Source organism: Lissotriton helveticus, chromosome 12, assembly GCF_964261635.1.
Source record: "Lissotriton helveticus chromosome 12, aLisHel1.1, whole genome shotgun sequence".
Classification (NCBI taxonomy): domain Eukaryota; kingdom Metazoa; phylum Chordata; class Amphibia; order Caudata; family Salamandridae; genus Lissotriton; species Lissotriton helveticus.
The window spans coordinates 873,712,834-874,558,463 of record NC_136073.1 but is presented as its reverse complement, the minus strand read 5'-3'; the positions used below and the strand labels follow the sequence as shown (position 1 = coordinate 874,558,463).

General features: G+C 47.4%; 6 protein-coding genes, 1 long non-coding RNA gene and 1 other non-coding gene across 12 annotated transcripts in view; 5 read left to right on the top strand and 3 right to left on the bottom strand.

The window, feature by feature from the left end:
- The window catches only part of DDX49 (DEAD-box helicase 49), a 71,533-nt gene extending 50,883 nt beyond the window's left edge, over window positions 1–20,650 (bottom strand). Inside the window, exons 1-5 of the mRNA XM_078671336.1 lie at window positions 20,398–20,650; window positions 13,516–13,639; window positions 12,484–12,569; window positions 8,962–9,083; window positions 8,405–8,592 (exon numbers count right to left, since the gene is read on the bottom strand). Of these exons, the coding sequence (XP_078527462.1) occupies window positions 8,405–8,592; window positions 8,962–9,083; window positions 12,484–12,569; window positions 13,516–13,639; window positions 20,398–20,512 (635 nt within the window). The 5' untranslated portion in view covers window positions 20,513–20,650. The remainder of the gene's footprint in view (window positions 1–8,404; window positions 8,593–8,961; window positions 9,084–12,483; window positions 12,570–13,515; window positions 13,640–20,397) is intronic.
- A 483-nt stretch (window positions 20,651–21,133) lies between these two features.
- COPE (coat protein complex I subunit epsilon) lies at window positions 21,134–36,191 on the top strand. Its single transcript, XM_078671337.1, has 10 exons — window positions 21,134–21,295; window positions 26,428–26,490; window positions 28,301–28,401; window positions 29,616–29,768; window positions 30,224–30,277; window positions 30,718–30,799; window positions 33,113–33,268; window positions 34,195–34,263; window positions 35,150–35,224; window positions 35,884–36,191. Exons 1-10 carry the CDS (start codon window positions 21,188–21,190, stop codon window positions 35,929–35,931), a joined length of 909 nt encoding a protein of 302 aa, XP_078527463.1. The 5' UTR covers window positions 21,134–21,187; the 3' UTR covers window positions 35,932–36,191.
- Window positions 36,192–38,596: 2,405 nt separating this feature from the next.
- LOC144799789 (uncharacterized) lies at window positions 38,597–664,503 on the bottom strand. Of its 4 annotated transcripts, none has more exons than XR_013603870.1 (6): window positions 664,351–664,503; window positions 357,741–357,850; window positions 295,986–296,129; window positions 101,185–101,308; window positions 99,690–99,780; window positions 38,597–38,729 (listed from the first exon to the last, which is right to left on the bottom strand). It is a non-coding gene; the product is annotated as an uncharacterized LOC144799789 (long non-coding RNA). The 4 variants fall into 4 exon arrangements; XR_013603871.1 differs by lacking the exon at window positions 38,597–38,729 and adding an exon at window positions 98,691–98,786; XR_013603873.1 differs by lacking the exons at window positions 38,597–38,729; window positions 295,986–296,129 and adding an exon at window positions 98,691–98,786 and having other exon boundaries at window positions 99,690–99,778; window positions 100,216–101,308.
- CERS1 (ceramide synthase 1) lies at window positions 54,521–96,837 on the top strand. The gene is made up of 7 exons (XM_078668643.1): window positions 54,521–55,668; window positions 80,056–80,215; window positions 83,016–83,196; window positions 83,917–84,078; window positions 85,586–85,733; window positions 92,398–92,543; window positions 95,951–96,837. Exons 1-7 carry the CDS (start codon window positions 55,375–55,377, stop codon window positions 95,991–95,993), a joined length of 1,134 nt encoding a protein of 377 aa, XP_078524769.1. The 5' UTR covers window positions 54,521–55,374; the 3' UTR covers window positions 95,994–96,837.
- On the top strand, window positions 77,585–77,691 carry LOC144801098 (U6 spliceosomal RNA). Its single transcript, XR_013604974.1, has one exon. It is a non-coding gene; the product is annotated as a U6 spliceosomal RNA (small nuclear RNA).
- Window positions 143,525–147,886, top strand: GDF1 (growth differentiation factor 1). Its single transcript, XM_078668617.1, has 2 exons — window positions 143,525–144,067; window positions 146,995–147,886. The coding sequence occupies exons 1-2, from the start codon at window positions 143,794–143,796 to the stop codon at window positions 147,810–147,812; spliced, it is 1,092 nt and encodes a 363-aa protein (XP_078524743.1). The 5' UTR covers window positions 143,525–143,793; the 3' UTR covers window positions 147,813–147,886.
- Window positions 664,504–665,083: 580 nt separating the features above from the next.
- Window positions 665,084–669,760, top strand: KLF2 (KLF transcription factor 2). The gene is made up of 3 exons (XM_078671620.1): window positions 665,084–665,268; window positions 667,225–668,140; window positions 668,727–669,760. Exons 1-3 carry the CDS (start codon window positions 665,200–665,202, stop codon window positions 668,900–668,902), a joined length of 1,161 nt encoding a protein of 386 aa, XP_078527746.1. The 5' UTR covers window positions 665,084–665,199; the 3' UTR covers window positions 668,903–669,760.
- Window positions 669,761–744,605: 74,845 nt separating this feature from the next.
- EPS15L1 (epidermal growth factor receptor pathway substrate 15 like 1) overlaps window positions 744,606–845,630 on the bottom strand; it is a 284,608-nt gene continuing 183,583 nt past the window's right edge. For both annotated transcript variants that reach the window (XM_078671329.1, XM_078671330.1), the window contains 3 exons: window positions 815,446–815,651; window positions 751,098–751,218; window positions 744,606–744,838 (listed from right to left, as the gene is read on the bottom strand). In XM_078671329.1, coding sequence (XP_078527455.1) covers window positions 744,792–744,838; window positions 751,098–751,218; window positions 815,446–815,651 — 374 coding nt within the window. In that variant the 3' untranslated portion in view covers window positions 744,606–744,791. The remainder of the gene's footprint in view (window positions 744,839–751,097; window positions 751,219–815,445; window positions 815,652–845,630) is intronic.

Below are 845,630 nucleotides of genomic sequence, written 5' to 3'. Positions count from 1 at the left end.
GCCCCTGGCTTGGGGTCCCTGGCTTCAGTATACAGAAGCCCCATCTTCCCAGTAGACCCTGTAGGACCCACTGACATCTCTCTCGTCTTTCCTTGCAGCTTGTTCCTTATGACCTTCAAGAGTTGGGCATGCCTTTTGTCCTTGGCATAGGTCATTTCTGGAGGGTGCTCCTAAACTTAGGAGGTCTCCAAGGTCAGGCTAGACTCCCTCAGTCACAGTTCCCTTCCTGGGCACCTGGGCATCTCCCTCAGGAGAACTACCCCCCCCCCCCCCCCCCCACCCCTGGGCCTGAAGTCTCTTTGAAGCTGCCGTAGCAGACTTCTTGCCCTTTCTCGCGCTTTGGGAGCCTCTCTCCACTATTTCAGGATCCATGCTCCCATGACTTCCCTGGTGTGCGGCTTGTATTAACACACACACCCACTCAGGGAGACCCAGCATTTCTGCATGAGCCTTCCTTTCCACTTCTGCCCAAGCAGAGGTTTCCGGATTTCCCAAAAGACACTCCACAAGGATGGCAGGGGACACAACCGCTTTCTTTGAGCCAATAACCCCTAAACCACTCTACGCTTATTAAGGCCATTGGATTGAGCTTAGTCTCATTGTCAGCACTGGTCACCTGGTGACTAACATCAGGTATCATTTGGTCTGGGACACCAATCTAGCTGCCACCATAGTGACACTGTAACCTGTATCTCTCAGAGCCTCTTCCTCATTCACATTGATCTTTGGCCTTCGCCTGTACTTATCCAGGCTTGGCGCCAACACTGCCGGGGCTTCAATATCCCCCCCACCCAGGAAAACTAAAGTATCTTCAGTGCAACCTCTGGTCTCTCCAGAGGGCACTCCCATCCCCACTGCTACGCTAGCCACCACTGGGGACTTTTTTTTATAGCATGCTGCATCTCCTTTCTTATATACTGTTTTATGACAGTCATGACATACCCCTGACAACGTTGCCGAGTCCCAGTTCTTACTTTAATTAGCCCTGCCTTTGGTCTGCGAATAACTTTAGGGCCTTTTTGAGAACTCCTTTTTAGGTTTCACCTACACATCGATTGCTCTGTCTCTTCGAGATATGTTGTTTACACTCTGTGGTCTACAGCCCGCCCATTGCTTTTTATTTGTAATGCCGAGTGTCATTTGTAAATGCTTACTTGTATGTGGTAATTCTCATAAATGTCCCTCCTTTTCGTGTGCTGTTCCCCCTCAAAAGAGCATGGCCTGATTACTTGTAGCCTGATACTTTGAAGCTTGTAGGTTTGTTTTGGACACTATTTTTTGTCTTTGCTTTCTGCAAGTGTTTCTGGAATCTAGCCTTTGTTAGTATGTCATCAGTAAAGCTTTAAAACCGCTTGTTGATGATTTGCTTTCGGTCTGCAACTGCAAGGTGTGTTTGTGTGTCATTAGTAAAGCTTTAAACCCTCAGGCATGTGTTGCCTTTTAATTATTATTTATTTGCTTTCTGTCCTTAAGGCAGCAAGTGTCGCCTTTTCAAGCTATTTCTGCAAGGCTGCGTGTCTCGCCTTTTTAAATCTTGCATAAACATAGAGTCATTTATCATATTTGTTTATAGAGGCATCGTGTGTCTGCTTTTTAAAGCTCTTTCTTTGCTTTCTGTCTGCAAGGCAGCGTGTCTCCCCTTTTTATTAAATCTATATGAGATCTTTAATTTTAATTGATTTATGGTGGTTTGTTTATAGGGGCAGCATGTGTAGCCTTTTTTAAGCTCAAACACCGTGCATTACATTTATTCTCAGCTTTCTCACTGTAAGGCAGCCTGTTTTTAAAGCTTCCAAACAACTTTCATTACAATAAAGTTATTTTATTATTTTCTTTTATACTGCAGTGTGTCGCCTTTTGTAAGCTTAAAACATCATTTATTTTTATTAGCTTTGCTTTATGTCTGCAAGGCAGCTTGTGTTTGCTTTTTAAAGCTTTAAAACATCTTGCTCACCCAACGTGAACTGTTTTAAACATTTTCCTTTTACTGTGGTGGAGTCCCCTTTTGTCTTCTCCCATTCACTCCCCATCTCTCCCTTTACTGTACCTTCCCACCCTCCTTTGTGCCTTCGTCTCTGAAGCACCACAATCTAAAACATGGACGGCTCAAGCAAACAAACCTTGCCACTTGGCCTAAGCACAAGGCCTCACAGCAATGCTCAGATTTCTGCAAAAGAAGCACACAGGTTTATTGTGCTTGTTTTTCTTCTCCCTAGATGGAATTCTCGCTATTTGTAGCTAGGTTTTACTGTGCCACACAAACATCAAAGAAGCCATTTTCTCCTTTGAAATGGATGCTTATTGTGACAAGAGATGCTATTTGCTTTTAGTGTGACATCAGATGTTTTTTTTTCATCCAAATTTATTTTCACTAAGACATGGCACAATAGTTTTCTTTAGGTCATATGATTTTTAGCCAAATGTCTTCTTTTTTTTATTTTCTCGTATAGAGAGGTTAAACAATTTCCGAAAAATCAGGGTCTTGTTTTAAATCATTTTCATTTGCCTGAGTTTATGTTTAATGAGTGACTGTGAGGGTAACTTGCAGCCTCCATTGTGCCTAACTTTTTAACTGAAAGTTGGGTCCTTTCTAAAACTTATAAAAAACGTAAAGAAAATTTCCTAACTTTCAATGTTTTTTGTTTTACTATTGGAATGGGGTGGGGGGTCTACACAGAGCCCTGAAATTCCAATATAAAAATTCCCGAAAACATTTAAAAAAAATAATTTTGGAGTCTAAAGTCAATAGTGGATTTCTTGTGCAAAAATCACCTATGACCAAGTAGTTCTGCGAAACACAAGTTCAGGGTCCCACCGCTGTAACACCAATGTAGGAAGGTGGAGAATTATGTAGTGATGCTGGTTGGGCTTCACTATGTAATACTCTCACAATACCCCAAAGATAGTCCTCGGATTCACAATAATAAATCCTTAGCTCTGTTTTGGTAGTATGGCAAAGAGCAGTCTGGCTTTACTAGAGGAACACATGTTAAGCGTTTCAGAGTACCAACATGGACAATAAGTAATTGACACAACTCAAAGAAATCCAACACCAATTTATAAAAATAAAACCGATTTTTATATAAATTTAGACACCAAAATGAAGACGATCAGAAAAGTTTAAAAAGAGTTATGGATTTTAGAATAAAAAATAAGGGGTGTGGCTAGCCACCAACCAAGATGGCCATGCACAGAGGCAGCTCCGTTGCTGCCTCGCATGAATCCTGCAACATCCATTTAATATATAACTGACTAATCGTGAGCCCCTGGGATCCTTTGCGGAGGCATTAGGGATGGTGGACCCCTGGCGGCTCCATCACCCCAAAACAAAACACTATATATATATACACTACTCGGCGCCACGTGGCAGCTTTTCTGTCTTGATCATATATATATATACACATCACTTGTTTACTGGCAGATTTTGAAATGCATTGCATTATGCAAGGGGAATCTCTGATCACTCCCTGGTGGGGATAACATTGTAGGAGCCCACTCAGGAATTTGTGTTGTTGCATCCGCGGATTGATTCTTAGTTTCTGAAAGACAAGTACCTCAAAGAGAAGATAAGGGAGAGTACAGAGTTATACTTTACGGAGAATGTTGGAACAGTGGACTCAAAGTGTGTATTGTGAGAGGCATTCATGACTGTAGTAAGGGGACAGGCTCAGGCATTAATAAGGGGGTCCAAGAAAGAACACAATTTCAAATGCACTGAGATTGAGACTGAGATCATGGCTTTAGAAGCTAGGGTTTCGAATGAGAGGCGCCTTAGACAACAGGATCTTAGAGACTTAAAGACAGGTCCTGGGTCCTAGAGGTAAGAGATTAGATGAGATGGGAGTGGCCTAGACAACAAGTCACTTCATCGCAGACACAATCACCGCCTATTATGAGGGATTGTATAAGTCCACGACGACTAGAACGATGGCCGACTGCATTAATTTCCTGAAGGCCTCTCCCTAATTATTCTTCCCACTGACGATAGGAAGGTATTGGATGCAGACATAACTGAAGACGAACTTACTGCAGCATTGCAAGACTTACAATCTGGGAAGGCTGCTTGACACAATGACTTATCAGTAGAACTAAATAAAAGGATGGTGGACATGGTGGCCCCACACATGCGGGCCATATATTGAAGAAGTGTGGGTTAAGGGGCTACTGCCTAAAGACCAACAAATAGCCAAGGAGGTCTTTATACAGAAGAAAGGCAAACCACTAATGGACTGTGGCTTCTATAGGCCTCTATGTCTATTAAATGTAGAAACGAAGATACTTACTATAATCTTGGTGACTAGGCTGCGTACTGTCATTACATCACTAATCCATCCTGATCACTCAGTTTTTATGCCCCAGCGAAGCACCCGTCTGAATCTACGGCATGAATTCAGAGTGCTCCATGAAACTGGGGGGGGGGGCTTTGATCAGTCCCTGTGGTGGTAATGTCCCTTGAAGCCAAAATGACATTCACCAGCATAGAGTGGAACTATATGTTGGCTACGCTGGGGAGAATGGGACTCAGTCTGAGGTTCTGTGAATGGGTCAGGCTACTATATCAGGAGAGCCGCTGGCCAGGGTAAGGGTCAATGGTGCGGTCTCCCGAATCTTTGCCCTACACAAGGGCATGAGACGGGGCTGTCCCCTCTCGCTCAAGCTTTTCGCCCTCGCTCTTGAGCCACCTGTGACATGGGTGAGACAGGACCCGTTGGTGTGGGGAGTGCGATGTTGAGGTGAGTGGGAGGAACGCTTTTCCCTATATGCAGATGATATCTTATTATATCTGTCCAATTTCGGCCTCTCCATTGACAGGATCCTTCAAATATTCGACCTCTTGAGTAGCTACTCTGGTTACCATATGAACTCGACCAAATCATTCATTTTCCCACAGACGGGGATAAACTGCGGCTCCCCAGAACTTGCGCAGCTCCTATAGTGAGGGGCAGTTTCTTATACTTGGGAATACACATTACCGTAATCGCCATTAATTTTTAGGCAAAAACCTTAACCCACAACTAGACAGACTGAAAGTGGATGCATTGCACTGGGGTACTTTGCCGCTGACCTCGAGGGGAGGGCATTGCTGTATAAAATGATGACTCTCCCACATTTGATATATGCGTTTCAAAATACGTAATTTTGGATTCCGCAAGATTTAGTTTCCAGAACATGAAGTAAGGGCACTACTATGGAAGGGGGAGGTACACTGCGTATTGCGCTTTCCAAGCTATAGAGCGGGGTATACGATTTGGGCACAGCGGTACCAGACATAACTAAAGGCTACTGGGCCTGCCAACTGCTAGTAATTAATGATTGGGTCTTCGCGGATCGACAGGAACCTGTGTATAGAGTAGATAGGGCGGTGATGAGACAAAGAGGTCAAAAGTTGGTCCTGTACTGGAGAAAGAAAGAGTGAGACCTACCACCACGCACCCAAAATGTGGTTCGAACACGGAGGGTTGTCAGAAGGTTTTTGGGATGGAAAGACAGACTCGCTAACATGACCCCGCTCTGGGATTCTCAGGATGTGAACTCATAGGAAGTGAGCATCTGGGGGATGTATGGCAGGGCCAAGCCTATATATTTTTTGAAACTCTGAGTAAAGACTTACAGTTGAGAGACACTGAAAAATGTAAATACCTGCAACTTGGACATGCTCTACGGAAGCACATGCTAAATGGGGAACAGCTGCCAGATGACTCTCCTCTGGAAGACTGGCTCCTCACAGAGGTGAAAATTTCAATCGTATACTGATTAGCAATTTCCCGATCAGTTAGTAAAGTTGAGAGAGGCTTGGAGAGGAGATCTGGGGGACCTAGATGATGAATATTGGGTTGATTTAATTCAAAGCCCAAGAGATAGGCATTCAAGCTAGGTTCTCCCTTACTCAACTTCCAATCCTACACTGAGCTTATTACTCGCGTACCTGACTGGCTACAATTGGGAGGCGACTACTTCTTGCTGCCTGAGGAGTTGCGGACAGGAGGGGAACTTACTTCTACATTCTCTAGGAATGCCCCAAAATACAAGAATATTGAGGGTAGTCAATGAGGCCATGTCCCGAGTACTGTTGGTCATCAACGCACTGAGTGCCAACTGGCTACTGCTGGAATCCTGGACAAAATATCAAACTTTGGCTCATGTTAGCTGCGGGGGTGGTCAAAAAGAAATATAAAGCAAACACAAGGAGATGATAGACGAAGCACTGAAACTTTTCAGACACTCACCCCCAGTCACAGATCTGGATTGAATCCATCAACGTTCTAAAGCTCACTTCGCCACCCCAGTTCAGGCCCAGCTATGTGCAAATCAGTCATGCCCTGTGCGTCATGGGAACAGCCCTGCTCGAACTGCCAAGCCTTAAATATAAAAAAATATAGCCTGGGCATGGGGTAGGGCTGAATTTTCCAGATTGAGGGACTGGAAGTCTGATTTAAATTGGTGTCAAAGGGCAGAAAAAGTGGTATAAGAGAGATGGGGCTGCCCAAAGAAATAGGAGAAGGTGTGGGGTGCTTGACAGGAATACAGAGTATTTTATATGTATTGCGGGAATAGCCCCTACTTAGGTGGTGTGATAATTGTCGAATTACAGACATGCTTAAGAAGGGCCTTAAAAGCGTCCTTGTTAACTGCATTAACGATACGGCAAACTGTGATGGGCGCCTTATACCTGCCGTGTATGTATCATAAGAACAGAGATTTTTAGATTTTACATTGTGAGTATCACTTGATGAGCATGGTTTAAATAAAAGAGGTAATAGATTAAAACTTTAGCATTGCAGTCAATGGTAAAAAGCACTAGTGACAATTGGTCACTTGCAGGTTGTATTGAAGCAGGTCCAAGCCACAACAGTCACTAGGATTTTACCTGGCTTGAGAGGCCTGACTGCAGAGTTGTCTTGGCTGTCCCTGGTGTTAAAGCGGGAGCCGCAGATGAGCTGGTTTTATCGCCTACATGGTGCTGGTGAGGAAACGGGTACCAAAAATAATAATTTAGCAACCGGGTCACTGCTGTGATCAGCTGAAGGGGCTGCGGAGTTCCCTCAGGTTGCAGCGTCGAGTATACGTGGTGGTAGCCGGACTGGCCACCAACAAACCTTGGCAGCGGTAAGGTCGGCAAGAAGTTATTTCGAAATGGGGGGAAAACGGTAGCCCCTGAAACTTGCTGAAGGTCAGGACTACATTTCCCACAATGCAGTGGACCATCTACTTTGGGCAACCCCCTTGGAGGTCCTGATGGCCATTGATTCTTTGGTTCCAATATGTTTTTACCTGTAGAATGCAGGGGACTAGCACCACTAGTTTAAGGAAGCCGAGAGTTGCCTTTGGCTCTCAAAGAGGTCCTCTGTCCAAAGGAAACCAGTCTTTAGTCCGGGACGAGTCGCAGTCGTGAGGTATCAAGATGGTTGCCACAGGTGCAGAGTATCAAGCCCTTACTTTGTGCAGGTCCTGTTGCCGTAGACTCGGGTCTCTTCTGTGTCCTCTGCTGCAATTCAAATCAGAACTGAGGTTCTTGTGCCAGGGTTGCCCCTTAAATCCTAAATTTAGGGATTTGGGTTCAAGTGGCCAATGGGCTACTAGACCCAGAGGCTAATCCACCCTTGAGGTCACTACATCGTGGACTGTATGTCACTGTTACTACCCATGCCCTTTATTCTGCCACTTTAAAACAGGCAGAAACCTTTTAACTGTACAAACGAGGTAGCCCACCCTAGGGACATGCCTAGCCTTCTGTGGATGTACACCTCAAGGTCACATAATTTTTCTGGATGCAAACGTGCTTGGGGCGGGCTGTTTCTTTTTTTTTTTGGAGGGAGCAGGGTTGCATATCAGAGGCAGTGTAAGCTTTGCAGCTCACCGCATTGATGTGCCACTTAACTAGTCATCCTGTAAGGGAGGGAGGTGTCACGTCCTTCCATCCAGGCCATAGTTTAACTCCTGGGAGAGTTCACACCTCCTGGAAGGGGGGCAGATTCCTGTCTTGGCGGCAGCAGCTGTGGAAAGGTTGGGGCATTCAGGTGGGCAACCTCTAACGTAGCCAACTGGGTGCAGGCCACATTGACTCTGAATTGTGACTCTTGTCAGGGGATATGAGGTAAGTTGTTTAGTATCAAACATGAACTATATCGGCTATAACATAACAGAGCTGGTAGGCTACTATAGTGACATATAGGCTTGCACTTATATGTCCGCACTTTAATTTAATGCATCCTGAGCTCAGGAGGCCTTCTTTAGGGGTGACTGGATATATTAAAAATAGTTAAAGCAAGTCAGAATAGACTCCTCTTTCATCAAGTTCTAGACTTCCAAACACCAAATGGACCATCACAGTAGAAAAAACCCTCCTGCAAAGGAAGATTTTTATTAGCTCAATACATAGGGTGTGTGCTCTTAGCTCACTCACTCTGACAAGGACTCCCAGAAGAAGGGCCGGTTCATAGCGATGCTCTTCAGCTCCTGGAGGGTGTCGGTCAGGGTGGCGCTGAACAGCAAGGTCTGCCTCTGGACAGGGACGGCGCTTAGAATCACTTCCAGGTCTTTGGTGAAATCTGTGCAGCCCTGCTCCAGAAGCCTGTCCGCCTCGTCCAGGACCTAATCATAGGGCAGGACAAACATACCAGCAGCAATTATGGTAGAAGAATGGGTTAAGTGGAAAGATGCACAAAACTGGAGCCAGTGAAATATAATCAGGACCCTCTGCTCCTCCAGAAGATGCGCAGAGCAGGATTCTTTTAAAAACAAATGCTCTGCACTTTATGCTTTGATGCAATACCGTGGCAAGAAGGCACAAAACGTACAGAAGACAACTTAAGTTTTTATAGCAACATGGCATATTTAAATAGTGGGATTTCCATCAAATGTAATGAAGGAGCTTTCCTCTAACAGAAAACAGATTAAATGCCTTAAAGAGAGGTTCACATAACGTTTTGGTAATCAAATAAATCTGTCTTACTCACTTACCAGAAACTTTATCTTTTTGATGCTGAAGGTATTCGAGCTACGAATGTGGTCTGCGAGCCGTCCCGGGGTTGCAATCACAATGTGTGGTTTTCTGGATAATTCTAAAGCCTGTGCAATCATGTCTGAAACAAAAAGGAAATACTCTAAAAGGAGAAGTGGAGTCAAGGGTATCCCATATCCTAGTGCTTAAGACAGAGGGGTGAGCCGGAGGAAAATTAGTGGTGATCATCAGAACAGATGAGAACTTATCTGGGACATAAAGTCCACTGCAGGGGCCACATATCCACAAAGAATGTTTGTTGATTTTTGTATTCATCAATGTGCCTTAGATAAATAACAGGACTGTGATTTATGATCAGCAAAGCATGATGCAACAGTAAAGAAACAGAGGTAACACTCAACATAACCAAGAGATTTACAGAGAAATGCACATTAGCAGATCATTTCAGGGCAAAGAAGGGCTTGCAAAGAAAGGTTTACAATGCCCTGCTGAGAGAACTGGGGACAATCCGATAGATGCATGCTAACAGTTTCAAAGTCTTACGGCTTTGCGGGTGAAAGCTTCTTTTTTTTGTTAATTCCTTATTTTGAGTGATTAAAGTAGCACTGCAAATTTACTTCTGGTGCTGTGAAAAGCAGCTACAATCACAAGTTTTTCATGGAGACAACACAAAGTTATTAGCGAAGAACTGTTTTATGAGCGATTCACAGGATTTGTTTTGTAGAATTCTAGCTTCATACAGAAGACAATGAAGGCTAACGAGGTGTGTTATTATCCCTGCCAATCAGTAGGAAACATTTTAATTCAAATAGGGGTTAACAAGAGGACTTGGAGAGCTGTTTTACTCTGCAGCAAAATGCCACATTTCACAGGTTGAAGACCATGGCGTCAGTTTTAAAACTGTGGACTGTCAAATGTGAAAAATGAGCAAGACCTCAATTGTTGAGGTGTCACTACCAGTTACCCAAGGTGACCGTGGCAGATTCTGGACCTGGTTGAGAGGTTGAAGGAATAGAATGTGCTGGGTGACGTAGTGCTGGATTTGTAAATGTAGGAGTAATCTGGAGAGGAACAAGCAGACACTATGCGAGGTAAAAGGCCATACGGCTAAGCTGAAGCTCTGTGAAGATTTAATTTACAAAAAATAATGCCCTTCTATGAGGATTAGTGTCATACGGTGAAACAGCTAGAGGATGCCTGTAGCTTGGGTGGGACCTTGAAAACTGAAAAAGGTAGAGTCAAGCAAAGGAGTACTCCGCTGCAACCTTGAGGTACACAGGAGCGTGGTCTTGAGCAGCACAGAGGCCCGAGCACCTGAGTCTTCTTGCACAGACGTGACCTATAGACACCTATGCACACTTTAAAGCAACAGCTGCTGAAGGCAGAAGAGCTCCAGTTGAAGTCGCATCACGTTTCCCGCACAATGAAGAGTTGTTTCCAGAAAGTAGAACAGAACCAGTTTTTTTATATCTGACTCGTGGAAAGCTCTAGTCTACAAGGTATGCAAAGGAAAACTTTATTTTGAAAGTCACCTAACAATTCTTTGGGATGGAAACTGCTGCAACTATAAGATCCCCAGTCTGGCACTGGGGGCATGTGCCCGTGCCCTGAGTTCCAAGTAGCAAGTTCTGTAGGATTCCGACTTTTAGAACGTTTTGACTTTCCGCCTCAGCACGCACAACAATCGTACATGTGCCCTGAAGGCTTCCTGTGACGGGGAATGCAATCCTGTGCTGAGATATGCTGCATAGAAAACACACCATGTGCACCCTCTTCTGATGAGCATGAGTACCGTTCGCTCACTGGGCGTCTGGGGACTGACAGTTGTTGCAACAACAGATTATAGACAGATTTTGGACAACTCATGCACTACCAAGAACCTAGCCATCACTATCTGTGGAGGCTGGGTAGAGAGAAGGTAGACGGGAACCCAGAGGGGCACCAAGAGATCCTTATTCACCAATCCCCCCCCCCCACCTCAGCCCCCAAGGAGGGCAATGTGCCCTAACCTGTGCAGACTGTAATTTTGATATAATACCTTATACAATTTGGAAGTGGACTACTTTAATACCGTCTGAGTCACTCGCATCCTAAGAACTGAGTACCATCCCCTTTGATGTTGTATGTACATTGATGTGTTGTGTGTTGAAAGTAAAGTGCTTTTTCTTTTACGTAAAAGCGCTGGCTGGCCATTGATTGACGGTCTGCTTGTATATGTTTCATTGAGTTCCGAGTTTCTACCCCACACCACCTCCCATAGTAAGCCTTGTGCCGCTTCGCTACCCTGAGGATCAAGTGCCTGGGGGTTGTGCTTGGTGCTAGGTTTTGGGTCTAGAGGTAAAGCTTCAGAAAACCCGTAGAAAAAGGCCATTGTTGTTACAATTAAAAACCAAAGCACACTGACTGCCCTAGAATTCCCGGAAAAGTTCCCACAGAAACAAAGTCATTCTTACACTTTTAGATGAGGGTTAAGCAGCTCCTAGCAAATTTTGAGTCCTGTTTTTTTTCCCCCAGTAACCTGTGCATTAATTAATCTCAAATCAAGTGCACCGTAAGGTTTTCTAAGTATTAGCCTTACCTTGTTTTCTCATTGCATTCTCAGTACTGTCAGTACAAGGACACAGGCGATGCTGTTAATCCCCAGCCCATTTTTTGCCCCATATCTGCCATTGCCCCACATAGGGCCATATGTATCAACATTCCGTTTTGCGATTCCTAAATAGCGATTTTTAAGGAATCGCTATTTAGAAATCGCAAAATGGTATGTATGTAGGAAATCGCTTCTTTTTAGCGATTCCTTAATATTCCTTAATTGCGATTAGCAATTTGCTAATCGCAATTAAGGAATAATTTCCCATTCATTTCTTAGGGGCCAGGAGGCCCATAGGAATGAAGGGGAAATTTGCGATTCGCAATTTGCTAATCGCAAATTGTGAATATTTTCAAGGGTGCAGGGGTGTCTCAAGAACACCCTGCTGCACCCCTGAAAATGACGTGTGCGCATATGGCGCACATACATGCCCTACGGGCATGTATGAGCGTCACATGCCACCTTTTGATGTTTAAAAAATGCTTTTTTAAAAGAATTCGCAACTTACCACCAACTAGAAGTTGGTGGTAATTTGCAATTCCTTAATGGCATTTTGGGATGTTTTTTTCCTTGATACATTGCATTTAAGGAATCGCAAAATTTGCAATTCCTTAAATGCAATTGCAAAATAAGGAATGGCAAATTTAGCGATTCCTTATTTTGCACCAAAAATGTTTCATACATACCATTTAGCGAAAATGGGTTCGCAAACGCCAGAATTCTGCGAATTTCGGCGTTTGCAAACCCATTGTGCTTTGATACATATGGCCCATAGTGAGGAGGCTTTCTACCCCTCTGCCCAATGCAGTTTTGCTCACAGGTTCGTTGCTTTGCCAGGGCTACCGAAAGACTTGCTCCAAATGCTTTTACAGAGCCTACTTAGGGCCAGGTTCCCTCATTCAAACAATTTAGCCACAACTGAAACACATACCCATGCCGCCGACAATGATGCAGTCCTTTAACCCCAGAGGTTTCCCAAGTACTCTGAACTGCTCAGCAATTTGGTATGCAAGTTCCCTGCAAAATACACAGAAGAGAAAATATATTATTGTGCATGAACCTTAACAATAACTCACCTATCCTTGTCAAAATTTCTCAAGGTGTTTAGATTTAACAAATGGGTGCGCGTGCATAAGAGACACTAGATTAAACACCTCTGAGTTTATTTGCAAAATTAAAAATCTAGAGCCAATGCCCCCGGCCTTTTATTTTTTAATGTGCATCAATTCTAAGAAGAGTGCAACTACTGCTTACTCCTGACTTTTGAGTTGACAATTTCCTCTGCGTTGTAAACAAAACTGTGCTGTAGACGTACTGCTATGAGCATAATCAAGTGAAAAAACAGCTGTTATGTTATTCCCCATCATACCGCTGAAGGTAGAACCTGGTGAAAAAATACACCGTCTACTTTGCGCAAACAGTATTTGCATTGTTTTGATTCTGCACTCAATCATTACCATGAAACGTGAAATGAGGTCACTAGTAGCAGATACGCAATGGAAGGGCAGAGTGAGATTCAAAGAGATAAAGCATGCAGACATACAGCACAAGGTTTGAGAATAAGCTTACTGCAAAAGACTGACAGAAGGGGAGAGTGGAAGAATCTAAGATAGAGCATGCAGACATACAGTGCACGGTTTGAGAATAAGCTTACTGCAAAAGACTGACAGAAGGGGAGAGTGGAAGAATCTAAGATAGAGCATGCAGACATACAGTGCACGGTTTGAGAATAAGCTTACTGCAAATGACTGACAGAAGGGGAGAGTGGAAGAATTGACCCTGTAAGATACAGTTCCAGCAGATTTCAATTCTGGTAACATTAGAAACTTTATGCCAGGCTTCAAAGTCCACACAATGTGAACGAGATGAAAAATAACCACAGTCTCAAGGAGAAGTAGGTCAAGTGTTAATGAAAAGCACAGCCAGTCTGCAACAGAATACTCTTTTCAGTCCTATTGCGCACCTGGTTGGTGAGAGTACGAGGCAAAATATCCCATACGGATCCTCGGAGAGCTTCTGAAGGATAGGGAGTACAAATGCCGCCGTCTTCCCGCTGCCAGTCTTTGCACAGGCCATGCAGTCCCGACCTAGGGATTCAAAGTGCTGCTTGTAAGGAACTGTGTAATCCAATTGTGAAAACCCCCCCTATACATTGCACGCCAATACATGTACTTTTTGGTTATCGTCTATCAACATTTTAATCCAAATAATGTCAAAAGATCTATTGAGTACAAAACCAATACTCAGAGTGAGCTTTCGGTCAACCACTGCTTATCATTGGGTGGCTTTTTGTCAATCTCCTTTGCTTGCTTCTTAATCAATCACTTTCCTTCCTCTTCTTGTATGTGTCCTTCCCCAAAGGTATAGCTTCTTCAACATCCTTCTGATTAGAAGACATGTATCATTCCACTACTTACATTCGGACAACTACTTTTTAGGTCTCAACTACATTGACTTTGAGTGGTCTATTGTTGAAAGAACTACTAAGGGAAACACCACTACTTATATTGAGCACTGGGTCTGCCACTGAATACCATTAGCTGGCTTTCTGCTCAGTCTCATTTGCTTGCCTTCATTTGATGGCTTTACTTCCTCTTCTTGTATGTGTTCCTCCCCTGGAGGAAAGTTTCTGTAGATTGGATGACGTGTGTCCCTCTACTGCTTTACATTCAGCGAACTACTTTTCTTTGTTGCTTTTAGAACTCCTTAAGAGTGCAAGTGTTTTCTTGCACTCTCCTCCTGACATGAGCATCTTGCCCCCTTGACACCCCCATACCTGCGCACTATTTCTCTCCTAACCACCAACTCCTGAATTGCTTTTCCCACCTCTCCCCACCCTACTCGTTTCATTTTCGTACAACCTTCCTCTGTCGCTCACCAGACCCCCTCCTCCCCCGTTCACCGGTGTTGGTGATGGTTAGTTGCTCCCCACCACCTGGTGCACCTCCATGTTACATTCTGGTTTGTACTTAACATTCTCTCTCACTGCAGCATCCCAATTCCTCCCCTTCCAGCTTAGTGGCCACTTTTCTTCGTCTTCACTCCCTTCCCTACTGCCCCTCTGTCGCTCCATGTAGCTCACCGTAATCGGAGTTGGCAGTGCCGGATGCGTTTATAATGTGCCAGCAATGGCAAAGCCAAAAGTTGTGATGGGTGCAAGACAGCTGCCACGCTATTTGACTCGATGTGATGTCACGACGAGGCAGCCGTCTGGAGAGCTTCTGCTCCCTGAAGATGATCACCACATTGCATTACGTAATGAACAAGGTGTATTCTAACACTGCTTAATGCAAAGTGGTGGCCATCCTGACAGTGAGTAACATTTTCTATACTTTCCAGGAGGGTGCCCCGTTGAGTCCTCACACTGCGTGATGCAGCATGTTTTCTATACTTTTAGCACAGCCGATGTCCACTGCACCTTTAGCTATCTGCATATTATAAAAGCAACCAGTACTGGCAAAGCCAAAAGCAGCGGCCGCCATGCATTGGCCAAACGAGACCTATTGACTTTGACCATGCTTGTTTCTTGTGTTGGGGTCCTCCGTGTGTATTCTCACTCCCTCCCCCATGTGCAGCGCTTCCTCTTTCACATACCCACCCATTCACTCTCCATGTTCCTGTCCCACCCTCCCAAGAACATCCATTACTCCCCTCCCTGCTTACCACTGCTTGTTGACTGCACTTTCTTACCCCTACACCCTTCTCCTCCACTGCCCCCCTTTCTTTTAATGAAGCCAGCAGCTGCGATTTCCTTCTGGACTGGTCTCTTTCTCCAAACATGCTTTTGTACACCTTTTATTTTCTTTAATTTAGAGCTCCAAGATGGCTGTACTGCATCTTAGAACTGTAACATTAAATACATTTAAAAAAAGAGAAATGGCAGCTGCATCATGACTTATGCAATGATGCTAGAGCCAAAATGGCTGCTGTGTCTGTCGTGGAATATACGATTGCACATGTGATGACTGCAACAAGCATTAAAAGGTCAGCTAACGCCTTTACGTTTTGTAAGTAAAACTTAATGTTACTGGGAATGTTTTTAACCATTTCAATGAAAAATGTGCTGTCTGTAAAGGACAGTGAACTACCACCTCATGCTTTAGTAATATATTTATTAAAAGTGCGTTTTTAAAAATGAACTGAGAAATATTCCTGCCCTGATGGCAATGCTATTAGCGAACTAAGAGGCAGGTAGGGGGTCATGTGTACCCTATTTGTGGGCTGGATTCTTATTATGAATGCAGCAAACGTTTAGTTTAATAAATCAAACCAAATAGGTTTTTTTGTAGGGCAGGAGTGCTAAACTCACATATTGGAATGTGCTCTTGTATGTGTTAATAAAGAAAAGGGTGGCTCTGCAAGATAAAATATTTGCCTAGAATGACACAATGAGATCAGTTTATGGTTCAAATACATAAGAGTTAGGTTGAGTAAATAACTCAAGTTACTAGACCTGCAGGTCCAGTAACACTTTTATGCTTTTTCGAGGTCTGGTATTCATTACGTAGATATGTGACTAAAGGATATCGCTTATCCTTAGTGGCTCTCAAATGTTCATTCCATTTCTCCTTGAATTTTCTCATCATGGAACCCACATATAGGCCACAGAAACAAATTATGAAATATATGCAGCATTTAGAACTACAATTAATAAAATATATAATTTAATTAGTCTCCATTCAATTAGAATCAGAAAACTCATTCGAAACATTTACAGCAATAGCAACCTCCACACATGTAGCAACCGTTCGGTATAGAGGGAAGCCAGTCAATTTCCTGCCTCCTCACTTTGTTTTTGATATATCTAATAGTGTCACTCTAATTTAATATCGATTTAAGGGTAGGAGATTTTTGTGTGCGTTATCCTCGGTCTCTAAATAAGACATCTGAACACAACATTATTTTCCAAGCTATCATCAATAACTCTCACCACCTCCATTTCCCGTTTCCTAGGTTGCCTTTATCTTGGCAGACAGTATGGTCTTTCCATTATACCATCTTTCGAATAACTTCTTCTCCATTAATCTCTCTTCTTTTGGGTATTCTATCATACTACTACAATTCCTCTTTGCTCTCAGAAATTCTCCATATGGAATATTATCCTTGTATTTCCTAGTGTGTGCTGATTCAGAATGTGAAACAGCATTAACTGAAGCTGGTTTTCTATACATTCTTGTTGATAGAACGTCACAGTACAGAAAGAATTCTACATCCAGAAACACAATCTAATTTGGATGAAAATAAAGACTCAGAGTAAGATTGAAGTCATTATAATTCAGATATTCATGCTGTTATTGGAGCTTGATTCGATAAGTAAGGCTATGGCCTTTTTTTATTATTCTCTCAACTGTCTATGTTAGAGGTTGAGGGCTGTCTTGAAGGTGGTCTTGTCGGTCGTGCCCTTGCTGGTGCACCATCTCCTTTCCAGTTGTTTACAGTGTTGGTTAGCGGTTCTGAGGTCTTCAGTGTACCAGCTAGCCCACTTGGTGGACCTTCTGTGTGTGGTGTTGCTGATGGGAACGCCGCTGTTGGTGATCCAATTATTGAAGTTTCTGAAGTTCTGATCTAGGTTATTAGAGGAGATGGGGTGGTGTTGACGGCGTAGAACCATGTGTCCTTTGACAATTTGCTCCAGCTGCAGTGGACAGACTGGGGCCGAACGTCCATGAGTTGGTGATGTTGAAGAGGACAATCGAGTGGTTGGTCCATGTGAGCTCCATGGAGTAGCTCTACCTGATGCGATTCCTGGAGGTGACGATGGGGTCTAGCATGTGGCCTGTGGAGTGTGTGGGGTCATGGACGAGTTTGGTGAAATGTATTTCATGATGTCAAGGAGATTGGCAGTGTTGATGTAATTGTGGTCGTCGAGATGGAAGTTGAGGTTGCAATGAAGTTGTCCCTCCTTAGTTTGCGTCTTTTCCTTTTTCCTCCCACTTCTCGTTTGCTCCTCCCTCTACAGCCTTCTTTCATTTTAGTTTTTTGGAGGGCCTGACAGCAAATTGCTGTTGACACGTCTGCATCATAAATAAAAGCACTTTTGCACTAGTTTATTTTCTTATTTATTTTATTGACCGATCCATCTCAGATCAGTAAATTAAAATAAACAGTGGCCATCCGATGCATATATATATCTTGATGCATGTGTGCGCTATAAAATGACACTGCCTTGCACTTTTCCTCCCCCTTTGTTTCGGATTACATCATCCACATTTTTGGTGAATACTCGGAGCACAAACAAAATACCCTGGCAGAGTCAATAGGTCTCAAACGCAAGACCGATTGGCTTTGCCAATGCTTATTTCCTTTGTGGTCAACCCCTTACATCTCTTGAAAGGATCATTTAACAGGTGTATTTTTCATACCAGGGTATCTCATATCGCACTCCCTTTTTCTGCCAGTAGTGATTTATGTTGACCCAGCTGTGAATGCAAAATGTGACCTGTTGAAACCCAAGATATACTCTACCACAACGAGGACAGCGGCTTGAAGGAATCCTTGGATGAATTATTGACTAATTAATCCTTGGATGAATTATTGACGGCATTCATAAGAAGGGAGACAGACTTTAATTAGCTCTGATTGCCCTTTTTAATTTTTAACATCCAATTATAAAGTTATGTAGAATGCTTTTAATTGCTAAAACAAACCAGTAGTATTTCATGGCCAACATTAGGGAGGTGTTTCTGTGGTCAGGTTAGATTAGCTATAGCTAGAGTAATCAGTTCTGTAAACATTGTAATAAGAAACTGATAGATGTGAAAATCCCATTAAAAAAAAACCTTACAGGCTTATTGATTTACATCACTTTTTAATGGGGAATCTTAAGAGCACACCCATTTTTACAGTCACTGAAAATTAGTACCACGGTCTATATCAGAATTATTGAGCACTAGGAAAGAAAAATAAGGTCTAAGTTCTGCAAAAATTAAAAGTCTGGTCATATGTCGTAGGCTTCGACTTACAGGGAGTTTATGCCGATGTGATTCCAAACAGTACCACGGTCAAGTAAAACCCGCTAACAGATAATGTGCCAACCTACTAATTTATTGAGTGGCAAATGATATTCCAGGTTTTGTACGTTGCATAAACAAAATGAAATGTTCACTAATTTTGACAATCTAGGAAATTGCTTCCCAGGAATACGTAATTCTGCATTCAACAGCAAATTACTCCTTGAGTTTCCAAGGGAACCCTCCCCCAAGCCAATGATTGTGCGGCCGGAATCTCTCTCCCCATCTCAATTGCCTCAGATGTTATACAGTAAAATAAATCCTCAGAGATGGAGAAAACAATAATTTGCTACTTTCAGTGTATGAACTGACTGAATCGCAGACAGCTTTGTTTCTATTTAAAATATATTCGCTACTAACACTTAAGTTTTTGACAAATCAAAATCTAGTCAAAATACCCATAAAATCTGAAAAGTACATAAATAGGTCATGAAGTAAATCACTTATGCAGGTGCATAGATTTTTTTAGATCTAAATAATCATTGCTGAGGAAGAGGATAAGCATCCTGGCCCACTCTGTGCTTCATGCCTCGTGAGTCCTGGCCCTTCCCCCCACCCACAACAATGCTAAAAAAGAGCATATTACACTCTGTAAATATATGGATACACACTGTATATTTGTCTGGACATGCTCATCTATGCAGGATCACATCAGCGCTGCAGCGAAGGGCGCCAACTGCACGCGAGAAGGAAATTAAAACCTTTCATTACCACTTCAGATCTCAAGACAGCGGTTCAAGCTCTAGTGATCTCCAAACTAGATTACAGCACAGCCATCCTTATGGGTCCTGTAAAAGCAAAACTGGCACCTCTAATTGCAGCTGCTAGACTCATCACAGGCTCAAAAAAAGCGATCACATCACCCCAGACCTCAGAGCACTGAATTGGCTACCTTTTAAGGCAAAGATCCACCAAAACATTGGCTACATGACTCATAAAGCTCTTCACCACAACTCTCCAATTTACCTTTCCAAGAAACTCATCCTATCAGGCGAAAATAGAACTTTACGAAGCACAGGCTATCTTTTACAGAAACCCTAGAACTAAAAACACAAGCGTCCCTCCTCCGGAATCGTGCCCAACATTTGGAAGTCTCCTCCTCCTGAGACCAGATCTAGGCCCTCAACAGCCCTCTTCAAACGAAAAGTAAAGCAACTACTAATGAACAGAGTCCTTCCCCAATGAAGAAGCACCCTTCCCAGACTGAAACTTCTACAGCCGGACCTTCCACAAGACTCTTTGGTTCTACTGAATACCAACCCACGTTCGTATATTGACTTTGCTGTTCTTTTACAAATGTATACTCCTATATGTTTACCTTTTTGCTTTCCTGATGTACAGTGCTCTAATACCCGAAAGGGTCATGTTTGCGCTATATAAAACCCAATAAATAAATAAAATCACATCATAAAACTGGAAAGTCGGAGATTTTGAAATAAGAATCGGGGGAATGGATTTTCCTCATTGACTTAAATTGAATCAGAGGCAGTTTTAGGTGGGAGGCAGCTAAAATAAGGCCATTTTAGACTTTAAAAATCTGGAGTCGCCAGACTGAATTGGGTCTATTGACAAGTATGACATCTATATCTCACACACATCTATATAGGACACAGATGTTTCTACTATCTTCCCAATCTGTGTTATTGCACAAAATATCTTAACCAGCATCATTAATAAAACTTTAGCATGAGTATCCAGTGGTCTGGCCAAATGATCAACCATAGGTCAGGCTGAAGGGATCACACATGACAAGGGAGTACTTGACAGCCCTGCAGTGTTGTGGCTGAGTGGGAACGAAGAGCATTCTTGTTTGGTACTAGGAGTCCTGAACTCACCCTCCAGTATGGGCCCTATACAGGCTTCCTGCACTGGGCTCGGGGTGTGGATGCCCAGCTGTTGACATTGCTCCAGCAGCCAGGAGGAGACACCTAGGGACTGGAAGCTGCACATGGTGGACACCTCCTCTGCCTCTGCACCTGGGCCAAGACTTCCGGCGCGCACGGTGACGTAACACAACAAACAGCTGCGAGAGCCTTCGCATGCATAAGAATGTCCCCCTGGGGTACGGAGGCCTTCAGCTTAGCGCTATGACCGGCTCTTTTGAAAACATTTTATTATGTGATAGACACAAAAAGTGGACTACACGACGCATCCTGACGCGTTAATAAAGCGGCCATCTTGGAACGGCAAAATGCCTCTCATTATCAAAAACAAAGTACTCTAAATCAACAAAATAATCTATATATTTAAAAGCCATATTTATATTTTTACGATTTAAGTGAGATATTACATGAGTCTTTTAAACATTACCTGACAACGACGTGATTACTGATATCACGGTTACATTATGGAAAGGTTCATTATAAGAACCAAGACGTACGAAGTGGCAGCTTATGGTTTCAAAATGGATCCTCTCGTGAAGCAGCAGCGTTAGGAAACAGAAGAGCCTGTTTTTAGGCCGATGCAATGCCTGCGGTTGCCATAGCAGCCACGCTTCTTTCGTCCTCTTTCTATTTCCATGACACTGTCGCTAACACTGCGCTGACAGCTGCCGGGTTTCCTGTAGTCTGTGGACCCGGAAGTGACGCGCCATCGCTACGTGGACTGGAAGGTGTTGGGCTCAGGATGGCGGCGCAGCAACCCCAGGGGGAGGCGGACGAGCTCTTCGATGTCAAGAACTCGTTCTACATCGGGAGCTACCAGCAGAGCATCAACGAGGCGCAGAAGCTGAAGGTCAGGGGGGGGCAAGAGACGCCCATCACAGACCAGGGAGGAGGAGGGGACACCCATCACAGACCAGGGAGGAGGAGGGGACACCCATCACAGACCAGGAGGGGAGGAGGGGACACCCATCACAGACCAGGAGGGGAGGAGGGGACACCCATCACAGACCAGGAGGGGAGGAGGGGACACCCATCACAGACCAGGGGAGGAGGAGACACCCATCACAGACCAGGGGGGAGGAGGGGACACCCATCACAGACCAGGAGGGGACACCCATCACAGACCAGGGGGGAGGAGGGGACACCCATCACAGACCAGGGGGGAGGAGGGGACACCCATCACAGACCAGGGGAGGAGGGGACACCCATCACAGACCAGGGGGGAGGAGGAGGGGACACCCATCACAGACCAGGGGGGAGGAGGAGGGGACACCCATCACAGACCAGGGGGGAGGAGGGGACACCCATCACAGACCAGGGAGGAGGAGGGGACACCCATCACAGACCAGGAGGGGAGGAGGGGACACCCATCACAGACCAGGAGGGGAGGAGGGGACACCCATCACAGACCAGGAGGGGAGGAGGGGACACCCATCACAGACCAGGGGAGGAGGAGACACCCATCACAGACCAGGGGGGAGGAGGGGACACCCATCACAGACCAGGAGGGGACACCCATCACAGACCAGGGGGGAGGAGGGGACACCCATCACAGACCAGGGGGGAGGAGGGGACACCCATCACAGACCAGGGGAGGAGGGGACACCCATCACAGACCAGGGGGGAGGAGGAGGGGACACCCATCACAGACCAGGGGGGAGGAGGAGGGGACACCCATCACAGACCAGGGGGGAGGAGGGGACACCCATCACAGACCAGGGGGAGGAGGAGACACCCATCACAGACCAGGGGGGAGGAGGGGACACCCATCACAGACCAGGAGGGGAGGAGGGGACACCCATCACAGACCAGGAGGGGAGGAGGGGACACCCATCACAGACCAGGGGGGAGGAGGGGACACCCATCACAGACCAGGGGGGAGGAGGGGACACCCATCACAGACCAGGGGAGGAGGGGACACCCATCACAGACCAGGGGGGAGGAGGAGGGGACACCCATCACAGACCAGGGGGGAGGAGGGGACACCCATCACAGACCAGGGGGGAGGAGGGGACACCCATCACAGACCAGGAGGGGAGGAGGGGACACCCATCACAGACCAGGGGGGAGGAGGGGACACCCATCACAGACCAGGAGGGGAGGAGGGGACACCCATCACAGACCAGGAGGGGAGGAGGGGACACCCATCACAGACCAGGAGGGGAGGAGGGGACACCCATCACAACCAGGAGGGGAGGAGGGGACACCCATCACAGACCAGGAGGGGACACCCATCACAGACCAGGGGAGGAGGAGACACCCATCACAGACCAGGGGAGGAGGAGACACCCATCACAGACCAGGGGGGAGGAGGGGACACCCATCACAGACCAGGGAGGAGGAGGGGACACCCATCACAGACCAGGGAGGAGGGGACACCCATCACAGACCAGGGGGGAGGAGGGGACACCCATCACAGACCAGGGGGGAGGAGGGGACACCCATCACAGACCAGGGGAGGAGGGGACACCCATCACAGACCAGGGGGGAGGAGGAGGGGACACCCATCACAGACCAGGGGGGAGGAGGGGACACCCATCACAGACCAGGGGGGAGGAGGGGACACCCATCACAGACCAGGAGGGGAGGAGGGGACACCCATCACAGACCAGGAGGGGAGGAGGGGACACCCATCACAGACCAGGAGGGGAGGAGGGGACACCCATCACAGACCAGGAGGGGACACCCATCACAGACCAGGAGGGGACACCCATCACAGACCAGGGGAGGAGGAGACACCCATCACAGACCAGGGGGGAGGAGGGGACACCCATCACAGACCAGGGGGGAGGAGGGGACACCCATCACAGACCAGGGGGGAGGAGGGGACACCCATCACAGACCAGGGGGGAGGAGGGGACACCCATCACAGACCAGGGGAGGAGGGGACACCCATCACAGACCAGGGGGGAGGAGGAGGGGACACCCATCACAGACCAGGGGGGAGGAGGGGACACCCATCACAGACCAGGGGGGAGGAGGGGACACCCATCACAGACCAGGAGGGGAGGAGGGGACACCCATCACAGACCAGGAGGGGAGGAGGGGACACCCATCACAGACCAGGAGGGGACACCCATCACAGACCAGGAGGGGACACCCATCACAGACCAGGAGGGGACACCCATCACAGACCAGGAGGGGACACCCATCACAGACCAGGAGGGGACACCCATCACAGACCAGGGGAGGAGGAGACACCCATCACAGACCAGGGGGGAGGAGGGGACACCCATCACAGACCAGGGGGGAGGAGGGGACACCCATCACAGACCAGGGGGGGGGGAGGAGGGGACACCCATCACAGACCAGGGGGGGGGAGGGGGGGGAGGAGGGGACACCCATCACAGACCAGGGGGGGGGGAGGAGGGGACACCCATCACAGACCAGGGGGGGGGGGAGGAGGGGACACCCATCACAGACCAGGGGGGGGGGAGGAGGGGACACCCATCACAGACCAGGGGGGGGAGGAGGGGACACCCATCACAGACCAGGGGGGGGAGGAGGGGACACCCATCACAGACCAGGGGGGGGAGGAGGGGACACCCATCACAGACCAGGGGGGAGGAGGGGACACCCATCACAGACCAGGGGGGAGGAGGGGACACCCATCACAGACCAGGGGGGAGGAGGGGACACCCATCACAGACCAGGGGGGAGGAGGGGACACCCATCACAGACCAGGGGGGGGAGGAGGGGACACCCATCACAGACCAGGGGGGGGAGGAGGGGACACCCATCACAGACCAGGGGGGAGGAGGGGACACCCATCACGGACCAGGGGGGAGGAGGGGACACCCATCACGGACCAGGGGGGAGGAGGGGACACCCATCACGGACCAGGGGGGAGGAGGGGACACCCATCACGGACCAGGGGGGAGGAGGGGACACCCATCACAGACCAGGGGGGAGGAGGGGACACCCATCACAGACCAGGGGGGAGGAGGGGACACCCATCACAGACCAGGGGGGAGGAGGGGACACCCATCACAGACCAGGGGGGAGGAGGGGACACCCATCACAGACCAGGGGGGAGGAGGGGACACCCATCACAGACCAGGGGGGAGGAGGGGACACCCATCACAGACCAGGGGGGAGGAGGGGACACCCATCACAGACCAGGGGGGAGGAGGGGACACCCATCACAGACCAGGGAGGAGGGGACACCCATCGGGGACCAGGGAGGAGGGGACACCCATCGGGGACCTGGGAGGAGGGGACACCCATCGGGGACCTGGGAGGAGGAGGATGGGACACGAGGAGGAGGAGGAGGAGGATGGGACAGGAGGAGGAGCAGACACCCATCAGAGAAGACACCCATCAGAGACCTGGGAGGAGCAAGAAGTGAGGTCCAAATAAATATTTGGGCCAGTAATGCATCAACGAGGTGCAAAAGATGAAGATGAGGGCAACTGGAGATGGAAAGTAGAGGGGTATCAACATCACATACATGGTTTAGTAGAGCATCACTGAGGCGCAGAGGGAGGGAGGGAGGGAGGGAGGGAGGGAGGAAGTTGGGGTCCACATTACAGACGTACACCAGGAATGCATCAAGGCGCAGAGGTTGCAGGGTAGGAGAACGTGAACATTCAAATTGCAGACTTGGACCAATAATGCATCAATGGGGTGCTGAAGGTGAGGGAGCAAGAGGGTAATTTGGATATGGATCATAGAGGTCCACATCACATGCACGGACCAGCAAAGCATCAATGAGGTGCTGAGGCTGAAAGGGAGGAAGAGATGAAGAAAGGAGGAAGTGAGGGTACATAGGTTTAAAGTAAGAGGCAACGGGAGAGGTGGAGGTGGAGGAGAAATGAGTTTACACATCACAGGCATGGCATAGCTGTTCATTTTGTGAGTGTATACACTAAATAATGCAGCTGCCTTTTTATTTGCCTTTCAGACATAGGAGGATAGGAAGCAACACGCGGAAGCCGCAGGGGTGGAGGGAGCTAACGGGTAAATGTAAGAGCAACAAGGGAGTACAGAGTGCCCGGGAGCAAAGCAAAGGGTGAGGGCGCAGGAGGAAAGCAAACAAGTGAGGGCACAACATGGAGTTCAGAGAATCACATGGGATAGAAAGCAAATCACATGAGATGTGCGTAAGATGACTAGAGAGGGGAAGAAAATCACACTAGGGAGACAGCTGGAAAATGCATGCACTTTTGTGGAGTGCTTAAACAAAAAGAAAAAAGTAGTGTCTGAAAAAGCAAGCAGTGTAAGGCCACAGCAATGAATCCATACTTCAGGGGAGTTCCAAACTAACAAAGAGGAAAGAAAGCCCATACACATTAACGAATATGAAGTAAACAAATGAGAGCAAAAGTAAAGCTAACAAATTGTAATCAACGGATGGGCTCTTAGCTCCGTGTAAGCTAAAAATACGCCCACAGCAGACAGAGCATGCACAGTCCATTAGACAAGACCTAACAAGGTAGAAGATACATTATTTAGTCCTGTGTAAAAGCAGAGATTTCGCTCACTGTTCCCTGTCAAAGCGTGGCTGTCTTTGAGCACTGCCTATGCTTGCTCAAGCTGGCAAAAGGCAGTTTGTAGTGAGATCAGTAATTTTCTTCTCTTTTAATATAAAAAATGATGTAATAATGAAAACTACTTTTTGACCTAGAAAAAATAGTCGGACATAGAATGCAGGTCACAATTTTGAGCGTCTGACGATGCGAACCCCAACTTTAATCCTATAACGGTTGATATGATGAATGCAATTTAGCTAAGTAATTTTACTTCTGCTACTTACAGTGCTTAAAAAAAAAAATCAAACATTTTTGTGCTTTCTGCATGGAAATTCGATCAGACTATGCAGGCTTCTGAAAAATATCTAGTTACAGAACCAATTCATTTGCAAATGTGGTTGCCTGGGCTTAACCTTGCACAACAGTGGTTGGTCTAAATATTGAACTGTGTTCTGTTAATTTCTTCAAGTTGTTTATGATCTGAATAACCGTTGATTGGTCTGTTCCACAGCCTTCGAGTCCAGAGAAGGAGGTGGAGAGAGATGTCTTCCTTTACAGAGCCTATCTCGCTCAGGTACGTAACTTGCAAATGCTGTTGTAGCAAGAGGTATCTAGGAAGCTCAGACTAAGGCAGACTATAAACCAATGAGGTTCACAATGGTAGCGGACACTGTAAATATAGTGATGTGTTTTTCAGGTAGCTGTACAAGTTTACACAACAGTCATCACAGTGTCGAGATATATTAACCGAACACTAATGCCATTTCATCATGTCTTAGCTGAGTCGTTCATCCTAGCAAGACGAGAATTTTTTTTAAAGTGCTAAATATGTGTCTCGCAAGAAGGGGCTCATGAGTGGTTGTGTAGACGGCCATTCGAGTGAAGGACTTTAACCCCTGGGGGAGACGGCTGCAATGAAAAGGGGGTTAGAAGAGCAGTGGACAACACATCCATGCTGAATGGATCGGCTTGTAATTGGTGAGAAAGAAAAAAAGAAGAAGGAAGAAGAAAAAAGGTGGGGCTTGACTATTGACTTCTTTTAGGGTAGAGAGCGATAACATCTTATTGAGATGGCTGGCCTATACAATCTTTTTATCACTATGAAATGATGTTGTATTTTGTATACTGCCTACTAGCGGTGAGTGACACTTCATGTGAAGCTCGTGCTTTGCGCCTCCCCTGATTTTGTCACATGGGAAGTTAGGTTTGCCCCATGATGTTGGCAAAGCGTGTGCATTAGGGCAGACCCTAAAAAAATATGTGCCACAAAAAGATTTACAGCTCACGGAAAACGTAGTTATTTTTTTAAGTAAATGCTGATGGACCGATTGAAATCGATCCAGACTCCAATCATTTCCCAAACCTCCATGTATCTGTTCACAGGAGGTGGAGGTGGAGGTGGCATCTGGAGGTTGATCAAGCAGGGAACTGTTTCTCAGAATGGCAGACAAAGCTGTGTGAAGGCATCCCCTTGTTCACTGTAATGTGTCAGCAGCCATGTTTGTGTGCTGGAAAGTTTCCCCGCCTGTAAGATTTTACTATTTAGGCCGAGTCGAGGTTACAAGATAACCACATTAATCACTGTTATTTCCCCACCCCAGAATTATCATTACCTGGGTTCCTGGTAACTCTAGGGAAATGACTCTGATTGCAAATTTTTGTGGGATAACATGTGAATATATGTGCACCCGCCCCGATTCCGGCATGTTTGTCCCCAGCTTTTCGCACAGAGATTTCAACTTCTTTAAGCAGCCAAAATCCTCTCCTAAGAAAACAAAACTGGTAATTCTAATGAGCCTGGTAACTCCCATTACCTAAAGCCACTGGAATGTTCTGGTCTCTATTAACATGGGCCACAATGTTCATTCATCCGGAGAGTATCCAGCTTTAGCGTGCAGGGCTAACATAAAGCAGGCCCATGGCGGCTATTGAGCAGACTGTTCAGTAAATATCCCTAAACTCAGTGCACGGTAAATAGGCCCAGTCAAGTTGTCTCTCCCCCCAAAAATATTCTCGGTGGCTTCACTGCTAATTATTTATGATGCAGTAAACAAAAATAGTCTGGGCTAATAAGCATTGACGATTGTGTATGAGACTATATTCTCTTGTTACCTTTATTTGAGAAGTTCAACTGCTTAAATAAAGATCCAGAGATATTATTTGTTATGTTAGTCAGTGTGTGACATTTTGCAGGAACAAACCAAAAATGAGAACCCTATCGTTTCAGTACTTGACATGAATTTGTATTGTGAGCTGAAAGATTTTTATTTAGAATGAAAACTGATAAACAATTGAAATTGGAAATCATAGGGTTGGAGAGTCTATAATTCTAAATCGGCTAACACCCAAAAACGTTTTTATGTTTTGGTTGCTGCTGTCAATAGAGAAAGTATGGTGTTGTGCTGGATGACATTAAGCCCAGCTCCAGTCCAGAACTTCAGGCGGTCCGAATGTTTGCAGAATATCTTTCGAACGAAAACCGGAGGTAAGGTTTAGTTGCATTCACAAAGATCTCAGAAAGTAAAATCTAAGCCACGTGTGCAGGTGCACTGCAACCTTATCTTTGGGTACAAAATTACAGCTAAAGTTGGTCAATTCAGCTTAGAGACTGACTATTTGAAGCACGCCTCCTATTGGTTTCTTAGGAGTAAAGTTTCACAGTTTCTGCTGTTGCCAGTGGGTTCTAAGCACTTTAAGTTTGTGTTCCTAACAAGCTACTGGTGCACACAAACCTTTACCAACCCTTCAGATGCTTATCAGGCCCTACCGCCGTGCAAATAACTGGATAAGTGCACTAGTCGCTTCCTTCTTAATGCCCATGTTTAGCATCACTTAATTGTATTATCCAGGAGGGTTCGACCTATCACGAGTACATATAAGAAGCCATAACAAATATATGGAAATAATAATGCCATTAGATGATACTTAAAGAACCGCAAAACAAACTCATGGAAGGGATGTCGCTAAATCGACATAGGTATTGTGAAATGCCGTCATTCTGTGTCTCTACACTTTAAGTTTATTGTTTGTGCTTTTATTTTCGCCTGCTTTTATCTGCTTGCACCGTTAAGGTAACTTGTTGTCTGCGCTTTCCACATTCAGTCCATACCGCTTAATTCCGTAAATCTTTAAATTATATTTTGAAACTCCTGTGCTTATATACCCCAGTTTCTACAGAAACTACCAGAATCTAACTTCTGAGTCCATGTTGTTTGGGGCTCATTCACTTTAGGGCAGATTTCGGTTTACAAACCAGACCTGAGGTGCGTTATTTCATCTTAGCTGGTATTCAGCCTGTTGCTTGATGGAGAAAGTGCATGCAGCAACAAGTAGTTGTCCTTAGCCCTCACCATCTTGGTAAAGTTTTATTTCTCTATTGGTTGATGAGCCAATAAACACCCATTTTTCTGTATCTCCCTTTCAATCTGTCTTTCTCATTTCGTTTTGCTGATGTTTTGTGGGATATTGCGTGAAGCGGTGAGATCTCTCTGCCTGTAGTTTTCATTTTGTTATCCCAGATTTGTCACCGATGAGGGTCCTCTCATATGAGTATCTTACTGTCTCTCTGTCTAGTTGTCCAACTGTTTGTTAGGGACACTTGTGTATTGTTTTTTTTTTTAATAGTAGTTGGCGGGATGCAGCAGGTGAACACCGGCCATTGCTCACATTCTCACTGCAGCTCTCATTTTGCTTTTCCAGAGATGCCATTCTTGCTGACTTGGATAAAAAGATGGCAAAGAGTGTTGATGTTGCCAACACCACATTCCTGTTGATGGCTGCCTCCATCTACTTCCATGACAGCAACACAGACGCTGCCCTGCGGACGCTGCATCAGGGGGAAAGTCTAGAGTGGTAAGTGTCAGGAGACTAGATTAAATCACTAAACAGAAGCTAGTTGTTGCCTATCTTTGTACGTGGATAGATATTAGGGAGAGCTTAGTTGGGGTGTTTGGGATGCTGACTGAGAATGGAGGAGATATTCCTCAAAATAGGAACAGTGTTTTAGCACAGATAGCTCCTGATGTTTACTTCCTTCAGGTACATTGTGATAGTTCATTTGTTATCATAGCTGGGAATGAGTTAGTGTGTGGAAATGGTCAATTGTATGGGCTGGACTGTGGTTAGGATTAGGTGAGAGACAGATGTTGTCATGATTCTTATGGATAAATCCTGGTGTTTGTTCCATGCGATGGATACTGATAGTTCTTGATTCGGCCTCTTTTCTGATCGGGGGAAGATGGGCGGTGGTATACTTCATGCTTGTCACAACACTGTCTACACACTGACCCCTGTGTTTGTTCCCGCAGCAACGCCATGATAGTTCAAATCTTGCTAAAAATTGACCGATTGGATTTAGCAAGGTAAGCTGTTTTTAAATTGAGAGTCCACTTGTGACATGCTTAATTCCAAATCACTGCTTTTGGGGGCGCTTTTGTTATGAAATGTCCCATTACAGGTGATGGCTTCCTGCTGTGATGGCTTTTATATAAAGGAGTATTTTCTACTGTACTTGGGCAGGTTTGCAGGGGTGTTTCTTTTGTATATACTTGTAACAGGTTGTCTCCACTTCAGACTCCTCGAGACAGAATAAAGATTTTGAGTTACACAGAGAGCTGAAAATAAGATTTTAAAATGAGTATTTAACTCCTCATTTTTGGAAATTAAAGAACACAGACTCAGAAGTTGTACAACTCTGCAATGTGTACTGAGGTATTCCAGTGCACATGAATAAGCTCTGGCATGAAACGATATATGGTTTCTGTACTCAAAATGATAGCCCTGTTCTTACTTCAAATTACAGGAAGGAATTAAAGAAGATGCAAGAGTTGGATGAAGATGCTACATTGACTCAATTAGCAACAGCCTGGGTGAATCTGGCTGTGGTAAGCATGGGTATTTTGATACAAATCTATGAAGTGTTTTAACTTTAGACACATGTGTGAAACAAAATATCAATTATTCAGTGCTCCTCGTCACAATCTCTCAGAAGACCCACGTCTGCCCATTAGCGGCACACTGAAGACCCTTATATTAAGTTATTATGAAAAGGTAAACCTAAAAAGGATTGTGTCAAACGCGATATTCCAAACTTGAAAAAGGAGAACACTGTCCCTTGGGAAATAGTTGGAAAAAAGCCGGTCCCCTAACCTACATTCAAACATGTCAAGTAGCGCATTAATTCACCCTACAAACTCCAAAAGCTTTATCTTCATTGTGTTCAAGGTGCAAAATTCTGGCAACAAGGGTTTAAGCTGAAGTTATCCAACTCGTAAAAAACTGGCAGTTGAGTATGGAACTTTGGTAGCAATTAAAATATATTAAGGCAGATAATAACTAGAATGTACATGTGTTGCAAACCTTTTCTGATAGCGTGTGAATCTCCTCTTCTCGTTGGTGGCCAAATTTCACCCCAGAGGACCGCGTCAGCTTTTATAAATTCCAGCGGGACCAGCCATTAACACTGATGTAGGATACATTTAGTGCTTATTGCTCCCGAGGGAGTTACAAGGCACTAGTAAGTACCGCTAATGGATACTTAGCATTCCTTGCGGCCAGAGGAGCAGTTCCATCAGTGCTACAGAGGTAATAGCCATGATGTAACCAAAATATCAGCCTAGCACAAAAGTGTGCGCGTGTCGCTGTACAGTAGGCCGTACTGAGGTACACTGACTCGGACGAAAAATAAGGGCCCATCGTTTGGTAATAACAGACCTCTTTGACCTGTGCGGACATGGCCCCCATAGATTGTGCTCAGGGTTGGTACTATTTACAAGAACAGATACGAGTCCAAATAGATTGATCAGTCTCTTTCTAAACTGATGAAGAGTTGTGTTTGAAAAGATCGCCCCACAGACTGAAATAGAGTATGCTTTTATGCTCTCTGCATGCAGCACCAGGCGTTTCACTGCACCCATGCTGCTTCTTTTTTTGTGGATGAGCTCTTTTATAGTACTTCATCCAGAGCTGCGACATGGACAAGTGATTCAGAAATAGAACAAGCATCGTAGATGTATTCATTTTTGCTCTTTTATAAAGTGCCAAAATGTTACCTTTCGGTGACCCAAGGGGATTAAAGTAAACGTGATGCGGATAGGAGGACAGGGCATGGGTGTAACCCACAGCCAGTGTGAGTGGAAAAACTGGAACGGGACCCTTCTGATGTGTAATGCAGGCAGAAGGGAGCCTGTGATGACACTAGGCCGCCACAAGTTTGCCAGCGCGTAGAGGGAGCCACCTGCCTTGGTGTGCTGCGTTTCATGAACTATTAATAAATATGGCCCTATGTGTGGTGGAGAGGCACTGGTTGTACAAATAACACTGTGCTACTTGAACATACATTGAGCCTCTTTTACTGCCACCGCTTAAGGAATCCTTTTCTGGACACATATCATATGTGTTTGGGAGGCTGGAAAATGAGGAAATCTGCATCCAAAAACAGTAGGCAGATGCTTTTATCTGCTTGCCTGTGTGGGATGTTTGGTAGGAATCACATACCCATCCCTGCCAGTTGGCGGTTCAGATTCTCCATCTGTTGCTGTAGTCGGACAAGTCTCTGGTGACCTGGTTACAGGGGATCATAGGATGATTGCGAATAAAGACAAAACAGGTGTCTTTGCTGAGCATATATGTTGCAGAGACACTTGCTTTTGGTCCTTGCCCATAGATTAGTAAATAGTGGGAGAAAGGAAGATCTCGAGGAGATTCAGTCCTTAACTTCACTTTTATTTCCTGCCCTTTCCTCTCTGAGTCCATGAACTATAAACTGGGGCATCTGGGACTTTTGTGGTCCGGCCTATACTGCGAGGGGCCATAAACTGTCTCGTCAGTTGTCCTGGCTCACCCGTTATTACAGCTTTTGGAGTTTGTAGGAGGGAGGTTTAGTCAATACCTTGCACTAATCATCAGAATTCTTTACTTCTCTTCTGTGTTTAGTGCTTCAGGTATCATATCAAGGTATTTGGAAACCAATCTGGACAACCAAGCATACCCATAGTCTATGGGAATAAGGCCCTTTTTGGTAGTCTTTTAATTGTTGGGGGTTCTACTTCTACACTCTGTATCCTGACAAACCTTGGCATTGTGATCTTTCTATGCATTCCGTCTATTTTGTCTCTTCAGAGGGTGAATGGGATGTTACTCTTATGACTTGCTGTTACTGCATCTCCCCAAGTTTTAAACTGACTGTCTATTTTCAGGGTGGGGAGAAGTTGCAGGATGCCTACTACATCTTCCAGGAGATGGCAGACAAGTACACATCCACTCTGCTACTGTTGAATGGACAAGCTTGCTGCTATATGGCCCAGAATAAGTGGGAGGACGCAGAGGGCGTGCTGCAGGAGGCTCTTGATAAGGTAAGCTTGGCAAGGAGCTGCTAGGTATGGCTGGCCTGCAGGACTAGCAGAGTGGGACATCCATTTTTCAGAGAGGGACATCTGCCTGAGCACTGGCAGCAGTGGAACTAGAAGGGGGCACATATTACAGCCTGCACTGATATGCAAGCAGGCAGTAGTTGGGGATGAGAGAAAATTAACACCGGCATCAGGCCTAGGTTCTCTGATGGTGGAGGAGCAGACGTTGTGTGCGTGGTCCCAGTTTATAATGTGTTGGCAGCTGTACAGGTTACAAGTGTCTCCCTCTGTGGGAGTGCTATGGTGTTAAAGACCTCCTCGTTCTGTGGCATCTTGTGGTAGACATAGGGAGACAGGCATGGGGCTGGGTGCTTTGGTTCTTGTCTGAAGGTGTCTTCTGGCACGCTGTTTAAGTAATTCTTGCAACCAACACAGATTATGAACTGATGACTTGGCCTTCATAGCGGGATGCATTTTAAGTATCCTTGACCTATGGCATGTCAGTGATGTATGTGAGAAGTGCATCACGATGCTGGATATAGGGGCCGATACCAGGGGCTGCCATAACCAGGTTTGCTCAGTAAGCACCAGTTACTATTCTTTCATCAGTAATTTAAGATGATTCAGGACTCCTCAGGGAACCGACGCACGCCGCTACGTGGGTTATGTGTGCGTCCCGCAGTGTGGGCAGTATGTCATACCTTCTGATTTTTGATCATTTGAATCAAACACTGTAAACGTTAAGGATTTTCATAATCCAGTTTTACGCTTCCAAAGACAGCCCATCTATGTTAAGGTAGGAAAAATTTCTCTGAAGACCTTAAAGAAGTGAGTGATTTCCGATCGTTCATAGGACTTAGATTTTGTGACCAAAAAGACAAAAGGATCATTTCAAGGCCATCCGGTTTGAGCTTTTTTCTTTGTTTTAGGACAACAGCCATCCAGAGACCTTGATCAATTTTGTTGTCCTGACGCAACACATAGGCAAAGCACCAGAGGTAAGTGAATTTGTATTTAACTTACATTTTATGTCCATTGAAGGTAACACTTTGATGCTGGGACATATTAAAGAATGATCGTTTGCTTAGTTAAAACATTTTTATAAATACCTCCGTTGATCCTGTGTGTAATGTTCTGGAGGCTTGTGTATGTCCAGTGATCTCTCAAATACTGCTTATGGTGGTGCACGGAAGACGAGTGTTATGAGATAACTACACGTCACTGGGATATTGGGCCTGTAATTCCTCTCCTGTAGCATTCTGGAAGTGGTAGTCTTGGTTCAGTTCTCTTGAACAAACCTCCTGTGGTTTGTAATAGGACAGACAGCACATGACTGGATGTGGAGTCCCTGTTGACATGGAGCCGCCCATTAACCCTGGGGCCGATGACTGTATTAATGAGGGGAATATTGACACTAAGTCAGTGAATGTACCAGGATATCTCATCTTTATGCTAATATTCAATGTGACAGAAATGAAGGAATCTACCCTTTCTTGTGAATATGTTCTGCCAGGAGGATTAAACGGCAAATCTACATGGGACCGTGACATAGCTGTGTCTCAGCAGTTGTGGAAAACATTTTAAAGTTGTTAATTGAGGAAGCATATCTTGAATAGGTGACTTTGACTGGCTATTCCTCCTGGGCTTTGGATCCACGCTAGCGGTCCAACTCTCTAAATTTGGGGGTGCTTCTTTTAGATCTCCTTTTGAGGGGCCCACAATTATTGTGGAAGTTGTCCTGCAGTTGACAGCATTTTAACTGTTTTGATGTGAGGAAGGATGGTGTGGCAGCAAGGTTTGAGTGTCACTGGAGGACCGAGCACTCTCCCACTGGGATTGAAGCGGCAACATTTGAACACTTTATTCCTTTTCTTTCATCTCTAGGTGACAAACCGGTACTTATCCCAGCTTAAAGATGCCCACAGGAACCACCCCTTTATAAAGGAATACCTGGCCAAGGTAAGCGGTCCAACTGATAAAGGGGGGGCACTGGAAACGGAGTCCTAAAGCTGCTTTTAACACACTATCGTAACAACCTCCCCCACCCTGTGGAGTTTCCATGCCATATTCTCATTTTTACAAGTATTGAAATTGCCCAGTTGAATGTCTGGTCCATGACCAACATCTGATATCCAGGCAAAACTTGTAGTACAATTCTAACGTCGATCTGTGGCTAGCAGTGATCCGAAACCCTGTTGGCTCTTGGCAACAAACAAATTGTTTTAATTATTATTTTAGATTTTTATGATGCTCACTATGGTAGCAGGAAATCCTAGCGCACTTGGCTCTAAACCTCTTTTTTTAACTAAATTATGTTATTTTCTGCTAACACAAAAGGTTGGTGTTGAAGGGGACAACAAAAATACTTATTCTATAAGTAATAAATTATATATGGGTGAAAACAATGTTCTGAGCACTCTTTCTATCCTGCCCCATAACTGTTGTCTTTTTGACAGGAAACCCCTCATAATTCACTCTCAAGCTAAAGTGTGCTGAGGATTTTATTCTCTCTGTTGTATTTCACTACGCTAAATGTTATTTATTCTCACAAGAAATCGTTACTTGTATGTGACCTGCTTCTGGAGAAAAAAAAACAAATGACTTTGTTGTTTTAACAGGAAAATGAATTTGACCGATTGGTTCTCCAGTATGCTCCAAGCGCATGAAGACTTCTACTGGGACGGTTTAAGATGGCACAATGCAGCTGGGCCAAAGAGGCTCTTCAGTCAAGCGGACAAGATGTTTTCAAGTAGATGAGACTTTTGAGTTTTACAAATCCATGTATGTATCAGAGACCTTGCGCCCAAGGACAGCCATCCATCTGTACCAGGCCAGCAAACCTTGAGTTCAAACTGTTCTTATTGGAAATACAAACCACAGATCTGGATATGCCTGTACGTACATTCCTAATAAACATGTAACCAGAGCGTGGGGTCTCATTCTTCAAAGCTAGTGTCAGGTTCAGCATCACTGAGCTGTGCTTCAACATAGCTCCCAGTTAGACATAAACGCTTTGGGCGGATCCACTACACTATTGTGTTTTGTGTTATTACATCACTTTCATGCCCCCAATGAGGCCTGAAGTACTTTCTCAATATTTAGGACTAGCGCTAGTCTGGATGCGACGTACGGGCCTGTGATAGCGGCAGCAGTGCAGCAGCGTCTGTAGAGTGCCCTTCAAGGAGGGGTGGTGAGTAGCAGCAACGGAGATGTTGGCTCAGTGAGTTGTGACATCAACAGAGGGTAAAAATAGGAAAAGGTACTAAATGCATCAGGCAGTCTCCAGCAGAAGCAATGGTGATGAATCAATGTCCAGTGGGGCAGTCGGTAAGTTACAGAAGTGGGCAAAGGAGTAAAAAAAAGTTGTAAGGTCTGTGAGTAAAGAACGACGAGCAGGAATAGCAAGAACAAAATGGACCTAATACAAACCGGGGAGCATTTGTGCTTAGAAATAAAGCGCTAAATTAGAGATAAAGGAGATTTGTGACCCAAAAGCAGGCAGGGAATGGATAAACACCTGGTCTGAAGCTAAACTAAAGAGACCGAGAATGGGCTGCATGCTGCAGACTACTGCACTTTCAGGCTGAGAATGGAAGATATTACAGCAATGTTGGCACTGATGTTTTTATTAATATTTTATATTTGAAATTCCATTGAATACCAAGTATTCAAATCCCCAATGGCCTGGCTCCAGAAGCACTTGACTGTTCAGCCTCTTCAGGCAGCCTGCCATTGTGCTCCATCTCACATCCCTTGCATGGCTCTCTGCACTTCTGTAAAAGGAACCAGAGGCACACCGAGACCGCCACAACCCGCAGCATACACCACACAACTCTCTCCTCGGGGTGCTGCAGTGTAGTCACTTTACCAGCCCCCTCTCCCACCTCTGTCAGTTTAGATGAAGCGACTGAGTCCTGAAGCATCGTGTGAACAACAGAGAACATGGAAAGACCAAGATAGAAGACACCATGTCGGTTGGAGGTAAACCAAGCCCAATGTAACCTGCAGTACCAATGTCAATGCTGGCTGCTCAATTATTACACATTTTAAGGTGTGGCTGGACAGCACAGCAGTCCACATGCCTTATTGTTAGGCATACTGTAAAATATTCATAGGCTGCGCCCAGGAGAGCATTTTTCCTGCACCTCCTATAGTAATGCTCTGGGGTATCATTCTGCCACCTATGATGGGCTTGCTTAATAATGCATTGTCGTACAGCTTATACTTTGTCAGTAAAACTTTGCGTTTGTTGGACAACCTAAACGTCAAAACTGTACAAGACTGATTCTTTGCATACCATCAGGAAATGTAGGCTGTAGGCCTTAGTCCTGCTAGTTCACAGTGCGCATTCTGGGCCCCTACCGTGATATGGTAACAAATGGAATGTGCAACCTCAAAACATGACCACACTGACTCCCCCTGGAAATAGTGGAAATTAATATTAGAACCCTTTCGTTTGGCAACTCATGCATACCCAGAGACATACACAACATGGCATTTTAATATTTATTGAAGCATTATGAAACCTGTGTTAAAAAAAGTGTGCTGCAATCATCAATAGAAAGAATTGCGTGATCAGCATTATGAGAACGGTAAAAATAGATAAACAGTTCAAACATTGTGATGTTGCAGAGAATACTATTATATTTTATACCTCTCTCGATATATCATTTGCCTTTACTCTTGGACTCTTCCCAAACCCCATTCTACTACTATGAGCCCCAAAATAACACTTTCTAGAGTCTCCCCACTTGCATCATCTCAAACTTCTTTTACTATTCAGATCTCCCAAATAAGCCTTTATAGACCTTTCCCTGGACTCTTTCCCCCCCCCCCCCACCTCCCCTTTACTCATCCCTAACCTCCTACTGCTTTCATCTCCAAATAAACACTTTCTAGACTCTTCTATCCCTCCACCAGACTTGCATGTCCATCGCTCAAATTCATTTCCTATTTCCCTATACTAATTCACCACTAATCCTGTTTGGGTACTGGAGTAGCGTGCTGCTCACGAACATCGCTTCAACGCCTCATCAGGGGTAGCAAGCTCTATATAAATACAAACCCTTTCCTCAACTATCCTTTTTCATCCAAATAGCGGCCTCCCATATCCATCGCTCGAATTAATTTCAAATTTCCTTATACTAATTCACCACTCATTTTTTTGGGGGGTTCAAGAGTAGTGTTCTATTTGCCGAAAAGAGCTTTGATGCCACGTCCGGGGAAGTAAGCGCTATATAGATGCAATTACTCCTATCTAGCGCTACATATCCTAGGGTGACTGAATCTGCCACTATCGCTGTAGGATGATCTAACTCCGCCGTTACCTGTAAATTAAGTTAACTCAGGGAGCTGGTTTTGGTGGAGAGCTGGACATCATCTCTTGCAGGAGGTAAACTGGAATCAGCTGGGCTGGAATTCCGGCATGGGGTGACGTCACAGTGCCAGCAACATGCTCCTCTCCCTAAACAAAGGAATGATGTTGTTTATTGTATAAAGACCATCCATGTTGCCATTCCTAAGTCAGACTGCCATTATGAACTCTGACAAAGTTGTCACTGAGCGAACAATAATAAACAACATTATTTTGCTCAGTGAACTTTAGCTTTCATACAAAATGTGATAATGTGCCTATTAAGATGTGTAAATGTAACCAAAGTTATTTCATTGAACATTATCCATGCAAGCGAAAAATGTGTCAAGTTTAAACGTGAGCGTGTAAAATGGTGGTGTTCCTTCCTGGGCCTAATTGTGACCACATGACAGGATTCTAAACTTTTTTTTTACATCCCAAAAGTACTCTGATTCATCAAAATGCAAGTCAGGCACAGACACTACATATCGCACCTCTCTCCTTTCAGTCCGAAGTATATATTATAGCCAACCCTTAGGTGCAGGAGCCTCGTAGACTCAACTTAATTAGTGCACTTTACTCACCAGAGTAGTAGTAGTGGACCCACAGACCTTGTTGCATATGACAAATTCACGGAGCAAAGTTCAAGTTATCCATAGTTCAAATCTGCTCGGTAAAGTTATTTTATCTCAGTACCCTGCCCGACATTCTTAAGTTATTCTTACATCCTGCTAGCATAGCGGAGAAATACAAGATATAAATTCTCAGGAAGGTGAATCTGACCTTTTATTGAGCTAACTACACAAGAAATAAGGGGGGCATTTACTATTATTTTACGCAACATGGCACAGCACCTTGCTGCGTTGTGTGAAAACCAGGAAGACCCCATATTTACAAAGATATGGAGCATTTCTGCGCTCTCCGAATGTAGGTGCCCTGTGTGCTGCCTAGTGCCAAAGCAGGCACCCTTGCATCATGGGAAGGAAGACCCATACTCCACCCATATAATGCTTACTCAAAGCAAGCAACTCAATGCAGCGCTACACACTATTTCGCTTGACTCTGTATTTACCTAAATTTACTGTGTCACGCCAACACCACAATCTGATACAATCCGGTCACAAAATCATAGTGAATCTGGGCCTAAACGTGCACATTGATATGTCGCGGGCCCACTGGGGGCTGAGGCTGCTAACCGGACTTCCCTACAGGTATTAGAAGAGAGTAACTATATATTTTGCAATACTACAGGACAAACATGCCTCTAGGCACCTCTCCGACACGGCTTGGTGATCTTTGATCGCACATTAACAGGCGTTGGTGAAATTTGCGTAATTTGCTTTAGAGTATTTATGCTAAATGCAAATCATCATGTCGTACTATAGTTTAGTGCAGAACGTATTGCCACATTCATTTTTGCCTGGAGGATGAATTTTTAACAGCACTGCGAGCAACAGTTAACCATGTTCTGTTTTCCCCGTGCATTTGCAATAAATTTCTACGGAGGGTTGCAATTTTTACTGTGAATCGTGCATAATTACGCGAGTTCGACCCAGGCTTCGTTATAGGTGCATGGATTGCTCCGTGTTGTTTTACATATAATTATGTGAAGTGACACACTGGTGTAATATTGTGAATTAACGCAAAATTCCCTTAACTGTGCTAATTCCAATTTTGTCCAGACACAATTAACACCACAGCCAACTGAGGCAGCTCAGCAATTTCAAAGTGAAGCCGAGCGCCTTGGTTTCTGTGGATCGCTTTGGCTGGTTCTCACTAGATGATCCCTTTTTTAGGACGATTAATTTAGATGTTCCACCTACGGTGGGCAAACAAAAGCAGCAGGAAAAGCTTCGTAAGTGAAGCGACATGTGATGTAAAACAAGATATTCAGATCTGTAAGACTGGCAGAATAATGAAGAGAAATAAGGAATGGTTTGAGAGAAGAAGTGAATCGGAGAGTAACGAGTTAAGAAAGGGAGAGAACGAGTTAAGGGAGAGAACGAGTTAAGAAAGGGAGAGAACGAGTTAAGAAAGGGAGAGAACGAGTTAAGAAAGGGAGAGAACGAGTTGAGAGAACGAGTTAAGAAAGGGAGGTAACGAGTGAGCCCTGTTTAAAGCCTGGGTCTGAGGGCTCTGACCAGGGCAGTGACTCCCGCCATGTCCTGGGCCCCGAGGCAGGCCTGTAACCACGCTGAGGGCCGCGGTGCAGACTCCATGCCTCTCCTGGGATTACCTCGGCCACAGACACACATCACTAGACCTGTGCACCCACCGCGGGGACTTGCACACGTGCGGATAAAACCCACCAATCACAGTCCGGGCGCGGGCCGGAGACCAATCAGTGTTTAAGACCCTCGCATGGGCTGGGCCATCATTAGCATGGCTCAGCCTGACATCTGATTGGCTGCTCTTGCCATGATGGGACGTAAACAAACCGATAGAAACAGATTTTCTTTTTTTGGGAAGATTACTGCTATCAGTATTTGGCTCAACTGATTGGCGTGAGCTTTGCATCATTTTTAGGCTATCTGTTTTCCCCTGTGATGCAGGACGGGAATTAGCAATAAAACGTGTTGCTTTCTACCCTATCCATCAATCGGTGGAGAGTCATATTTTCTACGGATTATGCTGAAAAGATTTTTTTTTTTTAAAGAAACGTACCTTTTCTACAGCATTAGCAGCTAGATTCATCAAAGACCCGTTTTGCGAGTCTTTAATAGCGATTCATAAGGAATCGCTATTAAGGACTTGCAAAACGGGATTCATGTAGGAATTGCAAAAAATATTGCGATTCCTACATCTTCCTTATTTGCGATTAGCAATTAGCTAATCGCAAATAAGGAAGCGATTTCAAGGGTGCCAGGGGTGTCCAGAGGACACCCTGTAGCACCCCTGACATGCAACATTACACAGGTGTTGCGCGCACACATGTCCAAAGGACGTGTGTGTGTAACATGCAACAGAGAATAATGCACTAAAGTGCTTTTTTCTATTTTTTTTGCTATTTACCACGAAGTCTGACTTCGTGGTAAATCGCGGCCAAATATTGCGAATTTGCAATTTAAAATTGGTTAATGAATTGCATTTAAGGAATCTCTATAGATGCGAATTCTGTAATAGCGATTTTTGCATTTGGGATGATGAATCCCAAATGCAAATCTGGCCCTTTGCGAACCGATTTTCCTTTCATGAATCTAGCTGTAGATGTCTTGTGTGTGAATGTGCGTGAAAGTGTCACAAACGCTGAATAGTGCCAGAGAATTCACCACATTATTTGCCGTGAGATGCAAAATACGCACCTAATTTACACATCCTCGCTCATCTGTGGTAGTTCATTGCTGCGTAGTTCCAGTGGCTACTCATGTGGAATGTTAAAGATAAAAGCATTCCCAAACGTAGCGCCCACTCTTCTGCACTGACTCCGCTGTTTCTCAGGTTGCGCAAGAATGACATTCTAACTCACTCGCCCGCCTACATCCATGACAGAACGTATTGTCCGCTGGGCCTTCTGATGGACAAGGCGGCCAGTACACTGGCCACCCCCTCTGTTTCCTCCCACTGGGATGACCAGAGTGGGCCTCGGACAGTCTGCCCCTCCTGCCAGGAATCGCACTGGGACAAAAGGCTTGGCCCACCGCTCCCTGTGACGTGGCCACCAGACGACGCATGCCCTTGTTCGGCCCACAGATCCTCTGAATTGGCTCATTGTGCTAGCCGGGAACCTCTTCCTGGTCTTTGCAGACCCCAGAGTCTGATTCAGTATGTAAAGTAGCGCTACAACAGTCGTCTCTGTAGGCTTCAAGGCGCCTACCAGTCTTTTGAGCTAGTAGTTTGAGGCAATTGGTGGTGCTGTGGGATCCGCCACTCGTCTTTACGGCTCAAAGTACAGCGACATTATTCAAATATATATATATACATATATGCCTCAGGTATATTATTACAGAAGCTTTGCACCAGTGAACATCCATTGGAAGCAAATTGTTACTTTTATTACTTAATGGATCACATGGTATTTGCACCAGGGAGCATTTGATTTTTGTAAACACTACGAATAATGTGGATCTGTCTGCGGTGCAAAATCAGCTTGTGCTATTTTATTGCAAACAGTGCATCAGGATTTCTTTTGTTAAAACCTCTGTGACTCACTCAAAATGATTTGCATTCAGTACATGTACTGCGTAAGGTTAAGTGATCTGCCGTCTCCTTTTTTCGACCTTGTCCAAAACTTTTGTGATAAGGACTGGAGCCAAATGTTTTTTGTCCATTCCATATTGGACAACCTCTTACTATTTTTACTCTTTTTCATAAACAGTTTTTAACACGGAAGACACAGTCGGCATGTATTGTCGCCATACATTGATTGTGTGTTGTGTGCATATCAAAACAACCATTGGCAAACGTGCAATTTTTTTTATTTTTAATTTTACCCTTTTTTGCAAAGGCTGCAAAAACAAAATACTGCAAAAAAATCGAAAAATAATAGTGGCCCCAGATCCCAGGTTCCCTGCTTTTCCTTCAGCTGCCTCTGCCCAGCAGGAGTTACACTGTGTAGGTCAGCAGGGGATGGTTTGGGGTGATCCACTGTCGCATGCTGTCAGATGTGGAGGTACAGTGTGTCCATTAAGACCTCCCAACGCTGCAGCGGCAACATATGAAAGTGTTAAAAATGCACCTCTATAGGAAACTGTATCAAGATAAAGTATCACTGCACTCCTGCCCCAAGAATTGAGCTACCAAGCCCATCACTTGTTGAGTGTTTTCTTGCCTTTGATCCTGTACTGCGTTCCGCTGCCTTTTGTCTGGGTTGTGAGCTATACACATACAGAAATACATACATACTTTTAAACAGACAAATGGGTAAAGAGGGCTGAAACTCTCTCTGACTGTATATACGATTCTTAAGGAAAACAAGAGGCGAGAATGACAGAACACGGCTTTGTGTGTGTTGAGCTAACAAAAAGTGTAAATATGCCTCTGGGCCCAGGACTACAAAACAATTCCAAGTACATGCTGCATAATTCTGAGGGTTGAGCACTTTGTAAATGTCGTTGTATGCCGGCTCGAGTCCCAAATATATGATGTATTTTTCCCCATACTTTCAAAAGCTGTAATGTACAGTAATCGCCTTATCTCTCCCAACTAAATGATTTCATAGCAGTGCTAAGCGTGAAATTTAACGTACACTTTGAATGGAATGGGGTGTTCCTTGCTTGGCCGCAGTTAGGGTTCCTTCTTTTCAGGGCTGTGGATGGAGTTTTTTTTCCTTCACAGCTTGTAGTGGGCTTGATCTATGAAAATTACAAAATTCTGGGCGCACTGTACCGCCCATATACACTGTATGGATTGTTTAGGCATAGGATTTTGTACTGGAAGTGTACATTTTGAGTAGGAATTCTGTGCTCTGCAGCACACACACCTTATGAGATCGAGCAGGATTGAGTTTATCCCACGACTGGGAGAGAAAGAGGGGGTCAACTAGCAGACAAGACTCCACCATGGCCGAAGAACACGATGGCTACTGCTCTGATGACTAGCAGACAAGACTCAGCCATGGCCGAAGAACACGGTGGCTACTGCTCTGGTGACTAGCAGACAAGACTCCGCCATGGCCGAAGAACACGATGGCTACTGTTCTGGTGACTAGCAGACAAGACTCCGCCATGGCCGAAGAACACGATGGCTACTGTTCTGGTGACTAGCAGACAAGACTCCACCGTGGCCGAAGGAGAAGCTGGCTACTACTCTGGCGACTAGCAGACAAGACTCCGCCATGGCCGAAGAACACGATGGCTACTGCTCTGGTGACTAGCAGACAAGACTCCGCCATGGCCGAAGAACACGATCGCTACTGCTCTGGTGACTAGCAGACAAGACTCCGCCATGGCCGAAGAACACGATGGCTACTGCTCTGGTGACTAGCAGACAAGACTCCGCCATGGCCGAAGGAGAAGCTGGCGACTGCTCTGGTGACTAGCAGACAAGACTCAGCCATGGCCGAAGGAGAAGCTGGCTACTGCTCTGGTGACTAGCAGGCAAGACTCAGCCATGGCCGAAGGAGAAGCTGGCTACTGCTCTGGTGACTAGCAGACAAGACTCAGCCATGGCTGAAGGAGAAGCTGGCTACTGCTCTGGTGACTAGCAGAAAAGACTCAGCCATGGCCGAAGGAGAAGCTGGCTAGTGCTCTGGTGACTAGTAGAAAAGACTCAGCCAAGGCCGAAGGAGAAGCTGGCTAGTGCTCTGGTGACTAGCAGAAAAGACTCAGCCATGGCCGAAGGAGAAGCTGGCTACTGCTCTGGTGACTAGCAGAAAAGACTCTGCCATGGCCGAAGGAGAAGCTGGCTAGTGCTCTGGTGACTAGCAGAAAAGACTCAGCCATGGCCGAAGGAGAAGCTGGCTAGTGCTCTGGTGACTAGTAGAAAAGACTCAGCCATGGCCGAAGGAGAAGCTGGCTACTGCTCTGGTGACTAGCAGACAAGACTCAGCCATGGCCGAAGGAGAAGCTGGCTACTGCTCTGGTGACTAGCAGAAAAGACTCAGCCATGGCCGAAGGAGAAGCTGGCTAGTGCTCTAGTGACTAGCAGAAAAGACTCAGCCATGGCCGAAGGAGAAGCTGGCTACTGCTCTGGTGACTAGCAGAAAAGACTCAGCCATGGCCGAAGGAGAAGCTGGCTACTGCTCTGGTGACTAGCAGAAAAGACTCAGCCATGGCCGAAGGAGAAGCTGGCTACTGCTCTGGTGACTAGCAGACAAGACTCCGCCATGGCCGAAGGAGACGCTTGCTACTGCTCTGGTGACTAGCAGACAAGACTCTGCCATGGCAGAAGGAGAAGCTGGCTACTGCTCTGGTGACTAGCAGACAAGACTCCGCCATGGCCGAAGGAGACACTTGCTACTGCTCTGGCGACTAGCAGACAAGACTCCGCCATGGCTGAAGAACAAGCTGGCTACTGTTCTGGTGACTAGCAGAAAAGACTCAGCCATGGCCGAAGGAGAAGCTGGCTACTGCTCTGGTGACTAGCAGAAAAGACTGAGCCATGGCAGAAGGAGAAGCTGGCTACTGCTCGGGTGACTAGCATACAAGACTTGCCATGGCCGAAGGAGACGCTTGCTACTGCTCTGGTGACTAGCAGACAAGACTCCACCATGGTGGAAGGAGACGCTTGCTACTGCTCTGGTGACTAGCAGACAAGACTCCGCCATGGCCGAAGGAGAAGCTGGCTATTGCTCTGGTGACTAGCATACAAGACTTGCCATGGCCGAAGGAGACGCTTGCTACTGCTCTGGTGACTAGCAGACAAGACTCCGCCATGGTCGAAGGAGACGCTTGCTACTGCTCTGGTGACTAGCAGACAAGACTCCTCCATGGCCGAAGGAGAAGCTGGCTACTGCTCTGGCGACTAGCAGACAAGACTCCGCCATGGCCGAAGAACAAGATGGCTACTGCTCTGGTGACTAGCAGATAAGACTCCGCCATGGCCGAAAGAGACGCTGGCTACTGTTCTGGTGACTAGCAGACAAGACTCAGCCATGGCCGAAGAACAAGATGGTTACTGCTCTGGTGACTAGCAGATAAGACTCCGCCATGGCCGAAGGAGAAGCTGGCTACTGCTCTGGCGACTAGCAGATAAGACTCCGCCATTGCCGAAGGAGACGCTGGCTACTGTTCTGGTAACTAGCAGACAAGACTCAGTCATGGCCAAAGGAGAAGCTGGCTACTGCTCTGGTGACTAGCAGATAAGACTCCGCCATGGCATAAGGAGAAGCTTGCTACTGCTCTGGTGACTAGCAGATAAGACTCCGCCATGGCCGAAGGAGATGCTTGCTACTGTTCACAGTGATAAAACAAATGCTCTTTTTGCAGCAATTCCATTATAAAGAAAGCACGGTTCATAAAAGTAGTTAAAATCTTTCTTAGTCACTATATAACTAAAAAAAAACTATTGTTTTGTTATGAGCAAATAGCAAAGCAACCTAAAAGTAAAGGGGTGAGATTACTTATAGAGAGGTGTTGGTAAACGTAAGTGTTGGTTTATGCCTAGGGTTGAGAGTTAAGATACTGGTAAGAACTAGAATTACGGTAAGGAAGAGGTTTACATTCAGAGCAATTGAGTAATGTTGGGGAATTTGCTCTAGACTCCGCCATGGCCGAAGAACAAGATGGCTACTGCTCTGGCGACTAGCAGACAAGACTCCACCGTGGCCGAAGGAGAAGCTGGCTATTACTCTGGCGACTAGCAGACAAGAGTCCGCCATGTCCGAAGGAGACGCTTGCTACTGTTCTGGTGACTAGCAGACAAGACTCCGCCATGGCGGAAGGAGAAGCTGGCTACTGCTCTGGCGACTAGCAGACAAGACTCCGCCATGGCCGAAGGAGACGCTTGCTACTGCTCTGGTGACTAGCATACAAGACTCGCCATGGCTGAAAGAGAAGCTGGCTACTGCTCTGGCGACTAGCAGATAAGACTCAACCATGGTCGAAGGAGACGCTTGCTACTGCTCACAGTGTTAAAACAAATACTCTTTTTGCAGCAATTCCATTATAAAGAACGCACTGTTTATAAAAGTAGTTAAAATCTTTCTTAGTCACTATATAAATAAAAACAAACTGTTGTTTTGTTATGAGCAAAAAGCAAAGCAACTTAAAAGAAAAGGGGTAAGATTACTTATAGAGAGTTGTTGGTAAACGTAAGTGTTGGTTTATGGCTAGGGTTGAGAGTTAAGATACTGGTAAGAACTAGAATTACGGTAAGAAAGAGGTTTACATTCAGAGCAATTGAGTAATGTTGGGGAATTTGCTCTAGACACCGCCATGGCCGAAGAACAAGATCAAGATGACTACTGCTCTGGCGACTAGCAGACAAGACTCCGCCATGGCCGAAGAACAAGATGGCTACTGCTCTTGTGACTAGCAGACAAGACTCCGCCATGGCTGAAGGACAAGCTGGCTACTGCTCTGGTGACTGGCAGACAAGACTCCGCCATGGCCAAATGAGATGTTTGCTACTGCTGTGGCAACTAGCAGACAAGACTCCGCCATGGCCGAAGGAGAAGCTGGCTACTGCTCTGGCGACTAGCAGACAAGACTCCGCCATAGCCGATGGAGAAGCTGGCTACTGCTCTGGCGACTATCAGGCAAGACTCAGCCATGGCTGAAGGAGATGCTTGCTACTGCTCTGGTGACTAGCAGATAAGACTCCGCCATGGTCGAAGGAGACGCTTGCTACTGCTCACAGTGATAAAACAAATACTCTTTTTGCAGCAATTCCATTATAAAGAAAGCACTGTTCATAAAAGTAGTTAAAATGTTTCTTAGTCACTATATAAATAAAAAAAAACTATTGTTTTGTTATGAGCAAAAAGCAAAGCAACTTACAAGTAAAGTGGTAAGATTACTTATAGAGAGGTGTTGGTAAACGTAAGTGTTGGTTTATGGCTAGGGTTGAGAGTTAAGATACTGGTAAGAACTAGAAATACGGTAAGAAAGAGGTTTACATTCGGAGCAATTGAGTAATGTTGGGGAATTTGCTCTAGACTCCGCCATGGCCGAAGACCAAGGTCAAGATGGCTACTGCTCCTGTGACTAGCAGACAAGACTCTGCCATGGCCGAAGAACAAGATGGCTACTTCTCTGGCGACTAGCAGACAAGACTCCGCCATGGCTGAAGGAGACGCTTGCTACTGCTCTGGTGACTAGCAGACAAGACTCCGTCATGGCCAAATGAGATGCTTGCTACTGCTGTGGCGAGTAGCAGACAAGACTCCGCCATGGCCGAAGAACAAGATGGCTACTACTCTGGCGAGTAGCAGACAAGACTCCGCCATGGCTGAAGGAGACGCTTGCTACTGCTGTGGCGAGTAGCAGACAAGACTCCGCCATGGCCGAAGAACAAGATGCCTACTGCTCTGGCGAGTAGCAGACAATACTCCGCCATGGCCGAAGAACAAGATGGCTACTGCTCTGGCGACTAGCAGACAAGACTCCGCCATGGCCGAAGGAGAAGCTGGCTACTGCTCTGGCGACTAGCAGACAAGACTCCGCCGTGTCCGAAGGAGACGCTTGCTACTGCTCTGGTGACTAGCAGACAAGGCTCCGCCATGGCCGAAGGAGAAGCTGGCTACTGCTCTGGCGACTAGCAGACAAGACTCCGCCATGGCCGAACGACACGCTTGCTACTGCTCTGGTGACTAGCAGACAAGACTCCGCCATGCCCGAAGGAGACGCTTGCTACTGCTCTGGTGACTAGCAGACAAGACTCCGCCATGGCCGAAGGAGAAGCTGGCTACTGCTCTGGCGACTAGCAGACAAGACTCCGCCATGGCCGAACGAGACGCTTGCTACTGGTCTGGTGACTAGCAGACAAGACTCCGCCATGTCCGAAGGAGACGCTTGCTACTGCTCTGGTGACTAGCAGATAAGACTCCACTATGGCCCGAAGGAGACGCTTGCTACTTCTCTGGTGACTAGCAGACAAGACTCCGCCATGCCAAAGGAGACGCTTTTAAAACACAATTTATAAAAGTAGTTAAAATCTTTCTTAGTCACTATATAAATAAATAAATAAACTATTGTTTTTTTATGAGCAAAAAGTAAAGCAACTTAGAAGTAAAGGGGTAAGATTACTTATAGAGAGGTGTTGGTAAACTTAGGTTTTGGTTTATGGCTAGGGTTGAGAGTTAAGATACTGGTAAGAACTAGAAATACGGCAAGGAAGAGGTTTACATTCAGCGCAATTGAGTAATGTTGGGGAATTTGCTCTAGAAGTGCTGTCACGGTACTCCTAATGCGAACTGGAATTTGCATTTCAGAGGTTTTGCTGTATCTGGGTCTGCGTAATGAGATTTACTCATAAAAGGATTCTTTACTCCAACACAGAGCCTACCATGGCGTGGATGGGTTCCAAGGTTTCCCCAGGACTTACATATCAGGTGTATTTCTTGTGTTGGATTTGAAGTATTTCTCGCAGGGTGGGCCAGGGTGTTCCTTCAGTTTCAGGACATTTCATTCCAGCTGCATGGCTTCCATATATCTATCAGGCGAATTTTGGAGTGCTGCCTGCAGGGCTGGATTGGTTGGAGTGTTCACAGCAGAGCTAGAATCATTCCTGCATGGCTACTGTACTCCTTGTGCGGTTTAATAAATGTGGTGTATTGTATCTGGTGTATTGCCTGCAGAGCTGCATGGCTGGTGTATATGCTACAGACTTGCATGTCGGAAGCATTTCCTGTTGACCTGCAAGTTTGAGGTATTTCCAACAGATATGGATATTTGGGTACTTCCTGCATGGTTGAGTATGTCCTGCAGACCTGCATTTTTAGAGTATTTTGGGGGGTGTTGCTTTCGTTGGACTCCTAGTCACTTTTGAGACAAACAAAATGCCTTTGCATCAGGGTGCACCTCCCGCCTCTTTGCAGCAGCAAGCGCCTCCTGCCTGCGTGTGCCGCATGCACTTCCTGCGTGTGAGTGCATCAGGCTGCAGGCTGCAGGCAGCAGGGTGCACCTCAGTCTCCTGCCTCTGTGCAGCAGGATGCTCCTCCTGCCTGTCTGTACAGCAGCATGCACTTCCTGCCTGTATTAGGCTGCAGCATTGTGCACCTCCTGCCTGTCTATGCAGCAGCATGCACCTGCTGCCTGTCTCTGCAGCAGCATGCACCTCCTGCCTGTCTGTGCAGCAGCATGCACCTCCTGCCTGTCTGTGCAGCAGCATGCACCTCCTGCCTGTATGTGCAGCAGCATGCTCCTCCTGCCTGTCTGTACAGCAGCATGCACTTCCTGCCTGTATTAGGCTGCAGCATTGTGCACCTCCTGCCTGTCTGTGCAGCAGCATGCACCTGCTGCCTGTCTCTGCAGCAGCATGCACCTCCTGCCTGTCTGTGCAGCATTGTGCACCTGCTGCCTGTCTGTGCAGCAGCATGCACCTCCTGCCTGTCTGTGCAGCAGCATGCACCTGCTGCCTGTCTGTGCAGCAGCATGCACCTCCTGCCTGTCTGTGCAGCAGCATTCACCTCCTGCCTGTCTGTGCAGCAGCATGCACCTCCTGCCTATCTGTGCAGCAGCATGCACCTCCTGCCTATCTGTGCAGCAGCATGCACCTCCTGCCTGTCTGTGCAGCAGCATGCACCTCCTGCCTGTCTGTGCAGCAGCATGCACATCCTGCCTTTCTGTGCAGCAGCATGCACCTCCTGCCTGTCTGTGCAGCAGCATGCACATCCTGCCTTTCTGTGCAGCAGCATGCAGCTCCTGCCTGTCTGTGCAGCAGGTTGCTGTGACCTCAGCAACCTTCGCCCTATCTCTAACCTTCCATTCCTCTCTAAAGCCCTAGAGAAATGTGTCCTACTACAATTAGATAAACACATCATCACCTACAATCTACTTGATGTTTTCCAATCTGGCTTCAGAAAAGGATGTAGTACCGAAACTGCTATGCTAAACATTACTGCTGACATCCATCGCTCACTAGATATTGGGGAATCCTCAATACTAATCCTCCTTGACCTCTCTTCTGCTTTTGATACTGTACACCACCGCACCCTTCTCAACATTCTTAAAGCTCGATTTGGCCTTACAGGTAATGTTTTAAATTGGTTCTCCTCATTCCTTCATAACAGATCACAACAAATCAAGCTCAACCACTTCCTCTCTAAACCCCAACCCGTCTCACTCGGCGTCCCTCAAGGATCCATCCTCTCCCCAACCCTATTCAATCTGTTCATGGAACCACTCACTCTCATCCTCAAACAAGCCAATATCAGTTACCACCTCTATGCCGATGACACCCAACTATACTACAAGATCAAATCCCACAAAGACATACTTCACCTCAATGACACCTTGACTAAAGTTCAAACCTGGTTCCATCAAAACCACCTCAAACTTAACCCGAAAAAAACTGAAATCATACTGTTCTCCCCCAAAAACAATTCCCTTCCCATCCAACTCTGGATCAATGACATCAAAGCTCTTAACTGTTCACTCTCCACTTCTAATTCCGTTAAATCCCTAGGCATCAGTATTGACCAGAACCTCAATCTCATACCCCACATTAAAAATGCAGCAAAAAGTGCCCTTTTCACCCTTCTTCAACTCAAGAAAATTAAACCATTTATACCAGCAGCTGACTTCAAGCTTGTTGTCCAATCGCTTGTCCTTTCTAAGATCGACTATGGTAACGCAACTCTGGCCGGCACACCTAAAATCCATCTTGCGCCGATCAAATCTGTCCTAAATCTAGCTGCAAGACTCATCTCCGACTGTAAAAAATTTGACCACATCTCCCCTACCCTCAAGATCCTCAATTGGCTCCCAATTGAAGGAAGATCCACCTATAAGATCGCTTGCATCACACACAAGGCTCTCCACCAAAACACACCTTCTTACCTTTCAAACAAACTACACAAAGCAGGATGCTCCAGGTCCCTGAGAAGCACAAACTCCCTTGTCCTTATCCCTCCTAGACTCAAATGTCAAAAGACCCAATCCCGTGCTTTCTCTGGCAATGCTCCTACAATTTGGAACTCTCTCCCCAAAGATCTTCGCTGCAACTCCTCCTACTCTCTCTTCAAAAAAGAACTCAAAATACTTCTTCTCAACAAATACTGGGGTAAATAACGCAAGCTCTACAGATTTCACTTTCATTATGTAATCTGCTATATTATGTATATTGCTTCCATTACGTATATTTTGCTTTTTGTTTCTTCCATTACGTATATTTTGCTTTTTGTTTCTCTATTTCTCGCACAAACATTTGTTGATTCTCACCTCCATGTAAAGCGCGCTGATACTCTTGGGTCCAGTAGCGCTATATGAAACCTTGGAAATAAAATAAATAAATAAATAAACATGCACCTGCTGCCTGTCTGTGCAGCAGCATGCACCTCCTGCCTGTCTGTGCAGCAGCATGCACCTCCTGCCTGTCTGTGCAGCAGCATGCACCTCCTGCCTGTCTGTGCAGCAGCATGCACCTGCTGCCTGTCTGTGCAGCAGCATGCACCTCCTGCCTGTCTGTGCAGCAGCGTGCACCTCCTGCCTGTCTGTGCAGCAGCGTGCACCTCCTGCCTGTCTGTGCAGCAGCATGCACCTCCTGCCTGTCTGTGCAGCAGCATGCACATCCTGCCTGTCTGTGCAGCAGCATGCACCTCCTGCCTGTCTGTGCAGCAGCATGCACCTGCTGCCTGTCTGTGCAGCAGCGTGCACCTGCTGCCTGTCTGTGCAGCAGCGTGCACCTCCTGCCTGTCTGTGCAGCAGCGTGCACCTCCTTCCTGTCTGTGCAGCAGCGTGCACCTCCTTCCTGTCTGTGCAGCAGCATGCACCTCCTGCCTGTCTGTGCAGCAGCATGCACCTCCTGCCTGTCTGTGCAGCAGCATGCACCTCCTGCCTGTCTGTGCAGCAGCATGCACCTCCTGCCTGTCTGTGCAGCAGCGTGCACCTCCTGCCTGTCTGTGCAGCAGCGTGCACCTCCTGCCTGTCTGTGCAGCAGCATGCACCTCCTGCCTGTCTGTGCAGCAGCATGCACCTCCTGCCTTTCTGTGCAGCAGCATGCACCTCCTGCCTGTCTGTGCAGCAGCATGCACCTGCTGCCTGTCTGTGCAGCAGCATGCACCTGCTGCCTGTCTGTGCAGCAGCATGCACCTGCTGCCTGTCTGTGCAGCAGCATGCACCTGCTGCCTGTCTGTGCAGCAGCATGCATCTGCTGCCTGTCTCTGCAGCAGCGTGCACCTCCTGCCTGTCTGTGCAGCAGCGTGCACCTGCTGCCTGTCTGTGCAGCAGCGTGCACCTCCTGCCTGTCTGTGCAGCAGCATGCACCTCCTGCCTGCCTGTGCAGCAGCATGCACCTCCTGCCTGTCTGTGCAGCAGCATGCACCTCCTGCCTGTCTGTGCAGCAGCATGCACCTCCTGCCTGTCTGTGCAGCAGCATGCACCTGCTGCCTGTCTGTGCAGCAGCGTGCACCTCCTGCCTGTCTGTGCAGCAGCGTGCACCTCCTGCCTGTCTGTGCAGCAGCGTGCACCTCCTGCCTGTCTGTGCAGCAGCATGCACCTCCTGCCTGTCTGTGCAGCAGCATGCACCTCCTGCCTTTCTGTGCAGCAGCATGCACCTCCTGCCTGTCTGTGCAGCAGCATGCACCTGCTGCCTGTCTGTGCAGCAGCATGCACCTGCTGCCTGTCTGTGCAGCAGCATGCACCTCCTGCCTGTCTGTGCAGCAGCATGCACCTGCTGCCTGTCTCTGCAGCAGCATGCATCTGCTGCCTGTCTCTGCAGCAGCATGCACCTCCTGCCTGTCTGTGCAGCAGCATGCACCTGCTGCCTGTCTGTGCAGCAGCATGCACCTCCTGCCTGTCTGTGCAGCAGCATGCACCTGCTGCCTGTCTCTGCAGCAGCATGCATCTGCTGCCTGTCTCTGCAGCAGCATGCACCTCCTGCCTGTCTGTGCAGCAGCATGCACCTGCTGCCTGTCTGTGCAGCAGCGTGCACCTCCTGCCTGTCTGTGCAGCAGCATGCACCTGCTGCCTGTCTGTGCAGCAGCATGCACCTCCTGCCTGTGCAGCAGCGTGCACCTCCTGCCTGTCTGTGCAGCAGCATGCACCTGCTGCCTGTCTCTGCAGCAGCATGCACCTCCTGCCTGTGCAGCAGCATGCACCTCATGCCTGTCTGTGCAGCAGCATGCACCTCCTGCCTGTCTGTGCAGCAGCGTGCACCTCCTGCCTGTCTGTGCAGCAGCATGTACTTCCTGCCTGTCTGTGCAGCAGCATGCACCTCCTGCCTGTCTGTGCAGCAGCATGCACCTCCTGTCTGTGCAGCAGCATGCACCTCCTGTCTGTGCAGCAGCGTGCACCTCCTGCCTGTGCAGCAGCATGCACCTCCTGCGGGGGCCTGCATCAGGCAGCGGGGTGCCCCCCCCCCCCGCCTGCCCTCTCTCTGACAGCCCTTGTCAGTCCCTCGCACGTGCTCCCATCCTGTCTCCCTCCCTCCCCCCCCTCACCCCCTCGCATTGAATGGCTCGTCCGCAGCGAGGGGGGGCTGCTCAGTCTCCTCCCCTCCCTCCCCGCGTGCTTGGGCTGCTCAGCCGGGGCGGGGGTGTTATTTCCTCCTCTTGAAGGAAGGCAGCTGCTTCCTCTCTCTCCTCCCTCGTGAGAGTGTCCCCCCTCGGCCTCCGGGTGCCCTCTCCCCTGCCCGGCAGGCCCCACTGGCACGGAATGGGGGTCGCCCCTGCATGCCTCCTCTGCCCGCCCCCTCCCCCCAGACCCGGACACTGCGGCTGATCGGGGACCCCCTCAGCCCCGGCTGCTGGATCCGGAGACTGTCCTTGGGTCAGGGGCTCCCACACCCTTCTCTCTCTGCCCCTCCCCCCTCCGTCACCTCCTTGAGGTCGAGCCCCCTGTGCTACCCCCGGATGTGCCTCCCTTCCCCTTCTGGGGTCTCCAGCCACACGGTCCAGTAAGGGACTCCCCCACCCCCCTCTTCAGCCCTGGACACTCATACTGCCCAGAGATGTCTCCCTAGGGGTGGAATCCCCCTCTGGTTCCCTGATAACGACCTCCCCGACCGACCACCCCCATCAGCCTGCAAAGCCCATCACCAGCCCAGGATCCACCGATGCTGAAAGCTGCTGCGACATCCCCTCCTGCCGCAAGAGCATCCCTGGAAGCGAGCAGCGGCGGCGGCCTGAATCCCAAGACGCCGACTCGACAACCGCAGGAGTAAGACATCCCCCATCCCTACAAACCCCAAACACCTGGACCTCCTCACCGCGGTGTCCATGGAGGAGCAGGTGCGAAGGACAATGGCGCCAGGGTCTGGGTTCTTGGACCTACAGGAGGTGCACGGGTCCAGCGTAGCGGTGGAGGCCATGCCGGGCTACCTGGAGGTCTTGGACAAGGGCGGGTCGACCTTTGTGAGGGCCCTTGAAAGGTGCAAGGGGTGTGGATGGGAACTTGCTTGGAGGACCCTACAGAAGGAGGCCTGCTTCGACCCGCTGGAGGTCCTGCTGCTCGTGCTCTGTGCCGTAGGTTTGACGATCCTGCGCGAGGTCGCCTCGCGGTGGCTCTTTCTGGTGAGTTTACGTACTACTATCTTTGAAGGGATGTTGTGTAGGGGCAAAGCCATGAGGCACAGGGTCAGACTGATTTGCATATAGCCATGTTTGAACTGGGGTGGCAGAGTGGGCTAAAGAACGGTCATGGATCAGACCCAGATCTTTTGACTGGGTGAGAGTGTTTGATTGATTCAGATGCTCCGTCCATCACCACCCCCTTTTGTACCGCTTTTGGCCGCCATAAGTGTGGCAGGCTATGCTCAGACGTGAGTCCCTTGCTCACTTTGCCACTGGATTCAAGCAAGCCGGGCTGAAGACGCTGAAATGCCAGAAACCGGTCCTCGGAAGCTTGTTTCCGGTCCAGGGAAGGCATGGCTTGGCAGTTCGGGCTGGACTGTTCCCATGAGGCACAGGGTCAGACTGATTTGCATATAGCCATGTCTGAACTGGCGTGGCGGAGTGAGCTAAAGAACGGTGATGGATTAAACCCAGATCTGTTGACTGGGTGTGAGTGTTTGATTGGTTCAGATGCTCCGTCCATCACCACCCCCTTTTGTACTTCGGGGCAAAGCCAGTGGCATGACAGAGATAGACCTCACCGCTGAGCCTTGGTCATCAGGAGTGTCATGTTACCTTCCGCGGGCCAAGGAAGTGCGAGATGTGTGACTGGTGTTGTTGTAGTTGGGCCACTGTCCATGGGATTCCAAGCCAATCCCTCCCATCCCAGGGGATCACTATGGCAACCATCTCTATCAGCTTCTCAATGGAAATGCTGGGGTCACCTGGTTAGGGATATGCTAATAAATCCAGTGTGCAGAGAGTTTTGGTAACCATCAGAAAACTCTCTCGTTGACTACGCTAAGAGTCCGCACACTTTTGCCATACCGTGCGTCCAGAAGAGAGCATAGCCCGACACCTTGTAGACTAAGATGGTGGCCTTCAGTAGACTTGGAGTGGAGCGTCTACTGGGATGTGGCCTCAACGATCCATACGTTCAGAGAGATGAGTGCAGCCTCAGCATCTCAAAGATCTGCTTGTTATACCCTCTGTTTATCTTTCTTCTCATCTGTAATGTTCTCCAGTATTCAGTTTCAAAGTGCCAACCAGAATTCCTGTAAGTCACCAGGAATATGCAGCCCTTTATTGGCCTTGATAGCTGAAGCGGGACAGAAATAAATATTTGTAATGCGGTGTCGTGTTGGTAACCTGTCCGTGCATGTCGCCTCTGCCCAGTTGGATGCTTGCTGTCAGGAAGACCACAAAAATCCCAAAACACTAAAAGGAGACGGGTTCAACATGCACACGCCATAGTAGCTGTCAGTCTACTAATTCCCAAATTACTACAGCCTGCTTATAAAGCTCTTGCAACCATCAGGCATCGTTTCACCGAAGCTCTAAGATAGGATGTTGTGATGATTTGTGGAGACGTGGGATTTGGCTAACCAAATATTGGAAGGGGAAGTCATTTCTTGAAGATTTTGGGAGTTTTATTCAAACAGTACATACCATATGTAAATGTAGTGTACTTGTATTAGCGCACAAATCGACCCCAGCTGGGGTATCTCGGCGCTTGTACGAATACCGCTGTGGAATCCTTCCTGGCTTTTCCCTGTGAAGTGCCCACTCCTGGGCACCCCCAAGGTGAAGCCAGGCATCCTAGCATTGTGGAGATTAAGCAAGCTATTGCCCAGAGTTGCAGAGTGGGACCCATGATTAGAATAGGCACCGAGGCGAGAATGATCAGGTCCGAGGAAATTGAGCCCAAGACCCGCCGAGGCGGGAATTGAACCCTGGTCCCGGGCTAGACCTCTGTATCAGGGTCTGCCGCTCTAACCATTGAGCCACACTTCTCCACATATGAGTGGAGTTAGGATATTGAAAGAGAGACAGGCGATTATCACACAAAACATGATGAACTGATAACTCGGAAGTGAAAATAAAAAACTATATAATGTCAGATGAAATATTGGGGAAAGAGCCAGGTGTGTTAGAGTTCTTAAATTTAAAGTGATCCTTGGGTGTGTTCCAGAGTTTTGTGTGTGTGTGTGTGTGTGTGTGTGTGTGAGGGGGGATCTATATGGGATCCCTATTTTAGACACATATTATACCTTCACTCTATACTTTTGTCAATACCTGTCCTAGAGAAGGCCAGAATTTAAGTTTTCAAAGCTGGAACGTTGCCTATACTTCCTAACTTAACTGTAAACATTGGACAGGTATGCACAAAAAGAAACATTTGCACTTTTTTTTTATATAACATAAAAACTCAAACAGCAAGTCACAGAACCTTGTTTATAAACTTTTCTGTATAATACAAGTGAGTTCACCCATGCAAGGGGAGCAGTCGCATGGCATATTTGAGAGTAGTGTATTACCTACGCCAAACTTAAAAACTCTTGAAACTTGCCAGTGAAAGTACCAACCCAACTTTAACTTCCACATCACCAGGCCAAGCTCATTAGCTCACACATCATTAATAAACAGGTTTTTGTGTGGATCGAGAAGGTGTGCCCGTGCCTGTTTCTGCTGTTTGCAATAATTTCCCCTAAGTGATCGCGGTCCCCTATCGATATGGCTGTGATACAGGGATCCAATCATCTATCCAGCAAACCCTTCTATAGCAAGTATTTACATTAAACTAGTGTGTACAGGTGGGGGCAGCATGGGTTGTTAACTGGTTCCTCCTAACATGATCATCATGAACGTATTCTGAGAAGCCGCCAAGATGATTAGTAAACTTTACAAGCCGCATCAGACTGGCCAAAGCATCCTTCATTTATCGCACATTAGGCCACCAAGCCCAAGGAGCCCCCGGGTCATGACCTTGGGTAAGGGCTCGTTGATTAATCAGGCCTTGCGCTCAGCATCCCTACCCTCAGAGATCAAACTTTGGATCTGCCCAGACAGGTCTTAGCGAAAAGGAAAGACAAGGGAAACCCTACTCACAGCAGAACCAGGGCAGTGCGTTTATATAGAAAAACAATGGTTCCTATGGCATATTACTTTTATAAAACTTAATAATTATAACAGGCTCAATGGCAATTTAAACATTAGAGGGAGGGTGACAGACGCACTAGGAAACGAACCAGACCAATACAGTTCCTATAATTATATAGTAGCTGGATAATCATTAGTTGGAATAACTTGTTTAGAGTCCAGTTTCCTGTTTTGTAAATATTCACAGCTGAAACTTGTATAGTTCACCTGTTTATACACGTTTTTGTTTCGCTCACTATTCACTTGGGATACACTGCACTTTGTATAATATTTGTATGTCGCAATTGAACCATATGCATTTCTTGTTATCCAATTTAAATATAAGGTAATATCCTTTATGGTACAGTTGTGTGTCTCTTTTTTTCTGTCACCCTCCCTCTAATGTTTAAATTGCCATTGAGCCTGTTATAATTATTAAGTTTTATAAAAGCAGACAGGTCTTAGAGCATGGCCGGTTGAGCCAGGCCTTGTGCTCAGCTCCATCCCCGCAAGCCAAAAGGGAACAGCCTTCCGCTGTTGTGAGCCAGCATACGTACTTCGTAAACCCACCCACCAACACCCTTGGCTCTGCCTTTTCTACATGTAGGTGCCATCGCAAAACTTACATATTGAAACAAGGCTGCATTTTCAAGACCAGTCGCGATATAGGTCAAACGTCGGTCATTTGTGGCTTCAATTCTTCGGTTTATCCATGTCCTCCTCCCAGTCCCCATGCTCCAGAAGCAAGGGGTGAATGTTATCTGCAGGTTCTGCATGCGGGGCATGGCCTGCAGCCACAGCAAGACAACTCTGTCAAAGTGGGAGCATTTCAACCGTTTTATGAGCCAATCACGCTGAATCTTTTCACGGTCCTTGAACGTGGGTTCATGAACCAGCAAGACCCCTAAGTCAGGTTTATTGAAAATTTGAAATTATGATGCGCAAAAACAGTCCTGAGATCCAATTGCAATAGATTATTGTTTTGTTGACAATTTTTGGGATGTTGACGTGTCAACTGGAAATTTAGACTAAAACAGAAAAAGATCTGTTCTAGTACTTCCTCTTGCTTCATGTCAAGCTTGGTGTAAAAATGTCCAGCAGCTTCTACTGCAGCAAAAAACATTGCCACAAGGATTTACTTTACACCCTCCGGCCGCGTAATAATCTTTGACCAATCTGCACCAGCTTTAGAACGAAAACAAGGTGGATGAGTTAAATCGCTGCCATTTACTGGACAGCATTTTCAGAACATTGAAAAACTCTCAAAAATCCTCTGTTGATGGAATCTGTTGGCTTAGATACAATACATGTTAACCACTAGAGACTACAAATGACACAATATGATGAACGGAATGTTGCACAATGGCAAAACATGCACCCCCAGTCACAAATCTGGGTTTAATCCATCGTTATTTTTCTCACCAAGCCACCCCAGTTCATACATGGCCATATGCAAATCATTCTTGACCCTGTACCTCATGGGAACAGTCCAGCCCGAACTGCCAAGCCATGTCTTTCCTGGACCGGAATCAAGCATCCTAGGAACGGTTTCTGACTATCAGCCGTCATCAGCCAGGATAGCTTGACTCCAGTGGCGTAGTGAGCACGGGACCCACGTCTGGGCATACCCTTCCCACATAGGGTGAACAGCAAAACACACAAGATGATGGACGGAATGTTGCACAATGGCAAAACATTCACCCCCAGTCACAGATCTGGGTTTAATCCATCGTTATTTTGCTCACCAAGCCACCCCAGTTCACACTAGAGTCTCCCAGTGATGGTTACCTTCAACCATAAAACTCTACACTCAGATCACGGTGTCTGACCTCGCACATGACATCACAGATCACTGGTGACTTCACCTATCATAAGAACACCCAAACCACTCTCAGCACCTCGATATCCTGGCACAGAAAAAACATAGACGGCTGCCACTGATCCACTCTCAAGCGACAGAAAATGCAACGGTATACCTGAAGCACCGCAGTCAGAATTTAGATGTCCCTCCAGAAACTTACCAGAGAAGAAAGGCTGCTCTAAATATCTGAAGGAAGAATCTCAATAGATATTAAGTTAATTAGGCATAGGTTAAAAATGTTCTGAACTGTTAAGAGGTAGGGAGCAGTGCAGAAATGATGTTGCTTGGTTGGTGGTTAGATGGTAACCATAGGTTACCATAAGATTTGTTAAAAAATATTTTTGGCTGATTTTCTGGCGTTTGTAATGATCTATTGCCACTGCCTTGCCACACGAACTGCTGGCCACAGCCCTCAGCTGAGTCCAGGTTATACCAAGGGCAGGATGTGGATGAAAGCCTTGCCCTGGGTCTACTCCATCAGTCTACAAACCTCTTGAGCACATGTGCCACTCAGGCTCCGAGCACATGCCCTGGGCTCAGTTCCTCTTTGCCCTAGAGCCCCCTGACCACAGTCCGTCCTTTAGCCGTTCCCTTTGACCACTTCAGTTAGTACCAATGCTGTTCCACCGCCTGGGTCCAGCGCTCCTTAGAAAATACTGCTGTGGTTCAGAAAGCGCCCCTGCAGTAATGCACCAGGTCTCAGAGCACCACGTGCATCCCCTGCTGTGGTTCAGGAAGCGCCCCTGCAGTAATGCACCCGGCCCCACAGCACCACGTGCATCCCCTGCTGTGGTTCAGGAAGTGTCATTGCACTAATGCACCAGGTCCTCAGAGCACCACGTGCATCCCCTGCTGTGGTTCCGGAAGCGCCCCTGCACTAATGCACCAGGCCCCAGAGCATCACGTGCATCCCCTGCTGTGGTTCAGGAAGCTCCCCTGCCGTAATGCACCAGGTCTCAGAGCACCACGTGCATCCCCTGCTGTGGTTCAGGAAGCGCCCCTGCAGTAATGCACTAGGCCCCAGAGCATCACGTGCATCCCCTGCTGTGGTTCTGGAAGCTCCCCTGCACTAATGCACCCGGCCCCACAGCACCACGTGCATCCCCTGCTGTGGTTCAGGAAGTGTCATTGCACTACTGCACCAGGTCCTCAGAGCACCACGTGCATCCCCTGCTGTGGTTCCGGAAGCGCCCCTGCAGTAATGCATCCGGACCCAGAGCACTACGTTCATCCCCTGCTGTGGTTCCGGAAGCGCCCTTGCACTAATGCACCCGGCCCCAGAGCACCACGTGCATCCCCTGCTGTGGTTCCGGAAGCGCCCCTGCACTAATGCACCAGGCCCCCAGAGCATCACGTGCATCCCCTGCTGTGGTTCAGAAAGTGACGTTGCACTAATGCACCAGAGCACCACGTGCATCCCCTGCTGTGGTCAGGAAGTGCCCCTGCGCTAATGCATCCGGACCCAGAGCACCATGTGCATCCCCTGCTGTGGTTCAGGATGCTCCCCTGCACTAATGCATCCAGACCCACAGCACCACGTGCATCCTTCTGTGGTTCAGGAAGCGCCCCTGCACTAATGCACCAGAGCACCACGTGCATCCTTCTGTGGTTCAGGAAGCGCCCCTGCACTAATGCACCAGAGCACCACGTGCATCCCCTGCTGTGGTTCTGGAAGCGCCCCTGCACTAATGCACCAGGCCCCAGAGCATCACGTGCATCCCCTGCTGTGGTTCAGGAAGTGACGTTGCACTAATGCACCAGAGCACCACGTGCATCCCCTGCTGTGGTCAGGAAGTGCCCATGCGCTAATGCATCCGGACCCAGAGCACCATGTGCATCCCCTGCTGTGGTTCAGGAAGCTCCCCTGCACTAATGCATCCGGACCCACAGCACCACGTGCATCCTTCTGTGGTTCAGGAAGCGCCCCTGCACTCATGGACCAGAGCACCACGTGCATCCTTCTGTGGTTCAGGAAGCGCCCCTGCACTAATGCACCAGAGCACCACATGCATCCTTCTGTGGTTCAGGAAGCGCTCCTGCACTAATGCACCAGATCCCCAGAGCACCGCGTGCATCCCCTGCTGTGGTTCTGGAAGCGCCCCTGCACTAATGCACCAGGCCCCAGAGCATCACGTGCATCACCTGCTGTGGTTCAGGAAGTGACGTTGCACTAATGCACCAGGTCCCAGAGCACCATGTGCATCCCCTGCTGTGGTTCCGGAAGCGCCTCTGCACCAATGCACCCGGCCCCAGAGCACCACGTGCATCCCCTGCTGTGGTTCCAGAAGCTCCCCTCCACTAATTCATCCGGACCCACAGCACCACGTGCATCCTTCTGTGGTTCAGGAAGCGCCCCTGCACTAATGCACCAGGCCCTAGAGCATTACGTGCATCCCTTCTTTGGTTCTGGAAGTGACGTTACACTAATGCACCAGGTCCTCAGAGCACCATGTGCATCCCCTGCTGTGGTTCAGGAAGCGCCCCTGCACCAATGCACCCGGCCCCAGAGCACCACGTGCATCCCCTGCTGTGGTTCCGGAAGCTCCCCTGCACTAATGCACCAGGCCCCAGAGCATCACGTGCATCCCCTGCTGTGGTTCAGGAAGTGACGTTGCACTAATGCACCAGATCCCAGAGCACCACGTGCATCCCCTGCTGTGGTTCCGGAAGCACCAATGCACCTGGCCCCAGAGCACCATGTGCATCCTTCTGTGGTTCAGGAAGCGCCCCTGCACTAATGCACCAGGCCCCAGAGCATCACGTACATCCCATCTGTGGTTCTGGAAGTGACGTTGCACTAATTCACCAGGTCCTCAGAGCACCATGTGCATCCCCTGCTGTGGTTCAGGATGCGCCCCTGCACTAATGCATCCGGACCCACAGCACCACATGCATCCCTGCTGTGGTTCAGGATGTGCCCCTGCACTAATGCACCAGGTCCCCAGAGCACCACGTGCATCCCCTGCTATGGTTCCGGAAGCGCCCCTGCACTAATGCACCAGGCCCCAAAGCATCACATGCATCCCTGCTGTGGTTCAGGAAGTGCTGTTGCACTAATGCACCAGGCCCCAGAGCATCACGTGCATCCCCTGCTGTGGTTCAGGAAGTGCTGTTGCACTAATGCACCAGGTCCCCAGAGCACCACGTGCATCCCCTGCTATGGTTCCGGAAGTGCCCCTGCACCAATGCACCAGGTCCCAAAGCATCACGTGCATCCCTGCTGTGGTTCAGGAAGTGCTGTTGCACTAATGCATCCGGACCCAGAGCACCACATGCATCCCCTGCTGTGGTCAGGAAGCGCCCCTGCACTCATCTATTGGAGCCAGACCCTTCTGTAATGCAGGAAGCACCCCTGCACAGGTTGTAACTCCCCCTCCCAAGATCATTGTACCCAGCTCTTGCTGTGGTGCAGTGTACATTACTGCACTAATTTACCAGCGCCTCCCCGGATCACTGTGTCCAGCACTGGAATGATGCAGGCAGTATCACTGCACTAAAGTAATGGGAACCCACTTTATAGTGGTGCCCAGCCTCTGCTGTGGTGCAGGAGCACGTCACTGCTTACTCGAGTGTGGTGCAGGAACCCCCAGTGCACCTAAGGTGCTGGAAACCCCTGGGCACATGTGTGGCTGCAGCTCCCTGCATCATTGTGCCCTGCCCCTTCTGTGGTGCATGAATCATGTGCTGCACTGATGAGCTCAGACTGCACCTCAGGGCTATGACTGGTCCCTCCCTGCACATGGAGGTAGCGCGACCCCTGCAGTGGGGGGATAGAGATTCCCCAATAGGCCATTGCTGCTGCGAAGCAGCAGGGGCTGGACAGGGTCGGCCGCACGTCAAGACAACATATTCTCCATCAAACAGAGAGAGAAGGCCTGTCGGGGTGGTCTTCAAAGATGTCCTAAAACTAGACGGTCTCTGGTCAAAGCCTCCATACTCAAATTCCATACGCGTCTTGCATGGCGCGCAGCAGTGGAGCCGCCAGCCCCTACCCTTTTGTTCATAAAGATGTACACACCAGAGAAGGAGCCACGTGATGGCTGTTTGACTGGCATCTGTCCTTCCTTCAGCCATGCTGGTGGACCGTCTACCAGCTCTCCGAAGCCCTGGGGTTTTGAGTGTAACTGCAACAAATGATGGACGGAATGCTGAATCATTCAAACATTCTCCCCCAGTCCAAAGATCTGGGTGAAATCCATTGTTCTTTTGCCCACTGCGCCGCCCCAGTTTGGACCTTTAGAGTGTAGCTTGTGGATCTGGAGGTCTCATCTGGAGTTTAGTGCCCGGATCTGGACGCCTCATCCAAAGTTTAATGCCCGGATCTGGAGGCCTCATCCAAAGTTTAATGCCCGGATCTGGAGGCCTCATCCAAAGTTTAATGCCCGTATCTGGAGGTCTCATCTGGAGTTTAGTGCTGTGATCTGGTGGCCTTTTCTGGAATTTAGTGCTGTGATTTGGAGGTCTCATCAGGAGTTTAGTGTCCAGATCTGGAAGCCTCATCCAAAATGTAATGCCTGGATCTGGAGGCCTCATCTGGAGTTTAGTGCTGTGATTTGGAGGTCTCATCAGGAGTTTAGTGTCCAGATCTGGAAGCCTCATCCAAAATGTAATGCCTGGATCTGGAGGCCTCATCTGGAGTTTAGTGCTGTGATTTGGAGGCCTCATCTGGAGTTTAGTGCTGTGATTTGGAGGTCTCATCTGGAGTTTAGTGTCCAGATCTGGAAGCCTCATCCAAAATGTAATGCCTGGATCTGGAGGCCTCATCTGGAGTTTAGTGCTGTGATTTGGAGGTCTCATCTGGAGTTTAGTGTCCAGATCTGGAAGCCTCATCCAAAATGTAATGCCTGGATCTGGAGGCCTCATCTGGAGTTTAGTGCTGTGATTTGGAGGTCTCATCTGGAGTTTAGTGTCCAGATCTGGAAGCCTCATCCAAAATGTAATGCCTGGATCTGGAGGCCTCATCTGGAGTTTAGTGCTGTGATTTGGAGGTCTCATCTGGAGTTTAGTGTCCAGATCTGGAAGCCTCATCCAAAATGTAATGCCTGGATCTGGAGGCCTCATCTGGAGTTTAGTGCTGTGATTTGGAGGTCTCATCTGGAGTTTAGTGTCCAGATCTGGAAGCCTCATCCAAAATGTAATGCCTGGATCTGGAGGCCTCATCTGGAGTTTAGTGCTGTGATTTGGAGGTCTCATCTGGAGTTTAGTGTCCAAATCTGGAGGCCTCATCTGGAGTTTAGTGCTGTGATTTGGAGGCCTCATCTGGAGTTTAGTGTCCAGATCTGGAAGCCTCATCCAAAATGCAATGCCTGGATCTGGAGGCCTCATCTGGAGTTTAGTGCTGTGATTTGGAGGTCTCAACTGGAGTTTAGTGTCCAGATCTGGAAGCCTCATCCAAAATGTAATGCCTGGATCTGGAGGCCTCATCTGGAGTTTAGTGCTGTGATTTGGAGGCCTCATCTGGAGTTTAGTGTCTGGATCTGGAGGCCTCATTTGGAGTTTAGTGCCCGGATCTGGAGGCCTTGTTTGGAGTTTAGTGTCCGGATTTAGAGGCCTCATCTGGAGTTTAGTGCTGTGATTTGGAGGTCTCATCTGGAGTTTAGTGTCCAGATCTGGAAGCCTCATCCAAAATGTAATGCCTGGATCTGGAGGCCTCATCTGGAGTTTAGTGCTGTGATTTGGAGGCCTCATCTGGAGTTTAGTGTCTGGATCTGGAGGCCTCATTTGGAGTTTAGTGCCCGGATCTGGAGGCCTTGTTTGGAGTTTAGTGTCCGGATTTAGAGGCCTCATCTGGAGTTTAGTGCTGTGATTTGGAGGTCTCATCTGGAGTTTAGTGTCCAAATCTGGAGGACTCATCTGGAGTTTAGTGCTGTGATTTGGAGGCCTCATCTGGAGTTTAGTGCTGTGATTTGGAGGCCTCATCTGGAGTTTAGTGTCCAGATCTGGAAGCCTCATCCAAAATGTAATGCCTGGATCTGGAGGCCTCATCTGGAGTTTAGTGCTGTGATTTGGAGGTCTCAACTGGAGTTTAGTGTCCAGATCTGGAAGCCTCATCCAAAATGTAATGCTTGGATCTGGAGGCCTCATCTGGAGTTTAGTGCTGTGATTTGGGGGCCTCATCTGGAGTTTAGTGTCTGGATCTGGAGGCCTAATTTGGAGTTTAGTGCCCGGATCTGGAGGCCTTGTTTGGAGTTTAGTGTCCGGATTTAGAGGCCTCATCTGGAGTTTAGTGCTGTGATTTGGAGGTCTCATCTGGAGTTTAGTGTCCAGATCTGGATGCCTCATCCAAAATGTAATGCCTGGATCTGGAGGCCTCATCTGGAGTTTAGTGCTGTGATTTGGAGGTCTCATCTGGAGTTTAGTGTCCAGATCTGGAAGCCTCATCCAAAATGTAATGCCTGGATCTGGAGGCCTCATCTGGAGTTTAGTGCTGTGATTTGGAGGCCTCATCTGGTGTTTAGTGTCCGGATCTAGAGGCCTCATCTGGAGTTTAGTGCTGTGATCTGGAGGCCTCATCTGGAGTTTAGTGCTGTGATCTGGAGGCCTCATCTGGAGTTTAGTGTCTGGATCTGGAGGCCTCGTCTGGAGTTTAGTGCTGTCATCTGGAGTTTAGTGTCTGGATCTGGAGGCCTCATCTGGAGTTTAGTGCTGTCATCTAGAGTTTAGTGTCTATATCTGGAGGCCTCATCTGGAGTTTAGTGCCCGGATCTGGAGGCCTCATTTGGAGTTTAGTGCCCGGATCTGGAGACCTTGTTTGGAGTTTAGTGCCCGGATCTGGAGGCCTCATCTGGAGTTTAGTGCCCGGATCTGGAGGCCTCATCTGGAGTTTAGTGCCCGGATCTGGAGGCCTTGTTTGGAGTTTAGTGCCCTGATCTGGAGGCCTCATCTGGAGTTTAGTGCCCGGATCTGGAGGCCTCATCTGGAGTTTAGTGCCCGGATCTGGAGGCCTTGTTTGGAGTTTAGTGCCCGGATCTAGAGGTCTAGTCTGGAGTTTAGTGCCCGGATCTGGAGGCCTCATTTGGAGTTTAGTGCACGGAACTGGAGGCTTCATCTGGAGTTTAGTGTCCGGATCTGGAGGTCTCATCTGGAGTTTAGTGCTGTAATCTGGAGTTTAGTGTCCGGATCTGGAGGCCTCTTCCTGAGTGCAGTCTATAGATCTGCTCAAGCCTCGCCTGCAGACTGTCTCTAGCTCTAGAGACCTCATCTGAGTTTAGTACTGTGATCTGGAGGCCTCATCTGGAGTTTAGTGTCCGGATCTAGAGGTCTAGTCTGGAATTTAGTGTCTGGATCTGGAGGCCTCATCTGGAGTTTAGTGCCCGGATCTGGAGGCCTCATCTGGAGTTTAGTGTCCGGATCTAGAGGTCTAGTCTGGAATTTAGTGTCTGGATCTGGAGGCCTCATCTGGAGTTTAGTGCCCGGATCTGGAGGCCTCGTCTGCAGATTGTGTCTGGAAGGCTCACCTGGAGTTTAAGGACATGTCCTGGAGAGTCAGATGAAGGTTCAGGACCCACTTGTAAAGGCCGCAATCTGTGGAGTACTCTTACAAAGACCTCACTTCTAGAACCGTTTCTGTTTTAGAGGCACCTTTCCTCCACACAGAGAAGAGGCGCAGTCCCAACCCCCCTCACTCCTCCACTATTCAACATGGCGCGCCAGCCTGGTTCTTTTCTGAATACAATTACTACGATTTTGAAGCTGGCGATCCATCAATCGATGGAGGAATGGGTGGATGGTTCGGTGCGTGGATGGATGAATGGATGGATGGACCGGAGATTGCAAGACAAACATACACAAAGACAGCTGGCCGGAGAAGGAAAGTTTGTGTTCTTCAGGTAGACCGGCTGGGAGATGGCGGGGGCTGGAGAGAGAGAAAAAGACAGACGGAGATGGCTGGTTGGGAAGGAAGAGGTGGCATTGGCGGCAGAGTGGGGGGTTGCAGAGTGGGGGGTTGCAGAGTGGGGGGTTGCAGAGTGGGGGGCTGCAGAGTGGGGGGCTGCAGAGTGGGGGGATGCAAAAGGGAAACATCTCGTTTACGAAACAAACTGAAAGGACCCTTCATTAAAATGCAAACGAAATCTGAGTGTGATCTCCAGCCCTCGCTCCCCTCCCCCCGCCTGCCCCGCCCTTTCATGTCCCATTCTGGGTTACTCTTGTCAAACTGCAGACCGGCACCAGCAAGCCAAGAGGCGGCCCCACCTCCCCCCGTTATCATTTCAGCGCCAGCCAAGCATCTTCCAAGCGGAGGTACAGTTGCCCTTGGCAACAGCAGCATCGCCCTGCCGTCGCCATGGCAACGCCGGCAGGCGGTCCAGGCCCCACCGTCCTCCGCGGGGGCCAACAATGCTCGGGTCGCCCCATGAATGAATTTCGTGCCCTTTGGCCTCTTGGACGGCGCACAGTGATTGTTCCTAAGTGCCCCGCGGGCTGTTAACACCCCGAAAAAGGCACATTGAACACTAATTGTTTTCTGAATAAAGACAGCGGCTTCTCCTGAGTGTGATGCGCTCTCTTCACGCAATGACCAGCCACAAATTGATGTAATAAACATAAAAACACATTTTACATTGAATAATTCATTAAGTAGTCATTACTGTGAGCACTACATTCTCTCCCGCCCCCAAGCTCATCCGCCCCTAGATTCTTTGTCAGTTCGCGCCCCTGGAACAGGAGCACCCCAGTTTCCCAAACCACTCGTGAGTAGGTCAGCAGACCCTGGTTAGGTCTAGACGTGAGAGAGTTTAAGCTTTGTAACTTGTATTTTTGTAATAAAATAAAAGAGGACAATATTCATAAGAGGGCTTGGGTAAGCCCTCTTCATCCATTGGTTTGTCCTACTGTCACTTACATTTTGCTTCCACCCATCACACAGCAGGAGGCAGTGGATCCGCCCCCTTCAGCGGTTGGCTGTATTGCACTGTGACTGACAGCTTTTTGCCTGATCACACCTGCTTAAAAGAAACGTGTAGGACAGTGCCTCTTTGTGACATTGTTACACCCACCTTTTGCCACTGGTACTGATGTTTTTCGACTCAACTGTCGACTGCACAGAGTCCCTGCTAAACAGGCCCCAGTGCCAGTCTTTCCTTAGAAATTGCAACATGTCCACCTATTGGCATGGACTTTAGCAGCTCTGTAGGTCCCTGGTAAATGGTACCACTGGTACCTAGGACATGGGCAGTAAAGAGGGTGCCCAAGGGCTGCAGCATGCATTATGCCACCCAAAGGGACCCACACAAAAATCCATGCAGACTGCCATTGCAGGCTGCGTGAAATGGTGCAAGCCATTTTGAAACACAACATGGCACACACCCCATGTGCCATGATCACAAACACTGCATGCAATATATGTAAGTCGTCACCCCTACGTCATGACTTGTAGCCCTCAGGCAGGGTGCAATATATTGTATGTGAGCAGCCATGCCCATGTCCTGTCTACTTCAATTACTAGATGGTACAAGTGAACAGGGAAGCCATCTTGAAGGCTTGTAATGGGCACTGGTCATTAATGGTTCCCCAGCTACATGATGGCTTTACTGAAACCTCTGGTGTTTGGTATCAAACACCCTGACCTAATAAACTTGTACTGTTTCCAGTACTAGATTTATAAGGGGATTTACCCAGAGGGCACTCTGGAGGTCCCCCCTGAAAAACCTACCAGTGTCTAGTGTGCTGGATGACTGGTGTAGACCAGCCTGCCACCACAGACAAGTTTCTGACCCCCTGCAGGTGAGAGCTCGCACTCTCTGGGGTCAGAAACAATGTCTGCTCCAGAGGAAGGTGTTCACACCTCCTCCAGCAGGATGGCTAGAGATTTAGCCTATCAAGACAAGAGGCTTCAAAGTCCCTGCTGCCTTTGATATGCAACCAGAGCTTCCCCCAGACCTGGGAGATGCCACCCCAGCCCTGAGGCCCATTTAGCACCAGGACAGGTGGGAAAGTGGTCATAAGGGGGTGGGGTGGTCATAAGGGGGTGGGGTGGTCATAAGGGGGTGGGGTCACCCCAGGGTTAGGTAGCCCATTGGTTACTCCCCTTAATGACTCCTATATTCAGTACATAGGTGGTCCCCTGACACCAGGGACTCTGATTCGTCTACTGAACAGAAGAAGGACCAAGACACTGAGGGCATCTGCCCGGTACACAGTTCTGCTGACTACCAGGTCGATCAAAGAAGCAGCAGTCCAGGAGAAAGTTTTAAAGACTCACATAGATCAACCCCATCTCCCCAGCGAGTTTTGAAACGCTAGATCCTGCAGGAGCCCTCCCAGAACCAATACCCTTGTACCAGAGCTCTTGCAGCAGCCAAGGCTTATTTTGTGTCCAGTCCAGCACCAACACCGCCAAGACCCACCTACTGATGAGGGACATCAGCATCACTGAGGCCAGCATCGAGAGTGGCGCTGCTGTCCTGTTTTGTCCCCATCTTCAGGTCGACTCCAAGAAGTGAGTGCCTTCAACGCAAGCGACCTGTCTAACAAAACCCCTCTGCACCCGAGCCCCACAGCCCGAGTACCAGCCAACCAACGGAGCTCCCTTGCTCCAGAGACCATCAAGAGCAGAGCACCCCTGTGGGTTCCGCTGGACTTGGCCTTAAGTGCCCATTTGCAGCTTTTCCTTCCTACAGGTTTTCTCCATTGACTTCAACTGTAGCACTCAAGGCTACCATCACGACCAGCACCTCTGCCCCTGGACACAACAGGGCAGGTAAAACCAAACTGCTAGTGGTTCTAAGGACCTTGGCCCCTATGTACTTTAAGTCCAAGAGATCAATCCTGACAAACGTTTGCGAGTGTACCTATGCAGTGAAAGTTTCTCCCAATGGATAACATTACCGCGTTCAATGCACGTGCCTCAAATCTGACAGCTCTGTATTTTACTGTATTTCATAAAATGGCTAACTCGTAAAATAGTTACCTGATTCCAATAATGTTGGTGTCTAAATTAATATAAACACCTATGCTATTTTTCTAAATTGGTCCCAAAGTTCTTGCTTGATTGTGTGCCTTATTTATTTATTTTTTAGTTTTATATAGCGCATACTAGACCAAAAGGTGTCAGAGCGCCTTTACACATGAGCTCCTGTTGCATTAAAGACGGGCACATTCATTTTTGTTAGGCACGGGGAGATTAAGTGATTTGCCCAGAATTACAGGATGTTGCGTGTCCTTGCAGAGGCTCGAACTCAGTTCCCCAGCTTCGAGGTCGACCGCCCTAACCGTTGGGCCACGTGACTCTGTGTGTACAACAAATGCTCAACACTCCCCTCTGATAAGCCTAAACTGTTTGCCCACACTACCACGAAATAGAACACTTTGGGATTGTTAACCTTTTCAGCGCGACCGCGTTTCCCCCTCCGGTGCTGGGCCCTAATGAAAACGGGCGTGGTCACGACGGAACGGTTCCGTCATGAGCACAGCTCAACCGTAGCTCATGACGGAACCGTTCCGTCATGAGCATCGAAGGGGTTAAAGCAACCCCTCTAAGCCAATAAGAGTCGCCTGGACCTTCTACACAATGCATTTCATTTTGGTACACAATATAGAAAGCCAGCCTCCAACAAAGGGCACTTCAGTGGCAAGGCTGTTAGGCCAGTACTTTACTTCACCAACACGTTATCTATTCATTCTTTAGATGTTTTATTTTATTTTTTTATGATCCTTGTGTGTTTAAATGATGTCTGCAGGTTACAGAAATTCAAAGCCAGTAATACTTTTTCTTTGAACGAATTAGAATCATATTTTTTACAGTAATGTGCCTTCAAACTAAAAAAGTGTTTCTTTACCAGTTCTGAGTACACTTTCCTCCACGAAGCACATTTACTGTTTTATAAAAAATTATATAGGAGGGCAAGTTTATTTTAAAATGTAAAGCCTATTGTCAACACCTCGGCCTTTTTAGGTGACTGTTTTCTTTTGTTTTTTCTTGTTATTTTTGAGATATATGCATCTGGCACGAGCTTGTGGGGAAGCTGGGTGAAACTCTTGAAGCACAGCCGTGCAGGCCCCATGTGAGTTGGTTGACAGTCACCAGTTTGCATCTGGCCTTGAACTGCGCGCTCTCACGTGAGTGCACACTCAGCGTGACACGCTTACTTAGCTCGGCCTGGACAGAAATAGCGGGGAATGTTTTTCCTTTTCCTTGGACTTCCCATCAGACTAGAGATGCTCATGTTACAAACTGGACCCGAGGCAGCAGCCTTCGCAAAATCCGCCCCACACAGCTCCTTAAAGCGGCAGGGTGACCCAAGCATGGCCTAGAGCAGTGGTTCCCAAACCTTTGACTCCTGAGGACCCCCATTGAGTCACCACTGGAAGCCGGGGACCCCCAAGCACTTGGTATGAGTTAAATTTCAAACATTAAAACAGTAATTCGAAAAAAATACCCGTGGGCACACAAAACAAATACTCAAAGTACTAAGGATTTTGGGGTCAGATGTACGACCATTTCATTTAGCGCCTCGCAATTGGCGACACATTGCGAGTGGTAAATTGCGAGTCGCTAAATTAAATGTACAACAGTGTGTTTAACACTGTTTGGGATTCCCAAAGGGGTCGCAAATTGCGAGGTTCATTAATATTAATGAGCCTCTCGCAATTTACTAGCCCATTGGGAATGCCAGCCCTCCCAGCGATGGTGGCCTGCTGGGCTCTGCAGGCCACCATGTCTCGGACTGCTTTTAAATAAAGCAGTTTAAAAAAAAAATGCAGCCTGTTTACCATGCATTTAAAAAAAAAGAAAATGAAACGTTTTCGTTTTATTTTCTAAGGGCAGGTAGAGGTCCCTGGGACCACTACCTGACCTTAAAAAATAATTGTGCATGCATTTGCAAAGGGGAAGGGGGTCCCCTGGGAACCCCTTCCCATTTGCGAATGCATTCCCATCTACTTGAAGTAGATGGTAATTGTGACTGTTTTGCGACTGCAAAACATTTGTACATGGTTTTGAGACTCGCTATTTGGAAGGGAATGCCCCTTCCAAATAGCAAGTTGCAAAACCTATTTAGAGAGTCGCAAACAAATTGCGACTCGCGAAATAGGCTATGTACATGGCCCAATAGGTTTTTGCATGCGCAAACGGGTTCGCGAACCCATTCATGCATATAAAAACAGATCGTACATCTGGCCCTTAGTATTTTATATTGAAGTAATAGCCCCTCTGTCACATGTATTTCATTTGTTTTGTAGCATCTCTCATACCATTGTAGGATGTCAGAGCACTTTACATCACACACATATAGAGACATTGAATCATACATGTAAATCAGTGTGTATATAAAATGTTCAAAGAGTGCTTGGTCTGGAAAAACACAAACTCAGGATTCAGAGCGTAACACAGTGGCTAGCATTGACTTTAACATTAAAAATGTATTTCCACCCAAATATATATTTTTAGCAGCATCAAGATAATGAATAACTGGGACAAAATATAAGTTACAAGCAGCTCTTGGATGACAGTTTATAGGTCCCTCTGCTACATTACGATTGTCACTGATGAAGTGCACAGTAACAAAAGAATCTCTGTGACAAAAGCAGTAACCACGAACCTAGGCACATAAAATGCTGCTTTTTAAGATGCATGTTACACGTTCTTTGCAGTAGGCACATTAACCCTCTGTGCTACATTAGTTGAATCAAAGCTGCCACTGAACAAAACTCTCCTCGCTCTCCAGCAGGTACATTAATCACTGGCATTCTCTTGACACTTTTATTGTTGCTGGAAAGCAGCTAATACAAGAAATGTTTATGTGCTTTTAAAACTGTTGCCTATGGACCCCCTGGGAATGTGTCAGGGACCCCTGGGGGTCCGGGGACCACAGTTTGGGAAACACTGGCCTAGAGCACTGACAAAGCAAGTCCCCACCCTCCCCCCACCCAAAAAACCCCCAAAAAAACACGGCCAACACTGTGTTGCAACATTGAGCCAACTATTTTATCAAAGTACCAAAAATGGCCTCACGAGGTGCCAGAGTGCTGCAGAAAAGTTTCAGAATTTTCTTGTTTCTGAGTGAAAGGGAGTGCCCCAACAGTAACATATCATTTTGCCCAGGCTCAAAAACCCTTGCCCATTCTCTAGCGCTGACAGGCCCACAGCATTGCAAGCGTAAAGCACTAAGTACAGAACTCTCATTTTGTCACTGTCAGGGGGGGTGACCCCTTAAGGTCAAAGCATATCTGCGTATGGAAGTAGTGTACCGATGCAGAGGAGAAGGCAAAGTCATACACCAGGAAAGAACAGACACAAACAGAGTAAAGCACAGGATTAAGATAGATAAGGCCAAGCAAGCTTAATGCGAACAAGCAGGGAACAGAGCCAATAATAGACAGACACACTGGGTCACCGCTCGGGTAAGACCCAGAGCCTCCCACTGCAACAGGGAATGTCAATGTCTCTGTGCAGATTACTCTTAGAGATGGTCACCCTGAACACACCCTATAGAACGAGGCAGCAGAAGTGATTCCGTATCTAGACCCTAGGGAACAAACAAATACTGTACTGACATACACAGGACAAGCACTTATGGTTCCAGCAGGAGACAGTGGAGATTCCTAAGCAAATTGAATGTCACAGTGGCACAGTAAAGGCACTAGCACAAGACACACGATTGGCTGGATCTAAAATGTGGTGGCATGGTGAGCAAAAGAATAAATCTCTTGACTGTGGGTGAATGTATGATTTATTCACCATTCCGCCCATCATTTGTTTGTGTAGCACTTTTCACCCTAAGTGGGATGGGTATGTCCATACGTGGGTCCCGGGCTCACTGTGACACTGGATTCAAGATAGCCTGGCTGATGAGGGGGTGTTACCCTGAAACCGGTCCTAGGGTGCTTGTTTCCGGTCCAGTGAGGGCCTGGCTTGGCAGTTCGGGCTGGACTGTTCCCATGAGGCACAGGGTCAAGACTGATTTGCATATGGCTGGGCCTAAAGTGGGGTGGCATGGTGAGCAAAAGAATGATGGATTTAACACAGATCTCTTGACTGGGGGTGAATGTATGATTTATTCAGCATTCCGCCCATCATTTGTTTGCATAGCACAAGACGCAAGACTGGGCAGGAATTCCGTTCCGGAATCAGGTGTGAACCACTGTACAGAGGAATACATTTTATACACAGGTGAGGACAAATTAGCATCCATACCAGACACAAGAGCCCCAGATGAGAACACAGGGCAAGCACTAGAAGGGAACCTAAGAGCTGTTGGAAATAGTCAGGAGCAGGGCATTCCAGGAAAACTGGAGAACAACCGGGCAAGTCAAGCACAAGGAATCTAGGAACTCTAACAAGCAAGAGACTGGAACATCAAGGGAACGAGAGACTGCAAGAAAAACACAGAGAAAGGGAACGTAAACAAGGGGCAAAAACTAGGAGACTGGGGAGAAAAAATACAAGAGCTATGACAAACAAAGGAAATTAATTGCAGGAACAGAAGGAACAACCTTGGACAATCAGAAGGGGGTCAGCCAAGAGGCTGTAGTTTACTGTAGAAGGAAAGCAGACAAGAGAGTAAAGCAAAAGCAATGCAGGGCTGATAGAAAGCTGAACAGGACACAGGCTCTGGCTCAAGCAAGGCAGGAACTGGTCAGAAAAACAGGCAACAAGACGTCCGGTACACATAGGCTCAAAGCACAAACAAGAAGCTTTAAGCAATGGCAGCTTGTAAGCAGTTCTAGGCAGCAGTGAGCCCAGGGTTGTCACATGATTGGGCTGCAAAAGACTAGACAGAGGTGTGTGTAGTTCTCATCTCTCACATAATTGTGTGTCATTGAGGCCCTGATTCACGTTTGTGTTACCTTTTTAAAGCAAACTCCAAACAAAGTGTTGTGTTGGTATTTACAAACCGACGCAAATTGTAACCAAAAGTAATATAAAGCTGTCCAGTTCCCGGCCTCGCCTTACTTTGTGCCAAGGGGGCCTTCCATGGGTGAGCAGAGACATTCCATGCAACCACCTATGGGTTTTGATGCAAATTCCTATCTGCAAAGAATTGTAGACTGCGATCTGCGCCCAAATCCTACGCCTCCTTGATGCTGGCGTAAATGTTTTCATTTCCCTTCCTTGTACAGGAAAGAGTTCATTCCTGTACAAAAACTGGGCTCATTCCTGTACAAAAACTGGGCTCACCACAATGCAGACACCCTTGCAGTCTGGCGCATGGAAGCGTTAAGTGCACCGATGCGGCTGGAGAGCAGAACAGCACTACACCTTAATAGCTGTGGCTCTGTTCTGCTCTCTCCCCTTTATGCAACACAGCGACTTTACTTGCTACGCTGCACGATTTCATATTAAATCTGGACCCTACCAAATTCCTGTGGGTTGCCCCTCACTAGCTCAAACCCAAGAAAGCACCATAACCTTTTCCCACCTAGAACGGTAGTAAAGTATATGCAGCTATCTCTCGTACTACTTTGTTTTACTTCAAGCTTAGGCGCAGCTACATGATCGTAGTGACATGAGCCGTGCTTTCCGCATGACCCCAAAACTCTTCCGCAAAGGGCACTCTCGTAACCCACAGACTCTCAACCAGCTTGAGTTGCCCCCTCGTCTACGCGCTTCTGCACTATGACGTAAGTCAAGATAAGAGCACCACTATGTTCACGACCCGCTGCACCAAAACACTTCCAGTGTCAGTCACGGTACAATTAAACAGCTTACAAGCACCAATTAGGACCTCACTCCTTAGCAGTGATTACCCATAGCTGCCAAGGGACCTTACGTCATGGTTGGGACCTTACGTCATGGTTGACACCTTCAGCGAGTCCAGACTTTTTAATCGATAGCTCTTTTTTGAGCCCATGCTCACAGTATTAATACCAAGACACAAAATCCCAGAATGCAGTGAGCTGTCATCTAAACTAAAGACTGGTTGATTGTGTCACACATGATATTGGCCCAGTGATTAACACCTTTATTGCTAAACTGCAGCTCTGACAGGCCAAGGTTTAGGAGAGGCTGAGAAGCTGGGTTGGGAAGATCACCTAAGAGGAGCTTTGTTACTAGCGGTCAGCGTCTTTCAAAGCTTCAGATAAATTAAAATAACAAAAAGCGGTTTCCGGGTACACCCTTGGGGTATATCTACCCAACCCTCCGAGAAGTTTTGGGAGGTGCTCGCTTCGGCAGCACATATACTAAAATTGAAACGATACAGAGAAGATTAGCATGGCCCCTGTGCAAGGATGACACGCAAATTCGTGAAGCGTTCCATATTTTTAACTATGGATGGAATATGGAAAATGTGGAAAGTTATCCAGAAAACACTACTAATTCCTTAATTGAACTATTATACCTCACTATGGGATTCTAAAATCTTCCCTCAATTGAGCAATGATAGGATGGGGGCTATCTGGGAACAACAAGGAATCAGAAGAATGGGGCACAGGGAACCTACTCGCTTTTACGGATATTCAAACTAAATTTGGCATCCCCTCTACCCACACTTTTAAGTATCTTCAGATTTATCAAATAATGAATGGGATTAGGCCCTGTATTGATCCAGGAGGGGAAATCAAAATAATTAAGCATATGCTTGGAGGCGTAGCTCGGATTAAAATTATATACAAATCCCTGACCGACTCAATACTAGACGATATGGATAAAGAAGAAACATCATAGACGACGAAATTAGGGGACCCTGATTTTGACCTGGTTAAGTCCCTCCAGCTTGCGCATAAAGTGTTCCGCTCTACCAACCTAAGGTCACAGCAATATAAAGTCCTCTTTAATTTATATTTTACCTCAGCCAAACTCTTCAAATGGGGCAAAAGGGAGGATGATAAGTGTCCGAGATGCCAAGAGGGACCTGCCGATCGAATCCACATGTTTTCGCAATGTAAAAAAATTAGGGGAATCTGTGCTGAAATTGAGAAGTTTCTGGGGTTGCTAGGTATCCAGGTAAACCTGTCCCCTACCCTTATAATATCTGGTATTGGTAACAATCATGATTTGGAATGGGATAAGGAGGCTTTCTTATATATCTGTTTAGCAGTCCTTCGGATCCTGGTGGCAGCAGGATGGAAGGATAACACAGCTCCTACTTTCCAAATGTGGCTTACTAGATTGCTAGGTAACCATAACATTGAAGCCGCTCTCTATAAAAACAGGGGGAAAAAGATGAGGTTGTGGGGGCTTTGCGTTTGGGCTCCCCTTACATTGTGGAGACAATCCCCTTAAAATGTTATTACTGTGTCTGCATATAGATATTCATATCTCCCCCAAGGTCTAACCTATCTTTTATCTTTTATGCTGTATCCCTTATATTTCACCCCTATTTTTTTTCCTCTTGCTAATTCTAATTACCTTAGTATTGTTCATTTTGTTTTCTACGTTTTGTAATATATCTCACTATAATATTCCATGGTTAAAATGTTTGTTTTCTGTTTATGAACTTACATATCTAATGTATTGTACCAGGTAAAATGAAAATAAAAATATTAGTAAAAAAAAAAAGAGAAGTTTTAGGAGACTTTTAGGTGGACCCAATGATACTCCAACACTAGGATGGAATAGGTTTCATTCGAGGTGTGCCCTTTATGTGGGGAATAGTGGATAAAATATCAAATGAACCCAAGAAATGGTCCACCCATCCCATAGGGGGGGAAGAGCTCAACGCTGTCAAGCCAGGTGGACCAAAAACAAGGCCTGTTTTGTAGTCACTTTGGTGGGTTGACGAGGAACTTATCTGGGCGTCAAATCAAAGGTTATTGTCGCCCAGGATAATCACCTGGGAATAGTTAGTTAATAAAAAGCTAACTCCTTCTGCAAACTTTTCCAAAATGAGGCGGGAGCTTCAGGGACTCTGTGAATAATAAAGGGCGCCGCGGCCAGGGCGACTGACTCCGGAATCTGGGGTTCACGGTTCGATCACCGTTTACAGAGGCAGATTAGCCCAGCACCATGTGACTCTGGGCAATAGCTTGCTTAATCTTCCTGACGGCCCCCAGCGCCTAGAGACCCTTACGGGTGATTGTTTCGCGCTTTACAAATGTGGATTATAAGGGACAGAGGAAACCAGAGGCCTACAGTCCATCACTTCCTCAGAATACGCGTTACGCAACGTTCCACCAAATATCTGCGGTAACCTCAGGATGCTTATTTTAAAGGAGTGCCATTCCACCTCCTAGCCTGTTTCCCTGTGTTTATGTACCATGTTAAGGCTGTTGGGAGTGACATCAGCAATGCCTGGACCAGGGGGCGGGTTCATCAAGGTCGCAGCCAGCATGCACACATCCGTCTTGCTGCTGTTAAGTAACAAAACAAGCTCCTCCTCGAATTTGAAAAGGAATCTGATTGTAGTCGAGGCAGCCCTCAGGCCATGTTGAAGACTTAAAACACAATATTTGGTCTGACTTGGTACCCTGGGGTCATTTATTACTAGATGCGGTGTCTCCTCTTGATTAATACTCAATGCACTTAGATTATTCCATACCTGAATCACCCCGGAAACAAACCTTGGTGCCAGCAGCGTAGTAGCGTCATGTTGGTCTGTGTACGGTCTAGTATATTTTCTAGAAATATTGTCTATGCAACTGAAGCGAGGCGCGCTGTGTTTTACGCTGTACTGTTCTGTGTCTTCCAGCCATTTGCACAGTGGTGCAACCTACAACCAAAAGATGCTGCCAAAGTTCCAGAGAGTGCCTGGAAGCTCCTCTTCTACACAATGTCTTGGGGCTACTCTGTCCATCTCCTATTCTTCAAGGAATACACCTTCTTCTGGGACCCGCCTTCTACATTTCACGGTATGACAGCATTAGAAGGTGCTTAGTGTTGACACCCATCACTCTCACAGGCATGCAAAATTCAGAATTTTTTGCTTAAATTTTGCATTTGAAAACCATAGGACTGGGAACCACACTGCCGTGTAGCATGGCCTAGAAAAATAAACAAAACAAAAGATGCAATGACCCTGGCCCACCATGTCATAGTGTAGGTGAGCACATATGCTCAGCATGCCTATGTGCGCCTACAGTAGTATTATTATGTTTTTATTTACTGATTTGAGATGGATTAGTAAATAAAAACAAGCATTGGCAAAGCCAATAGGTCTTGCTTATGTGACAGCAATTGACTTTGCCAATGTCTTTTAGCCATGTTATACAGCAGCCATGAGCTTGGCTAAAAGTTAGTGGCATGGTGTAGAGTGGAGTGGAGTGGCGTAGAGTGGCATACAGTAGCGTAGCGTCATGTAGAGTGGAGTCTTGCATAGAGTGAAGCAGAATATAATGGAGCAGCTTAGAGTAGAGTGGTGTGGAGTTGAATAAACTGGAGTGGAGTGGGGTGGCGTAGAATCGATTGACATAGAGTTGCATAGAATAGGAGTGGCATAGTGTAGAGTGGCGTGGTGTGGTACAGAGTGGCGTGGCATAGAGTAGAATGGCGGACAGTGCCATGCAGTGACATAGAGTGAGTAGTACAGCTGTGGGTGTAAGTAACTAAAGGGTAAATAGAGACGGCATATAGGGTGAGAGCAACAGAAACAAGAAGCTGTATGCCTCTGTTAAAAGTACGGAAGAGTGTTGCATGTCCATGAACAATACTGAAACAAGTGTGTCGCATAAAGAAGAGGCAGGAGGAGGAAGAACACGTACTTGGGCCATGCTCCAGGCAGGAGCTCACACAAAAAAGGATGAGAAGCCTACGGGGGCTACGCACTGGAAAGATTGCAAAAGAGAGTGAAAATAAACACAACCAATGGCATGCTGTTGGTGAGTTGTAAACCCACTGAATTGTAAACAATACATCTCGCAGCACAGCGCATGCACTGTTTAGTTGAGACCTAAAAGTATCATGAAAGGGTTGTTTTAAAACGTAGCACAAAAGTGCTTTTTTAAAGAACAAGTTATTTACCTTCAGTAACGCATTATCCTGTAGAGACTCTTTCGAGATGCATATTCCTTACCTTACCTTTAAATTTCCCTGGCATCAGGCTGGATCTGGAAATACCTTGCTGAGCAATACCCCTTGCGTGCACCGTCAGGTGGCTCCATTCAGCTTCGCGTGACGTCCTCGGTAGCATCGGTTATGACGTTGGGGTACCTATATAGGTGCCACCCAGGCACACCAGTGTCAGTACTTTTTTTTTCCACGCCAGAAGCGCATAGCGACGAAGTAAGTAACTAGCCCTACAATATCAGTCCACAAAGCAGGGAGGCATGGGTGAGGCTGTAAAGAATCTGCAGCTAGATAGTGTCTCAACCAGATAATACGTTACCGAAGGTATGTAACTTGTTCATCTGATAGAGACTTCTAGCTGCAGATTCCTTGCCTTTGAATTGGATACCCAAGCCATATCATCCCTGCGGTGACCTGCGGACCAATACCTTAAACTAGAAAGTCCTGCAGGACCGGGCGGGCAAAATGCCCATCTCTGCATACCTGACCGTCCAGGCTGTAGTGTTTTGCAAACCTGTGCAATAATGCCCACGTCGCTGCCTGACAGATGTCCAGGACTGGGACACCCCGAGCTAAGGCCATAGTCGCAGCCTTTCCCCTGGTGGAATGGGCTCTTAATCCCTCAGGGGCTGCTTCTTTTCCAAGGCAAAACAAATCTTGATGCAGAGAACGACCCCGCGAAAGATGTTTCCCTTCCCTTCCCTTCCCTTCCCTTCCCTTCCCTTCCCTTCCCTTCCCTTCCCTTCCCTTCCCTTCCCTTCCCTTCCCTTCCCTTCCCTTCCCTTCCCTTCCCTTCCCTTCTCCCTTCCCTTCTCCCTTCCCTTCTCCCCTCCCCTCCCCTCCCCTCCCCTCCCCTCCCCTCCCCTCCCCTCCCCTCCCCTCCCCTCTCCTCTCCTCTCCTCCCCTCCCCTACCCTCCCCTACCCTACCCTCCCCTACCCTACCCTAGTTGGGTAGCTGCTGCGAGTCTGCAGTCCAGAGTGGCAGCGGGAACATGGCTGCTCTCAGGGAGGGTGTCGAGTATGCTCCCTTTTTAAAAACTTGATAAATCGTCATCACAACAAAGAATCTTATGACACTGAATTAATACGGCAGAGAAGGCCCTACAACGAATTCGTGAAAGTTGTGTTTTTTACTTATGTTACCTGAAAACTAATAAGGATGTTGTGCATCCATTAAACCATACCCATACACCTATTCATACTCTCTTGTTAGCCCCTAATTTTACCCCTGACCATCTGCCTTTCATCTACCCTAACACCAACACTTTTTCTAACCATGCTTTTCCAGTTTTCGTAGTCACGTAACCCTACACCTCTTATGAAACCTAAATATAACCCTTTTGAAAACCATAAATCTAACTATAATCTTGACATTTTTCACCATCCCTAAACCTAACACAGCTCTAACCGTTGTAACAACCAAAATAACCTACAGACATCAACAGTAATAATATTAGTTGCAATGACTTACATGAACTTTTCATTGCCTTGGCTTTTTGTTATTGGGTTTTCTCTGTAGTGGATCCCTTGAAAGGAGACAATCCTGCAAGATTAGCTTGGGTCACTATCTGTGGCGGATCGAACAAAAGGCCAGGAGTGGCCCACACGCCTCTTCCTCACCATCCTGTTTTCTCCATTGGTTGCAGGTTGGGTGAGCGGCATGGAGGTGCCTTGGGACATCACTGTGGCCTACCTCCTGCAGGGCAGTTTCTACGCGCATTCCACTTACGCCACACTGTATATGGATGCCTGGCGGAAGGATTCCGTGGTAATGCTGGTCCACCACCTTGTGACGCTGGTCCTCATCTGTGTTTCGTATGCCTTTCGGTGAGTATCTCTCTGGTCACGCGTGACACTCCCTCCTTTTCCAGTACCATTTTTAATGGCTTAGCTACCAGTAATTCAAGAAAAATCCCAAATAAAACAGAGTTGCTCCATGGAGTCACAATGCATTGATTCCGGAATGGATACATTAAGCAGAGGCTGTGTTGTACTTCTGAATTTCTGGTGTAGATTGATGAAGCTGATCCCAGGTTTTAATCCTGGGGAGGCGGACTCAGGCGTTCAGCCTGTTCACTTGGCGGGAGGGTAAGCCACAAGGGGGCGGGAGGGTAAGCCACAGGGGGGCGGGAGGGTAAGCCACAGGGGGGCGGGAGGGTAAGCCACAGGGGGGCGGGAGGGTAAGCCACAGGGGGGCGGGAGGGTAAGCCACAAGGGGGCGGGAGGGTAAGCCACAAGGGGGCGGGAGGGTAAGCCACAAGGGGGCGGGAGGGTAAGCCACAAGGGGGCGGGAGGGTAAGCCACAAGGGGGCGGGAGGGTAAGCCACAAGGGGGCGGGAGGGTAAGCCACAAGGGGGCGGGAGGGTAAGCCACAAGGGGGCGGGAGGGTAAGCCACAAGGGGGCGGGAGGGTAAGCCACAAGGGGGCGGGAGGGTAAGCCACAAGGGGGCGGGAGGGTAAGCCACAAGGGGGCGGCACCCCTGATCTGTTTTACATGCTCCTTTTCTGTATTTGTGGTAATACTCCCATGCTTACATTTCTGGCCAGGTACCACAACATTGGCATTCTGGTGCTCTTCCTGCATGACGTCAGTGACATCCAGCTGGAGTTCACCAAGCTCAACGTCTACTTCAAAAATCGGGGCGGTACCTACCACTGTCTCAACGACATCCTTTCCAACGTGGGCTGCCTCACTTTCAGCATCAGCTGGTAAGGCGGCCGGCTGAACACCCATTTTATCTTTCATCGGAGATGGAATTAGGATTCAGGGCTAAATAAATGAACCAGATGTGGATAAAGGGACAAGGGATCCTCTTTTGGTGGCATGAAAATGAGAGAATGGTGGGACATAGAAGACCTATGACCTAGGCCCACGCTGGTCAGGGCTCTCCGCTCCTGCAGCAATTTTTAGAGGAAGCATGTCCTCTTTATTGCTGAGGCAGCTTTCGTGGTCACGTCTCTAAACAGTGCCGGATGCAGATCTGCTCTGTTTTCTCTTTCTATGGAGAACCTGCAGTTTTTATACTTAGTATTGGTGCTAGTGGGACCTGGCAGAAAATAGAAGGAAGTCTCCAGTGGGCCCCGCATCAAGTTTTTGACCCAGGCCCCGCAAACATTTCTGAAATATCTTGCCTTCGAGTGGTTGGTCCTGATCATGATAGGTCCTGACTGCCTCTCTTAATTGGCCAATGGCCTAATTTTCTATTATTTCAAACACGCGCTCTGGACTCTGTAAAATGAGATTCCACTGCTGCCCCTCTTGCATTTATTCAAGGACTTTGTCTGCTTCTGTAGAATGAGGTGCCTTCATGCTTCCTACTGTCTTTATTTGAAAACACCCCATGCCCTTTGTAAAATTAGGGTTAGGAGTATAACCTCTTTCCCCTTCAACCACTGGTCTGCATGCTGCCATGACAGGACTTTATTAAAATAAGACCACACAGGTCAGTATTATCCATAGTAACATTTGTAAAGAAACTTACATATTTCGTGCTTAATCAATAAACTGCTATTGGTCAGATTTCCATGGCCAGGAAGAGGTGAGACACTCAATCTTCCTAAAATGATTGAGTTTTTAATGTACAATCTTAGTAGATCTGATTAAACACAAATGCCATATAATTCTGAAAAACACTAAGCTTCCACCAATATGTTTAATCCAGTTAAACAATGTACAGCGGTGTGTTGCACAAACGACCTACGTAAATGTTTATGCATTACAACTTTTGAAAACCACACACTTTCAAACACTCAAGAATGAAGAAAAAACACATAAGGATGAGTGTTCTCCAAGGTGAATGGAGTCCTCACGCAGGTGGTCTTTGTGCAATTTTTTACCGTCAAGGTGCAGTAAAAATACAAAATATCGTTCCTCTTTGACAACGTGCAAATCTCCATGGGATTTAAACACAAAACCAAAAATAGATTGAGAACGTGTGGATTTTCATTGGGAATCACCTACTATTGAGTTACAGAGATTGTAAAAAAAATATAATTTTCACTATAAGAGGTCGTCAAAAGACATTGATGAGCTGTGAGAGGGATCTGAGCTCCCAAGACCATGAACTGAGGGAGCAGGTAAAAGGGTCCGCCATGGGGGAGGGTCTGCCATGGGGGAGGGTCCGCCATGGGGGAGGGTCCGCCATGGGGGAGGGTCCGCCATGGGGGAGGGTCCGCCATGAAGAAGTCCAACCTCCATCTCTTCTCGTCTCGACAGGTTCTGGTTCCGTCTCTACTGGTTCCCTCTGAAGGTCCTGTACGCCACCTGCTACTCCAGCCTCCAGTCGGTGCCCAACATCCCCTTCTACTTTTTCTTAAACATTCTTCTGTTTGCGATCACGCTCATGAACGTCTACTGGTTTCTGGTGAGTAGATGCCTGGATGGGCCAGGCCTCAAACTAGACTATTTATCCAGGGTTCATGAGTCAAAATAAGATTGCTGTTGTTGTGAAGCCTCTTGTCTGACCTAACCTCATACAAACAGCTTCCAATAATTCTATGTTATTTTTACTAGTGACTTTTCAGTCAAATAGTGTTTCCTGTCTACATTTATCTGACATAGAAAATAAATAATATTTGTATTGATTATGTAACACATCTACCTAGGTTACAAACACAGCGTACAACGCTGTGTCAAAGAGCCATGTAGAGGACTTTCGTCTTAGCATTTACAAAGATATTAATTTATAGTGTTATATAGATGATTGTAGATCATGTATTATGTTGATAATTTGTTAGTAAGGCAATATATTAAACAGCCAGTCAGTTACACAGATGATATGTTACAGAGGATTAATGTTAAATAGAGGCTTTGTCATGCAACAGTTTGTGTACAGACAACATGCCGTACAGCCAATTGTTGGGTAATCAATCAATCAACAAAATTTGTAGAGTGCGCTACTCACCCATAAGGGTCTCAAGGCGCTGAGGTAACACTCTGGCTTTGCTCTGGATTTTTGCCCACCATCGTGATAAAAAAATGTACCTAGTTATTATTTGCTTATTGCGCGGCTAATAGAGCTTATTACTACGTCGCTGTTTATCATGAGTTTATCCGTGGTCTAACGGAATTTCATCTCGACCTGGTGGTGAGATCGCCTTGTTAGTAGGCACTGTGCTGAAGACGGGTTGGACTAGGAGTACCTACAATAAGCAGCATACAGTAACTTGCTCATCCCACCATGTTGGAGCTGCAGTAATACTTAAGACCCAGCCACAGACTTGATCAGGCCGCTCGGTGTGACTTGTTACCTGGGGCCTGCACCCTGCTCAGCGCTTTAGATCAGAGTAAATTGCTTTTCATCTCTTCCGCCTTTACATTCTGCATTGACGCTGCTTCAAAACACACAAGATGATGGACGGAATGTTGCACAATGGCAAAACATTCACCCCCAGTCACAGATCTGGGTTTAATCTATCGTTATATTTTGCTCACCAAGCCACCCCAGTTCAGACATGGCCATATGCAAATCAGTCTTGACCCTGTGCCTCATGGGAATAGTCCAGCCCGAACTGCCAAGCCATGTCTTTCCTGGACCGGAATCAAGCATCCTAGGACCGGTTTCTGGCTATCAGCCGTCTTCAGCCAGGCTAGCTTGACTCCAGTGGCTTAGTGAGCAAGGGACTCACGTCTGGGCATACCCTACCCACATAGGGTGAACAGCATAACACACAAGATGATGGACGGAATGTTGCACAATGGCAAAACATTCACCCCCAGTCACAGATCTGGGTTTAATCCATCGTTATTTTGCTCACCAAGCCACCCCAGTTCAGACATTCTGCTTCAAAACATTGTCCAATTCACAAAGTTATTTGCCGGTGTAAGGGAAGGTGCCTTGTTTTCTGGTGCAGAGACCTTTTTCTAATTCCGAAAAGTTGGTTTTGCTCTTGTAAATGTATTTACTTACCCTAACGTTTTTGTGTCAATAAATCTACTGTCAGGGCGGGGTGTGGGCAGAACAAGCCAACATGCTCTGTCGGCTCATGCGCACACGTGTGTGTGCATTTACAAACTCCTCTGTCCCTGTCACACTCTTTAAGAGGTTGTAAGTTTACTCCCGTCAAGGGCAAGAGTAAATGCCTTTCCTGTTCGAGAAGGGAACCCCTTCAAAATTGGTTGGGGTAGACAGAAAGTGGTTTCTCATTGGAGAAATGTTTGTATTCATTCTTGAGAAAAAAATGAAAACAAGTTTGCAAATGCGTTCTCACTTGGTCTAATTTTTTTGTAGCCAAAAAATACACAAGTTTATTAATACAAGCAACAACAAAAAATGCCTCTAAGAGTACGCCCTGGAAAACCACTAAATTCTGAAAATAAGTGAATCTATACTCGCATGAAGCAAACATCTGGGTGTAGATTTACAATTTCTTTTGCTTAGTATTGGTCTCTGTCCTCAATTAATGTTGATGAGATCACTTGGTTTGTCATTTCATAATTTCACTGACACTACTCGCTTCAACTCAGTATTACCCCACCCGGGACTTGGATAGTTTCACTGAGTCTGGAATCCATCAAGGCATGGGTGTCTACCAACATGCTGAAACGGGGTCCCTCCAAGAGGAACGCCTCCCTACCAATGCTTAATCATTTGGCGTTGTATGTTATGCTGTTTGTATTAGTATAGCGATAACTATTTCCATAGCATCATAGGTCACTCACAAACTATAAACAGATTTCTGCAGAGCCAATAATGCCATTAAAGGTGTTATTTCAGTGAGTGCAGTATATCACTGTGTGCGCGTCAGTGGCCATGTTTTTCCCTCTGTTTGTTCTGTGCACTGACTATTGGTCAACTAAATGTTTATGTTAATGTGAAGAATATTTTATAGAGCGCACATTCACCGGGAGGTTTCATGGTGCTCTGATAGGGTACCGTCCATTACCTGTGGAGGAGTCAGTTGTAGGCTTGTGCAAAGAGCCAAGTTTTGAGTAACCGTCTGAATTGCAGAAGATCAGTGCAAGAGTGGATCTCCAGGGGAAAGGAGTTCCACAGTCTGGGGGCAAGAGCTGCAAACCTGCAGCCTTCTAGCCATTTCCGTTTAAACTTGGGGGTGGAAAGGCGCCAGAGGTGAGCTGATCAGAGGTTGCGGGATGGGGTGTGCTTGAGTATCAGGTTGTTTATGAATATGGGATTTTGACCGTGCAAGGATTTGAAAATCAAGCAGCCAGTTTTGAAGGTGCAGCGTTGGAGCTCGGGGAGCCAGTGCAGTTTCCTCAGGAGCGGAGTTGCTGGTTGCCACCTGGGTTGTTGGAGGATCAGTCTAGTGGCCTGATTCTGGACCATCTGTAGCCGTTTAAACGTGTACAGTGGCATGCCCAGGTAGACAGAGTTTGCGTAGTCAAGGTGCGACAGGACTGTGGCCATCACTACCTGGGTCAGGGCGTCCAGTGTGAGTAAAGAACTCTCAAGATCCAATGTGGGACACTTTATTAATCTCAAAGACCTGTAGGGCGCGCCAAAAGGGCAGTTTGCTTGGCACAGTGGCTACTTGCACGTGGAACACTCTAGAATAAACACTTGCAGCACACAGTACGATTAAGGGCATCAATCGACCTAGTCCCAAGGAACAAACTTTGGAAAGTGATAATAAATTCTGGAGTCTGAGAATTTGTTGGTATTAATAAGGAGGCTGCACTCTAACAACCATGCACAAGTTTACTGGTGGGGTGAATGGAAGCTTACTGAATGCACTGAGATGCATAGAGGCATGCACACAGGGGCTTGGTGTGTTTTAGCTCCCACCTCGTTTACTCTTTTTAAGGGGCAGTTGATGATTTACTCAATGGTATTAGAGATTCCCCCACGCTAGTTTGAAAAAAGATCCCTGCTGTTATTTGCAGACAATACTCTGTGATCTCAAAAATGCCCAGAGGCATAGGATTATATTAAGCACACATATCACCCGGGGGTCTCAAAGCGCTGGTTAAAACCAGAGAAGGGATGGAAAGACGTCAACCGGAGCAGAAGAATGATCAGAAGGGCAACGTTTTTAGCCCTTTCCAAAAATGATTATGATCAATAAACATACGCAGCTGCAGTGGAAGTGTGTCCCACAAAATAGCGACCAGATGTGAAAAGGATCTACCCCCATTCCTGGTGATACGAATCCTGAGTGAAGCGAGATGATGTTTGGTTCCTGACATGAAGGTTCTGTTAGATAGGTACCAGTTGAGTTTGTTGACAAGATAACTTGGCCCGTTCCCGTACATGGTTTTATGTACGAGACCAATGATCTTGAAACAAATTTGTTTCCTGATGGGGAGCCATTGGAGAACTTTCAAACTTGGTGCCGACAGGGAACAAGGGGTTGCACACCTGGTTAAGCAAGGTTTCAACCTTTTGCGAACACCATGGCTCGGAAATTATTTTCATTAGGACAAAATACACGTTCAATCTGTATAAATCTCTCCGAAGCTCAATGTCGTAGGGAGAAATACCTGTTGAGTAGGTAATAGTTTTCGATTATCATGGAGTCAGACTGGCAAAATCTTCATCTTGCTCTCCTCAAATCACAAAGAACCAATTGATTTCTCAACATGGAGCTGTTACTGTTTGGAAACACTTAATTTCCCATTCGGTTTCTCCAGCTCTACAAGTGTATAACGCTAAAGGTTTAAATGTTGCCTTTTATGGTACTGAAATATGGGCTCGCTGCAATTTAGAATGCCTGGCAAAAACTAAAAACAAATGTATTCAATCTTTATTAAATATGCCCCAAAGCGCACCCACAATTTCGCTATGTGTTGATTTGGATCAGGAGAACCATGTGGTCAATCTGAAACTGCTCTTCTATTGGCTGCACATTTGGTCACTAGATGACGTGGCACCGGACTCTGAATCTTTTATAGAGCTTAGCGATATCGCCAATGCTTCTAGTATACCCGGGTTCATTTCGTAAGACCCTGCTTTTATTCCCTAGGCATGAAGGAATTGTGGGGCTCCCCAGAGATTATCTCCAGGTGAAGTCTGAAAATCTTGGATAAAAAACGTTTTTGTCAGGAAAGGGTGTCTTTCTAAGGCTCCCAGAGGTGGTCTGATGCAATATTTTTTTCGATTTTAAGACATCCTTGAAATTTGAACCTTTTCCGGATGATATTAGTCTTTTGCAAGCCAGGATTGTATGTGTGAAATTTAGACTGGGGACAGGTGGATAATTTCAAATGGTCTGGTCTGATTTATGTCCAGTTGGTAATAGTGTCTCAGAAAAAGGTGTGCACCTTTTTTTGGCAAAGTTTATCAGCTTCCTAGAAAAAGGTGGATTGCTCCAATCTGCCGAAACCTGGGTATTCAACATCATGCTATATACTAAGAATCTGTAAATCAGATGCTAAAGGATTTATAGCTTTAGGGATATTTCAGTTTTACACTCCGCCTGGTGTGTCAAAGAATGAGAAGAATGTGAGGTTTTTTTCTCTGATGCGATTTTCTTATTTTATGTTGATGCTTTATATTTTATAATTGTTTTAATGTGTAAACATTGTTTTTCTAATGCATACATTATATTTTTGCAAGTTTTTTTGTTGTTGCCTGAAATGACCCAGAAATGATGGTTATAGTGCTCAACAAACTAAAAAAAAGAACGGAAAAGACTATACTACTAGCTTTTTGTTAGAATTTTAGATAGTGCGAACTAGACCCAAAGATATCAGGTATCGGAGCGCTTTACATGAGCACCAGTTTCGTTACAGAAGAGCACATTCATTTATGTTAGGCACGGGGAGATGAAGTGATTTACCCAGAATCACAGGATGTTGAGCGTCGTTGTTGAGACTCGAACCCGATTCCCCAGTTTCGAGGTCGACTGCTCTAGCCGTTAGGCTACATCCTCTCCCCATAGACACATTCTGAGCAGTGTTTTATGGGTTATATGAGCAATAGGTTGCACAGACAATGGGTTATTTGAGTGATATGTTACACAGTAGGTTAGATGAGTGATGTTTACACGCACATGTGTTGCGCGAGTTATATCTTACATAGACAATAGAGTAGAAGTAATCCGTTACATTCACAAGAGATATTGTACATAGACAATGTGTCTATGAGTGACAGACATAGGCTTCTGTGAGCGAGGTGTTTCACAGACAGCGGGGTAATTCGTGTTGCACAGACCGTGAGCCACAAATTTTCTCACACATGGCAGAATTACTAACACTTTGCACTTGGTTTGCTTCACAAATATGCCACATACTGGTGATTTATTTTTGAGCACAAAACTGGTTTTGCCTTGTAAAGTAGCCCTAAAGTAATACAAAGAGTTTCTCTGAGCTACTTTGCATCAATGGGGCATAATAAGGTTGGATATAAGATTTATTTTCTGCAAATGTTTTCCAACTTCGCATGTGTTCTGTACACAGTGCATAATTTGTAAAAGAAAGTGTCGATGCCCGAGGCTCTGCTCAGAAGCCCGCAGACGGTGTAAATAACCGTTGACTTGCTGAATACAAAGGCTGGTAGTCTTACCCAATCGCATGCCTCTTTAATCCACCGCCAGACAATCCATGGCATTTTAACTATTGCACGCCCCGCTTTCTCCCTATGTGGTGGTTTTTCCTATCTTTCTCTTCCTCACTCCTTCCATTTTGTGTGTTTGTTTCCACTCTGTAAAGGACTGATGCAGAAAAATAAGTGCAGGTCCCCATAAGTAAGTGCCGGTGGCACCCAGTGGCTCAAATTAAGTGCGGACTGTTCAACACACAAACTTTAGGAAAGTTTACCACTATATTTAGGTATAGCAGCTGTGCAGGGGTATATCTTAGTAGATATGGCACTGTTTTGCTCTCTCCCTTTGACACATCGCCCTGCAACTTTGCTTGCTTCACTGCATAGTGTTACCTCTTTGTAAATTGACTCAGTAGATTCTGCCATTTTTTTCATGAAAAAGCACTATATAAACAGCACTTTTACAATTTTTAGTATGTCTGATAGTTTCCTTCAAACTCTGATATTTTAGGTTTATTTTCCTTGCCTTTACGCCAATGAATGAGATTATTTTTCCATGAACCTGCCGTCTCCCATTTCTCCCCAGTATATCGTTCTGTTTGTCGGGAAGGTGCTCACTGGTCAGATGCAGGAGGTGAACGACGTCCGAGAATATGATACTGACGAAAGTGAGGAAACGCAACCACTGCCCAAGAACGGTGGTTTCAGTCACAACAGCATCTACACGGAACAGTATGTACCAGTGCTTCCTTTATTAAAAAAAAAATATATATATATATACAGTATGTGTATGTATTGGCCCCAAAGGCTTGCTTAGGAGTCTGCCAGAGTCACCGAACATAGCCTTGATCCCACCTCACTTTATCTGACCCTTATGATTTTTTTTTTGTTGATTTTTTTTCCCCCAATCCCTGCTTTCTCCCTTAGTTTGGTTTTCCCATCTTTCGCTTCTTCCTTTTCTGCATTTCTCTCTTTTGCTCTGGGTCTATGTTTGATGATAAAATAAAGGCCCTTAACAAAACCTGAATGCTGGTGCCAACCACCTGTATAAATTAACTCTAGGTAGCCTAACCGTCAATTCCCCACAGACCTCCCACTCCAGCGCTCACGCCCTCTTTACAGCGCTTACTGCGACATCCCCAATCCTTGAACAAAAAATTAAAGACGAGAGAGGATGGGGCATGCACATTAGCAGCTCATGCCATTCTATAAAGTAGGACATGTATTTTGGGACATCTTTGTTGCTTATGTAGAAAGGCAAGTGATAAAATACTGCAGCCTACAACTTTGGAAGCAATAGACACCGATAATTGACGGAATGCAGAGCAAATCAAACATTCACCCCCGTCACTAGATCTGGGTTAAATCCAGCATTTATTTTGCTCGCCATGCCACCCCAGTTTAGACCTAGCCATATGCAAATCAGTCTCGACCCTGTGCTTCATGGGAACAGTCCAGCCCGCACTCCCAAGCCAGGTCCTCCCTGGACCGGAAACAGAAGCATGGAAATGGAGCATTAGGCAAAAAATTGGTAGATGTGCCATCCTCCCTCCTCTCAGTTCCTGTGCCTTATTAGTAGATTGGTGAGACATGTTCCTTATAGCAGTCATGTCTCCAGCTCCGCTGTACATATAGCGATATAGAAAAATGGTCCAAGACCTCTATATTTTATAGTGACTCAATCAGTAGCTTTTTGAAATCAGCAAAGTTCGGGGCACGTCACTCAAGATCCGCTCTATTCAAATAAATGTTTCTCATTTATAGAGGTCTTGGACCATTTTTCTATATCGCAAGAAACCCAGGTCCAGTACCTTCTGGGTCACCCCATTACTTTAACGTAAAACATATAGGGCAGACTCGATAGCAGGTAATATATGGTCAGGGACTACCTTCTTTAGGGTGGCCCCTCTTATGCCATTTCCTACCACAGTCTGTCCTTTCATGGTGAACCTAGTCAAATCTGTCAGTTCTGGACAGGAAAAACTCTTAAATAACCTCCATGTGCTGGGGGCAAAATTTCCTGCTCATGGGGATGAAAATTATGTTTTTCTGAAGATGGACCTCTACTGGGGTGACACCAAGTGTGCCCTTCAAAGGAGTCTAGTGGCACTGGCAAGCACCACCACCCTGTCCCAATACACTAAGTCCTGTCTGGGAGGTTGTCGCACCTTGAAATAGTAAACCGATTATCCTACCTTCCCCTACTCCGCAGCAGAAAGGCAGAATCGGGTCTCTGGTTGGCAGCAGCCATAGGTTGCTGTCCGGGTATAGAAGTCTGGTACTGGGAGCACTGAGGGCCTCCCAGAGAAGCTTCACAGGGCATGGACCATGTGGGGTTAGGATTCCAACATGTTTGATACCAAACACGACAGGGTTTTTACAGCAAGTGTAGAGAGCCATTGCATAAGGACGCTTGGCCACTATGTATCTTAATGGCTGATGCACTTACAACCCAGGAGAATGGACTCTGAGGCACCCTCACACTTCGAACCGCGCACCCTGCCTTCAGGAGTGAAAGGCTTGCCTTAGGGGTGACTTCACAACTCCAAGTGCAGTGACCTCAGATATCAGGAAACTTATCTTTCGTAAGTGGCCCTAGCACCAGCTTACCCAAGCTGCAATAACAGGCCTGTAGTCACAATTTGAGGGGTCTCTCAGGGGCAACATATTACATGCTTCAACCCATGGGAGACCCCTGGTGTACCTATGCCCTATGTACCTTAGTACCATATACTGGGGACTTACAATGCTACACCAGTAGTCCATCTGGAGTCTATCCAAGTAATGAACATAAAAATTTAGGGAAAAAGCACAGAGACTGGAGTCCTGGTTAGCAGGATCCCAGTCAGACTGGTCAGGGAAACCTAATGACCCCAGCAAAAAAGTGGGGGTGACCATGAAAGCAGATCTTACACCAGGTGTTGGTTTGCACACGAGTGATGTTCCCAGTTACTGCTCAGTGCATTTTGGTGCCTTGCATGTTTTCCCCCCCCCAGTGCACGTCTCTGGAGTAGGATTCAGTGTTACCCTACTGCCAACCAGTAAAGCATTTTAGGGTATCACACAGCCATTCTAAGCAGAGGCCTAGGCGTTATTCTCAAACAGCCAGCCCTGTATGTGTCAAGGAGGTGAAAGCGGGAAGAGACTAAATTACCTATTAATTGGCCCAGCCTTATGGAAGCAGGGAATATGTTTTATTACATAGTTAAGCCGTGGCCATCCAAAAGGATGCCAAATAAACCAAGGAACACTGTGCTGCGTCGAACCCGAACTAAAGCCACGAGTGAACCCTCAAAAATAGTTGCAAGAAATGCACACAAATCAAGTGCTTGCCTTCACTCCCAGGGCAAGGTAGAGTGGCCGAATTCTGATCTCAAATACACAGACGTGGGTGGAAGGCTGAGGGCTAACCGACCTGCAACACAGGGGACCACCCCTCTCTTCAGGCACCCCACCACCGCCCTGCCCTCATACACTGCTATGATGCCATTACAAATGGGTATATTAAAACCTGGAACAATCGAAATTGTTACTCCAACTGTGGTGGAGTTGATCTTATTTGAGAAGATGCCAACATTCCCAAAAAACCTTGAAAAAAGTATTTTATTGGGGAATATAGCTTTCACTAGGAAAGTCGAAACCACATTAGCTCGTGGTTCTGAAACAAGATCATTGATCCCAGGTAAATAACTTAAATTCACTTAACAGGGAACCTTAGCCGGGCATTTCCAATCACCCTACCAGTTGATATCATTCCCATGGGGTAGGTGTGTTTCAGAAGTAATAGGTTACTTGCCAATAGGTTACACAGTGAGTTACCAGTCATTACACACTTTGCACGTCAAAGCTCTATATAGGCCGCTTTTTAGCAGGCGGAAGCAAATACCTAGGGCATAGGAGTCAAGTAGGCACAAGGAGACCCTAGGGCGCAGAGGCCCCTACCCTCCAGGAGATCTCCTCACTCCAAGATCTCTGTATAACAGAATGGTGCCCAGATTCTCAGGAACGCCTGGCCACATTTTTCAGGGACCCTGGAGGTGGTTACTCGTGCCTCAAAATCATTGCCAATTGAGATTACCCTGCTTAAATATTTCATACGTGGGAAGACTTTCTAACATTTCTTTCTTTCACTTTCTCAGGAAAATATTCAATAATGGGATTGTTAAGGACAAGCAGTTATAAGGCAGAGCGGAACCGAAGAGTACAGGATGGGCATGCAGACGACTCCTCCCCTTCCGGCAAGGTCGGCATGAAGTCGAGGAAAATAAAGGTCGAGGGCAGAAGGAAGAACACCTGAAATCAAATAAACATCTTTCCTCATGGCCCAGTGGGGGACCACTCACTTTTTCGATAACGAGATGCTTAGAGGTTGACTTAATGTTTCTCAGTCAGCTTCTGTATATCCAGCCCCATTCATGGTCTTCTGTCTGCCAAAAGCCTCATAAGTTGTGCCATGCTAGATTCCTGTTGCAATAATGCTGCCGCGCCAGGCCATCACTTCGGAGCAGGGGACTCTTCGTACTTTCTTCTGCACCCTTCTACATTATTTTTGCATGAACCATCAAAAGTCTGAGGATATTTGAGGTGGTCAAACAGCGAGATACAAGGAACCAGCGAAGACTCAGTGGTCAGATGGAGAATCATGAAGCCCACATGGTGAGAGGGTGGAGACCCTATAGGATTCAAGAGAGGGAGTTGCATATGGTTTGAAGGTCAGACGGACCGGACTCTCGAGGGAGTCCCCAAGGACCGAGGCCAGCAGAAAGCTCATAAGGACTTGAGGGACCAGACCTAACAGAACTGACAAAAACCCAAGAAGCTCCACGGCTGCAGGGAAATGCTTCAGGTCTGTAGAAACGAAGGGAGCAAGACAAACAAGGAAAGACTGGCAGAACGCCAGCCTCACCTGGAAAACAAGGTCATTTTATGGTTTTTGTGGCAGAGGAGGGAGATTTTGATAATCTTAATTTTGTCTTTCTCCATCAGCCCTTCTTTCGAAACCTACAGCGAGGCACAATTAAAAAAGGTGACTCTCTGGTGTTGTCTTATTTATACAAACATAAAATTACCATTTGTTGGAGAAGAGTTTAAGGGGCGGGGATGGGAGAATCACAGCAGGATGGAGCCAGGTAAGGTTTTCTCCACACAAACCATCCTAGGTCCTGGGCTTCATTACTGAAAAAAGTTGAAATGGAAGTTACACAGCAGTTCCGGGATTTAAAGATATCCTCGTTTGTGCCAAATATTGATTTTTTTGTGGTATATCTTACACTTGCTGTGTTCACTCACTGCAATAATGGGTGGCACAAAACAGGCCTCTGTACAACGATGCCCATAAACATTTAACAGAATCTTCTAATGAGTTATCCCCTTTTTAGAACTGCTGCCCACATCTCCCCTCTACACCACAAGCATATTCTACTAGAGGAACCTGAGGATGCCAACTTGACGCACACCGTGCCAGTCAGAAACATCAAGCAGCATACCATCAACGGTGCAACATCACTAGACAAGGCAGCAGTAAGAAAGACGAAGACTTGTTTTAACATATCTCTTCCCTCCCGTCCCCTCCCCGTAGTAACACAGAAGCTATCCAAGTCTACAAGGTCGTAAGACAACAAAGTAGGATCGGATAAAGTCCTTACTAGAACTACAGCAGTAAAGCTCCATGCCAAAAAGAGGAACACGTGCCTGGCACAAGCACCCTGTGCGATACACGCCACCCTTCAAGCAAGTTTGTAAAGTGACTTATTCTGCAGGACCCCAAGATGCCCAACAGCGCTACTTTACCCACTCAACCTTCTTAAGCCAAATATGCGCCAATGAAGCATCTTTGCTGCACACTCCACTTCTCCCCTTCCCTGAAGGCAGAGGATACTGCTCTCATTTTGCCAACACAACCCCCCATTGGATCTGCCTGCCAGTTAACTCCAAGTAGGAGCTTGCAACAGAATTGTCATTTCAGAACCCATGTTAGACAGTGACCCAGTTTACCCTCAGAACAGCAGTTTTCTGTTAATGTGTCCAGCTCACCAAATGCCAGACTACGCAAGTTGGATTCCAGCATTGACAGAAAATACTAGGAGTTTATTCTTAAGGCAACGTGCACCAGGTACCTGTTGTATCACCGGTTTATAGGAAGGACACGAGTCCTAGGCTGGTCTACAGATCAGGCTTTCAGTACATGACCTGGAATTCTACACTCCCAGGAGTAACAAGAGGCATGGGTAACAGTCTCTCCTACCAAGCATCTGCAAGAACTAAGACGAGATTGAAGTTGTGGTATTTAAAGAAGGTGCTCTATCAGCCCCTACCAGCGACGCTGCCGACATGAGCTGGTGGGGTGCTGTGGAAGCAATATCACCTGGAGTGTCTGGTCTGTTTGACCAGGGTCAGACCTCTAAGGTGCCTTGTGAAATACTGCCTGGCCAGGTGTTGAAGACAGTCAGAGGCCAGAGAGATGCGTTCAATGCAGTAGGAGACCAAGCCCCACATTCTGCCCCTGGTCACCTGGTGTAGCATACAAACCCTACACAAAAGCCACTTCCTAGCAGCCTTAGAGTAAGGTTCCCAAGTGCTGCTGGGGATGCAGTCTTGCTATGGCAGGCACCGCTCGTGATCAAGGAACATTTCCGATGGGAACACCAGGGCAACGTACACATAATGGAACTGCAAATAAGAGCACCAACTCAGCCCCCTCCCCTCCCCAACTAAAAACCCGTTCTCATAGCCAGCTTGCAGTGGAAGAAGCTGAACTGAGAAGCAATTTTGTAAAATGGACCTAAATACTATTTGCAGACATTCAACCCACAGGAGAGCCCCTCTGAGGAAACCTTGACCACCCTCTCCCCATTCTCAAAATTAGCACAGACACAATAATTCAGTTCAACACTTTATTGCAAAATAATGTGGAGCTGTGGAAGGAGACACCAAAGATTTCCTCCAAGAGGCGTCCTGTGGGAGGAGCGTCGTCACCTACAAGAAACAAGAACATGAGCGAGGACAGCCACCAGAGAGGTTGAAACATTCAAAAACAACTAAGACCATCAGATTCTTTGCAAGTTTACTCCCTCTGCTGTAAACCAGGCCTGATCACTGCCCTGAGATCTCATTTTACATTAACATTTCACCACAACATGTATGTATGTATACACCCCTTGTTTTGTTAATCTTCACTCCTTCAAACTGGAGTTGCTGGGCCACCCTTTGCAAGCAGACACTACATCACCTGGGAGCTGCATCATTCTTCTGAAGCCTAGAACCCTACATGCAGACACCATTTAAGATCTATGGGAGTTTACTGCCAGGGAACATTTCCACATATGGGACCAGGTTTAAAGTTACCTTGTCCTCCTCTGAAAAGTTGGTGAAGGAGGCAGTGTGTGCACCCTTTGATCTTCACATAGAAAGCCTCCTTATTTTCCTACAGCCTCAGAGCATTAACCAAGCGATGCAAATGAGACTTGTGCCAACAATTAAATATCGCCACCCCTCCTGGGTAACTTCACACAAGGTGAGCCTTCCCTCGCCATTTTGGATAGCTGCATAGTCTGGACCATTAAACCTTTCTAGATTGATCTTCCAAACCACACCCTACTGCAAGACAGTAGGATCTGCCAGTCAGACCTGGCACAGCACATCTGCTATTACTCAAACATATACTCGTGGTACAGCAAGCTACTTTTTACCTCTTGATACACGTTCTATTCTCCAAGTCCCCTCCACCCACAGTCCTCACAGCAATAGTGTCTTACTTGTCCCAATCCACCACCACCTCACAGAAGGCAGTGATCCAAACCACCATGGCAAATTTAATCACATGCATAACATACTTATGTAAAGTGCATGTTACATACACTTTAGGAACCCATTGCTTACCTTTCATAGTGCAGGCAAAGTTGGTTGCATATAACAGCCTTCGCACAGCAGAGTGGACAACTGAGCAACACCAGGTCAGCTTCAGAAGGCTGCAGAAAACAGTAAAAAAATTAGAACCAGAAACCACCATGTGCCCGCTTCAGAGTGCAATGGTAATTGGTACAAAACGTAGTAGATTTTCTGCCAAGTCAAGAGGGTGATCGATATAACAAGGGCCAAAGACTCCAGAGTGATGTCAGATGCCAGAACTCTAGGTGAGAGATCAAACCAACCAAACACCGCAGTGGACAGTACTACAGCCAGTTGACCCCCCGGGGCATCCCAAGGAAGACAGGTGGCGCAACATGCGGTCAGATGGGGCCACAGCAGTAGCACCGAAATCAGGCTAAACATTTACTTTTTTTAGTAAAGTTGTTTTATTAAAGTAAGAAAGCAGAATCAGATTAAAGGTGGAATATAAATGACAAGAGACAACAGGAAAGCGGCAGGATAAAGGCTTGTCTGGGTGGATGTTACTAGCACTCACCCAGAGAGTGGTATCCAAAATGAAAAGCAAACCGACCACAGCAGCTATCCCCTCATGTACACTAGCTGGAGAGAAGAACCAGGCACCATTAGTAGCAATGAACATGTGCTAGATGCCTATTCACAAAGGGAGGGGAGAGGGTCAAAAGATAATACAACTCCACAACCTAAAACCCCCCAAGGCAAAGTATACACACAAGAAGGGGTGGAGAGATTAGAATACAAGTGTAACAGGAGAATACATCTGTTTATCAAAACTGCCCTCACTCACACACAAAAGCGTGTGACATGCTTCATCATCGGGTCTGCTTACAAAACACCCTGGTGTAGCCACACTCAGGGCGGAGCATAAGGGAAGGGGTAAAAAAAATGGTGATAAGTGAAGTTAACGGGAAAGTGCTCTAAAACTGGTTTGTGGATACCAATCAGACCATTATTTATAGGCTCCACAACCAGGATTAAAAGAAAGGAGGATGGGTCGTGTTTAGAGGAAAAAAATTAGGTCCTCAAAACACCCCTCCTGGTACTGCTTGTGCCAACATGTTTCGACAGACTTAATGTGCCACAAAGGTCACCCCGGTCTTCTTCAGGACGTCTATCATTCCCAGTCCTGGTATCAGCCAGACCGCAATTCGGTCAGAGTGCCAAAATAAACAGGTCTCTCGTGATCATGACTTGACCACATGTGCTGGATCCACAATATTAAGATGGACTATCACTAAGATGAGCAGGTACTACTGGTCTGAAGTGGCGCTCGCAAGGGCACATGTGTAAGCCCTCCAGTCCTTACTGCAGCGATCAATATTCTTAAGGTAAACAAAATCGCATTTTCTGGCAATAGTAAATATACATTTTCAAAACTATCCTTCCACTGGGATTGAATTTGGGAACAGTTTCCCCATGGTCAATGTAAATTCAATTGTGAATGGTTTGTTAATTGAGGTACATCGTATAAACACATGACTTATCTTCAGTACTGCAGCTTGAATTGGATCGGTTCCTAGCAGATATGTGGACAGCTTCACCACCATCTGTGCTTCAGGAATTGGTGCAGCACCAAGACACAGAAGGCTGCTTCTAAGGCAGTGGGAGATCTGTAATAGAGAACAAGGAGAAATTGGTACAACGCTCAAATGGAGAATCCATTATTTTCAGGTGGGAAAGTGACCTAAAGATTTGTGCATATTGTACCAGCAATAAGGCTTTCCAGTCTCAAAGGTAGCTGCTCTCTGCCACAAGGGTTTCTCATCCAGGGAGGAGAGTATATTTCACTGCGAGATGCCAGAATAGAGGCGTTCTGTACGGCCCTTGGGTGCCAAAATTCAGGCTATCTCGAGAGAGGCGACAGACCAGCGCCAATTTCCGCCACCTCTCTGTAGACGTCAGCACTGCAGCCGGTTCCCCACATGGTCACCCCCCCAAAATTCCTTTGGTGGCCACATGGGGAGCCGGCTGCAGTGCTGAGGTCAGGCTTAAATAAAAGCCTTTTTTTTTAATTTAGTCATCACATAATAGAATTAGAAGTAAGAAAAAAAAAGGTAGAGAAAGTCAGAATACGGAGGACAGAAGAAAAAAAAAAAGACTGGAGAATTGCTCTAAAACAATATGAAAATTCTGTTGGTACTCAGTGGGTATCACAGATAGCCATCTTAGAAGTACTCAACCACCAAATAGTTTGCATCTAATGACTTAAGCAGACCAAGCTTCACTCGCCATTCCTCATGGGACACTCAAATAGGATTTGTATAGCAAAGCCAATCACCCACAGGGTGTCCAGGCGCTAAGCTTCAGGCTGCTTGGGTGGCTTCAGTTGAATAGCCAGGTTTTGACTGAGCTCCTGATGAGGGTGAAATCCGGACAAGGAGGAGGGAGGATGTTCCAGAACTTTGTGGCAAGGTAGGAGACACAGTGTCCTCCACTTTTGCTTTGGCAGATGCGAGAGGCGTTAGCGAACAAGACAAAATGCAGGAGTCTGGAGGGTTGGTGAAAGCTCATGCATTGGTTGATGTATGCTGGTCCTTTGTTGTGCAGAGATTTGTAGGTGCAAGTCAGAATCTTGACATAACATCATGAATGGGGAGCTAGTGGAGTTTCTTCAGATGAAGTGTGATTGGAATCCATCTGAGGTGGTAATGGGAGTCTGTCCAATGAGTTCTGAATGGTCTGCATGGACTTCAGATGTGTGGTAATTCCTGTGTAAAGTGAGTTTCCATAGATCAAGCAGCTGGTAACATGGGCTTGAGTCCCTGTCAGCTGCGGGGGAGGGGAGTAATTTAAAGATTTTTCAGAGCATGCACAGTATCGGGAAGCAAGCGGAGGACACAGATTTAGATTCTCCATGGCGAGTTTACCGTCCAAGATGATGTTGAGGTTTGAGGCATGGTCCTTTGGCATGGAAAAAGCCCAAATTCTGCAAGTCACCAGGACTTTCTACATGGAGGGGTTCACAACTAGTACTTCAGTCTTATCTGTGTTAAGCTTGAGGCAGTTAAGATCCAGTTAGAAGGTAGCAGCTTAAATGCTGGACCACACACCTTTAAATGGCACATGCAAGTATTGCAGTCACCATGTCGCAACAAGACCAGCATTAATAACCACTGCAAATATAAGCCGTTCACATGGGCTTTCCAAGGTAAATACATGGTCATTCGCAGTGAGCCCAGGCAATTGCCATTTTGAACTAATGTGGTCATAGCCACTACATGATCAGAGGTAATAGCCAGAAACATCCATGGCTTGGTTAGCATCTGCATAAACGATTTTAGCCTCATCTTCAGGGTGAAGTTACAACCCAAATAAAATCTCTTCCTTCAAATGTTACAAACCCTGGGTTGTCAACTGGCTTCTGACAGGCAGGGCAGTATTTCACACTGACAGTTGTAGTAAAAGAGCCCCAAAGTTCAAACGTTTTCCCACAAGAAGCTGCTTCACAACACCAGGCCTGACTTAAATGGACTAAGGAGAGACTTCTTTTTTTGTTTACATTGCCCTCAAACATCCAAGTCAGCCTTTCTGCACTTCCATCTCCCGTATAGAAGCCTTGAAAATAGGGTGAATATAAAGTCTACTCCATTACCAATCCTAAGATAGCAGGACACTGCCATCTAGCATACAAAACCATACTGGACGGGCCGAGCACAGCTGCAAGGATATTCCACTTACAGGTTCTATTAGGAACTTAATTCCTGCACGGTCACCAGAGCACAGCTGCAAGGATATTCCACTTACAGGTTCTATTAGGAACTTAATTCCTGCACGGTCACCAAAGTTACCCCCACCCTACTTTACAAGTGTACCACCCTGGCACCACAAGCTTAGATCAGGTGAAGTGAGTGAAATGCTCTAGAGCAGCAGTATTACAGGTTGTTGAATGCCCTGCAATAGTTCACCCGGGGGCAGAGACTACCAGCGAACTGCAATGTACAGCCTGGAAAAACGATTTAAGAATGCTGGGTAGGGACATCAAAGCCAACTCCCAACATAAATTACAGGATGAGTGGGTCACTCGCTTATAATGTCCCAGAAGCTATTGCTAGAAGACCTACAAGACATATGCAGGATGCGAATGTCTTGCAGCGCCCAACACTCCTAATAGCTTAACAAACCACCAACATTTGTATCGAGGCACTCACTAGGCAAGACTGGTACATTTGCTTTTGCACGATCACAACCTGCATTCCTAATTAACCCCATGCAGAGCAAAAAGTACAGGGATGTAGCTTCGGAGGTGGAGGTGTTGCACCCCGTAATAAAAGTAGGCTTTGGTAAATAGTTGGGTACAGGTACTTTAATAGGTATAGAGTGTCTTGGATATCACAAGGAATGTTTATATACACAGAAAAAGTGTACTGTCCCTTTCTCGTTTTTTGAAAGTTTTAAAAAATGTTGGTAAGCTTACAAAGCACCGTTTACCCTCACTTAGTTACCCCTACCAATCTGCATTCCTCTCCCTTACCACTCCCCCTCTTATGCACCCAGTCCTATCTATACTTCTATTATAAAAGAAGAACTTTGAACCTTTGAGGCGGGTAAACTCGGGAACCACAGCGCCAATCCACACACCCGATACATCAATCATTGTAATCATCAGTGTGTGCAGATGGACATAGGCTATATAAACGTATACGTTATTAAAAAAAATTACCGAAAAAAAAGAAGTCCCTTGGAAGAAGCGCCGGCCGCGACGTGCGGAGCGCGTGGAGGAGCGGCGTCCAGGAGCGCGAGGAGGACCATCGGACATGGCATGGGGAGGAGCGGCGGACAGGCGGTGAGGAGCGGCGGACAGGCGGGGAGGAGCAGTGAGCGGCGGATGAGGTAGGTTATTTATTTAGGAGCGGTGAGCAGCGGAAAAATGAAGCAAAATGAAAATCGTGAGCAAGAGGAAGCAAACGGAGCATTACAAAAGTGAGCCAAAAGGTGCATTACAGGAGGAAAAAGTTAGGTGTGCAGGTTACAAAAGCGTAGAAAGTAAACAGAGGTATAGGAGGAAAAAGTGACGTGTGCAGGTAGCAAAGGGAGCAATAAAAAAGTGAGCCAAACGGTGCATTACAGGAGGAAAAAGTTACGTGTGCAGGTTACAAAAGCGTACAGAGTAAACAGAGGTATAATACTGCAATATATGGAGGAAGGCTCTGGGGGACCCACGGACAACGTCGGGGCGGGCGGGGGCCCTGAAGCCTAAGTGCTCCCAGACAACGTCGGGACGGGCTGCTAGTTATAATGTATTTTAACCTTATATGTCCGCATGAATGTTGAAAAATCTGAAGTCCCCACTCAATCTTATTGACCAAACTACAACCCTGAGATGTGTGGATTAGAACAGATACATTGTCCAGAACCCTGGTCTTCCTAATCTTAGATTCATTTTATAGGAAAGTTGAAACATTCTGGGCTTAGTTTCGCTGCCATTCCTGGAGATCAGTGCTCATGGGATAGGCCACGAGGACCAGTCCTTTGCAGTGGGCAAGTTGTACTTTTTCCCTTGTTAGGTCAGCTTCAGCCAGTCATGAAGGTCAGACACTGCACCCAAGGGCAAGGTCGAAGAAACATTAACCACATCGCTGCTTGAGATATTCCTCTGCTGTGCTGGACAGCAATAAACAGGTGTGGACATGACGAGCTCAGCTCGTCATAAGCATAAGAGCACTGTGCCTCATGACGAGCTCAGCTCGTCATGAGCATGGAAGGGGTTAACAAAGTGGTAGTAGCTGAACACGCAGCCTTCAGGACCCTCCATGGCACTAGTGAAGGTTAAGATTTCCAACTCTACAACCAAAATTGATGAATATAGGGAACCAAAGATAAAGGGACAACTCCCCCAAAAAAGTTTACTCCTTACCACTGGGAGTATGTATGTGAATTTCAGATCCAAGTGATGAAGCCCACTATTTGCTTCTGGTGGAAAGTGGATGCAAGGATCCTGTGTAAAGGCTGGCCCTTAACCCACAAGACTAGTGAAGGACTTCACTGGTAGTCACCAATTTCAATATTTTGGAATTAGCAGATCCAGTTATAATTATTGAAGCTAACTGGATACTCGTGAAGGGAACTTTCCTTGTCTGAGCTGGAAGGAGAGCACTCGCCAATTCAAATAAAAGCTTGTCAAAACAATCACACCACTGTCACAAACTGGCAGTCAAAAAGGCCATTTGGGAGAAGGTTAATGGTTAACTATTGTACGTAAAAGACTAAGGGCCAGATGTAGGTAATTCTGTTTTACTGATTCTAAAAATACCGAATTTTACTGATTCGGTATTTTAGAAACGGAAAATGGGATGTAGCAAAAATATATATATATATATATATATATATATATATATATATATATATATATATATATATATATATATATATATATATATATATATATATATATATATAAATAAAGAAGTCAGTAAAAATTACAGATTCGGTAAAATTCGGAATATCCGATTCGGTAATACTGAATCGGTAATTCCCATTCATTCCTATGGGCCTGGTTGCCCAAAAAATTAATGAGAATTACCGATTCGGTAAATACCGAATCGGAGATACAAAAAACAAGCAATTGAGCTAACAACCAATCACGTGCCTCCATCCCACCCCTGAACCAAGCAACAGAGGAACCAAGCAATCCTGAGCATCCACCCCACAACCAGGAAGTGGCCCCACCCATGCAGGTGCAGACTAACATCCAGGAGAGCTGTGAGACACTGACTGGCTGTTCTGAGCTGAGCAGTGCAGGATGGATTCACAAGACTCCCAGAGGGAAGGTGCTGACCGGAAAAGAAAACTAAAGTTCAGCACAGGTGAACTGCAGGTGCTGGTGGAGGAGGTGGTAAAACACCACACCCAGCTGTTTGGAAAACAGTCTCTGCAGGTAGCAGAGGATGTGAAGAGGAATACCTGGCTGGGTATCCAGGCTAAGGTTAATGCCATAGGGGTGACTGCAAGAGAAGTGGATGACCTCAAGAAAAGATGGTATGATCTGTGGATCACTACTAAGAAGAAGTTGGCTTCACAGAGAAAAGAGGCCAATATCACAGGTGGAGGAAGGAACAGGCACCTGACCTTACGGATCTTGAACAGCTAGTGGAGTCCACCCTGGAGCCAGAGAGCATATTTGGGATTGGTGATGCCGACAGCTCAGCCCGAGCTGCAACAAAACAAGGTAAGGGACATGTCCATAATTCCTCCCCCCTTGCCCGTCTCCCTTCCCCAATGTGACTGTGTTACACACTCCAGTACAGGTTTTTGTATCCACCAACAATGCATCATGGGAGTGGTAGTCATTTCAACATACATCAGTGCAGTCATCATGAAACAAAGCAACACACTACATTTAGAGGCAGTTGAGGACCATGAAATTGTGTGACTGAATTGTAATTTAATATTGAAATACACGGTGAAAGCACCACTAAGCCAATGTCCATATCTGTCCACAGGAGAGTCATCGCGCTCTATGTGCCACATTGTAACGTCTCACTCCTTGTAGATGGATTCAAGTAGGGGGTAAGGACAAAGGACCGCACAGCATAAGCGCTATCGCCTAGGTGGAAGAGAAAGTGCCATGAGTTACATACTCAAAATACATTCAAGTGCATTATCAATCAGGGTGTGTCAGTTATTTACCTAGCAGGGATCCTTCCCCAAAATCACCGGCAGCAAGGCGTGTGTAGATACCACTGTTCTGGAATATGTACGAGTCGTGGGTGCTCCCCAGGAATTTCACCACAATGTCTGTTATGATGTTGCCAGCGTTTCATATCACCTGCACATTGATTGAGTGGGTTGACTTTCGGTTCCTGTAGATTTATTCTGTGGCTGCAGGTGGGCAGATTGGGATGTGGGTGCCATCTATACAACCTATGACGTGAGGGAACTGTGCCAGTTGATCGAACTCAGTTTTGGTTCTGAGCAGTTCCGCATGTGTCAGGTAAGCTGATGTAATGATGCATTCTCCACATCATGGCCTCCAGGAACTTACGGAAGAAACGAGACAGGCAGCTCTGGGACACCCCACCTACCGCAGCAATCGCACTCTGGTAACTCCCAGATGCGAGCAGGTGTAGGCTACAGAGCACCTGCACATGGGGTGGGATGGTATGCGCCCTTGGTGTTGGGTGCTCCAGTAGTGGGTCGGATTTTCTAGTCTCAAGAAATGTAGATCTGAAAGTGGTCTGTTTTTTGGCCTAAACAATTTTATAGTTTGTAGGATACATGGAATTTTATGATAGAGTGAGATAGTATCTTAAGCACCGAGATGGCCAGGTTCATCTATTGAGAAGAAAGGAGGGGGGGGGGGGGGTAAGAACACTTTCTGGGAAAGTTGTATTTCATCGTACCTCACGCTACTAGGAGTAAAATGCACCAGTAACGAGAACGTTTTTTTCAGTTAGGATTTTTTTTGCAGTTTTCAGGCCTCCAACACCCCTTGCCTCCCTGGGTGCACAATTGCTGCAGTAGATTCAGTCTGCATGTGTCCTTCCTGTCCGTGTTCATGGAGTCTGGTTACAAAGAGCCACGTTGTAGTATGTAACCGAAGACTCCTTACGTGTCACAGTAAGCTTTGACCACATGGATCAGTACCAGTGTTGCCGATTATTCAGGACTACGGTTTTAATGCCATCACTTCGTTCTTTCCTGAAAATGCTCTGCAAGGACAGCCTCAAAGAGAGTAACTCTTGAAGGCTGGCTAAACACCGAGAATCCCAGGCCTGGAGACACTGTCTCGGTGGCAGTCACCAGATTTCTCAGATTCACTTCAATTGGAGAAATAAAAGTCATGAGCAGACCAATTTTGTGGATAGTCCACAAAACCCATAGGGAAAGAGCAGACGAATGGCTAAGAGAAAGCAGTTCACCGACTTATCAAGCTTCGGAGGAGAGGTCACATGTGGAGTAATGTCCACAGGCAAGGCCCACTAAAGAACAAGCCAAGTCCTCCATGGCCCAGACTTCCATGAAAGGACAGAGCCACAGAAAAGGAGAGGCTGGGAACTGCAAATGCAGAGTTTACCAGCGTGTTACACTGCACCGCTGCAACAACCTGAAACAGAGAAGAACAAAAAAAGTTAAAGGAAATTCAAACTAGAACACCAGATCTTCCAAGCAGTCAACTCAATTTGTGGAAAAAGTGGACAAAGAAATTTCACTTGTGAAAATATGCATCGGTCTCATCAGATACGATAAGCTTCTGAAATGATGTTACAGGAGACCAAGAACCAGCTACAATCCTGTATGGAAACAAACATTACAATGCAGTACATCTTGAAAGGAAAAAGATGGAATTTCCACACCGCGCTCCCACTGAAACCCAAGACCACCCTCTCATAATCCGAGAGAATTGTGCCCCCTACACAAACATCTACCAAGTGAAGTCCCTTGTACTGGGATGATGTTGGAACAGAACCACAAAACGAGGAATGTTTTTCTTACTAACAGCCCCTAGAACGTAACCGAGGCAGGTGCCTAGCCAGGAGACACAGCGAACACCAACAGCTGCCATTAACTTTTCTGGGGCGCCTTCTCCCAAATTTATAATCGTTCTTCACCCTTGAAGCGCCTCACACAACTAGAAATGACACGTCCTCTAGCTGAACTCTGTTCTAAGCAGTCCGGACCATTTGAGAGATAACCTTTCAGCAGAAAACACCCTAATTTGAGCTCCATCCCAATAAACTAACATTGTTGCCTTACCTTGGAGCCGGACTCCTGCGTTTCACAAAACAGTGTGGGGGGGGGGGGGGGGGGGGGGGCAAGTCCTCTTCCACCTTTAACACCGGTTCCATCATCACGCACTGCAAACTCAGGAGAAAAAAACTTGTTAATTGCATTTACAAGAGACAAAACAAAGCAATCTTTCAAATTTCAATCATCTGCATTTCAGACTACCCCTAAATTCACTCTTTTCCTTGCAAAACCAAGTACAGCTGCTCTGTAACCATATATTAGAATTTAACGTACTAAAATGTATAGACAACTCCAGCTTTCCCAGACCGGGGCTTCCTTCCAAGGGAGCATTTTTTTTTTTTTTTTTTTTACAAGTGTCATTCCAGTTTCTTAAATTGAACTACAACTCTCAGAATACAGTCTTGTATCAAAAAGAAAGGAGATCCCTTGACGAGTCATACAACTGGAATACAAAATAGTTTTTGGGGAGAGAACAGAGAGAAGCATTTAGCAATGGAGTAAACACACATTTTTATAAGAAGCACCACAATACAAAATAAACATTTAATCTCAAAACAGCCAGGGCGGACACACATAAGAAATTATTAAACAGATAAAAGTATGTACAGAACAAAATAACGTTTACTTGAAAAACTAATAAAACAAGGTCGAGGGGAAAATAAACGGTGTAACTAAGACTTCAAAAGAAATTATGATAGCGTCTCAAAGTCAAACATTGCAACTTCAAATACATCTTCAAAACAATATTGAACACTACACAAGCAACAGTAAAATAAATGAAGGATTAACGAAGAATATATAACACAAACATACCACCGACTAACGCATCTCCGTAAAACGCTGTTTTCAGCCTTCACCGCGTCCTCCAGCGATAGGAAACGAACTTCAAATCCATAAACGACAAATAAAGAAAAGTTAAGTACGAACACCAAAACGGGCCACCGAGGGCGCTCGGTAAGTAATTGAACTCAATAAGAAATGCGAAAAACCTAAACTGCACATACACGGTACTTGCTACAACAGAACCACAACTTCTAGAACCTAAAACAAATAACCACAAGACACAAACAAAGTCACCAGAACAAGCCGGGAGCAGCCGAGTTGAAACCTATAGTGCAGGTGAGACACGCGGTCACGTGGCCACCTTTGGACAAATCAGAGGCTCTCCGGTGATTACAAGCCACGCCCATTGCGGTCACGTGGCAGTCTCATGGCCAATCCGAGGCTTCCCTGGGATCTTGGCGGGAGCGAGGAGGAGGCAGGTGAGCGCGAGGGATGGAGCCAGGCGAACCATGCAGGCGTCACTGATTGGCTCCTGAGTGAGAGCGCGGGCTGTGATTGGCCACGTAGTATTTGAGTGATACAGCACCTGTCTTCTAGGTACCTGAGGGTAGGCGAGGTGCCATGGAAGTGGAATTCTCTCAGGTCGCAGGAGGCTGGCCCTATCACTGTGGGTCTTTAACTCCTCCGATGGTTCATTTAAAAAGGGGCGTGTCTCGTGCACAGTTTATTGACCGGGGATCTAAGGGAAGTAGCCCTGGAATGGAGTGAGAATATAGGAAAGTGGGGGGACGGGTTAGGGTTGTCAACTGCCTCTATTTCTTCAGCTCGTGCTCGCTCATCCTGGACTTATCTTTGACAGTCTGAGGCATTCTGGGAGTTGTAGTCTTGGTTCATCTGCATTATGCAGCACTGAACAAGGAAGGATTAACCACGCTTTGTAAAAGGAAAGCTGGGTGTGCATTAGTGGGTCTCAGACTGAGATGTCAGGCAGGGACGTCCCAGCCCCCCCCCCTCCCCCTTTTAGCAGCTATAGCAGTGGTGGGGTTCTTGATGGACCTCTTCTGCCTGCAACCGGCACACAAAGGCTCATAATGAATGCGAAAGGGTGGGAGAAAGAATGGATGGATTTAGAATCATGGAGGAATGGGTGAGTGAAAGGGTGGATGGACAGATGCATGCTGAATGAGTGAAAGGGTGGATAGACGGATGCATGCTGAATGAGTGAAAGGGTGGATGGACATATGCATGCTGAATGAGTGAAAGGGTGGATGGACAGATGCATGCTGAATGAGTGAAAGGGTGGCTGGACAGATGCATGCTGAATGAGTGAAAGGGTGGATGGACAGATGCATGCTGAATGAGTGAAAGGGTAAACAGATGGATGAGTGACTAAAAGGATGAAAGGGTAAATGGAGTTATTGAAAGGCTGGGTGGATGGACGATTGAAAGGGTGGTTGAGTGAAAGGATGGATGAGTAAAAGGATATATGTAATGATAGATGAGTGAAAGAATAGATGGATGGGTGAAAGGGAGAGTAAGCGGATGGCTCGATGAAAAGATGGACAGATGGATGAGTAAAAGGGTAGATGGACAAATACACGAGTGAAACGATGGATGAATGAAATGGTGGATGGATGATGAGAGGCAGTATGGATGAATGGATGAAAAGAAAGGCTGAATAAATTGATGGAGTGAAAGGGTGGATGATTGAATGGATGGGTCTAAGGATGGATGTGTGAAAGTGAGAAAGGATAGATGAGTGAAAGGGTGAATGGATGAGTGAAAGGGTGTATGAATGGATGGAGGAGTGAAAGGATAAATGGATCGAGGGGTGGGGTGAAAGGGGGGAAGGAGTGAATAGATGAGTGAGCGAAAGGATGGATGAGTGAATGGGGAGATAGATGGTTGGCTGGATGAACGGTGGACAATGGATGAGTGAAAGGATGATGTAAGCATGGATGCGTGAAAGGGAGGATGGGTGAGTGAAAGGATGGAGGATGAGTGAAAGGGTAACTGGATCAATGAGTGGATGAAGTAAATGGGTGGAGGGATAGAGTGAAAAGATGGATGAGTGAAAGAATGTTTATAAGGATGGATGAGTGAAAGAATAGATGGATGAGTGAAAGGGAAGGTAGATGGCTGGATGAAACAGTGGATGGATCATTGAAAGGGTGAATGGATGACGGATGAGTGCATGGGTGGATGAGTGGATAGAAGAGTTGAAGGGTGGATGGGTGATTAAAAGGATGGATGGCTGAGTGAAAGGAAGGATGGGTGATTGAAAGGATGGACGATATATAGATAAAGGGAGTGATGGATAAATGGAAGGATGGATAATGAGTAAAAGGATGGATATGCTTGATCGATAGGTGATGGATGGATAGATTAGGATGGGTGGGCAGATGGATGGAATGGTGACAAATTGAATGTTGGATGAAAGATGGAATAGATAACTGAATATACAGGTTACATGGTGGATATCAGTGGGTAGATTGAAGAATGAATAGATAGATTCTTGGATGGAAAACACAAGCAACCTCTTCTAGGAAGGGTCATGATGACTTGCTTTGCTTGGTTGGTGCCATAAGATCTTTGGTTCAAAGGAGAGTGGGGGGGTGTATTTAAGTTTTTCGGCCTACTTCCTTGATGTCAGGTTTAGAAATATCTGTTATCAGATAGGGGTTTCTTTTGTAACAGGTGTGAAAAAGCAGCTTTGACTCCCAAGACTTTCGATGCCGCTTGGTGCTAACCACCTCTAAATCACATAAGAATAGCGATCAAAATAACGAGGCAGGTGCTGGGAATTGGAGGGAGAAGAACAAGTTTATTTCTCCGGAGGAGAACACATCACATCGGACACCGGGGCTATCGTCAGGAGGTGCTCTAACTGCATCTCTGTGGCATGGCCTTTTATACCTTTTTTCGTCATTTTATTACATAGTGAAACATCCTTAGAATCCCCGCCTTAAGCTACTTCCCACACAAATACAGCAGCTGTCGTCCCCTCTCCCAAGTCTAACAGATGATCGATATCTTGCAGCTGGCCATTCCGACAGGATCTGTAAATGCGTGGGATCGGTCAGATCTAAGGGTTCGTGCTAGTGATTAGATCAGACTTCTTTGTTAGTGCTACAAGTCCTGCCGTGTAGGGGAAATAAACTATGTCTGCAGGGGTCGGTTAGTGCCTGAGACCGGACTGAGTGGCCAGGTGCAAGGAAGGAGGTTATAAAAGGGGGCTTGCCTGTGCATGGAGGATGAAAGGATAAGTGGGTTTGGAGCGGGAAGTGACTCCGGGGCATTGTCAGGCTGACAAGGTTTTACGACCCTAGTACATGTGTTCAGGCATAGTCAGAGCACTGGGGATGATGGCGAGGTCACGGTGAGACATAGGTGACCAGCAGTGAATGAAATGGCTGCGATATCTACAATGGTTGCTGCTTACGCGCACGCAGAGGCCCTTGCTACGCAAGATGGCGCCGGCAATGTTTCACAATCTTCACTTTGCTCTCAACAGTGGCTGTGGCGAACATAAATGAACTCCGCTTATGTATACCTAAAGTTTATCGATTTCCACACAGGTGCTTCAATCCCCAGACAAGATGTGTTCACTTTACTAAAAAAGTTTTAAGGTTGACACAATACACACACTAACAAATATGCGCTCTCAGTGATGCACTCCCATTACAAAGCAGGGACACCAGTCGGTATAGGGCAGCACTTTTATTGTGGCTAGATCATGTCGCAGACAGTGACTTAAAGGGGTAGATACTGAGTACCAGCACTTAATCAATTTGAAAGAGAGAGTACCAGCACTGGTGTGTTACTTGTAATGGGAGAGTACCAGCACTGGTGTGTTACTTGTAATGGGAGAGTACCAGCACTGGTGCATTACTTGAAATGGGAGACTGCCGGCACTGGTGCATCACTTGTAATGGGGGAGTACCAGCTCTGGTGCATTACTTGTAATGGAAGAGTGCCGGCACTGGTGCATAACTTGTAATGGGAGAGTACCAGCACTGGTGCATTACTTGTAATGGGAGAGTACCAGCACTGGTGCATCACTTGTAATGGGAGAGTACCAGCACTGGTGCAGTACTTGTAATGGGAGAGTACCAGCACTGGTGCATCACTTGTAATGGGAGAGTACCAGCACTGGTGCATCACTTGTAATGGCAGAGTACCAGCACTGGTGCAGTACTTGTAATAGGAGAGTACCTGCACTGGTGCGTTACTTGTAATGGGAGAGTACCCGCACTGGTACATCACTTGTAATGGGAGAGTACCAGCAATGGTGCAGTACTTGCAATGGGAGAGTACCAGCACTGGTGCAGTACTTGTAATGGGAGAGTACCTGCACTGGTGCATTACTTGTAACAGGAGAGTACGAGCACTGGTGCATTACTTGTAATGGGAGAGTTCCAGCACTGGTACATTACTTGTAATGGGAGAGTACCAGCACTGGTGCATCACTTGTTTTTTTTTGTTGTTTTTTTAGTCCTCATACCACCGTAAGCGTCTGCAATTGTAACATGATAGACCCCATCAATCCTACGCACCCTGGGTCCATGTTCCTGCATTCACTTTCGGGTCCACCAGGCCAGCTTCTTTTGTACGAGGCTTGGTGTAATCATCGGACCATCTTAAACCAGCCGCAATTTCGTGCCCCAACATACCAAAGGTAGCCAGATGTTGCCCTCCCTTTGGTCCAATCTCGCCATATTCAGTGCAGCCCGAGCCCACTTCTCATAAGAAGGGGAAGCAGGGTCTTTCCATGATTTACAAATTTCCCTTCTGGCTAACAAAATCAAACATAGAAATAGACCCGCTTGTAGGCTAGATATACGATTTACAAGATCAGCACTTATACGAAATATGACTAGAGCTGAATCGAGATTGACCTTAAAATTAAAAATTCCCGTCAGTGCAAGCTCCACATTCTGCCAATAGCCCTTCAACTGAATGCACTCAAAGAACATGTGGAGATCATCTGCTTCTATCAAACCACATTTAGGGCATCGAGGGGGTGGATCTGAGGCAAACTTTGCAATTATTTTTGGCGTATGGTACAACCTATTGTTAGTAACGGGGGAGTCACGCAGTGTGAGGAGCGACCGGCCCTGAAGCAGGGTCAAGGGTCGCAGCTCAACAATGCGTGGACTTATGGCGAAGTGGGAGGGAGGAGCAGCTGGGAGGCGGGAGCGGGGTGACGAATGGGCAGAGGGTATAGCAGGAAGAAGGGGCGGGGCCGCGGGGGAGCAGCTGCGGGGAGAGAAAGGGCGGGAACGCAGGCGAAGGGGCAGGACAGAAAACAGAACACCGAGCAATACAATGAAAGCAACAGTCCCAGAGATCAAAGCAGGTCACAGAGCAATATAATGAAAGAGCAGAGCAATACAAAGAAAACGACAGGTACAGAACCTAACAACAGCAGCCCAGAATCCTTGGCTGAAGGGCAGCGTCGAATGCGAGGCAGTAGCGGGGGAGCCTGGGCGCACTCACGGGGGAGTCACGCAGTGTGTGGAGCGACCGGCCCTGAAGCAGGGTCAAGGGTCGCAGCTCAACACTGCGTGGACTCCGCCATAAATGGCGAAGTGGGAGGGAGGAGCAGCTGGGAGGCGGGAGCGGGGTGACGAATGGGCAGAGGGTACAGCAGGAAGAAGGGGCGGGCCGCGGGGGAGCAGCGGCGGTTAGCGGGGAGCGGGGAGAGAAAGGGCGGGAAACGCAGGCGAAGGGGCAGGACAGAAAACAGGACACCGAGCAATACAATGAAAACAACAGTCCCAGAGACCAAAGTAGGTCACAGAGCAATATAATGAAAGAGCAGAGCAATACAAAGAAAACGATAGGTACAGAACCTAACAACGGCAGCCCAGAATCCTTGGTTGAAGGGCAGCGTCGAATGCGAGGCAGTAGCAGGGGAGCCTGGGCGCACTCACGGGGGAGTCACGCAGTGTGTGGAGCGACCGGCCCTGAAGCAGGGTCAAGGGTCGCAGCTCAACACTGCGTGGACTCCGCCATAAATGGCGAAGTGGGAGGGAGGAGCAGCTGGTAGGCGGGTGCGGGGTGACGAATGGGCAGAGGGTACAGCAGGAAAAAGGGGCGGGGCCACGGGGGAGCAGCGGCGGGGAGAGAAAGGGCGGGAAACGCAGGTGAAGGGGCAGGACAGAAAACAGGACACCGAGCAATACAATGAAAACAACAGTCCCAGAGATCAAAGCAGGTCACAGAGCAATATAATGAAAGAGCAGAGCAATACAAAGAAAACGACAGGTACAGAACCTAACAACGGCAGCCCAGAATCCTTGGCTGAAGGGCAGCGTCGAATGCGAGGCAGTAGTGGGGGAGCCTGGGCGCACTCACGGGGGAGTCACGCAGTGTTTGGAGCGACCGGCCCTGAAGGTGGGTCAAGGGTCTTCCTCGTGTACCTCTCTCGTGTACTTCTACCTCCTCTGTGTTCCTCCTGCCTAAAGACAATACACTGTCTGTGTGCTGTCCCCCCAAATGCAATCCCTCTGTTGTGCCTGTTGCCCCTCCTGCCATTGATCTAGTTGTCACCTGCCCTTGTCTCCCCCTACCATATATCAGAATTAGCAAAGAATGAATGAAGCAAATTTTTGTTAATTCTGAAGTGTGTTGAAAACAAATACTTGAATATGATCAAAACAAATCAAAATATTAGGGGATGGCATTCCCACACATTATCATTTGTGCACTGTTAGAAATGGGGTCTCTAGATGCAAGAGGTAGGTACCTTTGTCCAAATAGGGACCCTAGCTTCTAGTCAGGGAAAGGGGGATACACTCCTAAATAACCCCTGCTCACCCCCTTGGTAGCTTGGCACGAGCAGACAGGCTTATTTTAGAGGCAGTGTGTAAAGCATATGTGAACACATACAGTAATACAGTGAACACACTACAAATGGACACCACACAAGTTTAGGAAAATAAGTAATCTTTACTAGACTTAACACAAGACCAAATGACAAAAATCCACAATACAGTATCAAAAATATGACTTTAAAATGGTAGAAATAGCTTAGTTCAATGTAGATGGTAAATGTTACACTTTACTCTCAAAGTACCTTGGATGCATCACTCAAAACAAACAAAAGGGTCGCAGGGAAGGCAATGTGTCAGTTCCTTGCTTCGGGGGAGGAAGCACACCTTTTCCTTACTGCAGCGCAGGAGAGGCGATGCGTCTGTTCCTTACCAGAGAGGAGGCGAAGCGTCTGTTTCTTACTGTGATCCGGTGCGATGCGACAAGGTGGCGCCTCAATGCGATGCGACGATCCGATGGGACAAAATGCCATTTTGCATGCGATGCAATGTTGGATGCGATGCGTGCACGTCCAACGGCCGTGCGGCGAAATTGATGAACTGTGGAGCTGTGACAGGCCCTGGGACACACTTCTCCGGTGATGCGATGGCGACCTCTATGGTGGCGGCATGCTTCTCCGGTGATGCGGCACGCTTCTTCGGCGGTGCAGCGGCAACTGCTGCGGCGGCGACACGCTTCTCCTCATTGCGTCGGGCTTCCAGTGACACACAGTCTCTCAGAGGGCTCAAACAACAGCAGGCACCTCACTGCAGGTAGAATTCCCAGCAAGGGAATTCAGGGGGAGTTAGTGGTGAAGTCTTTATGTCCCTGAGACTCCAGAACAGGGAGCAAGCTCAGCTTCAAGCCCTTAGAGATCTTTCTCAAGATGATTAAAGTACACACAACGTTTCTTTTCTCCTTTCCTTGGCAATAAAGTGACCAGTGCAGGCCAACCCCAAACAGTCACTATCGCAGGGGCAGTCTCCTCCTTCAGCTTCCTTGGTTCTTCTCCTTTGCAAAGGTTCGTCATGATTCCTAGAATTGATCTAAAGTTCTGTGGTCTGAGCCCCAATATTTATACTGCAAAATCCTTTGTTCTCTGAAGGCAGAAAGTGTCTGTACCTATTCAAAACCAGTTCTGTCATCCTGATGCAGCTTCCTGGCAGGAGGCGGAAACAGCGTTGTTTGAGAGCAGACCTGAACCAGGTAGCTGAAAGGAAGTCTCCTACCCCTACTCTCTATTCTATGAGGGCTCAGGGCAGTGAAAGGAAGTCTCCCCCTGCTCTCTATTCAATGCAGGTCCTATTCAGCCCAGCCCTGACCCATCAGACTGCTGGAGCCAAGGCCCTCTCCAGCCCCCTGTCACTCACAAACCAGACATGGAATACACAAACCTAGCAGAGGCATACTGGATGATTAGGCAAGAAAATACCGACTTTCTAAAAGTGGTATTTTCAAACACAGAATGTAAAAATCACCCACACTAAAAGATGTATTTTAACATCCTGAGTTCAGGCATATTAAACTCGTTTTCTACTTTTTTCCCTGTATCAGTTAGGATTATAAGATGTTATAATCAAACTGCCTATTCTGGCCTATGGGAACAGGTAGCCTTGCAATAGTGAAAAACAGAGTTGGTTGTAATTCACTATCAGGACATGCCACACACACCAGGGCATGTCCTACCTTTCACATACAATGTACCCTACCCATAGGAGTGACTAACATGTGGAAAAGGGAAGGATTAGGGACTGGTAAGTGGGTGCACTTGTCAAGTCGACATGGCAGTCCCAGACTGCACGCAGGCTCTGCAATGGCAGGCCTGAGCCACACTTTACAAGATGCTTCTGTGGGTGGCACAACCAGTGCCGCAAGCCCACCAGCAGCGTTTGATTTACAGACCCTGGGCACACATGGTGCACTGTACTAGGGTCTGGCAAGCAAATCAAATAAGCCAATCATGGAGTCACTAATCCATTAGAACAATTTACAATAGGGAGCCCTTGCACGTTGGCACTGAACAGCAGAGGCAAAGTGCCCATAGTACATAGACCAGCAAAAACATAGCATAAACACAGGAGGCAACAGCAAAAAATGGAAGGGAGATCCACGCCAATGGTGCCAGGTCTAACATGCACTGTATTGTTTTATTAGTAAAACTGTATGTCTGTGCAAATGTAATGGTAATTTCAATTGAAAATGCGTTTTTTGTAATGGCCATACTCCACACTACGCCATTGCCCTCTACTCTGCACCACTCCAAACCACTGCACTCTACTCTGCACCACTCCACTTTACACCACTGCACTATGCACCACTTCACTTTACGCCTCTCTACTCTACACCACTCTACTCTATGCCAGTGCCAGTACTGGATACTATTCTGGAATAGGCACAATTAACACAGAGATCCACACATTGGAGGCCATCAACTCCCATAAATGCATGCCTGAAAAAAATACAACACTTTATTTTCTCAAAATATATAGTGCTGAGAATCACTGCAAGAATCACCCCACTGCCTGGCTCCAAGGCTTGAATTAGGAATTCAATTTGAAAAATGTAACCCACTAACGTGCTTACTCGATATAGTGTTTAGAGAACTCCAGACCGGTGCTTCCCTTCCAGGTCGTAGAGTGGCATGGAGTGGCATAGAGTAAACTAGAGTGTAGTAGACTGGAGTGGTGTAGAGTGGAGCAGAGAGGAGATTGGATTGTCGTAGAATGGAGTGGAGTGAAGTAAAGTGTCACAGTGGAGTGATGTAAAGTAGAGTGACCTAGAGTGGAGTGCCGTAAAATGTGCAGGGTGGAGTGGCACAGAGTAAAGTGGAGTGGCATGGAGTAGAGTCTCTCATGGTGGCATGGAGTGGAATAGCATAGAGGGGAGTAGAGGGTGTGGTAGCACACTGCCATTACAGACAATACATTTTTCATTGAAATGAGCATTACATTTGCACAGACATACAGTTTTACTGATAAACCGGCTACGTATCACAGAAGGACGAACTCAGGCAGGACAGCCTAAAACGAATAAAGCCAGCAATTAGAAAGCAAGAAAATGTGAGATACAAAACCCGAAGGCAATGATAAGGAATGGGTGGAATGCATTCCCAGGGAAGCATTCCAAATGTCTCACAACAAGTCTTCACAAACGAGACAGCTGTGCTGTCTGGGAGGCTTTGACCTACAAAAAGCAGTTCTCTGAAAGTGAGCAGTAAAAGGATGCAAGTGAACCAATAAAAAGGATCATAAAGAGGCCATGCTTCAGGCGAGGGACAAACACAAGAATTGGAAGGCAAGTCTTTGAATAAGAAGCAAGCAACTCATACTTATAATAAAGGCAACCAATGGTAAGCAGTGGGTGGGCTGTAAATTATTGCTAAGCCCACAATAGGTTTTTCTCAACCAGAAAACTTGCACTGTCTGATCAGTGAGATCTTACGAAAGATAAAAATAGCCACTGTAGCATTACTCTGTGGTCCAAATCCTGGCGTAAAGCAAAATTAAAAGCCAATCACCAGGGAATCTTATTATACCAAGGAGGGCCTCAATGTCAGAAACACCACCCACTCTGGAGACAAGGTGCAAGAAGAGGCGTAATGGGACAGAAAAGACAGGAAGACAGGGAAAATGGCAGATGGGAGATGCAGGAAATGTCTGAGGTGGGGCAAAAACACACAAGGGCAGATTTATCAATCTGTTACAACCAGTGCTTTACCAGTGCATACTCATCGGTATTGAGTACCGGCACATTTTTTTATTTTTACCAAGCCGAGTACCGACACTTCTCCACTGTCAAGGAGAGTACTGGTACTCAGGTTCTGACTGATAACGTGGGTACTGACTGCTGTCCGAGGGCCAGCTGAGTGACGTTTTTTTGGCAGCATGTTGGCCGTGGCGTCTGTATTATTCAGTTGTGACAACTGGCAGGCTGTCTGGTGGGGCCTGAACGGCCAATTGGAGGCCTGCCGCTTGGTCGTCTTGTTAGTGCCTTGGACGATCACAGGTACAAAGGGCCATCTTCACCAATTGGCCTCCCAGTGGGGTCTAATTGTCTTTCTCCTCTCTCACTTTCCCCTGCAAATCCACCCCGCCCACCTGCTGGGACATTGAGTCCATGAGAGGCGGGGAAGAGGTGGTGGGCTCCCTGGTGCCCAGGTGAGGTGGGAGGTTAAATGACTTCCCCAATGGGAGGCCAGGATTGTTCTTTCCCCTGACCTCTACCCTGCTGGACTTTGCACACGCTCGGGACCCTGCAGTGTTCACTGTCTGCCACTGCAAGTTCTCTGTCCCTGGGGCTTTCTGCCGAGGGGAGAGAAGGGAACGTGGGGGTGCGTGAAGGTGAAGAGTGAGGGGGGAGGAGCAGAGAGTTTAAAGTAGGAAAAGGTAGAGAGGCAGAAGTGGTAAGCGCAGACAGAGATATGTAATAGATCCAGATGGTTATGGAAAGAGGTGGAGAGGCGCGGAGAGGGCAGATTAGAAATAGAATTAGCTACAAACGGGAGAGATGGCAGTGTGGTCAGGATCGCTTGGTTTGAGTTTGAGAGGAACAGAATCGGGACGTATTTGAAAATAAATGCGAGGAATGCTTGTTTGTGTGTGTGCACTCTTGTATATATCAGGATTGCGCCAGATGCAAGCAAGTAGGAACATTAGAATTATTATTTTAAGAAGCTGTAAATATTACAAAACAAGGAAACATGAACATTTGGCGCTTGGCCTTCATTTTGTGTAATGAGTTAACACATTTTGTTTGGATTGATACATTTCTCATGTTTTGCTCAGTCCCACAACCGATGTAAGTGCCAGAGTCTCTCTCGTCCTAGAGCACATTGATTATTAGCCTAAAAGTGCTAAAAGGACTGTTGATGGCTTGGCACATTCAGGGTTTTAGCTATTAATCTGCACATATGGAAAGTTTGAGACCACTATCCAGGAAATTAAAGGACAAAATGAATACTCAATAGAAGTGTTTTTGTATTATGTCTCGCCCCACCTCTAACCCCGCCCACTAGCCACGCCCCTAGCTCAATTTAATGAGTACCTGCACTTATTTTTTTCCCATATAAAGCACTGGTTACAACACACTCTCCGCTCTCCCAACATGGTCCCGTTTGACAACAGGAAGGTTCAAGAAATGTTCTGACCTGATATTTTTTTTTGGCCCCCTTCTGTCCCTCTGGAGTCGATGTAGCACGAGATGTCTTGGTGCCTTTTAGAAATGCCTGAGCCGCCTCCGTCTGATGAAAAATACAGCAGAGCTCTCAAGTTTCCAAGGTCCACGCTTGAGAAGTCAACCAGTGCAGGTGTTTCATTTTTGCATTCTGGGACTTGTAGTTCTAATTTTATAATGGAATGATTGGGACTACAAGTTGCAGAATGCCACGGAAAACCCTGGACTGGACAACCTACTTAAACACGGAGGTGGGAGGATTGAGAGCTCGGGTGGGGCTGGCTGCACTGCGGCCTAGAAGCCCCCAAGTCATGTGTAACTCAGTCAGCCTGTGCTGAGTTCTTAGTCAACACCATGGTGATTTCTGAGCTTGTTGTCTTTTTGTGTTGTTTATAATGAAAACAGTGGTCGTATCGCATTAAAAAAGTATGGGAACAGTTGCTATGCGCTGTGAGGCTGGGTGAGTGAGCGTGGGGTCGTGATTAAAAGTGTGCAGAATTTTTTTTTGTGTCTTACACACAGCTTACATGAAAATTAAATGTGTTATGTTAAACAGTTGGATATACCCTATCAAACAATATGAAAGGTCAATTAGTTACACAGAATTGAGCTCTATTTGGAGCAGTGGAGAACAGTGACTTGTGTATATTTAATGCTCCAAGGTCCCGGTCTGGTCTGTGGCAGAAAGCACTAAATATGAAATTCATTATTTTAAACTTGCATTACTCACAATATAGACTAGGCTGCTACAAAATGCACAAAAGGGTTCAAGATAGAAATGTGTTTTCAACAAATAGAGTTTAGTAATACCCAGACTGTACATGGTGCAGAGTTTTTAGGTCGAGCGTAGCGAAGGGACCTCGTGTATACTTTAGTATACTTTGTAAATGGGGGAGGTGCACGCGCTGGGACAGGGAGGTGCACGCGCTTTCCGTCTTGGATCTCGGATTTGACCTCGTGAGCGCGCATGTGTGCGAGCGCGACTCTGCCATGCGCTTAGGAAAACGAAACCTAAGAGCCGCGCGACGTGAGCTGTCTACGGTAGAAGCTCACGCGCGCGGCTCTTAGGTTTCGTTTTGACTGGTTTGTTTCCCTGCAGTCTCGATCTGCCGCGGAAGTTTCAGCAACTACTTCTGATACTTTTTTTAAAGATGTTCTACTTTTGTGTCCACTGTATTTTTCATTAATTATCGATCGCATATAGGCTACAAGAGGATATTTTAAAAAATCACGCAGTTTTACCTGACCCAAACACAGCGACCACTCTAAATGCCGACCAGCCCCGGTGCAACCTTAGCAGTGCAGTTTTACAGAACTGTATCCGAAACTCTATGATGATCTGGAGAGCTAGCATACAGCGCTGTGCACTATGGGATAGGCTCGCCTGGCCGGTCCTCCCAGCTTTCGCTGCCAGAGGTATCCGTGACTTGAACCAAGATAGCGGAACTCGGTTCGGGGGTGACTAGATAGTACAGTCCTCTTTCACCGCTCACTCCAGGCAGCTGCCTCTCCCCTCTCGCTCCGGAACAGCGCAGCCCCCATCACGCTCACCCCAAGCTCTGCTCATGTCCGCGCGTTCATGGGCTCCTGCACAGTGAGCGGCCCCAAGAAGGAGCCGGGCCCGGGAGAGGCCGAGGGGCGGCGAGGCCGAGCCGCGCATGAGTTCCGACGAGCTGCCGCAGCTGCTGCAGGAGTGTCAGGGCGAAGCGCAGCCAGCTGAGGCGGGAGCCCGAGGAGACATATCCAAGCTGCCGCCCGACAGGTGGGTTGGAGGTTTGAGAGAATACCAAAGGGAGGAGCATGGGAAGGACCAGTTCACTGTCAGAACGTTTAAAAACACTCATGGTTCTGTTGAGATCAGAATGTCATACAATCGGGGGGAAACCATGGGTAGGAGGTTTAAATCACTGTTCTACGAGGGGGTGTCAGAGGTGTCTGCTAGCGTTTTGCTTGCCAACAGCAGAAAGCAAGAGTTATTGACAAGAGCTCCATAAATATAGACTCGTATATCTAATAACAAGGGACATCTCAGTAAATGTTAAGTAGTTACATTTGTTGAGCACATGGGTTGCGTGACTTTCTCTGTGATGTGGTGTGGATAAGCGTGTATTGCGTATCTACTGGTACTGTGCGATTCAGAACATCAGCTGATCACCCTTTTCCTTTACGATAGACGCTTATAGCCACTGGAGGCGCACAGTTTATAATCTGATATACCGGGATGTGTATATGTATGTGAAGCCGCTCTAAGGTATGGAGCAGTGTTTGCAGGAGGTGGGCGAGGGAGGTGCACTGACACTTAAATGAGGTTAGTCCTGGTAAGGAGCAGCAGGCCTGGATCCAATAATGTATCATTTACTGCGTCTGGAACAGATCGCGCCGATAAATGCAGTGCGCGCTTGCCCTGCTGCGAGCTTGTGTGCTTCTAAGCACTGTTCTGTTTTTGTGAAATACATTGTCTGGAAGGACGTTGTCTTTCCTCACAGAATCAATCTGTGCAACCATTCAACAACAACTGGTTAAAATATACGCTATCAATGTTTCAAGCTTTATTGCAAATGTCACAAAAAGATGTTAATATTTCACTCCTGTTCTTGGATTTTCGTCACAATAAAATACACTGAACATAATTTCACAAAAGTTCTTTAGAAAAGTTTAAGCTATTGCCATTATAAATTACAATAACTTCTATTTAAGTATTAGTTATTTAAAAAAATTAAACGCCATTGTTATTTGTAATATCAATACATCTAAGTCATGTAAATACAAAACATATTGCATTACAAATGCTATAGGTATCTGTGAGAAGTTGGCCTGATGTGCAGTGCTCACTATTCTAGTGATCACTATATATCAGTCCAAACAACCCTTATTGATGATTGGTTGTAAGTCAACCTTATAGACCAGCTATCCTAGTAGCATGGATACGAGCAGTCTAAGGCTAAGACTCTAGAGGGCGTGTTAAGCCAGCTGTTTTACCATCACATTACCCCTTGAACACCCAGTGAAAGGACACCACACAAGTTGTTATGAAAATAAACAGTGTATTTATTTATAACAAGACTACCCTGGCTCTTTATGAGACAGGGAGCTAAGCACACAACAAAACTCTTACGAAAATACTTAAGTTAGCACGTTATACACAAATGCCCGAGGGGCACGAAAAACCATATACTCTAAAAGTGGAATGCGAATTACTAGCAGGTAAGTAACAGTTCTAATAGGCTTTGGAATCGCTAGGACTGGACTAGGGAATCGTTAGATTACTACTAGGAGGCCCAGGGGACTCGGGTGCAGAGTGTGCACTCTCACGCGGGATGCGGGACAAAGTCTATGGAAGCTAGAATTCACAAAGTTAGTGTTCACGGGCGAACCCGACCTGGTAGGGAGAAAACGACAGTGGATCCTGACCCTTGGATAGTGAGGCTATGCTGGGACACCGGAGTGCCGAAGTTACCTAGCCCAGGGGCTGCAGCTGCATAGGTCTGAAAAGACGTCGGGGATCTCGTTGCCGGACCAGGAGCCTGGAAGGAAGAAGTTGCTGGCAGGCGACCAGTGAAGAAAAGTTCGATGGATCCAAGCCTGGATCAAGGAAGAAGAAAACCTGAAAGCAGAGGGGACCAAGTTCTTGAATCACTAGCCAGTGATTAAGTGGGCACCAGGATGGCACCGGGCGAAGTCACCGCAGTCAGGTGAGTGGGCGCTGCTGGGCTCTGCAGTCTCTCGGACCAGGAGGCGTTGTCGGCGACCAGGATGGAGGTGCGAGCTGTCCCACGAAGGTTCTTGCTGTCGACGTCGCTGGACCCAGGATTGGGCAACAAGTCTTGGCAAATGCAAGGCCCACGCGGTGGACCTAAAATGGCGTCTTGGGCGGACCAGGAGGGTCCAGGGTACTTCTCCGATGGAGGGAAGCAAGGGCCAGTCTGGAGCAACCAGACCAGCAGCAGAAATGTCGTCGGGCGTCGTCAGGAAGGCCACAAGCCAGCGGGCTAGTAGCCAAACAACGCGGTGAGCAGTAAAAAGCAGAAGGGCCCCATGCAGATCGTGGAGATGCTGGGGGGCTGCTCTTCGGTGCTGGAGCTGCTCAGGGTGGGGGCTTCTCGGACCCCAAAGCACTCACCAGGAATTCACTCGGCGGGCTTGCTGGAAAGAAGTCGTGCAGTCTTGCAGATGGCCGGTCCCTTGAGGTCTTGTCGCACCCACGGTTCTCAGCTGGGCTGTAGAGGCGGGTAGAGGTCAGAGGTGCCAGGGAAGCCGGTTCTCGTCGAGCTGGGCAGTCGGATTCCGGAGGAAGGACTTGCAGCAGACCGCAGTGTTCTTTAGATGGTGCCTGCGGATGCAGGGTGACTACTCCTTAGTCACAAGGGAGAAATCTTAGGAAGAAGTCTTGAGTTCCTTTCGTGGAAAGTAGTTTCAGGATTCAAAGATGATCTGATTTGGAAGGGGGCCAGTCTCTACCTTTATCTGGGAAAAGGGGGCTGGCACGCGACTAAGTCCTGCCCTATGGGTGGGACTAGGAGGGGGGTGGTTACACCCACTTCCTTGGCGGGCTTTTCCCCAGCACAGGGTCTGGAGTGTCCCTGGAACTGGTTCCAGCCAGCCTATGCACAGTGAGCACCGGGGTGCCACGTGCAGTCACCTTCCTCTAAAGCCCTGCCTACCTACAATACACAAAACCCTGTCTGGGACGGTGCTGGCACCGCCCCTGGCAGGAAACCCTTTGTCCTTATCTCCTGCTCTGGGAGGACTCCCAGCAGCAGGAGGGCAGACTTGTGTCTCGGTGGCAGCATCCATTTTGTGGATGCTAAGGCTCTGTCTGACTTTTAACCGGGTTATAGGTTACATGCATGTCGTGTCCCTCTAGAAGGGTGGAATGCTAACCCCGTCGCCAGAATTGGCGAGGGGTTAGTATTCCAATTCGTATGACACCTTACTCGACATGTTTTGATAAAGCGATACCAGAGTTGGCATTTAACCGCGAGGATTATAATGCACTTAAGAGTATATGGTATGCGATATCATGGAAACGGCTAAGGGATGGATCCCGAAAGCCGCAGACAGGCTCAGCTCATGCCAGAGCACCATCTCACACGATTCCAAGCACTCTGCCTTCAGGATTGTTAAGGCCTGCCATAGGAGTGACTGATAGGAGATCTGTGTGTCCATTTTAGGGTTAGATATAGGTATACTATATCTAAAGCAAAGGGTGATTACACCACCTTGCCCCAGCTGTCAAGCAGCCAGTTGTGTCAGATTTGGATGGCCAGCCAGGGGTGGCATAATACATGCTGCAGCCCCTGGTAGGCCCTGGGTACACCTATGCCCTGGGTACCTAAGGTACACTGTACAGGGACTGATAAGGTGGCTCAGTATCCAATTTAGATATGTACCTAAGGTACATGGAATCCATTTTACAGAGAGAGCAGTGGGCCTGAGGTCCTGAACAGCAGGGCCTCAGGTCAACTAAGTCAGAAAACCAGCAAAACACCAGGCAAAAAGTTGGGGGCAACCATAGTCAGGGATCAACCTTCCTACATAACCCCCCCCCCCAAACGAAAGGAGATAAGGCTATCCTTGTCCAGGTAAGCCTATATTGCCTAAGTGGCCATTTAAGGAAGTAGCAGCACTGGCATGGTTACCCCCTATTGTTGAAAATTAGTACGGTTTGGTGAACATTATCTGCGCCATCTTGCCTCTTCCCCTGATGCCACACTTTTGTCGTGCGCACCCGCCATTTTAAGATGCCCTGATCAGAACGAACCCTTTCGCATGCCGCTGGCCCCTGACATAGCCCTTCGCCCTCACTAAGCCTGCACGCTGACCAACCCCCTGCTTGCACCTGCCTTGAATCATAAACCCCTCTTCGGCGCTGCTCTGCCCCAGGCCCTCATCCTGTTCTCAGCGCGACACCTCCCTTCTTCCCTTTCATGATCCCCGGCCCTTAGATGCAAACCCCCTTTTCCCCGTGTGCCCGTTTGTCTTCCCCGTTCCCAGGCCGACACCCAGCTCTGCCGATACTATCCCTTGCCCCTCCCCGTGCAATAGAAAGCTTCCCTCATCAAAGGACCCCCGAGTTGATCAAAGCCCCCACCCCATGAGATCCGATCGAACCCCGCATTCCATGAATTGGCGGAATATCCAGCTGCGCGATAGTCATCACCTGCTGTGACCAGGGTGGGGACTTCTACTGTAGATATGTGTGGGAACGGGCCCGAAGGGGGATTCCGGGAATGTCTTTCCGTACATCAAAGCTTTATCATATGTATGTAAACTGTAATAAAAACCACAAACACTGTATATAAGGGGCCAGGCCTCAAACGTAAGTTAGAGCACCTCATAACGATACCTGCTGTCCGTTTTGCTGTGTTCTCCTCCGGAGAGAATAAAAAACCTTGTTTCCTGCTTTCCAGTCTCCAGCGCCTGCCTCTTCATTGATTAAATAACTAGAGGGTCACAGAGGCAATACCGCCGGGCAAATATCGATTGTCCCCGACCCGACCCAAGGTTTTAACAATTGGCGCCCAACGTGGGGCCCATCAGCGACTCGTGGATCCAGTGGGAGAGGTCCCGACGACAGAGTGAACGACTGCAACGATCGGGAGAGCTCTTGCCCAATAGACCCTCGTCTGGCAGCCGATCATCCGAACTTCACTAGTTCCGAACAGACCTCTCTCGAGTGATCTACGGTCCTGACTGGGGACCATTAGGAGTGCCGTGAGAATTACGAGAAAAAGAGGACGATCGGGCGCTGGATTCGGAAGACAAGAAACTGTCCACATGGTCCGGGTAAGGTCGTGTAATCACGACAAGGTGCGAAATGATTGCTTGATTGTTTGATTGCTTGATTATTTATAAAATACTAGTATTACTCTTTGTTTGACCTAATTGGAGATTCACTGTCTGCACACGGAGAAACAGTAGGCTCCTTCTCTTTTGCAAACGGTGAAGGATAGGTAACGTAACCGTCGCGCCTATCTTTCTCCCCCACTGACTCTATTATTTCTCAACGGTTTTTGGGAGACTCCCCACTCCCTCACTGATTAACTGGGTTCTTTAACCCCGAACTACTGTTCACAGATTGTCTTCTGGAGATTCTCTGTCTGCAAACCGGAAACAACAGCTTCCTCTTTGCGGTTAGTGAAAGGGTAGAGGACGCAGACTTTTGCGCCCTACTTACTCTCCCCATTGTCCTTTTTCTATCCTATTTATTTATTTATTAATTGCTTGATTGTTCCGCGTTCTTGGTTACTCTTTTTTATTTTTGTTCATGAGGTATTCACTGCCTGCAAATAACGTAGAATAGGAATATTCTGTCTAGTCTTTGCACCTAGTGATAAGATAGGCACTGCTGACTTATTAGTCCCTCGTTACGAGCCGTCATGTCTGTCTTCTCCCCATTGATTGATAATTGGTTCAGCCCGGACCGTGTATTAGAGGTGGACCATATAGCTCCACTAGAAGGCACCCCTAATAAGGACATGTTCATAAACTATGGATTAGTTACCATAGCCTATAATAAATTGTGGCACAGGTATACCAAAGAAAGTCAAGACAAACAGTGGCCACTGGCAGGATCCTTTGACCTTGATAAAATAGAAACGTTAGAAATAGCCCTTCGAAATAATAAGACAACGCCTATTATGCTCGACAGTCTCGGTATGTGGCGCAGAGAGGCTATGCAGCGACAGAGAAAAGACGAGGACCAACCAAGTAGAGAAATATACCGACAGGACAACCCCAGGACACCGCTACCCACAAGTTATCCCCCGACACTACGCAAAAGACGACCAGACTTAGGGCCAGACCAATGCGCTTTTTGTAGATATGTCGGACACTGGAAAGCCCAATGCCCGACTCTACTGAGCGTGAGTAAAGGCAAAGGGCCGACAGAAACGACAGATCGGCAGTATGAGAAAAAGCGCGAGACAAAGAAGAACCCGACTTACATAGACAGACCAGATAGAACCACCACGTTTGATTATGCCCGATGGCACAGATTTCGCCAGGACAATTTCAGCGGCATGCTCAAGTTCTCCTAGGTCGGGCAACGTCAAGACGGGAACCCAGCCTCGTTTTAAATTCACAGACGGAAAGAGATAATTATGACCAATAACTGTTTTATATTCGTCTTGGGTCTTTGTATGTCGTACTTGTACTGTCCCCCGTCTGAGTTTGTGTGTATGTAATATACGAATCTGCGTCATCCCTCTACACGTGTGTCCGTGTTGCTCAACCTCTGTTAGCAGAAACTTAGCATAAAAGCAACCTGGAAAGAAAGAAATGGTCAAACAAAATCCGTAGACCATTGATGAACTTGAACTTTTAATTTGGCACAACAAACAAGGAATAATAACGGTAAACTGTAGAAAATGAAAGTCAAACAGAACATTCGCCCCCCCCCATTCTGGAACCTTCCAAAGTAGGGCAGGGTTGCGGCTACGCCCAACCAACGGCAACCCATATAAGGCGGGCCCGGCCGCCAACTCTTGGTCAGGAAATCTTAACGTATGGGGGAGCCGGAGGAGAGGCAGGAGCCAGCAGCCTGGGCAGTTGTAGGTAGTCCCGCCACATGTCTCCTCGGCCAGCCGCAACGGGCCTGGATAGACTTAAGTAGTCCCGCCACATGTCCAGAGAAGAACGAGGCACCTCTTCCTTTTCCCTTCCGTAACAGCCGCAGCAGCTCTGGACGGCGGGATGTCCTGCACGTACCTCCACAACAATTTGTCCAAGTTGGGCTGGGAGGGAGAGGCGACGCGGACGAGCCTCTCCCACCTTCACCGATAGGAGGTCTCCCAGCCCCCGGCCCGACGCCGAACACCCCCAGTCAGGCGATGGTGCCAATACTTCCACAGCACCGAACACACCATGGTGGCACCCCAGTACTTGCGCAGCACCGAACGTGCAATGGTGGCCATATTTTCGGAACACCGAACCTGCAATGACTGCACCGATACTCGTGCCGCGCCGAATGCGCGCCACAGGTGGCCATACTCCCACAGCACTGAGCACAAGACTTGGGGAACACCGGATGTGGAGAGACCTTCATGCGGGGCGATGAAAAAGAACAGCATGGAGTGCACCGGGAGAAGGAGACGGCGCGAACGAGTCTCCCTCGCCCCCCCCCCCAGGTGGGGGCATCACAGCTGCACCCCAGCCGAACGTCCCGCCTTCACACAACAGAGACCTCTTCCTTTCACTCCGAAGGGTCTCTTCCACTCTTGCAAACTCGACGAGAGTGGCCCCTGTAGGGCCTCAAAATGGCGTCTGGGTCCGCTGGAAGGCGGGCCCCGGCCACTAGAGTAACTTTGACCAGCAATATGACTCGGACATTTGCCCAATGGGGCACGAGCCCCCATCTCCGACAGCATCTCCGCAGCCTTGAAGACCCTACAAAAGTCCCCGGCGGAACCTTCGGCCTCTGCAGGTTTCCGGTAAGGGACGGCTGCCTTGACCGCCAACGAAATAAACATGATATTGCCACTCCTTTTGTTAGCATGAATTCTAGAACTGCCGAAAAGGACTCTGGTCCAAACTGCCAGTAATGGGAAACATTTCCCCCTGATGCTACTTCCGGACTGAGCCGGCCCCGCCCAAAATGGCGCTGGTATCAATCGGAACTTACGAACACCTCGTGGTGTTCCTTCGCACTAATACAAACTTGATGTTCTAAGACTTATATGATCCTTCGTACACTTGGCTAGAAAGGACAAGGAGAGCTCGCTCGACGAACATTGTAAAAGGATCCCGTTAAAAATGTTGATTACAAATGTACAATGTATTATATTTTTATAGCTGATGTATAACCTCATCTACGACGCACACATACGGTATACATATAGGAAATCTGATTGCAACTATTATGATTATGCTTCTAAATTATGAAAATAAATGCCCCCGAACCCCCAGCCAATTAATAGACGTTTTAGTTTCTTACAAATGAATGAATAAAACTTTCCGATGTTTTTTATTGCTGCAAACGACACCCCCCACTGTACGCACTTTAGCCATTGCCACGACCGGCCAAATACGACCGCACCCTCATAATCCACGTGCTGAAATGATTTTGCAAAATAAAGTTTTTTTGAAACTATGGACGGGTATTGCATGCTTTATTTTAAAAATGTGGGATCGGTGGGAAAGTTCTTTTCCGTGCACCCTACTCTGCTCTCTCTTTAAGGTTAAAAGAAGATGGTTGCCCAGCCCTGGAGGACGGGTCGGATCGACAACACGACACCCCGCCTTCAAAGGTACGCGACTGACCCATGAACTCTCGCGTAGAGGAAGGCCTTGACTTCCAAGGATGGGTAAAACGAACGGTGTAAATGAGGGAATGTTAAAGGAGGGTAAAATGAAATGGTGTAAATGTTATAAAGTACAACGTTCCAAGGTATCAGGGAACGGAGCTGACCCAAGAACCGAAGAACCTTAGAACGCCACAGCGTTGAAGGAGGTTTAAGGATCCCGATAGTGAGATACATCTTTTGACTAGATACCTCGCACTAGGCACCTCTGGTTTCCTTTTTACGTTTTCCCCGTACACGACCTATAAGGGCACACTGCCCCTCTCCCCTCCCGACCCCAGAAACCATACCCCCGGGACCCTGCCCCGAGGAGGAAAGACGAGTAAGAGGTAAGTAAAGGACTTATGAATCCATGTATCTGAATATGCGCGAATGCTGTCTCCCCCACCCCCTTTTTTCCTCCCTCTGCAGGTTACATCAGATATTACAGCCGAGGTGTGGCGAAGACCTGAAGCCTGGCCGTATCTAATATACGAAGCAGACTAGCGCTGCAAGGTGGTGCCTAAGCACGCCTACTAACTACTCACGTATCGAACATACCAATAAAATTAGTATGACCTGATAAAAAGGGATCACCCTTAAACCAGACCGGACGAATGAACCCATGTCACGTATGATGCGAAACTGAGAGAATGTGTGTGTGTGACCGAGGCGCTGACCCAACTGGTCGAAGGACCGAGAGTGCGAGAAAGTGCGACAAAATGGTACCTCCTTTCTTCTCTCCTTTTCTCAAGGCGCGTCCCCTCTACCCTGTCTAATGCTCAAACTGCATGATTACAAGATTCTAATGCAGACCCGTGAATGTCCTTTACTGTGTAATGCACTAAATAGCCTTTCTTGAATACACTGCCACCCTCTCTGTTGCACGTGTACTATTTAGCCTGCCGTTGCACTCTCTCTCTCTCTCTCTCTCTCTCTCTCTCTCTCTCTCTCTCTCTCTCTCTCCCTCTCTCTCTCGCTCTCTCCCTCTATTTTTGCACTCCCACTCTTCCGAGCGATTAGCCCCGAAATTGGCAGACTGCCACCCCTAGCGCACCACCTAATTGGCTTCAAATACCGTCAGTATTTGCACAAAAACTTGTCTTTAATACAATCATCCTGAGACCGTGTCATTACCTCTCCTTTTCCGCTAGAAGTCAATGAACCGAGGTTGGGCCGGAAGGGAAAGGACAGGTAAGACGACAGAGGTTCCCTAATCTGGCCCGTAATAAGGGAACTACATGTCAACGGCTCCTATGGTATAAAACAAGGACCTCAGAATACGCGACCCTCCCCGCCCCGAATTGTCGCAATACCCAAGCAGGAAAAATGATCACCCCTGTTACATCCCCCGTATCAGCCGCTCCAAACTGGAGTTATGAAACTACCCCTCATTCCCGGTTGTGAGGAATGGGTCGATTTACGCCCTTACCACAAGTTTCTATGTCCCTAGTTGTCTCCCATAAAACCCCTGTCTTTTCTGATTAAGTACTCAGGCCGTAGGAAGCTACGTAGGAACCAGAATGATGTTTTACAAGGTTAAAAGACTAGACCAAAGTGAAGAAGTCGTTGAAATGAACCAGGACGCATTGATAAAAAGAACTGTTTAGCCTATGTTCGTCCCTCAGCAAAATATCTGTTTAGTACCATGTCAATAGCACACAGTACCCTTGGTAAATATAAAGCCCTAGAGAACGGCATAACTTTGTCAAGCCCGTCTTACGAAGGTGGGTCTCCATCAGATAAACTGTCGAAACTGTAATAAATAATTATGAAGGAAAGCCATAATACCTCCAACAGGCCCGTCATTGGTCATTTATATGTTAGTTGTGAACCCTAAAATAACGGACGTTTTCATTTCTGTCTGAAGCTGGGAGAGAAATAGACTTTTGTGATTACCTTCCTCTGCAAATTCTCTAAAGACTGTCTTTTCAAACTCGTTTAAGGGTACGGCTGTCAGGAGAGAGAAGGACCGGATGTGGGAGCACGAGGCCTGACTGCAGACTATGGAACACCTGCGACATGGGCCAAGGCGAGACCGTGACAGAACAGAGCTACAGGACGAGGCACTACCTCCAGCAAAGTGAGAAGGAAGGGCTAACCTGATGCCCCCGCTCTATGTCCGAATGTGTGCCGAAAGGTCCCCGCTCTCTAGACTCGGTCACGAGCCCGCCCATCTGAAGTCTCTCGTTCCCCTAGTTTGTTCCTAATTTGGCCTTGCTCCATCCCCCTTTTCCTCCGACCTACCCTATGGACTGTTTTGTACGCTCTTCTTCCATCTGAACTTTCTGACAATCACCTCAAAGGACACAGGGCGAAAAGGACCTTTCCGACCAGGAATACGAGGGAAAGGTCGTGCCCTGCAGCGCGAGACCTAGAATAGAGCTGGACCCGTAGCTCCATCGCCGGTGCTCCACAGCGCCAACGAAAAGACAACAAAAGAATACTGAGAACTCGTTAACTACGAACACTTTGACGTCCTCAATCACCATTTCTGCTGCGCCTCATTTCTCTCCCAGCCGCCATTGTATTGATCATGCTCCAATCCGAATCTGATATATGTAACAACCTGCCAGTCCACGTTATGAAATGTACTTGCTGCTCTCGCTACAGAATCGTTTTTGTATTGCATTCCTATGACTTTCCTGCTGAACAAGTTTATCAAAGTTTATCAAATAGGTCCACCTCCTAAAAACTAGAAATCTCAAAATGTATTGTTTACAACTCTTTTCATCTAGGGTTCCTACCGTTTTCTTTCTCATGCCCACCACAATAGAACCGAGTAGAAATGAACCAGCAAGATGTCTTGAATATGTTAAAGGGAGGACTGTTGAAAATTAGTACGGTTTGGTGAACATTATCTGCGCCATCTTGCCTCTTCCCCTGATGCCACACTTTTGTCGTGCGCACCCGCCATTTTAAGATGCCCTGATCAGAACGAACCCTTTCGCATGCCGCTGGCCCCTGACATAGCCCTTCGCCCTCACTAAGCCTGCACGCTGACCAACCCCCTGCTTGCACCTGCCTTGAATCATAAACCCCTCTTCGGCGCTGCTCTGCCCCAGGCCCTCATCCTGTTCTCAGCGCGACACCTCCCTTCTTCCCTTTCATGATCCCCGGCCCTTAGATGCAAACCCCCTTTTCCCCGTGTGCCCGTTTGTCTTCCCCGTTCCCAGGCCGACACCCAGCTCTGCCGATACTATCCCTTGCCCCTCCCCGTGCAATAGAAAGCTTCCCTCATCAAAGGACCCCCGAGTTGATCAAAGCCCCCACCCCATGAGATCCGATCGAACCCCGCATTCCATGAATTGGCGGAATATCCAGCTGCGCGATAGTCATCACCTGCTGTGACCAGGGTGGGGACTTCTACTGTAGATATGTGTGGGAACGGGCCCGAAGGGGGATTCCGGGAATGTCTTTCCGTACATCAAAGCTTTATCATATGTATGTAAACTGTAATAAAAACCACAAACACTGTATATAAGGGGCCAGGCCTCAAACGTAAGTTAGAGCACCTCATAACGATACCTGCTGTCCGTTTTGCTGTGTTCTCCTCCGGAGAGAATAAAAAACCTTGTTTCCTGCTTTCCAGTCTCCAGCGCCTGCCTCTTCATTGATTAAATAACTAGAGGGTCACAGAGGCAATACCGCCGGGCAAATATCGATTGTCCCCGACCCGACCCAAGGTTTTAACAATATGTCATGGTCCACTAAGCAATCCCTCACCCTAAGGGTGTCTGAGGGTTTCCACCATAGGGAATCTCTACCTGTGGTGTGTTTTGTCAAAGAAAAAGGCTGGTGCTGAAATGGAGTACTGAAGTGAGGCTCCACTAACTTTGGGCTCAGCTTCCTCCAATCATCATCCACCATAGAGGCCTTTCTTTCCAAGACTGAGTTGTTTTGGGCTCTCAGGGTCAACCTCTGGCTACCTACAGCTGGAGGTTGGGTCCCTCTGTTTGGCTTACTGGAGGGACAGGTCAGGTCTGGGGCCCTCAGGTCCCAAGTTTGGCTGTGCCCAACAGTGTCCATCTGTGGGAGGTCCCTAACTAATTTTAAGGGGGATCCCTCAGGAGTGTGTCTTATTTTCACTTGGCTAGGTCTACTAGCTTCAGTGCCCTTAATCTGCTGATTGGGGAATTCTTTTGGACAGGGGGCCCCTTGGGGTCCAACACTGGCCTCCCTGACCTCTACAGCCCTGGGCTGACTGAGGCAGGGTAGAGAGGGGCAGGTTACCTGCTCCAGACTGGGTCCCACCTTGGAAGGGTCCACTGACATCAGGGGTTCTGCCAGGCTAGGCCTGACTACCTCTGTGGCAGTTTCTTCACAAGGGGTCAGATCAGTTCCCTGAGGAGGCTGATCCTTTCCTAAAGTCTGGTGGGAGGGAGATTTCTCTTCCTCCTCAATACTCTCTGTCTGAGTGGAGTGATCCATAGTTTCAGGCTTCACAACACTGTCATCTGTCTGAGTTTGAGCTGTGGCCATCACAACTCTCCCAACCTTTTCAGGAGGGGGCTCAGTTTGGGTGTGGGCTGTGACCATCACAGCCTTGACAACCTGTTCTGGGAAGGAAGTTGTCTGAGATTGGGTTGTGACTGGCACAACCCTCCTGACCTGTTCAGGGAGGATATCTTGGACTGGGGCTGTGGCTACCACTGCCCCACTACCCTTACCATGGATGTTCACCATTCTAGAATGGGTCTCTTGCTCTACTTCAGCCCAGGCTGAGAGCTCTAAATCATTCCCCAGTAGGCAATCTACAGGCAAGTTTGGTGACACTGCCACTCTCTTGTGGCCAGTGACACCTCCCCAGCTGAGATTGACCACTGCCATGGGATGATCTCTCTGTACTCCATCAATATTGGTCACCTGGTATGTGGCACCAGGTAAAAGTTGCCTTGAGGGGACTAGACTCTCAGTCACCATAGTGATGCTAGCCCCTGTATCTCTATAGGCCTCAACTTTTATACCATTGATGAGGGGCTCCTGTCTGTACTTGCCCAAAGTGTTGGGACAAGTTGTGAAGTTGGCAAACCCCATGCCAGTCTCACAGACAAGAGTATCTAAGTTTGGGGTCCTGGTTAGGCCAGAGTCCCCAGGAACTCCCAAAGTAAATGCACCCAAATTCTTGGGGGCACTCCCACCACCTGGGGGATTACTACTAGTAGTAACAGGAGGTTTGGGAATGTTACTTGGGGGTATGTTTTCCTTATTGTTATTCTTTGGGCAACTGCTGTCAGTTTTTAAATGACCCACCTGTTTACAGGGATAACAATAAGGTTTCTTCTGGTTATTGGAAGGATTCTGGGACCCACCCCCCTCAGAGGATTTTTGGGGCCCTGATGTGGTTTGATCTGGAGATTTATTCCCACCCTTCTCTTGAGGCTTGGTTGATTCCTTTTTCTGGTCACCACCTTGGTTCTTGGGCCTAATCCTGGTTCTGACCCATTTGTCTGCCCTCTTACCCAATTCTTGTGGAGAGGTCAGATCAGAGTCTACCAGGTGCTGGTGTAATAACTGGTTCTGACAATTATTTAAGACTTGCTCTCTCATAATAAGATTATACAATCCTGTGAAGTCAGTAACCTTGCTACCCAGTAGCCAGCCTTCCAAAGCCTTAGTGGCACAATCAACAAAGTCTGACCAGTCCTGAGACTGAGTTTTCTGGGTGTGTCTGAACAGCAACCTGTACTGCTCAGTGGTTAAGCCAAACCCATCAACCAGTGCATTTTTCAGGACCTGGTAATTGTTAGCATCCTCCACTCTTGTAGTGAGGAGCTTATCTCTACCTTTACCATCAAAGGAGAGCCACAGTATAGCTGCCCACTGACTCTGGGGAATGCACTGCACAGTGCAGGCCCTCTCCAGAGCAGCCATCCATTTCTGGATGTCATCCCCTTGCTTAAAGGGGGGCACTATTTTAGTCAGGTGTTTAGTGTCTAAACCCTTCTCTCTATCTCTTGTGAGATTGCTGCCACCAGTGGGTGCTAACCCACTCATCTGCTGCTCTCTAGCAAAGGCAAGCTTCTCTTTGGCCAGGGCAAGTTCTTCCCTTTCAATCCTTAGTTCAGCTTGTCTCATCCTAGCTTCATGCTCCCTTCTCTGAGGGGAAGTAAATCTCCTCTGTGGAGGATTCCTTCTCCCCTGAGAAGAGGCATTAGAGTGCAGAGATCTATTGGAGTCCCTAGAAAGAGATCTATCTCTCCTAACTCCAAGGTTAGGCCCACTTCGGGTTAGTACTGGGGGGCCCCCAGATCCTAGCCCAAGTAAGTCTAAGTTGGTCCTAGTTAGCCTTCTGACTACCTCAAGACCTTTGTCTACCTCATCCCCAGAGAGTTCCTCCTGATCCCCCTCCTCAACTGCTGAATCAGTGTTGGGGAGGTCTGGATCCCCAGAGGTTCCCTCTAAGGCTGGCATATTCTCATGTAACTGAGAAATCTTTCTGGCATCATATGTCTCTAAGAGACCTATCAGAAAGGGAATTGTGGGGTTAGACCCCTGCTTCAGTTTTCTGGAGACACAGATCTGTCTCATCTCATGGAAACTGAGAGCTGCATATCTTGAAGTGACCTGTGGAGGGTCATCACTGACCAGGGGAGTCTCAGTAGAGTCTCCCTGAGTCGACATGCTTTTCTAGTGAGGTGTAAGTGGTGCACTTACCTACACTATATGTTTGCCTACTGATCCCTTGCTAGAGTTGTAGTTTAGGGTGTGCTAGGCCCTAGGAGCTACAACAGCTGGTTCAGTAGAACTCAGAGTATTCTAAGCTAAGTTATATGTACCTTTAGTACTTATGTGATCTTTCACAAGATATTCTTAGGGCATGTGTGGTAAAACAACAGCAAGCTCAAATCCCAACCGCTGCCACCAATGTGAGAAGTTGGCCTGATGTGCAGTGCTCACTATTCTAGTGATCACTATATATCAGTCCAAACAACCCTTATTGATGATTGGTTGTAAGTCAACCTTATAGACCAGCTATCCTAGTAGCATGGATACGAGCAGTCTAAGGCTAAGACTCTAGAGGGCGTGTTAAGCCAGCTGTTTTACCATCACATTACCCCTTGAACACCCAGTGAAAGGACACCACACAAGTTGTTATGAAAATAAACAGTGTATTTATTTATAACAAGACTACCCTGGCTCTTTATGAGACAGGGAGCTAAGCACACAACAAAACTCTTACGAAAATACTTAAGTTAGCACGTTATACACAAATGCCCGAGGGGCACGAAAAACCATATACTCTAAAAGTGGAATGCGAATTACTAGCAGGTAAGTAACAGTTCTAATAGGCTTTGGAATCGCTAGGACTGGACTAGGGAATCGTTAGATTACTACTAGGAGGCCCAGGGGACTCGGGTGCAGAGTGTGCACTCTCACTCGGGATGCGGGACAAAGTCTATGGAAGCTAGAATTCACAAAGTTAGTGTTCACGGGCGAACCCGACCTGGTAGGGAGAAAACGACAGTGGATCCTGACCCTTGGATAGTGAGGCTATGCTGGGACACCGGAGTGCCGAAGTTACCTAGCCCAGGGGCTGCAGCTGCATAGGTCTGAAAAGACGTCGGGGATCTCGTTGCCGGACCAGGAGCCTGGAAGGAAGAAGTTGCTGGCAGGCGACCAGTGAAGAAAAGTTCGATGGATCCAAGCCTGGATCAAGGAAGAAGAAAACCTGAAAGCAGAGGGGACCAAGTTCTTGAATCACTAGCCAGTGATTAAGTGGGCACCAGGATGGCACCGGGCGAAGTCACCGCAGTCAGGTGAGTGGGCGCTGCTGGGCTCTGCAGTCTCTCGGACCAGGAGGCGTTGTCGGCGACCAGGATGGAGGTGCGAGCTGTCCCACGAAGGTTCTTGCTGTCGACGTCGCTGGACCCAGGATTGGGCAACAAGTCTTGGCAAATGCAAGGCCCACGCGGTGGACCTAAAATGGCGTCTTGGGCGGACCAGGAGGGTCCAGGGTACTTCACCGATGGAGGGAAGCAAGGGCCAGTCTGGAGCAACCAGACCAGCAGCAGAAATGTTGTCGGGCGTCGTCAGGAAGGCCACAAGCCAGCGGGCTAGTAGCCAAACAACGCGGTGAGCAGTAAAAAGCAGAAGGGCCCCACGCAGATCGTGGAGATGCTGGGGGGCTGCTCTTCGGTGCTGGAGCTGCTCAGGGTGGGGGCTTCTCGGACCCCAAAGCACTCACCAGGAATTCACTCGGCGGGCTTGCTGGAAAGAAGTCGTGCAGTCTTGCAGATGGCCGGTCCCTTGAGGTCTCGTCGCACCCACGGTTCTCAGCTGGGCTGTAGAGGCGGGTAGAGGTCAGAGGTGCCAGGGAAGCCGGTTCTCGTCGAGCTGGGCAGTCGGATTCCGGAGGAAGGACTTGCAGCAGACCGCAGTGTTCTTTAGATGGTGCCTGCGGATGCAGGGTGACTACTCCTTAGTCACAAGGGAGAAATCTTAGGAAGAAGTCTTGAGTTCCTTTCGTGGAAAGTAGTTTCAGGATACAAAGATGATCTGATTTGGAAGGGGGCCAGTCTCTACCTTTATCTGGGAAAAGGGGGCTGGCACGCGACTAAGTCCTGCCCTATGGGTGGGACTAGGAGGGGGGTGGTTACACCCACTTCCTTGGCGGGCTTTTCCCCAGCACAGGGTCTGGAGTGTCCCTGGAACTGGTTCCAGCCAGCCTATGCACAGTGAGCACCGGGGTGCCACGTGCAGTCACCTTCCTCTAAAGCCCTGCCTACCTACAATACACAAAACCCTGTCTGGGACGGTGCTGGCACCGCCCCTGGCAGGAAACCCTTTGTCCTTATCTCCTGCTCTGGGAGGACTCCCAGCAGCAGGAGGGCAGACTTGTGTCTCGGTGGCAGCATCCATTTTGTGGATGCTAAGGCTCTGTCTGACTTTTAACCGGGTTATAGGTTACATGCATGTCGTGTCCCTCTAGAAGGGTGGAATGCTAACCCCGTCGCCAGAATTGGCGAGGGGTTAGTATTCCAATTCGTATGACACCTTACTCGACATGTTTTGATAAAGCGATACCAGAGTTGGCATTTAACCGCGAGGATTATAATGCACTTAAGAGTATATGGTATGCGATATCATGGAAACGGCTAAGGGATGGATCCCGAAAGCCGCAGACAGGCTCAGCTCATGCCAGAGCACCATCTCACACGATTCCAAGCACTCTGCCTTCAGGATTGTTAAGGCCTGCCATAGGAGTGACTGATAGGAGATCTGTGTGTCCATTTTAGGGTTAGATATAGGTATACTATATCTAAAGCAAAGGGTGATTACACCACCTTGCCCCAGCTGTCAAGCAGCCAGTTGTGTCAGATTTGGATGGCCAGCCAGGGGTGGCATAATACATGCTGCAGCCCCTGGTAGGCCCTGGGTACACCTATGCCCTGGGTACCTAAGGTACACTGTACAGGGACTGATAAGGTGGCTCAGTATCCAATTTAGATATGTACCTAAGGTACATGGAATCCATTTTACAGAGAGAGCAGTGGGCCTGAGGTCCTGAACAGCAGGGCCTCAGGTCAACTAAGTCAGAAAACCAGCAAAACACCAGGCAAAAAGTTGGGGGCAACCATAGTCAGGGATCAACCTTCCTACAGTATCACATTTGCGAAAGTTATAACTATTGACATTGTAAATGACAAAGCTATTAATTTAGCTATTTAAAAAAAAAACATAAATAAAAACTTTGCCATTTACAATACCAATAGCTCAAACTTTCCTAATGCGAGACCTATTGCATTGCAAATGCTTGTTCTTTAAAAGCACACTTCACAGCTCAGCTGATCGCTCCTTTAAAATACCCTCGAAAAAGAATTAATGTGGTCATCGGGAAGCTTGAAGTGATTCCATTAATTAAAGCCAACACCAGCTTAGGGCACCCTTTCCATTTGCAGAGGGGCCAGTTGTGCTCATTTACATTTCCTTCGGGCAGCGGGCATCCTGCCCCTCCCCCGGTGTCACAGCCCAGGAGACTCACCTCCTTACACTGCAGCTGAGGGTTTGCAATAGTCAGAATTAGCCGTCCAAGGGTCATCTTTTCACACAAAGTGGGAGGACTGTTTTTGTAAAATTAAAATGGTATGGACATTTCGTGCCCCTCAAATCCTCCCCCACTCCCACCACTGAATGAAAAGTGCACCCACTCCTGAGCTTCTAAATTGCGGCTAGAAAACAGGCCAGGGTCACAGGTGGCGTCAGGGGTGGCATCTTGGGTCACTCCAGCGTTCACCAGATGACTCCAAGTCAGTTGGAGCTCCGTGTTCCAGGCCTGGACTTTCTTTTTTCAATCACCGTTTTGAAGATTTACCAGAAATACAATTCCCAGAATGCAATTGTTGTTATAGGGCAGACCGGTTCATGGGTCATTCCAAGGCATGTACAATAAATTGCAGTTCAGCAAATAACTAAAGGTGAAAATAAAAACTGAAGAATGCATTTATTTCATTCCGTAAACACGAAGGGCCAGAAAATATCAAATATGCGACTGCCCCCTCCCCCGGGCCACTGTTAGCGAGACCGCTGCTGACCCCCTGCTGGGCCCAATACACACGGCACAGCGGATCGCGGGTGGGAATTGGGAGCGCGTCCCCGAGAGCTGTGTCATTTCCTGTTGAATTGGAAGCCATTTGCCAGGCCACTGCTGTTTATTAACGCCTCCCTGAGCCTTCATTAGGGTTTAGGGCTTTGCAACAAACAGAACAAAGGCTTTAATCTCGAGAGGTGTCCGCAGGCCCACCAGAGGGACCCCTCCCCCCAATCTGGTGTTTGAAGAATCCGAGCAGATCTCAGCTCTGCTGTGAGTGGCCTCTGCCCGAGCGCATGTAGTGGACGTTTCTTCTGTGGTCTCCAAAGCCAGCCCCTCACCCCTTTAAGCCACTGTTCAAAGCCGGGCACTAACACTAGGCCTCGGACCGAAAGCGCATTGAGAGGACGTGCTTCTCGCTCGTTTCTCCAAAAACTCCTGGAGCCCGCCCACCTCCCGCTTAAACCGGACATTGAAGCTGCCTACAGGTCAATTGCTTTAGCCGGGTCTGTCTGAGTGGGATAGCCTGGGCCTATTTCTCTCTGCTGGCTTGCCTGGTCGTCAGCAAGAAACCCTCTCGGGTTTAGGTCTGCAGTTCACTGCAGCTCTCTTTTTAGGCTACATCTCAGCTCGGGGGACCCCGAGTAAAGCCCATCTCCTTGTCTGGTTCTCTGATGCTCTTTTAAAGCTAACCCTCTCTTAAATTGGAGTCTGACTCAGTGTTGTAGGCCAGGCCTGAGCTCTTGAGGGCACAGAGTAGGGGTGTTTCCCTCTGACTGAGGCCCAGGTCTCGTAAACCAGGCTTGGTTGTTTAGTCCTGCTGAAGATGTTGCTGGTTCTGTCCTGGCTGGTCGCCCTCTGGCTCCTGGTGGCCCCGTCTGGTGGTGTTCCCAGCCTCAAACTTCAGGAGAGCCTCTTTTTGAGGTCTTTAGGGTTGTCATCGCGCCCCAACCCAGTGTCCCCAGCACCGGTGCCCTCCGTCCTCTGGAAGATCTTCAAGAACAAGGCCAACCTGCCCCCGGAGAAGCGCCGAGCCGCGCTTTGCCGCGTGGAGGAACTGGATGTGGACGGCAACATCATCCGCGTCTTCCCAGACCAAGGTACTGCGCATGCGCTCTGCGTCCCAGGCCTGGTGCCGCGACCAGGAGGATCCCACCCAAAGTGGGGAAAATTCTTTGTTGGCATTTTGAGTAAAGTAATTGGCAACAAAGAACTGTAATGTATAGAAATGCTTGAAATCTTTCGAAGAACATCCTGGTGCCCCCTCTCTAGACATTTTAATGGACCATGGGTTAAGTCCTGGGCTTTCATGCAACAACCTAGTGCATTCTGGTTCTTGTAGTTTTAGTTGGTTTGATTGAACCAATATATAAAAATATACAGTAACACACATGATGTCAACTGTTTGTAGAAAGAAAGACCTGACGTGAAAACATTGTTTGTGAAGGCATGGAGGGAAGCAGCCACCCCAACAAGCTCATGTCATGCGGGTAACTTACGTACTACCCAATTTTAAAAATATTTTAAGTCAACAGCAATGAGAACAATTAAGTTTGGCCCTACAAATATGCTTAGTACTGCTGGCAGAAAAATACGGATTGGCTGGAAAGCGCCCTGATGATGTTGGCCCAGTTGATGTTGACTGTTGTGTACCGAAGAAAAAAATACTCTACATTATCCAAAACAGGAAGACATGGGTACAAGGAGTGAAACTGGCAGACATATTAACTATGCAGCTGAAAATCTTCCCCCAGCTCTACTAGGATTTCTTAAGGCCCGTTTTCTAAACGTAGGTGACTTGTCAGGATTCTGACCCAGCCATGGTAATTAAAAAAAAAATAGTATTAAATTGTATTTTTTCAAATGTAATCTTACATTTATATCTTCTCGGAAAGAGTCTAAAAACAAAGCCACTTTCATTAAAATACGTTTTGACAAATTACCCGTGAGTCCTAGCAGTGCTGTTATGTAGAGAGCACGTTAAAGGGCGAGGGGTCCCCACATCAGGCAGACCGGTCAAAGTTTAAATCCCTTGTCTCTGCCCCAGTAAAGTCCACATTTGTAAAGCGCACAATCACCCGTAAGGGTCTCTAGGCGCTGGGGGCCGTCGGGAAGATTAAGCGAGCTATTGCCCAGAGTCACATGGTGCTGGGCTAACCTGCCGCCGGAGCCGGGGATCGAACCGTGGTCCCCAGATTCCAGCGTCAGTCGCCCTGGCCGCGGCGCCACACCTCTCCAGTGAGGCCCAGTGTCTACGTGTCATAAAGTTCTTGTCTGACTTTTTATATCTCTGTGTTTAGTGGTTTATATCAGAGAAAAGGATAACTTAGCCGATGTTCTGACCTTAAATAAAGCAACCGTATAAACATAATTTCTAAGCAGTCCGGGATCCCGCACGCTTCAGATTTTTATTTTTATTTTCTTGCTATCATGGCAATATGATGATCCATCGCGAGTTGGGCTGTTGAGGTCACATCTAAAATGAAACTGCAGGTCCCAGCATGCACCCCGCGGCCGGCTACAAAACCCAAGACTGGCTCATGGTGTTACATAAGACACAGTGTTGCTTCGTATCTATGCCACATTCGGCATAGAAACGAGTGAGGTACAACATGGCACTACAGACTCCCTGAGACTCATGTTCAAAATGTAGGCAGCCTATGCGATTCCGTCACATATATAACTAGTTGATCTATTATTTCCTCTCACTGATTCCCTTGCAGCCCAACTTGTGATTTTGCGTTTTGAAAACGATTTAAAGCATTTTTATTTGTACATGTATTTTAGTTGGAGTAGTGCCCCACTGTGTCACCACGGACTCTGATTTCTGTACCGGTCTTTCATTTGATAGACTGATGCATTATGGGTACGGTGGTCTTGTTTTGAATCCATTGAACTAACTATACCAGCACACTTGATGGCAATTATTTGGAGTTAAAAGACCAGGGCTGAAAACGGCGTTCTTGGTGGCATGGAGTGAGAAGACTACTCTACTCTAGCTTAAATGCTTCTTTATTTACTTTAAATCGAATTTCAACATATTTTGTCTGCCCTAGATCTGTGTCCCTCACCTCTACTTGCTCCCTCTCTCACATGCTTTCTTGATGTGGGCTTGGCTTTAACAAGATATAAAATGCTACTGGTATTAGGTGTGCCTGCTCAAACCATGTCGTGTCGGCAGGACAGCCCTTTACCTGTCTCCAGTGTACCTTCAACTCACCAATGTCTTCTGGGATTTTTTTGTCTCTTCCAGTTAAATGAATGAATGCACCAAGTGGCAGTATTTTGTTAAATGAAAGTAGAGGACTGGGAAAGTAGTGTCCCGCTAACAAGAAGTGTTATTGCTGTCCTCACAATCACATTTTCTCTTTTTCTTTACAGTAGCAGAAAAAAAGTTATTTATTGTAATTTACTGTTTGAAGAGAAAGTAATGTTTATTTCCAGGGCCTATTTAACGGCGACAGTTGACACAAAACATTCTCTATACATTGTGACTTAATGTTTTTGTGTAAGTTATGTTGTGCCATGTCCATTATCAGCAATGCGATCAAGCCTGCTTTCAACTACTTGTGGCTTTACTATTTATGTCCAGAACGCAATGGGCACAAGCATTTGTCAAGACCAGCACGTGGCTTGCCTGCAGTAGCTAAAGTAGGCAGCAGGTGGTGCCATTGTCCCATGAATCTTAAGCTGTAAAAAAAAATGCACTCGCGCAGCTTCTCTTGGGACATAGACGCATATAAACTTTCACAATATGCTGTGGCTGGTTAGGCCGGTGGGGCTGGGGCTGAGACTGACATGCCATTGACCGTCATTATCGTTCAAATTTCTGGAGTGCTACAGGGACCCCCCTAGGGGTATTGCAGTGCTAGGCAGGAACTAATGGGCTAAGATTACTTCTTCAATGGGTTGGTACGACAGCCTGGAATCAGCCTGTTGCAAGTTAGCCCCATTTCTCTACAGGAAGGGTGTTCTTGGCACCAAGACTGACACTTTTGGTGACTTTCTTCCTCTCTCTCTCTTTCAGGGCGCTTTGTTCCCAATGAGGAGTTGAAGAAGCCCCTTTGCCTGGACAAGCGGCTATACTTCAACTTCACGGCTATGGAGGAAGAGGAAGAGTTGACGCTGGCCCGTCTGGAGGTCAAATTCAGCCACAACTCCTACAGCGGGCAGGTGTTTGACCTGCGGCTCTACCGGACCCTGCGGATGAGCCTGAAGGGCATGTCGGCCCACAGGGAGACCCGACGCCTCCTGGTCGAGCAGTCCTTTCGGCTGCTCCGCAAGTCTCTCTCATTTGACCTAACGGAAGTGGCTCAGGACTGGAGGAACCCCGCCAAAAACTTGGGCCTGATCCTGGAAATTTCTGCACTCGACGACGAAGACCTAAACCAGGCCTCGACGTGGAGCCACTGCTCTGGGATCCATTCGTTCCTGTACACCTCCATGCTTGCGGTCTCTCTCCACCCAGCTCAGTGCAAGGTGTCCAGGAGGACCAAGAGGAGCGCTTCCCACCCGCTTGTCACGCCCAGCAACATCTGCAAGCGCCGGCGCCTCTACATCGACTTCCGCGATGTTGGCTGGCAAAACTGGATCATTGCCCCGCAGGGTTACATGGCAAACTATTGCCACGGCGAGTGCCCATACCCGCTGACGGAGATCCTGAATGGCACCAACCACGCCATCCTGCAGACCCTAGTTCACTCCATGGAGCCGGAGGACACCCCACAGCCCTGCTGTGTCCCCGTCCGCCTCTCCCCCATTTCCATGCTTTACTACGACAACCACGACAATGTGGTGCTGAGACACTACGAAGACATGGTGGTGGATGAGTGCGGCTGCAGGTGATCACAGCACGTTGGCTGCATTTAATTTCTTTTAACGTGAACTATTTTCTGAAATGCATTTAACATTCTTGATAATTTGAGAACTGTACATGAAATAATTTTGATAGCAATAAAGGCTTGTTTTGTTGGGAACTGTGATCAATTGGATTTCTGTGTAATTTGAATTTGGGGGTTAAAAAACAAAGTACCTGCAGCAGAGGACATGTGATCAGTTCCTTTTTAACCTAGGGCAAATACATAACTAGGCATGCATATAAATGTACAGGCAGTACACGAGGCTGAGTTGGAAGGGAGAGGTGGGCCGGACACCGGTGGGAGAGGGATCTTCATGGATTAAAGACGTACACTAGTATTCCGGGATGGGCCCATCGAACATTCATGTGTGCAGTACAGGTCTGATGCCATTTGCACAGCTACTCGAGCTGTCCTTCTCAACCAGAAGACTGACTGACTGAATGATTGTGTTTATCACCAGAACTAGCCGATGCCAAAGAATGTACACACCTGGGTACACTATAACACGCAATGTTTGGGGGTTTAGCCCCATGTTGGTTTATGTTTAGATGCTTATAAAGCGCTTGAATGCCGAGGCGTCTTGGCGCTGGGAAGTGTAGATGGAGAGGGTGATCATGAGTCAGGCTTAGAGAGCTGGAAACAGCCAGGTTTTGAGATTTCCCCTAAAAATCTGTGGGTTCGATTGAAGCTTCAGGGGGAGCGGCAGTTTGTTGGTCAATTGGAACAGTCCAAAATTAGTGTATTAGAACCGGGCTAGCCAGCAATTCATGGGGTCGAGCCTAGCCATTAGTTTGGGCTGACTTCTAAGAGCTAAAACGAAGATGTCTCGCCATCGAAGGGTTTTAGCATGTAAATGACCGCAAACATCATGTAAAATATGATACTATTTCAATCTGGTTTTTTTTCTTGAATGCTTCTGTTTTACATTCGTTTGTCCCCCATGCATTAGCACATATTAAAATGAAGCTTTTAACCCTGGAGCCCCATGCCCTGACATCATGCTTTGAGTGAGCCAAGATATGTCAGTTTTTCATGTACACTATACATAAGCCAATGTTCGGCTAAGTGGAGCAAACTTGTCGTCTAGTAAATGATCCACAAGTGCGTTTTTTATTTAGAGCACATCCTGAAGTGAATTTCTTCAAGGCGCTCTTCAATCTAATAATCAGTCAAAATGATTCTCAGTGAAGTGCTTTGCATAGGATCCCGGAATTTGTTCAAGTGGGGAGATTTCACAGTCGTAGGCAAGTTTTGAAAATGGCAACATTAGGTGACAGTCATGCAGGTGGGGTTAGTTGGCTCGTAGTAGCATGTTTCTGCAGAAGGGCCTGAACTACAAGTGTGGATTTGCAAAAGGTGCTGTACCAGTGGTGTTAAGGTGGCTAGTGAGGCTGAGCGTAGGGTGTGAGAACGCAGGCAGCGAAGTCCGGGGTGGTCTGTATACCCCAATGCGTGTCTTGGGATTGAATTTATGTAGCGCGAGAGCAAATAACCAAAACGCAATGCGAGTCAGAATCTTGTGTTCAATGACATCCAGGATTGCGGCATGAATCCAGGGCACTAGGACTTTAGTTCATGGTTGCGTTGAATTGTCTTTTCATTAACTGACCTCTCCTCCTGTACCTTTCTTTCAGTAGTTTTGAAGATCCACCCACCATACTGAAGACCTTGGTTCAACTGTCTTTTGTAGAGCTGGAGGGTGGAGTAAGCAGATTAGGAGCTTTTCTAGTCCAGGGTGGGTGACCCGAACGTCCTCACAAGTCGGCTGTCTTGTGTGGTGTGCCAGTGAGTGTTACCCAACAAGAAGGTCTCTCGGAAACACTGGCCTTTCAAGAGATGTCTCTATTGGCTTCGACCGTCAATGCCCCGAGGCAGATCTGCCACTTTACTGACTTGAAGTGTAAATTGTAGGAGAACTGATATTGCCTGGTTTGAGAAACTGCCCAATCTACCTGGGGCAGAATTAGTGGATAAATGTTGTGTGTGTTTGCATCGTGTGGTGGATGGTACATTCCAGACTTGCAGTGCGACGCAACCTATTACGCTAAAGTGATTTCAAAGCCTCACGTGTCCGTGTCAGGTAGAACCCTCAACACTGGAGGGAGGACTAAGTGGACTGGGTTGTGTCCTTCTGCTGGCATACATTTTGTGATCTTGGGCAAATCCCTCTTCTTTCCCTGTGCCTCTAGATTTTTATTTGCTTACTCTTGGACTAAATGGAAATAGTCTAACCACCATGTTAAGTGCTGTAAACCTTGCCAAAGCTTTACATACGTTTTAGAGAAGTGAATCCATACATAGTTGGAAAATAAGCTACAACAACTGTAGATGTTGCGGAGGACTGGCCAGTTGCCACTGTTTTTCAAGAATGATCAAAATGATTCTGAGGATGAAGCTTGTGCAGCAATCCAGCCCTACGGAGGCGAAACGTGTAGCATTCTCAAATGCTTTGTGGCCTGGTGGCAGCATTGTCCCTGTTCTGTTTGTCTTTTCTTTTTTTGCAGAGTCATGATCTGCTGGGAGACAGCATATAAAGTACTGATGCAGCCAATGGCAGAGGGCCACGATTTATAACACTACTGCATTGATTTCTGAATATGTAGATTTGGGTAATTTTACTTGGAAACAATTGGCATGTATTACTGTTTTAAAATGAGCTAAAGTGTTAGGTCCATAGCCCAAAGGACTCCCAGGTTTCATACTTTGGATTTGGTTAGAAGTGTTTGGGCGATGACGTGTGTGTGGTGGGGGGGAGTGAGGGGGTAGTGAGTTATTTGCTCTAGGAACTGCCGAGGGCTGAGGATGAGGGCTTCAGTTTTGACTCATTATGTTTGAGCCAGTTGATGCCCATCTAGTTTCATTGACTCCTAGTCCATATGATATGACAGTAAATTGTAGGGGCTCCCAGAAACCCCTAGGTAGACTTAAATCATCTGGAGATTGGGGCAGGTGAGGTCTATGGCCGGTTTGATGAAGTAATTTATAATGGGGATGGTGGGAGCCCTGGAAGTCCCTCAGTTGACTGGGCTGGTTGGCGAAGAGGAGTCTCCAAGCCTCACTCACCGCTTGCAGCCGATTAGAAGTGTGCTAAACCATCTGCGTAGGAGATTTTTGAGGTCTGCGGTGTCAAAGGTGATCGACAAGTCCAGGGATGATACACATACTTTGGCATTCTGATATACTACTTTTAGGATGTTGTCTAAGATGGTCAGAGCTCTATCTCAGAACCATGTTTTGGACAGAACCCCATTAGGTGGCAGTCCAAACGTCTGTTGTATTGTCTGTGACTGTTTAGTTGGTCTGTTACCCCCTGAGAAGGGTATTAAGTATGTGAACCGTACCTCTAACATGCCTGCAGCATCCCTCATTTCTCTCCAAAATATCCAACTGAGCGATCAGTGCAAAAGCTCAAAAGCGAGGTGTAGGAGAGTAGGGTCTGCAATCCTATGATCACCCAGATTTTTGCTTTTTGCTGCACTGGTTTACGACTTTCCCTGGCTGTGGGCCTGCTAATCAGACCCACAGCCTAGCTGTTCTCTCTATCCAAATTGTACTCAGGTACTGAATTGGCACTGGGCCCTCTCCAAGTCCCTGTACCCAGGGCTGAGGTGCACCCAGAAGTCTCCCAGGGGCTGAAGCATGTATTATGCCACCCCTGGATTGACTAACTAAAACTGACACAACTGGCTGCACGACAGCTGGGGCAAGGTGGTGTACTCACCCTTTGCTGTAGATATAGTATACCTATATCTAACCCTAAAATGGACACACAGATCTCCTATCAGTCACTCCTATGGCAGGCCTTAACAATCCTGAAGGCAGAGTGCTTGGAATCGTGTGAGATAGTGCTCTGGCATGAGCTGAGCCTGTCTGCGGCTTTCGGGATCTATCCCTTAGCCGTTTCCATGATATCGCATACCATATACTCTTAAGTGCATTATAATCCTCGCGGTTAAATGCCAACTCTGGTATCGCTTTATCAAAACATGTCGAGTAAGGTGTCATACGAATTGGAATACTAACCCCTCGCCAATTCTGGCGACGGGGTTAGCATTCCACCCTTCTAGAGGGACACGGCATGTATGTAACCCCTAAACCCGGTTAAAGTCAAACAGAGCCTCAGCTCCACAAAATGGATGCTGCCACCGAGACACAAGTCTGCCCTCCTGCTGCTGGGAGTCCTCCCAGAGCAGGAGGCAAGGACAAAGGGTTTCCTGCCAGGGGCGGTGCCAGCACCGTCCCAGACAGGGTTTTGTGTATTGTAGGTAGGCAGGGCTTCAGAGGAAGGTGACTGCACGTGGCACCCCGGTGCTCACTGTGCATAGGCTGGCTTAAACCAGTTCCAGGGACACTCCAGACCCTGTGCTGGGGAAAAGCCCGCCAAGGAAGTGGGTGTAACCACCCCCCTCCTGGTCCCACCCATAGGGCAGGACTTAGTCGCGTGCCAGCCCCCTTTTCCAAGATAAAGGTAGAGACTGGCCCCCTTCCCAATCAGATCATCTTTGGAATCAAGATACCACTTTCCACGAAAGGACTTCACGATTTCTTCCTCAAGATTCTCCCTTGTGACTAAGGAGTAGTCACCCTGCATCCGCAGGCACCATCTAAGACACTGCGGTCTGCTGCACGTCCTTCCTCCGGAATCCGACTGCCCAGCTCGACGAGACCCGGCTTCCCTGGCACCTCTGACCTCTACCCACCTCTACAGCACAGCTGAGAACCGTGGGTGCGACGAGACCTCGAGGGACCGGCCATCGCCAAGACTGCACGACTTCTGCACAGCAAGCCCACCGAGTAATTTCCTGGTGAGTGCTTTGGGGTCCGAGAAGCCCCCACCCTGAGCAGCTCCAGCACCGAAGAGCAGCCCCCCAGCATCTCCACGATCGGCGTGGGGCCCTTCTGCTTTCAGCTGCTCACCGCGTTGTTTGGCTACTAGCCCGCTGGCTTGTGGCCTTCCGAACGACGCCCGACAACAACACTGCTGCTGGTCTGGTTGCTCCAGACTGGCCCTTGCTTCCCTCCATCGGAGAAGTACCCTGGACCCTCCTGGTCCGGCTGAGACGCCATTTTAGGTCCACCGCGTGGGCCTTGCATTTGCCAAGACTTGTTGCCCAATCCTGGGTCCAGCGACGTCGACAGCAAGAACCTTCGTGGGACAGCTCGCACCTCCATCCTGGTCGCCGACAACGCCTCCTGGTCCGAGAGACTGCAGAGCCCAGCAGCGCCCACTCACCTGACTGCGGTGACTTCGCCCGGTGCCATCCTGGTGCCCACTTAATCACTGGCTAGTGATTCAAGAACTTGGTCCCCTCTGCTTTCAGGTTTCCTTCTTCCTTGATCCAGGCTTGGATCCACCGAACTTTCCTTCACTGGTCGCCTGCCAGCAACTTCCTTCTTCCAGGCTCCTGGTCCGACAACGAGATTCCCGACGTCTTTTCAGACCTATGCAGCTGCAGCCCCTGGGCTAGGTAACTTCGGCACTTCGGTGTCCCAGCATAGCCTCACTATCCAAGGGTCAGGATCCACTGTCGTTTTCTCCCTACCAGGTCGGGTTCGCCCGTGAACACTAACTTTGCCTTTACTAGCTTCCATAGACTTTGTCCCGCATCCCACGTGAGAGTGCACACTCTGCACCCGAGTCCCCTGGGCCTCCTAGTAGTAATCTAACGATTCCCTAGTCAAGTCCTAGCGATTCCAAAGCCTATTAGTACAGTTACTTACCTGCTAGTAATTCGCATTCCACTTTTAGAATATATGGTTTTTCGTGCCCCTCGGGCATTTGTGTATAACGTGCTAACTTAAGTATTTTCATAAGAGTTTTGTTGTGTGCTTAGCACCCTGTCCTCATAAAGAGTACAGGGTTGTTGTGATTCTAATAAATACATTGTTTATTTTCATAACACTTGTGTGGTGTCCTTTCACTGGGTGTTCAAGGGGTAATGTGATGGTAAAACAGCTGGCTTAACACGCCCTCTAGAGTCTTAGCCTTAGACTGCTCGTAACCATGCTACTAGGATAGCTGGTCTATAAGGTTGACTTACAACCAATCATCAATAAGGGTTGTTTGGACTGATACATAGTGATCACTAGAATAGTGAGCACTGCATATCAGGCCAACTTCTCACACGAGGGGACACCGGCTGAGTTGAAACCACACCTGGGTTTAGAAGGCCAACCGCACGGAGCCCAAAGAGTCACTGGTCCCTCTGGCTGCGTGTGCTGTGTTTTGTGTTGGTCGGTACCACCCTGGTCTGATTCCAAGATTTCCCAATGCATTGTCTGCTGCATCGGGCAAAACCAATGAGTACATGGCGGTCATGTTGCTCACACAAAAGGTCCAGGCCTTTATCCAAATTGTGTTTAATTTCTAGTAACCAAGCTGACTGCCCATGGCTAGACTCAAGGGAGGATCTATTGTGATTGCTCTCTGTTGCCCAGGGGTGACCCAGGGAAGCTGCACCTGCCACTGTGTTCCCCCTGGACTTTAAGGTAAGTTGGTGCAGTCCAATGACTGCTCTGTCCTGGGATTGGCTGGGGTCGCCCCGTGTATGTTTTTGCTTTATTTGTTACACCGGGTGGGGTCCTTCCCTTCTACCTATTCCTGAATGACTGGGTGTTGTTTTTCTCACTTCCTTCCCAAAAATGTTTCAATGGGATGTTATGGAAATTACAATGAGATGTTTGGACATTTTTAGGGACTGATTTGGGCAGTAGGTGTTTTCTATCTTTATATTAATTGTATATATTGTCACTGATGTCAGCAGGGTGTCATTGAGGGCATTTAGGGTTTTGTAGAGCTGTTCTATTCGGGTAGTACAGCAGGATTGGCCTTGGCTCCTTGTGGGGACGACTGGTTATCGGATGATAGTTAAGGAACTACCAATGCACAGGAGGGTAGACTGTTACTGGGGGATTGACTGTGCATTATGGTGGGTGGGTGGGTGGACATCCCTTTTTAGGTTTTGCTTGTGCTGTGCTTGCAAAATCTCTTGTAAACGAAAATAAATCTTAAAACTGGTATAGAGCTCGCCCTTCACTTTCCATTGGTTGACTTCCATGTCACCTCTGTTTCCTACCTTTTGATTGGTCAGCACTACTTGGTCCTTCCTGCTTCCTCCAAGTCTTCCAGTGCCGGTGCCTGTCATGGGGCACGGACCTAGAATGGCTTCCAGTCTGCGACCAGTATCCTTCCAGTCAATGCTCTCCATGTGGTAGCGCTCTTTTCCCACTACTTTAAACCATGTTATACAGCAGCCCACGCTGCTATGTAACATGGCTTTAAGTTATGAAAAAAAATACTATGATAGTCAATGCTGGCCGCATCCTAGCGCTTTTATTCATAGACTTAAGGCCATGTTGCACAGCAGCTCGCGCCGCTTAACATGTGTAAAACACATTGACAAAGCCAATAGATCTCGCATAGGTAAAACCTATTGTTTAGTAAGAGAACAGCTATAAAAAAATAACTTGAATTAAGATATTGAGAAAGAAATTCATCAGTTAATTATTTAGTTCCTCTATAGACCACTAGAGGGCGCAAGTCGACTATCTAACACATCTTAAAACTCTTTACAGATATGTGGTTTTGCCTCGTTACGCTCGGGTTCTTTCTTTCCGAAAGTCCTAGTATTTGTTGCGAAGTTGCCGCTTTATTTTTGTTATATCATAGGTAGAATCCACAAACAAAATGCAGTAAAGAGTGAGAAGATTTGTGAATCTGGAAAGTTGTAACAAACGGGCGGAAGGGCTGAACTCCGAGGACAAACCAAGGTCTTGACCTCCCCTCAAAAATGAAAGTAATGGGAAGGTGAAAGGCTAAATTTGTCTTTTTAAAACTAAACTAGAGCTCTGCAGAGTATGCCTGCCAGTGCTTAACTCACTGTGCCATCTCACTAAGACAGAGAGGCTGCTCTGGTGCAAGGGTTATTGAAGACCAGGCAAAATGATATCTTGCTGTTTGGTCGCTCCCTTTACCCCTAGCACCAATGTCTTATGCTGCAACATGGTGCCCTCTTGTGGTATCCTGTGGTAGTGCAGGGAGGCAGCTGACTATAGATACCCCTGGCTGAAATTGGTTCGGGCAGGGAAAAGTGAGGGCGACAACAGGAAAGGATGGGTAGAATGTCCCTAGTGTGGAGTTAAAGGCAGGCAGAGACAGGGTGCGAAGGCAGCGAGATGCACGGGGTTACAAAAGATCTAGTGGAGACAGAGAGAGCAGAAGAGGACAGAGAGGGTCACATGCAGGGCCACTGGAAATATGTTGCAGGGGAGGACCAAAATGTACATCCGGATTTACTAAATTATGCAGCAAGAAAAGGCAAATGAACTGGCATATAGTTTGTGCTAGTATTACCTCATTACTTTGTAATTTTTACATCTAACTATCTGGGCAAAGCTTTAATCTCATTGGTACCAGCTGGACACCCAAATACACCAATAAGGAACAGAAAGATGAGCAGTCAATCTTTGCGAAGGGCCTTCCACTGCGGAGCAACATGTGTTGCTGCGTTTTTAGTAACCTTTGATCCAAATGAGCTAGAAACTATTTTTTTTTAAATTAAAATCTTCAGATTATGCAGCAGACGATGGATAATGTGGTAAATGTGACACACGCATAATTATGCAGTAAAAGACTCCATCACGAAATCGCATAATTCCAGTGGCCATGGCCACAGGATAAGAAACAAGAGAACGCAGAATGTAGCTAATTCTCTCAGTCAAGGGAGAAGAGTTTAGTGAAAGAGATGGGGTAAGAAATAAAGAGTCAACAGCAGCACAATAAAAGAGGTTATAGATGGGGATGTAAAAAAAAGAGTATACAGTAAGAGAGACGAAGACCTACTAAGCAGGACACAGAAATTAAGGGAGAATGCAGATATGGAAAAGGAGCTGCAGGAAACATTGTATTTTAAATACCATTTTATGTTTCTACTTCTTGTGTTGCGAGAAAGCAGAACGGTATGCCTGGTAGGGGTTGGTGGGAGGGTATGCCTGGTTGAGGGCGCGCAGGTCGGGAGGAGTGGCGGCTTGCCCACTGTTGTGGGCCTTTACTGTTTGGTCGGCCCTCTGGGGGGGGGGTCTTGTTAAATTCGGTGCCCTCCCCCGCGTGACCTGCCACCCGCGAGTCATGCGAGCTGTGACTGAGTGTAGGGCGCCCACATGTTCGGAAACTGAAGTACATGTTTTGATTGGTCAGGAGTTGTGTGCTTTCTCAAAAAAAAGGTGCTGGCCATTTTCACAGCTGTGATCATTTGGCTCATTAATACAGCTGCCTGAGCTTGAACTTTCAGAGGGGCATGCATGACACTGCAATGCTGTTAATGTGTCTTACATAAATCATGATTTTGTGTCTGGCTGCAGCACAGATGGGAGGAGGAGGGTCCTTGACCTACATGGATGTTTAGGTCTGGCAACTGTCACCTAACATTTTTAAACCTACATCAATATTATTCTACTGTTCTTTGCTTCCACACGAATACCTATGTATTTTTGTGCTATCTACTTGTAATGCTTCACATTACCATACAACATTCCTTTAAAGCCAGATCTGTTGTCATTGCCAGTGCTTCTTAGGCAAGGGATACATCCCGTTCCGTTTCTACACGTATAACTGTTTATGTCCAATATGTGTGAAATCTGTAATTCTCATGACAATTGGGAGTATCAAGTGAGGGAAAAATACAAAATATTGCCCACTGCTATGGCCTGCAGCAACTTGGGCGACCACTACCTGCAGGAGCTCAATAGGTACCTGTGCGAGTTAGGAACTCAGTTAGTTTCTGCAGGAGCTCCGAGATGGCAGGAGCACAATGGGATACTTGTCAGGGCTGAGTGGCTTGCCTGATTGCCAGTAGGAGCTCCGTGTGTGCCTGTAGGAGTTCAAAGTCTGCAGGAACTCGGTGGGATTCCCGCAGGTTCTCAGTTGAATGGGAGGGAACTTACATGGCTCCACTGACGTCGTGACCGGAGTCAACGTCATCTTCGAGCCGTACAATGTTCCCAGGTGCGCAGAGGTACTGCTGCAAAATGTCAAGATCCAGACTGGCGCCTGGAGAGAATTCAAAAGTTAAGGAATCTGTGGCTAGAAGTCTCTATCAGATAAATAGAATTACAATCCAGCACATGGCGGGCGCCTCGCGCCCTGTGTTATGCCTCGCATCAGCCCCTAGGACAGACAGTGGCTCAGTTTACCATATCGGACAAAACCTGATGCTTTTTTAAAAATAAGATCTTGGTGGAGCTGGGACGCCACGGGTGATGCACATCTTCCCCAACATGTGACTCTAGTCTCCTGACCTCACTCCACGCGACAAGCTCAAGCTACACAGCCACCTAGTGGATGGGAAGGCAGCTCTCATATAATGTGGCGGGCACCATTCCCTTGTACTTAAAAACCTCAGGGCTTTAAGTGGGCCGGGTCTCACCGGGTCTGAGCATCGGCAGTTTTTAGGTTTTGCCTACGCAATGCGTACGAAGTACGCATGCGCTAGCAAAATCTAATGTTTTCTTCTGTGTAGTCGGGTATCCCGCCCCCTCCTCACCCCCTCCTCCCATTGGCTAGCTCCATAAATGGAGGCTAGCCATGGGGAGCCGGATCTGTCCGTCAAAGGCCGGACCAGATTCGGGGGCGTTCCCGAGAATTTTTCCCTTTCTGCTCACGTCATGTAGACGTGTTCACTCGGTGGGGGGGGCGTTTTTTCGGGCTCGTCGAGGTTTGTTTAGGCCATTTTGCGTCCGACCGCCGGCCGAGGAAGTCCAGGTGAGTCTTCCCTTTCCTGTCCCCCCTCCCGCTGTTGGTTCGTTTCCCGCCCCCCGTCAGTGTGTGGCCGTTCCCGCCCCCCTCCCGCTCTCCCGTCAGTGTGTGGCCGTTCCCGCCCCCCTCCCGCTCTCCCGTCAGTGTGTGGCCGTTCCTGCCCCCCTCCCGCTCTCCCGTCAGTGTGTGGCCGTTCCCGCTCTCCCGTGGCCGTTCCCGCCCCCCTCCCGCTCTCCCGTCAGTGTGTGGCCGTTCCCGCTCTCCCGTGGCCGTTCCCGCCCCCCTCCCGCTCTCCCGTGGCCGTTCCCGCTCCCCTCCCGCTCTCCTGTCAGTGTGTGGCCGTTCCCGCTCTCCCGTGGCCGTTCCCGCCCCCCTCCCGCTCTCCCGTCAGTGTGTGGCCGTTCCCGCTCTCCCGTGGCCGTTCCCGCCCCCCTCCCGCTCTCCCGTCAGTGTGTGGCCGTTCCCGCTCTCCCGTGGCCGTTCCCGCCCCCCTTCCGCTCTCCCGCTCTCCGTGCCTTTCCGCCCCCCCTCCTTTGCATTGTAAATGCTTATTATATTATTTTTTTTGCGAAGCGGCAACGAGAAAAAAGGAGGAAAAAAAAAGGAGAAAACATTCGCGGACGCAATCAAAGTGTGGGCGTTCTTGCTTCTCTGAGACTGTTTTTAAAACTTTTTTTCTGTCTTGGGACCGAGAGCGGGGGAGAAAGATGTCCGATCCGGCCGTCAACGCGCACTTGGAGGGCATCATCTCCGACTTTGAAGGTTTGTGAGCATTCCTTTATCTATCCGCGATCACCACTTTGGGAAGGGGGGGGTGTGAGTGGGAGAGACTTGGGGCGGCTCTCCGCGCTGCTGCCCTGTGGAGGAGAGTTCAACATCTGGCGCTGCCATGTGCTTTATCCAGGAGACAGGGCAGGGCGACGAAGGGGCACACCAGGAGCGCTTACTGGGGAGACGGGCACGTGAGGGCGAGGTGTGGGGACAGGGGACGTGGTATGGGGCAGAGAGATGGGGGCAGTGCATTCGGGAGAGGATATTGGAAAGAAAATGGCAGAGTACAGGGAAAATGTGAGGGGGAACCGTAAAGAGATGCCAGGGATAATGTGGAATATTCGTGAAGGGGAGAAGGGGCAAGGAAGGCATGGGGGAGAACACGAAAGAGAAGGGGTGGCAGAAGCGCGAGACAGGAGAAGATGGGGTGTCGTGACGTAGTCTCACCGGTCGCCGGTCACAGGTCGCCTCTCCTGTAACGCTGTTAAAGTGCTGGGCAGGAGAGAGAGAGCAAGAGAGAGAGAGACCCCGAGAGGAGGGAGGCGAGAGAAAACGAAATCTTGCACTCGGTGAGCTACTCATGCTTGGACCCAAAAAACGCGAGAGCTCTGTAGTTTAAAATGATGGGGGGGCCTTTAAGTGAGAGTTTCAGCAAAACCTAAAATGGATAAACATGTAACAGCATGTCGAATATTTGAAATGCTATAGAGAAAGATAATACAGTTTTGATTTAGCATTTGTTTTCGAAGCATTGCACAGCCATGTTCTTGGTTTCCTTAAATTTGGACGCGATGTTATCGGCCTCTCATCTATATGTAACTTGTTATGGGATATGAACAGATTTTTACCAGATCGTAACTTGGTGTTGTAATTTGGTTTCTTTTATGATCAAGCTCTGATCTGCATTGTGTGGCAATGCTGTGACCAAGGCTCATGTCTGCACTTGTTCTGTTGTGTTATTATGACGTCCAGGCTGGTTTTTGTACTTTGGTTATTGCTTACTCGCAATGGTTAGGGTCAGATCTGTCTGTGCCTGGATTATTGTGAGTTTGCGATGATTGAGTTCGGGTTTGCATTCAGCCGTATGTGGTTTTATGATGCCTCATAATTGATTTTCATTTTATTTATTGTAGGAGTGCAATGACCCTGCTGAGGTCTGCACTTGGTGCAGTGTGTTTTTATGATGGCCAAGGGCATGTCTGTACTTTGTTCGTTAAGAATTCTTGGTCAATGTTGTATTGTTACTTTAATGTATTAGAGCGTGGCAAAGCGAGGCTTAGAATGTTCCTTCTTTTCTTCCCACGGGTTCCAGTCCAGGAGATCAGATGCTACCGGTGTCCTGGATGGAAGCTGTGCTGCCTGGCTCTTGCCTGATTCATCCTGTATCTACTCTTTAACAAATCTTTGGTGCCTGCATGCTTGCCCCAAATTCTGTGCCCTGTCCCAGCCTGCTTTTCTGACTTCCTCTGTCCGTTGCTTGAGTCCTGTGAGCCTCCCCTGTCCCTCTTTTCTTTCGCTGATTCCCTCTGACCCTCATTGTTTCACTTGTTCCTGCTTGCTTGTCCCAGATTCCTTGCTCTGTCTTTGCTTGCTTTCTTTCTCTGAACCTCCCTGACCCTGCTTGCTTGCTAGGTTGCTGCCTGCATGCCTCTAATCCTGCCCTGTCCCAGATTTCTTGATCTCTCTGCTTGCTTTTTCTGCCACTTCTCCGTCCCTGCTTGCTTCCCCGTCCCTGCTTGCTTCCCTTGCCCTGCTTGCTTGCCCCGAATTCTGTGCTCGTCTGCTTGCTCTTCTGAACTTCCTCTGCTGGGCCCTGCTGCTGCTCTGCGCCCCGGAGAGCTCCGCGCTGGCAGACTTCTCAGGTAAGACCCTCTCTGCTTCCCAGCCTGCCGTCACCCAGCCTGCCCTCTCGCAGCCTGCCCTCTCGCAGCCTGCCCTCTCGCAGCCTGCCCTCTCGCAGCCTGCCCTCTCGCAGCCTGTCCTCTCGCAGCCTGTCCTCTCGCAGCCTGTCCACTCCCAGCCTGCCCTCTCGCAGCCTGTCCACTCCCAGCCTGCCCTCTCCCAGCCTGCCCTCTCCCAGCCTGCCCTCTCCCAGCCTGCCCTCTCCCAGCCTGCCCTCTCCCAGCCTGCCCTCTCGCAGCCTGCCCTCTCGCAGCCTGCCCTCTCGCAGCCTGCCCTCTCGCAGCCTGCCCTCTCGCGGCCTGCCCTCTCGCGGCCTGCCCACTCCCGGCCTGCCCTCTCCCAGCCCTTTCCCAGCCTGTCCACTCCCAGCCTGCCCTCTCCCAGCCTGTCCCCTCCCTGCCCTTTCCCAGCATGTCCTCTTCCAGCCTGTCCACTTCCAGCCTGTCCCCTCCATGACCTTTCCCAGCCTGTCCTCTCCCAGCTTGTCCACTTCCAGCCTGCCCTCTCCCAACCTGCCCTCTCCCAGCCTGTCCCCTCCCTGCCCTCTCCCAGCCTGTCCTCTCCCTGCCTGTTGTCGTGTCCCGGTGGCAGCAGGCAGCAGGCAAGAGCGTGCACTGCGTCCCCGAAGTAACAGCCCTAAAGCAAGCAAGAAGTACGCCCCCCTCCCACCAATCCCTGTTAGGTAGTGGAAACTGTCCAAACTGGGGTGCAGACAGCCCCTCTCACCTTTCGGCCTGGTACCACTGCACCAGCCGCACTACTTCCCTACTGACCGTTCTCCACTTCAGCCCCGTCTAAATTACAATTCCTGCTTGTGACCCTTTTGCCTGCTTGTGCTTGTTTTCATGACCCTGTTGCCTGCTTGTGCCTCCGTGTGCCCCTGTTGCATGCTTGTGCCTCCGTGTGCCCCTGTTGCCTGCTTGTGCCCCTGTTGCCTGCTTGTGCTTCCGTGTGCCCCTGTTGCCTGCTTGTGCCTCCGTGTGCCCCTGTTGCCTGCTTGTGCCTCTGTGTGCCCCTGTTGCCTGCTTGTGCCTCAGTGTTCGTGCCCCTGTCGCCTGCTTGTGCCTCCGTGTGTCCCTGTTGCCTGCTTGTGCCTCCGTGTGCCCCTGTTGCCTGCTTGTGCCTCCGTGTGCCCCTGTTGCCTGCTTGTGCCTCCGTGTGCCCCTGTTGCCTGCTTGTGCCTCCGTTTTCGTGCCCCTGTTGCCTGCTTGTGCCTCCGTGTGCCCCTGTTGCCTGCTTGTGCCTCCGTGTGCCCCTGTTGCCTGCTTGTGCCTCCGTGTGCCCCTGTTGCCTGCTTGTGCCTCCGTGTGCCCCTGTTGCCTGCTTGTGCCTCCGTGTGCCCCTGTTGCCTGCTTGTGCCTCCGTTTTCGTGCCCCTGTTGCCTGCTTGTGCCTCCGTGTGCCCCTGTTGCCTCCGTGTGCCCCTGTTGCCTGCTTGTGCCTCCGTGTGCCCCTGTTGCCTGCTTGTGCCTCCGTGTGCCCCTGTTGCCTGCTTGTGCCTCAGTTTTCGTGCCCCTGTCGCCTGCTTGTGGCTCCGTGTGCCCCTGTTGCCTGCTTGTGGCTCCGTGTGCCCCTGTTGCCTGCTTGTGCCTCCGTGTGCCCCTGTTGCCTGCTTGTGCCTCCGTTTTCGTGCCCCTGTTGCCTGCTTGTGCCTCCGTGTGCCCCTGTTGCCTGCTTGTGCCTCCGTGTGCCCCTGTTGCCTGCTTGTGCCTCCGTGTGCCCCTGTTGCCTGCTTGTGCTGTGTGGGTGTCTGTGGAAGGTTCTGTGTGGCTGTGTGTGTGGGGAGCTTTGTGTGGCTGTGTGTGTGGGGGGCTTTGTGTGGCTGTGTGTGTGGGGGGCTTTGTGTGGCTGTGTGTGTGGGGGGCTCTGTGTGGGTGTATGTGTGGGGGGGCTCTGTGTGTGTTTGTGTGTGTCATTTGCGAGAGATAAAGCTAGTGGCATTGTAAATGACAATGCCATTTATTTATGTTAAAAAAAAACATAAATAAAAATAATGTCAAGAGCAATGGCAATAGCTCTAACTTTAACAAAGGCAAAACCATTGCATTGTAAATGCTTGTTTAAAGGTGCCTCGAAACGGTTCTCTATCAGGCTCGGTTCTGTGCCCTGGCACTGGCAGTCCGTTTTTTCCAGACTGCAGTGATAGCAGGCACATCATGTCCCTGTGCTCACTTCTCACTAGTAGGGTAGTTTTGGCATGACATCATGACAGGTGAGCATTGTAGAGGAAGGGAAATCCTTTAAAGAGAGGCATTTTCTCTCTGGATTTCCCTTCTCTTTTTGAAACTCAGGAGCAGCAACATTGTAATGTTGTGTCACCAGGGCTTTAAGTGGAAGCTTTTTCAATATTACATACAAGCCATAGTTGCTGCTTATTTATCTCATGCAACTAACAACCATTGACAAAGCCAATAGTCCTGACTTGTAGATATGGTCTCACTTATTGTATCATATATCTGGATGCAATGACAGAAACAGCAAAAATACAAGTTGGGCTGCACACTAATCTAAGCACAAATGTTTAGCTTATGTGTTTTTAAGTCTTGCCCTTAATTACAATGGTCACGCCCCTTCGAGAGACCCCCAGTTTTTCCTTCCCGCTTAAAGCCCTGAAAAACCTGTATCCTCCGTTCACACTCTGGAAAATGCTCTTCGAACCAATGGGACCAAGAGAAACGACGCGCCCTGTCCTGAATAATCCGGCGTTTCCAAGTCGCACACTGGATAATACCAGGAGTCTGCCAAGTGAGACATCATCCCGCCAAGAGCGCGTGTTTTCTCATGTCTTTTATTATAAATCACTAATCACACCGTGTCGGCCCCACACTGTGTATTCCGTAAGTTCAGCCAATATCAGGCATACCACGTGAGTGTGTGCACTTGTTCAACGTGTACTGCTCAAAAAACGCGGGGTCCGCTCAGACACACCTGTTACTTTAAGGATACTCTCACACTCCACTCGGAGTATGAACTGGATGTGTTAGCTGCTGCTGTCATTTTCACTCCGACCACTCTTACTTGGAAAAAGGACATATGCCCAGTTCCTAAAAAATAAAAAACTAGTAAATGTGCAAGCAGGATGTGTCGACCTTGCTTGGGTGTAGATTGCTGTATTTTGGGAGTTCATATTATGCCATAGAGGAGTGGACAGTGGCAGGTTTCAAGCTGAAGACGGCTGATAGCCGGAAACCGGTCCTAGGATGCTTGATTCAGGTCCAGGGAAGACATGGCTTGGCAGTTCGGGCTGGACTGTTCCCATGAGGCTCAGGGTCAAGACTGATTTGGATATGGCCATGTCTGAACTGGGGTGGCGGAGTGAGCTAAATAACGATGGATTAAACCCAGATCTGTGACTGGGGGTGAATGTTTTGCCATTGTGCAACATTCCGTCCATCATCTTGTGTGCTTTGCTGTTCACCCTATGTGGGAAGGGTATGCCCAGACGTGGGTCCCGTGCTCACTAAGCCACTGGAGTCAAGCTATCCTGGCTGAAGACGGCTGTAATGCCAGAAACCGGTCCTAGGATGCTTGATTCCGGTCCAGGTAAGACATGGCTTGGCAGTTCGGGCTGGACTGTTCCCATGAGGCACAGGGTCAGACTGATTTGCATATGGCCATGTCTGAACTGGGGTGGCTTGGTGAGCAAAATAACGATGGATTGAACCCAGATCTGTGACTGGGGGTGAGTGTTTTGCCATTGTGCAACATTCCGTCCATCATCTTGTGTGTTTTGCTTATTGCAGAGCCTCGGCTGGTTAACATTTGCATCATTGATCTGTCATTCCTGCATGCGCAGCACATGGATGACCCATCGCATGTTTCCACGTGGACAGACCGCCTCCTCTGCACACCCACCGGTCGGGAGGGGTCCTGTTCCGTTTTACACTTCAGAAAGGGATTTACGCCTGCCCTTAACACGAGTACATCTTTGTTCTTTTCCAGGGTTGTAATGGGTGGGGGGAAAAGTTTGTGAATACCAGCCAACTAGACATTGTGTGGATGTGCCCATACGTTGATTGGCATCTCTGCCTTGGATCTCCCGCCCACCACCCTGGCGTGGGGATGGGATGGGGGCGTTAATAGTGCACATAAGTAAAATAATTGACGAGGGCCTGGTCCCCTTTAGTGAATGCCCTGCACTTATAAATTGAGCCATTTGCACGGGTATGACCTGCTCCCACAATTGGCTCTGTAAATAGGGCCACGTGCAGCCATGTCCATTGTTGCAACATGCATTTTAAACAAGCACAAGACAATATAACTATGAATTATCGGGGTGCTCGAGCCCTCAGAATCTAAATGTTCAGAATGATCAGTAAATATGGATGTGGGAAACCCAGGATATTAATAGCTGACGACTCGACGAGCCCAGGCCTGCCATGAATGCACCAAGACGCCTGCAGCGACCAGACGTTTAAAACACGCATTTTGTGAATAGAAATGTCAATTTTTTTTTGTGTCTCAAAGCAGACAACCACTTCTATGTGCTGGCAACAACAGAAATATTACACTGTGAACTCCTAGACACATTGGCTTAGGCACAAGCCAAGGAGCATCAAATAGTGCAATCAGTGAGGTTTTGAGGTTATTCTCATGAATGTATATGTACGGTGAATTTACATTCGATGGATTTCCATGGGGATTATTGCTATTCTGAATATCCCACTGGATGCTGCCATTTATTGGGGGAGATGCCTGCCCTGGCCCTAGAGGCAGGAGGCACCCTGTGCTGTCAGACACTGCACCGCCGTGTCTAGCTGCACCTGTGTGGGGACCGCTACCCAGGATTGCAGCTCTGTGGATGAGTGCTTGGCAAGAAACGCTGCCCCACTCTGGAGATATCACACACTAAAACTGCATAACAATGTAATGACTGGGGGGGCGTGGCCAGCGGCATGGCGGCTTAGACGTACCTAGCCGGAGCTCCTGCCGAGCAGCAACTTGATCCGACATGTACCTTTCCCCCGCGGCACACTGACGATAGCCAGCGGCAGCCCAGACCCCACTGACACTGGTGGGAGTGTGGAAGCGGCGAAAACAGTGGCAGGGTCCGCGGCATAACGAGGGTTCGCGACCGCCCCGGTGAGCGCCTGAGCAGGCAAGATGGCGGCCGCGACGCTGGAGTGACCCCGGCGAGTCTAGAAGGCGTTTCGCAGCCCGCCTGGAATTGCCGAGGCGAGAGTCGGCATCAACACTGGAGATTGGCCTCGGTGAGTCCGCCCTGAACTAGGAGAGAGGCGCTGAGGATACGCGGGACGCTGCGGTCTACCGGCCGCCTTTACCAAGATGGCAGCCGGCATCCTCCGCGGCAGCCACTGACAGGCAACGGCTACACACGGCGGTCCCGAGTTCGAGGTGAGGCGGAGGCCCCTGGCAGAGGAACCGAGGCGGCAGTGGAGCGGCCAAGCGAGGTAACGGGAGCTGGAAGCGACATGGAGCCGAGGGGCACACACGGACAGTGAAAGGCTGCAGCCATTTGGAGCAGGCAGAAGGGAGGTGTGCAGGGAAGCGTGCGAGAGCTGCGGGGGCCAACGAGTGAGTGCCCGGTACCGGCCCATCTGAGTGGCGATCTGAGTGGTGGGCTCCCGACCCCTATATACCCTCGCTGGATGCATGGAGGGCGTCATCACCGACCTGGCGCATATGGAGAGGTAGCGGGCACCGGCTTTTCATAGGCTTGGACCAGACACCTGGGGAGAGGAGCGTAGGACGCAACCGCACCCGCCTTATACAGGGCACATACAGGGCTCCCCCACATCCTGCACAGGCGGGGTCCCACAGGGAGTGGAGCAGAGAGTGTAGAGGAGGCATCCAACCACGGTACCGAGGCCAGAGGATACCGAGGGGACCATACCCTGCTGGACGTGGATATAGGCGGTGCAACACAGCGGAGAGCTACTGCTTCCTGCGGGGCCTGGCACACTCCCACGAGGCGCCGAGCGCCAGAAGTTGGCACCCGAAGAGCGAGAAGCCATGGGGAAGGGAGATCCGGCAACGAGGACGAAGAAACAGGGTCCCATGGATAACTATGCAGCGCCTCGGCCAGCCGTGGAACAGCAGTCCGGGCCACACGGATCGCGGTCCGATACGGCGATGTTGATGGAAGCCATCCAGGCCTCTAGGACCGACATACAGGCGTCCCGCTCAGCCCTGGAGGTGAAGATTGGTGAGGTGGGCTCTGAGGTGACGCTGCTGAGGCAAGACTTCCGGAACCTAACAGAAAGGGTGGCGGCGACGGAAACTGGAATAAATGATCACGAGGTAGCCATAACAGCGCTGAAGAAAGACATGGCTGCAGGCCTCACACCGTCAGCTACTGTGGAAGGTGGATGACGCGGAGAATAGATCCAGACGCAATAATCTACGCTTTGTGGGTTTTAGGGAAGGAAGCGAGGGGAAGGACATGTCCTCCTTCCTACATAACTGGTTGACAACTACATTCCCAAAGGCGCAGTTTTCCGCATGCTTCGTCATTGAGAGAGCGCACAGGGCCCTTCTGGCCAAACCACCGGAAGGGGCACGACCAAGGCCAGTTATAGCACGCTTCCTGAACTATGCTGATAGAGATCTAATCCTACGAGAATCCAGGAAGCGGGGAGAGATTCGGTGGGAAAACACAACCATAATGATTTTCCCGGACTACAGCCAGGAGGTCTCAAAACAGCGTCGATCCTTCGACTCAGTGAAGGCAAAACTGAGGTCTTTGAACATTTCCTACATGCTTCTCTTCCCTGCGAAGCTTAAAGTGCTGTTTAAAGACAAGTACTTCTTCTTCACACATCCTGAGGACGCATGGCAGTGGCTTGAGGAACGTCCCATCCTGAATAGTAGAGAGGCGGCGGGTCGGGAAGCGATGGAGAGATCATTGCGAGGACGGCCACTCCGGGAGCGACCGAAACCACAGAGAGCGAAAACGAGGCTGTTGAAGACTCGGAAACCGGAGACGCCATACCAACCCCGTGCATCACAGGATCGGAGAGGAAGCAGGTCAACGTCGCCGGGTCTTGGTCCGGTGACGAACTCTAGATTCGGCATCTTGAGGAACGGAACCCGATCGGAAGGAGACGAGGGAACAGTATCAGAGGGCCGCACGTCCGATGGAGAGGAGGAAGACATTGTAGACGACTCAGAACACCCGCTGGTCACAGAAATCCAGCTCATGGAACGGGACTCATCGGGGCGGGCGCTCACCATGGACTCACAGGACTCACGCTCTTGAAGTTCACTGGTGTCCGGGGGCTAAAGTGATGCAGCTCGGCGATAAGGAGCACGCAAGTTACCACGCCCTCCTTGTTTTATAAGTTCCACTCATTGTTGTTTGACAAGTGAAGGGAGGGATGTGTAGGAGGGCGACAGGCCTTCTCCCGTGGATGGTTTGGTCCCAGGTTGGGAGACAACTGACAGGGGAGGGAGGTGGGGTGGGGGGTGGGATGGGGGGAAGGTTCTCAATGTTTCTTGAGTTGGGGTCAGGGAAAGTTAAAGGGGGGAGGGGGGAAGCAGTTCGTGAACAGAAGCAGCACACCTCTACACACCGCATCACTCTTCCACCTCAGGGAAGCAGCACGATACACACCGAAGGGACGCAATGGCAAGTGCACTAAACACCTCCCATCTGGGTGAACAGGGCATATCCATATTGACATGGAATGTCAACGGCCTTGGGTCAAAGATTAAGCGGGGGCTCGTGACTGCCTACATCAAAAGGGTGATACCAGACATAGTCCTACTACAGGAGACCCACCTCAAGGGCAATAATTGTGCTTTTATAGCGCGGGGGAACTACGTGACATTGGCACATGCGGGGTATACCTCAGATTCTAGAGGGGTGGCGATTCTACTAAAGAAAACAGCTCCATTTCAGATCACACGTACATGGCTAGATCCTCAGGGGACTTATGTGGGGATACAAGGGTCATGGAAACACTGTCGGTATACGATCATCTCAGTATATGCACCACAGAAACTCCAAAACCGCACCCTCAAAGCCATCACAGCCATCCTTATTGATACAGCAGATACTGTTCAGATAGTGGGTGGCGATTTTAATGACGTCATGTGTACAACACAGGATCGTACTGGAACAGCACGTCAAGGGAGGGTATGTTCGGTACTGGCACGACAAATGCACACCATAGGGCTCACTGATGTCTGGAGGTGGCTCCACCCTACACAGGAGGCATATTCTTTTTACTCAGGGGCACACAGAGTCTTTTCAAGGATAGATTACATATTCACATCCAGAGAATACCTGACCCCGAACGACATGGCGGAATATAAAGCAAGGGGTATCTCGGACCACTCGCCACTCTACGCAAAGTTGGGACGGGAGAAGGGTAGAAAAAGGGCTGAGTGGCGCCTAGCGGCATGGGACCTCCAAACACCGGAAATATTACGTGGCATTAGAGCGGACGTTAAGGTATATATAGCCGAAAACGAAGGGACAGTAGACTCGGGGGTCACATTCTGGGAGGCAATGAAGCCGGTACTGAGGGACCGGATACAAAGCAGATTGGGGGAGGCAAGGCGGGCACGACAGGCGGAGGTGTCCGCCCTTGAGACGGAAATACTGGCCCTAGAAGCAGCCTACCAACAGAAGAAGGAGTCAGGAACACTCAGACAACTGCTAGATACTCAAAGACACTATAGGGAGACAGCATCTAATGAGGCTAGGACGCAGTCGCTGGCAACACTGCACCGATTATACGACGTGGGGGACAAATCTGGCAAACTTCTGGCTTGGCTCAGTAGAAAAGAAAGAGCGGCGAGGTGGGTGGAACAGGTCACAGCGGCAGATGGGAGGCAGGTGAATACGGGCGAAGATATCGCGGAGGTCTTTGCGTCCTACTACGAACGTTTCTATGAGGCCAGAGACTTAGGCTCGGGGGACGACGCACGGTATTACATGGGCGAGGCAGAGGTGCCGGTGTTGTCCAGCGAGGCCTGCGAGACGTTAGAGGCTGAGGTCACCCTGGAAGAAATTACTGATGCCATAGCCACCCTGAAGTCGGGGAAAACGCCCGGGCCGAATGGCTTCCCGGCGGAATTTAAAAAAAAAACAGCCGATCTATTCACACGCCACTTAAAATCCCTGTTCTCGGAGGCAAGCCGGGAGGGACGCTTACCACCAGACCTCGCACTGGCTACAATTGTGCCAATCTATAAGGAGGGCAAGCCTAAGGGAGAATGTGCATCGTACCGCCCCATATCGCTCCTTAACATGGAGGTGAAGATTTTAGCCACCATTCTAGCCAAGCGGCTGAGGACTGTCATGACGGACCTTATCCATATGGATCAGTCGGGGTTCCTGCCGGATAGGGCAACGAAGTTGAACCTCCGTCGTACGCATAACTGGTTGCAAGAGTTCAGGGGGAGGAAGGAACCCCATTGGTTCCTCTCCCTCGACGCAGAGAAGGCCTTCGATGCGGTGCACTGGCCGTTCTTAATGGCGGTGCTACATCGATTTGGATTCGGCCCCAAGTTCCAACAATGGGTCCAACTTTTATACACAGCCCCAAGAGCGCGGGTTCGGGTCAACGGGAGGCTGTCTCGCGAATTCAACATCGGCAGGGGAACACGTCAGGGATGCCCGCTATCCCTACTCCTGTTTACACTCACCATAGAAATCCTAGCGGTAAGGATTAGACAGAATCCGACGATACAGGGCTTTTCAGGGGGGCACCCCGGCGCGACTCAGGAAAAACTATCCATGTACGCAGACGACGTGCTGTTGTATGTAACTGAACCGGAGACTACAATCCCGGAACTCTTCAGGGAGTTGGGCGGCTTTGGTGCCAGAGCGGGTCACACCATAAATTGGCACAAATCTGTCCTCTATGACCCTCAGGGTCGGGAGAGAGGGGAGTGCCTCCCTGAGCAACTAATACATACTCCGACGGGATTCCAGTACCTGGGTGTATACGTCACCCTGGACAAGGAACTCTCCTTTCACAAGAACATAAAACGGATCATGGAGAGCACAACGACGAAGATGACCAGATGGAGACATCTGCCGCTCACCATTTTGGGCCGAGCGGCGATGTACAAAATGATTGTACTTCCGAAGTTTTTGTATGCGCTCCAAAACGAATACTACCAGTTACCGGCCAATACCCTAACCAAAATCCACGCAGAACTCCGGGCGTTCCTGTGGCTAGGGAAACAACCCCGGGTGGCCTTGTCGACTCTGCAACGCCATCAATACAGTGGGGGAATTTCACTCCCGAACCTAGAGGCGTACTACTGGGCGGAACACCTCGCCCCGATCAATGAATGGCTACACGCGCCTGCTGACCACCCCACATATGCCCTGGAACGCTTCACTATGGCACGCAGAAATTTCTTCTACTATCTATATGGGGGGGCAGTACAGGCTTCGCTTTTACCGGCCACTGTGATCACCCTACACGCCTGGAAAAGGGCTAATAGACGTATGGGGTGGGATAAGAAGCCTACCCGACAGACGCCACTGTGGAACAGCCAATGGTTGAGTGAACTCAGCAAGCTACGCGGTTTCCAGAGATGGGACGATATAGGAATATCCACCATTGGGGATGTCGTTGCAAGGGGGGAGCTGAAGTCATTTCAGATGCTCAGGGACGAATTTGGGTTGCACAACACACAGTTCTATAAATATGCTCAATTACGACATGCATGGAGGGCACAAAACATCTCGCTTGTAGACATCCCAGAATATGCACCGCTAGAGGGTAGGCTACTCCAAGAGCAGGTCATAGGTAAACTGGTGTCACTCACATATAAAACCCTGACAAACCACATGTTAGGTGACTTGGCAAGGCTGCGGAGTGTGTGGGAGGCAGATGTAGGAGAAATGGAGGATTTAGACTGGGAAATTGTCTTGATGCATCCCCGTGAGGTGGCAATTAAATCGAGGCTACGCCTCATCCAACTCAACGTGCTCCACAGAACCTATTTCGACAGGGTACGCCGCCTCAAAATGGGGAAAATAACTGACCCAGCGTGCCTTAGGTGCCACCACGACAGGGGAGATTTCTACCACACGATCTAGGCCTGTGACATCATACAGACATACTGGGGACAAATATTCACTGAGTTAGAGGAGATCCTTGGGTTGGATTTGACGCGCGACCCAAAATTGGCTTTACTAGGCATGACAACTGAGGTTGACTTACCGCGCCCCCTGCTTATCTTCTTGGTACTGGCCTTAGTGGTGGCTAAGCGCGACATTGCGAAGTACTGGGGAGCGGCGGAACGACCGGACATTGAGGAGTGGAGGAGAGGTATGGACCTGTACATGGCAGCTGAAAGAGTGACTTACAAATCGAGGGGCTGCCCCAAAAAGTTTAAGAGAGTGTGGACAAAATGGAGACAGCACCATGGATTAGAGGGAGGCCCAGGCGGGGGGAACTGAATGGCGGGAGGGCCCGGGATTCGGCAGCTGTAACACAAGGCACAATGTAGACTAGGAGCAGCCCGACGGCATATACTCTGGTGTGGGGAGACCAGTCTGCCCTGAAAGGGGGGAGGGGAGTGGGGTGTAGTGGAGGCGGGAGGGGAAGGAGATGAGCTGCTTTTGGATTACTGCTATAATGTTAAAATTGTAGTTACATATGGAATAACGTGACGAATGATATCAAAAGTTGCGCATGCAGCGGACAGTGGGGGAATGTTGACGCCCTGCCGGCTGCCGAAATATGTTACTGTTTCTTCTTGCAGATGCAACAATAAAAAAAAATACTTAAAAAAAAAAAAACCAATGTAATGACTGACGCTGGGCTGCTCTCAGCCACGGGTAACCACTCTGGCCACATCCCATTCTATCTTTTCTAAACTCCTCTGTGCCATTGGCCCAACAAGGCAGAAGCTCGTCTGGGATTGCTTGTCATCCTGTGGAACATGGACAGTGTGCCTACTGGAGCAGCCCCAAGGCTGATTGCCGTATGCTTGGTCCCTGTCTGTACTGGAGCAGCCCCAAGGCTGGTTGCCATATGGTTGGTCCCTGTCTGTACTGGAGCAGCCCCAAGGCTGATTGCCATATGCTTGGTCCCTGTCTGTACTGGAGCAGCCCCAAGGCTGATTGCCGTATGCTTGGTCCCTGTCTGTACTGGAGCAGCCCCAAGGCTGATTGCCGTATGCTTGGTCCCTGTCTGTACTGGAGCAGCCCCAAGGCTGATTGCCGTATGCTTGGTCCCTGTCTGTACTGGAGCAGCCCCAAGGCTGATTGCCGTATGCCTGGTCCCTGTCTGTACTGGAGCAGCCCCAAGGCTGATTGCCATATGCTTGGTCCCTGTCTGTACTGGAGCAGCCCCAAGGCTGATTGCCGTATGCTTGGTCCCTGTCTGTACTGGAGCAGCCCCAAGGCTGATTGCCGTATGCTTGGTCCCTGTCTGTACTGGAGCAGCCCCAAGGCTGATTGCCGTATGCTTGGTCCCTGTCTGTACTGGAGCAGCCCCAAGGCTGATTGCCATATGCTTGGTCCCTGTCTGTACTGGAGCAGCCCCAAGGCTGATTGCCGTATGCTTGGTCCCTGTCTGTACTGGAGCAGCCCCATGGCTGATTGCCGTATGCTTGGTCCCTGTCTGTACTGGAGCAGCCCCAAGGCTGATTGCCATATGCTTGCTCCCTGTCTGTACTGGAGCAGCCCCAAGGCTGATTGCCATATGCTTGGTCCCTGTCTGTACTGGAGCAGCCCCAAGGCTGATTGCCATATGCTTGGTCCCTGTCTGTACTGGAGCAGCCCCAAGGCTGATTGCCATATGCTTGGTCCCTGTCTGTACTGGAGCAGCCCCAAGGCTGATTGCTGTATGCTTGGTCCCTGTCTGTACTGGAGCAGCCCCATGGCTGATTGCCGTATGCTTGGTCCCTGTCTGTACTGGAGCAGCCCCAAGGCTGATTGCCATATGCTTGGTCCCTGTCTGTACTGGAGCAGCCCCAAGGCTGATTGCCGTATGCTTGGTCCCTGTCTGTACTGGAGCAGCCCCAAGGCTGATTGCCGTATGCTTGGTCCCTGTCTGTACTGGAGCAGCCCCAAGGCTGATTGCCGTATGCTTGGTCCCTGTCTGTACTGGAGCAGCCCCAAGGCTGATTGCCGTATGCTTGGTCCCTGTCTGTACTGGAGCAGCCCCAAGGCTGATTGCCATATGCTTGGTCCCTGTCTGTACTGGAGCAGCCCCAAGGCTGATTGCCGTATGCTTGGTCCCTGTCTGTACTGGAGCAGCCCCAAGGCTGATTGCCGTATGCTTGGTCCCTGTCTGTACTGGAGCAGCCCCAAGGCTGATTGCCATATGCTTGGTCCCTGTCTGTACTGGAGCAGCCCCAAGGCTGATTGCCATATGCTTGGTCCCTGTCTGTACTGGAGCAGCCCCAAGGCTGATTGCCGTATGCTTGGTCCCTGTCTGTACTGGAGAAGCCCCATGGCTGATTGCCGTATGCTTGGTCCCTGTCTGTACTGGAGCAGCCCCAAGGCTGATTGCCATATGCTTGGTCCCTGTCTGTACTGGAGCAGCCCCAAGGCTGATTGCCATATGCTTGGTCCCTGTCTGTACTGGAGCAGCCCCAAGGCTGATTGCCGTATGCTTGGTCCCTGTCTGTACTGGAGCAGCCCCAAGGCTGATTGCCGTATGCTTGGTCCCTGTCTGTAGTGGAGCAGTGAGCAATGCATGATGAACTGGAATGCGACCAGAGTAATTGCCAATAGCTGAAATGAATTGAGGCATTCCACTCCTCTCCTTTTGTTTTTTCACTCTTGGAATGCGCTACTTTTACGCGGGTCCATGATACAAGGTTTGAGAAGTGGTGTGTGGTTTAACGCTGACCCACTGCAGGGAGGTTTTTGGTTGGGCAGGCCTTGGTGAAGGCGCTAGTCCATGCCAGACTTCACTGACCACGATGGAAAGCTGATGAAATGATCCCAGGCCTACTGTTCCTCTCAGAGTAGTCCCCACTGGTGCAATCCCTGTAAATCTCAGTCTTCTGGGTGGAGCAGTAACTCAAACTGATGTGGCTCCCTGCAGAATATAGTGAGGGATCTCCTCTCTTATAGCTGTTCAGGGGCATCAACGGGGAGGGCTGAGGGATGCGGTCCCCCTGTGAAGAAGGTCTGTGCTACATCCTTGGTCCTGGGCGGAAGATCTGGACAACTTCAGCTTGTGAAGTAAGAGCCTTCTGAGACCGGGCCTTACTGGTGAACTCTCTCTCTTATGGATCTACCACTGCATCGTTGAAATCATTTATAAATAATTACATTTTCCACTGGAACCATCCAGCGTCAGTTGTGATGGCATTTGTTGAGTCTTGTCTACACCTTGTGTGGGGCCACTATTTAGGTGCTCCTGTCAATGGATTTCTTTGCTGTTACATTACAATGTATGCCGTTACAACGCATGCCTTTACAATGCAGTTTATACATCGTAACATCCTTTACAACGCATTCCATTACATCGCATGACACTACATCGCATTTTAAGAAACTACCTTTACAACGCATACCATTACATTGCATACTACCTTTACAACGTATTCCATTACATCGCATACTACCTTTACAACGTATTCCATTACATCGCATACTACCTTTACCACGCATACCATTACATTGCATTTAAGGTAAGTATTGGATCGTATAGGGGTAAAAATCACTATTCTGACTCCAGGGGGTGCAACAGTAGGGTAATTGTTGGATAGTGTAGGGGTTAAAAATGACTATTCTAACTCCAGGGGGTGCAACAGTAGGGTAAGTGTTGGATAGTGTAGGGGTACTATGAGTTGTAATGCCTGCGTTGTAGTGACATGCGATGTGGTGTCATGCGTTGTACTGGTATACGTTGTAATGCCTGCGCTGTAGTGACATGCGTTGTAAAGGATGTCGGGATGTAATGACTGCGTTGTAAGTGTAGTGCGATGTAACGACTGTGTTGTAAAGCTTGTTTCCCTTACATTACCAGCAGTGGATTGGCTACATGGCTCATGGGCGCATGGAAATATGACAACATCTTATCTGTGCCTCAGGCGTAGCACTGGCCAGTAAAAGAGCCTTCTTCAAGTCCATGGTAATCGTTCAGAGAGATGTCTATGTCCTAACTCGAGGCTTCCTGGTGCTAGGTTTATGTGGAATCAGCGGGCCTCTGCCCCTGGATCCGCTAACCTCTGTCGGAGCATCTGATACCTGATCGAACTTCAGAATAGCTACAACAGAAGGAAGGACATCTTCAGTGTCTACTCCTCAATTCTGAAACATGCCATACCTCTTCCTCAACAAATGACACACTTCCTGAAGTTCTGCAATGGTTAACAAAATGGCTACTCACACCTTAACCCCCAATAAATTCTTGCTACACGAACAAAACTGTAATATCACAGTGCCAAAAAAACTTAGGTGAACACTGTGCTCTGCCAATAAATTTAACATAAAATAAAATATGTATCTATGGCAACCTGGCGCTAAGTGCCAAAAGGCCCATTTTTCATGGTCTGGCTAGACCACGTAACTGTCTCTAGACAATTATGTGAGCATCACAGAGAGGGGCTTTGGCTCCGCCCACATGTTGGGAGCCAGGAGTACATGTATATATTGGGCTGTGACCATTTTGTTTATTTATCCAGCTGCCTGAGCTTGACCTTTCAGGTGCACACACAACATCGTAATGCTGTAAAAGTGCCTTGGATAACTAGACACTTTATGGTGTTTTTTTTTTCTGGCAGTTGCACAGATGCCAGTAGAGCCGTCTTTAACCTACTTGGATGTTTAGCTCTGGCTTGACAGTGCAACCGTCGCCTGACCTTTTAACCTCCACCAATATTATTCTACAGTTCTTTTCCATTCACATAAATACATATCAATTTCCATGCTATTTACTTGTAATCCTTCACATTACCATACAACATGCCTTTAAAGCCCAACCTATTGGAATTACCACCACTTATTGAATGACTGTGCCCTTAAGAAATGTTTATAATATCCGATCACAAAGCCGCAAGTGTTTGGACCTTTGACAAACAGGCGCCTACGTTTTGTGTTCTATGATATTAGCTTCTCCGGAAAGGCAACTTTTGTTTAATTTATTATGTCTCTTAAGTGTTTGTTTGAATACTTGTTGGTGAGGGCTGCAGGTTTTCACAACCTTATGATATTGTATTTCCAGAAGAAAGGTTCATCAAACAAGCATTGAAAATGCAATAGGTCTCGCAATAGAAGAGTTTGACATTTTCGTTTTGCAAATGGATGAGTGACACCTATAGCATTTGGAATGCAACATGTTTTGTATTTACGTGACTTATATGGCAGCTCTGGTCGTTATGCTACATCTCTAGATAGTTTTATCTTTCGCAAATGTGACACCTATTGTAGGGGTTGAGGGTGAGGTGTTGAGTGTGAGTGAGGGTGAGGTGTTGAGGGTGAGGGGTTGAGGGTGAGTGAGGGTGAGGGGTTGAGGGTGAGTGAGGGTGAGTGAGTGTGAGGGGTTGAGGGTGAGTGAGGGTGAGGGTGAGTGAGGGTGAGGGGTTGAGGGTGAGTGAGGGTGAGGGTGAGGCTGAGGGGTTGAGGGTGAGTGAGGGTGAGTGAGAGTGAGGGTGAGTGAGGGGTTGAGGGTGAAGGGTTGAGGGTGGGTGAGGGTGAGGGGTTGAGGGTGAGTGAGGGTGAGGGGTTGTGGGTGAGGTGTTGAGGGTGAGGGGTTGAGGGTGAGTGAGGGTGAGGGTGAGTGAGTGTGAGGGGTTGAGGGTGAGTGAGGGTGAGGGTGAGTGAGGGGTTGAGGGTGAGTGAGGGTGAGGGTGAGGCTGAGGGGTTGAGGGTGAGTGAGGGTGAGTGAGAGTGAGGGTGAGTGAGGGGTTGAGGGTGAAGGGTTGAGGGTGGGTGAGGGTGAGGGGTTGAGGGTGAGTGAGGGTGAGGGTGAGTGAGGGTGAGGGTGAGTGAGGGTGAGGGTGAGTGAGGGTGAGTGAGGGTGAGGGGTTGAGGGTGAGTGAGGGTGAGTGAGGGTGAGTGAGGGTGAGGGGTTGAGGGTGAGTGAGGGTGAGGGGTTGAGGGTGAGTGAGGGTGAGGCGTTGAGGGTGAGTGAGGGTGAGGGTGAGTGTGGGTGAGGGTGAGGGTGAGTGAGGGTGAGTGAGAGTGAGGTGAGTGAGGGTGAGTGAGGGTGAGTGAGGGTGAGGGGTTGAGGGTGAGTGAGGGTGAGTGAGGGTGAGTGAGGGTGAGGGGTTGAGGGTGGGTTGAGGGTGAGTGAGTGTGAGGGGTTGAGGGTGAGTGAGGGTGAGGGGTTGAGGGTGAGTGAGGGTGAGGGGTTGAGGGTGAGTGAGGGTGAGGGGTTGAGGGTGAGTGAGGGTGAGGGTGAGTGAGTGTGAGGGGTTGAGGGTGAGTGAGGGTGAGTGAGGGTGAGGGGTTGAGGGTGAGTGAGGGTGAGGGTGAGGCTGAGGGGTTGAGGGTGAGTGAGGGTGAGTGAGAGTGAGGGTGAGTGAGGGGTTGAGGGTGAAGGGTTGAGGGTGGGTGAGGGTGAGGGGTTGAGGGTGAGTGAGGGTGAGGGGTTGAGGGGTTGAGGGTGAGTGAGGGTGAGGCGTTGAGGGTGAGTGAGGGTGAGGGTGAGTGTGGGTGAGGGTGAGTGAGGGTGAGGGTGAGTGAGGGTGAGTGAGGGTGAGGGTGAGTGAGGGTGAGTGAGGGTGAGGGTGAGTGAGTGGGGGTGAGGGTGGGGGGTGAGTGAGGGTGAGTGAGGGTGAGGGTGAGTGAGGGTGAGTGAGGGTGAGTGAGGGTGAGGGGTGAGGGTGAGTGAGGGTGAGTGAGGGTGAGGGGTGAGGGTGAGTGAGGGTGAGGGGTTGAGGGTGGGTGAGGGTGAGGGGTTGAGGGTGAGGGTGAGGGTGAGGCTGAGGGGTTGAGGGTGAGTGAGGGTGAGTGAGAGTGAGTGAGGGGTTGAGGGTGAAGGGTTGAGGGTGGGTGGGGGTGAGGGGTTGAGGGTGAGGAGGGTGAGGGGTTGAGGGGTTGAGGGTGAGTGAGGGTGAGGCGGATGAGGGTGAGTGAGGGTGAGGGTGAGTGAGGGTGAGGGTGAGTGAGGGTGAGGGTGAGTGAGGGTGAGTGAGGGTGAGTGAGGGTGAGGGTGAGTGAGGGTGAGTGAGGGTGAGGGGTTGAGGGTGAGTGAGGGTGAGTGCGGGTGAGGGGTTGAGGGTGAGTGAGAGTGAGGGTGAGTGAGGGGTTGAGGGTGAAGGGTTGAGGGTGGGTGAGGGTGAGGGGTTGAGGGTGAGTGAGGGTGAGGGGTTGAGGGGTTGAGGGTGAGGGTGAGTGAGGGTGAGGCGTTGAGGGTGAGTGAGGGTGAGGGTGAGTGAGGGTGAGGGTGAGTGAGGGTGAGTGAGGGTGAGTGAGGGTTGAGGGTGAGTGAGGGTGAGTGAGGGTGAGGGGTTGAGGGTGAGTGAGGGGTTGAGGGTGGTGAGGGGTGAGGGTGAGGGGTTGAGGGTGCGTGGAGGGTGAGGGTGAGGTTGAGGGTGAGTGAGGGGTGAGTGAGAGTGAGGGTGAGTGAGGGGTGAGGGTTGAAGGGTTGAGGGTGGGTGAGGGTGAGGGGTTGAGGGTGAGTGAGGGTGAGGGGTTGAGGGTGAGTGTGGGTGAGGGTGAGGTGTTGAGGTGAGTGAGGGTGAGGTGTTGAGGGTGAGTGAGGGTGAGGGTGAGTGAGTGTGAGGGGTTGAGGGTGAGTGAGGGTGAGGGTGAGTGAGGGTGAGGGGTTGAGGGTGAGTGAGGGTGAGGGTTAGGCTGAGGGGTTGAGGGTGAGTGAGGGTGAGGGTGAGTGAGGGGTTGAGGGTTGAAGGGTTGAGGGTGGGTGAGGGTGAGGGGTTGAGGGTGAGTGAGGGTGAGGGGTTGAGGGGTTGAGGGTGAGTGAGGGTGAGGCGTTGAGGGTGAGTGAGGGTGAGGGTGAGTGGGGTGAGGTGATGAGTGAGGGTGAGTGAGGGTGAGGGTGAGGGTGAGTGAGGGTGAGGGTGAGTGAGGTGGGTGAGGGTGAGGGGTTGAGGGTGAGTGAGGGTAAGTGAGGGTGACTGAGGGTGAGGGTTGAGGGTGAGTGAGGGTGAGGGGTTGAGGGTGAGTGAGGGTGAGGGTGAGTGAGTGTGAGGGGTTGAGGGTGAGTGAGGGTGAGTGAGGGTGAGGGAGTTGAGGGTGAGTGAGGGTGAGTGAGAGTGAGGGTGAGTGAGGGGTTGAGGGTGAAGGGTTGAGGGTGGGTGAGGGTGAGGGGTTGAGGGTGAGTGAGGGTGAGGGGTTGAGGGGTTGAGGGTGAGGCGTTGAGGGTGAGTGAGTGTGGGTGAGGGTGAGTGTGGGTGAGGGTGAGTGAGGGTGAGGGTGAGTGAGGGTGAGTGAGGGTGAGTGAGGAGTGAGTGAGGGTGAGTGAGGGTGAGTGAGGGTGAGGGGTTGAGGGTGAGTGAGGGTGAGGTGAGGGTGAGTGAGGGTGAGGGGTTGAGGGTGAGTGAGTGTGAGGGGTTGAGGGTGAGTGAGGGTGAGGGGTTGAGGGTGAGTGAGGGTGAGGGTGAGGGGTTGAGGGTGAGTGAGGGCGAGGGTGGGTGGGGGTGGGTGAGGGTGGGTGAGGGGTTGAGGGTGAGTGAGGGTGAGGGTGAAGGGTTGAGGGTGGGTGAGGGTGAGGGGTTGAGGGTGAGTGAGGGTGAGGGGTTGAGGGGTTGAGGGTGAGTGAGGGTGAGGCGTTGAGGGTGAGTGTGGGTGAGGGTGAGGGTGAGTGGGTGAGTGAGGGTGAGTGAGGGTGAGGGTGAGTGAGGGTGAGGGTGAGTGAGGGTGAGTGAGGGTGAGGGTGAGTGAGGGTGAGGGGTTGAGGGTGAGTGAGGGTGAGTGAGGGTGAGTTAGAGTGAGGGGTTGAGGGTGAGTGAGGGTGAGTGAGAGTGAGGGTGAGTGAGGGGTTGAGGGTGAAGGGTTGAGGGTGGGTGAGGGTGAGGGGTTGAGGGTGAGTGAGGGTGAGGGGTTGAGGGTGAGTGAGGGTGAGGCGTTGAGGGTGAGTGAGGGTGAGGGTGAGTGTGGGTGAGGGTGAGTGAGGGTGAGGGTGAGTGAGGGTGAGTGAGGGTGAGGGTGAGTGAGGGTGAGTGAGGGTGAGTGAGGGTGAGGGGTTGAGGGTGAGTGAGGGTGAGTGAGGGTGAGTGAGGGTGAGGGGTTGAGGGTGAGTGAGGGTGAGGGGTTGGGGGTGAGTGAGGGTGAGGGTGAGGGGTTGAGGGTGAGTGAGGGTGAGGGTGAGGGTGAGGCTGAGGGGTTGAGGGTGAGTGAGGGTGAGTGAGGGGTTGAGGGTGAAGGGTTGAGGGTGGGTGAGGGTGAGGGGTTGAGGGTGAGTGAGGGTGAGGGGTTGAGGGTGAGTGTGGGTGAGGGTGAGTGAGGGTGAGGTGTTGAGGGTGAGTGAGGGTGAGGGGTTGAGGGTGAGTGAGGGTGAGGGTGAGTGAGGCTGAGGGGTTGAGGGTGAGTGAGGGTGAGTGAGAGTGAGGGTGAGTGAGGGGTTGAGGGTGAAGGGTTGAGGGTGGGTGAGGGTGAGGGGTTGAGGGTGAGGGTGAGGGGTTGAGGGGTTGAGGGTGAGTGAGGGTGAGGCGTTGAGGGTGGGTGAGGGTGAGTGTGGGTGAGGGTGAGTGAGGGTGAGGGTGAGTGAGTGAGGGTGAGGGTGAGTGAGGGTGAGTGAGGGTGAGGGGTTGAGGGTGAGTGAGGGTGAGTGAGGGTGAGTGAGGGTGAGTGAGGGGTTGAGGGTGAGTGAGGGTGAGGGGTTGAGGGTGAGTGAGGGTGAGGGTGAGTGAGTGTGAGGGGTTGAGGGTGAGTGAGGGTGAGGGTGAGTGAGGGTGAGGCTGAGAGGGTGAGTGAGAGTGAGGGTGAGTGAGGGGTTGAGGGTGAAGGGTTGAGGGTGGGTGAGGGTGAGGGGTTGAGGGTGAGTGAGGGTGAGGGGTTGAGGGGTTGAGGGTGAGTGAGGGTGAGGGGTTGAGGGTGAGTGTGGGTGAGGGTGAGTGAGGGTGAGGTGTTGAGGGTGAGTGAGGGTGAGGTGTTGAGGGTGAGTGTGGGTGAGGGTGAGTGTGGGTGAGGGTGAGTGAGGGTGAGGGTGAGTGAGGGTGAGTGAGGGTGAGGGGTTGAGGGTGAGTGAGGGTGAGTGAGGGTGAGGCTGAGGGGTTGAGGGTGAGTGAGGGTGAGTGAGAGTGAGGGTGAGTGAGGGGTTGAGGGTGAAGGGTTGAGGGTGGGTGAGGGTGAGGGGTTGAGGGTGAGTGAGGGGTTGAGGGTGAGTGAGGGTGAGGCGTTGAGGGTGAGGGTGAGTGAGGGTGAGGGTGAGTGAGGGTGAGTGAGGGTGAGGGTGAGGGTGAGTGAGGGTGAGTGAGGGTGAGGCGTTGAGGGTGAGTGAGGGTGAGTGAGGGTGAGTGAGGGTGAGGGGTTGAGGGTGAGGGGTTGAGGGTGAGTGAGGGTGAGGGTGGGTGGGGGTGGGTGAGGGTGGGTGAGGGGTTGAGGGTGAGTGAGGGTGAGGGTGAGGGTGAGGGGTTGAGGGTGAGTGAGGGTGAGGGTGGGTGGGGGTGGGTGAGGGTGGGTGAGGGTGAGGGGTTGAGGGTGAGTGAGGGTGAGGCGTTGCGGGTGAGTGAGGGTGAGGGTGAGTGTAGGTGAGGGTGAGTGAGGGTGAGTGAGGGTGAGGGTGAGTGAGGGTGAGTGAGGGTGAGTGAGGGTGAGGGGTTGAGGGTGAGTGAGGGTGAGTGAGGGTGAGGGGTTGAGGGTGAGTGAGGGTGAGGGGTTGAGGGTGAGTGAGGGTGAGGGTGAGGGGTTGAGGGTGAGTGAGGGTGAGGGTGGGTGGGGGTGGGTGAGGGTGGGTGAGGGGTTGAGGGTGAGGGTGAGGGGTTGAGGGTGAGTGAGGGTGAGGGTGGGTGGGTGAGGGTGAGGGGTTGAGGGTGAGTGAGGGTGAGGGTGGGTGAGGGTGGGTGAGGGTGAGTGAGGGTGAGGGGTTGAGGGTGAGGGGTTGAGGGTGAGTGAGGGTGAGGTGTTGAGGGTGAGTGAGGGTGACAGCGTTTCTTTTCAAAGGCAACCGAAGTGCAAACACAAGTGGATCCCTGCCCCTCACACGATGGTTTTTAGGGTACAAATGTACAACGGCCGCCTGTGGGTCCTCGCCGGGCTTCCGAGAGGCAGGAAATACCGTTTGCATTCTTAAATTGCGAAGTGGGGGCGGTAAGAAAAAGGCGACCTCGAACTCCAGGTCCCAACAATCCAACACACACTCTCCGTTTAATGCAATATAATGGTGCCGAGAGACCTGGAAGGCGCGGGCCCTGCTGGCAGAGGTTGCACTGCGGCTGCGCAGCTTCAACACCTCCAAAGCACCGAAAATGACTGCTTCAATTCTACTGTGATGACTTACATGTGGTTTGGTGGCGCAGAGATTAAGCTGTAATTGATTTAAAAGCCGTACTGATTAACGAAAAGAAAGTGATTTTTTTAGGGGCAGAAGACAGTCATGGAAAACTGACATTAGGAGAGACTGTGGTTAGGGGTGTGGTATGGTAAGTGGGGAACACCGTAAACAGTTTCAGAATCCCACCCACTGTATTCAGAGAGAACCACGGAGCCGGGAGGGGTGGGGGAGTCGAGCTTACTATCACACACCCGGAGCATGCACAGAGCAAGAAGTGGGCAGGCGTCCCATTAGCTGACCTCCGTGTGACCTTCACCACATGCTGTCTATTACTACAAACGTAAGGGAGGGAGGGGGTGCCCTGTCATACAGACTGAAGACAAGCCAGTGTGCCTTAATCATATAGGCCTTTAAACACAACACTGCAGGCCCCCCAAAGGAAAAAGACTGAAAAGCTGGTAATGCAAAAAAAAAAAAACAAGACGGAGGGCATTGCTGTGGGGAGGGGGTGGAGGAGAAATGCACACGGCGGGCAGGGGAGGGGGCGGAGCGGGGAGAGCGGCATGTGGGTGTGAAGAAGCCGGGGCCTTTGAAGTGAAGCTAAGCTTCACTTCAAAAGGTGTCGGAGGAATGCGGCTGAGGGAACAGACGGCGATTGCGGCTGAGGGAACTGATGTGCACGCGCTTTTAAGCTCAATGCACATGCGCATTGAGCTTAAAAGTCACGGGCACTGCAAGGAATCGCCACGATTCCTTGCTTGTTAGTTAAAGAGTGGTTAAGCCGCAATAGTCTCGCAAGCTCGATGCGCATGCGCATCGACAGGCGAGACCTAAAAAGAAACCTGGGTTCCTTTGTCTGCATCTCGCTTGTGCGTTCAAACTTGTGCTGATTGCAAGTGTAATTGATTTTGGATTTCTTTCGGTTTGAGAAGTCTTGATTCATTAGGCTGTCAAGGGTTTACTTATTTTTGCGATGGTCCTTGCAGTGGTATGGGGGAGATACAGTGATGTCGCACTCTCCAAGGACCCCGATGATGAAGCATGACACCAAGGGGCCTTTTGGTGTGTGAGGGGTATTTAAACAACACTGAGTGCTCCCCACCATTGTAGGGACCACCACCACTACCCAAGTGGATTCCACTTTGTTTATGAAGCACTCTCCAAGGAGACATATGATGTAAACTTTGTAGGGGACAGTGGTTGGACCATACCCTTGAGGACTGCCAAAGAGGCACGAGGTCGGTGGCACCTGCTGGCTGAACTTCTCTTGTTGAGTATTGTTATATAGATACAACCAACCAATATAAAAGGAAGGAGCCGTGGGGTTTAAGAATGAATATGGGTAGCCAATTGGAGTCTAGTTGTTTACTATGTGCATGACACTAACAGCTCAAACAAAATTAGGACAACAAAGATGTCCTCTCGTACATTTCCTAGAGCACTGGCCAATCCGTCAATGTGACTGGTTTTCATGTGTTGACGAATGTTATGTTATGTTAAGTCCACTTGTAGCGTGCACGGATACTCGAGAGTGTCCTGGCGCGATGCCTGAGAGGGTACAAGAGGAAATTAACAAACAAAGAGGTGAGTCTTAAGTTTCTTTTTGAAGATGGCAGGATTCTGGATGGACATTAAGGAAAGGGGGAGGGCATTCCAGGCAACACTGGCCTTCACTTGGATGAAGTTGAGTAGGTAGCAGTGTATGTGGACAACAGTGCAGTCTTGTCGATCGCGTTGGCGATGGAGAGGTTAGCCATAGCTCAGCCTTTTTCACTTAAGGCTGGGTTTTCGCTTGGATCCTGAGAACCCCCTTGTGTGGATGTGATACTGACTGAATCCATTACTGTCTGGTGGAAGGGAGTGCACTTGGAAAGGCATGCGATCGACTGTGACCAACAATGTTTAGGGTGATAATGGACTAATCCGGGGAGAACTAGTGAGCACGATTGATTCTCCCCCATCCTGGACAGATTCTTGCGGTAAAAGTGAATAATACACATTGACCCAGAAGAAGCTTTGACTAGGGCGAGCTAAGAAATTTGTTTTGTATTTTAAAACAACAAGATGGTGTCCAACGCAGAGCATGACAGCCTATTCTAAGTAAGGAAGACATGCCTCATACGGAGAACAGCCATTACAACGCGGGGATTAACCCGCACTACCATTACAACGCAGGGATTACAACGAAATTAGTTACAACGACTATTGCTGGAGGGCGCTGTTGGATAGGGAATAGTTTAATTTTCTATCCAACACCTTCCCTACTGTCAACGTGGGCTGGAGTTGGAATAGAAAATTTAACTATTCCACTATCCAGCGACCTCCAGCGAAAGTCGTTGTAACGACTTTCGTTGTAATCCCCGCGTTGTAATGGCATGCGGGGTAAAAGCCCGCGTTGTAATGACATACAACTGCCCCATACATGTAGTCTGTCCTCAAACAAATATTTTTTTTTACTCTGATAACCGTAATCTTGCGCCCAGGCCAAGGCTCAGGCAATCCTCAAAACCTGGCAGATTCCAGAATTATATGGAATATCTTTATTGCTCCATGCCACAGACTACTATTGATTGCTTTTGATGAACTTGTGCTTTATGAGCTAATTCATTCGTTCATTCAATAATCTATGTTGACAAAATGAAAGGTCTGAAGTGAAATTGCTGAGTCTTGCTCTGCCACAGCCCCAGTTGCTTTTCGGTCGCATTCACCTGTAAGCCTGCCATGTTGTTGACACTGCCCCAACCCTGCCAGCCTTTCATAAGCAAGGGTTATTCTATTCGCAAACTCTGTGATTTCACCATGTAGGCCTCTCCTTCCACCTCTTACACAGCACCACGGATCCAAGGCCAGACCTGCGCATATTTGTCATTGCGCCAAGAGTCTTGTTTTTATAAACTTGCTTTTACCGGCACAGCGGACCTGTACCCCATTTGTTCTCATTATCCTGAATAAAAGTAAAATAAGCGCGAAAGGAGTGGAAAAACTATAAAACTCTGTTGCGTGACTCGGTTTTGCTCTCTCAGGCATTTGGCAGCAAAGGCGCGAAAGGCCTTTTCTCTCACGCCTGTTAGAGGACTTTTATTGAAACCATATTGCTCAGCACAAAGGCAGGTTTAAAGTTGAAGTATTTCCTTGCATATGATATGTTATTGTGATTTCTAGTGGGCTGCATTGTATTGTCGGTCTACTTCTGAAATCAATGTTGGCAGAATTAAAGTTTAGGCACCTGTTAGATGAGCGTGTCCATCAGGGAGTAGAGTCTGGTGTAGGTGATGCAGGCCTCTCATCCGTCTTTTGTATAAGAAAGTTTGCCACTTCGACTGATTGTTCAAGAGGGCATGGCAGATGTTGGTATCAGCCCACACCCTTATGTATCGTGCCCAGAGGCAGCAGCGGGATCATGCATACGCATGAATGCAGTGTGTAACTCAGACTGTCTTCCGGCATTGGCACCATCTGATAGGTAGCAATGACGTTTTTCTTCCTGCATCAGTTTTATCTGTGGAGTGGCAGTAAAGTCTTTCTTCTTACTATGGCATCATGTTCCTGCATCAGTTTTATCTGTGGAGTGGAGGTAAAGTCTTTCTTCTTACTATGGCATCATGTTCCTGCATCAGTTTTATCTGTGGAGTGGAGGTAAAGTCTTTCTTCTTACTATGGCGCCAAAAGCAGATTGGAAGTTAAGTCTTTCTTCCTGCATGAGTGTTTTCTGAGAAGTGGAAGTGAAGTCTTTCTTCTTACAATAGCACCATCTGATTACTGTAAGTTTAGTCTTTATTTATTTATTGGTTTAACATGAGAACAACATCGTTAAGTCAACATACTTCTTAAAGGCAAGGCCAGCGCACAGTGTTTTGCACTTTCAGTGCATTTACAGATATACAAGTCAACTGTTAATGTTATAGGGCATTTGTACAAGCGCACGGCTACTCCGAAGAGTGTCCCGGCGCTGAGGAAGTTTAAGCTAAAGAACCTAGGAAGAGAGCCCAACGTTCCCTCCTACTCATACTCCACTTAAATTATTGATGGAGCAACCAGGTTTTCAGCTGGCGCTCGAAGCTCAGAAGATCTACTTCTTGTCTTAAAGACAGCGTGAGCCTGTTCCACATTCTGCTCACTACCACCTGGAAGGAGCGTCCGCCCCACTTGGTCAGGCAGAATTTAGGCACCCACAACAGATGTTGGGTAGATGATCTCAGGGCCCTGGCTGGGTAATGGGCACAATTTTTTTCTGATATACTGGGCCCGACTGTTATTCAGCGCCTTAAAGGCCAACACAAGTGCCTTAAAAGCCACTCTGTTTCTTACTGATAACCAGTGGTGTGATTTCAAATGCTTCGTCATGTGGGTTCTAGGTCCAGCCATAGAAACAGCTCTAGCGGCTAAATTCTGAACAATCTGAAGACGGTTTAATAAGTACTCAGGAATGGCCAAATAGAGTACATTGGCATAGTCCAGCCTAGACATTATCAAGGCCTGGACCGCTGTCTTTCTATGGGCCACTGGTAGCAATGCTAGGAAGTTCCTCATCATTTTTAACATCCTAAAACCCGTTCCAGTCACTGACTGCACCTGTGTCTTCATAGAGAGATCAGAGTCCATCATCACTCCCAAGTTCTTAACCGTCATGACAGGGCTAACAGGAGCCGGTTGATATGATGGCCACCATTTCCGCCGTTCATCTGCTGGGATATGACCGAAAAAGATAATTTCAGTTTTAGCGGAATTACAAGCTAATTGGTTCCCCCGGAACTAATCGAACATGGCACTTAAACACAGATGTATTTGGTTTTCATCAAAGAGCTCCCCTTTTTCAAAAGTGAACAGAAGTTGTGAATCATCGGCATAAGTAAGACTTTTGGCCCCTAAGCTCTCAGCCAGCAGCGCCAAAGGAGACATATACATATTAAAGAGAGTAGGGCTCAACACTGAGCCCTGGGGCACTCCCACACTCAGTGCAGGGATGTCCACTGTCAAGGGAGGTGTCCAAACCGCCTGCTGACGGTCCTCCAAAAAGGAAGAGAACCACCTTAAAACTGTGCCCCCGATCCCGCATTGCTCCAGTCTCTGAAGGAGTCGTCCATGGGGCACGGTATCAAAAGCTGCCGAGAGGTCCAGCAGTATCAAAACTACTTTACCCCCTCGATCCAGCGTACCTTTGATATTTTCTGAGACTTCCAGCAGAACGGTTTCCGTGCTATAATTATCTTTGAAACCCGATTGGCTGGAGTGCAGAACATTGGTGTCCTCAATTAACTTAGTGATAACCTTGTTTACTTGCTTTTCCAAGGTTTTAGCAAAGAAAGGGAGCAACGTAATAGGCCTATAGTTAGTGGCCACCAAAGGATCCGCTGATGGCTTATTCAGAAGAGGAATAGTTTTTCCCACTTTCCATCTGGCCAGGACCTGACCACTAGACAAGGAAAGGTTCAGGGCTTTATTCACCGCGGGATTTAAAACTTCAGCAACACCGGCTATTATCTTAGCTGGACAAGGATCTATAGGGGATCCAGATTTTAATGTCTTCATAATAGCAAGTGAGATATTCAAGGTCATCGCAGGAAACTCTCGCAATAAATCTTCCCTGAGATCTTCCTTCTGAAGAAATCTATTGTTTTGATTCAGAACAACCGGCAAATCAAAGGTCTCGTGGATAGCCTTAATCTTGTTATGAAAAAAAGCCGCAATCTGAGTGGTCCATTTGATGGTCGGAGCAAAAGATCCTTGGGTAACTATAGGTGAAACAAAGTCCTTTACTATCCTAAAAAGCTCTCTACTCCTATTACTGGCCAAATCAATTTTTGTGGTCAGGTACCTCTTTTTCTCCTCGCACACCTTAAGATAGTGAGCTTTAAGTGCCAATTTATATGCCTGTTTGCTATTGGAATCAAAGCTTTTCCTCCAGATACGTTCCAAACATTTACAGGCACTCTTGCTTTTCTTCAGGGCTTCTGTGAACCAAGGGGCAGACATGTTTTCTCTGGAAGTTCTATGTATCCTAGGGGGGGCAAGATACAATGCCCAGTTCTGCAACCACTTCTCGAGACTGGATGTAATGTCTTCAAGGGACCCTTCCCCAGGAATCGGATGGGAGTTCAATATATTAGTCAAAGCATCAGGTGTAATGGGCTTAAAAGATCTGGATTCCTTAATTTTTTTCCCGACCTTGACTAGCGTCCTGGGAGTATCTTTCTCCAATTGAAACGTTAACATACAATGGTCAGACCATATGATGGGGAGGGGATCATCGAGAGTAATCTGACATGTGGAGAAGATCTGATCCAAAGTATGCCCTTTTTCATGGGTGGGAGTTATTATATACGCTCCCATATTGAAAATTTCCAAGCATTCACATAGCTTCTTGGGTTCTGGGTCATCGATTTGGTCAAAATGGAGATTAAAATCTCCAAGTACCAGACATTGGCTGAATCTCGGGGCAATAGGTTCTATAACATGGCCAAAGGTCTCCAGAAAGCGACCTGCCGACCCAGGAGGTCTATAGATAAGAGCCCCAGCCACAGACTGATGGGCAGAGATTGATAGAAGGAAGCCTAAACCTTCTGCACCCTCGAGGCCCATGATAGGAATCGATGAGCAAGGGAGGGAGTTCTTAAATATAATTGCTACACCTCCCCTCTATTGCCCAATCTGTCATTCCTAATTATCCTATAATTTGGGGGAATTGCATTCGCTATAGTGGGGTTAGATCCCTCGTGCAGCCAAGTCTCGGTAATAAACAAAATATCCGGCTTGGCTTCAACAAGTACATCAAAAAATTGGGATTCATGCTTCTTTACAGATTTGGCATTAATAAGCATAGCCTTAAGCCTTTCCTCACTAAAAGCGGACGAGGGCGCTTGTAATCTGGGGGTACAATACTTTTCCACTAAGACCCTTCCCTCTCTCCCAGAACAAACAGCCTCCCATTTACAGATGTCACATCTCAAGTGCTCCCAGTCAGCCGGTAGCTTCATAAAAGAACGGCATTCACTCCGGTTCTCAAAACTAACAGTAAACACCACTCGCACTTCTTTGATCTATAAAGCTTCAGTTTGCATTTGCATTCTTCTGTCGCTTATTATATCACTTCACCCCCACTGGGACACCTATAACAGTTTTCATCTTATTTGATACACTGCGATACTTGCACTTTATAATCTCACTAGCAGCCCGTCCCGACGTTGTCCGGGTATGAAATAGAATGTGTGTAATGTGTGTATTTGGCAAGGGCAATTTATTTAAAAATCTTGCGGTAGACGACATTTTTTGTTTCATTAGAATAGGGATGGAGAAGGCCCAGCTGCAGCCTTGGTTGATGTTAGCAGGCGCGTGTAATTGGTGTAGTGATACGCCGCCTGAGCCCAGCTACAGCCCAGGTTGATGTTAGCAGGCACGTGTAATGTCGTTGAATGAGAGAGTTATCAGCCGCGGGTAAATCTGTTTAATGAGAGAGTTGAGTGACAGCGAGTAGGAGAGGCTGCAGTAATTGTCCCCGCAGACACGCTCATTTGCGTGTTCTCCCGCTTGAGGCCCAGCTGCAGCCCTGGTTGATGTTATCAGGCGCGTGTAATTAGTGTACTGATCCGCCGCCCGAGCCCGGCTAGAGCCCTGGTTGATGGTAGCAGGCGCGTGCAATTTCGTTGAATGAGAGAGTTCAGTAACAGCGCGCAGGAGAGGCTGCAGTAACGTTACTTACCAGGCCTCCAGGTGAACGCGTTTGTCACGCCTCCAGCACACGACCACAGCAGACGATCTTCTGATTAATGTACGACCCACATGGCATGAAGGGCGGAACGTAGCACACGCCCCCAGCGTTTCTCACGCCCCCAGCATGCCCCTTGATGCGGCGCAATTGCGTTCACATGGCATGAAGGCCGGACACACGCCCCCAGCGATTCTCACGCCCCCATGCGTGTGACGCCTCCAGCGTGCCCCTTGATGCTGCGCAGCAACGTAATTGGCGCTTGTATGTATGACTCACATGGCATGAAGGGCGGACACATGCCCCCAGCGTTTGTCACGCCCCCAGCATTTGTCACGCCCCCAGCACACGCCCACAGCCCACGATGTGATGGCCGTACCACACGCCCCCAGCGTTAGTCACGCCGCCAGCCCACGCCCACAGCACAACACAGACATGCCCACAAGGGGCTACTTTGCTGGCACGGTTCTTTTACCTTTTAAATGTATAGAGGAGTTGACCTAACGGCTAAGGCGCTCGACCTCGGACCTGGGGATCTGGGTTCGAGTCTTGGTAACAATGCCAAACAACCTGTGATTCTGGGCAAATCTCTTAATCTCCCCGTGCCTAACAAAAATGAATGTGTGTCTTCATGTAACGTAACTGGTGCTATATAAAGCGCTCTGATACCTGATTCAGTTCGGGTCAAGTTCGCGCTATATAAAACTCTGCAAAAAAAATAAAAAAAATATGGTGGCCGTCTGCATAGCCTATGTCCTTCTGCTGCAACTGCCCTTTCCAACGCTGTATTGGGTGTTGTGATTGGTGCTGTGGTTACTGAGATTACCTGCCTCAAAGGTTTGGGCTCTCTCTTTATACTATTAGTATGGATGTCTATCGGCTGTAGGAAGTTAAGTCTTTCTTACTGCACTGGTACCTTCTGATGAGCGGAATTGAAGTCTGTCTTCTGTGTTTATGCCATTTGATGATTGACACTGAAGAATTTCTTCATGTCTTCACGCTGTCTGATACGTGCAAGCACATTCCTTCTTTTAGTAGTAGAGCTATGGCATCTGATGAGTGGAAGTGATAACTTTCTTCTTCTATTAGTGCTAAATGGCAGGAGAAATTCAAGGTTTTTAATTCCTTCATTGGTACTATCGCTTGAGAAGCAGTGAAGAGTTTCTTCTTATCAGTGACGTCTAGTGAGAGGACATATGAAATTGAAAAAAAAATTCCATCACTGTCTGAAGAGACTAGAAAACATATAGCTATTCCACATTGGCACGCTCCTCGGAAAGGGAATGTATCATCTGTTTTAGGTCTTCCTTCCTGCTTTGGTGTCATCCGGTAAATGAAATATGATGCTTATCTCTGGAATCTTCCTTTCTTCATTAGTACTACCTTAGAGCTGAGATAAATGCAAGTAGATATTTAAACTTCGATATTATGATAGAACACCCACTGCGTTTCTAACGGTGGGATTTTCTGTTGCAATTCTTTGTTATCAGGTGTGTCCCTGATATTGTTTCAATGGAAGCGAAGACTACAACTACCAGAATCCATTAGGGTGTGAAATCCAACCCAGAAACATGGCATAATGATGACACAGGGGGAAGCATCCCTAGACAAACAAAAACACCAGGCAATGGGACAGAGGCCCCCATTTGGAGACTGTGGCAAGGGGGGTGGTACTGCCACCTACGCAGTGGATGTTACTGTGCTGATGAGAAACGCATTCCCTTCTTGTGCGTGAACTAGCCAGTTGGACACTCACCCCCTAACAATGTCCCAAATATCTTTGGGGTAAGCGCCGGCACCTGGGTGGGATCAGCAATTATTCACAATATCTGAAAAAGAAAAGGTTACAAAGATCCTTTAAACAGGCCAGAGGAAACCATCCACCTAAATGCCTGAAAAGTATTTTCTGGCAGCAGTGGCACCTGCTCAACGAATTAATGCCCTTTATGTTTTACTGGGAAATATTTCCTCCCTACGTTTGTGCGCGCTTGGAGAGGACATTCATGAAATTCGCAATCCCTGCTTTCCGGCTAATAATTTGTGTGACATTTTATAGGTTTCATGAGGACACCTGTCTTCACATTATTGTATAAATTGCGCATTTTATGAGACCACGTGGACTGCATGGTTTGTCATTTAAGGTTTAGCTCCAGGGTGAATGCCAGCTTCAATTGCCTAGTTTACTAAAAATGTTTTAGTAGTTTATAAGATTAAATGAGTGGCTGTCCGGTGCAGAGAAAAAACGATTCGTTTTTACCAACCCTTCTTCTACAACAATCATTAAAAATAGGGATTCTAAAACGTTAGTTTATTTGTATGATGTTAACTAGGGTTTTGAGATCTATTGTGTCATTTTCACAGGATGGCTCCATTAAGACCTTCTTTAAAAGTGGCCCTAAATTTAAAAAAAGGTTTTCTCTGATCTTAACATAGTCTTGATACAGCCTTAATATTGTCATATTCTATTTAAGTCAATTTCAATATTGTCTTAAGAAAGGAAATACTTTGCTGATCAAGCCTACATTTCCAAGTTTGAAACGGCCACTGGACAGTCTCAGCTGAGAGGCCACGCGATCTACCAGCGCAGAATCACCACTCCCGTCAGGGCAGATCTGCTGTGAATTACATGTCTGAAATTCAGAGTGTAAGGGTCTGGGATGGGGTGAATTACTCGTGCCCATATATGCCACGGTGAAGGGAGTTGAGCCGTGAGCGTGGCATGAGGGACGCTGGGAACACTACCCATGAGTGGGATGATCTCGGGTGTGAATGACAAGAGTGGTGCGAGGCTGGCACGAGAACTACAGATGAGCACTGTGAACTTGAATCCTGAGCAGTAAGTGTAGGGTCGGGCGAGTACAATGCTAGCGCTCAGACGCCTCTCGAGGGTGAGTCTCTGTATTGGTGAGTATGCTGAAGGGGTCATATCTGCTTTTTCTGCCCGCCTCTGTCTCAATGCTGAAAAACTGTAGAGGTAAGTGTGGTGACGGGGCAGGGTACTTACCCTCTTATTGCCCTCACGTGCTTTGATTTTAGTGCTGGGAGCGAAGCAGGCCAAGTACTGCTACAATGGCTCAGACAGTAGAGCGCACAATGCAGAAGTCTATATGTGACCATCGCTCTGCAAGCCTGGGCCCCAGCAGTGCTCATTCAGTATGCTGTTCTTGGTGGGTCGGTAACTGATAATAGTTGCACTTTTGGAGATGGGGGGATGTGTCTATATATCAAACGGCAACTTCTTTTCAAGAAACCAAAAGGACACAGTGGGCATTCAAAGGAAGATCGTTTACTGATAGTAATTGCGGCATGATGCATTTCGACACTCCGCCTACTTCAGATGCCTTTCAGAGTCGGAATTGAGTGTCACCCTTACTTAAACCTCCTTGGTTTAGGTAGAGAAGTGTGGCTCAATGGTTAGAGCGGCAGACCCTGATGCAGAGGTCTGGCCCGGGACCAGGGTTCAATTCCCCGCCTCGGCGGGTCTTGGGCTCAATTTCCTCAGATCTGATCATTCTCTCCTCGGTGCCTATTCTAATCATGGGTCCCACTCTGCACCTCTGGGCAATAACTTCTCTACAACGGCCCCAACAACGCTGAGGATGCCTGACTTCACCTTGGGGGTTCCCAGGAGTGGGCTCCTCACAGGGAAAGGCCAGGAAGGGTTCCTCGGCGGTATTCGTACAAGCGCCGAGATGCCTATGGGTAGTCGTGCGCTATATAAGTGCGTAATCATTTCATTTCAATCACTTGGCTCCTCCCATTTATTAGAGTACAGCTGGCCCCAATTCAGATATACATATATATATATATATATATATCTATATAACATGTAAACTACATTACTGTTTTCGTTATCATAATTATTTGTCCTATTAATCTAATTGTCAAAATTATTATTTTTATCATAATGCATTATTATTCCCCTTATTAACATTGGCCTAATTGACAATACTGATATTATTCATTAATTCGATTTTTCATTATAGTTCAGGCTGTTCAATTTTAGACTTTAAAAATTAGATAATGAAAACAATTCAACTCATTATAGCCAGGATAAAATATGTACTGATAATTACAATAAAATACAATACGCAGCATTTTTTTTATTTAATGCGCTTTTATATAGCGCGAACATTACCCAAAGGTGCATAGTGCATAGTTAATCCCTGTGTGCCTTAGTTATGAATGTTACTACTGCAACGATTTTTATAATCACTAATACTACTATAGAATAATTATTACCCGTGTTATAATTCATATGACTGTTTCTGTCATTATTATTATTACGGTTAATATTAATATTGGGATTATTGTTCATTCCTGTCCCCCTCGCCTGCTCTGGCCCCGGCCGGGCAGTCCCTCCGGGCCAAAGACAACACGCGTGCGAGCCCCGTCCCTGGCGCGCTATCGACAGGAAACACCTTGCGAGGCCGGAAGTGTGACACGGCCATTGGCCCCGGCCGAGAGGATGACACGGCGCGCGCAGCCAATGGGTGGCCAGATATTTCGGGTGCGCGTATATAAGCGGCCGCAGGCGCGCGGCCTCTCAGTCAGGAGCTGAGCTCAGGGCATGTGTGGGGCTGCATTAGCACATGGCTATTTTTGGGCCTCTTCGAAGACAGCGCGCCTATTCTTCAGCCTTGCGCCCGGCCTGGTCACCACACTTACATCCTGGCGGGGGGGGGGCTCTCACGGTGCGAGGACTGCGTCACCGCGTCAGGGAAAGCTTTCATGACCCTGTTCCCACAGTAAGTGTCACCTTCCTCAGGCCCCGTCAGTCTCTGTGGAAAATGTGACTTGTCACTGAAATGTGGGCAACGTAGGCTGCGAGCTCATACCCGGGCTTTTGGGCAGCAAAAAGCAGCCAGGGTCTCAACAGGCAGTGCAGTTGCTGGCAGCAGTTGTAAATGGGAAATGTATCTGGGCCTCTCTGCGCTGCAACAGGTGAATACATGTGCAACATAGCTGAAAGCGAATGCCTGGAAGCGCCTCCCTGCGCTCAACCTGCTGTCTTTCTTTATGTTTCCGCTGTCTTACAGTCAGAGCTCGCGTCGGGGTACAACGCAGGTGGACGGCGTCCCCCCCCCCACTTATTTTACCGGGAGCTCGATAACTGGAGCAAATGAAGCCACACATTCACTCTTTGGCCTCTCTGGGGTGAGATCGGAGCCCATTCAGAACGCTGCTCACGCGCTGGCTTCTCTGATGCAATCGCATCTAAGGGGTGAGCGAGGGGAGGCAATGAGTCTGATGGTGCAAGCCACCTTTCGTGAGGTCACTTCCTGTCGTGACGTCAGCGTCCCCCACTTCTTTTTTTTGGGACTTGTGCTCTCCTTACAGTGCACTGACGTTTTCAAAGGACAACCTGTTGACGTCCTTTGAGTTTCAAAATAAAGTAAGACACAACCCTTTTTACAGAATTTCTGGATCTGGTGATGGCGGAATATATAATCCACAGTTGACCACTGGAGGAAGGACTGACATCGTGCCACACTCAGTGAGTGATAGGTCGAAAGGAATTGCCCTCTCTGTTCCTGGTGGGAATACATGCAAAATTTTGAACTGAGTGATGGGGCAGGGCACCGCCTCCGACTTTGGAAATGAGAGTCATTATAGATAGTGTCAAAGAGCCCCCTGCCTAGAATTTAACATTCCACAAATAAAGTGACATAATATTTTAAGCAAAGTACCACAACTCTTCCTATGATTCTCCAACATTCTTCCAGGAAACTATGACACTACCTCACAAAAGTAGCGGAGTTATTTCTGAAAAATGCCATTATTTAAACTGGAACACATCAAAAGCCACCCAGAATTAGTTGCCAACGCTCTGCCACAAAATTCTCACTGGAAAATGCCACTATATTTCCTAGAAAATGCCAACGTCCACAGAAAAGAACAAGTATTACCCAGGAAAGTACTGGTGTTCCCTTAGGAGACTTCTGACATTCTTTTCAGAAAGTGCCAACATTCATCCTGGAAAGTGGTTTTATTCATCTCGGAAAGTGCCTACATGCATACTGGAATGCGCCAACATCCCCCTTAAAAACTGCCAAGAAAACACAATAAAAACAAATTATAATAAACTACAAGCCTAATTCTACCAGTAAAGTTTTCATTCAGCCTCTCAATTATTTCCGAAGTGTCTCTTTTTGTCTGTGTACTCCTTGAAAAAAACCTAGTGCACTGAAGCTGCCTTTGATGCACTGAGTGCTATGGGAGTCAGAGTGGCTTATTTTGTTGGTGGTAGAACAGTGGAGGTTACTTATGTGATAAATGGCACTACAGTAGGTTAAGACATGGCTGCAAACCATCAGTTGTTATGATCAGAATAGAAAATTGCAGTTTTAATGTTCATAGAAGATATATTAATGCGGGTCATCTCCTGGTGACTTCTGACCCCAAAAGTACCATCCCTTATGTTTATATAACCTGAGTATCTGGTCACACTAAATTCGAGTGCAGAAGAAATTGATGATGAGCTGAACCAGGGGTGTAACAGAGGCCCCCACAGCATAAGCAAATCCGAATTGACCTTGTTCCTAATGGGAAAAATCCAGCCAAAACGGCCAGGGCAGGTCTTCCCAGAACTAGAAACCCGTATCCTGGGACCAGTTTCATAGTTTCACCCCTCATCAAAAAGACTATTTTGAATCCAGTGGCACAGCGAGCAAAGGACCCACGTTTGGGCATACCCATGGCCACTTAGGGCAAACATAGCAAAAACCACAAGACGATGGACAGTGTGCTAAAACTTTTCAACCACTCACAGATTTGGCTTTAATACGTCATTCTTTTGCTCACTAAGCCATCCCAGTTTGGACCCGCCACATGCAAATCAGTTTTGACCCTGTTTCTCATGGTAAGAGTCCAGCCCGAACAGCCAGGGTGCTTGTTTCCGGTCTAGGGAAGACATGGCTTGGCAATTTGGGCTGGACTGTTCCCATGAGGAACAGGGTCAAGACTGATTTGCATAGGGCTGGGTCTGAACTGAGGCGCAAAGTGAGCTAAAGAAGGATGGATTAAACCCAGATCTGTGACTGGGGGTGAGTGTATGAAGAGTTTCAGCGCTCCGTCCATCATCTCCTTGTGTTTGCTTTGTTTGCCCTAAGTCGACAGGTTATGTCCAGACGTGGGTCCCTTGCTCACTTTGCCACTGGATTCAAGCTCACCTGGCTGATGAGGGCTGTTACCCGGAAACTGGTCCCAGAATGCTTGTTTCTGATCCAGGCAAGACTTGGCTTGGCAGTTTGAGCTGGCCTGTTCCCACGAGGAACAGAATCAAGACTGATTTGCATATGGCTCGGTCAGAACTGAAGTGAGCAAAAGAACCATGATGGATTCCCTCTACATCTAATAATGATTGGGGGGTGAATCTGAAATGTTTCAGCGCTCCGACCACCTTCTTATTGTGTTTGCTTTGTAAGGACTTGGGTATATGGCAGACTCTCCCCCAACCTAACCAGATTTTCAAAGGAGTCTGTAAATTGTGTTGAGATTCCCTCAGTCTATCTCTGTGCATTGCACTGGCAGTGTTTATTATAAGTGAAAATGTTTTCCTTTTGGAAATTCAGGAGTCATTTGTAAGTCTGGAATAAGCCTCAACTACCTACAGAAAAATCTCAGTGAATGAGGCCTGGAAATTCAGGAATATTAACACGTAAAATCATAGTAAGGCACAACTGTTCACAGAAGAAGCTTTGTCAATCAAGCCATATCTTACTCGCATCGTTGGTTTCCGGTGTGAAAGTTGGACTTGAGGACTCTTGAACTTTCACCTCGGCAGGGCCACAAAAATCTTGATTTCTTTAAAACTACCTCTAGAAAGTTCGAAAAATGGAGAAGAGAAAGTAGCTCATATGCAAATAAGGAGAAAAAAATCAGTGAACGGGAAGAGGAACATCTGTAAATGACAATTTTAAAATAGAACTGAAGAATGCATTTTGCATGTAGACCTATTGTTAAAATGCACATTCTTTTATTCCTTCAAACACATACTGAAAGTATTTTTCATACAAGTTGTTTCTCCTAGCAAAATGCATAAGGAGTATGAAACAGAAAATGGCTGGCGTGTGCTTTTTTTCTGTGATTCGTCGGGTGATATCTGGCTCAGTCACTTGAGTGTTTCAATTTTTTTTAAATTATGTTACATGTTTATTTTTATAGCACAGTGTCTGCCAATTTCTTGGCCTCTTGGCACTTAAGATGAATTAGTAATCTGCTGTCTGTGATTGTGAACTTTCCCTGATGTAGTATATCTGTGGGCGGAATTAAACATGCTCATGTATGTCTGGCTAAAGAGGTGCTCCGGATTAGGTACCCTAAATTGGTTTTCGTCAGTAAAGGAGGCACTTCCACCGCAACGGGAGTGGTATCGATCAGCATAAATGGCAAAAGACGGTAGGTGGGGGGTGCAGTCCACGGCACAGACTTTGCCACTACACAGTGGGTGTTGAGGGCAGCATTAGGCCTTTGACTGGCATTATATGGCCATACCCTCAGAGGAGGGAAGCACTGCCATCACAGCCAGTAGGTGGTATGACCAGAATCACATTTATTCAGCTCAAGCTTTGCGTTAGTGCGGTCTTGGCAATCCCAATCAAATGTTGTGCCCTACCTATGACACAGGCATCGCCAACAGCGACACCTTGGAGCTGAAAGGCAAACTGCAGGACATTCTAGTGTGTAAGGCAAAGCTATACTCGGACAAGTCACTAGGTGTCACTGCTGAAACAGTGTCTCATACTCTGACTGATCAATAGTTATTGATGGTACATCAGTGTTTCTGCTCCCTGTATGGCTGCAGACAGGTCACTAGGTAGCACTGGTGCATCAGTGTTTCTTCTCTCCCTAGGAAAGCAGATGATAGGGCCATATTCAATTCGATCAGTGGGTGTCACTGCTACATCAGTGTGTCTGCTCTCCCTAGGACTGAAGATAGGGCCACATTTGAGCTGGTTACTCATTGACACTGTTGCATCAGTTTTTGCTCACTTCATTAAGTGCGCTGCACCACAACCTGCCCACAGTAATGTGGTCCTTCATTGTGACATCATGGAGTGAATGGCCATGTCTATGGGATTTCTGATCCAGCCGCCAATGGCTCCGGTGACTTCCTTTGTGGTTCATACTCTGTTACAGCTTAAAGAACAATTCCTGAATTCAAGTCCTAAAGCTTTGTTGTCGTATTGTTTCCATGAACTGCCTTCAAATCTACCTCTCAAGAAGGGCGATCCATGCTCGGTCAGGTATACCTTTGTGAAACTGTTGTGGAGGGGACAGCCTACACAATGGAGTATACACACATTGTGGAATCCGGGACCAGTGCATTGTTCCACAGTGTGGACTTGAATCTCTTGTCAGAAATAAGTCCTGTTTACTACACCTGGAATGAATCCCCAACCTCTTTCGTCGCTCCCTCATGCTATGTTGAGGGAGCATCAACTGACGGAGGGAGATGGTTCATATTAATTTGACTGGGACGTCTTCCTTCCTTTCTTGAAATCACTGGTAAATGAAAGGGGCCTTCTGGTGTGCTTCAACAGATGTCACTCTCAGCATATGTTTTTGGTAATACTCTAATTAGAGACTGAGACATACATACGCTCATTGCTCGAAAACGCGAAATGTAAAATTGTTAAGGATGTTTGCTCTACCTCGAATAAGTATGCTCATGGAGAGAGTATACAAACGTCACCCTGTTTGTAGGCAATGTTTCATGGATTGATATAAAAATGTTTTGTGGGTTCTTATAGTACTATAGTTTAAATGTATTTACTTTAATTCTACTGCCAAGAAGGGAGATAGGCATGAAATGGGTATCCCGTTTACCTCCGGGATTTAGAGAATGGGTAATTTCAGCTCAACAAGTTAACAGGCTCGATCGTAAAAGCGTGTTCACCAATAGGGCAGAAATGTGGGAACCAAAGGAGGAATGTGGTTGGGACGGACTTATGAAGCATCAACATTTAAACAACTACATGGAGTGCCCCCTGTGTCCAATGACTATGACTGAAAAACCGACAAGTGATGACTACCAGGGCCACCACAGAAATCCGATCAATGGTGGATGAGGCCTCGACGAGGAGGGACGTCCAGCTTAAGATAGGGGCGCTACCTTCAGATAACATCTCACCTGGGTTCATATTTCCTACCACAAATTAGGACACACAAAAAATGAGCTGAGGAATTACTGAGATTGAGACAGGACTGTGGTAACAGTAAGATAAGTCTAAGCCAATACTGAGGTGAGACTGAGTTAAGAGTAGACACACCTAATGCTGGCAAATAGCTGAGAAGAATACATTTTGTGAAAACCTTTATTGTTCTGTTTGTTTTTTCCTCCTTTTTCCTACCTATAGCATCCCTTATCGCAATATCTCTCCCACCACGACTTCTCTTCCATCCCCACCTGTGTCCCATGTCTCCCCACTTTGGCTTTCTTTTACACCCTCACCCCTTTGCTCACTTCAGATCTCCATTTCTGTCTCACCTCAACATTTTCTTCCATTATTACCCTTTGTGCTGAGCCTTGCGCCCATTTCTCTGTGATCTCTAGCTCTCTTTTCCACTCATACCCACTGTACATGGGTACTCTCTTCGTCCCCTTTCATATCCCCCAGTGCTCACTTGTGTTCCTAGAAGTGGGTTCAAATGGCCTTGAGGTGACATCTATGACCCATATGCGCCTCACCTTACATACCATCATGTTTCCCATTTCCCCCTGCCTCATTTTTCCTGATGTCTCTGTCACACTCCTGCTTCTCTTCCTTCACTCTTCTGTTCTTTTTAAGCACTTTGACGCAGCCCATGAGTTGCTTAATGCGCTATACAACATACAAATTGACACAACAACAGTGGGTGTAGTCCAGCGCCGGTCCTAGGCCTTCTGAGGCCCTGGGCGAAAGGGAAGATGTGAGGCCCCCCTAAGTGACATCACAGAAAGTGACTTTGCAAATTAATTGGTGAGAACATACTGCAAATCACCAACTACCCCTCAATTAACTATACTCTCGACCAACAGATTGTGAGAGTCTGGTTTCCACTTTTGAAAGGGCACATGAGTTCCCCGGGAGGCTCTGGCACCAGAATACATATGTCAATCAAAAAAAAAAAAACGAAACATTTTAAATATCATGATAAAGAAACTAAGAATTGACAAACCAAGTAGGCTTGCATATTGGCACCTGCACACATAAAGCACGCAAATATTGGCACATGCACACATAAAACATGAAAAATATTGGCACAAGCACACATAAAGCACGCAGTTATTGGCACATGCACACATAAAGCACACACATATGCACAGACATGCCAAAACACACACACACACAGAATTTTTCTAAAGAGCCTAAAGACACACATTCACTAATCCACACACCCCAACAGTCACACATAACACTATACAGCTGAAGGCTCAGGGTGATGTGCCTCGGGGTGGTACTGAGGGATGCAACTCATGCCACCACTAATTGATACGCCTCCATAGGACACTCGCTGCCTACAATGATGCGAACCAGAGGGCAAAGAGTTATGTAAAGTAGTGGCCTATGGAAATGTACTATAAGGGCACACTGATGTAAGAAGCAGGTGGGTTCATGTTGGTGTCAGAGTCCTCCCATGTCAGGGAAGAACAGCTCCTCCAAACCTCTTTTAGGTGAGACACCGCGAAGCCCTTTTGTTTGTGACAAATGACACAGAGAGGGCTTTTGGGTCAGCCTTCTTCGGATATTGGTTGCTTTGGACCTTTTTTTAAGACAGTGTCATTCACATCTTGGTGGTTTTGGACTGATCGGGACTGTGCATGATTTTCATTTGCACCTAAATTGGATGCCACACTTCTGCATCTTTTGTGTCTAAACGTGCTTCTGTTCCTAGAAGTGATTTTTGCTCCTAACTGTTCTTTCCCCCCTAAATATTACAGCACGATTCTGCTAATTTTGCATGCACATGTGTCTGTGTACCTGTATTGATTTTTTACTCTTGTATATGTTTTTGTACCTTAAAGTGTCCCCACATTCTAGTTGATGAAGTACCAAAGGTGACTAGTCTCCTAACTCTGTTTTTTGCACCTAAATGCATTTTTGCACTTAATGTCTCCAGGTTCCTGCTAATGTTGTGCCAAAGGTGACTAAGCATCTTGAATCGTATGTCTGAAACGTTCTAAGTATTATAATATAAATACGAAGCAGGTGTCTTACCTTAACTGCTTAACGACGACTCAAGGAGGAGGCCGGGGCCCGACCGACTCCTGCCTGCAGCCCTGTCCACGCGGCCCGATCCGAGTAGTGACTGACTGCTCACGAATGGCGTGTGCGCATGCTGAGTGCATCACACTGAGTGGGGGCTGGCCATAAAATCATGTCCAGGGCCGTCATTGGTAGCGCTTTCGCGCGCTACCAGATTGACGGCCCTGGGACCCACTGTCACCCGCATCATGAGCAAGGCCGGCATCACGTCACCACCACTAAGGCACCACCACCACCACCAAGCTTGGTGGTGGGGTGCGTGCGTCACGGTGCGTGTGGTGCTTGCGCAGACAGTGTTTAGTTCCTGGCCTCCTTCCCTGCCTTACTTTTACTGCCTGCGGCCCGGCCCGGGCCCCTACGCGAGCGCGACGAGAGTGCTGTGCGCACTGCGCAGCGCTTTTCCCATGATTATAATTTATTTATTCCCGCTGCCCGCAACTGCGGGGCCGGCGGCGGGGCCCCCCTGAGCGCGAGGCCCTGGGCAGCTGCCCATACCGCCCATGGCTAGGACCGGCCCTGGTGTAGTCAACAGTTGCTAAAAGACACGTTCATGCTGGTGTTGGCTCCGGGAGGAGGCCTTCGTGCCCATGATGAGGCACCTGGCCAAGTTGGCCAGTTGAGCCGGGATAATCTGGCCCCAGTTGAATCAGCTCAAACTTAAGGAGTGACCCGAGGTTCTGAGAGTTATTTATTCTAACGGGAAGGTGGTCCTGTGAGTTGAATATTAGAAGCTGACAATTGTAGTGATCTGAAAGTCATGAGTTTGAATACCGGGAAGACAGACCTTTTCAAGTTCATGAAGTAGTGGGTGGTAGCAAAACATGTTATTTAGAGTGCTTAGAAACAGCATCTATGTGTCGTGAAGTGCTGTAAAAAAAACCTTGATCATATTTTAACCTCCGCCTCTCACTTGACAAAATGGTCCCACTCTGGAGAAGCTGTCATTGCGGTAAGTGATTCAGTTTGTTACCTGCGAAAACTGAGAGCGCTTGGAAAAAGGATGAAATGATGAGCCAGCCATGCTGGGATTGTAACTTCTGAGGTGGCGGGGGGCTCAGTTCGCTGAGCCATCCTGTTCTAACCGCCTAATTCACGCAGGTGCATCGTCACTAGTAATTCATTGCCTTTTGCTCACTATGGGCACACACTTTCTGTTCAGACACTTTATTGCAGGAGAGTTCATTTTAACAGCAGCTGATGCCCTTTCTAGCAGGCGTTAACCGCGGAGTTCTCACCCTGAGCAGGTGGGAGAAAAAGCTATAAATAGGCAGATTTTGCTCCATATTGTTTTTAGATAAAATCTCACACGAGTGACCCCCTGTGGTTAATTTGTCAAATAAAAAGTGCCAGGGCTCTCCTCAGGAGGCAGCCCTAACAGGAGAAATGTGCTGGGGCAACCCGCCTCCTGACTAGAGCCCCGGCACTTTTTATTCTGGAGTGGACGTGGCCTAATGGCTACAGCTGCTTATTTTGGAGCTCTGGAACCAGGTTCTAGTTTCAGCATAGCTCAACATCCTGTTATTCTGTGGAAAATCACCTGCCTTCCAAATGAGTGGGCCCTTGACTGGTGCTATATGCACCGGTGCTGAGGATTAAGTGTGGGTGCTGAGCACCGGAAAGCACCTGCTCAAATTAAGCACTTCACTGACCCTAAAGCACAGGTACTTGGCCCGGGTGCAGTCAAAGTATTCTTGTGTGCTTCTCAGCAGCCCTCTCTCTGCCTCTCCTTTGGCAGCTGTGCCGCGTCACGGACCCCCCACGAGCGCCGCGAGTGGGGCCTTCAACCTGCCGGCTCAGATACGGATCAGAGCTCGGCGTAAAAAGACAAAGGCCGGAAATGAGCCTCTCCGCAGAGATCAGAGGCCCGCCGGCCCGGAAGTGCAATCACTGCAGCGTGTACCGTGGAGGGGAGAGCCGGGCCGTCCTTGCCAGGCTGCCCGGCGGTCCTGGGGGAGGTGGGATTACTGGACACGGCCCCTGTGATGGGACAGGGCTTGTGAACCCCTGTGTTCATACGAGACTCTCGGACCCTCAAAAACGGGCTCACCCTGTCACTGGCTTTAATGAGACAAATCATCATTGCAGATACTGTACCATCTTACAATGTTCCACACTGTAAGCGAAAGGAGTTCTCTTTTTCACTTCCACAAAGTTCGAGCTCGTTTGCTCATGTTCGCAAGTTATTATGAAATATTTGAGATTTTTTTCCACTGCCTGTGTGAAAAGCATGAAATGTCATTGTGGTGTAAGTGGTGGCCTAGGTCCCCAATATAACTCAGATTTCTCAATAGGTCAGTGCCTTGGTAAAGCCAGGAGGGCAGATCAGAGTCAGTCGCATGTCCCTGCCTCACCGGTCTTGCAGAGGTCCCTGCTAGTCAAGACCCTTCCCAGATCCCCAAACCCTTTGGGAACAGCCGTGTTAGTACCCCAGTAGCAGGCTGGGAGGGCGGGTGCCAGTGGCACTGTCCGTGGGACCTCCGTCTCGGTAGCTCGCCTTGATCTTAACTCTACACCATAAGAGTAAAGGGTGGATCATCAACAGAAAAAGAGGCTAACTCTGGTTCCTTCCCAAGACGTCCTGGATTAGATTCAATGTGGCCAAAAGTAACTGCTTCTGGAAGCACTGTCACCAGGCCGGGTGCCCTGGACACCGACCTGTGAAGGTAGGTACCAAAAGCCCTTCAGAAGCTGTGCTCCACCCCGCCCACTGTGATGTGGAATCCGGGATGCACGGAAGTAGCCAACTTTGAGATGCCAGGTCTCAGCTCTCTCGAAGAGCAGCTTCTTCCTTCTGAGGAACCTCAAGCACATTCGGCCATCTTTGTCTTACCCTCATCGACTTGCTGTAGTAAATGCTTTTACCACCTATCCACTTAATGATGGAATTCCCGATGATGATTTATGAATTCCCGACGTTGTAATTGACAGGTGTTCATAACTCTCCATCCAGAGCTTTTCTGATCCCTGTGAAAGTTTGATGATGAATCCTCAGCACTACTGGCAATTCACTGGTCACTCCAGTCTTTCACACTTTATACACAGTGCACCAGCGTTCAATAATAGGGATCTAATCTTTTTTACGAAGAGATGCATGAAATATCTTCCTGGTCGCATTGTCTTCTCCTCCTTTCTGACTCCACTACAGATTGCTTACTTTAACGAGTAACATTTTGATGGAAGATCCCTGGAGACCAAGCAGCTCATCTCGTTTTATTCATAGAAACATTTTTTATTTTGTTGATAAGCGCAGTAAGAAGAAAAATGCACAATTACTCTTGCCAAGTGTAAGGCAAATACACCGTAACCCTCGCCTTCTGTGGGGTCCTCCACCCCATTTTACAGTATGTGCCGCGATTCAGTTTAGCATTCACACTTTAGTTTTTATTATCCCTCCAAACCCTGATGTATTCACCATTTCCTCTGAATTCTTTCATATTTGCAGGGGCAGCCCCTAGCTTCATAAATTCTCTTCCAACTTTCCACACCAGTCCGTTCCTTTCATCCAGGCTGTCACCGACAGAGGTGTGGGGTAAGTCCACTGCCTGACTATCTCTCTTTCGGCTATCCCCCACAGGATATGTCAGTCGTTACACCAGCTAGCTCTACAGTGCCACTACCACCCCCTTGTATTCTACAGTGGTGTAGGTAGTCTCTGACAACCACTGAACATGACAACCATGATTCCTTAGGGATCGTAAAAAGAGGGTGTCCGGAAGGTGTTGGAACACCAAGCCCTCAGTTTAGGTCATCCAAAACGCAAAGGTCCTGGGGGACTTCTAGAAACTACACAACAGCACTACTGTTTTATCTGTGTGGACCTTTACTCCAGCTTATGATCCAGCACACAAAACAGAGGGCCCATAAGCAGTCTGCCCTCTAGTGGGCTGTACTCTGGGATATTGTTCAAGTCCTCTTGGTAGGCAGCAAAGGCATGACTGAGTTGAAGATACTGGAAGAACTGATAGGGTGCATATGGAAGTCTGCGCTCAGGTCCCGGAAGGCCCACAGGGTCTCATTTCCAGACATCACCCACTTTTGAAATATCTATGTTGTCCCATCCCAAGCAGCTCATCTTAATGGAAGATAATCTTAATGGAAAATTATAGGGACAAGGCAGCTCAGCTCTGAAACTCACTACCGAGCAGTCAGGTAAACGAGCCACGCTACCTTCCTTCTGCAAGAGTCTTGAAACCTGGCTCTCCAGCTCCTAGGATTCCAGGAAATTTCCATAGTGTTACATAAAGGCCAGAATTGCAGTTGTCTATCACCCCTTCCATATGTCGCCATGATACCCTCCGACTTATGTGGACTGTTCCAGAGTTTTTATTATGATGTACCACAGCATAGCACCAATAAACACAAGAAAACATGAGCATTTCATCCGGACATCTTTATGCTCTCTCCTCTTGCTTGCTAGTCTACCTAGCCCCCTGTCCTTTGTTCCCTTTGACTAAGCACTCCTTCTCCCCTTGTTGGGGAAAGATTCAATATTTATACTCTGGAGTCTCAGCGAACCCGCTGAGAGAGTCCACTGCGCCTAGGGAGCTACTCACAGCTGAGGTATGGTATGGCACCCCTTGCCAAAGCACTCCCTCTGCCCTTTTTGTGGTAGGATCCAGTATGTAGGCCTTGAAGTCTCAGAGACCCCTCCGAGCGAGTCCACTGCGTAAAGGGTGCCTCCCACAACTGAGATAGGGAAGTGATACCACTTCCCCTGGAATCACAGCTTACTGGACTTTGGACGTTTCTTTGACTCGTCTACCGGTTTGTGTCCCCGTCACCCTTCCACTCCTCCTTCCATGCCTCTTTCCCGCCTTCCTTATCTGTCTACTTCCCCAGCTTCTTCCCCCCCCCCTGAATCTCTCACCTTGCCTGCTTTTCCCCTTACGTATTTGTGCTTATTGTTTATCTCGACCTTACAAGTAACTATGTTGCCATGCTCTAATAACTGTGTAACCTTTGTAACGATGTAACCTGTATCTATGATCTGATGCTCATGTAAAGCGTTCTGATACCTCCGGGTCTAGCCAGCGCTATATAAAACCTTTAAAATAAAATAAATAAATAAAATGCTCTCTTACTTAACGGGGTCATAGTAGGCTATCCCTGTCCTGCAGCATTCTTTAATTATTTGCCACCATTCCCTCCAATTGGATTCAGTAGCTTTTCTAATGAGTAATACATTTACTAAACTTCAATGTTACCCCATCTGGTGGATGCATAACACGGTATGCGTGTACCACAACATAGTAGCATGTTTATAAAGGGCAATGATAATTGCTGGATGTTACATAATGAAAATGCTCTGCATGTAAGAAACGCATGTTTAGTGGAAACTTGTAGGACACTAGCAAAACGTCGCAACTGGGAGCTGCAGAAGTTAAGTGAAGTAGAATCTCTGGCGGGTATGGGATATTAAAAAATAGAATGCAATGAAAACAAACGAAAGCCGAGTGAGAACACAGACACTAGAATGAATGCAATGAAAATAAATGTAAGAATAGATGCAACACAGACACTTGAATGGAATACAATAAAAACAAAAGAAAGACTTTTTACAACACAAACATATGTTCAGTAAGATTTCCGACTACTTCCCATCAAAAAACGTATGGTTGCAGTCCTTCGCTGCCTTATGTGAACAGTGTACTATTTTATATCGGCACACGTTATCAGTCATCCAACCGATGGCTGCTATGATATTGCCATAGCAACAAGTCTTTATATTATTGATTTTGTTGTTATTTGGCATTTAAATAATGCACAATGCTTACCGTTTGCATAAACTTTCCAAAATTCCAACCAACTTTCTATGTTTGAAACAGGCTCAGCAAAATTAACTTAAATGGCTAACTAACTTCCTAGAGCAAAGGAGCTTTCAAGTCCAGGAGGACTCCTCTCTCCCTACAACCCACACATTAAACTGTGGAGTACCGCAGGGAGAAGTGTGGCTCAATGGTTAGAGCAGCAGACCCTGAAGCAGAGGTCTGGCCTGGAACCAGGGTTCAAGTCCCGCCTCGGCGGGTCTTGGGCTCAATTTCCTCGAACCTGATAATTCTCGCCTCGGTGCCTATTCTAACCATGGGTCCCACGCTGTGACTCTGGGCAATAGCTTGCTTAATCTCCACAACGGCCCCAACAGCGCTGGAATACCTGGCTTCACCTTGGGGGTGCCCAGGAGTCGGCATTTCACAGGGAAAAGCCAGGAAGGGTTCCACAGCGGTATGCGTACAGCGCCAAGACGTGAGTATAAGTGCGCTTTACAAGTACGAATCATTTCATTTCATTTCATTTCTTTCACACTTTTCAACCTCTACATACGCCCGCTGGCAGAAATAGTACAAACCTATGGGCTTGCTCTTGTCTCTACGCAGATAACACATGGCTTGTCGTTTCGCTCTCCATGGGCACAAAGAATACCTCCCACCAACTAAATGCAAGCCTCAAGCATGTCCCAAACTGAATGTCCGACAGCAGTCTAAAATTGAATGGAGACAAAACAGAGGTCCGGGTCGTAGGAAATAATCCATCCCTCTAGAGAGAACTCAACTGGACAGTCTGTCTAGGACCACCCCCCACACCTGCCTCGTCAGTCAAGAGCTTAGGGTTTTGGATAGATGACAGGCTATCCATGGAAACCCGGGCCAAGAAGTTGGCTCCATGCTGCTCCGGACTTCTTGACTCCCTAAGAAGCTGGCTCCTGGTCCATCTCCGTAGAGTGATAGTACAGGGTCTAATTAATTCTCGTCTGGACTATGGCAACTCCCTCTACCTAGGCAGCCCCACATATGTAACTAACTGACTCCAGGTAATTCAGAACGCAGCAGCACACTCACTTTTCAAAATCCTCAAGCGTATCTCAGCAACACCTGCATTGGCATCACTTCATTGGCTGCCAATCCAGAAGAGAATATAGTTTAAATCCCTTTGTTTGGTTTATTGGGCGATGCACAAAAAAGGCCCCCTAACTAATTCCACGACTGGCAACCCCCTATACGCCAAAATGAACTCTACGATCCGAGGGTCAGAACTCACGTCTTGTCCCAAGGGTCAAGAAAGTGAGAGGTGGTGGAAGCTCCTTTACAGTTTCAGCTCCCAAACTTTGGAACGTGCTCCCCGTTCACATCAGACAGAAGAGATCCGAAACCAGCTTTAGGAAGCAACTGAAAACCTGTCGATTCAAGTTTCAGGCCGCACTCATCTCATACCGGAGGTTATTACCAGCGCTGGGAGGCCCGTTGGGTAGCTATGCGCTATATACATTCCGAAGAACAGACCAGAATGTTAATATAATGATCTCCCTTTCTGCCTAGCCTTCCGTGTGCCTATTTCACATTATGGCATACCAGCGCTTGTCGCTGTGCGTTTCCTCGTCACATTTAACCATTGAATCAGATAAATAAGGTTTTCATTTTTTTCTGAAGGGCAACAAACTCTGTTTCGATTTAAGATTCTGTTTTGAGTTATTCCCAAAGCGTGCGCCTGTTGCTTCCACCAATCTTCCATTCCAGGTAGAGCTTTCAAATCTTGATCGCACTGGAAGGACTTTAGTTGCAGACACTGGCTCGTAAGCAGGCCCTGTAGATACAAAGGACTTGTGAACGGAAGAGTCTTTTGGGTCCGATCCAGAGATATGACATGTCTTTGGTACATGCTTCGATCTTCTGCTGCTCTACACTTCCTATCTCTTTGTCTCACTCGTGTGGGTTCTTTGTCATCACCACTTTCTCCATTTGTGGCTGTTTTCCTATTTTTTCTTCCTCTTTCTCACTTTTCTGCCTTTCTTCAACTTGCTTTAGGTCAAAGTATGATAAAGATCCCCAAAATTGAACCCCAGTACCCACCAGCACTCATTAAGCACTGAGCACGCTTAGCCCAGACTGCAGGCCTTTAAAAATGATCATGTGACAGGATTAATTCAAAGATCTTGCTTCCTGCCTACGGTTTGTAGATGATCCAGAGTACAGCTGTGTCTCATCAGTACAGATGGTTGATGTACCTCTATCTCTGGCAATCATTCGTTTTTTGGGGGGACATTTGCATCTGGATTCGTCCGTAGTCTTTGTTTAGTCACCTTATCAATAGGTTTCCACATTTACTTTCTGTCTTGTGAGCAAATAAGTTGCACATGGGATATTTCCAGATATGTTTAACCAATACAACTTGGTGTCTGTTGAGGTAACTCTGCCCCCCACTTAGCACCAAAAGTATTACAACAATAAATGCAAGTTATTTGTACAACACATCTGCAGGCGGTCATTGTTTTTAGAAAATGCTATACTTCGTAGCTTCGCACACTGTCACAACCTGTTTCAATCCTATTCATAATTTGCGCGTCGTCTCTCAATCCTCCTGTTCATCGCACTCGGAGGCAGGGCAATGGGTTTGTGGTCAAGGGCAGCTAGTGAGCCATCTTTCCCACCTGCAGTGGGGTGGCACAATGGTTAGGGTGGCAGACCCTGATGCAGAGGTCTGGCCCGGGACCAGGGTTCAATTCCCGCCTCGGCGGCTCTTGGACTCAATTTCCCCGGACCTGATAATTCTCGCCTCGGTGCCTAGTCTAATCATTGGTCCCACTCTGTGACTCTGGGCAATAGCTTGCTTAATCTCCACAACGGCCCCAGCAGCACTTGGATGCCTGGCTTCACCTTGGGGGTGCCCAGGAGTGGACATTTCACATGGAAAAGCCAGGAAGGGTTCCACAGCGGTATGAGTGCAGCGCCGGGACGCCCAGTCGCGTGGGCAGCCGTGCGCTTCACAAATACAATACATTTACATAATCATGGCTTGGGCCGGCGGCCCTGCAAGAGCACAGCCTGACAGGCCGCTGCAGCCTTAGGTAGCTACATGACAATGGACCGCCGGAGCACGCACAGTATGAGGGGCTTCCACCACCAAGCTCTTTCCAGGTGTAACAGAGACTAGTGGGGGCAGCTGCTTGGATACACTAGCATCACCTGAGGGGGCTAATGAGGACAGGTGGGGGAGCGGCGAGCAAGTTCTCATCTTTATTTTGTTCTTCCGCCCACCACCCGGAGTAGCCGAGGTTTGTTCCGAGCAGTGTTAAAGCACTCCCCTCATGGGAAGAGAGGGTGATCCAGCGAGGTGATGTATTTTGTCACATGGCTCAGCTTGAGTGCACAGGACATTGACTGAATGTCAGGCACAGAGAGAAGTGTTCAACACGCAAAGTCATTCCTCTTGCTCAAGCTCACAGCTCACTCTGGACCTAGGGTTTGTTTAGTACCTGCTGAGTCTCTTCCGGGGTCACTACCTTCTGGCACTGTAGTTTGGCGACGCACAATTAAGTCTTCTGAAGTTTGTTTAATCAACCTGGCTATTTCTTCAGTTCTTCAATAATCTTTATAAAAAAACACTATTTTTTTTAGTAGAACAATGTTTCCAGTGGAACATATCCAAATTCTTCTAAGGCAAGGAACCGTAAAGTTACTTTACAAAAATGATGACACGTGAATGAATGGGAAACAACCTTTACAACGCAACTTTTACAACGAAATTCCATTACAACGAAACTTTTACAACGCAAAAACTTTTACAACGCATACCATTACAACGCAGGATTTTACAACGCAAGTACTTTTACAACGCATACCATTACAACGTAAGTATTGGTAAGTATATAATTATTTTAAAAATATTATATGTTTGGGTTTTTGGGTAAAGGGGTATTTTTAGGGTTCAGGGTCAGTTTTCAGTTTTTGGGTAAAGGGGTATTTTTAGGGTTCAGGGTCAGTTTTCAGTTTTTGGGTAAAGGGGTATTTTTAGGGTTCAGGGTAAGTTTTCAGTTTTTGGGTAAAGGGGTATTTTTAGGGTTCAGGGTCAGTTTTCAGTTTTTGGGTAAAGGGATATTTTTAGGGTTCAGGGTCAGTTTTCAGTTTTTGGGTAAAGGGGTATTTTTAGGGTTCAGGGTCAGTTTTCAGTTTTTGGGTAAAGGGGTATTTTTAGGGTTCAGGGTCAGTTTTCAGTTTTTGGGGTACAGGGTTAATTTGTAAAAATTAAATAAAATTATATTTAAATTAAATTAATTAAATGTAATTAAATAAAAATTAATTATATTTTAATAATTTAAATTAATTTAAATTAAAAAAAATATTTTTAGGGTTCAGGGTCAGTTTTGGGTTTTTGGGGTACAGGGTTAATTTGTAAAAATAAATTAAAATTATATTTAAATTAAATTAATTAAATAAAATTAAATACAATTTAATTATATTTTAATAATTTAAAATAATTTATATTAAAAAAAATATTATATACTTACCAATATTTACGTTGTAATGGTATGCGTTGTAAAGGTACTTGCGTTGTAAAATCTTGCGTTGTAATGGTATGCGTTGTAAAAGTTTTTGCGTTGTAAAAAATTTGTTGTAATGGTAGTCGTTGTAAAAGTATGCGTTGTAACGTCATACATCCGAATGAATAGACTTTAATTCAGTTGATTTTGAAAGAAGCATGGTGAAAATGTAGTTAAATGTCTGCAAAATGCAAGTGGCAAGTGTTGTTTTGGGACCTCTCATTCTGAAATTAAGTTATTGTGGACGCTGTTAGAAGCCCGAGTAGCTTGGAAATCAGTTTCCACGGTCACTTTGAAATGTGATCGGGCACCCCTGGTAGGAGACAATCTTTGGTGTTATCACCTACAAGAAACACTGAATGGTGAGGATGCCCACTCCAATCAGCACCACCAGAGCAAGCTGTGGCTGTTTTTGATTGGCTGCGGAGGGTCTAGCACAAAGTGCTGGAGGTATAGTTTAATCACTCAAGGATGACTAAAAAAATCACAGAATTATTAAGAATAAAAAGAAAAAGTAATTAAAAAAGTAAAGTATTGGGCCACCAGCCTCGACACTGAAGTGTGCCTTTTATTGGGCAGACGTGCATACGTCAGTAGTCAAAATGCAGTCGCCCACCATGCAAGAGAAATCGTAGATGAGGTGAGTTGACCCACTGCCTTCTGCTGCGGTGCGAGGAAGCAAAATGGGACAGCCAGTTGAATTGAAAAAGGGCTGGAGAGGGCTGATCCAAAGCCCTCTGTGCAGGTACGTATGCATGACATTTTTTTAATTTATGATTTGATTTGTTTTATTACAAAGGAATGTGGGATGTTCTAAGCTACCCTTAGGCCAGGCTAAAGAAGAGAACATAATGAGCATGAAACTCTGGTAAGAGTATCTATAGCCCAAGGCAAGTGAATATAGCAGAAAACAAAGATCATAGCTCGGATGTATGACATTACAACGCATGCTTTTACATCGCATGCTTTTACAACGCGAGTTTTACAACGCATACCATTACAACGCATAGTGCTTTGGGGCGCTGGATAGTGAATAGTTTAATTTACTATTCCAACTCCAGTCCCCGTGGATAGTAGGGAAGGTGTTGGACAGTAAATTAAACCTATTCCCTATTCTAGTGCGCCCCCCCGCGCAATGCATTGTAATGGTTTGCGTTGTAAAAGTTGCGTCGTAAAGGCACTGCGTGGTAAAAGTTTCGTTGTAAAGGTTGTTTACCCATAAGCTCTTTCAGAAAGTCAAGTGACCTGACATCACCTGAAGATGTTCCAATACTTGGGGCCCAATGAACCTAAATACTTTGCAATCACAATGGTGTCTCCTAAAAAGAGGATCTTAGATAAACAGGAGAATCTTCCAATAGGGGATCACCCCAGTCTATTTGGTGGGCGGCAGGAGAAGCAATCTTTGGATAAAGGGGGCCACATTTGAATAATCCTCTGTGGCAGAGAGCCTTGAAGAAAATGTCTTGGTGCACAAGGTGCCAGGGCAGAGATCTTAGAGTAGCAGTGACAGGACGAACATTTCTCAATAAAGAAGCAAGCTGCACCTTGTAATTCTGAAAATGCTGAAACCTACCAAGAGTCGAATATGTTACTAGCAGGCACACTGCAGTGCACTGATACAGCCATGAGAAGATACGACCAGCCACAAGTGCAGTGTGTTCTTCTTTCAGCAGGAAGAGTGAGCTTTTCTAACATGGGACTGAGTGCCGATTCAGCCACTCTGGCATGCTACTGGTGAGGTGAAGGCTAGGGGGCTAAAAGCCCACATGTTTCTGTTCTTGTAGTTGATTCCTGCACAGTGAAGCTGGTTTGACAAATGTTGCCAAGGGTGGCTATGGCTTTCAGGCAGGCCCTGCTTCATAATAACTGAGTGACTTCAGTGAAATGGGGACTTTTCAGTGCTAAATATGTAGAAAGAGTTTAGCCAGGGATCAAAGTTTCTCTTATGGGCTTGCCTCTGATGTGGTTGAAGGCTGAGGTGGCTAGTTACCGAGGATGCCCATGCCTGAATCCACTCTGTGCCTCTTCCACTATTCCACAATTCCTGTCGCTTTATCTCACCCTTTCATGTACCTTTTCACCCCTGCTTTTTCCCGTCTTACTGTTTTCCTATCTTTCTCTTCCTTAGTCTTGTTTCCTTTTCTGCCTTTCTTTCTCTTGACCTTGGGAAAATTCTTATGATGAAAAAATAAGCCCGGGTGCCCAGCCCCTCCATCCACTGGCAGAAGTTACGCACCTGGGGCTGACAAGGGTTGTAGAGATAACTGTGGGTTAGCAGGAGCATCAAGAAACTGAGTTTGGGGAGTAGCCAAAGGGATTTTAATAAAGAAGGCAGCTACTGGGACGATAACACAGATGGGCACTGGACTTAACCAGATACCCTGAGAGTAGGAGAGGTAATAACCGGAGTATATCCTCCCAGAGAAGTACAACACAAGAAAAATACTCCAGTGAACCACAGGGTGGTCAGTTGAGTAGAAGGTAAAGGAACTGTACCTGCGGTTTGGAACTAGAAAAGTAGGAGCCACACGAAAAGTTAGACTATAAGGTTGTGTCTAGCGCAACCATGTGTGTAGGGCAAAGGACTAGCTTGTTTATATTACCCTCACACACCCTAGTGGTGTCATGCTTCATCATCGGGTCACCCCGACCCCTACAAGTCGGGGTGGGCTCGACCACAGTATTGGGAAGCTCCTGGGACCCCAAGTGTGAGTAAGAGGCTCTGGAACATTGCGGAAGGGGTGACGCTTTGGAGTGTGGGGCTGCAACGGAGCCTGAGACCCTTAGGGCAAGTACAGCACCAGTAGAATTGGGAGGTAAACAGGACATTTCTGGAGACTCGTGACAATCGTGAACACAATCCTTACAGACCTGATGGTGCCCGGGGTCTTTCGGGTAAGAGTGAGCAAGCGCTACAGGGCCTACGGGTGAGCAAAGGTAACAGGTGACTTAAGGGTGACAGTGATTCTGATGTCATTTGAAAGTGAACAGGAGCCTTGGGGACCTCAGAGTGGAAATGCCATTACTGATCCTGAGGGTAATTTGGGGACTAACTGATGAGGAGCGAAACACTCCGGGTCTGAATGTGAGCACGGCTCTTGGGTTCCTGAGGATGAACGAAAATCTCCAGACATATGGGTCAACACGATCTTATGGCACTCTGTTGGTCAGTGGAAATTGAGGATACCCAATGATGATGGTGATAAGGACATCCATGGATCTCAGGGTGAATAGGGGCGGAGGGACCTACGGGGGAGCTAAAGATTTAGGGGCTTAATGGTGAGATGGAGATTAAAAACCTGAAGCTGAACATCATGTGACCTGTGGATGAGTTTCAGTGTAATAATGGCATTTTCAATCTTTACCAAAGTTACTCCTCTTACAAGCTTTAAAACACTTACCTTAGCGCAAACGTCTCCCAAAATGAGACCCCTCATAGACGTAATGTTTGCACAGAGTCACCATCTGCAAACATGGGCCACTTTTTTGGGAGTGCCCGGGCCTATTTTTGGTCCCAATCCGACCCTGCTTCTAGGCGCTGCGCCCCAAAACAAGATAAAAGCAGCTTGTGGTAAAAATACTGTTGCCTTTTGGAAATTAATTAATGCTCTAGATAGAAAGGGAGCAGGTCCCATTTTAAATCATATTACGGACCAGGAATGGTATTCTCATTTTTTTAAACTATATTGTGAGGAGAATGTGGATAGCGTGACATTATTATCAGCTAATATCCCCGAAAGCACGCCTCATGGTAATTTTATTTACAACACAGATCCTTTCTCCCAGAGAGAAGTACTAGATGCTATCTCTAAATTATTGCCCGGGAAGGCCCCAGGCCAAGATGGTCTTCCAGGGGACTTGTTAAAGTACGAACCGAATGTGTGGGCTAAATACATATCCAATCTGATGAATTTGATACATGCTGGACATCCTGTTCCCGATTCCTGGAAAGGTGCTGAGGTAACAACCATTTATAAAAAGGGCGATAGGGACGACCCTTCCAATTACAGACCGATAAGTCTGATAGACATTATTCAGAAGGTGGTTGGAAGGGTGATCATAAACCGTACAGAAGTATGGCTTGTGGATAAGAGTATATTGTCCCATTTCCAGGCCGGATTTAGAAGCAATATAGGTGCAATAGACCAGGTATTTAGATTCTGTGCAGTCTGTTGGAAGTCAGTGTTAATTACTAAGGGTAGTCTATACCTGGCTTTCATAGACTTGAAGACAGCATTCGATGTGATTCCACGGAATAAGCTCTGGTCGGTCCTATCCGATATGGGTTTTCCTAGTTACCTCCTACAATTCATTATTAAACTCCATGAGGGGAATTATGCCAGGATCCGATGGGGATCCCAGGGTCAACTGACGGAGAAGATCCCGGTAAATAGGGGAGTGAGGCAAGGGTGTGTGATGGCCCCAACCTTGTTCTCCCTCTTTATTAATGGGGTTGTTGCCCATTTGAGGGAGGATCCGGCTGATGCCCCCGTCCTTGCAGGAGAGAAAACACCCACTCTCCTCTTTGCCGACGATACTCTGCTCATGTCAAAATCCCCCATGGGTTTGCAAAAACTACTCGATCGTTTTTGCAGTTTCTGTATAGATAGGGGGTTGTCAATAAATACTTCAAAAACAAAGCTGATGGTGTTATCTAATAAAAAGAAACTTAGGAAGGTAAACCTCAGGCTGAATGACACCCCGTTGGAGGTGGTAGAGGAATTTGATTACCTTGGGGTGAGACTTTGCAATAACTTGAGCTGGTCAGCTCATATCGCCAAAATGGTTTTAAATCTCAAAAGGGTTGCAGGAGTAATTCTTAAGAACCAGCGTCGATCTTTCAGTCGCCCCATAGCCCCCACCCTGGCAATTTATGAAGGGAAAGCATTGGCAGCGGCAGTTTATGGCTCAGAACTTTGGGGGGCGGAAAATACAAAAGTTTTAGCGGTGGCCGAGAATAAGTTTATTAGAGATATGGTCTCGCTACCCTTATCGTCCCCTTTGAAACCTCTTTTCCTTGACATGGGTAAAAAATCGGTTGTTGATCTAGTGCAAATTCGCCCCTTGTTATTCTGGGTTCGTCTTAGAAGGACCCCAGAACTTTTTAATTATGCTCAGGTTTTGGATGAGCTGATTAGTTTAAACGTAGCAAACAAAATCAAATGGCTCAACAATTTAAAGAGGCTTGTAAAATCAATAGGTCTGGAGGAGAGTTGGATCTCGCAACTGCCACCCCCAAAAGCAATTGTCAAAAAACTTTATTGGGATTGGGTTGTTGCTAAAGAACACAGGAATCCAAACTGGGGCCATCTAACTAGTACCTTCCTTGATCACAAGCCCCTTAGGAAGTTAGAGCCCTTTTTGGATTTTATCCAGGTCCCTCGTGACAGAACACTGTTTTTGAAACTCCGATATGGTATTCTACCCCTTAACACATTTAAGGCAGGTTGGAAGGGATGTAGAGGAACAGAGTACAAATGCCCAGGTTGTTCCTGCCCAAAAGAATCCTTGGGCCACTTCCTATTTGCATGTGTAGCATATAAAAAACCTAGAGGAAGGTGGTTGAAACCTGTCTGTAGGAACCTAGGGGTGAGGGATCATAGATTAGCTACGCGTATTTTTTTAACAGATGTTTCTTCAATGTATATGGTCTGTGGGGTGGCAAAATATGTGGCGAATGCTTGGCTCATTAGGTCAAAACTCGTACCTATTGTCTGAATTGTTTTACGAATTGTTTTATGATTTGTTTTATGTACAGTTTATTATGGATTTATTTGGAACTGTATATGTACTTTTATGAAATTTTGTTTCGAATAAAGTATTTCAAAGGATAAAAGCACCTCTTGTCATTCATACGTGACACCAAACCGCTACCCAGACAGGCTCACAACAAATACAGGACTCTGACAACCACACACTCCCCTAAGAGGCTGCATGCCACCTGCCGGAAAATGCGTTAAGTGCCCCAAATGGGGGTTTAAAGCTCTAAATAAATACCACAATAACATTTCACTTGCAGTTGGCCTGGCAGTTATTACTGACAACATTGAGACTAGCCCAAAAGACCTACCTCCCCTTGCTTCCATTTATAAAAATAAACATAGACAGGTAAACATTCTTGTGTGTATTTATATGTGAAGTTTGTTAAAAACGGAAAATTGTGAACCTTAATATGTGAAGAAGTGAAGGCAAACAATCTTTTCTGTGTTTATATGAGAAGTTTAGTAAAAACGGAAAACTGTGAACCTTAATATGTGAAGAAGTGAAGGCAAACAATCTTTTCTGTGTTTATATGAGAAGTTTAGTAAAAACGGAAAACTGTGAACCTTAATATGTGAAGAAGTGAAGGCAAACAATCTTTTCTGTGTTTATATGAGAAGTTTAGTAAAAACGGAAAACTGTGAACCTTAATATGTGAAGAAGTGAAGGCAAACAATCTTTTCTGTGTTTATATGAGAAGTTTAGTAAAAACGGAAAACTGTGAACCTTAATATGTGAAGAAGTGAAGGCAAACAATCTTTTCTGTGTTTATATGAGAAGTTTAGTAAAAACGGAAAACTGTGAACCTTAATATGTGAAGAAGTGAAGGCAAACAATCTTTTCTGTGTTTATATGAGAAGTTTAGTAGAAACGGAAAACTGTGAACCTTAATATGTGAAGAAGTGAAGGCAAACAATCTTTTCTGTGTTTATATGAGAAGTTTAGTAAAAACGGAAAACTGTGAACCTTAATATGTGAAGAAGTGAAGGCAAACAATCTTTTCTGTGTTTATATGAGAAGTTTAGTAAAAACGGAAAACTGTGAACCTTAATATGTGAAGAAGTGAAGGCAAACAATCTTTTCTGTGTTTATATGAGAAGTTTAGTAAAAACGGAAAACTGTGAACCTTAATATGTGAAGAAGTGAAGGCAAACATTATTTTCTGTGTTTATATGTGAAGTTTAGTAAAAACGGAAAACTGTGAACCTTAATATGTGAAGAAGTGAAGGCAAACATTCGTTTCTGTGTTTATATGAGAAGTTTAGTAAAAACGGAAAACTGTGAACCTTAATATGTGAAGAAGTGAAGGCAAACATTATTTTCTGTGTTTATATGTGAAGTTTAGTAAAAACGGAAAACTGTGAACCTTAATATGTGAAGAAGTGAAGGCAAACAATCTTTTCTGTGTTTATATGAGAAGTTTAGTAAAAACGGAAAACTGTGAACCTTAATATGTGAAGAAGTGAAGGCAAACAATCTTTTCTGTGTTTATATGAGAAGTTTAGTAAAAACGGAAAACTGTGAACCTTAATATGTGAAGAAGTGAAGGCAAACATTCGTTTCTGTGTTTATATGTGGAATTTAGTTAAAACGGAAAACTGTGAAGAACTATAGTTACTTACCTGTAAACTGTGGTTCTCCAGTATTGGTGTCTTTCATAGATTCACATGCTTGAATATCCCCCGTCGTCGAAGTGGGAGTCCCACGGTACATAAAATAGCAGTATATATGCATGTATACATGAAAAATATAACTAATAAAAATATACATACATATAGTGCAGTAAATTGTAAATTCCAAAAGTACCATAGAACACAATAGGCCCATTGAAAAGCCTAAGGGAGAACTCACTTTAGTAGCATATCAGAGTCATTATGTGTTGGATCACATTCCAGCCAATCAGGCTGTAGCCTCCTCTAGAACCTTCTCCTCAGAAGCCCAAGTCCTCAGATTTTCGTAGCACAGAGTAAGTAAAAGTGCCTGAGGAGAAGAGAGCCTCTGAGGGGAGGATGGGAGGGTCGCATGTGAATCTATGAAAGACACCAATACTGGAGAACCACAGTTTACAGGTAAGTAACTATAGTTCTTCTCCAGTATTAGGGGTGTCTTTCATAGATTCACATGCTTGAATAGAGTAGAAAGCAGTAAATGATCACATAAGTCATAAAGGTAATACATCAAGCAAAGAAGGTAAATATATATGGTAATAAACAATAAATACCAAAACATTATTACTAGAAAACAAAACCTTTATGACTGGAGGTGGGTAGCAACAGAGGCTCACCTTTACTGGAAAAGATTCCGCAGCACCGCTTGACCCACTGCCGCATCCGCGGCGTCTGTTGATTGCAGGCAGTAGTGCTTAGTAAAAGTATGGCTGCTCGACCAAGTAGCAGCTCTGCAGATCTGGCGTAAGGGTACCCCCGCAAAAAGGGCAGCCGAAGTAGACACTGCTCTAGTTGAGTGAGCTCGAACAGGAGCAGGAAGGGGCTTTCCAGCCCGTTGGTGGCAGAAGGATATGGTAGAGGAGATCCACCTGGTTATAGTCTGCTTGGTAACAGGTTGTCCTTTGCAAGTTGGACCATATGCCACAAACAATTGATCAGATTTTCTGATAGGTGCAGTTCGTTGAATGTAGAATTTGAGACAACGTTTCAAATCTAATGAATGCAATGACCGCTCAGCTGGAGTTTGCGGAGCAGGAAAGAAAGTTTTCAGAATTACAGGTTCGTTGAGATGAAAGTCACTGGGAACCTTCGGGATGAACTTAGGATTAGTTCGTAATGTCACAGCCTCTTTGGAGAATCTTAAGAAAGGAGGCTGTATGGTAAACGCCTGGATGTCACTGACACGTCTTGAGGACGTTAAGGCGAGTAAAAGAGCAACTTTCCACGTGAGAAATTTAAGAGTTGCCGAGTGAATAGGTTCAAATGGTGGTAGAAGTAATTGAGACAAGACCAAATTCAAACGCCAGGCAGGCGGAGGGCGACGGATAGGTGGAAACATCCTAAAAAGGCCCTTGTAAAATTGTTTAATGATCCTTGAAGAACATAAAGATGTGGAACCATCATGGCGGAAACGGGAAATTGCCGCCAGAAACACTTTAAGAGTTGAGTGGGACAGACCTGATTTTGCCAGGGATAAAAAGAAAGGTAAAATTTGTTCAGGTTTTGCAGTCATTGGGTCCAAATCCTTGGTGCGGCACCAGACACAGAAACGTTTCCACTTGAGTTGGTACGTTTTTATGGTGGAGGGAGCGCGAGCCCGCGCTAACACCTCCCTGCAGTCCTTGTCAATAGTCAACCGTGCAAATTCATTGTACTCAGGTTCCAGGCATGGAGTTGAAGGTATGCTGGATCCGGATGACAAATTTGTCCCTGCTGCATCGTGAGGAGGTGCGGCAGAGGATGGAGTGGCAACGGATCGGACTGCGAGAAGAGGAGCAGGTCCGTGAACCATGGACGTCTCGGCCACTTGGGTGCGATCAGGATGATGCGACAAGGTTGGAACCTCATCCTGTGTAACAACCGAGGGATCAGAGGAAGTGGAGGGAAAGCATAGATGAAATCGTTCGACCAATCGATCGAAAATGCATTCCCGCTCGACTCTCTGTGGGGATGCCGACTTGCAAAGCGTGGGCATTTCTTGTTGAGAGCAGTCGCGAAAAGATCCATCCGTGGCTGGCCCCACCGCCGGAAGATGTACTCGACCGTGGGCTGATTGAGTTCCCACTCGTGATTGTCTGATGACGCTCGGCTGAGTGAATCCGCCAGAACATTGGCCACGCCTGGCACGTGAATGGCTGTGAGATGAATTTGACGTTGGATCGCCCAATCCCATATTTCTTGTGCTAGTTGAGAAAGTGGAAGAGACCTCGTGCCGCCCTGCTTGTTGAGGTAGTGCATGCTGGTGGTGTTGTCCGTCCTCACCAGCAAAGTGTGTCCCCGCACTAACCTCTGGAAAGATTTGAGGGCTAAGAAAATCGCCAAGAGTTCTAGACGATTGATGTGCCAAGTTCGTTGGATTGCTGTCCACTTCCCTTTCACAGACATGCCGTCGAGATGCGCTCCCCAGCCTTCGAGAGACGCGTCTGTTGTAAGCGTCAGAGTTGGGGGTTCGTCCTGGAATGAACGGCCTGCAGATATGTGTGGAGGGTGAGCCCACCACTCCAGCGCTTTCTGTATGCGAGGTGTTAAAAGGACCTTGTCCTCGAAGGACCCCGACACCTGTTTCCACTGCCTGTCCAGTTCCTCCTGGAGAGTCCTCATGTGCAATCTGCAATTTGGAATGAGGTGGATGCACGAGGATGCCATGCCAAGGAATGATTTGAACATTCGGACAGAAACGGACAGTTTTGATTGGAGGGAGCGCACCATCATTAACATGCGGTCCTGTCTTTCCTGGGAAACGTACACTTTTCCCTGCCGAGAATCTAGCAAGGCTCCGAGAAAATTTCTCCGTTGCGAAGGTTGAAAATGTGACTTCTGGCAATTGATTGAAAGCCCCAAGGCGTGGAAAAGGGAGACGCAAACTTGAGTGTGCTGCTCCGTCTGGTGAAAAGTGCTTGCCTTGATGAGGCAGTCGTCCAGGTATGGGTAAAATTGGATACCTTGGAGACGTAGGAAGGCAGCTACAGGGGCCAAGATCTTGGTAAAAACCCTTGGTGCCGAGCGGAGGCCGAATGGCAGGACTTTGAATTGGAAGTGTAGCTGTCCGACCGTGAAGCGGAGATACTTCCTGTGTCTGGGGTGGATTGGCACATGGAAGTAAGCGTCCTGAAGGTCGATTGTGGAATAGAACTCGCTTGGATTGAGAAAATTCAGAATTTGGAGCAGGGTTAACATCTGAAATGTTTTTGACATTAGAAATTTGTTTAGAGCTCGTAGATCCAATATTGGACGCCATTCCCCCGATTTCTTCTTGACCAAGAAAAAGCGGGAATAGAACCCCTTGCCGCGTTGACCTTGCGGCACTAGTTCGATGGCTCCTTTTTTGATCATTAAATTCACCTGGGCCAGAAGGTCCTTGAAATGAGGGGGTGGTGGCCCCGAAGGTGGATGATTGGGTGGAAATTTGGTGAATTCCAGGGTATGTCCTTTGGATATAACGTCCAGGACCCATTGGTCGGAGGTGATTGTAGACCATTTGTAAAAGTATTTCGAGATGCGACCTCCAAGATGTACGGTCGGCAAAAGGAAGGGTCTGAGGCAGTCACTGCTTTTTGGTGTTTGATCCACCTCTATAAGTGGATTTCCTTTGGTAAGGCCTGGAGGTGGATTGTCGAGTTTGAGATTGATAGGCACCCCGCTGTCTGTTATCGTTGTAGGTGCTGAATGAACGATATTGACTTGAGCCACGAAAAGTAGAGGAGCCTCCGCCTCTACCCCGTGCACCCCGAAAAGGCCGTTTCTTGTATTGTAGGCTCGCCAGGGATTTCGCAGTGTCAGTGTCCTTTTTTATTGCCTCAAGGGCATCATCCACATGTTTGCCAAACAATAATTGTCCGTCATAAGGTAAATCTAGGACTCTTGCCTGTACTTCAGGACGGAAAGTGGTAGAGCGCAGCCAGCCTTGACGCCTCAAGACTGCAGCCCCCGCCAATTGTCGAAATCCCGTGGAGGAAATATCGAGTGCACACTCAATGATTTCGGAAGAAATCAACTCTCCCTCGTGGATAATCGCTTGTGCTTCTGACCGGATTGCCTCAGGCAGCTGAGGAATCAATGCAGCAATCTCGGACCACATCTGGCGGTCATAACGGCCCAGTATAGCCAGAGTGTTCGCCGCCCTCACTGTAGTAGCCGCCATGGTCGTGAATTTTTTTCCAATGGAATCCAATTTGCGGCCTTCCTGATCAGGAGGAGACGTGAGTGGCGTAGCAGGATTGCGCGATCTTTTTTGCGCAGCCTGAGTAATTACCGAATCTGCCTTCGGTTGAGACACTAAGCAGGCCGGAGAAGACGCCGGCGCCTTGTATTTCCTGTCTAATCTGGGTAAGACCGCAGGAACAGAATTGGGACGTTCCATCAATTTAAGGCCTTCCTTCCAAATATATTCCACGATCGGAATAGTGTGGGATTGCCTCTGTGAGATGTCTTTAAAGTCGTATAGAAAGCAATCACTTTCGTGCTGTTGTTGTTCGACTTTGAGATGAAACCGTTTTGTAGCCCGGATCATCAAATTGTGGAAATGTGCCATGTCCACTGGGGGCGAATGTAGAGGTGAGGTGGGCGGAGTGGAAGGTGTTTGAGCCCTATAATCGTCCCACTCAGCCATGTCGGCGTCATTGTCGTCGTCATCTGTGTTGTGAGGATCCGGATCCTCATCTCCAGTGTCAGGGCGAGTACCATCCGGTGAAGCCGGTGAAACTGGTGTAGGTGCCTGAGGAAGGTGCGGTTGAGGCTGCGGAGGAGGCAGTGGTGCTGGAGAAGCAGGAGTAGAAGAAGGAAACCTGCGGTTATAATCATCCAGCATGTGCTGAAGGTTCATCACCAAGGACAGAGGTATCTGGGTAACAGGCTCTGAAGGCACCGGTTCGGACGTATCAACAGGAAACAAATCAGTCCCATCTTCGACATTGTCCAACACCTCACCCTCGTCACTATATTCCTGGCACTTAATGTTCAAATCCGAAGGACTTGTTGCCTGTTTAAATAATCCTTCCACTTCCGAATCGTTTCCGGATTCTTCACCAGCAGACTGGAATAATTTGTCTGGAAGACGAGCACCACTCCTCACAGGACTCAGTTGGATGAGTGGTATGGTCCGCAAAGAAGAAGCAGTAACCACTGTGTAGATGGAAGCCGTCTTCGGTAGAGGTTGGTGCGACGCCAACGAGCCCGTTGGCGTAAATGCGGCACCGTCAGCAGCGCCCTGAGGCGATTTGGACGGGATTTTCTTCGTCGACGAGGATTCCTTGCCCGTCGACGAGCCCGTCGACGGGAGCGGGGCTTTGTTCGCCGACGAAAGTGGAGCTTTCGCCGTCGACGGCGAAGGCGTCGACGGTGTGAGAGTCGTCGACGAGGCCGTCGATGAAGTAATGCTGGCCGACAAAGACGTCGTCGACGGGGGCACCGTCGACGGGCCCGTCGACGGGGTGCTGGGTGGAGGCTTGGTCTTCGTCGACGATGGATGCGCCGACGAAGGGTGCGTCGACGGCTTCGTCGTCGACGGGGCGCTGAGTGGAGGCTTGGTTTTCGTCGACGGTGTATGCGTCGACGGCTTCGTCGTCGACGGTCTATCCTTGCCGGTCGTCGACGAGATCTTCACCACTGAAGAGATGGGTCTCACCTTCGAGGTCGCCGTCGACGAGGTGGTCGTCGTCGACGTAGCGCCGGTGGACATGGAACATGTCGTCGTCGACGTGGAGGTGGTAGAAATGGATTTCGTCGACGCTGAAGACGTCGACGGGCGCGACGACGAGCCCGTCGACGAGCCAAAACCAGATTTCTTACTGGTAGGTAAGGCTTTGGGCGCAGACGTCAGAGAACCAGGTCCCGTAGACGTGCCCTGAAGCGAATCCTGTGGGGAGACAATCTTAGAGGACTCCAACAGTCTACTCTTCTTGAGAAAAGGAGAAGGAGCCTCGGTCTCAGACCCACGCTTCTGAGAGGACTTTGAAGCAAAAGATGACAGGCTCTCCACATCAGAAACCACAGACTCCGAAGTTCTCAACTTCTGTAGCCACAGAAGGAGACGGGCCTCTCTATCTCTCAGAGTCTTAGGAGGGAAAGTACGACAGTACTTACAGTTTTTCACCTCATGGTCTGGGTAGAGACAGTAAATGCATTTACTGTGTGGATCCTCGTGGAAAAGGCGCAGTTTACCACATGAAGGGCAGGCTTTAAACAGAGATTTCTTGTTTGAAGACATTTTCTTGAAGAAAAAACAGGTAAAGTTGAAGAAAACTGAGCAGAGCTCAGGGAGACTCCCTTCACACGACGTGCGGTAGAAAATCTGAGGACTTGGGCTTCTGAGGAGAAGGTTCTAGAGGAGGCTACAGCCTGATTGGCTGGAATGTGATCCAACACATAATGACTCTGATATGCTACTAAAGTGAGTTCTCCCTTAGGCTTTTCAATGGGCCTATTGTGTTCTATGGTACTTTTGGAATTTACAATTTACTGCACTATATGTATGTATATTTTTATTAGTTATATTTTTCATGTATACATGCATATATACTGCTATTTTATGTACCGTGGGACTCCCACTTCGACGACGGGGGATATTCAAGCATGTGAATCTATGAAAGACACCCCTAATACTGGAGAACCTTAATATGTGAAGAAGTGAAGGCAAACATTCGTTTCTGTGTTTATATGTGAAGTTTAGTAAAAACGGAAAACTGTGACCGATACGAAGAAGAGAAGTACGTGGGCGCCTTCCCGCCTCCTCTATGCAGGCCTAAGAATCGAAAGCACCAGGACAGGTTCGCGTCCTTCTGCTGAGTGGCCAGGCCTCTCTCTCAGCAGACACAGCTCACAGTCCATGTGTGCAGCCCGGGAGGAGAGGAATGCTGACCTCGAGACATGAGAGGGAATGGAACACCCCATGAAAGCCCCGCGGATGCAAGCCTCCACCGCCACCGCCGCCCCCGCGGCAGCACAGACCGATGATTGAGGCTCGTCTGCAGGCAGCAGCTCGGATCCGATGGACTCGCTCCCGGTACCAAAGGCAGGCCTTGTTTTCTTGCTTGACTTGAAGAACAGATTTCTTCTAGCCTCGAGAGCCGCAGAAGGATGAGAAGCAGACGCCGCAGCGGAGCCTCGGAGTCGAGAAGCAAACCACAGCGGCGCGGCTCGGCGCACATCCGCGGGGTGAGGACTGCACGCGGGTACACACTCTCGGGCTTCCGAGAAGAGGCTTCCGAGGCACGTCGAGGCACTTGTCAGAATCGGACTGAGAGTGAAGAGCAGAGAGTGACACGTGCTGCGGAGCCACTTCCGCCGGCGAGAGTCACTTGGGGTCCTTGCACAAGCACCCCACACCCCACACCCTCACACATGGGCCCTGTTCACAACAGTGAAGGCGGCACAGAACCGAATTACCCGGGAGACAGGGATGGAAAGAATCTGCAAGAGGCATTTAAACACTACAGACAAGAAGCGAAGGAACCATAACATAGCCCAGATGTAACATATGGGCCATGGCATAGCTATTATATGTAAGAGCATTGCAGAAGGTGGCATCTTTAAAGGACTAACTTGAAGCATCTTTTACCAGACGTGTTTATAGGCTTCGAGTCACACCGATGTCCTTCAGTAACAGCGTCACACGCAAGGAGCGGCTTTTCATTTGAAGAGATGAGTTGAACAGGGTTTTAAAAACAGACAAAGGGTGCGCGGCCGCACAATAAGGCACAGTGTGGATGCTGCCCACCGATGAAGCAGTTCCGGGGACGCCGGAAGCTTTGATACTGGGCACCTTGAGTCAGTCACTTGCTTCAAGTCAGACCCCAGCAGCTCTGACCTTCGCTTTCCTACAGTGGACCACATTGAAGACTCCAATGGCACAGGCAAGGGTGGAGTTTAGTCAGTGAGAGTCAAGGGGCGTGGATTTCAAATTTCCCAACTAAAAAGCAGTGGGCTGCAGGGTGCAGGGGTGAGACCACCAAGGTTCAGGATGGACTGTTTTCATGAGGAACAGGGTCAGTACTGATTTGCATCCGGTGGGCCTCTGTCCGGAGTGGCACCATGGGTAAAAAACGATGGGTTGGAAAGCTACCCCAAGGGATTGCCACTGGTTAGGCTATGTGCAAGCCTTCGTCCCATCACCCTTTGGGAGTTTGATTGCCAGTAGTATGCCCGTGTCTGGTGCAGCTTTCCAAGCCCACTACTCTACTGCCACTGTTTGTGAATTTCAAAAAGGAGAACATTGGCCCCATTCAAGGAGTACTTCTATGGAGGCAGATTTACTATTTGTTTGGTAATCCAGTCCCTATATGGGCTGGATTCACAGAGCTAATCCACACTTTTGAGCAATTTACACTTTTGAGTAAGTTTACTACTTTTTGGCTGTTCATAAAATCCAAGTGTAAATTTACTTCAAAAGTGTAACTTGCACGTCTCCGCCAAATTGAGGGGCCCAAGGGCTATCCACAAACATCCTTTTGTATTACTGCAATAGTACTACAAATGTACAGTAGCATGCCCTTCACAAACGGCACTCCTAGAATACCACTCCAGAAAAAACTTAGTACTCTACAAACGCAGTTTGTGAATAACATTTTGTCATATGTTTGTACTGCTATCGTAGTAGTACACAATGTAAAACAAAATGCAGCTGTGAATGACCCCCAGACTCGTCATGTAAACCCTAAAGTTGCCATGTAAGCTCTAAATGTGACCTGGATTCTTATAATAGATGAAGCAACATTTTTGCCTGTTAAAACAAGCATAAGAGGTGCTTGTACAGCACAAATCGAAGGGAACAATTAATATTTTTATCTCGCAGTTGCTATCACTGGCACCTGTAAAACGCTTGATTTTACAAAGCTGACTTGCACTTTTTTAATAAAACTCGCACTGCTTGTATTTCACTCACCTCCCCCTTCCACTCGGTATTGGCGCTGCATCTCCCCAGTCCACCGCAGCTTGTGCTGTTTGTGTGGAGGGAGCTCTGGCAGACGCAATACCACCGTACCCTCACTTCCTGTGGCCCGAGTTTGGCGGCCATTTTGAGGGTAGCGCTCTAGTCTTCGGCAGCCTCAGGCTGTCATAAAAGAACACCATGCCACGTCCGCGCAGCGGGCGCGCCGGTGGCGCGCGCCAAAGGCAAGCCCGTCTGCGCCCGTCCGCGCTCGACCCGGGCTCAGGGCCACCCCCCCTGCCCGACCCACCCCAGGCAAGGCGATTCTCAAATATAGCAGGGATACGCTGGTATCGCTTGATCCACTAAGAGGTAATGCAACCTGCCCATGCCTAGCACCTAATATAACATCCAAGGACAAGATACCCTGCCCAAACTGCTTAATCTGCCTGCCGCATATAAACCCTCTCCCTCTCAATCTACTTCCAAGAGCTGACCCGACAACAATACCGGGGAAGGAGATGTACTCTCAACCCAGGGAAACCACCAACAGCCGCTAGACACAACACCGCAGCCAGTACAAGGGGATAGATCAAAGGGCGAGCTGAGAAGCGGACTACTTAACGTCAGATCCCTCCCCAAACATGCTACCGAGATACAGCTACTGATAGAGTCCAGCAACCTGGATATCCTGTTTCTGACTGAGACATGGACGGTAGCTGGGCTCGAGTCAGAGCTCGGTCCGGCATGCCCAGTGGGATACAAGATCCTCCACAACCCCAGGCCTAAGGCACGAGGCGGGGGAACGGGAGTCATCTTCAGGGAAGAATTGAACATCGCCATGATAGACATTGATACAGTTTCTTGTGCAGAACTCCTTGGGTTTTCTATAAAACATGACTCAGGCCACTTCCTTACCGGCCTGATATGCTACAGGCCACCGGGGGCCATTAATGTTATGCAACAGCAGGAACTGATCGGGGTTATTAATAACTTGTCACTTACCCATAGCAGACTACTAGTGCTGGGGGATTTTAACCTATGGACCAATGGTAAATTAGACACAGCGTTCCATAACATCACACAATCCTGTGCCAACCTAGGGTTAAAATAATGGGTAACCACCCCCACACATAGGGAAGGCAACATCTTAGACCTAATCTTCGCAGAAGAGGACCTTGTATCCATAGGAAAAACCCTTCCAGTGGGGTGGTCAGACCACTATCTAGTAACTTTTAATGTCCACACTTTGAACAACGTAAGACCTAGAAACAAACAGATCAGAACCTTTATCAGCCGTGACTGGAAAGGACTACTAAAAAAAGGGGGAAAAGGGGATGCCCTCTTTCAGCTAGATACCCTGTTTAACCCGGAGAATGACATCACAGCGAACTATCGCTCGCTTTGCAAACACGTGACCATGAAACTTGATCATATTGCACCGCTGAAAGTCATTAGGAAAAGAGGCAACCCTTCCGCGCCCTGGTACAGGGAAAAACTGAAAACACAGAAAATCATCACTTGTAAAAAAGCGGAAAGACACTGGAGGAGGGACTATACAGAAGAAAATAGACTACTCTGGAGGTTATCAATAACAAAATATAAAAAATAGATTGCCACATCCAAAGCCGAATATTTTGCAGCCATTATTCTAAAAAGTATTAATAAATCACGCGACATTTTTAACATAGTAAAAGAAATGTCCCACCCGAATTGCGCCAGCAGCAACATCAAACCTACCCAGGAGCTATGTGATGGTCTGGCCTCCTTCTTCCAGGACAAAATCAAAAAAATAGTAGAGAGTATGGAGGACGCTTCTACATCCATAGCACAGCACCAGAGCAGCGGGGACAGTGGGAAGAAGAGAGAAGGAACGGAGGGGCACCCATTGCCAAGGGCCATTCTGGACAAATTCGAAATTACCCCAGAAAAAGAGTTTGCTCAAATAGCCCTCAGCATTTCCTCTGGATCCCCACTGGACCCTCTACCCCACAAAGTGGTAAAGGAACTCAGGACTGAATTCTTTCCCCTACTCCGTCAGCTATGCAGCCAATCCCTCCGCACAGGCATTGTACCGATGGAATGGAAGCAGGCGGTTATTACACCCCTGCTAAAGAAACCAAATCTTGACCCCAGCTGCCATAAGAATTACCGACCCATCTCGCTCCTGCCGTACCCTATTAAGATCACGGAACGGCTGGTCAGTAGGTCCCTGTCCCTCTTCTTGGAGACAAATAACATCCTAGAGGAGGAGCAATTTGGGTTTAGACCAGCCCATGGGACCGAGTCAGCCTTGCTGATGGTCCTGGACAACCTGCGAATGAGGGCGGACGAGGGTGAATCAGCAATTCTAATTCTGCTGGACCTGTCCGCCGCGTTCGACACGGTGAGTCATGACATCCTACTGACAAGGCTGGAAACCTTTGGAGTAGAAGGAACGGCGCTCAATTGGCTGCGCTCGTACCTCACAGACAGATGGCAGGCAGTGGCACTCCCCCATACCAGTCTGAATTTGTTAAAGTCCCACATGGGGTCCCACAGGGGTCCGCCATCAGTCCAATCCTTTTTAACGCCTACATGCAACCCCTGATGGGCATCATCAAGGCCTATGGTTTTATGGTGATCAACTATGCGGATGACACGCAGCTGATGATCCCCCTGGATGGTGCCCATGCAGAATCACTCGAGACCTTTCACACCTGCATGCAGGAAATGGCAACTTGGTTAAAAAGAAACTCGCTACAATTTAACAGCGGCAAAACAGAGATCATGCAATGTAAAGTGGGGAGAATTGCCAGAAGTCTTCCTGCTGACTTCTGGCCTTCAGACTCTGATGGACCACTGACACCAGTAAAAACGGTGCGGAACTTGGGGGTCAGCTTCAATGAAAACCTAAACTTGGAGACCAACGTCAACAAACAGGTGAGCAGTTGCTTCACCCTAATGCGGGGCCTCCGAAAGCTGCTGCCTCTCCTTCCAGCGCAGACTAGAGCAACTGTAGTCAGGAGTACCATTCTTAGCCGCCTGGACTACTGCAACGCTCTGCTACTGGAATCCCCTCCTTATCTGATTTCCAGACTCCAGAGTATCCAGGCGGCAGCAGCTAAAATGGCACTCTCTCTCGAGCCCGACGATCCTCCACCACTCTAGCACTGGCCGAGTTACACTGGCTACCCGTGCCTCAGAGGATCCTCTTTAAATCTCTATGTACTGTTTTCAAAGCAGTACATGGTCTGGGTCCTAAACCACTACAAAACAAATTCCAATGGTATGAGCCCACACGGACCCTTCGCTCTTCGTCCACTAACCTCATCAGAATACCTAGAATCAGGCAACCCAGGGTGGCAGAGCCTTTAGTATAGCTGCAGCCCACCTCTGGAACAGCCTTTCCGCAAAAAGGTCAAAACCTGGCTCTTCCCTAAAGTATAACCACCATAGGAGCAACGTCATCCCTCCATTCTTTCCCCTTGCTGATCATTTTTCTTAGTCGCACCTTTCCAAAGCGCCAGGATGCCCGCAGGGTTGCAGCGCGCTCTACAAGTGATATCAATAAATAAATAAAATCCTGAACTCAAGAATTTAAAAGTAATCTCACATATGTTAATAAAGTAAAAGCAGGCTCTGAAATTGAATGTCTCCCTAGGATCACACCATTTAGACAGGCAGGGAATGTATGACGGTACAACGCGTGCTTTTACAACGTGTACCGTTACGACGCAACCTTTACAACGCAAGTCGTTACGTTGGGGGGCGCTGGATAGTGAATAGTTTAATTTACTATTCCAACTCCAGTCCCTGTGGATAGTAGGAAAGGTGTTGGATAGTAAATTAAACTATTACCTATCCTAGAGCGCCCTCCAGCGAAAGTCGTTGTAATGACTTTCGTTGTTAAACCTGCGTCGTAACGGTACTTCGTTGTAAAAGTTCCGTTGTAAAGGACGTTCCCCGCCACAGTAACCACAAAAGAACAGATCCATGATTTGCAACACAATAACCGTAAAGCACATTGCCAGACCCCTGCAGACTGTGCACCTCTGTATTTTTCGACTATAGCTCGGCAGACATTACTCACATTGTGGCATAATCCTGATTTTGCTGCAAATGATTCATCTTCAAGAGTCATAAATACAAAGTCTATTGCAGTCTAAGGAACTTGTTGAGCTCGTATTTATACACCCCACAATACAATGTGGAAGGGGGGACCGGGAGCTAATTAGAAAGGAGAGGTCCAGTACCGATGCGCCCAAAGAGCCAAGTAGTAATCACTAGGGGGTTACTGTTCCTAAAGGAGAGAGACAGACAGCAGCCAAGTCTGGTTGCTGAAAAAGTGTGTGTGAGTGCAGGTGAGAGTGAGATTCACGTTGACATGTTTCGCGCTAAGACTTGGTCTCTAATGGATCCCGTTGCACTTTTTCAGGACCGTAATGTGATATAAAATAACAATAAAACTAGGAATCAGAGACGACGACACTCTGTATTCCTAATGATACCTAGAGTCAGTCGTGCAGGCGTCAATGTGCCTGTTTGAACGTCTGATAGGCGTTCCAGGTTCCAACCCCTAAATTAGTAAAGATTGGCCTCCTCGGCTAAACAGTGTGGTAATGGAGAAGAATACTATGCTTCTTATTAGCTGCAGTCCATTACCTGTTTTGTTTACCGATCCATTAGGAACCAAGTCTTAGCGTGAAACATGTCGACCTGAATCTCACTCTCACCTGCACTCACACTCACGCATAAGAGCGCAGCAAGGTAATACTCACTCCTCTACAATATTTGTTTGAAAGAAGTTCTCCTTATCTCTTGCTTTTAATCTTACCACCGGGACCCCTGAATAAAAATCTGTTTCTGGGTACCGCGGGGGTAATTTTACCTCACTCATACAGTTTTTAAGCCCACACACCCACACGCACAACTACGGCGTCACTCCTAAAAAGATCTCAGACAAAGAGCCCTCTTGCAGGTCCCGTGGGGGACTACAGCAGCGCAACCCCCACGATAAGCACAAGCCCGATGAATAAGCATGACACCCATATGGGTATGTCAGGGCACTTCTTCCAAAAGGAGAAATTCCCCTCACCTTCATCTGTATCCAACCTTTAGTGTAAACCAGATTCCATTCACGAGTCTTTTTCAGCAATCAGACTTGGCTACTCTATGTCTCTCTAGTGATTACAAGCTCATATTTATCCCCTACTCGAGGTGCCCTTGAACAAGCCTCTGGTGACTGGTTCACTAGAGAAAGCACACAACCTCAGCCTCAGTCACACAACAATCAACATAAGCAAAGACAACAGATAGGACTTGAAGAAAAATACACCCTATGGTCAGTTTGAGTTACAGCCATACATTATGGCAAAAGTGACTTTTTAAATGATACATATTTGTTGAATTTATTGATGTTCCTTATAGGTAAACCACTATTGCCGTGTCAGTTTCTGCACTGCTGACAGTATTGAAGGTAAAACTGCCATGCCAGTGTTCACGTTGCTTCAAGTATGAAAAACACCACTGCAGTCCACTTTGCCCCCACATTGCCATGTCAGTGCCCATATATTCACCAGCCATATCCAGTGAGTAGCCTTATTGTTCCCTAGTATGCAAAGCCACATTATCATGTGAGTCTCCTCATTGAGCACAGCATGCAAACTATCATTGCCATGCCAGTGTTCACATTGCCCCATTAAGGAAGGTACCATTGCCAGACAGTATTCTCATTGACTGTAATATGCTGGGTGCCTTTGTCATTCACTTGTCCACATCACCTCAGTTTGTAAATCACCACTGACAGACAATAACCAAATTGCGCATTTGAATACAAAGTACCAATTGCATGCCATAATATGTATTGCGGGTTATTGAATTCTGATCCATGTGCAAGCCCCTGCTTTACACAGAGATCGGTATTCTGAACAGTAACTGCAGCATTCACAAGGTAAATCTAACAAAAAGGGGAAAAGTTAAGTATGACACATACAGAAAATTGAGCTAAAAACATCAAATTCAAATTCCAAAAGTAATTCCTCATTTTCTTGAAGAAAGTTCTGAAGAATGGGTTACTTATAGTAGTCCTGTTCCTGTATCATACAAATCTTAAGTGAAGTCATAAAAACTAGCATGCGTGGATCCCGGGGCACTTCTTTATATATGTACAATCCATTTTAAATCTCCACAGGGTGTTGATGTCGATCTGATTTCACAATGAGGCACACCTTATGATAGCCTATCAGAGGCTCAATTTCTTTTTCTGGAAGAATACAATGACTCGGGTCTGCATTGGTAGTCATAAAAGCTAGAACAGAATAGCAAGTTTATCCAAGCCTTTGGACGCAGCCATTAGGCAGTAGCAAGAGAGTTATTTTTCTACAATTATTTCCTGACAGAAGGAGCAAAATTAAGTGGTTACAACAGAAAATGGAATGCTCTATTTGAAGAGATTCCTTTGGGTTTTGTGACCCATTTTTGCATCTGCTTGTGCGTCAGAATCTAAGCAATAATATTTAGGGAATGTGTGAAATGACTTCCAAGTAACTGCTTTACATGGATGTATGACGTTTCAACGCATGCTTTTACAACGCATGCCTTTACGACGCAACTTTTACAATGCAAGTCGTTACAATGACTTGCGTTGGGGGGCGCTGGATAGTGAATAGTTTAATTTACTATTCCAACTCCAGTCCCCGTGGATAGTAGGGAAGGTGTTGGATAGTAAATTAAAACTATTCCCTATCCTAGAGCGCCCCCCAGCGCAAGTCGTTGTAAAAGTTGCGTTGTAATAGTTGCGTCGTAAAGGTACTTCGTTGTAAAAGTTTCGTTGTAAACGATGTCCCCCGCTTTACATATATCAGCTAGAGGTATGTTTCTGATCCAAGCTTTTCCTCTAGCAGAATGTGCTCAAGGTTTACCTGTAATGGCGTGTTTACTAACTGGTAGCATAGTGTGATACAAGAAACTAACCAGCTAGCTATAGACTGTTTAGATGTGGCCTTACCATGTCTTATTGGCCCCTAACAAAACAAAAGCTGACATGTTTTCCTCAAATCCTTTGTTTTGTCCAGATAGAATTGTATAGTAATGTGAGTAATAGTCTGATTAATATGAAAATCTGAAACTACCTTCAGGAGGAATGTGGGATGGGAAAGTTGTTAGAGGGGAAAATAGTAAATGCTTCCTCACTCTCCAAGCTGAAGCAATAGCTATCAAGGAAGCTATTTTCCATGACAAATGCTTTAAAGTAGATTTGTGTATAGGTTGGAAAAGTGAATTAATCAGCTTCAAAAGCACTGTTGTTAACTCCCAAGGGGACGAGGAATGTCTAATCAGTAGAAATCCTTTTTTCAGTCCTTCCCAAAAATCTTTGATGACTGCAAGTTGGAAAAATTATAATTGGTTTGGAGACTTTCTGCATGCTGTGGTGGATGCCAGATGACATTTTATTGATAAAACTGACACTTTGATTGAGGCAAGTGTAACAAATAAGGGAGAATCACATCTTCTTGACATGTTTTTGGGTTGTATTCTTTCTGCTGACATGAAATACAGAAACCTTTCCACTTTAGGGCATAAGACATCCTTCCTTGTTGAGGGACGTTTTACCTCCTTCAAGATCTCCGCACAGGCTGGTGGAAAATGTAGATGTCCGTATTGCCTGGCCTCAGCAGCCAAACTCAATGCTGCAAGAGCTGTGTGATTTGATCCTGGAGTCTCACCAGCAGGTCTGTCTGTACGACAGCCTCTCGGGTGGTTTTATGGACATTTGTAATAAATCCAGGTACACCAGTGCATAGGTCACTCTGGAGCAATCAGTAGCATTTTCGATGGCAATCTTCAAAGTGTCGCTGGTATTAATGGGATTGGTGGAGAAGGACAGAGTAAGAGTCTTGACCATTCGATCAAAAGGGCATTCCCTGTCCAAAACTTCTGGATGCAAAATCTCAGCATTTTGTGTTTTCTACTGTTGCTAAGAGGTCTAAAGAAAGAGTTGTTTTGATCTATTGCTCAGCAGACCAAATTTGTTCAGCAATCGCACTGTTAACAGGTAGTTTTATACTTTCTCTTGACTGTGAGCTTCCAGCAGCCAGTCCTCTAAGGATACATAAATATTCATTTTCTTCTTGGGTGAGCCGCTACTACAGCTGTGCGTTTTGAAAACATACGAGTAGCAGACTGAAGCTGCAAGGAAGTTTTCTGTACTGGTAATGTATGTTTCCTACCAGACATTTTCTGTGGGGACAGGCAATTGGACTGTAGCAAAATGCTCTTGTAGATATATTGCCTTCATCCATTCTTTTTACGGGCTCGGCGATGTCACCACTTCGTCAGAAGTGGGGAGGAGCTGCGAGCCGTATTGTAGCGGGTTTCTGGCTCGTGCTGGAAAAATTCGTTTTTGCTCGTGCATTTGCAGTGCTTTATTTTGTAATCTGAATGGTGATTGGTCCTCGCGGTACTGTTTTTTTAGTAGTCTTGATGCGATAGGGCATATGTAATGGTCGTTCGCCATTTTTGGCATTTTCTGTGCGGTTTCGCGCACGGCAGACCATTAATTTTAATTAGGAGCTGTCAGGGTGCCCTTCTAATGCAATCCAGATGGTGGGAGCGCGTTCACCATTCTGCATTGCATGTATAGGGCGCGCGTTCATCTGCAGCGTTTTTGGGGCTGAAAAATGTGGACGTCTATTGTATTGAACTTTTATGTGATTTATCATTGCTCGGAAAAATGTGTGTTTGCAAGGAAGTGTTCCCGATTAGAAGGACATGGTGTTCGCTTATTTCCTTTGAAGCGCTGATCTATGTATTTCTCTTTAATAGCAACACGTACTTTGGGTACCACTACCAGTACCACCACCACCAGTACCACCAGTACTAACACCATCAGTACTACCAGTACTACAACCAGAAGTACTACCACTACTACAGCCACCAGTACTACCACTACCACCACCACCACCACCACCAGTACTACCAGTACCACCACCACCAGCACCACCACTACCAGTACTAACAGTACCACTACCACCACCACCAGTATCACCATCACCAGTACTACCACCACCAGTACTACCACCACCACCAGTACTACCACTACCAGTACCACGACCACGACCAGTACTACCAGTACTACAGGCACCAGTACTACCACTACCACCACCACCAGTACTACCAGTACCACGACCACCAGTACTACCACTACTTTAGCCACCAGTACTACCACTACCACCACCACCACTACCACCACCACCAGTACTACCAGTACCACCACCACCAGTACTACCACTACCAGTACCACCACCACCAGTACTACCACCACCAGTACCACCACCACCAGTACTACCATTAACAGTACTACAGCCAGCAGTACCACCACCACCAATACTACTGCTACCAGTACCACCACCACCAATTCTAACTCTACCAGTACCTCCACTACATATACTACCACTGCCAATACCACCACCACCACCACCAGTACTGACCACTACCGGTACCACCACCACCACCAGTACCACCACCACCAGTACCACCACCACCAGTACTACCACTACCAGTACTACGGCCAGCAGTACCACCACCACCAATGCTACTGCTACCAGTACCACCACCACCAGTACCACCACCACCAGTACTACCACTACCAGTACTACGGCCAGCAGTACCACCACCACCAATGCTACCGCTACCAGTACCACCATCACCAGTACCACGACTACCAGTACTACCACCACCAGTACTACCACCACCAGTACTACCACTACCAGTACCACCACCTCCAGTACTACCACTACTACCACTACCAGTACCACCACCAGTACTACCAGTACCACCACCACCAGTACTACCACTACCAGCACCACCACCACCAGTACTACCACTACCAGTACCACCACCACCAGTACTACCAGTACTACCACCATCAGTACTACCAGTACTACCACCACCAGTACTACCACTACCAGTACCACCACCACCAGTACTACCACTACCAGTACCACCACCAGCACTACCAGTACTACCAGTACCACCACCACCAGTATTACCACTACCAGTACTACCACTACCAGTACTACCAGTACCACTACCACCACCAGTACTACCAGTACTACCACCAGTACTACCACTACTACAGCTACCAGTACTACCACTACTTTAGCCACCAGTACTACCACTACCACCACCACCACTACCACCACCAGTACTACCAGTACCACCACCACCAGTACTATCACTACCAGTACCACCACCACCAGTACTACCACCACCAGTACCACCACCACCAGTACTACCACTACCAGTACTACAGCCAGCAGTACCACCACCACCAATACTACTGCTACCAGTACCACCACCACCAATTCTAACACTACCAGTACCTCCACCACATATACTACCACTGCCAATACCACCACCACCACCAGTACTGACCACTACCGGTACCACCACCAGTACCACCACCACCAGAACCACCACCACCAGTACTACCACTACCAGTACTACGGCCAGTAGTACCACCACCACCAATGCTACTGCTACCAGTACCACCACCACCAGTACTACCGCTACCAGTACCACCACCACCAGTACCACGACTACCAGTACTACCACCACCAGTACTACCACCACCAGTACTACCACTACCAGTAACACCACCTCCAGTACTACCACTACTACCACTACCAGTACCACCACCACCAGTACTACCAGTACCACCACCACCAGTACTACCACTACCAGTACCACCACCACCAGTACTACCACTACCAGTACCACCACCACCACCAGTACTACCAGTACTACCACCATCAGTACTACCAGTACTACCACCACCAGTACTACCACTACTACAGCCACCAGTAGTACCACTACTACAGCCACCAGTACTACCACTACCACCACCACCAGTACTACCAGTACCACCACCACCACCAGTACTACCACTACCAGTACTACCACTACCAGTACTACCAGTACCACTACCACCACCACCAGTACCACCACCACCAGTACTACCACCACCAGTACTACCAGTACCACCACCAGCACCAGTACTACCACTACCAGTACCACCACCACTACCAGTACTACAGCCACCAGTACTACCACTACCACCACCACCAGTACTACCAGTACCACGACCACCGATACTATCACTACCAGTACCACTACCACCACCAGTACTACCACCACCAGTACCACCACCACCAGTACTACCACTACCAGTACTACGGCCAGCAGTACCACCACCACTAGCACTACCACTACCGGTACCACCACCAGTACTACCACTACCAGTACCACCACCACCAGAACTACCACTACCAGTACCACCACCAGTACCACCACTACCAGTACTACCACCACCAGTACTACCACTACCAGTACCACCACCTCCAGTACTACCACTACTACCACTACCAGTACCACCACCACCAGTACTACCAGTAACACCACCATCAGTACTACCACTACCAGTACCACCACCACCAGTACTACCACTACCAGTACCACCACCACCAGTACTACCACTACCAGTACCACCACCACCAGTACTACCAGTACTACCACCATCAGTACTACCAATACTACCACCACCAGTACTACCACTACTACAGCCACCAGTACTACCACTACTACAGCCACCAGTACTACCACTACCACCACCACCAGTACTACCACCACCACCTCCAGTACTACCAGTACCACCACCACCAGTACTACCACAACCAGTACTACCAGTACCACTACCACCACCACCAGTACCACCACCACCAGTACTACCACCACCAGTACTACCAGTACCACCCCCACCACCAGTACTACCACTACCAGTACCACCACCACCACCAGTACTACCAGTACCACAGCCACCAGTACTACCACTACCACCACCACCAGTACTACCAGTAGCACGACCACCAGTACTACCACTACCAGTACTACCACTACCAGTACCACTACCACCAGTACCACCACTACCAGTACTACCACCACCAGTACTACCACCACCAGTACTACCACTACCAGTACCACCACCTCCAGTACTACCACTACTACCACTACCAGTACCACCACCACCAGTACTACCAGTAACACCACCACCAGTACTACCACTACCAGTACCACCACCACCAGTACTACCACTACCAGTACCACCACCACCAGTACTACCACTACCAGTAGCACCACCACCACCAGTACTACCAGTACTACCACCATCAGTACAACCAGTACTACCACCACCAGTACTACCACTACTACAGCCACCAGTACTACCACTACTACAGTCACCAGTACTACCACTACCACCACCACCAGTACTACCACCACCACCAGTACTACCAGTACCACCACCACCAGTACTACCACAACCAGTACTACCAGTACCACTACCACCACCACCAGTACCACCACCACCAGTACTACCACCACCAGTACTACCAGTACCACCACCACCACCAGTGCTACCACTACCAGTACCACCACCACCACCAGTACTACCAGTACTACAGCCACCAGTACTCCCACTACCACCACCACCAGTACTACCAGTACCACGACCACCAGTACTACCACTACCAGTACTACCACTACCAGTACCACTACCACCACCAGTACTACCACCACCAGTACCACCACCACCAGTACTACCACTACCAGTACTACGGCCAGCAGTACCACCACCACTAGCACTACCACTACCGGTACCACCACCAGTACTACCACTACCAGTACCACCACCACCAGTACTACCACCAGTACCACCACCAGTACCACCACCAGTACCACCACTACCAGTCCTTTCACCACCAGTACTACCACCACCAGTACTACCACTACCAGTACCACCACCAGTACCACCACCAGTACCACCACCAGTACCACCACTACCAGTACTATCACCACCAGTACTACCACCACCAGTACTACCACTACCAGTACCACCACCTCCAGTACTACCACTACTACCACTACCAGTACCACCACCACCACCAGTACTACCAGTAACACCACCACCAGTACTACCACTACCAGTACCACCACCACCAGTACTACCAGTACTATCACCATCAGTACTACCAGTACTACAACCAGCAGTACTACCACTACTACAGCCACCAGTACTACCACTACTACAGCCACCAGTACTACCACTACCAGTACTACCACTACCAGTACCACTACCACCACCACCAGTACCACCATCACCAGTACTACCACCACCAGTACTACCAGTACCAGTACCACCACCACCAGCACCACCACTACCAGTACTACCACTACCAGTACCACTACCACCACCACCAGTACCACCATCACCAGTACTACCACCACCAGTACTACCAGTACCACCACCACCACCAGTACTACCACTACCAGTACCACCACCACCACCAGTACTACCAGTACTACAGGCACCAGTACTACTACTACCACCACCATCAGTACTACCAGTACTACAACCAGCAGTACTACCACCACCACCACCACCAGTACTACCAGTACCACCACCACCAGCACCACCACTACCAGTACTACCACTACCAGTACCACTACCACCACCACCAGTACCACCATCACCAGTACTACCACCACCAGTACTACCAGTACCACCACCACCACCACCAGTACTACCACTACCAGTACCACCACCACCACCAGTACTACCAGTACTACAGGCACCAGTACTACCATTACCACCACCACCAGTACTACCAGTACCACGACCACCAGTACTACCACTACCAGTACTACCACTACCAATACCACTACCACCACCAGTACTACCACCACCAGTACCACGGCCAGCAGTACCACGACCACCAATGCTACTGCTCACCACCAGCCATCAGTGCACAATTTCTACAGGCAGTCACGGCCATCAGTACATGCATCGATTGTTACACATCCACAATTAAGTATTGTAGCAATCTCAGTATGGTACACTTTAGTTTTAAACATATTCATGTAAAAACACAGCATGCCACCATTGCTACAATTACAATCTAACACACATAATTCCACTACACACCACATTAACACACTCCATAACACTTAGCAAAAATACATTACCATTTACAATGCCATTAGCTCAAACTCAAATAAATCCGAGCCCGATTGCATTTCTAATGCTTGTTCCTTTAGACGTGAGTAAATTTGATGAAGGGCTAGCATTCAAAATGTGTCTTTTTTGATGAATCTGAGATCTGGTATGGGCCTGAATTATGTTTTGGTAAACTTCTAGGCCTTTTTGGCCCAATGGAATTGGATATATAGCTCCTTTCTGCAACAGGATAGAAGGTTTTTTCCTGGGTACAGTAAGTTGCTGCTTTGCAGTTGGTTTTGGTGAGAGTTGAGGAGGAATGGTTTTGAAACATAGAAAATATCCACAATATTTAGCACCTGTTTGTTTTTCGCAATTGAAGTCCACTCTGCCATATGCAAGGATACCACTCCCCACACTGGCGTGGGTAAAGAGAGAGGGAAGGTGGTATGAAGTTGTCACCGCTTGTGCTATATGATTATCTCCATCTAGAATTTGGTAATTTTGTCTGAGTTCTTGGTTTGGAGGCTCGGCATTGGTATGAGTACCTCTCCTCTGAGTATACTGTTGTTGTTGTTGTTGCTGCTGTTGTTGATTGAAAGACCAGCTAGACATTTGAAACCTCTGCTAATAGAACTGACGATCCCTGGATCTGCACGGTTATCGAAAGGGAGTTGGATAGAGCTGTTTGGAGCAGCAGCCAGGAAAATTGCTGCATATGCACCCTTGCCCAACTCCTTCAAAACTCAAATTCAACCAATACCATGATGCCCTCTCCTGCCCCCTGACACCCAAACAACTGGGAGAGAATCCTTGTACCACAACTAACACCATAATTCTTGCTCAACGTCGTTCAGCCAACACAATGACCCCGCCCTACCCACTAACACCTGCATAACTGTTTGGTAACTCTTGCTTAACACCCTTCAACCAGCACCACAAACTCCTCAAATATCAACTGGCACACAAACCACTGTGACTGAATCCTTGCCTAACACCCTCAGTCACCACCTTGATCCATTCTCTTTCCCACTGACACCTACACAACTGTAAGGTAATCCTTGCTCAACACCCCCATCCTACCCACTGACACCCAAGCAGCTGTGGGTGAATCCTTGCTCTACACCCATCAACCAACACCATGACCTCCTTTCCTTCCCTTTAACACCCAGACAACTGTGAGGTGCTCCTTGGTCAATACCCATCAACCAGCACCAAGACGCTAACTCCTACCTCCTGATACCGAAACAACTGAGTAAATCAATGCTCAATACACCTCAACTAACACCCTGACACCCTTCGCTCAGCCTTTGAAACCCGAAAAGTCTCTAGGGGGTCCTTCATCAACTCCCCTCAGAGCAACTTGTCTCGCCCCTTCTCCTCCCCTCAACATGCAGGTATCTGTAGGGGGTGCTCACGCAGCACCCCTCAAACCGCTTCACGAACCCCTTCCAACCCTGATCTACCACAAGGGAACCTTCTCTCAAGCCTCAGGGACCCACACAGCTGTCGCGGGGCCTTTACTCGACCGCCACCAGCATCCCTCGGATCCCTGGACTTCCAGACCCAGGCACCCGCTCAATCCTGATCTCCACACCTTCCAACTAAGGGACGGAGCCCATGTCAAGGAAATGCACAAACTACCGAAAGTGTAACTTAATAAAGGTCTGTTTTGGCTTGGTAACCATGGCAACAGTAAAGCACCATCCAGTTGCTACTGTTCTCCTGCAAAGCATGCAATCCCCTGGGGTGTATTGCGCTACAGAGAAATTTGAAAGCATGAACCCATCCAAATGTTTATTGGTGAAGGAGCTCGGTCCCCGCACATGGTTTGAAGGCCTCTGACCTCTGCCCGCCTGCAGTAACCCGGTTTCCCTGCAGAGCACCCCGCCTGCAGGCTGCCGGGCTCCCCACAGACCCCTGGCCGCCGCCGCTGCTTATAGTAACCTCAAAACAACAACAGCGCCGAGCTGCGCGAAGCACAGCTGTGCATCTGGTCTGTGGTTTGTCAAAACATCAGGGAGACCTCACCTGCGTGCAAAATCACAGCCGTCGCGGCACCGTCCCCAGCCCTGGCTTTCAAGCATCCACCCCGGTGCCTACGAGAGTGTTTGACTCACTCGCGCCCAGGGCTGCGCCACGGACACGCGCAGTGGAGCTTTATAAGAGACAGGCCCGAAATGCAAACTTGCACTCTTAACTTTCATTTAAAGTGTTCTTTTAACATGTCTGCCTGACATACTGTTTGACCACGCACCACGCAATTGAAACATTAATCAATCAATCAATCCATTTGTAGAGCGCACTACTCACCCGTGAGGGTCTCAAGGCGCTGAGGGGAGGGGCTACTGCTCGAACAGCCAGGCAGATGGGGAGGGTGTTCCATGTCTTAGCGGTGAGGTGGGAGAATGATCTGCGCCGGCAGTCGCTCGTCGGGTGCGGTGGACGGTGGCGAGGTCAGCAGAGCGAAGCTGGCAGTTCGGGGTGTAGAAGGTGAATCCTTCGTTGAGGTACGCACAGGGCACGAGTCCTAAAAAGAGAAATGGGGGGGACGCTGTCACCGGAAGTGACGTCACGACAGGAAGTGACGTCACGAAAGGTGCGCTCCGATCTCGTCCCAGAGAGGCCAAAGAGTGAAGTCCAGCTGTTTGGCAGGGGGGAAGACGTCCACCCGGTAAAATAAGTGGGGGGAGGCCGTCCACCCGCGTGGTACCCCGACTCGAGCCCTGGGTACGCAGGTCCGGTGTTGTGGAGTGCTTTGTGAGCTTGGGTGAGGAGCTTGAAGGTGATCCTTTTGTTGACGGGGAGCCAGTGTAGGTCTCTCAGGTGGGATGTGATGGGGCTGTGGATGTGGATGTCGAGGATCAGGCGTGCAGAGGCGTTCTGTATGTGTTGTAGTCGTTTCTGGAGTTTGGCCGAGGTTCCCCGTAGAGGGCGTTGCCGTAGTCCAGTCTGCTGCTGACGAGGGCCTGGGTGACCGTCCTTCTGGTTCCAGTGGGGATCTATCTGTAGATCTTGCAGAGCATGCGGAGGGTGTTGAAGCAGGAGGAGGAGACGGCGTTGACTTGCTGGGTCATTGACAGCGATGAGTCCAGGATGACTCCCAGATTGCGTGCGTGGTCAGTGGGCATCGGTGCAGCTCCCAGCGCAGCCGGCCACCATGAGTGGTCCCAGGCGGAGGGGGTGGATCCGATGATGGGGACCTCCGTCTTGTCCGAGTTCAGTTTCAGGCGGCTGTTTTTCATCCATTCGGCGACAGCCTTAATTCCTTCGTGGAGGCTGGTTTTGGCGGTGGTGGGGGCCTTGGTGAGGGAGAGGATCAGCTGGGTGTCGTCGGTATATGAGATGATGTTGTGGTTGTGCGATCAGACGATGTTGGCGAGCGGTGCCATGTAGACGTTGAAGAGTGTCGGACTGAGGGATGATCCTTGGGGTATGCTGCAGATGATCTTGGTGTCTTTAGATCGGAATGGAGGGAGGCGGACACGCTGGGTCCTGCCGGTGAGGAAGGAGGTGGTCCAGTCCAGGGCTTTGTCTAGGATCCCTGCGTTGTTGAAGAGTGTGTGTAGGGTGTGGTGGCAGACCTGTCTGCTGAAGGGCTTCATTTTACAGACATAACCACCAGCTGAACACAAGCACTGCCATCAGTAGAGAGCTCTCATAAATTGAGCCACCAACACTTTGGTAAAAATGATCGACGAGGGAACAACTGGGGCTGCCATACTACAGAACTGTCCTCAAGAGAACCATTAGCTCAAAAAGACAGACACCTACCACAGAACTGTCACAAAGAGAACCATCAGCTCAACAAATCAGACACCTATAACAGAACTGTCCCCAACAGAACCATCAGCTCAACAAGGCAGACACCTACAACAGAACTGTCCGCAAGAGAACCATCAGCTCAACAAGACAGACACCTACAAGAGAACTTCCCCAAGAGAACCATCTGCTCGACAAGACAGACACCTACAACAGAACTGTCCCCAAGAGAGAGAACTGTCCTCAAGAGAACCATCAGCTCAACAAGACAGACAGCACTCATCGCCTGTACACAACACTCCGTCCCGAACTATCTCAACTGAACGGCCAAACTTCTTATGGACCAACAGTCAACATTCTCAGAAGTAAACTGCAACCGACTCAATAACCAACACACCGACGCAGATCAACATAAATCAGCTGATTAACCAACACCTTTGTATAGACCAGAATCCATCAGCTTAACATCACACATTCCCATACAACAACTGCCATCTACTGACCATCTAAAACTCCACTCCAGACTAAGACTACTGTCCATCAAATGAACATTGAACACACCCAACAGAGTTGCTATCAGCTGAACTTCCGAAACACTTGCATAATCAATGCTCTATTAACCAAGCAAAAGACACACAAATGATAGACGTAATACAGAACAAATCAAACATTCACCCCCAGTCAAGATGTCTGGGTTAAAACAATAATTTTCTTGCTCGCCATGCCACACCAGTTTGGACCCAGCCATATACATATCAGTCTTGACCCTGCTCCTCATGGAAACAGTCCAGCCCAAACTCCCAAGCCAGATCCTCCCTTGACTAGAAACAAGCATCCCAGGACTGTTTTCAGAATATCACCCCGCAACAGCCAGGATTGCTTCAATCCAGTGGTACAGTGAGCCCGGGACACACGTCTAGGCATACCCGGCTCACTTAGTGGGAGAAAGCAAAAGACCCACAAATGATGGATGGAATGCGAAACAAATCAAATATTAACCCCGCAGTCAAGAGATCTGTGCTAAATCCACTGATTTGCATAAGGCTGGGTCCAAACTGGTTAGGTGTGGTGAACAAAAAAAAGATGGATTTGGGCCGAGATCTCTGACTGGGGTTGAGTGTTTGATATTGTTCAGCATTCTGTTCATCAATTATATTGTTTAATTGGTTACTCTGAATGGGACAGATATGCCCAGACGTGTGTCCAGTGCTCACCATGCCACTGTATTCAAGCTATCCTGGTTGATGAGGTGTAATACCCTTCCTAGAATGCTTGTATCTGGTCCGGAGAGGACCTGGATTGGAAGTTCGGGCAGGACTGTTCCCAGAGGGGGCAGGGCCTAGACTGATTTACATTGGGCTGATTCCAAACTAGTTTGGCATGGAGAAGAAAAAAACAATGTATTTATGCTCAGATTTCCAACTGGGGGTGAGTGGTAGAAATTGTTCTGCATTCTGTCCATCAAATGTTCTTTTGCATTGGTCACCATGAGAGGGACGGAGATGCCCAGACATGGGTCCTGTGCTCACCGTGCCACTGGATTTAAGCTATCTTGAATGATAAGGGTTTATGCCCTGAAACCTGTTCTAGGATACTTGTTTCTGGTCCAGAGAAGACTGACCTGGCAGTTCAGGCTGGACTGTTCCCATGAGGAGCAGGGAGAAATCTGATTTGCATAAAACTGGGTCCAAACTGGTTTGGTGTGGTTAGCGAAAATAAGATGGTTTTAGGCCCAGATCTCTGACATGGGGGAAAGTGTTTGACACTTTTCAGCATGCTGTCCATCAATTGTGTTTTCGCATTTGTCCCCCCGAGGGGGAAGGGGAGGCCCAGACGTGGATCCCGTGCTTGCCATGCTACTGGATTTAGGCTATTCTTATTGATCAGGGGTGATACCCTGAAACAGGCACTAGACTGCTTATTTCTGGTCTAGTGAAGATCTGTTTTGGCTGATCTGTTCACATGGAAAGCAGTGTCAAGTCTGATTTGAATAAGTCTGTGTTCAAACAGTTTTTCACATGGTGATCAAAATATGATGTGTTTATGGTGAAATCTCTCACCAGGGTTGAGTGGTTGATACTGTTTGGCATTCTGTCCATCGTTTTTTGTGCATTGGTAATCCCGAGTGGAACAGAGATGCCCAGACATGTGTTCTGTGCTCACCATGCCACTGGATTCAAGCTATCTTGGCTGATATGGGGTGATATCCCAAAACCGATCCTAGAATACTTGTTACTGGTCAAGGGAGGACCCGGCCTGGTAGTTCGGGTTGAACTGTTCCCATGGGGAGCAGGATAAAGACTGATTTGCATAAGGCTGAGTCCAAACTGGTTTGGTGTGGCTAGCAAAAAAGGATGGATTTAGGCCCACATCTCTATCTGGGGATGAGTGTTTGACATTGTTCAGTATTTCATCCATCAATTGTTGTATTTGTCACCTCGACTGGGACGGGATACCTAGACGTAAGTCCCATGCTTGTCATGCCACTGGGTTGAAGCTATCCTTGCTGATTAGGTGTGACAATCTGATAACAGTTTCTGGTCCAGGGAGAACCTGGCCTTGTAGTTCAGGCTGGACTGTTCCCATTGGTAGTAGGGTGAAGGTTCATTTGCATAAGGCGGAGTCAAAATTGGTTTGGTGTGATTAGCAAACAAAGAATGGATTTAGGCCCAGATTTTTGAGTGAGCATGACTTTTTGTCACTGATCAGCATTCTGCCTATCAATTGTTGTTTTTGCATTGGTCGCACTAAGTGGGACGGGAATGCCTCGACATGCGTTGAGTGCTTGCCATGCTACTGGTTTTAAAATGTCCTTGTTGCATAGGTTTTATACTTGGAAACAGCTGTCAGGTTGCTTGTTTTTGGTCCAGGGTGGATCAGTTCCGGATGGATTGTTCCTATAGGAAGCAGAGTCATATCTTATTTATATAAGTCTATGTTCTAACTCTTTTTGGCGTGGTGAGCGCAAAATGCTGGGTTTAGGCCAAAATCTTTGATTGGGGTAGAGTGTTTGATATTGTTCAGCATCCTGTCCATCAATTATTTTTCTCATTGGTTACTCTGAGTGGGACAGAGATGCCCAGACGTGTGTCCAGTGTTCACCAAGCCACTGGATTGAATCTATCTTGGCTGATAAACTGTAATACCCTTCCTAGGATGCTTGTTTCTGATCCAGAGAAGACGTGGATTGGCAGTTCGGGCAGGACTGTTCCCAGAGGGAGCAGGTTCTAGACTGATTTACATAGGGCTGCTTGCAAACTAGTTTGGCATTGGAAGAAAAAAACAATGGATTCATGCCCAGATCTCCGACTGGGGGTGAGTGTTTGACACAGTTCAGCAATCTGTCCAGCAAATGTTCTTTTGAATTGGTCGCCCCGAGAGGGACTGACATGTCCAGACATGGGTTCTGTGCTCACCATGCCACTGGATTTCAGCTATCTTGACTGATAAGGTTTGAAACCCTAAAACCTGTTCTAGGATACCTGTTTCTGGTCCAGAGAAGGCCTGATTCCGGCAGTTCAGGCTAGTCTGTTCTCATGAGGAGCAGGGCGAAAACTGATTTGTATAAAGCTGGGTCCAAACTGGTTTGGTGTGGCAAGCAAGAAAGGATAGATTTAGGCCCAGATCTCCAACTTGGGGCGAGTGTTTGACAGTGTTCAGTATTCCATCCATCAATTGGTGTTTTTGCATTTGTCACCTCGAGTGGGATGGGGGTGCCTCGACGTGGATCCTGTACTCGCCATGCTACTGGAGTTAAATTATTCTGGCTGATAAGGGGTGATATACTGAAACAAGCACTTGTTTGGTTGTTATTGGTCCAGTAAGGATCTTGTCTTGCAGTTCATGCTGGACTGCTCCCAATGGAAATAGGGTCAAGGCTCATTTACATAAGGAGGAGTCAAAACTGATTTGGTGTGGTTAGCAAACAAAGGATGGATTTCGGTCCAGATCTTGGAGTGAGCGTGAGGGATTGTCAATGTTCAGCATTTCCTCCATCAATTGCTGTTTTTGAATTGGCCATCCTGAGTAGAATGGGAATTCCTAGAAGTAGTTTGAGTCCTTGCCATGCCACTGGGTTTAAGTTATCCTGGCTGAATAGGTTTGATTACCCTGAAGCAGTTATCATTTTGGCGCACAGCAGGGAGTATCTGTTTTGGTCGTTCCAGCTGGTCTGTTTGTATAGAAAACAGTGTCAAGTCATTTTTGTATCAGCCTATGTCCAAACTTTTTTTGGCGTGGTGAACAAAAAATGCTGCGTTTAGGTTGTGATATCTGATAGAGTTTAAGTGTTTAGTATTTCTCAGTAGTCTGTCCATCAATTGTCTTTTTTCATTGGTCTCCCTGAGTGGGACAGAGATGCCAAGACATGGGTTCTGTGCTCACCATGCCACAGGATTCAAGCTATCCTGGCTGATGAGGTGGGATACCCTGAAACTGATTCTAGGATGCTTCTTTCCGGTCCAGGGAGGGCCTGGATTGGCAGTTGGGAGCAGGGTCTAGACTGACTTACAAAAGGCTAGGCACAAACTTGTTTTGCATGGTGAACAAACAAATGATGGATGTATGCCTAGAGCTCTGATTGGGTGTGAGTGTATAACATGGATCAGTATTCCATACATCAATTTTTTCTTTTGCATTGGTCATCCCGAGTGAAATGGAGATGCCCAGACGTGGGTCCCGTGCTCTCCATGCCACTGGATTCAAGCTATCTTGACTGATAGGTGTGATACCCTGAAACCCGTCCTAGGATACCTGTTTATGGTCCAGGAAGGACCTTGACTGGCAGTTCGGGTTGGACTGTTCCCAAGGGGAGCACAGTGAACACTGATCTGCATAAGGTTGAGTCCAAACTGGTTTGATGTGGTTAGCCAAAAAAGGATGGATCTAGGCCCAGATCTCTGACTGGGGGTGAGTGTTTGACATTGTTCACTATTCCGTCCATCAATTATTTTTGAATTTGTCATCCAGACTGGGACGGGGATGCCTAGACGTGAGTCCCATGCTTGTCATGCCACTGGGTTGAAGCTATCCTTGCTAATTAGGTCTGGTACCCTGAAAACAGGCCCTATGTTGCTTGTTTCTGGTCCAGGTAGAACCTGGCCTTGTAGTTCAGGCTGGACTGTTCCCATTAGTAGTACAGTGAAGGTTCATTTGCATAAGGCGGTGTCAAAATTGGTTTGGTGTGATTAGCAAACAAAGGATGGATTTAGGCCCAGATTTATGAGTGAGCGTGACTGTTTTTCACTGTTCATCATTCTGCCTATCAATTGTTGTTTTTGCATTGATCACATTGAGTGGGACGGGAATGCCTCGACATCGGTTGAGTGCTTGCCATGCTACTGGATTTAAGATTTCCTTGTTGTATAGGTTTCATACTTTGAAACAGCTGTCAGGTTGCTTGTTTTTGATCCAGGGAGGACCTGTTCTGGCTTGACTGTTTCTATAGGAAGCAGAGTCAAATCTTATTTGCATAAGTCCGTGTTCTAACTGTTTTTGTGGTGGTGCACACAAAATACTGGGTTTAGGCCGAAATCTTTGTTTGGGGTTGAGTGTTTCATATTGTTCAGCATTCTGTCCATCAATTATTTTCACTGGTTATTCTGAGTGGGACAGAGTTGCCCAGACGTGTGACCAGTGCTCACCATGCCACTGCATTCAAGCTATCCTGGCTGATGAGTTTAATACCCTTCCTAGGATGCTTGTTTTTGATCCAGAGAAGACGTGTATTGGCAGTTCGGGCAGGACTGTTTCCAGCGGGAGCAGGTTGTAGACTGATTTACATAGGACTGATTGCAAACTAGTTTGGCATTGAAAGAAAAAAACAATGGATTCATGCCCAGATCTCCGACTGGGGGTGAGTGTTTGACACAGTTCAGCATTCTGTCGATCAAATGTTCTTTTGCATTGGTCACCCTGAGAGGGACAGAGATGCCAAGAAATGGGTCATGTTCTCTCCATACCACCCGGATTTCAGTTATTTTGACTAATAAGGGTTGAAACCTTGAAACCTGCTCTAGAATACCTATTTCTGGTCCAGAGAAAACTGACCTGGCAGTTCAGGCTGGACTGTACCCATGAGGAGCAGGGAGAAAACTGATTTGCATAAAGCTGGGTCCAAACTAATGTGGTGTGGTTAGCAAAAATAAGATGGTTTTATGCCCAGATCTCTGACATGGGGGAAAGTTTTTGACACTGTTCAGCATTCTGTCCATCAATTGTGTTTTTGCATTTGTCACCCCGAGTGGGGCGGGGAGCCACTTCGGCGTCGGGACCTGTGGGGGAGCAACATGGTGCAACAGCACTCACCCCTGGGTCGTCCAGCGATGAGTCCCTCACGGCCACCACCCATGTACGCCAGGAGTCTCAGAGACTGTCTCAGTATTATCCTTGGTATCAGCAGGGCTTTAAGTGGGCCGGGTCTCACCGGGTCTGAGCACCTGCAGTTTTTTTAAGGAGTCCTCGAAACGGGTCTCTATCGGGCTCTGTTTTGTACCGTGGCACAGGAGGTCCGTTTTTTTCGAGCGTTGTAGGGGAAGGGAAATTCTTTAAAGAGAGTAATTTTCTCTCTGGATTTCCCTTTTCTTTTTGAAACTCAGGAGCAGCAACATTGTCCTGGTGTCACCAGGGCTTTATGCGGAAGCTTTTTAGGTCTCGCCTCTCAATGCGCATGCGCATTGAGCGAGACTATAGGCGCTTAAACAAGGTTTACCCAAGGTTTGCCTAGACTGGCGATTTGGTGCTGTGCCCGTGCGCTTTTAGGTCAATGCGCAAGCGCATTGACCTAAAATGCGCGTGCACAGCATCAAATCGCCATCTGTTCCCCAGCAGCACTCCTCCCACTCCTTTGAAGTGAAGCTTAGCTTCACTTCAAAGGCCCCTGCCGCTCTCCCCGCTGCGCCCCCTGCTGCGGCCGTGTCGCACTTCTCCTCCCCCCTCCCCACATTAATGCCCTCCGTCTTGTTTGTTGCAGTCTGTCTTCCTTTTGTCTCTCCCTATCCCTCTTACTTCACCTTTTTCTCTCCCCTTCCCTCTGCTTCGCCATCTCTTCTTTCCCTCTCGATTCCCCGTGTTTCCTCCTTTCCCGCCTCACTCTCTTCACTATATGTCTCACTCCTTTCTTTCTCCCCTTTATCTATTTTTTCCGTTCTCTACTTCCCTCTGTCCCTTACCTCTGAGTTGTCCGCTCTCCCCTTTCTCTCACCGCACACCCCTTCCCTCCCTCCACTCGTCTGTTCTCTCCCTGCCCCCTTGTTTTTTTTTTCCTCGCACAAATGGGAAAAATGGCACCCATCTGTGAACCTGGCAACCCTGGGAGCTGCTTTCCTTCTTAGATGGCATCACGTCAGCAGCTATTCCGGGTCCCTGCCACTCCGGGTCCCAGTTCAGGCCTTTCTTTTGCACGTCATTGTTTTCGGGCAAATTGGTCCAATTTTCAAAAGGGTAGGGGGTGCGGGGGCACACTGCAGGTCAGCATTACATACCGCAAATCATTATGGCAGATGCAGTTCCTGTTAGATGTGTTTTAACATATGTGTTTGCACAGCCAATGCTTGATGCATTCCTGGACATGTGTTTCTGAGTTATTTCGCTCCTTCAACAGAAAGTTGCAGTCGTATTGAGATCAATTACAGTTCCTTCTTCCACGTGTATCTGCTGCTGTACATTTAAATGTATATCAGTTCTCCTGCAAGAAGTGTTGTCTTCCATACTATTCTCTCCAGATGACACCATATCATCAGCGATTCCAGAGCTAACCTCACGACCCTTCCCTCATCTAAAAAGGAGGCGAATGCGACAATGGAAGATCTTCTCACAAAAAATAAGGCAAGTTGGGACACATTTGAACTATACAACCAGGAAAAGATCACCAAAATGCTAGCGAAACTTAGACCCAACAACCACTACCAAGACCCGCTACCGGCAAAATGTGTAAGAGAAATCAGCCACACTCTAGTTCCAATCTGGACTGAGATAATAAATGCCTCACTAGCACAAGGGACCCTCCCTGACTGCCTAAAAACGGGGCAGGTAGTTCCCATTATCAAAAAACCGACAGCTGATGCAACAGACCCGAATAACTATCGACCAGTGACCAACATCCCTTTACTGGCCAAACTTATTGAGAAATGTGTGCAAGGCCAACTGAGTCAACACATCGCTAAGTTCTCACTACTAGATGACTGCCAATCAGGTTTCAGAGCAGGACACAGCACTGAAACTGCGATATTACATATTGTTGATGACGCTTTACAAGCCCTTGACCAAAATCATGCGTGCCTACTGATTCTACTAGACTTGTCATCAGCATTTGACACGGTAAATCATGAGATACTGATGACCAGACTACAAGACAGGATAGGTTTATCTGGAAACGTACTGAAGTGGTTTAACTCCTTCCTACAGAACAGGACTCAGCTATTCCTGGTCAACGAAGCAATCTCCTCTCCATGCCCTAACACAATAGGGGTCCCTCAAGGTTTAACGCTATCCCCAGATCTATTCAACTTGTATGTAGAACCTCTCACAGAGATTCTTCGGAATTCACAGATCTCCTACCACATGTACGCAGATGACACGCAAATATATATGAAGATTGCCTGCAGTGATGACATTGACCCTAGGAATGAAACTCTAAAGAGAGCAGTGCATTGGCTAACAGCCAATCACCTGAAACTGAATGCCAATAAAACAGAATTCCTGTTAATCTCACCGACAAGGAGTCATACAGAGGCAAAGGAATGGGCGAAATTGGTGACTGTGCTTAACTGCACCCCGACCCTAGTTAATTCAGCCAAATCACTAGGAATTACACTAGACAAGAACCTAGACATGAAAGAACACATCAACTCAATGGCCAAGGGCGCCCGCTTCCACTTGAACTATCTAAGGAAACTGAAACCCTTTATCTCTGAAGCAGATCTAAAACTTGCTATCCAATCGCTAGTTATCTCGAGGATCGAATATGGCTGCACTACGTTAGCTGGCCTACCGAAAACATCCACTGCACCACTAAAAGCCTGTCTCAACGCAGCGGCAAGACTCATCACAGGAACGAGGAAATTCGACCACATATCTCCTCACCTGAAGGCACTAAACTGGTTACCCTACGATGCTAGAATTAAAATGAAGATGGCCTGCATCACACATAAAGCGGTCCACTACAACATGCCGAGATATCTAGCCAAGAAAATTAAGATATCGGGAGGTAACAGATCAACTAGAAGCTCTAAAGAGCTGCTATTGCGGCCGGCCTTCTTCCAGAAAAAAAAGACCTATGACCGAGCTTTTTCGGGAGCCGCCCCCAGAGTCTGGAATTCACTCCCGCCTTACATCAGGAAGATTCAAAATATCGCAGCATTTAAAAGGGAACTGAAAAGCCACATGATGAGTAAATACCCTACATAGAGATGCCCACAGACCAGTGGTATGAACATTTCTGCCAAAGAGGACTGGAGTCACCATGAACTATTGGAAGACCAATAAGACAAATGACTGATTCCACTCAAGCCTCGGCTTTACACTATACTGCTACCTCATTATTAGGTGATATCTGCACTATGTCTCTCACCTGAAGATATTACCCCCACCTTAACCTGTTAATATTTATGATCGATGCATCTAGCTATACCCACTCTACTCTTATTGCTAATTACTCTGATATTGACCTGTTAATAATATACAATCCTACCTCATAGAACTTGACTGTATGACTATGACACAACTAAACCATATGCACCCCCTAACACTAACTGCTCAGGCGTTAGGAATATATTTACCTAATCACCCTAGATAGCACATTACCTCCTACCTCCATATTTGTTTTTGCTGCTATAACTGCTACTATAATGTCAACTTTTTATCTTCTATGTCAATATGTAATCCCTATCTAATCACCCTAGATAGCATACCGCCTTCTACCTCTATATATGTTTGCTGCTATAACTGCTACTATAATGTCAATTTGTAATCCCATATGTTAAGCGCTCTGATACCCACGGGTCTTGTCCGCGCTATATAAAACACTATAAATAAATAAATAAATAAAAGGGTCGCCAGGTGATGTGTTCCTCTCAGCCGCCATCCAGGCTCGCCAGGTGTCCCGGAGACCGTCTCCGCATGGACTTTGCACCACCACAGCAAACGGAGGCGGAGGGGCTGGAAAGCATTGAGACGAGGTAAGCAAATAGGTTCGGGCAATCTAGTGCTGCAGGCCACCAGATGCAGGAGAGACGGAAGGACAGCTCGCAGGGTTAAACGGGGATAAACACCGAAAATGGTAATCCCCAACCCGGAGCTCTTGCAGGGAGCTCCTAGTCAGTGGCCACTTTGCATCTGTGCTATCCTTGCTGATGATGGGTGATACCCTGAAGCAGGTGCTAAATTGCTTATTTCTGGTCCAGGGAATACCTGGCCTGGCTGTTTTGGCTAGTCTGTTTCCATGGGAAGCAGTAACATGTCCGATTTGAATTAGTCTGTGTTCTAACAGTTTTTTGCATGGTGAACAAAAATTTATGGATTTAGGGTGATATCTCTGACTGGGCTTGAGTGTTTGATATTGTTCAGCATTCTGTCCATTAATTATTTTTTTTGCATTACTAACTCCAAGTGGGACAGAGATGCCCAGGCGTGGGTCCTGTGCTCACCATGCCACTGGATTCAAGCTATATTGGCGGATATGCAGCTCGGGCTGGATTGTTCCCATGGGAGCAGGGTTAAGACTGACGTGCATAAGACTGAGTCCAAACTGGTTTGGTTAGCAAAAAGAGGATGCATTTAGGCCCAGATCTCCGACTGGGGGTGAGTGTTTGATAGTGTTCAGTATTCCGTCCAACAATTGTTGTTTTTGCATTTGTCACCCGAGTTGGATGGTTCGGTGCTTGCCATACCTCTGTGCCACTGGATTTAAGCTATCCTTTCTGATGAGGGGTGATACCCTCAAAACAGACACTATGGGCCATATTTACAAGCCTCTATTGCAACTGGAACGTAACTTTTTATGATGTTTCTGTGGCGATAGGGGCTTCGCCTTATTTACAAGGCAGCATTAAGTCACTTAACGTGACTTAACGCTGCATTGTAAAAAGGCCCCCTTTACCGCTATGATTAGTGTGAAAGGGGAGAGCACCGAGTGTTGCTGTGGGCGTTCCACTGCAACTAGGAGGCAGTGGCAGAATTAAGACCAGGGAAAACCTGGTCTTACCCTGGCGCAAGGCAGAGAAATAATTAATTTCTTCTTGTTTTTGCTGTTTTCATGTGTGCTGTGCTGTGCAGCACACATGAAAACAGCAAAAGGCCAATAATTGTTTATGTACAGGAAGGTTCCCCTTCCTGCACATAAACAATCATTTTTTTAAAATGCCGTTTTGCAACTTCTATGTGTGCTGCATTAAGCAAAAGTTACAAAACGGCATTTAAATATTGTTTATGTGCAGGAAGGAAGACATTCCTGCACATAAACAATCTTCCCCTGCACTCAGACACCCTTGCACTACGGTCGAATATGGTGCAGCCCTGCGTTTCCCCCTGCGCTAGCACTAATTTTAACTGCCTAGTGCCAACGCAGGCACACTTGCACCGTAGTGCAAGGGTGCCTGTGTTGAGGGGAAGATTGTTTATGTGCAGGAAGGTCCCCCTTCTTGCGCATACAATCTTTAAATGTTGTTTTACAACTTCTATGTGTGCTGCTTAATGCAGCACACATAGAAGTTGCAAAACTGCATTTTTTTCATATGACTGTTTATGTACAGACAGGGTGACCTTCCTGCACATAAGCAATCATAGGCAATTTGCTGTTTCTTAGGGCCAGATGTAGGAGCCCAAATACCGGCCGGTAACGGCCGAATTCGGCCGTTACCGACCGGTATTTGGGTTTTCAGATGTAGGTGTCAATATTTTACAGAATCGGTAAATTTACCGAATCGGTAAATTTACCGATTCTGTAAAATATCGAATCGGTATTTTTACCGATTCGGTAAATCCAAATGTAGGTGACACTCCTGAGAGTGCCACAGGCCTTTAAGAGTCGGTATTTTAGCACCCAATCCTATTGGGTGGTAAAATACCGAATCCAGGTGTGCATGCACATCTGTGCATGCACACTGTGCAATGTGACACACAGACATGCCCTTAGGGCATGTGTGTGTGCCACATGTCACACGTGCCTGTATTCGGGGTGCTAGAGGGTGTCAAAGTGACACCCCCTGCACCCTTGCAGGATTCGGTATTTAACGAATCGGTAAATACCGATTCGGTATTGCCCATTGATTCCTATGGGCATCAAGGCCCATAGGAATCAATGGGCATTACCGAATCGGTATTTACCGATTCGGTAAATACCGATTTTTACAGATTCGGTAATTCAATTACCGAATGTACCTAAATCTCCCTCCTTCTATTTTACCGATTCATAAATACCGAATCGGTAAAAGTCGGTATTTATGAGTCGGTAAAATAGAATTACCTACATCTGGCCCTATGTGTGCCGCAAAAGGCAGCACACATGGAAACAGCAAAAACATGGAGAAATAAAGCATTTCTCCTATTTTCGCCTGTTTAAGACCAGGTTTTCCCTGGACTTAATTTTGGCGCTGCCTCCTATTTGTGCTACTCTTGTAAATAGGGGGCAGCGTCAAAATCAATGGGTGTTGCGGTGGAACGCCCACCGCAACACCCATTACCCTTCCCTTTCACGCTAAATGCAGTGTGAAAGGGTGCCTTATTTACAAGGCAGCATTAACACGGTTAGTGGCTTAACGCTGCCTTGTAAATAAGGCGGTGCCCCTATCGCCATCTCAACGTCCCTGAAAGTGACATTGTGGTGGTGATAGGGGCTGTAAATATGCCCCTATGTGTGGTGCACTGTACAGCACAAATAGAAGGTGTACCTTCCTGCACATAAGCAATGATTAAAAAAGGACAATTTGCAACTTCTATGTGTGCTGCACAATGCACCACGCATAGGAGTTACAAATCAGCATTCTGGATTGTTTATGTGCAGGAAGGAACATCTTCCTGCACATGAACAATCATCCCCTCAAGGCAGACACCCTTGCACTATGCACTATGCACTATGTTGCAAGGATACCTGTGTTGGGCCTGGGCAGCGCTGGGGGAAATGCAGGGGTGCACCGCATTCTTGTGAATATGGTACATTCCAATGTTTTCAGAATGGCGGAGCATGGCATTAGCAATTTTTGCTTAAAGCCACGCTCTGCCATTCTGTTGTAAAATATGCCCCTATGTGTTTACCTCAGCACCGAACGTGATTTCCTGGAAGCTGAGGGTTCGGGCTACACGTCCAGGTGTTAAAAGGCTCCTTTTTCGACACTTTCGAAAGAGAGAAACCGTTCTGTCGTTTTTCACTTCCTCTGCGGCGCAGAGCACACCTCCTCTGGCAACTGCAGAAAAACACCCTTTTGGGTGCAGTAAGACCGAGAGCCATGATCACCACTGGCCTCAGAGACCACCAACAATAAAAACTGTACACTCCGCATTGCAGAGATGGCATTTTAGAACAGACAGCAGTACTACCCAAAAGATGAAAAAGACTGCCAGTTTATTGAAACGTTTCACTTTTCTTCAGCTCTTAGGCAGGTAGCTCTTTAAACCTCTCCCAAAACTGACTTCATCTAAAGTCTGCTTTGTTCGAGGAATAAAAGTGGCGCAGCTTTAATTTTTTATACACGCCAAATGTTTGCAAAGCCTCTTGTCCCATGAGTTATGTGAATGTTAAAAAAGGAACATTGATCTAAATTTGGATTACTTTGATTTAAAAGAATCCTCAAAACTATTGTCAATAGTTTGAACACTCAGGGGCATATTTACAAGCCCCTTGCGCCTCTGGTGCAACACTTTATTTGACACACTGGCAGCGCAGTGTGCTGCCCAATATTTACAAGGCCACGCAAAGCCACCCAGCGTCCCTTTTCATGGCTTTGTAAATACTGTCCCTTTACATGCAGCACTTTGCGTGAAAGGGGCGTGCCATGGGTGCTGCTGTGGGCATTCCCACGCAACACCCACGGAGTCTGCTGCATTCCCAGATGTACAATATTTCATAAACCTGGAAAAGCGTCAGAATCCTACACCTCCCTAGGGGAGGCGCAATGAGGAGTACAGCGTGTGCAGCCTTCCCTCCGCTCCACAATCCGTGGTGTGTCTGTGGCACCTTACCCCCACTGCTGCACAGCCACGCCCCTCGACGCAGAGCACACGCAGCCTTCCTTACTCTCCTGGTGCACAGATGCACCTGGCCATCACTTCCAAACAGACATGCTCCTTGGGGCAGAGCATGTGCAGCCTTCCTCACGCTTCATAGTTCATGGTGTGTATTTGCTACTTGCCCGCAGTCCTACACAACCATGCCCCTCGGAGCAGGTCATGCACGGCTTTCCTCACATTCCACAGTGCGTAGGGCCTCATTTACAAGGCGACTGCACCGCATCACTTTAGTTGATGCACCGGTGGCGCAGTGTGCCTGTCCTTATTTACAAGTCCACGTAAAGTCACCGTGTCATGGCCTTGTAAATAAGGGCCCTGTGACGCATTAGTCTGTGTGAAAGGGGCATTCAATGGGTGCTGCTGTGGGTGTTCCAATGCTACATCCATGGAACCAGACACATTCCCATACTTACAAAGTTTTGTAAAGCTGGGAATGCATCAGAATCCTACGCCTCCAATAGGGGAACCCCACAGATGTATTGTTGTTCATACAACGCACCCCTGTGCTTTTAAAATGACGCAACAAAATTTGTTTGTAAATAAGGCCCCTAGTGTTTATGTGCACCTTGCCCCCACTGCTGCACAGCCGTACCCCTTGGCGTAAAGCGTGTGCAGCCTTCCTTCGACGCTCAACCAGGGAATGGGGGTTTGGGCTTGTTCTCCACGCATGCTCTAATGCAGCCTGTATGGAGAATGGGGAAAGTGCGCATGACTTGTTTGGCGGCCCGAGAAGGCCGACCAAACAGTCATTGCGCACTTAGGAGTGGGCAAACCACTCCTCCCTTGCCCTGCTCTGTGAGCAGAGCAGCCCCCCCCACCCAGGAAACATAAAATGACAATAACTCAATATTATTGTCATTTTATATTTCCTTTCCTTTGCACTGCTCAAAAGCAGTGAGGCAACGCTCCTCCCCCACAGCGGAGGAGCCGCCACTGGACAGTAATAACAATAAAAAATATATTAAATAAACAGGTAAGCATTTATTTAAAGGTTAAGTGATGTTAAAGAAAGGAAGTAACAATTGAGTCCTCCTCAACTTAACTTTAGGAGCACCTTTACTTTTAAAGCTATCTTGCAGACAAACTGTAAAAATATGACAAAGTCTCTTCAAAATTAAATGAGCAGTATTATTTTAAAAGTTATAGTTTTCAAACATGAATCTAGAAACATTAATTCTTCCCCCCAACCTGACAACAATGCCAACAGTGAACTAAAGAGGCAAGTTGGTTGTTATGTGCACTCTTTGATCGACCTGAGTTCCTATTATACAAGTAAAACATTATAGTTTATTAAAACAAACACAAAAGGTTTTGTGCAGCGCGCAAACTGAAGTCATGTATTTCGAGCTCCTTGTATATCTGATAATGAAGAAGAACGAGGGAAAGTGAACCTAAATTATTGCCTAGGATCACACAATTTGGAAAAGTGGAGAAGCCCGGATTAATCCCAGCTTTTCTGGTTTTACATTGTGCAAATCAGAAACTAGGGGGCTTATTTATAAATCCCTTGTGCTTCACTTTTTGTGACGCTTCGGTGACGCCGGAGCCTGCTTCATATATACCAGGCAGCATTAAGCCACTTTGGGGCATATTTACAGCCCTATCGCCACCACAACGTCACTTTCAGTGATGTTGTGATGGCAATAGGAGCTTCGCTTAATTTACAAAGCAGCGTTGAGCCACTAAACGTGGCGCAACGCTGCCATGTAAATGAGGAACCATTTCACGCTGTACTCAGCGTGAAAGGGGAGGGCAATGAGTGTTGTGGTGGGCGTTCCACCGCAACACCCATTGATTTTGACGCTGCCCCTATTTACAAAGGTGGCGTAAATAGGAGGCAGCGCCAAAATTAAGGCCAGGGAACACCTGGTCTTACCCTGGTGCAACAAGGAGAAATGCTATATTTCTCCTCGTTTTTGCTGATTCCATGTGTGCTGCATTGTGCAGCACACATAGAAACAGCAAATTGCCATTGATTGTGTATGTGCAGGAAGGTCACCATTCCTACACATAAACAATCAAAAAAGAAAACATGTTTTGCAACTTCTATGTGTGTTGCATTAAGCAGCACACATAGAAGTTTCAAAACACCATGAATGATTGTTTATGTGCAGGGTGGGAGACCCATCTGCACATAAACAATCCTTTCCAACAAAGCAGATACCCTTGCACTATTGTGCAAGAGTGCCTGCGTTGGCGCTAGGTAGATGAACTCAGCGCCAGCGCTAGAGAAAGCACAGGGGTGCACAGCATTCTTGTGAATACGCCGCATCCCGAGCTTTCAGAATGGAGAAGCATGGCATTAGCAATGTTTGCATAACACCGCACTTCTCCATTCTGTTGTAAATATGCCCCTTTTTTTGACTTATTGCTGCCTTGTAAATATTGTTAGCTTTAATGCAGTTTTCTGCGTTAAGGGGGCGTGCAATGGGTGTTGCTCAGGGCGTTCCCAGCAACATCCATGGCTTATTGACACTGCCCCAAATTTACGAGAAATCGTAAGTCTGAGGCAGCGCCAAAAAATGTATGCCTCCCCAGGGGAGGCGTAAGAGAGGCACAATAAGGAACAATATCTTTATTTGTCCTACTTTTTCCTTTTTCTATGTTTGCTGCACACAAAGAAAGAGTAAAAAGCCTCTTGTGGGAAACCATCCTGCACAAAAACAATCATTCCTGGAACGCAGGCACTCTTGCACCATGGGGTAAAGGTGCCTGAGTTGGCGCACGGCTGCCCATTGTGCACCAGCGCAGGGGATAAGGACAGGAATGCGTCGTATCTGATAGATACAGAGCATTCCTGCCCTTTTCTTTTGTCATAGGACAGTGCCGCAGGCCTTCCTGCAGCACGGCCCTATGGCAAAAGACTCATAAATGAGGCCCATGAAGTATATGCTTTGCTCCCACTACACCCACCTTACTGCCAATGCACCTCCAAGCCCCCACCCTCAGCCTCGGTCACTTCACAGACCACACCTTTTGACCCCATGGTGTAAGGCAATGCAGTGTAAGCCTTTGTGTTGGCTTACACTGTGTCAGGGGGCGTTCCAAAGGCATAGAGGTGGTTTCTCCCACGCAACACCCATGGGTTTTGACACATTCCCAGATATACAAGGATCTGTAAACCTGGGAATGTGTCAAAACTGCACGCCTCCCCAAGGGAGGCATAGTGAGGAAAAGTATCTTTATTTCTCCTCGTTTGTTCATCTTTCTATGTGTGCTGCATTCAGACCATACAGAACGCCGCAGCCAGACTCATCCTCTGCCTTACCCGATGAACCCCCATCAAATTCCACCTCAGGAAACTCCACTCGCTCCCCATTTAGAAGAGATGCCATTTCAAGCTGTTGACCTATGCACACAAGGATCTACACAACCAAGGACCCACCTACATTATCTACCGCCTGACCTTCCACCAACCATTGAGAAGACTATGCTCTGCCTCCCTTTCACTTGCCCATACTCCCCGCATCTACCAAAGCAGAAAAGGAGGACTCTCCACCTCCCACATCGCAGCACAGACCTGGAACAGCCTACGCACGCACCTCCGGACCATCACCTCACTTCATGAATTCAGAATGGCCCTCAAGACCTGGCTGTTTGAATAAGCCTCCGGGGCCTGCAAACATCTGGATAGCTCATTGGGTGATTAGCTGTGCTTTATAAATCCTGATTGATTGGTTTTCTTCACATTGCTCTCTGCACATGTATTTCTGTGCACACTGCCCACGCTTTACATTGACCTCTCAGCATATTACGTCTCTCTGCACACTAAGGGCAGACCATGTGCATGTCTCTGTCTTGCGTCCTGAGTAGGACGCTGTGTGCATACCCCCCACTCTGCACATTCCCCTCTCTGCACATTGCTCACTCTGCAGATTTACCTCCATGCAACTCCACCTCAGTACACATTCCAACCTCTGCACGTTCCTCACTCTGCACATTCCTCACTCTGCACAGTTACCTCCTTGTAACCCTACCTCACTATACATTCCAAGCTCTGCACATTGCCCTCTCTGCACATTTATCTCCCTGCAAATGGATCCCTCTGCACATTCAACACTCTGCCCTTTCACCTCCCTGCACATTCCTCATTCTGCACATTCCTCACTCTGCACGTTCACCTCTCTGCACATGTATCTAAGCACCTTTATCTGTCCGCACATTCTCGCTCTCTGCACATTGAGGGCAGATCATGTGCATGTTTCTGCCCTGTCTCCTGGATGGCATCCTGGTGCACATTCCCCTCTGTGCACATTAAGGGGGAGTCCTTGTGAATATCCCTGCTAGTCTTCCTGCATGGCTTGAAGTCTGTACATCACCTCTCTGCACATTTATCTCCCTGCAAATGGATCCATCTTCACATTCAACACTCTGCCCTTTCACCTCCCTGCACATTTCTGATTCTGCCCATTCCTCACTCTGCACGTTCACCTCTCTGCACATGTATCTAAGCACCTTTATCTGTCCGCACATTCTCGCTCTCTGCACATTGAGGGCAGATCATGTGCATGTTTCTGCCCTGTCTCCTGGATGGCATCCTGGTGCACATTCCCCTCTGTGCACATTAAGGGGGAGTCCTTGTGAATATCCCTGCTAGTCTTCCTGCATGGCTTGAAGTCTGTACATCACCTCTCTGCACATTTATCTCCCTGCAAATGGATCCCTCTGCACATTCAACACTCTGCCCTTTCACCTCCCTGCACATTCCTGATTCTGCCCATTCCTCACTCTGCACGTTCACCTCTCTGCACATGTATCTAAGCACCTTTATCTGTCCGCACATTCTCGCTCTCTGCACATTGAGGGCAGATCATGTGCATGTTTCTGCCCTGTCTCCTGGATGGCATCCTGGTGCACATTCCCCTCTGTGCACATTAAGGGGGAGTCCTTGTGAATATCCCTGCTAGTCTTCCTGCATGGCTTGAAGTCTGTACATCACCTCTCTGCACATTTATCTCCCTGCAAATGGATCCCTCTGCACATTCAACACTCTGCCCTTTCACCTCCCTGCACATTCCTGATTCTGCCCATTCCTCACTCTGCACGTTCACCTCTCTGCACATGTATCTAAGCACCTTTATCTGTCCGCACATTCTCGCTCTCTGCACATTGAGGGCAGATCATGTGCATGTTTCTGCCCTGTCTCCTGGATGGCATCCTGGTGCACATTCCCCTCTGTGCACATTAAGGGGGAGTCCTTGTGAATATCCCTGCTAGTCTTCCTGCATGGCTTGAAGTCTGTACATCACCTCTCTGCACATTTATCTCCCTGCAAATGGATCCCTCTGCACATTCAACACTCTGCCCTTTCACCTCCCTGCACATTCCTGATTCTGCCCATTCCTCACTCTGCACGTTCACCTCTCTGCACATGTATCTAAGCACCTTTATCTGTCCGCACATTCTCGCTCTCTGCACATTGAGGGCAGATCATGTGCATGTTTCTGCCCTGTCTCCTGGATGGCATCCTGGTGCACATTCCCCTCTGTGCACATTAAGGGGGAGTCCTTGTGAATATCCCTGCTAGTCTTCCTGCATGGCTTGAAGTCTGTACATCACCTCTCTGCACATTTATCTCCCTGCAAATGGATCCCTCTGCACATTCAACACTCTGCCCTTTCACCTCCCTGCACATTCCTGATTCTGCCCATTCCTCACTCTGCACGTTCACCTCTCTGCACATGTATCTAAGCACCTTTATCTGTCCGCACATTCTCGCTCTCTGCACATTGAGGGCAGATCATGTGCATGTTTCTGCCCTGTCTCCTGGATGGCATCCTGGTGCACATTCCCCTCTGTGCACATTAAGGGGGAGTCCTTGTGAATATCCCTGCTAGTCTTCCTGCATGGCTTGAAGTCTGTACATCACCTCTCTGCACATTTATCTCCCTGCAAATGGATCCCTCTGCACATTCAACACTCTGCCCTTTCACCTCCCTGCACATTCCTGATTCTGCCCATTCCTCACTCTACACGTTCACCTCTCTGCACATGTATCTAAGCACCTTTATCTGTCCGCACATTCTCGCTCTCTGCACATTGAGGGCAGATCATGTGCATGTTTCTGCCCTGTCTCCTGGATGGCATCCTGGTGCACATTCCCCTCTGTGCACATTAAGGGGGAGTCCTTGTGAATATCCCTGCTAGTCTTCCTGCATGGCTTGAAGTCTGTACATCACCTCTCTGCACATTTATCTCCCTGCAAATGGATCCCTCTGCACATTCAACACTCTGCCCTTTCACCTCCCTGCACATTCCTGATTCTGCCCATTCCTCACTCTGCACGTTCACCTCTCTGCACATGTATCTAAGCACCTTTATCTGTCCGCACATTCTCGCTCTCTGCACATTGAGGGCAGATCATGTGCATGTTTCTGCCCTGTCTCCTGGATGGCATCCTGGTGCACATTCCCCTCTGTGCACATTAAGGGGGAGTCCTTGTGAATATCCCTGCTAGTCTTCCTGCATGGCTTGAAGTCTGTACATCACCTCTCTGCACATTTATCTCCCTGCAAATGGATCCCTCTGCACATTCAACACTCTGCCCTTTCACCTCCCTGCACATTCCTGATTCTGCCCATTCCTCACTCTGCACGTTCACCTCTCTGCACATGTATCTAAGCACCTTTATCTGTCCGCACATTCTCGCTCTCTGCACATTGAGGGCAGATCATGTGCATGTTTCTGCCCTGTCTCCTGGATGGCATCCTGGTGCACATTCCTCTCTGTGCACATTAAGGGGGAGTCCTTGTGAATATCCCTGCTAGTCTTCCTGCATGGCTTGATGTCTGTACATCACCTCTCTGCACATTGAGGGCAGATCATGTGCATTGCTCTGCCCTGTCTCCTGGATGGCATCCTGGTGCACATTCCCCCCTGTGCACATTAAGGGGGAGTCCTTGTGAATATCCCTGCCAGTCTTCCTGCATGGCTTGATGTCTGTACATCACCTCTCTGCACATTGCTCTCTCCACACTGTCGCTTCTCTATGTGTTGATCTCACTGTATATTTCACTCTATGCATTCTCCCCTCTCAGCACATATATTTCTCTGCACATTACCCTCTGTGCACAATAAACAGGGCATGTGCACGTCTATGCCCTGCCTCCTGACTGGTTGCTGTGTGAACGTTCTCCTCTCTGCACATTTCTCACTCTGCATATTTACCTCCCTGCAAACCCCCTCGCTGCACATTACAACTTTGGCACATTTTCCTTTCTGCACATTTATTTCAGAGCACATTCCTCCTCTCTGCACATCGAGAGCAGGGCACGTGTGCGTTTCTGCTAGAGATGGGCAAGCCACTGATTGCTGGAGCCAGGCTCGAGCCAGAAACCTGCCTCTGCTCAGCTCGAGGGCATCCTGGAACCTCGAGTCCAAAACGAGTCTCTGGTACAAATCCCAACCCCTGCTCAGCATCCTGTGAATCCCAGCAAATCTTACTGTGCCCAGACACAGCCAAAACAGGCTTCACAGCCTGTCACCTATGAAGAACTCTTCTCTTCCTGGGCAAGGTTTGTGCAAATCTTACTGTGCCCAGACACAGCCAAAACAGGCTTCACAGCCTGTCACCTATGAAGAACTCTTCTCTTCCTGGGCAAGGTTTGTGCAAATCTTACTGTGCCCAGACACAGCCAAAACAGGCTTCACAGCCTGTCACCTATGAAGAACTCTTCTCTTCCTGGGCAAGGTTTGTGCAAATCTTACTGTGCCCAGACACAGCCAAAACAGGCTTCACAGCCTGTCACCTATGAAGAACTCTTCTCTTCCTGGGCAAGGTTTGTGCAAATCTTACTGTGCCCAGACACAGCCAAAACAGGCTTCACAGCCTGTCACCTATGAAGAACTCTTCTCTTCCTGGGCAAGGTTTGTGCAAATCTTACTGTGCCCAGACACAGCCAAAACAGGCTTCACAGCCTGTCACCTATGAAGAACTCTTCTCTTCCTGGGCAAGGTTTGTGCAAATCTTACTGTGCCCAGACACAGCCAAAACAGGCTTCACAGCCTGTCACCTATGAAGAACTCTTCTCTTCCTGGGCAAGGTTTGTGCAAATCTTACTGTGCCCAGACCCAGCCAAAACAGGCTTCACAGCCTGTCACCTATGAAGAACTCTTCTCTTCCTGGGCAAGGTTTGTGCAAATCTTACTGTGCCCAGACACAGCCAAAACAGGCTTCACAGTCTGTCACCTATGAAGAACTCTTCTCTTCCTGGGCAAGGTTTGTGCAAATCTTACTGTGCCCAGACACAGCCAAAACAGGCTTCACAGTCTGTCACCTATGAAGAACTCTTCTCTTCCTGGGCAAGGTTTGTGCAAATCTTACTGTGCCCAGACACAGCCAAAACAGGCTTCACAGTCTGTCACCTATGAAGAACTCTTCTCTTCCTGGGCAAGGTTTGTGCAAATCTTACTGTGCCCAGACACAGCCAAAACAGGCTTCACAGTCTGTCACCTATGAAGAACTCTTCTCTTCCTGGGCAAGGTTTGTGCAAATCTTACTGTGCCCAGACACAGCCAAAACAGGTTTCACAGTCTGTCACCTATGAAGAACTCTTCTCTTCTTGGGCAAGGTTTGTGCTATATAAACTACCCACAATAAAAAGCGTACTCTACCTGTCACCCACGCTTTAATCTCAAACTATCTATTTATGAAGGACTTGAAGAGCGCATAGCTACCCGCGGGTATCCCAACTCCAAGATTTAGAAACACAATTGTATTTTGATCCCAGAAAGAGATACCCATCTAGTGGCTGAACTGCAGTGTGAACCTGGAAAATCTGGGACAAATCCCTGCTCGACCAAGCTGTGTGATCCTAGGCAAATACTTAATTTCACAGAACCACCTTTTTGTCCTTTATCACCAACGAGAGAACCTTCAAATACCTGCCTTCAGGAGGTATGCTGTACAAAAACCTCCCATGTTTGATTTAAAAGTCTATGACGTTGCACCAGCTATAATAAGAATCTAATCCATATATACAGTACACGAGATAAAGCTTGGTTTACTAACCGCATTGTCATCAGGGTTGGGGGCAGGAATGCTTCTCAGTGCATGTTTAAACAAGCACTGGAAATGCAATAGGTCTCGCATTTGATTGAGTTAGAGCAATTGGTGTTGTAAATGCCATACCTTTTACTTATGTGTTATGGAGTGTATGCATGTGGTGTGTAGTGCAAGTATGTGGGTTGAATTGGAATAATTACTTGTGGAATTATGCGGTGTGAAATTGTGTGGAGTGGATTTGTGTTGCGGAATTATGTGGCATCGCTTGCAGTGGAAAAATATGTATAGTAATTATGTGGTATTGAGTGTACTGGAATTATGTGGTGTGGGATTGCGTGTTATCAGTGTAATTATGTTGAATGGTATTTTCTGTTGAGGAGTGCTCTGTAGGAGAGTATAATTATGTGTTGTGCTGTTGAATTTTGTGGCACGAGGTGTGGTGTATTATGTAATTGTGTTGCAAGGGCTGTTCCAAAGGTGAAGGGCGTGATTTCATGCCTCTGCCTTGTAAGATGAACCATGTGGTAAAGTTAGTGATATATAAAAACACTAAACCAGATTATATGGTTTACCTAGAATGTCACTGTTTTAAAAAGGATGCGAAATAAAGACACTACAATGTTGGAAATTCAATTATAAGTCTTTGAAGGGCCCTATTAAGAATGAATCTTATAAGCATAATTGCAATTATTCGAAAACTGCCCTTACTCAAATAACTCTGGGAAACGTGCAGAAACGGTGAAGGTACCATGGCTAAATCATTTGAAATTACTAGAGAGGCTGCTAAGTTATGCATTCCCTTATCACAAGGGCAGCTATGAACACAGCCCCTGGAATTATGCATTTGGTGGCATGGTTGGCAAAAGTATGCAAAAAAAATGCAAATTATGTGGCATAAAGAGCCACATGAAATGATAGCATGACGTTATACCGCGTGCAAAGTTTTCACCTCATTAGTAAAAGAATAACTGTTACAGTTGCAAGTGTATTGCACTGGGGAGCCAGTTAGATTTTAAACACACTTAGCTGAGAATGCGGCTGGCCTGAACAAGTGTTCATATTTAAGGAGAGGACAGTGTTGAATCCAAGGGCCAGATGTAGGTAATCCTATTTTACCGATTCTAAAATACCGAATTTTACCGATTCGGTATTTCAGAATCGGTAAATGGGATGTAGCTAATTATTCGGTAAATTTTACCGAATCGGTAGGATTCGATACAGACTTGGTAAATACCGATTCTGTATTTTACCGAATCAGTAGTTTTCATTCATTCCTATGGGCCTATGGGCCTGGAGGCCCATAGGAATTATTGGGAATTACCGATTCGGTAATAGGGGGACCATGTTCAAGGGTGGCAGGGTGTCCCATTGACACCCTGTTGCACCCCTGAATAGTGCATGGGTGCACATGGGGCACACATACATGCCCTAAGGGCATGTATGTCTGCCACATGGCACAGTAAAAAAAGCACAAAATTGCTTTTTATTAAGGTTTTCGATATTTACCACCAACCTTTATTTGGTGGTAAATACCGAATCCTTAACTGTGCAATGCACTCATTTGAGTGCGCTCCCTATTTCGGTATTTTAAGGAATCAGTAATTTACAGATTCCTTAAATTACCGATTCAGTAAATTACCGAATCTGAAATGTAGCCACCTACATCCCAAATGCCCAATACGGGTCGGTAACGGCCGAAATTCGGTAATTTCGGCTGTTACCGACCGGTATTGGGCCACCTACATCTGGCACTAAGACCCTTTGCCCACAGACCGGTCTTCACTTGATACTAAACGCCGAATGCCTGCACTGCAGTAATATGGCATATATCGAAAGGTGAAGGGTCCAAAGATCGCAGCATGTAGTTGAAAGTTACTACTTGGGAAGACCACCTCAAGGAAAGACAAGATCTGTGGGTCCGTAATGTGCCGGTGCAATCTTATTTCTGACACAACAGAATAATCTTTTTGTAATGCTATTGGGAAGATAGTTGAACATGTTTTATTCATTTATTTATAACTTGGCCCAGACCAGTAAGGCTTAATCACGAGGTAGTAAGTATTTGTGCCACACTCATTACTGTAAAGCAAAGGAAAGTCGCTAAAAAGCTTACACAGTAGTTACTAAGGAAACCAAACAAAAATTAAAGCATGCAAGTGTCCAGATTAGCAGGGGGCACTATTGAGGGTGTGCTGCTGCACATTTTTTATTTGTTGTTCCCAAATCCGAACTGACTGTTGTGTAAACGAGAAGAAGGAAGTTTGCCTTGATGTTCACATAAATTCTTTTGTATTCTCGTAATATCTATAATATGTGCGCAACTAAAGTGCTACCCTTACCTGCACTTCTATTGCTTTTTAAGGGAGGTTCACTTAAGTGCTCACGCCTTGCAGTCAGTACTTGTAACATGATGACACGTTTTATTTAGAAAATGCAGATGTGGAAAAGAAGGAAAGCCATGTGTGCATCAAATGTGGCAAGCAAGGCAGTACAAATATGATTGTATATCTGAAATCACCTATATGCACTGGTAAAAACATACAGATAAAAACAAATATTAATCTTTATTTGTACGCCAACTTGCTCTTACCAGAACACGCTAAACATGTTTTTTAATAAAATGCCGTCCTCTCCGATAAAATACACAACATTAAAACACATGAGACAATATGCTTTGGCGGTGGTGTGCAGCAACAAACAAAAGGCAGGGGCAAGCTCTGTGGGTCAGTGTTGTGCCGGTGCAATCATATTTGTAACACAACTGAATGCGCTGAATGCGTTTGATTTCCAAAATGCTATTGGGGAGATAGCTGAACCCACTGTATTTATTTATATATTTATATATATAACTTGTCCCAGAGCAGGCAGACAACACTTATGACAGTAAAGCAAAGGATACTAGTTTGTTGTTCGCAATTTGTTCAATATTAAGCAATTTGGTTGAACTTACCAATGTTTGAGTCCTGTAAATAAAACGCTGGTTACCGCTGCGCCTTGGTTTACAAGAAGTATTTCTGAGCCACGACCATGGACAGGACTTCCTGAGGGGCTAAACATTAACATAGCCTAGACAGCACACTGAAATTCACCCCTTGCACAAGGCCAGGCGCTGTTCACGCTATGTAGCCACACAGTAAACCGGGAAGAAGGTAGTGTGGAACTTGGCAAATCAAAAGGAAGTCCTACGGCCTCCGAAAGCAGCTGACATTATTTAAGATTAGCGCAGCAGCACGTAGACGTGCGCAGCGCTGATCTTGAACAAATAGTAACTAGTTGCGCCTTTGAGTGGCGGTGCAGAGTAATTTGAAAGGTTAAGAACCACTGTCCTAGACAGCTATCGCCTGTATGCTATCAGATCTCGGCAGAGCCATCTATGGCTGTCACCGCTGACCGGAACATACAAAGGCCAAAAACGGGCTTCTCCAGCACTGTCAGTCGTGAACAGACATGTCTCAACCATCGCTCACTGAATCACCTTGAGCCTTATAGCCCTTTGCTCCACCTCCTCTCTGGTGACTTCGTATTTACAGCCGGGGGCAGTAGCCTGGCCTTTCTGGCCCGAGAATTCTAGTTTCACCTAATCCCAGACTGACTCACCTCAAGCGGAGTTCCATGTAAACTACACACTCCCCAAAGAAGGGCGGAACTCGCCAACTGTAAGAGGCGGGTTGAACAGCGGAACGTGCGGACTCCACAGCCAATCACCACTATAAGGGTGATGTATGGTGCACTGGTATTGGTTGGGTTCCCCAATGCCTACAACACTAAGGCATTTTACACGTTAGCAGTGACCAATCCCAGACTATGTTCAGCCACAGGCTTGGGTAATGTGTGACCCGGAAGTACCACGGTTTTAAGGACAACTTACATCGGTTAAGAGATCGGCTGGTGACAACGGATGTGAGGCTGTACTCACTGATGGTCCGCGTAAGTAGTGGACAGGTGTCCCCAGTAGTAGGAAAATGATGGTATTTAGTGTTTGCTTTCGTTACAGGGGCCATACAACGAACCCAGTCGTCGCTCACTGTTCACTTTTCAGTGAATCCTAGTTTTCTGGCTCGTAGTTGCAGTATGCGACACATTGCACTTATAGCCTGAAACGCAGCGCCACAAAAAAAAGGCAATGGCCGTACGGCCGTGAAAGTCACACGGTCGCGCTGCGCGAAAGTGAAAGTTAACCAGTGGTGCGTGAGCACCACAGAGGAGCGCGGGCAAGGAAGCGCGGCAGCAAGGCGAACGCGTGCTGCTGCGTGTGCTAGCCACCGGTGGGAATGGGCGGAGCAAAGGCGGGACATGCGCCCACCTTTGTCTAATTGCATGCCGTATTTTGGCATAAAAAATGCTAAAGCCAATGGCGGGCGACAAAAGCCTGATCACATGCACGAGCGTGTGAGCAGCTTTCAGAACTCCCTTACAAGAGGTCTCGCGCTGCACGAGCACTGCTGTGCACTGCAACGCTAGGCGCGAGACCTAAAAAATGAATTTTTAATAACTCTAAATGATGTGCTAAGGTGAAACTCTTATGAGTGTTAAAAAAATAGTCGTTAAAAAAAAATGTATCATATTCTAACATGTTTGTGGCATGACTTACATGTCAGTTCCTTTCGTGGCTCGCCTCGTGTCCAAGCTCTTAGAGCCAGAGCCCACCCGTGGCTCGGCTCTGGCTCGGCTCGCCCCTTCTAGTGTCTGCCCTGCCTCATGAGTGGCTTGCCTGTGTACAAACTCTTAGAGCCAGAGCCCACACTTGGCTCGGCTCGCCCCTTCTCATCTCTGCCCTGCCTCATGAGTGGCTTGCCTGTGTACAAGCTCTTAGAGCCAGAGCCCACCCGTGGCTTGTCTCTGGCTCGGCTCTTGCTCGTCTCGCTCCTTCTCGTCTTCTATGCCCTGCCTCACGAGTGGCTCGCCTCGTGTACAAGGTCTTAGAGCCAGAGCCCACACTTGGCTCGGCTCTGGCTCGGCTCGCCCCTTCAAGTTTCTGCCGTGCCTCATGAGTGGCTCACCTTGTGTACAAGCTCTTAGAGCCAGAGCCCACCCTTGGCTCGGCTCTGGCTCGGCTCGCCTCTTCTTGACTCTGCCCTGCCTCATGAGTGGCTTGCCTGTGTACAAGGTCTTAGAGCCAGAACCCATCCTTGACTCGGCTCTGGCTCGCCCCTTCTCATCTCTGCCCTCCCTCATGAGTGGCTTGCCTATGTACAAGCTCTTAGAGACAGAGCCCACTCTTGGCTCGGCTCGCCCCTTCTTGTCTCTGCCATGCCTCATGAGTGGCTTGCCTGTGTACAAGGTCTTAGAGCCAGAGCCCATTCTTGGTTTGCCTCTAGCTCAGCTCTTGCTCGGCTTGCCCCTTCTCGTCTCTGCCCTGCCTCATGAGTGGCTCACCTCGTGTACAAGCTGTTAGAGCCAGAACCCACCCTTGGCTCGGCTCTGGCTCGGCTCGCCCCTTCTCGTCTCTGTCCTGCCTCATGAGTGGCTTGCCTGTGTACAAGCTCTTAGAGCCAGAGCCCACTCTTGGCTCAGCTCTGGCTCGGCACGCCACTTCTCGTCTCTGCCCTTCCTCATAAGTGGCTTGCCTGTGTGTGAGAAAGTGGCTCTATATATACTGGACAATAAGGCAGTACAGTGTGTATAGAGTCCACAAACCCCAAGGGTATAACAGAGGTTAAAGTTAGAACTGACCTTACTCTCCAAAGTGGTAGCTTGGTCGAGCAGTAAGGCAGTACCAGAGGACAGTGTAAAGCATTTGTTGTACACACTCAATCAGCAAAAGGTTTCACACACTCAAGAAGTGAACTCCAGGCCAATTGTTGTTATATCTTCAGATATACTTGTTTTATTTTTAGAACCAACAGTTATAAAAATATACTTTTCTGGTTACGTGTACTCTCATGTAAATACTTTGCAAAGGGGCAATAAAGGTTGTGCACACAATGATTACAGCATTGATAGTAAGCAACACAGTCCTGAAACACACTTTAGCATTGAGCTCAATGGGTTTTCTACATATAAGTACAGTTGATTACTTTATAGATTACTTTGGAATTTCCAGGACTAGGTTTTAGATTCAGTCCTGGGGCCTAAGCTGAAACCAGATTATCAAAAACTTTTTCGTTTTTGTAGTGAATTTTCATGAATATAAATAAAGCTGTTTTAAAAGTCCACACTTAGAAACTTTTCAATGTAAATCTCACAATGTTATTCAGGAGGAAATTCAGGTTGCAGGTAAAGTACGATCGCGTTACTTTTGTGACCCAGCACTGGTCTCCTAGGGCCAGCTCTGGGGGATTAACTCAAAACAGGTAGGTAATTGCGTTTCAGTATTTCGTATGATTTTTAAAGAATATTTGCAGTTTTCAAAAGTAGACACTTTGAAGAAATTTCATAGAAAAGCAGACAATGGGTTCCTATGGAGAAAATACAGATTACTAGTAAACCAGCTAGGGATTACTTTTGCAATTCAGTACTGGGCTGAAAGGTACAGTACTGGCTTCTCCCCTAAACCCAGGTACTTCGGAATTCGGGCTTTGGCTGATTTTATAGGAATATTTTCAGGTTTCAAAACTTCACACAGAAAGTTTTCGAGTCAAAATGAGTCAATGTTATCCAATGGTAGGTAAGTGAAATAACGGTTTCCAGGTGAGTACTTGGTTGTTGAAGGTAAGGTTCTGGGCATAGACTCAGGGGTCCCCCAGGGTCTGGTAAGTACAGTTAGATCAGTCCCAGCGGCACAGGGGCGGCCGGGTGCAGAGGTAGGTAGGCCCAATGATATCCAATGAGGGAAAGGGGGCCTTCGGTTGGTGGCTGCTGGCTAGCAGGCCACGCGGCTCTGGGAGCTGGGCTCCTGGTCACTTGCTCAGGGCAAGGGGGGAAGTAGGATAGGACAAAGAGGTCACAGCCAGCGGCACTCGGGCGGCTGGGTGCAGGGTGCTTTTGAGCCGTCGTGCGCTCAATGTTATCCAATGAGGATCTTGAAAAGGGAACAAAGGCTGCAGGCTCGGGGACAGAGACTCTCCAGGGGCGACCAGCACTTCGAGAGGTAAGTTGGGATGTTGGAGCACAGGTAGGTACCCCAAAGGGAGGTACAGGGGGCCGCGGGGCACCGGAAGCAAGGGTGTCTTTGGGGGTCCGAAAAACGTACCCTCACTGGTCGCGGTTGGGGTGGCCCCTGGTTCTGAGTCTGCAGGCGTCGGATGGTTCGTCGAGGAGGGCCTTTGGGCACTAGATTTCGGGTCCCAGTCGCCGGGGGGATGTCCTCGTGGTCTTGGTTCGGGTTGGCCCGGCCCGGGCTCGGCTGGTGCAGAGTCGGCTGGTCCGAGCTTCCTAGTGAGCACCAGGTGGGCTGTTGCAGCAGAGCCTCTGCTGATGGGAGTCCTAATCTTCGAGATGGTCAAGGCAGGCAGGTCCTCTGGGTGTCCCAAGGTTGCTGTCCATGGAGGTTGCCGGGATTAGGCAGGAGCAGGTTCCAGGATCAACAGGCCCGTAGGGCTGGAGCCAAGTCAGTTGTTGTTGTCCTATTGTTAGCAGCTGCGCGGCTGGTCTTCTTCTTCTTGATCTTCTTCCTTCTTTTGATATCGGGATCTGAGGAAGGAAGGTTCAGGGAGCCCCTAAATACTAATTTTAGGGGCGTTACAGGTAGGGCAAGGGAAGGGATCAATGGGTCCCTGTCCTGGGGTGAGGACACCCCCTAGCCTTCTCCTCTCCTGTGGGAGGTGGGCTGGAGCCTAGCTGGGATTGGGCAGGGCTCCCCATCTACAAGATAGCCGGAGCCCGGGTCATGCTTCACCTAGCCTCCTCCACCTGAGGGGTGGAGTTGGCAAAGGTTGGCACACCCTCCTTCCTGACGTAGTTTTTCCCGCCAGTCTTCCCGCCAGAGTGGGGGTAGAACGGGTGGGGGGCAGTTACTGGGTACAGCAAATGGTCTGGAGAAGCTCTCAGAGGCGGCATGCCTTTGAAGCTTCCCCCTGTCCATCCTGGGGAGGAGACCTAGCACCTCGCCCAGGATGTGCATTGTTGCAGGCCCAGGAGAGCGGGGGGCTCTCCATCCAGGGGTCCAGCAACATGTCTGCTGTGTGGCAGCCTCTGCAGCCACTCAGTCCAGACGTGGATTGTAGGTTCGGGTTTTGGAGGGCATCTCTAAGATGCGTGCATCTTACATTAAATCTCACACTGGCATCAGTGCGGGTTTAATGTGCTGAGAAGTTTGGTACCAAACTTGTCAGTCTTCAGGGTAGCCATTATGGTGCTGTGGAGTTCGTAATGACAACCTCCCAGCACCATATACTCTTAAATGGCATCACTGCACTTACAGTGCCCAGGAACGGCCCTGGGTACTGGAGGGGCACAGGGCTCATGCACCTGTGCCCTCACCTCTTGGCATAGGGCACCCAGCTAGAGGGGTGACTGAAGTATGCCAGGGCAGTGGGTTCTGTGGGCATGGCACACAGGGATGTGTGCCATGTCGACTCTTGGTTTAGTTCTGTACTTAGGTACTCAGCCTGCAAAGGCAGTGTGTGGGTGCCAGGGTACAGGGCCCCTGAGGGTGGCACAATAAGTGCTGCAGCCCTCAGGGGTCTTCTCTGGTCACCATGCCCTGGGTACCTAGGGTACCATTTACTAGGGGCTGACAGGTGGCCAGAGATGCCAATTGGGTATTTTGTTTCAGCGTAGCTTTTCTTTTTAGGGAAGGAACACAGGCCCTGGGTACCTGATTGGCAGGAACCCAGGGCACACTCAGTCAAAGCACATCAGCAGTTCAGAAAAAAGTGGGGGCATACCAAGGCAAGAAAGATGGCACTTTCTCACACCATGTACAAGCTCTTAGAGCCAGAGCCCACCCTTAGCTCGGCTCTGGCTCGGCTCTTGCTTGGCGCGCCCCTTCTTGTTTCTACCCTGCCTCATGAGTGGCTTGCCTCATGTACAAGCTCTTAGAGCCAGAGCCCATCCATGGCTTGGCTCTAGCTCGGCTCGCCCCTTCTAGTCTCAGCCCTTCCTCATGAGTGGCTCGCCTCGTGTACGAGCTCTAGAAGCCAGAGCCCACCCTTGGCTCGGCTCTGGCTATGGCTCGACTCGCCCCTTCTCATCTCTGCCCTGCCTCATTAGTGGCTTGCCTCGTGTAGAAGCTCTTAGATCCAGAGCCCACCCTCGCCTCGCCCCTTCTTGTTTCTGTCCTGCCTCATGAGTGCCTCGCCTTGTGTCCACGCTCTTAGAGCCAGAGCCCACCCTTGGTTCGGTTATGGCTTGGCTCGCCCCTTCTTGTCTCTGCCCTGCCTCATGAGTGGCTCGCCTTGTGTCCAAGCTCTTAGAGCCAGAGCCAGCACTTGGCTCGGCTCTGGCTCGGCTCGCCCCTTCTCGTCTCTGCCCTGCCTCATGAGTGGCTCGCCTCGTGTACGAGCTCTTAGATCCAGAGCCCACCTTCGGCTCGGTTCTGGCTCAGCTCTTGCTCGGCTTGCCCCTTCTCGTCTCTGCCCTGCCTCATTCGTGGCTCGCCTCATATCCAACACGGGACTCAATCTCCTGGAGGATCGTAATTCTTTGATTTAATTGTTTCTGTCCAATCCTCTCTGTATAATGGTTATCATTTTCCTGCATAGGGTGCTGAAGCCTACACTGTTGGTTTTCACTGACGCTGGAATCTGGGGACCACGGTTCGATCCCCGGCTCCGGCGGCAGGTTTGCCCAGCACCATGTGACTCTGGGCAATAGCTCGCTTAATCTTCCCGACGGCCCCCCAGCGCCTAGAGACCCTTACGGGTGATTGTGCGCTTTACAAATGTGGACTTTACTGTACCATCTCCTACTGAAGAAAACAAGTTACTTACCTGTAACTTTGGTTCCCCAGTATTGGTAACTTTCATAGATTCCCATGCTTTGTATCATTCCCCGTCGTCGGACTGGGAGTCTCGGTAATAAAAATATCATAGTAGTAGGTACAAAAGAGAAAGGAAAGGCCTAGGCCTCATTCCCTTTTGTAACATATCAGCCTCTTTTTGTAAAAGAGACCAAACTCTAGGCGTCAGCCAATCAGAAGAGCCTCACCCTTAGAACCTTCCTGAAGGAACCTCAGAGCCTCAGATTTTCGTAGCCGTAGTGCGCTAGACACCATACTTGCTGAAGGCTGAGTTTTCCCCGGGGAGGTGGGCGGGCGCATGGGAATCTATGAAAGTTACCAATACTGGGGAACCAAAGTTACAGGTAAGTAACTTGTTTTCTTGCCCCAGTATTGGAACTTTCATAGATTCCCATGCTTTGTATCAGAATAGCAAGCAGTAAACACCATAAACACATTTTGTAAAGCAGTATATCATAACATTAGCCAGAAAATTACAAAATGTGTCACCCATGGAAGGTGGGATAGAAAGGAAAGCTCACCCATCACTTGAAGAGGTTTCTCAGGACAGCCTGGCCCACAGCTGCGTCATCCTGCTGCAATGACTCTAAGCAATAATGCTTAGTGAACGTGTGCACGCTGCTCCAGGTAGCAGCTCTGCAGATGTCCTTGATATGTACCCCCGCAAAGAGGGCCGTAGAAGAAGCCACTGATCTCGTCGAGTGAGCACGGATCTTGCCCACTAGAGGTTTTCCTGCTAACTTGTGGCAATGCAGAATGGCACTTGAAATCCAACTCGAGATCCCCTGTTTAGACAGAGGGAGACCTTTGTTTGGACCGCCGAAAGCAATGAACAATTGTGAAGATTTTCTAAAGTCTTTGGTGCGGTCCATGTAGAACTTCAGACAGCGTTGCAAATCCAGAGTGTGCAATGTCTTTTCTGCTGGAGTGACTGGGTTCGGAAAAAATGTCTTTAGAATGACCGGCTCATTTAGGTGAAAGTCAGTGGGGACCTTGGGAATGAACCTTGGGTTCGTCCTTAAGATGGTAGTGTTCTTTTTGAACTGCAAAAACGGTTCTTGGATAGTTAAGGCTTGCATCTCCCCCACTCGCCTCGCTGATGTGAGGGCCAAGAGTAAAGCTAACTTCCATGATAAGAATTTTAGGTCTGAGCGGTGAATCGGCTCAAAAGGTCCCTTCATTAGTTGAGCCAGGACTAAGTTTAGATGCCATGCTGGAGGAGGAGATCGCACTGGCGGATAGACCCTGAACAGGCCTTTGAGGAATTGTTTGACAATTCTTGCAGACCACAACGAAGGACCAGAATCAGATCTTCTGAATCTCGAAATCGCCGCTAAATGAACCTTGATAGTAGAATGGGACAGATTAGACTTAGCTAGCGAGAGTAGGTAAGGTAGGAGCTGATGAGGTTTTGACGTGAAAGGATCAATCTTTTCTTTCTTGCACCAGATACAGAACCTTTTCCACTTCAGTCTGTATGTTTTGTTTGTGGACGGAGCCCTTGCCTGAGAGAGGATGTCTTTGACCTCATTGGAAAGAGGAACATTCATGTATTCTCGCTGGTCAGGAGCCATGCAGTCAGGTGCAACGATTTCGGGTCTGGATGCCAAACTTGTCCTTCGGACATTGCCAGGAGATCCGGAACGTCCTCCAGCTTTATCGGAGGTACTAGCGATAGCAGATGGAGCTCGGTGTACCAGAATAGTCTTGGCCATGCCGGGGCTATAAGGATGAGCTTGCATGGTTCCGTCCTCATCTTCCTGAGGAGACGAGGAAGCAGGGGAATCGGTGGAAATGCATAGAGAAACCTCCCCGTCCAGGCTATCGACAGGGCATTGCCCAATGAGCCTTGGTGATGGAACCTGCTGGCGTAGGCTAGGCACTTTTTGTTGGTCGGCGTGGCAAAAAGGTCCACCTCTGGTGTGCCCCATTTTTGAAAGAGTAGATCTATCACTTGTTGTTTGTTGTTTCAGCTCCCACTCGTGACTGACTGAGGCGAGCCTGCTCAGCCTGTCTGCGCCCTCGTTGAGCACTCCTGGTAAGTGCTCCGCCTTTAGAGAAATTCCGTGAAGAATAGTCCATTCCAGAATCTGTTGAACCTCGTCCCTCCTTCCTTGTTCACATAATGCATAGCCGTGGTGTTGTCCGTCCTGACTAGCACCTGTGAACCCTGGAGACGCGGAAGAAAGGCTTGAAGGGCTAGCCTGATCGCTCTCAGCTCCAACAGGTTGATGTGTAGCTTTCGGTCGCTTGGAGACCAATGGCCGCTGACCTGCAGGTCCTGCATCACTGCTCCCCATCCCTCCAATGACGCATCCGTCGTCAGTATGTGAGGTGATGGAACGCTTGCGAAGGATAGACCTTGGCATAAGTTCTGTGGATTCGACCACCAAAGCACTGCCTCCTTCATCTCTCGAGTGACCATTACTTTGTCGTCGAACGATCCCTGCACTTGCTGCCACTGGAGGTCCAGTTGCTCCTGCAGGGGGCGCATCCGTAGCCTGCAGTGCGGGATCAGGGGTATACAAGATGACATCACCCCCAACAGCGACTTGTAGCTGCGTACAGAAAGACACTTTTTTCTTTGAAGGCTTCCTGCTAATCTTTGCAGTTTCTGTACCCTTTCTCGAGTAGGAAATGCCTTTGAGAGCCGCGAATCCAACAGCGCTCCCAAGAACCGCGCTGTCCGTGACGGCAGCAGCGTGGATTTCTCCATGTTCAAGGTGAACCCAGATTTTGGAACAGAGTGGTGCAAGCCTGCACCGCGTCCTGCGCTAATGCTCTGGTCGGGGCCTTTAGTAACCAATCGTCCAGGTAAGGGAAGACCTGGAAGTGGTTTTTGCGCAGAAATGCTGCTGCAGGTGCCAGCACCTTCGTAAAAATTCTTGGAGCAGAGCGAAGGCCGAACGGCAAGACTCTGAACTGAAAATGGCTCTTGGCTACTGTGAAGCGTAGGAACCTTCTGTGCGCTGGGTGAATCAGGATATGGAAGTACGCATCCTCCAGATCGAGTGTGGCCATATAATCCCCCGGGTTGACCATTTTCAAAACGTCCTGTAGGGATACCATCCTGAAGGATAAGGAGATGAGATAGGCATTTAGCTCCCTGAGGTCCAGGATGGGACGCCACTTCTCCTGCGTTTTCCTCACCAGGAAGAACCTGGAATAGAAACCGTGGCCCTGTTGATTGGAGGGGACCGGCTCTATCGCTCCTTTGCGGAGCATTTGTTGTACCTCTAGCCGCAGGAGATGCAGATGTCTGGAAGGGATGGCTGATGGGGGTCTGGGTGGAGGGACTTCTGTAAACTCCAAAGTATGTCCCCGTCTGATGATGTTGAGCACCCAACGGTCCGATGTAATTTGGGACCAGTTCAGAAGGAATTTTGACACCCTGCCTCCAACTGATGATCTCTCGGAGGAGGGAGCAGTAGGCAGAGCCCGCAGGCCGCTATTGGCGTTTGGACGAGTCTCGTCCACGGGCAGTTTGCTTGCCTTTGTTGTAAGGCCGTGAATAACCAGAGGACTGGCCCTGTCTTTGTTGGTATGACTGGCGATTCGGCTGGTACCCAGAGCTGTTGGAAGAATAGCGCTGTTGTTGGTATGCGCCTCTATGGGTGCCACCTCTGCCTCTTGTGCCCCTAAAAGGAGTTTTGCGGTACTGGAGTGTTCCCAGCGATCTAGCTGTTTCCGTGTCCTTCTTGATGTCTTGCAGCGTTTCGTCGATCAATTTGCGTAAAAGTGCCTCGCCATCAAAAGGTAGATCAAGGACCTTGTTTTGGATTTCTGGCAGAAACCAAGTCGCTTTTAGCCACCCTTGGCGTCTTAGTACTGCTGCTCCTGCCAAAGCCCTAAAGGACGTTGTGGCAATGTCCATGGCACAATCTATTATCTCCATGGAGACCGCTTCACCTTCTTGCAAGGTTTTCTTGGCTTCCAGCCCGCTTTCCGGTGTAAGCTGATCCAAGTAGGGTGCTATATCGCACCATAACTGGCGATCATATCGCCCCAATATTGCCAAAGCATTGGCGGCGCGAACCAGAAGGCTAGCAATGGATGAAAATCTCTTGCCTGTGTTATCCATCCGTCATCCATCCTTGTCAGGAGGGGCTGTCAAGGGAGCAGAAGGGTTCCGTGACTTCCTTTGCGCCGCTTGGGAGATTACAGAGTCCGGTTTGGGATGACCTGTCAGGGCAGCCGGTGCATCCTCCGGCGCTTTATACTTTTTATCAAGGCGCGGTAGCACAGGGACCACCGTCGCTGGGTTTTTCATGGTTTTCAAACCCTCCTTCCATAGATGTTCCACAATCGGAATGGACCTCGTAGTCTTGCGGAGAGTGTCTTTAAAATCGTACAAGAAACAGTCTGTGGTTTCCGCAGGCAATACCAACTTAAATCGGCCGGCTGCACGTTCCATCAGTTGGTGAAAACTGCCAATGTCAACAGGAGGAGAGTCACCTAGGTCCTGGTGGGGCGAAGCTGGATCCGGGATGATGTAGTCATTGTATTCATCCCCTTCCTGATCCGAGTCCTGATTATCACCGGATGACGCATCCGTATCATTATCATGATCCTCATCCGGATCATCCGCTGTTCCAGACGCAGTCTGGGGCACTGGCCGCTGTGGTTGAGGAGGAGTCTGCACTGGGTGTACCGGAGGGACACTTGAAGAGTGGTCCTTCACTGGTGTTGACGGAGTAGACCTCCTCGGCGCTGGACGCTCGGCCTTGGATTTGTAGTCTTGCAACATCTTGTGCAGGTCATGCAGGAAGGACGTCGGTACTGAAACCATGCCTTGTGATTCACAGTCCATTAAGTGGTCTGTTTGTGGGTAGTCACCTCCACCTTGTTCATATGCCTCCTCTGAGTCCGTCTCTTGACTTTTAATGAGAAGCTGAGATGGGCTATTTGCATACTCAAAGCTATCCTGACCGTCTCCCTCAGAGTAGTCCTGGTCTAGCAACGTCGTTGGGGGTAATGAGGTCACCCTCCTTGGGGATGTCATTTCAGGCGTGATCCTTGTGAGAGATATTGTTACCCTTCTCTCTGCAGCCAGTATCGTTGGTTGGGCCGTCGACGCTGGTGAAATACTCGTCGACGAGATAGGAATAGTAGATGTCGTCGTCGATGCCACCGACGACGAGCCCGCCGTCGATGTAGAAATTGTTGTCGTCGTCGAAGCACTCGTCGACGACATGACCGTCGTCGACACCGTCGACGACGTCGTCGGTACTGCCGTCGTCGACACTGTCGTCGACGACGATGGTTTCTTCGTCGACGATGTCTTCGCCGTCGTCGATGTCGTCGGCATACTTCCCGTCGACGCCGCCGTCGTCGAGGTCTTCTTAACCGACTACGAAGCCTTCGTCGTCGGCGTTCCCGTCGACGAGCCCGTCGACGGGACCAATTGGATCTTGGTCTTCATTTTTGTCGTCGACGGAGCCACCGTCGACGAAGTCTTCGTCGTAGAGGACTTGGAACTCCTCTCTGAAGAGTGTGAAGAGGGTCTTTTGAAGGCTGGGTCTGTCTTCTCACCCTTAGGAGGCGAAACCAGTTCTGCCTTGCCCGACCCACTGCGGTGGGGGGAACCTCCTGAACCCCGGCCATCAGACTCCCTGGGGGTCTTCTTTGAAGCCTTAGAGGGGCGCCCAATAGAGGAAGATGGGGAACCTCTACCCCTTTTCACTGACCTTTTAGAGGAAGCACAAGACGCCGATTCTTCCTCATCACTGGAAACTCCATGTTTCCTTTCCTTCTGCCTCTGCAACCATGTAAGAAGCCTTCCAGCACGATCTCTCAAGGTCTTGGTGGAGAGAGTGCGACAAATCTTACATTCCTCTGCCCTGTGATCTGGATACAGGCAGTAGATGCAATCCTTGTGTTTGTCTTCCACAAACAGCCTTTTCTTCCCACAGGTGGAACAGGGCTTGAAAAGGGCTTTTTTCTTCTCAACCTCAGACATTTTGAAGAAGAAGAGTGTCCTGAAGAAAACTGAAGAAAATCCTGAAGAAATATCTGTAGAAATGTGTTTAAAAGAGTAGAAATAGAGCAGAGCTCAATGGAGACTCCCTAGCACAACGTGCGGTAGAAAATCTGAGGCTCTGAGGTTCCTTCAGGAAGGTTCTAAGGGTGAGGCTCTTCTGATTGGCTGACGCCTAGAGTTTGGTCTCTTTTACAAAAAGAGGCTGATATGTTACAAAAGGGAATGAGGCCTAGGCCTTTCCTTTCTCTTTTGTACCTACTACTATGATATTTTTATTACCGAGACTCCCAGTCCGACGACGGGGAATGATACAAAGCATGGGAATCTATGAAAGTTCCAATACTGGGGCAAAGTATGTTCCATCGTCTTTCTGATAATGCCTGGCCACTCAGGGCTGTCAATTGTATGGTTCACTGCACCGATTCATGGGTCCGTTTTAAAATGGCGGCGCCATTCACCCTTTACCACTTCTGGATTAGTCCTTCTTCACTTGGCACTCCCCCACATCACCCGCGTCACGATCCAATCAGGAAGTGCTCTTAACCTAACGCACTGGCACGAGGCAGACACACCGCGACCAGAGAGTTCGCCGTCCATTGAGGGTAACTCGTCCCTGTCACACCGGTGAGTCCTATAACTATATGAGGCATCCCCTTACCTCGCACCCCCACTTGCGCCATGATAACAATTGATAAATGGCTACGGTTTATTCTTTAGGCACCATCCCGAGCAGGACACGAGATTTCTAACTCATCCGCCTTAATTTAAAGGTAAGCGGCACTTCGGTCCGGCATGTTCCCTCGTGTTTTCATGCATGGAAAACCTAGAAACTCACTAGGGTTTTCCCCGTAGGTATTGACCTGCCCTCCCAGCCACAACCGAATTGTGGACAATTCCCCGGTTTAGCGGTAAGCTGTTACATATTTTATGAACTAGCTGCCTCCCCTCACTGAGACTGATCATTGGGTCACCTCGTACGACTCTACTTACCAGGTTCACTTGGCTATGCCTATAATTCGGACACTTGCCACCACGCGGCATTGCACATATTCACTCTCATCGCCGAAGGTCTCATTCTCACCAATGATGTGCACTGGGTCACTTTGCATCTATTAATCTCTTGCATCTATTAATCTCAGCCGGTCCTGTCTGTAACACGGACACCATGCACCGTTGCTTTAATCTTTTTAATTGACCGCATCGCCGCGAAGTCCACGCAGCTCTCCCATTAACCCACCCTCACTTTTCCACACTACGACTAATGTGAATTGCACCATTTGCTGTTTCTTAATAAACCCCTACTGACTCTATCACCTTGATTCGGTGCTACCAACAGGGACAACAGTTTCACTGTGTTCCTTGACGCTACAATTGGATATATGTGGTTATTCACAGCTCCATATTAATACAATCACAGGCTGAAAAGTAGTAATTCATGGTATACAATATACTCACACATTTTTAAGACTATTGAATGTAAGCATGGCATATCTTAACTGTTTTTGTATTTTGTGGAAATTTTCCCCTTCGTTCCCTACAGGTGTTCTGTTAACAGGGCATCCAAGTAATCATTTTTTCTTTTCCCTTCCCTCCGTAGGCTATTAAGGCTTATCTTAGGCATAAATTCATGTCCTGATGATGATTCGCTTGATCTAAAAATAGCGAATGGAAACGCCGTCGACACTCCTTTAACGCCTTATACTATTACAAAAAGACTAATTTGATTGTAAAGGTGTTATGGTTCATTTTTTCTGTGACACTTTGACAAAATTGTATTGGAAGTGTCACAAACCAACGGCTTCTTGCCTAAAAAGCCCCTTGTGTTTTGTTTTTACGTAACTGTGTAAGTGTGTACTGTGGGTCACAGGCTTGTGTCCCACCGTGTAATATTGTAATATTGTCTTACGAATTTTTTACATCAATACACTTTAGACCCTCGCCCGGCTGGGCTGGTATATTTACCAAATATAGCTTCGATTGTGTCTATATTTTATTGTTTTTCTTTAAATTACTTTTTGCAATGGACCACTGTTGTTAACAAAGTACTTTCCCAAGGTCCATGGCTGCATCCTTTGGGTCCCCTTGTTGTCTAATCGCCTCGTATCCAAGCTCTTAGAGCCAGAGCCCAGTCAAAAGATCAGGGCTTGATCCATCACCGTTTTTTAGCTCACTACACCATCCCAGTTCAGAACCTGGCTATATGCAAATTAGTCTGTCCCTGACCCAGTGCATCATGGGAACAGGGCAGACCAAACTACCAAGCCAATTCTTTACAGGAAAGGAAACAAGCTTCCAGGGACCGGTTTCTGGCATTGCAGCCGTCTTCGGCCCGGCTTGCTTGAATCCTGACGGTGCAGTGAGCAAGGGACTCATGTCTGAGCATACCCTGCCACTCCTATAGTGGCCAAAACGATTCAGAAAAGGGGGTGGTGATGGACAGAGCATCTGAATTAAACAGAACACTCATACCCAGTCAAAAGATCAGGGCTTGATCCATCACCGTTTTTTAGCTCACTACACCATCCCAGTTCAGAACCTGGCTATATGCAAATTAGTCTGTCCGTGGCCCAGTGCATCATGGGAACAGGGCAGACCAAACTACCAAGCCAATTCTTTACTGGAAAGGAAACAAGCTTCCGGGGACCGGTTTCTGGCATTGCAGTCGTCTTTGGCCCGGCTTGCTTGAATCCTGATGGTGCAGTGAGCAAGGGACTCATGTCTGAGCATACCCTGCCACTCCTATAGTGGCCAAAACGATTCAGAAAAGGGGGTGGTGATGGACAGAGCATCTGAATTAAACAGAACACTCATACCCAGTCAAAAGATCAGGGCTTGATCCATCACCGTTTTTTAGCTCACTACACCATCCCATTTCAGAACCTGGCTATATGCAAATTAGTCTGTCCCTGGCCCAGTGCATCATGGGAACAGGGCAGACCAAACTACCAAGCCAATTCTTTACTGGAAAGGAAACAAGCTTCCGGGGACCGGTTTCTGGCATTGCAGCCGTCTTCGGCCCGGCTTGCTTGAATTCTGATGGTGCAGTGAGCAAGGGACTCATGTCTGAGCATACCCTGCCACTCCTATAGTGGCCAAAACGATTCAAAAAAGGGGGTGGTGATGGACAGAGCATCTGAATTAAACAGAACACTCATACCCAGTCAAAAGATCAGGGCTTGATCCATCACCGTTTTTTAGCTCACTGCACCATCCCAGCTCAGAACCTGGCTACATGCAAATTAGTCTGACCCTGGCCCAGTGCATCATGGGAACAGGGCAGACCAAACTGCCAAGCCAATTCTTTACTGGAAAGGAAACAAGCTTCCGGGGACCGGTTTCTGGCATTGCAGCCGTCTTCGGCCCGGCTTGCTTGAATCCTGATGGTGCAGTGAGCAAGGGACATGTCTGAGCATACCCTGCCACTCCTATAGTGGCCAAAACGATTCAGAAAAGGGGTGGTGATGGACAGAGCATCTGAATTAAACAGAACACTCATACCCAGTCAAAAGATCAGGGCTTGATCCATCACCGTTTTTTAGCTCACTACACCATCCCAGTTCAGAACCTGGCTATATGCAAATTAGTCTGTCCCTGGCCCAGTGCATCATGGGAACAGGGCAGACCAAACCACCCCCACTTTTTGAATCGTTTTAGCCTCCACAAGTGTGGCAGGGTATACTCAGATGTGAGTCCCTTGCTCACTGCACCATCATGATTCAAGCACGCCGGGCCGAAGACAGCTGCAATGCCAGAAACCGGTCCCCGGAAGCTTGTTTCCTTTCCAGTAAAGAATTGGCTTGGTAGTTTGGTCTGCCCTGTTCCCATGATGCACTGGGCCAGGGTCAGACTAATTTGCATGTAGCCAGGTTCTGAGCTGGGATGGTGCAGTGAGCTAAAAAACGGTGATGGATCAAGCCCTGATCTTTTGACTGGGTACGAGTGTTCTGTTTAACTCAGATGCTCTGTCCATCACCACCCCCACTTTTTGAATCGTTTTAGCCACCACAAGTTTGGCAGGGTATACTCAGATGTGAGTCCCTTGCTCACTGCACCATCAGGATTCAAGCAAGCCGGGCCGAAGACGGCTGCGATGCCAGAAACCGGTCCCCGGAAGCTTGTTTCCTTTCCAGTAAAGAATTGGCTTGGCAGTTTGGTCTGCCCTGTTCCCATGATGCACTGGGCCAGGGTCAGACTAATTTGCATGTAGCCAGGTTCTGAGCTGGGATGGTGCAGTGAGCTAAAAAACGGTGATGGATCAAGCCCTGATCTTTTGACTGGGTACAAGTGTTCTGTTTAACTCAGATGCTCTGTCCATCACCACCCCCACTTTTTGAATCTGCCTCATGAGTGGCTGGCCTGTGTACAAGCTCTTAGAGCCAGAACCCACCCTTGGCTCGGCTCTGGCTCGGCTCGCTCCTTCTCGTCTCTGCCCTGCCTCATGAGTGGCTGGCCTGTGTACAAGCTCTTAGAGCCAGAGCCCACCCTTGGCTCGGCTCTGGCTTGGCTCGCCCCTGCTCGTCTCTGCCCTGCCTCATGAGTGGCTCGCCTCGTGTCCAGGCTCTTAGAGCCAGAGCCCACCCTTGGCTCCGGCTCTGGCTCGGCTCGCCCCTTCTCGTCTCTGCCCTGTCTCATGAGTGGCTCGCCTCGTATTCAAGCTCTTAGATCCAGAGCCCACCCTTGGCTCCGGCTCTGGCTCGGCTCGCCCCTTCTCGTCTCTGTCCTTCCTCATGAGTGGCTCGCCTCGTATTCAAGCTCTTAGATCCAGAGCCCACCCTTGGCTCGGCTCTGGTTCGGCTCGCCCCTTCTCGTCTCTGCCCTGCCTCATGAGTGGCTCGCCTCGTGTCCACGCTCTTAGAGCCAGAGCCCACCCTTGGCTCCGGCTCTGGCTCGGCTCGCCCCTTCTCGTCTCTGTCCTTCCTCATGAGTGGCTCGCCTCGTATTCAAGCTCTTAGAGCCAGAGCCCACCCGTGGCTCGGCTCTGGTTCGGCTCGCCCCTTCTCGTCTCTGCCCTGCCTCATGAGTGGCTTGCCTGTGTACAAGGTCATGGAGCCACAGCCCACCCTTGGCTCGGCTCTGGCTCGCCCCTTCTCGTCTCTGCCCTGCCTCGTGAGTGGGTCGCCTCGTGTACGAGCTCTTAGATCCAAAGCCCATCCTTGGCTCGGCTCTGGTTCGGCTCGCCCCTTCTTGTCTCTGCCGTGTCTCATGAGTGGCTTGCCTGTGTACAAGCTCTTAGATCCAGAGCCCACCCTTGGCTTGGTTCGGCTCGCCCCTTCTCGTCTCTGGCCTGCATCATGAGTGGTATGCCTGTGTACAAGGTCTTAGGGCCAGAGCCCACCCTTGGCCCGCCTCTGGCTCGGCTCTGGCTCGGATCGCCCCTTCTCATCTCTGTCCTGCCTCGTGAGTGGCTCGCCTCATGTACAAGCTCTTAGAGCCAGAGCCCACCCTTGGCTCGGCTCTGGCTCGGCTCGCCCCTTCTCGTCTCTGCCCTGCCTCATGAGTGGCTGCCCTGGGTACATTCCCTCTCTGCACCAGTCTCCTCGTCCACAGCATTCCTGCGGCCTCGCGTTCGGCGGGAGGACGGACGCGCGGCAAGAGTTTGTTTTCTGTTCTGGCAGCAGGACGAATGGTATTCCTCAGTCGAACAAAAACCCCTTTGAAAAGCGGCGCTAATTAATAACAGCAAAGACAGAGGCCGCCTTTAATCGGGAGCCGAGCGGCGTGCGAGCCGCGGATCTACAAAGGGCGGCCTCGGTCGAAGCGCCTAGAGGCGCTGGAGCCGCGGATCTACAAAGGGCGGCCTCGGCCAAGGTGCCTAGAGGCGCTGGAGCCGCGGGCGCAGACCAGCGGTAACGCTCGGGGGTCCTGGGACTTGCACACGAGCCTGCCCAGCACAGAGGGGCACAGCCGGGTGTAACAAGGAAGTCCGCGTGGGCAATGTCTGGGTGGGCAGAAGCACCGGAGGAGCGACGATCCCCCCCATGACTGGCCACAGGAAAGCCTGCATGGGCACAGATGCCCCCTGGCCCCGCTGTCAAGAGTGGAGTGTAAGTGAGTGCAAACAGGCTCAGACACAACTTGTGGCAACAGGATGCTCGGGGTGGGCACGTAAAGAGCCTGCCACGACTGGCATCAGTGCACCCTCCGTTGGCGGGGCAGCCACGACTGTTGAGAGAAGAGTGTAGGTGGCAAAGACAGGCCGAGCTGGCACTGGGAAGCGTTGAGTTTAAGGGAGACTCAAGGGCTCAAGCACCCTGGCGAAAGCAGGACTGCAGAGGTGGGCACAGACCCAGCCAGAGTTGGTGTAGGATAACTCCGGGTGGGCACAGACCCAGCCAGAGCTGGTGTACGATAACTCCGGGTTGGCACAGACCCAGCCAGAGTTGGTGTAGGATAACTCCGGGTGGGCACAGACCCAGCCAGAGTTGGTGTAGGATAACTCCGGGTGGGCACAGACCCAGCCAGAGCTGGTGTACGATAACTCCGGGTTGGCACAGACCCAGTCAGAGCTGGTGTAGGATGACTCCGGGTGGGCACAGACCCAGCCAGAGTTGGTGTAGGATAACTCCGGGTGGGCACAGACCCAGCCAGAGCTGGTGTAGGATGACTCCGGGTGGGCACAGACCCAGGCAGAGCTGGTGTAGGATAACTCCGGGTGGGCACAGACCCAGCCAGAGCTGGTGTAGGATGACTCTGGGTGGGCACAGACCCAGCCAGAGCTGGTGGAGGATGACTCCGGGTGGGCACAGACCCAGCCAGAGCTGGTATACGATAACTCCGGGTTGGCACAGACCCAGCCAGAGCTGGTGTACGATAACTCCGGGTTGGCACAGACCCAGTCAGAGCTGGTGTAGGATGACTCCGGGTGGGCACAGACCCAGCCAGAGTTGGTGTAGGATATCTCCAGGTGGGCACAGACCCAGCCAGAGCTGGTGTAGGATGACTCCGGGTGGGCACAGACCCAGCCAGAGCTGGTGTAGGATAACTCCGGGTGGGCACAGACCCAGCCAGAGCTGGTGTAGGATGACTCTGGGTGGGCACAGACCCAGCCAGAGCTGGTGGAGGATGACTCTGGGTGGGCACAGACCCAGCCAGAGCTGGTGTACGATAACTCCGGGTGGGCACAGACCCAGCCAGAGCTGGTGTAGGATAACTCCGGGTGGGCACAGACCCAGCCAGAGCTGGTGTAGGATAACTCCGGGTGGGCACAGACCCAGCCAGAGCTGGTGTAGGATGACTCTAGGTGGGCACAGACCAAGCCAGAGCTGGTGTAGGATGACTCTGGGTGGGCACAGATAATCCCATCCAGCCAGGACTGGGCGAGGTGGGCCCTGATGGGCACCTCCATGGTACACAATGAGTGAGCTACAAACCCACTGTAAGTTCCAGGTAAACCCACCATAGGCCTTCTGCTGTCAGACAGCTTCGGCTGTGCGGCAGGCGAGTCCTAAAGACGAGGGGGCTAATTTATGAGTCCTTCGCGCTGCAGTTGCGTCACTTTTTGTGATTCTGCGGCAGAGTAAAAATTGCGCCACGTTGCACCAGATTTACAAAGTGATGCATCTAGGCAGATGCGTCACTTTGTAAAACCCTGCGCCACATTATACATGCGATACAAAAGGGGGATGATGGACGGAGCATTTGAACAAATCAAACACTCACCCCCAGTCAACTGATCTGGGTTTAAGTGTTTGATTCAGATGCTCCGTCCATCACAACCCCCTTTTGTACTGCTTTTGGCCGCCATAAGTGTGGCAGGGTATGCTCAGACGTGAGTCCCTTGCTCACTTTGCCACTGGATTCAAGCAAGCCGGGCTGAAGACGGCTAGAATGCCAGAAACCGGTCCTCGGAAGCTTGTTTCCGGTCCAGGGAAGACATGGCTTGGCAGTTCGGGCTGGACTGTTCCCATGAGGCACAGGGTCAGACTGATTTGCATATAGCCATGTCTGAACTGGGGTGGCAGAGTGAGCTAAAGAACGGTGATGGATTAAACCCAGATCTTTTCGACTGGGTGTGAGTGTTTGATTGATTCAGATGCTCCGTCCATCACCACCCCCTTTTGTACCACATTATACATGCGTCAGGTATAATGTATGCAGGGTGGGCATACCCCCATAATAAAGGGTAGCAGAAGTGGCACAGTGAAATCTCTGAGATTACACTTCACCAATTCTAGGATGCCACTGCGTCAAAATCTTATGCCTGCCTCACAGCAGGCGTGAAACTGACGCAGGCGCCTTTAACACAGGACTTACCCACGATTAATGATGCATTCCTAGAGTAGCATCCCTTTTGCGACACACTCCAGCAACGCGTCATTACTGCACCTACAGATACGTCTGAAATACTGACAAATTGGTAAATCCTGGCGACATGGAGCACCGTACAGTAAATACGGCACATCTATGGTGTCGCAGGGAGGGCGCACTGAAAAGTGTTGCATCGCAGTTTTCTCGCAGTGATGCAACACTTTTCATAAATGAGGCCCGAAGTGTTCCTAAGCACTTTTCAATAGCTGGGATCAGAACATGGTGGGAGTTGTGGGGAAAAAAAGCACAAAAGGCAATTAATATAGAATACACTTACAAATAAGGAGATTTTATACCAGTGTGGTATCTATGAAAGCTGGGAAGGGCTGGGGCAGACATAGTCACATGCCGGCAACAATATAATTAATAATTAAAGTATTCCTAGTCTAGATCGTCTGTCACCCAGCACTATCAGCTATTCAAAGACCCTATCTGCCTTTTCATTAATAATTAAACGATAGATTGCTAAATTGCCAGTATTTTACTGACCAGGGTTGCATTTTGAGGAAAAAGCCGGTAAAATAATTCCAGTAGTTTTTTTACGCTTTGTGACATAAAGTTAAAATAGAAATTACAGTAAGAAATCACTACACAAGTTCTTTGGAGTTGTCTAAAATACTTCTGGATCTTTGAAGGAAACGAGGGAGAACTTCCAGGCTGAAAAAGAATGCATTGAATTTTACATACATTTAAATATAGTAACCAATAGACACCAACGGCGTACAAGAATGATCGCACCTCACACAAAGTTCCAACAAATGATCGCCCTGTGCACTGCATTTCCGGTATATGTCCGTCGTTCGGTCCCACTGTCCAGCAGAAATTTAATCAAATAGTGAGTTGAATAGTGCAACTGGAAATATAGTAGTCCACAGAGATCACCTATGTATTTCAAAAATATATTTATTCTTTCCTTAATTCATATCCATGAAAACATTTTCTCATATAAAAGATGAACATGGCATCTGAAACATGATATGTATCAAGGTATCATCTTAGAGAGACTCTTCCCAGAATATTATTTAACAGGACAAGTATGTAGCCTGGATAGACTCTATCTGATGTTAACACTCATCCAACAAAATCTATAAATCATTTGGATTGATTTCAAAATAAAGAATCTCCGGACCATGAGTGTATAATAAATTTGAGCCCTGAAGAAGTTCAACACCTGTTTGAACGAAACTCGTTGACTGGATGTTCTTTTGTATCAGAAAATGTTTTTCTTCTATAACTCTTCTCTCATGTGTCTCCTCTCTACTCTATGCTCTACCTCCATACATTAATACTACTTTGGGGTATTTTCAAAACACAATACTCTCAACAAAACCCCATAACTCTCCAATTACTTCTAGTACCTAGGATACTATGACACTATACTGCATGGAACTCACACTTCTCAATATACTATGCTTCATTGATACCACTACTCTTTTACACAATGTATTATTCCCTTTGTCACTTATTATACCTCACTATGAAACAAAGTATTCATTTCCTTCTGTACTGTTTGCTTTATAAAATGTCAATAAAAATTATTATCAAATCAAAATAGAGAGAGAGGACTAGGTAAGCCAGTCTGGATCCCCTTGGTTATATATAGTAAATCAATAAGGACTAGCTACGTTGTGTTAGAATGACTCAATAGGTACGCCTGTTGACAAACCATTCGGTTTGGTCATGAAGCCCTCACCCACCAACCTAGTGTGCAGTGTTGGTGAATGTGAAAGTGAAAGTTTTAAAAGCTATACAGTGGGTCCCAGTGCCCGAGGGTGTATTGATAAACTTTAATACCTGGGCCCCTGTTAGCAGCTAAAAAGGCAAACGGACGCGGTGGAGGGAATTATGATCTCCTGCGTCCTATGTGCTTTTAAAACTTTCACTTTCACATTCACCCTGCACACTCAGAAAGTATACCAGCTCCTCAGTAATCTGGAGTCGCAGCACACCCGGGACACATTCGGTGTCACTGTGGTGGGCCCGATGATGAAGCATGCCACCAACTAGGTTGGTGGGTGAGGGCTTCATGACCAAACCGAATGGTTTGTCAACAGGCGTACCTATTGAGTCATTCTAACACAACGTAGCTAGTCCTTATTGATTTACAATAAAAATGATTAAACATTTTTTTTAAATGCGACAAATCTTTGTAAATATGGCACATTTCTCATGTCTTCCTTTCATGCAAGCGGTACAAAAGGGGGTGGTGATGGACGGAGCATCTGAACCAATCAAACACTCACACCCAGTCAAAAGATCTGGGTTTAATCCATCACTGTTCTTTAGCCCACTCTGCCACCCCAGTTCAGACATGGCTATATGCAAATCAGTCTGACCCTGTGCCTCATGGGAGCAGTCCAGCCCGAACTGCCAAGCCATGCCTTCCCTGGACCGGAAACAAGCTTCCGAGGACCGGTTTCTGGCATTACAGCCGTCTTCAGCCCGGCTTGCTTGAATCCAGTGGCAAAGTGAGCAAGGGACTCACGTCTGAGCATACCCTGCCACACTTATGGCAGCCAAAAGCGGTACAAAAGGGGGTGGTGATGGACGGAGCATCTGAACCAATCAAACACTCACACCCAGTCAAAAGATCTGTGTTTAATCCATCACCGTTCTTTAGACCACTCTGCCACCCCAGTTCAGACATGACTATTTGCAAATCAGTCTGACCCTGTGCCTCATGGGAACAGTCCAGCCCGAACTGCCAAGCCATGCCTTCCCTGGACCGGAAACAAGCTTCCGAGGACCGGTTTCTGGCATTACAGCCGTCTTCAGCCCGGCTTGCTTGAATCCAGTGGCAAAGTGAGCTGCACTGCATTGCATGAAAAGTTAGTAAATCTACTTCTTATTTTTTAAAGCACTGCCCTGAAGTGATTGTGAATCTGTGTGGCTTTGTTAATAGGTCATTGCATTTTAACATTTCTGATGTGATTTAGGCACCTACAAAGATCTTTGTGAACCCAGCAAATTAGGGGGTATAATAGCATATGATAAAAGTGGTGGTTAAAGCTCTTCATGGAGAGATCTGTGTGCAATCATCACAGGTCTGACGCATCATTAAACAGTACAGAGGGTTAATGGGCCTTCTGCACATTCACCTCACACACTTGCATTTTATTCAGATAGCTCTGAGTGTTACTGTTTTTATTGCAGAGATACATAGTTATCAATGTTATTAGTCTATATAGAAAGATGCATCTGATGTTTTTACAGTGCAGGTGTATATCACGCAAAAAGAGGTTGGAAATCATGTGTTATCTCTTAAGCACCTCCCTCAAACGCGGCTGTGAAAGCAAAGCACACTCAGTGTTGGCACTGCTCAATGCCTACCGAGTGCAATACTTCTATTGGGAGTACTGCCACTTACTTCTCAGGATGGATACAATGCCTCTATTGGGAAAGTACCAGCACTTATCAGTCAAGATACATTATTTCTAAAGGAAGATTACCAGCACTTCTTACTGGAACGACTTTCATCTAATGGGTGATGTATTTATTTGAAGTTTTATATAGCACGAACATGACCAGAGAGGGCATCAGAGTGCTTTACAAATGATCAGGGTGAGAGAAACAGGAAAGGCTGACAATAATAAAATATCAGAACTTCTAAGCAGGGATGCAATAGTTCTAATAGGCGAGTACTGGCACTTCTCATGCGGGGTGTTGAAGGACATTAATGCCCACTTCAGAGGAAATACTATTTTTCTCCATACCAGCATCCTAGGGTGCTAGGTTAGGTTACCAGAGGGCTCCGTATCACCATGTTTGGCCTTTGGCATGAATTGAACAACATTATGAATTCTGGAAGCTGTAGCTCTGGTTAACCTCAAGTTGGACAAGTTGGAGACAGAAACCTGGGCTGGAATACTGTACCCTTGATTGCACAGTGGAGAAGTTTGGCTCAATGGTTAGAGCGGCAGACCCAGATGCAGAGGTCTAGCCCGGGACCAGGGTTCAATCCCCGCCTCGGCGGTCTTGGGCTCAAAAATTCCACGGACCTGATATTTCTCGCCTCGGTGCCTATTCCAATCATGGAGTCCCACTCTGCAACTCTGGGCAATGGCTTGCTTAATCTCCACAACGGCCCCCACAACGCTAAGGACGCCTGGCCTCCACCTTGGGGGTGCCCAGGAGTGGACACCTCACAGGAAAAGCCAGGATGGGTTCCACAGCGGTATGAATACAAGCGCCTTGAGACCCTTGCGGGTGAGTAGAGCGCTATACAAGTATCAATTTTACAGTCATCTGGTAATCTATAGGGTAAGTGATTTGATGGCAATGAGGCAGAAAAGAAGTGAGACAAGATTGGTACAGGGAGAGTCATACTGAGGAGAAGAGGCCTGAATGAGTTTCAAAATATCCCTGTTCACAACCGATATGGTTGGATGAGCTCTTGACTGACATTGAGGTGAGCGGAAGCAGCAGCGTTTGCCTGGTGATGGTCACCTGGGATTTTCTAGAGGTCGGGCCTGAGAAACAAGGCACTGGCATTAAAACAGGAGTTCAGTTCAGGTGTGTGGTAGATGAAACTAGCTCAGGATAACTGTGGTTTCAGCAGCTCAGATATCCATAACTACTGGATTCTGAGAACATTGAAAACGTGGGGTGCTCACTGGACAATTATTTGGGAAGCTACTTGCCCCTTTTTTCTGGAACAATGCAGGTTTTCACACAATCCGCCAACAGATAAAGAGGGAACCTCTTTAGTGTCACCCTTAGTGAATCCAGGAACATCCCCCATCTCTCCGTCCATGAAGTTTTTGATCAGGGCAGTCTTCACCTACATCAAAGATTTAGAACAGAACTTTGGCTAGGAGACAGGATTAGGGCTGCATTATGCCATAAGGCATCACCTTCTCTAAACATTTTCTCACTAAGGAGCATATTTCCAAGGATTTAATGCCGCTGTAGTGCCAATTCTTTTACGTCACAGCAGCTTTTTTATCGCCATATTTCCAAATTTCTGTAAAGTCCACTCAGCGGCCTGTTTCTAGCGTTAACGTTCATTTTTCACAGCAACACTTCGGTTAGCGTGACTTACCGAAAATAAGATGTAAGGTAGGCTGTCTGAGGAGTCACATACGACTTGGATTCTGCACCGGATGGCCATGTCGCAGTGGAGCTATCGTTGCTGGGGGAGTGTTCAGGGGAAGTGTTGGGATCCCATCTCTGAGTTCGATCGTGCATCGTCGCCGCCACATTCAGCGCCTTCTGCCGCTCTTGAATAATCTGCTCCAGATTGGTGGTGGCTTGTAGTAGTGGCGGGGATGCATGCTCCTCCTACGCCTCCCACTATGACTGGCTCCGCGAATGACAGCTTGTTGTGCAGACTCCCTGGCGGCCAACAGATTCCAGCCCGGTCCAGACCTGTTCAGCGGCATCAAAAAATCATATGTTACCATCTGAGACTACTTGCAGCCTTGCCGGAAAGAGGAGGAAGTACTTGATGCTCAACTCTCGGAGGCATCGCTTAACCACTAGAAACAACCCAGATGCCTCTGCACCCCAGTGGCGTAGTCACGAAAAAGTACTGTATCTTTATCCACTTTCATCCCTCCCCCGGTGTGCGTACCTTCCTCAGGGCAGTGTCACGATCCCTGTAGGAGGCAGAAGACTTAGGGTCTAGGACCAGTCCCCGGTGGCAGACGGATTGCCGGCACTCGATGGGCCCACTCCGCAGAAAAGAATGGGGAGAGCGCACCTGCTGGCAGTAGGTCACCCAACCATGCCTCAGTATATGTCACTGCATCAACTCCTTCTGCTTCCTGGGACAGACTCACCACCCACAGATTGCTCCGCCGGGAGCGGTCCTCCGCATCTTCCGCTCTTCGTTCTAGTGACTTCACACATGCCATTAGCTCCTGTACCTCCAATGCTGCGGTCTGGGTAATAGGATGGACTTCGTCCAGATCTTACTCAATGGCTCATACCTTGCCAGTCAGCTTGCGATGATGTGCGCACTCCTGGGTGAAGTCGACTGTGATTTTGTTGTTTCGGCCTTCAAGGGAAGTGAATGTTTGTTTGAGGGAGTTACCTATTTTTTCCACAGTCACGAGTATAGAGTCTAGTTTGGAGTCCAGGGTGTCCGCTGTCACCTGCCCTGGCTGCCAGCGACCCCCAGCCACTCGGTCAACTGACATGGAGGAGCGGGCAGGTGTGGATGCCGCCCCTGTGTGCAGGCGGCCCATTGTGTGCCAGACGCCCAGGGACTATGTATGACCTACAGTGCAGGAAAATGTGGCTAGCCGGCCCCTCTCCTCCAGCCATGCTAGCCAGGAATCTTCGTTTGGGCGGCACCAATGGAAATTCCCCGTACACCCAAGAGCACACTAACAGAGGGCAATGAAGGCAGCGCTACTCCGTCACCTCCTCCAATCTAACTGTGAGGAGGGGATTCTGTGTTCCCCAGTGCCCCAGCGATTAACAGCAGATCAAGCTGTGCGCCCAAGGGCCTGGGCACGAACTGACCCCTGTACCCCTGGCACCCGCCGACACCAAGAGCCGATATCAGTGACTAGAGCCAATTAGTGGAGTCCCCCACCAGTCTTGTTCGATGACCTAGGTAATGTGGGTCCACCGCAGTGCAGGGATTACTCATGGCACAGTGTGCACCATCCACAGGCGCTAGGCCTGGGCCAGATACGACCCTCGGTCCTCCTCCGCTCCCTGTCCCACCTTCTCACCTTCTCATCACCTGGACATAGGCACCGGGGCTCAATCCACTGCGCTCTTTCCGAATCTGTGACTCAGCCAGCAGGAGCCTCATTCAGGCCGGATTTCACAATCCAGGGTACAGCAGTCACTGCCGAGTCCACTGAGGAACCTCCCGATGCAGGTGATGCAACAGGGCCCTCTTAGGTGCGTAGTTGTGGTTCTCCCACCACACAAGTTCAGCACAGCTCAGAAGCCTTACCCTCTACATCATCCAGGCAGCGCCACCTCCTCTGGCATGTGATGCAGAGAGGCGCGGCCCACCATCAGCCATCTCCTCTGTGCACCCCAGTGTAGTGGTGGCGTGTGTTATGCAATGCAGACTTCCGCATGACGGTGCGCAGGAGGACCTCTACACGTTCACAGTTCCAAGGGGTGCTAGGCAGTCTTCTCACACAGGTCAGCAACGTATCTCCATCTGACCTTCCAGACTTCCCCACAAAGAAAAGGCGATTTCCGATGCCTCAATGTCTACCGCCGCAGCCCACAGGCTTCTGCCTGACGCAGCCCACTTATATCGTCAGGCTGCAACAACTCCACAGCACTGGTGCCTACCACTCCGGGTCTCAGACGTAGACCCAGCGAGGTCCCCAGGCCCCGGGGACTGTCCACTCTTCCAGGCATCAGCCGCCATGGTGTTGCAAGAATGGCGCAATTAAAAGTGCTGCATCACTGTTTTTTCCCAGCAATGCACTACTTTTCATAATGAGGCCCTGATTCTGCATTTCCTCTTCCCCTGGACTCTGGCTGGTCATCCTGGCTGTTGGGGGGCGGGGGGTTTGGGGAGGGATTGTAGACCTGTGCTGAACTTGGTCCAGGCTGCTTCATTCTGCATTCGGGTGTTTTTGTTGTTTTTTTCCTTGGAGGTGTATTTGTAAGCTCATTTTGCCTCTAGACCCTGAACAGTGACATTGGGCTGACTAACGTGAATTTTTTTTCCGCTAATTGGCCAGCTGTCACTTTTTTAACGCTAACGCGTATTTTCCTATCACCTTGACGCTCGTGTTAGCAACCATTTTCCCAGTTGCTAGCTGATCCCAACGCCATGTAGAGACGTCTTGTAAATATGTCGCAATGGCGATTGGCAGTAGTAAAAAAATATTACGCTAAGTAAAGTCAAAACTGCTTAGCGGCAATTCTTGTTTTTCCAGTGAAGGGGTTATTTATGGGCCTACCAGTCTGGAATCTAAATACAGATGCTCTATTCATGGAACAGCATGTGATGTACATGTATGGTGTAAATAGGTTAATTTACAGTGCAAATGTCAGGAGTTGTTGGGGATTCCATTTTTCATAGGATGTTGTATCTTTGAAGTATCTTGGGTTTGGCTCAGATGGTATCACCAACATATCTGGGGTCTGATGGACCCCAGGTCTTGGCTTTGTACATGACAATCATGGGCAGGCACTACACCAGAAATGATGGGGAATGACTGACCGGAGAAAAGAAATGGTCCATGCTGCCGAGTCAATCTAGGGTCAATAAAGTCAGTCTCTACACGCTGCTAACCCTAGGTTGCATGACAATGATCCACTCCAGAAATTGCTCTCCTATCTTCTGTCTGACCAGGTTAATTTATGCCTCTAAGTAAAAAAAAAGAAAAAGAATGAGAGAGAGAATGACGAGAATTCAGGTTCCTGCCTGATGGGAGCAAGCTCGGCAGAAGTTTGACTTCTCCACCGCCAGGATATTATTTAGGGTAATACGAGACCCGCTCTTTGGCACCCCTGTTCTCAGAGGCCATAAAGGCAGTCACAGCAACAGGGAGTAAACAAGGCATTAGTTGCTCTGTTTACTTTCTTCAGTTCCTTTTCCTTCTCCTTCCATTATCCCCTCAGCAGCCAATAAAAGGGTCTTGAGAAGGTGGTACAAGCGGCCAACCCAGCGACCTCCAAGAGCGTTTGATTTCTCGTATGCTACCACCCAAAACACTACAAGAAACAAGGGATTTGCGGGGCAGTGGAAAAAAGGAAGAAGAAAAATGTCTCCTCGCCGCTGATAGTACCAATGAACCTGTCGAGGATTTTAAGAATCGAAAATCTTGGTCCTCTGCCTTCTACCACTCAAGCTAAGAATTACAACACCTTCCCTGCGCAGGATTCATTTAAAACCCGTCCGTGGAAGGCTCCATGTGGCGCAGCTCCAAAGAACCCATGAGAGAACTTCATGAAGATCCTTTCATGGGATGCTCTGCTCATCACCTTTATATCAGCACCTGGAGGTAGCATGGCAGAGGTTCTTCCGGTAGACGCCCTACGTAAGGCCTCTCCTTGCACTCCTAGCTGGTGCCTCGGTGTCACCCGTGGGTGTCAGACAACGAGGTCTAAATGGTTTTGGTGAAGACTCTCAGACACTTTGGAGAACAGCTTCTGTATCAACTCTTCCTGACTTAAGATTTAAGGCTGTCTTAAGCCACCAAACACAGTAATGGTTTACTTTTCCATCTCTCCAGGCAGTGTTCAGGCACAAAAGACATTCTTTAGACAGTCTTAATCAGGAAAGAAAGTGTTAAGTCTTACTTATTACTAAATGAATGCTATTTTAAGAGAGAGGAAACCAAGCCATGGAGCCTTAAGACCATGGTAAATCAGGCAGAGTCTTTATTAAACCAAGCTCATTGGCTCTAGTACATAGGGCACTGGATGGATGTGTGCCAGATAGACCCACCAAGGTCATCTAACTCTAGAAGATCAACCACACACCTTCTGATGGCTCCGGGAATCAACTAGCTGTCCAACCTGCTACCGACAAGCCCTCTGGAGGAACAGCGGCAATCCCCCTGCACCTTGGGCTTGAAGAAAATGACCTAGGGCCATATGTATCAACATACCCTTTTGCGATTCCTAAATAGTGATTTTTAAGGAATCGCTATTTAGAAATCGCAAAATGGTATGTATGAAGAAAATCGCTATTTTTTAGCGATTCCTTAAAATTCCTTAATTGCGATTAGCAAATTGCTAATCGCAATTAAGGAATAATTTCCCATTCATTTCTATGGGCCAGTAGGCCCATAGGAATGAATGTGAAATTATTCTCAATTTGCGATTCGCAATTTGCTAATCGCAAATTGAGAATAATTTCAAGGGTGCAGGGGTGACTCAAGAACACCCTGCTGCACCCCTGAAAATGACATGTGTGTGCATATGGCGCACATACATGCCCTAAGGGCATGTATGAGCGTCATATGGCACCTTTGGTTTTTAAAAAAAATGCTTTTTGAAAAGAATTCGCAACTTACCACCAACTAGAAGTTGGTGGTAATTTGCGATTCCTTATGGGCATTTAGGAAGTTTTTTTTCCTTGATACATTGCATTTAAGGAATCGCAAAATTTTCAATCCCCTAAACGCAATCGCAAAATAAGGAATCGCAAAATTTGCGATTCCTTATTTTGCACGCAGATTTCCTTAATACATACCATTTTGCCAAATTGCATTCGCAAATGCTGAAATTCTGCGAATTTCGGCGTTTGCGAATGCAATTTGGCTTGATACATATGGCCCCTAATCATGGAGCCTCTGGGACTCCTCAGATTTAGGCCTTTGGAGCACGCAAGAGATGCGACCACCAATCATCCAAGAGGGACATAATTTGACATAGATGATTTTTTTTAAAAGCTCCACCGTAAAAGATTACATTGTATGAAACAGGAATCAGTCTAAAGGAAGCCAAGGCAAGGCTCCATCCCCAATTCAAGCCTCGAGACCCCGGTATGTGCTGCGACTATACTGCCTTGGATGCGGCTGCTTTGCACAAACCGAACCGGATGCGAAGAAAAGAGGGGAAAAACGATATTTCAGGCAGAAAATAGCACCATAGTCCTTCAAAGCTGAAAAATGAAACAGAAGCTGTGTTTTAACTTCAGCTCCTCGTATTTGTGCAGCTGGCAGCATTTTTAGCGGCAGCCATGAATCTGAGCAAGTCTGTGGTTAGGCCTGTGTATGAAAATATATATATATTTATATATATATATCTACATAGACATCTACCACGGACGGGTCCAGGTCTGGGGTCTGAATGTCAGATTCCAGGCGCTGCCTCTGTAATTCCGCTTCCAAATAAAAAGGCCAACTATTCCCGGCTGCCAAGTCACTTATTCCTGCGGCTTCCAGAGACTGGAATGCGAAAAATTACACAGTGGCTGCCAGATCATAAGCCGGTTAATGGGGGCTTCAAAACATTTTAAAGAGGCCACAATGTGAGCCTGTTATTTGTGAGCTTTTATTAAATTCAGTGAAAAGGCTATGTTTGACACATTGTTCTTCCGATAACTTATTTCTGGTTCTGCATCTGCTAATATACATATATATATATATTTATAGAGAGAGAGAGAGAGGGAGTGAGAGAGAGAGATATACAAACCTTTTCACTGAAAAAATCAACTGTTAAAGTGAGGTTTCATAGATAGGTGAAAATTTCAGTGCCGAAATAACATTTTCGAATCATAAAACCATTGACATTTTTGTAGTTATCTCTAGTAACTGTAACCTGTGCCCTAAGGTAACTATAACTCATGCCCTTGCCATGAACAGATAATGAACCCGCATATTACATCACAAATGACAAGAAATAAAGCAAAATGACAGAGCGCTGACAGTTGAAGAGAGACAGAAAAAGAGACAGAGAGCATTTTAGGGAGCAGAGGTAACCATACATCAAGGTCTTTATTTTTTAACAAAGCCTGTAATAACTTTCTACAACTGTCTCTAATTTTCTTATTAATGTGTAGTTCTAAATTCACTAATTATCTATAGAAAGAATATGAGATTGGTTCCCTTCTATACCATATAGGAGAAAGTGCCCTCTGCCATACATTACTGGACACTGCAATCACCAGAAGCTGTGTGATCAAACACAGGAACAAGGCCGAATGCAGAATGGCACATACTCATGATCATGTGTACGTTGTATTTTGATGCTACACAATATGGACCTTCTTGCATGAGGAAAAAGCACACTTGAGGGAGAGAGCAACAAAATGGAGCGCAGAAGCAGTGGAGTTTGGTGGTGGAGAAACACACAAGAGAGGGAGACCGCAATATGGAGAGTGGGTATTTGGTGGTGAGGAAAACCACACATGCACTCTCATGGGATGCTCAACTAAAGAGAAAAAAGTAGTTCCCTAATAGTGATCATGTAGGTAGTTGGTGGAGGTTTGTACCCTTTAATTCTGCAATGATTTATTTGGAAAAAAATATATATCCAAGAGATGTGTTGCGTTGGAGAATAAATAATTTCTTTATTGTCTTGTATGCACAGGTTAATGATGCAAAAGAACAACAGCCACCATGTGTTTTGCCCAAAGGCCAATTGGCCAGGGGTTTTTCAGTTTGGTGACAGGTTAAACCAGAAGAGGTAGAATGGTGGTGGTGCCCCACTGTTAGATTTTCTAAGGTGCAGTGGCGGCCCCTGCCTACCTAAAGTGGTAGGACGGCCATGGGTGGAGAGGGCGATGGGTTGGGGAGGGGGAGAAGGGGAGAAATAAAATATACGTACAAAAAAATAAAAGAATTGTCTGCTGCGCTCCGCTCTTGCTGTAACCTCGCTGCTTCTCTCATCGCCGCCAGGCAAGAAGGGGATAGCCCTTGGGCACAGGCTCCACACCCAATCCTCACAGGATAACAGCACCAGGATTGGTCTGAGCTGCCTTGTTTGCCGCTCATACAGTTCATTGGTGCCTGTGCTGCTTCTCCAACCCAGCAGGGCTGCAGAAACACAAGTCATGTGTGTTGGCCGGCCTAGGACGGCCAGCCAAGCACACATGCGCACTTATGAGTGCCAGTACTCCTCCCTCCCTCGGCCTGACCCGCCCTATATGTATTGTATTGCAGGGCTCAGACAGCATACATAAAATGATAATAACATTGTTTTATTATCATTTTATTCTTTTCCTGCTGGCATGGGCTGTGGGGCGATGCTACTCTGCCATTACAGAGGAGCTGTCCTTGCTAAGGTGACAGTATAAACCAGTAGAGGCAGGATGGAGGTGGTGCCTCACTGTTGGATTTTGTGAGTACAGTGAGAGGATAAATCAGAGGAGACAAGATGGTGGCTACGCCTCACTATTAGAGTTTGATGACGGGATAAACCAGAAGAGGCAAGACGGTGACTGAACCACACTGTTAGATTTTGTGAGTTTGGTGCCAGGATAAACAGGAGAAGCAGGGTGGCGGAAGCACTTCAGCGTTAGATTTTTTGAGTCTGGTGGCAAGATAAACTAGAAGATCGGCAAGATGGCGGCTTTACCTCCCTGTTAGACTTTGCAAGTGAGGTGTCAGGATAAACAGAAGAGGTAAGATGGCGGCTTTACCTCACTGTTAGACTTTGTGAGTTTGCTGTCAGGATAAACAGAAGAGGCAAGATGGCGTCTGCAACTCACTGTAAGACTTTGTGAGTTTGGTGTCAGTATGAACAGAAGAGGTAAGATGGTAGCTGCGACTCACTGTTAGACTTTGTGAGTTTGGTGTCAGTATGAACAGAAGAGGTAAGATGGCGGCTTTACCTCACTGTTAGACTTTGCGAGTTTTCTGTCAGGATAAACAGAAGAGGCAAGATGGCGTCTGCGACTCACTTTAAGACTTTGCGAGTTTGGTGTCAGTATAAACAGAAGAGGTAAGATGGCGTCTGCGACTCACTGTTAGACTTTGCGAGTTTGGTGTCAGTTGACAGTATAAACCAGAAGATCGGCAAGATGGCGGCATTACCTCACTGTCAGACTTTGTGAGTTTGGGGTCAGGATGAACAGAAGAGGCAAGATGGCGACTGCGATTCACTGTTAGACTTTGCACGTTTGGTGTCAGGATAAACAGAAGAGGAAAGTTGGCGGCTGCGACTCACTTTTAAATTTTGTGAGTAAGAGAGCAAGGTGATCGGCAGGCGAGTGACTCGGGGACACTGACAGAGGCGGTTAGAAGCACAGTTGTTGGGGAATCCTGGGAAAGGCATATTTAAATTTATCGAGGGCCCATTGTTGTACACACCACTAAAAGTGCTTATAAATGTTTTGCATTGTGTGACATTCAACACAACTTCTAACCGGGAATATATAAACATTTCTGTGTGCAAAAAGACTCACACTTGCCGTTTTTCGCTGAAAACGATTCCATATAGAACTGAGCAAACTGGGTAAAGTGAGGTCAGCTTGTAGTGTCGTCAGAAGTCACAGGGCGATGGCTCACCTCTGTGTGCCATTGAGGAGGGCAGTCAGAGACAGCAGCAGAGGCAGGGAAGAAAGCTTGCATCCATCTCTCTCTTCCCATCCCAGGGACAGAAAATCGCTTCCTCCTGGCAGCGGTTTGCACATTCCTGAAGGTCTGCTTCCATTTATTTATTCATGGTTTTATTCCCACTAGCGCGCATGTGGCCTCTGGCCTGCCTAACACCAACATCTTACGGGTGGGCCTCCCCACAACAGACCACCCTTTCAACAGCAACCGGCAACTCTTAGCCTCAATTGGATTTTTATATACTTGCTTTTAAAATAGGTATATAGCACGTGGTAGGTAATGCCACAATTGACAGTGTTTTGCAGGAAGGGTAATGGTAACTTCACTTTTCCAGAGCAGCAGTAGCATTCAATGACTGCTATCCACAGCATTTAGACTCCCTTTAGTATGTGGGTGGCCATCATAGGTGGTCGGGTCTTATGTTAAGTACCAAGCCAAGAGTCCTTTGAATTAATTCTGCCTTTAAAACAACTTTAGTAATAACTCTGTGCAGCAACAACACTGCAAATCTGTAATTCATTTTGCCTGATAATACACTACCTCAGAAATATAATGTGGCACAGTAACTTTGCGTTTTAAGGAGGTTGTATGAAACACCAATAATTCCCTGAGCATTCCCTACAGTCTTCCCCCACATATCATTCTCCAGTGTGTCCCTAGAGCGGTGTACGGGGGTCTCACTTTCTTTTCCAATGAGTCCCTAGAGCGGTGCACTGGGGTCTCACTTTCTTTTCCAATGAGTCCCTAGAGCGGTGCGCGGGGGTCTCACTTTCCTTTCCAATAAGTCCCTAGAGCCGTGCACGGGGGTCTCATTTTCTTTTCCAATGAGTCCCTAGAGCGGTCCACGGGGGTCTCACTTTCTTTTCCAATGTGTCCCTAGAGCGGTGCACGGGGGTCTCACTTTCTTTTCCAATGAGTCCCTAGAGCGGTCCAAGGGGGTCTCACTTTCTTTTCCAATGAGTCCCTAGAGCGGAGTACGGGGGTCTCAATTCCTTTTCCAATGTGTACGTACAGAGGTGTATGGGGGGGTCTCACTTCTTTTTCCAATGTGTCCCTTGAATGGTGTACCGGGATCTGACTTCCTTTTTCAATGTGCCCCTGGAGCGGTCCACGGGGTCTCACTTTCTTTTCCAATGTGTCCCTAGAGCGGTGTACAGGGGTCTCACTTCCTTTTCCAATTAGTCCCTAGAGCGGTGTACAGGAGGCTGGCTTTCTTTTTCAATGAGCCCCTAGAGTGGTGTACAGCTGTCTCACTTCCTTTTCCAATGTTCCCCTGGAGCGGTGTACGGGGGTCTCACTTCCTTTTCCAATGAGTCCCTAGAGCGGTGTACAGGGGGCTCACTTCCTTTTCCAATGAGTCCCTAGAGCGGTGTACGGGGTCTCACTTTCTTTTCCAATGAGTCCCTAGAGCAGTGTACAGGGTTCTCACTTCCTTTTCCAATGAGTCCCTAGAGCGGTGTATGGGGGTCTCACTTCCTTTTCCAATGAGTCCCTAGAGCGGTGTACGGGGGTCTCACTTTCTTTTCCAATGAGTCACTAGAGCAGTGTACAGGGGGCTGGCTTTCTTTTCCAATGAGTCCCTAGAGCGGTGTACGGGGGTCTCACATTCTTTTCCAATGAGTCCCTAGAGCGGTGTACGGGGGTCTCACTTCCTTTTCCAATGAGTCCCTAGAACGGTGAACAGGGGTCTCACTTTCTTTTCCAATGAGTCCCGAGAGCAGTGTACAAGGGGCTGGCTTTTTTTTTCCAATGAGTCCCTAGAGCAGTGTTCAGGGGGCTGGCTTTCTTTTCCAATGAGTCCCTAGAACAGTGTACGGGGGTCTCACTTTCTTTTCCAATGAGTCCCTAGAGCAGTGTACAGGGGACTGACTTTCTTTTCCAATGAGTCCCTAGAGCGGAGTACAGGGTTCTCACTTCCTTTTTCAATGTGCCCCTAGAGCGGTGTACGGGCGTGTAACTTTCTTTTCCAATGAATCCCTAGAGCAGTGTACAGGGGTCTCACTTTCTTTTCCAATGTGTCCCTATAGCCGTGTATGGGAGGCTCACTTCCTTTTCCAATGAGTCCCTAGAGCTGTGTACAGGGGGCTCACTTCCTTTTCCAATGTGTCCCTAGAGCAGTGTACGGGGGTCTCACTTTCTTTTCCAATGAGTCCCTAGAGTGGTGTACGGGGGTCTCACGTCCTTTTTCAATGTGCCCCTGGAGCGGTGTACGGGGGGTCTCACTTCCTCTCCAATGAGCCCTAGAGCGGTGTACAGGGGGCTGGCTTTCTTTTGCAATGAGTCCCTAGAGCGGTGTAGCGCCGTCTCACTTTCTTTTCCAATGTGCCCCTGGAGCGGTGTACAGGGGTCTCACTTCTTTTTCCAATGTGCCCCTGGAGTGATGTACGGGGGTCTCACTTCCTTTTCCAATGAGTCCCTAGAGCGGTGTACAGGGGGCTGGCTTTCTTTTCCAATGAGTCCCTAGAGCGGTGTAGCGCCGTCTCACTTCCTTTTCCAATGTGCCCCTGGAGCGGTGTACAGGGGTCTCACTTCCTTTTCCAATGTGCCCCTGGAGCGATGTACGGGGGTCTCACTTCCTTTTCCAATGAGTCCCTAGAGCGGTGTACAGGGGGCTGGCTTTCTTTTCCAATGAGTCCCTAGAGCGGAGTACAGGGTTCTCACTTCCTTTTTCAATGTGCCCCTAGAGCGGTGTACGGCTGTCTCACTTCCTTTTCCAATGTGCCCCTGGAGCGGTGTACGGGGGTCTCACTTCCTTTTCCAATGAGTCCCTAGAGCGGTGTACGGGGGTCTCACTTCCTTTTCCAATGAGTCCCTAGAGCAGTATATGAGGGTCCCACTTCCTTTTCCAACGAGTCCCTAGAGCGGTGTACCGCTGTCTCACTTCCTTTTCCAATGTGCCCCTGGAGCGGTGTACGGGGGTTTCACTTCCTTTTCCAATGAGTCCCTAGAGCGGTGTAAGGCTGTATCACTTCCTTTTCCAATGTGCCCCTGGAGCGGTGTACAGGGGTCTTACTTTCTTTTCCAATGAGTCCCTAGAGCGGTGTAGCGCCGTCTCACTTCCTTTTCCAATGAGTCCCTAGAGCGGAGTACAGGGTTCTCACTTCCTTTTTCAATGTGCCCCTAGAGGGGTGTATGGGAGGCTCACTTCCTTTTCCAATGAGTGCCTAGAGCGGTGTACGGCTGTCTCACTTCCTTTTCCAATGTGCCCCTGGAGCGGTGTACAGGGGTCTCACTTCCTTTTCCAATGAGTCCCTAGAGCGGTGTATGGGGGTCTCACTTCCTTTTTCAATGAGTCCCTAGAGCGGTATACCGGGGTCTCACTTTCTTTTCCAATGAGTCCCGAGAGCAGTGTACAGGGGGCTGGCTTTCTTTTCCAATGAGTCCCTAGAGCAGTGTACAGGGGGCTGGCTTTCTTTTCCAATGAGTCCCTAGAGCGGTGTACGGGGTCTCACTTTCTTTTCCAATGAGTCCCTAGAGCAGTGTACAGGGGGCTGACTTTCTTTTCCAATGAGTCCCTAGAGCGGAGTACAGGGTTCTCACTTCCTTTTTCAATGTGCCCCTAGAGCGCTGTACGGGGGTGTAACTTCCTTTTCCAATGAATCCCTAGAGCAGTGTACAGGGGTCTCACTTTCTTTTCCAATGTGTCCCTATAGCCGTGTATGGGAGGCTCACTTCTTTTTCCAATGAGTCCCTAGAGCTGTGTACAGGGTGCTCACTTCCTTTTCCAATGTGTCCCTAGAGCAGTGTACGGGGGTCTCACTTTCTTTTCCAATGAGTCCCTAGAGTTGTGTACGGGGGTCTCACTTCCTTTTCCAATGTGCCCCTGGAGCGGTGTACGGGGGTCTCACTTCCTTTTCCAATGAGTCCCTAGAGCGGTGTACGGGGGTCTCACTTCCTTTTCCAATGTGCCCCTGGAGTGGTGTACGGGGGTCTCACTTCCTTTTCCAATGTGCCCCTGGAGCGGTGTGCGGGGGTCTCACTTCCTCTCCAATGAGTTCCTAGAGCAGTGTACAGGGGGCTGGCTTTCTTTTGCAATGAGTGCCTAGAGCGTTGCAGCGCTGTCTCACTTCCTTTTCCAATGTGCCCCTGGAGCGGTGTACGGGGGTCTCACTTCCTTTTCCAATGTGCCCCTGGACCGGTGTACGGGGGTCTCACTTCCTTTTCCAACGAGTCCCTAGAGCCGTGTACAGGGGGCTGGCTTACTTTTCCAATGAGTCCCTAGAGCGGAGTACAGGGTTCTCACTTCCTTTTTCAATGTGCCCCTAGAGCGGTGTACAGCTGTCTCACTTCCTTTTCCAATGTGCCCCTGGAGCGGTGTATGGGGGTCTCACTTCCTTTTCCAATGAGTCCCTGGAACGGTGTACGGGGGTCTCACTTCCTTTTCCAATGAGTCCCTAGAGCGGTGTATGGGAGGCTCACTTCCTTTTTCAATGTGCCTCTAGAGCGGTGTACGGCTGTCTCACTTCCTTTTCCAATTAGTCCCTAGAGCGGTGTATGGGAGGCTCACTTCCTTTTTCAATGTGCCCCTGGAGCAGTGTACGGGGGTCTCACTTCCTTTTCCAATTAGTCCCTGGAGCGGTGTACGGCGGTCTCACTTCCTTTTCCAATGAGTCCCTAGAGCGGTGTACAGGGGTGTCACTTTCTTTTCCAATGAGTCCCTAGAGCGGAGTACAGGGTTCTCACTTCCTTTTCCAATGTGCCCCTGGAGCGGTGTATGGGGGTCTCACTTCCTTTTCTAATGTGCCCCTGGAGCGTTGTACGGGGGTCTCACTTCCTCTCCAATGAGTCCCTAGAGCGGTGTACAGGGGGCTGGCTTTCTTTTGCAATGAGTCCCTAGAGCGGTGTAGCGCTATCTCACTTCCTTTTCCAATGTGCCCCTGGAGCGGTGTACGGGGGTCTCACTTCCTTTTTCAATGTGCCCCTGGAACGGTGTACGGGGGTCTCACTTCCTTTTCCAACGAGTCCCTAGAGCCGTGTACAGGGGGCTGGCTTACTTTTCCAATGAGTCCCTAGAGGGGAGTACAGGGTTCTCACTTCCTTTTTCAATGTGCCCCTAGAGCGGTGTACGGCTGTCTCACTTCCTTTTCCAATGTGCCCCTGGAGCGGTGTACGGGGGTCTCACTTCCTTTTCCAATGAGTCCCTAGAGCGGTGTACGGGGGTCTCACTTCCTTTTCCAATGAGTCCCTAGAGCAGTTTATGAGGGTCTCACTTCCTTTTCCAATGAGTCCCTAGAGCGGTGTACCGCTGTCTCACTTCCTTTTCCAATGTGCCCCTGGAGCGGTGTACGGGGGTTTCACTTCCTTTTCCAATGAGTCCCTAGAGCGGTGTACAGGGGGCTGGCTTTCTTTTCCAATGAGTCCCTAGAGCGGAGTACAGGGTTCTCACTTCTTTTTTCAATGTGCCCCTAGAGCGGTGTATGGGAGGCTCACTTCCTTTTCCAATGAGTGCCTAGAGCGGTGTACGGCTGTCTCACTTCCTTTTCCAATGAGTCCCTAGAGCGGTGTATGGGGGTCTCACTTTCTTTTCCAATGAGTCCCGATAGCAGTGTACAGGGGGCTGGCTTTCTTTTCCAATGAGTCCCTAGAGCAGTGTACAGGGGGCTGGCTTTCTTTTCCAATGAGTCCCTGGAGCGGTGTACGGGGGTCTGACTTTCTTTGCCCATGAGTCCCTAGAGCAGTGTACAGGGGGCTGACTTTCTTTTCCAATGAGTCCCTAGAGCGGAGTACAGGGTTCTCACTTCCTTTTTCAATGTGCCCCTAGAGCGGTGTACGGGGGTGTAACTTCCTTTTCCAATGAATCCCTAGAGCAGTGTACAGGGGTCTCACTTTCTTTTCCAATGTGTCCCTATAGCCGTGTATGGGAGGCTCACTTTTTTTCCAATGAGTCCCTAGAGCTGTGTACAGGGGGCTCACTTCCTTTTCCAATGTGTCCCTAGAGCAGTGTACGGGGGTCTCACTTTCTTTTCCAATGTGCCCCTGGAGCGGTGTACGGGGGTCTCACTTCCTTTTCCAATGAGTCCCTAGAGCGTTGTACGGGGGTCTCACTTCCTTTTCCAATGTGCCCCTGGAGCGGTGTACGGGGGTCTCACTTCCTTTTCCAATGTGCCTCTGGAGCGGTGTACGGGGGTCTCACTTCCTCTCCAATGAGTCCCTAGAGCGGTGTACAGGGGGCTGGCTTTCTTTTGCAATGAGTCCCTAGAGCGGTGTAGCGCTGTCTCACTTCCTTTTCCAATGTGCCCCTGGAGCGGTGTACGGGGGTCTCACTTCCTTTTCCAATGTGCCCCTGGACCGGTGTACGGGGGTCTGACTTCCTTTTCCAACGAGTCCCTAGAGCCGTGTACAGGGGGCTGGCTTACTTTTCCAATGAGTGCCTAGAGCGGAGTACAGGGTTCTCACTTCCTTTTTCAATGTGCCCCTAGAGCGGTGTACGGCTGTCTCACTTCCTTTTCCAATGTGCCCCTGGAGCGTTGTATGGGGGTCTCACTTCCTTTTCCAATGAGTCCCTGGAACGGTGTACGGGGGTCTCACTTCCTTTTCCAATGAGACCCTAGAGCGGTGTACAGGGGTCTCACTTTCTTTTCCAATGAGTCCCTAGAGCGGAGCACAGGGTTCTCACTTCCTGTTTCAATGTGCCCCTAGAGCGGTGTACGGGGGTCTCACTTCCTTTTCCAATGAGTCCCTAGAGCGGTGTATGGGAGGCTCACTTCCTTTTTCAATGTGCCTCTAGAGCGGTGTACGGCTGTCTCACTTCCTTTTCCAATGTGCCCCTGGAGCGGTGTACGGGGGTCTCACTTCCTTTTCCAATGAGTCCCTGGAGCGGTGTACGACGGTCTCACTTCCTTTTCCAATGAGTCCCTAGAGCGGAGTACAGGGTTCTCACTTCCTTTTCCAATGTGCCCCTGGAGCGGTGTACGGGGGTCTCACTTCCTTTTCCAATGTGCCCCTGGAGCGTTGTACGGGGGTCTCACTTCCTCTCCAATAAGTCCCTAGAGCGGTGTACAGGGGGATGGCTTTCTTTTGCAATGAGTCCCTAGAGCGGTCTAGCGCTGTCTTACTTCCTTTTCCAATGTGCCCCTGGAGTGGTGTACGGGGGTCTCACTTCCTTTTCCAATGTGTCCCTGGACCGGTGTACGGGGGTCTCACTTCCTTTTCCAACGAGTCCCTAGAGCCGTGTACAGGGGGCTGGCTTACTTTTCCAATGAGTCCCTAGAGGGGAGTACAGGGTTCTCACTTCCTTTTTCAATGTGCCCCTAGAGCGGTGTACGGCTGTCTCACTTCCTTTTCCAATGTGCCCCTGGAGCGGTGTACGGGGGTCTCACTTCCTTTTCCAATGAGTCCCTGGAGCGGTGTACGGGGGTCTCACTTCCTTTTCCAATGAGACCCTAGAGCGGTGTACGGGGGTCTCACTTCCTTTTCCAATGAGTCCCAAGAGCGGTGTACAGGGGGCTGGCTTTCTTTTGCAATGAGTCCCTAGAGCGGTGTAGCGCTATCTCACTTCCTTTTCCAATGTGCCCCTGGAGCGGTGTACGGGGGTCTCACTTCCTTTTTCAATGTGCCCCTGGAACGGTGTACGGGGGTCTCACTTCCTTTTCCAACGAGTCCCTAGAGCCGTGTACAGGGGGCTGGCTTACTTTTCCAATGAGTCCCTAGAGGGGAGTACAGGGTTCTCACTTCCTTTTTCAATGTGCCCCTAGAGCGGTGTACGGCTGTCTCACTTCCTTTTCCAATGTGCCCCTGGAGCGGTGTACGGGGGTCTCACTTCCTTTTCCAATGAGTCCCTAGAGCGGTGTACGGGGGTCTCACTTCCTTTTCCAATGAGTCCCTAGAGCAGTTTATGAGGGTCTCACTTCCTTTTCCAATGAGTCCCTAGAGCGGTGTACCGCTGTCTCACTTCCTTTTCCAATGTGCCCCTGGAGCGGTGTACGGGGGTTTCACTTCCTTTTCCAATGAGTCCCTAGAGCGGTGTACAGGGGGCTGGCTTTCTTTTCCAATGAGTCCCTAGAGCGGAGTACAGGGTTCTCACTTCTTTTTTCAATGTGCCCCTAGAGCGGTGTATGGGAGGCTCACTTCCTTTTCCAATGAGTGCCTAGAGCGGTGTACGGCTGTCTCACTTCCTTTTCCAATGTGCCCCTGGAGCGGTGTACGGGGGTCTCACTTCCTTTTCCAATGAGTCCCTGGAGCGGTGTACGGGGGTCTCACTTCCTTTTCCAATGAGACCCTAGAGCGGTGTACGGGGGTCTCACTTCCTTTTCCAATGAGTCCCTAGAGCGGTGTATGGGAGGCTCACTTCCTTTTTCAATGTGCCCCTAGAGCGGTGTACGGCTGTCTCACTTCCTTTTCCAATGTGCCCCTGGAGCGGTGTACGGGGATCTCACTTCCTTTTCCAATGAGTCCCTGGAGCGGTGTACGGGGGTCTCACTTCCTTTTCCAATGAGTCCCTAGAGCGGTGTACAGGGGTGTCACTTTCTTTTCCAATGAGTCCCTAGAGCGGAGTACAGGGTTCTCACTTCCTGTTTCAATGTGCCCCTAGAGCGGTGTACGGCTGTCTCACTTCCATTTCCAATGAGTCCCTAGAGTGGTGTACGGGTGTCTCACTTCCTTTTCCAATGAGTTCCTAGAGCGGTGTACGGGGGTCTCACTTCCTTTTCCAATGAGTCCCTAGAGCGGAGTACCGGGGGCTCACTTCCTTTTTTAATGTGCCCCTAGAGCGGTGTATGGGAGGCTCACTTCCTTTTCCAATGAGTCCCTAGAGCGGTGTACGGGGGTCTCACTTCCTTTTCTAATGAGTCCCTAGAGCGGTGTACGGGGGTCTCACTTCCTTTTCCAATGAGTCCCTAGAGCGGAGTACCAGGGGCTCACTTCCTTTTTCAATGTGCCCCTAGAGCGGTGTATGGGAGGCTCACTTCCTTTTCCAATGACTCACCTAGAGCGGTGTACAGGGGTGTAACTTCCTTTTCCATGTGAAGAAGTGTGGCTCACTGGTTAGAGGCGGCAGACCCTGAAGCAAAGGTCAGACCTGGGACCAGGGTTCAATTCCCGACGCGGCAGGGTCTTGAGCCCAAATATCCACGGACTCGATAATTCTCGTTTCGGTGCCTACTCGAGTCACAGGTTCACACTCTGCAGCTCTGGGAATTAGCTTGCTTAATCTCCACTACGCCCCCCCCCCCCCCGCGGCGGGATGCCTGGCTTTTACCTTGGGGATGCCCAGTACGGGTATCTCACAGGGAAAAACCAGGACGGGTTCCCAAGGCAAGCGCCGAGATGCCTACGGGTAATCAAGCGCTATATAAGAACGCTTAATAATAATAATAATAATAATAATGTGTCCCCAACAGCGCTGTAAATGGAGTGAAGCTCTTGTATCACAAGTCCCTCCTCCAATAGTACTAGTCACTGTTTCTAAATCTCTACGGTTCATAAATGAAGGAAGGGCAAAAAAGGAGCACTATTGACTGAGTCACTGGCCATAATAAGTGAGTTGGTAAACACAAAAAACTTGTGTAAAAATGTCCTTTTCAACCTAAGAACTATTGATTATTGTAGTGCCATTAGTATTGGGGATGATTTTGCTTTGTAAATCAGTGACAACCAAACGGTGCTATTTTATGTAATGGCTGCCAGCAGAGGCAGCTGGGCCCACAGGAAAATACAGATATTGTTTCTGAGTCTCTGGATGGGAAGTCAGGCAGGGTCAGGCACATGTCATGCCGCGCTCAATATCTACCGGCTTGATAGAAGCTCCCATCTCTACCCCAAAACACCCACACACCACCAGCTGGCAATGCACCAAGGACACCCAACCCTGGGAGTCTGGTCGGCTGGACTGGAAGAGCAGAAGAGGCGAGGAGGGGGCAGATCCACGAGGAGGAGTGGCAGAGGGCACCAGAGAGGGAGGAGTGGGGCTAAGTGTTTGTAAAAAATGATCAGATGATGGGAGAGTAAGAAGGCAGCTGGTGGCGAGTGAACAGGAGGCCGAGGGAGAGACACAGAAGAGAAAAGAGCCTTGCCTTTGTGTGACCTTCACGCTCCGGCAGCCAGGGCTGCAGCTTACATGTGAGGGCTGGAAGGTCATGTTAAGGAGGCTGAAGGACACAGCGGGCAGGTGTGAGAGGACAGCCGCCCACCGGTGCTGCCAGCTGTGTTATTGCCTTTATCTTCTAGTCTAACCAGTAGGCCGAGTTTGGTGAGGGCTTCCATACACGCCGACACCTGTGCCCCGTCCATAAATCTAGGTGCTGTCATCCTCCCCTGTCTGTGTGCGACGCACGGGCCTCAGGCTTCAGGCCGGCAGTACCACACCGGCTTTTCATTCTTCCGAAGTTGATGCAGTGGCCCCATTACTGGGAGCCCAGCCAGGGCCGGACTGGGAACCAAAACCGGCCCTGGCAAAGTGCTCAGCCGGCCCCCCCTCCCCACTCGGGGGGTTGGAGGTGCCGCCGAGCGCTTTGCTAGGGCCGGTTTTCGGCTGATTTTGTTGCAGGGCCGATTTTGCAGCTATGCTGCAAAAACGGCCCTCTAACAAAATCGGCCCCCAAGGGCTCAAAACCGGCCCCCACCCTTGCGGCGCACCGGGGGATTGCCCGGTGCCCGCAACGGCCAGTCCGGGCCTGAGCCCAGCCTTAAGTCACAGGTGGGGGACCGAATTAAGACCAGTCAAATCCCAATAAACTAAGACATTGCATAAGCGAGGCACTCAAATCCTGTTAAACCAGTCGTTTAGTAATGTTGTATCGTGCCAACTAACCGGTGTTGGACATAGATCCTGTCTTGTGAAATATTGCTATGGTCGGTACCTATTTGTGGTATACGAACTCAAAGATACCTAATGGTTATCTAAGTGACATAGGAGAGGAAACAAGGTGATCTTAACATGAAAGAAAAGAAACCCATCAGCCCACCAGTTGGCGGAACTTCATCATCTGGGTTTTGTGGAGAAGAATGTTATCCGCTAGACACCTCCTCAGTGCATTCAATGAGGACTGCTAGAATCGGATCATCAGAAGAAAGAAGATGATGAGTATTTTGAAGGCTGATAGGGTAAGTTGCAGTGCTCAAAAAAGTATAAACAAAATTAGTGATGATTTAAAAATGCCTGTTTAGATGTCTAAAGAACAATTTTAATAGGTGTGACCATCAAAACGGCATACTTAAAAGCAGAGTGAATATAGTATTTGAGAGATATTACTATTCATCAAAGATATAAGCTGGTCGACATGTTTCAGCCCCTCCGGGCTTTCATCAGGACCTATGATGTGCACTACTGCAACACTTACCACAGAACGTGATAATATGGATTGTGTAGACCTACCAGTTGTATGGTCTTTTAATCCAGGAACTCTCCTATGAAACAGGACACAAAAATGAATGAAGAAATATACACAAAGCAAAGCCAATCACATTTTTTTTTTTTGACAAGCACATTTGATGTGTTATACTAGGTGTGTCCACATGGGTATAATCCACTCACCCATCATTGTAGGGAGGAACGGCCTCACCTCTCCTGGCACTCGCTCAGGACAAAGAGGCCACGCACTGAGTAGAAAGAAAAAATTTCCACAATTATATATATTATGTATACTGACATGTATTGACTATGTACCTCAAAAACATCAGAATGAATGACGGACAGCTATGAATACCTCTATCCAAAAAATATACATATATTTCTGGATTCTATTTGATACTATGTAAAGATCCCTGTACCAATATATATAATTTGTATATATTTTTCCGAGAATGCTGACTCTTAACTGTCTGCCTTTTGTGCATCGTCTTACCAACAAGTGACACACCAGCTATATCTGACATATATGTTCAGGCTCGTGCAACTCTGGGGCGCTTGTCTGACTACACTCAATGGTTAGATCCCAAGGAATAGAGGGTAATTCCAAGTGACACCTTGTTCTCTGCACTATAGTCTGCTCATAAGTACCAGTAAGTTAACACACGAGACAACTTTGGTGTTTTCAAATAAATGTATTTAGTGTGCCCCAGCGTGTGCGTTTCTGTGTAAACTCAACCAATCAGTAAATCTGGAAACCGCAATATGGAGGTTTCGTGGTGGTCTGTTGTGTTTTTCAAACGAGTTCACTTAGCGTGTGCGTCTCTGTGTCAGCACAACCAATCAGTGGATCTGGAGACCGGAAAATTGAGTTTTCGTGGTGGTCCGCCCAACGCTCCACCCCTGGTCTAGCACGCAGTACCCCAGTGTTAGACTGCTTTCTCCGCGGCTTTTATTTCCGGTAGAGGTCACCGTCCAATGATAAACTCTCTAGAAGACGAAGATGTGTTTACTGCACATACCGGCCCTCATTGAGTTTCCGGTTCCGCTACTGCTGTCCAATCATAACAGCGCTAACATCAGCGATAGCGATATTTTATTTATCACTACCTTACAGCTATAGGCTTCTCCCTACATCTATTAGCCTATCAGGAGACAGCCAACCTTGAAGCGAGTTTCCAATAAGGTCCGCCCGAGACATTCTTAACCACCAACGGCACGCAGCCTCACTACCTTCCCCTCGGCTCAGTTGTCAGACCGAGGTAACGACGGACAGGTAAGTGAGCGCTGCTTGTAGTAGTCTTATTAGTCTTATTAGTTTTGATGGCCATTCTATAGTTAAAAGTAGGTCTACCTTATTGAGAGGCGCTACATAAAAATCCATTCTGAGATATCTTGAGGTTTACAATTAGTCATACCTCGCCTCCAACTCGGACCTGCAGATAAGGTTTTCGGTAACATATGTTCATTGCAATCTTGAACTAAGCTTGTGGGGATATGTCGAAGAGTCTCTATTCACAGTTCCCATTGACCTGTTTTTCTGCCTGACTGCCTTCATTCTGATGTTTTTGAGGTACATAGTCAATACATGTCAGTATACATAATATATATAATTGTGGAAATTTTTTCTTTCTACTCAATGCGTGGCCTCTTTGTCCTGAGCGAGTGCCAGGAGAGGTGAGGCCGTTCCTCCCTACAATGATGGGTGAGTGGATTATACCCATGTGGACACACCTAGTATAACACATCAAATGTGCTTGTCAAAAAAAATGTTGGGTGATTGGCTTTGCTTTGTGTATATTTCTTCTTTCTTTTTTGTGTCCTGTTTCATAGGAGAGTTCCTGGATTAAAAGACCATACAACTGGTAGGTCTACACAATCTATATTATCATGTTCTGTGGTAAGTGTTGCAGTAGTGCACATCATAGGTCCTGATGAAAGCCCGGAGGGGCTGAAACATGTCGACCAACTTATATCTTTGATGAATAGTAATATCTCTCAAATACTATATTCACTCTGCTTTTAAGTATGCCGTTTTGATGGTCACACCTATTAAAATTGTTCTTTAGACATCTAAACAGGCATTTTTAAATCATCACTAATTTTGTTTATACTTTTTTGAGCACTGCAACTTACCCTATCAGCCTTCAAAATACTCATCATCTTCTTTCTTCTGATGATCCGATTCTAGCAGTCCTCATTGAATGCACTGAGGAGGTGTCTAGCGGATAACATTCTTCTCCACAAAACCCAGATGATGAAGTTCCGCCAACTGGTGGGCTGATGGGTTTCTTTTCTTTCATGTTAAGATCACCTTGTTTCCTCTCCTATGTCACTTAGATAACCATTAGGTATCTTTGAGTTCGTATACCACAAATAGGTACCGACCATAGCAATATTTCACAAGGCCCTTGATATCTTCTGTGTGTTTCTAGATAGTTCAGTTGGGGGACAAGATATAAGAAGGTCTATAAATTTAAACTCCCCTAGGACCTTTTTTTCCACATTTTTTTGTTGTTGGACATAGAACCTGCCCTTACTTGAACCCACAGAGCAGGAAACAGGTCCTGAAAAATGGGTGGAGGCCTAGTTAGCTGGGGTAATGGTATCTATCACCCCATCATAGGAAGAAGTATCACACGGAGAAATATGAAAAGAAAATGTCAAAGTAATCTTACGTTTTGCAACTGCATCTTGTGCCGACAGTAATAGGTAATAAGCTGATAAATTACTCAAAAAAGCGACAACATCCTTAAACAAAGGTGGGAAGCCATTTTGGTAAATTAAAAACAGCATTTTTCAATGAGGAAACAAAAGAACTGACTTTAAAGTGAGAAGGCGTTGGTGCTGAAACTCTGATACGAGTGAGAGGTGCAAACAGATGAAACCAGGTGCAATGTCTCCTTCTCACGAAGGAGGTAATCACAATATTTATCACCCTTAGACAGTGTTTCAGAAAGGAGGCTCCTGGCGATAAATGTGGTTGGAAATGAAACAGTTGTCTCCTGTCTTCTTCAGCTGTCCTGTCCCGTCCTCATTGGCTCACAGGACAGGGGGACCTTGGCAGGGTCAGTTAAGACTAGGAGGAACAATAGCATAGGGCTTCACCTAAACTCCAGTCCCTTAGGGATACTGCTGGGTCTAGGCCCACCAAGTTCATACCATGTGGTGCCTATGGGTGCCCTTGTGTTGCGTAATGGGGTCTTCTGTTATCGTCTTTTTGAAATGTCTGTAAATTAGCAATTCATAGAAAATCAGTTATCACCCGAATGGTTACAGTGGTTCTTTAAGCTGTCCATACCATACAGAGGAGTGCAGCTCAGCATGCATCAGACAGTCCTGTTTTCATCAGTTTAGCTGATAGCAGCAGACCAAAGCACATGGCCTTGCTTTTCTCCCTTCACTATTTGACTTGTCTCACTTAACACATGAACCACGCTAGCCTAGAAGAACGCCTTCTAATATCTGGGGCTTACAATGGTCCGAAAATATTTGGACCAGAGGGGGTGTGACTGTTGAAAATTTAAATCCAGGAATTTTGGGAGAAAATCGCCAAGTGAAAGATGTTTGGTGGGGTTGACCCTACTGCAACACCAACAGTGATGGTCCCCTGGCTGCGTAAGTCCTTGGAATGGGGACACTCGTACCCCTTGCAGGTCACTTTTCGTATGCATTGCTTTACTTCCACATCCTTCTGGACGATACCGCCCAGGGGCTCAGGGTCCAATGTACTCTTAAGCTCTATGGACTACTTCTCTGCCTCCCTGTGAAAGTTATTGCTTTTCTAACCTACACTGCCATTGAGTGGGCTTGTGGAGAGTTTTGCACATGACGGTGTGGAGTAGAGGAATCACAAGAAGCAGCAGTCAGTAGTCTGGGCAACCCAGAGTGACCAGAAGTGAGGCTTGCATGTCCTGTCCCTGGGAGCCAAGTGTCACCTTCGCACCTGAAACCTCCAGAATGGAAGATGTAATCTGGACAGCAGGCATGGCTGCCAAGGCTCAGCCACCCGAGCCATCGATTCTGGAATTTTATCTTCTCCTATATCTTGTTTTTTAGCACTCTGGGAGAGGAAGAGTTACGGAGGAGTGGCCTGTGCGATCACTGCCCCATAGGAGCCGCAGAGACGTGAATGAGAAGAGGTGACAAAAACCATCAGCTGGGACTCAGTCAAAAACCTAGTTGCAACTGTTGCTTCCATAGGAAAGAACATGAAACTTTAGGATTCTACCACCGAACATTCATATGTCATCAGGGGCAAAGCTAGACTCTTCTTCAGGCATCTGACCCTACGTGTCTGGCCGGCTGGCATGGCATTATCACTTGAGTGAGGAATCAAGTCCCTCGGTCATCCAGGAACCTCCGCCATGAAAGCAGGGCGCCTGGAATTCACTGTGAATCAACGGGTGACTATGAGAGTCCCAAAGAGTCACCACCCTGATGTTGACTCACTTTTAGTTCTAAACGCATTGAAGCTTGGTTGCCACCTTGATGGGAGCCCCAGACAGATTCTCTCTCATCAGTCTAGGCAGAGAGCACCCCTGAGAGGGTGAGGACACTGCTTAGTGGAAGGCGGTGTTCTTAATGTGGCAGCCATGTGCTTGCAATAAAAACATTCAGGCCCATATTTATCAGGGTTTTGAGTTGCCCTTGCACCACACAAAGTGACGCAAGGGGGACGTAAAACCTAAATGAGATTTACCAAACCACGCAGGACCACCTTGTGTGCTCCTGAGTGGCTTGATAAATCTAGAGTGACGCAAGGCAGCACAAATCAGTACCTTGCGTTACTCTGAAGCAGGGAGGTATGCCATCGATGGAGTGTGAGTGTTCCCATGCATCCACCATGTATTCTGACACATTCCCAAATTTTCCTGGAAATGCATCAGAACTGTATGCCTCCCCACCAAAGGCCAACAAGAAGAAATATCTGTGTTTATCAGAGCCATGAATAAAATTAAATCTGGTTCACCTGTGGATCCTATACCACTGCGTTTTCTGCCAATAAGGGCACCTGTCATTCTGGACCGCCTGACAGACTTATTTAACAACTCGCTGTCACAAGCTGTTGTCCCTAAGATATGGAAGGCCGGCAAAGTCAGACCTATCCTAAAAAAACACTGCCGACCCAAATCTTCCAATAAATGACCTTCCTATCTCGCTCCTCCCCTATTTTGGGAAGATGCTTGAGTCGTTGGTCAACAGACAGCTCGTCACTCACTTAGAAAATCATGGTCTCCTGGACTCGTCATAGTCCGGCTTTAGGGCCGCACACAGTACTGAAACAGCACTGGTAGAAGTCACAGACAACATCAGGCTAGCATTGGACAGAGGACAATCATCTAGTCTCGTCCTGTTAGACCTATCTGCTGCCTTTGACACCATCTCCCACAGCATTTTAGATCTAAGACTCTGGGAGATTGGTGTCAGAGGGAAAGCCCTCAAATGGCTGAGGAGCTATCTAACTGACCGAGTTACTGCTGTTCAGATTGACAACATCATTTCCAGTAACAGACCTGTAAGGATGGGAGTACTTCAGGGCTCTATTTTAAGCCCAACGCATTTTAATCTTTACTTAACTCCGTTGGCCAAGGTGATCAGATCCTACAGCTTTGATGCCGTGTCATATGCCGATTACACTCAGGTTCTGATCACCCTCGGCCCGGATCCTACTGACACAAAAACACGCTTTAACAAGCATTTACAATGCAATAGGTCTCGCAGCATTAAAGTTTGAGCTATTGGCATTGTATATTACAATGTGTTGCATTAATTTGTTATCAAACTCTGAATAGTTTTATAAAGATTGATTGCAAACTGTCAAATGTTGCTGAATAGTAAGCAACGTTGTGAATAATATTGTTTGCTAGTCATCCTTGGGTACCAGAGTACTTCACTTGAGGCAGAGGTATTATCTTTAGACTACAGGTGCCGGTGCCGCTTGAGCTAGAAACAGGGCCAGCCACTCACTACTCTGCACTCTCTACTCACTACTCTGCACTCACTACTCTGCACTCTCTACTCACTACTCTGCACTCTCTACTCACTACTCTGCACTCACTACTCAGCACTCACTACTCACTACTCTGCACTCACTACTCTACTCACTACTCACTACTCTGCACTCACTACTCACTACTCTGCACTCACTACTCTACTCACTACTCTACTCACTACTCACTACTTACTACTCTGCACTCACTACTCTACTCACTACTTACTACTCTGCACTCACTACTCACTACTCTGCACTCACTACTCTACTCACTACTCACTACTCTGCACTCACTACTCACTACTCTGCACTCACTACTCTACTCACTACTCACTACTCTACTCACTACTCACTACTCACTACTTACTACTCTGCACTCACTACTCTACTCACTACTTACTACTCTGCACTCACTACTCACTACTCTGCACTCACTACTCTACTCACTACTCACTACTCTGCACTCGCTACTCTACTCACTACTCACTAATCTACTCACTACTCACTACTTACTACTCTGCACTCACTACTCTACTCACTACTTACTACTCTGCACTCACTACTCTACTCACTACTCACTACTCTACTCACTACTCTACTCACTACTCACTACTCTACTCACTACTCACTACTCTACTCACTACTCACTACTCTACTCACTACTCTACTCACTACTCACTACTCTACTCACTACTCTACTCACTGTGCACTCACTACTCACTACTCTGCACTCACTACTCGGCACTCACTACTCACTACTCACTACTCACTACTCTGCACTCACTACTCTGCACTCACTACTCTGCACTCACTACTCTGCACTCACTACTCACTACTCTGCACTCACTACTCACTACTCTGCACTCACTACTCACTACTCTGCACTCACTACTCACTACTCTGCACTCACTACTCACCGCTCTGCACTCACTACTCACTACTCTGCACTCACTACTCACCACTCACCGCTCTGCACTCACTACTCACTACTCTGCACTCACTACTCTGCACTCACTACTCGGCACTCACTACTCGGCACTCACTACTCGGCACTCACTACTCGGCACTCACTACTCTGCACTCACTACTCGGCACTCACTACTCACTACTCTGCACTCACTACTCTGCACTCACTACTCACTACTCTGCACACTCACTCTGCACTCACTACTCTGCACTCACTACTCTACTCACTACTTTACTCACTACTCACTACTCTACTCACTACTCTACTCACTACTCTGCACTCACTACTCACTACTCTACTCACTACTCACTACTCTGCACTCACTACTCTACTCACTACTCACTACTCTACTCACTACTCTACTCACTCTGCACTCACTACTTACTACTCTGCATTCACTACTCACTACTGTGCACTCACTACTCACTACTCTGCACTCACTACTCACCGCTCTGCACTCACTACTCACTACTCTGCACTCACTACTCACTACTCTGCACTCACTACTCACTACTCTGCACACTCACTCTGCACTCACTACTCTGCACACTCACTCTGCACTCACTACTCTGCACACTCACTCTGCACTCACTACTCTGCACTCACTACTCACTTACTACTTTTTAGTTCCATCTTTAGTGCCCTTTAGTATTCGGTGGTGAGTGTACAGCCTAGGAGGAGGCAGTGACCCCAGGGTGGGACCACTTCAGGCCTCTGGTGAAACTGGAAATCCCTGTGGTGTGTTGCTGTGTGACACCAAGGGACCGGCAAAATGGAGTAGGGCGGTGGATGCCAGGCTTGCGTCTCTGAAGATATGACACTGCTCCCATGAACAAGATAGGGGACTTGACAATTGCTTGAAAGGGGTGTGCATAGTGGGGCATGGGGGTGACTTACAATATGTTACTGGGGAGGGAGGGCATTGTGGGGCGTGAGGTTAGTGCCTTATGATGTTACTGTGAACCGGCAAGCACTGTGGGGCATGAGGTAAGTGGTTGACTTGCGATGTTCCTGTGGAGGGTTCTGCACTGTGGGGCTTGAGATGGGTGGTTGACTTACGATATGTTACTGTGGAGTGGCGTGCACTGTGGTAAATGAGAAGGTGCTGGCTTAGGATAGGTTCCTGAGGAGGAATGTGCGGCTGCGGTACACGAGAAGGGGCTAGCTTAGGATATGTTACAGGGAGCTCCGACAGACAGAACACCTATATGGTCTAAAGGACAGGTGGAGAATCGTCCGCCTTCATTGCCAATGTAAAGAGATGTGGGCTCTAGGTCCACATGCTAGACAAAAGAACAGACACATTTGGTTGGGGTAAATGGCCCGTGCCCTTTTATTGAAAGGTTCACCTGACCAGTGACGCTTGTGATGGTTGGGTGTGGATGTTAGGGCAGCCTCAGGGGTGGGGCTACTTCACTATGCATCTAGAAGGACACTGCACCGGCCATATGTCTTCAGTGAGAGGCCTCCAGTAGCAGTTCTAAGATAGTGAGTTTGACTGATGTGAGATTTTTTTTTACCCATCCCAGAAAAGCTATCTTTGGAGATAAGTCTATACTTAGGCCAATTATTTTGAACGGAGTATGTTTCCCCCTGCTAGATACACAAAGTACACTTCATGTGCTCCTCGTGTATCAACGGTTATCAAGTTAAGCCCCTTTGTGTAGTGTTACAAGGGTGGTATGTGGGGCAGGTATCAATAGTGTAGTAGTCAGCTAACCTGTTTGTGAACGAGCGTATTCCCACAGATCAGTATTGTAGGAAGGTTGATCCCTGACTATGGTTGCCCCCAACTTTTTGCCTGGTGTTTTGCTGGTTTTCTGACTTAGTTGACCTGGGACCCTGCTATTCAGGGCCCCAGGCCTACTGCTCTCTCTGTAAAATGGATTCCATGTACCTTAGGTACATATCTAAATTGGATACTGAGCCACCTTATCAGTCCCTGTACAGTGTACCTTAGGTACCCAGGGCATAGGTGTACCCAGGGCCTACCAGGGGCTGCAGCATGTATTATGCCACCCCTGGCTGGCCATCCAAATCTGACACAACTGGCTGCTTGACAGCTGGGGCAAGGTGGTGTAATCACCCTTTGCTTTAGATATAGTATACCTATATCTAACCCTAAATGGACACACAGATCTCCTATCAGTCACTCCTATGGCAGGCCTTAACAATCCTGAAGGCAGAGTGCTTGGAATCGTGTGAGATGGTGCTCTGGCATGAGCTGAGCCTGTCTGCGGCTTTCGGGATCTATCCCTTAGCCGTTTCCATGATATCGCATACCATATACTCTTAAGTGCATTATAATCCTCGCGGTTATGTGCCAACTCTGGTATCGCTTTATCAAAACATGTCGAGTAAGGTGTCATACGAATTGGAATACTAACCCCTCGCCAATTCTGGCGACGGGGTTAGCATTCCACCCTTCTAGAGGGACACGACATGCCTGTAACCTATAACCCCGGTTAAAGTCAGACAGAGCCTTAGCATCCACAAAATGGATGCTGCCACCGAGACACAAGTCTGCCCTCCTGCTGCTGGGAGTCCTCCCAGAGCAGGAGATAAGGACAAAGGGTTTCCTGCCAGGGGCGGTGCCAGCACCGTCCCAGACAGGGTTTTGTGTATTGTAGGTAGGCAGGGCTTTAGAGGAAGGTGACTGCACGTGGCACCCCGGTGCTCACTGTGCATAGGCTGGCTGGAACCAGTTCCAGGGTCACTCCAGACCCTGTGCTGGGGAAAAGCCCGCCAAGGAAGTGGGTGTAACCACCCCCCTCCTAATCCCACCCATAGGGCAGGACTTAGTCGCGTGCCAGCCCCCTTTTCCAAGATAAAGGTAGAGACTGGCCCCCTTCCAAATCAGATCATCTTTGAATCCTGAAACTACTTTCCCCGAAAGGAACTCAAGACTTCTTCCTAAGATTTCTCCCTTGTGACTAAGGAGTAGTCACCCTGCATCCGCAGGCACCATCTAAGAACACTGCGGTCTGCTGCAAGTCCTTCCTCCGGAATCCGACTGCCCAGCTCGACGAGAACCGGCTTCCCTGGCACCTCTGACCTCTACCCACCTCTACAGCCCAGCTGAGAACCGTGGGTGCGACGAGACCTCAAGGGACCGGCCATCTGCAAGATTGCACGACTTCTTTCCAGCAAGCCCGCCGAGTGAATTCCTGGTGAGTGCTTTGGGGTCCGAGAAGCCCCCACCCTGAGCAGCTCCAGCACCGAAGAGCAGCCCCCCAGCATCTCCACGATCTGCGTGGGGCCCTTCTGCTTTCCGCTGCTCACCGCGTTGTTTGGCTACTAGCCCGTTGGCTTGTGGCCTTCCTGACGACGCCCGACGACATTTCTGCTGCTGGTCTGGTTGCTCCAGACTGGCCCTTGCTCCCTTCCAGAAGAGGAGCACCCCGGACCCTCCTGGTCCACTCAAGACGCCATTTTGAGTCCACCGCGTGGGCTTGAATTAGCCAAGGCTTGTTGCCCACTCCTGGGTAACTTCGACGCCGACGACTTCATCCTTCGTGGGACAGCTCGCACCTCCATCCTGGTCGCCGACAACGCCTCCTGGTCCGAGAGACTGCAGAGCCCAGCAGCGCCCACTCACCTGACTGCGGTGACTTCGCCCGGTGCCATCCTGGTGCCCACTTAATCACTGGCTAGTGATTCAAGAACTTGGTCCCCTCTGCTTTCAGGTTTTCTTCTTCCTTGATCCAGGCTTGGATCCATCGAACTTTTCTTCACTGGTCGCCTGCCAGCAACTTCTTCCTTCCAGGCTCCTGGTCCGGCAACGAGATCCCCGACGTCTTTTCAGACCTATGCAGCTGCAGCCCCTGGGCTAGGTAACTTCGGCACTTCGGTGTCCCAGCATAGCCTCACTATCCTAGGGTCAGGATCCACTGTCGTTTTCTTCCTACCAGGTCGGGTTCGCCCGTGAACACTAACTTTGCCTTTACTAGCCTCCATAGACTTTGTCCCGCATCCCGCGTGAGAGTGCACACTCTGCACCCGAGTCCCCTAGGTCTCCTAGTAGTAATCTAACGATTCCCTAGTCAAGTCCTAGCGATTCCAAAGCCTATTAGAACTGTTACTTACCTGCTAGTAATTCGCATTCCACTTTTAAAGTATATGGTTTTTCGTGCCCCTCGGGCATTTGTGTATAACGTGCTAACTTAAGTATTTTCGTAAGAGTTTTGTTGTGTGCCTAGCACCCTGTCCTCATAAAGAGTACAGGGTTGTTGTGATTCTAATAAATACACTGTTTATTTTCATAACACTTGTGTGGTGTCCTTTCACTGGGTGTTCAAGGGGTAATGTGATGGTAAAACAGCTGGCTTAACACGCCCTCTAGAGTCTTAGCCTTAGACTGCTCGTATCCATGCTACTAGGATAGCTGGTCTATAAGGTTGACTTACAACCAATCATCAATAAGGGTTGTTTGGACTGATATATAGTGATCACTAGAATAGTGAGCACTGCACATCAGGCCAACTTCTCACATTGGTGAGCAGCGGTTGGGATTTGAGCTTGCTGTTGTTTTACCACACATGCCCTAAGAATATCTTGTGAAAGATCACATAAGTACTAAAGGTACATATAACTTAGCTTAGAATACTCTGAGTTCTACTGAACCAGCTGTTGTAGCTCCTAGGGCCTAGCACACCCTAAACTACAACTCTAGCAAGGGATCAGTAGGCAAACATATAGTGTAGGTAAGTGCACCACTTACACCTCACTAGAAAAGCATGTCGACTCAGGGGGACTCTACTGAGACTCCCCTGGTCAGTGTTGACCCTCCACAGGTCACTTCAAGATATGCAGCTCTCAGTTTTCAGGAGATGAGACAAATCTGTGTCTCCAGGAAACTGAAGCAGGGGTCTAACCCCACCATTCCCTTTCTGATAGGTCTCTTAGAGACATATGATGCCAGAAAGCTCTCTCAGTTACATGAGAGCATGCCAGCCTTAGAGGGAACCTCTGGGGATCCAGATCTCCACAACACTGATTCAGCAGTTGAGGAGGAGGATCAGGAGGTACTCTCTGGGGATGAGGTAGACAAGGGTCTTGAGGTAGTCAGAAGGCTAACTAGGACCAACTTAGACTTACTTGGGCTAGGATCTGGGGGCCCCCCAGTACTAACCCGAAGTGGGCCTAACCTTGGAGTTAGGAGAGATAGATCTCTTTCTAGGGACTCCAATAGATCTCTGCACTCTAATACCTCTTCTCAGGGGAGAAGGAATCCTCCACAGAGGAGATTTACTTCCCCTCAGAGAAAGGAGCATGAAGCTAGGATGAGACAAGCTGAACTGAGGATTGAAAGGGAAGAAATTGCCCTGGCCAAAGAGAAGCTTGCCCTGGCAAGAGAGCAGCAGATGAGTGGGCTAGCTCCCACTGGTGGCAGCAATCTCCCAAGAGATAGAGAGAAGGGTTTAGATACTAAACACCTGACTAAAATAGTGCCCCCCTTTAAGCAAGGGGATGACATCCAGAAATGGATGGCTGCTCTGGAGAGGGCCTGCACTGTGCAGGGCATTCCCCAGAGTCAGTGGGCAGCTATACTGTGGCTCTCCTTTGATGGTAAAGGTAGAGATAAGCTCCTCACTACTAGAGTTGAGGATGCTAACAATTACCAGGTCCTGAAAAATGCACTGGTTGATGGGTTTGGTTTAACCACTGAGCAGTACAGGTTGCTGTTCAGAGACACCCAGAAAACTCAGTCTCAGGACTGGTCAGACGTTGTTGATTGTGCCACTAAGGCTTTGGAAGGCTGGCTACTGGGTAGCAAGGTTACTGACTTCACAGGATTGTATAATCTTATTATGAGAGAGCAAGTCTTAAATAATTGTCAGAACCAGTTATTACACCAGCACCTGGTAGACTCTGATCTGACCTCTCCACAAGAATTGGGTAAGAGGGCAGACAAATGGGTCAGAACCAGGATTAGGCCCAAGAACCAAGGTGGTGACCAGAAAAAGGAATCAACCAAGCCTCAAGAGAAGGGTGGGAATAAATCTCCAGATCAAACCACATCAGGGCCCCAAAAATCCTCTGAGGGGGGTGGGTCCCAAAATCCTTCCAACAACCAGAAGAAACCTTATTGTTATCCCTGTAAACAGGTGGGTCATTTAAAAACTGACAGCAGTTGCCCAAAGAATAACAATAAGGAAAACATACCCCCAAGTAACATTCCCAAACCTCCTGTTACTACTAGTAGTAATCCCCCAGGTGGTGGGAGTGCCCCCAAGAATTTGGGTGCATTTACTTTGGGAGTTCCTGGGGACTCTGGCCTAACCAGGTCCCCAAACTTAGATACTCTTGTTTGTGAGACTGGCATGGGGTTTGCCAACTTCACAACTTGTCCCAACACTTTGGGCAAGTACAGACAGGAGCCCCTCATCAATGGTATAAAAGTTGAGGCCTATAGAGATACAGGGGCTAGCATCACTATGGTGACTGAGAGTCTAGTCCCCTCAAGGCAACTTTTACCTGGTGCCACATACCAGGTGACCAATATTGATGGAGTACAGAGAGATCATCCCATGGCAGTGGTCAATCTCAGCTGGGGAGGTGTCACTGGCCACAAGAGAGTGGCAGTGTCACCAAACTTGCCTGTAGATTGCCTACTGGGGAATGATTTAGAGCTCTCAGCCTGGGCTGAAGTAGAGCAAGAAACCCATTCTAGAATGGTAAACATCCATGGTAAGGTTAGTGGGGCAGTGGTAGCCACAGCCCCAGTCCAAGATATCCTCCCTGAACAGGTCAGGAGGGTTGTGCCAGTCACAACCCAATCTCAGACAACTTCCTTCCCAGAACAGGTTGTCAAGGCTGTGATGGTCACAGCCCACACCCAAACTGAGCCCCCTCCTGAAAAGGTTGGGAGAGTTGTGATGGCCACAGCTCAAACTCAGACAGATGACAGTGTTGTGAAGCCTGAGACTATGGATCACTCCACTCAGACAGAGAGTATTGAGGAGGAAGAGAAATCTCCCTTCCACCAGACTTTAGGAAAGGATCAGCCTCCTCAGGGAACTGATCTGACCCCTTGTGAAGAAACTGCCACAGAGGTAGTCGGGCCTAGCCTGGCAGAACCCCTGATGTCAGTGGACCCTTCCAAGGTGGGACCCAGTCTGGAGCAGGTAACCTGCCCCTCTCTACCCTGCCTCAGTCAGCCCAGGGCTGTAGAGGTCAGGGAGGCCAGTGTTGGACCCCAAAGGGCCCCCTGTCCAAAAGAATTTCCCAATCAGCAGATTAAGGGCACTGAAGCTAGTAGTCCTAGCCAAGTGAAAATAAAACAAACTCCTGAGGGATCCCCCTTAAATTTAGTTAGGGACCTCCCACAGATGGACACTGTTGGGCACAGCCAAACTTGGGACCTGAGGGCCCCAGACCTGACCTGTCCCTCCAGTAAGCCAAACAGAGGGACCCAACCTCCAGCTGTAGGTAGCCAGAGGTTGACCCTGAGAGCCCAAAACAACTCAGTCTTGGAAAGAAAGGCCTCTATGGTGGATAGTGATTGGAGGAAGTTGAGCCCAAAATTAGTGGAGCCTCACTTCAGTACTCCATTTCAGCACCAGCCTTTTTCTTTGACAAAACACACCACAGGTAGAGATTCCCTATGGTGGAGACCCTCAGACACCCTTAGGGTGAGGGATTGCTTAGTGGACCATGACATAGGGGGTAACCATGCCAGTGCTGGTACTTCCTTAAATGGCCACTTAGGCAATATAGGCTTACCTGGACAAGGATAGCCTTATCTCCTTTCGTTTGGGGGGGGGTTATGTAGGAAGGTTGATCCCTGACTATGGTTGCCCCCAACTTTTTGCCTGGTGTTTTGCTGGTTTTCTGACTTAGTTGACCTGGGACCCTGCTATTCAGGGCCCCAGGCCTACTGCTCTCTCTGTAAAATGGATTCCATGTACCTTAGGTACATATCTAAATTGGATACTGAGCCACCTTATCAGTCCCTGTACAGTGTACCTTAGGTACCCAGGGCATAGGTGTACCCAGGGCCTACCAGGGGCTGCAGCATGTATTATGCCACCCCTGGCTGGCCATCCAAATCTGACACAACTGGCTGCTTGACAGCTGGGGCAAGGTGGTGTAATCACCCTTTGCTTTAGATATAGTATACCTATATCTAACCCTAAATGGACACACAGATCTCCTATCAGTCACTCCTATGGCAGGCCTTAACAATCCTGAAGGCAGAGTGCTTGGAATCGTGTGAGATGGTGCTCTGGCATGAGCTGAGCCTGTCTGCGGCTTTCGGGATCTATCCCTTAGCCGTTTCCATGATATCGCATACCATATACTCTTAAGTGCATTATAATCCTCGCGGTTATGTGCCAACTCTGGTATCGCTTTATCAAAACATGTCGAGTAAGGTGTCATACGAATTGGAATACTAATCCCTCGCCAATTCTGGCGACGGGGTTAGCATTCCACCCTTGTAGAGGGACACGACATGCCTGTAACCTATAACCCCGGTTAAAGTCAGACAGAGCCTTAGCATCCACAAAATGGATGCTGCCACCGAGACACAAGTCTGCCCTCCTGCTGCTGGGAGTCCTCCCAGAGCAGGAGATAAGGACAAAGGGTTTCCTGCCAGGGGCGGTGCCAGCACCGTCCCAGACAGGGTTTTGTGTATTGTAGGTAGGCAGGGCTTTAGAGGAAGGTGACTGCACGTGGCACCCCGGTGCTCACTGTGCATAGGCTGGCTGGAACCAGTTCCAGGGTCACTCCAGACCCTGTGCTGGGGAAAAGCCCGCCAAGGAAGTGGGTGTAACCACCCCCCTCCTAGTCCCACCCATAGGGCAGGACTTAGTCGCGTGCCAGCCCCCTTTTCCAAGATAAAGGTAGAGACTGGCCCCCTTCCAAATCAGATCATCTTTGAATCCTGAAACTACTTTCCCCGAAAGGAACTCAAGACTTCTTCCTAAGATTTCTCCCTTGTGACTAAGGAGTAGTCACCCTGCATCCGCAGGCACCATCTAAGAACACTGCGGTCTGCTGCAAGTCCTTCCTCCGGAATCCGACTGCCCAGCTCGACGAGAACCGGCTTCCCTGGCACCTCTGACCTCTACCCACCTCTACAGCCCAGCTGAGAACCGTGGGTGCGACGAGACCTCAAGGGACCGGCCATCTGCAAGATTGCACGACTTCTTTCCAGCAAGCCCGCCGAGTGAATTCCTGGTGAGTGCTTTGGGGTCCGAGAAGCCCCCACCCTGAGCAGCTCCAGCACCGAAGAGCAGCCCCCCAGCATCTCCACGATCTGCGTGGGGCCCTTCTGCTTTCCGCTGCTCACCGCGTTGTTTGGCTACTAGCCCGTTGGCTTGTGGCCTTCCTGACGACGCCCGACGACATTTCTGCTGCTGGTCTGGTTGCTCCAGACTGGCCCTTGCTCCCTTCCAGAAGAGGAGCACCCCGGACCCTCCTGGTCCACTCAAGACGCCATTTTGAGTCCACCGCGTGGGCTTGAATTAGCCAAGGCTTGTTGCCCACTCCTGGGTAACTTCGACGCCGACGACTTCATCCTTCGTGGGACAGCTCGCACCTCCATCCTGGTCGCCGACAACGCCTCCTGGTCCGAGAGACTGCAGAGCCCAGCAGCGCCCACTCACCTGACTGCGGTGACTTCGCCCGGTGCCATCCTGGTGCCCACTTAATCACTGGCTAGTGATTCAAGAACTTGGTCCCCTCTGCTTTCAGGTTTTCTTCTTCCTTGATCCAGGCTTGGATCCATCGAACTTTTCTTCACTGGTCGCCTGCCAGCAACTTCTTCCTTCCAGGCTCCTGGTCCGGCAACGAGATCCCCGACGTCTTTTCAGACCTATGCAGCTGCAGCCCCTGGGCTAGGTAACTTCGGCACTTCGGTGTCCCAGCATAGCCTCACTATCCTAGGGTCAGGATCCACTGTCGTTTTCTTCCTACCAGGTCGGGTTCGCCCGTGAACACTAACTTTGCCTTTACTAGCCTCCATAGACTTTGTCCCGCATCCCGCGTGAGAGTGCACACTCTGCACCCGAGTCCCCTAGGTCTCCTAGTAGTAATCTAACGATTCCCTAGTCAAGTCCTAGCGATTCCAAAGCCTATTAGAACTGTTACTTACCTGCTAGTAATTCGCATTCCACTTTTAAAGTATATGGTTTTTCGTGCCCCTCGGGCATTTGTGTATAACGTGCTAACTTAAGTATTTTCGTAAGAGTTTTGTTGTGTGCCTAGCACCCTGTCCTCATAAAGAGTACAGGGTTGTTGTGATTCTAATAAATACACTGTTTATTTTCATAACACTTGTGTGGTGTCCTTTCACTGGGTGTTCAAGGGGTAATGTGATGGTAAAACAGCTGGCTTAACACGCCCTCTAGAGTCTTAGCCTTAGACTGCTCGTATCCATGCTACTAGGATAGCTGGTCTATAAGGTTGACTTACAACCAATCATCAATAAGGGTTGTTTGGACTGATATATAGTGATCACTAGAATAGTGAGCACTGCACATCAGGCCAACTTCTCACAAGTATCAGTTAATGGGTTGTCGAAATCGTGCTCTCAGCCCGCTCTGATGTGAGTTGCGCAGATGGGTTTATCTCCTGTATTTCCCTTTATATATTGGTGTGTAGCTTCCTGGGGTTTTTAACATTGCTAGTTGGAGGTGTCTAGAATGCTCCTGTTCCCAGGGGAAGTTGTGAGTTATCTGTTTACTTATAGATTTTTGCCTACGAAAGAAACATGCAGAGTGATGTTAACATTTCAAAGGGCAAGCAATTTTAAAGAGACATTGGGAGGGCAAACACGGAGGAAAAAAAACAAGGAAAAGAACAGAGTAAAAATAGGTAGAGAAAAGGGGAGAAGAATAAAGAAAGGTAACGGCAGAAAAAACTGAGTGGGGTGTGATAAAGAATAAATGCGGAACATAGTGGACAATGCCAAATGGGAGGAAAAGAATATATCACAGTATAAAGGAAGGAATGAGAGAAATCAAAAGATAGTTACCCAGGGGAAGGGTGAAAGGGGAGGCTGCAGACAAAAGGAAGACGCTTGAAATGAAGGGCAGAAATAAATACAAAGAAAGCAGAGGGAAAATGCAGAAATCTTGTGTGCTACAGGTAAAATATGAGTGGGATACAAGCAGACGGGTGATACGCTTAATGCACAGTAGTGTATGCAATCGACGCCCTACATCTCTAACCCTGGTGAAATAGTTCAGTGGTTAATATGAACTATAGTTACTTACCTGTAAACTGTGGTTCTCCAGTATTGGTGTCTTTCATAGATTCACATGCTTGAATATCCCCCGTCGTCGAAGTGGGAGTCCCACGGTACATAAAATAGCAGTATATATGCATGTATACATGAAAAATATAACTAATAAAAATATACATACATATAGTGCAGTAAATTGTAAATTCCAAAAGTACCATAGAACACAATAGGCCCATTGAAAAGCCTAAGGGAGAACTCACTTTAGTAGCATATCAGAGTCATTATGTGTTGGATCACATTCCAGCCAATCAGGCTGTAGCCTCCTCTAGAACCTTCTCCTCAGAAGCCCAAGTCCTCAGATTTTCGTAGCACAGAGTAAGTAAAAGTGCCTGAGGAGAAGAGAGCCTCTGAGGGGAGGATGGGAGGGTCGCATGTGAATCTATGAAAGACACCAATACTGGAGAACCACAGTTTACAGGTAAGTAACTATAGTTCTTCTCCAGTATTAGGGGTGTCTTTCATAGATTCACATGCTTGAATAGAGTAGAAAGCAGTAAATGATCACATAAGTCATAAAGGTAATACATCAAGCAAAGAAGGTAAATATATATATGGTAATAAGCAATAAATACCAAAACATTATTACTAGAAAACAAAACCTTTATGACTGGAGGCGGGTAGCAACAGAGGCTCACCTTTACTGGAAAAGATTCCGCAGCACCGCTTGACCCACTGCCGCATCCGCGGCGTCTGTTGATTGCAGGCAGTAGTGCTTAGTAAAAGTATGGCTGCTCGACCAAGTAGCAGCTCTGCAGATCTGGCGTAAGGGTACCCCCGCAAAAAGGGCAGCCGAAGTAGACACTGCTCTAGTTGAATGAGCTCGAACAGGAGCAGGAAGGGGCTTTCCAGCCCGTTGGTGGCAGAAGGATATGGTAGAGGAGATCCACCTGGTTATAGTCTGCTTGGTAACAGGTTGTCCTTTGCAAGTTGGACCATATGCCACAAACAATTGATCAGATTTTCTGATAGGTGCAGTTCGTTGAATGTAGAATTTGAGACAACGTTTCAAATCTAATGAATGCAATGACCGCTCAGCTGGAGTTTGCGGAGCAGGAAAGAAAGTTTTTAGAATTACAGGTTCGTTGAGATGAAAGTCACTGGGAACCTTCGGGATGAACTTAGGATTAGTTCGTAATGTCACAGCCTCTTTGGAGAATTTTAGGAAAGGAGGCTGTATGGTAAACGCCTGGATGTCACTGACACGTCTTGAGGACGTTAAGGCGAGTAAAAGAGCAACTTTCCACGTGAGAAATTTAAGAGTTGCCGAGTGAATAGGTTCAAATGGTGGTAGAAGTAGTTGAGACAAGACCAAATTCAAACGCCAGGCAGGCGGAGGGCGACGGATAGGTGGAAACATCCTAAAAAGGCCCTTGTAAAATTGTTTAATGATCCTTGAAGAACATAAAGATGTGGAACCATCATGGCGGAAACGGGAAATCGCCGCCAGAAACACTTTAAGAGTTGAGTGGGACAGACCTGATTTTGCCAGGGATAAAAAGAAAGGTAAAATTTGTTCAGGTTTTGCAGTCATTGGGTCCAAATCCTTGGTGCGGCACCAGACACAGAAACGTTTCCACTTGAGTTGGTACGTTTTTATGGTGGAGGGAGCGCGAGCCCGCGCTAACACCTCCCTGCAGTCCTTGTCAATAGTTAAACGTGCAAATTCATTGTACTCAGGTTCCAGGCATGGAGTTGAAGGTATGCTGGATCCGGATGACAAATTTGTCCCTGCTGCATCGTGAGGAGGTGCGGCAGAGGATGGAGTGGCAACGGATCGGACTGCGAGAAGAGGAGCAGGTCCGTGAACCATGGACGTCTCGGCCACTTGGGTGCGATCAGGATGATGCGACAAGGTTGGAACCTCATCCTGTGTAACAAACGAGGGATCAGAGGAAGTGGAGGGAAAGCATAGATGAAATCGTTCGACCAATCGATCGAAAATGCATTCCCGCTCGACTCTCTGTGGGGATGCCGACTTGCAAAGCGTGGGCATTTCTTGTTGACAGCAGTCGCGAAAAGATCCATCCGTGGCTGGCCCCACCGCCGGAAGATGTACTCGACCGTGGGCTGATTGAGTTCCCACTCGTGATTGTCTGATGACGCTCGGCTGAGTGAATCCGCCAGAACATTGGCCACGCCTGGCACGTGAATGGCTGTGAGATGAATTTGACGTTGGATCGCCCAATCCCATATTTCTTGTGCTAGTTGAGAAAGTGGAAGAGACCTCGTGCCGCCCTGCTTGTTGAGGTAGTGCATGCTGGTGGTGTTGTCCGTTCTCACCAGCAAAGTGTGTCCCCGCACTAACCTCTGGAAAGATTTGAGGGCTAAGAAAATCGCCAAGAGTTCCAGACGATTGATGTGCCAAGTTCGTTGTATTGCTGTCCACTTCCCTTTCACAGACATGCCGTCGAGATGCGCTCCCCAGCCTTCGAGAGACGCGTCTGTTGTAAGCGTCAGAGTTGGGGGTTCGTCCTGGAATGAACGGCCTGCAGATATGTGTGGAGGGTGAGCCCACCACTCCAGCGCTTTCTGTATGCGAGGTGTTAAAAGGACCTTGTCCTCGAAGGACCCCGACACCTGTTTCCACTGCCTGTCCAGTTCCTCCTGGAGAGTCCTCATGTGCAATCTGCAATTTGGAATGAGGTGGATGCACGAGGATGCCATGCCAAGGAATGATTTGAACATTCGGACAGAAACGGACAGTTTTGATTGGAGGGAGCGCACCATCATTAACATGCGGTCCTGTCTTTCCTGGGAAACGTACACTTTTCCCTGCCGAGAATCTAGCAAGGCTCCGAGAAAATTTCTCCGTTGCGAAGGTTGAAAGTGTGACTTCTGGCAATTGATTGAAAGCCCCAAGGCGTGGAAAAGGGAGACGCAAACTTGAGTGTGCTGCTCCGTCTGGTGAAAAGTGCTTGCCTTGATGAGGCAGTCGTCCAGGTATGGGTAAAATTGGATACCTTGGAGACGTAGGAAGGCAGCTACGGGGGCCAAGATCTTGGTAAAAACCCTTGGTGCCGAGCGGAGGCCGAATGGCAGGACTTTGAATTGGAAGTGTAGCTGTCCGACCGTGAAGCGGAGATACTTCCTGTGTCTGGGGTGGATTGGCACATGGAAGTAAGCGTCCTGAAGGTCGATTGTGGAATAGAACTCGCTTGGATTGAGAAAATTCAGAATTTGGATCAGGGTTAACATCTGAAAAGTTTTTGAAATTAGAAATTTGTTTAGAGCTCGTAGATCCAATATTGGACGCCATTCCCCCGACTTCTTCTTGACCAAGAAAAAGCGGGAATAGAACCCCTTGCCGCGTTGACCTTGCGGCACTAGTTCGATGGCTCCTTTTTTGATCATTAAATTCACCTGGGCCAGAAGGTCCTTGAAATGAGGGGGTGGTGGCCCCGAAGGTGGATGATTGGGTGGAAATTTTGTGAATTCCAGGGTATGTCCTTTGGATATAACGTCCAGGACCCATTGGTCGGAGGTGATTGTAGACCATTTGTAAAAGTATTTCGAGATGCGACCTCCAAGATGTACGGTCGGCAAAAGGAAGGGTCTGAGGCAGTCACTGCTTTTTGGTGTTTGATCCACCTCTATAAGTGGATTTCCTTTGGTAAGGCCTGGAGGTGGATTGTCGAGTTTGAGATTGATAGGCACCCCGCTGTCTGTTATCGTTGTAGGTGTTGAATGAACGATATTGACTTGAGCCACGAAAAGTAGAGGAGCCTCCGCCTCTACCCCGTGCACCCCGAAAAGGCCGTTTCTTGTATTGTAGGCTCGCCAGGGATTTCGCAGTGTCAGTGTCCTTTTTTATTGCCTCAAGGGCATCATCCACATGTTTGCCAAACAATAATTGTCCGTCATAAGGTAAATCTAGGACTCTTGCCTGTACTTCAGGACGGAAAGTGGTAGAGCGCAGCCAGCCTTGACGCCTCAAGACTGCAGCCCCCGCCAATTGTCGAAATCCCGTGGAGGAAATATCGAGTGCACACTCAATGATTTCGGAAGAAATCAACTCTCCCTCACGAATAATCGCCTGTGCTTCTGTCCGGATTGCCTCAGGCAGCTGAGGAATCAATGCAGCAATCTCGGACCACATCTGGCGGTCATAACGGCCCAGTATAGCCAGAGTGTTTGCCGCCCTCACTGTAGTAGCCGCCATGGTCGTGAATTTCTTTCCTATGGAATCCAATTTGCGGCCTTCCTGATCAGGAGGAGACGTGAGTGGCGTAGCAGGATTGCGCGATCTTTTTTGCGCAGCCTGAGTAATTACCGAATCTGCCTTCGGTTGAGACACTAAGCAGGCCGGAGAAGACGCCGGTGCTTTGTATTTCCTGTCCAATCTGGGTAAGACCGCAGGAACAGAATTGGGACGTTCCATCAATTTAAGGCCTTCCTTCCAAATATATTCCACGATTGGTATAGTGTGGGATTGCCTCTGTGAGATGTCTTTAAAGTCATATAGAAAGCAATCACTTTCATGCTGTTGTTGTTCGACTTTGAGATGAAACCGTTTTGTAGCCCGGATCATCAAATTGTGGAAATGTGCCATGTCCACTGGGGGCGAATGTAGAGGCGAGGTGGGCGGAGTGGAAGGTGTTTGAGCCCTATAATCGTCCCACTCAGCCATGTCGGCGTCATTGTCGTCGTCATCCGTGTTGTGAGGATCCGGATCCTCATCTCCAGTGTCAGGGCGAGTACCATCCGGTGAAGCCGGTGAAACTGGTGTAGGTGCCTGAGGAAGTTGCGGTTGAGGCTGCGGAGGAGGCAGTGGTGCTGGAGAAGCAGGAGTAGAAGAAGGAAACCTGCGGTTATAATCATCCAGCATGTGCTGAAGGTTCATCACCAAGGACAGAGGTATCTGGGTAACAGGCTCTGAAGGCACCGGTTCGGACGTATCAACAGGAAACAAGTCAGTCCCATCTTCGACATTGTCCACCACCTCACCCTCGTCACTATATTCCTGGCACTTAATGTTCAAATCCGAAGGACTTGTTGCCTGTTTAAATAATCCTTCCACTTCCGAATCGTTTCCGGATTCTTCCTCACCAGACTGGAATAATTTGTCTGGAAGACGAGCACCACTCCTCACAGGACTCAGTTGGATGAGTGGTATGGTCCGCAAAGAAGAAGCAGTAACCACTGTGTAGATGGAAGCCGTCTTCGGTAGAGGTTGGTGCGACGCCAACGAGCCCGTTGGCGTAAATGCGGCACCGTCAGCAACGCCCTGAGGCGACTTGGACGGGATTTTCTTCGTCGACGAGGATTCCTTGCCCGTCGACGAGCCCGTCGACGGGAGCGGGGCTTTGTTCGTCGACGAGAGTGGAGCTTTGGCTGTCGACGACGAAGGCGTCGACGGTATGAGAGTCGTCGACGAGGCCGTCGACGAAGTAATGCTGGCCGACAGAGACGTCGTCGACGGGGGCACCGTCGACGGGCCCGTCGACGGGGTGCTGGGTGGAGGCTTGGTCTTCGTCGACGATGGATGCGCCGACGAAGGATGCGTCGACGGCTTCGTCGTCGACGGGGCGCTGAGTGGAGGCTTGGTTTTCGTCGACGGTGTATGCGTCGACGGCTTCGTCGTCGACGGTCTATCCTTGCCGGTCGTCGACGAGATCTTCACCACTGAAGAGATGGGTCTCACCTTCGAGGTCGCCGTCGACGAGGTGGTCGTCGTCGACGTAGCGCCGGTGGACATGGAACATGTCGTCGTCGACGTGGAGGTGGTAGAAATGGATTTCGTCGACGCTGAAGACGTCGACGGGCGCGACGACGAGCCCGTCGACGAGCCAAAACCAGATTTCTTACTGGTAGGTAAGGCTTTGGGCGCAGACGTCAGAGAACCAGGTCCCGTAGACGTGCCCTGAAGCGAATCCTGTGGGGAGACAATCCTAGAGGACTCCAACAGTCTACTCTTCTTGAGAAAAGGAGAAGGAGCCTCGGTCTCAGACCCACGCTTCTGAGAGGACTTTGAAGCAAAAGATGACAGGCTCTCCACATCAGAAACCACAGACTCCGAAGTTCTCAACTTCTGTAGCCACAGAAGGAGACGGGCCTCTCTATCTCTCAGAGTCTTAGGAGGGAAAGTACGACAGTACTTACAGTTTTTCACCTCATGGTCTGGGTAGAGACAGTAAATGCATTTACTGTGTGGATCCTCGTGGAAAAGGCGCAGTTTACCACATGAAGGGCAGGCTTTAAACAAAGATTTCTTGTTTGAAGACATTTTCTTGAAGAAAAACAGGTAAAGTTGAAGAAAAACTGAGCAGAGCTCAGGGAGACTCCCTTCACACGACGTGCGGTAGAAAATCTGAGGACTTGGGCTTCTGAGGAGAAGGTTCTAGAGGAGGCTACAGCCTGATTGGCTGGAATGTGATCCAACACATAATGACTCTGATATGCTACTAAAGTGAGTTCTCCCTTAGGCTTTTCAATGGGCCTATTGTGTTCTATGGTACTTTTGGAATTTACAATTTACTGCACTATATGTATGTATATTTTTATTAGTTATATTTTTCATGTATACATGCATATATACTGCTATTTTATGTACCGTGGGACTCCCACTTCGACGACGGGGGATATTCAAGCATGTGAATCTATGAAAGACACCCCTAATACTGGAGAAACTGCCTGCAGCCTTAAATGTGTAGGCTGCAGGTCACACGCCGACAACTCTTTGGTACCCCGGGGGTGTCAACTAGAGCTCAATTCTGTTTTTCCTGAGAAGTCCTGCCTCCTCGTGCTTTTATCAGTCAGGCCCTCGAGCGCGCTCTCGTTTCTCCTCCCTCCTCCCCTTACCTCCTCCCGCAAGCTCGGCCCCTGCCTCCCACCGCTTTCCTCGGCAAGCCGCTCGGTGCCGCCCCCCTGCAGTCGGTGGAAGCGCACTGCAGCTGCCCCACTCCCCGCGCCTCTCGATGTGAGCCTCCCGGCAGAGCTCGCTCGCTCTCCCGGTTCCATTTCCGTGGGATCTGTTCCTTCACATCTCAGCGCGCATCCGGCTCGGCGCCGCTGGAAAGGTAAAGCCGCAGCCGGAGCTTGGGAGGGAGCTGGGCTGGTGTTCGGGGAGCAAGGATAGACGAGGGATTGCCCCAGGGGTGGAGGCGGGAAAAGAGGACACACGCAATGTAAATAAATCCACTTACCGTCATCTGTAATTTCACTAAGCACTTCCCAGGAGACAGCGCCTGGCCGCAGCGCTCGTTCGCGTGCGCGTGTCACTTTCAAATTGCCTCCAAGGCGAAGCGTGCGGCCAGGACTGTCTCCTGGGAAGCACACATGCCGACAAAAGGGGCTCGGCGGAGACGCGCTTCGCGCGGCTAGCCGAGACCTAAAAATTGTATGACCCACATCGACAGTTGGATGAACTCGAACCATCGCCAATTAAACGGAGGAAAGACTGAAATAGTACTCTTTGGCAAAGCACACAAACACTGGTCTAATGACTGGTGGCCTCAAACTCTGAGACCCTGCCCAGAGCCAAAACAATCAGTACGGAATTTAGGCATCCAAATTGACAATAAATTGTCTATGAAAGATCAGGTCAATCACCTAGTTGGTTCCTGTTTCGGAATTATGCAATGTTTTTAAATGGCTTCCGATGGAAGCCAGGAAACCATTAGTTCAAGGCCTGATCATTAATCGCATAGATTATGGCAATGCTTTGTTGTCTTCTATAAATGAAGACCTCCTCACTAGGCTCCAAGTCCTGCAGGACACGGCTGCCAGACTGGTGTTGAATCTTCCTTCGGGATCCCCCTCGGCCCCTAACCTGAAACTCCTCCACTGGCTTCCTGTCAGAAAACAAACTCGTTTCAAGATTCTCTGTTTAACTCCTAAAAACATTTACGGCAATGGTCCTGGTCACTGGAAGAAGAAACTCAGTTGGTACCACACATGCAGGGCTCCAAGATCCAGCAACACATTTCTTTTAACTTCCATCAAAATCCGCTTGTAAAGGTGGTTGAGGAGTCTAGGAGGATTCTGGACGCAGGTGGCAATGTAGCTATTATCCTCCTAGACCTCAGTGCCGCCTTTGATACGGTGAATCACCGCATCCTTTTAACCCGCCTAAACAAACTCGGAGTCTCGGGAAAGGCCCTCGCCTGGTTGGAATCATTCTTGCAGGAAAGATACTTTAAGGTGTTTGAAGGGGATTACCACTCCTCACCCTTACCTTTGCAGTGTGGGGTTCCTCAGGGCTCCTCCCTCAGCTCCACGCTTTTTAATGTATATATGTCTCCCTTGGCTGAGATAGTGGCTCCCTATGGGATTGAATTGGTCAGCTATGCTGACGATGCACAGCTCGTGGTCTCTCTTAACCAAGCAGAACTGTCCCCAACGAGCTTGAGTGTCTGTTTGAAGGAAGTCGCTAATTGGATGAGTCAGTCCCAACTCAAGCTCAACGGTGAAAAAACCGATCTTATGCTTTTAGGCAGGCAGGCTTCATTTAATGCTTCCACACTATGGCCACCCTGCATGGGTCCGGGTCCAACTCCAAAAAGTGAAATTAAGAGTTTGGGACTCTGGCTAGATGAGGAGCTCTCTTGTAAAGTCCAAGCTAGGAAAACAGCGGCCACCTGTTTTGGCCTGTTAAAATATATACGGGAAATTTTGTCCCAGCTACCTGAGAAGGCCAAAATAATCTTAGTCCAAGCTTTGATTTTATCCAGGCTCGACTATGGAAATGCGATCTACCTCGGAGCCCCGACTTCGGTTATCTGTAAGCTCCAGGTGGTCCAGAATTCAGCAGCCAGGTTGTTGACTGGTATTCACCACCGTTCCTCAGCCAAGCCTGCATTAAGATCACTTCACTGGCTACCCATAAAGGAACGTATTTACTTCAAGGCCCTCTGTATTGCCCATAAAAATCTCCAGGGCAAAGGTCCTCCAATCCTTGCCAATCTCATTAGACCCTACAAAATGCCTAGAAATCTGCGGTCCAATGATCTTAATCTGGCAAAAGTTCCCAGAATCAGTAAGTCTCGCTCCGGAGGTCGCCTTTTGTCTTATAATGCAGCTGTGGAACTCCCTGCCTCTCTCCCTTCGTCAAGAACCTAACCTCCTCACTTTTCGCATGAAATTAAAGACATGGCTCTTCCCTTAAACTAAAAAAAATAATAATGGAAATTTTTTAGAAACAAACTCAATTCTCCTGTCTCCTGTTGTTTCAAGCGCTGGGATGCTTTCGGGTAGCCATGCGCTATATAAGAACAATTTCATTCATTCATTCATTCACCTTCACAGAGGTGAAACAACACTTATCCTTACTCACACAGGACATGGATCTTAGGGATTTTTTAATAGGTCCCAGGAAACCATGCCAAAAACGTTTCATATATGCTGACATTTACGCTGCTTACAATGAAATTTGGAAAATATCCCAACAAGAGACTGCAGAAAGAATACGGGAAATAGACTGTATAACTGCTATGGGCTGCTCCTATGTCACTCCTGTGTACAGGGCAATAACGCTGGCTGAATGTAATCAGGGCATACCGTGGGTTGCTCCTCTGTCGCTCCTAGATGGACCCTACGGTGCAATAACGCTGGCTGAATGTTATCAGTGCATACATTGATCTGTACCTCATTCGCTCCTGGGTGCACCCTTTGGGGTAACATTGCCAACTGAGTACAATACGAGCATACTGTGAGCTGTTCCTCTGTCGCCCCTGTGTGATCCATGTGGGGTAGCAATGGCAACTGAGTATAATACGTACATACTGTGAGTTGCTACTCTGTCGCTCCTGGCTGGACCCTGTGGGGTAATAATGGCAATGGCAACTGAGTGCAATACATACATATTGGGAGCTGCTCCTTTGATGCTCCTGGAGGACCATGTGGGGTAACGATGGCAACTGAGTAACTGAGGGTAATACATACATACTGTGAGCTGCTCCTCTGTCACTCCTGGATGGACCCTGTGGGATATTAATGGCCACTGAGCATAATGGACAAGTTACTTACCTTCGGTAATGCCTTATTCAGTGCAGACATGATCAAGCCACAGAGTCCTTGCCTTTGAAATCCTCAGAAATCAGATTGGATCAGAGAGATTGTCCTTCGAGCAATACCCCTGCGCACCAGTAGTGCCGTCAGTCGGCTCAGCGGGACTTCAGCAGCATCATCTGCGACAATGTGATGTCCGCATTACCTATATAGGCACCACCTTGGTGAGCCAACGTCAGTTACTTTTCAAGACTTTCCACGCCAGAAGCGCTGAACCATGAAGTGCACTGACATTGGTGTGTTTTTGACCATCTAGGGCCCTGAAAGCAATCAGCACTGATCCTAAAAACCTGACCGCGGTGCGAGGAGGATGGGTGGGCCAGTAAGGTATCTGTGACTAGACCATGTCTCTACCGGATACGGCGTTACCAAAGGTAAGTAACTTGTCCATCTGATAGAGATGTCTAGCTGCAGATTCCTTGTCTTTGAATAGATATCCAAGACATATCATCCACGGTGGAGGGACTTTGGACAAGTTTAGACCAGGAAGTCCTGCAAGACAGAGCAACCAAAAAGGCAGTCCCTTCGGACTTGACTATCCAGGGAGTAGTGCATGGTTAACGTGTCCTGGGATGCCCACGATGCTGCCTGACATACGTCGAAGACTGGAACTCCGGTTGGAATGCCATGGGAGCAGCCTTAAGCCTTCAGGAGGCTGCTTTTTGGCTTTTGCATTTGACTCATGAGGGACACCTAGTAACGACTAGTGGAACTGCAGCTTCATGAAAGGGTTTCAATGCTTTTGCATTTGACTCGTGAGGGACATCTAGTAACGACTAGTGGAACTGCAGATTCATGTAATAATTTCAATGGGCCTGATTCACAGAACTAACTTAGGACAAAATCCTAAACTTACTACTTTTGGTATTCACAGAATGCACTTACTACTTTTGGTATTCACAGAATGCACTTACTACTTTTGGTATTCACAGAATGGATTTACTACTACTAACTTTACGTCCGCACTCCGCTGGAAATTCTGTCCCGGAGGCGGGGCCTCACCTCCGGGCCGCAAGCTCCGCCTCCAAGCCGGAAGCTCTGACTCCTGGCCAGAAACTCCGCCTCTGGGCTGGAAGCTCCGCCTCCGCGCCAGAATTTCCAGCCCGATTGCGGACGTAAAGTTAGTAGTCGTAAATCCATTCTGTGAATACCAAAAGTAGTAAGTGCATTCTGTGACTACCAAAAGTAGTAAGTGCATTCTGTGAATACCAAAAGTAGTAAGTTTAGGATTTTGTCTTAAGTTAATTCTGTGAATCGGGCCCAATGCTTTTGCATTTGACTCGTGAGGGACACCTAGTAACGACTAGTTGAATTGCATCTCTTTGTAGAATTATTTTGATATTGTATAATATAATATTCACTGCCCACTGCTAATCTTGTCCTATAATGCTTTGCAGGGCCTTTGGTTGGGATTGTATTTTTGCCCATAATTGTGCTTGGGGTGGTCCTTAGAGGATGGGCCCATCACCGAATCGTTCAGCAAGATGTGCTCTTTGTTTTCAAGGCATCTGCTTGGTTCTATCCCTAGGTTAGGGAGGATCCAAAAATCATCATCTCTCTCACTGCTTGCTAAATTTTTATTTTCACTTTTGTGAAATGACTTTATGCATTTCAGCATGTAAAGACAGAGATACTTGTTATTTTACCAAAAGAATCTGAGGTTTCTATTTAATTATTTGGGAGTCCAATAGAGCAAAGTTGCGGAATTCACTTCATGGAATTCCGCGTAGTAGTACTCCGCCAACTACGCCCACCCTTATTATGTACATCAAGTGAGCTCATTCTCTGTCGCTGCTGGCTTGATCCTGTGCGGTATTAATGTCAACTAAGCATAAAACGTACACACCGTGAGCTGCTCCTCTGTTGTTCATGGCTAGACCGTGTAGGGTATTAATGGCAAATAAGCGTAATACGTACATACCGTAAGCTGCTCCTCTGGACCCTGTGGGGTATTAATGGCATCAAATAATCAAGAGGGAAGGATCACTTGTCCTGTATAACCAAGGCATGCAGGTTTCGTTCCAGCTAGTCCCAAGTAAAAAACCCTCATGCACGTGTAGAGTGTGGTAACTTTAAGCGGTATATCTTGATTCTCCGCTATTCTTGACACGTGTATGCATAGTCATAGGGTTTAGTGGTTATGCATCCTCCACCCGGAGGTTTTACTCTTGGTTAAAAAACAGTAGTGACCAGTGACGTGAAGGAGTGAAATTTCTAAGTTAAAATCTCGTACATCCAGAGAAGTAAATTTTAATGGTTCTGGATTCGAGATGTTTAAATAAAGTTGTGTGATAGAGAGTGATAAGGGCTCTCACACACTTCTTATTAGTGAATATTGAAAGTCGACATGTTTCAGCCCTCTGTTGCCGGTTAGGTCAGGTGGGCTTTCATCAGGACCGTTGTGCAAGGTGTGTAGAGACCTCGGACGTCTCTGTGAGTGTTGGACAGATAGGCGTTGTATTGGTTGCCTATATCCTGAGAATTGACTCTGTCACTCTGGGTCCGGGATAGAATGGCAGAGACAGCACAAGTGGTGGGAAGGAGACCGCAGTAGGCCTCTTTTGACTCGCTGGGACCGCGATGTGGCACAATACCACACCAGGCAGGTACCTAGTGACCTATCAGGAGAAGGATTAACATATCGTCTCCTCAATCTTCAGGATATAGGCAACCAATACAAAGCCTATCTGTCCAACACTCACAGAGACGCCCGAGGTGTCTACACACCTTGCACAACGGTCCTGATGAAAGCCCACCTGACCTAACCGGCAACAGAGGGCTGAAACATGTCTACCTTCAATATTCACTAATAAGAAGTGTGTGAGCGCCCTTATCACTCTCTATCACAAAACTTTATTTTAACATCTCAAATCCAGAACTATTAAAATTTACTTCTCTGGCTGTACGAGATTTTAACTTAGAAATTTCACTCCTTCACGTCACTGGTCACTACTGTTTTTTAACCAAGAGTAAAACCTCTGGGTGGAGGATGCATAACCACTAAACCCTATGATTATGATGATTATGCATACACGTGTCAAGAATAGCGGAGAATCAAGATATACCGCTTAAAGTTACCACACTCTACACGTGCATGAAGTTTTTTTACTTGGGACTAGCTGGAACGAAATCTGCATACCTTGGTTATACAGGACAAGTGATCCTTCCCTCTTGATTATTTGATCTAAAAAATAAGGAAGCTGAATGGATCACGCCTTCCTTTTCCCCCTCCTTTGATTTTCTGGGTATTAGTGGCAATCAAGCGTAATACGTACATACCTTGAACTGCTCCTGGCTGGACCCTGTAGGGAAATAAAGGCAACTGAGTGTAATATGTACATCCAGTGAGCTGATCCTCTGTCGCTCATGGCTGGACCCTGTTGGGTATTAATGGCAACTGATCGAAATACGTACATATTGTGAGCTGCTCCTCTGTTGCTCCTGGGTAGACCCTATGGGGTAATAAAGGCAACTGAGAGTAATACGTACATACCGTGAGCTGCTCCTCTGTCGCTCCTGGCTGGACCCTGTGGGGTATTAATGGCAACTGAGAGTAATACGTACATACCGTGAGCTGCTCCTCTGTTTCTCTTGGCTGGACCCTGTAGGGTATTAATGGCAACTGAGAGTAATACGTACATATCGTGAGCTGCTCTTCTGTCGCTCCTGGCTGGACCCTGTAGGGTATTAATGGCAACTGAGAGTAATACGTACATATCGTGAGCTGCTCTTCTGTCGCTCCTGGCTGGACCCTGTGGGGTATTAATGGCAACTGAGAGTAATACGTACATATCGTGAGCTGCTCCTCTGTTGCTCCTGGGTAGACCCTATGGGGTAATAAAGGCAACTGAGAGTAATACGCACATACCGTGAGCTGCTCCTCTGTCGCTCCTGGCTGGACCCTGTGGGGTATTAATGGCAACTGAGAGTAATACGTACATACCGTGAGCTGCTCCTCTGTTTCTCTTGGCTGGACCCTGTGGGGTATTAATGGCAACTGAGAGTAATACGTACATACCGTGAGCTGCTCTTCTGTCGCTCCTGGCTGGACCCTGTGGGGTATTAACGGCAACTGAGAGTAATACGTACATATCGTGAGCTGCTCTTCTGTCGCTCCTGGCTGGACCCTGTGGGGTATTAATGGCAACTGAGAGTAATACGTACATACCGTGAGCTGCTCCTCTGTCGCTCCTGGCTGGACCCTGTGGGGTATTAATGGCAACTGAGAGTAATACGTACATATCGTGAGCTGCTCCTCTGTTTCTCTTGGCTGGACCCTGTAGGGTATTAATGGCAACTGAGAGTAATACGTACATACCGTGAGCTGCTCTTCTGTCGCTCCTGGCTGGACCCTGTGGGGTATTAATGGCAACTGAGAGTAATTCGTACATATCGTGAGCTGCTCCTCTGTTGCTCCTGGGTAGACTCTATGGGGTAATAAAGGCAACTGAGAGTAATACGCACATACCGTGAGCTGCTCCTCTGTCGCTCCTGGCTGGACCCTGTGGGGTATTAATGGCAACTGAGAGTAATACGTACATATCGTGAGCTGCTCCTCTGTTTCTCTTGGCTGGACCCTGTAGGGTATTAATGGCAACTGAGAGTAATACGTACATACCGTGAGCTGCTCTTCTGTCGCTCCTGGCTGGACCCTGTGGGGTATTAATGGCAACTGAGAGTAATACGTACATACCGTGAGCTGCTCCTCTGTTGCTCCTGGGTAGACCCTATGGGGTAATAAAGGCAACTGAGAGTAATACGCACATACCGTGAGCTGCTCCTCTGTCGCTCCTGGCTGGATCCTGTGGGGTATTAATGGCAACTGAGAGTAATACGTACATACCGTGAGCTGCTCCTCTGTTTCTCTTGGCTGGACCCTGTGGGGTATTAATGGCAACTGAGAGTAATACGTACATACCGTGAGCTGCTCTTCTGTCGCTCCTGGCTGGACCCTGTGGGGTATTAATGGCAACTGAGAGTAATACGTACATACCGTGAGCTGCTCTTCTGTCGCTCCTGGCTGGACCCTGTGGGGTATTAATGGCAACTGAGAGTAATACGTACATACCGTGAGCTGCTCCTCTGTCGCTCCTGGCTGGACCCTGTGGGGTATTAATGGCAACTGAGCGTAATACGTACATATCGTGAGCTGCTCCTCTGTCGCTCCTGGCTGGACCCTGTGGGGTATTAATGGCAACTGAGCGTAATACGTACATATCGTGAGCTGCTCCACTGCCGCTCCTGGCTGCACCCTGTAGGGTAATAACAACGACTGAATGAAATGTTTGCGTGCCATGGGCTGCTCCACTGTCGCTCCTGGACAGGTCCAATCCTGTATTTGATTCAAGCTTCTGCTGTCTAGGACATGCTCGAGGATTGGCCCCCCAGGTGAGCCTTTCTTCCGTGAGTCAAAGAGCGTTTGCTAAGGATGTGTTTCTCCTCTGCCTCTGGTCACTCCTTGTCACTCCTTGAGGGTGTCTCGAGGATACTTACCAAAGCTGGCTGTGTCCAGGCTTCGGGTTGGGGGGAGGGGTGTTGCCTGTCCCTGGGGGGGCATATAAAGCCTCTGCCACAACTGCCTTTATCCAGGGCCTTTGGTGGGCTGTTGTGCAGCGTCTAGCTGAGTCAGACACTACATTAAATTAATATAAAGTGTTGTGTTGTGTCACCTTTTAGTGCCATTTCAAGCAGCAGTGTAAGATAAGATAAGAAAATCACTCGGGTTCAGCACCAAACATCTTCCACAGACCACCCTGCACTTTAACACTCTTCCAACCAAGCACTGTGGGGTAGCATGCTACCCACCAGCAAGTGAGCTTTAGCGCCTCGTCGGTACTATGCAAAGCTGTTTGTATTCTTCTTCCCGCCAAGTCCGACTAGATGAAGTTTCACACCAAACACACCCTTCTAACGCACCTCTCTTCATCTTGGTAGGGGAGTAGCGCTTAGAAGTGATTCAGCCAGCAGGACTGTCCTGTTAGAATCCCTGTCCATGTCTGCTGCAGGTGCATTAAGAAAACAAGTTACTTACCTGTAACTTCAGTTATCCAGTATTGATATCTTTCATAGATTCACATGCCTGAATCATTCCCCGTCGCCGATTCAGGCATGTGAATCTATGAAAGGTACCCCAATACTGGATAACCTGGCGAAGTCGCAAGCAGGACCGTCATGGGGTATTAGGGGAGACTAGAAAGCCCAGCATCCCTGGGACCAAATGCTGCGGGTAAACAGGCACTACAGATGCACAATAAGAACGGCGAAAGAGAGCACACGCGAAGGATGGGGACCGAGCTACATTTGGGACTTTCAGTCACACGCCCGTTCTGTAATTCACTCCTGCATCACCATCAGCAGAGACGAAGGAAGCGTCACTAGGCATCTGGCCGTGCTGACCTTTGTTCAGGATCACACATGAAGTCACTGGCAGGAGGCATTCCTGCTTGCAGTACGTGACTGCCGCACAATGGCTGGGTGTGTCACGGTCTGAAAGTAATACAGGCAGCAGCAGCCCGGGCCTTACGCTGTGGCAGTAATATGAAGGTGCCCTGGACGGGGGGGGGGGGGGGGGGGGGGTGCAGAGGGCTCCTGGGAGCCTAAGGGGCTGTGGCTGGAGTTGCCCGTGATCCAAGTGCATGGGCTGGGGCTGACTCCTGCAGGACTCTTGGGGTAGAAGGGCCTGTGGCAGTGGGTCTCCGTACTAAATCCACATGAGTGGTTGAATGCTTAATGCAAGTAGGAAGGATTCTATCCCGTGTCCTGGATCAGGGAATAGCACTTTCATAGAAAAACCAAAGGTGATGATGGACGGAGCGTTGACAATACAAACACTCACCCCCAGTCAACTGATCTGGGTTTGATCCATCACCGTTCTTTAGCCCACTCCGCCACCCCAGTTCAGACATGGCCATATGCAAATCAGTCTGACCCTGTGCCCCATGGGAACAGTCCAGCCCGAACTGCCAAGCCATGTCTTCCCTGGACCGGAATCAAGCTTCCCAGGACTGGTTTCTGGCATTACAGCCGTCTTCAGCCCGGCTTGCTTGTCTCCAGTGGCAAAGTGAGCAAGGGACTCACGCCTGAGCATACCCTGCCAACTTAGGGCGAACAAAGAAAAACCAAAGGTGGTGATGGACGGAGCGTTGACAATACAAACACTCACCCCCAGTCAACTGATCTGGGTTTAATCCATCACCGTTCTTTAGCTCACTCCGCCACCCCAGTAGCACTTTCATACCACGATGTGTTTCCGCGTCTACTCACCGGCACCCCTTACGAACACTTATGCGGGTTTAGCAATCAATGAAAGCCCGAAAATGAGAAGTAACGGAGCCAATACTATTATCCTTGCCCTCTCGGACGGGACGGAAATATAACTGTTTCAAAGGCTTACCGCCCAAACACAAGGTCAATCAGCCCTGAGGAAGTCGTGGGTCACTCCCGGGCGACGAAACACGTGTTGGCTGGACCAACAGAAGAAAGAACATTAAAGACATAATGTTATATACTATTGTTGTGGCTGACATTACTCTACATTAATGTAAATGATATTATATGTGTGCTCGGGCTTGTGGTATATTAATAGTGTGATCCTCTTGGGTCACTTATGCTGAAGGGTGGATAACCCTTCTTCCCTTGAGCACCAACAGATTGGCCTATCACATATAACCACTTACCGGAATTAGTAAGCGCCACTACCACACGGGGCAATCTCATCCTCTGCTGTTATCATATTTTCATTTTTAGTGGGATTAAAAGACTACATTTAATCAAAACCAGGATTCAATAAGTTACAGTTTTTGAAGCAAGGTCACATGACGTCGAAGACGCCTCCTGGCCTTTAGGAGAGTTGTCCTCGTGTGCACATTAACTGTGATATTCTGTCTGTCAAGTTGCAACCAGTGCTTGTCTCATGTAAAGTCTGCTCTAATGTGGTAATAAACTGGGGTTTGACCTTTGCACTGGAGTAGGAAGACTCGGGCCATCCGAAATTATAAATTCACTCTGCATATATTTTTCCTGAAAGGGAAACATAAAACAGAAGTCGTTTGTTCTTTTCGAGCATCAGGCACGGGTTTCGCTTTCTTGAGTTTTACACCTCCTGGTCCTGCCCACAGCCCAGAGCGCGGGGATTCACAAACTGCCATTTCAACCTTACTTGGCAAAGCTCGCTGGCCTGCCTAGCTGGTCCTAGCCAAGCCTCTTCCCAAGGGCACAATCTCCACTGAAACACCAAAGTAGGCACCGTCAAGCGATGGAGACCTTCTAAGAAAGAAAGACTCACCTTGAACAGAGTAAAATGGAGTAAAGTGACTGAATGACTCGTATTAAATAATATAGTTAAAACATACTCCCTGTGCAAAGAGGATTCCTGGCTTGAGCACGTGTGTCTGTTTATCATTTGATTCATCAATGCACCTGAAGAAGGGTTGTAAATCTACAATGCACCGCCACTTGGGCCTTCATTACGAGCTTGCTCAATTCAAGTTGGGAAATATTCAGGGCTCAAGTCGGGGGTACACGCAGTTACACGGTGTCCCCCAACTTTTTTCACAGGGTGGACGCCGTCCCCCCTGCCAAGAAGCTGGGCCCCACAGAAATAAGCTGAACGTGTCCCGGTGTCATTTTCAGACACCGGGACGCGTTCAGCGCGTGAAGTCATAAGGTCATTTGCATATTGTCAGTCCCCCCACTTCTTTTTATAGGACTTGTGTCCTGGAAATATTCATGTGCTAGAATCTCCGATTCCAGCTGGTATCTCCTCACCAAAATCCAGCAATTATAAATTCTGTCTCTTGATATTATAATAATTGCTTAAAGTGCAACCCATTTTTTCTAAAGTGCTAGAATCTGTTTTACATGATTCCCTAGAAGTATTGAACTACCATTAGCACCGAGGTATCAATGCACTGAGCATATGTGGCTTAAAGTTCATATTATGGGCACGGTTGGTGCCCCTTCCAATAAGAGAACTCAATGCCGGCTGGAAATCGCTCAAAAACATTGTACGATGTAGACTGAGTGACTACAGAAAGGAAGGAGTCGCTCGCTCACCTGCTATGCTTCTGCCTGGCATGATATACCACCCGTTGTATGCTTCTGAGGGCAATCTTCTTACACCATGGCCTACCATCTGCCACAGACGCTCAAAACCTTCTATTCTCCTAGGGAAAAAGTGATAGACATGGCCAAATTTGGTAAATTCATACATGTAGAGCGGACATTGCTAAAGGACAGGTTGCCGGAAATCAGACCCCATCAGCTGTACACTGCCCCGACCATTCTCAGTGAGTAGTCCAGTGTTCAACATGCACTGCACTTATAACCCAGAAGCTTTTTCTTTTTTTAACCCAATTGCTTCAGGAACTGCTACAGAATTGTATACAAACTTTTTTAACATTGTCTTTCCCTCAGCACATGAATTTTGAGCTTGTCGTTTTTGATATTTTTGTAATGGTTTAAAGTAATCATATAATAAAGTGTATCTACCTAGATATCAATCCACAGGACTTAGCACATAAGTTGCCTACATAAACAATTAAAACACTAAGGGGTATATTCACAAGGACATAACTCTGATTTATCCCCACCTTACCCCATCAAAAGCAGAGATAGATTTAATTCCCCTTTCACAAGCTGGTGCAAACTGCGGACATCACCAGTATTCCCGCGATAACTGCCCCAAAAGTTACCTCCACGGTGGACACCACCAACTAACCCTAATGAGATGCAGAGTAGGCGTTCCCGTGCAGAAACACACGAAAAAACAACAACACCACTTTCACAACAAACTAACAGATCCGCAAAGCGAACCAAAAACAGGCGATAAGCCGCGCTAGCCACAGGTATTTAACACCTGGGTTTGTCTTTTTATCTCAGTCGAGGTGGTTGTGTCGCGGGCATTGGCCGTGGTGTCGGCAAACAATTGCATGCTACCGCCGTGTTGTGAATTCCACGTTGTCACAGAGTTGTTTTCCCGCGATAGGCTGCAATGTTGAAAGTTGCGTTACGCTACTCTTGCGGTAGTTATCACACGTTCTTGTGAATATATCCCATCATAACTTGCCAATTCCATCTCGCAGAACACCGTATATTTTGGTCCCTCATCACTTGGTAATTCCAGTGGACCACGAGTTGGGATTTGTGTTTCCCTGACACAATACATTCAGACCTTGTCTCTCTTTAACAAATCTTTGTACGCGTACATTTGCTTCCAGTGGGGGGAAAACTGCAACCTCAGAGTGCATCAGTTTCTCAAAGCCCAGCCCAGTTTTGCGTCTGGCCCCTGCCTGCTCTAAGCAGGTGGCGCAATTTTGGGTCAGTCATATCCCCGACTGAGGGGGAGAAATACAGGATTGGACCTTGTATTACCGCGTCTGCATGTTGTTCCCCATCCTGAAGGTTTGTCATCCCCCTTATCCTAGGGGGAGGTATTAGTTGGTATGGTAATTCTTGAAAAGAACTTGAAATGAGGGCCTATGTGGATAATTTGTTGCAGGCTGAGTTATATGAAGTGCCGGCGGGCCGGGACAGTTACAGCCCCACCAACCTTTCAAGAAATACACATGTTTTGATAAAGGCCATCAAGGCCGATGGTGTGTGAACCTGTTTCCCATTTCATGAGGCGTCCAGACCCTGCCCCCTCCCTTGAATGTGACAGGCCCGCGTCATCTGGCGTGTTCTGGGGCGAGCTGCGCTCTTGTTCCTTCGAAAGAGTCACTTCACACGTGGGCCTGGCGCGCGGCCAGAGTCTGCGCAGAGCCCCCTCGCGCTCGAGAACGCGCCAAGAACTTTTTCCCTATTATTATTATTTGTTCCATGGAGCCTGGCAGCCTCGGGCCTGTTTTTCTTTTTTTTTTTTTTTTTCAGAGCGAGTTGTGATTTTTTTTTCTTCTTTTCTCTTTTTCCCGAGCCAGGGCCGCCGCGTGTTTGCAGGAAACAGAGCCAAGTGGGTTTCCTGAACGTGTGAGAGAGGAAGCGCTGTAATAGGCCGCGTTGGGGATAAAAATAACCCGATATATAAGGAAGGCTGGGGCCGCTCTCGTCAGTGCTGCTCCGGCCGGGCGGCGGGGCGGCCGCGCTCCCCGGCTCCGGCAGGTGGGGCCTCCCCCGGAGGAGGCCGAACAGAGCTCTCTTGATGGAGCGCGGCCCGGGCCGTTTGTGGTTTTGAGTCTCTGAGAGCCTTTTCTGTAGGTTGTGCTCGGGTCCCGGTGCTCGTCCAGTGACCCCGGCTGGAAGCACACACCGGAGCCTGTGCTCTGAGGACACAACCGGCGCTTAACTTTACACCGACCGCTGACCCGGGCGGCTGGAACAAACGTGAAGTGTGCTCGCTACTGCAAACTAGAACAACATGACAAAACACAACAATCCATGCATGGTGTAAAAACGTGAGATAAAATAAAAAAAGAACAGTATAGACCATAAACAATAACAATGTAACAACGAAAATCAATACACGTCATAATACCACAATATTATACAAAAACTAAACGTATATACCATGATAGGATGTAAAATCACATAGCACTAGAAAACAACACATGTCATGACCCATAGCAATGCGTCCCATAGCTTAACAAAGCAAAACAACACACATCATGGCACAGGCAGCCCCCGGAGCCAGTCCTATCTGCTTCCCCCGTCGATACTTTAGTGGAAAGGTAAGAGGATTAGGTAACCCTAAAATCGTGTAAGAGGGGAATCTGGGGAGGAGCGTGTCTAAATGTGAATCTATTTCATTTAGAATTTGTGTCCAATATTCTGAGTAGATGTAGATGTAGAAGTGTAGAGTGAGTGAGAGCCACAACCGCCAACAATCTGAACTCCTCTCGGTTGCCTTTATGGAAGCGCACTGGTGTGAGATAGCAGTAAGTGGTTATCTTAGTGCTAGCAGTATTGCGTGCTATGTGGCGTGCTCTATGGTAGATTTCATCTCTCCCCAATCCCTCAGAGTCAGCTGCCTACCCAACTCCATTACCCACCTTTTCTGGCCTGCATTTGACAGGGGCGGAGAGGGTTGGCGTAGGAAGGTGTATAGTTCTGTGATAAGGCGTCAGTCGGATGTTTTAGTTACTGCCTACTAGCCATTTCTCATAGGGTGTGAGATGTCTTTATACCCCTGGGTGGATTGTTGGGTGCATGAGCCAATGGCGTATTTGCATGTAGTGCATTCTCTCTGACTCTGGGAGAGTATAAAAGAAGCATATCTGGTCAAACAAGAGTATTCCTTCCTCATCAAACATGTGACCCGCCAAGAGGTCCCCGTCTGTTGCCATGGGATAAATGCCCCTTGATCCATGCCTGGGGGCAACTTAGAATCGTCCTGGTGACAGGGCAACACATAAAGGCTCTTTGGCCGATGTGTTCTCTTTAACCCCTTCCACGCTCATGACGAGCTGGGCTCGTCATGCAGTAGCCTCCTGCTACGCTGATGACGAGCCCAGCTCGTCATGAATAATGGGGTTCATGGGTTTCCAGCACAGGGGAAAAATCCCCATAGCATTCAAGAGGTTAAAAAGGGGACCTTCCAAAGGGGAGTTCTGCTATTGCTCTATTCTGGAATAGCCAGTGTTTCTCCAATTCATCTCTATTCCAATCTGCTGAGTAGCTCAATTGTACTGCCTGATAATATTGCTGTATATTGAGCATACCCAGACCTCCTGCGTCCTGGGGGTTGATAACTCAGATCCTTTTGCATGCGGGGTCTGCTCTCCCTCCAGACACATTGATGCATTTCCTTCTGCAAAGTTTGTAGCATCCCCAAAGAGGGTGTCACCAGTAGAGTCTAGAAGTGGTGTGGGACCCTAGGCAAGGCAGTCATTTTAAGAGCAGCTACCCTTCCGAACCACGAGAGCTGGAGATGTTTCCAGCGGGATAAATTGTTTCTAAGTTGACAGAGCAGGGAACCGCAGTTCAATATGGCAGTTATTTGAATCGAGCAAGCTGGTTGCATGCCCAGGTATGGAAAAGATATATGTGCTCATTTAATCGGGTACTGTGTTTCAAGTTGTGTCACTAATGTTGAGGGCAGTGAAAGATTAAGGGCTTGAGATTTATTGACATTGACCCGAAATCCTGCCACCTGGCCGAAAAGTCTGGAGCTCGGACAGAAAAGCTGGGAGGGCAATGTCAGGATTGTAAAGTGACACCACAACATCGTCGCGTATAAGCTGATTGTATGTTGTTCCTCACTAAAAATAACTCCAGTAATGTTGGGGTTATCTCGCACTCGTTGGGCCATGGGCGCCATATAGAGAGTGAACAACAGGGGTGACAAAGGGCACCACTGCTGCGTGCCTCTGCCAATGAGAGAGGAAGACGATATTTGGCTGTTCACTCTAACTGTCACACTAGGGTCACTATTGCAACCGAGGAACCAAGCTCTAAATCTCTTGCCAATACCGATGTGATACAACGTTGCTTCCAGGTTTGGCCAATGTACCCAATCGAAAACTTTTTCAGTGTCAATGGTTGGTAACATAGTTTCCCTTTTTGAACATTTGGCTTTATCTATGATGTGCAGAATACGCTCAGGATTATCTATATTTGTGTAATACTTTATTCGATATTTCCATATCATAAAAGTACAGACATTTACTAGACATAAAATCAATGTACAAAAAGTATTACATACATTTCATCTTTAAAAATATAAAAACACTTTTTACAATAAAAAGTAATTACAGAAGGCAAAAGTGCATTTTCAGTAGTAATCATAAATCTAGATCGGATTGGAGTTTCTATTTTTAGCAGTATCCAGCAGCCTGGTCCGTATGCACCAAGCGCTAGCAGAACAATTGTTACTTACCTGTAAACAGGTGGTTCTCCAGTATTGATGTCTTTCATAGATTCACATGCTTGAATATTCCCCGTCGTCGAAGTGGGAGTCCCACGGTACATAAAGATAGCAATAATGCTAATATATATATATGTAATAACATAATACATAATAAAATAGAGATAATACACACTGAAAAAAACCTCACAATGGTTCCTCCATAGGAATGCATTATAAAGAGAAAAACTCATTTCTAACATATCAGTGTCATTATGTTAGTCCAAACTGCAGCCAATCAGGCTCAAGCACCCTCTAGAACCTTCTCCTCAGAAGCTCCAGTCCTCAGATTTTCGTAGCACCAATGTGAAGTAGAGTGCATGAGGAGAAGAGAGCCTCTGAGGGGAGGACGGGTGGGTCGCATGTGAATCTATGAAAGACACCAATAATGGAGAACCACCTGTTTACAGGTAAGTAACAATTGTTCTTCTCCAGTATTAGGGGTGTCTTTCATAGATTCACATGCTTGAATAGAATAGATAGCAGTAATCTCCTTAGAACTGGGATTGCTAAACACATTTTCCAAACTTGAAGACAAAAACATACAGCTTAAAAGCATATAGCAATCACAGAAAGAAAAGGAGGAGGGAACAGAGGCTCACCTTATTTCAAAAGATGACGAAGCACTGCTTGCCCCACTGCGGTATCCGCTTCGTTGATGGCCTCCAAACAGCAATGTCTGGTAAAGGTGTGCCTGCTGGACCATGTCGCTGCCCGGCAAATCTGGTGTAGAGGCACTCCAGCAAACAAAGCGGTGGATGACGCTATCGCTCTCGTCGAATGTGCCTTCACTGAACACTGTAAAGGCTTGCCAGCTTGCTGGTGACAAAAGGATATGGCTGCTGAGAGCCATCTTGCAACTGTTTGTTTTGTCACTGAGTGTCCCCTCCACATCCGTCCATATGCTACAAACAGTTGATCGGATTTACGGAAAGGGGTAGTCCTTGAAATGTAAAATTTTAGGCAACGTTTGATGTCTAAAGAATGTAATTGTTGTTCTGCCGGAGATCTTGGATCCGGGAAAAAAGTCTTTAAGAAGACAGGTTCGTTCAAATGGAAATCAGTAGGTACTTTCGGCAAAAAAGAAGGATTGGTACGAAGTGACACTCCATCGGGCTTAAATTGCAAATACGGAGGCTTGATCGTGAAAGCGTGAAGATCACTTACACAACGAGAAGATGTTAAGGCCAAAAGTAATGCAACCTTCCAGGTAAGAAACTTGATGTCTGCTCTGTGAATTGGCTCAAAAGGAGGCTTCATAAGCTGTGACAACACCACGTTGAGGTGCCATGCCGGAGGAGGGCGCCTAACAGGAGGAAACGTCCTGAAGAGACCTTTAAAGAACTGTCGGATTATTCTGGATGAACAGAGAGACGTTGAACCATCGTGTCGAAAGCGCGAAATAGCTGCTAGAAAAACTCTCAAGGTGGCATGAGAGAGACCAGACTGAGCGAGGCTCAGAAAGAAAGGCAAAAGCTGCTCCGGAGTGGAATTGATTGGATGGATATCAGATGCAGCGCACCAATGACAAAAACGCTTCCATTTTAGCTTGTACGTTTTGATGGTTGATGGAGCTCTAGCAGACGCTAGAATGTCTCTGCATTCTTGGGGCATATCTAAATTTGCAAATTCGATGTATTCAGGTTCCATGCCCATAATTGAAGCGTGGATGGGTCTGGATGGCAAATTTGACCTTCGTCCATCGTCAGGAGGTCTGGACGTGGATGCAGATGAATGGGTGTGCATTGGGATAACAGAAGCAGTTCTGAGAACCATGCCTGTCTGGGCCAACGAGGGGCGATCAGTATTAAGTGGCAGGGTTGCCTGCGCATCTTCCAAAACGTCCTCGGCACCAACGGGATCGGTGGAAATGCATAAGCAAACAGCCCGTTCCAATCCATGAGGAGGGCATTTCCGCTGGACTCTGGGTGGGGATGCCAGCTTGCGAAGGATCGGCACTTCCGATTTGCTGGGGTTGCAAAGAGGTCTATCATGGGACGACCCCAACGGCGGAAAACCAGGTCTAGAGTCGGCTGATGTATTTCCCACTCGTGAGTGGATGACGTGGACCTGCTCAACGAATCCGCAAGGATGTTGGATACCCCCGGCAGATGGACCGCCGTTAAAGAAATTTGATGACGAAGAGCCCAGTCCCAAATCCTTTGAGCCAGTCGAGACAGTGGCTGAGATCTTGTGCCGCCCTGTTTGTTCATGTAGTGCATGCTGGTGGTGTTGTCTGTCTGAACCAGCACCGACTCCCCCTGCACCACGGGCAAGAATGATCTGAGCGCTAGGAAGATCGCCATCAACTCCAGCTGGTTGATATGCCAGGTTCGTTGTGTCGCCGTCCATTTGCCTTTGATGGAAAGGTCCTGGAGATGAGCGCCCCAACCCTCCATGGACGCATCTGTAGTAAACGTCAGATCCGGAGACTGGGCTAGAAACGATGTTCCTTCGTCCAGATTGGATGGTTGTTCCCACCAAAGCAAACTGTTCTTCATGCGGGACGTTACCCTCACCAGGTCGTTGAAAGACCCCGACACCTGGCGCCATTGCAGGTCTAATTCTTTCTGTATAGGACGAGTGCGTAACCTGCAATTTGGGATCAGTCCGATACAGGACGATGCCATCCCCAGAAACGACTTTAACGTCCGCACAGAAACTGACTGCTTTGACCGGATGAGAGAGACCAGACGGACTATCTTTTGATGACGTTCGAGGGAGATGAAGGCTTTTGACTAACTCTGGGCGTAGTGGGGCGTAGTGGGGCTCCGCGGAGCTACGCGGAGAGGGCGAGAAGCTACGCCCACTCCCGCACTCCGCGTAGCCCCACTACGCACCTCCCTCCCGCTCTCCCCTACATACTTTATTTAAGCAATTACACGGATTAAAACAACTTTAAAGCACTTACCTTGTCCGGGGCTCGTCCGGGTCTCCCTCTTTGAATAGCGTCCTTTTCCTGGATACCAATGCGCAAGCGCGGCGGCCGCGCATGCGCATTTCTCCCGAGAAATGCGCATGCGCGGCCGCCCGCGCATGCGCATTGGTATCCAGGAAAAGGACGCTATTCAAAGAGGGAGACCCGGACGAGCCCCGGACAAGGTAAGTGCTTTAAAGTTGTTTTAATACGTGTAATTGCTTAAATAAAGTATCTAGTGGAGGGCGGGAGGGAGGCGGGTGGCGGCCGACTCGGCTACGCTCACGGAGTGGGCGTAGTGTTGCCGGCTACGCTGTCTACGCAAAATGCGTAGAAGGCAACACTACGCCTACTCCGTGGGCGTAGCCGATTCGGACGCCCACCCTTACTTTTGACAGGTCCGTGTCTAGAATTGCTCCCAGGAAGTTTCTTCTTTGCAGCGGTGCAAAATGTGACTTCTCCATATTGATGGTTAACCCCAGTGACTCGAACGTCTGCTGACACAGACGTGTGTCGTGAGCCAGCTGTAGAGGAGGTTGGGATTTTAGAAGACAATCGTCCAGATAAGGAAAGATCTGAACTCCCTGAAGACGCAGATGAGCCATGACCGGAGCCAAAACTTTTGTGAAGACACGAGGTGCTGATCGTAGGCCAAAAGGTAGCACCCTGAACTGATAGTGTGTGTGACCCACCTTGAACCTCAAGAACTGGCGATGCCGATGGAGTATTGGCACATGAAAATAGGCGTCTTGCAGGTCTATTATTGTTAGAAAATCTCCGCTGGAGAGAAGTCGCAAGACTTCCGATAGCGTCAGCATGCGGAAAGATTGTTGTTTTAGGAACAAATTGAGAGCTCTCAAATCCAGAATGGGCCGCCACTCTCCCGTCTTCTTGAGAATGAGGAAAAACCGTGAGTAGAAACCTTTCCCTCACTGAGATACAGGCACCACTTCGACTGCACCCTTTTCTACCAGAAGACGAACCTGATGTTGTAGTTCCTCGAGATGGGAAGGTGGCGGGCCTGATGGTGGAGAATTTGGAGGAATCTCTGTGAACTCCAAGGCATGACCCCTGTGTACAATGTCTAATACCCATTGGTCCGATGTTATCATGGACCACTGGGAATAAAAATGCGAGATTAGCCCTCCAACTCTATGCGGAACTTGAAAGTCATTGACGTTTGTTGTTGGAGCCCCTATAGTTAGATTTTCCTCTATAGGGCCTTGACTGCTGCTGACGATTTGACTGCTGGTTGGAGTAACGCTGGTGTCCTTGATTGTACTGGCGGTACTGGGACTGCCCTCCTCGAAAAGTGCTTGAAGAAGTGCCTCGTCCACGTGCACCACGAAAAGTCTGCTTTTTGAATTGCAAGGATCCAAGCGACTTCGCTGTATCGGTATCTTTCTTTATCGATTCTAGTGCCTCATCGATGTGAGAGCCGAAGAGAGACTCACCGTCATACGGCATGTCGAGTATCTTCGACTGGACCTCCTGCCGAAACGACGTGGATTTTAGCCAACCCTGACGTCGGAGAGCCGCAGCACTGGCAAGGATACGAAAACCAGTACCCGCAACGTCGACAGCACAGTCAATCCTCTCTTCTGAGGCCCTCCTGCCATCTTGAAGGATCTGGTGCGCTTCCGCTCTGGATGTCTCCGGAATCAACGAGACTAGCGCAGAAATGTCTGACCACATTTGTTGGTCGAAACGACCTAAAATGGCCAATGCATTTGCGGCACGGACTGACGTTGACGCCATGGATGAAAGCTTCTTCCCAATCGCATCCAAACGTCGACCCTCTCTATCAGGCGGAGCAGTGATAGGAGTTGCAGGGTTACGTGCTCGCCGTTGCGCTGCTTGGGTCACCACTGACTCCGGCTTAGGATGTGAGAGCAAGCAAGCGGGCGAACCAGTCGGTGCCCTATATTTCTTCTCTAGCCGAGGGAGTTGAGCAGGTAAGGAGTTAGGAGCCTGCATGATCTTTATTCCCTCCTTCCACACAAATTCAATAATAGGTATGGTGTGGACCTGTTTATAAGGCTGGTTTTTAAAATCATAGAGAAAGCAGTCTTCCTCTCGCTGCGCTCTTGGTAATTTGAAGCGCTCTGCCGCCTTATCCATCAATATATGGAAGCTAGCGATGTCAACCGGAGGTGAATCACCGGAGTCGCCCGGCTGAGGAGAGGGCGTTTGCATTCGATAGTCATCGAATTCTGCCATATCCGGGTCTTGGTCATCATCCGTATCCTGGGGAACTTCCCCTTCCTCTCTTTCCGGCTCTGTCTCATCCTCCACATCTTGTTGATAATTAGTGGGGATAGGTTGACGGGGCCCTTCTGAAAGAGCCGTCTGCTCTGAAGGTTGCTGCTGATGCTGAGTAGGCTCTGTTGTCTCAGATGTAGCATGGCACGGTGCACCCTGAGGTGTTGGAGGAAATCTCCTATTGTAATCATCCAGCATATGCTGGAGGTTGGAAAATAGAGATACTGGGAATGTTGCCATTGGAACCTGTACATATTGTTCCTGCTGCTGGTCATCGTCCTCCTCCTCTCCGTCTTCAGAACTTGTGTCCTGACACTTAATAATCAAGTCCGATGGACTGTGGGCATCACCAAGAACATTGTCGTCCGCAATGGATTCCGTTTCCTGGTCAGTAGCCAACATCGGTGAGGGTGGTTGGAGAGTAGGAGGTGGCAACTGGAGTGTAGATTCCTGGAAACATCTCATGGAAGGCTCCGTAATGACTGGAGAATTTGAAGTGTCCAAAGGCACTCGGGGCATAGTGGCGAAAGACATTGATCCTGATGTGGATGCTGCGTCTTCCTGCTGCGTTCCAGAGTTTAAAGGCAAAACTGCCGTTGACGTAGCCGTCGCCGTCGATGAGTTAATCGACGTAGATGTTTTCCCTGGAGCAGCCATCGACGATGATGACGTAGACACAGCTGTCGGAGACGGTGATTTTTTAGATGTATTCGTCGACGACGAGTGTTTTGCCACAGCCGTCGACGGAGCCTTCGTCGACGGGAGCTTCGTCGACGAATCCTTGGGTGTTACCTTCTTCGTCAACGAAGCCTTCGTCGACGGGATATAAGTCGTCGACGAGCTGGACGACGGAGCTTTCAGTGTCGACGGAACCTTCGTCGCCTTTGAACTCGTCGACGGGACATTTAGCGTCGACGATGATTTCTTCGTCGACTGAAGCTTCTTCGCCGACGAGATAATAGGGATCGTCGACGAGACTGTGGAGATTGAGGCTCTCGTTGACGTGCAAGCCGTCGACGAGACAATCGTCGACGACGATGAAGCAGACATCGTCGTCACTGTAAACGCCGACGAAGCCAGAGCAGCCAATTTCGTCGTTGGAATGGTCGTCGACGAGCCCGTCGACGACCGCGCTGACTGAAGTGTAACAACACTTGTAGAGGCTGGAAATGACGCCTGAGAGCCAGGTCTTGTGGGCGTAGACACAGAAGTTGCAGTAGCAGTCGGTTTTACTTGAGCTACTGATAAGGCCAGCTTTTTCCTCTTTAGAAAAGGAGAAGGCAACTCCTGAACACTGCCACGCTTGGAAGCAGCAGTTGAAGGACCTGACTGGAAACTCTCTGCGTCTGACAAAACTGCGTCTTTGTCCTGAAGGCACTTCAACCACAGAAGAAGACGACCTTCCCTGTCTCTGATAGTTTTAGCAGGAAAAGTTCTACTGAACTTGCAGTCAGCCACCTTGTGTTCGGGATATAAACAGTAAATACACTTTTGGTGGGGGTCCTTCTCAAACAAACGCAGTTTCCCACAGGAAGAGCATGGCCTAAACAAAGACTTCTTACTTGACATCTTCAAAAACAACTGAAGTAGTAGAGTTGAATGAAGAAAACTGAGCAGAGCTCAGGGAGACTCCCTTCACACGACGTGCGGTAGAAAATCTGAGGACTGGAGCTTCTGAGGAGAAGGTTCTAGAGGGTGCTTGAGCCTGATTGGCTGCAGTTTGGACTAACATAATGACACTGATATGTTACAAATGAGTTTTTCTCTTTATAATGCATTCCTATGGAGGAACCATTGTGAGGTTTTTTTCAGTGTGTATTATCTCTATTTTATTATGTATTATGTTATTACATATATATAAATTAGCATTATTGCTATCTTTATGTACCGTGGGACTCCCACTTCGACGACTGGGAATATTCAAGCATGTGAATCTATGAAAGACACCCCTAATACTGGAGAAAGATACTTTGCAACCCCACAGACTATGAGCATGGAAGATGTATCAGTTAAGAGGATACGTAATGCAGTCCTATAGTCTCTAACACCCATCTCTGTACACACAGGTTTTAACCACCTTGCTCGAGGTAACTTGTAAGCCCTACAGGCAAACAAAAAGTGAGGTAGAGATTCTTTCTTGCATGGGCAACCTGGACAAGCTCAGGATTATCACTGCATTGCCATTGGGGAATATACCCGGCTTGGTCCGGGTCGATAATATTTGGCATGTGAGGTTCCAGCCTGGCAGCCAGTATACTAGTAAAAGTTTTATATCTACATTTAGGAGAGATATTGGGTGGCATGAACTGCAGTGCTGTTTATCCTACCTGGGTTTTGGGATAACACCTATGGTTGCTGTTAACATTAATGGGGTAATGGATCCAGGTCCGGTAAATGAATTAAATAGTTTTGTTAAAAGCCGGACTAAGACATGGCAGAAAGTTTTGTAAAAGCTAGCCGGCAACCTATCCGGCCCCGGTTATTTCAAAGGTTTTTGGCAGGATATGGCTGAGATAACCTCTTCTAGATGGATAGGACAGTCCAAGGAGGCTGCCTGTTCCGGGGAGAGCCGCGTTGTATTGGCCTCTTGCAAATATGTGGAGGGGCATTCGGGGTCTAGGGGTTGTCCGGTATAGAGGTCTTTGTAAAAGCCCATAAATGTGGCGGCAATAGCTTTATCATCAATAATCTCACTGCCCTCTGGTGTTCATAAAGAGTGAATTCCGGTCACCTGTCTCTGGGCTCGTAACCTGTTGGCCAGAAGGCACCCTGTGAGAAGTTGGCCTGATATATAATGTTCACTATTCTAGTGAGCACTTTGTATCAGTCCAAACAACCCTTATTGATGATTGGTTGTAAGTCAACCTTATAGACCAGCTATCCTAGTAGCATGGATACGAGCAGTCTAAGGCTAAGACTCTAGAGGGCGTGTTAAGCCAGCTGTTTTACCATCACATTACCCCTTGAACACCAAGTGAAAGGACACCACACAAGTTGTTATGAAAATAAACAGATATTTATTTATAACAAGACTACCCCGAACTCTTTATGAGTCAGGGAGCTAAGCACATAACAAAACTCTTAAGAAAATACTTTAAGTCGCACAATTTACACAAATGCCCTAGGGGCACGAAAAACCATATATTACAAAAGTGGAATGCGAACTACTAGCAGGTAAGTAACTATTCTCATAGACTTTAGAAACGCTAGTCCTACAATGCTAAACACTTTGATTAGTTGCAGGAGGCCTGTGGACGTCGTGTGCAGAGTGGGAACTCTCACGCGTAAGGCCGGAAAAAAGTCTATGGAGGCTAGTAGTCACAAAGTTACTGTTCTCGGGCGAACCCGACTAGGTGGGTCGAAAACGGGAGTGGATCCGAACACTTAGGGTGTTGGACTATGCTGAAGTACCGGAGTACTTGGTTTACCTAGCCCAGGGGCTGCGGCTGCATAGGGTTGAAGTTGCGTCGGAAACCCTCGTTGAAGAACCAGGAGCCTGAAGAAGAAATTGCTGGCAGGCGGCCAGTGAAGAAAAGTTAGTGGTGATCCAAGCCTGGATCAGGGAAGATGAAGACCTGAAAGCAGAGGGGACCAAGTTCTGAATCACTAGCCAGTGATTAGATGGGCACCAGAGTGGCACCGGGCGAAGTCACCTCGACCAGGTGAGTGGGCGCTGCTGGGCTCTGCAGTCTCTCGGACCAGGAGGCGTTGTCGGCGACCAGGATGGAGGTGCGAGCTGTCCCACGAAGGTCTCTGCTGTCGACGTCGCTGGACCCAGGATTGGGCAACAAGTCTTGGCAAATGCAAGGCCCACGCGGTGGACCTAAAATGGCGTCTTGAGTGGACCAGGAGGGTCCAGGGTGCTCCTCTGGTGGAGGGGAGCACGGGCTAGTCTGGAGCAACCAGACCAGCAGTGTTAGTTGTCGTGGAGCGTCGTGAGGGGGCCACTAGCCAACGGGCAAGTGACCTGGACAACGCGGTGAGCAGCAAAGAGCAGAAGGGCCCCACGCAGATCTCGTGGATGCAGGGGGGCTGAACTTCGGTGCTGGAGCTGCTCAGGGTCGGGGCTTCTCTTACCCCAAAGCACTCAGTCGAGGGTCACTCGGGAGTCGTGCTGGACAAGCGTCGTGCAGTTCTGAAGATGGCCGGTCCCTCGAGGTCTCGTCGCACCCACGGATCACAGCTGGGCTGATGATGTAGGTTGAGGTCAGAGGTGCCAGGGAAGCCGGTTCTCGTCGTGCTGGAGCAGTCTTGATCCGAAGGAGAGACTGGCAACAAACCGCGATACTTGGTTGGTGCCTGCTGCTGCAGGGTGACTACTCCTTAGTCACAAGGGAGAAATCTTGAGAAGAGTCTTGAGTTCCTTCTTGCAGAAAGTAGTTTCAGGATTCAAAGATGATCTGATTTGGAAGGGGGCCAGTTCCTACCTTTATCCTGAAAAAGGGGGCTGGCACGCGACTAAGTCCTGCCCTATGGGTGGGACCAGGAGGGGGGTGGTTACACCCCTCTCCTTTGGCGGGCTTTCCCCAGGTCAGGGGCTGGAGTGCCCCTGGAACTGGTTCCAGCCGGCCTATGCATAGTGAGCACCGGGGTGCCACTTGCAGTCACCTTCCTCTAAAGCCCTGCCTACCTGGGATACACAAAATCCTGTCTGGGACGGTGCTGGCACCGCCCCTGGCAGGAAACCCTTTGTCCTTGCCTCCTGCTCTGGGAGGACTCCCAGCAGCAGGAGGGCAGACTTGTGTCTCGGTGGCAGCATCCATTTTGTGGAGCTAAGGCTATGTCTGACTTTAACCGGGGTTACAGGTTACATACATGTCGTGTCCCTCTAGAAGGGTGGAATGCTAACCCCGTCGCCAGAATTGGCGAGGGGTTAGTATTCCAATTCGTATGACACCTTACTCGACATGTTTTGATAAAGCGATACCAGAGTTGGCATATAACCGCGAGGATTATAATGCACTTAAGAGTATATGGTATGCGATATCATGGAAACGGCTAAGGGATGGATCCCGAAAGCCGCAGACAGGCTCAGCTCATGCCAGAGCACTATCTCACACGATTCCAAGCACTCTGCCTTCAGGATTGTCAAGGCCTGCCATAGGAGTGACTGATAGGAGATCTGTGTGTCCCTTTAGGTTTAGATATAGGAATACTATATCTAAAGCAAAGGGTGAGTACACCACCTTGCCCCCAGCTGTCAAGCAGCCAGTTGTGTCTGTTTGGTTAGTCAGTCCAGGGGTGGCATAATACATGCTGCAGCCCCTGGGAGACTTCTGGGTGCACCTCAGCCCTGGGTACAGGGAGTTAGAGAGGGCCCAGTGCCAATTCAGTACCTGGGTACAATTTGGAATAGAGAGAACAGCTAGGCTGTGGGTCTGATTAGCAGGCCCACAGCCAGGGAAAGTCGTAAACCAGTGAAGCAAAAAGCAAAAATCTGGGTGATCATAGGATTGCAGACCCTACTCTCCTAGATGACCCCCCCCCAAACTTTGGGACAATAAGCTAACCTTGACCAGGTGAGTCTTCTTGCTCTAAGTGGAAATACCTGGAGAGCCCATCGGCATTGCCATGATCAGTACCAGGTCTATGCTCCACTGTAAAATCCATCCCCTGTAGGGAAATGGACCACCTAAGTAGTTTGGGGTTTTCACCCTTCATCTGATTTAGCCACAAGAGGGGCTTATGGTCGGTCTGAATCTTGAAGTGAGTGCCAAACAAGTATGACCTCAACTTCTTCAGGGCCCAAACCACAGCAAAGGCCTCCCTCTCAATAGCTGACCAATTTTTCTCTCTGGGGGTCAGCCTTCTGCTAATAAAAGCAATGGGCTGGTCGTTACCATCAAAATTCAGCTGAGATAGAACAGCTCCCACACCCAACTCAGAAGCATCTGTTTGGACAATGAATGTTTTGGAGTAGTCTGGACTCTTTAGGATAGGTGCTGTGCACATGGCCTGCTTTAGGTCATTGAATGCTTTCTGACAGCTTGCTGTCCACTGAACTTTCTTTGGCATCTTCTTGCTTGTCAGGTCATTAAGTGGTGTCACAATGGACCCATAATTCTTGACAAATTTCCTATAGTAACCAGTCAGGCCCAAGAAAGCTCGAACCTGACTCTGGGTGGTTGGAGGAGCCCAGTCCTGGATGGCCTGTATCTTGCTCTCCAATGGCTGAACCTGGCCTCCACCTACAAGGTGGCCCAGGTATACAACCTGTGTCTGCCCTATCTGGCACTTGGTGGCCTTGATAGTGAGGCCTGCCTTTTGCAGAGCCTCTAACATTTTCCTCAGGTGGACCAGGTGATCCTCCCAGGTGGAACTAAAGACAGCTATATCATCAAGATATGCTGCACAGAAGTCATCCAACCCAGTGAGAACTTGATTCACCAGCCTTTGGAAGGTGGCAGGTGCATTTTTCAAACCAAAGGGCATTACCACAAATTGATAATGCCCACCAGGGGTAGAAAATGCTGTCTTGGGCTTGGCCTCTTCAGCTAACCTGATTTGCCAATACCCAGCTGTCAGATCAAATGTGCTTAAGTAGTTGGCAGAAGCCAATCTATCAATAAGCTCATCTGCTCTTGGGATTGGGTGGGCATCAGTCTTAGTGACTGCATTGAGTCCTCTGTAGTCTACGCAAAACCTCATCTCTTTCTTACCACCCTGGGTGTGAGGCTTTGGCACTAGAACTACTGGGCTAGCCCAAGGGCTATCTGAGGGCTCAATGACTCCCAGCTCCAACATTTTCTGCACTTCTGTCTTGATGCAGTCTCTGACATGATCAGGCTGTCTGTAGATTTTACTCTTGACAGGCAGACTGTCTCCAGTGTCAACTTCATGGGTACACCAATCAGTTTGGCTGGGTGTCAGAGAGAACATATGTCTGAAGGATTGCAGAACTTGTCTACAATCCTGTTGCTGATGCTCAGAGAGGCTGCCACAAAAGACAACACCATCTACTGACCCATCATCAGGATTCTGAGTGAGCAGGTCTGGGAGAGGGTCACTCTCTTCCTCCTGTCCCTCATCTGTGGCCATGAGCAAGCTCATGTCCTTCCTGTCAACATATGCCTTGAGCCTGTTCACATGGAGCATCCTGAGGGGGCTCCTGGGGGTTCCAAGGTCTACCAGGTAGGTGACCTCTCCCTTTTGCTCAATGATTGTGTGGGGCCCAGACCATTTGTCTTTGAGTGCTGCTGGGGCCACTGGCTCCAGCACCCACACCTTCTGTCCAGGCTTGTACACAGTCAGGACAGCCTTTTGGTCATGCCAAGCTTTTTGGAGTTCTTGGCTGGCCTCAAGGTTTTTAGATGCCTTTTCCATATACTCAGCCATCCTGGAGCGGAGACCAAGTACATAGTCCACAATGTTTGTTCCAGGCTTTTTGAGAGGTCTCTCCCATCCTTCCTTTACCAAACAAAGGGGTCCTCTTACAGGATGCCCAAACAGAAGCTCAAAAGGGCTGTAGCCAACCCCCTTCTGTGGGACCTCTCTGTAAGCAAACAAGAGGCAGGGTATCAGGACATCCCATCTTCTCCTAAGAGGTTCAGGTAGTCCATGAATCATCCCTTTTAGGGTCCTGTTGAATCTCTCAACAAGCCCATTGCACTGTGGGTGATAGGGTGTAGTGAACTTGTAGTTGACACCACATTCCTTCCACATTGCAGTCAGATATCCTGACATGAAGTTTGTACCTCTGTCAGAGACAACCTCCTTAGGGAAGCCCACTCTGAAGAACACTACAATTAGGGCTCTTGCCACAACAGGTGCTGTAGTGGTCCTAAGGGGAATAGCTTCAGGGTACCTGGTGGCATGGTCCACTATCACCAGTATAAACTTGTGCCCTGATGCTGTCTGGGGTTCCATTGGACCAACAATGTCAATCCCCACTCTTTCAAAGGGTACCCCCACCACAGGTAGTGGTATGAGGGGGGCCTTTGTTGGGCCACCTGACTTACCACTGGCTTGGCAGGTGACACAGGAGCGGCAAAACTCCTTGGTATCCTCAATCATGTGGGGCCAGTGAAAGTGTGTGACAAGTCTGTCCCACGTCTTGTTCTGGCCTAAGTGACCTGCAAGGGGAATTTCATGGGCCAAGGTAAGAAGGAAACCCCTCTGAGACAAGGGGATGACCAGCCTCCTGGTTGCACCAGGCTTGGGGTCTCTTGACTCAGAGTAGAGGAGTCCATCATCCCAGTATACCTTGTGGGTACCTGTGGCATTCCCAGCAGCCTCAGCAGCAGCCTGCTGTCTGAGGGGTTCAAGTGAGGGGCAGTCCAACTGTGCCTTACCCAGGTCTGCTCTGGAGGGTCCCCCTGAGCCCAGAAACTCAACCTGATCAGGTTCAAGTTCTTTAGGCTCAGTTTCCTTCAGTTCCTTGAGATCAGCCTCCTCAGAGACTTGATCCTCAACCTGGGGCAAGGGGGAAGGCAATGCCTTAACCCTACTGCTCCTTCTCTTGGGAGGTGTCTGGTCCATTGTTCCAGGATCCAGCACCTGTTCAGTGGGGCATTTCTTTGCCTGTGACCTAGTCACAGCAAGCACATGTGCTGGCAAGCCTAACATTTCCATGTGAGTCCTCTGCTCCACTTCTGACCATAGGGATGTTTCCAAATCATTGCCCAACAGACATTCTACAGGGAGGTCTGAACTAACCACAACCTTCTTTGGGCCACTTACCCCTCCCCAGGAGAAATCAACAATTGCCATACTATGGTGGGTAGTGACATTGCTGGCATTGGTCACTAGGTACTCTGGACCTAGCATGATCTGTCCAGGGTCCACAAAGTTAGGTGTCACCATTGTGACACTGGCACAAGTGTCCCTGTAGGCCTGAGCCATTTTTCCATTTATCAAAGGTGTCTGCCTGTATTTGCCCAAAGTATTGGGACTTGTGTCAGGGGACATATCTACATCCCCTGTACAGACAAGGACAGCCTGAGTGAGTGTGCCAACTAAGTTGCCAGACCCCTCAGTTCCCAAGGTTAACCCAACTAATGCCTTGGGAGGAGCACTACCACTACTGACTGTACTAGGGGGTGCAGTTGCCTTAGGGGCTGTAGTGGTAGGAGATTGCCCTCCTCTCTTGGTGCACTCACTAAACCAGTGAGATTTACTTTTACAGTACTGGCACCACCTTTTTGACTGGCCTTCTGGAGTCTTCTTTTTCTGCTGTGAAGCCTGACCCCCACCCTCTTTGGTTTGTTGGGGACCTGTCGAAGACTTCTGGTCATTTTGTTCACTCTTAGTATTACCCTTCTGGTCTGCTTTCTTCTGACCACCCTGGTTCTGGTTCTGGTTCTGCTTGATCCTTGTTCTGACCCATTTGTCTGCCTTCTTTCCCAATTCTTGGGGAGAGGTCAGATCTGAATCAACAAGGTGCTGGTGCAACAACTGGTTCTCACAATTATTTAAAATCTGTTCTCTCATCATGAGATTATACTACCCTGTGTAATCAGTAACCTTGCTACCCAGCAACCAGCCCTCCAAAGCCTTAGTGGCACAATCCACAAAGTCAGACCTGTCCTGAGACTGAGTTTTCTGGGTGTCTCTGAACAGCAACCTGTACTGCTCAGTGGTTAAACCAAACCCATCAACCAGTGTATTTTTCAGGACCTGGTAATTGTTAGCATCCTCTACTCTAGTAGTGAGGAGCTTATCTCTACCTTTACCATCAAAGGAGAGCCACAGTATAGCTGCCCACTGACTCTGGGGAATGCACTGCACAGTGCAGGCCCTCTCCAGAGCAGCCATCCATTTCTGGATGTCATCCCCTTGCTTAAAGGGGGGCACTATCTTTGTCAGGTGTTTAGTATCTAAACCCTTCTCTTTTTCTCTTGGGAGATTGCTGCCACCAGTGGGAGCTAACCCACTCATCTGCTGCTCTCTTGCAAAGGCAAGCTTCTCTTTGGCCAGGGCAAGTTCTTCCCTTTCAATCCTCAGAGTAGCCTGTCTCATCCTAGCTTCATGCTCCATTCTCTGAGGGGAAGTCAATCTCCTCTGGGGAGAGTTCCTCCTCCTCTGAGAAGAGGCATTAGAGTGCAGAGATCTATTGGAGTCCCTAGAAAGAGATCTATCTCTCCTAACTCCAAGGTTAGGCCTACTTAGGGTCAGTACTGGGGGTCCCCCAGATCCTAACCCAAGCAAGTCTAAGTTGGCCCTAGTTAGCCTTCTGACTACCTCAAGACCTTTGTCTGCCTCATCCCCAGAGAGTTCCTCAAGATCCTCCTCCTCAACTGCATTGTTAGTGTTGTGGAGGTCTGGATCCCCAGAGGTACCCTCTAAGGCTGGCATATTCCAATCTAGCTGAGAAATCTTTCTTGCATCATAGGTCTCTAAGAGACCTATCAGAAAGGGAATGGTGGGGTTAGACCCCTGTTTCAGTTTCCTGGAGGTACACACTTGTCTCATCTCCTGGAAACTGAGAGCTGCATATCCTGAAGTGACCTGTGGAGGGTCAATAACCACAAGGGGAGTCTCTGAAGACTCTCCATGGGTAGACATGCTTTTCTAGTGAGGTGTAAGTGGTGCACTTACCTACACTATTTGTTTGCCTACTGATCCCTTGCTAGAGTTGTAGTTTAGGGTGTGCTAGGCCCTAGGAGCTACAACAGCTGGTTCAGTAGAACTCAGAGTATTCTAAGCTAAGTTATATGTACCTTTAGTACTTATGTGATCCTTCAAATGATATTCTTAGGATATGTGTGGTAAAACAACAGCAAGCTCAAATCCCAACCGCTGCTCACCAATGTGAGAAGTTGGCCTGATATATAATGTTCACTATTCTAGTGAGCACTTTGTATCAGTCCAAACAACCCTTATTGATGATTGGTTGTAAGTCAACCTTATAGACCAGCTATCCTAGTAGCATGGATACGAGCAGTCTAAGGCTAAGACTCTAGAGGGCGTGTTAAGCCAGCTGTTTTACCATCACATTACCCCTTGAACACCAAGTGAAAGGACACCACACAAGTTGTTATGAAAATAAACAGATATTTATTTATAACAAGACTACCCTGAACTCTTTATGAGTCAGGGAGCTAAGCACATAACAAAACTCTTAAGAAAATACTTTAAGTCGCACAATTTACACAAATGCCCTAGGGGCACGAAAAACCATATATTACAAAAGTGGAATGCGAACTACTAGCAGGTAAGTAACTATTCTCATAGACTTTAGAAACGCTAGTCCTACAATGCTAAACACTTTGATTAGTTGCAGGAGGCCTGTGGACGTCGTGTGCAGATTGGGAACTCTCACGCGTAAGGCGGGAAAAAAGTCTATGGAGGCGAGTAGTCACAAAGTTACTGTTCTCGGGCGAACCCGACTAGGTGGGTCGAAAACGGGAGTGGATCCGAACACTTAGGGTGTTGGACTATGCTGAAGTACCGGAGTACTTGGTTTACCTAGCCCAGGGGCTGCGGCTGCATAGGGTTGAAGTTGCGTCGGAAACCCTCGTTGAAGAACCAGGAGCCTGAAGAAGAAGTTGCTGGCAGGCGGCCAGTGAAGAAAAGTTAGTGGTGATCCAAGCCTGGATCAGGGAAGAGGAAGACCTGAAAGCAGAGGGGACCAAGTTCTGAATCACTAGCCAGTGATTAGATGGGCACCAGAGTGGCACCGGGCGAAGTCACCTCGACCAGGTGAGTGGGCGCTGCTGGGCTCTGCAGTCTCTCGGACCAGGAGGCATTGTCGGCGACCAGGATGGAGGTGCGAGCTGTCCCACGAAGGTCTCTGCTGTCGACGTCGCTGGACCCAGGATTGGGCAACAAGTCTTGGCAAATGCAAGGCCCACGCGGTGGACCTAAAATGGCGTCTTGAGTGGACCAGGAGGGTCCAGGGTGCTCCTCTGGTGGAGGGGAGCACGGGCTAGTCTGGAGCAACCAGACCAGCAGTGTTAGTTGTCGTGGAGCGTCGTGAGGGGGTCACTAGCCAACGGGCAAGTGACCTGGACAACGCGGTGAGCAGCAAAGAGCAGAAGGGCCCCACGCAGATCTCGTGGATGCAGGGGGGCTGAACTTCGGTGCTGGAGCTGCTCAGGGTCGGGGCTTCTCTTACCCCAAAGCACTCAGTCGAGGGTCACTCAGGAGTCGTGCTGGACAAGCGTCGTGCAGTTCTGAAGATGGCCGGTCCCTCGAGGTCTCGTCGCACCCACGGATCACAGCTGGGCTGATGATGTAGGTTGAGGTCAGAGGTGCCAGGGAAGCCGGTTCTCGTCGTGCTGGAGCAGTCTTGATCCGAAGGAGAGACTGGCAACAAACCGCGATACTTGGTTGGTGCCTGCTGCAGGGTGACTACTCCTTAGTCACAAGGGAGAAATCTTGAGAAGAGTCTTGAGTTCCTTCTTGCAGAAAGTAGTTTCAGGATTCAAAGATGATCTGATTTGGAAGGGGGCCAGTTCCTACCTTTATCCTGAAAAAGGGGGCTGGCACGCGACTAAGTCCTGCCCTATGGGTGGGACCAGGAGGGGGGTGGTTACACCCCTCTCCTTTGGCGGGCTTTCCCCAGGTCAGGGGCTGGAGTGCCCCTGGAACTGGTTCCAGCCGGCCTATGCATAGTGAGCACCGGGGTGCCACTTGCAGTCACCTTCCTCTAAAGCCCTGCCTACCTGGGATACACAAAATCCTGTCTGGGACGGTGCTGGCACCACCCCTGGCAGGAAACCCTTTGTCCTTGCCTCCTGCTCTGGGAGGACTCCCAGCAGCAGGAGGGCAGACTTGTGTCTCGGTGGCAGCATCCATTTTGTGGAGCTAAGGCTATGTCTGACTTTAACCGGGGTTACAGGTTACATACATGTCGTGTCCCTCTAGAAGGATGGAATGCTAACCCCGTCGCCAGAATTGGCGAGGGGTTAGTATTCCAATTCGTATGACACCTTACTCGACATGTTTTGATAAAGCGATACCAGAGTTGGCATATAACCGCGAGGATTATAATGCACTTAAGAGTATATGGTATGCGATATCATGGAAACGGCTAAGGGATGGATCCCGAAAGCCGCAGACAGGCTCAGCTCATGCCAGAGCACTATCTCACACGATTCCAAGCACTCTGCCTTCAGGATTGTCAAGGCCTGCCATAGGAGTGACTGATAGGAGATCTGTGTGTCCATTTAGGTTTAGATATAGGAATACTATATCTAAAGCAAAGGGTGAGTACACCACCTTGCCCCCAGCTGTCAAGCAGCCAGTTGTGTCTGTTTGGTTAGTCAGTCCAGGGGTGGCATAATACATGCTGCAGCCCCTGGGAGACTTCTGGGTGCACATCAGCCCTGGGTACAGGGAGTTAGAGAGGGCCCAGTGCCAATTCAGTACCTGGGTACAATTTGGAATAGAGAGAACAGCTAGGCTGTGGGTCTGATTAGCAGGCCCACAGCCAGGGAAAGTCGTAAACCAGTGAAGCAAAAAGCAAAAATCTGGGTGATCATAGGATTGCAGACCCTACTCTCCTACACACCCACATTTATTTTCTCTTACAGAGAAGGAATGCCGGAATTGAAGTGCAGCTTACTCAGCCCTGTCTAAATCTATAACCGCCAATTGGCAGTAAGCTGCATTCAATTGGCGCAAGACTCTCGGGGAACCTGTGCTTTGATGGATACGTTCTAACTCCTTCACAAGGAGGGACAAATGTTCTCTTTTTCTATACGAATCGTGTTATCCGCTGATGAGATCACTATCAATTCCCCCTTAATGACATCTTTCAGAGTTTCCAAGAGTGTGGCAATGGAGATGTCTGGGGTATCATTTAGTTCTAGGAAAGAGTATAAGGCTTGGGTAATCTGTGTCATCACATCAGTTTGATGTAAGAGGGTCTTCCATAGCCTCCATTGTCGTGTGAGTTGTTCCACTGGGGGGAGCTCCGTGATGAGGGTTACTGCTGCATGATCTTAAATGGCAGAGGGCTTTATTTCAGCTGAAGTATGTATCAATTCCTGGTCAAGAGATGGGTCTCTTGCAGTAAGCAGATGTCTACCCCTGAATGCTCAAGATTGGATAGGACCGCCCAGCATTTATCTGGGTTATTAAGGACCTTCGCATTTAATGTAAGAACCTGGACTGTGATATTAGTCATGTAAGCTGGTAACGTGTCAAAAATACTTTTATGGTCACTGTCCCAAATGTGTTGGTTGTGAGGTCTTCTCCGCTCCCACTGGTGTATATGTGGCTCGTCTGAAAAGTGCTGGTATCAAAGGTGAGTACATTCTCCAAACAACAAATAGTAACTTGAAAATTAGATCAATCAAGACCAAAGCTGTCAATGCAAACTTACAGTCCCTTCGGAAACATTGACAATGGTTCTGCATTGTGGCCACTAATCAACGCCTCCCCGCCCCACCACCCATCCCGCCACCAGTGTTGAGTTTTGTTGCCATGTGTCTAGCTTCATCGCAGGACCTCCGCCTTGGTCATCTTGCTCGTCAACGAGTCCAGTACTGCTTGTTGTTCAATTGCGATAGTCGCCGGGTCAGGACGCATGTCTCCAGTCGTCATTTTACGCCACAGCCAGCACGAACGACAGCGGGTCTGACAATCTTGAGAGTTCCTCGGATGTTCTCCAGTGGTGGAGATGCTGATACCAAGAATCTCTAACCACACAAGAGGCCAGAGGAGATTTAATGACCAGCAGGGTCAGTTCAAAGAACGAAAGACACATAAAGTCACCCTGGGTCAGGAAAAAAGGGAAGGAATAACAGGAGTGTATGGGGGATTCGTTTTTATAGGACAAATTCCCTCATTGGCAACCTCCTTTCACAGCAAACCTGGTCACAGTGCGGGCTACAACTCCCCCCCCCCCTCCAAAAGGGAGGAGCTCAGGGATGTTTTAGTAGTATGTAACAAGAGGTATATAAACGAAAACCTTATGATGAGCCGGGTGTGGAGCGAGAGTGTTAGAAATGCACTTTTTCTCTCACACTCTTACATACTACTAAAACATCCCTGAGCTCCTCCCTCTTAGAGAGGGGGTTGTAGCCCGCACTGCGACCAGGTTCGCAGTGCGAGGAGGTTCCCAATGATGAAGCATGCCACCCACAGGTTGTTTGGTACGATGGAGACAGAATTTAAGACAATGTTTAATGACCAAGGTATGGAGAGACTTTTCAGTGGGAGATGTTGGATTTGGGAAAAAAGTACGAAGTATGACAGATTAATTGAGATGAAACTGCACTGGAACCTTGGCGATGAACTTTATGTTTGTTTTGAGAATCACATAATTGTCAGTGAAATGCAGGAATGGTTCCTGTGTTGTGAAAGCCTGAATTTCGCCGACTTTTCTAGTTGAAGTGAGATCCAACAGCAAAACGACCTTCGACGTGAGAAATTTCAAGTCTACCTTTTGAATGGGCTCGGAGAGAACCATGTTGAGATTCCATTCTGGGGGAGGAGTTCATGCTGGGGGAAAGCTCTGAAAAAACCCTTCATGAATTGTTTGACTATTCTTGTCGAACAGAGAGAGACAAAATATGTGGGGCATCTGTACCTTGTAATTGCGGCTAGGTGAAACTTCACAGATGCATGTACCAATCCTGATCTGGCTAGTGAGAGTAGGTAGGGTGGCATATATTCAGGTGATGCTTCCAATGGATGCTGATTAGATTGTTAGCACCATTTCAATTTATACGTCTTGTTTGAAGCCTCTGCTCTTGGCTTGGATAAAATCTCTCTACAATCCTGAGGGATGGATCTTGGGCAGGCGGATGGGATTTAACCCGACAGCAGCAGGAGCTCCATAAACCAATGCTGCCTCTGCAATTTGCAAGCTTTTAGAATGAGGCAACAGTGCTCCATTTTCTCTGGCTCTTCTGAGGATGTCTATTAAGTGTTGTTCACTCCTGACACGTGCTCAGTCTTCAGAGATATTCTGTGGGCTGTGAGCCAGTTCCAAAGGTCTTGGAATTCCTGAGATAGAGTTAGTGACCTTGTACCACCTTGGTGTTGATATCATACCTGCTGGTCGTATTGTCTGTATGGACCAGCACAGAGGCTCCTGCTATTCGTGGCAAAAAAGCTTGTAGAGTGAGAGATATTGCTTTTTAGTTCCAGACAATTGATGTTCATTGATCTTCAAAGTGTGGACCATTTGCTTGGGTTTGCAGGTCCTGCAAATGGCCGCCCCATCCCTCCAAGGAGGCATCGGTCATGATGACGAAGTCTGGTACTGAAGTCAGGAATGTGAGGGCTTGTGGAAGATGAGATATGTGGAACCACCATGTTAACATGGTTTACTGACAGAATATCGACCCCCAAAATATCCCAATAAACTAATATTGAGTTTTTAATATCGATGTAAAAAATATCAACATCCTAAATTTATTATTGTAAATACAAAAATATATATAGAAAAAATATTGATGTAAAAAAGATAGTTGTACAAAATATCGATTTTAATATATATATAATGATATTAAATATATAAAAAAATAAAATTAACTTAAAAAAATTAATTAGATTTAATAAACATTTTAATAAGTATAGCAAATACATGTCATTTAAAAGTTTAAACATACATATATAACATGAAATATATATATTTACATATTAATAATCTATATTTTAAAAATTAAATGTTTAGAACATATAAAAAGAACACATATAACAATAGTAATTACATATAACAAAAACTTACAAATACTATATATAATAAAATAATCAATACATTTACCAATAAATATTTATTTCAAAATACAAAATATTTACACAAAAAAATTAAGGCAAAATAAATGTATTTATTTAATTTCCTAACCTATAACACCACACCAATAACAAAACACTTCACATTTCTTAATTAAATGTATTTACATATTTTACATAATTAATAAACAATTACAAATGCTTACCAATAAAACAATTATAAACATTAATCTACTACACACACTTTAACATTATAATTTGCACAACACAAACTTAATTAAACTATCAAATAATGAAACACATTTAAAACTTACCTTAAAATCACCCACCCTTTACCCCTTTAAAGATAAATATAACAAGAAAATATCTAAAAATCACCCTAAACATTTATCTATTAATTAACATTAATTAACATACTATATATTAATTAAACACAAATTACTTTGCACCATTTATACCTATAAACGCCAGAACACACACCTAAAATTAATTACACATTTACCATAATTAATTAACAATTACTTAATTAAAATTAACAACCAATTATTAATTCATAAATTAAAAATAAATTACTTCCAACCATTTAAACCTACAAACACCACAACACACGCCAAAAATTAATTAGAAAATTTTCATAATTAATTTACAATTAATTATTTAAATTCAATTAACAACCAATTATTAATTCATAAATTAAAATTAAAATTACTTCCCACCATTTATACCTACAAACACCACAACACACACCTAAATTAATTACATAATAAAATAATTTGCACATTTAACACTATAAAATATATATACAACAAATATTAATAAATAAAAGTTAATCAATAAATGTAAAAAAATTAAATTACTTCCCACCCTATTCCCCTTTAAACCCACAACCTGCTACGCAACAAAAAGTGCAACATTCATATTAAAAAAACAATTCATACATTTAATATAATTAAATTACTTCCCACCCTATTCCTCTATAAACCCATAACCTGCTATGGAACTAAAAGCGCTAAATTAAAATATATTGTTTTTATAACTACTAACAATTTAAATATATATAAAAAATACAAACAATTCTTATACACAAAAACATACATTACATGCATATAAAATAAAAACTAAAATACATAACAATAATAAAAAACAATATGTTTAACAACTATATTTTTGCAAAAGATATTTAACACTTAGATATTTTTAAAATCAATATTACTTACCTGAATTCGATATTCTCGACCTCGATATTCTTGCTGTCGATATTTGTGACCAACGATATTTCCAGCTCGATATCTGTGCACCTCGACATTTTGTACCCAATATTCTGTCTCTACACCGCTAACATTTCAAGCATCCTTGGATAAAGCTGATCAATTCTTTGAAGGAGCCTTCCAATTGGATCCATGGCATTTGGGGTTCCTCTTGCAGTGGCCTCATCTTCAGACATGTCATCGAGACCAGGCTTAATACGGAAGAGATCATGCCCAGTAGCGACTTGTACATCTGCACTGAAACAGACTTTCTTTTGGTGATCCTTAGAGCTACGTTTGCCAACCTTCATTGCCTGTCTTGCAATAGAAAGGCCTTGTTTTTGTTTGTATCCAGGTTGGCTCCCAAAACCATTATTGTTTGACTTCGGGCAATCAGAGATTTTGGATAATTCACCGTAAGGCCCAGTGTGTGAAAAAGTGAGAGTCAAGCCTTGGTAGCTTGCTGTGGTGTTATAGCAGTCAGGTAGGGAATACCTGATGACCTTGTTTTCTGAGTATGACAGCTTCCGGTGCAAGACATTTTGGTGAATATCTGAGGAGCTGACTTGAGACCGAAGGGGAGGACTCTGAACTGGTAATGGGTATTGGCTATGATGAAGCTGAAATATTTGCGATGCTTAGGATGATGGGAATGTGGAAATATGCATCTTGCAAATCTGAAGAGGTCATGTAATCTCTGTTGTTGAGCAGGTGCAGGATGGCAGTGAGAATAATCATACGGAAAGATTGTTTGTATAGGAATGTTTCACTTTCCTGAGGTCTTGGATGGGTCTCCATTCCCCTGTTTTCGTTCATGCATGGAAAAAACGGGATTAGAATCCCATGCCCTTCTGAGGTACCTTTTCTATTGCACCCTTGGCCAGCATTATTAGGGCTTCTTTCCTCAGTAAGTGAAGATGAGGTGGGTGCGCCTCTTTTGGAGGATGGTTTGGTGGTCTCTGCACAAACTCCAGGGTATGTCCAAAGTTTAATCAATCCAATACCCATTTGTCCATGGTTATCTCTTTCCATTGAGGGTGGTAGTTGGAAATGTTCGCACCCACATGAAGGAAAGAAGTGGATGTAGCCGGTACCTGGTTGAGGTTGGTATTGTTGAGGTCGCTGATAACCCCTCAGTAGCTCTGTAGTAACCTCTAGCCCCTGAAAGGACAACTTCTTAAACTGAAGGGGGCCAAAATACCTAGCAGTGTCAGTGTCCGTCTTTATTGCCAGCAATGTGCCATCTATATGTTTTCTAAACAAGTTTCCTCAGTTGTTGGCCCTGTCCAAGATCTTTGATTGGAACTCCGGCCTACAGGATGTAGCTGTAGCAATCCCTGGCGTCTCAAGACCGCTGTTCCAGCTAACTGGCGGAAACCTGTGGAGGTGATGTCCATTACGCAATCTATAATCTCCGAGGAGGTGCGCTCTCCCTTTTGGAGGCTCTTTTTTGCTTCTGCTTTTTTGTTTACATGCACCAAGTCGATTAGGCTGCTGACATCGGACCCCATTTGTCGGTCATAGTGACCCAAGATTCCTAGTGAGTTGGTCACTAGAACGGTGATGGCAGACATGAGGGAGAATCTTTTTCCTATGTTGTCCAAGAACCTGCCTTTTTTGTTCGATAGCGGGGATGGGAGTAGAAGGGTTTTTGGAGCGGTTTTGAGACTCTTGTGGGATCACAGAGTCAGGTTTAGGATGACTCTTGAGGCAAGCAAGGGAATCCTTTGCAGCCTTGTACTTTTTGTTTACATGAGGAGGTACTGATGCTACAGTAGCCGAGTTCTTCATTATCTTAATGCCCTCCTCTTAGGTATAGGGTATGATGGAGATGGCTCTCACAGACTTCTTGCTTGCTCCTTCAAATCATAAAGGAAGCAGTCAGACTGCTTAACAGATGTTGGGAGATGAAAACGTGTTGCATCCCGGTCCTTCAAGTTTTGAAAGCCCCTGATGTCCTCTGGGGAAGAGTCTGAATGGTGTGTTGGTGAAGGTGATGGAGTAGGGACATGGTAGTCATCCCTTTCATCCTGTGAATGTTGGGGGTAAGGGATTTCGCTTTCCTCCCTTTCATCTTCTGAAGACGTTTGATCATCTCTTGATGGCGCAGCTATGTTCAAAGCAGGTGTCATTTTGGGTGTTATAGATGGAGGGATATATGCCTTGGAACAGCAGGAGAAGCAGGCTGAGGTGGAACTACTGGCTGTTCCTCTGGCGGATCAGGAAATATTCTATAATCCAGCAGCATGGCCTGCAAATCCTGGACTAATGATATGGGCATCTTCCCCATATCATATCTGGGCTGAGGATGAGGGTGGGATAATGATGTTTGGGAGGGGCATAACACTGCTGATAGTAATGCTCTTCTGATCATCATCTTCCTCCTGTTATTTTACGTGGAGCTCCAATGGGCTGTGTGCCACCCCAAAAGGCCAGTTGTCGTCCGGTTCTTCCAAGTCCAACAAGTGACTTGGTGGCAATGGTGAGATCTTGCTGGGGATGTCAATTCAGCTCTTACACATCTAGTATAATGGGGTGATCCAGTGACCCTCAGAACCTGGGTGTACAAGAATGTGGAAAATGTTGCTTCTGTCTGGTACAGAATTGATTCTAGGTTTACTGAATAACAATACTCAAACCGTTCAATAATAATCAATGAAAAGCAAAAAGAAGAAAAGGCAAATATCATGAATCAAAGAAACAGGAACAAAAACACATCAAAAGGATATCAATCAAGGTCTGTATTTAAGGATAACTCCATATGTTCTTTAAATTTTATGGTGTCGAAATGAAATTAACAGGCTGTCAAAGTTCATGAACATATAATTTGTTCCTACTGCGCAAGTGATATGGTGAAAAAAGTGCTGAATGTGAACGAGATATAACAGTGCTGTACGAAATGCGGAAACTGGTCATTCAAAAGGCATCCCTCCCTTGGTACACAAAGCTCAGCGCTGCTTGGGGTTTTAAATTTCCGTTTGACGTAAGGCGGAGAAAGTAGGGTCAGGACACAATATCAAATACCAACACTGCACATGGCAATTCAAGGAATTACATAATATAATATGAGAATATAACATTAACCATGACATAACAACAAAGTGCAACAACACAACCATATCAAGGCATGATAATTGTAACAACACAATACAGACCACCAAGTGGCATAGCATAAAATACCAACACAAGATAGCATCACTAGATTAACTTCATGCAAAAACAACACATGATGTGATATAATGCTACATAGCATAACAACATAACTTCCTAACACATAACAGCAAGTACTGCAACATTACTTGTATTTGTATTTGTATAGGGTATTTATAGAGCGCTAACTGTCGCTCCGAAAGAAGCATCCTGGCGCTGAAACAGTGTACAATACAATAGTAAGACCTAGATGGCAGCCATTACAAAACCGTCCGACAAACTGTAGATCCAAGTTTTTAATTGCTTCCTGAAGGCATTCTCCTGAACCAGTAGTCTAAGGTCTTTAGGCATGGCATTCCATGCCTTGGAGGCCAGTACGGTAAGGGTCTTACCTCCCTTGGTTTTATAATTAAATCTAGGGATGTTGATTAGGTTGCCGCCTGCCGACCTCAGGCATCTTGGAGGGTTATAGCGAGTAAAACGTCTTGCGAGATACTTTGGACCTGTCTTATTTAGAGCTCTAAAAGAGGTCAACAAGCTCTTAAATAAGATCCTCTTCTGTAGCGGCAGCCAGTGTAAGGTCTGAAGTGCAGTGATAGCCGAGGATCTTCTGGGTAATTTAAGTACCGGTCTCGCTGCTGCATATTGCACACTCTGAAGTTTTTTTGGCGTGGATTTTTTCACCCCGGCCATCAAGCCGTTGCAATAGTCTAAGCGCGATAGTATCAAGGCCACTGCCACCGTCTTTCTGGAATCAGTGTACAGGAACTCGAAAAACTTCTTTAAAGATTTAATGATACTAAAGCAGCTTCCTGCCGTATTCCTTACGTGCTGGTCGAAGGAGAGAGAGGAGTCAAATAGAACCCCTACATTTCTCGCGGTTTCCACTGACTGGGCGGAGCAGGTGAGTCCTCAGGCCACCAGTCCTTAGGACGGAAATGAACCTCTTTACCCAGAGGTAAAATCTCTGTTTTATTGGCATTACATTTTAAGTGGTTGGTGTTCATCCATCGGAAAACCTCCGTCAGACAGCTCTTAAAGTTTTGTTCCATATTAATGGAATTTTTATCCATAGAGACCACTAACTGAGTGTCATAGGCATATGATGTAACAAGTATCCCGTGTGACTCTATCAATGCAATAAGGGGGACCATGTAAATGTTAAACAATAAAGGGCTTAAGATGGAGCCCTGCGGGACCCCAGATGAAACCTTTTTTTCGTTGGATAGAAAAGGACCCAAGGAGACTGTTTGGGATCTATCAGTCAAAAAGGATATTATCCATGCCAAGGCAACTTCTCTTATGCCTATACCTCTCAGCCTGTCAATCAGGATTTCGTGAAAGATGGTGTTGAACGCTGCCGTGAGGTCCAACTAAATCAAGACAGCGTTTTTACCCTCATCCTGCAAGAATTTAATAGAATCAGTGAGCTCGATGAGGGCAGTTTCAGTCGAATGTTTAGGTCGAAAATCTGACTGTTGACGATGTAAAATATTACGAGTATCGACAAAACTTTTTAATTCTTGGTATACCATCTGCTCAGTTATTTTACCCAAGACAGGGAGGAGGGATATTGGTCGAAGATTAGATAGGTCCGTGGTAGATTTGTTGGATTTTTTCATTAGAGGCTTCACAATTGCTTCTTTCCATTCAAGAGGGACCACTCCAGAGCTGAGCGAGGTATTAACTATCGCATTGATAGTGGGGTTAACTACATCGATTATCTGATGAAATATTTGGGGAGGGCACGAATCAGAGAGAGCTCCTGATTTACAAGCCAGGATGACTTCACGGGTTTGCATAAGAGAGGCCGATTGAAAGGCACTCAGGGTATGTAGCTTGTTCTCCCCCGACCCCAGATAGCTGGTATCAGAGGGAGAAGGAGGGACTGGAAAATCTCTCTGTATAAGCTCAATTTTCTCCTCGAAATAGTCAGCAATCTGGTTACAGAAGGCTGCCGATGGAGGAATTTGCGGCTGTAGGGCTTTAGGGTGCGTGAAGGACTTCACTATGGAGAAGACCGTTCTTTGCTTCTGCTCTGCCTCTTTATTGGCATTGATGTAGTATTCCTTTTTGGCCAGCTTAATACTGGCCAGATAGGATTTCCTTTGCTGTACATAAAGAGTTTTGGCTGATTGATCATAGGTTTTTCTCCATTTCCTTTCACTCTTTCTACATAGTAAATGACTTTCTGCTAGCACCTGCGAGTACCACGGGGCATTCGATTTTTCCCTAATGCCCTTGGTGGGGCGGCTTTTAAGCGGGATACGTTCTGCAATGACTTGGCGCATCCAAGAGTGAAAATCTCTAGAATCCTGGTCACGACCCCAGACAATCTAGGGGCTTGAGACTGTTGGGGAGGATTAGATTTGATACTTTCAGCCACCCTCTTACAATTTAAATCAATGGTAGGCTGCTGGCTAGTCCACGAAGTTTTTACCGGGCCGGAGACACAGACCTTGAAGGGAATCAAACTATGGTCTGTCCAAATTTGCGGAATCGGGGTGTGTGTTTCCAATGAAGGAAAATTAGAACAAACACCATCTAGGGTATGCCCGGCGGAGTGGGTGGGTAGCAACACAGATTGATGCAGGCCAAAGATATCTAGGATCTGGTAAAACATGCAAGATAATGTAATAACCAAAACCATAACATGACATAACAATATAACACAGCAACAATCAACCTGCCTTTGTCCAGCACCCTCCACAAAGGAATAACATGTAAACTCCCCCATGCCTTTGTTCCCATACCTGGCATGATGCAAGGATTTGTTGCACTCATTTATTGGTGAACAGTCATAGGTCTATGGGTTTAGGTTGCAATTCTGACTTCTTGGTAGGCAAAATGCTCAGATCCCTTTGAGGCACAAAAGCAACTGAAACATCCTGACTAGGCTATATGAGCAGTGTTTCAGGGTCCTACAATGTTACATCAGCCGTAAGGATTATTTAATGTTATTTATAAGTCACAACAGAACATTTTGACCACAAATGTTTTGCAAGCAATGATGATGTCACATAGGTAATGATTTAATGGATGACTCTCTAAATAGGGGGGACCTGTTTAGGCTCTATGCTATCTGCCAATGTATTGATCTGCTTGGTGAAGACAAAAAATAAAGCAAAAAGATATATTCTGTTCCTGGCTAAGGGAACATGAATGGTAATGCCAGGACACCATTGAACTGCAAACTAAGACATGTTATAAAGAAAAAACAAGACAGCTGATACTTTCCATCTAATCACCCAGGAGTGGAGCAACATTCCCATACCCATCAGGATTGCTCAACGCTGTTCCAAGTTAGGAAAGAGCAGAACACACACCTGAACACATTAGATGCAACAATGAACACATTCAACTTGGCTCTGGCATTCCATGTAGTTGGGAATCATTGAGCAGACAACAGCACCAACCATAACAACAAATAAATAATCACAATCTCCATTAGCCGGAGAAATGCATGCTTGCAACATGTTCTAGAGTTATTAGATTGATGGATCTCACTGAGCTCGCAACAGCACTCCACTCTTCACGAAACAATATACCTCTGACAAGTCACACAAGACTCCACCAACACCCCAAATGTAGTCTAGGTGAAAGGTTACTCTGAACCTTTACAGTATTGTAAACCCTCAATTACTTCAAACACATATTTCATGCCAGGCAACACACATCCCTGTCTCCCAAGTTGGCACGTTCGTTATACAGATCAGACAACACTAACCATTACAAAACACATACAACCGAACCATCACACGAAAAGCAGTATATTAACTGCACCCACATAACTGATGAGCCAACAGTCAGAAAGGAGACTCCGGTCTTAAAAGGAATCCTTTAAGAACACAGTGCTGCAAGGCCTTACTAACAGCAACACATAATTCCGTAACATCATTTAAAATAGCAAAAGTGAGCAGTCTCCTTAGAAACTGCAGATGTAATCATCATTCTGCAAACAAATTCTACTTGAATGTGTTAATTTGGTTTGATATGAACAAATCAAGCTGTGTAGCTGTTATAACTGTGATTTTTATGTAAAAATTCTTGAATCTGTTGTGGTCTACAGATTTTCTAACAGAAAAAGAAGAACGAGCCTTCAAGTAGACTGGTCAACAGCTCCTTCTGATGTCCATCGGGTAGTTTCATTTGATCCTCCTAATTTAATTTTTTATTTAAGATCTGTTTTATCCATCTAGTTAGCTTATAGAATTTGGGTGGTGTATAAAATGATCAAAATGATAAAATATTGAAAAGCAAAGACTACTATAAACTACACGAACCACTATAAATGTATCGATAAAAATGAGGCAATATTTAAAAAGTTGTGAAGAAAACTGTTGCATATATTGAATGAGTGATGTTTGAAAACTACACGTGGGAGAAATACATTTCAATTTGATATAAGTAATATATAATAATTATATATAGTAATTATCAGTGACTGTGTTTTACAATAGTTGCCTATAGCGTTTGCGTGTTATGTAATAAATTATTAAAGTAACAAAATACTGAAACTACAAAAAACCTGATAAGCCGTGTCGACTGAGTAAGAAGTCAGTGTATGCCAAGAGTCATGGCACAAAGACCTCGAATGCCCAGATAAAATACATAGTGGTGCTCACAGCTGTGCACACAGTGTGTACACTAAGATTTGTTAATTAAGCACTCTATCTGTATGAGTCAGTAAAGGAGGTTAAAACACAAAGAGCAATCTAAAACACACAGCACAGTGCAGGGGAGGCACAGATCTTGAGTCAACAAAGGTGCCTGTTTGGGTTATTTTACCCTCTGGCCTGGCAGAGTTTGGTGGTATTCTGTGTGCAGAATGTGTGCTCCGAGGAGCAGTGTCCAGACTTCATCAGCTCTTATACATAAAAATGCAGCCTCCATATGACTTTTAGCAGAGGACACAAAACTGTATGATGAACAGAAGAAAAAGGTACAACCCGACAGACTCTTCGTCCTCGTACAGCAGTGCTAAGAGAAGTAGACAATTTAACAAGTGGATATTACTTTTTACAAAGTGATTAAAATGATCTCAACGTTCTCAGATTTCTCTCCTCGCTGTTCTTGTTGTATTGAATATCATTAGCCGCTTTTGAGAGGGCCTACCTACCAAACGTTGTGGTTTTGGCAGTTGTTTGGGGTACGCAAGACTACCAGAAAATGCATTCATCTTTTCACTTTGTGGGATGTCCAGGCAGCCCAAGAAGATAGCAGGTGCACCACCTATAGAGGCAGTGTTATTATCCCAGAAGTTCAAAAGTGATAATCCAGCAGCAGCAGTTTTTATTCTCATGAAGGTATTCTGCCCGTGGTCCTCACATCAGGCTATTGGTCCACTGGATTAAAAAGGGTTAATTGTAAAGTCCCGGGTTACATAACATTGGTCCATGAGGGCGAGGTTGTGCCAGGTTTTCAGGACAGCCACATGAGATGAATTTAATTACAATCATTTTAAAAAAGAGTAACTAAATAGGATTTAGCTTTCCTGAAATCAGGACTCAATCATCCCTCCTTGCATGAAAGCTGAGACCCCAAGCTCCTCTTTCTTGTAATTGTTTGCATGCAGAAGTCAGCTTTACATGTACAAACAGCCTTTTTATGTGCAACTTGCAAAATCACGTCTACACTTGGAGATGCTGGGTTACAGTTGTCACTATATCAATTTACACAGAGGTTTCAGTATGAGTAAATCTACTCCTGTGGGAGGGAAGTTGGCGTTTCAGTGGAGTACGAGGTTCCGCCTAGTTTAAACAGTTTGATGACTATTCAGAATCATCCCTTAAGTAGAAAGGTAGACCACATGAATTTGTTCAGTTTGAGAATAGATCCCTACAAGGATAATCTCTGTGCTTTTTCCTTTTAGGCTCAAGAAAGTATGTTATGTTAATTTCGATTTATATAGCGCCAAATCACCGACAGGTCTCTTAGCGCTTGCTTTGGGAACCCGTCCTGGCTTTCCCTGCGAGATAACCCCTACTGGGCATCCCCAAGGTGAAGACCAGGCATCCCATTGCAGTGGGGCCGTAGTGGAGATTAAGCAAGCTATTGCCCAGAGTTGCAGAGTGTGAACCCAAGATTCGAGTAGGCACCGAGGCGAGAATTATCGAGTCCGTGGACATTTTGAGCTCAAGACCCTGCCGCGTCGGGAATTGAACCCTGGTCCCGGGTCTGACCTCTGCATCAGGGTCTGCCGCTCTAACCATTGAGCCACACTTTCGTTGGGTCGTGGGTGTGTGGGAGACATTTTAAATTCTCTCCTTGGATAGCTGGTTCAGAGCCTCATCCCCATACAAACTTCCTTGTTGATTCCATCTCCATGGTTGTGACAGGGGTTTTCTGAGCCTTGCTCCTGGAGGCTCCCACTTCCTTAGTGAAGACCCTTCTCTTTTCAGAGAGGATTGTATGTCACTTTACTCAGGTTGTAGATGGTCATTCTACACAAAAATATAGCTCTGAAGATAGTCTCATGGATGTTTACAGTGTGGAGACCAAAACGTTGAGAATTTGCGCACATCAGCCTATATAAAGTAGGACGATTTGTATTTCAATCCTTTGTATTCTTACGCTTCAGATTTTTGTCGTTAGGCTGAGTTGTTTTGTTCAACACATAGTACCTTTTGTGAACTCAAATATAGCAGACGTGTAAGTCTATATCCTGTGAATTTTTATATACATGTGACCTTTCGTGTATTTGTTTGTACTTCCTTGTTTTGTATACAATTTTGTATATGTTTTCCTGTCATTATTAAAACTATTCACTTTTTCATACAGTAGCCCAGAATACGTACCTATCTTTTTTCTATGCCCTCAAACGATTATTTCTACATACATGAAATTCATTGATTGAGTTGTCTTGCTTGTATCCTGAATGACTAATCTAAAAGTTATATCAAAAATGTAATTAAAATAATTCCTTCAGGAATTTCCGGTTGTTTAAAGCATTCAACCATCTCCTGAGAGAAGATAGTGTTACCCTATTTTGCTCTAGTTGCTTTCATAGAATGGCATGGGAAAGCCGAACTGGAATAGCATTGGCTTCGGACTGGTATGGTGAGCGAATCTAATGCTCAAGGTGGAGTAGATTCTGAGAAGAAATGATAAAATACCAGAAGGTTACTATACATACATTAAGTATATACGTATACTGTATATTACCTTTCAGTAGTTTGTTGATTCTCTTACGCTGCTCCAAAGTGGTGGAAACAATTACAAAACCAGACATAATGCAAGGTACCAGAGCTGATCCTAGGGATGTAAAGAGCAGGGAGATCTTCGAACAGCAGCAAAAAGATGGAGGACAAACAAACAAATAGGAGAGCCAAAGCCTCAGGCAAACAAGAAGCATCTACCTTGAAAGGGGAACCGGGAAGGGAGAAAACAAGAAAAGAAGCGGGGCAGAAGGCTGGGTGGATGACCTGAGTGGGAGCGGGCAGCCTCCACAACTTCGAGAAATTGGCAGACACAAAGCCATGATTACAGTGTGGTCAAATATGCTCTGCTAATGTTCACCAGAGAGTGAAATGCCACACTAGGAAATTCCCACTCTTGCAGTGGTTAGAGGGCTGGTCGCTCTAAGATGCCACTGCCCCGTCTTCTAAAGTTTCCAGCCTTTTCCCCATTTAAACCAAGTATAACTATGATTCCGGCGAGGAGGAAGGGTACAAAGCCAGGTTTTGGCAAATTCCCTTTAAGCGAGCACCTCCGTAAACCCTTCACCACTTGCTTCTGTGCTGAAATCTTGACAACCTCCACTTGTTGCTACTGGCCTAGTCTGGTATTCGTGGTGTCCTTCGCCTTGAGTGCTAAAAACCCTTGCCATTTCAGACTGTGACCTTTTCAGGTCCATTTTTCGTTACTGTACACAGCTCTATGACAACCGTGAGGACCGTCCTCTGAGCCTGACAGTGAGTAAGAATTACATTCTGACATCCTGACTGCAAAGTGTGAATAAACCAGTTGTTATTGCAACTTCTGGCACGCATGCAGAAGAGTACATAAATGTGTAAGCTGCAAATATATGAGTGGGAGCGATAAAACTATATTGAATGAGTAAAGGTGACACAGCCGATTTGGTTGACGTGCGTAACTCAGCATTGCCACATTTTATCAGTACAATTAACTTTCTGATAAAAGTTGGCAGGAGAGTTTCAGGACCTGATGCTGAAAGGCTTGCGGTGACTTTAGACCTCATTTAGAGTTTTGAAAGCACAGAAACTCCTCCAATTGCTAGAGGAAACGCTAAATAAAGAGTACACTGCACCAATTGAATTTCTTCCATCATAGGGATGGTATTGGAGAAGAATACCAGCAAGTGGACTGTACACCGTATTTAGAGCTTTCTTGAGAAATGACAGGATTTTCAGTTCCCATAAAACTCTAAACGATGCCCCTATTTTTGGAGTACTTCGGTCTAAGACCTGCAATTCAAGAGTAAGTCAGGAGTTCTACAGGAGTATGTCACACCTACTCACAGAAAAGTCTTCGTGAAGTGGGCCCACAGCAGCAGCATCACTGGTTGTTTGGGTCATTAGGCCCAATTGTAGAAAAAAGTGCTGCCTACTTCACAAGTCTAAACTCTGGCTCGAGAACAAATTGCATTTGCTACTGTCCATTTCTCGGGAGGGTGTGTGACCTCCACATACTGGTCACTGGCTGTGGGTGATGAAATCTTCATGATAATGCACTGAGTAAGTCTTTTAGCATTTTGCCTAGGGTATTAAAGAGTCTTAGGGGCCAATTTCGATGACGGACGGACCTGAGTTCGTCAGACATCAATTGGGTACAGGGACCAACCGACCTCCTGTCGGCGGTCCCAACCCAGCAATTAGGATGCAACCGAACAGTGTTCAGTGGCAGTCCTATTCTGACTGGAATTCATGCTATCATTGTAAAGAGAAGAGGTGCAGTTCATCCCTGCACCCCGTGACGGTCAGCTCAAGGTGCCTGCCACGGGATGCAGGGAGGCACCATAGGTGCCCCCTTGAATGCCATCTGGAGGCCATGCACCCATGGGGCCCCTGCTGGGGGCCCCAAGGTCGACTTCCAACAGCCTTTCTGTGTCGGAAAGGCTGGCACACAGAAAGGCTGTCGGAATCCGACATTGTAATCCTTGAGAATACAGGAGGCTTTCCGATTGGCAGACGGGCTCTTCGGGCCCGTCATAAACCATTTGGAAATCCAGTTCGGATTCATTTCTGACCGACTGCATCCAAATGAGTCAGTCAGAAACTAATCCAAACTGCTGATTACGATGCCGTGGGAACGTTTCCTACGGCTTCGTAATCGGCCTCTTAGATGGGTGGGGGTGGGTGCCCCTCACACCTCTCTGACTAAATGTGTCAACTCTCTCTCACAAGTCAATCTCCTCATATCATCACTTACTCACCTTCCCCATCTTCACTTCGTTGTCCATTACCATTTTCTAAATGAAACCCCCCGCCCCCTTCCGTTTTGTTTCCTTACCTGTTCTTTCTCCTTTCATATTGGACTCAACTACAAACCCAGATGATGTACTGACAATTGTTCTATCAACTATCTGTTGCTCTCTCTCTTCCTCAAGTTTTAACTCCATCATTATATTGCAAAAATATAACGATCTCTACATTGTTTATCAAGAAGCACACTAACCCCAGATACACAAATAGAATGTTGACACATGGAAACAAAAAATAAATGAATTCCACACCAATGATAGAAAACGTTATGATGGATCTACATGTTCTAGTGAGTTCTATTTAACTGGGTAAGAGTAACATCTGCAACTTATATGTAATAAGGGACGGGTTTTAGTGTCCAGGAAGAAAGAAAGGCGCCCTAGCCGTATTAACGTAAAGTCACAGTAATAGCACTTAATTAAACGGTGCAGCAGGAAGGGGATACCCTCAAAACCCCTTAATCTGTATAGCAAAACTACACAATTAGAAAATAGGAAAAGAACCTGCGCACACATATATATTAATGGATTCAATTATCACAATTCTCCTCAGAAACAAATAGTATAGTCCAGGCGGTGAAGCAGTTAAGAAGATGGTCTATTTAGTACAAACAGCCAGCCAGGCTGGCTGTTTGTACTAAATAGACCATCTTCTTAACTAATAAACAGACAAGAACAAGTACAACGACTTCACCGCCTGGACTATACTATTTGTTTCTGAGGAGAATTGTGATCATTGAATCCATTAATATATATGTGTGCGCGGGTTCTTTTCCTATTAACATCTGCAACTTGCATCACTTAAAAATGGCAGAAGTGCAGCATGAATCAGGATATAAAAGCAAGTTACTGGTATTTTTATTGTTATCTACTGGGTTTCTTACAGCAATGATCTAGTTTGTAATTGTAGCTTGAAGGCTGCACTACAGGAAAAATTGAAAAATTTGGATTGCGTACAAAAGATGAGTACAACACGGAGTGCGAAGGCAGTTTCACGGAGGTCTCCAATTGAGGCCGGGAGTCGGATGATTTGCGTCACAAACAATATTGGATGAGAGCTCTTAGAAGAAGTGAGTTTTCAGTTCCTCTCTTGAAGTACAGGAGTAAGTGTGCATAGAGGGGAGTTTCAGACTCTTAAAACATTATCGGAAAAATTGTGTTTCCTTCATTTATCATTTCTACAGTTCTTGACTTTTAGTCTAACATAGGATACGTTATTTCTGAATAAAGTACCGGAAAAAAGTAGTGAAGGCCAAAGTAGATCCGAATTCAGGGCCCTTGCGGGATGTTGGAAATCAGGATCCAGCCTAGGGCTTCTTAGGCAAATGACTGAGAGCAGCTCCGATCTGGGATGGTGGAGGGAAGTAGGTCTGCTACTGAGGTGATCTTTCACCCCGAATCAGCATACTATGGGAAATAACTAACCTGCTTTATTTCTGGTGGCTTGTCAATCGCAGGTCGGTTTTGTCAAGTCTGGAACCTCGTAGTTTCCCATCCTTTTAAGACCCCTCATTGTCGCCCCATCTGTTAAGAAGAAACTATCTATTGGTATCCTCTCTCAGGAGCCAGCTTACTGAATTATAAAATGAGATAACTGGATGCCAAAAAAAGATTGCAGTGCTCTCTGGTCACCATCATGTGGGCAAAAGTCCTCGATAGCAATGATAGGGTACCAATCAATGGAGATAAGGCCAAACTCATAACGAGGGGACCTACACATATTTCGTAGTTTCCATCAGGTTACAACACCTTTTGAGGTGTCAATACCATTGCTTCAAAAGTCGCAAAGTAAAAATGCTTGGGGGGGTGTCACTCAGAAAAGAGAAGATAAGGATGAACAAACCCAGAACCATAGTGTAAAAAATACAGAAATCTACTAACAATGGTTGTTTCAGATTACTTTGCTTTGTAAATTGCAAGCATTAGCTATGCAACGGTAAAACTGACTGCTAGGGCACACAAATTGGTTGATGTTTTTATCTTATTTATTGTGATTTTTTAATCCATGAAATCGCTGAGAACATCTTCTTAATTGGTTTAATATTTTTCCTTTTATTATGTGTAAATAATGTATTTAATGTAAGTGTCGTATTGTACCATTGTCTTTTTATGATATTGATTTATCGAAATAAAGTATTCTGACTGACTGACTGACTAACTATGCAATGCAGTGAACATTGGCACAAGACTACCAGGGCAGCTTGCAACGGAGAAGCCACAATGCAGCAGACGGGATGGTTGCCTCACAATCTCAATGACTGCACTTATCACCTAGTGTTCGGAGGCTACATTGCATGCTGAGAAATACATTTGTGCTGTTTGTGGTCTTCTAAATCATCACATTTTTAAAAAACGTAAACAAATATATATCCCTGGTAGGACTTTGTGATCTTCAGACAAAGGAGCTCTTCAATTCCCAAGATTTACAAATTACATGTAATTCGTGGAACATTAGCAGCATTTTGTGCACTACAATGCACTGATCTTCTTTAGATCTAAAATGATCTTTTATTGATCTGTAATGATCTTCTATTGATCTACGATTGGCGGCAATGCCATCTTTTGTAGGGAATTAGCAGATTCTCAACTGCTTAGTGCTTCATAAAGGTCTTGACTAGCTGTCCATCCTTTCACAACTTCCTAGTCCTCACAGTATATAATATACCTTGGGATATCTAAGAACCAACTTAATTTTGGTAAACTACTTACCTCAGAGGTTATGGCAGAGGCTACGTTTGCTGCGGAATAAAAGGCATCCAGCGTGCTCATGTTGCGGCGACTCGCCACTCTCTACCACCCTGGAGGGGCGTACTATATATTGTGAGGGCATTTTCTCCTTGTGACTGGTCACCTTTGGCTAAATAGCACACTCATACTTCCCGAATCGCCAGTAGATTAGGCTTTTGGTCCTGTTGAATTGCCCTGATCAATAACGACAACTTTTCGCAAAAAATATATCGACCTTTATGTACACTCCCTTATGAGCTGCGTTGGATCATTGCGTCCACATTCAGCCACCCACTGCTTTTAATCATAACAAGAGGACCCACATATTAAATTTGTTAGGGTACTTCCGAGCTATTTTTAATTTACACTACGTCAATCTACACCTAGAGCACTTCCAGTCACACTTCTCGTTGGCGTCTTATTCTAAAAAGACCTCCGGCAAAGAGCCCCTCAATGGGCCTACTGAACATTGCCGCACCGGCCCAACGAAGAGCTGCCCGACGATAAAGCATGAGACCCACCAGGGTGTATGAGGGCTTTTGCTTCTGAACAAGCAGATCCCCCGATCTGCTTTCTCTGTTTATCACCAACTTTATCCCCTTAGAGGAACTGCATACCCTATTGGGCTGCATAGAATTTCAGGGAGCTTGTATGCTGGACCTTCTAAGCGCTCCTAGTCCCTCCTTCGTGTTTAGATAAGTCAGTTATGGCCCACTGACTCACACTGCCTTCAGTCTCAGCTCGTGAGCTCTCATTCGTATCCCATTAGAAGCACCCTCTCACAACCAGAACTCACCTGCACAAAATAACGCGCCTCAGCTCATACGTCTGTTTGAACTTCGTCTTGCATATAGCGCTACGCGCTGGAAATCTGTTGCCATTTTAAAGCCCCGTTTTGTTGCCTTAGTTGAACTAATTTCCGCTCGTTTTACCCTGTTTTTAAATTTAGATTAGAAATGTTAAAATAATTTTAGCTGCCTTACCTGTGCCCTTAGACACGGATCGCACTGCTGCATTGTAATATCCTGCTGCATTCACCGCCATTTGGGCGGCCCGGTCCCCGCGCTTTGTTTTCCTGGGACGCCATCTTGGGTGGGTCAGAAACACTCCTCAGCCATTCGCTGAAGCAGTCACGTGGACCGGCTAGAGGCTGTAATCGGTGCGTGTACTTAAGTGGGGTAGGAGAGACTTCCATTCCTGTTTGAACTTCGTCTTGCATATAGCGCTACGCGCTGGAAATCTGTTGCCATTTTAAAGCCCCGTTTTGTTGCCTTAGTTGAACTAATTTCCGCTCGCTTTACCCTGTTTTTAAATTTAGATTAGAAATGTTAAAATAATTTTAGCTGCCTTACCTGTGCCCTTAGACACGGATCGCACTGCTGCATTGTAATATCCTGCTGCATTGACCGCCATTTGGGCGGCCCGGTCCCCGCGCTTTGTTTTCCTGGGACGCCATCTTGGGTGGGTCAGAAACACTCCTCAGCCATTCGCTGAAGCAGTCACGTGGACCCGCTAGAGCCCTACATAGGGTGCTAGATATGGCGCGCAGCGTGGACGCCATAGTGACGCCGGAGTCACGCCAGAGTCCAGCCCGTCTGCGCCCGTCCGCGCCGAGGACGCGCTGGGCGGCTGGACTCTGGATGTAGGCGAAGGCACTTCACCCCCCTATAGTTATTCCCACCAGGAGATGCTAAGCTTGAAACCTCGAAAATTGGGATGTTCACACTCCTGTGAGCCTGACGAACTTATGACCTCATTACGATGTGGCTGTTACCACACACGTAGGCCCTCTATATTTGTCCCCCGTCATCTTTCGCCCGGCCAACCCGACGCTGTCCGTTCCAGGACAGTGGGAGTTGAGGGCATTTTGGTTAATGCGCGTTCCCTTGTTAAAAACAAGATAATGTTCAGGGAGATGGTCCTTGACACAATGCCTGCCCTTGTGTTTGTCACTGAGACCTGGGCTAAAGATTCATCTGGTCCGGACCTAATCGAAGCCGTCCCTGAAGGGTACTGCTTGGCTAGACTGGATAGACAGGGACGAGTGGGAGGGGGTATAGCGATCCTTTATAGAGATCACCTGCAATGTCATATTGTACCCATACCCGACTTCCCGGATTGCTTTCAAGCGCTATATTTTACAATAAAGGAAGTGCAATGTCCCCTTTTTAATGGTATTTTACTATATCGACCTCCTGGCCCGAGGACCGATTTTGCGCACAACCTCCTTCAGTCCCTAGAACCCTATTTTGGCCGAGAGAATTTCTCCATTCTAGGTGACTTTAACTACCATTTAGAACGGCATGATTTGTCTGATACATCATGTCTTACTGAGGCCCTGATGTCTTGTGGACTTACGCAGCGAGTTAGTGGGGGCACACACCGTGCAGGCCACACTCTTGATGGCATTTTTTCTAATGACCGTCGTCTGACCATCAAGGATCCGGTGCACCTATCCTGGTCTGATCATCTTGCGGTTCCATTCTTTCTGGAACACCATAGGGTGGATGGAAGAAACAAAGGGACTCACATATTGGAAACTGCTAGAAATTTTAGGAACATTAGCAGTGATTCCTTTGCACCCTGGGCTGCCAGCCTTTCTATTACTGGCTTGGAAAATGTGCAGACTGCGGTTGGCCACTTTGAACAGGTTACTATGAAGGCCTTGAATGAATTGGCCCCAGTACAGACCCGCCGCCGAGCCAGAAAGAGACCATCTGCCCCATGGTTCTCAGATTCCCTCAGACTCCTCAGGCAAGAAGTGAGGAGGAAGGAGAGGCTTTGGCATTCTAGCTGGGACCTTAAGAACAAGGAAGCCCATAAACTCCTTGTCAGGAAATATAAGGCTGATATTGTGCAGGCCAAACAAGACCATTTTGTGGCCCTGACAACTTCGCTCTCCTCGCCAAAGGAGCTCTTTAAAATCGTTGATTCTTTAGTCAACCTACAAGCCCCTGATCCTGTTGTACCATCGCAAGATCTATGTGATCGGATTGCCACCTTCTTTCACACCAAAATACTAGACATTCATCTAGCTCTCGAGGAGCAAAGAGCATGTACCACTAGGCCCCCTGCACGGGTTGAGATGAATATGACCACCATTAACATCTCCCCATCCTGCACTCTGGACTCCTTTCCCCCACTGGCTCTGCAGGATCTGGAGTCTTTGCTTGATAAGATTAAGTCAGGTTCTCCCCTGGATATTTGTCCACTGAAAATTATCAAGCAATGCAGGAAGACCCTCTTACCTCCTCTGCTAGAAATAATGAATCTAGCCATTAAAAATGGTATCTTCCCCTTGGAGTGGAAGAGTGAAGTAGTGAAACCTCTGCTAAAGAAGGCCTCCCTTGATCCGGAGGTTCTAAAAAACTTTCGTCCGATCTCGCTGCTCCCAGCTCCAGCGGAGATGCTTGAGGCACATCTAAACAAGCACCTCGCTGCTTTTGTGGAAAGCTCGGGCTGCCTGGACTCCTCCCAGCACGGATTCAGGAGGGAACATAGTACCGAGTCGGCCCTCACCATCGTGCTTGACAAGATCCGCACGACAGTGGATAGGGGCCAGACCTCCCTCCTGGTCCTGCTAGATCTAACTGCGGCCTTCGATACCCTCTCCCCCTCAGTTCTTACTTCTCGTCTGAGGGATGTGGGGGTGAAGGCCGCAGCTCTAGATCTACTGACTTCCTTCCTTGACGGGAGAGTACAAAGAGTCAAGCTGGGGGAGTTTCTATCTCCATCCCGACCAGTGCTGTGTGGGGTCCCACAAGGGTCGGCCCTGAGTCCGACCCTATTCAACATCTATGTGACCCCACTAGCCAGACTTATAAGAACTTTCGGGATGGAGGTAGTTTCTTACGCAGACGACACCCAAATCCTCGTCTCTCTCTCCCATTCAGATGTACGAACTGCCTCCAAGTTTAGATCTTGTATGGAGGCGGTTGGTCACTGGATGATCCAGAATTCACTCAAACTGAATGGGGAGAAGACAGAGGTAATGGTGTTTGGAGGGAAAGAGAACATCTGGTCAGCCAATTGGTGGCCTGACTCGTTAGGAGAGTGTCCTTCCCCCACAACATCTGCTAAGAACCTTGGGGTGATGATAGACCCTGCCCTGGATATGAGCAGGCAGGTGAGTAGAACCATCTCCACTTGCTGGGGATTGATTCACACCCTGCGAAGGATCAGAAAATACCTTTCTTTACAGTCCAGAAAGCAAATAGCGGTCGCACTCATTGGCTCACGTCTGGACTACTGTAATGCGCTGTATGTGGGGCTAAGCAGGAGCCTCCTACAGCGCTTACAGGTGGTCCAGAACGCCATAGCCAGATTCGTCCTGGATGTTCCCAGACGTTCCTCGGCTACGCTGGCCAGGAAAACACTGCACTGGCTACCGGTAGAATACCGAGTACGGTTCAAAGCTTTATGCATGACTTACAGAGCTATTGCAAAAGACAGCGATCTGGGAGTTGGTTCCATCATCTCCCTTTACATTCCCAGAAGGAACTTACGTTCCTCAGGGAAATCGCTCTTGACAGTCCCCCGCACACGAAAAGCCAAGTGGGGCGGCAGGGCCTTCTCCACCCTAGCTCCCAAATGGTGTAATGATCTTCCCCTCGATCTTAGGTCTCTGCCTTCCCTACAGAAATTTCGAGGGGCTCTTAAAACTCGCCTCTTTCTGCAAGCCTATATGTAAGGATGTTTGTCTCAATCTTGTGATGGTATTGTTAGGCGCCTTGATACCTCCGGGTTATTGTTCTGCGCATTACAAATTTTTATCAAATCAAATCAAATCCCGTACGATGCAAGCACTGGAAAACCCAATAGATCAGGCATTTAGAGCTGAGACCTCTTGTTTGGACAGTTCTTAGTAAAGTCAATTTTAATTACAATACAAAATAGCACTAAAGCATAGAGGGCTTACAATTATAAATATATTTACAGTCTTTAAGTACAAAAATATGCAATGCATGTCCAGTAAGATATTGTTAAAACCATAAAATAAATAAATAAATGGGAAAGCCAATTGGTCAGAAAGATGTGACCCATCAGCTTTGCCAATGTTTCTTTAAAAGAAACTGAATATTCTTGCAAAGTTTTTCATAATAAAAATACCGATAAGAGAAAGCAAAAATAACTAAACAATACAAATCTGCGTAAAATGCGTATCTTACAACTACCATCAGAGTCCCCTTTTAACACTCTGGCTTACAACAATTGCACTTCTTGTAAGAAAAAATGAAAGACAAAAACTAGTTTGGGCTTTTCTGTCAAGATGCTCCCCCTGTTCTCAGATGAAATGCTTTACCCGTGTGTAATGATTATGTGCAATGCACAGATTGTATTTATTGTTACACATTAATATTTCTCTGTTATTCTCCAGCCCCACTACAATACCTGCTCGGAATGTTTTAAAATTAGAATAAGAATTGAGAGAAAATATAACGTTTTTGAGAGGACCTGCCCAAACTGATTTTAAGTAACTGGGGGCTCGTGGCCCCAGGTTCCGGCACAGCAATTGCTGCCGTCGCATTGCCACCGATGAGATATGAAAGGGCAGTGCCAAGTACTGTAGGTGCCACGCGTGGGCGGCACAGTGACAAGGCCTCCGTGCCCGACACTTGACACGCCGTGGGTCCAAGTCCAGGCTGCGTGGTGCTCCACACGTGGGAAGAGAGGTCATTAAATGGTCATTAATACATCTTGCCGGACAGCTGGCCGTGCAGCGGAGGGCGTAAACAACCTTCCGCAAGATTATAAACACGCAGCGGCCACGGTGCCAAGTAAGTCACAAGCCAGCGCTAAGAGGGGTGGACAGCGAGCTGGCCAGCTGTCCGGTGGACACAATGAAATGTGACCAGCCAGAGATCCTATCTCAGCCGGGGCTAGAAGTGAATATGTCCACCACGGCTGGCCCCATGCCAGATGTTGAGGACATTCACAGGTTACATTTTCAAGCAAAGCAGCTTCATGGAACTGATTCGCGTGCTCAGTGGTTATGATGACAATTGGGAGTGGACCCTCCCTCCTGGACCTACGTTGGACAGGCCCGGACTACAGGTAAAGTGATCCCCCCACACATCCGAGTAGAAAGCCTTCCTCACCCCCGAGAGCCTGGATGGCACAAGGTGCTGGTCTTGGAGCCTCTCCTTCACAAGTGCGGTTCACCAGCACTGCTCACCAGAGCGGATACCAACCCCCAGCAGTTCTCCTGCTCAGACCTGGGATAAACAAGACCATTGATCCATATGGACAAGGCCTTGTTGTGCAGAATTAGACTTGGGAAAATGAGGTCTGTGTGGTTATTCCACATTCACAGTAATGGCGGGGTTTCCGTATGATGCTAGTGTTTACAGGTGTAAATCCTGCACTCCATCATAACCATGCATCCCGCAATCAAGACTTCAGTGAACCCCACTTGTAACTCTGACGAAAAGCAGCTTAGGAGCTCAGAGGTCTCATCACTGAACATAGAAACACAGACTCGATGCTACAGAGCCTGTGACCAACTAAATCCTACACCAGCAAGCAGATTTGTAGTACTACTAAAGGTGCTACCAAATGGAATCCACAAACGACCGGAGGAGTTTTAAGACTCCACACTCCATATACTTAAGTCCGTGGAGTTCTCTGCCTCAACTGCAGAGAACTCCGCACACAGAGAGTAGTGAGTGTAGAGTCATAAAACTCTGCAAGTAGTTTATGCAATCCAGGAAAGTAGTAAACGTACTACTAAATATAAGGTTACCCTTGTGATTCAGGCCCTGAATGTTTCAAAATAATATCAGTGGTGTACTTAGAATACGAAAAACGTGATGGCTCAAGGACTCATCCGCTCTCCTACAGGGACTGCAGTGAAGGCCTCAGGGCCCGAGCCTGATTCTTAGAGTAAAATCCAGACTGCGTCTCAATGGCATTATAACATCTGTAGGACGCAGGAATATGCCTAAAACAATGGACATACCTTAGCCTAACGTGTTATATGATAACTGTGTAGGCCTTATGATCTATGTGCTCAGATGTAGTTGAGATGGGAGGTGAATTTTGAAGAATATTTGGGGATAGAATTATTAAAACAACATGCTGCTATTAATCCATTGTAGGTAGCTAAAGGTCTTAATAACACCGTAGGCTGGCGGGAAGCAGCCCACCATTTATAGTGGGTCTCAATCTGACCTATCTCATGAATGTTAAAGAGGTAGGTCGCAATTTGCAACTTTCTCTAAATGGATGCCATCGAAGGGGTGGTGGCCTCCTGGGATCAGCAAACCACCATGTCTCTAATCGAATCGTAAGTTAAACTTTTCTTTATTACTTAAAGGAAATGGGAATGCATTTAACGAAAAAAGTTTTCTTCATCATAAAAAAAAGTTTACTTGGAAATTGGCAGTGGTCTCCTGGACTGCATCTTCCAACTTGCGATTTATTATGCATTTCTAAATCCATCTTGTGATTTGGTAACCATTTACCGACTCGCAAAATGGCTTTAGTGTACAGTGAACAATCAGTTAGCAGTCAGAAGCCGCGTGATTTAGGTTTGTGACCGCTGAATGGCCCTTAGTGTTTATAGCTCTTAGTTTTCAGGCTAGCTCCTCGTTTTTAGTAGCGCCCTTACTTCTAAGTATAGTTGTTAGTTTTTAGGCCAACTCTTCGTTTTCAAGGTAGATACATTTTTGGTATAGCTCTTAATTTTCGGTACACTTCTTAGTTTTCAAGACAGTTTATTTACCTGGGAAAAAGATTTACCATAACAAATCGTTTAATCAGAAGGATTTTCGACTAAAAACGTTTTTGCCTGAACAATTTCCAGTTATTTTTAGACCTCCAAAACATTTTATGCCAATGCTTATCACCCAACTTATTGAAAAAAATGTAAACTTATGAAGTTTTGGATGATTGTAAAAACAGTTTTCACAATTGGAATGGGCCATGTTTTTGAACTTCGCTAAAAGAACTATTGATGGACAGAATGCAGAACAATGTCATACATTCACCCCAGTACAGAGATCTGGGCCTAAATCCATCGTTTTTTTGCTCACCATGTCATTCCAGATTGGACCCAGTCATATGCAAATCAGTCTTGACCCTGCGCCCAATGGGAACGGTCCAGCCCGAACTGCCAGGCCACATCCTCCCTGGACTGGAAACAAGCATCATAGAACTGGTTTCAGGGTTTCACCCCTCATCAGCCAGGATAGCTTCATTCCAGTAGCTTTGAGAGCACTCGACCCACGTCTGGGCATACCCGTCCCACTTGGGGTGACAAATGCAAAAATAACTATTGTTGGAAAGAATGCAGAACAATGTCATACATTCACCCCAGTACAGAGATCTGAGCCTAAACCCATCGTTAGGGCCTAAATCCATTCGCTAGCCATGAGCTGGGTGAGGCTCCATTGGACTGTGGGCACTACAATTGGTTAAACATCTGTGGGGCACCCTTAGAGTTTCATGAAACCTGCAACGAACCACAGACGTTTTAGGACAAACTGAGTCATAACATACATGATTTTGATGAGGAACTTGGCCTGTAAGTGCTCCTGGAGGCTCTCAGTGGATTCACTTCTTAACTTCCTTAGTTCAGAAGTTGTAGCCCGGAGGACTAGATGAATATACATTTAGGGGTGTGTGCTTCGAAACACTAAAGAGGACCATTTTGAAAATACATACAGTACAATTTGTGAAGTGGAAGCCCACTCCTGATTGGTCAATAAACCTAAGAGGTGTTCAGACTCTGATCCGACAAAAGGATGATGTATGAAGTACTGCAGCATTAAAACCTGCCAGTTGAGGGCCATTCTGGTTGATAAATGACATCTACCATAGCTCTAGGAACAAGTCGCAGGCAGGGGCTTATAGTAGAAGAAAGACCTTTCACAACTAGCATACCCCGAGGCAGAACAGCTATAATACTATTTGAAAATTCCACCAATTGAGGGTAGAATTTTCGAAATGAAAGAGGGAGAACCAGATAGAGAAACATTGCTGTGTTGGAGCAGACGTTCTATGGCCGTCATTATAGGCCCACCTGAGCCACTCCATTGTCTTCAATAAGGCTCCCAACATTCCAGTGCTCTAATACTGTATATTTCATCTGAGTCCACCTCCAAGCCTTTAAACCTTTTAGATACGCTGTGCACAGGGATTAGAAATACAATCTAGGTCACCTAAAAAGAACACAAAGCACTCCCGAGTAACTATTTGTAGTAAAATGCTTCTTGATGACCACAGAATCCGCAGTCCACGGTAAGCAGATCATGCATTGCTCTACCAGGTGGTATCACTGTTCATCCAAGTATTCTGGGCATGCCGCTCCCCATTTCAAAATGAGGGTATTAAGTGCATGCTTGAAATTCAAATCTACAAAATCTGGCGTCATCCTAAGGCTGTGTCAAATTATAGTTTGACCAGCTGGGTTTTGCACATATTACAACTTCTCAAAGCTACAAAGTTTAGCTCTGACGCAATCCGTGCTGCCAGAATACTTTTTCAATGACAAAGTTAATATGGCAAATTTTTAGAGTATTGGTTTTCCCAGAAAGGATAAGTTACTTACCTGTAATCATAGTTCTGTTCCAGGGGAATACGCATCAAAGTCATAAGCACTGAATAGTCCCTCCCACGCGTGGCGACCCCGGAGCACATATCAAGTATATTATATATGTCCCTTCAAAAGTATGAAGTACTCTAAAACATACAAATATATGCATAAACCATGTATAAATATATGCAGCATACCTAAAATTAGGCAAAAATGCCAAAATTGCATTGAATTTTTCATTTAAAATAATCATACACATTTTACATTTCTGCTACATAGAACACAAACATCTCAAAAGGAAAGGAAAAAGGCAAGGGAATAAAAGGTGTTGCTAGCCAATAGGCTGCTTTGAAAACCATTACAGAGCAAACTGGAGCCGTGCCTTTAAGACCTTCAAGACCTCCCCAATCCCATTATGCCTCACAGGTGACCTTTAGGTCCAGTACTTTCTCACGGAACACAACAACATTTGAGGATAATCACCATATTAAGGCTGCTTTAGTATGTATTCTTCCGGGGAGGAGGAAGGGTTGCTTATGACTTTAATGACTATTCCCCTGGAAGAGAACTAGGATTACAGGTAAGTAACTTATCCATCTCTTCTAGGGGATACTCATCAATAGTCATAAGCACTGAATAGAATAGCAAGCCGACGCCCTACATCTGCGGACGAATACAAAATGAGCTATTAGCAGCTAAGAGTGCATTACCCAAACAGATTCTGTAACGAGGCCTGCCTCACTTGGGCATCTGCCTGAGTGTCTGAATCCAAGCAATAATGGCGAGTGAAGGTGCGCACCGATTGCCATGTGCCAGCCTTACAGAGCTCAGCAATGGGTACATTTCTAAGCAGGGCAGCAGTGGCTGCCTCACCCCTTGTAGAATGAGCCCTAGGCCTACCAGGAAGGTGATTGTTGGCTAACTGGTAAGCAAGGGAGACACAAGAGACTATCCACCTTGAGATAGTTTACTTGGAAGAAGGTAACCCAGTGTGCATTGGACCTTAATTTATAAACAAATGGTCAGACTTGCTTATTTATTTGTCTTTTTCATGGTAAAACTTGAGATCCCTTCAAAGATCTAGGGAGTATAAAGCCCTTTCTGGTGGCGTGGAAGGGTTCGGAAACAAACATAGGAGGTAGAGTAATTGACTGATATGAAAATCAGAAATGACTTTTAGTAAAAAACTAAGATGTGTTCTCATAACCACCCCATTTGAATGGAAAATCAGATAAGGTTCCTTTGTGCAAAGAGGCTGGATTTCACTGACTCTGCGTGCAGAAGTGATCACTAAAAAAGCGTTCTTCCAGGTAAGGTGTTGTAGTGAAGCATTATGTATGGGCTCAAAGGGAGAGTCCATCAATCTGGAGAGAGCCACATTAAGGGGCATATTTACAGGCCCCTATCGCCACCACAATGTCACTTTTAAAGACTTTGTGGTGGCGATACAGGCTTCGCTTTATTTACAAGACAGTGTTAAGCCACTTAACGCGGCTTAAAGCCGCCTTGTAAATAAGGCACCCTTTCACACTATACATAGCGTGAAAGGGAGGGCAATGGGTGTTGCTGTGGGTATTCAGCGGTACAAAAGGGGGTGGTGATGGACGGAGCATCTGAACCAATCAAACACTCACACCCAGTCAACAGATCTGGGTTTAATCCATCACTGTTCTTTAGCCCATTCTGCCACCCCAGTTCAGACATGGCCATATGCAAATCAGTCTGACCCTGTGCCTCATGGGAACAGTCCAGCCCGAACTGCCAAGCCATGCCTTCCATGGACTGGAAACAAGCTTCCGAGGACCGGTTTCTAGCATTTCAGCCGTCTTCAGCCCGGCTTGCTTGAATCCAGTGGCACAGTGAGCAAGGGACAAAAGGTCTGAGCATACCCTGCCAACTTATGGCGAACAAAGCTGTACAAAAGGGGGTGGGTATTCAAGCGCAACACCCATCGATGTTGACGCTGCCTCATATTTATAAGGGTGGCGTAAATATGAGGCAGTGCCAAAATTAAGATCAGGGAAAACCTGGTTTTACCCTGGCGAAACAAGTAGAAATGTTTAATTTCTCCTTGTTTTTGTTGTTTCCATGTGTGCTGCGCTGTGCAGCACACATGGAAACAGCAAAATGCCTTTCATTGTTTATGTGCAGGAAGGGACATGTGTAGGAAGGTGTCCCTTCCTGCACATAAACAAGTATTAAGCTGCAGACATAACATTTTCAAATCGCCATTTCAGATTGTTTATGTGCGGGAAGGGATACATTCCTGCACATAAACAATTACTCCCATCAATGCAGGCACCCTTGCACTATGGTGCAAGGGTGCCTGCAATGGCGCTAGACAGCTAAATTTAGCGCCAGGATAGGGGCAAACGCAGGGCTGCTCCATATTCTTTGAAATATGGTGCAGCCCTCCATTTCCTAAATGAAGGAGCGTGTTGTTAGCCTTCGTGGCTTAACGACGCGCTTCGCCACTTTCCTTGCAAATATGCCCCTAAGTTACCAAAAAGAAGAGGGTGACCTTACAGAAGGGAAACACTTTTTTAAACCTTCGAGCAAGTCATTGGCTAGTCATCTGGAAAAAAGAAATCTGCATTGGTGGCTTTCAGTAGGCTGTAATGGCTGCCAGATGCACTTTTATAGATGTGCACTAGAGACCAGATTTGGCTAAGTGTAACAGATAAGGAAAGATCTCCTGTCCTTAACCTAGAATAGGGTTATGACCATTGCTGATGCACCATAATTAGAAACGCTTCCATTTGAAAGCGTTACGATTTCCTGGTAGAAGGCCTCCTAGATTCTCTTAAGATGTCCATGCAGTCTTGGGAAAGGCCTTTAAGTCCATATTGCAGGAATTCAGGAGCCATGCCATCAAGCTCATGGAGAGACGGTTGGGATAAAAAACCCTCCCATCTAGCTTGAAGATAAGATTCTGTCTGCATGACAATCTCCTCTGTGGGGTTCAGACAGATGAAGAAAGTCAGGATACCACCACTGGCAAGGCCATTCCGGAGCAACCAGTATCATCCTAGTCTTGGCTCTGTAAAACATGTTGATGACCATGGTGATGAGAGGTATGGGAGGAAAATCATACAGTAATGTCTCTGACCAGCTGATCAAAGGAGCATTTCCGCTGGATACTGACTGGGGAAATCTGGATGCGTCAACAAACAGGTCGATTACTGGCCTTCCCCACAGTGGAAAACGTCCTGTGCGACTTTGTCATTTTATACCCAGGCATGGGCATTGGCGAAGTTGCGACGGAGGGAATCTGCTGCACATTGAGTCAAGTCGATATGGCTTAAACCTTTAGAGATAGGGGCCGTGACCTGGTTCCTCCCTGCTTTTTCAAATAATGCATTGTGGTCATATTGACTGTTTGTAACAGAAGGGGGCATATCTGAATGACTGGATAAAAGGACTTGAGCACAAGACGGACTTCCCTCAGTTCCAACATTTTGATATGGTACAACCTTTCAGTCCTTGAACTTGCAGAGGGTCCATGTGGGCTTCCTGAAGGGAAGCATCTATAATGAGTGTCAGAGTTTGAAGATCTGGGTGACAAGGCACTCACATTGAAAGATGAGAATGCTTCATCCACCATTGAAGTGAGTCTTTGGCCTTCCAAGAGAGGGTCATCTTGTCTTCCCAACGGTCCGAGAACTGCGACCATTGGTCTTCCAAAGCCTGCTAGGGAGGTCGCATGTGAAGTCTGGCATTGGGAACAATGTAGATGCACGACCATTCTCCAGGGTTGTAAGTGCAACAGCCATTTTGATACATAGTGTGGCCACGCTTCATTATGCGATGACTATCTCTAAACTGGCTTTAACTAACCCTGTCATGTTTGACAGTGTGGGAGGTATGATTAGTTGCACTGTAAAGCTCCTACGGGAGGCCCTCAGTGCTCCAGGTACCAGTCTTCTAGACTCGGACAGCAAACTAGGGCTGCACCCAACCAGAGACACAATTCAGCCCTCCTGCTGCTGAGTCAAGCTCAAGCAGGGGAAGGCAGGGCAATAGGTTTCCTGTCACAGGGAGGTGTGACACCTCCCAGTCAGGACTTAGTGTATTGGGACAGGGTGGGGGCGCTTGCCAGCGCCACTGACACTTCTTGAAGGGCACATTTGGTGCCCTCCTTGCATATTCCAGTTCAAACCAGTTCAGGGAGCAGTTGGCTCTCGCTCTGGCGTGAAATTGGACATAGTACCTGGAAGTATCCTCCCCACTGTCCACCCCTCTTGTGGGAGGGACCCCTGAATCCTCCCAACCCTTCCCTTAGGGTACTTAAGGGCTTACCTGTGGGTGGGTCCCTAGATTTGTTGTGGGACAAGAATCAGATCCAATACCACTTCAACGTCGACCGCCTGGGCACTCTGGACATCGCTGGACTTCGTTTTGGGAACCGAGACTGCAACTGGGAAGACTCCTGCTGCTCCTGGTCTCATTGTCCTGTAAGTCTGCTGCAACGTCTGTGCCTGGGCTCAATACAGGTTCTTCACAAAGCCAGTGGACATCCGAGACACCTGAAGGAATCTCCCTTGGAGTGAAGGAGTCACTTCCCTGCCTCTGCAGGCACCGTAACAAAGCTGTCCAGTTTGCTGTGCCTCAGCTCCTACGGACTCCGAAAGGTTCAGCAACAAAGGTGGGGGTTCTACAACTTCCTCGAGGCCTGCACTGTCTTCCTAGCAAGTTGGAGGCCAGTATCCCTTGTCGGAAGCGCTGGAGCAGTACCCATGTGCACCACATGGACTTGCTGTTGCCAAGGGTTCTTGACTCTCTCCTACACAGAGCTTCAGGCTCCAAGAAGCTCCAGCCTCAACTATCTCCTGCAACCAAGATCCTCGCCTGCACCACATCCTTTGCACCGTGGGCCTTCATCCACTGGTGAGCTGCTCGAGGTCCTCTTGCGACTTCTGTGCCTCAGGCCTGTGGGTCCTCTTGAGAGTCTTCCTTGGCTCCAGTGGGCTCTCCTGCTTGCTCGTCACATGCTCTGACTGACCTGCTCGTGGTGAGTCACTTGGACCTTGCTTGCCCCGACGATCCGCCTTTTTCTTAATCTATGTTATTTGCCGCTGCCTGTTGGTGCCCCTGCAGGACACTAACCCTCTGGCTCTCGACATCCTATGTGTGACAGCTCATGAATGGGCTTTGGGTTAGTGAATGCATGTGTCAGTGGAATATGGGTAACTGGGTATGTGAAAGGCAGTATAGGTGAGTGATGGGGCATGTGAGTTACTGTATGGATGAGTGAGTGCTTGTGTCAGTGACTGCATAGGTGAGTGAGTACATGTTAGTATCAGTATGAGTGAGTGTGTGTGTAACTGTATGGGTGAGTAAGTGGCTGTGTGAATATATGGGTGAGTAGGTGTGTGAGTGGCTGTTTAGGTGTATGAGTGGATATGGCTGTATTAGTGAGTGAGTGGGTTATGAGTGGATGTGTGTGTTGATCTATGAATCAGTGAGTGGCTATGTAAGTACTGGTATGGGTGTGTGAATGGGTTTTAGAATGGTAGTGTAGAAGTTGGAGTGGGTGCATGAAAGGTTGTATGGGGTGTGAGTGGGTACGTCAGAGATTCTGTGGATAATGTCATCAGTGATGTCATTTAGGATGTCATAAGTGATGTCACTGACCATGTCATGAGTGATGTAATATATCATAACCAGTGCATTGCGGGGTCGTAAGATATAGTTAGCTCAGGTAACTATAACTGCTGAATTTCACTCCTTTTGTACGAGTGAAATCTGAGCCTAACTATAATGTCTTTGTAACCTTTGTTTTTTTCTGTGAATTTCTAAGTTTTTTTAAATTCTATTTTCTAAATGTAACGTCTCTGTAACCTTTGATTTTTTTAACTGAATTTCTATGTTTTTTCAACTAATAGTCACGTTTGCACAATGGTGTAAAAAGGGGCCTCCGACCAGCTCTGAGGAATTCTGCTGAGTCAGACTTATTGAAGGTAACAGGAGGGCTTCTGGGCCGCCAAGAACCCCCAACACCTAAAAGGACCTTATCTCCCTACCAGCAGTGCACCAGGAGGCATGTTTGCACAGTGGTGGAGAAAGGGGACGTGGCCTCCGAACACCTCTCAGCAATTCCGCGGTGTGGGGCTTACTGCAGGTAACAGGAGGGATTGTTGGCCCCCAAAGACACTTTAGAGCCAAGGGTATTTCATCCCCCAACCAGCAGTGCATCGGGAGGATCGTTTGCACAGTGGTGGAGAAAGAAGACGTGGCCTCTGAAGTCCTCTCAGCAATTACACTCTGTGGGACTTACTGGAAGTAACAGGAGGGCTTGTTGGCCCACAAGGACCCTCTGGAGCCAAGGGAACTTAATCCTCCAACCAAAAGTGCACCACAAGGTGCGTCTGCAGAGTGGTGGAGAAGGCGGCAGGGCCTCCAGCGACTTGCCAGTTTTTTTTTATGGAGGGAGCCCCCCCCCCCCTTCCCTGAGCCACTTTGGCCTCAGGGACACCATCCCCAGGGCCAGGCCTATTTTGAATAAAGGGGGCCGTGTGGTCCCCCTCCCCAGGCCGGTTTCAGCCCCGGGACCACCCCCAGACCCAGGTCTTTTTTTCTTTTCTTTTTTTTTTAAATTAAAATGGTGGGGGACGCCCGCCCCCCACCTGGGCCGATTTGGGCCCCGGAGACCCCATCTCCATAGGGCCCGGACTCTTTTTTTATTTTAAAAAGATAAATAAATAACGGGAGGGGAGACGCGCGGCCCCCTTCCAGGCCAATATCAGCCCTAGGATCCTTATCCTCTGGGGCCCGGCCTCTATGTGGATGACCTGGTCCCACCCAGGGCACTTACTTTGTAAACTGGGAACTGCTAGCATGCATGCTAAATAATAAACCTGTCTTAATATGAATATCTTAAATTACACCTTGCAGATAATGTTGGGTTAGGCCGATGGCTTGTAAAGCGCTTATTGCAGTTATGCAGCCTCGACGATGTGGAAGGTGAAGATGTAAGGAGGGATTATGGGAGAGGGAGGCAGGGATGAACCCTGTGGATAATATGAGCTTCCCTTGAAGGCTGACACAAGTAGAGCATTGTGGGTAGCCAATCTTAGGCTCCTGGTTGGCTGAACAGGACACTGGAGCAGAAAAAGCAAGGTGTGGCAGGAAGGTCACGAGGAGGGGACACTGGCGGAAGAAGTTGGAGCGAGACAGTGTAGGAGATAGAAATGTGAGGGGTGTTGTGGTGCAAAGGCTGCAACTTAAGATGGAAATTAACAGCCAGATTCATCAAGGGAAATTGCGCTCGCAAAGGGCCAGATTCTGAGAATCTGGCCCTTTGTGAGCGCAATTTTAGCATTTGGGATTCATCATCCCAAATGCAAAATCCGCTATTACAGAAATCGCATTTTAGCGAGGAATAGCATTTAAGTAATCTCTATTTGAGATTCCTTAAATGCAATTCATGAAACTTTTACAATTTGCGAATTCGCAATTTCCGGCCGCTATTTACCGCGAAGTCTGACTTCGTGGTAAATAGCGAAAACATAGAAAAATGCACTTTAGTGCATTTTTCTAAGTGGTATGTTACACACACACATGTCCTTTGGACATGTGTGTGCGCAACATCAGGCTACATTTCCATTTCAGGGGTGCTACAGGGTGTCCTTTGGACACCCCTGGCACCCTTGAAATCGCATCCTTATTTGCGATTAGCAAATTGCTAATCGCAAATAAGGAATACCTCCCCATTCATTCCTATGGGAATGAATGGGGAGGTATTCCTTATTTGCGATTAGCAATTTGCTAATCGCAAATAAGGAGGCTGTAGGAATCGCAATTTATTTTGCAATTTCTACATGAATCCCGATTTGAGAGTCCTTAATAGCGATTCCTTAATAATCGCTATTAAGGACTCGCAAATCGGGACCATGATGAATCTGGCTGTTAGATCTGGCAGAGAATAGGAAGTTGTGGTAGCGTGGTGCAAGCGTGCTGGGGGAGGTTGTGGTACCGAGGTGCTGGTGGGTGGCAGGTGTTTGTGTGTCTGGACCTGTCAGAGATTAAAACTCATAGAGAGATGCATTTTTTTTTTTTTTGAAAAGACCTTTATTGTCCAACATACAGTGTACACAGCTTCGTAGCTTACAACCCAGCCGGGCCAGCAGCAGATAATGAACTTTGTGTTAGGTAGGGTAAGTGAACACAGCTTCAAGGCCGACAACCCTGGGGTCCGGCAGCGTATAACAATATGTCACATAACACCGTAATCATGTATACATATATTGCCATGCAAGTGTGTGGTCTATGGGTTTTCCGTATATAGGCAGTGGACCAAAGTAGCTGCGCCGAACCCACCCTCATCATCAGCAGCGGTGGCAGCCGAGCCCACTATGTCTAACGTGCGCCATTGGTGAGTGTCTCAGTGTGGGTCAACATTCAGACGGGTCTGGTGTCATATGAAGGAGTGATGAGGGTGTTCCGCGACTAAGCGCGTTTGGGGCGCATAACCGCCTTGTGCACCCATTCCGTTGGAAATAGCTGTTCTGTACCTTAGCGTCCAGGTGAGGTGCCTAAGCCTTAGCTGTCACTTCCGAGGGTGCCTTGTGGCGCAAAATGGTATGAAGCATGGAGATGTATGTGTACGGACATGGTCTAAGAGGAGATGGAACCAAATCAACAACGAATTACAAAACAGGAACATGAGTTAAACAGTAGGTAGGTGGGGGTAGGTGTGTGCAGAGTTTGCCATATCGTCTAGAGGGGGAGGTCGGAATCAGCGTGCCAGCCGTGTCTCACGGGGTAGGCAGGCGGGGGACCGGGGGGGGGGAGGTGCGGAAAAGTGAAGGCTGTCCGTGCGGCGTAGCTATTAGGGGGGGGGCCCTCGAGTGTGCTGTGGGTGAGGCATTCCGGTGCGGTGCCCGGGCGTCTGTCGTAGCGTCGCATGTGGCGGCGCGTGTCCGGGAGTGGGGCAAGTGGTCGTCAGTGTGAATCAGTTAAGCACATGTCAGACAGTGGGCCGAGCCTAATGGCCGGTTGGATGGTGTATGGTGCATCATGTGCGGTTTGCAGGAATTCGTATCGGGGAGTGGGGGTGGCAGCACATGAATCATTACGTAATTCCCTGGTCCGTACATTTCTGCAGGAAGGAGTGTAGTATGTCCTCCCATTGTTGTGCAATGGGGAATTTTCTGAGCCCTGCTGTCTCTTCCTGCTTCAGGACAGAGCTCTCAGCCCGTGCCCAGTTTGTCAGCGACAGACACCAGTGTCGGAGGTGTGGAGGTGTGGCTGCCTTCCACCGCTTGGTAAGTAGTCTTTTGGCTGTGATAAGTCCAAGATCCCAATATCTAGTCTGGACCTTATTTTGGCGCGTGCGCTTGTACAAACCCAATATACAGGCTTCCCATGTGCTTGGTACCTGTTCCTTAGTGCAATGTCGGAGTATCATGGTCACTCCGTCCCAGTACTGCCAGAGGGCGGGACAGAACCAGAGCATGTGAAGGAGATCCGCACCTAGAAGGGAGCAGCGGCTGCAGGCAGTGTCCGTGACCGGAAAATACTTATTTATCTTGTCTGGGGTGAGGTATGCGCGGTGCAGTATATAAAATTGTATAGTTTTTAAGCGAGGGCTGCGGGGGATGTTCACTGGGCCAGCCAGGATCATAGCCCACTCTTTGTCTGTCCAGTTCCTTCCTCTGTCCGTCGCCCATTTTTCCCTCAGGTGTACAGTCGCCGGGTGCGTATGTAGGAGGAGTGCTTGCGTTAACCAATGAATGATGTGAGTGCCGTTACTCATGACATGCAGGTACTGCATGAAATGATGCGTTGGTGGCTCTCTAGACATGTCTCCCCAAGCGGTAGTCAACGCGTGAACGAGGGATGCGTGTGTTAGGAACTGTCCAGCCGGGAGGGATGTATCCCCTACGAGGGCTGCAAAGGGCAGGAGGGCGCCGTCAGAGTAAAGGTCGCCCATCGTTTCCACCTCTGCGGCGATCCAGCTATCCAACTTTACAGTGGTCAGGGTCCCTGCCGTTGTCGGGGTGCCTAACAGCGGCAATATCGGCGCATATGGTGTCTTTGCTCGTGTTAGACGCAAGCAGCGGAGGAAGCATCTGCGTGCCACTGCGAGCAGTAGTTGTGGCGGTCGGGGAGTCCGAGTTAGCGGGTGGAATAGTACGTGAATCTGGAACAGGGACCAAACAGTGGTATCCGTGGCCGTGTCACTCAGGTTTTTACCACCCAGCCAGCCTGACACCCACTGCATTTGTGCTGCTAGATAATATAACTCCATGTTTGGAACCGCTAGTCCGCCCTCTTCAGTGGGCATGTAGAGTTTCGTCAATGCGACCCGAGGCCGACCTTTGTTCCAAATCAGTTCTCGCAGCAGGACCTCGAGGTCTCGGAACACCCAGGTGGGTACATAGGTTGGTATATTCGCAAAGTAGTATAACAGCCGTGGCAGGACTATCATTTTAGCTAAGGCTATGCGACTAGGGACATTTAGTGGTAGTGTGTTCCAGAACCCCACCTGTGCTCGGGTAGAGGCGATCGCCCTCATCAGGTTTCCTTCCAGAATATCTATTGGGTCTCGATAGATGTGTATCCCAAGGTATCTGAACGTGTTGGGGTACCACTGCAACCTCTCACCCCCGATATGTATGTCACATTCGGGAACGTTCGGGCTGAAGGAGTAGGCCCCCGATTTGGCCCAGTTTACTCTCAATCCCGACATTTCTTCAAAGGTGCTGAAGATGGCAGTGAGGGATTCTGGGACGTTGCTTAGGTCCCTGACGTATAAGAGGAGGTCATCAGCATACAAGGACACTACATGCAGTCCGTCCGCCAACGGTACTCCCCAGTTAGTTCCCTGTGACCGGAGCATCGTAGCCAGGGGTTCCACTGCTAGGGAGAACAGTAGGGGTGACAGTGGGCAACCCTGTCTGGTGCCTCTCCGTACTCGAATGGGGTCAGAGAGTAACGCTCCTGTGCGGACTCGGACCGTGGGCTTGCGGTATAAGAGGCCGACCATAGTTAGATAGTCGTCCCCTAGTTCGAACTTCTCCATGACCGCTCGCAGGTAGGGCCACTCCACCGAGTCAAACGCCTTCTCCAGGTCGAGTACGAGGCACCCTGCTCGTGGCCATTGTCTTGTGGTGTACTCCTGCAAGCGGAATAGTCGCCGGATGTTGTGGGATGTGTGTCTCGTCGGTACAAACCCGTTTTGGTCTTGATGTACCAACGCAGGAACCATAGGGGCCAGTCTGCGGGCAAGTGTGGAGGCAAGGATTTTGTAGTCCGTATTCAGAAGTGCGAGAGGGCGGTAAGAGCCCATCTGCGTGCCATCTCTGCCAGGTTTAAGTAAGGAGACAAGGGTCGCCTCATTAAGAGTCGGGGGTAAGGTGAAGTCGTCGACAGCCGCGGAGTACATCCTCACCAGGTGTGGGATCAGGATTTCTGAGGCGGCCTTATAGAACTCGGCCGGCAAGCCGTCCGGCCCCGGAGTCTTGCCATTCGAGAGGTTAAAGATGGTGTCGCGGAGTTCCTCGGGATCCAGTGGTGCTCCGAGGTCATCCTGTTGTGCCGTTGTTAGGGTAGGTAAACGTATGTTAGAGAGATAGTCCGTGATGGCAGTCAGTGGGACATTTAGTCGGGAGTGATATAAGCCTGTGTAATGACCCGTGAACGCCTCGTGTATTTGGCACTGGGAGTATAGCGATCTGCCGTCTCCGGCTTGTATGGTCGATATTGGAACAGATCGGTCTTCCCGTTCGATCAGCCAGGTCAGCATTTTGCCTGGTCTGTCACCTTGTCTGTGGACCCGGGCGGAGTGCGCCGCAAAGTGGACACTTCGCAGACGGTCTAGTAGGCGGTCGTGTTCCGCCTTAGCTTCCGTCAGTCGGGCGTTCGCATCCCCCCCGCAGGGCATTCGAGGTCCAGTAGTTCTGATTCCAGTCGTGTCAGGTCTCGTTCAATTTGGCGTCTCATATGCCCTTGTGTCCCCAGGCAGAGCCCCCGTGTCACCACTTTGAAAGCATCCCATTCGGTTTGGGGAGAGGACGCCGTGCCAGTATTGAGTTCGAAGTATTGGGCTGATTGCGTAAGCATGGACTCTCGGAATGTCGCGTCAAGTAAGAGGTCTGGTTGGAGGCGCCAGGTAGGAATGGGAGGATGTGGGACGTCCCAGGCAATGATCAGTGTGTGAGGGTTATGATCTGAGTGGGTACGGCCCATGTATTGGGTGTCTAGGACTAATGGAAGGAGATCGGGGGAAACCATGTACCTGTCCAAGCGGACATGTAGTGCATGTGCGCCTGACCAATAGGAATACGTGCGTGTCATGGGGTTGCGAGTCCTCCATGCGTCGTGTAGGCGCCATTGCTGGGCCCAGTTGAGGAGAGCCTTCGTGGTGACGTGTGCCTGAGCGTTAGGTGGGGGAGCAGTAGACCTGTCTAAGTGTGTCTAGGACACAATTGTAGTCGCCTCCAAGGATCCACGGGAGCCCATGCCAGGGCGCCAGGACCGTGGAGAGGCAGTCGAGGAAGCCTCCCTGATCAGTGTTAGGGGAGCATAAGGAGGCAAGTACTACCGGGTGCCCATCAAGTCTGCCCCTCGCTATCACGTACCGACCTCCCACATCTATCTGTGTATCCATGACCTACACTGGCTGCGGATCGAGAGCAGGGTCAAATTTAAGGCACTATGTTTCATGCATAAAATCATGACCGGAAAAGCTCCTTTTTACTTATCTACTCTGGTGCAGCAATATCTTCCACCGCGCACACTTAGGTCTACCACCCAGAATAAGTTCAGGATACCACGCATCAAGAGAGCAAAAATGGGCGGCCGCTCATTTTCTCTGCTGGCTCCCTCTCTTTGGAACTCTTTACCCCCCCCTCTGCGTTCTGAAATGTGCTTCCTTACTTTCCGTAGGGGAATCAAGACCTGGCTTTTCAATATGTAAGACCGCTGATTTGACCCACTCCTCATTTGGTATACTGTTTTATACTCCCAGCGCCGGGAAACCTACGGGTAGCTGAGCGCTTAAGAAATGTAATAATAAATAAATAAATAAATAAATAAATAAATGACTGCCCAAGGAGTGCCCGGCCTTATCCATATGAGCGCCCCACGGGCATAGGAGGAGTACTCCGTGGCATAGATCTGTCCGCGCCATCGTCTACGCAGCGCATGGACCTCAGCCTTGTTTAGATGTGTTTCCTGTAACAAAACTACATGGAATTTATGGCGACGTAAATATGAGTAGATTTGGTAATGTCTCGACGGTGTGTGCATTCCCCTCACATTCCATGTGCAAATCCTAATCTCAGCCATATCTACTGTCTTGGTAGGAGGCATCCGCCTCCCCTGTCACCCACCCCCCAGGCGACCGCTCCCACAAAGTTCCCCGTCCCCCTCCCTCACCCCCCGCAGACACAGGCTCCGACATTTCTATCAAGGGCATAGGCAATTCTCTGATGTGGGAAATGGGAAATGTAACAGGTTTTATGTGGGTATGTTTTCCTTATTGTTATTCTTTGGGCAACTGCTGTCAGTTTTTAAATGACCCACCTGTTTACAGGGATAACAATAAGGTTTCTTCTGGTTGTTGGAAGGATTCTGGGACCCACCCCCCTCAGAGGATTTTTGGGGCCCTGATGTGGTTTGATCTGTAGATTTATTCCCACCCTTCTCTTGAGGCTTGGTTGATTCCTTTTTCTGGTCACCACCTTGGTTCTTGGGCCTAATCCTGGTTCTGACCCATTTGTCTGCCCTCTTACCCAATTCTTGTGGAGAGGTCAGATCAGAGTCTACCAGGTGCTGGTGTAATAACTGGTTCTGACAATTATTTAAGACTTGCTCTCTCATAATAAGATTATACAATCCTGTGAAGTCAGTAATGTTGAGGAGTCCTGCAAGACTCTTCTGACGTTTCCTCTCGAGCTGCAAACTCCCAACTCCCTCAAGGATCAACCAACACAATCAGGATTTGGACACTGACTGAATTGACTTCTCCCCCAGGGAAAGGGGAAGTGGACAGAGAGACGCACAACAAATTATACAAGATTTAATCTTCAATTGTGTCTCTCTTAGGAAGTGCTCCAGGCCGAGGACCTTCAGTTAGGTAAGTCTGCGCTGCTGTCTTCAAGCAATGCTGCGATGCAATATGAACAATATGAACGACAATTACCTCGCTGACAACTTCTTAGATATCATAGCTATTAATTAAACATAGTGCTTACTGACCATAGATCCGTCTGACCCTTTTGTTGCACTTTACTGAAGTTTTAGCACTGACTCAGAAGCTTGACACCTTCAAATAAGCATAAATGTCAGAATCACTTAAAACCTTAACTAAAGAGACAGGCTAGTTAGATTAGTCGGGTTAGTTAAAACTAAACTCAAAAATCTTCATGCTGGGTCATACCTGAATCTTTAGCTATTTCTTTCTTAGGAGGTTCTGCAGATGGAAGATAGAAAAATAACAGCCTATCCAATTTTCTCTACAAACTAAATCATTATTTCAAATCTTTCTTGTAAAACTGCGAACCCTTAAATCCATCTATATATATATATATATATATATAAGTAACTCTATCATATGGTTTGCATATTACAATTGCACACTTTGGTTCTGATTGACTTGTTAATACATTTGTCTTAATCAAGGCTTGTTATACATGGCCCACTTGTAAAATGTGAGAAGCTTTTAGAATATTTCTCTGTAGCTAATCAACATATCACAGATTGTACACATTAGATCAAGCTGCCTGTAAATCTGCCTGTTTGACACATTTGCCTTCGCCAAGGCTTGTTTAGCTCATCAATCCGCCTTAAGCATTACTACAACAATTCACTGTTAGCACTGTTCTGAGGCAAAAGTTAATCTCCTTGAACTGGTTGGTATCGCTTTAAATAACTAGCGTTTCACATGGAGATTATACTGCCAACTCAATGTACTGAGTCTTCTTGCCTTTGTCAAGGCTTGTTAACTGTTCAGCTCTACTCGACGTGCGAAGCTTAAAAAGGACTTGCGCGGAGTGTTGTCCTTGAATAACCCTTTGCCACTATTAATCAGGTTAAATTGTTCGTGGCTCTTTTAAAAAACGAAATAATAACTCTTACTGATTCCGCTTCACTTCTCTCAGCAATTGCTCACTGTCCGACTGACAGGAGACTCGAACTGCCGACCGGCAGAGGGAAGCGGGTAAACAAACCTCCCGGCTGCGCTTCACGAAATGCCGGAGCTCAGCAAGCCGTCCCGCAGGCATTCAAACAGCGTCAGAAGCAGGCAGGGAGTTCAGGGCTTCAACGATTCGTCCCTTCAAAAGGACATTCAGACAGTTTCTGGCATTAAGGGAAACGGCAGATTCAAGAAAGGGGACAGAAGCTCTCGCAGGGATGAACGAGAGACAAAGCGTTTGGCAGTTGGCTGAAGCTAGTATTTATAGCTTCAGCCACGAGATCAGCGCGAGGCTCGCACTTCAGGACACCAAGCGCGAGGACAAACGGAGCCTGTCTTCATGAGCGCACAATCTAGGAAACGGCACACAATTAACTGAAATCACAAACAAGCATTGCTAAAGGCAATTGCTAACGATTACATTTCTATTTAGAGTTTAAATATACTTAACATTTTAAACAATACTCTAAATGAAGTTAAGAAACTAAAGCAACTCTTTTAATTCAGTGTATATATATATACTGAATCCATACTAGATCCGTACCTAATTAAGACGACCTGTAACACCCCTAACAGTTCCTCCCCCCAAAGGTCGTCTTACAGGTCTAGGTTTTTCAGGATACAGAGCATGAAAAGATCTAACAAGTCTAGGAGCATGAACATTTTTCTCAGGTTCCCAAGATCGTTCAGAAGGATCATAACCCTTCCAATCAACTAAATAAAACAAAGCACCCCGAATCCTTTTGGAATCTAAAATGGATTTAACCTCATATTCAACATGGTCACCGACAATTACCGGCGGTGGTGGGTTATCAGCACGAGTAGAAGGTTCAAAAGGTTTCAACAGGGAAACATGAAAAACAGGATGAATAGCATATTCCTCAGGTAAAACTAATTTTACCGATACAGGGTTCAAAACCTTCTTAACTTCAAAAGGCCCAATATATCTAGGCTTCAACTTCCTGGGACCTTCCATCTGAATATTTCTAGTGGACAACCATACCAACTGACCTTCCTTATACAAAGGAGCAACTTTACGATGAGAATCAGCAGTCCTTTTCATAGAAACCTTACTTTTGACCCATTGCTTTCTAGCTTTATCTTGAATATCTAACAGATGAGTCAACCTATCCGTAACTGCTGGCATAGACAATTGTTCATCAGGTAAAAGTATAGGAATAGATCTTGGATGTTGACCAGTGAGAAAATAAAAAGGAGAGCAACCTAAAGCTGAATGAGTGGTATTATTATAGGAGAATTCAGCCCACGGTAACATTTCATCCCAAGGGTGAGAAGAGGTAGTTAACAAACACCTTAGACCCTGTTCAACATGCTGATTCAATCTCTCCGTCTGACCATCCGTCTGTGGGTGAAAAGAAGAGGACAGAGCCAACTCAATTCCCAAAAGTTTGCTAAGTTGTGACCAGAATTTAGAAATGAACTGAGGACCCCTATCCGAAATAATCTTTGAGGGCAGACCATGAAGTTTCACAATATTAGATAAAAAGACAGCACTAAATTCAACTGCAGAGGGAATCTTATGTAATGGAATAAAATGTCCCATTTTGGATAACAGATCCACCACCACAAGGACTGTAGTAAAACCATTAGACTTAGGAAGATCAGTAATAAAGTCTAAACTGATTGTATGCCAAGGGTGAGGAGGAATAGTCATAGGACGAAGTAAACCCATTGGGACCTCATGTAAAGCCTTTTGACGAGAACAAACTGGACAGGCTTTCACAAATTGTTGAATAATTGAAATCATTTTTTCCCACCAAAAATGACGTTGACACAAATCCAAGGTTTTGTTAATACCAGGATGTGCAGCAATCGCCAAATCATGATTCCATTGCATGACCTTATCCTGTAATTCTCTAGTGGGAATAAACAATTTATCATTGTGATAAAAAAAACCATCTCTAACGGAATTACCTTTTTTAAATAACCATTCATGAACCTCAAAATTTTTTAATTCTTTTTTTACTGAATCCAAAAAACTTTCTGAATGGATTTCAGCAGCAATTTTTTCTAAAGGCAAAATGCTAGGAGGATCTTTCATAGAATTTAAATCCCTTTCACAAACTAAACGTGAAAGTGTATCAGATAATAGCTGTTTCTTCCCTGGTCGATACATAATCAAAAAATCAAATTCACTAAAAAATTGCAACCACCTCATTTGTCTGGGAGTAAACGCCTTAACAGTGGAATAAAATTGCAAATTTTTATGGTCAGAATAAACAGTAATAGTGTGCTTGGCCCCCAAAAGATGATGCCTCCATTCTTGAAACACATCTTTAATAGCCAACAATTCTCGTTCTGCAATCGTATAATTTTGCTCAGCCAAAAGTAATTTTCTGGAGAAAAAGGCAATTGGGTGAAGGTGACCAGTATTTGAATCCTTTTGAAGCAACACACCACCAATAGCAGTCTGTGAAGCATCTGCTTCTACAAAGAAGGGCCTATTAGGATCAGGATGAACCAAAATGGGAGCCGAGGTAAAAGCCTTCTTCAACAAAGAAAATGCCTGATCAGCTTCCACAGTCCAAGAGAAGACTTTCCCTTTTTTCAATAACTGGGTAATAGGAGTAACAATTTCGGAAAATTTGGAAATGAAACGCCGATAAAAATTAGCAAATCCTAAAATTCTCTGTGTGTCTTTTATAGAAGCAGGGATTGGCCAAGATAAAATTGCCTCAACCTTCTTAGGATCCATATGAATTCCCTCTGGTGACAAACAATAGCCAAGAAATTCAACTTGAGAAGCATGGAAAACACATTTTTCCAACTTAGCATACAGAGAATGATCTCTCAATCTCTGTAATACCAACTGAACATGCTGTACATGCTCCTCCATATTTTTAGAATAAATCAAGATGTCATCAATATAAACAATACAACAAACATCCAATAAATCATGCAGGACCTCATTAATGAAATATTGAAAAGCCGCTGGAGCATTGCAAAGACCAAAAGGCATAACCGTATATTCAAAAAGACCAAATTTCGTACGAAAGGCGGTCTTCCACTCATCGCCTTCCTTGACTCTAATCAAATGATATGCTCCTCTAAGATCCAACTTGGTGTAGACACTAGATCCTTTAATTTGATTCAAAAGCACAGGAATCAAAGGCAATGGATACCTATTTTTAATGGTTGCCTTATTTACCGCTCTGTAGTCAATACAGGCCCTCAAATCACCAGACTTCTTAGCAACGAAGAAAAGAGGAGATGAAACAGGAGAAGTAGAATGTCGAATAAAACCTAACTCCAAAAGCTCATCCAAATAGCTTCTTAAATAAACATTTTCAGGTTCAGTTAAGGCGTAAATTCTGCTACAAGGTAGAATAGCACCAGGAACTAAATCAATCCTGCAATCAAAAATTCTGTGCGGTGGTAACTTGGTTGCTTCAACAGGATCAAAAACTTTAGAAAAATTCCTATATTCTACAGGAATTTTATTATCTTCAGTAGTTAAAGCAGCACAAAAAAGGGGCATCACTGGATCCTTGGTCTCTTGATAACAATGTAACTTACAAAAAGAAGACTCTAAGGTAACAGTCCTTTTGATCCAATCAATATTGGGATTATGTAATTCCAACCAAGGAATACCTAAGATGACGCCAAAACTTGGAGCATCAATAAGATCAAAAACCACATTCTCCGTATGCCCATTATCCGCTACCAAAGTTAATGGTTCAGTGTTAAATTGAATCATACCAGAAGATAAAACCGAACCATCAACTGCTCTCACAGATTCAGGCTCCTCTTTAGAAACAAATTTCAGGTTCAATTTATGGGCAAACTCAATATCGAAAAAATTCCCAGTAGCCCCAGAATCCAAAAGAACAGGAATACTATGTCTTTGAAGAGTGGTTAAGATAAAGACCATCCGAATAGTAAAATGTTTGGGAATATGTGTAGTTACATTCGTGACAAATTTGGAGATCTTAGAAGAAGATTTGCTCGAGGAAACGATCTCTGCTTTCCTCGAGTATTTTAGTTTTCCGACGGCTTAATAGGAAGAGTTTCAACAACTAAAACTTTCTTTTTTGCGGGTTTCACCAAACAATCCTTGGCAAAATGCCCAGGTTTGCCACAGTATAAACATAAATTGCCCTTACGCCTCCGTTCTTTTTCTTCAGGAGTTAAAGGCCCTTTGAACCCACCCGGTAAAGCAGATTCAACAAAAACATTCTTAACCTCAGATTCTTTTTTCTCAACTTTCACTAGAGGACTTCTAAAGTCACTCCTAGTTTTCTCATTCCGACGTTCACCCAATCTGTGATCAAGTCTAACCACTAGATCCTGAAATTCCTTAAACCCATCAGGTAAATCCACTATGTGCGCAAGGGAATCTTTTAAATCATCTTTTAGACCTCTATAAAATAAAGAAACCCTCTTCTCCTCAGGCCAATGAGTTTCAGACAAAAGTCTATTAAAGGTAGTTATATAAGATACAAGGTCCTTGGTCCCTTGGCGAAGATTCAATAACTCATTATCAGAAGATTGGATTAAGGTATGTTTGGCAAATAAACTGGACATGGCCAATTTAAAATTCTGCAAATTGTGAAGCACAGGATCATTATTATCTACTAAAGGCATGGCCCAATTAGCAGCCACCCCTCCCAGATAAGAAATTATAAAAGCCACCTTAGCAGAATCAGAAGAAAAAATTTGAGGTTTACACATGAAATGCAATTGACATTGGCTAAAAAATGTTGCAAATCTGCTATTATCTCCAGTAAACCTTTCAGGATTAGCCAAAGGGACAGGTGTAGGAGTAACAACAGTTACTTGAACTGGTTGTTTATCAGACTGAACTTCTGAGGTATGAGGCTGAATAACCTCAACTCCAAATCTGGCTGGCGCTAAAACCGGTTTCTTCTCCTTAGAAGAATCCCTCCAAGACGAGAATCCAACCCTAGTCTCATCTAGCTCCTGACGAAGCGATTGATTCTCTAAACGTAAATTTTCCATCTCCACTGTCATCTTCTGGACTAACTGTGACAACTGTGAAGCATCCATGAGGGTGAGTTTACAGACTCGAAAGGAAACGATTTTAAAAATGGGAAGTTAGGCTTTGTCTACTGTTGAGGAGTCCTGCAAGACTCTTCTGACGTTTCCTCTCGAGCTGCAAACTCCCAACTCCCTCAAGGATCAACCAACACAATCAGGATTTGGACACTGACTGAATTGACTTCTCCCCCAGGGAAAGGGGAAGTGGACAGAGAGACGCACAACAAATTATACAAGATTTAATCTTCAATTGTGTCTCTCTTAGGAAGTGCTCCAGGCCGAGGACCTTCAGTTAGGTAAGTCTGCGCTGCTGTCTTCAAGCAATGCTGCGATGCAATATGAACAATATGAACGACAATTACCTCGCTGACAACTTCTTAGATATCATAGCTATTAATTAAACATAGTGCTTACTGACCATAGATCCGTCTGACCCTTTTGTTGCACTTTACTGAAGTTTTAGCACTGACTCAGAAGCTTGACACCTTCAAATAAGCATAAATGTCAGAATCACTTAAAACCTTAACTAAAGAGACAGGCTAGTTAGATTAGTCGGGTTAGTTAAAACTAAACTCAAAAATCTTCATGCTGGGTCATACCTGAATCTTTAGCTATTTCTTTCTTAGGAGGTTCTGCAGATGGAAGATAGAAAAATAACAGCCTATCCAATTTTCTCTACAAACTAAATCATTATTTCAAATCTTTCTTGTAAAACTGCGAACCCTTAAATCCATCTATATATATATATATATATATATATAAGTAACTCTATCATATGGTTTGCATATTACAATTGCACACTTTGGTTCTGATTGACTTGTTAATACATTTGTCTTAATCAAGGCTTGTTATACATGGCCCACTTGTAAAATGTGAGAAGCTTTTAGAATATTTCTCTGTAGCTAATCAACATATCACAGATTGTACACATTAGATCAAGCTGCCTGTAAATCTGCCTGTTTGACACATTTGCCTTCGCCAAGGCTTGTTTAGCTCATCAATCCGCCTTAAGCATTACTACAACAATTCACTGTTAGCACTGTTCTGAGGCAAAAGTTAATCTCCTTGAACTGGTTGGTATCGCTTTAAATAACTAGCGTTTCACATGGAGATTATACTGCCAACTCAATGTACTGAGTCTTCTTGCCTTTGTCAAGGCTTGTTAACTGTTCAGCTCTACTCGACGTGCGAAGCTTAAAAAGGACTTGCGCGGAGTGTTGTCCTTGAATAACCCTTTGCCACTATTAATCAGGTTAAATTGTTCGTGGCTCTTTTAAAAAACGAAATAATAACTCTTACTGATTCCGCTTCACTTCTCTCAGCAATTGCTCACTGTCCGACTGACAGGAGACTCGAACTGCCGACCGGCAGAGGGAAGCGGGTAAACAAACCTCCCGGCTGCGCTTCACGAAATGCCGGAGCTCAGCAAGCCGTCCCGCAGGCATTCAAACAGCGTCGGAAGCAGGCAGGGAGTTCAGGGCTTCAACGATTCGTCCCTTCAAAAGGACATTCAGACAGTTTCTGGCATTAAGGGAAACGGCAGATTCAAGAAAGGGGACAGAAGCTCTCGCAGGGATGAACGAGAGACAAAGCGTTTGGCAGTTGGCTGAAGCTAGTATTTATAGCTTCAGCCACGAGATCAGCGCGAGGCTCGCACTTCAGGACACCAAGCGCGAGGACAAACGGAGCCTGTCTTCATGAGCGCACAATCTAGGAAACGGCACACAATTAACTGAAATCACAAACAAGCATTGCTAAAGGCAATTGCTAACGATTACATTTCTATTTAGAGTTTAAATATACTTAACATTTTAAACAATACTCTAAATGAAGTTAAGAAACTAAAGCAACTCTTTTAATTCAGTGTATATATATATACTGAATCCATACTAGATCCGTACCTAATTAAGACGACCTGTAACACCCCTAACAAGTAACCTTGCTACCCAGTAGCCAGCCTTCCAAAGCCTTAGTGGCACAATCAACAAAGTCAGACCAGTCCTGAAACTGAGTTTTCTGGGTATCCCTGAACAGCAACCTGTACTGCTCAGTGGTTAAGCCAAACCCATCAACCAGTGCATTTTTCAGGACCTGGTAATTGTTAGCATCCTCAACTCTAGTAGTGAGGAGCTTATCTCTACCTTTGCCATCAAAGGAGAGCCACAGTATAGCTGCCCACTGACTCTGGGGAATGCACTGCACAGTGCAGGCCCTCTCCAGAGCAGCCATCCATTTCTGGATGTCATCCCCTTGCTTAAAGGGGGGCACTATCTTAGTCAGGTGTTTAGTATCTAAACCCTTCTCTCTATCTCTTGGGAGATTGCTGCCACCAGTGGGAGCTAACCCACTCATCTGCTGCTCTCTTGCCAGGGCAAGCTTCTCTTTGGCCAGGGCAATTTCTTCCCTTTCAATCCTCAGTTCAGCTTGTCTCATCCTAGCTTCATGCTCCCTTCTCTGAGGGGAAGTAAATCTCTTCTGTGGAGGATTCCTTCTCCCCTGAGAAGAGGCATTAGAGTGCAGAGATCTATTGGAGTCCCTAGAAAGAGATCTATCTCTCCTAACTCCAAGGTTAGGCCCACTTCGGGTTAGTACTGGGGGTCCCCCAGATCCTAGCCCAAGTAAGTCTAAGTTGGCCCTGGTTAGCCTTCTGACTACCTCAAGACCTTTGTCTACCTCATCCCCAGAGAGTTCCTCTTGATCCTCCTCCTCAACTGCAGTAGCAATGTTGGGGAGATCTGGATCCCCAGAGGTTCCCTCTAAGGCTGGCATATTCCCATCTAGCTGAGAAAGCTTTCTCGCATCATAAGTCTCTAAGAGACCTATTAAAAAGGGAATGGTGGGGTTAGACCCCTGCTTCAGTTTTCTGGAGACACAGATTTGTCTCATCTCCTGGAAACTGAGAGCTGCATATCTTGAAGTGACCTGTGGAGGGTCAACACTGACCAGGGGAGTCTCAGTAGATTCTCCCTGGGTAGACATGCTTTTCTAGTGAGGTGTAAGTGGTGCACTTACCTACACTATATGTTTGCCTACTGATCCCTTGCTAGAGTTGTAGTTTAGGGTGTGCTAGGCCCTAGGAGCTACAACAGCTGGTTCAGTAGAACTCAGAGTATTCTAAGCTAAGTTATATGTACCTTTAGTACTTATGTGATCTTTCACAAGATATTCTTAGGATATGTGTGGTAAAACAACAGCAAGCTCAAATCCCAACCGCTGCTCACCAATGTGAGAAGTTGGCCTGATGTGCAGTGTTCACTATTCTAGTGATCACTATATATCAGTCCAAACAACCCTTATTGATGATTGGTTGTAAGTCAACCTTATAGACCAGCTATCCTAGTAGCATGGATACGAGCAGTCTAAGGCTAAGACTCTAGAGGGCGTGTTAAGCCAGCTGTTTTACCATCACATTACCCCTTGAACACCCAGTGAAAGGACACCACACAAGTGTTATGAAAATAAACAATGTATTTATTAGAATCACAACAGCCCTGTACTCTTTATGAGGACAGGGTGCTAGGCACACAACAAAACTCTTACGAAAATACTTAAGTTAGCACGTTATACACAAATGCCCGAGGGGCACGAAAAACCATATAATCTAAAAGTGGAATGCGAAATTACTAGCAGGTAAGTACAGTACTAATAGGCTTTGGAATCGCTAGGACTGGACTAGGGAATCGTTAGATTACTTCTAGGAGACCTAGGGGACTCGGGTGCAGAGTGTGCACTCTCACGCGGGATGCGGGACAAAGTCTATGGGAGCTAGTAAAGGCAAAGTTAGTGTTCACGGGCGAACCCGACCTGGTAGGAAGAAAACGACAGTGGATCCTGACCCTAGGATAGTGAGGCTATGCTGGGACACCGAAGTGCCGAAGTTACCTAGCCCAGGGGCTGCAGCTGCATAGGTCTGAAAAGACGTCGGGAATCTCGTTGCCGGACCAGGAGCCTGGAAGAAGGAAGTTGCTGGCAGGCGACCAGTGAAGGAAAGTTCGATGGATCCAAGCCTGGATCAAGGAAGAAGAAAACCTGAAAGCAGAGGGGACCAAGTTCTTGAATCACTAGCCAGTGATTAAGGGGGCACCAGGATGGCACCGGGCGAAGTCACCGCAGTCAGGTGAGTGGGCGCTGCTGGGCTCTGCAGTCTCTCGGACCAGGAGGCGTTGTCGGCGACCAGGATGGAGGTGCGAGCTGTCCCACGAAGGTTCTTGCTGTCGACGTCGCTGGACCCAGGATTGGGCAACAAGTCTTGGCAAATGCAAGGCCCACGCGGTGGACCTAAAATGGCGTCTTAGCCGGACCAGGAGGGTCCAGGGTACTTCTCCGATGGAGGGAAGCAAGGGCCAGTCTGGAGCAACCAGACTAGCAGCAGTGATGTCGTCTGGCATCGTTCAGAAGGCCACAAGCTAGCGGGCTAGTAGCCAAACAACGCGGTGAGCAGCAAAAAGCAGAAGGGCCCCACGCAGATCGTGGAGATGCTGGGAGGCTGCACTTCGGTGCTGGAGCTGCTCAGGGTCGGGGCTTCTCGGACCCCAAAGCACTCACCAGGAAATGACTCGGCGGGCTTGCTGTGCAGAAGTCGTGCAGTCTTGAAGATGGCCGGTCCCTCGAGGTCTCGTCACACCCACGAATCTCAGCGTGACTGATGATGTAGGTAGAGGTCAGAGGTGCCAGGGAAGCCGGTTCTCGTCGAGCTGGGCAGTCTTGATCCGGAGGAGAGACTTGCAGCAGACCGCAGTGTTCTTTAAGATGGTGCCTGCGGATGCAGGGTGACCACTCCTTAGTCACAAGGGAGAAATCTTAGGAAGAAGTCTTGAGTTCCTTTCGTGGAAAGTAGTTTCAGGATTCAAAGATGATCTGATTTGGAAGGGGGCCAGTTCCTACCTTTATCCTGTAAAAAGGGGCTGGCACGCGACTAAGTCCTGCCCTAGGGGTGGGACTAGGAGGGGGGTGGTTACACCCACTTCCTTGGCGGGCTTTTCCCCAGCACAGGGTCTGGAGTGACCCTGGAACTGGTTCCAGCCAGCCTATGCACAGTGAGCACCGGGGTGCCACGTGCAGTCACCTTCCTCTAAAGCCCTGCCTACCTACAATACACAAAACCCTGTCTGGGACGGTGCTGGCACCGCCCCTGGCAGGAAACCCTTTGTCCTTATCTCCTGCTCTGGGAGGACTCCCAGCAGCAGGAGGGCGGACTTGTGTCTCGGTGGCAGCATCCATTTTGTGGAGCTGAGGCTCTGTTTGACTTTAACCGGGGTTAGGGGTTACATACATGTCGTGTCCCTCTAGAAGGGTGGAATGCTAACCCCGTCGCCAGAATTGGCGAGGGGTTAGTATTCCAATTCGTATGACACCTTACTCGACATGTTTTGATAAAGCGATATCAGAGTTGGCATATAACCGCGAGGATTATAATGCACTTAAGAGTATATGGTATGCGATATCATGGAAACGGCTAAGGGATAGATCCCGAAAGCCGCAGACAGGCTCAGCTCATGCCAGAGCACCATCTCACACGATTCCAAGCACTCTGCCTTCAGGATTGTTAAGGCCTGCCATAGGAGTGACTGATAGGAGATCTGTGTGTCCATTTTAGGGTTAGATATAGGTATACTATATCTAAAGCAAAGGGTGATTACACCACCTTGCCCCAGCTGTCAAGCAGCCAGTTGTGTCAGATTTGGATGGCCAGCCAGGGGTGGCATAATACATGCTGCAGCCCCTGGTAGGCCCTGGGTACACCTATGCCCTGGGTACCTAAGGTACACTGTACAGGGACTGATAAGGTGACTCAGTATCCAATTTAGATATGTACCTAAGGTACATGGAATCCATTTTACAGAGAGAGCAGTAGGCCTGGGGCCCTGAATAGCAGGGTCCCAGGTCAACTAAGTCAGAAAACCAGCAAAACACCAGGCAAAAAGTTGGGGGCAACCATAGTCAGGGATCTACCTTCCTACAGTTTACTAACAGTGCTAAACAGCAGTAAATACCAAAAGGTCGGCAACGGAACATGTCGCCGTCCAAACGCGCCAAGAGGGCGGAATATTAGCGTTCAAGTCTAGGGGGCAGCTTGAGCTAGGTATCAATAAGGCAGTTCTTCAATGTCTAATCAAGTGAGGCCGATCTGTAGCCCTTCCCCGGACTACCAACCATCCCCACCATGTATACAAATGCGGCGTTCAAATAGGCCATGTCTTCACCAGTAGTGTGGCCGCCGGGAGTCTATGCATATATAAGTGAGAGAAGCTAACCGTACTCCCCAATTGCATGGGGTAGGAATGCGTCCATGCGATATGGGCGGATGACATGACAATCCCACCCCCGCATTGCCTTCACAGCGTCTATACCTCTGGGTGAGTACTCACTGCGCTAGGGCTTCTCCATCTGCTTCCAGGGCGGAGAGGGACATCCTCAGCTGCAGCCGTGCCTGCGGCATCCCAGTTATTGCCTGTCCACCAGTCCCGCCCCCGCCGCCCTGGTAATATCCGTTGGTTGCACGTGTTTTGCTTCAATGGGGCATGTTAGCCGTTTGCGGCGTGACCTCCGGAAGCTCCACCGATAGTTGAGAGTCCGGTATCCCGTAGATAGCCTCATCGTCGCTTTGAGCCATCTGCGGACTCGTGGCTTGAACATTGTCTGAGGTCGGCGAAGCGCTCAATTGGGAGACTCTCCGGAGTGCGTCCCGTTGCTCTTGGAGCATTTGGTCCAGCGGTGGGGAGTGGTGAGCCGCGTCGTCTGGGCGGCCGTTTTTGTGGTCTCTGTTTCTACGCCGGCGCCGCGGTCCACGGCCTCGGGGTCGTGTCTCAGGATGTTGTGCGTTTCGTGGCACCGTGTCCGTTCCGCTATCGAGCCAGTCGCTCACCTCCACAGGGTTGTTAAAGAAGTAGGTTTTGTCGCGTGCCACCACTCTCAGTTTTGCGGGGAAGAGGAGGGAGTACTGGAGGCCTGCCTCACGTAGTCGGCGTTTCACTTCCAGGAAATCATGGCGTTGGCGTTGTACCTGTATGGTGTAGTCCGGGAAGAACATCACCGTGGTGTTGTCGATTCGGACTTCCCCGAGCCGCCTGGTTTCCCTTAGAATAGTGTCTCTGTCACGGTAGTTCAGGACCTTGAAAAGCAGCGGCCTCGGGTTGGAGCCAGTAGTGTGAGGTCTCGTGGGTACATGATGCGCCCGTTCCACCACGAACTGTGGCGAGAGTGTGTCCTCTGGCAATAGTTCACGTAGCCAGTCCTCTACACGTTGAGTCGGTCGGGCGCCTTCCCATTTTTCCGGGACACCGATGAGTCTGATGTTGTTGCGTCTCGCTCTCCCTTCCGCATCCTCAGCACGGTCTTCTAGGAACTCTACCCTGTTCAGGAGATCTTGTACTTGCTTATCAGTTTGTGAGACTGCGGGGCCAAGGTCGTTCACCGTTCCCTCCAGCATCTTTGTCCGATCGGCCAGTTTCTTGTGGTCGTCCCTTAGGTGGGTGAGGTCTATGGCGACACTGTCTATCTTGGATTCCAGGGACGTCCTGGTCTGTTGGAGGGACTGTTCCAAGCGTGCCATGGCAGCGAGCACGTTATCCAACCGTGAGGTGACCTGGTCAGCCGCCATCTTGCGTAGTGACTTGTCAGATTTTCCCTTCGGCGGGGCTCCTCCGGTACCAGTGCGGGTTCTCACCCCTCCGGACATGTGCGAGGAGACTCCACCAACGGTGAGGCCAGGGGACGGGGCGACCGTCGTCTCCAGGTCTAGCAGTGTAGTTAGTTCGCAGGGAGGCGTTCACGGCGTCCGTCGCCGCGGGGCAGAGCAGTTGGCCCCCTGTGCGTCCCCAATGTGAGTGGTGGGTCCGTGTAGTGGTGTGCTGTGTCAAGCCGCTAATCCCAACCTCGGGTGTATTGCGATTCCTGCCGCCAGCCGGGCCCTCAGGTGTGTCTAATCCCACAGGTGCAGAGGTCTCAGTCCTTCTCTAGGCCAGCGGGGAGGGTCAGCCTACGGCTCGCGGTCACCGGGGGACCCGGGGTTATCAGACTGCGGCTAATGTTCACTGCCAACTGACCGTGTAGAGTAGTGCAGTTTTGTCTCAGTGTCCCCAAGAGAGTGTTTGGTTCTGCAACCGCTCCGGGCCTACAACATCAGCCTCATGTAGTCCCCCGCTTTCTTAAGGTTGGGGCCGTGCCTCGAATTCCGGCAATTAGTCGTCACTGTGCCTCGCGGGTCTGCCTGTCGCACGAGGGTCCAGAGGGGGGAGCGGGGGGCACTAACCAATGGTACTCCCACCCCACGTAGGCCGTCCAGCAAAGGGGCGTTGGGTCCGGTGGGATATCAGCACTGTCAGCACGTGGGCCCAGCCGGCGTGTGCTGCCTGTCGTGAATATCAGCCCCTCTTAGTGTCGCCGAGCTCGCCAGTAGTGGGAGTCCCAGTAGGGGGGAGGTCTTAGTCGCCTCTCTATTTCTGGCAGGTGGGGCCCTCTTACCTCTGCCCCCGGTCCTCTCTATGAGCGCCGGCCGTGTCTCCGCAGGCGTTCGAGCAGTCGGCCCGCCGACCGCACCTCAAATCCGGGCGACGGGCGCCGTCCGCCTCTCTTCAGCGTTCCGCCGGGTACTGTCAGGGCAGGTCTCCCGCGACTTTTCCGCTGCGGGGGAAGATAGGCAGCGGCCAGTGAACCCAGTCAGTCCTCGGGCCCAAGGCCCGGTGCGTGGCCGCCGCCTCGGGCCTCACCGTAGGGCCCAGTCAGCAGGGCTCCGCCTCAGGTCCTCGCAGCCGCCTCCGCTGTCCGGGTGGTTGCAGGTTTCTCCCGGTCGATCCGCTGTGCAGAGCACGAGCAGGCAGCTCGGCATCCACGTCTCCGGCCCGGGCCACCGTCAGTTCAGGACTCCCAACTCGCCCGCGATGTCACCGCGCCTCGCCAGGCAGCTGCGTGTGACTCCACTCCAGCGGGGGGGGGGGGTTGCAGGGATCAGACTGTCCGGGGGGGCCCCGAGGTCCGTGTCTCGACGTGTGCAGACGTGGGCGAGTCCGGATCACAGGCTGCGCAGCGAGGCCCAGACGCACGGCCCAGTCCACGGCCTCTCGTAGGTTCCCTCGCCGGTCGTGTGACAGCGAGTCCCGCCAGGGAGTCACAGGAAAGTCCGGTGCTTTTGTGGCAGTCCGCAAAAAGGAAAGTCGTCCAGAATGCCGAGAATGGCTGGTTGGTGGTCCGCCTGCAGTTTCAAGCAGTTTCGATGATAAATATCGGATAATTGGTCCGGGGAAGGGGAAGCTCAGCTCGGAGCTCTACCCAGGTGCTGCTGTCCTCATCGCGCGCCTAGCCACGCCCCCCCCTCATAGAGAGATGCATTGCAACAAAAAACTACAATCTCATAATTGAAGACAGAAATTCACAGAGAGCAGACAAATGAACAAGAGAGATAGACAAACATACTGGTAAAGAGACTGACCAACAGACAGATAAAGGGACAGTCAAATACATACATGCACAGCCTAGCTTCGCATTGTCTTCGAGTGAAAACATCAAGTCAAGAAAAACATGTCGATCTTGGGATAAGCGATACACATAAACTTGAAATGAGTTTGCCATACAAGAGACATGGTTCAGAGACCAGCATGAGCCTGGCTCTGGGAAACCTTCGCTTGCAAGGACGCTCCAGTCCTCTGCTAGTCTTGGCACACGTCCTTTAAGCTGCCTTCGCAGCTGCAGAGGGGAGCCCGGGACTTCTGGACTCTACACCGGTTTTAATGTTAAAATGTCATGTTCCAAAGTTAATGAGTGTGATCTCACAGGGAGCCTCTGGGAGATTGGGTTACACCTCGGAGAAACATCCTTGCACCATCCCAACTCCAACAAGCAGAGCGCAGATAATGTTCCCTCGACGAGGGGTGTGCAATTATATACCAACAATCCTCCAATAGCATTCTGATGCCCTCCCAGCGTGAAGACATCCTGCAAGAGTACAGTAAAAGGAGAGGGGGTGTAGGCTGGTGGATGTAATGTGGGATGAGACAGAATCGAGACTAGCTTCTGCAAACACGTCATTCACCAGAGCCTGCCACGGGCTTTTGAGGACACTTTTGGGCCCCAGCACTTATGGTGTGAATTACATGAAGAAAACAAGTGATCGACACTTAATTTTCCTTGGAAGAATGAAACTAAACAAAAGGTCTCCATTTTATTTCCCGTGAATGGATGAAAGGATAGCAAACAGTCACTATTCTAGCTCTCTCGGAGGGTACAACGTGCCACTCTACTTCAGATCCCCCAAATGGGGTCACAGGAAGAAGCCATTGTAACGTTCAAGTAAGCCTAGGCCCAGGAGGAGAATCACTTCTGCATCAAATGTAAGAACCAGTCCATTGAATGGAAGTCACCTAGCAGCGGGCACTGCTGGAGGACCAGGAGTCAGGAGCCTTCTTGTGAATATAAGTATATCATCCCGAGTGCGTTGTAGTTGCTGCTGGGTAAAATGTTAGTGCAATAAGAAACACACAAATGAGTAGGCCTGAAGCCGCCTCTGTAGCTTTGGCAGGTTTTGCATGGGGCGGGTTGATTAAATTAGGCCACACTGCAGCATGGGAAACATCCTTTACAACGCAACTTTTACCACGCAGTGCCTTTACGACGCAACAATTACAACGCATGTCATTACAACGCATTGCGCTGGGGGGCGCTCTAGGATAGGGAATAGATTTAATTTACTATCCAAAACCTTCCCTACTATCCACAGGGACTGGAGTTGGAATAGTAAATTAAACTATTCACTATCCAGCACCCCTAAGCGCTATGCGTTGTAACAGCATGCATTGTAAAAACTGCGTCGTAACAGCATGCGTGGTAAAAGCATGCGTTGTAATGTCATACATCCCTGCAGCATTTCTTTTAAAATGAGGCGCAAAGTACGGGGGAGAGCTTAACTTTTAACCCTGTTTCACGCCTGAGTTCGAAATCCAGGCTTTTGTTTGGTTAGTCCTCCTCCATTTCTATTTAAAAATGGATCTTGGCAAGAGATGAAATGGAGTAAAACGCGTGACTCAGCAGAAGCTCCTATCTAGTAAACAGGCGGCAGTAATTTTAGGTTTCGAGGTGCCCTAAATAGCTCTGAAGGCTGCCAGTACATAAAGATATTAAAAGCCCTCAGTAGAGATCTTAGCCATCTCTCAGTCCCTGACCACAGGCCCCGGCGCTAGGCACAACAGCCAATTAGTGGTCATCTGGGTTTCTGTGGCAACTAAAAAGAGGTTCTTCAACTTATAGTTGGTTTTGCACTTCTTTATCTGCAGTATGGGCGAATGTAATACCATCGGGCCTGGGCCCTAATGCAAGGAGAGGACATGGCCCTCTATACCCTCCAGCTGTGTAGTTACAAATGTGTAACTGGGGTGGAGTGAGTAACGCACAATTGTGAATCGACATCACTGCACCTTTTGACTAATATCTAGGCCACTGTCATCAACGAAGAGACCAATCATTTAGATTTGAGGTGTTTGTGTACAGTATACATAGGAGGGTATGGCTCCATCACCTCTGCTGTGCAAATACAAGGCCAATGCCATTTTCTTATTTTTTTTTATAAGGTTTTATGTACTAGTATTGTTAACGCACTATACAGCACCGTACACCAGGGTGCAGATTTATCATACTTTCACGCAACACAATGCAACAGTGCAACGTTCAGCGCTGAATGAAAGAGGGAGGGCAGGAATGCACCATACCTACCAGCGCGTTCCTGCTCTCTGCCTGAGGTGTCGCACAACGTGCTGCCTTGCGCCAGCACAAGCACACTTGCACAGTGGTGCAAAGGTGCCTGTGTCGTGATCATGCTTGTTTTGTGCAGGAAGGGGCACCTTCCTGCATGAAAACAATCCTCAGAAACATATTCCTCTTTCCATGTGTGCTGCACAATGCCAAAGGTGGGGGCGTTTGGGGTGAAGCGGGCCTTGCAAACAATATAAATTTAGGGCCAAAGGTTTTTTGACCTCTCTGCCTCCTGTGACTCACAGCCATATCCTGCCAATGTTGATCATCAAAACACAACTATTGGCAGTGTAATCAGTTTTGCTTACCTTTACATACAAGCGAGCCTGGTTGGCATTGCCAAGGCTTGTTTAAAGTAGTCTGTCAAGGCCAATGTTGTATCTTACACATTTCTGCTGCAGTATTTCTAGTGACCACCAGGTGGCACTGAAAGGCGGCAAACTGGTGCTGTTTAAACATGGCTCTGTTGCAATGCTGCGTTTGGAAAAGGAAGAATGGCATCTAAAGATGGTGAAACCAAAAAACTCCTATGGGAATGTCAAACACTGAAAGGGTGCAAAGCAACGAATTAGGAGCAAGGAAACTGTGATTGACATGAAAGCCATCTAATCTTCAGCAAGGATTGGCTCTGTGGAGTATGGCATACAAAGCTGATTCTCAAAAGACTGCTGAATCTTTCTGCAGTAAGACTGCAAAACTGGGGCCATGTCTGCAGATGCTAAAACAAAAGCGAAGCAAGCGTGCTCAAACCTTTATAGGAGGGTTTGGGATATAGGGTTCCCCCCTTAGATTTTTTTGCTAATGAGGTCAAGCTTTTATTCCAATTAGTAATTGTTCAGCTAGGCTGTTAACAATTGGCACTTAGCTTTGTGCCGCGATCTGTGTAGCAGTTACACCAACCCAAGGAGCTAGTCATAGGCATATATTATTCAAATATGTTTGTCTTTGTTCACAGTTGCACAGTACTCCCCCATCCATCTCCCTTCTATTCAAGGGTATGACACTATGTGCAGCAGGCAGCCTTTGTGTGTTTTTATTGATCAAGGTAGGACAAGACCTTTGTGTCTTCCGGGGCTTCAAGAGCGGCACTGTGAACTGAGTTTGCTGACTGCCCAACTGTTAAGGTGGCTGCATTCAAGGAATCTACGACACTCTGCCAACAAACTCATAAGGCCACCTTACATCAGCTGCAGATTTTCAATAGTCAAATGAATTTTGCTCTCCTCCCCGTCTCAAAGGGCAGCCCATTTTATAGACCAATTGCATAAGGTGCGTCGGGCTGAAAGAGAAGCATAATAGAACCAGAGTTTCTGCAGAGGTAAGGCAACCCCTAGTTATGTGGGCCTCCTTTTGGGACAGGTTTCAAGGCAGAATAGAGTGGCAACACATCAAGTCAATAAATGGGTCTGTTCACCGAAGAAATGTGGGTTTTGGTGCTATTATAGGAGCAGGTAGTATGCTCAAACATGGACCTCCAACTTTTTAACAAATGGTACATTTTTAGAAACCCTTCCAATTATGGGTGGTCTCCACATTGGAGCAGATCAATGTTTTGATCCGTCTGTGGTGTTTGGGTCTGATTTCACGACAGTCAAACCATAAACTTGCAGCACGCTAACATATGTACAAAATGACAGCTGCCACAAATATACTATCTATCCTAAAAGAGTCGAACAAGTAATATCACAGTGCAGATATTCTACCCTTAGGTTTTAACAGAGGGGACAACGAACGCCAAAGCCCATGCCTACTACTGTAGTCTGTGAGTTTTTGCATAGCAAAATACTGGTCAACAGGCTTAAACACACCGACTAGGCAATCCACCAATACGGCTCTATGGACTTTAACATATGCTTTTCAGGGTAAGGTAAACAGGTCAGGCCTTCTGCCGTTTGTCATAACTGTTCATAAGAAACAGATCATATCTATGGCATGTCATAGTGGCATTATTGGCTAATCACTGCACCCAACCGAGGCCAACTGAGCATAAACTGCTGAGTCAGCTATAAAATGATAATGATATTTATAAATGATAATGATAATGATATTTATAAAGCACACAAATACCAAAAATGGTGTCTCGTCGCTAAAGTATAATACAAGCCCTCTTTATTAGTGGAACCACACTTCTGTCAAATTAAATGCTGTAGTTAAGACAATCAACATGTAAGCAAAGGAAAGTTCCCTCTCCAGCACTGACTCCTAAAGCTTTTTTCTGTTGATCAAATAAGGTCTGAAACAGCTGCACTGGCAAGCCAGACCTAAAAATTATTGTAACCATCACACAAACTTATGAAAGTCCGAACTATTGGCTTTGGCAAGGTTTGTTCTGATGTGTAATTGAATATCATGATAATTATGTTGTAATAAATGTGGCCTGAGATATATTCTTAAGCCCTAAAGTACAGTTGTGGGCATTGCTTAATTTGTGAAATAATAAGTACCAGGGCCCAAAGTTTTTCTTAGATTTCCATAGCCAGCACGGAAGAATGCCAGGATCGCTAAGTATCAAGGCTGCTACTGCAGGTTATTTTGTATCCCTGCTTTCTCGGTTTGTCATTGTTGTCTGTCTTTCTCTTCCTCCTCCTTTCCTTCTTTTGGGCTTTTCTGTCTCCTACTCTGGATCAAAGTCTGATGAGGAAAATTGAGTGCTGGTTGTCAAACTGGAGAGCTGGTGGGCCCATCTGCAACCACCGGCTCAGATTAAACACTGACCATGGGTCACGTCCTTGTGTGGTCCTTGCTCTGAGGCACTTCAGAGAGACGGGCAGCTTTTATGCGTCCATTCATTGAGAGGGGAATTGAGTCTGACGGGAAAGCTGGAGCCTTCCATGGCGACTGTATCCCAGTGAAAGGAGCTCAGTTCTTAATTGTTTCTGAGGAAGTAGCTTGATTAGGCTCTGAGGTTTGGGCTCAGGCAGGTCTTTAAATAGGCCGGTGCTGTTCGGTACTGAGTACCAGCACTTTTTAGGTCGAGGACCTAAAGGCTGCGTTTGCGTAGTCTCCGGTCGGAGATTTAATGATTTGGAGTATGGGGGCTTGAACCCGCCTCTCTCCTCCTCACTCCTCCATTGGTTGGCTTCCTAAACGGAGGCCAGCCATTGGAGGAGACAGGCGTCACTCCAATAAAGCCCCGTCTCTTTCGGATTCGGGGGCGTGTTTTTGGCGTTCTTTCCACCTGTGACGTCATCCGTCACTCAGAACGCCAAAACACGCCCCCGAATCCGAAATTGTTTGGATGTTTGCGGCCGGCATTTTGCGTTTTTCTTGCTGCCGCGTGTATTGGCCCCCGACCACAGAACCACCTCTGTGCTGCGCGCCCCCGTGAAAGAGGCAATTGAGCCCCCTTGTTTGCACAGACTCGGCGGCTGCCAGAATCCCTATAAGGCCCATTGTTTGCCTTTGCCACCTTCTTTCCGTTCCCTCCTCTTCCTCCTCCGACCATTGGCTGCGGGCGGGGGACCGGGCCAGGGCTCCTGCGGCTGGCTGCTCCAGCACGAAGGTAGTCGGACGAGTTCTGGGAAGGGGATCGGCGTCACACGTGGCCTTTGACGACCCCTAGGAGGGCCGGAGCAAGAGACGGCCATTGCGACACTCCTGGCGACGTGAGGCAGAACCGGCCGGGAGCAGCAGAAATCGAGGCCCCGGCTCCGGGCCTACACAGGAGCTGCGGCAAAGGCCCTTCGGTGCACCAGGGTCGGAACCAGCACTGCGCGTGCCCTTTGGCGGCCCCTAGGAGAACCGGTGGAGCGGCGGTCCCCGAGACTCCAGTGGAGGTGAGGAGAGCGATGCGGGGCTGGTGAGGGCAGAAGGCTCGGGGGGCACACTCGAGCCCCCGGCATCGGGCCCGGCTGGGCCCACGGGCCGCGCTCCGCCGACGCTGTTGCGGTGTGGCCGGGAGGGCCCACACCTGAGAGCGGAGTTACTGTGCGGCGGCCCCGGGGTCTGTACACAGCGGGCCCCCACCGACACCTACCAAATGCGCACAGCGACGGCGTGAGAGTACTTTGGAGGCCACATTGGGGAGTTTACCCACAGCACAGCAACCGTCTGCCCTGCTGTGCGTCATAGACCCATCATAAGCCTTCTCGAAGCGGGGCCCAAGGGGCCACATGTTCCCCGGGGTCCTGTTCGGTTGTTGACGCACCTTAGCCAGAGACCAGCTTGGAACATGAAGCAGTGGTAGAGAGACCCCTGAAGCGGTGCCCTTACGATTTTGCTCCTCCTCACGGCTATTGGGGTTAGAGCTACAGAGACCCCGTACTTGTGCCGTGCTGACACCCGCCTCAACGCAGCAGACGACTACGTCTGTGAATGATGGCCATAAGATCCATAGATGTGAACACTCAGGGAGTTTGGAATTAACTCTTTCTCCCAGCCTCGCAGACGGAAACATGAATGTGTGTGTGTGTGTGCGCGTGTGTGTCTGGGTGAGCGTGCCTGGGCGTGTGTGTGCATCTGTGTATGTGTACATGCCTGTGTGTGGTTGCCTTTGTATGTGAATGCATGTCTGTGTGTATGTGCGTGCGTGCCTGTGTGTGCCCGTGTATGTTTGCGCATCTGTGTGGGTGCGTGCCTGGGCGCGTGTGCATATCAGTGTGTGCATCTGTGTGTGTGCGTGCCTGGTCGTGTGTGCGCATCTGTGTGTGTGCATCTCTGTGTGTGTGCGCGCGTGCCTGGGCGTGTGTGCGCATCTGTGTGTTTGCCTCTGTGTGTGTGTTTGCCTGTGTATGTAAAAGCATTTGTGCGTGAGTGTGTGTGCCTGTGGGTGTGCATGCGTGCATGTCCAGGACAATGCAATCCTTCACTTCTTTCAAGATTAACATAAAAATGAATGTTCTGTTTGTACCACATGTGCCATTGTCAGAATGAAATGACTGCGGATGTGGCCAGGCCTCGCCTCCACATGGGGTTCTGATTAGGTCTTTCCCGCCAGCCTGAAGTGTTTTTACAGTTAGACGGAGCTCACCTTCTTGCCGGGCCTGGGCTCGGCGGCGTTGAATATGTGCGTTGTTATCTAGGAGTCTCCCCTAATCCTGTAAAATGAGTAAAGCAGGGTGCAGTAGTGTTGGGGTGCAGAGAGAGTGGAGGACGAATAGAAGAACTTTGAGTTAGAAGTTTTAGGTAATTCACAGAAATATTCACAGAAATGTTCCCTTCTCTCCCCCTCCGACCTCCGATTCCCTGCCCCCTCGCTGTGCTTGCTTCCCTGCCCCCTCGCTGTGCTTGCTTCCCTGCCCCCTGGCTGTGCTGGCTTCCCTTCCCCCTGGCTGTGCTTGCTCCCCTGCCTGTGCTTGCTCCCCTGCCCCCTGGCTGTGCTTGCTCCCCTGCCCCCTGTCTGTGCTTGCTCCCCTGCCCCCTGTCTGTGCTTGCTTCCCTGCTCCCTGTCTGTGCTTGCTTCCCTGCCCCCTGGCTGTGCTTGCTTCCCTGCCCCTGGCTGTGCTTGCTTCCCTGCCCCCTGGCTGTGCTTGCTTCCCTGTCCCCTGGCTGTGCTTGCTTCCCTGCCCCCTGGCTGTGCTTGCTTCCTTGCCCCCTGGCTGTGCTTGCTTCCCTGCCCCCTGGCTGTGCTTGCTTCCCTGCCCCCTGGCTGTGCTTGCTTCCCTGCCCCCTGGCTGTGCTTGCTCCCCTGCCCCCTGGCTATGCTTGCTTCCCTGGCTGTGCTTGCTTCCCTGCCTGGCTGTGCTTGCTTTCCTGGCTGTGCTTGCTTCCCTGCCCCCTCGCTGTGCTTGCTCTCCTGTGTGTGTATGTGGCTCTGTGTGTGTGTGGCTGTGTGTGTGTGTGTGGCTCTGTGTGTGTGTGTGTGGGCTCTCTGTGTGTGTGGGCTCTGTGTGTGTGGGGGCTCTGTGTGGGCTCTGTGTGTGGGTGGGCTCTGGGTGTGTGTGGGCTCTGTGTGTGTGTGGGCTCTGGGTGTGTGTGGGGTCTGTGTGTGTGTGGGCTCTGTGTGTGTGTGGGGGGGCTCTGTGGGTGTGTGTGTGGGGGGCTCTGTGTGTGTGTGGGGCTCTGTGGGTGTGTGTGTGTGGGGCTGTGTGGGTGTGTGTGTGTGGAGCTCTGTGGGTGTGTGTGTGTGGGGTCTGTGTGTGTGTGTGTGGGGGGCTCTGTGGGTGGCTCTGTATGTGTGTGTGGGTGGCTTTGTGTGTGTGGCTCTGTGTAGGTGTAAATGCAATAGGTCATGCATTTGCGAGCGATTAACCTATTGGCATTGTAAATGACAATGACATTTATTTAACGATTAAGCTATTGGCAATGTTAATGACAATGCCATTTATTCAAGATTTTTTTTTTAAAATGTCATGAGCAATGCCAATAACTCTACCTTTAATAATGCCGAGACCATTGCATTGTAAATGCTTCTTTATTTTGAGAGGGAGAGTACCTGCACTTCTCAAGAGCAACGTAATACTTTCAATGGGAGAGTACCTGCACTTCTCAAGAGCAACGTAATACTTTCAATGGGAGAGTACCTGCACTTCTCAAGAGCAACGTAATACTTTTAATGGGAGAGTACCTGCACTTCTCAAGAGTGACGTAATACTTTTAATTGGAGAGTACCTGTGCTTCTCAAGAGTGACGTAATACTTTTAATTGGAGAGTACCTGCGCTCCTCAAGAGTGACGTAATACTTTCAATGGGAGAGTACCGGCCCTTCTCAGAAACAAGCAGGTACTCTGGTACAGAGTACCTGCATTTTTATTTTTCAATTTCAAGCACTGGGATCAGGGGTTCCAAGTCCCCCATGAATGTCCCCTCTTACTCTGTATTTTTTTTTAATGTGGCAGCGTGCAGCCCTCGTATGAATGAATATATCTATCAATGCAGCAGCCATGCTTCCCTACCGAGGTCGCTCATCTAAAGAGGATTCCTGGGGGTGCTGTGGGCTCGCCGCCTCAATCCCTTCAACCTGGCCCAGTACTTCACCGGTACACTGGACCCGTGTGTCTAGTTAGGTTAAAACAACGCGGGTATCTAGTCCCACACGACGACACTTGCTGTAAGGACCGCGGAAGGATGAAAGCTCAGCTGGGCTCATTGGAATTCAACCCTTGGCTTGTAGGTCCCACGTGTAGCGCGCAGGGCCTGAGGTGTGAGGCCTTCGCAGCGTGCTGCTTGCCAGGTGTAGCGGGCCAGGTCAGGGCCTGACACGTGGTTGCTGGGCCACAGGAATAAGGGACGCAGACACAGTAGCTACTGGTTAGCCGGAAAGACCCCGAGCGGTCTTCCGCTTTCTTTATTTATACCCCGGTGCGAGCCCGCCCCGGGGTATGCGTGGATGCGTGAAACATTGGCAACATTGTATGAGAGAGCCTGTGTGGCTCTCTACATCCCTCCTTCAATTTAGTCTGTTCTTTTCAGGATTCAAAATCATTGTCTCAGGGAGATGTCCAGACAAAGTCTCGCAGTTTCTGACTTGGTCTTGGGTTGGATCGCAGATGGTACCGCTGGCTCCGGGCAAACGGGGACGCGGCAACCCCAGCTGGGGTTGTCCCTTCAATCTCACAGCTCAGGGAGCTACTCGGCCCGCTGGATTCGACTACGGTGTTTTGCGTCGCCACCCTGGGTGGCCCTGAGAACGGTGTCTCAAGATCCAGATCTCCATCCCATCCCGTCTCTGAGTGTTCTGTTGCTTCATGTCCTGTTGCGGGTTCTCTTGTTCTCTTGAAACACGAGACGTTGCGTGTTACTACCTGTCCATTTTTCCGGGCGGTGACCATGGCCCCTTGAATCCGTTCTATGACCCACACCTCCGGCTCATAGGTTGTTTGAAATTTCCATCCCGGGTGTCGATCCCGAACCACCACGGTGTCTCCAACTTGTAGTGTAGGCTCTTTGGCGTGGCGTGCCTCGCTCGCTTTCCGGTTGGTGACCTGCCTCCGGGCCTGAATGGCCGCGTCATTCCAGTCTCCAGGCACCCACGTGCTGTCCGTTGGGATACTGTCTCTAGGTGCTCTTTTGAATAGTACATGTGCTGGGGCACATGTGGTGGTACTATGCGGCGTTTGCCGATAGGCCCCTAGGAATTGATCCAATGCCGTTTCAGGATCCTCTTCATTGTCCACTGCGATCCTCAGGGCTCGATTGAGTGTCCTCATTAGTCTTTCGACCTCCCCATTGGCCTGAGGCCATAGAGGAGTGATCTTCCGGTGTTTGATCTGGAGGCTTTCGAGATAGTTCTGAAACTCTCTCCCTTGGAAGGGTGGCCCGTTGTCCGACTTGATTTCGTCTGGAAGTCCCATAGTTGCGAAGATGCGATTCAGGGCTTTCTTGACCTGAGGAAAGCCGTTGAGGATATTATTTCCACCACCGGGAACTTAAAGAAGGAATCAACCAGGACTAGCGTGTGCCGCCCGTCTGGGAAACTCCCGAAATCGATGCTCAGGTGTGACCACGGTGTCTGGGTGGCGTCTTCTGTGATCACTGGTGCGGGTTCCGGATCGCTGCCAGTGATGGTGCAGCCATGACAGGAGCGCACCATGTCGTCGACTAGACTGTCCATGGCGGGGAACCAGACCTTGCTTCTCAGGCGGGCTTTCGTCTTGGCCATTCCCTGGTGACCTACGTGCGCCAGCGCTAGTAGCCTTTGCTGGAGGCTCTCCAGTATGACGATCAGATGTCCTCTGAGGATGACCCCTTCATCTCCGCCGCTGAGCTCGCTCCTGACCTGCCACAGCTGTTGGCGTGTGTGTCTGACCTCTGGTCGAAGGGTTTGCACCCCATCGAGGAAATGTGCCCAGCGGTTCCCTTCAAGGCCGTGGCGCACCCTGGACAATGTTTCGTCCTTCGCAGTCGCCTCCCCTATCTCCTGCAGTGTCATGGTTTCTGGACACGCGGCTTGGGATATCATGTGGACGAATTCATCTGCCTCCGTTCCTTCTGCCTGCGCTGGGCCTTGACTGGCGGCATCGGGGTGCCGGGAGAAATAGTCAGCTGGGTTATGTGCTCCAGGGCGGAAGACGATCTTGAAATTATACCCTTGTAGCTGTACAGCCCAGCGCTCTATCCGTGGGGGCGCTAGCCTGAAGGACCCTGCGAACAGTGGTAACAGCGGTTTGTGGTCCGTCACCACTGTGAATTCTTGGCCGCACAGATAAAGGTGGAAGTGTTGACACGCCCACTTTATGGCCAATGCCTCTCTCTCGATTTGGGCATATCGAGTCTTGGTGTCCGACAGTGCTTTGCTCGCATACGCCACTGGCTTCCATACCTCCGGTCCGTGTTCCTGCAGGAGTACAGCCCCTAGGCCCACTGGGCGGCGTCTACTATCAGCTCTGTCTTGCGACGAGGTTGGAAGTACGCCATCACTGTCATGTCCGGGAGATTAGCTTTTATGTCTTGAAATGCGTTGTTCGCTGACGCCGTCCACTCCCACTTGTGGTCTATCCGCGTGAGTGCTTGTAAGGGCTCTGCAAGAGCTGCCAGGTTCGGGATGAACCGGCCACAGTATGTGGCCATACCCAGGAAGCTGCGCACTTCTGTGTGATTCCGCGGAGTGCTGGCTGCTTTGATTGCTTCCGCCTTTTTAGGGTCCACCTTGAGTCCTTCTCTCGTGAAGGTATACCCAAAAAAGTCAATGGATTCTTAATAAAAGGAGCATTTCAACTGGTGTAGGGTCAGTCCACAGTCTACTAGCCTTTGGAGGGTCGCTTTTAGGTGTGCATGGTGTTCTGCCAGTGTCGCCGAATATACCAGGATGTCATCACTGAGTTTGATCACTCCATTCAGCCCGGACAACACTTCAAGTATAGCATTTTGAAACACCTCTGCAGCTGAGGACACGCTGAAGCTCAGCCGCTTGTAGCGATGCAGCCCTACATGGGTTGAGAAGGTAGTTATGTACCGACTCGCTGGCTCCAGTTCAAGTTGATGGTACCCGGAGTTGAGGTCAAGTTTCGAGAACCATTTGGCCTCGTTAAAGTCAGCCACTATGTCGTCCATTGTAGGGGTGATGTGTCTCTCCCGTTTGACAGTGACGTTGGGCAACCTCATATCTACACACAGCCTGATCGCCCCCGGCTGTTTTGGCTTGGGCGCTACAACTAACGGGGACACCCAGGGTGTTGGGCCGGACACCTTTTCTATCACTCCGAGGTCTTCCAATTTTTGGAGCTCTTCTTCCACCTGCGGTCAGAGATTGAATGGCACTCGTCTATGCCGCAGGGCTACAGGTTTCACAGAGGTGTCAATGTGAAGTTTGAATTTTCTCCCCTTCAGTTTTCCCAGGCCTTGGAACAGTTCTGGGAATTCCTTCAAGAGGATGTCTGCATGTGCCTGGTGTACCTGGTTCGCGAAGAACACTAGTCCAAGATCCTCTGCCGTGTGGCAGCTCAGCAGGGTTCCTTTCTTCCCCTCCGTTATGTGAAAACGTGTTTCCGTTGAGTACTCGCCATTTACAACTGTTGTCTGGATAACCCCTCTCAGTGGCATTGGCTCCGTGCCACCGTAGGTGTAAATCCTGGCACTGGACGGTGCAAGGGGAGGCTTGGAAATTTTTTTTTCGTACTGGTCTGAGTCCATTACATTTACTGAGGCCCCCGTGTCAATAAGAGCTTCTATTTTCGTGCCTTCTATGGAGACGGAGCACATGGGCGGCGGTCTCCTTCTGGTTGACGCTCTGCTAACGTATGAGATGACATATACCTCATCGTCCTCGTCATCTTCATATCGGGGTCGTCTCCCTTGGGCTTGACTGTCTGGGGGCAGTGGTTCTCGGTCCAGCAACAGCTGCCGGACGCGTTTCGTCATGGTCCTGGGCCTCTCACCTGCTGGCCTGTATTTTCCTCCTCGGCACACTGCAGCGAAGTGATTTAGTCGACCACATTTCAGGCATGTCTTCCCTTTTGCCCCGCACGTAGCCGTCGCTGGGTGGTCCTCGCCACAGTATCCGCACTGGCTCCCTCGGGAGGCGGGAGCTCGTGGGCGTGCTGTCTGGGGTCTCCTCTGGATAGTGTCAACCTTCTCCTCCTTGATCGGCGTAGTTTTGGCCACGGCCGGTGCGACCACCGGTGTTCGTAAGGCAACCTCCATTTCTTCCGCCCTTGCGTCTGACAGTTTGTGGGACCTAGCCAGGATCAATATCTCATCCAGCGAAATGCCGGGTTGTCGGAGAATAAGCTTCCTCAGTAGCTTCGAGCGACACCCTACTATTATCTGGTCTCGGATTTCTTCTCTTGGGTTGGCGAACGGGCAGGTTTTGGCCAGCCGGCGTAGCCGGGCATAGAACATGTCCATTGACTCCCGAGTCGGTCTGCCACGCCCTTTTGAATTTGAATTTTTCGAAGTCGTTGTTGAGTTGGGGATCAAAATGCGCGTCAAGTGCAGCAACCGCGGCATCGTAGTCGTGCTCTGGTCCGGTGTTGGGGAGTGTTTCAAACAAGTCGTAGATCTGAGGACCCCCATACAGGATAAGAAGCGACCTCTTAACTGTCCCATCTGTCTCTCGGGTGCCTTTGAAGTGGAGGTTTAGCCTTCCTTCCCATGCCTTCCATATCGGCGCTGCGGTCGCAGGGTCTGCCGCCTCACTGAACGGTGGAATTGGCGCTGCGCCTGAGGGCATGTGGCTGTGCAGCATTGGTGCCATGGCCGCGGCCTGGTTCTGGCCCGGCGGCGGCAGTGCGACTACCACAGGCGGCGGGGCGACCACCACGGGAGGATTCTCTCCTACCCCGGCTTGACCGGCTCCCGGTGCTGTAACGGATATGGTTCAGTATCTGTTCTAGTCTTTTGGCGCCTGCCTGCAATGCCCTTGCTCGCAGTGTCTTCTTGCCACGACTGTTGACTTGTCAGGGGCTTGTTTGTGTAGCAGATGGGGTCGAATGCTGACTGTGTGCATCCTTGCTGCGTGCAAAACTGAGCGCTGAGCTGAGTCGCTGTGGTGATGGGGCTATACGTGTCAGTGTGTGCCCTTCACGAAGTTTTATTATGTTTTTTTTCTCTTCAATGCCTCCTTGCATTTGCCAATGGTTGGTGTTGCTGTGGGGGTATGGGTCTTCTTCCCACCCTGATCAGTATACTTGGCGGTTTCTCCTTTGCTGGGGAGGCGTATGTAGGGCCTCCCTGCTTCACCGCGGTGCACGAGCGCTCCACACGGCACGTAGCTCCTCCCCCTTTGGGCCGCGAGCGGGTCGTCGGCTCCTGCGGGCCTTCGCACAGCAAGAGGAGCACGTCAGGCCAGGTAGGCCGCACGCGGCCGCGCAGGCGGGGGTGTGGGGGTTTTGGACTCATCTGCACTTGCTGGAAGTTAGATGGCGGCAGGGAAGACTCACGGCGAGCCCCGCCAGCTGAAAGCGCAACCGACGGGGAGACGCGTGGGCGGGCCTCGGAGCCGGAGTCAGCCACCGGAGAAACCACGGGTGGGCTCCGCAGTCGGAAACAGGTGCACAACTGATGTAGCGGGCTTGGTGGCGGCCAGGCACGCGCGTGCACAGACCGGCCTCGTCGCCAGTGTAACGGGCCAGGTCAGGGCCTGACACGTGGTTGCTGGGCCACAGGAATAAGGGACGCAGACACAGTAGCTACTGGTTAGCCGGAAAGACCCCGAGAGGTCTTCCGCTTTCTTTATTTATACCCCGGTGCGAGCCCGCCCCGGGGTATGCGTGGATGCGTGAAACATTGGCAACATTGTATGAGAGTGCCCGTGTGGCTCTCTACACCAGGGAGGGACACTACTCTTCTTACTCTCTGGGCCGGTGGCCAGTGCGACCCTGGCCCGTTTTTTTGTACCCTCGGACCGAGCCCGGTCACGAGGGGTGGTTTGCGGATACAAAGAAAGGAAGGGCCGGGTGGCACTGGCTCCCGCAGCGTGTGCATCTACAGGAAAGGAAGGGCTTTGAGAGCTGGTCGCAGGGCCCGAGGCCAGCCCCGGCAGCGTACAACTGGTTGGACTTTATTGGCTCGGTGGGATCTGGTTTCAGTGCGCCGCACAGGCCTCTCTCGGGCCTCTTACCCGCCGCACACTGGCCTCTCTCGCGCCGCACACTGGCCTCTCTCGGGCCTCTTACCCGCCGCACATACATCTCTCCCCGTCCGCACTGTCCTGTATCAGGCCTCTCTCCCCTGCCGCACACTGGCCTCTCTCCCCTGCCGCACACTGGCCTCTCTCCCCGGAAGGACAGGCTTGCCTCCCGCGCCGCACTCTGTCCCTCACTGCCCCGCATCGCTGGCAGATGAGTCACGCCGAGCGGAGCGTGCGTGTGCCCAGGACAGTTCATTGCACGCTCTTGCTCCGGGGTGTCTCCTCGGCTGACAGCACCTGCCCGGCCATCCCTCCGCCGGCAGCAGGTTTGGCAAGAATGACAGCGCGGACCAGTAGATTGGGTGCTGACTGTACAACTCTTTCCGACAGGTTTTGTTTCTTGCAAACACGCAACGCGCGGCCTGTTCTGTTTTGTATAAACTGGAAACAGGATCCAGGGTAATCCTCTAAAGTTTTGATACAACGAACGAGGTGCGTGTAGCAACAGCAGAGCCTCGCGTTCAGCCCAAGGCCAATGCATGTCTGCGAGACAGGGGAGCGTCAGGGGCACCTCGTCACAGTATGCGGGGGCACACTGTCCGGTGCCTCCAAAACCGCAGCAGGGCACCCAGCACTTATTCACACTGGCTGGCATCGCCCCTCTATATACACTCTGGCACCCTGGAGAAAATATCAAACAGTGCTTCCAGTGCTAAACATATCTGCTGCTAAAGGACAGTGTCTTCATGCGTCTACATGCACCCTTTGCCACCCTGGCACCCTGGAGAAAGTCTCAGCAGTACATCCACCGCATAATCATAACGCCTTAAAGCAGATCCGCTTTCTAACTGGAAGCTAGTGAAGGGAGCATCTCGAACCCAGAGGCGTTTGCTATTGTTAAGGAGGGGACAGGCATCCGCATTCTGTGCAACCTGAAGTATATTCAGGGAAGAGCTACTTATGTTAAAATAAAGTGACTTGCAGTAATCCAGACGGGAGGCGACAAGAGCACTGATGACGTATTGGTGCAGTTCCAAGGGAATAGAAGGAAAGGTCTTTTTCAAAGTCCTTATAATATGAAAACAAGTGCTAGTAGTGCAAGTGACCTGTGTGTCAAAACTCAAGGTATTATCATAGATGACACAAAGGCGCATATTTACGAGGAAGTGGCGGAGCATAGCGTTAGCCAACTTGGCTTATGCTGTGCTATGCCACTTCCAAAACGCAGAGCTGCACAGTATTTACAAGGATACGTGCTGACTACAGCACGCATCCTGGACACGGCTCCACTCCATGAGACGGCGAATACCAAATTAAAGTACATCATACTGCCTATACACATAGGACATCTCTCTACCAGGAGTTTTCATCTTTATGCCCTAGAACTGTTTTTAATGCATCATTCTTGACCCAGCTACTGAGGATATAGCTCAATCCTTAACTTACTGCCCTGTAGAAGCCCATGCTTGAGCGAAACGCGTTGGCTCGTTCTATCAATTGCATATCAAGCACATCTGAAAATAAAAGACCAGAAACGACTCTCTGCTGACGCTTTTTATTGATGTGCTTTTTTGTTTTGTACCAATTATTTGTGTTTATATATTGCCTCTCATCCAACCAGTTCAAGGATACGGTGCAGCCCTGCATTTCCCCCTGCACTGGCGCTAATTTTAGTTGCCTAGCACCATTGCAGTCACCCTTGCACCATAGTGCAAGAGTGTGCATTGTAGGGGAAGATTGTTTATGTGCCGGAAGGTGTCCCTTCCTGTACATAAACAATCCGAAAAGGCATTTTGAAGCTTCTATGTGTGCTGCTTAACGCAGCACATATAAAAGTTGCAAAACATCATTTTTTTATTGATTGTTTATGTGCAGGAAGTGTCACCTTCCTGCACATAAACAATCAATGGCCTTTTGCTGTTTCTATGTGTGCTGCACAACACAGGACACAAAGAAACAGCAAAAATGAGGAGAAACGAAACATTTCTCCTCGTTTCGCCTGTTTAAGACCAGGTTTACCCTGGTCTTAATTTTGGCGCTGCCCTTGTAAATACGGGGCGGCATAAAAATCAATGGGTTTTGCGGTGAAACGCCCACCGCAACACCCATTGCCCACCCTTTTCATGCTATGTATATTGTGAAAGGGGGCCTTATTCACAAGGCAGTGTTAAGCCATTGTAGAGCCTCAACGCTGCCTTGTGAATAAGCTGAAGCCCCTATTACCACCACAAAATCAGAAAAAGTGACGTGGTGGTGGTGATATGGGCTTGCAAATATGCCCCAAAGATTTTTGGCTTACCTGACTGGAGTAGGGAGAGGTCCACAGGCCTCTGGCCAACATATGTTGGACCAGATAAGAGTCCTGAGAACAAAATACTAGCACCATTGCCTTGCAAGCATTACGTTTCAAAGAGTGATCTTTCATCCAGCTGCTGATTCTAACCATGCACAGGTTGAACTTCTAAACCACAAAGGACAAGTTGTTAGAGATGGAAACAATAATTTGTGTTTCGTCTGCATATAATAGTACTTGAAACCCAAATGAACATATCAATTTTGACCAGAGGGACCACATACAAGTAACAAGCACTTGCAGTGCAATAGGTCTCGCATTTGATAGAGTTTAACCTATTGGCATTGTAAATGACAATACCTTTAATTCACCTGTTTAGAAAACTAACACATAAATAAAAGGCATTGGTATTTACAATGCCAATAGCTTAAACTCTCGACCTCGACAGGGTAGTGGGGGCGTGCAAGTGGGAGGGGTGAGATGGTTTTGGTTATTTCACGGGAGATCCAGGAGTACTAGTCAATTGAGCCTATATGCAAAATGTGCACCTTCCCACTCCGAGCATGCATTAAGTAATGTCTAGTACTCCAATACAAAGAAAAGAATGCTGCCACTATAGTTAAAGCAGACTGCCGTCGTAAAGTAAGTAAAGAAAGGAGCTCAGCCGCTATATTTAAAGTGGACTGCGCTGGCAAAGTAAATAAAGAAAGGAGAGTGACCACTATGGTCAAAGCGGACCGCGCTAACAATGTAATTAGAGAAAGGAGCGCAGCAGCTATTGTTAAACAGGACTGCGCTGGCAAAGTTAAGAAAGAAAGGAGCGCAGCCGCTATTGTTAAACAGGACTGCGCTGGCAAAGTTAAGAAAGAAAGAAAGGAGCGCAGCCGCTATAGTTTAAATAGACCCCGGTGCCCAAAAATGTAAATATCGATTAAAAGGTGCATTTTGGTTAATTTCGCCATTTCGGGTGAGGGGACAGCGTGGGTTCAGAGGCCTATGCCGTGCTCCAGTGCCCGGTCGTGGGTATTCGGGGGCATGTGTGCTGGGCTCGCGTGTATGGGCCCGCGGGTGATGTGTTCTTGACTTTTATGGTGCGCTATGTAAGCCGTGAGACTACTGTATTACCTGTGTGCTTGTAAAGCGCTTCAAGAACGTTGGGTCGAGTTCGCGCTAGATACATGTTGGATTGCTAATTACTAAGCCCGAATCAGCTCAGTGCGCAGAGCGGTAGACGTTCGATCTGAAGGTTCCCGGTTCGTTCCTGGGTTTATAATTTCCTCAATACGCTTAGAATGCCTGATTTATTAAAGATTATGCACTTTCCCCTGTGCCTGAATGAGCAGGCAACCGGTACTTTTGTAAGCGCTTCGGGGACGTCTGGTATAGTTCGAGCCGTACTAACAGGCATTTACTGAATTAGTTACAGTACTACCCCGTGCCTGAAGGTGCAAGCAATCGGGGCTAATGTAAAGCGCGCCTAGACCTACGGGCCGAGTTCGCGCTATTTTAAGCTATTTAAGTTTGGGCGATTTTTGTAGGGGTCGCGACGGGTTCCCCGTGAGGTGAGGTTGGGCTTAGGGCTTTCCGTGGGGGAGCGTGGGATCGGGTCAGTTCCACCCCTCTCGTGCCCGCTCCGCCCTTCGGGCGGCCTGAGCTGGCCGGGCTGGCCTCTGCCGAGTGCCGGTGAAGTAGGAAGTTGGCCTTTTGTGACTTTGCTTAGCGTGTGATTGGGGCGGTCTGGACACGGCGTGTGGCTCTCGGGGGCACTGAACATGATAATACGATACTGGGGCAGTCGCGTTGCTCGGCTACTCTGTTGTGCACATTGAGTGCTATGTTTTAGGGATAGGGCTGATGTTTGGAGAGGCTTTCGTCATGGGGAGCACCATCGAAAATATCTAGCTACTGTGCCTCTTTAACTAGCTTGCGCTGTGGTGTCACCGGTGGGCATACTTATGCAATGGGCAGTCTCAGCCACTAAGAACTTAGTTCTACCACAACCTCAGGGGCTCGGTGGCGCTATGGTTAGCGCGTTGGTCTTCTAGGCTAGCTGCGAAGGCATTCATAGGTTGTGGGTTCGGGTCCCACCAGAGTCGTTTCCATAATTTTATTTAATTTTGCGGCGTGTTTACAGCGGTTTTCGTTGTGTGTTTTTCGATGGGGAAAACGTACTTGCCAGGCAAATTGGGGTTTGCTTATCACAAGCATATTGGTTTACGTTATATCGCTTGCTTTGGAGGGATTGAGTTTACATGCGCCTCGAGTCACGGTTTGATTACCTGCTGCAGGAGTACGGTCTTTTCAGTGATTGCGAGCGATCGCTGAGCGAGATGCCGTGAGCGGCGAGGCTGCCCTGCTGCTGCGGTCGTCCTCGTGGTAGGCGCCCACGTGGGACGTGCTCGTGGTACCTTGGCGGGGCTTGCTGGTCTGCTTCCCAGAGAGACAGGAGATTGGGAAACGCGCGCGCGGCCGGCGCCGATCGCCTTCCAGAGCGTGCGCGTGACATCTCCTATCTCCTGGGAAGCAGACCCAGCAACAATAGTATCGCGCCTGCGCGATGCATATGGCTTCGCCATATGCATCGCAGGCGCGAGACCTAAAAAAGGGTCTGGCTCAAGGATGAGCCCTGAGGCACCCTGCAGGGAAGGCTGAACGCTTTGAAACCCGCACAGCTCACAATTTGAATCCTATTAAATAAAATAAAAAGTGGAAAAGCTGCAGGGCGGTCCCACTAACCCCAGCTTGCTGCAGACGCTGAACCATCCGCACAGGCAAGACATTATGAAATGCTGCAGACAAATCGAGCATTACAAGATAGTCACACCTCCCTGATCAACCGGTGACGGATACTCTCTGCCGCTCCATGAGGGCAGTTTAATCACTGGGACCACTCTGGAACACATTTTGAGATGGGCAAAGAATACCATGGGTATCAATAAATGTGACCGGTACTGTAGCCACTCCGAAACCCATTTTGAGATGGGTAAAGAATACCATGGGTAGTCTCACAAGACCACAAGTAGGAGACTAGGGATATACTAAGCCACCCCTCACCTCTCAATGTAACATTTATTGACAACTACTGTGAAGAATGTCTGGCAGATAGAAACAAGCTACTATTAACTCCTCAGTTTGAACAATGAGTCTTCCACCTATATTCCTAATGCTGATCAACAATGCAATACAACATTTTAGCAAGTCAATTTTATTGGGCAGTAAAAAGGCACAACAGTGGGTATTACAAGGTGCAGAGTCACTGTAGGCAATACAGGGCTTCGAACGACAATCCGAGTAAAGAGGGCATTACGACTCTTTGTAACACAGCGGGCATTACAAGGTGCAGCATGCCTGTTGGAAATACAGGGCATCGAACAACAATCCAAGTAAAGAGGGCATTACGAGTCTTTGCAACACAGTGGGCATTACAAGGTGCAGCATGACTGTAGGCAATACAGGGCTTCGAACAACAATCCAAGTAAAGAGGGCATTACGAGTCTGCAACACCGCGGGCATTACAAGGTGCAGCATGCCTGTAGGCAATACAGGGCTTCGAACGACAATCCAAGTAAAGAGGGCATTACGAGTCTTTGCAACACAGCGGGCATTACAAGGTGCAGCATGACTCTAGGCAATACAGGGCTTCGAACGACAATCCAAGTAAAGAGGGCATTACGAGTCTTTGCAACACAGTGGGCATTACAAGGTGCAGCATGACTCTAGGCAATACAGGGCTTCGAACGACAATCCAAGTAGAGAGGGCATTACGAGTCTGCAACACCGCGGGCATTACAAGGTGCAGCATGCCTGTAGGCAATACAGGGCTTGGAATGACAATCCAAGTAAAGAGGGCATTACGAGTCTTTGCAACACAGCGGGCATTACAAGGTGCAGCATGACTCTAGGCAATACAGGGCTTCGAACGACAATCCAAGTAAAGAGGGAATTAGGAGTCTTTGAAACACAGTGGGCATTACAAGGTGCAGCATGCCTGTTGGCAATACAAGGCTTCGAACGACAATCCACGTAAAGAGGGCATTACGAGTCTGCAACACAGCAGGCATTACAAGGCACAGCATGCCTGTTGGAAATACAGGGCATCGAACAACAATCCAAGTAAAGAGGGCATTACGACTCTTTGTAACACAGCGGGCATTACAAGGTGCAGCATGCCGGTTGGAAATACAGGGCATCGAACAACAATCCAAGTAAAGATGGCATTACCAGTCTTTGCAACACAGTGGGCAGTACAAGGTGCAGCATGACTGTAGGCAATACAGGGCATCGAACAACAATCCAAGTAAAGAGGGCATTACGAGTCTTTGCAACACAGTGGGCATTACAAGGTGCAGCATGACTGTAGGCAATACAGGGCTTCGAACGACAATCCAAGTAAAGAGGGAATTACGAGTCTTTGCAACACAGCGGACATTACAAGGTGCAGCATGCCTGTAAGCAATACAGGGCTTCGAACGACAATCCAAGTAAAGAGGGAATTAGGAGTCTTTGCAACACACTGGGCATTACAAGGTGCAGCATGCCTGTAGGCAATACAGGGCTTCGAACGACAATCCAAGTAAAGAGGGCATTACGAGTCTTTGCAACACAGCAGGCATTAAAAGGTGCAGTATGACTGTAGGCAATACAGGGCTTCGAACGACAATCCAAGTAAAGAGGGAATTAGGAGTCTTTGCAACACAGTGGGCATTAAAAGGTGCAGCATGACTGTAGGCAATACAGAGCTTCGAACGACAATCCAAGTAAAGAGGGAATTAGGAGTCTTTGCAACACAGTGGGCATTACAAGGTGCATCATGCCTGTAGGCAATACAGGGCTTCGAACGACAATCCAAGTAAAGAGGGCATTACGAGTCTTTGCAACACAGCAGGCATTAAAAGGTGCAGTATGACTGTAGGCAATACAGGGCTTCGAACGACAATCCAAGTAAAGAGGGAATTAGGAGTCTTTGCAACACAGTGGGCATTAAAAGGTGCAGTATGACTGTAGGCAATACAGGGCTACGAACGACAATCCAAGTAAAGAGGGAATTAGGAGTCTTTGCAACACAGCGGATATTACAAGGTGCAGCATGCCTGTAGGCAATACAGGGCTTCGAACGACAATCCAAGTAAAGAGGGCATTACGAGTCTTTGCAACACAGCAGGCATTAAAAGGTGAAGTATGACTGTAGGCAATATAGGGCTTCGAACGACAATCCAAGTAAAGACGGAATTAGGAGTCTTTGCAACACAGTGGGCATTACAAGGTGCAGCATGCCTGTTGGCAGAACAAGGCTTCGAACGACAATCCACGTAAAGAGGGCATTACGAGTCTGCAACACAGCAGGCATTACAAGGCGCAGCATGCCTGTTGGAAATACAGGGCATCGAACAACAATCCAAGTAAAGAGGGCATTACGACTCTTTGTAACACAGCGGGCATTACAAGGCGCAGCATGCCTGTTGGAAATACAGGGTATCGAACAACAATCCAAGTAAAGAGGGCATTACGAGTCTTTGCATCACAGTGGGCATTACAAGGTGCAGCATGACTGTAGACAATACAGGGCTTCGAACGACAATCCAAGTAAAGAGGGAATTACGAGTCTTTGCAACACAGCGGACATTACAAGGTGCAGCATGCCTGTAGGCAATACAGGGCTTCAAAAGACAATCCAAGTCAAGAGGGCATTATGAGTCTGCCGCACAGTGGGCATTACAAGGTGCAGCATGCCTGTAGGCAATACAGGGCTTCGAACGACAATCCAAGTAAAGAGGGCATTACGAGTCTTTGCAACACAGCGGACATTACAAGGTGCAGCATGCCTGTTGGAAATACAGGGCTTCGAACGACAATCCAAGTAAAAAGGGCATTACGAGTCTGCAACACAGCAGGCATTACAAGGTGCAGCATGACTCTAGGCAATACAGGGCTTCGAACGACAATCCAAGTAAAGAGGGCATTACGAGTCTTTGCAACACAGCGGACATTACAAGGTGCAGTATGCCTGTAGGCAATACAGGGCTTCGAACGACAATCCAAGTAAAGAGGGCATTACAAGTCTTTGCAACACCGAAGGCATTACAAAGTGCAGCATGACTGTAGGCAATACAGGGCTTCGAACAACAATCCAAGTCAAGAGGGCATTACAAGTCTTTGCAACACAGCGGGCATTACAAGGTGCAGCCTGCCTGTTGGCAATACAGGGCTTCGAACGACAATCCAACTAAAGAGGGGATTACAAGTCTTTGCAACACAGTGGGCATTACAAGGTGCAGCATGCCTGTTGGAAATACAGGGCTTTGAACGACAATCCAAGTAAAGAGGGCATTACGACTCTTTGCAACACAGTGGACATTACAAGGTGCAGCATCACTGTAGGCAATACAGGGCTTCGAACGACAATCCAAGTAAAGAGGGCATTACGACTCTTTGTAACACAGTGGGCATTACAAGGTGCAGCGTGCCTGTTGGAAATACAGGGCTTCGAACAACAATCCAAGTAAAGAGGTCATTACGAGTCTTTGCAACACAGTGGGCATTACAAGGTGCAGCATGCCTGTTGGAAATACAGGGCTTCAAACGACAATCCAAGTATAGAGGGCATTACGACTCTTTGCAACACAGTGGGCATTACAAGGTGCAGCATGACTCTAGTCAATACAGGGCTTCGGACGACAATTCAAGTAAAGAGGGCATTACGAGTCTTTGCAACACAGTGGGCATTACAAAGTGCAGCATGACTGTAGGCAAAACAGGGCTTCGAACAGCAATCCAAGTAAAGAGGGCATTACGAGTCTTTGCAACACAGCGGACATTACAAGGTCCAGCATGCCTGTAGGCAATACAGGGCTTCGAAAGACAATTTAAGTCAAGAGGGCATTACGAGTCTTTGCAACACAGCGGACATTACAAGGTGCAGCATGCCTGTTGGAAATACAGGGCTTCGAACGACAATCCAAGTAAAAAGGGCATTACGAGTCTGAAACACAGCAGGCATTACAAGGTGGAGCATGACTCTAGGCAATACAGGGCTTCGAACGACAATCCAAGTCAAGAGGGCATTACAAGTCTTTGCAACACAGCGGGCATTACAAGGTGCAGCCTGCCTGTTGGCAATACAGGGCTTCGAACGACAATCCAACTAAAGAGGGCATTACAAGTCTTTGCAACACAGTGGGCATTACAAGGTGCAGCATGCCTGTTGGAAATACAGGGCTTCGAACGACAATCCAAGTAGAGAGGGCATTACGACTCTTTGCAACACAGTGGACATTACAAGGTGCAGCATCACTGTAGGCAATACAGGGCTTCGAAGGATAATCCAAGTAAAGAGGGCATTACGAGTCTTTGCAACACAGCGGACATTACAAGGTCCAGCATGCCTGTAGGCAATACAGGGCTTCGAAAGACAATCCAAGTCAAGAGGGCATTACGAGTCTGCCGCACAGATTTGATTTGATTTGATTTGTGCATTTGTAAAGCGCGCGATTGCCCATAGGCGTCTTGGCGCTGTGATTTGACTCTGACTCTTGAGGTTTTTAATTTAGGGATATGCAGAGAACAGCCACGTTTTTACTTGCTTTCTGAAAGATATCAGTGATGGACTAGTTTTTATATCTAGCGGTAGTTTGTTCCAGATTCTCGCTGTATGTACCAGGAAGCTTCTTCCTCCCCAGTTTGCTCTCTTGAATCTTGGTACCGCAATTATTTTCTTTTGACCAGATCTGAGAGTTCTATTTGGCTCATATATTTTTAGATGAGTTTTTAAAAATTGGGATCCGGTTCCATTGGTTGCTTTATATGCTAGGCACAGTATTTTAAATTGTATTCGTTTTTCGATTGGCAGCCAGTGTAGGTCTCTAAGTTTGTGGCTGATTCTTTCAAATGTAGGTGTACCTAATATCAGCCTGGCTGCTGCATTCTGCAAACGTTGGAGTTTGATTAGGATTTTTTTTCTGGCTCCAGCGTATAGGCCGTTCCCGTAGTCCAGTCTGGACAAGGCCAATGCTGTCACCACTGTCTTTCGTGAGTCAAGTGGTATGTAGGGTAGAATTTTTTTAATCATTTTTAAAATGTACCACAGGGATGATGCCAGTTTATTCGCTTGGGCGTCAAAGGAGAGGTTAGTGTCTAGCGTAATTCCTAGGTTTTTTACCTTCTCCGTTGGTTCAGGACATCCTCCTAGTTCTTTTGGCCACCATGAATGGGACCAGATTTTTTTGTCCCCTCCTAGGATCATGACCTCACTTTTGTCTCCATTCAATTTTAGACAATTTGTTCTCATCCATTGGCTTATTTTTTTCATGCAGATTTGAAATTTTTCTGCTGTGTTCTCTACGTCTTCATTTATTGACACCACAATTTGGGTGTCGTCGGCGTAGGATATTGGGGTGAATCCACAGTCCCTTATTAGTTGTGCGAGGGGGGTGACGTATAAGTTAAAAAGAGTGGGGCTAATCGATGAGCCCTGTGGGACTCCACATGGTAGGTTGAATTGATTAGATTTTGCTTCTCCTGATTCTATAGAGAACGTTCTGTTCTCTAGATATGAGGTGATGAGTGCACATGCTGATTCATGCAATTGTGCTGTTTTCAGACGTGTTATGAGGGTCTCATGGCTAATCGTATCGAAGGCCGCCGATAGATCTAGTAATATCAAGGCGGCCTTCGATCCGTTGTCCAGTACTTGTCTAAGCTCCTCCACCGCTGTAATAAGGGCGGTTTCGGTTCCGTGTCCTTCGCGGAAACCGAACTGCGAATGGTCCAGCCAGTTGCCATCCAGTAGGTACCGGGATAATTGTTTATTTAAGAGTTTCTCTAGGATTTTGGCGGCGAATGGGATCCTAGCTATTGGCCTATAGTTATTCGGGTTTTCGCAGTCCAGGTTGGGTTTTTTTAAAAGTGGTCTGATCGATATCATTTTCCAGTCATCGGGAAAGATGTTGGTTTTAATGATTTGAGAGAATAATTTCTCTAGTACTATGCTCAGTTGATCGGAGCAGACATGCATTATTTTGGAAGGACATGGGTCCATTGGGCTGCCTGAATTGATGGTATGGATTTCTTTTTGGATCTGTTCCACTGTAGGGGGGGTGAATTGGAAGAATGTGGTGGGATCTGAGTCCTTACTCACTGGGGTTGTTGTTGGTGAGTTATCCTTTATGGATATTTCTGTGTTATGATTTTTAAAGGAGTCATATACTAGGGATACTTTGCTGACAAAGAATTCTCCCAACACGTTGCAGAAGTCTGAAGTTAACGTTTCAGAGTTGTTGTTCTCGAATTTTGATAGTTTTTTGACAGTGTCGAATAGGGTTTTACTTGAGTTTTTTGACTCATTGATTTTATGGATAAAGTATTTACTTTTTTCCGTTATAATTAGTTTTTTATAACAAGCTAAGGTAGCTTTGTATTCTTGTTTGAGATCGGTGTCATAGTTAGTTCTCCATTTTTTTTCCGCTCTTCTACATATCTGTTTCTGGATTCTTAGTGCTTCCGAGAACCATGGCTGTGAGGGGGTTTTTCTCTTTAGTGTGGCTTTTTTTCGTGGGACTGTTTGCTCTACTGCATTCTCTAGCCATTCATTAAATTGTTTGCAGGCTGTATTACAGTTTTCTTGAAGTACAGGGTACGATGATTGCAGTATATCAATGAATGTCCGGTTATCTAATTTAGACCATTCTAGATATGTCGTTTGCTTAATATTCTCCATAGGTCTTCCTGTGTCCTCATTAATTTCTAATGTGGAACTGATGAGTTTGTGGTCTGTCCACGGGATAGGAATGGTATCTGTTTTTGTTAGATTTACACAGGAGGTGAAAATACCATCCAATGTATGGCCTGCTTCATGGGTATCCACATGTACTTTTTGTTTTAGGTCAAAGTTTAACATTGTATCAATGAATGAGGCTACCTTCGGGTCTGAGGTTTTTTCTAAATGTAGATTAAAATCTCCTAAAACTGTGTAGTCCGGACTAATCACACTAGATTCGAGAAACGGGCTTAACAGTTCGATCAGCGCCGTTTTTGCATTAGGTGGTCTGTATATAAGTAGTCCATTGAACGAATAATTGTTCGTGACTTTTATTTGAAATGTTAAAGTTTCACAGTCTGGGGTACTTCCTTTATCTGATGTTTTAATTTTGTAGTCGTTCTTTGCTATAATTGCCAATCCTCCTCCACGTTTTATTTTTCTATCCGCTCTGGAGAAGGAGTACCCCTCTGGAATAGCTAGGGTCAAATCGGCGTCTGATGCTTCGTCCGCCCAAGTTTCGGTGACAAATAGTATATCAATATTATGATTGTCTATTAGTTCCGCTGTTTGTATATTGTGTTTGACTAAAGATCTTACATTGAGCAACGCAATTTTCAGATGGTGCTTTCGGTGTTTTGGTTTTGTCGAATTGGTCAGGTTTTTAATGGGGGAAAAGTGAAAGGTTTGTGAGCATGTAGGACATTTTTTACCTTCTCTGTTTGGATCTATCTGGGCACATGATGCTCGTGGTTTCAGTCTATGAAGGTCTTGACTGGAGTATCGCTGTATTCTTTTTCCTGTGTTGTTTTGGACAGGGGGTATAGCCCTGGGCCCGGTCTTGGCGCGGACGGGCGCAGACGGGCTTGCCTTAGGCGCGCCTTCGGCGCGCAGGCGGCGCGCCCGCTGCGCGCATCCGCTGCGCGTTTGTGGGGGACACATTTTATAGTGATGTGGAGGGGGGCATGTCCAGCGTCAGTGGGCGTGGCTTGTGCTCGCTCCGATTCTGGCGCCAAGAACTCTGACCCGCCGCAGCCCTGAAATCGGCAGCGCGGGGAGTTCTAAGCAGGTAAGGTGAGGGGGGTGCTTTGGTTTTTAAAGTGCAAATTCAAGTCAATCTTTTAAAACACAGCATCAGTTATACACACGCAAATTTTAAAATCAAGTCTTTAAAATAATGCAATACAAGTATTTAGAAAAGCTCTCCCGGCTATCTCGCCTCAGGAGTAGAGTTTATCTCTGATTAGCGGCTTGTATTTCGCTCGCTCTTAAGGGATTTGCAAGGGGGCGTGGCCAGCGTCAGTGGGCGTGGCTTGTGCTCGCTCCGATTCTGGCGCCAAGAACTCTGACCCGCCGCAGCCCTGAAATCGGCAGCGCGGGGAGTTCTAAGCAGGTAAGGTGAGGGGGGTGCTTTGGTTTTTAAAGTGCAAATTCAAGTCAATCTTTTAAAACACAGCATCAGTTATACACACGCAAATTTTAAAATCAAGTCTTTAAAATAATGCAATACAAGTATTTAGAAAAGCTCTCCCGGCTATCTCGCCTCAGGAGTAGAGTTTATCTCTGATTAGCGGCTTGTATTTCGCTCGCTCTTAAGGGATTTGCAAGGGGGCGTGGCCAGCGTCAGTGGGCGTGGCTTGTGCTCGCTCCGATTCTGGCGCCAAGAACTCTGACCCGCCGCAGCCCTGAAATCGGCAGCGCGGGGAGTTCTAAGCAGGTAAGGTGAGGGGGGTGCTTTGGTTTTTAAAGTGCAAATTCAAGTCAATCTTTTAAAACACAGCATCAGTTATACACACGCAAATTTTAAAATCAAGTCTTTAAAATAATGCAATACAAGTATTTAGAAAAGCTCTCCCGGCTATCTCGCCTCAGGAGTAGAGTTTATCTCTGATTAGCGGCTTGTATTTCGCTCGCTCTTAAGGGATTTGCAAGGGGGCGTGGCCAGCGTCAGTGGGCGTGGCTTGTGCTCGCTCCGATTCTGGCGCCAAGAACTCTGACCCGCCGCAGCCCTGAAATCGGCAGCGCGGGGAGTTCTAAGCAGGTAAGGTGAGGGGGGTGCTTTGGTTTTTAAAGTGCAAATTCAAGTCAATCTTTTAAAACACAGCATCAGTTATACACACGCAAATTTTAAAATCAAGTCTTTAAAATAATGCAATACAAGTATTTAGAAAAGCTCTCCCGGCTATCTCGCCTCAGGAGTAGAGTTTATCACAGTGGGCATTACAAGGTGCAGCATGCCTGTAGGCAATACAGGGCTTCGAACGACAATCCAAGTAAAGAGGGCATTACGAGTCTTTGCAACACAGCGGACATTACAAGGTGCAGCATGCCTGTTGGAAATACAGGGCTTCGAACGACAATCCAAGTAAAAAGGGCATTACGAGTCTGAAACACAGCAGGCATTACAAGGTGCAGCATGACTCTAGGCAATACAGGGCTTCGAACAACAATCCAAGTCAAGAGGGCATTACAAGTCTTTGCAACACAGCGGGCATTACAAGGTGCAGCCTGCCTGTTGGCAATACAGGGCTTCGTACCGACAATCCAACTAAAGAGGGCATTACAAGTCTTTGCAACACAGTGGGCATTACAAGGTGCAGCATGCCTGTTGGAAATACAGGGCTTCGAACGACAATCCAAGTAAAGAGGGCATTACGACTCTTTGCAACACAGTGGACATTACAAGGTGCAGCATCACTGTAGGCAATACAGGGCTTCGAAGGACAATCCAAGTAAAGAGGGCATTACGACTCTTTGTAACATAGTGGGCATTACAAGGTGCAGCATGCCTGTTGGAAATACAGGGCTTCGAACAACAATCCAAGTAAAGAGGGCATTACGAGTCTTTGCAACACAGTGGGCATTACAAGGTGCAGCATGCCTGTTGGAAATACAGGGCTTCGAATGACAATCCAAGTAAAGAGGGCATTACGACTCTTTGCAACACAGTGGGCATTACAAGATGCAGCATGACTCTAGTCAATACAGGGCTTCGGACGACAATTCAAGTAAAGAGGGCATTACGAGTCTTTGCAACACAGTGGGCATTACAAAGTGCAGCATGACTGTAGGCAATACAGGGCTTCGAACAGCAATCCAAGTAAAGAAGGCATTACGAGTCTTTGCAACACAGTGGGCATTACAAGGTGCATCATGCCTGTAGGCAATACAGGGCTTCGAACGACAATCCAAGTAAAGAGGGCATTACAAGTCTGCTGCACAGTTGGCATTACAAGGTGCAGCATGCCTGTAGGCAATACAGGGCTTCGAACGACAATCCAAGTAAAGAGGGCATTACAAGTCTTTGCAACACAGTGGGCATTACAAGGTGCAGCATGCCTGTAGGCAATACAGGGCTTCGAACGACAATCCAAGTAAAGAGGGCATTACGAGTCTGCTGCTCAGTTGGCATTACAAGGTGCAGCATACCTGTAAGAAATACAGGGCTTCGAACGACAATCCAAGTAAAGAGGGCATTACAAATCTTTGCAACACAGTAGGCATTACAAGGTGCAGCATGCCTGTAGGCAATACAGGGCTTCGAACGACAATCCAAGTAAAGAGGGCATTACGAGTCTGCTGCACAGTTGGCATTACAAGGTGCAGCATGCCTGTAGGCAATACAGGGCTTCGAACAGTAATCCAAGTAAAGAGGGCATTACGAGTCTTTGCAACACAGTGGGCATTACAACGTGCAGCATGACTGTAGGCAATACAGGGCTTCGAACAACAATCCAAGTAAAGAGGGCATTACGAGTCTTTGCAACACAGTGGGCATTACAGGGTGCAGCATGCCTGTTGGAAATACAGGGCTTCGAACAACAATCCAAGTAAAGAGGGCATTACGAGTCTTTGCAACACAGTGGGCATTACAAGGTGCAGCATGCCTGTTGGCAATACAGGGCTTCGAATGACAATCCAAGTAAAGAGAGCATTACGAGTCTTTGCAACATAGTGGGCATTACAAGGTGCAGCATGCCTGTCGGCAATACGGGGCTTCGAACGACAATCCAAGTAAAGAGGGCATTACGAGTCTTTGCAACACAGCGGGCATTACAAGGTGCCGCATGACTCTAGGCAATACAGGGCTTCGAACGACAATCCAAGTAAAGAGGGCATTACGAGTCTTTGCAACACAGCGGACATTACAAGGTGCAGCATGCCTGTAGGCAATACAGGGCTTCGAACGACAATCCAAGTAAAGAGGGCATTACAAGTCTTTGCAACACCGAAGGCATTACAAAGTGCAGCATGACTGTAGGCAATACAGGGCTTCGAACAACAATCCAAGTAAAGAGGGCATTACGAGTCTTTGCAACACAGTGGGCATTACAAGGTGCAGCATGCCTGTTGGAAATACAGGGCTCCGAACGACAATCCAAGTAAAGAGGGCATTACGACCCCTTGCAACACAGTGGGCATTACAAGGTGCAGCTTGACTCTAGTCAATACAGGGCTTCGAACGACAATCCAAGTAAAGAGGGCATTACGACTCTTTGTAACACAGTGGGCATTACAAGGTGCAGCATGCCTGTTGGAAATACAGGGCTTCGAACAACAATCCAAGTAAAGAGGGCATTACAAGTCTTTGCAACACCGAAGGCATTACAAAGTGCAGCATGACTCTAGGCAATACAGGGCTTCGAACGACAATCCAAGTAAAGAGGGCATTACGACTCTTTGCAACACAGTGGACATTACAAGGTGCAGCATCACTGTAGGCAATACAGGGCTTCGAACGACAATCCAAGTAAAGAGGGCATTACGACTCTTTGTAACACAGTGGGCATTACAAGGTGCAGCATGACTGTTGGAAATACAGGGCTTCGAACAACAATCCAAGTAAAGAGGGCATTACGAGTCTTTGCAACACAGTGGGCATTACAAGGTGCAGCATGCCTGTTGGAAATACAGGGCTTCGAACAACAATCCAAGTAAAGAGGGCATTAAGAGTCTTTGCAACACAGTGGGCATTACAAGGTGCAGCATGCCTGTTGGCAATACAGGGCTTTGAATGACAATCCAAGTAAAGAGAGCATTACGAGTCTTTGCAACATAGTGGGCATTACAAGGTGCAGCATGCCTGTCGGCAATACGGGGCTTCAAACGACAATCCAAGTAAAGAGGGCATTACGAGTCTTTGCAACACAGCGGGCATTACAAGGTGCAGCATGACTCTAGGCAATACAGGGCTTCGAACGACAATCCAAGTAAAGAGGGCATTACGAGTCTTTGCAACACAGTGGGCATTACAAGGTGCAGCATGCCTGTTGGCAATACAGGGCTTCGAACGACAATCCAAGTAAAGAGGGAATTAGGAGTCTTTGCAACACAGTGGGCATTACAAGGTGCAGCATGCCTGTTGGCAATACAGGGCTTCGAACGACAATCCAAGTCAAGAGGGCATTACAAGTCTTTGCAACACAGCGGGCATTACAAGGTGCAGCCTGCCTGTTGGCAATACAGGGCTTCGAACGACAATCCAACTAAAGAGGGCATTACAAGTCTTTGCAACACAGTGGGCATTACAAGGTGCAGCATGCCTGTTGGAAATACAGGGCTTCGAACGACAATCCAAGTAAAGAGGGCATTACGACTCTTTGCAACACAGTGGACATTACAAGGTGCAGCATCACTGTAGGCAATACAGGGCTTCGAAGGATAATCCAAGTAAAGAGGGCATTACGAGTCTTTGCAACACAGCGGACATTACAAGGTCCAGCATGCCTGTAGGCAATACAGGGCTTCGAAAGACAATCCAAGTCAAGAGGGCATTACGAGTCTGCCGCACAGTGGGCATTACAAGGTGCAGCATGCCTGTAGGCAATACAGGGCTTCGAACGACAATCCAAGTAAAGAGGGCATTACGAGTCTTTGCAACACAGCGGACATTACAAGGTGCAGCATGCCTGTTGGAAATACAGGGCTTCGAACGACAATCCAAGTAAAAAGGGCATTACGAGTCTGAAACACAGCAGGCATTACAAGGTGCAGCATGACTCTAGGCAATACAGGGCTTCGAACAACAATCCAAGTCAAGAGGGCATTACAAGTCTTTGCAACACAGCGGGCATTACAAGGTGCAGCCTGCCTGTTGGCAATACAGGGCTTCGTACCGACAATCCAACTAAAGAGGGCATTACAAGTCTTTGAAACACAGTGGGCATTACAAGGTGCAGCATGCCTGTTGGAAATACAGGGCTTCGAACGACAATCCAAGTAAAGAGGGCATTACGACTCTTTGCAACACAGTGGACATTACAAGGTGCAGCATCACTGTAGGCAATACAGGGCTTCGAAGGACAATCCAAGTAAAGAGGGCATTACGACTCTTTGTAACATAGTGGGCATTACAAGGTGCAGCATGCCTGTTGGAAATACAGGGCTTCGAACAACAATCCAAGTAAAGAGGGCATTACGAGTCTTTGCAACACAGTGGGCATTACAAGGTGCAGCATGCCTGTTGGAAATACAGGGCTTCGAATGACAATCCAAGTAAAGAGGGCATTACGACTCTTTGCAACACAGTGGGCATTACAAGATGCAGCATGACTCTAGTCAATACAGGGCTTCGGACGACAATTCAAGTAAAGAGGGCATTACGAGTCTTTGCAACACAGTGGGCATTACAAAGTGCAGCATGACTGTAGGCAATACAGGGCTTCGAACAGCAATCCAAGTAAAGAGGGCATTACGAGTCTTTGCAACACAGTGGGCATTACAAGGTGCATCATGCCTGTAGGCAATACAGGGCTTCGAACGACAATCCAAGTAAAGAGGGCATTACAAGTCTGCTGCACAGTTGGCATTACAAGGTGCAGCATGCCTGTAGGCAATACAGGGCTTCGAACGACAATCCAAGTAAAGAGGGCATTACAAGTCTTTGCAACACAGTGGGCATTACAAGGTGCAGCATGCCTGTAGGCAATACAGGGCTTCGAACGACAATCCAAGTAAAGAGGGCATTACGAGTCTGCTGCTCAGTTGGCATTACAAGGTGCAGCATACCTGTAAGAAATACAGGGCTTCGAACGACAATCCAAGTAAAGAGGGCATTACAAATCTTTGCAACACAGTAGGCATTACAAGGTGCAGCATGCCTGTAGGCAATACAGGGCTTCGAACGACAATCCAAGTAAAGAGGGCATTACGAGTCTGCTGCACAGTTGGCATTACAAGGTGCAGCATGCCTGTAGGCAATACAGGGCTTCGAACAGTAATCCAAGTAAAGAGGGCATTACGAGTCTTTGCAACACAGTGGGCATTACAACGTGCAGCATGACTGTAGGCAATACAGGGCTTCGAACAACAATCCAAGTAAAGAGGGCATTACGAGTCTTTGCAACACAGTGGGCATTACAGGGTGCAGCATGCCTGTTGGAAATACAGGGCTTCGAACAACAATCCAAGTAAAGAGGGCATTACGAGTCTTTGCAACACAGTGGGCATTACAAGGTGCAGCATGCCTGTTGGCAATACAGGGCTTCGAATGACAATCCAAGTAAAGAGAGCATTACGAGTCTTTGCAACATAGTGGGCATTACAAGGTGCAGCATGCCTGTCGGCAATACGGGGCTTCGAACGACAATCCAAGTAAAGAGGGCATTACGAGTCTTTGCAACACAGCGGGCATTACAAGGTGCCGCATGACTCTAGGCAATACAGGGCTTCGAACGACAATCCAAGTAAAGAGGGCATTACGAGTCTTTGCAACACAGCGGACATTACAAGGTGCAGCATGCCTGTAGGCAATACAGGGCTTCGAACGACAATCCAAGTAAAGAGGGCATTACAAGTCTTTGCAACACCGAAGGCATTACAAAGTGCAGCATGACTGTAGGCAATACAGGGCTTCGAACAACAATCCAAGTAAAGAGGGCATTACGAGTCTTTGCAACACAGTGGGCATTACAAGGTGCAGCATGCCTGTTGGAAATACAGGGCTCCGAACGACAATCCAAGTAAAGAGGGCATTACGACCCCTTGCAACACAGTGGGCATTACAAGGTGCAGCTTGACTCTAGTCAATACAGGGCTTCGAACGACAATCCAAGTAAAGAGGGCATTACGACTCTTTGTAACACAGTGGGCATTACAAGGTGCAGCATGCCTGTTGGAAATACAGGGCTTCGAACAACAATCCAAGTAAAGAGGGCATTACAAGTCTTTGCAACACCGAAGGCATTACAAAGTGCAGCATGACTCTAGGCAATACAGGGCTTCGAACGACAATCCAAGTAAAGAGGGCATTACGACTCTTTGCAACACAGTGGACATTACAAGGTGCAGCATCACTGTAGGCAATACAGGGCTTCGAACGACAATCCAAGTAAAGAGGGCATTACGAGTCTGCTGCACAGTTGGCATTACAAGGTGCAGCATGCCTGTAGGCAATACAGGGCTTCGAACAGTAATCCAAGTAAAGAGGGCATTACGAGTCTTTGCAACACAGTGGGCATTACAACGTGCAGCATGACTGTAGGCAATACAGGGCTTCGAACAACAATCCAAGTAAAGAGGGCATTACGAGTCTTTGCAACACAGTGGGCATTACAGGGTGCAGCATGCCTGTTGGAAATACAGGGCTTCGAACAACAATCCAAGTAAAGAGGGCATTACGAGTCTTTGCAACACAGTGGGCATTACAAGGTGCAGCATGCCTGTTGGCAATACAGGGCTTCGAATGACAATCCAAGTAAAGAGAGCATTACGAGTCTTTGCAACATAGTGGGCATTACAAGGTGCAGCATGCCTGTCGGCAATACAGGGCTTTGAACGACAATCCAAGTAAAGAGGGCATTACGAGTCTTTGCAACACAGCGGGCATTACAAGGTGCCGCATGACTCTAGGCAATACAGGGCTTCGAACGACAATCCAAGTAAAGAGGGCATTACGAGTCTTTGCAACACAGCGGACATTACAAGGTGCAGCATGCCTGTAGGCAATACAGGGCTTCGAACGACAATCCAAGTAAAGAGGGCATTACAAGTCTTTGCAACACCGAAGGCATTACAAAGTGCAGCATGACTGTAGGCAATACAGGGCTTCGAACAACAATCCAAGTAAAGAGGGCATTACGAGTCTTTGCAACACAGTGGGCATTACAAGGTGCAGCATGCCTGTTGGAAATACAGGGCTCCGAACGACAATCCAAGTAAAGAGGGCATTACGACCCCTTGCAACACAGTGGGCATTACAAGGTGCAGCTTGACTCTAGTCAATACAGGGCTTCGAACGACAATCCAAGTAAAGAGGGCATTACGACTCTTTGTAACACAGTGGGCATTACAAGGTGCAGCATGCCTGTTGGAAATACAGGGCTTCGAACAACAATCCAAGTAAAGAGGGCATTACAAGTCTTTGCAACACCGAAGGCATTACAAAGTGCAGCATGACTCTAGGCAATACAGGGCTTCGAACGACAATCCAAGTAAAGAGGGCATTACGACTCTTTGCAACACAGTGGACATTACAAGGTGCAGCATCACTGTAGGCAATACAGGGCTTCGAACGACAATCCAAGTAAAGAGGGCATTACGACTCTTTGTAACACAGTGGGCATTACAAGGTGCAGCATGACTGTTGGAAATACAGGGCTTCGAACAACAATCCAAGTAAAGAGGGCATTACGAGTCTTTGCAACACAGTGGGCATTACAAGGTGCAGCATGCCTGTTGGAAATACAGGGCTTCGAACAACAATCCAAGTAAAGAGGGCATTAAGAGTCTTTGCAACACAGTGGGCATTACAAGGTGCAGCATGCCTGTTGGCAATACAGGGCTTTGAATGACAATCCAAGTAAAGAGAGCATTACGAGTCTTTGCAGCATAGTGGGCATTACAAGGTGCAGCATGCCTGTCGGCAATACGGGGCTTCAAACGACAATCCAAGTAAAGAGGGCATTACGAGTCTTTGCAACACAGCGGGCATTACAAGGTGCAGCATGACTCTAGGCAATACAGGGCTTCGAACGACAATCCAAGTAAAGAGGGCATTACGAGTCTTTGCAACACAGTGGGCATTACAAGGTGCAGCATGCCTGTTGGCAATACAGGGCTTCGAACGACAATCCAAGTAAAGAGGGAATTAGGAGTCTTTGCAACACAGTGGGCATTACAAGGTGCAGCATGCCTGTTGGCAATACAAGGCTTCGAACGACAATCCACGTAAAGAGGGCATTACGAGTCTGCAACACAGCAGGCATTTCAAGGCGCAGCATGCCTGTTGGAAATACAGGGCATCGAACAACAATCCAAGTAAAGAGGGCATTACGACTCTTTGTAACACAGCGTGCATTACAAGGCGCAGCATGCCTGTTGGAAATACAGGGCATCGAACAACAATCCAAGTAAAGAGGGCATTACGAGTCTTTGCAACACAGTGGGCATTACAAGGTGCAGCATGACTGTAGGCAATACAGGGCGTCGAACGACAATCCAAGTAAAGAGGGCAATACGAGTCTTTGCAACATAGCGGACATTACAAGGTGCAGCATGCCTGTTGGAAATACAGGGCTTCGAACGACAATCCAAATAAAGAGGGCATTACGAGTCTGCAACACAGCAGGCATTACAAGGTGCAGCATGACTCTAGGCAATACAGGGCTTCGAACAACGATCCAAGTAAAGAGGGCATTACGAGTCTTTGCAACACAGCGGACATTACAAGGTGCAGCATGCCTGTAGGCAATACAGGGCTTCGAACGACAATCCAAGTAAAGAGGGCATTACAAGTCTTTGCAACACCGAAGGCATTACAAAGTGCAGCATGACTGTAGGCAATACAGGGCTTCGAACAACAATCCAAGTATAGAGGGCATTACGAGTCTTTGCAACACAGTGGGCATTACAAGGTGCAGCATGCCTGTTGGAAATACAGGGCTCCGAACGACAATCCAAGTAAAGAGGGCATTACGACCCTTTGCAACACAGTGGGCATTACAAGGTGCAGCTTGACTCTAGTCAATACAGGGCTTCTAACGACAATCCAAGTAAAGAGGGCATTACGACTCTTTGTAACACTGTGGGCATTACAAGGTGCAGCATCACTGTAGGCAATACAGGGCTTCGAACGACAATCCAAGTAAAGAGGGCATTACGACTCTTTGTAACACAGTGGGCATTACAAGGTGCAGCATCACTGTAGGCAATACAGGGCTTCGAACGACAATCCAAGTAAAGAGGGCATTACGACTCTTTGTAACACAGTGGGCATTACAAGGTGCAGCATGGCTGTTGGAAATACAGGGCTTCGAACAACAATCCAAGTAAAGAGGGCATTACGAGTCTTTGCAACACAGTGGGCATTACAAGGTGCAGCATGCCTGTTGGAAATACAGGGCTCCGAACGACAATCCAAGTAAAGAGGGCATTACGACCCTTTGCAACACAGTGGGCATTACAAGGTGCAGCTTGACTCTAGTCAATACAGGGCTTCGGACGACAATTCAAGTAAAGAGGGCATTACGAGTCTTTGCACACAGTGGGCATTACAAAGTCAGACCCTCCAGCTTATCGCGATTTCGCGATTTGCAAAAAAAACGCGAAATCGGCCGATCTGTGGAAGTGCTGCGATATTTGGGCAAAAGCCCGCGAAATTTGCCGTTTCCGCCTTAGATTTCGCAGCGAGAAGGAGCGAGGAGGTCGAGGGGGGTCTGACTAGGTCGCAAAGATGCATCACATGATCGCGTGGTGCACCACGGCAGGCTCTCAGGCAGGCATGAGGTACGGTAGTGATTTAACTGTGAGCAAGGGTTTTAACTGCACCCTCTTCTGCAGCCGGATATTAGGGGGCCTGATGGAGGATTCTTAATAATGCTGCGGGTGATAATGAACGCGGCTGCTCGTCTCGCCTGCTGGGAGCAGACAAAGCCTTTGTTGGCCCAACAGGCGAGCTTCCGGCTCCGAGCAGCGCGTCCACGTCCAGGTTGTAATGGAAGCGCCTAAATAAACCCAGGATGGCTTCGAATGGCAGAACAGCTGCTTTTGGTTTTTTTTTCCATTTCAGAAGCGAGGCAATCGGAGGAGTGATATTGGGAGCTCATTTGTAAGGGGTGGCAAATGAGGCTGGAAACATTAAGCATTGGCAGGCAGTTTGTAGCACCCGGGGAGGGATAGGCAGTAGTTGTCATATGGAAAGGGGGGGGGGTGGTTACGAGATACAAAACAGGGAGAGGTGAGGAGAGAGAATGGAGGGAGAGACACAGGAAAGAGAAACAAGAAGAGGGGGTGAGTTACAGAGCGGGGTGGGGAGGGGAGAGGGGTAGAGAAGGAAGTGAGGATAAAGAGAGAGGGTATGAGCTACAAAATGGGAGAGGGCGAAGTGAGGGGAAAGAGTGGAGGGAGAGAGGAAAGGGAAACAGAGAGAGCGGGAGAGGGGGTGAGAATGAGAGGAGGGAGAGGATGGGTGAGGAGAACAAGGGGAATTGAGGAGAAAGAGAGAGAGAGGGTAAGAGATACAGAGCTAGGGGGTAGTGAGGAAAAGGAGAGTGGAGGGAGAGAAAGAGGAAACGGAATTGGAGAGAGGGAGAGAGAGAAAGGAAAAAGAAACAGAAGGAGATGGGGTGCGACATATGGAGGACGGGGTGAGGAGAAAGAAGGGAAGAGAGGAAAGAGAATCAGAGAGCGAGAGAGTGATGTGAGAAAGAGAGGGAGGGATAGAGGTGAATGAGGGAGAGAGAGGGAAAGAAAGGGCAGTGAGAAAGATCAGTGAGAGTGAGAAGGAGAGAGGTCAGTGAGGGACAGGGTAAGGAGAGAGAGAAAAAAGGAGTGGGAGAGAAAGCGAGAGAGATAATTGGGAAAGAGAGGTGGGAGAGCAGTGAGAGAGAAGCAGGTGATAAGCACAACCGAGGTGAAGGTAAGGCAGGGGAAGGAAAGAGGATAAGGAGGAGAGGAGTTGGAAAATGGGGAGAGCGAAGAAGCAAAGAGAAGGTGTGGGTGATAGGAAGGGTACATGAAGGAAAGAGAGGCGGGCGAGAGAGGAGGAGAGTGTGGAGGGAGGGGAGAAAGGGGGTGATAAGAAAGAGATAGAGAAATCGAAAGAGGGAGACAGACAGAAATGTGGGAGAGAGAATGGAGAGAGAGGACAGGGAGAAAGAGAGGAAGAGAGCGGTCGAAGATGAGTGAGTGAGGAAACAGAAGGGGAAGAGAGAAGAGGGCACGAGAGCGGGTAGAAAGGAGAGAGATGGTAGAAGATGTGTGTGGGGGGGTGTGCGTGTGCTTCATGTTGTTAAATAACAAAAAAAAGTAAGATATTTGTGTTTGTTGTAGGAAAAATGGCCACATAAAATGCCGCAAAATTGCCGCTAAATTTCCATATTTGTGCCGCTAAATTTCCATTTTTGTGCCGCTAAATTTGCTAATTCATGCCTCTATATCCTGGGGGGTCTGAAGTGCAGCATGACTGTAGGCAATACAGGGCTTCGAACAGCAATCCAAGTAAAGAGGGCATTACGAGTCTTTGCAACACAGTGGGCATTACAAGGTGCAGCATGACTGTAGGCAATACAGGGCTTCGAACAGCAATCCAAGTAAAGAGGGCATTACGAGTCTTTGCAACACAGTGGGCATTACAAGGTGCAGCATGCCTGTAGGCAATACAGGGCTTCGAACGACAATCTAAGTAAAGAGGGCATTACGAGTCTGCTGCACAGTTAGCATTACAAGGTGCAGCATGCCTGTAGGCAATACAGGGCTTCGAACGACAATCCAAGTAAAGAGGGCATTACAAGTCTTTGCAACACAGTGGGCATTACAAGGTGCAGCATGCCTATAGGCAATACAGGGCTTCGAACGACAATCCAAGTAATGAGGGCATTACGAGTCTGCTGCACAGTTGACATTACAAGGTGCTGCATGCCTGTAGGCAATACAGGGCTTCGAACAGCAATCCAAGTAAAGAGGGCATTACGAGTCTTTGCAACACAGTGGGCATTACAAGGTGCAGCATGCCTGTAGGCAATACAGGGCTTCGAACAGCAATCCAAGTAAAGAGGGCATTACGAGTCTTTGCAACACAGTGGGCATTACAAAGTGCAGCATGACTGTAGGCAATACAGGGCTTCGAACGACAATCCAAGTAATGAGGGCATTACGAGTCTGCTGCACAGTTGACATTACAAGGTGCTGCATGCCTGTAGGCAATACAGGGCTTCGAACAGCAATCCAAGTAAAGAGGGCATTACGAGTCTTTGCAACACAGTGGGCATTACAAGGTGCAGCATGCCTGTAGGCAATACAGGGCTTCGAACAGCAATCCAAGTAAAGAGGGCATTACGAGTCTTTGCAACACAGTGGGCATTACAAAGTGCAGCATGACTGTAGGCAATACAGGGCTTCGAACAGCAATCCAAGTAAAGAGGGCATTACGAGTCTTTGCAACACAGTGGGCATTACAAAGTGCAGCATGACTGTAGGCAATACAGGGCTTCGAACAACAATCCAAGTAAAGAGGGCATTACGAGTCTGCTGCACAGTTGGCATTACAAGGTGCAGCATGCCTGTTGGCAATACCGGGCTTCAAACGACAATCCAAGTAAAGAGGGCATTACGAGTCTTTGCAACACAGCGGGCATTACAAGGTGCAGCATGCCTGTAGGCAATACAGGGCTTCGAACAACAATCCAAGTAAAGAGGGCATTACGAGTCTGCTGCACAGTTGGCATTACAAGGTGCAGCATGCCTGTAGGCAATACAGGGCTTCGAATGACAATCCAAGTAAAGAGGGCATTACGAGTCTTTGCAACACAGTGGGCATTACAAAGTGCAGCATGACTGTAGGCAATACAGGGCTTCGAACAGCAATCCAAGTAAAGAGGGCATTACGAGTCTGCTGCACAGTTGGCATTACAAGGTGCAGCCTGCCTGTAGGCAATACAGGGCTTCGAACAGCAATCCAAGTAAAGAGCGCATTACGAGTCTTTGCAACACAGTGGGCATTACAAAGTGCAGCATGACTGTAGGCAATACAGGGCTTCGAACAGCAATCCAAGTAAAGAGGGCATTACGAGTCTTTGCAACACAGCGGGCATTACAAGGTGCAGCATGCCTGTAGGCAATACAGGGCTTCGAACAACAATCCAAGTAAAGATGGCATTACGAGTCTGCTGCACAGTTGGCATTACAAGGTGCAGCATGCCTGTAGGCAATACAGGGCTTCGAACAACAATCCAAGTAAAGAGGGCATTACAAGTCTTTGCAACACCGAAGGCATTACAAGGTGCAGCATGCCTGTTGGCAATACAGGGCTTCGAACAACAATCCAAGTAAAGAGGGCATTACAATTCTGCAGCACAGTGGGCATTACAAGGTGCAGCATGCCTGTTGGCAATACAGGGCTTTGAACGACAATCCAAGTATAGAGGGCATTACGAGTCTTTGCAACACAGTGGGCATTACAAGGTGCAGCATGCCTGTAGGTAATATAGGGCTTTGAACGACAATCCAAGTATAGAGGGCATTACGAGTCTTTGCAACACAGTGGGCATTACAAGGTGCAGCATGCCTGTAGGCAATACAGGGCTTCGAACGACAATCCAAGGAAAGAGGGCATTACGAGTCTTTGCAACACAGCGGGTATTACAAGGTGCAGCATGCCTGTTGGCAATACAGGGCTTCGAACAACAGTCCAAGTATAGAGGGCATTACGAGTCTTTGCAACACAGTGGGCATTACAAGGTGCAGCATGACTCTAGTCAATACAGGGCTTCGGACGACGATTCAAGTAAAGCGGGCATTACGAGTCTTTGCAACACAGTGGGCATTACAAGGTGCAGCATGCCTGTTGGCAATACAGGGCTTCGAATGACAATCCAAGTAAAGAGGGCATTACGAGTCTTTGCAACACAGTGGGCATTACAAGGTGCAGCATGACTGTAGGCAATACAGGGCTTCGAACGATGATCTTAGTCAAGAGGGCATTACGAGTCTGCAACACAGCAGGCATTAAAAGGTGCAGTATGACGTAGGCAATACAGGGCTTCGAATGACAATCCAAGTAAAGAGGGCATTACGAGTCTTTGCAACACAGTGGGCATTACAAGGTGCAGCATGACTGTAGGCAATACAGGGCTTCGAACAACAATCCAAGTAAAGAGGGCATTACGAGTCTTTGCAATACAGTAGACATTACAAGGTGCTGCATGACTGAAGGCAATACAGGGCTTCGAACGATAATCCAAGTCAAGGGCATTACGACTCTTTGCAACACAGCGGGCATTACAAAGTGCAGCATGCCTTTTGGCAATACAGGGCTTCGAACGGCAATCCAAGTAAAGAGGGCATTACAAGTCTTTGCAACACAGTGGGCATTACAAGGTGCAGCATGACTGTAGGCAATACAGGGCTTCGAATGACAATCCAAGTAAAGAGGGCATTGCGACTCTTTGCAACACAGGGGGCATTACAAGGTGCAGCATGACTGTAGGCAATACAGGGCTTCGAACGATAATCCAAGTAAAGAGGGCATTACGAGTCTTTGCAACACAGCAGGCATTACGAGGTGCAGCATGCCTGTAGGCAATACAGAGCTTCGAACGACAATCCAAGTAAAGAGGGCATTACGATTCTTTGCAACACAGCGGGCATTACAAGGTGCAGCATGACTGTAGGCAATACAGGGCTTCGAACAACAATCCAAGTAAAGAGGGCATTACAATTCTGCAGCACAGTGGGCATTACAAGGTGCTGCAGGACTGTTGATAATACAGGGCTTTTAATGACAATCCAAGTAAAGAGGGCATTACGAGTCTGCCGCACAGTGGGCATTACAAGGTGCAGCATGCCTGTAGGCAATACAGGGCTTAGAACGACAATCCAAGTCAAGAGGGCATTACGAGTCTTTGCAACACAGTGGGCATTACAAGGTGCAGCATGACTGTAGGCAATACAGGGCTTCAAACGAGAATCCAAGTCAAGAGAGCATTACGAGTCTTTGCAACACAGTGGACATTACAAGGTGCAGCATTCCTGTTGGTAATACAGGGCTTCGAACAACAATCCAAGTAAAGAGGGCATTACGAGTCTTTGCAACACAGTGGGCATTACAAGGTGCAGCATGACTGTAGGCAATACAGGGCTTCGAACACCAATCCAAGGAAAGAGGGCATTACAAGTCTTTGCAACTCAGTGGGCATTACAAAGTGCAGCATGTCTGTAGGCAATACAGGGCTTCGAACAGCAATCCAAGTAAACAGGGCATTACGAGTCTTTACAACACAGCAGGCATTACAAGGTGCAGCATTACTGTAGGCAATACAGGGCTTCGAACGATAATCCAAGTCAAGAGGGCATTACGAGTCTTTGCAACCCAGTGGGCATTACAAGGTGCAGCATGACTGTAGGCAATACAGGGCTTCGAACAACAATTCAAGTAAAGAGGGCATTACAAGTCTTTGCAACACAGTGGGCATTACAAAGTGCAGCATGACTGTAAGCAATACAGGGCTTCGAACAGCAATCCAAGTAAAGAGGGCATTACGAGTCTTTGCAACACAGTGGGCATTACAAGGTGCAGCATGCCTGTTGGCAATACAGGGCTTTGAACAACAATCCAAGTAAAGAGGGCATTACAAGTCTTTGCAACACAGCAGGTATTACAAGGTGCAGCATGCCTGTTGGTAATATAGGGCTTCTAACGACAATCCAAGTCAGGGTGGCATTACAAGGGTTTGCATAATAGTAGGTATTATAAGCAGAGCCACTGGAATGATGGGGCAGGAGAGAGACAAATTATGCAGTAGGGTTGACTAAATGATGCTGCAAGAAACAGCAAATTATGCGGCACAATGCAGGTCATGTTCTGATAGTGTTACTGCATTATTTGTCATGTTTACACATGTTAACACTGTCTGCGCATAGGTTGTACCTCAGTTTAACACCCAAACATAGCAATAAGCAGCAGAAAAGTAATTAGTCTGCCTTTGCAAATGACCTTCCACTGCGGGGCAACTCGTGTCGCTGCGATTTTAGTAACTTTTTAACTGTATGAGCTAGAAACTTTTTTTTCTGTTAAAATCTGCAGATTATGCAGCAGATGATGGATTATGTGACAAATGCAACAGATATATAAGTATGCAAAAACAACAGTAGCTGCAAAATTGCATAATTCCAGTGGCCTTGATAATAACGTACGTCATGACTGTAGTGATTGTTAGGCTTAGAGCGTCAGGTGAAGTCAAGAAGACTTTACAGCATAGTGGGTATTATAAGGTGCAAAGTGAACGGAGGCAATGCGGGGCTTGTAAAGACGAGCAGAGTGAAGCGGGCATTACAAGGATTTGCACCATAGTGAGTATTACAAGGATGAGGGTAGGCAAAGCAGCGCTTAGTGTGACTAGCCATCAGATTCCCCGAAACTCCCCATTTATGGGCTAACACAACTGGGAGCACGGGGCTCTTGTCATCCAAAGGAATCACCTTCTTGTCTAGTGGTAATCTCAGTCTCCAGGGCAACCGAGAAATTAGCAACAGAAACACGGAGCACTCTGTATTCCAAGGAATCAGCGTATTTAAGCCATATAGAAAAGACTGTTCCATAAGGAATTACTCAAAAAAACACTTTGCTATTTAGCAGTCGGCTACACTATTTATCATCCCTTCTATCCAAACACGATCAATGTAACAAAAGACCCAATTGTATTTATCTTATCTTATCCATTTATCATGATTACATGGTGTATAGACAGTTCAACTATAGGTGGTCCTGGTGAAAATCATCAGCAAAAAGCCTGGGTAATGCCAATAGGTCTGAAAGCCTTAGGCAAGCCAATAAGTCTGTGTTAAAGAAGTCAAAAGGCAAGACCTATTGGCTTTGCCAGAGCTTAATGTTGTCACATGATCATTATTGTGCAATAAAATGTTTAAATAAGACATTGATTGCATAAAGCGTGGTCAGAGTTTAACTTTTAATGTTTCGTGAAAGTTTAAAAAAACGAATTCTGTTAGAGAACATCAAGATGCCAACTGCTTTGCAGAACAGTGGCTGTCGTATGAGGGTCAAGAAGAAATAGGGTCGAAGCGCAAAACGTTAAAAAAATGCGAGATTGAGGAATTCGCCTGTAGTGTACAAAATAAAGGGAGGGTGACTGGAGAGGGTGGGAAATGCAAGGAGTAATGGTGGATCCCTCTTAGAAAAATCCAATAGATTGCGCTCTATTTTTCTATTAGATGTGTCAATCAATGTGTTTGCCGATGCTCTGCAGCATCGGTAAAAAGCAAAACGCTTGCTGATGTTGTATAGCAAGGAGAAAAGTGAAATAGAATATACGCAGCTCTCGTTATTGTGCCATTCCCTGTGAGGATGGTCTTAGAGAGTCCTTTCTGTACAAGACATAATAAAAGCAGGGAAGGCTGGTGCAAGCACTGGACCAGCTTGGGACAGGGACGAGAAGCAGCGTGAAGCAGGGTGAAGGGAAGCACGGCGTTTAGGGATGAGAAGCAGCGTGAAGCAGGATGAAGGGAAGCACAGTGCTTAGGGATGAGAAGCAGCGCAGCGTGAAGGAAGGGCCGCTGTTCGAGAGGAGAAGCAGAACATGGGCGGGATAGAAAAAGTGCACTGTAATAGAATGCTGACCGAAAAAGACAAGCTCTCGGCATTGTTGTGGCGGGGGGGGGGGAGCGGCAGCATTTGAAGTCTGATGCCAAGGCACAGACAAATGGTGGAGTGAGATGTGCACGCGGGGGCGGCAGCCTTGCGAGGCCAGCAAGTTCGGGAGCGCATTCCTTTGAAGTCTGATGGGGGGGTGGGACATCAAAGGAAGGGTGGGAGGGAACGAGCATATGGGGTGTGAGCGATAACGAAAGTAAGAGGGGGAGAAGGAAGTAAGGCCGAGAGCGCGCTGGCAAAAGCAGTCCAGATGCCAGCTTCACGCTTGAATGCCTCACATGCACTGGCCATAATCCACATTCCAAAGCCCTCCTGGTAGGATTTTCTGATGCCCCTCTATATCTCTCGCCAGCAATGCGCAAGCGCATTGGCAGGCAAGACCGAAAGAATAAAGGATGACAATGCTCCACCCCTCACACGATCAAACATGAATACAATTACATTTGCATATGTGTATGACCCCCTATAACTCTTGGTCTGAGTGAAAGTCATCGCCTTCTGCTGAAATGTCTATTAAAAATGCATTCATGTTGGTAATGACCCACATGTGTAGTAATTTGTGGGTTAGCACAGGTGATAACTCAAGGCGCAGCCCACTCGCAGCAGTGGTGCTGCACTTATTGCCGCCATCTTTTATTCTGTTAGCACAGTAATGCAGGTCTGTGACTCACAGGGTGGGGAATTGCAGGATCAGGTATGTAATGCTAGTTACCATAGCCCAAGCCTTAGGGCGTCATTCTGAATGCCACGCTAATCCTCAAGTTGGTGCACTTGTCATTTCTTGGGTGAAACTGTGAGGGCAAATCTTTTGCATTTAGCCGAATACCTTAAACCCAGTCGCAAAGCCTGTTGTTGGACATTATACCAAAAAACCAGAAGGAAACTTCAAAAGAAGGGGCAAGATCCCACCTGACACCCGTCAGAGGTTTCACTGATTTCACAAAATGCCCCGATTTTCATTCAGCACTCCAATGAGCCTGCCACCGGTGGTGCCCTTTAATATCAGTCCTCACCGCCCACTCCCGCACAGTTTGGTCTAATTTCTTTATGTGTTTACATGCTTAATTGCAGCTGAACCAACATTGACAGGAGACCAGCCAAAGCACACCACTGTTGCACATGAAACAAAAGTTAACAGACAGGAACAATAAATAAGAAGCAGTACAAAAAATAAGAAAGGATTATCCAGGGATGGATGTCAAGATGGGAGTCCGCCTGAGCCAGGGAGCACTTGCTTCTTTTACCATCTATCCTCACAGATCGCCAGAGTTCGACAGAATTTGGGGCTATGGTCCGTGGGAGGTACTCCACCTTGGGTGGAGGCCCACAACTCATTCATGGATCTACTACTTCAGTGGGTGTGCACCTCTCCTTGGCAATGTATGGCAGTATATGCGAACATTTATAGAACTATTTCACATTCCGGCAGAAAAGGAAATAAAATCTACCGAAACGACAGTGAGAAATCATATTAATGTCACTTAGACAATTGCCATAAAGAACGAGAAAAGGCAACCACCCTGCAGTCAACATTCCTGAACGTTTAGGAACAAGCTAACTGATAGATGTGGGCCTCTTCCCCCATGCACATCTCTCTTTAGCTCCAGGTTCTGAGGCCTGGTGCTAGGGTCTTCATCCCAACTGTACACCTCAACAGCCTTTCTGTGTCCTGAGGCCAGGGTATCTGTGCCCTCATACCTCTCCCCTGCTGCTCCTGAGCACCGTGTATCCCTAGTAGCAAACGTGCTTGCTGCATTCAGTTATATTACATGATGTCCTATGCTCAGTGGCTTCGGCTCCCTGACTTCCTCGCCCAGCCCATGCTTTCAGTCTGCTGAGTTGCCATTACATCATAAACTCAGTCAGCGTCAGAGGTGCTACGAGTCCATGGTGATAGCCGCTAATGCGCATTCCTGACTGTGGTTCCAGTTATTCCTCCTTCATTTCTAATGTTTTCACACACTTTCTCTCTGCCTGAAATTTCAGACAGATTGAACATCTGCAAACAAATTCCAAACATTCAAATATCTGCTGAAAATGTATCAAATAGCCAACGTGTGTGTTTTTGGAGTGGATGGAGGCAGAAATCTGTTTTTCTTTCATATAAAACCACCCTACAGGTGTGGTCTGTCCATACCACCACATCACAGCATGTTGTGACAAATCAGAGATATCACCCACTGCCTCTTTCTCTGGCGTGCACCTTACATTTTTTGCCTCTGCCCTGCGTTTCCTGCTACGACCTTCTTTTACAGCCAACCTGAAGTCTAGAGGTGGTTAACAAAAACACACTGCGGCTCCCCTGGCAAGTGGTATCCCAGCATTTTGGGGAATATATTTCTGTATAATAAGCTCTGCACTCATTCCCTCTTCCCTGTGTCCAACCTGTCCTTCTGTTATGACTCTGGAATCACTCACAAAGTGCTCAGATGGTGTCTCAAGCCTGCATTAAGCAACAAACATAACATAGTATGATAGATTATTTATTTTGAGTTTTGTCTTGCACTTCCTGTCTCCTTCTTCTTCTTTCAGAGCGCTAGGAGAAACAAACAAAGGGACTTTGGACAAGCTCAAAACCTTCTACCCAATCCGTTAATGGGAAGATTGGGAAACTGACAATTCATCACTGCTACAGCGTACACAGGTTTAGTAGAGAGCTGCAAGACCCACCTTGCAGTGACATACCATGACACAGTTCACACTCACACACCTGATGCTCTTCAGAGACCCATCATCACAGACAGAGGACTGACGTCTGACCAAGAAGAAAGAGTTGCTTGCTTTTAATCCTAGTTATTCACCATGGGTATTCCTCCTGAATTCATAAAAAGGTAGAATATCTCTACCTATGTTTGAGATCCCAGGGCATAACTTGTCTAGATTATTTAAAGCATTTTGCAGTGATCCAAATAAACAAAAAACACACGAAAATAGGCAACATTATCATCCTTTTAGGTCGAGCCTGGGCAGCGCAGGCGCTGCTCCGCGAGCCATGCTGTATGGGAGTATGTACATGAAGCCCCACCCACACTCAACCCATTTTTTTCATTGGCTTGTGTCATTGTCCTTCGTAAAGGATGGCTTCTGATTCGTTATTAGGCCTGTTAGTCCCTCCTTAGTACTGCCTTGTCTTCATTAGTAACATTCCATGAGGACTGGCCCTTTTACTTCGGTTGTTATACCGTACGTCTTCTTTAGTATGTAAGCACTATTTTATTTAATGAGGTTCTCTTACTTCAGGGGGGCAGGAGAGTCTCTCATGAGCAGTTGTGACCACCGGCTTGGTTAACACGTAGTAAACGGGCGGTCTTCAGTAGCCAGGGGAGACAGAAAGGGGCAACTCAGCAATGCCTTTCGGGAGGTCAAAGGTGCGTGATGTAAATTCCGCTAGATCTGGTGGGTTCATTTTCTGAATGAACATCTATGTTAAACATGAATATGCTTTAGGTTTGCTCCTCCGCTCATTTGCTAAAAGCTATGACTTCAACAAAGGGCTCTTAACCTCTTTTCTCCATTTGTTCCTCTGTGAAATGGATCCAAAAAAGAAAGGAACTCTTTAGTTGCAAGTGTCTCTTTGGACACACTCTCCCACAACCGAGAAACCGACCAGAAGGTATTGGAGCGCTTTACTGAGCAGTTCCAAAGTATCAGCTTGGTGCACTTTGCTACTCGGCTCAGATTACCTGTAAAGGGTGTGCTTTCACCCCCAGCTTAACATAGCTCTCGCTCATTTGCTTTTCTCCCCCTGCCCACCACATTGCTCTATCGTTTGCTCCCTATGCCCTCTGTGTCTCTTCCCCCACCACGCCATAATTTTTGCTCCCCCACACCGGCACCCTCAGTTCTGCTTCCCCACCCCGTCTGTGTTTCTTCTGCTACCTTCTGTTCGTCGCCCCGACACACACACTTTTAAACAAGCATTTGGAATTCAACAGGTCTCGCATTTGTGAGAGTTTAAGCTATTGGCATTGTAAATGACAATGCCTTTTATTTATGTTTTAAAAACCAGAACTCACTGTTAATAGTGAGTTTACTACAGAGTACTCTCAGCTGAACACCACTCTTAAATAGAGTGACCTAAAGAGCAAAAAAAGCAGCAATGTTGTATCTGATAGAACGTTAAACCTAGTGAAAAATAGACCAGGTTCCTCTAAAAGCCTTAGAAGCTTACTATCCCATCATGCATAGCAGGGTATTAGGTGGGCAGTCTGTTTTTTGGGGCATATAGGAAGACACTCACATTCCAAACACATGTTAACTTCTGTGGCTATAAAGTGAGGAGCCAATTGGGGCCTTTATGAATTCTGAAGGAATATCGGAGGTGAAGAACTGGGATTGCAAGCAAGTGATTTTTCCTTCTTAACCATGGGATTCCCTCTGATATTCATAAAAGGTAAAATGTAGAAGTAAGCTATCGAACCTTACATGTGTATGCAGAGCCACATATTTAAAACGATCTAAGCAAATAAGTCACAAAGAGAAGCTTGACCCACCAAGTTATCTGTCCTGAAGTAAGAGTCCATACAAAAATAAGTGGCAAAAGTATGGACTGACTTCCACGTAGCAGCCTTACAAATTTCAGGGATGGGGATATTTCTCAACAAAGCTGCAGTAGATGCCTTGCCCCTCGTGGAGTGGGCCCTTGGCTTACCAGGTAAGGTCCAATTGGCTTTCACATAACAGGCTATAGTGGAAGAATAAATCCACCTGTCTGTGGTCTGTTTAGAAGAAGCCAGGCCTGTCCAAACAGCACCATCATTTACAAAGATGTTTGATTTTCTGAATGTCTTTAGTCTTTTCTAAACAATATCGTAATGCCTTTTTGATATCACGTTTATGTGTAGCTATCTGTCAGTGATGGTGGATTAGAGAAAAAGGTAGGCACTGAAATAGTTTGATTACTTTGGAAATCAGATACCACCTTTGGCAAAAAAAAGAAAAGCGGGTTCTTAATAAGACTTTGTTACGATCGAAAACTGTTAAATTTAGCGTTAGGAGACTGGAATGGAAGATTCTGCTCAACTCTCTTGAAAGAAGGTCGGGCATGATCAGTAGTCTCCTACTTTGCTGAATGGACATCTGAAGCAGATTTGGACAGGACCATTGGCTAGACCAGTCCTGCAGAATGAGTATCCTCATAGCATTGCTGAGTTTGTACTTGGTGATCACTTTGGGAAAAGGTGGTTTTGGAAGAAAAGAGAACAGAAATTCTCTTGACCATCTCACCAAAAGTGTATTTACAAGAAAGTGAGACTCTGGAAACCTGGAGGTGTAAACAAGACATTGTGTTGATTTCTGCATTAAACTAGTCTATTTCTGGATGACTGAAGGGTTTACCGCTGGTTGTGACAACAAGCCAGAGGCACCATATCTCTACCTCCAAAAAACGATTCAGATAAATAGATTTCACGGGCAAAGAGGTTGGCACTATGCATCAAGTGTTGCTGTTGCCTGGAAGAATAATTTGCGTTTGTGCAGGCTGTACTATGCAATGCAGGCAGACAATGCACAATGTTTCCCCGAGGCCCCTGAACTCTCACAAGTGTTGGAGTTGGTGATGGCCATCTTGAATTGTTGAGTGTAACTTTCCTCATGTTTTTCAGAGCATCCTGGATAGGAAATTAAGCTACTATGTTGCTGGAGCCAGGACCCTAGCTTCATGGATTTAGGGTCCCTGTTAAAAGACTTTCTGGATTCAGGGGAGTGTGCTGGAAAACAAGTTGAGGGATACACGAGCTTGAACTATTTTTTAACTGATACGTATTTGGTCAAAGACTTTGAAACTTTGCATTCCTTTCGAATTTTGAATTCTTTGTGAAATAACAGAGAAATTAAAATATTGAACACAGTTCATTATGATGTATATAAATAGCATGCATTTCTTGCGCAAAAAGATTTTGAACTGGATAACAAAAACCTCCGTTTTTCTTTCCAGACCCGCGGCTTCAGTTGTGATGTATTCCTATAGGTTCTGAATCGATCCCCCTATTCCTGACCCTATTCTGGTTAAGCAAACTAACAAGTTAACTAAGTAGTCAGCCCATGAGGCAGAAAACCCCCATGATGCAGATACCGTTATCTGACGCAGTCACACTACGGCACAGGAACGTGTTATCTGATTAGGTCATAACTCTTGCGATCTAATTAGACAAGCGATATTCCTCCAGCCCCTGATAAGGCATACGGAGTTCTCATAACAAATCAAACCTATGACAACCTGGGCAAAACCCTGCGGCCATTGTTTTGATTTCACCGAGAACTTCAGCAAAAGAATGTGCTAACGAGCAAGTCGTATGACATCCTTATTGACGTATCTATGTCCATCCTTACGTCAATCTCGGCACCTTAAAGGTACAAATATTACCGATATTGCCCTATGCAAACACACGCGTGGTGACGAGACGGAGCAGCCATACTTGCCGAAGCGAAGAGCAGAGCAGACCCCGCTGGCGCAGCCCCGCCTTTCTGACGCGCTGAGAGAAGCTGCTTTCTCTTGCCGAGAAATCCAGCACCGGCGTTTCCGGGTAGCCCTCGCAGGCAGCCTGGAATATCGAGACCAGAGACGAGAGATACCATCCCTCATTCAACCTAGATTCCAGGTACAGAACTGAATAACCCCTCACAGAGAATTCTTTAGTTATTCACTTGGCAAAAACAAACTTAACTTAAACTGTAACTTTCTATTCCCGCCCACGTATTAGACTTAGGTCAGGTACACGGGGTAGGCGTATTTAGAAACACCAGTTGAGTACGTTTAGTCAAATGTATATGTGTATGTAATATATTTTATTCATTTTAAACACCTTATGGCTTAGAAACCATATGAATGTTTTTACAGTATTATTTTATACTATTGCTTTTAATGTATGCACTTTACTTAACTATAAGTATTGCAATAATATCGATCCATTTCTCTTGTATGAGAAAAGAGACTGATCAATAAATAACACCTTTTTATTGAACACGCCCGTCTCTTCCTTTTCTCTACAATCTGATGAGACTAAGAATGCACGTACTGACTGAGTAAAATAAATTGCCTTTTGTTCACACGACTCTCGAGATATACTCTTGATTAGGGGAGAGCAAAGTTGTCATGTTCTATGGTTGTCAGAAACTAAATCCCTTCTTGTCTAATCAGGGAAGTTAAGTCCTCCTTGAACATTCGAGAAAGTTTCTAGTGAACTCTGAGCTAAGCTGGCAAACCCAAAACTTTAAGTCTAGTATCGACAGTAGTAAACCTAGTTAACGTCTGGTCTAGGCCTTTACTGCTGTAGGTATTATTCCAATGCGCAGAGCCTATTGGGATGATAGGAACTACACTACACAGTGTCTCTGCGTCCTATTTCATTTTTTTAATCTTGTATGTCCGTGGTCCAAACATGATCCATTGAACTGAAGGTCCAACGTCTTTTGCTGAGCATGTGGCCTTAAAGAGCCAAGTCTTACCCCTGAAGAATGCCTGATAGAAGCACCATGGCCAATATCAAGTCACTAGGTCAGCCATAACCCGACCCACCCACCCCAATCAAGCTTTGTGGGGTGATCGTCCCTTTCTATCCAGGAAGCTTTCCCTCTTCTTTCTAAGATGAAACTCCAAAAGCCGACTGATATAGGCTCAAAGGGGCTGTCTTGAAACAGCCTAGGAGCTGGCAGCTCTGACAATGCCTGCTGATGTCTGACAAGCTTCTTGCCTAGAGAGGCCCATCTTCACCTCTCTTTCTATGGCGGGTTTGGAGGGGTAGACCCTGCCGCATTATACCTCCTTTCTTCTGCAGATACACCACAGAATCAGCCTGTACAGCTCTCTCTGGATAGGTTCAAAAATAACAGACGCGGTCACTCCGTGGTTATTGGGTTTAAAAAAAAACAGACATCGTCCCTTCTGGGGTTATTGTCTGAATATGCAGTTCCTCGCAGTTCTGTTAATTAGCTTGTGAAAGTAGTACATCAGATCATCCATCAGAGACCCTTGAGTCAGGGACTGAGGGGATGCTGGAGAAGGTTCACCCCAAGCTTCAGAAGAGTCGGAGTCTGAGTATGAATAAAAAGAGAGCCTGCGCCTCCTATGACATGACGGGGAGATTTAGATATCTGAAGCCCTCCGAGATGAGAACCTCTGTCCCAATCGGATTTCTAGACCCTACCGAAAGTATTCTGGAGAACAGCATCGCGATCGAACAGGAGAGCGAGCCCCCTATCAACACACCCACCGTCTTCAGCTGCAGCACCTTATTTCCAATGAGTGTTCTCAGCGCCTCCATGATCATGACACGGTGGATGTCCCTGTGCCTCGGGCATGCACAGGTACACCCGCTTACCAGCTCAAGTGGGGAAATCAGACAAGTGATGACTCCCATATCTCTCACGCAACACACGTCAGCGAGGATATATATATATATATTTGCTTTGTCACCAGTGACAGGCCACTTTTCCCCAAAGTAAGCACGCCTAAAAAATACTAACTTATTTTTAAAGGCTTTGCTTTATTTAAAGCTAATTTTAGTGCAGGGTTTATGTAAAAAAAGTATTACAGATATAATTAGTTATATATGAACAGAATGAAAAAGATTCTTACTGAGAAAGCTGTGAATGCTCATGCTATATCACTACAGGACATTACTGCCCGAACAATACCCTTGTGATACATAATTCTTGGTGGGAAGAAAACCATAGTAAATCACTAATATTTTCACTTTAAAGCCACTATGGCTTTCTCTAAATGCCACGCATTCACTGAATATATGGACTAAAAGCAGACAATCAAAATACACAAAACATTTTGCATATACTGTCACACAACATTGAGCAAATGTTATACTTTTCTTACTTGTTTAATAGGTATCAAGCAAGTTTGCTTGTTTCTTTTCAATTTCGTTTTCTTCAAAGCAATTGGTTTATTCCCGACAGACCCATTGTAGTCACTTTCATCTTTGTAAGGGCATGACCTTGAAGGTGACCCAGATCTTGCTGCCAAGAAAGGAGACACTCTTAAAGAGGAGGACCCCGCACCCCCTCGAAGGTTGAAATGTCTCTCGCCGTTGACTGCTGTCTCAGCACGGACTCTGAGTACCCAAAGCAATCAGAGTCCAGATATGGGAATACCTGGACATTGACCGGTGATCCAAATGGCCTATCAAAACTGACTGCCCCACCCAATGTCAACAGCGAGCAATGTGGACTATGAGATGTCGTCCACGCACCTCCTGCTGAAGCGGTGTTATGGGATAGAGAATGGATGGAGCCCATCACTCAGAGGTCAATGTTGAGGGTGAGGGTGCTGCTCTTCTGACATTCTCTCCCTTCTTAGCCATAAAACAGACACCTTCCTTTTACCATAAACTTCTGGTTACATCTTCTTGCAACTTGCACAGTCCTTAATGGACTGAGAGTCAGGAAGACAGGTCACACACACATTCTGCTCGTCATTCCTAAACATCTTTCCTCTGTACATTTATCAAAAAGAGCAGACATGATGCCTGTAGGCAGCAGGAATCTGAAAGTTCACAAAGAAAAAAGGGTGGAGAAAACACTTCGGATTGCGATAAAAAGCTAAACATAAATCCGTAATGCACAGACATGCTGAGTGAAAACCAAAGTCCACCAAAAATTGGAATTTCGAAATAAAAAACAGATTTGTAGATCAGATTTGTAGATAGGAAAGTTTTGTCCAAGATTTTCCTCTGGGAGTGGGAAAGAAACTGGCTTGCCTGTCACCCTGGAGGACATGATAGGATAGTGCATCTTCAACATTCTAATCATAAAGAGTGGATTCTATAGGTAGGGAAATGCAAGAGACCACTGACAAACAGACTGGCAGAGACATTGACCAGAATGCATCTCTAACACCTTTGTTTGCAATAACAGCCTAAATATATTAATGCAATTCAATACACAGGTGGACTGCCATAAAGGAAGATGCCTCTAAAAGACCCCCAGGATTGGTTGAGAGTCATCAAGATTCCAATCTCCTTTCGGGGACACTAGTTATCCATCCAGCAATCTCAGAAACTCTGCCCCAGCTCCAGTATGCCATAATTTGGATCGTGCACAGCAAAATCTGGACACAGGGCCTCGGCAAAGGCCAGGCCCTTTGGACCCGTTGCCCAGCCCTCTATCAATGCTTTTTAAATGAACTCCCACACATAAATCATAACAGTTTTTTATTTTTAGGGAAGCAGAAACATTTGAACAGAAGTCCTTCCAGCAGCATGATCGTTCGCCGCCTGAGAGCGATGATGTTTCGGAACAGTAACGCACAACACAGAGACAGGTACGGAATGTACCCTGGTGGACGGGCTCACCTTGGGGCATTTGCTTCTGCATTCCACACGTCATTCTGCACAACACCAAGAATTCTAACAATATGCTTTACAGCTGGCCTCAGGGCATTAGGGAGACCCAATGCAGTCATAAGTAGAGGTTGTCAAGCTTGACCTACTGGCGCGCAGCTTTCATAACTGTTCAGTTTCATGCAGCAGCAAGCACACTCAATGACACTGGAGCAACAGCACACTTTATTAGACATGATACAACACCGTTTAGGAGATCCCAGTTAAATGCAAAGTGGAATTTCACTGGCTTACCAGACTCCGTTTTCTTTTGAATAGAATTCCAAGTTGACAAGGAAGCTTATAAGTCAAGATCTAAATATTTGGTGAACGTGCCTAGAGACCCTGGTGATAATGTACGGAATAAATATCTTATAACATAACATGGCATAAAACCAAGAAGCTGACAACAGGCCTATGTTTCTCGCACTTTTGACTACTAGGACCGTGTCTTCACTACTTTTCGGACTGGTCTCACCTAGGCTAGGCATGGATTTGAGTATAGTCCAGCTCTTTAGCACAAATATCGACTGAGTCCATGATATGAGGTTGACTGTCACCCATTCTGTTTTTTCTGCCAACAGTATAAAGCATAACGGAACCTGCAGTGCTGCTGAAATAAAGGCAGTATCACAGCTTTATTTTTTATAAATGTGGGTACCTCACAGCTGCGCTCTCCTTCACCCATATTGGCACTGCCTACATCAAGTGTACCTGGAGATGCTGATTACAAATATCTTAATTATCTATATATTCTATTAGCATTATTCAAGTGCATGAGTATTAGATTACTCCATGCCATTGTGTCACAATGCTTCTGTATTGGGCTTCCCCATACTGTCCAATCCATTCTGGGAGTTTTTGTCCTTTTTTCACATCTATTAAATGAACAGCACAGAAAGACAAGATTAGAATGGCTTGTCAGAAGTACTCCTGGGACTGCTTCAATGTGACGGTTGTGACAGCGAGCCAACCGTGGAACCAAACCTCTTACAGTTTGATTGGACGGTCATCACGAGCTCACCAGCAGTCCCATAACAATGTGGGGCTAGCTAATTCCCGAGGGATGTGGTGTGTTTGTCTGATGAAGGTACACAGGTTTTCAGTGCAGTTGAGTAAGACCTGCACCATGAGTGAGTGTTCTCTGTATAAGTCATGGATCCGTTATTATCATTCTCAGTAACAGTGGGCGAGAGTGGGGTCAATGACAGTACCCTTGGGCACTGTCATGGCATTCCCAGGCCGGCCCAGAGAGGAAACTCTGGGGGTTCAGGACACTCGTGAGAAGTTCATGCTTCTGAGCCCTACTGTCCCTCCCTGTGAGGTTCATGGAGCTGGGCCATGAAATTTAGCGACAGGTGCATGGACCAACCAGAGTGTGGGTGCTCAGGTGGTACATATCTACCACCGGATCCGATTCAGGCTGGAAACCTTCAATTTTTTAAGCCAAAAATTGCTTTATTTTAGGTGTCTCCCGCCTGAAATTGCCTCTGCTGTACTATAAGTCCATGAGGAAAATACATTCAGCAAGTATTTTTCCAAACCTCGCACTTTCCAGTTTTAAAATATTGGCATGTATGGTGGTATAGACATCCATGCACACTATTCTATGTATTTTATAGTCAATTTGTGCTGTGCATGCAATGGGATTGGATCTATTAAATGCGTTTTTCCACAAGTTAATGGTTGTGCGTTTTCTTCCGTGGAGAGCGCGGGCCCTGAACACCATTGGGCCACACAGTTCATAGCGACAGAGAGCAATGATTTTCCATTACATGGAGACAGGCCCAAGGTGTGCTTCGGCAGACCGTCTCACCCGGAGGCCTTCACCTGAGGGGGTGACTTCCCTCTATGTCCCCACCCAGTGCCACATGTCAATCTTTGCATTAACTAAAGCCCCGGCACGCGGGGAAGACATAACGCAGCCCTACTTAGCGGTTCCAAACTCGACCAGTGGGTGGCGCGCACCTGCCCGCCTATTCGGCTTCAAACATAGATTTGTACACTTCTAGTGAGGATGTCAAAGGACTTGGGGCGAACAAGGAAACTGCTGGCGGGGTAGTAAATTACATATATTCATCGCACAGTACTCTTCCAGGCATCTGGGCCCGGTGATACAGCACCTGCTGCACCATTGAAAGATATGCCCCAGACTGGCTTGTAGCAACAGGCCATTCCATCAGCCACCATGCAACAAAATGAGTTTGGAAGACCTCAACAAAATGCAACATGGCATTTAACTAGGCAACCAGCCGCCATTTTGTTTTAAAGGGAATTCTACCAAGCCAAGGACAGGGATGCCACCTGGCTGTTTTTTACCGGCCTGTCTAGTATTTTTAGGTCTCGCTAGCGAATGCAGCGCATGCGCTGCTTTGCTCGCGATACTCTATTGTTGCCGCTTTGGTGCTAGAAGGGAGACAGGACGCATATGGACAGGACATGTGCACTCCGTACGCATGCACATCTCCTGTCCCCGGAGGCTGACAGCGCGCTCTCAGTTTCCCTCCCCCCGTGAGCTCCACGGAGCCAGCTTGTTTAAGATCCCGGGACAAGGAGCAAGCAGAGACAGCATTGGCTCCTTCTGCTCTCTTTACTCCAACACTGCTCGAAGGACCCCACCACTACTGTTTTGTTTCTTGTGTCAAGCCACGCTTTATTTGAAATTATGGCGGCTGCACCTTTTGCCAAGCTTTGTATAACTTTTATTCTTGTTCTGATTCAGTTTCAATTGTGGCTATTTGACCCAGCTGATGTTTCAACAGATGAAATGCAAATTGCAAGCAATTTGTCCCAAGCCCGAAAGTGTGCTTCTGGGAGGAGGAGCTTTAACACATACACGCAGCCACCTATCGTAACAGCTGTGCAGTCGGGGATACGGGAGCTTTCCTAGCTACGGTGCTGGGTGCAGGAGGCAGAGGTCGTCTGTATATTCACTCATCAAGATCTTATGTTTGCTCAGTATGTTCCCTCCACTAACTGCCACCTTTCCATTGTATACATTTTTAACATGTCACGGTATCTCTCTCTCTGGTCGATCTCCTCTGTGTTTTTTAAAACAACTTTCATTTAAAATGAAACGGGTGTGGTGAAAGAACGACACATCCTCAGCACCTAACAATAATAATTAGTTTATCTTTAAATGGTTTGACGCGCAAGGTAGCAACATGGAGACATTTTAGGGACAGGGTTTATTTATTGCACAGTTGGAGTTTCATACAATCAATCAGGAATGTATCTGTGTCGTACAGCATATTTTAACTGTCAGTTTTCAAAGTGACACATTAAACTCCTGAAAATATATTTTTGCAACAAATTTGAAATGGTACATTGGTTAGTGTATTTTCACAGCACAAATTCCAAGTGTTTTACTCCCCGGAACTTCAAGATGTCTTTCATAAGAAGGGAAATGAACCCAAAAACTTTAAAGAGGGTTCAGTGAACGGTAGTGATGTAAATAAGGTTTTTAAGGATTAAAATAACATCTAGTCGATCGTTGTATGTCAAGATAATGCTGCCAAAATTACCATCTCACATAATAGTGTGTCCTAAATATTTGCTTAAAAAATTATTGCATCCTTTGGTGTCGATTTTGTCTATAGAATTTAATGGGTGATATGTTTTTTAAACGACATTTAGGACACAACATTTTTGTCAGGTGATATGCAGTCCATGATCCTCTGTTACTATACCTAGAGTATATTATAAGGAAATTGTGAGCCACATTGCTCTCCTTAGCTCTATTAAACATCTTAATCCATGGCCTTCAGCCCGCTACAATCCTTAGTGACTTGCAATATTCATGTAGCTCATGACTGGGGGCACTATATTCCATATACCACCCCTTCATTAGGATTAAATGGATATATGGGCTATTCTTGCACTCTTTTACTGTTGGTAGAGGTCAACCGGTGGTACTTTCAAGACGAGGATGTGGAGTTACGGCCGGAGCTGCCACATTTCGAACTGGGGAACCAGGTTCTAGTCTCAGCATTTGTTGACTCTGGACAAATCACTTAGTCTCCCTGTGCCTTTAGAAAATAAACATGCATTAAAAATGCCAAAGGTCTTGCCTTTCATTAAGGCAAAGCCATTTGTGTTGCTATACAATACCATTAGCAAAGCAAATGGCTTTAACTTAATCAAAGGCGAGACCTATTGCATTTTCAATGCTTGTTCTATCGAGGCTAGCAAAAAAAATGGCAACCTTAGCCAAGGATCAGAGTAAACTATTATCAAAGTGTGTGATCTAGATTATGAAAAGTAATAATGTGACAACACTAATATATTTCTCCCACTTTCGCTTCAGAGGCCCATGTTTTCGATACATTTACAGAAGGGCATCACCCACACTACCACTGGCTTCATGTCATGAAGGTGATTTTCAGCCAGTTCATTTTTTTTTCCAACAGCGCTAAGCATGATAGGAATTGTAGTGCCACTGATTGAAAAAACAGTCATGGGTGACTTTCACCCCGATGCCATGAATAAAGTTGATGGTTTTGCTTTTTTAAATATTGTTGCAACGCTCATTCAGGCCCTTGTGGCACCACCTACAGCACATGCACATTTTGCGCTAACCATTGGTGAGGCACAGCATGAATATTTTTACTCTATATGCACAACCTGTTGGCAAACAAATTGTGCAATATTTGCAAGATTACAGCGTAACTCCATTTTTTATAAACTGGCACCCTTGCCCCCAGCCGGTGTCTCCATTCTCTCTGGGGTGAGCTTACCGTCTCTCCCCCTCAGTGCTGGCCTAGGGAGTATGCAGGAGGACTCCTCTTAACAATGTAAAGGTAATTTATATGGCCTCCTTACTGCCACTCTCTATTCCACATCCAACACCTCCCCAATCTCTACCTCTAGGGACGGGTGGGTGGGAGATTCACGGAGAACCCTGCATCCCAGGGCTGGCGCCGTAAGGAAGAGAGGGCAAGGACCAGGGCAAGTTGCCCTAAATAGGCCCACGCCCACTCCTCCCCCTCATTGTTGCCGGCTCTGGCCGGAAGTGACGTACGACATTGCCCCGAAAGTGATGCCTGCTGCAGTCACCCATCGTCCATCGATGAGGACCACAAAGGGGGCATGACCGGGTTCCCGGGGGGCCGCGTCCTAATGGCGCGCTTCATTATATTTCACGCTTTTGCAGAGGGATTGGTGGGCTGATTGAGCTGTGTGGTTTGTTGTTATTCAGGCGTTTTACTAGCGCTTACAACTGCGCTCTCTATTATCAATTGTTTAACTTGTTTAATTAAATTATGAATTTACAGTGAGCTTAGAGCCCATCCATTGCTATTGTCACTCTCATTAACTTGCTTTGTATTCGTTGCTCTGTGTGGGTTTCCCTTCCTCTTATGTGTTTGTTCTTCCTCTTTAGTTATGTCCTTGCATTTCTTACTTTTTGGAAATACACTTTCCTTTTTTTATCCACTCCATTAGCCTGCATGTATTTTCCAGCTTTCTCCCTTGTATACCTCTTGCCTCTTCCTTTGTAAGAGCCAAAACTGCATCAGTTTGAGCTTTATTAGACTTATAGTATCCTGGCAAGTCTGACTCTTCCTGGCATCCTTGCTGTGGTGAGTTCCAATAAACAAGTAACAGCAAGACCTCTAATTTACAATGCTTAAAAATGACAATCGAGCAGTGTGAAGCTTTTTGTACAGACATGGTATTACTGGTGGTAAAGACAGTTGCTGTGTCTAGGGTTGACTATCGGAATGGGATCTACACCTTCCTACCCGCTGAAACTTTGACCTACACAGTTCACCACATATTTGATATCACAACATTGGATGAGCGCTAGGTTACCTCCCAAATAGGTCCACACCACATAAATACCACATATGGAACATATATACTTGCACACCGTGTTGCACAGACAGAAAGTTTCTACCCTGGTTGCCGGTAAATCAATGCATCCAATTCACGATCCACTGCCTAAGCCATAAACCTGCATGACTAGGCAGTGTGCCATCTTTCTCAATTCATGACCAATATGGTGACCACCTCTAGGGCATTACACTGTTTCCAGTCCTGAACATTCATGAACTTTACAGAGACAGTGAGCTCTCTGAGTCTGCCCTGAGTTTGCAGACACAGAGATCAGTGAGTCTGTCCTGATGGTACAGGTTCAGGCCTCGAAAAATGTACATGCCCACTAGCTATGGCAAGTCAGATTTTATCAGGGTGAGAGCTCGAGTTGGGAATGAGCAGGCATTCCGTTTATTCAGAAAGTGAATGAGCAATAAAGATGCCTTTCAATCTTGTTTTTATCTTATCACATTTGATGTGCATTCAAAGACAAAGGCCAAATGTCAGCTTATGTCTTCTTAAGAAATGTTGTTTATTTCATCCTGGAATTTGGTGTTTACTTTTTTTCTCTGACTGCAAAGTTACATGATGTGTTAAAGTGAACTGCTTGAAAATCGCACTGGGGGACAAAAAGTGTGAAATAAAAGCCTGTGTGATGTCATTTTTTTTAAACTAACACACAACATTTAAACAGCTTGTAAATGAAGTGTACAAATATTTCAAACATAAGAAGATAGGAAAGCACATTTTTTCTAATTATGAAGTGTGATGGAACCAGTGCTTTAAATGGGCTAACTCGTTCCTTGCCAGCACATTGTGCATGTCTGGCACGGGTTAAAGGCTAAGCGTGTCTTTCAGACGGAGCTGAAGTCTTGCCTGAGCTGATACAAAAGCGCCAGAACGGCAGCTCGTCCCCAGTAGTACACAGCGATGTATGTGTGACCCCGTGGAAGTTATGAGAGGAGGAGTATGGCTGCTGGGTGTTTCCTTTAACTTTTAGAAGGGGTAAATAGGTGACTATAAAACCTAATGAACATAGGACCCGGACTCCCCAGCATGTCCCCGCCCCAGTCCCACCAACGACAAACCCACAATTATCTCACAGACAGATTTGCGTGGGTTTAAACTGCCATGTTTAATCTACACACTTCATAAACATGACAAGAAAGTAACATTGCATAATTAACAAAACAACAAATACTTTAATAATTAACATTCAAAATGGTCACAACCCCCAGCACTAAGGGGGGAGCCTCATGCGCAAGGTGCAACCCACCTGCGCCCTAGGGTGATGGGCCCCGCCTCCGATCCTTGTCCGCCACTCCGGGGCCCACCCCCCTCGACCACCAGGCTGCCCAGGAACCCAGGAGGCTCTAAACCTGTCACCCTAGCCTCCCCAGCCGGTGGTCACCTTTTTCCCCAGCGGAGAGCTTACTGTCTCCCCCCCCCTCAGTGCTGGCCTAGGGAGTGCGGAGGGCGGACTCCCATCCCTCCTGTGAGTAAATGGAGTAAATGTCAATGTTCGCAGGTCTCTTTACCGCAGCTCCCCCTCCAGCCACTGATCTTAGGGACGGGTGGGCGGGAGTTAAAAACTGTACGTTAAACTAGGGAGCGGGGAGGGGGAGCAGGTCGTGGGCGAGCGCAGCAGTTCCGGCGGGAAGAAGGGGGACAAAGAGACCAAGGTCACTGCTCTCTGACCCTAAATAGGCCTCGGTCCCCCGCCCCCCTCCCTCCCCCCGGATGTGCGTCACAGCTCGACCCGGAAGTAGTTGCGGCAGCCGGAAGCCTCGCGGCGCTCCGCCCACCCGCCCAAAGACCATAGAGACCATACCTGTAGGGGGAAGGGGCGGGAACCGGGGAGGCCGGGCCCTAGGAGCGCGCTCTTTGACTGTCGCACCTTGGCATAGGACCAGGACTCCCCAGCATGTCCCCGCCCCAGTCCCACCAACCACAAACCCACAATTATCTCACAGACAGATTTGCGTGGGTTTAAACGGACATGTTTAATCTACACACTTCATAAACATGACAAGAAAGTAACATTGCATAATTAGCAAAACAACAAATACTTTAATAATTGACATTCAAAATGGTCACAACCCCCAGCACTAAGGGGGGAGCCTCATGCGCAAGGTGCAACCCACCTGCGCCCTAGGGTGATGGGCCCCGCCTCAGATTCTTGTCCGCCAATCCGGGGCCCACCCCCCTCGACCACCAGGCTGCCCAGGAACCCAGGAGGCTCTAAACCTGTCGCCCTAGCCTCCTCAGCCGGTGGTCACCTTTTTCCCCAGCGGAGAGCTTACCGTCTCCCCCCCCCTCAGTGCTGGCCTAGGGAGTGCGGAGGGCGGACTCCCATCCCTCCTGTGAGTAAATGGAGTAAATGTCAATGTTCGCAGGTCTCTTTACCGCAGCTCCCCCTCCAGCCACTGATCTTAGGGACGGGTGGGCGGGAGTTAAAAACTGTACGTTAAACTAGGGAGCGGGGAGGGGGAGCAGGTCGTGGGCGAGCGCAGCAGTTCCGGCGGGAAGAAGGGGGACAAAGAGACCAAGGTCACTGCTCTCTGACCCTAAATAGGCCTCGGTCCCCCGCCCCCCTCCCTCCCCCCGGATGTGCGTCACAGCTCGACCCGGAAGTAGTTGCGGCAGCCGGAAGCCTCGCGGCGCTCCGCCCACCCGCCCAAAGACCATAGAGACCATACCTGTAGGGGGAAGGGGCGGGAACCGGGGAGGCCGGGCCCTAGGAGCGCGCTCTTTGACTGTCGCACCTTGGCATAGGACCAGGACTCCCCAGCATGTCCCCGCCCCAGTCCCACCAACCACAAACCCACAATTATCTCACAGACAGATTTGCGTGGGTTTAAACGGACATGTTTAATCTACACACTTCATAAACATGACAAGAAAGTAACATTGCATAATTAGCAAAACAACAAATACTTTAATAATTGACATTCAAAATGGTCACAACCCCCAGCACTAAGGGGGGAGCCTCATGCGCAAGGTGCAACCCACCTGCGCCCTAGGGTGATGGGCCCCGCCTCCGATTCTTGTCCGCCAATCCGGGGCCCACCCCCCTCGACCACCAGGCTGCCCAGGAACCCAGGAGGCTCGAAACCTGTCGCCCTAGCCCCCCCAGCCGGTGGTCACCTTTTTCCCCAGCTGAGAGCTTACCGTCTCCCCCCCCCCTCAGTGCTGGCCTAGGGAGTACGCAGGGCGGACTCCCATCCCTCCTGTGAGTAAATGGAGTAAATGTCAATGTTCGCAGGTCTCTTTACCGCCACAAGGGTGACCAAGGCCCACAGGTCTGTCACCCTCCCCACCTGCGTTCTGCAGAAAATACCATATTCCTTTGATCCAGGCGTCCGTGCCCAAGTCAGACAAATGTACTCCATCTTGATGGCACATTCCTTCTCCCAAAATCATCCTGTGTGGAATCAGACGCAAGCGGCCCTTCCCTGAGCACAACTTGGCCAATTCGCCGTTAAGTCGCCTAACTGACACGTTCAGAGATCTAGCCCGCACTCCGGGGCCCCAGGTCCTGCGGGGGATCATGCAAGACCAGGCAATTCTGGCCAAAGGAAAAATCCGGCCCAACCATGCGAATTCTGTTAGCAACGCTTCTTTGACCGCCAGGCGGCCCCTGTCGACCATGTCTTTTCCTCCTAGGTGGAGGATGATCAGATCCGGAATCCTCTGCCCTTCCTGATCTCTTGTCTCTTCCATGAGCCGCCGCAGGTGCCGAATCCGCAAGCCCCCAACGCCCCGCCACAGGAATTCCGTCCCGCTCAAGCCTGCTGGCTTCACGACCCGCCGCTGCTGCAACCGCACCGTGGCGCGCCGCACGAACGAGTGCCCCAGAACCCACACCACCTTTGCAGGCATCTTACTGCATAGGATAGAAATGGAAAAGTTAACACCGGTATTTTGCACATCTTCACCTTTCAGTCACAATAATTCAGGCCTGACGTATCTCCTGAAACAATTTGATGACCAACGCCCGACCCTCTTGACCGTGCTAGTCGGCGGGCCGGCCCCCGCCGCTAAGGTGGCGGCCCCTATCCGAAAAGAGTGAGAGGAGTATCCCGAGCCCCCTAAACCTAATTCCTCTAAGGCCAGTTTCAGGACTGCTCTAAATTGATATTGTGACAAACAATGGCCCGGGGAATGAATGAATAAGGCTGGCCCACCCGTGGACGGGCGAAGGGCTAAGTATGCCCGCAACCGGGTGACTGGACAGGTGACGGTGTCAGGGGATGGGCTCAGCTGAATGGTAACCCCCTTTCCCCCCTGATCAGTTTTGGACCTTCTAAGAGTCACCTCCAGGCCCCCCGGGGATACTGCGGTGTCGCCGAACTGTAGGCCCCTCCCTTGGTCCGTTCTAGAGGACCCTACCAGTTCACCCAGCCTGAAGGCTCCATAAAATGCTAGAGTGAAAGCGGATCCAAAAAGCGTACATTCAAAGTGTGAGCTACAGACCCTGGGGAGAACGCCTAAGATGTTGGTTAAGGTTGCTACATCCAGAGGCCTACGGCAATCCTGTTTAGGACCCTCCAACCTAGCCCAGCCCGTCAAGGCCCTCTTTACTACAAAGGAGGAGCAAGGGTCAGGTTCAAACATTCTAAAACCAGGTGTTTCAACAATCTCAAAACATGCCTACACGAGGCCCCCTGTCTGTTGATGGCCTCCACCACAGCCATGTTGTCCGACCAAAAAACCACTGACTTGTCCCTGAACCTGTCAGCCCATATGGCCACCGCTACCACTATTGGGAAGAGCTCCAGGAAGGCTATGTTTTTGGTCAGGCCCGCCTCGTGCCAGTCTGGTGGCCACTGTGCACCGCACCAGGATGAGCCCAGAATGGCTCCAAAACCGCAGCTGCCCGCTGAATCAGTGAACAGGCCCAGGTCTGCGCTAGACACCTGTGGGGAGGGCCACACTACTTTCACATTGAAGTCCTTGAGAAAACTACGCCACACCATGAGGTCTCTCTTAACTTCCGCCCTCAGGCGGACTCGATGGTGCTTGTGGGTTAACCCGCTCATTGCCCCAGCAATAGACCTGGAGAAGGGACGCCCCATGGGAATGATCCTTAGTGCAAAATTGAGCTGGCCCACTAGTACCTGTAACTGGTGCAAAGTCACCTTTGGACCCTCTAACGCCGCCTCAATAGCCTCAGAGAACGCTTGGACTTTGTCCCCAGGCAATCTGCACTCCCCTGCTACTGTATCGATCTCAATGCCCAGGAAGGTCATGCATGTGTCAGGGCCAACTGTCTTACCCGGGGCCGGGGGCACCCCGAACTCCTGGAACAAGGTCACAAGCTTATCCAACGCCCAAGCGCAGGAGTCTGATGCTGCCGGACCCATAACCATGAAATCATCTAGGTAGTGCACCACCTCCTTATAACCAGTCCTCAGTGAAAAAACCCATTGCAGCATGGAGCTAAAGGTCTCAAAGTATTTGCACGATACTGCACAGCCCATTGGCATACACCTATCATAATAGAATTGGTGGTTCAACTGAAAGCCCAGGAGATGATAATCCCCCGGGTGTACAGGCAACAAATGGAATGCCGACTCAATATCCGTCTTGGCCATGATGGCCCTAGGACCCAGGTCCCTCAATTTTTGCAGGGCAGCATCAAACGAAGTGTAAGTCACTGAACACAGAGCGGGGTCAATGGCATCATTAACTGATGCCCCCCGCGGCGCTGAGAGATTGTGTATCATCCTGAACTGTCCCTGCTCCTTTTTAGGCACCACCCCCAGTGGGGAACAAACAAACCCCTCTAGAGGAGGGGACGGGAAGGGTCCGGCCACCCGTCCCAGGTCGCGCTCCTTCTCCACTTTCTGCGCCACTACCATGGGGTGCCTGCGTGCCGAAAGAAGATTGTTACACAGTCTCACTGGGGTCACCCCCGGGGCCGGGATGCGGAAGCCTTCAGAAAAACCTAAGTAGAGTACCTTGGCTGCTGCCCTGTCGGGATACTGATTAAGCCAAAATATCAGTTTCCCAATGTCCACTGGCTTGGGCAGCTTAAGGCTGCGGGGGTTTGATATCCCTGCCTCCTGCACCCCCACCCCGCTCTTTAGATTTTTTAATACATTTGAACTCTGGGTGTGAGGGGTGGCCACAGAAGGAACAGGCATGTTTAAATCTACACTGCCCAGTGGGCCAGGTGCATGCTTTCTTATTGTATGCCCAACACGTTCCCTTCTTTTCTCCAGGGCCTCCCTGGGATGTCCGAAAGGGCTGCTTGGAGTGGTGTTCCCTACTGTTGACACTCTCTAGCCGCACTTTGACTTCCACTTGGTCCCATCCTATACTCGGGTTGGCTGCCTTCGCCCACCTGAAATCTCTATCATAATCTAACCAGGCTGTCCCACCCATGGAGGCATGGGCCTTCAGGATCTTATCTGTATAGTACACCATTGAAATAGCCAACTCAGGCTTCTTTTCCAACATTACAGTAGTGAATACCAGAAAACCGCTCAACCAATTATTAAAGGACTCCTCCACCCTTGGTTTCTTGTCCCTAAAGGACCCGTCCTTCCCTTCCCTCTCCTTGTATTCCATCTCTCGCCTCTTTGGTCTAATTAGCGCGAATATGTCTACATATTCCCCTTTCCAGATCTTTTCTTTCATTTCGCTGGGAACATGAGTAGCCAGAGCCCCTGGTTGAGACCACACATTACCCTGAGGCCCACTGACCCCTATAGCTCCCCCGGGTGCCTTGCCAGGCTCATCTCCTGACTTACCTCCTATAATAATAATAATAATATCCACATTTGTAAAGCGCACAATCACCCGTTAGGGTCTCTAGGCGCTGGGGGCCGTCGGGTGGGTGCCGTCAGGACCGCCGCCCCAGGGGAATTAGTTCCATTGCCCCGGGATTCTACAATTAGGGCCAATTGCTTCTGAATGCCGCTAAGCGCGTCCTGTTCTGCCGATCTAGGGGGTACCCAGGGAGCCACCGCCGCACTACTAGGCACCGGCACCGCCGTGGGTGCTGCCAACTGACTCATTAGGGCGGCTACAGTTGCTAAAATCCCAGCTGTGGGGTCTTGTGTCCCCCCTAGCTGCCCCCCTCCTGTTGGTTGCTGTGGGGCCGGCGGGGGGGTTACTTTGGGTATCTCTACGGGGATCTGTGCTGGCGCTAGTACCTTCAGAGCCTCCCTAATCTCCGCTAATGCTGACCCTACCGGGTCAGACAAAGCGTTCATGTCCCCATTCACGGGGTCTACACATGGTGCTGGTGGGGAGGAGGGCGATGTCCCCTGAGGTGGGAGGGCGGGACCTACTGGCCTCTCACCCCCGGCCGCTGGTTCACTCGCTGTTCGCGCTCTGTCCTTCTTGCGGCTGCCCCCCTCTCCCTTTGCTCTGCACTCTCGCTTTCTTAACTAGAGGAGGGAATGCAGCTCTGGGCGGTACCCCCTCCCTACGTGGGCGCTCCCCTATGCCTGGCGCCGGTTCGCTTGACGGCGTTGATTCCTCATCGCTACTCTCACTGTTGCTGTTGTTGTTGTTGCCCAGCTTAGCCAATACCATTTTTAACAACTGGGCAATCTCAGGGTCCGCATCCTTTCTCTTGTGACTGGTTCTCTTTGGTGGCATCTTATCTCGCCTCACCTGTCCCCTTGGACTGATAATATCTGCCCTAACGCTCTGCCCTTGACCCGTGCTACTCTGTCTGCTGAGTTCACGATCGTGGCCCCTCAGTTCACCCTGCCTGGCTCACTCGTAACTGGGCTGATTTCCACTTTTCAAGGGCCCGTTCCCACACCGGGATCTCTGACCTCCCTGTGCGCTAAACCGCACCCCCGCCCGCGGACCTTCCCGCCGCCCCCGCAAGCCCGGAAGGAGAACCGTGCCCTCGAAGGCCCCCGCCCGCAGCCGCACAGGATCGGGGCCTCTGTCACCGGAGCGCCTCCGCTTCCGCCTCGCACCCGCTCCCTACAGCCACGGATGAGAGCCCCCAGCCACACGCACCCCCTTACCTGGCAAGCAGGATCGACGGAAAGGCCACTTCGATCTCTGTTGTCGCCACGCTCCCCGGCCACGCCGACTCGCCGCCGCCGACCGCTCAAGCACCTCCACAGCAATCCAATCCGTAGGGCAACGAAGGGGAACTAAGTTAAAAACGGTACGTTAAACTAGGGAGCAGGGAGGGGGAGCAGGTCGTGGGCGAGCGCAGCAGATCCGGCGGGAAGAAGGGGGACAAAGAGACCAAGGTCACTGCTCTCTGACCCTAAATAGGCCTCGGTCCCCCGCCCCACTCCCTCCCCCCGGACGTGCGTCACGGCTCGACCCGGAAGTAGTTGCGGCGGCCGGAGGCCTCGCGGCGCTCCGCCCGCCCAAAGACCATAGAGACCATACCTGTAGGGGGAAGGGGCAGGAACCGGGGAGGCCGGGCCCTAGGAGCTTTGACTGTCGCGCTTGGCATGGGTGTGGGATAAAGCTTTTTAGCATGCCCATTGTTTTAAATGCCTGCATATCTTCACCCATCAGCAATTTAAATTAAAGGTATTTGCGTGGAAGAAAATTTGTAGTTCTGCCGTCTCCACAAATTTCCCTAAATAACTGCAATGAAAAATGACATAAAAGGCAAAATAAATGTCATTTCAATGTTTTATAAGAGGCAGCTACTTGCTTCAGATGGAAAACTAGATGTATACAATCGGGACAGGAGGTTTTTTGGAAGGCATTGACACTTTCATACAGTTCTGGATTTTAGCTGGCAAACCTTTGCATTTTGAGATTTGTAGTTTCTTTTTCTCATTCTAGGTAAGAGATTTTTTTTAAAACCCAGCATGCAAAGCATGTATTGCAAAAATCAGGAACAGATTGAAACATGTCACAAAGCAAGGTGACATTTGGGAACTACCAAGACCCTACACACATATTTTGTGTGAGTACACAACCATCATGTATAAAACACATATCAACGATAAAGAACATGTTACTTACCTGTAACTCCTGTTCTCCAGTATGGGTGTCTTTCATAGAATCACATGCTTGAATCATTCCCCGTCATCAAAGTTGGAGTTCCACGATATCATAGTAAGCAGTATGTATCAATATAATAGGCTGTAAAGGGAATGTAAGGTTCAGCTTAATAGCCTATCTATGTCCTTTTAAAAAAAGGACCAAAGTTGAAAATGACCAATCAGAAGAGAGCACCCTTAGAACACTCCCAACAGAGGCATCCTCCCTCAGATTTTCCAAGCACTAGTGGAATAGTACTCACTGGCCAAGAAAGAGAGCCTCTAAGGGGAGGCGGCTGGGTCACATGTGAATCTATGAAATATACCAATGATGGAGAACGGGTGTTACAGTTAGGTAAGAAGTTCTTTCTCCAGTATTGGGGTATCTTTCATAGATTCACGTGCTTGAATCAGAATAGTTAGCAGTGCAATACATTAGCAATAAAATAACACATGATTATGACAGCGGATGGTGAGCACAACCTTATACACTGTATGGTAACAGGCTCATCTTTTTGGAAAAAATGCTGAAGTACCGCTTGACCCATGACTATATCAGTGCTCTGAGCCGAATCCAGATAATAGTGCTTGGTGAAAGTGTGTCTGCTCTTCCCGGTTGCAACACGGCATATACGTTTGATGGGCACCCCAGCAAATAAAGACGCCGTTGTAGAAACTGCTCTCGTAGAGTGTGCTTTAGTCTTTTGTCTTAAAGGCTTACCTGCATTAGAATGACTGAACCGAATGGCTGGTGAAATCCATCTTGCTATGGTGGGCTTGAACACTGGTCCACCATTGTTATTGTTGCCATAGCCACACAAAGTTGATCAGTAGTACGAATATGCTTTGTAAGTAAAACTTTAAACATCTCTTGACATCAAAAGTATGAAGACTTGTTTCTAATGGTGTTTGAGGATTGGGAAAGAAAGTCTTTAGCATAAGTAGTTTATTGAGATAAAAATAGGTGGGATTAGTCCGAAGAATTACCATGGTGTCTTTGAATTGTAAGAAAGGTTCCTTCATAGTGAACGCTTGGAGTTCACTTGCTTTTCTAGTCAGACCCTCCAGGGTCCGCGAAATCGGCACTTTTGTAAAAATGCCGTGATTTTTACAAAGTGCCCGTGAAATCGGCACTTTTGTAAAAATGCCACGATTTTTACAAAAGTGCCAGCGAAATCCAGATGTCCATTGCTGCATCCGTGCTGCCTGTGACTTTTGACCCTTTCCAAAATATTGTTCTGGGTTCCACCTTAAGAGTTGCTATTCCTGATTCTGTGGCCGCCCTACTCCACACCATCAAAACTCATTGTCTTTTGCATGACTGCCCCAATATGAATATTGCTACTCTCGGTCTCTCACATCAATCTAGTCTGTTGCCAGCCCTGAGCCTGACTTCTATTAAGCCCACGGCACAGGATTGTGGGCCTTAAGATTGTTTGTTACTGAATATTTAGGTAACTCCATGACTGATCTGTCTGATGCCCCTTTCCCCGTCAGTGAACTTGTTTATTATGTGGATGAATCACATCATAGAAATGTCAGAAAACTTGGTGCTGGAGACACTGAATCTAAATCGTATAGGGAGATAAGAGTTAACAATTGCCTCAGGTCCACTCTGCTCAAGTAGCTGAACTTGTTACTCTTTGGTGCACATGCATTTTGGCTTCGCACAAAATTGAAGCTATATTTATAGATTTTAAGTATGTATGTGGTGCGGCCCAGGACTTCTGGAAAAACCAGCACTTAAAACAGGGCATTTATGAAAAACCTGTCAGGAATTCTTATGCTTCCATGTAAAAGTGCCATTGTTCAAGGTACTGCTCACCAGTAATCTGCAGTGTCTAGAAGTAATACATTTGCCAATTAGATGGCTAAGAAAGCGGCTTTGTTTCCAATTCATGAAATTGCTATGTTATGTTATGTTATGTTATAGTTTTATTTTTATAGCGCACGGCCACTCCAAAGGAGTGTCCCGGCGTTTTATCGAGGCAGCTCAGTATAAAAAACATAACACCATAAAAACAGACACCAAACATGAGAGAGCAAAAGAAAGGAATCCTAAAGGTTAAAAAGCCAGGTCTTAAGGCTCTTCCTAAACAGGAGCAGGTTAGGGGAGGACCGGAGGGCCAAAGGCAGGGTGTTCCACAACTGAGGGGCCCTCAAAGTAAAGGAGCGCCCCCCAGTGCGAGCCTTCCTCACTCGAGGGACCACAGCCAGAAACAGGGATTCTGACCGCAACGATCTAGCCGGGCGGTAGAACGCAAGCCTGCGTTGTAGGTATTTTGCTCCGGCTCCAAAAAGCGCTTTATGCGCCAAGGTCAGTACTTTGAACATGATCCGCTTCCGGATGGGCAGCCAGTGAAGCGACTGCACCAAACCGGAGGCTCTCACTCGCCTATGAAGGCCAAAAATGGCGCGGGCCGCGGAATTTTGCAAAACCTGCAGCCGCTGAACAAGATAGTCCGGAAGACCTACGTACAGGACGTTCGCATAGTCCAGTCTGGAGCCAATTAAGGCTTGCACAGTGATCTTTCTATGCTCTTCTGTGAGCAAAGGCAGGAACTTCCGGAGCATCTTGAGTATACCAAAGCAGGTGCCCGTCAGGCCAAGAATGTGTGATCTCAGCGTCAGATTGTTATCCATCTTCACTCCCAGATTTTTTGCCACAAGCGATGACTGGGCGGGGGGACACATATCTATTGGCCACCAAGCCCGCCAATCGGAGTCAAGGGAACAATCGAAGAACAAAACCTCCGATTTGTTAGAATTGGCTTTGAGGCTGTTCAGCTGAAACCAGCTGAAAACCATCTCCAGGCAGCCCCGGGTGTTCTCACCATCAAAAGCCTGATCTTTCCCACACGCGAAAAGCAATTGAGTGTCATCCGCGTAGGACACGATCCTGGCCCCAAAGGACTCCACCAGTGCCGCCAAAGGTGTCATAAAGATGTTAAACAGAGTCGGGCTCAACACAGAACCCTGCGGGACACCGGCTCCCAATGGCGGCATCTCGGTGGAGCTCGGGGAGGCCCAGACCGTTTGTCGGCGGCCCTCGAGAAAAGATGTAAACCAATTGAGCACCGTCCCCCTCAGACCGATGTCAAAGTCTGGAGAGGAGCACCTCATGGGGGACGGTGTCAAACGCCGCCGACAGATCAAGCATAACAAGCATGGCCCTGCCTCCAGAATCCAGTGTTTCCCTAATAATCTCTGACACCTCCAGCAGTGCCGTCTCCGTACTTAAATTAGGGCGGAAGCCGGACTGCGAAGGGTGAAGCAGGTCATTGGATTCTAGAAAGCTAGAGAGAGCGCCATGCACATGCTTCTCCGTGATTTTAGCCAACGCCGGGAGGAGAGAAATCGGCCTGTAATTGGCCAAAACCTCTGGGTCTGACCCAGGCTTCTTGAGGAGGGGGATCACCATAGCCCTTTTCCAGGGCAACGGGACCCTCCCCTCACTCAAAGACAGATTCACAAGTGGGTTGACCAATGGGTTGACCACGGCCGCCATCTTAGCCAAAAATTTGGCCGGACAGGGGTCTAATGGCGAACCTGATTTAAGATTGGCCAGAAGTGCTAGGGAGGCCTCAGTGGAGACATGGGGGAACTCAGCAAGAACCACACCCCGTGTGGACAACATAGCTGGTCCGGCCTCCAATCTAGAACACATTTCAGCAGGCCTCACTGTGAAAGAGTCCTGGATAGATTTGATCTTATCCGTGAAGAATTTGGCAATATCACAAACCCACAACTCTGATGAAACCCTTTGGGGCAAGTTGGATCTAGGGGCAGTAAACTCCCTCACCACCGTAAAGATCTCTTTGCATGAGTTGGAGGCAGCCTCAATCCTCCTGGCCAGATAATCCTTTTTCTCACGGAGAATATCACGATGGTAGGCTTTGACCCTTGTCCTGTAAGCCAGTCTAGCTTCCAGATCGTAGTGGAGGCGCCATGCCGTCTCTGCCACTTTACACTGGTGACGAGTGGCACACAGTGCCTCAGTGAACCATGGAGCCGAAACCCTCTTCGCTGTATCCCGAGGGGCCATTGCGGGGGCCAGATCATTCAGCCTCTCCAGGAACCACACCTGCAAGGACTCAACATCCTGCTCTAAATCCCCTGAGAGAGGGCACGGATGGTCCACAGCGGCCTGTGCTAATAGCTCCGGAGTGACTCTATGCAGAGCCCTCCGAGCAGAGCCATGCTGTCTGGGGGCGCTACTGGGAAGTTTCTCGCTGCCCAGTACAAAAAATCTGGCCAACCTATGGTCAGTCCAGAGCACCGGGAGAAGCTCGATGTCGGCAAGAGGGACCGAGGAAAAAACCTGATCTAAGGTATGTCCCTTGTCGTGTGTAGGACCCGTGAGAGAAGGGACAAGGCCCAGAGGGGCCGTAATGTCTAACAGTTTGTTCGCGTCCAAGTCGTCACCGACATCCATATGAAAATTAAAATCGCCCGCCAGCAGACAGTGCTGCGCACTCAAAGCCAGTCCAGAGATGGCCACCTGGAGGTCATCAAAAAAAGAGCCCACTGGTCCAGGGGGTCTATACACCAACAGCCCTTTCAAGGCTTGTTGCGGGGTCAATCTAATAGTGAAGGCAAGGGATTCGGATCCTCCGATGGTGTCTAAAGGGAGAATAGAGCAAGAAGCTAACTTATTCACTACCACCGCCACCCCACCTCCTCTGCCCTTGGCTCTATCGTGCCGAAAGATGTTATAGTCTGATGGAATTGCCGCCATAAAGTCCGGATTAGACATCTCCCCCAACCAAGTTTCGGTCAGTAGGAGACAGAGTGATTTTTCTCTAACAAGGAGATCGAAGATCTCCAGGGCATGCTTACCTACCGATCTCGTGTTAAGCAGTAAGCAAAGGTGTTTCACACGATCCTCGCCTCTCCATAGTGAGGCGGCGGGGGCATAACCGGGCGCCCATCCACAACCAGGGCAGCACCGTTTACCCCTGTAGCGGCCAGGAAACACGGATCGGCATGTACACGAAGATTTTTGCAAGGAGCGGAGTTCCCATGAGGAATAGCAGACCATCTTACCCAGAGGGAGGAAATACAGCCAGGCCCTCCCGCCGCTCCGCCGCCTCCGGGACGCTGACGGGCGCAGACGGGCAGGACTCTGGCAAGACTCAGGCACAGGGAAGGCAACCCCGCTGCGCGATCCCGCTGCGCTATAAGGACAGGTTTAAGTAGGGCCTCCAGATAAGGTAGAGACCGCCCACGAGGACGCTCACTATGGCGGCAACAAAGCGTCACTGCCCTACCCAAGATGGCGCTCAAGGTAATAGCGCTGCAGAGCCCCTATAACCCCAGACCCGGACCCGCTAAAACAGCGGTGTAAAAACGATTATATGCAGGTAAGGGGGCACTCCCTAGTAAAATCAGGGGATAAGGAGAAAAAAAACGAACAACAAAAATACAAACCAGGTATTATTAAAAGAGACGCGCTAGTCAAGCAGCGCTAAGAACTGTGCTGAGCCGCCCCCACGGGCAAAACGATTCCAAACAGCGTGTGCAGGCAGAGGACCGCCTTAAGTAGGGCCTCCAGATAAGGTAGAGACCGCCCACGAGGACGCTCAATATGGCGGCAACAAAGCGTCACTGCCCTACCCAAGATGGCGCTCAAGGTAATAGCGCTGCAGAGCCCCTATAACCCCAGACCCGGACCCGCTAAAACAGCGGTGTAAAAACGATTATATGCAGGTAAGGGGGCACTCCCTAGTAAAATCAGGGGATAAGGAGAAAAAAAACGAACAACAAAAATACAAATCAGGTATTATTAAAAGAGACGCGCTAGCCAAGCAGCGCTAAGAACTGTGCTGAGCCGCCCCCACGGGCAAAACGATATGTATATTTTAGGTACTGATAAAATTACTGTACTTGCACTTAAAATCTTGTCCTTGTAGCATCAGCAGGCACCTGAGAATGAAAACGCATCATGGATCAAGCAGATTTGTAAAAGGAAAACTGACGCAGTGGAGGGACATAACAGGGAGAGTTGTAGCCCCATAATGTCTGCTTTCCAACCACATTCATGCTCATATTGGAAGGGATGGTGTATTTCATGCTGCAGCAACCCAGTGATGTACACCCTTCTTTCCCTCAGCCACCCAACAAATGTGTCACTCCTGTGAGGTATGCCAAGCCACTGACAACGGAAAAGGGACTACAACTACTCTGACCGACCACCTAAATCCTTGGTTCCCCTTCCTCTACGTAGAGATGGACTTTATTTAGTTGTTTAAGGTTTGCTCCCATTCTTATGTTCTTGTAATCGTGTACATGTTTTTAGCTAGACTGAGTGATACTTGTGTTCAAATTTGCAACTATGACTTGTTACATATAATATTGAAAAAGCTTCCGCTTAAAGCGCTGGTGACACCACAATGTTGCTGCTCTTGCGTTTCAAGTAGAGAAGGGAAATCCAGAAAGAAAATGAGACTTTAAAGGATTTCCCTCCCCCACAACGCTCACCTGGCATGACGTCAGTAACTTCTCCACTAGTCAGACCCTCCAGGATTTTGCAATTTTGCGGTTTGCCGCGAAATCGGCACTTTTGTAAAAATTCTGCGATTTTTACAAAAGTGCCGACTAAAATATCTGTGTTTGTTGTAGGAAAAACTGCCAAATAAAATGCCGCAAAATTGCCGCTAAATTTCCATATTTGTGCCGCCAAATTTCCATTTTTGTGCTGCTAAATTTGCTAATTCATGCCGCTACATCCTGGGGGGTCTGCTAGTGAAAGTAAGAGTTAGTAGCAACGCCACTTTCCAAGTAAGAAACTTCAGTTCCGCCTGTGGATAGGCTCAAATGGACTTTTAATCAGTTGAAATAATACAATGTTAAGCTGTCATGTAGGTGGTGCTGACTTTTTTGGAGGATATGCTCTGAAGAGTCCTTTAAAGAATTGGACAATTAATCTGTGAGACCACAAGGAAGGAGATCCCAAAGTTCGCCTGTACCTAGAAATAGCAGTCAGATGAGCTTTAACAGATGAATGCGCTAGACCGGATTTGGCTAGAGATAGCAAATATGGTGACACCTGCTCGGGAGGTGATGTGATAGGATGTACGTTAGATTTCTTGCACCAAAGAAAAAATCGTTTCCATTTGAAGCAATATATGTTATTGGTAGAATCAGCTCTGGCCTTTGCAAGAATATTCCTACAGAACTTGAATATATTTAGGTGCTGAAGCTCATGGTGCTCAGGATCCAAGCTAATAAATGCAGAGAAATCTGGTCTGAAGTAGGACCTGATGGTTTCTCATCGACTACTTGGGGCTTGAGTTGAATCTGGTTGTTCTCCGACAACATGAGGAGCTCCATAAACCACTGTATTAACTGATGTGGTCCCCTTTTAATTTTCCTGAGAACCATGGAAATAAGTGGGATCAGGGAAACAGCGAAGGCAGACATTTTGGACCATTGCATCAAAAGGGTATTCCCCCAGAAAACCTTTTGAGGTTACCTGCTGCCATAAAACAAGCATTTCTAATTCTCTTGGGATGCAAAAAGATCCCGTTTGGGATTACCCCATTGCTAAAATATGGCATCCAGGAGCAGTTGGTTCAGTTCCCATTCGTGACAGCTTTGGGTTGTTCTGCTCAAGTTGTCTGCTAGAGAGTTGTGCACTCCTGGGAGATGCCCTTATGGTCCCTTGATGACATACTGCCCATTGCCAGATAGTATGAGCTTCTTAAGATAGAATCTTGGCTCATGTCGACCTTGTTTGTCGAGGTAATACATAAATGTAGTGTTGTCTGTTCTTATTCACACAGATGACCCCTGAATATTTGGTAAGAAAGCTTGAAGATCGAGTGAGATTGCTCTGAGCTCGAGGAAGCTGATATGAATTCTGGACTGCTCTGGAGTCCACTTGCTCTGAATTTGTAGGTCTTGCAATGAGCTCCCCACCCTTCTAGAGATCCATCTGGTGTAATGTCGTATTCTGAAAGAGTGGGGGAGGAATGTAAATTATGCACAGAGATTGCTGGAGCTTGTCCACCAGGGAAGAGCTGCTTTCATCACAGGTGTGATCTAGTTGATATCATTGAATTGTCCTTCCACCTGGAGCCACTGTGCGTCCAGTTCTTCTTGGAAGGGTCACATTTTGAAATGAGCAAGAGGCACTAGGAGAATGGCTGAAGACATCAGGCCGAGTAGAGATTTGATCAGACGAACTGAAGCATGCTTTTTTGTTTAAAAAGAACGGGCCAGAACGGAGAGTTTCTGTTGCCTGTTTACAGAAAAGAATGCCTTGTCAAGCAATGTGTTCTGAGTTGCTCCCAGAACGGTTATTCTCACCTAAGGCAAAAAGAGTCTTCTGGAAGTTGACTGTGAGCCCCAGAGTTTGAAAGAGGTGTAGACACATGGAAGTATCGCCTGACGCCCACATGAAGGATTGAGCCTTTATCAGCCAGTCATCAAAGTATGGGAATATTTGAAGGACTTCTAGCCGCAGGTGGGCCCCACTGGGGTGAGACATTTTGTAAATATCCAGGGAGCAGATTGGAGAGCAAAGGGGAGCACCTTGAACCGGCTACTGTGAATCTGAGGAACTTACAATGCCTGGGATGGATAGGAACATGGAAATAGGCATCCTGGAGATGGAGGCTGGTCAGAAAATCTCTGTAGTTGAGAAAGTGAATTTCCTGGAGGGAAATCATATGGAAAGATTGCGTCTTCAGGTACCTGTTGAGTTTCCTGAGATCATGAATGCGAAATTCTGGCACCCACCGAAAGAGGAGTAGGGGATGTAGCCCGCACCTTGTGGTAAGTCACTGCTTCCTAGCAGTATTACTGTTGTAAGCAGCCAGTCTCCTTGGTTGCTGCTTAGAATAGGCTGCTGACGGTGGTGCTCAATAGGATTGATGCTGTTGATAAGCAGGTCGAAAGGACTGCTGGTAGAATTGTGGTTAAAATCTCTGGTATCCTCCATGATCCACGGCCACATGCTCTGTGAAGAGGGATCTTACGGGACTGGAGAGTTCCTAGGGATCAAGCTGTTTCAGTGTCTGCCTTTATGGCCTGCAGGGCATCATTGCAATGCTTCCCGAATAAAGAGTCACCGTTGAAGGGAATATCAAGGATCTTAGTTTGAGCTTCTGGCCGGAATGATGTGACCTTGAACCAAGCCTGACGTTGAAGGACAGCAGATCCCACCAACTGCCAGAAGCCTATGCATGCAATATCCATTGCGCAGTCAATCATTTCAGTTGCTGCCTTTTTGCTTTTTAACAAAATGCGTGTAGCTTCAGCTTTTTTGTCTTAGGCAAAAAATTCAGATATGTGGCGGTGCCCGACCACATCTGGCGATCATATCACCCCAGAAAGGCCAGAGAGTTTGTGGCACGGACAATGGTCCCTGACATTATTGTGAATCACTTTCTGATATTATCCAGTCGCCTGACTTCCTTGTCATGTGGAGAAGAAATTGGGGTGGAATGATTTTTAGATCTGCGCTGTGCAGCCTGAGTAATGACCGAATCAGGTTTGGATGTCTGATCAAACAGGCAGATGAGTCCTCTGGCTCTTAATATTTTATATCTAACCTAAGGAGAACGGCAGTGACAGTCACCAGTTTCATTATTTTTACTCCTTCCTCGCAGATATAATCCACGTTTTGTACTGCTCTGAATGTTTTTTTCGATTGCTCCTTGAAATCCTACAGAAAAAAGTCTGATTGTTTAACAGTAACGGTGAGCTGGAAACTATTGATTGCTCTCTCCATTAGGGTGTGAAAACCCCCAATATCTTGCAGTAGAGAGTCCACTGGTTGTGAAGCTGGATGGGAAGGTGGAGGAATAAGGTAGTCATCCCATTCATTAGTGATGGTTCGATTGCCCATTATTTCGCTTTCTTCCCTATCCCCATCACCTTCATCAACACCATCATCTTTGTAGACAGATCCTCGCGAGGAGGCATGGTGATGCGGGATTGTGGCATCATTTTTGGTGCAGGTGGAGGAGGCATTTGGTCAGTGATTTAGGTGCTGGCGTTGGTCCCACTGCAGGTGGTTATTGCAACTTAGCTGGTGTTGGTAAGCACTTGTAATAGTCCTGAAGTATGCTTTGCATGTCTTTCACCAAAGCAGCCGGAACCTGCACCGTGCCTGGTATTGGTGGCGGGGGAGCATAAAGATGGTGTTGCTCCACATATTGGTGGCTTTAAAATCCAGGCTCATAATAATCCTCTTCCTCCTCTTTATCTTGATATTTGACGTGCAGCGCTGAGGGGCTGTGGGTTGCACCAAACATTCCTTGATCATCGTCCTCTGATTCTTGCAGATCCAACAAGAGCCTGGGTTGTAGTGGGGACATTTTACCTGGAGATATGTATTCATGGCGAATAATTTCTGGAGATGGGAAATTTCTCATTGACGAGGTCGTCGACTGAAGCTTTGACGGTGAGGGCAAAAGCAACATTGGTGGCTTCTTCTGTTTGACCTCGCCAACAGCGAGGAGGACTTTTCTGATGGCTGCATCAACGGTACGTACTCCGATGTGGTTGTCAATGGTGTTGTCAGTCTTCATCGACGTCACTGTCATCGTTGATAAGGTAGACATCATTGACCAAGTGGTAGATGAGGTAGTCTTCATTAACGTGAATACCATCAACGACGTTGTCGACTGGATGGATGTCGACGGTAAGAACGTTGTCGGACTGTCAGTCATCGTCGAAATTCTGCTTTTAGGTCCTGTAAACAAAAATTTTTCAGTGATCTTGGTCTTTTTTTAAACCGGTTAAGAGGAGGATCAAGGTTTCAACGGGAGGGTTGTAGGTGGAGCAGAAGACTCAGATTTAGAGTCTGAGGAAGCCCTTTTTAGGTTTCGCCTGCGAACAGCTGCGCAAGCAGCGTTTCGCGCAGGCGAAAAACTTTTGTTTACAAACATGGGGCTTATTCCCGCCTCTGTCTTTCATTGGCTAGCTCCATAAATGGAGGCTAGCCATTGGAAGAGAGAGGCGTCCGTCATTCACCGAGGCGATTCGTGGGCGTTCCTGCGATGTTTTTCCCATCCAGCCCCTTTTAGGACGTCAGTGCGGCGGTGGGCGGGGTTTATTTTTTTGGTCGTCGAGGTTTCATTTGGTCATTCCGCGGCCGACCGCCGCCGGAAGAAGTCCTGGTGAGTGCTCCCCTCCCCTCCCGCTGTCCGTGTGCCCGTTCCCGTCCCCCCTCCTGCTGTCTGTATACCCGTTCCCGCCCCCCTCCCGCTGTCCTTATGCCCATTCCTGCCCCCCCCCTCCACCTGTCCGTGTCTCCGGCCCCGGCCCACTTGTTTTTTCTTTCTACAGGCTGGAACATCTGCTGCATTTAAACTTCATTTAATCTGCGAAGAAATCCACTTTGAAGATTCTGTGCATTGGAGCAAGCTATGAGGACTGAATGCCCTTCCAGTTTATCTAGCCGGGACTCCTACCTGACCGCTCAAAGACAAAGTGCCTTGGATTTTTGGAACCCCAGCCTTTGTGCTCCGCAAATCTAGGGTTGCTTCACACCTCTCCCCCTTTCTTCGATGGTCTCAGTGTTCGGTGCTCTTACAGAAGTGGCTTTTAAAAAAATATCTTCCAACACTCTGATTGTGTCCGCCTTCTCTGAGACTGCCTTCTCGGGATCGCTCGCACTGTCTCCGCACCAGACATCCACGCGTTTCAAGTGAACATGGGCTTTGCCAAGGGGCGCTACTTGCTGATGTTTCCAGGAAGGTTACCTGAAAAGGATGTCCTACTTCTTTGGAATTCTGTACAAAGGAGGTCCCCCTTCCGCAGCGGGTCCTGCAGTTGGTGCCCACCTGAACTCGTCTCACCCTGCACCCTGGAGATGTCTATGCCAATCTAAGCCTGATTATGAAACCCAGCATTGGAGAGCAGGAGCTGCCGAAGTGCCCGAAGACCTCACCGTTACTGGGTATGTCATTATTTACAGAGTATCTGTACTGTCTTCAAATGTCATTGTGTCTATGAAGGTCTCGCTTCCACGTTCGATATGCAGCCCGTAGTGCAAACAGAGTTGATTGATTAGTTCCTTGTCTGCAGATTCACTAATCCGACCGTCTGACCTAGTAGGAGCTATGTTGTGTCTAACTGCGAGAAAGTGAATCGCCCTTAGTAACTCATGTTTGTGCTGAAGCCGTTGCTGATGATTCAGTCTTCAGTGTTGGCTCATAAGTTAGTGTCAGCCGAGAAAGCTGCTTAGATATGATGCTGTTTCTGACGGTGTAAATCGTCGCTTAACTTCTGTGTAATTTAAGTAAAGATACGTTATGTACCACTGAGTGCGTCACTATTTTTTGCAGGTATTATTAGGCTGTGCAAATACAGCGTATAATTAACAAGTTTCACTTTGTTAGCAGATCAGAGCGTAACGATAGCTTTTTGCAAAATGCCTAATATTTCAGGTGAACGTAGTAGGTGCACCACTAGGATAGAGCTAATTTCAGTGCTTTTCAGCCAAAGAATCACGGCACAAGTCGAGGGGTACACGCAGGTAGATTAACTATTTTCACAGGTAGACGCCATCTACCCTGCCAAGAAGATGATTCCTCCACAGAAATATGCTGAACTCGTCCCGGTGCAAGTTTCATACACCAGGACACATTCAGCAGCTCCAGCATGTTGTCTGCTTTCCTAACGAGCAGCAAGGGGAGGAGGGGGATTACCAGATTCCAACTTGGCCCCAAAAGCCTGACGTTCGGGGCCTTCAGGCCTCCTTTTGTCCCCGTATCCTGGCTAGGAGCTATCTGGATCTTAACACCTAGATGCAAACGCAGTGGAGGGGAAACAAAGGCTCACAGCTTGGTATTACTTCACAGGTACTTAAGAGACCTTGGTTTTGACTTTGTTCGGTCCCTATAAATGAGGTATGCATGCACTATAAGCATGTCAGATGTCTTGATCTGTCACAGTACACAACTATTTACAAAACATTATTTTGTTTTATTTCTTTATAGTGCTACTCAATCCAAATTAGCGTCGGAGCGCTTTACATCACATTGACCATAAATAATTCTAAGGTGTAAATCAGTGTACATGATGTTTTACATAAGAAAGTGAGGTTTACAAGGAGTAAAAGTGACATGTACTACATAGTTTGCTGCGCTATATTAGGAGTATGAACTGCAAGTAACAAAATGATCTATGTGTTAACAGCAGTAACCTGCTTACCTAGCTACATAAAATAAAACTGCATATTATATGAGGTGCTTTGCAGAAGACACATGCTACTTGGATTAAAAACTGGGACTAGATAAAAGAGCTCTCTCACCCGGAATTTGTGTTAACTTTCAGAGTTATATTTCCATTACTATCCCTTGAGATTTTCTCAGCACTCAATGATCTCTGCAGCAGGTGCCATAACCCCATAAGATATTTTGAAATGCAGACTTTGCAAAAAATTAAATTGGGCGAAATGGATCAATTCTCCACGTTTTTCCTTGTTGCTAACGAGGGAGTGCAGAGTGACTAGGGAGTGCTAGGGAGTGCAGAGTGCTAGGGAGTGCAGAGTGCTAGGGAGTGCAGAGTGACTAGGGAGGGCTAGGGAGTGCTAGGGAGTGCAGAGTGACTAGGGAGGGCTAGGGAGTGCAGAGTGACTAGGGAGTGCTAGGGAGTGCAGAGTGACTAGGGAGTGCTATGGAGTGCTAGGGACTGCAGAGTGACTGCAGAGATTAAGCTAATGGCAATGTAAAGGACAATGCCATTTATTTATCTGTTTTCAAAACCCATAAATACAAATTTTGTCATTTACAATGCCAATAGCTCTAACTTTTCCAAAGGCGAAACCATTGCATTGTAAATGCTTGTTCATTTTTCCTCATGAGAGGAGCCTTGTGTAGATCCATGGTGGGTCTTTTTAAAGGCTTTTTTCCTACTGTGACGGTACTCATGGTGAGACCCTTCCCTCTTTCTGGAAGTCTGTGAGACGATGGAACACTCACTACTTTCCGACTCAGAAAGGACTGCAGTCTTGGCTTTAATTTTCGACAACCAAAATAAAAGTCGTCCCTCATGGTCTTTGACGTTTATTTATTTCAAAGAGATTTTATTGATTTTTATATCTGAGGCTACTCTGTAAGTGAAGACACTGAGCTCTCTCAGGGTGCAGGCAACGAGCTATCCGAGGCTACCCTGTGAGCGAAGACACTGAGCTCCCTCAGGGTGCAGGCTATGCGCTATCTGAGGCTACCCTGTGAGCGAAGACACTGAGCTCTCTCAGGGTGCAGTCCATGCGCTATCTGAGGCTACCCTGTGAGTGCAGACACTGAGCTCTCTCAGGGTGCAGCCTATGCGCTATCTGAGGCTACCCTGTGAGTGAAGACACAGAGCTCTCTCAGGGTGCAGGCAACACGCTATCGGAGGCTACCCTGAGAGCGAAGGCACCGAGCTCTCTCAGGGTGCAGGCAACACGCTATTTGAGGCTATCCTGAGAGCGAATGCACAGAGCTCTCTCAGGGTGCAGGCAACTAGTTATCTGAAGCTTCACTGTGAATGAAGATAATCAGCTCTCTCAGGGTGCAGGCTACGAGCTATCCGAGGCTACCCTGTGAGCGAAGACACTGAGCTCCCTCAGGGTGCAGGCTATGCACTATCTGAGGCTACCCTGTGAGCGAGGACACGGACCTCTCTCAGGGTGCAGGCAACGAGATATCTGAGGCTACCGTGTGAGTGAAGACACAGAGCACTTCCAGGGTGCAGGCAACACGCTATTTGAGGCTACGCTGAGAGCGAAGGCACCGAGCTCTCTCAGGGTGCAGGCAAGTAGCTATCTGAAGCTACCCTGTGAGCGAAGGCACTGAGCTCTCTCAGGGTGCAGGCAACAAGCTATTTGAGGCTTCACTGTGAATGAAGATACTGAGCTCTCTCAGGGTGCAGGCTATGCACTATCTGAGGCTATCCTTTGAGCGAAGACACTGAACTCTCTCAGGGTGCAGGCTACAAGCTATCCGAGGCTACACTGTGAGTGAAGACACAAATCTCTCTCAGGGTGCAGGCAAAAAGATATCTGAAGCTACCCTGTGAGCGAGGACACGGAGCTCTCTTAGGGTGCCGGCAATGTATCTGAGGCTATCCTGTGAACGAAGACTCTGAGCTCTCTCAGGGTGTAGGCTACGAGCTATCTGAGTCTACCCTGTGAGCGAAGACATCGAGCTCTCTCAGGGTGCAGGCAACGAGATATCTGAGGCTACCATGTGAGTGAAGACACAGAGCTCTCTCAGGGTGCAGGCCATGTGCTATCTGAGGCTATCCTTTGAGCGAAGACACTGAACTCTCTCAGGGTGCAGGCAACACGCTTTCTGAGGCAACCCTGAGAGTGGAGACACGGAACTCATTCAGGGTGCAGGCAATGAGCTATCTGAGGCTACCCTGTGAACAAAGACTCTGAGCTCTCTCAGGGTGCAGGCTACAAGCTATCCGAGGCTACACTGTGAGTGAAGACACAAATCTCTCTCAGGGTGCAGGCAAAAAGATATCTGAAGCTACCCTGTGAGCGAAGACACCGAGCTCTCTCAGGGTGCAGACAACGAGCTATCTGAGGCTACCATGTGAGTGAAGACACAAAGCTCTCTCAGGGTGCAGGCAACACGCTATCCGAGGCTGCCCTGTGAACGAAGACACCAAGCTCTCTCAGGGTGCAGGCAACAAGCTAGCTGAGGCTTCCATGTGAGTGAACACACCGAGGTCTCTAGGGTGCAGGCAACAAGGTATCCGGGGCTACCCTGTGAGCGAAGACACCGAGTTCTCTCAGGGGGCAGGTAACGAGCTTTCTGAGGCTACCCTGTGAGCGAAGACACCGAGCACTTTCAGTGTGCAGGCAACGAGCTATCTGAGGCTACCCTGTGCGTGAAGACACAAAGCTCTCTCAGGCCACAGGCAACAATCTATCCGAGGCTACCCTGTGAGCGAAGACACCGAGCTCTCTCACGGTGCAGGCAACAAGCTATCTGAGGCTACCGTGGGAGGGAAGACACAAAGCTCTCTCAGGGTGCAGGCAACGAGCTATCTGAGGCTACCATGTGTGCGAAGACACCAAGCTCTCTCAGGGTGCAGGCAACAAGCTACCTGAGGCTACCATGGGAGGGAAGACACAAAGCTCTCTCAGGGTGCAGGCAACGAGCTATCTGAGGCTACCATGTGAGCGAAGACACCGAGCTCTCTCAGGGTGCAGGCAACAAGCTATCTGAGGCTAACATGTGAATGAAGACACAAAGCTCTCTTAGGGTGCAGGCACCAAGCTATCTGAGGCTACCATGTGAGTGAAGACACCAAGCTCTCTCAGGGTGCAGGCAACGAGCTATCTGAGGCTACCCTGTGAGGGAAGACACAGATCTCTCTCAGGGTGCAGGCTATGCGCTATATGAGGATACCCTGTGAGCGAAGACACCGAGCTCTCTCAGGGTGCAGGCAACAAGCTGTCTGAGGCTACTCGGTGAGTGAAAGACACCGAGCTCTCTCAGGGTGCAGGCAGCGAGCTATCTGAGGCTACCCTGTGAGGGAAGACATAGAGCTCTCTCAGGGTGCAGGCTATGCGATATATGAGGATACCCTGTGAGCGAAGAGACCAAGCTCTCTCAGGGTGCAGGCAACAAGCTGTCTGAGGCTACCCTGTGAGAAACGGCACCGAGCTCTCTCATGGTGCCGGCAACAAGCTATCTGAGGCTACTCGGTGAGTGAAGACACCGAGCACTCTCAGGGAGCAAGCAAAGAAATATCTAAGGCTACCCTGTGAGTGAAGACACAAAGCTCTCTCTCTCGGGGTGCAGGCAACAAGCTATCTGAGCCTACCATGTGAGCGAAGACACTAAGCTCTCTCAGGGGGCAGGAAACGCGCTATCCCAGGCTACCATGTGAGTGAAGACACAAAGCTCTTTCAGGGTGAAGCCAACAAGCTATCTGAGGCTACCATGTGAGCGAAGACACCAAGCGCTTTCAGGGTGCAGGCAACGAGCTATCTGAGGCTACCATGTGAGCGAAGACACCGAGCTCTCTCAGGGTGCAGGCAACAAGCTATCTGAGGCTACCATGTGAGCGAAGACACCGAGCTCTCTCAGGGTGCAGGCAACGAGCTATCTGAGGCTACTCGGTGAGCAAAGACACCGAGCTCTCTCAGGGTGCAGACAACGAGCTATCTGAGGCTACTCTGTGAGTGAAGACACGGAGCTCTCTCAGGGTGCAGGCAACAAGCTATCTGAGGCTACCCTGTGAGCGAAGACACCGAGCTCTCTCAGAGTCTAGGCAACGAGCTACCTGAAGCTACCCTGTGAGTGAAGACACTGAGCTTAGGGTGCAGGCAACACGCTATCCGAGGCTACCCTGTGAGCGAAGACAGCGAGCTCTCTCAGGGTGTAGGCAACGAGCTATCTGAGGCGACTCGGTGAGTGAAGACACCAAGCTCTCTCAGGGTGCAGGCAACTAGCTATCTGAGGCTACCCTGTGACCGAAGACACCGATCTCTCTCAGGGTGCAGGCAACGAGCTATCTGAGGCTACCCTGTGAGGGAACACACATAGCTCTCTCAGGGTGCAGGCTATGTGCTATCTGAGGATACCCTGTGAGCGAAGACACCAAGCTCTCTCTAGGGTGCAGGCAACAAGGTATCCAAGGCTACCCTGTGAGCGAAGACACCTAGTTCTCTCAGGGGGCAGGTAACGAGCTTTCTGAGGCTACCCTGTGAGCGAAGACACCGAGCACTCTCAGTGTGCAGGCAACGAGCTATCTGAGGCTACCCTGTGAGTGAAGACACTGAGCTCTCTCAGGGTGCAGGCAACACGCTATCCGAGGTTACCCTGTGAGCAAAGACAGCGAGCTCTCTCAGGGTGCAGGCTGAGGAGGACTCGGTGAGTGAAGACACCAAGCTCTCTCACAGGACCCGGATCCCCCAGCATAGTCGCCCCCCCCCAGGTACCCGGAATCCCACAGGTAAATCATCCACAGAAATTTGCGTGGGTCATAAACATGACAAGGAAATTCACATGCATAAGAACATAAATTACTTACCTGTAAACTGTGGTTCTCCAGTATTGGTGTCTTTCATAGATTCACATGCTTGAATATTCCCCGTCGTCGAAGTGGGAGTCCCACGGTACATAAAATAGCAGTAATATATGTATATAGAAGTAAAATTATTATAATTATAAAATACATATACATATAAATATAAATATATATATAGATATAAAATACAATAAACTCAAAAGTACCATAGAACTGAATAGGCCCATAGAAAGCCTAAGGGAGAAACTCAACTTAGTAACATATCAGTGTCATTATGTTTTGGTCCATATTCCAGCCAATCAGGCTGCAGTTCCCTCTAGAACGTTCTCCTCAGAAGCCCAAGACCTCAGATTTTCGTAGCACAGAGTAACCAAAAGTGCCTGAGGAGAAGAGAGCCTCTGAGGGGAGGATGGGAGGGTCGCATGTGAATCTATGAAAGACACCAATACTGGAGAACCATAGTTTACAGGTAAGTAACTTATGTTCTTCTCCAGTATTAGGGGTGTCTTTCATAGATTCACATGCTTGAATAAGAGTAGAAAGCAGTAAGCACCATATAAGTCATAAAGGTAACAGTAAATTGAAGCATATAATATATATATATATATATAAAATAGGAAAAAAACCTTTATGACTGGAGGCGGGTAGCAACAGAGGCTCACCTTCACTGGAAAAGATTCCGCAGCACCGCTTGTGCGAATGCTGCATCAGCGGCGTCTGTTGACTGCAGACAGTAGTGCTTCGTAAAAGTATGGCTGCTCGACCAGGTAGCAGCTCTGCAAATGTGTCGTAGAGGTACCCCCGCAAAGAGGGCAGCAGAGGCTGGCACAGCTCTAGTGGAATGAGCACGTACTGAAGCTGGAAGAGGCTTGCCAGCCCGTTGATGACAAAAGGTAATGGTGGAGGAAATCCACCTAGTAATAGTTTGTTTGGTAACAGGTTGTCCTTTGCAGATCGGGCCGTAGGCCACGAACAATTGATCAGATTTCCTGATGGATGCAGTATGCTGAATGTAAAATTTAAGGCAACGTTTCACATCCAGGGAATGCAATGAACGTTCCGCAGGAGCCTGTGGATTAGGAAAGAAAGTTCTTAAAATGATGGGTTCGTTGAGATGGAAATCACTGGGAACTTTCGGAATAAATGTTGGGTTAGTACGTAATGTAACAGTGTCTTTTGAAAACTGAAGAAAAGGAGGCTGAATTGGGAATGCCTGAATGTCACTGACACGCCTAGATGATGTCAAGGCGAGCAATAGGGCAACTTTCCACGTGAGGAATTTTAAGCTTGCTGAGTGGATGGGTTCAAAAGGAGGTAGGAGGAGCTGAGACAAAACCAGATTCAAGCGCCAAGCAGGCGGAGGACGCCGAATGGGTGGAAACATACGGAAGAGACCTTTGAAAAACTGTTGGATGATTCTAGATGAAAACAGTGAAGTCGAACCATCATGGCGGAAGCGGGAGAGAGCCGCTAAAAAGACTTTCAGAGTGGAGTGGGAAAGTCCTGACTTTGCAAGGGATAGGAAGAAAGGCAGGATCTCTTCTGGTTTGGTGGTCATCGGATCCAAGGCTTTGGCGTGACACCAGACACAGAAACGCTTCCACTTCAACTGATAGGTTTTAATGGTGGAAGGAGCACGGGCGTGCGCCAACAACTCCCGACAGTCAGCGTCGATGGTTAGACGCGCAATTTCATGGTGTTGAGGTTCCAGGCATGGAGCTGGAGGTATGCTGGATCCGGATAGCAAATCTGCCCCTGCTGCATTGTGAGGAGGTGAGGCAGTGGATGAAGCGGAATTGGCTCGTTCTGGGAGAACAAGAGCAGATCCGAGAACCATGGGCGCCGCGGCCATTTGGGTGCAATCAGGATGATGTGGCAGGGTTGAAGCCTCATTCTGTGTAGTAAGCGTGGAATCAGAGGAAGCGGAGGAAAAGCGTAGCTGAATGCGTTCAACCAGCTGATCGAAAATGCATTTCCGCTCGACTCTCTGTGGGGATGAAGACTTGCAAAGCGTTGGCATTTCCTGTTGGTGATAGTCGCAAAAAGATCCATTGGCGGCTGGCCCCACTGGCGGAAGATGAACTCGAGAGTTGGTTGATTGAGTTCCCACTCGTGATTGTCCGAGAATGATCTGCTGAGTGAATCTGCCAGAACATTGGAAACACCCGGCACATGGATGGCTGTGAGATGAATTTGATGACAAATCGCCCAATTCCAGATCTCCTGTGCCTGTTGGGAAAGCAAAAGGGACCTGGTGCCGCCTTGCTTGTTCAGGTAATGCATGCTGGTGGTGTTGTCTGTCCTCACCAGCAGGGATTGACCTTGAACAATCCTTTGAAAAGACTTTAGGGCAAGAAAGATCGCCAGAAGCTCCAGGCGGTTTATGTGCCAAGTGCGCGGGACCGCCGTCCATTTTCCCTGTACTGATAGGCCTTCGATATGTGCACCCCAGCCCTCTAGGGATGCATCGGTCGTAAGCGTTAGAGTTGGAGTAGTGTCTTGAAAAGACCGACCCTTTGAAATGTTTGGAGGGTTAGCCCACCACTCCAGAGCCCGTAGGATGCGGGGCGTGAGAAGGATCCTGTCGTTGAAAGATCCGGAGATCTGTTTCCACTGCTTGTCCAACTCTTCTTGGATGATCCTCATATGTAGTCTGCAGTGAGGAATCAACTGTATTGCAGAAGAGGCCATGCCGAGGAATGATTTCAACATCCGGACTGAAATGTACAGTTTTGACTGGAGTGATCGTACCAACTTGAGCATACGGTCCTGTCGTTCCTGGGAGACAAAGACCATTTCCAGATGGGAATCTAGCAAGGCTCCTAGAAAATCTCGCCGCTGAGATGGGCGAAAGTGTGACTTCTGGCAATTGATGGAAAGACCCAAGTCTTGAAACAGGGAGAGGCAAGACTGTATATGCTGGATTGCCAGTTGAAGATTCGGAGCTTTTATGAGACAGTCGTCCAGGTATGGATAGAATTGTATGCCTTGTAGGCGTAGAAAGGCAGCCACCGGGGCCATGATCTTGGTAAAGACCCTTGGTGCTGAACGGAGGCCGAATGGTAGGACCTTGAATTGGAAGTGCAGGTGTCCGACAGTGAAACGCAGATACTTCCTGTGTCTGGGGTGAATTGGCACATGGAAATATGTGTCCTGGAGGTCTATTGTTGAGAAGAATTCCCCTGGATTGAGGTAATTCAGGATTTGGAGCAGAGTTAACATTTGAAAAGTTTTGGAAAGGATGAATTTGTTTAGGGCCCGCAAATCTAAAATTGGACGCCATTCTCCCGGCTTTTTCTTGACCAAGAAAAAACAGGAATAGAACCCCTTGCCGCGTTGACCTAGCGGCACCATCTCGATGGCTCCTTTCAGGATCATTAGTTTCACCTGGGCCAAAAGTTCTTTGAGGTGGGGAGAGGGTGACCCCGAAGGTGGACGAGTGGGAGGGAATTTTGTGAACTCCAGGGTATGGCCTTTGGAGACAACGTCCAGGACCCATTGGTCGGAGGTGATTTCGGATCATTTGCAAAAGAATTTTGAGATGCGACCTCCAAGATGCACAGTCGGCAGACGAAAGGAATTGAAACTGTCACTGTTTTTTGTTGTTTGCACCACCTCTATAATTTGTTTTCCTTTGGTATGGTCTGGAGGAAGACTGACGATTTTGGTTTTGGTATGAACCTCTCTGCCGGTTATCGCTGTAGGTATTGTATGAGCGATACTGGCCTTTTCCACGAAAAGTAGAGGAGCCCCCACCTCTACCACGCGCTCCCCGAAAGGGCCGCTTTTTATATTGGAGAGTAGCTAAGGATCTTGCAGTGTCAGTGTCCTTTTTGATCGCTTCAAGAGCATCGTCCACATGTTTGCCAAACAAAGATTCTCCATCGTACGGCAAATCAAGGACCTTTGCTTGGACTTCTGGGCGAAAAGTCGTAGATTTCAGCCAGCCTTGACGCCTCAGGACTGCAGCTCCAGCTAATTGGCGAAATCCCGTGGATGAAATGACGAGGGCGCATTCGATAATTTCAGACGAGATTACCTCTCCCTCCTGGATAATGGCCTGTGCTTCTGCACGGATGGTCTCAGACATCTGAGGAAGCAATGCGGCAATCTCGGACCACATCTGGCGGTCGTAACAGCCCAGAATAGCCAAAGTATTTGCCGCTCTGACAGTAGTGGCTGCCATTGTTGTAAATTTTTTCCCTATAGAGTCCAGTTAGCGGCCCTCCTGATCTGGAGGAGATGTGAGTGGTGTTGCCAGATTACGAGATCTTTTTTGTGCCGCCTGAGTAATAACTGAGTCTGCTTTTGGTTGGGATACCAAGCAGGCTGGAGCGGACGCTGGAGCTTTATATTTCTTGTCCAATCTGGGTAAGACTGCAGGTACTGAATTCGGATGTTCCATAAGTTTAAGGCCCTCCGCCCAAATAAAGTCAATAATTGGAATTGTGTGTGATTGTCTTTGCGAAATGTCCTTAAAGTCATACAGGAAGCATTCACTCTCATGTTGCTGTTTCTCTACAGTGAGATGAAAGCGTTTCGCAGCTCGGATCATTAAATTATGGAAGTTTGCAATGTCCACTGGAGGAGATGCAAGAGGCGAAGTAGGCGGAGTGGAAGGTGTTTGTGCCCTGTAATTGTCCCACTCATTCATATCGACGTCATCGTCGTCATCAGTGTCGTGAGGAGCAGGATCCTCATTGTCAGTGTCAGGACGAGTTCCTCCCGGAGACGCGGGTGGAACCGTAGCAGGTGCTTGTGGAGCTGGCAGTTGAGGCTGGGGAGGAGGTGGTAATGCCGGGGAGGCAGGTGTAGATGGAGGGAACCTGCGGTTATAGTCATCAAGCATGTGCTGCAAATTTTTGACTAAAGAGAAAGGAATTTGTGTAACTGGTTCTGAAGTTACAGTTTCTGCTTCGTCAACAAGAAATAAATCATTCCCACCTTCGACGTATTCCTCTTCGTCACCCTCATCACTGTACTCCTGGCACTTAATGTTCAAATCAGATGGACTTGATGCCTGTGCAAACAGTTGTTCCACCTCAGATTCGTGGTCGGAGTCCTCTCCACCGGATTGAAACAATTTGTCTGGAAGACGGGCACCACTCCTTATAGGACTTATTTGATTGAGAGGAACCGTCTTCAAGGAAGAAGCAGTAACCACTGTATAAATGGTAGCTGAGGTCGGAGGAGGACGAGACGTCGACGAGACGTCGACGAGCCCGTTGAAGCAACAGTAGTAGTAGTACGACCAACCTGAGGAGTTGAAATTGAAGATTTTCCCATCGTCGACGAAGATGTCTTACCCGTCGACGGAGCCGTCGACGGAGCCGTCGACGATATCGGAGCTTGGATCGTCGATGACGAAGTAACCGTCGACGAGATAACCGTCGACGGAGTCGTCGGCGCTGATGTTACGGCCGTCGACGGAGGCGCCGTCGACGAGCTTCTTTTAGATGTCTTGGTCTTCGTCGTCGATATTCGCGTCGATGACGGGACCATCAACGGTGTCCGCGTCGACGAGGGAAGCGTCGACGATGATTTCTTCGTCTACGGTACTGACTTGACACTCGTCGACGAGATCCTAACAATGGACGTAACGGGTCTCGTTTCCTGGGCTGCCATCGACGAGGTGATCAGTGGATGACATCGAACAGGTCGTCGTCGACGTAGAGGTGACGGACTTCGTCGTCGTTGAAGACGTCGACGGGCGCATCGACGAGCCCGTCGACGAGCCTATGCCAGATTTTTTAGAGGAAGGCATGGCTTTGGGCGCAGACGTCAGAGAACTAGGTCCCGTAGACGTGCCCTGAAGCAAATCCTGTGGGGAAACAATCCTGGAGGATTCCAATAGTCTACTCTTCTTAAGAAAAGGAGATGGAAGCTCAGTTTCAGACCCACGCTTCTGAGAGGACTTGGAAACACCTGAAGAAAAACTTTCCACATCAGAAACCACAGACTCTGAAGTCTTCAACTTCTGTAGCCACAGAAGGAGACGGGCCTCTCTTTCTCTCAGAGTCTTGGGAGGAAAAGTGCGACAGTACTTACAGTTCTTAACCTCGTGGTCTGGGTAGAGACAGTAAATGCATTTACTGTGGGGATCCTCATGGAAAAGACGCAGTTTGCCACAAGAAGGGCAGGCTTTGAACAAAGATTTCTTATTTGAAGACATTTTGAAGAAATAACAGCTAGTAGAAGAAGAAAACTGAGCAGAGCTCAGGGAGACTCCCTTCACACGACGTGCGGTAGAAAATCTGAGGTCTTGGGCTTCTGAGGAGAAGGTTCTAGAGGGAATTGCAGCGTGATTGGCTGGAATATGGACCAAAACATAATGACACTGATATGTTACTAAGTTGAGTTTCTCCCTTAGGCTTTCTATGGGCCTATTCAGTTCTATGGTACTTTTGAGTTTATTGTATTTTATATCTATATATATATTTATATGTATATGTATTTTATAATTATAATAATTTTACTTATATATACATATATTACTGCTATTTTATGTACCGTGGGACTCCCACTTCGACGACGGGGAATATTCAAGCATGTGAATCTATGAAAGACACCCCTAATACTGGAGAATTAGAAATTCACAACACACTTTTAATATTGACCTTCAGATTCTAATCCCCCAGCACTAAGGGGCCTTCTGGCTCGCATCTCCTATGCTGAGCCTCCCACGCAAGGTGCAACCCACCTGCGCCCTTGAGAGGTGGGCCCCATCTCCGATCCTTGTCCGCCATCACCGGAGCCCACCCCCCGACCACCAGGCTGCCCAGGAACCCAGGAGGCTCGTAACCTGTCGCCCTAGCCTCCCCAGCCGGTGGCCACCTTTTCCCAGCGGGGAGCTTACCGTCTCCCCCCTCAGTGTTGGCCTAGGGAGTACGCAAGGCGGACTCCCATCCATTCTGTAAGTAAAGTCACTGTTCGCAGGTCTCTTTATCGCAACTCACCCCCTCCAACCACTGATCTAAAAGACGGGTGGGTGGGAGTTTAGTTTTAAAACTTTCTATGGGAAGGGGGGGACGCGCTTCAAGCGAGCACAGCCGGTCCGGTGTAGAAGGGGGACAAAGAGGCCGGGGCCACAGTGACCAGAACCTAAATAGGCCCCGGTCTCCGCCCCCTCTCACACCGGAAGTGCGTCAACGTCCTTACCCGGAAGTACTTGGGTGGCCGGGGGCTTCCAGGGCACTCCGACCGCCCACTGACTACGTAGGGGAGGGGCGGGTGCCGGGGGAGGGGGGCCGGGCCCTGTGGGCGCACTCCCTTAGCGTCGTGCTTGGCAGGGTGCAGGCAACTAGCTATCTGAGGCTACCCTGTGACCGAAGACACCGATCTCTCTCAGGGTGCAGGCAACGAACTATCTGAGGCTACCCTGTGACCGAAGACACCGATCTCTCTCAGGGTGCAGGCAACGAACTATCTGAGGATACCCTGTGACCGAAGACACCGATCTCTCTCAGGGTGCAGGCAACGAACTATCTGAGGATACCATGTGACCGAAGACACCGATCTCTCTCAGGGTGCAGGCAACGAACTATCTGAGGATACCCTGTGAGTGAAGACACAAAGCTCTCTCGGGGGCAGGCATCGAGCACTTCGTTCGCACTGAGTGCAGACACAGAGATGTTGAGCTCCAATAGCAGATTTCTTATCCAATCTGTGTTATGTAGGTGCACTGACGCGTGCCTCGGAGGCAGACTGTACTCTTGTGCACACGGCCCGATTACTGAACGTTAACGGCCCGGTACTTGGACCCTTCACCATAAAGGAGGTCACGATCGAGGCTTCAGCGCCTGATAATGTGCCAGTGATGGGCCTCCCAGCACAGGCGCTCGATGGGGCTTCTTTGAAGCAACCCCTCTTATCAATATTCATTAGGCGCCATCAGAAACACTTCACGGCTTCTTAGCTGCTGCTCCCATTAACACCACTAATGGAGCCTCGCAGGAAGCAGATAACATGTACTTCGGAGTGGAAGGCGGACTGCGGCCTGCTCCTCTCACCATGGCCTTCCCAGCAGCTCACAGAGTGCACCTGTTGCATAACGCTTAGAAACGGAAGAAGGGGGCCGTGAAGCGCTATATAAACGTAGAATTATTATTATTTGTTGTGGTGAAAAGGCCTCTGAAAGGCGAGTAGGGCTGGGGCCGAGACGCTAATGGCAACTCACAGTCGGGAATCTCTCAATGTAATTGTGGACCATAAGGGTCTGAAGCCGCATGTATACCGACAGGCAGCTCCAGGGTGGTTTTCAGTATAAACTGGTTGTGCACGTCCCGAGGGCGCTTTTCAGCCAGCCCTGCTATTTCTAACCGCAGCACTAAGCATACTGGGACTTGCAGTTTCAACTGTACGAATGGGCCTTCTTTAGGCACCAGCACCCTTAGGTATCTATGGTAAAGACACGGGGGGTCATTAGACAGCTGCGTATGTATGCTGATTCATTATATCTAGAGAGGTTTCTTCAATTTCTGGCGCCTCTTTCAAGATTTCAACTTTTGGTAGAGGAAGTCATCGGAAAAAATGTCAAATGACCAGTTACAGATGCTTTCTACTAAATTCAAATGCACACTCTTGACCCTGGATGTAAATGGAATTTTACTAAAAAAAATCTAGATGTACTTTCTTTGTTGTGTATAACAATCATATCAGTTTAACTGATTTATCAGCAGACATTTCCTTTAGCTTTCCTTCTGCACACCTAGAGATCAATGTCGAAAATCCCCATGCTGAAATGGGACCCAGTAAAAACCTTTTGTAACTCATCAACTGGGATTCCTTCAAGAATCCCAGGGCCTTAGACTTGAAGTAGGAAGCTACCTCACAAAATCAAGCAAGGCAGCTACACATGCACAATTCAGTTCTGGGGCTGTGCCTAGCTAATGACTGATTGTTGCTGTTGCACTGCAGCACTAATATATCACTTAAACCCCCTATGTGGGGCACTAACACTCTTGCCAACATAAGTGTATAGAAACCTTAGGCAACTCAACATTATTTTTAAAGAAACATTTTTTAGTACACTTTCTGTATGAAGGGCTCACAAACTAACGAGTGGAGAGGGAATACAATACACATATTTTATGTACAATCAAAATAATAAAAATACTAAAAACACATATTATTATTTCTCTTGCCAACATGGGCAGCAAACTGCACCATGCCTGGTGTGTGGTTGGAAGACTGTTGGCTTCAGACACCCATAAGGGGTGCGCGTGGTAGCCCCCAGAGCACCCGTGGGTCCTGGCTCCTCCTGTGCTCCCCTCACTCCCTAGCTAGGGCAGAGCAGCGAGCTTGGTTCCCCAGGGCTTAGCAGTGGGGTGGATGAGGAGCTGTGAGAGCTAGACGAGCTGTCTGTATTTTTCCTGTAAGCTGGCAGCTTTGAGCAGCTCTCCAGGTCCCTACATTGTATTTCTTGAGATCATAGACTACTCAGCTGGTTACTGCACCAGGTTGTCCGACCTGACATTTTGTTTATAGTTCTGGTCATGAGGTGGCACAGTTGAAGAGAGAATAAAACAGTTGCTACCAATAAAGCGATAAAAACGTGTTGGAAATGCCTTACTAAACTACTCCTGGTGACATAACATTAAGATAAGCAATAAAAAAAGAACCTTTGGTGAGGCGTTACAGTGACATGGTTGACATGCCTATGAAATGAAGTGCTCACCGACGACTTTTTGGGATGGATGGGATCATACTTCAAGATACAAGATGCTTTATCAACAAAACAAAAGCAAAGGTTGCCGTTTCCATGTTTGCCAGAGGAATATTTGCTGTAGGTTGGACCCGTGTGAGCGATAGGAAGGAGTTATCGTATATTTTGCTGACCTCGAAAACTCACAGGTGCTCATGGTTCTGCGGTGTTTGCCTTGGCCCAGTGAGGGTTATCAAGGCTAAGAGCAAGCACCACCATTTGTTTTAATAACCATACAATTCCAATTGCTACGGTCACCCACCAGTCACTGGATAAAAATAGCTACTTATTGTCTTTTGCAGTTTCTCACAGTGGGAACACTGTTTGACATAATAACACTGCCAGTGGTTTCAGACACCTATACAATATGCTCAGTTATTTAATTGAAATGTAGACGTGCAGGTTCTCCTTGTCCCAGAGTACCTATTTTTGTTTTTGTTACTGAGAAGTGCCAGTACTCTTCCATTAAAAAAATTGGAGCAGTGCTGAAAGTGCTGCCACTTGCCCTTCTTAATTAAAGAAGCGCAGGTACTGAGTACCTGAAAGTACCATGCTATGTAAAGCAGTATGCTGCATTTATGGTTATTCCGACAAAGCTTACACAATAGAACCCATGCTTAAAATAAGAAGCTGACATCAGCTCCTTAGGGGCCCTGCACATAAGATGTGCCTAGACATGTTTTGTTTCTGAGTGTGCATTATACGAAAACTTGAGAACAGGAACCATGATAGAAAGCCCAAATCATGCGTGCCTTTTTGAGAACAGGAACCATGATAGAAAGCCCAAATCATGCGTGCCTTTTTGAGAACAGGAACCATGATAGAAAGCCCAAATCATGCGTGCCTTTTTTTGTGTGTGTCATTTAGAACGAAAGCTGCCACCACAATACCGTATCCCAGCAAGATGAATCAGTACATTACGAGCTTGCTGTTGAAATCTACAGCGATCTGGAGGTCACTCCTTCTGGACCATCTGAGCCTTCCATCCATCCCAGGTCAGAAAACTAGGTAATTATTGCACCTGCTATTTAAAGCGCTTAGAGATGCCAGCATAAAACACTGCTATGTGCTCCGGCACGCACATACATGCACATAATGCTCCACAACAGGGAAGCATCGGCCAATAGCCACTTAGAACTATTTCTATTTTGACCTCACCAGCTACTATCCAGTAAGAACCATCACTATTCTGACCTTCTAGGCCAACATCCACTAAGAACCATCACTATTATCACCACATCACAACTATCTACTAAGAACTATCACTAATCTGACCTCGCCAGCCTCAAACCAATACGAACAATCTATATACTTACCTCGCCGGACACTAATGACTAAGAACCATCACTATAATAACCTCAATGGCCACTATCTGCTAAGAGCCATCACTAAACTGACCTCGCTGGTCCCTATCCAATACGAACCATCACTATACTGACCTCGCCAGCCCCTATCTAAGAGCCATCAATGTTCTGACCTCAACAGGCACTATCCCCTAAGAACCATCTGTATTCTAACCTCAAACGGGCACTATCCAGTAAGAGAATCCCTATGCTGACCTCACAGACTATTACCCCAAATGCGGGCTCCAGACCTTGACACAATACTTCAGACAACGCCACCAGAACTGGAAAAATTACACCAGATGCAGGCTCGAGACCTAGACACAATACTCCAGACGTGGCTTCCAACACTGGAGTAACTACCCCAGATGCAGCCTCCAGACCTAGACACAATACTCCAGACGTGGCCTCCAGAACTGGAAAAATGATCCCAGATGGGGGCTCCAGAATGGGACACAATACTCCAGATGTGCCATTAAAAACTGGAGTAATTAACCCAGATGTGGCTTTCAGAACTGAACACAACACTCCAGACCTACCCTCAAGAACTGGAGTAATTCCCACAGATGCGGCCTCCAGATCTGGACACAATAGGCCTCCAGAACTGGACACAATACTCCAGAAGTGGCCTCCAGAACTAGAGTAATTACCAGACGTGGCATTCAAAACTAGAGCAATTACCTCAGATGCAGCCTCCAGACTTGGACACAACCCTTCAGATGTGGCCTCCAGAACTGGAAACATTACCCCAGATGTAGCATCCAAAACTGGAGCAATTACCCCAGATGCAGCCTCCAGACCTGGACACAATACTCCAGATGTGGCCTCCAGAGCTGGAAGAATTACCCCAGATGTGGGCTCCAGAATAAGACTCAATACTCCAGACATGACATCCAAAACTCAAACAATTAATCAGACAGCACTGTCACCCCTACCTGGGCGCCAAGGGTGCTCAGTCAAAAAAAAAAAAAGCCAGGTCCTGAGTTTCTTCTGGAAGTTTGCCAGGGTGGGTGCTGTCCGGGGGTGGAGGGGCAGGTTGTTCCAGGTCTTGGCAGTGATGTAGGAAAATGAGTTGCCACTGCTGCAGCTGTGTCAGATGCGGGGGATGCAAGAGAGCGTGATGGAAGTTCAATTAGTTGCTGATGTACGATGGTCCTTGGTCGTGAAGAGCTTTGAAGGCGTGTGTGAGGATCTTAAACTGGCATCTCTTCTGAATGGGAAGCCAGTGGAGGTTTCTGAGGTGTGGGATGGTGTGGGTCAGTTTGAGGAGGTCTAGGGTGAGTCTGGCTGTGGCGTTCTGTATGGTCTGGAGTCTTCTGAGGAGTTGGGTGGGGAATTCCGGCTTAGAGAGTGTTGCCGTAGTCGAGGTGGATGTTGACGTGAGATGATTTTTCTGGCGTCGATTAGGATCCAGCTGAAGATTCTGCGAAGCATGCAGTGGTTGTTGAATAGGAGGAGACTATGCATTGACTTGTCTTTTCATGGTCAGTTGGCTGTCAAGGATGATGCCAAGGAGATTGCGTGCATGGTCAGTCGGTGTGGGCATGGGTGGCCACCAGCTGAGGTCCGAAACGGAAGTGTTCTTTCCGAAGAGCAGTACTTCTTTTTTTGAAAGAGTTGAGTTTGAGGCAGTTGTCTCTCATCCAATTGTCTACCTTAGTTATGGTGTTGCAGAAGTTGGTTCTGGCAGTGGAGGGGTCCTCGGTGAGTGACAGAATTAGTTGAGCGTTATCTGCATAGGAAATTATGTTGAGTCATGGCCTCCAATGACGTCTGCGAGGGGGGTCATGTAGATGTTGAACAGGGTGGGGCTGAGGGATGATCCTTGCGGTATGTCGTAGATTATGCTCTTGGGTGCAGATGTGAAGGGGGGCAGTCAGATGCTATGTGTGCCACCTGTAAGGAAGGATGCGAACCACTTGAGGATGTTTTGCTGTATACTGATGTTGTAGAGTCAGTCGATGAGGGTGCGGTGAGAGACTGTGTTGAACGCAGCAAAAAGATTGAGGAGGATATGGGCCACATTTTCTCCATGGTCTAGGAGAGTTCTGATGTCATCTGTGGCAGTGATCAGCGTGGTCTTGGTGCTGTGGTTGGTACAGAATCCTGATTGTGGGGCTTTGAGGAGGTGCTTGTGTTCCAGGTATGCGGTGAGCTGTTGATAGATGGCTTTCTCAAGTACTTTGGCTAGGTAGGAGAGCAGGGAAATCGGTCCGTAGTTTTTGAGGTCTCTGGGGTTGGCAAATAGTTTCTTCAGGAGAGGTCTTACCTCTGCATGTTTCCATCTTTCCGGGATGGTCGCTGTGGAGATGGAGGTGTTGATCATGCTGGTGAGCTCCATGCTGATCGGGTTGTTTCCGAGGTTGAAGAGATGGTGGGGGCAGGGGTCGGTGGTGCTCCGGAGTGGATGGATAACATGATGGCTGTGGTGGTCTGAGTGCTGAGTGGAGAGCAAATGGTGATCGTTTGGATGCTGTCTGCTGGGAGGTAGAGGTTGTATAGACTGAGAGAGGTGGGTTGGGGGTCGAAGTTGTTATAGATGTGTGACCCGATCGGTCCGACAACGAGGTCTCAAGGACACAGCAAGGACTGGTGGGCTGCTTTACCCCGTCACCCTCTCCTTTTAATCTCCAACAGGACGACTGGACGTGGGAGACAGTACACGCATCCGGCGAGGAAAAGGAGCCCAGTGTCTTTAACTGGGCCTTTTACTACGACGAAGTCACATCCCCTCTGAACGTCAGCAGAAGTCCACTGGATAAAGCCCCGGAAGAAGATAGCAAGGCGTGCGACATCACCGATGCGAGGGAGAAGGAGTACGGAGAAGAAGCAGCGGTAGCAGGGAGATCGTGTGAGCAGGGTTACGGAGGCATCGAGGAGTACCGGAGAGGAGGAGAGTCGTGTCCATCAGATCCAGCGCCAGGAGGCCAATGTCACCACTCATCCCGAGCCACGTTCCCGGAGGAGCGTGGCTTCTACAGGTACGAGATAGACTCTCGGGTTGGGTTGGGATGTGGGGACGCCCGTAAACGAGTCTTGTATAGTTTCTCCACGTGTGTCCCCCTCCCTTAATTCCCTCACTACTCCCTTCCTCACTAGCACCACCCGAACACCGTTATTTACATAATTGCACCATATCACGTGTGAAACGCGGTGTTACCTCACTCCCGGCCCCGGTACTTACAAGTCCGCAGAGGACAAGCCGTCGACTGAGTCTTTTCTCTTCTACCCCTATATGCCCTTCTGCACCGGTCTGCCTACAGAGGAGTGACCAAGGGAAAGGACTTGACTTCCTGAAAGACCTGCCCACCTCCAAGTTCACCACGGACCCGGCGAAGTTTGCAGAGGAAAGACTAACTAGTAGACACAAACGTGTGTTCTCAAAAATAAAACCCTATTTACCTCGATCTGGCCTACTTTCAGTTCCTTCCATCCCGCCACAAGATGGTGGCGATTTTGCTGTGAAAATCCGAGAAGGTGTCGCAAAGTTCTTGGGAGGGGTTAATGGTGTTCTCTGTGGCTGTCGGGTTGAACAATTCCTTGACTATTTTGAAGAGCTCCTTCATGTGGTTAGCCGATGTGTCAATGCGGGCGTTGATGGCTGCTCTTTTGCCTTCCTTGAGGCGTAGGTGGTAGTTGTTGATGGCTGCTTTATGATCGGCTCGTTCAGAGGAATTCTTAGTGATTTGGCATATCTTCTCGAGTCAATAGCAGTTTCATTTGGTGATTTTTGAGCTCTGGGGTGTACCAAGTCACTTGTTTTGAGGTTTTGTTGGCTTTTGCTGGTTTCCACAGGGTGACTTTGTGAGCACATTTGGTGATCCAGAGGAGAAATTCTGGACAGCCTGGTCGAGGTCTGCCGCCATTTCCGGTTGTGTGGCGCTGAGGGCCTGAGTCCACTGAGTCTCGGTTACCTTGCTCCAACTTTGGTGAGACGGGCAGTGGTTTTTTGAGCTGGTGTGCTGGGAGTCGCAGATGGTGAAGTGGATGATGGCGTGGTCAGTCCCGGTGAGATCAGTGACGTGGATGAATCTGACTTTGTCACTGAAGGTAAAGTTGAAGTTGAGTGTGTGTCCGGCTTGGTGCGTGAGTTCGGTGACCAGTTGGGTGAGGCCGATGTTGCTCAGGTTTTCCAAGAGGGTCATGGAGTTGCCGTCATCGACATAGAAATTAAGAAAGCTGAGTAGGATGTAGCTGGGAGAGTCAACAGCCAGGGGGCGATGAGGTTGGAGATGGTGTCGCAGAAAGCTGGATGGGGTCTCAGGGGTCTGTAGACAAGAGCGCCACTGATCTGGGTCTTAGCATCGGTCTGTAGCCAGAAGTTGAAGTGCTCCATGAGAGGCGACAGGTCGTCTGTGGTGACGGTGCATCAGATGGTTCCCGTCAAGATGATGGCAATGCCTTTGCCGAGTGGTCTTGTGGATCATCTTATAGCTGTCGGGAGTGGTGTGGCGCTGTTGGGGTTCAATGAAGGGTTGATCCATGTTTCGATGATGAAGGCAACGTCCGGGGAGAGGGTTGTGATGGCATCACAAATTTCTGTGGCGTGTTTGCAGAGGGAGCATGCATTGAGCAAGATACATTGGAGCTGTTCCGTGTTGTTTGTAGCCTTCTGATTGGGAGCGGCGTGGGGTTCCATTTGGGTAGGAGGTCCTGTTTGGCAGGCAAATCAAAAGTGGCGGCAGGTGAAGGGTCCTTTGGTTGATCACGGGGAGGACGTGAAGCAGTTGTTGTTGCGGATTCCAGGGCCAGGAGCTCCTTGAGGGTGTAGCGGTAGATGGTGGGGCCTGGGGTCCTGGCGCTGGGTGCGGTCTAGGCGCAGATGGGCTTGACTTTGGCGTGCGTCTGCACAGCGGCCTCCATAAGTAGTCCTGGGAGGTCGGAGGGGCTGTTGGGGAGGTAGCAGGGCGGGGACCATGAACGGCGATGAGGCGGCAAAAATGTGGTGGGAAACAGTTAAGGCAAAAGTCTAACCCCAAATGAGAGTGCATATAGTATGATTGTAAGATTAACCCCTATGAAATACAAATAAGAATGGGCCTATGGTGATGTCCTTGGGGCCTGTCCTCTGCCGACCTCCTCTGCCCGCAACCTTGGGGTCATACTGGACACCCCCTTCTCCTTAGACAAGCAGATCAGTAGGACTGTGTCCTCCTGTTGCAATGCCCTGAGGATTTTAAGAAAAATCACTCATTACCTCTCCCCTGAGGCACGCAAACAGGTAGCAATAGCGGTCATTGCCTCCAGACTGGACTATTGCAATGCCCTATACCTTGGCACTAGCAGTGGTCTGATCCAGCGCCTCCAGACCGTGCAGAATGCAGCTGCCCGGTTTGTTGTCGGCGCCCCTAAACGTTCCTCGAGCACTACCATCAGAAAAGACCTGCACTGGCTTCCCATGCAGGCAAGGATTAATTTTAAGGCTTTATGCCTTACTCACCGTGCCCTCAATGAATCTGGGCCAGAGGCTATTCGTGCCCTGGTGGCCCATTACATCCCTGGGAGAACACTCCGCTCTTCCAGCAAAAACCTGCTTGCTGTTCCCCGTATAGCCAAGGCCAGGTGGGGCGGAAGGTCTTTTCGTTTCCTTGCACCCAGACTTTGGAATACGCTCCCTAATGATCTCAAGGTGATTCCCTCTTACATTCTCTTCCGTAAGGCACTCAAGACCTGGCTATTTCAAGAAGCCTATCTCTAATTCCCCTGCTGGTGATTTTTGAGCTCTCTGATTACCATCCTCAGCGCCTTGATGCCTACGGGTTTAGTTGCGCTCTTTGCATATAAATTTCCATTAATAATAATAATAATAATAATAATAATAATAATAATAATAATAATAATAATAATAATAATGTTTAACCCCAGAAGAGCAGAAGAAATTGCCTAGCCAGCAGGCGTACGGGCAGTGGTCTTAAACTGGAGGCAGCAGGGACTCGGATCGAAATCCCGGTCTCGAGGGCTGTCAGGAGCTGTCACAAGCTGGGAGAGGAACGCAAGAATAGAACTGGAGTAATTACCAAAGATGCGGCTTCCAGAATTGGACTCAATACTCCAGACGTGACATCCAAAACTGGACCCAGATGCAGCCTCCAGACCTGGACACAATACTCCAGACCTACCCTCCAGAAATGAAGTAATTACCCCAGATGCCCCCTCCAGAACGGGACACATACTCCACATGTGGCCTCCAGAACTCGAGAAATTACTTCAGATGTGGCGTCCAGAAATGGAGAATTCACCCTAGGTGTGACCTCCGAAATTAGGGTAACTGCCACAGATGGGCCCTCCGGAACTGAAGTCATTATGCCAGATGAAGCCTCTAGAGTTGGACACAATTCTCCAGGCGTGCCCTCCAGAACTGGCCCCAGATTCAGCCTCCAGACATGGGCACAATACTCCAGACCAGGCATTCTGAACTAGAGAAATGATCTCAGGTGCAGCCGCCAGAACTGGACAAAATATTAAAGTTTAGGCCTCAAGAACTGGCTGTAACCCCCAAACTAGGGCGTAAAACTACATATGCAGGGGGCTCAACACGGGACCAGCGGATCGGGAATTTTAGTAAATAAAAAACGGGTGGTTTAAGATAAATGTTTGCCGCAATAGTGTGCGTTATCTAATTCAACGCACTCAAGGGGGGGTGGGGGGGGGGTGCACTGCAGACAGTCAGTCTGCGCTCACTGTGGGGAGCTTTATGTACCGAAAGTGAATAACACTGGCCATTCATGCAGCTGCCTCGCTGCTCCTTTGGAGTGCAGGCAATGGCCGCCACAATTGGGCTACAAAGGGGCTGCAGAAAGGCCCTGACCTTCCACTTGGCATCACAAAGGCCAGCAGAGGCTCCCTGGCACCAGGGCTGACTCACTCGATGCCCCTAATGGTCCCTGTCATTCGATGGCCTTCGAGACAGCCTCATGCAGTGGCCTGCAGCCCGGGGTCACCCTGACTTCCGAACTGCAGAAGCCAGCGAGCACAGCACGGCTGGGGAGCGGGGAGCGGGGAGCCCAATGTAATTAGGCCTGGTCCGAGGCGGTAAAGGAGTTGCATTAAAGACGGAAAGCTACAGATTTCAATTCATGGGTTGCTTCTTTGGGTACAGTGCTAGGAAGCGAGCGCAGGCTTGGGCTTGGGGTGGGCAACTGGTCCCCTGAGCAGGCATCTTGTTCTTGCTCCTAGTACCGGTGTTCCATCCTGCAGCACCTAGAAGTCGCGACATTGAATCTGCCAGTCCCAGGCCACTTTCATACATCTTGGCATCTAGTTTGGCTGGCATGCGCCACTGACTGCCCGCTGCAGCAGGGTTGAAGGTGTCAGAAGCTGCCGCGTGTGCGCTCAGCGTAGGCCCACGTGTGAAGCGCTGCGGGCACACAGTGCACCCACCAGGAAGCACAGTTATCAAGCGTGCAGTAGGTGCAGCAGCACCGGGGCCCGCCACACCTCTAGCAGCTTTTTCAGAGCCAGCTCCTTCCAACTAAGGCTCTCGCGCCCCCACCCAGATATTACAATACTATTTCCAGGGGTTAAATCCCGTAGTGAGTTAAATCTCATTAAAAATAGGTCAGGCAGAAGTAGGGTCGGCTGCTTTTCCACCGAAACTCGATTGCAACATGGGGTCCGTGAGTCACTGAACGTCGATTCCCCGAATTAAGCAGAAGTATTGGAATAGCTCCAGTTTTGAGAGCTGCACTCAAGTAGTACATGTGTATATGAAGTTATGTGCACCATTGTTCTACATTAACTGTTTATCGGGCGACATTTGTGTTCATCGGTATAATGACGTAAATGCATTTGTATGTAAAAAAAGGCGCGCTTCTTAAATTGACTTTATCTCAATAATGGCACAATAATGGCATATCCAGTTAATTGCAGTTAAAAACCACACATATCGTTTTCCTAAAAAAACACGACTGCGTCTCTTCTAAATGGCCTGTGGGTCCAATCATGTCAGCTTTGCCTTCTATAGATTGTGTTTACGTCACTAGCACGATGGCCCGAGGGCACCTGCTTGATGTTCCTGTTAAGTGTTACACATTGTGTGTGGTGTTAGATGCTTATCTCACTGTCCTCATACCTGGGGCGTCCACTTTGCAGTCAGTTAAACCTGGGGTTTCCTCGGCCCTCCTCATTGAATTTGATGTAAACTGTGTAACCCGTCACCAGGCTGGACCGAGGAGCCGCCCCCTAGTTTCATCGTTTGGTCTCTCAAACTGCCAGCCCTTGTGCCATGTCGAGTTGTAAAAAGATCTATTTTTATTTTATAATAAATCATTCTTTCGTGCGTTGTTTCCACGTCTTCCATGTTCACTACCTGCCCCGGGACACCCCGCAGCCTCCCCCCTCCAGTGTGTCCCAGGTCCTCCCCCACACGCCCCCACACAGCAGACACACTGACTCTCCGATGGATGGGGCACTCGCTGTAAAATGCTAATGGCACCTGCTTAGGACATAAGAGGCCTAAACGGGCGCCTTGTCACCCACTGTCGGGCGCAGACGAGGGGGTTGGCGCCGGGGCCCCTTTGAAGAGGGGGCTCAGAGCTCATTACTTGCCCTAATGAGCCCCCTCACTCTGGGCTCTGATGACGGGGGCTTTCTGGAGGGATCTACACCTGAATGAGCGGCCCTCGCGGGGGGCAGCGCACCTGAATGGGTCCTGGCCTCTCGGCTGGGACCGTGGCGTCTGCTGGTTGGGGATATTTTCAGTTCCCCGCTGGGAGGCTGACTGGAGCACGGCCTTGGACCCAGGGAGGCGGGCGTCCTGGTTGGGGGTGGAAATCCCTGGGCTCGGCGGCCCTTGGGGTGACTTACACCCCGTGAGAACGCACAGCTAGAGCCGGGGAGCAACAAGCATTGGAGGTGGGGGGTGAAACTGGAGGTGGGAGAACCCCCGGCGACCGATACCGGTCCACTCAAGGGACATGATTACTCCTTCTTGAATAAAACGAACTACGGTGACACGAGTTTGCGGGGGAGGGAGGGGAAAAGGGGGGGGGAGGGGGGTAACCCACGTCACCAGCCACACCATATCCCAAAGAAATAGAATAGTTTTATTTATACTACGTACAAGCACTGTTTCGCCGTTTCTAAGCACTGTCGATAACAGATGTTTCTATTACCCCATTAATGGCACTGCATGATGTTTCTTTTCACAAACCACTAGGCCCCTGTACTTTGAATAGGGGCCAACCCTGCAGTAATCAAATATAGAAGGATGTTAAAAGGAAGTTCTGAGTCGGGACACAATGCCCCTAGCGAGAGAAACATCTGCTACCCCTATATTTAGAAGGGCGACTCCCTCTTTTTATTAAGCAATATTCTTTTAACACCAATTTCTAAGTTTTCCACCACAACCTCACCCTCTCTAGCCATGTCAGAGTGTAAAAAAATCCCAGTTTCTGCCACCAAATCTCTCTCTCTCTCTCTCTCTCTAGGTATATATATATATATATATATATATATATATATATATATAGAGAGAGAGAGATATGTACATAGATCTGTGAACAAGGGCGGACGCCCGAAACGCGTAAGATCTGGTGGCCTTGAGCGCTAAATAAATCGTTTTTAGCCCATAACGGACGTTGGAGTGGCGTGGCTTTCTTTTCCTTTACTGCTGTGGCGGCTGCTGCGTGCTGGTTGGGTGAGAGAGCTGCATTCGTGCATATATATATATATATATATATATATATATATATATATATATATATATATATATATTACTGCTCCAAGATTTTCCCCATTACAGGGAGAAAAACGACAGCACTCGCGGGATACTTTCAGCAAGCAGTGTTCTTTATTCCACTGACAAAGACAGACGCGTTTCGGTGATTCCCTTCTTCTGTGTCTACCCGTGCAATACAACGGAGCGCCATTTGTAACTCAAATTTGTAGAAACAGACATAGGACTATTGGCAACCCTCAGAATCATGGGCGCCATCTTTGAACGGTACTTAGTTCATAATATATCTAGTTTAAACACAATTTCAATATCATATTTCATGAATATCGTTATCCTTGATGAAATTATTTAAACAGCCTCATAGGCACATCAAATCTCGCCATGGAACGGCAATGGCAACCAACCTGGTTGCTGTGCAGCCCTATTGTCGTGACCCAATAATTGATATTCGAGTTACATGATTTCCATATTATACCATACATTATAGCTACCTCTGTTTGCATCTTAACATTAAATTTCATTCATAGCCCACTCTGTGCAGCTAGGAAGGGACTAAACACTCCTAGAAAATCAACACATCCACCAAAAAGTCTTATAAAGTTTCAAAGAATACAGGTTCCACAATCCGAAACGCGTCTGTCTTTGTCAGTGGAATAAAGAACACTGCTTGCTGAAAGTATCCCGCGAGTGCTGTCGTTTTTCTCCCTATAATGGGGAAAATCTTGGAGCAGTAATATTACGCGTATGCACCAACGCGTGGCGGCACCCGTCTAAAGAGTGACTCGATACCTGGTGCTCTGGGAGCAGTAATATATATATATATATATGTAGAAAACTCCTCCACGCCACACAATCCAGCCGGACCAGCGAAGCGATATACAGGAGACGGACCACAGGATCGGTTACAGGTATTCTTTATTTAAATACAGCTGGGAGAAGGTGCATAACGCGTTTCGGGCTGTGTAAGCCCTTGCTCACATGCAACAATTGTTTGTAACTTTTGCAATTTTATGGTGCTTTGTGGCTACGCAACTCCGCCCTCTGGTCCAGTCATGTGACCATAGACATGGAAAACATATCCATTGTTTTCAATCATTGCTGTGCAAAATACGCAAAAACAAGGAAATAAAATTGACATTTCTTTATAAGCTTGTTCTTTGGAATCTTCAGTTATTACAGGATAAATCCTAGTAGATTTTTTAGAAACCATTGTCTAAACCAAGAATTCTTATTACTATATCATTGCGTATATCACATATTATCAGACAGGACTTGCGTAGAAAAGTGCTTTTTTAAAGTGAATACTACAGTGCAAAACAATGCATGTCTAAAGTGCAGAACTGGAAAAAGTGCCAAGTGTCGGCCTTAGAGAATAAAGTGCTACAGTCATTGATAAAAACTACCTGTATAAATATATATAAAAAGTACATAGATTGAATGCAATTAATACTATTTGTGGAATATAAATATATTTCCATATGTATTATTGAGCATAACCTAAAACATTTCATACTAAACACAGATCTTATCATAAATAACTGTTTAAAACACCCTGTGACTAAGAACAATGTTAAAAAGTGAATAGAAAATTGAATAGAAAACAGGATATTTTATATATTTACACATGGTGAAGATTCAGAAGGACTGAGAAATAAGTCCCGACTGGCTAACAGGGAACCTGACTAACCAGAAGGGAAAGATCAAGAACATATCTGTCAGTACTGAAGCAAGTGTGGAATGTATCAATACATACAATAGTCCCCAGGAAACAGGGAACCTGACTACCTGGGGTAGATGTACTGTGCTTCAAGGAAATCTATCCAGGAGATTTGCAAATTATGTAAGGATGGCCATCATTTATAGGAATGTGTATAGATCCTCAGTATTATTAAGCCCATTCGGCCATTTGCTATCATATTCAAGGATCATACTGGATTCCAATTGTCGTAGTTTTAGTTCTCTATGCCCTCCCCTTCGAGATTTAGGAATCGCAGCCACCACATAGTACTTTAAGCAGTTAATGTCTTTGTTATGCTTAAGCTCGAAGTGGCGAGCCACAGGATAGGTAGGGTCGCTGTGTAAAATAGCTCTTAAATGTTGTAGGATCCTGACGTGCACCGGCTGTTTAGTACTACCAATGTAGTTGAGGCCACAGGTGCATGTCAGGACATATACAGCGAACTCTGACTTGCAGGTATGATTACCTACTATTGGAATTTCTTCAGAACTGAAGGGAGTACAATAATGGGTTTTATTAACTCCAAATTTACAGGCACGGCAGCTGGAGCATTTACGGAATCCCGCTGCCGGTGCCAGCCAGTTGGGTTTCTGCTGTAACTCAGGACTAGATTGGTCGAGAATTGTTCCCATATTGCGAGCCCTACGAAAGGTGACAGTGGGTTTAGGTGGCAAAATGGCTCCTAATATGTTATCAGTGAGGACAATTGGCCAATTTTTATTAATAATTTTTCTGATGGTTTTTTCTTGATCACTAAAAGTTGTGATGAATCTTGGACATGTGTTTGTATTGACTGACTGTTCTGCGTCTGTAGAATTGGTGTGGTCTAATGGGTCAGGAAAGAGACTCTGCCGGGATCTCATATTGGCTTTAGCCAAAGCCTGGTCAAATACAGTATATGAGTATCCTCTGTCTTTTAATCGGTCTCGCAGTTCCATGACACATTTATCAAGTTCATCAGCAGAACTGCAGATTCTTTTGAGGCGCAGAATTTCACCAAAGGGAATGCTATTTATAGTGTGTTTAGGATGTAGGCTAGAGGCATGCAGGGTAGTGTTGCCTGCAGTGGGTTTTCTAAACAGTGTGGTTTGGAGTTTATTGCAATCATCAATGTAAAGTTTGACATCTAAAAACTCAACCTGTGATGCACTAATATGCGATGTAAATCTTAAATTCAGGGAGTTATTGTTGATTTCTCTAATAAAAGAGACCGCTTCCGCTGCGTCTCCTTGCCACACAATGAAAATATAATCGATATACCTCAAGTATTTGATGACTTTTTCCCTCATCCACGTTTTGTGTGCGATATTTAGGACCTGCTCCTCCCACCAGCCTACGTGCAAGCACGCATAGCTGGGGGAGAAGCAGGACCCCATCGCTACACCCCTCAACTGTCTCCAAACATCTTTACCAAACGCAAAATAATTATTGTTCAAGCACCATTCCATTAGACTTAAAATCATTTTGTTATGCTCATAATATTCAATCGATCTCTGACTCAAAAAGTGACTTGAGCATTTAAACCATCAGTATGCGCTATACTAGTGTAAAGAGATTCGACATCTAGAGTTATTAAAAGCATGTCCTCTTGCCACTCAATAGCATCTATTTTCTGTAAAAAGTCACTTGTATCACAAACATAACTGGGCAAATTATTTACAAGATCTTGTAAGAAAAAGTCAATGTACTGTCCAACATGCTCTCCTGCGCTCTTGATGGCAGAAATTATTGGTCTGCCAGGTATAGGAGAGATGTTTTTATGTATTTTTGGAATTAGGTAGAATACTGGTAACACAGGATACTCATTATGCATGAATTTAAATTCATCTCCCGATATGAAACCTTCTCTGCGCCACTTAGATAGAAGTTTGAATAACATGTCATTGGCTTTTAAATATTCCCGGTTACTGGTTTTTTCATAACAGTCAATGTCCTGTAATTGTCTATAGGCCTCACTAGTATATTGTGTTTTGGGCCACAGTACAATATTACCACCTTTGTCCGCAGTTTTTACTACAATTTCAGGATTCAGACTTAGTTTTTTCATTAATGCAAAATAATTTGCCTTTTGTTGATTAAATGCATTTTGTTTGCTGTAGTTGATTTTTTTATATAGTGCTTTAACTTCAGCAGTAATGCAGTCATGGAAAGTGTCAAGTGCATCTTTGGCCATTAAAGGAACAAAATTAGACTTGCCTTTAAATGGAGTGATTCCTGCGCCCTTTTGTACCATATGTATTTTATCGAGTCTCCTTTGGGTACTCAAATCCGCATCAATATTCATAGGTTTTGAATCAGTTGCCATGTCCAAATCATGTATGTCCAGCAAAGTTGGGATATCCGCCGCCAAGACTGAGGGTATAGCATCTTCAGTCATACTTAAATTTGCTGTAGAGGAATTGGTTTTGAGTCTTTGTAAAGTAAAGAATTTTTTAAGCTTAAGTTTTCTTATAAAGCAGTTGACATCGACTCTGGTAGCAGCATACTTAAATGTTTGGGCAGGGCAAAAGGTAAGCCCTAGAGAGAGTAGCTGTTCTTCTGCTTTTGTCAAAGTTATGTTAGATAAATTAATGACAGAGTTCTCTATTCCTTTTTCTTGTTCTTCTGCCATGTTTGTTTGCTCTTGTTTTTTGTATATTTTTGTTTTTTTCTTTTTCTTCTCTCTCGTCTTTTTTTGTTCCTCCGTTTGTTGCTGCACTCTTTTGTCGTGGTCGAAGTGTTCTGAGTCTTTCCGTAACTAAAAAATCTAGCTCTTCTTCCAAATTTAGAATGGTGCCGGGTTGATCATTTCTCACAGACCCGTCACTGGAAGTGCTCGGAACACTAGATGACGCATTGGATTCCATACTGGATGTATCATCGTCTTTGTCTCTACTTGTATTCTCAACAGCATTGCATTGTGGTAATTGCAGTTTATTCCCCTTTACACTAAATTGTTGGCGTTTGGTATCATTATATTTCCTTGCGAATGTAAAAATTTGGCCATTTGCATAATCCGCCTGGTCCCGTACAAATTTATTTACTTTCCGGACTTTGATTCTATCCTCATGTTTTTTGAGGCGGTCCATCATTGAATCTTTTAGTTTTTTACTGGTGTCATTTTCAGGGAATTTGGCAATTTCTTCCTGGATAGCTTCAATCAGTTTCAAAATTTCCACTCGGTCTATGGCTGCATGTTTGATAAGTATGTGAACAAAATTCATAGAAGCAGCCAAGTTACTTTGCCCCCATTCTTTAAGTAAAACAGCACTTGGATTTTCAAAGCTCGGTGCGAGCATGATGCGGAGACCCGGGGGAACACGCCCGGCCTCCGCATATTTGGTTAATGAGTAGTTCTCCCACCACTTGGTGATCTCAAGCCGCATTTGCTTTTCCAGATTTTTGTAACATGTTTTAAGATTACTTTCTTCTTGTGCTACCACGTTGATGGGGGCTTTCTGAGTAACTCCACCCGAAGCAGTAATTTGTTCAAACAGTCCTTCTGCTTCAACCTCTCGGACACGGAACGCTTCCGCCGACATGTTCTCGCCCCCGCTGTATTAGTGTCTGACAATGCTATTTAAAACGCTGTTGTTTTCAATTGCGGCGTTTTTCGTTTAACCACTGATCCCACACACGGTGTTACTTTCCCACCTCCGCTCTGCCCGCTGCGACTCACCACGTCGATTCGGCTCCAAACACTTGACCGAGTCCTCCGACCCGTGCCGGTTTGCGCTTTCGTCGTACGTTGTAGGAATCTACAGGGCTGCAGTAGGGGGCGTCTGCTGAATTCCTCACAGGATTAAGAATGCAGTAAGCTTGAGAAGCCAACGCCACATCAGGGAAAGGGGTCCGTGCCGGAAGCAAGCTCACTCCCGTAATTAATGTAGAAAACTCCTCCACGCCACACAATCCAGCCGGACCAGCGAAGCGATATACAGGAGACGGACCACAGGATCGGTTACAGGTATTCTTTATTTAAATACAGCTGGGAGAAGGTGCATAACGCGTTTCGGGCTGTGTAAGCCCTTGCTCACATGCAACAATTGTTTGTAACTTTTGCAATTTTATGGTGCTTTGTGGCTACGCAACTCCGCCCTCTGGTCCAGTCATGTGACCATAGACATGGAAAACATATCCATTGTTTTCAATCATTGCTGTGCAAAATACGCAAGAACAAGGAAATAAAATTGACATTTCTTTATAAGCTTGTTCTTTGGAATCTTCAGTTATTTTATATATATATATATATATATATATATATATATATATATATATATATATATATATATATATATATATATATATATATTTAACCCCCCCTAAATTATATGTACAACCTAAATATCTCAAGTGCCACCCATCTGCCCATCTGTAGGGCTCAACATACTTTTTAGACTCATATGACCTCAGCTCTTTCACTTGACCAGGCCCCTTTTGTGAACCCCAAATAAGCAGTTGTTGGGTCTAGATGCCCCTAGCAGACGGCCCTATTGAGTGGGTTCTTCCGTGTCAGACTGGTATGTGGTAACATGGCCGACATTTAACAATGGCTTCTGATAATTACACACAGACACAGTAACACACAGACTCTGGCACGGGTTTCAGTGCAGAGGCTTCCCATAGCCCTGTGTGTGTGGGGGGGACCCTGGCGCAGCACGCTAAAGACAAATCCCCACCGGAACAAGAAGAACGGTCATCCAGGTCCTCGTCAGCAGCAGGTTAGACTACGGAAACGCCCTATATGCAGGAGCCTTGGCCAAACTCCTGAAACAACTTCAACACATTCAAAATGCCTTGGCACGCCTGATCCTCGACATCCCTCGCTGCAGTCACATCACACCCCACCTGAGAGACCTGCACTGGCATCCCGTCAACAAGAGGATCACCTTCAAGCTCCTCACCCACACACACAAGACACGCCACAACAACGGACCAGCATACCTCAACAGACGACTCAGCTTCCACACTCCAAACCGCCAGCTCCGCTCCGCCGACCTCGCCACAGTCCCCCACATCCGAAGAGTGACCACCGGTGGCAGAACGTTCTCCCACCTCGCCGCCAAGATGTGGAACACCCTCCCCATCCTCCTACGGCAGACCCAGGACCTGCTTACCTTCAGAAGACTCCTCAAGACCTGGCTATTCGAGCAGTAGCAGCCTCCCCCCCCCCAGCGCCTTGAGACACTCACAGGTAAGTAGTGCGCTTTACAAATGTTCTTATTGATTGATTGAAAGTGGGGCTCTTTACCACCATGGAAAGCTCCTGGGCAAGGCAAACTGTCTTGTTGAACCAGGGCACATTCCGAAGAACGGCCAAGAAATAAGAAAATAACTGCTATAAGCGGTGTTCCCCTTGCAAAAATTAATCTACTGCAATGCCAATTAAAAAGGAATAGGTGCTTCGATGAAAAACCTCAGTCCCAAGCAATGTTCCCTCTAATTTTTTTCCTCTGTGTGCGGCATCGTAGGGTCTCTGTGCGCTGCAGCCATGGCTATGTGCGCCAGGAATCAGACCGTGCGTCTGTGCAGCGCCAAATATCCCTCCAAACTTTTGCTTAAAAATCTGAAAAGATGGTGCATTTCCACACATACAGTGCCACGTTAAACTATACTATGTTGTGTGGTTAGGTTTGCCGTAATTTTTAGAGCAAATACAAGTTCAAAGCACTTAAAAAGTATTTTAAAGTTGGGTAAACTAATTACATCGGTGGTACTCATAGTACGGCCCGGGGGCCACCAGCGGCCCGGCATGCCTTCATTGGCGGCACACGGACCTTGCCTTTTCGTTTCTAGGCAAAGTGGAGATGCATGTGCTGTAAGAAGGAGTGAAAAAAACAACAAAGCCTCATTAACAAATAAATGGAAGCCCTGGTGAAGTACTCAGGCCCGGGCTGCCACAAACGAATGGGTAAGTGTGGGGGGGGGGAGGCTGGGGCTTAAGCCCTTTCAGCCCAATGGGCGTTGCGCGCCTGGATGTAAGCACATTCAGAATTTGGACAATTGCACCTAGAGACCGAGACAGATAGGGAGAGATACCGACAGATAGGAAAGGAGACAGAGACAGAGACATGAAGGGAAAAAGACATATAGGGACAGAGACAGAGACAGATAGGGACAGAGACAGAGAGGTAGAGAGAGAGAGGAAGGTAGAGGGAGGGATGGAAGTGGAGGGAGGGAAAAGGGGGTAGAGGGTGGGAGAGGGAGGTAAGGGAGGTAGAGAGAGAGGGAGGTAGAGGGAGAGGGAGGTAGAGAGCGAGGGAGAGGGGGGCAGAGGGAAAGAAGGGAGGTAGAGGTAGAGGTAGTGGGAGGTAGAGAGGGAGAGGGAGGGACGAAGAGGGAGGGACGGAAAGGGAGGGACAGAGAGGGAGAGGGAGGGACAGAGAGGGAGAGGGAGGGACAGAGAGGTAGAGGGAGGGACCGAGGTAGATGGAGAGGGAGGAACAGCGAGGTAGAGAGAGGTAGAGAGAGGTAGAGAGAGAGGAAGGGACAGAGGGACGGGGAGGGAGGGACAGAGAGGGAGAGGGAGGGACAGAGAGGGAGAGGGAGGGACAGATGTAGATGGAGAGGGAGGGACAGATGTAGATGGAGAGGGAGGGACAGCGAGGTAGAGGGAGGTCAAGGGAGGGAAAGGGAGGTAGAGGGAGAGGGAGGTGGAGGGAGAGGGAGCGGGAGCTAGAGGAAGATGGAGCTAGAGTGAGGGACAGAGAGGGAAAGGTAGGGGAAGGTAGACAGAGAGGGAGGTAGAGGAGGGAGAGGGAGGGACAAAGAGGTAGAGGGAGGTAGAGGGAGGGATGTAAATGGAGGGGGGAGAGGGAGGGACAGAGAGGTAGAGGGAGGGACAGAGAGGGAGGGGGAGGGAGAGGGAGGGGGAGGGAAAGGGAGAGGGAGGGACAGAGAGGTAGAGGGAGAGGGAGGGACAGAGAGGTAGAGGGAGAGGGAGGGACAGGTAGGGACAGAGTGGGAGAGGTAGGTAGAGATGGAGGGAGAGGGAGGGAGAGGGAACTAGAGGGAGAGGGAGGTAGAGGGAGAGGGAGGGAAAGGGTGAGGGAAGGACAGAGTATGAGAGGTAGGTGGAGATAGAGAGGGAGGGAGAGGGAGGGACAGAGAGGGAGAGGTAGGGACAGAGTGGGAGAGGTAGGTAGAGACAGAGGGAGAGGGAACTAGAGGGAGAGGGAGGTAGAGGGAGGGGGAGGGAAAGGGAGAGGGAAGGACAGAGTGGGAGAGGTAGGTGGAGGTAGAGATGTGTAAACCTTTCTTGTCACTACTGAAAATCGAAATCTTTGGACTGTAGTCTTCATATATTGTGCCATTATGAACTATCTGCACTACAGTTTGGTTTAAAAAGAGTGCAGTTGTAACAAATAATATTGTCATGATCATGAGGGAGGCACTGATTGCTGACATCACACAAACCTAACTTAGGTAACATCATTTACACAGTAGGAGACAGAAAATGAAACATCCTGAAAAGACAGACACTAAACATAACCCTGTTTTCTCGCAGCAGGTTGTAAAAAATTGTCTTATGTCAGTTTTCAGTGTTTTTTAGATCCTTTGCACTTTTTTGGCCATGTTCTGTTTTCTTCTTTCAAGGGTTGCTATAAACTCTTTCTGGGACTGATAGTGGAAAATTATTTCTGTTCGTGATTTGGTCAGTGCTTCTGAATAGTATGGTGGGAAATGTAAACTGAAGCTAATGGGCACTCAGTAGGGAACCCTGGCCTTATGAGAAACCTTTTTTATTAAATATACAGTCTGCACTTATGGCCAATGCAAAATGATACTTTTTTTGCATGCTTTTTCCTCACCCACCCACCAGCTGGTGAAACGATGCATAGCATGTGAATCCTGAGTAGAATCACACTGCAAAATATTCACAGCCTCAGTCACCAAGCACCCTTTTCGTTAGTCCAAGAATCTTTCCATCAACAGCATAAAGTTAATGTTTAGCAATTTTGTTTTCCATGGCACGCTTCATCTCATCTTTATCACTCAATGTTGCTACAGTCCTGCTCTTCCCACTGACTAACCAGGCCCCCAAAATCCGTTTTGTTCAACTTTTTTATTTCCCTGTTTATCCAATTACTCCAGCTTCTTACAGCATGTACTCGTTAATCATACCTTTTTTTTTGTTGCAGGTTTATATTTTACTTCACTCCCTAGTCTGACAGTTACTCTAGGCTTACTCTGAGTCCGATTTGATCATTTTTTTACTTAAAGCCAATTGCTGTTGACTGACAGTTGCCCTTACACTGAACAGGAACAGGGTTACGATTAAAATATTAGTGCAGAAATATCTACTGGGGGGGGGCGGCATACTCAAACTGCTACTTCTGTGGACATTGTGGACAGTGTCTACGTTATTGCTGCAAGCTTGATAGACTGTCTCCCCAAATATTTTGCCACTTTCCTTTTTACATAAGTGTCTTGCAGTGTTTTCAATAAACGTTCTTCCAAAGCTATTGCAGCGTTTTTAGGTCGAGCTGACGTTAGCATTCATGCGAAGCATGAATGCTGTCAGCTCGACAACTAATGTGATCCGTTTTTAGGAGAGTGGACACCAAAGTGTTACGAGCGTTTTCAGAGCCGGATTTCACCTCGGGAGCGCGCAGCATTGTCTGCAGTGGCAGTGTCAGTTTCGCTTTTGTATTACTTTCGTTTTTTCCGAGGCTGGCTGAGGGTAGCTTGAAATGAACAGGCTTGCTTTGAATATCATGAGTAATTAGTCTTGTAATGAACATGCACGCTGGTATTCTTTTTAAAACACTTCTTTGTAAAGGCACATTTTTAATTATCGGAAGCATCACAGTGAATAAATGGGTCAAGCTGCTGGTTTATTTATTTATTATTTTGGCGTCATATTTTTTGCTGTTCGTTTCTCCGAGGCTACCTTGGAATGAGCAGGCTTGTGTTTCTCCGAGGCTACCTTGGAATGAGCAGGCTTGCTGTGACGGCAGCGTTAGCTGTCAATGCAATGCTTACATTTAAATAATGTTGTCCATGTTTGCGTGCACTGCGTGTGTGTTTTCATTAGGAAGTAGGCAGGTATCCTTTACAGTAAAGGCACATTTAGCGTTTTTTTATTCCGTATTAAGAGCATGACAGTGACTATTTTAAATAATGTCATGCCTCTTTCTGTGCAATGCCTTTGCGTCCTAAGGACTTGCAAGTCGGATAATCTTTTGTTATACTCCTTTGGCGCCACTCATTTAAATGATGTTATTCCCGTTTGCGTGCAGTGCGTGTGTGCTATTCTTATGAAGTAGGGTGGTAGGCTTTTACAGTAAAGGCACATTTAACGTAATCTTTTGTTAGACTCAGTTGGCGCAACTCATTTAAATAATGTTATCCCTTTTTGCGTGCAGTGTGTGTTATCATTTTGAAGTACGCTGGTAGGCTTTTACAGTAAAGGCACATTTAACGTTTTTTATTTCGCACTTGCTAGTCCGATAATCTTTTCTTATACTTAATTGGAGCCACTCATTTAAATAATGTTATCCCCATTTGCGTGCACTGCGTGTGGTTATCATTATGAAGTAGGCTGCTAGGCTTTTACAGTAAAGTCACATTTAATATATTTTATTTCGTATTAAGAGCATCACAGTGACTGCTTTAAATAATGTCATGCCTCTACTAGCAATGCGTATGCGTCTTTAGCACTTGCTAGTCGGGTAATCTTTTGTTATGGCGCCATGCAAATATCGAGCACTTTGGATGTAGCTCTCTAAGAGGTGTTACTTTCTTTTCTTTGCCGTTTGTGTATTTGATGTAGTAGGCGCCATGCAAATGCAGAGATTGGTTTCTTTAAAAAAAATAGTGCTGCCATCTTAAAAAGGTGTGCTTTAGGAGCAATTTCCACTATAGTGGTAAACTTTGCAGGCTTGCTGTGACGGCAGCGTTAGCTGTCAATGCAATGCTTACATTTAAATAATGTTGTCCATGTTTGCGTGCACTGCGTGTGTGTTTTCATTAGGAAGTAGGCGGGTATCCTTTACAGTAAAGGCACATTTAGCGTTTTTTTATTCCGTATTAAGAGCATGACAGTGACTATTTTAAATAATGTCATGCCTCTTTCTGTGCAATGCCTTTGCGTCCTAAGGACTTGCAAGTCGGATAATCTTTTGTTATACTCCTTTGGCGCCACTCATTTAAATGATGTTATTCCCGTTTGCGTGCAGTGCGTGTGTGCTATTCTTATGAAGTAGGGTGGTAGGCTTTTACAGTAAAGGCACATTTAACGTAATCTTTTGTTAGACTCAGTTGGCGCAACTCATTTAAATAATGTTATCCCTTTTTGCGTGCAGTGTGTGTTATCATTTTGAAGTACGCTGGTAGGCTTTTACAGTAAAGGCACATTTAACGTTTTTTATTTCGCACTTGCTAGTCCGATAATCTTTTCTTATACTTAATTGGAGCCACTCATTTAAATAATGTTATCCCCATTTGCGTGCACTGCGTGTGGTTATCATTATGAAGTAGGCTGCTAGGCTTTTACAGTAAAGTCACATTTAATATATTTTATTTCGTATTAAGAGCATCACAGTGACTGCTTTAAATAGTGCTGCCATCTTAAAAAGGTGTGCTTTAGGAGCAATTTCCACTATAGTGGGAAACTTTGCAGTAGGCTTAGAACAGCGTGATGTCTAACTGGTGCTAAACGATAAGTTAACTTGCCGCCGTCTTGTCTGCTGTTTTCGATTTCAAAGCAAAATGTGGCATCATGCAAATTATTATTGCTTTGTAGAAACTAACATCCCGCAACTACAACTATAGGCAGCCAGTAAAATATATCTTCTTCTAAATATGACACGTTAAATATATTAAGTGCATGTTTTTACAATTACAAACGTTACGTTTTATTTCTCTTAAACGTGTGTACATTTCGCAGTAATTGCGTACATTGTAAGAAAGGAAAATACTTTATTTAGGAGCTTGCCTTCAACCTTTTCTCATTAAAGTTTAAATACAAGTCGTTTTCACGCAATACTTTTGGTGCATGTCATTTAGAATTACAAAGTGAAATTGGTATGCTTTTAAACACTAAAATAAAATTATTCTAAAGGGACATGTCGCAAACATCAAAAAAACACTCTTTGTTTCGATTTTCAAGAAATGTGCCTAAATTTCCCCAGTAACAGGGTAGATTTTAAAGAAACGAAACTCCTTACATTTTATAGGCCACCTTTTTTACCCAGTAACTGGGAAGACTTTAAAGAAACGAAACTCCTTACATTTTATAGGCCACCTTTAACCTTTCCTTGACATTGACGCTTACCAGACAAGTTCTTTTAACCCTTGTGGCCATTTTCACACTAACACAATGCATTTCGTTCCTCTGCGCACGTGGCATTTTATTACACCAAACTTTCCTATCTCATGGTAAACAAGGTACTTAAACAGAAACCTTGTTCTCATGCAAAACACATGTTACTTGACCTCTTATATATACCAACTGTTACTTATTGCACTGCTTCGAAAAAACAATATTTTTCAGTTGCCGCGCTTCCTTAATAAATAAATTAGCTCTGTGCGCGATGCTTTTTTATGCTTTTTTTAAACTCCCCGATGCTTTTGCTTCTATTTACACAAATAGATACTATATCTTCAATAAAAGAGCCCTTTCTCCTATCCGCTGTTAAAATTACTTGCATACGATTATATCCTTCTTTTCTTGCGCTTCGCTCTATGATTACAGTGCCCATCGCTTAGTCCCCCTCCCCTCTCAGTTGTGCAGTGTGTTTCTTACACTTCTTTTCTTTTCTATGCTCCATATTTCAACATAACAAACACGCATCTCTTTACTTTACCTCGCATTTCTAAATGCCAACTGCGCATATCTATGACTAACGCTGTCCTGCCCATATTTACAAGCACATGATTATATACAACTTTTCATGCTTTTCCTTCTTTGCTTCCAACTAACTCGCTCTCTCCTTTAACATGCTATCGCCTAGCTCTCTCCCGTCTGTACCCTCCCTCCTCCCCCAGCTACCGCACCTAATCGCTACAAATTTCCTTTTCATAGCAATATTCATTTTTTTCCTTCCGCTTCGCTCCTGCTTTCAGCTGCCATCGCCCAACAGACCCCCCCCCCCTCTCTTACTGCACCCCTCTGCATGCACGCACGCACATACAGACACTCGCTCACACACACACCCCCTCCCCCACAGTCAGACACACGCACTCCAAGACACATACACATACACACACACACGCACACACACATGCCCGCCCCCCCCCGCGCGCGCACACACACATGCTCCCCCCGCAGCTCAGCAACCCACTCACCGGCTTCCTTCGTGCGGCGGCTCTCCTCAGCTGCAGGGCCCGGCAGTTGGACTCTTCTTCCCTCCTTCGGCACCGGGGCGCAGGGTAGGCTCCTGCCTGATCCGGTGCTCCAAACACGGCTCCAATCGCGGCTCTTCCGTGGGAGGCGGGGTAGGCTCCCGCCCTCCTACTTCCTGTTTCCGGTTGTCGCGCCGGCCTGCCTGACTTCCTGGTCGCAGGGCGGCAGAGTGACGAGGATGTTTGATTTGCGGTATTTATTTATTTATGCATTTTTATATAGCGCGGACTTTACCCGAAGGCGGTATTTATTTATTTATGTATTTATGCATTTTTATATAGCGCGGACTTTACCCGAAGGCGGTATTTATTTATTTTTGTATTTATGCATTTTTATATAGCGCGGACTTTACCCGAAGGCGTCAGAGCGCTTCACATTAGGAACAGAAATGAAACATAATGTGAAACATTACAAAAGAACAGGTTGCAAAAACATACGTTACTTACATAAGGTAATAGTGACAATTGTGAGCAAACAAAATACATGAGGTAGTAAAAACTATGAACAACCAAAAATACATGAGGTAGTAAAGGTAATAGTGACAATCGTGAGCAAACAAAATACTTGACTAAAAATTGTGAGCAACCAAAGTACATGAGGTAGTAAAGCTAATAGTGACAATCGTGAGCAAACAAAATACTTGAGTAAAAATTGTGAGCAACCAAAATACATGAGGTAGTCAAAAGTGCACAAGAGGAAATGAAAGTGACAAGTGTGCAGTTATAAGAGAAAACAGAGTATAATTAGAGGTATAGTCCTGCAATAAGTGCTAGACACTCAGGCTCAGGAACAAGCGTTACATGGGCAAGGTGGCACTTGTGCAAGTATCAAAGGTAAAGACATGTGAGAGGTAGTAGCCGTGTGTTGCAAGGGCAGAGTGGTGTGTGCATGTTACAAAAGGGCACCGAACACCAGTACATGGAAAATACTGCAAAAAGGCAGACCCTCCAATCACAGGCATACACTGGGAAGGCACTTCCATGGTCATGGAAAGTAGAAATTATCAGTAGTGGGAAGTCTTCCTCACAAATAGCAAGAGGACGTGAATTACTTTTGGAGGTTTCTCTGGAGGAGGAGAACTTTGAGGTCCCTTTTGAAGGCCTGGGAGGAGGCGGTGGTCCGGAGCTTTTTTTTGTCCTCTCGCGGTTTGTAAATACAAAACATATTGCATTACAAATGCTATAGGTATCACATTTGCGAAAGTTATAACTATTGGCATTGTAAATGACGAAGCTATTAATTTAGCTATTTAAAAAAAAAACATAAATAAAAACTTTGCCATTTACAATACCAATAGCTCAAACTTTCCTAATGCGAGACCTATTGCATTGCAAATGCTTGTTAAATAAAGTTGCTTGCACTTGCCTCTCCCCTTCTTTCTTTCCTCTATCTTCATCACTCCTTTCTCCTTTCATTCCCACTCATCACCAAGCTCACCTCGCTCCTCTCAATCTTAATCTCTGTCACCTATCTCCTGAATGATGAGGCTCAGAGGTCAGAGCAGGGCAGATGCCCGGCCGGGGCAGCTCGTGCACACTGCGCTATTTAAATATAATGAGAGAGAGAGGCTCCGGTGAGCCTCTCTTCTGACCCTCGGGGCCCAGGCGTGCGTGTGCAGTGCACACCTTAATTAATTAAGCACCTTAATTCTCCTTGATGAAGTGAGGGGCCCGCTGGAGCGTGCCTCCCCTGCCCCCACAACACGGGGGCTGTGGGGGTCTGTATTACGCCCCTTGTCCTCTGTCTGTTTCGAGAGCAGGGAATCCGTGTGTGTTAGGAAAAGGCAGGCTGAATGTGATTGGTTCCGGATTTCGGCGATGCAGATTTTTAAAGCAGTAAATTACCCAGGATCTCCTGAGAATGCTTTATTGCGAAGGATGCGTCTGCCTGTGCATCTTTCGATTCTTATTTTGTGATGTTATACAGCCATATGTTTTTGTTAGAGTTGGAGATGCCGAACGTTTTCTTACTGTATGTAAGAAAGGTTTTTACTTTTTCTCTCCGTGTGAGCTGCAATTGAAATTTTCAAGACCACATTATTAGAGAATGTTACTGTAAGTCTGAACTGAGGAAATACGTTTCTAAAGTGTGTGGTCTTCGAGCTGTAAGGTTTCCTTCCTAGCGCAATGCGATTCTTTCAGTGCACAGTTGTTGATGTGAGTTGCAATAAGCACGAATACCAATACAAAATTCCTCCCGCATTTAGAAAGCGGCGGTGTCAGGAAGTGCGCGCTGAATACAGCGCACTGCGCGCTGAGGGTGACTGCTCTGCGCGCGCGCTCACCCGCGCAGCTTATTGGGAACAGTGGTCCCAAGCACTATACAAAACACCTGCTGGCAGCAGGGCTTGGAGCACGTTTGCCAAACTCACTAAGATAACAGCGAACACACAAGGGTAGAAACAACACAAGCACACATTACGGTTCAACGTCGGGGCCCCCGGCACAAGAGACACTCATATTTTGTCGATAGTCCATAAATACAGTTGTAAAGGAAGCCACGCTGCAGTCCTCACAGACAGCGAGGTAAACCAGGTGGAATCAATCAATCAATCAATCAATCATTTGTAAAGCGCACTACATACCCGCGAGAGTCTCAAGGCGCTGGGAGGGGGGGAGGGGCGCTACTGATCGAACAGTCAGTCTTGAGTATCCTCCTGAAGGCTGAAGGTCAGCAGGTCTTGGGTCTGTCGTAGGCTTAGTGGGAGGGTGTTCCATGTCTTGGCGGCGAGGTGGGAGAAGGATCTCCCACCGGTGGTTGTTCTTCGGATATGCGGGGCGGTGGTGAGTGAGAGGTTGGCGGAGCGTAGCTGGTGGTTGGGGATGTAGAAGGACAGCCGTCTGTTGAGGTAGGCTGGGCCAGTCTTGTGGAGTGCCTTGTGTGCGTGGGTGAGGAGCTTGAAGGATATCCTCTTGTTGACAGGGAGCCAGTGCAGGTTTCTCAGGTGGGGGGTGATATGGTTGTGGCATGGTACGTCGAGGATCAGTCGTGCCGAGGCGTTTTGGATGCGTTGTAGTAGTTTAATGAGCTTGGTCTGTGCTCCTGCGTAGAGGGCGTTTCCGTAGTCGAGTCTGCTGCTGACGAGGGCCTAGGTGACTGTCTTTCTTGTATCTGTCGGGATCCATCTGTAGATCTTGCGGAGCATGCAGAGGGTGTTGAAGCAGGAGGAGGAGACGGCGTTGACTTGCTTGGTCATTGAGAGCGTTGAGTCGAGGATGATTCCCAGGCTGCGTGCGTGGTCGGTGGGTGTCGGGGCTGCCCCCAGTGCTGTCGGCCACCAGGAGTCGTCCCAGGCTGAAGGGTTGGAGCCAAGGATGAGGACCTCCGTCTTGTCCGAGTTCAACTTCAGACGGCTGGTCTTCATCCAGTCGGCGACGGCCTTCATTCCTTTGTGGAGGTTGGCTTTGGCTGTGATGGGGTCCTTGGTGTGGGAGAGGATCAGCTGAGTGTCGTTGGCGTAGGAGATAACACCTTTAACACACATTTTGGTATGGTCTGCAGGGCATGTGCCGTGGGCGGCAAGAGACCACCGTCAGGGAGCTGGACACCGGCCAGGCACACAAGCCGGATCTGTTGGTTACACACTTGGGGGGAAAGATCTGACACAGCTGGACAGGAAAAAGCTGCTGGTTCGCATCAGGAGAGATTTGATGGGGGCATCAAGGCTGATCGGCTGCACCACACTGGTATGGTTGGAGATCATGAAACACTCAAAAGGTGATGGGAGGAAGGCTTGCAATTTGTCTAACCATTGGTAATTTCTTGGGGTAGCATCCCAACCCATCATTCTTTAGCTTACTTCGCCTCCTCAGTTTGGACCCAGCCATATACAAATCAGTATTGACCCGGTTCCTCATGGGAACAGTCCAGCCCAAACTACCAAGACAGGTCCTCCCTCAACCAGAGCACAAACAAAACAGGACGGTTTTTGCCCTAGTTATGGGCTCGTCAGCTGGGTACAGCTTGGTTCCAGTGACACAGTCAGCATGGGACCCATATCTGGGCATACCCATGCCACTAAATACAGTATATGAAACACACAAATGGTCCCACTAGGGAGCGGCAGAAGGTATGTGAATAGATGGGATATGAATGTGCACACTATAAGTTAAGTTCGAGAGTTATGGGGCCCTTTTATGATTTTTTTTTTCAGAGCCCACTTGGGAGTAAGTTATCCACAATGCCCTGCTTATACGTGGCTGTACCAAATCCAGATAGCTATACAAGACCGTACAAAGTGAGTAGACTGTGGCATGTTCGTTCCTTAAGTTATAGTTTATATATGTAGCTTTTTTTTTAGGTCTCGCACCTGGCGATGCAGCGCGAAGCACTGTCGCCAGCAAGACCTATAGTCGTCGACTATGCTTTCAAGGGCTCTAAAGGGAGACAAGAGATGGGCACGCACAGGCTGCAGGCTGGATCGGTTCGGGATGCGCGCATGAACACGCGCTAGCATCCACTGTGAGCCGTTCATTAACTTTCACTTTCATTGATAAAAATGTACAGCTGGCGCTCCTCCCTGCAAGCCGTACACAATTGTACATTAAAGTTAAGCTAGCACTGCGGCTATAAAGTGATTACAGGCTGGTGAGGCGCTATGCTTCACTGCACTTTGTGGTAGCAGCGCGGCGCTCGCAGGCACGGCAGTGCCGCCACTCACCCATCTTGGTCGCCTCCCGGTAGCTGTTCTCGGGCGTGCAGCATGGTGGGCAGGGGCTGCTTTTTTGTTGCTTTAGCAGCCCCCTCCCACAGTCTCGCCAGCCGCGCATCACTCCTCAAGCTCAGCGAGCGAAGACCACAGGCACCGCCACTGGGCACGAGCCGCAGGGCATGCCAATGTGCACGCTCACGGCGTCTCGCTCCTGCCCTCCCGCGTCTCTTCCGACTTGTGCCCCAGTCCCGCCCCTTGAGTTACGTGTGCTTCAGGACCCGCAATCCTGCTTACAAGCAGCGCTGTGGGCTACGATCAGTGATTGTGTGTCCCGATCCTCCAGCACACAAACACTGAGACGCGCTAGGTGTGCACTCTCAAAAGCAGCGCAAGCCAGACTGTGTGCCTCAACTCCAGCCCGAAAAGCCTCACTGCGACGTCCACGCACCCCTCAGCTATTCTGCAGGAGAGGGACAACGTACAGCAATGCTGGCCCTGTGACTAAGGCCCGCCGACACCGCACCGGACCCTTACGAGGTATCTTGTTTTTGTACTAATAATATCCGCTGCTTAATTCAAATAATAATTCGCGTTAATCATTTTAAACGTTTTCCGTCAATGTCTCCGTGCATTCAGAACACAACTTTCACGGTCCTGGTGCTTCGTTTGGAAAAACATTGTTCCAAGTGTGTTAGCCCAGCTTTCTAAATTCGGACTTAGCAACAGTTTATCTACTTTAAAAAAACGGAACACTCGAGTCTGTATGCGATATGAGGATTGCTTCTTGGTGGTGGTAGGGCCCAGTGTGTGCCGTCAAGTGTTTGAATTAAATAGTCAAATCTGTGGTAGAGGAATGTATTCTTGCATGGTTGCGGTGCCATCGCCAGGTCTTTTGTTCGAACAATGGAGTGACTGAGTGCTTGGGACACTGAGATGTGCTGTACACCGTGCCTGCTGATGCTGCCGGCACCCGTGGGCGCCCCTCACCTACAGCCCAGGCAGTGCCCTTGCGGATCGCCTCGTCTGCACCCAGGAGGTCACCATGGTCCAGCGCTTCAGTCTCCAGAGGCAGCTGTCTAAGGTGGGTCTTGGCCGTCCCCACCCCTCCTTGGTGTCTGCAAACTCGGCAGGCGGTGGCAGGGCGCTGCAGCCTTCCCCTTTGTTCTCTTTGAGTGGCACATTTTAGGCTCATAAAGAAAAGGCTCTTGGGATCCTCTCAGCAGCACGCTCTAGAAGCTTAGCTGTTTTAATTAAAAGATTCTAAGCAAACACACCTAATAATTTAGCAATTTATACGCAGTGTCACGTAATTTGTCAATCTTTGAGTGGCACATTTTAGGCTCATAAAGAAAAGGCTCTTGGGATCCTCTCAGCAGCACGCTCTAGAAGCTTAGCTGTTTTAATTAAAAGATTCTAAGCAAACACACCTAATAATTTAGCAATTTATACGCAGTGTCACGTAATTTGTCAATAAAACACTGACCCCTCTCAAATAAGTGAAACAACCACAAATGCATGTATTCCAGTTTGTTTTATCAGTGTGATATAGATGAGATTTCCTGTTGCTTTAACTTTTTTTCCTCACTAATTCATCTCCAGTCTAATGGTGCATAATTAATAATATATACTGTATACTTTTTAGAAAATAAAACCAATATAAAAAACAATGTCATTTACAATGCTAATAGCTTTAAACATGTCACTGCGAGACCTATTGCATTGTAAATGCTTGTATTTTAGAGGCATCTCAGCCTTCCCCAAAAGGGTTGAACTTAATAGAATAAGTGTTCTGAGTCTGATGGTGCACAAAATTGGTGACGTATAATTACTGCGGGTGTGGATCATCAACTACTTGTTTCGAGTGAAATATGGTAATATTTTTGTCAAGTTTGTCATTCAAGACTATACATTGTTTGAGGGAGTGGGGTGTGGGCAGTCCTAAGGTTGTTGTTTTTGTTGTATGTTTTTAAATGTTTGTTAAATTGTACAGTGACTATTGTTTTGTCATTTTGTAATTTTAAAAGTATATATGTATGTTTAAATTACAGCCCTGATGAAGTCTTCTTCAGGACGAAATGCGTAGGCTGGGCTGGAGTGCGATGTTTGATGAAACATAAATAAAACTATTTTGGATACTGCATTATGGCTCCCTTTTCATGATGGACCGAAAAGAAGAAATTATCATTTATCTATCCAAATATGATAAGCATTTGAACTATTGTACTTTCACAAAAATCTTCTGAATTTATTAAACGTTCCTGCTTTTGCGGAGTTCTCTGAGTATGGTCGGTGGCTCCCAAGTGGTGGAACTACAAGAGACTGAGAGCTATTTCTGTAGATTTAAATACTGACATCAGAGCGGTCATCTAGGGCCAACACTCCTCTTTTATTCTGTGAATATGCAAATGGGTGGGAGTGCATCATGCCTGACCTGATCAATCTGAGGGGGCCGGAATACTTCAGCAGCTACTGTGTGCACCTCTCCAAAGAAGGGACAGAAGCTTTTTGTGACAACCTATGGGCAGCCATGATGCTGATAGCAGCAGGTGATGTGACCGAATTGTCTGTAGTGAGTCGTCTTCAGACGTGACCCGCGATCTGTGAGGTGGCAAAGGAGATGAGCATAAGGATGATGGATTGGCCACAGCCGACACGGCAGGGTAGCAGACCAGGCTGCTTACATTGGGATACCTTATGGCAGAGTAAGAGAGTCAATGAGGGGATACACGGAGTTCGGAGTCCAGGTCCAATGGAGGGCGGGGCACAACAAATGGTCAAAGGTAGCGAGTTGAGCCTACAAAGGGTAAAAGGAGTAACCCCCACACACAAAGGGACAAAGCCAGCTCAAAGATATCATTTCGTCCGAAACCATCTGAATGATTTATGACATGATGTTTTTATGACTGACAGGCTATGTCACGATATGATGCATGAAATGATTTATGGCTTGATAATGGCCTGTACAAATTACCATATGTAGTCAATTGTCAGAAGTGTCTTATGTCTGTCACTAGCCTCATCAAAGTCATAAGCACTGAATATTCCCGCCCATGTGCGGGGACACGTGAATCTATAAAAAAATGATATATGAAAACATATATTTACAACTCTATATATATATACATATGTCATTTTTACACCAATCAATGCAGCCTCCCATCATGCATCAAAGGCTAAACAATGCTCTGAAAAACTTCTGTTTTGGCACCTATATATCGTATAAAAAATGTAAAAGGAAGGGCAAGATTCACTGGATGACCAGAAGCAAATCCAGCTGCAAAACAGCAGGCATTGATATCCTATAGGCTGCATTGTAAACTCAATAACATAGAAAATGAAAGTACTTGTTAGCATAAACTGGCACCGTGCCTTTAAGACAGCCATGACCCTCAGCTTCCCATCATGCCTCAGGGGTGACAGTTAGGTCAGTTGTTTTTTGTGGAGACCCAAAGGTCAGGGCACAAAGATATGACTTAAAAATGTCTCCTTTGCCTCGGCGGTGGCTGGGTTGCTTATGACTTTGATGAGGATACCCCTGGAAGAGAACTAGGATTACAGGTAACTTACTTATCCTTCTCTTCCAGGGGATCCTCATCAATAATCATAAGCACTGACTCAAATAGCAAGCCCATCCTCCAACTGCAGGCAAATGAGAAAACAAAGAAAGAAAATATACAAACGGATTTCATTATTGAAAAAGATTTCTCAAGGAGGCCTGGCTGACTTGAGTGTCTGCTCTGGCATCTGAGTCGAGACAATAGTGTCTCGTGAACGTATGTACCGATTTCCAAGTGGCTGCTTTGCAGATCTCAGCAATCATGTACATTATGTAGAAAAGCCACTGTGGCTGCCTTCCCTCTAGTGGAATAAGCCTTGGGAGTTGCAAAGAGGGTCTTACTTGACAATTGGTATGTGAGTTTGATACATGACACTATCCATCCTGGAGATAGAGCGCCTGGAGGCTGGGAAACCTGTTCTGACAGAACCATAGTTTATAAACAGTTGATCAGATTTCCTAACATCTTTAGAGTTGGCCAAATAAAACTTTAAGACCCTTTTAGGAACTAGAGAATGAAGGGACCACTCAGCTGGCGTAGAGGGATTAGGAAGAAAGTTATGTAGAGAGATCTTTTGGTTAACATGAAAATCCGACACCAACTTCGGAAGGAAGAAGGGGTGGGTACTCAGAACAACTCTGTTATGGTAAAAAACTGTGTACAGTTCCTTGGAGCAGAGTTCTTCAATCTCTGTCACTCTACGAGCAGAGGTGATGGCCACAAAAAAGGCGGTTTTCCAAATAAGGTGCTGAAGGGAAGCTTTGTGTATATGCTCAAAGGGAGGCCCCATGAGTTTGGAAAGACCTAGGTTTAGATCCCAAGGAGGAGATGGAGGACGTATGGGAGGGAAAACTTTCTTTAATCCCTGCATGAAATCCTGACCACCTGAAGCTGGAAGAAAGATGATTGAGAGGGTGACTCTCTATATGCTGTAATAGCAGCAAGATGTACCTTTATGGAATACAATTTCAGACCAGATTTAGCTAAGTGGAGGAGATATTGAAGAATTGCCTCTTCTTGACTCTTTGTCGGTTGGAAACCGTTCCTCACACACCACAAAAAAAGTTTCCATTTAAAGGACTAAGAATGCCTTGAGGAAGGCCTTCTAGACTCTTTCAAGATGTTCATGCAGGTCTGAGGAAGACCTAGATGTCCATACCTGAGTACCTCAGGAGCCATGCTGCTAAGTTCAGCGATGGAAGGTTGGGGTGATGGATTCTCCCGTTCATCTTGGACAGCAGGTCCGGTCTGCACGGAAGCCTCCTGTGTGGACACTCCGAAAGATGCAGAAGGTATGGGTACCACCACTGCGTGGCCAGTCTGGTGCTATTAGAATCATCCTTGCCCTGGAGTGTGAGAGCTTGGTTATGACCTTCGGGATGAGAGGAAGAGGAGGAAAAGCGTACACAAAGTCCCCAGACCAATTGATGAAAAGGGCATTCCCTTTCGACCCTGGCAGGTGAAACCTTGATGTGAAGTCGTGGCATTTTTTTGTTTGTTTCGTGCGCAAAGAGATCGATGCTTGGACGACCCCAGTCTCTGAAGATTGCCTTCACCACTTCGTTGTGCAGAACCCAGTTTTGTTGATCGTCGAAGTGGCGACTAAGAGAATCTGCTTGAGCATTTTGATCCCCTGGCAAGTGAATTGCTGTGATTGACAGTTGCCTTGCCAGTAGCCAATGCCAGATTGTTTGAGCCTCCAGGGATAAAGAGCAAGATTGGGTTCCTCTCTGTTTGTTAAGGTAGTACATGATGGTCATATTGTCCGTCTGTTCTAGTATGGAGCAGGCCTGAATAGAGGGAAGAAAAGCCTTCAGGGTTAGGTGCACAGCCCGTAGCTCCAACATGTTGATGTGATAAGCCTGTTCTTTGGTCGACCACCGACCTTGAGTTTGGAGGGACCCCATGTATGCTCCCCAGCCCTGGAGGGAAGCATCCATGATAACAGTTTGTGTTGGGGAGGCTGATGGAAAGGTACTCCCACTAGGAGATTCCTCCGACGTGTCCACCATGGGTCAGAGACTTTCGCAGCTTATGAGAGGTGAACCATGCCATCCCATCGAGCTGTCCACTGATCCCACTTGTCTTCCAGATCCTGCTGTAAAGGTTGCATCCTCAACCTGGTATTGGGGACGAGGAAGATACAGGATGCCATTGACCCTAGGAAAGAGGCAACCTGTCGGATCGAAGGAGAAGGAGTTTGAAGAATCCACCTGAACTTCAGAGTGATAGATGATAGTCTCTCCTCCGAAGGAAACACTATTCCTACTGCGAAGTCTATTTTTGCACCCATGTAATAAATCCTTTGGATAGTTTGTTGTACCAACTTCTCGAAGTTGACATGAAGGCCGAGCTGCTGCAACAGTGTTAGACAGTTTTGAAAGTGGATCCTCACACACTGTGGGGAAGGGCCCTTCAGAAGCCAGTCGTCGAGGTAAGGGTATACAAATAGCCCTGGCATCGTAGAGCAGCCGACACTACTGCCATGCATTTTGTAAACACTAGAGGAGCTGATTACAGCCCGAAGGGGAGAACTTTGAGCTGGTAATATCGGGATCCTACCATGATGCGCAGGAACTTCCAGTAACATAGATTGACTGGAACATGGAAGTATGCATCTTGCAGATCTATTGAACACATCCAGTCTCCCTGCTGGAGATGAGGATATATTTGATGGAGAGCCAGCATGCGAAACATCTCCCTCCGTATGGATTTGTTGAGAGTGTGCAGGTCTAAAATAGGCCTGAATTTTGCTTTTTGACCCATCTTTTTGACCAGTAAGTACCGTGAGTATACCCCTTGTCCGTGTTGAGAAATAGGAACCTCTTCTATGGCTGATTTTCGTAGAAGAGTGGATACTTTGAGCTGTAGCAGTTGTAGTTGGTGGCATGCCCTTTTCACTGGGGCAACAGCTGGAGGTGGATGACAAAAACTTAGAAACTACCCATTTTGCAACGTGCTCAATACCCATTGATCTGCTGTGATGTTGTGCCACTGTTTTATGTGGTTGGCTATACTTCTCCCCACTGGAGTGGGAAACGGCGATGGAGGAAGTGAACGTTCATTGTTTCGAAGGGGATTTGTCAAAGCGGTGAACTAACGTGGAGCTCCTCTCCTACGGGAAGTGAGAAGCCCTTTGTAGTGGGTTCTAGGCTGATGTTGTTGCTGGTGCCTCTGAGGGGTTTGAACCCTCTGATGGAAGGGCCTGCGGTCGTATGGCCTGTATCTGCGTCAGAATTCTTTTTTCTTCTCGAGGCCCACCGCCTTCAAGGTATCAAGCTCTGTTTTCATTCTGGCCATCTCATCATCCATATGAGTGCCAAAAGGAGAACTCCCCGAGAAAGGGAGATCTAGAATTCATTGTTGTGCTTCGGGTTTCAATGAAGTGAAACAAAGTCAAGATGAGCACCTGGCACAAATCCCATCAGCAAAAGAATGAGCAGACAAGGTTGCTCCATCCGCTGCAGCGCTGATGATCTGATTCGCCACTAAACCCCCTTCCTGTAATATTTCCTCATAGTCTCTGCGATCCTCTTTGGGAAGTTTATCTTTACTTTTTTCCAGAGAATCCCATAAGGCTATATCATAGCGCCCTAGGAGAGCTGAGGGGCTAGAAACCTTCAACATTGAACCAGACGTGCCAAAAAATGTTCTTCCCCAAGAATCTTGGTTCCTGCTTTCTTTATCTGGAGCCGCTGCAATAATCACCAGAGGTGGACCTATTTTTAGAAATAGTGGATCCTGTTCCTAGGAATAGTGGATCCTGTTCCGGAGGCCTGTACTTTTTTAAGATCATTGCTGGGGCAGTTTTAATAGTTGCCGGTGTGGGAAAAACATCCATAACTGGCTGAAGAAGCCCAGGCACTAAGGGAAGCAGAGGTCTCGTTGCTGATCTATGATGTAGATCACAGAGGATGAGGTTTGGGGAACAGGCATGTCAGTGTTCAACTTCGTTGCTCCCCTTGTAAGTATGTCCTAAAAAGAACTAAGATCGTACACTGGAGAGACTCTTGAAGGAGGACTATCTGTTCATGTAGGTGAATAGTCCCTTTTTGAAGAGTGTGTTGAGGACGAAGACCACGAAGGCGATCTGTGTCTCCTCCGGTGGGTATGTGCTGGAGACTTCTTGTAGGTGGAGTCACTGTCCGAGCACAATCTCGGCCTCTCGTAGAGACAGTGGGAGAGAGATCTACTGCCTGCATCAACCTTGTCAGTGGTGACCTGTGTAGGGGGCTGGAGTAGCCCAGAGTCAGTTGCACTTGTGTTGAAGATTTTTGCCAATGGTGAGGTGGCAATATCCACCTGGGGGAAAGATGCACAGAGGGAGATCTCAGCCCTTCTGCTTCTTTTTGTACAGAAATATCTGTTGGCTGCGGTTGGGGCTGCTCAGGAGGTAGTGAAACTGAGTTGCCCGATGACGACAAAAGGACCTCTGTGGATCTTGAACTTAACAACGTTGTGTGCCTTAATGCTGAGTAAGGATTAGTTACTTACCTGTAATCCTAGTTCTCTTCCAGGGGTATCCTCATCAAAGTCATAAGCATTAGAATATTCCCGCCCATGCGCGGGACCCCGGAAACAATATATTATATGTGCCCCACATATATATAGACATATATATATAAATATATATATATATAAAAATAAGCAATTGCAGCCAAATAAAACAATAGAGCTGGAATATGCAGTGAAGAATTTCCACAATACAGTGTATTTTGCATTAGAAACATGAGAAACAACACCAATGCTTGTTTAGAAACTGTTTTAATGCTTAGAAAACAGTAGAAATTCTCATAACACACTGTAAGCATATACAGCTCCCAGGCTGCATTGCAAAATCCCAGTCTAAAAAGACTGAAAAGCTAACCTGTAGCTGAATGTACTAAAACTGACGCTGTGCCTTTAAGGCACCTCAGCCCCTAGCTTCCCATCATGCCTCAGGGGTTACAGTTAGGTCAGTTGTTCTTTTCGGAGACTGAAAACCAAACCATGGTAATAACAGGTTAAAAACCATCTCCTATGTAATAAACAAAGTCCTTTGCCCGGGGAGGCGGGAGGGTTGCTTATGACTTTGATGAGGATACCCCTGGAAGAGAACTAGGATTACAGGTAAGTAACTAATCCTTCTCTTCCAGGGGATCCTCATCAATAGTCATAAGCATTAGAATAGAGTAGCGAGCCTCACCTCATCCCTGCGGGCAAAGGAATCAACAGATAACATTCATATCCGTAGGCCCAAAAATAGGCCTTATTTTACCCAAATAGGTTTCTCAAGGAGGCTTGCCCTACTTGAGAATCCGCTCTGGAATCAGACTCTAGGCAATAATGCCTTGTAAAGGTATGGACTGATTTCCATGTCGCAGCCTTGCATATTTCATACATAGGAATGTCATGCAAAAAAGCTATTGTGGCTGCTTTCCCTCTAGTGGAATGAGCTTTGGGTGATTGCAACAAAGGTTTGCCAGCCAGCTGGTATGCTAGTTTGATACAAGAGACAATCCATCTGGAGATGGATCTTTTGGCTGCTGCAAACCCGGTCCTCATAGCACCATAATTGACAAAGAGTTGGTCTGTCTTTCTGGTGTCCTTAGTTTTTTCTAGGTAAAACTTTAGCACCCGTTTAAGATCTAACGAGTGCAACGACCTCTCAGCTGGGGTCGATGGGTTAGGAAAGAACGAAGGAAGGGTAATCGTTTGATTTATATGAAAATCCGATACCACCTTTGGAAGAAAAGATGGGTGAGCCCTCATTACTACTCTGTTGTGGTGAAACACAGTGTAAGGTTCCTTGGTGCAGAGTGCTTGTATCTCGCTAACCCTGCGCGCAGAGGTTATTGCCACCAAGAAGGCCGCCTTCCAAGTGAGATGCTGCAAGGAGGCCTTGTGTATAGGCTCAAACGGTGTAGACATCAGCCTGGAGAGAACCAGGTTCAACTCCCAGGGAGGAGAAGGATTTCTCACAGGGGGATAGACCTTCTTTAATCCCTGAAGGAAATCTTTCACCACTGGGACTTGAAAAAACGATGTTTGTGCAGGTGATTTTCTGTACGCTACTATGGCGGATAGATGAACCCTAATAGAAGCGTATTTCAACCCTGATGTCGCTAAGTATAGGAGGTATGGAAGAACTACCTCTTCTTGTCCTTTGGTGGGATCAAAGCCATGGTCCTTACACCAAATGAAAAAACGTTTCCACTTGAACGCATAAGACGCCCTTGTGGAAGGTCTCTTTGCCGCTCTTAAAATATTCATACATTCCGGAGGCAGATTTAAGTGTCCATATTGCAAGACCTCAGGAGCCATGCAGTCAGGTTCAGCGACGGGAGGTTGGGATGCAGGATCCTCCCGTTCATCTTGCTCAGCAGGTCTGGCCTGCACGGAAGACGTCTGTGTGGACACAGCGACAGATGTAACAGGTCTGGATACCACCATTGTCGCGGCCAATCCGGAGCAATTAGGATCATGTCCATGCTCGATCTGATGAGCTTGGCCACCACCTTCGGAATCAGTGCCAGAGGGGGAAAAGCATAAGCGAACATTCCTGTCCACTCCAGCAGGAGAGCGTTCCCTTGCGTCCCTGGCCGGTGGAACCTGGACGCGAAGGCGTGGCATTTGGCGTTTTCGTCGTCCGCAAATAAGTCTATGTCTGGACGACCCCAGCAACGGAAGAGTTCTTCGACTACTTCGTCGTGTAGCACCCAGTCTGGCTGATCTTCGAAGTGCCGGCTGAGTGCGTCCGCTTTTGTGTTTAGCTCGCCTGGAAGGTGCACAGCCACCACCGACAGTCCCCGAGCCAGAAGCCAGTGCCAGATTGTCTGGGCCTCCAGAGACAGAGGGCGAGATCGGGTTCCTCCCTGCTTGTTCAGATAGAACATAGTTGTAGTGTTGTCCGTCTGAACCAGGATTTTGTCCGTTGATATTGCTGGAAAGAACGCTTTGAGCGCCAGATGAACTGCTCGAAGCTCCAGCATGTTGATGTGGTATGTCTGAAGGTTGGTCGACCAGCGACCCTGAATCTGAAGATGACCCATGTGAGCACCCCAGCCTTCTAGAGATGCGTCCGTTACCACAGACAGCGAAGGAAGAGGTTGCTGAAAAGGGACTCCCTGCAGGACATTCCGAGGGCGAGTCCACCACTTTATTGAGGTCAGTGCTGATTGAGACAGGATGATTCGGTCCTCCCAATCTCCCGTCGCTTGGTCCCACTGATCCTCCACAGACTCTTGTAGAGGCCGCATCCTCAACCTGGCGTTCGGTATTAGGAAGATGCAGGACGCCATGGAGCCCAAAAGAGACGCTACTTCTCGCACCTTTGGACGAGGAAACTGAATAACTTTTTGCATTTTTGCCCCATGGAAGACAGTCTCTCCTGCGAAGGAAACGCTCTTCCTAACTTTGTGTCTAGAACTGCACCCAGATAGTGGATAGTTTGCGTGGGCTGCAGGACTGATTTTTCTGTGTTCACGTGGAGGCCGAGCCTGTGTAGTAGTTGGAGACACAGGTGACAGTCTTTGGTGGCTTGACGAGGGGACGGACTCTTCAGGAGCCAGTCGTCTAGATATGGGTACACAAAGAGACCTTTTTTGTGTAGACACGCCGCTGCCACTGCCATGCACTTGGTGAAGACCCTTGGTGCGGATTTGAGCCCGAAAGGAAGCACTTTGAATTGGTAATGCTTGGTCCCTACCAGGAACCTCAAGTACTTTCGATGACCTGGTGTAATAGGAATGTGGAAGTACGTGTCTTGTAAATCCACCGAACACATCCAATCTCCGATTTGTAGATGAGGACATATTTGGTGGAGTGCCAACATGCGAAACTTCTCCTTGACCACCCCTTTGTTGAGGAGTCGAAGATCCAAAATCGGTCTGAATTTGCCTTCTTGATCTCTTTTGGGGACAAGGAAATATCTTGAGTACACTCCTTTCCCCCTTTGGGAAAAGGGTACCTCTTTGATTGCGTTTTTCTTTAAGAGGACGCTCACTTCCCTTTTTAGGAGCTCTAGTTGGTACGAGCGAGACTTTTTTGGAGGAATCGGTTGTGGTTTCTTCCGGAAACGTAGCGCATATCCATTGCGCAGTATATTCAGCACCCACCGATCTTTTGTGATGCTGACCCACTCTGCCAGGTGTTGTGCAGCACTTCCTCCCACTGGAGTGGGTAACGGCGCCAGAGGAAGCCACTGCTCAGGCCTTGCCTCCTCTAGGCGTGGTAGAGGACTGATTATGTCCGCCTCTGCCTCTGCTCGACCTTCCTCCTCTGTATTGCGGCTTTCCTTGTGGCTTGTTTTGAGACCATTGAGGGGTTTGAACCCTCTGTTGGCCTCCCCGGTTCTTGTTGGTCTTGAAGCGTCGTTTGAACGGCGCTTTCTGTTTTTCCAGACCCACTGCCTTTACTGTGTCTAACTCAGTCTTCATACGGGCCATTTCCTGATCGGCATGCTCCCCGAAGAGTGAAGATCCGGAAAAAGGTAGATTGAGGATGCGCTGCTGGGCATCTGGTTTGAGTCCAGTTAAACGCAGCCAAGAGGATCTCCTCGCACATATCCCATGTGAGTAGTTATGTCCTGCTAGAAGGGCGTTATCTGCTGATGAACTAATCATTTGGTTTGCCACCAAACAGCCCTCCGTCACTGTCTCCTCAAAGTCCTTCTGGTCTTCCTTGGGCAATTTCCCTTTGAATCGTTCCATGGAGTCCCATAGGGCTCTATCGTACCTTCCCAGAAGGGCTGAAGCACTAGAGACTTTCAGGGATGAAGCTGCTGAGGAACTGACGAAGAAGGAGCGACTGTGTGATTCTTCTTAGCTGAGGCTACTATAACTGAGTCCGCCGCAGGCTCTCCTTTAACAAAGATAGGATCTGAGTCGGCCGGCCTATATTTCTTTTGGATACGTGCCGGTACTGCCCTGATCGTTGCTGGCGTGAGGAAAACCTCTTTGATTGGGTCCATTATCCCTGGAACCAATGGGAGCAAAGGCCGTGTATATGATTTGTGATGAAGGGTCTCAAAAATCACAGTAGTGGACACCTCTGGAGTAGCCATCTCTATATTAAGTTTGTGAGCACCCCTTTGCAAGACGTCCAGATACGTGTTGACGTCGTCAAGCGGGGAAGCTCTTGATCGAGGACTGTCTGCCAGCGTGGGAGAGTAATCCCCTTTAGAAGATCTAGATGAAGAAGAAGATGAGGATGATGGAGTTCTTCTTCTCCTGTGGTGAGAATTCCCCTTCCTCACTGGTGACCTAGGTCGTTCATCCCTTCGAGGAGAACGTCTCGATCTCTCAGTCCGTACCTCCTTTCTCGGTGTTCGAGATTTGGGTTGTTCCCTTGGCGATCGAGAGACCCTGGGGGTATGCGATCTGTCCGCTCTTCTCTCTCGTGAGCGTGATCGATGAATGGCAGGACTCTGTCCATCTACCTCTTCTGCCAGCTGCTGGAGAGGGGACTTGTGGACTGGACTCAAGTACCTTTGTAGTCTCTCCGTTGCTCCAGAATCCTTCCATTTACTCAACGGACCATACCATCTTGGCGAGAGTCTTGCCTGTGTGATGTACCGCCGCTGGGGACTCTTTTGCACAGGACTCCTACTCCTAGAAGAGGACCTCGATGAACCAGAGGCACTTAAGGAGGAATGGAGCGAAGCAGATTGTGTCACTAGGACTGTTGAAGGCACTGAAGGAGATCTCCGTCTCACCGGTGTTGGAGGATGCCTCAAAAGCCTTTCCCTCGACGTCGAACGCCTCTGCGGAGTCGACGGAGTGATCACCTTCGACGTTGAATGCTTCGACGTTGACCTGCGGCCCCTCTACGTCGATCGGCGGTGACGAGCCGACGACGGAGTCTTCTCCCTCGACGTCGAACGGCGTCGTTCTGCCGTCGACGGAGGTCTCGACGTCGAACGGCGTTGCCCTGCCGTCGACGGAGGTCTCGACGTCGAACGGCGTTGCCCTGCCGTCGACGGAGGTCTCGACGTCGACCGACCTTGGTCTGTCGGCGACGGAGAAGTCAATCGACGTTGTCCTGTCGTCGACGATGCCCTCGACGTTGACCTGACATGCGACGTCGAGCGCCGACGTGCCGTCGATGACGATCCCTTCCTCGACGGCGAGCGTCCGAGGGGGTTCCTGCTCCTCGACGCCGAGCGCCTCCGTGGAGACGTCGGCGGAGGTGTCACACTCTTAGAAGCCTGTCGACGTTGAGACGACGGCGGGTGTGATCTGTGCCTCGACGCCGATCGTCGCCTGGTTGACGACGGCGGAGGTGATTTAAATCTTGAAGCCGATCTTCTCGTCGACGGCGAGTCTTTCTTCGTCGTCGGTGAACTCTTCGACGACGACTCCCTCATCGACGCCGGTCTCGACGTCGACGGAGCTTTTTCTCTCGAACTGTCCATCAGATGTCGTTTTTTCAGCGCCGAGCCCGGCGCTGAGGTTGATGGACGCTCTGACTTGTCTTTGGAGGGAGTTCTGGGTCTTTTTGAACTCTTCCTCTCCGTAGATCTTCCTCTCATGGATCTCTGGGCCAGACCAAAGAGCCTGTTCCTCTCTCTGTCTTTAAGAGTCCTGTCAGACAGATTTTTACAATGTGAACAGTCTTTAGGATCATGATCCTCTGGCAAACATAAAATACAGACCTCATGAGAGTCTGTTCTTGCCTTCTTGTGGCCACAAGCAGGGCAATCATCAAATAATGAGGGCATCCTGACAGGAAAACCTCTCAAAAAATCGACTGCTAAGCAGCTATTTACTTGACCCTGATGTTAAAAGTCAAAGTAAATCAAAAAATTGTTCTCTAGAAGATTTTCTGACTGAAAAAGACAGAAAAGTGTGGAGCTGTGTATCCAGGGTCCTTCCTGAAGGAGCCGGAAAAAACAACTGACCTAACTGTAACCCCTGAGGCATGATGGGAAGCTAGGGGCTGAGGTGCCTTAAAGGCACAGCGTCAGTTTTAGTACATTCAGCTACAGGTTAGCTTTTCAGTCTTTTTAGACTGGGATTTTGCAATGCAGCCTGGGAGCTGTATATGCTTACAGTGTGTTATGAGAATTTCTACTGTTTTCTAAGCATTAAAACAGTTTCTAAACAAGCATTGGTGTTGTTTCTCATGTTTCTAATGCAAAATACACTGTATTGTGGAAATTCTTCACTGCATATTCCAGCTCTATTGTTTTATTTGGCTGCAATTGCTTATTTTTATATATATATATATTTATATATATATGTCTATATATATGTGGGGCACATATAATATATTGTTTCCGGGGTCCCGCGCATGGGCGGGAATATTCTAATGCTTATGACTATTGATGAGGATCCCCTGGAAGAGAATCAGACTGTCTCATTGATCAAGATCGGTGAGTCAACGCCGACTAGGGAGACTGACACTACATGGACTTGCTGAGAAGGCACTGATGGAGACCGGGCTCTCGATGTCGACTTAGTTTTATTCTTCGACGTCGATCGAGGCCTTGTCGACGGTGAGTGATGCTTCGATGTCGGTCGAGAAATCACGAACGAAGACCGATGTCTCGACGTCGTCCGCACCGACGGCAACTGTGACCGTCGTTGAGATGTCAAAGTGGGATGAGTTCTCGACATTGGGCACAGAGTCGGCGCCAACGGAGACCAACTCCTTGACATTGAACGTTTCTGAGTTGACGCCAACGGAAGAGACTGACCTTATACCTGCGGATGACGATGATGCATGCACTTCGACCCCGTCTTCAATGTTGTCTTTGACGCTGAGTGGTGTTCCGATGCCGTCGGGGGTCTCGTCAGTGGAGATACTCTTGTTGCTGGAGGCATCTTTGACGATGAGCCTGACGCTGAAGAAGAACAGACAGGGACCTTACTTCTCGAGGTCGACCCGGATGTCTTTTTCTTACGCCTCTCTGGAGACCATCCTCCTGAGGTAGATTTTCTCTTCTCTGACAGACCATACAGGCAAATTCTCTCTCCTTGAGAGTACGCCTAGATAGGGTCTTACAGTGTTGGCAGGTCTCAGAGGGATGTATGACATTACAACGCATGCTTTTACCATGCATGCCTTTACAACGTGGTTTTTACAACGCATGCCTTTACAGCGCATAGTGCTTTGGGGCGCTGGATAGTGAATTATTTAATGTACTATTCCAACTCCAGTCCCCGTGGATAGTAGGGAAGGTGTTGGATAGTACATTAAACCTATTCCCTATCCTAGAGCGCCCCCCAGCGCTCTAGGATATAGAGCGCAGGATGTAATGGTTTGCGTTGTAAAAGTTGCATCGTAAAGGCACTGCGTGGTAAAAGTTGCGTTGTAAAGGAGGTTTCCCGTCTCAGAGGAGTGAGACTCAGGGAGACACAGTATACACACAGGGTGTGCATCAGTTTTGGCCTTCTTCTTGCCACAGGAAGGGCAAGAGTCAAAAAGAGAAGGTATGTTATGACAGAAAAAAACAAGTTTCTGTCAGAAAAATTGTAGTACCTTACTCTACAGAATGAAAGACGTCGAGTGAATAGTAACTACGAGATTTCTTTAGTGAAAATTCTTGACAAAAAGTCAAAAATAGCACAGCTGAAAACCTCCAGGGTCCTGCCGGAAAGAACAACTGACTTAACTGTCACCTCTGAGGCATGATGGGAAGCTGGGGGTCATGGTTGGCTTAAAGGCCCGGTGTCAGTTTATGCTAACAAGTGCTTTCATTTTCTGTTATTGAGTTTACAATGTAGCCTATGGGCTATCCATGCCTGCTGTTTTGCAGTTTGATTTGCTTCTAGTCATTAGAGAGAGTTCAAGTGATTCTTGCCCTTCCTTTTGCATTTTTTATACAACACATAGGTGCCAAAACAGAAGTTTTTCAGAGTATTGATTACCTTTTGATGTATGATGGGAGGCTGCATTGATTGGTGAAAAAATGATATATATATATATATATATATATATATAGAGCTGTATATATATGCTTTCATATATATATTTTTTTTAGATTCCGGGGTCCCCGCAAATGGGCGAGAATATTCAGTGCTTATGACTATTGATGAGAATCCCCTGGAAGAGAACAAATGCTTAATAAACTGAGGCCAATACTTTTAATCTTCACTAATATATGTGTCTCAATGATTGAGAGTGATGCGGGGTTTAGGGCGAAGGTCTGCACCAGTAGGGAGCATAAAGGAGCCAGAGCGGAAAGCCCGCCACAGCCTGAACAAAGGATCACTGCCCTGGAAAGGCACCAACAAAAGTAAGACCGGATGTGGCACCCCCAAATGAGGGGGAAAGTGGGAGTGCGGAGGCGCCAGGAACAAACGGAATGAGCCCCAAATGGCCAATGGGAGACCGGGGCAATTTTTAAAATAAGACCTGAGGGGTTTTGAGAGGGTTAGAATAAAGCTACCACGGCCAAGGCCCATCTATTCATTGGGGCGGCGGAGCAGCGCACGGGTGAAGACCCACCCACCTACACTTAACGGGCTAGCAAGAAAACAGAAAATGATGCAGTGAGTGCGAGGCAATCAAAGGAAATTAGCATAAGGATGATGAATAGGCCCCACCGACATGGTGGGGAGGCAGACCAGGCTGCTTAACTTGGGAAGCCTTACAGCAGGGTAAGATAATCAGTGAGGGGGTACATGAAACACAGCGCTTGCAGCCCAGTTCTGCCGAAGGGCAGGACACAACGAACGGTTAAAGTTAGTAAATTGTCAGAAGTGATGTATGATATGCTTGTCACAAGTGATTTATGGCCCCCAATAAAATATGTTGGGGGGCTCGAGCGTTAAATCAAATGCTTAATAAACTGTGACCAATACTTCCAACCTACACAAATGTATGTGTCTCATTGATTAGGAGTGGTGTGTGCGAGGGGTTTTTGTTCAGACCATCTTTGAGTGTTTCGGATGATCATGCGGTGCCCTACCGAACATGTGATCCAACCACGTGTTATGGACATTCACTCCAGCCCCGAACTCTGAATACGTGGTGTTAGTCTTACTGTTTGGAAGAAAAAACAGAGAGTCGTCAAATTATCAGAAGTAGGAAAAATGTCCCTTTCTTCTGAACAAAAGAGAAAGTGCTGTGTCTTCTTGTCCCAGTGCCTGTGTGGATACCTACTGACCCCAGTGGCTGTCGGTGTTGTAGTGCTTGTCTCAGTGTCTGGCTACACAGTATGTGTTTCTCAACATCCCAGGACCGTGTCTTCTGGCAGTGCCTGGGTGGGTACCTCGCTATGCCATTGCTGTCTGCGTTGCAGTGTCTGTCCCAGTTTCTCGCTATTACATTGTCTGCATCTCTCACGTCTGATTGAAAATCTGTTTTTCTTCAGTCTTTGAATGGTGGAATATGATAGACCAGACAGAATTTGAAATTGATGGTTTGACACCACATTTTTGCCTAAAAGCAGAACTGCTTGAGAAGGTTTCCGCATTTAGCTCTTGTTTCTGACTTTCACAGTAATTTAAGGACGCTTTCATCTTTTGACCTAAAAATGGAAAATGTAATTCTTCTGCATATCGGCATCCCTCTTCTCTGAGTTTAATATTGTGAACATTTCCCAGCACGTTGTACATGTGAGAAAGAATGTGACTTTTTCAGCACCAATGAGAGGCCAACACAAACGCATTTTCTCCTGTTTTTAGCGCAATTCTAGACTAAAGTGCAAGTAGCGCTTGCTTGTCTTGTGTGCTCACTTCTCCTATCAGCTTTACGATAATGTTAAGAACAAAATCAGGAAGTTGTGGTAATTCCATGGGCACCACTGATGTTAAATCTACATGCGCATGGTAGTGCCCATTTTAGAACTGTGTTAAAATTAGGCACCTACGAACAACAGGGGTGTGTTTTTGTGCTGGGTTACTTCTGCACATTTATGTATCTCATTGTTAATATCCGGAATAAGTGTTTATTGAAAGGCTGAAAAGACTCATTCCACTCACTACCTACAAGGAAAGCTGGGCCTAACACTACCTTGTGCGTTAGAATTTTAGTCGTATTGTCCAGGAGTAAAACTTCAAAGATGTAAGATTTTTACGAGATTTGCCTTTATTAGCCGGTAACGTAGCTTAGTTGGCTCAGCACTTGCTGCACGTGGCTATGTGTGCACACTGAACACCACAGGTCGTTTCCAGCCGTAACAGAGCAGTTATTTATCCTACCAAGGCAGGTAAAAGGAGTTGGTGCCATGAATAGGTAAACTAAGCTCGGGTGAACGCCAGGTATATTTGCATGTTCTTTTAACATGTGCATGACCTCATATAAGAAGGCTTCCAATTGACTGGTTTTGTTGATATGTACAGCAATAGTTTCTAATATGAAGCCACATTATGTCACTTCACGAGAGTTTATAATTCAGAACAAACATCAAATATTTGCACAGCCCGCCAGCAGCTGCCAATGAAGATGGCACACTCTACCATTCTCCTCTCTTATTGTTACCCTCCGTTGTAATGTCGTTTTCTAATGTAATCCAATTGAGTTTGAGGGAGAATAAGAAATTGAACAGGAAGTTTCATTCATTTCTGTGCCAACAATAAAACAACATTGACAGTGAACAGAGGTTCTTTACAAATTCTGGGTACCGACCTCCCTACTCAGAGCTGTTAACCTAAGGAGGATGCTAGACTCCATCTTCTCACCTTGTGGTTGCACACCATCGGCCTGCTACTTTTAACCACAGGCGACTTCAGACCTACTTTCACTCACCTTTTAAATTCAAACCTTGACTCCCCACGTCCGTCCATCCAGCTTTAGCTATGGACCTTCTCCCTCACAAGATCTGAGTTCAAACCTTGCTGGACTCAACTGTGAACCAGAGCTAACTGCAAATCACAACCCTACAACACCCCTAACTGGATACAGAGACCCACCTCCACTATCTGCCCAGCTTTGGGCATTACAGAACTATCCCCCAATAACTGACAGCAGCTCACCCTCCTATCAACCTTTGAACGCAGACAGCTCGTTTACAGCTTTTGATTAAAGTATATCCCTTCCTCCTTCAAAGCAACGGACCCTTATCTCAACATGTGATTGCAGACCTCCCTGCTTCTGATTTTTAGCCACATTACGCAATCCTCCAAACTTTTGACCAGTGCCCCCTGCTATCCTCGTCTGAGCACAGCTCCTACAGTGTCCCTCTAGGCTGAAGAAAGGGTGTAGTAACACATTAAGGGGCATATATACAAAGGGATTGTGCCACCAGAACATCACTTTTACAGACGTTCTGGTGGCCCAATACCCTGCTCCATATTTACAAAGAGGCATTAAGCCACTTTTTGTGGCTTAATGCTGCTTTGTAAAGATGGTATCCTTTCACGTGGGTATCTGTGTGAAAGGAGGACGCAATGGGTATTGCTGTGGGTATTCCACCGCAACACCTATTCCTTTTTTACGCTGCCCCAGATTTACAAGGGTCTGTAAATCTGAGACCGTGTAAAAAACGAACACAATGCAATAGCAGGCGTTAGAATGGCACAACGAGGAGAAATACGCCATTAATGATTGTTTATGTGCAGGAAGGGACACCTTCCTGCACATAAACAATCGTTCCCTGTAACCAGGCACCCTTGCACTATGAATCAAGAGTGTCTGTGTTGGTTCTAGGCAGCTATTTTTAGTGCTAGGGAAAACACAGGAGTGCACCGTATTGTTGTAAATATGTCTGAGTTTTGGAAACGGCGGAACGCGGTGCTGCACAATTTGCCATTTCCTTATAAATATGCTTCTAAACATGGCAATGCAGAGGTGCGGGGTGTGCCATACAAGATGGCGAGTTATTGTCCGATACTGACCCGGCTTCAGAAGGACCTGGACTCTGTGACTGCCTCAAAAGTTTGATTTCCGGGGAGCTCCTCCCTCAGGCCATGCAGAGTGCTTCTTGGTTACTCAGGGCTGTTTAGCTCCCAAACAGAAGCCCTTCCCAGTGGTGATCTGACCGTGACGTCAATGGGAGCCCTCTGGCCTGCAGCCAGCTTCCTTCACACTGAGGGAACAAAGTTCATTTATACCTTGGGAGCGGGAATCCAAGTTGTGCAAAAGTTGAAGAGCAGCACAGAAAATGTGAGCGCCAAAAATAGCCCCGGAAAAGAGGAAGCACACAGTCCCCATTGTATTGTGCGGTTTTATTTGGAGCTGTCGAGCAAGCAGTACATTAAACCTGGCGGCAGTTTACAATCACAACACAGCTTCGGAGGGCATCAGCTGGGCTTCCATGACTGGCCTATTAATAGCAGCACTCTGGACAACTATGTTATTACTTGTAAAATCCGAGTGCGCTCCGAGATCCTGCCGGGTATTTTTAGAAAACCCAGCTCGGCTAAACAGGCCTGGCATTATGGCACAAGATACAGGCCTCTGTGTGAGCCTCCTTTTCCTATGTTTGGTTCTGGGGACACAGGCAGGCCCAGGCATGTCATGGAGGAAAAACCTCAGTGATGAAAAGGAGAGTCTGAATTGTATTTACTACAGCCCCTGTTTCTGTGCACAACAGCCGACTGTGCAAACAGTGAAAGGAAAGTCTTTCATTCTCAGCACATGGGCTGTTTCCTGAAAAAAAGAAAATATTTTCCAACCTATGTGCCGCCAAATAATCTTTCCCCTGGAATAATCGAGCAATCGACTGATCTTGCCCCACGTTTTGTTGCTTTGCACCTGTCAAGCTATACACATTATTTTGAATTGTATATAGGTTAATGCTCATATTAGGATACTTTACGCGTGGTAAGTTTAGAAATGCACTTCAAAATGTTGTATATTGTATTTATTCTGTACTATGTGTTTGCACGTAGGTTTTTTATTTTGTCTACAATAACGGTGATTTGTACTGAACTCCAAGGTCTCCCCGTACACTGAACCCACTCTTTGTACAGTGAATCCCTCCCTACCCCATTAAACGTGTTCCTACTGTACTAGGTTTGCACTGCGTAATTTCAATAACTTCGGCCCAGGACATGGCGATCTATGTGAAGGTATCCAACCGTGACTAGGGTAAGCTAGACGAAAGAACTCAAAAAATTATTCACAGGTTGAAGAGCTCAGTGGAAGAGCTAGACTGCTACCCTAAGTATCCACCTCCCACAGGTGACAAACCGGAAGCATATGAAATAATCAAGAGACTCCATTAAAAAGAAGCATTCGCAAAGCTGATATTTCTGGTGTCAGCCACCAGTCATTTGGCTTTGTCAGTGCTTCTTTTGTTTTGTAATTATTTTTGCAAAACGTTTTTGTTTGAAAATCTGCCAGGCTCTCATCTTTTTGGTCTCAAAAAGCACACATTGCCATAGTAGGCCGCAGCACATAAGGGAACTACTATCAGTCTAGATGTGCTCCTTATAAAAGAGCAGAATGACTTCACTCACAGTGAAGTTAGCCATTGGCTAAATAGCAACAATCCATTGGCCGACGCTGTATGCTGTAGTGGGCAGAGTAAAAACATGAATGACACATCATATTCATTTTAGTAAGATCAAGAGCTCTTGCTAACGTCAGACTTAAAACTGATGTACAAAGAAAAGAAGAAATAGGGTAGTTCAGATGAGTGTAGTTTTTGTGATAAACAACCCTCAGGGAAGGTGGTGGAAACGCACCCTAACACCCACAAACAAGCACGCACATGGGGTTTTTGCTCGGTCTCTACTAAAAGATCTAAGGCCAAATAATAAGCGGTGAATGACCCACACTCCTCAAGAGGAGCACTGGAGGTGCAGCACTGGTAGAAGACTTTAGGGCAAGAGGTGTAAAGAGTACTGAGACACAGAATCAGAGTAAGAAAGTGGGTCAGAAACTGGATAAATGGAGTTTGAGGGGGAAGAGACCACGTTTTACAGAGAAGCAGGACAGGGGAAATGACGTCAATCATCAGCTTGCTTTTCAAACGCACATCAACAGGGGGGTTGAGGGAGGGCAAGTAAGATTTGGCCCTAACCACTTAACCAGAATGTCTTTTTCGAAAAGTAGACAAGTGATCAAAAGAAAAGTCGGTCTTCACCTTGGGCTTTTCACTGCAGCCACTTAGATAAACCTTAACATCAACATCACAGTAACAAAGTTCAGAAACAGAAAGCAAGGATGCAGACTCGATCGGCTCAGAGGGAGAAGAGCCTGTCCATTACATCATTAAATAAAGAGGTCTCTGCTGGTCTAGGGACTTCTAGAGGATATAATTCAGATTAAGCTATTCACCAACCTCTATGGGGGGTTCTATAATTACCCAAGTCAGGAAACATGGTCTCAAAGATCAAAGCTCTGGTACCGAAGATGTTGGTCATGGTAGTGATAAGTTGTGCAAAGTCGACTGCTGAAAGGGCTCTGCAAGGGTTGGTGACTGCATGGGGTAATGCAGGCACGATGACTAGAGGCGACCCCAACAAGAAGACCCCTGCTGAATAGCCACTGCTTACATCAGACAATATGAAGACCATCAAGCTTCAGAATGATTTAAATAAATAAATAAATAGATAGAAAAATGGTAAAGATGGGGGATGAGAAAACAAAAGCAAAGACCCACTGTGCAGATACAATGGGAAGGAACTTCCCCAGTGTGGGACATGACAGGATAAGATCTCCACGCTAAATGTATCCAGAGCTGTCAAATATGTATGTTCTGTTTCCAGAATTGCAGAACTTAGGAGATATCCAGAATACCTGAGGGTCCTTTGCCAATTTATATATCTCCCATGGATTTTGAGGAACCACAGGTTGTAAAAAAAACACAAGAGAATTAAAGAACAAGTTACTTACCTTCGGTAACGCTTTTTCTGGTAGATACAGTATCTGCCTGTGGATTCCTCACCTTGTGAATATCCCCCTTGCGTCAGCAACGTTCGGAATTTTTCTTCGTAGCACGCCGGCGTGGACGACGTCATAGGAGCACGGCATCGCGCGCGACTCCGTCTGACGTCACCGACTCCTTATTAGACCACCGTCGGCGTGATGACGTCAGTTCCGCCCTTTTTTCCATGCCTTCGAGGCACCTGGACGGACCAACGACAGTAAATATACATATAAACAGTGTACACAGTACATACAAATCAAAACAGCACACAAAGTGCATAGCAAAAGCATCAAAAACCAGAAAATATAAATACATAAAACCAGGTATAGCAGAGTGGACAACGGGGAGGCGGGTGGGCATGTGAGGAATCCACAGGCAGATACTGTATCTACCAGAAAAAGCGTTACCGAAGGTAAGTAACTTGTTCTTCTGATAGATACATCTGCCGTGTGGATTCCTCACCTTGTTAATAGAGTCCCACAGCAGTCCCCACTCCCGGAGGAGGGTGTCCACTCTGCTATATCAAGAAATCTTGGAGGACAGAGCGCGCGAAGTGGCCGTCCCTTCTCACCTCGGTATCCAAGCAGTAATGCTTTGCAAAAGTGTGGAGGGAGGCCCAGGTCGCGGCTCTGCAAATGTCCTCAACACAAAGCAGATGTTTCAGACTTTGTTCTAGTTGAATGTGCTCTAATACCCTCAGGAGGGTCCTTACCCGCCAGGGAGTAGCAAATCTTGATGCACAGGATTATCCACCTGGAAAGTGTGCGCTTGTGCACCGCTCTGCCCTTCTTGCAGCCAGTAAAACCCACGAAGAGCTGATCGTCAATACGATAGTCTTTAGTCCTATCAAGATAGAAACTAACTGCTCTCTTAGGGTCCAAGCGATGAAGCCTCTCCTCCTCCTTGGAAGGGTGTGGGGGAGGATAGAAGGTAGGAAGGGTAATGGATTGACCTAGGTGGAAGGGAGTTACCACCTTAGGCAGAAAAGCAGCCCTGGTCCTGAGAACCATTCTTTCAGCATGAATGGTCAAGAATGGGGGCTTGGAACTAAGAGCCTGAAGCTCACTTACCCTCCTTGCCGAGGTAATTGCAACCAAGAAGACAGTTTTAAAAGAAAGAAGCCTCATGGGACACTTGTGCAAGGGTTCAAAGGGAGAACCCATCAAATAGGTCAACACAAGATTCAAATCCCAATGAGGAATAACAAAAGGAGTAGGAGGGAATCTATTAGAGAGACCCTTCAAAAATCTTAAAACCACAGGAGACTTAAAAAGAGAAGGCTGATCCGGCAAACAGAGAAATGCCGATAAGGCTGAAAGATACCCCTTGACCGTGGCAACAGCAAATCCTTGCTGCGCCAGAGAAAGAGCAAACTGCAAAATGTCAGACAAATGAGCCTTCAAAGGGTCAACATTCCTCTCCCTACACCAAGAGACAAATTTAGACCACCTATACGAATAGATGGACTTAGTGGAGTCACGCCTGGCAGAAAGAATGACATCCACCACATCGTGAGGGAGAGAAAAGGAATTCAAGTTGCCCCGTTCAATCTCCAGGCATGAAGGTGTAATGTCTGGAGGTGGGGTGTAGAACTTGCCCCTCCATCTGAGAGAGGAGGTCTGCCCTGAAAGGGAGACGGAGCGGTGGGTGAGAGGAGAGGTGGAGAAGGTCTGTGTACCACACCCTTGTTGGCCAATCCGGGGCGACCAAAATGACTTGGGCCCGGCCTGGCGAATCTTCCTCAGAACCCGAGGAATCAAGGGTATGGGGGGAATCGCGTAAAGGAGTTGATTTCCCCAACTCAACTGAAACGCGTCCCCCAAAGCTCCTTGCATCGGATACTGGAGACTGCAGAATGACAGGCAGTGAGCATTCTCGCGAGTGGCGAACAGGTCCACCCGAGGAGTCCCCACATCTGAAAGATGTCGTGAACCACCTCCGGGTGAAGCCTCCACTCGTGGTCGGCAGAGAACTGCAGACTGAGAACGTCTGCACGAACATTCAGAACTCCGGCCAGATGATTTGCCATCAGACAAATCTGATGATCCTGAACCCAGGACCAGAGACGCAGAGCCTCTCTGCAGAGACACTGCGACCCTACTCCTCCCTGCTTGTTGATGTACCACATCGCGGTCGTGTTGTCCGTCAGGACCTGAACCGACTGACTGCGAAGGGGTTGATGGCCTTGAGCGCCAAACGTATCGCCCGCAATTCTAGAAGGTTGATGTGAAGCAACCTTTCCTCTGGAGACCAAAGACCCTTTACCTCCAGATCCCCCAGATGAGCACCCCACCCGAGAGTGGATGCATCCGTTATCACTGTGGCAACAGATGGAGGAAGATGGAAAAGCTTTCCCTGAGACAGATTGCCTTCCACACTCCACCAAGACAGATCCTCTGCAGTTTCTTTGGAGATCCTCACTGACTCCCCGAGATCTCCGCTGTGTTGAAACCACTGCCTGCGGAGGCACCACTGGAGTGCCCTTATGTGCCAGCATGCATGGTTGACCAATAGAATGCAAGAAGCCATCAGACCGAGCAGACGAAGGACCTTCAAGACTGGAACAACCGCTCCATTGTAGAATAAAGGAATCATTTCCTGTATGTCGCGAATCCTTTGAGGTGGAGGGAATGCACGACATACAGTAGTGTCCAGTACCGCACCTATGAACAGGTTGCGCTGGGAGGGCACCAGGTGAGACTTGGGTACGTTTATCGAAAAACCCAACCTGTGCAACAACTGAGTTGTCACTTGCAGATGATGAAGCACATTCTCCGGCGACTCTACTTTGATCAGCCAGTCGTCTAGATAGGGGAACACAGGAATCCCCGATCTTCTGAGATGCGCAGCCACCACTGCCATCACCTTGGTGAAAACTCGGGGCGCAGTAGTAAGCCCAAAAGGAAGGACCACAAACTGGTAGTGCTGCGATCCCACCGTAAAACGGAGATACTTTCTGTGCGACTTCAGAATGGGGATGTGAAAATACGCATCCTGTAAGTCGATCGACACCATCCAGTCTTCTTCCAACAGCGCTTGAAGAACCTTTGCAAGAGTGAGCATTTTGAATTTCTCCTGTTGGAGATAGAGGTTCAAAATCCCGAGGTCCAGGATTGTCCGAAGTCTGCCATCCTTCTTGGGGATCAGGAAGTACCGGGAGTAGCACCCCTGACCTCTTTCCTGCTCTGGAACCACCTCTATCGCACCTTTTCGGAACAATGCCAGGACTTCTTCCTGCAGGAGAAGTAGGTGGTCCTCCGAACAATAACCTTGGCAAGGAGGGTAATTGGGAGGGAACTCCTGGAAAGGAAGTGCATACCCATTTTCTACGAGATTGAGAACCCAAAGATATGATGTAACCGATTCCCAATCCCGTAGAAAATGAGTAAGCCGACCCCCTACCGGACCCGCATGATCCCGAATGGTGGATCTAGGGCTGCTTTGCTGTTGTAGGTGGGGGGTGGGTATTAGAGGAGGAAGTAGAGGAGGAGGAGGCTTGGCGTCCACGAGCATGTCCCCTTTGTTTACCTCTGTATGACTTATACAAAGGGTTCTGCTGTTGTTGTTGCTGCTGGCCTTGCTTATAGGAACGAAAAGTGGATCTACCAAATCCCCTAAACTTCCTAGTGGCAGAACCTCTAGTCTGAAGACCCAAAGATCTTGCTGTGGCCCGGCTATCTTTGAATCTCTCCAAAGCCACATCCGCTTTCTTTCCAAAGAGGCCTGTCCCATCAAAAGGCAAGTCCATTAGAGTGGATTGAACGTCTGCTGAAAAATCTGAAGATTTTAGCCATGCAGCCCTTCTGGTGGCAACAGTAGAACCCATAATTCTGGCAACAGAGTCCGCCGTGTCCATGCCACTCTGAATGACTAAGCGGGCTGCAGCTTGAGTGTCGGAGACTACTTCATTAAAGTTTTTCCTATCATCCTCCGGAAGCTTAGATGACAGTTGCTTCACAGAGTCCATCAAAGCATGTACATATCTCCCTAGCAGACAAGTAGCATTAGTAGATTTTAGAGCCATGCTACCCGAGGAGAAAATTTTCTTCGCAGACTGGTCCAATTTTTTTGAGTCCTTGTCTGCTGGTACTTGAGGAAATGAACCTGCCGATCTATTGGAACAAGCGGCCTGTACCACCAAGCTCTCAGAAGGATGTGTAGAGAGAAACTCGGGATCACCAGGTGCCACTCTGTAACGTCTTGCTACAGACCTGGAAACCGCAGGAGCAGTCAATGGTCTCTTCTAAACCTCCATTATTGGTTCAGTTAAAGCCTCAGTGAATGGAAGTGTAGGCTCTACTATGGATGAGGGTGAATGCAAAACCTCTGTGAGAATGTTAGGTTTGTATTTAACTGTAGGCAAGGTCAGATTAAGTAGATCTGCAGCCTTTCTAATCACAATATGGTAAGGTGTCACGCCCTTTGATGGTGCATCAGAAACTGATGGCAAACCCCACTCAGGAGAAAGTTCTAGGCCACTGGCACTATGAAGGTCGTCAAAACAGTCCCCTTTATCCAGAAGTTCACCTTCCTCCACTTCAGGATCTTCATACTCCTTTTCTTCCAAGAGGCGCCTCGACCATTCCATACGAATCGAAGTCGACGGATCCGGTAACGACTCCGACGGAGTCGGATCTGGCGTCGAGCGAGGAGCCGGGGCAGCTGGAGGATGAGATTCACGAATCGGCGTGGTACCTCGATTAGATTCACGAGGTCGATCCGGAGTCGGCGAAGTCGCATGCGGAGTCGACGACCTCGGTGGAGCCGTACCGAACCAAGGTGTATAAGGCGCCGGTATAAACGGCATAAAGGGAGCCGGGGCATAAGTTTGAGGAATGCCCAAGTTGTAAGATAATGGACCCATGGGACCAGCCGGTGCACCAGTGGGGTACATTGCTCTAGTATAGACTCCAAACATCGCATTAAGAAAATGCGAGGGGTTCTGTCCTGGACCAGGAAAGGGAGGGTACGAACCAATTGGTTGTTCCGAAGGAGGTTGTTCCGGCATCAGTTCATCCTGGCCCTCGAGATTTACAGGGACTTCTACCGGAGTCGGAGTCCGAGGAACCTCTTCTTCTCCTTCATGATCCGAAGAATGGTGTGATTCCGGATCAGGTTCTTGCTCCGGAGTCGGGGAACCTCGAAGAGATTGTAAAGGAGAAGGAGATACGAAGTCCTTATGATGTCTTCGAGACTTTTTCTTTGAATCTGAAGAGTCTTTACCAGAGTGATGTCTCGAGCTATGTTTTCTCCTCTTGTGCTTCTTCTTCGAAGAGCCAGAAGCATGACCCGAAGCCGACTTGGATCCGGATCTCGATCTTTCTCTGGACCTCGACCTCGCTCTGGACCTCGATCTCGAAGCCGACCTCGACCTCGACTTCGATCGCGACTTCTGTATCGACTTCGAGCGTCTGGACGTCGACCTCGATGATCTATCAGCTTCTCTTCCTTTTACCTTCGCTAGAAGAAGTTTATCTTCACGTTCACGTAAGGCCTTAGGGTTCATTTTGAAGCAGGATCGACAGTTTTTAACGTCATGGTCCGATCCAAGACACCACAAACAATCACCATGTGGATCGGTGATCGACATCATGCGAGCGCATGACCCACACTGTTTGAACCCCGTCTTCCTCGACGACATCCTCGATGAAGAAGGAACACTCAACAGAGAAATAGTAACACGAAATAGAAAGAAGATACTATGTATCGCAGAAGATCCCAGAAACCGTTAGCGTCGACGACGCGGACAAAAGGGAACTGACGTCATCACGCCGACGTGGGTCTAATAAGGAGTCGGTGACGTCAGACGGAGTCGCGCGCGATGCCGTGCTCCTATGACGTCGTCCACGCCGGCGTACTACGAAGAAAAATTCCGAACGTTGCTGACGCAAGGGGGATATTCACAAGGTGAGGAATCCACACGGCAGATGTATCTATCAGAAGCATGCTGCAAAGTGATTTGGAGACGTCAGCAAGATTATGTAGTAAAATCATCCTCATAGGAGGACGACCAGGCAAGCAAAGAAATTTCAGCATAAGGACCAAAATAGACTGGATTTTAGACATCCCCTGTGGTTGAGTTTATTGAAACATAACAAGGTTGCATTTTAGTGTCTGTATTACAAAATCTCACCACGTGGAAGAAATATATGCAGTGCAATAGGTAGACATTAGCAAATCAAGAACACTAAGGAATATCATTAGTAGCATGGTTGGCCTCTTAACTGGTCGCCCCACTCCGCATATCCTGCCATGGTGGAATACCCAGATCCCATGCAAAATTTCTTAAGCTCTGCTCTCCTACCAAGGAGCAAGGCCAACTCTTGAGTAGATCAAAAAACATGCAAGAGGAGTCCCTGTCAGTGCCCCCTTACACCCCTTTGAGAAGTGCCTGTGTAATTGGTCCATAACTTGGTCTCTTGGTGCAAGCTTATCTCCCCCACCCAGAGGCCATACGGTTGAGTACCCAGCACAGGGCTTAAACAGTTAGGAATGACCCTCAGCCCCTTGGCACAAGTTTCCACCAAAGCCCACACCTCGTAAAAAACAGCCACAGGCACAGTACACCACAAGAAGGGGTGGCTGATGGGTCATGAAGAACAAAAATGGAGATTGGTCGCTGCTCTGGGTTTTTACGGTCCATGGTCTGTCTACTCCCACAAGCCAAGCCACCCTCTACCCCAGAATCCCACCTGTCTGGTCACCGATTCTTCCATAAACCTAGGGGCTTATTTAGAAGCCCCGTGCAACACTTTTGCGCTGCCGTTGCACCACTTTTTGTGACGCAGCGGCGGCGTAAACAACGCGCCACGTTGCGCCATATTTACAAGGTGATGCATCTAGGCAGATGTGTCACCTTGTAAAGCCCTGCCCCACATTATACCTGCATCAGGTATGATATATGCAGGGTGGGCATTCCCACTCAACAAAGCCTTGTAGGAGTGGCGCAGTGAAATCTATTAGATTTCACTGCGCCACTTCGAGGACACCACTGTGTTAAAACCTTACGCCTGCCTCATAGCAGGCGTATGGGTGACGCTGTGCTATGTGCGTGGGCCTGCCTCATGCATTGCTGGAGTTGCGTCATGCTTACGACACAACTCCAGCAATGAGTGACTTTTGCGCCAACAGATACATCAGGATTCCTGACACATCTGTCACTCCTTGTGACATGGAGCGCCGTACAGTATATACGGCACCTCCATTATGTCGCAAGGAGGGCGCAATGAAAACTGTTGCATCTGTTTTCAAGCAGCAATGCAACCGTTTTCATAAATAAGCCCCCTAATTTTGTTGGATTAAACAGCTCCAGTGCCAGCACTATTGCTGCTTCCTCAAAGTTTGGGGGTGCTTCGCGCCAGTGGACTTGATGATGGCACAAAACAAAACAGATTAAATTATTGGGTCAATTAGACCGACGTTAGTGTAAAAGTTGAGGCAATTGATGTTTAACTCTTTTTCCACAGGAACAATCCTAACCCTGAGCGCAGTCTTGTGCTTGTACAGGGAGTTACCTCCAGCTTATTAAAGGTGCGTGTGAAAAAAGAGGACTTAAGTGCTAAAAACACATGAAAAAGGAATGCAAAACCTGTCTGGACCCATCATTAACAATGTATTTGCACTCATGCCTAAATGTGATGCATGTAACATCCGATGTCTGGCACAAATGCTATTTGTTCCTGGAGTGTATTGCCTGATTAAATAAATATATATATATATATATATATATATATATATATATATATATATATATATATATATATATATATATATATATATATATATATATATATATATATATATATATATTTAAATCATACATTGCCCTTCCTGATGAAAATCTAAGGAATGCCTTGTACACCACCAGCTGCTGATTCTAATATTTAAAGATAACATGGCATCCTTGAACAGCCATGAACTGAGAAGAGTCTTGAGGTCTTTCCTAAGGATCAGAAGTGAAGGTGCCTTTCTCAGGTCGACAGTGCAATTCTACAAAGCGGGTGTGATAGAGGCGACGGCTTGTTTTTTCCAAAGTTGTTTTTACTTCTAGAACCAGTCGGTAGATGCTGCAGGTCGTATGGATAACAATAGCAGAGGAGAGATTGGTTGCTAGGTGCTCAAGTGTTTGTATAGGTGTGCAGATTTCCCAAAAAACCTCCCTGGCCTGAATTTAATTTGCACTCCCGAGGAAAGCCACTATAGGTTGATGAGCATGGGGTGATGCTATTGTATTTCCACTCTCCAGCAATCAGGCGAGTAGCTGCACTGAAGACAAGCTTGAGTGAGATGCGTCTGGTGTCTGTAACACTTAGTCATCGGTCAAACATTGACATTTGTGGAAATCACAATAAAACATAGGTCCATGCGTACGTTTGATGGACAATTGCCCTGCCATACTACTGTGAACCTTTGATTCGGGTGTGTTCATTGGGAATTGTGCTGAAACCTTAAACAGTAGTCTATGTTTTGTAGATTGTGAGGCATACAAAGTCTCAGATGTAAGCAATGCTGGCAAAGGCACTATAGTAAACCACTGCAAGGAGGAAGGCTGGTCTACATGGAAATAGGGGATTTCAAGATCGTCCAGATTCCCCACAAGAATGGTATGGCCATCAAAGTGTCAACTACAAGATTTGTTGGTTGTTAGTGCCTGTAAAAGGCCAGTGGATCCGGAGGCGTCTCTATAGCCGAGCCTAGGCTGCAAGTGGACAAAGAATGCAAGCCCTGCACCGTGTCCGTTTCCAGATAGCTTTGCCGAGCGCATCATTAAAGAAGCGCGCTCCTAGGGCCCGGCCCCCCGGTACCCGCCCCTTCCCTCAATGTTCAGTGGGCGGGCGGATCGCCGAGAGGCCTCTGGCCGCCCAAGTCCTTCCGGGAGGGGGGCGGAGACAGGGGCCTATTTAGGGCTCGGGGCAGTGACCCCGGTCTCTTTGTCCCCCTCTTCCTCACCGGATCGGCTGCGCTCGCCCGCGACCGTTGCCCCCTCCTATCCTTAGTCTTACGTTTTTTAACTCCCACCCACAAGTCCCTGTGATCAGTAGTTTGAGGGGCGAGTTGCGGTAAAGAGACCTGCGAACATTGACATTTACTCACAGAATGGATGGGAGTCCGCCCTGCGTACTCCCTAGCCAGCACTGAGGGGAGGGTGACGGTAAGCTCTCCGCTGGGAAAAGGTGACCACCGGCTGGGGAGGCTAGGGCGACAGGTTTCGAGCCTCCTGGGTTCCTGGGCAGGTTGGTGGTCGGGGGGTGGGCCCCGGAATGGCGGACAAGGATCAGAGGTGGGGCCCACCCCTCTAGGGCGCAGGTGGGTTGCACCTTGCGCAGGAAGAATACCCCCCTTTTAGTGCTGGGTTTTTTTTACAATCTTGAATGTCAATTATTAAAAGAGTGTGTGTTTTGCTAACTATGCAATTTAACTTCATTGTCATGTTTATGTGGTATGTATATTAAACATGGCCGTTTTAAACCCACGCAAATCTCTGTCGTTGATACACATGTGGGTTTAGGGTATGTTGGGCTGAGGCAGGGACATGCTGGGGGGTCCGGGTCCTATGATTTTGAGCCACTTTGGAGTCACATTCCATAAGGAACAGAAATTATCAGCTTACCATTTGAGCCACTTTACCCACCAATTCAGTTCCCACATCACCCACTGAACCAAGGTACAAGCACCACCTACTCAGAGATGTTCAAACTCTCCAGCTACTAGTTAGGGGTGTACTTTGATCAGGAAGGTGTGTATACAATAGACTACATTTTTACAACCTGAGGTACATTGCCTTAAACATCAGGCCAGGTGTTAAACACAATAGCCATTGATTAGACAACAATGAACTGATGCTGAGCCCTAATACAAGACCATGAGTAATACAGGTGCTGCAGAAATATTTAATTTAATGCGATTTTATATAGCACAAACATTACCCAAAGGTGTCAGAGCGCTTTACAAAAGAACCAGTTGCGATACATAAGGACTTTGGATTTTATGAGTTACATAAGAGATACAAACAGAAAAGAAAAAATTGCAAATGTACAAGTTGTAAAGTAACTCAAGGAAAGATACACACAGATACACTCTAAAATCAGATAGGAATGGTAGTAAGTACAAAGGTCTACTACATATACTAGTGGTTAGAGTTCTATATATACAAATACTAAATCACACAGGATTACATTTTAACAGCGATTAGGCTTGGACAATTATATAATACATATATACATCTATATATTTAAGGCAGTCCAGCAAAAAGAGACAAGCATTTGCAATGCAATAGGTCTCGCATTATGAAAGTTTGAGCTATTGGTCTTGTAAATGACAATTTCTTTATTTATGTGTTGATTTTGAAAATAGCTAAATTAATAGCTTTGTCATTTTCAATGCCAACAGTTATAACTTTCGCACATGTGACGACTATAGCATTTGTAATGCAACATGTTTTGTATTTACGTGACTTAGATGTATTGATATTACAAATAGCAACGGCTTTTAATTTTTTAAAATAATTAATACTTAAATAAAAGTGATTGTAATTTATATTGGCAATAGCTTAAACTTTTGTAAATAACGTTTGTGAAGATTATGTTCAGTCTAAATCCAAGAACAGAAGTGAAATAACATCTTTTCGTGACATTTGTAATAAAGCTTGAAACATTGAGAGAACATAATTGAACCAGTTGTTGTTGAATGGTTGCACAGATTGATGCTGTGATGTCGCGGAGTGATGCTGTGGTGGTGCTGAGTGATGCTGTGGTGGTGCTGAGTGGTGCTGTGGTGGTGCTGAGTGATGCTGTGGTGGTGCTGAGTGATGCTGTGGTGGTGCTGAGTGATGCTGTGGTGGTGCTGAGTGATGCTGTGGTGGTGCTGAGTGATGCTGTGGTGGTGCTGAGTGATGCTGTGGTGGTGCTGAGTGATGCTGTGGTGCTGCTGAGTGATGCTGTGGTGCTGCTGATTGATGCTGTGGTGGTGCTGCTGAGTTCTCTCTGCAACTGCACTCTGCAACTGCACTCTGAATCTGCACTCTGAATCTGCACTCTGAATCTGCACTCTGCATCTGCACTCTGCACTCTGAATCTGCACTCTGCACTCTGAATCTGCACTCTGAATCTGCACTCTGAATCTGCACTCTGCACTCTGAATCTGCACTCTGCACTCTGAATCTGCACTCTGCACTCTGAATCTGCACTCTGAATCTGCACTCTGAATCTGCACTCTGAATCTGCACTCTGAATCTGCACTCTGCACTCTGCACTCTGAATCTGCACTCTGAATCTGCATTCTGAATCTGCACTCTGCACTCTGAATCTGCACTCTGAATCTGCACTCTGCACTCTGAATCTGCACTCTGCACTCTAAATCTGCACTCTGCACTCTGAATCTGCACTCTGAATCTGCACTCTGAATCTGCACTCTGCACTCTGAATCTGCACTCTGAATCTGCACTCTGAATCTGCACTCTGAATCTGCACTCTGCACTCTGAATCTGCACTCTGAATCTGCACTCTGAATCTGCACTCTGCACTCTGAATCTGCACTCTGAATCTGCACTCTGCACTCTGAATCTGCACTCTGAATCTGCACTCTGAATCTGCACTCTGAATCTGCGCTCTGAATCTGCACTCTGCACTCTGAATCTGCACTCTGCACTCTAAATCTGCACTCTGCACTCTGAATCTGCACTCTGCATCTGCACTCTGAATCTGCACTCTGAATCTGCACTCTGAATCTGCACTCTGAATCTGCACTCTGAATCTGCACTCTGCACTCTGAATCTGCACTCTGAATCTGCACTCTGAATCTGCACTCTGCACTCTGAATCTGCACTCTGAATCTGCACTCTGCATCTGCACTCTGCACTCTGAATCTGCACTCTGCACTCTGAATCTGCACTGTGAATCTGCACTCTGAATCTGCACTCTGAATCTGCACTCTGCACTCTGAATCTGCACTCTGCACTCTGAATCTGCACTCTGCACTCTGAATCTGCACTCTGAATCTGCACTCTGAATCTGCACTCTGAATCTGCACTCTGAATCTGCACTCTGCACTCTGCACTCTGAATCTCCACTCTGAATCTGCATTCTGAATCTGCACTCTGCACTCTGAATCTGCACTCTGAATCTGCACTCTGAATCTGCACTCTGCACTCTGAATCTGCACTCTGCACTCTAAATCTGCACTCTGCACTCTGAATCTGCACTCTGAATCTGCACTCTGAATCTGCACTCTGCACTCTGAATCTGCACTCTGAATCTGCACTCTGAATCTGCACTCTGCACTCTGAATCTGCACTCTGAATCTGCACTCTGAATCTGCACTCTGCACTCTGAATCTGCACTCTGAATCTGCACTCTGCACTCTGAATCTGCACTCTGAATCTGCACTCTGAATCTGCGCTCTGAATCTGCACTCTGCACTCTGAATCTGCACTCTAAATCTGCACTCTGCACTCTGAATCTGCACTCTGCATCTGCACTCTGAATCTGCACTCTGAATCTGCACTCTGAATCTGCACTCTGAATCTGCACTCTGAATCTGCACTCTGCACTCTGAATCTGCACTCTGAATCTGCACTCTGAATCTGCACTCTGCACTCTGAATCTGCACTCTGAATCTGCACTCTGAATCTGCACTCTGCACTCTGAATCTGCACTCTGCACTCTGAATCTGCACTCTGAATCTGCACTCTGAATCTGCACTCTGAATCTGCACTCTGCACTCTGAATCTGCACTCTGCACTCTGAATCTGCACTCTGCACTCTGAATCTGCACTCTGAATCTGCACTCTGCACTCTGAATCTGCATCTGCACTCTGAATCTGCACTCTGAATCTGCACTCTGCACTCTGAATCTGCACTCTGCACTCTGAATCTGCACTCTGAATCTGCACTCTGAATCTGCACTCTGAATCTGCACTCTGAATCTTCACTCTGAATCTGCACTCTGAATCTGCACTCTAAATCTGCACTCTAAATCTGCACTCTGCACTCTGAATCTGCACTCTGAATCTGCACTCTGAATCTGCACTCTGCACTCTGAATCTGCACTCTGCACTCTGAATCTGCACTCTGAATCTGCACTCTGCACTCTGAATCTGCACTCTGCACTCTGAATCTGCACTCTGCACTCTGAATCTGCACTCTGCACTCACAATCTGCACTCTGCACTCACAATCTGCACTCTAAATCTGCACTCTAAATCTGCACTCTAAATCTGCACTCTGCACTCTGAATCTGCACTCTGAATCTGCACTCTGAATCTGCACTCTGCACTCTGCACTCTGAATCTGCACTCTAAATCTGCACTCCGCACTCTGAATCTGCACTCTGAATCTGCACTCTGAATCTGCACTCTGCACTCTGAATCTGCACTCTGAATCTGCACTCTGCACTCTGAATCTGCACTCTGAATCTGCACTCTGAATCTGCACTCTGCACTCTGAATTTGCACTCTGCACTCTGAATCTGCACTCTGCACTCTGAATCTGCACTCTGCACTCTGAATCTGCACTCTGAATCTGCACTCTGCACTCTGACTCTGAATCTGCACTCTGCACTCTGAATCTGCACTCTGCACTCTGAATCTGCACTCTGCACTCACAATCTGCACTCTGCACTCACAATCTGCACTCTAAATCTGCACTCTAAATCTGCACTCTGCACTCTGAATCTGCACTCTGAATCTGCACTCTGAATCTGCACTCTGCACTCTGAATCTGCACTCTGAATAATAATAATAATAATAATAATAATAATAATAATAATAATAATAATAATCCACATTTGTATAGCGCACAATCACCCGTTAGGGTCTCTAGGCGCTGGGGGCCGTCGGGAAGATTAAGCAAGCTATTGCCCAGAGTCGCATGGTGCTGGGCTAACCTGCCGCCGGAGCCGGGAATCGAACCCTGATCCCCAGAATCCAGCGTCAGTCGCCCTGGCCGCGGCGCCACACTCTGCACTCTGAATCTGCACTCACAATCTGCACTCACAATCTGCACTCTGAATCTGCACTCACAATCTGCACTCACAATCTGCACTCTGAATCTGCACTCTGAATCTGCACTCTGAATCTGCACTCTGCACTCTGAATCTGCACTCTGAATCTGCACTCTGAATCTGCACTCTGCACTCTGAATCTGCACTCTGCACTCTGAATCTGCACTCTGCACTCTGAATCTGCATTCTGCACTCACAATCTGCACTCTGCACTCACAATCTGCACTCTGCACTCACAATCTGCACTCACAATCTGCACTCTGCACTCACAATCTGCACTCTGCACTCACAATCTGCACTCACAATCTGCACTCTAAATCTGCACTCTAAATCTGCACTCTGAATCTGCACTCTGAATCTGCACTCTGAATCTGCACTCTGCACTCTGAATCTGCACTCTGAATCTGCACTCACAATCTGCACTCACAATCTGCACTCACAATCTGCACTCACAATCTGCACTCTGCACACTGCACTCTGAATCTGCACTCTGCACTCTACATATGGTATGTTATGCTTACATAGGTTCCATATATTATCCATGTATATGCCACATTTAGTTAAGAATATATGTTCTGTTTAGTTACATTACTTTGTTTGTATACCCTTTTATGCTGCTCTAAAGTTATTTCAATGGGTGAAATGCGGAGCCTGGGTAGCAGGAAGGAGAAGATAAGAGAGTGCATCGAGTGCAGACTTGTGAGCAAGCGCCTTAAGCCATCAGACAGAGTCGTAATACCCAATGATACTCGTAAAGGTAGCTACAAAAAAATGGCGTTAGGTTGTGCACACACCCTGCAAAGATGCGTGTAGCGCCTGAAGTCACAAGTTGAACCTTGTGTTGTTCGCTACAATAGACAATAGTTATCAGTGAGGTTTGTTCCACCATGAAACGAAAGTTGGCTGCCGAGAGTAACAAGGCAGTGCTGGGAGGGGGGCTGCGCACCAACTGAAGTGCTCTGGTTGCACGGCCTGCGGCCGTGTGAAGTGATAAGCCTTGAACGGCCTGCGGCCGTGTGAAGTGATAAGCCTTTGAAGTATGGGAGTGTGGGAGGAGTGCTGCTACGGCCTGGGGGAAGCTGGCTGGGGAGGGGGAGGAGAAATTAATGTAAGGCTGTGGGGAACAGAGTTTATGGCCCAAAAGCGCGTGCCTGTGGCCACGTGAACTTCAAGAAAACTGCAAGGAACGAAGCCCTTGGTTTGACGAGGATTTCGAGCACTTGAATTCTCGATCCCTCAATGCGCTTGCGCGCATTGTAGGTCACGAGACCTAAAAAACTATCGAGGGTCATTAGGAGGAGTGGGGAGGGAAGAAAGAACGGAACAAAGGTCCAACAAAATGGGTATAGATGGAGACCATCTCCAAAAATGGCGGGATGCACAAAGGTCACCAAAGTCAATAATCCAGAAGAGGAACCCAGAGAGCAGGATTCCGAGACAATAGTGTCCTACTAGAGGGAAGACGTATATGGAACAACTCGCAGTTGTAATGTGCACCTCTAACCCTTCAACTCTAGACCACCGCCTAGTTGTAACCTGCGTGCCACCTGTCCTGCAGGCCTTGATATATCTGTGAACTCCTGCATGTCTACCTCTAGGAACTCCATCTGGGAGCTTATAGACACAACAACAGGTTCTATATTTTGGTACGTTCCTATACGCTTTCACTTCTACAGATCATAGGTCCCACGTGCATGCACTGACAATCGGTGCATTTATCACATTGTAAGTCTCTCTTATAGTGCTGTTTACAGGATTCAGGCACCCTTATTTAGAATATATGTAAACACAAAGAGCGAGACGGCGAGAAACAGTAAAAGGTAAGCAACTCATTAAAATATTACACAATGCACGCAACCGTACTTAAGTTAAACTTTGAAAGGAATATTAAAATATAATTTAACAGTGCAATAGCCAATGTATAAATTAAAGAAGATTCAATAATATCCACACAAAAGTAGCAATTGTATTAGGAGGATTTACTATCTGAAGTTCTACTTTTGTGTGGGTTTATTGCACCTTTCACAAAAGGGTGTGTGCGGGGATAGTGGAGACAAAGGACAGAGAACAGACGTGATGCAGTATACTGTGGATTTGGCAATCTTCAAACAATTGTCTGAGATCCTTTCCCTCCCTGCCCGCCTGCTGGACAGAAGTCAAAGGCTGGCTACCCACAGGGTTCTGTCGCTCCACCATCACTTTGGGACTGACCACTCCATTCACAAAGTACCTTCCAGTTTCACTCCATCGTTTAACATGATTTCTCCTTCCTTGATATCTCTTTTCCATATGTCCTGTCCCTCTCCATCAGCACTTTACCATTGCCTTAGGGTGTCTAGTAACAGAACAATGTCTTACAAATGGTTTAAGAAGGATACAAATGGTTTAAGAAGGATAGTTATAGCGCTACACTACCTCTAAAAGTAATAACAATAAAAACTTGAATTACTGCTAAAAAGACTAACGCCCCTTCTATAATCTAAATCTGCAGAATGTAATCCAACAGCAGAACTGCTGCTGGGTGTTGTGATAAGATAAGATTAAAAAAAAAAAAAAATCCATAGCCTGGACAGACTTGGGATTCAAACCCATCGCACTTTCCTAAGTACAGAGTGTTGCCGATGGGCAGTTTGCCTTGCTCCAAATGTATGACTTGCTCATGTAATCATGCAGTACATTTTACAGGCAAGGTGTGCACTGCTTGAGAAACTTGTAAAACCAATATTGGGATGGGACTCTCCGGGTGTGAAACAGGCCCAATGGAACAACGGCGTGCGCATGCAGTGCGTAGGGCCTTCTAATGAGGGGAATGCTTGGCAATAACATGCAGCCACTAGCAACAATGTCTCAGCACAAAGGTGCAGCACACAGTGTGTATGATTCAGAGATCGAAAGTACACGCGGTCTCTGAAGTGTCTGCTAATCCCTGAGTCACATACTGCCGATTGGCGAGCGTGTCAGAGTCACGCAAAGGTGCAATATCAGCTGGTGCAGCAGTGATCTGCCTCAGGTGCAATGAAACTCAAAGGTGCAAATGCTGTCCAGGCTGAATAGGAAACAGCCATTACTTTTTAATTGCACATGGATGCGTGTTTTATTGAGTTTCTCTTGAAAGGGTGAAAGTTGAAGATTTACCTTCGCTGGGATGTCAACCACTGTGAGAAAGAATAGTACCAATATTTCCCGTCAGTGCTGGGTGTGGGCCTTAGGCGTAGTCTCTGGCAATTGTATGTATGGGGATGTATACAGCAACAGAGGGCTGAGCAAAGTGGGGACAGTGTAGGGTGACCAGAATTTTAAAGCCGAAAACCAGAAGAAGGACTTCAACTTTACTTCAAGCGAGTGCACAGAATGACAGCGCTCCTCAGCAGAGAATTACAGAACAGGCAGTAAGAACATAAATAAAATGTAATTTTTACACCCAGAAGCTTGCCTGTTAAATTAAATTGCTTTCTTGAAACATCTGCTAACTATCCCCACTTTGCAAAACATAAAAAAGCACCCCCGCCGTTTTCAGTCGACCCTCTCTAAAATCCGGTGATAAACCGGAACCGTCCTGGCAAATCCGGGATGCCTGGTCACCCTAGGACAGGGAGGGGATGCAGACTGAATACAGAGGATTACCAGCTTGGGGAGTACACAGGTGGGTGGGGTCTTGCTGAAAAGGAGATGTGAGGAGTTTACCTGATCTGTAAGAAGAGACAGTTCCTAGTCCAGAACCATTGCAAAGTGTGGCATCTTTCTTCTGTTTCCAGCATATCTTGTGTTGAGTCTGAAAAGGTTGCTGGTGTGAGTATTACATACCCCACCGGAGATCGTGCTTCCACCTGCCAGGTACAGTGAAATGCTTGTGTTTACCACCTTGTAGGCGATGAAACCGACTTTGAAGTTATATGAACTGGAAGAGTGCGCGGCGTTTGGAGAAGCTCTCCCCATCCGTCATACTACCCCGAGAGAGCGGTCGAAAGGGGCTTGACCGCGGCGGGTCCCGTAGCGGTAAGAAGCAGGTGACCCAAGACGTAGGAGAGGGTGTCCGCGAGGCACAGACTTAGCAGCGGTCCAGCAAGCACAGGAACCAGGTGCAGCGTTGCGACGCGGTGAAGGCGTGAGGGCGAACCGCGAGGCACAGGCACAGGCAAAATAATGGTCTGGTAAGCTCTGGGAGCCAGGGCGCCAGGGGGTCACCGCGCGGCGCCGTGTTCTGCCGAGCTGAGCCACCGCTGTGCTACCACTGCTACCAGGGATTACTCCACGAGACAAGGAGCGGCAGGGGGGAGCTCGGGCCACACCCCTACCAACTGTACGGTGCCCCTGCCCTTGCTCTGTGCCCACACTCCTGCCCGTGCCCCTGCTCCTGACACGGACATCGTACCATCATCGCCCCAAATTGAATAGGCAAGGTCTGGCTGGCTTGAACTATACAAGCGGAAAAGTCGGCCCTCAACATCCAAAGAGGCAGTAGCTAGCCCAACTCCCAGCTCATTTGCCGCCAGAACTGATCCTCTATCGCGGGCAGGCCTACAGCAATGGAAAAGCCCCAGAGCACCTGCCTACTAGCGCCCACCAGTGCGATAGTTAAACTCCAGCAGGACACCCGGCATATGGGGGCCAAAAGGAAGGGCCGATAGCCCACGTCCCCTGAAAAAAGCCCTACGACCCAATCACCAGTCAATAAGACAACAACACGGATGTTGAGGAGCAAATCACTAACCAATAGTCTAAATGCAAAGCCGCAAGACCTCGATCAAAGAGGCTCGATCAGAATTTTTTTTAAGAAACACGATCCACCGACAAGCAATCACGGCCCAACCCAAGATATCAATCCAGGCATTCCATGCCAGGCCCAAGATAGCAGTATCAACGAACACAGCAGACGATCATCCAATTCCATTTGCTCTTCCAAGGTTGTGACATCCCCCTGTGAGGAATCCAGGACCGACCAGGAAAAGGTCAGCGAAGTCCACAAGCAATTCCCTCTCAAGCAATCAGCAGGACAATTCGGGTCTCCCCTCCTGTCCTCAGATGAGACGCGGGTTAGTATAATCAGCAAGATCAGCGGTCCCACTATAATGACAACAGTACAAATCCATCAGCCCAAAGTCCTTGGCCCAACCTTCCAGACCCCAGGCACAAGCAACTCCCAACACGAACTCAAGAACCCCAATTTAACGGATCCTCAATCGGAACCTCAGGCCCCAGTGCTGCCAGTTGCCAGAGAGATTACAGGTTCCTTCCTTTACAATCTTGAACAAAAGATCGAAAGAACCCTCGACCTAACTCCAATCTCATTCTGGCCTTCAGAGTCCCCAGGGGCCTACAGAACAAAAGCTGACTACCCCGCCTGCCACAGTAGCACAGATATGATCACTGAGAATCCATCTCAGTTGGAGACAAACATTGTCACCAACAAAGCTCTTGTGTGGCAATCAACCAAGATGGAACTACAAATAGACCTTTTACAGGCAATAGCCGGGCGTCTAGCAGACATAAGCTCCAAGGTGGAGGCCATGGATAACAGGATCTCCCAAAATGAGCTCTCCAACTGGGGGGTCAGCTCCTGCCACTGCTGCTGCCCAAACCTTATCGAGAAGTGGGCTTCTCTGCCTGAGGTATTAACCGACATAGTGGAAATAGTAAAAGGGAGAACGGCGGCATTGATGATAAATAACAAAGAACATCAGGCGAAGCCAAATGGTCATACCGCGAAGGAGACACAGTCACCTTGGGACCCATCGGGGAAGAAGGACATAGCCGAAAAAGGCAAAAGCGTAGTGCACATGACCACCAAGTCAAACAGCAGCCCTTTAATATCTACAACCCCGCAAAGCTTAAACCATAGGGATAGCGAAGACACTGGTATAGTCCCCCAGGAAGATCCGTCAGGTACAACGGACATACAGGATCTCCCTCTCTCAAGGAGAGCAAAAAAGAAGCTAAAAAAGCAACAGAAAAAAACAAAGCTAAAGGTGAGACAACCCCAGTTATTGAAGTTCAAGCAACCGCCCTAAAAAGGGGGCATAAAAGTAACCCAGCTATACCTGATATTTACAGATAAAAATTGGGGCAAGAGGATGCCCCCGGCCCCCTCCCCAAAGGGAGCGCAACACAAACAATCCATATTATCAAGCACCCCGAGTGCGAAGGGTGAAAAGCCACCAGCCATGCAAATCACCGCCACGGCTCACCAGCCAACGGCGGGAACAAGCCTTTCATCCCCGGAACGGCTCACTCACCCACTTCCGGAGATACCGCCGTCACAAGGGGCCCGCCCCACCTTCCGCAACCAAGCATTCAGTCCCTGCATGCTACTAGGTCGAACAACGACCAGAACAAGAGGGCACAAGGAGGTACTCCACAACCAAGCATTCAGTCCCTGCATGCTACTAGGTCGAACAACGACCAGAACAAGAGGGCACAAGGAGGTTCTCCCTCAATCACCCAAGAAAGCCCCAGGACAGTGCCTAACCCAGCAGAAACAGCAACAAAAAAAGGAATTAGGACTCAAACTGCGGGCGCAACAGCAGCAGTTTACGAGGTGATCCTGACTCCGAGATTTACCAGCATGGGAAACCATGACACCCTGAACCGGAGTAACCTCCTACGCCTCTTCAAACATCTGGACCCCCTAGACAAGACACAAACGGGGGACATAGAATGGGTGAAATTCCAGAGTTTGAAAGGGGATACACATGGCGACTCCACCGTGGTGGGACTGAAGAACAAAGAAACACAACTAGCCATCGAGAAAAATTCCATCTTACTTGTGGAGTGGGGCATTGAAGTTCAGATACTGGCGCCCCCGAAATATCAATTTGTCCTGGCCCCAGATAGTGGAAGAAAGGCCACTCGTTCGGTCCTACACGGGACAACCAGCCTGGGACCTCCAAATGGAAGCCAGATGGCCCAAAGGGTTCCAACAGGAATCAGAATCCTATGCCAAAACAACCAACGAGTCATACGAACCATCTCCCCTATCTCTGAGTAAAAGGGACTCGCAAGCAGGAGGATACAGCATTCCTAACCGCGAAAAAAGACAGCCCGCCAGAGGAGAGGTCAGGCCCGGATCCACTGCAAAGTCACTACTAACTGTAATCTCCTGGAACATAGCAGGGATTAGCAAAATCTGTAAAAATGAAAACCTGAAGCGGTTTTTGGAAAGTGGAGACATAATCTGTCTGCAAGAAACTTGGGCCTTGACCCTCACTCCTCTGGCCGGGTACTACGAACTTGAAGTACCAGCAACAAAAAGGAACATCTTCGGTCGACCAGCAGGCAGTCTATCAGTCTTTATAAAACACGAGTGTGCCGTCGCCACCACCACCATCAACGTGAACTCTCTTGGGCTACAAGCTCTACAAATAAGAGGTTTGAGCAACACCAGACATCCAATCAACCTGCTGGTATTAAATTGCGATATCAACCCCGCACAGACCTTAATGAAAGACCAGCTGGAGGCATTGGCACAAAAACTAGAGGATCTGTTAAATAACTATAAAACACATAGAGGTCATTCTAGCTGGGGACTTCAATCTAAAAGACCTGGACAATCTGGAAACTCTCCCCCGGGGATCGGGAAGAGGGGCTATCCTGCAAGACCTCTTCTTTAGTTATAAACTCACATCAACCCATGCACTGAAAAGCACCCGCTCGCCCGCCTGGCAGCCTCAGCCCACTTTCCGGAATGTATCAAGAATTGACTATATTATGATAACTGGGGAGTTGGCAGACAGAATGACTGACTTTGAAATCGAAAATCGGCAAGAAAGTGATCATAGGCCACTAAGAGCAACATTCCAGCTGGACAAACCGACCGCCGCCTTCTACAGATCCATTGGGGAGACAAGCGGCGAGGAGAAACACATCGTCATGCGGAGGATTAAGTGGTCAAACAAGACTGATGGGAAACTTCAAACTTGGCTGGGCCAGGCACAGGAAGGAAGTCTATACATTGAGAACCCACTCATAAAAGGATGGGAGCAAATCATTAAGGAACTACAAAGTAAACTCGGGAACCCCAAATCACAAAATATAATGACAAAAGCACAACCTAGTACTGGAAACACCTGCCTTTAGGATATACGAGAACTTAAAAAACTTCTACGCAAGGCTCTCGTAGCAAAGAAAAGAGGGGGTAGTCAAACAGAGGGGGCATTGATATCAGCACTGAGGACCTCCTTGAGGAAGAAGCTATGGGTACTTAAAAAGCCACTATGGAAAGCAAATGGCTTAAAGTTTTCTCCCTCCTCAAACAAAAGAACTCAGCACGACTTTGGAGATTTATCAACCAGCTGATCAACCGAGGACCAACGAGAGAAAACGGGGTACCTGAAAAAGATTGGATCCAACATGTAAAACAGCTATATGTAATAGTTTCCACTAAGGAAGACCTACCAATAGTGTGAGAAGTTGGCCTGATATATGATGTTTCCAATTCTGGAACCACCTTGTATCAGTCCAAACAACCCTTATGGTGTCTGGTTGTAAGTCAACCTTATTAGACAAGCTATCCTAGGGGTAGCATGGACTAAGCAGCCTAAAGGCTTAACTCAAGAGGTCATGTTAAGCGAGCTGTTTTACCAAATACAATCCTGTAATATCAAATGAAAGGACACCACACAAGTATATATTATAAAAATATATGTATTTATTACTAAAAACAATCCCCAGTATTCTTTATGAACAAAGGGGCACAAGCGTTAAATCAAAAGCACAGTATAACATACAAAGTTGCACAATTTTGGATGAGGCCTAGGGGCCACTCAAACCATATATTTGATATTTGATATTTGATATTTGTGGGTATTTGTAAAGCGCGAGCGTTCGCTCCCAGGGGAGCATCATGGCGCTAGGCGAGTTACGGAGGAATAACGGGAATACGTGGTGAAATAAAAGATGGAACTAGATGGCAGCCAGGACAGAGGAATCGGAGAGTTTGTAGACCCATGTCTTAAGAAGTTTCCTGAAGTTGTTCTCATTATTGATGACTCTGAGGTCAATGGGCAAGGTGTTCCAGGCTTTAGCTGCCAGAACATTAAAGGACTTTCCTCCTCTGGTCTTATATTTAAATCTGGGGATTTGGACAAGGTTAGTCCCAGAAGATCTCAGGCAGCGCGAAGGATTGTAGCGCTTGAAGCGGTTTACAAAATAGCGGGGTCCTGTATTTTGCATGGTCTTATGGACTGTGAGAAGCAGTTTGAAGAAAATTCTTTTATGTAGTGGCATCCAATGAAGTGAATTCAGGGCTGCAGATGCAGATGACCTTCTGGGGAGTTGCAAAACCAATCGAGCTGCAGCATGTTGTAAACTCTGCAGCTTCCTGAGGGTAGATTTTTTCACCCCAGCCATAAGGCCGTTGCAGTAGTCAAGTCGGGAGAGTAGAAGGGCTACCGCGACTGACTTTCTGGCTGCGATTGGGAGGAAATCAAAGAATTTCCTCAGAGATTTTATTAGTCCAAAACATCGACCAGCAGTGATCTTGACGTGGTCGTCAAAAGTGAGGGAGGAATCAAATTGTACACCCAGATTTCTGGCTGCTGTAACTGCACTAGGAGGAGCCTCGGAGCCTGTGGGCCACCAGTCTTTAGGGGAGAAAGAGATATTCTTACCTATTGGAATAATCTCTGTCTTTGCGCTATTGCATCTGAGATGGTTAGTGTTTAGCCATGCAAAGACATCGGATAGGCAGTTTTTAAAGCGAAGCTCTGCGTCCGTACGCTGTTTGTCGATGGTGACGACCAATTGTGTGTCGTCAGCGTAGGACGTAACCAGGATACCATGCGACTCTATCACAGCTAAGAGGGGTGCCATGTAGATATTAAAAAATAGGGGGCTCAATATGGACCCCTAATAAAATGGTATAAGAGATACCATTCGATCAGTGGTTAGGCCTAGGGCCTAGGGAATCGCTGGGAGCAGTCGGGACAAGCAATGCTGAAGTTGGGAAAAGCCCGCGGGATTCGGGTGCAGTGCTGAAAGCACAAGCATGTACCAATGTTAACCAATGGTGCGTAAAAGTTACACAAATAGAGTTTAAGGACACTTCCGCTGAACCTAGAAAGACAAAACTTAAGACACAGACCCTAGAGGTGTGTACCAGTGTGGGAACACCGGCGTTGCAATGTTACCTCACCCACAGGAAGTGGGTGCACAGGGTCGAAGTAGTGTCGGGTTTCGTCACGCAGGTTCTTGGTGCTTGGAGCTGAAAGGGCTGCAGGCGAGGTGAAAGAGAAGTGTCCGGGGGAGTCCAAGGGTGGACTCAAGTCGAAAAGTACCTGAAAACAGAGGGGACAGAGTCTGGGTCACTCAGCAGTGACCAGGGTGGAACCAGGACGGAACCAGGCAATGTCGGGCGCAATCAGGTGGTTGTCGAGGAGCTCCTCTCCGCTGTCACGTGGGCTCTGGGGCATCTACGACGTCCAGGAGCGGGTCGCGATCTGTCCCACGCAGGCTCTCGCCGTCGGCGCTGTCGGCTTCAAGATTGGAGCAAACAACACTTGGCAAAAGCAATCCACGCGAAACCGGGAGATTGCTTCTCACTCGAACCAGGAGGGTCAGAGTGGGGGCTCCTTTTCAGGGGAGCTGGTGCAAATCTGGAGCAACCAGAATCGCAGGTCGTTTTTCAAGTTTCGTCGGCACAGGGGCCACAAGCCAGCTGGCAAGTGACCGGACCAACGCATTGAGCCAAAAGAAGCAGAAGGGCCCTGTTAGACCTGACACCTTTTGGCGTGGTTCTTCCCCCATCTTTTTGCCTCTGACTCATGTGTTTTGATGCTGTGCTGGATTTCGTTTTTGCTGATTTAGATGTTTTGGACACTCTGCCACTGCTGATCAGTGTCAGAGTGTAAGTGCTCCCTCTGTAAATTGTGATATTGATTGAATATACCTGATTGGCATATTTGTAGCACCACGAAGTCCCTAGTAAAGTGCACTGTGTGTGCCAGGGCCGGTGATGACAAATGCTACTAGTGGGCCTGCAGCGCGGATTGCGCCACCCACATGAGTAGCTTTAAAATGGTGACTCAGGCCTGCCAGCGCGGAGCCTGTGTGCAGTCAGTGACTGCCATGTCAGCCCGGCCAGTGTCCCCACTGGCTGGGCTTAACCCTCCCCTGTCTGTGCACATCAGCCACCCCTATGGAAGGCTCCAGGTACCCCCCTGGGTAGGGTGCAGTGAATGGATAGGGTAGAGCGTGTACTAGTGCAGGTAACATGCTCTGGTAGAGAGCAGCAGCCACTTTGTGTGCTCACTGCTGTAGGGCTGTAGGGCTCCCTAGGGTAGCCTGGGGAGGCTGGTCCCATTGGATCCCAGCCTATCTCCCTATAGGAACAAGATGGAACATCCCTGAAAGATATCCCTGGACTCAGAATTTAATGACACATCTTTTAGTGAAGGGTGTTTTTAAATCCTGTGTTGGAGAATAGCACTTTTAGAAAGTGGCTGTTCTCTTGTCTAAACCTTTTTCTATGTGCCTGGGTTTGTGGAATGTCTGCCTGGTCTGGATGTGACAGGAAGGGGCTGCAGAGCCCCAGAGGAGAGGGTCGGAGCCATCCCGGGGATGAAAGGGCACATCTGCCTGCTTGGGAGGAGGGAGGAAGGAATGCCAGATAAGTGCTGGGCTGTGCCTGCCTACCTCCCCCACATTCGCTCTCTCCTGGTGGTCAACTGACCCCCCTGGCCCTGAAGCTGACAGGAAGAAGAAAGCCAGAGACACCTCAGTGCTCCGCAACCCCCAGAACTGGTTTAGACTGGACCCAGGGCCTCCATGCACCAAGAACTTCAAAGACATTGGGGGTATAAGGAAAGGACCCCTGTCTGCAGAAAGTTAGATTCTGAAATTCTGCAAGCAAGAAGGAACCCTCGCTGGAAGGAGGGCAGCTAGAGAACTGAAGGAAGATTGCCTTGCTGTGTGCTCTAAGGGCTGACTTGTTCTGCTGTCCACCTGGAAGCTAGGGAGAAGAAAGGGACTTTGCTGAAGTGCTGTGACCCTGCCTACTTGAAACTGCCAAGACTCTGCTGTGAGCTGTGTCTACAATTGAATCTCCAAGGGCCTGAGAAGAGCTGGCCTCCTGCTGGGAACCCAGGGCTAAAGGTTCCTAAAGCTATCCCAGGAAACAGCTGCAAAATCGTGCTGTTGGGACCCAGGACGCGTGGGGCTGGACTGCGGGGCGTGAGGAGGAGATCGGTGTGCTCATCGGCACATTACTCGTGAGGGTTGGAGGCTTGTGGAGCCTCCCCTCGTGAAATCTGCTCCCAGGTGGCGGCAAGGTCGAGAGGGGGGTCTAGTTCTGACCAGCGCCCTCTAAAACCCTTTGCCGCCAAATCACCGTCGCAGCCCGGGGCCAGGATCACCCCTGGAAGTGGTTGTTTGTGACCAGGAGCGGCCGCGGCGAAGAACGAAGCCGCCGCGACCCCATTGGCGGAGGGAGCCGAGCCCCCTCACTAACGCCGCGACGGGATTGGCCCGTGCGGCGCAGCGTCATCAGCAGTAGTAGGGCCGTGATTGGCCGGAGTCGCGGAGCGTCATCGTTTACTGTCCCGGGAGCCGCCCTGCCATTGGCTGACTCCCGGGTGCTGTGGAGGCTCGCCTGAGGAGCCGCGAGGGGATTGGCTGCCTTCGCGAGGAAGCCGAGGAATCAGGGAGATCACCGCCGGGCCCGGGAAGACGTGACCTGACCCCGCCGAGGGATCTCCGTGAGTGCTCCAGCCCCTGGCCTGCCGTCTCTGCTCCCCGCTGCTCTGTGAAGGATCCAGAGCGGGCGGAGAGCGTCCTGAGACCGGCCGGGCGGGAGCAATACTGAGCCGGCACCCGCGAGGTGCCCCTGGGGGACCCGCGTCACCACAAGTCCAAGGAAAGAAGTCCCCCCTCGCCCAGGATACCGGGTGAGCCGCGCAAGAAGCGCTTGTGGTCCCTGAAGCCAGGGGACCCTTGGGGGATAGTTGTTCTACATTAACATTGTTGGCTTGCTCATTTTGGAGAGCGTTTTTGATAACATAAATCAGTGGCCATATCTTTGAGTGCTGATTTAAGAGACTAGAGACATTTGTTTTGAGAACTTCCTGAAATTAAGAAAGACCAATTAAGAATTAAGTGCAACCTTGTTCTAGGTGAAGTGTTTAACGTGCAACCTTTAAACTAGAAATGCTATCTGTTCTAAAGAAGTGATTATCATGCAACTGCTTCATTTACATGCTGAAACTAGATAAAGTTATATTTTATATATACTTACCTGTGTGGTCTCAGTTTGTGGTGGATTGGGAATTGCTGTTGTGTTAAGTGCAAATGTTATCCACATTGTCTCCGAGTTTAGCCTAGACTGCTCGCGCCATGCTACCTAGAGGGTGAGCAGGGGTTATCTCAGAGGGTTATTCCGTTGCCCTGACCGGAGCTAGGGGTCCCTACTTGGGCCAAGGTACTTACCTTTGCCAACCAGAGACTCCCGGTTCTAACATTGGTGGCTCGCGGTGCGGATATTGAACTAATGATTGCACTTGACCGGCAGTGATTTCTTGTACATCACTAGTCTAGTTTAGCGGAACAGGTTGCGCAGGATTTTTTCTTTTTGGTGAAACCTTTTTAGTTGAAAAAGGGTAGGAAGCATCATGTCTCGGAAAGCGCCAAGCGTGAATGGAGACGTGGAGGTGGAATTTGAAATCCAGAAGTTGTTAACCTATAACAAGGAGCAACTGAGAAAAGTCTGCAAACAGCTTGAATGCCCAGTGAGGGGCGGCGCAAATAAGGAAGAGCTACAGACAGCTCTGAGGGCCTGGTGGGAGGCCAAACATGGTGTCCCAGAAGCTTCAGTGGGCCTGCAGCGCGGATTGCGCCACCCACATGAGTAGCTTTAAAATGGTGACTCAGGCCTGCCAGCGCGGAGCCTGTGTGCAGTCAGTGACTGCCATGTCAGCCCGGCCAGTGTCCCCACTGGCTGGGCTTAACCCTCCCCTGTCTGTGCACATCAGCCACCCCTATGGAAGGCTCCAGGTACCCCCCTGGGTAGGGTGCAGTGAATGGATAGGGTAGAGCGTGTACTAGTGCAGGTAACATGCTCTGGTAGAGAGCAGCAGCCACTTTGTGTGCTCACTGCTGTAGGGCTGTAGGGCTCCCTAGGGTAGCCTGGGGAGGCTGGTCCCATTGGATCCCAGCCTATCTCCCTATAGGAACAAGATGGAACATCCCTGAAAGATATCCCTGGACTCAGAATTTAATGACACATCTTTTAGTGAAGGGTGTTTTTAAATCCTGTGTTGGAGAATAGCACTTTTAGAAAGTGGCTGTTCTCTTGTCTAAACCTTTTTCTATGTGCCTGGGTTTGTGGAATGTCTGCCTGGTCTGGATGTGACAGGAAGGGGCTGCAGAGCCCCAGAGGAGAGGGTCGGAGCCATCCCGGGGATGAAAGGGCACATCTGCCTGCTTGGGAGGAGGGAGGAAGGAATGCCAGATAAGTGCTGGGCTGTGCCTGCCTACCTCCCCCACATTCGCTCTCTCCTGGTGGTCAACTGACCCCCCTGGCCCTGAAGCTGACAGGAAGAAGAAAGCCAGAGACACCTCAGTGCTCCGCAACCCCCAGAACTGGTTTAGACTGGACCCAGGGCCTCCATGCACCAAGAACTTCAAAGACATTGGGGGTATAAGGAAAGGACCCCTGTCTGCAGAAAGTTAGATTCTGAAATTCTGCAAGCAAGAAGGAACCCTCGCTGGAAGGAGGGCAGCTAGAGAACTGAAGGAAGATTGCCTTGCTGTGTGCTCTAAGGGCTGACTTGTTCTGCTGTCCACCTGGAAGCTAGGGAGAAGAAAGGGACTTTGCTGAAGTGCTGTGACCCTGCCTACTTGAAACTGCCAAGACTCTGCTGTGAGCTGTGTCTACAATTGAATCTCCAAGGGCCTGAGAAGAGCTGGCCTCCTGCTGGGAACCCAGGGCTAAAGGTTCCTAAAGCTATCCCAGGAAACAGCTGCAAAATCGTGCTGTTGGGACCCAGGACGCGTGGGGCTGGACTGCGGGGCGTGAGGAGGAGATCGGTGTGCTCATCGGCACATTACTCGTGAGGGTTGGAGGCTTGTGGAGCCTCCCCTCGTGAAATCTGCTCCCAGGTGGCGGCAAGGTCGAGAGGGGGGTCTAGTTCTGACCAGCGCCCTCTAAAACCCTTTGCCGCCAAATCACCGTCGCAGCCCGGGGCCAGGATCACCCCTGGAAGTGGTTGTTTGTGACCAGGAGCGGCCGCGGCGAAGAACGAAGCCGCCGCGACCCCATTGGCGGAGGGAGCCGAGCCCCCTCACTAACGCCGCGACGGGATTGGCCCGTGCGGCGCAGCGTCATCAGCAGTAGTAGGGCCGTGATTGGCCGGAGTCGCGGAGCGTCATCGTTTACTGTCCCGGGAGCCGCCCTGCCATTGGCTGACTCCCGGGTGCTGTGGAGGCTCGCCTGAGGAGCCGCGAGGGGATTGGCTGCCTTCGCGAGGAAGCCGAGGAATCAGGGAGATCACCGCCGGGCCCGGGAAGACGTGACCTGACCCCGCCGAGGGATCTCCGTGAGTGCTCCAGCCCCTGGCCTGCCGTCTCTGCTCCCCGCTGCTCTGTGAAGGATCCAGAGCGGGCGGAGAGCGTCCTGAGACCGGCCGGGCGGGAGCAATACTGAGCCGGCACCCGCGAGGTGCCCCTGGGGGACCCGCGTCACCACAAGTCCAAGGAAAGAAGTCCCCCCTCGCCCAGGATACCGGGTGAGCCGCGCAAGAAGCGCTTGTGGTCCCTGAAGCCAGGGGACCCTTGGGGGATAGTTGTTCTACATTAACATTGTTGGCTTGCTCATTTTGGAGAGCGTTTTTGATAACATAAATCAGTGGCCATATCTTTGAGTGCTGATTTAAGAGACTAGAGACATTTGTTTTGAGAACTTCCTGAAATTAAGAAAGACCAATTAAGAATTAAGTGCAACCTTGTTCTAGGTGAAGTGTTTAACGTGCAACCTTTAAACTAGAAATGCTATCTGTTCTAAAGAAGTGATTATCATGCAACTGCTTCATTTACATGCTGAAACTAGATAAAGTTATATTTTATATATACTTACCTGTGTGGTCTCAGTTTGTGGTGGATTGGGAATTGCTGTTGTGTTAAGTGCAAATGTTATCCACATTGTCTCCGAGTTTAGCCTAGACTGCTCGCGCCATGCTACCTAGAGGGTGAGCAGGGGTTATCTCAGAGGGTTATTCCGTTGCCCTGACCGGAGCTAGGGGTCCCTACTTGGGCCAAGGTACTTACCTTTGCCAACCAGAGACTCCCGGTTCTAACAGGCCCCACGCAGCACTCGTCGAGTGTGGAGGGCTGAACTTCGGTGCAAGAGTGGCTCAGGGTTGGGGCTTCTCAAACCCCGGTGTACAGCTTCGAGGGTCACTCGTGGGCTGCACGGTCAGCGTCTCGTGGTCTTTTCAAGATGGCGTGTCCCGCGCTTCCGGTCGCCTCCACGGGTCTCAGCTCTGCAGGGACTGTGGATCGGGCTGTTAGAAGGCAGGCAAGCTTGATCTCGTCGATCTCTGTCGCTCGAGTTCCGGCGGGAACTGAAACAAAGCAGACGTCGATGGCTGGATGGTGCCTGTTTGTACAGGGTGGTCACTCCTTGACCACAAGGGAGATTCTTCAGTCTTCTACGTTGAGTAGGATGTCGAAGGGTCCAGAGTTTCGTTTCTTATGTTTCATCAGGATAATCTGAAGTGCATTGGCACTGCTCCCACTCTTATTCGAATCTAGGGGGCTGGATTACCTGCTGGGTCCCCTCCTATGGGTGGGACCCAGGAAGTGGGTGGATACACCCCCTTCCTTTGATCCTGGCCGCGCTGGGACGGGGGCTGGAGTGCCCCAGAACCGGTTTGGCCGGATTATGCAAGGGGCAGCCTTGTGCTCCCCATGCAGTGTCTGGTTTCTTTCAAACCTCCCTGCTACAATCTACTATTTCCTGTCTGAGGGGGTGTAACACCGCCCTTCGACAGGAAACCCTTTGTCCAGGCCCCCTTGGCTGAGTTTCGGTCAGCTGCAGGGGGTCAGACCTGTGTCTGTGGCAGAAGCATCCATTTTGTGGATCTGAGGCTCTTTTAAAATTAACCGCATTTCAGTAAAGTAACATGTCTTCTCCCTCTAGAGGGGTGGAATGCTATCCCCGTCGCCAGAACTGGCGAGGGGATAGTATTCCAAATCGTATGACACCTTACACGACATGTTTTGATAAAGCCAAACCAAAGTTGCTATATAACCGCGAGGATTATAATGCACTTAATAGTATATGGTATGGCATTATCCTGAAACAGCTTAGGGAGTTGTTCCCGACAGCTGCAGACAGGCTCAGCTCATGCTAGAGCTCCATCTCACATTAAACCACGCACTCTGCCTCCAGGATTGATGAGGCCTTCCATAGGAGTGGCTCACAGGTTTATATGTGTCCAGATATAGGTTTAGATATAGGTATACTATACCTAAGCAAGAGGTGATTACACCACCTTGCTCCAGCTGAGTGATCAGCCAGTTGTGTCAATTTAAGAACCAGTCATGGGTGGCAAAAGATATGCTGCAGCCCCTGGTAGGCCTTGGTGGCACCTATGCCCAGAGCACCTATAGTGCATGGTACAGGGGCTGACAAGGAGTCCATTTCCAATTGTGGTATGTACCTATAGCACATGTATTAATAATTTAGAGAGAGAACAGCAGGCTGGGGGTCTGATTAGCAGGCCCACAGCCTCAGTAGTCGAAAACCGGTGAAGCAAAAAGCAGAAATTTGGGGTAACCATAGGATAGCAGACCCTACTCTCCTACACAACCCCCCCCCCCCCCCCAAACGCAGGGACATTAAACTAACCTTGACCAGATAAGTCTTCATGTTCTAAGTGGAAGTACCTGGAGAGACCATCTGCATTACCATGGTCAGTCCCTGGGCGGTGCTCCACTGTAAAGTCCATCCCCTGTAGGGAAATGGACCACCTGAGCAGTTTGGGATTTTCACCCTTCATCTGATTTAGCCACAAGAGGGGCTTATGGTCTGTCTGAACTAGGAAGTGAGTACCAAACAAGTATGGCCTCAACTTCTTCAGGGCCCAAACCACAGCAAAGGCCTCCCTCTCAATAGCTGACCAACGTTTCTCCCTGGGGGTCAGCCTTCTGCTAATGAAAGCAATGGGCTGGTCTTGACCATCTTGATTAAGTTGTGAAAGCACAGCTCCCACCCCCAACTCAGAAGCATCTGTCTGTACAATGAACTGTTTGGAGTAGTCAGGACTCTTCAGGATAGGTGCAGAGCACATGGCCTTCTTCAGGTCATCAAATGCCTTTTGACAGCTAACTGTCCACTGAACCTTTTTTGGCATCTTCTTGGATGTCAAGTCATTTAATGGTGTCACAATGGACCTATAGTTTTTCACAAACTTTCTGTAATACCCAGTCAGGCCCAAGAAGGCTCTGACTTGTGTCTGGGTAGTTGGAGGAGCCCAGTCCTGTATGGTCTGGATCTTGCTCTCCAGTGGCTGAACCTGACCTCCACCTACTAGGTGGCCCAGGTATACAACCTTGCTCTGCCCTATCTGGCACTTGGTAGCCTTGATAGTCAGGCCTGCCTTTTGCAGGGCCTCCAGAACTTTCTTCAGGTGGATCAGTTGATCCTCCCAGGTGGAGCTAAAGACAGCAATATCATCTAGATATGCTGCACAAAAGTCATCCAACCCAGCAAGGACTTGGTTCACCAACCTTTGGAAAGTGGCAGGTGCATTCTTCAAACCAAAGGGCATTACCACAAACTGATAATGTCCACTAGGGGTAAAGAATGCTGTCTTGGCTTTTGACTCTTCAGCTAGTCTGATATGCCAGTAGCCAGCTGTCAAATCAAATGTGCTCAGAAACTTGGCAGAAGCCAATTTATCAATGAGCTCATCTGCTCTTGGAATGGGATGTGCATCTGTCCTAGTGACAGCATTGAGACCTCTGTAGTCCACACAAAATCTCATTTCTCTCTTTCCATCCTGGGTATGAGGTTTTGGCACAAGACCCACTGGGCTTGCCCATGGGCTCTCTGATGGCTCAATCACTCCAAGCTCCAACATCTTTTGCACCTCAGCCTTTATACAATCCCTGACATGGTCAGGTTGCCTGTAGATCTTATTCTTCACAGGCAGACTGTCACCGGTGTCCACCTCATGGGTGCACCAGTTAGTTTGACTGGGTGTGAGTGAAAACAAATGTCTGTGGGCTTGCAAAACTTGTCTGCAATCCATCTGCTGCTGGTCAGTGAGGCTGCCTGCCAAGGCTACTCCATCAACTGAACCATCATCAGGGTTCTGAGAAAGCAGGTCTGGGAGAGGGTCACTCTGTTCCTCCTGTTCCCCATCTGTGGCCATGAGCAAGCTCATGTCCTCCCTGTCCACAAATGCTTTCAAACGATTTACATGAAGCACCCTGTGGGGGCTCCTAGGGGTTCCAAAGTCAACCAAGTAGGTGACTTCTCCCTTTTTCTCAATGATAGGGTAGGGTCCAGACCATTTGTCCTGGAGTGCTGCTGGGGCCACTGGCTCCAACACCCACACCTTCTGCCCTGGCTGGTACTCAACCAGAACAGCCTTTTGGTCATGCCAAGCTTTCTGTAATTCTTGGCTTGCCTCCAGGTTTTTGGATGCTCTCTCCATATACTCAGCCATCCGGGAGCGGAGACCAAGTACATAGTCCACAATATCTAGCTTAGGCTTTTTGAGAGGTAACTCCCATCCTTCCTTCACCAAACATAGTGGACCCCTCACAGGGTGGCCAAACAAAAGTTCAAAAGGGCTGTAGCCAACCCCCTTCTGTGGGACCTCTCTGTAAGCATAGAGCAAGCAGGGTAAAAGGATGTCCCATTTCCGCCTGAGCTTCTCTGGTAAACCTTTTATCATTCCCTTGAGGGTCTTGTTGAATCTCTCCACAAGCCCATTGCACTGTGGGTGATAGGGTGTGGTAAACTTGTAGTTTACTCCACACTCCTTCCACATTTCTTTTAGATATCCAGACATGAAGTTGGTACCTCTGTCTGATAACACCTCCTTTGGAAAGCCCACTCTTGAGAAAACGGCAATGAGGGCTTTTGCCACCACAGGTGCTGTGGTGGTCCTTAGGGGAATTGCTTCTGGGTACCTGGTGGCATGATCCACTACCACCAGTATAAATCTGTGCCCAGATACTGTTTGAGGATCCATGGGACCCACAATGTCTATTCCAACACGTTCAAAGGGTACCCCCACCACAGGTAGTGGTATGAGGGGGGCCTTTGTTGTGCCACCTGACTTACCACTGGCTTGGCCAGTGACACAGGAGCGACAAAACTCCTTGACATTTTCTGACATATGAGGCCAGTGAAAGTGTGGAACAAGCCTGTCCCATGTCTTGTTCTGGCCTAAGTGTCCTGCAAGGGGAATATCATGGGCCAAGGTGAGAAGGAAACCCCTAAACTGCAAAGGTATGACCAACCTCCTGGTTGTACCAGGCTTGGGGTCTCTAGCCACTGAGTAAAGGAGTCCATCTTCCCAATACACACTATGGGCACCTTGGGCATTCCCTGCAGCCTCAGCAGCAGCTTGCTGTCTGAGGGGTTCAAGTGAAGGGCAATCTAATTGGGCCTGCCCCAGGTCTGCCCTTGAGGGTCCCCCTGTCCCCAGAAACTCAACCTGATCAGGCTCCAGTTCCTCTGAGACAGTCTCCTCTTGGACTGCAGAATCAGTCTCCTGTGAGATCTGATCCTCAACCTGGGGCAAGGGGGAAGACATAGCCTTAACCCTCTTGCTCCTTCTCTTGGGTTGTGGTTCGTCTATTGTTCCAAGATCCACCACTGGTTCAGGAAGGCACTTCTTAGCCTGAGTCCTTGTCACTGCAAGGACATGTGCTGAAATCCCTAGCATTTCTGCATGAGTCCTGTACTCCACTTCTGACCAAACTGAGCTTTCAAGATCATTGCCTAACAGACAGTCTACTGGGAGGTCTGCACTCACAACAACTTTCTTTAGGCCATCTACCCCTCCCCAGGAGAAGTTCACAACAGCCACACTATGGGAAGTAGTGGAGTTGCTTGCATTGGTCACTAGGTAACTTTCACCTAGTACAATCTGTCCAGGGTCCACAAAGTCAGGTGTCACCATTGTGACACTGGCACATGTGTCCCTGTAGGCCTGAGCCAGTTTCTCATTTATCAAAGGCGTCTGCCTATATTTGCCCAGGTTACTGGGACTCACTGTAGTGGACAAAGCTAGGTCCACATCATATAGGAGAACTGCCTGAGTAGGGACTCTGACTAGGCCAGGTCCCACCTCAGTACCCAGGGTTAACCCTACTACACCCTTTGGCTGTGTACCACCACTGCTTACTGAACTAGGGGGTGCAGGTGCTTTAGGAGCTGCAGTGGTGGGGACTGGATTTTTCTTGGTGCATTCACTGCCCCAGTGTGAAACTGATTTGCAGGTATTACACCAAGGTTTCTTTGGGCCATCATTCTTCTTTTTCTTGTTTCCATTTTGGGAACCACCCTCCTTATTATTAGTTTGGGGGCCTGAAGACTTCTGGTCCTTTTCTTTATCTTTCTGATTCCCACCCTTCTGGGCTGTTTTCTTCTGGTCACCACCTTGGTTCTGGGGTTTCTGCTTAATCCTTGTTCTGACCCATTTGTCTGCCTTCTTTCCCAATTCTTGGGGAGAGGTCAGATCAGAGTCAATAAGGTATTGATGCAACAGCTGGTTTGTACAGTTATTAAGGATCTGTACTCTCATGATAAGATTGTACAATCCTGTATAGTCTGAAACTTTACTTCCCTGCAACCAACCCTCCAGAGCCTTAGTGGCACAATCAACGAAATCAGTCCAGTCCCGAGTCTGTGCTTTTTGGGTGTCTCTGAACAACAACCTGTATTGCTCAGTGGTTAGGCCAAACCCTTCAATAGGAGCACTCTTCAGGACAGAGTAGTTTTTGGTATCCTCAGGTCTAACTGTGAGGAGCCTTTCCCTCCCTTTCTCAGAAAAGGAGTACCATAAAATTGCAGCCCACTGTTCCTGAGGAACCTGCTGTACCATGCAGGCTCTCTCAATGGCAGTCATCCATCTGGGAGAATGTGGTTTTGGGATCTGGGAAGGTGCTGGCCCTCTCCATTCCCAAGTAGGTTTAAGTTGGCCTGGTTAAGCCTGGCAACTATAACCTGGCTACCCCTCTGATCCTGATCTTCAGGTTCTTCTAAGTCTGAACCTTCCTCCTCCTCTTCCTCCTCTTCTTCTTCCTCCTCTGGAGTGGTATCAGTTACAGGGGGGTTCACTCCATCTCCTGACTCTAAGGGAACTGCATTCACCTTTTCTAAGTCATCCTGTTCTAGAATGGCTATCAGAGAAGGACTGGTGGGACTTCTGTCCCTTTTTAACCCTCTTGAGATGCACAAGGCAACCAAGTCTTTGTGGGTTAGCTTGTCATAGCTGGAAGTTGCCTTGGTAAGGTCAACTGTCACAGAAACAGACCCTGAGGCTTTTCCTGTGTCAGACATGACTCTAGTGTGGTGTAAGTGATGCACCTACCTACACTAAGTGTTTCCCTACTGTACCTTGCTAGTGAGTTGTAGTAAGGGTGTGCTAATCCCTTTAATCCTCAACTACTAAGTTCAGTAGAACTTAATATGCTAAGCTTTTGATTTATATGTACCTAGAGGTACTTGATGTGATCTTTCAATTTGATAAAAAGATTGCAATGGTAAAACAAACAGCAAGCTCAAATCCGCACCGCTGCTCACCAATGTGAGAAGTTGGCCTGATATATGATGTTTCCAATTCTGGAACCACCTTGTATCAGTCCGAACAACCCTTATGGTGTCTGGTTGTAAGTCAACCTTATTAGACAAGCTATCCTAGGGGTAGCATGGACTAAGCAGCCTAAAGGCTTAACTCAAGAGGTCGTGTTAAGCGAGCTGTTTTACCAAATACAATCCTGTAATATCAAATGAAAGGACACCACACAAGTATATATTATAAAAATATATGTATTTATTACTAAAAACAATCCCCAGTATTCTTTATGAACAAAGGGGCACAAGCGTTAAATCAAAAGCACAGTATAACATACAAAGTTGCACAATTTTGGATGAGGCCTAGGGGCCACTCAAACCATATACTAATAAAATGGTATAAGAGATACCATTCGATCAGTGGTTAGGCCTAGGGCCTAGGGAATCGCTGGGAGCAGTCGGGACAAGCAATGCTGAAGTTGGGAAAAGCCCGCGGGATTCGGGTGCAGTGCTGAAAGCACAAGCATGTACCAATGTTAACCAATGGTGCGTAAAAGTTACACAAATAGAGTTTAAGGACACTTCCGCTGAACCTAGAAAGACAAAACTTAAGACACAGACCCTAGAGGTGTGTACCAGTGTGGGAACACCGGCGTTGCAATGTTACCTCACCCACAGGAAGTGGGTGCACAGGGTCGAAGTAGTGTCGGGTTTCGTCACGCAGGTTCTTGGTGCTTGGAGCTGAAAGGGCTGCAGGCGAGGTGAAAGAGAAGTGTCCGGGGGAGTCCAAGGGTGGACTCAAGTCGAAAAGTACCTGAAAACAGAGGGGACAGAGTCTGGGTCACTCAGCAGTGACCAGGGTGGAACCAGGACGGAACCAGGCAATGTCGGGCGCAATCAGGTGGTTGTCGAGGAGCTCCTCTCCGCTGGGCACGTGGGCTCTGGGGCATCTACGACGTCCAGGAGCGGGTCACGATCTGTCCCACGCAGGCTCTTGCCGTCGGCGCTGTCGGCTTCAAGATTGGAGCGAACAACACTTGGCAAAAGCAATCCACGCGAAACCGGGAGATTGCTTCTCACTCGAACCAGGAGGGTCAGAGTGGGGGCTCCTTTTCAGGGGAGCTGGTGCAAATCTGGAGCAACTAGAATCGCAGGTCGTTTTTCAAGTTTCGTCGGCACAGGGGCCACAAGCCAGCTGGCAAGTGACCGGACCAACGCGTTGAGCCAAAAGAAGTAGAAGGGCCCCACGCAGCACTCGTCGAGTGTGGAGGGCTGAACTTCGGTGCAAGAGTGGCTCAGGGTTGGGGCTTCTCAAACCCCGGTGTACAGCTTCGAGGGTCACTCGTGGGCTGCACGGTCAGCGTCTTGTGGTCTTTTCAAGATGGCGTGTCCCACGCTTCCGGTCGCCTCCACGGGTCTCAGCTCTGCAGGGACTGTGGATCGGGCTGTTAGAAGGCAGGCAAACTTGATCTCGTCGATCTCTGTCGCTCGAGTTCCGGCGGGAACTGCAACAAAGCAGACGTCGATGGCTGGATGGTGCCTGTTTGCACAGGGTGGTCACTCCTTGACCACAAGGGAGATTCTTCAGTCTTCTACGTTGAGTAGGATGTCGAAGGGTCCAGAGTTTCGTTTCTTATGTTTCATAAGGATAATCTGAAGTGCATTGGCACTGCTCCCACTCTTATTCGAATCTAGGGGGCTGGATTACCTGCTAGGTCCCCTCCTATGGGTGGGACCCAGGAAGTGGGTGGATACACCCCCTTCCTTTGATCCTGGCCACGCTGGGACAGGGGCTGGAGTCCCCCAGAACCGGTTTGGCCGGATTATGCAAGGGGCAGCCTTGTGCTCCCCATGCAGTGTCTGGTTTCTTTCAAACCTCCCTGCTACAATCCACTATCTCCTGTCTGAGGGGGTGTAACACCGCCCTGCGACAGGAAACCCTTTGTCCAGGCCCCCTTGGCTGAGTTTCGGTCAGCTGCAGGGGGTCAGACCTGTGTCTGTGGCAGAAGCATCCATTTTGTGGATCTGAGGCTCTTTTAAAATTAACTGCATTTCAGTAAAGTAACATGTCTTCTCCCTCTAGAGGGGTGGAATGCTATCCCCGTTGCCAGAACTGGCGAGGGAATAGTATTCCAAATCGTATAACACCTTACACGACATGTTTTGATAAAGCCAAACCAAAGTTGCTATATAACCGCGAGGATTATAATGCACTTAATAGTATATGGTATGGCATTATCCTGAAACAGCTTAGGGAGTTGTTCCCGACAGCTGCAGACAGGCTCAGCTCATGCTAGAGCTCCATCTCACATTAAACCACGCACTCTGCCTCCAGGATTGATGAGGCCTTCCATAGGAGTGGCTCACAGGTTTATATGTGTCCAGATATAGGTTTAGATATAGGTATACTATACCTAAGCAAGAGGTGATTACACCACCTTGCCCCAGCTGAGTGATCAGCCAGTTGTGTCAATTTAAGAACCAGTCAGGGGTGGCAAAAGATATGCTGCAGCCCCTGGTAGGCCTTGGTGGCACCTATGCCCAGAGCACGTATAGTGCATGGTACAGGGGCTGACAAGGAGTCCATTTCCAATTGTGGTATGTACCTATAGCACATGTATTAATAATTTAGAGAGAGAACAGCAGGCTGGGGGTCTGATTAGCAGGCCCACAGCCTCAGTAGTCGAAAACCAGTGAAGCAAAAACAAAAATTTGGGGTGACCATAGGATAGCAGACCCTACTCTCCTACAAATAGACAAGGCGGAGTCAGCTGAGGAAGTCCTCCAGATCAGTACAAATCCAGAAGTTATACTCTTGAGTCCAGGAAAGAGCGCGAGGGGTAACAGCTCCCTGGCTGACGCTGAGGACATCACACTAACCTGGACAAACACCCAACAGGTCATTAAAACCATTAAGCGCATGAGGAACGATGGCACCCCAGGGCCCAACGGCATCCCAGCACCGGTCTTCAAACAGCATCAGACTTCTGGGCGACTCTTTTAACTCCGCTCTTCAATTACACCTACATGACCGCCATAACCCCCGACTCCTGGAGGGGTTCCATTTTGGTTCCAATTTTCAAAAAAGGTGACCGCCTAGAACCATCGAATTATAGACTCATCGCCCTGCTTGACCTGGAGGCCAAGGCATATGCACGCCTATTACTCAATGATTTAGAAAAATGGTCCGAAAAGGAAAATATAATATCTATGTACCAGACTGGTTTCAGGTCCCAGGCATCCACAATGGATAATGTCCTGGTGCTAGCACAGCTCTCAGCCCAGGCAACCTCGAAGAACCATCCACCACTATTTTGCTGCTTTGTGGAGTATAGCACAGCCTTCGACAAAGTGGACAGAAAACGCTTATGGTGGAAACTGGATAAGTGGGGTATACCATCGAATCTTCTGAAGGCAATTAAGTCACTATATGAGGCCACCTGGGTGCGGGTCAAAACAAGTGCTCGGACAGTCTCTCCCAAAATAGGCCCAGAAAATGGGCTGAAGCAAGGGTGTGTGCTGGCCCCCATTCTTTTTAATTTATATACAGCGGACCTGGGGGAGGCTCTAAAAGGAGCCAGCCTAGTAGCCCCCAGACTAGGAAGTGTGAGGCTACCAGTTTTACAGTATGCCGACGACACGGCTATAATGGACCACGCGAAGATCGGCCTACAAATAACACTAACTGCTTTAAACAGATTCAACATCGCCAACAGCTTGTCTGTCAATCAAGGGAAAACTAAGGTCATCATCTTTGGGTCCTATCATCGGAAAAGGCATGCACAGTGGCTGCTGGGAAACGCTCAAATAAACTCGGTGGCCTCTTACAACTACCTGGGGGTCTGGTTCACGGAACGGGCCAAGGCCAATGTTCATATTAATCACCAGGCCTCCAAAGCCAACAAGGTAACATATTTGTTAAAACAATTAAGTCAGAACCTGATCAGCCCATCCGCCAGCCCAATTCTGATAGCCCTACGAGCAAAGCTTCTCCCTGCAACCTCTTATGGTCATCTTGCCTTTCCTGGGAAGTTGGACGCTCTTCTTAACTCAGCCCAAGTTAAGGCATACAAGTCGGCGTTACATATACCAAGGACAGCAAGAAGATCCAGGCTGAGACTGGAACTTGGCCTAGCAAGGCCAGACTTGATATGTCAGGGGGAGCTTATAAAGTTGTATCTAAGAATATTAAGGGCCCCGGCTAACTCCCTAAACTACCACTTGAGATCGATCTTCGAAGGGCCAGCCTCGTCATGGCACACCAGGCTAGGAAACGCAATCAAAGCTTTGAGGAAGAAAATATTCTGCGGCAGGACATCCCACTGAATGCTTGGAAGAGAGCTGTTAACAAACAAGTTTATGAAATCTCTTTTGACCTCGACCATAAAACCCTTTGTCGAAGCTCCCACTTGGACCCATTAAACAACTCGTACATGGTAGGAAAAGCACAATTATATCTAAGTGAGGCCCTAACAACTCATGTCCGAAGCAAAATCCTATACATGAGGCTGACCACGCTTGGGATAGCAGACTTCAACCCCGCATGGGCTCAAAGAGGGGAATCCATATCTTGTAGGCTATGCACCTACAAGAGGGAATCTTGGTTGCATCTCCTCTGCTGCTGTCCTTTTTTTGACAACAAGCGCCGGCGACCGTTGAGCCCGATTTGCCTCAATCAGAACATAAAATCATGCTCTGAAGCATCAGCCTTGTGTTTTTCAACCACCAACACAATGACCCTAGCGCGATTGGCGAAATTTGTTCACCAAATTAGGCTATCCCTAAAAGCCAAAAACGAAAACATTTTAATACTTGGGAAGCCCATGGCAAAAGTAGCGGGCGATAGCTGAAGTAACTTCGCTACGTGGTAGCATTGACAGTGCACAACTGGTACGCCCCTCCATGAAAGAGACGTCCGCCGTTAAGACTAACTCTAAGGCACACAAGGTTGGACAAAGGCCATTTATATGGGACTTAGAAAGGGGCGCCGCATCTCCTCACTCCAATCTATTTTTAATTCGCTTTTTTAATTAGCACAGCAGTGCACCTTTTATTAAGCAAAGAAGCTTACAATTACTGTTCTCTGTGCTCTCTTCTTTTACTGTAAAGATTTTAATTAATTGTACAGTTAATACAAATTCATTCATTCAACTGGAAGTGAGTCAGTCAACGTTTATTTTATTCATACTGTCTGACATCCCAGTTGATGTACAAACCAGAATGAAATGAATAAATAACATCAAGTTACAAAAATTATCTCTTTCATTTACTTAAAATGTAAGGCAATAATTTGGTCACCAGGAAACCATGTAGCAGATGTGTTCCCCGTTAACTAGTTCCACTGACATTGCACAGGTAAAGGGCATGGCGTTTTTAACTTTTTAATCCTTTGTCTAGATGGTCTCACATTCCATCCGATAAACAAATCATACCAACAATTTGGTTGCCAAAAACATAGCTTTCCTCCTTCACTCCCACCACCACCCCCGTCCCCGATTTCCAGTGAGGGAGAACAAATTCACATAACTATGTATTATTACAACGTACCAAAGAATCTGATGTGATTTTATACTGAAGATATTTTCGTTAAACTGCAGTGTACGCCAGGACGTGATCATATTAAGAAGGACGCTTGAGAAGTTACATCTTTCTAAAAATAATTGCTTATGGTTTGTAAAAGGGAATGGTCTTTTTGTCGGGAAGTTAGATGGAGAAATCCCCTTCAGTGATAGGCCAAATGGCCTTGCTCCACCCACACAGCACTCCATTTTGACTTCTCTTTTCCTCCATGACTTCCCAGTGACCCCTATTGCGCGGCTGCGGTCGGGATCAGTCACTGACCCGGTTATGGTGGTTATGAGCAGCTGTCCTTCCTCTCTGGGTTCAACGCTAGCAACTACCTACCTAGAATCCCAGCTCAGCACTTTTTTTTGTCCAGATTCTTAGAGGCCACATTCTGGTTCACTCTCCAATGACTCATGAACTTGTCATGTTTCACGTCGACTCTGTTGCCATGTGATATCGATAATTCCTACAAACCTTTCCGGGCCCCTGCATTACTCCTAGTGAGGCCCTGTGGTCCCAGCTCAGAAAGACTTCTGATAAGCACTTCATTGCAAGCTTCTTTGTATCAAGGCTTGCTATCCAAAGCAAGCATGTCTTGTAATGTGTACATTGTCATCCTCGCAACAACGAGGTGTCCAAGAAAAAGGCACCCATAATCCTTCCTGAGTGGCATAATCCAAGGGAGTACATGAAAGTTCCAGGGGGGCGAGATTCATGCCAGATTTTCTGAAAAACCATGGACTAAGTAAATGAATCACATGCAGAATACCTGTTTAAACGTAAACGTATCTTCTGGGAATATACTGAAATCTTGCATGGATCAGGCACTCCTGAACCTATGTTGGACACCAGAGCTTCAAACCATCAAACATGTCAGGTATTTCAAGAAGAAACAAACATGGACAATGAAGCCTTCTATCATAGACCACTGGGGATTCAATGTAAATTGTTTATAAAGCTGCAGTGTATTTTAAACCTTCTCATTCACAATGGGTCACATTTTTTACCAACATATTTGTAAAGTCTCCCTATTTACCCCTTTGAAGTTTCTTAGTTCTATGAAAAATTTTATTCAAGGAATGTTTAAAAACAAAAATCTCTTGATTTTTACACAACCAGGTGGAAAGCAGCCACCCGTCTGCAAACAATTAAACTTGAGGCATGTTGTATACCATACTTCAGAATCTATCGACCTAGGCACCGGTCTAACCCCTGCAGGAAAAATATGTAGGAGCAGACCCCATAGACCCGACCACGAGGTACTTGGTTACTCATTTGTTTGACGGATTCCTGGACCAAGCCGGGTCCCCCACCGAGCCCCTTCCTCAAGAAATGTCTTTCAAGGCACGCTGCCAGGGTCCCCATATTCTATCAAATATCTTGGGCCATCCTTGTGCTCAATATACTATTTTTTCATATTGCATACTCTAGTCTTCATTAGATTCCCACTACGTTGTAACCTCTCCGAGCCCTCACATTCTAACAACATCACGATTAGCCACCATTAATGCATGTTGAGGAAGAGTAGGGAATGTCTGTCCTGGGACTGGCCGCTCCAGATGCCCAGGGCAATCGGTTGGGGGGTTTAGATGGAACTGCATTGGTACTTTTGGGATACAAAGGTTTGGTCTCAGAGCTACATAGTTATCAGTGAAATGCAGAAAAGGTTCCTTGACCGTAAAAGCTTGGATCTCCCTAATCCTCCTCGGAGAAGCGAGAACCAGTAGGAGGGCTACCTTCCAGGTGAGAAACTTGAGCTCTGCTTTGTGAATTGGTTCAAAAGGCTGCCTCATTAGTTGTGCGAGGACTAAGTTGAGCTTCCATTCAGGAGGGGGTGCACGCACCGGGGAAAAGGCGCGGAAGAGACCCCCCATGAATTGCTTTATAAGACTAGAAGTACAGAGATTGAGAACTTGAGGAGCGCTCTTATAATGGGAAATCGCAGTCAGGAGAACCTTCACTGAAGAGAAAGTGAGACCTGACTTTGCCAAAGAGAGGGGATATGGCAAATTCTGTTCAGGAGGTGCTTGAAGTGGGTGCAAGATGTTTCGTTAGCATCAGAAACAGAATTGCTTCATTTTAGGCAGTATGTCTTGTTAGTGCTGTCCACTCTGGACTTCGCAATAATTTCCCTGCACTCCTGCGAGACATTCAAGTCCCTTAATTCTAGGAACTCTGGAGCCATGTGTGCAAATGAAGAGATTGCAGATCTTGATGGTACACTTGGCTCTTCTCTCTGGTTAGCAGAGATGGCTGTAGGTGTACGGGCTTCGAATCCAACAGCAAGAGAAGCTCGGGGAACCAGTACTACCTGGGCCATTGTGGCCCTATTAGGATCTTCTGTCTTCATCTTGGTTAATACCCTGAGAATTAATGGGATGGTGGGTAAAGCATAAGCATATATCCCGGACTATGACATTAAAATGTAATTCCCCCTCAATCCTGGTAGAGGGAAACTGCTGGCATAATACTGGCATTTGGTGTTCTCTGTCATTGCAAAGAGGTCTAACGTTGGTTTGCCCCACAATCGAAACACTTTGTCGAGCTGGGACTGCTCCAGTTCCCATTCGTAACAACTTGACTGCATTCTGCTTAACGTATCCACCAGAGTATTGTGCAGACCTCTGACATGCTCGGCTTTGAGTGAGATCCCATGTTGCGTCGTCCAATCCAATAGCTCCTGCGCTTATTGAGATAGTGTGATGAATTTGGTTCACCCTTGTTTGTTTACGTACTACATGCTGGTCGTATTGTCCGTCCGAACCAGCAAGGAGGAGCCTGCTATCCTTGGTAAGAAAGCCTGGAGAGATAGGAAAATGACTTTGAGCTTTAGCCTGTTGATGTGCTGATGTTGAAGGATCATGAGGCTTGTTGCCATTGTTTCTTTAGCTCTTCTTGAAAAATCCTCATTCTCAGTGTGGCGAGTGGCACCAGATCTATTGTTGAAGAGCACATCCCTAGGAGCTACTTGTACGTTCGTACAGAAATTGACTTTTTTCTTGACATGCTGTTCGAAAGTCTTTGCAATTGTATCTGCCTTTAGTGGGATAAGAAGGTTCCGCATTGTATGGTATCGATGGATGCTCCAAAGAAGGATATGACTTGGCTTGGATGGAACTAAGACTTCTCTTTGTTTACCGTGAGTCACAAATTTCTGAACAATCGAAGGCAGGTGTCTGTAGCTTGATTGGTCTTTTGTGCTGTTGGTGCTTTGAGCAGCCAGTCGTCGAAGGGAAAACTTGGAGCCCTTGAGATTGTGGGGCTGCAGCTACAGGCGCTAGTCACTTGGTAAAGATCCTTGGTGCCAATTTGAGACCAAACGGAAGCACCTTGTATTGGTAGTGGGTACCAGCCACTGTGAATCTTAAGAATTTCGGATGTTTCGGATGGATGAGGCTATGAAGATATGCGTCATCCATGTCCAGCGAGGTCAGGAAGTCTCCTTTGTTTAAACAGAGTAGGATCGCGGAAAGTGTTACCATCCTGAACGTCTGTTTCTTGAGAAACTTGTTGAGATTCCTCAGGTCCAATATGAGTCTCAATTCTCCTGATTTTTTTTTTATTAGGTAAAAACAAGAATAGAAACCTTTTCCCTTTTGCGACTTTGGGACTTCCTCTATTGCGAGCATGCCCAAAGCCTCTTTGTGTGGTAAGTGAAGACAAGGGGAAGGGGCACCCTTGGGTGGAGTAGTCTGCGGACGCTGAATGAATTCTAGAGTGTGACCAACGGTGATAAGATCCAACACCCAGAGATCTGTAGTTATCTTGCACCAATGGTGGAAGTAGCTGAAAATCTTCGCACCCAGGGAAGCTGGTACCAGGCGTGATCATTGCTTCCTATTTGAGTCACAACCTTGTTGCAGCATCCGTTTGCGCCACCCTGGCGAGAGAAACCAGCTGTAGACGACTGACGGTAAGATGGAGGAATGTAGGACTGCTGGTATTGTGATTGGTTTGGCTGATACTGTTGCGCCCTCTGGTAACCTCCCTTGTACGGGGCAAAGCCTCGTCCTCTAGCCCCTCTGAAAGGAATCTTTCTGTATTGCAATGTGCCCAATTACTTTGCGGTGTCCGTGTCAGTCTTAATCGCCAATAATGCCTCATCAATGTGCTTTCCGAATAGGGACTCACCATTGAAAGCCATATCCAAGACTTTCATCTGCACCTCAGGTCTAAAGATGGTTGCCTTCAGCCATCCTTGTCGTCTGAGCACAGCAGCTCCTGCCAGTTCTCTAAGCCAGTATTGGCCACATCAAGGGCGCAGTCAATTGTTTCCGACGCTGCACGCACCCCTTCCAAAAGTATCTTCCTTGTCTCTTGTTGTCAGGTATAAGGTCTATTAAACCTGCCATGTATGACCACATCTGGAAGTCGTAGCGGCCTATAATGGCTAATGCATTTTCTGCCCTGATTGTAACTGCTGCCATAGAAGAGAAACATTTCCCTAAAATGTCCATCCTGCGCCCTTCCTTATCAGGAGGAGTGGTAATAGGGATAGCAGGGTTTTTGGAACGTCTTTGTGCCGCTTGAGAAATGACAGAGTCTGGCTTGGGGGGCTCAATGAGGCAAGATGGAGAGTCCTATGGTGCCCTATATTTCTTCTCAATACGGGGTGGTACCCGTGGTATGGATGCTGGTGTCTTCATAATCTTGATGCCTTCCTGCCATATATCATCTATAATTGGTATGGAGCGTACCAATTACCTGGTGTCCTCCTTAAAATCATATGCAAACATTTGGTTTGCTTGACTGTAATAGGCAGATGAAACCTGGTGGCTGCCCTCTGCATTAAATTATGAAATGCTCCAATATCATCCGGAGGAGAATCTGATGGGAGATGTGGAGAAGGGTAGGGAGTTGGAATGACATAATCGTACCATAGATCAAGAGCAGAGATTGGATCCGGCAGTTAACCTTCCTCTCTATCCTCGTCTGAAAAGAAGGCATCCGGTGCTCCAGAGCCAGTTGGCTCGGGGTCAGGAACTTTTAGAGGTGTGTTTGGCGGCTAGTGTACCTGGAGGATCTGGTTGAGGTACCAGCCTGTCTAGCTGATCTTGTTGCGGCAGGAACCGCTGCCGGTAATCCAACATAGCCTGTAGATCCTGTATCAATGACGGTGGCAGATGGGCCATGTCCCTGGGGCGCGACTCTGGCTGAAAACCATAGGAATGGTAATGGTGATGTGGAGCCATATACCCCTGCTGATAGTATTACGATTCATCATGATAGTCCTCATCCTCATTGTCCTGGCATTTTACATGGAGCTCGGATAGACTTGAGCCACACCATAAAGACCATCATCCTCATCATCATCTTCAGCATCTTGCACATAACCCTTCAGCAGATGCGATGGAAGTAAAGGCGAAACCTTGCTGAATTCCTGCATGGTTGGTCGTAGGAAAGTTTTGGTCACTCTGTAAACTTGAGTAACTCTCGTCAACGGTGGCATTGACGGTGCTTACATAACAGGGAAAGAAACTTCCAACGTCGACGGTGTCGTTGTCGACGGTGTTGTCGATGGTACAATCATTGACGGTGTCATCGTCACCAAGAGTGTAGTCGCTATCGACGGGACACTCATCGAAGAGTCCGTCGTCGACGGGATCTTCGCCGACGGTATCTTAGATGACCGGAGAGCATCAACGGTCTTCGACGACGATGGAGTTCTTGTCGTCGTTGGTCTCATAGACGGTATCGGAGCCTGGATTGCCGTCGTCGTCACTGTTGCCGTCGACGAATGTGTTGACGATGTAACACTCATTGTCATTGACGAGTGAGGGAATGTCGTCGCCGATGATTTTTACGAGATTTCCACCACACAGGATCTGAAGAGGAGGCTCTTGGACAATCTCCTTCCTTTCTAGACGGCATAGAAGGCACAGATAACACTGGTTCTGAGGAGTGTTTAGCTCCTTTGTCATTTATACTACTCTTGGTGTGCTGGGAAGGGCTATGATGTTTCCTACCTTCACCTGAGGAACTGTCTTTAGATCTGGCCCTCTTATGAGATGTGGTGGATCTCTCACTCTCCTCATCTGAAGAATGCATCGGGTGTTCAGTGGTCTGAAGACAAGGTAACAACCTTACCTCTCTGTCCTTGAGGGTTTTATACGAAAAGGTGCGGCACATTTTGCATTCTCTCACCTCATTCCTTAGATAAAGGCAGTAAATACACTCCTTATGTGGATCATCCAGATGGACTCTTTTCTTGACATAGGTCTCATATCAGCGGTAAAGGCCTTTCTTGTCAAACATGATGCCAAAATTTGTAACAGTTGTAGAAAAAACTGAGTAGCACTCAGGGAGACTCCCTTCCACGTGATGTGTGGGGAAAATCTGAGAGAATCTGCCTCTGCTGAGAGTGTTCTAGAGGGTGCTGGCAGCTGATTGGCTGGGTTCCAACATTAGGTCATTTTTTTTAAAAGGACATAGATAGGCTACTATTGACTTGGTTTAAGGCCATTATAGCCTATGAAACTTTTAAAGCACTGCGTGAATAGTTTACCTTGGGACTCCCATCTCGACGATGGGGAATGATTCTGGCATGTGAATCGATGAAAGATACCCCAATACTGGATAATGCAGCTTTTCAGTGGGCTTGAGGTCATCATTTTTGTTTGCACTTAAGATAGATAAATCAGACTGCCTCTATTGGAAGACATGAAATGAGGGCTGTCTACTGTAAGATAGTAGGCAAGTACGTTTTCGCAAGCCATTCTAAACCAAAACTTTTGTGTACTTGGATGTCAATTAGAGGAGGGCATGGGTAGCAATTGGCATTCCCAATGGAAACCCTGCAACTACTACGCCTGAGCTCCAGGACATGAAAAAGTAAAGAGGACTCCATATTTGTTACTGCTTGCACTTCCTCAAGACTCTTAGCAGCGAACAGAGGTATGTTAAGGGGGATCTACCAAGTGATTTAATCAGGGGCTCAAAGATTATGTGATGTCACGACCGCTTCACTTGACATTCTGGAGAGTCAATACCCATGCGGCGCTTGCACGCCTACCCCACATTGTTTCCAGTGAAACATTAGTGGGTAGCAGGTTTTTCACACTTCACACCTTTCTTTATTGATACTTATATGACGAGTTGCTTTGCACAAATCCTTCAAAGACATTTTAAAGAAATGTTTATTACTCTTGTTCCTGGTAATCTCTCTGCCTGGCGTACTTGCACTCTGCATTGGGTAGGCACTGAGAAGTAGGCTTTGTATATAAAGCCACAAGATGTCCCCTCCATCATTCAATTATGTCGCTCTTTACCCCAATAAACACAGGAGCCGAGGAGGTACAGTAAACACGTCTTTATTTCACGTGTGTACCTCGTTACTGCCTTGTCCCCACCTACTTCCTCTTTCCTCCCCACGCCCTTCCTGTGCTGCCTGTCCTGTCACACACAGGGTCAGGCAGCCACGTTACGACATCTCCCCCTTTTGTACAAAGTCTTACTGTATCTTAGATTATTTCGATGAGGCGTTCTGGCCGTCGAATTTGTCGTCGGGGCCTCTCTGATCTCTCTGAGGTGTGTCGGTGATGCGCAGGGTGGTCTTGTCTTGCTGGGCTGGATGAGCCGCAGTCGCTGCTTCTGCTTTGACTTTCAGATTCAGTAGACGATTCCCACTGGTGGCGGTCGTCTGTTCCGGGTGGATTGCATCTCTTGAAGTGTGATACGTTTCGTGTGATTTTCTTGTGATCGCCTTGAGCCGTGATCATGGTTCCTTTCCGACGGCTGACCTTTAGTGGGTGTGCCAAGTAGCGACTGTCTGCTTTGGTTCCTCGATCTCGTCGAACTACCACCCAGTCTCCTTCTCTGATGTCAGTGTGCTTTGCGTGCCTACGCTGATCGGCGTAAGTCTTCATTTTCAGTTTCTTTTCTTGATCAATATTGACTAGTGTTTCATGATCAGTGTTTATTGGTCTTGACTGGCTCGCACTGGCTATGGCGGGTAGTCGGGTGCGTGGAACTCTCCCTAGCATGAGAGTGGCTGGACATTGGTCTGTGGTGTTGTGAGGCGTGGTGCGATATGCTCTCAGTACTTCATTCAGTGCTTGTTGGATGTCTTTGTGAGCCAGTTCTGCTTGTTGCACGGCTTTCTTTAATGTTCCCATAAACCTTTCCACCATGCCATTGGCTTGTGGCCATAGTGGTGGGATTCTTTGATGCTTGAAGTCAAGATGTGTCGCGAAGTTGGCAAATTCGTGGCTGTTGAATGGGGGCCCATTATCAGACTTGACACGTAGGGGGATGCCCCATGCTGCAAATGTTTCGTCAAGTATTGGAATTACTGCAGATGCTCTGGTGGAGGGTATGAGTTGGGCGAACGGGAATCTGGAATATTCGTCCATGATGACGAGAATGTATTGGCCTGACTTCAGGGGTCCAAAGAAGTCTACGGCCACTTGTTGCCACACTCCTTCAGGTAGTTCGGACATCTGTAGTGGAGCAGGAGGCTCATCTCGACTTACTAACTGGCATGATGTGCAGTCCTTGAGAGTGTCTTCCACCATCTTGTCCAGTGTTGGAAACCAAACCCGTTCTCTTAGCGCCTTCTTGGTAGCGCTTGTTCCTCGGTGGCCTTCATGGGCAAGGTTGATGACTCCTTGTCTCAGTTTCTGAGGAATGACAATCCTCCCCCCTCTCAGAATGAGACCGTCACTGCTAATGGAAAGTTCATCTTGGACATGACGGAAGGCGAGGAGCTCCTGAGAGAGAGAACTTTGGTCGTCTGGCACGTGTCGCCAGGAGCAGGTGCGGATGCGTTCGGACACAGCCTGAATGACAGGGTCTTGGGTGGATGCTTCTTGAATGGCGGCCAGCGGGACTGTGGGAGGACACGCCGCATCAATGACGAAGTGCAGGTACTCCTCAGCAATGGAAGGCGGAGCCGTAGCAGAGGCTTTTGGGTGACGTGACATATAGTCAGCAGGGTTGTCTGATTTCCCAGGCCTGTGGACAATGGTGTAAATGTAGTCCTGCAGACGGAGGCCCCACCGCTCGATGCGTGGAGGCATCTTGGCCTTGGGATTGCCGAAAATGGTGATGAGAGCCTGATGGTCTGTGACGATGGTGAAATGCTTGCCATAGACGAAGAGGTGGAAGTGTTCACACGCCCAGACCACAGCTAGGCTTTCTTTCTCCGGTTGGGAGTAACGGGTCTCGGTGTCAGTGAGGCTACGACTGGCGTATGCGATGATGTGACGCTGGTCGGAGTCCTCCGTATACTGGGCAAGAATGGCACCAAGCCCAACCGGGCTGGCATCCACAGTGAGTTCTGTCCGTTTTTTTGCATCAAAGTAGGCCAGATTGATCGCAGAGCTGACAGCCTTCTTGATTTTCTTGAAGGAACGATGACATGCGTCTGTCCATTCAAATGGCTGGCCTTGTCGAGTGAGTTCACGCAGCGGGTGACTGAGTGTAGCAAAGTCCTGGATGTATCGAGCACAGTAGCTTGCCATGCCAAGGAATGAGCGAAGGTCACCCACCTCTTGAGGTGTTGGAGTGTCCGCTAAGGCCGATACTTTTTCGGGGTCTGGAGTCATACCATCCTTGGAAAAGATGTGCCCATAGAATTTCAGGTGTGATTTGTGGAATTCACATTTGGCTGAATTCAAGGTGGGGTTCGCGTTGAGGAGCGCATGGCACACTCGGTCAAGGGCTGTGTCATGTTCTGTTTGATCTTTGCCATATACCAGTAGATCATCGCTGTAGTTGAAGGTGTTCGGTATGCCTTGTATTACCCGTCTGATGGTTTCCTGGAAGATTTCGGCAGCAGATGATATGCCAAAGTTTAGGCGTTTATAGCGAAAGAGGCCTTGGTGAGTTGTGAATGTGGTTATATAGCGAGATCGTTCATGGAGTTCAAGTTGGTGATAGCCTTTATTAAGGTCCAATTTTGAGAATATGGTAGCTCCGTTGAGACGGGCAATCATGTCACTGATGTGCGGCCCGGGGTGACGTTCTCGTTCAATGGCTACGTTGGCTGCACGCATGTCTACACAGAGACGCACTTTGTTGTTTTGTCCCTTTTTGGGGACGACGACCACAGGTGATATCCATGGAGTAGGGCCAGATGTGCGTTCGATGATGTCGGCTTTGAGTAGTTCTTGCAGTTCATCATCTACTGCTTGTTGCAGATGAAATGGTACTTTCCGATGATGTTGTGCCACTGGTGTGACACGGTCGTCGATGTGTAATTTGACTTTAAAGTGATTTAACTTTCCAAGTCCTTTAAATAGGTTGGGGAACTTTGCCACGATGTCCGGGGTATCTTCAGTCATATAGAGGAGTTCTACCAGTTTGAGCCGTTCCGCTGTTGGCAAGCTGAGCAGGCAGTCAGCTATATCTGGACCTTCTACCACATGGATGTATGCTGGAATCGTTCGATCCCGGAATGTTAGAGTGGTGTGAAACCGGCCTAGGCACGGTAGTGGCTTCCTGAACATCCAAGTGAATATTCTCACTGCTGCTGGTTCTAGTGCCGGGCGTGGTTTCATGCTCTGATGTTCTAGCGCGCAGATGTAGTTCAGGGAGGCGCCTGAGTCCAGGACAAATTTGGCTGGGTGGCTTCCAATTCGGATGTCTAGTTTCTTGTATTTTCGTAAACGGTCCGGATCTGAGACCATGCATATGTATTCATCACTATCTTGAGACACGGGTGTGTGTGTCGCAGAGTCACTGGATGTTGACCTCGACCGACGAGACTGACGTGATTCGAGGGAGTGGTCACTGGATCGTGAAGAGCTGGTGGAGCGTCTTTCCTGTTCCTTGATGGCTCGTGCGTGATGATGTTTTGAGGATTGGGTTCTGGAGGATCTCTGTCCTGAGCATGATGATCTTTGTCTCGACGACTTAGCCTGGCATACACTTTCGAAGTGATTGTCTCTCCAACAGCGGTGGCAGCGTTGCCCCATGGCTGGGCATTGGCCTGAATGTGGATAGTCCTGTCCACATCTGTAACAGCTTGAGTGTGACTTGGTGGATTTGGCATGGCGTGATTCTCTTGATCTGTGACTCGTTCTGGGTCTGTGAGATGAGTGGTGGTAGGTTGATTGTCTCGATTTCCCTCGATCGTTCTGATGTTGTCGGTCCTTGTGATTTCTTGCTTGAAGACGAAATGCCTGTTCTTTCTTGTCCGATTTGTTCCCTTCCATTTTCTTGGCATGGTCTTCTGCCTGATCATTTATACGTGTCATTTCTTCAATTTCTGCTAGTGAGTAGTGCTTTTTCAGTAGACGTCGCCTTAGTGATTCGGCTGACATCCTTCAATTATGCGTAATCGCAATGCGTCTTCAGTATTGAAGTCGTCAAAGTTGCAGTGACGGGCTAGTCGTCGTATGCGTAATATGAAGTCACCCATTCGTTCTTCTTTTTCTTGTGTAGCCAGGTTGAACGTGTATCGTTCATAGTCAAGGTTGTACTTGTGTAGGAATTGCCTGTCGAGGATTCCTTTGACGTCGTCATATGAGGCTGTGGCTGCATCGGGCAATTCTTTGATGAGTTGGGCAATGTCCTTTCCCACTAGGTTGCGTAGGGCAACTAGTTTCTGTTTGGGGTCTTGAACTTGCGCCCCTGTCATATAGTCCTCGAAGTCTTCGGACCAAGTTTTCCATTTGGGGCCCATGCTGCTGCCAGAGGTAAGCTCCAGTGGCTCTGGTGGCCTGAGATATGATAGTCCCATGATTGTTTGAGGCCCTGTATTGTTCATTATGACAGCGTTGGTTGGTGGGGTTTGTATCGCTGGTGTCGCTGGTGTCACTGTTGCTGGCGTTCCGTGTGCCGCCTGTGTCACTGCTGCTGGTGTTCCTCCGGTATCACTGGATGAACTGGGTTGCACTGACATGCTCGGTAAGGGAGCTTAGTGTTATTTGCCTCTTGTTATGTATTTATTTCAGGGTGCCTGACTCTAAGATGGCCGCTCCAGCAGGTGTACATGCAGGTCTATGGGCAGCGCCTGACCTCAAAATGGCCGCTGTTGGTGACACGTGGTTCTACTTGAGGAGAACTAATCTATGTGCAGGAACATGTTTTGTAGGTAAATCGCAGTATTTGGGGCAGTCGCTTTGCTTCGGGGACTCACCCAGATCAGTTGTGGCCACAGCGTGTCTCTCGTTCACCTCTGTGTGGCCGCAGCGTCTTTCGCGCTCTTTTATGCCAGCAGGGTGCTTTCGGCGTCTCTCGCGCTCTTTCCCCTTCACAGCCGGCTGCAGGATTATCGGACACCAGTACGTCCTTTCCGTTCTTTTATATAGCGGTTTCCTTTCCTCTGCGCCGCTTTGAAGGCAGCCAGGCAGCGAGTGAGCGCGTCTTCGGCCGCTCATGCACCGCTCCGACGAGGGCTGCAGGCTCGGGTGTTCAGCTGCTCGTGAGCAGCGGGGTGTTGAAGCGACGTGGGATTTAGTGTAGAGATCCCACCCTCGTCGCCATTGTCGCCCTTTACCCCAATAAACACAGGAGCCGAGGAGGTACAGTAAACACGTCTTTATTTCACGTGTGTACCTCGTTACTGCCTTGTCCCCACCTACTTCCTCTTTCCTCCCCACGCCCTTCCTGTGCTGCCTGTCCTGTCACACACAGGGTCAGGCAGCCACATTACGACAAATTACTGCCGTTTTAATAGCTCTGTTTGTTATTAATTTTCACAGCACGTGTTCTCGCACATTTACAGTTGGCTGCAGAATTAGTCCAGGAAGAAGAAAAACACCCTTAAGAGGAGCATCTGGCAGCCATCAGAGCGCTCTGGTATTTGCGGAGTGTGCTTAAAGCACAGTGCAGTGCTTGAGAGTGCAGTGCAAGTAAGGCCTTGGCTGTGTGTGTGTGTGTAAGGGGCGAGGTTACAAGAATTTCTAATCTGGTTTCCAAGAAGTGTCACACAACTGGCTCCGCCTGGCTCTCTTATCAATGGAGCCGGTGCGCAGACCTCTGTGCATGTTTGCAGTGCCTGAGACCCGCCTTCGTACACTCGACACTCCTTTACTACGCCAAAAACACAGTCCCTGCAAAACAACCGGCCGTTTCCATGCAATAAAATCCAACTTAATCTTCGATACATTTTTCTGATGCGAAGTGTTTGCACACGGGCCCCCTCCTTCATCCACCCCCGCAAGGAATGCAGCAGCGGGGCGCCCTCTGTGCTCCTGGGAGAATTCCGCTCTCAGTTTTGCCAGGATAAATGAATATGAAATCCATACCACGTTTATCAGATCTGCCCAAGCTCAGAAGAAATGGAGGCCGGCGAAAAGCAGCCCATGTGTACCTGTAGAGCGGGGACCTGGACTGAAAAAGTGACATGCCAGCAACGCAAGGGGCTTGTAAACAAGCCGCTAAATGCAGTGCTTGAAATGGATAAATAGAAGTGCAGGTACTCTAGTACCTGCTTGTTACTGAGAAGTGCCGGTACTCTCGAATTAAAGGTATTACGTTTCCCTTGAGTAGTGCAGGTACTCTCCTACTCAAAATAAAAACATGCCTGTACTCAGTACCGGACAGTACCGCCCCATTTAAAGCACTGCCTAATTGACATATAAAGACAGCGCCTCTCAGGCAAGGACTAACCTAGCCGAGACAAGAGACACCGGCATGCTGGAAAGCCCCCTGCTGTGCGTGCCTACCAACCTGCTCTGGTAGAAGCCATCACAGCCGTTGGTGTCCCCAATGGGAAGAGAAGCCCTCAGTAATAAGAGGCTACTTCCAAGATGAGATAATGTCACAGGCTCACACGAGGAGTAAAGGCATTTCCACCCTCCACCCTCCACTCTTTCAAGAGTGAATGAAGGTAATGACTTTGTCATGAGCCACCTGTCAACTGGACTCCTCTGTGTACAGGGGAAAATGTATGACAGTCTTGCACCTCCACAATACGACTGACGGACACATGCAAAGTATGAGCCACATCTACTGGAGACAGCCAAGTCTGCGCAAGCAGCCTGCCAGGCATAACACTCACGTCCCGCAAATCTATGAAAACCAAGACTGAGTTTAATAATCAGGAAGCACAGCACAATAAGCAAAAAAACATGAACTGGAATAGAGTTCACCCAAAGCAACTGTTGTGGTTAGGTTAAAGCATGTCTTTCCATCCTTCACAGCAAATATTAATCCTTGCTGTGTTACCTCGAAATCAGAAGCATGAATGGCAGCTTTTGATACCCTCCATTCTAAATAGGGTGTCAAGTCCTTGCTTGGCCAAGCGCACAAGGGCATTAACATAGCAGCCACCTAACCCACCAAGGTGAGGCTTTGAGTGGTGAAAGGCCAGTCCAGGTCACCCAATGCTAAGCGGGGGCCTTAGACTGGCTCAAATGAGGATGCCACTGTCCTCTCACAAGCCAGAGCACTTGGGTTAATGAGGGTGACTGGAACAAGTAGTTCCTGGGATCTCCAACAGCAGCTTCAGCTGTGGACCGAATTGCAAACCTATCGATTAGGCAGAGCCTGCAATAGACATATGCTTCCTGTGGCTCTCTCTGGTCTGTCTCAGTATGTCAGAGCTACAATAAATTCTTACTCACCTCACGCTGTCAAGGAACAGACTTCTCCCTCAATCCCTCTCATCGTCCTCTCTTCTTCACCTTGAAATTAAGCCACTCTCAGGCTCTGAACACCAGAGCTATTTCAGGGTAACCCCACAGCTCAGTGCCCCATACTCGTGTTTCTTCCCAGAAGCTTCATCCCTGTCTTCTTGCAGATCCCAAGCACTTAAGGAAATTATTATTATGGTGTGTGTTACCCACATATCCATGCTCTTCCTTCAAAGACTGATCTCTGCAGGTAAATGTACTGGTTAGGGACCGCAAGCAGGACCAGATTGTCTCTGAGCCTTCCTAAACAGAGTTCTGTGAGCACACCAACAACGGGGCACAGAATAACACGAAGACATATGACTAGTACAGTACTCTGAAACTTCTTAGAGCCATGAACCTCATAGATTTGATGCAATCTTACAAAATACCTTCATTTAGGGAAACAGAGTTGTAATGGTCAACTGCTGAAAAGAACTACGTTTAGAGTACTATTTGCCCCCTCCCCAACCCGCACCATAGTTTACTGATCCCTGATTATTTTGCCTATCAAATCCAACATACTAGGGGGAAATCTAACAGATCATTATATAGCAGCTTATTTCACACTTCTGCCATTACTAATCGCTGTAAATATTAGGCTGCACTATTAACATATTTACAGGTATTGAATTCATCACCTTTTTAGGGGGTAAGTTGAGTTGACCTAGCCAGATTGAAATTTATGATCTGCAGATCAGAGCAGGTGTCAGTGGCAAGCATTAAACTCCATGCACTATCTTCATGGCTCTTGGCAGCCCTCACATCGACTAGGACTATGTATGATAAGCATACTCATGGATTAAATGTAAGATAAAAAAAGTAAAACACATAACTCACTAACCTGTTCCACACCTTCCATGTGCACCTATTCGGTAGAAGGTTGTAAGAACCTGCCTTTTTAGGCCCCCTCAAGTACAATCACCCACAACACACGAACTGTCCATACACGCCCACATATGTCAGATGGAAGTCATGAAGGTATGGGGTTGATTCATGCTTATAGCACCTGCTTAAGAGGTCACAGTCCGCAGAGAACAGATGCCTCTGTGAACTACCAAACCGGCCATGAGCCCAAGTCAGGGACACATTTTGCACCATACACAAACAGTGAAAAATCACAGAGTTGGCACAATGCCACCATTCTGTGTAGCAGTGACTGCTCCTAGCACTTTTAGTGCTGTTGTGCCCAGGTCACTTAAAGTACGGGGTACAAATCTTGACTGAAGTGCTTTGCTGCAGGTGTTTTTGGGATGCAGCAGTGACAGCAAGCTTTGGCAAAAGGTCTTGGGCTAATGTGCTAAGGCATGCAGAATTAACACATTAGAACACACAGTTCACAGTCAGAGAGGGTGACAGTTGAAAAGTAGTCACTTGTGCAGTTCAATGTAAACACCTAGGTATAGGCACAAGGAAATGCCGAAGAGATGAATATTCTACAGGACTGAGACAAGATATAAGTGAGAAAGTCTCACAGCAATTGACTGATCTCCCAAAAATCCACTAGTTGACAGAGGTGGAACCAGAGCCCACTCTGTGAATATTGCTACCAACAGGTCTGTTTAACAGCTGTACTGTCAAAGACCAGACCTAAAGGATCACTGCCAAAACCAATAGGTCTGGAGTTAGCTGTCATGTTTCTTGTAAAATGTATTGCTTTAGGATAGGTTGTGCGCTCAAAAATAAAAATAAATGGCTAAAAGCAAAAGTATTTTTGAGCTGAAAAAACACACATAGCTGTAGTCCTTGGAACAGGTAGGAAACTGCGAGCGGGTGTGCTTTTGTGAAAGAGAAGAATGTTGTCACTCACAGCGCAGTTAGCAAATGGCTGAAATGAACTGACCCTTCTCCCATGCTGTATGCATTGGTGGGTGGAAAAAAATGTGATTGACACAATAATAGACTAAAGAATGAAAAGGGATTTCTGAACCCACATTTAAGTAAGGATATTATATAATAAATTGTACTAAATCAAAAGGTCTAGGCTAACACTAGACCCAAACCTACATTTGCAAAGCCAAGAGGTTTCACATTTATAATGCAAGTGCCGAGCTGTTGGCTTTGCCATTGTTTGTCTGCAAAGTATTGTTAAAAACAGAAAAAAAGAAAACACGTATGAATAATTTAGGAAAAGAAAACACATATCTTACAGTATCACATAGCTGTACATTGAATTCAAGGTTTGCAATCTTTATAAAGGGCTTTTTCTTCCCAATACTTTTCACTCAGTAAACGCTGAACAGAATATAAAAAGAGTTAGGCAGTGTCAGAATGAAAAAGAATAATCACGCCAATCCCCAATTTACTTTCCACAACATTCTACCATTTAGTTCTCTGCAGCAGCTCATGAAGCAGGTTTATGCGTCTCTAGGAGAATAGTCACGCTAAGTATACTCTCTGCCTCATACAACAGCTGAGTGGGAGCCGTTTACCCAGTTCCATAAAAGAATTTGTGTGCCAAAGCTTGAGCTTTCATGCAATTTGTGGAATGCAGGTGATAAACCAAAAACAGCCCTAAAATCTACTCTTCAGATTTTACAGACAAGCTGGGAATTTTGAAAGTAGGGCAGGGGGTGGTGTTTGAGGAAGGAAGCAGCATGTGAGGGAGAGAACTAGAACCCATATACTATAAATGAAGCGCTGAATGAAAAAGAAAATGGTAGTTTGCGAAACGCGAGCAGTGGAAGGATAAAAGTCTGCCGATCAAAAGGATCGTAAAGAACAAACCTCCATGGAAGGCACAAACAGAAGAAGTCGAAGGAAAAATATCAAATAAGAAGCAACACATGGAACAACGAATTGAAAGCAATGGTCAGGTCGTAAGTCCACTGTCAGTTCACAATAGGTCTTTTACAAGCAGACAGCTTGTGCTGTCTGGTAGGCAGGACCCAAACACGGAGTCTCTCTGCCTCCTCCTCCTTCTCTAGGGTCTCAGAGTAGGAGTGCTGCAGCTACATTATACTTTCGCCAACACAGGAGTGAGATAAGGCATGCTTTGTAAAGGCCGCATGCCTCCATGCCGCACTCGGCTGACAGGAATTCCCGAACTTCTTCTGGTCCATGCCAGCGTGCCTCGTCATTCAGTGCTGCTGGGAAGGCTCCTTTTAGATAAGAAAGGGGCCCCTTCTGGGAATAATCCTGAGGTCTCCAGCAGTTCAGAAGGATGTCCAGGACTCATTTTTCACCTGTCCTTCCTTCGCTTTATCCGAAATATTAACCCACTTTAACAGCTTTTTACTAGCACGCTCTGCAAAGTGTCGCTGAAGCACGAAGGCTGCGCTTTTACTGCACGTCGGTAGCCCGCAGGGGTTTCCTACTGGCGGCGATTGAGAGAGGTTCTGATAAAAGAAATGCACACAAACAAATGCGTCAATGAAGAGCTCCTTGGCTTCAGATGCCAGGCCCAGCAAGAAAGGGGGCATTCCAAGCTCGGGGCCTGGGGACAGGACCGGTATCCCCGTGAGAAGCCGTCTGGCACAAGGGAACAAGGAGAGCAGGAGAGGCAGGTTGTCAGAGCTCTGGAGGGCATTATAGGAAGTAAGTGGGGAAATTCTTAAAAAAAGACCGCCTTTACTTACCTAAGGACCAGGGTTATGATCTCTGTTCCTTCATGTGGCCAAATAATGCTATTTATAATTATTCCATGACCCAGAGCTTGAATGTGTTTTACTGCTAGAAAAGACAAAGAAAGTAGGAGCACTTGCAAGCAGCCCACAAAGCGCTATATAAAACAAGCTTTGGCATAGCCAATAGGTCTCGCCTTTTGGCCTTTTAAGTGTTTAGCTAGTATGCAGCACATTGTCCTGGGACAAATACAGTACGACGTAAGCAATGGTATAAAAAATATATATATATAAATGCAACCATCCAACTTGATTCACGTCACCTCTATGAAGTACAATCCATCTGATTCCCAGTCAGGGGCGGCTGGTGACATTTGAAAGTGGTGAGGTGTAAAGTTATCTCTGTACTGTAAGCCACACTGAAAGGAAAGCTTTTGCCAACATGGGGGTCACAATGGCGCCAGTGAAGAGGCTTGCACCAAAGGGCAGCTAAACCTGGGGTTCTGAAGTTTACTTTGGACTGCGCCGGCCCCTCTGCAGATGGCAGCTTTAGTAGTGCCAGATCGTATGTCAACACAACAACTCAGAAGAAAGAAATTGAACAAAATGAATACACAAGAAAGGCCCAGAGTCAGCCCCATGCAGCCTGATTAGAGTTTACACACAGCTTCTTCCACGCCACTTTAGGGGCGCAGCGTTACTGAAATACCATTAGTAAAATATTTTCACGGAATAGTTTTAAATCAATTTCATGCTGAATCGTGGGGACACCTGCTGTGACGCATTTAATAGGTAGGGGACATCATTTACAGATACTGGTGTGTACAGACAAGAACAACGCTGGCCCCCTGGGGCTCTAGGTCAGCAGAGATGGAGGAAAGCTTCCTGCCAACATCTGCACGGCAGGGGCTGCGGGGGTCTGTGTTACACCCCCTGCTAAGACGCACAGCCCTGTTTTAAAGCGCCCTGGTAACCGCTGAATTCGCTTGTTTCCTGTCACCATGGAAGCATCACATCAACTTTCAGTACAACACTGAGGCCATCGCACCCCTGGGTCTGTAACAATGGTGATACCTGAGCGAGCCATGAAGTCTTCCATACCATAAACCGGGTGCACAGTCCATTGGGGCGCCCCAATGGACGCACCGCGTCTGTTCCCAGTTCCCTCTGTAGCACTAATATCAGCAACCCAAAATGCACATGACTAGTCATTGGCATGTAAACAAACCATTAAAGTTAATTTTTGCCCTAAACTCTGTTTTCCCATAATAGTAAAATAGTGGCATGGTTGTGTGAAAAAAAACGATAATGAACTGCAAAGTTTGTGGCTTATTATGAAAGAATGCAGGAACACATAAAGCATTAACATTTACTGCAAGTCATGCTCTATGGAGTTCATCAAGCGAACTTGGGCTGTCTTTGTGGGGTGCAAAAAAGATTGGTAGTTTGACTCTCCACCTACCTTTAAAGGAGTCCAGATAAATGCATTTAAGTGCTTCCAGCTAGTTGCACTGTTCCTCCCGGAAGTTGGTGGTGGTCTGTTGCCTCTGTACATGGGACACTAGGCAGGCGGTTGTGGAGCCCGGCAGCTACGCACAGAGAGAGTGACTGGGATGCAAGCCAGCGGCATAGAAGAAGCGGCCCATTGCCACTTGGACATCGATTGCGCTGGCCTGGTTAGGTTTGTATGCCACTTGGAATTCCACAAATAACACAAAAATTCAAACCCCACGGTCTAGGGGCATAGAAGGACAATCAATATTTCTGGGGCGCACTTATTGGGTCTCAAATAGGGAGTCTGATCCCACATTGGTTCATGCTTCCTTTAAGCAGATATGGCACTACAAGGTCCACCACAGGAATAAGCCGGCAATTTTGACGTGGAGAGTTTTCGTCAGCATTGACCTTTAAGGCAATTAACATCCCCACCGGTGTACACAGGTTTCGCACAAAATAAAAGCACGGCCAGCCCCTGAATGCAGGAACAGTGCACGCTGCTAACAGAGCCGAACTGGGGCAAAAAAATCACATTTTTCATTGATGTATTTCTATTATATCCATAGGCGTCACTAGGGTTGGTGTCACCCGGTGCGGGCAATTCATGGTGTCACCCCCTCACGACTTACCGCATGGACCTCCTCCGCTCCGAGTCCGCCAGTGGCCACAACAGATGGCAAATAACGGGACCATACAGAATCCTTAGTAACGTAATTTAGTTCCCATATTTACAAAAGCTATAGAAGAAACATTTTATTCAACAAGGTCGGAGGTAAAAGATGGTAAGAAGTTAAGAACTAAGAATAAAAGCTGCCAGGATGGACTATAAGGCAACAGGACAAAGACCGGCCAGCAAAGCAGGTATATTTCAGCCAAAGCAATTCACTTCATAGTATACGTATGAAGTGAACTGTGAAGTGAACCACCTGCAAGTGACGAGTTCAAGGAAAGGCCTGCTCCCTGCCTTGAGCAATGCATCATGTATGTTTTGTGATGCATTTTATTCAGCTTGAATAAAATTGAGCTATTCCGTTTTGTATTTGAATGGTAATGTTTGATGTAGCTCTAGTAAGTTGGAGGTAAGTATTTCTTTATCTGCTGACATGGTCTGGTGTCAATGGTTGTATTGCTGGACTGTACTAGTGTTTGATTGTTGTGTTGTGTCAATAATTTTTTAGTATGCATCTACTAGAGGATGTCATCTTTGTGTTTAGAGATAGTCTCAACTTTTTCTTGTAAAGTTTCCAGAGGATGCAGTACTGAGTACAGCTTAAGCGCTTTTGACGTCCTGACACTGGGTCATGTTGGTTTGGCCAGCTAGACTGACTGGGTGCTGAGAGTGTTGGAGTATTAGGCTGCACATTGTGTGTCCATATGTGGTGCAGTGTGGTGTCTTTGTAGCGATGTGTGTATTGTTTATGGAAGATGGAGAGGGTATGAGAGTTTGTTGCGCTGTGTAGCTTAGTGAGGCAGATGTTTGGGGACATTGTGTAAGAATGTAGTTGTGATGACAGGTTTTGTGTTCGAGTCTGGTCAAGAATTTTTTTTAGCGGAGGTGATATATGGTTAAACTTTCCATTTATGTTTTGGGCATTGAGTGTGTAGACTCAGGGATGACATGGAAATCCTTTGTCGAAGGAAGCCAGTTGATTCAGTACCCTGGCTGTCGCGTGACTGGGTGTCTGTGACAACATATTCTCCATGCATAACTGATGTAGGCATTATTACGAACATGCAGACAAGTGGCGGTAGCGCAGCATGTCACAAGACTTTGCACTGGTAGTCACTAACTAGTTGATCTCTCATTTATTTGTTTCACATGAGGTAGGGGGACCCTCATAAGGACCCATTGCAGAGTTTCTGTGACTGTTATTAGTTGTCATTGTGTGTCGGAGTGGGTATTGGAGAGAGTTTTGAAGGTTGTTTTGGGGTGAATGTGTAATCTAATCATGTTGAAGATTGAGTGATTGTTAATGATTGTCCTTATACTTTATATACAAAGGAATAGCCATTCTTTGGTTGGTTCTTTGTCAGAAAAGGAAGTGCGTATTATCCTATGTGTCCCCATTTAGTGTATGTCTGACCTGGTGTCTGGAATTCTGAGGGTAAAGGATCTAATAAAATGTTGGTGTGTGGTATGATGTGGAGTGGTAACTAAAAGATAGGGGATTTGAGGGAGGATTAGGCCTGACGTATTTGCTTGTGCTGTAACAGCCAGAATCGAATTGCCACTAGATGGGAGTCTGCGTAAACATTAATTGAATTTGACAAGTGCTGCGCAGGTCTTAAGCAGACAAGATTTATTATATTTGTGTGTGATCATTGAGAAAGGCTTTGGCTTTGCAATTGTTTTCCCATTCATGGAAAAGCCTCGCTGCGATTGATTATCAGCCAAGGAGTTGCTGGTATTGGTGAAGCATCAGCACAAAATCACGCTGAACTTGGTTGGTTGCTATGGCCGGCGCCGGCCGTGTGCAACTGCAAGCACATGCACGTCCAGGTCAGGACTAGCCTAGGAGGCTGGAAGGGCGGGCCGGACAGGGCCTTCTATTTAACTATTACCGCAGTCCCCAGGCCTATCGTGACTGCAGAAGGAAGAAAGCTTTAGGTGCACTAGACCCCGAGAGGGGCGTGTTTTCGTTTGTGCGCCCGCTGCGCACCACAGAGACCAACCAGGCTGTAAAAATCAATGGGACTGTGGGACACACAGATGACCGTTGGCGTTTTTTCTTTTGCATTAGTGTGCCACTGCACTGCCACATTCATTTCTAACTTAGTTCATTAATTATATTAAATTTATACATGATTATGATATTTCTCTCTCACCGACTGCCTGCCTCCGGAGTCCGGACCCAAGAAGTCAGTCCGAAATTTGAAGGGGAGAGGGAGACGACGGCGCTCGCAAATTGCGATATCCAAGATGATGGTGGTGTGTCTGTGTGAGATGTCGTCGGTGATAATTAATTCTTTATTCTTCTAGCACGCACTCGTGACTCAGCACTCCCCTGCGCTGCCATGTGGTCTCCTACCAGGCACGTAACCGCCGCGACGCGTTAGAGGAGAGGAGCACAACGCGCAGGGGCTGTCCCAGGGCCGTCATCGGTAGCGCTAAAGATTGACGGCCCTGGGACCCACAAACTGGGTACGCCGCCGCGCATCCGCATCGCACAAGCATCATCGCATGCATCGGTGCGTGCGTGGCGACGGCAGTGCACACACTCAGTGCACTGAGTCACTGACTGCAGTAGTAGCAGACGCACGCAGTATTTTAATTTGTAAGCAGCAGGTGCGGCACCATGGTGACGTGCGCTAGTTGCGGCTTGCACGCACCACGCACTATAGTATAAATAAAAAAAGCAGCACCACTGGTAGGCAGCAGGTGAGGGCGAGGCTGAGCTGAGTCCTCAGGCTGCACTCCGTTATGGAGTGCAGAGCGAGAGCGAGAGCGAGCCAGGCAATCCAGCGCATAACTAACCAGATTGGTGTCACCCCAGATGGGGTGACACCCGGTGCGGTCCGCACCCCCCTAGTGACGCCACTGTCCATTGCTTCTGTGCAAATCCTTTTTTGTTTAATGCTGTACAGCAGTAAAGTCAGATCCCCCTAAATCGAGTACACATAATCTACACAACCTCCATACAGCCGTATCTATGAATTCCACCACAAGATACAAGCACAGCGAAAAGCTACGGAGACCGCTTTCTCATCCAGATTTCTATGCAACGGATTGATGCTTTGGGGAGGGGAAACATTACAGCTGCCACTTTAAAGAAAACTCGACATAAAAGTTGAGTGCGATTAACATAGGATGTAAAGAGGAACTGTGTGGGTCAGGAGAAGGCTTTGGAGGTGTGGGGACCCAAACAAGGTATGAATAGCACCAAGGAGGGAGAGGGGTACCAAACGAAAAAGGCACGGCTGCTAGTAATCCAAGTGAGGCTTGCCACACTAGTTAACTAAATAAAAGCTATAGGGGAGAGCGCTGCAGGCAGGAAAAAAGATATTTGCAATGCAATAGGTTATGCCGCTATTGTCCGGGCATGAGGCACTCAATATAAGCAGAGCACATCGTGCCTACAGGAGAAACTCATTAAAGTAAATAGTGCTCAGAGACTGAAGATGACGGACCATGTAACATCCGAAGTAAAAGGGCCAGTCTCCATGGGAGGTTACAGACGAAGACAAGGCAGTACTAAGGAGGGACTAACAAGCCTCTTTACGAATCAGACGCCAGCATTTACGTAGGACACTAACACACGCCAATGACAAATATGTGCAGAGAGTGGGCGGGGCTTCTATCACAATGCTCAACCACACAAAGTCTCCCAGAGCAGCGCATGCGCGCTGACTCTAGGTTCGACCTAAAAACCTAGTGATACACATATACAAGACATTAGGGGTGAGCAGATGGAAAACCAGGAAAGTTCTGGCCAGTTGGTGAAAGGACTGGGTCGAATCCTTTCATAGAAGGCGAGCCACTAGCTGTCACCTTCTCAAATCTAAAGATCCTCACAGCAGCTTCCCCAAGGGCTGGCTCCTGGCTTCTTGTTGTCCAGGATTTTCAAGGACAGCAGGTCGGGGATGGTTACGGGCTTGTGGACTTGGGAAAAACAATGAAAATGCATGTTTTGTTATTTGGAAACAATTCATCTAGATGTCAGGTGGATTTGGAGGAATAAGGGTTCACCCTGGGGTCATTTTGAAAACAGTTGGTATATTGTACATTTTTTAGAACAAATTTCACACACATAGAAAAAAATAATAGTTTCTACAGTTAGTTCTAACAGTGCAATGGTAAAATATTCAAAACTTTTACTGCTAAAAAGGTTTCATCTTCCCTAGTCTTTGGGGGAGGACCATTCCCCGACCCTAATAAATCTTACTAAGATGGTGTCCAATGAATTCTTCAGTCTAATTTATGTGAGCATTGTTCAGTAACCTATCGCATTCACAAGCCCTTCAAATAATGTGGGCATGTAATGTGACACAGCCTAATATCATTCTTATGGAAGATATAGCAGTTTCTTCAGGTCTTTCTTCCACCTTCTTTCACTTCCCATCCTGTAATTTCTTACATAATGAGTGGCAATAGACTTGGAAGGTAATTTAAAAGCTACACGGATCTCACACTCTCAGTTAATAAATAGCTGAGCTATCCCTCAAATTAGTCAGTTCTCAACCATACTGTAATTCAATAATATAAGCCAAACGTACCCCGCAATTGTCAGAATTACACTAACATATATAAGCATTAAACATACTGTAGTAAAACACTAACGTTGCTAGACACCAATAAAAATATTGAAAATACACACACCAGCTTTTTATTCTGGTAAAATAAACTGAATACTCACCCTAGCCCCCAAAGAAAAAGGTGGTAATTAAAAAAATATATTTCCATTCTTCAAAGCACCATGTTACAATTTGCATAAAATCCACATGGAAATTACTAGCTCAGGTACACGTGAACAGAATTGACATCACATGTCCATTTATCATAATCATGGCCACTGGAATTATGCGATTCCTTAAACTTAGTTTTTTTCGCATAGTTATAGATGTGCTGCATTTGTCACCTAATCCATCATCTGCTGCATAATCTGCAGGTTTCTAGCTCAAATGGATCTAAAGTTACTAAAACTGTGCGACATGCCATCGTGTTTAGTGGATGGTGCTTTGCCAAGGTGAATTGGTCAGTTTTCTGTACTTGGCTTTAAACTTGTACTAAAAGGTGAAATTTGCTCGGACAGTATTACAGTGTGTAAAAAATTCAAAGTAGTGAAGTAATACTAACTAAAAATGTGCCACTTTTCTTGCGGCATACTTTGGTGCCCCCCTGCTGCATGATTCCAGTGGCACCGTTCAAATTGCCATGCAAGGAATCGACATGATATCCCAGGGCGTTACCAAATCTAACGGATGCTTATCTTATTCAAGGCTATCTACTAGAAGTCAATGTGACCATTGTATGCCATGGGTAAGAAGCCTAACGCTTTGAAGTGGGATGCACAAAATATGTCAATGACAATCCCATAGTGACTAGAACCAAAACACAATATACCAAGAAGAACCACCTTATGCACAATATGCCTCAAGGTCACTTTTTGCCGGTACCACCATAATGACTAAAATGCTCACTGTATGCCAAGACAACTATAATGTCTAGGATACATGAAATATCTCAAGGTTTGCCAGGCATTAAATCTCAGGGGCCTCATTATGGCCACCATATGCCATAGGCTTCAGCCACCACACATACTGAAGCCGCACCACCCCCCACCTGCTGACCATCCATTGTTATCTACAAACAAAAGCTTACCAGCTTGGCCAGAGCCCTCCCTTCAATAGAGGAAACAAAAAACAAAAAATTCTTCCGAGGATTCTGGGGTGCCTACTAGAAGCCATGCTCTATACAAGTGTTTAATAGAATAGAATAGAATCTCTTCTTCAGCTATACATCTGTGCCACCTGCCAGGGTCCTCCTCTGCTACCACTGTTACCAGTGCCGGAACATTTATCAGGAGGGAACAGCAACATTTTGCACCCAGGCAGTGTGAGAATCAGTGCATGCCTTCAGCACACTGACAAATTGCCATGTAAGATGACTGGCATAAGTGCTGCAGGCTAGAGCTGACATGCACACCAAAAAGTGTGTACCGGGCCGGCTTCCAGAAAATGCTGTGCATGTATACATTGAAAAATGTTCGGCAGGGCGGACTGATCTCCCAGGCTCAGCAAAACATATGATGCTTGTTCGGTCACTTTAACCGCTTCCGTGCGGCGCGTTAGCCGCGCCCTGTGCTGGACATTCCAGAACAGGGCGGGGTCGTGACGGAACCGTTCCGTCATCGGCACAGCTCAGCCGTAACTGATGACGGAACGGTTCCGTCACCAGCATCGAAGGGGTTAACCTAAAATTCACTCATTTCCTTGTAGGCCAGTCCACTGGTGTAGAAGAATTGTTGCTGGTATTATGGACCAAAATTGTCATTCTTGGCATCCCCAGTGCATATCCTGACTGCATGGTGCAAAGTCACTCTGAAGTATCAAACAAGATCTCACTCTGAGGAAGGTGGCAAGATCTCACTTTGCACGGGAAACGGCCACAACAACGCGGCCGTTTCCATGCACACCATAACCATGCATGCATTACAACGCATGCGTGGTTACAACGAGAAACCTTTACCACGCATACCTTTACTACAAAAAACGTAGTAAAGGCATGTGTGGTAAAGTAAAAAAAAAAGAAAGGGGGAATTGGGGGGTCTCCCCCCAACAAAATGAAAGCGTGGGTTTAAAAAGAAAAAGACGCACCTGTTTGAGAAAAAAGATGTGAAGGAGATCGGCGTCTTAAGAGGAAACGGAAAAACACTTCCGCTTCCTCTTAATGACGTACAACGTCACCACGGAAAAACGAGGAGAGGTAAATGTAAATAAGGAGGAATGAGCGGGTGTTCTAGTGGAGAGATAAATTAAAAAAGTATATTTAAAGGGTGAAAATCCGTTAACATGAAAATACCATTTACATGCATAGTTTTACAACGAAAATCGTTGTAAAAGTATGCGTGTAAAAGGTATTTTCGTGGTAAAGGACGTGCGTGGTGACTGCATTCCGTTGTACCGCATGCGTGGTAAAGGCATGCGTTACAACGGAATGCGTTGTAAAATCATACAACCCTTTGCACAGTGGGCAAAATTTAGAGCACAGACTCTGGTTCATAGCCTATGATGTTGAAATAGTTTATCTCAGTTAAGCACATTGAGGCTATGCCAGAAAAACATTGGTCACAATGGCTTGATTTGACACACTGTCACTGTTGAATATTGTGATCTTTGTAGAAAGCCAGAATAAAATAAAAAGAAATGGAATTTCTCTGGAAACCACAACAGGGGGTAGACATTTCCTTGGGCATCCGCTGCAAGCCACATCTACATCTGCATTAAAAATAAGGGTTATTCTGTGGATGGGAAGCATATGGTTGAGCTGGTATGCTGGACATGTCTCGATTCTCAGGAGCTTCTTAACATATTGTTAAGTGGGACCACTCATGTTGCTTTAGGCCTTTGAAAATGAATGAGTTTATTCTAGTAACAGGAGTTCCCATTTTGTACTAATAGTTTCATGAATCGTTTGTCCACCCAGACCTCTACACATCATGAGATTTAATTATATAGTTTGCTTTGTCTTGAATAGTTTTCAGATTTCAGAACATTGTACATCGCGTCCTGATACATTAAGTCAATTGCAAATTGTTATGTTATGTTAAAGATTATTTGTTAAGCATGAAGTCCACCCAAGGGCAGTAGCGGCTGAAGGGAATGATGGTGGGGGCAGGCGGGGGTTCTCCTAGTGCTGGAGCATCAGACAAGAGAAGATGAATGGAAGTTTATAGCAAAAAAGATAGGTTTTACAATTTGTTTTAAAAGAGAGGTGAACAAGTATTAATTTCAGCTCAGTAGAAAGTTTATCCCAGTTCCTGGAAGCCAAAAAAGTGAAATATTTGCCACCGGAAAAGCATTTCATAAATGGAGCAACCAAGAGGTGATTGTTTCAGAAGAGTGAAGGTGGAGTTTATATGAATATTTTAAATCTATTCTGAGAAAATCAAGGGCAGAGTCAAAGTAACAACTTGTGTGCAAGACGCAGAAATTTAAAGCAAATCCTTTTTTTTTTAAATTGGAAGCCATGAAAGCTTGGACAAATTAGGTTTAGATGATGTGCAAGTGGTTTGAGCAATTGCTCTAACACTCTGGTTCTGGACTGTTTGAAATCTGAATATTTGATGTTTAAAGATAGAAAGTGTTGACTGTCGTTAGTCTAAGAGCAGAAGGTATTTGGATAATTCCTGATGATTCAGGAAACAGGTCTGAAATTGATGGTAGATAAGTAAAAAGGTAAAGCACATCAGTTTGTACCGAAGTGAAAGGGCAAGGAACGTTTTTTAACATTACCCTTTGGTTGCAACTGTCAAGAAAGGACTTGAACCTCATTTTGGAAAGTCCTTTAATCCCAGGGTCAGACAATCTGGAAAGAGGTAATGGTCCACTGTGTCGAAGGCTGCCAACTGGTTAAATACTGTCTATGGAACATCTGATACATCTGATACATCTGATACAAATGTATCAGCTAAGTCCATGGTTTCCAAATGTTTTATGAGAAAAAAAATCAGAATTTAAAGGGGCAAAAAAGCTAAAAAATAAAACCATTTGGAACCAAAAACTGTCCATTTGGTGCCTGTAATTCATCTCATTTCCTTGCAATTGCCATTGTTTAGGTGGCCACAATATCCCTCGTTCGAACAAATAAATATGCCTCATTTGGCCCTCAAAAACTATTTATGTAAGCACCCACATTCCCACGGTTTAGCACCCACAAATGTAGTTCGCCTCGCCCCAAAACTGTCCCTCACGCAGCCCCTCAAAAGATATTAAATTGACTCTCAAAGTCCCATATTTGGAATAGTGAAATGTACTTGCTGCACGACAATGCCACCGTTAGAATACCTTAGAATGGCAATTACACAACACCCAAATAATCCTTTCAGTCCTAAAGAACGCCTCTCTACAATACCCCAAAATAGCCTTAATTTTATCGCCTTCAAGGAACGTCAAAACCCCCTCCTCTTTGCCCTCAAAAATACCTGGGTTTTTTTTGAGGAAAATAAACATCCCTCGTCGCCTACATTACTCCTCTCTTGCACACCTGAGGAGACGCACGCGCGCGCTGGGGCCAACGGCCTCAGCCGCGCGCTGGGGCCAACGGCCTCAGCCGCGCGCTCGCGCACTGCGCATGCGTCCCCCCCAACGGACGCGGGGCCGCTCGCGCCGCTCCCTGCTCTTGATCCGGGGAGAGCCCGGGGAGCTCCCTCTCCCCCCACCTCCCCCTCCCCTCCCTATCCATTCAGTAGCGTCACCGTGACGTCAGGACGCTCCCCGGAGGCCCCGCTCCAGCGTGTTATTGTTATTGTTGCCTGGGTTGCCCGGGGAGACGGATCGGAGGCGTGGTACGCGGTGGGCGGGGCCTAGTTCCTTTGAGTGGCCTTACTAAAGTAAACGCGTAGTGGGCGTGGCGCATCAGCTGCGAGGGCAGTATAACATTCGGTAGGCGTGGCTAAACGGCGCAAGGGGCGTGGTCAGTTTGCCGGAGCTCTCGGTTTAATATGGAAGGGGGCGCGGCCTCGTAGCTGAGGGCGGCCTTGGGGAGCGCCCCGTGGGCGTGGCCTCGGGGCCCGAGGGGCGTGGCCTGGCTGCTCTTTAAGAGGCCTGGCCTGTCTTTAGCTCAGGAGAGAGCCGCTGCCTGGCCTGCCTGCAGCCTTATATACCGGGGCTATATTTAGGAGGTCTGCCTCCATCCTGGACGTGTTTCCTGCTGCCCTTACCATTGGCCCGGGCCCGCCTGGACATCACTTATAAGCTAGCGCCCTGGGCCGGCCGATCAGAGCAGCCCCAGACACGCACGGCATTACAGACCCTCAGCAGCCTGGGCTACCATGGCTGACACCACCCTCCCCTCCTTCGCCACCTTCGCCAGCCCGCCCCGCGACAAGAGCTTCCAAGAAGTAAGTTGCAATATTTAAAATATATATATATATATCATTTTTTTCTATTTTTTTTGTTTTTTTGCAAATGCATTGATCAGATTTTATGCAGCTGCAAGAAATTTTTTAGCCCCGGTATGAACTGGCTGCGTTGTGTTTTGCGCGCCTGTGATTTGTACAAGCTGACAGCTGTGTGCACTGCAGTGCTCCCGCCCGCATACCGATGCACGCGCGATGCACTTGTGCACAGACTATGAAACGCAGATATTATAGATTTGTTTCATTTTTGTACCCACCCTGACTGTATGTATGCTCTGGCGCAAAGAGCGCATGATCTGCAGTTGCTGAGATTCGAGAAACTTTGTTATGCAATTATCTGTGTGGCTGTTATTTTTTGCGCACTTTCTGCAAATGCCCACCTGCTCAGGTGTCTTGCGTTCTGTCTTATGCCTTTGTAGGTTGAAATCACATGCCCACAGTTATATTTTATTGCATCTTTTACTTTTCTTAAATGTAATTACTTGCATATGCGCTGTGTGATGGAATCAGGGGTCGGAGCAGGTGTTTTCTTTGTGTGTTGTGTGTGCGCACCGATGCATCGGCGCTCTTGCAGGCAGTTAAACACTATTTGAATGCTTAGTCTGCTTTAATGCAGTTTTGCACAGGGTTCGCCTGCTTTGAGCCAGGGTTTTGCGCAGATGTCTCCGTGCTGCACGTGTCTCCGTCCACGCGTGTCTCGCAGTTGGGTTCTTTGGTGCGCGGAGCTTGCTGCGGTTCACTTCTCACACGTTTCCCTTTTAAAGTTCACCTTTCTCTCGGGTGGAAGTGCAGCGCGCGGCCGCGCGCACAGCTTCGGAGTGCGGGGTGTCTTTGTGTCCCAGAGGTCTGCACTGATTGTGCAGCAGCTAGTGCCCGGCGCCCCAGATGTGCACAGATGTGACCCGTTTTATTTGGCAGAAAAGGGGCTCTTACTGGAGAAAGGCATGCATGTCTTGCATTGCAATGGGCTTCGGCGATAAAGCGCCTAGCAGCCAGTGTCTGGCGCCCCAGATGTGCACAGATGTAACACTGGAAAACAGCTTGCATGTCTTGCATTGCAACGGGCTTCGTTGATAAAGCGCCTAGCAGCTAGTGCCTGAAGCTCCACATGTGCACAGATGTAACACTGGAAAACAGCTTGCATGTGTTGCATTGCAACGGGCTTCGTTGATAAAGCGCCTAGCAGCTAGTGCCTGAAGCTCCAGATGATAAAGCGCCTAGTTTGTACATGCGCATTCACCAACTGCTAGAACACATTTTAAAGTAAATACCTGCCTTGGCATTGGGCAGCTGTGCACAGCTGGTCCATTTCCCCGTATCTTTATTTTGTAAAGGGGACGCGTGCTTTGCAATTCGGATGTCTTGCAATGCGGGATTGCACAGCGCCTAGCGTCACAGCTCTGAAATGTCTCATTTTCACAATTTCATGAAGAAGTTGCCCCATGGTGTACACACGTGTGCCCCGTTGGCACCGAGCCTCTGATGCTTGCGGGCATTCGTTAACACTGCCCTCTTGAGAGCCAGGGTGGGGGGGTCCCGTTACTTTCAGAGTAAAGATGCGAAGAGCAGAGCAGCTCTGGCAGTCAAGGGTTAAGTTATCTTACCTAACCCTCTCCGGTGTGCGCTGCGTCAAGGGCTCACCCTTCTTGTTCACGTTTCTAGTTTTCTGGACGTTGTCTGCCGTTTGGTGAGAGTGTGAACTTTGAAACTTGGCAACAATCAGAAAAAAAAAGTCGATTTTGCAAGAATCTTGCCTTTCCACTGGCATAGACGTGGTTCCAATGATCTGCCCTCCACAGTTTTGTCATTTCTACATTTATATCTGAAAAGTTTTTTGGGTGCATTGACTTTCTCCACTGCTTTTAACAATGATGACGTTGCATTTCATAAATGAGCCTGTCCCAGATGGTAACCCCTGTATGTCTTGTCTCCTTTCAGCAGTGGAAGTGCGATATTGAAATCAACCCTCCCCAAGGTGGCTGCGCCCTGGCGGGGGCCATGCCCAGCCCTGACACCCTCCTGTGCAGCCGGAAGGAGGACGAAGACCTGAACAATGTCCTGGATTTTATCTTGTCCATGAGTCCTGACCACCTGGACCAGAGCCCGCCCAGCGATGGTTACTCCTCGTCTTCGCCGGAACCCTGCCCTTACTACCCGACAAATCCGTCCCCCGGATGCTACCACTCGCCGGAGCATGGGAGCCCTCCGCCCTACTCCTCCAGCAGCCTCATGTCCGAAATGATCCGCGCCGACTACGAAGCCAGCTATGGCCACCACAACCTGGTCCAGGGCAGGTTCTTCATCTCTCCAAACTTTGGGAGCCAACATTTCATGGACAACATCAAGGCAGAGCCCAACATGGACAGTTATGGGCCTTCCATGGGCATAGTGCCCCAGAATTGCCCCAAGATTAAGCAAGAAGGGAACGCCACCTGCATGATGGCCTACGAGCAACCTCGGGTGGCCAGCTCTCCGCAGATGGCTGGCGCCGACACGCCTCCGTTGAGCCCCGATGACCTGGTGATGAGCGAGTGTCAGATGATGTGCCACCCCACGGTGCCCTATCCACCCAACTACCACCAAAGCACCACCTTCCACCACCAGGCCCAGCTGCAGTATCCGGGCATCCCCCACTTTGGCATGTTCGAAGAGGGCCTCACCCTCCAACCTCAAGGACAAAGGGGCATGCTGACGCCACCCTCATCCCCCCTGGAGCTCATAGATGCCAAACCTAAGCGAGGGCGGAGAGCCTGGCCTAGGAAGAGGACGGCCACGCACACCTGCACTTACACCGGCTGCGGAAAAACCTACACGAAGAGCTCCCATCTGAAAGCCCACCTGAGAACACACACAGGTAAATACAAACTCTGGGGCCTGCTTCTCCCACCACAGAGTAGAACATACCAGACCTCAGTGACTCAGCAAAATGCTGTGTTTGATAAATCATTTATTCTTTAAATACAGTATTTAGGTGAGATTGGGGTGGGATCAGATGTCAATAGTATTCTAGGTGAAGAAACTCAACCAATAGAACTTATCCCACACCGGTCCATTTCACTTGAGGTCGCGTAGAAATAAATTTAATGGTGACCCAGGATTCACCCAAATCCTTCCTTTCTGGGAAAGAAGCACATATTCTGACAGCATTTAAAGCAATGCCTTGACCTCCACAAACTAGTCTGTAAGAACTCTGTTGGGTCTTTTGTTATGTAACTTGCTTTGCACATTGGATTGACAAAGCTACCAGTTTTGAATTGTTTAGTCTCTGATTATCATGATGAAATCCCCCAAGCCCACCAAAAAAATCTCTTACCAACTCAGTGAAGGGTGCATGCTTGCCTTCTGTAGCCTAGTTAATCTTGTAAATGTCAACTTTTATCCAAAATGTGATGGTGTTGCACTTTTTACTCAACCAAACTTTCTTCTTCTTTTCCCAACAGGTGAGAAACCCTACCACTGTAACTGGGACGGCTGTGGGTGGAAGTTCGCCCGCTCCGATGAGCTTACCCGCCACTTCCGCAAGCACACGGGCCACCGACCTTTCCAGTGCCACCTCTGCGACCGGGCGTTCTCCAGGTCGGACCACCTGGCCCTGCACATGAAGAGGCACATGTAGACCCCAGAGGTGGTCTCAGGACAATGCCACATAGAACTGATCGCCCCCTAGAGGCCCTCTTGCAATATGACGTAGCTGGTACTACTTTGGGGGAGGGGGCGGAGACAAGGGCTCGCCAAGTTATTGGTGGAAGACGCTGGTCTGAGAAGAAACAGGGCTGGGCCTACTCAGTCATCTTATATGGGCATGAATCAAAACTGGAAAAGCCTTAACGAACATTGTATGAACTGGAAAAAAAAAACAACCTCAGCGCATTCATCTCAATTTCGACAAAATGTGGCCGGAATGTGGTCTTTATAGCTGACATGCTTCTCGAAAGCAAAAAAAAGAAAGCAGTAAATTCTTGGTTTTTTTTTTACAATAGGATGAAGGAAAATTTTTACTGTATTTCTGCATTCCTGATTGTAACTGCCACATGACAATGTTTGTAAGGAAAACTGCCTCGTTGATGAGATTCTGTGAATGTTTATATAATGTTACATGTCTGATGGACTGGCCAAAAGAACCAAAAACACTCCCATTTTCAAAAAAATATATATTTTTCTAAAGGTGTGCAATAACTCTTGTCCGTTCCGGACACGTTCTTACACTATTCACAGGGCTAGATGCCTTGTACGAAAAAAATGTATTTTAACTGCCAAAATGATTTTTATATAAATATATGTATATGTGTATAAATATTATATTTGTAAATTTTGTACAGTAATAAATATTGTGAAGTATTATGTAAATACGACAAGACAGCAAATGGGATGTTGTCCATTTTGTAAAAAAATAAAAATTAAAAAGGTTTTCTGACCTTGAAAAAAATATTTCCACCTTTCTAAGAAAAAATAAAATGTGAAAGACATTAAAACACGTTTTAGTGTGCTACTTTGGTTCTCTGCTTGCCGTCTGTTTTAAAAAATGTTTTAACCTTGGAACAATTTACTCTATGTGTGTACATGAAAAGTCTTGAAAAAAAATCAGAACGTGACCCGGGAAGGGGGAAACACACAGGGAGCAGTTGTTTAGTTAAAAAAATAAACACAACTTTTAATTTGAGGCCTTGCTTCTAGCTAATGCTATGCTATTTAGGTGGTGTGTTTAATGGCTCCCAGCTGTAGGCACAGTGTGCCAAGATTGTGTGGTTTTTCCTATAAATTGAAACAGTGCATTTATATAATTAGAGAGGCGTACTTTCAAACATTCCTTTGCGCAAAGTCAACCGCTGCACTCAATGTCTCCATGCAAGAAAAAAAAAAACAGGCACAACAGAGGATGCTAAAAATATCTTTGTTTCTCTTAGCTTACTTCCCCAGGGTATACAGAACAGAATGCCCCTTTTAGCTATGGGCTAAATGAAAAAAAATCAAAACGCCCACCATGCTGTACTCGTCTATTCTGGACAAAAAACTTTTTTTTTCTGGTTAAAAATGTACATTTCAGAATAGAAGACTGTAATCTTTCTAAAAGGGCTCCTTCAGTTCGAAGCTACACCTCTCATCAAAGTCAAAGGGCCTATACATCTGTTAACACAAACCATGCCACTTTCAAGATATATTTTGGTTTGAAGAATTGTGCATTTCAGTTAAATGCAGGTGTTGCTGTGTACGTGTATCAAAACTACCTGCTTTTGCAGCACGTTTATTATAGCGCTTAAATGCCTCTGGCTTGCAGTTATCTGCTTGGCGCTAACACTGGATGGGAAGGGCCCCCCCAGTGAAATGACTCTTGTCCAATGGGCCTCTCCACACCATTTTTTTGTTCTACTTAAACAGACACGTCCTCAAAAACTCCTAATATACACCCCATGCTGCATGGCTTTACCATGACATTAATAATACATTTATATACACCGCTAGGTCTCATCACAAAATCTCTGCACCCTGCTACAACATAGCACACCTCTCCATTCACTGAGGCACATCACCCCCCCCCCCTGCACACTATGCAACGCCATGCTAAGTCACTGCATGCTAACACACTGTACAACACCAACGTCATCCTGCAAGGCCAGCCTCACTGCACCACAACGTGTGCACCGTGTCACCACACCAAACTTAACATAACACTGCACCACCCTGAACGAGATGACGGCACGTCACAGCGCCAGGGTACAACTCCACACCACACCTCACTGTGAGGGGCTTTGCCAGAGCATTGCACACTGTATTATTACACAACGTAGGTCAACGTCACACATGGCCAACATGGCCAGTGACACACACTCTGAGAAGCCGCGCTAGAGCACGTCACACCATGCAATTAAACACACACACACGACGCCAACCGAGCCAGTGGGGACCCCCCCAGTTATGAACCTCGTGTCACTTTAGACATCCCAGCAGGCCGTGCCTTCCTACGTCACACAGGGTAACACCACGTCACACGCTCCCTCCGACTGCTTGCACCACAGCGCAGCTTTTCATCCTCAGTCCTCCTTTTAACAGCATCTTCGCCCGGACGAGTCTGCTCTGGCACCAGCAGCTCCTAGCAGACCTGCCAGTGATGGAGACATCCTCAGCAGAGCTTCTGCAAACCCCAGGCTCCCAGCCCGAACTGAGCAGCCCCCCAACTCTCGGATCTGAGACCTTTCGCTGTAGAGGGTGGGGAACAGAAGGAAGTATAGATGCGCATAGAACACTCTCCGGGGGTGGGGGAGGGGTGTGTGTCCATGTGCAAAAGCATCCCTGTCTCACCAGGACCAGCCCGACCCAGCTATAATTTAGGCAAGAGTTTATGATGCAGAAAGAATGCACGAGGTTCCACCCTCCGTGTCCTCTTCTTCAACCTGCAGACTATAGAAACAAGCATTTGCAATGCAATCCGTCTCGCCTTTTGGACCTTATATGTATTTAGCTGTGCAGCACATTAGCCTGGGTGCTGAAATATCTACTGTTATTTAACAAGGAGGGAAAGTAAGCTCCAAACTGCATGACACTCAGGGCTCAAGTCAGGGTACCACGCGGGTAGACGGCGTCCCCCCCACTTATTTTACCGGGAGCTAGATAACTGGAACAAATGGAGCCACACATTCACTCTTTGGCCTCTCTGGGGCGAGATCGGAGCTTATTCAGAACGCTGCTCAGGCGCTGGCTTAGATGCAATCGCTTCTAAGGGGTGAGCGAGGGGAGGCAATGAGTCTGATGGTGCAAGCCACCTTTCGTGACGTCACTTCCTGTTGTGACGTCAGTGACCCCCCCACTTCTTTTATTAGGACTTGTGCCCTGATGACACTGCAGATATGGGAACACATGGAGAGAAATATTGCCTTTCAGCAGGAAATGGTACAGTCCAAAGCTCTGTTTTTCATATAAAATCAAAGCCTTCAGTTGTCATAACACTGACTGAAAATACAAGATTTGAAAAAAATATTATTGTCCACGGGTGTTCGTGGAAGACAATTTCTATGGACTGGAATCTAGAGAATGCTAAAGCAATTCTGGAATTTTACTGACCTCTGCTGGTCGTTTTCTATCAAGACCAGTAAATAGAGGCAGTTGATCAGAAAAAAAGTCCCTAAGCGGAAGCATACAAGTCCTAGGGCTGATCTCAAGAGGCCACAAAGTACATACACATTAAAGTATATACAAGAGGTCTCGAATGCTCGACCTAAAACCCTTAAAGGCTTAAGTGGGATCACGCGTGAAACTCACTGCCTCTCCATAAATTATTTAATCTCCATGGATTTGAAGGAGCACTGCTCACCTCCTTAAAACATAGGTCATACAGTTAACACAACTCTCTCTTGGGGCACAAATACCTAAACGGTCTGCAAGTGACCGACTTTGGGTAGATGAAAGGTCGAGTCGGCCCTGCTCATATTGGAAACTGTTATAGATAGGGGACACGGCCCCCTGCAGCAGGTGTTGAACCCACTGTGCTTTCGAGATGCGTGGGGCAGAGGTGCTGGTTTGAGGAGCGCTGGGGGGCGCAGTATTTTATTTTTGCGCCTCTTCTTAGGGATATTCCTGTGTTTTTTGGCAGTGACGAGATGTCTTCTCTGGATTCAAACTCTCAAATCAAACTTCTATTTCTAGAATAGCATTAGTAGACCCAGGCACAGTCCTGCACGCGAAGATTGTAGGGTTTTCAGTTCAGAAAGTGCACCCTCTCCATATTCCCGGGAACAAAACCATTTCAAGGAGGGATACCGGGAGAAGAAGCTGGTGCAAGGGCGCCGCCTCGTGGCCGCTCGCGGCATGGCACCAAGCTAAAGACCTGCAAAGGCCCAGGTGGCAGTATACATATTAACACTTCCATCGGTCTGAGTTAGGTCTAGGTTGGTAGTTCTTTACTAATTACCTGGATTTTTTTCTGGTCGAAATTAAAGAGACAGACAATGGCGGCCTCCGAAAATCCCCAAACTCTTCTAGTCTGGCGGGTTCTCTGCCTACTGCCTTATGCTTAAATCTGGGCTCAGTACACCAGACGAGGCCTCCAGAACTAGACACAATACTCTAGACAAGAAATCCAGAGCTAGACACAGCACAACATATGAGGCCTCCAGAACTAAACACAGCACACCAGACGAGGCCTCTAGAACTAGACACAGCACACCAGACGAGGTCTCTAGAACTAGATACAGCACAACATATGAGGCCTCTAGAACTAGACACAGCACACCAGACGAGACCTCCAGAACTAGACACAGCACACCAGACCAGGCCTCCAGAACAGGACACAATACTCTAGACGAGGAATCCAGAACTAAACACGGCACACCAGACGAGGAATCTAGAACTAGACACAGCACACCAGACGAGGAATCCAGAACTAGGCACAGCACACCAGACGAGGCCCCCAGAACTAGACACGTAATTGCAAACACAACAATGATGGACAGAATGTGGATCAATGTCACACATTCACCCCAGTCCAAAGATCTGGGCCATAATCCATCGTTTTTCCACTCCACACCACCCTGGGTTAGACAATGGCGATATGCAAATCAGCGCTGACCCTGTGCCCCATGGGAACAGTCCAGTCCGAACTACAAAAGCCATGTCCTTCCCAGAACGGAAACAAGCATCCGAGGACCGGCCCGGTTTCGAGGTAACACCTCTCATCAGCCCGGCTAGCTTGATTCCAGTGGTGTGGAGTGCCTGGGACTCACGCCTGAGCATCCCCAGTACACTTAGAGCGGTAATTGCAAACACAACAATGATGGACAGAATGTGGATCAATGTCACACATTCACCCCAGTCCAAAGATCTGGGCCCAAATCCATCGTTTTTCCACTCCACACCACCCTGGGTTAGACAATGGCGATATGCAAATCAGCGCTGACCCTGTGCCCCATGGGAACAGTCCAGTCCGAACTACAAAAGCCATGTCCTTCCCAGAACGGAAACAAGCATCCGAGGACCGGCCCGGTTTCGAGGTAACACCTCTCATCAGCCCGGCTAGCTTGATTCCAGTGGTGTGGAGTGCCTGGGACTCACGTCTGAGCATCCCCAGTACACTTAGAGAGGTAATTGCAAACACAACAATGATGGACAGAATGTGGATCAATGTCACACATTCACCCCAGTCCAAAGATCTGGGCCCAAATCCATCGTTTTTCACCACCACTGGAATCAAGCTAGCCGGGTTGATGAGAGGTGTTACCTCGAAACCGGGCCGGTCCTCGGATGCTTGTTTCCATTCTGGGAAGGACATGGCTTTTGTAGTTCAGACTGGACTGTTCCCATGGGGCACAGGGTCAGCGCTGATTTGCATATCGCCATTGTCTAACCCAGGGTGGTGTGGAGTGGAAAAACGATGGATTTGGGCCCAGATCTTTGGACTGGGGTGAATGTGTGACATTGATCCACATTCTGTCCATCACTGTTGTGTTTGCAATTACCCCAGAACTAGACACAGCACACCAGATGAGGCTTCTAGAACTAGACACAGCACACCAGACGAGACCTCCAGAACTAGACACAGCACACCAGACCGGGCCTCCAGAACAGGACACAATACTCTAGACGAGGAATCCAGAACTGAACACGGCACACCAGACGAGGAATCCAGAACTAGACACAGCACACCAGACGAGAAATCCAGAACTAGACACAGCACACCAGACGAGGAATCCAGAACTAGACACAGCACACCAGACGAGGCCCCCAGAACTAGACACAGCACGCCAGATGAGGCCTCTAGAACTAGGCACAGCACACCAGACAAGACCTCCAGAACTAGACACAGCACACCAGACCAGGTCTCCAGAACAGGACACAGTACTCTAGACAAGGAATCCAGAACTAGACACAGCACAACAGACGAGGCCTCCAGAACTAGACACAGCACACCAGACCAGGTCCTGAGGACAGGACACAGTACTCTAGACAAGGAATCCAGAACTAGACCCAGCACAACATATGAGGCCTCCAGAACTAAACACAGCACACCAGACGAGGCCTCTAGAACTAGACACAGCACAACAGACGAGCCCTCTAGAACTAAACACAGCACACCAGACGAGGAATCCACAACTAGACACAGCACAACATATGAGGCCTCCAGAACTAGACACAGCACACCAGACGAGGCCTCTAGAACTAGACACAGCACAACAGACAAGGACTCTAGAACTGGACACAGCACACCAGACCAGGCCTCCAGAACAGGACACAATACTCTAGACAAGGAATCCAGAGCTAGACACAGCACAACATATGAGGCCTCCAGAACTAGACACAGCACACCAGACCAGGCCTCCAGAACTGGACACAGCACACCAGACGAGGCCTCCAGAACTAGACACAGCACACCAGACCAGGCCTCCAGAACAGGACACAATACTCTAGACGAAGAATCCAGTACTAAACACGGCACAACAGACAAGGCCTCCAGAACTAAACACAGCACACCAGATGAGGAATCCAGAACTAGACACAGCACGCCAGACCAGGCCCCCAGAACTAGACACAGCACACCAGATGAGGCTTCTAGAACTAGGCACAGCACACCAGACGAAACCTCCAGAATTAGACACAGCACACCAGACCAGGCCTCCAGAACAGGACACAGTACTCTAGACAAGGAATCCAGAACTAGACACAGCACAACAGACAAGGCCTCCAGAACTAGACACAGCACATCAGACCAGGCCTCCAGAACAGGACACAGTACTCTAGACAAGGAATCCAGAACTAGGCACAGCACAACAGATGAGGCCTCCAGAACTAGATACAGCACACCAGACGAGACCTCCAGAACTAGACACAGCACACCAGACCAGGCCTCCAGAACAGGACACAATACTCTAGACGAGGAATCTAGAACTAGACACAGCACAGCGAGGAATCCAGAACTAGACACAGCACAACTGATGAGGCCTCCAGAACTATACACAGCACGCCAGACGAGGTCTCCAGAACTAGACACAGCACACCAGATGAGGCCTCTAGAACTAGACACAGCACAACAGACAAGGCCTCTAGAACTAGGCACAGCACACCAGACAAGGCCTCTAGAACTAGACACAGCACACCAGACCAGGCCTCCAAAACTAGACACAATACTCGAAACGAGGAATCCAGAACAAGATACAGCACAACAGATGAGGAATCCAGAACTAGACACAGCACAACAGATGAGGCCTCCAGAACTAGACACAGCACACCAGACAAGGTCTCCAGAACTACTAGACACAGCACACCAGATGAGGCCTCTAGAACTAGACACAGCACAACAGACAAGGCCTCTAGAACTAGGCACAGCACACCAGACAAGGCCTCTAGAACTAGACACAGCACACCAGACCAGGCCTCCAAAACTAGACACAATACTCGAGACGAGGAATCCAGAACAAGATACAGCACAACAGATGAGGAATCCAGAACTAGACACAGCACACTAGATGAGGAATCCAGAACTGAAACAGCACACCAGACGAGGCCTCTACAACTAGACCCAGCACACCAGATGAGGCCTCCAGAACTAGACACAGCACAGTAGACGAGGCCTGCAGAACTGGACACACTACACAAGATGAGGCCTCCAGAACTATACACAGCACACCAGACCAGGCCTCATGAACAGGACACAATACTCTAGTACTCTAGACGAGGCCTCCAGAACTAGACACAACACACCAGACGAGGCCTCAAGAACTAGACACAGCGCACCAGAGGAGAGGTCTGCAGAACAGGACACAATACTCTAGATGAGGCCTCCAGAACTAGACACAGCACACCAGACGAGGTCTGCAGAACTAGACACAGCACACTAGATGAGACCCCAGAACTAGACACCGCACACCAGACAAGGACTGCAGAACTAGACAACGCACACCAGACCAGGCCTCCTGCACAGGACACTATAGTCTAGATGAGGCCTCCACAACTAGACACAACACACCAGATGAAGACTCCAGAACTAGACACAGTACTACAGACGAGGCCTCCAGAACTAGACACAGAACACTACATGAGACCCCTAGAACTAGACACTGCACATCCCACGAGGCATCCAGAACTAGACACAGCACACCAGATGAGGCCTCCAGAACTGGACACAGTACGCCAGGTGAGGCCTCCAGAACTAGACACAGCCCACCAGACGAGGCCTTCAGAATTAGACACAGTACAACAGATGAGACCTGCAGAACTAGACACAGCACACCAGACGAGGCCCCCAGAACTAGACACAGCACACCAGATGAGGCCTCCAGAACTGGAGATAGTACACCAGATGACACACCCAGAACTAGACACATCACATGAGATGAGACCCCAGAATTAGACACAGCACACCAGATGAGATCTCCAGAACTAGACACAGCACACCAGACGAGACCTCCAGAACTAGACACAGCACACCGGACGAGGCCTCCGAAGCTGGACACTCTATACCAGAGGCCTTCAGAACTGGATACAGTACACCAGACGACACCTCCAGAGCTGAAAACAGTACATCAGATAAGGATGCCACTTGAGGAAAACATTCGCAGAGTCGCCTTTGCCTCACAACGCTGCTGCAGGGGATATTGAACTAGCGCATTTGCCTGCCCGCCCGCCTCCTGCTCTCCTGACCTGTCCTGTGTGCAAGACCGAGCGGAGCGCTGAGAGCGGAGCAGGGGCAAAGAACTCCAAATCCCAGCGGCCCTAGCAGCATTTGCCGCGTCACTTTCGCGCCAGGAGGCGCAGAAATACGGCGACACCCCGGTCGAGGGGGTGCCACTTGAGGAAAACATTCGCAGAGTCGCCTTTGCCTCACAACGCTGCTGCAGGGGATATTGAACTAGCGCATTTGCCTGCCCGCCCGCCTCCTGCTCTCCTGACCTGTCCTGTGTGCAAGACCGAGCGGAGCGCTGAGAGCGGAGCAGGGGCAAAGAACTCCAAATCCCAGCGGCCCTAGCAGCATTTGCCGCGTCACTTTCGCGCCAGGAGGCGCAGAAATACGGCGACACCCCGGTCGAGGGGGTGCCACTTGAGGAAAACATTCGCAGAGTCGCCTTTGCCTCACAACGCTGCTGCAGGGGATATTGAACTAGCGCATTTGCCTGCCCGCCCGCCTCCTGCTCTCCTGACCTGTCCTGTGTGCAAGACCGAGCGGAGCGCTGAGAGCGGAGCAGGGGCAAAGAACTCCAAATCCCAGCGGCCCTAGCAGCATTTGCCGCGTCACTTTCGCGCCAGGAGGCGCAGAAATACGGCGACACCCCGGTCGAGGGGGTGCCACTTGAGGAAAACATTCGCAGAGTCGCCTTTGCCTCACAACGCTGCTGCAGGGGATATTGAACTAGCGCATTTGCCTGCCCGCCCGCCTCCTGCTCTCCTGACCTGTCCTGTGTGCAAGACCGAGCGGAGCGCTGAGAGCGGAGCAGGGGCAAAGAACTCCAAATCCCAGCGGCCCTAGCAGCATTTGCCGCGTCACTTTCGCGCCAGGAGGCGCAGAAATACGGCGACACCCCCGTCTCGCGGGACGCGAGCGGGACGCCCGGAGCTAAGCCCGGGCAAAGGGCGGGCCCTCTGTCTGTGGCCGAGGTAGGCCGGGCTGGGCCCCGTCATTTTTTTTTTTTTTTTTCTTTTTGTTGTTCTATTCTTATGTTGTTTGGTCCGGATGATGTAAGGTCTCGAGTTGAGAGGGACTGCACTATTCCATTATCCAGAGTACCTGAACGCTGACCGCATTGACTTAACTTATTATTTTAAATCGTGATTACTCACCTTTACGTATTATTTTTTAATACCACCGTCTCGCAAAGCCGGAGTGTGCGAAGTTTATAGTAAAAGATGACAAAAAAACTTCGCTCGGGGAGAATGGTAGGTGGAAGAACCTGTGCCAAAACAAAATCAAATCCCTTGAGAAATAAGGTCGTGAATCAACAGCTGTTAAAAGGCCAGTGTCAGCTCTTTGAACTGTGGGAAAAACCGGTGGAAAACTCCCCAATGGTCGCTCTAAAAGGTAACACTGTTTCAGACATTCAAGCGAATGATAACCACATTGCAGATACTAATGCCTCTTCTGTGCCTCTTGAGACACCAAAGGTGTCATGTATGGACACCTCCTGCATTGTGCATTCGGAGGAGGGCAAGGTTAATATTCTTGCTGCCCTCTCACTGAATGATTCGCTAGTGAATAATTCCATGCCACCTCTGGAGTCTTCCTTGAACAGCTTGGAGGCTCAAGCCTCACCACCTCTCTCTATTGATCTGGAACTTTGTGGCCGGTATGTGAAGCCGATCAGTCCGGCTGCTCCAGAAACGGACAATCTTTTAGGAGGGGCGACTCCGTCCGGGCTGCTACTTTATAGTAGTACCCCGTCTGTGAATAGTCAATGTTTGTCTGATGCATTAAATGATTCCAGGAATCCATTTTTCAATCTATCCGGCAATTGTCCTACAGTCGGGGCTGGAGATAAACCTTTATCAGAATCCTTGATTGCACTGGAACATCTGTTAGCCTCTATTCTGTTCCTACTGGGAAAATTTGTAGGCAGCTCGGACTGTATTCTGGACTCGGTTACTCAAATCTTGGAAAATTTACTGCAAAAAGCACCGGCAATGAGGAATACCCCCCTTTTTTCACAGGGTACGAAATTAAATAAGGGGGAAGCTGAGCAGCATATAGAAAATTCCAAGATAAAGGTCCCCGAACCAGTGCCAGCAGAACCTTACTGCAGCATTGTTAAAGGTTCATTTGTATCTGCTGCACCGAACTGTATCATGAAGGCGGATTTGGGGATAACGGAAGAAATCATGCCTAGCCCTGACTGTCAAGTACCACAAGAACTTTTTCCGATCTTCTGTTCGGAAAATAAAAAAGTTATTTCCGAGGTTAATCAAGAAGGAGGGGGAAAAAATGGAAAATGTATAAAACATAAAGGAAACAAAAGGAAACTGGTGCGTAAACATAAGAAGAAAAGACAGAGGCGGATAAGGTTTCTTGACTCTATAATTCTAACTGATCAGGAAGATAAAGCCACTGAAGTTATTCGATCCACCGTTACGGTGACTCCGGAAGCCAATCCTTCCTATTGTGTTCCAGAGACCTTTGGAAATTCTCCACTCATGATCAGGGAGGCTTTAATACAAAAGGATGGCTTGGGCTCAAACGCTTCCTTTGAATCAAATTTAAAGAGTCCCAATCCAGCTATTTCTGAGCTACTTAATCCTTTGGCTGCTCCTTTCCCTTTCACAGGTGGGACAGGGGAACCGCTTCGTCCCACTTTGGAACAAAAAGAGGTCATACCCTATGTGGACACTCATGTGTTGGACTTTCTTCCACTATTTGAGGTTGACTTATTATTAAATAGATCATGGCTACTCAAACGCTTTAGTGAAATGGATAAGCTACATCGTATTCAAACAAGCGATATTGAGTTAGTCTCTTTGCTAGGGGGAAATAATGTTACTAGTATAAGGGTCAAATTCTACTCTAAAATAATTGTAAATTTGGTTTTGCAACAGGCAGAGAGTTTCCAACGCACAGGCATCGATGTTTTACCTATTGTGAATTTTGATTATAAAGACGTTTCCCATGGGTTGTCCCAAAAGGATGATAGACAAAGTGGGGCTACCTTATTACCTAAAGATATAAAGATCTGGGTTGCAAAAGGAAAACGTGTGGTTTCCCAGGTGAAACCTCTACCACTGATTCAAAAGCCCTCGCAATTAGAGGACTCTAATCAGTGGAATTGGTTGCATAACGCTTTGTCTTCTAAATCCACAGACAACCCTAAACTGTTTCAGCACCTTTAACAATCAATTGAAAATTATTTCATGGAACGCTGCCGGGATACACAGTAGTCCAGAGAAATTTGAGTTTCTATTCTCCTTGGGTGCAAATGTGATTTGCATTCAAGAAACATGGTGTATTAATAGAATGGATGTTATAAAGGATTATTTTGTGTTGGAGGTCCCGGCGGTTGCTTCTAGGAAAGGGCATGCTAAGGGGGGTATTGCGTGCTTGCTATCAAATGAATGGAATTGGAAATTCTCTCAGTATATTGACCCAAGTAACCTCTTCCAAGCCATAACTTTAGCCAATCTCCCCACCCCCTCTAAGATGGCGTCTCTTATAATTATTAACGCTTATATCCCTCCGGAAGAGGGTTTTAACGCTGTGTTGAAGCAGATCTTCCAATATATCGACCAGGTTAAAAAAATATCACCCCTTTCAGAAGTGGTCCTTGTGGGTGATTTAAATTGTAAAATATCTAACTCCAGTATGAACCTCTTTAGAAATAAAGCCAAAGAAGAGGCGCATTTTATTCCCCAATCCCTTTTTCCCGACAAAATAACAACCAATAAAAGAGGGAAGATACTGTTGGAGGAACTTTCGGCAGTCGAGGGTCTTATCCTAAATGGAAGATTCCCCTCGGACGTACCTGCAAAATTTACGCATAAATCGCACAGTAAATCTTCTATAATTGATTATGCGATCTCGGACTTTAATATATTTCCTTGTATCTTGGATCTGATGATAGTCCCCACGATATTGAGTGACCATAATGTAATACTCTTGACTATTTCCTTAAAACCTCCTAGTACGGCTTCATGGGCGATTAATAGCAAAGACACAGCCTTTCATGCATCCTCCGGTAGATGTTTTTGGAATCCATCTTTAATTTCCGGGGTGCATGTTATTTTATGTAAAACCATAGCAGATCTGAATGCTTGGTATGGCTCGGAAATTGCTAGTTTTGAGAACCTTATGTTGAACATCACTTCTGATGTGAAAAAGGCTAGACGGCCCCCGAAGCGGGCATATGTGCCCAATGCCCTGTACATACTGAATAAAGAAATAAATAAATTAGTCCGTGCCCAATTTGTAAGTAGATCTGGGGAACGGGGAAAAGAACTTTTGAGGTTAAAAAGAAAGAGAGTTAGACTAAAAGTGAAATTACAAAAGGAAAAGGAAGATCTGGTTTGGATAAGTCTAAGGGAAGCAGTAGCGCACGGTAAGATCCGCAAATTTTGGTCCATAATCGGGATGGGATGCGGCAATAGATTAGCCCCCTGCCCAATCCCTATTACCGAAGAGGTTTGGTCTGCCTATATCAGGGATCTTTACGGGGGGTATGGTACCTTAGCAGATACTAGCCCCCCCGATGTATTCACTGATGGAGAAATTATGTATCCATCAGAGGAAATAATAGCTGCGGCCATAAAGAACATGCGCTCGTCCGGTGCAATGGGGCCGGACGAACTACCTATGACGGTCCTGAAGCAGGAACCCTCCCTCTGGAGTAAAATACTCTATCCCTTATTTAAATCCTGTTTTGATTCAAAGAAGGTTCCAGCATCTTGGAGGGGTAGTATCCTGGTCCCTATCTTTAAGAAGGGCTCGAGGGATACCCCCAGCAATTATCGCTTAATTGCTCTCCTCGACGCAGTCGGTAAGATCTTTGCGAAGTGTCTTTTAAATTTACTTTCGGACTGGGTCGATGCGAACAATATTTTACCACGCGAACAAACAGGATTTCGTAGGGAGCACGGCACTCTAGACAATCTGACCGCCCTTCATGTGATATCGGACAAGTATACGCAGGTGAGAGGGGGAGTTGTGTACGCAGCTTTTATCGATTTCTCCACGGCGTTCGATAGAGTGGATCGTAGAACGCTGTGGAGAAAATTAGCAACTATTGGAGTACCCCCATACTTGCTGGAACTTGTTCGTACATTACATACGGAAACTTGGTGTAGGGTGTTGCAGGGGGGTGAAAGGGGTCTCTCTGATCGTATTCCCTCTCTAAACGGCCTGAAACAGGGTTGCCTTTTGGCGCCTCTGTTATTTTCTTTATATACCCTGGATTTACCTGCAGCCGTATCTGTTTGTGAGGGCATTGCTCCAGTGTTAGGGGGGGCCCCCATCTCCTGCTTGATGTATGCTGACGATATTCTCGTTTTGGATCTAACACCCAAAGGTTTAGCAAATAGGTTGCAAGCACTTCATGCCTTTGCAGTTGCCCACTCTATGAGGATTAATATATCTAAAAGCAAAATCATGTGCATAAGGGGGAAAAAATTGTGCCGCTCAGAAAATTTTGGGTGGTCGATTGGTGGTCAGAAGTTGGAGGTAGTTAAAACTTATACCTTCTTGGGAAAGATTATTGCTGCCAACCTGAGCGAGAGGCCTCATATTGATCACTGTTCTCGAAAAGCCCTTGCGCATGGTAAAGGCATAAAATCATTATACGTAGCGACTGGGAAAAGACATTTCTCTTGTATGCTTGAGGTTTACAGAGCTAAGATCCCCGCTACCCTTATTTATGGTATTGAACTCGTTGAGTTAAAACTCTGGGATTTCTGCCATAAAACTGAAGGGAAACTACTAAGATCCTTGACTTCACTAAATACCAACTGCTCTTTGGCAGCGTGCAGACTTGAGTTCGGCCTAAGGAGCAGTTGGGTGCAGGGATTATGTGCCCTGGTACGTTGGGTGGCCTCACTTGCCAGAGCAGAACCGGGGACGATGAGAGCTCTACTTAAAAGCGAATTATTAGGCAACTTTAAAGAGTTTTCACAACTTATAAAGAACTTCAGAAAAGCGGTGACTCTCTTGAAACTAGATGAAAGTACTCTGTTCCTCCACTCTCGAGCACAACTAAAAATTTTGCTAAAACATGCATCTTGGGAACTAGGCTTTCAACTAGACAAGAACGAGATACAAAGAAAAGGTGGTTGTGATCTCCTTATTAACTCATATGTTGCCAAGAAAGCCCAAGCCTACGTATTATGGAATATACCTCATGGCATTAGAAGGTTGTGGTTCCTTATTCGTCATGATCTATTGCCTTTGAATATCCTCTTAGCCAAATGGTATGGAACATCGAAAATGTGTAATTTTTGTAACCTAAGTATACAGGATCGTATGCATGTTCTATTAATTTGCCCGGCACTTCGTACTTTGCGCCTTAAATGGCTAAAACCAATTTGCATTCGCTTGGGTATTTCCAATGTAAATATCTTCCTACAATTTTTGTACTCACCTATAAATGAAATGTTCTGCTTCTACATTTTTAAATTTTTTAAAGGATTTTTAGATATTTATTAATATGCTATAAAAATCTTGTCGGCCTTTTGGTGGTACTCTTGCTAATGGATGAATCATGGACTTCTATAACATATGTTTGTGGAATATTCTGTTTGAATTTGTAGTTACTCTTGAACATGTTGCATGTGTTTCTTTTATATTTTATTTCTAATTATGCTATAAGTGTTTTCTTTTATCTTTTATGTGGCCCTCTATGAGAGCCAAAACATAAATAAATAAACTTTTTTTGTACATCAGATAAGACCTCCAGAGCCGGAGAGAGTACAAAAGATAATGTCTCCATAACAGGACACAGTACACCAGAGATCTCCAGAACTGGACACAGTTCTCCAGGTGAGAACTCCAGAATAGGATACACGTCTCCATGTGAGGCCTCCAGAATAGGATACATGTCTCCATGTGAGGCCTCCAGAAATTAATATAACCCCCATGATCAGGCATCTAAAACTGAGTACAATGTTCCAGGGGAGAACACTAGTTTAAACAAGCATTGGCAAAGCCAATAGGTTTGGCTTTAACGTGACAACACATGCAAACACAGGCCTGCAGCAATGTATTTCCATGTGATAGCATATTAAGGCCAGACCTTTTCTACTTGGTGGTAGTGGTGGTGATATTGGTGTATATCTTTATTGGTGGTGATGTGGCATTGGTGGCGGCAGGTGCATTGCTGATGGAGTCAATAGTATGAGGCAGCAGTTAGTAGTGGTGGTGGGATTAGTTGTGGTGGTATTGGCGCTGGCCTTGTTAGTGGTGTAAATAATAAGGGGTGGCATTTGTGGGGGTGTTGTGTTGGTGTCACTGATGGTTGGATTTTTGGTGCTGCCAGTGGTAGTATTGGTGATGATGTGGCATTGGTAATATTGATGCATAGGTTGTTGGTGGTGTCATATAAGTGGCCGGTTGTGTGTGTGTGGGTATAATGGTGGTATTAGTGATGTGGTTGTGCCAGTGGTAGCATTGGTTGTGGTGGTAATGGGGGTGATTTTAATAGTGGTGTGGTGGTGGTATTGGGTAGTGATATTGATACTGTGATGGTGGTTTTTGGGAACTGGTTGTTTTGGTAGTTGTGTGGTGTTGGTGAGGGTGTATTGGTGATTTATTTATTTATATCATTTGTAAAGCGCGGTATCTCCGCGCTAAGGACATATATAGGTATAGGGTGCAAAGTTAAAAAGCAGAGTTTTGAGTTGTTTCCTAATTATGTATTGTTGGCTGTATTGGTGGTTGTGTTTCACTGTTGGCATTATTAATGGTGGAGTGGTGATGTTAGTATTGGAGGTGGTGGTATTGACAGTATTTTGTGGTATTGCTCAGGTGGTATTGGTGGTAGCAGATTTGCATGTATGAGATAAATAATCAAATATGGCAAAAGGTGTAATGTTTGAGTAGCTTTTTAGATGTAAAAGGATCCATCATGCATTGTCAAGCGAGAACTCAATATTCATCGCAATGATACACCAAACGACCAATGGCATGAGGTGAGAGAGCAATACTCTTCTGGGCGTCGTCAAAGCACACCCACTGTATTTTTTTAAAGAATTAGACCAAGAAGTTTGGCGGACATCTAAACCTGTCTCGAGTTAGACTTAAAAAGCATTGAGCTTTTATCTTAGACTGTAAATAGAACAATTAAAACCAAAATAAATAAAGAAAACTAGAAAGTGTTTCCAGCTACTGGGGCTGAAAAACGACCACAAACCTTATTATAGTGCCTTAGCACTATGCACTATATTTCGCATTACGTTGGCCAAATGATGAATGTTATCCTATAGATACGCGTTCGACTCGACTCATGAATCCGTAGACCTCATTGGGTCTCCGTCCCTATGCACAGACTTTCTCCACAAACAGTTCAGGTTTGTGTTAGGGGCTGTGCCCCAAGTTCCTGTACAGGTCCAACTTAAGTATCAGGCTGGACAACTCAGTGGGCTGAAGTTTTAACTACAAAGGACCGCAATCCAATGAACTCCTTGATGTCCTTCATGTGTCCAGTGACAAAGCTAATGGTACTGGCAATCTGGTCACCATAGGCTGCATATGGGCCATCTCTGCCTCAGTTGGGATACAAGATTAATATAAAAAATGGTTCTGTCGGGTAAGAAATATGACTAATTCAAATTACTGTTATTGTAATAAAAGCACAACCCCTATTAGACAACACAATTCTAGAACCTCGCAATTAATGAGAAGAGGCCCAGTGTCTTATTCGTTGTATTTTTGTATTTATCAGAATTGGGTTGATTCAATAAATATTTCAAACAATTCATACAACGACTGTCAAAGTGAATATAAAGTGCAAAAATGGTGACAATGGTCACAAGGTGAGGTGATATTTACAATGAAGACTCAATATCTATACAATAAATTTATACATATATATACAATTCTCTTTTGTTTGTCAGAGGCCATGTACTGATGTATGTCTAGAGATTCACAAAGTTTCTTTAGGTTTGTGTGGAATCCTAGAAGTAATAGGCCTTTGTAGGATGTCGACGTTTCGACCCTTCTGCGCCTATGTCTGAGGTCGCGGCGGGTCTTTATCAAGACAGTGACGTGTTGCACGACAGTCCAGAGTTTTACAGGTCATAGTTAATCGCCTGTTGAGATGGGGCACAATAGCCTTGTGATCCGCTTCCTAGTAGTTGAGGGATTCAAGTTGGGATACAAGGCACTTCTTCAGGAGGTTGAAAGGTTCCTTCTTGTAGGAGCAGTAGAACCAGTCCTGTCTCCTGAAAGGCAGACCCACTACTTCATTGCAATGAAAAGAGATAAGCTAGTTCCTCCTTTGGCAGAAGGTCAAGTTGCTGACCTGGTACATGGCATGGCAGCATCGAGGTTGGGTGGCATGAACCTCATGGAGGGAACAAATCCTGGCACATCAGACCCAGCATGAAAAGGCAGCTATCCACCAGTTTGTCGGGCACTCACCAAACGTTCCCACAGGAGTGAGCTGGACACGCGTTGCTGATTCTCTTCTCCACCACCAGGCTCAAGTCGTCCAATCAAGTTAAGGATAACAACGCAAATGGAACACAATGGGGGGAAAGGGGAGTGGGAAAAAAGGCCACAGCTCTGGATCCTTGGAAGACTGCTATCCGGAGATACGCTGGGGCATCACTCTTTGGAGGACGAGCTTTAGATAAGTGATGGAAAATGTACTGACCTCCCAATTCCACCCCTTGTTTTAAAGTTGTACCTGGTTCATCCCCTTTCCCTGCGTATATGAATATCCTCAAGAGACGTCTATTGGGAAGGAGAGGAAGGGACAGGAGCCTCTGGAGAGGGACAGCCTGTAGATATACGTACAAGTAGAACATTTTTAATCTTCCAAATACATATGAACTATACATTCACTAAGGAGACATGGAACTACATACATACTACAAGGTACACCTGGAAGTGCCTTGTACTTAATAACCTATATCTTGCAGAAAATAAGGGTATGTCACCAAAAATATGACTAAAAACGAAACATATTCTTAGGCTTTACAGTGTACGTGCATACCTCAAACCTCTAAATTTCTTAGAACAAGGTAACAAGTAATTGGACAAGTTAACTTCACTCACCAGTCACATAGTGTATCACATCATAAACCATCATATGTAGACATTTTATTCATGGCAATAACCATCTTGCCAGTTATACATTTAAACCTCACACATGCTGAAATCATATCACAAATGATATCAGAATATCTTTGTTTTGTTTTTTAGCACAATTCAATTGTCTAATTTCTATGAATCCCTTTTTGTTGCAGAGCGTAAATATCAGAGCGGTGTCCGCGTGCAGAAACCCGAGAGCTTGTCAGAACCTCGAGAGAAAGAAACATCACACCTGCACAGAAGGTATACCAGGCGCTGTTACTGCCTTAAATTTTTAAAAGTAGGTGTCTCTTGTTTTCCCCCAGGTATCAAGATCGCTAATGTATGTATGTATGTATGTATCGCTTATTTGTATAGCGCTAAACTGTCACCCAAAGGGTATCCTGGCGCTTGACTCTTTAGGACCATATGCGATGTTACACTGCCACAATGTTTACATTATCCTAGGAAAAAGATGAGTTTTTAATCCTTTTTTAAAAGAGGAAAATTCCCCAGCACTTCTAAGGGACAGAGGTAAAGAATTCCACAGTTTGGCTGCAGCGAATCCGAAGGAGCGTCCGCCCATCCGAATCCTCAAAATCTTGGGGACTACCACCAGGCATGCCGACAAAGACCGCAGAGGTCTGGCTGGCGTATACCAAGAAAACAGCTCCTGCAGCGGAGATGGCCCCTGACCATGAAGGGCCCTAAAGACTAAGCATGATGCTTTAAAATAAATGCTCTGGCGGATTGGCAACCAGTGAAGGTCCATAAGCGCCAAAGAAGAGGAGTCAGATCGCAATCGAGAGAGAGCCATCTTGGCAGCCATGTTCTGTATTCGCGGCAGCTTACCAATCAGGGTGTCGGGCGCACCCAGAAGTAGTGCATTGCAGTAATCAAGCCTGCTTAAGATGATGCTACGCACTACCTCTTGTCAGGCATGGGCCGGAAGCATGGGAAGGATCCTGCGTAACGTGCGAAGCAGCATCATACAAGTAGCCACTGTTTTATTCACTAATGCATCCAGCTGTAAGTTAGATCCGAACATAACACCCAAATTCCGAACAGAATCTGCTGCCACGACAGTATCCTGAGAGGAAATAGGCCAAAAATCAGTCGGCAAGGGCCGTGGGGTGCGATCCATGGAACAATGCAATACCTCAGTTTTTGAGCTATTGAATTGCATGGAGTTTTGACGCAGCCATTCCGCAGTAGCCGTCATGCAGCAGTGGAAGGTCTCCTGAGACACAGCATCGCTACCCTCAAAAGAGAAGATAAGCTGCGTGTCATCAGCGTAGTTGATAACCGCAATACCAAAAGACTTTATCAGCCTGACCAGAGGACGGAGATACAGATTATATAAAATAGGGCTGATAGCCGACCCTTGGGGTACACCCTGCCCTACTTTCTTGATGCCAGATCTGTAGGGCGGCAAGGCTACCACCTGGTGTCTATCACCAAGATAGGAGACCAACCAGTCCCGAGCCAGGCCGGCCATCCCGATTTCCTCCAGTCTGCTGATCAGAATGGCGTGACTCACCGTATCGAACGCGGCCGACATATCGAGCAGGACTAGGAAGGCTGCCCGACCAGAGTCGACTTGCGGGCGTAGGTCGTCCAGAACGACCACCAGTGCGGACTCAGTACCATGCAGTAACCGCTCTGAAGCCAAACTGAGCCACATCCAGGCAGGTATTAGTCTCCATGAAGCTGGACAGATGTTTGGTGACCAGTTTCTCCAAGATCTTAATAGGAAAAGGAAGCAACGAGATAGGCCTATAGTTCGCCGAGCAGGTGGGATCCAGCGTTGCCTTCTTCAAAAGAGGAGAGACCACTGCCAGTTTCCAGCATTCAGGGACTCTGTCAGTGCTGAGGGACTGGCAACAGATAGCATGAAGAGGGGGAAAAAGCTCCTCTTGAAACGTTTTCCAAAATGTATGAGTTAGGGTCCAGGGGAGAGCCTGACGACACACCGTTAGCCAAAGAGCAAAAAACATCAAAGGAAGGGAGGGGAAAACTATCCAGCCGTACCTGCCTTCCGACTTCCCCAGAAGTCTCAGAGGTGGATACAAGTGCTGGATCAGGCAAGCGCTGGGGGCAGGGGGTGGCCGGAACACCAAGAGTGCTCGGAATAGTGGCAATCTTATCCTCGAACGGCCCTAGCCAGGGAGTCGCATAAAGATTGAGAGGCTGGGATGTCATTGGTAGCACAGGCAGGACGAGAGAGTTCCTTAATGATTTTAAACAGGGTCTGCGATTTATTCACTGCTTGCAGCAGCGTCTCCTCAAGAAACGTGGCTTTGGCACACTTAATCTGTGCTTTATAGTCCAGCAGGGTCTGTTTGAAGAAGGCTTTGTCTGACTCAAGATATTGTTTTCTCCAAACTCGTTCCACCCACCTACACCAGAGTTTCAGCTGGAGAAGATCTTTTGAATACCAAGGCATGGCAAGTTTGGACCTATTCCTAGCTTTCCGCAAAGGGGCCATTTGATCCAAGGAGTCTGTGATTTTCCGACTAAGGATCTCATAGCTCTCCTCGGCGCTTCCTCCTAGGGTAAATCCCTCTGAAAGCAGAGTTGGCAGGCTCGAGTGTTTCAAGAGCCTGGACCATTGCCTACTAAGTTTGGTAGTAGCTCCTGTGCTGCCACTCCTCAAGGAGTCAGCAGGGAGAAAGAGTGAGAAATGAACGAGAGCGTGATCCGTCCAGCATTGAGGAATGATGTCCCGGATCACAGCCTGACTAACATCCGCAAAAATCAGGTCTAAGACATGGCCCTTTAAATGAGTCTGGGAGAGCACCAACTGCTGCAGATGGGTATTGCAGCAGGCCTGGACCAGATCTTTGTAAGCTAAATCAGCAGGCCCGTTCGGCCATAAGTTGAAGTCTCCCAGAACCATAAACCTGGTGTGGGTATTAGATAGGTCGTAGATGAGATCTACCAACTCAGGTATAGCTGACAAAACATTGGACGGGGGTCTTTAACACAGCAACCCAGCAAGCAGGACACCTCCCTGTCCTTTTAAGGAAAAGCCCATTAGTTCACAACCTGGGACTTCCTTAATCTCCAACTGAGAAAGGTCCAGTTCTTCCCTGAAAATAAAACCTATACCGCCTCCTCTATTCCCTACACGAGGGTTGTGCCTAATTTTATAGCCGGGAGGGACAAGCTAAGCCCAGTTCCACCATGCTATCAGCTTTAGTCTAAGTCTCTGTCAGGAAAAGCACATCTAACTCATAAGACTCAATGAGGAGTGCAATTTCCACATAATGCTTGCTGAGAGATCTAACATTAAGCAAGCCACAGGACAGCGTCTGCAAATGACTAGCGGTGGTGTATGTCCGACAGCTCGTATTGGAGCGTGAGTTCAAACTTATGAGCTCATCTCTAGAGTATGCTAGGTGGGTAAGAGATGAAGAGGCAGCATTTCCGGCGCCCGGCGCGACAGGTGCGCGAACGGGCGCAAACGGGCTTACCTCTGGCGCACCTCCGGCGCGCTTCCGCTGCGCGCTGGCGCTGCGCGCTTGAGTACTGGTCATCTAAAAGGCCGTAAACGCGGGGGTGCTGCGAGGGAACCACTAGGCCCACAGCAAAGATGGCGCCCCAAAATCGGCAACACCTGATTACCCCCACCCAATATGGCGGCCTGAATCACCACGACGCGGTGAGTATCGGGACCTAAATCGCCCTAAATCCCGCCAAATGCGGGGTGACCAACAATTATAGTGCGAGGTAGGATCTGGAACTAATTATCACCCCCAAGTAAACTGAAGTAAAAAGCGAGCGCCTGTATGCTAAAACAGCAGCGCAATCGTATAAAAGAATACCGTATTAAAAAGCTTAGTAAGCAAAGTATGCAAGCGTGCGCGCTGCGGTGGAAAAGTCTACCTGCCAGCGAAGAGAATTCAGGCTTATGAAGTCTCCTCCAAACGCGGGAGTCCTGCGAGGGAACCACTAGGCCCACAACAAAGATGGCGCCCCAAAATCGGCAGCACCTGATTACCCCCACCCAATATGGCGGCCTGAATCGCCGCGACGCGGTGAGTATCGGGACCTAAATCGCCCTAAATCCCGCCAAATGCGGGGTGACCAAGAATTATAGTGCGAGGTAGGAGCTGGAACTAATTATCACCCCCAAGTAAACTAAAGTAAAAAGCGATAGCCTGTATGCTAAAACAGCAGCGTGATCATATAAAAGAATACAGTATTAAAAAGCTTAGTAAGCAAAGTATGCAAGCGTGCGTGCTGCGGTGGAAAAGTCTACCTACCAGCGAAGAGAATTCAGGCTTATGAAGACTCCTCCAAACGTGGGAGTCCTGCGAGGGAACCACTAGGCCCACAACAAAGATGGCGGCCCAAAATCGGCAACACCTGATTACCCCCACCCAATAAGGCGGCCTGAATCGCCGCGATGCGTGAGTTTCGGGACCTAAATCGCCCTAAATCCCGCCAAATGCGGGGTGACCAACAATTATAGTGCGAGGTAGGAGCTGGAACTAATTATCACCCCCAAGTAAACTAAAGTGAAAAGCGAGCGCCTGAATGCTAAAACATCAGCGCGATCATATAAAAGAATACAGTATTAAAAAGCTTAGTAAGCAAAGTATGCAAGCGTGCGCGCTGCGGTGGAAAAGTGCTGTGGTAAGAAGATGCCGAGTTAGCCGCTGTCAAACCGCAACCAGGAACACGGAGGAGTCTGTTAGAGCAGGTGAATGCAATCTGGAAGGCAAGATATGTGGAAGACTTGTTTACGGGTTTCCTCTGTGGCTACATAGTACCCCCAAGCAAGATGGCCGCTGTCTCGCGAGTCTAAGCGGGACATCAGCCTTCCAATGTGGAAGGGTTTGCGTGTTCTCCTGCATCTCCAAAACTCCGTATAGGCACAAGGATAAAATTAGGCCTGGGCCATGAACTCCGCTCCATTGGCAGAGTTTTCTGCACTGCCAGGAGCTCGCGGAGTGCAGAAAACTCCACTTCCCAACTCGCATAGAATTCCTACCCGAGCGGCAGGAAGACCAGCGCAAACTGCAGTTCACACTGCACTCCGCCATTGCGGAACACCGCCGAAGTTTTTTTTTTCTTGTCACTTCGCGGAGTTCCGCGTAGCAAAACCCCACAAACTGCACCCATGCCTGGATAAAATCTGCAAATGTGGCCTTATTATGAAGGGAGATCTAAAACATATTTTAGTGGACTGTTTGTGTTTTTTAGCTCAAGGAAAGTTTTTAATAAAACCAGTTTTACAATAATATGATATAAGGGAAAGGGGCCAAGCAGTTAATCCACTCTTGTATATGGGATTTTTGGATGCAACCTGTGCCTTGGGGAGATTTTTACTGTCTGTGGATGAAGCTTTACGAAAGATATGATCACTTCATTGTATGATGGATTGTGGTAATGTCATGTTGTAACTGAGGGTTCGGCCCAATTTTAGTTAACAATTTTACAAGTTTGTATATGAGTTCTATTGTGCTCATGTTTTAAAGGCCACGGTCTAAAATAAACATATGTTTGACTGACTGAGGCATGGCACAACACTAGCTGTGGGATAAGTAAGGAGGTGGCCACTGAGCCAACTCATAAAAAGTAAAAAATCCTTTGCTGCACTGTTACCCATTGCCAGGGCCACTGGAATTATGCGGCAGGTGAGACCAAAGTATGTAGCCGGGTTGACTGAATTATTCGGCAACAAAAGGCAAATCATGAGGCATGGTGATGCACATTAAAAAATATATATTACATCATTATTTTCTCATCTGTGCACATGTTAACATTGTCTGGGGAAAAGTTTCCCCTCACTAATACCAGTTTAAAACCCAAATATAGCAATAAGCAACTGAAAGGTGATTGGTCAACCTTTCTGAAGGGCTTTCCACTGCGCCGCGACCTATGTCGCTGATTTTTTAGTATTTTTAGATCCATTCGAGCTAGGAATTTTAAAAACAATGATGCCAGCTGAGCAGCTGCTAACACCAGCACTTCTAGGCGGATTTTTTGCCAATAGAGGCTATATAACACCATGACCCCCTGAACGGCTTAGCTAACTGTCTTGAAAGAACACAGAAGTGCATTGATTCACTGAGCTGCATTGGAGGTGTTTTCCTGTTTATGTGGAGCTTGTGCAGGAACTACCAACATCTAAACCCTCTGAGCAATTCCACAAGAATTATGCAATTTTGCGGTAGCAGCATTTTCTCTATAGTTATGGATTTTCTGCAATTGCCACATAACCTGCAGATTTTAACAAAAAATATGGTTCTAGCTCAAACGGTTCAAAAGTTGCAAAAAAGACAGCAGCACGTGATGCCGAGAAGTGGAAGCCTCTTCGCAAAGGTTGTGCAGGCACCTTTCTGTTGTTTATTGATGTATTTGGTTGGTAAACTGGCACCAATTGTGAGAAGTTAGCCTGGCATATGATGTCCACTATTCTAGTGGGCACCTTGTACCAGTCTAAACGACCCTTATTGATGGTGGTTGTAACGTCAACCTTATAGACAAGCTATCCGGTACACAGTCAAAATATCGAGTTGTAAAAATCGACCTACACAAATATCGAGTCAGAAATATCGAGGGTAAAGTTTAAATGTCAAGAATATCGTTGGAAAGAATATCGACACTAAGGTAAGTAATATCGATTTTATTAATATCGATGTAAGTAATATCGAAGTTAGTAATATTGATATCAAATATATCGATGTTAGTAATTTCGATATTACTAATATCGATATTTGTACTATTGTTATGTATTTTAGTATGTATTTAATATGTTTGTTAAGTTTTTTAACTGTTTTAAGTTATATGTGAACTATTTTTATATATTTATAATGTTATTTTTAAGTCAATTTTATGTTTTAGTACCAGAGCGGGTTGTGGGTTTATAGGGGAATAGGGTGGGAAGTAATTTAATTATATTAAATTAATTATTAATTTTTAGGAATTATAAATTAATTTTAATTAATTTTTGCGTTTAAGTAGCGGGTAGTGGGTTTAAAGGGGAATTGGATGGGAAGTATTTTAATTGTAATTAATTAATGAATTATTTTTAATTATTGTTATTGATAATTTATGTATTTTAAATTAATTGTTAATTGGCAATTAATAATTTTAATTGTTAATTAATTGTTTAATTGGTAATTAATATTTGTAAATAATTTATTTAATTGGTAATTAATGTTTGTAATTGGTAGTTAATGTTTGTAATTGATAGTTAATGTTTGTAATTGGTAGTTAATGTTTGTAATTGATAGTTAATGTTTGTAATTGGTAGTTAATGTTTGTAATTGCTAATTAACTTATTTATTTGTAATTAATTTTTGTAATTGGTAATTAATTAATTTAATTGGTAATTAAAAAATATTTTATTGGGAATTAATTGTAAATAATTGGTAAATAATGTGTTATAAAAAGTCTTTTTTGGTATACACATAATTTTATTGTTTAATGTTTTATAATTAGTAATCAATTATTCATAATACGTTTTTTCCCCCCAGTATTATATGGCTTAATATTTATTATTTTGTAACTATTATTTATTAATTGATATGTATTGTTAATTTATTGTTAATTATTTATTCAAATCTATTTTTTATATCAATGGGTATTTTTAAATGATGTTTAGTTATTTAAAAAATATATTAATAATTTTAAACATAAAAATTATTTCGAAGTATGGTATATTTAAATTATTTAAAAAATAATATATTAATAATTTTAAACATACATTTTTTTTCGAAGTATGGTATATTTAATTTTTATGGTATCCAATGCTTTAGTTACTGTTGTAGTCTCTGGAGTGGGAATACTAATTTTTACCCCTACGCTATCCAACGCCTTCCCTACTGTTGCACTCTCTGGAGTGGGAATAGTAATTTTTACCCCTACGCTATCCAACGCTTTCCCTACTGTTGCACTCTCTGGAGTTGGAATAGTAATTTGTACCCCTACGCTATCCAACGCTTTCCCTACTGTTGCACTCTCTGGAGTTGGAATAGTAATTTGTACCCCTACGCTATCCAAGGCTTTCCCTACTGTTGCACTCTCTGGAGTGGGAATAGTAATTTTTACCCACCCGCTATCCAACGCTTTCCCTACTGTTGCACTCTCTGGAGTTGGAATAGTAATTTGTACCCCTACGCTATCCAAGGCTTTCCCTACTGTTGCACTCTCTGGAGTGGAATAGTAGTTTGTACCCCTACGCTATCCAACACCTTCCCTCCTGTTGCACTCTCTGGAGTAGGAATAGTAATTTTTACCCCTACGCTATCCAACGCTTTCCCTACTGTTGCACTCTCTGGAGTGGGAATAGTAATTTTTACCCCTACGGTATCCAACGCTTTCCCTACTGTTGCACTCTCTGGAGTGGGAATAGTAATTTTTACCCCTACGCTATCCAACGCTTTCCCTACTGTTGCATTTTTTTAGTGGGAATAGTAATTTTACTTTCTTCGCGATCCAATATTTTAATTACTGTAGTTTTTTTTGGACTTTAAATAGTAGTTTTATTTATTTTGTATTTAATATTTTTTGTATTATTTTACATAATGGAGTATTTAATTAATTTAGAATATTTTGTAGGTATATTTAATTGTTTTAATTTATTAAATAATGATATACTTTTTATTTATGTTATTATTTTATGTGTGTAGATGTATTTGTAATTTATAGTATTTATAAATAATTTATAAGTAATTAAAATAATTATTAATAGTTATTATTAAGTAAGTATATATTATATATTTTATGTATATGTTTAATTAATGTTTTATTATTATATATGTATCATTTATTAATTTTAAACATTATTAAATATTTGAAACTATGCTTATTTTATTTATTAGCATTATTTACTTTATTTTACACATTTATTTTTAACTAAAAAAAACGATATTTTTAACTACGATATTTTTAACATCGATATTTTAGTTTCGATATTTTTGTACTTACCTTGTTGTAGATAGGATGTCGATATACTTACCTTCGATATTCCAGCGTCGATGTTTCTGTAGGTCGATATTCTTAGAGTCGATATTCTGTCAGTGATTCAAGCTATCCTAGTGGTAGCATGGACCAGCAGTCTTAGGCTAAAACTTCAGAGAGCATGTGAAGCCAGCTGTTTTACCATATATAATGCCTTGAATACCAAATGAAACGACACCACACAAGGTATATATCAAATATATATGTATTTATTACTAACACAACCCCTCTGTACTCCTTATGAGGTCAGAGTTCGAGATACGTTACAAGTTACTCATTTAGCATACTATAAGTTGCACAAACACAATTCTGCCCTAGGGGCCTCATGAACCATATACTAAGTAAGTGGTATAAGAACCACCTCAGGAGTAGTGGATAGGCCTAGGGCCTAGGGAATCGCTGGGGCTACACTACAGAACCAAAGGTTAGGAAGTAGGAGATCCACAAGGGACGCATGCCGTGTGGGAACACAGTCGCGAGTTACCATTGACTTACAATGGGGAACGAAGAAATTACAAAGTTACTGATTAAGGACACTTCCGGGTGGACTACGGTGAAACCCCTTTAAACTAGGACACTTGAAGAGTCAATACCCACGGGAGCACCGGAGTACTCAAGTTACCTCACCCAGGGTAGCGGGGTGCATAGGTGTCTTTTTGTGTCGGGTTTCGTCGATGCTTTCAATGGAGACCTGCAAAAGAAGTGCTGCAGGCGGCCGAAGGAAGAGTGTCCGGGTGGATCCAAGGGTGGATCGAGAAACTGAAGAACCTGAAAGCAGAGGGGACAGAGTCTGGGCCACTAGCCAGTGACCAGGAAGGAACCAGGATGGAACCAGGTGATGTTGCGATGCAAACAGGTGAAGAGATGAAACTTGTCTCTGCAGCCACGAGGACCAGGAGGCGTTGACGATGACCAGTAGCTGGATTCAAACTGTCCCACAAAGGATCTAGTTGACTGCGGTGTCGGTATCCGGATTGGACCCAACAAGCCTTGGAAACCGCAACCCACGCAGGAAGTGAAGATTGGCTTTGGGTTAGACCAGCAAGGTCTGAGGAGCTTCTCCTTTGCAGGGAAGCTGGAGCAAGCCTGGAGCAACCAGGAAAGCAAGATGATTTAGAATGTTCGCCTTCAGGGGGCTCACTAGCCAACGGGCTAGCAACCGGGAAGACGCGTCAAGCTGACATGCCGGAGCGGGCCCCACCTGGCACTCGTGGAGTGTGGGGGGCTGAGCTTTGGTGCAAATGGTGCTCGGGTTTGGGGCTTCTCGTACCCCAATGCACAACTGTGAGTTACCTCAGGAGTCGATGCAGTTAGCAATTTGCAGGATGTCCAGGGAGTCTGGTCCCATGTTTCTCGTGTCCGCCACAGGTCTCAGCTTTGCTGTGGATGTGGGTGGGAGTCCAAGAAGTCTGGAAGTCCAGTCCTGAGTAGCTGAGTCTTCGGGTTCCAGCGGAAGCATCACAAAGCAAACCGGCAAGTTACTGGTGGTGCCTGTTTGCACAGGGTGGTCACTCTTTGACCACAAGGGAGATGTCTTCCGTCTTCTAGTCGGTATAGAAAGTCGAAGAGTTTCGTTTCAGAGTTTCGTTCCAAGATAATCTAATGTCTCTAGACACAGCTCCTGTCTTTATACTAATCTAAGGGGCTGGATTACCTGCTAGGTCCCTCCTATGGGTGGACCTGAGAAGGGGTGGTTACACCCCTTTTCCTTTGTCCAGTTTCGTACCAGAGTGGGGCTGTAGTGCCACAGCAACTGGTTTGAACCGGGCTATGTATGGAGCACCTTGTGTGCCCCAGGCAGTGTCTGGAAAAGCATCTTTCCATTCAACCCACCCTGCCCCAATACACTATAGGCTGTCTGGGGAGGTGCCAGCACCTCCCTCGACAGGAAACCTATTGTCCAGGCCTCCCCTGCCGTAGTTTCGTCCAGCAGCAGGAGGTCAGACTTGTGTCTGTGGCAGCAGCATCCATTTTGTGACTCTGGGGCTCTGTTTAACTTTAACCGGGTAAAGCAGTAACTTACATGTCTTTTCCCTCTTGAAGGGTTGAATGCTACCCCCGCCGCCAGGGCTGGCGGGGGGGGAAGGGGGTAGTATTCCAAAGTGTTTGACACCTTACACAACATGTTTTGATAAAGCCAAACCAAAGTTAGCATTAACCGCGAGGATTATAATGCACTTAAGAGTATATGGTATGGCTATATCATAGGACAGCTATAAGGAGATGGTTCCCAAAGCTGCAGAGGGGCTCAGCTCATGCTAGGGCACCCTCTCACATAAAACCAAGCACTCTGCCTCCATGATTGTTAAGGCCTACCACAGGAGTGACTTATAGGTGCATATGTGTCTATATATCTGGGTAGATATAGGAATACTATATCTAAGTAAGGGGTGATTACACCACCTTACCCAAGCTGAGTGATCAGCCTGTGGTGTCATTTTGGATGGCCAGCCAGGGGTGGCATAATACATGCTGCAGCCCCTGGTAGGCCTTGGATGCACCTATGCCCTGGGTACCTATGGTACACTATACAGGGGCTCACAAAGGTGACCCAATACCCAATCAGGTATGTACCTAAAGTTCATGGTATCAATTTAGAGAGAGAACAGCTGGGCTGTGGGTCTGATTAGTAGGCCCACAGCCACAGTAAAGTCGAAACACCAGTAAATCACAGCAAAAAGTGGGGGTGACCATAGGAAGCAGACCCTACTCTCCTACACCAATGAGGTGTAACACATGCCCAGACACTATTCAAGTGTAAAAACAACAAAAATAATGAAGCGATAGCATCACCAAATATGCTGTAAAATGCTGCATAATTTGCCTTTTGTTGCCGCATAATTTAGTCACCCCTACCACATAATTTGGCCATTCTCTGCTACATAATACCAGTGACACTGACTATGACCCCGCCTATTTTGAATTATCTACCAAATATTCTATTGCACAAATATATGTGAAGATGGAAAAAAAATAAGCGCTAGCAATAAGGGGGGGATTAATTAACACAGGGAAAATGGCGCCTGCCAAATAACGTAATGTAAACAAACAATTTTGTAATTCTTGCGGTGCAAAAGGTGAGGGTAAAATCCCTAAAACACTCAATGTTGGATACAAAGAGTCCAAAGTAAATAGTGTCAATTCCTATGCACACGCTTCCGTTTAAAATGAAAGTTCATCAATTGTAAATAAGTAGATGGAGGTAAGTAATGTCTATTGACGTATTTTCTTTGTCTTTATTCAAGAAAACAACACAAAGCCCAGCCAACACGTGTTTCGTCCTTAGGGTGTTAACCCTAGACTTCTTCAGGGCGGTAACAAATCCAACAAGGAATTCAAAACCTTAATACCAGTGATAATTCCGACCCGGCGGTTCATTAAATATTCCAATGTAACAAATCCAATTATTTCTGTGTCTAATTATCTGCCAAATATTCTATCACACAAATATTTGGGACTGCAAAAGTGAAGATGGAAAAAAATAAGTCTGAAAAAAAACGACTATAAAACTTGTTTGGGTTGAAACTTTGGAATTTATGGTGCTTACAAAGCTGAATAATGTTGTAGCTGGAGGGTGAGAGAAAGTTAGCAAATCAGAAAAAAAATACAAAGATAGTTCTTTGGGTGAATTCTACAGCGTGCAACCTGCACACATCCATGTTCTGAGTCCTGTGTTGCAGACCCAGTTTTCCATGTTCCTGACATTAATAAAATGTGTCTCATGTATTTAAAAAGTGCTGTGATATTACACGACTACTTTAACAACCACTATCAAAGAATTCTTGATTATTAAGGACAGACGTTAGGTTCTCGCTTCTCTTTCTTTAAAAAGACTCGTACAACCGACCCCCCGCACCCCAAAAAAATCATGTTTAATGTGGCTCATTTGGGTCAAGTAAATACCAGGTCCAGTCTCATTTTCGTTACAAAAAAAATTACAGGTTTGATTTTGTTTTTAAAAAAAATCAACAATTTAAAAAAGCTACATCTGGAACCATTTGCCTGACCGAAAACATCTGGCTGGGAAACGGGAAATTCAGGACTCAGCTCGGCAGTCTGAACTTTCGAAGATAAATACGGGCTGCGGCAGGAGTTTACAAATTGAGTCTGGAATTAGAAATACAAAAATCAGTGTCCCTGAGCTGGAGGCACCCACCAAAGAGGCCCAGAGAGGGGTGCACGGGTGCTATATGACAGGTATACATATAATGTTAGTTCAACATTGTAAGGCCCTAGTTTTAATCTCATCTTAACCGAACTGTGTGATCTTGGGCAAACGTTTGTGGCAATCCACCCAGGCCGAGCACATACTCTTTCCTTCTTGTCCTTGTCTCGCCTTTCATGCACCCAGCAGTGCTTTGAGGTGGTCAGGGGAGCATTAACCACTATCCAAGCATAAACATGAAATAATACGTTCCCTCCGCCCACCCGTGTGCCCCTTCCTGCCACCCAGCAGTGCTTTGAAGCCGTCTGTAGCGCTGTAATATCCCTCACTTTCCAAGAAGAACAAAGCACTAACTTCTCAAAATTATTCAAAGTAAAAACGCATACTCACAGTATTAGGAACCATACCAGACCTATTCAGTTTATAATATATTTTCTTCAATTTAAATATATTTATAATTCTCAAATGATTTTATCATAAATATATACACATATTGTGTTAGCTCAACACAGGTTCAAAACACTCAAACCCACTCATACTATGACAAAAACCTACAGTTCAAACATTGAAAATAGAGGTGTCACAGTATATTATCCTTTTTTTTTATTTCAAAAAGCTTTTATTTAGAAGATTTTTTCCAATACAGTACAGTAGTAATGCAAGGGGGGGGGGTTACAGCGGGGATATCTTGGTATGTCCTGGTTACATGTTGCCCCGCAACTGGAAAAAAAAACACTCCCCAATCACATTCCAGAACCTCCAAGAGTCGCATAACCTACCGGTCACAGTATATTATCAATCGTTTCATTTTATCATTGAAATTCACAGAAAGGCTTATGGTATACAGAACTTTTTCTGTATACCATACTGTATATTTTTCTTGATTAGAGAACAGAATGTATCAGAACAGGGTTTGCGCCGACGCGTTTCGGTAATCACTTGGAAATATTGTACATCCTTCATCAGGGCGCTGTCTGAACTCTATATGTAGTGGCCGATGCCATCCATTCCACATTGAATTAATTTATTGCAAATTATAAATATGTTTATATTGAAGAAAATAAGTTATAAACTGAATTGGTCTGATGTAGGGTTCCTAATACTGTCAGTACGCGTTTTTGCTTTGTATAATTTGGAGAAGTTGGAGCTTTGTTCTTCTTGTGAGTTCCCTTCCCTGGGTTCCTTCTCTCTACTTATATTTCATGGCCCCTCTTCTGCTCTTGATATATCCTGCACAGTATGTAACGTTTACAACGCAACTTTTACAACGCACTACCATTACAACGAAACTTTTACAACGCAAAAACTATTACAACGCATGTTTCTACAACGCAGATACTTTTACAACGCATACCATTACAACGTAAGTATTGGTAAGTATATAATTATATTTAAAATGTTATATGTTTGGTATTTTGGGTAAAGGGGTATTTTTAGGGTTCAGGGTCAGTTTTGGGTTTTTGGGTAAAGGGGTATTTTTAGGGTTCAGGGTCAGTTTTCGGTTTTTGGGTAAAGGGGTATTTTTAGGGTTCAGGGTCAGTTTTGGGTTTTTGGGTAAAGGGGTATTTTTAGGGTTCAGGGTCAGTTTTGGGTTTTTGGGTAAAAGGGTATTTTTAGGGTTCAGGGTTAGTTTTGGGTTTTTGGAAAAAGGGGTATTTTTAGGGTTCAGGGTCAGTTTTGGGTTTTTGGGTAAAGGGGTATTTTTAGGGTTTCAGGGTCAGTTTTGGGTTTTTGGGTAAAGGGGTATTTTTAGGGTTCAGGGTCAGTTTTGGGTTTTTGGGTAAAGGGGTATTTTTAGGGTTCAGGGTCAGTTTTGGGTTTTTGGGTAAAGGGGTATTTTTAGGGTTTCAGGGTCAGTTTTGGGTTTTTGGGTAAAGGGGTATTTTTAGGGTTCAGGGTCAGTTTTGGGTTTTTGGGTAAAGGGGTATTTTTAGGGTTCAGGGTCAGTTTTGGGTGTTTGGGTAAAGGGGTATTTTTAGGGTTCAGGGTCAGTTTTGGGTTTTTGGGTAAAGGGGTATTTTTAGGGTTTCAGGGTCAGTTTTGGGTTTTTGGGTAAAAGGGTATTTTTAGGGTTCAGTGTCAGTTTTGGGTTTTTGGGAAAAGGGGTATTTTTAGGGTTCATGGTCAGTTTTGGGTTTTTGGGTAAAGGGGTATTTTTAGGGTTCAGGGTCAGTTTTGGGTTTTTGGGTAAAGGGGTATTTTTAGGGTTCAAGGTCAGTTTTGGGTTTTTGGGTAAAGGGGTATTTTTAGGGTTCAGGGTCAATTTGGGGTTTTTGGGTAAAGGGGTATTTTTAGGGTTCAGGGTCAATTTTGGGTTTTTGGGGTACAGGGTAAAAATTTTTTTTAAATAAATTAATGAAATGAAATGAAATGAAATGAAATTAAATTATATTAATTTTAATTATATTACATTAAAAAATAATGATATACTTACCAATACTTACGTTGTAATGGTATGCGTTGTAAAAGTATATGCGTTGTAAACAATTGCGTTGTAAATGTATGCGTTGTAATAGTTTTTGCGTTGTAAAAATTTTGTTGTAAAGGTAGGCGTTGTAAAAGTATGCGTTATAACGTCATACACCCATCCTGCACCATCTCCTCTATCAACATCTTCCTCTCTGCCTCCTCCTTCCCTCTCCAAATCCCAGCAGCAGTTTGAAGCGGCTGATAGGCCAATTTGAGCACTAGATTCTATTCCCTCACATTTGTATAGTGTGCAGCATGCCTCTGGTCTGGCACTGGAGCACGCCTCTGGCCTGGCACTATTGCATGCTCCTGACCTGGCAACGTGAGCACACCTCCGTTTTCGTACTGCAGCATGCCTTCGGTCTGGCACTTTGGCATGCCTCTTGTCTGGCACTATAGAACGCCTCTGGCCTGGCACTGGAGCATGCCTCGGGTCTGGCACTGGAGCACGCCTCGGGTCTGGCACTGTTGCACGCCTCTGGCCTGGCACTGTTGCACGCCTCTGGCCTGGCACTGGAGCACGCCTCGGGTCTGGCACTGTTGCACAAAACCACAATAGGAGCATAGAGGGAAAATAGGGCAGGGTCGCCCTCCACTCAAACCTAGAACAACAACAAAGACCCTGTCCAGTGGGCGTCCACTGGTGTCAGTAACTACGGAAATAGAACAGTCTGTATGTACTGCTAACTACTCCAAGTCCCTACAGTTGTGTGAGGACCATTCACTGCACTGCGCCCCAATTAGCATTAAAAAAGGCCCTTATTCCTTGACAGCAACAAGAAAACAAACTGTCTACACAATCTGGGTCAATGACAGAGATCCACACACACAGTGTTGGACCAAGTCCTACTTAGGAAAAAATGTGCAAGAACCAAGTGACCCCTCACGGAAACACCCCCAACGGGGTAACTGGTATGTAATTTCCAGACAAGCCCCTGTCTCATCATCGGTAGTCACTTGATTCTCAAAGAAAAGAGGAAAGACAGTGTCCAAAACAAACAACCAAAAACGTGTAGCGAACAGTGGAAAGCAGAGAACATCTGCTAGTGACAAACACAACATAAAACAGTGCATAAAACACAACATACAATCCCCTTAGCCAACTTTATTCACAGGGAGATGTAGGGACTTGGAGTAGTTAGCAGTACATACAGACTGTTCTATTTCCGTAGTTACTGACACCAGTGGACGCCCACTGGACAGGGTCTTTGTTGTTGTTCCTGGCACTGGAGCACGCCTCGGGTCTGGCACTGGAGCACGCACTGGAGCACGCCTCTGGCCTGGCACTGGAGCACGCCTCCATTTTTTTACTGCAGCATGCCTCTGGTCTGGCCCTGTAGCACAAACATTTTCCAAAGCTTGCAGGTGGATCCCTAGGGTTGGTTGGAGAGGTGTGAGGTTGTAGTAGTTCCTCTGCGGAAGAGCTGGGTGTGCAATATAAGTGCTTGACACCTGGTCTGCTGATGTCCATGTTAAACTCATGGCCACTGGAATTATGCAGCAGTTTCTACATAATTGTAGATTTGCCGCATTTGCCACATAATCCATCATGTGCTGCATAATCTGCAGATTTTAACAAAAACATTTCTAGCTCAAACGGATCAAAAGTTCCTAAAAACACAGCAACACTTTTTGCTGCACAGTGGACGGCCCTTTGCAAAGATTGACTGTTCACCTTTCTGTTACTTCTTGCTGTATTTGGGTGTCAAACTGGCACTAATGAGGTTAAGCTTTTGCCAAGATAGCACTAACGTGTGTTACTAATGAAAAAATAATGAGCATGCTGTCACAAATTATGGCACATTATGCAGCATAATTTGCCTATGCTTGCTGCATAATTTAGTCACCCGTGCCGCATAATTCGGCCCTCTCCTGCCACATCATTCCAGTGGCCCTGATTACAATGTGGCAGCTGCAGCCGTGGCCTATGTTGTTAGGGTATGTGGGTTGTGCGAGCATTAGCGAACGGCGTGCGAACGCACTGTCGCACCTGCACGTACAGTGCGTGCAGTCTGGAGCTCTCCCTCCGAGTTTAGTGGTTCATGGGTTGATTTGCTTTGACTTTTCTTTCGATTCTGGGTGATTAAAGGTGATGTGGTTTTGTATTTTCCTTATCCAGAGTATGGGGGATGTCCCAGACCTTGCTGGCTTGGACTGAGAAAGCATTATCCCGAGCTTGGTTTTGGCGTAGTATAGCACTTGTTTGTAACTATGTGTTGCATACAGGGCCGGATTGGGAACAGAAACAGTTGAGCAGTTTGCGAGGGCCGGTTTCGGCCGATTTTGTTACAGGGGTCCGATATTGCCGAATCCCAGTAACAAAAACGGCCCCGAGTGGCCCAAAACCAGCCCCCACCCTAGTGGCCTACCGGGGAAACGCCAGGTGCCTGCTATGGCCAGTCCGGCCCTGGTTGCATACCTGCCAACTTGCAGAACAATCCCACTGTGTGAGGAGTGGGATGGGCCTTGAAAGGGGCAGAGACTCGTGCCGAGAAGTACCTAAGAGGCACATTTAAACCGCGCCTCCAAGCCCCCTCCTCCCACCCAAAAAAGCTTGCTGGTGACAATGTCATGGGGTGTTTTTACACCCCTAAATGGAGGTCGGCCGTTCAAAGCCTGAAAAACGAGCTAGGGAAACACTATTTAAAGCGATTTTCAGCTCACTTTCCCTGCCACTGTGAGATATCGGCTGCTCGCCGGGCGACCATGTGATGGGAGCCGATATCGTGTGTCACACGGTGGTACCGTGTGAGTTGACAGGTATGGTTTTGGGACAGAGGCTATGTCTAGACTGATTGAAGGATATGTTGGAGTAATCTTGATTCCATTAATTACAATGCACAGTGTGTTAGTCCGACGAGGCAATGGAAGGCAGTGCAAAGTCTGGAGGGCTCGAGAAAAGCCATCATGTCTATCTGCATAAGTCAAGCAAAACCTGTCTTTACGATTTAGTGGTGTTCGATATTGTGTGTACGATATTTTTACCGCAACATATTGACATACAAGACCTAAAACGATACAAACCTTCGCCTAGCATTAAAAGATCATAGGTGGTTAAATCTGACACATAACTCACTTTGCCCGAGCCGTGGAAATACCTATATACATAATTAGAGGAATATTCGGTAAAGTCGGTTTGGGAAATTACCTTGAACGCATTAAAAAAGTTATTAATAGCACAGCAAAGCATTTATCACTTCTCTTGGATAAAGATACCTTCTCAAATAGAAAACATGCGTGGCCTCTAATGAATGGCTGTACCAAGGTAAAAGTCCAACCGTACCTTGAAATTCCTTAAGTCTGTGAAGTACAAATAAATATTTATAAAAGCTCGCTTTGGAGTATTTCCGGGCACATGTCATCTAATGCCATGGTTGAGTACAGAGGGACCAACGACCTGTATCTTATGTAAACTTGGCGAAGAGATCATTATGCACCTCCTTTCTGCTTGTCCAGAACTGAAAGACGAAAGACTATCTATTCTTAAAAGACATTTTAATGTTTGCGGAATAAGGAGTTGCAGACAAGCTCTGATAAGATGCCTCCATACTGACGATATAATTTTAACTCCGGATTTTGTTAAGTTTTTAACGCGACCGAGAATTAAGTTAGATCACCAAAAACTATTAGAATGTTATGTAGGATGTACATAATAAGTAAATAGTACAATGAACTTGATGCCCACATTTTTTCTTATTTTTTTATTGGTGATTTTATAATTGGATTTTATAAGTAAGAATTACTCCATATATATTGTAAGGTTTTAATTAATCAGACAATAAACTTTTCATTCATTCACTTTGCCCCAGCACTATCAGCCTTTTAAATGTGGTGGCCCTTTGGAAAAAATGTCAATAGACATAAACACCACCTTTGGTAGCCTCCACATCCTGCACTATTCTAAACCTTCCACTCAGGCATTTGCTGTGGGTCCAGTTCACGAAGTAATTCACAAATCTGCGCTTGTAGATCTACACCTACGCGAGAGAGTAGATATACATATTTTTGGAATTCATAAACAGTGCTACGACTAGGCACGAAATAGGGGGCAGGACTCAGGTTTCCAAGCATATTCCTAGCAAGGTCCTTTAGCATTGAGAATCCTATTCTATCCATGCAGGGTACCCCTGGGTAGATAACTCTGACAGGGGGGGAAAGGATCCTCTGCTCTGTGCAAATGAAGCTTTTTATTCTGATAGAAAAATATTTTCCCTTTGGTGAAACCCCTTCCCCTACACCCTCAGCAAATCTGGTTGTGAGCCATTGGGGAGGTACGTTGGGAGGTATTGGGGAGGTATGCCGGCCATCGGCATGAGGAAGCCCTCAACACTTTGTCCCCCGCTGCGATGGACAGAGGTATATAGGTGACCCTACCCTTGGCCTCTGCCTTTTCGGGAGCAGAGCATTGTGGCGACGGTGGTCGGAATGACACCAAATTCCCTACCCACCCAGCCCTATGTTGATTTGAAGGGATCTCAAATCCTAAATTCATCCTTACTTAGCGCAGGGGTCCGCTAAAGCAGATTCCCCAGAACAGCACCACAGGTGGGGTCCAGCAGTCCTGAACCAACCAGAGGATGTACACACCAGCTTGGGGGCTAGTGCACCCAGATCACCGGGGAGGGCACGGGCTGCAGCTCCTGGCCACCTCATCGCAGCTCCTCAGGATGCTTGGTGTTTGGGGGGCGGTGCCCTGGTATAGGGACAGTGAGGCGGGACCGCCCCCCACAGATGTAGGTGGTTTCACCTGTGTGGTCCAATGGCGTTTGGATTGCGGGAGGTCTCTGGTGGAGTGGGGGTTTCAGGAGTCCATATACTGCACTGTTCATTGTCTAATGTTTCTTTATCACATGTGTCTAATTCTTTATGATGTGTTGCCATTGTATGATATGAATATGTTTATTCCATGAATGTGTTTTCCACATGAGTATTTTACATAACTGTAATAAAACTGTTCCACCCAAGTTCACGATCTGTGTAATTATTGTTGGTGCCTTGTTTGGGTTGTCTTGGGTCGCGAACCAAACTGGGGGTATCCGGGTCCTAAACTCTTTCCATCGATGAAAGGCAGGAGGAGTTGGTGAATGCTGACAAACAACTTTGCAGCACCCCTTTCCCAGCCTAGACTTGGATTTAGGGGTGCAGAAAAGTAACGAAAAACTCCCGGCGAACACTCCGTCCATCATCCCCTTTGGTTTCGCTTTGTTTGCCCAAAGTTGGCAGGGTATGCCCAGACGTGGGTCCTTTGCTCACTTTGCCACTGGATTCAAGCTAGCCTGGCTGATGACGGCTGATTAGCCAAAAAACGGTCCTCGGAAGCTTGTTTCCGGTCCAGGGAAGACATGGCTTGGCAGTTCGGGCTGGACTGTTCCCATGAGGCACAGGGTCAGACTGATTTGCATATGGCCATGTCTGAACTGGGGTGGCGGAGTGAGCTAAAGAATGATGATGGATTCAAACCAGATCAGTTGACTGGGGACGAGTGTTGGCAATGTTGAACACTCCGTCCATCATCCCCTTTGGTTTTGCTTTGAAATCTCCACACATACATGGATTTCCTCCTGTGAATTCCTGGCAGACATAAGTAAGGTACATTCGATCACAAGCCTCCATCCATCTTTGTGAATAGGCCTCTTTATTTTTGACCCCAGAAGGTCAGACAGCTTCAGTAATTCAGCTCTCAAAGTTTCCACTCAGGCATTCTCTATATTTTTAATCCCAGGAGGACAGATGATTTCAAAACTTCTAGACTGAAAATAACTCGATTTGAGGTTTTTTTTAATAGAATGCCAGCTGTTCCCACTGTGACAGTATTTGGTGATGTGTTGCAACATTATTTAATTGAACCGCCTCCGAGGACATGTACTATTCTATGCCATGTATTGTAAATAATAATGACCCGCTTTGGGGCACAAGGTTGCCTTTTAAACAGCTTTTCATGTTAGAAAACGGCCCTAAACATGTCCTTGAAACAAGCAGCCGCCCCAGCTGTGCGCCATGAACCGCGCGCGGCGCATATGGAATAACATTCGATGGAAACCCGATCCCGCGCGGACCTGGAAAGGGACGGCGCGCGCCTCCCCTCAGACTGCGCATACCCCCGCTTCCTGCTGCAGCCCCGCGCATTCTTTCCACAGGTTGGGCTCGCGCTGGGAAATGCGGACCGAGTTTCTAAGCACCCAATTAGGATTTTTTTTCTTCATTTTTGTGAGGGGGAAAAAAAGAGCTGCCCACGCGCTGTTTCAGAGAAAAATAGGAACCTTTTGGGAAATCGCATTCCTTTATAGGAGAAACATATATTTCATTTGTGCTGAAAGGTATGAGGACGGAACAGGCAAAAATGGTACGCCCTCAAAATGATCCGGGCCTCAATGTTGTTGATACCCAAGCCCGGATAAAGTGCAGTGAGGCCCTCTGTGGGTCTCCATTTTAGTTTTACATTGTACACGTTTTAGCAGGCTTAGTTGTGGTTTTATTATTTGTACTTTTTTTTTTATTTCTGAGAAGACGCTATAAATGCTGCTTTAGACAGCCTTTTTCTGCGACATTGTACGATTCGTTTAAGACTAACAGCTAGATTCATCATTGCAAATTGCGCTCGCAAAGGGCCAGATTCTGAGAATCTGGCCCTTTGCGAGCGCAATTTTTGCATTTGGGATTCATCATCCCAAATGCAAAAATTGCGAAATCGCTATATTGCGAGGAATTGCATTTAAAGAATCTCTATTTGAGATTCCTTAAATGCAATTCATGAACCAATTTAGAGTTGCGAATTCGCAATTTTTGGCCTCTATTTACCGCGAAGTCTAACTTCGTAGTAAATAGCGAAAACTTAGAAAAATGCACTTTAGTGCATTTTTTTTAAGTTGTAAGTTACACACACACATGTCCTTTGGACATGTGTGTGCGCAACATCAGTCTACATTTTCATTTCAGGGGTGCTACAGGGTGTCCTTTGGACACCCCTGGCACCCTTGAAATCGCATCCTTATTAATAAGGAATGAATGGGGAGTTATTCCTTATTTGCGATTAGCAATTTGCTAATCGCAAATAAGGAAGCTGTAGAAATCGCAATTATTTTTGCGATTTCTACATGAATGCCGTTTTGCGAGTCTTTAATAGCGATTCCTTAATAATCGCTATTAAGGACTCGCAAAACATTGCAATGATGAATCTGGGGGATAGAAACAGAACAAGATATCCTAGTGTTTGCATTGCCTGCTCGAAGACAGCTTCTAATGTCTAGACACATCATTGCATCAGAGCTGTACCTCTAACACAGTTGTTTTATTATATAAACAGTGCACTGTCCCTTTACGCGTCAGAGGAGCACTCCAGCCAGGATGCTCCTGGAACGACGTCTTCCATCCTGATCTTGCAGAGAGTGATTGCCAATCCTACTCAAGACCAAATAATCCAGGTATAGGGCCTGCTTAGGCTAACCTAAGAGATCAGGGAGAGGGTACACCCACTAGGCTCTCAGAGTAGGAGGGATATGGATGTACAATGGCATGTGTCCACTACTAGACACTGGTCATTCACCCCGGCTTGCACACCGGTATCTGGTGTTCTACATAACTCCTAGTACACAGCCTGATCTGGGATTTACTAAACTTTTACCCTGGCTTAGAACAGTCTGTGAAAAGTCACTAGGAAGGAACTCTCATCCTGATTTCAAGAGCTTGTACTAGATTAGGAAAGTTTAAATCCTGGTTTAACCCCTTCCCTGCTGATGACGGCTCGTGTGCTGATGACAGCTCCCGGCCGTCATGACCGCACCCGCGATCGGAATGTGCCGCACAGGCGCAGAATCGCGGCCAAGGGGTTAAGACAATTCTAAAACTAGTCTTTCAGGATTAAGGCAGTCCAAAAACTGGCTTCATCCAATAAAAAACTCTTGTAAATTAGATCAATTTAACCTCACCAAAGACAATCTTAAACCAGGGTTCTTAATTTGGACAGCTATGTTGGGGGTACCTGTGAGTTGTAGTTTTAGAAAACATTACCGAAACACTTTTCGTTTAGGGAGATTTGTACCAGACAACGCATCGACAGGTTTACGCAGCTCTAAATAGCTTAGATATGAACTTCCTTCTTGGCACAGAAGCAAGAGATGCGGAAGTGCACAAGGTGTCCATCAGGGCTCTGGTTGGAGGAAAGATTTTGCCCAACTTGTTGAGAAATATTTCCTGGTACTCGTGCTCCTTGAACTTAGACTGACTGCAAAACACATGAGAACGCAATCTGCAAATCTATTATGAGGAAGCGGTTTTACTTTTCGGTTGATTACCGAAAGTGTTGCTTTTTCGATCATGTGTCTTTTTGAATTGAAAGGGAAGGGGAAGGGGAAGCGAATCCCTGACATGGTTGAATGTTTCACCTGCTCAAGGTCCAGTTCAGTTCAAAAACACTTTATTTTGGTCAGAAATCTTAAAAGCAGCATAAATATATTACAATATTCACTCAATCATATAAAAAACATATAACAGACAAGATTTAAATCCAAGACATTTAGAAAAGTACATTTATAATAGTTACTCATAAAAATCTCACAAAAAAAACGAGCACCATAAGTAAAAAAAATAAAAAAAATAAAACAAATCTAATTTATTACTCTAAAAAAGGAGGACACCAGCACTGATAAAACTATCTCCATGAAAGTCAATGATTGTAACCCCCTCATGTGCAGCGCAATAAGGGGCAATAATCGTTACTAAAAAAGACTGGGAGGTTGGTCAGTTTTCATGACAATGGGATCGTCATTATGCCCAGAATTATTTAAATATTTACTGGAATAATTGCCTGGACGTCCAGTATCCACTGGCCTGAATGTTCTTCAAGTACAGTTAGAACAAGAAATAGTTTGGGACAAGATCTTAGTCCGAATGGGTCATATGGATTAGAGATATTTAGTGATGGAAAAGACTATACGGGGCGTGGTATCGGACATACAGAGTCTCAATGGCACTTTGTGTTGATGGATTCCCAGGAAGCAGCAAAGAGGCACGATCATTGCCCGTTACCTAACATACACTGGGCAGAAGAACAAAAGATGATTGTCGGTCTCTTCTATCTCCCTACACGCCGCCGGGCAAAATGCGCGGCCCTCTGTTACACTTCGCCATTTGGTAGTAATGGTTGCAAGTGGTAAAATTCCCAGCTTAAATCTTATATAGAGAGATTTGGAAAATGGTGGATCAATTTCATTAAGAAGCATCTCGAATTTGGGTACAAATTTTAGCTCTAAAAACCTGTCGATCAGTTGACCAGGGTTCAATGACTGAATTGTTTTTCTCCATTCGTTATCTCAAAAGATCGTCTTCACCGATTTAGTGAAAATGGGGGTAATAGAAGCTGGGTGTGTCCAGAGATCAGACAGGCCCAGGTTGTATAATGTCTGTTTTATGCACTTCAGCCAAGGTAATGTCACAGCTCCTCTTTGAATACCCAAAATCTCCCTAAGTCTTATCGTATATGGTCCCAACTCATCCGTTGTCCAAATCCTCAACCAGTACAAGACTGCTTTGAACCTAACTTTGGCTGTGATAGATTGCATATCCAAATCCATTTTTAGAAAAATGAATGGGGTGCTTTAAGGACGTTTTAGTGCCGCACTTAGATATTTGTTCTCAGCAACCTGCAGTGAATCGACATTGCACTGGTCCCAGGGTTCAGAACCATATACTGCGGCAGCCACTTCGTCTACTCTCCAAATTTCCAGAAGGGGAGACACCAGGTGAAAGGAGTTTTTTGCAAAGCTTAAAGTGGCTTCCACCCTGTGGTTGAGAAGGAGCGCGCTCCTGGCTGGTCCAGGAGTTGCCAGTAGACAGATACCCAAGTAGTCAACGTCCAGCACCCTCTCTAGGTTTACTCTCTTCAGACTCAAAACCCCTCTGAAGTGTCTTTGCCGATGAAGGCAGACAGAGGAGGGTAGGTCCTGGGAGAATGTCCCGCAGAGACCACTTTTTTCTGTAGCTCTACCGGGACGCCCTGTCTTTCCTAAGGGGTAATTCTCTCGAGATTATCGGGTGGAATTTATCCAACTACATCAACTCAGGTGTAGTATTCTACGCTCTAGTGGGCCCTCATGCTGTGAAGGGTGGCCTACTAGCTCATATAGGGTAGGATTCTCTCATTCTGGTCCTGATGAAATGCCAATTGACCCTCCAGGCAACATAGGCATGAAACCTGTCGACCCCACTGCATTCTTTACATTCATATCGATCTGGTACATTAAGACCTTCGGGTAGCGCCACTATTTTTATTGAGTAAAGGGACCATTCCCCAATAAATACTTCTTCAGTTATCTTAGACTTTTTATTCTCACTTATAGTCACCACCCTATTTGTTAAAACAATCCTCTTCATTGTAAATGTAAATTGTTACTTGTATAGCGCACTACTCACCCGCAAGGGTCTCAAGGCGCTTGTACGAATACCGCTGTGGAACCCATCCTGGCTTTCCCTGTGAGGTGTCCACTCCTGGGCACCCCCAAGGTGGAGGCCAGGCATCCTTAGCGTTGTGGGGGCCGTTGTGGAGATTAAGCAAGCTATTGCCCAGAGTTGCAGAGTGGGACTCCATGATTGGAATAGGCACCGAGGCGAGAATTATCAGGTCCGTGGAATTTTTGAACCCAAGACCCGCCGAGGCGGGGAATAGAACCCTGGTTCCGGGCTAGACCTCTGCATCAGGGTCTGCCGCTCTAACCATTGAGCCACACTTCTCCATTACCTCATATAATAGCATTTACAGATCAAAAGATCTCCAATAAAGAGCCCCTAGGCCTGTCGGGCATTGCAGCGCCGGCCTGACGAAGAGCGCCCTATGATGATGCAGGACACCCTACCATTAATATCTGTATATGAAGAGGGCAGAGTTTTCTCAGTGCACTCAAAAATGAATTTTGTTCTTAATTGACCAATTTTTCTATTTTTACTTTGGTGTGCTACAACATCTGTTGCTCTTTGTCTGTCAGTGCCTATTTGTAAATCCAAAACTGTATGGGTCAGGAGCTCCTTTCCCTTAGATGTGAGCACCTTTCAGTTGAAACACAATGTTTCTTCTTTATAAATATCCAAATAATATCCACATGAGTCTTTATCGGTTACTCATCGAAGTTTTTATTCTTAATGTATTCCTTGTGTTAACATCATTCTGGCATTTTATGTTCTCTGATGCCTAAAAACATTTATATACAGAGTCTTGTAAACTCAAAGACGTTAGTCTCACGGCTTCATTAATTTACGTAAATTAATGAAGCTGTGAGTCTAACTGCTGCCAATAAGAGTTCTTCGACGATTAATGCAGTCGAGTGGGACCCGAAATGCATTGGGTTCACAAGACTCTGATTTGTGCGTAGCTGTCTGTGTGAAGACGCTCTATGATCTTTAATATGGGGGGTGGCAACCCAACTTCTCTTAAGAAGCACCAGAGTCAATCTCTGGGTATCATATCAAAGGCAACCTTCAGGTCAACAAATGCTACGAAAAGTCTACCTCCGTTTATGTCCACCACTTTCCCTCTTAGGAGCTGAAATCTGAAGGCTTGGTCTACTGAGCTTGTTTTAGAATGAAACCCCACTTGGAACTGGGATAGGATCTCGTTGTCTTCCATCCATGAGAACAAATAGTCCAGGATTTGTTTGCTTGATGATTTTTTGAGCTATGACGATCAAAGTTATAGGTCGATAATTAGATAGATCAGATTTTGAGTCCTTCTGAAAAATGGGAATAATCTCAGCTCCTCTCCAAGCAGCAGGGATTTGGGCACCCACCATGATGGCTTTGGCGATTCGATTAATATAGGTTGCCCCTATATCAGGCTCTGATTTATATAACTCTGCAGGGATCTTGTCCAGACCTGGGGCCTTGCCTGCTTTCTGCACAAAGATGGCTCTGCGTGTTTCGGCCAGAGAAAAAATTGTGTGGCATCGACTGCCTTCTTCAGAGGCGTACTACTGGCAACAAATTAATCATTATCTGATTCAATAGGTCACTCCCCTCTATCTAGTATGTCATGAACTTCAGAAGCAGTGGTGCCATAGCCGTAAAGAGATTGAAAATTAAAGACCCACTCCTGGGCTAAAATGTTACTATCTGGTCTCATTATGTTGGTTTTACCACAGTGGCTAATGTGCTAGAAAGCAGACTAGTTCCCGGACCGGACAGCATCTAGAATGCCCCCCCAGACAGGTGTATTCCAAGTTATTTTAGCATGTTTTGGGCCTCTTTATACTCACCTGCTCGACGTGCTGCTGCGCTGTCTTTAATAAGACATGCACTTAAAAAGAACAAGACGACTCACGATTTTAGTATTAAATTTAGCCAAACCCACATTTTCTTAATGAAGTTGCCAATTACTTAATTCCTTTTCATAATTCGTAATTCAATTTTCTTTGATGTACTCAAAATACATTAGACGCCACGTTCTGTATTGTGAAGATGGTTTATTAATAAGAATTCAGAAAGATGGAACCTTTATTAAGTCCTATTATCTTTTGTACCTCAAATAATGTGTGTTATTAGAATTAAACTCAATGGTAGTCTTTTCATCTTCTGGGGAAGCTGGAAATGTCAGCATTAACATTTTAGATGAAAATAGCTTTCTTTTTATTAAAACATCCAGATTTTATTCATGTAACAGATTAGAAAGTATTTTTTTTTTTTATTCTCATGCATCAGAATAAGTAAGCTCTGGTTATCTTGATATAATATCCATTACAATATGCCCAGGGTACAATCCTCAACCTAACACTTTAAAGTGTTGCCAGTTTAAGCATTGTACACTGCACTGGTATCATGTTTAACTATCTCTATCTGTGTCTGGATTCTGAGTTGGCACCGGAGCCTTTAAGCGTAGTCGCACAACTATCGCCACATGCCCTTGGTGAGAAATAAGATAATGTTTCACCAGTCTCACACCCACAAAAACGTTAACAATTGTCAGCTGAGGCTTTTGAAAATACAGTTATGGTATTGAGTTGCTCTTATATTCTGCTACAGGACAGGACAAGATTCAGGAAAACTGTGTTGCAGATGGGGGTCAAGATGGAGTAAAAACAGAGTGTTGCATCACAAGGACTACACAACACGCCACAACAGTCCATGCTTAGATTTCTGATATAAGAGCTGAGCAATATGTCATTTTCTGCAAATTTGAATCAAGATGGCTACCAGGTTTCAAAGCACTAAAGGTGAATTTTCAAATTTGACTAGCAGGGGCCGTACCATACAAAGTGAGCACAGGGTGCGATAAGTTACGATACAGTCTTGGCGATAGCTTTAGACTGACTGGTGTCCTAAGTAGCTGAAGGGCTGGATCAGCCCTACTTTATCACCTTTAGACAGGGACACCTACTTACTTATTTTTGAAGCGGAAGGTATCACTCACGCTGTAACCTATCAGCCCAGCAGCGCACCGGCCTCCCAGCCCACCTCTCGCCGCACCCGCTTCGCGGGTGCCGCTTTGCCGGTGGGCGCTGGTAGAGGCAGCATCTCCAAGGACCAACACGAGGACGCCGGCAGCAAGGCGGTAAGGGGCGCGAGGAACCAGCGGGGCTGCGAGCGTGCGGGGACTTCATTTCCCAGAAGTCCCTGCAAGACCAAGGAAGAGCTTCCGGTCCGCTCTCCCTGCTGGCCCGCCCCCCGCCCATCAAAGCCAGTTAAAAGCGCTCCTCTTCCTCTACCCTGTGGGACACCTACTTACTTATTTTTGAAGCGGAAGGTATCACTCACGCTGTAACCTATCAGCCCAGCAGCGCACCGGCCTCCCAGCCCACCTCTCGCCGCACCCGCTTCGCGGGTGCCGCTTCGCCGGTGGGCGCTGGTAGAGGCAGCATCTCCAAGGACCAACACGAGGACGCCGGCAGCAAGGCGGTAAGGGGCGCGAGGAACCAGCGGGGCTGCGAGCGTGCGGGGACTTCATTTCCCAGAAGTCCCTGCAAGACCAAGGAAGAGCTTCCGGTCCGCTCTCCCTGCTGGCCCGCCCCCCGCCCATCAAAGCCAGTTAAAAGCGCTCCTCTTCCTCTACCCTGTGGGACACCTACTTACTTATTTTTGAAGCGGAAGGTATCACTCACGCTGTAACCTATCAGCCCAGCAGCGCACCGGCCTCCCAGCCCACCTCTCGCCGCACCCGCTTCGCGGGTGCCGCTTCGCCGGTGGGCGCTGGTAGAGGCAGCATCTCCAAGGACCAACACGAGGACGCCGGCAGCAAGGCGGTAAGGGGCGCGAGGAACCAGCGGGGCTGCGAGCGTGCGGGGACTTCATTTCCCAGAAGTCCCTGCAAGACCAAGGAAGAGCTTCCGGTCCGCTCTCCCTGCTGGCCCGCCCCCCGCCCATCAAAGCCAGTTAAAAGCGCTCCTCTTCCTCTACCCTGTGGGACACCTACTTACTTATTTTTGAAGCGGAAGGTATCACTCACGCTGTAACCTATCAGCCCAGCAGCGCACCGGCCTCCCAGCCCACCTCTCGCCGCACCCGCTTCGCGGGTGCCGCTTCGCCGGTGGGCGCTGGTAGAGGCAGCATCTCCAAGGACCAACACGAGGACGCCGGCAGCAAGGCGGTAAGGGGCGCGAGGAACCAGCGGGGCTGCGAGCGTGCGGGGACTTCATTTCCCAGAAGTCCCTGCAAGACCAAGGAAGAGCTTCCGGTCCGCTCTCCCTGCTGGCCCGCCCCCTGCCCTTTACGCTCCCTACTTAATAACATCTTACTCCCGCAGCGCGGGACGCAGCACGGGCGAAGACTGGGCAAAGACAGGGCCGTTTGAGGCCGTTCGAGGACGGCAGAGGACGGCCCCGGCCCTGTCACCCTGTACTTTACTTCGTTTCCGCAGGCCCCCACGACTTTTGAAGCACATCACTGAGAATCACGATGCGTCCCAAAACTAGAAGCACGTCTAAGAAAGCTACACTGGTGACACAAGTGACCGGTCCTATAGACCTTTTCATATCCAGGGTAAACGACACCATTGATAAGAGTATCATCCTACTGGAGAAAAGAGTCTCCTTGGACCTCATGCAGGCCAAACGATCCTCGCTCGGCTCACTTGCTACCGCAATTTCCCCTGCTCACCAGGTTGCTAACAATTGCTCTTTACCACTGCCACTAACCATCGTTCCTACAATGACTGTGCCAAATTCTGTAGATTTATCCGTAACCCAAACTGACTCTGATCAATCATATGTCGACTTTGAAGCAACCCCAGACTTAGAAGCCTGCCAATCACCGACTGAAAAATTAGATCAGAGTGCCATCAGTAATCCCTTATTACCTGATCCAGTAACGACCCTAGAACCAACAAAATCAAGGAAAAACACCTCCACCCTCCCTAAGGCTACGCCAATTATCAAGGAAAAACCTAAAACAAAAACAAAGAATCATAACCTGATCACGCCCACCCCAAACTCCTCGGCAGGCATCCCCTGTTGGGTGGAAAACATGGTTATGGACCTAAAATCAGACCTCGAAGCCAAAATTACAGCACAGATCAAACCCCTAATATCAAAGTTGGACAGACTTACGTCACTAATCAATACCAAATGCAGTTGTAAGGCAAGCGGGAATGGTCCCGCCCCAACGCAGGGGGCAAAGGAAATACTCCCAAAAAAACCATCTAGTCCCAAACAAATAACAGGTATAACAAACAAGCCTCACACTTCACCAACCAGAAAAGCGGCAGTAACACAACCCCTAGCTAAAAAAGGGACTAATCTAGATGCCTCCCAAATTATTCCGGTGGCGGTAGATCTCCCCTCTGCCACACAAATAGGTCCAGCAGGCCAAACTAAAACAAACAACCGACAAAAAAAAGGAAATACCACCATTCCAGCAGAAACCCCCTCCCAAGAAAAACCTTCGGAACTGAAGACCAAGCAGTCTCAGCCTAAAATAATCAACTTACCCCCGGAAGCTTCTCCCTTCGTGGTGGTGCTAACAGCTGTTCCCCCACTGAAGGAGGGCGTAAGAGAAACCTTCGCAGAGCTGAGGAACAAATGCGCACAGTGGCTCCAACTCCATAAACCCCTACCCGCTCACATCAGGGGTGACATCTTCTCTGCACGCAGAGGAGACTGGGTTGGTAGAAGCACGAAGGCAATAGCGGGGGATGTCATCAGCATCAAATTCAGGGAGATAGGGGCATCAAATTATATTTGCAACTCACCCAACAGAGGACCAGCCACCCAAATAAATCCCCTACCCTTGTCCTATTTCCTACCCCCATCCTCAAGGCAAAATTTCCCCTTTCCCGTACTCCCATTAAACACTGGGCCTATAAACTCCACTGAATACAATATGTATCAACACCAGCAGCACCCACACATGCCACGATTCCCACAAAATTCACAACAATCAGTTTTCCAGTGGCAACCCCCCATCCAACTTCCTCAATCCATACACCCTGCGACCCACCCACCAGCGCATCTTCCTCAATACCCATATCATACCACCCAACAGTGGTGGCAACCCCAGCATTCCATGCAATACAACACTCACCCATGGCAGCAGCCGCGGCAAGGACGGTTTCCCCCGCCCAACCCACTAGGCCTTAACTATCAAGGCAGAGACAGGGACGAATGGAGTGGACAGGAACACTGGAGAAAGTACAGTGACCCCACACGCTGGGATAGCTGGAATGGCCTTCAATTAGCAAATAGGTATAGCGCTTTGGAGTGCGTCGATTGACTACCACAACCACAAGAACACTCCCAAATCCACACAGACCTACTGGAACCCACGGTCTCCCTATTAGTCCCTCCAGACCTAGAAACTCCTCCAGCCCCAGAGATCCTTAATGAATCAAAAAGAGTAAAAAGCTCAAGGGACAGTCCAACAATCCTGAGTCTGATCTCGTGGAACATCGCCGGTTTAAGGACAAAAATAGAGGATGGGACAATCATGCACCACATGCATAATCACCAAGTAATATGCATACAGGAGACACGGTCATTACAAGAACATCACCTGCAGGGGTACAAAACGTACTCCTCTCTCGCGCAGTCGGGACACATAGGCAGACCAAAGGGAGGTCTGTGCATATACGTAGCCAACACTATCCAAAACGCTAAAATAAAGGTTATAGAACTGGCACCTAATTTGCAGATCCTTGGTCTTTTCCTTCAGAAAAAAGAGTCAATAGTTATCATTAATTTTTATAACAACCTGGATGAACTGGACTTTGAGGGAGTCCTGGCCCATCTTCACGAAAAATTATTTACTCTCAGAACGAAACAAGGAGAAAGAGGCCCGGCCGCAATAATATGGGCAGGCGACTTCAATCTTCACGCCTGTACCCAACCAAAAAGAAAATGTCCTGGCATGGTGACAGAAGATGGCCTCTCACTCACCCATTTTTTGCATAATAAAATGGGTAGACAAATGAATGATCTCCTATCCGATCTAGATCTCCAGATAGTAAACACCTGGGACTATGGGGATAATTCACTTGCACCCACTTACATAGGAAGAGGCTACAAAACCACGGTAGACTTCATAATTATATCAACATCCTTACAACTAAGAATAAAAAACTTTGAAGTCAAACCAAATCCTCAAAGTGACCATGCAATATTAACCTTGGAAGTCTCATTAAACTATCAACAATGTTCTCCAGTAATAATAGCCAATGCATTGACCCAGGAAAATATCAATATGGATAAAGTAAACGGGTACTCAATAAAATGGGGAGGGATAAACCCAGAGGAACTTACAAAAGAGTTAATAAGATCAGTCTATTCTCAAATTAAAATTTGTTTGAACATAGCAACTAATGACGCGGAGCTTCTAAATAACTTTGCCCAAATTATGGACAAACTAAAGGTTTTACTCACAAAAAAACAAAAATTTGGTCCATCCCGGGCCAAAGGCTGGTTTAACCAAGAGTGTACGAAGGCTCATACAAAATTGAAGCTAGCCTTAAACAAAAACGAAAGGGATTCCCGTACAATAGCCACCCTCAGAAGTGAATACCATAAAATAAGGAAAAAGAGGAAAGAGGAACTGAAGTAAGCGCTGTGGCATGAACTCCACACCAGTGCCCAAGAAAAAAACTCTCAAGCCTTCTGGAGAATTATAAGAACTCCTTTCTTGGCAGACGACACTTGCCCAAAAATCGAAGCTGCTATAGACGCTGCAACTTGGGTATCACACTTTACCAGCATCTTCCAAAAACCAACCTCTGACCAAGAGACGGAAGAAGAGGAAAAAATATTCCTACCATACCCTATAGATATAAATTTTGAAATTTCCGAGATTCTTGTGGCATTGAACTCAACCAAAAAAGGAAAAGCTCCAGGGCCGGACGGAGTCCCGGCAGACTTTTTTAAACATCAAACAGAACTTTGGGCACCGATTTTAACAAGGGTCTGCACTGCCACGGCAAAATTAGGAATTCTGGAGTCATGGACAAGGTCCATTATGGTGCCGATATTTAAAAAAGGTAACCGTATGGACCCTGCCTGCTATCGCCCAATTTCTTTGCTGGACTCACTGGGAAAAATAGCAGGAAGAGTGATTTTAGAAAGACTTCAGGACTGGGCGGAAGAGAGAGGCGTCCTATCCGATCTTCAATTTGGATTTAGAAAAGGACTAGGTACTGTGGAACAAGCCCTAAATTTATCGATAATCTTTGGAAAATATGTGCATGCAAAGAAAGCAAAACTTTATATGACCTACGTAGATTTGTCCGCGGCCTTCGACTGCGTCTCCCATACAAAATTGTGGTCCCTTTTAGCACAGATGGGGGTAGATCCATCACTCCTGAACTTTTTAAGGGAACTCTATTCCAATCCATCTGCAAGAGTCCGCTACGGGACAAAGGGGGAACTGACGGCGTCTTTTAGAGTGGAGCGTGGGGTCAGACAAGGATGTGTCCTGGCACCCTTCCTTTTCTCCCTCTACACCAACAACTTGGAGGTCGAGCTCTTGAAGGGTGCCCGTGACCTTCCACTGGCCAAACATCGCCCGATCCCCGCCCTACTCTACGCGGACGACGCCGTCCTCCTTGCACAAACCCCCCGTGAACTCCAAAGGTCCCTTAATAGATACTCGCAGTTTATGAGAACCCTTGACCTTCACATAAACGTAAAAAAGACTTTCGTAATGAAGGCTGGGGTTGGGAGGAAACAGCAAAACTCCATCTACCTTGACAGCCAAAGAATAGATTCTACAAATGAATACTGCTATCTGGGAGTCATGATAGATAATAAACTCTCCTGGAAACCAGCAGTAGAAGCCAGAAAACATTGTTTTAAAAGAGCATTAGCCGCATTGGTGTCGTTTACACAAAAACTAGGAAAACGTCCGCCCAGGGAATTGATAACCATATATAAAGCCAAGTGTCAATCTACAGCTTTATATGGAGCAGGACTATGGGGCCATACGGATGTCACCTCTCTGCAAATTGCAGAAAACAAGTTTTTCAGATTCCTTTTATCCGCCCCCAAAAGTTCCTCGACTTACGCCTGCCATTTAGAATTGGGGGCACCATACATCGAAGATCTTGCCAAAATTCAACCACTCCTCCTTTGGCGACGTATCTGGGCGTCAGATAAAAACGACATCACAAAAACAATACTGGCGGATGCAATGTCTCTGGACTATGTCTTAAAAATTAAATGGCTGGCTTATATCCGGACCTTTCTCTTTGACCTTGGAATAGAAAAATATTATTTAAACCCCGAAAAAATTGGAGAACTCTCTAAAAATAACTTAAAAAAACGAGCCTTGGACCATCTGGGCAATCTGAGACTACAAATAGAAGCTGGGAAACAGTCGGTGCAGCACGCAATAATGGTTCAATCTACCCTTTTAATGCAGCCCTATTTAAACCTTGACATTGGTACCTTCGAACGATTTCTCCTGATAAGATTCAGACTGAACATATTTCATAAACTGGTAGCTTTCCCAACGCCAAACGTTTGGGACCCAAATCCACTTCCATGTCCATGCGATGGGATATCAGGCCAAACCACCCTTCATACTGTTCTGTTCTGCAAATTTTATCAGGAACATCGCAAACTCTGGTTACTAACTCTTTTAAAATCTTGGGGTCTCAGACAATGCCGAGTAGCCATGTTGAGCTTGCAGCTTTTGGATACCGAAGCCACATGTTACCATGTCCTTAACTTTCTGAAATGTATATATGGACACAGGAAAAACCTTTAACTATAATAGTACTGTATACATTTCCAAAACTCCTTTTTTGTTGTTTTTAAGTAATCTGTAATTATATTTCACTGAAGATTTTTTACCTGTACTGCTTTTATGGATTTGTAAAATCCGAATAAAGTTTATTATTATTATTACCTTTAGACAGTGAAAAATAGTTGCTTCTCACATGGACTTTGCAGGAATGTGCTGGTTTTGGCTAAAACTTTAGCAGCACAATTAAAACATCCACAGTAAACAAAACATGACAAAATAGCAACCACAAAAAAAACCAGCACAATTAAAACAGAACAGGGCACATTAAAACAAATTATTCAAAATACAGCTCAACCCAACTGCAGTACAACATTATAAAATCACAGTACAATCATGCTCACAAATTCACAGGACACAGAAAGCAACACAACAAATATACGCAACCATTCTTGTCACACACTACCGCCTCCTGAATCCTGATTTCTTAATACTTTGGTAAAAGGTGTTTGGAGCAAGCCCTGCCTTGCCTTACCACCAAGAACATGAAACAGTGTCAGTCAAAATGTTTTGTGATCCGGCCCTAGGTTTCAGATCTGCAGCCTGTGAGGGCGCGCACAGCCGGGCAGGCGGTGTGTAATTCGCTGGGCACGGGCTGGCGCTTTTACACAGTTTTGAAAGAGCCTTTGAATATTGGGCAATGTATGATGCTATCAGCAGGAAACATCTGCCATATTCTGATGAAAGCTCCGGCCCCAGGGTGGCAGGAGTCACACAGCTCTACGTAAGCAGAAACTGAGTGAAGCTCAGGCCAGCATCAAGCACTGCACCGACAGAAGGGCTGCCTCCACCCTCAGACCAGAAACAGCACCAGGCATCCTCACAACCAACCCCCAGCTCAGAGGCATCACCACCCACTTAATACAATACAACTACAAAAATAAGACTAACATATGCTGTACAGGGTGGAAAATATGAAGCCAGGATAAACTAAACATGCTGGGCTGGACAGAAGCTAGCACTGTGACATCTGGTCAATATTGAAGTGTGCTGGTCATCTAATCAATTCCTCAACTGAGGCGCATTCATCAATTTTACTATTGGAGCCCTTAACATACAAGACATGCGGTCAGCAGACACCCCAAACCTGATTATTCCACAGCCGAGACCTCCTTGCAAAACCTGTCCTGGTTCTGTAACATCCATCAGGCCCTCTACTCAAAGGCTGACCTGGTTCTGGTAACATCCATTCGGACTTCATCGCAAAGCCTGACATGGTTCTGGTAGCATCCATCTGGAACTCTACTCAAAGGCTGACCTGGTTCTGGTAGCATCCATTGGGACTTCATAGCAAAGCCTGACCTAGTTCTGGTAGCATCCATCTGGAACTCTACTCAAAGGCTGACCTGGTTCTGGTAGCATCCATTGGGACTTCTTTGCAAAGCCTGACCTGGTTCTGGTAGCATCCATTCGGACTCCACCGCAAAGCCTAACCTGGTTCTGGTAGCATCCATCTGGAACTCTACTCAAAGCCTGACCTGGTTCTAGTAGCGTCCATCTGGAACTCTACTCAAAGGCTGACTTGGTTCTGTTAACATCCATTGGGTCTTCATCGCAAAGCCTGACCTGGTTCTGGTAGCATCCATCTGGAACTCTACTCAAAGGCTGACTTGGTTCTCTTAACATCCATTGGGTCTTCATCGCAAAGCCTGACCTGGTTCTGGTAGCATCCATCTGGAACTCTACTCAAAGCCAGACCTGGTTCTGGTAGCATCCATTCGGACTTCATCGCAAAGCCTAACTTGGTTCTGGTAGCATCCATCTGGCCCTCTACTCAAAGGCTGACCTGGTTCTGGTAGCATCCATCTGGCCCTCTACTCAAAGGCTGACCTGGTTCTGGTAGCATCCATTCGGACTTCATCACAAAGCATGACCTGGTTCTGATAGCATCCCTTGGGACTTCATCGCAAAGCCTGACCTGGTTCTGGTAGCATCCATCTGGAACTCTACTCAAAGCCTGACCTGGTTCTGGTAGCATCCATCTGGCCCTCTACTGAAAGCCTGATCTGGCTCTGGTAGCATCCATTGGGACTTCATCGACAAGCCTGACCTGGTTCTGGCAGCATCCATCTGGCCCTCTACTCAAAGGCTGACCTGGTTCTGGTAGCATCCATTCGGACTTCATCGCAAAGCCGGACCTGGTTCTGGCAGCATCCATCTGGCCCTCTACTCAAAGGCAGACCTGGTTCTGGTAGCATCCATTCGGACTTCATCGCAAAGCCTGACCTGGTTCTGGTAGCATCCATATGGCCCTCTACTCAAAGGCTGACCTGGTTCTGGTAGCATCCATCTGGCCCTCTACTCAAAGGCTGACCTGGTTCTGGTAGCATCCATTGGGACTTCATCGCAAAGCCTGACCTGGTTCTGGTAGCAACCATCTGGCCCTCTACTCAAAGGCTGACCTGGTTCTGGTAGCATCCATCTGGCCCTCTACTCAAAGGCTGACCTGGTTCTGGTAGCATCCATTGGGACTTCATAGCAAAGCCTGACCTAGTTCTGGTAACATCCATCAGGCCCTCTACTCAAAGCCTGACCTGGTTCTGGTAGCATCCATTCGGACTCCACCGCAAAGCCTAACCTGGTTCTGGTAGCATCCATCTGGAACTCTACTCAAAGGCTGACCTGGTTCTGGTAGCATCCATTGGGACTTCATCGCAAAGCCTGACCTGGGTCTAGTAGTGTCCATCTAGAAGTCTACTCAAAGGCTGACTTGGTTCTGTTAGCATCCATTGGGTCTTCATCGCAAAGCCTGACCTGGTTCTGGTAGCATCCATATGGAACTCTACTCAAAGCCTGACCTGGTTCTGGTAGCATCCATTGGGACTTCATCGCAAAGCCTGACCTGGTTCTGGTAGAATCCATCTGGAACTCTACACAAAGCCTGACCTGGTTCTGGTAGCATCCATCTGGCCCTCTACTCAAAGCCAGATCTGGCTCTGGTAGCATCCATTGGGACTTCGTCGCAAAGCCTGACCTGGTTCTGGCAGCATTCATCTGGCCCGCTACTCAAAGGCTGACCTGGTTCTGGTAGCATCCATTCGGACTTCATCGCAAAGCCTGACCTGGTTCTGGTAGCATCCATCTGGCCCTCTAATCGAAGCCTGACCTGGTTCTGGTAGCATCCATTTGGACTTCATCGCAAAGCCTGACCTGGTTCTGGCAGCATCCATCTGGCCCTCTACTCAAAGCCTGACCTGGTTCTGGTAGCCGCTATCTGGAACTCTACTCAAAGCCTACCTGGTTCTGGTAGCATTCCTTGGGACTTCATCGCAAAGCCTGACCTGGTTCAGGTAGCATCCATTTGGACTTCATCGCAAAGCCTGACCGTGTTCTGGTAGCATCCATCTGGATCTCTACTCAAAGCCTGACCTGGTTCTGGTAGCATCCATTCGGACTTCATCGGAAAGCCTGACCTGGTTCTGGTAGCATCCATCTGGCCCTCTACTCAAAGGCTGACCTGGCTCTGGTAGCATCTATTCTGACTTCATCGCAAAGCCTGACCTGGTTCTGGTAGCATTCATCTGGAACTCTACTCAAAGCCTACCTGGTTCTGGTAGCATTCCTTGGGACTTCATCGCAAAGCCTGACCTGGTTCAGGTAGCATCCATTTGGACTTCATCGCAAAGCCTGACCGTGTTCTGGTAGCATCCATCTGGCCCTCTACTCAAAAGGCTGACCTGGTTCTGGTAGCATCCATTTGGACTTCATCGCCAAGCCTGACCTTGTTCTGGTAGCATCCATCTGGAACTCTACTCAAAGCCTGACCTGGTTCTGGTAGCATCCATTGGGATTTCATCGCAAAGCCTGACCTGGTTCTGGTAGCATCCATCTGGCCCTCTACTCAAAAGGCTGACCTGGTTCTGGTAGCATCCATTTGGACTTCATCGCAAAGCCTGACCTTGTTCTGGTAGCCTCCATCTGGAACTCTACTCAAAGGCTGACCTGGTTTTGGTAGCATCCATTGGGACTTCATCGCAAAGCCTGACCTGATTCTGGTAACATCCATCAGGCCCTCTACTCAAAGGCTGACCTGGTTCTGGTAGCATCCATTCGGACTTCATCGCAAAGCCTGACCTGGTTCTGGTAGCATCCATTCGGACTTCACCGCAAAGCCTAACCTGGTTCTGGTAGTATCCATCTGGAACTCTACTCAAAGGCTGACCTGGTTCTGGTCGCATCCATTGGGACTTCATCGCAAAGCCTAGCCTGGTTCGAGTAGCGTCCATCTGGAACTCTACTCAAAGCCTGACCTGATTCTGGCAGCATCTATCTGGCCCTCTACTCAAAGGCTGACCTGGTTCTGGTAGCATCCATTCGGACTTCATCGCAAAGCCTGACCTGGTTCTGGTAGCATCCCTTGGGACTTCATCGCAAAGCCTGACCTGGTTCTGGTAGCATCCATCTGGAACTCTACTCAAAGCCTGACCTGGTTCTGCTACTCAAAGCCTGACCTGGTTCTGGTAGCATCCATCTGGAACTCTACTCAACGCCTGACCATGTTCTGGTAGCATCCATCTGGCCCTCAACTCAAAGGCTGATCTGGCTCTGGTAGCATCCATTGGGACTTCGTCGCAAAGCCTGACCTGGTTCTGGCAGCATCCATCTGGCCCTCTACTCAAAGGCTGACCTGGTTCTGGTAGCATCCATTCGGACTTCATCGCAAAGCGTGACCTGGTTCTGGCAGCGTCCATCTGGCCCTCTACTCAAAGGCTGACCTGGTTCTGGTAGCATCCATTTGGACTTCATCGCAAAGCCTGACCTGGTTCTGGTAGCATCCATCTGGAACTCTACTCAAAGCCTGACCTGGTTCTGTTAGCATCCATTCAGACTTCATCGCAAAGCCTAACATGGTTCTGGTAGCATCCATCTGGCCCTCTACTCAAAGGCTGACCTGGTTCTGGTAGCATCCATTCAGACTTCATCGCAAAACCTGACCTGGTCATGGTAGCCTCCATCTGGAACTCTACTCGAAGCCTGACCTGGTTCTGGTAGCATCCCTTGGGACTTCATCGCAAAGCCTGACCTGGTTCTGGTAGCATCCATCTGGAACTCTACTCAAAGCCTGACCTGGTTCTGGTAGCATCTATTGGGACTTCATCGCAAAACCTTTTCTCGTTCTGGGTTCCTCCATGTTGTAACCTCACAGCGACATTTCCAACTTTACACCCACAAAACCGGCAGATCAGAGCTGGAGGGTCAGTGTGCTGCCATGCCAGGATCCCCAGCACACACCGATCTACCCTCTCCACAACAGCCCGGTGTGCGCTCCTTGGTAGGTGGACTCTAGCCTCAACCTTATAAAAGGTGTAAAGGACCAGTTTGATGGCGTGGTGTTTGCCCAGCAGACGCTTGAGGCTCCACTAGGAGTTAAAAATGGCCTCACTTCCCATCAAACAAGAGCTGTATGCAGGGCCTCTGGAATTATGCGATTGTAAAATGCTATGTTTTTGTATAAGTATAGATTTGACGCATTTGCCACATAATCCATCACTTGCTGCATAATCTGAGGATTTTATATAAAAATGGTTTCTAGCGCGAACAGTTCAAAAGTTACTTAACACACAGCGACACGTTGTGCTTTGCAGTGTGAGGCCCTTTGCAAAGTTTAACTGGCCATCTTTATGGTGCATGTTCCTATATTTTAGGTGTTGAACTGGTACCAATGAGATGTACCCTATGCCTAAAGAGAATGAACAAAATGTCAAAAAAATGAAATACTGTAACAAAATGTTTTGCATTATGCTGCATAATTTGCCTTTTCTTGCTGCATCATTTAGTCAACCCTGCTGCATACTTTGGCCCTCCTCTGCCGTATAATTCCAGGGGCCCTGGCTGTAAGTAACTGTGCCATGACTTAGCGTAGAGTGGGTCTGAAAAGACCCCCACCACAGACCGCTTTTACGCACGAATGAAAATAACAAAAAAATTGGCCTGGAGGTGGATGTCAAACCTCATTCAATTTCGCCTCCACGACAGCGTGAGACCGGAAGTAAGCACAGACACTTCAGACAGAGAGCACAGACTCCACTGCACAGGATACGATAACCCTTGATAGCAATCGTGGAAACTTGGCCGGGGTTGTTTGTACACGTGAAACAGGTGATGGCAAAGAGGATAGTGGACAAGATCCCCAGACAGGGTCTGAGCCGCGAGAGAAGACCTAAGCATGCCCCAACACCAGAGAATGAAGAGTAGACAATACTACAACAAGCATTTGCAATGCAATAGGTCTCGCATTAGGAAAGTTTGAGCTATTGGTCTTGTAAATGACATTTTTTTTTATTTATGTGTTGTTTTTGAAAATAGCTAAATTAATCGCTTTGTCATTGACAATGCCAATAGGTATAACTTTCGCAAATGTGACACCTATAGCATTTGTAATGCAACATGTTTTGTATTTACGTGACTTAGATGTATTGATATTACAAATAATAATGGCTTTTAATTTTTTTAAATAATTAATACTTAAATAAAAGTGATTGTAATTTATAATGGCAATAGCTTAAACTTTTGTAAATAACTTTTGTGAAGATTATGTTCAGTGTACTTTATTGTGACGAAAATCCAAGAGAATGAAATATTAACATCTTTTTTGTGACATTTGTAATAAAGCTTGAAACATTGAGAGAACATATTTGAACCAGTGATGCAGTGGTGGTGCTGAGTGATGCAGTGGTGGTGCTGAGTGATGCTGTTGTTGCACTGAGTGGTGCTGTGGTTGCACTGAGTGGTGCTGTGGTTGTGCTGAGTGGTGCTGTTGTTGTGCTGAGTGGTGCTGTGGTTGCGCTGAGTAGTGCTGTGGTTGCGCTGAGTGGTGCTGTGGTTGCGCTGAGTGGTGCTGTGGTTGCGCTGAGTGGTGCTGTGGTTGCGCTGAGTGGTGCTGTGGTTGCGCTGAGTGGTGCTGTGGTTGCGCTGAGTGGTGCTGTGGTTGTGCTGAGTGGTGCTGTGGTTGCACTGAGTGGTGCTGTGGTGATGCTGAGTGGTGTGGTGGTGGTGAGTGGTGCTGTGGTGGTGCTGAGTGATAATGTGATGGTGCTGAGTGGTGCTGTGATGGTGCTGAGTGGTGCTGTGGTGGTGCTGAATGATGCTGTGGTGGTGCTGAATGATGCTGTGGTGGTGCAGAGTGGTGCTGTGGTGGTGGTACTGAGTGATAATGTGGTGGTGCTGAGTGATAATGTGGTGGTGCTGAGTGGTGCTGTGGTGGTGCTGAGTGGTGCTGCGGAGTGATGTTGTGGTAGAGCTGAGTGGTGATGTGGTGGTGGTGCTGAGTGGTGCTGTGGTGGTCATGCTGAGTGGTGCTGTGGTGGTGCGGAGTGATGCTGTGGTGGTGCTGAGTGGTGCTGTGTGATGCTGTGGTGGTGCTGAGTGGTGCTGGGGAGGTGCTGAGTGATAATGTGGTGGTGCTGAGTGATGCTGTGGTGGTGCTGAGTGGTGCTGTGGTAGTGCTGAGTGATGCTGTGGTGGTGCTGAGTGGTGCTGTGGTGGTGCTGAGTGATAATGTGGTGGTGCTGAGTGGTGCTGTGGTGGTGCTGAGTGGTGCTGAGTGATAATGTGGTGGTGCTGAGTGATGCTGTAGTGGTGCTGAGTGATGATGTGGTGGTGCTGAGTGGTGCCGTGGTGGTGCTGAGTGGTGCTGAGGTGGTACTGAGTGGTGCTGAGGTGGTGCTGAGTGATAATGTGGTGGTGCTGAGTGATGCTGTGGTGGTGCTGAGTGATGCTGTAGTGGTGCTGAGTGATGCTGTGGTGGTGCTGAGTGATGCTGTGGTGGTGCTGAGTGATAATGTGGTGGTGCTGAGTGATAATGTGGTGGTGCTGAGTTATGCTGTGGTGGTGCTGAGTGATGCTGTGGTGGTGCTGAGTGGTGCTGAGTGGTGCTGGGGTGGTGCTGAGTGATGCTGTGGTGGTGCTGAGTGGTGCTGTGGTGGTGCTGGGTGATGCTGTGGTGGTGCTGAGTGATGCTGTGGTGGTGCTGAGTGATGCTGTGATGGCGCTGAGTGATGCTGTGGTGGTGCTGTGGTGGTGCTGGGTGGTGCAGAGTGATGCTGTGGTGGTGCTGAGTGATGCTGTGGTGGTGCTGAGTGATGCTGTGGTGGTGCTTAGTGGTGCTGTGGCGGTGCTGAGTGATGCTGTGGTGGTGCTGAGTAGTGCTGTGGTGGTGCTGAGTGGTCCTGTGGTGGTGCTGAGTGATGCTGTGGTGGTGCTGAGTGGTGCTGAGTGATGCTGTGGTGGTGCTGAGTGATGCTGTGGTGGTGCTGAGTGGTGCTGTGGTGGTGCTGAGTGGTGCTGTGGTGGTGCTGAGTGAGGCTGTGGTGGTGCTGAGTGATGCTGTGGTGGTGCTGAGTGATGCTGTGGTGGTGCTGAGTGGTGCTGTGGTGGTGCTGGGGTGGCGCTGAGTGATGCTGTGGTGGTGCTGAGTGGTGCTGTGGTGGTGCTGGGTGGTGCTGAGTGATGCTGTGGTGGTGCTGCGGTGGTGCTGAGTGGTGCTGTGGTGGTGCTGAGTGATGCTGTGGTGGTGCTGAGTGATAATGTGGTGGTGCTGAGTTATGCTGTGGTGGTGCTGTGGTGCTGCTGAGTGATGCTGTGGTGGTGCTAAGTGGTGCTGTGGTGGTGCTGAGTGGTGCTGGGGTGGAGCTGAGTGATGCTGTGGTGGTGCTGAGTGGTGCTGTGGTGGTGCTGGGTGGTGCTGAGTGATGCTGTGGTGGTGCTGAGTGATGCTGTGGTGGTGCTGAGTGATGCTGTGATGGCGCTGAGTGATGCTGTGGTGGTGCTGTGGTGGTGCAGAGTGATGCTGTGGTGGTGCTGAGTGATGCTGTGGTGGTGCTGAGTGATGCTGTGGTGGTGCTTAGTGGTGCTGTGGCGGTGCTGAGTGATGCTGTGGTGGTGCTGAGTGGTGCTGTGGTGGTGCTGAGTGATGCTGTGGTGGTGCTGAGTGGTGCTGAGTGATGCTGTGGTGGTGCTGAGTGATGCTGTGGTGGTGCTGAGTGGTGCTGTGGTGGTGCTGAGTGATGCTGTGGTGGTGCTGAGTGAGGCTGTGGTGGTGCTGAGTGATGCTGTGGTGGTGCTGAGTGATGCTGTGGTGGTGCTGAGTGGTGCTGTGGTGGTGCTGAGTGGTGCTGGGGTGGCGCTGAGTGATGCTGTGGTGGTGCTGTGGTGGTGCTGGGTGGTGCTGAGTGATGCTGTGGTGGTGCTGAGTGGTGCTGTGGTGGTGCTGAGTGGTGCTGGGGTGGCGCTGAGTGATGCTGTGGTGGTGCTGTGGTGGTGCTGGGTGGTGCTGAGTGATGCTGTGGTGGTGCTGAGTGATAATGTGGTGGTGCTGAGTTATGCTGTGGTGGTGCTGTGGTGGTGCTGTGGTGGTGCTGAGTGATGCTGTGGTGGTGCTAAGTGGTGCTGAGTGGTGCTGGGGTGGAGCTGAGTGATGCTGTGGTTGTGCTGAGTGGTGCTGTGGTTGCGCTGAATGGTGCTGTGGTTGCGCTGAGTGGTGCTGTGGTTGCGCTGAGTGGTGCTGTGGTTGCGCTGAGTGGTGCTGTGGTTGCGCTGAGTGGTGCTGTGGTTACGCTGAGTGGTGCTGTGGTGGGGCTGAGTGGTGTGGTGGTGGTGAGTGGTGCTGTGGTGGTGCTGAGTGATAATGTGATGGTGCAGAGTGGTGCTGTGGTGATGCTGAATGATGCTGTGGTGGTGCTGAATGATGCTGTGGTGGTGCTGAATGATGCTGTGGTGGTGCAGAGTGGTGCTGTGGTGGTGGTACTGAGTGATAATGTGGTGGTACTGAGTGATAATGTGGTGGTGCTGAGTGATAATGTTGTGGTGCTGAGTGGTGCTGTGGTGGTGCTGAGTGGTGCTGCGGGGTGATGTTGTGGTGGAGCTGAGTGGTGCTGTGGTGGTGGTGCTGAGTGGTGCTGTGGTGGTGGTGCTGAGTGGTGCTTTGGTGGTGGTGCTGAGTGGTGCGGAGTGATAATGTGGTGGTGCTGAGTGATAATGTGGTGGTGCTAAGTGGTGGTGAGTGATAATGTGGTGGGGCTGAGTGATAATGTGGGGGTGCTGAGTGATGCTGGGGTAGCGCTGAGTGATGATGTGGTGATGCAGAGGGCAGAAGGGCACAAAAACGAGTCTAACAGGGGGCAGAAAGGCACAAAAAACGAGTCTTACAGAGGGCAGAAAGGCAGAAAAACCTAGCCTAACAGAGGGCACAAAAAACAGTCTAAACGAGGGAATAAGGGCAGAAAGAAAGGGAAAAAGTAGTCTATAAGAGGGCAGAAAGGCACAAAAAATGAGTCTAACAGAGGGCAGAAAAGCACGAAAAACGAGTCTTAAAATACATCGACCCAGGGAAGACACATCCATAAAATAAGCTACTTGACCTCCCAACAGCAACCTGACCCTTCATCACTGAACTGCTGTATCTTGAACTACTTTTTTCTAAAAAAGACAGTATAAGCCCTGGGATGACTAAAAACAGTACAAACCCCTCACTCGTCTATCCCTCCACTATCCTTTTCAACCCAAATACCACAGCTCAAATTAATATCATATTTCCCTATTTTAACTCTCCACTAATCCTTTTTGGGTCCCCGAGTAGCATGATACTTGCCGAAAAGCACTTAGACGCCTTATCAGGGGTAGTAAGCACTATATAAATGAAATGCCAAGAAAGTCTGGGGCCTATGACGGGCGCACTCCCAGTGGGTCATCTCAAACTGTATGACAATATATATTTCGGGTGAAACGCAATTCAGCAGTGAATTTTACCTACTGAAATGATGTGATCTTGCCGTGCTAAGCACTGTATGTATGCTGTTAAAACAATAAAAAAAAGAGCTGACAAAAAAAAAGCCCTTACCAACTATGTGGCTGGTTACTTCTGACATGCTGTGACGGTATCACTCTTCCTTTCTATAAATCGATGTGTGTAACTCGGGATGCAGAGAGCTACATTCCCACCACCGCGTGCCTGAAACCATGAACCCGATTCGCAGAGGCTACTACTTGGGGACAGGCTGACCCCCTCGCTCCACGTCATTAGGGACACCGCTGCCACTCGTTTGTTGCCAGAGGAGACCCTAATACAGCATAGTATTGGTGTTTTTACTGAACTGATAGGACTAATTAATGCACCTGATACGAGTGATTTTAGGGGAAGTTCAGGACCCTTAACAGTGTCCGTGAACCGTGATGACATGGAGGGAAGTGCCCAGGCTCAGACATCGCTTCTCAAATTGCTGCAAGTTTTACAGCGCATCCACCCTCCGGGGAGGGAGTGTATTTGGGGGGGGAGGGGGGGGGGAACCACAGATGCAACTTTTAGACATTTAATTTCAGATATACTCTTTAAATAAACATTCATTTAATCACCAAACCAAAAGAAAAATCCACGTGCAAAGGACCGATTCATGTTTAATTACACAGTTCATCCCTTCTATGAACACCACAAGTCAAATGTTCAACAAAACGCCTTTTCACATATTGTAGTACATTCACGAAAAGAAACTGGTGTGTAATGGTAAAAATATTACCATTAGGAGCAAAATCGTTTACGCAGCAGAACGTAACTGTAAACAATGCTGAAGTTTCGAGAAGAAAGCAGTGAAAGTTTTTCCGGCGCGCCATGGCAGCTCCAGCTTATCTCTACAACTAGCGGCTAAAAAAAGTTGAGATAAATTAAAATTACCATTAGGAGCAAAATCGTTTACGCAGCAGAACGTAACTGTAAACAATGCTGAAGTTTCGAGAAGAAAGCAGTGAAAGTTTTTCCAGCGCGCCATGGCAGCTCCAGCTTATTTCTACAACTAGCGGCTAAAAAAGTCGAGATAAAATAAAGAACACCTTACCAAAACAACAAGGAAGATACTACCACAACACTGCGTAGTGGGTAACCAGGTGCTTTCCAAGAGTCACCGAAGCATTGAGGCGAGATACAAGGTAGTTAGCATTACCCCTTCCTCCAGCGCTTCCGCCTCTTTCGCAATAACCAGCGTTGAGGGGCGCTCAGCCAATGGCACACTAGCAGGGCTGAGTCCCGGAGGCGGCCGAAGGGCAGGGGCTACGAATCCTGCGCAGCCACCGTCTTGCCCAGCTCGTGCACCACAGGGACCGCCGTAGCAGCACTGGAGCCCCTGGCCGCGTCACCCCCGCCCGCCCGCCCGCCCGCCGTAGCAGCACTGGAGCCCCTGGCCGCGTCGCCCCCGCCCGCCCATCCATTGGGAGCCGGGCAGAAGGAGCCCACAAGAAAACAGGGATTCCAGCAAGAAAAGAGCCCGGTGAGGTAAGGGGGGGGAGCGTGTGTGTATGCAGTGTGTGTGTGTGTGCCTGCCTGCGTACCTGCCTGCCTGCGTGTATGTGTGTGTGAGTGTGTGTGTGAGTGTGGCTGTGTGTATGTGTGCGTGTGCGACTGCATGGCGGCATGGCTGACTTCCTGGGAATCTGAGATAGGATATGTGCCGGCCGTGCGCGCCCACGAGGTGCAATCGGCGCGCGTGTCCGAACCCGGTCTCAGATTCCCAGGAGACTGACAACAATAGTTTTCGAGCTAGACGCATGCTACGCATGCGCATTCTAGCTCGACCTAAAAACAGAATGCAGCAAAGACAGGGGCGCAAGGCGTACTGCAGGTACCCAGTGACTGTGAACATACCCAGTATGTACTCACATATCGTGTCCACACAGAACACGGAAAGAAACTACTCCAGAGCGGAACAGGGCAACATGCCCACAAGGGACACTTGCTTAGGTCTAAGACTTCCAACGTAGGCAAAAAGAGCACAGCAAAAAGGTGAAAGAACATGCCAAGGTGAGCCAGGTATGGCAGAAACCCAACAATGCTCTGGAGCAGTCGGCCTCGATAGAGGCAGAAGAATGCTACGGGCCAACCATAGACCACAACTCATAAGCGCTTGGAGAGAGTCTCACCAGAGGGGGCGTTCTAAAACAGTAGGAAGGACGAAGGGCGAAGCCTACGGTATGAACTATAGGAAAATCCCCCAGAGGGACAGAAGAACACTAGTGTAAGAAGACTCCTGTGCAAGGAAGAGCGCTATACAATAGCCAACGAATACCCTCACACAGGGTATGTCTTATCCCCATAAAAAGCCAGGGACCCCTCGAGACTATCTGGTAGACAGAGTACTCAAAAAGAAATGCAGAAACAGCTGGTTAGCCGTACCAATTAGGGCAAAAACAGCTGAATAGCCATACAGTCCGTCTGGGAAGTAACATCTTGAACGGATGTATGACATTACAACGCATGCTTTTACCACGCATGCCTTTACAACGCTGTTTTTACAAGGCATGCCTTTACAACGCATAGTGCTTTGGGGCGCTGGATAGTGAATAGTTTAATTTACTATTCCAACTCCAGTCCCCGTGGATAGTAGGGAAGGTGTTGGATAGTAAATTAAACCTATTCCCTCCCCTAGAGCGCCCCCCAGCGCAATGCGTTGTAATGGTTTGCGTTGTAAAAGTTGCGTCGTAAAGGCACTGCGTGGTAAAAGTTGCGTTGTAAAGTATGTTTCCCTCTTGAACCTATAGACGGATACCAGAAAAAAAGTGACAATACTGCAACCAAAGTAAAAGTCAGCAACAAGGACTAAAAACCACAGGATTTATGCAAACCCAGACATGAGACGTTGGACCGCTGAGTCAGCATGAAAAAGAGAGACCCCATCAAAGGGCAAATCCCAAAGATGCTCCTGAACATTCGCAGGAAAACTGCCATTGTGCAGCCAGGCAGGGCGGCGCAGAGCAACTGACCTGGCCATAGCTCGATCCACAGAGTCAGTGGTGTACATGGCCAACAGAATGGAAAACTGTGTCATTTCCTGGCAATCATGAAGCAGACAATCCAGGTCAGCCCGAGGGCCTTGTGGAAGAGATGGAAAGAGACGCTTGACTAAGCCCCAAAGGGCAAAAGTAGCCTGTGCAAACACGCACAACATATTCAAGGACCGAAGGGCCGAGCAGGTGGACATGGCAGCCTAACAACTCCAACCAACTAGACTCCCTAGAAGGAGAAAGTAACGGAGGGGGGAGGAAGGTAGCGAGGCAGACACTGCCTGGACTACCAGCACATGAGCCCTAGGATGGAGGGACAAACAGACAGGGACATCTAGTGCTAGGCGATGAAAATGTGCAATAGCATGACCCACAGGGTCTCCTGATGAGGGTCTTGCCCAAGTCCCAAAAAGAGTGTAATATAATGACCTGTCAAAAGGAAGCAAGAGCTCCACCGCCACGCCGCCCTGGTGGAGTAGATCCAACAAGGGATCAGAAGGAAGAGAGACTGAGGGAGGCTGCATCTGTAAGATATCCGCAACTTTGCAAACCGCTCTCACAAATGCTGCACTAGCCTCCGTGGCCATTCTAGGTGGCGACGATAAGCCATCTGTAGGGGACGGTTGTAGGCTAACCCGTCCACCAAAAGGCAGAGCCTGCGCAGCTCGAGGACGACCAATAGCTTGCCAGTGTCTCATGGGCACCTGCTCCAAAGAGCATCGAAACAAACCTGTGGGTGGTGAACCCACAGGGGTCTCACCCTCCTCCACCAACAGAGGAACAGCAGGGGATGGCACTGACGTCGAGGTGGCATCACATCGACGATCACGGAAGAGAACTCGTCCGCCCGGCGTCGGGCCGGTGTCGACTTGACCTCCACCGAGATGGAAAACTGCGGTGAGGAACGGCGTAGACTCGGAGTCGAGCTCCGCGCTGCAGCCGCATCCGGCGCCAGCGCAGGGAGCCCCAAAGGGCTGTGCGGTGACTCCACAGGAGGGCCTGACGTCTGACTGGGATGCCCCTCCGAGCCTTGTCCCGACATTGCAGCGATTCCGGAACCGGAGTCAGGGTACTCGATCGGCGCCAAGGGCGAACCCGCCGGCGGATTCCCGATCTGACCCTTTACCCCCTCTGTGGGGCCCGAAGGCACCCCAGGGAGAGGAGGTGACCCAAAGATGGCCTGTAAAGCCGGAGAATAGGCTTCCATCTGGGATCTAGCCGCCCCAACACCAGGAAATGGTGGGTAGGTGGGGGTCGACTCCTGGGGGCAGTGTCGGTTGAAGCCTCGGAACAGCGGGCCCCGGCGTCACGTTTATGGGAGATCGATGACCGTGACTTCTTCCTGTGCTTTCCCGCATCAGGCGAGCGACGTACACGGGAACAACTTCGTGACCTGTCCAGAATGGAAGCCCCAGCTCGAGATGGAGACCGGCGAAGCTTGAACTCTGAACGGGACATCCGGGCAGACAGTAACTTCATCCGACGTTCCCGCAGGGACTTTGGCTTCAGCTGCCGGCAGGTGTCGCACTCCTCGGAGTCTTGGTGCTCTCCCCCATTTTCCCTTGCCTTTGAGGCTTGTTGTTGAATTCTTCTGCGTGCAAGGGAACATACCATCACTTAAAGACACAAGGTACAAACTTTATAGGGACGGTCACAAGCACGATCCCCACCGAGGTATGCCTAGTGTTTAGGGTTATTGCACAACTCGAAGGCTTGCGAGGACTGTGTCTGGGTAAATCCCAAGTCAATCTGGGACCGCAAAGCCAGACTCTACATTGTTGAACACTGGTGGAAGGCGCATAAGCCCCGCTTCCGGTCAAAGTTAAGAATGCGGACCTGCTCCTGCTCTCGAGGCTGTTCTTATGACAGAACCTCTTCGCATTCAAACTCTTCAGGGAAGTCCAAGAAGAATTAAAAACAAACATCTGTTGACTGGGTGTGAGTGTTTGATTGGTTCAGATGCTCCATCCATCACCACCCCCTTTTGTACCACTTTGTTCGCCATAAGTTGGCAGGGTATACTCTGACGTGAGTCCCTTGCTCACTTTGCCACTGGATTCAAGCTAGCCTGGCTGAAGATGGCTGAAATGCCAGAAACCGGTCCTCGGAAGCTTGTTTCCGGTCCAGGGAAGGCATGGCTTGGCGGTTCGGGCTGGACTGTTCCCATGAGGCACAGGGTCACACTGATTTGCATATGGCCATGTTGGATTAAACCCAGATCTGTTGACTGGGTGTGAGTGTTTGATCGGTTCAGATGCTCCGTCCATCACCACCCCCTTTTGTACCAAGAAGAATTAGAGTCATAAAAGTCAAAGGAGGACTGATTCCCATCCTGCCACACTTGCCCTGAGAAGTCAGACGGACGTCACAATGCCGCTCCATCTTGGTCTAATCCTCTTACTATGCAACTAATTTTCCAACTTATCCTGATGCCCCCTAGTTTATGGGTCCATTTGGGATGTCATAGCAGATACAGGCTTACACGGAAGCCATGCTACACATATCTGGCACCATCACAACACAAGGTATAGCATGATATACCCTGGATATGATATCAATATTTGTCTCACAGTAGATCACCTCTTCGAGGGCTAATATCACATGAATTATCAAGTAAAATTAACCAAATCCCGCAGTAGTAGTGGGCTGTTTGAAATGTTAGTACGGAGGATATCAACAGAACCAGATTATGACAAAAATATTCCAGTTTTACAGTGATAATGAATTCATAATTTCTGAAAAGTAGAATAACTTTTCAACTCCTTAAAAACTAAAGTTAATGACAACTTTTAAATGTAGGGCGCAACACAGAGAGACTTTGAAAATGTGTCTGGATGCAGGTGCATGGGGTTTCCATGAAGTGAAATACAGCTGAGAGTAAGATTTGGTATCCACAATCCTTAAGGCTGTTCTATTAACACCTTGCATGATCTGCACCACCAGAAAATGTGGCCCAAGCGCTCTCGGAGTTCCTATTTGATTCACAATTGAGTACCCAGTTGGCTAGTAGACCTTAATTTACAGCGGAGCCACACATCTCTAGAGCCAAAGATAAAAGTAGAGCTGCAGTTGTAAGCAACGCAAATAGTAAGTTACAATCCTCAGCATGGGAAATCGGACTGATACAGAGGAACGCAAGTGATATAGAGGATATCTGGCCGGGTGTGCATGCAACATCTCACTTCTTAAAACATGCATTTGAAAAGCCGATTGGTCATGCTTTTAAATGAGGAGTGCCAAACTATTGGTTTTGCCAATGCTTGTTTGTAACACATAGTTTTCAAAATACAGTGGGAAAAGCAAATACAATCTTATGGTATCTCAAAACTAAACACTGAAATAAATATTTTTTATCTTCATAAATGACAGTTTTATTTTCAAATATTTTTCACATAGGACATTCTGAACATAATTTAGAAAGCCCTTTGCATTTGTAGGATGTCATGAACACGGAAATGTCAGGATTGAAAGGAAAAACGTTGTCAAGATCGACTTGAAACTGCAACAAATGCTCTAGCCTTTTGGTGCTCTGCATCAACAAATGAGTAAGTGCACCTTTGAGCTCAAATGCAGGCGGAATGAGTACAGCAGCCAGCCATACATTCTGCCTTTAAGCGGCAAGATCTGGGCTTTCAGGCAACATGTGAAATGAAAAAGATCAAAGAAAACCAACCCATAACAGTATGCCCTGTAGCTAAACCAGGCAAAAACATACCTGTTGTCATACCTTTACGGAGGAGCTGGGAGGAATTGGGAGCAACAGACAGCAAGTAGGGCATGTGGGAAGGTGCCCCTTTTTGCATGGTTACCCCCCACTTTGTGTCTGATTCTGATGCACTTTGACTGAATATACACTGGATTCCCGGTTCGCAGCACCTGTGTTCTTTCCTAAAACTGTACCATTGTTTCCAAAATTGGCACACCTCTAGCCCACATATAAGCCACTTGTAAAATGTACCAGTTATACCAAGGGTATTGTGACCAGAGAGGTCTTTAAGGGCTGCAGCATGTATTATGCCACCATAAGAGACTCTTCACCAAGCACATGCAGACTGCCATTGCAGCCGGCGTATTATGGTGCAGCTAAAAGTGAAGAGCCGACCTGGCACACATCCCTGTAAGCCAGCACTGCAAGAGGCATAGGTAAGTCACCTCTACATCAGGCTTTACAAGGCAGGGTGTACTATAGCTCTTGTGAGGGCATAACTGCATGAGCTGGTATGCCCCTGTAGTGTCTAAGTCCATTCTTAGACATTGTAAGTGCATAGTGAAGCCATACTGAGTACATGGGCTGGGAGCTTGTCAATACGAGTTCCAGAGCTCCATCATGGCTTCACTGAATCCAAAGATGTTTGGTACCAAACATCTCGGATTAATGAGCCCACACTGATGCCAGTGGTGGAATCATCAATAAATGTGCTCAGATGGCACCTCACGGGTGCCCCCTGAAAACCACTAGTGTGTGGCTAACTGGTTTACACCTGTCTATTGCCTCCAGACATGGTTCTGTCCCCCTGAGGTGGGCGCCTTGTGCTCTCGTGGGTCAGAAACAGAGCCTGCTCTCTTTGGAGGTGCTTCACACCTACCCCCAAGAAGGAAACGAATTAAAGGCAGTGAGCCTCAAAGGCTTCCTATCTTTTGTTATGCTAGCTAAGGCCGCTCCAGTTAGTGGAAATGCCTGCCCCCCTGACCAAGCCCCACTTTCTGCAGGACAATTAGTAATCAGGCGAGGCATGCTCCCTCTCAGGTAGGACCACCGCTAAGGTGTCCTGAGCGAAAGTGACCCCCTCCTTTGAAAGCCCTCCATATTGTTTCTGAGGATTTCAGCCAATAGGATTCGGGGTATGCCCCCTCCCCTAAGGGAGAGGACATGCAAAGGGTGTAGTCACCCTAAAGGTAAGTAGCCCATTGGCTACTACCTTCTAACACATGTAACACCCCTAAATTGAGTATTTAGGGGCACCCCTGAACATTAATCCTTAGTTACTGATGACCTACAAAGGAAGAGGACAGAGAAGAGCTGTGCAGTCGAAGAAGACTGAAGACACCTACTGACTTTGGCCCCAGCCATACCAGTATCTGCAGCCCTCGAGATCCTGCGAAAACCGCCCCTCACCCAGCAGCCTCCAAAACCCACTGGAAGGACTGAGGCATTATAAAAAGTCCAGAACTCCCGAGAACAACAGCCCTGTTCAAAGAAGAAACTCAAAGAAAGGCCTCTGTGACCTGCGAAACTGCAAAACACCGCTTCCGGATCTCCCACTGCGCACAACGCCTCTGGCCCACCGATCCCAGCGAGGTTCCCCAGCTCGATCCATCCATCATGGGTGGACCCCTCCTGGACTCCACGACAACCCCTGCAGCCTCATCACAAAGGACCCACCTGACCACGACTGGCTCTGGTAAGGATTTTCCAACGTCCAAAGACACCCCTGCATCCGCAAACCCAGGCCTTGGGGAGCCTGACTGACGGTGCCCAGGTGACCCTCAACATCCAAATTTACCGGCCCAGACACCGATTTACTTTGTCCAGCTTCAAGCCTGTAGCCTTTGTTTCTGACCATCGTCCTTGATTGATTTGCATTGGGCGCCCGACGCTGTGTTGGCACCATGCACCTGGCCGCCTCTGTGCCACTGAGGGTGTGTGTTTGGACCTGACTCGTGGCCTCCCCTAGTCCTTCCCCTAACCCCCGGAGGGTGCCCTCCAAATCCGCTTTACTTACCTGTACTTGGCACGACTTTAGGTACGCTCGGGCTCCTTTGGTTAACATTGGGCACCCAACTCCGAACCTGACCTCTGCGCCCAGCCGCCAAAGTGTCGCTGGTGGTGCAGTCTTGCTGCTCACTTGAACCTTGCCCTGTATTGACCATAGCCCTCGAAGACTTGGGTTGTGCGTAAATTACTACCTGTAAAATTGCATTTCTGTTTTCCTCCCCTAGGATCACATTGCTCATTTGGACCATTGCACTGTGTATTTCTTTTGCACTGCAAAGCATTGCTATTTCTAAAGACTATTTAACTGCTGAACTAAAGTCCTGCATTAAGTATTGATGGACTGCATTGGAAAGTTTTGCCAGTTTAAATACTGCACGCACTTGCAATGAAGTTTCTTTAGCTCAATAAAAGTAACAAAGTCATATTTTTAGAAACCATTAGCCTGGATTTAAGTCACTGAGTGTGTGTAATAATTTTGTGCCTGAGTGAGTACAACAAATTCTTAACACAGCGCTCCGATAAGCCTGACTACTCACCCACACTACCACAAATAGAGAGTAAGGTATTATCTACTGTAGCGTCTGTGAAGCCTCTGGGGATCCAATGGACTCTGTGCACACTATACCTTACTCTGGTATAGTATATACAGAGCCAGCTTCCTAAAGGGCAGAGATGTGCAGAGAGAAGCAACACATTGGCAGAGAGCAAGAAATCCCAGGCAGTGCAATGGAGTGCTCAAAGAAAAAGAAAAAAGTCGTTCCCTAATGTGAGTCAAGGAATAATACCAGTCATCCAAACCAGGGGAGGAGCAAACACAAGAATAAAGGAAAGCCATTAAATAAGAAGCAAGCAAATACGATTGACAAGAAAATTAATAAATGAGAAGTCTTGGGCTAAACCAAGGTCACGTCTAAGTGTTGTTATTGTACACAATAGGTCTTTGACAACAGAGTTAAAAGCCGATTGTAAGCAAGACCTACATGGCCCTTGCGTAGTTCAATCCCTGCCAAACAACTGGCAGACTGTGGAACCAGCTACCCAATTATATTCGTCTTGAGGACAACTATTTGACTTTTCGAAAACTTCTGAAAACTTTTCTGTTTCCTTGAAGACCGTTCTGAAGTTCTACGATGTCACCGCTTCTAGCAGTGGGATGCCTTTGGGTAGCCATGTGCTTTAGAAGTGCAGATTCATTCATTCACTTACCACAAGTTAAGGAAATTGGAAAGAGTGGGACATTGCAGAAGGTTTCTCTATAGTTCTAGGTTGTGTGAACACATGCTCCACTGCTACCTTGTCAGGCAAATTATTTCTCCAAGGATAAACACCCAACAAAACATCAAGACACCACAAAGTTCCAAAAAAAGTAACTTTCATTTATTATATTAAAACAATAACATTTCTCTTATTATATTAAACAGACACGGACTGGGTTAAAATTCAATGATCTCTCTGCTCTCTTTCTCACCCGGCTTGATTCATGATATTTAAAGGATAAACAGACCTACAAGAATGTACATATTTGGATACATTAGTAAATTTCAGGAAAATGGTGGCAGTTTCCGCTTCGTTTTTTCACCTTCTTGACCTGTACAGGAGAGGAAACCGAGAATTAATCATTTGTAAGCGGACGTCAGTGAAATACAAGGCATTGTCAAGAACAAAAAAAGTTAACTCTAGCATTTCAGGGAACATCCACTATCTTATAATAAATGACTTAGGAATATGAAGAACAAACAGCAACCTGGTTTCCTTAATGCACTCTAACCCCCCCTTTCCTCTTTGTACTTATCTTTGACCAGATTCAGCAAAAATATGGGCCAAATGTCTAAAATATACAGCAATACAGAGTAAAAATGAACACTGTACAAATGCAAATCATGTAGTAATACCTACCCATAAATAAATTACCATGTTAAAATGTCCCAATTAGGTTGAATTACTAATCTAACTCAAGTATAAGCATGCAGCTTTGACTACTGCATTAGTTTACAAGTGGGCCTACCCAAAAGCTTCTAGACTGCCCAACAAAGTCATAACGTTTGCCACCAGAACTCTGTATAATCTACGTAGGCATGTTCCCTTCTTCAGCATATCAACAGGTTGACAGGCTTTCTGCTAAAACAGGGTCACATGCAGGCTTGTTTTCAAGTCTATACATGCCAATGCTCATTACTACCTTTTCAACATCCTTTCACGCAATACACCGGCTCATAATCTAAGATCAACTAACCACATTCTTTGAGTCGCTCCCAAATCACCATACACAACCTCCAAGTACCAGTCATTCTACCTTCTAGGTCCTAACACCAGGCCTTCGGGCAAACCCTCTTTCCATGCGTTCACGCCTGCATTGAAAAGTCATACACTGCAGCTCATAAGATTTGAGTGAATAATGCCCAATGGCGTAGGTGTATATATAAATCTACATTAGCTGTGAAAATGTAACTATCTTAGATGAGTGTATGTCTTCGCCAGTATCACCATACAATGAATCCTTATGGAAAAGTTTGCTTTCATCTTTCATATCACAGACCTCACGTTTCTGCTCTATGAACTGTCAATGTTGCTTTTGCAAAACATCAATGTTTGCTAAATTAAAACTAAAAATAACAAAATTGTTGTTATTCTTGGTGATGGAATGTCTACATATCAATATTTCTAAAGACAGAATTTGCTGCCTGCTTCATATTTTTGTAGCCCAATCGCACTGATTTAGGGATATTTTTATAGTCTCCATCTTTTTGATCTAGACCACTGTAGTCTACATTCAGATAGGCATCGCCGATACGTTATCTCAAGGTCTCCATTAACAGCCATTTTGTTCAACAAAGATACAAATTCAAAGTACATCCTGGTCACCTGCAGATGCCCTTTTTGAGCCTGTCCATGTAAGTGAAGCATCATTGTTAACAAGTACTGACCCACCTGCAGCTGCCTTTACAAGCCGGTCCGTACAAGTGAACCCTCAATGTTAACAAATACAGGACAGTTGCAGCTGCCTTTCCAAGCAGGTCCGTGCAAGTGAAGGATAAGTTACTTACCTGTAATCCTAGTTCTCTTACAGGGGTATACTCATCAAAGTCATAAGTACTGAATAGTTCCGCCCACGTGCGGGGACGCCGGAGCATATACAAAATACATATATATATATATATATGTATGTTTAGCCAAAAAACATGCAGATAGTACCTTCAAACATACATATACACATAAAAATGCAGCCCAACATCATTCAACAGGCTAAGATGCCAAAATTGCATTGGAATTTTCATTTAAAATAAAAATAGGTTTGTATAGCATTTCTGTAAAAAAAGAACATGCACTCCTCTAGTGTTCCAACACAGCCTTTTATTTTCAAAGAGAAAGGCAAGCAATAGCAGGCAATTAGCCCATAGGCTGCTTAGAGAAAACCACAACAGTAATAAACTGGCACCGTGCTATTAAGCCCTCCACGACAACCCTGTGCCCCGACCCCTCCTCAGGTCACTAACATGGTTACTGACTGCAGGAGTATGGCTCTCTTCTGAAACTGGGAACGCCACTCTGGTGTGGAACTTGGCCAACTAAATTGAATAACTTCATGGGCTTTGAGCAATGGGATGACATCAGGATTTCCCGGGTAGGAGATATGTAGGACCATGGCCACATGAAAACCTTTTGAGGCCTAACCGAAGAGTTTGATATGCACAGGTCCCAGATCTTTAGAAATCTGCATAAAAAACATGTGCTGGAGTGACACTGCTAATCTACAAGTACAGACCTCCAGAGGTTAGCCTAATACTTAGCCCAAAGGTGAGGAAGAAAACCGTGCAGGTCTACTGAATGCTGGTATTTACCCTGTCTCAGAGCCAGGTTGAGGCCCACTAAAATAAAGGAACTGACACGAGGCAAAGATGGCACCAAAGAAACTGGCCAGCCTGATTCAAATATGTGGCATGTTTCAGACATACTGGCAAGTAGTCACTTGCATACTCTCAAAAACACTTCTTTTACCCATTGTTTTATTTCCCAATCAGGCCCTGTTGGGAATTATGAATGATGCAGAATTCTCACACAGCACCTGTACTCTCCCAGGTTTGGGATTCCTCCTTGCTAAAAGAGGCTAACAATACTGGAAGTCGTCCTCCACCTCATCTGTTTGTGGATGGCTGCGAGGGATGGAGACAGTTCTCAAGGCTAGTAAACGCTAGCTATCAGACAAGGGGATGCCAGCCAAAACATGCCAATATCTGGGGACCATGGCAGATTCACTATGGGATCTTAATGTGAATCATTATCTGATAATGTGGGTTGAGCCTCTATTGCGATACAATAGTGCCCACGGTCGAACGAGTTACTTACCTTCGGTAACGATGTATCTGGTAGAGACACAGTCTAGCCGCAGATTCCTTAACTTAGAATATTCCCCCAGTTGTAAACGGCACACTGTAATCATTCGTTTTTGTGATGCATTGCCAAATAAAGATGATATGAGCCAGAAAAACTGAACAAATGTCAATAAAATGAATTAATAACAAAAAACAGGAGAATGAGCTTGCGCCTTCCTCTGGTCAGAAACAGAATCCTTAAATCCTGAGTCTCGTGCATCTTCCTTTATGTGGCTACAAAAATAACATCAGGTAGAAGATGTTCTTTTCATTAGAAGGGGTTCTTTAACTAAGAATTATTTTGCTGAAAACTTTTCCTTAGTTTTGCTAAAGGGAAGTGGAAGATGAACACTGATGACGTTAAGACTCCAGAGGTAGCAGACAGCCAACTGGGGTTCTAAGATAACTTTGCCTATTGATTTTAATCTGGGTCTCCGTTCAAAAGATGAAACAATATGGTTCATAATCTGAGTAGAGATCAGACCTATAGGTTTCTAAGAACAATTAGGATGAGGAGGGTAATGCAAAATCTCCTGTTTCCTCGCGGTTGATCGGTATTTACTACAAGGGAGTTACTGTAGTCTGGCAGCAGTATTTCCACCAGTAGAAATGTCACTGATTGAGGATTTACATCTCTCCTGAATCAGTAGATTTAACATTAAAAAAATGTCTAACTCAGGCATTTGTGTTAAGTGAATATCTCGAAATCCAATGGAAACTAAATTATGGAGGTATTTTCAAAGTCGCACTTCCTTGGATGTGTCTGTCTGAAGCTGTCCTTGCACTACATCTACAAATCTTAAAATCTGGAATTCTAATGAGAAACACTGCCCCTATAAAACCTATGTTCACCCAACGACTACTACATTTAGATTTGTCATGTTACAGGTCTCAGACTACTAACCTGTGGATAACTTAAGGCTTTGTTGTGAAACAAGTGGACTACGGTGAATCATGGGACAGGCACGAGTTAAAACCTGTTCAACTAGACAAGTTCAGGTTAGATGTAGTAATTATAATGTACATTTTAAAGAATCTAGGCCAGTTATTTCTCATGGAACTAAAGGCACTGACATTGTAATTATAATGTCATGTCTGTTATGTGACCAACGATCACAGCACAACAGAGTTTGATGATCAATGACTAACGGGGTAAGTCTGCATAACTTCATTTTTTCTTTAGATTTGTCTGTGTATTATTGCCTGTTAGCAAGTCAACTGTTGCACTAAATGTGGATTTCCGAGGAATTTATTTATTTAAGGAGTTATTAAAAAATAATTAGGTCAATTATATTAAAAAAATTAAGACGCTTTAGAAATATAGGCCCGTCTTCTAGTGGCGCTCTCAAAATAGTGGCATATCATGTGATGGCACTGCAGAGATTGGGCCCAGCACACTTACAGATGGCAGAGTATTCATATTATTCATTTATTGACCCGCAACAAAGATGTGAATGTAACTGGTGAGGTGCAAATACACCCCTCCCAACACAAAAACACATTCAAACAGGTGTGATCTGAATGCACCCAATCATACACAAATGTTAGAACGAATTCTAAACAATGGAACACAATTGATATTCGTTCACAAAAATTCAAGTAAGATCCTTTCAATAGGTTGAGTGACTCATAGAAGGTTTAACTTTAAAATTAATTGATTAAAAAATGCAGATTGTGAAAATGCTAATTGCTCTTTCCAGAGTTATGAGGTGAGGGGGCAGTGCTAATTCACATTAAAGAAGCTAAACTGTAATGCACTTATGTTTCCACTTTGTTTGTGTTTTATGCTACTTTAGAAGAAGAAATCCAACCAAAAGACAGCCTAAGACAGCATTAGACAGAGTGAAAGATAATTTGTTTTTTAGTGTATGCTAAAAGAAAAGATAAGTTCAACCACAAAAGGTGCATCTTTAGTAGCTTTTATAGGAAAATAAACAATAGTGAAAGATAAACTACCAAGGAATTTCTTTAGAACAGCAGGAACTGTGTGTGGTTGGGGAAAGTGGAATTTGGTAGAACTGTTAATGAAGGGAAATGGTGAAGTCTTTCTGAGCCCAAAGATTACACTGCAAATTTTCATGCGGCTCTGTGCGGGATTTTGCCCACGATTCATTTATTCCGACTGCGCAAACTCAACTCTCAACATTAGGAACAAACAGTTTCACAGTGGACAACACTGTTTCAACCAAGCTACCAAGGTCTAAATGGCTTTAGTTCAGCTGGTTTAGGAGGGGAACTACAGCTGAATTCCAGTTCCAAAAGTTGAAATAAAATAACAGTGGCGAGACAAAAAAATCTATTTTTAATGGAGCGTGCATATCGGAAAATATGTATCTATTTCCAGCGTACATAAGTCCCACCTGAGATAACATGCGGTGGGTTTTGCTGAACAACCACCTTTCTTATCTCAACAACTTCCTGCTAGCTGATATTTCAGAGTCACACAACAGTGAAATATTTCAAGTAAGCATTTTTGGTCTCGTTGGACTCCTTTACGTTTTTCAGAAAAATCTAGTTCACAGTACCGCAGAACCCCGCCTGACTCCGTGCACATCAGAATTACATGCAGGTTTATTAAATTGTATTGTAGAATTTGTTTTGCAATTGAAGCCACTGACGAGTAGATAATTAGTCCACACATATCGATTTCAAAGGTTGAAAAAAATCGAGACAGTTGCATAAAAATAGTGCTTAAAAGTCTCTAACACACAAGAATTTGTAACACAAGAATTTGTAACACAAGAATTTGTCAAACATATATATCTTACATGTGAGATGTTCTGGATGGGTGTGGTACACACCGTTTCCTCAAATCAGGCACTATTAAAAAATTCAGACTAAGGTCTATTGGGGAGAAAAAGAGTGACACTCAGGTCAAAGTGTGCACTGGGACTTCCATGTCGATATTCTTAAGAAAACAGGCCATCAAATAAAATTGGGCAAATAGGTGTTGACATAAGAAGCTGGACCTAACATTGGGACAATCCATTTTAATTAAGTTAGCATTGTTCAAGGGTGGTAGTTACATTCAGGGGTCTTTCTGACCGGTTTCGGTTTTTAAATTAAATATTTTTAAATAATTGTTTTTTTTTGCTGTGTTTGTCTGCAAAGAAGTAAAGAGAGGGCAAGGTGTGGAACATCATACATGAAGACTCATCACTGTAGAAAGGACTTCCAATAGCACTGAAGAGAGATCAAAGAGAAAAGAAAGAAAAATAGGGTATAAAAACATATACAAAAGTTAGACAAACTTTTGTGAAACAGCAAGTATGGGCAGAAATAATCCAAAAGACTCTAGACCACAAATGCTCACTTTAAACAGCACGCTATCCACCAGGCATGACTGATGGTATTACCGCACACCGCGGGCGAGAGGCTTTACTCTATTAAGTCTACCCAGCTCTTCGTCTACAGATGTTAGATCTACTGGTTCACAATATAAACTGAATGTTTAATAGGATGTCATTTTGGGCTTACTGAGTGCAATGGCGAGGGCAAGGTCCTCCTGCTCCTGTCGCCGCAGCCGCGCTAGCCGTTCCTGTTCGGCCTTCTCACTTTCGCGTTTCGCCCATGCGAGCTGTTGGTCCTCATTGCCGAACTACAAAAGAAAACAGAGGGGAAAAACATGAGAATAAAAATAGACTTACAATCCATGGCTTACTAACTGGAGGGAGCATTGTAGGTTTTGCAAATATGCTCAAGCACCTGGGTGATTTTTGCATAAAGTACCTTAACCCAAAGACAATATAACTTGGTCCAACTTTGAAAAGATACTGTGCATTCACCTTTCCTTTCAAGGTGCATGAAAGAAAGGCACCTATCTGCACAGGTACAAGTCCCAGCAATCAATCTCAGTTTATTTTTTTCCTCCCTCAGTTTCATTTTCTGTTTCTGAATACTCAAACTTATCTTATGTTACATGCATCATGTAGACACCATTCAACCTCTCCACAGCCAGTAGATGACGGGGAACATGGCCACGGTCCCATAAGTGCCCCCGATGCTGTCACAGTGCAAGAGAGTGTACCCGGGACAGCATGCACTTTTCAGGGATGCCATCGGGGAACTACCAATCAATCAATCAATCACAGCATTTATATAGCGCACTACTCACCCAGAGGGTCTCAAGGCGCTAGGGAGGGGGGGTCCGCTACTGCTCGAACAGCCAGGTCTTGAGTTGCTTCCTGAAGGCAAGGTGGTCCTGGGTCAGGCGGAGGTGGGTCGGGAGGGAGTTCCATGTCTTGGCGGCGAGGTAGGAGAAGGACCGTCCTCCTGTGGTGGCTCTTCGGATGCGGGGGACGGCGGCGAGGGTGTGGCCGTTTGATCGAAGCTGGCGTTTGGGGGCGTAGAAGTTGAGGCGGCTGTTGAGGTATCCCGGGCCTTGGTTGTGTAGGGCTTTGTGTGCGTGGGTGAGGAGTCGGAAGGTGATTCTCTTGTTGACCGGGAGCCAGTGCAGGTCTCTCAGGTGTCCGGAGATGTGGCTGCGACGGGGGATGTCCAGGATGAGACGTGCTGAGGCGTTCTGGATCCGCTGAAGTCTCTTCTGGAGCTTGGCGGTGGTTCCGGCGTAGAGGGAGTTGCCGTAGTCCAGACGGCTGGTGACGAGGGCCTGGGTGACCGTCTTCCTGGTCTCGGTGGGGATCCACCGGAAGATCTTGCGTAGCATGCGCAGGATGTTGAAACACGACAAGGAGACGGCGTTGACTTGTCTGGTCATGGAGAGGGAGGAGTCCAGGATGAAGCCCAGGTTGCGTGCGTGGTCTGTTGGTTTGGGTGCGCTGCCTAGGGCGGGGGGCCACCAGGAGTCGTCCCAGGCGGAGGGTGAGGATCCCAGGATGAGGACTTCCGTCTTGTCCGAGTTCAGTTTCAGGCGGCTGTTCTTCATCTATTCGGCCACCTCTTTCATCCCTTCGTGTAGGTTGTCTCTGGCGGTGGCGGGGTCGTTGGTGAGGGAGAGGATCAGCTGGGTGTCGTCGGCATAGGAGATGATGTTGAGGTTGTGCTGGCGTGCGATGTCTGCGAGGGGGCCCATGTAGACGTTGAAGAGGGTTGGACTGAGCGAGGAGCCTTGAGGGACGCCGCAGATGACTTCGGTGGCTTCCGATCTGAACGGAGGGAGGCGGACTCTCTGTGTCCTTCCGGCGAGGAAGGAGGTGATCCACTCCAGTGCCTTCTCCTGGACTCCGACGTTTCTGAGGCGCTGTACTAGGGTACGGTGGCAGACAGTGTCGAAGGCCGCGGAGAGGTTTAGGAGGATGAGGGCCGCTGTTTCTCCGTTGTCGAGCAGGGCACGGATGTCATCGGTGGCTGGGATCAGGGCGGTCTCGGTGCTGTGGTTTGCCCGGAAGCCAGACTGCGAGGGGTCGAGGGATCCGTTCGTCTCGAGGAAGGCGGCCAGCTGCTTGTTGACGGTCTTCTCGATGACTTTAGCCGGAAACGGGAGCAGCGAGATGGGGCGGTAGTTCTTGAGGTCGGTGGGGTCGGCTGATGGCTTCTTGAGTAGGGCGCTGAGTTCGGCGTGCTTCCAGCTCTCCGGGAAGGTAGCGGTGTTGAAGGAGGTGTTGATGATGTCCCGCAGGTGGGGTGCGATGACAGCGTCGGCCTTGTTGAAGACGTGGTGAGGGCAGGGGTCGGTCGGAGATCCGGAGTGGATGGAGTTCATCGTGCGGATGGTGTCTTCGGTGTTGATCGGAGTCCAGGCGCGGAGGGTGGTGGTGGGGGGCGGGGGTTCGGTCGTGGCGTGCGTCGGTTGAGTGCTGAAGCTGTTGTGTATGTCCGCGATCTTGTTGTGGAAGTAGGAGGCGAGGGAGTTGCAGAGGTCTTGCGAAGGGGTGATGTCGTTGTTTCCGGCGTTGGGGTTGGAGAGCTCTTTGACGATGTTGAAGAGTTCCTTGCTGTTGTGTGCGTTGTTGTCCAGTCGTTCTTTGAATGCGGTTTTCTTGGTGGCGCGGATGAGTTGGTGGTGCTTTCGGGTGGCGAGCTTGAGGGCCGCCATGTTGTCCGGAGTTGGGTCTCTGCGCCAGGTTCTCTCGAGGGCTCGGCAGTTCTTCTTGGAGTTCTTGAGTTCCAGAGAAGTGCCTGAACATACAAAGGGCAAGAAGGAAGCTCCATGCGAATTAGATGTAGAGGTTTATTGCCAACTTCAAAAGTATTCTTTCTGGTACTTTACAAGATGTAAAATTTTGGGTGTGACACCTGGGCGAGTCTCTGAGATTGTGTTATTAAATTAGAATTCAATATGGAGTAATTCCATGATGTACTGGGGGAATTCCCTTCTGTTACTAGTCACAACAATACTCATGGTGCCAAGAATTCCATTGAGTGTTTCTTAGTTGCAATGCTTTATTTTTTTATATATTTCCGTTATTAAGAGAGACTGCAACAGGAAGGAAGATATGTTAAGTGTATTATCTCAATCTTGTGTCCTTATGAGATTCTGGATCAACTCCTGGGATCCATCGTTCTGAGGCAGTCGACTTTTTCCCAGGACTGGCCTTCTTGCTGTGTCTAATGCTCTGGACAGGAATCGTAGAGGAATATTTCGTTTCTAGACCTCTGCGAGTGCAGTATTTCCAGTAAGTAATTTTCGGCAGGCACATTCATGATTTCTGCAGATGAGCAGATTGTGAAGATGGCAGTGGTATGTGAAACCTTCAAGAAAATTACGCTGGCGCTTTACACAATCAAACCTTGACTGATCTTCCTGGTAGCAATCTCGCGCTTGTGGATACAACGCTGAGGGTGATCAGTTCATAAAGGGAAGAGCCACATCATTTCTGCAGAATCCGATATAAATTGGTACACGCTACCCCTGAGATTTTTGTGTTTGCACATGATTTAGACTACCACCCGCTGTCGCACCACAGAGTGTGTGTGGTTCTGTTGATGGTATATGCAAAGCACATGATTTACTTAGAACCACTGGAGTTAAGAAATAAATATAAATATCCTGTTTTTAGATATATATAAGACAGTCTAAGAAATTATTTTTAGATATGGTGATGAGATCCGCGATAACCTGCAGATGAATGCGGACTGCCTCTCAACCTTTGGTCCTTCTCCTGTCAATTACCTGAACATTGTTAAACTGGGATAACCCGTTATTTATATTGTTATAAAATATAAAATTGCACCAGCAGGCACTATTCAAGTAACATTAATTATGTTTTTGTTAAAAGCCCTATATGTTACACTTTCAATCAGATGAGTGAACTGGGGCAAAGAGACCGAGAATGTGATTTATCCCACAGCACACATTTTTGGTCACGACACAAGGCTGCAACGAGAGCTCTGGTCACCTAATTTCAAAGTAAACTACTTGACAACTAGACCACATCTTCTCCCTAAGCAGGCGTTGCGCAATGCAAATTTTGAGAACCACAACTTCTGCTTTCTGATTGATTCTAGGGTGATAATTCCTTTACGGAGGTTTGCAACAGATGTATTCGTGAGAGAGAGAAGAGGGTTGTATATGTTTCAAACCTACTGTACAGTGAGATGAATGTTGCCTATTTTTTTTTCTTAAAATATCATTGAAGCAGTTTGCGTTATGGATGTCGAAACAGCAACTACATTCAATTAAATATTTACAGAGGAATTACCCAAGTAAAATATATTTGTCTTGCACAAAAGTCAAACTGTTTACCAATATCAAGCATTTGCATCCAATAACGGACAGGAATGTAGCCGTGACTGAGTGACACACGGGTGCAATCAATAGATTGATGCAACTGGGGCAGAGTTACTCAAACATCGGACACAGCTGTGATAAACCACTGGTGAAACAGAGTTTCTGGCCTGCTGTTCAAGCCCAAATTTACTTCTAGGTTGGATCATCTTTTGTTGTGGACAAATTCGGAAGGAGCAAGGTTTGTTTAAGGGTTAGTTACTTCATCTGCGTGTTAACAGGACCTCTCTCTATGTTGTTATGTTATGTTATAGGTATTTATCGTGCGCACAGCTGCTCCAGCAAAGGAGCGTCCTGGCGCGTGACAAGGTAAAACACAACAACCGCTAACAACAGGAGCAGAGGAACAGCTATGGACAAAGTTAAAATAAAAGGGTTTTGATGGCCCTATGAAACTGTAGAAGATCCTCCAACAAACGGATCTCAACCGGTAGAGAGTTCCAGATAGCCGCAGCTCTCACTCGAAAGGAACGGCCACCGGCACGACAAAGCTTAAACCGGGGAACTATGGCGAGAGCCTGGCCCAAAGATCGGAGAGAGCGAGACGGAACATACAAAGATAAAAGATTGGTCAGGATCTGGGGGGCAGTGCCCTTCAGAATTTTGAAGGCCAAACATAAAACCTTAAACTGGATTCTCATCCTCACCGGCAACCAATGCAGGGAGCGAAGGACGTTAGAAACAGAGCAGAATCTAGGCAAGCAGACTATAGCTCTAGCGGCAGCATTTTGGACACGCTGCAGGCGAGTAATTTCAGCCTGATTAGCCCCCACCAGGAGAGAGCTGGCGTAATCAAGCCGGGAGATAACCGTCGCCTGAATCACCAGCTGCCTGGTCGGGGCATCAAAAAATTTAAGAACAGGTCTTAAGCCCCCCAGCACACCGAAGCAGCAGGCCGCAGTTTTCTTTGTATGGCCAACAAAGTTAAGGCTAGAATCTAGCCAAACTCCCAGATTTTTCAATTCAGAGACCGGAGTCGGAGATGGCCCTAGCTCCGATGGCCACCACCTATCTCCCCAGAGCTCCGCTCGCTTACCGACAACCATGATCTCTGTCTTACTGGCATTAAGCTGGAGACAATTCGCAGTCATCCAGCTGGCCAGTGCCTTCAGTCCACTCTGAAACCTAGGGGCATCCAGATCCGCATCCCCGCTGAGAGTAACCGCCAGCTGAGTGTCGTCAGCATATGAAACCATAGTCAGGCCCCACTGCTTGACGACCTCAGCCAGCGGTCTCACGTAAAGGTTGAATAACGTGGGACTCAGCGAGGAGCCCTGCGGAACCCCCATGGCCAGAGGATGGAATTTGAACTGATAAGGTGGAATGGCCACGCAGAAAGAGCGGTTGTCAAGAAAGGAGCTGAACCACTGCAGAGCAGGCCCCCCGATGCCAATCTCCTCCAGCCGGTGCAGCAGAATGCGATGAGAGACGGTGTCAAAGGCGGCGCTGAGGTCTAATAATACAAGCGCCGCCGTCTGACCCGCATCCAACACCGCACGCAAATGCTCCACCATAGCAAGGAGGGCCGTCTCCGTGCTGTGACCAGCACAGAAGCCGTTCTGCGTGGGGTCCAGAACATTGGCCCGAGTAAGGTGGTCTGAAAGGGCCAGATTAACATGGGCCTCCGTGACTTTCGCCGGCCAGGGGAGTAATGAAATAGGGCGGTAGTTCTCAGGTTTCAAAGGATCCAAAGAGGACTTCTTCAGGATCGGAGAAACCACCGCCTGCTTCCATTTGGTTGGTACTATACCAGAGGCCAGCGAAAGATTGACTAGGGAACACACCGTAGAGCGTCCCAGAAAAGACTGGTCTCTGAAAAAAGCAGGTCTCAAAGGATCCGAAGGGGAGCCAGATTTAATTTGCTGGGCCAGTTTGTTAAACCCCTCAGGTAGTAATGGTGGGAAAGAGTGCAAGATGGTATGTCCTTGGGCACAGTCAGTGCCTCCCAGAGCTGGCCCAGTATTAGGGAAGGCCTGGTAAATAACCTGGACCTTCTCCAAAAAAAAGGATGCCAGAGCCTCACAGTGGGAGATGGAACCCGTTGGCAGGGAGGAAGTCCTTTTTGCCAAAAGATCTTTCACCACTTTGAGGATGGTTTTTGATGGGTTCGGACTATTGCGGAATTCCAGGGCGTAGAACGCCGCGCGGGCTCTACAGATGGCTCGATGGTAGAGCTTAACGGAGGCCACATAAGCGGCTTTCTTATCGGCCGCATAGGCCTTCCGCCATGCCCTTTCCGCCCGTCTACAAGTACCCTTCAGAGCGCGTAAGGCACTGTCGTACCAGGGACTCGACTCTCTAGAGCTCAATTTACTCAGAGTGATGGGAATCAAAGAGTCCAGCACTCTAGAAATCCACCTGCAGAACTGTTCATAGCCCGTTTCCACATTGTCCAAAGGGCCTAACGGCTCTTCCACCAGGATCCGATGCAGGTCCTCCAACCTGAGCTTACTCCAGTGCCGCCTAGGGACCCGTCTAACAGATGGAATGGAAGGGGTCTCCGGCAAAGGGTACCGAATGGACACCAAGAAGTGATCCGTCCACCCTAGTGGAGAGATGGACAGGACACTGGCTCCAGCTACGTTTGTAAAAAAGGGGTCTAAAATGTGGCCCCCAACATGGGTAGGCTGAGATACCTGTTGGGATAGCTGGAGGGCCTCTAGATCAGCTAAGATATTACTAACCACCGGGATGGTCTGATTATCGAAGTGAAGGTTCAGATCGCCCAAGATGGAAAAATTGGCACAGCCCATCACTAACGCACTAACGGCGTCTGGGAAGGCTTCTCTGAACACTACATCGCTACCCGAGGGTCGGTAGACAACCATCCCAGAAAACGTAAACTGGGGGCTGATCGAGATCTTAAAAGAGGCACTTTCACAACCCGCGATGTTAAGGCCATTCCAAATACAGGTAAAACAGGACCTAACTATAAGGGCAATGCCACCACCTCTAGTAGGCCGGTTCAAGATGTAAATAGAATACTCAGGGGGACAGACCAAGTTGATAATGGCCACATCAGCCTCCTGAAGCCAAGTTTCCGTGATCGCAAATATATCGGGAGATTCGTCCTTAATAAGGTCATGGATAGCTTGGTGGTGTTTCACCACAGACCTAGCATTCAGATTCAACACCCGAAGCATACGCACGGGGCAATTGCTCCGAGGGACAGATATAATATCCCTCTGGCGAATAGGCACAGGGGAGTTGAGCATCCATCTCTTGCAGGCACAATGGTAAGGGCCACGCAGAGGATGAATCGGTGCTAGGTCACACCTTGGGACGGTCTGCCCAATAGACCAAAGACTCTCTCTAGAGTAGGTGAGCATCACGGTACACAAAAGGAACTAACCTCAAATGGTCAACTAGCCCGCTGCGCCCCGCGCGTCCTTAGCGCGGACGGGCGCAGACGGGCAGGACTCAGGCACGACTCCGGCAACGCGACGGCGCCCCAACTGCGCGTCCCGCTGCGCGGGGGGAGCGACTTTAAGTAGGTGTCCCGCGAAGCTGCCAGAGCGCTACCACGCTCAAAATGGCGCTTCCGATGGTCCGTGCCCTCACCCAAGATGGCGCCCACAACACAACTGCCCCAGGAACCGGATCCGCCCAAATGGCGGTGAGATCACAAAATTATGTGCAGTAAGGGGGCTCCTAATAAGAACAAGGGGTAAGGAAAACAAAAAATTAACAAAGATAGGAAAACGAGGGAGAATTAAAAACGAGCGCAAGCGCTACCACAATTAACGCAGCCGCGTTAAAAACCTTGTCAGGAAAGCCAAATGTCCAGGGACCGCCTTAAGTAGGCGTCCCGCGAAGCTGCCAGAGCGCTACCACGCTCAAAATGGCGCTTCCGATGGTCCGTGCCCTCACCCAAGATGGCGCCCACAACACAACTGCCCCGGGAACCGGATCCGCCCAAATGGCGGTGAGATCACAAAATTATGTGCAGTAAGGGGGCTCCTAATAAGAACAAGGGGTAAGGAAAACAAAAAATTAACAAAGATAGGAAAACGAGGGAGAATTAAAAACGAGCGCAAGCGCTACCACAATTAACGCAGCCTCGTTAAAAACCTTGTCAGGAAAGCCAAATGTCCAGGGACCGCCTTAAGTAGGCGTCCCGCGAAGCTGCCAGAACGCTACCACGCTCAAAATGGCGCTTCCGATGGTCCGTGCCCTCACCCAAGATGGCGCCCACAACACAACTGCCCCGGGAACCGGATCCGCCCAAATGGCGGTGAGATCACAAAATTATGTGCAGTAAGGGGGCTCCTAATAAGAACAAGGGGTAAGGAAAACAAAAAATTAACAAAGATAGGAAAACGAGGGAGAATTAAAAACGAGCGCAAGCGCTACCACAATTAACGCAGCCGCGTTAAAAACCTTGTCAGGAAAGCCAAATGTCCAGGGACCGCCTTAAGTAGGCGTCCCGCGAAGCTGCCAGAGCGCTACCACGCTCAAAATGGCGCTTCCGATGGTCCGTGCCCTCACCCAAGATGGCGCCCACAACACAACTGCCCCGGGAACCGGATCCGCCCAAATGGCGGTGAGATCACAAAATTATGTGCAGTAAGGGGGCTCCTAATAAGAACAAGGGGTAAGGAAAACAAAAAATTAACAAAGATAGGAAAACGAGGGAGAATTAAAAACGAGCGCAAGCGCTACCACAATTAACGCAGCCGCGTTAAAAACCTTGTCAGGAAAGCCAAATGTCCAGGGACCGCCTTAAGTAGGCGTCCCGCGAAGCTGCCAGAGCGCTACCACGCTCAAAATGGCGCTTCCGATGGTCCGTGCCCTCACCCAAGATGGCGCCCACAACACAACTGCCCCAGGAACCGGATCCGCCCAAATGGCGGTGAGATCACAAAATTATGTGCAGTAAGGGGGCTCCTAATAAGAACAAGGGGTAAGGAAAACAAAAAATTAACAAAGATAGGAAAACGAGGGAGAATTAAAAACGAGCGCAAGCGCTACCACAATTAACGCAGCCGCGTTAAAAACCTTGTCAGGAAAGCCAAATGTCCAGGGACCGCCTTAAGTAGGCGTCCCGCGAAGCTGCCAGAGCGCTACCACGCTCAAAATGGCGCTTCCGATGGTCCGTACCCTCACCCAAGATGGCGCCCACAACACAACTGCCCCGGGAACCGGATCCGCCCAAATGGCGGTGAGATCACAAAATTATGTGCAGTAAGGGGGCTCCTAATAAGAACAAGGGGTAAGGAAAACAAAAAATTAACAAAGATAGGAAAACGAGGGAGAATTAAAAACGAGCGCAAGCGCTACCACAATTAACGCAGCCGCGTTAAAAACCTTGTCAGGAAAGCCAAATGTCCAGGGACCGCCTTAAGTAGGCGTCCCGTGAAGCTGCCAGAGCGCTACCACGCTCAAAATGGCGCTTCCGATGGTCCGTGCCCTCACCCAAGATGGCGCCCACAACACAACTGCCCCGGGAACCGGATCCGCCCAAATGGCGGTGAGATCACAAAATTATGCGCAGTAAGGGGGCTCCTAATAAGAACAAGGGGTAAGGAAAACAAAAAATTAACAAAGATAGGAAAACGAGGGAGCTACCACAATTAACGCAGCCGCGTTAAAAACCTTGTCAGCGGAAAACATTTGGTTTTGGGGCTACACATGTTGAAAGCATCATATTTCACCTCCACCGAGCCTACCATGATGAGCAAAATTGTCTTTTGCTCATTTAATACCAAAGAGGAAAGTGTCACAGAGACCCAGCATTTGTAGCCATAGGCTCGTATGCATCTGCTAAAATGCAACAAAAAGTCCATTGTTGGTGTAGCATTGAAAGGGAGCTAGATTTAGCGCCAGAACTGTCCAACGGTGAGTGTATAATTTACAAAGTGATCCACCGTGGATTGACCATGTCTTGGCATGGGTCACCATCGCTCGACCTAAAAAGCAGTGAAGGGTAAGAGCGAAAATTGTTAAATTATTAACTAAATGTGCCTCAAGTCATAACTTAAATTTAAGATGCTCCACTTCTCTTGGGAGGTAGATTTCACCAGGCTGGGCGTGAAAACCAAATCCTCTCCTTGGGTTGCTGGAGAATCCAGAAGCAGGGATTTTAATAGTTTTTTTTTTATTTTAAAAAAAAGAGGAGTCCTGGCTGCGATGCAGACATTGTTTTTTGTTTTAAAAAAAAAAGAGGTGTGGGTGGTTGATACATTGCACTCCACGAGTAACCCTGAGCTTTGAACAAATTCCGCAAACCGCGTGTGGCAGGTTTTTACCCGCGTGCAGTTCACCAACAGTAAGTTGACGAGTGAGATTTGGCATCCCCTAGCGCAATTTTTGGCTGCTATGAGGGCACTCGGAGAGACTTCCGAAAAGTGGACAGTTGCAACCGTTCAGGGTCAGAAAGCTGCCACTTAAGGAGAAAGTCTATTCAAGCGGCAGCAACATCAACTGGAAAAGCAGCGTCCTCTGGGGCGTTGCACAGTGCAGTCCGCGCAGATGTGTCAGCACGGAACCAGCTCCAGGTGCAAAAATCAGCAAGAGCCCTGCAATGTGCCTAAATCCCCCGTTCACAGAACCTCCACAGAATCTCGCAGTGTTTTCATGTAACTCAGCAGAATTCCACGGAGTGAAACTCAGCTCGTTCCGCCCACCCCTAAAAAACATATAGAGTGCTTTATCTATGTGCACACTACTCAATGATAGAAATACATTCAATTAATTTTAGGTTCCATTGATAAACAAATGAGAGATGCCCGTTACGTGGTCTTTTTGCACTTGGTGGTATTTGGGACACCATGCGGGATTCATGATGGGGCTTCTTTGGTTACAGTGTAAAAACACAAATAGGACGCAGCAGACAGATTTGTTGCAATGGCCACCAAGCTCTAGTCGAGTTTTTTGCAAAGTATTGTGTCTGTTGGAAATGGGACTTCGGGATTAAAGAAGGGGATCAGCGTCATCAATAGCTGACTTAACAAAGTCATACGGCTTCCAGTGTACAAACGGAGTGACCAATGGTTCGTCGTTCTTCCACATAGTGTATGTTTCCATGGCGTTATAGACCCATCCTCTAGCATTAAAGGATGCCTTCTTCCTACTATGAATAAAGCTAAGAAGTTTGGTTCCACAGGAGCAGCCACAGAAGAGGTGCAAACGGGGGGGCAGCCCCCTGAAGATGTGGCATGAACAAGCAACCCCTTTAAAAGGTGTCAAAACACAAAGTAGCCCCAGCAGTGGTGGCATATACCCCCAGAAGAGGTGCACACAAGGGCCAGCCCTCAAAAGAGGTGCATACAAGTGGAAGCTCCTAGGAGAGGACGCAGATACACGGAAAAGCAGAAGCAGGAGAAACGAGGAAGAAAATCCGCTAGCGGAGGTGGCAAATGCCAGAAGCACACCTCGAGTAAGAGGCAAATACAAGGGGAAGCCGCATTAGAGGCCCCAAACACAAGCAGCATCCCCAGAAGAGGTGCTAGATACAAGGAGTAGTTACAATAGTGGTGGCACACACAAGAGGCAACCCCAGAAGATGGGCATATATGCTGAGGCCCTTCCAGGGGTGGCATACACATGGAGACACCCTCAGAGACAGGAGATACAAAGAGCCCCCCAGCACAGGTGGCAAATGCAACAGGCAGCCCCCATAAGATCACCCAAACACAAAGCAACCCCCAGAGATGGTGCCAGATACAAGGAGCAGCTCGCAGAAGAGATGGCAGGACATCAAAGCGGCCCCCAGCAGAGTTGGAGGGTACAAGAAGTACCACCCAGAAGGGGTAGGCACACACAAGAATCAGCAACCAGCTGAGGTGGCAGACACATGAACACAGCCTAGTTTAAAGAGTATCTGATTTCGAAGAGGAGCTAGTAAGGGTGCATCTAGAGTAGACAGACTGATGTAATGTCTCCTCCCCAGACATGACTCTAGATGGTGGCATCGTGAACCTTTACAGGCATAGAATCTGGAAGACAGAATGACCAGAGTACAGAGAGCTGCAATAGTCAATTCTGAAACTGACAGCTTCTGCCACCACAAATGCACCTTAAGAGACGGTAAACAGAGGCAGGACCGTCCTCACTAAGGGTTTGATGGTTGCAATTGTCTAAAAGCTCATCCAGGCGGCCGAAGCCTATGAATCGCACCGTACAGGAAGCAGGCAAATGCTGCCTGAAGTACATGGAAGGTAAGAGTGGCAAATCTAGTCTGATAAAAACAAAGAGTTCAAACTTAGAATTGTTTAAATGGAGATAGTTATCTCGCATCCAAGCCTTGACAAGCACTTTCAGCTGGTCAGACAATGATGTGGTGTCTTGGGAGCATTTGGTTTAGGCTCATGTATTATCGGCACAAGGCGATCACCACTTGGGTGTCCCCAAAGAAGTCAAACTCAGGGGGTCAGGTTTTTATTAGAGACTAAAGGGGGTGAAGAGACGGGGAGCACAGATTAGTTTGCGGCAGAGGTTGTAAGTGCATAGAACTATCCAGCAGAGATGGTTAGGGAAAAGAACGGTGTTCAGCAGAGCTTGCGGGTGTAGAGAATGGTGCCTGGAATAGGTGGTGGGTCCAAAGAACAGTCTCTGGTTTAATAGGTGGGTATATAAAACAGTGTCCAAAATAGTTGGTGGTTCCATCAACCTATCTATGAAAGAGCTGGTCAATTCACACAATAGGTCCTGAAGAAGGTCGATAGTAAACATTAGAAACGTGTTTGATTTGTTAAACTGCATCCTAAATAGTGGGAAGATGAAGGAAAAACTGCTAATAAATATTTATCTCAGCAAGACTTTCAGTCAAAGAACATTCAATTTAGACAGTGTTATTCTGGTCAAATGTAAGCATTGTCTACTGCGCATGTGGGCTACGAAAGCCAATGAAATCGCAGACAGATTCTTTCTAGCAGAAGAATAGAGTTGTTTATTAGGCATCCTGTCAAACCACATTCCAACCTTAAATATGCTACATAACCACATTCCCGCTGCACACAAGGAGGGGAGGACTGTGGGAAAGTAAAAACAGCACTTGTGTGAATGTATTTTAAGAATGGGGGATGATCCAACTAAAGGAGATGGCGTGCAACTAAGAATGAGTGACGTCAAGGGGAGACAAAAATACACTCAATATTTACACATATTAGTACAAAACCACATGCAGAGGAGCTCCTGGAGTATGTTGAATTCACTAAAAAGCACTGTCACTAATCTTACCCTCTTGGGACTCTTACAGCAATGTCACCCACAGACACATGCAGCAATACTCTTCTCTTGCACAATTCACCTTTTACTGTCAAATTGAGATAGCAACTAAAGCAGAATTTAAATTTACTTTTACTAATTGAAATTTGGGAGTCCTTCCCCCAGACGTGGCAAATTAGAACAATAGGTAGGAGAGTAAAAAGAAATAAAGTCACAAAGCAGAATTTGGTATTTGCAATGAAGGGAAGGGAAGTTCAAGAGAGCAAGTTTAGGTATAAGTCACACACACCACAAACTGACTGTCACTTATTTTTACTTATTTTTGGTATTTTTAGAGTATTGCAAATGCTGCAATGAGTCACTAATTTTGAAACCAATATATATTAGGAAAGAAAATGTTTTAAAAAATGGATCACATATTACATGCATGTGGGTCCTGCTGATACATCTCAAGGAGGTTTTGTCATCTTTTGCAGATATGAATAACTGCAACGCGCCTCCTGCCCACACCACACAGGGCCTAGTGGGTCTTGTGGGCACTGGAGCCACATTTCCTCAATTCGAATGATGTCCCTTCTGGGACTTGACTGTAGGTAAGCATAACTGAAAATATGTATCTTGAAGCCGCAGAATGCAATAGGTTAGTAAAAAAAAAAAAACAGGATGGCTGAAGGTGATAATCAGGACGTGGTGTAACTTGGTAGCAGGGAGATGGTGACAGTGACAAGCCAAATGTTTGGGAAGAGGCATGATTTGCTGCTTGGCCTTAATTTAGGATTAATGCTTGGAACGCTACCTCTAGGTTGAGGGAGGCGAGGTGTTGTGGGCCTTTAACGTGGAGTCGTCTCGATCCTGTGGAAGCCCAGCATTTACCTGCTGTGACTGTGTTAGCGATCGGACACTTTTGTACTTTTTTTTCAGGGAGAACTGCATGAAAAGATGCAGTGGTAAACAGGTCCAAACAATCAACATGCTTTGTGGTCAAGCCACAGAAGTTTAAATGTGAATGAGACTTTTAAAAAGGTGCCTTGTTCCATACTATAATGTCTTATCGACTACCAGATTGTTTTCATATACTTTCTCCCAACTATAAATGCAGCAATCTGATTTGCACCTTTTCTGCTGTGATGTAGTGACAGCATTTCCTGTTCTACTCTGATGTCACTCCTTCATTGAGTGGTCCATGACAATTGACAAATTGGATGCCATGTCCTTTGCCCAGACCATGTTGCATCAGCATATCCAAGATTATGTCTGGCTTCAATTCTTGGATTCACCGCCCCAGCGAGTCAGGACAGGATCCCAGAGTTCCTCTTTGAAATTGCAAATCTTGAAAGACACATCATAGTCTTATTTAGGAAGGGACTGGCAGGGGGAGGGGGTAGGATCTGCATTTCTGTAATATCCCGATCGCATAATCTCTTAGGTTGGAGGATTCTAACAACTGCCACCCACACATGTTTAATAAGGTACCAAAAACACTATTATTTTCGCTAGTGTATTTCAAAATGGCGGCTGTGGACATCCATTGGTTCTTTGTGTGGATCCGCAGATAGCGTAGTGTTTTTTAGATGGAATGATTTGCCCCTTGTTAATCCAGTGACATTATCTTGAGGTGAATCAATGCTCTTGCGCTCTCTTTTATGGCCCACAGTTTATGTTTCAGTAGCATAGGTTAAATGCCTAGTCATCTATCCCCGGCATCGAGAAATGGCGAATGCAACAACATTTTTCTTGCCACGGCCAGCCAATCAGATTACAGTTACCCACAGATCTGATCCGGAGTTGCAGATACCGAAATGTCCTGTATCTGCAAACACTTAAACTCAATATTAACCTTGGATTTTTGATGAAAACACAAGTAATTACCAGTCCCTATATACACATTAATCATTAGATGTTCACCTGATGTTTTTTTTCCAAGTCAAATATCTCAAAAACACTACAGTAGGGATTTGCAGCAACCCACAAAAATGTCATATGTAGATTAAAGCTCTATTGTCATGGCATGTTTGGTATAAATATGTTCACCAGTTCTAACTGTAGTAGAGAACATACATTTCTACAGCACATAAATGGGAAAAGCTACACATTTTTAGATCAAACCAAATTTGTCCTCCCACCTCTTTGACTGAGATGCACGGAATTCTAAATTTAGAAGAGGTCCTCATCTTACAGAACTTTTAAGGGGAACATATAGGGGCAAGATGGCCACAGATGAACTCAACGGGGATGATGACATATTTGAGAGTGGTGCAAAGTGTCCTAAATGACCAGAAAAAACAATCATAAAATGAAGCATAGTTGGTAAACCTATATCTCCTTACTAGAACCAAGGATGATGAAATCTCAGGAAGTCAAAACGTTTCTGTGACTCAAACTAAACATGAGTCAAGAAAAATGAAGTGAGTGATTGACTAACAAAATGTCTATTATGTATAGTACTCTAAACCGCCACAATATTTATGGCATTCACGAACACGGCAGTCCCCCCGACCAGAGAACTGGTTCCTGAACCAAAAGCCACATTAAAGGGATCACCACTTGTTGCAGTTTATGAACCACTAAACCAGAGATCTGATTAGAAGACATGTAAAACCCTATACAAAGAAAAGAAAACACACATGGATTGCTGCTGGAAGACATATCAGCTTTGTGGGTGAGAATCCACATTTATTTATGTTTCCTTTTAAAATGCGGGATTCACTGAAATTCACGAGGAAAAAAGGTGCACTGGGGTCAGCAAAATTCACACATGCATAAGCAAATATTTTTCCACAGTAAGCCATACATCCCTCTCGTGCCTCTAATAGGGTCAGTAGAATCAAAAACTCTATTTCCTGAAGAGCAAAAATTAAAATATTGCATGGAGATTGAGTGCACCATGTCCAATGCAGCAGATATTTTAAACGAAGAGGGAAAAGGGAAGTTATTTTGTGTTTGATATCAAACAACATGGATTTAGGCATGAGCAATTTGTCCTTCACAAAGTCACCTATAAATGTTTCAGCATTTGTTGGTTTTGTGTAGATGGTGTAAATCTAAAATAATTCTATAAGTGATTACGAAGAAGTGGAACTTTTAGAGACTGTATGAGTGCTTCCGAGCTCTTAATGCAAAATTAGTGACAAAGTCCTGCACTTTCTGAAACAGTTCAAATTGATATGCCAGTTCACTAGTCCTTTCAGTAAGTTCTTTTGCCCCCAATGGCAGATGCTGTGATTGCTGCTAGATTAAATTTGTTGGGTAAAGACGGCAAGCTACTTATCAAGAATGCCAGAAGTCTTCACATCATCACTAATAACATCTTCAGAAGGTGAGTTCTCACCAAATGCTTCAAGTCTAGGTTGAAACAAGGGATACACGCTATTGACGACAGACTTAATGCTCGTCTTTATGAATTCTGTTTCAGATTTGGTCCACTATACAGTCGTTTCCCGCTGCAGTTTTGGATAATGCACATGATTTCAAGGCCACTGATACACTTCAAGAACTGCAGGATATTGTTCACATTGGTAAAGAAGTGCACAAATAGGTCCTGTAAGGGTTCAACACACATGCTATCGGGAAGTAAAAAACGTACTTGTCGGCAAACCAACAAAGGTCCTAAAAGCAACCTTAACAAACAATTTACGCTTTCAGTGTAAAAACTGGAAGCAATCGTTTTTTTGTTTTGTTTGAAAGACCTAAAAGAGCTCACTAGAGTTATATGCTTCCATTTTTCATACAAAATCGCCCTAATTGAAAAAACTATTGTTAATTTACATCTAGATTAGACAGCAAGTTGAGATGTCTGCAACGGGGGGGATCTTTTGGAGTTTTGGTGACATTGCTATATTCCCTAAAGGGCTCAGGAATATATGTTTCAAGGCCAAGAGAGGAACGTCTGAGAGTTTTATGAGTGGTGGAATAACTAAGGAGCCAATTTAAATACCATTACATGGCGGTAAAAGTGTACACGGGCAACTGGTAAACCTCTGCCAGCAAAGATTCAGAATTGATGCAGATGTGTTGTGATCTGTTGGGATTTCCACATCCTAGTCTTCTTGTGTACCCTTTTTGGTTGAAATCGACTACAAATAATTCCATCAGACAATAAGATTTATCATTAATCACACTTTCATACACCCCCAAATGAATGAGATAGACAACGTCAATAAACTTCTGGACCCGGGCCACCGGCGGCTCCGTCATAATGGTTAAGGAATGTCGCTCCACTGCTAAGAGCCACCAGGCAGAGCCAAACATAAAATAATAAAACAATTTTATTTTTCATCACTGACAGACAAGTATTGGGGGCAGGGCCATCCTGGCGACAGCAGAATGGTGGGCATTTAAATTGCGCAAGTCGGTTTGGCCGGCTGTCTTGGGATGGCCAAACCGACATGCGCACTTAAATTTCTCCAACCCAAGCTGCACAGCCGGGTGGATAACAGCAGGCACAGGCTCTCAGCCCTGTGTGTGCGCAAAACCAGGCCGCTCAAACCAATCCCAGCGCTTCTCTCATGCTGGGTATTACCATTATGAGAGCAGTGTTTGGATTGGTGTAGGGGAGTCTAGGAACCTATTGTTCACCAGTAGCAGAGGAGAGAGCAGAGGAGCACTGGGGCGGCAGGTAAGAATTCTTTTAGTTTTTATCATTATTCTCCCCGTGCTGCCTCACTACTTTTCGTTAACAGCAGCTCCCACTGACCCGGGCATAAGTCTGCTTTTTTGTAACTAAGCACATACGTTAGTAGAAATGTATTAATCATTTCTCAGACATTTATCCTTAATATACTGTGTTCACTCCTATGATGCAAGTCAGTCCATATTTTCAGCATCTTAGGATTTCCCCTACGATTACAATTTTCCGATTCTTTTCGACATCTCCTTAGTTTACAAAACCAACTGCACAAACCACATTAACATTTCTTCGGCGCATTAAGTATTTTAAGTCCATTGGGTGCTGCCGTTCTCCTTGGCGTTCGTCATGGTATATCATTTCTATTAAGGTGTTCTGAAAAGACAGTTCAGCAGATAAAAATCTGTCTCTCTGCCATCAAGTTGCTTTCCAGGTAGATGCAAACCAGAGTCAGGCTGCATGGGCGAGTCTGGAAGAGGAAAGTACTTTCATTTAGTCTATAACAGTTGCAAAGTTTAATTCTGGTCTGGCTTTTTGTCAAATAATGCAGGGTGCTCCTGTCCTGCATCTTCTTGGACCTTGCCAGAGAAGGGAAGATTGAGATATTGTGTATCGTGCTGTATAATGAAGCACTTGATTAGCACTGCAAGGACTGGCAGAAATGATATCCTATCCTCCAGGCTAAGCTGTAGTAGACAGTAGACGCACAATGCGATTAAACAATTTCCTTCAATTCAGGATAGATCTATTTCACATAACAGGCACTGCTATACAGGGGTGTTTGGTGGGAGACAATGACTCACAGAGATGTCTGGAGAAGACTGCCCAGTATGCATTGAGGGGTTCATATGAGCAATGATCCATTCTTGGAGCTCGTATTTCAGAAATCCTCTTAATCCTCCGCTCACATTTGTCTTGATGAAATGGTGCAATGAAATTGTCAGACTCGCGATCGAAAAGTGGGACAATGCAGGTCATCAGTCCACTACTATTCTAAATCTGGACACAACCCTTGAAATGGCCAGGGTCTGGGTGCAGAACACAGTTCATGCTATGAAATAATAGCTATTAGAGAGTAAGCCACATGTAGAAGTCTGGTTGATGCAAGGGCTGAAGATTCGGCTCTTGTCGAGCCTAGTTCCGACGCAGTCCGCAGTTAGGCGCGTTACTGCCATCACTGGCAAAAGCCTCAAGTCTGGAGGAGGAAGACGTACAGAGGTTGATCACTCCAGCAAGTCATCTGAGTTTTGCAATAAGGAACGTTCCTTTATGTTCTAAATGTAGAACAGAGCACAACATTTCCAATTGACAGCTAACCCAAAAATAATTAGAACAATGAAATAAACTTATAAATGAACACCAAAAAACACTTTATCAGGCAATGGATCAAAGAGGAACTGAATGGTGGTCAGACAGTGAGTATATGATTGGGGTACATTGCCAAGACCTGTGGTGCTGGCTGGAACTTTCAAGATCTCTGCCATCCTCGATTTCTAAAAGTTGTGAATATTGTCAAAGTCTTTGTCTCGTGAATCAGAATATTTCAAAAAGCGATGAATCTGAAAGAGGTTTAGAGAACCCTACGACACGGTCAAGGGTTAGAGATATTAGCACTCTTTATACCTTTATCTGTTACTCAGCATTTCACACACAAAACTGAATAGAAGCACTTAATCTAAATATATTACTAACTCTACAGAGACCAATTTCAGTCTTCGCTTTTGAAATACTGTTGCTCAACCAGACTGCATTTCCAAAAATAATTCAGGCGTAGCAATTATTCACATAAGCATGCTAATACTCAATACAAACATCTAGTTCTCGCCGAGCACTGTAAATAAACCACTCTAAGTTTCTGGATTGGAGTGGGTGGATTTCCTAATTTAAACAACAGCATTAGAGGTTGTCGCCTCTCATCACCCAGATTTACATGAACCGGTTATACAGGAAACAAAGCGGTTAAGGTGAGAAAAAGTAAAGAAGGATTAAGAGGTGACATCTGACTTTCTTAAAGCAACAGACTTATTCAATGAAGATGACATTTTATGATTTACCCCCCAAGATGACTTTTATCAGTCCTTCTAAGTTGGTTGTTTGAGTTAGAGTGACGTGTCTCTGCTACCTACCTCAGGTGTTCTGTAGACAGGTGTCCCGGTGACCATTTCGGGATAAGGGTAGGCGCTCAGAGGGCATTTACAAAGTTTTTCTCACTCCAAAGTAAAATATTGGATGTGTAGTAAGACGATAACTACAGAAACCCTGAGAAAATAGGAGAGAGATTTACTTCTCTCACAACTTTGAGCAAAATCTCTTCCTTCAGTGAGATTCTTGAAAGTCTTAACCAAATTTCACATGGCAAACTAACTGGCACATTATGCCTGTCATAAAAAGACCCCACCAATAACTTTAGTGCCATTGTAGCTGAAGCACTGATGAAATACAATGGCACACCCAGAAACAAAAACTATAATCAATACATCTCACCACTGTTACCTCTAAAGTATTAAGCATCCGGCCATTACATCTACAGTTTTATCTTGTTCCAAAATACCCAGTCGGCTTACAGTTCTTGTGGTTTTACCATCCCTCCCTTGCTTTGCCTTTTACCATGTCACTAATGATCAACGTAATCCCTTATCAGTATTTTTGTAATTAAGTATTAATTATATAACGAAAGATGCACAAATTAATGTAAGCTAACCCTGTTGCTAAATTTAAACATTACACTAACCTTTGTTAAATATTTCAATATATTGTTATTTAATTTATTTTCAATGAATACTTTACATTACATTTCTTGCCCCATCCTATTTTTTCCCAAAACAAATATTTGTAAATAAATAAATTAAAACAATGAACACACTCCCACCTTAAAGTAATACTAACACTAACTCCAAATGATTTCAAGAATATCAAATATTTAACTTAAAGAATACCAATTAAACGTTTTCTTTTTAAAAATATGGTACTTTTACCCTAACCATATTGATAATCCAATGTCTAACACTAATCATTAACATGTAATTGTATTAATTCCATTACATGGATTTGAATGAAATGAATTTAAATTATCACGTGGTTTCCAAAAACAACAAACTCTCATGATATCCCTTTCTTCTTCTCCGATATCAGCCTGTTGCCTTAATATAACCCTACAAATGGTAAAGGCTCATTTAGGATTTCATTAATTATAGCTAATTTAATAAATGTTCATTTTTTTATTATGGAACTCTTGCTCTAACTCTAATACTAGTTGTAATTTGAAACTCCACCAATAAGTGTATAGTATTGTAAAGATAATGGCATTGTAGCTATAGCAGCCAAAAGACCCGGGACAGACAATAACAGAACAGGGCCAGTGCGGGATAATTGAAGAGTGTGCAACCACAGCGGATTCATGACCAACCGTATGAAGACTCAGTCCGACTTGGAAAGAAAAAACAAATGTGATGCAGAAGGAACTACCCAGGGATGGAGCTGGAAATAAGATGCAGAGGAGCAGTCTTAAGCTTATACGAGTCCTAAACCTCGGGATAAGATCAGTTTTCAGTTGAATTAACTTGTGTACATAGTCAACTGTAAGTGAAGAGATACAACCCAGGAGAGAACATTCTGACTGGTGGTAGCACCCTATGATATCACCTCGCATACAATACGGTTTATTTTTTTCAATTTGTTTCAGTGATGAGGTTCATCTAACATTTTAAACAACTTAATGGGTTTAATAAGCGGGGTACGTTTTGGTGATAGTGGTGGATTTGTGCAGATTAAGCTACAAGATGGTTACATCTCTGTGGTGCTCCAGGCTCCGCTCCACCTCTGGAGGTTTCGATGACCTCAGGCGTGGCTACTTAAAATGAGGGGACACGTCCTGTTTAGCCATCATGAGAACATAAAGGGGGCAAATGGTCACCAAGAGCGTTGAAAGTCATCCCCCATTTACGTAAATAGCTTGATAAAAATGTGAGTCTCCGCAGCCCACACCTGTGAATGTACAGCTCTGGAACGAGACTCAGTGAAGACACTTTTAAGGAGGGAGCAAGTACTTACCTTTGAAGAGCCAGTATTGACAAGAGCTACTTGGTGGCAACAAAACAAGCAGCAAGATGGTACGCAATGTGTACCAACATCAAAAAGCGTGGCTTAGTGGGGTGTTTTACTGCCACACACGCACCCTGATGGTTTGCAAGCAGCCAGCATATGCTTAGTTTACAGGAGTAGAAGTGAGAGAGGAGGGAACTCTGGAAGGCCTCTAGTAAAATCCATCAACCATGTAGAATGTTACTCAAGGAGGCAGAAATAAGCTGTAACCAAGATATAGCAGATGCCCAAAGACCTGACAGGAGAGCACAGAAAGGGCAAAGCTCAGTTGACATGGATGACAGTGCCAGACCTCCCTCAGGAACTAAAGTTTCATTATAAAACTGGTAAATATCTAATTGATTCCAATGCTATAGCAACCTCCAACTTGAAGCGGGATAAATTGTAAAATTATTTTCAACCACCCTATTGGAGGGAGTGCACAGTTTTACTGGGACCACTTTATTCCAAAAATGTCGGTGTCTGCTGTGGAACAGAGCTCAGATGACACCCTCCTTCTGCGGGTTTTAATTCGGCTCAGGTCAGCTGATGTAGTCATAGGAATGTTCCCTGAAATCTGCAAACAATGATAGAACCGACTTTGTAGGGGTGTCACTTAAATAATGTATGTGACAGACAACATGTTCTGACCGCTATCTTGAGACAGTGTTTGACATTAGATTGAGGGAGGGTGGCATGCTATTTTTCTCCTACGAGCAAAGGCTGTGGACTTTTTTTTCCTCTGCTGTCCCACTGCTCTTACATTTTTGGGGGGTTGATATGGAAGACACAAAAGGCCAGTTATTGGGAATGTTTATTCAAATAAATATACTCTAACGACAATTCAGATGTCATGGTGTATATTCAGTACTGAAGGAGGAACTGGTTCTACTAAGGTACCATCTTCATTAAATACATCTTGGGGATGATTGTTAACAAAAATGCAAACTAATCCCATAAGCATGCGGCAGAAAACAATCGCCGTTCAATAACCGCCTACATGAGACTCATTTTACACTGGAAATTCCTTATGGATAGTGGGATGTGATATGGTGTTTTGAGTGAAATAACGGACCCCACAAAGAGGAGTGGAACAGAGAAGAGCTGCGTATAACCAGAGCTTCTGCTTGTGCCTTCGGTCAAGAGTCAAACAAGCTGCTGCCTGTGGGTGTGGTCTAGGCATGCAAAGGAATCCTTTTACTGGAGCAAACTGGTGCAGTAAGAAAGCAGGCTTAAATTACAAGAGATCTGTTGCAGTTGCCATGGAAGACAGGTATTGTGTAGAGGAGACGTGGAGGACCTTTGGTGAACGCCATAGGTACAATGACATACACTGGGACACCTAACTGGAGGCACAAAATGCATGCACACTTTGGTCAAGAAAGAGGTGCTGTTTATAAGAGATGGCCCTGAACTCTTGAGACCTTCAGTCATGAGAGAAAAAAAGTGTTCACTATTTGTGCTGAATGTCGTAAGTAGATCTAAACAGAGAAACAATATTGCCACAATCAGTCTTAAGACAAATCTGCAAGAGGTCAGGATTTAATCATTTTTATCCTATGGTGATCAAAACCAGGCCTGTAAAAAACCTCAAGCCATGCCATAGTCCCTTTTTGTAATGTAACAACTTGGCAAGAAATCCCTTTCTTAAATCAGTGGGGGGGTGTGCAGAGTCAGGCTGCTCCAGACACATTCATGTTACTGAGAAAAACAAAGGTCCAGAGCTTAAGAGAATAGTGTAGTTGTATTATATAGACCACAATAGGCTACTATATGTTTTTTTTCCTTTTTCCTACCCAGCCGGGAAGAAATTTAATGTCAATTAATTCAATATTTTTAAGGATTTAAGTACATTTTTATAACAGACAATTTTTCTGTAGGGCACAGTCCTGCGCCGTACTTAAGAGTTAGAAAGTGAAGAGAAAGTAAAGGGAAATGAGGAAAAGTTACTTCAGACAACTGAGAAGAGAGCTAACTGGGCACTGTGTAAGTCAGAGAGATATATCAGTGTTTCCCAGAGCAGAACATATAAACAGTAATACACAATGGTTCACAATATGTCTACTAAGAAAGGTCGACGTTTCGATCCCGCGCTCTAATTACAAAGGGATCATCATCAGGACTTTAACATATTAATTGCCTGGTAAAACAATGCGCCTGTTGGGGAAAAAAAACAGGGAGAAGAACAAAGAATAGGCAGTTTAAATTTTTGAGAAGTCAGCTAAGCACGTTTTGACATTCGAATCGCAGTGTAGAATGATATTCTATTACTCAGATCCATGGTGGTGAACACATTTAACCATTTGGAATCGCGGTGATGGATAGTCCAGACAAGGCGTGAAATGACCTGTGGCATGCCAATGATGGTGTGAAACATACGGGCGAGTGAGTGGTAACTAATTTATTGTGCTATCGCTAGGAACACGGTTGCGAGGTGAAGGTGAAAAATAAGGGCAGGGGGTGTTGACTCTGGAGGGCGTTGAACGGTGTGCTCGTGGTATGTGAGTGGTCAAGGACCATGCATCCAGGGTCAGTTTACCTTGGTGAGGGCTCGTGGTTGGTTCTAGGCAATCATGACTACATGGTATTATGTGGTGCTGCGCAGCTCTGACAGGTTGGAGTCTGCTAAACCACTAAATAGGGCAAAAATTTAAATAAATTATATTGAGCGTTTAGAACATGGGCGACTGCTTGATTGGCCATGATGCAGGGGAGGAATAACATACCAGGGATAAGGTGCGTGTCTGGACGGCACCCGTTTGGCTTGTTCCTCTTGTTGGGGGAGCTTCAAATTGTAAGGCGGTCGAAATTGGTGTATTTTATCTGCTGGGGAGGAAGGCAAAGCAGATTAGCGCCGTGCCCTGTGCGGCAGAGAGCGCTCATTTTAGGCGGGTAGGACTTACCAGTGGGTGAGGGTACAACTGGGGAACACGCTCGGTGTGTCTCAATTGATGAGGTTTCAAGGATCGGAGGCGGTCGAAATTGGTGTATTCGATCCGCTGGGGAGAGAGGCAAAGCAGATTAGCGCCGTGCCCTGTGTGGCAAAGAGCGCCCAACCTAGGCGGGTAGGACTTACCAGTGGGTGAGGGTACAGCTGGGGACCACGCTCGGTGTGTCTCAATTGATGGGGTTTTAAGGATCGGAGGTCGATGCCATTGGTTTGATCCGCTGTGGGGAGGCATAATATAATTAAATAAAGGACTGTGGGAGTGGAGGCGGTGGGCCAACGGGCGGTTGACTTACCGGTTTTGGGAACAAGGTCCCGGTGCGAGCAGGTCTGGCTGTCGGTTCCACACGATATGCCGAGATGGAGGCGAGCGGGGGCCATCTTTGTTTTGGATCATATTACCGCGTGATCCGGTCAGGTGATCGCGTGTCTGAGCAGGGGGCATTGAATCTGAGGAACGCTGTGGCGGCCATCTTGAAGAGGGAATAGAAACATAATGGCCGGGTATTCGCATGCGAGTGCTTTATAAGTTGGCGCAAGTGAGTGTTTTACGTTGCAGGGCTAACTCCTAGGGAGTTTCTTAGGAGGACCCCAGCTGGGAACCAATAAACGGCGCATTGACAAGGAGTAACCATAGTATAAGTCAAGTCTCTTGAGAGGCCAACGGCGCGGCCATCTTTGAGTGGCAAATAAATCGTACTGGAAGGATTTGTCATGCAGGTGCATTATACTTAAGTTAGCGTAAGTGATTGTGTCACGAGGGTGGGCTCACACCTTAAGTATTACTCAGACCCATTCATGAGCAATGGGTCTGTTTTGAACATGTCGGAAGAGTTGAGTCTAGTCCTCGCCCCTACACTTGTTGCAAAGAATCCAGCCTGGCCCCAAGGATAGGGAAATGGCTACATTTTGACAGGTGTGGTTGACAATCCTCTCCACTGTGCATTTTCTGGCGTTCTAATCCAGAAAGTAGACACATGGACTGTGTAACAGAGGCGAGAACAACCAGGTTCTCCAAGAGTAACAATAGGTGCCCAATGGGGAATAGTGGCTAGGCAGCTGCATTGCCCACCTGGGTGCAATTGCACTGATTTAATTTCACCTCTTTTATTTGTTATTACATGCAACCAATGGATGCTACAGACCATCGGAATTTGATTGCAAAAACAATGAACAGAAAGTTGTCAGTACTGTATGATCAGCGGCAATGCTTTTCATTGCGACTGCTAGCACACAAACATGTGCAGAATCACATTCTTTGAGATAATGTTCTTCAACTAGATGGCAAGCGATTCAGAAATACAAACTTAAAGAACATATAACATGGGGTAAAATCACAGCATGTTAAGCCGCAAAAAGTCTATGGTCCAAAGGTGATTTCATAAATCACCTACTTGTTAGGAGTGAAATTAGTTTTCAAAGATAGCAGCAATGCTGGGCAAAATAAATTGTGTTCTCCAGCCCCATTCGTATAAGTATTTAGTATTTGTTAATTTAGATTGGATATCTTTATCACACAGTAGGTCTACAAATCAATAAGAAAAACACTGAAACGCCTGAAACACATTAAAAAAATCATATACTTAAAATGTTTGATACAATGTGACATGACTAATATTAAAATATTAAAAACATTTTAGATATCCATTTTCAATACATTTGCTAATGTTAAAGGGCAAGGTGGAATTAATACAAATATAAGGGTCTGTATTGCACCAGTAACGCCATCCTTTAAAGAGCATCTTTTTCAGTATCTCGAGCAACCAGACTTCAGGAAGGGGAACACAAATAGAACAAGCCCTTAATTCTGCACTTCACGTATACGAACATGGCAACTTCTTTCAACAGGTTTTTCTCCACAACATTAACACAACAAAGGAGGAATGGTTATGCAGATGTTAATTCACACTACACCCTTCGCTTCATGAAAACTTGTACATGCCTGTTCTCTAACCTTAAAAAAAACACATCTAGGAAGAAAAAAAAACAATTTAGAGAGTAGGGATCATGTTCAACCTTTTGTGGTTGTTATGTTCTCACCGAGCATCATTGGCAGCAGCCTGTGCAAACAGTCTTGTGTTGTCTGGAATGTGTAGTTGTGACAGTCAATGTCAGGAATGTTCCTCTGTGGCACACCCAGCCTACAAATATGCAGTTTTGTAGAGGATACTTGCCATTACTTACGAAACAGTATGCATTATGACGCGGTGTAAATACCCAGGTGCAGCACGCGTAAAAGGCACCTTGGCAGAGCAAAGGTAAATAGTTCTGAAAACTCAGCTCTGCAGTCACTGGCTATGTAGGTCAAACTGCATAGCACTGCACTGCGCATGCTCCAGAATGTTCGAAGGCTGTCTAACAACCTCCATAGATCGAGGTCACTGCATGCCGTAACAAGACAGCAGTCCAAGTTATGTTGGAAAGCTAATGGGCGCTACACTTTCCAAGTGGAATAACAAGTTGGTGAATGAAGCATCCGCAGCTTTGTAGGGGCAGGAGAAGAACATGGACTTTCATGTGAATGGTAGGCCTGTGACTGCAACAGGCAACCAGTGTCTTCTTATTAAACGTTGGATGCACAAGAAGAAAACACCAAAGTTATGTCTACCACTAACATTTACCACTAGCCATCATTCTGCACATAGCACTAGCCGCTAAAAGCATCATCCCCTTTCGAGGCATCTCACTGGTCCCTTAGTGAAGGCAGAATGCCTTGGTTGGCCATACTTATAATTCAGGATTGCTCTTCTGCATTCTCTGCCTTTCAATAGGAACAGATCAGAGTGGGTACTATCTGCACTGACTGTGTTGAACTATTTTGAAATGTAAACCCCATTGTAAAACTTGCTTTGGTCTTGGCAAGACTGCATTTTTGAATGCATGACATATGCGGTAGATATTAAAGGCAGAAGTGCACATACATGAGTGAAATGCCCAAGTGGACCTCTGAACTCTGTTACCTGCTTATAAGCTGATTTGTCTCTAAAAGTAAAATTCCCACTCCGAATGGGCTGAATTGCATTTGTTTTCAGAAGTCATACTTCGGACACAGGACATCCACCACAGCATTTGTGTAACATTAAGAGATGCTCCACTTATTGAGGGTGTTAGCAGAATCTATCAACATTAATTTCCGCAACTGTGATGCAGATGTGTCAGTGGGTTTAGCACCAGCTTAGACTGTTTTGTTTCATCCGTATGAGTGAGCAGTGTTATCAAGTGTTTATTCATTCTAGCAAGATATTTTTGCTAAATTATTTTATATTTTGGTACAATTGATCTTTTTTGGAAACATTACCATTGAATTATTTTAACAACTGGAAATTTAAGCCTAAGGGGGTCAAGGTGGTGTTTCTTCTATACATTGGAGATGTTCTGAAAAGCTATTTAATAATTCATCTTTTATAAGAACAAGTTCGAGGAGCACTATTGGTGGGAGAGACTGATCAGGACACTACATTAGAGAATTGTATGGTTTACAGAATTAGTAATAAGCATTTGCAGTGTAGGATTGGTCCATGCAACATTACCAGATGCCTGAGAATCCTAAAAAAGGTCTGCTATCGATTGTTTTCGGGCCCATTTCTTGTTTTCACAATAGCAAACAAATCTGATATTGTTCCGGCATATTTCTAGTGGACTGGGCTGTTTTTTATGCAGTCCAGATACCAAATGTGATATTTTTTTCCACAAATGTTTTATGTCAGTCTTGTTTTCCTAAAGAGTTACAATATTGTAAAACGGAATACTTTGTGGCAAGAGAGATGCAAGACTATCTGAGACAATCGTGTGTGCGTCATAAGACTGTCGCTTTATCATCCTCATAACAATGATCTGGTTAAATGAATGAATTTGTTGATTGGAGTGTATGTTACATGGCCTGTAGCTCTGACTGTACCTCTGTTGTAGGCAGCAACATCTATGGGTCGGTGCACGGAAATACTCTACATTGTTCTATGAATTTTAACTTCTGAACTTTTTTGTTTCATGTATGAATATATGTAAGGTTTGGTTAAGAAAGGTTTGTCTAAGCTGAACAATGTCTTTGTGGTTTTAGAGGTCAAAGGAGGCACGGTCCACAGAAGGTGCAGACATTGCTGGTGTATACAGGGAGGACTGTGAAAGGGAGAGCAGAAGACAGTTTGGATGATCAGATGGCGAGTTCCCCCATTCTTAAGTTTGAGGCATAGTTAGAGGACGATAGGGTTGGTAGTCCCCAGTTGGCACAGATAGCAAGTGCAATGCTAATGTCACTTTTTTCTTCAGAAATCTAAGTAGGGAGTTTGCATGTTGTTGTCTTTGGTGTCCCTTTATATTGAATGTTTGCAAAAGGAAAAATGTGTTAGGTTTTGTCTTAGGTCTAGTACTTCGCGGTCCTGCTTTTGCGAGTGCTGTACTGGAAAGAGTGACAGTATCTGAGTAGAGAGCCAGGCAGGTGTTTGAAGGAGTCTTGTGTGAAGTGCCAGCAGTCAGCTTTGTTTGCGATTTTAGTAAGGCGGAGATCATCTGTCTGTTTGTTTGGAGCGATCTTTACAACATTTTGATTATTGCCCGCGCCACACAATGTCTTATTGGGATACATTTTGTTGTGAAGTTAATAGGCCTCGTGCACAAACACTTCCATTTTACATGTTCATGTTTAAAGTTGACATCTTTTTTACAATGACTTTTAGCACACATTGCTTGCACGCCCTTATGAGATAGTGTACTCAGAAAAGGGTTGCTTACAAATAAACGTCTTCATAGGCATAGTATCTTAACTTAGAACAATCTGTCTAAGGACAGGGTACACTATGCAAAATGGCCTTTTTTGTTGATGTCTGTTCGGCGGGTAGAATCAACAATGACAGCCAGATCAGAGCTGAGACATGGACTGAATGTGTCCAGTTTTATTACATAAACTGCACCAAGCCTTTTGATCGTCAGAGGAGCATTTCGATAGATTATCAGTCACCCTGTGCCTGAATTCTAGCCCAGTTGAATTCCATCACGATCCTGAGAGGTACAGTGGCCTGCTCTATAACAAGACTGGCTACCAGATGACACACACACACATGTAAATGGGGAGTTAGACCACTCTAAGGGTCTGGCAGAATCGCATCCACCCTATGCTCTCTGGGATAGGCAGTGCTAGTCAGGAGTACAATTATATGTATTCATATAATCAATGCAACAATTATAATGGTTGAGTTCTTCATCTTTTCCATTCTTGTATGCTGGTTACTATGCTTTTTTTTTTTCCTACTAAAGACCAAGCTACTTACCTTCGGTAATGATGTATCTGTAAGAGACATATGTAGTTATAGATTCCTTACCTTAGAATTACCCCCAGGCGTCAGACTGGATCAGAAGAAATTTTTTCGTAGCAGTACCCCTGCGCGTCGGTAGGTGGCATCAGTCGACTCCATGTTCGTCATCAGCGTCGTGGTCGCCGGGATGACGTTGCAGTGTCTACTTAGATGCCACCCCTGCGCATTGACATCAGTTCTTTCTTTTTCCGCGCCAGCCAGCGCAGATTCGGAGAGAGCTTGCCCCTTAGTTATTTTGACTAAACTTTTTTTGACTATTGTCGACATCTTTTTCGAGTCTTCGACTCCTGGTGCACAAGGGATGTCTCATCGTCGGATCGGATTCAACCCCTGTGACTCCTGTCACAAGCTGATGTCGGTCACCGATCCACACCTCATGTGTCTTTGGTGCCTGGAGCCCGACCACAACCCGAAGTCGTGCTCCAACTGCCATGCCATACACCAAAAATCTTTGCGGAAGCCGTCCCTAAAGCTTTTGGAGGCCTGGCAGTCCACTGTGCGTCGTTCAAGGTCCCGGTCTAAAGGAAGGTCGCAGAACCGGTCGCGGAGTCACCACGAATCGTCCTCAAAGTCTTCACACTCCTTGGGTAAGTCGAAGCACAAGAAGAAGGCGAAAAAGCAGCGTTGCTCTTCGCCTTCTCCCCGTCGATCGGCTGAAGCGACAAAGGACCTAGAGCGTCGTCGATCTCCAGCTCTGTCTTCAGAGCCTGCTGGGACGGCTCTGAATTTCACTCTCTTTCCCAGAGCCGGAGCGTCCCCTGCCCAGCTCGGTGCATTTTACAAAGCGCTCCACAGCATTTTTGGGCAGCCCGACTCTGCAGGCGTGCCTTCGGGCCGCACGGACTTGGCTGGGGGGCCTGAGTTGACAACCAAAGGGTACATCTGTTTCCCCATTTTCTTTGGGTGAAATAGGGTTGTCATGGTCTGAGATTTCAGACACCAACAGGTACCTTGTAAGGTTAAGGGGTCCAGATGGCACACTGTGAGCTAGCCAAGAACTAGGTCAACATATTCTTATGGTATGAGAGGACTCAGTTTCCACAGTTTTCACCCCTATGTTGCCAAAACACACAGTCTTACTAAATTAGTAGGAATCGTACACCATGGCGCCATCAACGTTCTAGGTCAGGCACTTAATTAATGAGTGTCTTGAGCTGTTTTTTTAAGGGGTGTTCCAAAGCCCCTAGTTACCATACTAACGGAGACGTCTGTGGAGTTAGGGAAACTCCTTCCCAGCACCACAAGGAACCCCTATTTTTAGCTGTATGTTGTTCGAGCTTGAACATTTAAAAGGAACACCCCACTATAGTATAACTTCTCTGAATCCCATTCATTAAAATGGCTTAACCAGTACCAGTGGTCATACCACTAAACTGAAGACATGTAGTAGCACAGATGTTACAACACCATGGGCTCACCCTTAGGGGAGGAGATGATACTTTTGTGGTAGAGGCCCACAAAGGGTATTCTATTCATGGGTAACATTACCGGCAGCAGACGCACCCACTGGAATATTTCACACATACATTTAAGCAGCAATACCTAACAATCATAGAGCTTACGAAGATTAAGAAATTGCACTATCATTTCAGGAACACACCTGGTCCCAAGGCGCCCTACCATATCCACTAGCAAATGTCAGACTGGGTCCCTGCAACAAAGACAGGGCCACAAGAACAGTCTTAGCCGGCTTCACACCATATCCATAAATAGCAGCACTGACAGCAGTTGTGCTGCATACATTTTACACAGGTCTGGTTAGATTATATAGAAGCTGTGACACAGTTTGTTATGCGAACAATAATGGCAAACCCTGTGAGGAAAAATGCCAGCGATTAGTCCAGTAATTATGGAAAAGTCCCCACCAGACCGGAGGAGATTCCGTTCTGGAGTGCACAAAAAACATATCAGCCTGAAGCAATGTTTCCCCATACGGGACCACAAGATAAACATAAAATTCTTACAATGTCCCTACCTTTAGGGATGGTTCCCCCGGTGGAAGTGTGTGCCACATGGGGCACAGTGTTTGCTGCAATCTATACCATCATGCATTGTACACCATCCATAGCTGTTTTGCCTGAAGTACTCAAGCAAATGAAAAATTAAGATGGGCAACCCGCCCTGGTTTTGGGGGTGAAACGTATTGGCAATTATGCCACGATATTCTACATTTTTTGTAAGGAACTTTAAAGGGGAAGCAACAGCTATGGCTCTATGCCATCGCCTCGTGCAGGACGCTCTGGCAGACCAGGAGTGCAAAAAACCTAAAATGATTGCGGAAACCTATACCAATAGGTCAAGATAATTTGGGGGCCAGACCTAATAATCTACAACCAAGGGGTAATTCTAAAAAGGATAACTCGAAACAGGCACCAGAGACATCTAAAAAATGCTGCCATTATAGAAGATTTAAAAAAAATTAAACCACAGGGTGTATCTCCTCCACAGGAGCCCTCTGAAAAGAGCTATAATCTGAGCAACCGTGAAAGGAATAAACAGCCTGATAGGTATCAGTATACTGATACACGTCCTTCTCGTTCCTTTCAGGAGTCATCCAAAAAAACGCTCTGAGAGAAGATCAAAGCGCAGGTCGGAAGAGTACGGGAAGCCAAAGTAGGGCTCATAAAGCTCTTCTGACATCACTATAAAACGGGAAGTGAAACTTCCACAACAAAAGCCTCAATTTAATAGGAAAAAAGTGTCTATTATAGCACTTAAATATGCCACAAATATGGAGGACTCTGCTTCTGAACAAGAAGTGAGCTCTGACTCTGCTAGACAGCGCGGCAGAGGTCAAAATAGTTCGCCAAAATCTTCAAGAGTTTCTGGTGGCGAAAACAACAAATTAATTTGTTCAGGTAGAAACACCGGATCAGAGAGTTAGTTCTCCAGACAGATTGTATAACTTACAACTTCAAATTGAGGACAAAATCAACCGTACTATTTAAGTTCTCTTCTGGGAGAGCCTAAAATTTGGCTATGACATTCTCTTGGCTGAAAATGATTGGCCACCTGAATTTGTACAAAAAGTCCTACCTGGGCAAACCGTTATTGTACCATGCTTCTCCATCCTTGTTCTCAACGCAGTTAAACATGCGCATGCCATGGTGCAGACCTTTGCATAAGCGCTGCCATTATATCACAATCATCTGGGCTAGGTTGAAGTTTCACAATATCATGTACTCGCCATATGGTCCAGCTCACAGGTGGAACCACAATACCCCAAAAAAACACAGAGCTAAAGGTCCAGTTAGAGAAATTGTAACACAACTTGAATAACAAGGCATAATTGAGCCTTGTATCGCATGATGAATAATCTGTTGCTTCCGTCAGCGAAACCGGATCATTCATACCACTTAGTCTTAAGACTATAGGCAACTAAACAGTCATACTTACACATGTGCAGTGCAAACGGCACACATTGCAGCACTAATGAACAACATTGTCTGCAAAAAATACAAACATTAGACATTTCAAATGGATTTTTATACCAAAAAATAGTGCCTGAAAGCAAGTATTTAACAGCATTGTGTTATATAGCACGAACTAGACCTGAAGGTATCAGAGCGCTTTACATGAGCACTAGTTGCATTACAGATGGACACATTCATTTTGTTAGGCATGGGGAGATTAAGTGATGTGCCCACAATCACAGGATGTTAGGCGTCCCTGCTGAGACTCAAACCTGGTTCTCCAGCTTTGTGGTTGACCAATCTAGCCATTAGGCCACACCCTCTCCCTTTGTCAGCCTGTGTAACAGGACTGTTACAGAATTTTGACCAGAAAGCATTAAACATGTCTTATGACGATGACATATACCTTACCGATGATGACTTAGAAAGACACCTGACCAGAGTGGATTGCACTGTTGTGGGATTTGCTCAGGAAGTGCCTTACCCTAGAAGTCAGTTCGCAGAACGGGGAGGATGGGTGGGGCAGTGAGGAATCCGTAACTAATATATGTCTCTTACAGATATATCATTACCGAAGGTAAGTAACTTGTTCATCTGAAAGAGACTATTAGTTATGGATTCCTCACCTTAGAATAGATACCCCTGCAATATCAACCCCGGAGATGGGTCTGAGACCTAAGTTCACACCAGAAAGTCCTGGAGAACTGAATGGCCAAAGAAGCTGTCTCTCCGACTTGGCTGTCCAGACAGTAGTGTTTAGTGACGTGTGCAATGAAGCCCACGTGGCTGTCTGGTAGATGTCATGAAGGGGAACTCCACGTCCCAAAGCTGTAGTGGCTGCCTTCCCATGGTGGAATGGGCGCACAACACTACAGGAGGTTCCTTTTTCGCCAAGGAATAGCAAATTTTGATGCAAAGAACGACTCATCGAGAGATGTCCGCTTTTGTACGGCCCAACCTTTCTTGGCGCCCACATAGCCAACAAAGAGCTGATCATCCACCCGGAATGGTCTTGTGCGATCCAGATAAAAGGGAAGCGCACGTTTTGGATCCAGACGGTGGAGCCTCTCCTCCTCTTTCAAAGGATGCGGGGGCGGGAAGAAGGTGGGCAAAGTGATGGTCTGTCCTATGTGGAAAGAGGAAACCACTTTGGGAAGAAAAGAAGCCCCAGTGCGAAGGACAACATTGTCTGGATGAACAGCCAGGAAAGGTGGTATAGAAGAAAGAGCCTGAAGCTCACTCACCCTGCGAGCAGAGGTGATGGCAACCAGAAAGGCAGTTTTGAGGATCAAAAGTCTGAGAGGACAATTATGGAGCGTCTCGAAGGGAGCAAACATAAGGTAAGTCAGAACAAGGTTCAAGTCCCACTGGAGCATCATTACGAAAGGAATAGGTGGAAACAGGTGAGTTATGCCCTAAAGGAAGTGATTTACAATAGGAGACGTGAAAAGAGAAGGCTGATCAGGAAGGCAAAGAAAGGCCGAAATATAGCCTTTAAGAGTGCCCAGAGCAGAGCCCTGCTGGGCCAAAAAAGGATGAAGAGGAGAACCTCTTAAAGAGGGTCAGAAAGGGGATCCACAGCCTTTGCTGTGCACCATGCCACAAATGTGTTCCATCTACAGGCATATACTGTTTTGGTGGAGGGACGCCTGGCTGCCAAGATAATGTTACAGACTTCGGGAGGAAGGTCGAAAGATGTAAACTGCAGCCGCTCAATCTCCACACAAGGAGGCTGGCAGGTGTGGGTGGAGGATCGTCCCCTGCTGCGACAGAAGATCCTCCTGAAGAGGCAGTCTGATTGGAGGATCGATGGCCATGTTCAAGAGCTCGAGATACCAGACTCTTTGTGCCCAGTCCGAAGCCACAAGAATGACTTGGGCCTGGTCGCGATTTATCTTTTTCAGCACTCTGGGCAGAAGTGGTAAAGGCGCATATAAGAATGCAACTCCACTCGCAACGAAAAGCGTCGCCTAGGGAGTGCCGCCTTGGAAATTCCAACGTGCAGAACTGCTGACATTGCACGTTCTCTACGGTGGTGAATAGATCTAACCAAGGCTCTCCCCACTGCTGAAAGAGGCCTTGCACCACCTCCGAGTTCAGACGCCATTCGTGATCTATCAAGCACCTGCGACTGAGTTTGTCCACCTTGGCGTTCAGTGAACCTGCCAGGTATTGAACCACCAGGGATATGCCCTGATGTTCCAGCCATGTCAAAAGGCAGAGAGCCTCTTGACATAGGGTCCACGACCCCACCCGCCCTGTTTGTTGCAGTAACACATGGCGGTGGTGTTGTCCGTGAGCACCTGCACTACCCTTCTTTTGACAGAAGGAAGGAATGCTTTCAGTGCAAGACGAATCGCCCAAAGCTCCAGCTTGACATGGACCCCGGACTGCGCTGGAGACCAGAGGCCTCTGATGTCCGCCTCTCCCATGTGGGCGCCCCACCCCAGAAGTGATGCATCTGTCACCACTGTGATCTCTGGTTGGGGAAGGGAGAAGGATCTGCTGTTGACCCAATCCTGGTTCGTTAGCCACCACTGCAATTGGAATGAGGCGCCCTCCGAGATCTGGACGCAATCCGAAAGATTCCCCTGATGCTGTGCCCACTGGAACTTCACTTCCCACTGCAGAGCCCATATATGTCACCTGGCATAATACACCAGCAGGATGCACAAGGCCATGAGGCCCAGCAGCCTCGGAGTCATTCTGACCGAAACCCAGGATAGAGGTTGAAAGATCCCGGACTCACTGTGTGGGAGGATAAGCCCGAAACTGCGTGGTATCCAGAACTGCTCCAATGAAAAGGAGCTTCTGAGAGGGAAGCAGGTGTGCATTGGACCCCAGCAAAGCAGGAGGTCTACTGTAGTCTGGAGTTGGGAGATGACAGCCTTGGGCGAGCCAGCCTTCATCAGCCAGCCGACTGAAACCCCTGATCTGCGCATATGAGCTGCAACCACCACCATCACTTTCGTGAACACTAGAGGGGCGCTGGTAAGGCCAAAGGGGTGCACGGTAAACTGAAAATGCTTGTGGCCTACCGTGAACCATAGGTAATGCCTGTGGGCCGGCAGGACGGGGATGTGGAAACAGGCGTCCTACAAGTCTAACGCTACCATCCAGTCTCCAGGTTCTAGAGCAGACAGAACCTGAGTTAATGTCAGAGTCCCTGAGATCTAAGATAGAACGCAGGCCTTTGTCCTACTTGGGTACCAGAAAGTAGTGGGAGTAGCAACCATGACCTACTTCTGAAACAGGGATGCACTCGATGGCTCCCTTGGCCAAAGTAGCCATAAGTTCCTGGTGGAGAAGGGCCAAGTGATCCTCCGACATGTGGTGGAATGTAGGTGGCATGGATGGTAGGGTAGTCTCAAAGGGGAAGGAATAGTCCCTTCGGACTATGCAAAACCCACCTATCCGACGTGATGTTTTGCCAATGGGGGATTTGAGGGCGAATCCTGACGCCCACTGGCAACTGGTGGCCCTGAAAGGATGGACTAGGAAGTTTTAGAGGCTGCTGCAGAGGGGCCACTGGTGGACTGGCCCGCCCGCTGCCCCTGACCCACGATGCTGGGTCCCACGTCCCCGGCCACGCAGAGGATGAACAGTTTACGCAGGCCTGTGGCTCTGGGCAGAACGTGGCAGGGCACCCCTTTCGTAGCTACGAAAGGGGCGAAAAGCAGACTGCGCGAGGCGAGAGGTGGTAGCGAGGCCCAAGGATCTGGCTGTAGCCCTAGATTCCTTAAAGCGCTCAAGCAAGTTGTCCGCTTTGTCGCCAAACAAGCGACGGCCATCAAAGGGCATGTCCAAGGGGGCGTGGCTTGGATGCCGAGGAGAAGCGTGAGCGCCGAGCTCTGCTGAAGATCCCCGCACTTCTCCTGTTTAATTGACCCACAGACCCCCCCCACACACCGATAGGGGACGGGCAAGGCAGAGGGCCCAGATGACGGTGAAACACGTCCTCGCTGCGGTACTAGTCCAGCACATCTGATACATATGTTCTATGAATGTGACAAATTAACACCTTTCAGAATAATGATAGCGGAATTTTGGCAAGAAGTGTTCGGCCATGCCAAGGCTGAATCACCCACTCTATATCTACTAGGATATGACAATACTCTTATGCACAGCAAGGAGGAGGAAACATGCCTCTTTCTGGGGACGGCGGTGTACAGAATAATCCTAGCAGCACGATGGAAGGAGGCAGATCCCCTAATTTCCAAATATGGCTGACACGATACCTAGGGATCTATAATCAAGAAAAGGCAATTTATGCATGTAGAGGGAAAAAAGCCAAGATGCGAGGGGAAAGAATTTGGGAGCCAATTGAGGGCTGGAATAATAGGACCAGATAATTACAATAAAATACCAACTCTTTATTTCTATTTATTTCTATGTATTTTTTGATATAACCATTATGTTATGTTCTTTTGCTTCCATGATTATATGACCTGTATTAACAATAAGAACTATTAATGTCAATACATGCATAATCTATGCTTATGAATATGCCTTTTTTATGTACAAATCTTTTTGTGTTGCTAAATAAAAAAATATTTAAAAAAAAAAGAAACACGGGATATCAGCGCAGTTCTGAGGACTGTGTGGAGACTGCCGGCGTCCCCATAGATGGCGGTGATGAGCGCTGAGCCGGCCCTGTGACGGCGCCGCGAGTAACGAGCTCAGCTGATCCGGCCTTGGCGGAGAAGCGGCGGGGGCCTGCTGCGGGTGCGGAGGTGGCGCGCCGGCGCTGGAGCTTTTGGGGCTGCCGAGCGGTGCGATACTGCCCGGCTGACGCTGCGGAGCAGAGCGGACCCTGGTGAGAGGCGGCGCCGAGGGAGGGACGAGCACTGTGGTGAGGAAAGGGAGGCGGCCTACATCGGTGGAGCTCTGGAAGCCGACAAGGGCTGCTGATGTGCTGAAGGGGCCCGGGCTGCTGTAGACGTGGCTCTGGAGGGCCCCCGCCCCTACCTGAGATGCCCCAGTGAGCTGAGAGGAGCTCGAGATGACGGCTGGGTCCTAGAGCAGGCGACAGGAGAGAACCAGTTGGCCCTGGACGGTACGAGGCGACACATACTGGCGCTGCAGGAAGGGGCGGTGGCTGGACGGCCTTGGAGCTAATCGTGCTGCGCAGCGGAAGGTGGCGACCCTGGCCGGGACCCCCTGTTGTTTACCGCAGGGAGATACGAGCGGCCTAGCCCAGAGGCATTGTGGGAAGCCTAGAAGACACGGAGAAGGCTTGGGAGAGGCGAGGTGGAGCTATCACGCTTGGTGCATGCTGGCGAAGTGGGGTGCTGTGTTGAAAGAGGCGACAGTGTACACTGGAGGCTCTGTAACAGGCTGGAGATTGGTTTTCAGTGGCGCCGGGAGATTCCTGGGGCGCGGCGGGACGCTGAGCTTTGGCCTGCGGAGAGTGGCGCGACCTCCAAGCTTGGGAGCCCATTGGATTATAGGGCCTGCTGTTGCTGCTCTGCCTGGACAGACGTGACACTCAAGGGGGAAGATTGAGCCGCGGCGAGTCGCTGTTTTGCCTAGTTTGTTGTGGGGGCGAGCCCTGCCTGCTGCCTGTTGTTATTCGGGTGCTCCACTAACACGTACCTTACGGGAGAGTACCAGCGGTCGGCGCTATGGGGCACGCCCCAAGGGAGGAAAGAAGAAGACCACAACCCTTCGGACACTGAGCCTCCACCCCAGGCTGAGCAGGGGCCACGTGGAACGCCTCAGGACCAGGGGCTGCAGCAGCAACTCGACAAGATCCTGGTTGCTATAGCGGATTCCCGCACCGCCCTACAACAGAACCTTGCGCAGGTGGCGACGGGGCTGGGCCTTCTCCGAGCTGACCACTCTAAATTGTCAGATAGAGTTAAGTGTGTGGAGGACACTGTCCAGGGGGTCGCACCGGCGTAGACCGCGCTGGCCGCAAAGATGGAGGGTGCATTGGACCGGATTGCAGCGCTTGAAAAGCGAGCTGAGGATGCAGAAGGGAGGAACCGGCGGAACAACATCCGAGTAGTGGGCCTGCCGGAAAAAATACAGGGATCGTATATGGTGAGCTAACTGGAGGACTGGCTGAGGACGGTGGTGGCCCCTGAGGGATTGTCGACTTTCTATACCCTGGAACACGCACACCGGGTTCCTGCGAGACCTCAGCAGCAGGGACGAGCCCCCCGGCCGGTGGTGGCGCGCCTGTTGCATTTTAGGGACAGGGACCTGCTTCTCAGGAAGGCACGCACGGATGACCCTTTCCAGGTTAATAATAGCAAGGTCACGCTGTTCCCGGAATATTCCTTTGACACCCAGCGGCGCCGCGCGTCCTTCCAGGCGGTCAAGAAGGAACTGCGAGCGGAGGGGATTCAATATTCCTTGTTCTTCCCGGCTAAATTGCGTATAATCCTGGATGGGAAGACCGACTTTCATGACACGCTGGGGGATGTGTGGACTTGGCTGGAGTCCTACAGAGCTGGAAAAGATGGATTGGAGCAGGAGGCACGAGAAATGGCTGCGGATTCACAGCCCCGCAGGTCGCAACGTATAAGGCGCCAGAGACGGGGATTACGAAAACCATCTACCCCACAAACGGAGCTGGAGCGCAGGGGGGCACTGGCAGCGGTGACAGCGATATCCGGCGAAATGCTGCTAACTTCCCCAAGAGGCTGATGGACTGCTAGATGAGTAAACTGTGTGGGGCTGTGTAGAGGGGAGGGAGCTGATGTGCCTTAGTGCTGCAAAGTGACAATTGGGGTGTGATGGTGCTGAATCAGTTTCTGGGTTTTCTAGGTTCGGGCTGTCTCAGTGCAATGCCTAGGTAAACGGGGATGGAGTAGGGGGGCCGGTAGGGTGGCTATGGTTCTGGGGGATCCCTGAGGCGGAAATTGGATGCTGCATTGCCTGTTAGTGGGCTACTTGCTAGGCTCTATCCAACCCCCACCGGATGGTTTTTGTTAGATAGACTTGCATCGTTTGTGCGATAGTTGGGCTGGTTTGGATAGGATTCACTATGTTAGTGCCTGTTCTTGGAGGTGAGGGGAACATTGAGGGTGGGACGGGACTGTTGGGGGATGGGACAGGGTGAAACGGGGTGGGACACCGGCCGGCATGTCTGAGGAGAAATGAGGAGTTTTTATGTTTCCATTTGCATGTGTACCATGGGTCCATTACCTGATGTGAAATGTGTGACCTGGAACGTGCGGGGATTGCACTCCATGCAGCGCAGATATAATTCCATTCCTATTTAGTGCGCAGGGGCGCACAGATAGCGTTTTTACAAGAAACACACTTGACCAGGGCGGAGGGGCTGGCGCTGCATCGTAGGTGGCGGGGACAGCTTTACTACACCACTTATTCAGCTTTTGCATGAGGAGTCTTGATCTGGATTAGGGCTGGAGTCCCCTTTCAGATGACTGATCAGTTACTAGACCCAGAGGGCCACTATGTGGCGGTTAAGGGGCGCCTACATGGTCGAGAGGTGGCTCTTTGTAGTATTTATGCCCCTAATGTGAAGCAGGCACCCTTTTTTGAGCACTTGTCTGATACCCTGGCGACCTATTTTACAAACCCAGTGTTGTTGGGCGGAGACTTTAATTCTATTGCGGATGTGGTGTTGGATAGGTCCCACCCACCGCTGTCAGGTGCCCCAATTCATAGGTTAGCGAAGGTCAGGGCTCAATGGCAGGATCATTGGGGGTTGGTGGACGTCTGGCGCGCTCAACATCTAGCTGAACGGGATTATTCGTACTTCTCCGCTTTACACGTTCTGCACGTGCGGCTAGACGCGGTTTTGTGCAGTCCAGGTCTGGCTGCTATGGTAGTTAGCAGCGAGTATTTGTCGCGCACCATCTCGGACCACAACCCGCTGCTAGTGAGTTTCTGCTGGGTCGCGGAGCGCTCTATTTTCCCGACATGGCGTTTGCACCCCGAGCTGCTAGAGGATCCGGTCTTCCGAGCCGAGCTGGGTGAGGGGATTGAGGCATACTTTGCTGAGAATGAGGCACGTCCACGACGGTGGCCTTGGAGTGGGACGCTTTCAAGGTAGTCTCCCGAGGGTTTTGCATCGCTAAACGGGTGGGAGTGTGGAAGCTCTTATTACAGGAAATAGAGGCTGCAGAGACATCCCTTAGGACGGCTGAGCGAGACCACTCCACTGACCCTGCAGCGCGGGACACGGTTCGGACCTTGAGGGAAGAGGTGGCAGCGGTGGTGGAGCGCTTGCGGTGCTTTGACTACAGCACCTATCTGGCCCGCGCGCACGCCGAGCGAGATAAGGTGGGCACCTTAATGGCATGGCTGACCAGCCCCCTCCCTAAATGCGTCCCCATCCTGGCGCTGACTTCTGAATTGGGGGTGTTAGAATACACGCAACATCAAATAACCGATCGGTTTCGGTCTTTTTATGCTACCTTATATACGAGGCAGTTGCGGACCAGGGAAGGGGATATACAAGAGTTCTTGGAGGACTTAGAGTTACCTGTGGTGGAGGAAGAACAAGCAGACTCCTTGGGCAGGACTTCTTGTTGGCTGAAATCCGTTGCGCCATTAAGCAGTTGGCGCGTAACAAAACTCCGGGCAGCGACGGGTTGCCTATCGAGTTTTATTCGACTTACATTGATGTTCTGGCTCCTAGATTGCTATCAATGTATAGGGAGGCTAAGCAGTTGGGAGTGCTGCCGACCTGGACTAGGGAGGCCATTATCATTCCCCTCCTTAAGCCGGGGAAGGACCCCACAGACCCTGCAGCATACCGGCCGCTGTCGATGCTCATCACTGATTATAAGATCTTGAGTCGAGTGCTGCCCACCAGACTCCTTCCCCTTATGACATGGTTGATTCACCCGGATCAGTCCGGCTTTATCCCTACACGTAGTACAGCTGGTAGCATCCGTAGATTGATACGTATATTGAGTGGGGACTATGGCGAGAAAGATACAGCAGTGGTCCTCTCGGTGGATATAGCGAAGGCATTTGACAGCTTGGAATGGCCTTACTTATTTTCAATCATGAGAGCCTTCGGCTTGGGGAGGGCTATGTCCGTTGGACCCAAATTCTATATGCCTCGGCGAGCGCTAGGGTGAGAGTGGGTAGGGTCATCTCCTCCTCATACTCCGTGGGGCGTGGTACCAGACAGGGCTGCCCGCTCTCCCCGCTGCTGTTTGCCCTTGCTATTGAAGCTTTGGCGGTGCGAGCCAGAATGGGAAGGGAGTTTCAGGGCTTGAGGAGTGGCGGCCGCATGCACCATATTTCACTGTACGCGGACGACCTTTCGGATATATATCAGGCCTGAGAGTCAATTGGACAAAGACTTGTGTGTTCCCGGTCACCAGAACGTGTGCCCGACCTCTGCATTTAACTGACGTAACGTGGGAGCCCTCGTGCCTCCCCTATTTGGGGACGCACGTATATCATACCCAGGAGGATTTACTGGAGGGCAATATCGGCAGGGCGCTGAGGGGTCTTCGGGGCAGTATGCAGTTCTGGGGAACCTTGCCATTGTCGGTGGCGGGTCGGGTGGCCTTGCTGAAAATGGTGGCACTTCCTCGGCTGCTTTACTTTTTCCGTACCTTACCCATACGGATACCGGTGGCGCTGTTTCGACAAATTCGATCAGTGGTGGGAGACTTAATCTGGGGAACGGGAAGGCGCCGAGTAGCACTAGACACACTGATGCGACCAAGGGCTGAGGGGGGCCTTGCTGTCCCTGACTTTGAGCTGTATTACCTGGCTGCACAGTTCCAGGGTCTTACTCAAGTGGTGGCACAGGAATTCCGTGGACAAGAACGGGAAGTCGAACCAGATGTTCCGCGGCACGTACTATCATATGTGATATTACAGCAAACGTTGTGAACAACCGAATTATCAATTGAGGAAAGTACTTTAAGACACTGTTGGAAACGATATCACAACAGAATTGGCGTGAGGCGACCCTATGCCCTGGAGATACCACTGGGGATGTGTACGGCTCTACCACATGGGGGGAACTGGTCTGTTCTTGCGGAGTGGGAGAATCTTGGGCTACAGATGGTAGGAGATTTGTTTGGAGATGGCATATTGTTGCCTTATAGAGCGCTGCAGGAGAGTTTTGGGCTCCCGCCGGGTCATTTTTTACTACATGCGGCCCTGGTTGCTGCCATTCAAAAACACTGGGGCATGGGCCTCTCGGAGCCACCAGTAAGTGAAGCGTGTCAGTATGTAGTGATGGCGGCGGGAACTTTTAAGGCAGTTACCTGTTTATATAGGCGGATGACTGGGGAGGGGCTGACACCGCTACGGAAGCTGCAGGAGCAGTGGGCAGCGGATATAAACAAAGAGATACCCGACTCGGCCTGGTCGCACATCCTCAAGAGAGCGTGGAAGAGCACTAGGAACGCTAGGTTCCAATTGATCCAATTTTTTATTTTGCACAGAGCATATCTCACACCGACAAAAATCAATCAATATTTTCAGGTGGACACTGCACGGTGTCACCGATGCACGTTGCGCGGCGCGGACCTGAGGCACATGTTGTGCGACTGTCAGCAATTGGGCACCTATTGGGAGGAGGTGGTCGAGCTGCTTTGCAGGGTAACTGGACGACAGATTGTTCTGGATAAGGGGACCTGCTTGCTGCATTGGTTTCCGCATACTAACAGAACGAAACTGACAAGCAAATTCTTGGGCTTGGGACTGTTGCTTGCCAAGAGAGAAATCACGACCCACTGGAAGGCTGCAGCAGGGCCTAGCTACCTTAGATGGAGGGCTGCATTGCTCTTATGGGCAAGCAGCGAGAGCGCCGTTCGTCTGCAGCAGGCACATAGATCCCGCAATGACAAAGCACTGGAGGGGGCGCGAGCCTGGGAGGCCCTAGTTACCGAACTGAAGGGGGCGGATATGGAGTCTGAATCAGAGATGAGTGCCCTCACCGGGGATGAGGACTAGGAGAATAGTGTCCCCTTAAGGGGTAAGATGCGCGAAGGGGAGTCCCTGTACATCCTCCATAGTCACTGTACCTATTCAAGATGTAAATTGCAGAAAGGTATGGTCTCCAGGGAGGACTGGGTCTAACACTTGATTGTATACAATCTCAGAGTTGACGTGCCGGCGGTGGGGGAGGGGGGGGGGGGTACTGGGTAGGGGAGTTGGGGGGCTGCAATGAGAATGGAGCTGGTGCATGGGGTATTATGACGGAGATGTCTTGAACTGTGATGGAATTCTACAACTGCCATAGTTACTGCCTCAGGGGGTGACTCCAGGACGTTGGGAACGGGTTATTAATTGAGGCTCCGAGCAGTGGGGATTTACGCCTTAGCCCTCATGGTCTTTGTCGAGAATTTGTTAAATGGATACATGCTCACCCATTCTCATGTGTGTTGTTTGTGATTGAAAACAATAAAAAGAATTCACAAAAAAAAAAATCAAAGGGCATGTCCAAAAGAGTTGATTGGACATCGCCCGAAAAGCCAGTGGACCTCAGTCAGGCGTAGCGTGGTAGGGCTACTGATGTAGAATTCTTCCTGCTTAGCGAGTCAGCGGTGTCCAGCCCACATCGTATGGTGAACTTTGCTGCATCTCTCCCCTCCATACCTGCATGGGAGAGCACGACCCGGGCCTCCTCCGGGCACTGAGGAAGCATCTGTGCGAACGTGTCCCACATAGAGTGGGTGTATCGGCCCAAGAGACATACAGTGTTCACCGACCGCAGTCCTAAGGTGGCGGAACAAAACATCTTCTTTCCAAGATGATCCAGCTTCATGGATTCGCTATCAGGTGGAGCAGTAGGGAATGCGCCCTTGGACGTAGATGCTTGGACCATCAAGCTCTCAGGGGTAGGGTGTTGGCAGAGGAAAATGGGGTCACCCGGGGCCAGGCGGTGGCGTCGGGCTTGGACCAAGTGTCCAGAAGGATGTCTGTGAGGACCTAATTTAAAGGCAGCAGGGGCTCCGAAGACGCTGCTGCCGGTTGAAGTACCTCGGTCAGGAGGTTAGTCCTGACTGCCACCGTAGGAAGCTTAAGGTATAAGGCCTCAGCCGCCCTACGCAACACCACTGTCTATGATGCACCCTCCTCCGTAGCCACAGTAGGGGGAGAAAGCATGCCAAGGTCTGGAGAAGTGTCCAGACCACTGGCCTCACCCAACTCCTCTCTCCAGTCCGGTTCTTTCAACTGGTCTGCCAGAGGGTCCACAGACCCCTACAAATCCTCCTCATCCTTCTCTGGTTGCCACTCAGGGTGATAGGGAACACAATCGGTGTCGGAAGGGGCGGATGTGTCGTCATTGGATTCGGCGCCGAAGGATGTGTCGTAAGCTCGACCGGCGCTGATCCAGATCCAGGCTTGGGACCCTGCGGCGCCGGAGCCGTAGCCACCGGCATCGAAGGCCCAGAACCCCCAGCCAAGTCTGCAGGGCCCGAAGGCACACCGGCGGAGTCAGGCTGCCCAAAGATGGAGAGGAGGGCTTTGTAAAAGCTACGAAGTTGGGCAGGGGTCGCTCCGGCTACGGGAAGGCAGGGAGGATCAGAGCCGACCCAACCAGCTCTGCGGATGGATCCGGACGACTACCTTCCGCAACCGCAACGCCGGACGTCGACAACGACGGACGGGGAGAATGCACAGAGCAATGGGGCTTCTTTGCCTTCTTTTTGTGCTTGGACTTACCGGAAGACGAAGATTTCGCCGAGTAATGGTGGTGATGCTTTCGTGACCGGTCCCACGACCTCCCTCTCGACCGGAACGGAGATGACTGCCGGGCCTCCAGAAGCTTTCGGGACCGCTCCCAGAAAGCCTTCGGGCCATGGCCCGACAGTCAGAGCACGACTTCGGGTCGTGATCGCGCTCCAGACACCAGAGGCACACTAGAAGTGGGTCCGTCACCGACATCAGCTTGTGGCAGCCACAAGGCTTGAAGCTAGTCCGCCGAGATGACATACCTGTGCACCAGGAGTCGAACAACTCGAAAAGATATAGAAAGAAGTCGAAAAAAGACAGTCAAAAAATGACTAGAGGTACTGCTCTCTCAGGGTCTGCGCTGGCTGGCGCGGAAAAAGAAAACTGATGTCAGCACCCAGGGGTGGCGTCTAAGTAGATACTGCGACATGGTTCCGGCGATCACGACGCCAACGACGAACGTGGAGTCAACCAACGCCACCTACCGACGCACAGGGGTACTGCTGAAGAAAAATTCTTCGGAACCATTCATACGCCTAGGGGCAATTCTAAGGTGAGGAATCCATAGCTAATAGTCTCTTTCAGATACATTTTTTCAAAGCGATTCCATACTGTCTTCGGCGTGAATACATCTGTCATGTACTTCCTGGTCTCCAAGGTCTTTGGAGGCATTCTGCTTGCTCTATTTCTGATTGTTGGGATCCTGATTCTATTTTTGTTGCTTCGCAATGGATGTTCCACCATGTGGCCAAATGGGAATGGCATTAGCACATGTGCTAATGTGTTGTAAATTATGAAGTATTTTGGCATGCCCTTACTTCAGGAACTGAATGACAAAAGGTATTTCTCCTTTCGACCTGGATGGTTACATTGCGTACATTCTATGTTCCACTGTTTGTTGTTCACTTTCGACTGTGACTTGGATATATGCCTCTGAATGCAACTGGTCCAATCTAAAGATGTGGAATTACTGTTGGGTCCGTTAAGAATCCATTTGCAGAGATGTCCCGTGCAATTGCTGCAAAATGCATATTATAAACCTTCTCTGGGTGCCTCGGCGTTTGCTGATGGCGTCGGATACGACCGTGTTTGTTCTTTGGGACTTGTGATTGGAATGCCAATTGAAACCTCATCTGCGGAAGCTGGAAACAACATTGTTTCTACTGACTCTTGGAACATTTACACATTAATTCAGTTTTGACAACTTTAAAATCGGCCACTTTTTATTACAAAAATTTATTTTTTATTATGCAGATATTAACTGCTTATTTTTCAAATTAGCCTTTAAAGCAATTTGGCTTTCTGTATGCTTTGACATTAAAGTGAAAATCTTTTTTAGACTTTGAGGTTTCATAAACAATTTAAACTTTGATTACAGTAAATTTTTAGGTTTAATATGACGTTTTGTCACTTTACAGAAAAGGAGTGGGTTTTGTAAGGTTAATAGGCCATTTGCACAAACACTTTTAAAGCTGACATCTTTTTAACAATGACTTTTAGAACACCCTTGCTTACAAATACATTTGTCTGCTTTCATACCGTAGAACATTCTGTCCAAGGACTGGGTACATTGTGCAAACTAGCCTTGTTTGTTGTTGTCTGTTTGGCAACAGCTCTGCGTAGGCAGTATCAACAATAACAACTGGTCTAGAGTTCAGGCACAGAAAAAATGGGTTCAGTTTTATTACATAATCTGCACCAAGCCTTTGATCGGCAGAGGCGCATTTAGATGGATTGTCACGGTCGCCCCGTGCCCGGATTCTAGACCAGCTGAATCGCATCACAATCCTGGGAGGGACGGTGGCCTGCTCTACACCAAGACTGGCTACGAGATGACACACACACGCAGGTAAATGGGACCTTAGACCACTTCAAGGTATTTGGCAGAACCACATCCACTCTATGCTCTCTAAGATAGGCAGTGCTAGGTAGGAGTACAAGGATATGTATTTGTATAATCAATGCAGCAATTATAATGGTTGAATTATTAATATTCTTCACCATTCTTGTAATGTTGGTAACTATGCTTTTTTTCTTCTACTAATAATTGCAACATGTATTTTATGCAAGATTCCAATTGCTTCAATAAATGTTTTAAATGCCAATCTGTGTATTTCTTCTATCTCCCTTTGGGCCCGCTGAGTTGACAATGAAAGAGTAGATCGGTGTGCACGATTTCCTTGGGTGAACTAAGGTTGTCATGTTCTGAGGTTGCAGACACCATCAAATTGCCTGTAGGGTTTGAGGATCCAGATGGTGCACTGTGCGTTAGCCAGGAACTAGGTCAATATATTCTGATGGTATGAGAGGACTCAGTCCCCATTGTGTTGTCACTTATGTTGCCCAAACCACAGTCCTACTGAATGAGTAGGAACCATATGACAATTTATTTTCACAAATACAGCCCGAAGGAACCAATGTAATGAAATAACCTATAACTTAGTACTGGCATGCCAGGCATTATTTTTCAGAATATAGACAGGCTATCTTGAAGCTTTGTGGCTGGCTGGCGGCTGACAAGGAGGGGCCGACAGACCCTCAAACACACTACTGCTTGTCACAAATACTATGAAAAATGTATCACAATCTTCCAACTTTACTTTCTATAAATTAAGATGTAGTAACTAATTTCAAGTCATATACGATTTTCATGAATTTAAATGACTGACAGTAAAATGGTAGTGTTGCTGCTTCTGTAATTAAATTATTGTATTTCACAGAATACAAGTTTTAAAATTAAACTTTGAAAACAATTACATTGATGAAGAGGTGGCCTTATCTAGTTATTCACAATTGCTACAGCTTCTTGAAAAATACATCTTGTGTTCTTCATGCCAGAGCCGCTGGGACAAAATATGTGTTTGCAAACTTGGAATGAAGAGAATAAATCTGAGCCCTTACACAAGGCATGTCAGGGTAATACTTTATACAACACAATGTCTGGAATTGAAGATAATCCAGGGTGGACACCATACTTACAAATGAAAGGAGGCCTTCTCAATGCTGAGCCTGACATGCTATAGAAATGTTGGGCTGCAAGATGTTGGGTGTGGACATCTTTCATTATTCTGACTTGGCGGATGTTTTGTGTTGCAAGATGTCATATATAGACCTCTATCACGAGTCTGGCATGGAGGATGTGCTGCAAGATGTTGTGTATGGACTTCTCTCATGATTCGAACAAGAAGGTTGTTTTGTGTTGTAAGATGTTGGGTATGGAACTCTATGATGCGTCTAACAAGGCAGATCTTTGTGTTGCAGGTTGTTGGGGATGAACCTCTATTATGAGTTTCACATGGGGTATTCTTTGTGCTACAAGATGTAGGGTACGTACCTCAGTAATAAGCTTGATATGCTAGAATATTTTGTAATTGAGGATGCTGGTTGTCTGTCATGAGGCTGGGCCTGTTCAGATAATGCTTAGCACTTAAAGATTTGATTGATCTGAATGAATCACATGAATATTTGGATAATATTCTGTACTTTAACGTGGTGAAATGAACATCAGTCTGGAGTCGGGACAAGATGGATCATGCATTATAATGTAAGAGAAGAAAAATAGACAAATAAATGTAAGTGCATATAAATAATCAAATTATATTTCTGAAATACAAGATCTGGGTAAGTTTGTAAACCTTTGTGCATACATAGTTAAATTAACCTACTGAAGTTTTTAAATGTATAAAGGAAGTATAAGGGCATATACATAATAACAAATGATAATTGTTCTTATCTTGTTAAATACACTAACTGATCTTGCATTGTAGGAGTTAAAGGGAGCTTGTCTACCCAATCCCCTTAACACTTTGAGGCGTAGTTTTGTAAAACATCAGATGACATATTGTATTGTAAATTGATAGCTAGGAGCTCGAGCCATGCATCAGAGCATGCTGAGATAATCTTTTGCGCTTCATGGTAAGGATGAACCTTAAGCGCAACTTGGACATGAGTGGATATTGCGGTTATTGCATGAGGTCAGGAAGAAACCGCAGTCCTGATTAGAGCATGCTTAATTAAGTTCAATAAAATAGTATGCTGAGAGTAAACCCGAGTCAGGGCAGGCTACGATAATTATATATTTCCATGTACAAAACGCAAAGATTGAACCTAAGTTAAGACATGATGTAGGATAATGTTCTGTAATATAAGGTGTCTTGAATGAGCAACATACCGGATACGGACGTTAGGGTGATGAGACAAACCACATTGTACTGGAAGGTGATGAGACTGTCCCAGTCCTGAGTCGAAACATGTTAGGGTAATATTTTGGGCTCTAAGACACTTAAGTGAGCACTTCTCCTTAGTGGATAATGTTTTGTAGTGCAGTATGGCAGAAATGGTCACCAATGGTTAAATGGGCCATGAAAGGAGGATCACTGCATGATGAGGGCAATTAACCTTTTTGGCATTAAGTGAGATAACAACAAGTCCATTAGCCTTCTATGGTAATAGTAATCGTTCTTAGCTCTTGAGACTGCTTGTTTGTTTGTGCGTTTGGGCCATACCTTTCAGGATGTCACAAATAAGTACAGGATATAAGAATTATATCAAAAACAAAGACGAGGCAGACAAGTCATGCAAATACTAAGACAACACATTAAGACACCACAGAAAGATGAAGCTTGCAGGAGCGCGCAGGCCACGCTGAACAGGAAGCAGACACACCCTCGAGTGTCAAAGCAAAACAGCAGTCTGCAGCAGCCTTGAGAAAGAAAGCAATGTTGCACGGCAGCAAATATCCACGGAGGTATACCCCACCATGGAAACTCAATGAGGCCAGCGACATCAATGTTCATTCCTAAAAAACACACACAAGATCTGGTCAGCATATCTGCAGGTTTGGATGGAGATCAGTTCTGGCTGACAGCTGCATCAGCAAAAGCTCCTCAACAGTAGGATTTAAAGTGAAGAACCACGAAAGAGCCCGATGGAGAAGAGGTAAAACCACATGCCTGTTAATTTTTGTAAGATCATGTGAATCACCACAGTAGGAAAGGTCTAAACGCCTTTAAATGAAGGATTGCAGAGAGATGGAATTTGAAATCCAATAATCCTCGTATTCTTCATGTGTCCCTCAATGGAGTCCGTATGATAAAGCCAATATTTCAACTGTTCTGGTGAAATGCCCTTAGTAAAGTTAACTAAAATCCTTTCCCCAGGTAAAGTAGCCAGGAAACAACACTGAATGATTAAGAAGTTATCTTGACACCACTTTTGGAGGAAGAAATGCAGAGGACATGATGTGGGAAAGAAGACAAAGCGCCACAGCTTGGTTTTGGTGAACGCTTGATATGATTTTTAGAACAAGTTTGAAGAGAGGCAGGTGGGAAAGGAGACAGAAAAAATCACTGGTTAGCTTAGATGGATATTTAAACCCTTATCCACAAGAAATACAAAGAGTCATATTTGGGAAGAGAAGACAGAAAACATTACCAATCGGTTTACTTTGCTCTTAGAAACTTCACTTAGAAGTAATTAAGAGTTTGAGATTGGTTATGGACACCGAAGCACCACTATTAGTATAGATGAAAGCTTGCACCACCTTTGAAGAGTGTTTTAGGAAAAGTTTGAAATTAAAGAGGCAATAAATCTGGCACTTGAAAATGAACATAATCAATGTTAAAAAACAAAATAATACCCCGCAAATAAGACCTGCACCACAATCACCCAAACAATAAAACATTACTTTTGGAAGTAATAATTTCATTTGTAGGCATTTTAAACTGACAGCGGGCAAACATTAGAATAAGAACTCTGACATGGAAAATACACATTCGTTTTTTCTTAAACCGTCAGTAGCAATGTCCACTGTTGCAAAGCGCGAACACTTTCCTCCGTCATGGAAGGCAAAACACAGTCAACTTAGTTGGCAGTGATTTGATAGATCTTGCATTGGTTCATTTTGCAAGGGATGTAACACAAGCAACCAAGAATAGTTCATTAATTAATAAATCCCTACACTGTACCTACCTGATACAGCATTCACTAACAATAGCTCACAGGAAGCTAGTCTTATGTAAAAAAAAAAAGGCCAACAAGCACTGCTAATGATTCTCTATTTACTAAGAATTATGAGATACTTTTTCCCACCAACTAAGACTGTGGCCAAATATATTTACACCCTAAAGGAGGAGGAAGCAGTCATGAAATCAGACAGGGAAGCTGCATCTTAAAAAATAAATCTATGTGGTACTCACTTCTCTGACTTCACAGCGCCCCTTTACTTTTTTTTTCTTTACTCAGCCCCAGGGGATATTCTAAACAGGGCTGTAAATGTTCCAGCTCCTCTCCAAGGTTTTTGTGCTGATATACTTGCATGAAGTGCACTCAATGTGGATGTCTCACCTTGCCTCCAGTGTTAGGCACATAGCCAGAAGCAGGAACCTTAAGCAACTCATTACCTGGTTTAAAAATCACACACGCAATGAAAGATGACAATACGAACAGACTACTCGCTGTTCAGGTGTCACAGTCTTTTTTCTTCTTCAGAGATAGCCTACTTCTTGGTACATTGACATGTATCACAGCATTGGATTCAGAATCATTGCCATCAAACACACAACCAAGAGCTGACTGCAGCAACAGAAATGGATTGGTCTGCCTTTAGATACGCAGTACCTAATGATTCTTTTGGGGCAACAATCCCGCTCTCATTATTCCAGTCAGGTGAGTGTGAGGAAAGAATTCAAATCTTTTCACGTTAGTTCTCTCTCTCAAGAGATGAAGAAGAAATCCACACGGGGTGAAAGGAGAGTGGGGTCTTGTATACAATCAGTACTCGGTCTCACATCTCAATTGTAATCGATCTTCATCTCACGTCTCTGAATGCAATGTAGTGAAGTAGTATTATGCAACCTGAATAACAACTAGAATAAATTCTCAGTTGTGATCCTCTACAGATGAAAGGATACGCAGGCAGATTCAGATCTGGGCCTTATTTTCAAACCATTCTCAGGCTCAATTCCTGTAGGTGAAAGGATGCGGTGATTTCAGTGCCCGTTGCATCTCCTATTACAATGATCATCTCTGGTGGTACCTGTGCATTTATGAGTAAAACCAGAATACATCTCGCAACAACACACAAAAAACACACAGGAGCAACAAATTGTTACCTAGTACTGTACATACCCTTCGTACCAGACCGCGGGATAATCAGAAAAGAAGCACGATCATAGTACTTCAAGTAAGATGTGAAACTTCCCCCAGTTAACTCGAAGGTACTCATCATCCACTGGCGATGTACACACAAACACACACTGCTGATCTCAACTTTGCTTAAGTACGCCATCACTCTTTAGGCCACCCTCTATTCTCCGGGTGAATGATAAGGATATAGAGCACTGTCATTTCCCGCTCCCTGGAGAACGCCCTGCAGAGGCAAGATGGTACTCTGGCCTCCAGTGTCATAGAGTGCACCTTCTCTTCATCCAGAAAATTGATGCACAACAGAGGTCAGAGAGAGCGGGATCCACACCTGATTTTCAAGTTACCAACACAGGATACATTTGCATATAATTAATCTCTAGAAAGACCTTTTCTCTGGCCATTCTATTGGACTACCAAACTCCATGCACTTTATTTAGCCTCTGCGTGAAGAAGTGCATTAGTCTGTGTCCATCCTACAACTTATGGCTCATCTGGTAGGATCACTTCTAGGGGATTTCCAGGATCCTTACACTTACATTTGAACTGTGCATAAAAAACCAGTCTGCTTCTCCTACTGTTTGAGTACAGGCGGTTCTTCGTAGCGGCCCATGTTGAAGAGTCACAGCTGGCAGGTTGGCACTAAATGAAAGAGAAATGTGGCGGGTGATAAATGGGACTTCCCAGTGTTGGGTGCCAGGCTGACCTCATTTATGTACGCTTCAATCTATGTACCCTTTTAACTAGAGGAGGGTGGCACAGATAGGACCAGTGAACAGGCACATTCACATTTGAATGAAGATGCCTTCTAAGGGACCTGGGTATTGACAAGCTGTGGACAAAGGGGTTCTTCTCAACCATCGTGTCAACCATCACTCAGACTTTCTCTGACTGGGAAAACCACATGTTGGGCTTGCCGAGTATTATTTTCTATTTAAAACCATGCTTTCTGCAGTCAAATTAGTGATAATTCCACTTTACAACGTACATCCAGATGCCGACTGCTAGAAGTGGAATCAAAGTAGGCCAGTGGTTTTTAACTTGTGCTCTGGGGACACCTGGGGGTTTGCAAAGCCTACTCAGGGGGTCTGTGACTGCTTAGAAAAGTAAGGAATATGCTACTTACCAATATGCATCTGTTCTTGGCATGTAGGGCTGCTGACATTTATATCTATGCATAGATCGCCGCCTAGTGTTGGGTCCGGATGATTGCACATTGTTGTCCTGGAAGAGTCTTCGAAGTATCACGAGATAGGTGGTTCCTCCCTGGACTACAGTGCGCATGGGCATCCCCTCCATGCTCAGATTGTTTTTCGCCATTGTGGCAGAGATGGAGTGTGATATAGTAAGTGATGACCATGCGTGACAATAATTATGTTAATTCTGAATGCTACACCTGCGACAGGCACCGGGGAGGAGGGCGGGTGATATAAATGTCAGCAGCCCTACATGCCAAGAACAGATGCATATTGGTAAGTGGCATATTCTGTTCGAGGCATGTGGGCTGCTGAATTTATATTTATGAATAGAATAAATAGTAGTATCCTCCTTAGCGGCGGTTGCCCGTGCCAGCTGCAGCAGTCTGAAAAAGAGTTCTGAGAACAGCCTGACCTACAGCAGCTTGCTGTTTGGAGTGTACATCCATGCAGTAGTGTTTGGTGAATGTGTGTATGGTGGTCCATGTGGCTGCTCTACATATGTCCTCTAGAGGGATGTTACCTAGGAAAGCCATGGATGCCCCCAACTTGCGTGTGGAATGCGCTCTTGGGGGAACTGTTAACGTGCATTTAGCCTTTTGATAACAGATTTGGATGCATTTAACAATCCATCTGGCTATGCCTGATTTAGAAATTGGGTTGCCCTTGTGCTGTGGAGAGAAGGCAACGAACAGTTGTTTAGTTTTCCTGAAATCCTTAGTCCTGTCTATGTAATACAGGAGATCCCTTTTGACATCTAGTGTGTGCAGTGCTCTGTCTGCCACTGAATCAGGATTTGAGAAGAATACAGGTAGTTCAATAGTTTGGTTGATGTGGAACTGTGACACTACCTTGGGCATGAATTTAGGTTTGGTGCGCAGCACAACCCTATTAGCATGTGTCTGAATGAAAGGTTCCTGAATAGTGAGGGCTTGCAGCTCGCTAACTCGTCTTAGCGACGTAATTGCCACCAGAAAAGCCACTTTCCATGTAAGAAATTGTATCTCACAAGAGTGAAGAGGCTCAAATGGTGGGCCCATGAGCCTGGTGAGGACTATGTTGAGGTTCCAGACAGGCGAAGGCGGGTGTCTTGGAGGAATGACCCTTTTAAGTCCCTCCATAAAAGCCTTAATGGCTGGCACTCTGAAAAGGGATAGGTGCTGTCTATTTTGAAGATAAGCTGCCATTGCTGCTAAATGTATCCTGATGGAACTATACACTAGATTACACCTGTATAGGTGCAGCAAGTAACCTATGATGTTTTGCGTGGAAGCATCAAGTGGATTTATGTTATTATTGGAGCAATAGATAACAAAACGCTTCCATTTTGCCGCGTAGCAGGCCCAGGTGGTAGGTCGCCTAGCCTCCTTTGTGATGTCCATGCAGTCAGGAGGCAGGTTTAAGTAGCCAAACTCTATGACTTCAGGAGCCATATTGCAAGGCTCAACTGCTGCGGATCCGGGAGCTGAATGTCTCCATGGCTCTGAGTGAGGAGACTGGGTGTGAGTCTGAGGCGCTCGTGGGGAACCACAGAGAGTTCGAGGAACGTGGTGTACCACGCTTGCCTTGCCCACGTTGGAGCAACCAGGATGAGCGTCATGGAGTGTTGCCTCAGTTTGCGTGCTACTAGTGGTATGAGTGGAGCTGGAGGAAAGGCGTACGCAAATCTGTTCGACCAGTTCATCCATATCGCATTGCCCTGAGACTGCGGGTGTGGGAACCTGGCGGCGAAGGTGCAGCATTTTGCGTTTTCGTGTGTGGCGAAGAGGTCTATCTCTGGATGACCCCACCGTTGGAAGTACGGCTGGAGCACCGAGGGATGCAACTCCCACTCGTGCATCTGATGGCTGTGTCTGCTGAGCAAGTCTGCCATCTGGTTTTCCTTTCCTGGGAGGTGTTCCGCCATGAGGAACATGTTCCTCTGAATGGCCCACTTCCACATGCATTGTGCTAGGTGTGACAATTGTGGAGAGTGTGTCCCCCCTTGCTTCTGGATGTAATACATCGCAGTCATGTTGTCCGTTCGGATCAACACGACTTTGTTGCAGAGATGCAACTTGAACGCCTTCATCGCCATGAAGATCGCCATCAGTTCCAGCAGGTTGATGTGCATCTTCTGCTGTTGCGATGTCCAAAGTCCCTGCACTGTGTAATGGAGGACATGCGCTCCCCAGCCCTGGAAAGATGCGTCCGTCGTCAGTACTATTTGTAGTACAGGCTCTTGGAACGGTCGTCCCCTGCAAAGGTTTTGTGTGTTCCACCAATGCAGAGAGTTGTATGCACGACCGGTCACCAACACTAGGTCTTTTAGTTGTCCTTGAGCCTGGTTCCACTGACGCGCTAAGCATTCCTGGAGCAGACGCATGTGTAGCCTCGCGTGCGGGACTATAAAGATGCAAGAAGCCATCATGCCTATAAGCTGCATGAACACCTGTGCTGGGAGTGAGTGTTGTGGCCTGAATCTCTGAATCAGCACCTGCATGCTGTTGACTCTCGCTAAGTTGGGGTGCGCCGTGGCAGCGAGCGTGTTTATTTCTGCGCCTAGGTACTGCTGTACATGTGCGGGTTGAAGATGGGACTTTTGGTAATTGAGCGAAAATCCCAGACTGTGTAGGAGGTGGATTGTGCGGGACATGTCGTCGGCACACTGCTGGGCTGACTTTGCTTGTACTAGCCAGTCGTCCAGATACGGATAGACATGGATGTGCTGTCTCCGAAGATGCGCGGCCACTGTCGCCAAACACTTTGTAAACACTCTGGGGGCTGTAGTGACCTCGAAAGGCAGGACCTTGAACTGGTAATGCTGGTTGTTGATGGTGAACCTGAGATATTTCCTGTGACTGGGATGAATGGGAATGTGGAAATAGGCAGCCTTTAGATCTAGGGTTGGTAGGAAATCTCCTTGCCTGAGCAACGGCAGAACTTGCTGTAACGTGAGCATGTGAAAGTGTTCTGATAGGATATAGTGGTTTAGGGGCCTGAGGTCTAGGATGGGCCTGAGGGATCCGTCCTTTTTTGGGATTAAAAAGTACAGAGAGTACACCCCTGTTCCTTGTGGTTCTACAGGCACGAGCTCTATGGCCCCTTTTTGCAGCATGGAGATGACTTCTTGCTGCAATAAGTGCATGTGCCCTGCGGACATAGGACGGTGCCTTGGGGGTATGTGGGGTGGAGTGGAAGTGAGCTCTAGACAATAGCCGTGTTGTATAAGTTGTCTCACCCACCTGTCCGTGGTTATGCTTTCCCAGACTGGCAGGAACTGCTGGAGTCTCCCCCCGACCGGTGTTATATGGGCGGGGGGCAGTGACAAGACGTCACTGCTTGTTAGTGGCGGAGGATCTGGCATTATTATTTCCACGTCCTCTGCCTTTGGTGCTGTTTCCATGGTATCCACCCCTATTGTTCTTGTTATAGGTGGTCTGCATGCCTCCCTTGTTGTACTTGGCTTGTTGTGACGCTTGTCCTCTCGAGGCTCCCCTGTTACCGGAGCGACGAAAGGAACCGCCCCTGAACTGCTGAGACTGCAGAGCCCCCATGGATTTCGCAGTTTCAGTGTCCTTTTTAATCTTTTCAAGAGTGGTGTCTACTTCTGGACCAAAGAGGAAGTCAGGGTTTACTGGCTGATTGAGCAGGTTAGTCTGGATTTCTGATTTAAATCCAGAGATGCGGAGCTAGGCATGCCTCCTTAGCATAACGCTAGTGTTAATGGCCCTAGCTGCTGTGTCGGCTGCATCTAACGCGCACTTAATGGACGCGTTGGAGATTAACTTGCCCTCTTGTATAAGCATTTCTGCTCCCTCCTAATAAGTATCTGGCAGGTGTTGAAGGAGCTGCTCTAAAGTTTCGTAGTGTGCCCTGTCATATCTTGCTAACAGGGCTTGGGTATTGGAGATCCTCCAAATATTAGCAGCTTGAGCAGCCACACGTTTCCCAGAGGCTTCAAAGATCTTGGATTCTTTGTCCGGAGGAGGAGCATCACCCGTTGTTTGCGAGTTCGCTCTCTTGCGAGCATTAGCCACCACCAAGGAGTCCAGGGGGAGTTGGCCCTTGATGTAGGTAGGGTCCACGGGCGCAGGCCGGTACTTCCGTTCAATTCTTGGGTTTACCACCCTTGCTTTAGTGGGCTCTTTAAAAATGGCACTTGCATGTTTGAGCACACCCTTGAGCATAGGTAGAGTTTTAACAGATCTTTCTGATGTGGAGAATGTATCAAAAAGGAAGTCCTCCTCCACAGGGTCAGCGTGCATATCTACGTCATGGTTATGTGCCGCCCTTTCAATGAGTGCATTGAACGCAGCAGTGTCCTCAGCAGGGGAAGTTTTGACCGCATATGATTGAGTGTCAGGGGTGGTGTGAGGTTCATCAGGGTCAACAGTGTCAGCCCATGGCTGGGACTCATCTTGATCCGTGTCCATGGGGTAGTTAAACTGCTCTTCATTGTCCCCTTCCTCCACATCCTCAGTGACTGTTGTGGGTGAGTAGGAATATCCTTGCCCATAAGTGTGTAAAGGCTCAAAAAGAATTGGAGAGGTAGTGGAGTCTCTCTTTTTCTTGAGTGGTATCTTGTAAGGCTCCATTGGTGTTTCAGGTCTGATTTTCCGTTTGTAAACGGTGAGCCTGCCTGATTATGAGTCGATGTATAACGCCGTCGGGGGGAGTCCGTATTAGATAGGCGCCAAAGGCATCGGTGACGGACCGATTTGCTTAGAAGACTTCGACTTCGATCCGACCGACTCCGACTGGTCCGCGTGCTTGTGCATTTTCGTCGGCTCAACACGTTGCCGCGGAGCAGGGACGCTGGTGTCGGAGGTTTGTTCCTTTGAGCTGATGGTTGTTCTCGGCGCGAAGGCCTTGACCAGTTGCGGCTTCTGGACCTTCAGATTGACGGCCTTTTTGGCCTTGAGTCCTTTAGAAGAGTCGCCATCTTTGGAGCTGGGCCTCGACGCCGACGTGAGTGTGACGTGTTTAACGGCAGACACAGCCTTTGTCGCTCAGATCTTCGGGTCGACACCCCCTGTCAACTCCGAGGGGTGGAGCACCCTTATTGACTTGGACGGCTCCGAAGTCTTCGAGTCGAAGGCTGTTGCCAACAGTTTCGGTTTCGATTTTGGGTCTTTTCCTTTCGGTTTCGATTTCTCCACCAAGAGTGGACGTTCGACCGATGGCTCTTCGGAAATGTTCTTAGTCGGGCCTTGAAGCGGGACTAGAGAACGGGGTTGTAGATCTTGGCTAAGGCCTTCCGGCGATGCCTCGACCTGAGCCGTGGAAGAGTCTGTATGAGGCCCCGCTACTGCGGTTGGGCCTAGCTCCTCGCTTGAGTCGTCGTCGACGGCTCCAAGGGTTAGCGCGTCGTCTCCTACCTCGATGATGTCTTCATCATGGACGTAGAGGTGTTCCTCGTCCTCGTTATAGGTGGAGTCTTGTTCCGACGCGGGGTCTGAATGTTCCGGTTCGTCGTCTTGCACATTTTCGTTGTCGTCACCACCGAAGATGTTTTCAGGGTCTGGTGCCGATTCACGCGCCGACTGTCGTGCAGCGCGTCGAAGACGGAGAGTCTTCTTCGACCTGAACTTCGAACAGGCTATGCAGTTGGCCTCGTCGTGATCCGGTGAGAGACATTTGTTGCACACCGGGTGCACGTCGATGTGGGGATATTTAGAGTTACAGACGGGGCAGCGCTTGAACGGGCTCCGTTCCATCGTCGATCGTCGACGGGCCTTTGGCGTCGAAGACTAAAAGTCTTCCAAAGTCGAGTTAAAAGTACAGGAAAGCTGAAAGGCACCGAACGAAAGACAATACCGACACCCCTAAGGCCTTTTGGCCTCGAAAAAGAGTAACTATTACAAATTCCAAACGTGAGTTAAGAAGTACATCCGAACCCAATGGCGGAAAAAAACAATCGTGGAGGGGATGCCCATGCGCACTGTCGTCCAGGGAGGAGCCACCTATCTCGTGATACTTCGAAGACTCTTCCAGGACAACAATGTGCAATCATCTGGACCCAACACTAGGCGGCGATCTATGCATAGATATAAATTCAGCAGCCCACATGCCTCGAACATAATATTAACACATTAATAAAGTGGATATAAATAAAGAGTACAACTGAAAAAGTTAAAAACATTCTGTGAATTTGAGGGAATTTGAAATTGGAGCCTACAAATTAAGTTAGTATCCGCAGATTGATTTGTGGGAGCAGTGCAAGTGAATCAAAAAGAATACAGAATGGACGATGAACGATCCCAGTGTATTGTTTTGTGGTTCAAAATATCGAAACTGCTTAGGCTGGGGTCCTCGGCTTCCAGAAATGACTCAGCAGGGGTCCCTAGATTGCAATAGTAAATTTACTGGAAGTCACCAGGTTCCAGTAATGATTAAGTGGGGGTCCACAGAAGTCAAAAAGGTAAGAACCAATTGAGTAAACCACTTCTTTGAAATAAAGAGCAAGTCATGAGGTTACCCATATGCAGTGCTTCATTTGTAAAAAAAAACAAAAAAAAAAAAACACGTTAAGTGCCAGGGCTCTCGTCAGGAGGCCGCTGAGCTTGCATCACATATTGCCCCTGCCAATGAACAACACAACTACTAACCATTACAGTCTAAGAAGTGTGACAAATCTATAAGAATGGCTTGGGCGGCAATCAACAGTAATTTTTAATGTATATTTAATAACAATGACCTGTTTTTTTGGTCATCTCCAATTGAGCCAGAGTGTGCCACCTTGTGGCAGAATGTTACAAGCGCCGGTGTTAACAATGAAATGCCGGCGCCAAACACCGGAAACCACAAGCTCAAATTAAGCACTGCCCATTTGTCATAGGCCACCTGATCTGCACAGATGGAGACTGGTTCTAGGAGGAAAGACACACAACTAGGCTATACAAGGCACCTTATCTCTACCTCTTTATCTTCTAAAACAATTTCACCAGAGGTAAACAAAATTGGTTTTTTAAATTAAATTTAATATAAAATATTAGTGCTCACCAGAGTGGTTCCTTTCTAGGAACTCATACAACTTTAAATGAAATGACAGAGCCTGCAGGGACAGTATACATGAGAACCTTCACATGAGCCACTGACTTTTTAGTGTCACTGACTGGTCTCATTGTAGCCTCATTGCACCACGGGTTCACTGGTCCTACTCAAGATCTTTAACTCACACTGGCATGTCCATAGTAAAATACTCATGTAAGGTTCTGTAATGCCTCCTAATCTTTTATTATTCGTTAATTAATTAATGTATCAATATATTACAAGCTCGCCAGAGGAGAAGAGAATCTCAACATTCTCTACATATCAAATATGCATCAAATTTCATCACAAACTAAAGAAACGTCACACATAAGAACACAACTTTCCTAAGTAGCTAGCCCCTCTGGTAAACAAAGCCGCAGACCCATACCCTCACGTTGATCACTCACAAACACTACTGAATTAAGACATAAAAAACTCTCATTGTACAGTCACCTAATGAAATTAATATGTTGGTGTTTAGGATTCCAGGGTGAAAGAACACAAAAGGCTACACGGACGGCAAATCTACATTTCCAGCATCTCATCAACTCTCTCAAGAGCGCAGTATAGCTCTCAGCTTAGAGCCCTGCTGCACATGCCAAAGTGACAAAATGTGTGGTCACTCAACACCAATGATTCTGCTTGGAGAAGAGCGGACATGAAACATCGGTGGATCTCCTTCGAGCCACCTGTGGCAAGGACAACATCTCTGCCTAACAATATGATGACTTACACTGCACCTTCCACCCAATTCTCTCAGGATATACACCAGCTGTCTATTCAGTGGTCGATGCACCTTTGGTATGGGTAGGTGTTTCCTTACACTTTCTGATGTATGCATGAGTGGCCAATACGTTTGATTAACATAGAAAAAGAACATATGATAGTGGAAGTGGTGGTGAATAAGAAACAAACACGGATACACTTGTGCCCACAATTCAAGAACACCTTTCCAAAACTGGGGCACAATTTAAGTCCCACTTACTTCGATAGAAGGCGATACAAGACACCATGTATCAGTCCATTCAGAGCATGAGATGGAATTCTACAGCTCACAGATAACCTAAGATAGAAGCGCTACAAACTCTCTGGAGAACAAAATCTCAGTAAAAGGAGCGTCTGCAATAGGAGAAGAAAAGAGGCACGGAATGTCCCCTCTTCCTGTAGACAAGATAACAATAATGCAGCAGTAAGGACCAAGCAGACTTTTCGTGCCCGCTTCAGCTGTGAATATAGTTGCTGTAACCTGAATAGTGGACACTTGTCCCTGATCATCTCAGTTTCATCGCTTCAAGCAGACACTGCGTAATGCCATGCATACCATCTCTTAGCATCACAAATGTCACTGCGAAGAAGCCCCAGAACTGAGGGTTGGCAGGATTTCACATGCATTTGGAGAAATGTTCCCAGTTAGATTCAAGGAAACATACGCCAACTGGAATTTCCCTTAAGTACATCGAATCGGTTACACTTTTGCATGCAGAATTTGCTCTTTGTGGAAGTTTATACATATCAAAATGTAACCCATTTGTGCACTTTACCATGCAACTTTTTCTTCACGGGAAAATGTGTTTCTCCAGAAAAACTCCTTCATCTACAGAAAGATTAAATATGGTGGTGGTCGCTCTGTAATAGAAAACACTTCTATTGCTGTTTTTGACCAGTGATAATATATGTTTTAGGTTCCAGGGTTGGAAAATATCTGAAAAGTGGCATTTGAACACCCTCGGGCTACCAAGTTTGTTGGTTTTTGAAAGTAGACCCACTCAGTATGACTACAATCTTGACCCTCACCCAAAGTTTTGGATTGTGAAAATTCCACTATACTAGCAGAATTTGAGTATTTGCAATTGCCCTTTGAGAAGATAAAACTCTTATTTTATTAACCAGCATTGACAATTTACATCCTCAATTTGCTTTTTTTGTGTGCATGTAAGCAGAACGTTGTTCTGCTTAAGAAGGAGGCCTAATGGATATTAGGCTGGACAAATACTTTATGTCAGTATGTAATAAAGTTTTTGTTTTGTTGCTCAACTTCAGTGTAATTTATTTCAGACTCTTCACTGCACAGAGAAGGATGAAAGTAAGCGATAAAAACTTCCCAGGTGGCAGGAAAAAAGCCTGCTTAAAATTATAAACAGAATTTAAAAAACAGTAACAAGAAGCTGTTCGAGCAGGGATAGGGCAATCCAGAGAAAAACAGAATATGCTCCCCATTGAAGAGATTACTTACAGGCTTCATTGTCAAATACAAACATTTCTAATTGCTCTTCCTTTAAAACATTTACCCTAAAAATGAATGACATGAAAGCTGCTATATCAGGAAAAAGTTATGAAAGGGAATGTATGGTATGAGATGAGATGCATAAGCCAAATTGTGTAAAAAGCACACTGAGCCCAGAGACCATTTTTGCAGAAAAAAGCAAGCAGCTTGGTTTGCATTTATTGATGAAGTCATTCATGCAAATATATAAATACAGAGTACCATGTAAAGCGACAGAATAAATAGACACAAACACAAAAGCCCGTAGATTGCAGGGTTTCAGCATAAAATGGAGACAATTTCTTTACACGCAGGAGAATAGTTTGTACAAAGAGGAGTAACTCAACTTACAGAGCTGAAGTCTGCAAAACCCATGGAAGAGTCTTTTGGTGCTTTACCGGAAGACAGAGGGGCAAAAGGGTCTTTCCCACTAAACGGATCGTTGAAGCCTTTTTTACTGTGGAAAATGTCGCCGCCGTCAGTGCCAAAAGGCTGAAACGGATCTTTGGGCTTGGAGAACTCCGATGTCCCGAGCTGGCTCACAGGAGTGTTTTTACCTAGGAGGTGAAAGCAGAAATCAAAATTATGAACCATGATAGAGTACAGACCCATGCGGCTCTCTGGGATGACAAGAGCGACACTTATATCATCATTTTGTTTCCGATCCACTTAATTCTCAGTCTCACCTCTGGTCGCTAATTTTGAATTCATGAACGCAAGTTCCCCAATAATACTGGGCAATAATTTGTGTGCAATATTATTCTGCACCTCAAAAATACAATTAAAATATGCCATGGAAACACAAGCACAAAATAAGGAAATGTAACTCTGCATAAGGATCACATAGCAAACAAAAATAAACATGGTGTCCGCGGTTATCCGTAATAATCTTTCATGTCGAAATCTAGTCTTTAAACGCTTTCAAATGCATTTACATCTGCTTGTGTCTTTCATTGCTATTTGGAATCAATTTCCTCGCACAAGCTACTCTTAAAATTAATTTATATCGCTTTAAGCAGGGCCTCCACTCTCACAAGATGACTTTTCTAAAATCATAGCTCTGATAAAAGTTGCCCTGTATTCCCTTAAAGTGAGCTCATCTCCAAAAGAGGAATTTCCTTTGCCTAAAATATCTCAAGCTAAAGAAATCCTCAAATTTGACTTTTGAATTACCTAATCTCACCATTATGTCTGTATGTTTTCACGGAAGTCTACTGAAATGACACAGCCTGTTTCAGAGGCATGTGTGCATGTTTTGCTGTTTGCACGACACAGCAACAATACCAAATTCAAGCACTGAGGTGTGCTTTTTGGTTTGATTTTGTGTGCTTCCTGCAATAAAGCATTCCCAGTTGTCAAAGTGGAAGTGGTCCATAGGTAGGTGATGTGAGGGCTTACAAACAAGTTATGCCAGTTACAAGATTCCAACAAAGACAAGGCAAAACCTTAGACTGGGAGAGCAGATATCTATGCAGGCATCCTTATGCTGAACATTTTAGTCACCCTTTCCAGCAAACTGCAGAAAGACACAAACACTGTCACTGAGGTTAGCTCAGATCCCAGGATTCCATCAGGTTTCTAAATCACAAGTCAGAATGGTCCTTGGCCAACAATGAGTTGGTTTATACATAGACATTTCACAAAGTTGTATACTGGTTTACCACAACAATATTTGCAGCTTAGGACTCTGAGTTCTGAAGTGCCACTGAAGGGAGAACATGCTCAGACAACGTGAAAAAATACCAGGCTCCTTGATACTGAGGTCTGAAATAACTGTAAAGAAAGATCAGTAAAAGCTTAAACTTCCTTGACGCAGGGAAGAGATTCTAAATATGAAGAAGCTTATCGAGTGAGAGGGTAACGGGAAGTTGCCTGAATAGTCTTGAAAACACTCTGAGCTGAAGGAAGAGAGAGCAGCCCGCAAATAACATAAAAAGCCTCCATTCACCTGACGCAGGTAAGATTTACTAGATAAGATTGATGTTATCTACCTAGGGAACGACACAATCCGCAACCGTGTGTCTCTGTCACCTATCTTTTCATCAACCCATCTACAGAGCTTCAACCACAAACGGTTGAACAAGCTGTTTGATGAACAGCGTTATAAAGATGAATTATTAGTAAGAAGGAAAGTGCTTAATGCCAGGGTGTTCAAAAGCATAGCAGTCATATGTCCATGTGTAATCAACAACTGTGACGGGATGCGTGCAGCTGCAAATATAAAGAGGGTGACGTGCAGCAGGGTGTGCCTGACGTCCATCACCCAGAGGCTCACCCAGATCCCATGCAAAGAGACACATTTTAGGCGTACAATTTATCAGACATTAAAGTCGCTAAAATTAGGGTGCTCCCTTCATGCAGACGCGATCCGCTAATCTTCCCAGTCATCCCACGCTAGGGATACTTTTGAAAAAAGGAACTAAGACACTGTCAGTTGTCTCAACCTACTTGATTTAATACCAAACTCTGCTACTGGCAGTGAAGGACGTGTTGAAGGAATTCCAACTCTATAGAGATTCAGACACCACCTCGCTGCATTCAAGAGGATTCACAATCAGACACACTCAGTCGCACACTATTGCATGACACCAAAGTAGAGACACAATTATATATATATATATATATATATATATATATATATATATATATATATATATATATATATATATATATATATATATATATATATATATATATATATATAATAACTAAACCTTATTTCCTACCACCTACAATATAGCAATTAAAAAAAATAAAAGCACCAAAATCCGAGCTGGCCTAAGATGTCAGCGTCTGTATTGTCAAAGCCCTTCACTAGGGGGCTTAGACTCTCCCCTTGAAAATAAAATCTTGCACCAGCTTGGAGTGTAACTCAAGTGTCCATGTGTAATACATATATGTTTATCCAATCCTGATCCAAAACACCTATGCGAGTCCACTAGGTCCCTCCACTTTCCTAAAAAACGCGTACTTGTCCGGGTCGCTTTTTGCCTGACCGCTGTAGGAGGCTGGGGAACCTTTACAGCAAGATGCAAACTCTTGAACATCTAGCTGGTACTTCTGTAACAGGAGACCACCACAAACTGTGGTGGCCTACGATAGAGGTCACTCACAAATCCCCCAATACCTATTTGTCCTGCGTTAGCTACAGCCGCAGTCAAGCCATCCTAACTTGCAAACCCCCACTACAACCTACAGGCAACCTAGCACCTCACAGTAGAAAAAGCAACAAGGGCAACCACAGACAATAAGTTCTAAAACCAACACCGAACTCTATCTGTGCACTAGATATGTACAGTAATGATTTGTTAAAAGGAAACAGCAAATGAGTCCAACATTTAAAAATCAGAGAAAGTAAAAATGAACATACATCAACTACAAGAAGGAGTGGGGTCCTTTCTGTCAACTCTTTCACTTACATGAATGCACGCCTTAATCCAGCCCAGTGAGACTGCTTTTGGCTTCCAGAGAACACCCTTTTGTATTCTATGTCATACATATGTTACAAACTGAGCACAAGTGCTCACATGCTAACAGCAGGGACAACTTTGTTATTTTCAGACATTTTCTTCTGTTGTGAAACAGGGGCATATAAACAGACTAGTGAGCAGAAAGCTTGCACTATTGTTGCCTATTCTGCCCTCATGTTGGTGAGAAAGAGAGGCTTGCATTGTTGTCATGGGTGCTGTACAAAGCTAGGAGGAGGCTTGCACTGTTGCTGCTCGAGCTGTGAATCTGTTTGCACATGTATTGGGCTTGCACTGATACTACCAATGCAGTATATGCCTGTCCATCACCTGTAAAGAGTGTATAAGAAGCCTGAACCATTGCTGTGCCTGCCCTGTATGCGAGGGCAGCTTGCATTTCTGCGGTTTGTGCACTGCCTTTAGCAGGTGGGTAAGAGAGGATGTATGGGTAACTTACACTTTCTCGGATACTGCTAAAAATATTCAGTGAGAGATTAGTCCGGCTGCATGGATGCCGCCTGTGTCATACTTGTCTGATCAGTGTGAGAAGCTGCCTTTGCGATATGTACGGAAAAGCAAATCTATAGCTGCCTCTGCTGTTTCTAAGCTGATGGTTACATACCGCCAGAGAAAGAGGTACACTTCTTGCAGTGTGCCTTTCAAATTTTATTCAAGTATAGAAAGTGCAATCCCAAATGGCTGCAAGGTCCTTCCTACCTTCCAAAGGAGAAAGCAGGCCCTGCCTCGCTGGAAGCTGGGTTGAGGGGTCAAAGACAGTTCCAGTTTCCCTAGGTGCAAAATCCTTCTGGCCCAGGTTGAAGCACTCCGTGGAATTCAGCTTTATCGGCACCAGTAGAAGAATGAGTGCTGAAGAGGATACCTATGGTGGCGGGAAGCGCCATGGAAAAGCGAGAATTCTGATTTGTTGCAAACAAGTCAATCTTTGAAGTCCCCCAGAAGGAGAATATGATCTTCCCACCTCCTGATACAGCTCTCATGCATGAATGTCACAGAACATCTGCTCAAAGCATCTGCCTGAATGCCATGAGATACACAACTTCCAGCGAGATCCATCAGCAAAGAATCGTGACTAGAGCTCTCCTCGAACACCCAAATGGACCTCGCCGCCATTTCAGTTAATGTACTGGCCACGGTGCCTGTAAGGAAAATACACACATGCACAGAGGCCCAGGTCAGGAGAATTTTCCACAACTTCAGGTGTGAAGGGGATGCTAAGTGCTTCACAAGTTGCTAGTGCACAAACCTCGGATATGAACCATGGAGTGCATGACAAAAGAATCCATGATAAAAGTCACCCAGGGCCATTGTTGCTCAAAAAGCTCCCCCACTAGCAAATATTTCAACACTGCAGGTCTCTTCCTAATTCCCTGGAATTGGAGAATAAATCCTGGCCCACATTTAGTTTAAAAAGGCTCTCAGATTTCAATGCAGGTCTCACATTCAAGCATGCTTAAGAAACGAAGAAGACGCATGAAATCACATGACTCAAGAGTCAGAGTAAAATCACAGACTGGATATTATGCAGGCTAGAAGATGCAAACTGTGTGATGACCTGCTGTCACATGCTGCAAAGTTCGAAGGGCCTCTCATGAACTGTATCCACCAGCATGCAGCGGAGACTATGTATGTGTCAGTATATGCAACAGGTTGCTGTTCTACTAGAGGTGCACAGATTGAAAGAGAGCCACCTCAACGGGAAACTTGCAGTTGTTGTGCCCATTCTGAGAGAGGTGTCTGCCTGTGTGTGTGCACATATATATATGTTTGTGAAGAATGCTTACAATGCTGCTGACCACAGTGGTGGATGAGAGAAGCATGCACTACTTTTGGACAAATAGAGCTTACTGTGAGGAAGCATGGATCACTGCAGTCCATGCTGGGTTTAGTATGACGGAAGCAGAACTACTCCTGCCCAACCTGAGTTTAGTGTGAGAACCATGCACTACTGCTGCCCTAACTGTGCTTAGTGTGAGAGAAGCAGCACTACTGCTGCCTGAACTGTGCTTTGTGTGAGGGAGGCAGCACTACTGCTGCCTGAACAGTGCTTAGTGTGAGGGAGGCAGCACTACTGCTGCCTGAACTGTGCGTAGTGTGAAGGAGGCAGCACTATTGCAACCCAAACTGTGCTTAGAGTGAGGGAAGCAGCACTACTTCTGCCTGAACTGTGCTTAGTGTGAGGGAAGCAGCACTACTGCTGACTGAACTGTGCTTAGTGTGAGGGAAGCAGCACTATTGCAGCCCAAACTGTGCTCAGAGTGAGGGAAGCAGCACTACTTCTGCCTGAACTGTGCTTAGTGTGAGGGAAGCAGCACTACTGCTGCCTGAACGGTGCTTAGTGTGAGGGAAGCAGCACTACTGCTGCCCAAACTGTGTTTAGAGTGAGGGAAGCGGCACTACTGCTGCCTGAACTGTGTTTAGAGTGAGGGAAGCAGCACTACTGCTGCCCTAACTGTGCTTAGTGTGAGGGAGGCAGCACTACTGCTGCCTGAACTGTGCTTAGTGTGAGGAAAGCAGCACTACTGCTGCCTGAACTGTGCGTAGTGTGAAGGAGGCAGCACTATTGCAGCCCAAACTGTGTTTAGAGTGAGGGAAGCAGCACTACTTCTGCCTGAACTGTGCTTAGTGTGAGGGAAGCAGCACTACTGCTGCCTGAACTGTGCATAGTGTGAGGGAAGCAGCACTACTGCTGCCCAAACTGTGTTTAGAGTGAGGGAAGCAGCACTACTGCGGCCTGAACTGTGTTTAGAGTGAGGGAAGCAGCACTACTGCTGCCTGAACTGTGCTTAGTGTGGGGGAAGCAGCACTACTGCTGCCCAAACTGTGTTTAGAGTGAGGGAAGCAGCACTACTGCTGCCTGAACTGTGCTTAGTGTGAGGGAAGCAGCACTACTGCAGCCCGAACTGTGTTTAGAGTGAGGGAAGCACCACTACTGCTGCCTGAACTGTGCTTAGTGTGGGGGAAGCAGCACTACTGCTGCCCAAACTGTGTTTAGAGTGAGGGAAGCAGCACTACTGCAGCCCGAACTGTGTTTAGTGTGAGGGAAGCAGCACTACTGCGGCCTGAACTGTGCTTAGAGTGAGGGAAGCAGCACTACTGCGGCCTGAACTGGGTTTAACATGAGGGAAGAATGCAAGACTGCTGTCCATATTGGGCTCAGTGTAACAGAAGCATGTGGTACAGCTGCCCACACATGGTTTACCCGAGGAAGATACACAGGAATGGATTGGTGCAAGGACATGAACAAAAATACTTCTGATGTAACAGGATGCCCCAAACTTTAGAAGAGATGGACTCCTCGGTAGGAGGCTGGTTTATGTTCACAAAACCGGTGAGGTGGACTTGAACCTCTGCAGAAACCTCAGGCAGGCAAAAGATACAGAGTTGCTAAAAGATAAGGATGCTGCAACATCTCAATACAGAGACCATGTTTGAGTGGGATCATGAAAAAAATGTAATCGAATACAAGATATAGAGGTGCCACTTTGCATCGGAATAATTTTGTTTATTATTTTAGAACTTAGAAAATTAAGAATAAATAAAGCATGCACTGTTGCTGCCTAGTTTGTGTACATGTGATAAACATGTGTGCTGTTGTTACCTGTGCTTCTTGCACATATTCCATTCATGCATGTGGAAAACATACGATAGAATAAAAAAAAAGCTGTACAGTTTTATGCAACACTTTAGAATAAAGTGCTGGTGCTCAGCAGCCCAAGTATCTTTATGTAATGCCCGTTTGTTACTGCAACAAATTTAGGTTTGCGAAGGTGTAATTTCCTTCAAATACATGAGACAGATGAGTTTCAGTACAAGTTTGAAATAAACTGATGAGCTGATGAATAAAAGCCCCACACCCAAACCGCACTTCCAGGCATGGGTTAGCGAGACCTTAAAAAACGAACAACAAAACACTAAGTAATCTGTCAGAGGCGGATTTCTTGAAGTGCAAGAAAGAGAGCTTGCTCCCCAGCCTCAATTCTGTTACGCGAGGACTACCAAAAATGAAACTATACAAAAAAAGACTATGTAGATAATGAATATATGTCCATGTGGTTTAACTGTAACACGACAAATCACAGAGTAAACATGATCTTAGGAAAAACGTTACAAATATCTTAAAGGAACTTATTACTAAAAAGTCAACGAATTGCAACAAGACCACAACAGATGATAAATTAGCCATATCAACGTGGGTTGGTGTTTTCCACATCAACTGCTGCCTGTTTTTCTAGTTTCTGTTGGTTGAACTCCCTCAGTCTCATTATGACTGTGGACGAGGGTGCACGTTGGGGGGTGTGTGTGTGTGTGTGTGTGTGTGTGCGCGCTTGTACCTTTGTTGCTTTACATGGAGCTTGCTGGTTGCTTTCTGCACACGTGTGTGCAGGTGTCTCAGAGAGTTCCTGTGGTTGGATCAAAGAAGTAAAGCCACAGCACGATTTGTTTGCTGAGAAGGAAGAGATCATATAAAAAAGTACCCCGGGCAGCTTCTTTCCCGGATTGCTTGTTTTCGTTACAAACCTCATTTATCTTTGGTTAAACAAAAAAAACTAAGAACTTATGTTTGATGTAGGGAATACGGTATAAATTTACAAGACTGCTTGAGAAGTACCATACCCAACTCAGCCAATGCGTCAGGTAAGTAGCCCTCAGCACACTGTTTTTGTGGTCCACATAATCCTTCCTTACCTTCAATAATCTTGGTCGCTTGTGGTCCAGGCTAAAATTTTAAGCAACTTAGACTACTGTAATACTTGTTTTTCTAGGCGTCAAAGATAATCTCATCAAACGCCTATTGTGTCTTCAGAACCTGCATTTCGACTAATTCTGGATCTTCCATCCCGATCTTCAGCCAACAAAGCAATGGAAGCTCCCCACTGGCTTCCCACCTCTCAAAGAATCACACTCAAGTCCTTTTGCATGGTCTTCAAAGCCACACACCCCGTGGTCCAGGTTCCCTCCCAAAGAAATTGAAATCAAGTTCTGTAACCCATTCTAGGCCCTCAGGCCATCTATTGCTAGATTACTGGTCATCTACATATTTCCCTAGACTAGAGTTGATGGTCGTACCTCTTCTGTCATGTTAGGTCACTCTGGAATTCCCTTCTGATTCACCTTATAGCAGAAACTAAACTTTTTTCCTTTCACAAAAATCTTTAAACCTGGCTATTTGCTAATGTCTCTTTTCCCTGTGCCGCTCTCTAGGCTCCCGCTTTTCCCTAGTTCTAGCGCCAGGGCACCTTATAGACAATCGCTCGCTTTTACAAAGGCCACACAGCCCAACAGCACCTTAATAGCTAGGCTGCACTCGGAGCCCTAGAAAGTATCACCTCATTACTACCCTAAGCAAGTATACCCACTTCTATCGAGGAAGTGAACCTCCAGCCATAGAAATATTTAAAATAATGAAAGTCAATCGATTCACATTCCAGCAAAATTTCCAAATTTGTTTCAAAGAAGTCCAGAACTTCATGGTCCCGAACTGTACCAAGGAGGAATATTTCTCTGCAGCAGCGAATCACGTGTGCCTTCAAAAATGTGGGCTGTTTTCTGAAAGCTGATCTGGGTATCTAGAAGTGTGCTCATCCTTGAATTGAAAGCGGACATCTTTTCCCACCCTGTTGTGATTTTCCCTCTGCCCCATACGGCTGGTCCTACGTTTCACTGTGCCTGGAATAGTAAGATTCTGGCACAACAGTGAGCAGCTTATTTAACATAAACAGCTAGTCATTTCAAATTAGTTGTCCTTCACCATATACATTTAATTATTATTGTCTTCTAAGTTAAGTTTGAGTAAAATAAGATTATGTTGGACCACAATTTATCGAGATCATTAGCCATGCTGCATCAAACAAGCAGTACAAAAGGGGGTGGTAACGGACGGAGCATCTGAACCAATCAAACACTCACTGTGAGAAGTTGGCCTGGTATATGCTGCTCACTAGTTCTAGTGATCACCTTGTACCATGCCAAGCAACCCTTATGGTGCAGGTTGTAAAGTCAACCTTATAGACAAGCTATCCTAGGGGTAGCATGGACTAAGCAGTCTTAGGCTAAACTCTGTAAAGGCATGTGAAGCAAGCTGTTTTACCATACACAATCCCTTGAATACCAAATGAAAGGACACCACACAGATATATATTGAAAATATATATAGATTTATTTCTACAAATAACCCTGATACTCTTTATGAGCACAGAAGCAAATGCGTTAAAACAAAACACAGTTTAAATACACAAAAGTTGCACAATTTTGGATGAGCCCTAGGGGCCACCTAAACCATATACTAAAATAGTGGTATAAGAACCACTATGGGGAAAGTGAAGAGGCCTAGGGCCTGGGGAATCGCTGGAGCTGTTCGGGACTAGCAGTGAAGAAGTCGGGAAAGGCCCGCGGGACTCGGGTGCAGTGCGGAAAGTGCACGCTTTACCAATGCAATGTCAATGGTGCGTAAAAGTTACAAAGTTAGTTAAAAAGGAACCTTCCGAGTGTCCTAGAAGGATGAAACTTTAGACACAGACCCTAGAGGTGTGTACCAGTGTGGGAACACCGGCGGAGCTGAGTTACCTCACCCACAGGAAGCGGGTGCACAGGGTCGAAATAGTGTCGGGTTTCGTCACGCAGGTCGATGGTGCTTGGAGCTGAAGATGCTGCAGGCGACTCGATGTGAAGAGTTCCGGTGGATCCAAGGGTGGATCTGAAGAGGTGAAGACCTGAAAGCAGAGGGGACAATGTTCAATGTCACTAGCCAGTGACTACCGTGGAACCAGAGTGGAACCAGGCGATGTCGGGTGCAAACAGGCGTCGAGGTGTAGCTTCTCTCTGCAGCCACGTGGACACGAGGGGTCGAAGACGTCCAGGAGTCGGTCACGAGCTGTCCCACGCAGGCTTCTCGCTGTTGGCGGTGTCGGCAACTTGATTGGAGAAAACAGGCCTTGGCTAATGCAAGCCACGCAGGAATCGAAAAAGGCTTGTTACTCGGACCAGCAAGGTCAGAGCAGGTACTCCTTTTTACAGGAGTGAGGGCAAGTCTGGAGCAACCAGACCCGCAGTGTAAATTGAAGGTTTCGTCGCCAAGATGGCCGCTAGCCACGTGGCAAGTGGACGGGATGGCGCGTCGAGTGGCACAGTGCAAAAGGGCCCCACGCAGATCGTGGAGATGCTGGGGGGCTGATCTTCGGTGCAAGGGCTGCTCGAGGTTGGGGCTTCTCAAACCCCAAAGCACAGCGTCGAGGGTGCCTCTGATGCTGCGCAGTCAGCGTTTCGGGGGTCTTTCAAGAGGTCCGGTCCCACGTCTCTCGGTGCCTCCACGGGTCCCTTCTTTGCAGGGACTGTGGATCGGGCGGTGAGAAGTCTGGGAGTCTGGGTCTTGTCAGGCTCTGGGCTTGGGCTCCGGCGGGAGGCGGCGGCAAAGCAGACGTCGAGTTGCTGGTTGGTGCCTGTGTTCACAGGGTGGTCACTCCTTGGCCACAAGGGAGATTCTCTTCCGTCTTCTGTGCAGCAGAATGTCGAAGTCCAGTCTTCCTCTGTATTTCAAGTTGATTCAGGATGATCTGAAGTCTCAGGACACAGCTCCCACTCTTATTCGAATCTGGGGGGCCGGATCACCTACTAGGTCCCTCCTCTGGGTGGAACCAGGAAGGGGGGTGGTTACACCCCCTTTCCTTTGTTCAGTTTCGCGCCAGGACTGGGGCAGGAAAGCCCCAGCACCGGTTTGAACTGGCCTATGCACAGGGACACCTTGTGTGCCCCAGGCATGTCTGATTCTATTCAGCCCTGTCCTACCCAATACACAAAATCCTGTCTGGAGTGGTGCTAGCACCTCCCCAGGCAGGAAACCCTTTGTCCAAGCTGCCCTCGCTGGAAGGACTCCCAGCAGCAGGAGGTCAGACTTGTGTCTGTGGTGGCAGCATCCATTTTGGGATGCTAAGGCTCTGTTTAACTTTAACCGGGGTTCAGGCTAGGTACATGTCGTGTCCCTCTAGAAGGGTGGAATGCTACCCCCGTCGCCAGAACTGGCGAGGGGGTAGTATTCCAATTCGTATGACACCTTACTCGACATGTTTTGATAAAGCCAAACCCAAGATAGCATTTAACCGCGAGGTTCATAATGCACTTAAGAGTATATGGTATGGCAATATCATGAAACAGCTAAAGGACATGGTTCCGAAAGCTGCAGACAGGCTCAGCTCATGCCAGAGCACCATCTCACATATTTCCAAGCACTCTGCCTCCAGGATTGATGAGGCCTTCCATAGGAGTGACTGATAGGAACATATGTGTCCATTTTAGGTTAGGTATAGGCATACTACACCTAAGTAAGGGGTGGTTACACCGACTTACCCCAGCTGAGTGATCAGCCAGTTGTGTCAAATATGGAGGCCAGGCCAGGGGTGGCACAATACATGCTGCAGCCCCTGGCAGGCCTTGGAAGCACCTATGCCCTGGGTACCTGGGTACACTGTTACAGGGGCCAATAAGGTGAACCAGTTCCAATTTCGTTATGCACCTAAAGTACATGGGTAACAATTTAGAGAGAGAACAGCAGGCTGTGGGTCTGATTAGCAGGCCCACAGCCACATTAAGTCATAAACCAGTGAAGCAAAAAGCAAAAATTTGGGGTGACCATAGGATAGCAGACCCTACTCTCCTACACTCACACCCAGTCAAAAGATCTGGGTTTGATCCATCACCATTCTTTAGCCCACTCTGCCACCCCAGTTCAGACATGGCTATATGCAAATCAGTCTGACCCTGTGCCTCAAGGGAACAGTCCAGCCCGAACTGCCAAGCCATGCCTTCCCTGGATCGGAAACAAGCTTCCGAGGACCGGTTTCTGGCATTCCAGCCGTCTTCAGCCTGGCTTGCTTGAATCCAGTGGCAAAGTTAGCAAGGGACTCACGTCTGAGCATTCCCTGCCACACTTATGGCGGCCAAAGCGGTACAAAAGGGGGTGGTGATGGACGGAGCATCTGAACCAATCAAACACTCACACCCAGTCAAAAGATCTGGGTTTGATCCATCACCGTTCTTTAGCCCACTCTGCCACCCCAGTTCAGACATGGCTATATGCAAATCAGTCTGACCCTGTGCCTCATGGGAACAGTCCAGCCCGAACTGCCAAGCCATGCCTTCCCTGGACCGGAAACAAGCTTCCGAGGACCGGTTTCTGGCATTCCAGCAGTCTTCAGCCCGGCTTGCTTGAATCCAGTGGCAAAGTGAGCAAGGGACTCACGTCTGAGCATACCCTGCCACACTTATGGCAGCCAAAGCGGTACAAAAGGGGGTGGTGATGGACGGCCTGAATCCAAAAGCAGCACATTAGTAAAACACTCACCTCTACTACGACACTTGGAACGCAAAGGCGCAGATGCTTAACCATAGAGTCCAAAAATTAACTGTCTGTTTAGAATTGCCAGACAAATCTGTGCCAGATAGCATGACCTTCTGAAGCAGAAACCGCAGTGTAGATATCGGAAGAGAAACCTCTCAGAGTTCCGACCAACAAGGTGCGTCCACGGGTGAATTTTATCCCATTACACAGGAGTCGTTCTTATCCAAGACCGAAGAAGTCAATTCAACTACTCTACAATAAAACCACTCTGAAGAGGTCCATATATCTAATACCTAATCTTCATCCAGCTCCCAAATCCTCACTTCCACAAATCCCTCGTCATACTCCAATAACTCTATACCAGCCTTCTTGCTCAAAGACTGCAGACAGGACATCCATCCCCTTGAAAATAAGCAACTTCTCCCCAGAAGCTATTCACTGTAAGCTCCTAAATCCAGCTAAGCCACGCCTTTCCTCAAGAAAAAAAAAACGTGGATCCAACAACTTTCAGAACTTCAGAGCAGTCTCAAAAATGAAGTTGCTGGGTAAAAATAATTGAAAGAGCTGCGGCACCCCAACTGCTAAAGCATATCACAAATAACAACCTCCTACATACATTTCAATCTGCCTGGTGTCTCAAACTTAGTACAGAATATGCCACAATTCAAATTCCATATAATGCACTAAAATCTAAGCTGAAGGGGACGCCTGTTAGTTCTTCGAGGCCTATCTGCACCACTCAATATGCTGGACATCATTCCCTCCTTCAGATCATAAAATATAGAATGAAAGGAACTATTGTGAACTAGTTTGAATCTTCTCTCTCTCTTCAAGATACTAATTCGCAACATTTGATACTTTTGGACTGCCCCCGATTTTATGGTGCACTGCAATTTTCCATCCTATCACCTCCCTGATTCAACTTACATAAGGAACATCTACCAACAAACGTTCAAGAAAATGGTATCTATATTCACCAATAACCTAACACACAGGTATACCTTTGAGCATCCAAGCGATCAAACATTCTAGGCCTTAGGGGCCAGATGTATGACCCTTTTTTGCATGCGCAAACGGGTTTGCGCATGCAAAAATACCAATGGTCCATGTACAAACCCTATTTAGCAACTCACTATTAGGAAGGGGCATCCGAAGGGCATCCTTTCCTTATAGCAACTTGCTTCCCTGTGTAAGAATGTTTTGCAACCGCATCTGCAGTCCAAAACACTCGCAATTGACCGCCCTCTTCAAGAGGGTGGTAAAGCACTCACAAAAGGGAAGGGGTCCCCAGGGGACCCGTTCCCCGTGAATGCAGGGAAAAATATTTTTATGGGGCAGGCAGAGGTCCCAGGGACCACTACCTGCCCTTAAAAAATGAAACGAAAAGGTTTCATTTTTCTTTTTTTAAATGCATCCCATTTTTCCTTTAAGGAAAACGGGCTGCATTTAAACAAAATAAATGCTTTATTTAAAAGCAGTCCCAGACTTTGAGGTCTGCTGAGCCCAGCTGGCCACCATACCTGAGGGGGCCAGCCATTCCCAATGGGGTCACAAATTACGAGTGCCTCATGAATATTGATGAGGCATGCAATTTGCAAACCCTTTGGGAATCGCAAACAGTGTCTCTGACACTGTTGTACATTGGCATTAGCGACTCACAATTTGCGAGTAGCTAATGCCAATGGTTGTACATTTGGCCCCAGATCTCACAGAAAACAAGGAAACAGCATGGAATCTCTTTTTTGAAAGCTGAACCCTTCAAAGACAGAATTCCTTTTCCTATTCCAAACCGAAAATCCTCATCCTGTGCAAAATTGCTGGCCAATCATCATTTCTTAGATATCTTCCCTTATACAGTTCTTCGTGCAAAGTCACTGGGGTAGATCCTTGACAGTAATCTAACCCTAAAAGACCACATTGTCTAACTAAATTGGCATCTTCTCAACTCCAACTCTTAAGAAAACTAAAACCAGCCATCCCCCTACTGACATCATATTCACAGTTCATCCCATTGTATTTACTCATCTCGATGTGGGACGTGGCATCATAGCAGCATTTTCAAAATCCTCTGCTGCACACGGTAGAAAAGTGCCCCATTTTGTTTTGCCTGGTAACTGAAGCAACTTTGACTGAAGTACACTGGGTTCCTGCAAACACAGGTTACCAGTGCCAGTGTTCTTTATTTTCCAAAAACAAGATAACTGTGCAATTGTCCCACAACTGGCAATATCTTTAACTGCTTGACCGTGGCGCGAATTCCGCCACGGTGCTGGCGAAATAATGAGTGAGCGGGGTTCGGAAGGCCCCCGGCCGTCCTCCGCAAACTCCCACTGTGCGTCGGATGGCAGGGCCGTCTGACGCATGGAAGGAGTTAACACCCCTGTAAGCCCCCAGTAAATGGTTCACCTGGTACATACGGCATGGTTACTAACAAGGGTCCGTAAGGACTGCAGCATGTATTGTGCCACCCCATGGGACCCCCCACCAAACGTATGCAGACTGCCATTGCAGGCTGCGTGAAATGGTGCTGACAAAATTAAAAAGACGACATGGTATACAACCTGTGAGCCCTGTCCCCAGACACTACATGCAATATATATATGTCTCCCCTACAGCAAAATGAAACGAAATGAAATGCCAGAATTTGTAAAGCGCACAGCTACCTCCGGAGAGGTGTCCCGGCAATGGGGCAGTCAGGAAGATTAACCGAGCTATTGCCCAGAATCACATGGTACTGGGCTAACCTGCCGCTTGGGATCGAACCGTGAATCCTGTGGTCCAGAGTCAGGCACCCTTGCCGCTGCGCCATACCTCTTCCAGGCCTCACGGCCCTAAGGCAGGGTGCATTATATTACCTGTGAGGACATATCTGCACGAGCAAATGTGCCCCTGTGCTGTCTAGTCCAATTACTAGATAGTGAACAGTTAAGTCTTCTTGAGTATGTGTACTCGGCACTGGTCATTACGTGATCTCGAGCTACATGATGGCTTCACTGAAATCTATGGTGTTTGGTATCAAACACCTCATCTTAATAAATCTGTACTGATGCCTGTACTAGATATATTATGGCATGAACCCAGAGGGCACCTTAGAGGTGGCCCCTGAAAACCTACCAACTTCTGGTGTAATGACTGACTGGTGTAGACCAGACTGCCTCCACAAACAGGTTTCTGACTCCCTGCAGTTGAGAGCCTACGCTCTCTGAGGGAAGAAACAATGCCTGCTCTGGCTGGAGGTGAAGTCAAGTCCTCCAAGCAGGATGGCTGGTAATCAGCATATGAAGGCAGGAGGCTTCAAAGACCTCTACCGCCTTTGATATACAAACCTGGTTTCCCCCAGACAGAGGAAATTCCACCCCCTGCCCAGGGCCCATTTGGCACCAGGACAGATGGGGAAATTAGCTAGTCAGGAAGCATGTTCACTATCAGGCTAGTTCCACCCCTAAGGTGGGCTACCTGACGAGAGCACGAAAATGAGAATTCCACCATCTTGGTTTTTGGTTAAATTAGATACACTGGGTCAAGGTGGTCTTATAGGGGGTGCAGGCACCCCACAGGTAAGTAGCTCATAGGCTATTACCTTACACTCCCCTCAACGTCCCTAAGTTGAGTATTTAGGTGGCACAGGAGACGAACAAAGAAGAGCGAAGAAAGTGAGAACTGAGGACCAGCTGTGGACTGTTTGGCACCAAACTTTGCCTGCACCTGTCCAGACAATCGCGACAAACCGACTTGTCCTGCCTCTGTGCATCTGCCAAGAACCCCAGTGGGCTGCCAGCAACCTCCCTTGGAGTAGAGGGGCTACCCCCCTGCATCTTGCAGGCACCAAACAGCAAAGTGTGGTCCACCGTTCTGCCGCCCTCAGGTTTTACCGATGCAGCAGCTGCCCAGAAAGAGGTCACCGTGGTCAAGAAGGTCCGATCCGTCTCCCCACCAAGTAAGAAAATGCCAGGACCAACTGGAACCGCACAGCACCAATACCTGGGGTACAAGATCGCTTGCAGCAACCAAAGCCTGTTTGAGTCCAAGCCGGACTCCAAGACCAAGCAGCCATCGTGGGACGTCGGGATCGCAGAGCCTTACTTCAAGAGTGGCCCAGCTGTCCTGATTTTTGTTCCCTCAACCGGCGAGACCGACAACCATGAGTGCCTGTAAAGCACAAGCCCAGTCGACCTAACCACTCTGCACCTGAAAGCCCGGCCTGGTGTCCCAAGAACAGATTGTGCTTCCTTGCTCCCAGGGCCCCCACAAACCGAGCCCCCAATTGGGAGCTTTCAGACTTGTACCTAAGCCCCCTTCTCCGGCCTGTTTCTAGGTGGCCCTCCCTCTCTCCTTTGGTGTGGTGCGCAAAGCTACCAACCCGACCAGCACCTCTGCATCTGGACGCTCTGGGGCAGGTAAAAACTGCTGGTGGTTCTATGGACCTTGGCCACCTACCAACTCAAGTCCTGATGGGGACCCCTGGAAACCTTTTGCAAGTAACTGTATGCAGTATATGCCTTTTTTCCCCATAGGAAAGCATCATCGCGTAAAGAAGCATTTAAGTGAACATTTTACTTACCTGTAAAAATCAGTATCTCGAAAAGTACTTAATTGATAACGTTCTTGGTGTTGAAATTTACATAAAAATAAACTTTTTTTTATTGGTCTCGGATTTATTATTGAGCGAGTGTCTGATTAATTACCTCTGTGAGTTCAACAAATGCTTAGCACTATTATCTGATAAGCCTAAATTGCTATCCCACACTACCACAAAAGAGCATTTTGGCTTTGTTACTTGTGCCTCCTGAAACCAAAAAGGGTTCCCTTGATTCTCTAAACAGTGCAGCTTAGTTTGGTGCACAGCATAGAGAGCCAGCTTCCTACACACATCATGGAGAATTTGGGACATCGCTGCCAGGCAACTTGCTGGCGCTAAGCAATACAATCACCTATTCCCTACACTAAATATAGCACATTAATTAGCTCCCACTAGAATCAAGAGTTCATTTCAAGATTGCATGCATCACTCAAAAGGCAATCCATATCTCTCTTTGCCCTTATTTAAAAAATAAAATCAAACTCCCAGGTGGTCAACTAAAACAAGAGGCAGAAACTGATACAGGAAACTCAGAAAAGCAAAAAATCAAAACACCAAGGCAAGCTTTCTCATGCCAGTTCCCTAGTGTATGGAAAACTTTCCCAGACTAAAGAAGACTGAATCTTTATCTTCTTGCTTTCAGCAAAGACTTCAAAACTCATCTCCTGAAATGTTATCCCCAAACTGACTCAAGTGTTAACCCATCCAGTTTCTTTCTAGTACCCCGGGGGTTATCCATTACTGAGATCTTTTATGACACTTAGATTTAGATCTTGGCGGACAGGTTATTCCATCACAACAGTGACGGATATCCCGTCCGCCAAAATATAAATCCCATAGGATATAATGGGATTTACATTGCTGCGGACGGAATATCTGTCCCCATTGTGACGTAGTAACTTGTCTGCCCTTAGTTCCTTGAAAGTGCTGGATTGCCAGTTGGCTAGATCCACGATATACAAATACTATAAGTAAGATAGATTAAAAAAATTGTAGTTAACACTGCTGTAGCTTAATTTGACTCATTCAGCACATTTATAGGAAGGCTGCCTGAGATATGACAACCTCTGCCAGGTGCAGATCTGTGGTATGGTAGGATAAGCCCCTGTGCTTCCATAATGTAATGATCAAGACTCACCTGGGGAGGGGCTGCCGAGACTTGACATAGCTGAAACACGTTAGTCAAAACATGTTGGTGGTACCACTGCTGAAAGGTGGCAGATTTAGAAAGAGCCGGAGGAGCACTCATCAAGTGAGAGTGTTTATATAGTGAATGTGGGATTCCAACAGAACACATACGCACCAACTTGGTCTCCCTCCAGAAATGGGGAAGTTTATAGAGCTTAAACTCCGAAGAATGGAGTAAGGAGGCCGACATGTCTTTTTGCACATGGTCCACAAAACAATGTTAAGCTCAATACTAATAATAGTGGAGACAGTTCAGAAGTATATACCAAACAAAAGCAAGACAACTAATCTGAGAATTAAAATTATTCAAAATAATTGCTTGCCACGTGGAATATTACTGGAATTGTTGGTGGCCCACACATACTTAAAAGATCACCAAAACAACAAGCTAGCAGGCTCCTATTTTAACAAGTCCTTGTAGAAGGTGAGGACCTCAGGACTTTACATGGGCGTTTATAACTAGCCATAAGGGCTGGATTCATGCCAGTTTTTAAGGTTATCAAAATGGGGTACATTAACATCCAATGGTTTTAAATAGGAATCATTTACATAGTCAGAACTTATCATGAAAATCCACAGGAATCTTGAAAAAGTTGACAGCAAAAACTGAATACAAATGCAATGTGCCAGGCCGCCAATTTAATAGTGAAATAAAATAAAGCATGACACCTTCTGCTTTATTTCTGAAATGCGAAAAATGCAAGCCCTGCATTTGTACTTTTTATTGGGTGTGCAAAGGCAAGGGTCACACAGCATCTTAGATTTAAGTCTTATTTAGTAAACATTTACAGGAAAAGAGGCTAGAAATACGATGACAGATAAAAAAAAAAATCTGCTGAAAACCACAGTAGTTTCATCAGTTACTAAAGCGGTGCACCAAAACCACACCAAGGTTTTGCACTGGAAAGTAAACACGGTGAACCAAATATTTTATCAGTGATGGCTATTGCTGCACCCAGTCCAACCTCGCTAAACTAATATCTATGCTGTGAAGCCAAAAGAATGTCACAGGGCCAAGGTCTCCTCTGAGACCCTTTTAGGCGGAATGAAGGCACAGATAGACCTTGGATCGACATAATCTATGCTATTAATACTTGCTGGCGTATGAAAGACAATAAAACGGATTGCAGGAGTCTACAAAGCGAGGAGCTGGCATTGAGTGCTTACAGATTAAAGAATTTGGTGTACATGTGACTGTGGTTTTGAAGTAGTGTTACCAACTGAAATAGAATTTTAGATCACAGTGGCACCAACGTGAAATAGGCTACCATGTCAGCCGACATAACGTTCGACTTACAAGAGGACATTATTACAAAATCAAATTACATTCTGAAAGAACTGATAGAACCTTACAATGAAACATACACACTGGTGCTTCTGAGCAGAAATAACACATCTCTAATGCAGAAGTAATGACATGTTTGGGTCTCATATGGTCCTTGTGAGTCTGAGCCTTCACATGATAGGACTTTGGAATAAACAAGTTACTGTAGCTACATATGGCAGAAGTTTGAGGCATTCACAAGCTATTACCTTTTCATCTTTGGCTTGCGAAATAGACCCTCCAGTAAAAACATGCAGACTGCCTTCCATCGTTCCCTATATTATTGAAGCAAATTTGATCACCTCTCAATTAAATGGAGACAGACAATGTAGTAGCTTCTCCTTACAACAATATACTAATGGGTGGCAACCAGGGAAGATGCAGCACACATCAGCAAGAAATCATGTCAAAGCAAATGAATACACGCAATGAACAAGCTACTTATCTTCTGTAACATTCTTTCTAGTGGGCACACTATCTAACTGCAAATTCCTCACCTTTAGAAAATCCCCAGGAGCCATACTGTATCCAGAATATTTTTTGTGTGCATAGTTTCTACACACCAGTAGCTGGCATCCTGAGGCTCCACGCTAACTTTGCTCCGTCTCAAATTTTCAAATTGAGAAAATGAGTGATCCTGTCACCCACAGGGTGGTTGTATGCCGGTAAGAGAGCGCTAAAGCAGCTTGGGAATGCTGCTGAAGGGGCTGGGGACCGAGACGTTCATTGTCCCTTCTAGCCTGGGAAATGACTGAGGTGTCTGTTGCTGGGGTGGTGGGCATTGGCCTTGTCTAAAGGCGAAACCTATAGAGATTCCTCTAAAGGGGCGAAATTGTGAAGGTTACTGCCTGACAGGTTTGGAAAGACCAAGGAAGCGTGCAGAACTCTTCTGTCCTTAAAGTACCCAAGGGCAGAGTCAGCCTTGTTGCCAAAGATGTGAGCTTCGTCAAAAGGCATATTCACGAGTGAAGCCTGGACGTCACCAGTGAAGCCCATGGATCCGGATCACCATTATAGTGCCTAAAACTCTGCCTAAGCAGTATGTTGTGTCTGAGCCTGACCGGATGATGTACTTGGAGCATGGCTTCCTTGAAGGTCCTGATACAAAGTGGAATCGATAACAGCATGGGAAATTCAGAACACGTTGGGTCTAGCTGAGGAATAGTTTCCATGACGGAGAGCTCGAAGAAGGGTGACAGACATTGTGATCCCTTTGCGCCTTATCTTTGGAGTCAGAGTGGCAGGATGGGGTCAAGTTTCACTTCTTCTTGTGATTGGACTTGAACTTACCAAAGAGCTTCCAGCACAAGTTTGAGCAAGCGGGGTACGATCTTGGGACCAAGTCTGCGTCTTGGATGGGGTGTGGGACTTCCACAAAAGTCTCAACTACTTCATGTGTTCGGCAATGTACAGCTTCGCCTCCCAGTCTTGGATAATTTTCGGATCAGCTTCCTTTTGTTGCAAAATAGCTTTAAACAAGTCGTTATTGGCTGGGGAAATTGTTCTATAGAAGACTGATGCAATCACTTGAAAAGACACCAGAAAAGCTGACAACTCTGGGAGAGGAACTCTGGATTGGCATCGGAAGGAACGGAAAGAAAGCCAATGATGTTAGACCACAGCAGTGAAGTTTATTTGCGACTCTGCCCCATGACTTCAGGGGCAGTGTGGAGTGCCAGCAAAGACTATGGGCACCATGTAGCGACTAGGGGGAGCGTTGGTAAGGAGGGTCTAGTCTGATGGCTGGTGAGCTTACGAAGGTGAGGAACATTCAGTTATAAGAATCCATCAATTTGAACTATTAAAAATAAACTAGCAACCAATAGTTCCCAAAAATATTGCAAACTTTCTGCTGTAAGCACTTCACGCCAGGAGGTCACATGGAGTACATCCATAAACGTGTTTGTCACATACTTCCGAAATGGTTCAACTTTGCTGTTGACTGAGCGAGTAAATTGCAACAATTTCATCATATCGTCGAATATAGATCGTGGGATAGCTGTGACTTTTCCGAGCAGCTAAGAAAATACCAGCTGATAAAAGCACCGTGTGACCAGAATTGAAGCTCTGAGCTTGAAGGCAGAGGTGTTAACCACAGCACCATCACCGGTGCCACTCTGCAACGAATTAGTGTCAGTAATCACCTAACAGTATCAGGAGGATGGACGTGACCAACGATCTATCGAAACCTCCCAACAAAAATCGAGATTTAGGATGCTGAATGTTTAGGGCTTATGTCCCTCTCTAGATGCTGAATCCTTTAAAGATAATAGTACATACTAATCCATGGTCAGAAGAAGAAAGGTTTGGGAGTTGATAGAGTTGCCTGAAATCATTATAAATAAATGCAATTGTTACTGACATTTCAAGTACTCTTGCCGGCAAAAAGATTGATTCTTCGCAGGATCCAGGCCAGCTAGCCATAGGACAGCCTACACTGGTAACTATCCACCATGATCTCCAGGTTTTTCTTCCAGCCTGGAGTGACCGTGATAGCTTCTACAAAGATATGATGAAGATTTCACCACAAGCAGGTATCCTTCATTATGGTGGATACCCAAGTATCCAGAATGAAGGAGTGATACAGTATGGTACCAAATTTTGTCTGATGAGAATGCACATTTTTTTTGCCTCTCCACTTTGTACTAAAACTACAGGATGTGGTGCCACGAATACCACGCAAAGCGGCACACAATTTACTTTGTTGGTGGCAATCAGCAATGTCACAGTAATGACCATCACAGCAGGAAATACTGAAATGGAAATAAGACATACTTTGTTACAATTCTCTAAACAGAGAGAGGATGCAGATAGGAGATGTCACTTGCATGCTCTAACTCTTTTGTTTCCCTTCAAAGGTCAAACACAAAGGAGTTATGTTGGCTCAAAAGGATAATAGGTCTTCTGACCAAGAGATTTTAACTTGGGTTACTCAAGTGGTCTGCGGGAACTCCTACCTAAATATACAGAAGAAATATGTTAATTAGGAAATACAATGTTATGACTAGTAGTGATATCCTATACAGCCTGCAGTACACATGCGTCTCTGTCTATAATCTCTTCTCTGACAGCCAATGACTAACTCCTAGTAGTTCATGCACTGCACTGGCTGTGCTTTTGCCAAAGTCAACTATGAAGCACAAAACAGAAAAACATTTTTTAGATAAGTACTGACAGGTAACATTCACCCATCACGCATGAAATGCTGCGTGCAGTGCTCACATTCAATTAGGGCATTATTGTATCAAAGTTTAAAAATAGCCACATAGACCAACCACGCAAAAATATGAGAACTGAGTTTATATACATTTGGATGAAAATTTTGTCTGTGATACTTGGTGTGAGAAGTTGGCCTGATATATGATGTTTCCAATTCTGGAACCACCTTGTATCAGTCCAAGCTTTCCCTTATGGTGTCTGGTTGTAAGTCAACCTTGTAGACAAGCTATCTTTATGGTAGCATAGACTAAGCAGCCTTAAAGGCTTAACTCAAGAGGTCGTGTTAAGCGAGCTGTTTTACCAATCACAGTCCTGTAATATCAAATGAAAGGACACCACACAAGTATATATTATAAAAATATATGTATTTATTACTTAAAATAATCCCCAGTATTCTTTATGAACAAAGGGGCACAAGAGTTAAATCAAAAGCACAGTATAACATACAAAGTTGCACAATTATGGATGAGGGCGGGGGGCCACTCAGACCATATACTAAGAAAGTGGTATAAGAGATACCAATCGAACAGTGGTTAGGCCTAGGGCCTAGGGAATCGCTGGGAGCAGTCGGGACAAGCAATGCTGAAGTCGGGAAAAGCCCGCAGGATTCGGGTGCAGTTCTGAAAGCACACGCATGCACCAATGCAAGTCAATGGTGCGTAAAAGTTAAGCAAATAGAGTTTTAGGACACTTCCGCTGAACCTAGAAAGACAAAACTTAAGACACAGACCCTAGAGGTGTGTACCAGTGTGGGAACACCGGCGTTGCAATGTTACCTCACCCACAGGAAGCGGGTGCACAGGGTCGAAGTAGTGTCGGGTTTCGTCACGCTGGTTCTTGGTGCTTGAAGCTGAAGAGGCTGCAGGCGCTGTGAAGGAGAAGTGTCCGGTGGGATCCAAGGGTGGATCGAAGTCGAAAAGTACCTGAAAGCAGAGGGGACAGAGTCTGGTTCACTCAGCAGTGACCAGGGTGGAACCAGGATGGAACCAGGCAATGTCGGGCACAATCAGGTGGTTGTCGAGGAGCTTCTCTCCGCTGTCACGTGGGCTCTGGGGCATCTACGACGTCCAGGAGCGGGTCACGATCTGTCCCACGAAGGCTCTCGCCGTCGGCTTCAAGATTGGAGCAAACAACACTTGGCAAAAGCAAGCCACGCGGAACTGGAAGATTGCTTCTCACTCGGACCAGGAGGGTCAGAGTGGGTACTCCTTTTCAGGGGAGTGGGTGCAAATCTGGAGCAACCAGAATCACAAGTTGTATTTCGGTTTTCGTCGGCACAGGGGCCACAAGCCAGCTGGCAAGGGACTGGCCAACGCGTTGAGCCAAAAGAAGCAGAAGGGCCCCACGCAGCACTCGTCGAGTGTGGAGGGCTGAACTTCGGTGCAAGAGTGGCTCAGGGTTGGGGCTTCTCAAACCCCGGTGTACAGCTTCGAGGGTCACTCGTGGGCTGCACGGTCAGCGTCTCGTGGTCTTTCCAAGATGGCCTGCCCCACGCTTCCGGTCGCCTCCACGGGTCTCAGCTCTGCAGGGACTGTGGATCGGGCTGTTAGAAGGCAGGCAAGCTTGATCTCGTTGATCTCTGTCGCTCGAGTTCCGGCGGGAACTGCAACAAAGCAGACGTCGAGGTGCTGGATGGTGCCTGTTTGCACAGGGTGGTCACTCCTTGACCACAAGGGAGATTCTTCAGTCTTCTACGTTGAGTAGGATGTCGAAGGGTCCAGAGTTTCGTTTCTTATGTTTCATCAGGATAATCTGAAGTGCATTGGCACTGCTCCCACTCTTATTCGAATCTGGGGGGTTGGATTACCTGCTAGGTCCCCTCCTATGGGTGGGACCCAGGAAGGGGGTGGATACACCCCTTTCCTTTGATCCAGGCCGCGCTGGGACTGGGGCTGGTGTGCCCCAGAACCGGTTTGACCGGATTATGCAAGGGGCAGCCTTGTGCTCCCCATGCAGTGTCTGGTTTCTTTCAAACCTCCCTGCTACAATCCACTAACTCCTGTCTGGGGTGGTGTGACACCTCCATGCGACAGGAAACCCTTTGTCGAGGCCCCTTTGGCTGAGTTTCGGTCAGCTTCGGGGGTCAGACTTGTGTCTGTGGCAGAAGCATCCATTTTGTGGATCTGAGGCTCTTTTAGAAATTAACCGCATTTCAGCAAAGTAACATGTCTTCTCCCTCTAGAGGGGTGGAATGCTATCCCCGTCGCCAGAACTGGTGAGGGGATAGTATTCCAAATCGTATGACACCTTACAAGACATGTTTTGATAAAGCCAAACCAAAGTTGCTATATAACCGCGAGGATTATAATGCACTTAATAGTATATGGTATGGCATTATCCTGAAACAGCTTAGGGATTTGTTCCAGACGGCTGCAGACAGGCTCAGCTCATGCTAGAGCTCCATCTCACATTAAACCACGCACTCTGCCTCCAGAATTGATAAGGCCTTCCTTAGGAGTGACTCACAGGTTTATATGTGTCCAGATATAGGTTTAGATATAGGTATACTATATCTAAGCAAGAGGTGATTACACCATCTTGCCCCAGCTGAGTGATCAGCCAGTTGTGTCAATTTAAGAACCAGCCAGGGGTGGCAAAAGATATGCTGCAGCCCCTGGTAGGCCTTGGTGGCACCTATGCCCTGAGCACCTATAGTGCATGGTACAGGGGCTAACAAGGAGTCCATTTCCAATTGTGGTATGTACCTAGGGTACATGGAATCCATTTTACAGAGAGAGCAGATAGCCTGGGGCCCTGATTAGCAGGGAATCAGGCCAACTAAGTCAAAAACCAGCTAAACACAAGGCAAAAAATCTGGGGTAACCATAGTCAGGTAGCCACCTTCCTACACTTGGGTATAATACATGTCTATAATGACCTTATTCAGTTTCCAATGTTTGAATCATTCATCATTGGCAGGCTAGGAAGACAGGCCAAACAGCATTATTAACAAGTATGCATTTACGATAGCATAATTAACAGCCAATTCACCTCATTTTGTATGTCCAAATGGCAGCCAATGAACTGGATGCTCTTTCAACAGCATTTCCACCAGAGGGAAAATGCTTTAGCACAAGAAGGAATATGTAACGTACCCTGTAAGCATCTGTTTTCGGCATGTACTGCTAAAAATGCACATGCTGTGCATACTTCAGCCATCTAGTGTTGGGTCCGGATGTGTGTAAATTGTTTTTTTCCGAAGAAGTCTTTTGAGTCACGAAGTAAAGTGACTCCTCCTCTTGGTGATAAGGCGCATGGGCATCGACTCCATCATTAGAATGTTTTCCCGCAGGTGGCTGTGTGGATGTCTATGCAAAGAAAATAGTGTAATGGAACTGCAATGGTCACAGGTGTCAAAGGAGGAGGGTGGGCGCATGTGAATCAACAGCACTACATGCCATGAATAGATGCTTACAGGGTAAGTAACATATTCTGTTCAAGGCATGTGCGGCAGCAGATATACATGCCTGCATAGGCTGTAAAGAGTGTCAGCAAACACTGCGGGTCGGAGTCCGAGAGACTCTGCTCTCTGGGGGCTGGGCTATGTTCCAGTAATAGTCAGAGTGGAGATGCAGGGGCGCTAAGAAAAGGCTAAACGCAACAAAGCCTCATTTGCAAGTTAATGGTCTATTAAAGACCTGTGAAGTACTTGGGTGCGGCTCAGTGTGTGCCGGGAAGCTGTCTGAGCCGGACTGACACACACTTGGGGGTAGCGGGAGGGGGGAGAGGGGACGGGGGGATTTCCTGAAGCCCTTTTGGCCAGGGTCTGGCCTTACTTGGCGGCCCACTGACCTTGCAGTTAATGTACCCATGGCCCTCCAGAAACCCACTTTTATCAGTGACAGAAGAGAGTGGAGAGAGAGAGAGAGAGAGAGAGAGAGAGAGAGAGAGAGAGAGTGGAGAGAGAGTGGAGAGAGATAGAGAGAGAGAGTGAAGAGAGAGATAGTGGAGAGAGAGAGAGTAGAGAGAGAGTGGAGAGAGTGAGGTAGAGAGAGAGGAGAGAGAGTGGAGAGAGAAGAGGAGAGAGGGGTGAAGAGAGAGAGAGAGTGGAGAGAGAGGAGAGAAGGAAGAGTGGAGAGAGAGGGGGAGAGAGAGTGTGGAGAGAGAAAAAGGAGAGAGCGAGAGTAGAGAGAGAGTGGAGCGAGAGAGAGAGAGAGAGAGAGAGAGAAAGATTGGTGAGAGAGAGTGGAGGGAGACTGACTGACTAAGAGAGAGATCATGACTGACAGAGAGACTGACAGAGAAACTAACTGACTAAGAGAGAGTGACTGACAGAGAGAGAGAGAGAATGACTGACAGAGAGAGAGAGACTGACTGAGTAAGAGTGAGGCTGACTGACTGAGAGAGACTTACTGACTGACTGACTGAGGGAGAGAGAGAGAGACAGAGAGACTGAGAGAGAGCGACTGAGAGAGAGAGAGAGAGAGAGAGAGAGAGAGAGAGAGAGAGAGAGAGAGAAGAGAGTGGGGAGGAGAGAGAGAGTGGAAAAAGAGAGAGTGGAGAGAGAGTGGAGAGAGAGAGTGGAGAGAGAGTGGAGAGAGAGAGTGGAGAGAGAGAGAGAGAGAGAGAGAGAGAGAGAGAGGACAGAGAGAAAGAGAGTGGAGAGAGAGAGTGAAGAGAGAGATAGTGGAGAGAGAGAGAGTAGAGAGAGTGAGGTAGAGAGAGCTGAAGAGAGTGTGGAGAGAGAAGAGGAGAGAGAGGAGAAGAGGAGAGAGAGCTGAAGAGAGAGAGTGTGGAGAGAGAGGAGAGAAGGAAGAGTGGAGAGAGAGTGTGGAGAGAGAGTGTGGAGAGAGAGTGTGGAGAGAGCGAGAGTAGAGAGAGAGTGGAGAGAGAGTGAGAGATAGTGGAGGGAGAGTGACTGACTAAGAAAGAGATCATGACTGACAGAGAGTGACTGACAGAGAAACTAACTGACTAAGAGAGAGTGACTGACAGAGAGAGAGAGTGACTGACAGAGAGAGAGTGACTGACAGAGAGAGAGAGAATGACTAAGTAAGAGTGAGACTGACTGACTGACTGAGGGAGACTTACTGACTGTCTTTAAAGAATTCTATAAGAAATTATATGATGAGGAGAGTAGGGTTGGTGAACAGCAAGATAGTTTGGAAGATTCAGGACCGCGCCTTGATACCTTATTACGAGAGGAATTAGATAAGGATATTACCCAACTGGAGATTAAGACGGCCCTACACGATCTGGCATTAGGGAAGGCTGCAGGCCCCGACGGTATTCCCTTGGAGGCCTATAAATGCATAGAATCGGAAATCATTGTTCTCCTGGTAGATCTTTTTAACGGGATAGCTTGCACAGGTCAGACCCCGGATTCTTGGAAAGAGACGAATATTATTATATTCCATAAAAAGGGTAAACCCACTGAGAATCCGGGGTCATACAGACCTATTTCGCTTATCAATTCTGATACGAAGCTATATTCTAAGATTTGGGCTTTAAGGTTGGGCAGGATCATAGGCGGTCTCGTCTCTCCGTGGCAGCATGGGTTCATCCCCGGACGTGGCACGACGGATCATACCAGCAGAGCTATTGCTCTATTTGACGCCCATGCCGGCACGGGGGGAGGGGGGTGGGGGAGGGGGGTGACGCAGAAAAAGCTTTTGACCGGTTGGTCTGGGGCTATCTTTGGGATATCTTAGCAGGAAAAGGGTTTGGACAGAAAACTATAAGAGCACTTAAGGCAATGTACCAAGATCCAGTTGCCAGTGTGACGATTATGGGTGAGAAATCAAATCTGTTTTCTATAAAGAGAGGAACCCGTCAAGGATGCCCGTGCTCCCCGATTCTCTTTTCCCTTTTCATTGATCCACTAATTCAGGCTATACTAGGGTGTCCTAGGTTAAGACCAGTGGTTTTTAACGGATATGAAAATAAAGTTTTAGCTTACGCGGATGATATCGCGGTATTTTCATCCGATCCTCAGCAGGCAATGGAGGTTCTGTCTGATCTAACGAAAACATTTGGTGCTAGGTCAGGATACTTATTGAACGAAGCAAAGACCCAGATCATTTGCACAAGGAATATTGTGAAAGTTGATTCTAAATTTGTGGACGCAGCAGTTTATCTAGGGGTAACAATCAATGATAATGTAGATAAAATTGTGGAAGATAATTTTACACCACTTATTAAATCAATCAAATCCGATCTGAGAAGGTGGGACGGGCTACATTTATCATTGATTGGGAGGGTGAATGCTGTCAAAATGACTGTTCCCTAAAGTATTATATTTATTTCGAGCCATTCCATTATTTCTTGAGGAGAAAATAATCGCGAATTTAGAGTCAATTTTTATTAAATTTATTTGACAATTTGGGAAAGTTAGACGGTCCACTAATCTGTTGTCCCTACCAAAAGATAGGGGGGGTTTGGCTCTCCCTAATTTAAAGCTGTATCATTGGACCTGCCTCCTGACCCAAATGTCTGTGCTTTTCCAGCCAGAGACATTTCTAAATGACGTAACCTTAGAAATTGAGCATCCTCCTTCCATATTTGAGCTACTGTTAGGAAGGAAGGCGCTGGGGCTAATGCTTTGTGAGATTGACCGTAGATTCTATAAGAAGGCAAGGTATAAGATCATTGATGGTGTCTGGCGAGTTTGGATGGGCTGTAGAAAGTTTTGTAATATCCCCAAAATTAATCCATACCTACACATTTATAACTCTAGTCTCCTCTCAGCGACAGAAGCAGATAGGACTTTCAAAGTATGGGGAGGGTTGGGCATCAAATCATTGTGGCAAGTAATGGACGGAGAGGGAGTAGTACGTTTTGATGTTTTACAAAATAGGTATGGAATCCCCGACAACCATTGGTTTGTGTATACCCAACTGATACGCTCATTGAAGGCTCAGAGACCAAAATTGATATCCCCCGTTATTTGTCCCTTATTGGAGGCTATGACTAGAGGGTGTAAAAAAATTAGGATCTTGTATAATATTTTTATCTCAGATATCCAAGATGATGTTGATAAGACTGAGGTAGCCTGGGCCAGAAAATTGGGCAACCCAGATATAGACGTTGATCAGGCCCTTCTATTGAATAAAAAGATTTTTAAGAGCCACAAACTTAAAGGCCCAACACTACAAGACGGTATTTAACCTGTACTATACCCCGGCGAAGTTATTTGCTTGGGGTGTTAGGACTGACGATACGTGTCCAAGGTGTGGGGATGGCCAAGCAGACTTATTACATATGTTTTTTAATTGCAACCTTTTAACCTCTGTTAAAAATGAGAGTGAAAAATTTTGGGGGGGGCTGCTAGGTCTTAAGATCGACCTATCCCCTACCCTAATGATTTTGGGTATGGATTCCAATTTAAAACTAGGAAAAGAGGAAGAAGCACTGATTTTTATTTCTGTGGCTGTACTTAGGCTTTTAATTTCGGCAGGATGGAAGGAT

Bases quoted from the DNA above. Each gene is read 5' to 3' on its own strand.
- KLF2 (XM_078671620.1), top strand. From the start codon at position 665,200: ATGGCTGACACCACCCTCCCCTCCTTCGCCACCTTCGCCAGCCCGCCC. The intron at 665,269-667,224 runs GTAAGTTGCAAT...GTCTCCTTTCAG, and splicing joins GCGACAAGAGCTTCCAAGAA to CAGTGGAAGTGCGATATTGA. The intron at 668,141-668,726 runs GTAAATACAAAC...TTTTCCCAACAG, and splicing joins CCACCTGAGAACACACACAG to GTGAGAAACCCTACCACTGT.
- GDF1 (XM_078668617.1), top strand. From the start codon at position 143,794: ATGTTGCTGGTTCTGTCCTGGCTGGTCGCCCTCTGGCTCCTGGTGGCC. The intron at 144,068-146,994 runs GTACTGCGCATG...TCTCTCTTTCAG, and splicing joins CCGCGTCTTCCCAGACCAAG to GGCGCTTTGTTCCCAATGAG.
- CERS1 (XM_078668643.1), top strand. From the start codon at position 55,375: ATGGAGGAGCAGGTGCGAAGGACAATGGCGCCAGGGTCTGGGTTCTTG. The intron at 55,669-80,055 runs GTGAGTTTACGT...TGTGTCTTCCAG, and splicing joins CCTCGCGGTGGCTCTTTCTG to CCATTTGCACAGTGGTGCAA. The intron at 92,544-95,950 runs GTATGTACCAGT...TCACTTTCTCAG, and splicing joins AACAGCATCTACACGGAACA to GAAAATATTCAATAATGGGA.
- COPE (XM_078671337.1), top strand. From the start codon at position 21,188: ATGGCGGCGCAGCAACCCCAGGGGGAGGCGGACGAGCTCTTCGATGTC. The intron at 28,402-29,615 runs GTAAGGTTTAGT...TTGCTTTTCCAG, and splicing joins CTTTCGAACGAAAACCGGAG to AGATGCCATTCTTGCTGACT. The intron at 30,800-33,112 runs GTAAGCATGGGT...GTCTATTTTCAG, and splicing joins CCTGGGTGAATCTGGCTGTG to GGTGGGGAGAAGTTGCAGGA.